Source organism: Cygnus olor, chromosome 10, assembly GCF_009769625.2.
Source record: "Cygnus olor isolate bCygOlo1 chromosome 10, bCygOlo1.pri.v2, whole genome shotgun sequence".
NCBI lineage: Eukaryota > Metazoa > Chordata > Aves > Anseriformes > Anatidae > Cygnus > Cygnus olor.
The window spans coordinates 7,118,434-8,271,866 of record NC_049178.1 but is presented as its reverse complement, the minus strand read 5'-3'; the positions used below and the strand labels follow the sequence as shown (position 1 = coordinate 8,271,866).

The 1,153,433-nt window shown below is 43.4% G+C and overlaps 19 protein-coding genes, 10 long non-coding RNA genes and 4 other non-coding genes across 76 annotated transcripts; 18 read left to right on the top strand and 15 right to left on the bottom strand.

Moving 5' to 3' along the window:
* Positions 1-3,597: 3,597 nt before the first annotated feature.
* Positions 3,598-53,125, top strand: LOC121075246 (6-phosphofructo-2-kinase/fructose-2,6-bisphosphatase 4). 6 transcript variants are annotated; one of them, XM_040568266.1, is made up of 16 exons: positions 23,750-23,797; positions 24,349-24,382; positions 25,197-25,313; positions 28,267-28,363; positions 30,672-30,738; positions 32,001-32,075; positions 32,975-33,031; positions 33,352-33,473; positions 35,144-35,351; positions 35,910-36,056; positions 36,664-36,768; positions 38,449-38,578; positions 38,959-39,021; positions 42,114-42,178; positions 45,463-45,554; positions 50,254-53,125. In XM_040568266.1, exons 1-15 carry the CDS (start codon positions 23,765-23,767, stop codon positions 45,520-45,522), a joined length of 1,380 nt encoding a protein of 459 aa, XP_040424200.1. In that variant the 5' UTR covers positions 23,750-23,764; the 3' UTR covers positions 45,523-45,554; positions 50,254-53,125. The 6 variants fall into 6 exon arrangements, with proteins under 6 accessions (XP_040424202.1, XP_040424201.1, XP_040424203.1 ...); XM_040568267.1 differs by lacking the exons at positions 23,750-23,797; positions 24,349-24,382 and adding an exon at positions 3,618-3,709; XM_040568264.1 differs by lacking the exons at positions 23,750-23,797; positions 24,349-24,382 and adding an exon at positions 17,995-18,128.
* LOC121075247 lies at positions 10,089-15,255 on the bottom strand. Its single transcript, XR_005822839.1, has 3 exons — positions 14,772-15,255; positions 10,779-10,987; positions 10,089-10,341 (listed from the first exon to the last, which is right to left on the bottom strand). It is a non-coding gene; the product is annotated as an uncharacterized LOC121075247 (long non-coding RNA).
* A 1,547-nt stretch (positions 53,126-54,672) lies between the features above and the next one.
* On the bottom strand, positions 54,673-122,807 carry PRKCD (protein kinase C delta). 9 transcript variants are annotated; one of them, XM_040568255.1, is made up of 19 exons: positions 122,668-122,801; positions 86,019-86,231; positions 84,659-84,798; positions 80,861-81,060; positions 78,023-78,083; positions 69,060-69,216; positions 68,368-68,399; positions 67,621-67,706; positions 66,746-66,875; positions 65,997-66,097; positions 64,706-64,796; positions 63,203-63,336; positions 62,311-62,484; positions 61,657-61,748; positions 60,083-60,145; positions 57,760-57,898; positions 56,750-56,938; positions 56,370-56,498; positions 54,673-55,226 (listed from the first exon to the last, which is right to left on the bottom strand). In XM_040568255.1, the coding sequence occupies exons 3-19, from the start codon at positions 84,771-84,773 to the stop codon at positions 55,068-55,070; spliced, it is 2,052 nt and encodes a 683-aa protein (XP_040424189.1). In that variant the 5' UTR covers positions 84,774-84,798; positions 86,019-86,231; positions 122,668-122,801; the 3' UTR covers positions 54,673-55,067. The 9 variants fall into 9 exon arrangements, with proteins under 9 accessions (XP_040424189.1, XP_040424190.1, XP_040424188.1 ...); XM_040568256.1 differs by having other exon boundaries at positions 86,053-86,231; XM_040568254.1 differs by lacking the exon at positions 86,019-86,231 and having other exon boundaries at positions 122,668-122,807.
* A 62,779-nt stretch (positions 122,808-185,586) lies between these two features.
* RFT1 (RFT1 homolog) lies at positions 185,587-204,858 on the top strand. Of its 2 annotated transcripts, none has more exons than XM_040568642.1 (13): positions 185,587-185,656; positions 189,533-189,618; positions 189,902-190,018; positions 191,788-191,977; positions 192,561-192,662; positions 193,634-193,768; positions 194,655-194,733; positions 195,007-195,057; positions 197,281-197,411; positions 198,571-198,715; positions 200,448-200,553; positions 201,838-202,087; positions 203,024-204,858. In XM_040568642.1, the coding sequence occupies exons 1-13, from the start codon at positions 185,633-185,635 to the stop codon at positions 203,186-203,188; spliced, it is 1,581 nt and encodes a 526-aa protein (XP_040424576.1). In that variant the 5' UTR covers positions 185,587-185,632; the 3' UTR covers positions 203,189-204,858. The 2 variants fall into 2 exon arrangements, with proteins under 2 accessions (XP_040424576.1, XP_040424575.1); XM_040568641.1 differs by lacking the exon at positions 185,587-185,656 and adding an exon at positions 189,287-189,414.
* Positions 204,859-286,464: 81,606 nt separating this feature from the next.
* Positions 286,465-288,013, top strand: LOC121075227. The gene is made up of 3 exons (XR_005822830.1): positions 286,465-286,553; positions 286,702-286,976; positions 287,967-288,013. It is a non-coding gene; the product is annotated as an uncharacterized LOC121075227 (long non-coding RNA).
* Positions 288,014-311,589: 23,576 nt separating this feature from the next.
* On the top strand, positions 311,590-316,932 carry LOC121075440. Its single transcript, XR_005822965.1, has 3 exons — positions 311,590-312,143; positions 313,635-314,736; positions 316,380-316,932. It is a non-coding gene; the product is annotated as an uncharacterized LOC121075440 (long non-coding RNA).
* Positions 316,933-345,358: 28,426 nt separating this feature from the next.
* LOC121075548 lies at positions 345,359-364,668 on the top strand. The gene is made up of 6 exons (XR_005823013.1): positions 345,359-345,497; positions 345,570-345,674; positions 347,656-347,862; positions 350,803-350,991; positions 352,738-353,066; positions 364,654-364,668. It is a non-coding gene; the product is annotated as an uncharacterized LOC121075548 (long non-coding RNA).
* A 531-nt stretch (positions 364,669-365,199) lies between these two features.
* LOC121075547 lies at positions 365,200-374,157 on the top strand. 2 transcript variants are annotated; one of them, XR_005823011.1, is made up of 5 exons: positions 365,200-365,394; positions 367,705-368,189; positions 369,184-369,316; positions 370,311-371,046; positions 374,078-374,157. It is a non-coding gene; the product is annotated as an uncharacterized LOC121075547 (long non-coding RNA). The 2 variants fall into 2 exon arrangements; XR_005823012.1 differs by lacking the exon at positions 370,311-371,046 and having other exon boundaries at positions 374,078-374,141.
* A 2,716-nt stretch (positions 374,158-376,873) lies between these two features.
* Positions 376,874-389,872, top strand: LOC121075545. Of its 3 annotated transcripts, XR_005823009.1 has the most exons (6): positions 376,874-376,971; positions 377,212-378,272; positions 379,981-380,102; positions 385,483-385,624; positions 386,867-387,151; positions 387,266-389,872. It is a non-coding gene; the product is annotated as an uncharacterized LOC121075545 (long non-coding RNA). The 3 variants fall into 3 exon arrangements; XR_005823008.1 differs by having other exon boundaries at positions 386,895-389,872; XR_005823007.1 differs by having other exon boundaries at positions 386,867-389,872.
* Positions 389,873-390,368: 496 nt separating this feature from the next.
* Positions 390,369-409,914, top strand: LOC121075546. Its single transcript, XR_005823010.1, has 4 exons — positions 390,369-390,662; positions 400,597-401,768; positions 402,759-402,819; positions 409,261-409,914. It is a non-coding gene; the product is annotated as an uncharacterized LOC121075546 (long non-coding RNA).
* Positions 409,915-422,847: 12,933 nt separating this feature from the next.
* SFMBT1 (Scm like with four mbt domains 1) lies at positions 422,848-515,172 on the top strand. 4 transcript variants are annotated; one of them, XM_040569278.1, is made up of 22 exons: positions 422,848-423,112; positions 427,898-427,992; positions 478,015-478,171; positions 484,019-484,113; positions 488,629-488,869; positions 489,243-489,331; positions 490,259-490,505; positions 492,029-492,126; positions 493,229-493,330; positions 494,510-494,660; positions 496,338-496,420; positions 497,883-498,009; positions 498,718-498,831; positions 499,889-499,931; positions 501,292-501,356; positions 502,806-502,945; positions 505,686-505,795; positions 507,499-507,674; positions 508,419-508,597; positions 508,791-509,036; positions 509,531-509,659; positions 510,536-515,172. In XM_040569278.1, exons 3-22 carry the CDS (start codon positions 478,144-478,146, stop codon positions 510,674-510,676), a joined length of 2,604 nt encoding a protein of 867 aa, XP_040425212.1. In that variant the 5' UTR covers positions 422,848-423,112; positions 427,898-427,992; positions 478,015-478,143; the 3' UTR covers positions 510,677-515,172. The 4 variants fall into 4 exon arrangements, with proteins under 4 accessions (XP_040425212.1, XP_040425211.1, XP_040425213.1 ...); XM_040569277.1 differs by lacking the exons at positions 422,848-423,112; positions 427,898-427,992 and adding an exon at positions 436,606-436,707; XM_040569279.1 differs by lacking the exons at positions 422,848-423,112; positions 427,898-427,992 and adding an exon at positions 437,526-438,209.
* Positions 515,173-517,113: 1,941 nt separating this feature from the next.
* Positions 517,114-549,591, top strand: LOC121075731 (store-operated calcium entry regulator STIMATE-like). Of its 2 annotated transcripts, XM_040569274.1 has the most exons (9): positions 517,138-517,349; positions 531,471-531,519; positions 533,348-533,443; positions 536,978-537,099; positions 542,473-542,585; positions 543,515-543,592; positions 544,492-544,641; positions 545,558-545,668; positions 546,669-549,591. In XM_040569274.1, exons 1-9 carry the CDS (start codon positions 517,175-517,177, stop codon positions 546,693-546,695), a joined length of 921 nt encoding a protein of 306 aa, XP_040425208.1. In that variant the 5' UTR covers positions 517,138-517,174; the 3' UTR covers positions 546,696-549,591. The 2 variants fall into 2 exon arrangements, with proteins under 2 accessions (XP_040425209.1, XP_040425208.1); XM_040569275.1 differs by having other exon boundaries at positions 517,114-517,349; positions 545,558-549,591.
* A 3,183-nt stretch (positions 549,592-552,774) lies between these two features.
* Positions 552,775-557,253, top strand: MUSTN1 (musculoskeletal, embryonic nuclear protein 1). Its single transcript, XM_040569276.1, has 3 exons — positions 552,775-553,081; positions 555,906-556,026; positions 556,794-557,253. Exons 1-3 carry the CDS (start codon positions 553,073-553,075, stop codon positions 556,898-556,900), a joined length of 237 nt encoding a protein of 78 aa, XP_040425210.1. The 5' UTR covers positions 552,775-553,072; the 3' UTR covers positions 556,901-557,253.
* Positions 557,254-562,532: 5,279 nt separating this feature from the next.
* Positions 562,533-581,697, top strand: ITIH4 (inter-alpha-trypsin inhibitor heavy chain 4). Its single transcript, XM_040569120.1, has 22 exons — positions 562,533-562,607; positions 564,525-564,685; positions 565,065-565,169; positions 565,781-565,943; positions 566,047-566,157; positions 566,241-566,369; positions 567,894-568,010; positions 568,591-568,759; positions 569,683-569,799; positions 571,241-571,422; positions 572,355-572,537; positions 573,154-573,293; positions 573,913-574,067; positions 574,584-574,616; positions 575,480-575,509; positions 576,146-576,199; positions 576,478-576,516; positions 576,999-577,094; positions 577,840-578,014; positions 579,337-579,491; positions 580,381-580,483; positions 581,061-581,697. The coding sequence occupies exons 1-22, from the start codon at positions 562,533-562,535 to the stop codon at positions 581,134-581,136; spliced, it is 2,568 nt and encodes an 855-aa protein (XP_040425054.1). The 3' UTR covers positions 581,137-581,697.
* Positions 581,698-584,543: 2,846 nt separating this feature from the next.
* LOC121075729 (inter-alpha-trypsin inhibitor heavy chain H3-like) lies at positions 584,544-608,568 on the bottom strand. The gene is given in 24 exon segments (XM_040569273.1): positions 584,544-585,040; positions 585,130-585,241; positions 586,998-587,170; positions 589,414-589,618; positions 590,194-590,307; positions 591,612-591,653; positions 592,568-592,594; positions 593,339-593,344; positions 595,178-595,273; positions 595,276-595,331; positions 595,684-595,742; positions 595,744-595,824; positions 596,230-596,415; positions 597,320-597,501; positions 597,738-597,863; positions 598,177-598,345; positions 599,106-599,222; positions 599,672-599,797; positions 600,437-600,547; positions 601,479-601,641; positions 602,003-602,107; positions 603,153-603,319; positions 604,487-604,510; positions 608,169-608,568. Coding segments are annotated over 24 exon segments (2,667 nt in total). The 5' UTR covers positions 608,259-608,568; the 3' UTR covers positions 584,544-584,910.
* Positions 587,541-609,463, top strand: LOC121075730. Its single transcript, XR_005823132.1, has 4 exons — positions 587,541-587,785; positions 590,464-590,539; positions 604,265-604,549; positions 608,948-609,463. It is a non-coding gene; the product is annotated as an uncharacterized LOC121075730 (long non-coding RNA).
* Positions 609,464-610,601: 1,138 nt separating this feature from the next.
* NEK4 (NIMA related kinase 4) lies at positions 610,602-627,341 on the top strand. Of its 4 annotated transcripts, none has more exons than XM_040569267.1 (16): positions 610,602-610,730; positions 613,167-613,433; positions 614,344-614,541; positions 615,176-615,283; positions 615,941-616,095; positions 616,783-616,924; positions 617,937-618,356; positions 619,556-619,609; positions 619,821-619,964; positions 620,776-620,916; positions 621,298-621,364; positions 621,753-621,859; positions 623,187-623,275; positions 623,936-624,141; positions 625,374-625,507; positions 626,166-627,341. In XM_040569267.1, the coding sequence occupies exons 1-16, from the start codon at positions 610,674-610,676 to the stop codon at positions 626,256-626,258; spliced, it is 2,382 nt and encodes a 793-aa protein (XP_040425201.1). In that variant the 5' UTR covers positions 610,602-610,673; the 3' UTR covers positions 626,259-627,341. The 4 variants fall into 4 exon arrangements, with proteins under 4 accessions (XP_040425201.1, XP_040425200.1, XP_040425202.1 ...); XM_040569266.1 differs by having other exon boundaries at positions 610,602-610,766; XM_040569269.1 differs by having other exon boundaries at positions 610,642-610,855.
* Positions 627,342-627,725: 384 nt separating this feature from the next.
* Positions 627,726-630,125, bottom strand: SPCS1 (signal peptidase complex subunit 1). Its single transcript, XM_040569272.1, has 4 exons — positions 629,962-630,125; positions 629,384-629,443; positions 629,029-629,115; positions 627,726-627,917 (listed from the first exon to the last, which is right to left on the bottom strand). Exons 1-4 carry the CDS (start codon positions 629,995-629,997, stop codon positions 627,804-627,806), a joined length of 297 nt encoding a protein of 98 aa, XP_040425206.1. The 5' UTR covers positions 629,998-630,125; the 3' UTR covers positions 627,726-627,803.
* Positions 630,126-630,131: 6 nt separating this feature from the next.
* On the top strand, positions 630,132-635,977 carry GLT8D1 (glycosyltransferase 8 domain containing 1). The gene is made up of 9 exons (XM_040569271.1): positions 630,132-630,266; positions 630,361-630,459; positions 631,526-631,742; positions 632,409-632,526; positions 633,069-633,153; positions 633,386-633,498; positions 634,032-634,198; positions 634,384-634,496; positions 635,149-635,977. Exons 1-9 carry the CDS (start codon positions 630,251-630,253, stop codon positions 635,337-635,339), a joined length of 1,119 nt encoding a protein of 372 aa, XP_040425205.1. The 5' UTR covers positions 630,132-630,250; the 3' UTR covers positions 635,340-635,977.
* A 452-nt stretch (positions 635,978-636,429) lies between these two features.
* On the bottom strand, positions 636,430-645,402 carry GNL3 (G protein nucleolar 3). Its single transcript, XM_040569270.1, has 15 exons — positions 645,326-645,402; positions 645,148-645,205; positions 644,786-644,923; positions 644,003-644,116; positions 643,749-643,832; positions 643,105-643,240; positions 642,101-642,204; positions 641,635-641,770; positions 641,002-641,089; positions 640,429-640,612; positions 639,615-639,757; positions 638,854-638,990; positions 638,143-638,342; positions 637,805-637,886; positions 636,430-637,721 (listed from the first exon to the last, which is right to left on the bottom strand). Exons 1-15 carry the CDS (start codon positions 645,337-645,339, stop codon positions 637,633-637,635), a joined length of 1,707 nt encoding a protein of 568 aa, XP_040425204.1. The 5' UTR covers positions 645,340-645,402; the 3' UTR covers positions 636,430-637,632.
* LOC121075770 lies at positions 640,057-640,132 on the bottom strand. Its single transcript, XR_005823147.1, has one exon. It is a non-coding gene; the product is annotated as a small nucleolar RNA SNORD19 (small nucleolar RNA).
* LOC121075772 lies at positions 640,688-640,765 on the bottom strand. Its single transcript, XR_005823149.1, has one exon. It is a non-coding gene; the product is annotated as a small nucleolar RNA SNORD69 (small nucleolar RNA).
* Positions 641,189-641,262, bottom strand: LOC121075771. Its single transcript, XR_005823148.1, has one exon. It is a non-coding gene; the product is annotated as a small nucleolar RNA SNORD19 (small nucleolar RNA).
* On the bottom strand, positions 642,971-643,043 carry LOC121075769. The gene has a single exon (XR_005823146.1). It is a non-coding gene; the product is annotated as a small nucleolar RNA SNORD19 (small nucleolar RNA).
* A 78-nt stretch (positions 645,403-645,480) lies between the features above and the next one.
* PBRM1 (polybromo 1) lies at positions 645,481-709,655 on the top strand. Of its 15 annotated transcripts, XM_040569251.1 has the most exons (32): positions 645,579-645,598; positions 647,437-647,559; positions 648,620-648,775; positions 649,592-649,689; positions 650,099-650,246; positions 652,740-652,877; positions 653,592-653,708; positions 654,255-654,323; positions 655,079-655,177; positions 655,797-655,882; positions 658,526-658,624; positions 660,010-660,101; positions 665,636-665,852; positions 673,530-673,671; positions 674,400-674,497; positions 676,278-676,554; positions 678,602-678,707; positions 679,925-680,567; positions 683,100-683,311; positions 686,462-686,647; positions 687,330-687,487; positions 688,069-688,335; positions 689,673-689,818; positions 690,130-690,287; positions 690,959-691,142; positions 692,364-692,574; positions 695,255-695,456; positions 699,375-699,533; positions 703,334-703,489; positions 705,724-705,794; positions 707,067-707,283; positions 707,633-709,655. In XM_040569251.1, the coding sequence occupies exons 2-32, from the start codon at positions 647,521-647,523 to the stop codon at positions 707,803-707,805; spliced, it is 5,124 nt and encodes a 1,707-aa protein (XP_040425185.1). In that variant the 5' UTR covers positions 645,579-645,598; positions 647,437-647,520; the 3' UTR covers positions 707,806-709,655. The 15 variants fall into 15 exon arrangements, with proteins under 15 accessions (XP_040425192.1, XP_040425187.1, XP_040425188.1 ...); XM_040569253.1 differs by lacking the exon at positions 647,437-647,559 and having other exon boundaries at positions 645,546-645,598; positions 648,623-648,775; XM_040569254.1 differs by lacking the exon at positions 647,437-647,559 and having other exon boundaries at positions 645,549-645,598.
* A 3,787-nt stretch (positions 709,656-713,442) lies between these two features.
* On the bottom strand, positions 713,443-715,326 carry SMIM4 (small integral membrane protein 4). The gene is made up of 3 exons (XM_040569250.1): positions 715,193-715,326; positions 714,932-715,084; positions 713,443-713,798 (listed from the first exon to the last, which is right to left on the bottom strand). Exons 2-3 carry the CDS (start codon positions 715,080-715,082, stop codon positions 713,731-713,733), a joined length of 219 nt encoding a protein of 72 aa, XP_040425184.1. The 5' UTR covers positions 715,083-715,084; positions 715,193-715,326; the 3' UTR covers positions 713,443-713,730.
* Positions 715,327-715,475: 149 nt separating this feature from the next.
* Positions 715,476-743,506, top strand: NT5DC2 (5'-nucleotidase domain containing 2). The gene is made up of 14 exons (XM_040569249.1): positions 715,476-715,814; positions 722,005-722,189; positions 722,979-723,053; positions 724,992-725,047; positions 726,818-726,911; positions 730,140-730,268; positions 734,902-734,962; positions 735,617-735,719; positions 736,213-736,314; positions 738,069-738,150; positions 741,905-741,991; positions 742,414-742,554; positions 742,798-742,862; positions 743,160-743,506. The coding sequence occupies exons 1-14, from the start codon at positions 715,556-715,558 to the stop codon at positions 743,419-743,421; spliced, it is 1,701 nt and encodes a 566-aa protein (XP_040425183.1). The 5' UTR covers positions 715,476-715,555; the 3' UTR covers positions 743,422-743,506.
* A 284-nt stretch (positions 743,507-743,790) lies between these two features.
* On the bottom strand, positions 743,791-802,373 carry STAB1 (stabilin 1). Of its 3 annotated transcripts, none has more exons than XM_040569247.1 (69): positions 802,240-802,373; positions 801,015-801,150; positions 795,850-795,986; positions 794,509-794,624; positions 793,193-793,278; positions 792,043-792,112; positions 791,015-791,110; positions 790,597-790,713; positions 789,594-789,790; positions 789,261-789,391; positions 787,557-787,684; positions 786,817-786,908; positions 785,619-785,741; positions 783,332-783,478; positions 781,005-781,067; positions 780,013-780,126; positions 779,561-779,611; positions 778,121-778,201; positions 777,663-777,821; positions 776,707-776,769; positions 775,202-775,303; positions 774,080-774,166; positions 773,533-773,644; positions 772,806-772,989; positions 772,448-772,541; positions 771,468-771,626; positions 770,484-770,579; positions 769,998-770,093; positions 769,316-769,363; positions 768,317-768,447; positions 767,869-767,980; positions 767,564-767,641; positions 767,104-767,205; positions 766,511-766,618; positions 765,856-765,987; positions 765,575-765,703; positions 764,704-764,760; positions 763,835-763,921; positions 762,556-762,751; positions 762,078-762,173; positions 760,957-761,002; positions 759,645-759,724; positions 758,560-758,685; positions 757,798-757,871; positions 757,377-757,451; positions 756,671-756,790; positions 755,707-755,754; positions 755,505-755,588; positions 754,451-754,597; positions 754,149-754,286; positions 753,058-753,117; positions 752,783-752,959; positions 752,194-752,280; positions 751,579-751,725; positions 751,357-751,422; positions 750,564-750,786; positions 749,794-749,943; positions 748,909-749,013; positions 748,365-748,472; positions 747,971-748,164; positions 747,201-747,345; positions 746,747-746,880; positions 745,948-746,113; positions 745,636-745,742; positions 745,280-745,399; positions 745,028-745,180; positions 744,785-744,904; positions 744,446-744,592; positions 743,791-744,039 (listed from the first exon to the last, which is right to left on the bottom strand). In XM_040569247.1, the coding sequence occupies exons 2-69, from the start codon at positions 801,093-801,095 to the stop codon at positions 743,848-743,850; spliced, it is 7,797 nt and encodes a 2,598-aa protein (XP_040425181.1). In that variant the 5' UTR covers positions 801,096-801,150; positions 802,240-802,373; the 3' UTR covers positions 743,791-743,847. The 3 variants fall into 3 exon arrangements, with proteins under 3 accessions (XP_040425181.1, XP_040425180.1, XP_040425182.1); XM_040569246.1 differs by having other exon boundaries at positions 801,015-801,167; positions 802,240-802,301; XM_040569248.1 differs by lacking the exons at positions 743,791-744,039; positions 744,446-744,592 and having other exon boundaries at positions 744,808-744,925; positions 802,240-802,320.
* Positions 802,374-808,859: 6,486 nt separating this feature from the next.
* Positions 808,860-838,112, bottom strand: NISCH (nischarin). Of its 3 annotated transcripts, none has more exons than XM_040569243.1 (21): positions 837,951-838,111; positions 833,047-833,130; positions 832,572-832,754; positions 829,219-829,267; positions 827,447-827,610; positions 826,358-826,453; positions 824,594-824,689; positions 823,878-824,030; positions 822,987-823,055; positions 822,414-822,599; positions 822,086-822,214; positions 821,531-821,644; positions 820,590-820,698; positions 817,791-817,912; positions 816,834-816,889; positions 815,032-816,345; positions 814,445-814,619; positions 813,075-813,228; positions 812,386-812,514; positions 811,338-811,499; positions 808,860-810,246 (listed from the first exon to the last, which is right to left on the bottom strand). In XM_040569243.1, exons 1-21 carry the CDS (start codon positions 838,032-838,034, stop codon positions 809,618-809,620), a joined length of 4,257 nt encoding a protein of 1,418 aa, XP_040425177.1. In that variant the 5' UTR covers positions 838,035-838,111; the 3' UTR covers positions 808,860-809,617. The 3 variants fall into 3 exon arrangements, 2 of the variants coding, with proteins under 2 accessions (XP_040425177.1, XP_040425178.1); XM_040569244.1 differs by lacking the exon at positions 837,951-838,111 and adding an exon at positions 834,259-834,508; XR_005823125.1 differs by lacking the exons at positions 808,860-810,246; positions 811,338-811,499; positions 812,386-812,514; ... (1 more) ...; positions 814,445-814,619; positions 815,032-816,345 and having other exon boundaries at positions 820,582-820,698; positions 837,951-838,112.
* Positions 838,113-838,393: 281 nt separating this feature from the next.
* On the top strand, positions 838,394-846,425 carry TNNC1 (troponin C1, slow skeletal and cardiac type). The gene is made up of 6 exons (XM_040569245.1): positions 838,394-840,951; positions 844,086-844,116; positions 844,286-844,432; positions 845,324-845,438; positions 845,543-845,679; positions 846,250-846,425. Exons 1-6 carry the CDS (start codon positions 840,928-840,930, stop codon positions 846,279-846,281), a joined length of 486 nt encoding a protein of 161 aa, XP_040425179.1. The 5' UTR covers positions 838,394-840,927; the 3' UTR covers positions 846,282-846,425.
* Positions 846,426-852,934: 6,509 nt separating this feature from the next.
* RPL29 (ribosomal protein L29) lies at positions 852,935-880,628 on the bottom strand. Of its 2 annotated transcripts, XM_040569242.1 has the most exons (7): positions 880,487-880,628; positions 876,927-877,318; positions 876,215-876,394; positions 872,581-872,655; positions 854,732-871,441; positions 854,353-854,417; positions 852,935-853,124 (listed from the first exon to the last, which is right to left on the bottom strand). In XM_040569242.1, exons 5-7 carry the CDS (start codon positions 855,186-855,188, stop codon positions 853,011-853,013), a joined length of 636 nt encoding a protein of 211 aa, XP_040425176.1. In that variant the 5' UTR covers positions 855,189-871,441; positions 872,581-872,655; positions 876,215-876,394; positions 876,927-877,318; positions 880,487-880,628; the 3' UTR covers positions 852,935-853,010. The 2 variants fall into 2 exon arrangements, with proteins under 2 accessions (XP_040425176.1, XP_040425175.1); XM_040569241.1 differs by lacking the exons at positions 872,581-872,655; positions 876,215-876,394; positions 876,927-877,318; positions 880,487-880,628 and having other exon boundaries at positions 854,732-854,776; positions 854,913-855,056.
* Positions 880,629-882,961: 2,333 nt separating this feature from the next.
* On the bottom strand, positions 882,962-892,855 carry LOC121075717. Its single transcript, XR_005823124.1, has 4 exons — positions 892,680-892,855; positions 889,787-890,049; positions 888,713-888,927; positions 882,962-883,050 (listed from the first exon to the last, which is right to left on the bottom strand). It is a non-coding gene; the product is annotated as an uncharacterized LOC121075717 (long non-coding RNA).
* An 88,546-nt stretch (positions 892,856-981,401) lies between these two features.
* Positions 981,402-1,147,004, bottom strand: LOC121075716. The gene is made up of 14 exons (XR_005823123.1): positions 1,142,101-1,147,004; positions 1,131,471-1,131,611; positions 1,130,185-1,130,247; positions 1,111,836-1,122,731; positions 1,106,883-1,107,010; positions 1,102,979-1,103,067; positions 1,096,165-1,096,326; positions 1,059,442-1,059,548; positions 1,034,301-1,034,449; positions 1,012,679-1,012,752; positions 1,010,468-1,010,706; positions 984,535-984,764; positions 982,787-982,991; positions 981,402-981,868 (listed from the first exon to the last, which is right to left on the bottom strand). It is a non-coding gene; the product is annotated as an uncharacterized LOC121075716 (long non-coding RNA).
* Between the last annotated feature and the right edge of the window lie 6,429 nt (positions 1,147,005-1,153,433).

Sequence of the window (1,153,433 nt, the reverse complement as noted above, 5' to 3'; positions counted from 1 at the left end):
GGTTTAATCATATTGAAAAATACTCGTATTGCTTTTTATTTTGTGTACTAAGACTTGCTCGGTTTCCCTTGATCGTTTACAGAAATGGCACCCAGATTGAATGAATTAATTTGAAAAGCTGCACCCTCCCCATCAGTGTATGAAGTCAGGTGAGCCCAGGGAGAACCACCACCAATGTCCGCCAGCAGCTACCCTTCAGGATGTTGGGCAGAGGAGACATTCAACCTTTTCCTCTTTTGCCATGGCCAGAAGGCATAATAGGAGTGCCCCTTTTCTGGGGCTTGCAAAATAACCCCCATCTGTGCTTTCTGAGCAAGAAGAAACTATTTCTTCATATGCAGGCTGATATGGAAATACCTGCCAACATCACAGAACAGGGGGATTTCCTCCTAAGGGTGCCTCAGTCTGGGTTCTTGCTAGATAAATCCATATAAAGGTTTAAAATAACAAGGAGATTAATCAGTGAGTAATCCCAAAGCGAAACAGAGAATACACCAGACTATTAATTTTTCCCATGGTATGTGAATGTGCCATTTATTCCCTCTTCTTCACAGCCACTGTTGGAAAGAAGTGCAATACCGAAGCAAGCGACGTGCCAAAAACATGTTTAATGCAGTAATATTTATGTAATCTCACGTGCTACCTGTTGTGCAGAGGGGCCACGATTAAAGATACGGCTATTTCTTAGTCAAAGGTTATGGAAAATCTCAGCTGTCCCTGATAGAGACGCAGCACTCAGCTGCAGCTGCACGTACAGTAAGCGAGGAGCACAAAAATAGCCAGGCAAACACGCCAGCAATGCACGTAACGAGGCGGCCCCTGCCACAGAGCCCGAGAAAGGCCAGGCGAGCGCCTGGGGTCTGGGCGAGGGGAGAATTCCCACTTGATAAGATTCAGCATCCCAGACTTCTGCAGTCTCCAGCCTCGGGGTACCCTGATGTGTTCCTGCACCTCAGGACAAGGGCCCACGTCAGTTTTGCAGATCTTACTGTCTGGACAAATGAAGTAGTTAAGAGAAAGGAAAAATGAGGTACAGTGTGGTTACATGAATAATTGCAGTGTGCTAACCTTTTGTTGCTGGCTCGATGATGGGTATTTCTGCCTTTTACACTTCTAAGAGTTTGCAGTTTGTCTGGGTAAAGACTGCAAAATGTCTTTGTAAGGAAAAAAAAAAAAGAGTCGCATTGCCTGGCTCAGCCAGCTACATCATAGTCCTGCATTTGCCCGATTCCCAAGAGATTTAACAAAAACAAAGGACCAACAGCTTAAACCTTCCATTGAAACCAAGGAACTCGACTACAAGCCAGCTAAAATAGTTATAAAACCTCACTGGGTTTAACCATCATTAAATTACTGTCATCCAGAGATCCAGAGAGAAAGGCTACTGGCTCGCGCTAAAGCAGAAGAAAGTTAACTTGTGAAAACGTCAGAGAAGGGCACAGGACCAAGTAAGTCCAAAGGATGACCCTGCTTGCTCGGTTTAATCCAAGAACAAGCTCAGACAAAAATCCCAGGTGTGAATCGTGTGAGTGCTTATCTTGATTTTTTTGTTCCTTGAATCTGTTCCTAACCACGCCAGCCTAACCAACTCCAACTCCCTCGGGCCCTCCTAGCTTAGGCAGAAAGCCATCCCCCTGCGCGACGCGCTGACTGCGTGGGTGCTGAGCGAAACCCCAGCTTTCTAACAACTCCCTCAGCTAAACCCCATCCTGCTCGATCCGTATTCTGCTTTTAAGAGCGCATGAGCACAGCTCGCATCCAGCCTCGCTGGCTGCACGCACCGCCCGGACAAGAGAAGACAAGCCCGGAGCGGGCGCTGGGAGGAGAGCAGCGGCGCTGAGCGCTCACGTTGCCCTTCCCAGCCCGCGGAGCTGGAGGAGAGAGGCGGCCAGACAGAGGACAAAAAACACCGAAAGAAAATGCGGGAGCCCTTTGATCAGTGACGGGCTGTGCTGCAGCCCAGGCTGGATTACAGGCTTTCCTTGCCGTTGGTACTTGGGAGTGTTTCTTCTGCCAGAGGAGCAGTTGAAGTTCCTGGCGTGGTTACTGAGCTGCTTCCCACTGGCTGGGGGGAGAAGGGGGAACTTTGAACCCTTTTATCTACGTTAAGCAATGAGGATTCCTTGCAGACGTGTGGTTTTGCTGTTTTTTCCTTCATTTTTTAAGGCCAAGGACAGAAGGATGAATATGCAGGATGGCTGCTGCAGTGGCCTGGCTCTTTGCTCCTCATGTGGCTTCATACCACCTACCAAAATAACATAAATATATATATATATTTACACTTTTTTTTTAAAAACTTTTTTTTTTAAGGCAATGCTGGGAAAAGACTTTGCTAAACCCAGAAACCACAACTATAAGATGTTTCGGGGAGAGACCAGACAAGACGGGGCTTTGCCCCTGTCCCAGGGGGGCTGCAATTTGAGGACATTTCTCACGTAGCAACTCCCAGACAGCTCCAGCCAGCAGCCCCAAGCTGGAAGGAATTGCACACCAAGACCCAAATCGTGTTTTGCACTGTTTTGTCCGTGCCAGTGAAGCAAATGAAGTATCAATAGTCCAGACAGAATCACAGGGAGTTAGGGAGGATGACGTGCTGCCCAGGAGGTGGGCACGGCAGGAAGCTCTGCTTGCCCCCCCCAGAGACCACCACTCGCACGGAGACACCCTTAGAAGCCGTTCGGTGATCCAGGGGATGCACAAGGAGCTGGATCTTACTTTGAGGGATCCCCCAAAAAACAGAAGGTTGCCCCTTTAATTCCAGGGCAACTTTTTTCTCCCCACTCACCCACGGTCCCTAACAATCTGATTTCCAGAGTGGTTTCTGAGTAGGTCGATGCGTTCTTTAGGTACAGCCCAGGACGAGGGGAGCAGCGGGAGCTGGGTGTGAGTCACCTCACACACGCGTCAGGGAAGTGACACCGACACCAGCACCGTGCTGACCTCGGGCACTGAGCTTCCTCATTGCAGGGGGCATCATCATCTGGAGATAAGCACATAAACACTCCATGTTTATGAAAAAGCCAACCTTTCTTTCACATGACTTCATCTCTGTAAGTGATTAACGTTTAAGAAGCTGCACGTTGGTAACTGAAGGTTTAAACCTCTGGTGATTCCCAGGCAGAGCCAGGACGGTTGCGGCGCTTTTGGTACCTGTGTTGGCCTGGAACCAGCTGCCCGGGCAGCAAGCAGGGATGGCTTGAGCCCTCTTGGAGGGAGCCAGGCAGGAGGACGAAGGCATTGACTAAAAACCATCCTGCCACGGTAATAAATAAAACATCACGTGAAGTTTAAGGAAAAAAAAAAAACAAAAAAAAACAAAAAAAAACAACTACAAATTCCATCCCCTGTGTCAACCCTTTCGATCTTAAGGTGAAATCCTCCTGCCCCCCCTCCCCGTCGGGCTGGTGCCCCTCGGGCTCCCTGCCCAGCGCTGCGGGGGGCTCGGAGCCACCCGGCTCCGGCCCCGGCTCCCGTGGGGGGCTCCGAGCGCCCTCCCCGCTCCCGCACCTGCCCTTTCCTCCGCGGCGGGCGCTGCCCGGGGGCGGGCGGCGGCGGGGGGGGGGGGGGGGGGCGCTGCCCGGGGCCGCTCCTGTTCGGCCCCGGCCCGGTCCCGCCCCCGCTCCGCGCCCAGCCGCGGGCAGCTCCGCAGGAGCGGAGGCAGCGGCGCCGATGTGGGGCCGCCGCCGCCCGCAGGGCCGACACCGCAGAGGTAGGACCGGGGGCGTTGGGGGGCGGCGGAGGCCCACGGGGGGTTTTTTTTGGAGGGGAGGGCGATGGCCACGGCCCCGGGTCAGCGGGGGGCGGCGGGATCCAGCCCCCACCCCCCCCCTCCGCGGGGTACCCCCCGCTTATTTGCGGGGGACCTTGGCTGCGGAGGGCGAGCCCCGCTCCTCCCGGGCTCTGCCGCAGCCTGGGGCAGGAGGGGGAGCCAGGGCAGAAACTGGCTCGGGCTTAAAACCCCGCTCCTTTCCAGTTAAACCTCCCCAGATGTCCGACAGCAACTGGGCAGCGCGAGGCGGAACCAGTTTGAGCCAAGCGGGAGCGATCCCGCGTGGGGTCACTCGGGGGGAGCCGGGGGGGGCGAGCGCGGGGCTCTCCGCGAGGCTTCCAGTAAGTTTGCTTCATGTGGCCTTACTCAGCTGCGAGGCACTCCCATAATTATGGCTGCAATTAAAAGCAACAGCATCCATTTACATCAGGTCCCGGTCATTTTGAACCATCATCTAATGAGGGCATTCGTGTAGGGATAGATGAGGGCATTCGTGTAGGGATAGCTATGCAGGATGAGGGCACTGCGCGGGGAGCTTCTCGGGGAGGATTTTTGTCTGAGAACTTTGTCGAGGTCACTCGGAGGGAGGGTCTGCTTGGATTGAGTGAAATAGGACATTTTGTTAGGAAAAAGCGCAAAGTTTTACCAACATAGCCCAGCAGCAGGGTGTTGTTGGATTAAGTGAAGTGCTTTTAGCAGTTTTATGGTTTTTGTGTCATCCATCTAATTAAAAAAAATCAGCTTGGTTACACCAGTCTATTTCTCAACTGGATTGCATCAATGTTCCTTCTGCTCCTCTGAATCAGAGATTTGGTCAGTGCAGCTTGTGTCTGGTGTCTCGCTGCCGGCGGAGCACCGCGGCTGCATCCCAGATTGCTGGCTGAGGCTGTGTGGTTTCCTTGGGGCTCGAGCTGCATGCAGCACGCTGGCCCAGCCGTTTTTCTCTGCATCGGACTTTAAACGCTGGAAGGCGTTGTAGGGAGGTTTTCTGCTTTTTTTTCTGAAGGAAAAGACTTGGTGGGGTACTCTCACCTTCTCGCTCTGTGTGTTATTTTTGATTATTGTTTTGCGTACAGAATATAGGGTAGGCTTGTTGTCCCCACGCCCTGCGTGGGGCAGGTCCATGGAAAAGTTCACAAGGCAAATGTTGCAGAAATGACAAAAACTCTCAACGTGCAGTGGAGGAAGCAGCAGCCACAGATATGGGAAGTGCTGTGTTCCTTGTGCCTGCTCTGGTTTTCCCCAGAAGCCTTTTTTCGTCCCATTTTTGGTCAAATAATTGTCCGCTAACCTTTTGTCACAGACAGTGCTTGACTTGAGCTCTCTGAGAGCATAAGAGGTCCAGTGATTAAATCCTACAAGGGGGTAAAAGGGAATAAAGAAGTCTGAAGTTGCTTATCTGTCTCGTCGGGCTCTCTAGCAGCTGAAATTAAGTAAGCTAAGTGGATTCCTGGTTTTACTCAATTTTTATTAGGTGCTCAAAGTGGGGACATGGAAAGGAGCCACACGCATTGGTATTTGCAGAGGCCGGGGGGTTATTTTGGCGTGATTTGGTTGCGTGGAGGGGAAGTTTCCGGTGGAGTGCTGGCCTGGCTCACTCCAAGAGACCGCGCTGGCTCGGGCTGGCTAATAACCAGGCTTGTTCTTGGGTGCCTGCCAAACCCTGGCCCTAAATATTGTAATCGCACGCTAATTATGAATACTGATCCCCAGACGTATTTAATGTGCTGCCAGGTGAAGTGCTAACCTTGGAGTTGCTGAGTGTAGCAGCGTGGTTTGGGTAAAATCGCTCCGACCTGGTGGGTCCGTGAGTTTGTGTCGCTGCGACGAGAAGCGATGTTTCTGGTTTTGCATGAAGTGTGTCGTATTACCTGCGTGGTTTGAAGTGCCCTTGAGGTTCTGCTATGTCCAAAAACCTCGTCTGTTGTTTGAGAGGCTGGTGAAGGGGGGGCTCTTCGGGGCGCTGGCATCCGTAACGTTTGAGGAGCTCAATCTGCGCGCTGCGATGAGCCTGAAATCTTTCAGTGAGCGACTTTTGTGGTAGGGCCTGAATGCACACGACGAGTCTCCTAATTGCACTGACTTTTCTCCACATGATGGATAAGAGGGTTGTTTTGTAATGTTTTATTAATAAAATGGGACGGATTTGTCATGAGTGCCCTTGTGGATATAATGTGCCTGTTGCAGCTTTAAATCTGTGCATGTGGGTATAATTTCAGCACGACTGGTTACTTAGATATCCAAAATGACTGCGTGGCATTAGTTTTCAGATGATTCAGGACGTTACTATCTTGTTTACAGGCCATGAAGTCCCTAGTTCACCTTGTCACTAGATAGTGGACCACCAAACTTCTTCCCAACCTTATTCTTTTTCCTGATGTGCATTTTCTCCTCTCTCTGTGTAGCGTCAAGCCTCTCTCTTCTCCATGGGCTCGGGGCTGGGTGTGTGCATGTTGTGCCCCAGGACAGGGATCGCTGGGCTGCCAGGGCTCGGGGGCTCTCAGCTTGCTGCGGGGTTGGCGCGAAGCCGCGTGGTGACAGCGACATGTCACTCGGACGTGCTGATCCTGCCCCGCTCAGAAGGGCTGCGGTGTGGCATCTTTTGAAACGGGTTCACACTTGGATGGTTTCTCCATCTGCAGATAGCTGTAAGTTTTGTGAGCTGGATTCGTCTGTACTGAAACTGCCGAGGCTTGGTTTGATCCTGCGTGTATTTAGGTGCATAAACAGGAAAGTTTCCTTAAACAGCAAGCAATCCTCACTGCTGGATGACATACCCAGTTTGCCCATGGGTAGTTTATGTCAAGTGATGCAAGGGACAAAATATTTGTAGTGATTTATTTATAGTTAAAAGCTTCCGTATGGCTACGCACACCTCTTTTGACATAAATTAAAAATTTGAGTTGTTTTAACGCATCCGAGATTGTTTTTGACAATTATTGCTGCCACAACAATATTTGGATTTAAGGCTGCCTTTTTCTTCCTCTTAAGTTTTCTCTTATGATCATATATCCCTGGAGATCTAATCGATGTTGTCAGTTAATAACAAGCAACATTTGTCATTCATGGGAACCTGATGGATATTCTTCAGCTTGGAGCTCTGCAACATCTACCTTCTGTGCTGAGGAGGGAGAAAAACAGAAGAGCTTTGTAGTTTTTCTATTATCAGTGTGAAACCAGTTTCCCCAAAACAATGGGGGGATTTCAGGGGTTCATGACCTCTTGCAATTAAAAAAATTTAGGTGGCTTGCAAGAGGCAGGCTGGTAGGGATGAAGGAGGAGTGGAACAAGCACCAAGGCAGCCCTCGTTGTGGAGGAAAGCAGCTCTCCTGTTAGTCAAAGTCATTCCTCATTTTCTGTAGGAGATTGATCTAGCTGTGTTTTTTTCTTTTTCTTCTCTCCCTCTCTTTCATTTTATTTTATTTTTTCTCTGAGAAATGCTCCACTTGGGGGTTAGGGTATGGAAACTTAAAATTCAAGCAGTTCTGGAAGAGATGTCTCCCATGGATATAGGTCTTGTGGCTGTAACTGTTTGTTCTTCCCCGGGTTTGGGTCATGTCTGAGGACCTGGGCTCATCCAGTGCCAGTCTCGTGTCTGATGGGGAAGGCTGAAGTGCAGGCAGGGTAGCTCTTTTCTCTTGATAGCCAGTTTTCACTAAAATGTAGGAGATTTTAATGTTTTTGAGACCTGTGTCCAAAAAGGTTCAAATTAATGGATGACCTGGCCATGTGATTCCTGAAGGGACAGGGCTTGAGCAAGCGAGCCTGAACAGCTGATGTTTCATGGGAGGTGGAGAGTGCATGCGTTTGCATTTGATCTGTTTTGGTTTTGCTCCACCATCATATCCCGTTTACATAGCCGAATACTAACATGAAGTGAATTATATCAAGCCCATCCCCACTCACATACTGGAGGGAGGCTGTTTATGCTGGGACATGAAAGTCTTCTAACAACATTAATATTCAGGATTGTGTTTGGGCACCCAAGCTTCTTGGTTTCCTTTTCCTCTAGCAAACCCCTCTGCTTTACATCACAGGGAACCTTTTTTTTTTTTTTTCCAGTTTCCTCGAGTGTTGTCTCTTTCTGGAGCTACTTTTCAGGCTGTGGCTAATGCACTTTAACAAAATAATGTGGGTGCTCCTAACCTGAAGCATCCGTCCCCTGCTTGTCAGGTTGCTACCGCTGCTGCGTGTGCTATTTGCTTTCAATTTATATTAAAATTTAATTCTTTGGATGTGTATTTACATATTGTGGTGCCAGTCTCTCCCATATGCTGTACGTGCTGGAGTATGGCCTTCTCCACTCTGCAGTCATTCATTATGATTTATTTTCTCTACAGAGACTGGTGCTGAAACAAAGCTCTTTTTAGAAATATAATTGAGAATTGAGGGATTTTGTTTTTAAATACAAACAAAAAAGGTTTCTTTGCTAATATTATGATGGCAACTGTCGTTTGGTAAATGTTTCGCCTTTGCAGCAGTTTTTATTTGTAATATTTCTGTTGTTTAGCCTGCCTGCACTTCACAAATTAGATTATTTTGGCTGTTGTAATTTTATTATCCTTATTAAGCTTCCTCATCTACGTATTGATCCTGTTAGTCTCAGGAAGCTGATAAGCCATCTAGCTGTACTTGCAAAACACACAGAAAATGAGAAATCTGCCCTGGAGGCTATGAAGACACAGATTTGCTTGTGATTGGGATCGTGGTATGTCTGTCCGGTGTTCTGTCACCTCCAGTGCTAGGTTTTAGACTGTATGACAGCATTGCAGCTTGCTAAATTGAGGTGAATTTTGCTTTTATTATAAACTCTGCTGAGAAGCTTTGCTCTAGCTCTCTTGTATTTTTGTTTGGATGAATACGCTCCTTTTCCACAGAGCTCAAGAACAGTTCCAGAGGCAGCTGGCGACATGTATGCTGCGAGTTTTTTTTTTGCTCCTTGTGTCAGTGTCAGTTTTCCATGCTGCCTTTCCAGGGGGATTTATTCCTCATTTTCAAAAACCTGCCTTCCAATCTCTGCTGCCTACAGCATGCACGTGAAACCGGGAGTAACTGTAGGTGTGGGTGCAGGACTTCAGGCCCAGTTGCTGCCCCAATAACTTGTTTGCTATTGTTTCCATCACCATGGGCTTTTCCATTAGTGACCCGCTTATCCCATACGGTAATATATGCTGAATGCTATACCCTGTTGGAACTGTACTCACCTCTTTTTCTGTTTGTTTGTTCTAGCTCTTGGACAAGTCCTGTCCCTCTAACAACGTGAGATTGTACAACCTCCAACTCCATGTCTGCTCTGAGTCCGCTTTAGATGTTTTCAAACTGGTCTCTGCCAATTTACACCTTACTGATGGAACCAGAATGTTCAAAGAGACATGTTTTTTTTCTTGTTCTCCCCGACCTCTCTGCATAGTCGCTGCTTCTTCTAACATCTTGTTGTTTTTGCCTTTATGATACTCTTTCCACCCCCCAGCCCATGTTTCCTCCTCCTCCTCCCACAACATGACCTTGCTTTTCTCTTGTCTCCCCATGCCCTATTTCAGGCATTCACATGGCTTCAGCTTCTATTATGTGCTGATGACTCACAGATGCACTCTATACCTCTGACGGTTTGCTTCATCCAGACCAGCATCTGTCTTTCTGCTGGTGTTTTTCTCTTTGATTTCTCCATCAGTAGTAACTCGATTTCAAACCCCAACGCCCCTTACCATGCTTCATGAGTTCCCTTTCTCTCTTGTCTTTTAAAACGCTGCCATCTGATGGGTAGCTTCGTCCTGAAGCCTTTTAGGTTGTTTTTATTCCTTTGGTTTACTTCATGTGCTTAAATCCCATAGAAATTCTGCACGTTCTTTATTGTCAATGTATTTCTCCTTTTCCAGCTCACCATATAACTTTTCTTTCCTAATGCATATAGTAAATCTTTTCAGCTGTTTTTATTTTAAATGGATGTCCTGAGAAATTCTACTGCTGAAGTCAGTCGATAGCATCTGGTTTTAGATAGTGTTAAGTTCTTCTCTTAGAAGTCAGCTGCCCTTGCCCTGCTGTTTTTTACATTTAGCAGCACAGCTTTAGCTGTTGTAAACAAGTGGCATTCATCGTGTCCTAGCTGAATGAAGGATATGTATACAAAGGACATGTATACATAATAAATGTTAAAATACCTAATACAAAACTAGCTGTAAGTGAACATAATTCATAAGCCTTTCAGCCTAGAGAAGGGTTCTCTCTTTTATTTAAAATTGCTAATCCTTCCCTCATGCTTCTTTTAACTATACTTTTACTCATAACAGCAAACCCAAATATTAGGAATTGGGAAGATTTTTCTAATATGCTCATGTGTCCGCAAAGGAATAGAGAGGTTCAAGGCGATAGGTACACTTTCAGACCACTTTGCAGACGTTGTTTTCATGTAGCTTCAAGAGGCGCAAAGACAAACACGCTGGTGAATGCAGGTGTGTGTTTGTGTTTTCTTGTTCAAATATTTCAAGCTTCTCTAGCCTTGGTTGTCTTGGGTTGCATCACGGATTCCAGGTAACTGATGCAGCTGGGGGAAGCGGCCTTGCTGCTGCATCACACTACCAAGGAAGAGGAAAATGTTTCAGGGTACACCCACCCGCCCTCCAGAGATTGTGCAATGCTGTACGTGCTGTTGCTGTAGTAACAACATCGGACGCTACCGGAACAATGTGTAGGAACGACTTTCTATGGCAGGCTTACCGTCTTGGAAACTGTATTTCCAGTTACCCTCTAGACCTGTGAATGCAAATGGGCAATTTGTGCAAACGCCACCAGTTTTAATGTTCTCTTTCTGCTCTTCTTAGGAGCAGCCACCCCCTCGTGTAAATAGTTTGAAGTTGCTGGTGTACAGTAAGCTACAAAGGGTTTCTTAAAACTGGGTTGCACTCAGATAGCATGAATAATGGATGCTTTCTTTCCTTTATCTTGCATCATAACAGGAAGATTTAAAACATTGCTTTAATGTTGTGATGATGGAAATAGTTTTAAGCCATACCTGGGAGCATCACTTGAGGATCTGGCCTAATTTTTCAGGGAACTCATTTCAGCATGCTCAGAGTCGAAGGTGGGAGGTGGCTGCTTGGATGGGAGGTGTAATGGATTAGCGATCTAGCCTTCCTTGCAGGAAAATCACAGCGTCCAATCAACATGTTTTTTTCCAGGTGTTAGGTTTTTCCCATGTTTAAGATAAAGCGATTATTTCTTCTGGAATGTAAAAAATATCTAAATTAACGTGTTTATACATTCAGAAATAATAAAACTACTCTGAAAGGCCATGCTTTCAAGAATGGTTCACATAAAGATAACAAGGATCAGAGTGTCAGTGTAGCAAGGTGTATTTTGCTGTTCTTGCTGACGTCAGTAACGTGCATGTGAATATCCCTGGACTCTCATTCGGTCCCTATGTTGGTGACATGACCTTCTGCTGATAACACATCTACCCCCAAGTTATCTTGATTGCCCGATAGGTTTTATATGCATACAACACAATGCATGAGTTCAGTAGAAAGCTGTTCGAGGCTTTATTGATACAATTCTTGCAATAAAAACCCTTATATAGCAAGCGCTTGCTTCTTGATCGCTAGGTTGTTATGCTTTTGAAAGCACATAACCATGCTGGAATCAAGCCACATATAAATAGTGCTGTAAGGGATACATCATTGTTTTGCATGCATGATGAATATCTATTATGATGCTTCAGCAGATGATAAAGAAAATATAATGAATGCAAATTAGTGTGGGAATTAGTCCTCTCTCCAGCCAAGAAGTGTGGCTGAGGCTTCTGAGTGCCTGAGCCCTGTAAGATCTTCCCTTGTGTCAGATCTGTTAGAATAGGTACGAGCTCATTTTCTCACTGATGTACTTTATACCAATGTCTTCTGTTTAGATGATTTTTTGTTTTTCTAATGTATGCTAAGGAATATTATATTGTTTCAGCTTAAGAAATCTCTCGAGTGTTTGCATTTATACAGCTTTGTCAATATGGGATCTAGGGTGTTGTTTAAATCTGATCCCCAATTAGCACTGAAGAGATGTCTTGCTCCTGGTAGTACCTCATTCTCATGTAGGGCGTGATGACGTTGTGTTTTTTTTTTTCCCCAAATCTCATTAGTAGCTTGAACTGCAGCCAGGAAGTCCAATAATAAAATAAACACTCATAAAAATAACATCTATAGGTGTGTGTTGTTGAGGCCAGATTCTTTTTAAAGTTCTGAATCCTTAAGGCTATGCTTGTCTTTGATGTAGCAGGTCCACTCCAAAAGAACTAAAACTTTTTTCCCTTTAGGCAGCGATATGAAATAGGACATGGAGTGAATGGTACCAGTAATGCACTTTTTTCTTCTCAAAAGAAATGGAGTAAGTGCTAGGCCTGTGTATCAAAATATCTGGTCCTCTTGATTACAGTTGATTTGGAATCAGGTGGTAAATGGAAAGACAAGTGGAGATGGTATAGGGAACCTGCTGAACTCGTAATGTGGGATGCTTGACATTTTTTCAGGACTTAGTGGGCTATTTCTCATTTTTGTTGGTTTGACTCCTGTGATATTAGGCTGAATAGGAAAACAAAATGGATGGTACTTTTGGTTGTGGAGATAACCATTGGCAATCTTGAGGAGATGGGAAATCTTCATTTAAGATGGTGACGTAATTGAAAGTTCTGAGAAACTGACCTTAGAAGGCATGAATCAATGTATGTCGTTTTGCTAAGGTGGTATTACAGCTCTCCGCCCCGTTTGCTCACTGTGCTTGCTAAGCTCGCTATGGAGGGAACTCATCCTGTTCTCTGTGGGAAGCTGTGTGAGAAGTCCTTTAACTCATGAGGAATCATGAGTTAAAGGATGCATGGTTCCAAAGACAGGATGATGGTTCTGAAGGCATCATCTTTGTCATCATTCAGGAACTCACAAACAGCCCAGGAGGAAGAGAGCTGCCTTTTTGGCTCTTTTCACACCAAGGTTGGGTTAGTTCTTGCCTTACAAAGGTGACAACATACCTACGCAGCTTGTTAAAGGCATCTCTTCCACTGGGAGAAAAACCTGCTGGGCCTGATCCGTACTTCAGGAATATAGGAATTGCCCAGGGGAGGGAACAGTGTGTTCCCAGCCGAGGAGCTGATGTAATAAGGGTTGTCACAGAGAGGGCCAAGTGTCCCATCTGCTCTATGGTAGTTTTGGTCATTATAGCTGAAACTCAGTGCAGGTGGAAGCTTGGATGCTGTCATTACCCTCAAGCAGCAGCTTTTCGCCGTGTATCAGCACCGCAGCAAGTGCTTGGTCAAAATGAAAGCAGCACTGTTGCTTATAAGGTGCGTGGGGAGAAATCTCTCCCGTTCCACCCAAAATCTGGTTCTGAAATGCTGGAGTGTTGTTGCTTGTGAACAAAAAGGGTGAAGCATAGCTGTGTGTTTGGTCACCATCTCTTTTAATTGGCTCGCAGTGTTGCAACTGCCTTGTATATTAGATAGCTGTTGCTGGCTATCCTCAGGTTGTTTAGCTGAATTAGTTTATGTGATCCTCTAATCCTCCTTCCAGCTGCACAGATCTGGCCAATGAAGGACAACTGCAAGCCTGCTAAAGGTAGATGTGACATCATTTCTTCATTAAAATAGAAAAATCGGTTATAACTTCGGTAGGAATTATCCTGTGGGCTTCATACAAATATTGTGACTCAAGCACAGCAGGCTGCCAGTTAGCTGGGTATGGCCGCCCAGCCTGCGTGGAAGCAGGGAGTGTTGGTTGGACGCTGACGCTGGCTGGATAAGCAAGAGATGCGTGTGCCTGAAGACTGTGCTGGTGCGTGCCTGTGTTTCTGAAATAACTTTCATGCTAAAGATCTTGGCAAATTCTGTATTCTTCTGTGCCTCCTTAGCTCGTTTTAAAATAAGCTTGTGTTGTGTGGCTGAAGTCTTTTAGAGTTGTAAGCTGCAGAAATATACAGCCCTATCTGTACAACTTTTTAAAGGGGGAATAAGGACTGTTAGCTCTTCTCTTTCCTCTCACCATTGTGATATGTAGACAATGAAGATGCCTATTTAAAGGTGGGATCATTTATGCTAATTCCTACCTGCTACTTTCAGCTGGCAGAGCAGCCTGCTACTTGCAATAGGGAACGCTTGGATTTAGGCTTTTGCTAGCTCTGTTGGTTTCCTCAAAGTGCTGAGTAAATAACTGATACTGCAGGGAAAAAAAATGTACCTCATGACATTGTGGGAAGAGAATTGCTTTAGAGAAATGGAAGTGTTAGGTTAATGAAGAAATATCATTTGTTAGTAATACATACAAAAAAAAAGGGGGGGAGTATTTAGTTCTAAGACTGACTGGGGATCTCTCCCCCACCCAATAATATAATGTCTGGTTTTTTAATGTCTTTGGTTAAGGGGAAAAAAGTCAGGATTAGCAGATAAGACTTTTCTTCCCGATAACCCTTCCGCAGCCTTTAACTCTGCGTTGGGAGCTCAGAACCCAGAGCTGGCACCCTTTAATATCAGTCAGGACTCCGGGAAGGGCGCGGCGGGCAGGTTAGGTGCCGGGTTTGGAAGCGCAAAGCCGCTTCGTTTTTGGTGTGGGTGCCGGCGGCTGCCCGAGCTCCGCGTCCGGAGGCCGGCGCGGTGCCTGCGCGCCCGCTGAGCGCCGGGCGGTGTCGGGGTGCCGCCTGCCGGCCGCCCACGGAGCTCGGCCCCGCGGGTCTGAGAGGCCGGTGCCCGGGCTGGGGGGAGCGCAAGGCTTCCCCGAGGAGAGGGGAGGGGAAGTCGGGCCCCCCGGTGACACGGGCCGCGGTGGCTGACCTCTGTGGTGCGAAAGGTCTCGGAGTTTTCGGGTTGCGTCCTCCTTGCAGGCGTGTCGGTGATCCCGGTAACGTAACGCCCGGTGGATCTCTACGTGCTGCTGGCTTGCGGCTCGCGGTGTCTTGGAAAGCACGGCCAGCATCACGGGGCTTATTTAAACAGGGGTGATAAGAGGGGAGTGAAAATGGAAAGCTTGTGTTTTACCGTCTTTTTATCGTGGAGGCGTTCCCGTGTGTATTTCAGGAACTTCCCCGAAGAAGTCATTTCTCATTTTGCTGTGAGTAGGAACAGGATATTGTCACAGCGCTCCCAGCTCTGGTCAGCCTCAGCTGAAACATTGCACATGCTTGATCTCCAGGGCTCGGCTCAGTGTGGTGACTTCTTTGTAAATATCCTGTTTATGTACAGCGTGTGCTGTGACCTCTGGCTGGCAGTGTGTTCTTTAAGCATTTTACAAATATATTTTCAAGTAGCAGAATCTTCTGCTCTGCAGAAAGGTTTGTGAACTGTTTTTTCATGACCTGTATCTGTTGAGCTTGGCGTAGCGAGGGCGTGGACACCCGGAGGACTGGAAAGTCTTCTTTTCTCACTCCAAGCAGTGAGCTGGTGCTGTCAGAGAAAAGGTAGAAAGACAGAAGCCACAGATGTTGGGTGGTTTATGGATGTCTTATAGGCTGTCAGGCTACAAAGTGACATCTTGAGCATGGAAAAGAGACCCATGAAAGTAAGCTGCAGATACAGTGGAACTCTATTATATAGTTAAAATACGATCCCGCTTATTTACAGATAGAAGGTAGGGTTCCTGTACGATCAGGCAGAAGCCTTGTTGCAGTCTCCTCTTTTCTCTTTCCTTGTCTCAGAGAAATAATTACCACTTGCTGTATGCATGAAGCCATAAGACTTTCCTGTCTTGTCAGCCAGTTGTTTGAAAACAATAAGGAAAGCTTGGTTAGTTGGCTTAAGCGTGCTCTGTTTCTGTGCAGCAGTTCCTTTCCAAGGCTACCTTTCTCTGCGGCATTTTCTCTCTTCAGAGAGGTGTCTTTGCAGGTAAGATTTCAGCTCAGCGTGGCCCTGAGAGCAGAAGCTTTGTGTAAAACCCTTCCAAAGAGTAGAGGCTTATTTGTGGTTTCCCTGTAGCAAAGCCAAGTCTGCAACAGCTCACCTGCAGAAACCAACCTTGCTTCTCCAGCCTTTGTATTCGGACAGGGGTTGATGACAAGGTGATTGTGTAGAAGGTGATCTCCATCACTTATCTGGAGTCTACTTGAGCAATGTTTATTTTGTCTTTGTCTAGGAATTCAACGTAGTGCCCTTGAAAACCATGTTCTGAAAGAAGACCTCAGGAGTGGCACAATATTTCTGTATTCACTTTGTCTTCTCAGTAAAGCAGCCCATGGCCACAACCATGAAGTTATAACAGCTCGACAAACCCTTATTTAAGTTTTGCACAGGTGCCACAGCCTTAAATCTGCCAGAGCAAGAGAGTTTGTGTGTGGTGCGCCTAATGTTTGGGGCAAGATTTAGAAATGTAGTAATTTACCCTGCAGGCCTTTGAGGAATGCTGTTCTTGTATTAACAACATCAGGTCAGCGCTTTCAGGTGTGAGGTAGGTAGGTCAGTGAGTGGAGTTCATTTCTTGTGTGCTGAGTGGATTTGCAGAAAGGAGAAACAAACTTCATTTGTAGAGGCTGGAGGGAGATGGCACCTTGCTGTTTTCTACTTAATGAATGCACGACAGGCCTGAGAAGTGCCTTTCCAAAGCTGGCATTAATCTCCTTTTTCTCTTAATACTTTGTTCCATTAAGTGTGGACTTGCCGTCTTTAATGGAGGAACTGTTAGGAAAGCTGGAGCATCCCCATGGCATTGCCCTGATCAGAAGTCTAAGGCAGACACATCAGGGCTGATGCTGGACTGATGCTGGACTGCCCTTCAGTCAGTCATCGGCTGGCTGCGATGCGACGTCTACACACAGGCGACGGGGCGATGGGTTTGACCTGGAACACAGATTAAGCTGCTCCTGCTCACGGGGCTTTTGGTATCTTTTGGAAGTAAATACATGCTTAACAGAAAAAAGACAGAAGCCTTTAAATGTTCATAAAGTCCTTCCTCTCTCTGCTTCTTGTTTTCTGACCCTTATAACGTAAATCCTGTAACCCCTCTGCCCCCCTGCGTCAGCTATAGAGTCAAAACAAAATCAAGAAAGAATTGCTGACATAAAAACATAGTGCAGGCCCCAAGGGTTGAAAACTGTAATCAGTCTTGAAGAGAAGGAAATGAACTTTGTGAAGAGGGAAGGGCAGGTCAAGCACACATGGTTTTGGAAGAACAGCATCAACTTTCCTGTGAGCGTCTTACCTAACGTCTCCGAGGACAGATTTTTTGTTGTTTAAAAAGCTACCTTTTGGCTTGTGGTGGAGTAGAAAAACTGAAAATGATCCTCAGATGCTCGGACTCCGACTAGTATTTAAATATATGTATATACACATATGCAGACGCATTGAGTCATGTTTATATATATGCTAATGTCAAAGTGTCTGAGTACCTGATAGGTAACAAGAACAAAAATGCATGTTGCGTTTGACCACCATAACCTAAGTGCCCTGAGAATCTGCGTGTAAAGTATGAAGATGGAGGTGTATGCAATAGTGAAATATTCACCTCTTTAATGACTTTGCTTAGCCCAGGTGAAGCTAACCCAGCAAGTCCACCAATGAACGTAGGTGTGGGATTTCTCAGAGCCGTAAAGCTGGTAAAGTTGATGTGAAACAGGGCAGCTGGATGCTCTATTTAAGCCACACCATTTCTACTGCAGAACTGTATTCTTCCACTGCATGTTGTGAGTTTGTTTATTTTGCGGCTAAACAAGATGTTAGGAACTTGCTGTTTACTTACGATTTTCTGCACTGGTATTAATTTAGCCTTCCTTGTGACATAGAGTGTAATTGAACAAATGTATTATTCAGTGTCTGATTTTCTAAACCAACGTTTGCTGACTGGCCGTGGGACTCTGTTAAGCCCTAACATTCCTTTTGGAAGTATCGTGATATCATTCTGCGGGCTGATTGTGCTGGCTGCTGAGAGTGCAGTCCCCTCCTGCGCCCATCAGCCACCCAGAGTCGCTGAGGACTGTCCCCTGTGGCGGGAACCCCACATCCACGTCCTTCTGTCCCGGCTGCGCTGCGCTGCGCTGTGAGGGGCGCCTTGTCAAAACCCAGGTGTCCCGTGTGGCCTGCCCACAGGCAGGCGGCGCAGCAGGCCGTCGCCGTGACGGGGCCGCGCGGCCCGCCCACCTACCCCGGGCTGCGGGCGGCAGCGGGGGCTCGAGGCTCTGGGGGGCGGCAGCGCGCCTGAGGGGCCGCCGCCTGAGGGGCGGGCAGCTCCCCGCGGGCCGGGCCGGGCCGGGCCGGGCCGTGCCGAGGGGGCGGCGCCGCCGTGCTCCGGGAGGCGGCCGAGGATGGCGGCGGCGTCGCCGTCGCGGGAGCTCACGCAGAACCCGCTGCAGAAGACGTGGGAGCCGTACGACAACGGGCTGCCGGCGGGGCACAGCGCCCAGCGCGGCGGTGAGCGGGGCGGGGCGGGCAGCGCAGCGCCCGCGGGGGCCGCGGACACCGAGCCCCCGCGCCGGGAGGGCGGCCGGGGGCGGGGGGGGGAGGGCTGGAAGGGGCATCGTGTGGGGCATTGCTTACTTGCAATCTCTCTGGTTCCGCCTTCGGTAGATTCTTCCAGAAGAAAGGCCTGAACATGTTACTGTGCTGTTTCTTACAGCCGATGCTTTATCGGCCATCTGGCGTGTGAGTTAATGGCTCCTCTTATTCCGAGGCGCAGCCGAGCAAGTCACCGGGCTCTGAGGGTTTGGGCTGTGGCGTTTGTAAACCATCGCTTGTTAGCAAGCTGCCTTGCAGCGTGGGTTTTTTTTTTTTTTTTTTATTTCATACTTATTTAACTCTTATTTAGGTCTCGCAGAGGTTCGTTCCCCCCTCCAGGTTGCAGCGGCCCTGGAGACAAAAGGGGCTTTGTGGCGAGCAATTGTTCGCGGTTGGCATGCAGGATGGGCTGCGGGCTCCGCCGCTGTGGCAGGCGGCCACGGGCTTCTTCATCGGTGCTTTGCTTTTCAGCCTGTGCTTTTTAAAAAGGACAAAAAAAAAATAGTCCAAACTGTCTTGATTTCTGCTAGGTAAGCAGGCTTGTATTTCGGTGTGAAACATTGCTCCAGCATCTGCAGAATAGCAGGCATTAATAGGAGAATGCCGCAGTAAGAAAAGGTTCGGGCAGTGTATGGGATTGCCTTTGTAAACCGGCTAAGGAGAACGTCTCATTTTGGCTGTAACACGGCATCTCTTCCAAACAAAATAGCATTTATTACGGCTTTGATGCAAACACTGTGCTTTACCAATAAATGAATAAAAATAAAAGAACCAAGTACGAAATCGCACATTGGTCACGTGTAATCTGGTGACATATGGAGTCTCCATGATGGAATTATTTAGTTTCTCTTGACTAAGAAATTAGATTTTTAGAATTTATTTCCCAAGTCTTTTTATTTTTGTAGATTTTCAGTAATTTTTGGATGCCTGAGACCCATTATAATTGAGAAGCTGTTTAGCTAGAAAGCCAGGTTTGGAGATTGTTTTTCTTAATCCTGCTGGTATTTGCTCTTGCAGTGTACCTCAGGTACATCTCCAGCCATTTGTGCTAGCCACCAAGTTCAGACAGCCTAGAGAGGGGCAGGACTTGCTCTTCTGTGTTAAAAGCCATCTCCCTTGCATCAGCCCACTGAGAACACGCTGTAGTTTTTCCCTTGCTGGGGCCTTGTCCGTGTCCTTTATCCTCCGTGTGTGCGTAGGACATGTCACCTCGTGCTCTGATGAGCAGCGTGACCTGCGGGCCCTGTGGCCGAGCTGTGGGACTCAGCACTGCCCTGACGGGGCGATGCCTTGGCACTACTGGGTTGACCTGTTCCAGTCCTCTGTTGCAGGTACCCAGGTTAAGGATTGTTGCTCAGAAACGGTGAGCTCAAGTCTGGAGTAGATCTCTTGTCCTCAGCTTCCCGGTGGGTGCAGTGAAGCTAGTTTCTCTGACATCTCCGTTTCTTGGCTAAGCAAGATGAACTCTTCAAGTGTCTTTTTGGTCGTCGTACTGCTGATGACATTGATCTGCACCACCTGTTAGTCTTTATTGTTCTAGAAGGTGGCTGAGCAGAATCGTGCATGCTTCCAGTGGAGGACATAGCAGATCTGCGTTCAAAGGGACTTACCTACTCTAAGTGTTTTTTCTGTGTTTTTCTAAAAACTTTTAACAGCTGAAATTATCTGAGGAAGAAGAAACCTGGTTAGGTATGTCTGGGTTGTAGCTGTTGCAGGTCTTTGAAGCACTGGTTCTTTTAGTCTGTGTATCACGAGGTCTTTGAGGAAGATCAAGGAGTTCTGACTGCACGTACCCTACCCAGCAGACTGCGCTTTTACAGCTGCTGAGATGAGGAAAATAGAGATAACTATTCTAAAGGACCTACCAAAGAAAGACGTGGGCAGCAGAGAGATGTTCATTTCTATTGATAGCTTCCACTCATCTTCTGTGGCCTTTGGTGAAAGGTTTTGTCTCTAAATGGGTTGCACTGGAGCTACTCTTGGCATTGGCTGTTGGACTTGTACAAGCTCAATGAATGGGCTTCAAGCACAGGAATTGAAAATAAATAGCAAAGTATGCTACAGCGAAAGCTGTTTTGAGAGACTAGCAGAGGATGTTTACAGAGTGGCAGATAAACGTTGAGCTTCCTATGGTTAAAGATTATTCCCCCCCAACTACAGTTAACAGCTTTGTTTTCCCAGAGCTGGAATTTGGTTGTTCTAATGAGTTTTATTTGCTGTTCCTACAGCAGCACGGATGTACTTCAGGTCCAAAAAGAAAAGATGAGTATCAAATTAAGGTCATCTTTGCTCTAGAGAACTCTGCCCTGTGAGCTGACACTGCTTTTACGTATCAGTAGTCCCAGCCCTTGGAACTGAAGATGGAGAAAGTGAATGAGGTCGGGATGTATAATAGGGCAATCACTGATGGTGTCAAAGCTGTAGGAAGCAAATGTTAGCCCAGAGCAAGTGGGTGGCAGAGCTGCTGTGAGCAGCTCTGTGAGCAGTGGGTGGCAGCTTGTGCTGTGAGCACAAGGCTGGCCGCCAGAGGACAAGTATGAATCCCTGGTACCAAAGTGCTGTTCGAAACCAGTGGCTTGGAAAAAAGAGAGGAGAGAAATAGAAGAAGATGGACTTTTTCAGGTATAGGAGAGGGAGGAAGAGCACCAAATGGGGAACTTTTCCCTGCAACATGCAAAGAAAGATGACAAACTGTTGGTATTGATCAACAGGAAAAGAAAAAGAATTAGTTAAATTGGATAAATGATATGGGAAAACATGTAAGCCTAGTGTGATTTGGAAGAGTGGTTGTGTTGGCATATAGTTAAAGATATTTGTGTATGAGCCTCTAAATAGTACAGGAGCAGGCCTTGCGTTGAAGGCCATTGGAACAGCAGGAATCCTTCAGTAAACTTCACATGGCTAACTAGAGCAGCCTAATACAAAAAAACTACCTCACCATAAATATTAACAAATATGGGGAAAAAAGTCTCATTTTAGATGAAAAGGGATAGTTGATAATATGGTAGGTAGTAGATGAACTTGAAAATAATCAACTCCGTTTTCACGTGATGATGCAAGCTTGGAGGGCTATTGAAATTCTGTGCAGCTGATCTAGGACATACAGTGTCCCAGCTCATATTTGAAACCTTCTTCAGTATCTTGCATTATTTTGCAATAGAGTCTTAAGAGGCAAGAAACGAGTATGTAGTTTATTTTTTCCTTGACCGTTCAGGGTATAACATTAGAAGGATAGGCAGTCGTAATTTTACACTGAGATGTAGCCTGCTGTGTTGTTCAGTATATATTTTTAATTTTTTTAGCTGAGGTAATGACTTTGCTTAAATTTTGATATTTGATTTTAATGTGCTTTGTCACTTGGCCATTTCCCTTCACTGATTGGTGTTGTGTGTTCTTCACAATGTTCTTTACTGAGAGGGTGGTCGCGTGCTGGAACAGGCTCCCCAGGGACGTAGTCACGGCACCGAGCTTGTCACAGTTTAAGAAGCATTTGGACTGTGCTCTTAGTCATATGGTCTAAATTTTTGGGTAGACCTGTGTGGAGCCAGGAGTTGGACTAGATGATGATCCTTATGGGTCCCTTCCAACTCGGGATATTCCATGATTCTATGTGTGTGTGCTTTTTTTTGACTGAGGGGACACAACATACGTTTCCTTTGGATGCTGCTGTTTGTAAGCTTGCAAACTTATGTGCGTGTATTGCATGTATTGCAAACATCTATTTTAAAGAAAAAAAAATGAATAAAGCAGTAGAGCATCTTTCTTAAGTGATAACATACAGCCCTCTAAGTTTTGTTTTGCTGTTCTGAATGTGTATGTTCCTCTAGCAAATTTAATTAATGTTGATGGCACATCCTAGGTCGGCGCTGTCAGAAACCCTCAGGGTTTGTCTACCTGAAGCGGTGTTAAAAAAATGAGTTCGGTTTCTTGAGAGTAGATTGTGCCTTGTTTCTGCAGCTTGCAATTATATGCTCCTTTTGCTTTTGTGCTGCAAGCTTTTTTTAGGTGAAGTGAATGATGGAGGGGTGCTGTGTAAAGGGAAGTTGAGCATTGTGCCATTGGGAAAGATGTTAAACCATAAAGGCTTTTTTATTTTGGGAGTTAGTTCTATGCTACTTGTGTGGTTGTGGTTTTTTTTGTTTGTTTTTTATCAGTTCACATCCTCATGTCAAAATTGCGTACATTTCTTTAAAGGAAGGTGTGAGTTTTGAGACATTGACATTTTAAATGTTGTCATTTGAATGAATGTTCTTTCCCACTTGCAGTAATAAGCGTTTGCAACATTATTGAGAAAGTTGCAATCAGATAACATGGAGGATACTTGAATTAATTTTAACTTTTGAGTGTTTGGTACATCTTTAGAACTTACCGTTTTGCTTTAGACTTGACTTTTTTACCAAGCTAATGAGCAAAATTCAGTCTTTTGAACTATACACGATGATAAGGAAGAAAACAAAAACCAGTGTTTGTTGTGCTGAGTCTTACCTGTGTTTATAATGCTACAGTGAGGTAGAGAAGGAATAAAAACAGTTGCTTTGTGTGCCGGAAGGGGACATTCGGGCAGCCTGGCACGTCGTCAGAACAGGAATGCCACTTGTTAGATCGGGACCAGCCGTTAAGTCCCTTGGGTTCTGCCCTATGGTCGCACGCTGAACAGCCGTGCAGAGAGATTGGAGCAGCAGATGGGACTTGAGTGCTAATCTGTACGCACAGGCCTCGGATACAGGCAATTTTGTTGGGTTTTGTACATTCTGTGAGGAAATCTGTGTGAAAATACACGAGGTGCCAGGCTTGGGCAATAAGTGGGAGAAAGCATACTCCTCGCATGCTGCTGTAGATCTGGTTGCTGCTCGCTGAGGTGGCCAAGTACAGAGTGGTGCCAGCGACGGGACGTGAGCTTCACGCGAGGCTGTAGGCCTTGTCGGTGGGGCAGCCATGTCGGAGGGGCGCGGGGTTCTCACAGACCTCATTGGTGGGGCAGCCATGTCGGAGCAGTGTGGGGCTCCAAACAGTCATGCACTCGCCCATCGTTACATTACTAAAAGACAGATGTTCCATGAGATGGGTAGATTTGTGTGGCCCGCTACAGGAAAAGGAAAAGAGTTAAGGTGGGCTGGGTATATTGTCAGTTGGTAAATTCTGCCCAGCCCGGTTGGGAAGCCGGTGTGGCTTACACAGGTTCATTGGAGAGCAAGTGGACCTGAGGCAGTGTGCGTAGACTTTCTGTGCAGATCCTGATTTTTGTCATCGTTTTCCCAGCTGTTACTTCACTGCAGTATTACTCTGGAAGATAGTTTAAAACTCAAGCAGGATATTTCAGATGAAGGACCTTTTACACTGGCTTCAAAGATCGATGACTTCCCTTAAAACTTTTAGGGGCTCTGTTTTTCTCTCACCACATTTTTTTTAAATTTTATTATTATTATTTTTTTTGTGCCTGTAAAACCAGAAGCAAAGCTGTTAAGCTCAGTAAGCACTGTCCTCTTTGCACCTCCTAGACTTCGTTTCCCCAGAGCCTGCTTTCCTCCTGGAGTCAGAGTTCCCTGGCACGAATGTGGGACAAAGAGGAAGATGGACAAGAAAATGTAATCCTTCTTCATAGACTTGGGCACAGCAAAGTTAACTTTTAGGGCTTTTATCACTGTTCTTCTGGAGACTTGCATGTCTGTGGATGGATCTGCTTTGGTTTGCATTCAGTCCCCTGTCACGTTCATTGCATGGAGAGTAGCCTCTCTTTCACGGGTTTGAGGTTAAGTACAGCTTTTGCCTGCTCTCCTGTGAGAAGTGGTGTTGTGTTCTTTTCTTCCAGTGTGTGTTTAAGAACGTGCATCTGTCTTAGCTAATTTGTTCATTCTCTTTTGATGGACTTGCTGTGCAAGATTTACACGTGTAACTTAGTGGGATGGGACTTCGGGTGAGTCCAAGCTTTGGGAATCTCAGGCAATCGTAGTGCAGCAGAGCTTAGTTACACGATACGGTGAGACACTGAGGTTTAGTCTCTTGGAGGGAATTGACTCCTCAATGGAGAGACTGAGGAAATTGGTGCACATCTGGATTGTGGTATGCAAGTTAAGTCCCTTTGAAATACAGAATGTGGACGATCTTTGAGCCACTTTAATATCTTCTTTCTTTTTAGGCAGTTCCTTGTAGCGGTGATAGATTCATACAAGGTATCCATAGTTTTGTACCATTAAAACATGCAAAACCCTTGTCATTTGAAAGGAATGCCTCAAGGTGTTCAGATTATAGACACAAATTCCTCCAATTTTGTCCAGTGATTTTTTTTAAATTAAAAACTCTCTCTTTGATTTAAGAGTGATTATGTATATCTGTACATCCAATTATTGTGCTTCATAGCCTAGAATACTCGTGCTTTATGTCTTCTACTAACCAACCAAGAGCAGTTAAATTGTGCTGTTTCAAGAAAGATTTTTTGTTAATAATATTTGAAGGAGAAATCATAAATACTGAGCACCTTGTCACACCATAATGTATTAAGCTGCATATGTCATCCTTGCTTTTCTCCAAACTAAGAAAAGGTTGAGCAGTGTTGAGGTGTTGTCCTAGGGATTTAAAAATTATCTTAGAAATTGTGTACACCTTGCAGTTTCCTTTCAATGCAAGCACTGAACTGAGGTGCATAGGGGCATAAGACATCAGTGTCCTTTTTGCTGTTGTTTTTGTATGTCTTAAACCATAGCTGAAAAGACTGTTGATTCTCATCTTCTACCCATATACAACTTGTGTGTCCAGCATTGTACTGCCACTGGTTTTCCTTTCTGAAATTCCACACAGCCTACGAATCCCAGTTAGGTCCACTGTCATGCTTAAGAAACCCCTGAAACAGGGAGACACTGTGCATGAGCTGCTTGAACAGTCACTTCCTCTGAGAGCACACGGATTGTAATTTGCTGCTGCAGTATAAGCTTTTGCTTTGTGGGAATGTTATTGGTAAATAACTGTCGTCTTGTTTTTCTGTTTCAGTATGTATGACCAACTGCCCTACTCTGATTGTCATGGTGGGTCTGCCAGCAAGAGGAAAAACCTACATCTCGAAGAAGCTGACACGATATTTAAATTGGATTGGAGTGCCTACAAAAGGTGATGGACTGACTTTTGTTTGCATCAGAAGTGCAGGGGTGAGGTTAGGTGTTTTATAACCCTAATTCCCAGCAATTTTGTTGCCCAGTTTGACTACTTAGAATCTGTCTGCTTTATTTTATTTTATTTTATTTTATTTTATATTTTAAACTAATACACATTCTGTGCTCTGTTTAGATGTTTATTGATCAAGTTCTAGTGGCTGTTCGTTTACCTCCATATTATGACAGACGCCTAAATCAACAGTGCCCTTTTCCCTTAACACTTTGGTTCTTCAGCTGCTCCCCCCCCCCCCCGCTTCTCTGTATGGGGCTGAAAAGGAAGCTTGTTTACAAGCTGTTGAGCAGTCAGCACTTCTGGGTTAAAGTTCTGGCTTCTTCATCTTCTTTTCTCTGTGGACTTTGTGCAATGTGTAATTCTCTGTGTAACAACACATTGTTTAACTGTATTTGTGGAATAGGTTACAGCTCTGTCTTTGTCTGAACATTAAGAGTGCAAGGAACTGAACCAGTCACTTGTTCTCATTCTCTTAAGGACTTTATATGTGTGTTTTGAGTGGGAAGCAATGGCTTAGGCTGGTTACACCGTGGCTATGTGCTCATGTTGAGCATTCTACTGTGAACTTTGAAAAGCAGAAATGTAGTACCAGGCAACAAATAAAATATTGTCCACATCTGACTCAGTGGCTGGTTGAATGTCTCCTGAGTAAAGTAAAATAAGTAGCAGTGGACTGTTTCAGTTATAGGAAGCAGCACATCAGAAAATATTTGTGCATGTGCTGCTTAACAAATAGTTACAACACTTTACCAAAATACGGAACATAAAGTTAGTATATGGGCTTCCATCCTAGGTTGCTGGTTATGGTTTGCCTTTGTTAGAAAGTGTGACGGGTTTTTCTTAGAAAACCACAGTCCGATAATTGTGGTCATCAGTGATGCAATGTTACTGAAGCAGAGATCAATTTAAAATACCTCACTGATGGACTGGATTGCACACGACTTCGTGCTTCCTGTTGTTTGGGACTGAATCGATGAGTGATATGATAACTATCGGGTATTACTAACATCTGTTATCCTCTGGCTCTTAATGCATTAAAATTAGTGTGTACTTTATACAGTTCTTATCCTCTGAGACAGATGGTTAAAATTATTAGTTTATGTAAACCAGAGAAAAGATAAATGCTGTCTTTTCATGCAACATGCATTAAGCAAGCTGCAGAGTTCAAGAACAGACCCTGGAGGTAAATAGCCCAGGGTTGATGTTATTTAAATTATTTAAGCCATCAGTTCTGTTTTCTCTTTTGTTCCTTCCAAAATCCTTTGTCATTAAGAATTTTAAATGCTTAAAAACACAAAGGACTTTTATCTGGGCTTTTTGAAGGAAATGAGGTCAATTAGATGCCTGAATAGAATTGTATTTCAGTGTGGATTTTAGATAACTGAACTTTCGGAAGCTTTTTGAATGGTTTTAGCTGTGTGGTACTTGTGATAGCAGTTAGCATTGTAAAACTCCACAGAGGTAGGTGCTAATAATAAGGACGAACAATTATGTCACCAGATAGCACTTTTTCCTTTGCTGTGCATGACGCTCTTGCAGTAGCTATTACTTGATATGAAATTCTTCATTTTTGTTTACTTAAAGGGCCATGGCTTGACAACATGGGTCATCTGAACTTCTTGCATTTTCTTTTCTTTTTTTTTTTTTCTTTCTTACAAGGAATCACCTTTTCCAGTAGCCAGTATGGCCAGTGCTCATTAAACCTGTCACAGAATAACCTGGTTTGTACTATAATCCACCTCATACATCAACGTTGTAGAATTCAAACAAAACTCAACTTTGAGGAGGGGACAAATAATGATTATTCTTTATCCTCTCCTTGCCCTCATCCAAACAGCAGTCTATATGCTTCTGTCAGGAAAACTTAAGATTGAACTTTTTAACCCTGTGTCTTTTTTTTAATTCTTAAGCTCATTTCAGTAATGATGTCTGTTATTTCTTTCCCTAGAAATGAAGTTGGGCAAGTAGTGATACCTTGGCAGCTTCTCAGAGTACTTGTCTGGTCTAACATTAAACAAAAATGCTTTGCAGTTCAGCAGAGAAAACCTATAGGTCAGAAAACAAGTTAAACATTAATTGCATTTCAGAGACCTACTTTAAGAGCTGTTGAGTGAAGTTAATTAGGGTACAATGTCATTGCCTGCTGTGTGGCAAAACAGAGCTGCCTTGCCCTAATCCCCTCTCTGATACAGTGTGACACGTAGACACACTAGACCTTTGCCCAGATAAGGAATAGCTTTTCTTTGACCACCGTTAACAGATGATAGTAAGATTGTGTTCGGTACTTGTAGTGACATTTCCCCTTATTTAAGCATTTAAAATATTATTTTTTGTTTTAGTAAAAGGAACAGGGGTTGTGAAATGGTATATACTGATCCTTAAGGAGTAGAACTATTTTTAAGGAGCAAGGTCCTTAAAAAAAAAAAAAAAAATTGTTTCCACAACTTGAGTGTCTTTTATCAAAAGCAAGATTGGCTAGTCCTGTTTAGAGCCCTTCCTTGCTCTATAAGATAGAGCTGAAAGCTTTGGGAAGTGCTGTCAGAATATTGCACGTATGTGCAGAAGGAAAAGCTAGATTATTAGTTGTTCATTGTAAACTACTGAAATGGACTTCCAGCCACCCCCGCAAAACAGGAAAAGAGATTTTTATTGTTCAGGCAAACTGGCAGAGAAAGGCATAGCCATATGGTCAAGTGACTCCACAGAAGCTGCCTACAGCTCAAATATGCTTTTACCATTTCTATGATTTATTGTTGTCTTTGTATTTAAAAGGAGAAAAAAAAGCACGCTGAATTATTTTATCCTCTCAGGTAGTTTGGTTTCAAAGCTGTCATAACGTTTATCCTTTTTATGTGAATACTGTTAGTTCCCACTAATACCGTTTTCTTCTTGGCAGAATTTAATGTCGGTCAGTATCGTCGAGATTTGGTGAAGAAATATAAATCTTTTGAATTCTTCCTGCCTGACAATGAAGAAGGCTTGAAAATCAGGAAGTAAGTTTTGAATGTGTTTGGCTATACAATGCTAATTGTATTATAATGGTACTTTGTAATTTGCTCTTGAATACTGCTTTAAGTTTCATTTTTGTATGCTTCAGAAGACCCTTAAGAGACCGCAATATGAAATGACGAGGGAAAGAAATCTAGAAGGGATTGAAAAGTGATTTATTTAGGCTCCTTAAAATCTAGGGTATTTTTTTCTTAACTGCTTCAGTTGAAGCATCAAAATGTGGAGAAGGTAAATACTCAAACTTGATTCCTTTTGACCTTTTGGTAAGCTGTTGTTGATATGGATATTCCAGGAAATTTTCTCATAAAACAAAGGAGAAAATTATTATTTTTTTTTACCTCTTTGTCAGGTACCAGTTACTAGGCTTGACCTTTCCACTATCTAATTCCTATCATGCCGTTTCAGAACAGTTGTGTGGATCATAAAGAAAAAGAAAAACCACATAGGTCCTTTTCTTTCAGGATTGCGTACTGGGATTTTTCACCTGCAGTACTTTGAATGTATTTGTCATTATCCAGTCAAATGAGCAGGAGTGACTCACTAGCATTCTCTCCCTGAGATTGTCTTTTTGGCCCCCACACAGGTGCTTCATGCACTCAACTAGTGCAGTGCCTGAGCAGCTGCAATACTTTGCTAATATTGTACAAAGGAAGGTGAGCTTGGGGTAAGCATTTGTGCCCAGAAGAAGCACTTGAGGCTCCCCTCTTTCCTGGAAAGAATCTGCTCTTCAGTGTAGAGAAAGTACCTTTGGAAGAAAGGATAGATGAAGAAAAGATCAGAGCAAGGGGGAGCTGCCTTTCTTATGGAAGATTCAATAGGATGATCTTTTGATTTTCTTCCTTGTTCATTTTTGTATGCTCAGGAGAACAGTTAGTACACCATGAAGTGATAAGGAAAAGAATTTCTAGAGGAATGTAAATGTCATTTGTTTAGGCTGCTTAAAATACAGTGTATTTTGTTTTTAGTTGTTTCAGGTCAAGCATCAAAAATATCTGGACTTTCCTGCTGTCTGGACTTTGTTTTGTGGCTCCCCTTCTGCTTGTCCTCTTTCTCTTCTCCCTTCCTCTCCACTTCAGCAGCAATTAAGGACTGCTATAACCTACATAAAAGCTTCTGAACCTTTGTAGATGAGTGGTGCATTAGCCTTGCTAGCATCTGCCTTTTGCTTAGTGGTAGAACGAAACCTTTCATGTGCCTCCATGTCACCTATTAGACTAAATGGTGGGGAATAGCACATGAAATGGGCTGTGTGAGCTAATCTGCCTAGTTAGCAATGAGTTTATATTTATTTAGTGAAGATTTGACTGATGAATCTCAGTTCCTGACATCTGTTAACCACACTAATATGGAAATACTGTCAGGATTGAAATGTTTTCTTTTTAAAATAAAGTTCTGCATGCAGAATGTACATAAAGAGAGAGTGGTGCATTTCAGTCTGGAAGTTAGAGCAGTAATGCATAGAAAGGCTGTTGAAATGGGCAGATTCTTCTGTTGGCCCTTCAAACAGATTGTAGTTCTTTGAAATAAATGGGGCTTTGCTCTATTAATGAGCAAATCATACACAATGTTAATTTTACCCACAGTATTATTTATGTGTTACAAATCATAATGGACTTTGGAGATAACACCAATGCTGGGCAAATAGGAAAGTTGATAATGAATTTATTCCTGTCCAGATTTAACACAAGTATGAAGTGTTTGGGTTGGATTTTTTGGTGTTTGTGTTTTCAGCAGTCTCCAGTACAAATTACATTGGGTTGGTGATTACAATGGGGTATTATTTTCATGTCTCTCTCTAATACTTGACACTAACTTTGTTTTACTCTCTGTTTTAGCAGATTTTTTGCCATAAGCAATTTTTACACAGTAGTTAACAAGAGAAGCAGATTACTGAAAAATGCTTGTAAGGTCTGTTGTGGCCTCAAGTTGAAGTGAATGTTGAAACAAGATGAAAGGCTGAAGCTGATTTTTTTTCTTTTCTCTTTGAGAATCAAACTAGGAAGCAACTATCTGTGAATAGATGATGGCTATTCTGTGTTGATGTCTAGTTGTATTGGTTGCCCAGAGGAGCATGGGACTGGTCTTTTAGGCAGATAGCCATCACCGTATTTCCTTACTATGGCTTAGTTCAACTTTGTCAGTTTTCTCATGTTTCACGGAGGGACTGATTGGCAATATGTGTTTTTGAGGAAGATGATATAATATTTCCGGGGCGCTTTGATCTAAAGGCGTAAGTGCGTTGATAAGATGACTTCTACCAGCATTTGAATTGTCTTCTTTTTCATTTTTAAGACAGTGTGCCTTAGCAGCGCTGAATGACGTCCGACAGTACCTCAGTGAAGAAAACGGGCACGTGGCTGTAAGTTTCTTGATGAAGACAAATTCTTGAGATCTTTCTCTACAAAACAGTGTCTCTCTGATGGGTAATATGCAATCTGAGTTATTCCAGTATTTCTTCAGTATATCAGATTCTCTTCTTGTAATTGTAAATTAGATCTGCCTTGTTGCTGCAGTGAAAAGAGCACTTAAGTTTAGGGTGAGGATTACACTGGGCAATCACCTTTGATTTGAGGGGTTAACTGGGGATAGGATGACACTAAGAAAATTGTCTACCTTCTCCACTCTATATAATGTTCTGTTAAACACATCTGTACATCTGTTTTGTTGTTTTTTTTTGCACTTGTGTTTTTATTTGATAGTTTAGTGTTTTGAGTGGATGGTAATAACTTATTGAACAAAAAGCATCCTCAGTGTTGCTAGGCAGTTGTGTTATTGACACTGAAGAAATCTCTGAAGAGAGCAAAAAAAACTCAGTTTAAATTATGGTGTATCTGAGTATTTAACGGGATGCAAAATATAAGGTGTTCAACAAACTACACAGTTGTGTATGTTGTACGTTCACCTGAAATATATAACATTGCTTTTTTAAAGACTATACTGACACAACTCTGGTGTTTTAATGAACAGGGAAAACCATTAGCTACAATTACAAGTTCTGTTGTGTGTATGAGGTAAACTTTATACTTTGGTAAAATGCTGGTATGTTCAAAGCTAAACATATTTTCTCAGAAAAGCCTCTGCATTTTTCCTTATAATTCACAGACAGGATTTGCTAGTCTTGCAGGTCTTCTGCATAGTTTTACACTTGCATTTTCAGTAGCATTGATTTCAGCATCTTTTTTTGTGTGTTCTTTGGCTTGTTTTCAAGCCATTAGGCTGTTGAACTGAGGTACCTTTTAAGAGCCACAGCATTAATCTCTGACAAGGGACTGTGAAAATTCAAAGATGTCTTTCTGTGTATCACCGAAAGAAGCTGCTATGGAAATGTAATGTAACCTCCATCTGTGATCATCTGTGGTCAGACTGAGATATGTAAGAAGAGCGTGGCCTTGAGTCAGATAAAATAAATTTATTTTCATAATTATGTCTTTTTTTTTTCTGGGAATAGCAGTGTCTTGACTTAATAAAAGGTAGCAGAATGAAGGGAAGGGGAATTATTTTTGTTGCATTCTTTCACGTTGAGGGATTTTGAACCCTTGTTTTTGTTGTCACTGACCATTTTTCACAGGCTATGATGCTTTTCTAATTCTTCCTTTGCTCTTTCTCTATAATTATTTTTAGGTCTTTGATGCTACAAATACAACTCGAGAACGTAGAGAAACTATTTACAAATTTGGAGAAGAAAATGGGTATAAGGTGAGTCAAAAAGCAGAAGCGTTCTTAGTTAATGCCTGGACAAGCATGGCGATGGTAGTTTTGCCCCCTCGCCCTGTCTGTAATCTGAGTTTAAACGTGCACTAGCATTAGGCACATCATTGCTAGATGTACAGTCAGTGTGGTGTTTTGTGTCCTCAAGCATTGTTTGTGATGAAAAGTTGCCCCATGTTAATTTTTCTTGTCTTTTAATGTTTGTACTCTTCGGAGCTAATCTCTTTTATGGTAGGGCTTCACTTGCATTGTCCTGGACGTGTAATTCTTAGCATACTATTAGCAAGAGCTATTTAAACTGTGGTTCTTAGTGTTGGCCAGGTTTTTCCTGCAGAAACATGTAGGGAAATCTGTGTTAATTCTGTGCAAACCAAAGACTTCCTGTGTCTTTCTGCCTTCCGTCCAGGATTGTTTTGCATTTAGCTGTTTGCCAGTAATCTTCCATTTGCTTTAACCTTGCGTCTCCACAAACCTTTGAGACAGCCAAACAGAAACCTCTTGAGTGAGGCTACTCCATTAACTGAAAGGTTCCTACTTTATTATTTCGGAAGTGTTAGTTACCATTTGTATGGCTGAACTTACGTCCTCTCCATTTATTTCTGCCTCTTCCATCCTAAATTGTTCTCACTCCAAAATGTTTCCACTCACAAGCATTGCTGGGGCAAAGGGTGTAAAGCATGATGCTTCAGGGAACTGTAAGCCATCCATTGCTGCTGAGAGGGTCTGGAGAAGCAGATCTTCTGAGTCAATGGAGGAAAGTCCAAGGAAGGCGCTGTTAGAAAAGAGCATAGAAGTGGTCAGCCTGCTGCTTGTCCATGTTGGTCTCCATCCAATTCATCTTCTTTCTTCCTTCTTTCTGTACATGTGACTTCCTGTTCGGGCTGAAGACTTTTTTTGTTGAGTCAGTATGCGTAGATCCAGAGGTCATTGCTGCAAACATTGTGGTGAGTACAGGAAAGTTTGCTTTAACTGCTTTAAGTCAAGAAGTTTAAAGTAGGTCAGTATGTTTACAGGTACATTCATAAGAACTTCCAGTAGCAAAAACTGTTAGCTCCCTTTAGTGTGATACTTTTCTTTTATTTTCCTATCTGCGTTTATCCCAGAAGTTAAATTCTGTGAATAACAAATCTTGCTCTACATATATTCTAATTAACAAAATAAATAAGTTTTTGTGTTGTGTTCTGCCCCTGCCCTCATTTACTTAAACTTCCATTAAAAAGGGAAGTAAACTCATGTACTACTCTCCTGTTTTTGTTTTAAACAGCAAGTGAAGCTGGGTAGTCCAGATTATGTCGATTGTAGTAACGATGAAGCAACTGAAGATTTCATGAAAAGAATAGAATGCTACAAGAACTCGTATGAGACGTTAGATGAAAATCTTGACAAGTAAGAGATTCAGTAATACTGTGATCACAACTGGGTTGTATTAAGATGTTTCATTAGAGGTTGGAGGATCCCATATTAGGGATGGGGGCTTTCTAGTCATGGTTTTCATGTCTGGACATCTTTTTCCACTGGTAAATGAGGGACAGTTGACTCTGGAGGCGTAGTCTGGAAGCTTGCTTGCTTGAGGGAAAATTGGCTTATGAGTTTATTCTGGGACAATATTCTTTCTGATTTTCCCACTTGGAGAATGGTATGATTTTTCTGGGATAGAACCACCATTTCTAAATGATTCCAGATGAGATGTGCTGGTCGGTTATTGCTTTTTTTAAAATTTATTTTTATTTTAAATGTGTAGCAGGGGCCTGAGCGATTTGTAAGCATAACTTAATTTGTTGACATGGCTAGGATGAATTTGGAACACATTGTTCTTAAATGTGATTTCTAAATGTATTCATTTACCCTTGCAAATAATGCTGTACATGCAGGGTTGTGAGAAAGTTTCATATCTAGATTATCTGCCCTCCTGCCAAAGCATTCAATTGTTTTTCATTAACTTTCAACATTTGAAAGTAAGGTAGGGATGGATCATGTGAGGATGAACCCCGTTTCTGTTGGTACTGTCCAGGATTTCATTTCGAGCTCCAGTCATACCAGGGGCTCCTGGTTTGTTTAAGGACCAGTGCTATAGGAAGGCTGAGCTACATTTTAATATAATTGAGTGTAAGCAATGTGAAGCTGGTTCATTTAGATCAGTTCATGCATGAAATATCTGTGATGGACCTAACCGTTGTGCCTGTGTGAAACAGTAATCATTAACTCCAAAGAATACAGTCAAAGATGAGATGATGATGCTTGTTTCTCATCACCTCCATTTGGTTCTATTACAAATATTCTTGTGTTATTATAGTGTAATGTCTCAAATGCATCTCTAGAAAACAGTGGTGGTTATTTTCAGCTTATTTGACTTTTGTCCTCCTTTAAATTAGATGCTACTCTGAAATTGTAGCTTAGATGAGAAAGGATAAGGAAAGAAAATTGAAATCATAACCTTTCTGAGGCTGAGAGAAAGTAGTGGGGTAAATTGCAGTACTGTTAATAAATGGTTGTTAGAGTGGTTGAGAAAATGTCCTGCTTCAGGCTAGTCCTTAGTCCATCTGATGCTGCAGGTTTTCTGGAAGGGTTCCCAGAGACCATGACTTTGAACCTGGGTGCAATCAGGCAAATAGTTGCTGTGGGAAAAAGTGTTTGTAACCTGGAGAAAAATATTCAGTATCATAAAACAGCTGGAAATCTTTTTGAAGCTGCTGCTGTTGAGTGCCTACACTGAATCTTCCTGTCAATAGAGGGCTGTCTTCCCAAGAACAGGATCTAGATTTGAGAGACAGACTGCAAGTGAAGGGAACAAAAAAGGAAGTTTTGTGAGGAGCTCACACGTGGAAGAGGAATAGAATTAATCTTGTGCTTTCAGGGTACTGCGATGTTCCTGTCACCATTTGAGGATTATCCCTTAGGACTACTACATATTCCATGGGTAATTGAGGGTTTATTTATTGCTTTGGCTTGTTTTCTCTGCATTTTATAGTGAGAGAGGGCGTGGGAAGATTGTGATATGTGCTAATAGAAACTGTATGGAATCTTCATTTTTCATTGTTGTTGTTTGCTTATGAAAGGGATCTTTCTTATATTAAAATTATGGATGTTGGAAGGAGTTACCTTGTGAACAGAGTGATGGATCACATCCAGAGCCGGATTGTCTACTACCTCATGAATATCCATGTGACTCCTCGGTCAATCTACCTCTGTCGACATGGAGAAAGTGAACTCAATCTGAAAGGGAGAATAGGAGGAGATCCTGGACTGTCTGTCAGGGGTAAAGAAGTAAGTACCTCCAGAAAAAGCGTGCCTCTGGGTTTAGATTGTATCTCTGCATGTGTGCAGAGTCTGTCCTGTGTAATTACAACTTTCTGCCTCTACACCCTTTCCTCTTAACACGTTAAAGATTTTATTAGATGTGTATGTGGATGGACACGCTTTGTGCTGTGATTTGGTATCAGCTCTTTTGTCTGTCATTGATTTAAATTCCTGTTTATCCTAGATCACAAAGCAGTTGTCAAGGAGGCTATAACTTTAATTATATTTTTGTAAAATCCTAACTTGTTGGATAATAGGGAAAGTTCACAAGTTAAAGATGAAGGTAAAATTCCTGGAGATAAAGATGGGAATAGCAGAACACTTGCATCTTCCTTGTACTCCTTTCCTTCCCTCCCCTGTTCCTCTTGGCTTAACAGAACATGTATTTTTTTTTTTAGCAAAAACTTGACAGATCATGTAGAAAAGTTACAATGAGCTTACAGAGGCTAGAGCCTGCAGATTCCAAAATGAATGTAGTGTCATGTTTTTGAGCCCTCATCCAGTGTCTCATGGTTTTTATTTCAGTTTGCCAAGAGCTTGGCACAGTTTATTAATGAGCAAAATATCAAGGATCTGAAAGTTTGGACCAGTCAGATGAAAAGGACAATTCAGACTGCTGAAGCTTTGGGAGTGCCTTATGAACAGTGGAAGGTTTTGAATGAGATAGATGCAGTAAGTCCATCTTTTGTAAATGTCTAAAATGTTTCTTTGTTTGCTAGGGATGAAGGAAATGTGTCACTTTATAATGACGTGCCTTTTATGGGATAGAAATTCATTTAAGCAGTGGTTCTAAGAGGCTAGAAAAACTAATTCCTGTTTACCAGGTTAAATATTTTATTAACATGTAATAATTAATTTTTGTTTTGCCTTTCCTGGTAAAACATTCCCTAGTAGAAGAAACAGTGCTAAGAAGTTTTTGGTAGGTGGGGATTGGAAAGAAAAACAAAAACAAACAAAAAACCCAAACTGGTGGTTGGCACTTTCCAACTGCACCTCTAAGATATGAAGCAGCTGCAATAGATAACTTGTAACCTTGCTCACCTAGTGACCTTGCTTGCCAATATATGTAGCTTTACTCATAGAGTGATTTAGAAATTCATTGTAACAGTGTCTGGGTCCAGCCAGGTGTTGCATTTGTCATGCATAAAGATGTTCTAAGTGCCAGATGAAGTGAAAACAATTGTCAAATGACATTTACATATGATTTTACTATCAGAGTGATATTTGCTTTTTGCACTGTTGGAAACATGCATATTTTAATTATTTGTATTACCTCTAGGGAGTGTGTGAAGAAATGACATATGAAGAAATACAGGAAAATTACCCACTTGAGTTTGCACTGAGAGACCAAGACAAATACAGATACAGATACCCTAAAGGAGAGGTATGCTATTTTTTCTCCCAAGGTGACTGAATTCCTTGTCTTCTTGAGTGCAGGCATGCTGGCTTTAGGAAAGAAAAATGTTTTAAAGTTAATTAAAAGGTTGTCTCTGTCTTCAGGGGAAGGCACACAGGGACTTGTAAGGACGGAGCTTGAGACCATTTAGTCTGATGCAGGGTTTGAAAAGAAAATTCAGATTTAAAAAAACAGTTGAGGTATTTGGTCTTGTGAGCATCGTTTCTATGCTGGTCCTGCAGTGATACTGCAGGAAAACTGATTGCAAGGTTTCAGCATATTGCACGTGCAAACTATGAAGATTACCTTTTTCTATTCATTGTTGTTGTAGACAATAGTTATTTTGCAAGCAGTTAAGGCCGAAAAGCTATGGAAATCCATAGCCATATTGGTCTTTCACTTTATTAAACTCCTTGCGTCTGGGAAAGTAACTTGCTGGCAGCTTTTCTAAAGCAAAGCCATTCCAGTGGAGCAATTACCAGATGCCACATGGCCTGGATGTGGGTGCTAAAGGCTTAGGATTCAGGGCAGCGGGGCAGGGGAGTAATTGGAGCAGCTGTTCTGTTGTTTGTGTTGCACCCTTGGTAATGAGGAACCAGAGCTGTGAGATCTTCTTTCCCTAGCGGTCAAGAGTAATCAGGGTGATGAGAGCAGCATGTGAGCATGTGCTTGCAGGTGTGACCCCTGTCTTACTAATGAGGCAGTCATTAAGCTGCAAAGTTCTCCTAATCCATTGGAAGAAGAAGTGTTTCTTTTTTTTGAACTGAAGTCTCCTCTGGGATGGTGACAAACATCTTGAAGCACTGCGTTGCCTCAGGTTGTCTGGTTGATCTTGGTGGTTGTCACAAGCAGCTTCCATGCTGCCAGTACCGGTGGTTCCCATGACGAAGGCTGGATCAGCAGGCCCCATGCCTGCCTGGGACGAGGGGAAGGCCTTCTGCTGCCATCGTTTCCTGCTCTGCTGGGCCCTGGCGACATGTTGTGCTCCCTGCATGTAATGCGTGACGCGTCCTGGAAATATTGTTTGCTGTGCATGTGAAGATTAACTTGAGTGCACACGTATAGAAACCTTGGTGTTGACCTACAGCAGCAGATTTGGTGTGCGTGCGCTGTTCGCGACGTGGTGTGAGAGAGATCCTGCCTCCTGCTTTGTGACTTGAAGAGATGGTGGCTGCCATTGCCATACCAGTTCGTCTAGCCCATGGTTTGTTTTCAAAGGGCAGCCTGAACAAGTTAGGCTTTGTGAACTGTTTGTATGATGGCTGTAGGCTGGGCTTCCCAGATTTGTGCTTGGAAGAGAGATGCTTTTGAAGATGAGGTATTTAAAATACTGTGCAAGACTTAACCTGTAAGTTTGCAAATGTTCTGAATTAAATTCTAGGGATTTTTTTGGAAATTTCTGAGCATAGTGACTAATTTAATATAGCTTTTCTATGAAGGAGATGTTTGTTTTTTTTTAGTTATATGTGTACTCTTTGATATATGGAAGACCTAAATGGTGGTTTTTAATTTCAGGAAAATTATTACTGCAATAGTTGCCAGTGTCCTAATACAACGTTTAGAAAATGGCTAATGTGAAATTAAGATCCAATGTATATACATATACCTGTTAAGAGTTCCCTTTTTAATGTGCTATGTTTTTTTCTTCCCCTGCTTCTCCATCCCCAGTCCTATGAAGATCTTGTTCAGAGGCTGGAGCCAGTAATTATGGAACTTGAAAGGCAGGAAAATGTGCTTGTCATATGTCACCAAGCTGTCATGCGCTGTTTGCTTGCATATTTTCTTGACAAGCCTGCAGGTAAGTCTTCCTCGATAAGTTACAAATGGTCTATTTTCCTGTATTAAGTTAGTTTGAAAATTTACTGATTAAGGTTCCAAACAGTGAATTCAACCATGCCATGATGGTGGAGGGAATTGTTTGTGCTAGGCAAGTATACAACTATAATTTTTCATATTTGATCTGCTCATGTAGCTTGGTAGTTGGTTTTATTGAGCTGCTTCTCACCTGAAACGCTGTGATGTTTGTTTTTCTACTCTGTCTTAATAGCATTTCTGCTAAAATAGATACACTGTCAGATAAAAAGAAACTTTTAAGTGATTGGCCTGTAACATAATGATAGAGTTAATGTTTTTGTAATCTTTGTTTTTTTATATATAATTTGATGTTTCATTTCTCAGAGCAACTGCCTTACCTGAAGTGCCCACTACATACTGTCTTAAAGCTAACCCCAGTGGCTTATGGTAAGCAGTATTTCCAAGAAGACTAAATATAGTGTTACTAATGTCCGTGCCATTGGTAAAGTTTGTGAAATATTTCAGTTAAAACATCTATTTTGCTGTAAAAGAGAGTCAAACGGGTCTGACTTTGCATGTCTGCCTGTGCAGCTATGTTAGAATCAACTAATGTTTTGTTTTTTATTTTCTTTGTGTTATGCCAAAAAATATATTTTTATTAGCGAGGGTCTGGAAGTACCAGTGGTTGAAACTGCTATTGGAGAATTGTCTTGGATATTTAGCTTGTAGGCTATTTCACTAACTTGTCTGGCAAACTTGTGCCACTGAGCTCTAGTACAGTAAGATCTCAGTTTCTGTTGATGTGTTTGAGGGTATTGTGTTTTAGAAAACAAGCAAATCTAAATTAATGTAGGTTTAACATATTATGAAGTGTTCCCCTTACCCTTTAAATAGTTTTGTTCTGTTTTCCTGAAGTATTTGTTTGTGGACCTTCACATTGCCACATGAGCTTTTCTCGTTTGTTGTTGCTGGCATGTGCTTGTCGGCAGCTATTATTAGAGCTTAGCTTGGGGGCCTTAGCTGAGATTTGTTGCTAGCTTGTAGAGTGCAGGGTATGGGTTGCAACATGTACTTCTTACTGGTTGTAGGCTGCTTGCTAATTAAGCTTTGTTTTAAGTTTAACATGTGCCTGCTGTTAATTATCTTTAAGTGATGGCTTAATTGTATTTTCTGATACCTAATCACACTTCAGACAAAGTACCCTTGAGATAGATTACCAAAAAAAAAAAACAAACCACAACCAAAAACTAGTTGAGTTATTCATGGAAAATGCGAAGTTATCTTTGATTATCTGCTCTGAAAGAAGCAGTCTATAACCATACTTTGTTTTGTGTTTAGTTTCAAATAAAGTTGAGACACAGTAACTAGTGGTTACACTGGGAAATGTCAGAAGAGATTTTTGTCCTTTAATTGCGGTTAGCTCCTACAGTAAGTAGTAACACTCTATGCTCTGGTGACATCTGGTGTTCCTAGCTTTGCATGACAAGCTGGAGTTTTGAAAATCAAGATGTAGGACTGTTAATACTTTTCTAAAATACAGTCAGTTTTTGGAAGCTGGAATATGTCGACTCAGTAGTCGTGGACTGCTTCCACAGAGAGGTTGTCCTTTGGTCTTTTGTGTGTGTGTGTATAGTTGGTTTTTTGTTTGTGTATGTGTGTTTGTTTTTTGTTTTAGTGGGAACTTGCTTGACTTTGCTCATAAATTTTAAGAGGGCCTGGATGTTTTCAGTGTTTACTCGCACTCAAAATGAGGAAGGAAAAGAAGTAGTATGAAATACTGTCCTTGACCTTTTGACTTCAGTGAAAGAAGTGCTGTGTTTCTTTTTTAAAGTGTTTGAAACATGTCTGAATAGGACGTTTCAGTTGACCCACTTCCTGGAATTTGACCATCTCAAAATACAGGGACTGTGTGAAATATTTCTGCACTAATACTTCTACAAAATCGTTTCAAGTTGATGCCTCACTTGGGCCCAGCAAGGCAGGATGCGTGATCAAACGTGGTGTGTTTCGCACCTTCCAGCTAATCCTGTTCTGGGGAAGCATCTCCCTTAGGGGTTTGCTCTTCCTGGCGTTTGAAGCCGCAGTGTCTGATCTTTAGAAGGGGAACTCTGTTACGGCCTGACAGATGGATGAGCATCAGTTAGACCCTTACCGCTCAGCCCAGGGAATGCAATGTATTTATGGGGGGGCTGAGGAGCAGACAGTCTGTTTGGGAACACGCAGGAGAGAGGAACTGCACCTTGCTGTACTTATGAACTTGCACATCAGTAGCTAAAAATGAGTTAGGAATATGCACATCAGCAGTTAACTGTGGAGTAACTCATGTGCCTCTGCTTTATATTTAAACTTTACCATAGGGATTTTTTTTTTCAAGGCCTCTGTGTAACCAGGCCTTAGCAATGGCCAGCATGGGAGATCAGAGCTTTCTTTTGCTCAATTGCAGGGATCCATGAACAGAAGGGTGACTAGGGTACTCTCCCAGTGCGAGAAGCATGCTTCCCGCCCATGCCCTCCCCTTTTTTTTTGTTGGATATTTCTGAGTGTTTGCCTTCCTGTGGTGGTTGCTCAGTGTTTGTGACAAATGGGGTTTCTCAGAATCTGCTTCCCTAAGGAAAGGCAAATATTTGCCATATTACTTTGTATTAGTCTATTGAAGTGCAGTGGCTTTCTAAGGAAAGGCTGAAGTTACCTTTTTCTGGCATGCAACAATCTTATGGAGTATGTTATGAATTCAGAGTTTTCTCTTCACTTATTTCCTAAAAACTTAATTTGTTGTTTGTGGTAGATGATGGACTTATGTGTGGCATGTCAGGGGAATTTAACTATTAATGTTGTATTGGGTAGCTTTATAAAAATCATGTTCATGTGAGATCTGACTGTGGTTGGCAATTTGATGTTGCTTAAAATGGTGTGGTCACAGTGTATTGAGTAATTATTCTCTAAGTGGGTCAGCTTGTACTAGCCAATAGCTGTGTCTTCTGAGCATTTAATTTTTCTTACTCTGAAGTTTTCCATTTTGGGGTGAAGAGGAGAAGATCCTCTCCAGAAGGCAACTTTAAATTCCAATTTAGCTGCGGATTAAGACTCTTGTTTTGCACACATGAGGAACAGGAGTTGCTAGCAACATGAGGTGTACCTTGTAATCATTTTCATGTTCTAAAAAATGGCAGCAGTTATTTTCTGTACTACAGTGAAATCCTAGTAAGTCTAGGATGTTAAAAAACAATGCAAAATTACAGAGAAGAATTTTCTGATTGGATGCTTTTGTTTTTGTATGTTTAAAAGTGGGAATTTGTGTTTCAAAGAAAACAATGATAAAGCTGAGGTCAGAATAGGGGATGGATTGTCAGACTGAGAACTGTATTCATCCTGGCGAAATAGATTCATTTCAATAGATTTATCTGTTCACAGTTTGGAAAATTCTGCTATGAATCAATGTTTAACCTTTACAAACTGAAAATTAGATTAATTAGATTGCATCTTAACTGTGACTTCATTTTTTAAAATGGTCAAATTCTAAAAATGTTTTCTGTCAACAGGATGTAAAGTAGAATCTATATTCCTGAATGTTGAAGCTGTAAACACACACAGAGATAAACCTGAGGTAAGAATATTTTTAAATCAGACAACTTGACGTAATGTACCGAGCTCTTTTCTGTTGTCCTTGTGGTTAGAAATGATTTGGTAACTCCGCAGAACATATTTAATTTTACATACTTACATTTTACAAGCTTTACTACTGGTGTGCTGTTGTGGGGGTGGGGATCCTTTTTATTGAGCAAATTTACTTAGAGCTCTGACAGAAGTAGTGTTTTATCTTTAAAAAAATAAAATATGTATAGAGATGAATGAGAATTTGAAGACACGATATCAATCTAAAAACTTCAGTTCTTCCAGGCTTTGTCATTCAGCATAAGTAGAGTGCAGTCAAAAATATATATACTGTTATGAATTATTTTTAATATGCTGTTGTTACTTATTTTGGAGAGAGTCAGTAATGAAGTCATTAGGTTTTTTCGTCACTGTGATTATTACTGTACACTTGGTAAAGCACTACTGGTGGTGCTGCCAATACTGCAGCAGCTGGAGGCCAAGGCTGGAGCGGAACACTAGGTCTCAGGATACAGCAGAACTGGGGAAAAGGAAATTGAGTGTGTTTGTAAACTGGAAGTGGAGGTAGAAAGGAAGGCTGTGCTAGCTTCGTATTCTCCCTGTGTCATGTGCTTGGGTTGATTCTGCTGCTCGTGCAAAGCTCTTAAAATAGAAAAGTTCAATTGGAAGGGGCCTTCAAAGATCATCTAGTCCAACTCTTCCATTGCTGCATTATGAAAGTTACGTAAAGTGTGTCATGATTAAAAATTTCCTGTTCCCTTGCATGTCCTCATGCTAATGCCACTAGGTATGGCAGTGAGTCCTTGCTGAGGTTATGAGCCATGCCTACTAGTGAATTAAGTCAGTCTGATAAAGTGAGAAAAAAGGGCTTTTCAGAACATTCAGTCATTCAGAACAATGGCTTATGGTGAAAAAGAATATAAAGATAAATGTGTTCTTTATGTGTGTGTACAGTACGGCACAAGACACAAATTACCTTACTTACATGAGGGTACACATTGGTAGTTGTGCAGAAATGCTGGAAGAGTCTGCGGAGAACTTTTGTTTTAATGACTCAGGCATTATGAGTTCTGAGAATACGGACTTTTGGTCATTCATAGCAAAGACATTTTCCATCCAATAGTCATATTACTTATTTCCTCTCACTCTTTCTCTTTCCCTCTTTATCTTTGTGCTTTACCACTTTCGCGTCTTCGTTCGGTTTGTTAGATTTGTGAAATCCATTCTGATTTCACAGTGCCTAAAAGCGTGGTGAAAATAAAAAAAAAAAAAAAAAAAAAAAAAAGATGCCTTAGAGCAGGTGTTAACATCATCTATGTTAAATAAGGCAGATCAGTTGAACACCTATAGTTTGTCTGATAAAATACTGGTGCTGAATTTACAACCTGCTAAAGTTTCTTGGGAATTGCTGTTGAAAATACCACTCCTCTAACTGAAGGCATTAATTTTGGGGGAAAGCTTTTAATATGTTTAGCAAACAGTGTGGTTATACTGGAGTGGCAGTGTAGTTGTATTTCAGGTGCACGTAGAGGATCATACGGACAGTTGCACTGCAGTGCACACAAAGGCACAAAGCTGTTTGTTTAGAACAGAAATAGATTGACATGATGAATTTAAAAAAAAATAAGTGATATTTTTAATCAAAATCCCCTAGATGCCCTTCTCCCTGTCCCCGCAAAGTTACCCAAAGCAGTGGAGTTTAGGTGATGATACGGTGTTCGTTTTAGGATAGCTGGATGGAGGGCCAGGTTGATTCTGTCTGCATTTAAACACTGCTCAAAGGGCTCTGAGAGTTTCAAAAGCTTTCATTTACATAACCTACTCAAATGGTAATTGTTTCTGTTAAATTAAATTTTCAAATACTCTATTGAAGTCAAAGCATTTAATTAAGTTTAGCATCACAGATAATGACATTGTTAAACAATGAAACTATTTGAATAAGAATTGCTTACTGTACTGTTCTGTGCCCCCACAAGTAATTTGTAGTCAGTGTTTCAGGACAACGTGCTCCTTATCTGCTTCAGCTGAAAAGACGTATTTTCACACTGCAGGCAAGGTACTGGAGTACTTGTTTACAGTATGTGTAAACCTCATTCTGTGGGGATGATTTGTCTCAAGTGGATTGAAGCTGTGCGTTTGTCAGCATTGTAGCAGCTTAAGTTCCTGACCTTTTCAAATGAAGGAGTCCAGTCTTTTTACTGAATATAAATCAGGGGAACTACTTGAGCTATTGCTTGGGTCCTGTCTTCGGGTCAGAAAGCAAGTGCTGGGGTAAAACATCTGCTTTGTGCTTCTATCTTAGGTGGTAAGGGACAGAAAGGGATATTGCTCATAGCAACAAACCCAAATCCTATTTTTCCTTTTTTTTTTTTTTTTGGGGGGGTGGGGGGGCGTGAAGTGAGGGAGGATTATTGAAAGCTGAGTTTGCTTACCACAGTGTCAAGCATGTCAGCATGAAGCCTGAAGAATGTGTTAGCGGAACTGGCAGTGTTTTAGTCTAAAGCAGGACAAATCTTAGATCAAGGTCTGAGAAAGATCTTCAGCCCAGTTTCTCATAATCTGCATTCTTGGTAGAACGGAGAATAGCAATTAAACAGCCTTCTTACGTGAGGTGGTACCATGGCAGGCCTGATTCCTGAGGCTTGTTCTGGGTGGCCAGAGTCAAAGCTGTGCTTCCTAGTGTGTTTTTTTTCTGTGCTGTTTTTTGGCGGGGAGATTTTGTTTTAAATAATTTGATGCACTGAACATCTTACTTATTTTTTTCCTCTCTCTCCCCATGACCTCTGCAAAATGAGGTGAGATCTAGTCAGTGCAATCAGTCTTGAGCCATGAAGGTGTCTGGGAAGAGGCAGGTATAATACATTGCTTATCACACAATCAAAGTTAAAGCTTGGGAAGGAAGCACGTGGCATAGTTTAGCAAAGCACTTCAAGTTTGCTTATTTGGATAGAAGTGTACGTGCTGGAGTATGTGTTTAAGTGGATTCCTGCCTGGGCCCGTGAAAGACTTCCTCCTAAATGTGAATGACTTGAGCTTTTGGTGGCATCAGCATGGGATCAGTGATTACTGTACATACATTTTCCTGCTGTCTGGTTCTGGGACACCAGCCGGCTGTCAGTCTGCTGCGTTCTGGGGCGGGGGCATTAAAAATAAACATAAAAATCTGCTTTTCTATAAATGCGGCTGTGTACTTGTGAAGGTACAAGTGATTGGTGTTTTTGTTGGTCTTACTGCTGCGTGATAAATATTCTCCTCTGTATTTTTATTATTATACAGAATGTAGACATTTCCAGACCTCCTGAGGAAGCTCTTGTAACAGTCCCTGCTCATCAGTGAATCCTGTGTCCTGATCAACTATCGAACTTGGGGTGCCGTTTTCATCCTACTACTTCAAAATAAATTGAAAAGCAAATCATTCCAATCACTTTGAAATAAACAAAAAGCCCACAAAACCCACCAACCCAACAACTCAAAACCCAAAATAAATCTTTGTACAGTGCATGGCTTGAAAAAATTATCAAATCACAATAAAACTGCATCGCCCTGGTTAATTTATTGTGGCTGGGTTGTCAAACATTAATTGGCTGACACTGGAAAGCTGTTTTTGTAAATTGCGGTAATGTAAAGATCCCGCAGCATTAATTTTTAAAGCTATTGTAACAGCCAGCAATCATTTGATGTTAGCTGAAGTGTGTGTGTTTGTGAAAACTATGAAACACGACATCATGCATGAGATATGAAAAAGCTGAAGTTTGTTTTCTAGGCACCATTATTATCTACTTCAGTGCCCTTGGGAGTGATTGGACTGCTACGTAGCATAAAATAACAATCCATAGTTACTGTACAACCTTAATCCTGCTGATCTGTAGCACTAGTGTTCTAGATGTGCTAATCAATGATGCGCTGTTTGGAAGAGGGTAGCAAGTTTTCACTTAAGCCTGCAACAGTTATTGAAGGTACAGGAATATGTAGAAGTGTTGTTAGTATACGAATTACTTCCTTTAACGGCTGTTCTGCATTAACTGGGCTTCAGAGCTTGCCTGCTGGCAGAAGTGATTTTAAATTTCCTTTTAGTGAGGAACTAAGACAGAAAAAATAGGTGGTACTTGTTCTGCTGAAATGCAAGGAGTGGATGAGTGCCTCAGTGCAACCACTGGCTGGCTCTGACAGCGATGAATTTTACCTAGGCTGCAGTAAGAAGTGTTGACTGTTTCACAAAGCAGAAGCAGCATTAGGCAGATTATTTGCTCACTAGGTTGTGACTTGCCTTGAAAGGCATGGAAACAGGAGGTTTTTCCTCCCTCCAGCAGGCACGTGATCTCAAAACAGCAGGGCATGCATCCTAAACAGAATTACAACAAAACTTCTCCCATGCTGGAGAGACCGCAGCTTGTTTGCGATGTGGTGTCATGCCTTGGCTCCCTTCTCTGCAATGTTACGGTGGGCAAAACAAGATGGCCTGAAGCATTGTGTGATTGAAGCAGCTTTGTTTATGTAGCATTGAGTCTGGGAAAGGCGGTAAATCACCGAGTCCTTGAGCTGTTTTCTGAGGGGGGTCTTTGTGTCTTGAGTGTAAGCAAGAGTGGCATGTTGTGGAACGCTTTTATCTGCTGGGGAGGTTTCTCATACGGTAGTTTTTTCCAGAACTGGGGTTTTGGAAAAAAGTGTTACGCATTTGCACTTCTGAAGTTACACCGCAGTTTTCTGAGGTTTATAGCATTCAGGAATGTCTAATATAACTAAAGAGCCCCCTGGACAGAGGGCCTCCTGCTGTACCAGTTGATATTTAGTTAAAGCAGCATGGGCTTGGCCTGGGGGAATGGGAATTCTCTTTGTTGTGATTATGATGTGGGAGTTTTTGTCGCTTTTCTGTGTTTAATTGCTGCATCCTCTTGGATATGCCATGGAGAAGGAGACCTGAGCCTGCTGTACCTGCTAGCACAGTTAATTAGGGAGCCCGGTTGCTTCTTTCTACCTGACTGTTGAGGTGACAACCCTGAGAGCTCACAGGGACATGTTCCATAGGTGCTGGCAAACCACTCAGAGCTGGCTTGGAGTGCTTTCACCTCTGTGGTTTGTGACTAAGGAAATACTGTGCAATTTTAAGCTAAACACGTTCAATTTTTGGTTAAGACAAAATCCATGAAAAAAAAAAAAAAACAAACACAAAACAAAACCTCTTGCAGATGTGTATAATGGAGTAACATGGGATTTAAGAGCAGTTTTGCCCTTTAAGGGGTCTCCTGTTATGGCAGCATTGCTTAGTAGTCCTCCCTAGATTATTTTCTTAGTAAAAGAAAGGCCTAACGCTGAATGGGAAGGGACAGTGAGTTCTCTGTACAGCTCACCAGGAGGAACCTGGCTGATAAGAGCACTTCTTTGCATTGTCCACTTTATGCTTGTTCTTCTGCTGTGGATGGTCCTTATTAACTTCATCTGTTTTGGCTTTCCTTGTGACTCCCGTGCGGCTCAGAACCCTCTCCCCTGGAGGAGCCCTTTATTGCAAAATCTTCTGGCTTTGTTGTGAGGGTTGCATGTAGCAATGAAACTAAAATGGCAGGCTGTCCTGTTTGGAAATCTGTAGCGCATTTGTTTCTGGGGGATGCTTTGTTCTGTAGGGGGGAAAAAAAAAAAAACAAACACAAAACAAGGGAGAGTGTGATGAGGAGAAGCAGTGGTGTCGGCGTGTGTTTGAGTTGGTCTGTTTGTGTTGAGTCTTTCCAGAGAGGACTCGGTGAGGTGCACCTTCTGTTGTTTCACCTAGCCAATTTGAGCATTTTATCTTCTTTATGGATATTTTTGTGGTCTAAGAAACCTTGGCCTTTCTGAATCTTAAAAGAAATGTGCCTGATGGTGCTGGCTGACTTGATGTCGTGTTCCAAGGCTGCGGAGATCCCATACGCCTTGGTAGAAGTAGCATTCAAAACCAGGCACCTGTCGTTTGGATTCCCACTGCTGCGTTTCCTGTGCTCTCCAGTATGTAGCAGCAGTAGTGCTGTTCCAGGACAGTAATTTTGTTCAAGTGTGTTTGGGTAAGGTGCTGCTGGATGGCTGTGGGGATGCCTTTTGGTCCTAAAAGTAAGGCAAAAACCTCTGTCTGCTCTGTAAGCAGCAGCATTGTTCTCACTGCACACTTGTCTTTCTCAGTCCACGTGGGAGCACAGTCCCAGCTGCCGTAATTAAAACTAATGTGATTGCTGAGGGTAGGAATCCACCTTCCATTCGAGGGGATGGTAGTCCCTTTCTAAGTCTCGCTTCATCTGGTCTTGAGCTAGGTGCCCTCTTTGTCTAATAAGCCCCAGGGTTTATTTATTAGGCTTTGTCCTACACAGCTTTTGTTTCTTCCATGTGGCAGTTCGGTGTGCTTTGCTTCCACAGCCTTTTCCCTTTCGCCTGCACTCTGACTGGAGGACGTCTTGTTCCAGCTTTAACTGCGTATCAGTGTTCCCTCTTGTGGCTGTCCCAGCCGCTAGGATGCTGCTTTTGTCTGACGCACCTTATTTAACTCAATGAGAGGTATCTTTTGCCTTGACCATGTTGTTTCCTCTTAGTTTTGCATTGTAGCTGTCTAGTTCTTGTTGCTTGTGGACTTAATTTCCAGTACCTCTGGATTCCTGCATGTTGATGCTCTATTTCATGCTCTGTTTAATTTTCTTTGAATCAACAGCAGATGCTCAGCTTAAAAGATGTTAGCCAGTGTTCTCAGATTGCCTGTGGAGACATCTCCACAGTCTCAAGGAATTTCTGGGTATGTTGCATCAGTTGCTAAGAAAATATGAACAAATAAAACGAATGCCAACACAGTGGTGGTTTTTTTTTTTTTTCCATTGTGGTCATGCAGAGTATGACTTGTTTTGTCAGCTCCTTATGTTCCTAGATGCCAATGCTGTCTCTGTATCCTTCGCTCTAGAAGGAATGCTGCCTCTGGAAGCATCTTTCTGAAACAGGAGCATTGTTTTCTTTACTCAGAGAGAGCAGTTGGAGAGTGGGGCAGGCAGCATTCGCGTGTGTCCTCAAAAAGCTTTGCGTGGTGTGCTTATAGTGGGAAATGGGCTGATTTACCAAGGGCTGGAAGGCTGAGCAGAGAGGAGAGGGCTGGCAGGAGAATCAGTGAGGGCAGAAATGACATTGGCACACTTTAGCCCCGAATCGAATCAGGTACTACTCGTTTATCTCATTTACTTATGGAATGGCTGAAAATCCTAGAACCTGGGGTTGGAGAGGGGAGTGGTTTGCTTTTCGTGGGATAGTTTTGAGGGATGGAGTTGTGTGCCTGCAGGCTGAGAGTACTACCGAGTCCCCCTCTCTGCATGAGGCTCTTCTCCTTGAGCTGGACTAGAGAGACTTGTTTTGAAAGTCAACTCTAATCAACGTGGTTATAAAACCACTGGAACATTACCTGATGTCAGCGTGACATGCCAATCCGCCCACATGTCCCAAACTGCATTTGAACTTTGTTACCAGCTCTTTAGGGAGTTACTCAAAGGCTTCCCAGTGAGATAGCTGCTTACAGACAGGACCAGAACAGCTTTCTGGCTGTCGATGTTGAGTTGTTTCTTGAAGCATGCTTGACACAAAGGAGAGGTGACTTTCCCTCCCTCCAAATTTTGTCAGTTTTTGTCTGGTTTATGACTTTTGCTGTGTGGTTTTGTTTTCCTCGTACACTGTATGTGTGTCTGAAAGGCTAGAAGTGATTAGAAAAAAATGATTAAAAACAGTGGTTATAATTTATTTATTTGTTTTTTAAATATAACAGTGTGATCTCTATATAGTGTGGAGAGACCGATTGTCCTACCAGACCTGGTGTGATACGTGTCTTAGAGATGCTTTTTGAGAGAGACTGTGTTGCATCTCAACAAAGCACGCGGAGGCTGGGACGAGGTCAGAGCCTGGCTTCTGATTTCTGTTCTGGGCTGGGACCTTTCGTCTTGTTTTACAAGACACGTTGAGGAAATAAGCATCAAAACTTGCTTAATTTTTGTTTTGTGTAATAGTCGTGTGTTGAGCCAAGCTGTGGCTGATCACGAGACTCGTGCTTTAAAGTCCTTTTTGTCTTTAAATTTGCAGAATGTAGGCGTGGACCGATCGAGAGAAGAAGCTCTGAGGACAGTACCTAACCATCTATAGCTGCAGTTCCTGGTGGCAGCAGCCCTTCCTCCACCGCGACAGCGTTAAGTAGCAGCTCGGGTCCCTGAGAATGGAGACAGCGTGCTGAACGCTGAGCAAGTTGGAACAAATGCGCCTCCCCTTCACTTTAAGACATTTCGAATGTGATTCAGCTTCTTTGGAGGAAACCTGTAGTTCTGGTTAACTCCCAGTGCCGAAAGGTATTGGTAAAAAAAAAGATTCATAGAAGCAGAGTAATGTTGGTTTTAGGTTTTCATATGTAAATTTGTGCAGTTTCAGTAGCTTTTATTGTTCATCTGTGGAATACTGCAAGATGGCTAATTGCCCGTGTCAGGTTTACTGTCAGATTTTAACTAGATTTTACTTTCTTTTAGTGTTTTTGTAAGAGTTCCTCTTATTTTTACTGTGAATGGTTGCCTAGAATTACACAAAGATTTTTTTTGATGGCGTATTTAACACGTGAAATTCTGCATTTTGAGCATTGGAGGATTCACGTTGCAAAACTACTTTAAATTGGAAAGCTCATCAGTCACGTTAGCTTCTGTCTCTTATAGTGATTTTTGGTTTACCAACCTCAACTTAAATTTGTATGGGATGGGGAGACTTACCCCTTGGAAATAACACCATTAAAAGTAGACTTGCTATCTGAAAGATTCTGCGGTTCTAGCAAGATTTTAATGTTTTCTAGGAGCCAGATGTATTTAGATCACAGTGGAGGACACGGTATTAAGTAATGGCTGTGGGATACAAGTGTGAGTATAAGACAGCAGCCTCGGGTAATGAAACTAGATAGAGAAATGCCCCTTCTGCTGTGGCCACAGGAGGGGATGAGCAGCTTTCTGAGACTGGGAGGTAGGGAAGAAGGATTCAGACTGTCAAAGGCTGGAGAAGCTGCTTTTCTTACTAGTGCTGTGATTTTTTTGGCAGTTTTTGGAGTGAATTTCAACATGTATGATTCTCTTTATAGCCACATCTAACATGTATATCAGGAAACAGTACAGAAAGGTTAGGTGGCATTTAACCTTTCTTACAGCTCATGCAAGAAAAACAGTTGGTAAATTCTGGAATTGTTTTTTAACAAGATGCACCTACATTTTTTTTATTGTTTTTAAGCAACCTTCCACTATTTAAAATCTTTGCTGCTCTTTTATATTTCTTTGTGAAACTCCAGTGCTAAAAATGGAATTTTGTATGTCTGTTGAGGCTACAGCCCTCTGACTGTACTAAATCAGTGTATTTTGTATGTGTTTCCAGACAACTGAAGTGAGCTGCCAACACTGTTGCTGGCTCTTAGTTCTTGAAGTGAGAACTATCTTTTTGTAGATAGACCGTGCTTTTTTTTTGATTTAGGGACTTTTCTTCAATTGATTGAACTTTTACCATGTACATTGTTGATTTTTTTAAAGAAACTTTTTTGTTTGTTTGCTCAATTCCTGTGTGAAATAATGGGCCCTCGTAGTTTTGCAGGGAAGGGCTACATTGTCTTCTGTTTGTGCAGGGTTTATAAGATAACATGCTGCTGTTGTGATTTGTTTTAATAAGCTAATTTCAGCAATATGTTCAGCTCTGGAAGTAAGCCATATCACATCGCTGGGTTTCATTTCAGAAGAGGAATGGGTAGGGCGTGAAATGACCAGAAACGCTTGCTTCAAGTGCTGCTGTCTAGAGCTTTGTGTGTGTGATCCATTAGTTCAGTAACGCGCATTTCAGATCTTTATTAATTCAGCTGTGTTCATAGCTCTTATCTGAGGAGAGAGACCACACAGCGCTACTCAGAGTAGTTAATTTATTGATGCATAGTAAACAAGGCCACCTTTGTGGCAAAAGTGTAGGAATAACATCCCCCCCTCCGATACCGTGCGTGCTTCGTGTGGGAAGCGGGGCAGTGCTCCAGGCAGCCCTCGCTCCTCCAGAGCTCTGCCATCCAGCCATGAGCAGGAGTTGTTTGACAACTTTTAAATTGAAAGAGTCAGGGTTTATTCTGAGTTACAGGCGGCAGATCCTGGGATACTACATCAGAAAAGCAGGGTTTTACTATCAGGGTGTGGTACTTGAACCTGGTTGAAGAAATGTGGAAGGAAAGGTTTCCCCTAGTGAGAGGTGAGCCAAAAGGCCGCTCTTCTGCATTGGCAAGCACAGCTGGAGGTGTCTCCCCTTTCTCCTTTTCTTTGTTTTACCTCTAAACTTTCAGAGGTGCTGTAAAATTCCCTGAGGCTAAATGTTTTATGTATAGTAGGTATTTTTATAGCCTGCTTTTAAATATACTGTGATGAATGTTTTACTAAGTGGGTGTTCAGTAAAAAGAGTTGTATACAAGTGTAAATAAACTGTTATGCTGATACTTGAAGAGAAAAAAATATGAAGTTGTCTGTTCTACTTTAGGAAGGTACTTAAACCATTGACTGCATCCAACCCTTTCTAGCTGGTAAGAGCAAATGTAGACAATGAATGTAAATGTGAAGCAGTTCTCCCCAATGCCTAACTACCTTTCTGGGGAGACACTGTTAAGAATGGCAGATCATCGTCCCTGTCTAAAAGCTGCGTACGTCCTCCCCTCGTGTTCCTGACCATGCAATACTGACCGATCTGTCACTGATAGGGGAGGTAAAAATCCTTGTCCTGGCCTTGCATATTTATACCCATGTGTATTTTACTACCTTTTGACTGTTAGTACACTTGCTAGCTCAGATGCAGTCTTTAGAATGGGGTTAAACTATCTTTTCTTACATCATTGGCCTTCGTTGTAATCTTTCAGACAAATGTAATCATTTGACGTTTGATCCAAGTAATAAAGATCAAATGCTACACCTTGCACTGCTGTGTTTCTTTCTGTGTCTGTTATGGTAGCTGAAGTGCCAGGTGAGGGTTCCTGCAGGTCAGCTGGTTTCCACAGCTTTCTGAAGTGCAGGAGTTGTAGCTTGTTTAAAACAGCTTATACATAAACAGAAGAATTAAGCAGCTGGTAGAATTACTCAGATAAAATAACTAATTAAAGTAAGAAACTCAGTAACTGAGGGAAAAGTTGGAAGAATGCATTAAATAAAAGCACATCAAGATTTGTCCACACAGTGGAGCAGAAAGGTAAGAAGACTATTAACTTCTCCTTGTGACTGGTATTTTAAGATCTGACTCATGCGCTTAAAGCTACAATGTTCTGACATAATCTTCCAGATGCTGCTGGTATTTTTCAGAAGGCTGAAAATCAACAGCAAAACGCTGCCTTCTGGTATGTATTTGCATGTATAGGTTAGATGGCCTGTAACTTGCAGGGGCACTTGTCATTCAGAAAGATAAGGGCAAAATTAATAGTTTGTAGTTTAGAATTACATCCTCAAATTGTCACATGTAGTTGATCACTATACTTTTGCGTGGTATTCACCTTGTAGTTTCTCTGCTATGGTGTAGTTTAATATGTTAGTGTTTTCTTTAACTGTACACTGTATGGTTGTGTGGGAGGCTTTCTTGTTTGTTTTAGCGCTTTCAGGCTGCTTTCTGGACAAAAAAAAAAAACAACCTAATTTTCAATATGTAATTTCTCAGTGTAGTGTGAGGACTCACCTGGTCTGAAATGCATGAACTAATCTCTCTGTCTACCGCCCACCAGGTGGCCCTCGGGCACAGCCATTCAGTGGAGGCAGTCCAGAGGCTGTGCAACTGTACAACCCGTGGTGCTTTCATTTCTGGTCGCTCCAACCTGAGCAGGCTCCTGTAGCAGGTCAGTGCCCCATTCAGATGGTGCAATCAAGGTGACAGCTGGTGAAAGGGCACAGTGCTGCCGCCAGCAAAGAATACAGCAGCTACTTGGAGGAGAAATGCCTCAACTGAGGTCCCTCCGTAGAACTGGAATTTTAATAGTGGAAAGTCATATTCCCCAGTGGTATGCTGCTGCTGGATACTTAGACCAAACTGTCTAATGCTTCTCCTTCCTCAGAGTAAGTATTTAGAATAACCACCTAAGCCTGGCACACAGAGGAGAGGAGAGGAGCTCCAGAATACTTCCCAGCTACACTGCAGCTGGAGACCTGCGGAGGTCAAAGTTGACTGGAATTACTCTATCATGCAGTTTTTTTTAAAAGCCCTTTTGGTGGAAGGGAAAACAAAGTCTTTCTTAATTTTTCCCAGACTTGTAAAGCTAAAGACTTGCGTTTTTTATTAACTGCAGTAGTCAAGGATATTATCCATAGGAGTGGCACTGGCTGCTTTGGATGAGAGACTGCAGTGTAAGAGTGGCACTTCCTTGTTGCCACTAACAATTATCTTTGTAATTGAAGAGGGCTTGCAAATTATTATTTTTTACTGTAGATTAAATCAACTGGAGCTTAACTGAATATTTCTAGGGAAAAAAATCATAGTCAAAAATGAAAGTTTAACATAACTTTCTTTTAATTGAAGACAAATAAAAGAACCAAGGGCTCAAACACTTTTAAAAAGACACATTATGTTCCCCAATGTCTTCCTCCGAGCAAAATATACAGCATATATATATATATATATATATATAACATAACTACATTCAAGTAACCAAACAATTTACATTTTCCCAAATAGAGAAAATAATGCACATGATTCACATACCTTAAACCCAACCATGCATAAAAGAACACTGCCAATAAATCAGCAGCTAGACATAATTAATCACACTATTGTGTTGTTATTCTGAAGTATTGACAACATCGTTGGAAGGGTAACACTTAGCACTTGGAGTTTTCTGTTCTTAATGTTTAACCCTGCTTTAAAGTCCAACTGTTCAGAGATTATTTTTCTAAGATCTGTTCAAATTTAGGGTTGATAAAAGAAAATCCATCAAATGCAGACTGATCCATAGACTCGATCAGGTTTTTGTCACTGTAAGATAATCTTGGCTTTTCATTTAGAAATTCTCTGTCGAAGTTGTTGTAGTCACTTGCTGACTTCTGTGTTAAACAGAGAGGGAAGATAGTTTGAGACAATAGTTGCAAACTTTTTTTTCCAGAAAATATTGCTAAATATGAAAGCTTAGCAAATTATTTTTCAAACCCTGCTGAAAAAAAAAATCCCTTTGCCTATTTTAAACAATACTATAACATTACAACTGGGAAATTACTACCTGTTGGTTGAAAACAAACAGCACTGGGTTGCTTTGGAAAAGAACCACCTGGATATGTGATAACATTTCAATGAATTAGCCAAAGATTCTATCTTGACAAAAATCAGTGCATTTACATTTAAACCCAACACTCCTTGGCATTAACAACATTTTTTTTTTTAATTTCTGAAAGCATTTTAAGGTCTGCATTTGTTCAGCTATTGCAGCTACTTTGTGTCTAGATAAAACTAATATTTGTGCATATTTCCTAAGAATTTATATTATTTAAGACTACAATTCTACATTCTGAACCTTCAAAGCTTATGGGTTGCAGGATTCTTAAACTTCCAGAGCCCATCTGTATGGGAAAATGCAACATGAAGGCTCCTGTTCTCAAATGGAACACCTCTCCTGCATCAAGTATGTAAGCACTCTTTAAAATGTACTTTACTTCCAGATTGTTTTATCTATTCTGGTACTGGGGTGGAGGAAAACTGATTTGAATTTTTAATGTGAACTTTTTGTGACGAAGCAGTGGGAGCCTGTGGTGACACAAATCAAGCACTGCATAGTTTGTTCTTTACACGCTTTTTCAGGTAACACTAGGGATGTGCATTCGAAGTAGCTGTAAGTTCACCAGTATGGAGAATGCATCTTTTTCTGAGCTGCTCTAGTTAAAGTTAACTATCAGTAAGCACTAACAGTGCTAACATCAATGCATACAAAACACTGCATTCCTCCATTGATCTGAAAAGAATGGATAGCAGCACTATTCATTATTTTCCGGAAGACAACGGTAGTGAAGAGGTTTCTTAAAGCTGTATAGGAAGATGGCCTTAATAGGAAGATTTTAGGGTAGAAAAGATTTCAGGTTTCAGAATAAACTACTGTAAGGATGTTTTGAGCAAGTTGCAGGATTCACCCATCACCCCTAGGTTGGTGACCAACAGACGTGCAGCACTGTTACAGGAACACAGAATAATCCACGTACCACTTTTGGCCTGAAAGGAGGGTCTACCTCCCTCTTCTCTAACGCTGCCCAGTTGATAGTTTTGAAAAAAGGATGGTCTCGGATATTCCCAGTGACCCCGAGTCGTCTTGTTGGATCTCTCTCAAATAGCTGCAAGACAAGATAGCCAACAAGGCCTTACATCCGTTCAAAAGGTAGGTAGCAGTGGAAGAAATAACTGGTATACTGCTGAACAAACAAAAGTTGCTAACAGTACACAGACATTAGTATTAAGGTCACCTGGCTTTCCATTTGTAAAAGTCATCTGCTAACATGGATTAACAGCTCCTTTTAAAAGCCTAGATTTGTCCCTCCTTAGTGGAAATACTGGACCGTGACCCACTCATCAATCTTCACCTTACCTTTTCTAGTATATCTTTTGATTCCTTGGTAATCCAGCGTGGGTAGTGAGGTGTGTCCACTCGGATTGACTCGAACAACTCATCTTCATCATCCCCATGGAAAGGGGATTGTCCAATAAGCATCTCGTACAGCAGGACCCCAAATGACCACCAGTCCACAGAGAACGTGTACCTCAAGCCTTGCAGAATCTTGTTCCACAGAAGAGGGGCAGGGGAAGAAATATGGGTAATTAGTAAAAGACAGAAGTACATACAAAAAAACAGATCAGTGAATTTAAGAGGGAATCTTTTAATAACTAGCATATCTAGAGGGAAAAATCCAGCAGTCTGAGAGGATTGTTGACACTGAAGTACAGCTGTAGTTTTCTGCTCAGCTGCTGTTTGTGGAAACGTGGACAGCTCTGTGGACAGATCTTTGCTCTCATTCTGAAATTTCCTCCATTGACTTTAAATACCATGTACTTGGAAAACATCTGCTCTAGTTTCATTACAAGATAATAAAGTAGGGGAAGGAAGGAACGTGTGGCAATGAAAGCAGATTATTAACCAACAGACTTTGACATTTATAGCTTTAAAAGCTAACTACCTTATTTGACTACTATGCAAATCAGATAAAAAGCCAACTATGAACACAAGGAATTTAACTCTCTAAGATTCTCCTTTGAATTCTGGCTGCTTGCATCTGCTTTATCAGCTGCAGTGCACATGCTCATTTTGCAGGAGTCCTGCATGTATGCTAGCTGTAAAAGCAGAAGAGAAAAAACTAGTTTTTCAACAACTGAAAATTTTAACATTTCAAAACCTATTAAAAAACCATTGTAGATACTTGTAAATATTCTATCTTCAGAACCCTCTACAGAAGAAGGCATCTAATTTTTTTTTCTGTGCTTGTTATTATTATCATTACATTTTGGAACGATTATTCTCTAAAGGGAAGAAAAATCACAATGGCCATTCTAACATCAGTCTATTAAATCCGCCCCTGCAGTATGTGGCAGTGATGTACTGACCTCAGGAGCAATATAGTCTGGGGTCCCACAGAATGTGCTTGCCTTGTTCTCACCAACTACATTTTCTTTGCACATTCCAAAATCAGCTATTTTGATATGGCCTTCTTTATCGAGCATCACGTTGTCCAGTTTTAGGTCTCTGCAAAAGGTATATTGAAAAAAAAAGAAACATCTTTTAAGGACAAGTATGTCATTTTTGTATTCAGATGCATGCAGTTTCTTCACAGATTAAAAATGTCCTCCCTACGTTGTACGAAGAGGCTTTTCAAGAAAATAATCATCTATCAACATAATACCTGCAAAATTGTACTTTGATACTTGGAAGAGGGTAGGGAGAAAAGAAGAATTATCTCTTGTAAGCATAAGAAAGTGGCTGAGATGTGTATATAGCATGCCTATATAATCCTCATCATCTGCTTTTACATCCAAAATCACACCCAGTGCTTCTGTTGCCTCTGGACGGAGGTGTGAGTTAACGCCTCACCAGCTAACATAGCAGCACTACACTGGACTGCATAGCTCAAAAGAAAGCTTGTTGGATTCTTGGGGCATTTGGCACAAGCATGAATATTCAAAGCATGCCCAATTTTAATCTTACCTGTGACTTGCTCCTAGTTACAGCACGAGGGGGGGTTCATGTGCTGTGGCCACAGTCTGTGAAGTGCCTATTCATGCCTTTTTTACAGAATAACAATCCTCAATCAAGGAAGAGCTTTTTAACAGCAGTTTCCAAAAGCTACATTCCCTCCCTTTGACTGCAAAGTGTTTTTTGTCCATCTGGCTGCAAAAGCGCATACCGAAGAGGGCAGGCTGAAGAGAAACTGAACAGCCCTTCTGCTTACCAAGAAAGCCTTGAATAGAGCAGATTTTACATAGGAACAGGGCAGTCTTTTCTCTTTGTTAACTTGAGCTTACAGTATCAGCTACTTATGCTGCCAAAAGGGTGAGCTGCAGCTTGAACCAAGAGCCCCTGCTCTAACGCAATGTGCTATAAACCCTGTGTTTGGACATCAGCTGCTGTTCACCTTGAGTAAACTGAATATATTTCTGAGACAGGGAAAGCTCATCGTAATGTAGGGCACTGCACTTACCTAGCTGCAACTTCTAAAATCTTTTGTATGGGTGTGAAGGATTTACTTGCAATGCAACACCTACCTAAAACCACTACAGTCAAGGTCAGTGACTATACTGGTAAACTTCCTGTGCAAGAGGGGAAAAAGTACCTTTGGTTTTGCTGATGTCCTGTTGATAAACGGTACCAGTTTGTCTGAAAATATTTTATACTGTGAAATTTCACTCTAGAAGCACTAATTTAACACAGGGGAATTTAACAGCAAGCCTAAAAATATATAGAAAACTTGGGATGGAAAGACTTCCTGAGGATAACAACACGTCCTGGAGTTTGGTCCCTTCCCATGCAGGAGGCAGTGGGAATAGAGCTGGATGCATTAAGTACCTTCCCAGCTACAGTTGTCTTCTCTGTGAGGCAGAAAGGCTTCGAAGAATCACCTTTCTTCATCAAGAAGTTTTCTGGTAACATTGATCCTCCTTACAAACACTTTTTTTTTTGGTGAAATACAAGTCTAACTTCAGGAAACTGCTTTACAGGACGGTGCTCCACCAGACATTTCCTGTTTCTATAAAGGGAGGTGGGCAATAGCGGACATCGTGGGGCACCTTTACCTAAGGCCATGCAGAAATTGCTCTCAGGCATGCACCTGTTATCCTTCATACTTGTTTGTTAGAGGTAAGAGGTACCTGAGCAAGTAGTTACCAAACGGTTTTAGAGCTGGGGTGGGGTGAAAAGGCTGGAGAAAGGAAATTGAGAGGAAAAAACACATCTTAAAAACAAAACAAAAAATTGTGATCTCCTGTAATGTGGATATTTACATTAAGAAACAGTTGGTCAGGATCTGCTCCTTGCTGTTTAAGAATCTGGTGAGGCAGAAGCATCAATTCTCTGCTTTCACATGGAAAGTAAAAGCAGAAGACTTCCACCTCAGTGGTTTTCCAAGACTGGTAGGAACTGAGACCCTCAAGGACACTCACCATTGCCACCAAACTCGAAAGACTCGTGATGTGAAGGGAGTGTTTAAAAATAACAGACAAAACTGCTTTTGTGTAATGTAAATAGCATTCCATCATTCTGGTTGCCAAGGAAAAGACACAAAGATACAGATTCATCTCAGGCATGTTAATGCCCTTGGAATAACATCAGAACTCTGACAGACAGTTTTTACTTGTTACATCAATCAGTAACTCAAGCATGCATGAAGTGCTAAGACAATTCATAGGTCCCACGCTGGTGCTAGCTGGTACTCACCTATAAATAATGCCTTTGCTGTGAAGAAACTGTAGCCCACATAAAATTTCAGCTCCATAAAACCTGAAAAGACCAAAACATCTTTTAGTCTGTCTTGCTCAGTTAAAACATTAGACAATGCAGCTGGCCAGAAGAGCTGCCATAAACTTCATGCAGTGAAAATTACTGTACACTTCTTTAAACACTAGGAAAGAGAAATCCCATATTTAATATTACACCTGTATTTACACAGATGGATTCTATAATCTGCAAGTTAATTTTCACCACACATCTGTGGTGTCTAATGCCAAACAGTAAAGGGGACACCAGCTTTCTTTAATGCTTCATTCCCCTTCCATGGGGGAACACTGTCCCTTTTCTTTCAGTTTTATGAGAGGTATGCATATGCCTTCTGAAAGATAGCTACTGGGAGGTCAGTACTCATGGGGCAGCTTTAGGAGGGACGGCACATTAATGGCTAAATTTGGAATGGACCTCAATTACCTACACTCCTATACCCACCCAATTGCAGCAGACAGAAAGCATTGCTGTTTCTCCTCAAAAAGGTAGTGTTAATCCACAGGATGTAAAGAAAAACTCTTAAGGAATGCCTTCTCCTCCTCCCAGGATGTAAACTTAATAATTGTTTAAAAAAAAAAAAAAAATAGTGATTTCCACTTCTGTATTGCAGAATGAATGTTGACCCAAAACTTGAGAAATATGTACAGAAAATTCCAGGAGAAGCTGATAGAAGTTTGCTGAAACACAAGTAAGTTGGGGGATTTTGTCCAGATTTCTGCTGGGGAGAGTCAGAACAGAGCCCTGACCCATGAGGCTGGCTATTGCAGGCTGCTTTTTATGCTGGTCTTCTTGATCCAATCCAATCTAATCTGTATTTCTTAGTTAGCACAGTAATGCAAGCTGTTTTCCAGTCGGTTACACTGGTGCTTTTGGGCAGATCCATTACCCCACCCTGTGTTACTTTTAAGGTCTTTCATGAACCCATTCAAATTGTTCTAAAACTAAAAGTTATAGTTAAAAGATGGAAAACCATTATATAATTGTAAGTCTTCAGCTTCAGTTACCTTCAAGCCATAGGTAACGGACAAAATGACACTTGTTAAATAAAGTGTTTTCCCATTTTAATTAGTATCTTGTAGAAAGTGCAGGTTATCTTCCTATAATATTATGTCAACTTATCAGTAACAGTGATATATTGTTTACTAGGTTCCCCCTGCTCCCCAGTGCTGTTTTCTTAGGAAATTAATTTTTCCATGACAGTACAGCTTTAGTGTGCTTTAAGACCATATGTTTTCATTGCTGGCTTATGTTGAGGTTTACCTAGCATCTCCACATACAGGTGTATCCTTTCAAGCAAAACATCACACTGCTATGCAAATGATGGAAACCTAACTCAATACGTCATTAAGTGAGCTTCATTGTATCAAACTGATGCCTATAAAACACATTTTCAATCATCAGACACTGAAACACGAGTGAAAGACTAACAGCTAAGTGGTGCAGAACTAGAAGTAGTAAAGCCACAAAGATTATAACAATTCACGGGGATAGGGACTGAAGTGCTGTAGACTTACGTTGCTCTGTAGAGATCAAAACGCCCTTTGTCTTGTATGTGGAACATCAGGTCTCCCCCATTGAGGAACTCCATAACAAAGAACAGATGATCCTGTTTGCAAATAATCAGAGAATGGAAACATTATTGATGCTATCACAACCGCACCTCAAGTAGCAATCTGGCAGTGGGGACCCAGCAGCCACTTTCGTCCTGTCCTGACATATTTCTGTTTCATGCACCCCTAAGAACGCATGAGGCTGCTGCAGGTTTGAGTAGCATGGTCTTGCAAGGCTAAGGAGCTCACCTCATATTCTGTGGGCTTCTAGATTTAATATAAATACACATTCAAATATATTTCCTGAATTCTACCTGTGACAGTCATCTTTGTTCCCTTCACTGAGGATAAAGCTAGGGTCAAGGTTTTAAATTAAACTGTCTCTTATTCCAGATCGTGTAGATGTTACTCTGATCTCATTCTGATCTCGTCAGCGTATATGGGTATCGCACTTATATTTACTTTCCACAAGGCTTGTGAACTATTACACAGAACACAAGAAGGGGGATTTAACTCTTGCATCACTAAAGTTATTTTCACTTGACTGTTGGTAACAGCATCCATTAAAAGGCAACATCTGTTGCATTGCCCTCGCCTTTTTTTTTTTCCTCCCCTTACCTTTGTCTGGAACGTGCAGTAAAGATGTGTGAGAAACGGATTTTCCCATGCAAGTGCTAAAACCCGCTTTTCCACCATGGTACATTCCACATCATCGTCAATTAGTACCACATCTTTTTTCAGAGCTTTGATAGCAAAGAATTCGTTCTTCCCTTTCAGCTCAGCAAGCAGAACCTACAAAAAAAAAAAAAGATGAGATTACAGCATGTGTAGAAAAGCCTGTTGCTGATGATATCAGTAAGGAGAAGTCAAAGGTGTTTATAGCAGTTTGGTTTTTTAGTAGTTGTGGCAGCTATGCAAATGGTGAGATTTGGCAAGGTGAAGCTGCTGGGCATAGATGTGAGGAGACAGGGTACAAGACAGGGCACAGCAGCTTCCAGTGCAGTTTTTCTGTCAATGACTCGTGAGAGTATGAACAGAGGACGTGTAAAGTCTGTTCCTTCATTACAGCTGGAGTTTCACAGACAACAGAGGACAGAATCTGTGGAGGTCACATCACCCTTGGACAAGCACAGAGTAAGCAAGGAGCACAAGGAGCAGAGGCAGATGGGAGTGGAAGGTCACGCTGCTGTCCCACATTTCTCTGCCATTGCACTGGAGCATTATGAGGCTGTTTCGGTAGACAGAATGTGAACGTAATTGCCCTTTTGGATAAAGGGCAATTCCTCTGACTGGGTTGAAAACCCCTTGTACATTATGAAACACTTCTGAGTTCAGACAAGCTGCAGGTAAAGAACTTCCAGTGTCTTTGACAGAGATGGCTATATTTTGTTCTCTTAAAATATTATCTACTCAAGTGGCTGTAAGACCTTTCTGGTTAACAAAAATAGCCCATAATATTGCAGAGATCAAGCAAGGCAGTCACCTTAAGCTCTATAAATTTGTTACATACCTTTCCAAAACTTCCTTTCCCTAATACTTTATGGAAGACAAAGCTGTCTATGTTGAATTTTCTCCTGCTTGCAATTCGTGATGCTGTCTTGGCTGTGCTTCCCTCCCAGAGTTTATCGTACTGGCTGTTATCTGCTAATTGAAACAGGGAGTTTAAAGTTCAGTATATGCAGAAAAACTGCATGACTCAGATTCTCTATTAGGAATTAAGTACTGACATACTATTTCAGTTCATCTGCTGCTGGGATATTGGCAAATCTAAACATACAGGTCAAATCATGTAGTTCATAATAAAGTTTAAGTTATGAAGCATATTTGATAATGTTGCATTTGGATCTGTGATTGTTTCTGATGCTGGCTTTAAGCAACACATACGCAGGAATTACAAAAATAAAGGGTCCTAAATTTCCCCTATTGCTAATATTCAGAGCATAGTTTAGAGAACAGAGTACTTTACAAGGATGGCTTGTATTTTCTTCTGTTAATAGAGGAAGCTAGTCCCTCGAAGCAAAGAGGACATGAAAAGATCTGATTTATGCTTGATCCTGGCTAAGAAGCACGAACATACAGGTTAGGCTTGATTATATCCTAAAATTAACTTTTTTTTTTTTTTGCACCCCTGCTACACAGATCTCCTGTGCCACCAAGACTCTCTGATGACAATCATGAGATGATACCGGGTCCTGCACTTTGGCCACAACAACCCATGCAGTGCTACAGGCTTGGGGCAGAGTGGCTGGAAAGCTGTGCAGAGGAAAAGGATCTTGGGGTGCTGGTTGATGCTCACCTGGACATGAGTCGGCAGTGTGGCCAGGTGGCCAAGAAGGCCAAAGGCACCCTGGCTTGTGTCAGGAATAGTACAGCCAGCAGGGCCAGGGAGGTGATCATCCCCCTGTGCTCTGCTCTGGTGAGGCCACACCTCACCAGTCTTTGTGAGACTTTTACAGTGCTAGAACTCTTTTAGCAATTTAAAACCAAAACAAAACCAAACAAAAACAACAACGACAAAGTAAACCCTTATTCTGAAGCTGAAGCTTATTCTCTATTCCAGGTCCTTAAACTACCTCAGCTGTTTAACTGCAACTAGTCTTTTGGCTTAAATCCTAAAATTTGTAGTATTGTACAGAGGCCTCTAACATTCTGTGAACAAATTGAGATAGTTAACAATATTCATGACATTTCAGTTACAGAAGGGAGAGAGGTGTGTTGTACACGCATGTCTGATTAGTGAGCCATCCTCTGCTTCCACCATGGGGAACCATGCCACGAAGAATAAAGCGAGCGTTTTGCATAAAAGTGGGTATGCTCATGGACTAAAAATACTAGTGTTTGTCAAAAACTACATAAGCATTTTGTGTGGCCAGGTAAAAAGAATTAAGTGCATATTTTTTTTAACAATGCTTGTTCAAAAAATATTATCTAACATAAGGCAAGAATGAATAAATAAACGTGACAGTTTGTACGGTCTAGTAGGCAAATGGCTAAACAAAAATGTTTTTCTCACCTGTTGTATCTCCTCCTTTAGGTTTCTTATCAAAATCTTGGTAAATACCAACACTTTCTACAGATCCAGAATCAGACCTTCGTGTAGATTTCTGAGGAGGAAGGGAACATTTGAAATTATATTTGCACTGTTACTTTAGAAATATTTACAACAAAAGCTGTTGAATACAACATCATGATGGCAGATGGCAGTATGATCATTTCTTTTAAATAATTAACTCCTAGTACATAATTCTTCTCAAAATGTAGTTCGGACTATTTAGCCACACTTTTTACAGCTTCAGCCAATTGCTTTACTTTCTTCACTGCAAGAAAATATTAAAATTCCTGAACAGTCTATGTAATAGTCTGTTGAAAAACTATGAAAGTTATAACAGTTTGAATCCACAGTGAGAATAATTGCTTGGTTTGAATCCACTGTGGGAAAGCATCCCCTTGGACTAGTGTTAAGGTTTTGAAACACAAGGTGGGAACCACTGTCATTCTGAACACGCTGAAGACAGCGTGTGCCATACTTCTTGAGCACATGCAAACAAATTTTATGTATGGAAGGTCCCCAAGATCAAGTTTTAGTAATGAGCAGATTGTTGGTTTTTTTTTGTGTCATGAAAAAGCTGGTGTAACAGCTCTCACTGTTTTCAAAGTAAATATCCTGTGAAAGCTCAGGAATGCTCAGCTCACAGGAAATACTGTTGGCTTTTACGATATATTCTCCTGTTTTAATTTCAGAGCTTGTGTCTGAATCTTTATTTGCAAGTCAGAAGTTGACGGTAATCCGTACACAAGAGACGGCTATGGTGCAACAGGAGACCAACAATGTAAACTGTGGGGCCTGTGTTAATTCCAGAGGACTTTTCTGTGTGTATATATATCAGATTAATAAAAATGGAAGCTCTCTGCTCTATTTCTCCTTACTTATTTAATTTAGCATTCAAAGGGAATTCTAAAGTTGAAGCACGGGCAGACTTCAGCTTTATGCTACTACTGTTTGAATGCAATCAAACACAAAGGGAGAAAATAACCTTGGCACCGTTAAAGAACCAAGCTGTATTTCAGGAAAACACAAACCTTTTGTTTAAAAATTCTTTGTCAGGTGGGATGTTCTTCCCCCAGCTTCTCCTCTAGGCTATTGCCATCTTTGTTAGTCTCTTTATAGGTCAAATTAAGAAGAGAAAGCTGTTTCCATTGCCTCAGGCCCAAATTTCCATTCCCCATAAAAGTGACATGGGAAAGGGAAGTAAAAATAAAAAGCTCTGAAACAAAATTGCATGACAACCAGCAATAAAGCATACCTGGCTAACTTGATTTAAAGCTTCAGCTAGCAACTTCTGGTTTATTCCACACAAATTTGCCACCTTCTTTTGACACTTATGATGCACATTCATCCCACATTCTAAAAGAAATGTACAGTTACACAAGCATCAGGAAAATACTGGCCAACATTACAACAAAATGGCTGTTTTGCTGTGCAGTTCATAAACATTATAGCAAGCCCAGATTAGACACTGATTTATGGTTCTTAATGAAGTTGTAATTTTAGTCTTTAAGCCAATGAAGGCTACAAAAATCTATTCAAAAGGAAGAAGTTGCAATTATTTTTTTTCTTCTCAAAATCTTTTCAAAAGATCGTCTTAACCAAAATGGTAAGAAAAGATCATCTTGCATTTTTGTGGTAGAATTATAAAAATGGTATTTACAGTGAACACTTTAAAGACACTTTTAGGTGCTACCTTGAGTCAGACTCACCAAATTTCACCTATTGCCAGAAGTAATTTCAATTATATGCAAGATGATACTTCTACCAGGTTTTCTGACTGCATGAGAAGCTCACCTTGGCTGAGTTGCTACATGAGCCAAGTGCCTAGTTTTCTCTCTACTAAAAGAGAGTGTTTAAACAACACATGGATGAGATAAATCTCATTCTGTATAACACATATACAAATGCACTATGTGTAGCTAATCTCTAGTGGGGGGCAGAGAGAAAGAGACCACGCTGGAAAAGCAGGAAGAGGTCCGAGCTGCCTTCCCTCTGCCTCCATACCTTCACATTTGAGTCCTTGTTTGACCAACCCCCAGAGCAGGCTGCCACAGTGGTCACAGAAGGTAGGGCTCATGTAGTTGTAAACTTTGAAGCGGTGAGGCATGTCGATGTTGAAACGTTCCTTCTGAAACTGTTGGCAGGGAGAGGGGTGAGCCACTTCACCCAAAACAGGACCAGCTTCTTACAGAAAATAGCTTGGATATTACAAAGCTACAACAATTTAATCCTCAATACCCCAGCCTTAACATACTGCAAGTAAGAAGGTGGGTACACATCCCACCCTAACTGGACAGTAACTGAACAAAACTGTGCTTTTAGCAGCATCTCTTTACATCTCACCACATTAGCAGTGAACATGAAGCTACATGCATAAACTGCTTGGAGTTTAAAAATATTTGAGACAACTGTGTGAGGTTTTAGGGTCCTGACAAGAGTGAAATTGATGTTGTAGTACACTGATGAAGGATAGGAGAGTCCCTGTGAAATGCACACAGAACATCAGGAAAAGATGTCATTTCACCCTCACGATGTGCCTCTAGGTGTAGCAACACACCACACACAAAACATATCCAAGAGAAAAATTCATCATTTTGGGATTTTGCAGCCTGCCACAATCCTTTTTGCTCTATAAATACATCCTTCATCTAGCAGGGAAAGAAACAATCAAGCAATACTAACCACCTTCTTGCAGGGCTTTTAAGTATTTTTTTTTGCTTAGAAGTTTCCTCCACTACACATTCCATATAAACATAAAGAGAGGACAGTAGCTTAGTTGTGCAGCCAAGTAGCTCCCAAAATGGACTTGGCTGTTTCTACAGGTTTTGTTTGTTCAAGAGTATTTAGTTACACTCTAAATATACTGTTCCAGCTCTTACCATTGTGTCCCTGCTGTTGGCTGCAGTACCAGTACACCTCCCGATAATTTTATCAATACATTTCTTATGAATAGCAGCATTGCATTCTTCAAGACGTGCATAAGAAAAAAAAAGGATTTCTTCAGGTAATACGTACATAGGATGAAGTGTTTGCATTTCTTAGCACAACATGAGAAACATACTCCTTTCCACCATAGCATACACATCAAAATAATTTCTATCAAGATGATGATCTTTTTAAAGCTGTTTCCCCCCATTCTCTTTTATCATAACCTCTATTTCTACACTAAATCTGTCTCCACTTGGCAATGCTGTCAGCATTTGATAATAAGAGGACAATATTATGCTTTTGATCCTCTTTGATACCTCCCCTGCTGTTTGGAATACTGCACTGAGATATATGCTAAGTTAAAAAGTGCTTTTGAATTTTGCTGTAAAACCCATCAATAATTGTAATTCATTTTAGAACAGGTTTCACAAAAGCTGCTGTCATATATGACTGCAACTTTTCAAATGCATTACACACATGAGAAGAATAGCTAAGTCTAAATCTTGACACTAAAATTTCAGGTAGGAATCACAACTAGAAAGCCTTAAGTTATCACGCAAAATTTATGTTTCACATCTACTAACAAACACAGTGATCGTGCACTGTGCCACACACATTCACAGATTTTTCAATAGTGAATACTAGATCTATAAAATAATGTAGAAGGTCATACAAGAAAAAGGCAAAAATCAACTTACGTCTACATTTGTATCCCTGCTTGTTGAGTCCCCTGAAAAACAAATGATATAGGAAATCATATAAGCTTGCTAGAATGAAAGTTTTTATTTTATTTTTACCATGTCAACAAATATATTCTTTGCCTACATAAATATTTGTTCCAATTAAGAAACTGATCTAATTTCTGGTATTCAGAATCCTCTGTCTTAGGAAGGCAAGGCTTATAAGAAAAGGTAGAATGTTCTGAAAAATCATCACATTAGGAGGAAAACCCCGAAAAGACTAAGTTTCAATTACATGGGAAGTCCTGATCTGACTTACTATAAAAACAGCCTTCCTATGAAAGGGACCCAGCTTCTTGCTCTTGATGGGCCTTTACTCTGCTGTCAGCCACCTCACGTCTCAAAGTTTGAGCATTATTTTGTCAGTTCCACCCATCTCACTCTTTTGCGAAAGAGCTGCTGTTGGTTACAGGCCAAATTTCACTTGTGACGCTGATGGAATTTTTGCCAGTTATTTCAGATCTATTTTTTAATGTGAAAGAGATGACTATAGCTCTGAAGCATAACAATACTCATAGTAAATAAATTATTTCCATCTCTCTCATACCACGGATGAATTTACACGTCATGTTTTGTTTCAATACACCTGAAGCGAATTTTACAATTACTAATCCTTTGGAGGTGGGGGAAGCTTAACACTTCCTTCTTACCATACAAAGTCTTTGCAGACAGAGCAAAATGTGGGTTGTCCAAAGAAGGTAGCAATAAATTCATGATTTTTGATGTAGTGGATTTTCGCTTGCTTGATAGCTCCTCTCCTGTTCATAGTTACTGTTCCCTCTTCTTCCCTCATAGACTGTTTGCAATCTAAGGGGGAGGAACGAAGACAAGGCATACTTTTAACTCTTGAAGTCATGACAAAGACTAATACATGCTTCCCCAAAACCTTCAGTTTGTTTTTCTGTTTCCAGCTCATGTTTCTATTCCACACGTCCTTGCAGACTGTCAGTCCAACAAGGGCAGAGCACACAAATGCGCTGGTTCCTAAGGGGTCTCCATGTTCTTGTTTGCAGGCAGTTCCCACTCCTGCTCATCCAGAAGAAGCCTTCAGCCAACAAGCTGAGAGGAGGAATCAGGAAAAGTAGTACAGTCTTGCTAGAGAAATGACAACTACAGATGTTTCTTGAAAAATTGTAAGCTTTGCTACTTTATGATTTATGCACAAGATAAATAATGTTTTATTGGAAGCAGGAGGTCTTCTCCATCAGTAGAAACCTCTTCATGCTCTGTATGCCCTCCTGAACCTGACCTTGAGCCATCACTGGGCCATATGACTGTTCCATTTTGACAGAATGATGAGTTTCTTCTGGCCTCCAAGATCATTACACAGTGAGGATAAATGAAATTTTCTATTAGATATTCCCATTATGCTAACTCATGACAAGTCTTGATGCTATGTCTGTCAACACATCCCAGTCTCATTCCTCTCCCTGCCAGCCACCATAGGATTATAAGTATATAGTACTATAAATACTCTAGTAACAACAGTATATGCTGGAGATATACAATAGCATATAGTACTATACTACATACAGTGTAATATTACCCAAGGGGAAAAAAGAAAAAAAAAAAAAAAAGGACTTTTAAGGATCTGAGTCCAACTGGCTCAATACAGGCCCTTCACTATGGGTTCTAGTTATTTCCACTAATTTCCAAGGAAGCTTCTGAGTTTCTCTTCCAAAAATGAGTCTCTTACATCACAATCTTTCAGCCGCAACGCAAGACTCTGTAGTTTTACTTACACATTTTGAAAACAACAGGAGGAGTTTGTAATGGAAATAACCACTTAAAGGTGCATCAAACAAGACTGGGATTACTGGTAATTTAACTGTAGGGCACGTTTCTTTCAGATAGAGAAGAGCTGATGAGGGACAATCCCCATCTGGCACGGAAAAAAAAAAAAAAAAAGCTTGAGTCTACAATGGAAGCAAATGGACTGCTAACCACATCAGCTCTGGTCAGCAGCTTAGAGTCATAACCTGGAACAACGTGGACATGGTTCACAGGCTGCAGGTGCTGCAAAGCTTGCAGGGTGAGAGCTTCCACGGCTATGGAGTAAGAAGAGAGCCTTAGAAGTACTTTTCCCACTGCCAACACAATTGGTTTAGATTTGCTCTGTGGCATTGCTGCCTGGCATCAATATCAGTCAGCACTTTGCTTTCTATATTGATAGAAAGAGATTCCTTTGCCAAGTCACATTAACCACAATGCCTGCATTTACTGCAAAGTTACTCAGGAGCCCTGTTTTTCTTGTTGCTAGCTGTGCTTGTTCTTCATCATTTTATCAGCTGGCTGCCACTGTTGCTATTCCAACAGACTGCTGAACCTGGAGCACAATCTATCATTTGATACCATTTTGAGTCTCCTGAGCTAATTCATCAGCCTGCAGCAGCATTTGCCGTCTTAGAAAAGAAAGGGCAAAGTCAGTTCAGGGATTAAGGAAAGACTGAGCATTTTACTGCAAAGGAAGATCAATAGAGGGTTTTACCACCAGGTATTAATGTTCTTTTCTGAGAAACTGACCATCTGGTTCAAAGAAAACCCCACCCTGTCTTGCCCTGAAAAGTTCACAAGGTGCATAATGACACTCTGACACTACGTACACCACTTCCCCTTCAGGAACAGGATTCATTTCTGCTGTTCAAACAGGCTACTGAGTTCACCCAGCAAAAACTCCCATCAACTGCTGTACTTCAGTTTGTCGATGTCTGCCAACAGCACTATCTTTCTGCTAAACCCTGCTGAGCAAATACACAGGCCTCACCCACTGTCCCTCAAATGCTTCAGGAAAACCACACGCTAAAACTGGTGCGCAAGGAAAATGATGTCGAGAGCCGGTAGAACTTCATATTGTCTGCTCCATGGAAAGGATGTCTTCAGAAGGGGGATTCCATCAGCAACAGCAACAAAGCAGAGGAAGGTGTGTTGTTTTTTCACGTGTATTCTAAGATACCCTGTGATGGAACAGATTAGGGACAAAAATCTTCCCAACATCTGAAATCGAAGTGCTGAACGAGAAACAAACAGGATTCACCAGGTCAACAGGATAAAGCTTCACCTTGTGTTGATAATACAGCAATTTAGCATTGCTGATATTGCGTGCAAAGTTCCCAGACAACACTTCCGATCAGGGTACGAGAAACCATACGGGAAACATGGCGTTTCTATCCCATCTTGAAAACTGATATTGAACTTAGTAGAAATCTATTAGACTGACATCCATTTTTAAAGGATAATTAATAAACTAGGCTGCATCTCTTACTTTCTTTGTGCAAAGAAAAAAAGTGGGAAAATAAATGTTTTCCTTAAGCATATTTTGACCGTGAAAAATCCTTGAGCACAGCAAAACTTCAAAATCTGCATGTGAGAACACACAGTCTTCACAAGCAGCTGCGTTATTAAATACCTTTGCCAAAATCAACCAATATATCAAAGCATAGCTGAAAACATTTTTGTACGCTTCTGAAGAAACTGAGAGGTTTGGACAGCAGCTGCAGGTCATGTGTATTTGAACCCAAGATGGCTCTGAAACGATAGTATAGTTCATTTCTATTTGCTACGAGTATGTTTAGCAAGTTACCATTTAATGTGCACTGCTCCAGAAATTTTTCAGAAGTTCAGCCAAGAACGGACTCAGCTAGGGAACAGAGGCTTTATTTTAGAGATACAGAGAGAATTGACAATTGCAAGGAAGTGAATTTTCCAACAGCAGGGTGTAGATGGTGAGAGAGAGAGGAAGAAACGCAGAGGGACAGCCTTTGCTCCCCTCCAACCAGGACTCACACAGACAAAACGGTTGTGCTGGGCCGGCACACAGTCAGAAACAGTCTCGGACAAAACAGCTGAATCAGCAACTAAAATCCTGGTGACCTCTGTAGCAGCAGCAGCCTGGACCCAAAATTAATCATTTTGAACCCAGTACACACCATTAAACATCATCTATTTCCTCTGTTGAGAACTATGGTTAATATTTATCACTGACACGCTGTTCATATATTTCAAGGATCCTCCTCAGAACTTGCAGCTGATCTGACAAAAGGACCCGACACTCCTTTGGGACGCATATTCATTAAGAAATCATTAAGCACGCCTGTGAACTAATGCTGCAGTTCTCCAGAAGTGCTATAACCGTACCCCTGTATACACAACTGTAGCGCCAGCCCTTTAGACTATTTTGCAGTCCTTTCAGCCAGTAACGTAACATGCGAAGCGAAGTCTGGGAAGCATTTACTGAGCTACCTAAAACAACATCGCTAGGACTCAGCCAAACTGTAATAAACCTCAAGGCGAGATGTCAAGTTGTCTCAGTTCAACCTCTGAAGTTCAAGGACAAAAGAAAACAACCTCCAGAATAACCCTACTAGAGTTTTAAAAAGAAGGAATAGAAAAATATTTACCATCTTCAGAGTTCATTTTTCATTTTAACTTGCTCGTTTTGTGGTTTTGTTTATCAGCTGAACAGAGAAAAGATAACAGTGCTACTGTCAGAAACTGAGAACTGGGACTTTGCTTCAAACGTGGATGGGCAAAACATTTCCTGAGCTAAATGGCTGATCGAGTTGAAAGAGATTTGCCAGAAACTTTACCATAAATTATAAACCTTACTGACGTTTCTGTTCAATGTCTTTTTCTGCAGGTCTACTGCCTTGCACTTGGCTTAGTTTGAAAGTTAAGCGTGTCCTTCAGGTCAAGGAAAATATTAATCTCACAGAGCAATCATTAAAAAGAAAAGCTTATTTCTCATAAGGGAAACCTTCCTGGTATGAACTATCTCAGAAGAGAACTGCTCTTTAACCTGGTCGAGGAAAGGACTGCTTTACAGATCTGTACAGAAAAACATTTACAGAAGTACAAGTTTCCCAAAACTCTAGGTTTCTGTGACGTGAATTTGCTTTGCTAAATCATTTTGGATTGGGAAATCTTCACGTTTCATTATTATACACAAGCTATTAGTATTGCTGTGTATTTCTCTCTTTTTAAGCCATCTTCCCCATTCTCAATACCTGTGGATTTTATGCTGCTGACACGGAAGGAGCAATACCAACAGCCTGATCCTGCATAAGCCATTTGCTCTCAAAGCTGGCACAAAATTTCACGTTACCTCTCCCAACCCAGGAACTAACACTGGAAGTTTTAACGTGGTCTCAAAACCACTGTTATGAATCCTTTGTTGCACCCGTTACGAAGGCATACACAATACATGTAAGAGTTGGGGCATTTCTGCTGCACTAAGACATGTGCTGGGCTCTCCTCTGCGTGCAGACCAGGACACCCACGGACACGCGCTGGGCCCGCGCCGCTTTGACCAGTGCTTAGGAAAGTGCTGAGGTGCACTGCTCTGCAGCTGCCTTTAGCACGTCACCACACCGAACTACTGTGGCATGGGCATGAATGAAGCCAGCGGTCTTTCAGAAAAGAGCTAAAACAAAACAGACTTTGAATAAGGCTCGCGTTTCAATCCAGGAGAAGAAGATCCTGGGTCCAGGCTGCAGTCTTTGTAGCGCTCACACCATCTGCAGAGTTGTTGCACTAGCACAGTCTGAGCACAGTTGTACAGACTGTGGTGTTTTTTTTTCTTTTCCTTTTTTTTTTTTTTGCTTTAATTTCAAGTGTTTTAGTTAACAGTTCTGATACCTGAGAATATATCTGTGATATATATACACAGATACCTGAGATATATCTCATTTCTTGTGGTAAAACAGGGAATTAACTGGAAGACACCTTTTTTTCTTTTTTCCCTTTTTAAATTACAAAAGGTACAGAAAAAACAGCCTTAAAAAAAAAAAAACAGCATCTAAGTCAAATTTCTTATGAACACAGATATTATATAATTTCCTCAGCTCTACACAACACATTACCTACCTTCCCAACCAAATACACCACCAACTTTGCATTTATTAAATTACTTTATCTTTGAATGTTTTATTTCCTTGAAAAGAAAAAATTAAGCCAGAAGACATTTTTATTAAATTTGTGCAATCACACTTCTAGATGCAGATTAAGCAGATGCAAGGTGCCGCTGAATAGCTATCACATCTACCATGTTTTAGAAATAGTGTTTTCTCAGTCAAATGATTAAATCGTATCAACTTCTCCACTTCCATCTATGAGGGATCACTTCTGGCTTTTTAGCCCTCATAATGTCTTATCGATAACATGACAACTCTTCCCCAACATGCCTCACCCACACAGAAACCTGCTTTATATCTGAATCTAGACCCATACGATATGCAGACCGTGCTATCAGAGAATCTGTGCATTATTTTTCAAATATCTCAGAAAAATTCTCAGATCTCACACTCGCCCATCACTCATCACAACAGACACAAAGAAAAACATATTCAAAATATTTGCAGCTCTCCGGTTCATATTCATCTCCCAGAAGTCGGACACTTCAGGTATCAAAGGTTCCCATGCAAATCTGATCCACCTGATAGCATTTGAAGGAAATAATTCACTAACCCTTTCTCCAGGAAGCTGAAGCCAGGAAAACAGTAATTCAGAATTCAAAAACAAGACAAAAAAGCATATTTCCAAAACCTCTGAGGCTGCTAACACAGAGAGAGACACTTGGTAGTACAGTAAGCCACCTCGGTGATCCTGGGTTTTCTTACTCGGTAAGGTCATTAACTACATTTAAATAAACAACGATCAAGCAAAGCATTAAACACACTGCAACTTCCACCTATTAAAGCTAAAGCTGCCTTACAGAATTATAAGCTATTTTCAATGCTACAGCAAGAGAACAAGGGGCAGAAAGAAAACAGTATTCTGAAATGAAAGTGGGGGTCAACATCCTGTTCTCGTATTTCACACATCAGAAGACAAGCTTTGATTTCCAGCACAAACTTATTTTCAGACCACAGGACAGGAGGCAAAATAAATTCTTCAACAGCTCTTAGTCAGGGGGCTCAGCAGTCCCTGTTTTACAGAGTCCAGAAAGAAAAATGCATCTAAAACTGGGAAAACTTTTCATATGTGCCTCTAAAGTAGCTGACCAGGCTCCAGTAGGCAAAGGGAACATAGAAATGAAATGTCTCAGTGTAGCCCACCATGGAGCAGACCTCAGTACCAGCTAATTCGAAGAAAATTATTCTGTAACGGTAAATCTGGTAATGGAGCAGTAACATGCTTACTTCTCAACACTACTGCCTACTACTGAAGCAAAGAAAAGCAGTTTTCTCTAAAGGTGGCAGAATGTGTTCTACTTAGAAGGAAGGGTTGGAAATCAAAAGCTTTCATCTGCAAAGCAAGCCAAAGAAAGAATTAGTCACTTTTTCAAAGTGCTTGGAGTTTTTCAAAGGAAAGCTACCACCTGTAACTCAAAGACACTGCTGGTAGCAATACCTTCACTAGGGAACAACTGAAATACCACTTTCAGAACAAGCCTTTTTTAGTATTTTAGACACTCTACCATCCAGTTCTGTATGGAAAGGCACGTCAGAGAGAAAACCAAATGGTATGTACATAGGAAGGAATGTGAACAGTCTCTGAGCTTTCAACTATTAACTAAGGGTTTTAGCAATGTGAAGAATGGAAGTTAACACAAACATCCTTGTAATGCACTAACAAACTTCTCCGCTCTAGTACTGGTAACAGCTAATTTAACTACAGAAAACATTTAAAGCAGTGCAACGATGAGCCAAAATCACTGCAATGTTTTCCAATTTAGCAAGTATATAGTGACACAAGGGAAGTCTGTGATTTTGAGGACTGTTAGTGTGTTACAGCGTACTGATGTTTGATGCGAGCATTCCAAGTGTCAGGTTGAACGGCTTTCCTCCACAAAATGTAGTTGTATAGCTATATCTTGAAAAGGAGTCTCCACTGCCTCAATGGTTTGGTTATGAAAAAGTTAGTGGTCAGTAACTGCCTGTAAAATGGAAGGTAAATAGGAAGTTCTTGCAAAGTAGAAGATCGAACAGGAACATTAGCACATGAATTTCAACTTGCCAATTAAAGTATGATTGGATGTTTTACAGATCTGTTCAGCATTTACACTTCATCCACTGCCATCTGCAATGCCTAATAATAAAGGCAATGACAAGCATTTTAAAGAGCATTGTATCTATTTTAAATTTATTCTGACAAATAACTAAGTACAATTATTTTATTATTATAGCACAAATTAGCTATTCTTCCTAGCATCTGATGGCAAATTACAGAAGGTTTTCACTTACTCTGCCTCTACTGTTTTTTATATCTGTATGGAAAAAAGGAAATAAGCTTCAGATTTATTAAATGAGCAACCGAAAAAAAATGAAGTTGTTTTTGTGCACTTTCGGTTGAGAAACATTTAAGCTTCCTGGACAAGTCAATTTCTGTATGTCTTACTAAACCGAGAAATCCTCAGTGCATGCATAGTGCCGTGCATGGGAAATCCATGATGAAGTCCAAGATGAAAGTTTTCTAACATCATGGTTCATAACAGTTTGAATACAAGCCAGAATACTACTGGTGCATAATCAGAGAGCTTCTAAGCTTTAGGAGACTTACTTTTACTTATGGGCTCTTCAGATTCACTCCACTTAGCTTTAAAGAGTTAACTTTTCATAAAGGAGACCAAAGTAATGGCTGTCTTTTTTTTTTTTTTTTTTTTGCCATTGCAAAGCTAAAATGTCAGCTCTGAAATGTCATTTACTGCATATCACATTCTATCTTTAGCAGCTTTTCCAGTAGCTTTTACACAGATTGCACATATGGTACAAAAAACCTCCACAATTTGCTGTTCTATGAGAGTAGAACTATGTTCCCTGTATATATATATATATGGAAAAAAAAATAAAAACAGAAAACAAAAAACCCACCACCAACAAAACCCACAAACAATGCCTTTAGACTTACTGCTTACTCTTTCTACTTATGATTTACAAACACAGTATAAAACCATGTAAGACTGATAAGCTAAAATGTCAGACCAGTTTAATTCCCAAGAAATAATGGTTTTGTCATTTCTAGCATAGGAAAGTTTTAAACACTAGTTAAGCAAGTTGTGAGGTTTACATCATTTCCTTTAGGAAAATTACACAAATCTCTGCTAAAATATTTGTTTTTGTTAGTGTACCTAAAGCTTTCCCTCTCATAATTAACCATCTCCTCTTACCTCATAGTTTCTTTTCCAAACAGCGTGTGTAGCTTTCTATCACGTACAGCTTGTTCACTTTTTAAACTGATATGGCAGAACATTGACTAGATTTGCATTTTAACATTTAACCATTCACTCATTGCTACAATTGGTTTCCACGATTAACAAATAGCACAACTGAATCTCAGGAAACTCAGACCTATTTCCCCAATCCACAAAAGTTTACCACATAAATCAGAACAAGAAAATTAACTTATTTATGCCTATTTAGGGTCTTATTATACTTTTCTATTACATCAAAACACGAGGACAGACATACTAACAACCCTAAAATGGCTGAACGCAACAGGAATACAGAGTATGAAGACATTTAGAAATTAAAAAATGCAGCCCCTATGACTCCACAAAACAAAAACCCTACAAACCAAATTAACAAAATTAGAAAATTCTACCCAGCACAACAGATGGTTTTTTTGTAAGCGACACTCCATGTTTTACAAAAGCAACTGAAAACAAATTTGACATTACCTGCATCTTCTAAAAAATACTGCACAGCCATCAGCACCTTTCCCTGAGGTTGTAGATCAAGCTGTGAAAAGAAAGATACCAACAGTGAAGCATGTGGCTGACTGAAACTCTCAGGAATTTACACAGCTCTTTCTAGGGAATCAAAGTGTAATATTCAGTAACTATTGGATTACAATCCTCTTCTATATCTCACTGCTGCAGCTGAACCAGGTGCTTTTATTCTATTGTTTTTGCTAGTATGCTGCATTGCTTTGATGTCTACCCAAAAGTTCATTGCAGTCCAAGTTCACATTGTTTTTGCATGTTCCTTTCCCTTTTCTGCAAAGACGTTTGTCAGCACCTATTTTTACTTTTCATAAATTCAATTTGCACAGGAACTTAGTTTTTAAAGTCTATACAATGCCGTGTGTGTTTATTGACAGCACAAACCACAGACATACCAAATACCATTGCCTATCATCATAAAAATAGTGGTGGTATCAAAATTTATTTTGTTTTCCCACTAGACTATCACACATGGTTTCTCTGGAATGTCCTACAGACCAGCATCATTACAAAGCTCCCTACAGCAAAAAGAAATGCCTTTTAAGCCAGTTCCTGGGCTCAGAGAGCAACCACTAATGCTTAACCTGCTGCCTTCCTACAAAGTAGGAAGTTATTAAGCTTGAAAGACTCTGATTCAGTCTTCACTTTAGCAAAGAGCAAAGTACCACTGGGTTAATAACAAATTGGTGAATGCAACTTGGAAAAAACAAGAAAAATTAAAATAGATATATCTCCATAAATCTTACTGCCCTAGTGGGATACTGCCTAGGCTATTTATTTATTTCATTTTAAGGCACTGTCTGACACTCAGAAACATTTGCCTAACAAAGTTTACAGAAAGCAAAGACTTCAGTTACAGCTACTACTGACTTTCTCTCTGTACACAAAACCAACCTTACAGGCTATGAAAAGTGAACTGATATCTCTTCTGGGCATGATGGTAGGTCCAAGCCATGACTGAGCTTGTTTAGGAGGAAGTTTAATGCTGACGGTGACTATATGGTACCTGCCCTGTGGGTAATACGCAGAGGATTTCAAAACACTGAACTGACTAGACTAAAACTGATCACTTTTAGTTTTAACCATTCCTCTGAATAATTGCTCATCCCAGAATTCAAGTTAAGGTGGGAAAAAACTTGTAGTTTCAGAATGTAACAGTTGAACACGAAGTAGTGAGATATTACTGACCCAGCAAAATCTGTAAGCACCTTCAATATTAAACGTCCCTTTAAGTTGTCGTCTCCCCACCCCACCCCCCAGGATCTGCTTGCTGAGATAAGACTTGCACGTACTCGGAGCAAAATCTTGCTACTTACAGCAAAAACGGACTTGAAAGAGAATAGGTCTTTTTTGTTTGTTTGTTTTGTTTTTAAAGAAGTATTTCCATACTATGTGAAGCAATAACTGGGTACTCCCTCTCTCCCTCTGAAACTCCTACCTAGCATTCAGGAAGAGATACCATTCGTATATCCATCCCCTTCCAAGTGGGGACCAGCATTGTCAATTGTATGAGCAAGATGACTCATCAAGTTGTCTACCTGTTGCTACCTGCTCATCCTGCTTTAGCTCGACCAACAAAAAGGTCTCCTGAAGTGTTCTGGGCAAATTCAGCAACACTCCAGTCCAGGCTTTGAATATGAGACTACACATGAGATTTTAAGGACACCTGCTTGTATTTAGCAAATATTACCTTTGCATTACCCATACTCCAAATACAGAGTTTGTCAGTTCCTGTAGTACCAAATACATGTACTTTTTGTGCAAAGTGTCTGGAGTACAACTTTACGTACAACTGGATGTTGGGCAATACTATAGCACCTAACCACCCAGCTAGACAGCTCTCACCCAAATCATGGGATATCCAGATATTCCTCTCTGAGTCTTCTTTCTGCATTTTGAGAAATGTTATCTATTCAGGCCACTAATTAGAGTTGCTTCAAAATTTGATACAATTCTGTGGGACATTAATGCCTCATCACACTTCCACAATGCTCTCACAAGGGTCTGAACAACTTCAACACAAAATTGTGTTTATTTAACATGTTTAAGGATTTAAAGTATATTTTAAGGATTTTAAGTATATTTAAGGATTTTATAAAAGACATATCATTAAAACCTTAATTCATTGAGAAATCATTGCAACACATCAACTGAATGAATGAAATTTTATGTTTAATGTTTCAGATTTCTTGGTTCAGGGTTTTGATCCTTCCTGTCACTTACTCCTCTCGATATAAAATAGAAAATATTTTATGTTCTTAACTTCCTTTTTATTTAATGTTTATGGTAGTAATTGAAAGACATTCACACACAATTATTTAGCAGTTGTTCTTTGGGTTTATGTACTTTGACAGATAAGATACGATTAAAACAGAGTGGGCATTAAAAAATGCCCATTTCAGCAGCATTAACCCAAGTAAAATTTTCTGTAAAAATAAATTTGTAAAATAGGAATTCTAAACTGAAATGCCTTGAAATCAGCTTCACTTTTCTTCACATTTGGATGAATCACAATGATCAGATCCAATTTAAACATTTGCTAATTGCTGCAATGACTGTTAAGCTTTTTGAAATAGGCTCTCAGTGTGACTTACATCAGTATTTCAAATACCAAAGCCGTTGATTTTATTGTCAGTTTCTTGAACTTTGATTGTACATTGCTAAATTAATTGTCTTACAAACTCCTGCCACACATGCTAAAGAGATTGAACACTCACAGGCATAAGGTCTCTGTTCAGTTTGAAAGAAGCATAACCAGGTCGGCAGGTTTAAGAAATTAAACTTTTCCCTTACCCAGAACTCTGCTTTGCCGTTGCCTTTCTTGCACCGCTCTGCCAGGACTGACACACCTACAGTCACTTCAGATAATGGCTCTTCTGCTGCTTTCATGAGAACGATCTGAATCACACGTCCTTCATAAATGTGGGCATCAAAAGTTGATTTCCATTCTGGATACATAGTGGGTTTCTTCTGAACCAAAGTTTTTCCTCTCTCTGAAAGCCACACACAAAATAAGAGAAAATTGTAAAATCAAAAGGCAAAGTTCACCCTGACAAACAGGGCATGCAAAGGCAGTGAAGGTGTTAATGTGCAGCCCAAGAGACCAGGAGGGACAAATCCCATTATGGAATTCAGAAGCGGGTTTAGTTATTTGCATCTTGACAGGGAATATTTGCATGTCTGCTTTTTGGCATCAATCTCCATCATGGGCCATCTGATCATACTGAATACCTACCGCTAGAAGATAAATTAAGACAGATCTTAGGTTGACTTCAGTTTAAATTGATACTAGTGGCTGAGAGATGAAAAGCTTCACATTTCATTAATCCACACCCAAGTTATCCCAACATTTCACTTCTATTCATAAGCAAGTCACTTCATTGACATTGCACTCTCTCTGCCATGTTTGCCACTTTTTAAATGGTATTACAAGGCTTTATCAGTCTTCTCTAGCACATGCAGACCAGACCCTGCATACCTAAAGAATAAGGAAAAGACTGAAAGAACCTCAAAATAAATCTTTTTTTTCCATCTAACATTTACCTAGTTTCCCGTAAGAACATCTCTACAGACTCTTTCCTTCAAGTCTTATAATGCCACACTATTCTTATTAGCTAGATTATGATTTTTCTAATATACAATTTCTATCACTCTTGCTACCAGTCAACGTAATTTCTTCCTGTCTTTACCTTAGTGCACCAATCAGCTGTTTTCTGTCCCTATCTATAACAAGATTCAGCCTATTTCTTGACCCGAGTCTCTCAGTAGTCCCATCAACACACCCAAAATGATACAGCCTCCCAAGCAACCACATCCAGTTTTTCACTCTGACTCTGGTACACGATGCCACCTCCTCAGTGTTGCTCTGATTTGCTCCCGAGCCTATTACTCCCCATTTGTACGCAGGTAGCTGAATATCATTTTGTACATTCTGTACAGTTTCTGCTACTTATCAAGATTATTTGCTGCAATGAAAGTGCTTTCTAAATTCCTCTCCAGCTCTGAATGATCCATTTTTTTCTTCGTAAGTGTGTAACCTGTTCTTATGATATCAAGGCAGTAACAAAGCAGATTAAATAGCTTGACCCTTCTTCAACAAGCTGCAGTGTGATATGCCTCCTAAAATGCAATCAAATTTTCATTCACTTCAATGAGGGAAGAATTAGATGCATCTTATGAAAAAAAAAAAAAAAAAAAAAAAACACGAAAAAACCACCACTTCCTGGAAACTCAAGGCAAAGTCTGCATTCATTCAGTAATAACTTGCTCAATACCCTTTGCTCGATTGCGCTGCGCTATCCAAATGAGAGTAACAAGTAGCATCCTTTTACTTCTTTATTAGGGAATGCCTGCCAACAACAGCATTACAAATTACAACTTTCGCAAGCACACCCAACTCTGCTTGCCAAAAGGCATTCTAAAATGCTCACAAACAGCCACCTGAGGACCTCCACCATTTCACAGAAAACTTGACCATTCCTCCTCTACTCAGTCAAAAGCTTTTATCTGGAAATTGGGGAACTTTGCAGACAGAAAACAAAAAAAAACAAACACAAAAAAAAACCAAATTCTTAGTGATCCAAACCTACTTCCAGAGCCTTGTACTTGGTATTCATAGCTATGGAATAATTTGTAAATATTATGGTGAAAATATATAGAGAAAATTCAAAGAGAACATCATTTAGAGATTATTAAAATGGCCAATAAAGGCAAGGGGGAATTAAGGGCGGGCTGACTGCACAACAAGGGTTTTACATGAGCCTATTTTTTGGATTGCTAAAGCTATACCCTCTCATCATAAAGGCACACTTCAGCCATCATCCTTGGGAACATGAAAAATTGCAGCTATTTGCAGAACCTTTGACAGTAATTCACAGTTTGCAGAAGCAGCAGCAGTTTACAGACATGTCGCTAATACTTTTTGTTGGATTTTTAGAGGCGAGAACTATTTCAGTCCATCCACAGAAGTCTCCCTATTCTCATATCCCAATTAAGATCTGTTTTGAGCAGTTACTATACATGTTCTTACCTCACATAGAGCTAAAAGAAGTTGCCTGAATTACTGGCAACAATTTCCAGCCTGACCATGCTGCTTTTGTAATTAAAATCATACCAATCAAGACTTGTCATGGATCACAACATCTGACTGAAAATGAACACTTCAGTCTCAGAAAAGAACAGCCTTTAAAAAGACTTTTCCTACCCCTTCTGAATCCAGGCATCCTTTATTTCTCTGCTAACACTAGTGGCTTCAAAATACTTGACATGTTTGCAAATTGGCTTAATGCCTAATCATTAGGCAAATTATTTTCTTCTTATATGATAAGCTTTTCCTCAATCATGCTTCAGCATGCAAATCCAACTGAAGTTATTATTCCAGATCTTGTCAAACTGATAATGGGTGCATCAATTTCTTTTCCTGAGCGCCTCCCTTCCCCAGTCAGTCACCACTCAGGTTCATAGCACCCTTCTCCCCCACTTTTCAGTGCTTCAATGATACATGCAAGCAGAGAAGAGAAATGGTGGGATGATTACACTTGTCAGGAGACATAAGCTGCAAAATTTTAAAGGGAATTTATTTAGACCACTTCCACCTCTCCATACATTGCAACAGGAACAACACTTTGAGCACCAGTTCTTTAGAGGCTCTCCCAACACACAAAGAAACAGCTGCTTTGGAGCCTTTATCTAAACAAAAAGGAGATAGCTCAATCATGTTGTGAGGAAGAAGAAAATTCACCCCTTTTCTGCATTCTGTGGCATTTTGTGAAGCCCTAAAGACATAAGGCAGGATTTAAAAGGCTCCGTCTGATCCTGTACAGCAATTCCTAGGCTTTTCTCTCATCCTGTTTAGCTACAGTGACATATTTTAGGTAAATCTCTGAAACTATTACAAAGCTTTTGACCAGATTCTGTGAAGAAGTGGTCTTCGAAGACTTAGGGCCTGATGAATACGGAGATGCTAACAAGACCTTGGGCGCAAGTCATTCCAAGCAAAATGCCTCAGTTACTATTGTAACCAATTATGTTTCTCATTAATACACCCATCCTCTAAGTCAATACAAACAGTGTACTGCTCTATGCTTGAGGAGGGTATTCTTCAACCTGTTGCAGCTCAGATCCCTTTTCATGGCACTCCACTACACAACTATCTTCCTTGCAGAGCACTTGTGAGTGCAGTCTGCTTCTTGCAGAACTGGAGAGAACAATGCTTTATTTTGCAAACCTACATCATACAAAACTCGCAATGCACCTTAACTTGTGCAAAAGTGACATTTCAACTGTTTCAGCTGCTTCACCACGTGTTTTGTGAATAGTTATGTGTTGTTGGTGAAGCGGGAGACAAGAAAGGTTGGACTTCATACTACCAAGTGCTGAGCACTCTTGCTGCAGGACAAGAAAGTTCTAATTAAGAAGCTTAATTTTATGTAGGGGGTAGAAACAACAGTCGTTGTTATTTCTTGCATTCTGAAAGAAAAGCCTGTGTTGAAGTGCTTGGTGTGACAGGAACAGCAGCACTCGTTACTACTCACAGCCTAAGAGGGATTGCAGTATTTCTCAACAGTTTATTCATACTCAGAAAAGCATCACCTGTAGTCAATGCCTCCTTCATCTTGATAGCACAGAAAGGCTGTAGTTGTTCCCCTTGATTCTGCACAGGTCCCAGCTCAAATGAGTTGAAAGATATCCTTAAGAAGGGGGCCATTGTTCACAGCAATGCTGATGCACACCTATGTGGAAAGAATAGAATAAAAGACTTGGTCTGAGACACGGGAGAAAGCAATACACAGTTCTCAGCCATCATAACCAACACAACGCATCCACTGAAGTCTGCAAGTCTTAAATTTGCATTTGAGATCATAAACTTAAGTAAAACTGGCATGTATTGAAACAAAAAACATCACGTTTGATCAAAGACTGAACTTAAGACCCACTTTTAACTGTATCCTGTTAAAAATAAGTAGTATTTATACCTTTGACTTAGACCTTCCTCAGTTTTTAATTGGCTGAGACCCTACTCATTAACAGACACAGTTACATGGACACTCTTATTAAAGAAGTAGTTCACAAACTAAGAGACAGATTAGAACTCAAGTGGACAAACTGCATGCATTTCTTAACACATTGATGATCCTTTGATTTTTAATTATGGAGTTTTGTTACTATAAAAAACTAGGTTTTTGAGCCACTTGTATCATAGAATGTTTATATTTAAGTATCATTCAGTATGTTGGAACTTAAAGCTACATTGTATAAGTGTTTAGAAAAAAACCAAACCATCATGACTGGACCAAGGGCTGGGTTGGGAAACAAAAAGTGAGGAAGAATGGTTTTGTCTGTTCCACACATCCCTTTCCCAATCTCTCTCATAATGCAAGGTGCCACAAATACAAGCAAAATTTATCTCTTAAAACTGTTTTTATATATATACACTTTTTTTTTCCTTTGGGTGTATAAGGTTTTATTTTTCAGTTCCTACACAACCTCAAAAAGCTTCAGAATACCTAGATGCTTCAATTGCAAATCAAATCACAAAAAAAATGCCCTTGTTAATTATATTTATAAAGATTATCCAAGAAACTATTGAACTATACACATAACTTCTGGACACTGCAGCAAAAAGCACTACTAGCTGTACAGTAAGGGTAACATGTTCTTAAGCATGATCAAGTAATTGCACTGCATATAACTACTTGGTCAACATTAACAGACCGAGTAATTGGTTCGTACATCATGAGTTCATGCTACTTTTTTTCCACTTAGACACAATGAGGAAAGCGATGTACCTTCCAGAGAATACCACCAAACCAAAACACAAAACAACACACAACTCCATGCGTTGCTTTCAGGTGATGCTATACTACTCCTAGGACACATCACAGAGCTACTGATTCAAACTGTGAGACACCAAACTTTGAAAATAGCCTTTTTTGAAGGTGGGAACACATACCAGACAAAAGGAGTAGGAAAAACTACAGCAGTACCGTGTCACTTGGTTTAACCCAAGACGCAAGAATCCTACAATTTCTAAGTCAGCAACTGGTGTTTCACTGGTCTTCCCTCATTCTCAAGAGCTCCTGAACTCAGAGCAGATTTCAGTTCACAGCTTGCAGCATGTTCAGCAATACAGCTAGGCCCTGTAGCTCGTATGTCAATACTTATTCTGTGAAGCAAAAATGAGGTATTCAAAAGGTAAGAGAAGAGAGTCATTTGCTAGCAAGGAACGTTAAGCGCAATCAGAGAATGAACAGGTGGGATTAGGAGAAAAGAGTTAACAAGGTAATAGGAAGAGATTACAGGAAAAAGAAAAAAAAAAGAGTGCTGAGATGGCCTTTTATCTGTAGATTGTTAACCAGCACTAGGAAGAGCACTTCAAGCAATACTGCATATGCTTGTATTTTTTATTTTTTAAATTTATATATAAAACATTAACCTGAGAAGCAATTAACATCCTTCTCGTATCTTTTACGGCCCAGAACAGTCATTTAGATAAGACTGTGAAATCACTTTTTGGAGCAAAACAGAATATAGCTCCTAACACCATTATCTGCACATCATGCAGAATCTCCCTTTGTGGAAACCATTCTCAAAAAAAATCTTACTATTTTCTAACATTTATTGAGCTGTTTTTAATTAACTGACTGATTCCCTACCTTCTCTTCTAGGTAGGGTAAGACAAAGTTAGAAAGCAGGTTTAGGGTTACTTGGCACTGCTGCTTTTCCCACTGGGCAACTAAGAGCCACCACTGTAATTCACATTCCCACAGCCTGATATCCATACTTTCAGTAAAACAACAACCCTTCCACATTAATCCACTCGTTAAAATAGCTTGGAACACCAGTTGATGAGATTGGGGATTGAGATGACCCCACAAAGAGAGAAAATAGTTTCTGTAAAAATTAACAAATACCATCAGATACCTCCCTTTGACAAATGCAACAATGCTCATCAAGAGCTTTAATGAGGAACATATTTTAACTGCTTGAGAGACCTCATGCTCGCTACACTCAGAACTACCCTCAAGTGACTAGCTATGTGACTTGCCAATACTGCATAACAAAAAGTTACTACTCAATGCAGACACAAAAGAAACCAGATTTCATAATCTTTTACCTCTGGGGAAACAGCTTTAAGACCCAGTTAGGCCATAGGTAGAAACAAGCTGGGTAGGTCAGCATGCAGCTCCCACAGGAAATTTTATTTGATAGAATCACAGGACTGCAGGATAATTCAGGTTGGAAGGAAAAGCCCAGCTAGAAACCACAATTTCCAGTAAGTCTGGAACGACACTAACAAAAAATTGGAAGGCATCGACAAAGCTAAACTAACAATTGCACTGATTTCACTCAAATTGACTCAAACTAACATCAGTCCTGAAACGGAACACAAGGCTTGTCATTTGACATTTACTTCAACAGCAAATATACAGATTCAATAGAAAGGGGTAGAAAAAGCACATGGACTTTATATAATCACACAATCTTCCTCATTTCTGGTGGCCTAATACAAAATCTACTTTGAAGGCCACATTTTCTACTCTGCTTCTCAAAAGCTGTGTTTTAGTTTTGACTATGGTTATTTGTTTTAGCTTCACAGTACTTGGCTTCAGTGCAATCTCAAATTCTCACTCAGAAATGCAGTACTAAACACAAGCAATTAAAGGAGTTAAGACAAAACACCAAACCCCAGGAATTTCTGATGATGTTCAAAACGAGCTCAGTTCAAAGTTGCCATGAAGAAAACTAGAAATTACCTTTCCATTTAACAGAAAAATCTCAACAACTTAGTTTCACGTAACAAACTACCTGTTCCTGCCAAGTTTCTCTATCCTTATACATTCTGCTTTTTTCAGAAAAGTGAAGATGTTCAGTGGTCTCATGTAAAATCTCACCATATATGATAAGCTCCCTGCATCACAGTACAGTCTAAGTGAGAAAGAAGGGCTTGGATTTGCTCCTCAGGTACGTTTTCCAATCCCTGTCTATCCTAAAATACTGCAGTTGACATGTACTGGCTGTACTGCTGTGAAAAAAAACAAAAACATACCTCACTAAAACTGTTTTTGGCAGCAAAGCTCCAGACACAGAGATTCACTTTAATTCAACAAAGTTTCTCAAAATCCCTGCAGAATGTGCTTATCCAAACTTTTGTCACATTTGAAAAGCAAAAACATCCAGAGCAATACATGCATTTTGTTCACTGCATTTTAGACACACGCACCTCTCAGGTCTCCTTGACTATTTCCAAAGGGACTGAAAAAGTGTTGACTAGTTTTAAGAGCTGTATCTGTCAAGAACTGAACTGCTATAAAACACCAGCTAGGACATGGAGATTTTACAATCTACTCATATGACCTGTATTGCTGCTAAAAGTATTAAAGCCAAACTGCTTTCCCTAAAGGGTGTGATATTATTAAAACCAAATAGTGGAAAAACTGAGATGCAAACTCCAAAAGTACTGCAACTCCAAACTACAGGTTCAGTATATCAAACAGTTTCAAAGTTATCTACAAGCTGAGAAAAAAAATAGGGGAAAAATGCTTTAGTAGGATTGTTTTGTATGCAGTACACTGAGACGGCCACCCTGATTCAGTGTGCTCTCTGATGCTGTCCAGCACAATATTCCTTTCCTCAAGGATCCCCGACACACCCTATTGCAAGCTAAAGCTGTGTTCAACACCATCTGGAGTAGATTCTGTAAAATCCACAGTAACTTCCATGAAGCTTTAGAATTGGAAGCTTTTGACTGTTCTTAATATCAAAAGAAAATCAATCATGTTACCATTGACTATAGTAAGCATGGAGAGATACTGAAAAAAATGAAACACCTTCCCCTCAATGCCAACATCTGCTGGGTGAACAAACGTTCGGTTTTCACTTGATTGTAATGCTTAGTTTTAAGGAAATCTTCTGGATAAATTAAATCTCAAAAAACTCCAAGGATAATTTTCACATTTGCTAGCACAAATTTCATATTACAGTAACAATCTTCTCCACAAAGACACAAGGGACAAAGAGTAAATTCTACAGTTTCTCTCCTTGCAACAGTGCACAACGACAACTGGGGACTCACGCTGCAGCTGAAGGCGTTACTTGTCAGAGTTCCTTTGTTGCTACAACTCTTCCTTGTTGTAAATAGTGAGGACAAGTCACCTCTAACACAATCCAGAAACAAATAGGCAGTTGTGACTTCTGCACGGAGCAGGAAGTAACATCAAAGCAGTGGAGAAGGAAACACCAACAGAGGCCAAGAACAGAACATCGAAGGCCCAAAGAGAGAACAGGCTGCTCCATCACCAGTACAGGTCTATACATCCAAGAGAAAAGCAAAGGAGATAACTCCTCTCTGATTTCCTTGTAGTAGTCTGAAAAGCAACCAAGTTCTGACTTTTTGCAAATGGATGTAAAGCAGCACAGAGTCATGTCTTTTCCCTGCTGTCTCACAAAAACACTCTGGATGGCAAAAAATGTCTGCTTTCTGCTCAGTTCCTCACTGTGACCACTTCTGAGGACACAAAAATGTTTTGGAGAACACCAACACCAGCAGCCAGAATCAGTGACTGATGGGTGGTCATCCCCGAAAATATGCACCAATACATTTTTTTTCCCCTTTTAAGATGCAAAAATATGAGTTATTTCCAACTAGCAAGCATCATTTTTTACACAAGAGTTTCCTATCCTCCATTCTGGCAATGGACAAAAGGTTCTAGAAAGACAGCAACGAACTATTGCCCAACTTTCCTTTCCTCCACGGCACTTTCAAAAACATGGTGAAGAACCTGCCTCCTCTTTGTGTACTTCCTACAAAGGTGCTTGTGCTACTGTCAGGACGATAACACAGGAAGGGCTGCAAGTAGAGATGCTGGACACGTGATTAACATCCTTCATCTGTGCATAGCACTAACGTGCACGTTTATGTTTTTATCATTCCCTTTTATGCTGCTTTTTGCTTACATTAAAGAATAACTCATAGGAAGCAGGCTGGCTACGGTGCTTGAATACCTCTCCCTTCACAGGTATTCTTTGAGCCGATCAAAATCCCATCTGCAAGGGAGAAACAGTAATGGTGCTGTAGGACGTATCACTGGACCAAAGTAACAATGATGGTAATCACTGCTTAAGTTGCAGACTTGCAACTATTCTACAGAGAATTTTAGGAGGTTCTGTTGCAAGCCCTGGCTTCTATTTGGTGTTCAGTGGGAAGAAGTCAGTCTAAAAAGGAAGCCAGTTTAAAAAAGGTTTATTATATTTGCTGTTAGCAGCCTTGTCAAGAAGATACACTGCAGCACTCTTTATCAGCTGGACTTCCCTAAGGACTGCAGACTGTTGCGTTGCTGCCATTCAGTTAAAGGCGGAGAAATGTACTCACAGCAGACGCTGCGTCACTACACGTCGTGAAGCTGAATGCTCACAGACGCCAGAGACTGCAAAAAACATTATCTGCAGGTACTCCTTTCAAAACTTAACATCGACAGAGGGTTTTAAGAGCAGTCTCCAACACACAGGGCTGACCTCACACGCTGCATGTGCATCCCTGCAGGAAAAGGATAAGCAACCAAAGCTACGGCCCCTGCACCAGCATCACCCCCGCTCTTATTTGGGTTCAGCCACTTGTTATTCAGGTTTAGCCACTCAGGTTACAACTCTCTCTTATGGAAAGTTTTATTTAGTTCAGTTATTAATTTGACAGATTCGTTTGTCTATGGAAACCAAGAGCAGTAATTAGATGCATGAAGCTTCACAGCAACTATTTTGATGAACTATCATATGGAGAAGATTTTACAAACACAATAAAAATAGACCTTAAAATTAGAACCGGTGGACTGTACTGATAAAAGCAAAATTAATTGATTAGGAAAAGCAATACACCTAATGGATTAGGAAATATTTAACAAAATGCAGCTACCTTTGGGAAGTCAAGCATGAAAAGAGTATCTTTAAAGTGGCCTAACCACCTACAACTTCTGCAGCAATATTTCCAAAACAATGCATCTTCATAAAACATTTTGAAATAATTGCACCAGAGGACTATGAAAAGTGAGAAAAGATTGATGAGAAATTTAACACAATTCAATTTACTTGCTGTTAAATTTACTGACAAATATATATATATATGTATTTTCTGGTTCATAATTTCAAAATGATAATCCTGTACACTGAATTCTAGTGAAAGTTACATAAATCTTGGGGTCTGCTTTGTTTTTCAAATAGTGCATGCAGATTGGTTCACAATATCCTATAAATACAGCTTGAAAAAAAATGTAGCTACCATTTCCTTCTTCCCTCCTCACCCCATTATTTTCTTTCAAATACTTCTGCTTTTGCTGGTTTGGACAGGACTAGAAACATGACATAATAAAATGTTTCATTATTTGTGTAGCAACAGCACGGGGAAAGTCCATCTAGACAAGTCACATAGCAAGAGATGTTTCCTGGGGTCTCTCCTGCTTGGCCAGAAGCACAGATAATTCCGAGTTTCCACACCTCTTTGGCATGTCCAACAGTCCCCAAACTGCCTGAATTTATGGCTACTTTATAAGTGGTTGGTACTTCCCCAAAAAAACTACTTCCACTAATTCCCAAAGGCCAAAAAAAAATTACTGGTGCTTTCCCTATCTTTATTATGACAAGCTTTTCACAATATGAGCATTAGAAACCTTTTACTGAACACGCCAACTCTAAATCTTGGAAGTGCAAACTCCTGAAAAGCTTGAGGGGAATGCAGTTAGTAAGCAAGGAAGATCTAGTGCAGACTTGATTTTATCCTTTTTTTTTTTTTTTTTTTGGAAGACAAGCAGCCCAATTTATTTGAGCATATGAGAACATAAGATTAGCCCAATAACAACAGTTGACTGTTTTAAAGTGGTTTTTTCAAGTGAGTTGAGTAAGACAAATCTGGGTTCTACACTAAAAGATCAGGCAATTGAGGTAATTTTGGAGTCTGAAACAGACAGCAGGACAGGCTGTTACACAGCATATGCTGCAAGATAAAAAAAGCGTTTTACACTGAATGCCCTTTTTTGGAAAGGGAAAGGGAACATTCAGAGCACCAAAGTTGGCTTTTTTGATATTCCACAACTACTACTTGGGGGTGAGGAAGTACTGTCAGCTGCTTTTTCTATAATAGTAGAAATAGTAAGTTTAATACTTTTTTTTTTTTTTTTTTTACCCCCAAGTTCTCCTTCCTCATTGAAGGCACAGGACTACACAGTAAACGCACTGTAGGCATGCTATTTTTCACCATTACCAAAATCAATTCTGAAACAAGATTGCCAAAGAATCCTCTTCACTAACTTGAAGCACAAATACCAGACATTAGAAAGATGCAAGAGCAGAAACACTGCCTGAAGCCCAAAGGCTTTGTTCGTTACTTCTGATAGCGCGAGCTGACACCACTTGATAAGCAGTAACTGCAACAACATGGCTGGCTAGTCAGATGTTCCTGAAGCTCTAGGCAAGGAAACAATTCATTAATATCAAATCACATTCTGAAATAGGAGCATGTCCCAGATATTAGGTAGGAGGCAAACGCTGCCTCTATACGCGCATATCTTGGTAGACTAATCAGGAAGCTTTTTTGGACAAGGGAAGTAACTTGAAGTTTGGGTGTTTTTTGGCAATTAAGTAACACAATTCCCTTCATATGATAGCAAAACCTTATTAAGGTGAAAGGGATGAAGCTACCCCTCTCCTTCCCTTCGTTAGTAGGCTCTGGAGCCCCAGCTCCCTGCCAGGTCTGGCTCTGTCAGCAAGCAGACTCCCGGATGCCTCCTGCATGTCCCCAGCCAACTCTCGGCTCCCACTTCCTCAACTCTGTTCAAGGACTTTGCCTGCATTTAGTCAGCACAAGTAAATTGCAAAACTGTACCTCAAGTTTATCATGTGAATACGAGTTCTCCAAAGGCATCATGCAATTCTGCAAGAAGGCTCAGACTTTTCCTTAGACTTTTCCAAGACAGCCAGTAAGCACTGGGAAAGCAGAGCTACTCCTGCAGCCTGCAGACGTAGCAAACTGGAGGAAAGTAGCCGAAGAGAATCCAGCATTTTGTACAGGATCTAATTAGCTATCACCATAACCATAAAGCAATCACCTCTTCCGCATTCAGCTTTGGTACCAGCGCTTTTTGTCGTCTCAGGCATAACCATCACTCAGACAGCTATCAGCTCACGGTCTGCATGCACAAGGTTAAGTTTCCTCGTGCAGGCTCACTCCGGTGATTTCTGAAGAGCTCATTTTCTTCCTTTCCCACTTCTGAGAAAAGCCTTGGAATTATGTATTCACAGAGAGAAAATACCACTAACAAGTAATGAAGGCATTATGGCTGAAGATATTACATTTCAGGTCCTTTAAGACCGTTCTTGCCAGCAGGTTATGCAAAGCACTAAATATGCAGTGAGCGTCAATTAGTAGGTCCGGTCCATCAGAAACCTTTAAGGGAGGAGCTGCGCACCATCCCCACTCCCACTCAATGTTTTCATCTAGGATTCAGTGTAACATTCTAGGTTTTCTTTCTGGTATATAACTATGCACACAAAACTTATTTTCTTCACGATTATAAATTCCCTGGAATTTAAGCTATATTTCCCAGACCAAATAATACAAAGTGCCAACAACATTTTCAAATCAAACGTAAAACATGACAACACTTCAGCTAAGCTTTTACAACCCAAAATACATCTCCCATCTCTTCCCTTGACACAAACTGCAAAATATCATAAAGAGAGTATGCCGGTTACTGCTTAAGAAAAAAAGGAAATTGGAATTTTGCCTTATTTCAAATGTACCAGGTTAATAGCTCTATATGAAAAATAAAGAAGTGAAAAATGGAAAAAGAGAAATTGTGTATTCAACAGAAACAAAACAAACAAAAAGAAAACCACAAAAAAGTCTTCTGAACATTGTAACTAGAGAACAGTTTTACTTTGGACTTTTGAAAAACACCAGCAGACTGTGCAGCGTAAGTGCCTCTTGCAAAGTACAAGCCTTCAAGCCAGAAATTTGCATTACCGCCAGCACTATGACCTAACCCTCCAAGTATCTGGAAAGCTACAATATTCATTAGCCAAGAGAACTGTATCATCATTCATACACACTGGAAATCTGCTGCTCAGATAACCTCATCAGATGAAACCCATATTCAGTTCACGGATGCATGGTTTTAACCAGGGCTTTTAAAGCAAAAGGACACAAGATTTGGGAGCCAAGATTTTTGCTCATTAACTGCGTATTGAGTTGCAGGAACAGTTCCAATCCTCCCTCCTGAGTGCATTTGGCATTGCTGGGGTTGTTTGTTGTTTGTTTTTGTTTTTTTTTTGAGAAGCCATGTTTTCCCTGAGGCCACAAACATTTAGTCTGCTTCAATCAGACATCAGACAGCAAAATGGGATGAATCTGCCTTGCTGAGTACGATGCTTCTCCTCCTGACTACTTCCTGGTACTTAAAGACTCTTTGCCATAGGCAGGAATCATCCTTTTATCCTCTTTTTTTTTTTGTATTACCTAAAATATGAAGGCCAAAAAATATGTCAGAAATATAAATAACCAATAAACATCCACTTAATCAAGACTTTTTGGTTTAATAACTGAAAATAAACAGTGAAGCCATAGAGGGATATTTGCATTGCTACTTATGAAAGAATCTCTCACCTTTGTAACAAAGAGATGAAATAAGCACAACCAAGTGACACTGGGGTATGTATAGGTTGATGCTAAATAATGAGTGATTGATTAGGAGAAACTGGAAAGGAGTAAGTGTAACCAAAATTTATTTTTAATTAGAAGTCTTTGCTCCTCCTGTAACTTCAAATCTCCAGCTAAGGTTTCCAAAAGCAGGAAAATGGAATCACAAATGCCTTTCAACTTCTGAGTCATTTTCTAGAGGAAATGAACATTTAAAGCTCTACAGTGGAACGGGCATCCCCAGCTAAAATATATACACAAAAATATGGAGAAGGCTTATTAACAGCAAGGTCAATGAAAGCATAAGGGGTTGTTAAGAGATACTTGGGTTATTTAAAAGTAGAACAGAGTTTACAGTACAAGTTATAGCGTAAACTCAGGGTGAGATGATATACTATTTAATACCAATTTTATTCCTTCCTTTTTAATCCACAAGATAAGAAGAGCAAATTTTTATTTTTGACCTCTGCCTGAATTTTGTGGTTTAAACAGATAAACTCCACACACCACAACAGCTCAGATGCTGTTTTTATTAAAACACTTTGTTATGTGTCTATCAGCCATATTAATTGATCTCCAACTAAACAAATAAAACCCACATCATTCTAGTACCCTTATTGAGGAAGAAAACGCTTAAATACTGACATGTCTGTGACACAACACAGCAAACAAGAAAGAAAAACTGAACTAAAATCCCTGGAGCTTTAGATGAACCAGAATCTTGTTTGAAAAGACAACCACTGCATACTCGGCTCTTTTGAGTTTTGAGAGAGCAGAATTTCTCCTATGGGATGAGTGCTGTCAAAAACACCCTCTGGCCACCTTCCAGAAATGCTACTTCTACTCCTTGAAAGATCCAAACTTCTGGAGGACAAGCACAAATCAAATTATTAGATGCATAATGGTCTGTCATGACTTTGTCCAGCTTCCACTCTAGTGCTCATCCTACTAATCTTGGAGAGTCGTCTAAAAATGAGATGTTTAGTTTCCATAAGCAAAACACTTTGTACATACATACATATAGATAGATAAACCCACACACAGAAATATAAAACATATACTCAAGAGCTTCCCTCAACACTGCAAGTCAGCATCTGTTCTATTACGTTATCGGGTCACTGCACTAATGAGCACCCTGAAAAAACAACATACAAACTTTGCAACTTGAATAAAACCTACTTGCAGAAAGAAAAGACATATGCTACTGACACGTAAGGGTATCTGTAGATTACCCCAAGAAGTAACTGACACAAACTGTGCTATGGTTCTGCTCCCAAGTCCCAGTTAGTCCACAGAAGCAATGGAGTATGTAATGATTTTCCTACAGACAAGCTTTCCTGGCTCATTATGGCCTATCATTTCCTCCATCACTAAATGGATAAATGAGTTAAAGTCTTGGTTACTTTCCCTGCACCTTTCAAGCACGTCTGACTTTTTGCTGCACATATTCTTCTGCCACAGAAGTGCTCCTTTGTGCTAATTCTGATAGCAATCTTTAACAGTTCTTGCTAAATCACTGCTATCACCAGATACTGTTGTGGTTGGGGAACATACCATGAAGGATATGCCATTTCTGTTAGATCGTGAAGCAAAAAGGATGGCGTATGGCTGCTACTGACACAGACGTATTCAAGAAGAAAACCAAGCAGCTAAAAACCGCAATGCCGCTAAGGCAATAGCATACACCACTCGTACAATGCTTGGCTCAATCTTCAGGGTGCGATTGTATTTTTAAAAGGGACAGACAGCATAATGGGAAGAAAGCAAGAAGGGGAGCGAAGCACACAGACCAACATGCTCTTAGCGGTTCCAAATGCAATGTTCCCACTTGCAATTAGAGAAGATCCCTTTCTTAACTCTCAGCACGGAAAGACTCTCAGCATGTCCCCAGGCAGCGGAGCGGGAAATTCGCTTTCCACATGGTGTAATTTGTTTGAGTGGATCTACCCTGAACAGTCTGCCTAGTCCTGCCTCCAAATCTTTCCTCTGTGTATTAGCTCTATCCATACCGTCTCGATTCTTTCCTCCTTGAATGCCAAGCAGCTCTTTCATGCTATTTACTCTGCAGCTTACTTAATCACCCTAGCGCTTTGTATATCTGAAATACATTTCACTTCCATGCGGCGGTGGCCACATCTTCAGTCTCAGCCGCCAACACGGCTCACATGAGTGAGCAGCGGGTGCTGGCACGTAGCTCTCCCGCTGCTTACCTCATCGCCAGCACAGCTCAGCCCCAAAGACTCCTTTCTGCCTGACGCCTGACGGTGCTCAGCACTCCGCTGGCCACAGGGAGCTGGCGCTTCCCCGCAGCTCTGCATGTTTGCTCACACTACAGGATGCTAAGTACATAAATGCTGTTCTAATATTGCTTTTCCGTGTTAGCAATTACTGCCGAAGCCACAGACATGTTATGTGACCAGGACCAAGAGGGAAGCCACACAACTGAGAAGAGGCAAGTGGATGTAACCCACTTCTGATGAAAAGTTGGTCCAAGTCACAGATAATTTGAGAGTCCAGTTAGGAGTAAACAAAACCAAAATCAACTTTGGCCCAATGAATGAACTCTGTGGGAAAGAGCTGCAGAGCGCTACATTTCCAGCTCTAATACACAACCCCACTCTGCCTCTGTGGGAATATTAAAAAAATAAATATTTACTCTGAACTGCGACACAGCTATGCTGAAAACTGTATTTGCTTGTATTGTGAAAATTTTTAATTAAAAGCAGTTTTAGTTTCATAAATCTAATTTTTATGTTCATATAACAAATTTCCTCATGCAAGACGCAGTTCTCTAATTAGAACATTAGTGGTTAGGGTCCTCTTAACTGCTCTAAAATTAAACCTAAAAATAAAAATAATAAACCTAAAAATAAAGCCACAAAATTTATCTCTGTCAGAAAATGCCAAAATCGGTTGGGGGGCGGGGCACTTAAAATTAATCTGAGGAAACGTGAAAGGGAAAAGGAACCTCACAATTCTCTTGTAGCTGTCAGTGCTCTGTGCTCATTTGTGGTGTGTAATGATAAACACTGGTTATTGGTTACAATATACAAATATATACCATATGAACAGAACTCAGATATCCCAAAGAACAAGGATCATTTACATAATTATATCCCCATGCAAAAATTTTGTTCTGCTGAAGTTTGAGGACTTTTTTTTTCCAGTTTTAAAAAGTTCAGAGAATATTTGCATAAAGAAATCATGATACTTAATATATATTCAATAAAAGTTTGATATAATTTTGACTACCAAGCATATACAGATATGTATAATAGTGCCCTGGACAAAAGGCATTATTGAACTTCCATACCTATGCATAAGTGAAACTGAGAATAGTGTTTCAGCTGCTACTGGTGGAAATACAGTACAATGCACATTCCTGTACTTGCTGGGCAGTTTTATATAAATATTTCCCTTTTTGGTTAGTAACATGGATGTATAAAAAATTACACGTAGTAACAACTTACACACCTCAAGAAAACGATACAGACCATTCAAGCTGCTTTCATTTCCCTTTCCATTTTACAGGAGAGGAACTGTAAGAACAAATTGCTGACTTCAGACATTACCCATAAGGACTATGCAGATGTCTCTGGAATACCAAAGCCTGCATCTGTGCTGCTCTGCCCTTCTTTATAGGGCAAAAAGTTACTTAGAAAATAAAGCAAGTACTTCTCAAGAAAGAAATAGAAAAAAAGGGTAAAGGTAGATTCTTTTTTTGTCATTGCAAATAAGCTGAACACATTTTTTTGAGCAACTGCATTCATTTACAATGGAAGATAGAATCACAGAATGGTTTGGGTTGGAAGGGACCCTTAAATATCATCCAGTTCCAACCCTCCTGCCATGGGCAGGAACCAGCCCAGGTTGCTCAAGATAGATAGACAGAAGACACCCAGCTAGCATGAGCAAATTAGGTGAAACTGATAGCTCCTTAAAAAAAAAAAAAGGGTGCTAACCATACTCTTATCAGCCTGTGTTAATACACTGTGTTAATCACACTGCAAATTGGATTTGTATGTTGACCTTTCTCTAAATACATAACATTAACTAAAAGGCTCTGTGCAGCATCAATTAACGTTGGCAGACCTGTACAAATGGGGACATTAGGAGTTACAAGAGTTTAAATCCATATTTATTCCAGGCTTGATTTAAATTTCCCAAGGTTGCTACCTCTGAAAGACTCAGACACAAACATGTAACAAATGGCACAAGTATTCACTGCTGATGTGCAATGGTGCATAGCTCTGGCACTGCCCAAGAAACAGAGAGTTCACCCAACTTAAAAGCTGGCCTGAGAGGTTCTGGAGTTTCCGCTCTCTAAACAGAAAACAGTGAGATTCTCCAAGTAATTTGCAGTAGCAAGGTTACAAGACAGTTAAATGTTCTCTAGCATCAACTACTTAAGTCACAACAGCTACACAAAGAAATGGTTATTTCAGATCCTTGTGCAGGCTTAGAGAAGCACAGCGATATATTTATGATCTTGGCATGAGAGAGTCAAAATAACTTGGTTCAGACTTGTAATCCACTTATTGCTGACCTTCATGCCCCCTTTCCAGTTTTCTAACAACATTTACCTACTAGAAAGTTAAGCTACCCAAACGAATTGAAAAAGGCTTGTCTAGAAGCAAGATGACATCATATCCAAGGATTATAATCTGAAGTCTTAAAAGTCTAAAGTTTTACGACTTCTTTCAATAACAATCAGCAAGGAAAGTCAATGTTGTACCGTAAGGAAGGTGCCAAGATGGCCAGTTAGAGGTTCCAAGCAGCAATTCTACTTTGGAGGCAGAGTTACTGAACCTATATTCAGAATTTAAATCAACAATCTTTCAGTAATTTTGGGAAGATGCATTATGTAACTAGGTTAATTAATTTGTTCTTATCATTAGACATGAGAGAAGAGTATTAGGATTCTTCCTTGATATGAGTCATTCTTGCAGAAATTCCCAGCTTCCTCACTTACTCATAAGCCAAGGGCCAACAGTGCTGACTAAGTAAGCATATAGCTCAGAATTGCTGGGACAGGTAATCTCCCATTACAAGTACTCATTAAAAGTTCCAGACCTGAAAGTCCTTTTTTTTTTTTTTTTCAGATCTGAAACAAAATCAGCAAACTTGGAGCTAAGAGTAAGTCGAAAACAACTGCTCTGAATTTCCAAGTAGCATTTCAAGGCACGTGTAGACTGCCTACTCATCTCTGAGACAAGTATCTATACAATTAAGCAAGAATAATCAACAGGCATGTTTTTCAAAAGCTGTTCTTTTCAAGGGCCCTGGAACAAGTTTGTTCCACATGGCCTGAAAAACAAAAGTGATGCTATGATCATGGTAAGCGCAAAAAATATTCCTACCAAGTTAAGAGCTACTTAAACTATTTAGAGCTGAATATGTTGATAACCTATCATAAAGATTATTTAAAACTTTGTAGCAGCCAACAAAATACAGTAAGAGTTACCATAATACTGTTTTTAAGATGGTATCATGCTAAATGCAAATGCTTGGCCCTCTTCAATTTCTTTCACAGATTTTAAATGCAAATCTATGAAGATCACTTTTTAAAAACATTAGGGGAAACCACTGACACTCCAAACATTTCCTAAGAAAGATTCCAACGTCCTCTGAAGCCCAGAGCAATTTAATGGGCTTGGTGGGTGGCTGGGCATTGGAACCAACCAAAAGGATGATCTGGGGAAAAACTGAAGGACGCATGAACATAACTGAGTGCTGGTTTTGGATGCCACGACTATACGTCAAGCTTGATGTAGATGCACCGTAATTGATGTAGTAGCCCCTTAATTGACAAGTCCTCAGTTTATACCATGCAATGTTTAGCATAACTTACTTACATAAAACTGCTACCCCTGAAAAGCCCAAGTTTCCTTTACCAGTACCTGCACGCTAAATAACACTAAGTATACATAGCTAAATATAAGGACTGGTGGAGTATGGAAATACCAAGGGAAGTAGGAAAAAAAAAAGCACATACATTATACTAGAAAGATAAATTTATTTTACCATATTCTGTTCCTGATATAACCACCAGCATTAGCAAAGTACATTTTCGCAAGAGTTTCTTACGCTATCCACTTAGCCACCTGGCTAGAAGGTGTCTGTAGAGAGTCTTTATCCAGAACAGATTGATGGCAAGACCAGGCTTAAAAACATACCATTCTTTTCTCCTTTTCCTTACACACAAGCAAAGAATTATTTTGATCGAAGTTTCACAACACCTCGTCTAAATTCCTTACATTGAGGAACACTACAGCTAAGGGTCTTCATTTTTTATTCTGGTACAAACACCTAGCTTGCCTTCGTTTCAGCAGGCATCTCTCAAACAGGAAAAAAGAGCATCATTCTTTCAGGTTTCACTATTCGTAGGACTCCCTACAAACAACAGTGACTGAAACCTCACATCCAAAAATAAACAAGAACATGGAGAGATTAGATTATATAGCAGTAATCAGTGACTTCTGCTACTACAGAGGGAGGGGTTAGTAACCATAAAAGGAGCCAAGGTCCCAAGAACTGTACTGTTTTCCCTTGAGTTTAACCTTGACTGCACCAGGACCTTGAGCAACCCTTCAACTCCTCTGTTCCTTAGTTAGCCCCAATAAACACATACTTGCCACAGTGCTTAATTACGAAGATTGGAGATGCAAACTAGAATATTTTGCATGGAAGAAATTTGTTAACACTAACTCTCACCTCAACTTGCAACAAAGCAAAATTACTTGGGCTGAACTAACCCCACAAACCCCAGTTACATGGAAGAGCCTGTATTTTAAAATCGAGACTGTCAGTCACAGCCACGTCTGCAGAACTGTCACAGGCCATGTAACTGGTGGAGGAATCACAGCAAGAGTGGTAGCACTGGAAGCTCTGCATCAACCAGCTGTCAAAACACAGTGCAGCTCTATGGGAACACACCAAACATTCCCAGGCACTCTGCCTGTAAGTTTACAAACACTCCACAGTAACATCTAAGCATCTACCAGGAAAGAGATGCTCAGACACTACACTGAGGGCCAACAGTATAAGTAATGCAAAATACGACTAAGATCAGCTAACAGAGATAAAGAACATACTCAAAAACGTAGCTCTGTAAGAACTCAAGATTGTTTCCTCAGTGCTATCTGGTAGCTGAAATAAACGTTGTGGACCACACGGTGTGCAGACAGAAGTCAGCAACAGCCAACCCACGAAGTAAAGTGGAGAGATGTAGATGCTTAGCAAATGACTCAAACATGTTTGGAAGCCAAAAGGGTAAAACAGCTTAGAAAGCTGCATCACAACTATGTCTAGAAGGGGGGCAGGAAAAAAAAAAAAAAAGCAACAGGTGGGAGGGAAAGATGGAGAGGAACTTAACGATTATGACTTTTGTTGCTAGCTTTCTCCCCTACTTCCAAACAACAGGTCTTAATCACCCAGGGGACAGACTTTGATGGCCTGAATTTGGGGACATAGACAACACATCTAAGGTCCATCACCAACAAACTAGCAGACTGCAGGCAGTGAGTTCTGGATTACAGTAAGCAGAGATTTTTGTCTGCTTGCATTTTTCAACTGACAAGCCCTTAAGTATATCTTAGAAGAATTGTTTTGCTCTCATCACACCTCAGCAACTATCACTTCAGGTTTTAAATACTACATTTTGCAAACCTTAGAGACATAAATATTCCTGCTCAAGTAAGCTAGGGGAGTAAACAGGAACATGCAGTTTATTAGGAAAACATAATAAAGAACAAAGCACCATGACTGATGCGATGTTTAAAATTTTTACCTGATAACTCCCAGTTCCAGAACATAGGCCATTAAGCAGTGTGGAAAAAAAAAACAAAAAACATTGTGCTACAACTTGGCAATCACGCACTCCACGATTTAAGGGAATAAATAACTCGTGTGTTAAGTGTTTCGACCTTAAGATATTGCCAACTTCATTTCTCATGCTCCTCGGAGGTGGCGACATCCCTGTCAGGATGCATTCCAGGGACCATGATTAGCTGCTTCACTTGAGCTCCTAAAGAAGTGCATGTCTTCTTAGGAGGAGGCGGATGCCAAGACACACGCCAGGAATGGATGTGCTGGATGAAACAGCCCTGAAAAGGATCCCAGCTCTGCAGCAGTTTAAGCAAAGCCGGATTGTATTGCCTTTAAGCTCATGGACTGGAGAGAAGGGATGTTCCTGCTGCACTAAGGGGAAGGATGGAAAGGAGTGGTCCTGAGCTGCAGACCAGGAAAACCCCCAAGAACTGTTACGCGCCTGGTATGCCCCTTCTGGCACCAGACAGGCTCACTTTACTGTGCTCTGACACATTCATAGAAGGCACCAAACCGTAACACCCTAGCACACTGCTGCCCCAGGCAGCTACCATCGTCACCAAGCCCAATTAGGCAGGCTGCCTGCAGCCTTCAAGCCCTACATAAATCCCAGCATCTACAGGAACAGGAGATACTTTGCCTTTGTTTTCTTCTTCATCTTTGTTCAAAGGAATGAGTGGAGAAGTTTATCTTTTGCCTTCATCACTCATCTTCCTGGCTGCAAAAGTCTATTCATGGGATTCTTCTCTGTCCAGCCTTGCTGTCCGAGTTCTGTTAAGCTCCAAAACCTGCAACTGTGGCTTCTAGAAGCATTTCTAAGCAGGGGAAAATAACATAAGTTTTAGAAAAGATTAAGAGAAATAATGAAATATCTATACCTATATAAATCTCAAATCACTTTTGCTCACTTTTGCTGAGGCCTGAAGGTTTCTATAAGGACTTGACACTTCTGGAACTTGAGGTTAATTAAAGTCACTTCAGTTGATCCTGGTTTTTTGCTGGACACATTTTACATGCAGCCCGTAAGGACTAGATTTTTAAAATAAAAACTTAAGTTCAAAGGTTCACAGCACTCTCATCTAGACATGTGCCATTTGCTAAGGCAAGAACAAGTTTAGATTTTTAGAGCCTGTAGTGTTGATGTCTCATAATGCTGGACGAAAACATTTTTGCGTGAAAAAATATTTAAAATAGAACCAAGTAATATTGAGGCTTTTTTGGAGGATGTGAGGAACATCACAGAGCTACAACCATTCTTTACATTTGTAGTCTGTTGCTGACGCAAAAAAACTGCCAGGACAAGCTAACTTCAGCAGCAGCTCCTTCTGCTGATCTTTTCCCCCCATAAACGCTCCATTTCAATAGTTTTTTGTTTTTTTTTTTTTGTGAGGGTGACAGGGGGCTTTTGTTAGGAACAAAATTATATAACAGCAAACCATACATTACAGGATTTTTTAATCTCCCACTTGGTGCTGATTATTGTTTGAGCTATGGTATTTCATTAGATGGATCACTGGCTCATTTCCAAATGATAGTTCCTCTTTTGCCAGGAAGCTGAAGAAAGATTGTGCCTTCTGAGAAAATACTGGACAACTTTTCTGGAAGCTGACTGACACTTGATTGTGTCTATTCCACATGTATTATTTGAATATAACATAAATACTTCAGTGTGGCACCAGATAAAAATCTGAATACAAGCAGTCTAACCTCTACAAGCACATAGTTCTATCAGAGTACTCCTCTTCCTTTGAAAATACATTTTTGAATGATGAGACAGTAAAAAAGGTACTATAATGCAGAAGTAGTTAATAGGTAGTTCCCATGTTCTATGCTCTTGTATATACAACTATGAATTAAGTTATGACCTCTGTCACCAAAATGATTCATTCAAAACAGCAATAATAGCCTCTGACATGCATTACAGGCATGACTGCTAGCAAACTCCACTGAAGTTGCTTAACTTCTCTGATTACTAGACTTGTTTTCAGTTACTTACAACCATGCCTAAAACTAATCACCACATGAAAGTTCCACAGACTGGTTTTCTGCCTCAAAGGGACAGGGTGTTTTTAAAGTTTCACCCAAAACAACTCAGCTCTTTCTTAGGACAGGGCTAGATGTCAGACGTCACCTGGGATGTACTTTGAAGACACAGGTATAATTAAAAACAAAACAGGAGATTAGCATCTGAAATAAATGAGAATTCTAGTTTTCCTGTAACAGTTTCCCTCCTTTAAAATGAGAATGATTCCATGTCTCAACGACACGACGACTGACTCAAGTTTTTGCAAAGAATGTAAAAAACAAACAAACAAACCAGAAAATTACTATCTTCAGAGCACAGTTTAAGCAAATACAAATAAAAAAAAAAATTAATCCCAGAGAATTAAAGGATGAGAACAAAACCCACCCAGCTACCTGCAGCCTTCATGCACTAAGGAAGGAGGTACCATAAAAACTACAGCCTGCACCATGAACATATCCAGAAGCTGGCCCAGATGTAGTTCACATATTAACCTTCATTTGGGCATTTGCCGACATTTCATAAATTCATTTTTCTAACAAGTGATGGGAGTCATAACCAATATACATACACTGTCTAGAGTTGGCCTCATTTTGGCCTAGTGGGTCCCGCCAACGAACCATGAAATAAAAGGACCTGTTCTACCAAAGGGCAGGAGGACAGAGTTTTTTTCATATTGTATTCCTTGTTCCCAGTGACCTTGTTAGGCAATTATCTTCCTTTATATGCGGAAATCTGGAAGCTTGCCACTTCAAATAGCTGCATAATAAATGAAATAGTTTGTCTGCCAAGAGCACTCACCCATCATACCTGTCTTTCACACTTGGCAAGGATTTCCTTCTTTCTTCTAAAACTCTTGGATATAGGCCGCATTTAACTATGCTCAAGCAAGACAGAAACAGTCACATCATCAGCTTTGGATTTTTCCTTGAATACATGAGGTAACAGATGAGTAATGTGCTAACCCAACAAGCCACCAGATTTGTCTTTTTCAGCACAACAATCTTCGCTTCCTGCCTGTTTCTAGTACAGCCTAACTGCAAAAATTTAACTTAACTAATGTAATTCAAATAATAAAGAACAAAATAAAAATTCTGCAGACTCAGTGTTTACCTCTTTTTCTTTTTTTTTTCTTTGGTAGTATCTTCTCAGACATATGAGTTTTCTTTTAGATAGCCTACAACTTTTGAGATCCAGTTTTTGGTAAATCTAAGTCACACTGACAGAGTCCATTCAGGAAGCAGACGCAGTGTGTGTACCTGCCAGGAAATAGTAGCTGACAACTGAGCAAAACCGAGAAGAATCCATCTAAATGAGCCTTGTAGATTGAAAACTTTTCCTGCTTTTCCAGATAAACTGGGCACAGCCAAAGGAGATGAGCTTTCCACACTGTAAATGGAGCAACAATCAACGTGAACTGCACGTTCCTCATTCTCTCGAGCACTTGCACTTTAGTCAAGAGCAATTATTTGAAATAGTGCACGTGGCTCTTGACAAAGAGGCACAAGCTTCTTGCAAGTGCTATAGCTTTATTGCACCAAGTCTCCTGAACTTGGACAACTACAATATGAACGACAGAAAACAAGTCAGAGGGCAGACAAAAGAGGAACCCTTATGTTTTATAAGGGGTGTCACCAAGAATCCTTCCCTTGGTCACAAAGAGCAAGCCCAGAGGAAGAATGCAAAATGATGAAACCTTCACCTTCATAGAGAAGAGTTATGAGTTCGCCATAGATACAACTTTGCAAAATGAAGTAAAGCAAGCACTACTTTAACAGAGATCTTTCTGTTCCGTAAGAAGTTATATTAGCCCCTGAGAACGGTCAGGAGTTTGAATGCTTCCACAAGCACTGGGAAAGAAAGAAAATACTAAAAAAACTACAGTTCAAAGCCTGTAGTTAAGTTTCAGCTAAACTCTGGAGTATAACAAATGCCTTGTAATCTGAAAAAGATTAGAAGGCTGCCATTTTAGGGTGTTCCTGTGAGTGAGAGATAAACGAGAACATGTTAAAGGTCCAAAGTATACCAGCTAAATAAAACCCAATTTGTTATATACTCCAAGATGACACCCTGCCCGATGAGCTTTATTGGAAAAAGCACATCGAGTCCAGCCAACATTTCCCCGAACAGGAAAACCCCTGCCCTGCATATCAACAGCAAGAGAAGCCAAAGAGCGTAACAAAGATCCTTTCAAGCACAGGAAAATCTAACTAAGAAGGACAAAACAGCCACTGTGAAAGAACCAAAACTTCCATACCCCGAGAGGTTTTGAAAGGTGGCGTTTTATAGAAATACATTAGTTTATTTGTATACCCTTACACCTGACACTAATGTTGTACCAGTTCTTCTAAAGTATTTCACTAAAAACTATCAGGAGCTGCCACAAATTCAAGGCAGGGAACAGTACGCACTTGCAGACTTGTTTGATCGCAACGTAGTTGCTCCATATTTCACACCAAGTATCCAGAGCTCTGTTGATTATACAAAGCATTTTCCTTTTTTCTGTAAAGGAAAAAGCCTCAAACTATAAGCTACTTCTGCATATCAGCTCACTGTGCTATTGCCTGCATTGCTAGCTGATGAAAATACACCCACTGGAAAGGTTAATACATAACTTCAGCAATTAAAAGAAAATAAAAATTTCTTCTTTGAAGAGATTCATACAAGCAAACTAATTATTGTGACAGATCCTGGAAACATCAGATTGCAAACTGCAGGGGACCTTACAGTAACACACAACAGATCAATTCAGAAGAAAGAAGAAAAAAGAAGTGGGAAAACACCCAAACATCCTCATCTCTTCAGGCTGCCTTGAGAGACTTTGTTCTGGGCAAAATGCACCTTTTTAATCACATCACATTTTTCCTCCAGAGTTTTATCATCCACTGCTGAATAAATTAGATACTAAGGTCATACACATTTTCTGAGACCATTAATTTGGGTTTTCTCCAAAATTTGGACACCTGTAAAGCCAGCAGTTTCCCTATAGCAAATTAAGGGTACAGAAAGATAACTTAACGACTGATCTCAAATATTCATTAAATTGCAGTATACTGCATCCTGCATGTCTGCTGGCATTGGTTATTTGTTTTAATAATGAACTCTCTGTGGAAAAGTAAAGTTTCCTAGGAACTCGCATGAATTGCCATGAGTCTGTGGAAGGAAAAAAATATCAGAGAAAATAAAAGTAACCCAGAAAAGCTTTCGACTGTTTGCTACTTACATACTATTTAATCACAGAAATTACGCTACTATGTATCACAGAAACCACAGGGCAAAGAAAAGAGCAAGGTGAATGACAGAAAAACAAAGTTTTGGGGAGTTTCTTGATTTACAGGTTTCACTGCAAACCTTCTCTGTAAAAAATGTCATTTAGAGACAAAAATACTGAACAGCAGCTGGATCTTCGGCAAAGCACAGGACTAAAAGGCATAGGATAAGAAAATGGGTCATAGGAATACAAAATGAAAAATGAAAGGAGAGTTTGAAAGAATTCTGTGAAATATGACCTATTAAAATTAATATCACCAGAAGGTCATGTGAAAATCAGTTTGGAAAAAGTACAAAATTTGAGGTCTCTAATTCCTCTCATGCTTAAAGCAGTATCAAAATTATGTTTTGAACTCATCAACTTTAATAACAAAGTAATTTTGTTTGTTTTTTCTTCTTTCTTGACAAGTGTCCCCCAACAGGTACAATGCTACTAGGTCCAAACACTTGCAACAAGAGAAAATGCTTGCCCTCATTGACACTTAAATCAAATAGGCTGTTTGGCTAAAGCCTGGGAATCTACCTCCATTGCTGAACCACAAGCTTACAGCATGAAGGAAGGCATAAATAAACCTTTATGTTCAATGTCAATGATAGTGCTATTATGCCAGCTAAATTCTGACCATACTGGGATCTTAGTGTTCACATCTGGTGCAACATAAAAACTGGTTTAACTGCTTTCAATCTATTTTTCCTCAAATATTGTTCAAAAACTGGTGAACCCAAGTAATTCAAGTCACTATCTAACTCCTTCCTGATATGCTGGGCTGTACGGTACTTGAGTATGCGTAGGCAAACTGCAGTCCAACAGCATTAGATAAACTTGGTCATTTTTGCGATAGAAAAAGCCTGCAGGCAAAGTGCAGAGGTTTCTGGCTTTTGCATGGGCCATGAAGTAAAACAGTGTTTTGCTTTCCCTGCTGGGCCACTTCTAGCACTGTTGGTGCTGGACATAACTAAAAGGATGAGGTTCATCTGCCACCCCCCTGGACCCCTTGACATCTCTCACTGGTGCAGCTGCAAGCCCCGTACACTGCTACAACATCCCCCGAGCACCATGCCAGCCTCATCACTGCTGCCCGTTTGGTCCCCTCTGCTGACCTATAAAGAACACAGCATTTGGATTTGCATACTTGGAACACACAGCCAAACATCCTAAAAACTCTTTCAAAGTCAAAACTCATGCATTTTTTTATTTTTATTTTTTATGATGTAGGAGCACCTGAAAACACAGAGCCTGCCCACAGTGCCCATGGTGTGCTCCAGAAGGCCAGGTCAGAACTTTGACATCTTCAACGCATCAGTGATTTGGTAGCTAGCTTAGAAATGCATTTTTCAAATGAACGGTCAAAGCCAACTAGCCTCTGGCTTACAGAGCCCACATAAAAGGGACAGAAGCAACCAGCCTACTCCATCTAAATATATTGCTGGCTAGGAACGTAATTGCTCACCTGTAGCTGTTATCATCACTCTGGTATAAGAATGAACATTTTCACCACAGGTTAATTATGAATGTCATATGCACCTGATGTCATAGGGCACCATACATTTGCAAAGAAGAAAAAACAACAAAGAAAAAAAAATCTACTGTTTGACTTTGTGGGGAGAGACAACTAATGGGCACATGGTACAAAGGTTCTTTAGCCAACCCCCTCCATCTCCCCAACTCGAGCTGAACACAAATTACATGAGTGCTAGTTCTACAGAACATGGGAGCGCTCAGAAATGTTGAAGAAAAAGCCCTGCCCCAGCTGAAGTCCTTGCATGCCACACAAAGACTCAGGGACTGAGAGGACAGGCTCACATCTCGCATTCTTTCGTCCATGTCCAACTTGTGACTCCAGCTTGTGGCTGCACCAAACACACAACAGAGACATCCCATAGTTTCCACATCTCATGTTACCATGTCCCCTCTCCAAAAGGAAAGGGTTCTGCTCATTGATAAATACAGCAGACCTTTCTTGCAGTTTATCAGGTCAAGCATTCAGTAGATTCAAAAAATAAAGACTGTTTAGTTGAGTGTGAAGATTTGCAAGCTCAGCCAAACACAATCTCAGGTAAATATGTAGCAGATGGGATGCTGCTATTCTGGTTTTCTGCAGTCATTCCCATCTGAGAGAAGCAGTCAGCACCAGAACAGGGCTCAAAGCAACACCAAGTGAGTCTCACTGGCATCTATAGAAAGATGAAACGAACTAAAAAAGCTTCTCCAGCTTCTTTTCCAAGATGGCAAAACCCTCTTTCTCAGTTGCGCCTCTCGTTCCCTCCCCATCTTATTAACCCACCTGTATTGGCATACAGGATGTGAATTCTTGCTGTAAAGTCTAACTTAAAGGAAAAACAATCTTAGAAACTTTATAATACACCGTAAAGCCCTAAAGAATGTACAAGAAAACCCACAATGTCTTGAGACTATTTGCTTTTCCCACAGGATGCTGGCAGAAACATTGACCTCATCTTTGTTCCAGCCTTGATGCAATATTGTATGTCATCAATTACCCGCAGATTTCTCCTGTTTCCAACAGAGAGGGGCTCAGAACTGGGGATTGCTTCGCAGCGTACACGGCCGAGCTCAGCGCTGCCAGTCCTGTGACACTGGATGAGAGGAAATAAGCCAGGCAGACGGCTCAGCACTTGCCCTGTGAGAGATGGGGCTGGCAGCAGATGACATCCTACAGTGAGGTCCTCCAAACAGGTTCCTGCATTCAGGCTACTGCGATAGGTAAGACAAGCGACCAGTGGAAGAAAACACAATGCATTACCCACAGTTTTCTGAGCAAGCAACCAGCAAGCAATTTACCCCAACAACACAGCACGTTAGGGGGTCATGAAGAAGCAGAACAACTCTGCTATCCAGCACAGTAGTCTTTCTGTAATATCTCTTGAGAATCCCACATCCAGCTCCAGTCACTGCCCCCAGTTGTTTCATGCATTGAGCACACGCATTAGATGAAGCTGTGCTACCATATTTTTTCACAGGCTTTAAACAACTTCAAACATATAGAGACTGATGTACTGCAAAGTATATGTTTTTGCTTTTTGTAGCTTTGCAAAATTTCCTAACAAGTTACTTTGGGAGATTCAATGGTTAAGCAATCCTTAAGTGACATTAAGCAGACTTTCCAAAGTAAGTGTCTGATCAGAAGACCCTAAGTACATGCTTATTCATTTACTTACTGCAGTCTAGAACTCCAAACAAGGGCTGAAGGACCAGAGAAGTAATACCCAAGCACAGAGACGCAAACAGGCATGTTCTGAAGTTTCCTGTAACTTTTACTTATTAGGCAATAGGGATCCCTTGGTAACTAACGTAAAACTAAACGCAGCAGCATGAGCATATGTTCTTCCATTTCGGTCTGTCTGGGACACCTTGCCTATGGCAAACATTCTCAATTACATGAGTCTGACAGCCTTTTTTATGTTTTTAAGATAAAACTCTAGATATGGCTGTCTTTCCTTTGAAGTATTTGAATGCTTGTACTACTGCCTCATGACAGTGTCTGAAAAGCGTTAAGCGTGCAACCTAGCTTGGGGAGCTGTTAATTTAAAACAGAGCTGTACAACCCTCACGGTTTGCGTAAAGCAAACAAACAAAACATCCCTCTGTTGAGGCTCCCTCAAAAATTTTTCTAGTACTAGGATCAACTTTCACACTGGAAAGCAGTACCAGAAGTAGGAAGGAAATCAAACTTATAGGGAAAAAAAGATCTAAACCATAATACTAGTATAGATTTTTTTTTTTAATCTGGACTAGAAATAATGCACATATCTTTCCCTAGCCCCTAAAATAAGATTTGTTTGTCAATTGGACATAGGTGTCAAGACAGTAAAAAAAACAAAACAAAACAAACAAACAAAAAGCAATAAACAAATCACCCTCTAGAATTCAAGTATGCCATCACTGCATGTGCACACGTGCATGCATCAAAACCTTTCAAAAGAATTTAGTGTACACTATATTTTTTCAGCAAATGGCAATCAAATAATTGACAGCTAAATAAATTGAAGGAACTGAAAATAAGTGATTTTTGTTTCTAGTGACTGACGAACATTACAGTCACCACAGATGTTTTCGCAGTCTTGTAACAAAAAAGGGAAAAAAAAAACAATTTTCTGTTTGACTGTGTCCCTTTGACAAAACTGAATACATACTATGTCATGGCTTTCAGAGTATTTTCAGCATAAAAAAAGATTTCCATTTTAAGCCATTACAACCAAAGAGTACTGCTGATAAGTAAAATCAGAGTTTTGCTGTCAACCAGATGAAACTCAACTCATTGCTGCTCTGGCAATTAATTTCTCATCATTTATTTCATGTGACCAGAAGGGATAAGAATCTGAAATCATTTTACAAGTTTCATCTACCAGTCAGGCTGAACTTTGCTCTAACAGCAGCAGCAGAAGAATTTGTATCCACTTAGGTGGATAATCACTGTAAGTGTTTATAATGACTCTGTTTGCAGAAGCTTTTGTATTTGACTGCATCAATGTAAAAACTGACTTTAAGTGGAGTGTCACATAAGCTTAGACAAGGCTTAGCTGTGATAAGCTGACTCCATTTGGATTTGGCAAAGCTGTTGGAATGAATTGATAACAATGTTATCCAATTTAACTAGATCTATTTTGGCCTGGGTACATTAATTAACTATATAAGGCCTCATTTTCTTCAGGGAGAAGATGGGGATTAATTGTTAAGTTAGCTATAATCACATATTATAGAAGATAAACCACTGGTTCATCCCTAGGAAAAAAAAAAAAGAAAAAAAATAAAAGGCATCTTCTGCTTTTGATGCAGCATTAAGTATTTACCCAAAATGTAAAGCACAGGAAAGTAGTGGAAAAGCCCTATCACTGGCTTGGAATGGCTTGGAAAAAAAAAAAGAAATTTAGCTCTTCTTAAAGTAAGTCAAATTATGCCTTATCACCCAACAACAATTCTCAACCTGACTTTTGGTTTCAGCACTGATATACATATTCTTACATTTTTAAAAACAGATTTAACCTAATCTCCACTACTTTTAGAAATCAAGTAGTTTACAGATGAGAGCATATATTAATATCTCCATAAATATACACTTCATTTATATTTCATTGATAATTTTATATTCACTAAATGCACTACTCTGTACTTTAGTTACGCAGCACTTGGAATCTAGTATGCTATTTTAATAACATGCTTGAAACTTGGCTGTAAATAAGGTATATGCTAACTGTACAAGAAACACGTGTGAAAATACTTTTCCGTCACAATTTTGCCCCTCAAGGAAATAGAGTTTAGGGGTTTTATATATAATCAATTTGTAAGAATCGGTATTGTAGACTTCTTGTCAAGATTTGCTTTTGAAGGAGAAAGGACATTCCTGGCTGCTGGCTGGGAGTATGTTGAAAATCCACACAGGAACCTTTGATAAAAACCCACAAAGCTCCTTTCTTCACAAACCATTTCAAATGTACCAAGCACTCTAGTGACAAAGGCAATGTAATGCAGGACACGAAATGCCTCAGAGCATCTGGTCAGAAGAAAAACCATATAAAGTCAGCATTGCTGAGGCTGTTATATTGTCGTCAGCTTTTGAAACACTAAAAACACTTACTGTAATGTGATTTAGATTTTTCTTCTGGCTTGAGTTCAGAGAAAAATGGCAATGAGTGCTACTACATATGGCATTCCACATCAAACTATGGATCTCAGAGGCTGAACACTGCTGCAAAAAGTTAGCAGCTCCCTGTTTCGAAGTTTTGAAATTAGGTTTACATAAGGCAAAGCTCTAATGACGGAAAGATTGGGCTCACTGTTATTAAGCAGTAAGAGAAGAAGGAAACAAGCAACAGAACAACACACACACAGGAGACTGAAACTAAAAGCGGATTTTGGTCACAAGAGCTCCTTTGATTTGTCCTTCTCCCCAGCTAGGAGGTGCGATAATAAAGGAAAGAACTGACATAAGGAGAGACCAGTCAGCCATAAAGGGCTGGCCTGTTTTGGCTTTGCTTCCCATTCCTTAAATACATATCTATATAAACTTCCAAGCAAATAAACATTTCTCTTTGCCTCAACTGCCACCCACTGGAAAAGGAAAGTAACATTAATTCCAAATTGCAATACCCCAAAATAGGTCAGAAAACCAGTATGACAGATACCAGTATGGACTACATTAAACTCCTGGGGTTGCCTTGAAACTCTTAGCAGCACTGCTAGAAAATAGAGAACTTGCAAATTAAACTGAAACAGAAAACAGCAGCGAGACTTCCTCTCCCTGCCCCAGCAGGCAGGCACTTAGGCTGTATTACAGAGGTCTTGGGAAGGAGCTGGAGTTTGCAAGGCTGAAGCAAGTGGGCCAACAGCACCTCTGTGACACACGAGGCCCGAGGAGGGCGGGTGGCACCAGGCAGCCCCGCAGCCCTGTGGGCTCTGCGCAGCACTGCTCCTGCTGCAGCCAGCTCTGTCGGTACCCTCACACTGCTGCTCCTGCCTTGCTGCAGCAACCCGCTAACCTCTGTGCCCAAACGGCAGCTTCGGCATTCCCGCTCCCCATGAGCAGCAGCCCCAATTTCCCCTTCAATGGATGGCTTCAGCAGGTGCACGGGGACCTGTGGTGTGGCAAGTTGGTGGTGCAGATCCAGTAACTTGACCTTTCAACTTGTAGAGTAATCTGGAAAAGCTTGTTGAAAAAAACAGGATGGTCTCTAAGCTGCCACAGAGCGCTACCATCCACTCTAAATAAAACTCGTTCTAACTTTTGGTGTATGTGCTTATTTTAGCTAAAGTACTTAACGAGGCTAGCAATAGTGTAATGAGATATTTGCATGCGAAGGCATGCATGTCAGATGCAATGACAGCAGTATAATTGCATGTGAAACAGACCTTAAAGTGAGACAAACCATCCTGCAGCCATGCCTTCTGGTGAACCTGCGCCGAGGCTGTCATGGCACCACCACAGAAGTCAGCAGTCATAGCCGAGACTGGCCAGCCAACCCGCCTGATGCAGGCATGCCCTGACTTCCTGGAGAAGAAAGCAACCTCTGTTCAAATGAGACCCGATAAACGGGGACAACCAGATTTCCAGAGAACCTTCCATACTTTTCTCAAGTGCAATGAAGCAAGTCTTGCTAACCGAACAGCTACTCTGCAATTATGGATGTGCTGAGAGCTACAAATTGATTGCAGATTCCCTTACTGTAAGGGCCTAAGGGAACTGGAGGAACGAAAAAAAAAATGACTACGGGCCTAATGCAAGCCCCATAGGGATTAACAGGAAGATGTATAAATCCTTTGGTCCAAATCACACCTTTCTTCAAAAAGGCCTGTAGAAAAAAAAATCTACCAGGAAAAAAAAAATCTATCAATATTACCCCATGAAATTTCTCTTCTGCTGCTGGGGAGAAGACAGGGAGTAGCCTGTAGTTAACTTCCTATAAAATGGCAGACCTCCAGGAAGCACTGTGAACACTGGTGTCTGTGCAGGGTTTGGTCTCAGCACGTTCACTGGTCATGCACGGCAGGAGGTGCTTCTTTCACAGGGGAAGGCTGTCATGTTGCTTCGAGCTGCATCTCCCTGCTCCCTAGCTGTCCAACAGGCTTTTTCCAGGCAGGACACAAGTGCTGCCTACTGATCCCTTGGTGTTTATCTGTCCTCCCCTCACCCTTGTGCTAGCTTTGAAGTAACTAGGCAATTGGGGATGCTGGAGTCTCCTTTTTGGCTGAGAGAACAGAAGACACGTCCAAGTGCCAGTGGCTCACTGTATACATATCAAGGCACAACTGAATTAACTGTAACTCTAGTAGTACCTACCTAGAGTTTAGGTCCATGTTAAGAAGCTCCTGTCCCTGGGACACTGCTGCTTACATTAGCCACGATATGCTTGTCAAACAGAAATTGTAGGTTATCGAGGAACATAAGCAAATGTAATATGAGAGGGTTCTCACAGCTTCCTGACAGACAAATCTGCCGTGGATATTTGGCAATCAGCATCCACGGGCACTGCAGCATTCCCGACTCATTAGTAAGAACACTTGAGTTCACTGAAGGCCAAAGTCATTGGCCAACGGATACACGAGAAAACAGCTGTTGAGCAATTCACAGCTCAGCAAAAATGCTGCATTCATGGACCAGTACACTGGACGTGAGAAACAATTATCGGACTGCTCCTTCTGCTCGCTGAGTGGTGCTATTCAAAAAAAAAAAAAAAGGATGGGGGGGGGAAGATGTTTATCAGTATTGAAAGCATCTATAATAGCATCTATAATAAATTTACTCCTTCACATGCAGAGATACTTGTACAATAGAGGGTTCCAGATCCTACTGCAAGATTATTTATTTATTTAATCTATAAATGGAACAGTTAATTATCAACACCAAAAATCCTGGCAGCACCTTCTTGATACAAGACAACCATCTGTGCTCTCTTACAGGCATGTACGTTAAACACAATTTTAAAAATAAGCAAGAATAAACCTTACTTTCACAAGAGTTTTCCAGGAATGTACTCTGACAAACAACTGGTCTTTAGCAAGAGAAATACTGAGTTCTGCAGTTCAACAGGCACTTACAAAATCAGTAAGGTACAAAATACTCCTTACTCTGGTTACTTAGTCGTGCCAGCAAAACGCAAAGTCATCCAGAGGCATTACAAAACAAACAAAAAGAAAAATTGAGATAAAATCTACAGTGCAGTCAGCGTCACGTGACAAACATGACCATCTTTCAAAGTTATTGCACTGTGCCCGTTCATCTTAATTTCTCTTCATAATAGAAGTTTAAAATGCATGAAATGGGTTCTACTAGCAACTGCTTGGACCATATTTTCTAAATTCTTACCAAATTTTTGTGCAGAGGGCTTTTTCAGAAGAATTTTCTTTTAAGAAAGAAATATAGGATTCCTCCCTCATTCAAAAAAAGAATCAAATACAGCTTCCTGTTAGAAAAGCATAGCTCACACAAGCTACTGAACGATGCGTTAGCAATAGCTTAACTACACTGCCTTTGTACTCATTGGGGAATTTCCCAGAAAAAGGCAGCCTGAGGGAGCCAAGCTGAACACTGAGCTTGTCCGTGAGGCATTTCAGATCACTTTTTCAAGTATCTACCTACATCTTAAAGCATCTCAATCTTCAAAAAAAACCAAAAACAAAATGAAACAAAACAAACAAAAACTACCTAAAACCACCACTTTATTATCTGGAAGACAAGCCTGATATCACAACCAAGAACACTTCTTCTCTTGTCTGATATTTAATATTCAAACACCAGATGCACTGAAGTAAATTAGTGTAAAGAAGTACTGACTAAACACAGATTTCATGAACTCCTTAGACAGAAAAACTACGTCAAAGCTTAAACTGCTCTTCCAAGAGAAACCAGAGAATCTGATAAGGAACTACTAAAATCCTTGTTTGTGTTTTCAGATCTAATAAACAGGCATTGATGGGGGAAAAAAAAAAAAAGATTTTCAAATGCTCAGAAGGTAACTTGACACTTAAGTGCTAAAAAACATGCAATTTTCTCTCTTGGTCATCTCATCTTTACAAAACTGACATAGAGCAAAAAGCAAGGCTAATCCAACACAGGTCTAGGCTTTCAGCTCCGAATCAGTAGCACATATGACTTGATGGCGCAGGGGTGGGGAACAAAGCTGGGGCTGAGGTTTAGATTTACTGTGTATGTTTCAAGATACCCCATACTTATAGCAGGTAGGTGGAATTAAACCAAGCCCATTAACACTTATATCATTTATGAAACTGAAGAAGACTGAACACAACAGAAATCAGGGACACTTATGCACAAATATACAACCCAATTTAGAGGTTTGCAGCCATTTGGGAGATGCGAAACAGAATACTATTTCAGACAATTCAGGCAATTCCTCTGAGCCCAGTGAAGCTGGAAGGACTTCAGCCCACATTGTACTTCTCAGAAAAGAGTGGCACGCTTCCTAAGTGGTTTGGGAAGAGTTGTTATAGTAGGGTCTCTTTGCCACAGAAACACACAATGCCTAGTGCAATACTGACCTATCACCTATGCTCCCAGAGGCTATCCCAAGTCCTCTCTCGCTATCAAAGGGTAAAAGTGACACTGCTTGGTTACTTTTCAACCACACAAGACCAGATATCGCTCACAGCTCTAAGAAAACATATTAGGAACAGCATGACAGGAATATATGTTGCATATCTGTTCTGTTCTCACAGGTGGGTAGCACCCAGGAATTCAAAATAATCCCGTTCTGGGGCATACAGAGAGGTGCTGCTTTTTATTTTTTATATAAATCTAATATATGGCTCATCAAAAGGCAGGAGATGGTAAGCACACATCCTCCTCCCTTAGAAGTCTGACAAACATCGTGCAAGGCTTAAAAACCTAATGTGCATCAGTTTTATGAAGTTATCTGAAACAGTCACTCCAAGAATTTATGGATCACGAGTATTATCAGATGAATACCAACTGCACTTGAATATCTTTAAATAAACTTTTCCTGATAGAGCATTACACTCAATGGCAAAGAAATTACCAGCAAAAACATTAACTGCAGTAAGAGGATACCATAAGGTGTATTCTGCAGTTTTATGCACTTTTTTAGCTGGAAAAATATCTTTAAAAATTTTATGGCCTGCCTCTTTGCTTCAGAGCTATGGATATACATCTGCCCCACTTCACTTCTACATTCGAGACAGAAACAGTCAAATCTATTATCAATCAGAAAACAGCAACAGCTATTTTAATAGGTTCAAAACATGACTTACTGCATGGATGGCAGGGCACCTTTCTGTCACTAAAAGGTAGACACAATGCTTCCTTTACATACATTATCATAAAAAAAAAGGAAAACAATCAGAAACATGCAGCTATACACATTGTATTTCCATTCTCCTTGTCAGTGATACTTCTAGTAGCAGAGTCTGGTCTAGATGGACCAGAAATACATTTTGCACCACTCTTGCCAAGGACAGATCTGTGATGTCCCTGTGCCAGATCTCTCATTTCTTAACCCTTACCGGTGACCGGTAACAGCAGCAGAACACCGGCGCAGTTTCTAGTCATAAAGGCAGCGCGTATAATCTAGATGGCCCTGTAGAGCTAGAGACAGCACACTGCTTCCTACAGAGCACTTCTGCAAGATTACTCAAAGAATACCATGAAAAGTTAATAGAGTAACTCAATTCTGTCTGGAGTGGTAATGCCTCTGTAATAAAGCACAAAAACTCTTACAGTTAAAAATAACTGCTTTTTAAATGAGAACATAACACAAGCCATTTCAGCATTACTTTACCAAGGCTGTAAAGAGCTCTCCCAGGCTCATCTCTGTTAATTGTATCTTTGCAAAGCACAGCCAAGCGGATGTGGAGTGATTAATTTTCCTGTGCTGCCCAGAGACCTGTGAATGGGCACAGGACAGACAGTTTTCCCCCTTTCCCTGTTCCTGCTCATCCCTCTGGCTCCACGTAGAGCTCTACAAATAAAATTCTGTACTCAGATCGTTCAGGTAAAGGAAGATTCAGAGAAAGCTGAGAAGTTTTCTCACAGAGTATGGAAAACATTTAAAACAACTGCTAGAACACAAATGAATTTGGTGTTTATTAGATGCCTCTTGGCCAGAACCTGACAACCAGAATGGAGATGCTGCATTTAACGCAAGGACAACTCCAGAATAAAAATCCCATTACTTTTCTCAGCAGTGGATGATTAACGGAGGGATTTGGTTCCTAATGAAGTCAGCCAACCCCCAGACTCCACTGGTAAATCACTTGTCATCTTTCACATTCAGCTCTGACTCATCTGCAATAAACATTTCAAACTCTGCCCTATTCCTTTCTTCCTCCATTCTTTTTATGGTAGGTTAAATATGTACTTCATATATTTAATGAAGGGGATGGCAGACTATAGATACTTTGTGCATTTTGATTGCAGCATGCACAGACACATCTGAGTTAGCTTTAGGGAACTTAAATACCTATGTCAATGAACCCTATACAGGCACATACCTCAGTGCTGGCTAACACCTGGAAAACATTTACATGGCACAGTCCACACTGCGGCTTGTGCCACTGCAGCTTCACTGCAGATGCTACTGATATTCGGTGGACTGAAGTTCAGCGCTGCAGTCCCAGCTCCGCTCGCAGTGCAGCTGCAGATCGAGGGGTGCTGTAGGGGCTCCTCTTTCCAGGAGCAGCAGCCAGAGCTGAGAGCCAGCTACAGACGGGCAACACAGCCATGGGGCAGAGGAACAAGCACAGAGAGGAAGGCATGGAAGGCCTTCAGATGGAAACCAGGATTGATGGTTAACTTTAACGATTAGGTCCTAAAGTACTCAATTTGAGATTAACTTTAATGACTGCAGCTTTTAGACAAAATAGACTCGGAGGCCTGAAAGCTTGTACACTTTCCTGAGAAAAGCTGTTATTTCAATAAAAGATGTCATCTTTCCAGGTTCTATTGATGTTTCCTTAATCTATAAAGCATCAGGCCAAGTTTTCTTTGAAAGACTCTTCTAAAAGTTTCTCTTTAACAAAAGTAGCTACAAAACTTATGTTTTCTACGGTTCAGAAATAGATTTAAAAGAATTCCTTCTTTACACAGTATCTTTTCAACTAGCTGTGTGGTCATTTTTTTTGATTTATTATATAATGCTATTTCACTATTTCATTCAATAAGAAAATTGTAACCCCTCTCTCATTAGACTTATCTACACAGAAGGGTCACAACTTATGAAATACAAAACAGAAAAGAGTTTGAGAACAGTTCAGAACAATACCAGCATCCTCCTGATCAGATATCTCACATGGATTCATGGAACAGAATTACCTTATGTTGTACTCAATAACTGCACATACATCACAGCTACATAAGTGAGAAGAGTTTCCTATACTTCTGTATCAGCCACTGAGTGGCAGCAATTCCTACATACTTAAATCCATATTCCTAGATGTAAGATGAAAATTTCAAAGTATTGATAACTTGTAATTCTTTTATGTTTAGAATTATATAAAAGCATACAAATAACGCCTAGTGAAATACCTGCTTATGTGTTTTACTTTTTAAATTGTTAGTTTCAAATATTATGCATGCTACTCTGATAATCATACGTCTTTAGAGGTTTGCTATAGCCAATTTTACAAAGAGATAACTGAAAAGATCAGAAAAAAATCCTAAAACTATAAAGATCAAAACTGAAAATGACAATATTTAAACATTTCTTAAACTAAAGCACATAGCTGTATTTTAAAAACAGATTTTTATCTTGAAACCCAGGATAAAAGGAAAAAAAACAACAAACCCACAATGTAAATTTACGTGTTGCAGTCTCTTATGTTTGCTTTTTTCCCCAGAATTCCCACAGCAGCATCCTGGGATAACTGAAAATCTGTCAGTCCAAAGATTAAATATCCACTGTAATTTTGAATTTTTTAAAACCACCATTTTCAGGAACTAAAATAAATAGGAAATGCTGTGTATACTTTTTTTTTTTTAAATGATGCTTATGAGTTATTGCTTAATGAGATAAGAAGCACTTTGCAGTCTTTTGTTCAGAAACCCATAATGGTTATATTTGTTACAGCTTCCTATTTGATCAATACAATGCTGCATGGCGTTATCTTACGGATGGAAAACTGGGACAGGTTATTTCCTGGCTTATTATATAGTTACGAGACTAATGACCATACGAGGTCAAGGCGCAAAGAAGAGTTGACAAAAGCTGGGCACATGCAAGCATGCAGAATTTTGACATGGACTATTCGGTGAGATGTTTAAGGGTTGTAACTCAGGCTCTAAAGTAATCTTCAAAATCAAGAAGAGCGCTGGCACTGACTCCCCCACACCTGCCTTCTCTGCAGGTCTGGCTCTGTCCCCCGAGGCCTCCAGCTGCCAAGGGACGGCTGTTGGGCACAGCACCCCCGGCCGCCTCACCACCCTGCGCTACCTGGACAAATAACACGGAGGTGAAGGGGTACAACAGCCCCCGAGCAAACAGGTGTCAGACGAAACCACCCGGTGTCATAACCCCATTGGTTTAGCAGCTCATCCCCTAACGCAAACGGGGAATTCCCTAGTGATGAACTGAAAGTGGGTTTTTAAGAGATGCACGCCCGGCATGCACGCCCAAGGAGCGGCGTTCCTGCTCCCTCATTGTCTGTCACCGGTCAGCTGGAAACTGCCCGCTTCAAAGACCGTGCCTCTTGTATGCTTCAGCTTCGCTGCTGCACAGAAACTGAGCATCCACGGGGCCGGGCGGGGGTGGGGAAGGAGAAAAATAAAATAAAATAAAATAAAAAACAACCCAAAAGTTGCTGCTATCAAAGCCGACGCTCGTCCCAAGAGCAAACTCCGTGCCTGTGCCGGGGACACAGCCGCGGGGAGCTCGGGACCTCGCCCCCGGATCCGCCCTGCCCCGCTCCGGCTGGTGCCCGGCAAGGCGGCAGCGGGGGCGGCCCCGTCCCGGGCTCCCCGTCCCGGAGCACCGCGGGGGTGCGGGCGGCCGAGGGGCGCGGCGCAGGGCTGGGCCCCCGGCCCCGAGCCCAACATGGAGGCGCCGCTCCGGAGGCAGCCCCACGGCAGCACCAGCACCCGCCCGCGGCCGGAGACGGCTCCGTCGCGCCCGCCCCGCTGGCCGCTCCTCACGCCCGCCCCAGCACGGCAGCACCGAGCCGAGCCGGGCCGGGCCGGGCCGGGCCGGGCGTCTTTCTCCCCACCGTGCGCCCCACGGAAGCCGGAGCCCGCGTCGCTTCCTCATTCACCCCGGGCCGGGCGGGGCAGGAGCCGCCGAGCAGCGAGAGCCCCCCCCGCGGGGGCAGGTACCGGTACTCACCCGCCTGCCCGGAGCCGAGTATCGGAAGTCGTCCCGGGAGCGAGCGAGCGAGAGATGAAGACGGGCGGGCAGCGACCGCCGGCTCCCCGCCGCCACGGCCCGTGCCCGGCGCTCCCCGCCCCGCGCTCCGCCCACGGGGCGCAGCCGCGGGCCGCGCACTCACCTGCGGCCGCCGCTGCTGCCCGCCCCGCCCCGGAGGTGCTGAGAGAGGAGACGGTGGCGCTGCCTGGCTCTGTCCCCGTCCCTAGCCCCGTCCCCGGCCCCGGCCCCGGCCCCCTCCGTCCCGTTGCACCGGGGACGCCCCAGCCCTCGTGGTCTCCCCCAGCACAGCGTCCCTTAGCCAAAGGCCCCGGTGTCGTGCCGGTGCTGCGGGCACTGGGACACGGCTGAAGCGAGGAGGTGATTTTATTTTATTTATTTTGGGCCGAGACGTGGAGCTACATCTGGGGCTGAGGAGCTGGAGCTTGGCCGCAGAGTGCTTGGTGTGTGCCTCTACCCTGTGGGGAGCGGCGTTCAAGCTTCCCCACCGCCTCGCCACACCACTTCCTCTTCCAGACTCTTATTTAAAAGAATTTTTGGTGGTTTCATAAGCCGTGAATGTCATTTTAATGATAAGGCTAAAGCTGGGTAGGCACTAGGTCTGTGAGCTCTGGCATTGCCTCAGCGCCTTTACCGCGGGGTGCCTTAGGCTGCAGGCCCTAGCAGGCCACTGGTGTCCTGGCCCAGCCATCCTTGGACTCATGTTCTGAGGGATAGAGCTCATGAGCGTTAAAATGAGGTGGTTTGGGTTTGGGTTACAGCACAGGAGCATGACAAACATAAATAGGAGAGAAAATGCTGCCTTCCTCCTGAAGGAACCAAAGCAGACCTTTGTCATCGTTTTCTAGCTCATATGGATAAACATATTACTAATTTGGGTGTAATTACTCTTGCAATTTCATCTTAAATGAGCTCATTCTGATCTAGCTGAAAACCGTGATGAAACTCCCAACGTTTTCTGAGCTGCTGTTGTTTGTCCAGGCAGGTGCCAGGCTGTGTTTGGCAGCTGAGGGTGCTAGAGCTGGCCGTTAGGAGGCTGTGTGTGGAGCCATCTCCAAAACCCACATCCCACGGGTTCAGTGTCCAGTTTCTTTCCAGAAGGTTGCACTTCATGCTCAAGAGGTACTCTGGAAGTTCATCGGCTGTTCTGTGTCATTTCAAATCTGAAAGGCTATGATGTGTATGTAACTCAGACTTCTGATTTATATATTTTTTTTTTTTGGGGGGGGGGGGGGGGGGGGGGGGGGGGGGCGTTAATATGTGGGGAGCTTAAATTAAAGTTTAGTTTTAACACAAAAATACTGCCAGTTGAGAGTTCTGGTGGGTACAGTGAAAATCACAGGTTGGGTCAAGGCAGCAGAGCAGAGGAGTCTTTGGTTGCTTTTTATTTCTGCTGCAAATTAAACTATGTGGTACTTTGTACTTGTTCTTAGGTCTATTTTAGTGTTGTGTTTTTTGTTTTGTTTTGTTTTTAGCTTACAAATAATAAATAATATTTGCATGTTTTGGCATGAAATATTGTTTGAATTAACCATAACGCTGTAATAAATTCCATGAGGACCCTCATTTAAAATTACTTGTGTTGCTGCTGAAATCTGAGGAACTTTATATGCATGAGCAACTCATGAATGTTACGTTCGTAAAACTAAAACTACTTTGAATGAGAGGGGAAAAGGAGACACTAACTTTTGCCAAGTGGTTTTCCTCATTTCAATACTTCCAGTGAAGTTTGGCAAAATAAAAAATGCGTTCTGTTTAACGTCCTGTTCATTGGGAGTGTAAGTGGTCAGAGAGAGTTCATTTTAGTTTGTGACTTTATGGTATAATGATGCAGCATGCCATTTGTTAACTACTGTTGCATTTCAATTATTTAGAGTATCACTTTGGCTAAAGTGTTTCTGAAACAGATAGTCATTCCTGTTTCAGCCTGTCAGAAAAGTGCAAGGCTTAAAGAGATTTGTATCTTTTGTCTTTGATTAGTCAGTCAGTGGGTTAAATGTTAATTAGGACTGAGTAAAGATGTAAAATTTGGCCTTTAAAAAATAAAATGGAGGATCTGCTCAACTAGTAGAGGAATGTGACTTTAGAACTTTGAGGTATTTCCTGGTACTAAGAAACTCTTGCTGACTGATTATTTTGTGTAATTTTGCTTTTAAAACTCAGCAGTGCAAAATACATGGTAGCACTCTTACAGCTGGAAATTCTTTCATCAGAGTAGATCCTGATGCAACTCAGAAGGCTTTATTAACATATTTCATACTCAGGATAATTGAAAAGGGGACAAAACCCAGTACTGCTGAACAGTATTTACTGGTGTTCTATGTCAGCTTCTAGGTGAATGGTAAGGCATGCCGGATTTAATTGAAATATTGAAATTTCAGGGCAAGAAACAGGTAAATCATTTAAACAAAAAAAAAAGGAAAGGGGATGTAAAGAGGGATAGGGATGTGGGTGTTACTCTGTTCCATTGTCCTGAAATGTGCCTTGAGATACTGTTTTAAATCATCCTGAGTCTTTTTTCTCTTTGCATTTCATCTCTCGTGTAGCTGAATAGATAGCACAATAACTCACAACCCCATGGTAAGGCACTGTTTCTGTACAGAAAAATGTGTGGAGGAGATGTGCTATCAAATTAACTAGCAGGGCCTCCTGCAGCTGAGTTCTTTTGAATTCTCCCATTTGGAAAACCTGCTTTGCCTGAAGCCACTTAATTTTTGGCACGTAACGTGGTGAAGTTAGGTGGTGATATGACTCTGAGCAATTTCATGAACATATATTAAAAAGGAAAGTGGGAAATTAAGCTTTCTGCAGCAAAAAGTAAATAAAATTCATAGTGGAGAGTAAGAACTAGTCCCCTGAAGATTTCAGAGCTATTTGAGTAAAAAAACATTTTTTAAAAGCGTGTAATAACATTTTGCGAGCTGAACCACTAGTATCTACAGTGTCTATTACCTCAAGCAAACAAATCAGATTTTAATTCTATTGGTAGATAAGTGATTTATGCAAAGATGATTATTTATTCAGAAGTATTGCTTCAGATTCTACGATGTGACGAACAGAAAAGAATCATGGCAGTTACTGTAAGCTGCTTTTTCACAGAGCTCCACATTGTGACAGAGGTTCATTGGTTTCTCTTTTCCAAGTTTAACCACCAAATGCCTGCTTTCATTTCCCCTTTTCTGGTAGTGATGGGGGTGAGAAAAGAGGAGTCTGGTGATGATATAAAAGTGATGGGGGTTTCCACTCGTTACCCACTGCACGGGTCTGTGGTCTACTGAGTAGATTCTTCTTGAAATGTTTTGATCATTATGCATAGTCATTTATTCAGCTTTTTTTTTTTTTCCCTTCAAGGTTAAGGTCAAAGACCTGATTTATGTATAATGCTTTTCCTCTAGTTTTTCCTACTTCTCTCCTTCAAGAACACAAACTCTGTGGATTAGCAGTGACAAAAACAGCTACTGAATTTCATCATGTGGAGGGCTGGCTGCCATATATGTTTGGACTGATGTCCAATTGAAACAGGAATTACCCTTCCTTTTCTCTAAAGTCTTGAAACTTTCAAGATTCTTTCCATAATGATATAAATTAACTTTTACAACTTAACTTTGCAGATTATTTAAGTTCTTATGCTGACAAAAGAAGAATTTCTTTATTAGTCAGTGTGCTGCTTCTTGTGATCTGCAGCTGAGTTGGTCTTTCCTGCTTAAGGGTTTGCTCCTGTGCAAGTTGCTGTGCCTGTGCAGAGCTGTAGTTGGTCAGGTGAGACACTGTGGTTGGGTGCTACAAACAGGAGGAGCTAGAATCTCTGTATGTAAATTTACTATGTTTTAGAACTTGCAGTTGCATAATCTTCTGTGCTTAGTAGAGCTTAAATAACATGATTTTTTGTTTTTCCTGAAGGATGAGATATATGTTAGTTGACTTGTGCCCCAGAACCTGGGGCGTTCTGGTGCCAGATACAAGCATGTAAATTTCTAAATATTTGTATAAGCAACTTATTGCAGAGTGGTTTGGTTATCAGATGTGAATCTTAAGAATTTGAGATTAAAACTGAGATAAGCTTTATGTCCCAACCACTCTGCAGTTTTACTTATTTGAAGGCACTTTTAAAATATGGTTCACTTATAAATGAGGCAAGAAAATAGTTTTCTGATGGTTTTGCTGAGATTCATGCCTAGAGAGCATTACTGATTCTTACAATGTTTGTTTTTAAAGGCCCACATGTTTGAGAAAGTAATTACATGAAAGTCTTGGGCACTTTTTTCCTCTTTCATAAATAAAATCTATTCCATATGCTTGTGTAGAAGATTTGCAGATGTGATCTGGATTACCCTAAAAATTGAAAAATTTGGGCTACAAATAAAAAAAACCTCAGAATCTCTTAAGATCGTATCAATATCCAACCCCACTGCCTTTTCCTGATGGTAGGGAGCTGATAACTGCATTTTGAACATGTGAGGCTGTAGTAGTAACTTAATCATTTTTTTCAGAAGAATTTGTTTTAAATGAGTTTAGTATTTATTGCAGACACTCCTTTACACTGAGTTTCAACACACTCGCTGGCAGCGTTGATTTTGAGCAATGTAAGTGGTTCTGCTTCCCCCTTATGATAGCTTTACTTTGTGAAGTGAATAGAATGGTAGAATAAGGAAGTGTATGTACTGATGCAATTTTCTTGCTGACCACAGTCTATTCCTACTTGATTTTATATTTCAGTGAGTATTAAAGCAAGAACTGTTGTGTGTAATAAATAATGCAATCATGGTTTTCTGACCTCTTGTTTTGTTTATAAGCTCTCTTGAACAGTTCCATTTGATTTTTGATGTTTGTGCAAGCTTCAGGAAATTAAAATCCTGTTTGTGCAGAAGAGACACCATAGATAGAAATAATTCTATCAGGACAGGGGAGGAGTACTGGTCAGGTTTTTTCTTCCCCCACATCCCATTGAACCCCATTCATGATGGGGATCGGGGATTGCAATTATTCCCCATGAACGAGGAATTCCCATTAAGTGTGGGTCATAAGCTTGCATTGATTAAGTCCCTGCCCTTTGTACACACTGCCTGTCGCTACTACCAATTGGATGGTTTAGTGCGGTCCTAGGGTTGGCCATGGTGGGGTCAGTCACGGCTCTGCCGGAACGTCGAGAAGATGGTCGAACTTGAAAAAAAAAATAACCACATGAAGTTTAACAAGAGCAAGTGCCGGGTCCTGCACCTGGGACGGGGCAACCCTGGCTATACGTACAGACTGGGCGACGAGACGCTGGAGAGCAGCCCCGCAGAGAGGGATCTGGGGGTTGTGGTTGACAGCAAGCTGAATATGAGCCAGCAGTGTGCCCTGGCAGCCAGGAGGGCCAACCGCATCCTGGGGCGCACCAAGCACAGCACCGCCAGTCGGTCGAGGGAAGTGATTGTCCCGCTCTGCTCTGCGCTGTGCGGCCTCACCTCGAGCACTGTGTGCAGTTCTGGGCACCACAGTTCAAAAAGAACGTGAAACTGTTGGAGAGTGTCCAGAGGAGGGCTATGAAGATGGTGAAGGGCCTAGAGGGGAAGACGTGTGAGGAGAGGCTGAGGTCACTTGGCCTGGAGAAGAGGAGGCTGAGGGGAGACCTCATTGTGGTCTACAGCTTCCTCATGAGGGGAAGAGGAGGGGCAGGTGCTGATCTATTCTCTTTAGTCATCAGTGATAGGACCTGTGGGAATGGTGTCAAGCTGAGGCAGGGGAAGTTTAGGCTGGACATCAGGAAGAGGTTCTTCACTGAGAGGGTGGTCACGCACTGGAACAGGCTCCCCAGGGACGCAGTCGCTGCATCGAGCCTGTCTGAATTTAAGAAACGTTTGGACTGTGCTCTTAGTCACGTGGTCTGAATTTTTGTGTAGACCTGTGTGGTGCCAGGAGTTGGACTTGATGATCCTTATAGGTCCCTTCCAACTTGGGATGTTCTGTGATTCTATGGTTCTTTTTGGTCTGCAGCTGAAGTTAACTCATCAGTCAGTGAGAACCAACTGGAGACCATCAAGTCAATGAATTTAGACTATCACATGGTTTCAGCTGGTACTAACTACCTTATGTCTGTGCTACTCACTTGAGAGGAATTAACATGCAACCAACCAAGGAATACAATTCTGCTGAATATGTTTTTTGCTGTAAGGATGATGTTTCAGGGGTGTCAGGTATCAAGGGCTCCAACATTCAGGAAATTCTGGCCAATAGTGGTAACTGATTAAATGGTGAGAAGTTAGGATAATACTTGTAAGTTTTGTTTTTATGTTAACCCTATTTTACTTAGTTATTTCTATGGATCAGAGTTGCATCGTGTTCGTTGTGAATTTGGAAGGATTAGAAAAGGAGGAAAGTTCTGCTGGTCAGACTGTTGATCTGTCACTCACAGTAGCAGCAAGGTAAGGTTGTAAGGGGAGAGCATGTGAGCCTGTCTGCTCTTTGCTTGCATCACGCATCCCCCCCCATCTCAACAGTTGCTGGTAGTGGGCAGCAGGGACAGAGAGAGCTGCTCTGTGCTGTTCCTTCTTCAGTGAATGAGCAGGGCTGGCAAGGCACAGGAATAAGAGCTGCAGCACCTGAACGACCCCACCCCCAGGGCTTGCTATTTTCAGATTGTCAGACAAAAGTTATAAATTAAAATTTCTTTTATTGGTATGAATGATTATTTTTCCGCAAATGCAAGACGGCGGGGAGTTAGTGTTTTTTCGCTCTTTTTGTCCGCTTAGAATGCATTAGCTATGATATCAGGCTGTGCAAACAATAACGTGGATCAGTCCCACAGTGTAACTGGAGCAAGGCTTTTGTTTGCAAAAAGAAAAATATGACCTATTGCAACCTGGTGTGAAAATATGGGAGTACCTGAATTCTAATTTCATCAGCTGGTTGTGTAATTTTATATCGTAATTTTGTCACTGGTTTTTGGCACCCAGTGCTTCTAACACTTAATTTTCAAATGCTAATTCTTTTCTGCTTGGGTATTTTTCCTTGTTAATGAACAACACGATGCATCATAAATTTGTTTTCATGTTCTTCCAGGCTGTCCTTCTTAATCCTTCTACTTGCCTGTACTCTGGCATAGGCTGTTTAGACAACTATTGTATTGTGATAATTGTTTAATTGGGTTTATTTTTATTGGTACAAGTGCTGCTATCAAAAGCTGAGCATAGTATCAGTGAAACAAGATAGTATGCAGATAAATCCTAGTAAACATTTAAAATGAAAGCAAGTATCAGTAATGAAACTATAGGATGTGCATTTGCACAGGAGGCGGGTGAAATGGAAGACTGGAGTCACCTGCCCTAGACACGTCGCAGTTTTGTTGAACCATGCAGGAAAGACTCAGCAGAGTGGACAGCTTTGTAATGTCATGGCATAGACGTTGAGTCATGCGAATTCAGGGAGAGATGTCAGCAGGCTTCTCTTACCCACACTGCCTGGTGGAGGAGTGTTGGTGGAAGCAGTAGTTCTGCACTGAGTATGCCAAACAATGAGTGAACCAAACTCCTATTACTTGTGCTTGCTTACTGCTACTGGTAGTGGGGTGAAGGATAGTGTTTGACATTATCATTTCAACAGGTTTTAAATGGCAAAGACACAACATATTTAATCTTTAGAAAGTGGCTAAAAAATTGATTCATTCCCTGAGGAGTGTACTGTGCATAAAAATAAATTGAGGCTGATAGCAGCAGAATTAAAGATGAAAAGCCTATCTGCAGCAGAGCTACTTTGCAGATGTGTCTAGAGATAGGTTATATTGTCACAAACACTAGGGCCAGTGCTCCAGACGTTTCCTGAATAAATTCTGTTGCATATCTGATCTACGTGCAACTGGGCCATTGGTGTAATTTGATAGTGTTACGTCTCTTGACGAAATTAATTTGGGAGGTTACAATTCTTCTGTTAAAAAGAGGCTGTAGAGTTACTGCTTTTTGATGCAAGTGTGTCTACTAAATTCTAAGGTGTGGCCTTGCTTTTCTGCATTTAGAAAGTGTTTATGGGATCACACACATACTTCTGGCTGTTGTTGACCTGACCCTTATACAAGTTTAAAGATAACACCACTGAAAGTACGTGTACTTAAATGTTCCACGGTCAGTTGCTCTGGGATCTCTTTTGCTTTTGTAAACTATTTTTTTTGTTTTTATATTTTTTTCTTAATTATGATCTACAACATCCCTGAATGTGTTTAGATTTTTTTCAGTAGGCTTTGTGTCCTAAGCCACCCCAGATTTTTTTCCAGTCTGATATGAAATATGGTTCACCATCAGTCATTCTCATGATAAAGATCTGTGTTTTTTCACGACACGAAGGTAAATGGAAGAACCACTCAGTATTCAAATATTAACTAGTGTTTTTATCATGCTGTCACTACAGCAAAGTTTATTTGATTTGTTTGTAGATAAGTACAGAACTTTTAGAAGGACAGATCTGCCATACTTCCAGCTATTTTTACTCTCCTGTTGGCTGCAGAAGATTCAAGAAGTTTGAAGGCAAGACTTATTTTAACATTTCTTTACTTTTGAATGTAGAAAAGGCTGTATTTTACCTGCAGATTTAGAACTGTCTGGGAGCTTTTATTAGCCAGTTATATGGAACATGCCAGTGATACAAATCATTTGGAGGAGGAGGTGGTAATGATTCTTTTATGTTTGTCCAAACTTTGTTTTCAGGTAAGTCCAAAGTGGGAGGAAGGAAGTCATTCCTGGTCTAGTTAAATGTGTGTCTTCCTGCTTACGCTTTTCAGGAGGTGGGGGGGAAAATTGTTCTGGTGTTCTGAACCTATACAAGGGTTTGAGAACCATTGTTTATTCCCTGTGTTAATGATTTTGCCTTCTTCCTTAGCAGTAGAATAAATTCAGGTTGACTGAATGCCTTATATTGTTTAAATGTAGATTAATGTATTCTACAGTAGAAAAGTATCACTGTGAAAAAGAACAAAGCGGTGTTTCTGGAACAAGCCCATATATTTACATCTGTCCTTTGGGGAAGTGCAGATCAAAATCCAGATGTACTGCTTTAGTCTCCATATATCTACTGGGGCGGGGGAAAGGGGGAAGACCACCAAATTACAAAAAGATGGTGCTGTTTAGTAATTTCCTTTCTGGATTGTGTGGGATCACATTTCATAAATGGACATGTTTTGGATAGCCTATAATATTTCTATGTTAAGGTTTATCAGGTTGTTCATAAAGCAGGATTATTTAAATACTGCTCTTGTTAACTTATCATGCTACAGCTAGTTTATAGCAGGACTAGAAGCAAATGTTCTAAAACATTGCTTGTAGGTAGATGAGGTGAAGTTCCTGCTTCAGATGACATTCTGAGAATAATCAGGTAAATGTTGACATTTGGGAGTCATGAACATGACGTGCCATCAAAACCATTGAATTTGCCTTTTTACTGAGGGGGGGAAATATAACTTCAGTGTAAGTAGAAGGAAATGGAAAATGCTTTCTTGAATTGTCACAGTAGGATTCTTCTTGCTAAAACCTATATTGTCTTTACAAAGTTTCGTTAACTAGAGAAGTAGAAGGTTTAGCATGAACGCAGGTATTTTAATGTCTTTTTTGTGATGTGAACTTGTCTTGCATTTTTTTTAGTTACCTAAATTACAAGCTTTCATTTTGTTTTCTAGAATACTGGGAGGGAAATGCTCATCTTAGTCATCATGTAACCATACAAAAACAAAAGTTTAATCTCTCTATGAGACTTAGAGCATGCAAAGGTGTAGCTAAAAAGCAGTTGCTTTATACTAGAGATAGAAAGCACTCCTAGACCGCTTTTCACTTATACTTGTAAGAACTACAAAGTTGTTAAGGCTATTCTAGATGCCTTGAGGAATTATGACAGTAGCACTGACATTCCATAGGTGCTCTGAAAAAGAATCGTTCAAGTCCTTTGTGTTGTTGTTGTTTTTTTTTTGATAAAATGCCACACACGTATGTGGAGTTCTGTTTTCTGTCATTTTAGGAATAGATAGGACTTACTGAATTTTTGGTGTTTAAATGACTTTCATGTTGGAAAGTCGGCTGTAGGGATATATTTGATATCAGTTTCATTTTTTTTAAGTAGTTAGTCCATGGACTTAATTAGAAAGCAATTTTCCTCTACCAACAATTCGGAGCACCTGGCATAGGTTCCTATACTGAATTGCCCTATAGAAGAATGTGTTTTTTCTGCATTAACTAGAGGGAATTAAAGCAAATAGAATAGCTTTTTATTGTTCCCTTGGGGGCGTGGGAGGGGAAATAGACATCTCCCCCAGCTGTTTGGTAGCAAATATGTATAAAATCAGTTTCATTTGACTTTTCTGGGGAGTAGCCAGAAAGTCTGAGCCAAGCTGTTTCTATGTGTGGAAGTACTTTGAACAGAACTTCCACGAGTGGAGGTGAGATGATTTTTATCTTGTGTAGGTGCTGACTGCTGTTGTGGATACTTGACATCTTCCTTAAGTGTGACTTAACTCATGGGATGCTTTTGTGAAGTAAAAGAAAAAATTGCTAAAGATCTGTCTACTACCTGCGTGCTTCTTAACACAATCTTTACAGCTCACTGCTGCTGTAATGAGGAGTCATACCCTTCATTTTTTTGTTCCTGTCTTCTTGTTCTCACTAGGTACCTTGTTCCAGCTTTGATGCTTGGTAGAGTACTCCATTCTTTGATTTAACTCATTAAAATGTCAGCAAGCTGTCCCAGAAAAAACCCTGCATTTTGGAGTTTGTTAAACACAGCATGGCCAGACAGTCAAAAGAGGTGATTGTCCCACTATGTTTAGTGCTGGTGCGGCCTCACCTTGCATATTGCATGCAATTCTGGGCTCCAGGGATGTGAAGGTGCATGAAAGCATCCAGAAGAGGCAATAAAAGTGGTAGAAGGGCTGGAGGGCATGTCCTGTGAGGAGAGGCTGAGGACGCCTGGCTTGTCTGGTTTGAGGAAAAGGAGGCCGGGGGCGACCTCATGGCTCTCTGCAGCTCCCTGAGGAGGGGAAATGCAGAGGCAGGCGCCGGTCTCTTCCCCCAGTAACAGATGTCAGGACGCATGGGAACTGCACAAAGCTGCAGCAGGGGAGGCTCAGGCTGGTCATTAGGAAAAATTTCCTTAAGGTGAGGGTGGCCAAACACTGGGACAGGCTTCCTGGAGAGGTGCTGGATGCCCCATGGCTGTCAGTGCTCAAGAGGCATTTGGATAATGCCCTCAGTAATGTGCTTTCACTTTGGGTTAGCCCTGAAGTGCTCACACATGTGGACTTGATGATCCATGTAGGTCCCTTCCAACTGAACTGTTCTAAACACGGTCAATTTTCTGTCTGTATTGAATTACATAGACTCAATGAAGGATTTCTGTGCTTGAGAGATGCAGAGTAAATGGAGAACAGAATAAGATGACAGCAGCAAAATTTCTGCCTTTTGGCAGCTGGAGCTGTTGTGATGATTCTGGAATGCATGAAACAGCCTAATGTAAAATGATTGAGTAAATTAGATTGCAGTTACATGTGGAGTTTAAGTGGTTCAGTTTGCATTTGGTCCATGTCTTTTTTGACCATGTGCAAGTAAGCATGAAATATTTAAGTATGATGTAAGTATATTATAAAGGGGAGACATGCATGTCACATACTGCAACTGCTTTTTTTGAAGTTAAGCCTGTCTGTAAGTGTGCCCCTGGTCTTCAAGTTGATTGGAGGGCTGGCTGCTACATTTCACTCACCCACCTTTTAAAACTGAGCTTACTCCAAATAGTAAGTGTTTTCAAGATCAGGCTTGCTTTTCTCATGAACTGAGTTTCAATTCTGGTTACATGATATTCTGGAGATGGGAGGAAGAAAGGTGTTCAAAGTGCCGCTCCCATTCAGGTACATTTAAGTCTTTTTTTTAAAAGTACTATTTTAAAAAATGCTTACAGCCACCTTGTTTGATATGTTTGTGCCATTTCAGTAAATTATGGAAGTATAATAGCATAGCAGAAAGCTTTAGCATCACTGTAATCTGAACTCAAACCTATTTTGTTTCCAGGCAATATGGAGCCTGGAAGTGGGTACTTGAGCACTGTGTCCTGCTCCCACGTGCTACCAGCTGGATGCAAGTCTGAGCTGGAATCCAGGATCTACTTGCTCACAGGTCTAAACGTTCCAGCTTAGATCTGTCTATTCTTTAACTCATTGTTTTCTTCTCGGGGACTTCTCCTGCTGGTTTTATCATCTGTGGCATATCCTTCTGTTGGATATTCCTTCTGTTATTTGTATGTTTCTTTGTTCCTCTCTTTCTTTTCTATTCTTTTTAATTTGTTCCTCTTAATTCCTCCTCCTACAGGTATTTCTTAACATGCAAGGTGCCTATAGTTTTAGTCCTGCTTCTGGTGATCAAATGGTGACAAGATGGAACCTTGTAGATGGCTTAAATAGATGTTCCTGTCAGAGATGAAACACTTAACTCTTCAATTACTGCTGGGTGTAGTGACTCCAGAGCTGCTGGCTGTTGCCAGGATGATGACAGGAAACTTGTGTGGCTCCTTTTCAGATTGCATTACTTTGTATCTCAGTCTGAAACCTCTCAGGTGAAATTAAGCCTGCTGAGAATAGCTAGCTATCTTCTTTGTTAATCTGTGAGCCACCATTAGTTGAGATCTGTGCTTGTGCCAAAACCAGTGCTGTTTTGAACTAGTTGGATTAATCCATCCCGTGTGCTGTCTAACAAGGTCTGGGTGAAATTATTTTTAATCTGTAAATGCAAAAAAAAAAAGTCTGTTTTTCTTTTGATATGGAGGCAAGAAAGATGAAAAGTCAAGATATTCAGAGAAGAAATTATGTGCACTCCAGGGTGTATTTGAATATGAATGTATTGTTTATGCAAGTTGTTCTTCAGATGATTTAACACCAGGATGCTTAGGTTATGTTTTATCATAAAGTTGTGACTTTAATTCTTAATCTTTATTTAATCAGGGCAGGTATACAAGTAATTAGGAACTTGCAAAAGATCCTAATAAAATAGAAGCATGAGTGCAGTCATCGCAAACTGAAAATGCAAGAATGACTCATTCTTCTGAAGTGAATTCCTCATAGATGCTTATCATCTACAGAAAAAGTACACTTCAGATGTATTTAAATGTACAGAAGCACATCTTAGAAAAAGTACAATTTCAGAGTTGAAATGCTTTAGTAAAAAACTAGTTAAATACTTGGGGCGAACTAATGTGTAGGCACAACAGAAACATGATGATATAGTAGGTGGTAGCATTCATTTATGATAAGTTATAATGGAATTTCCCTGGAACTATGTAATCCACCTACTTGAACGCACAATAATTCAAAAGATTAACAGTATGCGGCAAATACCAAGACACAAAAATTAGCAGGCTGTTGAAAAACATAAGGCTAAGTATATGACTAAGCCACTGTCTGTAACGGTCATAGAATTAGAGAAGGGTTTGGGATGGAAGGGGCCTCAGAGCCCACCCAGTCCCAGCCTCTGCCATGGGCAGGGACACCTGCCCCCAGCCCAGGCTGCCCCCAGCCCCATCCAGCCTGGCCTTGGGCGCTGCCAGGGATGGGGCACCCACAGCTCCTCTGGGCAGCCTGGGCCAGGGCCTCACCATCCTCACAGTAAGGAATTTCCTCCAAACATCTAATCCAAATTTCTCCACTCTTTTTCAGTTTAAAGCTGTTCCCCCTTGTCCTATTACTTTCTGCCCGTGTAAAAGGACTGACTAGTAGCTCTTAGTAGTTCTGATGTATGTTGAGATTTATATATATATGAATTCTTTTGTTCACTTCTTGCCTATTAGCTGTTCATTTAAATATTTTTATTTGTCCAGAATACTGAGCTTGTGTATTTTTTCATTTAAAGCAGGGGGTCTGCACATGACAGTATAAATGCTACTTTGGAGATTGTTGTCCAGTACAACAATTGTGATTAATGGTGATATGTTTGAAGGATATTTTCACAATACTGTTTTTTGCCTGTTTTAAAATGATAGCTAGCCAGAAATTTGGTATGCTTTGAGTGATTGGGATGTTGAGAAGGCTGAGAATAGTGGCTGGTTTGGGCAACTTTGAACTAACTTTCTATTATTACTGGGATTTTAGCACAGTATTCAACGTGGATACTATCTGGTATGCTTTTTACCTTTGTTTACCTGATGCAAACTAAATAGCAAAAAATGTAAAATGTGATTTCATGTTTCTAAAGACTTTGCATTTTGAGGGGCTTGTTACTTACCTCTTCAGGACCCTACATCAAACTATGTGAAATAGGTTTTAATGACAGTGTTTTTCTGGTCAGTGGCACACAGTTTTTTAGTTGTCTGAGCCGTTAACAACAAACTTAATATTTCAGCATGTAGTTTGTCAACAGATATAAGTTTATGCACTCTGAAACTTGTATTTCTGAAATATATAAGGCTTTCTTCTTGTGAGGGAGGTAATGCATTGGCTGCAATGTCATAAAGTGGCATAGAAGAATTAGTTTGTTTTATTATCCTGAGCAATAACAAAACTGAAGGGCAAAGCAATAGAAGTACCTGCTAGTATGACTTCATTCACTTAAGTAAAACAAAGGAATAAAGTGTTTAAATTAGGGGATAAAGTAAGAACTTTTTGACAGCTTGATTTTTTTTTTTTTCCAAAACAGACAAATCTTTTTTTTTTTTCTCTATATGCAAGGTTTGTTTACGGATTTCTAAAGGAGCTCGTATAACTGGCCCAGAAATCATCCATTTTTAATACTACTGGGAGGGGGTGAAATCTGATTTATTTTTTTTCCTTTCCTTCCTCCTTAACAAAAGTGACATACTAATGACTATGAGAAGGTCAACTGGAATATTGTCCCATTCAGGACAATTTGACTAATTGTTCTCTTAGCTATTAACTGTCATTGCAGATTGAGGGACACTTTCTTAGGCATTAGGAATAATTATCTTTTGAACTTAATCCATGTTGTAATACCAATAACGTTCTGGTTTTGGTGAAATGCATCGTGTGTTTTAGTTACAGGAACTGAAAAAACCTCAGTAAATTGAGTCTTTCCAGGTAGTGATTTGTTGCTGGGAAATGTACTGTTTTCTTTTTGTTTCATTAAAAGAAAGCTACAAAAATACTTCATTGAAGATATTGCAGAAACATCAAAGCAAACCCTAAGGAACTAAAGAAACTCTTGGCTAAAACTATTCACTTGACAGCATGGAATTATGATTTCATGTCTTAAATTGTACCATGATTGACAAAGAGTCATTGCAGATCACTTTGCTTTTCTCTTTGTGACGTACGTACAAAGCTGTTGTTCAGAGCCTAAAAATATTATATGGCTACAGCTCTTGGCTCAAACTTTCAGTAGCAGGTACATTTTCTAAGAAGCTCAATAAATCAGTGGCACTGGAACGTGTGATGTAGATGCAACAGCTAATTCGATTTGTGTTAATGTCTGCAATATACTTTCTCTGGACAGAAACTCACATAGACCGATATCTACTTTGCAGAGATGCTTCAAATCATTACTGTCAAGAACTTCTTGTGCCAGAGCATAGTGGCACCCCAGTCTTATTATGACGATTCCTATTGAAAATCTTTTTCACTTGCAGGTAAATACGGATGTGCACTCATGATGGGTATTACTTTTATATGTGGTATATTAAGCTGTACATAATTTCCCAAGTTTCAAATTTCACTCTGCAAGTTGCTGGAAGTTTTGCCATGAGACAGAAAAGCACATAAGCTACTTACCTGAGGTTCAGTGCAGCTCTGGACTGAGCACCAACCTGTCTTGTTTTCCAACACTCGTTAATATGTAGCTGGTTTAATAGGTAATTTAATGTCATGTTTCAGGCATAGGCTGGTGGAAACAAGTCTCTGTCATGTGGAATAGATTGAAAAGCCTGGCCTCACCTTTTCTTGACTCTCCATCTGAATATGCTGTTACCATAGTAATGAGGAAGCGGTCCAGTTAAGTATAGGTGGGGGCTGTTTCTATCTGAGCATATAGTATTGAGCATGTACATGGTTGTGGGGTGGTAGGAGCGTGTAGCATCAGTGTGAGACTGGTGGTGCAGCCGTGCTGCTGGGAGGAATAGCTGGCACAGGTATCCTGGGATTGGTTGTGGCCAGCTCATGTGAAGGGCTAGGGCTAGGTGTGGATGTACAAAAGAATACTTGTAGCAGATCATTGGATGGAATATTGTCTCAGCCTAAGAGTGATATATGTAGCTCTGTGAATTTCTAACCAATCTGATTTGAGGGACTAGAAAGGTTGACAAGTTGTGAGTTTGAGTTTATTAAGACTCTGCTAATTAACTTGACCCAGGTAGCTGTTTAATTAGTGTTCTTGTGCTGGTTTCTTATGTTTTCATAATATGTTTCCACCCTGTTTTCTAGAAACTTGTGTTACTTCAGAATATACTTTAGAGAAACATGCTGGGTTTGGTTCTGATTCATATTATATTTGACACTGCAAATGAGGGAGGGCTGGTTGCACCAGAATTGTACCGGATTTGGGAGAGATTGTCTTCTGTGAGCCCATGAAACTGGAGTGTGTTTCAGAGGGTAAAGTATCTGCAGACTGGGAGGGCTGTCATGGGATCACTTGCTTTCTCTAAGATGAAAATAATACCATTTACCTATTGTTTTAAGTTCATTGCTGTCTCCTTACTGTTATATATTAATAGATTAAGTTCAGCTCTAGTGCAAGTAGAATGAAGATAAAGAAACCATGCCTGGCACTGCAAAAGCTGGGTTTGCTTAAGTTACAAGCTGCTGTTCTGAAGGGTTCATCCACAGAGCACGTGCTTGCAGAACATGGTGCCTAGTTTCTTGTCAACTTGCGTTTCAGAATAGCTTGCTACATATCAAGGGCCTTTGTTTGTGGAGCATTAAGTAATTTGACACTTTGAATTTTTTTATTGTAAGGATTGTTATATGTTATTTAGTTATGACTACCATATTTCTTTTTAGTGAAATGTGTTAAGTGTTTATGGACTGAAAGAATGGAATGGGAGCTCAGCTCTCTGCACTCTTGTGGTTTTGTTCTTTCCTTCTTACTCATATATTATCTGTCATTTATAACCCTGGTAACTTAAAACTCTGCTCTGGACCATTGATTGTTCCAAAAGAAGCTTTGATGAAATTCAGCCGGTGTTTAAGCAGGGTCCTGAAATATTGGGGTTTCCAGGCTTTGAATCTAGGAGTTACAAAATAAAGGAGAGGGGTCTGAAGAGCACACCTTTGAGGAAAGGCTCTTACTGTTATGTTGATGCCTCACTACAGTTCTGCACAACCTCCTAGAGCACTCAGATGAAACATCTGCAGTCCTTGATTGGGCTTACCTTTGAGGGTCACTCTTCCTCAAGCAGGGAGCAAAAACGTTCTTCACTGAGGAAAAAACATAAAGAACAATTAAAATAGAGAACCCTGAGCTGCGTCTGCTGAAAACTTCATTTCAAAGCATTTAAGTCTATAGTAACTTCTGTAACTTCTGCTAAGTTACTGTGTTATGTTATCTCAGACGTATGTAAAGTACAGGTAAGGAACTTCAAATACAAAATCATTCATGTAAATAGGCCCCAGGGGACATGAAAGAATGCAGATCCTGGTGAAAGCAAGCAAAGCCGCCCGTTAGTGACCTTTTTGTATTGTTTATTTGCGTTGTGAGTGAAACATCTAAAATGAGACTTCCTGAAGAAAACTATCTAAGGCAGTGGTGTGCAGGCATGCATTAAAATATATTTAGGACTTTTATCCACAAGGAAGTTTGAAATCAAATGGAAATATAGTGCGGAGTTCACTTCCATAGATCCTGAAACTTGTTTTCTCTGTCAAGATCTGATTGCCTAGGGTGTCAAGTTTCATCACTTAGCTTGTAACTCTTACTCATTGCAAACATCAGATGCAAAATGAGGATGATTTTCCTCATGAATTAGAAGCTGCTCGTCTTAGTCTCACAGAATGGAAAAGGCTCGCATTTCTGTTTTCCCTGTAAGGAAAACTGTTTCGTATTGTTTTTCCAAATATACTTGCAGAGGAAAATAAACCAAGCTTGTCTTTGACAGCAGGAATGTAGTAAGTGGGACATAAATACAACTCCTAAGGGACATCAAGGTAATTAGACATCTTGAAATAAATTGGACTTGAGTTTGATTTCTTGATGAATTGGGATAGTGAATATCATTTAGATGTGAATTTTTTCATTTATATTATTGAGCTTCCTTTCCATTTCCCATGTTCTTTCTATGTGACTCATTTTGGTTGTTGAATAAGGTTTTGGGGAGTGGGATGGAATATTTTACTTTAATGAGTCCACAGTAATTGTTTAAACATTACTTTTTTCTTTCAGTAGTGCACAGCAGAGGTGAAAGAAGTTCATCTGTCCTTGCACATGTGGCCCGATTTTCTTGTTCTTGTGTTCCATGCCTTCCACTTGTGACTGGCTGCTGGTCTGTAAGACACTTTCCTAAATAGTTAAGTAAAGTCCAAGCTTCATAAATAGGGAGCAAGGTGATTTTTTAACAAGGAATGCTACTGTTTCCCTAATCCTATTATGTTCTTTGCAAAGTACACTTGTCATGTGGTCCCTTTTATTTTTGGTTTGTGCTTTATGATAAGCAGAAGAAATAGGTTTGAAAGACCAGAAGAAAAACAAAACAAAACAGGATGTTGCATTCTAACCTGATGAACCTGTGTAGAAGTGTGGAAAGAACACTTTTCATCATGTGATTCTTCCCTGTACTGTTTGCTATCACACTTACTGCCAAATGACTGCCAAATTTCAGCTTGAAACTGACACAGCATCAAGGCTGATAATACTGCTGTCAAAGTTATTAGAAATCAAGAAAAAAATAATGTAAAAACATGAAAAGCAGGAATTTATTTGTTTTCTAAATATTTAGAGTGTGTTTGGGTCATAGTTTTATTCTTTTGTCTTGCAGCTGTGGTGGCTAGAAACTTCAGTGATAGCTGACATTCTTATGCAACCATTTGAATTTATTATTAATTACTGTTGCTTACTGTGGTTGTACCTGAAGGAGTCCTCTTCAGCAACCATGTCTAAATTCAGAAAATTAATGATTTTGAATGACGTGACTTCCGTAAGGGGGAAGGAAAGAGTAGAAAGTATGGCTGAGTGATTTAAATAATGACACAGTAGTCAGTTTAGTACTATAGCTTCTTAAATTCGAGATGTGAATATATTTTAGGAGATGCTCATGTAAATAAAAAGGGAAGGATGCCCCTTGGTGAAGGGACAGGTGAGTGACCATGGGTGAGGTAGGCAAGTGAGGAGTAAAGTTTATTCAAGAGTTTGTTAAGGGTGTAAGAAGAGATTTGGGATAGAGAAATTTGTAGAGTAAGGCAGAGAAAGTTCAGCCCAACCCAGAATGATCTGAGTCTGTCTTTAGGATCCTTCCTTAACTGATATTGCTGGCTAGAGATTTGAAATGTTTTCCTCCAGGTGAAAAAATAGTTTCCTTCAGGAAAAAAAAAAATGCAAACCCACAATACTTCACAGTAATGTCACAGATGTAGACACCACTGATGCAGACTGTTTGGTCTCTTTCACAGAAAGACTTTTTGAAAGTTATAGGCAATGCCTTTTGCTTCTTTACCTGTGATCTGTCTGTTTAATTCAGACTCTTTAGCAGTGAACATGCCTGCTCCAGGGTTCTTCAGGAATGAACTGAGTGGAATGATGATTATTTCTCATACTGCCATTTTAAGAACAAAGTTTCAGAATAACGAAAGCTTCCTCTCTCCTGAGTATTTCCTAGACAAAAATTATTTAATGCTACTTGACCAATGGCAGCAAGTCACTAAAAACTCACTTTTTCTCACTATATTTGCTTTATCCTTTCTGTCCAAATCACCATGAAAGCTTTATATTGTCTTTTGTTGCTGTGTGCTGAAACACTTATTTTTTCAAAAGGGTTTCACAGAATCGCAGAATTGTAGGGGTTGGAAGGGACCTCCAGAGATCATCAGGTCCAACCCCCCTGCCAAAGCAGGTTCCCTAGAGCAGGTTGCCCAGGTAGGCATCCAGACGGGTCTTGAATGTCTCCAGAGGAGACTCCACAACCTCCCTGGGCAGCCTGTCCCAGTGCTCTGTCACCCTCAATGTGAAGAAGCTCTTTTGCATATTGGTGCAGAACTTCCTGTGCTCCATTTTGTGGCCATTGTCCCTTGTCCTGCCCCCACAAACCACTGAAAAGTATGTATTTATAAAATAAGTTTATAAGTTTAATATGTTTGATTAGGAATACTTGATTTTAATAACACTAACTCAGTAAAAATGAAAATTATTTTTTAAATTAGCGCCAGTAAAATCTGGTAGCAAAATCTCATGACTAAATGAAGGTTTCCTCATGTGTAGAATTAGTGCCCTGTACAATGGATTGCTAGAGACCAAGCTATAGATCAAAAGCTGAAGCTGTTGGAGAAGTTTAGTGCAGTTGGTGACAGTTCCATCCTGTGACTTCAGTGGTGCAGAGTAACTTCCGTTATAAGCACATTGGGCATAAGAGAGGTTGGGTGCTGAGGCCAATGGATGACCTACTGGGTGAGAAGAGTGAAGAAAACCCCTGAGTTTAACATGGGTTCCGTCTATCTGGTCTAACCTGTAGAGGATATGTCTGAGGATTGTGTGAAGCCTTTGGCTCAAGCAAAGACTGGTAAATTCAGCTGTGAGTAGAGCAATCAGAATTCCAATCCTCTGGCACTTCAATAGTAAAGAGCAGGATAACCTGTAATGCAAGGTACCTGGCCAAAGCACATCACCTGTAACTGCAGTGCTACTCTCCTGACTTTCGGTTCTTGTGGTTTCACCAGTGTGGATTATTCTCCACTTGCAGTACTCACACAATGCTGTTTTGCCTGCTAAAGAGGCAATGTGCACTCTTCCATGTCACCCATGAAATACAGATACTCACGTTTTACTCAATGTGTATTTGACACCTTTTAGGGTAAAAGTCAACATATCCTATGCAGTTAAATGTGTATTCTCTGAACTTGGTTTTCTATACCAGGAAAGAAAGTTTTTTCTTTGGAGAAATTTTGGAGTGCTGTAGTCTGAACAAGCAAATAATGTGATTAGATGTGATGATGGGAAAACTGTTCTAGCCACGTTAAGTTCATGTCTGCACTGTTATTTATCGAATAAGTATAAAAGTTTCTATCACTATATATCAATAGCCAAGTGTTTGGTTTTAGAGGACGTCAGCTTATTACTGTAAATTTGATACCTAGCTTTGAAGAACATTTAATTTTCCATGAGTCTATTCCACAGTATCCCTCTAATCAATTTCTGCAACAAAAAAAGGTTTAAAATATTTCAAGTTATATGAAAGAGGAAACTTCCAATCAAAATACCTGTTGTACAGTTTTTAACTTCCTTGTTTGTCTGACAGTGATTCAGTCTGGCTGATGATGCTGACTCAGGTGTAATTCTTGTTTTTTTTATGTTCCTGTTTTCATGTGGATACTCTTGCCGGAAGAATCTGTGCCTCAGTAAGATTTCCATACTGTGACTCAGGTGCAATGTAAGCAACGTGACAGTTACAGGAAAAAGCCTGTTAGTTTCAGGTACATTGGTATTTACATTTTGTTTGCATCTTCAGAAGGTTTCACAAATGTTAAGCCATGCAAGTCTTAAAGCCCCTTGACACCTGAGAAATTAGATTAAATGGAGCATGTATTTAGCTGAGGAGTATTCAGAGCTTGTCTGGGCTGAGGAACGAAACACATCACCTAACGTTTGTACCATCTGGTCAGCAGTTGCAGCATTTCTCTTCCCTGAGCCTGCTTGTTTTGTCTTGAATGGTCTGGCCATGAGGACTGAGCACATGTCCTGGAACCTGACAAAAGCTGCCAGTCCCCCAAGGTTTTTGGGATCCAGATTTCTTGTGTCACTGTGAGACTTCCCCTTTATGCCCTCACCTCTCTTCCACTGCACAATAAAATGTTGCTTTTTCTTAACTGGTGGTGGCTGATTTAAGTATCTTTTGGCACCTCAAGGTGTGCTGTGGTGACTCTGACTGGAGGCCAGCAAAATGGCACCAGTGCCATCACCCAGGTAGGTTTTCCCTGATCAGAAGTTTCATCTTAGTACTTTGTGGGGGGTGTTTCTGACCAGCTCTGCTGCATACCTTGTTTTCTGTTCAAGTTTGCATGGTTTTCTTAAGATCTTATGAAATTAATTGCACTGCTTAAAATAATTTCAAGAAAAACCTAAGGTGGAACTATAAGAACATAGAGCACAGGACCATGTTTCTATCACTTGCTTCAACCTCAGTTTGTAAAACTGTCAATGTTTGAGAGTTTCAAGGACGTGTTTTAGTGGAAGGCGGCAGATTTCTTTCCTCCAGTTCTGTTGATTCCTGTAGCATAGTTCACAGACAGTCTGAAGGTCCAGGATAGAAGTAATAAAGGAGGACAAGACTGGTTTCTATTCAGATGGGTTAAAAATCCCTTGTTTTATCTGCCCTTCTATTACTTAGCCCTTTGAGTTATCAGTTTCTGAATTCATCTTGATACAGGCCAAATGTTAACACCTGTGACTGATGAATAAGTACCCAAGCAAGGCAGGGTCCCTTTTGGCCTTATCAGAATCTAACTCATCAACTGTTTCCTTTACTAATGGTGAACCAGATACTAAAGGGAGTCCCCATTTCTTCACTAAATTATTTCCTTCTGATTTCCTTTGTTTAATGAGTTAACTTATTTTCCCTTGTATGCCAAACAAAGACAAAGCTTCACTCTTCTATTTACATCCTTCTGCTTTTCTTTCTGCACTGAGTAACTCTTGGAGAGAAGTGGCAGACTGTCCTGGCAGATGCTGGTGACTGTGCCATTCTGCAGCACAGAGAAGCCTGCTTGACACTGTTGTCCTGGAGCTGTGTCAAGCACGCCTTGGATACTTTGTAATTTGGATGCTAAAACTGAATGTGGCCCAAGTATTTGTAAGGGAGAGCCAGGAGGTAGAAAAACAAAACAAACCCAGCCTTTTAAGCAGTGTCAAGAGGCTTTGTAAATTTTGCCACAGGCAAAAGCTGACTTCTTCATTTACAAGATGTTTGGCTTTTCTGTGAAATCAGATATTGCAGTGCTCTGCCTTTCAGTTTTCTTGGTAATTGTGGGGGAAGACAACGTATGATGCTTCAGAAGGCTAAGAAGCAAATATTTCACTGTCCTAGATAAATCTGGCATTGAAAATATGTTTGTACAGCTGTCACCTTTGTCCCTTAGGCTATTCTCTTCTGTGGTTAGTGGGTGTTTCTCATGCGTCTGTCGGATGACAACCCGGGAAGGGACACACCTTGTGGGAAAAGATTCTTTAAGTCTGTGCCCTTTTGACACTGTCCTGAGTGGAGCCATGTCCAGAAATCCTTTATTTTTGCTCAGCCAGCATCTAAAATTCAAAAGAGTACATTAAAATTAAGTACAGAAAGGACCTAATCAACTAAATCACTTATATAAAATGCATCTAGGTAGGTGTATGCTAGAAAAGGATTCAAAATTAAGTCTATCTTCTCTAGACCTCTGTGCACAGTCACAAATTTAGTGCTACCGTCTTCCCTTTAGTTTCTTTATGAAGACAAATGCCTGCAGGTGGATTCTCAAGCCTTTCTTATAAGTAATGTCAACCTCATCTGTCAGCAACAAGAGTGTAAACTGGTGGAGTTAAGCAGTTTGTCAATTAAGTATTAAGTGGAGTCAAGCAGTTTGTCAATTAAGTATTAAAATCAAGACTAACACCCAGAATGGAAGGAGTTTTGCCCATTTATATTCTTAGCCTCTGTTTCCACTGGAGATGACTTGTCAGAAAACTTACTTAGGATGCTAATTAGGTACCTGTCTATCATTCTGTTGCTTATCCTACTTTCTTTTTGTACAGCAGAGGTTAAACACAGACCTGCTTTTCTTGGGGATTTCAGCAAAGATGCTTGTCATAGAAATAGTGTCTAGCAGACCAATTGGGACGGTTTTGGACAATTGTTAGCTGAATTAACTACTTTCATTCCACAGTCGTGGTCTGAAACTGTTCTATCGTAACACTGTGTGGAAGTACTAGTTTGGTAAAGAGAGATGCTTAAGTAATTTTTTTCTCTAATATTACAGCTGCACAGAACACTTCCACATTTTTCTAGACCACAACAAGCAAAAGGAAAAAAAAAAAAAAAAGCATGTTCCAGGGAAATAGATGGTGAGTCTGTATGATACGTGGCTGTTTTGGTTGTTTGTTTTCGTTTTTCTTGCTTCTCCCCCCCACTGCTCTTGAATGCTCTTTATCCATTGGCACATAAATGGAAGAGAGAGGCAATCATAACAGGATGCAGAGCACTTAATCCCGAAGATGATTTTTGGCAGTTGAAATCGCAGCTAATTGCAGCTAAGCAGTAGAACTTCCGATATCACCAGGAGTTTCAGGCATGGTGTATAAAGTTTTATGAGAGCTGAGATCAGTGTTTTGGGTTTGGAGAACAAAGGAAATAGATACTATGGAGGGGATTAAGTGGAATAATTCTCTTTGTGTGTTTTGGCTGTTCAGTTGTGAATGTATCAGCTGTGACATATTGGAAATCTCATCCTGGTGCACTCTTTGAAAGAGCAGTGGAAGGAAGACCTGGACTAATGAAGCCTGTGCTGTCAACAAGCTGAGAAGCACCAGATGAGTTTTATGAAAAAAGGCACAAAAACTGGGTTTGAGGGGTTTCACCAGGTGAGCTCTCATTATTTTTTTTTCTTTCTTTAAGCCCCTTAATTCTGCTAAAACCTGTCTTGGCAAATGATTGCATGTAAAGCTCAGGATTCATTACCATTTTAAGTTTAATTTTGGAACTTTGTTTTACCAGGTGTGTAACGTGCTTCCATTCACTTGAAGCAAAGTTCAAGTTTCACTTTCGCTTTGAAGACAGCAAAGCCATTTTCTGCTGTTCATGCTTGTGAATATATGTACTTAAAATTAAGTGATACAAATGGGCTCAATTGTCCTTGCCTCTGCCTTTTAAGAATGTGTTTTGTGTGAAGTACTGTGTGTTGGAGGGACTAGGAAAGCACTTTTTGTCAACTGCTCTTGTCAACAAGAGTTATCAGCCCTTGTTTAGAGTCAAGGGTTGTACAGATTAATCATGTAATCATTAGCTATGCTCAAGGCAAGTAGTTAAGGAGGAGTCAGGTATCACTGGGTAAGTAACTGCAGGGAAACCTTAAGCTAATAACATTTCTCTGCTGATGGTGAGTAGTACTACATCGCTTACCAAGTCTGGCTCAGAAGTCCTTAACAGTCTCCTATTTTTAGACCTTGAAGGAGGGGTGTGTCCATCGTCACACTGATGACTAAGCCTCCTGGAGTACTTTGTGGACCTATAAATACAGCGTGCGCTATTTTGGTTGCAGTACCTGTAAAGTGGATCAGAGAGAGTGGAGGGAAGTTCTCCTCTATTAAGAGTGATATTTCTGTCTGACACCTGTTTTCAGGTTACTAGCACATCTTGTGCACTGTGCTACTGAACTGCATTTACATGCAGTGTGATGCTGTGGAGGCAACCAAGGCTATTTTGATTTTGTAGTCCTTATTTCTAAGGCAAGTGCTAGTGAGAGTTTCTAAAGGATTTTGGCACAATCTGGAGGCAGAGTGCTTCCAACCATCCATTTCAAAGAGAAAAGACCTGCAATGAACCTGATGGCTACTGTTCTTTGCACCAGATATTGTGTATGGTCTTAATTGCTGTAAAATACCAATCCTTCTTTTAAGATGTTGGAATGTCCCTACTGATGCGTTAGGCAAACATTACAGGTCAGAGTATAGCTATTTAATGTGCAGGGGTACTTCATAGCTACTGTGAACCTGTAATATATCTTTTTTCTTTTTGTTTTTAAACTCAGTCAGAGCACTTACAAGGGAAAGAACTGAAGTAGACATGTATCTTACTTGCTGTTGCCTTGTGCCATCAGCCTTCCTACTTAAATTTAGCCCATCCATATTCATATTCTCAACCTGTAGCTGACCTCTTCCTTCTACTAGATTGACTGCTTATGCAGGTAGAGTCAAGCAAAAGAGCGCGTTCAAGATGACTAGAGGGCTGTTTTGTCTTTCTACTCTCATTAAAGTACAATCTGGGTGAAGACTGCAGGGCTGTTCTGTGAGCTCTGACAGGATAAACATGCTTATGGACCCTGAAAAAGGAGAAGAAATAGAAAAAAGTTGGTGCAGTCACTGGACTGTGTTGGGTTCCTTTTGGTAGTGTTATGTAGCAGGAGCTGTACCAACTGTAAGATGGGAGAATCATTCTTTTAAAATGGGGCTATGTCTGTGTGAGTTGGGTTTTGATGGCAGGGGAGCTGCAGGAATGGCCTTTGGTTGTCACCAGGAGCTGCCCATGTCAGACAAGAGCCAGTCGCAGCTGGCTCCACAAAGGACACGCTGCTGGCCAGAGCTGAGCCTTGAGATGTGCTGGCTGTGTTTCTTGGAGAGTGGATTTAAGAGGGTTAAAAAAAAAAAAGACAGTGCAACTGCAGCTGGGAGAGGAGTGAGAGAAACCACCTGTGGCCCCCGAAGCCGGTGAGGAAGGCGGGCAGGGGGTGCTCCGGGTACCAGGGCAGCAGGCCCATGGTGGAGCAGGCTGACCCCTGCAGCCCCCGGGCACCACGCGGAGCAGATCCCCATGCCGCGGCCCGTGGAGGAGCCCACACAGGAGCAGGAGGCCCGGGGGGACCCATGCTGAGGCCGTTTGCTCCCGACGGACAGACCCCGCGATGCGGGCCCACATTGAGCGGTGCTCGAAGAGCTGCGGGCTGTGGGCAGCCCACGCAGGACCGGCTCGGGAAGGGACCCCACGTGGAGCAGGGCAGGCGGTGACCGTGAAGGAGCGGCGGGGACGCAGCGCTGGGGACTGAACGCAGCCCCGCTCCCTGCTGCTGGGGGGAGGCAGCAGAGGGAGGACAAGGGAGGTGGTTTTGGTTGGCCTTCAGCCCTCACTGCTCTTGTCTGTTCGCAACTGGCAATAAATTCCATCGGTCTCCCTACACTGAATCTGTTTTGCCCGTTGACAGTAACTGGTAAGCGACTTCCATGTCCTCACCTCAACCCATGAGCTTTTTCATCCCATTTTTTTCCCCCTGTCCTACTGAGGAAGGAGAGAGCACGCTGTGATGGAGCTGAGCTACCTATTGATGTTAAACCACCACAGCATGTTCTTTTGGGCACTAATAAGTGGATTCAACAATTATTCTTAAAGGAATCTGAACTGTGGCACATTTGAGGAAAGCTTGAAGGACTAGTGGGAACAGCATTCTGGCAAGTGCAGCTGCAAAAACATGAAGCTGTTTCTCCCTAAAGATTTGGAGGAAAATATTGGTGTTTCCTTTTGCAGCAAGTCTTGGAAATGTGTAAATGGAAAAGAGACAAGGGAGCCTTTACCCTGCCCAACAGTATTTCTGAAGGCAGTTTGTTAAAGCATGTGAGTCATACAGTATTATCACAGCTCAGCTCCTTTTTTTTTTTTTTTCTTTCTGTGACTTCTTGTCTTCATTTCCATTCTGACAGTTTAAGTCTGTGTGGAAGAATTTTTCCCTCTGGCTCCCACCCTTTCTTGTGTTCTGCAGTAGTTGAAATGAAAACATACAGAAATTTTAATGATCTTCTAATATGTGAAAGAAAGGCTTTCCTTGTCATCTCTGCAGAAGGCCTGTGCTTCAGGATCCTAAGAAGAGTTATTTCTGTGTTATCTTCGAGATCCTTGGTGCCCTCTTCTCCAGGCCCTGCATCTCTTTGTAGAGTTACCTTTTGTGATGTGGAAGCTGAGTGTAGCTGCTTTCAGGGTTGCCCTGTTTGTATTTTGAAAGTGAAGTACTATAACCAGTATGCACAGGAACAAGAGGATGGGACTTAGGCCTAACTGGAGGGGGGGAGGAAGAAAGTTTCAGAGAAATGAATGGCTTTAATGAAGTGCCCTAAGTTCTCCTTCTGTTTTGGTCCATAACCTTTTTGTGTAGCAAAATGAAAGCAGTTTTTAGTTCTGCTCTCCACTGAATTGATTCTTGTACAAGGGAGGATGATGAAAAACACATCTCCATTTTTAAATTACAGTTTTCTGAGGTAAAGTGCCAGTGCCACTAACCACATTCAACAAAATTATTAGCCGGAGCAACAGACAAAAAAGCAAAATAGAAGGGAAACATGCATTTTGCCCCTCGTATCAGAGAATTTTTGAAATGGTTTATTTGGGGGATTTTGAAGCTAGAAGTTGAGACATTAGTGGAGTGCTGTTAACTTTCCATAATACTAAAGTCACAGGAGTTGTTTTGTCAGTAAGATGCAGCTGAGAATACTGTGTGCTTCACAAAAGCAAGCATTTAATGCTTAAATTAACTCGGCTGCTAATGCATCACGGAACTGTGAGGTCTTCACTGAGGATTTCTTGATTTCTTGTCTTTGTTGTTTAAACTTTTTTTTTTACACAAGTTCCTCACTTTTTTCATTCAGTCACTGCAAAGCTATCTCAAGTTGCTGGAAGAACATCTGGAGCCATGGTAATTGTGCCCACCACATCATCCTATTGTACCTGACTGAATTTAAGGGGTCCTTTGTTTAGAAAGCACTATTTGAGATATACTGTTTGAAGATACAGCATGAAGTATGCTAGACAGAAAACTTGTGACACCTTAGGGTATAAATTAAGAAGCTTAGGGTATAAAACTATTGGGAATCTGATAGTACAGAAAGTGTGAGTATGTATGAACACATTCATATTGAGATGATGGGTGGGGGTCAATGCATTAGCTAAAAGGGTATGTTAATGTACAAGGTGCGTTCAGCACAAGCGGTGCTTTTGGTGTGTTTGGTTTTGCTTGGTTTTCAAATTATTATTCCTTAAATGATGGATGAATAATTAGGTCACCCAGCAGAGTGAATTTTGGCAAGAGCTTTCCTGCTTGTAATGAATACTATTCCAGTTCTTGTACGATTTGATGTATTGCAGCCATTATATGATCGGGTAGGGACGGTTCCTGTTGTGGATGGTAAGGTGTTTTGTTGTAACAGTGAGAGCAAATTCACAGAGGCCAGCTCTCTAAAAGAGCACCTTGGAAATGCCTGACAAAGGCTAAGTCCTCATCCTCTACAGACTCATCTTTTAAGATGCTTCTCTAGAAAAGGAAATTGTCTGGGGATTTCATATTGTATGCCACGGTTTATTTCTTCATGTTGTTTCGTACACATATATTTTTTTATTCATTGTGCTTCCCTACTGGCCTGACAGTGAAAATACATAAAACACAAATTATATTAGTTATAGAAGTTAAAGCTTGAAAATGGGCATTAAATTTTGCATTTCCAAAGCTATGAATTAGGAGCAAATAGACTGAAGCTGTTACTGTTGCACTGTTAAGCCAGATACAGAGTGCAGAACTTGGGCTACAGTTTCTGCTTAGTATTTCACTTTGGAATATACTATTGTTTGTATTTATCATTCCGATTTAAAAGAACTTATTCCACTTATGATCCTGTTATTGTTATTTGAGCATTTTGTGTAGGCAGTCTTCCCTGAGTGGGAGATGGGGTAGAATACAAAATAGCCCTAGCAAAATACCTTTTGTTTTCAGAATAACCAAAAACCCTGGCATCTTTTCTTTTCTTGAGTAAGCTTTCTATTTCAGGAGCACTGTGAGGAGGCTTAATGGCTTTCTGCTTGTTCTGTTGTACAGTCATGTACAAGAGCTGTACAAGTCAGCTCTTGCCTTCCTATCTTTTCCCCTGGCATTAGAGAATAGCTTCTCGATGTTTGCGGAGGTACTAATCAGTGGGTTACATTAGCAAAGCACTTCTTTATATATAGTGAGAACATTTCACGATGTGTATTCTGTTTCACCACGCAGAGTGCATCACAGAGCGTCTGTCTGTTTAAAATGCAATTAAGAACTACAAAGCCTTGATAGATCAACTGCCTGGGGAAATAATCTTTACTTTGTCGGGAAGCAAAGAAAACTTGAGTGGTGTGTTCAGAGTGAGTTTTTTGCTTTGTTTTAAGAAATAAAAACTTCAAGTACAGTTGAAAACCTGCCTGGCAGAATAGCTGTTTTCAGTCATCCGGAATAGTATCAGCCTCTGCTGGGATGTGTTGTAGATCTCCAGCACTTCAGTAGTGCTTAGGGTCTGTTTTGGGCCTTAAACAAATGCAAATTGATACTGCTATTTTACAAATTGTAGCCTAACCTCAAAAGATGACAGTTCCTAGCTAGATTGACCAGAACTACCCACTGCTCACTTTGTGGTACATTTACATTTTCACTGGAATGAGATATAGCATTGCGCATGTCATCTCTCAAAAGCATCCTACTGTTTTTCAAAGGTAAGTGGTTATTCCTCAGCCATTCTACCGTATCAAATGCTGTTGAAAGAAATTGCTTGAATGCACTTTATGGTACTGACACTCTGTCTTCCTCAAATCATTTCTTTCCTTTACGAACTTCATACTTAATCATCATACTAAGAAATAATGTTGCAAAAATGCTTGGTTTATGACTAGCACTGAGACTCTCAGCTATTTTCCATGTAAACCTTATTGCATATCTCAGCATATTTTAGCCTTCAATTGAGATTGTAATTGCAATACTATAATAGCTGCTTGTAAATACAGTTTTAAGGCAGAGCTCAAATTTTAAGGAAGGCTTTGTTTTGAAATTTTCATACTTGAATATGGCCTAGGCCCTGAAGTCTTAAATGGTCTTAAATTTATGGTCTTAAATTTAACAATGTGCACATACAGAATTTCAGGTCTGAGTCTTATTAGGCCTTTGATTTTCTTTCTTCATCTCTTACATATGAGAAGACTGGAATTCATGTGAACAATCTTCATGAAACAAACTTCCATTTGTCATTTGGTTTTAAGTGAAGCAGCACTTGATTTTTTTTTTTTGATTTATTTTTTTGCAGTACAGTTGTGTTTTTTAACAGGCCTGTAGTGTTGTCAGTCACCAGGAGTTGCACAGGAGAGGTTTTAGAATTGGCACTTTCCTTTTGCCTGCAATTACTGATTGTTACTGGGGTGTTGTGGATGCCAAGTAACCTGAGTTAAGCTAAGCTATTGTCAACTTTGAATTTTGGTTGTTTTAGATGTTTTTCATAGAAGTGACAGCTGGGCCAAAAGAACTTGTAACTCAGTTTTCTGACTAAAGTCTGTTTTATTGACCTCTGTACATACACAGAATGACATTTTAGAAATGTTTTTCTACCTTCTTTTATACTTCCAGCAGACACATTTAGTGGTGTTTTTAACTTCCTTCATAAACTACCCTTCTCCCTGATTGATTTCCTCAGATAAGATAGCAACATTTTTGTGAGCATTGTTATATTTTCCTTGTAGACTCAACTAACTATGCAATTTTTTTTGTTTGGCCACACAGCAGAGAAAGATAAACAATATAAAAATTCTGAATAGATTTTTAGCTTGGGTATAATTGCATTAATTTTTATTTGCCCTGTATATTTGATAGCATATTGTGGACCTTATATAGATTTTTATATAGATTTTATACAATCTCTACATACTTGTAGCTGCTGACATCTTCCAGTGGCTTTTCTAAAGTTTGAGTCTATGACATCAAGGGAAGAAGAAAATAAACTATATGATGGATGAATAAAAAGATGTATGATTAGAAGCTCACTGATTTGTGAGTTGAATCAGGAATCATCCCTAGGTACATTCAAATTGCTCTTCATTACTTATTTCTATTGCTTAATTACTTGTGCTATTTATTTCATTACTTATTTCTATTACTTTAAAAAGCATCTTTAATTAGTTATGAAACCTGTTCTTTAAGAAGAGCCTTTGTATTCAGCTTTCAGCTGCCTGCTTGTATTTCTAGCAATCATGCTAATGGTTTTGCAGAATAAAATGTCACAGAGTACGCTTGCCTTATGGTATCTAAGCCTCTGTAATAATGCACAGTCTCAGGTAATGTTACATAGCAGAACATGGACAAGGCCATGTTTAAATGCAGAATAACTGGGGAGAAAACTTGTGCTCTTGACTCTGCAGAAGAGACTTGATTGATGAGCTGGAAGACTAGCTGGAGCAGAGCCCTGCCAGCAACCCTTCTCATTCCTGCTGTAGATTAACATTTTCATCTGGTCCATTTTATTGGCACACACGAAACACCTAAGCATGGTGCCATCACACCCCTCCTGCTATACTAAGATTGTTGCTACCACAAATTACAGGGTCATGACTGACCAAGAAGGGCAGGGCTTGGTCTCTTGTACCTTTTTATGGCATTGCAAATAGCTATGCAGTCATCCTGGAGTAACAGTGCAAGAATACAAATTACAGGCTAACCCAGCCTGCTGGTGTCCCAGTGCAAGAGTTTGTTTATGTTAACTTCACTCTGCTAGTCGTTTCACGAAAGGCACATGGACATAAAGGGAGTGTTGATGTATCAAGTAGGTCTTAAGTAGGTGTGAGGTGCACTTAGATGTTGTTGAGGTTACTTGTAAAGTAAACCACCTGAGAATAAACCACTGGTATTATGTTGGTGCAGAGCAGTCTGCAATAAGTAGAAAATTCCTGCTCCAATCAGAACTGCAGATGAGTATGGGGAAGCAGACAGCAATTAATGGAAGTGAAGTTTAGTCAGGAGAAACATCCTTTTTTTTTCCCCAGGAAATGCTAACAAAGCTGCGTCTGTGCTTTCTGATCCAGTGCAGGTGCAATAACATCAGGCTTTGTTAAGGTCCTTGAGTTGTCCGTATGGAGATGGGAAGGGGAGGGTCACAGGCATGGGAAAGTTCACATTAGTGTTCAGGTATGATTGGCAAAGGTAAGGTTCTTTTAATAAAAACAAGCACTATATACAGTACCAATCTTAAAGGAAACTGCTTTCTCAGGTGATGATAATAGTTGTGGTCCTTTCATATTTGTGTAATAAAGATTGTACATCTCTAATCATTAACAATAGACATTGTAATAGAAGGTCAGAATTAATTCTTTTGCCTTAAAATTGAGACAGGAAGATGCTTTTTTTTTTTTTTTCTGTCCCTCAAAACAAAAAAAATTGTTTTTCTTCAAAATCAGAATTCTGTGAACGAAGGTCAGGTACAAACTAGCACAAGTTTGATTCCCCCCCCCCCCATAAACAGTGGAAGGCTCAAACTCAAAGATACACTGGCAGGGGTGACATCATTAATTTTGAAGTTTCAAGCATCACAACTCAAACAATCACTTGAAGAAAAAATGTTGATTTAGAACAAATCTTGGAATCCATGTAATAAAGCTTTAATGCTTTAAAACTTTGTGTTAATCCTAAAAATAAATAACACGTGTTGTAACAGCTTGCAGCTTTACAAGAGGAGACTGAACTCACCAAAAGATTCAAAGCAGTCTTTATTTACATCTGTTTTGTTCCAGACCAATACATTTTCAGGTGTAATTTTTTTTTAAGGGGGTGGGGAGGGATTCTCTCCAGTTTGCAATGAAAGCTTTGATTTCAAGAACAGACAAGTAAATAGCCATATTTTTACAGTGGCATTGAATTGCTGAGTTGCTTCTAGTTTCATTTAGCTATATGTTAGAGAGATTAATTATTCTTTCAGTTTCCTGTTTAGATCTTCTTGTACTGTAATGGACTTGAACATGCAGAATGATGGGATTTTGCCCCTTTCCAAAGTAAGCCGAAACCCTGGAAGTTTGAAAGCACAGCTCTTATTCTGTAAAGCAGCAGCATGTGAAACCTTATCCAGAAAAAAATTTAAAAGGAATTGGCGTTAACTGGAAGTTGCAGTTAGAAGCTAATAACTGTACTGTCTATTTGAAGAATGTCAAATCACTGGGGAAAAAAAGATAATTTAAACACAATTGGGAAAAACAAAGCCATTTACAACTAGTGTTTTGCAAAAATGTGTAAATCTTCTATCTGTCTTTCCTCTTTTCAAAGATATAAAAATAGATGTATTAACTTTTAAAGCTGTTCGTACAATAATCGTATTGTTTGGAAGCTTTCCTGAACCTTATGTTGTCTTTTGGCTAGGTAGAACTTCTAAGGGTGAGGAGGGGGAAGAGGGAGGAAGGTTGGTGCTTCTTAGAAGCACACTTAATTCCGATGTGCTCTATGCTGTTCTTTCCTGCTTATGTATAAACTTTTTAAAACAAACAAAAACCCCTTCAATACTCTTTACCTTTTTTGTATGGAAACGAGCTGAAACCATTACTATCTCCAAACATGAGTGGGTCAGCATTCTACTTTGAGCCCCTAGCTTACAGTTGCTCCTAATTCTGAGATAATTTCTCGTGTAGAACTTCAGGAATGTTCCAGTTTCATGAAATTACACAAAGATATTAATTCATAATTCTGAATCCAACCACAAATGTTCCATTTGTTGTTGTGGGGCTTTGGGGGAGGAACAAAAATTCCCTATAGAAATGTGGCCAAGCAGGGAGAGGGTTGAGAGAGATAGAGATTTATAGCCTTGGTAAAACAGAACTATGTGAGGAGGTATGGTCCTCAGTAATATCAAATGTATTGCCTTGACTTGTGGCATTGTTATCCTTTAGATCTGTCCTTAATTTCCCTGTAAAATGTGTATGTTGCCCGCAGTTTTCTTTATTCAGTACTGGTCATGGTTAATAAGAGGGAGGGTGGAAGGCCAGATTTCACCAATCGTTACCATAGGAAATGGTCTATTTTAGCTCTGAGTTACTTCAGAGAGCGCTCATCCTTCTTTAAAACACAGGTTTTGTCTTGTTCCTATTCTCAGATACTGGCTTTTGTAGAAATCTTTGCAGGGCTATACAAATGCTAGTTTAAACTCTAAATAACTTCTCTATTCCGAACTAAAGATTTGTGGAAGGACTAAGTGGTGTGTTTTTTTTTTTTTTATGACTTTTCAGGACTGTAAGTGGTCTGCTTTGACCTTAACTGCATTGTTTAGAAATTGGAAATTGTTGGAAATCTGGGTAAGTGAGCTGATCCTGTGATGTGTCTTGTCATCTTCTGATACAGTTCTGATCTTACATCTCTTGCCTCATCTGTTCACTTCCAATTTTGCCTAAATGATGGAGGCTTGCTTGTGATACCTTGACAGTCTTGAAAAGAAAAATGGAACAAAGCCTATTAAGACTTGTCTTAAATGCTTCATGTATGTCCTGTAAATAAATGTAAAGGAAGAAAACCCGATGACTTTTTGCTTTTGTTATCTTTAAATTATCACCATATGTTAAATCACTAATGCAGCAGCTCGTGTTGTATCGCTAGCAGCCTCTCAGACTTGAATAGCATTGATGATGCGATAAGGGTCCTGGGGGCCTAATTAAGTAAGTGTTTGAATTTTTTTGTGAGAGATTAGGCTAGCAGATGAATTGCAGCTGAGGAAAACTAGGAGGGTCCTAATAACTGGACTCATTAGCAGTGCTGAGGAACTTCTTAGAAGTGACAAGTGTTTCAATCAAGATGTCTTGAATAGCTCTTAATATGGACTATTATCTCCTAGCTGCTTTTGCTCACTAAATTATAGCAGGCAAAAAGAAGCTGTTAGAGCTAAAATGACTGCACAGTCGCAGAACAGAGCAATGTTCAGCAACTGCTGTGTTTCTTTCGTCATTTGGCATTCCTGACTACCTGTGTTAGCGTGGTACTTCAGGTTGCTGCTGGGTGAGATTGTAGTACCAGCACAGAGCTGCCAATGCATAATGGCTAATTTGGTGTCTGCTACAGCCTTGTGCTGGTCACTGATTTGGCTGCTGAGCATAATGTGTGTCAATTACGTGCCACGCGGGGATGGAATTCTTAATCAGTGAAATATAGTAGGATAAATGAGCCACTCTCAAAGACAGTTGGGTTTTTTTGTGTGTTTTTTTGATTGTTGGTTCAGAACCCTTTGATAAAACAAGAACCTATTTCTACTTAAATGTAGCATTGATTTTTAGTGAATAGTATTCCATCAGAACTTCATACCTTTGTTATGCTTACAAATAGTGTGTCCCTGTCTCACTATAGGAAAATATCTGGACAAGTGATCAAGTGCATTCTCAGTAAGTACACAGACAGCACCAAGTTGGGCATGAGTGTTGATTTGCCTGAGGGTACGAGGGCTCTGTGTAGGGACCTGGACAGGCTGGACTGGTGGGCTGAGGCCAGCTGTATGAGGTTCAACAAGGCCAAGCGTCGGGTCCTGCACCTGGGGCACAACAGCCCCGTGCAGCACTACAGGCTGTAATGAGGGGAAGCAGCAGTTTCAGTAGTAAGCTATACCCAGTTAAGAGTGCTTTCTTGCTAAACACAATAACCTTTCTTTAAAAACAAGTTTCTGCATCTTTGAGTTGGTAGAATATAGAACAGTACCATATTTATTTGGCATACTTGTGTTTTTCACGTTAGATTTTTCTCCTCTCTGACTTGAAGGCTATGGACTGGTTCTGGACAGTCTGATATTTAAGGATCAGGAGCCTTGTAAGAACAAATGAGAGACTAGATTTTGCTTTTGCTTATGCTGGGTTCTTGACAGAATAACTCATCTGAAGCTACTGGAGTGAGTTACCCTTGTGCAAATCCAGAGCAATGGAATAAATGGAACTCTTGTCTTGTTGCAAGGAGGACAAAAAAAATAAGAAATGTACTTCTCACGTACGTTAACTTCTGTTATTAAGCTAAGTAACAATGAAACTGCTCTTGGGTGCTGATTTTACTTGTGCTTTAACAGTAATTGTCCTTCTAAACTTGTGTTGATATTCCTTGTAAATGCCAAGACCTCAGAGTGTAAGGAAACACCCTAGAAAAGGGTCTGCGATGGCTAAGATTCTTCTATATAGTAGAAAAATGTTCGTAAGGAACAAAATGGATAAATCCATTTAATCACATAGTCTTTGACCATCAGTTGCTCACTGCTACATCCATTTTCTTTGAAGTGTGATCCCAAACAGAGGAGGCTACTTCTCAGCAAGTGTATCATCGTTCTGGTGCTTTACCTGGGATTATAATCAGCTGTTTGTCTCATGTTGCAGGGAAATCCAGCTGGTGACTGGTTTGCAGGCTAATGTTCCCAATGACCCTTGAAGCAGGGTCACGGTTGACTGCTCAGGGTAGTTGCTGTGCCTGAGTGTGACTTCTGCTCTCACCCCATTTCTGCAGTAGAATCTGGGTGCGAACAAACTGACATTAAATTGTACAGTCATGAAGCACATAACTTCCTTACTGTAGAAGTACTTTAGTCACAGGAATCCTTTCTTATACTGCAGTTTCTAGCCATTTTGAAGTGCATTGCTGAGGGGATTAGAGTCAGAACAATTAGGCTGGAAGAGAGATCAAGCCCAGCCTCCCTCTTGAAGCCAGGCCAACCTCAGGTATCTGAGAGGAGGGGAAAAAATCCATTGTTTTTTCCATTCTTGAGTTGTATGGGGTGGGAAACATGTAAACTTAGATGTTTTTATTAGAATGGTGACACTTTTACCCTGTTTTCTCCCTGTTGCATTTCATCTTACTTTTTCTTACAAAAGAAAGAATAGGGAGAGTTGTAATAAAATATTTTCTTTGATATATATTTTTTTCTCATTTCAGTGGTAATAAAAGCTGTCAGTGAGAGGGACTATTGGACTGAATACTTTCGTTTCCTGTGGTCTTAGTGAGTGTTATGTGTTCAGGAAAGTATCAGTTTCAAGTATGATGTAAATAATAAAAATACCAGAAAAAAGTTCAAATTTAATTATTCAAGTAGTGGAAGTTGTAGAAAACTTCAAAAATGACATTGTGATGTCCTGTGTGCTTTGACAAGCCTTGTTACTTTTTCAGTTCACAGCTGACTATAAAATTCAGTCACCTTAATTTAGAAAATATATGCCACATATTCAACAGCAGTAAGGAATCTGATCTGACAAGTGCACCTTTATGTAAGTTAATAGCTTTTTAAAAACAATTTCACTACAGTGGTTCTGGAATTGACTTTCTAATAATTGTACAACTGTCTGTTGAACTGGATAATTTAAGACTGGTATCACAGAATGGTTGAGTTTGGAAAGGACCTCCAGAGACCATCTAGTCCAATGCCCCTGCTCAAGCAGGGTCGCCTAGAGAATGTTACATGGGAAATGGTTAGGCTGACAGGACATCTAAGAAGCGGAGCCATAGAAACAAATTTCTCATTTCAAAATTTTAGTTTGATCATGGACAGATTTAAAAGTTCAAATCTGTTTAATGTCAGAGCTATCCTAGCACATAAAATGGGCAGCCTTCCCAAAGACATGCTTGATCAAAGAGCATCATTAAGAAACAGCAAAAAACCACTTTTTTCTGAAGGTGCTGCATAGGCATAGTCTTGGAAGCATTGCTAAAGCTCACATAGCAGTTCTCTTCTGCAATAATGAACTTGTCTGCTACCACAGGCCATGCCTATTTATTAAAACTGTCTGTGAACATGTATAAGAGCAGGATCTCTCAATCTAAAGAGAGGTCCTTAATTTTGGCCGTATTAAATCTGAATAATAAAAGCTAATTGACATTAACCTTCCTGGCCCCCCTCCCTAAAATGGTTCTGTCTAAAGCTGAAATACTCATACCAGTAGGCAAGAGTACCAAGGCAGGAGCAAGATAGTGGGTGTTGAGAACAGATGCAGTATGCAAAAATATTTTAATAATATTATTTTGCTTGGGTGCTTGCTGCGTATTTAGACTATGTCTTGGGATCTAAGAGAAGAGCCCCAGGCTCCCACCCACATTTGTTGTTTATCACAAAACCCTTTGACATTCTCCCCATAACATGGGGGAAAAAACATATTCTCTGCGAGGGGCCAAGGCAGAACACCCAGCAGCATCTTGAAAGAGTGATGCAGGTGGGGGTTCATAATAAACTCTCAAATGCTTTTTTGCTTTTTTTTGGGGGGGGGCAGATCTACAATGTAGCTATTTCTGTACAGATTATCTAACAGTAGTAAAGAGGGAAAGAACGGGAAGGCTGTTTTCAGAGTCTCCGAGAACTTTGCTAGAAGAGCAAACATCAGAGTTTAATGCATTTTTATGGATATGAAAACAACTCCAAAAGGAGCTGAAGGGAGGAAGATGGATAAGATTCTGAAGGGATTTTTAACTACTCAGGCTTCTGATGCAACCTGGATGCTAACAGTGTCAGTGGAGCCAGGCAGGCAGGGATGTTTTCTTATCTTGAAAGCTCATGATGCTTTATGGTTATATAAAAGGGCCAGGGATATCTAAACCCTGATAATTTCACTGGGAATAGATTGTCATCCACAGCCCTTACTGTCTTTGGCTTCTGAAATGATCAAATTTGTGTCCTGGATGTTTCACCGTTGTTTCTGATGGCATGCCATCAAGTAAGGAACGGCAAAAAGACATTTAAAAATACTCAGGCAAGTAGTACTCAGGCAAGCTGTTTCACAATACTTAAGAGATTTTTTCTCTCCCTGAATTAAAAAGCATAAATTTCATATGTATCTAGAACAGTCAAACATTTATCTCTAGGAGTCTTTTATTTTTTATTTTTTATTTTTTATTTATTTTTAAATTGCATTTAATATGAAAGCCTAAACAGAAAGAATGGAGCTCTCTTGGAAAAATAAGTAGTGCATGTGCTTTTAGTTGGAAACAAAAACTTTATGGAGCAGGATGAGTAACTTTAGAACAGTGTAATGTAATTGGCTGTGCTGAGCGTTGAGAGTTTCTCCATGTAGATCAGGTGCAGTCTCGTGCCTTTTAGTTCGATGCCTGCACATAGGCTGCTAATCGGGATGGGAAGGATATGAAATGTTTGCTTTTCCTATGACTGGGCAATTTTTCAAATCGTTCCTAAGCAGGATGAATGTTCAGCTCATAGCCCAGCCTTGTATGTATGTACAACGTATGTACAATGTATGGACTGTGCAATACTACAAAAAGAACTTAATAAAGGGTGCTCCAGAAATGGTACTGTTACTGGTACCCTTATAAATGAGAACATGTCTCTAGTTATGAAAAGGTACCGTTTTTTTCTAAGTGAAATTGTCACCTGTTCATTTAAACTGTATGTTCCGGGGCAGTAGCAAGTTCAATCTGCCATTTAAGGAACTTAAAAATAATGTAGCAAGCTGAATGCCTAGAGTTAAGTCGATGCATTCTGTTCTTTGATCACTAGCTAAGCTCTCAAGTAAGTGCTATTTTGATAGTCCGTGTTGGCAAGCCTAATAAGCTACCAGTTCTAGGTGCTTGTTACAATTAGGGCATCTACTTATGGTTTATATTATATTATTATGATAAAAGAGGTCACAATGCCTGACTTAGAGATATAGTCTTTAAAAGTAGACCAGTCTGTGGAGTGTTAAGGTGCCGTAAAGAAGAACAGATGAAAAAAGAAGAGGAACATTCCTATGATATTCTACCAGCAAACAGCTTAATTGGGTAGGTAAAATTACAATAGGAGAAAAAAAAGTTAGAAAATTTATTCTTCTGAATTGCTGCTATCAAAACTCTTCCCACCTTGACTGGGGAAGCAGACAGTTGCAAGCAGCTCAGATATTTGAGATTCATTGGTGGCTGGAGCACGTTGGGATGCCAACTGAATGCAACAGAAGCTTTGGATGAAAAGGGAGCTTTATGGATCACAATACTAGGTTGAAAGATTAAAGATGTTTAAAGGCTTCCTTTCATGAATACTATGCACTGAAATGTTTTAAGGTGTTAATAAAGTATAAGAAATGTGCCTCATCTGTTAAATATAAGCTCATGATCGCTCCTGGATGCAGGTACTCAAGCTAATGCCTTAAAATGAGTGTTTTATATGTGTAGTAAAACTATGGCTATCACTCATATATCACTTTTGGTGGTGGTGGGGAAAGGTGTATCCAGAGTGGGCAAGATGGAAGGGCTGAAATTTCATAATGGAGATGTGAATTAAAAAGTTGGGAAACGATAAACAAGTTCACAGAAATGAATAGCTGCTCTGATGTTGAGCTCAGTTCTCAGATCCCCACTCAGCACTGTTGTGAGTTTAATCACTGGCAACTGATCAAATATTTCTTCCTTCTCTAGTACCAGTAGTTCTAACAGGCCTTTGTGGAGAAACAGCTTCTTTTTCCTTTGAACATACGGAATTATCTTGAATTGACTGGTTTATGAACGTTTCCAAAACACTTACATTGAAGAAGTCCAAGAATGCAACTTCATTTCCTCTTCCAAAGCTTAATCTAATTTTTTTTATAGAGATCGAATTTGGAGCACATATGTTTGACATATGTGACATCATCAAATAGCTACTTGATGCTCATCAAAACAGTGGGAAAAAATAAAGTAAAACAATAGCTTGAAGGTACATATGGGTAACTATTGACTGGTGTGAATTTGCATCCAAAGTTGGTTTAAATTCTGTATCAGCAGTCTGTTAAAGCCACTACTCTGGGTACTTCTCTTAAAGTGGAGGCCTAGATTAAACAATCATATCACCTTTGTCTATATTTTATAATATGAAATAATTGAAATATTATTATTTCATATTATATTTCATATATGAATAATTCGAAAACTTAAAATACAGTCAGACCCTTGTGTATTTTAAATACTTCTATAAACTCGCATGTTTTCCTGTGTCACTGGGTAGGCCTTACAGTGGAATACACGATACCCCTGAGGAGCACAGTGCATCACTCGGACTGCAGAACCTTTTTTCTTTGGTCAAACGGTAACCACTGAGTTCTTATGAAGTGATCTTTGTGCTGTCGTGGGGATGCCATAAAAATGTCACTTGAGGAAAAAACAATGGAACTTTAAGCGGTTTGGCATTCGTATGCAACAAATTTACATATGGTAAGTAGGTGGACTTGTGAGTTCAGCAGTTAATGTAGAAAATTACATGTAAACAGCAAGCAGTCTGTGTTCTGTAATGTTAGTAAAGGAAGAGAAATCAGGACAGCTCTGCAACTAAGATTTCTATTCCTGAATACCATTTTCAGGTCATCTGTTAATTTGTCTCTCACAGCTTATCTGTCCAAGTACTCAATTGTACACATCATGTGAATTTTGAATAGTTTGGGAATGATTTTGCTTGAACGAGTAACTATTGATTTCTGTGGAGTTAGGGAAAACAAAGCTGTTGTAGTTACTGTGATTTATTTCTTGAAGGTGGTAAAATGCAATTTAAAAACAACAGATTACATAACTATGATGCTAAGAACAAAATCAGGCTAATGTGGGCCCAAGTGCTGAGCTTAGATGAAGGTCTCAGAGAGAAGAGCTCTAGTAGATGTAGCTTAAAATTTTGTAACTAAGTTCTGCTTCTCACCACGTGTTTGCCAACACATTCAAAGCTTTAGGTTCAAACTCATCTCTTTTTGTAGTAGGCTGTGCACAACAGCTGAGGCACAGGCATGTGTCCCATTCTGCTACCTTGTTTATAACCTCTGGCAAAAGACTAGTGCAAATATCCTGGGGACAGTTCTTTCTTAAATCTCTTCAGTGAAGTAAACCTAAGAAAAGTGATGTAGGAAAAGAATTTCCCATACTCTGTTGGTGATTTCTTCTGTTGAAGACAATCTACTGACTTTCTAGCTTAACATTCATAGTAGATGATTCCATGCATCCAGGATTTCTGTGAATTTTCCTGTGTTTATTTGGTATCTACAATTTTATTTAAAATTACATAGAGAAAGTAAAAACAATCCTATCCTTTTGTAGTGGATCACTTTAGGAACAACCATTTTAATGAGTTTTTCTGGCAGAGGTCTGAAAGTTTTATTTTTAATGTAAAGCTAAATCAAAGAAACCTACAGTATAGCAGGCCCAGATATCTGAAATACAATCATCCATCAAAAGCCCTCAGTGGGACAATTACAGCCCCCACATCCTCCTACAGCAAACCTTGATTATAGGGAAGAACGCTTGAGGGCTGCAGCTGACATCAGGCAATGTAAAGTATTGTTGCTGCTATCTTCACAAAATCACCTGCTACAAGTCTTTGTAATGAGGTGGGGGAGATTCACTGAACCATGGGTGTTCTAAATTAGTATTGACTTTACATGTTTTGTGATTTATTTCAGTATCTGCATTAATGATGTCTATTTAAATTACATAACAGATCCACATCTGTTTTGTGGTTTTCACATTCTTTACAGAGCAGTCAAATGCAGCTTTAAATACTCCTTTGGAAACAAATACTGTGTGTATCCAATACAGACTCGTCACTGAGTGCTCTCAACATTGCTTTCTACCTGAATATTGTTTTCTTTCCTTCTTGAAAGACAAGAAGACCCCATGACTCCTTTCTTCTGTTTTTCAGCAGTTCATTCCAACCTCTGTTTCCACATCTCACTCTTGGATCAGGTTTTCAAGTGATATGCACCCTATTGTCACTTATGTAGGTAAAGCAAGTGTAAATTAGGTCTAAGTTATTACTCCAGTTTAGAGAAAAAGCACTGTGATTTGTTAATGCTCTGCACCAGACTGCAGAGCCCTAAGGTGCCGGAAAAGATCCTCAGCAGTAAGTGATGAGGTCCAGAATCTTGCTGTGCTGTGTACAGACCAGACCAGTGATGCTTCTGTGAGTTTCTCTGACAGGAAATGCTTCATGGGGAGCTTGAGCTTGATCAGGCTTTTCTTTGTTAGTTTAGAAATTCATTCACAAAGCTGTATGTAAGAAGGTATTTGTTAGGGACAGAAGTATCACTAATAATGTTAGAATCCTTCAGGCACAGCAATAAGAAAATGCATTTATTCCCTTGCTTCTTAAAATACATCAGATAAAGAGTTATGCTTTAGATGCATCACATGGAAAACCATATGGCCACATCCATGCTTGAAAAGATATTTCATTTGGCTAAATTTGTTTCTCAGCAAGTTTGTCCTTGCTGACTGCAGAATTTGGGGATTACATCAGGAATGTAGACAAGGCTCTCATGTCCTCCAGCATTTTTAGCTTGATGTAGATATGAGCACAGGAGGGCAATTACCCAGTATGAAATGAAGCACAATGTTTAAGAGTTACCACTTCACTCCCACAGTTGGATGCTCCATCAACACTGGTATTATTTCCTTTTGTACATTCCACAGTGAAATGGATGCATAGCAGCTTTTGAAAACATGGCTCATTTTCTTTGTGTCAGGGATATCAGTTCTTAAATACTTTGGCCCTTTTTTTCTAGCCCAAAGGTAAAGTATGTCTACTCCTTGCTTATTGACATGGACTTTTCTTCAGAGCTGCACTGTCATATCTCTGGTGACGTGGATAATGTTGTTGTTTTGGAGAAGGTAATTGATAGAGAATAACATTGTAGAAGTGGATGCCTGAATGAACAGAATGGCATCTGCAGAGAGTAGTGAAAGGTAGCAAACGGTGCTGAGTAATATTGTCTTTGGTCACAGAAGAAGTACAGTGAAGAATCTAGAACCAAACTAATACTAGTACAACGGAAAAATCTTGGTAAGAAAAAAGCAACAGGAGCAAATCCCCAATGCAGGAAAGATGTGAGATTCTGGGTTGTCCAACAGACTTTGTTTTTGGGGAGTATGGATGCTGTTTTAAGGGAATTTGTGTTAAAGAACTAATAGAATTGCACAGGCTCAAAGGAGACTTCATAGTGACTTTTAGATATCTAAAGGGGGCTGCAGGAAAGCTGGGGAGGGACTCTTTGTCAGGGAGTGTGGTGATGGGACAAGGGGGAAGGCTTTAAACTAAAAAAGGGTGGATTTAGATTAGACATTAGAAAGAAATTCTTTCCTATGTGGGTGATGAGGCCCTGGCCCAGGCTGCCCAGAGAAGCTGTGGCTGTCCCATCCCTGGCAGTGCCCAAGGCCACACTGGATGGGGCTGGGGGCAGCCTGGGCTGGTGGGAGGGCTTGGAACTGGGTGGGCTCTGAGGTCCCTTCCAACCCAAACTATTCTGTGATCTGTTCACACATTTGTGTTCTGAGTTTAAATTTTCATTTTAAAAAGCACAACTGTATATGACATGTTTAACATGTACAGCACAGATGATTTCCATTCTGTAGTATGAAACACAAAGGGTAGTGAAGTCACAGTTTGCTTATGACTGAGGCAGAGTCTTCAGAATGACCTTTGAGTATCCTTTGATTACGATGAAAGAAGCAGACTTTTCTTTTTTAAAAGGTCACCTCCTTTTCATAAAGGTAGCATGAAACATTACTACTCAGAATCGCAGAATCGTCTAGGTTGGAAGAGACCTCCAAGATCATCTAGTCCAACCTCTGTCCTAACACTAACAAGACCTCCACTAAACCGTATCGCTAAGGACTACATCTAAACGTCTTTTAAAGACCTCCAGGGATGGCGACTCAACCACTTCCCTGGGCAGTCCATTCCAATGCCTAACAACCCTTTCAGTAAAGAAGTTCTTCCTAATATCCAACCTAAACCTCCCCTGGCGCAACTTTAGCCCATTCCCCCTCATCCTGCCACCAGGCACGTGGGAGAATAGACCAACCCCCACCTCTCTACAGCCTCCTTTAAGGTACCTATAGAGAGCGATGAGAAAAGTAAGAGCAAAGATGTTCTCCCCTGAAAAGCTCATTCTCCTGTCTTGGTATTACCCAATAGTGCTTCACTCTTGTCTGGCAAGGTTTGGGTGGATGGAGGGAGGAAGGGAGTAGGTCTTATTTTTGAGATTTTAAGAGGCTGAATTTTATATTAGCTTCACAGCTTATTTGTTTTCATTCCTGTCCAGTAAAAAGCTGCTTTTTCGTGGGAGCCTGAGGAGAACATGCTCAAGATGAAAGGAAGTGGAATACAGTGGAAGGGCAGCCAAATTCTGATGGCTTCCTTGCAGATGGTAAGAGCAGTTAAATCATTTAAAAAGGCAGTGTTGTGTTCCTCTTAGCGCTGTCAGCTGTACAACTCTTTTCTATCTTTTGTGAATCTATCATATTTGATCATCGGCCAAAACCTGTAGTTCAATTAAATTCTTTTATGAACAAATCACTCTTCATAGAAGTCTGAAGGATGACACGTAGCTTGGGTTTCCCCTGGTACTTTCAGGTTGGTTTTGACCATCACCTTAGCGTGCTGGATTACAGTCCCATGTGCTGCTTAGTGACTCAAGGGGGATGTGACAGCCTTGTCTGGCTACTGTAATGTTCATGCTTCATTATAGATAGAAACATTTATCGCTGCATAACCTATTGAAGATGGACCCTTTTTTCCCGTAAAATATATGCTTGGCTCCATGTGCTTCAGGTGCATAGTATCTCTCAATCTAAAACAGGAAATGTGGGGAAGACCATGCACAAGTCAGTTTGTTAGGCACTAGCAAAATTCAGCTCATGCTGATGGGAATTAGCAAACTGATAGTGTTGGGCTTCCTGAGTACATGTCCAATGAATGCTAAGTGTGGCAAGCTATCTGCTAATATTAATAATATTTCTCACCCACTATATCATTTTGGGCCATGCAGAGTTCTGGACTGCAGCAGCTGAACGATTCTGGTACCTGACCTTGAACACTTGCATGAAGGAGCTTCTCTCAGTAAAACACTGAAGTCTGTGGCCTTTGAATCCCTCTATTAGTATCCAGCTCAGGGTTTGGCAGAGGAGCACACAGCTGAATGTTGACTTAAAATCATTACCCTTTAGAGAGTATCAGTCTGCTGCCCGAAGATGATGCCACATCATAAATAGAGCGTATTTGTTGCTATTCAGACCTCATAAGATATGAGCAGAATGATTATTTACATATTCGTGGCAGTTTCATTTGAAGTACTTTGTGTGAGGACTATGGGGAAAAAGTACGCAGTTCCTGCGGAGCAAGGATATAATTTGTTCAGTAACTACATCTTCTGATCATTTTAGTTGCATGTAGTGTTCTAGTACTTCAGAACGAAAACCTTACAGCAGCAGAGGAGGTTTTGCATCTTTTACCTGATTTCAGATATACTCATTTTTCTTAACTGACTTTTTGTTCCTGATTTACAGTTGTCCACTGTGACTTGTCTTAGATAAGAAACCAATGTAGTTTCAAAGACTCACTATTTATCTATCACTAAATGGACTGATAACCATACAGAGAGTGGATATTGTTTGTTAGCCAAGGAGGCATTGCTGGAATGAAGCATTGCTCCTGATACCTGTAGCTCTTGTCACTGGAATGTTACTTCTTAAAGCTTTTTGACAAATTGTCTTGCGTTGGGAACCAATAGATTGCACCTGAAATTCTGCGTTATGTTTATTGGCTGGAGTCACTCATGATCAAAAAGCAGAAGCTTCTTGGAGTTATTGGCAGGTGTCCACACAGATCAGTACTGATTTGATAGGTTATCTGGGTATTCACAGTAGGTAGTTGTTGTGTCTGCAGCAATCTATCCAGCTTCCCAGCCAGCTAAGAGCTACTGTGGCTGAATGACCCCCTACCTTGTCTCTCAATTGCTGACACAACCATTTCATCTGAACATACCTGTATTGCTAGTTAAATGACTTTACAAAGGATTCCCTGCTTTGTTGTGTAGATGATCAACAGAATTAATGGCACTGTGTGTTCGGCATCAGTTAGCACAGAGCTCAATGAGAAGGGTGGAAAAGCAACAAGAAGCTTTTTTCCACTTCTTGCCTTTCCTCCTCATCTTTGTTTTAACTTTTTCTTGTTTTGTTTTCCAAAATTGTATTTTCTTTTGTACTTTGCAGATACTGTTTCCTGGTAATAGTTTTCCTGCTTTAACTTCATTGACAATACTTTGAGCAGAGTAAAAAAATTGAATGTCTTTGTTAAAACTTTAAACTTTGTTTACAGAGGTGATGAATACTGGTAGACAACACACAACTCTGGGTAGGAGTTTGCCTCTGTACCATGGCCAATTATCACTTCTTATCAGAAACTTACTCTTCTGCTTCATGTCTTTACCACTTAATTTTTTTTAAAAAAAAAGATCTCATGACATACATTGTACAGAGCATTCTTCTCAGAGGAGAGTTAAACAGTTTCAAGCGTTGCAAAACAGTTTTCACTTTTTAAATAGAAAATTTATTAAGTCTCCTTTAATTCTTTCTCCTATTTTTTCGCACAGCATCAAAAAATTACTGCATCATTTACAGTTTTTTTTATTATTATTTTTTTTTTTTGACAAAGCTCCTTGTTATTTGTTGTTAACATTTCTAATTTTTCAAAGGTTGGAGACTATAAGGGATAAGACCATTCTCTCCTTTTTTTGTGGTCATTTGTTTCAAGTTTTTTCTGGTCTTTTTTTTTTTTTTTCCAGAAATAATTTTTAGCTCTCATACAAGTGAGGTTCTACTAATATCACATCTGTGTACTACCATTGAGACTGACTGATCTGAGAACTACCTGGAGATTCCACTAGTTTTTTATCAGCAGTTATTTTTGGAATGTGATCACAGTTGGCTCTACGTTAGTAGGAAAGTGTAAAAAGCTACTTACACTTAATCTAGTTAGCTGATTTTCATTCTTTTCACACACATAAATGGACCTACTTTCCTGTTGTAGTACTGTCTGTCTTTTAGCTATGTATCTAAATTCTTTCAGACCATACTGTCATTTCCCATGCTTACAACATCATCTGTTGGCTACAAGCCCTAATTAGTCTCTTTGCTTTCTTTCACTTTTGTATTTCAAAAGTTTTGTCTGATTATATTTTGCTTCATGTAATTTGGGAGGAATAATCTCATACCATAATTATATTTGTCGTTCTCCAGCTTGTTTTTCACACAAATGGATTTTAATAGTTCTTTCTATTTCATATTGTCCACTATAATTCTTAGTTACTTAAATGTCTTCTCGAAATCTAACCTTCCACGTAGTTGTACTTGGTTTGTCTCTCTATCTTTGCAGTGGATTCAGTGAGTGTACGAGTATTGATTCAGGTTTTCATTACTCTGCTCTTATGGTAGTAACAAATTGTCTCTACCAGAAGTCATTGTGAAGGTGAGGTTACAAAGGTAGAAATGAATTTCTGCATGTGTAATTACATGTGCAACACTATTCACACACAATCTGAAGAGTTGATAGCAAGCAAAGTCTGTAATTTACTATTTTTTCAGCTTTTTCTTGGATTTATTTTTTGTGATTTCACCATCTTTGCCAAAGACGAGGTATACTTCATTTTTATTGGAGAGAGGGTTCATTATCTCGGATGTTGTAACTGTAATCAATAGGGGTCATTTAAACTCTAGATGGCAAGGGAATTTTAATTGGACCCCTTATAATAAGGTCAAGTTGACTCAGTGCTGTTAAGTGACGGAATTATTCTCTCCAATGTGCCTCTTTCATTACAGTTGTGTAATTCCAAGTAGCAAAGATGAGAAGTCATGCAGAAAATCTGTCAATTTTCAGACTGCTTTGAAGCCTTGCACACTAAAGATCAATAAATGTTGCTAAATTAATGAGTAAAGGGAATTTTCATGGAGTATTAATGACAACAAAATCGCGTTATCGCTCTTTTATGTTTTTATGCAAGGCAGTTACGTGGTGAATGAGAATATGTAAAGTAATCGGAAGAATTAATTTAAAACCTCTGTCTAGTAAGCAGGAGCATCAGTTTGAGCTGCATGCCACTAAATACTGAACTCTTGATTACTGTTCAACAAAATCAATGCAAAACAGAAGTCTGTAGTGAATCTGGTGCCTGCAGCAGATACAGTTTGACAATAAAAACCAATAATCAGTCCCAAAGTCAGGCATTTAATAGCATCTGTGTTTTATGTCTTTTTATTGATTCTTGTGGTCCTTAAGGCCAACTGTCGATTTACTACCTCTGTCTGGATCTGGGGATATCAATGACTTAGAGGAATGTGTTATTTTGTGTTTATTCTGTATTGTGTATGGGTTACTTCAATTAAAATTCTTAACTGTAGCCTGTGAAAATGTTGCTCGAGGCATATACCCAAACATCTCAGGAGAAAACACCATTTCCTGGGTAGTGAATAGGCAGGAGTGAAAATTAAACGCTTTCATTTTTAAAGTTTGCAACAGACCCTTTATTAAATATACAATTTTCATATAACTAACTTTATTTAGCTGGTTTTTATATATCTCAAAGAAATATGTCAGGACTGGAGGTGGTGGGTTACAAAGAGATCCTGTATCATCTTAGAATAACCTATTTAACAGCAGTGGATGAAATATCTGAGAATTTCACTAATTCATAATTTAGTAATTAGGCATTTTATAAATTCCGTCAAGAAAAATTATGGCTTATCTTCATCTATCAGTGAGGATTTAGGAGCTGTGTGCCTTGTGCATTCATTTCAGCAACACCTCTTTCCTTTCCCAAAGCGAATACATTAATATTTACTAATGTTTTATGGTATAGAAGCATAACTTAGTTTTTAATACCTCACTTTTTAATGCCTCAAAAGTTTATGCTATTAACTAGTTTATTTTTGTGTGTGTATCTATAGTACATTGTCCTATGCTATAGTAACTCTGTGACATACTTTACTTCTAATATGAAAAAAGGCATCTGAAATGTAGACAATTGCTTGAATTCACAGGTCTTGAGCACTACTGGGAATGGAGCCTGGAGTCTTGACTCACGCCTCTCTTTAACCGGTAGGTAATATTCCCTCTTTGGTGGTGAACTGCTGAACCCAAAACTGAAATAACTGATCATTTGCAAGCCTGGAACACAGTCCACTTTCAAGTTGCTTCAGAAATCTTACTTTGCTACACTCGCTTGTTAAGTTGCAGTGCACTCCAAAAAAAAAAAAAAAAAGAAAGGGGGGGGGAAGTTTGTATGTCCATACATGGTAAAGAATTTCTGAGAAATGCTTTGGAATTACTGCTGAATCACTCTTAAAATGCTTGGGAGAGATCTCTGAATAATGTGCAGTGATGTGTGGCAAGTTAACGGCAAATATATGTCCTTGCCACCAAAAAGTATTTCTTCTTTAAACACAAGAATACACGCATCTAATCTTTCCCATTGCAAATCTACAAAGCAGTTTCAGATTTTACTGTGAGATAGAAATGTAGGGTTAGAGAATTAGTCTAGATTTTACCTATGGCTTATTTAATAATAAAACCTTCAAATGCAACGTCTGGTGGTGTGGTTGTGTGTATGGGTAATCCCATGAAAAATCACATCCTTTGCTTTTTGTTTTGATGTACTCTTTAGGATTGGCAGTCTAGTTATGGCTGGTAAAAGTATACCCTACACAAATAAACACAGCTTACTTGTGTGTTGTAGTAAGAAAAGAAATACTCCTGACATGGCTTGCTTTGGTTCTTCCTGTGATGACAGAAGCAGGACAAAGTTTTGAAAATAACATTTGCTTATGTTTTTATTAGGACAGCTTGTTTCCTTGTTAATCAAAGAGAAGATAATAGCCCTCCCTTACATTCCTGCCTTGCTTATTCACAGGTTAACCTAAATAGCAAAGGGCTGCTCTTGCCTATATCACCTCTTTACTTCAGAAGATTTTGCTTCATTTGCAGCAGCAAGCCCTATGACATGCACGCAAGCCTATGTTGATGTAGCTATGGCAAATGGTACTTAATCCTGTTTTCATCTCTTGATCTAATCAACTGGTGCACAGTAATTCCCTGAACATAACTGGATTATCAGCACAGTCAAACTTCTATCCAGTCACAGTTTAAAATGAACTGTTACAAGGCAGTAGTCAAGGGACTTAATAGTTATAGAAGAGACACTTAAATCAGGCAATCTGATTAATCAGAACCTCTTTGAAAACATACCACATTCTGAAGGCTGCAGACTGATACTCTGTTCTAATCATGTGCAAATATCTTCTGCTTCTTCCAGCCTCAAGGCAGGCCTGTTTGCCTCATGCAAGGAGATTTTTGTTCCTCATAATGTTTGGTTGTAAGCAATAGCTGCCTTTCAATGAGGAGTGGGTATGAGTCTCCGTCTCCTCCTGCCCCTCCCCTTTTCTTTAACTGATAAATTTTATAATTTTCAGCAGCTCCATGGTAGCAGCATGTTGTGGTTTAACACTGATAGGCAGCTCAGCACTACACAGCCACTTGCTTCCTCCCCCCCCGACAGTGGGATGGGGGAAAGAATTTAAAGCTGTAAGTAAGAAAACTCATGGGTTTGAGATAGAGACAGTTTAACAGGTAGAGCAAAAACTTTGCTTGCAAGCAAAGCAAAACAGGGAATTCATTGCTGCTTCCCATCAGCAGATGGGTGTTCAGCTGTTTCCAGGAAAGCAGTGCTCGTCATGCAAAACAGTTTCTTGGGAAGACAAACGCCAGCACTCTGAGTGTCCTCCCTCCTCCTTTCCCCAGCTTTTCTTGCTGAGCCTGACATCGTATGGTATGGAATAGCTCCTTGGTCAGCCTGGGCCAGTTGTCCTGGCTGCGCCCGCTCCCAGCTCCTGGAGCCTCCTCGCTGGCAGGGGGGTGTGAGGAGCAGAAACGTCCTTGGCTGCGCAGGCACTGCTCTGCAACAGCTAAACCCCTGGTGTTAGTACCACCAATGTTCGTCGAAAACCCCAAACATTGCACCGTACCAGCTACAGTGAAGAAAATTAACTCCATCCCAGCCAAAACCATGACACAGAATTACAGTAAAACTGTAGTTTTTGAAGAAAAAAGTCTTTCAGGTCCTAGCACTAAGCATTTCATCTGTGATTCTTCCAGCTAGGAGTTGAGAGGTCATCCAACAGGAAAGTGAGTTTAACTGACACTTCGGAAAATTTTGAGGGTTTTGACTTGACTACCATCTCATAGGTCAAATTCAGATGTGATTTCTCATCTTTAAGCAACTGCCCAGAACAGTACTTCTATATACTACTGTGCAGCCTTAAACTTCATTAGAAGTCAGTGCGGTCTCCTGATTGGGTTTGCAGTGATACTCTGATACTCAGGACACAATCCATGTGTTCACATACAAACAAAATTTAATCTAGTAACCTTTAATACCCAGAGTATGTAGTTCCAGTTTTACCAAAAAATTTTTTTCAGACCCTGGGAGCCTCTGCAAATAATGAAAAAATCAGTTTAGTAACTGAGAAGTATGAAGCCTACTGATTTAGCACCGTTAATGAAACAGCTTCCCGAAGCTTTTCCAGGAATTGCATCCAAGTACTGAGTGCCTTCAGCTGATATATCCATAACACTCAGCTCTTAGAGTAACTAATATTTTTGGCTTTGTCAATGTAAATAGTGCTCTCAACAAATTCAACATATTTCACTAAATTAGAATGTTTAATGCTGTTGAAACTGAAGTCCACAAATATACTAGGGTGAATGTGATTGGGTACAGGAGAAAGCAGGAGACAGTATATGGACTGCAGTTTTAAGTATTTAAAGAATTCTGCGTCTTGGTTAATTACATAAAATTAGTTGAACATGCCCTAATCCAAAGCACTATGGCTTTTGGGTACTCCAGTTTAAAAGTCATACAGACATGCTAATTTTAAACTTCCCTTTTAGAAGTGTAGTTTTAATTGTGAACTTATCTGTTTCCTAAATAGTGAGTCTTCATTGCCTGGATTCACTGATTTCAGGTCCTGGGCAAGCTGGAAGTGATGATGAGATGCAGATCCTCACAGAGAGCCTCATGGTTGATTGAACATTTGTGGAAGGCTTGTTTTTACCAGACACTGGTAAATATGTGTGTGTATTAGTAACTGGGATCTGCTCAAAAGCCTATGTGAAGTCATTGTCTCTTGCAAGGGCTGAAATAACTTCTGTCCCATCATAAGCAGTGGCAGTGAGCTTTTCTGCAGCTCTTAGGGCAGAGAAAACTTCATGGGAAGTGTCCGCTAATTCTGACAACTAAATGTAACAACCAAACCCTGGCAGATTCTGCCTGCAATATACGTGGTGGCTCATAGAAATGCTGCATGGAGCTGAGTATATTGATGACTGTTACTGTCTGTCTTCTGTCTGCCAAGCCGGATGTGGATATTTGGTGCAGCACAGCCAGCCTGTGTGGTTAGCTATAAGAGGGAAACATCTGTTTCTGAACAGCAGGGCACACCTGAAACTGTGGGCACCCACCTGAATGTGACTCAGCTTGTGGCGGTAGGTAGTGCTGGCCCATCACTAATGAAAGATATTATTATCAGAGATGTGATATGGGTGCAGGGAGAGGAGTTAGAAAACTGTCTGCATGCAGGAAAAAGGTTTCTTAATTCACTCTTGTCACTGCTGAAGGAAAAAAAAAGAGAAACAAAGAGAAACAGAGGCAGAAAGTCAGTAAGATGAAAATCAGCACTTCCTGTGTACTGTTAGTTCAGTGTTACAGTTGTCAGTCTACTACTGCCCATCGTTATCAAGTACTTAATAATCAGTATTAATCTAGTTCTGGGATAACTTCTAAGAAATTATTTCATAGCATAGCAGCTGAAAGAATGTGCTGCATGTTAATTATTTGCATTATCCGTCTCCCAGAGTAACAGCTGGCAAGCAAAGAGTCTAGATTAAAACCCACTACGCAGATAAGTGCCCTGTTTATGTAGGTGTAGAGCGTATTATATAATCTCTTAGAGCCAGTGCCTCCAGAAGTGATGAAATACTACGTGATGTAGGGACTGATTTGGAGTACATCCTGTGGGCCTTAAGTGGGAGGCACTGTTCTCTGTGCAGGTGTATGCAAGATCTCTAATGCTTGCGGTTTTACAATGTGACAGAAAAGAGCTAAAGACTCACAGGGTGAGAAATTGGTCTAGAAATCAGTCAGTGAAGACAGCTGTCGTCTTTGAAATGTGACTGTCCTGGCTGGTTTCAAGAAGACGAATGTAAAGATACTGGTTGTGAAGTCATGGTTGGTATTCTGACCTACGCAGGTGTGTTCCCCGTTTCTTTACGCAGATTGCTAAACAGTGGAACTCTCATTCCAGGTAGTGGAAGTGTGAATTATTAGCAAAGCTGCTTAGTCGTGAGTGACTCCTCTTCTGTTTGAGAAGGCAGAACAGTAAACTGGAAGCATGTACTTTGTCCTTTCAGTCTCAGCCTCATTAGTCTGTTTCCCAGGGAGGTGACAGTTGCTGTTGGTTCCTTCAGTACATGTCTTCCCATGCATCTCCTGGGAGCATTGTGCAGAGTTCTACATGTCCTTACTCCGCCTGGGGGGACGCAGCATTAGTGAGTCCTGTGAGACCTTGAGCCATAATGAGTCATTCGACCCCTCTCAGATTGTTGCCTTAGAAAATGAGAGGATCACAGAGACATCCTTTTAAAGAGCCAGCATGCTCCTTCAGTGACAGAGGGGAAGACGGGTGATGATCTGTGGCTCTTGAAACCTCCATGCTGTTTTTATAAGAGGAGGGCTTTCACTCTTAGGGTCTCTACATTATTTCAGTCTCTAAATGCAACTTACAGTTTCGCTCAGTTAAATATACTTTATTTCCTGTCCTGTGCTTTCAAGTTGTAATGCTTGAACAGTGGAAATACTGTGTTTTCCCCAGAGGCAAAAACAGTCTTGTGAAGGATAAAGTATCTGGGAAACATTGGGATGAAAAGGAAGTTCAGGAATTGCACGGCATGACTTTCAAATAAGAATCCCAAGGTTTTTTTTAATCTTATAAAGGAATGATCTGCTCCCTCTTTTCCCCCTTTCCCCTTATTTTGATTTATTTTGTGACTTGTATTTAGTTATATTGATGTATACTGTATGGTGTGCTTATTGAGAATGTGCAACTTAAGTTACATTATCCAGGCTGAAAATAGTAGGGGAAAGCAACAATGATAAGATCTGATTTAATACAGTGCAGTTCGTAGCATCTGGTTGTCATATTTCTATGTGCTTGTCTCATGCAAGCGTTCTGACAATTAATCAATATTGATATGATGCTCTGAATGTGCAAAGGATTGAACAGAGTAAGTGCCAACATGACTGTGTGCCCTTTGGCAGAAACTAGATGAGATCTAAAAAAGAATATTTGACTTTTTAAGTTGTACAAACTTTCATTAGGTTTAATCTATTCTTATAGAGGAAGGAACTAATAATGAGGTAATCTTTAGAGAGCTATGAGCAAGACTGTTCTTATCTTTTGCTTTCCTTTGGTACATATCCAGAAGAAAGTAGTAACAATGCATATTCAGTCTATTTATTTTTATCTGTGTTGACAATACAGTCACTAGTTTTCTGCTGTTCACAGTAAACTTTTGGCAAACTTGTGCTGCTTATTGACCATAAAAATCCTCTCATGCACTTCCAAAGGAAAACTGGGAAGTCTTTCTATTCTGTGTGCTGTCTATTCATCTCACAAATTGCACAGGATAATTAGACTGAAATTTCCTATTTATTCATAAACCAGCACATGATGGGCAGTAACACTGGAAATTGTCCCAAAATTGCCCGACCAGCTCTGATGTTGTCAGCATAATTCAGTCTCTGTGGCAGTACAGTGCTGTCAGCTTTTGCATATTGCTAGCCAACTTCACTTTAGAAATAGTTGCAGAGGGGAGGTTTTTGTGATTTTTTTTCCCCCCTCCTATCGTGTTCCGGGGTGGATTAAAAAAAAAAAAAAAGGCAGTTTTTGGTCCCACACTGCCTTAGCAATCCCATCCAGTTTTCTCTTTAATGTTTTCCACATATGGTTGTGAAATTCAGTGTCTGACTTCTTTCCTAAATATAGAATCATCATTCTTTTAAAATGATTGATGCAGTAAGCTTCACTTGTTTTCAAAACCTGTCTTTCTTCTTCTATAAGTATTGAGCATTTTTTTAAGTGTCTATTTCACAATCACTTTTCATGTAATTTTACTGTTCTTTTTGTTTCACTGTATTTTGGTCAGTATCTCTTTTGCTCAGTTTTGAAGCAAAAAGCATAAAGAGAACACTATCAGTGGAAGAGTAGCCATGCGTGAGTTGCCTGTGTCCCACAGTTAGCATAAAGCTTGTTTTTCACACAGCTGTGCTTCTTAGTTTGTGTTTGTAGAACAAAAGTAGTGATGATGGTATGAGCAAAGATGAAGCTTACTGTTTTTTCAGTTCAGTATTGAGCAGATAGCTTTTGTCTCTTCACAGCACTACCCAGCTGTAACCTCCTTATGTACTTCTGCATTATTATCATGATGAAATTGAATTACCTTTAAATGAATGTCTTTGCATTGCCTCTCATTAATGATGCTAGATTTTGATTCAGGTGAAAATTGACCAAATGTCAGTCTGGTTTGCAAAAAAAAAAAAAAAAGCGCAAACTGAATGAGTTTTTTTTTTAAACTGGTGAAACTTTGTGTGTTTATATTCACTACACAAAAAGCAGGAAGCAGCCTATGATTTTAATAATATGCTTAGAGCAAAATCTGAGATTTGAACAGCTTTTACTGCTTTGGCAACGTTTTCTATTGTCAAATTTACAATGACTTATTGCGTAACTATTTTGAACCAATTCTGCCAGTACAGGTCTCAGTTTTAGGGGCCTGCAGCACCTTCAAACCTCTCCACTTTCAGCACGGGAAAGAATGTTTAATGTCACATTGGGGACACAAATCAGTAAATGGCACTTTAAAGCAAACGATTTTATTCATGGAGAAGCAATTGTAACTGCTAATTACAGATGTATACAAGTGATCACGGTCTTTAAAATAGATTGTTCTTAGGGGGTAAAAATATGTAAAAAAAAAAAAAAAGTTATTTTAATATTGTCCATTGTCAGTCAGACTTGTCAGGCTTCATTCTGCAAGTGTAAATATTCTGTTAAATAATTAAGAGCAAGTTTAAAAAACAAACAAACAAAAGATGAGGGCAGTTTTGAGTGGACTTTATTGAAAAACCCACTATATATTCAGTCCTGTGCATATTCAGTGTTGTATAGTGAAAAGGATTGTTTACTTTTTGTACTTACGCATTAACAAGGCACCTCAGATATTGGGCCTACATTGTTGTAAATTATATATTCCATATCTGTGTAACGGATTAGATCTCACTGTTTAGTATCATGGCTCACTTTTCTTTTTCAATAATCACATGGAATTAGTGATGTAAAGGTTTGGAAAACTGCCATAATTGCAATAAAAAGGTTAATTTCATAATTTCCTGACTAGTGCTTTTCTAGGCTGCAGTGAACTCGCATACTACATTTGTAGTCATTATGAACAATGTTACTGGGATTCATTCTGCACAATTTAATACCTAAGAGAGGGGGAGGTGATTGAAGTCACAGGCTCAGGGTACAGTGTCAGTGAAATAGTTAGAAGCACCATATGTGCTTAAGTGCTTACATAGTGCTTATGTTGTGAGATTCTCTGTGTATTTGATGGAAGGAATTTGAACAGTTTGCTACAGACAGAACAATTTCTCACTCTTTGCATTGGACTTTCAGCATGACTGATAACATCAAGTAGGTTTTGCATGCAAGTGGACAGGAACTTGCTTCATAGTAAACATTAAGTTTTAGGAGTATGATGTGGGTAGAAGATATGCACTGCTGGTTTAGTCTCTGACATATGGTCAGATCCTTTTGTTTGAACCTCCCAACATTCTTCAGGATGTGAGTGGGAGTATTCTACCATTTACAAAAACTTTAAATGACTCCTGTAACATTTTGTGATGAGTCTCCTTTATTACTGGTTTCTCAGAAAAGAATTTTGTTTTAGGTATGATGAACATGGAGAACTAAAAACGTATGTTGAAATACATAGTCCTTTTGAAATGTACAGATGAAAGAACCATGGTGTGAACTGTGACCCACGAGCTGCAGAACAGTACATAAAGGCACTAGTGACAGTTTATGGCTCCAGATTAGTAGCGTGTCACGTGCTATGCCTTCAGGTTTCTAACATGGTGCTTGTGAGGTCAAGAAGATGAAAGTTCTTCCACTGAGAGAGATTCCTCTTCTGTAAGTTTACTTCTTGAGTAAACTTGAACCTGGGAAGACCTACTTTTGTTGTTCGGTTGGCTTACCTGGGCCCTCTTATGGGCTGCAGGGTTGACTGCATTCCTTTTCAACCTCTCTTTCACTGGGCAAGAAGTCAAGCTGTGACTCGTGGTAGGAATGCAGACTTCCTAGTAAAAATAGAGTACCTAGTAGGATATATGTAACTTTTCATAGCACAAGATCTTAGGAAGGTAAGAATTACAGAGTATGTACACGTACCAGCATCAAGGTGCCCATGTGGCCCTGATGATTACCAGGGAAAGGAAACAGTCTATTAAATGTCTGTAATACCTTCCTAGCCACATTAAAGCTGTAACTCCTTTATAAGTAAGGTGCCTAATTATTTATGCCCAAGTGTCTTGATGATACTACGGCCAATACACCCACCAGGAATGCATTAGAGGATGATCACATCTTCTATTGTAATACTCAGATTTTTACCCTCAGCAACTAAACCATGAATCTGAAGAGGGAGAGGAAAGGCAACAAATGGATAGCTAAGTTGAGGCAACAACTAACCTAAACTAATTGCTCATTATCTTTTTCTTTTAGTTGCTTCTTCCAGCTGTGAATTTAGCCCCATGTACTGTTATGCTGACACTTCAAAAAAACACCACCCTCACCGACAAACCTTTAGAATTGAGTGGACATTCTAGTTTGTCTTTTTCACGTTGCAAACGTTGTGGTTTAATTGTAAAATAAAAAGTCCCCTCTTGCTTCCTTACTAAATAAGCTGTTGCATTGCATTTCCTCTTGAAGACATACTTTGCTTTTTAGCTTTGCCTGTCACTCTGAGCTTGTGCTATACAGTCAAGTAGAAAAAAACATACTTCCCTTTATTCAAACAAATTGTAACTGTTACAATCCTTAATGGAAGAGGTTTGGTAAAGCTTGTGATTTTGTTAGCGTGACGCATGATCTTGTATTTGAGGACTTTCAGAAAGGCACCTCATATAATGACTGATCTCACTTGTCTTTTCTATTTGTCCATCATCAGCACAGTGGTTGGGGCAGGTGGTGTCACTAGGCTCTAAGCCATGCTATGTTTATTCTGTGTAAGCCTACAGACTGAGCCAGCTGGGATAGCAGTGCAGCTAAACTTGGAGAGTAGTCTTGTCCTAATGAACTGAGAACAAACTAAGGACTTGTCAAAGTGCGTTGTCTTATGACCTTGGGCTTTCTTAATCTAGGACAGAATATTAGTACTTTTTTCTGAAGAGAAAGGTGTGCAATAAAGTCATATTTTCAATACAGTTTGAGGCAACACAGGTCAGTAACGTGACTTTATGCAGATCTGGATTAGGGGCAGAGATGATTTTGATTCTCAAGATTGTTCCCCTATATTCAAATTTAGGGGATTCTAACATTCTTCAACCCCCTATGTTGTTTTTAGGTATTTATTTACCTTTTAGTAGATGGTCCTCTTGGGAGCCCTTCTCAAAAATGGAGATTTTGGGAAAAGAAGTTATCTCCTGATGGAGGAGAAGCTTTACTTCCCATATTGCTAATGAGCTTTTGTAATTGGATTTTCAGGGTTTTGCACTGGAAGTGAAGTTTAGCTTTTGAAGGATAACGTGAGAGTTCCTGATTGTTTTAAGAGATTGCTTACTTGTCACTAAGGAATAAGAGGAACCCAAAAAATGTATTTCACTTAGCCATAACTGTAATGAATGCTAGAGGAGGCCCCGTAAGGGGGATAGAGGTATTTTAATCTTTTCAGTTTGCCAAACTAATCACTGTATGCTCAGAGGGGTTATTTCAGCTAACAGTGGAAGTCAGCTCTTGAGGGAGATGGAAATGTATGACATGAAGAAATACTTGACTCATAATTAATTTTGTTCTACAGGTGATCATTCACAGTATTATGTAATATCATACAATGGTAATCTGAAGGTGTTGTATGGTGACTCACAAATCCTGTATTCTCAGGTTTTATAAGGTATTCCATTTAAGTGATTCTTTTCCTTTCAAATACTGAAGTACTTGAAGTAGTAAAAAAAAAAAAAAAAAAAAAAAAGGTATCCTGTTTTGTGTCAGCTATGAAGCTTTACTAGCTGTAAAGTATAACTCCTGGATGTTTCTAGCTTCTTTATAAGTAAATCTCCAGTGACTCAAAGAAGAAAAGAGAAACTGGAATATTTTACAAGAATATTTTTTATTTAATGCATTTTCAGAATCCAAGCTCTACTATGTATTGAAGAAGCACTTGCTAGATGAGTCCTTCCAGGGTGAATATTTTAACATGTTCATTGAGTTATCGTCACTGTTGATTTTAAGTCTTAAGGCCATTTCACGCAAAAACAAATGATGCTGAGGTCAAAGCAAGTGTAATAGCATTTGTTGCTGAATTTGAAAATATAGGAGGATCATCCTGCATGAATACTCAGAAGCTGTGAAGTGTTTTAATGAACAGAGCCTTATTTCTATATGACTGTTAGAGGAAATAGTGTATATGAGCACGTGTTTGCATAGCAACTAGGAGTCTCTTGTAGACTTTTTGCACCTCTGTATCTTTCAAATATACTTTTCCTCAAGGGAAGTAGCTTGGAGCTTATGGAAGGATAAGATACCAAGCACCAGTTAGCAGAGATTTTTAAGTGCTTACTGCTGCAGAATCTATTTCTATAACTTTAGTATGGCTATTATACCCCAGAGAATACTTGTGTATTCTCACTGATAACGCGTTCACCAGCACCAAGCGTAATTACGAAGTTTAACCTTATACAATGTGTATGAAGGAAGAAGAATTTTACAACACCTACTTATCACATTTGTAATTCAGGTTTGTAAGTTACAATTTGAGATGTATTGTTCCCTGGAAATAATGCTTATCACAATGATAGTTAAAGTTGCATATATCTAGCATGAATGATAAGTGAAGACAGTTAATATTTTACAAGGTGAAGGAAACAACCTTCAGGAGAACTTTTCATTTATGACTGCTGCTGACATTATGAACTTTCTGAAAAGACAAAGATGTTTCCATTATATATTGATAGACTTCCAGAGCCACAATAGTTAGATGAATTGTCTAATCTGTGTTTGAAGCGAGTGGCTGATGCAAAGTTTCCTAAGCCAATTATGAGAGAGGTAAGAAGAGAATGTTAGATTGTAGTGAATATGACTGGAATTTCTAGCCTTGAGGAAGGCAAGACAAAAATCGAATTCAGTTGAACACGTAAAAGTAGATACAAAGGAAATGCTTAGCATTTAGAACATACTGAACAGTAAAGATCGTGCAGATTTGAATATGTACGTGTTTAAGGAATGTACAAATTCTGCAAGAATTTAAGCAAGGAGCTTGCAAGCTCCAGTGACAAAACTACTGTAATTTATTACTTCCCCCAGATTCAATAACTTTGCTTTTTTTTTTTTTAGATTTTAGTGTCTGTGAACACTATGGATTTTTAAAGTGCAAAGAGAGCAAGAAAAGTGTAAAGCTTACTGGAAGCACACAGTATTGCACAGAACGTTCCTATTTTGCTCTTCTAACTAATATATGCTATTTCTTAAGATCTGCCTAATATATTGTAAAGTATGCAGTGTAATCATTTGACGCAGTTGTTGGAAACTTGGCACTGTCCCATCCTTAATATTTGGCTATTTGAATTGTATATTTGCTGCATTTTTTGCTTTTCCCGAGTTGAACATTAGTTTACATTACATATTAAAGTCCACTATATACTTAAAATATTTCAATAAATAAAAATAATTTAAAAGTGAAATTGATAAAGCAGCAAAACAGTTGATCAAATTACATGTAATCAGTGTATTTAAGACCAATGTACTCTGAAAATGTGTGAGGCAAAGTTAATGTTAACTTGTGTTAACATTAATTAGTAGTCCAAGGCTACTGCAGAAAGCAGAGACAGTGCATTTTTTTTTTTAAAATGTAGCATATCACAGAAAAAATCCTCTGCATTCTTCAAGGAGACCCTTAATCCCAAAGAAAAGACATAAATGAAATCCTTGCTGAACTAGTATGTAGCCAGAAAAAGATGCAATTCTTTGTTTAACCACGTAACGTGCATTGAGAGATTAACTCAGTCCACAAAGCCTGGGGACATTAATCTGAAAAGCCCTTTAGGGACACTTTGGAGAGAAGAGAAACTGTCACAGCAGTAATTGCTAGTGTCCTTTGCTGGTGAATGGCCTGTGAATCTCTTTTATCTCTTCTTGCAGTTCTGCACTGAAATGGAAATAGTACATCCTCACATCCAGATACATCCCTGATCTGAGAGAGGAATGATCACCAGAGAGCTTAATGAGGTTTGGTTCCTAGTCTGGTAAATCTAGATGTGACTCCTTGCTTTGCCCCCCAGACTCCTAGTTTTTTTTTGTGGAGGGACAAGCTTTATATGATCAGGAACAAAGATATCTCTCACATGCATTCTTCTAAAAATCTAAAACAAACAAAAAAACCCACATAATTTGTGTCTTGTACTGACACAAGGCTTCCAAGCAGTATAAAGAAATTCTTTTGGAAAAGATCCCAGGGAAAAAAAGTATTTTTTCCTCATTAATGAAATGGCAAAGTGTGGACTTAGAGCAGAGGTAGAGCAGTTCTGTTGAGCCTCATGCTTCCTACAAAGCCAGCAAAGCAAAGCCAGCACTGTACGGTTCCAGCTCTGTCCCCCCTTGTCTCCTGTAGTGGTATCTGCGGGCTGCAGGTCAGAGGGGGAGGGATAGGAAGAGGGGTGCATATCAACCTTAAATGCAGTATGCCCTGTTGGGAGGGCCTGCTGCCCTCGGAGCCTCTCCTTCCAGCTGCAGCAGAGTCCAGGCAAACGGAGGGACAGAGCAGGGCTGGGCACATGAATGGCAGCCTTTAGCTGCTCGCTTTGGCTGTTAGGGATCTTGCTTTGTCTCTGTGTTCAAAATAACTGGAGAGGATGCCATCTGGGGACAAGGGTGCTCAGCCAGCAGCAAGGTTTTTGAGTGTTTTTTGTTCATTTCTAAAAACGGTCCTGACTCCAAAGCTAAAGGCTTTTGCAGTAGCTGTAGAAATCTACAGTCTTTAGCTCACAGCATAGGTAGTCATCTGCATCATGCACTATTCCAGGAGGTGTTGGGCAGTAGCAGAGAACTTTGCCTATGATTTCACAGCATAGTTGGTTATCTAACTTGATTCCTAAAAGCAACCTTTAAGGGAAAAAAAAATGCACAAATAAGACAAAGTTGTGAAGTTACATTACTAAACATAAAGTGTAGTGTTTATTTGGTTTAATAACTTGCATGTTTACTATTGATCCTTTATAGGGGCTTTAATTTTGGTTTTGCAATGAGCTGTTTTAAAATGTGGTCTTGTTTCAAGATCTCACTGCTGATTTAAGATTCCTGCTGCCCATTGTCACTTTGTCATTAATTTGGAAGCTTTTGTCCTAAAGGAAATTTGCTGTAATAGTTTAGCTGAAGATGATTTCCCTTGTGATGAAGTGATATAATGGAAGGTCTTATAACATGTTAAGAGCAGTTAGTGCTCAAGAAAATTTTATCAATTAGTATAAAAATTGTGGACTTTGACTTCATATCACTTTTTGTCATGAAATACTCTATTAATGGGATAGTAAAATGAAGTTATAAACACTAAGATTTTTCTTTTTGAAAGTTTATAGAAACAGTTGCAACTGATTCTGAGGCATGTATATGCAACTGTGTGGTGTTTTTTGGACTAGTTTAACTTTAGAGTAGATCTAATGGTTCTCTTTGCTCTAGAGGTTCTATGTACCTTTCATACAACAGGGGTTTATCCAACTGCCCTGAGCCGAGCAGTATGTTTGTTCAGTGCTGAAGGAACATCCAGCCTAGTTTAGCTCCAGATGCAGCCTAACTTTGGGAGTAAGGACCTTTGTAATGGTTAGTTTATCTTCCTCCCTTTGCTGTTAAGGAAACTGAACTATCTTAGAATATGCCGTTGTAAATAGTTGTCTCATGACAACCAAAAAAGGGATACGTTTTGATGGGAGTCTGGAGGAATGCATTAAGTGGGCATTGCCTGCTGTGGGAATTGGAGAATAATGGTTTTGAATACATTTTCTCGTTAAGTTTTCTTCAAACTGCATACAAATTCAGTAACACAGTCTTACCATTCATTACCATAAGTTTTACCATTCTCAAATTGTTAGTTAAAAAAAAAAAGTTCTGACAAACCACGTACTTTGGGGACTGACCGGGCTGTCTAGCTGCTGGCTGCCTCATCTGTGGCTGCTTGCCATCTAGTGGTTTAAATGCATTAATGCCAAAACGGTGTAAGTGGCAAAGCCACTTCCTATTAAAACCAATTAAAGCTGCAGTTTTTTTTCCCTAGCTCCCTGTGCTTTGCAGCTGTTTCTGTTTCAACTTTGAGGTGATAAACCAAACTGTCCAACAAGACATCATTAGTTGTCACTCACTGTTGCCCATGACAGATGCCCAAAAAGGTTGGACTCTTGCCTCCAGTTAGCACACTGATTTCTTCTGTTTTATTACTTGAAGATCCCTACTTTTGTCAGTACAGGCATATGCAGAGAACAATGTGAATCCTTACCACAGTGTTGGTAGATGCTGCATACTTTATGCTCAACTGCACTTTTGTTTCCCTCTGCAGCGTATATAGTAACTTGTGAAGGATTTTAATACGACAATTCAAAGCCTACAGTTCACCACCACTATTGGCATCAGCACAAGCTGTAAAATACTGTCTCTTGATTTCCACTGTCACCATTGCCTCTACTAAGAAAGGCCCAGAGCCTGAGTTATCATGACATCAAGTTCTTCTCCCTGTGAGAGGTGTAAAGCTGACTGAAGGAAAGGGCAGTGGAGGAGCCTGAACACTCCTCATAACGCAAAACCTGAGATCATCTTCCTGTCTCTGCCATTGGTCTGATTACTTGAACCAACACAGACCAGTGTCTTCTCTTTGTCTCCATTGCCTTGTCTTTACAATAATCTCTTTTGTTAGGCGCTTTGATGTACAAAACACAAGTTAGCTGTTACCAATATTAGTACCACACTTAAGCATTCACAGGATATATTCCTCTGCTGCGTACATCCACCTCTGTACATCACGTCCAGATTGTTTAAAGAATGCTATCAGCAAAGATGATAGGGTCTGAAAAATGTTGCTCTGAACACCTAAAGTGGTGGATAGCATCTCAGAGGAGGAGGAGGTGGCTGATGGGGAGACTGCTGCTCTGTATGATCTTGAATTTCATTTGGTTTTCCAGTTTCTCTTACGATCCCAATTTAAACTGTTGCTGTTTGTATTCTGTCATAAAGTTGAAATCAAGTAGGCCTCGGACACTTTTTTTCCCCTCTGGGAGCGCTTTCTAACAGCTGCTGTTAGAATTAAAAAGTTTGGGTTCAACTGTAGAATTGCTAAGAAAAACATTACTGCTCTGAGAGCCACGCTCTGGTGGGACATGTTCTGTAACACTGACAGCTGTACTCTTTTTACATATTGGTGCTAAAATAGTAATCTGAAATAGTCTGGGACATGTGTTCTGATTTATGCTGAGAAAGGTCTTAACTGTCTTTAAGATTTTAAGTCAGTGTATTATTAAATTCAAGTAGGTTCCACTTTGATTGTATTTTTGCTATTCGAAGTTTTTTTTTTTAAACGGCATTAAGTGAGGTGTTTTTTTTTCCTCCACTTTTACCTCAGCTTTCATCTTCTCCTTACATCTGCACAACTAGTGGGCTTACTCTGTTCAGAAAGGGCTTGATCAAACCCGCATGGAGATTTTTCAGAAACCACTGGAAAACCCCATCTGTCAGAAAACGCTATTAACCAGGCATCTCTTCTCAGCTCTCGGTGTCTGTCACCTTAGTTATTTTTCGGCGGAATGCCAGCCTGCGAGGCTGGCGGGCACCTGAGCAGGTCGGGGCGGAGGGGAGGGAAGCGAAAGGAGGCCTCGGCCGCGGCCCGCCCCGCTCCTCCTGACGGGATCGCGGCGCGACGGCGCCATTTCCTGGCGGCGGCGCCCATGGCCTCGCAGGACGTGCTCAGCCAGACCACCCGGCTGGCCTCCTCCAGCGCCCTGCTGCAGGTGCGCGGCGGCACCGGGCTCCTCCTCTTCCTCTTCCTCCTCCTCCTCCTCCTCAGAGGTGCCTGGCGGGAGCCGCCCGAGCCCCAGCCAGCCCGTAGGTGTTTCCTTTCCTTGCCAGGTGCTGTTCCGGGCGGTCACGTTTGGGCTGAACGCCTTCACCCTGCGCCACCTCTCTCGGGAGCTCCTCGGCGTCGTCAACGTGAGGTGAGCCGGGCCGCGCTCTTGCCTCCCTCCCAGGAGGAGCGTCGGGGTTCCCAGCACGATTGGGTTCTTTTTTCATTTATTATCGGGTTTTTAAAGTGCTTGGGTGTGTTGCGGGGCCTCGAGGTTTGTAGGCTGTAGGGTATGCCGCTGAAACGCTTTGTGTAACTGGGGTTTTTGTTTTCCAGAAAGTATTGTGTTTAAAAAAAAAAGTCAGTAATTGTACTGCGTGCTTTCAGAAACAGCGTGTAATGAAATAACTTTCTTTTTTCTTCTTTATCTTTAGGCTAACTCTACTTTATTCAACGGTTCTCTTCCTAGCCAGGGAGGCGTTCCGCAGAGCTTGCTTGAGTGGGAGTACGAAGCGAAACTGGACCAAAACAATTAATCTATTGTGGCTGACGTAAGATCTCTTTAAAATCTTTTTTCTTTAGAACTTATTTCTGATTCTTGCCTAAGAACATACAAAATGAAAGGCTATTTGTATTTACTGAGGTACCTATTTCACCCTTGAGTGTTTAGTAATCCCAGTCACGTTTCGTGACAGCTACAGGAAGCGGGTCAATTTACTGCTTTAGTATTTATGAACTTGGTCTCAAAGCACATAGGAAAGTGTGTCACCAAAGGTATTATCAGGAGCTGTTTATTCCATTATCCATCCTGAAGTTTCACCTGTGTTGTAGCTGGTAAAGGACAGCTCTGTTACCCAGATATTTAGTCTTTTTTCTTTCTCTGCCTACTTAGTCTTACTCTTTTGTTACTTGATATGTGTTTATGAAGCTGCTTAAGATTTTTTTTCCCCTCAAACTAAATTTTTTTTAAAGTCTTGAACCCTAATACAACTTAATGAGGATGGAAACATAAATGTTTGTGTTGGAGAGATGTGAAAGGTTGGAAACAAGCAACAGGAAATAAGTAGGTCCACTTCTTTTAACTGCAGTGCCGTTTTATATCAGAAAGTAGAATGCTTAAAGTCCACGTGAAGCTGCAGCCAGAGTGCATAATCACCCATTGGAGATAAAGGGATTTTATGGCTAGCTTTTCCCTTCTGGCTCCTGGACGCACCGTTCTGCTGCGTCCCTTGTCAGATCCAGCGGCTGTGCAGTGACAGGTGGATCGGGAAGTCAATTTTGTCTGTGATATGTTGGAAAACTACCTCAGCAAGACAAAATAGTGATCTTCCATTGGGTTAGATCTGACCCAGGAGCTGGGGGGTTGTGTGTTGTCATCTGGATCCAGGTGTAAGAGAGGGATAGTCTGTTCCAGAGAGAGCTTTAAACATGATACTTTAAATTTATTAAATCTCTTCTTTGTAACTTCTTTTAATCAATTTTCTTCTGTTTGACTGCCTTTCAAATGGATATTGAATGATACAGTTATAAATGACCACGTGTGTTTTTTTTCTCCTGGAGAAGCATAGCTTAAAATGAAGATCGTTTCTTGAATGATCTGAAATGCATCCTAGGAGTTTGTTGTCAAATACCTTAGGAATCTGATAATGGGAGGGTCAGATAAGTCCTGCTGCAATGGTATAAAATTTTCTGTGCTCTGCAATAGGCTGTGAGTTCTTGAAGCATTGTCAGCAGAGGGTAATACTCCTGTGCCTAGCTTTGCTTTTTAGCTGCAGTTGCTAATCAGTGTGGCTTTGAGCTACAGTAGATTACTGAGGTGCAGGCGTGCATTTCCTTCATCTGCCTCTGCTGTTGCTTCTCTGGAGAAGCAGTGGTCTCTGGAAGACTCGGACTAGCAGTTGGAGCAGTAGCATCTGTGTCTGTTACAGCAAGATACACCAAAGCTTGTCTGCAAATCTCTGGTAATCACATAAGACAATAAAATTACACTGTTAAGAGATTTACAGTATTCTGCAGGGCGATGCGGGATCAGACTTACTGAGTCCTACAGAATAAGAAATGCAAATAGGTGGCCTTATGTTAGGTTCTTGAGTAGGCAAAGAGTAGGTCAGGAAAATGTTTTGTGTTTGGCGGAAGAATGCATTAAATTTTCACTCCAAAAAAGAAAAAGATATTCGTGGTGCAGTTAGAATAGAAATGAATTCACCAAGGCATTCTTTTTTAAATTATGGTAATGCTTAAAATTTTAATTGATTTTTCATGTGTTCTTTCTTCTGCTTAATTAACATTTGTATTGACTGTTTTTATGTTAACTTTTTAGAGTCCCTCTCGGTGTTTTTTGGTCTGTTTTCTTGGGCTTAGTCTGGCTACACTTACTTGAAGTACCTGATCCTTCTGTGGTTCCTCATTATCAGGCTGGTGTAGTGGCATTTGGCCTTTCTGCAATTATTGAGCTTCTGGGAGAACCATTCTGGGTTTTAGCCCAAGCTCATTTGTTTGTAAGACTTAAGGTTAGTAAAGAAGCTGAGTACAAAGCTGTGTGTGTGTGTGTGTGAGAGAGAGAGAGAAAATGATTTTTGTCGAAAAGATGATGCCAAGAATGTAAAGAAAAGATTCCTGAACTAGATCTTCCTATGTTCAATAACATTAAAAAGCTATGTACTGTTTAATACTGTATGACTTAATTGTAACGTAGTTTGTTCCTGTTAAATAAATCAGTTTATTTACAAATTATCACTTAACTGATCTTGAAATGTATAGTCATGATTTTGACTGGAGGGGTGCACAAATGGCTTCCGCAGCTTTGCATTTCACATGATTGTCGGCATGAACTTGTGATTCTCTCACACAAAATTTTCCCCCTTATGTTCTATGCAAAGGACTGGGGAAGTGCAATGGAGGAATCAAACTGTAAGATTAGAGAAATCAGAGAAGTTACAATCTAAGGTGGCCAACTCAGCAGAAAAAATGTGATAGCCATACTGACTTTCAAAGTCTTATATTTGTACATAAATTGTATGTGAAACTTAATCATTTTATGCTTCTGTAGGTGGTTAACTTGGCTAAACGTTCTCTGTTTTCTCTTTCTTAAAGGTAATAGCTGAAAGCCTTTCGGTGGTGTCAAAATGTGTTTTGACGGTTATTTTAGTAATCCTTTATCCTCAGTGGGGCCTTTACATTTTTTCCTTGGCTCAGGTAAGTTTCCTGTGGTCTTTCTCTATGAATTCTTAATTCCTCAAAAATAATTATTTGCTGTTAGTTTTGATGTTTAGCCTGGTACATAACTGGGGAGGTGAGGCCAACTGCTCCTGTGAGGTTTAAGATTTAAATACGTAGTATTTTGCTGATACTTACTGACTTGACATTTTGACCGCAATCAGTTTAATGGAGGTACAAGAAAGCACCCTGTTCTGTCTATAAAGGCATGTTTTACAAATAAGGTTATTGCTTTATATAAGCTTTATGTTGACTTTTTTCTAAATCAGTTATGCATTGTAATGCTAGAAGGCTGCTCACCACTGGGCAGTATTAAGGTTCAACTTCAGATTCTGTTGTGTAGGAGGATACAATCCTATGTAACCTTATCACCACCAACCTTACAATATCACCTTATCAGAAAGTGCTAATCGTGTGTAACACGTACTTGGGTTACAAGTTTATCTTTGCTACAATGAAGAATGGATATATTTGCACCTGAAAAATGTTGTGGCCTGTGCAGTCAGTTCACCTAGATAGGAAAATGTGAGCTGCTGCAGACATGGCTCTTATCTTTCAGTTTTTGCAGTGACCTGGGTAGATAGCTTATAACTGATCAAAGCGAGAGATGTACCTGGTAGTCAGTTGTCAACTTTTTTTGACTTTAAAATTGGACTTAACATGATCTTTCTAAAAATGCTGAATAGAACGTTACAAAAGCTGGCAAAGGACTATTGATGTTGCCCTATTTTTTTTCTTTAATCAAAATCAACAGCATTCTTGGTGAGGCTTAAGTCAGTGTCTTGAGCTAGCTTAAAATTTGATAGGAGTAAAAGCTACTTACTATGTTCTGTTCTTGCTGAATTTGTAATTCCAGCATGTTTTTCCACATGCAATTCTAGCATGTAATTCTGCATTTGTAAGTTAATTTTGTTCTACTGGTTTCCTTCTTTCCTTATCTATCTTTTCAGCTTTTATATACCAGTGTTCTGGTAATGTGCTATGTAATTTATTTTGGAATGTTTTTGGGATCTCCTGAAGCAACAAAGAAGTCATTTCCAGTTGCTAGAGTGAAAGCTCTATTACCTAAATTGGTGGAAGATGAGGTAGGTTGCACAGTTTATTTTTTTTATTTTAAGCCTTTGTTGAGAGAGCCTTGAAAATTATTTTGAGATGGTAGAGTTAAATGAACGATTCTGAGGGTAGCTCTACGCTTTAGAATATATGGCTAGGAGAAGACATTTACATTAAATTCTGTTTACGGTTTGCATGAGTAAAATAGAAAAACGTTATGAAACTTGACCCCTTTGTATTTTTAGGGGCTTGTTTATCTTTCAGCAGCTTTGCATGAACCATTAATTGGAGATGGAATGTTTACAGTGTTAAGGGGAATGACCTAGTATCAGGTAGGAGGCAGAAGAGAAACCAGAACTTCGGCTTTTCCAGAAAATAAGCATGGTAGTGTACAGCAACCTACAGATACTCATATCTCTGATGTCTTCTCAAAAGGAAGTGGGACAAAGAAATAAAAAAAAAAAAACACAGCAAGGAAGACATTCTGAAAAAGATTTACGTGTTGAGAAGATAAAGGTTGTTCTTCCTTGTGGGACTTGTAAATTGTTTACTGCTTTTCAAACTGTCCCTACACCTACTATGAGAGTGAGAGTTATGTTGGCATGCTATCAACTTTTTTCCCCCTCTCCTCTGTTTTTTTTTCTGCTAGAGTTTTCTGTAGAAAGATTATTCAGGTCCTTTTGTCTATCTGCAACATTAGTCATTTTCAGCAAAGGAAAAATTCTTACTCAGCCAGACCAGAGTGACGTTTGTGCTTGAGTTTAGTGATATTTTAGATATTAGTAGCTATGATGCTGTGGGTTTTCCTCATCAATACAGAGTGGTTAGAGCTAGCCTAATGGACGAACTTTCTATTTTGTATTTCTGCTCTGTAGTTTCAATCATGGTTATTACATTTCAGTGTTCGTTTTCTTACAGACTTTCCTTAACTGGAAGGAAGCAAGGTTGACTTGGAGCTTCTTCAAACAATCCTTCTTGAAGCAGATTTTGACAGAGGGTGAGGTGTGATGTATAGGCATGTTGGGGAAGGGTGAGCGAATACTATTTACAAAATTGAGGTGGAGCTTGAGAAGGCTGGGTGGTGATGTTCAGAGGGTGGCAGCAGCAGATGTTACTTACTCAGATTAAGTTTCGAGGGTTTTCACAGCACCTGAACTAGGTCCTGTCCCATTTGACCTTGTCTCTTGAATACTTCATGTTGGATGTACCTGAATATGTATTAGGAAAGATTTAGGGTCTTGTTCTTATATTCTTTATTTTAAACTTCCAGGTGAACGATACGTGATGACATTTTTGAATGTGTTAAATTTTGGAGATCAGGGTAAGTGTGATGATACTGTGGAATGGTGACAGTGTTGTAGTTGATACTATTCACCTGATTCTGAAAATAATTTACAGTATTTGAAAGTAACTTCAAAGTCTCAGATTTCAAAGCCTTTCTGACTTTGAGACATCTTTCAGAGAATGATTGAAAAAAGGAGATAGAATCAAAGAATGGTTTGGATTGAAGGGGACCTTAAAGATCATCTAATTCCAACCCTCTGCCATGGGCAGGGACACCTCCCACTAGACCATGTTGCTCAGAAAACTTAATTTATCCTGGATTTTAATTGTTTTCCTTTGGATCATAAACTTACAACTGCATATATGGTGCCATTTATTTTCTTTTTTTAAAATTTGTGTGAGTAGATATGGAATCACAGTATCATTAGAGTTGTAAAAGACCTCCAAGATCATCCAAATATACCGGTACTACCACTATCACCCACTAAACCATGTCCCTAAGCACCATGTCCAACCTTTCTGTGAACACCCCCAGGGATGGTGACTGCCTCCCCAGGCAACCCGTTCCAATGCGTAACTGCTCTTTCTGAGAAGAAATGTCTCTTAATTTCCATTCTAAACCTCCCGTGGCACAACTTGAGGCCATTCCCTTTAGTCCTGTCACTGGTTATCTGTGAGAAGAGGCCGACCCCCAGCTCCCCACACCTTCCTTTCAGGGAGTTGTAGAGAGCAATAAGGTCTCCCCTGAGCCTCCTCTTCTCCAGGCTAAACACTCCCAGTGCCCTCAGCCACTCCCCATAGGACTTGTGTCCCAGGCCCTTCACCAGCTTCGCAGCCCTTCTCTGGACACGCTCCAGGGCCTCGATGTCCTCCTTGTAGTGAGGGGCCCAAAGCTGAACACAGCACTCGAGGTGTGGCCTCACCAGAGCAGAGCACAGGGGGACGAGCACACCTCCCTGGTGTGCTGGCTGCACTATTCCTGACACTAACCAGGATGCCGTTGGCCTTCTTGGCCCCCTGGGCACACTGCTGGCTCATGTTCAGGTGAGCATCAACCAGCACCCCCAGATCCTTTTCCTCTGCACAGCCTTCCAGCCACTCTGCCCCCAGCCTGTAGCGCTGCATGGGGTTGTTGTGGCCAAAGTGCAGGACCTGATACTTGGTTTTAACTTCATCATATAGTTTAGTATCTGATACATTACAGTTGTCTTTCTCTTCATTTTTTGTAATTGTTTTTTTCTGTTTTGTCTTCCTCTTGAATCTGTCAGACATTACAGCTGAAGCATCGTTGTTTGTAGCATTACTTCTCAAAACTGAGTTGTGTTCCATAAAAGAACTCAGTGTCATTACAGAGTAATGTATGGCAGTAGCAGTTCAGGTGACCGCATTAGCAGCACCTTGGGTCTTACAGCTTGGGAAGGAAAATAGGCTATAATTGTTGGCCTGATGTTAGAAGTTTCTTGGCAAGTTTGAATTGCTTTTAATTGCTGCCACAAGTATGTTCCCCCCTAAGTACTGGCTGTATATGCTTGCCACCAGTAAGTGCAGCCACTCTTAATCCTTCTCGGAGGAACAAATGAGCTGCCTCTTACTCAAAGGGTCTTTAAAAGAGCAATGAGAGCAAAAGCACTTGCGTGTTCAAAATGTTAGGAAACATTGATTCTGAGTCCTATGAAATCAGTCAGAATTTTATTTCAATGTGAGCCTGTAAAGCATTTATCTATATGCCTAACTTGGTGTGCTCTCAGTCACTGTATTACAGTAACACACACAGATGTCTGAGCAGGTTTGGAGCAGTGCTTAGTGTCTTGATGAGGATGGAAGTGCTACTAAAATGTTACGTAGGGTTCCTTGTCTACCTCAATGAAAACAGAAAGAAAGAAAAAACATGAAAAATGGATATCTCTCTCTTCCTTTGTATCAGTAAAATCCTTATCTTTCTGTCCCCAGTCAGTGAATAGGTTTTCTTTCATCAGAATCTTTGAACTTCCTCTACAGTACGAATTCGGAATGTGTCTGGTACTGTTACCAAATTCTTGTTCTAGCTTTGCCATCTGTCTGTGGGCAAGACGTCTAATTTGGAGCTGTGCTTGCTGTGACTGTCAGAAGATTTTGGGGAATGCAGCTGTAATGTTGCATTAAGTTCCACTTGTGTTCTCTTTGTTCAGTGGAAACATTAAATTGGAATGTGTGTCACTGTTAAAGACTTGGAATTGAAATGTCTTAAATTACAGGATGCTGTTAATTTTTGTTTTTAAAGGTGTATATGATATTGTGAATAATCTTGGTTCACTGGTGGCCAGGTTCATCTTTTCGCCTATTGAAGAGAGTTTTTATGTCTTTTTTGCTAAAGTATTGGAAAGAGGGAAGAACGTAAAGGATCAGAAGCAGGTATGTTTTTTTTGGTTTAATCGAATGTAAGATGCTTGCTTTTTGGTACAGGAGTGTGAATGGCAGAAGTGTGCGTTTAAACTGAGTATGAAGACTGTTAAAGTAAAAAACGTGAAGTGAAAAACTATAAAGTCTTTGAGTATAAAGACTGTTAAAATTGAAAGTAAGTTGAAGTGGAGAATATGTCAAGGGAGGCTGTACCAAAAAGAAAAGAGAGTAGGTAAAAAGCCAGTGAAATACAAGTTAAGATATGCAGTGGCATAGTACTGCATTGTATTATAGCTGGAGTTAACATCATCTGCTCTGAACAATGAGGTGTAAACACTTGTGTACTGTGTATTTCTAGAGGTACTTAGGCAATTATTGTAGATTAAATCATGAAAGCATGCTTTGACTGACTTGTAAATGTATTTTGCTCATAAATATTAAGGAGTAGTGCTTCCAAAGAGTGCAATTCTAGGAAGAGAATTGTATTTTACTTGTGCTTCGGGTTCGTTTGTAGAGTAACGATGAGTGTTGAACAAGAGGTTTCTGTATGCTCTAGATAAGAAATTCTCAATCAGGTGTGAGGGTCACACAGTTAAACAATTCCTGTGCCTCAGATCATGGGGAGGCTAAACAAAGGTGTACCTGTACGTGTGCTTGATATTTTATAGGTAGTGTGCTGCGTGTATGTATATAGCGTAACTGGTAAAAACGTTTGACTTCTGTCTGTCATCAGCTGCATCTTAGGTGGTGGCAGAACTGACAAGTTGCTTGTTCTGGTGTGACAGATCTCTAGTCCCATGCAGCAATAAAAATCTGACCCTTCTGGTTCAGACTGCAGCCTTGGGCAAACACCCTTCTTTTTTTTTTTTGCCTGAGCTTAGTTCTTCCTGTTTAAGGAAACAGCAGTTGCACGTGTTTAGCAGGCATGTTGATGGCTTATGTTTGTTTAGAGTTTTGAATGCATAAAACACAGCACAGAATAATAAATATATGAGCACTGTTGGAAGTTAGGACCATGTGTACGGATAAATCAATACCAAATGATAGTTTTGACACCTTTTTACAGTGTGCAGGTGCGCTGTTTTTTTTTCCATGGAATAGTTTTGCTTTGTCAAAATAACTGTTATACTGATTCTGATCCATGTAAATGTCTGCCTTTTTTTTTTTTCAGGATGACATTGCTATGGCTGCGAATGTATTAGAACTGCTGTTGAAACTTGTGCTTCTGATTGGCCTTACCATCACTGTTTTTGGATATGCCTTTTCTCAGCTGGCTCTGGATATTTACGGAGGCTCAATGCTCAGTTCTGGAACAGGTAAAGAGGGTAGAGCTGGCAACCAAGCCATTCTTTATAAACAGAAACTGCAGCTCAGCTATTATGAATTCTTGGGTGAATCAGCTGATCTTTTTGAGAAAGGTCATCTCAGATTAAAAGAAGCTTAAAATACTGAGTCGTATTGCTCATTTTGAACTGAATACCACTGGTATATTGTCACCTGGCCTTATTTTGGCTAAACTGTTTGATTTCTTTGTCCTGTTGTAGATGCTTAAATTCAGAATATTCTGACTGTAGAATTCTAGCTTGTCAAGTTGTTTTTGAAGCAACTGTTATGGAAGCTGGAATGTTGCTGAACAGTAGTATTAACCAGATGTGGAGACTTACTGGGAAGGAAGAATAAAGAAATTGTCTTTTCATGTCCTATGCACTAGTGCATTTACATGTAGTCATGTGGTATCGCGAAATGATGATTGTGTTGCTGTGAAGTACCTTCCATTTCGCTCCAAACTGTCTGTTGTATCTGACTTTCTTAGTAGTCCTGATGTTGTTGGTAAAGTTGAAGCTGATCACTGCTGTGTTGCTCTCATGAATAATTAGTGGAGCATCCCTTGTAAGATTGCTTTTTGTGAATTGCACAGGATAAAATTAAATCAGGATACACAATTACTTAGATAATGAGTAAAGCTTGCAGAAAAAAACTGTTAGGTGTGGGCTTTGTCTATGTATGTAATCAGTGCTTCAGAATTATAGCTTTTTAATAATTTGCTTTCATGATCTGTTAGTTGCTCTTTACAGATTTTTTTCTGTGAAACTCCCATTGAAATCAATTTCTTAGCTTGTCCAAATCCAGAACTAGATCCCTTAGTAGTAGCATCTTTACATATGTACTCACCTTAAGTTGAAATGTGCTGAGGAGCTCTAAGAAATGTACGATCAGGTTTGGATGCAAATCTGGTCTATCAGAAGCTGTGGGACTGTCTTACTTGTGGATGTATTCTTTTGGATTTTTTTCTGAGTGCTCCCTAGTCTAATGCTTTTATGTATGCCTGAAAAGAATGTCCTCAGCTCTACCCCGCGTGTCTGCAGTGTGTTTACTGCTCACTGGGTAGTGACTGAAGTGGGAGGAAGTGATAGGAACTACACTGCTGCTGTTGAGCTAGCTCTCAAGAAGCAATATTAAGGGATGCACAAGAACCTGTTAAAAACCATGGGAATATTTTTCCCAGTGTTAAAACTAGTCTCAAAAGGACAAGAAAAGTATTTCCAAGACCGAATGGAGAATTTTCAAGTCATATATAAATTACCTCCGACTTGTAAAATCGGAATATCTTTTATCTAGCACAGTTTTGAATATGTTAAACAGTCTTCTAGTTTTTTATGCTGTGGTATTCAAAATGTATATATTTTGTTGCCTTGAGAACCTCACATTATTGAATTCATTTTCACCAATTCCTGTACAAAGGAAGACTTGAGTTATAATGTTAATTTGGTGGGGAATCCCATTTAATAAAATATCACTTTGGTAATGGAGATCTTTTCTGTTACCATAACTGCTACTCCCTTGTGTTCTGGATTTGTTTTTATTTTGCCTTTTTTGTTCTGTTCATGTTCTTGTAAAGATATCTAAACCAGAAGCTTGTTCAAATGAATTTAAAAGTTTCCATTATCATCAGTAATAACATCACAACTTTTTCTCTTATCAGCAAGTGTAAAAACAACATATCTTTGTAAAAAGAAATAATGTATCATTTAAATGGTTTTTTTTTAGGTCCAAATCTTCTCCGGTGTTACTCTTTATATGTCCTGTTTCTTGCTATCAATGGAGTAACAGAATGTTTTACATTTGCTTTGATGTGCAAAGAAGAGGTAGACAGGTAAGTAGTAGAGTCCCCAGAACGTTCCTGTAATTAATCCGTGTATGGTATGTTTAGAGGACAGTTGTTCTGCTTGGGTATGTGCTTGGAAACACATATCCCCCCCCCCAAGAGCCAATTTCTTTTTGCAGCCATTAAGAACTCTGTTCTTGTCTTGTGCCAGGTGCAACAGATGGGCAAGGACACGCATGCTAGTTTTGTTTTTTACGTGTTTGTTAATGAATGTTGTCTTAATATCAGCTTATCATGACTGGATAAAGAGCTTGGTGCTTTTGAAACCGGCATAAAAATGCATTGCCCCACAGAAACCCAAACTCCTTATTTAGGTGCCGGTATGCAGAATTAGACATAGAAGCTTTAGCAAATGTTTAAATGTTGGGGTAAAAAGGTCGGAAATCAAGAAATGAAAAGGTTCAATTAGCTTTTCGTAGATGACTAACTGGGGAAGTAATTTAAATATGAAGTCTTATTTATTATACATATGCATTTAGAGTTTCAGCTTTCAAGGCAGACTATCATTTAAAACTCATTAGGAACTTGCAACTGTTAAAATTTTTCATGTACAGTTACTATATATCAAGTACACTTCTGAATGGATCTAATTTGTGCATCTGAATTCAGGTTAATCTACTTTAAACGGAAAGTTGGACTAGACGACTTCCTGAGGTCCCTTCCAGCCTGCATTATTTCTTGATTCTGTGTTCATCCTGGCATATTGGTGTTGCAGCCTGGTGGCCTCCCCTCTGCTACCATCAGGCTTTTTTCACTTCTGTAGCAGCTGTCCATTAAAAGACCATACCAAATCAATTAAGTATTTTTTAAAAAGTCATTTAATTAATGAGGTCTGCTTTCCACAAAGAAATATCCTTTTAGACTAGCAAGGGCTGCTGTCGTAACCTAGAACTTCGCTTCAAAGGCACTGTTTGGAGCAGAAACTGTGTCATGTTGCTGAATATTCTTTTTCTTTAATACCTAATATAAAATAGCAAAAAATCCTCAGGTTTTCATGTTACTAATTATTGTTACTGAATTTGACTTTCTGAAATGAGTATGCAGCTGAATAGTACAATAGAATTTATGTAACATCATGTAGTTCTTGGTTTAGTTTCCTTGATGTATTTTCTATTCTTTCAGTCATTTTTTCTTTTTTTCTCAAGTTTTTCTTCTGTTTCAAGATGAGATAATTTGTTCCTTATTTTACTAAACTGTGGGACTTTTATTTTTCAAAGATACGTTTAGTAAATACTGTAACTGTATACATTGTTCAAATTTTCTTTTTCCTAGGTACAATTTTGTTATGCTGGCCTTGTCCTTCACCTTCCTGTGCATCTCCTACTTCTTGACTCACTGGCATGGCAGCGTAGGCTTTATCCTTGCAAACTGCTTTAATATGGGTATTCGAATTGCTCACAGTACCCACTATATCTATGATTACTTCAAGGAAAGCACTTACAGACCTTTGACAGGCTTGCTTCCCTCACCAGTGTTGATACTCGTTTATGTTGTAAGTGGAGTAATTACTGTTTTTTCAGAGGTAAGTGTCTTTCTCAGATCTTTCTTTCACTGTGAAAGCGAGTATCGGATGACTTTTGTTTCCACAAGCAGAGAAATATCATTAGCAAAAAAGGCTTATAACCATAGGCTAGGAGACTTCCATTACAGGCTTGCAAGGCTGCTTATATCTATTAAAAGATAAAACAAATACACGTGGTTATATTGAACTTCATGTGTGTATCTGATGCACCTCCAGGTGGCAGAGGACTATCTGTCTGACAAGTAAAATAAAATTTAATGTATTTCTGTTATCTGTATGTAAATCCATATCCTCGGTTCTTAGTAATTGAAATAGTGATAGCACAAAAACTGTCGTCAAAAATTCTGTACTAAAAAAATAAGCAAAAATTGCTAAAAGCAATATTCAGTATTGCATGTATTCAGATTACAGCATGGTAACTGCACAGACTAGTTATTACAGAGATGGTAGCATTTCAATATTCAAAAATTTGACAAATGGAAAATCCTTTATGCCTTAGAAGGGAGAGCTTTGTTGGCTTGGGAGGTTTCCAATGTTTTTGGTTTTTTTGAAAAATAGCCTAATACGTTACTGTAAAACGTAAGACTTGTGTGGATAGCATCCACCCAAATATCCATGCAGAGTTTTCCTGGTAAATTAACTTGCTTCTGTGTGGTAAATAACTTCAGCATTTATCAGGTACGTACTGAATGCTCATTTTCTGCAATTTGACAGTTGTTTGTTGTTGTGTTTTTAAGAAAGCAAATGTTGTGACTACTAAAGCAATTTGTAGGATGAGTGCATGTAGCAAATCTTTCTTGCATCTAGTTGCCATGCTCACCCTGATGGTGGTGCTAGCATGGTCAAGAAAGGTGTTGGACCTTATTGTTTATTGCAACAGTTTATCTATCTTGTACTGACTAGTTTTCCTGCAATTGCTTGTTTCCTTTATTTTAGGTATTCTTCTGCTGTGATAAGGGTTGGATGGCAAGGCTGATTCACATCAGCACTGGGGCTGTGTGCTTTGCAGCAACCGTCATTACTATGTTCTGCACAGAGACCAAGCTGGTTCACTTTGTCAGAAGCCAGTTCCTCTCCCGGTATATGAAGAAAGGAACATGAAACACTCATGCAAAACAAGTCTCTTACATGCTGGCAGTGAAGGGCTGTGTCTTTTGCATTGATCTGTGTGGAAAAAGGTTTCCACATGAGTTTGTTGGAAGCGTTGATACTGGAATAGCAATGTAGATGGTTGCCATTTGAATATTATTTCTTCTTCTAAACTGGTCAGTGCAGTGAAAGAGCTGAGTAATTTCTTCTTCATGCGTCGTTTGTTTCAAGCTTTTCTTCAAAGAGCCTCTTTGGTGATGAAGGTCTATGATATACCCTTCTGACATAACGTAGTTGCTACACGTTATGTAGGGAGCTTCCATTCTTACCAATAGGGAGTACATATATGAAGGTATTTTATGACTTATATTTAATTAAGATGTAATTAAGAATGACCTTAGTGAGCATGGTGGGCTGTTTAACTGTTAGAAAAGAAATGGTCTGACATAAATACAAAACAAAACACTGGAGCAAGAACCAATAGCCACTATTACCAAATACCAATAACCAGCTGTTACCAAAATAGAATGTGATGTGGTGCAGAGAAATCTGAGTTATCAGTGTCCTGAAGTGTAAAGCATTAAACAGAAAGTTCCAATGCTTGCAGATAAGTTAATAGAATACACAGCATGTGTCCATGCTAGCTATGTAAAATTACTTCCTTCAGCGTCATTCATTTAATGATGGTATTATTTAACTTGTCAAAAATACTCCGAAGCTTTAACTCATATATGTGTATATATATATATATATATATATATATGTGTGTGTGTGTTTTAGAGCACTGGTTAAACAGGTCTGAAGTGCAACCATGCTGAAGTTCCAGAAGGTTGAGTTAAACACAATTTCTTTCACTCCATTGTTTTTTGTTTTTATTTGAGATTTTCAATGCAAGTGCGAACAAATATGTCTTAATAAAAAAGACTTTTGCTTTTCTCCAAAACTAAATGTTAAATGTTTAATAAGATGCCTTTCAAGGATTTGTGCGTATGTTTTTGTTTTTGGATGGAAAGTGCTGTTTTTCTTGCAAAGAGATTTTTTATCTTGTTTCTTTACATGTTCAGTCTTACCTTTTATATTCTTTTTTTTACTTAAATTATGGAAAACTTGGATGCTTAGAAACTTTAAAATGATGTATTAGGTTGCTGATATGTGTTTGCCAAAGGTTTATTTGGTTGCTGGTCTAAGACTTGAATTGGCGGTTTCGGAATGTACAAGAATCGTGTCTATAATGATCAGTGTTCCTTTGCGGTGTCTGAATGGACCAGAAATGTCAAGTGCGCTCCGACGTGCAGTCTGAAGATTTTAGTTTAATTACATAGCAACTCTGCAGATCCTGAGACAGCTTTAAAAATACTTCACTGTAATGGCATTGTGGAGTTCGTACTGGTAGTCATAGCTCTAGTGTCAGTGTCTTCAGTTTGGTGCTGTTAGAGACATTTTGTAAACTCCTGTAATTTTCACACAGAGGGTATCACCAGAGATACTTTATATGAGATTTAGTGATAGGAAAATTATCTCGGAGAAACCAAAATACAACAGTAGAAGGAAAAGAAAAGTGCGCTACTCAGCGCATGGTGGTGTTTCCGTTGCCTCAACGGAAGGTAGTAGATAGAGATTTGCTGGTTCTTCTGAAGTTGTTATGAAACTTGTTTGTATAAACTTGACAGCAGTTTGTCCTGTTACGTGAATTTGGTATTTGTTTGCCTTTAAATTTGTTCTCTTTTGAGTTGTCTTGCAGCTTTTTTTATTTTTCTATCGCATATGGAGTTTGAAGTGCAGCTCCATACATTGCAGGGGCTTGGGTCTTTTTTCTTTTACCTCTTAATTCATAATTAAAAAAAAAAAGTTGCACTTGCAGACTCTTTTTAGGGTCTGTCTTTTTCTGCACGACTCTGGGACCTTATTGTGGGAATACCTCAAATCTGTATGGTGAATTATAACTGCTTCCTAGAATGAGAAATTTTGTGTAGCCCTGCACATGACGTGCTTTGGAGATGGAAGGAGTTTTAAAGCAAAATGAGCTTGAAGTCTTGCTGTGTTGCCTAGTCTTATGATCCCAACTGTACAGTGATAGTACTTCTGCTACTAGTATTGTCATGAATGGGGCGATGTGGGGTCTCACTGCTCAAACAGTATGCTGCCTAGTCTCATAGATCTTGTTTCCCATAGATGCTGCATATGAACTAAAGGGAATTTATATATTTTTAAATTATTTTGATTTTATATTGATATGGCTTATCGGTATCTCTTCTCAACAAGTGAAAATGGAATTTCATATATCAAGAAGACATCTAAGGTGGCTTAGTCATTGTTCGTTTGCAAATTAAGGACACATTCCTATTTAAGCTTGATCTTTAGCAATTAAGTGGGTGTTTTTTATTGTATTTTATGTGGCAGGAAACCTAAGGAGTGACAGGACTTACAGACCTACAAAGCTGTCTCCTGGTTTCTTATTTATCTTTGTGATCCTTAATGTGAAAGCTGTTAATTGCTATATAAAAAAGCAAACATTGTTAAACCTGGTGACAACCGTGGGATTGAACTTGACTAGATTTTGCATTTGTTTATGCTTCCTTCTGTCAGAGGCACAGCAGGATGTTTGTAAATTTCATGAAGCTGTTTTGCAGAGTTTCTCTGAAATTCTTTAGTTTAAGCAAGAGGAGGATTAAACTGTTTTTCTTCAGAGAAAAAATTGATTTCATGCTTCATGTGATGTGGTTCTTTAGTACTTGGATGAATGACACTCAGACAACTGTAATATACAATGGCTATATAATAGGATAAATAAAGTTTATTTCCCTTATGTTTTGTCTTTCTCTTGCTGTTGCAGGCTTACTGGAGTACTATTTGTATCTTTGGTACAGTTGAAGCTTAAATTTGGCTGTTTTCCTAGGATCTCTTATGTATAAACACGTTTATCAACCTAGAAACTTGTACACTGTCCCCTGACAAACTCATTGAGGAAACTTACTGAAGTATTTTTGTGATAATCACCATGGTCCCCTCCCTCCTTCTGCCTCCTTGCTTGTGCCAGAACGTATGTTTGTATGGATTGGAATGACTGGGCTTTGCTTGCTGGCTTGTTTGCTTTTAAACAGGGTGGTGTTGTGGCAGATGCTGTTTAAATGGCCAGGAGTAAACCTGGTATTTAATGAAGTTTGTTAGCCAAATTATGCATTTGACAATATTAGCAAGTGTTTATTTTTTTCTTTTCTAGCATCAGAAGTATTTTACCTCTAGAGGCGTAGGGGTGTGTGTGTGCATTTTCTGGGAGGAAAAGAAATTGGGAGTTAGAACTTCACCTTGATGGGTGGGTAACCTGCTCCAGTAGGCGTGGAAGGTAGGAGGCGTAAGCTTGGATGTTGATGATGGTTCAGCACCCATGAGAGGTGTTGGATTGTTAGCTCATATGAAGGACTGCCTGAGTGTGGGTACCTTGACCCCAGCCTAATTTGCTGGCTTCCGGATAGTGCTTAAATCTGAACTTTCAAGTGTTTTTTGTGAATTTCGTCTCTCTTGCTGTCGGTCATAGTTTTGTGGCTTAATTGCCTTTGTATAAAGAGAATACTGCAGAGAAAGGATCAGAGTGATTTTGAACCACAACATTGCATCAGTACATCTGCTGAGAGGTAGGGATTTTGGTCAGCATAAAATGCCCAACTCATTTGCATTCTGATAGTGTGTCAGTGCAGTTTATTTTCATTATAAGCTTAAAATAAAGTTTGAAGCTCTCCATGTCTGATGTACAGCTGGGCCATGGAAGCTAAGTGTAAGACACAGTCAAAAGCATAACAGCTGGGGGATCTGAACAAAACAGCGGTCAGAAGTGCTTATCTCGTGCATTTTGGACACAAAGATGCTTGTGCTCTTTTATTTGTGGATCTGAACTGTGGTTAATGCACTACCTTGCTGTGATCTAAGAGAAGGAACCACCAGTTTTCTGTTGGGATGTTTGTAACTTTGTGCTGCTGTAGTGAGCTTCATTCATGGAGTCGGATGTGTGCTCTCATCTGCAGCTAAGGCAGAATGTCATAATTGTGGGGAATAGGTAGAACAACTTTTTGTGACTTCCTGTTTAGTCACCATAAGCAAGCATTTAATACAGCTCTGTTCTGTGTGTTCATTTGCTGGGTAGATTTCTTGGTTCACAGATGTCTGTCTTCAGCATGACTTAATTCCAGAGAGCTTTATGCCATCTCCCTAAACTGAGAAAGTGGAAAGGAAAGTGACCAGGAAGACAGACGTGCTACATCTGTGACCCATTTAAGAAGACAGGAATAATTAAAGCTGTGTCATGGAAAAAAAACACATAAATAGCAGTCCTTAAATAGAGGTAAGGAGCTTGAATTCTTTGAATCTGCTAGTGAACAAGAATTGAATTTTGTTCTTCATGATACGGTTTGGAGAGAGACCTTGAAAAATAGAAGAACATATTAGAGCCTGGGGGAAGACTTCACGGTTTTGTCTGTAACTTCCTGTGAATGCAGGAGTATTGCAGACTCTTGCTCCCTCATGGCTCCTCCTTGGGAAAGGGAGGAGTGTGAAAGAGCGAGCGCATCAGTGCTGTTAGCTCTGCTTGTGTCTTGAGGACTGACTGAGGCCTACAAGTGAGCAAGAGCCTTGGGACCACTTGTTAATATCTTCAATTTGTTATTGTTTGGAATTCGTGGATTCCTTAGATTGTTCCATTTGGATGTTGGGAAGTTGCTCGTAACCAACTCGTGTATGTAGATCTCTTCTTTTTCTGAAAAAATCAACCTAGCCAGTCTCAATGTAAAATTCTGATGGGTCATCAAGTTCTGCACTGGGATAGAATGAGGAATGTTTTGGGCAGAAGCTGATGGTCATGTTACAGCCTGCTAGGAAGCCCTGACAACGGAGTGAGGAGGGAGCAAGTTATGGTTGCATAGGAAAATTTAATTGTGGCCTCGCTTCAGTTGGGATGCTTGGCAGTGTCAATCGTGCCTTCCTAAGGAAGGGCTTTTTTGGTGTTACTTTATCAAGTACCAAAAAAGTGTACTTAGATGCCTTCTCTTGCTAGTGTAAGGATTTTCAGCAGTCTGGAGGGCAGGGGGAAATGCTGTGGTATGAGGAGAGGAAGAAGGAATGTGTCCAGGTATGGTACGTGTGCAAGGAGCATAGTGCCTCTGTCAAAGGAGAGCTCTTCAGTCTCTGGGTTACTTCCATCTCTCTGCATGTACTTGTCACCGCAGGTGAAAGCTCTGAGAGTGTGCTGCACAAGTGCTTCTCTAGGCACCTAGTAGAACATGCTTGGAAGAAGCAAACTATGCCCATGAAATAGTTTGTACTTTGCTACAGACTACTCATCTTTCTGCTTTGCTAGTCAAGTATTGTTTTATTAATTTATGCATTGAAAATAGAGGCAGTGGTGTGTGATAATGCTGTTTGGCGCACACGTGCGCACACTGTAACAGTCTTCCCATCTGAGGCTGACTGTATATTAACAGTGAAGTGTGGACTTCCCTAATTACTTCAGAATGGTATTTATATATATTTTTCTCCTTCAGATGTCTTTGTCACAGAGTAGTTCAACACGTTTTGGTCTGGGAGCTTTGCTGAAGCACAGGGCTAGGACTGGGGAGGTGCTGGTGTTCACCTGAGGGCTGTGTGGGACCTCCCCTGCTCCACAGCAGGTAGGTGGTGTGACCCGTGGCCTGGGGCTTGCTCTGCACAGCTGTATGACCCTGGCCCCGTTTTATAAGGAGAGGTTGAGAGTTGTGGGAAAAAGTCTGTAGCGAAGCTGTGCAGGATAAGAAAGGCAGGAGTGCAGATAGAGGGAAGATGCCTGAAGGTCCGTTCCAGGGAGCTGCAAAGATCCTGCGGAGATTCTGTGCCTAACTGGCTGTTAGCAGAAGCACCCTGAAATTTTCCTGGGATGTGTGAATGCACTGGCTGGACAGTGGGGCTCAAAGGGCCATGGTGAGCAGGGCTGCGTCTGGCTATTGGCTGCCCGCCACTGGTGTTCCCCAGGGCTCGATGTCAGGGCTGGGTCTGTTCCGTGTTATCAAGGGGGAGGACTGGAATGCATTCTCAGCACACTTGCTGGTGATACTAAACTGCTGTCGAATCCTGGAGAGACAAGAGGTGTTGAAGAGGGATCTAGATGCATTGGACAATGATCAACAGCATGAAATTCAGCAAGGGTAAATGCATGTGGGTTCTGCACCTGGGATGGAGTAATGCTTGGCACAGGTACAGGCTGGGAGACAAGCGGCTGGAGAGCAGCTCAGTAGGAAGGGACCTGGGGCTGCTGGTGACAACAGGCTCACTGAGCCAGCAGTGTGCCCTGACAGCCAAGAGGGCAAACAATATTTTGGGGTGCATTAAACTTAGCAAGGTCAGCTGGTCAAAAGAGGTGATTGTCCCACTATGTTTAGTGCTGGTGCAGCCTCACCTTGCGTATTGCATGCAGTTCTGGGCTCCAGGGACGTAAAGGTGCATGAAAGCATCCAGAAGAGGCAATAAAAGTGGTAGAAGGGCTGGAGGGCATGTCCTGTGAGGAGAGGCTGAGGACGCTCCGTTTGTCTGGTTTGAGGAAAAGGAGGCCGGGGGCAACCTCATGGCTCTCTGCAGCTCCCTGAGGAGGGGAAATGCAGAGGCAGGCGCCGGTCTCTTCCCCCAGTAACGGATGTCAGGACGCATGGGAATGGCACAAAGCTGCAGCAGGGGAGGCTCAGGCTGGTAGTTAGGAAAAATTCTTTACCATGAGGGTGGCCAAACACTGGTACAGGCTTCCTGGAGAGGTGCTGGATGCCCCATGGCTGTCAGTGCTCAAGAGGCATTTGGATAATGCCCTCAGTAATGTGCTTTCACTTTGGGCTAGCCCTGAAGTGCTCAGGCACTTGGACTTGATGATCCATGTAGGTCCCTTCCAACTGAACTGTTCTGTTCTACTAGGCTTGGTAGCTGAGGTTCCACTGGTTTTGTGCATCTAAGCCAATAAATGTTTTATCCCTTTATGTTGACTGTATTCTGCTTGTGGAGTCTATTTGCAACTGTCAAAAGTTGTCTGAATGGAATAACTCGGAGGATTGCAAATCGATGGAGACTGTAGGTAAACTAGGTCTTCTGGAGTGAAGGTCAGAGTCTGAGTGCAGAAAAGCAGAACAACAAAAGTTGAAAACAAATGCCCAGCAGACTGTTGTGGTAACCGGGTGTTTGGCATACGTAGAATACTACTGGGGCTGACTGCTTACCAGGTGGGGAGAAAAGGGAGTAACTTCCTCCCATCCAGAGGAAAGTTTAGGGGTGTAGGTCACCTGAAAGATATTCCTGTGGGGGAGCAGGAAGCTTTCATGGCTGAAGATGCATTGAGCAAGGTTGGAAGAGCAGCTGTACTCTGTCAGGGGAGCGTTATATCTAAGGCTATGTTAAGGCTGCTTCAGGATGGGCCTTGTGGAGAGCTGCAACTATTTTGACTAGTCTATTACAGCTAAGAAAAGGAAAAATAGTCTGTACGTGGAAGGCAAAGGTGGACTTGAAACCAGGGCTTGAATTACTGGAGATGGAATCAGTGCTGAGCTGGAGAAGAAAAGTAGCGCAGAGTGGTGTGCCTCCACTGCAAAGAGCCTGTGCTTAGCATCTGCAGCGCATCCAGGTGGTGTGTGATGAATGGAGAAAAGGCTGGACAATGAGAACTCACGCTGAGAGTCAGACTGACGGTTGAAAGAAGCTTAAGTAGCTTCAGGGTGGGTGGGTGGTTATAAGCAGTGCTGTGGATTGGATCATTCGGCTTGCTAGAGGAGTTACTTAGTGTTTGAGAAGAGTGTTGCAGGTAGAACAAGGTGTGGTTGAAATCGGTGCAGGATTTAGATGGGGAAACCTCGACTGTTGGGACTGAGGTGGAGATAGCTGTACGATCCGGACTGCTTTGTGGAAATCCTCTGCATTACCTGGAGAACGCCCCTTTCCTCTCCCCAGGCTTCTTTGTGTCATGCCTTAAGAACAATTCTCTTGTACTAACCCTGCTGTGGGGCAGTCCTGATGCAAAGCAATGGGAGAAATCATGGGTTGTGGCCAGCAGATCAAAAGCTCTGACACTCCCATAAGCTGTCACACCATGTGGATGGGAATGTACATCTTTAATGGGGATCATAGGACACGGAGCATATGGCAATAAAGGGTTAAGTTTGGTGCAGACCACACTGTCCCCAACAAGATATGCTGGACATACAGCAAGGGCATGCTTGGCACAGGGGATCCTAGGTTTAATGAATCAGGAAACAGTGGTAGAGAAGTAGGTTTTTGCAAAGCTAATGCATGAATTGCAAATAGAAGCGTGTGTTCACTGTCTAAACAGAAGAAGAAATTTAAGTCTGGACTCAATCTTGAATGAATGAAGGAAGGAGATTAGCAAATACTGGTTACTCACAGTTCCATGTACTTTAGACAAAGGGTGAATGGGCAGGATTTACACAATTTGGGTCAATCAAGAAACAGAGATGAAAGAAAAGGAGCCTCCCTTCTGTTTGAGGAGGTAGAACTTCAGCCATTAAAGTAATAAAACTCAAATCACTGTTTTCATAGATTTAGAGTTGGTTTGACAAGCTGTTGCGAAGTCATGACTGATGTAGGTAAAGAGAGATGTGCTCAGGGAGTGGTGGAACAATAACATATCACCCTCGGGAATATGCAGCTCAGCCTCCAAGTTTTCTAGATGACTAAATGTTTGTGAAGTCACAGCCTAGCTTTAATTGTGGAAAGACCTGGTTGTACAGTGGATCTGGAAGCAGAAACAAAACAGACGAAAAAAAAAAAAGACGACCAATCTTGGATGAAGTGATTTAATTGGTTTCAGTTAAAGCTTGGAAGAGTAAATCAAAAACTAACTTAATATTTGTTGTAGGTTCTTACCATTTATTTTACAGAACGACACTACCAGCATTAATGGTTTAAAGAGAAACAGCTCAACCTAGTGATGATGTGGACTTCAGTTATTGTCCCTTCAAGAAAGTGTGTAAGTATAGAGGTACTCCAGGAGGGTGAATAGAACAGAAGGGAAAAGGTTTGAAATGGAGGAACACTAGGTACTGTTCTTGAGTAAGGAGTTGAATACTCAGTAAGGAGTTTAACATGGATACGAAGGAAAAATGACTAATGAAATAATGCCATCAAACTAGGATAGAGGTAATGCTCAAGGAAGATGGGATAGGTAAGTACAAGAGGAGGTTAATGTGTGTCTGGTAACCAAAGCTTGCTTAATCTGCCTCCCTTCATTTGTGTATCTGTATCATATTTTCAAATGTTAACCACAATTTCAGTTGATGAACATGGTTAATGTTGATAAAGCTAATGGAAAATGAATACTTTTTCTCAGAGTTAAGGCAAAAATTGTAGAGATGCCCATAGGCTAGTAACAATAGCCAACATCTTGGAAAGAATTTTTTTTTTGTGCAGAAGCAGAGCTCAGAGCACAGACATCTGCACTGAGACTACTCAAGAATCATCATGTCATCTTGGCATAATTATTGCTCTTTGCTTGCTGTATTAGCATACTGCTATAGATTTAATGATTATTTAATTGGACTAGATACAAAGCTTACCTGCTTTTTTTTTTGGGGGGGGGGGCATAAAGTGGAACCAGTGAGTATCAAGCAAATAGACGAGGTATAAGCAGATCACAACAATGTTATGCAAGAGAAATATTCTAGTTTACTCACAAGAATATTAGCAAAAAAAAAACCCACCCCAAATTATGGTTAGAAGTTTGCTGTCTGAGTACAATTAATGCTTTACAAAGGTAGGAAGTCTGCTCAATGATTAACTTCATCAGATTAAAAAATAATACAGATAATAATACTCTGTTTTTCTTCAATGGTTAACAATATTTCTGTCATTAGAACTGACAAGCAACAGTGACAGCATATGAATTTACAATTAAAGAATATCAGTCATGGAATATTAGCTGAAGACCTCTCTCAACTACAAACAAACTTTATGAAGAAAAAGTTAATAAGCTTTATGCTCCTAAAAAGAAAATAAGTATAATTGTAAGTTATAGCTGTTTGTACCAAATTTGAGCAAGTCAGTACATCCAATTATTTTTAACATGTGGTACTGCAACTAATAAGGAATGTTTTGGTGCTGAGTCTATCATCAATAAATAACTTGGCCATTGACACTTGGAAACAATTATTCTTGTTAAAACTTTAATCAATTTCTGTGCCATTTGCTGCCATCACAAACTTCTGGTGTTTGTATAGGTTATGACAATATGCAATGACTGCCAGATAGATTTCACCCAGATGAACATGAACATAGATGCCAAACAAATATGCATGTGTCAGAACATCACAAACCAAAAGAAACATTTCTGTTGCTAGAGAAAGATTGTTGGTAAAACCCCATTTTTATTGATGTACACATAAATATTAATAGACTTCAGTAAGTTACATTTCTGCCAAGTAGCTTCTGAAAACCATTTATTATGGAAGATCAGGGATAGCTTGCAAATTTGTTTCTGAAATAATTTGTAAAACTGTATGGTATATTTTTGTTGTTCTCTGTGGTGGGGCGTTCAGGATCTTTTTGGCTAAGACTTTTACAATGTGAGGATTAGACAAAGGGACTATGATAACCATTAACCAATGTGCTCTGCTTCTCATGCTGGGCCACGGCAGATTGGTTGTATGTAAAAATGGGCTGTTCTTTTGATATGTGCAAGGAGTGACTTGACTTTTCTTTCTATTCAGACAATCACTTGAGAAATTACATAAGGTTTTATATAGAGTGCCTTTGCTAAACAGTAGTGGTTTTAGCAAATTGAAACTGATTTTTAAGTAATGCTACAGGTTTCTTAATTTCTGTGTGAGATCATTCATCGCATCTTCATTTTTTTACCTCCCCAGAACATCCCGAAAGTGGTATAAACTGTTTGTGTGATACATAGACTGCTAACCTTTGCCAACAATATTGTTGTAGTGGGGAGAAAAAAAATTTAAAACCGCTCCGTACTACGTCTCCTCATCCTCACTCTGCTGTCTCTTGGTGGCATCTGTGTTTTCCTTCAAGGAATATGGGCTATGGGACCCCCCAACAAGTCATCCTTCTTGTACTCTGAACTATGTCAAGTTTACATGCCTGCTCCAGTTTATTCTTGAGCAGAGTCATGGTTCCTTTCAACCCAAGTCATTCTAATTATTATTTGATCGAAGTCCATGTATAGCAATTCAGAACAGGATTTAGATCCATTGCACTCCACTACCTAATTCCAGACTGAAACGTATGTGTTCATCTGGTCACAGCAAAGAAACAACAAACACTAGTTGTTTTAAAAATACCTCCCTATTATAGACATAAACTTCAGTTCATGAGTATTACAAAATTGGTGCCAAAGTGGATTCTGAGAAAGACAGGATCAAAGCCAGTAGGTTTTAAGCAAATGCACTCTTCCAATAGCTAATGGATTCTGTCATCTGAGTTGAAATATGCCGTCTAAAACTAATTTCCTGATAACTTGAACAATTTATGAAGGGTTCTGACTGGTTGTTTGGACTTTTCTTTCTCCCCTGCAGCTGTGAATTAGATGGAAAAATACTGCAGCTGAACATAATGTTGTTTTGTCACTAGCAAATTCACTACTGGCACTGAATTCAGCCTGCAAAAGTAAAGAGGTCATGACACAACATCTGTTTTGTGGAGAGCATAGTTATTACCACCAGTAATACTGTGAACGCTGGAATGGAAAAAATAACTCTAGACCAGAGCTGCTGTAGTAATGTCTTTGACCATTGTGTGGATTACAGGAGCTGGATTTCCCCTAGATGTGTGCTTGGAAGGTGAGTTTGAACAAAATACTCACACTGCTCAAACATCAGGTGGAGCTGTTTGTTTTTTTTTTTTTTTTTGCGATAGTTTCCACCTCAAGATCTCCACAACTCTATTTCCTTAGTATGTTTTCAGTGTTGCTAGTGATTTTGCAGGCAGCAGTCTGGAGGCCTGTGACTAAGGTTTCCTAAACTCCTGTAATGATTTACATTAATCTTAGATTTTGAGTTAAATACAGGCCACATGAAACATTAAGGGATTTCATCTTGTACTTAACTGTGGTTAGTTCACTCCACTGTATTGGTAATCTGAACTGACTTTGATTCCTCTACCACGTTTCCTTGTGCTAGTTAGTAATTGTGCTTTGCTATCCAGTAGTAACTATGATAACAAAAACTTACCTCTTCCTTGGGGTGATTGCCTTTGTGTGCCTGAGACAAGGGAGTCTGGGATTTTTCAGGTTTTTGACTATTCCACAATATAAATATTGCTCTGTGCTGATATTTTCAGCACCTGCTTTTTACAAAGTATTCAAATAATTAGGAAAAGCACTTTTCTTGTAACTTCTATGTTTAAAGCATTGACACCATCAGACATCTACTTTATTTGCTTGGATCCTGACCAACTTTTCCAGTCCTCTTCTAAAGCCTGACAAGGAATAATTCCAGCCTCAAATAAGGCCATGACCCTGCAAAACAAGAAGTGCTAGCGGCTGCTTTTTGCACCAACATGAAGTTGACATGGAGCTTTGCTTGCAGCATTAAGCAGGTGAACAGTAAAGAAAGCAGTTGCCAGTTACACCCAGGGTGTTTTAATCAGAGAGAGACTTCCAGTCAGTGTCCACAGCTAGTTGAGCAGCTAGGGATTTTATTATTTCTATTGGTCTTAATGTGAAGTGTGCCAAAGTGACAGTATGGAGCATTTTCTGCACTGATGCCTGTGAGTGGGGTTAATGTTAGCCCACTTTCTATAAGAAACTTGGCCAGAGGTGTTTTGCTGCAGACTACCTGGGTAGATCACTGACAGGCCAGCATGGGTTATCGATGGCTGACTGTTTTTGTGTTCTTCTTGATGACGCTACTTTTTGTAGGTGTACCAGCTACTCAAAACACATGCTAGATTCTTCTAACAAAACATTATTGAGCAAATACTTTTTGTAGAATGATAATTATGCCTGCCCATTCTAGTTTTCAGTGTCATTTCCAGATAGTCCAGACTCCCTAAAAATGCATGCTATATGCACTCATTTTTACTCTGGTTTCTTTGGAGTAAACAGGGCAGAAGAGTTTTTGCCATTGGAATTTGGAGTATGTCATGCTTGCTGTAGCGTCAGTCAGAGTCAAATTTACTTCTTATAAGGTATTTAAATTGCATTTTTTATTAAAATGTGTGTTTATGCATGTAAAATCTTTAGAAGAGTTAATTAACGTTAGGATAATATTTATAATAATACATAATAATAAAGTAGGTCTTTTAAAAACCTGTAGTGTACAGTTCTGGATTCCTTTTTGAAGGAGTAATGTGTTTAATGCAAGAATGCACTGTCAAGGATTGTTTTATCTATAGCCCTGGTACATTGGAGAAGTTCTGAAAATATGCTAAGGCTGTTCTTCTGTGGATAGTTTGCTACATTTTTTCATTTAAAACATTATCAATAGAAATATCAATCTATTCTATTTATCAATTTCTATCAATAGAAATAAGCCACACAGGAAATTTAACAAGTTTGTTAATTAGCGATATCAATTTCAGGTGGTCTGCAGAAGTGCTGTTTCCCCATAGATGGCAGAGTCTGGATTGTGATTAAGAACTTCAGACTGTACCCAAAATTAAATCTGATTAAAAATCTTTTCACAGAATCACAGAATTGTAGGGGTTGGAAGGGACCTCGAGAGATCATCGGGTCCAACCCCCCTGCCAAAGCAGGTTCCCTAGAGCAGGTTGCCCAGGTAGGCGTCCAGATGGGCCTTGAATATCTCCAGAGAAGGAGACTCCACAACCTCCCTGGGCAGCCTGTCCCAGTGCTCCGTCACCCTCACTGTGAAGAAGCTCTTTCGCATGTTGGTGCAGAACTTCCTGTGCTCCATTTTGTGGCCATTGTCCCTTGTCCTGTCCCCACAAACCACTGAAAAGAGGTTGGCCAAATCCCTCTGTCTCCCACACTTAAGGTATTTGTAAACATTAATAAGATCCCCTCTGTCTTCTTTTCTCTTCTTTTCAGGCCAGGTGAGGCTTCACCAGGGCAGAGTAGAGGGTCTTTTGCAGAAGAAACCTGTGAAGAATGCCTTCCTTTTAAAAATCTGGACACGATAGCTGTATCATGTCACAAACAGGTCCTACCTAGTCCTGCAAATACAGTGAGTTAATGGGGAAACTGGCTATTCATTTTGTTGTGCCTTTGTAATGTCTGCTGGGATTCACACTGCTGCTGGGTTTGATTTTAACTGAGGTGACCCTAGGCTAGAGAAAGAAACCAACAAACCGAACACCAAAACAAACCCCAGCAACCTTTTGTGATAATGATGGTTTCTTTGTCCTTAGGTTTTGCAAGCAAGGTACTGAGTTATATTCTATCAATTTTTTTAAAAGTTGCCCCCTGCTGAGGTCACCTGCAGCCAGTGAAACAAAATCCTTTTTATGAGGTCATTCATTCTTGTTCAATTTTGCAATTGAAAGGTAAGTCCCCAAACCCAACCCTGTAGTGGTACAGAATAAATCTACAGTGCGATTTCACTTTTTGAGCCCTGTTGTGCCACATAGTAGTAGGAGTTAATTTCATTAGTTTACTTCGTGAAGCAATTACATAACTGTTACCACAATAGGACTGGAATGGTGTATTACATTTACTAAAATAACTTGGCAATTAATTTCAAATGATCTCTGTGCAGTAATCTGCATGTAATAGAATTATTCAAATGTCTGTGAACATTTTACATGCAGAGTGAGTTAGATCAATCAAAAATTAATTGCATATAAGGCATCAGGATAGCCTGCTGGGATCAGCTGAATACCGGTGTGTCACAAAGTCATAATAATTGATGTAGCATTGAGTCGTGCCTTTGCTTCTCACAACGGCAGTTTTATTAGCCAAGCAGGCTGGATGGAAAAATAGAAAAGAGAAATGAAAGAAAGTTAAATATCAGCTAGTGGCCATTAACTTTGATATGATTCTGTGCTTATGTGGTTTATCATCCTGACACTTTCTGTATGCTTAGAATAGCCTGTCCTTGTTTTGCATGATGACACTTTCACTGTATTATATATCTCAGTACTCCATTTGTTGACTTGAAATATTTCATTTGAACTGTAGTTTGATGGTTTGGCCATTCAACATGAAAAGTATCTCTCCCAGGTAGGTGTTTGGTTTCTGTCAGACTTTTTTTCTTTCCAAAGGTGTCACTTAGGTTTTTTGTGTCATAGAAGTAGGGCGTGGGTACCCAATATTTTCTCTTTTCCCTGGCAGCTTTCTCCTAACTTTCTAATTTTTTTTAAAGCTGTAAAGCAGGACTGTTGCTGTATTTCAGCTACTGGAGAGTGGTTGGACTGACTTTGTACTTTTGCGTTTTGTGTATATATATAGTAGTGAACAAAGAGGAATTACTTAGAAGAGGAATTGCTTAGCATTGAATAAAACTTAAGGCTGAATTTCTTTTTATAGAGTCTATGAACTAGATAAGTTTGTAGTTTACTTACGATATTTGTTACTGAAAGAGGCAGATTGGTAGTCACCAGAGGTAGAAAGATAGTTTTAAATGAGGGATTTTGAATTTAGTACTTTTAGTGTGTGTTTAATAACCTATCTTTGCTTCTGTCTTGGCAAAGTTTGCCTTGTATTGCCAAATAACTTGGTCCTTGGATGAAGGAATGGGTTTCAGTTAGACTGGACCACATCCAGGATCCATAATAATAATAATCACTGCTTGAAGGGATGAAAGACACGGACTCCTGATGGCTCTTGAACAGGAGTCGTTTATTGCCCTTTTTCACTACTACATATACTTTCCCCGTAGCCCCACGCGCTGTCCATGCGCCCGAATCTGTCATACAATTGGTTAGAGACCCTCAGACGCGCCTCGAGCCAGCCAGCAATTGGCCACTGGCCAAAGCTCATCTTTAACACTGCAGCCAATTTCCTTTATCTCAACCTATCTCAAAATTTACTTTATCTCAACCTTGCTCAAGTTTTTGTTTCTACCGCTTGTTTCCTCATTATCTCTAATTCAGGGGCGTGTGAAACAGCGCGAAGCCACCTGTGAATTCCTTTCCCACAATTCCCTCTTTTTTATTTTCAACCAACCAAACGCTTTCTATAGATTTTTTTCTATCAATCATCGCATAAGCAAAAAACATTGCAATAAGCACAGTACAATAAGCAACAGGGTAAGAATCACAAGCAGAATTACGATTGTAAAGTAGCGTGCCTGCTACAATCTACATCAGTTAACAAGCCACTAAGTGCTAGGGATGTTGCTTCGCAGCGATGCTGCTTCTCACTTGCACAGTACAATCACGCGCAGAGGCCTCTTGCACTTCTCATTCATACCACAAGAAAGTATCACTTAAAATAATTTGTCCGCGGCTTCAGGAGGTCTTGTCTACTCCCGTGGTGAGCGGCTGAGAGTGGGGACCCCTCCGAGGAAAATGCTCAGGGTGCACCTAGGGGCGTCCATTCCACAGTCGGATCCCACAGCCGAGCAGAGCGGCTCCTGGTGCAAGGAATGATGCTATTATAGTTTTGTATAATTATACCAAAGAGACGTATTGCAATAAGGAGCAGTTTGTTGACCATTTGTTTTGTGATTTGGTTTTTGCCCAAGCAACTGAAACTCACACATGCTGTTGCTGTTACACATCCCAGGATATCTAATTCCTGTGGCTCTAGGGGCGCTTGCGGTAAGTAGACAGTCCAGTCTTTATCTGCCGGGTTCCCCACCAGACATGTTGTAGACGGGTCGTTTCATTGGCTCCACCAGATCCAGGAACCTCCTCCCATCAGCTCCAACTTCCTCCTTTCTAGCTTGTTTGCTACACTATGCCCCCGAGCCACCTCCCTCCTACAAAGTAGCGTGTCGAATAGAATCAGTATCTGCCAAGAGAGCACTTAGCGCAGCAGTCGTGACGTTGTTTTGTTTGGCAAGCCAGCACCCTAATTTATTGAGTGTCGTCAGAGCCTGTGCGGCAGCAACACCGGGTGTAAGGAAGGAGGCTACGATAACTTTATCAGCCTCCCAGAAATCAAGATTGTCCTTGCAGTCTTTCTGGTAGTGATTGACCGCTCGTCTTGTCTGCCTATGGAGCTTTGTGATATTCAAGATCATAGACGTATTAGGTGTCAATAAAGTTAAATGTCCCAAAGTGCAAGGTCCTCCCACAATATGCGAGGGGACACCCTGCCAGGCCCGGTCACCGCAAATAAGGAACACCCCGGCTGGCAAGGCCAGTGGTGCGTTCGAGGACCTAGATATGTTAGGGGTGGTATACTGCACCATTTAGATTCATTCCGGTACACAGATAGGCTGGCCGTGATGTTAACCGCAGTAATATTTTTCCCAGTATAACTGAACTTTAAGCAGGCAAGCGCATTAACACTTCCCAAGATATCTAGCTCCTGAGGCTCCAACAGGGCTATTGGTAATTGGGCCACCCAACCATCCCAGTTGTTCATTGCCTCTCTGGAGGCATTTCCTGTATCTGAGAGGTTCCAACCCCCCCCCCCCCCCCAAGGTGTGGCCCTGTCGATGTGCTGCTAACCAAATTTGTCCGATCCTTATCTTCTAGCGGAATCCCAACTAGGCAGGTCGTGAACGGATTTTCCGTGCTGACCATAGACAGACACACATGGTTTTGTCCGATCATGTTGGCGAGGGTGATCCAGATGTTTTGTCTGGTCTGGATTGAGACCCAGGAGGCGTGGAAGCTGCAGAGGCGGATGAGGAGGATGGTCCCAACCATGGTCGCACGCCACGAGCCAGCACCCATCGTGGTCCTTGTCCTGTGGAAACATAAGCGTACCCTCACCCCCAGGTTATTAAGGGATATGGTCCTTCCCACCCCCTAGTATCCAGATTTCTCATCATAACCATCACTTTTCCTGTTGGAACGGACATTAGTCCTGATTCCATTGATTTAAAATGATTAATTATAGGTGGTATTTCTTCGTATTGAAAAGGTAGCGTCAAATTATTCATGACATATACTACTTTGTTTAATCTATTCTGCGGGGTCTCCTGTGTCTCCCCCTTTTTCTGTTCTGCCAATAAGTCCTTTAATGTGCGGTGAACACGGTCTACTATTGCTTGTCCTGTGGGTGAGTGTGGGATGCCTGTCTTGTTAGTGATACCCCAGGTATGGAAAAAAAACCTGCATAGAGCGGCCTCGCATAAGCCGGGCTATTATCAGTTTTTATTTCTTTAGGGATTCCGAGGGCGGCAAAGGCTGCACGGAAATGTGCCTGGATGTGATGGCTTGTTTTGCCTGTCATCGCAGAGGCCCAGAGCGCGTGCGAAAAAGAATCTATGGACACGTGAACGTATTTTAGCCTCCTGAACTCGGGAATGTGAGTAACGTCAGTTTGCCAAATCTGAAGAGAAGAGAGGCCCCTGGGATTAACTGTAGTCGGTGGGCCTGATCGTTGTTGACAATCCGGGCAGGTCTGTACTATGAGCTTAGCATCTCCTATGGGGATGGCAAACTGTTTGGACAATGCTTTTGCTGCCTGGTGGAAGAATTGATGTGATAAACGAGCCTGGGACAATGTATTTGGCACTGGGACTTGCAACGCAATGTTGGTCAATTGATCGGCCCGGGCACTTCCTTCTGTAAAGAATCTCGGGAGTGTCGTATGACTTCTAATGTGGATCATGCAGTAAGGGTGGGTACGGTGCTCTACAAGAAATAACTCTTTAAATTTTAAGAATAGTGCCTTGTTCTGGATGTGTTTATCTGAGATCTTTCAATTCATTGTGCTACTCCTACTGCATATTGTGAATCAGACACAGTATTTAGTGGAGCCTGGTCCCATTGCTTGAATGCCATTACTACTGCATGTAATTCTACTATCTGAGGGGAGCCTTTTATTGTTTCTATCACATGTTGCCAGTGGCCTCCTTGTTCCCACGTGACTACAGCTTTTCCCATTCTCCCTGACCTGTTTGTAAATACTGTTTGTCCTTGGACTGGGTGCCATCGATATAGCGGCTTGTCCTCAACCTGTACATTATTATAAAAGGTAAGCATTTTATGAGATGGGAGATGTATATATCAAATTGACCATTGAAACCCGAAAGGGCTGATTGTAGCTCTAAGCTATTCTGGAGGCACCAATCAAGGTAGCCTTTAACTATCGGAATGATAATGGATTTTGGCTCTTCTCTGGCCATTTCTATAATTCATTCTCTACCCTTCCTAATCAAATCCGAAAACATTTCAATGCGGGTGGCAAGTGTCTTTGTCTGTTGGTGGGGTAGAAACACCCATTCTAATAGCAGCAATGGGTCTGTTGCATTGGAGTCCCATTGCGCAATAATAGCTAAAGGTTGTGGATTCTGGTTGCATATGTAGAGCTGAATGGGTAAATTTTCTGCTTGCTGCTGGCATTGTTGGGCAGAGATCTTCTCTTTGTGGTTTAGTGCTGCCCTGGCTTCATTAGTCAGCCGGCGGGACGCATTAATGTCAGTGTCCCCTTTTAACAACTCGAACAGGGGTGCTAGTGTATGGTTATCAATTCCGCATTGCGTTCTTATCCAATTTATATTGCCTATAAGCTTCTGGACATCATTGGGCGTGTGAATTTTCGTTGTAATGGCTACATTTTGCGGTTGAATACTTTGCTGCAATATCTTCCAGCCTAAATATTTCCAAGGCGCTTCCATTTGAATTTTTTCTGGCATGATTTGTAATCCCCATTTTTGTAACTTCTGCCATAGAACAGGCAGTACTTCTTGCGTTAAGTTTTCTGTCGGACTGGAGAGCAATATTGTCATCCATATAATGATAAATGTATACGTGTGGGAATCGTTTGCGTACGGGGCGTAGTGCTCCTGCTACGTATGTTTGGCAAATTGTTGGGGAGTTTTTCATCCCTTGGGGCAGCACAGTCCAATGATACTTATCCATTGGTTCGGTCTTATTGATTTTTGGGACCGAGAACACGAATTGAGGAGCATCAGCAGGGTGAAGCAGAATAGTAAAGAAGCAGTTCTTTAAATCAATAATTACTATATTCCAATTTTGAGGGATCGTAACAGGAGAAGGTAATCCGGGCTGGGGAGATCCCATGTCTCCCATTGCATTGTTTATTTGACGTAAATCGTGAAGTAATCACCATTTTCTGCTTTTCTTTTTAATAACAAACACAGGTTAATTCCAGTGGCTGGTTGTGGGGGTAATGTGTCCCAATTGTAACTGTTCTTGGACAAGTTCTTGGAGAGCAGCGACCTTTTCCGCAGGGAGCGGCCATTGATTCACGCATACAGGATTATTAGTCCTCCAGGTGAGTCTCATGCGCAGTTGTTCGTCAATGGCCGCTATCGAAAATTTTCCGGAAAGCTCAGGGTGAACTCGCACTGTCCTATCACATCCCTCCCCAGGAGACTGACAGGTATGAGGGCAGCATACGGCCGGACATCATACAGCGAGCCTTCATGAGTCTTAATGGTAAGCATATACCAGCTCTGAAAAGTATCAGAGACACCACCGACTCCCACAAGGCCTTTTGTAGTGGAATCTAACGGCCAACCTTTGGGCCAATCCTGAAGAGCAGTGACCGTGACATCTGCCCCGGTATCCATTAATACAGTTATTTGTGCGCTTGAGGGGTTGGCTTTTGGTTGATGAAGTGTTAGGGTCAGCGTAGGTCTCTTGATGGGGATTGCCAAGGCCCAAAAAACTGATGGGGGTCCTGTCGATCCAAACCCCGTGTCGTGTCGGTCGCGCATCTCTGCTTGTGGAACTATGGCTTCAAATAGTATTAACTGTGCAATTCTAGTCCCCTTGGGTATGAGCATTGGAGCAGAAGGAGTCCATGCCATTGCTTGTATTATTCCTTCATAATCAGCATCGATTACTCCAGGCAGTACAAAAAGACCCGTTAGTGTGGTGCTAGACCGTCCCAGCAAGAGGGCGCTGCATCCCTTCCCTGTCGGTCCCTTTATGTTCAGAGGTATTTTGCGGACCCGAGTGTCCCAAAGGGTGCATCTCGTTACTGTGGAGACATCCAATCCGGCGCTTCTTCGGGTTTTGGCTGTGAGGGAATCCACCGTGACGTAGTGGGCGGGATCGCTGGAGCAGTGGGCGGCTGCGGTCGCGGTCCGGCGGTCATCAGCGCCCGGGGCGGTGACTTCCGCGAGGACGGCCCGCCCGCGACGGAGGGCAGGGGCACTTGTGTCATCGCGCGGCCCCGCCCCGCGCTCCGCTTCCCGTTTCTCTGCCGCGGTTGTGAAGGTTGTCCCTCCGCTTTATGCTTCGAATGGCACTGGCTAGCCCAGTGCCATTCCTTGCCGCGCCGTGGGCAAATAGTGGGAGGAGCAGGGTTACCGCGTTCCCCCCCCGCTCCTCGCTGTGGGCATTCAGTGGCAAAATGCCCCGTGGCTCGACAGCGAGAACGCCGTTTACCCCCGGTTTTAAGTGCAGCAGCAAAAGCTCCGGCCAAAGAGGCAGTGTGATGTTCTATGGATCCAACTCGATTGCAAGCCTCTGTCATTTGTACTAATGTAGTATTAGCAGGCAGGGCTTGGAGTATTTTCTTACAGTCTGTGTTTGCATTTTCCACTGCCAGTATTAGTATAAGGGCCTCTTTAGCCTCGCGGTTGTCAATTTGTTTGTCCAACGCGTCTCGCAATCTATCAAAGAATTGCATATAAGGCTCGGTAACTTGTTGCCAAATGCTGGTAAATGATGGCTGGACTTTTCCAACTTCAGGCAACTTCAGCATAGCCTGGAGGGCCAGAGACGCGGACTGCCGCAGGATGGCATCGTTGAGCCTAGCCTGCAATCTCGGATCAAATAACGGCTCGGTCCCCATCAGCTGTGGGATCCCGGCTCCCCGGAGGGGGTCGTCAGGCTGCCGTTCTATGTTACCCAGGGCAGCTAATTCGCACCCTTCTTTCCATTTTTGCTCTCAGAGTAATTTTTGTGTTGGCGTTAAAATCATCGCGGCTATCTGACGGCAATCGTATGGCACCAGCAATTGACCAGTCATAACATTTTCTAACAATGACCGAGTAAATGGTGCGTGTAATCCATATGTAGTCACAGTCTTTCTTAATTCTTTAATTAGGTCCCATTGGAAGGCATTGTATTCATTTGGACCGTTGGGTCACACCTGCACCGGGAAAGGCATTCCTACCGGGTCCCTGTCCTTTAGTGCTTCCCGGCACACCAGCTCCCATCGTTCCCGCGGGTCGAAAGCTCGGGCCCCCAGTGGGGCATTATCGGGGGCAGGCAAGGCGGGAGCCGAGGGGGTCGGCAGGGAGGGGCTCTGCGGCGGCGGCAGCGGGGAGGGGCCCTATTCGTTGTCATCCCCCAGGTCTATCAAATTGCACTGCTCTGGTGACATTGCAGGCTCTGATCTCGGTTCGGCTGCTGTTATTGCCTGGGCAGCGGCGTTCTGTACTTTCTTTTCTGCCTGCCACGATCTTAAAGTCTCAGTCACCAGCTGCCACGTAGTCATCACCTCAGCAGCGTTAGTATCCCCACTGGACGCTGCTTCCCATATTTTTTCCCCCGCTTGGTCCCAAGTTTTTACATCAAATACTGCGGGAGCCATTGAGGGGAACCCTTGTTTTCACAAAAATTTCAATAATAGCTTTATCTTAAACGGATCATATTTTACTCCCCTTTCTATTAGGAGTTGTGTTACTAGTTTCACTATAGCCTCTTCCTCTGCCGAAAGGCTAGCTCCCATGATTAATGCCCAGCTGCTCACCTGTCTTTCAGGTGATGTCCCGGGGTTGAAGCTGCTGTCCAGTTGCAAGCTTGACTCATTCGGCTGGGTTCACTTCAGATGCTCGTGCAGCGCTGCTCCTCCCATGTTAGGGTCACCATTTGAAGGGATGAAAGACATCGGCTCTTGAACAGGAGACGTTTATTGCCCTTTTTCACTACTACATATACTTTCCCCGTAGCCCCACGCGCTGTCCACATGCCCGAATCTGTCATACAATTGGTTAGAGACCCTCAGACACATACAATTGGTTAGAGACCCTCATCTTTAACACTGTAGCCAATTTACTTTATCTCAACCTTGCACAAGTTTTTGTTTCTGCTGCTTATTTCCTCATTATCTCTAATTCAGGGGCGTGTGAAACAGCACGAAGCCACCTGTGAATTCCTTTCCCACAACTGCTTTACCAAAATGAAGGATGGAGGCGGTGCTGAAGCTCGTATCAAGGAGCTATCATGATGTTGTGCTGTATTAAGTGTCAGAAAAGCAAGTCGCCTTTCCCCAAAATGGACAAGAAGGGGATAAGACAAGGAAGAGAGAGGTTACTTCTTTCATGGCTCCCAGGCAGTCAACGAGCTTTTCCTCCTTAAGCTCTGTGCTCCTGACTGTGCTCTTTTCTTCCCTCTGTACCTTCTAGGCCTGCGTGCTCTTGCTCGTCCTATTTAAAACACATGCCTTTGTTTGAAACCCTGCTGCCTGCGTGTGCTGTGGACAGCTGTGTGCCTGTCTGAATGGGTGATACTGTGCTATATAGAGTATGTTGTCTCTTAAATACAGAAATGCAGTTTCTCTTTAGCCATCTCCTGAAAGGGTAGTGAGAAGGAGTTTTATTCTGTCCCTTTTTGTGTTTCTTCTATGTAATCTTCTTTCATTGCTTCATCTTGTTGCTGAATTTTTAAAAGCAGGGACAGACTCTAATCTGCAAAGCTATTGTGCTTATGGATAGGTATGAAAACAGCTCTCTGAGGGAGCCTCAAATGAGTTGGATCACCTTCTTAACGGTGAAAGGTTCAAGACAAATGTGAATGTCTTTGGCCTCTCTTCACAGGAACTGCTCAAATTCTGATGATGGATCTACTTAAAACCAGAAGCACCTGAATTTTACCAGTGAAACTATTATCAGCTCCCAAAGATATCAGCATTCCTGGAGGGCAAAGAGAAGGCTGTAAGTGGATGGGTGATTTAACTGTAAGAACCATCTCCTGCTGCATCATGTGGGTGACTGCTGCTAGAACTTGGCCTCTGATCAGGGCATTTCATCACTACAGAGCTGACAAAATTACAGTTATCAGAAAAGTAGGTAAAATGTAGAAAGAGGCTGGGGGGGAGAAAAAAAGGCATTGAAAGGTTAAATGAAACTGCACTCTTCTCAGGGCTGGAATTTTATAGGCTGTATTAAGCAGGAAGATGTGAGTGTGATTTGTGAAAGCAGAGCTAAGCTAAATCCAGTGTAGCAAGCCCAGGTCCTGGTGGCAGTTCAGTTGTCAGTGCTGGATGCACTGATGTTTGCAAGCACCCCACCTGCTTGTGGCTCTTAGAAAGTTATGCTGGGCTGCGACTTCTGCAGCTGCAACATTCTTGCTACTTAGCTTACTTTCACCTATTAGCTCTGGCACATCCATCTCAGTTCTAAGCATGGGTTTAAATTGCACTGTGGGTTTGCCCTACAGTTGGTCACACAGCAACAGATGCTTATAGGGACATTTGCTAAATAAGTGCAAGAAAGGCAAAGGAAAGGATTGTGATAGTCTACAAGAATCTGAAAGGTGTGAAATGTAAGGAAGGGGTGAGGTAGGTTAGCACTGTACAGCTGGCATGTGGTAGAATTGTAACAGTTGGTAGGAATGTTTCCTAAATATAACTTTTTAGTTTGTTCCTCGTTTAAACCTGTTTGGGAAACAATCTCTGTAGAACTGGCAACAAAGACTTCTTGTTGAGAGGCACTAAAATTAAGCTCCTGTAGATTATATAGCCCAACAGGTGTTTACTGTCTTGTATTTCTTCTAGCATAAGAGCCTTGAAGTATAGAGTCAAGCTCAGCATAGAACCAGAGAAAGAAACTTGTGCAAGATACATGTGAGAACTGGGGTAAAGTTAAATCAGCGGAGCCTTTCCTCCCGTGTTAGATATAAGCTGCATTTGACCCAGTTCTTCAGCAGAATCTGCTCAGGGTTGTTTTAGGAAATGTGTCCTCAGCCTCTCTCAAATAGCACCTAGAGGATGAACTCTGTGCTGGAAAGAGCTACTCCCATTTCTGTTTACTGATATGGATTTTCATGTGCTACAAGTTTTATCCAAGGTTCTTCTGATGCTTAAAAGCCATTTAAAAGGGACAAGGACAGTTCATTGGCTCCATAAGGATTATTGTGTTGGCAGATGCTGCCGGTCAGCCTTTTTGGTTAAGCTTGCGTTATGGAACTCCTGGCTTGAAATGGAATGCAAAATTGAGGCTTTCACAGTCAACATATGTACTTTCTAGGCATAATGAAACGGGGAAACTTTCACTGAGTTTCTTAACCTAAGTAACATGCGAAAAGGCTTTGCAAATTATATAGCAGCAGAACTGGTACCAGATACTGGAGAGTTAGCTCAGCCTTTTTAATAAAAGTCAACAGCCTTTTTAATAAATTTCAGTGATCCCCACCCCCCCCCCCCCCCAAAAAAAAAAAGAAAACAAAAGCAAAAACCAAAATAAACACACACACACAACTACACACAACTAAAATCTGTGTGGTCTGCCTTTTCCTTAGACATGTGTTTTGAAATTGTGTTCATCTTTCACTAACTAGCCTTCATGAATTTTAACCTTCTAATTTGTAATGATACAACCTCTGTGATGTTTATTATAACTGCTGTTTCAGCACATGGTTGTGATTTTTAATGGCTTTAACCTGATCCACTTTTGCTTTTCTCAACACCGTATTGTTTTCTGTCAACTTTTCTCTCCCTTGCCTCGCCCCATCACTTTTGTACTACTCCCCTCATCTCCATTTGCCTTTCAGTAGTTGCATTCCCCTAGCACTGATGTTAGCATTACCCTAGCATTAGATTCACATATTCTCCAGAAGTTTCTTTCCCAGGCTTGGGGTTTTTCTCTCTCCTGTTGTGTGGGATTTACTGTCTGTGTGCATCAGCATAAAAATGTGAGATTAATTTTGTTAAATGTTAGACTCCTTATAATAAGGAAGTGTCCATTAACATACTTATCTTATTTGCTTCTCAGTATGAAGATATGATTTTTATTTAACTCAAATGTTGATCATAGTCAAATGATTTAACTAAGCTATTATTTGTGACCTCTGTGAAAGTGTACTTTGCTACTTATTGGCAGTACTTGAGAGCTTGTGTGGGTTTTATTTGTTATTTGTGATCTGATCTATAGCTGTGAAGTACAAAGCATTCTCCTCCCCCAAGCTGTTTTTATATAAACAGTTTTCAGTTAGTTAAGGATTTTTTTGGGGGCTTTTGCTTCTAAAATTACAGGTAAAACTTGGTCAAATTTGGGGCTCCCCAGGTTCTTCCTCCCTGCTAGGTATGCGAGGGACAGAGAGGGATCAAGCTGACATTGTTATTTGGATGAGGCTTCCACTCCTGTTGGCGGCATTTCTGCCACATGTTTGTGTTGTGGAATTAGGGATATTTTGGGGGATATTTTAATTGAGAGAATCAGGACTTCTGAGAACATATTTAACAAAAATTTGTCTTCTTACCGAAGCATTCCTTTTTTATATTTCTTTAAATGGATTTACAAATAAGACTTAATACTTTTCTCTTATGTTAACAAAAGAAAATGAGTGTTATTCGGATGAGAACTACCAGGAAGTAGCTCCTGTAAGGCCATTTATCTGCTTGATGTAATCATGGGTTATATCACGGCACATTGTGCTAATGTAGCCTAAAGCAATACACTATAATGGCAGAGTGAAGTTATATAAAAGTATTTCCCAAGACAAAGAGAAGTGATGCTTTCCTTAGATGATTTTATTTTCTTTTGTGGTGGTCCATGCTGTAGCTTTTTTTGATGTTTACTGTGCTGGATATTGTCTTTGCGTTATCTAAAGCTGTTCATAAATGTGCATTCAGAATTCTGTGGTAGCTATTTACTTGGTTCTGTCAGCCTTCTTAAAAACAAAACAAAACCCCAGCTATTACATGTTTGTTTTTAAAATAATTTAAATAATTCTCTATCCTTGTTTTGGTTTTACACAGCTGCTAATAAAAGAGCTTGGTGGTAAAAGGTAAACACAGGGTAAATACATTACTTTCAATGAATTGATCAGTAAATAATGAATGAGGTGGTTTCCTTTATCTGTAGTAAATTTTAATATTTGTCAAAGTATTGTTTTTTTTGTGGCTTTTTAAGACCCCTCTGGAGATGTTCTGACTTCCCCTTTTTGGGTATGGATCTTGTTTTTTCTGTGAACTAACTCAGCAATAACTTCTTCTGGCTTGAGTGAGGACAGAGACCTATAGGGCTGGAGTCCAGAAACTTGCGGTAGCTTCAAGTTCATTATTGCTTGATAGCAAGGTATCGCTATTGGGCATCTAATTTTATTTTTCGTATGTGAGATGTTCAATGATAAGCTTTCAGCTTGTGGCATAAGCAATGTTGTAATGATTTGTATCTCTAGCAGTCTGGGTTTCCAACAGTTGGTGGAGTAGGGGAGGAAGAGGGGAACCCAATAGCATTGCAGTCCTTTCATCTGCCAAAAGATGGAGTGAATGACTTACCAAACAGCCTGCACAGCTAATTGTTTTTTCTAGGCAACTAGGAACTTCTCTGCGAGGAAGGAAGGTTTTCTGCTGCCTTACAATGGTAAAGGCTTATATTTCTCATAATTTGTGCTAAATATAATGAGGCAGTTTGTTGTAACAAATTGATGAAACTGGGTGGTAACAGATGGGTTGGTGACAAATGGGTTAATTGGGGGTCTTATATAATCAGTTTTTATTTCAATTATTTTGTCTACTTATGTGTGAAAGGGTATTTTAAAATAATCCTTTCACTTTTTTCAGGAAAAAGAATTGTCTGTGCTACTGATGGTCTGAACTGTCCCTTCTACAAATACAGGGGTCCTTATCAAATCAAACTAAAATCGGTATTGACATGCCATAATTACAAATGGAAAAGCTAACATTTTCAGTAGTGCAAGGAAATTATTTTAGTTGCTATGGAACACTAAATTTCTTTGGCAAATAAGATCATGTGCATGCTGTAATGTAGCTGGGTACATGTTGTCTTTTTCTGTAGGCTTTTCATTTCCATTGTCTGTGCTAGAATTACCTGTTAGATTCCGGCAAGTGAGCTTCTCCCATCAATTACACTAGCATGAAAGCTGTAGATTTTTTCTATGTTTGTCACTGTTTGCTTCACTTAGTGTCTGCCTTTGTGCTGAGGGACTCTAATTATTTCTCTCAGGTATTGTCTCAGGTGACTTGATGTTATCACTAAACTACTCAGGTAGGTGCTGCCAATGTGAACCACTAAGAAGTGCTGGAAAGACTAATCAAGATAAGATGGAGGAGGCTGGAATCACAGGGGAGAGGCTGTGTAATTTGGATTCATCAGGTAAATGAACTACAGACAAGTATTATGGGTAAAACTGGTCCCAGAGTGGCCTTTTTTGCTTGGTAACACTGTGGTGACTTTCCAAAGGGTATGGTTTGGTAAGCTGCTATTTTGACATAGCTGCTAGGTTACATTCAGCATCTAATGTCTGGCATCTTATATTGCCTAGGTTTTTCTCCCTAGCGTTCCCATTTATCTATAGCAATCTCACCTATAAAGGCAGTCTTGTTTGCTTCTAGAATATCTCTTTTTCAGGCCAGACTTTGTAACTCTTCACAAAATTGAAAGGCAGAGGAGTACTTTTAGCTTTGAACATTTCCAGTAATGTAGATTTTCCCTTTAAATGTCAGTAACTTGGAGCATTAGAGCATAAGTGAAGTGTCTGGTAGGTGGCATAAATGGGGCAGAAAGAGGTAAAAGGACTCCCCCAGATGCACGTAGGAAGTCAGTGTCAGATTGCAGTCCAGAGATGAACAGAGTTTGGATTTTGGTACCTTTTTCAGGGTACAGATTATTATAACATCAACCTGTCTGCATTAAATTTTAAACATTGCACCCTGTTTCCCTCACGTCCTATCAAAAAAAATAAATAAATCCCAAACGAATATAAACACTTAAGGATGATAAATGTGAATTGCAGTGTGGGAAGGTGAAGTAATAGTGACAGCAAATGGGCAGGTTCATTTGATTCAATGCATTTTGTATGTTTTTGGGCACTTTTTGAAGTTCTCATTGACAGCTCTAATTGTGTTACGAGACTATTCAGCTTTCATGTGCATTTGTGTAATTTTTGTCCATTATTGTAAAAAAAAAAAAAAAAAAAAAACAACAACAAAAAAAACCAAGAGACTTAAGCTAGATCACAAGTTGGCATGAAGAACACTCATGTTGAGAGGAAAAGTAGGAAAAGTTGTGATGTAACAAAAGGTGAGTTCTTATTTAAATGAGTCTGCCATATTTGCATATTACTTGCATTGCTCTTAAAATAAAAAAGGACTCTTTCAGACTTTTAGCAGTTTGTATTCGGAATACTCACTTCACTGCTTATTTTGTGTAAGGCATAACTATCTGCAAGAACAAACTTAAATGTTAATGAATTCAATTGCTTTATCCATTTGATGTGTATTCATTTTAGGAGAATTGAGAAGGCTGAGGGAAAGGGAAAGGAAGGTAAAGGAGAAAAAGGGATTCTGTGTGTAAGACTGAGTTCCTTCTAGAAGATGATCTTTAACTTCATCCCTTGTGTGACTACCTTTGAATTAGTACTTACAATTCACAGGTTTACTCACTTTTTCATTGCTTAAAAAAAGTCATGTTTTGAAAATAATGTACACCCTGATATTGTTGGGGGGGGTGTATGTTTAAATTTACAGGAAACGAACACTCATTCATGAGCTGTGGTGAGCAGTTGCAAGCCTTAGGATGCTGTGAGGTTGGCCTGGTGTTAGCTCTAATTGCAGTTACCTTGAGTGTTTTGGGTGTTGGGCTGTGTGGGAAGGGTCTTCCAGTGTGGAGATAACTAATGTAGTACTTGCAGTTTAAAGGTCCCAATTACTGTAAATGCTGAAAATGTGCCTTTTGCCCAGATACTCCGAATGACCTTAGGTTCATGTGGGCTAAAGGGGATGGTGTGTTGCTGTCCATTTTAACAGTAAGAAGCAGACATAATATATGGAGGTAGACCAGAGTTTGAGAAACACTCTGTAAAATGGCATTATTTTATTTCTGCTCTATGCTTTGCTTGTTTTAGCAGTGCCAGGAGCTCTGTATAAACTCTACAGAATTTAATCTACAAAAGACTTGAGGTTGCAGGCATGCTACTGTTGTGTTTAGTGTGGACATGGGCTGCACTAAAAGCATTGCGTGTGGTGGCTACTTGCCTGGACACCAGGACTGACTATAAGAGATAGCTGTGTCCATCTTTGCTGGTTTAGACAAGATAGGGGTGGTCTTAGTTCAATTAGAAGTGGCTTACGCAGGGTAAAATGTGCATTTCTTCACACAAGCTTACACAAGGCACTGTGCGATAATATGACTGGGGATTCTGCGCAGCATTTAATGCCTTTAAATAAATTGACTGGAGATTACAGGATCAGTTTGCAATTGAAGCGCTCGGAAGTTAATGGAAGCTGAAATCAGAGGTCTTGCCCAATCTCTTTACAAAGATGCAAACTGAAAATTGCAGCATGTGGGTTTAGTTTGATTTCTGGATGTTATGTTCATAGAGCTGCTGAGAACAGAGTCATGCTGCCATTTTGGTTCTAGAGCTTATCTAGAGCTTATACACTCAACTTGATCATATGATGGTTTTATCTGATCTTACTCTTACTGAAGTAATGAAACTTTGCTTTTCGATTAAAATCAAGTTAAAATTAAGATATATTTTATCCTAAATACAGTTTGTATATATGAATGTATTTTAGAGATCAAAAAGTTATGCTGTCTTGTTGTTTAAAAGGGATGTTGCTGTATATTGGCAGTGTGGTTTAAATTGTGGTATTCATTTGTAGTAAGGTTGAGTGGGCTCCCATGTCTGTCTTTTAAACCTAAAATATTGACAGTAATGTAATCAAAGTCCTTACTTTTTATAGCAGGTTTCCTGAGGCTGTCCCTCGGAAACCTATTAAATCTGAAGAAGAAACTGAAGTGTACTCTCATAGGGCTGACTTCAAGGACACAGCAAAAATCCAGATCTCTGCTGCATCCCTCTCCTTCCTGACACAAATCTAGCATGGACTTTGTGAGCATTTCCTTGTTTCTTTCCACGTCCTTATTCTCCTGCATTTATACAAAGGAATGTTCTGGGAGATACTAGAGCTGTTAATGGCCTTACCTTTTTTCTTTTTCCTTTTTTCTTTTTTCTTTTTTTTCTCTACTTCCCAGTATTGCTGGTTAAAGCATCCATAAGTGCTCTTCCTGCCAAGGTCTCTTGTATTTAACTCTCTAGCTCTCCTAACGTAAAGACCCATTTCTCTAATGAACTGACTTGACAAATGCAATGGATTTATTTGAAAAAAAAAAGAAAAAGTCAAAAGGAGCGATTTGAATTATTTTAAGATATTACCATATTTCATAGCAGCAATGTGTACCTACTGCTGGGACTAGTGGCTTAAGGCCTTGAATACAAAATTTCTTCTAGTTAGATGACTGGATGGCCCCTTGTGTGCTACTTTTATTCTTTCTGGAATATGCTTTAATCTCCAAAGTGCCTAATGTGCATATCACAAAAAAACCTGCTTCATTGTTTAAGTTTATGTGAATTTTTTTTTAGGGAGAATACTCAGCTTGCATTGAATGTCAATAAATAAATCATAAATATTTGCAAATGCTTTTGTTTGCACAGTTGTAACATCTGCTTTCTTGCAGAAAGCCTTTCTAGGATTTCTTGCTCAAATTAACTGTGGAAAGTGTTTCTTAAATGAAAGGAATGGCACAAATCCTACTTTTACTTTTTTGCTACTTGTGGACTCTTTGGACATCCCAGAGGACCATCTCTTATTCCACAGAAATCATAGGCAAAAGTTCTTAAAGGTGCCTTGTAATAATTCTTGCTCAGCTTGGCGAAGATAGGGTTAGATACCAACCTTTCCTGAATACTTCAAGCTCTCCGTTGTGCTCTTTTTACATTCGAGTCAAAAGCTGACCAATGAATAAACCAATTCTGCCCCTCAATCTTCCTACCTGTCCTGCAAATGCCCTGCCTGAGCCTAGAAAACAGATGTGCTTGCTTAGCTTGTTTTATGTTGTGCTCTGGTGATCTCTCCTGCAGGCATCACACATCCCCCACAGAAGAGAGAAGTTGGATGGTTAGTGATTTACCATTTTTCTTTCAGGTGCAGTTATTCTGCTCAGGTGTTTCAGAAGGGGGGAGAGAATTCCAGGAGTGTTCGGCGACCTTCACACTCACCCTTCAATGTGGCTTAGCCTTGGCCGAAAAGTCTGCGCTGCCAGTGTGACCTGCCTGCAAAAACCACAGCGGTCACACAACCTTCCAGGTTTCCTTTATGGAATGCTTTTTGGGCAGTCTTTCTCTTGCAGGTGGAGCCTTTTTGCTGTGTCAGGAATATTCCACATGTGCAACTAAAGTGGATTTCTGTTTACCTTTAGTCCCTTTCCCATTACCTTAGTTTCCTCTCTCTGCATATGCGATGGGATCCTTGTCACCTCCTGCTAGGACTTCCACCATAACAGAGACACAGCTGTGCTAGGCAGTGGTACTGCAGAGCATAAAAACGCAATCCCTGGCCGGGAAGAAGTTCCAGTCTGCTTAGAACACTACTCAAGAGGCAGAAGATGGGATGTGAAGCCATGTTTAGCTAGGGAGGTAAAATGCAGCAGGGCAGTGGTAGAACCAGAAATAAATCACAAGTTGTCTGAACTACAGGTTATGTTGTCTGTGCTTTGACTTCTGCATAGGTAGTCAGAACTATGTAACTCAAAGGGATCAAATCCGTAAGAAAGAAGCCTGCTCTACATTTTACTCTAGGATACGGGAGTGACGTCTTTTCGCTTGGTTGGGAAATTGTGTGGCTGCTGTGCAGAAAGTGAGATTTGTTGTTAAATACAGGAATGAAGCTATGTTCCTTCTTCTGCCACTCTTGTTTTGGGTCAGTCAGCAAATATTTGTTCTGTTGCCTTAGTTTCTCTGTCTATTTAGTAGTCATACTAAGTGCCCAGCTCTGGATTGTTTTGCAAGCATATCGTTACCTTGATTTGAATTCACTGAAATACAAATAATCTGAACGAGCTGTTACAAGTTTATAACAACATCTCCTATGTAGCTGTGCTGTCAAAGCAGATGGTGCTATCTCTTGCTCCAGAATTAGTGTAAGGCTGAGAGAACATATTTGTTGCTTCAGTGTTAATCTTGGAAACAAGTAATCTAAGAATTCAGCAGTGGCATTTTCCTATACATTTTTTTTTTCAAAAGCAGTAAACAGCAGTAAAACAGGGAATGTCCCTTTCTGCTTGGTGAGAGGAAGAACCTGATATGGAAAGTTGCAAGATCTGGAGCTATTACTAAAATGCCTCCTGTTTTAATTTAATGTTTCTAGATCAGATTTTTTTTTTATCTTTTACTGTTTTCTTCATGGTTAATTTCTTAATATGCTTTCCAAAACAGTAGAAAAAACCGTTGCAGCCCCTGCTTCTGCACTGACTTTTCTGACAGTTTGTGGTTATGTAACTTACAGCTGGGTAGGGTCTATTAAGTGATTTTTCTTTTATTTTTTTTGTGAAGATGAGAAAGTTCTGTATTGAGAGTTACCTAGGCTTCTTTTGTATTGTTTCTAAACCACTCAGAATATGCAGTAATACTTCATCTAAGTTAAATCTGTTACAGAATGCAATTCGTGGGTGTTGTGAAGTGGGTTGTAGTATACTCGTTTGGCCCAGTATATATTCATACTCGTTCCCAAACCTAAAGCCTGTTTGTGGCAGTACACAAGTGGATGCCTAGGAAAATACTGAAGAGCAAGATAAGCACGTACTAACATTTCTCTCATGCTTCCAGTATTCCACTTAATTTTTGAACCTGTGTAAGCTTTTATATCCTAAGGCAATGCGTTCTACAGTGTAATTACATGTTGCAATTTCATTTGACATCCCATAGCTCTTGTATTATGAAAGCTATTGAGCACTTGTTTCCTATCTACCTTTTCCATGGCTTCTAGTATCTTAAAAATCTTTCTCGTACTCTTAGCAGTCTCTTTTCAGACATAGTGCTGATGTATTTATTGTTCATCTGAATGGAAGCTATTTCATTTCTTTGATTGTCTGTGCTGTCTTCTGTACTTTTTCTAGTCTGACAGCTTTGTTATGATGGGGAGAAAAGGGAGTGCACTTATTCCTTTGTTAATAACTCCTAGCATTTGATTTTTTTTTTAAACTGCTAATGAAGACTGAGTTGGTGTGTTTACAGAACTGTGTATAACTTCAAAATCTCATTCCTGAGTGGTAATAGCAATTTCAAAGTCAATCACTGTGTGTAAAAAGTTAGGATCATCTTTCTATGTATACATTACTTTACATTTATCAGTCTGGGATTTTGTCTGCTGTTTAATCAAAATCACTCAGTACAGTGAGAACCCTCTGCAATTCTCTGCTGTCAAATTATGTTTTTATTATAACAGATGTTTTAGTAACGTAAGCAGACTTTGTTATCTTGGTATTCGCCCCTTCTCCAGATGAATTATGAATATTTTGAACAGTTCAGTCTTTAGCAGAAATCTGTGCTATGATCTCCGCATGATTGCAGCTAGAGCAGTGGGACCACACTGGAGGCCTCCTGGAGTAGATGATGTGTTCATTTCTGTATCATTCTTAGCTGAACATTTAACCCATTCAACTTGTATCTTTCTGTTCCCCGGCAGATTGCTTTTATAAGAACTTTCAGTGATAAATGTTATCAGAAGCCCTACAGAAATCCATCGAGACTACATAAAGCGTATATTCTGTTTCCATATGCTCCATGTCTCCTTCCAAGAATTCCAGTAGCTTGTGAGTTCTGGTTTTCTTCTAGAAACAGTGTTAACTCTTCTTCCATATGTTCTGTTTATGCATGTATCCTTAAATTTTCCTTATCATGTCTGGCATTTTGCCTGCTGTGGAAGCCAGAGATCTGGTCTGTATTTCTCTGGAATGTCCCCAGAGTGCTTTTTGAAAATTGGCGCTACAGTTTGCCACCTTCAGATTCTGTGGCATTCAAGGGATGTTACACACAGACTGTTTTATTCATTTCCTATAATGCTCAGGTGTTTCATTTCTGACACTAAACTTTCTGCTCCTCCTTTGTACCTACTTGTGCAACTCACTGCTATGAAAGGAAGAAAATCTCACTCTGAATTTATAGTTTTTATATGAATTATATTAAGGCCACAGGCAAAGCTGTCCTAGGCTGTTGTGGGAGCAGTAGAACAGCTATCTGACCAGCACCAGCTCCACAAGAAATCCTTGAACTTGATATCACATTTAAGCATAGACAGTGAGGTGTTCATGCTTTTAGGGAATTATATACTTTTTAGGAGAGTATTCATAACCAATATATAAGATTCAGTCTTATCTAACTGGATTTGCAAATGTGCTTTTATTGTTGCACTGATTTCTGGAAATCTGGTGGTTATGTTTTCTGTTACGTAACTCCCTTTATGTAGTTCCTGCATTTAATGAACTTGAGAGGTACATGTGTTGAGAAGTGTGATATTTAGCTTGCAGTTGGTTGCCTGACAGCACTGCATCAATCTCGTACTTCTGCACTGGAGATATGGTAATGTTCTTGCTAGTCTTAAGATTATGTACATAGGCTGAGAAAAACAATGTCAGCAGCATATTACAGGTTTCCATCTGTGTTATTCTCAGGCGTCTCAGTAAGGTGTGCTTATTAAATTACTGATAGAAATGGGGTTTTGAAACAGAGTATTAAAATACTAGGAAGCAGCAGCCTTACAGTTTTATAGAGCTCGTATACAAAATAAGGAGGGAGCCCTGTAGAAAGTAAGTATGTGGTTGTGCAAGTGAAGACCATGAATCACAGAATTGTAGGGGTTGGAAGGGACCTCAAGAGATCATTGGGTCCAACCCCCCTGCCAAAGCAGGTTCCCTAGAGCAGGTTGCCCAGGTAGGCGTCCAGACAGGTCTTGAATATCTCCAGAGAAGGAGACTCCACTGGGCAGCCTGTCGCAGTGCTCCGTCACCCTCACTGTGAAGAAGTTCTTTCGCATGTTGGTGCAGAACTTCCTGTGCTCCATTTTGTGGTCATTGCCCCTTGTCATGTCCCCACAAACCACTGAAAAGAGGTTGGCCAAATCCCTCTGTCTCCCACACTTAAGGTATTTGTAAACATTAATAAGATCCCCTCTCAGTCTTCTCCAGGCTGAACAGACCCAGGTCTCTCACCCTTTCCTCATAGGGGAGATGCTCCAGGCCCTGTATCATCTTTGTGGCCCTCTGTTGGACTCTTTCCAGGAGATCCCTGTCTCTTTTGTACCAGGGAGCCCAGAACTGGACACAGTACTCCAGGTGAGGCCTGACCAGGGCAGAGTAGAGGGGGAGGATCACCTCCCTTGACCTGCTGGCCATGCTCCTTTTAATGCACGCCAGGATCCCATTGGGCTTCTTGGCCACCAGGGCACACTGCTGGCTCATGGCCAACCTGTCGTCCACCAGGACCCCCAGGTCCTTCTCCTCAGAGCTCCTCTCCAGCAGGTCGTCCCCCAGCCTGTACTGGTACGTCCAGTTGTTCCTTCACAGGACTCTATACTTGCTTCCTCACCCCCCACCCCCACCCCCCCCCCAAAAAAAAAAATCACCAACCAAATGGAAAAAATCCCAACACTTTTATAAAACTTCTGTTAGAAGCTTTAACAAAGCTATGGGTTTGGGGACCCTTCTGATGGGTGGGTGAAGTGAAAGTGATAAAGATGTGGGGTTGCATATTAAAGATGCATGACTGAAGTAAAAGTAAATTAACGAGTAAAAGTAATTAACGAGTAGCACTTGTGTTTTAAAAACACTTCTCAAGTTGAAATTCTTTTTCTTCATTTCTTTCGGTCTTTCCTCACCTTTTTAGAGTGCACAAGGGAAGAAACTGTTTTAATACCCTTCTGGAGAAAACAGAACTGGAACTGAACTTTCTATTACCTTCATTTAATGTTTTTTTTTTTTTCTAATGAAAAATATGACAAACATTTTTTACTGGAGAAATAAAAAGGTTTTTTGATTAAATCTAATGTGGGAACATCTGCATTGAAAAATTTACCAGCTTTATTAAGAATCCTGATTATAGTGGGTTGTTAACTTCATGCTTTAATATATTTAATGTGAGGGTACCTTACTTAAGTGCAACAAAGCAGCTGCACACACAAATCCTCTGCTTATTCTTTTCCAGAGGCACTGACGCTTCTAGGATGTACCTCACTAAGGGTGTCTTGTTCCTCAGTAATTCCAAGTTCGAAAATTGCAAATGGGATACTGTTTTACTTCAGCCATACAGAGCTTTAGAATAACCCTTCCTGAAGTCTGTCTCATTTTGATCAGTGCTTTAAATCATAACACTGACAGCACGGTAAATAATAGCTCTATCTTTTAATAAAGATTCTTTGTCTTATGACTTAAATTTATTTGAGCAGTTGAAGGATAAGTACCTTAGGAGAATCTTCAATGAGTAGCTCCTTCTGGAAATTGAGACTTTCCTTGGGATTTGAACTCTTTGTTGGTCAAAATTTGTATCCAGACCTTTACAATGCGTTCCAAAGCGATTATCTTTTGAATGTGCTTTGAAATCAGTTCATAGTCAAAAATGTGGAGTAGTAGTAACTGTCTCTCTTCAGAACTTCAGCAGAGATTAGAGATTGCATTTACTTGGGAGGAGTTCCTCAAACACCAAGATTTTCTGGCCTTTGGCTGGTAGAGACATTAATGAAATCATCCTGCTGTGTACGTACAACTTTTCTTTAATAGCTAATTAAATGCTTTTTGCCAGCACTAAATGTGATTGGAAGTAATGAAAAAATACTCAGCTATGAGTAGTAGCAATGAAATTAATGTAGATTCAATTTTAATAGCAATTCTTCCTGAGTATAACAGAGGTAACTTTTTATATTCTTGCGTGGGAATTTCTGGGTGATTAATATTTACAGATATGTAAGCTAAGATTCTGCAATGGGAAGAGTGTTTCCTCTTGAAAGTATTATTGTTCACATGCTGCTGAAGAACTTAGCTTGTGGCAGATTTTAATGGCAGTGAGTTCTGAATTGTTGAAACCAAGAATATAATCAAGGTCAGTCTGTTCTCTTAGTTCAGGATTTAGCTTCATGATGGATTGATGTTAAATATTGAACCAATTTTATTAAATGAAAGGCAAGCTCATCTTGTTGTTTTGTAGTTTTACTACAAAAAAATCCTAACCTAATTCATGAAAAGAACCAGTCTCTAGTTAAACAACCGTGACATAGTGTAATTTATTCTGGTTTAGCATCACTGGATAGACTGCTATAGGGCACTGGGTAAGGATCTGAAAGACAAACCAAGCTCTCATTTTTGGAAAGAATCACTTGGAGAAGGGTATGTCTTTTGGCAAAATAAGTGAAATAGATCCAGCCATCCTGTTACATCGGCAGAACTGGCAGTCAGATCATAAGTACTTAAAATTCTTGAGGTCTCTATTTGAAAAAGCAAGCAGGCAAGCATACAGTCAAATATAATGAGTTTTCTTCCAAACAATACGTAAATAAGCGTGAAACTCCTCTTGATGTATAAAAAAAAAAAAAAAGTAAAGAGACTGCAAATGCTTGGTGATTAATAATAAAGGCAGCATTAATAAATTTTGAGCTTCATGCTATATATATTTAGTTAGCAAATGATGTAGTTAATAGCAAGGCCATTCAAACATCACACAGTTTGTGTAGCATGCTTCTGCTATAGTCAGGCTGCTACCCAGTAGTAGTAAGACAATCATATTTTGTTTTTTAAGCTGCTTTAGGCTTTCAGCACTTTCAATATACTCTAATAATCCTTCATATAGGAGAGGAACAGGCCACAGTCGAGTAATGCCTGTTCTTATTACCTTCTAAGTTTCAGATGAACAAAAGCACTTCTGCGTACAAAAATTGTGACTGTGAAATACTTTTAAAAATAAATCCTTTATCAGAAGGACTTACACATTACAAAAGGTGTGCTATAAAGTCTAGGAATCTTTGTATACCAAAAGAAATAAAAAATGAGGGGATGGCTTTTTTTTAAATAATTTGTGTGATGACTGTCATTGTCACAGGAAATAGAGTTGGAAAAGACCATTGAGGGAACTCTGGTGATATTTATATAATGATTTCTGAAACACTAGTGATGGAGACTTGTAGTTTATTTCGGTGTTTTTCTAGAGCTTGCTGGCTGGACTAGCAGGGAGCTGTCTGAGGAGTGACAGCTAAAGTGGGTGTAGTAGGTCAGTGGCTTACACCAGTGAGCACTCTCTGGATAAAATATGAGTGGGACCAGATACGTTGGGCTTCTCTTTCCCTGTGGGGTGGCCTCTCAGTGAAGCGAGAGCCCAGTGTGCTTGGCCTGTGACTGTCTCTGCATCGGAGCAGTTCTGCACGGCACAACCTGATGGAGAAGTCTCCTGGAGACGGGAAGCCTTTTCCAGGAGGAGGAGACTGTAGTCATTGCCCTCTTTCTCTCATTCCGCTTGTGTGGACTGCAAAATAGCTTAAATTCTTCAAGGTGAGGGAGGCAAACAAAGCCTGAGGTTTTGGTGTCGTGTTTGGGGTTTTGTGCAAGTGAGCTGAACGATTGCTTAAGTGTTGGCAGTACTGAGGTGGTTTAGGACACCTGCAAAGGCACCTGGGGTGTTAAATGGTGAAGCAAGTGCTGTCATGGGAGTCCCCACTGAGCAGTAACATTCACTGCTGTTTTGGAAGTAGAAGTCTAATTTGTTTGGATTAGAACTGATGTTGTTTAGGAAAGTGTCAGAAAAAGAAACCACCTCTTTTGCTGGCGTTTACAGAACTGTGTAATGGAGACCCTGGCAGTGCGTTATATTGGTGTTTATCAGTGCTACAAACTTTCCTCTTCTGGGCACGGATGTTTTTACATCTTTGAGACAGTTCTCAGTACCAGGCACTGTTTTTGGCACCATTTCTCTGCCCATGTCCTTTGGTGAGAAATCAAGTTCAAGTGAAAAGTGGGAAAGCAAAATCACAAATCCCACACAGCCATTACAGAAGAGTAACACTCCTTCCCTGGAACCGCTGGGCCTCAACAAATTGTAAATTTCCTGCTTGAGGGGGGAAGCCAGCCCTCTTTGGCTCTGTGGAGAAGTGAGTCTCTTGATCATCCTTGGCAGCTCTATCTAATGCAGGCTGGGTTCAGACGGTATGGAAACACAGCAGTGGAAAGCCCCCCACTCCTAGAGTGTATGAAATGGAAGTCTGCTGCCTGCAGTAAGCTTTAGCAGTGCTTTTTGCTCCCTCCCAAAGACACAGGAGCACAGAGCAATTCCAGCAAAGCTCTGTGTACCTCTGTATTCCTGCTGCATGCTTCCCTTTCTCAGGGCTGTCAGAATGACGTCTGTGGGCTTGCTGCAACTTGCGAGTGGCAATCAAGGTGAATTGAGTTTACTGAGCAAGTCCCCTTGGCTGGAGTTTTCTCTTGGCTGGTGACTCTCCTGGGTACTGATGCCATCCATTACTTCACGTGGTATTTGAAAAAAGATAATACGGGAGACAAAGCCTCCCAGAAAGGCTTTAAAGTTTTCTATACTCAGGCAGAACTCAGGACAGCAGTCCTGTCCACGCACTTTGTGTTCTTTGAGTTGTGGATATATTCTGTTTTTCAGTTGAGAAATAATCTGAATATGGATGTGAAACCAGGACCTGAGGCTCTAGGGATAAACAATAGTGCATATGCCTTTATGCTAACCAAGAATAATTAAAATTATTCATTCCAAGGGAAACTAGTTTCTCTCATAAAAATTGGATGGACTTTTTTCCTCTGCTATATAAAGGCCCTCTGGAAAAGATTAAATTTGAAATCTAAAAAGCAAGTCATCTTTCAGTAATAAAGCAGAGTCAGTAAAATGTGTTCATTTATTACTGGCTGTAGTACTAAAACCTAATATTATCCATTGGTCTATTTCTAGGAAAAAAAAGGATTGATAAAATCTGCGTGTCAGTAGTTCTTATGAAGCCCAAGAGAAGACTGTTTATTCTGTCTCTTTCACAAGCAATTTCTACAGAGACTGCGGCTAATTGTCTTGTACTGTAATGTGCTTTGAGCCCATGGGTAGCCTCTATCTCCTCTTATGAGCAAAGTCCTTAGGATTTAACTGAAATTGTAATTTCAATGGAATGTGGAACACTTAAATGTTCTGCATTCTTTTTTGGACCTTCAGTGACTTGAGAGCTGTTAAATAATTATGGATTAAAGAAATAGTGGGAAGAAAACTATTCTACACACAATAATGGATGTTTTCAAACTGGATGTTTTTTTCTGTTCAGTGATTCTTTCCTGTTGGAGTCAAGATGGCCTGTGGCAAGGCCATATGAAAACTGCTACTGCTGTCAAAGGCTGGCTGGAGCAGTGCTGGCTGCTGGCAGCATAACCCTTCCAGAGCCAGCTACCTGGTGAGTCAAGCGTTTGAGTGAGAGTTTTAAACTTTGATGTCTGAATTTTCACGTGAGGGGAGACTGAGAAGGGGGGCTGGGAAAATGTGGCCAGTGTGCGTGGTACAGCAGTCCTGCAGTGTGTAAGTATAGGTGCTTATGAAAAAGTTCCCTTTCCAAGTTACTTTTTAGTCTGCTCATTTAGAGACTGTCAGTGCTGTGGGTCTATTCCTTACACAATAGGAAGGTCGTTCTAGTACTAAGAGTGTGTCTGTTGCTCGGATTAACTGACATTAAACTCTCAGATACTAAGAGTGGTGCACATTTTGTTTACTAACTCCTACAGAGCTCTGTGTTCTGCACATTGCTGGTTTGGTAGCCAGAAGCCAACAAACAGTGCTAGCACAGAGCTCTGGCTCATCTTGTCTGCTGAGCTTCTACTTCCTCTAGTGTGAGCTGGTACTTCTCAGCTGGGAGGTAGTGTGGAATTAAATGAGGTGGTCTTTTATGGGTTTAACACTGAGGAGCCTTGGGGTGAATACTGAACCAATTTACTAGTGGTTTTCCTGGGCTTTGTTATACTGCTAGAGTGGTAGTAAGCGTAAATGGGAATCTGATCTGTTTTAGTTAGCCTTTAGCTGCAATACCACGTTCTTTGTTACTGGTATCTGGAAGTTCAGACTGCTAGAAAACTAGCAGTGAGAACTTGCATGCTTGAATACAAGAAACAGATTATGATTTTTATTTTTTTTCCACTTGCTGTCCCGCCTTAGCCTTAACCTGACAATACGGAGCCTCAAGATGAACTTGGGTTTCTGTGCTGAATGACTCTGCTCATCCTGCCTGAATAATAAGTTGGGAAGACCTTCCTATTGCAGTCAGTGGCACTGAGAACACATTCAGGCTCAAGGGTTTCTGTGAAAGATTTAAGGGAAATAATAAAATCTTAGGTACATAGAAAGAATTTACTGATACATTTCAGCATATAGAAAGAATGTATTGATACATTTCACTTTACTAACTTCAGCCTTCAGCAGACTTGACTCTTTATTCAGGGCGAGAAACAGTGCACACATAGCAGATCAAAATGAAGACGAGAGTGACTAGAAGAAGCAAGGCCTGGAGATAGGAAGAGTGGTGGCACAATGACATTTCTAAAACGGGTTTTAATCTATTTGTGCAAGTTGAGAGACGGTCACTAAATGTTTCTTTTGTGTGGTGTATCTGCACTGGCTAATTGAAGATAAAAGCCCTTAGAAGAGAAGGCTTTTAGTTGCATGTTGAAAACCAGCAGCAGTAAAGAACTTTTTCAGATAAGGGAGACAATTAATTTGACATCTCCAGTTGTGACCTTATTTTCTTCTTTAGCATGCAGTGCTCAAAGAAAAGGCAGGGTTTGCTAGAATTGCTTGAGAAGGTCTGTATGTATGCTTCTGAAGTTTGCAGCTGGACTTCACTTTTAATTTTTTTTAAAAATTCATCAGTGTGATGACTAATTCTGTGCCTGCAGCTGCCCCTGAACAGCAAAGTTTTTTTAACCTGCTTAAGAGGCTGGAAGAAATGCTGTGTATGCAATACTATGCTGTGGAGTCTTCAGAACTCTTCAGACAATAGCTTTTCTGTGTAAAGTAAATTATTACCAAAAATACTGTAACGTTCCCAGTATAAGGTTCTCAAAAATTTATTTAGGCAAAAGAACACTTCACCCGCCAAACTATCAAATAATGACTTTCACAGAAGCTAATAGATACAATTAAATCTTTGTTGTGATTCAAGGAGTTAACTGATTCTGTGATGATCAGATATAAAATAGGTCAGCAGTATCTTTGAAAAACGTAAGCTTTAAGACTTAATCTTCAAGAGGAAATCTGTTTAGAACCAACTGAGCTGGTTTATACTCTCAGAATATTGGTGTAGAAGTGTTTTTAACAACAGTTTAAAATACGTTGGAATCTACTTTTTGAAGACAGCTTTGCGTAGCATAATGGCAAAGTGCTTGGCTACAATGCACTCAGTGAAAATATTTTCTTATTTAAAAAAATTGCTTTTGCTGTTCATGTTTTTTTCTCGGTAACACAACTTAAAGGCTATTTCTATAAGAATCTGTTTACCCTTTATTTTAAAATGAAAGTTTATAAGATCATTAATGATATTAATGATGGCTACAAGCTTGTACACAGCTGGGGTGCACTCCAGTCCTACAAATTGCAACGGGGAAAAAGGAAAAACCTTTTTCCTTGTGAGCTGTTCTTTGGGCTTTTGTCCTTTTATGTCTGATGGACAGATGGGCTTCAGCTGCAACTAAATGGCTGAATTTGCTTGCAACCAATTTGGGTTAGATTTGAACTGACAAACCTCATTCTGCAATCTGCCTAACTCAAGTAAGCTGGGCAGCCCTCGGGGTGCTATTTAGAAGTGCTGACTTTCCCTGATTTACTGCTATTTGCTATTTCACTGCACAATCATTTATACATTTAAGTTGTTTAATATTGGATTAACATTCTAAGATAAACTGTAAGCCTGAGGATACCTGTCTTTGGGAGGTTGTTAAATTATTTATGATAATTGTGGGTTTAGTCTTAGATGGTTGCTCGTGTCAAGACAGTATAGGAGCATTTGGGGAACATTATGCATTAAAATTAACATGATAAACACATTAAAGATTTTTTTATCAGTGGTAAAAATGTTAAATGTTATGTCAATACTAGTTACTACTAATAGGATTGTGTATGTTTAAAAGAAACATAGGTCTTTCATCAGTAAAGGTAATGAAGAAGCCTGAAGACAGTCTATACAGATAAAAATTATAATGCTAAATAGTTGCCTACTGTCTGCATAAGTCTTCCTGCTAAAGTTAGTGGGCAGATTCTACTCCCTGTTGTGTGGAGTGGATAGCAAGTTATAATGAAAAAGAGGAAACAGGAAGTTCTGTGTTCCTCTTTCTCCCTGTCTCTCATTTCTCCAGATACTGGGACTTTTCCTTACTAAAGGGAAGTGCAGCTGATGAACATGCTCGCTGCAGCTCATGCATCTGAAAATACAGCAGGTCTATAATAGATGTGCTGAGAATAGTTGCTGCCCAAGCTAGTGATGACCTTAAACTACAGGGTGTAAGCCACTGTGAAATGGTAGTGCCAGCTATCTGTGGGAAGGGAGAGATGAAACTGTCGGATGGTCTTGGTGCTTTGAACTTTGCCAGGAATAGGTCGGCTGAGGGGGCCTTAAGGTCACAGGTAGGCTTGAAAGACCTGGAGGAGACAGCATCCTGTGTCACAAGTGTCACTGCTGCCAGGCTTCATCAGCTTATTTAAGCGGAGCCATCAACATTGGTAGGTTGGTAGAATGAGAGTCAATGTAATTGACAAGTAATTGACAAGCACGATTGCTTGCCTTAGGTGTGCTGACCCAAAGGGAGGAGGAAGGGCCTCATGGTGTTAATTGGCTAAGAGTGCATATAAAATCCTGTGTATAACAGTGATACTGGGCTGGCTTGAGGTAGGTTTTCTAGAAACAATAAGACAACAAATAGAAAGTTTAGCCGTTTCAACAGTTAACTCTCTTTGGTAAAATGAACAGCTGCACCACCAGTTGCTCTGTCTATTCGAAATAACTTGTTCTCCCATCATTATAAGGAAGGTGGGCTCTGACTTTTACTTAAACAGGTTCTGTGCAAATTAATTTTGAAGTTAATGAGACGGGCTTTTATATACCCAATCTTGGCCCGTTGCCTGAGGAAAGCCAAGTGAAACCACTGAACCCATGGGAACCAGTGACAAATGGCATGGAAGTTCATCTCCTACTTTGCTGAGGGAAAATTATCCTTATAAAAGTATCCTCTGAAGTTCATTAAAGTTTGAATGAACTCAGTGAGTATCATCTGAAGTTCTTTAAAGTTTGAATGAACTATGGGTGGAAATAGACTTGAGCTGATAGTTGTGATAAATGTTATTGCCTGTAGAAAAGGTATCTTGCCTCAGATGCTGTATTTGGTTGTAACTCATCTGATCTCTGAGCCCTTGTCTTCATAATTTGTGGCTGTTTTCCAGCACTTCATTCACTCATTCTTTATTGGCTATTTTGATTGTCAATTTATACACCAGTTTAATTTAAAAACTCAATAAAAATGCTTTTTACACAAATAATATTGTATAAAACAGTCACATTTCTTTAGGGTAATTCCTCAGATTATTAATGAGCCACACAGATCCTGTATTAGATCATGGCTTCTTATAAAGATTTTATAGCTCCACTCAGATATTTTGTTTGGTGTGTAATCGGCTTTAATAAGCAGTATGTAACCATTCATGAATGAGAAGAAATCCTATGGTAGAAACTAGAAGGCACTATAGAAATTTAATTAGGATATATAAACATTATTCTAAATACCTATAAACATACAAAAACTGAATTGCTTTATAGCTCTTCTGAGTCATAGTTGAGAAAGTAGATAGATTCATTTAACCTAGAGGCTTTTCCCATGAGAGACTCAGCAGTACTTGCTGCTACTGAGCCATGCACAGCTAAGGATTCATGCCTGTATGGCCCATGATGTGCTCTGTCCCTCTGCGGAGCATGGGGCGCTGTGGCTGGTGTGACCGCGTAAACACCCCTATGGCAGCTCTGTTGTCTGTGTGGCCTTTACAGGATGCGAGTGTCCATAAAGGGGATTTGAACAGAGTCTTCTCAGACCAGTCACAGAAAAATTACTTGAAATAGTTATTTGTAAATTTGGTTTTTGAAAATAGTTTTCTTTTCCTGTTCTCACTCTTCAATGACTTTTTGTTTTGGTGGGGTGTCTTAGCACTCTGTGTAATATTTTATTAATTCCTAAGGGTCTTGCCTTTAGTGTATTACAAGGTGTAATAAGCAGAGTGTCCAGTTGAGATTTTCTGAAAATTTCCATGTTAAAAAAAAATAAATCGAAATACGCTCATAACTTTGCCCCATTTAAACAACTCAGGTTAGTGAAGAGTGCTTGTTTTTTGTGTATGCCTCATGTACATTTTCTTAGATGGATTTGGGTAGTAGAGTGAAAGGAAGAATTTCAGCTGAAGTAGTTGGAATTTCTGGGAATAATAAAAGGGAGGAATATGTCGTTCTCTTCTGCCTTTAAAACATCTTTCTAAGGTTTTATTCTAAGGTGCTAATCTCAAGTTGGGATATGAAATCCAAAGAAGAGGAACCTTGCTAACCGCAGAGGTTTTCTTTTGGAATTTTTGAAAATTCAACCAGATGTGACTAAAATCTCCCCTTAGTAGTGATACAAGGGGCAGCAGCCACAAATGGAGTCTTGGGAGGTTCAGATTGCACATTAGGAAAAATTCTTCACTATGTGCCATGTGGGGCAGGTCACTCGGAAAGAACTCTTCAAACTCAAAAATCTTTTATTGAGGTTATTCTTTTCTGACCTGTAATGGAAATGGGATACTGACAAATCATCTCCTTCAAAAGCAGCTCTTTAGTTGTCCAGTTCTTGGGGCTTTTTTCCTTCCTGTACAAGGGCTAGGAAGGAAAATGGGGCAAGAGTTTATGGAAATTGATATGATAATCGTAGGGGGGGAAGTATTACACTTTATCATTATTAATGCAATAGGCTTAACTTCTGTTAGCATTAGGGTTTAATAACGGGCCCATTAGCTCTCTTTTGCATTCTTCCTATTTTTCATGTTGAGGACATGATATGCCTCCCCTTTGGCTGTTCCTTAAATAAAGGGCATTCCTGTTTCCAAGGCAGAAATGTCACAAAGAGGTAGGTACAAGTGAAGAGAGTATTCCTCACCATTTCATTTGCTGACAAATGTAGAACAGAGCACAGTTCTGTTCACAGCTACCAAGGACAGGAAGCTGAATTGCCTGTAGGCATTCACTTCATTGTGAATTTATAGTGTGACTATAATATTTGCGTTAATCCCATCAGCACAAAGCATACATAAATGTATTCAGGATTATTTTGTCTTGCTCATACAATTTACATTAAGTTCCATATGCAGAATTGTATTTTCACAGCAAGTTTTATATGTAATATTCAATTTTTTTCTTCCTTTCCCCTGTCAATATGTTGCATATTTTTAAGCCCTGCTGGGCTCAACGCCAGCAAGAAACTACAAGGATCTATGGCAACTGCCACATTTGCACTTGCCATTTACAAATCTGTAACTAAATTCTCATTAAATATTCTTAACCAGCCTGCTCAACATATGTTTGCTTGGGTATTAGTACTTATAAGCTGAAACAAATTAGATCAGTAGCTAAATTTACTTCCTAATAGCCAAAGATATTTGAGAAAGAATAGATTTTGGAATGTAGAAGTGGCAATGCCCTCTTTCTCTTTCAGTATTTTAAAATGGGGAAATGGAGCTCTGCTCAGGCAAATTAAAAAAGTGGGAGGTGGGAACTTGAAATCCTTCCCCTCCATTTTTACTCTGTGGGGAGACTGGTGTATGAAGAGCTTTGAAGTGAAGCCAGTAAACATCCTCTAACTGGTGTGGATTCCAAATTAAGTTCTGTTTGAGATTCTTTCTTCTATTTCATCCTCCTCCTTCCTCCCTTTCAAACAGTGTAAAAAAAAAAAAGTATTTAATGGGTCTACACTAAGACACTTCCTTGTGGAGGAGCGTTTTCATCTATGACTTCTAACGGCACTGACACTAATTGCAGAAAGAACCACTTAACAAAAGAACGTGTGAAATCATGGTTGTTAGATTGTGTAGACCCTTAAAAAGGTTATTGTCTCAGCTTAAACAGTTGTTTCACGCACTTGCAAAGATTGTTAATGATGAGCTTTTAATTAGTTTCATTGTGTTATCAAAACTGTAGTGCAAATCCTATCATTATGTCTTCAGGTTTGTGCTACTTTCTATTAAATTCAATAGCAGCTCATCCATAATGGATCAGAGATCCCTCCGTACCCGCGCGAGCAGGCTGCCCTTCTGCAGGCTGCACCCAGCGGTGCTCCCACAGCTCCGCCTGCCTCCTGCCAGAGGCTTCTGTCCAGGTGCAATCCCCGACACACCTCGCTTTGTTTCCGCATCTCCAAAATGGGTTTCAGGTTTGTGTATTCAACAGTGCACTGTGGAGATTTGATTTCTGCTCGCAAAAAACCTTTGATACGTATTTCTGTAAGTGAGATTGCTAGTAAGTAACAACTTGGGCTTTTTGAGCAGTTTACAGTTTTTAGGTATGTCTTTGTCCAACTGTGGAAGGTTAGACTGTGACATAGTATCCTTGTGCTGGTAGAGAAAAATTCTTCACAGGGGGAAAAAATGTCATATAACACGAGGCTCTGACAAGCCTGTCATTTTTCAGTAGATTTGCCCCATGCTCGATCTTGCTTTTTTTTCTTCTTTTTTTTTTTAAGGCAAGACAAACTTTTTTTCTCTAAGGAGACCTGAACACACAACTTCCTTCATTCAAAGCTAGAATAATCAGTTGGGAAACATATGTTGGTAACTCATCCAACTGCAGCAAAATAGTTTTTTGTGTTAACTTGATGTCAGTGTCAGTCAGGAGGCATAAATGAAATAAAATATTACAGCATCCTCTGACACCTAAAATTAATGTAACTGCTAAGATCTTTGTTTGCAAGAAAAAAAAAACATACTTTGATCCTTAAGACACTGGTCCACAACAGTGAGCAGAGGATTTGGCCCCTAGCGAGAGACTTCTCAAAGCCACTGGAATTTAGAAAATCATTTTGATCCATTTTTTTCAGGGCATAAACTGAACTACAGGGTAGAGCAAATGCTTTCTTTTTGGCTTACCTTTGAAAGCAGGTTTTTCTGTCTGCTGCCCTAACACAGACTTGCCTGGCACATTCACTGTGTGACCCGCATACTGGGTGTGTGTAAAATTGTATCACCAGCTGATCAGGTGGTGGGGAGCAAAGCACCACAAAGGAAAATATTGAAAGCGCTGTAACTGCACGAGTGGATTATTTGTTTTATGGCATATTAGTGCTGAGAGGAGAAAAGACAAGGGAGAGCAAAGATCTGGAGCAGCAGTGCAGACGCTAACTGCCCTTCTCTGTGCTGAAATGGATTCCTTGCCATTTCTTTAGTTGAAAGGTTGATTTCAAGATTTATTTTCCTTTTGTAGTAATAGGATTATAGCAAAACACTGCTAAGCAAGTAGGCAAATGGAGATAATGATGAATTAAGATTTTTCAAAATGGAGAGGTTCGGTTGTTTAATGATTTCTTTAAAAAAATTTTTTTTAAAAAGCTTATCCTTTACAATTCCATGGGACTGAAGGAAATGTTGTGAAATACTTATTATTTGATGAATACATTGAAAACCTTGGAAAAGCTTCTGTTCAAATTGTGTCTGCAGTACTCTAGTGGCACTGAGCTATTTTTGACACCGAGTCTAACAGGACAGAAGTGGCTTTTATTCTGATGACAGTTTGCATATTTTGTTTGCTGCATTTTTTCAAGACCAGTTAAAGCTTGTTAGTAAATCTGTGATGCGGTACAAATACAGTTCAAGGCTAACATGTTTTGGAAGATGTAACTACATTTTTTTTTAAAGACTTGTTTTAAAATGTTCAGATGCATGTTGTTGACTAGCCTGATGGTATTTATGTGACAACTAGTATAACAAAATACAGCAGTTGACCTAGACCATTTCCATTATTGAAGGCTAGCATAAACATTCTGTGATCTTCAACTAAACTTTCCTTGCCTTGTTTAGTTGATAGCTATTTATTTTACAGCTGTAGACAGCTCACAGAACTGGCAATATTGTGCTTTAACTAATGGTTCGGGATTGTCAAACTTCAAACTTTCTTGCTTTAGAAACAAATCATCCAGAGGACTATTCCATATCTAAGCTGCTTTCATGTATGAAGTTGGGCTGAAAATCTTGAGGACTGGATTTTCACGTGTGTTCAGATTTTTCCCATCTCTGCCCAGTTCAAAAATATTTTGAAAACCATGTTTTGTGATTAGTGAAGGTTCAAGACAGTATTTTCTGTGCATGGTTGTGCACCTTACTATCCTCCTGTCTCTGGGAGGTGAGTAGACTTGCTTTGCCTTGGCCTTTCAACTAATTTTATCGTAGTGAAAACTGTGCCACTGTGGGCTGGCATAATTACTGAAAATGAGCATGGGGAAGCACAGCTTCTCTTTACTGAAGTCTTGCACCAACACCACTGCCATCAAGGACTACAGTTTCAACTGCAGTCTATTTCTCAGCATGCTCAATAATGCTTCACTGCTCATTCACAACACCAAACTGTGAATGTGCTTTGAGGGGGGAAAAAATCACAGACACGCAATGTATGCACTTGTACATACGTGCACTTACCACACTAAGTAGTAGGGAGCTACTATACAGTGGGGTTGCATGCACAAGAGTTGCTAAATGCTAGTTGCTTCTGCTAGAAATGATGCCCTTTTCCTTACTAACTCTTTAAAACCATTCATTCATATAGTTGTTACAGATGCTTTGTCAGTGGTTAGCTATTAGCTGGTCTTTCTCTTCCCAGTAAGTGTACTTTGAGTAGCTTTAGCAATCAAGTGCTCTGTGCAGCCATGCACTATGTACTAAGTTCATGCATGTCCACAGTTCATGGCTACACCGTATTCTGACAGGCAGAGACCTAGGTCTTTAGCTATATTTGGAAAGTACTTTTGCAGTGTAAATTTATTAATTTATCACTTGTGCTTCTACAAATTGAAGGCTGTGATGTATGGTTTGGAGTGTGATGATTTAACATTGTTTCTTAAGACATCCCTCTCCCTTCACGTGAATGTACTGCAAAATAATGGTATGCTGATGCCTGACTCTAAGTTTAATTATATCTTTCTTCATGGAAGCTATCTAACCTGCCTGCCTGGATGAAGTGCAACTTGAGCCTTTTGTTTTTTTCTCTGTATGGTCTTGGACGTGGTCCTAGTCCTAGACAGGAATACTTTACAAAAATTCCTTGTGGGTATGCCATAAGTCACTTCACAGCAAACCATGCACTCCTGGACGCTATTATTCCTGAGTGTCATGGGTCAGAGGAGCAAGTTACATCAAATACTTACCAAAACCCAAACAAAATGCACTCAAGCCGAAGATAATTGTTTGAGGTGCTGGCTATTAAATTTAAAATTGCCCACTTTCAGTAAGATAGAAATGCTTAAAACAGATTCCAACTAGGAAAAAAAGCCACAAATATTTGATATGTATGTAAATATATATATACACACACAATCATAAAAAAATTAACCATTGGAACACAGCCTTACTGAATAGAGGAGCTGCTGGAAATTCTGGGAAGGATCAGAGATAGTAGAAGGCTGATAAAGCTGGAAGATCAAAGATTTACTAGAATATCTAGGAAATAAATCATTCTTGCCTGGTTTGCGATTTGAATGATACTGGCAGTGTCCTGATTAGTGTTACTCTGTTTAGGAAAAGGATTACAGTGGGCTGTGCTGTGTTTGCTCTTTTTTTTTTTTTTAAACTGGGCAGGAGACGAAAACTGGCATGCATTCTTTCAGTTCGCAATCCCAAGTTTAGTAGCAACTCAGAAAAGTGGGGGAATGCAACTTTAAAAAATTTCTCTTCTGATAGAACTGGTCAATTCATTCACTAGAGTTAATTCTGTTTGGGTTGGTAGCTCAGAGTACTGCAAAGAATTAAGGGATAAGCAAGCTCCATGTTTATCCTTATATGAAAATAAGGATAAGATGGTCTTTTTGACTAATCTAGGCTGTATCTTGAAGTCGAGTAAATAGTGTATGTGACCCTAAAACTTCTAGAAAAGATCACAGGAGTATGTCTGGCTACATGGACCATTTCTGACTTCTTTCTGACTTACAAACTGGGCGACGAGACGCTGGAGAGCAGCCCCGCAGAGAGGGATCTGGGGGTTGTGGTTGACAGCAAGCTGAATATGAGCCAGCAGTGTGCCCTGGCAGCCAGGAGGGCCAACCGCATCCTGGGGCGCACCAAGCACGGCACTGCCAGTCGGTCGAGGGAAGTGATTGTCCCGCTCTGCTCTGCGCTGTGCGGCCTCACCTCGAGCACTGTGTGCAGTTCTGGGCACCACAGTACGAAAAGGACGTGAAACTGTTGGAGAGTGTCCAGAGGAGGGCTACGAAGATGGTGAAGGGCCTAGAGGGGAAGGCATATGAGGAGAGGCTGAGGTCACTGGGCCTGTTCAGCCTGGAGAAGAGGGGGCTGAGGGGAGACCTCTAGTTCTACAGCTTCCTCACGAGGTGGGGTGGAGGGGCAGGCACTGATCTCTTCTGAAGGGGACTTCAGAATCCCAGCTGCCAGTGGGTGATGGAGTTGTGTTTTTTTTTTTAAGCATTCCCATATCACTAAATGTAAGAGGGATTTCAGACACTTTCAGTAGTACTGAGTGTGCCTACTTGCTGCCTTTGGAATAATAGGTGACTTTTATCCTTTTCTTTGAGTGTTCCCATTGTATTAAAAAGCTTTCATGTGGGTGCTGTAAAAGTCTGTATTTTGATGCATCTGCTCTGGCTGGTTTGGACAAATAAAATCTTTCTGTCAAAGCCTGAGAGAACGTAGCACAGGGCACAGTCCTTTCGGCAGCCTGTAGAGCTGGCAACATAGACAAATAGATGCTTTCATATTTTATCTTAGTAATTACATGCTTCAGAGGCCCCAGGACCATATTTAATGGCTTTTAAGTACACTGCAGATATAAGGATGAGGAACGTGGTAATGGGAAGAATTCCTAAACTGAAAAAGTGTTAGTCCACCTTTTAGCCTATATATCTTTTATCTTATGTTACTATGTGTTACGAGAAAAAATAGCTTGTCCAAACTGATGTTTTCCAGCTTCTCATAAGATTGTTCCTGCAGTTCTGAGATAGCCCTTCCGTTTACATAGTAAGATTGAGATTGTCTATTGTGGCAAAAGTGGTAAAATATGAAGCTAAGCTAATAATGTGTGTAATAGTAACCCCCATATGTTCAGCTGCCACTGCGAGTGAATGTTTCCGCAGTCTCCAGTTGATCGAATATTTGAGGCAACAGATGTATTCTGCTCTTGTTGTTAAAAGTAATGCTTTGTTCGCTTTATTTAAGGAAGATGCAAGATGATGTATGCAGTCTGAGAGAATTGTGCTAAAGTGATTTCAAAAGTGATTTAGTTAAATTAAGGCAACAACATCTTACTATAGACAAAGATGCTTCAGTTTACAAGATCTTTTGCAGTTTTGCTCAGGTGATTTCAGATCTATTGTTTAAAGAGCAGTCAGGCAGAAGGAATTTTAACTCATGTTTGTAAACAGATCGAAATCAGTTTTTTTCTTGTGCATAGCAGGTTTGACACTTTTAGTTACTAAAGAGAATTTACTGCCTTATGAAGAAACAGTTAACCCATTTTAGCTGGAAATCAGTATAAGTAGCTGGTAATTTCTATTTTATAAGCTGCAGCCTGTACCTGAGAAGCATACACAACAACGCGATAACATATCTTGTGTTGGTATTAAACTCTTTTAACTCAGTCTCTCGGACTCAAAACCTGGAAGGCACAATGTACTGTTAGACAGAGACGTGATTACAAAGCTCTGATTCTAAGCTGTGGGATGTAACTGCTTGAGGTACTCTTCTTGCCTTACAACCTGGATGAGGCTTTTTTGTAACAAAACCTGAAACTAGAGGGTGCTTGTGTAGTTTGTGTTTCATTAACCAGTGTAGCCTGTGGTAATTCTGGAAAATCTCTAACATTTTTCCGGTTTGGGTGAATTTCATCAAAGCTTCTTCCTGATGGCTCACTAATGTGGTATGTGTAGTTTTCAATAAAGATCAGCATCAAAGTTGTATAAATTCACAACCTGGGATTTTGCCTTGAGCTGCTAATGATAAGTTATTTACATAGTAAAGACAGTTGCAGTTATACTGCTGTCACTGTTTGCTGGTATGGATAATTTACAGAAAGGCACAGTTTTCACCGTGGGCCTTGTTACTTTCTTGACAACTGTATTATCCTGTAAGGGAGCTCTGGAACCTTTTAAATCCATGCAAGTGAATTTGCTTAGGAGCTGCAGCCCATGCTGCTTTGCTGTTCCGTGGAAGATAAAGCAGCACAAGGCACTCGTGTAGATAAGCACTTAAATTTGACAGACCTAATTCAGTGAGGAATTAGTCGGCATCTTCCTCCAAGTTTGTTTGTATTTATTTGAATACTCGAAGTGACCACTGAAGATTAGTAATGCTAAAAATACAAGATTAGCCAAGTTAGTTCAACCAGAGTTTGGCAGCTTCCTGTACTTCCCTGCCCTCCTTCGCTACTGTCATTACAACTCCCCTCTCTTTTGTTAGCATTCTTCTAGCTCCTGTTCACCCCCTCTCACTTCATTAATGGGCTGCTGTTTTTCCTTATGTTACTGAGCTACTGGCCTATGACTACATTCCTTTTTCTTTAGTCAACTCCTAGCCATTGCCATGGATACAACTTAGTTGAATTAAATAGTGACAACATGTTCACAAAGAATAATGACCAAGTGATGTACAAGACAAAGCATATTAGAAGTCAGTGATTGTACTAACAGATTTTATTGAAAACTAAGCAGGGTATTATAGGTTTCTTGGAGAGAGGCCTCTGCTGGTACACCAGCATGGGTCCAGGTTTCTCTTGGGAAGTGCTGTACTCAGCGTTCTCTTCTGGCCTTGCCAAACAATGTTTTGTTCTTAGTTCAGTGTCAGGTACAAACCTAAATTCCATATATGCAGGCGGCTACTTAGCATTTTCATAAAGCCTTCCATTTGCCAAAGTGCCTTGGAGGTATTAATATATCCAATGAAGTGGGGTGACCTAAAGATGCTGAGCACGCAGGCCTCATTATTAACAAGCATTATTTTCTTGGTAAGTAATTTTAGATCCATCTCAGCAACAACAGAGCCCTGCTTCTAACCTGTCCGATACATTTACCACAGCGCTTTGCCTTGGTTTGCTCAGGGTGGCACGGGCTCGGTAGCTCTGGTGACCTTTGTGGTGCTGCTGTTTCTGGCAGGATGTGCTGGGTGTAGCTGCTGCAGTGAGTGCAAGGGATGCTGACAGGGTGCATCTCCTCCACCCTGCCAGAGCTGAGGCCAGACTGGCCCAGCTGAAATAGCTCACAGGACACCTCACAAGGGAGTGTAGGGAACCCCGTGCTACTTCTCATCTTGCAACTTCCCCAAACCCTTAATAATCAGGTGAGATTTTTTGAGGTTTATTGCAAATCAGCGTGAGGCGCAGTGTGAACTACAACTGTGCAAACTGCTGCCTCAGCCAAACCCACCTGTCGTGGTCCTTCATTTCACAACCTTGTAGTTGCAGCAAACTTGGCACAGTCATCTCAGTCCCCAGAAAACACATTTTGCCATCCACGGGGCCTGGCTGAGTCGCCAGTATGTGCTACCAAAGGAATTCAGGCTGCCAGCCCTGTGCCCAGGCACGGTTCTCTTGCTATGCTCAGGGTTATCCACAGCAGGCTTGTGCTCCTGGGAGATGGCACATCCTCTGTCCTCCCAGGGGTTTGCAAGATTCAGTCAGTCTCTTAGAGGAACGTAACCTATGGCTAAATGACTGATACCTGAGATAGTGTATGCCACCCTCAAATCAGAGGGCAAATGAACGTCTGCAGTGATGCAATGAAACTGGTCATGGTTTCTAAATAATCAGTGCTGTCAATATTGCGTTGTTCATTTTTCACAATGCAGTTTGCAATTATGTCAAAGATCAGCATCCAGGAGCGCTCATGGGAAGATTAGAAAGAGCTGGTTATGCTGATGTTCAGAATTACACCTGCTGCAATTGCTCTGAGTGCTGTGCCCTGGTATGTCACCCAGGCTGGAGTACATGATTACGTGTTTGGAAGCCGATACGGCTCACTGATGGTATTTATTGCATTATATTTCTCTGGTGTAGAGCTTTGAGGAACTGGGGTAAAGCACAAAATGAAATGCAGAGGTAACTTAAACAAAAGAATATTACCTGCTCATTATCAGCTTTAGCTATCTAACAAAAATCTTTTAAGACAAATGTATCTACTTCCATCTTTAACTGTGGTAAGTCAGGGTGTAATATCTAATTTCAGACAACTTTTCCTTTTCTCCTCTTCCTCTATTCAGTAATACTCCTTACCTGTAAACACAGAATCCTCCTGTACAGGGGAATGAGGGACTTTTTGTGGGGACCTATTAGGCAGCCTGTCACATTCTCCAAGGTAGTTGCTGTAAAATGTCATCAAATATCAACCCTATTTAGGAATGCTTTCGTGACGTGTTATGAAGTACATGTGTTAGAGTCACCAGTTCTCTCTTGACAATGAACCCAGGGTTCGCTGTTTACAAGTTGAACCTCTAGGATGTGTTCTGTTGCTTTCCCATCCAGAAATTTCCTTATCTTTGCAAGGCAATAGAAAAGCATCCACTCCAGTGCAAAAGGAACCACCTGAAAATGAAGTAGATCAACAGAAAGGAGGAGGATGGAAGTCAGGGAGTGGGATGCATCACAAACTACCAGTGCGCTGTGAGTATTTACCCAGAACCACTCTTTAAGCACTGCATTACTTTGGTACTTCGGATTGTTAACACGGCACTGCAGCACTGCTCACGCTTAGACTAAGGATGAGGTTAAGGAAATTCATTTTATAAATTCTTTACGAGCCTTATTTATTCATGTGCAAATGTTTGCTCAGTGTTATAAAGTCATTTGGAATATTATGGTGTTTTTAAGGGAGAAGACAACTTTCAAGTTTTGAGTTTTGTTTTTTTTTTTTTGGGGGGGAGGGGGCAGGGGAATTTAAAAAAAAAAAAAAAAAAAAGTATTTTGCTTGCTTATCTTAAGAGATGCCTGCGAATTGGGCATTGCAATGAGCCTTTATTTCCCCTGAGGCATTCAGAAGCCTGGTTTAGAGTATGCAGCCATTAATCTTTCAGCCTCTATGGACAGATCAATTGATTGTCCAGCTACGTAAATATCTGCATTTTGAGAATATTGAGTGCTCTTTAGCAGTAACAAATCATGTATTATCATTAGAGATGTATCAGCGTTGTCACCCAAGCAGACCAAGCAGACCCAAGCCACTACTTTGGCTGTTATAATTTCTCTGTCAGATATTTGCATAGTAGAAGACATTATAATGAGAATCTATTTTAAAGGGAAGGAATTTCCCTATTGGTGCAGATCTTTGGAGCCTTGGTATACTTTTTATTAGATGTGGAGTTCAAAACATCTGTGTTTAAACTGATCAAATGACATTACTCCTGGAGGAATAAAGCTGTTTTCTTATTCTTGATTTTAACCTTTCATAAGCCGGTTGAACATGCTGCTTGGAAGTGGAACTTGTGGCTTTCTCAATCCTTCTGTTTCAGTTAGCCCCATTAAAGTTGAACGTGAGGAGTGATTGCGTCAGATGATATGCTGATCCAAAATCAGACAAATATCGAATAGCTTTGCTATAGCAGGGTTCCATATGCTTTTTTTTGCAGCTAATAAGGGCTGGTTTAAAGAACAAAACTGAGGAAATAATGAACTTGGTAAATGTTTTGAGGTGCCCGGTACAAAGTAAGTGTGACACTTCTCATCCCCCAGTAAGGCTGTTGTAGGGGACGTGCTGTGGCTGATCCCCCCCAGGTCCCATGTACAGCCCAGCTGAAAGAAATGGACCAACCTCCAGAACCACAGCAGCTGCCTTCTCCAGGCAAGGGAACCAAGTGCAAACTCTTTGTTCCCCGCCCGTGGGAGGAGTTGTAGGAATCACTTTGTTATTCATGGTTTGAGTCTTGTGTGACCCCCCCGAAGTTTTTGTCTCTAGGTTTATACACCTATCTTCTTACTGACAGCCTTAAAGGTGCTGAGCTCACACTATTGTCCTGCCTTGTTTGGACCTGACCTATGTGAAATAACTGCAGGTAGTCAGGTACGGGACTGCATTTCATATCACAGTGCATCCCTCCAGATGTTTGCCAGCATGTAGTGAGACTGCAGCCTAGGGCAGGAGAGGCTGCAGCTGCACCTCGAGCTGGAGAGACTCCTGTCAGCAGCCCCTGCTTAAGTTTTTTCTGTTTTAGCAAACATGCACTAAAATGCACTTGAAGCAGGGCCTAATAGTAATTAAGTTTTAAGGCAAAGTTTTAAAAGATGCTTAGCTGTGAAACAGCTGCAGTTCCGAAGGTGTTTGCTGATTACTTATTGATGCTCCGTCGTAATGTTTATAAACAGCTCCGTTGTTCTTCGAAGCCTGCTCAGGGAAAGAGGAACACAAGGTTTTCCACATTGGCTCTATTAGGCAGCAATTTTTAAAGATGGATAGGTGCCAAGAAGAGACATTTGTAAGAGCTTCAGGAGTGTCAAGTAGACATACACACTTTATTAATTATAAAGATGAAGGGGCATTTATAAATTGGCCATCTGATTTCGTCAGTGGAGGTAGGCAGGTGGGTAATAGGCAGCGAGAAGGAAGATGCCATTTTCTTGCCTTTAAAAGCTCCCAGAGATGTTACAGCATCGTGAATGCTGCTGTAGGCTCAAGAACTGTTTATGCAAAGTTAAAGCTTGGAGCTTTCAAATTTCTTTCAATTTAATATGGTCTGTTAGCAAGAAATTATTGCTATTACATGTTCTTTAAGTAAATATTCAGTGAAATTTCACACTATCTCAGGGAAGTCCACTGCTTTGCCCATTGCTTTAAAACCTTTGTATCGGAAGGAAAAGTGCAAGGCCCAACGATCAACATAAATGGAATAGAAAGGAAAGATCTCAGGAATATTTTGTCCCTTGCCCAGGTTCATTTGTAGCTGGCAGCCGTTGAGGAGTTATGTTTGTCAGTCTTGGGCATAAAATACCACGGCACCTAAGTTATGCTGTAGGGAGTTACGCAGAGGGATTCCGTCAGGGAACAGAAAAAGGCTGCAGAGCAGAAAAGAGAATAGAAGTTGCTGTGAAAATTGTGTTTCTTATCAGGGCAGTAGTCCTAACAAGTATTTAGGAGCAGAACTATTGATTAGCTCAGATTTTCTGCAGCATTCTCTACTTCTTAAAATGTTTCTTTGGACCTAACGCTGTCTTCAAAACTGTGTGGAGCAGTCGCAAATGATCATTGCAGTCCCCTGTGCAGTTTACTGAACTGTACTGCCTCTCCCCTGTGAAGACAGTTTCAGTCTTAGAATCTGATTGTCTGCAATGCCAGAGCTTTATGAAAATGCCTTTGCTTACAGTTATAGTTGTTTATTAGAAATAATGTAGAGAAGAAAATCAGAGAATGCTGTGACGCAGTAAGCTAGCCAGTAGGTGATGAATTCATGCCTGTGTCATTTTGAATTCTTTCAGATTGAATTTTCTCCCCAGGGAAAACTTGAAAACGTCTTGTGCCTAAACATCAGGCTCTTTAACATGAGTTTGCATTTTTTGATTCGCCTTGCTACTGATTAAAATACATGTTCTGAAAAGGTTTCTAGACAAAATAGAGCATTTCACTGTTGCTCTTACAATGAATCATAATTTTTCATTTATATATTAGCATATAATTTTTCTCTCTAAAAGCAATGTGACAAAAGACAATTTATAGACTTTGTTCATCATCCTACCAAGAGCCTAGTCCAGTGGATGGGAAAAAAAAATCCCTACATCAGTTATAAATGCCATCTTTAATAACAAATGTAGAAGGTTACAAGTTAATGGAATCTAATTTTGGTAAAATAATCCTGCTTTCTGCCTCTCAGCTGTTAAATAGTGCGGGCTTCTATTTGTTTATGGTTCTCATTTGTTTTGGCACAGTTTTCCTGGGAAGGCCCTGTTAACCTGTTGCTAGCCATAGCTTTGCAGTATGAATTGCAAAGCGTGATGTGCATGCCTTAGATGTTAAATCAGTTTTCTGAGGGATGCTTTGCTTCAGCTTTCTCTCTTGTGGTTTTGTGCTTAGGCACCAAGCATACTGCATTAGCAAAATAATGAGAGCTCTGCGTGCCGGTCACCTTGTACTCTGAAATCGACTTGAAGTGTTTGGCAAAACAGTTGAACTTAACACTTGCATTGTGCAGATCACAAATACTGACAGGCTGTATTCGGGGGAGAAGCTGGGCTTGTGATTTGCTGTGTCTGTATATATACTTCCCATGCTAATACCAAGCACTAATTAGGACAAAGCTGAAAATCAAGTACCAATTTTTTCCTGTGTTTTGAGGTCAGAGGAGTTGCACAAGGGTTGAATTTGGCTAAGGCTTCTTACTGTCAGAAGTAGCTGCTGGGCATCAGAAATTAATCAGAAATGTTGTCTTTTGTTGCCAGGAATCTGCTTTTGTCTTCAGAAGTCTGTGCAAAATTTGGGCTTGTCTTCTGACTGTATTACACCCGCAGCGATACTGTCTGAGAAGGAAGGGCAGTTTCTTCACTTGCTTCATTGTTCCTATTTTCATGTATAGTTTTATTCTGTGATCCATAGCTACCCATCAAAAAAGTGCAGGTAAATACAATATAGAAGACAATTTAATTCCCATGTTCTAAAAATCCCTGCAAGTGTAGGAGATGTAGAATTTTATTAGAGAGCTTTTTTAATTTGCTTTTCTATTATCTGAAAAAATTGTGGGTGGATGCAAACTTACTGAGCAATGTCTGCCAATGTAACCATGCATCAGGAAGTAAGAGGAGCTCTTAGTTACTCAGCGTACTCTTTTATGTTTCTTGTAATGAAGTCTCAATGATTCTTACAGCTCATATGTGAATATTAGATTTGGCCTGCTGTGCAGTGGAAGTCAAAAGCTATAACCTTGATGTGGGAGAGCTATTACTCTGCATCTTGCACTCTGGCCTCTTAGCAGTTGATTCGATCTGCAACCTGTTAGCTTTGATGGATGGAACTGTTGAGGGTGAGGACTGACCTTGAAATAAGTGCACCGAGACCAAAGATGTCATGATGTAAGGTTTGTGTTTTAGCTACAGTTATCAGATTTGTGCAATTTTATATGGCTGTTTGCGCTAATGCTACATACAATAGTGAAATTCTCTGGAAGTTTGCTATTACAAATAACCTCTGGCCTAAAAGGCTCTAGGGCTTTTTGATTAGCTAAGACCAGGAGAGAAGCGATTTTATTTGAAGGTGATCCTCTTGCTTTCACCTTCCAAAGACAGGAAAGAGAGGAGAGAAACCTGAAGAACAGCCACGAAACTAAAAGAGAAATGCAGCAAGTTGGTTGTAATACAGCATCTCAAGCGCACAATGATGAATGCATAATGGAACGGGCATGTTCCTTGCAGCACAATTAATTATGTTGCCTTCTTGACAGTGAATTCCCTCGCCCACCATGTCAAGAAATGCCCCATTCAAGAAAATAATTAAATAAGCTCTCTCAGCAGTGGAGATTTAGTGTCTGGATTGTATCTCATAATATTTTTGACAGTACTCAGCAATCAATTCAGTGAGTTCATGTCTCAAGGGACTATTCTTTTGTTAATAAACTTAGGTTGCATTCCAGCTGCTACAGAATGGAGGGATATTTTATACAGATAAGAAATAGCTCGTTCATTTTTAATGCGTATGACTTGGTTGTATTTTTTGCTTCAAAATCAATTATTTGTCACGTGGGAAGTATTTCACTATCAGCAGGAGTTGCAACTGGCTTGGCTTTTTATTCTGTAGTTGGCAGCTGTATTACCTTCCATCTGACAAGAATGAGTTTTCCTTTGGGGAAAAAAGTCTTAAGATTTTTTTTTTTACTTGAAAGATCTCTAAGCATATGTAAGAATATTTATCTCCATTTGTTCATCTGAGCACCAGTAGATCTTTGGATGGATACCTGAGAGAATACTGTCAAAAGGGCCCTTCTCCTGTTGAGCTCAATGGACATATACTCTACTACTGTTTCTTTAATTTTTTCTTTTTTTAAGATATTTGCAGCAGCTCTTATTTTGTTAACTTAGAAAAGGTAAAAAGGAAGCACTAGGAGGTGCTTAGAAATTGTTACTGATACTTTTTTCCAGTTGGAATTAGTGAGACCATACAAGAGCAGAAAAAGGACTACTGCTGTCTTGTATGCATGTATCTTGTTTTTTTCCTCCTGTATTAGGGGGTTATATAAATATCTTGGAATCCAGGGGTCATGAACTCAGTTATGCTGGTTGGGTGGAAGTGAATTTCTGTTCATAAAGAAAAAAGGTAGCTTACAGGAAAATAGGAAAAGTTATTAAATGTTTGGTAAGTCTCTAAGAGGAGGTAATGGAGTACTTTGTTTAAAATGGGGTTCCTGTCCAACACTCATTCTATACCTAAGGGTAAAAGGTTTCATGTTCCTTTCACTGGTGTTTGATGTATAATATGGGTATGTTGAAAACTAAGTGAAAGACATGCTAAAATCTCCTGTACTTCTCGCAAAAGGCAGAATGTGAAAGTGTGGAAGTTGTTTGCTTTCCTGAGATGGTGAAGAAATAGTAGACATTCTCTCTGTACCTCCAATCAATTAAATGTTTAAATTACTGTATGTTCCTCACATAAATCCATTTAACAGTTTACTGCTTATGTTCTTACCTTGTAAGACTGTAGATGGTCTTTGAGCGTATAGAAAACACTATGGAACATGGAGGAAAGAGTGAGTGAGTGAAGTACGAGGTTCTCTGGGGCTTGTGTGTATGATGCGGAGGTGGGTTCTTCCACTGCTCTAATTTGTTTATGCTCCTGTGTTGCAATGCAAGTGAAACTGGTGTGGATCAAGTCCTTTCTTGCATCTCATATTACTTCCTGGTGTAATGTCCTATTTTGCAGAATATGCAATGCTTTGCTGAACTTTTCAAACACCAGAAATATGTCTGCCAGTTATGTTTTGAGCAGGAATGTCATCTAAAAAAACCCAGAGCTAATTCTATAATCTATAGGCTTGAAGTTGTTCAATCCCTACTTAAGACATGTTTACAGAAACTTGATAAACTCCTGAGGATGATTTTAGAATCAGAGGAAGTATTAATTAGATTAATTCTCAGTTTACTGAACGCTAGTCAGGCGGAACTAACAGAATTCTGTAGTTTATTACTTGAATAGGAAGAAGTTAAATTCATCTGAAGTCATCACAGTTTTGAGCTTTCTGAGTAAACTTTTGTAATTGAAAAATACTAGCTTACAAAGAACAAAACTTTGGCAGAACTGAGATGATTAAGGGATTGGAGCATCTGTCCTATAAGAAAAGGCTAAGCAAGCTGGGCTTGTTTAGTGTAGAGAAGAGGAGATTGAGAGGGGATCTTACCAACCTCCACAAATACCTGAGGGGACAATGTAAAGAGGATGGTGCCAAACCCTTCTCAGTGGTGGCCAGTGATAGGACAAGGGGTATAAATTGAACCACAGGAGGTTTCATTGCCACGTGAGGAAGAAAATTTACAGTTCGGGTGACAGAGCATTGGAATAGGCTGCCCAGTGATGCTGTGGAGTCTCCTTTGGAGATACTCAAAACCCGCCTGGATGCCATCCTGTGTAACATTCTCTAGGTGACCCTGCTTGAGCAGGGGGTTGGACTAGATGACCTTTGGAAGTCCCTTCTAACCTCAACCATTCTGTGATATACTCCTCTTTCAGTACGGCTACGTTTATGGTCAACACCTCATAAAGATACAGGGCATGAACCCTTACGTAGATGCTACTCCTGATGTAATAGGAACAGTGCCTTCTTCTGTTTTCGTGATATGTGTTTTGACTAAAGGAGATATACTTGAATGAGAAAGCAAACCCAGGGAATTATGATGGTATAGCTAGGTTGTTCAACTGTACCACGTCTATTAGTAAAATCCACCTATGTATTTAAATCACTCACATTTCATATTTGTTATATTTGTGCATAAAAACACAAGGTATCTTGCAAGAGCTGTTTGTTTTGCAATAGTTTTGCAATTTTCAGTGTTTAACTGCTGATATCTTTTGTGCAAATAGTTTGTAAAATATAAGAGGTCGCTTTTCATTTTTGATATTGCAACTGCAAACTCAAAATCCCATTCACTGCTTTAATGACTGTAAAGAGTGAGCTGCAAAGCTATAGGGTCTCTAGAGTTTCAGAAAATGTACAAAGTCAGTAAGGGAAGGATGCAGTAAAACCAGCAATAAACATGCAGGATTGTTCATGGATATGGGCATAACTATAAAACAATGCAGGTACGTTTCCACTCTTGTAATACCTTACATTATTTCAATATTTGATATTCAAAGAAAATTCTAATGAATGCGAGGACTACAAAATACTTATTTTGGTGCCTCTAACCTCTTTAATCAAGATTGCAAAATGCTTTACAAAACCTGGGCCTGCCTTAGATCTTGAATCACCCACCGATGGTTACTTCTGTGTAGTGAAATGCAGTCTGATGTGCAGATGAGCACAGGACAAACCAAGGCTGGCCAAACTATAAGTGTCAGAGCAAGGTCAAAATGAGACATCAGTTTGCACTGGTCTCAGAGGAGTGCCAGCTCCTCCTTTCCTGAGCGTTCCCATAATGGAAGTTTCGTGTCCAGATACTGTTAAAGCCTGATGCATCTTAGTTGGAGATTTGGCAAGATAAAAACTTTAGGTCACTTCTGTCTTGCCTGTCAGGCAGATTACTTTGGCATATGATAAAATAGCAGATGTTTCTGCATCTAGAAGTAGTCCATCAAAAGTTTTGGAAATTATTCCATTGCATAAAAATATTTTATATTTTCTAATGTTAAAAGTACCATCTTCTCTATGCCCCAGCCTGAATCTGTTCTGCCTCCTTAGCGTTTCTCTATTTTTTTTCCCTTGGAGTTGAAAGCACATTCTTTCAGTGATGCTGCAGTTGAGTATTGTAACAGGGAAGGCCGGTGTGTTTCAGTTTCAACATGATCTATGCTAAACTCATGCAATTTTTCTTAGCCTTTTAACCTCGAGTTTGTGTTAAGTTATATATGGTTTTAACAAGTGACTGCCTTTCAGAGCATGTCAGCTGAAGAATTTAAAGGTGAAAGGTGAGATCTATTTTATGCATTAGTGTACATTATTCTTCATAAGCATTAAGGTACTGTTCAGTACTTCAGCAACTTCTGTACTCTATTTACTCCACAAATACCAAAGAGCTTCATCAAGAAGAGAAGAGCGTAAAGAGTTTTAAGTTTGATATGAAGGAGAATATTGAAAGCTGTTTCATTTATTAAGAGACCACAGTTCAAGGATCTGTATAAAGCTGTGATGCTTAAAAGGTCAGATTTTATTTTCTTGCAATCAGAACCGTCATTTTCTTTCTATTTGATATTACTAAGTTCTGAAAATGATTACCCTCCCCCCCTCCGCCCTGTCCTTCCAAGCTTGCAAATGGGAAAAGTATGTTGAACCTGAGAGGTAGTTTTGGAGTTGGTCAGTGTCTTTTAGCAGAGAATTGCTAAAGGATAGCACTATTAAAAATGTACATAGAATAAGATACAGGGAAGATATTTTGGGAGCCCTTACAAGTGTTGGTTTTCCTCTCCTACCTCTTGACTCGTTCTCTTAATACCTGCATTGTGCAGGTTACTTCTGTTAGCTTTTCTAATTTGACAAACTTGATAGGGGGTTGCTAGCCTTCATTTCAGTGTGTGTCTTAGTCATGGATATGAAAATTATTTAAACCTTTTAAAATTTGGTGTGTCTCTACCACAGTGGAGTTGTGCCTTCAATCCTACTGGAAACTGGGAATAAATCACAATTCAGTGCTGCAGTCTGGGAATAATAGAGTAGGATGAAACCTTGCTTGGTTGTCGCAGCAATTTCAACTCCTATCAGAAGGGCTGGAAGAGGGGAAATTGCTGACTGTTACTTGGTGAAAGGAGAGAGCATGGTGTAGGAGAAACCCCTGATGATGAGATTTATTTATTTATTTTGATTATTAGGTAAAAGGTTTTCAGGGGAAGTAATCACTGTTTTAAAAACAAGTAAAAACCTGAATCTGAATGCAAGTTTCAGTAGAAGGTTGATCTGTTAATGTTGTCTTGTTCCAAATTTTAAGTAGTCTTAAAATTAATATTTGAAACCAAAAGTTGAATCAGGATCCCAATCAGACTTTTTCTTTTTTAACCTTTGCCAGCTCTACCAGCTGGAACTTAATAGCAGGTTTTTTTTTGATGAAGAATATGAAAGAAATAAAAAAGCCAAGGAAAGGAGCTAGCAAAGAACTCTGGGTCCAGTTTTATTTTACAACTTTGGCTCTTTGTGATGCACTTGATATCTTCTCTTTAACTTTAGTCACACTTAAAATAGCCTTTACTTTTATTTTGTGCTGTCTGGGCTATTTCCATAGATTTTCATAAAATCTTTCTAAAGAAAAATGAAGGGTTGAAATGACCAACTATTTTCAGTTTGAAAATCTTGACATGTAGCAGTATTTTCCCTCTTGCTCACAGTTGCCTGTGAGCCTGCCTTATAATTTTGTCTTGTTTTGTTTTCAATGTCAGATTTTTTTTCCCATTGAAAACCAGTGACTGGCAACATGTAGCCTAATATAATTTATTTTTTCTTCCAACTTTAATGGTAGACTGGAGCTTAGGCCAGATTGTAATTTGTATTCATTATAAAATCCTAAAAAATTCTAAGCTTATTTTTCTGACAGTAGTTCGAAGAAGTTCTTTGCTGCCCTATGGTGTATAATGCAATCAGCATGGAAGCACAGCTTGTAATTGGGGACTTTAAGTAAGGTTTTTCTCCCTCAGTTCGTGTGGATAAGAGTTCAGCTGTCCAGGAAAAATACTTATGCTCTCCTTTTCCAGTGTATATTTTTGTTTGAGTAAAACTTAACCCGGTAGTAACTTGGCTAATTTCTAATGGCTGTACTAAACTCTTTTGAAACTTGTAGCATTTCATTGCTACGAACCAAAGTTCCTGAAGGCCCTGCTTGGTGATGTCAGTTGGATAACAATCTTCCCTTGTTTTAGTACATAGCTGATGTGGTTAATGACTAGTGTTTTAGAGCGTGAATGATTTTGACTGATCACGGCAAGAATGAGAAGCTTGCCTAAATTAATGTTTCAATCAGCTTTAGCAACAGATATGTGCATGCCACATTGCCCTTCATGCTTGCTTCTCTTTTTTAATTGTTCTTACGATGCCTTATAGGATGAGACAGATTTTTTTTAAAATAGTGTGTCAGGTTTAAATTGTCATATGCAGTTCACTGTGGGTGGGGATGCTAAGCACAAGGATAAAACTGAACAGAGTGAAGCAGTGAATGTGAATAGATGGATGGCATTAGCCGAACTGGTAACTACCTTTGTTTCTCTGACAGAATGGAGTACCAGTCTTTCTTAGCTCTGTGAAGTTTGATTGTGATCCCATGCACAGTACTATAAATGAGTAATAACATCCAAATTCAGGCTGGATACAGTTCACAGCAAATATGTGCCTGACAGCACCATGGTCCTGCTTCAGTGGGGGAATGGAGAACGTGTGATCTGGAACAGCTCAAATATGAGGCACAGCACTTTACTGGGAGTGTAATCCAGAAATTATCCGAAGGTACAGCCAAGGTTACTGTCCCTTTGTTTCTCAGCAGAAATCCTCTGCTGAGAGTGAAAAGGAAAACAAGCCTTTGTCCTTTCCTGTGCATTGTCAATCAAAATAGATGTGCATGTGAACATCTCTACCTTTTTGTCAGAGATGGTCTGATGGTAGAGACAGCATAAAGACACAGTAATTATTATTATGAACACTTACAGAACTGCAGACAAACACTTTTTATTTTTCAAGTCACAGTTCCTTTCCCTAAAGTATTTCAGCTTAAACTGTGTTTCTAAGAAAAAGCAAGAAATTGGAAGGATTGAAGGATTGTATCTGAATGAGGGTTTAAAACAAAGACGCAAAACAGAGTATTTTGATTGGGTTGGTTTTTTTGCGTCCCTCTTTTTTCCCCCATTCTGAGCATGCCTTTTTTTTTTTTTCCCCAAAGATAAGTTTGGAGATTCTGACCAGGATGAGAGTTGCAAGGGTTCAAAATTTTGAGGAACAATTGTGAGATGTTAGTAAGATGATGCAACACATATAATTAACAGTCTTCTGAGTCTCTTGATATGTCTTTCTCTGGTTTCTCAGTGGCACTGGTATTACTTTAAAATTCTGTACGTTTCAGGGTAGGAACATGGTTGTTTCCTTTGCTCACTTATTTACAGAGAAGCAACATTTTGGGGTATTGCCCAGTAAACCTGGAAAAATATTGCTGTGCTTATTCCCTGTGTGGGATTACAGGAAGTCAGTATTTTTTTTTCACACTGATACCCGTGCAGCCCATGAAAGCAGTAAGCAGAATTTGTCTGCTTCCATACCAGCTAACTGAATTTGTTTGGTCAAATCGAATGTTTAGCTCTATTGAAGCCAACTGTGTTAGATGGGACACGTATTCTGTTGTGTTTTGCAAAATTTGTTGGTTTGTCAGTTTCTTGTGCAATAGGGAGCACTGAATAGGTTCAAGACTCTGTTTTCACATTGTCTGCTTTATTTTGTTGTTCAGCATGTTACTTGAACTGTTAACTGTACGTAGCGCTGCAATTGTTGTTAAGATTTAAGCAGATGTCCTGATCTTGAGATCTTCTCTGTTTGTCACCTTCTCATGTTTTTAACAAGTCTGATTTCAAACAAACAAACAAACAAACAAAAAACCTAAATGCATTAACCTCTTCTGTTTTCCACTATATATATCCCTCATCTTCATGGTTTTCTTATCAGCCAGGTTAAATAGCATTCCACCATGCTTACTCACTTGGCAAACGTTCCAGATTTGCATCCTTAATGTGGAAATGATTTATGAAGTCCTGAAATACTTTATCTTACATTAGATTAATTGCAGATTAGGTCTTTCTGTGATGGTAATGTTCTTTGTGTCTTCTGGCTTGGTTTTCAAAGATCTGAATGGATATATGATATAATGACAAAAGGCAATAAAAATGTAAGGCAAAACTGCATGATTAATAGGAGAAAGACATTATTGACTGGAATGCAATCTTTTGAAACTTGTGTGTAATCTGCTCTTACTGATTGCTTTTCACGCAGAAGCACACAGTAAGTTTTGGATGCCTTATCCAGGTTATCACAGTTACCATCACTTGGTTGCACTCCATTGATACTGTTTGTACAATTTTAAATCTTCCTAGGATCTCCTCAGAAATTCTCTTATGTGCAGGGGTTCAGAGGTCTCAGTAAAACTGCAGCACTCACTGGAGTGCTGGTGGGGGCTTAGCTGGGCTGTTTGATAACCCACATCCATTCTTCAGAACAAGTTCATAGGAAAAAGCTAGTAAACAGTGCAGTGGGCCACATGCAGATGCAAAGGGTTGTTCCTTCTATGCCCAGAAGTTATATCACTCCTAAGTTACATTGATAATAGAAGATTTCATTTTTAATTACTTTCTCAGCAATTTGAAATAACGCGGTGCTCTTACGGTCGGCGTGGCTCTGACAAAGAGGAACCTGCCCACTTGCAGGGAAGTGCTTCTGCTAAGAACTGCAAACTTCAGACTTCTGTGAGGCATGACCAGGACTCAGGTCAAAAACTTATCCTGTAAGTTTGGAACAAGTCTCTCTCTGGATAATCCACTGTGTGAAACAAGTCCCCACTGGGTTTTAGTTTGCAACCTTAGAGAAGCATTTGACGCTTACTCAGTTAAAAAGCTGGGTATAGATTAAAAAAATAAATAAATCCCATCAGCTATGGAAAGAAGACAAGTCCTGCTAGACTCCTTTCACTCTCCTCTTAAAGTGAGTTTTCCTATCAGCTGAGCAGTTTCTTCTCAAGGTGCTGATTAGATCTAGCCTTTAATGTATGCTTAATTCTTTGTTAACTTGATGTTGGTTGTGATAAGTGCTACTGCCGGTGTTCTGGGTAGCTTCTCTTTTGTAGGCACTCTGAACTGTCAAGGCTGTGACTGTCTTACACTTGACTTCTGTATTGTTATAAATTAACTTTTCTAAAACCTGGAGGACTCTCCTTTCTTCTTTTGCTGACTTCACTTGATATTTCAGGGTGGCTGTGCAAGACCACAGAGAGGTGTTATAAAGATATGTTTGCAATAGCGCTGGACATGAACTGCGAAATTACAGTCTCTGTTTAAAGTCTCTCTCCCCTGTCAGTTCCCAAATTTAATAATGATGGAATTTGGGAAAGTAGTATGAGCTGCTATCTGGTATGTATGTGCAAGAGATAAAGTGCATGTGCAGTTATAATACACTCTTCAAAATCTGATCTTCAGTCTGTTAACATGCTGAACATGCCTTTTTTACAGTGGTGATTTATAGTCCAGCATAACCATGCAGAATCACTTCATTATATTTGAATAATGAAAAGTGCCATCAAAATGGCGTGTCTCAAGGGAGCTTTCTGAGGCAATACTTTAAACAAATGACTTTTTAGATAAATTTATTATGAAGTGTGATGAAAGCCATTTTTCTTGGCAGTCACATCTTGTGAAATCAATGAGTTTTGTTGTGCGTTTTTTTAATCGCTTATATAAGTAAAGGCTAAGTCCATAGAAGCAATGGTTGATGTCTTGCTAGCACCATGGAAATGAAATGTAATGTTGCAATGGTCAGCTATTCTGTCCTGTTATGACCGCTAAATATTAGCAGACTAAACTTACAGCATAGTCTTGCAGTTGGTTGGAAATACAGTAGTTGTTTTAAAAACAGTTTTTACAGGTATCTATGATTGTTCACTCAGATTTGTTGTGCTAAGATGTGCTTTCATGAAAATAAAACAGCCTTTACCTAAGACCTTTTCTGTCAAAGGAGTACCCAGCTTTCCTTTTGGCAGTTTGTTAAATTTTGTTATGGTTTACAAAACCATACAGAAATCACCAATCTTGGTATTTTGTACTGTTATAAAAACATTTCTATTACTCTGGTGTGCTAGCATCATTGAAGCTTTCATTCCAATATCTAACATTTGACTATTAATGAGACAGACTTTTTTCTAAAATCTGTACTGATATTTTGCAATCAAAGACATTGAAGACAATGTAAAAACACGCTATCTTCAGGAGAAATATTTTGAATGAAGCTATCTTAAACTCTTAAAGAGCTGTATGTTTGGGGCTATGTATTTTACCTTTTCTCTTTTATAGAGTTATTTGAAAATGTTTTTGTCTTGAAGTAACCTCTCCCTGATCCTTTTTTGATCGAATACCAGTGCAAGGGTAGGACTTACTTTAATAGTGTCTGAATTTTTTAAGAGGTGGAAATTTGTCTATACAATTTATATTTATGTACTACTACTGCATTTTACAACAATAATTATATATTGTTAATGAGCACATAGGAGAAAATTCACTCTCTTTCTTGAGGTAAACAGTATAGGCATGTGCCCGTGTGTTAAGTAAGTTTTTGTGCTCATATCCATATACAATTGTTTGAAATGCTTTAACAAATATTATGACAGTAAAAGCATCTTGACTACAACTCAAGAAACCTGGATTGTTTTCCTGAAATAACCACTGATTCTCCTTAAGTCACTTCATTTCCATATCTTGAAAACAGGATAATATATTTGCTGCCTCTTGTGAAGAGCATTGAGATGTACAAGTAAGTGTCATGTAAACATTGTGTTACTACTACAATGGACAATGTTCTCCAAGGATATGAAGAGAGAAGTACAGAAGGTGCTGGGAGAATGAACTGATTTCTACAGCTGCAGCTGACCTCTTATCTTACCAGTAGTAGTTTGCAACTCAAGAATATGGTGCTGCTGCTGGTGCTGCCAGTGAGCTCCTGCCAGTTGGAAGAAAGTAGCGCGCCTGTGTCTGCTCTCTTTAGTGCTGCTTGGATCTGCTACTTCAGACAGGTTTCACCCGGTCCTGTGGGTGAGTGAAACCTGCAAACAAATTCTCAGAGAGAAAAATCTTTTCTTCTTTTCCGGAAAGGTGGTTTGCAAACTGAGCAATTGTAGTTTAAAGAAGATCGGAACTGAGTTAGCCAATGAAGATCACTAAGGATTTTCTTCCTCATTAGGGACTAACATAATGTATAAAATATAAATGCAGTAACAACAACTGTTGGGAAGTTCAGTAGAAAGATGCAGTGAGGTCTGATTTACTGAACCTTAAGAAAACAGATATTCTGTTCATCCCTCTGTTTGAATGAACTGTATTTTGTTGCATTAACTTAAAAGATTTTCAGTCATGAGGAATGAGTAAATGTAGTGTTTTTTTATTTATTTTTAAACTCCAAATTTTCCTTTCCCATACTCTTCCAACCATCACCTAGACAAAATCTGCAGTGGGGTTACTTCTAAAATTCTAATCATATCTACAGCAGAAGAAAAATTATTTTTCTTTAAAATATGCACACTGCAGGAAAAACAACAACAAAAACAACAGCAAAAAACATATAGCACATCAGCATTGGATATTTGCTAAGACATGCAGTGAATGCAAAGCTGGCACCGTTTAATTCCTCCTAATGGGCTAGTTGATTCAGCAGTCACCCAGTGTGTGACCTGGCTTGTGGTTCACTGAATCACTAACTGCAGGATTGAGACGATGCTTTTATTCCTGTTTCGCTCAGGGAATGCATCTTGATCAGAGCCGTGGAAGAAGTGAGTGAAGTGGTGGCTTCTGCGAGGAAATGTGCCCTTCACCTCGAGCAGGTACAATGCCAAACTTCATGCAAGGGGAAATGTGCTGAGGCTGTGCAAACACACAGCGTCCTGGGCAAGGATGTGCGCTGCATAAGATGAATCTGCCTTTCACTTCTCTGTGTTGGACTTTCTATTGAACTAATTCATCATTTGATTTTTGGCATCTCAGTAGTTACTGCTGGCAAAAACTACTCGTTTTAGTGGTTACAATATACTGCGAGCACATTTAACTTTGATGGAAAGTTTGAATGACTTTGTTTCAACCACTTGACGGTTCTTTGTGGGCATTTTTACCGTCAACAGAGGATTTGTAACCAAGCCTTTGGTGACAGCTGTTAGCTCCAGCAGCTCAATTGCCTTTAGCAGGCAAGGGTATGATTTTGCTGCTGTTTCCTCTAGTAGCTGAACTTATTTGGGCCAAGCATGAGCAAAAGGACATGCACAGTCTTGATTTCTCTTGGATCTGATTTCCACCGAATTCTGGTGACCCTTAAGCAACTGTTGTGATGGACTGAAATGCCCTGAAACAGAAACCTTATCTCCTCAGCCAGACCAAAATGTTTATCGGTAACTTTTCTCCCATTCCTAAAACTGTTCTTGTTGCCCAAGTCACTCCTCCTGTTGTTCTATGCCTACAGAAAGCTCCTGAAAGCTGGTGAGGCAGCATGGGTGGAAATACTCTGCTCTGACATCCAGTTTCATTACCTGTCCAAAACTGTCAGGAGAAGCAGCTGTCAGTTCTGTAGGCACAAGGCAGAATTTGAGGGAATCTCCTTTCTCTAGAGCCTCTTGTAGCGCTTATAAGTTTTACTTATTTTTGCCATTTTTTCCCTTCCAATGTTGGTGACAATTTGGAGCTTTTCAGTGCCTTAATAGCTGACAGTGAAAAATCCTTCATTAGGACATTTTTTTTCTAGACTAGCAAAGCGTTCCTGAATAGATCAGAGTTGCTATCCATCCCGGTAAAGCATATTCAACAGAAGATATATTAGAGAGAAAAAAAAAAAAACACAAAAAAACTTATGAGTTAATACAGTTAATATGAGGGTTGCTTTTGTTTACGTGGACTTCAGCTGAGCTTCATAGCTCAGTTTGGATAAAAAAATTGGAAGAGTTTCTGTTGTGGGTACAGTCTTTTAGAGATATGTGAGATTATTGAAATTTAGAAATTAGAATAGTTCTATTAACAGCCCTACTAGAAAAGTTGTGGTTGAGCACAATCAATTTAATTTTGTTACATTTGTCTGAGCCAATTTTAAGTGTTTTTTTTAAGGCTTTTGCTTAGTTCTGTCCTTTTTCCTAAGCATCCGCAGCCCTGTACATGTCTGGCCATGGGCATAAACACATGTGGTAATGCACTTTAACGGGAACTTCCAGTGCTGGATCAGGTATTGAGTGTTCCCATATCACAAGGAGGAAAAGAGAAAAATTCTCAATGACTACTGAAATCAGTTCAGAGAGGCTGGAGTTTGTGTGAGTTAATTTATAAGGCATCCAACAGCAATCAGCATCAAATCATTAATAATGTCTTTTGGAGTGTTCAAGGCCATATTAATCTGACTGATTTTCTGGCTTTGTGAATAGCTGTGGGCATAATTTAAAAGTCTCTGATTTGAGAGGAATGCTGTGTGTAGGTTAGTTGGAAATGCAGGATGGAGTCTGTAGCGGGGGAATCTGGGCCTTTTTGTTCTTTTTAAACATGAAAGCATTTCATCTGTACTTCTGCTATGGTCTGTAGTACAAGTCAAAGGAATAATTTTGTCCTTTTTCTTTGGCATTAAGTATTCACTTTTAACACTTCTCTTCTGAGTTTTTCTGTGGTGTTTGGACCAGTGAGGTATGTTTTTTTCCCCAGAGCTTACCCATTTATAAATTTAAAGGGATTGGGCTTTTGCATACCCAAAAGTGTATTTCCTGTTTGTTCTAGACATTGTAGGTGACCTATATTTTATTTTAATATTTGTTGTAGAGGTTCAACTATATTAAAAAAGTCCATTCTGTTAGGCAGATGACTTGCTCTGAGTTCTTCGTGTTGGTTAGTACTGCTGTTACACCACAGCGTTGCTACGGCTTTCTATAGTGACTTTCATTCTGTAAAAGGTTGAAAAGACAACTGCAAAATCAGACTCAGCAATGTAGGCAGTTCAGATTTCTGTAGAACGTTGCTTATGCATTCGGTGTTTATTTCAACTGGAGTCTGTCCAGTGTGAGAAGCTGACAATAGGAGGGTGACTGAAGATATTGGGCTCTTCAAAACCGATTAACCTTGGCATTTTAGATTTGTGGTGCAAGGCATGGATTTGAGCTATGTTTTCTTTGCTGCAAGGAAAGATGATGCAGAGAGGTTGATATTCTGAAGCCATACAGTTACACTGGGCCATTTTTTTTATCCTGTCGTAAAATGCCTACCTGAAGCCAATTCTTCTTGACTTAAAAATGTAAAACATTCTTTTGTTACTGTTAAAGAACATAAAGAAAAGGTTGTGGGAAGAAAAAATCTTACTGGGATTCTCAGTCAAAAACTTGTTCCCATACAAGCTTCTTTTGCAATGTCAGAAGAGGCTCGTAGTTTAGCCATAGTTTCTAAAATACGTGGATCATGTGAGTCCTAAAAGCCATGACCGCTCTTCTGTCAGTGTGAGAGCTGGAATGCAGAAAGCCCCCAACAAACTGAATGAAGTGTCTCTTTGGTCAACAGCGCAGTTGGAACGATCAGTTCGGTTGCAGCCCAGGACTGAGCTGAATTTGCATCATCACTGTATTGACTTGTTTGAAACTTGTCTGGGCGTATGTGCAGGTAGGTTCCCCTGAGACATTCCCATTTGCCGTTGCTCCAACCCAGGGCTCTCCAAGGCTTGTAGCAGAAGGTGGAGTGAGTGTCAGGAGGTTCTTCCTGCTTCTGCTTTGCTTTGTGGCTTCAGCTTTCTTTTCTGGGGAAAAGATGGGGGAAGAAAAGGGAGGTGAAGAAACAGTACACTATGGATATAGTAGAAAACATAAGTGCTATGTAGTTAATTGTGCAAGGCATTGAGAGCAAGGGAAGCTGCAGATGGAAGACTTGCGCAAGGTCCCTTAATTTCAGCAGCAAGGCTCTGACCTGTAGGCTGTCAGGAAGGAGCACGGGACTGTCTCTAGGCATCCTGCCTTGCTCGCAATTTCCCTCTGGGGACCACTGAGCTCTGTGAATAACTTACTGGTATCCAGCTGCAGGCATCTGAGAGACTTGCAGCAGCACTCGGTTCCCATGGCTGGGAACTTCAAGAGCTACTTCCATGTGGCTGGAGGTGGTAGTGTGCCAGGGGAGGGCCAGCATCGCTCAGCTGGAGCAGAATGACAGAGGAACCAGGCCACGTGCGGATGTCCGGATGGCCACCACCAGGCCACATGGAGTTTGAAACATGGTAGCCTCCCAGCCAGGAGGCTGGATTGATCTTAACCTTCTTGACAACTAATGACCAACTGTGGTATAGCCATCCATTTTCTGTTTTGTGAATATACAGTTATGTACTTGGTCACGTGCAGGTAGTTTTCTTGTTCCTAAAGACTTGCAGATAAGCAAAAAAAAAAAAAAAAAAAAAAAAAAGCAAAACAAAGGAACCTGAAACCCCAGACTTACAAATTTGATTGCAGGCTGTGGTAGCTGCTAAGCAATGCAGAAGTCCAGATTTCAGGTGGAAGGTTTTGTCAAAAACTTTTTTTTTTTTTTTTTAAAACCCAAACCAGCCTTGAACCTGATTGCTGCTGTGACATGTGGCAAGAAGGTTGCATGAGATAGTTGGAAAATATAATCTGTCATTTAATATGAAGTTAAATAGATTGTGCTCTGAATTATAGGAAGCCTAAATTCAATTTGAACCACCGGCCAATCAGCCACCCATGACAATTGCTCTGTAAATGAGTCTTAGACAGGCCTATTGATTGCCTAAGTCATAGGGGTGTACAGAACATTGCTTGTTGTATGCTTAAGAACTTGTCAGTGGTATTTATGTTGTAATCAGGCCTGTAGCTGATGCAGATCACCTGCATGCAGATCTAACTTTTTTTCAGGAAAATAACAGGAGGCCTACAAATGCTAAATTTCACCAGCAAATAACTTCAATAAAGCACAAAGCAAAGGCATTAAGAGAGAAGGTGTATCATAGGCTTTGTGCAAGGTCTTTTCAAATTGGCTGGGGGCCAGGATGTAGATGTTGAGCATGGATGGTGTCAAGGACAAGGAAAATCACGTGGGCTGCTGTGGAGTGCCTTCGTGGATCTTCTTGTACACGTAAAGGCTGTAAATATACATGTAGGTTCTTTGTAGGCTGCTCACTTCCTGCCTGGTGGCAATCTGAAGAGAAAAAAACTGTCCTGAGGGCAGTCAAGCCTCATGCCCGAGGCTCAAGTCTGCAGGCATGGCTTGTGGAGCCTCGGCTGCAGTCCGTGGTCCTTCATCAACTGCCCTAGGTAGCTCTCACCCACGGGTTCTGGTTTTGGCACCGAAGCCTTGGTGGGAGCCCAGGGCCTCTACCTTCTGTGCTGAAGCCAGCACTCTTCAGGGATGTTGTATGCTGAGTTTTTGCAGAATGCTGAGCACTTTATGTAAGGACAAAGTTGAAAGAATCCAGTGCACAGGCAGTATTAAATAAGCTTTAATCAAGTACAACTGCAGTGTTAGATAGTAACAATTCATCCATTTACTGTTTGTTACCACCAATTCAGAATCTACTCTTAAATATACAGCTAAATGGCATAGAACGTAATCTCTGGTAAGTGCCACAGAAAACATACCGAAATCGTACAGCCGTGCCTGTAGTACCATCTGCATTTGGCTTTTGAAGTTCCCCTTCTACCTCTATGAATGTTGATTTCTCTTTGTTTGCAACCAAAAGCTCCAGAGGAGAAATTTGTAACTTTGTGAACTGGGAGCTAAGACAAATTAAGGTGAGGTTCAGAAATATGTTAATCAAATAGCAGCTATGATTCCAATGTCAAACTGTGCCAGGCACAGGCTGAGGTATTCTGCTGCATGACATTTTCCTGTTGCATGGATGTTATTTTAAATTCCTGTCCTGGTAGTAATTCTGTAAGATTGTTGCTATAAATTACTAAAGTATAAGGGCTATTAAACAAGCCCATATGTGGGAGTGAAAATGAGCTATTAAAAAGACTGAAAATATGGATGTCTGAAATTGGAATTAGTCACACTTTTTGGTTAGATTTGCAAGTCTCTGACTTACAGAATTGTAGATGCTCATAACATTTCTTTTCACTCTGTCTTTTAAATTGTCTGTTTTGATGTAATTTTTCCAAGTCTTCATTATTCATAAGTCATTATGTTAGGAATTAATATATTTTAGGTATTGGAGTGTTTGAATTGGTTTGCTTGTTTCCTTCTTAGCTGTCAGTTCAAGTGACTGGCAAACCTGCAAGTTTGTGGTTTTGACTTTTTAACCCAGCAGTTTGGGTAAGTGTTCTGAGGTTGTGTACTCAGTAATTTGGAAATATGTTTCACTTCTAGTGTCTTCATTTGGACAGCCAAAAAAATCACTAACTACAAATTTAGGCACAAATGTCTTAGGGTGATATTTGCCTTTTCTTATTAAAATTTAAAGGGTTTATCACTATGCAAACATTTCAGATGCTTATTCTAGGAAACTCACAGAAATGTGCTTTGTTAAATAATGGATGTTCTGGAATTTTTTTTTTCTTTATATGTTACAAGAATGAGCATAAAAGCTATAAAACCCTGTATTCACTATTCTGCAGTAGATCTAAGAGAGTGGCATTATGTAAGGAGATGCCATGGTAACTGAAGTTGCTAAGACAGTCGGTGTCAAGCTTCCTAATGGTGACTGCTATATTATATTTAGGCTTTGGTTTACCACAGTATGAATAGAAAATGAGAAGTGTTTAGTGGTCTTGTTTCATACCATCTACAGTTCAGAGGCAATGAGGTGGCACAGGATACAGTATTGCACGATCTTTGCCAACAACTGGCAAACAGGATTGTTCTTCAGAGCACACTCCTCTCTTGCTGGATCTTGTAGCATCCCTGCAGCAGCTTTACCATTTGTGCTATTCAGCTAATCATATACCACCTGTCTTAATGAGATTTAACACCTGGAGCCAATAGAGGAGTCAGCACTTTGTGACCAGCCAGCTGGTCAAAAATCAGGAAAGTCATTTCTGCAGGAAACTATTACCTGAATCTGTAAGTAGTGTGAAAGCAGAATGAAGCAGGAGCATGCATACTATTTTTTTCCTCAAAAATGGGCTAAAGGTACCCATCTCCTGTGCTATGTAAAGCTTTATTGGTACAATAGATCCTGTTACCAATAATTTTCACAAAAATGGTGAAAATTCATTTCTCTACAAGGTTTTTAAAAAATGCTAGAATAGAAGGTGAAATCTCATTACTAAGACATCATTTTGCTCCCTTTAATACAATTAGTTTACTTTTGTGCTGAAGTATTACTGTAAGTTAAAATGAAGCACCTTGCTAAAATATGCAGGGGGCTGTTCCAAGTCATTAGTCATTACCTTTAAATCTGGAGTTAAAAACCCATCCACTAGTAGTAGGGCTCATGCTGTTTATATGAGATAGTGCTGCTTTACTCAGAAACAAATAGTCACAGAGCAGGGTTTGAAATGCTTTATGAATGAAATGAACAAACCTGGCCACATCGCAACTGTTTTAGACTATTGGGAAACTACTGGGAAAAATAGCTAACAGGTGTGACTTGGGTAGAAATAGCTTAAGCATGAGTACAGCTCAGTTCAGAACAGCCTTCTGCCATTCACTCCCGTAGTTAGGAAGACATAAGCAAAGAAGCATGAGAAGAAGAAACGGATAAATTGGAAGGAAAAGAAAGATTAAAGCAATAATAGGGGAAAAAGACTTTAACACCGCGATTATTTAGATAGAATACTGGTCTCAAAGACCTAGTGCTTGACACAAGAAAAATTGATAGTAGCAAATAGATTTCTAGAAACAATGTTGTATGGGCAGGAGGATGGGTAAGATATTCACAAAGCATTTACATAGACTATGTCCACCGGCATTATGAAGCAGGTGAATATGTGCATTGTTTCTCCTGGTTTTGGATCACGTGGGGTTTGAAAAAAGCAGGAGGTAGCAACATTGCCACCTCCTCTGGGGATTAGTAAATGAATCAAAAGAGATTCAGCTGAAACAGAACAGATGAGATGAGAAGTATTCATACTCCTTAAAAATAGTCTGTATTAGGATATTGATATTAAATCTCATTATTAATGCACACTTTCTGCATTGAATATATTTTGAATGCTAAAATGCAACACACCAAATTCATTCCTAGGATAACTTTGTTCAAGTCAACAAAGCAAGAAGACATTTTTCGTCACACAACTGTAAACCTGAAATATGTCAAACGTAGAGAATAACTTGGCTCTGAAAGCAACACAACAGATTAATATGATCTGTGCTATGGATAAAATATGGAAAGCTAAGCTAGATAGGTTTGATGCGAATTCAAAGAGTGTCATCTAATATCTATTTTTATTTGAATTTGTTGTGTCCTACATTCTAGTAAATTTGTTGACTAAATAATGTATTTAAAGTGATACTGCAAATTCAGGCCAGCCTTTGGGTTTCCTACAATTATTCATTTGTAAGGCTGTGAATGCTTATTAATGGTCTTGGCTTTAGAATGAGCATTTCTGCTTCCAAAGCACTGCACATGACTAATCTATTTTTCTGCTTATTCAAAAGCAACAGATTGTCATGAAGTCAAGTCTACATTGAATTAAAACCATGTTGCTTTGCTTCTGTAGAAGAGGTGATACTTGGCTGTTTTAAAAAACAGTCACATTTGAAGTGAGCATTAGTTCATCACTGAAACTGCAAAGTGGAGGAATCATAGAAATAAGATGATGGTAAATGCAGTATAAAATTTCTCCCATGGCACATTGTAGAGAAACCTTACATTTGCATAGTGTGGCTGATATTACACACTTTCCAGGCAAAATAAAAAAAAGACTGAAGTTTGCAGAAGAGCACCTTATCAAGATAACCCAAAGTCTAATTAATCTTAGAAATATGAAGCTATAATGATTACCTGCTTTTTGTTTTTTTTGATTTGGTTTCTGTCCAGGTTAACATACAATGGAGTTGTTTGTCTGGTTGTATGTACGGTCCTGAACTTGTTCCTGTGTTCTACTGTATATTCCTCCTTTAAAGGTTCAATTTACCTTTTGGTGTTTTGCAGCCCCCACAACCTTTTGTCATTTTTTTTTTTTTTTAAAGTCTTCAGAGGAAGATTAACTTCTCAATAATGGTTTCACATTGCATTTGTGGATCCTAACAATAGATGGTTTTGGTTAGTGTTACCTGAAGCTGCCAGTTAGATCATACTAGCACTCAGCTGGTTTTTCTACGGTACAACTGTGCAGTATGATTAAATTTCACTGTATTTGTTGCAGAGAATTATGCTGTAACTACATGTTTGTGCCACTGCAACCTGTACGTTTCAATGTAATTCTTGATAGCATGGCTAGTGCATTAATCATTTGACATAGTATGAGGAATAAAAGGTTTCTCAGATACAGTGCAGTTGTTGACGAAAAAGGATATAAAAAGGATCATTTAATGTGCACAATTGTAGTGAAACAAAGCAATGATCCCGCTGCTGGTTTTAGGGGAGAGTGCGATAGGCTGCTTGATGTGGTGTCACCAGCTTCACCAGCAATCGCGGCTGCGGAAGCGATGAATTAAACAATAAAGTGCGAGTCTCTGTATACGACGTTTCATTTTTGGATAGGTGTGGAAAATAATGTAGAAGCTGTAGACAAGTGCATCAACTCTGCTTGACTGTGCAGCAACTTACTTCATACTGCCAGTGTAAAATCTCCAGAACATCCCGTGTAGTGCACAAACCAAAAAGAGATGCCTTTTTCTCCTAACTAGTCTAGAAGAATTTATATCCCTTTAGCTGATACGCAGTAACGGCTGGGTTGAATGCTTTATTGCATTGTATAATATGTATAGGTCATTGAATTTCTGTGTAATACTTGAACATATGGAACAAACACACTTGAAATGAAGAAATTTACCGCATTGGGGCTGTGGCTGCAATCCTTCAAGGTGCCTGACATGTCAAACCAAGCAGCCAGCGTGCAGAACCTTGCAGGGTGTTTGGCATCCTGGGGGAAGCATCGGTAAAGCTGCAGGAATCTTTGCAATGTGGAACAGTTCAATTTCTGCTTCACAGGAAATCAGAAATAGGCCCAGGGCCAGAGGAGCTCCAAGAGGCTCTGTTAAGACAACACCTGTGTAACTGGAGTTATTTGTTAGTCATTTGAGAGATTTTTGTGACCAGGAACTCAGTGCAAGGAAAAGCTGCATGCAGGGTGGCTCTTGAGTCATGCAGCTTTGGATATGGAAAGTAACATCAGGTTATGGAGGCTGCCTGTTTACTTTGGAAGGAAGTTTCTGAAGTGTTATGTAGTTTGCCACTGTAATAATTGCCACAGCACATGTTCTGTGGAGATCCTGGAGTAATCTTGCCAGCAATTCGATATGTAGGCAAAGCAAATAAAACCAACAAATAAAATCCTCACTCTCCTCATTCCCTCCCCCTAAATAAAATACCAGCTCTGTTAAAAAGCAGAAGCAGCTGGGAAAGAAATGTATTTTGGGAGAGGTGATATGGATTTGCTAAGCACTAATGCTACTGTGGTGCAGTCCTTGTGGAAATGATTCGGAACTGTCAGGACATGCTCTGGTTCAGATCAGGAAGCTAATGGGACCTTGAGCCTTACTCTATAAAAACAGCTTTAGGCAAGATTTTTCTACTCTTGTCACCTTGTACATGGTTCCATGGCCATTAGCGATGGCAGCCTGGGAAGAATGGCTTAGACCTCCTTGGGCAAGTTGTTGCAGGACGTGGCTGTTGGGAGATCCTATCTACGTATTCCAACTCTAACCAGCACTACAGCTTGCTGGAAATTCATAGCTAAGCACCGAGGCTGTAGGGTTGATTCTGAGCTTATTTCTGTGTGAGTATCAGGCTTATACACACAAAGATACTGTTCACACAATGTTTGCATATAGATCTGAGAGAGGCTTTGTAGTGCAGAACAATGGTGCCATGACCCTGTCTCTTAAAAGGAAATTAACAGTAGGAAAATGTAGCTTTCTTCAGGTGCAGTTTTTCCTCCTTTACACTGTGAACCTTCTGTAAACACTACTCCGTAGCAAGAAGATCATTATTCAACTCTGTAGGACTAATAAATAATACATACATCAAATTTGCAGACAGCTTTGAATGTGAATTTGACTTCTTACAAAGAAGCTCGTGGCAGATTAAATTATGCTAGTTATTGATTTTTTTTTCCGTTTTAGATGCATGTAAAGGCTAACCTCTGTCCTAGAGATGAAATTCCAACCAGAGCTGGACAAAGCACAAATCATGTGGAGAAGAATCTCAAGTTACAAGAGTAAGTTCACTTCAGAAAAATTTCAAGCAGGAGATCTAAACCAGTTTCTTACACAGACGCACATGCCTGTATTTTTAGCTTTGATACTAGATTTCAGTCTCCCAGTTGCGTTGCTGGGATACAGAGTTCTGATTTTTTTTTTTCCCAGATGTGCCCAGTGGCACTGAGAACACTGCCAATAACTGCTTGAGAGCCTACAGGATCGCCAGACTTATGAAAGCTGCAGTGCTCAGTGCTCCTGCTTGCTGCTTCCATCAGCATCTCTGGATACGCACTGTTGCTCTGCTAGGTCATTGCTCTGTTTCTGAGTTTGAGAGATCCCTGCCTCCTACAGCACAAGGCTACAGAGCCAAGGGTACAGAGTTGTTGCCATGAAAGCTGCATTGCTGTGCATTGAAATCCTGCTGGAATTTTGGAACGCAGGTAAGAGCTTTTAATGCTGTACAAGATGAAAAGCTCCTGTTCATGCTACAGAAAAAACTTCTATTGACAGCAGTTGTTAGTAATGGGTATCACTTCTTTGCAATTCCTCAAAGCACATGGTAATTAGATTTACAGTATTCAAGGAAAAAAAAACAAAACAGCTACCAGCATAGCTAGGGAGATTGGGAGATGTGTTACAGTATGAAGTCCCTTCCTCCACCTGCTCAGTTGTGAAAAGCAAATAATACAATCTGTGGCAGCACTGGATGTCAAGGAGTGTTTAAAAACACGCTATCACTGTTTCAGATGTGGTCTATTTAACAATAATAATATATAAAAAAAAATGGAGTTACCGGTTTTTAGACCAGCTCGAAGAAACACAAAAACCTCCTTGGAAGCAGCAAAGTAGGTTTTCTCTCACTTTTCAACAAGTTTTTTCCTTTAATCTCCAGTTTTACCTTCTATTATCCATCAACTCTGCCTTCATGAATATGTGAGGGGCAATGAAATCTATCAGTAGTATCAGAACGAAGGAAGTACTCAACAATGTGCGCACAATGCAAGTAGCACCAGTCACCACATCATCACCTTTATTCTTCAGCATTGTAACTGGACAAAATTCCTTCTGTCACTCCCTAGTATTGCTAAAAATGTTAGTAGTATTTTAGTTTATAGCTAACTGATTGGTGTCCCATATCTAGTTTTATAACTTAAGCATGCTGTAGAATTAAATTGCAGTACTGCTTTCCAGAATGTGGAAAATCCTTATGGATATCCTTTGGTATTTATAACATTAGTCACAAATTGCTTTGATACTTTGAGAAATGCAGTGTGTGATGCTAAACCGTGACAAACTACAGCAGACATATCCGCATGTTGAAATGTATTCTGTAGATCTACAAAAGTGTTTTGTTTTGTGAGGCTGACATTCAGAAATGCATTTGCTTTAACAATAATAGACAATATATGTTAACTTCTTTTAACCCACAGCCCTTTCAGAAGGAAAGTTTTGACAGTGAAATATTTAATGGATTTCAGCAGCAGTGGGTCGACTCAGGTAAGTAATCTAATTTGTTCTTATAGCTTTAAGTTGTTTACGGGTGCTGGTAAGCCACTAATATTTGTTCTTGGCTGCTGTTGCAGCAAGAGCACCGCCCACTTGGAAGAAAATAATCTGCAATTCTTTCTTCATTCACCTTACCATTTCTATAACATTAACATCTGTCTTCACTCAATGGATCAATCAAGTGTAGCCTTGGCTGCTATTTGTCCTACGTTTCCCTCACAGAGCGCTCGTGTAGACGCTCACTGTTGTTAGCGCAGCGGACTGATGTTTTAAACCTGTTGCATATTTTTTTGGCTCACTGTAACATAGCCTTTCTCTTGGCATTTGAAAGTAGAAACTTTCTCTACCAGCCTGGTGAGATGTCAAAGGCATGGATGCCACTAGGTTATCCACCTTTAATCTCATCTTGCAGTATCTGTGCTGAGTTGCCCTTACAGATTGGGTATGCGATAGGCAGACTGTGACATCTTTTTGGCATATATGGGCCAATGTAATTGAAATTTGAATTAAGTATGTGGCTGTCTTAATAGCCTGACAGTAACTTCAGCGAGGAGGTGTCCCTGCATATGCAGAATGTGCCTAAAAGCAGGATTTCTAATCTGGTAAGTAGAATCACTTCTCTCTTTGTATCTTATTTGGTTTTGGTCTGCTGATTTAAATGGTATGCTGTTGTGTTCAGTCAGCACTGGCAGAACCATGTTGGTAGACATTTTGATGTGGGTGAGATTTTGGCATTAGTGAACTGAGATTTTGTTGGTGTATCCATCCTGTAGCTCTTATCCACTCCTATGTAAGTATAGTAAATCCAAACCAATCCGTGTATTTGCATATGCATGTGTGTGAAATCTGCAGAATCTTTTCAACAGTGTTCATAGCTAGTACTTCAACATAGCGTAGGTAAGAACGTGCATTTTGCCATCCCCGCTGAAATGCAAGCTAACTTGCCCAGCTAGGATGTAAGTGTGTACCTCCACCGGTCTCTCCACAGTTGGGATTTTTCCTCTTCTCCAAGGCAGAACAATGCCACTGTGCCACCAGCAATGGCAGCAGCTGACAGACGAGGGAATTCAGGGTGTCCAGTCTTGGTTAATGTAAACCAGTCTGCCCACCCTACCCTTTGGACAACCTGCCCATCTTGCATAGGTTGATCCATTAGGTCTATCTTGTACTCTGCAGAGCCTGTGTTAGAGGAGAAAATGCACTGCTGGAGGTGGGCCAATTTCTGGTTCCAAATGTTTATGTATCTTCTCAGCTTTCACGCCTTCTCTGGTGATTGCTTCCATATATACAAAATTTGACAAATAATTGCAGTTTGAAGGGCATGCTTAATGGAAGTCCGTGAAAATGATTCACAGGAAACTGTAAACTGAACTATTACACTAAAGGATAAAAAGCTTTCTTAATGAGCTGTACAAGACAGTTATTGATGTATTTATGAAAACATTCCCAAGTACATGCAACCAGGGGAATTCAAAGATAAATATTTAAAGATTGGCTGACAGTTTTTGAATGTAGCAAAACTCTAGTTTCTCAAAAAGGCATTAAATTTATTCTTAAAAAAAAAAAAGTATATGTGACTTGTACAGAAGAGAATCAAAACTTACATTAAAATGTGAAGGTTTTCTGTGTTACAGTGTTTATTTCTATTCAAAAGAGGAGATAAAACAAGGAGAAAATAGGCATAGGAAGCTTGGAATGTTAATAAGGTAAACCAACATTTGTTTCTATCCAAATAATTTATTAGAGTCATGACACAAAACTGTATTTAATAGGATGAAATCTAACAACAGTTCAGCATTTGATTGTTTCCTTTCATCCTATCATTGTTGTACACAATTAGGTTATTCAAGTGTGATCTTTAAGTATTCATGTTGTGATTCATAACCTTGTTTTTCGCACCCCAGGGATAGAAAAATTGGTCTGTTATAAATCTGATTAATATATGGATCAGTGCATGCCCTTTTAATGTTTATTACACACATGCGTTTTTAGTTTGGATAAATGATTATCTCATTTTGTTACTTGCTCTTTGTAGGCATACTGTGTTATTCTCTGAAGAAAACTAAAAGCATTTTAAGTATTCAGGGCTGACACTTGATTTGGCATTAGCTTGTCAGTTGAGATGCCTTTTACTTTTAAATGGCTTAATAATCAATAAATTTTAAACAATATGATTTTCCTTAGGATTTTATCTGCTGTGTCATGTAACTTCTGCCATAAAGAATGAAGATCTGTCTCATTGTATTACAACAGCTTTAGAGCTTTTTTAGACCCATTCCAACCCAGTTTTGCTAGGGCTATTGACGGAGACTGGACTACTGGATCTGTCCCCTTAAAAAAATATAGAAGGGATGAATGAGGAAAACAGGGGACAAGTTAGGCCAGTCTATGCAAAATGTTGACAGTAACCTCGAGTATTGCTCGTGGGTAGAGCCATATTACCAGCAAATCCTAAAGATTATCAGTAGAAGGATTTTAGTCATGGAAGTTCTATTTTCTAGTGTGAAGAAGGTTTGAGGCGAAGCTGAATTTCCACCCAGGTGACAGTGCTGGCTACGTTTTCACTTGTAAGAACACAGAGTGAATTGTTTGGCTAAAAAAATTTAGCCAAAAAAAAATAAAAAAACCTTAATGGATCTCATGGAAGCACTCGGTAGCCTCAACTGTGACTTCTGAACCTTTAGAAGTGTAGTATATGGATTGAATTTTAAGCTTTTTTCTAGCTTCCTGATGGGATACGTGGGTTTGGTTCTTTCATTTTTTTTCTTTTTTTTCTTCCTTGCTATGTGACTGGTTTATTTTTTTTCGTTTTTTGGCTTATTTTTCTATTTCATTTCCTCTGTTAGGATGCAGTAGTTCAAGTCCCCAAGAGGGGATAATGTCCTTAAAATAAAAGGCAATCTGCGTATTAAGGGTTGTTGCAATGGAAAACTAGTGTTGGTTGGTTTGTTGCTACATGGGACTGCAAAGAAAGGAGAGTAGGAGTAAGAATACCCAATAATTTGACAGTTAAGGAAGCACAGAAGTATGCACATACTTTTGTACAAGTTCTCGAGCCTTGGGTAATTCTTTGTCCAGCTCTGTATATCACATATCTGACTATTAGTATGGTACAGCCTATGTTCATTTATCTTAAGTCTCTTGCACCAGATTGTCAGTGGTTATGACAGAAATCTGTTGATCAACGCTGGATTTTTCAAACAGGTTTCCTGCAGCTAGTCTAATAATTTATAAAAGCAGTTAGCATTTGAACACCAATAGTTGTCTCGCTTGCAAGCACATTACATTATGCAATTTAGAGCTCGAGTAAGGCTTAACTTCAGTCAATAAACCTCGTGGCTATTGGGAAAACGTTTCTGTACTCAATGTCTGTATGTGATTTCTTGGTACATAGATTAAAAACTGAAGATTTTTATTCAAATACAAATTATGGATTATGCACTTCAGCTTCAGTAGCCCTTACACCTCTGCACTAACAAACTCCTGCTCAACTTCTTTGCTTGGCTGAGATGCCTTTTGACATAAGTTAATGGAGGTGCCTTTGTTTCGATCGACAAAATAAGCACCTTGCTTGCAGTGTAGTTGACAGCAACATAAGACAGGAGGACATCCTGAATGATTCTCAGGGGCTGCAAAACTGTGTTACATCCCTTGTATTTGCTGCTGCACCTGTTGCCTTTGGAAGATTGTTACCGGCAGTGTGCAAAGGACCTTGCTCCGCAGACACGTAGATAATCTTAGACCCTCTTCTGCACTCTTTTCAAAAAATTCAGTGGTTAACATTGTTTTGTACAGTTCCAGGTGCATTATAACTCAAAAATTCTGTCAAGAAAAACTTACATTGCACTTCAGATGCTCAAAATTTCATCAGACAATTTTATTGCCCTCCCCAAGGTAATCCTGGTTTCCATTCTGCAGGCTGAAGCAAAGTAATGTTCACATGGTCAGGGGGAGCTCTGTTAGAGCCGAAGTTACGTGATGCAGATGATCCAGAATTCCTAAATCTGTGCAGAGTGGCCCTTTCCCTGAGCAACCACCAGACTGGTAGGTTTCAGTTGAGGATATAAAAGCATGGAGATCCCCTCAGATTTACAGGGTGCCTAAATTACCTAGGGCAGATGTTCTCGTAGATGAGAGAGCGCACAGACTGTAGTAAGATTTCATCTTCCCTCTGGATGAGTAGTTACCTTGGCAACTAGTGTACTGCATGAGATTTTGGTTGCTAGTAACTAGCACAGTAGCAAAATCCAACGTGATACATAATACTCAATACACTTCTGAAGACAGCAAGCATGTGTCAGCATAAGCAGTTACGCTGTTTGCAATGCAATGGCTATGAGCTCATGCCGATAGCAGCCCTACACTCAAATTGTAAGTTTTAGTGTTACCTAAAATGGAGAGCTGTACAGTATTACACATTATCAGTGCTTTTTCTGGAGGAGCTCTATCAGAATGAATGCAAGCAAATTTTTTCTGCTTACATTTCACATCTTTAAAGTGCCTTATTAAACTTTCTTAGTAGAATCAGACTGTATAGCTCCTGAAGAATCCTCTTAAAACAAGGATTGTGGGAGTTGAATTAGCTCAAGCTGTTGATTTTTTTTTTTTTGAAAGACCTCACATAAATAGAAGAGCGTGTGTACTGTGTGATATTTCAGAATGCTCTCAGTAGTGTGCAGCAGTACCTTGCTCTTTCCTTTCCTCTTCCTCCTTTCTAGTCCAGAGCAGCTGTAACTGCCAGCTGCATGAATGGTGTTTTAAGGTAAGGGTGTAGTTGATGAGTGCTGACAGATAATGTTTCCAGAGCTATCCAGACCTGATCTGGCCTGCAAGTCCTGCATTTAAAAGCGCTTGCTTCTTACCACTGCATTTCATTCTTTATGGCCACACAGTTTACAACAATGAAGTCCCCTTACTTGAGGGTTCATAATTCCTCTTCTGTTGTATTTCTGGTGATTCTATAAAATGTCAACAGGGCTTGTTGTTAGCAGAGCTGATCAATGAGACCTGCATAGGAGAATCATTAGATCAATTCTGCAATTAATCTAAGAGGGTTTTTCTGCTGTAAACTTTTCTTAACAGCAAAAAAATGGGGGAAAAAAGGGAATCATTTACCAGTATCAGTGTGTATTGCTAAATCATTCCTGAAGCATGAGAGTTTGTATGCAGGTGTTCCCATGAGTTCCAGATGTTCCGTGGTACCTGTTACCAATGGTGGCCAGTTGGTGGTATTCATCATTCTTAGCACCTGATAGAGACTTCAGAGATCTGTGTCAGAGCTTTTTCTTTCTCTATACCTTTCATACTTTTTATGTTATAATTACTTTATTAGTCTTCCTAGCACATTAACTCATTTAATTCTGCTTATTCTGCATGCATTTCTACCATGTTTGGAATATGTTTTCATTATAGTAATTGGTCGTTGCAGTGTTTTCAGCTGCTCCTGGGATGGGTGCAGTGCACAGCTAGGAAAGACTGCAGAGAGAAGTCAGTGTCTTAGCCACATTCTGACTTAGTGCAAGCCACGTGAGCTCAGGAGAGCTAGGCAGTGATGAGTTTTGCCAAGAAATTTGGAAGGTTGAGCAAAAAATGAGAGACTGGGAGTAGAGAAAGTTGTACTCCTTGCATGGAAAGTTAGAGGTAGGAAGGACTGTTCTTGACTGGCTTTCTTTGCTGAAGGTGTCAGGGGCAGGTATTCGTATGTAAGGAATGCTGATGGGGATAGGACAAGCCATGCTGATGTTAGGTGGTTTTTTACATAGAAGTTTGAAAAAAGTTCCCCAAAGAAAAAGATGACTCAAAAGGTAATTGCAGTTATTTTTTAATTTAGTATATTTATCTTAGAGAAGAGCCTAATACAGCAAAAGGAGCAGCAAGTAGTTCTGCAGTTTTAATATAATGATCACATCCTCTCGTGCTTTTAAAGTGTTGGTGACTTTGTGCAACTTGTGGCTACCTGCTGATGTGGTAGTCGTCATTTTGTCCATCATCTCCTGGCAAAAGCTGCTTTCCCACAGCCTGTCTTGATCTGGTTATGTCCTCCCAGAGATCTCATGCTGCAGCTAAAATGGGAGGTGGAGGCTGTTGAGCTGGAAGTGTGTTTGTGAAGCTGTGGCATTCTTGTCTGGCCAATGTGCTCATCTCCACAATACAAAACTGATGTTGAAGTCACAAAGTACCTTTTGCATTGCTTTTGTGGCCAGGAATCTCGAGGAACCACTGTGACAAGTTTAGAAGGACAGTGAAAGGTGCTGAAATTCTAGCTCACATAAAAGCAGGAGCCCATTTTCCAGGCACTCAGCATAAATGTAGCTGGTGGTCAGTGGGCAACCAGTCCCTCCAGGGTCTGGTGTAAGTTACTGCAGAATTTGCAACTATGTCTTTTAAGTGCTGTGGTGCTTTGGGTGCTGAAGTGGACCGCAACTGCTGAGGAGTCAGATGCAAGGGTGGATATTGTCTTGTGAGTGGTGGAAGCTGGCTGGATTCATCATGTGGCTCCAAGTACTGAGCGAGGATGGGAATTCAGAGCTGGAGTGTCAGATTCTGGCCTACCCTCAGTGTGTTGTCATTGTTTGAATTTTAACAAGATCGCTCCCTTCTGGTTCTGTTTTTGTTTCTTAGTCATAGTTTTTGGTCTTTCTATAGCAAATGCAGTTCCTCAAGCATTGATGAGTACAGGAACTTTTACTTGTTTTTGAAACAGTTTGAGTCTTATTCTCCTTTCACCAGTCTTGCGCTCTGTAGCAATAGCTTTAATAAAATCAGTGCCATTTGAGTGTAACTTGAATGCTTTGCCTTCACTTCTGGAAATGGAAAATATCTCATCAGAATAGAAAGCTAGTCATTTTTTGCATAAATCAGTGGGAACTCTATGGAAAGTCTAGCGTAGAGAAAAGAAGAGCGACTTCGACATGAACATTTAAAACCAATTTATTAACATAAAACTGAAATCTGGTGATTTTAGGGGAATTAATGTTCCACTGCAGTTTGTGAGTAGAGCACAATAGAGGGTAGGTTTCTTGTTCAAGAACAAATAAATTCACTTACACAATGAAAACGTGTCAGTAAACTTTTCAGAGTATCCGTGGTTGTGGATGGGAATGCTCAAGTGTGGCATGTGATCAGGACTGTGCTTGCTGCTGTAATGAGCCCACTGAAAACTTCAAAAGGAGATTTCTATGCTGCAGCTTGCTGTGTATGTTCACAAGGACTGTCAGTCTTACCTTCCTGTTTGATTTAGGATGATGAAGGCAGAGGCAAAATCAAACTGAAAGTGAAGTGAGTTTGGTTTGATGGAATTATAACTCCTAGTGTTCTGGGAAAGGAACAATGATGTCTCTTCTATGGCATGTGTGATGATGCACCACTGTCAGCTCTCACATGACAGGCACCTCAGCACTGGCTGCAAATATGGGTGAGTGTTGCAACTGAAGTCTTAATTTTAAGCTTTGTTTTCACAGCTGTTCAGTTCTGGGACACCGAGAGTTAACACCAAACTTGTAAGTCACTGCTCTCCCAAAGGGTAGGACACGTGCACCTCCAGGTTTTTAGCATTTAATGTTTTTTCACAGGTTCAGCTCAGTCCTCAGATAAGCATTTTGGTGGTGTTTCCTATTCATATTTCTCAGTTCTGTGGAGTTTGCGAGACCTGTGGCCAGCTTCACAACACAAAACCATTCTTGGAAGGGTAGACAGTCCTCTTTTCCCACCCTGTAACACTGGATTACTGGGAGTCATCAGTAAGATCTCTTTTGCCCTGCTCTGTAAATAACTATGAAGTTGCTAGCCTGAACAAGATAAAATGAAATATTTTACATTTCTAAAACCTAATACTTTCTTCCTACTGAAGAAAGGGCTGGTGTCCCAGAAAACCTGTTCAGTTTTCCAGCTGTCTGAAGTAGGGTGTTTGTGCCCCCAAAAGTTTTTCCAGCTATATCAATTTTATTAGAGAGACTCCCTCTCCCTCTAAAATTCTTATTCCTAAAATAGCAGTCTACAAGTGCTCCTGCTGCATCACGTTGCATACAGGCATTTGAATCTGTGTTTGTGCTAGCATATTGGAGACGACAATATCCCACGCTGTGAATTTGTGAAAATGCTGCAAATGCATTGTGGGGGATAACATACACTCAATTATACAGAGCATCTTTCAGAATTCCTACAAGGAGCAACAAAACTGACAGCAAGAAATGCACTAACAAAGTCATGTGAAGCATTTGCCAAGTAGAGTGTGATTTTAGTCCTAGGCAATAAAGAACAAAGACAAACAACATGCTTGTTGCTATATTAATAGGTTTTATTTTGCTACAGATCATAAACCACGTTCTGCAGCTTGTCATGCCTTTGCCGTACTAAACCTTCCTGTAAGACTTTGCTCACATCTTACTCATGTGCTTTCTTTTCTGTTAAATTTGCCAGGAAATGAAACAGGATAGGAATGTTAGGGTAGTACTAACAAGAAGATAACGGGCCTCTTCTGGTGAAGAATGGCTTTATGAATCCCATGTCTACTAGCCATTGAAACCTGCCAACCAGCTTCTGAAAACTGTATAAAATTTGAATTTCTTGTGTGGAATCTGCTAGGGCATTGTCTAGTCTCTGCAGTTCAAATTTGTCTGATATTATGTATGCTGCTGTGACCTTTGTTTTTAGCAAGTAGTTCACACCTAACTGGTGTTCAAAAGCTAACTGACTTAACTCTGCAGATGAGTGTGAACCCTGCTCTGTAGACCCAGCTTTTTTTTCTTATGACTGTACTTCACCTCCTATTCATTGCTTCGGTACTTAAAAAGGATGAACTTCACTCTTACTGCCTTTTCATGAACAGTGTTAAAATATTTGATGGAATCTGGTTTTCTCTACAAGACGAAGTGAGGTTAAGCCTTTCTTTCTGTCTCACCTTTTGTTATTTAAGATTGTTATTAATGATGAGAGGCTAAGCAAAGTTTCTTAACTAGGTTGTCCTCTCCTGTATGTCTTGTTTTCTAGACTAAACTCTATGCATAATAAACTTTTCCTAAAGGAAATTTTCCAACAGCCGCATACGCTGTTGATGCTGTAATGCCTGGCTGTTTTACTTTTTACACACAAACAGATATCTGGCAACTGAAACTGAATTTGTTAGATCATCTAATATTCACATGGTGGATGACAAGCAAAACAGTTGGTGAAATGTAGCTTGGTAAAACTTGCTTCTCCCAGAGCAATGTTATTTGTCTTTGCATTAGATTAAAAACCAGCTTTTTTTTTTTTAGATTAGCCTGCTTTCTAAGTAAGACAGCTACTAGTAACACCTTCTAGTTTTAAAAAGCTGTTATTTATTCATTTAAATTATTTATTAGTTCTTTTTGTAGCTTTCATAGCCTAATTTGTATTATGTATGTTTGTCATAGTTCAGTTTTTTGTTCAGGTTACTATTTTTTTTTGCACTTGTAGCTGTGATCTTCAGTGTTCAGACTTCTCAACCATGTTATACTCAGGTCATGTCATGTAATGAGGTTGCCTGAGAGTTCCCACTATAAATCCTATTTTCTAGTGTGTGCATCTACAGTAGTCCACTGTACAGACTTCTTGTTGGCTCTCACCTGCTAATACTTTAGAGGTGCCAGCTAAGTGTCTCGATTTAGCAGATGAGATGGAAGTTGAAGCTTTTCTTGTCATTGCTTGCAGTCAGTCTCATTCTTGTTTAATTGTCTCTAATTGTTTTAGTTGGGCTGTGGTGTGCAGAAGTGACCATGGGAATAATTCTTCAGCTCTGTTGAAAGCTTTCAGATGCTATTGATGGTCTTTTCACTGCTAGACAGAAGGCATGAATGATTTGAATGATTGCTTGTTGTAGAGTACCTTCTGCAGAGTCTGCCAGCAATTTTGGAAAGCGACTAGATAGCATTGTGCATTAGTAACTAACGACCCTTTCCCCTCAGGGCTGTTTATTCACATTTTAAACAACATGGTAATACTAAGAAACTATCTGACAGTTCAATACAGTTGTGTAATAGACATTTTTCTAGTTACATTTCACTCACTGACTATTTTCAGTACAAGAGTAATCAGCTAGAAATTGCAGGAAGTCTCAGAAGAGATTTGAATTAATAAATGAAGGCAATTGACTCGGGAAGTGAGCTTTGCTTTGAGGCAGGAGCCATTTCGTGGCACCATAAGGGCCCTCTGGCATAGCCTCGTGGGAGGAAGGGTGCTGCTGTGGCTGGTGTCCTTGGTCTGCACAAAAATCTCTCTGTAGGTCTGGGCTCTCATTTTGGGAATACGCAAGGAATGCAGAGCTTGGTTCACTCGCAAGTCACTCTGTGATCTTTTTTCTTAATCCTTAAAGACTATGGGGTATCCTTTATCAAGTATATTGTGTTGGTGTACAATAAGGAGAGCAATAAAAAAAATACTTCCTTGTCAGAAAAATACATTAGTATTTCAGGCAGACAACTGGGTTAATTTTCACCTTTGCACGAACATAACTCCTAAACAGGCACTTAATAAATTCAGAAATACCTGAACACGCAGGCTTAATACTTGCTTTTTAGAAGTATCCTTCTGACAGACACTTGAATGCTCAAATGTTCATGAAAAATGTAGGCAGAGCTTTAGTAAGAGTAGCTATGTAATTCACGTCCTTAAAATTTCTCTTCTCAATGACAGCATTTACAGCTGGTAGTGATTTCCTCTTTTGCACTTTTGCTTTAAGAATGACTTTTAAAATAACAAGTGTCTGTTCCGTGGGGACCTTTTTCCTCTGTTTATGCTTGCCTTTTGAAAGCATAAAGTAGTCTAATGTAAATGACAGCTTTTGGACTTCACCCTAAATACCCAGGAGTATAAGCTATTTTACTTTTGTTCCTTCAGTCACCACATCTATAATAGCTCTTTTTCTCATTTTCTCACATTGGATTTCTTGGTATTTCATTTTTGGTAGCAGTATTTCTGTGTCTGTGGACACTTGACTTTGTCCAAATCATCACTGCCTTTTAGTGCGAGAAGGAAGGGAAAAAAAAATCTAATTTTAACAAATTGTAGACAAATGACTGTTGGAAAAATGGCTCATTGAGGAGCTACTGTAATTAACTGAAACTCTAATCCTGTAAAGTTGCTCTGTGGGAGTACTGCTTCACAGAGATACAACTTATGAGAACCCTTCTGATCATGTGAATTTAAGCACGCAGACATTTTTTGCAGAATCAAGATACAGGTGCTGTACTTTAATAGTTCTGTGAATTCACTAGGGCTGTTACCATCAGCTGAGGGGATTTCATATCCCCCATGATCCTAGTCCTGCACTGGGCAGACTGCATGGGAGTACACACGTTCTCTCCCCTGTGGACCTGCAGGAGTTTTGGGTGCTCAGAAGTGATGCCAGCGGCAGGGCGTGCACACAGCGAGCGCATCCCTCTCTGGGGCAGCGTGGTTCACCGCACATCTCGCAGGGTATGGAGATGGGAGAAAATCGGGGTGCTTGGACGCTCATCTGCCGTATGACTCTAGATAAGACTAGTGACTTTAAAACCAGTTGACTGCCAAAAAAACCAACAACAAACCATGCCCTCATGGGGAAGCAGGTCCTTGTGCCACAGCCAGCTCGCAGCAGCCGTGGAGCTGGAGCTGCTGACTAACGCATGACACGCTGCTGCGAGATTGCTGCGCTCAGTTCCCCAGGTTGGGGATGACTCAAAACAGCACATGTTCCACATTAGTGCCCAGAGGCAATTGCTGTTTGCATCATGACAGTGTCAATTATCACCTACAACACTCCTGCAAGGAGTAAAATGGCCCTGACAAAGACGCAATTATTTGGCAATTTGCTTCCTTAGCCCTCTGATAATGTCAGTGTTTCTCTAGCGATACTTTTAAGCCATGGTGTCTCTCAACGCTGCAATGAAAGCCCCAGCTTCTCCTGTCCGGTTGGGCCTGTGTGTGCATGGGGAGGTGTGCTGCCTAAAGAAGAACTCTGACCTTTCAGACCGAGCATCATTGCAATTCTGCTGGCAAAGCTAAATAGGTCACTGCAACGGAGGAGCTAAATCGGGGGCTGACAGACAGAAAGGGTGAGCACACAAGGAAGGAAGTTTCGGCATCTGCAGTGATTTCACTTCTGCAGTGTTAAATTTACACCTTCAGTAAATTGTTCTTGGGCCTTGGCTGCCCATGTCAGCAGTGCTACTGAGCTGGCAGACCACCACTGCTCCATGGCTGTGGGCCCGCTGTTGCCCATGCTGCTCTGATGGAGGAGGAGGGAAGACATCTGCGTTGCTCAGTGTTTTGTCAACTGGGAGACAGCCGGGGATCGCTCCCTGTGCAGGGAATGCTGGAGACCAGAGGTGACAATATTGAGTTCAGTCCCTAGGTCTTTAGGATAGCTCCTGAGTAGAAAAGCTGTAAATGGGCTTACACACTGCTGCTGCTGGCTCTTCTTGCTGTGTTCCTGGCTGTGGCTCTCTTTTACGTACAAATGCTTGATCCTTTGAAGCTGGCCTTTACATCAGCCCTAGGAAAAGAGGTGTCCCTCTGAATTTCCCCAGCTCTTGCTAATTGGTGCCACTTTGCTTGCAGGAGCAGTGGGGAGGCAGCCAGGCCGTTCCTCCAGGTTGTGCTCAGGGAGCACTGGCAGCGGCTGTGCCAGCTGATGTTCTGCCCATAAAGACTTTTCTTCCACCACAACAGTAATCTGGCATGTCTTTAGGACTAAACTTGCTTATGGGAGACAAAAAGAAAAAAAAATGCTGTAAGCTTTATTTCTTGATTAGTTTCTTATTTAGAGCATGTGCTAATGATGTATTTAACAAGAAATCTGGAGCAGGAATAGTTAAGTGTTTCCCTAGCATTAGTGAAAACTTTTTTCTGGAGTGCATCCCATCTGGCCTCTAGGGAGAGCTAGTATAACTCCCGTGCTTTTCCACTGGAAAAAAATTGTTGCTGAAACACAACTTTTCTTCATGAATCTCTCTGTTTCAGTAGATTGTCAGTTGAAGGAAAAGTGAAAAAATCTGGTGATGAAGCTTGAAACATTGTGTTTGATCATTTTCATAATGGCCATTGTGGGAAATTTATTCCAAGACAAGTTTATTGCCTATGTTTATGTTCTTACATTGTCGAAACGAGTGGCAATCAAAACAAATACCCCCAGAAGAATTGTTAAACATCATGGGAAATGTTGTTATTCTTTTGAATTGTAATAAAATCTGCAACACTTAAAAATTGCAGACTATCTTGTAAAATTGCAGGTTTTCTTATCATTCTTATTAGCAAGAGAGATGATTTTTTCAAATGTTTGTCTATTCACACAATTGAAATACAGATTTTGGTTTCTTTGACCTCTTGGCTTCCCCTAAAAGAATGAAGGCATGTATGAAGCAAATATGAGGTATTGGTAGATTAATCTTAGAGAAATTTTTGTCCTGAACATAGTGGGATAAGCCATCTGTTGACTGGCCATCATCAGCCAAATTGTACTACTTGTTGGCCTAACAATGCAGTGCTCTCCAGCACCAAATTCAGTAAATTCACATCACCTTATATGGACTTACGTATGCAATTCTGCTCCACAAAAAAGTGTCAATCACTTGAATTGCTTATGCAACAAAATGCTGCTCGTTGATAGCGGCACATAGCGGCACTTATGAGTTGCAAGGAAAGTTTATATCCTTCTTGGTGATTAGGGCTGAAAACCTAATTATGATGTGTTATAACATCAAGTGATGCATTTCTGCAGCTATTGCTCCCTCTTAACGCAGGTAATTGCCTGCAGAAGCAATCACTGTTCTTGTAATAGAAAATAGGAAAATTCTCTGTGAACCTTGGTGAAAGAAATTGGAGGTAGCGCTCTGTAGCACCCCCCCGTTTGGACCTCAGCAAGGTTTTGGATGCTGTGCTAATGCAGAACCCACCTTCATCCACTGCGGTAGAAGACTCAGACATTAATATTTTTAAAGCCAAAATAGACAAGCGAGGCCTGGAGCTTGCTCACAGCCATCAGCACTGCAATGATATTACCTTTGCTTTCCTCTTGGAATAACCTACAACTCGGCTCATTTTGTTGTCTGATGAATTTTCCCAGACAGTGAATTTACATTAAACAATGGCAAAACGTGTACTGTAAGGAACATAACGTTCACGGATGATTATTGCTAGCATGAGGAGTTGGAACGCTTATTATAATAACTATCTGGTACTTGTGTTAGTGTTACAGGAAGAGTGCAAGTACAGAATACAAGATTATCCTTTCAAAAGGAAGAAGCTCAGTTATTTAATTCAGGTTTTTAAGTGGGTTGGCCAGGGCACAGATGTTTGAACAGAGATGGCTGATTAATGAAATTGCACAGGAGCACATTCTCTAGCCTTATTCTTCCGAATGGTGCCAAACGTGCATCAGAGGGCTTGACTCTTTAGGTACTGTTATTGGAGTGCTGGGTTGCTGTTCTGCCAAGAAAAAGGAAGAGATTACAGTGACTGTATTTGTAGTTCTGGAACTATTGGGAAGCTCCTTGTTTATGGCAACCTCTACAGAAGTTAGGGTGATCCCTTCTCTGTATGTACATGCAAGGTTCAGGCCATGTCATGGGAAAATCTTTGGCTTCATTAGCCAGCAAAACTTTGTGGTTAGTTCCCAGGTCAGAGGACTAGAGGAAATGGATTCATTCATTTAGTAATCTACTAAACCCTCTCTGCAACAGCCTAGCTTCTTACTGCTGTGAGAGCTGCTGCAGCAGCTAGGTTGCGGGTCTGCACACTAGCTTTTGTTCTTCTCTTATCTCCTGTGCATCTGAATGAGGGCGACAGGGTGAATCTTCAGAAAGCTGTACAGCTTTGTATTTAGGATTTAGATGAAGAGGTGACAAACCTGACAAACCTCTCCGTAGTGGTTGGGAGCTACTTGTGTTCTTGTTGAAACCCAAAGCTGGCTTTCTTGGCGCTGTCCTGGCATTTGGTGTTCTTAACTGCCACTGATCCAGGAGAACTTGTCACAGATTTTTAATCGTTGTTGCCTTGGGCCAGACTGGAAATAGGTGTTAGTGATGTGAGATTCTTTCTGCTGCATGTGAAAGGCTTTTACTGCCTTCTGATCCCTGGGAAACCTTTAAGGGTGCAGATGATCTCATCACTTAATATGGGACCATGCTCTTTATTTGAGTTCCTTACCTAAATTAGGCATTTTTGACTGTGGATTCTGCATAGTTGATTTATGAAATTATCAAACAGTTACTTTTAGGCTTGTTTTCCTTTTTGTACAACTGCCTGTTTCCAGAAGCAATGTTATTAAGAGAGTGCTGAAAACTGTTTGAGCTGCACAGTTGGAGCATCATTTTACAAAATATTGTTTCTCCATCTATGATTTCTGGATAGACTTATAAATGTTCACAAATATACTCGAGGCAGGCTCGGCACAACAGTGAAGTAATTTTTTTTTTTGGAAATATCTATGAGGCTATACTTGCTTCCATCATTCAAAATTTTATTTCAGGAGGAAAACACACTAGAAGTTAAACTAGTGCAGCACAAGGCAAAACATTTTGAATGTGTTTAATGCGAAAAAAAGTCTACAATTTTATTGGTACTAGGCAAGATCTTAGAGATACCTTTCAAAGGATATTCAGTTTTCAAGAAGGAATTGGGGCAGAGACGTTCTGACATTAATAAGGAGGAGTAAATAATTGGCATTACTTGCACAGGGGAAATGATTCAAGTATGACATAATTAGATAATATTAAGTGAGAAATTAAGTGGTAAAAAGATTTTGGTTTAACAGGAAAAACTGCGTGCTGAAAATTTGCCTATTAAATTAATTTCACTGCAAGTTCCCTGTGAAGCTTTTAAGTCTCAGGGGGTCATTTGTCAAATCTTCAGTTAATGTTTCATTGAAAGTAATTTAAACTTGTTGGAGAATTAGAAAAAAAAAAAAAAGTAAAATTTGCAAGTGTACATTATCTCCCCCCAGTTCCATGCTGTCTTGACCCTTCTGGCTGACTTTTTGGCTGCTGCTCATCAAATATTGAGCAGCTGTTGGTGTAATTGCATTCACTGCACATCCCCATAAAATAGAATCAAGCTTGGACTTGCCAAGCACACAAGAGGAGCTAAAGGGGAAAAAAAGAAAAAGGAGGGAAAAAAGGGGGAAGAAAAAAATAGGCTGTTGCCAACGTATTGCATCCTGAGCTGGGATTAGTGAAGTTACCTGTCACTTTTCCACTTGTCCTTGGCAATTGTGTCCTCCGTGCTGGAGGGAGAGACCAGCATGTTCAGTACCAGTTCAGTTTTTGCTGCTGCTGCCTCTTGAGCTTATCAAAAAGCAAATATAAATGAGAGCATTAAAAAATAAAGAAATGCCTAGTCATAGAAGAATATTCAACAGCCTTTGTTTGGGAGCGGTTCAGAACCAGAGACAATGGAGTTGGGATGATCCAAGGTGTCCTAACAGCAGCCCTGTGAGAAGTGGACGTGTAAAGCTGCTCTCTTCGTGCTCTTTTTAATGGATGCAAAGTTAATGCACATTTAAGAGGAAGAAACTGGTTTTAAATTCTATTTCTAAATACTTTAGTTGATATTTTCTAAGGCTTAGGTGAAGGCATTTTAATTGTAAAAAAGACTGTGCATATTCATGAAAATGTTTCGTTTCACTGGGCAGGTGAATTGTAAGCTTCTTCAAGAAGACAAAGTCCTGTGAAAGATCACAAGTGTTTTTGACACCCTTGCACATAAATCATAATTTGTGTAGATCTCTCCCATTAGAGATAAGCTTTGCTGGCATGATTAGAAACTTTGTCATGAGTTTGGTGGTAATGTATTAGCTTAAATGTATTTGGCGTGATTAACATCAGTTTAACTTAATTCATTACATGTGCGATTAGAAATGCAGTGTGGGGTTTTTGTCTGGTTTCACCAGTGTAACTGGGAAGAGTCGTGCACAGCATGGATTAGTCTGGTGTGTGGCAGAGTCTTGAAAAAACTGTCGTGCCCACTTAGCGTCCATGAAACAGAAATCCATTTCAGCAGATTTGGAGAAGTAGCTAGTAGCAGTGCTATGGCAATTTCAATTAAAGGTCTGAGAAAGGTAATTATGTTTACATACCAGCAGTCTGATTAAATGTAAACTAATTATGCAAAAAGCTTAAACTGTGACCTGAATTACTCTTGCTGAATCACAGTTGAATTTCAGGAGAGTTTTTGGATAGCATATTATCATTGTAGAAGCTTTCCTTTTTTGTAGATGTGTGATATTACTGATACTGTTGGAATAATCTGACCTTCCCTTCCTGTTTCTCTACTTCTGCCATCCAGCCTCAAGCATAACCTTCAGCTAATTCTGGGTTCAACTCTTCAAAACCCTGTTCACAAAGCAAGAGGTATTCAGTTCCGCTGGTACAAAAAAAAAGGGGAATATGAAGTCTTTGTGTAGATGGTTAATCTTTTGAAGCAAGTATGAATTCAGAAGGATTTGCTATGCTGACGTTAGAAGAACTATGGTCTATGCAGTGCTGGAGTTCAACTAGTAACATAGAACAACAGCCCTGAAGACTTATGCATCATGATCTGACGCAAGTATAAGCTGCAGTTTTAAACCTCTAATACACAACAAAATCATAGAATGGAAGAGTAGTTGAGGTTGGAAGGGACCCCAGGAGATAGTTGGTCACCTCCTCTGCGCAAAGCAGAGCTAATTTCAATGTTGCATTGGGTTTGCTCAAGTCCTGAAAGTCCAGAAAGTCCTGCATCCTTTCTGTATGTTCCTGCAGCACCAATGTTTCCACTAGGGGACAAAGCCCATTAGGTTTGAGTGAAAAAATACCCACATCAAAGTTTTGTCTGGCTCGTATTTCCTTTTGATGCAATATAAATCAGTCTCAGAGCCTGAATCACAAGCCTCAATATAGCATTCCATCATGCTTTCATGAAATTTCAATATTGAGATCAAAATACATAGAAAAACTGGGATGTGTATTCAACAGTGAACATCATCCCACAACTTCAGATCTGCAACTTTTACATCTATTTTAATACTCATATAAAAACGTGAACAACTGTAGCAACAAAGGAACAATTAAATTCAATTAGAACTGACTAGTGTTATGGTATTGTGAAGAGATTATATCTTCTAATTTTGAAAAAGTGATTGCTTTTACAGTTCAAGGATTACAGCGCCTCCAGTTCTAAAAATGTAACCTTCTAAATTGAATAGGTCTCAGAATAAGTCACCTTTTTCCCATTCTTAGTCCAAAAGGAGCAGAGCCCTAATGCCCTGCAGTGTTTTTGCTTCTGCTTGCCAAATGACCTCTGTAAGAGCTGCTTCAACTGGTTGCTTGCTTTTGTATGCCGTAGACTATAGACAATTCCCATAGCAGAAGCATCACTGCAAATTATTGTCTTTTTTTTTCCTACAGAATTTGTTTTGTTTCTGTTCATTGCCTACATGGAAGACAGAAACTTACTGAAGATCTGAAGTTCATCCCAATAAACTGACCTTAATACTCTCAAAACAGGCATATATCATTATGAGAATGTGGATTATTGCTGTGATATTTATAGTGTATAATCTGTTAATTGTAGAAATTCATGCTTTTTAAAGCTATTTTGGAACAAAGTCTTCAGTTTCTAGTATTGTTGGCAAGCAGCTTATATTGTTGCATGAAAGTATGTCTGTTTTTATGTACTCAGTGTTTTTTTGAGAGGGATAATTTAATGCTTTTGAAAGTAGTGGAGGTTCAGCAATAGCAGATGCGGAATTTTGGTCATGCGATTCCTGCTGTGTTAAAGAACTGGCGCGCACGTGTACACAGCCGGAGTGGATTTGACGCTTGTACCAAGGCCTTACAAACCTTAGGCTGAACATTGCAAAGATAAAAACTTACTATTTTTTCCCCTTTGTAGTTGTGCAGTGTATCAATCAGCCCAGGGATTCCTTTAAAGCACCTCTACTTGTGGTGGGTAGAAAAACTGGGATGCACAAGTAGCCCCCTCTATTCAGTAAGTACTGATGCCTTTGTCAACAAGCTTTTCATGGGTTTAGAAATAACAAATAGCATCTTTTGAAGATCAAAGAGATCAGTGACAATTGTTTTGGGTTTTTCTTGGTTATCTTTTAAGTATTCAGGCAAACCAAGTGCAAGGTACTAAGTGTTTTGGCTAAAGATGAAAAATGGCTCTTGACTTTAAAATCCAGAACCAGTCTAGGCCTTCAGTGCCTCTTAATTAAAGTTTTCTTATTTCTTTTCTGATATGGTTACTAATTTTGTCATTTTAAGTGTTCTGACTTCAGCCCGGGAAACATAACTTTCATACTGATATTTAACATATCCAAGATTAGAAACAATGTGTATCCTACAGTTTTAATTTTCTGACTATTGGTGTGATTTGATTAAAGAGGTATTCAACTAGGTACAATTCCCAAGGAGTTGGACAAAAATCAACTTTTCCTATTAATAAGGATTTTGCAACCTTTTCAATAATTTTCAGTTTGTTTTAAACAGCCAAGGAGGAGTAATCTCTTAGCCACATAACTTTTTTTGAGCTGATGGACTAGATTTTGATTATCAGGTCTCAGGAAACTTCTCTATTCCACTTAGTATTAATGTGATAAATAATATGCATATCACATAACATATTTAGGCCTTGTTGTCAGTCTCTAATGAATCAGAACTTTGTTTCATGTTGCCAGATATTCTGATCTCCTCTTCACTCCTGCTTATCAGGAGATTGCTTGGGCGTATAATTGGTACTGACAGTCTCAGAAACAGCCTTTTCAATTATTTATTGCTTTGGTATCTTCCTGTTTTAAACCCTGACCTGCCTGAAAGTGTTGTAGACTTATCTGAGGAAAAAATATTATTTAGACAAATAAATTTAAAAAATAATAATTCTTGTTGACATTGGCTGGATCAGCAAATCACATCACTTTCCTAACTCCTTTTGCCTTGTTAGTTCAAACCTGAGTTTTTTTCCATGCTCTTGTTGCTTTTGTCAAATTCTTTTACTTCATCTCAGTGAAGAGTCAAACCTTTTCTTCTACAAGTCAATTTGTATGGCTTAGGGAACAGTCTTGTTCCTGTATTCATTTTGGCCATAATGTTGTTGAAATTATGAACAAGGAGGTTTATGCTAGTAGTGGCGTTTTAGGAATAGGGCTGAAAAGGTCTTAATGTTGGCATTGTCTGTTACTGTTTGCTACTTTGGATCAATTTCTCAAGTTAATGTTATGTCTGATAACTCATGGCGGGACAAGAGCTCAAACTGAGGGGGCTAGGAGCAGACAGAGCGATCCTTCCTTAGTTATATGGCTGGGCATATCCAGAAGTTGTATTTTGCCAAGGACATGTGGAGCTCAGAAGCTTCCTCAAGGTCCAATACTTGCTTGTGCAGCATGGCCCATGGGAAGCTGTGCTGGACCAGGCAGGGAGCAGCCATGTGCCTCTCCGCAAATTGCCAGCTGAGTGCTCGCCCAGTGCCCACTGTGCTGATGCAGGGGCTGCTGCAGCCGTGGCTTCCCTGGGAAAGCACACCAAAACATCGTGACAAACCACAGGAACCCTGCCCGCTGCCTGGCGCTGGAGGTGCTGTGTGCTACCACGCACCTATGCTTCAGCCTGGTTTGTCTTCTGAGGATCAAGGTATAAGGTTCCCTGGAGAAACATATAGAATATTAATGTGCAAGATGAGTGTTGCTCCTGTTTCTGGCTATGGTCTGGATAAGGCAGGTAGTTGAACTGTCTCCTCTTCTGCCATCTCCCTGCTTTTTCTAGTGGGGCTGATTGTAACCTATTGGAGTAAGAATAAGAATATTTCTAAAAGTGTTGTGCTGTCTTGAGATTTTCTGAACCAAGCTGATGCAGATTTAACACTCTAACTCCAGACACGGGGATTTAAATTGCTGTTTGCGTTTCCAGAGCTCAGTTTGGGAGAGAGCTGTTTGTTAAGAAGTTCCTAGACCCATTAACAGACATTCTCTTTTATCTGACTTCAAGTGAAAGCAGTTTTGCTTTAATTCACTGTTTGAAGTGGTGTGACAGCATATGCAGTGCTAGGCTTTGAAAAGTCACAGAGCTGTGTGTCATCAACCTAGAAATGACAAATCACATCATGCTGATTAACGGCGTTACCTGGAGGAAGGATAGTGATGTGACATTGCACTAGATGTGATCAAGAACTTTAAGGGATCCTATAAATAATGTCTGTTGAGGGCAGAGGACAGATCTCCTTTTGATGCAGACAGACATCTGCTTGTTAAAACAAGACTTGGGTCTAGTCAAAGCAGTCCCAGTCTAGCCTGTATTACATTGCAAAGGATACATTAGGATATTATCCTCTACAATCAACACTGTTAACTTCAGCTCTCTGATAACCAGTGCTAAAACACTACCAGATTGACTACATTAATAAATCATTAAAAAGCTCTGAGCTGTGTGTATGCTACAGCATGACTGACACCTCAGATGATTTCCCAGTAGAGATGACTTGTCACTGAAGAACAATTTGAGTAAGCTGCATTGACTCTATTACACATTTAGTAACCAATATGCTGAGCAAAGGTATTTAGATACTTGGTCTAGTAATGTGGATGGCAGAAGTATGTATTTGAGCATGGTCGTTTGATTATTTCAGGCTCATTTGGCATCTTTTTAATGTTTAATTCCAGGGGAGTGAGTTTGCCGAAAACTATGTAATCACAACAGCAAGTTCTAAGGAGTTATTCAGAATACTGACAGACTTAATGTAATACACACACCACCTGGAGATCTGCACTGAGAACCTGAGAGCCTGTATACAAAGCAGCGTGAAATTATTCAAAATGACTATAACTAAAAGAAGAAGAAAAATATGATAACACAAGTGAACAGAATATTTCTTGCCCACAGGTGGTTTGATTCTGACAGATGAAGTTACCTTTATTATCTGCAATACTTGGATGACTTAATGGAGTGTGCTGTCAGCAGGTTTGTTGATGACACTGAACTCGGAGGAGTGGCTGTGTGTATTTAATGAACTTGTGGCAATGGTGTTTTTTAAAGCCAGCCAAGTGCTACCAAGGTTTACTTTTATTTGATACTGCACAATTACTTGGATGCAGAAAGGGTATCTAATAGAGAGAGTGAACTCTCTCTGGAGTTGACCAATACAAGAGAGTAGACAAGGAATAATTGTTGTAAACATACCCCAAGCATTGTATCGAAAATATTATTGCTACGAGATGCCTAAAAATAGCATCCCAGGATTTGCCTGGAAAGCTCTTGTCTGTACTAAAGACGAATGGATATGCCACTTAGAGCGTAATATTTAATGACAAAAGCAATGTTGACACAAACTAAATTGCTTTAAAGCAAGGTCAGTCATTTTTCATAAAGGGAAAGCTTTGTGTTTCTACCAGTCAACATTTCCTACCAGTGACCTGATTGGGCTGACACATATACAAGGATGGAAGAAATTATTCTACTATATATAAATACAGATATGCTTCTGGTTTTCAGTTTAGCTGAGCTGAACAAATATTAGCTTGGAATGATCTGAAACTGAAACATTGCAATAAATCGAACATTTTTTGTGGGTTGAACGGAGGACTATATTCAGTCACAAGTAAATTGAAATTTCAACTGCCTTAATAAAAGCAAAAGGCTTGACTCATAAAATGGAAAAAGCTGAAGAGAAGCTCTAATTTGCAAGGCAGTTCAGCTCAAAACTATTTTTCTTTTATTTATTATGAATAAACTTTTCTTAGGGTAAAATCCTTCAGCTCTATATTTTAAAAATAAGTGCATGTATTTCCAAGGGAAAGGCAGAATCTACAATGTTTATTAATTCTCCCCAGTAGCAATATACTTTTCTTGGTAAAGATGAAAGCTAACCCTTTCTGTACTTAGAAAAGTTTTGTTTCAGGACAATGTCTGCTTTCATAACAAATTAACCTCTTCTTTCTCTCTATTTCAGATGCCAGAATTTTAAGATTGGAGTCTACCTGGAACTTGGAGAACTACATGTGAAGTTGAGGTGAGGTGATAATAAGCACTAAAACAGTATACTACTAAAAGTGGATTTTTCCCTTTTGAGCATCATTTTTCCCCTGATGTAAGGGGGATGATCTGTATTTATTATTTCTGTAGAATTCAAATGTTTATAGTAACTTACAGAATTTAATAAGTTCATATATTAATTTTAATCAAAAAATACCTTGGAAAGAATTTAAAATATGAAGGGCTTTGTGTAGGTGGGAATGAGCTGACTCTGGCCAGCTGCCCACCCAGCCTACCTTTCACTCCTCCTCAACAGGATCGGAAGAAAATAAGATGGAAAAACTGGTGGGTTGAGATGAAGATGGGGAGATCACTTACCATCTACTGTAGTAGGCAAAACAGACTTGACCTGGGGATAATAAATTTGTTGCCAGTTAGAAATAGAGTTCTTTACATCCCTGCCCTGAGTAGCACAGGTCATTGGTGAATGGGGCCTGTGGTCAGTCACAATAGTAATTTCTCTTTTCTTACCATCCTCTTCTTACTTACACCCTGCTCCACTCTGGGCCCTTCCCACAGGCTGCAGCCCTTCAGGATAAACCTCCTCCAGCATGGGCTGCCATGGGGGTAGCTGCTCCACTGTGGTCTCCTCATGGGCTGGAGAAGAATCTGCTCCAACATTTGGAGCTTGTCCTCCCAGAAAGACATGACCTAAAGAAGCTACTATAAGAATCATAGAATCAATGAAGTTGGAAAAGACCCTCAAGACCATCAGGTCCAACCATCAGCCTGACTTGCTGAGTCCCATCACTAAACCACGTCCCAACTTGAGACCATTTCCTCGCATCACTTGTCACTTGTGAAAAGAAACTGACACCCTCCTCACTGCAGCCTCCTTTCAGGTAGTTGTAGACAGCAGTGGGGTCCAGGAAGTGGTGCTGCCATCCAGAGGGACCTGGGCAGGCTGGAGTCATGGGCTGCCAGGAACATCCTGCAGATCCACGAGGGGAAGTGCCAAGTGGTGTCCCTGCAGAGGAACAACCTCAGGGACAGCAAGCTGACCAGCTGAGAATCGATGTGACAGAACAGACCCTGGGCCAGAAATTGCCCTTGCAGCAAAACCAGGCTGATGGTACGCAGGCTGCATCAGGAGGGATCCTTCCTGCGGTGAGTGCCGGTGAGACGCACCTGGAGAGCTGAGCGCAGTGCTGGGCTCCATGCTGCGAGAGGGAGTGGCCGCACTCGAGAGAGTCCAGCATAGGAACGCTTGAGACTGGAGCATATCTCCAGGAGAAAGCCGAGAGCTGGCACTGTTCAGCCTGGAGAAGAGGAGGCTCAGGGGGATTTTACTGGGGTGTATCACTGTCAGATGGGAGGGAGTCAAAAGATGGAGACGCAGGCTCTTTTTACTGATGGATGTTCAGATGTGTTCTTTATTTTTGTTTTGATAGTAAGTGGCAGGAAATATAATAAGATTTTGAATGCTGCAAGGTCATGTTTCAGGTAGGTCTAGCTGGAAGAAAGATTGCGCATTTGTTATTTTGTCCATTTTGACTTTCCATAAGAATTTTTTCCAGTGTCCTCTTTCCTTTCTTTAGCATGCAGTCTCAGCCTTCAGCAAAATCTTAATTTCAACTTTCAACCTTAGGGACTGAAGTTGCTCCTAATTTCATCCCCAAACGTGTATTTTTCTTACTAATGTTTTGATTTTGGAGGAGGGGAGGCTGGGAAGAGAAGGAAAGGCAGAGTAAGGAGTGTGTTATCTTTGCAGTATCTTCAGGATGCTGGGTACTCCCTTGTCATTTGGTCTGCACATTTCTGTGGTAACATCCTGCAGGAGGTTATAATCATTACTGAAGAACAGTTTCAGTGTAATTTTGTCTCTTACTGACTCAGCACTGTAAATTTTTAAAGCTTTGAGCCCAATTGCCCTGTACAATAAAATAGTCTTATTCCTTTTTTACTTGTATTTAAATGAGATTATACTATTACAACACTGGGTAACCGAATGGAAAATCAGGATCTCTATTTTTTTATGCTTATATCTTCTGTGCTGAGCTGGTTGAAGATGCCATTCTTTAAAAGCTTCACCAAAGGTCTATAAGTCACTTTTTTGAGGGATGGGAAATACATGCTTTATAGAGTGGGGCACAGCAAGATGCAGCTAAACAGTGTATCTGAGTAGGACTACATCTAAATTGAAGTTTGCGCACACAGTTCACCAAACACTGTGCTGCAGATTTATTATATTGTTGTAAGCACAATTTTACTGTGGGCAGCAGAGGAGCATGTAGGTTTTCCCTCTAGCAGTACGTGCCTGTGCTGCAGTGCAATTGTTTGCAGCAGTGAGATGTGGCCTCTGTCTGATACCATTTTCCCTGTATCCAAATTCAGATCAAGGTTGTGCTGCTGTTTGGTGCAGGTGAATTACTTTGTCTGGTGTCCTGACATGAATGCTGATCTTAAACTGAAATTGTCTGGGAGCTGGGGGAGAATTGAATGGTGGTGAAGAAAACTCTTGTTTAAATAAGACATAAAACTGATTCTGGCCTGAATGCATCTATTAAATACTTTCCTGCAGTCTTCTGGAAGGTCTTGTATCTGATGATTCACCTGTCTGTAATGTGCCTTTGACTCAGTTCTCCTTGGCTTTTTCAGGGAAATTGGTAATCAGCGGCATGTTGTCACACCTCGTCACAACAGTGGCTATTTCCAAGCAACGAGTGAGGCGCTTCATCTCCCTGGGATCCCATGTACCCTTCTGCTTTAAAAAGAGAGGCAGCCCAAGGAACTTAAGGCCCTGATGCCATTCCTCTTGCATTGTGCACATGGTTTGTCAGCCTGGACTAAAAGGTGCACTGCTGTTTGAATGCTATGGAAAGCTGCGTGGAAAAGCAGTGCCTCCAAGGATGCCTTCTGTGATCACCCCTGTTAAGCACCTGCTCTCCCTCTTTGTTGCCTTTTGCTGGCCCAGCTGCCAGGTCTGTTTTTATATTTGAGACTGTAGCAGTACCTTGACTGTTCACATCCCTGTCTATGGAGGTACTGGTGGTGAGGGCACCTGTTAGCGAAATGGTGGCAACAGCCCTGCTATCTAACATTTGTCTGAAGAAATTGGACGTTATTCTCAGTGAACATAATAAGATAACTTTCCTGCACTGCCTAGAGATGACATTTTAAAGTAACAAGAGTTATGTTAAACTAGAAAAAGAAAATTAAGTGAATGCTTGCTGGGTATTGTGTTGATCAGTTGAGATCCTTTCAGTCTACGCAAATGGTTCTTCTCTGTGGCATGGTAGGTTTGTCCTGAACCTTGTCCTTTCATTTGTTTCATTTTGTTTTTATCAAACTATCATTTATGAAAGCAATCTGGCAAATATGGTACAATACAGACTGACTTGTGGTATTTCATCTGATCAGATAGATGATGCCCATTTCAATTTCTGTGTGTGCCAAAGTTGAAGCCCAGTACCATCATTTTATCTGCAAGCATTGTATGTTTACATTTCCAGACTGTTTTAGCAGAAGTGCCTGGCTATTTGGGGATAATGCAACCTGTTCGTGCTGTGTACTGTGCATGAAAAAAGTCCACAAGCACAGGGCTTCCTGTCGAAAGGATTTGGACACCACCAGTCTGACACCAGAGCTTTGGAGCCACATCCCTGAAAGATTTTCTTTGAAGTATCAAAAGATTTACAGGGGGCCTGTGGTCTGAACACTTCCAGTGTGGTGAAATAGAAGAAACCAGAAACCAGTCATGGTAAGAAAAATTACTTCCTAAACCTCTATTGTTGTTTTTTAAAATTTTATACATGAGTTATGTTATTTTGTTTTCTATTGCTGGGTGCATTGAATATCAACCCTTCCACGTTTTTTGGCAAGACACTTCATCAGTGGCAAACAGTAACCCTGCTATTCTCCCCATATCTTTAATAATTATCATTTGAAAGGTTTTTGCAATGAGAAAATGAGAGCATTTCAGTTTTTCCACAGTTTTTTAATAGCTTGAAGAATTATCCAGGAGAAGAAATGGTTGCTGTAATTGGCCTAGAACTAATGAAAGAAGAGCTTTGATGAAATGTATTGATATTTACCATGGTCTGCCCACAGAAGCAAATTTCTTCATTAATTCTTTTTTTTTTAAATTCAAATTAATCTTGGGATAGTAAATATTAAATGCTCTCCATTTAGAAGGAATAGAATTTGTCACAGAGCAGTGGCACTGTGGCATTTGTAGAGACTTTTCCATCACTAAGGGATAATCGGCTTAATGATGGTGTGAACAGATTGCTAACTGCTGTGGTGGGCTTTCTGGGCTGGAGGGAGGACGATAAAGTCTGGCAATGTCAGCGGGTAGCTGGCAAGAAAGTACGTTTGGTTTCTGTACCAAATGTCATGACATTTTTGTTTTGTCTTTATTTTTCTTGTGGGCTCTCATTCTGAGCAGCAGCTTTATTGCAGAATGCCATTGTATCACATCTAAGCTGTTTATGGTATGTGATAGCGTGGTCTGGGTGCACTGAAAGGCTCCCTGCTCACTCAGAGCTTAAACACAGGGTGGCAGGACTGCCTTTGTACGGTTACAGGCACGTGCTGGAGCCTGCCAGCTGCTTGCTTTATTCTGTGTCCCGGACTGTACAGGGTGTGTCTGTGTATGGCCAAGTGGGCATGTTTTCTTTTCAAGGAATGCTTGTATGCAACTAGTGCAATTAAAATTGTTAAACATCATTAGCAATTCTGCAGCATCCTTGTCTGATGCTACAGAACTAACATCTGCTCCAATTTTAGGCAACTAGTTTCGGTAAGCCACAGATAACTAACTCTGCGGTAGACCTGGGAAATGGGAACATGTATAGACCACCTTGCTCTGCCACTTTCTGAGGTGAAGACAGACTCAAAATCAAACCCAAGTCCCCAGGCCGCTTGCCAGATGCACTCTGTGGCTTGCCAGCATGACAAAAATTAGGGTGCTTGTGAAGTACAAGAGGGTTTTATCGTACTGGGATTACTGATACCAAATTTCCACTGGTTTAAAATGTGATTGGTGACATTGTACTTATTTTAGAGAAGTGTTTTTAAGTATGAAAGTTACGTAGTTCTGCTCTTAAAAAAAAAAAAAAGAAAAAGAAAAAAGTGGGAATTTTCTAGAAATTGTATTCAAATAACTGAATAACTGTGCTAAATGTGGTGAATGTTATGGTCTTAAATCATTGACAACTGTTATTTAAAGTGGTGTTTTCCTTTGTACTTTCCTATGATATGTATTGCCAGCCTTTTTATAAGTTCTGTTAGATCCTCAAAATGAAAGCTACCTCAGTCAAAGATTATTAGGTTGATGCATCCTTCTGTATGGTGGCAAGTGTCTGTGCAGTCGTAGTGAAGTAACCCTGAGTAATTTTCCAGCCTTCTAAGGAAATCTTCTGTAACAACTGTGGAGAAGGCAAAGAACCTAAAAGAAGAAAGTGCAGGTGAATTCCAGGTCACGGCAGAGCAGAAGTCATAGCTCAAGCTCTGAGCAGGTAGGAATTTGTTTTCAATCCAGGTCTTATCTTGTCATGCTCATGAAATGGTCTGCTTTCTTCTGATACTTCAACCCCACCTCCTTTCTGCTGGCTGTAGAGCAAATGCGCTGGCTTTGTACATACCCTAAAACTGAGTAATGATGTGGGAGCACTGATGGATGAATACGCAGACTGGTCCTGAGCTGCAGGTGCTGAGCTTGGTGTTATCAGCACCTGTAACATAGTTTTAAATATTTGTTGTATTAAATGTGGATAGATATTGCATTTGTGGGATTAGGTGAAGCTCAGTGGGACTTCTGATCTGACACTGCCTTCCTCTCCCTACAACAGTGGAGCTACTAGACAGTCCCCATGGCAGAGGTTTTAAATACGTCCAAGCACTGCACAAGGGAAACAGTGAGGCATCATCCAGAGAACTGGAAGAGTGATGGGAATTTAACTGGGCACATTTTCTTTTCTTTTAGATTTATGGTATATAAGACAGTTATTAGAATACGCAATCAACCCTGAGTTTCTAAAATTGATATATTTCTTTCCTTGGAATATGTTTCCGAATGAACTGTTAGCATAACTTCAGAGGTCCTTGATATTAGCATAACTTCAGAGGTCCTTGAGGTATTTAATATATATATATATATATATATATATATATATATATATATATTAATTTAACAAGTGATTTTATGTACAGGTGTACCTATAAATACCTGGACTTAGTTATAAATATTAGATTTAATCTCAGTAAGGACACATTAAAAAAAAAAAAAAAAAAGAAATATAGATAGGTATCAATTCCCAGGTCACCTAATTAAGTGGCATCCTTGCTTTGTAACTTTTATTGTGCTAAACAAGGAATGTGTATACTAATTAAGATGACTAATAGTTATGTTCAATCTAATTATAGCACTGCCAGGAGGCACTATAATACTTCAGGGTCTGTCAGTACTTTTACTACAAAATCTTGGTCTTACAAGCTAATCTGCACACCACTATACTGTACTTGCTGCCTTACAATGTCACAGGTTTCACACTGCATGTACTATCGTGATTTGAATGATATTTACTTGAAAGGTGGGTTTTCTTTCTGGTGCTGGAGATGGACGTTTCAAAGCAAAAATGCTTTTTATTGATTCTGAAACACGCATGAGCAAACTTCAAAAGTTTATATTGCAACTTGTTCTATTTGCATAAATATCAATATTTGGGTATTTGAGAGGAATCTCTAATGTTGGCAAAACAGGCCAGGAAGTCTGGCAGGAACAAAATCTTTGCGGTTCCTGTGGCACCATGCCCACCTCAGGGTGGCCGTGAAACATTGCTTCTCTTCTAATATCTGCTACTGCCCTTCTGGTGCAGGGCTACTGAAAAGTAACGTTTGTATCAGTCTGGAATAATAACCAAATGCAACAAATACTATCCTGAAACTAAATCCTCAACTTGAGTAGAGTTTTGCATTCAGTGTTTTTATCTGAGCTGTTTCAGACTGGTGTAATTGGAGGATTTGCTTTTCATTTTATTGGCACAGAAAGTGATGCCCTAGCGTTTACTAAGGCAGAAATGGCAGCAAGGACTGCAGATCATATCCAGAGCACTCTCAGGTCCTGCAGCTCCTGCGAGTATAGGGTGTACATGTAGGATGGGAGCTTTTGAAACTGAATTCATCAACAAATCAGTAGCTATTATGTCATGTCATGAATCAAGAAGCTAGTTGTTAGGATTAACATTTTACTGTGATCTTTTTTGCTGTGATATATTGAGAACTCTCTTTTTTTTTTAAGTCAAAGATGAAATAGATTTGAAGAACCATAAATATGGATCCACGATAATGTATTTAAAAGGCAATAGCCTTTCTTTTTTAAAGAGCTCAATATGTCTCATGAAGAAATCCATTAAAAACCGTTACTGAAACCATTTTTCAGCATTTTTGTAGTTATAGATGCTGTACTGCTGGAGAATAGCAGAAATATATCGTGTCCTCTCAAGAAAGAGTGAGAGAGATGAGTTTCTTTGATTGGATTGTGTGAATTTTGATATGGTGAAAAGGCAGGGCAAGATGGACAAATCTCACTTTAAAATAATCTAAACCAGGATGTCATGTGGAACACCTGTGGCACAGGGGTGTTTTGTCTGTGACAAGAAAGATATTTTTGACCTGAATATTCAGGGTAGGTGTTGTACAGCAGCAGTAGGTGACAGGAATGATAATTGTCACACATACCCTGGTGTACTTCAGTACTGCTTATACTGGGGAACTATCTGCAAGATAACACCATTCCAAATCAACAGTGTCTCTGCAAATACCATAGGACTCATTAAGAGCCATGTCAGTTAGCAGTTTCCAAATGGCAAAGGTGAATTGAGGGTGTTTCATCCCATGAAACATTCATAGAGTATTTCATGAGTTGTCAAAATAGGAGAGACAACAGAGCTGAGGCTGCAGTTTTTTCCTCTAGGCTGAGATTCACAGCTCAGCATGGCCAGAAGATTAGGAGGAGGATTCGCTTCTTATTGGAGTACAGTCGCGTTGCAGTGACAGTCACCAAACTGCACACTTGGAGCATCTCCATGCCAGAATCTGACCTGCAGTGAAAGGGCCCAGCTTGGTTTATTTTGTGCTTCTGTGTTCCTCCAAGCTCCAGCTCTGGGGGCACTCTAGGTGCCAATCTCCCTTCTGCCCCTTCTTTAAGAGCTGCAGCACACAATCCGGTGCCAGGTCTGCCTGCTGGGTTTCTGCAGACGCAGAACATATACCACGCAGTGAGCATCTCTGGTTGCTGCTCAACTCAGGGTGCTTTTAAAGGCTCTTTTCTAGTTGCCACCACCGCTGCTTCATAGCTTCCACCTTCCCTGAAAGGAAGCTCCCCCAAACCCAACCAGTGAAAGCAGCTCACCAGCCTCAGCTGCTTCCTTCTCCCCGATGCAGTAGTACCTCGTTAAACACACAACAGCAAACATTCCTGATGTGCAGTGTTTACAGCAAGGCCTTTGTGTCATCATACAGTGAGACTTTTTCTTTCACCCTCCGGACATACAGATCAGGGTTAATATTTGCATCATGTTGACAATTTATGCTTAATGTTATCTTTCATACGCTGCTTGCTTGCTAGAAAATTTGATGCCCTTGTAAGTGTTAGGTTTTCATTCAAGAGGCCATTGAGAGACAATGAAGAACAAAATAAGGCAAGATAAACAAAAGCCTCTTAAGATGAGCTTGGAAATTTTCTGCTGGCCTTTATTCCCTTATGGAGTTTCTGGTACTGCACGAAGAAAAAACATATATAGTCTTAGGAGGTGATAGGCTGCTCAGAATATGAAATCTGTAGCACATTCTGAATATGTTTTGTGTAACAGCAAGAGATTAGGGATTTCTTTCACTGCTACCTAAACAAGCAAATGGAGTAAGGACTTCCAGATGTTCATTATCTATAGTTTACTTCTCTTTTAAGCTTTTATAAGGCAGGATGAATCACCTTGATCTTTGCTAACATTCATTTTCTCAAATCAGCTGTTTTTTGAGCAATGGTGTGGCAAAACAGACATTTGCAGTTTGGTTTTGGCTGATTTTATCTAGATTGGTATTTAGTAGTGGTTTTCAGCAGTCTTTGCTCCTGCTCTTTTTTGCATTTCTATGCATTTGTTCTGAAAGTAGTCAAGAATCTATCAAATGTAAGCTGTGCACAGCCAAGGAGACACAGTCGAGGGCCTGTGCAAACCCTTCACCAGGCTTGAGAGGTGTTACCCGTGCTGAAGGCTGCTCCCCAAAGGTAAGGTGACTTCAGGGGTGCTTTGGGGTACCTGTGAAGCCAGCAGAGGTGGCTGCGGGCAGCTCCTGCTCTGCCAGCCAGCTGCTGGGCAGGACCAGCAAAGGGTCCTGGTGGGGGTGCTGGCCCCTGCATCCCACCGCCTGCCCAGTGCCCAGGACAAGCCTCTGCTCCACTTTCTGCTGAAACACCGCTTCACTCGTTAGCAGACAGCTGCCAATAAACGGCATCTCTTTAGCAGTTCCAGCATCCTGAATCGGGATAACGTGCATAAACCAAAACAACTGACACTACACCTAATACTGCGCTATTTTATCTCCTCCCTAACAGTCTCTAGCCAGTATATGCAGAGATGTGCATCTGCTTTGGCTCATGCTCCTTGCTTTTATTTCAACAGACCACAGTAAACTATGGAGGAGTTTTTAGGCAAGATGTTTTGATTTTAATGGGTCTGCGGTTATCTCAGGTTGGTCAGTGCTTTAGAGTAAATGGCTTCTGTGGTGTGAAAAGCCTTACTCTGGTATGCAGCAGAAGATAAATTCAGTCATTGGAAATCCTTCTTGGGTATTTCAAAGAGATTATCATAATGGTTCCACGTGAGGAGCTCAGGCCTTTGAGACGTAGGTGTGTTTGCAGCCTGTCTTGGTGCCGATCGCTTCAGTGCTGAATTCCATTTGACGTGCCTCACAATTAAGTGTAATACAGCTGTGGGAATGTAGGTCAGCAGTTTCTTTATTCTACATAATTCTACATTCTTGTTTTCAAGAGAAAAAAACTTTAAAGGAAGCGAGAGAAAATAAAGAGCAGAAAAATTACTTCAAAACAAAGTTTTAATGAAGCTTTCTACTACACATTTAATGAACAGGTACTACATTTTCCAAGACATTATTAACATAGCTGAATTAGCCTGATGTGCTGCTGCTTTATCCTGAGGCTTTTGATTACCATGACTTGGCTTTATCTCACTGTTCTGCATATTAAAAGTCACCTGGGAAAAGAAGCTCCTGAGGCTGAGCCAGGGATGCAGGGGCTGCAGGCCTGTGTGTTATTAAAGAAGGTGTCTGCAGACTCCTCAGCCTGGGCACATATTTCCTAGCGATTCCACTTCAGCTGCATGCCCACCTGTATGACCTGTCCTCAGTGTCCACTGCAGAAGCCTCCTGGTCTGTGTAGATGTACCGGGACTTGCCTGCGGTGCGATGCCATCAGAAGGGTTTCCCTTTGTCTCGTGGAGCCCGTGGGTGGGAGATCTGCGCTGGATTCCCCAGGGCAGCGGCTTGTCTCACACACACACACACCTGAATCAACAGAAATTGCCTGGCTTATCAGATGTTGAATTTAAAATTCAGTTTCACACTTCCCCTAAGACCAGGATTACCACGAGGTGCTTGATTGATTATTTTTCTCTCACAGGAGCACCAGCCAATGCAGAACAGCCATAATGGAAGACATGAAAGTGCTCAACGTTAATATTTAGCATGTAGAATCCTGTATTGAGGCCCCATTACGGCAAGGCAGGACGCAGAATAAAAGCAGATTCCTGTGAAAAACACTATTTTAGTTGAGAGAAACAAAAGATGACTGTACCAAACAGATGGGGGCGCTGGATTTAACAACGAGATAATTACTACAGTAAACAGCAGCCCCAGCACACCAGCTGCATAATGTCTTAGCAGAGGCAATCCTATGTAATTTGACAACTTCCAAGCATTTGTTGCACCGAAAAGTCACATTTTTGCATCTTAATCATTACTTGGTCAATATTTTCACTCAGAGTACATCAAGGTACTGACTGTAGGAATTAACCTGAATGTGTATTTACTTTGTGTCTGGCTTGATGTTAGAGCAGAGGCTAGAGATGACTAAACACGTGGTGAAAACTAGCTTGAAATTTAATTTCCCTCGTGTGGCTTACCGAAGAACAACAAAAACAAAAACCCTCAGCAGCAGCAACAACAAAAAACGTTTCCATTAAAATAAACTATGCTTGTATTAAAACAAGATGAAAAATATAAGTATGTGCGACTGATAGAAAATAGTCTTCATACAGCTGATTACTAGGTTGATTGGCACTGAGATGGATTAATTGATTTTCCTGAGTTTGGCAGGGGTAGGATCTGTCATAACAATTCTTAGAGTTTCACAAATGTTAACTAATCATTTGCCCTCTTGCTGTCAGGTAGTAATTTTGCTTTGTATACAGGTGGAAAAAAACAGCAGCATGAGTTACTTCCCTCAGGTGCCGCGTCCTGCCAGAAGTGGAAGCAGTTTACCACAGTGCCTCAGTGCACAGATGCTGTGAGAATCCCCCTGCCTCTAGGTCTGGGAGTTTTGTTTTCATTGTGTCTTTCCAGGGCACAGGGTCCAGATTAGACTGAGGTATCTACAGGCTGAACAGGTAAAGTTTTTATGAATGTTGTCATCTTTGCTGTAGGAATGAAGCCTACAACTACTGTCCAAATTAATTGCAATCATTGTTCAAGTATTAGGAATCCCCAAATACAGCAAGATTTACCTAGCTTTTCAACTTTGGACAAACATAAATAGTATGGCAACCAGGTATTTCTCCCATTTGTACTACTATTTTTCATGTCCTTTTTGAACTGTGAAAACTGGATTAAAATAGATAAGGCCCTTGTAGCACTGTGTAGATCAGTTGTCCTGGATAGTAGAGTTCGCCTTCCTTGGCGGATAGGGCCAATGCCAATTATCAGCAAGATCAAATACAGTACGTCCTCTGAGACTCTCATCTCTCTCTGCCTTGCTTTACAGTTTCTTCCTTTTTGGTCTGAAGAATTAATAATAAAAAATAATAAAATGACAAGCTAGAAATCAATGTCAAATATAAAAAGTGTTTATTATCCGTGTGAAACCTAATACTGCGTTCCCTGCAATGGCAACAGTTGACTGATGAGGCTGACACATAAGAACATTCTCTCCATTCTCTCGTTTTGACAAGTTTGATAGAGCCTTTGACTTGATTTTTTTTTTCCTGACGGATAAAAGGAAATCTGGTGTGCTGGTGTTAATATATATGGATTTTTTTGGGGGGTACAGTTACTGTCCACTGAGAAATCCTGATCTTTGGAAACAAAAATCTGAGATCAGCTAGCAATTCTCTCTCCAACTACCCTTGTGATACTACAGCAGCTCTGCATACCTGTCGCTTCTGCGGCTTCATTTCCCTTCCACGCTGATGGCATGTCTTCCTTTTGCCAGCCAGTGTGTAGAGGCAAAATCAGTTGTTGTTTTCTTACCTTTATAATCCCTAAATTTTCTTACGCATATTAATTGAGAATACCCCCTCATCCCTTTGTGCTCCATCACATTATATAGCCTTCTCCAAGGAGAAGTTGTTTGGCCAGCATGGTCATGTTCAGGATTATTCGCATCAGTAAGATTTGAACAGTGAGCATTTGATTTCACGTGGCACTGCTGCTTCTGGAGATTTCTGCATTCAAAACACACTTACATTTTTGTGTTACAAGGATAAGAAAAATATCCTAGTTAAATGGGGCATAGTTTTGTTTATGCTTTGTTTAAACCAAGGGATAGAATGAGAGAGAATTACAGAACTTGTTCTTAAACTGAAGATTTGTATCTTAAAACTTGGACATCAAATATTAGAAGTGAAAGGCACAGTCCTGCTAAGCTCTGCAACAGACAGTGCTTCAGGTGGAAGTGTTTCCTATTTTCCTTAGGTGTTAGATTTGCTGCCAGGCTGGTAGGATTAATTCCCTCTACAATAAAATGACCGCTTAAAACCCAGCAAGATAATGTGATTGATAAGTTCTTTCAGCATTTCCACACACTTTATTTGACTATTTTGTAGTTCCTCCCTGATCTGTAACTGGGCAGGGGCAGGGGCTGTGCAGTTCTGGGTCTTCCTCCACCACTTGTCTGCCCGTCTGCTGGTGAGGGGCAGGGGCTTTGGACGGCCCTGCTGATGGGCTCATCGAATAGCTGGGACTTTTGGCTGCTGGGCTGATATATTAGGGATTTTGCTGTGTGCATGCTAGAGGGGCATCAAGCTGCATAGTTGGAAGCTGCTTTGAAATGACTGCTCCCCCAAGGCTTGGGGACACAAAGCACAGTGGGGTTAAACCAGTTGGAAAACAGTGTCTTTAGCAAACATCTGTATTTTGAAAATGTCTCCTTGGCAGGGCTGCAGTAATGGCTTGAGAGAGAAGGTTTTCTATCTTGCTTTGGTGGTCAGAATGACCAGAGCTACATTGGACATAAGCAGCACAATGAATCCACGTATTCAGGCTTGCTCTGCTGGTCTTTGGGGCTGGGTGGTTTCAGGGTCTATGACAGGTGCTATAAAAGAGGTTGGAGGAACCCTAAAATTGAACTAACTTTGTCCGTAAGCTGTGCAAATCACTATCTTGTTAAAATAATAGGGCAGTGAATAAGAGACTTCTACAGAGATATGTAACTCCATGATTTGAATTCTTGTTTGGTTTGGTTTCATCATCTATAAGTAAAACTAATTCAGAGGAAGTGTTCTTACTGATTAAAAAAATCAAAATAACTTGGAAGTATCAGATGTATAATTAATTTTTGTCATTTACTTCTAAAGGAAGCAACACATTTTACCCTGAGGTAAATCAGTTATTTTATCATGTGTGAACTCTGCCAGTGGTAAGAGTATGTCACATCTGTAAATTCATGAGGTACCTGTAGATTTTGTTTGTCAATACATAATTTCTCAAGGCTCTAAAATACATATATTGTTCAAGATTTTGCAACCCAGTATGTCTGGCTGTGTGCTTCTTGCCACAGCAGCAGAATCCAGACATTTCAATGCTGATATAGTGATCGCCAGTACTCACTCTTGCTTTTTAAAAAGGAAAAAATAGTACAAATGAAACAGAAATGATTAGTGAGGTACCAGTGAGTCATGTTTCTATGTGACTTCACGAACATGGCCGACGTCTGGTCTGAGAGCTCGAGTCAGCAGCTTCTGTGGTTCAATGTGGCTGTCTTGTAGTTAAAACTTACTCATAGAACTCAAATTTATGTGATTTTCTGTCTAAAAATTAAATAATACAGCCCGGCTTTCAGACTGGGGAGGCAACTCCGCGTGATGAGTCACAACTTGACTTCTTTGTTGTTGTTTATGAAATGAGTATACTTCATGTCAGCAACTTGTGGTTTTCTCAAGAGTTAATATTTCTTTGTTCATTTTCCCTTGAGTTTACTCCAAGTTATCTTAATTGCATGCTACAAAGTAATTAAAAATATAGGTTTTCAGCTCCTCCGGTCTGAATGGCTCAGAAGGGAGTATGTGGGTCAGGGGAGTGTTGGCACCGGAGTCTCATCAGACTGTGACAAAATAAATTGTTCCTCCATTCGTTTAAGCAGAGTATAATGAGGTTTGACATAGTGGAAACTGAAGCTCAATCTGTAACTGAAATTTTATGTATCAGGTTGGTTGGAAACATCCCAAGAGGTCTTTGTGCAGCTGTTTAATACTATGAGTTTTCTTTATAGATGCTTAAACAAGCAGGCTTGCAGGAGTATCTAATATGGCTGTGACACAACAAGGGTGTCAGGGAAGCAGGAGACTGATCCAGAGCTATCTTTTTGTCCTGCAAATAAATGCTTGTGGACTAAAAGGAAAAAAAAAAAAAAAACAGCAGCTATTTAGGTGGAATAACCCAGAGCCCCTTGGCGGAGTCGAGGGGATCTGGGTTTGAGGCCTGGCTGAGTTCAAGGGTGGAGGCTCTGCACAAACCCAGCACTTTGTTGTGGAGGTGTCTTTCTCAAGGTAATCTGTCAAAGCTGGTAAATTGGGGTGAAACAGGAAGGGTGAGCCATAATTTCTGCATTTAACAAGAGTACGAAAGCTGATTGAAAATATTTTGGTTCACTGCTAAGAAACATTTCTTAGAAAGAGGAGCACTAATGATTTTAGCACATGCGTAAGCGGGCAGAGGGCTTCATGGTCTGTTCTTTCCATTTGTGGTTGGTAGATTTGGCTTCTGCCTATGGGAAGTATCTTTTTTTTTTTCTGAAAATGGAGAGAGGATACTAATGTGTGGTTAGTGAAACACATCAAAACCATGTCCAAATTTACAGACATTAACTGCTAGCTGGATCAGCAGATCTACAGCTCCAAAAGGAGTTCAGTCAGCAGCTAAAGCCATGCTGGAAAAGTGGATCCTGAACTGCCTGCGAGCAAGTCACTAGAGGGCAGCCGGAGCCACGCACCAGTGTGCAGAAGTGCGGCTGTTGCACACCCGGGCTGGACGTGCAGTGTGCATCTCGGCAGAACCCCCTTCCAGCAGCTTGTGCCCGGGCTGCCCCAGCCTGGCTGTTTGTCACAAGCAGTCATTTCTTCTGTGCATTTCCCCTGTAACGCCAGCCTGCCTCCTGAAGGCAAGCACACCTAGCCTAGTCCACAGGCAATCTGTGTGTAATGGAGTTACTCCAGAAATGCCCCAGCCGCCACCTCAGCAAGGGAGCCTATTTTACTGGAACCGCAGCTAAGTCTTTCTGCCTGTATGTCCATGCCAGGGGAAGATCTGTCTGGCAAATACGTGACTGTGATATGTGATCTCCCTCCCCAAGGCATCACACTTGTGAGAACTGCAAGCATCTTGAAGCTTCAGTAGCTGTGGATTTTGTCAAGCTATTTTGAAAGGCAAGGGTGACCTACACTCTGTGAATCGTGGCATGTGCCACATGGGCAAAGCTGCATGACTTGAACTGTACTTACAGTAGGAAAGATCATGTACCAGATGCTCACAAAATACCTGGGGATTTTCAAGAGTACAAAAGAAGTGCACTGTAACACTAATAATGTGGATAATATTTTACTGTCCTGCAGTTTTCCATCGTGGTGGCAATACAGTCCTGGAGCTGGGGAAGAGATCCTTGGGATCCTGCACAGGGTGTCCTTTAGCAGATGACAGCGGGGAGTGTTCAGGCCCTGCAGCACTGGTAACTGTCCTGTGTAGCAAGGAGCACTTTGCCAGTGTCTCTGCGAGACCCTTGCACCATGGGCAAGAGACCAGTGCCAGTCTTGTCTCCTCCCTGTGCCGCAGAAAAGAAGCAGAAGAACACTCAGCCATCGCTGCACTGGCTCCGTCTCCTAGGATGCTCCCTGTGCTCCGCTGCCAACCCCCACATAGCAACTGAAGGGCGTTTTTAGGATGCCTGTATAAATAACGTACAGGCTTGTTTGCAGCTTGTCCTAGAAACTACCCCCTAAACATCCTTCCTGTGTAATGTGAAGATGTTCTCAGGACTGTCCTCCATTCTCTACATCACTTCAGTAATCTCTGAACAACTGCTCGAAGTTTGCACAGAGGTTCTCTTAAGTGCTGTCTTAATGGAAACAAAAAATTTCTATTTCCTTCACAGTTTGGGTACCTGCCTGCCAAGGTATGGTTTGAGCTGGGAAGCTTCTGTTGTCTGTCATACTCCCTCTACTCTTCCCACTGATGTTTACATAAATAGTCTAAAGAATAACATCTACACAATGCTTTGAATTTTCCTGCCTGGAAAACTCCTTCCAACCATCTGTCAAATGAGTAAGAATATTTCTACATCTTCAGCAGTTCCAGAAATGTTACTTCAGACTGCGATACAGCTGCGAGGCTCTGGATTAGCAGCTTCCCTAGGCAGTGGATTTGCAGTTGGACTGTAAAGCTATATCCAGTATGGCTCTCACCCAGAGAGAAGAGTGGTCAAACAGCTGACTTACAGTGCTTCCAAAAAAAGAAAAAAAGAAAAAGTTAATCCAGGCAGTCTGGCTGCTTCTGTGGTGCAGATTTGTAGTTCCCTGGGAAGCAACAGTATAGCTGGTCAAGCTGTAATTAAAGCTAAAATGCAGTGTTTTGTTCAGATAAATGCTTTGGAAAAGAAACGTTTGCCAAACTCTCCTATGCAGATACTATTTTTCAAAACTGAGTTTTAGCTAATTAGCACTTATTTCAGATAGCCAAGCTTTCTTCCTAGGTGAGATGCTGAACGCGCGTTACTGGCCTCTGAGGAGCATAGACTGATGATTATGTTATCTGATCCAGAATATTTCACATGTTAAAGCTGTTGCAAGTTACTGTTTTCCACATAAACAAAGTGTAGGCTGTTGCTTCTCCTGAGTGACTGGTCTGCATTATCACAGCTTTGTCCCATGGCATAGAAGTAATTCTGTTGGTTGGGCAAATGCACAGTACAACAGAGTGACTTGAGCAACACTGGTGGCAAAGGAGAACCTAAGTGGCACAATAAATAAGAAAGCCAGACCATCTCCATGCTTGCCGGTCTCAATGAAGCAGCCCCCAGCTTTTATCTGTGATGTTAGACATTTTTCGAAATCTAACAGCTCAGTAAGTGCTAAAACAAATGAAAGAAAAAAGTCAATTTACAGGCTATAAATAAAATACTTGTGAACTTTTACTAATCCTGAAATGCTTGCCATGCTCTTCTGATCCGACTTTGTGCTAGTTGCCCCTAAATTAGCATGTAGAAGAACTGCCTGGGACCAGAGCTGGTAGGATGCAGCAGCTCCAGACACCAAGAGGGTGTGGATGGTTCCAGAGCAAGTTGTGCTTGGGAGAGGAGGCGGCTCTGACCAGGGACTCCAGGAAGCCTGGGCCTCAGAAGAAACTGAGATTTTAGGGTTTTTGTTATTAAATATAACTGTGAGTAACACAACAGTTGCCTTCATCGTTTTTCTTGATGAAATGAGGCATGTTGAACTGCTTCCAGGTAGCAGATGGTAAGGATCCCACTTTCATGTTGGCTAGGTCTGCGACTGGCTGGGAAGCAGCTTTTCCTTTGTATTGTAGGATCTGTCGCAGGAATTCTCAGACACACACACACACACACATACTCAAGTTGAAAGATGAGTAAACAGTTTCCGTTATTCCTGGATGGGGAGGTGGATCCTGCCTCAGCAAAGGGCTCCAGCTCTGCTCAGAAGCACTCTCAAGTGTCTACTTACACACTTGCTGATCTGGAGCTGTAAATTCAAATTCCCTTTTTGCAACTGCTTGATAACTTTCTGCTTTCCTTTTTGGCTGTTAACAAAGAGTATTGCTTCATAGACTTGCTTCAAAATAAGAAAGGAATATGTTGGTATTTCCTTTCTGTTTTCAAGACAGTCTCTTCCAGCTGATGTCCTTCCACTGTTTATCTAAGTAACCCATCTTCTTGAGTCAGCCAAGTTAGAGCCAACCAGAGACATAAAAACAGCTCTCAAACTTTTTGCTTGTCTCTACAAAGTGTTTCAAGTCATCTGAACCGAGAAAAAGTGAACATTGCTGATTTCATGTAGTGCTTTGTATACCTGACTTAATGAGATTTCTAAGATTGCCACCAAGCAGGCTTTGCTTGACAGTCAGTTTGTCTAAGACATGTTTGCAGTTTGGGATTTGCAGTTCTCTTAACTGTACTTCAGCTGTGGTGCTGGCAAGCCTGTGAAAGCTGACTGGTAGCTGATGATATAGCAAAAGTAATAGCCAAGGCAATTGGCAGAATTTTAGGGGTGATGGCAAAGTGTTTATGATTTAAAATGACAAAATGTGTAAAGTGCCTATGGCTCTGAATAGATGCTGAAAGAAGAAATAAATTGGACCATCTGGCACTCACGACTTTCTGTGCAGTCTTAGCCAGCAGTTTGTAGGAAATTAAAACAAGATAATATTGTCTCTCTCAATGGTTGTTAGGAGTGATCATTGTGAAACACGTGTAAACACTGAACTGGAATTTCTGGAAACAGCAGCATATGCAAAATTGGCAGAAAATCACAGTGCTCTGGGGATCGGAATGACTGGAAGGAGAGCACCAGTGAGCCTGGAAAGACTTGTGGGTCTGCGGGACAAGTAATGGCTAATGCAGAATTGCTGGCTCCCCTGGCCAAGATACTGGCAGGCAGAAGTGCTGCTGGAGATGTGGCGCTGCACTAAGCCATCTAATTTCTTGCGGTCTGTGGGGTTTGGTAGGGCTGAGTGACATGGTGTCATGTCCAAATTGCTTCTTGCCATCTTTCTCTCATCCTTCAGAAAGGCTGCTTGTCAGAAGGTTGTAAAGGGTGCTTTGAGTAACAGGCTCTGGTGATCGCGTTAGTAGGCTCCTGTTTTTTCATAAGTACTAATGAGTAAATCATGGAGAGGGCTTTTATGAACAGGCATCTTATTTAGCAATTTATAACCCACTGACCGCTGGCTATAGTTGGTTTGGAAATACAATGCATTTCTCCTCCCAGTCTGATTTTTTAAATTCTTGGCCTATGCACAGTATATCTCAAATGTTTTCTTCTCTATTTGAACATTTTCATATCATCGTTATCATTTTCTTTCTAGTCATAAATGTCAGTTTTAGGATTGAAGAAGAAAACATAGTAATTGGGAGCCTTTATTAAGCTCTACTGTTTGATGTATTTCTTTCCTTTTTTCTGGTGTATGCAACTTCTGTAAAGTTGGAAAGCAAGCTCAAAAGGGTGCTGCCCAATTCACGCTGACTAGAAACATTTGTCAGCTACACCTTGTATTAGTGAGATTAAACAGAGGTTGTGGAAGAAAGGGACACCTTCTGGTTTGGCTGTGTCTAGTAGATTATGGTGAAAAGTAAAGCTTGTTTCTACCTGAGCACAAATTTGTGATATGTCTATCACAAAGCATCTCAGCATATTGATGCTGGATTCACACTTGCGTAGGACCCTTTGACCCAGAATATAAAACCGAAAGTTCAGCTATGCCTTTAAAATGGACAGCTGTGAGGAGCTCAGGTAACAAAGATAGAGGCTGGGAGACAAGAACTTGAGCTGCCTTGGTAGCAGTTAGGGAGAAAGTTTGTGGCATAACAACACAAGCCAATGGGAGGGATTGTGTTTGCTCTCTTGCAGTGGAGTAGCAGTACATGTTTGCACATCAGTGGTGTATCTAAAGAAAGAGGTTTTATTTGCTTCCTTTATCTTTTTAAAGATGACATTCATGGCTGAGACTGGTAAAAGGGCTGTATCCCTTCCCTGCATCCTTCTGGCGCATCATGACACAATGAGAACCTTTCTTCCCAGGCCCTGACTGTGCAGGATCCAGAAATGCTTCTCCAAACTAAGAAATTATGACTGTATTTCCACGCATTTCATGTTGCAGTTCTAAAGAGAACCCTTTAAAGTACGATGAAAGCGACGCAAGTCAAGCTGATGCTTGCAGCTGGAATCCCTGACATAAAGCCGTGAGCACGTCTAGAAGTGAGGAGAGTCAAGCTTTCATCCTGCAGTTTTTTCTTTTGGGAGCAGAAGCAGTTGATATTCAGAGTTTTTAATGAAATTTATCTTCGGATAAGATCCATTTCATCTAGCTGTTGCTCTCTAGAAATTAACTGCCTGGTCTTATACTCAGTAGCCAGTTGAGTGGGGGGGGATCTCTAGAGGCCACTTCATACCACCTTGTTAGACACTTATCATTAAGTGAGCCAAGAGCTGTCCCATTCAGCATGTTTGCTGAAGAATTCAGCTGTTGATATCACAAGATATGACTTAGCAATCGGTCCTGTTTGTAGCTAACCTTTGAGTGAGAACATTTCATTTCATTTAACTCAAAGTAGACTAAAATTATTTTTTGGAAGGACTTAAAGCCTTAGCTTTTGTAAACAAGCTTAATTTTGGACCATCATTTTGTTCAGCTCCAAATGAAAATGAGGCCTCAATTGTCTCTTATATGAAACAGGTTAAAAAAAAAATCCCATCTTTAGACATTGATGAAGAACCTTTCACATTTCTAAATTAATTGGGCTTGATTGTCTCTGTGCTTTTTTCTTTTTGTTTGTTTCTCCAGTCAGTCTACTGAGAATGTTTATTGACAGGGCAATGTGGTGTTGGAAAAGTAGTCAGAGCCAGGGGATCTGAAAGGGGGATGTTTTATTCAGTATCAGGCTTCTGCCTGCTTGGTTGCATGGAGCCTGGGACTCCAGACGGTGCTGCTGACAGCAGTCAACAAAACGTTACATTTCAAGGCCAAAGTGTGGAGTGCCGTACTTCAGAAAAAGAATCTTGAATGTTTATTTCATGGGCAAATACCAGCTAATTTTTTTTTTTTTATTCCCCTCCCCTCCCCAAAGCTAGCAAAGTGGCTAAATTTGGCTGGATTTTCCTGGCGATGCCAGAAAATGTTCTTGCTCTAACTACACGAGTTGCCAAAGCTTTGAGTTGCATGCTCAGTTGAAGGGTGGTACAGCCAGGCAAGGCAAAGGTTGAAAGCTTTTTATTGTGGGCAAAGCAACTTTTGTTTTGTTTTGTTTTTCATTTCAGTTCAGAAACCTCTGTATTGCTTTAGCTGAAATTAAAAAAAAAAAAAAAAAAAAAAGATGATGAAAGAAACTGCCTGAGGCATACACCCAGCATGTAAACTTTCAGCCTAAAGCCTGGCAATGGTATAAATAACTGACAGAGGGTCTTGTACTGGAAAGCATTGGGCAATTTGGATAATGATGGCTCTAATCCTTCAGATACATTTACATGGAAACATCTAAAGTCCATTGTTTTTTGAATATGTTGCTTGCAGCTGGCATTCTCTTTTATGTAGAAAGAAGTATTGAAGCATTTTGTTTGCTGGAAAAAATAAAGTTTTCTATGTTGAAAATTGTGCAACTTGGCAAATGATGGCCAGAAACGCTAGAGTAACAGACTGTCAAGTATCCTTTTAATTTAACTCCGATTGCTATATTTCTAAAAGAATTCTGTTTTTATTTTGAGTTACTGTAGACTCTTTTTCCCCCTTCCATACTACTCCCATGCCTTCTACATGGCAGTAGATCATCTGCAGCTACCAGAAGGTGCTAGTGGCTTTAGTGGCTGTGTCAGATCTTGCTTTCAGTGACTGTAGCAAGCATTAAAATTAGCCCTTCAGTTTCAGTGGCAAAACAATCTGCAATGTGTGACAGCAGCAGAGAAACGTCCCCAGAGCAGTGATGGATCCCACCACTTGTCCCGTTGTCATCTAACCCTGCTGTGCTGAACTACCAACAGCCTGTCGGTACTGCTCTGGCACAAAGTTGTTCCAGTTTCACCTCCATGAAAATCTTTGGGGGTGAGATGTAGTAGAGGGAACTTTACACTCAGCTGCTTCCGCCTGAACTCGTTATCGTTCTTATCGAACAGGGGAAAGGAGCATTGTTTCCAGCAGATGATACGCCGGTTGCATTGTGAAAATTCGTGAAATTTCTGCCAGATGCAGGGAGTTGGCTGTGAAATGTCACTTGACTTTTGGCAATAGCAACAGATGCAATTGCTCTTTAGTAAACCTATTGATTGCTTTTTTTTTCCAGATTACAGATGAGGTGATTAATTGCCTTCTTTGCAAAGTCTCCTGTGGTGCTGTGATGTCCCCTCTCCTCATGCTGCAGTGTGGGAGGTCGTTGGGAGCACTAGGAGGGAAGCTAGGTTGCCCACAGTCATGTTTGTAGTATCTGGATTTAATCTCCGTTCAGGCAGCTGCTCAGCAAATTATCTTGTTTGTGCCAGAGACTGGGACTCCAGTGAATGCAACCTGACGCTCAGCCGAGGTGAATTTAAGGAGCAGCAGAAAGTGACAAGTTCACACCACTTGTGGTTTTTGTCCTTGCTACCTTCATGCAGCCTTTCTGCATCGTGCGGTGCTTTGGCAACGCATCAGGTGAGGTGCTCAAGCTAATGACCTCTGTATCAAGTCCCATGCCTGGTATCAGGCTGAATGGCAGCAATCTGACTGCTTCAAGTGGAGCCATTGCCAGTTTTATGGGATATAGGTGAGATCAGAATTATAAACAGGCAGATGACTGATCAAAACATGGCTGTTGAGGACCTTCAGCCCTGAATTGCTGCTTCCTACATGTGAGCGTGCTCCAGGTAGTCATCCCTTCAAAGGTGGCTGCTGAGAACCCTTTTTTCCCATTCTTTAGAAAACCATGAGATTGACAGAGTGAGCGGAGGGTGAGCTTTTATATCTGAGAGGTGAGGAAAATAAAGAAAAATGTGTACATCAGTGACATATTCCTAACTCATAATTGTCTTTAGCATACAGGTTGTTGTTGATTTTTTTTAAAAATAGTGCTTTCTGAAAATTCTAGTACAGTATTAAAAACTAATGCTGTTTCTAATAATTAAGATTGCATGATCAGGCTTCTCTTATTATTTTTCCCTTCTGCCTTCTTCTCCTCCTTTTACAAAGAGAAGCTGTACACAGCAAGATGGGAGAGCAAAATACAAGTGGGATGTTTGTTTGGATGAGGCAGGGTTAAAAACTCAGCTCACAGAGTGAACAAAAGCAACTGGGTTTTTGATCTCGCCATGTCTGATGCTGGGGATGTTCTTACTCCAAATTCAGTCACCATGGAAACAAAACTTCTCTTTAAGCATGTCGTATCTTTGATGGAGCAAGAAGCTTCTTTTTGGCAGAGATTTTTCCATCTTCTTTGTGGATGGCTTGCGGATGATGAATACTTCTGGAACGAGTCGCTTTCTTCTCTCTCCTCTGAAATGCAATAAGTTTCTACTGTGCAATATACAGTGTTCCCCCCTGAAACAAAGGCTCCACTTTTCAATAGGGTTCTAAAATCTCAGGAAACTTAAGCTGTCTCTTTTCTTCCAAAAATATCTAAAAATCAAAAGTTCACATGGTGTGTTGGTAACAGTTTCTATAAAAAGGTGCTGTGACTCTCAGAGGTAGCACAAGTATCAAGCGATGTGGAAATTGCTATGGTAACTACTTTTATTGCATTCCAAAGTAAAAAGTCGCATGAAGCCTGCGCAGCCATTAGCAAGTAGGTGAAAACTTGCCTAGGGCAGAGCTCACCTAATCACCCTCTCTGTTGCCCACCTTATTCCTGCAGTCGCTTTTTCAGCCAGGAGCAGGTGCTGTGGGCTCCTGGTGCATGGTGCTCTGCGTCGGAGGTGACCCAGCTGCCCTTGATGCTCCTGGTGAAAGGGCTGCTTGTGAACCACAGACTGAATCATGGGCATGAAGAAAGCAAATGAGTGATGCTAAGCACTACACGCCTGATAATGTGCAATATTAAATATATCAGAGCCTGCTTTTTTCCTCTCCAGATGATTTACGAACTGCTCATCTACCTCTCATGTGATGAGAATGTCTTAATTTTTAATCTGAGGAACCACTGATAAATACAGCCCTGTCCTTCCTGCGGTACGGTGATGCCTATGAGGGTGACAAAGCTGACTGATAAGCTTCTGGGAATCGGCGGATTGTGTTAGCGTTGCTTATTGTTTATTGTTGTTATTGTTATTATTTGGATTACACCGCATTGAAATAGGGACAGACAGGACTATCCGTGTCTGGAGGAGTTTCCACCACTTGGGGTCAACTATGAATGCAGAGAAGAGCATCCAAAAAAACCCTTGAGAAGGAGAAGTGCCTGTCCTAAAGTATTCTTTCATTACATGAGGCGCACACTAGAGTGGCTCTTGTACAACTTGGTATCATTGCTGTGTGAAGAGGAAAGGCTGCGACCTTCAGGATATCGATAAATGGGTGTCTTCACTAGGATTTGTGTTGCTGTTCCCAAAGCTTGCTAATGGTCACGCACTCATGAAGACTTTAGAGCTGACTGTAGTAAATCAGTAGTAAAAAGGTTGAAGGAGGGCATGGTAGGATTTTAATCGCTTTACAGTGATGGGTAGGATCAGCATTTGTGTTTGAAGAAACCATTCAGGAATTGTTCCTATATGTTTAGTGCACTTTAAAATACTGAAAGGCTTGCTCCGAACTTAGTTGTAAGCCACCACATATATGGATCTCTTACCTCGTCCAGGAAATTATTCATGCCTATTACCAGCTCAAAGCTCTGTGAACAACCTCTGTCAGCAAGCTGTAGCTACACACTTGGAAAGGGCGACATTTGGGCTTTTCATACCAGATTTTTCAGACAATTCTGCAAGCTGAGGACTTGATGTTTCGTAAAGGATTAGAGGTTTTGTTTCACTAACCTAGTTGCCCACTGTGAACATTTGATAACAGTTTTGTAGCAAGATGCTTGAGGACTTCAGGTTTAGGCTGCAAGGTCAGTGTCTGCTAAGGCTCAGGACAGTACCAGTTGTGACAAGCTCCTGCTCTGAACAAAAATCTCTGCAGCTGCCCTAGCACAGACCATGTAGAAAGAAGCAGATGTGTATCAGAGCTGTTTGGATCACTGCATGGATGAATTAAAGGCTATCTCCATACCTATTTCCAGCACAGTCATATAACGAAGCAAAAGGTAGTTTGAGATCCCATTTATACAGAGCTCTTCCTTTGTATCTCAGAAGTTGCCACCCAAAGCTTTGACATCAGCGCTACCTTATTGGTACAAACCACAAACTTATCATTGTATGATATTGTCCCATGTGTTCCCCAAGTGGGGAATTACTCATTGTCAGCTAAGCTCTTGCTGCACTTCTACTGGGGGTGCTTGCCACTCAGGTTTTGCTCCGTGGATGAGGAGTGCCTGCTAACAACTTCACAATACAAATAAAGTTCATGGTGAGGTTGGAGGATGTCAGCAAGAGGTTGTGTCATGGTGCTGTTCAGCTATGCCAAGTAATACATTTACCCCAGAAGTAATTCTGTGTTATGGAGAATTTGGGGATAATCTGTGACCTTTAGATGAGGAAGCACGTGCCACGATGAGTGGATGGACTAGCTCAGAGCAGCCTGTTATTCCTGGAATGTAAAGATGTGATAGCCCTGAAAAAGGTATTTCAGTGACTGTGAGAATGGGCAGTGGATGAATGGATATAATTGTCAACCTGACAAGGATTAAGAAAATGAGCTCAAAAGCACCTGGCTTACATAAAGAGCCCACCTAGAAATGTGGGTGCAGTACATGGGAATGGGCAGCAGTGCTTGGAGATAACAGCAGAGAAATAGGAGAGCCTTTCAGAGGGTGAAATGCCTCAGTTACAGAAGAAAAGGGCGCTGGGTAAAAATGAAGTAGAACCTTTGTGCTTGTTTGATTTTTTTTTTTTCTTTTTTTCCCTTTCTTTAACTATTTAACTAAAACTTGTGCTCGGTCAGCCGGCTGGTCTTGCAGAGGGTGGTCAGCATGGCTGGAAGAAACCACAGCCCTGCAGAGCTGCTGGAGGTGTCGGTGCTGGGCCAGGCCAGCTGCGGAGGTACCTGAAATCCAGAGATGTGAGCCTGTGAAAAGGGCTAAAGCACAGCGATCCCAAGGACCGAAACCTGTTACCTGAAGGGCTCATCTGGGAGAGACTGGCCGACAGGTGAAGGGCAGCTGAGCCATAAGCACACTGCCTGTAGGTCTGAACTGGGCTTTCCCCGTGACTCCAACTTCCAGCCTGGGCTCCCATCACACAATGCTTTCAACTCCCTTCATGGCAGCGGGGCTGATGGTGCTAAACACAGGGAGGCACCCGGCACTCTGCAGGATCCTCACCCTGCAAATGGTTTTGAATTACATGGGGATTTGTGTGTGATCCTTGTATTTGCATGTTACGTCAGCTCAGGATGGCTGTGTAGCCCCTTCTGTGTATGCTCCCTGCAAAATTTTGGTACTTCCTTGTCCTATGTGTCCTTAGGAAAATGAGTTGGTTGAAAGGAGAAGACAAAGACCAGTAATCCTGCATTTTTCTTTCAGCTCCTTCTGTGAGTGGTGTTTATATTAGTATCAGTAGCAGGTTTGCAGATTTGCTGTCTAGATTTGAGCAACAGTCTTAAATCTGAAGTATAAACTGTTGTATTTGCCAGCTTGCAGTAATGAGCAAGACCTGACAAATGTAGAGTGACGATGAGAGGTGTCAGAGCACATAACGCTGTGACCTTGGAAGACAGTGGAAAGGCTCACGGCACTGAAAATTCCTAGAAAGCATCACCCAGGAACTGAGTCAGGGAGCACTGCAGTGGGAAAAACATGACATTTCTGTATTCGGCCAAGTCGTCTATGAAATGCTGTAATGGTGAGGCTTGGTATCATTGATCCCTGCTTTTACAGAGGGTTTTGATTTGATTATTCCAGGTAGCTAGAGATGTCTTCAAGATGGCTGGGCATGATTTGTTTGAAAAACTAGGTCTGTCTGAATTTCTGTCCCTTGTTACAGTAAGTAATCAAATGTGTAAAGATGCTAAGATCAAATTAGAGGCAGACAGACTTCAGCTCAGCCTTTTTGGCTGCAGGCAGGATGAACAGTGCTGTAAGCTTTAAGTATGAAAGCCAAAGGGGCTCTCAGGAAAGCTGTTGGTAGAATAATGTAAGAAAATGGCCATGCTCAGCAGCCTAGCTATCTGCGTACTCAAAATCCCATTCAATATTTAACCTTTTTCGTTACTGTCTTGGTAAGAAATGCTCATTGGGAAATGTTACAGTGGAAGATGTACTGCAGGACCAAAACAGCCTGTGGAGGAAAGTTGCCAAGGCACTTTTCTAACTTACTGCACAAAGATAGCAAATAAAGCTACTTTTGCTTTGTATGATACCTTGCAATCAGCACTTGGTGCACCCACCCCGAGGAAACCAAGCCGATGTGCATCCCTGGCCACGTGCTGCCTTCAGCGAGAGGGGGTGTCACGATGGTCAGGCACTTTCTTGCTGATCTGCCAGCGGGTTATAAAGTTTCCACTCAGCTTGTTATTCTTCAGTAGTCTGTGGTCGTCGCTCCTTCATACCAGCCAGTCATGAACTGTATGTTTCATGGGCAAAAGGTTATGCATGAGATAGTGTAGGCATTTTTTTTCTGGTGCACATCACGCAGAGTTAGCATTTACAATACTCTTGCACAACTAAGGGTAACAGTGTGCCACGTGGAATTAATTTCCTGAGACAATGGAAGTGTCTACTTTCTCCAGAATATTTTTACCACTGTTGCAACATTAAAAACCACTTTGTAGAACAGATGCCATTTGCTGTAGCTGGTAACTCCCTATTCAATACATGCATAGTCAGCATGGGCTCGGTACCAGCTGGGCGCGCTCAGATCTGAGGCCACAGGCACTGACATCAGAAAAAATAAGGAGACACTCAGGAGTTGTCTGAATTGGTTAGATGGCACTGCCAGGGCTACTGCACTGGGCACAGAAAAACAGGGGTAAACAATCAGAGGGAGCCCACAGTCTTGTGTGCCTCGGAACTGGTGATTTGGGCCTGTTCGTGGGTGTGGGAGTGAGGGAAGGGGTGGAAGGAAACAGCACGGCGGGATTTAGGATGCTGGGAATGCTTTGTGTGAATGCCAGAACTTGAGTCCACGCAGCAGAATATGGTTCCTTGCTACTAGAAAGACTAACTGGCTTCAGGTTGGAGAATTCAGGTGCAAATCTTCTTCTAACTTGAATCATAATATAATATTTTGAGATTAAATATTATTAATTCAGTATCTTAGCTCCTGAGTTAGGCTCCAGGCACTGTGGGTCTCTGCACATTTAAACGCTGAAGTGCAGATGACTGAGCAGCCAGCAAAGAAAATGCTTCTGCAGGTTCAGGAGCTGCTTGCTGTCCTCCTGAGCCAGCACAGAACCAGCTCCTCCGGGCAGCAGGATGGAAAGCTATGGGCTGAAGTTGCTATCTCTCCTGTAATGTTTTAAATCAAAGCCCCTCTTGTGGGCTTTATGCCCATGGGGAATGGGCATAATGGTTCTGCAGGACCTGAAGGGGGCTTCCAGGTTGCACAAACATCAGTTTTTGCCTGATTCCCAGAGGGAATTCAGAGTTTTTGCCAGCCCAAAGTGTCACTGGAGACTGTAGAACATGTGCTGTTTGTTACCTGAATACGGACACTTGTGACTTCAGTGAAAAGGATGCAACTCGTCACTGGGGCAGTATGACAAGGTCTGTCTTTAAGCAATAGATGGTGTGCTTAGTCCTGTGACAGCCAGCATTGTTGCAGTGTTGGCGGTTGCTGAGGTCCTCACCAACTTCTGTGTGCAAAGAGCAACTCCCATTCTCTGTCTACTAAATGGGTGTGGGGGGGTTCACTTGATTCAGACACCGTCCGGACACCTTGCTGCGGTTGGTTGAGGCTCCTTACGAGAAGTAAGGCCGAAGCCACGGTCTGTCAAATCCTCCGCGTGCAGGTCCAAGTGCCTTAAGCTCTCGTTGCTTCCCCTGCTGAAGGCCGCTCCACCCGAGCAGGGAAGGTCACTCTTCCGGGTAACTTTTGCGGTTTTTATTTCTTTTAATGTCTCCAGCTTTTCTCTAATCCCCAAGCCAAGAAACTAACTGAACTTCCAGCCTCTTAATATGAGTGGAGAACATCCTGAAAATAATTGCTGCAAACAAAACTAATCTTGCACTGCCTGCAGAACACCCCTGAAGGATTGCCTTCTAAGTGCTGGGAGTTAGATAAGAAATAAGCTCTCTTTAGTGATGCGTGTGCTTTCTAAATAAACTCCTTTTAAACAGACTTGCTGCTTAAATCTGTTTATTTACTGTGGCACATTGTGCAGATTATGTTTTAAGGAGCTCAGCAACCAACATCAGAGCTTTTTACATAAGTGAGATCCGAGGAAAAACGGGAGTGAGATTTCAAATATCCCATTAATCTTTTCACTTTAGGTCTGAGCCAGCTTCAAATTGCACCGAACTGCTGCCAAGCGTGAGCGAGCTTTGGTCCAAATAAAGGAGCTCTGGCAGGTCTGAGCCGCGAGGCTTTGTTTCAGGAGTGTTTCAAGGAGAGGGGAGATTGCCTTTTGGTTGCCACTCCACCGAAGCAGTGCGGTGCTTTGTGACAGCCCCATGCCAGCTGGCCCCAGCTGCGCATGCTGAAGGCCCACTTAAGCTTTTCGCATTTCTTCACTTGTGTTTTTAATCTGGGTGTACTGAGGTAGCTGTTAAAATGTTTGTACATGGGAGGCTTGGAGTTAGACGTGACTTAATCCTGTGCGCACGTGCGGTTCAGCCTCTGCCAGGCACTGGAGGGCCCATGATTTAACACTGTGCTGGGACTTCACCTCGATAACAGCCGCAGGATTCTGCTCTTCTTGGATCCAGTTCTGCTGCCACCAATCTACAGCGAACCTGAGTTCCTTGTGTGGGTCTTCTGTAACATGAAGCCCGGGGGGCTAAAAGGGAATAACGAGAAACACGTGCTGCCAGCGCGCCGCTGGCTGGGCTGGGGCTGCGAGACGTTGCAAGAAGCTGAGGGCTGTCCCTGGTGTAAGGAGGGGGATGTGGCTGGTCTGCGATCTCGTAGCCTACCTGTGAGGATTTGGGGGTTTGCCTTTCCCTTCCAGGGGTATGGGCGGAGGAGGCTGCTCCTCGAGGCTGGCTGAGCGTGCTTTGCAGAGGGGCGAGCATCTCTGAGGGGATGATTTCCTGAGTTTCTGCTGAGGGAAGGGAGCTCCCTTCCCAATGTGTTAGCAGCTCAGGACGTGTGTGCAATAACCCTGGAAGTCCCTCCTGCTATCTGCCTGCTGTGTGTTCTGTGTGATCTCCTGTTTGGCAAGTCTTCCCAAACACCAGTTTCTTGAATTTTCCTTGAACTGAGGAGCATGATGACCACAGCAGTGAGGAGGTTGTGGCTTCTCTCATCTCCTGCACACGTAAATCTGGATATCTGCTGCATAGTGTGAGCGTTGGCTAATCTCAGCAGGCGCTTGCTGCAAAGCGCTTGCTGATTCCAGGGCCTTTGGCATGGTGTGTGTCCAGGTCTCTTGCAGAGCCCAGGGTTGGAACACAGAAACTTGGGGAGTTTCACCAGACCTTGTTCTTCCTCCCCTACATCCTGCCTTCTCCCTCCGGTGAATGTTTTCACTGGGGCTGTAGGCACTGCTCGGGGGGAGGGAGGAGTTGGATGAGGCAGAGTGATTGAAGAGTTGCTTAAAGATACTTGCATCTTCATCGGATGCATTTTTTGTTACAATTTTGAAGCCTTCTACTGACTGGAAAGCAGGTTTTGGTGTCTTCACTTTGGTTTGACTCTACTGTCCCACTGTCGCAGCCTGGCTGTTAACTTTGCTAAGATAAAGCATAAAACCAGCCGCCTGGGTTGGTGCCTGCAGGCCTTTTTTTTCTGTGGCTTTGGCTCGATGTTACAGTGGCTTAAATTTCTTCAGAGCAAAATCATGCAGCGGGATAAAGCCTGTTCAGGAAAGTTTTGTGTCACTAACCCAGTGACTTGCACCCCTTCACAAGGACGTAGCATGGGGCTGCTGCTGTTTGTATCCCTGTGCCTGGGGTACACCGCTGCTGGATGTCTCTGGACACCTTTTCTCCCCTTCCTCCCATAAATCTTGGTGTAGAGAGTTGCTCTTTGGGGATTTTCCTGCCTCCTGAGTGTGCACAGGAAGAGTGAATGTGACAACCGATTTTGGAGACAGGGCAGTACGTTCTCCCATGCACTTCTTATAGCTTTCTGGAGAGCCTAAGGCTGATTCTTTCTTTTGACATCCCCCTTTTTTTCCCCCTTTCTGCTCACCTTAGCGTTCCTCTCACAAACTCAGGTGAATTTATTCCCTGAAGTCAAGCAAGACAGCACCTCTGGTGCCTGTGGTATAAATAGAAATCTGATGTGTGCAGCTTCTCCACACCCACAAAATGTGGTGTTCACCCCTTTGCATCCCTGTGAAACGCCAGCAGTGGAAGGAGGATGGAGCCTTGGCCGTGTTGTCACCTACCTGGACACTTAGCTAAAATCTGGTCCAAGGTTTGCCGAGGCAGAAGCTTGGCCATTGCAGCAGCAGATGCCATTCCATTGAATTTCTGAATAAAATGTCACTGTGTGTTGGCACAGTAAAAGGCATGTTGCTTCTTGTAGGCCGGCCAGCAAGGACAATATTTCTGGCCGGGTACTGTGCAATTAAAAAGCAACCCCGTGCTTTATGTTCACGGTACCTGGCTCCCCGGTCTGCCTCCTCTCAAGCCAATCTGTTGGTCTGGCAGGGCTGGCACCGAGGTTGATTTGCTCCAAGAGACAAACAGAGCCAAGCGGAGGCTTAAATGGACAGCCCACGGAGGGCTTTTCCCTTGAGTGTCTTCTGCTGATGCTACGTGCTAACATCTGCTGAGGCTTGTATTCCTGAGCTGCTGCTGCTCCTTTTCAATGTTTCTTTGTATGTAACAGGGGGAAAGGGGACGCACTTTGTCAGCTGGGGGTTTTGCAGGGAGCTGCACTTTCCTTGGTTCCCCCCATGGCAGGGAGGAGGCTCCCAGAGCATCCCTGTTTGGAAGGGGACACTCCTGTGGGGGAATTTCACCTTGGGGGAAATGCAGAGCAAGCCTGAAGAGAAACCCAGAAGTAGAGCCTGAGGTTCCTGGAGACAGGAGTGAAACCCACGTCTGTTTTCAGAGCAAAAGAATGGCAACACCACCTTGTTGAGCAACAAGTGTCTAATGTGGACTGAGCTGGTCCTTCCCTCCCGCTCTCTTTTTATCTTTCTGGTGCTCAAATGTATACTGATATACTTTTTTCCCTCTCTACCCTTTGGGAAATAAAACAAAAGACCAATGAGTGCCTGTTGGGAAGCTGTCCCTTAGCAGCGTCTCAGGTTCAGATCTGCTTTTTTGGAGTCTTCAGACGGCCACGTGCAATTGCACGCTCTCTGGCTTTGCTTTTGGGCTTGCAAAAGGTGAGGTTCAGCCAAATGAAAATGTGCTGCAGTCAGAGATGCACTGCAAGTCGTCTTCTGTATGTTGATTTATTTTCCTTCTCTTTCGTAGGGCAACTTGTACACTTCCTCTCTGCTGTTTCCTAAAGAAGGCAAATACATCTTTTTTTTTCTTTCTGTAAGTTGTAAACTTCTGGAAATGTTTTTGTTTTGCTTGGAGGTAAGTAAAAATTGCTACATTAATTTTAAGTCTGTTGTTGAATAATAAGTGCCTGGAGGTTTGTTTTTTGCCTAGTAGGTTAGTGCCTGATGAGATTTAAAAAATGACCAAGACACAAAACCCTGCGAGCAAGAATTCATAGAGAAGAGATTAAAAAAAATAATAACGAGAATGGAATTACCTTTCAATTTATTATTTTTTTCTCCTTAATATTATCTCGGTCCAAAAGTGTCCCAGAATTTGGATTGTCATGAATACTGGTGTTCTCTCAGCAGCACTTCCAAGGGCAAATATCCCCAGACATGCTGAATAACAAATGTTGCTCCCTTCTTTCAGAGGAAATCTTGTGCAGCGCCATGAAACAGTCGCTTGCGCCACGTTCTCTGCTCCACCATCTAGTAATCCGGAGTGTGATTTGCCAAGTAAAGCATCACAAAGTCTACACCCGGGACACAAAACACTACAAAATGTGCATCCCCCCTGGTGGAGTATAGATCCTTTTCTTAGGGAAAGCCAGGGGGCCTTGCAGGGACATTTGGTTGAACCTCAGATACCGAGAGCGTCCAAACTCCCCTGACCTAGCCTCTATAAAATGATCTTGTGTTACGCTTCCAAGCACTGAGCTTTGTGGGGTGCCCAAAGAGCCGTTTGCATAACCACCTTTATGTTTCTGTAATGGTACTGATTATAAAATGGTTCCTTTATGTGATGCGTGAGGCTGATGTTTGGAAAGAAATATATAGAAGAAGCTGCTGGGAAGTTTCAAGTTTAGAAAAGAGTTCCTTTGTATAAAAACGCATTTTTATGGTGTTTGTTCTTAAGTGGATCTGATCTTGTGAGATAAAGAAGAGACTTGCTTTTGAAGCAGAAAGTGAAACAAATATGCAAATAAGTAATTAATGAAGAAGCAAGCACACAATTTAAAAACCCCCACAACTCCAGCAAGTGTGTTCACGAGAGCATTATATTAACACTGGTAAAATGAAGTGCTGAGAGAGGCCCCAGATAGTAGGTGTATTTTGAAATCTAAGCCTGTGGCTCTTTTGGTTGCCAGTAAATGCTGATTCCATGCATGCAGGGCTCTAATGGCAAGGCTCTGCACTGAGCAAAACGTCATCTCCAGCTTCATCTCCTCAGCCCTTGTTTGCTGGGGCTGGGGACCCAGAGGGTCTCTGGGGACACTGATGTTAGCACAAATGCTCACAATTGTTCCCAATTAAGTGGATTTCTCTTTACTCAGGTCTCTTTGATCCTTCAGAAAAATAACAACAGCAATTTAGACGTTTGTGGCACATGTAATACATTTAAACTGTTATGCTGCTATTATGTCGTGCCTGGAAATAACATGTAGTGTATTTGTAAACAGCAGATTGTGGTATTGGCATTTTGTTTCAGCTCTTGTGAGCCGCGTCCTTTCCAAATCAAACTTGGGGGAATAATGTGTAATAAGAGCACAAAAAACAGAAACAACTGTCATATCTTGGGAGCAGCACCATCTATGTTCTCTGCAATCAAAAGGATCCCTGCCACTGTCAAAGGTACGATGAAATGGGCTTTGGGGCTTTTAAGGTTGGAGAAGGGGATTTCTGATCGCTTGTTTGCTGCCACAGGGCTGCTGCTTGTCCCCAGAGGAGGCGATGGCTGCGCACCGTTGAGAGAAGGCTGCACGAAGACATCTTCAGATGTGGGAATTCAGCTGGATAGCAGCGGCAGAGGTGACTGCACCCACCCTGTACAGTGCTGCTTGCAGGGCCTTGGCCACGCAGGCAGCGCTCCTGAACCCTTTTGCAGTTGCTCACATGAGGCCAGGTCAAGTGGGCTGCTGCCAGCAGCTGCACAGCTCCCGGGGAGCAGTATCGCACCAGGGGCTTGCTCTCCAGGGTGTTGCTAGTGTTTGGACGAGAAACCGCTGAAAGAAGTTGGCAGGAAGGATAGGGATGTGAAGATACAGGTGACTCCTGTCCTTCAGCTCAAATAAAAGCAGTGCTGTGGACTGCTAATAAATGCCCTGCTGCCAAGTGTAACATGGATGTGAATTAAAACTAGGTTCTTGATGGTTTGTAATCACATAAGATCTCTCGACAGCTTCTGAAAGTGTGTAGCTCTAACCCCAGTGTCCTGGCTACTTTCCAGCTCCTATAATTACCGTCTGTCTTTCCTGCCCCTTCCCTCTTCCACCCCTGTAGTTTCAATTAGATAAGTCGTTCTTCACTTCTCTCCAGAATAATGCATGTGCCTGTGTTCTCCCGACAGAGAAAGTCTCCAACACCCACTATGGTTTTTTATCTAGACATCATTTGTTTTACATTGTGGTTTTATTATCTAATTAGTGTTATCACGTGAGCATACCTGATGCAACCTGCCTAGTGCTGGGGCCTGAAGCTTTGCAGGGAGTGCAGCATACAGTTTATTATATTCTAAACTCTGAACTCAGTGAATTATTTAGACTTGTACCAGGCTTCCCAGTAGCCATATCTGTCGGGAGGAAGTTGGTTAACTCATTTGTATGTGATAATACAAATATCAGAACCTAGAGTCCTTAATGACTCATTTCTGGCCACTGTGGTTTTTTGCACAGCATTTTAAAACGTGCCCTGGGATGCTGAAACAGCATTTCTGTAACTGGAGCTGATGGCAAGCAACAGCACGTGGCATTGGCCGAGCCCTGGTCTGAAGGTGAAGGCTGCAGAGGAGCCTGGGTGGTGACACGGGGCGGAAAGAAGCTGGGCTCTGCAGCGGGAGGCTGTGAAGTCTTTAAATGGCTTTGCAGGCTTTTTCCTGCTGTGCTGTGGCAGTGCCCCTCAAAAGCAACCCGAGCAGCTGGCTGGATGCGGTTGCAGAGGCATTTCTATTGCTTTTTAAACTTGGATGAGTTTTTTTCAGTTGAGCAAGGAAAGCAGGTCCTTTACCCGGATGGGAGCTGCGAGCAGATGGACAATGACTTTGCATGAGCCACTCTGTTGTCGGAGCAGCGATCCTCATTGACAGAGAAGTTAATAAACAGCAGCAGAGTATTCCACAATAGGCATCTCCAGTCCACTGCCTGCAACTGGTTGTAATTCAGCTGAGGACCTCACAAAATCTTGTGTTTCCCAACCTGTCATTTGAATGTGTCAGCTGGAATTAAATCAGGTCTAGTTCAGATGTGGTAGAATTGATCTTTGCTTTCTGTACTTAACTGGGATTAGCCCAGGACTGTAAGTTTTTGGAAACAGCCTATGCAGCTACAGAACGCTAGTAGTGTGGTACGTGGATTTGCTGTATGGAATGTGCACAAGGTGTGGTATAAGTAAGAGATGACCGCATACAGTGCTGGAAGAAAATAAACAGAGAAGAATAAATTGTCTTCAGAATCTTGTAAGAATATACTGTTTGCTTAAGGAGGAGAGTTTAATTAAACTCTAGGGGTGAAATACATCCCAGGGGAGAAGGCCAGCCTTCGTATGGATCAGAGTTGCACATTAACCTGGTTCTTCTGGTTGGTACTTGGAGGTCCTTGGAGGGTGTTTGCTTCTCTTGTCACTGGGGAACAAATCAGCACCCTTTGATGTGGGCAGAGGGGAGATGATTTTTTGGACTTTGGGTGCTTTTCTGCCCTTTACCCCCTCTCCTGCTCCTTTCCAGAGCCCAAACCCCACAAGATCAGTTCATTACCCAGTTGCTGCTGATCCTCTCTTTCCCCTTTCTGTTGCTCAGGAGAGCTGGGAGCCCCACTCCTGCCTGCTGGGAGCTTGTGGGTTGCTGGCAGCCCCAGGGGGACACAGCACCGTGCTTGGAGGGAGGAGATGCAGAGGCAGCACACACAAGTGGCTGAGCCCCACAGTGGATTGGAGCAAGAGACTTACCTGTCCCCCCAGCTATGCAGCGCACGTGTCGGTTTGGGGATCGATCCCTTGAAAGAAGGTAGGAAGAACCGTAGTTCGTACACTGTAGAGAGCAGCATCTGCTGTGTTGCAAAGTACTCTCTGTTTTGACGAGAGCCCATAGAAACACTGGAATAAAACCATTAGGAGGTTGTGTCTGCTTCCTGCCTCGCTGTCTGCACTGTCTGTTGCAGGTGTAATGAAAGCACATGTGGTCCATTGGGCATCTTTCTGCTCCTGGGGGAACTGTGCAGGCTGTGATGTGCATTAATCTGATAAAAATTAGAGTGGGGCAAATCTTGAGCTATTCCAGAGCCAATTATGGAAAATGGTACGCACTTACTCAGATCTGCTTCCTGTGGTTTTTCAGAGAAGTGTCTTAGCAACACTTGAACACAGCTGCATGAGCAATGCAACTACTGTACGTTTAGTGTAGGTGGAAGGAGACTATTCTGCTTCAGAAGTGGTTAAACAAGTAAAGTACTTAAGAAAAAGTTCTTAGCTCTGAGCAGTCTGGCTGGTAAAGCACACAGTACCGGGGAAAGCAGTAGAACTGTGTTGGCAAAAAAATCATACTTGGAGATTGAAGCATTATCAATGAGAACCCTCTGAGGGTGAGAGAACAAAAGCATTCTGACTAGCAACTGCTTCATTATAAAGAACCAAACCAGACCTTGAAATCCTGCTGGTTAGTTATAGCATTAGTTACAATAAAGTTTGTGTGGTTCTAAAGTAGCTTGAAAGCAGCCTTAAAAAAAAAAAAATCAGTGATAAGTTTTTTTGTGGCAGCCAGGTGTTTTTCTGATTCCTATTTTCCTGTGCTTTTGCAGCAAAATTAGCTTTTTATGCAAGTTCAAATAAAGTCTGCGTGTGTGTACAGTGGCCGGACGCTGCAGATCTGGGACAAGCAGACTTGCTTGTTCCTGTACATCCTGCATGGGCAGGCTGTGCAGGAGAACTCTGGAGTCCTGGACAAGACTGACCCAGCATTCATAAGACACGTCTGGGCAAGTTTATTAAACCTATGCTGGTCTGAGCTGAAAAATCTCTGCAAAACCCTGTGTTGAGCAAATCCACCTTTAGTTCTCTCTGAGTAAAACCACTCCACAAACATGAGCAAAAATCCATATGTGTTACAGCTGACTTATCTTTTCATACAAAACATTTCAGTAAAAAGCAAAAAAAAAAAAAAAAAAAAAGCAAAAAAAAAAAGACCGGGCATTCTCTGTGCATGGGGGCTTTGCAGTGCAGCATGTGTGAAAACAACTGCACTGTTTGGCATTTCAGAGAATCAATAAGGCACATTATAGAAACTCTGAGCCAGGAGTGTTTCCCATCCTTTGTGTGTACTGGTAAGTCTGGGAACAGATCAATGAGTTTATACCAGTGCTCAACAATACCATGTATCTTTCTGAAGTAATTGGGCAATTCACAGAATGAAAAATGTCATCTGAGGGTGCTAATGTTCATTTCTGTAAGAGGAACATTTATCTGCTATTGCGGTGTTCTATGAAGACCAGGCAGTCACAGAGTCACAGATGTCTTTTTTTTTTTTTTTTTTGAGGTAATTCACTTCCTTTTAAGGTTGCAAGTGAAAAACAGACTACTTTGTGACTGTTGAATACTCTGGTGCTTACAGTACAGGTGGAACAGGGAATGTCTTTATGCTTATTATTTCTGTCTGTCAGTGCTTAGCAGTAAGGCAAGTAAGGTTACAAGCAACTTGTGATGCATCTTAAGCTCTACACCAGCCCCCTTTTCCCCTGCCCTTTCCTCTGAGCTGTGAATTACTGGACTTGTAAGGGGAGGAGGAGGAATGGGAAGGGCCTGTGCGCAAGATTTCCCCAAAGGTAACGCGTTTGGCCCAGTTCTGGGCTTTGTGAGCCAAAATGCTCTGTGTTGCACTGGAGAGGCTCTGCAATGGCACTACAGTTCAGCGGTTGGATGGGCAAGTCAGGGAAGTTCCATAAGAGAACGCTGATGTCTTCAATCCTTCCATGCTCTTCTCTTACAGCATCCTATGCAAAATGTCTGCAACATGAGGATGTCACAGTGAAAACACAAGCATTGCCAGCGGAAACAGAGATCCACAAAGAATATTATTCATTGTACCATTGGGGAAATTAAATCAAATTAGGCCCTGTTTCATTTGTTGGGGTAGGAGATTATTCCTCATTGTGCCAGCAATTCTTTATTTCCCTCCGTGAGGAATTCATCCAAAGTCTAAATTTTGAATGGCTCCAAAATAAAATTAATTTAAGCTGTGCCAAACACTTACTGTCATTTCTTCCTTATCACTCAGAAGTGAATCCCTTTGTTTTTCTCATAACTTAGGAACTGCAGGAATTGTAACTAAAGTGAGGGGGTTTCCTGCTTTGTTATAACACCAATTTTACCTTGTATTTAAGATATTTGTTTTGACATCTGCTCCAAAAAAGTTAGTCATGAGCTCAGGAGAGCAAAGTGTTATTTCTTTCAACCTGGTTTAGTCCAAGGGGAAGAAATAGCCTCTCGTACACTATATGCAGTGTAGAAGCAAAGAGCACAGTGGCTCCTGGCTGGTTTTGCTGAGGTTGCAGCAGGGTCTTGCTTATAGAGCAGAGCTGACGTTTATTGTTCAGCATTTTCCAGAGTGCTTAATCCATGGGTACCTCTTAAAACAGAGCTAAGAAAGGAGAGCGTCTGCGAGATGTAAGATAAGCTTGATGAAGAAGATCCTTTATTTTGGCCATAGACAAAGCAGTGCTGGCACAAATGGTGCAAACCTGTCTGAAGTGCATCAGCCTCAGCTGGCACAAGGGAAGGGCAGATGTGCCAGGCGGTGTCTGACCTCGTTTCACAGGGGAGGCACCGTGCTGCCAAACTCAGGTTAGCACTAATGGTGATGCACAGGACGGAGGCAGCGATGCATCTTCTCCTGAGATGTCCTGGGCCTTTGCATTTCAGCTCAGGGGTTGCTGATGCTTGTGTTAATTTCCAGGGACAAGAGGGAGTCACGAAAGCCAATCTCCCCACGTGTTGCGGTGCCTGGTGTGCCGGGAAGTGTTCTGCTCAGCTGTTCGCTGACCTGCCCAGCGTGTGCCGCGCCATGAGGGCTGCTGTGTGCAGGTGGAAAGGTTTGCTCTTCTGATGTTTGCAGGGAAGGAAGGAAGGAAGGATGTCAGTGGAGGTGAGTTTTCACAACAGCTGAACTTGCCTGGCAGAACACACCAACCTGCACATGACACCTCATCCTGTGGTGCCAGTGCACCCTTACCAGCCCCTTAGCAGTACCAGCAGCACGTGAGGGAGCGTGCCTGGGAGCTCAGGCTGCACTCATCTCCTGGGTGCCTCCACTCACACTGCTCACTATATTCAAGAGAATGTACTTGGAGTGCCTACGGACTGTTTTTGTCTAGTGGAGACCCATCTGCACAGGCAAGTGTAGGGCGCAGGGATGTTCAGGTAACAGTTGGGAAATTACCTCCCTTTCAGTGCAGAGCAGAAAGGCTGGAAGGGAAGGAAGCCCTGCGGGGCAGTGGTCCTGCTCCAGCCTCCAGTACCTGCTCAGACCAAAGGAATAGGCGGTTTAATTTTCTGTCTAGTTGGTCAGCTTCAGGCACAGGGGACAGAGGGTATAGACTGTGGAGAGAAGGCATCACTCAGCAGTTATTTTATTTAGCTAAAATTAGTCTTCTGCTTCCTCCTGCCTTCAGTTCCCCCCTCTCCCCGACGATAAGTTGGGGCTCTCTTTTCTTACCTTCCTCACAAACTGGGACATAAATTGTTTGAGCAAGAAGGAATTAGAGTGGGACAGATGGCACCACCTGCTGCCAGCGCTTTGCTCCTTGCAAGGCTTCCTAGCCACTGAGTCTGTTTCTGGCAAGAGACTGGGAGACATCATTTACACAGCCAGGTTTGTCTGCTTTCCTGAAGTCCACAGAAAGCAGCTGATCTGTTCTGGTTCTCCTTCCTACTCTCTCCTCTAAACGGTCCCTTGTCCTATCCACCACTCACGGGCAGGATAACATCCTTTATTTCTTTAAGATTTTGTGGTCTTCAGGTTTTTTCTGTCATTTCTGCTTCTACTTTCCAGCTTATGCTGCCTTTTTGGCTACCCCTTCCTCTACGTGTGAGAGAAAGTCTTGGGATGGGACTATATTGGCTAGGTAGGGGGAGGATGCCAGCCTTGGGGGGGGAAGAGAGAATATACAAGGAAGGAGGAAAATTAAAGGGTTGGAAATCACTCTGGCCCCTTGGTCCTGTGAGTGTGACCTACATCTAGCAGTCCTGCAAAGGAGGCCAGGCCCTTGATGCGAAGATCACAGGGCTTCCTGCTGCAACTTACATATTCTGTAAAAATGAACAAAATCCTATACCCACAAACCGAATATGAGCAGTAGAGCATACTTGAGTTTTCTGAACCAGTCCATGCACTTAAAGATTTAGTCAACCTGATTATGATCAAGACACAATAAAAAAGCCAATTGCTCTTCAGAGAAATTAATTCAAGTGGAACTAAATGCGCATGGGAAGGTCTTGCATGGGAAGCTCAGCAGATCCTCAGCAGGTGGAGACTTGCTTAGCTGAGCTGTACTCAGCTGAGTGACTCCAGCTGAAATCAAAGTGGGGATCTAGCTGTTGTGGCCCATTGAGCTCAAAGTACTTGACAGCTTGTGTGTGTATCAAGAGTCCCATCAAAGATGCCTGTCAGACTGAAAGTCCAGAAGCACCTGGGGTTGATCAGGAAACGAATGGCAATATCACCCAAATGTACGTGGGAGCAATAAGCTGTCAGCAACAAATGATATTTTTAATAATTACAAGTGGTGGCAGACTTTTTTTAACTTAAAAATGGCATCTGAAGCTTCTAAAATATAGAGAGGCATCTGTTGTTGGTGGAAATGTGTTTAAAAATATGGTGTTTTCTTTGCAGTGAGCAGAGTAATGGGTCTTGATGTAGCAGTGCTGAGTCTTTATGTTCCTTGCTTATGGAGCATTGAAGAGAAGAGTAATTTATCAAGATTATTATGTTAAGAGAACAGCAGCAGCACTTTGAAGGGAGGGCTTACTCACATAAATAGCCATGTAAAGAAATATTAATTCTAATGGATTTCCTGTGTGTGCCATATGGATGCAAGAATATTCATGAAGTGACTCACCTGATCGTCTTTATCCTGACTGCCTGCGGAGGAAGAAAAAGTTATAGGAGAAATGTAACTTTGTTTAAAGAAAAAAAAAGAAACAAAAACATCTGAGGCTAAGGTAGGTAGCTTAAATGCTTTTTATCTTAAAAGCATAGATGCATCTTATTCCTGGTGGGCTCTGTTTTCTATATTTTCCCTAGAACTTTTCCTAATTAACATAATAACTGCCACTTCCCCCACTCTGTAAATTGCAGAAATCACCTACCTGGTGATTTCTGTCTATAATATAGTGATGTTCCTGGCAATTCCAGCTTCTTGTTACTAAAACTACTTAAAAAACCTTATGTATAAAATATATATATAAACTTACATATATAACCTGCAGCCTTTGTAAGCTAACTCCTCATTTTCTTCTGTGCTAGTGTCTTCCTGTCTGTGGGGACCTGAAAGAGCAGGCTGATGTCTGCAGTTGTATTACATTGTCACTAATCTGTCCCCCAGCTACAGGTCCTTTGCTTGGAGTCTGGAATCACAAAAGCATGTAACAAAGAAAGCTCTTTTTGCTTTCAGTGAGTTCATTTTCACTGTGTTCTGGGTTATAGCTGCAGGCTGATTTAGTTCTCCTCATCGCTCATAGACCTGGGACCCTTTTTCTTGGAAACTAACAGCCAATTTGGAAAAAATCCTGAGTGCAGATAAGCTTCTGTACAGTACCAGTTGTCTGGTCAGGCTGTGTTATATCAGTCTTGTTAAACTCCTCTGTATGCTCTTGTTCTGACACAGCATTTGCTTAGTCTTTGACCTATTAATTTAATCTAAAAATACCTATAGGTTCCTACCTGTGTAAACCTATGAAGAAATTGACGCAAAAAGACTTGTTTCTGAAGGCAGGAGAAGAAATGCTGTTTAGGTTGAATCCAAAACACAAAGTCCAACTTGAGTGAAACTGCAAATTGAAAAGCTAGGCAGTCCATCTGGAGGAGGCTGCCTGATGCATTCATTTCCCATTTCAACAGCTTTTTCCACCTGCTAATGATGCATTTGACTGTTAGAGGCTGCCCTGCTGATTGCACTGCTCCCAGGAGAGGGCAGTTCAGCTCTTTTTGATGGCAAGCGGCACTGAGCTGCTGGCATAGTAATTGTCAGCAAGTTTTGGGGTAATTATGACCAAGCCAGTAAGGGAGGCACGGGTCTGCATCCAGATGGCTGTTCAGAAGTGAGGGGCAGACAGAACGGGGCTGTTAGTTTGGAGGGAAGGACATACATGCCCAACTGGAGCACAGCATTCATAGTTTTTGGCAGGTTGTTAATCTTGTGATCTTCCATGCTGTAGCTGAACTGCATGACTTCCGTCTTCACCCTCTTAAAGAAAAAACTTGATCACAGGCTCTGTATTTCATAGTCCTTTGCGCTGTCCTGCCTGGCAGGACCAAGGAAGCCATTGACCACTCTAAAGCAGTTTCTCGAGGAAGAATATCTGGGTGAGCAATGGGCTCACGCTCTCTGGGAGAAGGTGGAGGCTGTTGGTGGAGGCAGCTGTTGCAGTGGCTGTGGTTATTGTTGCTGCAGCAGAGATCACAGGGAAGAGATGCTACCTGTGATTTTTTTCCCTGTTCAAAATACACACAAAAAAGTGAAATCTGCAGCCTTGGTAACCTCAGGGCCCAATCTTTCAATAGACCATCCGGCTTCTTTTTTTCGTTGAGCTGTAAGTGCAATTAGAAAATGATGAGTGTTAAAACAGGCCAGAACAGACAAATGTTTGCCAAGATCCTGCTGTAGAGCTTGAAAACTGTTTGTGCTCATTTTCCACTTGGTATTTCACTGAATGCACGTGGGCGTCTTCTTTAGACTAAACCTGTGATTTAACATGTGGTTCTCAGGAAAAGTTATTTTGTCATAGAGAAAACAGGCTGCCTCACTCCGTGACCTGTCAGCAGAGTGACGATTGGATTTTATGAAATGTAGCATGTGCTTCAACTCATGTTTGACTACAGAAATTTCTCTGACCGCTGTGGTAAGGGCAGCACAATCCACTGCATGTGGCCCGTGGTCATCTTCTGCTGTGGCCTTCAGCTAGAGTTGGTGAATGATGTGCCACTTTAGAAGAAAACATAAATAAGCATGAAACAAAGCATTAAGGTGGAAAAGTTGTATTAAACTCTAGATATTATTACTGTTATTAAAGCATTTCTCTCTTTCTCCTTGTTCTCTGTGCTCTCAGGAAGTCTGACTTATTACTGCATAAACCTTTTTTATTGCTGGAAGAAAAATTCAGATTTGTCTGAAATTTAACAAATACTACTTTTCATTAAGATGAAAGACAAAGCAGAAATGAATTTGGATCAAATCCACAACAGTCTGGAAAAAAAGTCTTTAGCACAGTATCTTTAACATCAGAGGAGCAAAGGAAATGAAGAGCTGGATGTATACAGGGCTGTGAGGGAGTGCAGGTACCCTTCTTCCTCAAACGCCATGCATCAGGGTGACGGTCTTTGCCAAAGATGTGACAAAATTCCTACCTAAAAGGACCTCAGCATACGATGTTCGAGCCACCATGGTGGAGGCTGCAGGGTTGTTCAGTCTTTTATTAGTACAGTTCCAGTTTGCCTAAAGAACTTAAATATTTATGAGAGCAGACCTGATACAATGGTGTCCCAGCTTTAAGCAGATGCTCTAATCAGACCAGGGGGACTTTCTTTTCTTTGCCAGCTCAGCAGCTATTAGTCTCTCTGACATACTAGATGAACTCCAGCCAGAGAGGCTGAGCCTTTTGTGCTACCTTGGAAGATAGACCCTGATGCTTTATTTCTTACTTCCCTGGCTGTTTTCCTCCTTCCCTGGAATGGCCTTTCTTGACATTAGGAGGAGTCATCTCCCTTTGGCTGGGCTAGGGAGATATTTCGGGGGAGAGTTGAGCCATTGCATTCCCAAGCTTTTTCTTCTGCCTCTCCTACTCCTAGGTAATCCGATAACACCATGTCAGCAGGACTGAACATTTAGTTTTTATGTGTATAGCCTTCAAATGTTGGCAGTAGGTGATAATGAGCTAATTTCCTATCTAGTTTTCGGTGATGATATTTGCATCTCTCAAACCTGATTTTTTTTTTCCAAAGATTCATTTAATGGCAGATAATAGAACAAGTTGTCGATAACCTTAGATAGCTGAGGTCTTTTAGAAACTGATAGAAAGTAAGCTGGCTTTCATTATGTTGCTGAGTGAGAATAGAGGACCACACATGTTCATCTGATGTGCCTGATGTAAGGAGCAATAATCTGGGTGGCACATGGAGAATTAGCAAAGTTCAAGGCATCTGAGCACAACAGGGATTCCTGCTTTCCATTTGACATTTGAAAAAGCAGTGATATACTGTTTAAGGTAATGAGCTCAGATATTGTTTCAGCAAGCTCTTATCTAGGGTAATGCAGTAAAGTATATTTCAGTCAGTTTTGAAACTTGCTTGTGCACAGGCTGTATGAGCAAGTGGGACATGTGGGTTGCAGGAGGCTGTTGTAGGAGCTTCTGCTTGTTCAAACAAGCCCTGGATTACAAGGGGAAAGTGAAGAATCTATCCAAACGTTTCCATCTAACATATTTCACCCAGCCACCTGAGGACCTGAGTTTTTCTCAAATCCTAAGGATTGTGGTTTGCAGCCCCAGTGTAAACCCCATTACAGTAACGCTCATGGAGATTATGATGGAGCACGTGTGCTGTCTCTCATTACAACGATTGTGTTAGAGCTGACAGTATAACCTGGCAGTCTGGTGCAGTGTTGGTAGGTAGGTATCAAGTGACACGTGAAGTTGGCAGTAAACTTTATTAAGAGATTTAAATTGTTCTAGTCTCATCCAGGTAAAACCTCAGAAATTTATGGTGATAATTTTGCTCTTAATAAAGAACACTAAAACATTCTTTGCTTTCAAATGCTGAAACATCTTCAGTAACTAAAACTTCAGACTCTTCCCCAAGGCCACGTAACTCTTTGTTACTTTACACTTGGCTTAAATTACTCCAGTTAATATATCTTTGTCCTCTAACCTTTGCCAGAAAGGTCAAAATCATTTGTTAGCAAATGATAAACTCGTTTCCTACCCAAGGACTCTCAGGAGTACAATGATTTCTTCTACTTACAAATATATTTCTGACCAGCATGGGCAAACCTTGTAAAAGATTTTACTTTCTACCACCTGTTGTGGCCCGTGTACTAATCTACTTCTACAGGGACTGCTCATGAGCTGAAGAGAGTAACTTCTGCTACTATTTAAAAATAAATAGATAAATAAATTCAATTGTTAGATGCATTTCCATCTCCTGCTTAGATGTTCTGTGGGCCCTGTCAAATTACAGCATGTGAAAGGCCAAGATAAGCAGTTTCCAGTCCTGCACCAGTGACAGGTTTTCCGTGCATAAAACCCACAGTTTTCATGTCTTTTATCCTGCAGCTCTGCGTCAGAAACCTCCTTTCTGTTGGGGAGAGGACTCCCTGCCTACCACATCAGCTGGGCTTTCACTCTCTGCTGTGGGAAGTCTAATCAACACCAAAACCAACATCATTTGAGATCATTTGTGAGTGTACAAAACACGTGTTTTGTGAGTTGGACTTACAATCACAAAATTATCTGGCTTCGTTTATGAAAAAATAGGAAGGAGCAATCAGAGAGCAGAGCAGCACTGCTGGAGCGCTTTGATGCAGCACCGGTGTGAGCAACAGGTAGAGGACGTGAGAGGAGGGAGGGGATGTTTCCCTGGCGCAGCGCTGTGAGCGCTGCAGAACACGCTGGGAGCTGTGCTCCTTCCAGCCCCTTCTCATCTGACAACAGAGCCCCTCTGTGAGTTCACAAGTCGCGGTTAAGATCATGTGTGCATGGCTTATTTTTGGGTGTTAGGATTGCTGTTTCCCAGCGCAGGTTTTCAGCGTAAGGAGGAGGTTCAGACCTTGCTGACAACCTGAACCTTGAAATGCTGCGATGGGTGGTTTCTCTTGGAAATCCCTCTGGATTTGTGAAAATCTTGCTGTGCCCTCAGTGATGGGAAGTGTATGATTCTGGCTGTGAACTTATTGCTAAATGCACAACTGAAAGTTGCTTTTCCCTATGCAGGACACATTTATTTCATTTTGTTTGTTTTTCAGCTTTTGTTGCAGCAACTTTCTGAAGTCAGGCACAATCTCTACACAAAGCAAGGAAGAGAACATATTTAATTTGTTTTCCTTTTGATGTTATGCCCCTTTGGCATGGCTTTCTTCTACAACTGCAGTGATAACTAAGTAATTAATCTCCAGTGCAAATCAATAAGTGAGTCGTTTCATATCCGTTTCCTTTCATTTTGTTTTTCTTTGCTGGGCCACTTTTCTCCTGGCAGTCTAATCCCTCTGTCGGGTTGGAGGCTCAGCCTTGCCGAGCACTGCCTTTGGCTAATTCAGTCACTCACTCTTCCAGCAGCTTTTTCCTGCAACCTCTGTGCTATTTGAGAAGGGTTGGAGCAGTTGGCTGTTGTTCACATGTACTTAGGTTTAGCTGTGTGTATAAAGAGTTACATGATTGACCATTGCCTTTTATTTCCTAAATTGCACATTCCTCACTGGCTTGGCGAATGGTGATTGTCCTCTGATAGCCATGTTGTGTAATCAGCATTGTTTCTCCTGGGATCTCTGCTCCTTTGCTGCATGTGTTGGATGAATCAGGGAACAAATCCTGGCTGGGCGGTGAGTGGATGTTGTCTCTGCCAGATCGCTGCCTCCACTTTCAGAGCCCGGGGCTCTTGCAGCAAACATTTAGGAAGAGGTTCTGGATTCATGGCTAGTGATCACCCCATTGCGGTAGAGTCTTGCTTTGTTACCTAGTTTTAATGGCATTTCACTGTTGTTTTTTTATTTTTTTTTCCTTCTCTCTCCTTTTACTAAATATGTTGTTTTCATCAAAAACGTGGAAACTTTCTATTTGGATATACTGCCAAAGTCTGAAGCAGAGCACCTCTGAGATGTCAGTGAGAGTGTCTCTGCCTTCACGCCTGCAATGGCACAACAGAAGGGAAGTATTGTCTGCTCTATTACCTAAAATACACAGCTTGCTCATAAAGGAGAATAATGACATGAAGTACAGAACTACGTTTCCTATAAAGCACTAGGTTGACATAGTGAGCTAGGAAAGTTTAGAAACAGTATTTCAAGTGGATTTTCCAAGATGTTCTGCTTTTGCTTAATGTTTTCTTGGAAGTTTAAAATATTCTTGTCGGTTTTGTCTTAATGGAATCCAGTCGTGGCACCAGCACTAAACAGGATCTCCTTTGCATTTTCTCCTGTTAATTTTCTCCTGTGCATCATTCAAACAATCCTTTGAGCTGCTCAGCAGAGCTGTTGCTTCTCCCTTTTTGTGGAGAGCACTACTACTGATGAGCAGTTCGTTCTGATTCCCCCAAAAGGATGGGGAATCCTTCTTCCAATTTAAATTAACAGCTGTTTTAATGAAGTAACTGAGCTGTAATTAAAGCTGCCACTATTAGTCCCATGTCATTTCAGTTGCCCCTGACATGAAGCAGAGGTATACATTTTATCACTGTGACCTTCCAGCTGGTGAAACTGTCCAGTTCAGAGAACATCTCTACATGACTATCACATCAGCGCTGAGCATTAATTGTTTATTATCTCTACAAAAAGACTTCATTAAAGTTTCCAGAGACAAAAATTTTCAAACCTAAAATACACCTTACAATGCTTCAAGGCTTCCAGTGGACTCAGTGCAGCCGTGCTGTTCTTCTATCTGTGGTTTGGCATGTGCTGTGCTAAATATAGAGGAGTAAAACCTCTGTGGTAAAACATGGGCATTCTTTAGCAGTTTGTTTGCAATGAGAGAAAAAATAAAGCAAGGAAAACAAGTGATACTCCAGCAGAGCAGAGGGTATAGAGTGGGTGTGTTACTGCATGCGATTCAAACGTTCAGTATATGTGGTTTTCTGTAGGAAAGACTGCTGATGGATGCACTCTTAGTTTGCTATTTTTAACTCATGGATGTATGTCAAATTGTTGAGAAAACAATAAGAAAGCTGTGCTGAACTAAAGAGCATAACCAAGAGGGAATAAACAACTTCAACCGTTTGAAGTTACCTGATGCTGTGACTAGCAAAAATCTGAAGGTATTAATCACTTACTCACTTAATCACATTAACCGCTTAAATCTTACTCCTCAGTAAGAGCTGCTTCAGTGGACCCAGACTGTGGGTAATTTGTGGGGACCTTTTAGGGGGATGGGTTATTAGAAACCCCCCTAGCTTACTTTATGGACACCTGGACAAAAACACTGCTTTAATCACTTCTGGAGCAATCTCTGTGGGAAAAGGAAGGTGACACTGAATGAGATAAACAGGTATATCTGAAAGGGAGTTCTACGTGCACAGAAAATCTGCCTGGCACTGCCTGCCAGCAGGAGCTAAGGGTGTGCCTAGCATTGCTCCGTGTCCTGCTGTACTACTCCTACTGCCCCATGTGGCGTGGGAGTGCCACCATTTGTCTGTCCCAGTTTGAAACTTGCAAAGAAAGGCTTTATTTAGCTTCGGCATAGCAATTTCCTCTTAGCTTGGGATTGATTTGCAGCCAGGCTCTTGGAATAGCAGCACGGCCGGTTGGCATCGACACTGCAGGTGATGGATGTGGCACGTAAAGTTCAGCGCTGCTCTTCCAGGCCCTCTCCCCTTTTGGTGCTAACAGGAGGCTGAATGCCAAAATGTGGAGCAGGACGACTGCACTTGTGAGCAGGGCCACTGAAATCAGCATTCCTCCACAGCAGGAACCTGCTGAAGCCTGTGCCACTGGGCTTTGAGCATTGGCAATGAACACTTTATTCCATGTTACACTTTCAAGCTCTCTGATTCAATTGTGAGTTCTAGTCATAGATTTAAAACACCCTCAGGACTTCTAGAAAAAAATCAGGTGTGAAATTTTAGCTAAAATGTTGACAATGGATGCTGCTGTTCTCCATGAGAATACTTAGCATCCCATGTGGAGGTTTTGCGTTGTCACTGTTCCCTGTTTGGGACCAATTATTGCTGGGCAGGGGAGAAAGATTGTGCAAGATTTCAATGTAATAGCCATTTTTAGGATGCTTTTGTAGTGATCTTTTGTAGCTAGTAGTCTGCTAAACTGTTTACCTCCTGGAGACCATTTAGATGAAAGGCCAAAGGCAGTTTTAAGTCTAGCAAAAGCAAATTCTTCTCAAGAAGATCCTCCTCCTCTTCTTATTGTCACCCCATTTATCACCTATTTCTCACCTATTTTTATGGATGTAATCCTCATAATTATCGGAGCAGGTGAGATCAAATTCAACCTTAGCATTTCTTCTGTGATATGAAAACTTCTTTCTTCTTCAGGCAGTTTTCCTTCTCCAACCTCAGCTTGAAGAGCGCTCATAAGGATAATGCTATCTCGTAAAACTGAAATCCATGCAAATAATGTTTTTTTTGGTTAGTAATTCACTATTTTGATTGACATTCTGTCTGGGTTTTGGTGGAGGGAGGGATCTGCTCCAAGGAAATCAGTCTATACTTTTTTAATAGCTTAGCACTAAGAAATAAACTTGAAATATTAAAAACCACTAAAAAACCTTGAAATATTAAAAATGTAATTTAATATAGTCTGTAGCATGACTTGAGGCATCAGGGCTTTTGAAAAAGTTTATTGTTTGGTTTTGTGGTCAGAAACTCAGAAGTACTCAGCGTGTATACATGGAGCTCTTTCAAAATCTGTTCACAATTATGAGTACAAGCTCTTTTGCAATTTGAGCTGAGGTCCTTTGTTTTAGGTTTAAAATGTAATTGTACTCAGGCTGAGAGGACCAGGATAGAAATCTAGATTTTGCTGTTGAGCACATCCTGTGCTGGACTTCGTTGCCAGCAGCAGTGACAGGAACTCTTGTTCACCCTGTGTCTCTGTACAGGATGCACATCCTTGTGAATAAAATTCAAGATTAGAAAAATGCCAAGTGCCATGTAATTTGGGCTATTTTGGATCAAAGTACAGATCAGGTCCAGACTGCGAGGCCACTCAGGACTCTGCTTGTCCTGCCCACTGTCTGGAAAGGAGTGCATTGCCTGGCTGCAGTGCTCATCTCACTTGTTTTTGTGTAAGTAAAAGACAGTAATAGCAGGTTACTGCTATAAGATTTGACTTTTTGCTGTTCCCCTGCCTGGTGCCATTTCCTCTCTTTTGACAGCCGGTAGCTACAGGCATCAAGAGTACCGTGAGCATCCTCCGTCATTTGGAAATTGCAAACTGGGGGTTATGCAATGCTTGCACACTTGCTCATGTATGCAAAATTCATGCAACCCAGTGTAGCTCTGTTTTTCTTGCCAAATCCAAAAGACATGCACCAGAGAAATAGGCCTGGTTTGTTTTTCTTCATACCAAGTACTTTCAAAGTGCTAAGTGATTCCAGAACCTTTAAAAAACAAAACAAAACAAAAAAAAACAAACACAGAAGTCTCAGATACTTTTCCAAAGTTTCCAAGAAGCAGCATAAAATTGTGCCAGCAGAGACATGTAGAGATGTTGGAAAGCACTGGTTTGGGGGCAAGTCATTGTTTAATGAAGATGTTCTGTAACTTGACTCTCAGGAAGGTGCTCCAGATTTCACGGTACCCTTGGCCATTTTTTTAAGAATACATACCATTAGTTCATCTTAACACTGTCCAGCATAACCATGTTGTCTTACCATTTTTCATTATTTTGAAAAGGATGGATAGGAGTTATCACTTGGATATGGTAAATACATGTTAAGGAGTAGAGAACAATCAGAATTTACTTATATTGCATAGTATGAGATGCTAAGTTCATTTTGCATATTCTCTTGAGAAAGATTTCTGAACATTATAGAAAGTTTAGAAAATGGAGTATAAAGGAATTAACAACCCTAAACTGACTTGGTGTGTATCCCCAGAAAATGAGGCTCTTTGTGTCAAGATGGGTACCAGAACGGAAGCACCTGCTCCTTCTTTAAAATCTTTTTTTAAAGAGAGAATGTGATCTTGGTGCTTTCCCAGTGCTGTGTGACTGAACTCAGAAGCCAGGCAGAATCTGGTCTTCAGATGCACATACCCTTTATCTTGTATAAAGAGTCAGGATAGCTTTAACCACCCAGAGAATGACTGGGCTGGGATAACCAGAGTGTATCAAGAAAGACCATCTCAAAAGCTTTTGGACATATAAAGCTCAAGGAAGTGATATCAGACGCTAACAGAAAATCCATCATCCAAAAGCCTGGGTGTATGCTTTAGCATATCAGACCGACTTTACAGTAGAAAGAACACAGCCAACGCTGGCAATCAAAATATTGGTACATTATACGTGCCCTGTTTTCTGCAAGGAACTAAACCATCAAATCAAACAAATACACTATGTTTAGTTTATGAATGCTGATTTTGCTTTAAGATGCAATTACATGCAGGTGACTTGCAGTGCCTCCTGGTTCACCTCCTTGAGACCCAGCAAAAATATATGCCTAAAGCTTGAAGGCTTGTTTAGCTCAGGAAGGAAAGTGTATCCTTCCAGCTAGGTTTGCTAGTGAATTTTAAGGATGCTGGGGGTGCAGGTGGGCACCTTACAGGGACATTGACAGCAAGAGGTCACTGAAGACTTTGGTTTTAAATATGTATATATAAAAGACACACAATACAAATACACATAATATGCATATAGATGTATCTAATGTATTTGTTTGCAATATACATATAAAAGACAGCATGATGCCAATCTCCAAGAGGGAGTGATTACCTTAAATTATGAAGAAATATCATACATGATGTTTCAGCTAAAGAAAAAAAGTTTTCCTGAGGAATTTCAGTCAGCCAAACCCATAGCAAGTGTACATTTAATGCTAGGGAAGGTGCATATTGAAGAGACTGAGTGACTGAATGTCAGCATGAAATGGAAAACAGTGGCTGACAGTGAGTGAGGGAGATTGGGCTGTCACATCAAGGGGGAAATCAATGCATGGAAGCAAAAATGAAGTAGCACTTTATCAGCTAGTTGGATACCTTATAATGATGTTCAGCCTTTGGACACAATGCCTTAGGCAGACTGCTGATGTGTGAGGAGCCCCGCGTACATCTGCCAAGTCATACATATTTTTAGGTGTTCATACAGATTTCAGTGGGTGCAGAGAGAAAGAAGAGGTGAAAAAAAAAAAAGGTTACTGTAAAAAGTGCTAGTGCTGTGACACCATCATCTCTGGGAAGTGATGCCCATTAGAGGGGAACAGGACCTGAAAGATATGGAGGGCTGCTTGACAGGACAACTGCGGTGGCATCTGTACTCAGTCACTACTCTTTTGTAAATATAAAAAAAAATGTTGGCAAACAATGAGTGACTTAAAACAAAATTTGAATTTTAGAGATTTTGTTCCTCCTTTTAGTTTGCTTCCCAAGGACCCAATTATCTGGAGCATGAAAACAGATGCTTGTATATTCACCATGATCAGACAGTGTTTTGCAGGTGCTAAGCCCACTTCTCTTGGCATGATTTCTGCCTGCTGGAAAGGGGAACGGTTTATGACCTCTCCAAAGGAGAGCTGTGCCAGCATTTTGCATTTTTTTCTTTTAACTGTCACACACGCACCTGCATGAATATTGGCTCGTGTCTTGTTAGCAGAACACAGAAGTGGTTCCTCTCTGTGCCCCAACACTGCTTCAGTCCAGTTATTCCTGTTAATTATACAGGAGGATGGAGGAGAGGAGAAGAGACTGCTGGAACGGCAGGATGGCCGGAGCAGCAGGCGCACTTATGAGCAGTCGAGCTTTATAAGAGAAGTCCATGTTGGGCTCTAATGTAGATACGGGTCAGACAGCAGACAGAGGTCTGTATTTAGGTTTGTATCAATTTCTACACATTACATCTAGTCCTTTCTCTTAATCTTGCAGATTTTGGAGGGAGATGTAAGCTCTGCAACTTGGTGGTGTTGCTGTTTGCTGCTGTGGTAACACCCTGCACTCCCAGGTTGGGCACTAGCCTGTGTCCCAGATTTCTTCCATCTGTTAAGTAATACAGTTTCACTATTGGAGAGATTTACAGCAAAATCTGTAATTCTTTTCAAATTCAAACTGGGCCCATGAAAAGCTCTAATCTAAAATACCTTTCTCTGCACCCCATGCGTGGGTTCTAAACTGGAGGTTAGCCCACCATGTGGGCTTGCTTGCTCTCATCCTCACAAATGTCTAATTTTTTCCTAAACTTTGAAATTTGATGTTGTGTCTAAAGGCCACATATCTAATGTGTGTTCAGGTTTTCTATAGGCTAACAGGTTACTTTGGTCAGTGATGCCTGTAGGACAGTGATTGAGATGCTACTCAAATATATTTGGAAGTTCTGATGAAATGATTTAAGCAATAACATCACCCACCTGAGATCACTGGTTTTGCTGATTCTTTCTCCTTGAAAGTGCTATGACTACAGTTAGGAAGGTAAGTGCAAACCCACTTCCTAGGCTGATGTTTTCATACTGTTTTCTTTGGATGTCAGAAATAAATGCATTTGATCATTAAGCTCTATAAAATTGAGCTATAGTTTATTGTTTGAGTCCATATTTCACTTCCAATTAGTTTCCTGGGGGTGGTTGTTTTTATTGACCTCTTATTTGCATTAAAAGCTCATGGAGTAATTTGTGTTTCTAAGAACGTTTGCTCATATGGCTTTGGCTGTGATCTTGCCAGCGCTAATGCACTAACCAGGAGCAGTGTCTCGATCAGGAGCTTCCAAGTGAAACAGAGAAACTGCCGATGGAATAATGATGTTACTTAGCAGATAATACTCATTTGCTTCAGTGCTGACTGAAGTGGAAGTTGTGTTTGATATTAAAGATTACCATCCTGATGACAGATAAAATAAGGGAGGAATAAGAAGCATTGTTTCTTCTAATCTTTCCTTTTGAAGTATCTTCATGCATAAAAATTATCATTTTGGAAAAATGCATGTTTGAAAGCCAGAATGTACTAACGTAGTGCTTTTCAAACCAAAGGACTTTGTATGTTTTTACAAATATTGATGAGATGTCTCTGACACAAAAGAATGCAGTGGTTTAAAAAAAAAAGTCTGGGGTTGCACTGCAAAATCAGACACAGGACAACTGGAAAAGGTCTATTATTCAGTTTGTCTCCAGAACTACTTGGATTATTGACTATTAGAGTATAAACTCTCAACCAGGTGCCTACTCTATCTAGTATATCCTATGCTGGGATAGATCGTTTATTTCCAGAACTATCAGTCTATTAATTACAAACTCTTGGACTGTTGACTATCAGACTGCTAACCCCCCTTGCGGTGCTGCTCTCCCCCTGTCCCCAGCAGACCTGCACGGGGCTGCCAGTGGCTTTTGCACAGCCAGTGGATTGGTTTTAACCTCAGGCTCAGGCTGGTCGCAGCATCACAAAACCCTTCAGCTAAGCAATGACCTGCCTGGTGGTTTTGCCCGTGGAAGGACTTGAAGAAGAACCTCAGATCAGAGCGTTTCCTGCCGTCCCCACCTCCTGTAGTGCCGAGGCATTTCCTGTGAGCGGCCGTTGCTCCCAGCAGGACGTGCTGGTGCTGCTTCATGTGCAGAGCACCCAAGTCCCTTGCGAGGAGCAGGAACTGTGTCATCCTCTGCCAGAAGCGGAGGGGGAAGAGGGAAGGCTGCAGGGCTAGGCATAGAAGTGCCCCATTTCTGGAGTTTTTCCACTGGGCGTCTCTCCCACATGCAAAATGTTCTGACAGTGTTTGCTCTTCTGGTGGCTTTTGAGCTCCTTCTTCAGAGCCCAGCAGAGTTGTGATGAGTGGAGTTGGGGCCGCAGCCTTGGAAGAGCTGTGCTAACAGGATCTGCTGCAATCAAAGCAGCCAAGCACTGTTTCTTCCCACTTTTACTGGCCTTTCCGAGGGGGAAGGGAGCAGAAGCCTCTCCTTGGCAGGTTCCCATCACCCATCTTCAGCATTTAAATGTACTGGGGAGATGTTTTCCCTTTGTCCTCATTGGCTGGCTTCTGCGGTCAACTTTGGCTCTTAGGGACTGAATCCACCTCTTGAAGCTCTTCTGCCTTTTCATTGACCGGCAGGGGTGTAGGGAGACAGAGGTCCTGCACGAGCAGAAAGATGAGGCCATTGATTAGCTGATACTCACAGAACTTGTCCTTCATTTGTGGGGGGCAGCTGGAGCTTGTGTTTGATCCTACAAGAAGTCAGCTCCGCTCTCAGACCAAGCTGCTGAGCAAGACGACATTTGCCCAGAGGAGCTGTGGCTGCCCCATCCCTGTCAGAGCCCAAGGCCAGACGGGACGGGGCTGTGGGCAGCCCAGGCTTGAGGGGTGGCATCCCTGCCCAGGGCAGGGGGTTGGATGGTCTTTAATGTCCCTTCCAACCCAAACCATCCCACAGTTCTGTGATTTCTCTTGCTTTTCCCTGGCAGCTCCCAGGCACTGTGCTGTCCCTTGCATGTGGACAGGGAGGGAGAGAGGACAAAGAGCCTGAAACAAAGGGTGATATCACCTTGTACTCTGGTAGAAGAGTGCTTTGCTCAGGAGCTGTGCAAGTGGCTGTCCTCAGAATGCCATCCTCAGGATGGAAATGATTGTTCAAATGAGCTAGGTATCCTCCTGGATGTATTGACAGACATAGCTAGTTCAGGTTTGCATGTGAAACCCGCCTGCTTTCTCTAATTTCAGGTCTCTGTAGATCCTAATATATTTTATGTGCAGCTCCAAGAATCTGTGAATCAAAAATTCTGTGTATGTGTTCTCTGCAGGCTAAGATATCATCTTAATACTGCGAAGAGAAATACCTCAAAAGAAGTTCATTTTATGATACATATTCATCCCAGAACCTGGTGTTATGGGGTGGGACCATAACTCCCCTAAGACCTCCACGTGAATTTTGCAACCCAGATCTTGTCTGAAGATCTCAGCTGAGAGGAGAAGCTGGAGAACCAGTGAAATTTAAGTTCCCTCTAATGAATGGAGTACTAGGTGGAAGGAAAGAGTATTTTCAGCTGTAGTGATTTCAATGTATCGTCAATCATTAACTGCATTGTTTTTGTTTGGGGCTGTTTCCACCATTAATTCTCCTCTTTGTTCCTTGACTCTCATGTTGAAGGACCAACAGTACCTTATCTGCAAGTGAAGGGTGAAACAGTGAAATGATTTAATTCTTGAGCAGCACAGACTGCAAAAGGAGGCAAAGACTTGCAATGACTGTCCATCTCCACCTGCTGAACAGATGCAGCAGGCAAAGGTGGGCAACCCTGTAACCTTTTCTGCTGTACATTGTAGGCTGTGGGCTGTCTGGAGAGACTGAAATGACCCATTCAGTCCAAGGGGCTGGATCCTCCCTGTCCGTGCTGTGCACCAGGGCTGGGGCTGTCCCTCATCTATGGAACATCATGTCCATCAGTGGCCCCACTTTGCTTAACCCAGCATCAGAGCTGTCCCCAGAAGGATTTCTGACTGGCGGTAGGGTTGTAGGATGATTTCTCCAGTTTGGTGATGGCATGGGCATGTGCTGGTGGAGCTAAGCCTTGGTGGGAGTCGCTGCAAAACTTCCCTGTTTGAGCTGTCTGATAGTGTCAGAGCAGCAGCCGACACAGGTGGGACCTGAAGAAGCCACTGGAGTTAGGGATCAGCTAACTGTCAGTTAGTTTGGTTTGGTTAGGCTTGTTCTGCAAAAGGATTTGGTTGTTTTACTGACTATTAGCGTGGTTGGGGAAAAGTGTCATGCCTAGCAGCTCTAAAAGAGGTGTAGGAAAAAATGCGGAACAAAGACTTTCTTTCTGAGAAAAGGTCAAAAATGCATTTTTCTTACAAACCTCCTCTTTTTTTAATCTTGTTTTATTATTTTATGTGACTTCATGGCCTGTTAATACCAGCCAAATGGGCTGTTACATGTCAAATCACGCCAGCATTTCCAATTGTTTCATATGGTATAATCCCAGTAGTATATTTCTTTTTTATTTACTCTAAGTACTGTAGGCAGATGAATGTTACGTTTTATTTCCAGGTCAGAACAACTCCTGTTAAGCATTACCAAGAAATATTCTTATACTTGAATGTGGTGAGTAGAAATATTGTTACTGGTTTGTCATGTGATCGAATCAAATAGGAAATATAAATAAGTAAATAGAAAACAGCGTTTCAAGTTACCTCAGTATTACTTGGGAGGAAATAATTTTTTACTTTCATTATTATTATAGTTATTAGTGTTTTTAATTTCAGTATCTTCTCCATTACAGGGAATTTTGGAAAGGAACTTGTGATGTGCACTTTGGACTGAAATCAAATCTTGAAATAGTGATGTGTCAGGAGAAGCAGAAGCCTTACACTCTGAGTGCAATTGTAAAACTTTCTGCTGCAGCTTCTAATCAGGTGAGAACTCAAACTAAAATTGATGGAAATCCTGCCTGTGGAGTTTTAGCCTTGAGAAGTGAGATGTGAACCGAAAAAAAAAAAAAAAGATGAATCAATGCCAAAAAAAAACCACAACACGATCCAAAGAACTGTTTCTAAAGAAAAACTGCACTAAAATATTAATGATGGAGTACAACAGATGGCTCAAAAGGTGTAATACAATACTGCATGCAAGAAGAACTTAGCATAATTTTACAGAAAAACAAACAAAAAAAGAATCTGAATGTTGAAGTTCTGGTAAGTTTAAGAGCATGAAGAAGCAGAAACACCAGGGCAATTAAGAATCCAGCCTGGTGGGACAGATCTTGTTCTGAGGGTAAGTTGCTGAGTTTCAGAGAAATGGAAGTACTGTTGCCCCTCTGGTGGTGACCCTGATACAAGAAGGGTCACTACCAGTTAATGCTGCTTTTCACTGACTCTATTCTATTATCCAGTCCATGCAGTATTGAAAATACGGTGAGTGAAAGCGCTTAACTGAGCAACACCTTCCTAGGAAGACTAGATGTGACCCTTGGCCTTGGTTGTGTAGTCAGTGGTTGCCTAAACCCCACTGGTCTTGTTCCGTGGCCACTTGTAGCTGTGCAGGAGAAAAGTTTGTGCTGCTTACTGTCCGCTGCATATAACTATATCTTTTGCGTCCCCTTCCCCGTCATCCAGCTGGGGTTGTAGACCTATGTAGCAATCCACACAAAGGTGTACGTTACTCTGTTGGTGTTAGGACATGCCCTGGGGCATTTCTGTGCTCAGTCCCCACTTGCCCACAATATTAGGAATTGTCCCAGGTTATGCAGCTCCAGTCCAACAGTGTTTTTATCTGTGGCTTGGAGTCTGTGCACCACGAAGTGTACAGCATTAGCGTCTGCTCCGTGTTACTTTGTATGTGCTGTCCTTAGGTGGCAGTCTTAGTTGCAGTCTGTCTCAGCAGAAGCTTGATTTTCTGGTGTCTTTTCAGGAAAAAGGGCATGGGTCAGGTGGAAGTGTTTTGGAAAGTGACGCTCACAGAGCTGTATTCCAGTATAAATTACAATCAGCAATAATTCTATGCTTGAGAAATTTCTAAACATCATATCCTGCAACCTGCTATTCTCCTCTGCTCCAAAAAAAGAAACAACACAAAATCTATTCCCCTGATCAAGAAGGTCTTTGTCTCTTTTGAATCTTCTGAAGAAAGTTGTAAGAGTCCCAGGAGTGTTTGAAATTAACCACCATATAATAGAGATGAGCTGCATTTCCAACCACTCGTTTCAACTACTGTAGCAAAAAAAATGTTAAAAAACCTTCCCTGTTCTGGGACAGAAATGCTCTTCTGCAGTAATTAATTCAATCAATTGTTAACAGACAAATATCCTCATAAATCAAAGCAACCTGTGGAAGTTCCAGTGTGGAAATTGCAAGAAGATATATCAGTGGCAAAAGTTGTTTTACTGTGAGATTCGACGTTGCCTCTGACTGCTTGGGAGGAGTTGATGTGTGGACTTAAACCTTCTGCTCGTTCTCCCCATGACTTGCATGTTTCTCTCTTAAATGTGGGGCTGGCCCAAAAACTCCTACCCCATGGGATGATTTGGGATGAAAGAAGTGCACTGAACTCTGTTTCAAAGCAACTACAGGAAATTGGTCAATGCAGTCTGTATGCTAAGTGATTATTTGTGTAATTTAAGTGCAAATTAAGAAAATCATAAGTAAAGGTAAGTTCTTAAAGCGTGAGGAGGATAAAGCAAGAGGCAAAATGTGCATCTGCAAAAGCTATTCCAGTCGTGTGTATAAATCAGGAGACTATGTGCTCAAGTAGAGAATTAGGCTGAGTTGCCTGCTGTTACACATTTAAATTAAGCAGGAGCCTAATAGCTTTTTAAAAATCTGGCCGTAAGTGTTTTTTCTCAGGGAAGAGATCATCTAATCAAAATAGTGCTTTAGAAGAAAACACTAATACTGAACATGAGCAAGGAGCTCTAACTGCTGATAAAAACTCCACTGCTAGGGTAAGATTTGTTAGTTGGTAAAAGGCTAAAGTGGCTCTTTGCAGCCAAGCTGCTGGTGGAGATGGGAGCAGGGGAAATGAAATGATGCCACAACACTAACAAAATGAATGGCATCTCTGTGCTTGTGGTGGGCACTGATGGAAGGGCCGGTTTATGTTTACTCGCTTTGTTTGATTTATATTCTGCTGCTGCTGAGCTGTGCTGGGGTTTTTAAAGCAGTAAGCCCCTGGATGTCTGCTCAGCAGTATTCAGTCACAAGATTTCTTCCTGTTAATATTTCATTTCCACGTGAGATACAGGATTCTACAGAATTCCTCTACTTTGATCTTTTGAACTGAGCTCTAAAACAGGCCGGAGAAATTTCCTAGAAAGTTTTGACCTAATTCCTTGTCGACGTGGAAAGACGCAGTGATGTTCAAATCAGCTGCTTCGAGGTGGTGTCAGGAAAGCAGCCTTTCCCCGACCTGAGGAGCTGAGGCCATGCTGAAAGCGCCACGCTACGGCTCAGGAGGCTCAGCTCGATCAGCTCCCCGCGGCTCCAGCAGTTTGTTTCTCTACCTGCAACAGATTATTTTGCCTCTTTATCAAAACGTCTCTATCTAAATAGAGAATGTCTGTGTGAGCTCAACACAATAGCATGTGTGCAAAGTATTTTTGGTACAAAGCATCCATGTCTTTCACCTACAATTGTTGTACTTAGCAAATACCTGGAAACTGGAGTGAAATACAAGTACTTTTCCTGCAGAGATCAGTTGTTGAGAGGGATTTGAAAAGCACATTCAGTCTAATTGCATTGCTGCCTTTCAGAGCTTTACAGAATAGCTAAATTCACTTTGGGTATCAGGAGGCGAGGTGAGGGGTTTTAGATCTGCTGTTAGAAGATGACCTGAAGGTGCCTGCACTGTCTCTGGGAAGGACTTCACCTGACTCTTTTGGGGCTTGGTGTTTACCGTCTGCTGCGGCTGGAAATCCCTGGACAGATGGAGAGACAAAGGATAAAGGGGAGGCCTGCAGCAAAGGCCCCTTCTTCTTCCCCTTTGGTATGTGCTCAGGAGAAGCAGGAAGCTAACGGGGCCAGCTTTCGTTCCTTTCCTGCTGCTCTGACTCTTTTGATGCCGACTGGGAGTGCTGGGCCGTGCTGGAAGGCAGGGGGCTGCAATGGGCAGTGGGTGGGAGACAGGCCCAGGAGGCAGAACGTGTTCGGGAGGAAGGACGGAGCCTCCCAGCAGGGAGACAGTTGTGTCCAAACCTGGCAGGAGGTTCTGACTTGGTTCTACCAGCACACTGCATACGTTTTAATTTTTTTCACTTCTTGGTTTGTTTTTGTAAAATGCACTAATCCATTTAAGTTAAAAACTTCCCATGTAAATGTCTGCATCTGCTCTATTGGAGATGGGATTTTAACTGTCCGGGAGCTCACTGGGGATAAGCAAGAGAGATTTAATGTGTTTGAATTATTACTGGGCTGCTCTTTCAGGAAGAACCTGAATGTGCTATTTGTTCTTATTCTTCAAGGACTTAAACAAACCTCATTTCTTTGGAATCTAAGTACCCAGTGTAGGGGGCAGGCAGGGACCAGTGGGTTTAGGTCCTTCAGAAAGAAGACACGGAGCTATTTAGGACCCTCAAGTTTCCTCTTCATTAAGAAACTATATCATGTTTACAGCAACAGCTTTACCACTGCTCTCTACTCATCCTTCCCTGAGCCTACAGAATGCTACAAAGAGATGCGTTTGTTTGGGATGGACAATGATGAAACAGAGTAAGGAATCAAAGACCTTTTCTAACAGTTTAAATTGTAATGAGAACTTTATTAGGGGTAAGATGTGCAAAGCCCCACTTACGGGAAGAAGATGACCAGCAGATCTTTATGGGGCTGAGAAACGTTTGTGCTTTATATTTGAGTCCAAAGAAGTTTTTGATCATTTCTGTTTGCAACATCTGCTCCAGCTTGTTGCTGTAGGAACTGCTGAAAGGTCAGCACAGCACTGGGCTGTGGGAATGGTGGAGCTCGTGACTCCTCAGACAAGGAGGTGCCTAAATTTGCATCATTAGGTTGCAACAAGAGGATGCTTTCCTGACATTACTAATTCCTGAGCATCTTTTGGGAGTGTTCAGTATGTGAATTGTAGTGGCTTTTAATATCCGAAGTAGTATTTAGCATTTAAAGATGGAAGAATTCTATGGCTAGGCTCTGTGTGCTTCCCCCCACTGCTCTGTGCTGGCAGAGGCGGCAGCACCACGAGCTCCAGTCCTGTCTGCAGCCTTTGCCTCACTGAATGTCACAGGGAAAACTTTTATTCCAGCTCCTGGCACAGTGCTGTGCATGTCGGGAGCCTTGGGACAGGTAAGGGGAGCCCTCTGCACCCCGCTGCTGCAGCACGCACCTGCATGGTGCTGCTGCTCCCTGTTCAGTCCTTCGGTGTTAACAGCTCATCCTTTGTATGATGAGTTCGAAGCCTGCTAATCTTGCGTCACTTGTGGTCTTGTCTAAATTCTGATTTTTACAACCGTTACACTAGAAATAAAAGGATTAATCAAACGCCAGAAGATTACTAGAGTTTACCACCAGTCAAAGTTCGACTGGCAAAACGTGTTAATCACTGCTCGCTTAACCAGAGCACAGAACTGCACTCTGCGCTTCTCCCCCTGCTCTTGTCACTGGCATCTTGTGTAATGTGGAGCTCTGGTTTTGGCAGATGCAGAAGAAATTACATTGCTTTTTGTCTTTTAACAGGTATGTCTCTGTTGGGGTTCTAGACATTCCTTAGAGATCCTCCCCAAGCTTATGTACCAAAAAGGCAAGATCTGAACAGCAAAGTTTATCTGTAGAAATTTGATTGCAGAGAGTTACAGAATTATTTGTAAGGTTTACTAAGTACTGCAGAGCAGTAGTAAATAAGTCAAAGCAGAAGGATAAGCTGCACTATTTAACAACCCATTTATTGTATTTGACTAATTAGAACATAAAGCCATTTCAGCAGTAAGCTGAAGTTGCTTCGTGTAGCATAAATGCATTTACTTCAGCAGAACGTAATAAAAATCCTAGACCTTTAATGCCATTTTGGGGGTGTGAATTAAACAAAAACAGACACAAAACCTCTTTTAGAAGAACCAGTTTCCAAACTCTTGAGCTTTTCATCTGCACTCTGTGAATTAGTCTTGCTGAAATAGCTGCTGTGGACAGGATTGCTGCAACACTTCCCTAGTATTAAGCTGAACTTGGAGGAAATCCTGTTACATCCTTTTGACAGCATCACCAGAGAAAAAAATAAACAGAAGTTTTTTTGTTTGTTTATTTCCTTTTCTTTTGTTTTCACAACCTAAATGTGTCCCTTCAGCACCAAGAGCAGTCCCTGCACTTTTTCTCCTGTCTCTTGAATGCCCCCTACTCAAAGACACAATTTGCAGGATATAAATGGGTATCTTTTTTTTTTTTTTTAAGATATTGTTTCCATCAAGGTGGCTATTGACACCCTTTATACCAGTTTCTGTCATCTTTGTCTGATTTGAAATTTACAGAATGGCTGTCCTTCCTGCAGCACTCTTATTGATTTGTTTTAGAAAGAGAAATGTTTCCTTCACACAGCTGGTGTGCAGCTCAGGTAGGTTCACAGGCTTAATTTTCTTTTTAACTTTTTGAGTGAATTTATAGTGGGAGATGTTCCCTTCCTTGTGTGGTCCCCTAAAACTATTGATATTTAACTTCTGGGGACCAGAGCAGAGCATATGACCACCTGGCTGCACCTCACGTGCATGGGTTCGTACTGCATTATACGGATCTGCGAACATCCTCCTTTTGTGATGGCACTGTCTTAACACCTCTGGTCCTGGGCCAGGACTATATTCTAGACACAATGGTACTGCCAAAAACTCTCAGAAAATGCTTTGAATAGTATTTTCAATGCACGTATGCATTTCTGTGATAAAGTAATTTAAGTAACTCTAGGAAGATGCATTGGTAGGTACAAGACAGAAAAGTGACAAACAAAAAAGCCATATAAGAAATACGTTTTTTCACGCTGCTTGTGTCTGCTGCAAGGTAGGCATGGCTGTAAATATATAAATCATGGCCTCATATGTGCTAAAGGAAGACTGCGAAGAAAGCCGAAGTCATCTAGAATTTCTCCACATGGTGAAGAGTCTGTAGGATGAGAAAAGTACTCATCAGCTTTCAGGAAACAATAAAATAATGCAAAGAAAATATAGGAGCCAACTGATTTAATGTGTCACCATTTGCAATCTATACATATCAGTGTTGCAAACCCCAAAGATCTTGGTTTATTTGTGACTAGGAAATGGAGACCAAAAGCAGCCTCATATATAAATACAGTGGATTTCACAGCATCACAGTTTATTGTCTCTCCTTCAGCCATGCAGGTTATACCTCTGAAACAATACTGCAGTCATAATAGGAAAACTGTCCTACCCAGGATTTATGAATTTATAAAGGATATAGTCAGTTTTGTTGTGTGATTCAGCACTAAATCACTACGTAGAGATGTCAGAGCATGCACCAGGTGGGAAAGCTCTCAAGGAAGGATGCGGTGCGTTTTCTAACGCAGCCATTTGGCACCAAATGGTAATAAAGGAGGCAAGGGCTGAGCACCCGACTTACCCCAGACCCAGCCAAAGTGCTTAGTGAAGTATGCTGGTAGCCAGCACTAGGAAGACAGAGCTTCAGAGCAAGTATTTGGATTTTTTTTTTTTAATTAGGAAATATATTTTGTAAGGCTTGGATGTAACTCTGATTGCTTCATCCTGTCCTCACCTCTTGGCTTACTTTCTGCCCATGAGTAGGTTAGGGCAGGTCCCAGTTAGGTGCACATCATGGCTTCTATTTTCCTGCAAATTTAAGTTCCCATTCCTTTGTATCTGCGTTATATAACATGCGGCATCTGATAATGTGCTGCAGCATCTATAAAAGGGTTTTTGCCATTTCATAATTGAAGATGGTACATTCAATTTGAAAGGCGGGGAGAAGAAGCAGAGGTTTCTGTCCCCAGTCTGATTGTCGCAGGGAGGGTTCCTCTTTCATCCTTGCGGAGGATGTGCGTGTTGTGAGACACGTTTCTGAACAGCAGGCGCGGTGCTGTGTATCGAGGCTCAGACTTCAAATGGGGCATAATCAGGCATTTCAGGCCCCTGCGAACACTCCTGAAGAGTTGGCCTGATTTTCAAAAGCACCAAGCAATTGACATCTCCTATTGATTTCACTGGGAACCAGTCAGCCCTCAATGCATCAGAAAAATCAGGCTGGTTACTTAGAAACCTGCAGATGGTTTTTAAATCTACGCTCTGGGGCTGTTTTTGTTTCAGTGCTGGAACTAGACTATGTTTTCCTCTGCTGCATATGCTCCTCATATGCTAAGCAGCGCTTCTGCTTACTCTGCAAACAGTGGCCTTTCTGCTGCACTTGGCCTTGGAAATCCTGTATATAACACATCTGTGTTCTCTAGATCTGCATTGGGGAAGAGGAGTTTGGTGGTGGTAGTCAAAAAGCCATTCTCTGTCTCCTGTGTTTCTCAGAAATTCTCCAATTATTTTTGCTGAGCTGGAAGTACTTTTTTTGGTCTGTGCTGATGGATTCCCTCTGCCACTGGCATGATTTATAGTCACTCATGTCTACAGGTAACAATTCCCTTTCCCCTCTGGGTTGCGTATTGTCCATCATCCACCTGTCAGCCAAATGTCTGCTTTCCCCTTTCATCCCAGCCAAATAACCTGGGTGTTTGTTAGCCACAGCAGCCATCTGCTCTGCTGCTGTGGGGATGCTGATGGGATGTAGTTAGTGGGTGAGGTACAGGAACCTCGACCTGGGCCTTATCTCAGAGCTTGGTCACCTTGTTGGCATCCCTTGTCTCATCGCAGGATGCGTCAGTGCTGCCCATGGGATGCTGAGGTTGACTGGAAAGATAAAAGGGATGCATGAGCCCCCGAGCACAAGATGGGAAACGCTGTATCTCATGTTGACAAACTAAATACAGACCAGCAATGTGGTGCAATGTGGTACATGTTATCCTGGGATGCGCTGTTGGATGTGTCCTGTGCATGTGGCAAACTGCTGTTACTTTGCTTTAGTTGGAAGTGGTGAGGTCTACGTCTGCCGTTGCCTCCAGTTCTGGGCAGTGTGGTATGAGAAGGATACAGACGAGTCTGCAATATGCTGAAAGGCAGCAGTAAGAAAGAGAAGAGGTCAGAAAAAATGACCTGTGAGCAGCGTTTTGTCATGGAAAAGAAAAGCCTGAGCTGCGACAGTAGCCGTGTCATAGGTGAAGGGACCATTTCCCTGGTGTCCCCTGGCTGTCTCCACAAGAACAAGACAAAAGGATGTACATTTTGCAACAAGGAAAACGTAAGGTGAGTATTGGCTGTTGGGGGTTGAGAGGCTGCAGCGTGCCACATAGGCGGTTGCGAAGGTTTGGAGAATCAGACAAACGGCTTTTGGCACCATACAGCGTTGGAAGAAGGTCACTAGAGAAGGACGGGCGAAAAGGGACACCCTTCCCCTTACTGACGGGACTGAAGTTGTTGATGGCTGTCACAGCTGGCTGCTGATTTCCTTCTGCCCAGAGGCTGGGAACATCCAGCTCTTCTGACTTATATGTGTAAAATAATTTGTGGGCTGGAAGAAGGCGTCCAGGGTGCTCGCTGTGGCCCTGCACAGAGGGGGCTTGTGGCTGCTCTCACGAGGTCCTGATTGCTCCAGGACAGCTGCTTACAGGACTCTGCAGAGCACTGGGCAAAGGTTTGGTGTAGCCATCAGAAGACTCACTTTGTGAAAGATGCGACTGATACTGTTCAGACACAGGAGGCACGGAAAGAATTAGAAACAGATTCCTCTGAAAGAAGCAAGACAATGGGATATATTACAGCATCAAAATGTTCTTGGCAGGTGGAGTGTATATATCAAGTACTGAAAAAACTGTTTGGTAAGTGATACATTTCATATTAAAATATATAAATCATCCACTTGGAGAAGAATTGGACTCTCTGGGCAAGTACCTTAGCTGCTACATCTGACATACTGCCTGTTAAAACAGATATATTAATTTCAAAACCTGATAATCATTGCCTAGTTTTTTATTTGTTCCAGGATAAAACTCAGAATGAGATGCATCATTCACAGCATCTGACAGTCATCTGTCTGTTACTGGCTTGACTGTCATTTCAGTGCTGCAGTGCAGTGAATAGTCCCTAGTTTATCAGTGTATCTATTGATTAATATATACTCCCGTTACAGTAAATATATATAATAATAAATTAGATAATGTAACCATAATAAACTTGCTATATCTAGTGTGTAACCTACTAAATCAAAATTAACAATTACTAATTGAAATTATATCCCCTAGTACAGCGTTATATAAATCAAAGGCATTTTCTCTCACGTCCATGCATCATTCAGAAGATTAATCCTCCAGCAACTGTAAATGTTTTTCTACTGCGTTCATTTGGCTAAGCTGGATAATGGTAATAGCCTTGGGGTTAAATACACAATACAGTGTGTTAGAGCTGACGTACTGATTATTGCCCCGTACGTCCTAAGCGCTCATCAAACTGCAGTGGTGAGGCACTGGGCCATGGGGATGGCCAGTGCTCCACACCCAAGGCCCATGGGATTCCTCGGTTCTCAGGTTTTCATGGAGATTGTATTTACCCAGTTGTCTTTTACCCTGTGTGCTAGGACACAAAGGACTAAGACACAAAAAAAAAATAAAAAAAATGCTAATTTGAAAGAAGCGTTGGTGACCTGTTTGCTTCCCAACCCACCAGTGCTCTCCTTTACTTCCCACTTGAAAGACTCAAGAGGAACATTATTAAACCCCTTTTATTTTCACTCTCCAACGTCCCAGACAGATGGGAACATCAATGGGAGCTGCCCCCAGGAGAGGGCTGAACAGCACAGCCCCAAACAGTGCTGCATCAGCCCAGCCGCCTTGGGTCGTGGACAACATCTGGCTCGTGTGAGCGGACCCTGCCAGGAGGACTGATGGAGAGCATCTTGAGAGAAATGCTTTTTATGAATGACTTTACAGTGAGTTTCTGTAGGGATCATCACTGGCCCATCAGTAAGGGTCTCTGAGGAGCTCTATTTTGCAGTGTGCGCAATGGGGAGAAATGCTGATTCCTCGGGAGCCAGGAAAGGGTGAGAAGAAACCAGTGAGACAGCTCGAGCTACCTTCACTTGCAGCAGCTTCACAAAATGTCCTAACCATACACAGAAAACCAATCAGAGGTTATGCAAAGCTCTCGTGATCACTTTGCATTTTCAAAGAAGACTGGGCATTGGTCCAAACCCATAATCTGTGCAAGGGCATGTCACAACAAATCGGAGAGGGATAATTAGAGTTTTATGAAGAGTGGCTCTCTATAATGCTACCTACTGTTTACTTACCAACAATTTTAAATTTAGCACCTGATTCATTTTATATAACATGAACTAAAAAAACATTTTCTAACAAGCTTATATTTGCTGTTAGTTACGTGTGTGTTTGTTTGTTTTAAATAACCTTGTTTCCCCAGTGGGACCAATGTGCATGCACGTGTGTCTGTCTGCTCATAAAATGGTATTGTAATATATGAAAGCACAGGAATATGGCTTTAGCAGATAATAACTCTTGATTTTGTTGTTCCAAGTGTTTTTTTCTAGAAGTCAATGAAAGTCCAGTTCACTCGAAACAATAGCACTTTGAGAACCATTCCTATGCTTTCCAGAAGTGTGTGAAGAGATGCATGTAAGATGGAGGTCTAAAAGCAAGGTAAGGTGTGACATTTTCTTCATTGCCTTTTATTGAAGTTCTGTAACTTTGTTAGCTAGAGTTGCTGTTGTGTTTTATCCCAGATAGGACTCGATTTCATTGATATCTAGCACCTGTACGTTGTGTCCAGCTGTGTATAGTCATTCAACATCTCATTTAGAAAAATTGTGCTTTAGCAAGATACTACTTTTTTACATTATTGATGTGTTACAACTACTGTGGCTGTATGGATATTCTTATCCATGGGCTAATCTGGGAGTATTAATCTACCCGCTGCCCACACAAAGATTTATTTTGAAAGTCAACACACAGAATGTAGCTCAGCATTAAGTATTTTTATCTTCTTAATAAACCCCCTGAAATCAGCAAAAGCAATACATACAAGAAAATAGTCATCTGTTATTCTTCTTCGTGACATTGAAAAGATAGAAATGTGAGATTTTTCAAAATCTTTATTGTTGAATTACTTTTAACCCAATTCGCATAATTCAAGCATCTTCTTTTTCCGCACAAATAGTCATAAACAACCATATGGCTAATTGCTTACCTAAAGTGTATTCCTTTTTGAACAAGTGCAGCACTGGCTGTATCCCCATTGGCAAGCGGTGTGATGCCGTGGGTGTGGAGGTAAGTCCTCCCGTCCACATCCATACCATGCGTGTTCCCGTGGGATGGTTCCCCACGAGCCACATAAGGTCCCAGGAGCTGGCACATGAGGTGCATGGCTGAGGGTTAGCTTAACCCCAAGGGGTGCAGCCATCATCTCGTGCTCCGCAGTGCGAACTGAAGCATGGTGAGTGGAGGGCAATGGGGAGGTTTGCTCCCTCCTGACAGCAACCAAAATGCTGACATAGGTGCACACACTGCATACCACTTTCTTATGGCCCTGTTCTTCACATCTTGAAAGGATATCGAAGAAACATCCCGTCATATCACTTCTTGCTCCTTGTGATCATTGTTGAGGTTTGAAGTGCTTGGGGAGCCACGAGGCAGGGGCAGGTCAGCCTATGCTGTGCCCTGCAAAGAAGTTGCCTCCCTCCACCTGCCTTAGCACAGTGGGACCTGGGCGCTGCTCTCTGCTTCTTTGCAGGGCTGTGGTTTGAGGGGGGAGAAGGACTGAAAATTCTTGGGTATGTTATCCCTAAGTGCAACCTGACATTGGACTGACAGGTATATGAAACAACTCAGATTTGCTTCTTGCTTGATTTGGCTTCAGGCATTTGAATCCAAGTCTCCCACCTATGAGGACAACGCTCTGGAAAATCTTGGCCCTGCTTTCAGAAGGACTTTTTCTGTGCTTTCACCAGCTATGGTAGCATCATGCTGTGCTGTGGCATACCCACAGTGATCAGCTGCATGTGCATGCATCCCTTAGCACCAGCACAGCAAGGTAACTAAGCTTGGGCAGTGTAAGGCGTTGGCTTATGGGTCGGGATTGGAAATCCCATTAGACATCAGCAAGGTCCAGTCTGTATGGGTAAAATGGTAAGCTACAAGGTGCTGCAAAATTGGGAAGTATTGTTTTGTGGTAGTAATGATTAATATTAATAAGCATAATAGGTTTTCATGATGTGGACAGGGTGAATAGCGGAATGGATTCAGGTCTTTTTATTTTCTTCTCAGCTTGTTATTATCTAGAGGAAAAAAAAAAAAACACAACAAAACACAACACTAATTACCAGAAGCTAATAGCTAGTGTGTTACTTACCCTCTTAATTAGTACCCTAATTATTAAGTGCAGTGATAACCACTAGTTAGAATGTATTTGCTTTTTAAGACTTTCTTGTTTATCTGTCTTCCTGCTCTGTCTTTTTAATAACACTGACACCAGCAGAGTAGCTGCAGAGAGAATACCAATAATTTCCCCTTGGGAAATGAGTCATTTTGAGCCTCCTGAATGCTGTTATGATTTTCATTCTGTTGTAAAATGCTTTTCACCTTTGTACTGTTGCCTTGTGTTAGGTTCTGACATGAAAGCACTAACACTTGAAATTGTGAGGATGAACCCAGGGGAGCAGAAAAGGCCACCTCAGTGGCACAAAATCTTGCTCAAAGTCTTCCATGTGGGATGCAGGAAGGCTTCTAAACAACGTGGAAGCCCATCTCTAAATCCTGCCTGTCTCTTTGGCTGCCCATCTCAAAATCCTGAAGCGGTCAGTGAAATATTCCCCATCATGTCTGTTTAAAGTCACAAGGTCATCGTGGGATGTGTTTCTCCTGGTCCCACTGGTAACCTCTTGCTCTCCATCCTGTGGCATCCAGGTGCTAGGGGCTGCAGTCCCGTGTCTCTGCTGCATCCCAATGTGTGGCGCCCGCTTCGAGAGGAAGGGGTGGCTGTGCAGAGTTCATCCATGCTTGAGTGAAATGGCCAGCAACTACTTGTGGATTCTTAATAAAATAGCCATTTGAATGGAAAATTACACCTAAAGCCCTGCCAAAAATCCTGTATTGAGGTGATTGGTATTTATGGGCCACTGCCAGAAGCTGTTATAATACAACTTTTTTATGGATTCTTATTAAGTCTTTCCAGGGAGCAATACATTCTAAGCAACTGAAGCCAGTGAGTTACAATTTGTCACGGGGGGAGGAAAGATCTCTTGGCTCCAGAGCACAACATACGGACATGCTCAGTTTGGATGTGCTGTAGCAAACCAGAAAAAGTACTTTGCTAGTTGTAAAATCTAATGGCAGGAGGAAGACATCCCTGCTCTCTGCCCTTGATTCTTGGCAGTGTGGATTACAACATGCTGCTGCTTAAAGGGTGTGGATTAGAAAGGATGTTAACTACATGTACGGTTACTGTTTCTATAGCCTCATTAGTATGCACGATGTTTCACACTGATTTGACATTGTCTCTGCCCTAAGGAGCTTGAAATTTAAAGGCAAAACCCTGTGACCATGTGAAATCTGAACATTGCAAGCAAGGCTCTCAGGAAAGGATTTGTGAGACTGTGAACAAATACATTTTATTCAACATGTCAAAGCAGGGAGAAGGCAGGGAGGCAGAGGTAAACAACTGGAGCGGAGGAGAAAAATAATGAGAGAGCCCTAATTGTTGTCAGCTTGATTCCAACCTTGCTCACCCAGACAGACGTTGCTGCATCTTTGTCAGTAGAGGTATTTCTGATTTGCAGCAATCCAAGTGAGAACATCTTCCATGCTTTTATCCAAGTCATCTGCTGCTGCAGTGTTTTCAGACCCATGTGTTTTGTTTTGTTTTTTGCCTCGCTCAGTATTTCTGGGCGCACAGGGTCCCTGAAAGAGCAGGAGGCAGGATGGGCAGGCACCCGGTGGTGCTTCTCTGTGCAGGGGCCCATGCTAAGGAGTGGCAGGGGGTTGTCTGTGCTCCCACATGTGGCAATTTCTTCCCGCACCTGAAGCTAGTCCCATTTTTACAGGGGTGATCTTCCACATGTGAACGTCATGAGGTTCAGCAAGGCCAAGGGCAAGGTCCTGTACCACGGCCAGGGCAACCTCAAACACAACTACAGGCTGGGCAGAGAATGGATGAGAGCAGCCCTGAGGAGAAGGACCTGGGGGTGCTGGTTGATGAGAAGCTCAACGTGAGCCAGCAATGTGCGCTTGCAGCCCAGAAAGCCAGCCCTATCCTGGGCTGCACCAAAAGCAGTGTGGGCAGCAGGGAGAGGGCGGGGATTGTGCCCCTCTGCGCTGCTCTCATGAGACCCCACCTGGAGCCTGTGCTCAGCTCTGGGGACCCCAGCACCAGAAGGACAGGGACGTATCAGAGCGAGTCCAGAGGCCACGAAGATGAAGTATCTGGAGCACCTCTGCTATGGAGACAGGCTGAGGGAGTTGGGGTTGTTCAGCCCAGAGAAGGCTCCGCGGAGACCTCACAGCAGCCTTCCAGTGCCTAAAGGGGGCTACAGGAAAGCTGGGGTGTGTAGTAATAGGACGAGGGGTAATGGCTTAAACTAAAAGAGGGGAGATTTAGATTAGTTGTAAGGAAGAAATTCTTCACTCAGAGGGTGGTGAGGCCCTGGCATGGGCTGCCAAGAGGAGCTGTGGGTGCCCCATCCCTGGCAGTGCCCAAGGCCAGGCTGGATGGGGCTGGGGGCAGCCCGGGTTGGGGACAGGGGGCCCTGCCCATGGCAGGGGTTGGGGCTGGGTGGATTCTGTGATCCCTTCCAGCACAAACCATTCTGTGATATTCTCAGTCATGCCTTTCTGGTCATAGTCCTTTCTTGGACTATGTCATCAGAAATAATGCAGTTGCGGCCCCAGTGTGGCCAAATTACAAGAAGCTGCTACCTGCAGTGTCCGCCTCTCCTCTGGTCCCTGTAGTGCTCCAAGCCGCTTTCCTTTCCTCCTCCTTACATCTGTGCCTTTCCCCAGGGGGAAGTGCAAGCCCCCAGTACTCCCACCCCACCGCTGCCTTGGTGACCCACTGGTGCCCGTTTGGGGATGCACGCTGCATCCCTCCTCTGGCATGAGCTGCAGAGGCCCTGTGAGCAGTTTGCAGGGCATTAAGAGCCAGCGCAGTTTTCTTTGCATGCACGGGCTGGAATTGCAAAACAGCATTTTGCAGATCAAGATGCACGCCAGTCTCAGGGAATGTGCATACAGAAAAAAAAACTGTTTGCACAATTGCTTTGAGCCTGCCAGCCTGGGCAGCAGCTGTAATGGAGATGTGCAGTGCGGGCCTCAGCACCCTGCAAGCCCGCACACAGACAGCAACGCGCGGTGTACGTTCACATACCCTGTGCTCAGCCAGAGAAAACAGCAAGCTCAGGGCAAAGCCAGTATGCGCTGCAGGATAAATGAAGCTTGGAGGAAGATTACAACATGCCCGATGCCTTCCTGAGAATAGCAGCGATCACAGAAAATGAGTCGGGGGAGAAGCAAAGGAAGGAAGCTTTTTTGGTCTGTGATGCAGGGGTCTGGAAAACAAAGAACCCCCCCCCACCTAGCCTGTTAATTAGGCAAAAAATTCTCCAAGGCAGCAAAGCGCCCGGGCTGGGGCTGGCGTCCCGCCGAGCTGGCACATGCTGCCCCAGCACAGCTCTGCGCTGCCCGCTCGCCACGGGTTGGGCTGCGGCAGCAGCACAGGTTATCGCATGACTGAAAAGCTTTTCCGTTGTCCCCTTCTGATTACATGTAAGCTTCACTACTGGCAGCAGCAGATGTTTGTTTCCTTGAACGACACTCAGACTGGAGAGGTGTGTGCTTTGCTTTGTGGGAGACCTAATGTGAACAGTACTTTCTGATCCCCCCGCTCTTGGCAGTACTGCAAGAGACAACAGGCTTGAAAAAAAGCTTCCCTTTCTGTGCTGGGTTTATAAACATCTCTGTAGCTACACTAATATCATGGGTTTCCTTTTTTTTTTTTTTTTTTTTTTTTTTTTAATAATTTTTCCTCCAGAACTGTTCTACCCAAAAACGTGTTGCAGAGAGAGCTGGAAAGGAAACAAAAGACTTTTTGTTGAGGCTTCAGCTCCTCGGCACACGCTATCAGCACTCCATCTGCTCGCTGGGCCCCAGCTCCCGTGTTCTGGTCACCAAGAGTGAGTGTAAGGCCACTAAGGTCATTTATTTACATGCCAAGTAAATGCCACTCAGCTGTCTTCCCAGAGAGGCTGAGGTTGTCATGGTGTCTCCCACATCTTTTCAGTACATCTTTATATTGTGTACTCTAACAGCCTTTCTCAATCCTGCCTACCGCAGTTAAGCTTTGGCTTTTGAGTCTCTCTTTTTGTATCCATGTAAGTATTTCCATGTAGTTATCTTTTGGAACCATTTATTTATTAGCATCCTCTAATACAACATTCTCTTCAAACATGATGTACATTGATATGAAAGCAGGTAATTGCTTAAAACTGAAAATGCCTGTTGGTGTTGCAGCATTTAAAAAGAAAAAGCTAATGGTTGCTAGGATGGGGGCTACTATCAATTCAAATTTTGCATGAATTTTGTGCTTTCTAGCACAAAAAAATTGTATGCACTTGTAAGATGTTTGCACACAGAGATACCTCTGCTGGATCTAGCACCTCAAGTTTCTCTGGGGCCTCTGTGATCTCTGGTTCTGTGAAGATTTTTAGCCACTGTACTAATAAATGGTATGCATGAATGTTGGGGAAGAGAGTTCCTTCAGGGCTGGTCTGCTCTGAGTGGCCTGAAATTTCTTAACTGTTCACAATAACGGCCCATGGGCAGGAGAGTCTTCCTCTGCAGGGCGTGCTGGGAAACTCATTTCTGAGGGTGGCACTGCTCCCTGGGAAGGAGTCCGTATCGGTGCGATTTCCATGCACAGAATGGAAATATTTTCTCCTTCCTGGCTGCCACAGAACTGAGTTCAGAGATGTTCCATACATTGTGCTGCATTTCTCTCCCTCTTAAGCCTCAGAAGTGCAAGGAAATGTAATAATAAAATTTTTACAGCAGCAGGAGCCCAGCTGAACGGGTAATTGTCACACCATATAAAGGTATTTGAAAAGGTGGAAGGAAAAATAAACTAAATGTCCTCCTTTTACTGGGGAAACATATTATTATTTATGAATAATTTTCATTGTTGAAGGAAAGTGTAAGATACAATCAGAGAGACCATAAAACAGGAAATGTATAAAGTGTTATTTACATTACATTGGAGAAGAGGAAATCACTGGCAGGGAGAATGCTTATTTTTTTAAAAATACAAAATCAACTTATTTAGAATTGCATGCTTAGATTAAATTCTGTACAAAGAATAATCCATAAGTCTTCCTGCAATAGAAATGTGACTTCTGGTGATGCTAATGCCTCTGTCTCAGGTTGTGTTTGTGTCCATGTACCACACAGCAGACTGAGGCTTCAGCAAGATTCTGCTGTGGTAGGAGTGGAGCAAACCTGGAGCTGAGGGAAAGGCAGTTTCCAAAAGGTTTCCTGTGTATAATGAGTGACAGACACGATGCGACAGTATCAGCCAGTATCAATAGCAGCATGGCTGGTGTCGGAGCATTAGCAGACCAACAATTTCCGATGTTATGACTGATGCAGTAAATACACTACCAACATGTGTGCTCGGGCTGAGAAGCTGAAAGCCTTGGGTTTAAGAGGTGTCTGTCTGTGTGTTCATATAAATACACCCTGTTAATAGCTGGTGAATAATTTTTACTACCTCTTGCCACCAAGGATTGCAAATTCTAATTAGTGAATGTGTTTATCCCCAGAAAGCCCCTGGCTCTTGCAGGCTGCCAGCCTCGCACAGCGCTGCTCTGTTGCAACAGCCCTGCCTTTCCTCTCCCAGCCCCTCGCAGTGCCCCACAGATCGAAGTCACCAACGTTGTAGCCAAGGACAGCTTTATCAACACGGAGGTGTGCACCCCTGTACAAACAAAGCAGTGTTAGCCCTACAGATGCTGCTGTCGAGGCAGCGCAGAGCCACGTGCCTGCCTCCTGAAGCCTTCCCACGGCTGAACCGAGCCACTCGCGCTCAGCTGGGTGGAGGAGGGAGCCCCGGGGCCTCCCGGTCCAAGGACGGCTGTGTCCCTTGGGCTGCTCCAGAGGCAGAAGCTGTCACTGTCCTTTCTGTTCTTAAAGGATGCCAATTTTTTTTTTTTAAATGAGGCTTGCTAATCACTGATGACTTTCAAAGTTCCATTACTAGATCAGGAGACAAATTATTCCTGAGGATCCTCCTCAGGATGCCAAGCCCATGTAACCAGAGCAATCTGGGGGACTTTCTGTTCTCTTTATCTATTGCTCATCCCACAGAGCTAGAACAAAAACCTGGAAATTTTTTTCACGTGTTCTCAGAAGACAAAGGTAGCACAGAAAGGAGAAAAATACAATGGTTAGTTGGTTCTTAAGATGCATTTGGGGAGTGGTGCTGCTGGACTTGTGTAGATGCTGCACCTGATTTGTAGGGCTGGGGATCAGCTAGGAAAGTTTTTTGCTTTTACTCTTCTGGTCTGCCAGTAATGGAGTGTGAACTGGCATGAAATGTCATAATCTCAGACTTTTGCACTCCAGTATTTTACCAGAAAATCGATTGCTTTCTCAGATGTAAGCAACTGGAGAGTGCTGAACAGATTAGGGCCTGTTAGTATTGGGCAGCCCTTTAAACAGATAAGCATTCAAAAGGGGTTTGTACAATTGGAAACGATGCAGCTGATGACTGTCTGTGAAGAATATTTTTTCATCTTCTCCTGTTCACAGAAAAAGCAGCGCAAGTAATGGGGGCTTACAGCATGTCAGATCACAGCCAAGGGAAGAGTGTTGCTTAAATTCAGATCGAACTTTGCTCTTTCCACAAGGAAATGGAGTTCTTACTGAAATGCAAACTTTTGTGGGTGCTTTCTGCTTTCCACAAGAAATGACAGTTCCAGAGGAAAGAAAAGTGCTTTTGACTTTTGGGGTTGGGTTTTAAAGAAGTCTCAAATGTTTTTGTAAAAGCTGAAGGATGCTTTGTTGTCTTACGCAGCAGAGTGGAATTGCAAAGAGTAAATGAAGATTATGCCTCATAAAGTCCTGCTTCAGAAACTTCCAAACAATTTGTTTCTCCTGAAATTTTTTATTTTTATTTTTCCCCACTATCACAATTAGCTACTTGCTCAAGCACTGCTTTTATGCAGTCAAGGAGGGACTTCCAGCTGCTGCTCTTGGTGTGTACATGGGTTGTGTGACTGTGCCTGGGAAAAGATACTTGGAAAAGAACAGTGAAGGAAAAAGCACTTTTATTGTCCATCTTAAGACGAGTTCCACCAACAAAACAGTGAAATAGCCTAACATATGGATTTAAGACAGGTTCATGTCACAACTCTCTTGAGCCATACGGCTGCTGGTTGCTGATGCTCAGAGCCCCCAGATGCCTGATTGCTACATCTGCACACAGAGCCTTAAAGGCAGGTCTGGAAAGATGAGCAACCGCTCAGAATCACCTGTGAGAAGCTCCACGGCTTCCCCAAAGTTGACAAAAACTATTTGGAAGGAATTTGCTGCACAGGGTTGCAGCTGGACTGACAGTGGAGTCGAGGTTCGGGGCCAAGCTGCAAGCATTGAGCTGGTGCAGCAGGATGGTGCTGTTGTGAGCTGAGCTGGCTCAGCAGTGGGAAGGAAAGAACCTGAAACAGATTGTACCTACAGCAAGGCGGTGATGTTGCGATACGCCTCCCTGCTGAAGGCTGTGGAAATCCTATATTTTATTCACATGAGAAATTAGACTTTAAGTGGCCGATGTATAAGGCTGCGTGCAGATTAAATGTCTGCACACGGTAAATATGCGAGTACAAGCTACTGCCTTGTACCACTACAATACCCTATGCATAATGCATAGCTTATGAATAATTTGCACAAGGATCTATTCCCAAACTTATGATATTACATGATTTTTTTCACTCTGAAAGGAAACAGAGGGAAAGTGTCATCCTTCAGGAATAAAGGGGACAGGCAGGATCGGGAGCTGGAGAGCTGAGGCAGCCCTGTGAGGAAGCAGCTCTCGCGGCTGCATGAGCAGTGTCTGCTGTTAATGCTCTAGCAATCCAGGAAGAAAATGAAAGGCTGTCAGATGGTTAAAAATCATTCCTTTTATTACAGCATTACTCACTGCCTTCGACTTTGTGATAAATTGTTTGGAAAGCTGATTGTTTCAATGGGTGTGGATATAAAACCAAAGAAAACACTGCCCTTGGAGGCAAGGATATAGTCCTTAATTTCAGTTGGAAGCAAATAAATAGTAACTATTTCTCTTCAGCCTTCTGAGTATTTTTTGTGCTTCAAAATCTCTGAATGATTACATGGGTGAGGAAGCAAGGAAAAAGAAACCTGCTTAAGATAAAAATAAGTTTGATGCCTTTTCTCTGTTAATTTTGGCCCAACATTCCTGCTGAGCCTGAAGTAAACGCCCTGTGGTATTGGAAGAAACTGAGTAGTTTCTTTTTGTACTGCTTGTTTTTATTTTTCCTTTTGGCCCTTCTGGATTTTCCTGGGAGCATGTGCTTGTCCCTGCCCATAGGACCTGGGAGTCAGGGGATTTCTGTTCCTTTTTTAAAGCTCATTCTTTCCAGATTTAACTGATTCTGGCGACTTCAGAGAAACAAGACACTTTGCCATGCGTTGTTCACAGGATGTAGCCAGAGCTCCTTAGGCTCAAAAGGTAAAATTTACAAAGTCTAATATTAATGAAATCAGGAGTTGTGGGATTTCACACATGGGGGGGTAGGCGGGCTGTCTTGATGCAGAAGCAGCAGAAAGCCAGAAGGAACAAACATTTTGTTACCTAAGACGACAAATTCTAGCCGAGCCATCCCAATCCAAAGACATATGAAACTCAGTTCTTATTTTCGTATTTAAGTATTATTTCCATCAGCTCTTTTTCGGTAGAGTATCATCTGCCCTATTTTGAGGTTAGCCTTTCGCAGAGGTGTAACTGCCGTCTACTGACTGCCGCATGGATGGTCTGATCAGCTTCCTGAAATTACATGCTTCGATGGCTCTTAAAGGAAGGAGAAGGCTGTATGGACGCCTGCATGCACACACTGAGGAGGAGGAGGAGGATGTTATTCAGTCAGGCTCTCCCTCACTGTGCCGGTGGCTTACACGGATTTAACTCGGCAGATCTGCGGCTGGGTAAAACAAGCCTGAAAGGCTGCATTTTCTTCCCAATGGTTTGTATTTCTTTCTCAGAATACAAGGCTCTCTGCAGCCCGTGCAGCTGTCTGTCAGGGCCAGCGGGCTCTCATTGGCATGGCCCTGACCAGCCCAACCTGCAGCTTGACTTCTCGGCTTCCCTTTGGACCTTCTTTGTCACCACACGTTTTCCTGATGCTCGGAATTCTTGGTTGGAGCTGTTTGCCAGCCTCAGGCCTTGCATGGCTGTGCCGAGCCTGACCCTGTAAGCTGCAATAATCGGTTGGGATTTTTTGTCTGGTGAACCTACACAGAGCACTTGTTTCTTCCCGATGTTACTGCTCAAGCAAGCAAGCACTGCTTGCACCACTCCTCCCTGGGTGAGAAGCAGCCTGTGCAAACACAGATGAAAATTCCAAAACTGATTCAAATAATTTTGGCACCAACTTCCACTTTCTTCTAGCACGTCAATTTCTTTTGGTAATTTCTTTTATCGCATCAACCATCCTAATTTGACCCAGCCCACTTTTCTTCCTCCATTTGCCGCCGTTATTTTCATGTTTGCTGTAACTTAAGCAACACCAGAATGGGACGCTGTAAACCTCTTTAGACGAGGTCTCTGTGATGGTCGGATATGTAGGAGAAGCAGGTCTGACTGTTTTGCATAGTATAAAAAATGGTCTTGATTTACAGCTTTTAGACTTAATCCTGAAAAAAAAATCTTCTGAAAATCAAAACATAAGTTAAGGATTTCAATTTCAGTCAACCTGAAAAATCATGAATTCAGTCATCACTACTGAAATGTGAGTGACTTATTTGCCAATGCATGCAAAAATGTCTGTTGTATGTGAAACCATAAATTAACCAATATTAGTTTTGAAAGACTTGCAGGTCTCATCAGGCCTTCCAGACAGCACAAGGGGAGATTAATAGTTATCATGAAACCTGAAAGGTTTTTCCCAACAGACCCTTGTCTTACCTGCTCTTAAGCATGTTACTTTTCAGCATTGTATGAATTGTTACTCAAGATTTCATTTTTAACGTTGGATCCACTTTGAATTTTTCAAGTTGTGTTTCAAATTAAACTCATTTTTGGTATTCAGAGCACATCATGAAGATCGTTAATAATACTATTTAATATGATCTCCAACGTTTTTGCTTTGGAGGCTTTTATGCAAATTTCAAGTCACTACTTAAAAGTACAAGTATTTACATATATATGAAAATCTGGCTGTAATTTTAATTTTGCAGTCTGCATTTCAGAACCACAGTGTGTTGGTAACTTCTATAAGATACTTATTCCTGGTTTTTGGAGGTATGTGGAAGTATTTCTTCCTGATAAATTTCTAGCTATGTATTTACTGAAATTTAAAATATACATATTTTTGAAGGTTTTGAACATCAGTTGTATTTTAGAAATAGGGCAGTTCTAAACTACATTTACCCTCAGCCAAAATGGCTGCTGTATTTTGAGCTCACAATACAGCAAATCTTAACCTTTCAGAGGCTTTTGGAGCATATAGTTAACTTATGGTTATCCCCACCCAGTTAAGGGCAAACTTGCATATGAAGATTGAAATTGTAGACAGGTTCTTTCTCTTTATTTTCCAGTACTAATGATGCTTGTGTGGGGTATACAAATATATAAAATCAAAGGATTGCCTTTTTTTTATAAGCTGAGACAGCAGCTCTGTCTGTCCTCTTCCATCCTACAAACCTTCTACCTATCTGGATGTTTTTATCAAGGAGAAAATTGGAAGAAATACAAACTTTCCCCACTGAGCTTTAAAGACTTCCAGTGAAATAAACAGTCCTGCTCACTAGAAAGTTAGCCTGAGCAGGCACATTTGAAAGGTTATGAACTAAAAAAAAAAAAAAAAAAAAAAAAAAACCAAAAAAAAAAAAAAAAACCACAAGTCCTAAATTGGATTGCTGGCAGCAACTCCTCATGTTTCACTTAAGCCAGTTTAGTTAAAATGATTTTCTTTTTTGTTTGCCAGGAAAAATGAGATGCTTTGTTTAGGTTCATTACCTCTAATATTTTATAAGTGGGTGGGTAACAAGCTCTGCTCTGTTTTCTATGTACTACACTCTTAAATGAAAGCGTCCTTGCCTGGGACGTTGCCATTTTGCTCCTATTTGGATGCAGAGCATCCACTGTTGTGTGCAGACTCTTGCAGAGATTGCATTTGTATGTTCTCATTGAGATCTTTGCTCGGTTTTGCAGCTTCAGCAGCCGCACTGCTTCTTGAATATGGGGGAAATGTTTTTTTTTTCCCGCTTGCCTTTATTCTTTGCTTCTCATTGTTAGGCATAACTATGATTTTTCTCTGAATAAGGGCAGACTAAAGCACAGACATTGTGTCTGTGATTTCTGGTCCAGATTCCCTAATGCCTATGGAGACTTAAAAGGTGGCATTAGATCTGACCAACCTGTCCTAATGGGTACAATGGCCAAAATAGCCAGCGTTGCTCACTTGCATGGACTGAATTGTCCACACAAGTATGTCTTTAAGTATGTCCACAGCACACAAATATTCTGCATCAGGCTCTGCCATGTTTGTCTCCTGCCTGAAACTTGCCGGCTGCTCAGTGCCAGGGCATGGGCGTATGCTTTGGGATGCTCTTCAGTAAGGACTTCTTTCACACAGCAACACAGTGCTTTGTTGTACGCAGGTCGAGCTCAGGCATTACTAAAGATCTGTAACTTGTGTCAAATCCTCACTAACTCATGATTTTTCTGAGGAAAATGAGCATGTTTAACTTTGCTCCTGCTTTCCTCATCTGTCTCTGATTTTGTGCGTGCACTGCCACACTGAAGGCTGTGGGTCCCTGCAGTGCTGCTCGAGGGTAAAAAGTGTTGGATGCACTTTGCCACGTGTGTGCCAAGGAACATTTGGCACACAAAGGAGTACTGGGATTTTGGGCTTATCTCATTTTAAAGCCAAATAATCGAGAAGACAAAGTTTCGTGAGAAATGATGGAGGACTAAAGAACAACACCAGCTGAAAGACTATGAGGAACCTGAGAGTGCTTTAAAGCACTCTCTTGGGCTAAGAAGTCCAGCCTCATCCAGGGTCTGTAAATAAGACTGTTATGTTGCTCATGGAACAGTACAACTAAACTTTCTGCAAAGCGCAGGCTCAGTTTGGGTGCTGGTATTATAACACTTTCCAGAAGGTCTTTAAAAGTTCTGTGAAGACGATGGAAACCCAGCGGCTTGGTTTCTTCCTGGTGCCTGCCCCACGCTAGCGCAGTAATTGCTGTGGCACAATAGAACAACTGAAGGCTGAAGCAGCCACAAGTCCTCCCCAGTTTTCATATGGTCCTGTTTCTTTATTAATATATATAAATATATAAAATAAAAGTAAAGCTGCTGCTTTAAGGGCTCTTTCTTTGGTTTTAGCACCCGCTAAAATACTCCAACAGACTTCTAAAGCAGATGCATGTAGCGCTCTGTGGGTGAGGATTAAGCAAACCCAGATTAGTTGTACAAGGAGTAATCAGATGTAGAAACACCCTGCCTTTTCCCACTGGGGGGGCTTCAAATGAGCGGCAGTGCTCACAGCAAGCTGCATTACTGGTCACAGCCACCTCCTCCTTGGTTTCCTAATAGCAGTACAATAGTTAGCACAATACTGCCCATTAACATTTTATTTTATGTTCTGTATATTTTTATTACAGAAGAAAATGGGGAGACCAGTGTGCCTGGCTAATCAGTTTAATTTATATCCAACACCACAGTGTTGCCATTATGTCTGGAAAACATACACAACATGGAACTGGGATCTTTCAGTTTTTTAGAGAGAAAATACCAGGTACGTTAGGGGACATCAGTGGGAAACTTTGATTTTTAGAAACGGTCGCTCTGTGCTGTCTGGAAAGTGAGAACATCCCTTCCAGGTATTTGTTTCAGCATTTAGAAACTGGTGGTCACCTGAAAGCTTTGACCCAGAAGGCAGAATGGATGCCAGTAGCTCAGTGGAGGCATGAAAAATGAATCGTCTTTTTCTCCCCAGAGGAGAGATCCATCCTGCTGGAGCTTGAGAATACTTGCAAACTCACAAAGCTCCTTTTCATTAGAGAAATAAAAGCCTCATCATCCCCAGAGCTCTTAATTAGGCACCTTTTGCCATTCACACAAATCTATGTCTCTGCTGTCAAGTCCTATTTGTTTTAAAAATTGATTCATTCATTTCAGCTCTTTTGTTGGGTGGCAAAAATGGATAGGCCAAATGAATCCAAACACTTTGTAAATTGTAAAGGTTTTAATATAATCAGTGCAGCAAAGCCAAGCTCAGAGAACAAGTGTACACCAATGCTTTAGTACAAAACACTTACAGAGCAATAATGAAAACCACATTCAAAGCAGAGAGGGCACCAGAGGAGAGGAAAAAAAGCACATATGAAGTAACTAGCAGACGTATATGGTATTCTCGCATATATGGTGGATATTAATCTGTGCTGCAGGCATTATTTATCAGTTAGGAAAGGTCAAAAATGGAAGTGCTAGTTTTCGCTAATACTTAACGTTGAATGCTTTTAGTTCAGGTTTCCTGATGAGGAATGGTTTCAATACTTAAAGGAGTTAGTTAGCATTTCTTTTTGTGACCTCCTAAAGAATAGAGACTTTTGGCTATTGAATATAAACTTATACTGAATTCAACTCTATTTGTAATCCTTGTTTTGAAGGATTTCTCCATTATGATAATATTCACTGATATGTCTGTTTGCAAGGCTTTTATTTACACAGGAAACAACTCCTCATGTACAAACAGCTAAATGTATGTATGAATGCAAATATTTGCATATAAATATTTTCTCTTCGTTATTTTCTTGTTTTAAAAACCTCAGTGAACCTGGAAGCAGGAATAAAACAAAAACCATTGGTAGTGGGAATTGCATGAAGTGTCAGAGATGTGTGGCTGGAGCTAATCAGCGAAGCCAAGCAAAGATGTTGCAAGTGTCACCATCTGGGAAGCTGAGCCTTCTGTGCGCGTGGTTGCTAGCTGCTTTCCAAGCTTCAAAGGGTCTCCAGTTATCTCTATTTTCAGGTTTGGCTCATTATTTCAGGTAGTGACACTATATATATGGAAGTTTTTTCACAGAATTTCGTGTGAAGATGCTAGGTTTTTCCAAAAGCTTTATTTTAGATCTAAAGCTATTGTATATATAGGGGGCTCGATGGCAATTATTGATCAGTGTGCTGTAGTTTGGAAGGGAAAGGGGGATACAGGCAAAAATAAGTATTTAGCTTACATGGACACTGTGTGTTCTGGGGAGAGAGAGTCTTTATTAAAGTCCAATGTGATTAGAGGAAAGAGTAATGTAAAGATCATTGATTGGAAGGCTTACAGAGGTTGTTTTCACATTGATTATCTGATTGTCTTTTCAGTATATGCGTTTTTCTGTAAACGTGTTACCAGTTTGGGTGGTTGCTCACTGTACTTGTGTGTGTACAAATGAACTGTGAGAAAAGCCCAAAAGCCTTACCTTGTATGTACACAGAGGAACATAGACCATAGGATAAATGCACGCTGTATCCTTGCAAACTTCCATCAGCCAAATTGCACTAATTATGGTGTCTCAGCTGTCACTGTTGACTTTTCTTCTTTTTTTTTCTCCACCTGTTAAAGAAATTGCGAAGAAAAATATCAATGCATTGGAAATAGCTTAAGAAATTATGAAAATCCTCACCTATCATGTCTCTTTACCCATTTGTTGTTGCTGGTGGGATTACATGAGATCCAACACAAATACCTTTATTTAGTTAAATACAGTATAATTTACTTTTGGGTTCCTTTTTCAAATATAATTCTTTTATTTATTGAAAGTTGGAATTTCCATAACCACCGTGAGAGCCTTGCTGACAAAGCAGTGTAAGCAGATTGTCTTAGAGGCACTCACTTCCTAGAAGACTGAATCAAAACAGGATTCATCAAAGGAGTTCACACAAGAAAGAGCTTTGCTCTTTCTCACATGTAGACAGTGCTTGCAATGCCCCGCTTAGATTGCTGGTTTGTATTTTAGGCAGATCAGAGCATAGGCATTGCCAGTGAGGCCACTGCAGTGACAGGTGCTCTTAGCTTCAGCTTTCATACACAATTTTTGCCCAGGATTATGAAAGTTCTTGCAGTCTATGTTTTGATTGTAAAGAAGAGAGGTGCTCCATGGGCAAACTCTGCATTTGCTATGGATTTGCCAGAATTTGCTTCGAGCTAACTTGAATAACTGAAGCTGTGCTAACCCAGCAGACTCACCCTTGAGACTGACTTATTTAGTTTCCACTGTGTTAAAAATATACTTGGGTCTCCACCTGCAAAAATTCAGAGTGAAACTATACTCAGAAAAGCAGTTTCCATCTCATAGTGTATCAGGGCCAGGCATCTGGTGGTGTCAAAATGAAAATGTGACACATTGTGTTTAGCTAGACCTGAGACGAATTGTGAAAACTGCTCAAGCTTGGGAAGTTTTATATGGTTTGGGAGGAGGATGAGCTGCTGAAATGCTCAGCTTAGCTCTAGCAGCCGCTGCGGATCTCAGGAATGTGTAGCGCAATGCAAGTTTAACAAATCCCAGGCCTGAGAGATAAAAGGTATTGGGGGAGAATATGACGAACCCTGCAAAGCCTGAACTGCTTCTGTCTTGTTTGTGTCTGAGCATTGGACTGCTCCAATGAACCCCTGAGTAACTGGCAAAACTGTATGAAAATCTGCAGCTGATTTGCTTTGCCAGCCGTTCTCCGGTTGGGTTTGGGACGGTGGCTCTGGGCCCAGCTGGCATCAGAGGCGCAGAGCAGTGCAGTGTGTTATGCTCACCCACCCTGTGCCCCCCAGCTGCACAGGGGGTGTTCCCCAGGCTCCCACCTGTGTGCGGGTGGTTGCATGGCTCTGGTGTGTGCAGACAGCTGCGCTACAGCTGGTGCTGCTGCTCCCCTGCGGGCCCATCACACCAGGGAGTCCTCCGGAGCAGTGAAGCTACAGCTGCATCTCCTCAGTATGCCAGAGCAGCCTTCCAGGCTTTTATAAACCATTGTAGTATCAGTAGGATTCTGGTTAGAGGACTGGGGGTCCTGGGCACCACAGAGTGTGTGGGCAGAGCCTGTGGGTCAGCCAGGCCCAAACCCCACCACACCGCTGGCTCATGACAGGAGAGCTCTGCCTGAGCCATAGAGAGGTGACATTGACAAGCCTCTGTTTACATCATTTCAGTTCAGTGAGCTCCAGTACTTATTGACAGGTCTAATTACCACCAGGTCTAATTACCACCACTATTTTAGCATGGGACAATATCAAAGACCCCCAGAGCCACGTAGATTTTACCTGGAACTTTAGCAAGGCAGAGAAGTGGAAGATGTCACTGATAGTATCTCACAGAAATAGTGAGTTGTGAGATTTGCTGACACATATCAGATATTTTGTTGACATTCCTAAAAACAACCAAACAAAAATTTGTTAATGTTCAATTAACCAAGTTGGAGCAGGAAGGAAGATGTGTTAGGGAAGAGAAAACAAATGCTTCCTTTGCATAAAAATTCAATTGCATATTAAAAACCATCACAAACAACAATATTCTTTCAAATAACTTTCCATTCTGCCTACTCAGGACAGCAAAATAACACAAGGCCCTGTAATAGCAGGAGAAAGCTGTTGCACAAACATGCAAACCTCCTACACCGTTTCAGTTAAACAGAAAGTCCAACCTAGTTTTGAGTCCAGAGCTATAACCTGGGGCCTGATAGTAATTCTGCAGGTGTGTCTGTTCAGTGCCTTCTTTGTTAATCATTGATGAGACTTATTTTGTTTTCCAGTAGCACCAACAGTCCTTGAATGGCTCTGGCAGCCCCTTCATGTCAGTAACTGCACAGACTCAAGAGACTCCCAGGCTGAAGATGACAAAAGAAAGGATGGCAGAAAGTGCCATATAGCCAAGGAAGGATGAGCAGACAAACCATTGCATCCTGTCTGTGTTGCTGTTCTGTATCGCTTGGGCTGAGTTGCAAAGGATGCCGTAGGCATGACTCCTCTTCTTCAGGCAAGTAAAGGCAAAGTGCTAATCGAAGGATTTTTTTTCTGCTTCTTTCAATTTGCTAACAGTAAAAGCAAATGAAAAAACGAATGCTTTTCTGGGGTAGCACTTCCAAGTATAGTCCATACTGTCATGTTTGTATAGGCTGCAACTGGCTTGGTATGTCAAATCAGGCTGTTGAATAAAGACATCAGTAGTGCCCTCAGCTTGAGTAAGAAGGGAGCTGGCACCGTGTCCCTGGCAAGATCCTCATCTTAGACCAGAACAAGAGCTTTAACTGCAGTTAGCAATAGACAGGAGTCCTTAAGTACTTGGTCTCTTGGCCATTAAAGAATTGGTTTTCTCATAATATTTTCCACTGGTTGCTGCCTTAAGCTTTGGAAGTCCAAAGTCAGGACTCAGGGATGGGATGTGGTGGAAGTTTCAAAGGATGCAGTAGTCATCCTATTTTTTGCTAAGTGTGTAAAACAAGAGATCATAACTCTGGTCAGAGGAAGGAAGTTATTGTCAGACCTAGGTACTGAAGCAAAGTAATTTACACATTTTGAAGTTTCAGACATTACAACCTCCTGAACAATTCATTGATTCAGGGTTCCTAAAATAACAGAGGAATAAAGCGCAGCCTTAGTGAGGAACAGGTACAGTCTGAGACCCTGCAGATGTGGGAACACAACCACAAGATGGTGGGGGTCCTAGGTGATTTGGACCCACTGCCATCCCCATTACTGCTTTAAAACAGACTTTCTGAAAATACCCATGTTTGGAAGAAGCAGCTCTGTGTTGTAAGAGAGCTGCATTTTTCTGGTAAACACTATAACCGTCTCTAAGACAGCAGAAGTTGCTAAACTCACATGTATTGAGAAAGACGGTGAATTACAGATGTTTGCAGCCTCACATGGAAAGAAAATTGCAGGATTCATTAAGCAGTAGCTGGAGGAAGTGTATATGGATGCTTCAGAGACCTCTTGTGCAAACAGACAACACCTTAACTCATAGACTTAGCAAATTAACTTTGTCCTTCAGCAATGGCTTACTTAACTTTTTCACTGTCATCACAAATGCCACTGAAACACCCTCTGAAATTACTTTTTTTTTTTTTTTTTTTTTTCTTTTGTAGAATTGAGCCTAGTACCTTCTAGGACCTTCCCCCAAACTAATAATCTCTTTCAGCATCTCATTGGATTTAGTGGCTAGCCCTGTGGCTGGGTTCTATCTTGTAACTTCCAAAATCTGACGGTTTATTTTTTTCTCAGTATTGCACCCTATTATGTACCAGGTAGTACTTAATGGACCTGTCTGCATGCACTTGATTTTACCCCTTCCTTTTTAATTTTACGAACAGCTGAGTCTAGATGGCATTTATTATAACATGAAATACCTAGTTCAGCAGGTGCAGCATCACATGGTACCTTCCTTAATAGCTGATGCGTTTCCTAAATTCATTTTAAAGTTTATAAAATGTGTGAAGCAAATTAAGAGATCCAGTTGACTACAAGCTTTGCTGTCCTGAAGCATCACAGCACTGCTCACTGTCAAAAAGTGCGTCAGAACTTGTGACCACCATCGCATCAAATACCAATACAGTCAGTTTTACAAACCGTGAAATGTCCAGGCTCACTCAGGGAGCCTGTAAGATGTTTGCTTTTCATTTACTTTGTGCAGAATTCATTATATTTCATATAGAAATAGATTTTATACTAGTTAAATATATTTGACTCTACTGATGACAACTGCTATCTCTAAGTCTTTTTTTAAAAGTACCTTTATGCATTAGCAATGTTCACATCTAGCCCTGCCTTATTAAACTGTTTCCATTTCCTTGTTACCTAGTAGTTGTTGGCTATTAATGCATAAATGAATACTTTACTTCATTCTTTTATTTTTAACCATTTGATCATTTGTCCAGGAGGTGAAAGCATGCCCCCTCTTGCTGTGCAGAAAATGGGCTTCATCAAGCATTGGCAGTCTGTATCTGTGGAAGCCCCTGGAATGGATCGCAAATCTCTTACAGGGAAGTGCTGTCAGCAGGATTTCCAAATCAAATTAGAAAACCTCCATGGAGGAGGGCATTTAAATAACCATCTCTGTTGGTCCCTTAGGATGTGCTTGTCTGTGAAAGCTTTCAAATGGCACAGTCCTTCGAAAGCATTCTCCATTCTGCATGGAAAGCTGCACGATCTGGGACCATGTTATACACTGTCCTGCATGAGCCTGGTGGAGGGTTGTTTTGAGGAGAGTGGCTTCTAAACTGCTGCTTTTGAAGATTACACAGAGACCTACTCTAGCTGTATTGCACCAGTACCTTTCTGGAGCTACTAAATTGCAAATGCAAGGAATGACTAGATAAAGCCCCTGAGGCTGCTGGACACCTGTGGTCCATACCCTGCATGGAAGCTGAGCTCATTCACAGGGGCTTCTCTTGCCACACCTCAACCATGCAGCATCCAGGGCTTCCCTCTGCTCTGGTTCTTTCCCCAACTTACCCACTGCCTCTTCCAAGTCCTGCATCAGTCTGTCCTCACAAGAAGAGCTGTCCTGAAGTAGGTCTTTCTCCTTATGTGTGGGACCTTCTGATGCTCAGCAATGACAATGGAGTACCAGACTTCTTCCCAGGATAGCAATGGATGTTGAGAGCACATACAATAGAGGCTCCTACAAGCAAGTATCTTAAGAACAGGATGAGGAGGTAGGACAGATGAGTCAGACTGAGCACACACTTTGTTCTTGGGAACTTGTACCATTCTTAATGTGTCTTCTAACTTTCTGGAGCCAGTGTCTATACTTTTGATTTGTCTGAACTGAATCAAGGAGCTGGATGAGCTGGTATAGAATCACAGAATTGTAGGGGTTGGAAAGGACCTCAAGAGATCATTGGGTCCAACCCCCCTGCCAAAGCAGGTTCCCTAGAGCAGGTTGCCCAGGTAGGTGTCCAGATGGGCCTTGAATATGTCCAGAGAAGGAGACTCCACAACCTCCCTGGGCACAGGTGGTCATTCTCAGAAGGAAGAGGCAGTCGTGTTCAAGCTTTCCCTGACCTGAATTCCTGGTTACAAGGCAAAGCAGTTTCTTAACTGAAAGGTAAATGTCAAAAGATACTAGGATTCAATTATTTCTTATTTCCACATATCAAAGGGAATTAAGTGAGAGGGGTTAAGTGGATAAATGTATCAAGTATACCAGCAGTGAAAACGATATACTCTCTTTCTACAACTGTAAACAATTACCACGGTGTGATTTGGAAACTGTCAATTAGCCCTAACCACAGTGAATCAGAGCTGCTTTCTGGTGTAATGAAAATAGAGCATCTTACTGTCACATCAGTATAGATTGCATTAACCTTAATGACTCCTGTAAGGCTGAACCTTGCCTTGGCAGACAGATTGAGCACTCTGCATTGTAAGCTTTGTCTTTAACTTACCTTTGTAAAACTTTCATTGATTCTCCTCCTATCTAAACTAGAAATACAGAAATTGTCAGGTTTGAACAGACCACTGGTGCAACTAATTTGATTTTTTGTTTATAATTGTAACCAGTGATGGATGAACTCAGGGAAAAAAAAGAAAAGAAAAGAAAAAAAAGAATAATCCATCCCTTGCCCCTTCCCCACTACTCTTTTCCCTTTTAGACCTCCCGTAATTTTTTTAATTAAGTGTGTTGCAATGCCATGGAGTTTTCTTTACCCCCAGTTGATGACAAGTTTAGGTACTGAAATGGAAATATTAACAGCTCTTGTATGTTTGAACTCCCAAGTCTTACCAGAGATATTATTCCTGCTAGTGTAAATGTCAAATCCCCATTTGGAAATAATTCTTCTGTGTTCCTTGTGTTAAGTAGATTATTCTGAGAAGTTTCCAAATTCATTTCCAGGAGCCTCCTTTTTTATTGTTGAATGCTTCCTTTCAGTGGGAGAAAATGTAGATAGGACCATGTTGCTCCGTGAGCACAACCATCTGCCACATCTCCTCTTTCATTAATTCCTGGCCAGATTTTTTCTGGTGAATTAGATAGTAGATCCTCTTAGATTTATCCCAATGTAACAAAATCTAACCACTTTTCCTTTATTTGCAGGAAATCTGTCTCTTCGTATTGCATGTAGATAAAATTGCTGACTCTTCATAGGAAAAAAGATGTAAGTCAATCTCTCAGCTGGAATAATTTCTTCTTGATCTAACTGTTGGTATAGCTTTATTGATTAGCTTCTCCAAAACATCTGTTGGCTTTAGGTTCCCAACCTGTGACATATTGAAGTGATTTTGCTGGGGGGGTAGTTGCTCTGCACTTCAAAATTGAACCCATTGGGATTTCAAACTCAGCATTCCGAAATGAAAGTGCCAGAAGTTAATTACTTTTTGTATAAAAATCTGATATGGTTTCAATTTTGGAGATATATTAGTCCTACTTAGCTCATACCACATCATGCTTTGTTTTAACTGAGTTTCTACCAAGCTTCAGAATAGTTCAGCTATTAATACAGCAAAGACACTATTCTTGTGAACCTCATTACTGGATGATTTTTTTTTCCAAAGCTCTGTTGTTGGTGTTCAGAAAATATATATTATCAGCTTGTTTGTTTTGCACATTTGCAAAAATGTCTTTGCTTGTGAATTAGGAAAAAAAAGCTCAGAAATGTTTTATTCCTGATGGCTGCAAGTACCACAACCTGCTACAGTATAGATTAGAAGGTTGCAGCTGTACTTGAATTCAAGAGGGAAAAGAGTCCTTCAAGCTGTGAAGTTAACTGGGAATCTCTGAGTAAAGCATTCTCCTTTTCTCCTGTGAAGCTGGAGCACGCTGCTGGCATCTTGCCACACAGCTTTCCAAACCTAGCTATCTTTGAATAGTAGCTCCAGTGCTGGCAATGTACTGTAATATTTTTTACAATTCAAGTTTAACTACTTTTCCTATTTTTATACCTTGCATTGGTATGTGCAAAAGCTTCTCATTCAAGTGGGAAACTAAAAGATGAATGAGTAAGAATGAAGCAGTCAGGAGGTTAACCTGGCAGTTCCCAACCAAAGGGAAAATGTTTAAAAGTTGAGCCTCCTAACCTAATACAAGGATAGACAAGAGAAATTGCCACAAAGACCCCACTCATGGGAAGCTGTAGGATGGGTTGAAGATTTTTTGACAGTGGCAGAAGGCCTGAGTGAATCTGAAAAACAAGTGGATTTGGGGAGAATGGATAAAAAACCAAAAGCCAAAATTGTTGCTAAAGCTTCCCTCACTGACAACTATTAAAAATATAATTACAATAAATCAGGAGGCAAGGGCAGAGGTTAGGACAGAAGATTTCACTAAGGCTAGAACCTTTTATTTGAAATTCAACCTGTATTTAGAGCATGGATGTGTGTGCGCGCACATGTGGGACTGTACCCTCTAATGTTTCCTGGCACTGTTGGAGAAGTAGATTAGAACATGTTTTTCTACAGAAATGTCCTCTGTTTGCTGTCAGCAGTTGCACATCCTTACTCTCCAGGTCAAGTGTAGGGAGCTCTTCTGAGTCGGTGTTCATTTGTAAGACAGCAGCCAGTCCCACAAACTTGTTTTATTTAACCACTCCAGAGGCCAGGATTCAGCAATTCAGATGTAGCATTAAATGCATGTGGATGATTTTGCACGGTATAGAAACTGCTTCATGTTTGCTTGTAGTGCAGTGATGTCCTATGTATTTTGGAAAAAAAAAGAGAAGGTAGATGGTAACAGAATACAAAATTTGGATTAATCTCATTTATCACAGAGCCTGACCCCAGGATTATACTGCTCCTTCACGGCATTAATAGCAGGGTTTTGAAGTTCTCAGCTTTGAACCATATATTTGTTTTCAATCTCCTGTACGCTTTCAGTCTTGTTCCTCTTCCCTTTATAGAGTAAATCAAATAGGACATATCTAAACCTTTAAAGGTTTCCAGATGTTTCTTTTATTAGGTTATTGGGAGGCAATAACTTTCAAAGGGCAGAAGAGTTTTGGTTATCTGGGGAATTTAATCAAAACAAATGTGAATTGAAGGGGGGGGGGGGGGGGAGGGTGCTGCAAGAGGCCAACATCGGCTCCACGCTGGGAAGCAGGAGGAGAGCAACATGTCAGAGTTAAATCCAGATTCCCCTTGTGTAGGGACCAGCTTGGGCTCAGACACATGCGCTACCTACATGAAGCCAGAAAAACATGATAGGGATGCTGTGATATACATCTGACTGAAAGATGCGGCCAAAAGATTTTTTTTGGCAGGCTAAAGAACATGGACATTGAGAGGAAATAAAATATAAGTTGAAAATGAGAAATAAAGTAAAAGAGGATTTTATTTTTTCCTCATTACCTCTCTGTAGAGACCGGTTTTCTTCCGAGAGACTGGAAGAAGACTGTAACACTTCTGCTGTACATTAACTCCTTAAAAGTGTTTTAAAGGCAGAGCTCAGAGTCTGGCAGAACCTGAGGTTTTCCTAAGCTTAAGAAAAGCAGCAAGGACTCAACTTGCAGTGGGGTGGCTCCAGGTTTGCTCCCAGGAGGTACTTCCCAGCTCTTCTGTTGTATTCTCCTGGCAGGGGTGTTGCTGAGATTACTGAGGTGGTCCCACCTAAGAGGTTACGTTGCAGCATGTCTGGGTTAGCTCCTGCATGGTGCATAACAAGGGGCTGCATCTTTTAGTTGTGCTTTCAAGTCTGTTGCCTTTATAAAACTTAAAGAATTTCTGGAGAAGAGAAGGAAAGTAAAATCAAATGCATTTCTAAGTAAAGCAGAAAGAATTTGTGCTAGGGCTATGTGTGGTCTCATTGCAGTGCAAATCAAGTTGCTGTGATGTTTGCAGCTCATATCTGAGGTTATTGGTTCTGAGCTCATGTGGATTAGAGAAATAGTGTCATGGGTTTCTGTTTGTTTATTTCTTTCACAACTCTACACTGGCCTCCGTGTTTCGCACTGTGGGATAGGAAGAGTTTACTGGTGCGTTAGCTATTTTGGTTGTCATGGTTTAAGCCAGCTAACTGTAGAGTTCAGTTAGTGCAGCCATATCATATACCTCATGTGCATCACTGGGATTCCTTCTTGCTTTGTCTTCTTGGTAAATCGTGTCTCACTGCTCTTAAATTCCACTGTTCCATAGAATATCCTCTTGGACCATTGCTTTCATCAGTCAAAACCAAGTGCATGATGGCTGAACTGCCATTTGAACAGGCAAAAAACCCTGTTGCTTAAAGAGGTCTTTTTTTTTTCCCTAATATATCTTTGTACCTGTTTGCATCTTCTGCATCTTCAGTGAAGGAATCTAAGGAAAGAATGACAACATGAGCACTTTGCTCCCTGCCATCTCCTTTTCTTTGTCTATAGCTCAGTGTTTGTCCTGCTCATAATCCAATTTCTAGGCTTATAAACAATCAGAATTAAGCAGCATTTCTGTGTGGCAAACCTCTGAGGTCACTAGAAAGACAAGGAAGATTGAAACAGCTGCTTTCAGTAACTCAAAAACTCAATTCTGAATAAATGAGGTGAGGTTTACAAAGACTGAAGTTTTCTGTTTAGAGAAAAGGTTTCAAAATTAAGAGGTTAAGGTTGAAGAAAAGGTTAGCCAAGGCTTACTAGAGCTGAAGTTAAGCACTGCCTTTACCATGTCAGCCAGCTGAGATGGATCGGTTGGGAGTTGGAGTCAAGTGGTACAGGGATCTCCCATAATTTAAACACAGTTTCTCTCTTGTGTCTGTACCCTGAAGTAGTGTCCCTGGAGGGGACACTGCAGGCCTTCTGTCTTCAGCCACTTTAGCATGTCTGAGAGGGGTAACAAGAGCTGTGTCTTAGTCCCTGCCAGCAATTAATCGCTGCTGAGCTGCTCACCTGAACTCCTACCAGCTCCCTGCTGCTTGGAGATGCTGCTGGTCCAACCCGCTGGCTGCCTGCCTGGGAGATCTCCTAATGTTGCAGCTGAGTACTGCTAACAGCAAGTGTGAGGTTTTCCCATTTTCATTAGTCTGATTCTCACCTTCATAGCTGTACTACAGAAGTACTCACTGGAAAAATAACAAACTTTTGTGAAGAGTTTGCATTGCATCTTGTAATTTGTTAGCCTCCTGAGATATAACAAAGTGTTCTGTGACTATTCAATAGCCATCAAAATCTATGAAGAAATGTGACTACCCCAAAGTCCAGCAACTTCTTTTGGGTATAAACATATTTCCATTTGCAAAATGTTTATGCAGCTCTAGAACATTTATTTGCAAGATACAGGCTGCTTCCATAGCACCTGGAGTACCTTAACATTGGCAGCACTTGACTATAGCTGCTTGTATAATACAAAGATAATATCAAATTAAGACTTAAGTAATTGAATTATACCACCCAAAATTTATGAAGGAAACAAATTTCAGTTACACCTGTGTGTTTGTAGATGATGAATTTTCACTTGTTAACCATAAATGTTCACAGACAAGCTTGTGCACTCAACCAGTGAGAGAAGAGAATCAATGTCAGCCCTGAGCAGCAGCTCAGATTTCAGATATTCACAGCTTGTAAAGTCAAACTTGTGAAGTTTAATTGACCAGTAATAATTTGAGGACATAGTGATCTCTCTGTGATTCATATGCAGACTGCAACGGGGTAATTCACTGGAAATTATTTATTCCACTTTAGAAATTACAGAACACTTGCAATGGGGCTGTGCATTTGCTAAAATCTTAACTTTTAATTTACTCACTAACAGTACATGATGTTCAACTGGAAATCTGCTTTCATGTAATTCCCTCCCACCATTACTCTTCCAAGTAGTTTCTAAAATGTCTGACCTGGATATCAATAAGCCCATACCTCTTGCTACAGCCACGTGTTGGTTTTTCTGTAAAGGAGAAGATTAACAAGGGATCCGTGATCTCTTTTGCCTCTGTGACTTTCAAGTACAGAGCAGAATTAATCTGTGATTCTTGCCTCTCTTTTTCTGCTTAGACCAGTGAACTAAATGCCAATTTTTCTTGCTCAACTGCCAGTGAATATTTGCTGTAGTTTTTCCTTTAGAGCCCTGTCCCTTTGGCAGAGCTGGGAGTTTGGCTCATCCAATTCAGTGTGATTTTCTGTAGCCTGTTGCAAAGCCTTGCTCTTCTCTGTGGTTGTTTAATGTTATGAGTCTCTGGAAATGACAGGCAGGAATCAGGATCGGGGAGGGGGGTGGGGGTGGGGAAGTACTTCTAGGCAAATAAAACAATCTACAACCCCCCAAATATTGTGAGTATTGCATTCAAGAATGTAGAAAAATAGCTAAATGAGTGTCAAAAGGAAGAAAGGCAAAAGTGAAGTGAACAGAATTTAGAAGGTAAGTGACATTTCAGTTCTGTTTATAAACTTAAACCTTGATTTCATTCTAAAATCTGCATATTGTTTATGAAAATTACCACTGGAGTAAATAAAGTCTTTTGGAGGAGTCGGTCATGATGTACAGATCCCACGTGAAATACTTCATTGTCATGCATGTAATCTAGCCTTCTCTCGGTGCCCAGATTTACCACCTTCCTAAGCCCGTTGAATTAATGACACATCAGTCAGTGGCCCTTCACCAGCCGACAGGCCAGGTACCTCTGGCTATGTTTACTAAGCCAGCTGGGTTGGAGAAGTGGTCCAGTGATAGAGCTGTCACGTTTGCAAATTTGGCACTCTAAATTAGATAATGTCGTTAATCTTAAACTGCAGATACCAAGCACCTGGTGAGAATGATATCCCAAAAGGCAACTGTGAACTAGCTAGTGAGACCAAAGTACAAAAAAAGCATGAAACAGAACCAGTTCTGACAGGTCTTCACTTCATGCCTGGGTATAGGTATAGATACTACACAGGTATATATTGACTAGAGAACAGCTGCTGAGTCCAGTGACACTGCTTGAAAAACTGTCACATCCAGACTGCAAGGGTTAGATTTTACAGGAGAACATTGGTGGCAGTGATCTTTCCTTTCAAAAGAATGGAAAGTAAGCACATAGGCCTGCAGAAACAAACTGCTTACTGCTGAGTTTTGATCTTTAGCATTGAAGTAGTTTGGTAGGCTAAGTGGGCTTTTGGCCATTAAAAAAGTGAACTCAGAGGTCCCTAATTAGGAGAGAGAGTTATGATGCACAGGTTCCCCAGCCAAGGACCCGGCACTCCTGCCGCAGCATTCAACTCTAACGTCTGCCTGATAAAGGTTAAGAACCTTTTGACACTTGAAATCTGTATCGTTTCATTTCATAGAAGGTGCCACTAGTCCATGGGCTGGAAGCTGAGCACAGCTGTCTGCTCTTGGCTGGTCTGCCCCTCGAGCTGGCCCACTGCTGGTGCCCCCTCACCTCCCTGCCCAAACAGCCCACTCTCAGCATCATCTTTGGCATCACCTCACTGTTAGACAACTTTTTATGTCAGCCTTTCTACAGGTGACAAGTGACAGCTGCAGATTATAAGGAAACTTCAGTGCTTTGCCCTGTTTCAAAGCCCGTTTGTCACTTAACTGCATGCGGTCTCTTTCAGTATTTAAACAATGCAGTTTGCGGGCTTTTCTACTTTAATACAACCTGTTTGAAACGTTAGCAGTTTTCGTTCTACATTGAAATTATTTTCCTGTTTTTACAGGTGTAAACCGTCCTGAGAGGCTTACATCTCCATTTTCAGGTCTGCCTCACATCCTAAGGGAGGACATCCTTGTGCCAGAGCCTGACCTGATTTATGCTAGCTTAAAATCTTACACAGCACAGTCCTCTCAATGTATCTGGGCAGATAGCTTGACACCAGCCTGCGTAGCAGTGGCTAAACAAAAGCTAGTGATCTGTGGAGAACTCGTCTGAGGGAAATAACATGTCTTTTTTGAATATTTTAAAGGCAGAGTCTCCTGGTTTGCAGTTCTGCACAGGTTTATGCTGTACACTGAACTAAAGTCCTTCATCAGCCTCCAGCTATTTCCTTCACAAGAAAATTGACTGCTGGGAGCATTTTTTTTGCCTGTTGCTCCAGGTGAGATGATTGTTGACTTCTGTGGCTCGCTGGCTGAAAAACCTTCAGAAAGCAAATCTTTATGGACATCAAGATTACTAGCAATGTGAAGAGAGACAAAATGAGATAGATTTTATCCTTTTTGTACATCTCACCTGGGAATATTTCTTCCCATCTGTAGTGGATTTACATGGCAAGGTTTTGGTAGCAGGGACCATAGGGGTGGCTTCTGCGAGAAGAATCCAGAAGCTGCCCCATGTTAGGTAAGGGCCCCGCCGCTGGCCAGAGCTGGGCCAAAAAGCGATGTTGTTTGCACCTCTGTGAGAGCATATTTAAGACAGGAGAAAAAAAATGTTGGAGACAGCAACTGGGAGAGAGAGAGGAGTGAGAAACAGCCTTGCAGACGCCAAGGTTTGTGAAGAAGGAGGGTGCTCCAGGCGCCGGAGCAGAAGTCCCCTGCGGCCTGTGGTGAGGACCATGGTGAAGCAGGTTGTCCCCCTGCAGCCCATGGAGTACCACGGTGGAGCAGGGTTCCACGCTGCAGCCCATGGAGGAGACCACAGTGGAGCAGGTGGACCTGCACTGACAGAGGCAGCGGCCTGTGGAGGACCCCTGCAGGAGCTGGCTCCGGGCCGGAGCTGCAGCCCTTGGAGAGGAGCCCACGCAGTAGCAGGTGACCTGGCAGGAGCTGCTGCCTGTGGGGGACCCAGGTTGGAGCAGTTTGTTCCTGAGGGATGGACCCTGTGGTACGGACCCATATCTGGAGCAGTTCTTGAAGAGCTGCTGCCTGTGGGAAGCCCACACAGGATTAGGTCGGGAAGGACGGCATCCTGTGGGAGGGACCCCATGGGGAGCAGGGGAAGAGAGTGACAGAAGCAGCAGAGACGAAGTGCTATAGACTGACCACAACCCCCATTCCTCTGTTCCTCTGCGCCTCTCAGGGGGAGGAGATGGAAGAGGGTGGATGGGGGGAAGGCGCTTTTGGTTTGTTTCCTTTGTTTCTCATTTCTCTAGCTTGTTAGTAACAGACAATAAATCTTACTGTCTCCCTACTCTGAGTCTGTTTTGCCCGTCCCAATAATTATTGAGCCATCTCCCCATCCTTATCTCAACCCTTGAGCCCTTTGTGTCATTTTCTCCCCCTTTCCCTTTGAGGAGGGGGAGTGAGAGAGCGGCCATGGTGGAACTAGGCTGCCCACCAGAGTAAAACCACCACACCATCCATTCTTTTTTTTCCTTCTGGAGTGGATATGGTTGTCTTCCTCGACATCAGCCTTGCACCCCATCCTGCACCTGATCAGGGAAGAAGAGCTGCTGCAGACAGCTATCTATTCAGCCCAGTCTAGACTTCAGAGGCCATAACCAAACTAATTACACAGATACCTTTGTTTTTGCCCTCACTGTCGAGAAATGCTGAGTGATGTACGCTCAGTGGTGGCAACAGCATTCATACATGTGTTTCATTGTACTCCGGTACCTTAGTTTCCATGGCTACCACAGAAATTGCAGGTTTGCTATACAAATTGGTAGGAGAGATTCAGAACACCAGCCCATATGCTGCAGCCTCCTGAACCTCATTCTCCTCTCCTGGGCTCAGACGTGCTTCCCTCTGTCAGGGGCTGCAGCGTTGGTCTCCACCAGGTGCAGCAAGTCTTTGCCACTGCTGGGCTGCTTCTGGGGGAGATCAGTGCTCAGACCACATTGCCCCCTTGTGCTACTCAGTTGTCAGGGAAGATGGTCTGTATCTTGAGGTACAGCTGATGTGCCTGGGGGGATGTTTTGTCCCTTGTGGTTTGTTATTCTGCCACTCCCTGGGTGTCAAGCAAGTGAGTGAAGGCATATTTTAGCATGTGATCGTGGAGCTTTATGCAGAAAGACTGCAGGTAGAACATAAAGCCAGTCTGAATGGGTAAAACAAAGCCCATCCAGGCTAGTACCTGTTAGGATTGGAGACTGACATAAGGGTCCACCGGGAAGATTACAGCGATGCAGAAGCATCAGAAATATTCCTGTTGTGTCCAAGTACCTACAGCTCTGCTTTCCTGAGCTAAAGATGGTATCTGTGTGTTTATTTGCTTAGTGATTTTTTTTCTATTAATTTTCCTAGTTGTTTTTGAATTCATATCAAATTTAACCTCTGCAACAGCCCAGAAATAGTTCTCCACAGCTTAACTATGCACTGGTTGAAGAAAACCTTCCTCTTGTTTGAGTTGAAGCTGCTGATTTTATCTGATGCCCCTGATGACTGGTATTAGCAGCAATTATTGTCCATTTACCTTTTCCCTGACACATACAGTTGTGCAGCCCTCTACTAAATCATCCCCCTCAGTCATCTCTTTCTCAGCATTAGCAATCCTAGTCCATGTAGTCATTCATCAACCAGAAGCCATTTTATAACTTTGATTATTGCCCATCTTCATGTCCTTTGCAGCTCGAGTAAATGCTTTCTGAAAGGGATGGGGACCAGAATGGCTCATGGTTGATACAGGCACTTTGTGGATGTTCCATTGCTTTCCTATTAAATCCCAATGTCTAGATTGTTCCTGAGCACTGAGCTGGTACTAACTGTGAGAATACCAAAATTTCTTCAGTGGTAGTTAGAAAGGCAAAGCCCATCACTCTTTGTGCTGACACAGCTGTCTGCTTTGAGGAGTCTGCCAAACTCCTTCCTTGGGTGCAGCCTGTCTACTGACACGTCTTGTTCAATGTGGTTAAGAAGACAGCTGCTTTTGGAGCTGAGGTGACCTCCTCAGCCATGAGATTAGGCCATCCTTCGGACCTCCATCCTTTGTCCTCAGCAGACGTTTTAATTCGTTGTTTGAGGCGCCTTCCCTGAAGTGACTTGTATTGATGTGATCTTGCTTGTCCTTCCCCAACCATCTGGGGAGGCAGGGGGAGATTCTGGGTTCCTCGTGTAACAGTGATGATTTAACTGCCGGTCCAGATACATTTAAGTAGCAGTTCTGCACTGTGGACTACTTTGGTGGTCCTCCTGCTCTGCCATCACACAATACTTTGCCTGGCCCATTCATCTGCATATCATCTGCTTTTCTGGAGGTGCAATGGCTTACTCCTACCTTCCCACTCAAAAGCTGCAGCCAGGGATCAGGATGTTTGCAGAAAGTGGTGTTCTGCACCTGAGTAGTGGTAATACAAGATGTTCATTTGACAGACCAAGGAGAGAGCTCACAGGGGGCTCTGAGAGTGAAATATCGCAAAACCTTTATAGATGCTGTGCCTACAGAAGTGGTGGGGTAGGATGCAGCTAGGACAGCACAGAACACGAATCTGAAAGTGATGGGAGATCCTCAGACCAGAAACACTGTCCCTGATTTAGCCTGGCTTAAATTTTAGGCAATCTGTTGACCATCATTCATCTGAAGCAGGCAGTTCTGCTGTTCTTTTAAAATTGTCCTGGTGTAGCTAGTTATAAAAAATTGCATGAGATGGTAATTCCAAAAGTTATCTGCTCCTGTTACGGCCTATGGTACTGATGGAACGTGGTCAGAAAACACAGACACCATTCCCTGAAATCACCACGCTGCTTACAGTGCGTGCATTATGCCTGGTACATTCAGCCAACCAAAAAGTGTGTTTATTTGGTGATAATCAAATCAACAGAGTGTGTTATTACGTGTGTGTGTGTTATTGCAGTTATTAAATAGTCTTTCTAAGGTTCATAAAAAAGCCATTTTTAAGTAGCATTTTGCACCATACCACCATGAAGAAGAGTTTGTGAGGATTTTTAAAAGGTCTGTTAGCAGTGCACCACTTTAGTTAAGCATTGTAATTTTGTAAATGAACTCAAAAAATCATGAATAAAACATGAAATAGATGAAGCAAGATGAATAGAGTGTTAGAAGAAGATCCAAAATCTGTTCTGGCTAATGCTCGTAACATTAATTCTCCAGAACTGCCTTCTTCGCACACTGCTAACTGAAACTGCTGCATCCATTCAAATACCTACACTGCTGTAGAAAAGTTTCTTCTACGTTTTCATCTTTTACCAACTTGAAATTGGAGGGGAGTGACCATGAAGGATGCCTTATAGGATTCTAGCATCTAAACAAATTTAACTCTGCCCTGTGAAGTCACACAGCATGTGTTTAAGATAGTTGAAGATTTTGTTGCCAGATCAAAATAAATCCATGCTAGAGATGTGGGAGTTTTAACGTTTTCTTATTCTTATGGTGGATCTAAGTGCAAGTATCTTTGCAATAATTAATACTTTTATTTTATATTTTTATTTTATTTTAAGTGATATGTTAATTCTAACTTGCATCACTTACATTTACCCTGTAAGTAACATAATTTCAGTTTCAGTTTTCTAGAACATTTTCTCATAGCCTTTATGATATTGTTCTTTGTGTTTCTGCTTAATTTTGTGTATTCTGACTAAATGTGTTGAAATAGAACAATAATGTGGAATATTTCTAATGGTTTTATAATAACAATATTGACATAAATTTTGAGAAGCAAGCATATCAGCTTTCTTTTTCCCAAGATTAAGAGCATCACCAGATTTATGTGCTAGCAATACTGCTCCCTGCCCTAATAATGTGTTTTGTGAGTTTGTCCTCCAAGTTTAATGGAGGACAGTGCTAGCAATCTGGAAAAACTGGCAACGTTACTCATTATAAAATGCCTATTTACATATATTAAATATGCCTTGCTAAAGTCTAACGACTAGACGTCCCTGAACATCCCAGCAGCACTGAACCTCTCAGATGCCCACACAGCACTCTGGCCATCTCTGCTGGTTGGCTAGGTTAATTTATGCAGCTGAGTCAGCTGATAATCACTGCAAACAAAATAGATCCAGATGCTTACTGTAGTGCACTGAGTTCTTTGGACAGGAACATCTACCATCACTAGAAAATAATGAAGCATCGAGTCAGGCAAAAGGCCCATCTACTACAATATCTGTCTCCACCAGTGGCCTGTAGCAAATGTCAGGGAAATAGCATAAAGACAGGGCATGCGTACAGTGGTGCTACTTAAAATACTCTTGCAGTCTTCAGTGATCTGCAGCATAAATGTTTCCTAAGCCAGTGATGGTGCCTGTTTTGCACAGCCTTGACTGAGTTTTCTTCCTTTTATCACTCCAATAAGTTTTGAATCCCTATGAATGCTTGCATTTACAGCCTTCTGTGGCAAGGAGGTCCCTTGATGAGGGAAGGATCGTCATCCATCTCACACTGCTTGTCTGCCTGAAGTAGTAGTTCTAGGGGAGGGATTACGAGGTGGAATGTGTAGAGCAACTCTTGTCAAACCTCTGCCTCAGAGCTTCTCTTTGGGCTGCTCTCAGAGGTACGCAAAGGAGATTTCCACAAGGCAAGCTTTGAATGCAGTCATAACTCATGTTCAGTGGGCAAAATGCAGCTGGAAAGCAAAAAATGAAGGTTTTGGATGAGCTTAAGTCTCCTCAACTGTATTTTATCTCCTCTGTGTATTTCAGCTTAGCTTGCTTAAAAAATAAGTGCTCTTGTGGTGGTGGTGTTTGAAACAACTCATCCTCCATCATTTGAAAAATGATGTGAATGTTGGAGTAGGGCTGGACAGAGAACAACACATAAGAAAATTTAGAGCATCTTTAAAATCCAGGTTTGCTTCAACTTGTTATGCTGTGGGGACTGAACTGCTGCTGTATGTTAAATCATTTTTGGATGCTGGTAGTTTCCCCAGCAGTTGCCACTCTCCTCTGGCAACTCCTGCCTGCCTCACTCTTGCATGTTGATCCCTGTTATAATTTATCATTGTTACATCTGCCCCATTCTGTACTCTGATTAATTTAGAATCCCATTAGCCACAGTTGGCTGTCAGACAAAGGAAATGCCTGATCTTATTTTCAATATAAGACATGCCCTCTGCTCTGTTGCACACCAGAAAATTTCCAAGGAGTGATAAGGCTGCAGCTTTGATAGGATTCTTACGTTTCTCCAAGGATTTCTTGAAAATGTGGCAGCTTGGTAGCTGAATATTAGATTTTTAAATTGCACAGTGCAGTGTTGATGTATGGTCTGCAACACACAAAGAAATTCCTGAAGAGCTGTCCGCTCCTTGTGCTCCATGAGAGCAACCCTTCCTCCCCAGCAGGCACCGTTCACCATCCAGTAATGCTGCAGCAGCAGGAGGACCTGGCAAAAGCCACTGCTTTGATCCGTAAACACAGTCATGCCAATGGCAACTGTGTCCTGTTTCAGGATAAACACAAAGTTTGGCAGTCCTTTGAGAAATACTGACACAACCTGAATTGAACGTGCTCCGTGGTTTTTTCTCTTCTTGTTGAAAGAGCAGTATGCGTGTAGAGCATTTTCTCTAGGACTACATGCTGTATGCTCCCTTCAGCATTTCTCATAAAGCCTAGAGGCCTTGCACAGCATTCCAGAGATTGCTTATACATGTCGCCTTTACCTAGAGATCCAGTCATGTTCCTGTAGGGATTACAAGTCCTTACTCATCAAATGTTATTTTAAATGCAACATGATTTGCTTTTTCATGTTGAAGATGCTTGGCAAATCTTCAAAATCTCTGCTTACTTGTTATTGTGTTAATATTTGCTATTTTCCTTCAAAAGACAGTGTGTCTTCTGCAATCTTCCCGTGAAATCAGGCTGCTTAACAGCTTAAAGTCTTTAAAACTGTGGGTCTAATTTGTTCTCTTGGACCATCTGATGCTTTCTACTAAGCAGTAATAAAACAAAACCAAAAGAAAAGTTTTTTCATTTTTTTTTTTTAATGTTTGCTCCTTAACTGTGCATCCCTTAGGCTGGGTTCAGCTAATCTCTGGGTTTCAGCATCAAACGTTATGGTATTTATCTGTAAAACTCATTTTGTACTACACAACACTCTCACTTGAAAAAAATCCCCAAACCGAAAACTTTTCACATGCGATACAGTCATTTTCTTCTACCAAAGAAAAAAGTGGTTTCAGACCACTAAGCAGCTGCAAAGTTTTCTATAGACCTTATTTCTCTGGTGTTAGCTGAATTGTGCATTGTACTTTACAGAAACAGAAAGAAAGCCTGGTTCTAAAGCAGATGTCTGCAAAGCCTGTAAATGTCAGTCAGTCCTCTCCAGATCAAAAATTAATTGTGCACCCACCATGAGGAAGCTAGCAGGTTGAAGCACTTGTAATATTGTGCTCTGTCAGGTTACTGCGTTTTCACCTCAGGAAATTCAGCTTCAAATGCCATGTAAACCACCTTAGCTGGTCACTCTGGAGCATGTAGGCAATATACACAAAATGTTAGTAAAAATACATCAAGCACCCCCCACTGGCAACTGTTTAATTACCAATCGTTTGCTGCTAGCATAGAGGAATAGCATGTGGTCGTCTTGGTGCTTCATTAGTGCCATCCAATTTTGGCTATGTCAAGGTTTATTTTGTGGTCAGCCCTTTGAAAACAGATACATCAAATGTAATAAAAATATGACCTGTAGTGGTAGAGCTGTCAGGGTAGCAAATAATGCTTTACTGAAGCGAGACCTTTCAGCCTAGTTTTCACATGCTTATAGTTTCTTTTTGTTGTTGTTTTGAACTGTTTTGAGGAAAAGAAGGATTTTTTTTGAGAATTTTTATCTTGTATTGTTCTTCAGCAGAGCATTATGCGCAGGGCTTTGAGTCGCTCTGTTACGACGGGCCTGCAGGGGATTCAAGGTGTGTACAAAGGTTTAATCCCTCTTCTTTCATCCACAGCACAGCTCCCCAGCTTATTTGGCCCCTCAGTCAACCCAAAGGTTAGTGAGCACCAAAGCACACTGCAGAAATGCAATGTCTGCAGCTGCTTTAAGAGGGGAAAGCATCAGCTCTGCTGCTGCCTTCTCCTCCTTTAATTTAGGGCCCCACTTGGGGCAGTTGTGTTTAAATGACCAGATCCCGTTCTATGTTCAGAGAGAATGAAATTAAACTGAGGGACTCCTTAAATAAAAATCTCACTGAAGTGTCTAATACATTCTTGGGCCTCTTCCGCCATCACATTTTTTGGTTTTCCTTGCTCAGCATGATAATCGCAACAGCTCCTGTATTTATAGACTGGAAGGGGATTAACACATGCACAACACTATCTTTCAGAAGGTGCAGTTTATGTTTATCTTTCTCCTGCTGCTAGTCCTATCTATTGATTTCCAGCTGCTGATTTCTTACCTAAGTCTCGCTGCAGAGGGAAACTTCAGTCAAATAAAAGGTCCATACCTGCTCCTCCCAAAGGGCTCAAGGTTATTTAAATCTGTTTCAGAGGGAGGACTGGGGCTCTGTGATGGAGCCAAGATCATCTTGCTGACTCCCACATGGTCAGCCTTGTTTTTCCTGTCATGGGCACTTAACGAGGCCAGCAGTCAAGCAAGCTAGGTGCTTTGTTTTTGGGGTTGGATCTCTTCTGAGCTGCCTCTTCTACGTTTTGCTGGGGAGGCACTGGGAGCATGGTAAGGTATTCAATTTCCAGGACACGGCCATGTGTCACTGCCACACTTGGTAAGCACTGTGATCCCCAGCTCCAAATTTTTTTCTGCTTTTTCTATTTTTTTCTTGAATAGATGACCCTCCATTTTTGTTGCATCATGCTGTTTGCTAGGTAGATGCTATGTGCTGTCAGCCAGACCAGGTCACCAACAGCTTCAGTCAGCTTTATTCATTTATCTTGTCATCTTTCCAGCCAAGCCCCGTGAATAATTGTCATGATGCCATAACAATATTGGTTCTATGGCTTGGTTTTAGTCAAAATTGCTTTAAAGAAATGTGATTCTCTGGCTTTCTTATTCCCTCAGCTAGTTTAGATTCTGGATGTGACAAATGCTACATACTCACTTTTTAAAATTCTGCTTGGTGAGTTTTCTGGACCCAGTGCTGGCATACATGTTTAGCACTAATTAAGTAGGGATCATGAAATAAAGCTATTTGGATAATACAGAGAAAAAGATTCAGATGGGATTTTATACCCTGCTTTTTCATGAAGAATGTGGCCTCTGTGAAATAAAGTGTTTGTGGGAAGATACAGGTTTTGAAAAATAATTTCTTGGATCCCATTCTTATTAAACCTGGAAAGTAGGATCAATCTCCTGAGTATCTGGCTTCTGGTATTTAAGGTGAAAGTCTCAGGTTCAATTTCCTCTTTCTGCAAAGCAGACCAGGAACTTGAATCCAGATTCTTTGCACACGCAACTTGTGTTCTAATAATGGTGTAGCTGTTGGAGAGACACCAGCCTTTTATAACCTTATTTTGCATAGTCTATTTTGGAAGAACTTGTAATTTTTTTTTCTAAAGGAGTCTGGGGGCAAAGTATTCCCAAAACTCAAAAATTTGTGCAAAGGAAAGCATTTTACTGCCGTGCTATAGTACAGACTTTACAGTGGATAGCATAGATATAGCAATGGTATTTGCAACTCTAAAATACAAATCTGTAGCTTTCCTTATCATTTCATACTTTCACTGCACAAAACTCATATTTTCTACAGCTTTTAAAGAAAAGCTTTGCTTGTCACTGCAGCGGGAACAGCCAAATCTTGTGCTATGGTCTAAAAATATCCATACCAAGCTCTAAGAACCAAGTTGGAAGGTTAATTGTACCTTCTATGCTCAAATGTAGGATTATTGATTAGGAATACTTCTTTAAAAACAAGATTTTTCCATACTTCTAAGCTTTACTGCCCATATATTGCCAAAGGCAATGCTGCAGCCCAGCTAGTTGGGTCTGCTTTCAAGAATCAGTAGCTCTGAACTCCACTCATCAGTACAAATTCATTAACTGAGGTGATCTTGGTTTGTAGTGAATAACACATGTATATCCAGCATTATGTTCCAATCTTACTTTGGCAATACGCTGATTTTAATGGCTTGAAATCTTGTTTTAATCTTGTTACAACTGAGATATAAGAAACACAATCTATAATACTTTTCTTTTGCTGTGTCTACTAATTTGCTAACTCTGTACTTTAAAAATATTCCTATACATGAGGTTATTACTGTCATCTATATACAATATGAACAGAATACATATACCTTAAAGATGTAATTAGTCACCTACTCTTTTTTTCCCCATCTTTTATAATGAAAGCAAATTCTCATTTTCTTTTCTGCCTCTTCTCCCAAATTCAACTTGGCAGACAAAGAATCACCACAGGAAATAATGCCAAGCACTTTCTCTGGGGATTCCTTTGCCTTGGCTGCTGACTTGTAAATTTTTTCCTAGTTTAAGGTTCAATTGAAAAATGCCACTCATTTGTAGTCTGCTAAGTTTAAGAAGCAGAAAAATGCAAGGTGAGGAGGAAAAGCACTATCCAAATCAAGTCATTAAATTCCACCTATTCAAGAAGTCATGGTATCTTTTCTGAGATATTTGCTCTGTTATATTCCTCATGGAGGAGACAAACGCCTCAGTTAAGCCAGCTGTCAGGTTTAGTGGGGCTGAGCAGTATATTACCCTCCCTGCCCAGCGGCACACTAGTAACTTCAGAGCTCTGCCACAGATAACGTATAAATGGTGCCTTGTTAAAGTGTTAGCCTCACATCTAGAGATATCAGCATCTCTCAGTGCCTGGCGTATTTCCTAAAAGTTTACAACTGCCAATTCAACTGCTTGCATAAAAATTAGCGCAAGGACGTTAGCATGGTTGCTAATATAGTGAGTTTGAAACTCTCTGAGAAGCAGTCAGACATAGTTGCATTCTATGTCCTAGTTACGTTCTTCTTCCTTCCCTCCAAATACTCTAGCTATAGAGATGAAAATCTTCATTTGTGCTTTTTAATCAGGAGTTCATGGAGGTAGACACAATGACATATTTCTGACTCTGATAAGGAACAAACAGATGTGCTTTCCAGATCTAAGTCCGTCTGTTTGGGAACTGTGACAGAGCCACCAAGGATGGGCAGCATCATGTTCACCATGGCCTTGTTTTCCAGGAAATCCAGCATCCCTTGAAGGACTTCTCCTAACCAAGCACAGGCTGGTGAACTCTGTAGCGTGATTCAAAATTGCCACCATCTAGGACAGTCATGAATATTAAAGCACACTCTAAAATGATTATATGGAGGTTGCCCCGCCTGGCTGAGTAAATGAGCTTTTCCTCTGTATTCAGTCTTTTGGGTGACATAGATTTGTAGTGGTGTTTTGGTTTTGTTAGTACCGAAGAGTCAACACAGGTCAGTGAGCAAACTGAATTGTCATCTGTCTGAGTGAAACAGAATTGCTGGTTACGTCTTAATCAGCAGTGAGCCTGGGGAGCCAGGAAAACCCTTCTCAGCCCAGTCTGTCTTTGCGGCATGTGCCAAGGAACTTTCTGGGTGCTGGCACACAGGATGCTCACAGCAAACAGCCCTTGGGGAAGAGCCAATGCTCCTTGGTTTGCCCAACATGTGCAGAACTACTTTGTGCAGTGAAAGTGAACAATTTTATTTTTTCACTTTTATGTTCTCTAGCAGACATCAAAATTGGTTTCCCGAGATCAGTGCAGTATATAATTTTAACTCGTTTTGTATAGCTCTACTCTTTCTTTCACAGGAAGTTTTTTTTCTCATCTCTAGCGTGATATGCTTTGGCAAAAGCAATTTTATTCTTTTATCAGCAGCAGCATGGGATGGGCATAATATTTACAAATGATGCCATGAACAAGTTATGCAAATCATCCAAATGAGAACCAGTAAGCTTTTATATCCTGCCAAACAATCGTGTATTGTAGAAATGCCATGTTTTACAGTCAATTTGAGAAATGTTTTAGAGACTTTAAAACATTAGTGCCCTATTTTTCATATTGCTCAACATATCCAACAGGATTCATTAGTACCACCAGTCCAACAATACAACCTTTGGAATAGGAAGAAAAAAAATAACTGTAATAGATTTTAGAAACCTAAGTGACTTTGAAAAGCTTCTTGGAACTTCATAATACTGTCAATTTTTTAAAGATCTTGTCTAAAATTGAAAACCTGTATGAATGTAAAGAGGCAATCTGTGCCTTTCTACTAGTATAAAAATACACTTTCCTAGTGCATGTAAATGAGCCATTATAAAATAAATCAGCAAAAAGTAATGGATTCTCTTAACATATTAAGCTCGCCAAAGGGCTCATCTGTGCTGCAGAATTTACTGGTGACTGAGATGAGAGCTGAGCTAAGGATCAGTGACATTAACAGTGATTTTTAACATCATTCCAAATTCCTTTTGATGATGTCCTGAAAGGTATCAGTTTTAGGAGGTTCTGGTTACCCAAAATAGTGTTCACAGGAGGCAAATAGCCAAGCAAGATTTGCAATTCCCCCCTTTCCCAATTCACTGTTGGGCTATGAGTGAAACACAGATTGTCAGCTTCTGTTCTACCACTAGCTCGTTTTTGAGCAATTTACCTAAATTTGAAGACACCATTTTCTTATTTGTAAGTTTTTATTTTTCCAGTTCTCAATTAAATTATTGAACTTAAAAATAGGACAAGTTTCCCCTTGAAAAGAAATTTGCTGATCACGACAGTAATCCACAAAACTACCCTCCCTGAGTTGAAGGTAGTAACAGAGACATCTTGGGGGATTGGGGGGAATGGGAGCAAATATTTAATTTGTAGATAATGAAAGATTTGTGGGAACTCAAAAATAATAACTTTTTGTGCATTTCAGCATGTTTTTTTTCAATCAAACTCTTTACATGCCATAGTATATCCCAAATCCTTACATCAGCTTTCCATTTTCTCTGTAAACAGCTAATAGAAAGGGCTGTATTTTTAAAGCCATTCAGTCTTCATCTTCCCATCAGTTTTGGTTAAAAAGTTATAGGGTATCCATACTTCTTTCTTGGTGTTTTTAGTCAAGTTTTTGTACTGAGCCCAATCGCCTTCGTTTGAGTAAGGCAGGGTGTGTGTGTCCTTTTTTTAACAGTGAACTATTTATTGCTGGACAAGGGTAGAGTTGGTGATTTGTCTAACCTTGCCTTTCCAACATGTCTGTTTTGTGAGGGCATGCATTAATTTTGTTTTGTTTGAAACCGTGACTGAAGTGCCCGTGCTCACTTTCTGAGCTGGATGAAGCCCAGCTGGGCTGGGACACGGGAGAACATTTGTGAGGGAAAAATAAATATATAGGGTTAAGTACGAGGCACAGAGGAGGGGGTAAGGGATGCCTGTACATGCAGTAAAACAAGTATCAGGAAAAACGGGTGTGCAGGGTGCCATCTGAGGTGGTAGAATCTGTGAGGCTGCCGTGTTGGGGCAGCCATGTTGAGTGGCTGGGGTGGTGCCCCACACGTTCTGGAACCTTCTCTTCAGCCCAGCCCAGAGCAAGGCAGCTCAGGCTGGGTCCTCCCTCAAGGCTGCTTACCTGGCTCTGGCTGCTGTCCCCAACTCAGCAGAGACACAGGGTGGTGGAGAGTGCCCTGAGAGTCAGCTGGGCAGCCGGGGCAGAGATCTGCTGGGAGAAACCCCAGCTGAGGCCCTGTGGCTGGGATAAACTTCACATTTCAGTCAAAACATTTCCCTTCAGCTTGGAGCACCGACGGGTTTCGTGAGGCATGGAAAGGTGAGACCATATTGGTTTTTGGGTTTTATTACTATAATAGAGAGATGAAATTACCAGGTTTTTCCTCCCTTCAGGGGTGTACAACCCTGAATACTGCTGGCTGCAGACCGAGGGTCGCACGCTACCTGTGCAGTGAACAATTACAGATAATTTCTGTGACGACGTGCCTTAGGAATGATTTATTTCTGCACAAATTGAGTTTGGTATCGTGATACTACATGAAGATATTAAAATGGTACCTCTCTGTAGTCTGAGGGACCGCAGGGCCTCTTCTGCAGCAGCTTCTGCCCTGAACGTTCCTCAGTTCAGGAAATGTTTTCCCCAGATTACTGCACAGGGGTCTCGGGCATTCCCAGTCCAACCTGACATCTATCACAACACCTCCTGTGTGAGCTAACACCGTCATATTTGCAATAATTCTTTAGACCTTATGGTTGAGACTGCGTTAAAATGTTGCCACTGTTATGAAGCATCCTATATGTTTTTGGCATTGAGAAAGTAGCTATTATACATAGTTCTGCTGGCAACTTCGTTATATTATGAACTATTTTGCCAGTTCTGTGGCATATACCAATATATGTTGTGCATGTTCCAGAGACAGAAAAGGATGATGAATGGGTAATATGTGGCCAGCTTTCTGCTTCTGTTGATAAGTGACTGATAAAGCTGACAAGTATCTAGATTAAGTAAACAGAGCCTATATAACTCATTCAAAGTGAGTAACTGTTTACAAATTATCAATTGCTATCTGCAAAATTTTCAATTAGGAATGATGGATCCCATTCCTGTGTAGAAATAATAGGCCAGTCATTATGTATATCAGGTATGTGAACAGTAAAATTGGCCATCTGACTGTGCTCATCTTCAGGACAGGAATTGTCAAGAAACAGAAAAGAAACAAATGCTCTTTGGACCAAGTGCAGTAATTTTGACTCAAAGAACAAGATTCTGAATACAGCAAAGGCTTCAGGATTTGGCTCCTAAATACAATCAGAATAATTTGTGGGCTTTTTTAGAAGGTGTTGTAACTAGTTACTACTCGAGGAACCATTTCCATTTCATTCCCATAAGTAGTGTTTGCAGAAAATGTAGAATGTGTATCTTTTTATTAGAACAAGAAGAAATGTCTGACAATAAAATACTGCTTCATTTCATAATTTGCTGTAGGATGAGAATGGGATTTCAGAGCTGTTGATGTTTTAATCTCATGTTTCTTTGTCCCAAGTACAAACAACATACATAACAATGTTGTACATACAAACAATGTAAGTTAAACAGATTTAGTTCATCAATGGCTCTGTCATATTTGTACCACATGCTAAAGGTGGGGGAGGGTTTATGCCCAGCTCTTTATGATCAAGAGCTTGCTTTTAATTTAGTGAGTCGTCTCTGGAACATCCTGATAACAAAACATGGCTTCAGATTCCTGAGATAACAGTGAGTGCCAATTGCACATCAGAGAGAAAATAACTTGGCTTGCAATAGCCTAGATTGATCCACAAAGTAAGAGGTTATAAACTGTAATGGAAGTGCTGACACAACCAAATGAGATAATACACTCCAGTACAGCTATCAGCGCAGATGGAACATGCAGCGCTGAAGTGTCTCGATGTGGCCTGACCACTCGTGCTGGAGTACAGCTATCAACACGGGGGAATTGAGGTGATGCATGAGAGCTCGGTGGGTCTGGGTGCTCTCCCTCTTGGGGGTTTGGCACCCTCTGCTGTCTGGTTTTTGAACCAAAATAAAATCAAATCAGACTATACAAGCGACATAAAACAGCAATTTGTAAAGTCAGCTATTTTGTAATAAACCCTGCACGCTCTTTCTTACTGCAGCAAACTGTGAATGTTTTAAATGCGTGTGTGTGTTTATCTTTTCCTTGTTTTACAATACTGATTGCATTGACTCTTTCTCATAAATAAGGTGACCAAGTCTTGCCTCCTACTCCCACCGTAAGGCTTCCCAACCGTTTGCGTTGCATGCAGACAAAGCATGAAGGCTCTGGTCCAGGAGTGGTCTCTGATAAGGCTAGGGCATAGAGGGGTTTTTAGTGCCTCAGCAGGGTCTCCCTGCAATCATCACAGAGCTAAAACAACACAACCACAGTGGATGTACAGTGGAAACAAGTGAGTTCATGCCTAACATCTGGCATGACTGTTCTTGCTATACGAGCATCTTGTGCTACAGCTGATAGCACTGAAAGTTGTGTAGGGCACCTTATGCATGTTTTAGCTATTTAGCTAAATGTTTATTCACTCTGTTTTGTTTTGTTTGTTTTTTTTGAAACAATTAACAAATGCTTTCCCTGACAGTGAGACACACAGCTTCACTTTTGTAGCAGGAACACGATGGGGAACCTGGCTCTGCATTGAGGGGAATTTAAACCTGAGAACCCTGGAAAAGCAGGAAGCCCTGTGCTATTATGCAACTACCTCTATTGAATAGCTCCTATATTTGAATGACAAGATGAAAAATATTCCATAGAGTAGGTATTGCAGCCCACAGGAAACAGCCTTTGTTTATTGTTTATGTATTTCACTTTTTGCGTATGCACTTCTATGCTACATTAAAGATAAACATGAATTTTGTCAAGTAAATCTCCAGCACGCGGAGTGTCAGTCTTCCTTCCCTGAACAGGAAAGCAAAGCTGTGCTTTCCAGTAGATGTCCTTCAGTGGCTTCAGTTATGAAATGGCTTTAATTATTTTTTAAAAGTTTTCATTTATCAATGGCTTCAATTATGAAATCAACGTTGACTTGATGAGAGTAGGACAAAGTACCCTTCTTCCGAGGGTACTGAAATAGTTAGGTCCTGACAGACACTGCTTCGTGCCTTCTTGGGTCAGCTCAAGCTCTGAGTATCCTCTGGCACTAAGTCTAGAGTACAAAGATAGAGATGTAGACCCGTGTCTATGCGGTGTAGATGTATGTCTACGCAGGGCACGTTGCACAGCACTTTCATGCATGCTGGGGTAGCAACAACTTCCCCTGAGTGTCCTGGAGCTGTGTGTTTCTCGGGGTACTGGGTTCAACTGTGGCTTGAGAGAAGCTGCTCTCTGCAGGAGCTGGCTGCCTCTGCCTCAGTCTGGTAATTCCACCATATTCTTAGGGAAAAATAACTTGAGAAATGCAGCTATAGGGTAAATTGTCACTTGTTTCCATTACATTTCACTTCGCTCCAGCAGTCTTTACTCTAAATGGATTTACTAGTCAACAGTTTGTCTTCTCCATACCCACTCTGCTTCTCATGTCTTCCCAGACCTGGGAGAATAACTAAGGATGCAACATGCTCAGACTTTTTTGTATTGTAAGCAGAAGAAAATACACTGATTCTAATAAATTCCATTTTTGGAAATAGCGTTGGTTTTCTGTTACAACAACCACGATCATCTAAATAGACTGCAGCTCTTCACGTTCAGTCTCAATAGAAAATAAAATGGAGGTAGTGCAGAAGGCAGCACTGACTCTATTTGCATGTAGTCTTTGAAAACAGTGCATCAGATAGTGCTAGCTGAAAACCAGCTTTATATTAGGCTCTTGCTGCAAATGTTGTGTGCAAGTCAGAGAACAAAAACATGACCTTGTGGAAAAACAACCCTCAGTCGAGTGCATATCTGAAAAAGGATAAGAAACTGTGTTTCTTTTTTGTTGTTGTTGCTCTTTTGTTTGTTTGTTTTTTGTTTTTGTTGATATTTTTTAAATGATGCAAAATAAGATAGAAACCTGAGTGGTGGGAAAAAGCTGAATAAAAACCAGAATCCTTATTTGAGATCTCCAGTGAGTAGAAGCCATATCACCCAGTGCTGTCTGCTCATGGGGCGGTCTTTTGCTGAGCTATATATTCAACCACAGATTGTTTTCCCCAAGCATCAACCAAGACATTGTTTTTATTGATTTATTTTGCTAACTTCCCACTGCAGTGATAGGATAACAAAGGAACCACCTGTGGGTATCCTGATATATCTAATGCCAGCAGATTTTCAGGTTGAATACAAACAATATATCTTTCTAGGAACAAAGAGGAAACCATGAGGTAAGTTAATCTGGGAAACTAAAGAGCATGATTTAGGAATACTGGGTTTGTTAGAATGAATCAGGCTGGCCCTGGTTCACTATCCTCTCCAGTGATGGTTCCTAATGGATGGCATGCAAGATGACAAAATAAGCCCCCAAATCGTTCAATGACACTTGAAGGGAAGGGCCTGCTTACTGACTCTGTAGCACTAGTTGAATTACACCAGAAGCGTGAGATCTGATTCTCACCGTACTACACACCTGACAAACACTCCAGAAATTAGGTGGCATTTCTTAAAGAACACAGATACAAGGCTGTGCTGATCACTGTATCTACTGTGGGATGCTCCCTGTAGGTCTTAGATTTTTTCCAAATGGCAGCACAATTATATTTGTTGTACAATTTCCTGTTAAATTAAGAGAGAAAATAAACATGTAAACCTGTTCAATTGCTTTATATATTTGCAAGCCATGGCTAAAACAGTAGCTAGTCAAAGAAGGTGTAGAGTCTAGCCCACTAGGAAACCAAGTTATCTTTCTCCACAGTACTTCCAATGGGTTTTGCCATCTCCTCACTTACATAAACGGGCCAAACTTGTCTTGTGAGGTGCTCCTCAAAGTGTGTATGAAGCCGTTGTGCTAACATAAGGTTCCTCAGTTCTCATCTACTTCAAGACAGTAATTTTAGACTCTTTTGGGCTTTCTACTAATAAAATAATCCAGAGTAACACGCACCTGCAACTGTATTTTTCTGTTTTCCCCTAACCAGGTACAGCATGTGCTGCAGCCGGTGAAGTTCCCTACAAGTGCTGCTCTGCTGTTGTATCTCAGCCCTGACCCATTCTCAGAGGTGCATCTGAAAAGGTTAGTTTATGCTTGGTAGGAATTTCAACCCCTGGTTTCTGCTTTTTTATTTCTGTGCCTAAATTTTGACTCTGACCTCAGAGTCATATTGCTTAGATCTTAGATTTTTTGCTGATGAGGCTGCAAGATGTAAGATGTAAATACGTAAGCACTGCTGTTTATGTAGCTCAAGAATGCAGTTTGGTGTGGTCTGACAAATTATCTAATATACTTGTTTAGGTTGCGTAAAGGAACATAAATAAAGGCTCCATATATCTGCTTTAATCTATGCCCCTGAAACCCCATATAATACTGGTACTGGTTGCCTGTGGAGAGTCAAGGTGGTAAATACATAAATACCAACTTTGGACCTGCACCTTTCTCAGACTGAGGACAAAAAATCAAATTGAAGTGAAGACAAAAGAGCTCAGGAGATATTTCAAAGGAAGACAATAAAAGAGAAAAGCTAGAAACTGACACTCACCAATAACAGGATTCTTAAAACCTCAAATTCGATAAACCCACAAACCAAAAGAAATTAAGCAGCCTTTGCTGCTTCATGTCGGCATGCTATGGGATTTTAACAAGATTCATAGGTATTAAAATGTAATGGCATAAATTGGTTATTTAAAGTCAATATTGATTTGTTGCCAGATTCTGCATATCAACAATTGCACTTGAGTGTCCATTTACTTTGCTCAGAAATAAATATTCCCGCTCAGCTGCGTGTGCTAGTTGGAAGAGAATCAGTTTTCACCACTGGCAAAGGGACAGGTTGTTATCTCAAGCCACATGGTTCATTGATTTATCAGTGGCGATGTAAATACAGAAATTTATAGGGATGCTGTCATGATCATTTATTTAAAAGCTTTTTTTTTGGAATAAGGATGATAGTGGATTCCCAGGTAAGAATGTGAGAGGCTTTCTGAGTATTTGGACTTATTAGTTGGTTGAGGTAAATTATCTCCATTTGATGTTTCTGGCTGGCAGAGTTAATTTATTTGTACGAAAGTATTTAATGATGCAGAGAGATTGTTATTGGTGGTTTAATTATTGTTTTGATCAGAGCTTCTGTATGGGTGGTAGTACGCTTAATAAGATAATCATACTTTTTCATCTGGTAATGAGTCTTTGGAGTATTCCCAGCACAGTTTTAAGTCTTAGTTGTTTTCCCGCTCTTGGTTTAATTTCTCTGTTTCATTTGGCTTGTATAATGAAACTAGATGTGCTGCTTTACTGCTCTTTATAATCTGTCTTCTTAATCTGGTCTTCGTGCTCGGGCAGGGCTGATCAGGATTTTCTAAAACTACATAAACGTGTCTAATTTGAGGGAAAAATCGCTTTGCCCTTGTATTGAAACAAATAAACTGGGTATTTGTTCTTAGGTAAATGACAATATTGCTTTTGCATAATCTTGTTGTGGTATCTAAACTGTACTTATAAAAAGCATGTTGCCTGCCCCTCTTCTCCATTCACATCTCTTAAAAAAAACACGTTTCTACTGTCTCCTTGCAAATGCTAGTTAGCATTGGCAAGATTATAGTCAAATTCAGCAAAATACTGACAATGCAGTCAGTATCCTGTAGTTAATCTTAGCAAGTGTATGCACCAACTGAAGGAAAGGGTTCTTCAGTATTCAGCATCAATGGTAACTATCTTGCAGATGAGTTGACTTGTAATTGAAGCTGGAAGGTGCTCAAAAATGTTAGGAGAACCATAAACCAGCAAAGTTAGTGTCACATGGAAGTACTCTGCTTTTCTACAGAGATGCATATTCCAATTGTTACAGTGTCTTGTATATTGAGTACTTATATACTCAACTTTTCTGTATGTTGTGACTATACTTGCTTTGCTTCTATTTAATTTTTTAGTCTGAGTTTATATGGCCTGGATTTTACTTGCTTTGAAGTCAATGTTGTTTCCGCTGTGGTGGTGTATATACAGAGATGGCCCACACTGCAGAAACATGAGGGACACAAAGAAGCACATGGCATCTGAATATTGATGCATGCTGCCTGCCAGGTAACTACTACAAAAATTGTACTGGGAGTTAGGAAATTCCTCTTTCTCCTCTGGAATGTTCTCATCCTCTTGATGCTCGTAAAAAAGAAATGTAAACACTGACAGAGAATACAGTCCTTCCATTTGTTTTCCTGTTGTGCTAATATCACATGATAACTGAACACCTCACAGAAACTGGAGGAGTTATAATCCTTGTAGAAGTCCAAAGTGAACACCACACGGTGAAATCTTACCCTGTGTAATCAGTCTGTAATTAAAAATAAATCAAGAAAGCAAACTCAAGGACTTAAAGAGAAATGCAATCCGATTGTAATATTAGAATCTAAATCTATCCAGCCACTCCAGAAAGCCTGACCTGGTTATTTAAACCGTTTTACCCTTTCAGAGATAAAATGAAACAAATCTTTTCCACAACTTAATATTCTTCCAGCAAAAAGCCAATATTTTCTTAAGCACTTGTGAACTTTAGTTTCATGTGAGTACATTTCTTCTAGTGCGAGAGCAGCGCAGCCTTAACCATACCTTATGCATGACTGATGGAGTGGTCAAACGAAGCTGCCTGGTGCTAGTGGCTATTCTTCATCAGTTTTTAATGCTTCACACTAGCTTACTTTATGGCACCGCCACCAACCCTAATCTGCACATACACAGTTTGTGCTGTGGTGTCCAAGAACATCTTTACATCTCTTACTGCAGCCACTAAGTGTTTTGTAGGAATTCACACTTCTATCAGATAATTGGCAGCACTGTCATAGAGCTTAATACAGCAACAGCACTGGCACAGCAGTACATGTGCAGCACTTGGGTGATACATCCAGCTCCTTACTTTTACAACTTCAAAAGCATCAGCTGAAATTGCAGAAGAATATTTTGCCTTTGACCAGAAACAAATCTGACTGCTTGTCGGCATGCAGTCAGTGTATGAAGCAAGCGACTGGAAGAGGTTCCTCCTGTACAGGAGCTGCGCAGCAGTACTGCACCAGTAATGTGCAGTCAGCATTGCAAAGACTTGGGGATTGGAACAACCTACAGTAGCAGGATTCTCCTGAGTGCCAGGGGAAGTGCTCCCGGTCTGGGGTTACCTTCAGAGCTGGAGATGACTTTTCTTTAGGTCCTTGTTAGGATCTCTTCGGGACTGCTTTGTTTTTTTACCTGATGATGTGTTTCACTTGTGCCATCTTGGAGAGCTTCCAGAGGCAGCAGGTGATGAGAGGAGGCCTGCTAGCGTTCTGGAGATTGACTAGAAGGGACTGCAAGGAACTAGAGTGGAGGAACAGGGCTTGCTGTAGCTTCTTGTATTTTATCAGGTATCACAGACCTGTGGAATTAGAAATAATTTCCTGGGGAAAGGTTATCAGCCACATCTGCCTGCAAGTAGCTTAGGGAAATCTGCAAGGTTACTTAAAATTTCTTCTCCCTAAAGCTCCGAGGCTTTAGCCCGAGATCTTTTTCCTTCTCCTTTGTGACCTGTACAGCGTGTCCTACACCTGAAAAGTCTTCAGTTATGAAAAAAATGTGAAGAGGTTGCAACTATCCTCATACCCAACAGAGGAAGTATGCGAGACCTTACCATGGGGAAGGTGCAAGATGGCATGGCACTGCTTTCCTATGGGTAGTGTCTCATAATAGGGACAACATTTTGGCATTATAATAAAACTTGCAAAGATAGCTTATGCTGGTAGACTGGAGGGAGAGAATATTTTTGCATTCCCCTTTGCAGAACAGCTGTTAAGCTACGTGAAAGCTTACGTGCTTTTATCTCCAGCTGTGTGCAGGGGGGCTTCAAAAAGGAGCAGGATTCCAGTTCGGACACACTGGACTCTCTTAAGGCTGAGCTTGAGGCTTGCATCACTTTGTAAGTGACTTGTTTCCTTTATGGGTAAAGGGTTAAACTTTCTACCATTATTCAAGCTAGTCTAAATAGACTAAACAAAGGGCAAGGGAAAATTATTTATGTGAAAAGTGAACAGCATCGTGGCAGGTAAAAGCCAGGTTTCTTTCATGAACTTGTTTTCCTTAACATAGTGAAAATGGATCTGTAGTGTTAAAACAAAACAAACAAACAAACAAAAAAACAACCCAAGTGAGGTGGAATGGATATTAATATGAAGTAATAAAAAATGGGAGTGTAGAGGTCAGATGAAATGAGAAGGAAGCAAAAACGTAGATGGAAAAAGCAGCCAAGCATAAAAGAGCATGCCTAGAAGCTGAACTGGGGAGAAGGTAGAAGGTAGGGTCCCGTGCTGCAGGGACCAGGTTACAGATGCTTTCTTCTGCTGCCAGCTGGGCATCTAACCAAAGACCAAGTAGCCTTTTTTACCACTGATGTAAAATGACTGATAAGGGAGCTGCATGCACCCTGAAACTTTGTTGTCCTGAGTCTGGAGTTTGTGACACCAGAAAGCAGTCAGGTGGGGAAGCAAAGGAACAGACCAAAGCCCTTGGATCTCAGTTTCTTCTTCCTTCCTACAATTGAACCTGATCAGGCATATCTACATGCCAATGAAATGCCTTTAAAAGAGAGCTGTCTTGAATATCTGAAGCAAAGGAAAATGCTGCCTCAATAACCATTAACATCCCCAGTGCCCGCAGCAGAAGCTATGAGCATCTGGCGCCTGCTGCTAACTGGGGGAGCATCTTTTGCAAGGCCACTGAAGGAGGAGGACGGTCTGAGTTGCACTTAGCCCTGTGCTCCATCGGCATGCTTCTGCAACAGCAAACGGAGGAGTCCCAGTGGCTTTTCCCTTGCGTCTGTGCTACGGTTCCTCTGGGGATGAACAGATTGTCTGTCACAGAGCTGTCAGCTGAGCCTCTCACCAATTTTAATACTGACATAATTTTCAGACTCTATAAAGTCTGAAAACAGGAAGAGCAAAGCAGAAGTCCAGGGATGTCGCTCAGTGACCCACAGAAGGTTATCTTCTGGGTTAGAATTCGTCTGGTTCATTGACCACAGAAACAGCAACTGCAAATACTTCATTTCCAGAAACGTATGTCTCTGGTTATTACCCCAGAAGTACTCTCTGTATGTTGATGCCCACGGGAGCAGTGGAGAGCAATGAATATTAATAAGTCTTTGGCAATTTTTGTTCTGTAGCACGGTAGTAAAGTTCTGTATATTTTGGAATAAGACATGCAGCTCTAAGTTAACAGCTAAATACCTTCAGCAGCATTTGCAGAAAAAGTCCCTACACTTAGGGAAAACTTAATGAGTGCAAACCACTGTGTCGAGCTCTGTGTGGAGTAGAAAGCTCAGTTAACAGGGCTTTGTCTCAGCTCCCCTTTGGGCATCCTGGGCCATGCTGCTCTTGTTATGCCCCTGCATTTGGTTTCCTTCCCAAACACCTACTTTTACCCCATTAAGGGCTTGCGATGCTGGCAAGGATCATGAGGGGACGCAGGATTTCAGAAGCACTTTTGCCTTCCCCTTTAAGATACAAATAGTAATTCCACTAAGACCAGCGTATGGCACTCACGTGCGTACTCTCGTGCGTACTCATGTAGGCTCCATCTCACAATCTTTACCCGAGCAAATCTTCTATTAAACTACAGGTAGAGACAAAAAGTTGTAACCAACTTGTAGTTAATTTGAATTTACGTATCTATAACTTACACTATCATCTCTGGGTTTTGCTCTCGCAGACACTCGCGATATTCCTGTAATTGAATTATTCCCATTCAGTGGATGGGAATGCTCAGCTACATTTGGGATACATTTGAGTACAAACACAGGACTGCAAAAACCCAGCGGTCCTGTTCTTAGCGCAGAGAGGTACGGCTTGAGCCTGCTGTCTGCGCACTCAGAAAGTTCATTGTAGTCGGAGGATCTTCTTGGCCCTTGCAGTCTCTAGGAGTGTGGTCCTAATTCATGTATCAAAACGAAGCCCAACTGAATGTTTCTCTGAATGGAGCGAAACAGAAACCCCTGCTTAGGCAGCAGCTGGCCGACACTTACTCCTGATACTGATAGTCTAATGCTGTTCACACAGATTGAAAACTTAGTGTCAAAAGGGGTTTCCCTTAATGTTAGGGAACAACAGTAGGAAAAGGCAGTGTGCTGCTAACAAGGTGTGTGACTTTACTGGCTCAGGTACTGAGGGTTTAGAGAAAATTTAGAATCCCTCTTTAACCACTTAATACAAACAAGAAAAATAAGTTTTTAGTGATTAGGAAGCTGATGATCTTTGAAGATGTGTGAAGCGCACAAAGTGTTCAGGTTTACCTTTGTTGTAGAAATGGTGTATCACAGTCTGCAGCAAAACCAAAACAAGTGCCAAGCAAAGGAAAAGGCTGTGGGAAAACAGCCGAACCACGGTGGTTCTTGGAGATCCGCCTGTTGCCAAAGAGGTAGTGTTGGTTCAAGAATGGGGCGTACTGAGGAACGTGGGTAACGTGTGCTGGGAAGTCTGGTGCAGGCTTGGACCAGACTCCTGGGGGCACTTTTTCTGCATTTCTGACATGGCAAAAGGTGTGGATGGGTTGCACAGAGAGTGAGCGAGCTTCAGTGTTAGAGGGGAGACCTCCGAGGAGGCTGATACTAAACGAGCTTAAAACAATTTTTAAGGATGCCAATTTTTAAGGCATGGCATCACCTTAAATAGTGCTAGCACAATTGCTGAAGATGATCTATTGCCTGGAGTACCAGAAGTGGGATGGAATATAATAGCAAGAAGTCATGCACTTAAAGATTAATTAGAATAACTGCGAGTAAGCTTGGAGGTTCATCAACTGTGAGATTACGAGGAGAGGAGTGCGGGTATGTTATTGGTTGTAGGATAACTAAGATGCCACTGTAATGCGGTCTTAAAAATGCTAATGTATTCCGGGATGCATCGAGTGAGGTGTTTTCAGTAGACGGCGAGGTATTAATATCAGTGTGCGAAGCAGTTGTTAAGACCTTGTTTAGAGCAGTGCGCACAGGGTAGAAGGTATAGAGGACACTGGAAGAATGGAAAATGTATTTAGAGAGAAGATTAAAAACACAGCCGAAAGGTTGAGGGATGATGATCTAATTGCTATTTATAGGGACATTTTAGGTAAATATCAGAGGCACAGAATTATCATTTAATGTGAAGGGTAATACCGGTAAAGATCAAATGGCTATAAATCGGTAACGAATACATTTAGGGTGGAAATTAGAAAGTTGCTAGTTTGTCACAAGAGCGGATGCCAGAAGAGCCTTGAAGATGAAGGCAGGGCAGCTGGGCTGCGTGCGGGCTGCCTGGCCACGTCCTCCGGCGGGGCAGGGACACGGCGCTGGGCGCCGAGCGCTGGCCCTGCCCCGAAGGGCTCCCGCTGAGCGCACCGCGGGCTGCGAGCTGCCGTGCGCTGCCCCGCGCGTCAGGGCTCCGCTCACCCCCCAGAGGGGCCGGCAGGGCTGCTTTAACCTCCTGCCGTGCCTTTCGACCTCCTCCCGGTCGCCACGGAGGACGCGGAGCTGAACCAACCCGAAGCTGGCCAGCCGGAGGAGGCTGTGAGCGCTCCTGGGGCTGGCACCAGCTGACGGCACGGAGCGGCGGCGGGCGGCGGCTGAGCCCCGCGGCTGTCCCCCGCCCGCGCTGCCGGCAGCGCGCTCCTCTCGGCGGCCCTTCGCCTCCCCCGGGGCGCGCACCGAAGCCTCCTTTCCGGGATCGCCGGAGCGCTTCGGGGTCCGCCGCCGGTGCGGGAACTTCGCGGCGCTTCCCCGCCGCCCGTCCCGCTGCCCCGGTCGCCGGTCCCGGCGCGGGCCACACCTGCCCGGCGCGGCTCGGCGGGGCCGGGAGCGGGGCTCCCTCCGGCGGCACGGCGAGGCCCCCCTCTAGCGGACGGCCCGGGCCCGGGGCTCCGCCGCTCCGCTGCCGGGCGGGGAGCGGCGCGTTGGGGCCGGGTGGCGGCGGGGCCGCGCCGTGCTCCTGCCGCCGGCTCCTGCGCGCTCCGCTCCGCTCCGGCCGGGGTGCCAGCAACTGGTGGCCGGCACCGCGCGGGGCAGAACCCCGCGGGGGCGCGGCGGGCGGGCACGGCACCCGCAGCGGGCGGCACCCAGCCCGACTCGGCGGCGCGTCCCTGCCGCCGCTCCGCTCCGCTCCCGCCGCCGGGCTCGGCCCCGCCGCTCCTTCCCCCGCCGTTGCCAGCCCGGTGCGCGGCGCCCGGCCGGCGGAGCGGCGCTGCACACGCAGGGCGCTTCCTTTTTCTTTCGCTTCGCTTCGCCCGGCCGGGCGGCGGGGGCGCGGGGCTCCGCCGGCGGGGAGAGCCGAGGCCCGCTCGGCCCCGCGGGGGGCCCCGGCGGGGGCGGGCTGGGGCTGGGGCTGGGGCCGGCGCCGCGCGTCTCCGGAGCGCCCCGGGCCGCCGCCGGGCTGCGCCCCTGCCCCAGGCGGGGCCCGGTACCGGCGGCCGAGCCCTCGCCCGGCCCCGGCGCGGCGGGAGCAGGTGGCCGGGGGCAGGAGCCCGGGGCGGCGCGGCGGGGGCGGGGCCGGCGGCGAGCCCCGCGGGGCCGGGCGGGGAGCGGGGCTCGGCGGGCCGGGGGGGGGCGGGCGGGGCCGGCAGGGACCGGAGCGCCCGAAAAGCCGGGAGGGGAGGGGAGGGCGGAGGGGCGGCGGGGGGGGGGGGGGGGGGAACGGGGGGAGCAGCGGCGGGCGCATGCGCCGTGCCGGCCGTGCCATATTGGAATGAGGCGGTGAGCGGAGCGCCGGGAGCCCGAGCCCGGGGAGCGGCGGGGGCTGGAAAAACTCCCCGCAGGTGAGGCGGGGGGCGGCGGCGGCAAGGCGCGGGCGGAGCGGCCCCAGGCGCAGCTGCTGGCGGCGTTTTGCCGGCGGGGCGCGGGGCCCCCGGGGTTTTTCCGGGCTCCCGAAGTTTGGATGCGGGGGAAAAAAAAAAAAAAAAAAAAAGGCGGCGGAGGAGGATGGAGGAGGAGGAGGAGGAGGGGAGGAGGGGGGAAGAGGCAGGCGGGGGCGCGCCGGGGCGCGATGCGCGGGGCCGCCGCCGCCTCCCCGCCGCGCAAGTGCCCGCGCGCAACTCTGCGCGCTCCCGCGGGGGCCCGCGGCGCGCCCGGCCCGAAGTTGCCCTCCCGGGCGGCCCCGCGGGAACTTGGCGGCTCCGGCTTGGGGGGGGGGGCGAGCTCTCCCCCCCCCCCCAAAATGGCGGTGGGAGGGGACCTTCAAACCCCGCACCGCCCGCACCGCCCCGCACCCTGCCCTGCCCTGCCCCGCTCGGCGCGTCCCGCCCGCGGCTCCGCTCCCCGTCCGGCGGCCGCGCTCGGGCCGGGCCGGGCGGGCGGAGGGGGGCGGGCGCCGCCCCCGCACCGCACCCGCGGCTCTCCCGCAGCGCCTGCGCTGCCGCGGGGCCGGCATTGTGTGCGCGCCGCGCCCGGCGGCTCCTCGGCCGGCCCCGCAGCCTTTGTCTCCCGCGGAGCCGCTGCCCGCCGCCGCCGCACCTGAGGGCGGCCGCCGGCGACGCCGCCGGGGCGGCCGCCGAGGTCCCGGGGCCGGCCGGGGGCTCCCGGGCGGGAGCGGTGCTGGGCGCCCGGCGGGCGGCGGCGGGATGCCCGCCCGGCAGCACCCGGCAAGTTTCCGTCCGCGGCTCCTGCAAACTTGTCACTGAGGCTTCTGCCCCCCGGCCGCAGTGGAAATAATGAAAGGAGAAGGAAAACAACGCGGGCAGCGGATGGTGAATTCCCAACTCCGCTCACCGTTATGGTTCCGCAAGGCCCTCGCTTGTTCGGAAATAGGCCAGCGCCGCCCGGTTAACAGGCACGCACGTGTGCGTTAGCAGAGCAATTAGAGCTCCTCGCAGAAACTTGTTGCCGTTATAAAATGGCTTTGCACGGTAACCTTTACGCCTGACAGTTTTACCCGCTCCCACGGTAGAATCGGGGCGGGAGAGGTTTCGAAGCAAGAAGGCCTACCCACCTACCTACCTACCTACCTACCTGGCTGGCTCCTCGCCGCTCCCTCCTGCTCATGAGCTGGCCGCTGTCAGCAGCCTGGGAGGTTACCAGAGAAAACCTTCCCGGTGGGTAGAAGGGAAGGTGCGCTGGGCAAAAGTCATGCTGAAGAAGCTGAGAACCTCTCTTGTAACTTCGGAAATACCTGGGTTTTGCAACTCAGGGGTCACAGCAGATGTGGACTGGTCAGAAAGATCTGATTTGTAAGAGGAAAAAGTTGTCAGTGGGTAATGATCATGGTGTTGCTGGAGCGGGGGCTGTAACTTGCAGCACCCAGCAGGACAGAGTCCTGCTCTGGGTAAGGTCTGTGATTACTGCTTCAAAACAGCCAGCTTTCAGGGCCGAGTAAATCAATGATATAATGAAAATATATCAGCTAACTGTGGAAAAATGTGGGTTTCCTGTGTGGTGGTTATTACAAGCATGGATTTTACAATTAAAAAAAGAGTAAGAAGGCATCTATCTATCTAAAGGATCATCTGTAGGAAGAAGACTTAGTGGGCTTCCTGCCTTCAGTTCAGCCATTTCCTCTTTTACTTTTGCTTTGCAAATTGTTGCTGTGATTGAAGGCTGAAGAGAATGAAATCTGGTTCTTCCCAGAACCATTATTAGTGGGAAAACGATACCTGGGCAAGCCAGACAGCTGAATAAAACCAAGAGACCTCACTTTACCCTTTTTGTCAGTCGTACTTAAGGCTGAAGGTGGAAGAGTTGGGAGAATGGCTTGGCTTGTGTTTGGCTCTCTTTTCGGCTGGGCGCTTGCTTTGGGAGACTTGGGCAACCCCTTGAGTTAAAGCTGGCATGCACATTCTCCATGGGAGGCGGCAGCGTAAGATAGCTGAGACACAGTGTCAGACTGTAGCGATTATTGATCTGCATGGCTTTTCCTTTGCAGTTTTTTTTCCCCTCTACTATTAATTTGCTAGTATTGAATTAACTTACCCGATTCTTTTACCTGGCAAATCTCCTGAGCAATTGCTGTGTGGGAGAGAAAGGTAGGTCAAGTGTAAGACTCACACAGTTTGCGTGCTGGGATCTTTAAATTCTGAACCTCTCCCACTGTCTTGTGGCAAAGATGTTAAGGAATACTGCAAAAACATCTTTGCCATAGCATGTTTCTGTACCAGGTTCTACCTTATGTAAGGGTTTTTCTGTGTGTGTTGTTCCACGGCAGACCTGTGACAGCTCCAGAGCTAAACCTTTGTCGTGTGTACTTTTTGAATCCACTCTATTTATTTTAGCAAGTCACTTGAAGATCATTACCATGCTTCCGTTTGCGAAGTTTGGCCATGGCATGGTGCTGCAGAACTCAGCGCAGTCACTTTACGCTGGCCGGACTTCAGTAATTGTGTTCGAGTGGTGCACTTCAGACACCTGGCAGCTTAATTACACGAACACATTGACAGTGAACTGACTCCTGTTAAATTCACTACTGCGTCTTGTAAGTGCAGGAGAAATTGAAATCTGGGAGGCATTTAGTAAGGGATGAGTTCTGGGGAGAGAGCTTTCAACACCTAAAAACACAGGTTTTGCACTACATACCTTGTCCCTGCGTTAACGTGGTAGTCTTAGCATTACAGAATAGTCTTGGGGTTTGGTTTCTTGACCTTTTAAATATGCAGTTCTGTTTCTTGTGGATTGATCAGCGACTGAAAACCACGTAGCCTACGTAAGTTACAAATGCTCTGTGGAACTACAGCACCTCTCTTTGGCGGTGTCCATCAGACGCGTCCTGCTCGATGTTTAGCAGACAGTGTGCGTCGCCTCTGTTTTGGCAGCTTCGCGCAGCGATGCGTTGCCGCTGGTAGTGGAGTTGGCTTTGTGCCCATTTCCTGCTGCCTTTGGGACATGGTGTTCAGTTTTGGGGTCATAGCTTTAGGTTTGAGGTGGGTGTTGTTTCCCTCTAAAGTTTTTTTTGTTTGTTTTTTTCCTCTCCCGAGATTATTGTCGTGTTTGAAAAGTCAGAAGATGGAGTAAGGGGGGGGTAGTTCATTTTTTTTGTTGTTGTTTTTATACAAATGCTTGCTGAAATTGTGCTGAAGGGGAATGTTGTGTTAATATGCAAGATCCTGAAAGGGAAATGTAGCAGTTTGCATTCTCTAAATGTAGCAAAAATTGAAAATGAAAGTAAAATTTTATTCTAATTATATATTAATACCTTTTTACATTAAAAAAACTCATTAGTGTAATGGTGTTTTTCATGTAATTATATATTTTGATGAACTTTAATCAATAATTCTTTCCACTGCTCAATTTTCTTTATATGGATAAAGCCTATGAAAGAAGCATTAAGATGTTACTTATTGCTCATTTGATTTTAAAATGGTCTTGCTTCCTAGAGAACAGAATGCTTTTTGGGGAAAAAAAAAAAAAAAGACTCAATGCACGTTAAGACATAACGTTTCATGTTAACTCTGTATCCACTCTGATTTTTCCTCCTTTTTCTTGGGCTTGCTGACTACCATTATGGTTTAGTGGTGACGATGGGAGAGGTCTTTATTATTATTATTATTATATATATTTTTAATAACCTCATACCTTAGGATGAGATTGTGTTTCTGAAGTGTACTTAGTGAGAGCTCGGCTGTAGAATTGAAGTACTGCAACATGAATTTTACGCCGCATTACTACTAGGGCATATCTTAGGGCAGTCAGTTGCCTGAGTATTTTCAGTGTTCCTCTATGAGAAGTGAGGGCATCAGTTTAGGCTGGAACAAGATACGCTGTGTATGAGTTGGGACTCTCCGGATAACTTTCCACTTCTCTGGGCAGTTAGTGTATTTTAACTAGCACAAAGCTGCTTAGTAGTTACAGAGCCCTAGGTGAATGCTTTAAAACCATGCTGAAGATGGAAAGCGCTGAGAGTTGGGGGAGCTCTCTGCTCGGTGTGCTGGGACAGTACTGCGTTATCACCCCGCACACTGGTGAGGAGCATTTTACTGGGAACTGTGCAAACAAATGTGGCCCGTGAGCCAGAGGACTGACGAAGCTCTGCTCCCAAGGACTCTTTCTTCTTCTGTCTCCCCCTCTTTATCCTTTCTTAATTCCTCGGGATTCTCAGCAGTGTCTGTATTCATCTTTCTTTCACTGGAGACTGTGATGTATAGTGTTTTGTTTTTTTCTTCTGAAAATAAGCATTCTGGTACAACACTTGCAGGACTTTAATCTCACTGAGACCCCTGCCCCTCTGTCATATTTAGTTTACTGATTCTGATGAAGAGCCATGAGAGAGTAGGTAGAAAACCGTACATGCAGGCACTTCAAATGACAAGCCTTGTTTCCTGGGGAAACCAGGTAAACAATAGTGTTAAAACCCGGAGTAAGAGGACTTCGTGTTTGCAGTAAAACTGTTGTCTCTTCTGGAGATGCCTGGCTCCAATACTAGGATTTCTGCTCTTCCAGGTTCTCTTTTATATAATACAGGACGGTCTTAAATGACACTAACATCTTGCTGCACAGATGACTTCTGGTAAACAGCTCTTGACTACTGGTTTTCCCTCACTTAACGGGGGCGGGAGCCCTGCATGGTTCGCTTGGGCATTTTTCACCCGTTCACAGTTGGCAACTGGACCCAGTTGACCTTACAGGTCAGGTGAGTTGCTAGTTATGGAGTTAATCTGAACAATTTCTTGAGATTATGTGGACACTTAAAATGGGATTATTGTCCCTAGAGTCACCGTGAGGAGCAGCTTGCTGGTTTTCAAGGTCAATATTTACACTGCTGTGGCACTTCATTTACAGTGGTTTATTTGCTGTTACACTCGAGGACACTCCTCGCTACAGAAATGATCTCTTTCTTCAAATAGATGAGTTGGGAAGGAGACTAGTGGAATTTGATGCTATTTAAAAATGATGTGGCTATTCAACCAGCTTTGAGATTCTCTGCGAGTACTGAGGAGAGGTAGAGGAGATGTGTCTTGGAGTTTTTTTTTTTTTTTTAAAGAATAAATTCTGTGCAGGGCTGAGTGACCTCCACTCCCATTTTGGCTGATTGAACTCGAGGGCCCTCAGCATACCTCGAGAGGTTCTCTGTCTTGCGGAATTGGGTCATTGGATGAAAGTAATGGTGGTGGGGGGGAACCCTGCAGGGTTTCACTATTTGTCACTTAATCTTTTTCAAGGATGTAAAGGACTGGAGCTGTGATATTGAAGTAGATATCAAGTGAATTGGAGAAGATGAACTCCTCTTGATGTATTTAGAGGCTGTAGTCTCTATTTCTTCTGGGGATGGGTGAGAGAAAGCCATAAATAGCACCTTCAGATTTGTCATTGTTTCCAGAAGAAGCCGATCAAGTCAGGAAGTGAATGCACTTCCCCTCTAATGCTGTTGTGCACATTTATTACAAATGGCTCTGAGTCCTGTGGGTGTCTCGCCTCTCCGTACTGCAGTAGGTGATGCCCTGGCATTTGTTGCCTGTTTTTTGGTCTCTTGAATGGTGAGAATATGTCTAAATGTAAGATTTTACCTTTTATTTGGGATTTTTTTTTCTATCTGTAGCTGGACTGAATGAAATACTTCTAGGAATCCCTGGCTCCTTGGGAATTGTGATAACGTGCACACACGTGCTGCTTGTATGTGCTGTCTGCTCAATGCATGGGGAGCCGTGGCCGCTGGTGTAAAAAGAAAAAAAAATCATCTTGAAATCATAAAATATATCTTAAGTCTAAGGAAATTCAAGTTACAGAATACTGTAAAGTCTTGTCTGAAACTAGGGTGGTTTATTTCTAAGTATCTTTCTCTCTTGTCAAGGCATATTTTCATGAAGGGAGGCCGCCGCTGGCCCCTGTGCCCATTGACATCGCCCTGAGAGTGAGGAGGTGGTGCTGCAAAAGCTGTGGAGGTTCCAGGCAGGACTGAAAAATGCTATTGGAGCTCGATGATACACACAGACAGGCTTTCTCTCTCATGTGGATTAGTATTTATTTTTTTTCCCAGCGTCTAGTTCCAAATACTCCCCAGATCGCGTGTTAAGTAGTAAACATATCTAGCGGTGTTGTAATAGAAATGATGAGATCTGTCCAACACAATTCGTAAAGAAATGGCCGGGTAGAAAACGCCTGGCAGGCGGGCAGGGTGAAGGCATGGGGTGCTCTCCGGCAGTTGGGCGAGCGGAGCTCACTCACGTCACTCGCATAACGCACATCCTAAAAGAGAAATTATTGAAGAAAGCAGTGGTTTATTCTAGGATTAATTCTGCTCGTTGCTGTTTTAAGTGTTACCGTGAGAGTTAAACTAATGGCCCTAAGAAATAATGAAAGTGCAGGATCAGTCAGAAGTGTTACATATATGGCACTAATTGGCCAATTGAACAGAACTAATCAGCTCTTGTAAATGAATGTGACCATGGGCACAGGCATATGAAAATCTTCCCTGCTTTCAGGGAAGTTTTCTCCACTGTATTTGCAAAACAAGACTTGATCAAGTTAGCAGCTAGGCTTCTCAGTCCAGCGGCTGAGGGGTTCTGGGGTGATGATGTTATGTCTTCAGTTATTTGTCAAACTTCTTGCAGAGGTTTGAGGGAGGGGGGAGGAACTTAACTTTGAATTCCCACTGCTGTTGTGGCCAACTGTTACTCTTTGAACTTACTCTTGTGCAAACTGAAGCATGTATTTCTCACTCCTCTTAATGAAAACCAGTGTTTTTGGGGAAGTAGCTTGGCTAAGTACTTGAATCCAACATTTACTGTGAAAATAAGCCAATTCTAGATAATTCCAGCCTAGTTGCAAGTGTAGAGGGATTATGGCCAACAGTTGGTTCATTTGGCTTTGTTTTCTCAACCAGTTCTTTAAGTAAGAGACAATGATTGTAAACAGAAAAAACAGGGAAGATGGCCTTTAATTCTTCCAGCCTGGGTACAGAATGGAGACGGGACAATAATATCTGAAAGGACAAGGTGACAAGAAAAAAAATCAACTTTTTAAATTGCAATTGCTATTTCTTGTTTTAAATCTTTATCTGTCTTAAATGGAAAACCAAAATACTGTTTTCTTTGTATCTGTTTTCTTTGTGTATGTTTCTAAGGTGCGAATGTTACTTAGCTAAGTAAAATGAATGTGCAGTTTTTGTTACTAATTGTAGTCCAATTTCCATCTAAATGCATCTTGACGTAAATTATAACTCTTAGAATTATCCAGTAAGAAATACAGAAATTACCTTTTTTATAGGAAAGGGAGAATTTTATTCAAGTATTCAGGCTTAATCTTTTGCATTTCGACTTTGTTTCCGAACAGTGGTTGAATCTTACTGGGAACAATTTTTAGGTTCTTGAGAAATTGCAGCATTGCATAGTTTAATAGGCTTTTATTTAAAGCAATTCATGCTTCAGAAATGCCTTTCTTTTGTGCTGTTACGTAGATGGTGGCATCAAAACATGCTTTGTCAGTCTTGATCATTCTTAGATGGGAATGTGAATGATATATAATATAACAAAGCAATTAATGTAACAACCGCCTCTCAACTGCTGGAGGCATCTTCATGGAAAAAGAGCAGCACTGATGTTTCTAACTAGGTGTCTTTTCATACAGCTGTGTTACACTGGTTGCAGTGGCCAGCCTGGGAGATTCTCGGAAACTAGCAGTGTATTTTGGGTTTCAGAGACAAGTGGTGTATGAATTCTTTATTTTCTGCTCAAAAGGGAGAGATCTGTCTTACCACAATGCAAAAACTTGACTTCTGACAAACTGCTCAGCAAAATCCACTTTAATGTATTAAAATTACTAACCCTTCCAAGGTCCTGCCTGAGTAGTGGGGCTTGAAAGAAAAACAGCAGCTTGATAGCTGTCGGAGGGGGCTGAAAAGGCTCTGTGTGCTGTGGGAGGACCAGCGCCTTCAAGTCTAGCTGAAGTTGCGATGAACTTTTACGTTCAATTGCCGCAGCATGTCAGATCAGTAGGACACCAAGCCCCGTGTCTCACCTCAGAAACCTTTTGAAATGAGGATAAGAAGCAGTGAAGGGTCCTTCTTGCAGTTGGTGACACGGGCCTGTAGCTGTGTAGGAACCAGCGGTTTGACCTGCTCGCTGTCAGTTGGTCTAATCCTTTCCGAATCCACAGCTTCCTGTGATTATGAGTCTGCAGTTTAATTATGTACAGCGTGACAAGGTGCTGCAGTTTGTTTTCTGGTTCTTGTGGTAGGAGAAATAGTGAATAACCTTTCCTTATTCTTTTTTGTACTAGTTATGATTTTACACGGCCCTATTGTACCCTTCCTTAGTCGCTTTGTTGAGCCCAAAGAAGGAAACGGTTTTATTGTGCAGAAGGCACCGAAGCCTATTCATGTCTTGTGCGTGTGTAGTGCTGGACTGGGCAGGACCTCTCTTTCAGGCTGTGGGTATTGTTTGGTGTAGCTGTAAAACTAAACTGCACATGGATCTCGGTTAATACCGAAGTGCTGCAAGCCTCTGATCCTTTCCTTTGTGCATCTTCTAGTCGTGCTGTGGCTGTTTGGCACCGGGACTACGTGCTCTGTCAGGGTACAGGTGTGCTGGGGGTTTCCAGAGTTGTAACACAAGGTTTTCTGTTTTCTTGTCCATTCCTTGGGGTTCTTAATGACCATGGAATTGATGTTCTGAGGGAATTACTCATAACAATTCAAAATCCCGAGTCGCAGTTGCTAATGTAGATCTCAGTCTATAGGCAAGGTTATTTCTTTCTCCATGCGTTATTATTCTAGCTTTAATTTCGTCTTCAACTATACTTCTGCAGTTCTTAGCAATCAACATTTATTTTTTATCGCTTAAACAGTTCTCTGTTGTCTTAAAGCACCACACTTACTTTGTATTTCTGCACTTCTCCGCGTCACAGGAAGAGAACTCAGGATAAACTCGTTAGTCCTCCCTGTATTGTGAAAAATGACTTGGATTTCTGTCATTACTTCCCATCTTCATTACTGAAGTTAAAATATAGGGTGATCTTCCAGAAAATGCTTCAAAATGATTGAAGTCTCTGTAGACAGCAGCGGGTTCTGGAAATACCGTGCTGTATCTGTGGGCCCCAGGCTTGGGGTGAGACATTTGCTTTCCTTAACTTGTGTTGAAGACAAGGAATGGGAGCTCAAGGTGCCACAGTTCTGATGGATTTTATATTCTCTGCTTGGGTAGGTATTTCTGTACACTGGCATAGGAAGCAGATGTCAGGAGCTGTGGGAAGATGGGTGTGAGGAGCTGGCCTTTGAGTTTATTTAGCCACGGATTCTTTCCCTGTTAATCTCTGGTCATTCACACATGTATTTTGCAGGGGAGGAGGAGAAATAAAATCTTATAAAACTAAATTCTGTGCTTATAGCAGCATTAATACCGAAAAAAATGTTTCTGTATGCAGAAAGCTCTTAAGGTTCCAAGTTCTAGCAATTGCAGTGTACAACTCCTTTTTTTTAATTTCAGAAAGTTTTCATTTTGATAACGGAGGATGTACAAAGCAGAAATGCTGATACCACTTCTTAAGTGTTCCTGTTCTGGTTCAGATCACTTTCTCACCTGAGGTGACCATTAAACTTGGTTTTGGCCTTAATGCCTGGGTTGTGGCAGGTCCGTATTGAAACTGTTACTTGTTGCAGTCATGAAACCAGGTATCTTTGCCTAAATCTGCTGTACAGCATGTAGTATTGAGTTTAACACTGAGCCTCTCGTCATTAAGAAAATCTCATTCTGAATTTCTCAGGGTTGTAAAGTGTTTTTAAACACTGTTAATTCAGCTATGTACACCAGGCTGCCGCCCAGCCACCGAGCTGCGCATGGTGGTGTGAGTAGGTCTGCAGTAACTGCTGAGGTTTGGCAGAGAGCAGACCGAGGTCCCTGGTGTGGGAGACGAGATCGGCCGCTTTGGCCGTGCCTTGGGGAGCTCACTGTGTCTGGCACCTCCGTGGCTTGCACAGGAGAACATGGATTTTGCAATTAATCCATATCACATGGGAATATATTGCGATCCGAAGTGTTTGTATCCCACATGAATTTCTGCTGTAAAAGGCAGGAAGCACGCTGGAAAGTTGAATCCAGCAGCATGACCAGTGGCTGAGTTGTGCGGGTTTTCTGTGGCCCTTTGACAGGTCCGTTTGTTCCCTCTCTGTACCTCGGCAGTTTTCTGTTCATTTTGTGCCTCTCTGCTTTGCTGCTTCTGGCCTTGCCCATCGCTGGTGAAGGAGAGCATGCTTTTCATCTTGCACGTGTAGAAGAATGTTTGCACAACCACCAGAGCTAACGAAGTACCTCCCAAGCGTTCAGCTTGTGGTACTGCAGAGGTGCTGAGCCTGGGAAAGCTTTAAGGTGGCATTTCTTTCTAGGCCGGTTCTTCACTCAGTCTATGCGCCTGCTTTGCGTAGAGATTCGACAGAGCTGGACCTAAGTCATTTTTTAAATTCTCGTTACTCTTAAAAGTGTTCGTGGCAGTGCTTGTCTGCAATTTCCAGCTGGAGTTGAGGGAAGCACTTAGGTGTGAGGTGCTGTAATTTACATCCAGCGCTGCACTTCTGCTTTGTGCTTTACTAGCAGCTAAATACATGTACGGGGCAAATCAAAACAGACTTTGGCTGTCAACCAAAGATAGTTTTTAAAAACAGGCAGCAAGCAATTTTTTTCCACATATGATCACGAGCATATTTAAAAAGGAATCTCCCAGTGGAAGTGCGTGATGACAACACATACCAGTATTTCTAGTGGTCCTAGCTCTTCAGAACTTGTGGGAGCCTACAGTTAGATACAGAGTATTGACCTGGGGAAAAGAAAATCCAGGAGACTTCAGGAAAGGACATTTTAAGGTGGCATTTTCAGGAAGAGGGTGTCGTTTGATTTTTCTGAGACACTTTTTATTACATCCTACTGTGAAATGAAGATTTTCTGATTTAATAATCACATCTAATGATTCCAAAGTAGAAATTGAATTTGAATGAAAGTCTTATATCTCTTTGGTATTTAAATTTAATACCAGAAATAACATTGCATGTGCCAGCAGAATGGTGCATGAAAAGAATCCATTGAAGTTTAGGAGGAGGAGGAGGCTGCAAAAATAATAAAATGAAAAAAATTGTTTGGATTTTAAAACACATTTTACGACTGTAAACGTTCCAGTGTCATCAGGATCAAGCTTCAAAATCATACTCCTAAAAATAGAGGAATCTTTTTTAGTTGCTCTCTGTCTTTTGAGCCCTTAGGCTTCGGTCTTGTTTATCTCTGTGTATGAACAGAAGTGCAAAAGAAGTCTTAAAATGAGAACAGATTTTCATGTAATTGCATCACTCCTGATGCTGGAGTAATAACAACATCATCAGTTCCTATGAGATATCCGCTAAGACCCTGTGCTGTCACTGTTCTTAGGCCTTTAGGCCTGTTGTGATTTGAAATGTATATTGTTGAAAGCTGTTGTCTTGTATTTTTTTAAGCTTTCAGTTCTTTTTAAAGGGAGGAGCGGGAAGGAAGCATATAGGTTAATGTGCAGTAACAAAAGGCAAGGCCATGTTTTTGTGACGTTGCCTGGAGAGGGAGAATTCCATCACTGAGCACAGCTCGTAATGCCCTAATTCCTATGTAGCAGCAAAGGAGAAGGGGGAGAGCTGTGTTCTGCCATCACAGTTTGGAAGTCCAAAGGGTGGTACGGTCTTCGTAGTGACCCAAAGGGAGCTTTAGCCAGTTAAAAGAGCATTTCACTGCATAAAGCAGAAACAGTTCACGAGCTGTAGTGGAAACAGGTGGCCTTCTGGGGACCAGTCAGAAGGTTTGAAGATGATGGTTGGTTAAAGATGTTCCAGGTTCAAATGTGGGGACTTTGTGAGGATTGTTTGTGTTGAAGTTTCGCAGAGTTAATAAGTCCAGCAACACCTATGCTGGCTTTACAGTCAAGTGTGTGTGTTTTTCTCAGTTTTCTAGATGTAAAATGCCACATTTAAAGCTTTGTTGCTCTGAAATGTTTTCTCAGCCTGTTATGAAACTTAACTTACGCACTTTACAGAAAAGGCTCAGCTGCGGCTTTAACACCAGAAGTGTATTAAGTAATCCAGTCTGTACAGGATGAGAAATAACCGTATTTCTGTGCTTTTAGCCTCTTGTTATTGCTGTTTGGACATGATGATAAGAGATGTTCTGGCAGTGGAACTGAAGTAGTGTCTGAGATCTGCGGTGTAGGTAATGATGGCAGGAAAAGGACTTTCTGTTCGCATTTGGAAAGGTAAGTGTCAGGGCATCAGTCAGGGAGGCGAGCGTGTTGGTGATGCAACGGTTGTGCCTTGCCTTGAAGCCAGCTTGTCTTAGTGAGGTTTGTTGGATCTTACACATAGAGCAAAGAGCAAGGTACGGTAATCTGGAATTTCAAATAAATAAGTGTGTCCTGTCAATATACACCACTTGAACAGAGGTTTTCTAAGCCTTGAGCTCATTGATGGTTTTGGGATCCCTTCAGTTGCAGAGAGGAATTTTTGGGGTTATCATTATAATATTCCTCGTTTAGATTCACATTTATTTCCACTAAAAATGTATTTGCCAATCTGAACTGGAACTCCTTTAAAACAAAAAGCAAATTGGAAAGCAGTGGGAGGTGGCGAGAGGATTGAACTCTGCCATCCACAGCCTCTTATGAATACAGTTAGCCTTCTAAAGATAAAGGAAAATTCAATTAAAAAGCATGAAGGAGGGTGAAGGGGTGTAATTAAAACACATAATGCTAAAAACAAAACGAACAGTGCTTTTTTGTGTTATGCTTAAAGCAGGCTGCTTTCTGTGTGCAGTTGCTGTTAGCTTAAGATTATTGATTTCGTTTCCTAGGGGAAACACTTTTTAAGAAGATGCTAAAAGAGTGATGTCTGTTGGCGTAAGTGGCAGTGGGATGCGACACAAACATTGCTCTGATGGGCAGCTCTGTGGAGAGTTTGCCTCTTCAGCTTGCTAGTTTTTCTTTGAAAGAAATGAAAGCAGAAAATGAAGTGCTCCTTCTGCTTTTGTCTCACGCTAGCAGCAGTTGTCCTACCAGGCAGAGGGTGAGTGCTTCAGGCAGCGGGAGAAACCAAAGGCAGCACAGGGGCAGCTTGTTCTCTCTTGGTTCATCTATGGCAGCGCTTGCTTCCCGGAGTTTAGTAGCTTGGACCCTGATTCTCAAAGCATTTGGAGTCCAACTCCCATCAACGCTGGTGCCTAAGACCTTAGATAAGATGTGTGGCCTGAGGTCCACACTAGACTGGGAACCTCTCTTCAGTTCCGTGATAAAGGCTAACGCCGCGTAGTAGCAAATACACACCTGCTCCGTGGCGCTGTTTTGCTACTAATTCGCTGCTTGCTCTCACACGAATGGCAGGTGCTGGGTTAGAGCACCTGGTTCCCTGCTGGTGAAGCATCACCTGGCTTGAGGTAAAGCGCTTTGTTATCACTGCTGTCTTTTAGGGTCAAAATACTCCAGTGCTGTGTAGCGGGGTGAACTCGTACACACACACAGTGACCTGCCCACTGCAGCTCTGTCGGAAATGAGCGCGTACAATGTGCGTGAGTGATTGAAGCTGGCATGCGTTCCTTCTTCTGGATTTCAGACCTTCAAGAACCACAGCTGGTTTGATTTCACAAACATGGACGGTGTCTGATTTGATGGAGGGGATGAAGCTGTATGGAAGAAAAGGTGGGTGGGAGGTGGCAAAAGAAAAATGAGGATGAGTAAAAAGATTGGCATTGGGCATGAACTTCACTGTCAAAATGTTTCAGAATGGTTTCTGAATGCTGTTCTCTTACATTAGTAGCATTCAAAAACACATCTCCTTCCCAGCACTCAGGAGTTAAGCATTAAAATTTAATATTATTATTATTTTTAGTACTTAAACTGGTTGATAAAATATTGGTTCCATTAGTTCGTGAGTTTTGTGCAAAAAAATTGAAAAGGAAATACTTTGAATCACTGTAAGAAAGAGCGCCAGCTTCTTGTGGTAGCAAAGGCATGTATCTTGTTCTCTGCACAAATACTATAAGCATGTTTATAGAAAAATTATTGCTTAGCATCAGAAAACTTAGTATTAACCAAAAAAAGTACTGCAAGTTTTGTAATGAGTTTGATGAGTCAAAAAAGCATTCTTCCCTTGTTTAATCTTTTGCTTGGTCTTCCTGATGTCTGCTTTTGTAACAATAGCTTGAGCTGTCAGTTCAGTTCCTTTGATAAAACTAATAATTAAACAAGTACGCAATTAGAAACTAATGGCACCTATGCTTTTCAGCTGGAGAAAGCAAGCATATAATCACTCTGCCCCTGCGAACATCCTGGAAGCATCAGGATGGTCGGAGCAGTGCATTTGCATTTTGAATGCAAAAAAAAAGGAATCCACAATCCTTTCAGCAAAAGTCACTGGGAAACCCTTTCCTGCAGGAAATAAGTCTGCTCATTTCTTCCTGGTCTGGTCTGAAATGGGAAATAAAAGTGGTCTATGGTTTGGAAAAGTTTAGAAGTAACAGCAATCTGGAAAGCCGATGCCTTAACTCTCCTGCAAACACACAATACGGACTTTATCCTTAGCATTTGTTTTCCTGTTACTTTGAATAACCAATCAACTGTAAACCAATCGCTATTAGTTATTAGTTATTTAGTAACCGGTGAATTATTTTGCCTACTTTATTTAAACTTCTCTATATTTTTACTTCCTTACACCACTCAATATGGTTTCATGTGTAGCTGTTCCTTAACCTGATTTTGTCAAAATAACCCAGTTTTATCAAATGTTTTAAATTTAAAAATACCATTTTCACAGTTGTCTGCAGGAAATTGCAGGGATAACTAAAATTTTCTGATAATTTTTCTACAGATGTTAAACTTTTATTTAAGAAGTAGAGGGAGCTTAGTCAGGCTGAAACTATTCATGTGGATGTAGACTCTGTATTCTAGCTAGGTAGCAAGTAACATTGGAAAACCTAACCACTGCTGGTTTACCTCTCTTCTTATCCTGCTGTCTCCACCACCCCCACCCCCCCAAAAAAAAACAACAAAAAACAACAAAAGACAAAGTCTTGGCAGATTTTATGTAAATAAATAAAAACCAAAAGACAAACAGAATGTTCATTGGCCAGAACGAGACCAGCTGGAAGGGAGCGGCAGTGCTTTCATCCCCAGGTAAGGCACTAGTGTAACGATCCACTCGACATACCTGCAAGCTCTTGCTTGGAGACCTTTCTGAACAGTTTTTACCTTCTGAGGGGGAAAAAAGAAGACGAATTGTTGCCTTCTGCCGTTGAAGCTTTTCAAACATTGTTCAATGTATGTAATTGCAATGATTTTCCTCTTTTAGTTAACATAGAAAGGGACCGTATCTCATTTTTATTCATGCCAGTTAAGCCTGGTTTCTGGCCAATATGAAGACTGTAAGGGCCACAAGGGAAGGGCCGTGGTTATTGCCTCATGATACCTGAGTTCACACTCGGCTGTTTGACAGGCATCATGTCGATGGCTTTTGACCTTCCAGCTTGAGCTGTCTTCACGCTGGCAGCCTGCAGCTTCTTCCCATGTGAGGATTTCTCTGTTAAACCTGGGTTAATAGCAGATTTCCTCCTTACATACCTCTTCTCAGCCTTCCTTATGGTGCAAGCTGAAACCACATGGGGTATCCTTAATCTGCAGTAAGTGTGCATTCCAGATATTTACACGGGTCAAGCTGTGGACCAGTTGATAGGTGAGCTTTCATGTCTTGCAAATCCCTTGAGTCCTCCCTCCATCTTTCTCAACAGTCCCGTGTCTCATCGTCAGCTACTTGACTATGACCAATTGTTAGTTTGCAGAAATTTATGTGCTGTGCAAAACTTCCATCTTCTCCTTACTTGATGGCAATTTCTCCCTAACTGTGAGGTTTCCTGTCCTTGTGCAGAAGAGGATCTCTTGTATTTAATGTAATGTATTTCTCCAATGTCTTCAAAATATCTGTATTTTCTGTATGTGTGTGCAAAGCTGCAACATATGTTACCAAACAGGTGAGAAGCTAGATTTTGGCTCTTGCTTAATCTGATATCTAAGACAAAGACATTGATAAATATGTTTCAATACTTCAGTAAACATTTTAAGGTTTATCACTTAATACGTTTTAATAACTGGGATGGCAATCAGAACTTGCTGTTGGAAAAAGGGCTTTCTGGAGGCCACGTAGAAAAACAAGGTAGAAATTTTGAATAAGGAAGGTGTGGTGTGAGTTACTGTACTGAGCTTTCTTAGAAGTGCTGACATTCCACATGCTTTAGGCTGTACTGAAATGTGATTGTTTTGACCAAGCTGAGATCTGCGATTCCTCCAAGTTTTGCTTGAATTTCGGTTTCCTGGATGACATTACAGCGTGATGGTGTCGTGCTGCTGGGCTTCTCTTGCAGGGTCTCGTTCACGCCGTGCAGGAGTGGCATGGCTGGGTTAGCCATTGTCATGAAGGTCTGCGTTGTAGATGTAGATGCTTTTAAAATGAATTTAATCTTATTGAACTTTACCTTTTGAAAAATTACCTTTTAAAAATAGATGGTCTTAGCTGGCTCTGTCCAAGAACACCCTTTTTTGTGGCTGCAAGTTACACTAGTGTTCCAGTAGCAGTGCTTTAGGCTGGGGTATTGCCACAGAAGTCCCCCGGGGCTGTGAACACCTCGGCTGAATTCCCCGCTCTGTGTTAGGAAGGGAAGGCGGTTGTGAAGTACAAGTACAAGTACATACCAGCGGTAGGCAGCTGGCCTCTCTTGGGACATACGATACAGTTGTTCAGCAATTTAAAATAATACTCTGAATCTTGTAAATGTGATGCAAAGACTCCGATAGTACCTGGGGCATTACCCAGCTCTTCCACCAGACCATTTGACTTCTCCCGCCATGTGCAGCATAAAGAGCCTCTTAAACGGGATGCTTGGGAAGCTGCCAGCTGTTGCTTGCTGCCTGCAGACACCATGCCCGTGTTAAGTCTTCCATGGTGCATCAGCGAAGAAGAAGTGTGTGCTGTTAAAGAAAGAGGTTATTTTACGGTTTAAAACAGAAGATATGGCGTGGGAACCTGGAATCCTGCATTGCTGAAACAGTGAAGTGGCGGTGAAGAATAAACTTGATTCTCATTTCCTCTTAACAACTCCCCAGCAGCGTTTGATTTTGATAGTTTCCTTTAGGTACTGGTATTGGATTAATTTGGTGATATTATAAATGAGTAAGTCCTGATTGCATTCAATTTAACTCCTTCTTTACTTAATCCTGTTGCATTTATTGTCTTTAATATCAGTGCCAGTATAAGTTATGGGAACAATTTTGAGCATCCTGTGCCCATGATCTCCGGACAGCAGAGTATTACAGGCTGTGCTATAATGGTGACTAAAAATCATTATAACAGAATTGTGATATTTATATATATATATATGTATATATATATGTTGGTGGGTTTTTTTTTTTTTTACTAGGCATCTATTTAAGAAGAAAAGGATAATGTCATTTCAGCATCATTTGTGTAGTTCTGAATTCTTCGTGATAGATATTTCCGATGTGACCTCTCTGTCATTACTGACTGCAAATGCTCTAGCCATGGGTAAACTAACTTGGGGCTTTACATTATCAGAAAACATTCCGAGAGCAGAGGCAGCCAGCCAGTGTGTGGTTTACTCAAATGGAGAACATGTGCAATATTGTGCAATATTGCTAAGCTACTCTTAGGTGGCTGTGTTCAGTGACAACTAAAATCAGAACTCATTACATTTTGAGTAATTTGGATTAAAAAAAAAAAGTGGTGATTTCATTTCTACTGAGCAGTTCTGTGGCAGCTCTGGATGTAATATCTAGAGCATCTAACTTTGCTCCTGTGCTCTGGTTTGTGCCTCGGATAAATGAAAACTGATCATATCCACACTGCTCAGGTGTCGGCGTGGCATTGCCACTACTTGCTCAGCTGTATTTGCACATGTGGTAACGGCAGTGAACATGAGTGAAGCAGGGAGGTCCGGCAGCTTATGAGCAGCTCTGGGTTGGGCCTCCAGCTCTGGGGAAGTGCTTGGCTCTATGTCCTTCAATCCACGGCTGTCTCCCTGGAACTCTTTTTGGTAAAGCTTTTCCAATCAGCCTTACCTCCTGTCTGCCTGCAGGGATCGTGGAAACAGCTGGCCTGAGAGGAAAAACAGTGCTAAATTCCAAATTTCCAGGTCTTTCCCACTGTGTTGTTTCCCACTCTGTAGTGAGGATTACATCCCTCACTTTGTGTTTAGATGCAGCTCTCTCTTTTGAACATTTCTAACTTGAATTATTTTCATCTTTCCTCCTGGGCAAGTGGGAAGCCAGGCAGAAGTAGACCAGTGGGGTGGTAGTTGAGTGGTTTGGTTTCCTTTCTTCTGGGGGAGAGCAGCACGCTGAAAGGGAAATGGCCTTTCATGCTCCCGTCTCTAGAGCTTGGCTGCGGCTCGCAGGCAGCCATCACCCTGCTGCTCTCCAAGCCGTCTTGGTATGCTGGGCAATGAGAGGCCTTTGACCTCTTAATTTGCTGCTCTTTAGTCCTGTTTTACATGTGCCACTGGAAGCCCAGGAGAAATCGTCTGTGTTCACCTGTCCAAACCAGACCTTGCATGGTAAGACGAAGGCAAATGGAGTAAGCATCAATTAAACTAAAAGAGAGGTGGCCAAGAAGAAATCTTAAGTGAAACCCACAAAAAGTGACTTTATCTTGTATCCTGAGCACCAAGTGAAATGGCCAGGCTGAAGAACCATTGACTTGATCAGGTGAACAGCTGGCACCGTCTGTGCCAGGAGCCGTGAGGCCGCCTGGCTGTGGCTGTTGCCTCAACTCACAACTCCTGAGCATTGATCATGGCATCCTTGCCACTGCTGGGATTTAGCAAATGGTTTTCCTGCTTAGCCAGAGCAGAAGGCTTAGAAGTGAGTGTTGCTCTGCACATTGGTGCTTCAAGACTGACGGCATTCTGCAGCTGGGGGCTCACTGCTGTGTAGAGCTGGCATCTTCAGCATAGCATATACTGTATTTTCCAGGTAAAATCAAGTAGTTGTTTTCTGAATAATCAGCTTCACAGATCTGGTCCAGCTGACTGCATTGTGCAGAATAGTTGTCCAAAGCTGCAGATAGTTCTAGATAACATGTTATTTCCAATTCTGTTTGGTGAGTGCTAAGGGGAGAAAGCAAGACACAACTGAGCCTCAACCAATAAAAGATAACACTGAGTTATCTTGACAATGGACTTTTTTCTTCATCTGAGGAAAACTTTGGAAGACCGGCACTCTGTTCCTGACAGTGACTGATGGTTGTGGCTCAAAGTCTGCATGGCAAAGTGGTTATTGCATTGATTAAAATGTATTTGTGTACCTTGCTGGGGGAGAAAAGTTTGATTTGGTGAGTACAGATATATTTCCGTATCATGCTACTGTATGAATGAAACAGCTGTTTTCAGTACTTTTTGATTGCCATTTTTATACCTGGTGCATGGTAAATGAAATTGTGGTACCTTTAAAAGCAGCTGACGTAAAGATTTTCATTTAACACAAGAAGCTAAACTATGTTTCTCCTCTTAGCAATTTTTCCCTTGGAACCAGCGTAGTTACAGTCAGATTTAAGTTCACTTGAGTTTCAGAGGTACCAGACTGTGCTATAGTGTAAACACAGCTGGTATCGAGTGAAATAGGCTTCAGTCTTCTCTAAAGTACACAAGTTCACTGTTAGTGCAATAATAGATGCTTATTTTATTAACTTTTAGTCTGCCTGTCGGCTTCCTTCGCAAGCTAAAAGGATGAAGTGCACCATATGCCCGGCTGTCCATTCAGCGATACAGTCTGGGAGTGGAAAGCACTGCCAGAGCCTCGCTGAGAAAACAAACCTGTATGCTGGTCATCCAGAGGAAGGAACAGGGGGTTCCTCTCATGTTGTAAGAGGGACAGAGTATCCGTAATGGTGTGCAAACTACTTATAGTGGTTAAAATAGTGGTAAATATGTAATAGGTAAGTTTAACTGCATAGTGGTGCAGGTGAGGTGATGAATGCCAAATCCGACGTGGCCACGTGTATTTCACAGAACTCGAGAATCAGCTTCTCATAGGCTCCTTCCATAAGCTGCTGTCTCTCAGTTCCACGTGGTTTTGGATTAAAAAAAGAAAATGACACAGTGGAAGTACATCCTCATGATAATTTAAATATAATTCACCTAAAACATCTCAGCTTTGCCTGACAATGCACTGAGTGAACACGTAGAGCTTGTCAGATACCAACATGTAACACAGGCTGAGTTCTGTTGGGCTTGTTGTGCGTTGGTCTTTGAGCTGGGAGGCTGTGGCATGGAAAACGACCGATGTTACCTGTAGCAGCGGCGGTGGTGTCGCTCCCCAGCGTGCTTTATGCGCACTCACAGCGGGTCCTGTGTGAGTCTGGAGCCTGTGCACTGAAAGGAAGGGGGCGGACGGCTGCTAGAGGGCAGTGGGACGCTGCTCGGCGCTCCGGGCAGGTGGGAGGCATGGCTGCTGAGAGAAAACATCTAGCAGGGGGATTGCAAGGCTTCCTGAGCGTTATTTGGGAAATCTGTTGTCACTGAAAGGTCAGTTAACCTGAAAATATGATTCAAGTCGTTGTTTGCACTTTGACACTTCGTAAAACCAGCTTGCGTAGCTCTCAAGTCAGATCGCAGGGGTCAGATCGCAGGGGTCAGTTCAGTGACAGTCCGACAAAGCCCAGGCGTCCCACAGGGTGCCATCAGGGTGGAGCTGGTGCCCCCTGTGCTGTGCCGGGAGAACAGGCGTTACTGCCCCAACAGACCCGGGAGGCAGGGTGCCTTATGTGACAGCCGGGATGGTGCGGCTCTAAGAGGTTTATAAATAACCGAAGTTACAAAATCTCGTTCATCTATGCTGCTAGAATAGAAGGCCATACCCGTGGGGAGCATGAGGTGTGTAGTAGTTTCCTATTAGCACTGAAGAAGTTATGAAATCAGCTGGCATTAGATCTCAATTGATACTGCTGTTCTGGCACAAGCCTGGGCTTTAATGGGGCTAGGGCTGGTGGGAGCAAATCGAGATGAAACGCAGAAACAAATACAATAGAACTTTAAAGTATATTTACACAAATCAGACCACATGTCACTACCATTGCAAAACTGCTGTGAATCTTATGGAAGTCACGCTGGAATAAGGATGTTCTCTGTGTGCTCCCAGTGCTTGGTAATCCTGCAGCGGAAAACGCTCCTCACTTGGATACTCGGCACAGCTGCGTGGTTGGGGCTGTATGGCAGCACGGGGCCTCAGTCCTTAGAAACAGCTGGACTTCAGTGCATGTAAAGCAGTAAAAGGTGGAGCTGAAGCTTGTCATGTTTTTAGCAGGCTTTTATATCTTTAAGAAAATGAAGCAGCTGTTTCCCTTCTGTCGCATAATGTATATGGTGTGTAACCACTGGAATAATCAGGTGCGTTGTGTTTAGAAGAGTGAGGTAAATTCCTCTCAGTAAGAAAACATTGTTTTTTGTAAATAAGCTGTGGTGAGCACCATCCCATAAATGTAATGTTTTCTGCCTAAATCAACAGTCTTTATAGGTCTCTTTCTGCATGAGCACGTTGTGACTTGACTTTATTGCAAAAATAAAGGTTTTGAATTGGCCATTTTTGTGTTATGATGGAATTTCTTCCCCAGATTTTCATCTGGGGCTGCAGGAACACAATGTCCAATGTGATACGAATGTTGCTGTTCATACAGTTATTTCTAAATGCTTTTTCCTGCTTTTTGTTCTTTGATGGTTCAGACTCTATTGCAAAGTGAGTGGTTTGTCTCTTGCCTGGAATGTGCCACACTCAGCATTTCACTGCTTCTACAGTTGCAGCCTCTTGGAGCAGGTGGCTTCAAAGGGGAGAATGCAAGGGGGAATTAAGGAATACTTGACTAATTTATGCAGGGTACAGTGTGTGGATTGCACAGGAGTGAAATACAGTTATTTCTACTCCTGAGAGTTTTAAAGTCGAGTTCTGTCAAATATGAGCTATCAAGCAATGCTTACTTATTCTTACCTGTTTGAAGCAGGCTGGAAATAGCATAGTTATACAAATGGTGAGTCTTAGGCAAAGTCATTTGTCTCTGACATTGGGCATATGAAGGAAATTGCAGAAAATTTGGGGATGTCGCGTGCTGAAACCTATGTGAGAATACAGATTAAGATAGTAAGTCTCTTCTCCATCTGAGAAAGAAGATTGTAGAGCTAGCTTTGTTGCTGGTGTTCAGCCACAACTTTCCTTTTTTTCTGGTTCTGCCCATCAGACTTAGTCTTCTGACTAATAAATATGTGTCTTGGTTGTGTTTAAAGTGTATTTTTAGATTAACCTGCTTAGAAAGCATGCCATTTGATCTGACATAATGCCTGAGTGTAGAATGTTTAAGTTCACCAAACATTTGCATCTTTTGCCACGCAGGTAAGTGTCTGTAAAGCTTTGCATCTGAAGCGTACCTTTTCCTGTGCAGTGGATGACTGCAATGAATCCTGAAGCACACGTGTGTTTTGTTGGCACAGAAGAAAGTGAGAACCACTTCACTTAGTCTTATTTGTTAGCATTAGTTCATTTTCTGTATTTTTTTAAGTGAGGCTTTGGAGTTACCCAGAGTCTTTATCATTACTTCAGAAATCCTTTGGATATCATAATGTGCGCTGGCACAGGCATTTTTAAAACAAGATTCAGATGAGTATGCGGGGTGGATAAGTTCTCTGTCATGTTGGTGCTTTGCAGCAGGACCTGCTGGACTTGGGTGACCCTGGTGGCTTTCTCATTGAGGTCACCAATGGATCGTGAACCCTCTGGTTCAGCTGCACCTGGCAAGTCAGGGGAATTTTAGCCTGGCCCAAGTCTCCTCTTTGGTTTTGCTGTATGTGTTTGCTCCAGTGGAAAGTTTAGTGTGGAGCAGGAATGAGCGAGTGGGTGTGGAAATGCCTTTTTGGGGGTAGTGCAAACCTTACTCTGGTTTAATCACATGTGGAAGCTATAGCCAAGGTATAACTAATGCTCCCAAGGCTTTCAAAAACAGGTAGTGGTATAGTCTAGAAGCAAGCATCCTTTTAAGATGCGTTTCCTTGTTTCATGTTGAGGCTGAGCCCTGAGGAGCTGTAATCCTCAAGGAAAGCCTGACCTTTTCTTTCAGGTTCCTCCTCCTTCTGCAACATCAAAGGTTCCCATAGCACATGTTGGGGCAGGATTGTACTTGGACATTAACTGTTAGCGCTTTGCTTTCTGCTCTCCTCCTAGTTGCTTGTTTGAGGAGGCAGGGTGCAGGCGGGAGGTTTCTGGCGGTGCAGCCCTGGCTCAGCATGCGGCTGCATCCCAGTTATGCGAGCAGCCCTGTCCAGGTCAGGGCGCTTTGCCTTGGGAGTACGAGACTGCTCCATCTTCTCATGTCTGTTCACAAACCAAAAATGTAAACTCTACATTTCATCATCATCCAAAAGTGATTGCGGTGCTGAAGTAAAAATCAGGAGGGGAAAAAGCTCTGAAAAATGTCTTTTGTTCCAGTTTTCTCCCTCATGCTGATTACTAACAGGCAAACAACTTCTGCTCTGCTCCCCTTTTCTCCTCTGAGGCAGCTGCGCTGCTCGAGTGCTGGGGCTGGAGCACCAAGAGCCAAATGGCACCAAACACGTCCCCAGGCCGCGCAGGTTGCCCTGAGAAAGCACAAGTCACGATGTGCACAGCCAGGTTGGGCCAGGAGCAGCCAGTAGACTTTTTTTTTCTGCTCAGTCACTGAATTTGTCACAGTAACTGACAAATTAATGAACAAACTCATAATTAACGTCAATGAAAATTTAATTCACTTGTTATTTAAATGATGCAATAATTTCGATAGCAGTGTGTGCAGGGTTTTGTGTCATTGTGCAGTGAAGGCTGAGTGTGGGAAGTTGGAGATAGAATGGGAAAAAAACAAAACTAACAACTTGGGAGGCAGCATACAAATATTTACAGTGTTTATTGTAGTCATGAAAGCTGCAGAGTTCATAGTTGCAGGAGATGAGTAAGTTCTTCAGGACGTTGGTCTCTGAGCCTTTCCTCACATCACAGAGGTACAGAGTGATAAATTTGCTTGTTTGAAGCGAAGAGAAGCTTTAAGCCCTGAAAAAAGCTGGGTGTGTGGTGCTGGGATTGCTGTTGTGTGATGAAGCACGAGAGGTTTTGTTTGCTCTTTGCTTCTGCGAAGAGTTTGTCAAAATGACACTTGTGTAGGCAGCCTGATTTGAATTTTTTCCCCCTATATTCTTTACGTCCACAAGTGCTCACTTTCTACTTGGGGTGCCAGTAAGTGGGCTTTACAGGGCACAAATTTTAAGTGTAAAAAGTATTTGCAACTACAGTGTGTTGTAGGTCAGTGAAATAAATTACCACATCTTTTGCCTAAAGCATTTCATTTCCTTCGTCACCAACTCCTTCAGGGAAATCTCTAGATCAACTATTTAATGCTTGTAATGGAAAATTTTGTTTCTGAAGCAACTGAATATTTCCTGGTGCTTATTCTTTCTTTCACTTTTTGTTTCTCCGATCCTCAGGTTTGGACAACATTGCAACAACTGCTTTACCCCTGTTTCCTCCCTCTCCTCCCGCTTCGCCCCATACACCCAATTTTGTGTGTTCCATGGGAAAGAGTCTAACACCCTTCCCTTCTTGGAGCTTTTCTTATCAAATTTAAGGTTTTTAGGCAGGATATAATGCTTCTATGGTCAGGGAATTGAGTGGTGCTCAAAAATTATCTTTTCCTTGTTGTCTGAGGAATATTCTGGTGTTCGGCTCTCAAATCCAAGCAACACAAAGGATGAAATGGTGCTATTTACAAAGCAATACTCTATCTCCACAACCAAAAATGCTGAAAAAGTTGCTAGTACCACTGAGTGAGCCCATGCAGCAGATAATGTGTTCTGAAACATGTTCAAAATCCCATGGTCTGGAAAGAAAGACTGCTGAGGATCTGCCTAGCTCAAGATTACAGAGTAAGATTCAAAGAAGAAAAGCTCCTAATCTCCCTTACCGGTTGCGTTTGCAGCATGTGAAGTACAAGCTGATGTCTTTGTATGTTGGAGCTGTCACTGCTGCATTGCTGTGCGAGGCTGCAGGGCTGTTGGCCTTTGCAGCTAAAGCGCTTTCTTAGTAATAATAAATCCAAAGCTGCAGTGCCGGCAGGCTTAGAGGTGTTAATTTAATTTGCAAATATATCTTTTTGACCTGCTTGGCATAAGCCCATTCTTCAGGGAGTCCTCCCCACTTTGGTCCTTGTTCTGCTTAGCAAATGCTTGCGCTGTCCTGAAGGCTGGTTCTCAGTGATGTCTGCTTGGCTCTGCCTCCATAGCACTGCCTTCCTCTCCTTCCCATGTGGACGGTTTGCATTGCAGAGAGCTGCAAGTCACAGCGTTGTTCTGCTTGGCAGCTGGACAGCCTTGACACAGCCCACTGCCACCGTAACCTTACTGCGGTTCATTGGTGTCTTCATCTGTGCCTTGATCCCATGAGAGTTTGAAAAAACAACCCGTCCTCCTCTGGCGTGGCGCCTCCTCTAGCTTAAGTCCAAGGATTAAAATTAGCGTGACTCTGGGAATTGGTGGACGCTCCTTAAAGTGCAGGATGCCATTCTTCGGTGGAAAAGAAATAGCTTGCACAGATAATCTACAGCACAAAGCTCTGAAATAAGTTCTGCAAAATTAAAATTCAGGTGGGGGTTATGCAGATTGCCTTATTTGAATATTTAAATCTTCTTTAGCTTTTTGATGACTGCTTTATCATTGTTTTCCGTATATATGCAATGATGCTCATTTACAGCCTTCCCCAATCAGTTATACAGCAAATACCACTGCTATAAATAAAATGTCATTTGCAGGAGACAGTTTTGTAAGTTAAATGAGCAAGAAAGATTCCCTTTGAAGAAACATTAGCCATCATCAGTTGGTCAGGATTTTCTCTACAGGATTATTAAAAGGGGTGGCTGAAATGTGTGTTTTCCATTCCCTTTCTTCCCTGATAGTGGCCTGGGAGTACTTTGGGTTTTTTTTGGTAGCGTTTCACAGCAGTTGTCCTAAAAGAAGGAAAGGTCTGTGGCTGCAATGGCGTGTTTCAGCTCAGTCACTGCAGTGCTTAGCTCCAGAAAGGAGCAGAGCCGCTTGTCGCCATCCCTGATCTCTGCCATGGTTGCCGTCTTAATCCTGCCATCTCAATCCTGCCATCAGCTGCTGCTTCTCTTCAGCAGAAAAACTAATTGCTCTCTTTTTTTTCCAATTCTTTTTGTTTTCTTGGCCAGGTCATACTTGGGCTTTTTTAGTTCTTTTTCCTGTCTGTATCGTCTACTAAATAATTCAGAATTGTCATCCGGGAGATATTTCTGTCTTTGCTGTTACTGTTTGAACGGTGTCAGTAAAGTCAAAGTTGTCACCACATTGGAAAAATGCACTTACTTTTGCTGTTAGGATCTGAAGCAGCAGTAGTGTCAGACAAACACCACTTTTGCAGGTCATACAGCCACACATGAACCGCATGCCTGTGGTTCCTCCATGGGCGCTCCTGCAACTGCGGGGAAATTGGTTGGCCTCCTCTGCAGTTTGTCCTCTTTTGTGTGGAGCGATAGATCCTGCGCTAGGTTGGTGAATCGTTGTGAATCATTTTTAAAGTAACCTAGATTAGGTTAGTTTGAGGTGGTTACACACAAGACTTCCAGCTTTACAGGCACAGTGAATTTTCGTCAGCAACGTTGTCCTTGGCAGCTGTGGAGCAGCTCAGGTCAGAATGCATCTCTTGGTAACAAACCTGTAGCTGGAGTGCAGTAAGCTAAGTAACCTGAGTGTGCAGTAAGCCTGTGAAACAGGATGGGGATCAAAGTAAAGGTAGGACTACCACACTCGAACTGCAGAGGGCTTTGTCTGAACTGTTAGAGGTTAGGATGTAGAATAAGCTGCCTCCAACACTCTTTTGTTAAGGTATGTTTAAATACGCATCGTAGGAAGCTGAATTTTGTCTCATCTAGGATTTCTGACTTGATGTAACAATCTTTACTCAAATAGTTGAGTTAGAAGGATTATATGTTTAATAAAGAAAGGAATTAGAAGTTCTGGTATTCACGTTTGGAGACCCGAGTAAAGGTCTCCAAAGCCTTTAAGATGTCTTGCTCATTTAGATGTACTCCCTGTCGGCCCCCATACATAACAGAACTGTGGTTTAGTTTTTCAGTTTCCCCCATTTTAAGTTGGTAATTCAGTCATGCTTTTGCTTTTGAATCAGGGAATTCCTCTGAGTAGGAAATCATTATAGTCCTGTCAAGGCCTGATGCTTGGATGGCAGCGTGCTTCCGATGTTTCCCTTTGGTGCTCCTACCAGGGGAAAGAACAGAGAACCTGTATTTATGGAAGTGAAGCATGCTGCTATTCTGATTTTCTGCCACCGAGAGCTCTCCTTCTTATGAACATCATCTGGCAGGGGAACATCTTCTCCTTGCAGGAGAATACAAGCCCTCCGTTTTCAACTACTATGGACATCTGCTCCATCCTGCTGTGGCGGTCCTCTTTCTCCTCCTGTCGTGCCATCTCGAAGCCAGCTGAGGAGCACGTGCCGTGCTGGGCCCTGCGCGGGAGCAACACCGGCCAGGAGGAGGAGGAGGGCAGATGCAGCCCCTGCGCGGCTCCTGTCCTGTGCGCTGCTGGCCCCAGGGAGCCTGTGGGGAGAGTTCAGTGCAGAGCGGGGGGATGCGGACGCTGTGATGGTGCCGGCACCTGCTGTTTGCATGGTTGTTTGCTCATGTCCCAGTGCTGCTGTGGTAATAAGGCATTGCCTGTCACAGTAATGAAGCACAGCAAGATTAAACTGTAAAAATAAGAACCTGTGGCATGGAAGTCCTAAAATGCTGCTGAACTCTGAAGCCTGTTTTTGTGAAGAAAAAGACACAACAGGCCTGGAGTCCTGACCCTTAAAGGTTTGTAGTCTCATTTACTCCTGGGTCTCATCTGTACTGAGAAAGTGCTTATTAGCATTTCTGAAAGCAGGGCCTGAGCTCTGGAGGTCTCGGTGCTGAGGCGCCTTTGTAGCATGTATTCAGCGTGTGCCGAGCGCGGCTGACACTTTTGCAGTCCCTCCACCTCTCACGTCCCACATGCAGCAGCAGCAGGGCTCCAGCACTTGGGTTTAGTTGGTAGGCTGAGGCTTATTTCTTGACAGTAGGTAATACTCAGTCCTTTCTGGGGAAAATGAGCCTTGGTTTCACACCTTCTGCAGCCACAGGTTGCGTTTGCTTTGTTTCCCCGCACTCGCTGCCCAGGTGTATGTTAACTTCTGCATAAGGAAAATGGTGACTTACGACTTTGTTTTGATCCAACTGCATATGATGTGATGAGTGTTTTTGATAAAACAGTGCAGTGTCTTACTTGCTTCTGCAGCTTTTATTTGTAATTATGTTTTTTTTATAGAGCCACTGCTTGTTAAAATAGGCTTTCTGTCTGTTGGATAGCAGTTTGATTTGCAGTTGCATCTGTCTATGTAGAGTGTATGTGTGCTTAAAAGCAAATTAGTGTGCATTAGTGTGCTTAAAAACAAATAACAGATTCTTAGTTTTTTTTGTTGTTGTTGTTTAATTGAAATGATTTAAACTGAATATAGTACAAAACCTGCAAACTTTGAAACCAGCTCTTTTCTATTTTAATTTTCACTCTAGCCCACCCTTGCGGATTTGGCTGCCTGGGACTAGTTGCTTGCTCAGAGACGACCAAGACTCTGTGTCTGCAAGAAGTACAAATGAGATGCTACTCTCCTTGTTGCCCCCAAGTATCAGTGACAATATTTTATAAATACAAACCTAAGGTTAGACTATGGAGTCTGTTTTTAAATGCAAATCCAGGAGAACGGCTGTAATTTCACAAATGGTGAGCGCTGGTTAGGATGGTGATGGAGTTAATGGGATCTGTAACTGGGTGTACATGTGTTGACAAACAGGTTTAGCTCCTAACCTTTAAACTTGTGTATTGGTGGGGTGAAAGGAAATGTCCTTGGTGTTAAGCTGGGCTTGGCTGTGGATCTCAAATGGCTGGAGCTGGTGTGAGCCCTCACTGGCTGATGGGACCTGAGTTTATCCTGCGGTTCTGTTGGCATTCAAGGGAGAGTTCCCCTTTCCATGTGTAGCCTGTGGTGTAGAAGCTCTTCTGAGAAATGGGTGTAATATATTATTTTCTTTCTATATTGTATACTATTTCAATGACACAACAAAGGAAGTAAGCAAGTAGGAGTATTCTTTAATATATCAAAAGCATTTTACATGATTAACTTTTTTTTTTTTAATGTCATGTTTGCAGAGTACCTTCCTTCCCTCTCCACTTCCTCCTCCTTTTATTGATGTGTTGTCTGTAGTGGTGGTATCCATTAGATGGTTCAAGTTCAGTTTCCCTGGAATGAGGAGTTCAGTTTCAAAAAAGGACTTGGAAAATGCTGCAGGGTTTTTTTTCCCCTTTGCATGACTTGAGCTTTGAGGCAAGTTGAGTGTCCTGCTAAGATTTAATTCAAAGACTTTCTTATAACATATGCACAGATTATAGGAGTCGGCAAAGAGGACTTGTTTGAATAAATCAAGCCTCCTAGCAGTATTATGGAGGTATTTATTACAACTTAGTTAAGACTGCATTGACCTTCATACTTTATCTGCAGGACTGATATCCTTCATGCATTGAAATTAGTTTCCAAATCTGTTGTTCTAAGAGATAAATTTTTGCAGAGTCACTGGCAATTTTAATGTTTCAGGCATTTAAAGATGATTTTTTTATCTTTATTAATTGCCTAAAAAGTATGTGCAATCAATGTATTTTTTTGGTTTAAAACAACTTCCAGATACTGGATAGCTGAGTGTTATATTCGTAATTGTATTTGTCTGTTGGTGCTGGAAGTGCTCGTGCTTGAGACCACTGAAACAACCTGGTTTTCTTTCTACTTTTGGAGCTAACAGTTGTTGCGGTAAGCTGTTTTCATGGCATTCTTTTCCACCGATAGCTCTTCCCAGGTTGCTGTGTAGGTTTCTGTATTGAGTATCTCAAGTCTTGCCACTAGCTCAGAGTTGTCTCTTGAACAAAATTGAGTGAGTTTTATGCATTTATACTTCAAGTCAGAAGAGCAAGACTGGGTGGTGACTGACAAAACATTCAGTTATTTCATTTTTAAAATCTAAACCAGGATATTGTACCCATTTGTAATGTACCTACGGTGGGGCAGGTGAGAAGCCCGGTGTTTCACAGTGCTGTGCCTTGTGGTATGCGTTTCACTTAAAGGCTTCTCAAACCCACCTTAGAGGGTCCCATACCCCAACGGCTCTTACATTGCTGCTGGCAGTTTAACTCTTGCGTTTCACTTTCTGTTGGGCAGCCATCTGCGTCGCGTCAGTATGTCATGGGGGATTCGATACTTAAAGTGGTGGGGATTCAGGTGTGGAGGCAGGAGCCATTTCCTTGCTGTTTGTCAGCTCTACTTTGTCTCGTGATGACTTTTACTGCATGTTCCTGGCAGAACATGCACTTGTGCATACACTACCTGTCTTTAGACAGAGGGTTAGAAATTCTAGAGCCGTTATCTGGTTCTTCAGAGCACCAAGAATTTCGCATCCCTCCTTCATCTTTTTGTCCAGATTCAGGCAAATGTTTTCGTGCTGTAAGGTAAGCAATTAATAGAGTTTTGCATTAAAATGGAGAAGTCTATTCTGGCTGTTTTCTTTATTTGCTGATAACCCCCAGTCTTCTTGTAGCCTGTCTGCTGGAAAAAGTAGCTGGAGAAGGCAGAATAATGCTAGAGACTTACTGATTTGTAAAAAACAGAACCTTGACAAAAACAGTTGCTATCTTAAATGTTGCTGAATCGAACCAAGCAATTCCTAATAGCTTCTGTTTGCAAGCAGTTATAAATACAAGAGAACTTTTTGGGACACCCTGTCATGTGTTGTTCCCTGGTCAAGTTGAATGCTCGGCACCGAGTTCGCTGGGACCGGAGCAGTGACTTCCACATTCTCACCTGGACTTGACGTGCAGCCCTGTGGAGGTGGCCTTACCAGCTGGGTAGCGCAGCATGGGTTGGAAAGACAGATCCCATTCTTTGTTTAGCTGGAGCTGAGCATTTCCACATTTATTAACCAGCCTTCCCATTTTTAAGTGTGTTGCACAGCTGGTGGTGCTCTGTTGAGGGTCAGAAGCAACTGGACCTCGGGCAGGTGCTGGGATTGGAAAAATCGCTTAAATTCATATAGCCTCAATGAAAGAAGATAAATGCCAAATGTTGCATCAGTGGACCTGGTTTAAATAGATTGTTGTTTTTTTCTGTGGTGGACTAGTAGCCCTGTTAAAAGGTTAAGTGTACAAGCCTTGATCCTATTTTGTGACAAAAGGACTCTCCTTTTCTCCCCGTTAAACATTTTTATCCTAATAAAAATGCACACGCACATACAACATTTCCACGTCTTTGAGGCAGAAAGGATTACCAGGGTTGCAACCTTTCCATCTGCTGCCAGGTTTTTGTTTCTTGGTCTGTGCAAACCCAGCAATTTGCTCTATTATCCTGACGTGAGGGGCTCCTGCAGAAGTTGGCCAGTGCAGCAAGCTGCCTGCCTCGACTGCACGCGCAGAGGCACCATGCCTTGTGCTGCTGGCGCCAGCCTCCTGGGGAGGCTACACAGGCAGGGAGGCTGCACAGGCCGTGCTGCTGCCTGCTGAGCTGAGGCCAGATCCCTTTCCTTTGCTACAGCCAGTGCGAAGCCTCTGCTCAAGGGTCGCGACGTGCCGCTGGGGCATTGCTCTGTCAGCACCTCATAGGGGTGCCTCTCCAGGACCTGAGGGCATCTGCGCCTGAAGAAGCGATGCTTTAAATGTGTGTTGGTAACTTACTGCTCTGCTTCCAGCAAATCCCAGGGTTCGGTGTTCTGCCCACGGGCCTGGGGCGAACCCCGGGAAGTTGGCAGAAAGAGTGGGGCTTTCCCTAAGCCCTTGGGACAGGAAAACACGTGCATTATTGCAAAGGAGCGTAGCGGCGCTGTGCAGTGCGCTCTGCACGGGCTGACCCGACTGTCCTTCGTGGGTGCTTGCAGCGCTGTTGTTGCCTTTGTGTGGACAACATGCAGCATGCTCCAGAGCCAGGCGAATTACTGTGAGCCCAAATTGCTGCTGATGGCTGCATTTGGTATTCTTCCCAGCACATCCTTTGTGCCATTTATATTTTCCTGAGAATTTCTTTGGAAATACAAGAAAGTAAGGTTTGCGTTCTTCAAATGCAGTTCTCTGGAGGAGTCTTGTTCTTGCTGTTGCAGTGGGGGGAACAAACAGCTTGGGGCTGGCTTCTAGGGAAATGGGTTTACTGGAGAAAAGCACAGAAATGTAAGGGTGCAGCTGCGAGGGCTGCGGGTCAGCCACAGGAGGTCGCAGTGTAGGTGTGGTGGAGGGATATGCTAAGTTTTAATAGTTAATCAATCTAACTCTGGTGATAGTAGGTTCTATTTGCATATATATATATATGTATACATATATATTTATAATCCTCACATTCAATGGGTTTTGTTCACAAAGGTCATGCAGAAGCTGTTCAGATAAGAACACTTGCGTGCACTCTTGGCAGCCATGAAGATAATAGGGATCCTGTGCCATGTCTTCAGGAAAGCTTTCCTTGAGAAGAGCAGGAGCTGAGTGTTGAGACAAACACAGATCTTGTCCTCACAAGTACAAAAACCAGATAGGTTGTCAAGAGTAGAGGCTTCCTAAAGAGATCAGAGCAGTCTTTATGTGAGAAATTCTGAACGCTTTTAAAGAAATAACAAATTCTCCGGAAGGATGGCTGTAGGTTGCTGCTGCTGGCGTTGTTGGCCAGAACATAAGTGCTTATGGCTGAGTCACCAGGCGGAGCTGCTGGGCAGGGGCTGGCGAGCAGGATGCTGTCCCCAGGCCTCGGAGGGAGGAGCACAGCTGCATGACTCGATGGTAAGAGACCGCTGAGGGATGCGATAACTGAGGGTGGTGGACTCGGACTAGATTTGGTCACAGTTGGTCTGGCAACTACAAAAACCATGGAAGCAGAGCTACCACTGTTACATATTTTTTAAATAGCAGAATAATACTGGAATGTTTTGCTTTTGTAGTGGGGCCACCAACATGCTATCAAGATGGCCTAAAGAAAATGTTGGTGGTCACACCTCCAGTAAAGGATGAATTAGCGATCTGTTTGTCACTGATAAATCCTCACAGAAGCAAACAAATACGCTCGTGTTTACAGAGCCACTGTGCCATATGTATATGTAAAAAAAAAATACTTCAAAGAACTGGAAGTCCACCCAAAGTTTCTGTCTGTATTGGACAGGAAAATTTCTTCAACAGCTGTGACTTTAGTGACATTGGTAGCATTTTTATTTCTTTGTCATAGAAGCATCAAACTTTATTTTGCCTATCTGTAGTTGACATTCTGGGCATTGCAGGGCTGTCTTGGAAAGATTTAGAGTGTGCTAAGAGTGCTGAGCTAAGGGATCTGTGGCAGATAGTGGCTTTTACAGGAAAGAAAACTAGAACTGTGTTTTCCTAGTCACGGGACAGCACTTAAAATGGCTTGAGAAAATCAACATTCCACCATAAATTGGAGCTAGTGAGATGTCTCACACTTTGTCTTTTGTTTGCGGACGGTCAGACACTAGGGGAGCATATGCTTGTCAAGTACTTTGCTTATAGAGCTGACGGTTGGAAAATCTGTAAATGCTGGGCTTTCAACTGATGGTGCCTAAAGACTAAAGGACAAGAAAGGTCTTAAACCCTGTCCGGACTCTACAATGCTTAGAGAACCCGGAGCTTGCCCCAAACCTAGTGTCCTGGAGACCCCTTCTTGGAACAGCAGGATCCCTGCTACGGCTCCCAGCAGGGAGAATGACAGGAGGATGGGGCACAAGAAGAAAAAGAAGGCATAAAAGCAGGTATGTAGAATGCTGTGCTTCCCAAGCAAAGAACTTGAGAGCATGGTCATCCTCGTTGAAAGCTGCATATGGGCCCTCTGGTGCTGTATGCACAGAAAAACAGTAAAACAGAAGAAGAAGTATGCACAGTAGAACAGGAGCTTAGAGAAGTGCGATTGTGGTTGCTGAATCACAAAACACATGAGGAGCAAGAATCCTACTCCATGTGGCCGGTTAGCAGGGGGGGTGGTTTTGTGCCTGCTGTGCACAGTGTGGATGGAGTGAAACAATCCTGGACAGGGGAAAGGAGAGCGAGCAACGCCTCGGCAGCAGCTCTGTGGGGTTCAGGCGAGTTATTTGTCCGGATGTCACCGAGGTGGTCGTGCAGACTTTTGCTGATCTGTGAACTTTAAATGGTTCCTTACCGTCACAGATCTTCTTCTACTGTCAAAAGATTTCTTCTACTGAAGGCTGTTCTAAATATTTGCTTGCTTTTGCCTCTTTCAGTCCTGGTTTTGAGGATGAGATTTTTCAAAGAGGGCAAATGCCTCCCGCTCATGTGCTGTGCCTGTAACTGGCAGTGTCCTGCTGAAAGGGCAGTGGGCTACCTGGCCTTGACATTTTCCCCCAAAAGAATGTGGCTGTTTTCAGGAAACACTGACCTCTAATTCAGGGGATTTGGGTGTTTCTGTACTGTTAGTGTGTTGTTACAAGAGAGGGAATGAAGCCTGCACTGAGCAGCCTTGTAGCTGATAGCTTGAAAGTTTTCTTCAGTGCTGGAGATCTTGGTTCTGATTGACAGATTTGCTTTCTGGGTATCTTTCTTTTGTCTTGTGCTGAAAATATTAACAAAAGGAGTTTGCAGCTACTGTGATGCGAACCTCACCAGTATACCTGTAATGGATTGCATAACAATGGTCATGGGAAATCAAGTACTGCACATTGCAAGTGGACCGAAAATAAAGTTGGCTCCTACCCGAAGTGGTTTGTTATGTTGGGTTCTGGTTGTGCTGTACAGTTCTGTTGAACAAATTCTCCTGCTTAAAAACAAGGCTGACAGGAGAAAGCTTGTTTCAGAAGAAACATTTCAAAAGAAGCTGTCATCCTAGAGGATCCTATCCAATTTTTGGTGCGCTCTTTATCAGTGACAGTTGGCAGGGGCTCTGTCGGGTTGGAGTCCCTTTGTCCTTGCAGAGAGTGTGAACGTGTCTTCGTAAGGGCTGATGTTCTCCACAGAGCTTATCTCCTCGGTGAGAGACCCCATGCAGCTGCATTTCAGCCAGCTTAGATCTGCGGCCATGTCGATAAGGCGTGTGGTGTGTGAGCACCCGTTGTGTGCAGGTCCCTGATCCCAGTGTGTCCCCCTTCTCCCGTGGCACCCCAGCCTCATCGTGCAGCCAGTGAGGCAGCTAGTGCCTTGTCATGACTGACTGCAATAATGTTAGATTAGGGAAAAGGTGGTTTTTTTTAAAAAAAAAAAAAAAAAAAAAAAAAGGCATGAAGCTGCCTTTCCCAGCCTCGGACCACGTGCCAGACCCCCCCAGCATTGAGACTGGGCTCACTGGTGTGCGTGTTGGTGCACACCTTCCCGCCCGTGAAGGAAGAGTCTCTCCACCCAGCTAATTGTGTCATAGGAGATACAGATGTTAACTACAGAAGAGCTTTTACGATGAACTCGTGCATTAGTAAGATGAATAGGGAATAATCACTGAAGGGGTCACTGTGCACAAGGAAGCGTAAACACTCATGGTTGTTTCCTATTTATAACCACACGCCGAGAAAGGCTGCTGCTGCTGGGCACTCGCTTGCCCCTGCTTTGTGCTAAATTTTGTTCCTTCTGAATGTTTGTTGGACAGGAGAGCGTAGCAGAGGGCTGCTTTTGTCCCGAGTGGTTTCTCTGCTGAAATGCCAGCAAGAATCTCTACTGTGAACACTGGGCCTAATCAGAAGTTGTGCTGAGCAGGGCACGGTTAAACCACAAGCATGAGTCTCACAACAAAGAATTTGTAATAGAAAGCCTTAGATGAAGTGCATGTGCTTTCTCTCCTCATAAGGAATATGTAATTAGTATATCTTTGAAGTAAGAAAGCATAGGTATATATGTGTGAATCCTCTCCTCCCCACTCCAGGGTATGCTCCAAGGATAATTAAAAGGACCTTTTCTTTTGGTCCTGCTTCGGCAGTAGATTTTTCTCAGTGGCCGAGCTGAAGGTTTCAGATGGTGAAGAACTTCTTCCCCTGCTCTGACAGACCTCTGCAACAGGTTTCCTGCCTGCCTCTGTGGAGTGAGGCTCCCCCTCTGCAGACACCGGGTTTTGAAGGAGATTTTGCTGGATGCCTTTGCATGAAGGAATGTGCTGAAACCCGATCCCTTCTGTAGCTTCTTCCCTGGTCCCTAGGAGTATCGCATGTCCCCGTTGTCTCATGCACCTTTGTTTTAAAATAATATTAAGCCTCAGACACCAGCTGATTTACTTTAATTCAACATCCAACTTATGTTTGATTTCTTTTCATATTCAAGTGAGCCATCTGGCTTTAATGAACTGTAACTGTTTTTAATGCTGCCTCCAGTTGCTAACATCTGAATATTTCATGTGCTGAAAGGAGGTTTGAAATGCAGAAGTGAGACTGAAGAGTCCAAAGTATTTCCAAATCAGCTCTGTTCCAGCAGCACTTGAGCTCCCCTCCCCTCGAGGTTTATCAAAAGGTAATCTTTGGGGTGCCAAACTGCAAGCATCAGCCATGGTGGGTGCTAATTGCAAGTACTCTCAATGTTGTGTACATAAAATACCAGTGCTGCTTATGAAATCCTGAATAACCACCCAACTTGGGCAGAATATCAATCAACTTCAACAGGAGCTGCCAGGATTTGGCATCTTCTAAATAAACAGCCTCTTAATTTTGGGGGGGTGTTTAAATATTTCCTCATTGTAAACAACAACAACAAAAAACTAGTTTTACGTCATGTAGTTTAGTTCTAGAAGTTAACTGGGAGCTGGATACCATAAATGAACAATATCTTAATTTCAGTTAAATTTCAACGGTACTTTGCCAAGGTTATACTGATGGAAACTAGTGATATATCCCTAAATTTGCTGAGCTGTGTGCTTCATTAGTTTTTTTCACAGCATTGCCTTTGTTTTGGCTTAGCAGAGTGACATCTGATAGACTTCCTATAGGTCATTATCAAGAAATACTTTGATTAATGATAAAAAGTACATCGCAGGTTAGGTCTTCACTGTGTGCCAAGCATCATGCAGGTTACCAGCAACCTAATCTTGTAGTGCTAGAAGTTTAGATCGAATCTGTCTGCAGAGGGAAACCACCTTCAGCAGGGGTGGTCAGGGAACACCGTGGCTTTGGCTTTCCTGCACAGTGTTGTCCTGAGAGCATGGAAGGCAGGTACGTAAGAAACAGGTGGTGGTTGTTGGAAATTGCTTTGTTTCTCTTAAGCTCTGCTAAATTTCTCAGTAAATTGCTCATAGGGACAAAGCTGAATTGGGAGTTAACTGATGGCTTTGTGGGTATCCACCAAACCCAGACTTTCTGAGCTGGAGAAGAGCAGGTTGGGAGCAGTACTGCAGACTGGCAGCTGAGTTCCATCCAGTAGCATTCCCGAAACTGTAAAGAATAAAGCCGTATAAATATCTTCTACATGGTAGGATTTTGTTGCATTATACCCCCATTTGAAAGGAGCTCTTAATGAGATACTTAGTCTTGCACGTGCACCGATTTTTGTTCCTCACTTGGTAATGGACGTTTTCAAGTTGTTAGTTCCAGAGAACTTCCTACACCACTGAGCAGTGTTGGTGGATATTTCTTTATTCTGTTCCAGTTTTTGTTTTATTTTTCTGTGTGTGAAGCTCACAGTATTGCATGCAGGAAAGCCCAGCTGGGCCTCTCAGTGTTTTGCATTGCAGTTCCCTAAAATTTATGCCAAAAACAAGCTCAGTCTACAGAGCAACTTTGGCATCTCCCTTTGAGTTAACACATGACTTGAGTTTGGTTGGACCTGCGGCCATCTAGCAACCTGGATGCTCCATCATCATGCTCAGCACACCAGCATTTGCAGCCTGCTACACTCAGTATTTTACAATTACACCGTGGAAATCCTCCACTTACAGGCAAGTGATTGTCCCGCTCTACTCTGCGCTGTGCGGCCTCACCTCGAGCACTGTGTGCAGTTCTGGGCACCACAGTACAAAAAGGACGTGAAACTGTTGGAGAGTGTCCAGAGGAGGGCTACGAAGATGGTGAAGGGCCTAGAGGGGAAGGCATATGAGGAGCGGCTGAGGTCACTGGGCCTGTTCAGCCTGGAGAAGAGGAGGCTGAGGGGAGACCTCATCGCGGCCTACAGCTTCCTCATGAGGGGAGTGGAGGGGCATGCGCTGATATATTCTCTCTGATGACCAGCGATAGGACCCGAGGGAATGGTGTCAAGCTGTGACAGGGGAGGTTCAGGCTTGGTATCAGGAAGAGGTTCTTCACCGAGAGGGTTGTCACGCACTGGAACAGGCTCCCCAGGAACGTAGTCACTGCACCAAGCCTGGTGGAGTTTAAGAAGCGTTTGGACTGTGCTCTTAGTCATATGGTCTGAATTTTTGGATAGACCTGTGTGGAGCCAGGAGCTATACTCGATGATCCTTATGGGTCCCTTCCAACTTGGGATATTCTGTGATTCTACTTTGGGAGAGGTTTTTTCTTCCCCTTTGGTTTTCTTTCCAAGTTCTCTGCCTCAAAACGGGGGAGACACATCCTTAAGAACTTGCTTTCCACTCAAACCCTGAGAGCCTGAAGATACTGCTATCACAAGTGACAATGACGCTGCCCCTTCCGTCCCCGAGCCTGGCGTTACGGGAGCTGCCTTCTCTGGTCACCCTGATAGACTGCTGAGCAATGGGGCGGGCAAGCTGGCCACCTCAACTTCCCTTTAACAGAGCTGCTTCTTCAAAACTCTTCAGTTTTTAACAAGTAGACAGATTTTCAAAGGAAAAAACATGCTGTTAGATTTTTTTCAGACCAGCTGTAATTCACAGTCTGCTTATTTGAATGACAATACAAATGAAACTGCAGCCTGCGTAAAACTGCTTAAAGGCTGCAAGCAGTTGTAGTTGGATGGAAAATGATCTTTAGTCATTGGTAGCTATCTTGTGTCCAGTCCAGTTACAGTTTCAGAAGGGAAATCACAGTGGCACCTCTAAAAGGTGAATCTTTCACCTCGCAGAATCTTTCACCTATTTATGGTGCTCATTTTGAAGTAAGATTTTGTTTCCATCTGCTAGGCAACTTGTGTTTTTTGGGCATTTGTCCATGCTATAGTAGGGGGGAAAATTGTTGCTGTTTTCTTTCTTTTTAAACCTTGGAAAAAACAAACAACCTCTCTAAGGATTATCAAGTAGTCTTCATAGACACTCCAAGAGTACAAAACTCAGGACAATTTAAGACTTGCAAATGTTTAAGGCTTCCCTCTTGTAAACCGTAGTTACTCAAAATGTGTTTGGGTGAGAAATGCAGCCTTTGTTTTTAAAAAATTTCCATCATTTCTAGTACATTGTTTAAAAAGGAAAACAAGGTGCTTCCCAGGCGTTCAACAGAAATGCAAAGGAAATCTGAAGATTTTTTTTTTTTTTTATGATTTTTAAGCTAATAATTTGTTTCCAGGGCTGGAGGGCCAGGTGTAAAAACCACTTGTATTGGGCTTGCTTTAGACCTGTCCTTTTTCAGTTTCTACGAGTAATAATGAAATAATGATTTAATTGCTCATAGGAATTGCAGTAATGGTTTGAAAGCCATGGCTTCTAATCATAAAATGTTTAGGAGCGTATTTCTGCCATCTGTACTTTGTTTGCTTTAACCTGATAGCTTAAAAACAGGTTATTTTTGCCTGGTGTGCATCGAGGGCAGGAATAGCTTCAGCCTGTGAGACCCAGTTTGTGTGTGCACATGCGTGTGTGTAGTGAATCCACGGTGCAAAAAACAACCACCTTCGGGGTGTTTTTAGTTTTTTACATGTGCCATTCTGGCATGTTCTGCAGAACGATAGCTTCTGGATTAGGGCTAACATGGTAAAATGTTAAATGCTTCAGCCATCTATGATTGTACGGCTTCTCTCTTTGTAGGGTGGGTTTGTCAAAACAGACTGCGCATTTCTTTTTGTCCTGCTGTCACCAAAACAGTTTGGGGCTCAATTGGCAGAGAGGCGTATTAGAGATTGGAGAGGGGCTGTGTTCCTTGGAGACACTGAGATTTTTCTCACAAATTTTCTCAGACAAGATCTTCTGCAAGGCTATTTTATTTGCGATTGCAATGGTGGCTGTCCTGCAAGCAGGAGCACACAGTAAGAGTTTGTCATAACCGTGTATTCCCTATTACCCAACACCTGATTTCTCCCTGTTTCCTCAGTGGCTGAGTACAACAGGTTCCCAACCTACTCGACGCACTTCTATACCATATATGTACAATTTTATTTGACCAACTGTTAATTACTCCTCTTCCTTTTTTTTTTTTTTTTTTTCCTTCTTCCCTCGTGACTAGAGGGCCTGTGATTTTTGTTTTTACTGATTTCGTACTGCTCATCCTGTTTTTCTTAGCTATCCTCCTTGTTTTGGGACAGTGGGACCTTCCTCTTATCTGCTTAACATACTCCCTACTGCTGTGCCACACAATCACTTTTGAATATGCAAGGTTAGTGGAATTTTCCACTGCAAAAACACCTTCTATTGCAAAAACACAACTTTGCTTCTCACAACTCCCCCCTCTTCTTTTCTTACTCCTATTGTTGCTTTTGCACCTCTTCACATACCCCGCTCTTGAGTTTCCCAACATTAGGGCGCAATATTCTTCTTCGGATGTCACAGGGAATGACAGATACACGATGCCATTATTATTACAATACCAACAAATAGTTGTTTGAGCCAATTCCATTCAGGTAACCACAAAGTTCTTTTCTCCCAAATGTTTCTAAATCCCCAGGAAGTGTCATCTTGAGCCACTCTATATAGGATCTTTTTTTTTTCCCAAATATTTTTGAGATCAGTTAAATTCATCCCATTTGATCTATATACATACAGCAACTAGCACTAATTACAGCGCATGCTCCTCCTTGTGAGGTTAACAATAAATCTAATACCATTCAATTCTGGAGTACTATTTTTGCAAACTTGTTACCTCCTTTTGTAGTGCCTGGACTGCATCCAGAGTGTTATTTTCTAGTTCTTCAATTATAGCCAAGATATTTACAATAGCTTTTTCTAATTCACTCACCCCTAACTTTTTTTTTTTTTTTCTTCAGGATCTCTTCTTGAATGTCCTGGCTGCCAGCAGGATTGAAAGTGGGAGACAACTCATGACCACCAAGCTGTGACAGCCTCGGATCCCCCTGCTTCTAGCTGCTTGGAATAACCACTGGGTTACTGTGGAGATGAATGGAGAACAGCAGTATGATGCAGGTAATAGAGTGGTGGAGCTCTGGGGCTAAAGGTTCTCAAAATATTTGGCAAACAAGGTGGGGCAAGCTCAAATTTTAGTTACTGTGGGATACATTATGACTACTGAGCTTAAGTTTGGTATCGCTCTGTTTCAAAAGCGAGGCGTATCATTGGCTTAAAGGAGAGCAAAATCCGACCCACCCTAGTAATTATGTTTCTAAGACGCTGTGTCTTTCCTCTTCATGATGCCAGCATGAGATGAGCTTATCGCTACTATTTTAAGGCATTTGCCTGTCAAAGTGGTTAATATTATCTTGTTCTGTCCTCGTGTGCCTTCATGTTGCTCTTAATATTCTCACAGGGTTGTGCTGCTGGTTTAAGAAGTCAGATAATCGAAGCTGTGTGGTGCTGGTGTAATCTGTCCCGGTTTTCTGATGTTCCTTGCTGCTCCCTTTGATGGGCTTGGGACATCAGCTCCTAACCTGCTGCAGAGTGTTGTATTATGATACATTAGCTCAGGTTTTGGTTCATCTTGAAGCACCAGGCTGAGGAGAATGTCTGTCTGGGATGGCTGGGGATACTAACCACTTTCTGAAACAGAGTTCTTAGGTTGTATGCTCGCATGGGGACCATCTGTTTTTCTGACTTTGCTGCTACAGTTTGTTCCTTCTCCTTGAGAAGGTCCCTGCCCACAGTGCAGTGTTGGGACAGTTAATGAGAAGTAAATTTTTATTTGTAGTTACCAGTATAAACCATTTGGTTAGGATTTTGCAGAGTATTATTTTCCTTCGATACTTGTCCAACAAGCAGCCCTTCTCATAGGACAATTCACCATTGGTAATTTTTGTACCTCTACTTTATGGAAGTCTGATTGCTGTGTTACTGAAGAAATGTTAAACATGATTTTAATCTACAGTGCTTTTGGCAGAATAACACCTGCTATCTGACGCTGAAACGGGCTTTTTGATTATTAATTACAGCCAATCACTCAGGTTGTTGTCAACGTTATATCCTCAAATAAGCAAGAAAAAGCAGCATGCACAAGTATGCAGAATGTCTCCAGGCACATGCAAATGCAGTTTCCTCTGCTACTGGGAAGTGCTAACTTCTGTCAGGTTGTGTAAGAAAGAGTTTTTGCGGCTGAGAAGAACATTAAGGAGATGTATATGCGGTCAGCAGCAGGGTGTTCACAGGCTGATGGCCTGTACACGGATCTGTACTAAAACCTGTATTGAAATGTTTCCATTTTCCTCTAAAAGTTGCAGAGGTCACCCAGTCCTCTCTGCCTGCTTATGGAATAGCCGTGAAGGGCTCCCTGTTTCTTGTAATTGCTGAACAGGTATTTTCCTGAGCATCCTTTCAGTGTCTGGTTTGCGTACAGGTGGCTGTGAAAAGCAGATGATAACGGAAGAGAGCTTTACTTGTTCAGTGCGAAGGCAGTTTCCAGCAAATGCTCACCATGTAAACATAAGCACAGTGGTTTTGGTGTTGCACCCTTGGCTAGTGTTTTCTGCAGTGCTTTGACTTAGACCAGTCCCAACCACCACTGGGATGTTCACTCCCTCCTTTGACTGGTGTCATGCTTCCAGCTGATGAATTTTAGCAGGTTTTGGAGATTCCACTCTCTTTCTGTGGGAAAGACAACTTTCATTCTTGTCACAGTCTTCCTCAGCTGCCAAAATTCTAACCTGTCTTTATTTATTCATGGCCTTGCAGCTGGTATAGAAGGAAAAGATTAACTGTTACTAAAATCAGATTTAAATATATCTAAGTTTCAGTGTGAGAAACCTTTAGATTAGCTTTAACTGAAGGTCTTGCAGACTTCGATGTGATGTACTTAAATGTCCAATGTGACTGTTATCAACTCAATCACGTTAAAGGTACATGAAAGTTATTTGCACTGAGAATTTAACTCCAGTCCAAGGATCAAAACAGTCTGGTGTAGACCGCTTCCATTGTAGGTATATTTAAATGCTCATGTCCTTAATATTCCACTACCATCTTGTGTCCAAATGATACAATTCGGTATTCTTCCTCTACCTGTATGTGTCAGAGAGCAACAGGACGTAATTCATAGTTAAATCCAGAAAGGAAGAGTAGATGTTGAAAATAATGCTAGTAGAAATAGTGATAAATAGGAAGGGGTATACATATCCAGGAAACTTTGAATATTCTTACCATTTTCTGACCTTCAGAGTGAATGTGCATTCTCCACAGAAGCTCTGTAGGACACTTCTCAGATTTTACTTACAAAATATGTTAGCTTGATTTGAAAGTCTTCCTGGCAAAAACTAGTTGTATGGTGAGGCCACAGGGATGAGAATCACACCTGGTTTCTCTCCCTGCCTGTGTCGAGGTTGTGCTTTGCCACTGAACTAATGTGTGCTTCAATCTCCTGTCTAATAAAGAAGAATATGTCCTGTTACATAGTGGAAAGCAGAACTTGTTTAGAACTCACAAGCAATTAAGGATATGGAGAGGAAGAGGGAAAGTACATACATGTACTCAAATACAGCACTACTTAACAAATTGTGCTTTAAGATTAAATGGATAAAACACATTTTTACTTGTTGTCATCCGTCATCCTAATCTACAAGTTTTCTCACAGTAGAATTGAATTGCTGGTGTAAATAGAAGAGGTTTGCCTGGGCAGTTTGAACTCGAATTGATTTGGATGTTTAATACAAATGTATGGCCCCTCAGGAATGCAGCTTCATTAAACCGGTCCTCTGCGTATCCCAGCATCTGCTAACCCACCAGAACTGAGCTGTGCAGTAGGGCCTGCCAAAATCTATCAGTGGACCGGATCAAAGACGTCGTTTAAAGAGGGCCCGGCTCCGCTGCAAGTATCCTACCAGTAAAAGCAGAAAAGCAACTGGATTCCGACTCAGCTTTCCAGCACATGTGAGTCTTGCTGGAGAGCAGGTGCTTCACCCCACTCTTGAAGTGTTTCTGCAGTTGGATGTAGAAAAATAGGTAGTGGATTTCTGAGATTTTTCTTATTTTCTATAGTCCTACCATGTGGCCATTCCATAATTAAAACATAATTTACTTCTCGCTATGTGAAACACGGTGGAGTGTTTTTGCTGGGAGCTGTATCCAACGAGCTTGTCGTGTTCCATGTTGATTCAGCAAGCGCAGCACTGAACGACCTGGGATGCTGCAGCTGGGCAGTCAGTATCGCATAGCTTGACAAGGCCATCAGCTGGGCCTGCCTCCTAAAGCTAGTTTCAAGAGAAGCTCTAGGCGTGCTGGTTGGATTTGGCCATCAAGGGGTTCAAAGCGATCTGAGCCCTTCTCCCCACGTCGCAGACCTGGAAGGAAATGGCTCTTTGAGGTAGGAAAACACACAGGCTACAGGGCCCGGGGATTAGCGGCGTTAAAAGGACCTGGGATAGCTCTGATCAGTTTGGGAACTGGTTTTGACCCTACTTAGAGGCAAAAGGGTAGCAGGAAGGGCATTCAAGCAGGCTTTCTGGGAGCTCCTTGTGGCAATTAAGTGGCAACATAAGTTACTAATTGACCCTTTCAGTGTGTTAAGTGACCTGTGCCTCATTTAAGGAGCTTAACTGCCCCTCAGACAGCTATCTGATGATCCCGTGTTACTGAAGGCTCAGAGCCGTCTCTCTCGAAGCAGACCAGTATGCTTAGACATTGCAGCGCAGGGCTTTGGGGGCTGGATGAAAGCCGGGTTGTTGCTGTTGTTTAGCAGTCTTGTGCTAAGGAGGAAGAGGGTGAGCAGCGCGAAGTCCAAGCAAGTTCATTCTGAGGTTTGCCTGACCATAAATGTTCTGTTCGAGCTAATGTTTCTTTCCGCTTTGGTTCACCAGCTGTAAACTTAACCATTTTGATGGCTATATTAAAGTAAAATGTTGTTTTAATGAGTTAAGAAGTCTTTGTTTTTTCAATGAGGTTATATTTTTCTTAGAATGACCTGCAGCCAAAACTTGGCTCAGCTGCACTCTAGTTTGCAAGCAGCTGTGTTCTGTGACTTATCCTTTCTACTCCCTCAAAATTTGTTAAATCAAGGTACTTACTTTTGAGTTACTTGCTTTTGTCCTTTTCCAGGTCTGTTTCTGCAGTAAGTTAAAAATTATCCTCTAAAATTGGTGATGATGCTCAAGCTCCAAATTTTTTGAGCTCTCAGGCTTGTGAAAGGCCACTATAAGCAACTCTGTTTGAAAATAGCAAAATGAAATTGGATTGGGGAGCAATATGAGCTGCTTTTAAAACAGATACTGTCATCATCAAACAAAAGCTATCTGAAGATGTATTTTTAAATTTGGGGAAACATTCCTAGAATTCCAATGAAAAGTCAAAGATGAGCTTAACATTCATTTGAAGAGAAAATGAACGCACCATACCCTGAGAATTTAGAGGTTTTTTAGATGATTTAAAGTACCTCAGACTTCTGGGCAAATATTTGCCTCTCTCTATTGAAGGAATAAGAAGTGCCGTGAAGCATTCTTAGCAGATTTTCAGCACGTCCATGGCTCTGATAAGGGAATGTGATAGCATTTCATCCTTTTTTTTTTTTTTTTTTGGCCACTTAATGTTTCCTACTCACATTACTGCTTCTCGAAAGAAGAGTTGCCACCTGTCCTAAGAAAGACTGAGAACACAGGGAATGTTAGCATCATGTAACCTTCGCTGAGCTCTCCCCACACTTCGGACACGCTCTGATTTCTCTGTTCCCATGTAAACATGGCCCCGGGTTTCCTGGTACAGAGAGGTGAGCATCTCTCGTCTTCATTCACAAAGACAGCTGTGGTGTAGACTGTAGAACCGGTCTAAAAGTGAAAATTGAAAGCTTTACTTTTGTTTCACGTCCCTGCCATGCCTTTTCGCTACTGAAGCTGTAGTTCGTGTGTCTAGGTTAAAACTGCCACTTCCGTAGGGTGGGAGCAAGCCTCCCTTGTCATCCTGCCCTCTGCCTGCAGGAAAAAAATAATAAAAACACAGGGGCTGTGTGGTGAACGAAACTGGGGAGTAAAATCCAAACTGTTCTGGTTGCAGTGTCTTCCCAGGAACGTGGGTTACACGTTAGAGAAAAAGGGGACTGGCTCACTTCCCTGCTCTCTTTCCCAAGCACTGAAGGGGAGACCATGGGTGGAGGGACAGACGTGATAATAATGATAGAAAAGATGACTAAATTGTAGAGTGTGGCTCTCACTTACAGCTGCTGTCTACCCTGACAGCATGAGTGAGTGTACAACTGTGGCTTGAGTGGTTTTAGCCCATTCTGGCTTTAAATGCATCCAGAAATGAGGTTTTCTTGCTCTGAAGAAGCTGTTGCACCTTAAGAGCTGGTATTTTAAGTGACTAATTTGAAGGCTCTTGATTTCAGTTGTGTCTGGAGCTACTTTTCTTAGAACTACCCTGAATCCTTCTCGGTGCTTTTGTCACACTGAAATAAATACTTGCTTAAAAAAGCTTTTTTTTTTTTTTATTTCAAACTTTTTAAAGTCTTTCTTTTCAAATTACTTACGGTATTGCTGTTTCCTGGATGTTTTTTAATTGCATACACTGAAGGTCTGGTGTGCCCAGAACTTTTTAGTCTCTTCCTAAATATTTATTGATACAAACACAGGGCTTATGCCTGTACTCCCCTCTCTTAGATTTATAAACAATTTATGCTTAACCACAATACTCAGGATCTCACTATTTGCCAGACGAGATCCAACTTACAGTGCCCTTCACATACAAAAAGAGGTGAAATAGTATTGTTTGTGTGTCGAAATGCATAACTGAAGTTCATTGCACACTTGCGTAGTCAATCATTTAGAGGTGATCTTTGTTGTAGTTCTTAATAGGCCAAAACTTAAGCCAACAGGTTGCTGGATAGAAGATGTTTGGCTTCTCTTCCAGATGCTGGTTCTGGCGTGGAAGAAATGGAATTCAATTGGGATGAGTATCTAGAAGACACAGGAGCAGTCGCAGCCCCTCATGGATCTTTTAAACATGTGAGTAAGGGATCGTGTCATTACTTACCAATTCCTACGTCATTTTTTTAATATGCTGAATGTTTAGGGTTTCTTTGAGTGAGTTGATGCACTAAAATCTGGAAGACTAACTAAAATCACATTTCCTAGAGTAATGAGAAATGCGGAATTTCTTTTTTTTATTATTGTTTGTCGTCATCTCGTTTGTACATAGCACAGGGTAATCCCATCCCCATGTGCTGAAAGTTAAGGGGTCCCTTGTCTTTTCTGCACCAGAGGATAAGCTTGATTTTTCTCATGAAGACTGAACTGGCCAGTCTCTTTTCTTTGGGGATTTCTACTAGTCAACTGCTATGGAGTAGCTGCGCTTCAGAGAATGGTGCCGTATGGTTCTTGAATAGCAGAATTCAGATGTGCTCTCCAAGAAAGTTTTAATGATGGTTCTCAAAGAGGCCAAGGGGAAAACAATAGCTCTGTTGAACACTTGACTTTAATAGTTAGAAAACTGATTAGGATCACAAGGCTTAGTGGATGGGATGAAGTCTAGATAAGCCCGTGGCTTTGCCTTTGGATGTTTTAAGTCTTTTGTTGGTGAACTTCAGAACTGCACCGTCCCATTGGATGACAACTGAAGTGTGGCTTGCTGTACTAGGACATCAGTGAAAGTGAGCTGCAAAATATTAAAGAATCTATTAAAATACAGCACTTGTGTTATTAGTAAAGATCCACAGTAAATGTAGGCTTTGCAGAGACTCTTCCTTACGCTACAGTTGTTAAGTTCTTTGCTCCGTATAAGCTTTCAGGTATCGCGTTTCTGGAGAGGAGAGACCTTACATTTGTTTTTATTTCTTAGTTTACGAAGGTTCTAGCAGGAGCAAGCTTATTCAGCAGTGGTGCTTGCACAGCCCACATTGAGGAGTGGCATCGAGTTGGAGCAGTGGCCTTTTGTAGGAGCAGTGAGAGGTGCTGTCTGCCTGCTCCTTTGGTGTGCTTTGCCTTGTTTGATCTCCATTAAAAGAAGCCTGCTCACAGCTCAGGCATACAAACAAATTGTAATGCCAGCCTTATCGTAGTGGCCAGCTGAATTAACATGACAGCTCTGTTTTGTTAATCAGCAGGAGACCACCTTGGGTGACTTTGTTACCCCTGCACACCACCCTTTGCCCTCTCAGCCAGGCCAAACAAGAGGTCTGACCACTGTGGCCGTGGTCAATACAATTAGGTTAAAAAAAAAAATCCACGTTTTTAATTGTCATTATCCCTTACATGTGTAGAACACTGCAGGGCTTTGCTTGTTTAAGCAATAACCGCTTGGGAGAGTGCTTTAGGGAGCGTGCTTTAGGGAGCGAGTGTGGACAAAGCAGTGTCACCGAGTCCTTTCTGCTGCCTTGGGTGCCCTCTTGTGGACAAAACCAAGGAGGAGCAGAGCCCGCAGAGCTGGCCCGGCTCCGTGCCCGCACAGGGATGCAGGCAGGAGAGCTGCAGGGGGCACGTGGAGGAGCGGGGAAATAGATGGCTGCGGGTTAAATCAGAAGGGGAACTGTCAGGCGTTGACGAGCAGAGCTCCCCTAGAATTTGTCCAGAGGCCAATTTTGATGTTCTCCATAATATGATTGGCATAAAGAAAATTGTTTTAAGTTAATGCTGACACAGAACTGACAAGCAGAGAAGGGAGGATATTTACAGCAGAGTCACATCCCTTAGATCTTGCTGTTAATAGAAATTCAACGGTGCGAGGTCATGTGTTCAGCATTTCTGCTGTCCATTAGAAGGTAACAGTTGGGAAAGGTAGAGGAGGATAACCTCGGTGTCTCCCAGTGGGTAGCGGGAGCCCTAAAAGTGTTAGTGTGGTTCAGGATACATCAGGTGAGAGATTTTCAGCAGAGGGCATACAGGCACTGATGTATCTGTGCTAGAGACTGGTGGTCCTTGCAGCTAGATCTGTGCAGTGCTTGTTGCTTCACATGAAGAAGGTCAGATTTCTATAATCTAGATTCAGGAGAGCTGAGAGGGAGCTTTTGTACTCTCAGAAAAGCAGAGTGGGAAAAAACTAAGCTGAAGAATAATGCTGGCACAAGAGAAAAAGGTGTTGCATCAACTATAAATAAATTTTAAATGGAAGCTTAAGGTTTTTGTTTGGTTCTTCTGAAATGCTGGAATAGTGAGACTGTGACCAGCCTTCCATTATGAGCAGTGGATGAGAAATACCTCACCCACATCATAGGGAGAGTACACACGCAAGTCAGGAAAACAATCCATAATAACACAGCCTGTGTTAGCAAAGAACTAGTCTTGCAAATGAGAGCTTATATTAATTTTGAAGGTTTTGCTGTTACTATGAGCAAGACACATTGGAAAATGTATGCTGCTTTCTCAAGTTAAACATGTTCTAATGTTTAATTTGTTTGTGTTTTACAAATTAAACAATACTGAGATCCAAGGGATTGTTTTGCTTACAGTCTAGTAGGAAGCAGAGTTTAGGAACCCAGAGTTGCAGCGGATGCCAGTGCTGTTATCCCACCCTAAGTCTAAGTAAACTTTCTTTGGAACGGTTTAATGCTCTTCTTGAATTCCCTTCTGCAACTTGTATGTGTGTGCAAATATGTATTACAAAATAAGTTAGTGCTCAGCATTGTCCGAGGATATGTGCTTGCTGTGTGTTCTTGCATGCTTTTAATAACATTTTCTTTGTTCTTTAGCATTCTCTTCCTGAGACGAATCAGATTTCCCTGGTCCAAGCACAAAGGGCCACAAAGTAGGGGGTGGTACTTGATGGGAAGGAGGGGTTGGGGATCAGGGTGCCTAAGCTGAATGTCACCAGGTGCTCGGTGGCGCTCTCAGCTTGCCAGATGTGCAGCAGGAAGCTGCTGCTCTCGAACCCACTGCTCTGAAGAAAATATTCGCAGAGCTCCTGCACAGCATCTCCTGCTAGCCAGCCTTCCCAGTGATCCAGCCTAAATTAGGAAGGAAGTTTTGTGCTTTAAACCTCTCAGCGGTGTCATCTTGCCCAGCTGCCAGAAGAGGGTGCTAACTTCTTGGTCTCTGCTGTATCCAGCGGGAGTATACATGACAGCATTTGAAAAATGTACCTGACTTCAGGGAAAGCTCCATCTGTTGCTGTTGGTTTCCTTGAATACAGTTCTCTATGCCACGAGGCTTTGCTGAAAGTTCAGGTAGAGAGAGCTGTGCAGGTTTCCCAGTTCCTCGGGCCTTGTGTTGCTAGTGACCTCTCATGGGAATTGAAATCCGAAGTCTTTAATAACATCTCTTCAGCAAGGCAATTGCCTTTTCAAAGAGATTACCCCTGTAATACTACTTCAGAAAGACTGCAGGTATTGGGTCCTGCTGATTTGTTTTTATGAAGGGGATTCTCTAAGTGAGGGATATCAACCTAAAGGATGTGAACAGTTAACAACAGAGGCATATGCTTTTCGTTCTGATGTTGTTCTCTTAGTTTTATTTTTAGCAAACCAGTATGTGCTGGCTGATGAGACTGTAATAGCTGTGGCAGTTACTGAACCGTCAGCACAGAACTGGTAATAAATAACCCAGAAAACATCTACCACATCTGCATTGTACTGAAAGCCTTTCTTGCAGTTAATTCAAAGAGGAAATGGAACTTGGGACCATTGAAGAAAGAAAATACCAGTTACATTTGGCCGAGAGCAGGGAATTGACATGTTAGATGTTTAATAAAGACTGAGGCTACGGCATTAAGTGTAGCTTGGAAGTACTTCATAGTGGGAGCAGGGCAGGATCCTTTTGTCCTTACAGGAGTCTTTGAGCTGGCAAAACTAGGAATGCAAGGAACTTAATGTTTTGCCTTCCCTTCTGAAGTTCACATCTCAATATCTGAGTACCATGCAGTTGGATTCCTCTCCTTCACACAGCACACACACAGAGCGTATACACTATTTGGCACTCAGCTATTGGCAAGACATAAGTTCACTGAAAAACTGCATGCTGTTTTTGTTAATCTGTACAATTTATGTAACAGTGTCGCACACAGAATTATTTAGATTCTTGAACAGAGACATTAAAAGTCCTTGTTCTGCAATTTGTGCAGGTTTGTGCCTTCTTAAATGAGCACGGTAACAGAGACAACAGCATCATTAAAAAGCAGGTGTATATACTTTAAGTAGGCTCTTTGTCCGAAGAGGTCGAAAGAAATAGTTTAACACAAAAAGTCAAGGTTGTGCTGCTGAGTTTGACTTTTAGCTCTGTCTAGCTGGACAGCCCAGCTGTGAGTTGGAAAGCCTTTCTGTGATGGGGGAGGTATTGTCTGGGACAGGAAGATGCATTGCAAGGTATTAATTGAAGATTGAAAAGTACCCTGAAGCGTGGAGGAGATTTCATTAATTCTGATTCAATGTGCAGTCTAATTTGGGTTCCATAACATGATGAAGTTGTGTATCTGAAGAGGCTGGATGGCATTTGGCTTGAGGGTTTTTGCTAATGATTATGTCTAAGTTGTTCCCCATGTTGTTCCATGAAGTTTTCTTGGAGGTGCTCAGATGTGATGATCTTTCTCTTCAGGTGGATACAAGTTTGCAGAATGGTTTTGCCCCTGGTATGAAGCTAGAAGTAGCTGTCAAGTCTGACCAGAACACCTACTGGGTAGCCACCATCATTACTACCTGTGGGCAGCTGCTCCTGTTGCGCTACGATGGTTATGGAGAAGATCGCAAGGCTGACTTCTGGTGCGATATCATGACAGCTGATTTACACCCTATCGGCTGGTGTGAGCAAAACAAGAAGATTCTCAAAGTGCCTGAAGGTAATGCCTCCAGGTGCAGAAGAGGGGAGTGTGACAAGGTGGGGTTATCTGCTGTTTTTTCCTGAAATCCCATGGCTTACTCCCTCTGGATTTTGTTCATTCACCAGAGAGAGTTGTTAGCTTAATTTCAGAATTGGACTTAGATTTACACAGAGACTTGTGGTTATCTTAATCATCACCCTCCAAATCCTACTGCTTTGTCATTTCCTTTAGAGAATGTTTTTTGTTTTATTTCTTCTTTTGAGGTGTTACTGATGAGCATGTGGCAGCTTCTTCTGAATTACACAGCACAGTAGTGTGGTAATGTCTTGTTGCACGAATGATATTTAACTGGCAGGAAGTATTAGAGTTTTTATTCCTCATTTTTCACTAGGTATCAAGGACAAGATACCTGACCAGCAGGAATTCCTTCAGCGAGTGCTGAAAGGAGCATGCAGTGCTCCTGCTAATCTGCTGGAGGGGGTAAGTGTTTGAAGGTGCTGCATGTTGGTTTTTGTCTTGCTTTTCCCTTTTGTTATTAAAGGAACTCCTATTAAGATTGTCAGTTCAATGCCTCTTTTTTTTTTTTTTTTTAATTTAGGAGGCATTGTAGTATGCTGCTGAACTTAGGATTCCACTCCTTAGTGTTTCCTGTTTACAGTATTTTATTTTGATAGTGTTGTGTTTAAACATATCTTTCACTGCAGGCTTGGACTGTGCTATTTATTAATTCTATCAGAAGAAAGACCTTTTTCAAACATCCTTAGGTTCAGTCTTCCTCCTATTCTGGTCCTCCTTCATACAGCTCTAGGGAAATCATCCTTTATTTATCTGGCATTCGGGTTGTTCCATTTCTGAGCTGACTCCTTTCACTAATTTTTTACTTTTACTAGTGGGCAGATTATAGTTTCACTTAATCTTGTAACATTGCTAGTTAAATCGTTCTCTGCAATTAGAACAATACTTGATCACTTAATTACCAATGTCTGGTTGTAAAGTGCAGAACATAATTTTTTTTTGTAGAATACCATTGACATCGTCCTCACAACTAAAATTTCTATCTTTGTATGCTAGATGAGTCAGTTTTTAAAAGGAATTATTCATGTTTGCTCATGTTTGCTATATAAGGAATAATACTTCTGAAAGCGATAAACAGCATTTAAGTGAAATGTGTGACTGTATCTACAGGCAGTACAGAAGTTCTGATAGAAGCACTGGTGATTCTAAATGCGGGTTTCTGTTGTCCTGTGTTAGTAAGGGACATGTTTTTCTTTATTTTGTGTTGATACTTTGATTTATTCAAAATAAATGTGTATAAAGGACAAAACAAAAGTGGAAGTACAGGATTTGGGGGTTGTTGTTGTTGTACAGAATAATTTCTTTTATGTTCTTGTTGTTCCCTTTCTGCAGCTTCACAGAGGGAAAAATCCATTGGATCTAATTGCACCAGGCTCCCGACTAGAACTGCAAAACTTCCGGGATTCCCTGGAAGCCTGGATTGTCAATGTGGTAGAAAATGTTGGTGGGAGACTTAAATTGCGATATGAGGGGCTGGAGGATTCTGACAAATTTGACCAGTGGATATTCTACTTGGACCCTTTCCTTCATCAATTAGGGTGGGCAACTCAGAATGGATATAACCTGCAACCACCTTTAGGTACTTCAAAACTTATATCTTTTATACGATGAGCAATGCTTGAGAATACTCCTGCTACTTTGGTGCTCTGAATCTGCATTCTGGATGTATACATGGTCACATAATCAGTGATCTGCCGTTGTATCTAGTGAAATGTAAGTGAAAACACCAGTAAATAGTCCTCCAAGACTTCTCACCCACTCATGCAAATGTTGCTAAATGGTTTTGCCTGTCAGAACGTTCCACCTATTTGTGGAAGGAGGGGTGCTGAGGAAGGGGCCTTTACAATTATTTTCGGTAGGTTTGTGTTCCTGTATGTGGGGAGGTACTGCTCAATGGCAGCTTTTGCTGTTGAGACTCAAAATCCAGTAGGCTCCTTAAGGCTCTATCTAAAGAGGTGTTAAGTGGATATGGAAATGTTCTTGTAAACAGGTTCCCAGAGAATGAGTTCACGGAAGAGGGGGCAGAGAGCAGGGCAGATTTCCGTGTTTCCCAGGCATGTGCATGTCAGGGTGGGTGGTAGCTTTTCTTGGTCATCAGAGAAGTGGGGCCTAAAATGGCTGAAACACAAATGGATTGCTTATAAGCTGAGCAGTGATGTAATGTCTCCTGATCAGGAGAAACCTTGGGATAAAACTGGAAAATGGTGAGTGTTTACCCTAAAGTCTTTCTGTAAAGGCAGACGTACATGCAAGGTGCTGGTATGATCTGCGGCATTAGTTGTGGAAGTCCAGGTCTTTCAGAACGATCGTTTTTGTTGTATTTTTTGTGTGGTTTTCCCTTTACTGATAAGAAGAAATCATGCTGAGGAAACCCAAACTATTTCCATTGAAATGACTGAGCATGGTGCCTTTGCTCATGCTTGACCAGCCTCTGCTGAAATTAGGACAGCGAGCAGGTACACACAAAGACACTGGCAGAAACCAGATGAGTGGATTCCACAGCACCATTTGAGTGAATAACGTCTATTAAAAATATTAGGCTCTGACTTTAATTATTAGACTAATTTACTTTTTATGTCTATGTAAGAGCATTTGATATATTCAGAAACTTGACATCAGGAATCCTTTGTGCATGGTCCTAGTAAAAGTAATTCCCCTGCTATCAGAGAGGTGTGTGATCTGCAATTGCAGATGCTGAAAGAGTAACGTATACAACTGAGACAGACATGTGGAACATTTCTTCAGCCTTCTGCTTGCTTAAGCCTAAAACAAACTAACATTGTCCACCTAGGACTGTTTTCTGGTCATACATTCCTCCAGACATTTTCCTCAGGGTTGATGTGACCGCCATTTTCTCAGAAAGACTGGACTGGACAGTACATAGGTGATAAAATAGTGCTTGACTTCAGTCCCATTTTGTAACATATGCAAAATCTTAACAAGCAGTAAGTTTTTAAGAATGAAGATACCTGCACAGATTCTGAACAGATGTGAATGTAGCACTTAAAGGAGCACAAATCAAATTTGCATTACTGCATATGTTTTATGAGGGAAAAGAAGAAAGATGACTTCATTCACTATTTCCTGTTCTGTTTGCTCAAGCCATTAGGTCCTTGAAAAGTGAAGCAGATTGGCAAGAGATCTTGAAGAAAGCGAAGGAGGAGGAAGAGGAGTCATCAGTTCCTACAGATCTTTTTAAGGCAAAGACAGAATTTGTGTATTTTAATTCTGTGTGTGATACCAGAAAAATGCTGCATTTATAAGAAATTATTCAGGGAAGTCAAACATTGTTGCTCAAATTTCTTTCCATGTTTTGTTTTGTTTTTCTGTTTTTTTTTGTTGTTTTGTTTTTTAACTTCTTTTTTGCTGCTCATTCTAGTTAAAAAAAATTAAATTAAAGATCATACTACAATACAGTTCTTGTGAAATTAGACAAAATACCTATCACAACTATGTGAGCCATTACTTGTCATGCTGGGAAAAAGCCCTGATTCTGATCTCTATAATGGCATCTCCAGTTGTTTACCAGCTGGCCTTGCTGATTACTGTTCTTCTAGAGGACTGAGGTATTAACTGCACTCCTAATTTTTTGAGCATATTGAAAAATTTAATGTGTAACATCTAATATGTAACCTGATATAGTTACATATGTTATTTAATGGGCCCTGTTAGATCCTGAGTGTTAACAAATATTGCTAATGAGTCTGAATTTAAATTTTTATGAATTGAAAAAGAAAAAAGAAATCTTTTGAATCTTTTGAAAAGAAATCACGTTTTGAGAAGTGGAAATGTAAATTTAATCCTTTAAGTTCTTAGTTCAGTTTTCTCAGCTACATTTGGGCCCATAAACAGAACAGAAGAGGAAGTGGTGTTGCTCTTGAATCCGTTGGATCTTAACCAATAGCATATATCTAAGTCTGGAGCAGGAACACTGTTTTGTAGCCTTTTGGTAAGCTGAAACTGAAGACATCTATTGTCCTCTTTTAGGTTAGATCATGATGAGCCCTAAATGTTAGGGGAAAAAAGAACTTTTCTATTGGCTTAGCAGACCACTCTGCATCTTGCTTCTGTGTGGAGAATGTCAGAGAAGTATATCTTTGGGACTCAGTCTTATTAAAAACTCAAAGAAATGGCAGTCTTACAGGGCTGAGACTCTATGATATCGAGGTTGCTAGTACTCTAACATATTATTTTCTTAGAATGAACTACTAAAACTCAAGTTATCCTCTTCAGTTGAACCTACATAAGGTTGGTCTTTTCTGATAGAGAAAGGCAGGTGATCACTGATACTTGATTTTTCAGGATAAACCTGTGATTGGAGTACATTCGTTCTCTGAAGGCATGAAGTTAGAAGCTGTGGACCCGATGGCTCCTTTTGTGATATCTCCTGCTACGGTTCTCAAGGTACTGGGATTCTTTAACTTGTCTTGCTAAGATTCAATTAAATTGCTACTTTTGTTTTCAAATGCTCAGGAAAATCTTGTTAACCAATTATCTTAAAATATTGTACTAGTTTTCAAATTAGGTATTTTGTATGTCTCCCTTCAGGGACAGGTCACTGTGGGGGGAGGAAAAAAAAAAGAAAGAAGCGGGGGGGGCGGGGGAAGAACAATCCTAACTGCTGATGGTGAAAACACTGGATTTGAAAGTAGAAGAAAAGTTCCGTAAAGATAGAACATCAAAAGATCAAATGGCTGAAGCTGTCAAACCTGGGTTTTTAAGATGAGATACAATCCTTCATAATCTGAGTATCCAGCTGAAGATAGTTGTTTGGTTTTTGGATTTGCAAAAGTTAATATCATTTTTATGTACAAGCTATGAACTTTCAAAAAAGGGCCCACACGTGGATTTAGAAGTTGAAATGAAAACTCCCCAGCATACTCAGGTTGTGAGCAGCTTCTATCTTCCTGTGTTGATAAACAGGTGAAAGGTTCTGAAAGAGACTTGTTTTCATGTAGTAAACCAAAATGTTCCTGTACAACGTAAAACAAGAGCATATTTTAAAATGTTTTTGGTGCAAAAATAAAGAACTACAGCTTTTTCTTTAGGACAGATACCCTCTCAGTATGATAGCTTATGTTTCGGTGATAGCTCTCTTTTAAACTGTAACATGGAGTTTCTTCTAATAAGACATTTTATTACTAAAAAGGTGCAGCATGTTCCAAGTGAAGTAAAATCATTTGGTTTTTGTGATGGTGATGAAGTTCTGCTCCTCAGTTCAGGAGCTTAGTGTTCTACTTTTGACAGTCCATTCTACGACACAGTTCAATTTTGGTGAAATAATATAAGACTGCAAGTTCTATTTTCTCTGCTGGTTTTTTGTTTGTTTGTTTTGTAAGAGAAGGTCATATAGCACTTGATCACCTTACTTTTTAAAAAAGGCTTATACATTGCCTTATATTACAATTTATTTTTCTTAAGTTTCCAGATAATGTAGAGGAGTCTACTTTCTTACAATTCCCACAGATTCTTTTTTAAATGTTTCTATTTTTATGCTGTTTTATAAAGCTATCAAAATGAAGGAGAAGTAGATCATTATCTGCTATTTACAAGACCACATGGTACTCTTTTGGCTAACTACAGGTATACAATGAAAAATATTTCATGATAGAAATTGATGACTTGAGACCAGAGCGTACAACCAGCCAGTCTTATATTTGCCATGTCAACAGTGCTGGAATTTTCCCTGTGCAATGGAGTCTGAAGAATGGCTTGCATCTTAGTCCTCCACCAGGTACGTTTGTGCAGGTTTGTCATGCTCCCTCCTCTTTGAAGTAGATTGCCAGTCCCCAGAGTGCTATGTTTAGGACAACGCTTTTGCAAAAGAATTACTTGTAGTAGGAAAAGTGAAGAAAATGAAAGATTCTGAGACATAGGAGTTTTGAGTTAGTGAGTCTGAGGTTTCCTGTGTATGTGCTTGGATTGGAGAAGGTAGCAGTGGCTAGGGGGACTGGCCTTGCATAAAAACCTGAAAGCTTGGAGGACATGTTTCAGGGCTAAAGGTGATGCTGATTTCAGCATTAATTAACATAATATCAGAAGTCTGTGGTCCATGCATTGGATGTTTGCTTCTAGTCAGATCAGAACATTGTTATTCAAAGTCTTAAAATATTTTCAGAGTATCTTATCACTTTAAATGTTAATGAAGTATTTTTTCCAAGGACCTATCAGGCAAGGTAGCAGATTACTAAAATGTTCCTTCAAGATAGAACAGAACTGAGGAGTGATCCTCAGCTACTGAATTATTAAGACCTTTTTGCAAAAGGGAAGTGACAATGGTATTGTAAAACTAGGGACTTGGTACCCTTATTCACCACCACAGAAGTGGGAATGTTTTGGTTTATGTGCTCACGACATCAGAGGAGCAAAGAGTGTAGTGTAGTCTTGCCTTTCCTTGGATAAGGTACAAAAAGTGGCTTTGCTTGACCACCCAGCATTACCTAGAATTTTGCATGTAAAAGAAGACACCTTGCTTTATAGGCATTTGTCTGGAGATGATGGAGATTTTAAGCTTCTCTTCTTTTAACCCTGCAGGAAATGGTGGGCATTCTGAATTAACGTCAGGTCTCAAGTCCCACTGGCACTGATAAAACTGAGAAGAATAAATAGGTCTGTCTGTGGTTAGGCCCTCACTTGATGTTTGTAGATAGTTATGGTAATGCTATATTCTCAGACTAGTTTTAAAATTTTGTTTGATTAAACCCTGTCACAGATGCCCCTTGGAGTGGTGCACTTCAAAGACACTTCTGGAATCAACTGCTGCTGTTGTCCATTTGCTATTATACTGCCAGTCTCAAACTATTATGGCAGCACATTTATTTTGCACCCAGTTCCTTTCAGTTACTTGTTGTTTATGAGATCGGGGAAAGCAAAATATTTCCTCCAAGAAAAATTTAATTTGTCCTTTTTTTCGAGAGTTGCTCTGTCCCTGAAGGACTCCATGTTAAGACTCTTCCCTTCAAGCATATGCAGATTTACAGCTATTGGCAAACTTGACACTTTTAGGAAAGACTAACTGCTCTCTTTAAAGGCTTGATATTTAATAAGTGTTTAAGAGAGTAATATGTTGCTATTGAGCAGCTTTTAGATGCTCTATTTAACAAAACATGAAAACAACTTCCCTTGTCTGCTTAGATATATTCTGTTCAAACCTCAGCATGCTCTCTGTGAAGTTGCTTTCAGTTTGATGCCATTTCAAGCCAAAACAGGAGTCAAAGTGAGGCAGTGCCCAAAGCTCATCTACACTGGTAATAAAGAGAGTATCTCAAATATATGAGAACCGTGCTATGGGCTCAGTGAAGCCATAGTCAGCTGACAAACTGAAGTGGTCCAAACGAATGTCATGTCAGCTTGAAAGGAGTCCTTTGCTCTCATGCTGTTAAACTGACTCCTGTGCTTGTTCTTTGCCCAGGTTATCCAGGGCAGGACTTCGATTGGGCAGACTACCTCAAACAATGCGGTGCTGAGGCAGCTCCCCAGAGCTGCTTCCCTTCGGTAAGGTTCTCTTGCAGAAAAATGTTTTTTCTGATATGTGAATGATACGCTTGATTCCAGCAAGAAACATTTTACATGGTTTTGATTTAAATTGCCTGTGATAACTGTTGAAATGGAAGAGTTAAAAGAGTGCAAATGAGGGTAGAATGAAGTAGGTGCATATGAACTTCTTATCTAAGTAAGTATTGGACCAAACTCTTCAGTTATAAAGCGGATCAGTTCAGTGATAAAGCAGATCAAAAGAAATGACTGTTTTGTGAAATGGAAGTGTGTAAGAGTCCACAGAATTGCCATAAAATAACATCAATCTTAGGCGCTCCTGTGGTTGTGGAAACAGGGCCTTTTAATAGACCTTGTTTTCATTTACTTAGTACATTATTTCAGTCTTCCTTCCTTTCAGCATGAAAAATTCATCCCATTGTGTTAATCAATAACCAGCCATCTTAAATTAGTACCAAGTAATCATTTTACATTAATCAATGCCTGAAGTACTTGCTAGATTTTGGGCTTTTGTTGGTATAATGATAGTACTGCTGTCTCCCAGAGCAGAATTGCTGTCTCCCAGAGCAGAATACCTTGTCAAGCAGAAAAGGATGCCATTAACACCTACCTTCCAATTCCATTTACAATACTCGGGCTATTGCAATGCTTAAGGAAAGAAATTAAAATGAATAATTACCATTTTTTGAAGAGGGTGTTGCTATCTATGAATTTTTGTTGCCCTTGTTCTGTCTTGTAAGCTGTGGCATTTCAGAACAGGTCATTGAATTTATTATCCTTTTTCTGAGAAGAGTTGATTGCTGTGGGCTAGTTTCAGAATTTGTTATATATTGATCCTGTAATTATGTTGCAGAGTAGCTCTTGGAGGAAGAGCCCTCTGTCTGGCTTCTACTTGTTATTTTTAATTCAGGTGCTTCGGATCTAGATAAATACACATTCTTACTTTTTAGGAATTTTTGAATAAATCCAAAAACCTACTTATCCAAAAATATAAAACAGAAAGAAAGCTTCCATTGCTGTCTGCCAGGACTCATTTGGAAGAGGCAGAAATGTTATTTGCAAACCTAAAATAAATTTCCAAGCTAACGTAATAGAATAGAAAGCCTTGTCAGACTATATGTTGGACTCATCACTTCTGTAGCAGGCAGCAGAGAATCCCTGATTGCATGGAGTGGAATGAATCCTTTCAGAGAGTCTCAGCCTCCTTATTTTTGAGTACAAATATGTTCTCTTCTAGGTCTGTCTATAGAATCTTTTTTTTTCCTAACTTAAACTCTTTATAGTTTGTAATATATATTATTTGTGTTTAACATGCTAATTATCTGAAGTCTTCTATTTGTGACTGTCCTTCTGTGATACTCAGACATTGTGGTTTTTGTGTGTTATTCCTGTTCATGGCTTTTCATATCATACATTGGATATACAGATGGTATTCTATTGAAGTATTCTGTCTTTTTCCTAGTTAACTTCTGACCACGGATTTAAAGAGAATATGAAACTTGAGGCTGTGAACCCTGTTGATCCTGAAGAAGTTTGCATTGCTACAGTCACCAAGTTGAAAGATTCTTACCTCTGGCTTCAGCTGGAGGGTAAGCATAACCAGGAAGAGAAGTGTAGCAGTTACACTGATTATTCTGTGGTACCATCATCTAACCTGAAAAGTATCTGGAAAAAGCTCACTACCTGCTGAATATTGGCAGCAAATCACTGTTTCATCAATAAAAACACAGCAAACCATTTGCATTGCCTGTTTCCCAGCTAGCTTTGTATGGCAGTGTTTATTTAAGCCAGGCAAGAATTGCATTTGTGCACTGCAGTGTGTCGGTGCGAGGTTAGTGTACTGTGTGAAAGGCTGATCAGTATCTTTTAGAAAGCAAGGGCCTTGTAACATTTTTTTAAATAAATGAGTGACTTCCATCCTGAGCCAAGCTTTGACCAGACATAGGAAGAAAACTTTTGGAGAGGTTCTTCATTAGGACTGAATAGGCTATATGAGACACCCTCCACATTAATCCTACTTCTTGATTGAAAGTACATCAGCATGCATTTACTCTGCATTGTGCATCTCTGCTAACCTGTGGATGGCAAATTCCCATCTCCAGCTTTAAGAGGAAAGAAATGAGGTCAGGAAGGAATCTGGGTAATAAAGGAGGATGAATATACAATTGATATTGTGTACCATATACAACGGTAAATAAAAAAAAGGGAGCTTCTCTGGCAACATAGCAAGCATTAACCAAATGAGTTTTTTGGATTGTTATGAGTTGTTTCAATTTTTACTTCTTTTAACTGAACAGGTTCCAAAAAGCCCGTCCCTGACTGTATAGTGAGCGTGGAATCAATGGATATATTTCCAGTGGGTTGGTGTGAGACGAATGGATATCAGCTCAGACCTCCTCGCAAAGCAATAGGTATCAGTTGTGTTTTGTTTGCAGTGGTTAGCTGGTTTGATAGAGATGGTGAGACCTCTGAGAGTAGGTTACTGCACAGTTAGTTCCGGCATCACTGAATTTGGAAATTTCCACTGTGTATGGACAATCTATCCCTTTGGCAACTGTTTCCCTGCCTTCTTGGTCCAGCTGTGAGAAATACTTCAGTGGAGTTGGAATCCATACAACAACTCCAAAATAGGCACTGTTGGTTTGAGACCCTCACAGCCTGTAAGAGAGCGTGGAAACAATGCATTAGCCACAGTAAAGAAATGATATGTATGCATGCATGCACACACGCGCGTGCTGTGCATATACTTTTGTCTGAGCTGTTCTTGCAATGTGTCTGACTGCTTGATTTTATACTTGGGTTGTGCAAGCAAAATTAATGCCTTAGTAAAACACTGTTGAGTATGTATGCATTTGGGAGTTAAAAGTGAGGAGGAATGGCTTTGTAAATGTGCCAGGTTGTCATGATCCCTCAATGGCAAAATGTTGAAAAGTAAATCCTATCTGTTCTAACTACACTTTAAGTAACGTAAGAGAGTGCCTTCTCCCAACTGGTTAGTGAGTTCTGTTTATTAAAGCTTAATGTGAGATGGAAAAACTGAAGAATGTCTATTAGGTAAGATAGTAAAATGGTAAGATTGGAATGAGCTGTCATTCACTGCAAGTCAAAGCAAGAGAAACTCGTCTGGGAAATGTCTGCAATGCCAAGAGCAGAGGAGGGAGGAGCCTAATCAGAAAAAAGAAGCTTAAAAAAAAGCCAGATGTTTGATGAGGACAAAGCCTGAAATTGCTGTGGAGGCACATGTTGCCTTATCTTATTATTTACTACCATTATTATAATATTAGTATCTGATTGTAAGGTAAGAATTGACTCTAGTGGGTCAGCTATTTAACAGTTGCAGTGACTTTGAGTATAGATTCTCTTTGGCATATAACTTAAAGGAAAGGTGTCTAGTAAATACAGTAGTAGAAGCTTCATTTGCTTGCTTCCTGTGCTTTGTGGTTTTTATTTTCTTCTCCTTCCTTTCAGTAAACAAGCAGAAAAAGATTGCAGTAGTTCAACCCGAGAAACAGTAAGTAACAGTGTTTTGCTGGGTCTTTTTTGTGTGTTTGTTTGTTTCCCTAATTGGTAAATCTGTTGTCTTAGGGGACACAACTTTAGAGAAGCCCTCTACTGAGGGTTGAGAGATTCCTTAGTCTGTTTATTGTGATGTTGATAGTTCCTGTTGATATTGAAAAAGACCTCTTGCGCCACTGTGGTATAGAAAGCTTGTGATAGATAGTGATATAGAAAGCTTGAAATTTGTTTTTTAGCAATGCTAGTGTGGCTGAACTGAGTTGACCTGTTGAATAGGTCAAGTCATTGAAGGTCTAGACTTGCAATCTTAGAAATGACAGATTAAAAATTTCATTATCTGTGAGTATTGAAATACATTTAAGAAGAACTAGCCTGATCTTAAGAATGTGAATTTATAATCACATGTGCTTTAGCCTTTTTAATGGTGATTAATAGGGAAGAGTACAAAAATGCTTTTCAATTCCCCTTTTGTTGTATTCCCTTTTGAAATAATACAGTTGCTGTAAGGTAAACATGCTTAGAAAACGTGTCTGCCTTAACACATAGCTGTGATTTTGCACAGTTGATTAGAAAGTTCATTTCTAGCGTGAATACTGTTACTCAGTAGATGTACATCTAATACTTCTTTCCTGAATTTAATTAATTACAAGGCCAAACTAGCCACAAAGGAAAGAAAAATCCTACTAATATCTACAGTTCATCTACAAACTGTCGTGCATATGAAACTCCTTCATTTGAGCCTGCTCAAAAATGCTCAGTAGAATGCCTCACAGTTGGTTTTATTGACTTATATCTTTACAAACACCAGATCTGTCGGTGGTTCTGCCAATGTTTTCATTGTTCTTAAAATAACGAGCAGACTGTTCTTCCATGTTTTGTAATTGGGATTCTTACCAGAGTGCTTGATTCATTTTGATTGAGTTCTGTTTAAAATCCATCTTTTTCAAAGTGCATAAGGTAAGACGGTACATTGCCTTGTGCTGTGAAATGAAGATAAAGGAGGTAGAAAAAGTAAACTATTTTCAGTTGCTTTGTGTAAAGTGATTATCAGATTATATGTTAGTGTAACTATGATTCTATGATCAGCATGCCAGCCCATATGCTTCAAGCAAAGTATGATTGCTGCTAGCTGTTAGCAGTACAGTAGTTCTTTCCAAATTGAAATCAATAGTCTTTGTATATTTAAGAAAAAAAAGTTGACGTGAGCAATGTTATGAAATATAGAATGTATAAAAAGCAAATTAATAAAGCTGGAGCAAGAACGGTTTTGGCTTTTAATGGTTGGGTTTTAGCAGCTGAGGGGTCGCTGTCCTTACTATCTGTCCCTTTCCCCAACCTCCTTCTTTGCCTTTCAGAGTTTTGTCTTCAAGGACAGTTCATGATGGACTAAAGAACCAGGAACTAAACTCTTCTGACTCAGGTATTGATCAGGAAGGGCAGGGGAACAAAACCAAAATCCTTCAACAGTCCCGTCTCATTGTGCTGCTCAATAGTCTTCTGTCAGGATACAGGAAAGAAGATGAGGAAAGAGCTTGAAGATTTTCATCCTTGATTGATTTGAACATCAGAAAATGAAATGAACAAAACCATACAATTACTTCTGTGTCCTGTAATTGAAATGTGCATTAAACCTGGAAAGTAAATTTTTACACCAAACTTTCTTCCACCTACAGAGAATATGTGGAGCCAAATGTATGCTGTGACCCATGCAGATGATTTGTTAATGTCACCTGCTGTGTTTAATAACATTGGGAGAAGCATCATAACAAGCACGCAGCATCTGTACTCTTGAGTTGTTAGATTCTAGCTTTGAGAAGCAGGTTTATCTGCTTTTTATAACTTTGTAATCATGATAAACAAAGGCAATTCAAACAGTAAGCTGTGTTGTGTGCCAGATGGTGAAATCTAATAATCTTCTAAACTGTTGCAAGAATGAATATGATGAATAAGTACATCTGCTGGTTAAAGAGTCATACAGATCTGTCTGTTTGGCAACAAAATGCCTCTTCTGCTGTTTACTGTATAGTGAAATGCATATCTGAAGCTGCACCAAATGCAAGCTTTATACAAACGATTTGTGCTTGCTTAGCATTTTAATTGTTTTTTAATAGAGTCATAATGTAAATTTTACTTCATTTATTTAGCAGTTATCAGGTACTGAATTTAAGATCTTAAGTGATAGTGTTGCTCAATCAAAAATACTGCAACACTGTTAGGGTTAAACTTCTTTTTTTAATACATAATAAAATACATCTTACAATACATATTATACAGAACTTTAATTTTGAGCAGCGTTGGACCACTTCAAAGGCTTAACAAACTTCATGTCATTTCATCAAAGGTCACTTCATCAGTTGAATCAGTTCTGATCAAGTGAAAAGAGTGAAAATGCAAAGCAACCAATATTGCAGTTTAGGATGAATACTGGAGAACTTTGCCACCTTCTCTGGTGGCAAAAGTTTAGGGGAGAGAGAGTTATTCGACTGGAAAATTTGTCTGTAATTACTGTGTTAGAGTGAGCTCTGCTACCAAATAGTTGGGATTGTCATCTTCTTGCCTGTTCTCACTGAGGTACCATAAAGCATCAGACTAGCCAGAAGAAATGCTTCTTTTCTGATATATAACTGGCTTTATTTTCTATAGTTTGTCAATTTGCAAGCATGCTTGTTAAGTATGGGAAATATTTTTAGCAACATCTATAACTAGTCCTGAGATGGCAAATTTGACACCTGTACTCGCCCAAACTAAACTCATTCAGGTGATCTTTTCCTTCCTTTTTTACAGCAGGCAAAATATTAAGCATTGCAAGAAGTAATTTGCTGGGGAGGTTGTACCACGTGATTTAAATCTTTGTTTTCTCTTTTCTCAGTGATAATTAATGGAAAGTACTGCTGCCCAAAGATCTACTTCAACCACCGGTGCTTCTCAGGGCCTTACCTTAACAAAGGCAGGATTGCTGAGCTTCCTCAGTCTGTGGGACCTGGGAACTGTGTTCTTGTTCTGAAAGAGGTGAGGTGGTTCTACTCAGTGGACCTCTATTAGCAGTGCATCGTAAACTCTAGAGTGCCTCTCTAATTATAGATGGGTAATTAATACTTTTAAGGCGTTCATAAACTGATGATGAGTGAACGGGGTTTTTGTATAAAATGAAGGATAAATCATGGACTGTTTTATTAATAGCTGGAAAGAGTAAAAGCATCCCATTTGTTGGAGTTAAGTCAACCTTCAACTGCTAACTTTTTTTTTTTAGGTTAAAACAGAGTAACCTGTAATTGCCATGACCAAAAGAGTTAGTATCTTTTTATAGCTGTAATAAATGTTTCAATTTTAATTAACAGAATTTAGTTTCAGATAATCCCAAAAGCTTTCCTTCACAGTTTGCACCATTGATGTTAGAGCAGAGGAAATACAGATTTTCTTAGCAGAAATGGAAAACTGTTTTCAGTAATTGGGAAATGAAAAGAATTCTTAATATTTAAGTTCGATATCATTTGCAATGATCTGATGAAATAATGGATAAGCTCATTACTGAAGAAGTTCTATTTCTGCATGCATACATGTAGCCGTCCCCAGCAAACATCGGGGGGAATGAAACAGTAAAAAGACCTTAGTCATAATGTTTTAACAGCAGTGGGGGTGCATATTAATTTTTTTGGTCTTCAGACATAAATATATAAAAGTGAAAAGGGTATAAAAGGGTATGTGTGCATCATACCAGTATACAACACGGTGGACATTTGAGTGAGATGCATACTCTTGTTTTGATCTCAAATATTTGACTTAAAAATTAAAACTTGTGTTTTGGCATGCCCATAAAATTGTTTAAATCATTTATCTACACCTCTGCTTAAAAACATATATCTGATCCTTCAGCATTTGGAGATGGGGGAATGCAGTTGTGAATTTTTAAGCAGACCTGTACCCTCATCTCAACTCATTAATCAAGTTCAAGTACTTTATCACTGGATAAAGCTTACTCATACCTAGTAAAATAGATAGTGGGCAGCTGGGGTCCCAGGACTGTAAAAAAAAATGGTATTGTGTCCCCAGGTTGTGGGGGGAAATCTGGTTTTAAGAGGTAGCCTGTATTTGAGCAAATCTGCTAATGTACCTTGCTTAATGGAAAGAGCATTTTCTTGTTAAATAACTTAACTGGGATTTCAGATAGGTAAATTAAGACTAGTCTTAAACTCGCAGCTGTATGGGATGAAGATTGTATATTTGAGACTGATGGCATTAGGGTATAAAAGCAATTACTGCTATAGAAATGGCCAGATGGCATGGAAGATGGAGGAGTTACCTACCTTTTTCAGAAGTGAATGGCCCTAGTGGGGGCTCAGATAAAGACCTGGATTTCATGAAACACAGGCTTGATCTACCATGGTGAATCTATATTATGGGAGGAAACTGCAGCTCACAGAAGCTCTCTCTGAGAACCCTTATCACAGAATTCACAGAATTGTAGGGGTTGGAAGGGACCTCAAGAGATCATCAGGTCCAACCCCCAAATGACAGCTTAAATGTCACTTATTATTTTTAAAGCAGCAGTTTTTGCACTTCTTGACAAAACTAAAACAGATTTTTTAGCAAAAAAGCATCTTCAGTCTTTAGATGTGATCTGGTATCAGAAGATGCCCTTGCAGTCTCTCATTGGAGTGGCTGCTCTTCGTTGGTCCTACAGCATGTTCATTTGCAAGGGCTGAATGTCCCTTCCCATGCAGGATGCTGCACATTGTCAAAGTGAGTGAACACCACACTATTTCTCCCCATCCTTTCTGCAAGTTTCAGTTCTCTGATGTAAATTCTTCAGCACTCCAGAAGAGCAAGTGTGAAATTTTGTGGCAACTTCATTTCACCTTGAAGAAAGTTTAACCTTCTTCACCACCTGAAAGCATGAAGCATGCACAAATCCTGCTAATGTACACATGCTGAGTGTTGCTAAAAGTTCAACCAATCTGCTTAGTTATATGCATTTTAATTATGATTCTGACTCTTTGTATAAATCCTGCAGTGAGTTCAGTACTTGCATAGTGTGATAATTGAATACTGTTCACTGGAGCTGTAGACCTCTGGATTGCTGTGGTGGTAGGACTGAAGCTGCAACCCTGATACGTTGGTGCAACCAATTTGGGATAAGCAAACGCGGAAAATAAGAAATACGATTTGAATGTAAATTTTGTACTATCCCACACTAATTTGAAGCTGTTCACAACTTTGAGTTACTTGCTGCACAGCACCAGAGAAATTCTCATTTTATTATAGTACAGGCCTTATTGTGGTTCACAAAAGCAAAAAGGACCTTAAGATTCTGGAGTGTGATTTTGTAGCAAGCAGTGGGTTGGCAGGCAGTAAAACCCTGCAGCATTTGTAGGCATATCTTCGTGCGTCAAACAGGCTCTAAGGTGATAACTCAGATTTACCCAAGGTTATGCAAATGTGGTACCCAGCCCCGTGCTTCAGCGCTTCAATTTAGTGACATGTAATTCGAAGGCAGTGACTGGGAAATTGCTTGATAGACTTGTGATACACTTGTGACTCTGCAGACAAATTGTGAAGGTGTGGCATGGCCCAAAGTGTTGACTGCTCTCTGTTTTCATTTTGGCAGTATCTGTAATCATGCTGTGAATGAGTGCTTTGATGCTGGATAATTCAGATGAATAGAATTAATTTCCTATTCTACCCTAGCACTTTAAAAAAAGATTCATTGTACAAATAACCTAAACATTTTCTCCTCTTCACCCAACGATAGGTTCTCACTTTATTGATCAATGCAGCTTACAAACCCAGCCGTGTCCTGCGAGAGCTGCAGTTGGATGAAGAGGCTGCATGGCATGGGCATGGAGAGATCCTAAAAGCCAAGTAAATTCTCGTCCTGTTCCCCACTCAGCTGATCCCAGTGACAGTGTTCTCTGGGGTCTGGGCTTTAACTTCTCACATTTCAGAGATGGAAAAATTGCTTATAGCATGTAAAGATGCTGACTGACTAAATTTCCAAATCTTTATATAAAGTCTTTTCTGAATGTCTGGTGAAGTGCATCTGAATTTAATGTTCCTTAATATGCCACGTGCACTCTGCTGCTGGCTCGTTAGCAGCTATTGGTGAAGTACCAGTGGTGTGGTACCAGTACGACAGTGTATCCATGGGCAGACCAGCACGTGAGGCTTAAGATATTTAATTTGCCTGAAAATAATTGTCAGTATTTGAAAGCAGAAGCACATACTGCTTAGGAAGCTTCTCAGGCTTCTATGGCATTCACATGCCAGTTTCTCAGGGGAGGAAGATTCCTCTGAAATTCAGTTGTAGCAGTGCTTTGAAATGGACTGGCATGGAAGTCTTTCTACAACAACCTACCCTGAAGTGCTCCCTAGTTTTCCTGTGAGCCTTTTGGGTTGGAGCTTCTTTGCAAGATTATTCTGTGGCTAGGAAGAAAAAACAGGATCATATTTGCATATATTTGATAAATCCAGATATTACCTTATAGTCTAGTGATGGCCTTGTAATTAGGTCACCATGTTTGTGTACTAGAGATTAGATTTTCCCAGGGTGCCATAGCACAGGCTTTACTACATGGTTTTGAATATAACAGTAATTCTTTTGTTGGATCAGTTTTGTGTGTAAAAGGACACTTTTCCATGTATTGAAGGATTGTTCTGTGTTTGGATTTGTACAACAGGAAGATCATAAGAAAAATTAATGCAAATAAAAGATGTGGTTGAAATAGAAAAAAATCTTTTGATCTGTTTCATGGAAGTTGCTTGCTTTTGTCACAGCAGTGAGAGCAGGGATGTCTGCAGTATGAGGATATTTCCTTTTTTGTGTGTTTTTTTTTTTGTTGTTGTTGCTTTTCAGTGCATTAATTAGATATTTGCAGGCCTGAGACATCCCTAATAGATATCAGCACATGTCAGTAGTTGTGCTGGGAGAACAAAGCAGAAATGATGCACGAGATGGGCGGGTATTTCACCATGCTACTCTGTCCGTGCCATCACAAGGCTGATGAACAAAAAGAAATGGCTATTTCTTACTTTGAGTCAAACAAGAGCAGTATGTGGAGTCATGACAAACGACTGTCCTGACAAATTGTTCAGCAGTTAGATGAAAACTGAATGGAAATGCAACAGTAGATCATTTGTTTGCCATCACATGTGCATACAATGGCTCACGAGAAGCTGTTTGATGCTATCTTTTATTAGTAGTTGTTTGGCCTCTAGTGTGAATTGGTGCACTCAGTCTTGGGATTTAGGGACCAGCTGTCTGCATCACAGTGGACACTTCTGCAGTCCCTTGAAAAGAACCCTGTGAACAAAGAAATCACGCCATCTAAACACCAGGGTAGTCCTGTCAGAGGGTATTTGATAGTTACTGGCAGGGCAGTGTTTGTTATGTTTGGTACTGTCAGCTTTTTTACTTTGCTCGAGGATCTGTCATAAGAGCCAGGACTACCTGTTTCCTGGACTCTCTCTGAGTCTGTTGTTAAAGCAGTATCCTTATACATTTTTAATTAAGTACTTTTGTCCTTTATTAGAGGATTCCTGAATTACGACCACATTTTCAATTGCAGGTACAAAGGGAAGAGCTACCGTGCAACTGTGGAAGTGGTAAGGACAGCAGATCGGGTGGCGGACTTCTGCAGAAAAACATGCATCAAGCTGGAGTGTTGTCCAAACCTCTTCGGCCCTCAGATGGTGCTGGACAAGTGTTCAGAGAACTGCTCTGTCCTGACAAAGACTAAATACAGTGAGTAGGCAGTGGCTGTCAAACTGAGGTGGGACTTGGGAGTGTTATATTTTGCTTTTGCTCCAGAAGCAATCCAAAGTACATTGGTTTGCTTACAGAAGGAGAAGCTCAAGCACTACGTGCGCTGGCCTACAAAATATCTGTGTACCAATGTGTAGGGCAGATGAAAATAGTTTCTAATTAAACGGTAAAACCATAGATTTTGCTGTATTTATCTCTGTAAGACACATTTTGGGACAAGAATTGACTAATACTGTAATTTAAGTGACATTGTAATTGCTTTTATCATTTTGTTGTGGAACAAAATAAAATACTTTAAAGCTCTTCTCTTAGCTTTTAGGTTTTTTAGACTTTTAGTTTTTTTGAAACTATCTTAACCATTTGACACTGAGAACAAACAGTGCATGGAGGCCATGCTTAAAAGCTGCAGGACATCACAAAAGACACCATTAAATTGGACGAAGTCTGTAGTTGATGATTTTTACATAAAATCTGATCATATGGGGCTTCTCAAAGATAAGTAAATCTCCTGTTACAGGGAAAATAAAATTTATTAGTAACTCTTGTTCCTTAAACCAAATTGAAGAGGAAAACATAGACATACTCATTCTGAAGTTTTGCAGAATTGGGATTTCTACTGGGAAATGTCCTGCTACTGGTTTTCCAGTCCTGATGATGGACAAACATAACTAGTGGCATTGAAGGTGCATTTCAACATGATGCTCCTTTCTTCTGTCCTGGTAGCACACTATTATGGAAAGCGGAAAAACAAGCGGATAGGTAGGCCTCCGGGTGGCCACAGTAACCTGGAAGTAGCCATGAAGAAACCAAATAAAAGAAGGAAGAGACGAAAACATTTTTTTGTTCATAAGAAAAAACGTTCTTCTACTTCAGTGGATAACACTCCAGCTGGATCTCCCCAGGTATGAGACTGACACCAACTTTAACAGATAACTGTATGTGATCATGGACCAGCTTCATTTGAAACAACAAACTGTTAGTTCCTTGTAACCTCAGGTTACTGCAGATACATGGATGGCAATTGTAGTTTTTGTCCTAAACTTCCTATTTCTGATTTTGTTCCTTTTTTATTTTATTTTTTTCCCTACCTTCCAGGGCAGCGGGGGAGAAGAGGAAGATGACCAGGATGAGGTAGATGAAGAATCTTTGACCGAGGATAGCACTTCAGAGCAGCAAGACGAATTACTTGAGGAATCAGAGGTATCAGAGAAGAAATCACTGTCATCCTCTCCTACACAGAGTGAGCTGTCTCATTCTCTGGCTCAGGACCGAGACAAGCGGAAGAGGAAGCTTAGGACCTTTTCTTTTTCTGATGATGAAAATAAGCCTCCTTCACCGAAGGTAATTCTGAAAATACATTAGTGCCCTTTCTGAGTGTTGGGTAAGCACAAATATCTTGGGACTATTAACCATTACGTGTATTTTTATAAATACTCCATTATCCCATAAGGGCATTGTGAAGACCCTGCAGAATAATTAAAAATCATAATTGCTATTACAGTCATGTTACAAGACTGTAATAAAGACTAAACAGAAAGCTGTCGGCAAAATGGGGAGCTTTCTACTTCCCAGCTGTTAACCATCCTCGGTTCAACTTCAGCAGTGCCAAATCCTGGTTTTAGATCACTGCTTACTGGCTGTGAGGATGTGACCTCCACCTGCAGCATAGTGCTGTTCTGCACATCTCTTAACCACAGAGCAAGTACAGTTTGGAGCTCTCCTTACAGCTTTATTTGGCAGCTGAACATTGGGAGTGTGGGGGAGCAGAGGGGACTGTTGGTCCATGCCTTCTGTAATATTTTAGGAGTTCTTTTTGTGCTGGGTGGCTTGTCTAGGACATAAAGATTGAAGTTGCTGAAAAGCTGCAGCTGGACAGTAACCCTCTGGAATGGAGCGTGGCTGACGTCGTGCGATTCCTCAAATCCACCGACTGTGCACCGCTGGCAAGAATATTCCTCGACCAGGTATGATTTTCTGTTAAAGTGTTGAAGCTCTGTCACTTTGCTTCTCAGCCTCTACTGAATCACAAAAAGAAGCTAGTTTAAATTGTATAGTAGGGTTCTGAGAAAAAAACAACACATGCACAACTTGCTGTAGTTTGGGAGAGGAGAGTTATGTGAATGGACACAATTGTGTTTGGGTTTCTTAGTACTCAGTGGAGGAGGTTTTAGTCTGTGAGGCATCAGAATCCCAAAACCACAGAGAATGCCCACAGTTAAGCACCACAAAAGCAGCAGCTGATTTTTTAGGTGATACTGTTTTGCAACTTGAGTTGAGGACTCCAAATGATAAATGTTTTCCATTCTGCAGACTAACTGCAGGTGTCATAATGTTGTATGCAACAAGTGAACAATTTTGTGTTAAAGTATGATGACTAAAGTAGAAATATAAGTCAAATGATGCATCTTAGTTAAAATTTGCCACAAAAAAAAAATCATCTATCAAGACTAGTACTGGAACTGGTGCTGAATATGGTTTATGATAGATGTTACAGAAGATATACTTTACCTTGTAGAACATCTGTTTCTATAGAATGATTAGAAGTTAGGTAAAGGACTTTCTGCGTGAAATTTCCTTTGTTTCTATTGTTAGGTTGATTTAAAAATAGCCTCTCATGAGGTTCTGTCCCTTAAGTAGTGAACTTGAGCTAGCATTTTAAGAAAGGAATTGATTTGTTAGTGAGAAAGAAAGGTTCTTAAGTTACCTGGAGTAGCATGGAAGAAACTACTAATTCACAAATGCCCATGAATCTGAAATTACAGCAAATCAAAGCTGCAGGGGGATGGAGAACAAAAATACAAAGTCACTATAGTCACTATGGAGATTTTGTCTTCTGACAGGAAATTGACGGCCAGGCACTGCTGCTGCTGACCCTGCCCACCGTTCAGGAGTGCATGGACTTGAAACTTGGGCCAGCTATTAAACTTTGCCATCACATTGAGAGGGTCAAACTTGCTTTTTACCAGCAGTTTGCTAACTAAGGAGCTGCCAAGATGAAGTGGACCTTTGAAGCACAACCACAACTCTATGCTCCTTTCCCTCCAGCGAGGAAAGCCAAATGAAGCTGAACTGGGGCTCTGGCAACCTAAGAGAATCTGTCAGCCTCAGTTTTTCACTTTGAGGAAAAGAAGACAACATCTGGAGCAAAATGCCAATGCAAACTTGGGCTACTCTGCCAGCTGCCAGCTTGGGAACACGATAGTCTCTTGCTCTATGGTTCCCTTTTTTTAATGTATTTTTTAATGATTACAGAAAAGTCTCCTCTGGTGGGAAGTGACATTTCAATAGTTCTGGTGGCACAGAACTTTAAAAGGAGAAACGGATCCTGTTTACGTTCGCATGCAGGCTGCCAGAAATAACTTTCTCTGTTCCTGGTGATTCACAGAATCCCCATCCCCTCCTGTGGACGAACATTTGCTTTACCACAGCACTGGCTTTGGAATGTGCTCTTTGCACATTCGTGTGTTAATGTTGAGTCTTTTAATGAATTTGTTCATTGTTAGGACAACAACGTGGCCACAGGGTTCTGAATGTACAGTATAGCAAGAGTGTGGTTCTTTTTTGTTCTGTTTTGTTGTTTCATTATTGTTGGGTTTTTGTTTTGTTTTGTTTTTACTACCTCTGTAGCCTGAACAGTAGAAGTGATGAATTTAAAAGGGAGGGAACTATTTCTTCTGGACAAATCGTAGGTCGCTGCACAGCAGTCTCTCTTCTGTTGGCATGTCATAAGTACAAACCCATATCATCATACAGAGCTTCTGTTCCCAAGCTTTAGCTGAAACTTCTGGAGGCTTAGCTTGGGTGTTACCTATTTCTCAGATGTCAGAAAACTTAATTACTTTGCACTTCTCTTACAGGCTGTAGGAAAAAAAGAAAGAAAGAGAAAGTGCCTCTGGATTTCCTATATTTTGGTTTTCAGATAAAATTTCTTTTACTTTTTTCCCCCTTTAGAATTCTGTGAAGTTGATTCCTTTTTCTTATACCAAACAATCGGGCCATGTACACAGAGCCTGTAGCAGCTTTTTGCTTTGCTACCTGTACATCTTTTCGTAGAATACACTAAGAAAGCTGCAATCAATGGAGGACTGCTCTACTAGGCTTTGCTTACTGAAAATTGTCTTACAAGTATGACTTTGTATTTTTAACTACTTACAGCTGCTCAGGATCAGACTGGATGAAAACGGGGGGGGGGGGGGGGGGGGAAGAGTTTTTTTTTGTGCTTTTTCTGGGGAAAAGGAGCACAGGGACATCTAGTTCCATTGGTAGACCAACTGTACGATGAACTGCTGATTTTAATTTTTCAGGGTAATTAAACCCATTCAGCCACTTGCCATGGACTTGTGTGTCACACTTTAAGTAACAGGGCTTACCTTACTTCCCATTAAAGATGTGGGAAATTTGCATCAGGCTTGAGATCTGCTTCAAATATGCATTAGGTTTCAGGTGGTTTGCATTCATTTGCTTTTGCCTGTTCTCATGAGTATTTGGAGGAGCATGGGCTTGGACCTTTATAAAGCAAGTGTGCAGCCCTTTTCCTTTCCCCTATTCAATTGCATTTTTACAGAAAGCCCCTGGCAAACAAGGTATCTCAGGTAGGAAGGTGCTCGCTACATGAATTTGTTTTAGGAAGGACGCGCTGATTTCTGATCAGCAGTGGGTACTTGGTCACATGGAGTGATCCAAGCTTCTCTTCACCCTAAAATGATAGGATATTTTGATGCTGTGCGCTGTAGGATTCAGTGAGGAGGTCATGTGTAAAGCAAGAGCTGAGCTTGCACAGCCTGTGTCTGTATCCAGCACATGGGTGTTGAGAGGAGCTACCTCCAATAGAAACTGTTTATAGAGTAAGCAAAGCGAAATAGTTGGTGTTGATTTCTTTTGCTATTATCCCCTTAGAATAACTGCCTTGTAGAGACAGAACTATTTAAGGAAGTCCTAAATTAAACGTTGGTTTGTGTTGGTTTTTTTTAGAATCAAAACGTCAATATTGATTCTAATAGGACAATTGTCATATGTCTAATATGACAGTTTATGTCTAATATGTCAGTTGTCTAGTTGTCAGTTGTCTAATATGACAGTTTACTAGCTCAGTAGTTTTGATTGAGGGTGGGCAGGCAGTGTGTGACTAGAACAATTTTTCTTCCCAGATTATAAAAGTCTGAAAACATAGTTAAATTGAAATCAGAGTGCCCCTTTTTCTTCCCCACCCCATATATGTGGCCAATAAATGGATGTTTTGTCTCTTTGTGTTATGCCAAGGTCATCCTTCTGTACTCCATTCCTTTAGTTACAAGCTCAGTGGTAATCCATTAGGCCTGAAATTTTTTTTGAAAGAAACATTGCTGCTTTGTTGTCAGTGTCTTTTCTTGAGAAATTTGACCTGCAGAGACCTTCTGGGGTGGAAGATGCTTTTGGATCACATTTGTCATTCTTCAGGGATTCCAGAATTCTTTTGCACTGTTACAGAAGCTGATGCCCAGCAGAATTGATCTGCATAACCAAGAGATATTAATTCTACTTCTCCCAACGGACAGATTGGTGTCTTCCTGAGTAGCTGTTAGGAGAGAATAGACCTTAAAGGGTAATGTAGTGAACCTGTTAACATGGCGCCTGAGATTTAAATACAAAAGTCATACTTCTTTTTCTCAGCAAACAAAGCAGTGAGCAGTATCAGAGGTTAGTGGGATACTTACTGGTCACCTTTGGCATGTTTTATAGGCTAGATATTTCTGCCTTGTTTTGGGAGGCACTGACAGTCTGGTCCCAATGGGATCCGTTTTTGTTGAGATTTTCAAAAGGGATGTTTTCATTATTTGTGAAATGTTTTTATGCTGCACATGGGTACTGTACACTCTGTTTCCTGGGGGGAGGGGGGGAAGCATTCATTGCTGGATTTTAAAAGGGATAATTGGGGCTTTATCTTGATGGATGATGTTTCTACTTGGCTGTTTCAAGTTCCTCTTCTTCTATGTGTGGCAGATGACAACTGCACTTAACTTTGTTCATCTTACACCAACATAACTTGAAATCAGCTCACATGCTGCTTTAGTTGCTCTCTTTCTTCAGAACTGGATTTTTAGTAGCTCAATGCCTGAATCTTGGCTTTAGATGATACCTGTGTTTCCCAAGCAGGAGTTGCTGGGACTTTTGTAATTAACTTAGGCTACCATTTCCATTCATCCTAAGACATGACAAAGCTGATGTCCAGCCTCCTGGACTTGGAAATGTTTTCATTACAAGAAAATGAGCTCTCCTTTGGGCGTCATGTATTTTTATGTGGGTGATAAAAGGAGATACTGCTTAGTTTATATTTTTGAGAGCTTATATTCTTGTCTTATTTTTATATGCATTGTGTAGTCTTGGTTTGCACATCATAGCTTTAGAAACCTGGTGGTGCCTCCACATGGCGCTTGTACTGTGCTAAGCTTAGCCTTGCTGGGCAGAAAGATTTTGTTGAGTTACTACAGTTTGCTCTCTGCATCAACACAAGGAGCCCATAGTAGAGAAGTATTTGACAAAAATGTTGCTGAAGGGTAATGTGGTAAATTGATCCCCCAAGGCATGAGCAGCAACTGAAAGTGACCTTTCCAGGAGAGGAGAGGTACAGCACTGACTTGGTGAATGAAGACTACTTTTTTTCTAATGCTAAACCCTTGTGAAAGTTGCTCTTTGAGGAAAAAAAGAAAAGGCAAATTCGTTTACATGTTGTGTAGAACACCAGGGGTGTTTGCAGTCTCTCCTGGGATTGAAGGAAACAGTACAGAGTTTGCAGTGGTGGTTAGGATTATTTTCCCTTGTCACACACAACTTTTAGCACTATTTCGTTGTCGCTTTAGACTTTGCTAGGGCTTATTCTTGATTCCAATGATGCTTTAAGTGAGGAAAGAAGTATGTAGCTGCTAGGTCCACAGAAGCGTAAATGTATTTACAGCTGATTGGACCGAGCACTCCAATCTTCTGCATAAAGTACAAAGACATGGCAAAAGGAAAAGAGATTTTTGAATGTAACTGAATAGGCTTCATAACTGTCGAACTCAAATTGGAGACTGGATACCTTTGGACCAAATCTATTGCTGTGAGAGAAGCTCTTTGATTGAAGTAGCCCTACCCGAAAGCCAAAAATATGATAGATAGTAAGCTACTCCTTAACCGGTCCTGTTGCATAGTGGCAGACTGGTTACTGCCTACTGTGAGCTGAAATTGCTACAACTAAGCACAAAGACATAGGCTCTGTCAGGAGACTTCAGGTGTCGGCTGAAGGCTCCATTTTAAAGGGATTGTGTGCTGAATCCAAATTTTAGAGTGCTGCCAAACTTCCCCAGATGTGCACATAGCCTTGTTTTCAAAGGCAGCCTTATGGGTGAAGGATTAGAAGGGGACTTGGGAACACCAGGTACAGCAAACCTATTGTTACATGTTATTCTAAAATGATAATAATAATCTGTATGAAATCTAGCAAAAACAACTTACAGCTGGTGCCACTTTGTCTCCATGGTCTGGTCATTTCTAGCTTTCTCATAGTTGCATCTGTTGTCCTGAAGTGCACCAGGCAATAAGGATGGATGTTTTGATGAGAAGACAAAGTTCCTATGTTAAGTGCAAAGCCAGCAATGGTTGGCTCAGCTTTAAGCCATGGAAGCGAGCAGGTCTTGCGCTGACAAAATTCAGAGGTGGTTAGGTCTGGCTGACTCAGCACAACCATGGGCATGGAGCCTGTGGAAGTCCTCCAACATCGTGCCATTCAAGAGGAACAGGCCTTCTGCTCGAGTCACAGGCATGGCTCACTCAAGTCAATGAACAATGAAGTCTGGGCAAAAATGAGTTCTTGCCCACCCCAAAAGTTGTTGAGCACCAGTTTCCAAGAAACCTCATGGAAAAAAATATTTTTTCTGGAGGTGTCATGTTTCTCCTATCCTCTTCTTTTTTTTATTTTTTTTATTGTTGTTGTTTTTTGTTTAAAATAAATTAAAAAATAATCTTTGTAGACAATCAGAGGCCTTCTAGGAGGCTCTGCCCTAAGGGGGTACCTGCTCTCCACACGTGGGCCTCTTTCTTATACTAACTCATTGGAACTGATGCACTTTTCCTGTATTTTGCCTTTTTTAATTAGCTGCTTGTTCTTAAACAAAGATTTAAATGCATATTGTGTTGCGTCCCTTCTGCTTGTTGTTTTATCTTTCTTTAACTTTTAAATATATATATATATATATGCAGTGAGACTGAAGTACTAAATGGAAGAGAAACATGCACAAGAAAATATGCCTATTAAGTCCCACCATTGTTTGAGCAGGTGTAACAATTTAATCAGAGGATTTTTTAAAAAATATTTTGGATGGATATTTTGGTTGTTTTGTCTGTAAATAGTGTACATAAGTTTGTGGTATATGACAGTTTTAAGTGGTTGTAAGAAAATTAAAAAAGATACTTAAACTGTTCCTGATGGTTTTGGTTGTTAATATAACGATGAATGCTGCTGCTTACACGTGGGTGGTTTTCTATCTTACAAAAGCATGGGGAACACTAGATTGTGTGTTCCATTTTATGTCTAAAAGGAAATGCTGACTACATAAATACCACTTGCCCAGCATCCTTGTTAACAGCTCATTTGGGTGGTACATATGGTTCCCTCAAAGGCAGGTACGTTATTGCTCTAAGCCTTCTAAGGTACCAGATTTCGTTTCACAGGATGCTGAAGGTCCTACAAAGGAGCTAAGGACAGAGCCTACAAACAAGTTTCCATTAATTGTTGCCTTTAAACGTATGTATCCAAACCTTGCAGGCGCTGCTGCTCCTTCTGCAGGGTTCTCTGAAGGTATACGCTATCCAGTCAAGTCGGAATTTTAAAATAAGCTGGTTTTGTTTTCCATGAATAACACAAAGTTCCCCCGGGTGTTCGGAAGCAGGTCAGCCTTGCAGCAGTGTCCCTGCGCCTTCACAGAACCAGCGAGGGGCTTGGGTTGGAAGGGACCTGAGAACCCACCTCGTTCAGCCCCTACCCTGCCCGCGGCCTGCACCCTGCTCCTCGGCGCTGCTTTCTCGGCTACACTTGGCTCGTCTGGAACTTCTTTTGTACTGGGCTCAGAACAACGCGCAGGAACGGGCTCAGACTGATGCGCTCAGTGCCGTCTTTCAGCGTGTAAATACGCGCGGTGCCAGGTAACCGTCCCTCCGTCCGCTGTGAGGAAGCTGGCGGCAGGAGGCGGCCTCCCGGCATCCCCGCCGCCTTCGGCGGGGCTTGCGGGGCCTGCCGGCGGGGCTCGGGGAGCGCCCGGCCCCGCAGCGCGGCCCAGGGGCAGCGCCCCCCCGCTCTCGCGTCCCGCTGCTCCCCGGGCGGCCGGGCCCCGCCTGCCGCTGACGCGCCGGGGCGGGCCGCGGGCCGCAGGAAGCGGGGCGGGGGCCCGGCCTCGGTCGCCGGGCGCGACACCGACACTGCCGCCGCCGCCATGCGCCGCTGAGGCGGGCGCTGGCCGGGCCTCGCCATGGGGGCGCCGCCGCCCAACGGCAGCCTCGGCCCCACCGAGAGCCCCCCGCGGCCCGGCGGCGGGGCAGCGGCGGGGCCGGGCGAGCGCGGCTGCGAGAACGGGGCCCTCATGGACAGCTTCGGCATCTTCCTACAGGGGCTCCTGGGCGTCGTGGCCTTCAGCACCCTCATGCGTGAGTGGCGGCCGGGACGGGCCGGGACGGCATGGGGCGGGGCGGGACGGGCCGCGGGGCCCTCCTCGCTGCTCGGCCCCGGCCGGGCCTTCACAGGGGGAGCGGCGGGGAGAGGCCCGGGGGGCCGTGCCAAGCCTCCTGTCAGCCCGGGGGTCGGGGGCCGTGCCCGGCCTCCTGTCAGCCCGGGGCGGGGGGAAAAGGCCGGTGCCGCTGCACGGCCGCCGCCACGCTGCTGACAGAGCCGGGAGGCGAAGGGGAACGGCGGGTGCGGGCGTTTGGCAGCTCGGTGGAAAGGCCGGGGTGCTGTTTGCGTTGGGGTTGTGCCGCTGCCTTCCACGCCAGCATCGTGCTCTTGGGGTTAAGTCAGAAGTTTGCGGCATGCTTCGCGTTTCGTTGACGGGTAACGATCACGTTGCGCCTGAAGAGCTGTGCACACAGCGGGCATCGTCACGGTGCTGAGCGGCAGCGTAGTCACCGGTAAAGCATTCAGTCAGCCAGGGCGTCCTCATACCTGGCAGTCTGAGCGGCTTCCCACCAAAAAGGCACCTTAGGAAGATGACACATTCAACACGTGCATGTGCTGTTGGTATTAGAGTTAGGAGGATGTGAATCCGTGAGAACTGGCTGTTTGTATCAAAAGGTGATGCACTACTGATGCTCTGCATCAAGACTATTTTTTTTTTTCTGGAGATGTTTCCACTTAAATCTTTATACGTTTCGAGTATGCCTGCGGACTCTGTGAATATAAGGAAAAGCGAATACACACTACAGGCAGGGAGTATAAAAGCCTAGTTGTAGGCAGCACTTTCTAACTTAATTCTGCTTAAATATTTTTGAACCATGAGCTGTTAGAAGGAGATTATCAGTGAAGTGCTTGTAATTGTGGGAGAGGGGAGTGGAAGGAAGGTAGCCAGTCCCCAGCCTGGTACTGGTAAGAAAAGCAATCTGTTTCCGAAGGAGATTAGAGCAAAAAAGTAGCAAATTGTTCTGCTTACACTGGAAAGCAGAAGGAGAGGTTTGTTTGTCCCAGTGTTGACAGCCACATTGTTTTCCACTTGACATTGGGCCTGTGCTGTACCAGAAGGAGAAGCTGACCCTGCCACGCAGACCAGTTGCACTGGTAAGAGAGCGGTGGTCTCCCAGTTAGGTGCTGTGTTGCGCTGGAAGGGCTGGTTCTGTTCAGTCTTCTAGTTTTGCCTTACTGTTTCCATCCTTTTTGTCATACTCCAAGCAGCATCTGGCATGCTCTTCCAAAATCTTTCAAAGTTGCCTCAACAAACCCAGTAGGGCTTCTTTGTGCTCCACGTGACAGATCTCATGTGAGAGAGAAGCAGGAACTCACGGCTGAGAAGGAGAGGGAGACCACGACGTCTCCTCTGCGGTCACCTCGGCACCTCCGTAGCTGTTCCTGTCCCAAGCTGGTGTGGCAGAAGGGATGACACAGCCCCTAGAGCTGGATCACGCAACCGGTACAGTGAGGAAAACAAACAGAGTGATGCGGTTGTTCTTAGGCTCAAGTATTTCCTCTGGCTGTTCGGTACAACAGAGTGAACGGCACTGAGGAAGAAGCGAGCGGCTGTTGGCAAGGTCTGCCTGAGACGCGGCACAGCTGTCAGGTTGGAGATCAGCTCCCATTCAGTGTTAAGCCTCTGTATGGAGCTCCCCTCTGTAAAATGCCAGGGAACTGAAGACATGGGACTGCCTGGTACTTAAATTTAACTGGAAGGGGCAAGTCACTTTATTTATTTATTTTGAAAGGAAGCATCAGAAGGAGCTGTTCTGACACTTTGGATGCCATTACTAGTGCAGAATCCTCTGTTGGGGAAAGCAATGAGAGTAACATCAACACAGATGTATTGTAAAACTGTTCTTTATGCACACTGGCTGTTTTCCTTTGAAAAATATTTGAACAGTAAGAATTTTTCTTAAGTGGGTAAATCAGAGGGTGACCCAGGCTTGCCCTTTTCTTGATGGCTCCTACTGTGCTTGCATTCAGTTGAATAAGGAATTATTGTTTTTTTCTGGTCATAGTAACTAACTGCAAGAGGAGGGCCTTTTTGTGCCTCATTGCTAGATGTTCGTCTAGAAATAAGTGAAGAACTATCCTTAAAGCAAAGCTGTTTAAGATCTGATGCTCCAGCTTGGTACCTTCCCGTGTGTCTGCCTTGTCCGGTTGCCATGAAGTTGCGCTGTCACCTCCCCCTCCAGTGGCATCAGTTGAACTTTGTCTTCCAAGGGCTGAGCGCGTCGTTCGTTCTGTGTCAAGTTCTTCAGCGTGCTGGAGATGTGGTGCCTCTGACAGCTGGGGCGTGCAGTCCCATCAGCAGCCTCCCCAGTACATCCCTTCGCTGCTGGAGGGGCACAGGCAGGAAAGTTGTGGCAGGGACAGAGAATCTCATGCTTTGAGCTGGTGAAATGAGCATTTGAAACTAAATCCGAGGTTTTCTTTCCTTTGTAGCTCACACCTCCTTGTTCTGTCGCACAGGGCGTGAAAAACAGTTTACCTTTTTACTTTACAGTAGCCTCTTAAGTATTTGAGAGCTGTTACTCCATTTCCTCCACGTTCAAATATACAACTTGTTGTAATCCCCAGAGTTTTGCCTTGTAGTAAACAATTTGGCTAGTTATCAGCTGTCCTGGGCTTATTCCCTAACTCCTTCAGCCTAAGAATAACTTGCATTTGTTCTTACCACATTAAGTTGTTTGAGGCCTAAGAAATACACAACTTAATCAAAATCGCGCTAATTTCACACCTCTCCATCCCCTCCTTCCCTTCCTTCCTTTCTCATCATCCATAAACCAGAGGAGTAAGCTCCTCCTCTGTTGTCCAAGTCATGAGGGGATATACCTGGTGCTGTCAGAGCCCACTGGTGTGTGGATTAATTTTACCTGCTCTGGGTTCAGCTCTCTGCTGGGAAGCTGGAGGCACCCTGGGACGATTTCACCCAGGCGCTGCAGATGTTCTGGTTCGCCCAAAGTCGCACTGAAGTCAGGTTAGGTGACTTCTGTGGCTTCTCTCCTACCTGCAGGCTCTAACTTGCTAAAAAAGGGAACACGCTGATTTAAAAACTTTTTTTTTTTTTTCCTCCAAATCTGCATGGAATGGTAGCCCTTTTGGATTCTGTCTGCTAATTCTCACATCTGTTGGCCTGGTTTTTGAAGCCTGTTTCTTAATTTTGCTCTCATGCCTAAGTATGCATTGGTTTTCCAGCCTGGTTTGTTTCAGCCAAGCCACTTGGTAGCAGGAAGTCGTAATGGGTTTCCGCTGCCGTAGGAGATGGATGTTTGTGCTTCACGTCAGCCAGCCAAAGATGAGACATTTTTCAAAGTTTGCCATTACAGTGCTCATCTCTTATTTCATGGGGATATTGATTTAAAATGTCACGTTTGCTTCTTAGCTTTTATATTTTTTTTGGTGCTATAGTTACGGTTTTTATTACTGATGGCACAAAGCTAGTTTTAAATACTTTTTTATACCACAGTGTATTCAGTCAGTAATCCCAAGTACCTTCTGAGCATTCTCTGGTCAAGCTTTTAGTGATGAACATGGTGGGAGCACAGTCATCCCACACATCTATGACATAATTGTAAAGAATACAGTTATTATTAGCCAAAGCTGCAAAAAGGTGTGGCGAAAACCGTGTTGCCAATCCCTTTATCCTGTCTGTCACAAGCTTTGTCTAGTATTCTGTCCTGAATGTGTGCGTTTATCAGCAGACCCTTACCGTGCCAGAGCGTGGATGAGTTTGTGTCAGGCTGTGTAGGAATGGCTGAGAAATTAGATATAAGTTGTATTGACAAATTACTGAAATAGAGGAGACCTGTGGTGCTCTGCAGGTAAAAAGTTTGTGTCTGCCTGTAGGAAAGCATTAATATGCTGCAAAGGAGACCAAAGCGTGTGGGGCTATTGATCTTTTATGGCTTTTTTACAGTTTGTGTCTGTACTCACACCAAGAAGGTAAAAGCTGCTGAAAGCACTTCCAAAGTGAAGTGCTTGAGTATAGGTGCTGGGAATAAGCGAGAGGTTGGGTTTGCTGTTGGGGGTCACGGCTTACATACGGTATCTTTTATAAATATTTTTCTCTATTTTGTTCCTTGCCCTCTTTGTTTACAGTGCCCTAAAGGAAGCACCTTTAAAAGCTGCATCCTTACATCCATTTACTTTACAGCAAGGTTTTCCCACCTGATAAGCCTGCCAGGAGAATGATTGCTGCTTCGTATTGTAAGTTACCTTGTTAGATAGTTTGGTAGATTTTGAAATGCTCTAGCAAAATTAAAATTTTCAAAGGAGTTATTTCATATTTTCATCAGGGTAAGGGAGTATTGTTACAGGTGTAAATGTTCCAGGGAGCAGGGACTTGAGAAGGACGACAAAGTAACTCCAGTGACCTTTCAAAAAAAAATTTGGCCTGAAGAAAACTATTAATTATGAAATAACAAAAGCATATCATTTTCAGGGCAAACGCTCCTGGCACGACTCGTTGTAGAGCTCATCCCACACACGAGTTTCAAATCACAAACAGCACACCTCGTATGTATGAAGACGTGAGCAGCATTGCACGAGCCGTGCTGGATCATGCTTTGCAGGATGCACATCGTCCTCGTCCGCAGAGCTCTGCACAGGTGCAGGTGCTGGGCGAGTCGCCAGACGCATGCAGGTCATGGGCTCGGGGATCGCCTGCGTTGGGGCCCAAAAGGGGTGTGAAGGACCGTGGCGGAGGGAAGAACGCCTCGGAGCAGCACCTCGGTGCTGTTATGTTATCGGCAAAGGAGATGCAAAAGTGACTTAGAGATGAGAGTTGTGCTGGGCACCCAGTAGCGAAGGAAAGCGATTTGGTTATTTTGGACTGGCTTGGCAGGTAAGGAGGCAGAGCCTGGCGAGCCAGAGCGGTGCTCTTGCCTGGAAAGCCGCGGGCAGGACCCAGGGTGGAACCAGGGCAGCCCTGCAGCTCCCCCAGGGAGCTGGCTGCTTGTGGCTGCAGGACCCAGGAGAGCCCCGTGAGGTCCTGCTGCTCCTGTACATCCTGTGAAGTGTGGGGTTCCCTAAACTGCTCAAAGGTCCTGCTGTGTTAGGTGCTTGTTTGTAGTTTGCTTTAAATCACCAGTCCTTTCTGTGGCATCCTCATCCACGTCTGAGACAAAAATGGGGGGTGCATTAGGATCCAAAGCAGGAAAAAAAAGGCAGCCACATGGGTAAAAATTAATTAAGTGAATTGCTTTCTTTTACTGTGCTAATATTGTAGTATTTAGCATACAAAAGATGTAGTTCTGACCACTGCAAGCTCTGCAGGAAAAAAAAATCTTGCTGAGAAGCATCATATTGTACAAAAGCAAGTAATAATACGGTTGGGAGCTGTTCAGTTGATCCTTTTTTAGGGAAGCAAAAAAAAACTGAAATGAATCTGGGAGTAACACTTTCAGGATTGTTTCTGATTTTTGGAAACTGAAGACCAACAATCTTGCTTTGTAGCATGGTTAGGTATGCATCTCTGCATTTACTGACCATAGCAGAAACCTTTTCATACCGTTTAGTTCTGCTTAAACTACATTACCTTGAGTTTTACTTATTTTTTTTTGCAGGACGTCTCATTCTTTGCGGGGTATAGTTTATAATAGCAATTTATTGGGTGGCTTAATGTCCTGGTGGTGTGATAGTGTCAGGTCAGAAATATTTAGTGTCACTAAATACAGCAAGTCTTCTGGAAATGCCATGTCAATATATATATGTAAAGAAAAAGGACAATTATTTTTGTCAACAAATAATCTGTAATGGTGAAGTAAGTTGTACTTTTCATTAAGAGTTGTTTGCTGCCCGTTTATCTTGTGGGCTCAGAATGTATTACGCTGTTCTTATTACTCAGCTGATTGCTGGATATAATTATACTCCAGATAATAAGATTGTTCTGAGTATAATTATGCATGTCATTCACATCATGAAATGTTTAGAAAAAAGGGTACATTATGTTGACATTTGGAAATTATTAAAATGACAAATTATCCAGAAACTGAGAAGCTGTGTTTAATCAGAAGTAACTTCTGAACTTAGCTAGCCTGTTGTTTAACTGTAAACTGCCTAATGAATTTTTGTTCTTGACTAATGTTTTATAATTGAATTTGTAAGGAGCTGATTTGCACAAATAGTGTGCATTTTTGCACTCTGCTGTGATGTTAATTTCATGGTTAATGAGGTTTGCAGACATAACAGGTGTCTGACACTTATCTTGTGGGTGGTGCTGATGAAATGAAAAACCAGGTCTGCCTTCTCACAGCAGCACATGTAGCTTGTTACCACTCCAAGATTTCTTGACCCCAGCACGCCGTGTACCCCACAGACCTCAGCGTGTCAGTGCTTACCTGCAGCCAGCAGCTTGCGTGAGGCTGCTTTGCAGGTGGTAGAGGGATGATGCATTAGCCTTTGAACGGGAATAATTCAAGTCGCTCAGGATACCCATGGCCTGTTCTTCCACCACCAGTCCCGAGTTGCACATTACACAGCCTCGTGCTTTGTGTTTCTGTTCTTGTTTTGTCATACGTGATGAATGTTGAGGATGGCGATGAGCTAAGCAGATCTCTAAAGAGAGGTGAACGTCGGAGAGGAGTTCCTGAGTTGTGAAGGGTTTCAAAGGTAGCGGTGGGTTCTGTAGAACGAACTGTCCTCTGGTTTCTGGTAAAACTTAAGAAACCGCTGTCCTGGGCTTGAATGCTCAAAATGTGACCAAAAGCTGTTCTGTAGGGTTGATTCCAACAACCTTTGGCAAACACAAGGCAGACGGGCCAGCGACTCACCTTGCATCTGTGCAGAAACAGCCTTTGCTCGCTTTTTGTTGTTCTAGTCTGGTTGTTTTCTCCCTTTGTCAGAAATAGATATTTTTCCATGGAACAAAAACAACTCTAAAATTACAAACAACTATTCACAGTTTACAACGCGTGTCTTCTGTGTCTAATCATTTTTGAAGATGGTATGCTCTGAAATTTTAATTTGTTTTAGAGTAATCACCCTTAGTTATTCATACTGGAAAATACCAGCTATCAACTGTCATAAATTACCATTTCAGGAAATGTTTCTTATCTTGAGGCTGACGGTGAGACTACCAGCATATTTTAGTTTATGTGCATGGAATTTCAGTGTTCTCTTTGAAAGGTGATTGTAATGCTAGAAGATGAAATAGTCTAGAGAGCCTTAAAATCAGAAAACAAACAAAACCTCAATTTGATGTTAAAAACTTGAGTTTTCTTATAGCAATAGGTTTCGTAGTGCTGGCATTAGCTTTTAGTGCTGTGAAGCTTTTATTAAATTTTCACAAATGTTAAGAGGTATGAAACTGTGTCATTAAGAATAATGCTCATGCAAGTGGAAACTATTGCATGTTTTCATCTTGATTCAATAAAGACCTAATTGGTAGATACATTATATCAAAGAAATCTACATGATTGGCCACTGACGCTCCCTTCATGATACTTGTTTGCGTGAAAAGAACACCTGAAAGTGGGCTGTGTATCTTTTTGGAGTTTTTTATTATTATTTTTAAGTGGTTGGTCCTATGTGAAATGCGCCTTGCTTTTGCAATTCAATGCTTCGATTATTTCATCAGCCTAGTAGAATAAATTTGGTTAGCAAAGCTACTTAGAATTTAAATGGACTTTAAATAGAAAGTATAAATCCGCCTTTGGCCTCCTTGATTAAGTATTTTTGCAGTGTTTTTCATTTTCTACAAAGAGAAACCGTTCTACGTGCTTTTTGGAAATGTCTGAATTTATGTTTTGTGCTTGGTTTCTGCTTTCAAGACTGTTCCAGCTGCCGGCGTAAGAGTTTAATATTTTAATGAATGACGGGGTGAGTTTGTTGCTGTGCTTTGGTGGCTCTGTCGGTTCCCAGGAGCTGATTTAAAATAAGCGCTGTGAATAACTGAAAGTTCATTGATATCTGTTGTCATACGAATAATGTCGGGAAAGCTTCATCTATTATTGAGTGATCCGTGAGTGTTGTAGGTGAAAATGGTGCTGTGAATCGTAAATCGCTGCTTAGTGCACATTAATATGGATTGGTTCTATTTGTTTTGCATTAAATAATTTACGTTTCCCAAATGGTTCTTATTTGTAATGGGGGAAAAAGTCCCCTTGGCGATGGCAGGCTGTACTTTCCAGTTCTCCTGAGGTGTGCATATCGCACGGTGGGACAGGGCTTTCTGTAGCACCCTACCTCTTGTTCCTTGTAGTGTTTTCCTAGCACCTCGTGCAGAGCACAGAAGTGTTTTCAAGCGAGCTGTGTATGAAAATTAAACTTCTGAAGGCAATCTTACAGCCACTCCAAGTGCCAGAGGCTTAGATTAGCTTCCCTTCAGCTATCTCCTATCTGCTGAGGAAGCAGAACAGCACGTGCCTCTGTCTGGAAGTGCTGGGGAGCTGATTTACGGGAGCCTTTCAGACAGGGACACCTGGACCGAAGTCATGTGTTACACACGGAGATAACGACTGCCGATTTTCTAAGACCAAACGCTGGCTCACAATTTAATGTTTGGGTAAATATTACCCAAGCCGTTGGTGCTGCTTACCTCAGCGTTCTTAAAGCTTGCAAGATTTAATGTTTAGTGTTGCTGCACCGTTGGCACTTATTTATTTGTGTACTATTTATTTTCCTGATAGTGGTTTGTCCTTTCCTTTTCCACTCCATTGCGAAGAGCAGCTTCGCGTCGTGCTGGCACAAAGCCCATGCAGGGACAAGAGTCGCAGAGAGGCTGCTCGCTGGGTGCGGAAGCAGGTGGGAAGTAAACATTTTTGCAGGGGTCAAAGGACAGCACTGTACATGTAACAGACAGTATCTGTGCTTCTCCTGTGTTTGTCCAGGAAGCACTGCTGCCTGCTTGGTACATTACTTGAAGTCCAGTGTTGACATATCATTTTCCTTCTTCTTCTTTCATCCATGACAAGACAAAGAGCCCTGGTCATGAGATAGCTGGGCTTGGCTGATGCTCAGCTCTAGCGCATGTAACTCCGCCATAAAACGAAGTCCCTTGTTCTCTGCTCTAACAGTCAGACCCATTTATCCAGGGCAAAGTCTTTGCTGCCGAAAAGCTGTAGCCACGACCTTGCTCTAACTGCTGCCGTTGGACTGGGAGAAGGTGTGTGGGCACCTGTCTGGACACTGAGTCTTTAGTCCCCCAATGCCCCCCAGTGACTGTCTGGGGCGCTAAACTTTACTGTGTCCTCTGTTTCTGTAACATTTTTCCCTGGGTCACCATCTTTAACAGACAAGTGTTAATTGCCCACGGATCTCTACAGAGCCACTGAGGCCAAGGACTCGGTGCAATTCAGAAAAGGGGTGTGGGTGCTGGCGTGGCTAACACTGCTTTCTGCCTTCCAGACATCTGAGAAGTCCTTTTTGCAGGTGAGCTCATGCATTTCATGGTATGTAAGCCCTTAACATGGGCTAAATTGAACAGCAGCTCCTGGTGTTGTCTTTCTCTGATGAAGCTCTAGTGCTGGATGTGGTTCCGAATCAGTTGCTGCAGCTGGTGCTGCTGTGTCCAGGAGTGACTGGTCCAGGCAAAGAGCAAAAACATGAGCAGCAGGCTTGCAGGGTGGCCAGTGTTTGAACACCACACTTGTAGCTAATGAGGCACAGGGAGAAAAGGAAGAATTACAGTGGGGCAAAGAGTGAATTACCAAGTACACAGAGCCGTTTCTTTTTTGTCCAGAAAAATGTTCAGCAGCGTGACAAAAGCACTTGTTCTTTCAGTCTTTTGTGTTAACAAAGTCACACATTTATTACGTCTGTTTAAAACAAGTAAGTAAATACCTATGTTCCTTTTTCTAAACTGAATGGAGGGAGATGCTGAGCTCAAAAGCGTTGCAAAAGCTGGTTTGTGGCTTACAGATTCATTATCCTTTTGTAAGGCATGCTTAGCTCATTCTTGTTAGACATGTAGTTTCTTGCAAGGTTAGTTTAAAAAAAATTAGTCTGGCAAAATCTGTAATTTCTTATTCCTTCTTTGCTGCTACCAAAGAAATAATGAGGGGATCAAGTGAAACTCCAACTACAAGCCTCTTAAAAGCTGTGTGAAAGGGAGGTAAGTTCAAACATATGATAAAGAGCACAGGTAATGTAAAATTCAGCAACAGTTGTCATTCCATGATGGTGCAAATCATTTATCCTTACAGGATTTTCAGGAATTATTAGTGTGCATCTTCTTGTTTGTAACAGACGTGGTTCCCACTGCTTTGGCAAAGTGTTGATGGTAACAAGTGGAACAGGGTTTCTGACAGCCTTCCTAAACAGAATTTGAAATCATTGAAATCTGGCCTGCATACGTGGTTGACTTCTTACATGATCCAGCTGCAGGAGGTTCCTCATTCATAAATTCTGTGCATTCCAGTAAATGTGTGTGTATGGCTTTTAGCTTGCTGAACTTTGGTCCTTGGGTACGTGGCTCAGATCCTGGAGCTCTTAAGCATCATATCGCAGGATGGTGATTTTTAGACCTCCCCCAGGCTGACTTCTGCTGGAAGGGAACCCTGGGTTTCACCCCTCTGGGCACCTTGTTGCAGAGTTCAGTTGTTCTCGCTGGAAATTTTCTACTTCTGTCATGTTGGAATTTCCCTGGTCGCAGCTCGTGTCGGTGTCCTGCTGCATCTGTCATAAGGGCTGGTTCTGTGTGTGCTGTAGCTGCCCACACGTACTAGCAGATTTGCATGTGTGACGTGCAAATGTGATCTTATCCTCGCTAAATTTCCCCCTTTCCATTTTCTTCCCTTTGGGTGGCTCAGCTGTTGCTTTGCTGAGGTCTGGTGACAGTGACGAGGAGGAGGTTTATGAAACGTTTTGTGATGTGCTTTGGTTTTGACCTCATCTCGAAGAAGTTTTGAGAAGCACTGGAATACAGGTGGAATTCCCAGCTCTGTCGTGGGAGGAGCAGGGTTATTGCAGCGCAGCTGCAGAAAACGTCAAACACATCGAATATTCTTTAGCTTGCTTTCATTCATTTGAATTTTAAATTGGTGAGCTACAGAAATCGTCTTAGATCTTTATTTGGATCAGAAAGAGTCTTATTGTGAGCTGCCAGAATGCGTGTCTAAGAAATTCAGTAAAATGTGGTATGAAGACCTGTTTTGAACACTTGAGTCGGGTCAGTTTTGGTGCTGATACGAGAAAAACTGTCTGGAAACCTGGAGTGCTTACCTCCAATAGTGAGGTTGTTTCGCATCAGGAAGGTCTTTCCTGGGGGATTTTCTTTTTTTAGGGTGAAGAAGGGAGAGAAGGGAAGACTGACTTCCATGTGCAGGCTCAAGTGTTGCTTTCCCTGTGGACAGCACGGAGAGGTTTACTTCACCTCTAGTCTGTGTTCATACATATGGCCTTTACTCTTCCCTGTGCGTCTCCAGATTTCTGGAATACTAAATGTAAAATATACTGTGTTGAAGTAACTGTTAGAAACCCTTCCATTATCCCTAGAAACTTCATGAAACATGAAGACAATTCAGCTCATGCTCTGCCTTGTGTGCCTCCCCTGTCGGTTGCCTATCTGGCTGCCCCCGTGCTTGTTGGCAGAAATGCTTTTGTCGCCTTCCCTGAAAAATTATGGCATTGAAAGTATAAGTTCGCAGCACTTCTCTCTTCCTTCATAATTTAGCATGGAATTCTGAACATTATTAGGTAATTAATGTTAAATACAGTGAATTCTTGGTAGCGCGAGCCTCACGCTGCAAACTGAAGCATATGTCCTGTGCCGCAGCCACAGGTTCGGGGTGGGCACGAGCTGCTTTCCCAGCTCCCTGCAGAAGACGTGCCATGCCTCTCGCTGCAGGGAAGGCGAGTTGCTCTCCCCTGAGCCTTGAGCCTCTCCGGAGCGATAGCGTGCTCTGGGTGGCAGCGAACCCCCAGCCGTGCAAAAATACCACTGGGGCCCTCGTATGTCCCAGGTGCCTGATGTTCACCAGCATGGAGCTGCGAGAAACCGCGCTGAAAACACAGCCTGTTTCGTGTAGATCAGCTGGGCTTGCAAATATATAGGCCCACGTTCATTAGGTAGCAGCTTGTAAAGCACTTAAACACAGCATCTCATTTAATTTTTGTAATGGAGTGGGGTGGAAGTTTGTGGTATGATCGGCTGTATAAAGCATCCCTGAAGTTGTCGGTGGAGCCTTTCAGAGTTAACTCTCCTGTTCAGTGTTAACTCAAATGAAATATTTTCAGAATTGGACGGAGAAATCCAGAGGTTCCAAAGACATTTCGTATTCTATCAATACTGAGAGAAAGGTGTTGGTGGAATTGGTTTTAAGTAATCTCTTCTTGTGAATATGTATCTAAAGAAAGGAATTCATGAGCTCATACAACTTCTTCATAGTGCTAATAGACAAAAACCTGAACTTGGAGTTCTTCCCCCAAAGTTTGTACATCTTATCAGTTTAATTCCTACTGTGACTGCAGGAAAGTGCCTTGCACAAAACCTGCAGTAAGTTGCAACTTGTAGTTCTTCCATTTATTTTGACTTGCTTTGGAGCTTCTTTGTCACTTGCAAAAGTGACACTAATTAAAATAATCCATGTTGTGGCCCAGGAGGTTTTGTCATAAACAGTAAGCTGGTGAACTCAGCTGGGAAGTGCTCGTTTCTTAACGGAGGTTTTATATTTATGGCATGCTGTTCACAGGGAAAACTGCTGGCGAACATTGCTGTTACAACTTTATCGTTGGGGTAGTGTGCAGTCTTTTCCTCTTGTCACTTTTAATTTCTAATGGACGTATTATATGGGAGTAAAACACAGTTTATCTCTGCTGTCAGAGGCAGTAACAGTGCAGAAACAAGAATATATACAGCATCCCCTTTGAAACTTATATGCATCTCTAACACCTGGAGAAACCTGTTAAAAAACCTACTGATATTTTGCCTGACCTGCTGTGGTTTGTGCCTTCAAGGCAGAATCTCTGCAAGTTGAAGGGGAGTAAGGGAACCAAGGCTTAAAACTCTTTTTTTTTTTTTTTAAGAGACAGCTTCTAAAATAATAGCATAAATGGTTATTGTTCAAGATTGATGTTAAAGGCGCTGATCGGTGACATTGAACTTGAGGTGGTATGGAAAGACTCTAGGCAGTAAAAGCCATCCTTCCTGGAAGGGTTTTCCATTACCCCGTTACTGTTGGTCTGCCAGTGTCTGAAGATGGGACAAGCTGTGTAGATGAGGTGGTACGATGCTACGGACCAGCCACCCTGTATGTACGGCTGGTTGCTTTTATCCCTTACCCCTCTATTTTTCCTCTACAAATCACCTTGACCCCTCCCTTTCCCCACCTTTGGCTCCTCCCCTGAAGAACCCTTAATAAGTCCCATAAATGGCCCAGGGCTCTTTCCCACATCCCATAAGGCATCCTGCGATGCCCTGTTCCAGTGGTGCCCCTGGTCCCTCCGAGCCCCCCAGACTTCTGCTCTTTCATGGGTGCACGGAGAGCTTCCTGGCACGTAACCGCTCATGTTGTCAGTGGTAAGAAGATGGAGATGGTCAAATGTATCCGTGTGGGCTGGGTTCTCCTTGTGTGTAGTTGGCTTCTATTTTAATACTGCTTTTTCCTTGAGGTTGTCTTTTTTGTAGGCTAATAACTATCAACCTTCCTGTGAAGGGAGTATCTGATTAAGTAATCTGTCCAATTTCCCTTTTGGAATTCAATTTGCACACAAAAGTCCAATTTGTCATCCATAAAATAAATAGACTTTGTCAGAGAATGTTTGTCCTGTTACTAATTCTTTTGATTTATTTCTGATATTATAGATTGCCCCTACATTGCAAGTAATACTTTCCTATTTGACTGTTGATCTCCAGTGAGTGAAAGAAACTGCTTTTTCTAATAATACCCTGAACCTGCTTTATTATCGGAAATTAAATTTTCTGGTTGGGTGATCATAAAAGCTAAGGCCATTGAAATGGTGGTCAGGTAACAGATTATTTGTAGGTGATAGAAGGGAGACAGTTGATTTTAAAATCTATCTTTAGAGCTTCATAAAGTGAAATACAGGTGTATAAGGCCTAATTTATTGAGGAGTAACACTTCTGCAAGATGATTTGCTTTTATTTCTCTATATTTCTGTTGCTCTGCGAGTTGCTGATTATCTCCAATTGTTTCTTTCTTTTGTAGTAAAACGCTTCAGAGAACCAAAGCATGAAAGACGTCCTTGGAGAATATGGTATGTTTTTGCATGGTTCACTCCTTCATTTTAGCTTCTTGCATGTTTTAGAAGCTGATAGAATGATTGTCTGCATGTGATGATGATGATTTAAAAAAAATTGATGACAAGAAAGTGATGAATAAATGATGAACAGAACAGTTACAAAAATACATGATTTAACAAAATGTTGTGTTCTTACGAATATTTCCCCGCTAGTTCATTCCTACTAGACATTGCCGGGAGTCTTCATGAAGATGTGCGTTTAGACGTAAAGCTTAAAGTTGCACTTCCTCCTGAGGGTGGAAACTAAAACTGCCCCAAGATGCTAAGCTTAAACAGATGTTCTTGTTCTGTAGCTGTCCTATTTTTTGTAATAGAGAAAATGGTACGGTAAAAGATATAATTTCATAAGCCGTTAAAGACTATGTGGTATAAAAAGTATATTTGTTTTTATTATCTTTTAAATGTTGTTGTATTGTAGTGATGCCAACATAACCTGTCTTAGGTTAAGTAGAGACTGGTGTAAAATTTAAGCTGTTGTTTGTTCCAGGTGTTGTAGACTGTACTGCTTTGTTTTTTCTTCAATGGCTTATATTCATCTTTGATTCATGATGATTAAATTCATCATACAGTGCTGCTTTTCATAGTTAATCTTGACCTTTATTTTATGGGGAAAAATAAACACAAAATCTTTGTGTACTACAGTCTACCTCAGCCTGAAATTCTGGCTAGCGCTGCGGTAGCTTTTAATTTTTAAGCCAAGAATCTAGTTCTGAGATTTGAGTATTGTTATTTATAGTATGTTGTAGTGATTAGATAAGTAACGTTCTGGCTTCCTGCCTCATCTCCAACATTGTGCTCTCAGTGTTGGGCAATGAATGAGAGAGAATAAAGTTTAATACCAAATTTTCAGGGAGCGCAGATAATTCGTGCATATAATATTGTTTGGATCTATTTTGGTGCTCTTTTTAGACATGGAAACAACAGGCAAAATGAGTGCTGGTCTGTATAAAGAACACACTCTTGCCTACATAATACTTCTGACACAATTCCTGTATTTAACATATTTAATAAAGCATCATGGGAAGTTAATAAGTATATAATAATAAAAGAATTGGAAGGGGCTGGAATCAATGTTGAATCTGTACCTAAGTGGTATTTTTTAAAATATTTTCACAGTAAGTAGGAAACTATTTTTTTCCCATCTGTCTTTTGCTTTGGAGATGGTGGTTTCAGGGTGATAACTCCTTTGCAGTGAGGTCTTGAAGCTGTTGTGCTTTAGCTAAAATTCAGGGAGGCTACTTCATGCTGTTAGGTGAAAAATACCAATGATGGAGTTTTAGCAAAATGCTATAGATAAAGGAAACATTAACCAGCTATTAAATTGTTCATGAACAAGCATGTGATGACAATTTTACCTCTGTCCCTGCCATAAACTTACTAAAAATACATAAACATAAAAGGACTGAAATATCTTGTGAGTCTGAGATACTCGTTGCTTACAGAAGGTTATTAAAGACTTAGATAGGTTTAGTGAAGATTATGTCATGGATAATGCATGTGATACCAGGAGGATCTCTCTCGTCTTTAAATTTTCAGTGCCAAGGCCTTGAGTTGGTATGATTTGATTTATTGTTAGCATGATTCCAGAAAAAAAATAGCAAAGGGTTGAATTTAAAGTGGAACATGGTTAAGTAAGTTAAATACCATGGCATGTTATCCTTCTGGTGTTCTTGTTTGAAGAAAAATGAATAATTGGGATGGAATTTTAATATAAATTCACAGTGTTCCTACTGTGTTGTAAACAGTTTTGAGTGTCCTAAAAGCTGTTTTTTACTCTCTACAGGTTTTTAGATACTTCCAAGCAAGCCATAGGGATGTTGTTCATCCACTTTGCAAACGTCTATTTATCAGACCTTACAGAAGAAGACCCTTGTTCACTGTGAGTGTTTAATTTTTGAATAGTTGGTCTTTATGGAGGTTCTGCTGTTGAGTTTGCTGTACTTGGACACTAATGCAAGATATATCAGAGAAACAAATTTGCATGCAAAAAGTCAGTCACTTTCAAAATACTATGTTTTAAGCTTAGTTAATCAAGGATCAGAAATCTGCTCTTTTAGTTTATGTCTGGCAGGACCTAGGAAAGTTTTGTTTTGTTTGTGTTTTTTTTTTTTTTTTCTGATCTGTGTATGGGTGTTTTAGACTGAGAGTAAACTGTTGCTTCTCCCTCTCCAGTTACTGATTGAGGATTTAGGACGCACATTGTAATATGAGGCTGTTTACTGAAGGAGGTAAGAGATACTAGGAACCAGTGGAAGTGAATATAAAGTTGTGTACACTGACCTCCAGCTTCACTGTTCACTGCAGCAAGGCTTTAATATAAAGTCAGGTTGCTTTCAGGGATATTAAGCAAAAATTGTCCCTGCTTGTATTTTCTTCAGAAAACTGCATCAGCTACTGCAGTATCATTTTCACTCTGTTAAAAGCATGAAATCTTGCCTGGTATCGAGGCAGTTAGTGCAAAAATTAATTTTGCGATCTCACACTTGGAGCAGTGTAACTAAGTAGGTAAGCATTTCACTGTAGTGTATTAAACCTGAAGAATCTATGACTAAGACCCTGTCAGGCTTTTTAGAGGAGCTGCTGAAGCAAATGACAATTGTTTGGGTTTCTTATTGATGGGGCTCGTGCTCAAAGAAACCTACGCATTTCTTGTAATAGAAACTGTGAAGTTACTTTTAAAAGTCTAGTAATTTGCCCCTGAAAACCAAATGCAATTCCTTCCATGGCAGCTGCTCACAGATGTCCTTTGGTAAACAAAGGAGTTAAATAGCTCAAGGAATATGTTTGTTGCTTCATAAGACTAAATGTTTTATTTGCCTTATTTCTCTTTAGTTTCCTCTGTGTTCCCACATGCTATAAATGTGCTAGTAAAAACACTTTCTCCTCCCACCACAAAGCATTTTGGTAGGGAAAATGCATTTATTTTAACACACTAACTGTAGAAGTTAAGATATAAATATGAGAGTTTCAGTAATACCAGGCATCATTGTAAGATCATTTTGGTTACTCTTTTAAGAATTTCCTGATAATTTACAAAAACTGACAGGTGTAAATTGCTTTTATTTCATTTTCATATATATATTTAAGAAAGCTAACCAAAGCATGTTTAGTATTGTTAGCATTCAAAGTCAAAGCTTAATGCTTCATTAAAATATTTTAAAAATAACTTTTTATATTGTCTGAGTTTTTAAAATAAAAGGTTTGCTAATGTGTTCTCTTCTACATGTTTCCATATAGTCTACATAACTTTTTTTTTTTCATATACCCCTTTTAACACAAATCTAATGTGACACATAACAAAGGCACGACTGTCATTTGCTGTTCTTAGGATAACTGTGGAGTTGGGCAGTTTCTCAGATAAGGGTGCAGGTCCTCCTTATTGGCAGAAAAAAATAGCATGCTATATCAACCAAAGCCACTTGTCCTTTCTTGGGGAAAAAATACATCTTAAAGTTACAAGTGGGTCAAAATTACTGAGTAAAAGTAGTGTTTCTGTATGTGACTTTAAATAATAGTAGTTTGAGTCAGCAAACCCAAACACGGATAGCTTTCTGTGCTTTCCTGTTTTGTAGTGTGGGGGTTATTTTCAGAACAAAGCCAGAAAATGTAGTTTTAGAGAACATTGTGGTTGGAAAGAACCATGACTGGAAGTTGCCATTCGTTACTTTGGAAATGTAATGCTCTGCGTCAGGCAGGTACGGGATAAGGTGAAAGCTGATGAAGCGTCTGTTAAAACACCTCAGACAGGGCTGGTGTTTGAGGACTTTGTACTAGCCAAAGCAGCCAGCGGGGTTTGGTGGTGCAGCGTGCCAGCTGGCTGCCAGGCGCACCGGGGAGTGTTGGCTCAGGCCAGCCTTTCTCGCGGAGCTCTCAGCCACCGATGGCGCCCGCCCGGAGCCCGCCTGCTGCCAGCAGCGCTGCCAGGCGCAGCGCGATGTGCCCAGGTGTCGGCACAGCCCTTCTGCCAGGCCGGGTGGAAGCCTTCCTGCCGCGGGCTTAGAGCAGCCCCTGGTGGCCTCTAGCGGAGCCTGTAGGCTCCTAAGTGCTGGGCTTCCTCTGCCAAGCACTAAACCTTAATTTCTGTGTTCCTCAAATAGAAAGTTCACTAAAACTATGATTTGACACAACTGTTAGAAAATAACTATTTTTAGAAAGTTTGTGGATACGTCTTTGCTGAAGCAAGTTACGTTCAATTCATTTTTATTCTTGAGCTGCTGCTTGAACGAGATTTTGAGGATCAAAGCAGCTCCTCCTTTACTTCTTTGATTGCACATACTGTGTATTTGCTTTCCACTTTCTGATGTTATTTTGTCCACGTGGACTTGCCTCTGCAGCTAGCAGGAGCCCCCAGCTCTCTGATTTGTTATTTTAACAGATTCTAAAAATAGGATTCTAGATCCTATGAACTCTAGAGTTTACCGTAAGTATTTGGAATTGCCAAATAAGACTCAGTCACAGGGATTTACAGTGTGGCGTACAGCTGGGATAACCATCGCTGGCTCTTTCTCAGCTGCTGTTTTGTTCAGCCAAAATGGAGCGGTAGTAAACAAACCAAACTGACTTGCAAGATGCTTTGAACTTCAGCTGCACCATTTAATGGACCTAAGAATTAATTTGAAACCCATGGTGATCTCTGCTTTCTTGAGGTATAGGTGAGATCCCAGAAGTTCCTTCTGAAACAATTAATAGTGCAGCAGTTGTGTGTCCATTACGCTTTATTTTTTTCTTTGGAAGGCTTGTTCTAGATTCAGTTTCAGATGTTTATTAGATATGATTTGAAGTGCTAAAGCAAATCACTTTCTGCTAAACTCTTAAGTAATTTGAAATGTGGTTTTGATAGTGGCTTTGATAGTGACTGTTGTTCCTTGTCAGCTCTAGTAGAGTGCTCCTTCAAGCAAGAGAAAACTGCTTGTGGGGCCTTCCCCATTAGAATGAAAGTGTTTTGGGTTGTTAAGTTGTTATTGTGTTTTGTGTTTTTTTGTGTTGTTTTTTTTTTTTTCCTTCAAATTCTGTGAGGTGTTAAGATAACTTATTTTTTTGTTCTTATTCCTTTTATTCCCCTGGTTTTATTCAAATAGAGTGTTTCTATGCAGAATGAACTGAACGATGGGAAAAAGGAAATCTGTTTTTAATTTAAAGACATAAAATGAATATTGGAGTTTTACAGAGGATGCACACACACAGTTCATGGAAGTATAAGTTGAAGGTTAAGTTTAAGGTCAGAAACAGAATGTTAAGACTCTCAAAACTATTTAAATTTTACACTATGTAGGTACAGAAGTGGGTAAATGATTAATCTCAATGTTGTCACTTTTCAACATATATGAAGATCTATCAATTGTGGTGTAAAAATACATGGAACTTCTGGAAATTGGACCCTTGCTCCTTGTTTTCTTTACATTTTTCCTTTCAGGTACCTTATCAACTTCTTGTTAGATGCCACATTAGGGATGCTGTTAATCTACATTGGTATACGTGCAGTCAGCAGCATTGTGGAATGGCAGCAGTGGGAGTCCCTTCGCTTTGGTGAATATGGTAAATGTTTCTATTGTTGCACTAAAATACTTTCCAAGACAGAATTTTGGAATATTTCAGCTAACAGTTCACTGATCTTTAAGTCATTACACAGTTGTTATAATGGCTATTGTAGAATTCCACTCGTCAGTAGCACTCTGAATCTTGGCATGCAAATTCTGTGTTGCAAAGTTTAACAAGTCTTTAAGCATTTAGTGAGGTTTGGAACAACTGCTTGATTTTGTTGTTGTTGGGAGTGATTGAACAAATTACAGTAGTGGCTAATCTCGGGTTAAAAAACAACAGGATAACTGTACTCTGAAACACTTTAAATAAATGGTAGCTGGAACATCATTTCCTATTAAAGCTTTCACTGCACCACATGCCGTTGTCTGAAGATACGGGTTGAGCATTCTGCCAGCCCTCTTTAAAGTAAACAAGCACATATCTTTGCGAAGAGAATGTGCTTGTCCTCAAGTAGGGATCACTTGAACTCCTGCACACAGGGCTTGTATCTGATGAAAAATGCACAAGTCTTTCTTACAGGCTAAGAAATACAGATGTGAAATTACTTTCATGTGAAGTTGTGGGTTTTGTCTTCTGTTAGCCACTGCAGTCTGCTGACCTGCAGAAACTGTGGATTTGAAGATGCAAAAAAACTTGATGTATTATGTACACAGCATTCAATTCTGTTCATCCTGATATTTTCAGATCATTTAGTCTGGCGGGCTGGGAATCGAAGTTCTGTATAAATACTAAAAATTGCACTTGAAGCTCCTTGAAATAAGAACGCGGGGAGGGGTTCTCTTACAAGAGAGCTATGGCTCTTTACCAGAGAAAAAAACACACTGTAGTTTAAAAATGATGACAACAATGTTTGCCTAACAAAGTAAAAGCTTTTGTAGCAGTTTCATAATTAACATTGTTTGGTTTTGTCTAAGAAAGACAAAAAAATAAAAAATAAAAACAGCCAACCAAACAAAACACCTAAGTGGCTAACAGAATTAAAAATTAATAAAGGCCTTGTTAAATTCAAGTACTTTAAATGGTTGGGAATTTTGCAATTAAATCAAATAGCGTTAATTGCTGTTTGTTTTTAATGTCACAGGTTTAAAATAGATAAATGCCTGGCATATGTATTGGGAGAAATAGCTTCCTCTACCATTAGTGCATTTTTTAATGTTAAATTAATGTCGAATGAATGTATATCTTAGGCTACAGTTTATGACCATTAAAGCTGTTTAAATCAATGCTGTCACAACACTGTTTATCTTCTTTTTTCCCACGTACCACTGTCCAAATGCTTTCACTCTTTTCCTTGGACTGGTGCTCATCTCACTCTTCAGGGAACTGATGCAGAGAGCTAAACTGTCAGAAAATTTGCCATATGTAGAAAAGTAAATAGTTTCTCCAGATCAGTCCCCAGACTTGGGTTTCTAAGGGGTTAGGTAAGCACCAATGCTCAGGGAAGGTTAAAGGGCTGAGACATTGCTGAACTTACCTTCTGACTTAGCTTTGAGACCTGCTGCTCAAAATCCCCTTTTATGATTGTTGACTTGGCTTGAAACTATTTGAAATGTTTTAATAGCTTTTACCCCATGTAAAATTGGCTTTCTACTCAGAGCAAAATTTATTATGTATCTATTACCATTATAGGTAGGTAGTCGTAATCATGTTAAATATTAGAGGTTTTTTTTCCTCTCGTAGCATTGTTTTTTCTTGTGAGATGTCTCTTGTCCCATTTTAATTTCCTTTCACAAATAAGTAGTCTCAGTGGATGGGAGGATGTGGGGACTCTCCTGCAATTGTTTCCATCTCTTACTGACTTCTAAATGAGCTCATTTTATTTTAGTTAGGCATTTGTTACTGCATTAGCTAAGCTTTTAAGATCCACAGCTGAATTTGTTACTTATGTTGAGGTGGGCTGGGACTGATCCTTCACTTTCATTTTGAGTTAGGAGATCCAAAATGTGTAAAAGTCATGTATAAAATTCTCTAACTCCTCTTTAATTAGTTGTTCTTTCCAATATCAGATCATTCTGTTAGTGACTTTCTTTGTATCTTCATTAATGTGCTGCTTCTGACCTTAGTGTGTTGGTTTTTTTAAACAAACTATCAAAAGGACTAATAAAAAGTGTATTGTAAATCTGTTTTCATTAGTGATGTGGGAAAAACTTCTAGCATGAAGAGAACTAGGTACCAGATGGACAGTTATTGCTGACGGCTGTGCATTAAGGTTAGATCCCATGCAAGAAATCGGGAACTGTCTAAAAAGGGCAAGTCACACTGGGTTGTTTGCTGCTCTCTTCCCTTAAGCTCCACTGTTGTGTCTGAAATGAAAGCCCACTTACTACCATTTTATCTGAAACTTTTCACCTTGGCTACAAGAAAGCTCATCTTATGTTTTGTAAGATCCTTAAAAATAAATAAATGAAGTGGGGTAAAAGGAGAGGACTAAACTGCAGTTCTGTGGGGTCTCAAGGGCATTTAGATTCGTATTTGGAGGTAAACATGGATGTATAGCATACATGAGTGGCGAGGTGGCTGCTCATTGAAATGTGTTGGAGACCTGTGCCATTTTATCTGAAGTACTAAAGGAAGGCCTTTGCTTGAAGATCAGTATTTTTTTTGTTTGTTTGCAAGTGTGGAAAAACAAAGCCCACAAAACAGCAAGTCTCTTCTTTTGATTGAGTGATGTTTGTGTTTCTAGAGCCTAAATAATCATTTGTCTGAAGTTAATTCTCACTGTGAGCTCATTTCCCGTCTTAGCTCTATTACTTGATCCCTGGTGATTCATTACTTGAGATGCTGTCATAAAAATAGCAGTTGTCCTGCTGGTTTTAAAAGCCTCTCTTTATATGGAGGATAGTTTTTAAGTGTAAATGCCTCAAGGAAAGAATGGATACCAGAATATCAACATAGTTGCTGCTAGTACAGCAAAACAGCGCTGCATGCTGATTTACAAACCAACTAGCATGATGCTCCCTTGAGGGCATTCGTGTGTCAGAATTTTTAAACTTACTAGATTTGCCTTCACATTTCCAGTTTTGTATTATCAGATTGATTATGTCAGCAGCTGGAAGTACAGAATCAGTTTATATAGTAGAGTATGTAAATAGGAGAAAAGCAGTTGTGATCTGTACCAAAAAGAATGTTCCCTGCATTCCTCTTCCCTTCTTGTGGTAGCTACTTTAGCTGCTGTGAGAAGAAAACAGGTGACTAAGCCCTGCTGGTTGACAATGAACTGTATTGACAGGTAAATTGGGCTGTGCTTTTCAGATGGCAAAGCTTAGGAATTGCATTTGATGAATCTTTTCCCTCTAGCTCTTTGCTTGTGATTTGCAGAACAACTTACTCATTTACCTATAGCCTACCTGTAGGGTAGATAGGCACTTGCTATAAAAGCTTTGAAAATTGGTCTTGGAGAAGTTCTGTGAGTTGACATTTTTGTAAGAAAGTTCCTCGGGATTTGAACAGAAACAAACTACAGGATAGAGGAATCACAGATATTTTGTTTAAGTGCTGTCTATAACCACGATTCTATGAAGTAGCTGATGTGAACTAGGATGCCCCCATATAAGACTAGTTACCATTGTCCAACATTTAAAAAAAATAAACGTTGCTACAGTTGTCACTGCTGAGGCTTCAAAATTTTTCAGTTTCAGTCTTAATGTGGATTGTTTTTGTGGTTTTTTTTCAGTAACAAATTTTCTTTTGACTTGCAAGGATGTTCTAAGTGCACAGATTATACAAGGAAGGTATAAAATCAGAATTCAAAAGACTGTCCCAAACTTTGGAAATGAAATTAGGGCTTAATGGCTTCAACATTAGCTTTAAAGTTCTGATTTGAGTTTATGCACTGAATCTTTGATTGTACGAATGTCCCAGATATTCTTGGGAACACAGCCTGGATGTGACAGTGCTATTAACATTTTTCACTCCAATTACATAATTTATGAAATTGTTTAAAAAACTTAGTTTGAAAGCGTCTCCAGAGATCTCATTTTTTGCATATTTGCTACTTACTGAAGAAAACTAGAGAATGCAAATAAAAATGTGGAGTATACAATTTCATTATCAAATTTAACTCAGGCCTTGCATCCCCAGAAGAATCACAGTTGCTTACTTGTGAATTACTGTTTCTGCCTTCAAATCTTATATATATTTATTTTTTTCACAAAAGAAGCCTTAAACTGCAGTGCATAACTATAAAACTTGAGTATTTAACTGTTTTTCTTTTGGACTACTGAGTGTCGATCCATTAGCTCTTACTGTAAAACTTATTTGGAAAATGTCCTTTGTCTTGGACTCCGATCTCATTTATCAGTTTTTCTTTGTAGCATTTAAGCAGCAAACGGTAAGTCTCAAGACTATTACCAAGTATTAGTACTGAAAGCCTTTCAGAAATCTTCCAGAAAAGGAAGTAGCAACTATCCATTATGCATTACAAATACATAAAGGCATCTGAATTTCCATTGCACATTGTTCATCCCCAGGCTGAAGAGTTCTAAGCTGCATTTGAAGATGATGCAGAAGGCTGCTGGGAAGTCTAAAGAGCTAACAGCCCCTGCCAAAGCTTCCTTTTCGTTTCCAGCGAAGTGCTGCTCTAAGCTCCCCTGCAAAGCTGCTAGGCATACCGTTCCTCTCTTTTCCTTTCTTTTTTCTCTCTCCTTGCTTTCATGGAATCTAATAGTTTACAGAGTTTTCCTGTTCAAATATTTGTCTAAGATGGTCTTCGTTCTGTTGGCAGATAACAGCGCACTCAGGTTTTCACTCTGCCATGTTCTAATGGGGTGCAGCACAGTTTCAAACCCTTTCAGACTGAAATGAAAATGTGATCTTAATTAACTTCTTATTCAATTAATTTTTTTCGTATCGGTGCTTGCACCTGTTGCTGCAGTTAAGATTGGTTAGTTACAGCAGCCAAATTTGTAGAGACAAAAGATATGTTTAAGGTAGCCTAGGGAGAATGGCAGAAATCCTCATGTTTCTATTTAAAGTAGTAGTGAAGGGAAAGATGCTTCTCCTCAGCCATGCTTGTTTTAAGTTTTTCCGTTCTAGGAAATTCAATGCTTTGTAATAGAGGAGAAAAAAGAACAGTTTTGTGAGAAATAAAGGTAACGCAACTATATCTAACTCGTCATCAGATTAGGTAAAACAGCACATAAGCAGGCACCACTGAATCAGACGAAGTCCGGGTATTTTCAGTTTCTAACTGATACTTTTTGAAAATTGGGGTGAGGCTGAGGGAGGGAAAGGAACAGCACTAAGGAAATAGTGGAAGGCACTGTGAGGGGATATAGTTGCCCTTCCTCTAATACTGCTTTTCTGAAATGTTTGCTGTAAAGTAAAATGAAGCATACGCATCTCCTGAACCTTTCTTCCTTATTGCAGGTGACCCACTGCAGTGCAGTGCCTGGGTGGGGCAGTGTGCTCTGTACATCATGATTATGACGTTTGAGAAAACCATCATCATTATAGTGCTTCTGATACCTCAATGGAAGGAGGTTTGTGTTTTTTACAGCATCTTACAAACGAATTTCAGGTGGAAGCCATAAAGCATAGATTTCTAATGTTCCAGTGTTTATTTGGTTAACTTGTCCATCATAACAGACTACAGTCAATGCCATTTAATTCTGGGAGCAGTATGTTCCTGTACCTTAATTAGGCTACTGTTAAATAGGCTTTCTGTCATTCATTGCCAGGAATATATATATATATATATATATATATATATATATATATAACAACATATAAAATTTTATTCTATCTACTTGTCTGAGTGCTCTTGAAGGTAGTGTTTTCTGCTTTTCTCATTTTCTTAACCCTTATTCAAAGCTATTTTGTTTTGCTTTCTGTAGTATTTTAAATTTCCTTTGCACGGTTTTGTTGATAAACCTAAATTGTATGCTTTTAGTAAGTTGCAGTGGATTAGTGAAGCCAATTGCTGATGACTGGATATTTATTTTAGCATCTGTGTAATTTAATACTCAAAAGTGATGGGGTGCGGTACTATAGCGCATTAAAACCAGTTAGTTCCTATTATATGGTCTGGACTAATTTGGGAACTCTGAATCCTCTCCTTACTGTGTATTTTGTAAAGCTCTGGTCTTTTTGAATTTTCTTAAGATAAAACTTAAAAACATGTTCCTTGAGAGCATACAGCTCTAAAATGGCCAAGATGGTTTGAATGCATCTCTTCAGACTTCTATAAACAAAAACAACAGAGATAAGTTTCTTGCCACCCCCGCTTACTTACTTATCTGTGGTGATTTATAAACTGTCCTAAATATTTTCCTTTTTATACAAAGCTGTCCTTGTTTGGTTCACATGAATTATTTCTGTAGTGTTAGCTAGTACAAAAATAATTGCACTTACTAATCCAGTTGTGAGCACGTGCTGCCATGATCTGAATTTAATCCTTTTCTTTTCACAGGTAGCTTTATTGAATCCTATAGAGAACCCCCAGTTGGAGTTGGCTATCGTCATGTTGATAGTTCCCTTCTTTGTTAATGTTAGTACAACTTGCATGCTTCTGTGAGACGTTTACTTGTATTTTTCTCCCATATGATAGTTAAATAACATTAATCCTTAAATGTTAATCCTTAAACATATAGCACAATGTACCTCGATGTTTAAGTTATTTTAATTTTTTAAAAGGAAGGGTGTTAAAGAATGGAGAAAATGCCTGGATATGTAGATTATCCTTAGCTGAAACCTATACTGAGCTAAGTAACCAGGCTGAGAAGAGGTGTAGAAATGCTTCATTGACCCTTTTGGGCTGATGACTTTGGTAGATTGAATGTAATACTGAAATACTGACATAGAGATTATGAAATGACAATGAAATTTGCTTTGGGAAACAGTTGGGCTAAGGATGGCTGTGCTGTGAAGTATCCTGTGTCTGATGACAGCTGATAGTGGCTGGCCTATGCAGGAGTGGAAGGAAAGGGAAGTGTGTAATCAGCCTTCCCAAAGAATACCCTTCCAGCAATCTGGGATTTAGGAACAAGAGTCAGAGATGGTATCTTTGCATGTAATACCTGCTGGCAGCTTTTGCTTTCATTAATTTGTTCAAGCATGGATTTTATCTTTGCAAACTGAAAGTTTGTTGCAATAAGATGTCTGCCTAAGCCATTCACATTTCTATACAAAGAGTTAATGTATGATCACTCTGAACAGCATCTGTTTTGCTTATTCTCTCCTCTTCTGAAAGGAATAAAGTGGATGTGTTCTAGAGCATTTATGCAGTGTATAATAAGCCGTGGGAGTATATGCCTGTACAAAACTTTACCTTTTTGGCCAATTCAGAATTATTTTTAAGCTTTCCTAACTCTGTCCAAATGCTGACCGAACAAACATATGCTAATCTGAGGAAAACTGAACTGTCACCTTTCTCTTTCTCTTTACCAGGCATTAATGTTCTGGGTAGTAGATAATTTTCTTATGAAGAAAGGGAAGACAAAAGCTAAACTTGAAGAAAAGGAAGCAGGACAAGATTCAAGAAATGGAAGTAAAGTCCGATATAGGAGAGCAGCATCACATGAAGAGTCAGAGTCAGAAGTATGTAGAGTTCATTACTGCAATTAATGCAACGTCAATCCAGTTCATCCCTCATGCTATTGATTTGACTGTAACATTTTTAACTCGGTTTTGATATTCTTTGCATGTACCTCTAACAGTGGTCCCTAGTATTTGCAATTGAAAACCAGTTAAGAAAAGTTATTGTTGCACCACTCACCGGTTAGTTATTTTCCTTTCAAATGAGCAGGAAGACATAATATATGTAAATGTCACAGATGAACTGTGTTACAAATACTTCTACAGATCTCACATAGAGTACGAAGCTAACAGACCATTCTAATTTGAAGACAGGTTAATGGCTTAAAGTGAGAGGAAGCTGGAGGAGGCAATTGGCCTGATTTTTGTAGAAGTACTTGTCTTTGCTCTTGCAAATAACTTTATAAAAGTGCCCACTTAATATTATTTAGTATAGCTTGCCTGGAGGATGGGCAGTATCTCTGAAGGTAAGTTTTTTGCTTTAGTCAGTTGATGCGTTTAGTCAATTTTCTGCATTCTAGGCAGTGCTGCCTGTATATTTTGTTTTTTAATAAAATGACTATCATATTGCAAACGTTGGTGGGGAGCTTATGCATTCCCTTTCACTTTAACAGCAAGCTGCCTCCACTGTTCTGGAGGTGCTGGAATCAAATCTTTAGGTTAAGAGTCTGTGATTGTAGTAGAGATTAATTTGCATGCATCCTTCTTTGAGGTGCTTGCTTACTTGAGGTTCCAGTAGGGTGCATGACAGAATGCAGTTCTTTGATAGAACTGGCAGTAAATCCAAATTATGTTCGGTAAGCTCTTTCTAGAGCAAATACTAAGGTCCTTTGCAAGGATAAAAAATAGTAAGTTAAAAGTAGAATGAGGAAAGACTGACTTTGATCCATGTTACTCAGAATCTGTAATTTGTTTTTAGATCCTCATTTCAGCAGACGATGAGATGGAGGAATCAGACGCTGAAGAGGACTTGCGTAGACTGACCAACTTGAAGTCCATTAAGAAAAAGAAGCATCGTTTTGGTCTGCCTGTATGACACATTCCCTGACCTGTGTATTTGCAGGTTTCATGGCAAAAACTCCTCAGTCAGTGGGTTTTAATGTTGCAATTGCATCTCCCTTTTCATACAAACTGACTTAAAAGCAAGGTCTACCAACATAATGCAAGCATTTGGAAGACTTGCAGTTCAGTTGCACTACAGACACACTGACCAATTATGCAAGAATGTCTTTTCATCATATGTGAAAACAGCGTTGTTAAGGACTAGTCACTAAGGTGATTTGTATCTGACATTTCAGAGAAGATCATAGAAAACAGATACAGCGATCTTTCATTTATGGTTAGTGAATGATACAGTGTAAGATGTTCTCAAAAAGGCATCTGAATCAACTAAGTTAGTGTGTTTTATTACTAAAACTGGCTTTTGCAGCATAATTCCTAGAGCAGAATAGTTTATGGTTACAAGCTGTAACTTAATGTTATTTTTTTAAAGTACAAATGTTTACTTGCTACCAGGTACCTATGGAACTAATAGGTGGAACAAAGATTTTTTCCAAGTCTCCTCAAATCTATTTGACTATTTTATATTTAAGTTATATTTTCATACAGTTGTATTTAAAGATTCTCTTTGTCAGAGAAAAGGGTGCAGTTCCCTTTTTTGTGCAGAAAAGGTCATAAGATATGTAGTGATAATCATTTTATCCTTGTGTCCCGGTTTAAGACAAAGAGGTTGCAAAGGGAAAGGCTCTCTGTCACTGCTGAAGTCACCAAATATCACTAAAAATGCAGTCCTAAGTGTGCTTTTGACCACATAATTTGAAAGTACCTTTTTTTAATAGGAGGTGTTGTTTGCATATTTGACAAATGTGCACTTTAGTGTATAACGAAAATCTGTTGTGATAGGTTACTTATTTGTGAAATGAATATATCTATGGATGACTGTAAGTATTTTTGTTTCTCTAAGTCTGTTATGTGTACCTCTCGTATAATGCAAGAGAGATGGAACATTTCTTTCACTTTTCCTTGTATAGGGCCTGCCATCCAGGACCTTGATCTGATTGGAGGAGCTGTGCTACAGTATTGTGAATAATTCTGTCCCATACTTGATTTTGTTGAAAAAGCAATCTTCTGTTTAATGCGCTTAAAAATGGGTTTCTTCTGTTTAATTTCCTTTAAGTCTGATTATTCTTTAGTATTTTTAAAAAAGAGAGGTATAATACAGTCACTACAGAATTTCTGCAGTTTTCAGTGTCTGTCTTCTAATAATTGTCAACATGTGCTGCTTTAAAACCCTGCAGACATGTTTTCAGTTACATCCTTTTGCTTTGCAAATTTTCTAAATGATTGTTTCTGACAGCTTTCCTTACGTAGCTAAACCTTGTACAGGACAAGGCGGTGTGTCGAAGAGGTGACAACAGAAATAAATTGCAGATCTGTTTTACAATCTAGACATCAGAAATGTTCCAAGCCTTAAACCAAACAGTTTCATCAGAAAACTGCTCAGAACTTTTTAAGATTTTTTACATTTTTATAGATTTACTAGGTCTTAATGTGATTTATTATCCAGGCCACTTAAATGGGGTTCTTGGGCCTTAGTAAATACTGAACTGTGCGCTCCCTTACTTCTTTTCACTATTCCAGCATTCCTTTTCACCGCTTGGCTGCTGAGGTGAACACAGTGTTCTGAGACTTCAGGTACACTTCGGCGGATCCGGCTGACTAAAAGGGACATTTTACCAAACCTAACGTTTGCAAGTTTAGTTGAGCCACTGACCTCTGTTACTGTGCACTGAAATGTAATAACTGCAATAAGTTTAAATACTAGTGTTTCTTTTAGACTAAATCTAGAAACTAATGACAATGGAAGCTTAATTGAGTTATTCTGAAGTGGGGGTAGGGGGCTGGGGAAATGTCTCTAATCGGTGTTGCCTCTGTTTTAGTTTTGTTTTTTTTTTTTCATTGATTGTGTGACTAGCATCTTCTCTTGATTGTTGACTGTTGGGCAGGCTCATATCTCCAAAAGCACAGTATTTAAAGGAATTCATTTTCATCAACAGGATAGTCTCATACAGCTCACTGTTCCAAAGGGATTCAAGAGCTAGAGCTGGCTCTTGTTGCAAATGTCAGTGTTTATTTTTTAGCATAGGATTTGTTCTATTTCAGATAGTGAAATAAAAGTATTTAACATGTGCTACATACCACTGCACAGTCATTGCTATCCTCGTCAACTGAGCAGCGCACACAAATTTAACTGTACAAGCTTTCATTTTATCTTCCTTTTCCCTCCTCTTCTATAATTACTTAAATTATTGAAATGATTTCTATTTCTAGTCTCATGTTTAGTCTGTGAAATGTCAGTATAAAATTATGGCCTTAATCATGTAAAATATTTGTTTTGAGCAGACCTCAAACTTACTGACCAAGTACAAAACAGTATAAAGCACTATGGAGCAGTTTCTTGAAGGTGGTTATAGCAAAGGTATACAAATACCTATTTTTTTTTCTGTCTTAAGTGCTTAAATGTCACTTGGTTCGAGATTTTGGTATGCCTAGCAAGATGACATAGTAAAGCACTACGAGCCAAAGAGACAGAAGTCAAATATTTTGAATACCACAGTAGTAAAAGGAGTATATCTTCAGAGGGAAAAAACAATTCTAACTTTCTCTACTAAAGTATACAAAATTTATTCCCAACCTTAGCCAAATAACAAAACTGTTTTTTTTCATTTTCTGTTATCATATGGAAGAGAAATGGAAAATGTAAAATTGGCAATTTCCCTCTTTGTAAGGTAAGAATTGGAATTCTCGCAGTAGGTACAAGATTACATGCTCTTGTCAGAAGAGCTTGTGTGTGTGTGTGAGAAGGATGTACCTAGTGCTTCACTATGTCTTACTGCTCATTGAAATGTAGTGGCACTGCAGGCTGAAATAAATTTTTCATCAAGAGTTGATCCAGTAATAATAATATTGCGGCACAACAACATTTGCATTTATGCTCAGATTGGTGCTCTGAGTTAATGCCTGGTAAAGGGACTTCAGGACAACTCATAGCAAAGGTTTACTTCAGGCTGTGCTTAAAAAATGTGATTGTTTAATGAAAATAAGCTATGTAGTATATGCCAAAGTAAGAGAAAGGGATTGTAACTTACCGAAGAAATACAGAAGCACTGGTGCAAACGGAGTTTACCACGAATGGTCAACCTAAATGTATTAACTGTGTCTGGTATCTGACCTGTGACACATTTGCATAAATTTAAAACATTGGTGTCGTCTAATACGTGGTTTTCAAGTTCTGGCTTTGATATGTTCAGGTCCCCTTGTCTTACTTTAAGTAGGTAAATGCTGTATATTAATGTTGCTATCTAAAATGTACTATAGCTTTTCTTCAGGGAAACTCAGAAATTGAGTTGCAAATTAGAGCAATGCAAAGTGATCCCCTCCAACGGATTCCAGCTGCACCTGGGGAGGGAGGAGCGGGCTCGCAGCTCTGCTGAGAGCTGAGCATCACAAGGAATTTCTGCCACTGTGCTTGACTAACCCATGTTTGCAACTTTGCTGTGCTTTTTGCAGGAGAAACCAGTAATGAAAGAGCCACATCAAGTCAGAGTAGATCTACAGCATAGGCGTGCAAACTTTTTTTATGTATTTAAAGTTTCCAGTTCAATTACTGAAAATGACTACTATGGTTTTACAAAGTAAAACTGCAGTATCTTTAAAAAAGGGACTCTTTTGTAGGTGTTTCTGTCTTTGCGTGGGTATCTGTCTCAAACTGAATGTTGGGTTTGTTTGTAAGTAAATTCAGAGTAGAGCCTGTGTGAGCAAAACCAACGAGCTGTATTCTGCTGCCCTCTGTTTGGACCATATTGTTTAATCAGTAGTGTTACCGTAAACTTCTAAGGGTATCTGATGTAATTACATTGTATAATGGTTTACAATAAAGTTTGACTTATTACAGATTTGTACACTTGTTTTATGCTCCTTCTGTTTAAAAGTGAGCATGTTTGAGTGTTTATAATGTGCTGTTGCAGGCATCTGGTTTTGCTAGCGGAGTTTAACCTTGGAACTGCAGATTCAATTTTTTGCACTCCAGTGTCAGTATTAATTTCTGTATATTCTTGTCCTTTAATAGTTAAGTCTCATTTCTTAGGAAGGACTGTTATTCTTAGAAAGCAAATATTTTTTACAACTATAAGAGCCATTGCAAGTTCAAATCTGTGCCCTGAGGAGAGTTTTTGCCCTCAATGTGTGCACACATGGAGAATAACCATCTGTATTTGCAATAGAAAACTCCGGATGTGCACCCTGAGAACTGCTGAAGTTGCAGAACATAGACCCAAAGCCCTCTGGAATGTAGGACTTTGTTAAGGTGCTGTACCATACAGCTGATAATCACAGCCTGCTTTCTGCTTTTGGAGCAAAGCCAGACCTTTTGGTCATTGGCCACAAAAATGTGTGAACTTGAGAATGTCTGAATTTACCTCCAGTATCCTGCCCCTTGGCAGGGTTTTAGCCTAATGCAATAACTTGTTACCCTATCTTATCATTTCTCCCCCTTCTGATGTGTTTGCAGCAGGTAGTAGAAATGAAGGTAGGTGTCTGAGGGTCCTGTTGAGAAGCTGGTGAAGCGCTGTGTATCACAAAACTCACATAGTCTCTCCTTGTGAGACAGACGGGCTGTGTGGGGCTGTCTGGTTGTAGGACCAAGTAGCCTCTCTGTACCCCATCTCCAGAGGGCAACATGCTGGAGATGAGCAACGTCGCCCTGCTGACTTCCATCACCATTACTTCACAAAGCAAAATGAGAAGAGGAGAAGTAGTGCTGTCTGAAGAAGACATCACTCCTACACGCTGTGTAGTACAGAGTTGTCTCTGCTTACCAAAGGGTGCTGCAGTAAACACTTGCACTTCTCTGGTTATATCCAACAAAATGAGCATAGCCCAAGCTTGCTTCCCATCCCGCCTGGTTTTGGAGGCTATAAAGATGCTGTCTTACTCTTCAGGTGTCTTGTTCCCTAGCTGAAGTGTCTAGCATCTATTTCCCGAAGTGCTGAAGGAATTAGGAGGGCTATCAAGAAGGAGAACTGCCTTGCCGTGAAGCTGTAACCTGAACCATAAAGGTAGGTCACACCTTCATGCCAAAACAGAGTAGAAATCCTGTTATCAGTGGGCTTCTGCTGGTTTCACCACTTCTATCTGGGCAGAAGCAGATTGGTTTGTCGGCTGGGCTGGGCCTGCAGTATCAATTCACAATTACCTCAGTTATTCCTCTCTTCTGTTTGTGCATTACTTTCATTACTTATCACTTACTATACACAGGCAGCCCTATCCCCATACCCACCACCTCCTTAAAGGGAAGTCAAAGAATAATCTTCACCGTATTGAGCTTGGCAGTCCACTGAGTAAGCAGGTTCCTGCAGAAGTCACATCTGCTGTAAGATCCCTCCTGTCTTGTGGAAATCGCAGTGGTCAGATGTGTACATTTACTAAATTCCCCATGGTCATCACCAAATTTTCATCCTAACCATTCTTCGCCAAAGGAGTTTTACACACTTCAAACTGCAGAGGAAAATGAAAGAGAGTTAGCTTAATAGCCACTATGAAATGGATGAGCTGTTTTTTGTCACTCTTGTCCTACTCAAAAGATCACAGGGCTTCAGTCAGGTGAGCAGGATTCCTACTTAGAAAAGGTAGTAATGGGAGATTTAGGTTGGGTTTTCTTGTTAAGAAAAATTAGCCCACGCTCCATAAGAAGAAACAATCATGATAGTTCCTCATCTTTGGTTTAAGTAATGTACAATTAAAGCAAAGAAAAAGGATTTGCACAAGCCGTGCTAAACACCTTAGCAAAAATTCAGGATATGCTGCCTCCCTCTCCGGATGCCTCAGCACCAATCCCCATGGAAGAAATGTTTTCCGTAAACCTGATGGTTTTTCTTTCCACTCTGGTAATCTTACAAAAGGTACTGTCATTTCACGGAAACTTTTCCTCCATTTTACTAAGCTGTGGATTTGAAATAGAAATTTAACATTAGGAATGGTTAAGTACATAGCATCCAAAATGCTGCTTAACTTACAAATAATTGCTCCACAGTCACATAAAAGAAGGCATCATCTCGGGCCTGGAGAGAGTTCATTTACAGGTAAGATGGACCCACAGATATGGGGGATAGTTCACAACTGACAAATCCCGGTCTTGATTGCAGTTTGCCAATGCTGTGGCACTGATGCAATGTTTTCATAATGAAAAAAAATGCCAATTTTATTTTACTTCCTGTGTCTCTCTGTAGCCTAAACAAATCACAGGCAGAGCCTGAGAAAAGGCTGGAGAAGATTTGTCGCTACAGCAGTCACCATTCCTGATAAACGATGTCAGGAGTTATGCCAAGTCCACCTTTCCCATGGTAAAGTACCTGGCTGGAGTCTTGGTGCTTTCTAAGTGTCAAGCATAGTCACAGAAGTGTAGTAGTAGTAGTAGTGGTAGTAGTAGTATGCATGATGCAAAGAATTAATGTTATATATATATAAGGGGGGAAACAGCTCCCCACCCAACCCTCTCCTGGTAATAAAAATTATAACTCATGCGTAAGACTTTCTTTTTTCTATTTAATTAAAAATTAGCTTGGGAACAAATCTTAAAAGTTTTGGAGAAGGTTTTACTACTGCCAGCACATACAGTAGGGAAAACTGAATTTATTCATGTGTGAATAATCCACTCTTATATGTACAACAGATGAACTGGTTAAACTTACTAATCCTGCTGTAAACAGAAAGTGATTTTACTCTCTGAAGTATGTAACAGCCAGCTGGCATCAGAGTGAGCTCAGGAATAAGGTTGTAAGGGTAAAACTATATCCTATCCATCTCATTAACTCCAAAACACACAACGCTGGTTCCTGTGCAAAAGAGAATTAAGGCGCAGTGTAATGCTTTTGATGTTAGGTTTATATAACCTTTACAGAAAGCATATTTTCTTATGCTGGGAATGAACAAAGACGACTTTTTTTTTTTTTCCTATCAAGAGAATTCAGAGTCAATTTTGTGTCTGTAGCAAACTTTCGCCTTTTAAAGTTATAAGTAGAGCCCCAGTGGACTCCCCTGGAAGTTGTTTTTGCTGTGGATTGGGCTTCTCCACGGTCTCACTGCCACAGCTGTCTGCTCTCGTCACTCCTGAACTTCATCTGTCCCCAGGCACACAGCGCGGCAAATCCTGCCAGCCCTAGTCATAGCTAAGAATAAACCTTTCAACAACAGCCTGTGTCAACCCGAATCATCCTGGGATCTGGTTTGGGAAAGTGACCCAGCTAATGACTTCACGTTAGATGCTCTATATAAGCTGAGAGGAAAAAAACAGGCACACACACAGTGCACAGGCTGGATTTAATCAAAGCCGGGAAACTACCTTGGAAAGGATTTCAGGCGAGTGAGCGCTGCAGTTATGTCACAGGTATGGGGGCATTGTGCTGGGCTGGCTCTCGTTCGAGCAGCTTACCTGACAAATCTGTACTTATTTTAGATGGTTTGCTCGAAATATCTTATTAGCAAGTTATTCTTGTTAAGCAGTGAATTGTCTCATCTACTTGGATTGTTTGATTACGTTGAAATATTTTAAACCACTTTATTTATATAGTTTAACAAATAAGGTTTTAAGGGCAATTATTATATGGAGAAGGAAAGCAGCTGCTCTCTACATGGTTAACTGAGTTTTTAAACATTCTTTTTTTTTTTTTTTTTAACCCTACGTACTTTGTTTCTGTAGGAAGGAAAAAAGCATTTCCGCTGCTCCATTTTGGGCTGTTTTACTGAAGGTTTTCTGCTTTTCCTACACACTGTCTCAGCCAATTATTTGAAATTTTGACAGTAGTTTGAAAAGATGTGTCTAGACTGAATGTGCTGCTATGTAAAGCTTAACATGCAAGAAAAGAAAGCGTGACTGAAAACTGTAGCTGTTATACACCACTTGAGATGGAAATTTTGCACTACACGTTTTTGTGTTCATCTTGTAGTTCAATCAGTAGTTTTTCTTGACTGTGTTCCCCAATATTCCATGTTTCAAAGTGATCTTAAAACTAGCTCAGAAATGTTGAGTTTTTCACATAAGTCCTATGTTTTCAGCCCAAGCTACATGTACCTGTCAGAGTTCCCCCCATAGCAAGGGTTTTATGTGGTGGGTGAGATAAAGAACGTGGGATGGGCAGTGGAGCATAGTCCTTCAGCCACACGGAGTAGTATGGTTCTGCTTATTTTCTTTACTCCAAAGAAAAAGAGACTTAAAAACAACATTGCATGTCTCATAAACCAACACTGAGTTGGGACAGGAGGAGATAAAGGCCAGGCAGGACCGCTGTGCTGGCTGGGGATGGCTGCTGGCAAACCCTGCTTACAAATGTGCTTGTGTCAGTAGTAATTAACAGTCATGTGGCTCCAACACCAGCAGCTACTGGTGCTGCTGGCAAGATTGGCACTCGCCTCTGTGGCTCGTGGTCACCTTTCTGTGTGGCACTGTTGCTTTTTAGCTGGGAGACAGCTAATCCACAGACAATCCTGTTGGAAAATCCAGCTGTAATCAAAGCATAAGAGGTTTTACTTTAAAGCTGAGTGGAATTCAACAGTTCTGCTCACCCTGCCTGTGTCTCAGTGCATATCGAGTGCCTTCTTTTCCTACCTTCTGTCCCCAAGAAGTCCCTTGTCCTGATGGAAAGAAGCCTCACAGTTACTGCCTCTTGCCAACAACAGGCGAAGGGCGTCAGCAGATTTCATATTCCTGCTAACAAAATGAGGTATTTTTTCCCTTTTCTGCATTGGAACCAACACATTTGTTTCCTGTGGACTATGCCAAAGACCCATCACCAGCCAGTTCTTGTTACAGATGGACAAATGAAATGCTGGCTATGGAGCTATTTGGTTCACCAGCTAACCCATCAAAAGTTGCTGTGAATTTTGAAGAGTTTGCTCTCAGCTCTTTCTTTCTTTGGATACTCGTAGAGTGTTTTTCCCAGAGATCTCATGAGTGTTTTGTTTCCTACAACACATGTAGATGGGATTGACAGCGAGCTATTCCGAGCGTTCCTGGGAGTTTATAGCCAGACGGAACTATGCCGAAGTCTCCAGTGCAGCCTGGCATGCATGTGCTGTCTCTGCAAACCCCCCGAGACTCACTGCTCAAGCCCTTTGCAGGCCTTGGGGATTTGTTCCCCTCCACAACCATTTTTAGCTTTACGGGCAGTGGCCCAGGAATGTACAACCGGGCTCCACCACTGCCAAAACCCAAATCAGGAGCCCTGCATATGTAGCGATGGGCAGAGAAGTTTCTTGCTGATAAATAAATACATTAAAGTTGGAATGCCCACATCTCATCTTCTTTTTAATCCCATCTCCTGTTGAGGGTGGTGAATCTGATCCCCCTGCACCCCACCATAAGGTCTTCCTGGTGGGACCTTGGCACCCAGTCCTTGAAAATAGTAAAATGAAGAGGGGAATGTTAATAGTTCTGATTGATGTAGTGTTCAACTTTGAGGTGCTGATTTAAAGGTAGGGATGTTCTTCCATCTTTTTCTGATTTTCTTCTAGCAAACCGTAAACGGGTTAGTACTTGGACATTCTAGTGTACCACCTGATGATGCCTCTATTTCTGTATTGGATTTCCTGTTCCTTCTCCAGATTCTGAGTCCAGAATGTGTTCAGTAGGTGCTTGTCAAAAACCCCTTTGAGTGCTGAGATACTTTTGTTCCCTAAATTTAAATCAATAACTATGGGCCAAGTCTTAAGTTTATTCCAACTAGATCAAACTGGACTTCTTTAGGAAATCAGTCAGAGAGATTCTGATGTAGTGGTAGACAGTGGCTGAGCATAATTTAGCAATGAAGTAGGTTTGGTTTTGGTGTTTGTTTTTTTTTTAATGTTTTTTGTTTGCTTGTTTGTTTTCCCTGAACATTGGACAAATTCTTTAATTACCAATCTATCTTGGTCTTTATTTGCAAAAGGACCAGGCAGGCATCTGCCCTGTCTCTTTCAAAGGCTGGGCAATCAGAAGACAAATTTAGAACCAGAATGGTGGCAACAGATTTTGGAAAGGTAATGAAATCCTGCCCTGATGTGGAGTTGTGGTTGTGTAGAGATCTGGAGTAGTTGAGCGTTTATTCTCAGAGTTGCAATAGGTGGAATACAGAATTAGCAACTCTGTATGTTGTAGCCGTTAGGTTCAGACCTCTTTGTTCCCTACGTTTCTAAACATGAAATACTGATGAGTGGGCAATACTTTTGTTTCATAGCCAGCCCCTGTGAAAAAGAAGCGTCCTCCAGTGAAGGAAGAAGATCTCAAAGGAGCTAGAGGAAATCTTTCCAAAAACCAGGAAATTAAATCTAAAACCTACCAAGTCATGAAGCAGTGTGGTAAGTCTCTTCTCCTTGATGGAAATAATAAGAAACCTTACAAACTAAAACATGGACTTAATTGTTGTCTTCAGTGAAGGAGTGCACCTCAGAAACAGCAGCAGGCAATGCTCTCACATCCCCTGGCCTGGCTGCACAGAATCCTTGAATCCATCATCTTGTTGGCATCCATAGGTGCCAACAGGGCTGTGCTTCAAGTGATTTTTTCTCCCTGTCTGGACAAAGTGGGAGGGAGAGCTCTGACTTTGCCTTCTGAGCCAGAGTTCAAAACAAATCCTGGTCCCACAGTCAGAGCGGTTGCCAAAGTTGAAGACCTGGATGTTTGGTCATCAACTAGGGCCTCTCAGGTGTACAAATTTGATGTGTTTGAGATGAAACACGTGCTGGGGGGGATAAAGGACAGAAGGTGAGAGAGAAGAGAGTGGGTGCTCGCACTGAATGCTCCTGGCGCTCTGTTTTTTTTGGCTTTTCCATCAATAGTGGGAGGGTACAAGGAAAAATGATGAATTTCAACTCCTTTTCAGGGTGATATCCTGAACCTCACAGTAGGTTTTTAAGCACCTACAGGGACTTGGGGTGGTCAGTCTTGACGACCACCTACAGATGCTGGAAGCTGCCCTGTGCTTGGAATGAGAGTGCTGTGTTTTACTGTTTGGGAAGTTGATGGACTGATGAAATAATTATCAAATGTTTGTATGTTTTAGCTGCAGTAACACCAATGCTAACTGATTCACTGATTGCCTCCTCTCCTGGTTTTCTTTTCCAAGAACAAATGGGCTCTGCAGCACCTTCCATATTCAGCCGAGATCGGACTGGAGGTGAAACAGTCTTTGAGAAACCTAAAGATGAACCGGCCAAAAGTGTCTTTGGTTGACAGCTGAGCTGAAAGTGATTGTTGAGATGATTGTTGTAACATTTTCCCAATTTTCTACCCCTTACACTAACCTCACTGTAGACCTAAATAGCTGATTTCTACCTTAAGTCATTAAAAAGTGAATGGACTCATGTCAAAGGGTATAACTTCCATTTTATTTTTTATTAAGTGCATTCTTTGTGTTGAATGGTGTTTGCTATAATGGTTTAACTGAAAAAATGGTTGTTGGACACTGCTTGGCATACTGTAGTGACCAATTTTAACTCAGACTTAGATTAATTCTGTGGGCTTTTTGCCATCACTAGCTATGATCTAAACGTCAAAAGCAAAGAATAAATATTCAGATGACACCATTTTAGTGTCCGTGCAATTTCTTCACACTGCTTTCACAGAGAGGGAAGTAAGAAGCTGACTGAATGAGCACTGCAGAATCACTGACATCTGTTCTGGCCACGGCAGCACCCCAGGGAGGCCTCCTGGTGCTGGGAGAGGTGGCAGCTCCCTCATGGCCTCCTCAGGGCAGCACCTCAATCATTACCGCCATGGTGAGAGAAGATGACAGGCAGCACCACAACTGGTTTCCTTAAGAAAAATAAAGATGCTGTTGCTGCTTTTAAGAAACACGCATTTTATAAATGTGTTTATAATGTGTTTTGTTTACAAATGTTATGGACAAGGTTAGTGCAAGTGTCACAGAATTAACCACTTACCTGTGTGCAGCAGCTGTGCTGTGGATTTAGTAAAAGAAGGATCACTCTTTTCTCCTCTTCCCAGCTCCTTCACCTCCTATTCATGTTTTCCAGGGGCAAACCCAGCCAACAGTTTAAAACTCCAAAGAGTTTTAAAAGAGCCTTATTTTGCCTATTTTTCAATTTCAGGGATTATTCTCTGCAGCTGAGGCACTGCTTCCTCTCTGCTGTTCACCGCTCTTCCTCAAGAGTGGCAGCACAGCCTCTTTCTCTCTGAAGGACCAAGCTTCAAGAACTAAAATACTGAAGAAAAAAACTCTCACTCCAATACTGCCAGAACTGTCCCCGCATCAGGTTTAACTACACCTCCTTAATTAATCTGTGAGGAAGAATTGGCAGGAGGTTGCTTATCAATTAGAAAAGAAAATGGAGAAGGACAACTGGGGCTAAATGGTGTTCACACTTTCTTTGTATGCTGCAAGTGATTGAATATTGCAGATTTGCTTGGAAGTGGTGAAACCAGAAAGGAGGAGGAGGGGTGCTGTATTTCAGACCCATCTTTGGGTATGTTGGTGCTGATTTAGCACAGCACGGAGACCTTTGCCTCCTGCAGACACACAGCACAAATGTGGCAGGGAAGCAAGACAAGTTATCTATCTGGAAAGTGGGGTTTTGCTAAGAGCTTTATTTCCATGATGTCTTCAGGTTCAATTATTTGTGATGGTTCACTGTGTGACACTAAGAGCTCAGGTTCAGGAATCTCTATTTCATGTTCTCCCTTTTAAGAGGGATCTCATCTAAAAATATATGCATTGGAGGTAAATGTGTATCCCTGGGACAAAACTTCTCCCCACTTGTGACTGCAGGGTTTGTGCTCTCCCTTATGAACTGAAGCAATCCTGTGCTGGAAGTTACTGGTGGCTGCTGCAGGACTGGAGCTGTTTGTAGGTGAGAGAACAATTGTAACAGCTGTCTGGAGAAATGCTGTCGTCTTTTTCTTCATCCCTTTGTATGTAATACATCCAGCCATGGGAAATGTGGTTTCTTCCTTTTTTCCTTCATTTTCATAGAGGAATAGTGACAGGGGAGTGTCTGACTGCCTCCAGAAAGTGAGTTTTCATGTCCTTTTGCACTCAAAAGTATCTCCTGTTGTCATGATGGCTTTAAATCTTTCCTCCAAGGGTCTGAAGTCATTTCACAGCATGTTCATTCCTCAGAGTAAGGAACACCGAGTGCTGAAGGATCAGACCTGTGCCCAGCACACCACCAACATCAGCAAGGATGGCTGCTATTAGGATTCATATAGAAACAGCCGGATGCCTCTATTGAAAACATCTCAGGATGCCTAAATCTGTGCAGCTCAAGCAGCTGTTCAACATCCGAGTGATAGTACATAGGGGTATTAGAAAACCAATGACAGATCCACTTAATTACAGCTAAACCTTTAGCTCTTGGGGATCTTAGGCCACTAAGTATATAATTCTATGCATTTTAAGGGCTTAAAGCACTACATGTGTTAAAGAAGTTAAATGAAATTTTTCTCTCTTAAAATATACACATTTACGTGCCTTGCTATAGATGATACTGTATTTACAAGTAGCATACTTTGCCTGGAAGTAGCAAAGTTTGTTGTTGTTGTTGTTTTTTGTTTGTTTGTTTGTTTTAATTTATTTAAAGCAGGAGACTTTTAAGACCAGGCTGTGCTTAACAGACTCTTTTATGATGAACTTGTAAACTACTGCTGAAGTAGTAAATTAATGAGCCCTGCATTAGCAGTTTCTTCCCAAAAGGTCACTGGAAGCCTACTCTCCATGTAGGAGAATAATGGCATCACCTACTATGAAGTTGTAAATGGAAAAAGGCTGTCAAAAAGCAATATGAAAAAGTTTTGTGTTTCTTTTTTGTTTGTGTGGAGGGGCTGCAGGTCCAGTGTAGAAAGAGTTATCGGCCATCCTGGAGTTGTCAGCATGGGGCAGATAGGCAGAGAAATCATGTTGGTGTGGGCAGGATCCAGCCTTCACCAGCTGGTGGCTGCAGGCAGAGAGGTCTTTTCCATGTGTTTCCAGAGCACATGTCCCCACAGTGCCAGCCGATAGCATATTAACATATTTGTATTTGGATGTTCATAAAATCCATACTGGAACCAAGGGCTGTGGATGCCTAAGAGTTCATCTGAGCTCCAAGGGGGTGTTATTTTTCCTCTCCTGGTGTTATTTCAAGATTTCAGAATATTTTTTTGTCTTGCACCAGGCTATGAATGAATAAATAAAGCCCTCTAAAAGCTTTCCAATTAGACAAGTGAACATTAGTGATTTCTAGGGGAGAATCCCTAGAAATATGGCACAGAAATGGCTCGGGACCATTTGCTTGCTGCTCCCCATAGAATGGCTCAGTTGGAAGGGACCTCAAAGATCATCTAGTTCCAACCCCCTGTCATAGGCAGGGATGCCACCCACTACATCAGGTCGGCCAAGGCCCCATCCAGCCTGGCATTGAACACCTCCAAGGATGGGGCATCCACACCTTCTCTGGGCAACCTGTTCCAGTGTTACTCACTACCCTTACAGTGAAGAATTTCCTCCTAGTGTCTTGTCTGAATTTATCCACTTTTAGTTTAACACCCTTCCCCCTTGTCCTGTCATTACCTACCCGAATAAAGAGTCCATCTCCATCTTTTTTATTAGACACCTTTAGGTATTGAAAGGCCACAATGAGGTCTCCACGGAGCCTTCTCTTCTCCAGAATGAACATCCCCAGCTCTCTCAGCCTTTCTTCATAGGAGAGGTGCTCCAGCCCTCTGATCAACTTTGTGGCCCTCCTCTGGACCCGCTCTAACAGCCCCACATCCTTCTTGTGCTGGGGGCCCCAGACGTGGATGCAGCACTCCAAGTGGGACCTCACGAGGGCAGAGCAGAGGGGGACAATCACCTCCCTCCCCTGCTGGCCACTCCTTTGGTGATGCAGCCCAGGATACTGTTGGCCTTCTGGGCTGCAAGCACACACAGCTGGCTCATGTCGAGCTTCTCATCCACCACAACCCCCAAGCCCTTCTCTGCAGGGCTGCTCTCAAATGAGTTCTTCTCACAGTCTGTACTCATGCCTGGGATTGCCCCGACCCAGGTGTAGCACCTTGCACTTGGACTTGGACCTCATTAGGTTCACGCGGGTCCACTTCTCAAGCTTGTCCAGGTCCCTCTGGATGTCATCCCTTCCTTCTCGTGTATCAACTGCACCACTCAGCTTGGTATCACCTGCAAAGTTGCTGAGGGTGCACTATAGCTATATCACTGATGAAGATACTGAAAAGCACCAGTCCCAAGACAGGCCCCTGAGGGACACTGCTCATCACTGGTCTCCACCTGGACATAGAACCATTGACCACTACTCTCTGGGTGCAGCCATCAAGCCAAGTCCTTATCCACCAGATGGTCCACCTTTCAATCCATATCTTTCAAATTTAGAGATTAGGATATCATGTGGGACTTTGTCAAAGGCCTTACAGAAGTCCAAGTAGATGACATCATTTGGTCTTACCTTGTCGACTGATGCAATCACTCCGTCATAGAAAGACACCAGATTGCTCAGACATGATTTACCCCTGGTGAAGCCATGCTGGCTGTCCCAGATCACCTCCTTGTCCTGCATGTGCCCATGTTTCATCTCGATTCCCCTTTACGTAGAGCTGAGGAGATGACCTTTTCAAATGGGTTTTCTCCATTGTCTGTTTACCATATTGCCTAAAAAACCAATTACTTTCCCAAAATGTGTTTGAAATGCTTTGTGAAAGAGGCAGACATCACAACTACTCGGATGGAGAAATATCCTTGAAATAGTCATGCAAGATGTCTTTAGATAGGAAACTACCTAAATGCCAATTGAGTGAGCAGATATTTTAGGAATTTTGTTAGTACAATGTTATCCATGAGTATTTACATATAAAAATGTGGACAGAACTTACTTTTCCAGGGCAACAAACCAACCATGAACCAACAAAAACTTCACAAGAACTGTTTGATGGCCCTCTTAGATAGCAACTTTATTATAAAATAAGAGGTGAAAACAGTCATTCCACTCAATTTACAGGTAAATTCAGGTGCAGAGCTATCCCAGCACTAAACTTTTGTTTAAATAGCCCTGCTGGATGCACAGGTGCAAGACAACGTTGCAGAATCCGTGGTGGATGCACTGCAGCTGTGTTAGGGCTGAGGCCAGATGCACTCCTGTGCACAGCTGTTGTTGCACAGATTTTTGAAAAGTTCATGGCTTCTTTGTACACTTATATATGTTGCACGGTCTTAGCACCTCTCTGGGGAGTCCAGGCAAGGTCTGATTACCTTTTGTCACTGCTTAGCTGAAAAACCAACAATTGGCATTGCTATTTGTCAAGCTGGTTAAGAGACAGCAAAAAGGATGTTTCAAGAGCACTACTCAGTGTCTCTCATGGGCCAGTTGGGCAAGATGGTACAAGGTTTGAAGAAGTCACCAGCTACAAAATCTCACATGGATGTCACATGTCTTGGCAACCTCCAAATCTCTGAAGTGCTTGAGATAATGTCAATTGTTCCTTTTTTTTTTTTTTTTTTTTTCTTTTTCTTTTTCCAAGTTGTTACTGCTGGGCATGATAGAGATCCATGTATCCAAGAAGGCACAGACCTGTTCAGCTGCCTATGGGATTTTACATGCCCCAGTAGAATCTCAGTTTAAACAGAAAGCACAAGGATTTCTTTGCTTTATGCTTTATGAAACATTAAAATTCTAACATTTAACAGCAAAGAGCTGTTGGAAAAAATAAACTTTAACTGAGCCCAAGTTTTACGTATGTTTGACATGTAAATATTATGTTTCTGTGTCTCTTCAAAGTCTACACAATATCCTCACATACAAGTTACTCATTAACTGATAAGATAAACTGAGTTTTCATTTGAAAATCTGGTCTTTCCAAAATGGAAGAGAGAATGTTGCTCGCATTGATGGTCTTCTCCTCACTTGTAGTATTAGCAGAAACTACTGCTCAAAAGGTATTTGCTCTTTTTCTCTCTCTTTCTCTCTTTAACAATTTGTTGTTTGCTCATTTTGTGATCTGGTGGTATCGCTGTGACTAGGTGATGCAGAGATGCACCTGTATAGCATTGGGTGTGTTATGCTGTAATTTGAGAACTTTGGGTCCTTTTAAGGCCTCTCTGTGTTTCTCTGGGCTGCTACTGTATAAGTATGGAGGCAGAAATTTGCAGATGTGTCTGATCACACTCTTCCCCTGTGCTGGAAAATACCCATTTGAGGGATTTATGGGTCTCCCTTGAACACCGGGTGAGGTTTGGATCTTGACACAGAGGAGTTACAGCAGGACTGACCACTGGCCATGGACTGTTGCAGTGCCAGGTGGTTTCTGACAGGTGTTTAATATGGGATGGAAGAGAGCAGAGGCAGTTATTTGTACCTTATGGAACAGCAAACTGTGTTTTGGAACACCTCAGGGTACATGTGGCTGCAGTCTCAGTTTAGAAAGTAAAAAAATGGAGGAAGCCTTATATCTGAAGGTTTTTATTTCCATAGTGCCTATTCAGAGAAGTGTGAAATACAAACAAAATGCAGACAGGGTCAGACCTCGTGGCTGCTGCAAGGACCCTGCAAGAAGCCATGGATGTGGTGCATGGGCCCACAGGGAGAGGCAACAAGCCGCTTTGTGCTGTGCTCAGGTGGACACGTAGGGCTGGTCCTTGCCTGCTGCCTTCGCTGAGCGGTGCCTCTTGCCATGCTGCACCCCTCTGCTCCTTCGTGCTGCTCCCAGAGCAACAAGCAGAAGCAGGGGTGCTGGGGCACACCTGAAAAGCCTTTGGGAAGAGGTGTCCCTGGGAAGGACAGACCCCAGCGCAGGCAGGGAGAGGCACCTGAACTGCCAGGATTGGGAAATTGGTCTCTTGGTGAAGATTTTTGTTTTTTATTCTGTAGCGTCAGTAGGCATCAAGAGATGGAGCCTGCTCTGCCAGTGTACAATGAAAAAAGAAACAGCTCTCTGTTACTTGTACGGCCGGCTGCGGCACCGTCTGTGGTCACCCTTGTATTGAGTTTAACGTGACTAAACTTTTCAGTTTAGGCCAGTGGCATAATTAGGAAGAGGTCAGCACTCCTTAAGTGGATGCTGTTAGTTGGGGAGCACAGGAGATGAATGGTTAAAATAATTAAAGATCAATTAGCTATTCAAAAGGTTTGTGACACTGGGACAGTAAAAATAGAAGTGTGGTAATCTACTTTGATACTGAGTTTTTTGTTTTAATAAGCTATTGTGCTGTTGTCAGGCTGTTGATATCCAGACCAATACTCTTTACTGTTGCTGCCAAAACACAGGACCTGGTTGGGATAGGGCCTCACTGCCTTTAAAACAGAAATCCCACATGCAGGAGGTTGCTTGCAGTGGCACAAGGAGGTGCTCCAGACGCGTCCCCATCCAGCTGCTCCATGAGGTGTTCCCAGGTGACTCCAGCGTGGTGCCCATCTCCCTCCAGCCCCTGGAAGCACGAAACCAGCAGAAAGATGAGCGCTCAAAGGGCATCCCTGCTTGTGCAAACAACATGGGACAGGGGCCCCTGTGGGTTTCAGACCCGCTCAATAGCTTGTGCCACCACAAGGCACCAGCCTGGAAAACATGCAGCAAAGTCAACAGCTCAGAGAGCAAACAAATCATCACGTAAAAAGTTAGAGGGTGTCTTTCCATGGGTCAAGCACTTAAAGAGGCATGTGGGTTTTTTTTTTAGGTTAATCTTAGGAGATATATCAGAGTAACACAGCAACAGTTAATTATTTCATTGAACTTTTCCGATAACATCACCCAAGTAAGGGCTGTCTGGGAGGAAAAAAAAAAAAAAAAGAAAAAAAAAAAAGACTTTTGGAGCTGTTTCTGTTTCAGCATGTTTCTTTCTTTCTTTTTTTTTTCCTAGCATGCTATTGAAATCTACAGCCTCCATGTGAACTGCAGAGTCACATCACGATTCGCTCACACCGTCATCACCAGCAAAATCATCAACCGAGCTAACGAGTCTCGTGAGGCAACCTTTGAAGTGGAGCTACCCAAGACAGCCTTTATCACCAACTTCTCCATGTAGGACCACTTCTTAGCTGTGGTGTTAAGGAGGCAGCTCTGGGGGCTTAGTGGGGTTCATCCATCTTGTTAGGAGGTGCTAAACACAAAGCACAAAGAGCCAAGCTCCGTAATGTCCTGAATAAATGTTGTGGGGTAAAAAAAGTAGGTGGCCAAGTAGAAAGAAGGTGACAAATGTGCTCAGTGGCAGTGGTTATGTTGCCCCAGCCCTCTGAGGCTCTGAGGAGGAGGGCTGTGTTTTGGTGGTGACTCCTGGTGTCCTCACAGACGGGGAGGGATGTGGGAGCTAACAAATGAGGGACACAACACATGGTGGTCCTCTTGTTTCTTCCCCAGCATATTCCCTCTAATGTTAATGATTTTTATTGAAAACTTACAGGTCCATCGATGGCAAAGTATACCCAGGAATAATAAAGGAGAAAGCGTCTGCGCAAAAGGAATACGATGCAGCAGTCTCACAGGGGCAGAGCGCTGGCCTCGTGAAGTACGTTGCCGTTCTGAGGAAGGATGCTTCAACGCTCATCCCTGGCTTCTCATTTAGCTGAGGGGCAGGTGAAGTCCTGCAGTCAGCCATCACTCAGGGAGGACAAAGAAAAGCAGCTTTGGGTTCTCATTGAGAGGGACTGTTTATATAAACACACATATTATATGATTTATATTTGAACCTGCAATGTGCGGGAATGAGAGGTGTCACTGTTTTGTGTTGCCCTGGGGCTTGCTGTCACACGGGAGCACCTTGCTGGGTTGAGCTGATGCTCGCCCACTGGGTCTGCTTCCCCACAAGCGCAATGGCCATGGCACTTGAACAGATGTCATGTGTTAGGGGTATAGTTAACCTGTGCTTCCCATGCATGCAGTCCCAGTTCTGCTCAAACCCAATCTGAGGCACAGAGAGGTTTCTGCTCCATTTTTTAGCTTGCATGTGCAGCCCCTGTGGCACATTAAAGTATTGTATATGCCTGAAATATAAGACATCTTCTCTATGACCAATTAAGACAAACTGATACTTTTTAATTTACTTATTCCATATGGCCATTCTTTAGCACACTTCATGAACTTTGCCCACTGCATGCAAAGCTTTGCTCTCCTCCCCAGAATCACAGGCAGGAAACTGGAGCAGTTCCACGTTTCCGTCAGCATTGCGGCTGGCAGCAAAGTCACTTTTGAGCTGGTGTACGAGGAGCTGCTGAAGCGGCAGCTGGGGCTGTTCGAGCTGCTGATCAAGGTCAGACCCCAGCAGCTGGTTAAACACTTCCAGGTGAGCTGCCTCAGAGAGGGCTGGGCTAGGAGCATCCCTGTGATTTTGGGGCTCGGCAGGGTTTCCTCCATGGCAATGATGAAGGTTTGTTCTCCACTCTCAGATTGATGTGCACATCTTTGAGCCCCAGGGCATACGCTTCTTGGAGACGGACAGCACCTTCATGACAAACGAGTTAACTGAGGCACTCACAAAAGTGCAGAATGAAACCAAGGTAGGGCAGCAGCTGCCAAACATTAATGCCGGGGCAACTTTAAGTTATGTTGCTTTAAATCTTTTCTTTTGATTGCTTTTCAGGCTCATATTTTATTTAAGCCAACTGTGGATCAACAGAAGGTAAATCCTGAACTTGATGAAACCCTCCTCAATGGTGATTTCCTTGTGCGTTATGATGTTAAGCGAGTTGCCACCGCAGGTGATATACAGGTAAAAAAGAAACAGAAATAAAAATAAAAATCCTTTCCAATGACAGATAGGTCTGAATGTAAGGTGCAATCAGCAAAACAGCAACATATACTTTGAAACACCAACAGTAATAGGAAAAGCTATTTCCATTAATACAGGGGCAGCGGGAACTGATGGTGATGTTAAGCATACCCCTAGGGACACTGAACATGTTGCAAGAATGGATCAGCCATGAAAGAGCAGTCATCTCTCAAATTTTGTTTCAATACCAAATACATATTCACATTGTATATATGTCTCATTGCCTTCTCTCTTTCTCCTTCTCTTTTATGTATTTATGTATTTATTTACAATTGATACAAGGTCATGTGATTTGCGGCTTCTTGTAAATGAAGTTTAGAGGAATGTGATTTATACAACTATTAAAATTACTGCTTAGTTTTATTTTTTGTGACAACTGAGGCACAGCTAAAGAGAGCAGGAACTTAAAAATACTTATGGACCAATGTCTACTAAGAAATACAGTACATTGCTTTCCATATTATTTCATTGATGAAGTGCACATGAATGTGCAAAAAGCTGGCAGTCACAGTCAATGAGCAGAGCTGTGCGTGGAGGTGAGAATATGGAGGTAACGTAATATACAATGATACACACGGGTGCATCATACATATGGCATCAAGACATACAGTTTATATAACATGAAAAAAACTTGAAATGTAGAAAATAATTAAATATTATTTTGATTATATATCAGCTGCGTTAGGCAAGTGGTTTCTGTGGTCAGGTGGATAATCTGTCTCGCTCCATTTGCAGTCTCCGCCACAAACCCTTCTGGTCAAAATCGCTTTGCACATTTGCCAGAATCGCTGCATCCATTAGAGGGTCTGTCTGTCATCTCATTCAAAAGATTAAATTGATGTTAAGCTGAAAAAAAATATATATTATTCAGTGACTCTCTTCCATTTTAACCTGTTCATATGCTTTTGAGGTAGGTTCAAAACATGGTAAAAAGGGATTAGTAGTAGATATTCCCCCAACTTTCTTACCAGCAGCATCCATCACCAGTGCTGAAACCGTACAGTAACCTGAAACATGCATCACTGCTTTCCTCTGGGCCACCTTTCACTTCCACTCATTTCTATTACCAAATTGCTTTTCCTTAATACCAAATTACTTTCCCTCAACTACATGATAGCTATGGGTATGCCCTGAAGTGATGGTCTTGGGATAAGTGAGTTGGGTTAAAATTTGGAGTGACACAGACCACTTATGTTTAACGTGATAATTTTTAAAAACACTTTGTCCATTGGCACAAAATAAGATCATTAAAATACAAAATATATTTGTATATATATATTTTAGTAGTTCCTTGATATGTTTATGTTTTTTTCTTTCTTTTTTTTTTTTTTTTAGAAGAATAAAATGCTGACCATGGACCCCTCTTCTTGCCATGCCAGAATATTAAGAGGCAATGTTTTCTTATTAAGTTGCAATATTTGTTTATGTATAATTTTATGCATATTTTTACATTTGGTATTTCAGATTGTCAATGGGTATTTTGTGCATTACTTTGCACCCCAGGAAATGCCAGTGTTTCCCAAAAATGTCATCTTTGTTATAGACCGAAGTGGCTCTATGGCAGGCAGAAAAATTGAGCAGGTAACTTATTTCAGGTACTGACCTCTGCTTGTATCAGGGACAGACACCAGCCTTTCAAGGAAGTAACTTTGAATTTCCCTTTTGAAACACATGGTGATTTCATGCACAGCAAAACTTTCATAAATACATAAATACTTGGAAATATGTATGCACAGATGAAGGCTGTTAAAGTGCAACTCATGCCCGTTAAGGCTATTTTCATGGCTATCACATCTTGAGGCAGAGAGCACTTTGCCTGCTTCCATCTTTGCCGAATATTTCACTGATAATTTTGTTCTTTAATGAAGTTTAAGGAATTAATTTATTCATTTTTCCTTTACGGAAAACTGTGTACATAGATTTGCTAGAGAGCAGAAAAGTCCTCTATAGCCATCTTGGGAATGTTTTTTGTGTTTGTAAGTCAGGGGAATTAGCCATTTCTGATGGTCTCAACTGCAAAATGCTGTTAGGTCAAAACAAAGGCACTAGGCTGCACCTTGTATACTGCCAATAATAAATCTCCTTATTGTGATGCAAATCCACTCCCAGTTCTGATATGAAAGTAGAAATATTCAAAGTGGTTGTTTTCTCCTTGGAACAGACGAGGGAAGCTCTCTTGAAGATTTTGCAAGACCTCCGCCCTGAAGATCATTTCAGTTGCATCACATTTAACAACAAAGTGTCAGAGTGGAAGAGTGCATTGCTGCAAGCCACTGCAGAGAACGTGGAGAGCGCCGCAGGATTTGTGCAAACTATTACTGCCAGAGGAGGTACCAGGCACCACCTAGACACCTGTGACCATAAACACACACCCAACAGTGTACAAAATAACACTTAGAAAAAAAAGCATTACTTATGAACGATGAGTGGGATAGGAAAGCTGATTGTGGCAGAAGACTGATTGCTGGCTGCCTTATGATATGTATATACGGAGGGTTGGTTATGTCACATCTATGAACTATATAAGCCAGGAAGTTTTGTTTAAAATTTTTAAGACAGAGATTTCCAACAGAACTTTTTTTTTTCTCTCTGCAGGAAAATGAAAATTTACTCAAACATTTCACAGCAATTTACTGTATTTTTTATTTTATTTTTTAATATCCCCTTGTAAAATAACAAAGTCATACTACTATGGCTCTTTCTGTACATATTAAGTTATACTAAACAAACAAACTAGACAAAAAAGGCAAGATGCGTTTCAATTACTACACCATACAGTGTACTTCATTTTCACTATTCATTTTCAGGAAGATCTAAAAGGCTTTCTCTCTCATTAATGTTACACTGTAAGTATTAATATAGGTTTTCTCATCCCAGGAGCTAGCACTGGTAAAGGTCACCTGTGCCTAGAGCTCTTTTCTTCAGCTTCTTGCATGAACCTAGGAGACATTTCTTCATGGGTTAACAGATGATGGTTTGCTTATTTAAGCACTTTTAATGGTTCTAGACACATTTGTATTTCCTATGACATATGTGTGGAGAAGGCTCCCAAAAGATTGCTCCAGCATCACCATTGCAATATAATATACTGTAATTAAACCAGAAGGCTAAACCCCTAAATCCTTACCTCTCTGAATGATTGCTTCCTGCAGAAAACTTTAATCAACTTTGCAGGGCCTCTGCAGATGAAGTGCACTGATTTCTTCGACTGATTATCCTTTCCAGGTGAGTGATGCCTGCTTTCTCATTGCAGGCACAGATATCAATCATGCCCTGCTGACTGCTGTGAGAGTGCTGGATAAAGCCGAGAGGCTGCCGGAGCAGAGTGTCTCCATGATTATTTTGCTGACAGATGGTCAGCCCACATCCGGTAAGGAAATCCTAGCCTCAGTCCTCTCCATGGCTTTTTAACTTTCACGCTTGCATCCCAGTTGTTGTTAGACATAGTTTGTGTTTTTGAAGGGCTTGCTATAAGCAGGCTGTGCTGGATCCAGGTCTGAGCTGGGGAGAGGATTGGCTTCCCAGGTTATAAACTTGGGGGAAATTCTGGAGGTACCCAGGCATGGCTGAAACATGGAAGTACAATACTTAGAGCTGAAAGGTGGAGATCTTGTTTATAATATGTGCAGTCCCTTTTGAGAGTTATCAGTTATAGTTCTTCACCCTCCTTGCCTCAATCTTGAGATATTTTCAAGGTGCCTGTTTTTTGGTGTTCTCTTCTGTGGCTAGCTCTTAACTATTGGTCAATTGGGACATCACAAGCCAGGGGGGACGAGAGAAATATTTGGTTAATTAAACACTAACTCCCATTTCAATGGCACAAACATCACTCGTGCTGAATCAGAGGAGCTTGTCTAGCTTCTGTGTGGCACCAACTTCCCTCACAGGACAGTAATATCATCTCAACTGTAAGCTCTCTAATGAGATCAGTCTGTCTTCCAGACTGAGTGATCCATGCTGCTTTGGATTTTTTTGTTTGTATTTCATTTGTTGGTCTTTTGTTTGTTTTGTGTGTTGCTGGTTTTTTGTTGTTGTAGTTTTTGTTTTTAAAATAAACTTTGTGCAAGGTGCTGCCTGCTGAGCAGGGCCATGGTGAGTCCCAAATATCTTTGTAATTCCACAAGTTTGCCAGAAATCAGACAGCAGTTGAGTACCATGCAGATACAGGCAACGTTATTGCATACACCTCAATTTTCCTTGGGAAAGCAGGCTGAAAGGGAATATCTGAGCTGCTCCCACAGCATTCCTACATGCAGTTATGGTTCCTGCCTGAAAAGGTGGGCAAAGATGCTCACCATACAGGGCCACCAGTGGCTCTTTGAATGGGATAAGATGATGGTATCACATGTAGTGCCTAGGAGAGAAGCATGGCTGTGTTACTTTGCAATTTTTCTGAATTACACCATTAACCAATCTGTTATCCTCCAAATTCAGGCAGAATATTTTTGTGGATGGTACTTGTCTTCCCACTTAAGATCAAATGTTTCCATCCTTTGTGATGTTAATTCATAACGTCTGTCCCTTACAGTCTGAACACCTCCTTTGGTCCCCGTAATCTTGTTAAACATTTTGCACTTAGCTGTAACAATGTGAGTTGAAGTAATAAGAATCATTAAGTGGGAGAATCAGGTTCTGGCGCTCAAAATCCAGAGTGGTGCTTCCATCTCTAATTCAATTGACTAAATATTGTCCATATACCTAATATTTTATTCTGAATTCTTGTTAAGAGACAAGATTTCCTTTAAATCCCCTGCTATCTTTTTGTACTCTTAAAAAATAAAAATCATGGGTATGCTTTTGTTCAATCACAGGTGAGAGTAAAGTGGAAGTCATTCAAGAAAACATACAGAAAGCTGTCAATGGGAAATATGCCCTATTCTGCCTCGGTTTTGGGTTTGATGTCAGCTATAATTTCCTGGAGAAAATGGCCCTAAGCAATGGGGGAATTGCACGTCGACTATATGAAAATGCTGATGCAGCCTTGCAGCTCCAGGTCAGGACTAAGGAATATGCCAGAAAAGCCATCTGTAAGCTATGGCTCCTGTCTAGCCCTGACAGCAAAACCCCAGATCTTCTGAGACGAGAATTTGGTTTTGAGTTTATCTGCTAATCTTGGGGAAGGAGGAGGACAATATCAATTTGGGGGTATCTGAGGGTTTGCACTCTAATCGTGACTCAACGTTGACGTCTTTCCCAAATTAGCTAGCATTTGGACAAACCTGGAAATTCACAATTTTTTTTCATCTCTACAAATAGACAAAATGTCCAGTGGAAGTGGTTGTGACAAAACTTTGGTTCTTGGGTCCGATTTCAAACCACTCAAAGAAGTGCTAGTGGGTTCTGTTTGTTACAGTTTCCCTAGAAGGCAGCACGTAGCTTGAGGCACCTCTTGGCAAACTGATCCCTGCAGCACCACCTGCTTGGGATGTTCCTGCCCATTTGGAGATGGGATGTTAACTCTAGGGCTGTTCTCTTTTTGGGAGCTCATTTCTGCCCATTTTTGCTGGATGCACAGAGCACAAGGATTTGCCAAATGCCTGCCCCATCCAGTGAAGAAGAAAGGGAGAGGTTAAAGCTCGGGATTAGTCAACTTAAAAAAAAAAAAAAAAAAAAAAAAAAAGGAGAGAGAAGACATTTAACTGGGTGGGACAGTGATAACAGGGATGATGCTTGGGTACTTGATTAACCATGGGAAATACAACTTATATGGTATCACCAGCCTGACTGGAGAAAGTGTGCAGAACATGGAGAAAAAAATACTCATTTTTCAAGGTTTACAGCTGTCTCACACAAGCAGCTGCTGCCCACCTCTAGTGAAAGGAAAAGCTTTCCTCCCTTCTTTTTAAGGAGTTTTTAGATATTCAACAAATTGCTTTGCTTAATTTTGCCTTCATTTGTTCTTTCTCTCTTTGTGTTTTTCTTTAGGGCTTTTACCAAGAGGTGGCTACTCCAATACTAATGAAAATTGAAATGCAGTATCCAGAAAATGCTGTTGAGGGGTTAACCAAGAACAATTTCAAGCTCTTTTTTGAGGGATCTGAAATCATAGTGTCTGGAAAAATTAGCAATGAGCTTGATCTTTTGCCAGTGGAAATTAAAGCTCAGTCAGTAAGTGTTGAGCTTAGTAACCATGAAAAATGTATTGTCTCCATGCTGTCTTTTATAGTGCAGCAGGAGACTTCAAGAAGTCTTTTGTGTCCAATATACGTTCTTTACATTTGGACATACAGTTGTTTTTCCATTCTAGGAAAACATCTGAGAATTAAAAGACTTTTCCTCTCCTGAATCTGCTACAAAAGAAGGAAAAAAAAGGGGGGGGGAAGAAGATCCGCAAATAAGCAAACAATAATTTAATCCTTTCAAAACCATAATATTTTGGCCTTTCAAGCATGTTTTTTTTGTTTGTTTGTTTGTTTTTTCTTTAGGAAACTTGCTTGTGTTTTTTGAATGGAGAAGGAAACATACATTTTTCATTTCAAAAATATGTTCAAATGGAGCCATTTCATAACTCCTTCTTTCAAACTTTGAGTCCAAAAATGTATATCCAAAATACGTGCTGCTTTGGTGGCTTGGGGTTGCATCTTCCAGAGGGAAAACAGCTTGCTGAAAACTTTCTGAGGGGTAAAAGGGCACTTGGGTCCTGAATAATGCTCTTTTAAGTCTAATAAGGTGACTGTAAAAGAAATCTGGAGCTGTTCTGATGGTCAGTTTTCTCCCACTGCAGCATGGTAGTGACTTGACTCTTAAAGAAGAAGCAAATGTCAAAGAGAAGGAGCAAGTATTTCAAAATCAAAGTTACATCTTTGGAAATTTCATCGAGAGACTGTGGGCTTACTTAACCATTCAACAGCTTCTAGAAAAATCGTAAGCTATTTTCAATGTTTTGTATTGTATTACAGACTTTCAACTTCTTAAAGCACTCTGCAAATTCCTTATTCATAAATTATATGATGGGAAAGCACAACAAAACAAATATTTCTGAATATAATAATAAAAAATATAGTATACCAGAAGAATACCACATTAGTGCTTGAGGAATGTGAGGTGCTTTTCAGTTTATTATAGGATTGTATCATCAAATATGTGTATATATGAAAACATAATGTTATGAAGAATAGTTTATATTACTATGAAATGTATTTTAATTATATGGATTGCATTGAGTATTGCATCCAGCAATCATGTCTATTGATAAAGGAATGAAAATAGCTGGTAAAGAGAACAGTAAGTGTGTCTTTAAGACATTTCATAGATCATGTATTTACTATTTTTGATCCATCTGAAACATATATAGACTCCAGTGTTATAAACAACTAAGCATCTCCATAATCTCAAGCACATAATAGCTGAGTTATCTCAATAAGATTACTCACCATTTGATAATAAAAAAATATTTAAGGCACAGTTAATATGAATACAAATCTGTGGACCTCCTGCTCATAGACTTTGTATGTTATTTCTTCATCATTAACACAGACTTTAGTATTTCAGCCCAAGAAGAGCAGCAGAAAGCCTTGGAGGCACGAGCCTTGGAGCTGTCTCTGCAGTATGGCTTTGTTACACCCCTCACTTCCATGGTGGTCACCAAACCCACTGGCCAGCAGCAAACCGAGCTAGCAAATAAACCCACTGAAGCTGGTAAATGAGTGTTAAACAGTCCCCTGGGAATGTGTGGCTGTTGATGATGACGTACTGTGGACCCCCCAGCACAGTTTCATTCTGTAGGGGTGTGACAGGGTAATATGCCGCAATGAAGATGGGAGTTTAAGGATTGGCCTCCTTTAGAAATCAGACATGGAGGACTTTTCCTAAAAAGGTGTCATGGTGAAACAGACACTACTATTGAAATAGGAAATAATTTGTTGAAATATAAATTAAAGTAATTTAACAGTTGTTATACAGCATTCCCTGCCATTGCAAAGGATATTCTAAGCTTTTTCCTGGGGCAATAAAGTGGGAAAATGAATGCAGAGGAGGAAAGCAAGCTAACTCTAGGAGTATTGCGTGTGCTGTATCTACCCTTCTTTCAACAAAAATAAAATCTCTTCACCTGCAGCTCCAACACCCACTTCTCCTAGTTTTCTGTTTTGCACATGGACAGAATAATTTACTGTTGACTGTATGACACTAATCTGTCTCTCTTCCTTGTGTTAGACAATGAGAAGCCCAGCAGCTTTCCAGTAGGAGGTAAATGCTTTCTGCTTTTCCAATAGCATATTTCAGTAATAGTCTCTAAAGACAAAAATAGCTCACAGTACTTGTTCCATAAAGGGGAGTATCTGAGATTTGGAAAAATATGGTGGAGACTGTGTAAGCAATGACCAGCAAGCTCTGTCCAGGGCTTGGGTGGGTAACCTGATCCCAGGGAGAAAATCTTCCAGTCAGAATGTCTCAAAGGCCAAAATTTTCTTGACTCATAAGGAAAAGCATTTCTTCAAGTGAACAATGCTAATGATGTTTTCTGCTTCTTTCTACCATATGTGAAGCATCTGTCAAAAAATTAAGCTCCAGATATTTTGGAAAGACTCACAAGAATAATTTAGGTATCTTTTCTCTCTTTTTGGAAATAATAAAGTTACTTGAATAATAATGTAAAACTTCTAGCATTATCAATCCCATAATCTCAACTATGATAACACATCATAATAGCAATGCTTTTATAGGTAGAGTCTTGCTTTTCCTCTAGTTCTTTCAGGGAAATACATTAAAGGAATTAAAACATTCTCTGAAGGATGCATGTTTCAAAGTGGTGCCAGGGAGTTTAAGAACAGCAAACTCACTGACCTGCATCGCAAAGGGGACTGACACACTGAGCTCTGTGCTGCCCCTTCCTCAAAGGAGTTTTTGGTCTGTTTCCATTGCTTGGCTGGGATAATTCTGTAGGGATCAGTGCCCATGTTCTGTGGACTTCATTACTACAGATAATTTGCTTTGGGAAAGGGAGGCAGATGCAGCTGGAGAATTACATGTTTGATTTCTGAAATGCTTTGTAAGATATGTAATACAATCATGAATGAAATATGGGTTCTCTTTTTTTTTTCTTTCTTCAGATGCTTATAGAATGAGCGTACCACTTCCTAGTAAGTTCTCCTCTTTGTTTTTGTTTTTTGTTTTTAAATTAAGAAAAAAATATACATTTCTTTTCATATGTAACATTATATTAGCAAATGTGTTTTGATTGTGGATGTCTGCTTGGAATACTATATATATAGTGTGTATATGTGTGTATATATATATATATATGTATATATTTACATGTATTTCGGTCCACAGATATTTTACAATGAACTATGAAATCTTGAAAACAGTCTTGGTACCTTTTCAGAAAACAATATTTAAACCTCTTGAAGATACAGGCGAAAGTTCTGGAACAGCATATGTTAGTAAGCTGAAGGAAGTGCGGCTTGGTTTAAAAAAAATAAAAAATAAAAAAAATACATAGACATGGGGTTTGCTGGGCAAAGCTAACATGGGCACCGCCATCTGCATGCTAACAATACACATCCTGCAAAGAGTAGATGCCGGGCACTGCAGAGACCGAGCTGAGGGTCCCTGTAATGCAGAGAGGACAGGACAATGCCCACCGTGTCGTCTGCATGTGTATGCAAAAAAGTCAGTGGCTAGCGAGCAGGAAGAATTCACTGTTTTAGAAGTAGGGAGGGAGATGAAGGGCACAACCCCAAACCAAGGAGACATTGAAAAACCTTTTCTTTCAGGTCGACGGCGCCCTGAGCCCCGGTCTGGCAGTAATAAGAAGCTGTTTCCATCAGGTTGTTTTCAGTTGTACGCGCGAGGAATGGGATGGGTGCGCTGAGAGCGCAGCGGGGGTTCACCAGGCATGGCCCAGCAGCAAGGCAGAGCATAAAAGCAATTAGCAATGAATGCTGTGCTTTTTATCCCCATTGGGGCATCTTGGTTTAAGCAAGGTGCTCTGTAGGAGTCAGTCTCTGCCAAAAAGGCTTCTGCCTTGCTACTCTGCCTGGTTAATTAGCTGAGCTAGAGAAAAACTGTTTCTTTAAACTCTTCTTGCTAATTTTAAGTATTTCAGTTGGCAGGCTAAGCAAACACGTGAGACTGGAAACTCATAGTAAGTAATACACAGAGTAGTCCCATTTTAATAATTAATACAACTGTAACATACAGTTTTTCATAAGTTAATGTTTTTTTCTGACTGTATCATTTGCTATAAGAAAATTCTTTAACTCTTCCTTGGCTGATTCTTTCCACAGAAGCGTAAAGTATCCCTGTATCCCACAAGAAAGTCTTTCTGGTTTGAGGATACAACCAAGAACAGAAATGTGGTGTAAAAGATCTTTAGTCGCAGCTTTTTTGAGGGATCATTGTTCTTAATAGACTCTAAGTCTGAAAATCTACTGTTTTCATCTATATCAAGTTGTTGTGTCTGGGTGTGACTTTCAGTAATAATTATTGTGTTGATTTCAGTTCTCCTATTCTGTAAAAGCTGTGACTAGTATTTTAGGTACAGCAAAATTGAATTATTTTGCTGTACATGCCCAAAAGGCATAGGCTAGATTTTTCTTCTTGTGCTAACGTTGTTCTCCTTTCCAGCCAAAGAACATCCACCGCTTCTCTCACAATTACCCAAACAAAATACTGATGGGCAAGCAGAGCCTTCTGTCCTCCTGATCTCAGATCCAGAGCAAGGTGAGTGAGCCAGATCCCTCATGGGGTGGGAACTGACCTCGATCCAGGAGAAACACATGACTAGTGGGATTTGCATCTGTGGCCATGTCTTCTCCGTGCCCATGACAACTTTCTCTTGCATCAAGGGAATCAACCCCTAATATCGAGAAAAAAGGAGAAACACTTCAGAGCAGCCGGTGTCTTTAGGAACATCTGTGTTTCATGAAGGGCCATACTGCATCCTGCCACCTTGCAGTGACTGGAGAGGCTGTGCTTAATTTTTCTTTTCACTCAGACAACATTAATCTTCACTGTGAGGTGGCTGAAGACACTTCTTTTAAGTGTGGTTGCAGGCCTCCTCCTGGTGTCACATGCCGTGAGACTTGTCCCCAGCCCCTGGGAGCTTCTGAGGATGCAGAGACCTTAAACTCCATGCTCACACCCCTCACCCCTACATGCTCACAGAAAGATGCGCTCTCTTAAAGTGCTGCATTATTTTCATGGTCCTGTACTCAGAGAAGTGTCCCTGTGTGCTGGTCGCCAGCTGCTGTGGTTAAGGAGCACCTCTAAGAGAGGAGGAGCAATGTGGGGCTAGATGCAGACTCTACTGCAGCTTTGGGGCATGTGGTCTGAAATCTGGAGGTGCTGTGCCTCCCAAAAACAGATCTGAGAACCATAAGTGCAACAAAGCTGAAGCAGTTATGTTAAGATCACCTGTACCTTATAAGCGAGGTCACTTGACAACTTTGCGCCAATGTTTTTAAAGGACTTTCTGTGACTGGGAAACATGGGGACAAAATAAATCAGTCTGTGCAGTTTCAAATTACCTATGTGAATCCTGCTGTGCAAATCAGTGTCTCTGTGGATGAGATCGTCTTAAGCCATGACAACAAGAACATTCGGCTGCCGTGGACAGAATCGGCAACCTCTGTTGTCCAGGGGTAAGAAATGTCATTCCGTCCTTTCCCAGTCCTGGCAATTCGAATCACATCTCTCATAAGCCAGTTGTCCACTTTCGCATATGCCATTTGCTTCAAATAAATGCTCCCAAATGCCATTATTTGGTGAATAACTCCACACTTACCTTCCAAAGAGAAGCACCCACTGTGGTGCATGACAATCCTGGTATCGCTGCCGTGCTGGCTGCCACTAGGCACATTGTGCTCATCCTGGCATGGGGTGAGCACTGCAAAGTGAGGTTTTTGGTGTTTACTGTATCTTTTCTACATCATTTGGCTCCATGCAGGCTGGAGTTTTCTTTTTTCCCACTTTTAGAAATAACACACATCTGGGCATCTGACATTTTTTATGGGAAGGCATAAAGTGTTTGAATAATTGTCTGTAATGCCAACAAATGCCTGCTACTGGAGAAAGAGTACTTCAAATGTGTACTGCGTTTGTCTGCCTAATTTGTGTAGGAGCCTTCAAAACCACAGGAAAGAGCTGAATTCAACCAGTTCCATTAGCTCTTTTGTATTTCTAGAATAAACCTCCAGGACAAGCTGCTGTTGCTCTGGGGCAGGCAGGACACAGTACTGCCCCCCATATAGGCACCTCTGGACAGTAACAGAAGGCCTAAAACAACTGCTTTCAATTATTTTTGCGATCCAAATAGAGCCAAGAATGTGCTGGATTTATGCGCCTATATAATTTGTCTTCTGCAAAGCAAAATGATCCTCCTGCTTCAAACCAGCATCTGAGCCCTTGCAACTGCAGGAATCAAAATAAAAAGTATAGGGGCTTAGAGGAAAGGCAGGGTCTGAAATATCTTGTGAAATATCCAGGGAAAACATATTTGTCTTGTTCTCAAAATCAATTCAATTATTTTAACTGGTCCATCCTTTTTCTCATTAAAATGATGGAAAAAATATCCTTTTTTTCTAAGTATTTTTTGTTTCGTTATGGAAAAAAAGGTGTTTAATCAATAAGAAGTTATTCTCTGTTGATGTATTTGCATGTATCCCGACATGGGAAGGGTGTTCAGTGGCATATAGAGGAAAGAAATACCAGTTATCTTAAAATATTAACACCTGAATGTTTTAAGATATGATAATATAACTTAATATTGTAATACTTTACTATAACTTGTTATATTAATATTTTAATATATGCTGCTTAATATTTTAATATAACCACTGGCAGACCATAAAAAATGCTATTGCAAGGAGACAAAGCAAAAAAAAATATTATTATTAATGTCAATTGTTTACATATATGTTCTGTTTTCATATTCTTGGAAATAACATTATCATTTATTTCCTAGGCTGAGAGTCTCAGCTGAAAAGGAAAGTAGCGTAACAGTATCACTGTCTGATACAGTCACAGTAAAAATATCCCTTGTAAAGGTTCCAAACGATTTCCTTCAGCTGTGTTTCTTGAATATCGACCGTTTTTCTGACAAAGTCACTGGAATTCTGGGTATGTATCATTATGGATCTATACAGCAAAGAAGGATGGTCTTGTAAATAAGCTCCTAAAATGAGAATATGGTGCTTTTTTGGAGCCACATTCATTTTACTTTTTTGGGTTCCTACAAACTCTCATGAAAATCAATGGACAGGTGAGGCAACAGGAATTCAGGGGGGTTCTAGAGAAACTTTGCATTTAATTTATTCTTTTCAGACATCTAATGTCCCCATTTACTCCAGAGCAATCCAGACTTTATTCTGCAAAGAGGGGAGGCCTCCAAAGAGGGTCTTACCCTTGAAGCATAACATAACGCTTTTCTACTCACAGCTGGTACAAGCCTAAATAGGCTCCTATGTGTTTAGAAAACATTAAAAATAAGACTAAAATAGCAGCCAGTGTGTTAGCTACGAGGACTTAACTTTAACAGTGCTGTGTTATGTAAAAAAATCATTCGATGTTAAATAATGGATTATAAATAATGGACATAAAGTGGTAAATAATTGGGGTTACAATAGTGGAAATATGCCTGTTCCTGGCAATGGCTACAAAATGAAAACAAGCTGATTCTGAACACTCATCCCCCAAAATACTGGTGGGACTAAAGCTGAAGTTGTGTCAAAAACTACGAGTGGAGAGGCTGCATATTCTAAAACCACATGCACACACAAAATGTGAAAACACATCAGAGTAAGGCTGAATCTGTGGAGGAGTGTTAGGGATAACAGATCACAGCTGAAACACGTGAGTTTTATTCATTTATTATGGGAGCCTCCAAATGTATCTCTTTTGGGGGGGTTTGGAGGCAGATGGCTGCTTTCCTGGTGTTATAGCTACAGTTAACAACCATAATCGGATGTTTTGGTATTATTTTAAAATAATTTGTGTGTCTGTTGCTCAGGTCAATTTTATTTAAAAGCACAGCTTGAGAATAATGCCAAAGTAAATCAGAGAGCTGATGAAAGACTTCTAAACATTCCAGGATCTGAGCACAGACTTACCAGGTAAGAGAGGTGGGATAAGATTGAGTCATGCACATACTTTGAGATTTATTTTATGAGCAAAAAGCAGAGATCAAAAGAAATGAAACTAAGGGATTGTTTGTCTGTAAGAATACAGCTCTTTGGTATAAATAATAGGAACTTACTCTTGAATGTTTTCCTAACAGCCAGAATTTGTTGCTTGTCAAATGATACTGCAGGGCTCAAAGCTCCTATTTCACAGGGCAGAGAAAAATCACACCCTGGGTTTGCATGAAAATGCCAAATAAAATTAGGTTCTGCTGCCTCATTTTCATGGCTAGGGGAGGCTGTTTGCTCAGCTGGATTTACCACGAGGAAAAAAATAAATAAATAAAATGACTTGCTTGTAGCAAGTATCTGCAATGGGGAAGAAATGCTGTGAGAGTATAATCTCTGTTCATTGTCTCTGTGTGTCCCTATCAGTGCTGCCTCTGTGGCTAAAGCACAGATGTGCCAGACCTGCCTCTCTCACTTTTGGTACCAGCTGCAAACATGGGTATGATCAGGGTTGATTCTGGGCCTGCAATTTATCACAATTTTTTTCTTGATTTTGTTTCAGGCTATACAAGAAAGATTACAGCCTTGAGTCAACTGGTGAGCCTGTTTCCTGCTGGTCACTAGTTGGAACTTCCTAGAGAAGACTATTTTGGAAAAGAAAACAATACAAATGATGCTCTTTCACGTATTTTTGATACTTTCTCTCACCAAGAAAACAATACAGTTAAAGCATTACCTGTTCATATAAATGTCATATATATCTTACCTCAAAATAATTATACTTTCAAGATGAGAATGTGCTTGCTGGTTGTCTGTGATTGTAAGATACTCTATAATAATGTTAGAGATTTATGTGAATGAACTAAATAAAAGTGGCACTATCAGCTCACAGTTTGATATGGACAGACAGACTTAAGTTTCTGAATAAAATTAAGCAGTGGCACCACCCAGTCCAACATACTTGTCGTGCAAACAGTAATAAATTTCTAAGAGTTGCACTTGGTATCCAGTTGCAAATGATGGTGTTCTTGAACTGAGTGTTTTGCAAAAAGGGTGAAGTCTAAAGCAATATTAGCTTGCCATTTCTCTCATTGGTTATTTGATGGGAGGAGAAAAAAGAAGTCTTGGTGTATTAAGGTTCTTTGGGCATAGTTCTGTACCAATGTTCAAAACTAATGAAACTAGCAACAGTAATGTGATTGATGGCAACCCATGCTGGTTCTAGTTCCAGCAATTCTTGCAGTTTCTGAGGGTCTGCTTTAAAATGTCTGCAAAACAGACATTGACTTGTTGCGAAAGATGGCATTTCAACCCTGAAATGTAGCATCTTGGGTTTTGGCAAGGTTTCATGTAACACTCTACAACCATTGGATGATGTTTTACAAATAATGAAGAGCTCAGAACAACACGTGGCACATGGAGGTAACATTTCAGAGGAAGTGTGTATGCAGAAACCTTTGCCCATGGAAGGAAATGTAGAGGTTTAGCTTCCAATTATTTTTTTCATAACTTTTAATTACAAAATTAATTTATATTTTAGAATTTCAGTTAGTGCGTATCTTTGAACACAGGAACACGTGCCAGCACTGCAGATTTTACAAAAGTTGCTTTCTATCCTGCCAATAATGGATAACTGGAAAAAGTTTATTATTTTATAGCACTGTACTAAAAGAGAAGCAATTTCTTGCCAAAGTTAGGAAGATAAACTATGTAACTCGAAGCCTTTTTTTTTCTTTTTTTCTTTTTAAAAAAAAAAAAAAACAGTTTAGATATCATGCTATGATTTGTTTATGTGAATTGCTTGTACTTTCAAGACACAGATTTGGAGTTGCAGATTTGGCTGGACAAATTATAGACCAAAAAATGTGGAATTTGGGAGCTGCAGACATCAGATTGCTGGCTTTGCCACTTCATAAGCTGGCGTGCCAATTTGAAAACTAAGACATTATATGCATTATAAATGAACTTGGTATTTGAATTACATGCTGGGTTTTATCAGGTAACTTGCTGCAAATTAAAAATTCACTGCTCTCAGTTACAGGGCAATTATATGTTCCATCCTCCACCTGTCTGCTAATAGCAAGAATAGCAAAGAGCATGAAATCCTGGAGCAATGGGGCATGGCTAAAGGGCAGCTTTCACATGCTCCCCTTGGTGAGGTTCAAGTGTGCACAGGCCATTCATGAGAGCTCTTCTAACCTGTCTGCTAAACCTGTAATTATGGTGGTTCTTCAGATGCCCCTGGCAACCTGCTGCCCTTTTAATTCTCCCTTGCTTCAAAGAAGCAGATCCTGCTGACCTTGATAAATGGGAGAAGAGAAGAGGTGAGGTGAGGTTAGTCTTTCTTACAAAACAGGAACTTTTGCATAGTTTTGTTTTTTTTGTTTGTTTGTTTTTCAATGTGTTTGCAAAGCTGTTCCTGTTCTTTGGACTGCAGCCAATTTGTCTACGCTGTGTTGAAGTGCTGTGCCCAGAGCTGCATGGGGACTGTACCCCACAGCTGGTGGAACCTCCTAGGTCTTACAAGAGATGCTTGCCTGCAGTACCCATGGGGAGGTTTGCCTTTTCTGCAGCCTCCTTATGTCACTGGTGTGCCTGGTTACTGAGACTCACAGATCCTTTCTGCTGTGTTTTGTCCCCATAGTATGTGTGCTTTCCATTCTCTAAGCATGTTCCATTTCACTCTTCTCACTTGAATTGATTCTTAATTTGTTGTTTAGTAACTCTCCTCCTACCCTTTCTGAGTCCTGAAGGTAGTTCTGATGGGCTTCTGATCTCCTACACTCCCTCCCCTTGCCCAAGAGGCCTTGTTACTTAGAAGCTGAAAGCAGACAGTCTATAATGAGTATTTGGAATTTTGTAATTTCTAATTCCGATGCAAAATATACGCTATGTCTCATATGCTTTTCTTTGAGCAGCATTGTACCAGCTGATAGTAGGAGTAAAATTATCTAACACTAAGCAACTGTCTGCCATTTCTCTCTCTCCTTATTGTTACCTTTAACTATGTCTGTAGCTATCACCTATGTTGCAGGAATTTTAGAAGAATTACAAACTAAAAAGCATATTTTTCTTTCTCCATTAGTGCCAGTGGGAGCTTCTCAAGCTGTCACAGAAGCCATTCAAAAACAGACCAGAGCCTCTGAGGTCAACTTCTGGCTGACAATTCAGTCACAGCTGACGAGACTCCTCCTACCTCTAGTGATTTGCCTCATCCCCATAAATTAAACAGGAAAGCTCTGGCCGAGGTTGCATCCAGTGTTGCCTTGCAGCTAAATTTTGCCAAGGTAGGTCAAGATTTACTGTCCACCACTATGTTTTTTTGTTTGTTTGTTTTAATAGAGTAAGCAAGTATGGAATGAGCCTAGATGGACAGTCCCACAACTATCACAGGATCCAAAATGGATCATTGCTTGCTCGCTCTCTCTCTCTCTAACACATTATTTTAGAATAAATATTTAAAACCAAGCAAATTTAAGCTTACCCGTTTCAATTTTCCAGTCTTCCTCAACCCTTTCGTTTCTCTTCCTGCCTTCCTTATTTTTCAATAACTTAATACCTTCTGTAGAAACTATTGTTTTCTTTCATATTTTTTGTCTGAGTTTAGATGGACAGCACTATCTAGCCACTGTGACAACTTCTAGAATTGATTTTTTCATTCATTTGAATAAAGGATTTTACAAACACACACACACACAAATAAATAAGTAAAATACAGCTACTATTACTGAAATGTAAGTGCTGCTTGGAACTGTGGCATTTCATTAATTTATAGAGATATTAGCATTCAAAAGTTAGGTTCAAATTAAAATACCAAAGTACAGAAGTCCTGGATCTAAACCACACTGCTAACAGTCACCTTGAGTAATGGCACTGTACCAACCCTCACCACTATACAGTCAAGTGGTTAGATGACTTTAAGTATTACTGGATTATCCTGAAATATGTTCTTGTCTGTCAGCTGTCCTCTTGTGTTGAATGTCAAATTGCATATTGCATCCCAGGCTTTGTGAAACAGGCATTAAAACATTGGAATAAAAGAATAAGGCATTAAATGTTGATGCTTTTATTTAAATCACTCCTGACCCTTATTAATTAATTTAAAATTGTATAGAATATTTCTGTTATGACTTACAAAGTAAAATTATAAGTTATAATTTTAAAACTAGTAAATTAATACAGTAAAACAAGGGTATTTGAGGATATGAGGAATAGCTGTGCACGCAGAATAGCTGTTTAGCGCTGAAAATTTGATCACTTGATCACACATACAGTAAACCTGTGAGAATCTATCATCTTGGTATTTTCAAACATGGCAAGCATATGTATTATTAACACTTCTTCAACAGTGGAAAGTACTATTCTTTCAGAAAAGTACTCTGTGTACGCATGACTTTGGAGGTAGTTGTTTTTTAAAACAGACTGGAAACAATATAGTCTGTATGAACACCATCTATTAGCCCAGCTCCATTGTTATGAACAAACCAGCAAGGAATATCAACGCCATGCTTAGGATCTTTTCTGTAATCCTTCTGCCAGCCCCTGAAAGGTAAAATACAGTCATAGAAGTAGTGAAACAGAAAAGACGAATTGACACGGTAGTCTTTTCTAAGGACTTGATTATATTTTACCTTGTTACTGTCAGTTCCTTGTTTTTAATAATCATCGTGGCATCTGGTTTCTTGGGATCGGACCCAGGATGGATTTCAAGTATGGTGAAGTCAATGGGGTGGAAAAATTGTCCTAGAAATAGAAGCCAAAATTACCATTTCAGGCATGTTGCACATATTAAAACAGAAACAAAACAAACCAAAACCCCAGAATTTTTACATTCCAAGTTCTCTCAGGGTTTTGAATGCATAAGCAAACATCAAGTTTGGTGCAAGGTTGAACATACACCTATGGTATTATTTAATTTTTATGAACTAGAATTCTGGGCATATCATCTGGATGTAGGTTCTAACTTCAGAGTGTGAAGTAAAATTGGTCTTTTCTAGATAGTCTTTAAGATAGCCTCACTTTGTGTTTTGTCTATTCAGTTGTGTTTATTACATACTCTCCAAGTCTTTAACTTTTTTTTTTTTTTTTTTTAAATCAAATAATACATGTTGATCTCTGAAATTACTTGACAGGATTATCCTCAGAACAAGTCTGATAGCTAAGGAGTTTTCACGTTCCTGACAGGCTTAGCTTTTGGACACTTTTGCCCTGCCTGGGCTGATGTAGGATGCTGTTGGTGATTTAATGAGTGCTGTAATGAGTACAGAGGCAAAGTCAAAGATGACGAACATAACGATGAAATGTGTAAGTCAGTGAACTGTAACACCGTGTACCCACACATCATGTGGGCTTTTCTTGACTCGCCTTTCTATTTGCAATTCATATCACAGCAGAATAATTTTGTATCTGGACAAGTCCTTTACTCTGAGGAGCAGAAAAGCATAAAAAACATTCTTTTTCTGCTCTTCTTCTGTTTCATTACAGCATTTCCTAAGATTCATGAACCTAACATATTGTCACTGATATCTTGTCTCAATCTCTTCAGACCTCAAAGCGCATTACCAAAATTCAGAAAAGTTCACAGAAGTTCATTATTTACCACAATAACTAAACTTACTGACACACAAAAAAAAACATTTTCTGCGCTTACCTGATTTTGTAAGAGAAAATCAAAAAGCAAGTAAAGCGTCTGCTATCAGTGGAAGCATAACATTTTCCAACAGAGGATGCATACCACAAAACCCACTACTCTGGCAGAAAACGGGATTCAATGAGGCCTTAATTTTCATCCCTAAAGTACCAACTTTGCCTTCTATTAGAATAATGTTTTCTAACATGAATATAATCCTAAACAATACAAGGCTTTCTGTGATTTTAATGTATGATTAAGTGGTTAAGTCACCATCCCTGGAGGTCTTTAAAAGACGTTCAGATGTAGAGCTTAGTGATATGGTTTAGTGGAGGACTTGTTAGTGTTAGGTCACAGGTTGGACTAGGTGATCTTGGAGGTCTCTTCCAACCTAGATGATTCTGTGATGATTCTGTGATGATAGTCAATCAAGATATACCTTAACATCTTCTTTGCATACAAGGGTGCACTAATTGAGGTTTGGCAAATTTTGACCAATGAGTAAGCATGTGCATTTTCTGAGTGTTTGTACTTAGGAGGAAGGTAAAAGGGGAGATCAAACCATCCAAGAGTCTGGAGGAATGGTGTAATAAGAAAAAGAATCTGTAGGTGGGATTTAGAAAGATAAGAAGTTTAAAGATGCCAGTGAGAATCACGGGTGCTAGTGATTTCAGCAGAAGAAGAATTTAAGAAAAGATAATGCATAAAGCCAGAGCCCAGAATATTTTGTCAGAAATCTTCATATGGTTGATCAACATTATCTCAATTTCCTCCTCTGTCTCAGTTCATAAAGGCCAAATACGAGATTGTGTCTGAAAATTAGGTAGCCTTAAGGAAAGAAAATATTTAAAATGCCAAATGAAGTCATACCTAATAATCCGTGGGTCTGTTCAGACAGTTTATGACTTTTCAATGTATACAGTCCTAAGAAATCCTGTTGGAGAGGATGTTTCTTCCATACTTGGTGCAAAACAATAACAAATGATGCACCACCTCCCATTGAGAGCACCAGATTTTTTTCCCTGTTAATTATCAAAGTTAAACTGAGGGGAAAAAAAAAAAAAAGACTTAGGGCACTGGGTTAAGAGTTAACAGCAGTGATAAGATAATCAAGAAATGAAACAGGTCAAACAAGTGTGGCTTTATAACTTACTTAGTGTTTTGTTGTTTTTTTAATGAAGTTGTTTAGTTTGGTTGATGTGAATCTGTGTGTGTTCACAGGCAGTCCAAGACTCACACTAAATTACACTATAAAAGGCTACCTAGCCTTTAAACTTTTCAGCAAGGTGTTTCTGCCAAAACTCTTCCCATAACAGCACAATTAATCACAGATATGTTAGTGAGATTTAGATATTGCACCTCATGCTCAGTATTAAAAATGTTATTGATAAAACCATCACTTTCTTGCCTGGACGTTACCTGCCCCCTTTTCTCTTTGTTTTTCAGAAAAGACAACTCCTGAACTGCCTAGATTGGTGTTAGGATAAAGAATATTTGCTTCTGATCGTGTCACTGATATCAGCAACATAGTTGTCATTTAAAAAAAAAAAAAAAGTATCCTGAATCAGAGTTTTGCTCTGGAACTCTTTCTGTTGCAGTGTTGTCCTTTGAGAGAACGGTTGGTCCGAAAACACAGTGAAAACATAAAGGAGGAGAAGGTACTGCTGTTTCTTTTCTAAGCTTTCTTTTGCACAGGTATAAATGATTCTCTAATAGATACATAGAATCACAGAATATCCCAGGTTGGAAGGGACCCACAAGGATCATCGAGTCCAACTCCTGGCACCACACAGGTCTACACAAAAATTCAGACCATGTGACTAAGTGCAGAGTCCCAACACTTCTTAAACTCCAACAGGCTTGGTGCCGTGACTACTTCCCTGGGGAGCCTGTTCCAGTGCGTGACCACCCTCTCAGTGAAGAACCTTTTCCTGATATCCAGCCACTCAGTGGATAAGGACCTAGCTTGTTGGCTGCACCCAGAGAGTAGTGGTCAATGGTTCTATGTCCAGGTGGAGACCAGTGATGAGCAGTGTCCTTCAGAGGCCTGTCTTGGGACTGGTGCTTTTCATTATCTTCATCAGTGATATAGCTATAGTGCACCCTCAGCAACTTTGCAGATTACATCAAGCTGAGTGGTGCAGTTGATACACCAGAAGGAAGGGATGCCATCCAAAGGGACCGGGATAAGCTTGAGAAGTGGGCCCATGTAAACCTAATGAAGTTCAACAAGTCCAAGTGCAAGGTACTACACATAGGGAGTGGTGCCGACTGGGAGAAGAACTCATTGAGAGCAGCCCTGCAGAGCAAGATTTGGGGGTTGTGGTGGATGAGAAGCTCGACATGAGACAGCAGTGTGTGCTTGCAGCCCAGAAGGCCAACAGTATCCTGGGCTGCATCAAGAAAGGCGTGGACAGCAGGTCAAGGGAGTTGATTGTGCCCCTCTGCTCTGCCCTCGTGAGGCCCCACTTGGAGTGCTGCTTCCAGGTCTGGAGCCCCCAGCACAAGAAGGATGTGGGGCTTTTTAGAGCAGGTCCAGAGGAGGGCCACAAAGTTGGTCAGAGGGCTGGAGCACCTCTCCTATGAAGAAAGGCTGAGAGAGCTGGGGATGTTCATTCTGGAGAAGAGAATGCTCTGTAGAGACCTCATTGCGGCCTTTCAATACTTAAAGGGTTCTTATAAAAAGGATGGAGAGGGACTCTTTACTCATGTAGGTAATGATAGGACAAAGGGGAATGATTTTAAACTAAAAGAGAGAAGATTTAGATTGGATGTTAGGAAGAAATTCTTCACTCAGAGGGTGGTGAGGCACTTGAACAGGTTGCCCAGAAAATTTGTGGATGCCCCATCCCTGAGGTGTTCAAGGCCAGGTTAGATGAGGCCCTGGGCAACCTGATCTAGTGGGTGGCATCCCTGCCTACGGCAGGGGGTTGGAACTAGATGATCTTTGAGGTCCCTTCCAACTGAGCCATTCTATGATTCTATGATTTACTCCCTCAGTGTTTGCAAGTCACTGTTGCATTAACCACAATACCAAATCCACTTTTACTTTAGTCATATTAATGGAACACCAGGGGAAATTCTGCACTTACTTATTACAAGCAGAGAAATTTATGAATAATCTTCAGCAATTACACAACAAAGTAGAGCACTGAATCCAGCATGATTTGAATGAGTTTTGGGTTTTTTTTGCATTTTGTATCTTAAAAATATATTTTTGATCATCCTCCAAAAAAGAGTGTAAAAATGTAACACTGGAATATGATATTCTTTCCGTAAGCCTTACCCTTCTTGTTGCAATGTGACTGAGTCAAGCCAGGTGAAAGCTGTCTTTTCATTGCCATTCTGAATTGTGATCTTCTCAGAAGTTACTGTCACTTTTAAATTCAGATGCTTGTTTGCAATGCCAAGTTTTCCAAAATATGTATTCTGTGTCTTTGCATCACTATTTGCTCTCTTATCACCAATGAGTTCTCCGTTGACTGTGATGCCTAACGTAATAAGGAAACAACAAATACTATTTTATAGATAGGATGTCAAAGAGTGTTGCAGTAGTTACAGCTCCACAAAACAAATTCAAATTGAAAAGTAGACCAGAATTACTTGTGCATGTTTGTGCAAAAGTATAGTAAAGGAATAGAGCTCTGGAGGCTGTTCTGTAGACATCCACAAAGACGACAACCACCTTACTGATAAAAGTTGAATATTTCCTAGATTACAAAATTTTGTGATGGGCACAAATAGCCTGTGTGCTGTCAGTCTCCGTTTGCCAGATAATCCATGAAATGGAAACCTGAACATTATTTTATTGCTTCTACTTCTACTCACTGAAACAAATTACATCTCTCAACTCCCATGGTGGCTTTCAAATGACAATTAAAAGTTCATGTTACTCCAAGAAGTGAAGACACAATCATGGTAATGGTACCCTATCACAGCTATAGTAACTCCTGTTAACTTTGCTGGAAAAATAGCATATATAGTATAAAAAGAGAGAAATAGACTTTAAAAATAAGACATTTTGATATAAGTATTCTGATTTACTGTTTAAAAATGATAAACTCACCTGTAACTGGGTCATTTATTAAATTTAACACATCACCTGGTTTTTCATTGATATTGAAACAAATGGCATCCTCTTTTTGTGGCACTGATATAATGAAGTGTGGATCACCATCAACTGTAAAGGCAAGTCACAGGTATTTGTTTAGTGATACACAGGTTCAAAGCTCTACATGAACTTTTAATGTTGTGGCAGTGTAGCTGATGCTGGGGACCAGCAGGAACTGGTCCCTGCACAAGCTGTACCCAGCCTAATCCAGTCCATCTGCCACAGGAGTGGTGGGGTCCCAAGGAAGCTGCTACCAACTCCAAAAAGTGAACTATGTCCTTCTTCCCCTCATCTTCTCCAGGTATGTGGCATATATCCTATGACTCTTAACCACTGTGAAATTTGGTACGTGGTTCAGGCTGGGCACATCTAAGTGGTTATCTCTGAGGATGAAAGTATTAGGACAGAAAGTCCACATGGCTAGAGGAGATAGTCACCATCACCACAAATCATAGAATCATAGAATGGTTTGGGTTGGAAGGGACCTTAAAGATCATCTAGTTCCAACCCCCCTGCCCTGGGCAGGGACACCTCCCACTAGATCAGGTTGTGCAAAGCCCCATCCAGCCTGACCTTGAGCACTTCCAGGGATGGGGCATCCACAACTTCTCTGGGCAGACTGTTCCAGTGCCTCACCACCCTCTGAGTAAAGAATTTCTTCTTTATATCTCATCTAAATCTACCATTTTTTAGTTTAAAGCCATTCCCCCTTGTCCTATCACCACACTCCCTGACAAAGAGTCCCTCCCCAGCTTTCCTGTAGCCCCATTTAGGCACTGGAAGGCTGCTATAAGGTCTCCCCGGAAGGCTGCTATAAGGTCTCCCCAACGCTTTCTCCAGGCTGAATCATAGGCAGGTGCTCCCTGATCATCCTTGTGGCCCTCCTCTGGACTTGCTCTAATAAATCCATGTCCTCCTTGTGCTGGGGCCCCAGAGCTGAATGCAGGGCTCCAGGTGGGGTCTCACGAGAGCACAGCAGAGGGGGAGAATCCTCTCCCTTGCCCTGCTGGCCACGCTCCCTTTGGTGCAGCCCAGGATACAGTTTTCTGGGCTGCAAGCACACGTTGCTGGCTCATGTCTAGTTTCTTGTCAACCAGCACCCCCAGGTCCTTCTCACTGGGGCTAAATCAGGAAGCCTAGACAAAGAGAAGGGGGCTAACAAAATGACCATATATGATCTCAGTGACTCAATTGCTATAAAACATTTTAGATATTTAAAGTGAATTGAAGTACTAGTCTGTTGTGAAAAACTGTCTGCTTTTGTGTAAAAGCATTGTCTAAAAGACTCCAAGAATTGTGTGATTTAGTCTTAAATACCCACATGTGTTTTCCTTCTGAACAGACACAATTCAAATGAGTCAAAACTAACTCACCACTAGTATACCATGCGGGCCTTGCTAAATATAATGGTGGAGCTGCAGGGTGCAAAGAAAAAGAAGTTAGAAAAGGTCATATCAAAATGGAATATTTACATACTGTCTGCACAGTACATGTAAGATGTCAGAAAGTTAATATGCTAGGTAAATTGTAAATTCCATCCTGTTTTTTTCAATAAAATGGAATGACAGTTTGTGTCCCTTTTGAATCAAGCAAAGCTTTAGGATAGAGACAGATTCTTTTGTAATCTAAATTGGTTTGAATGTCCCCACAAAGCCCAAGCAATGTGTCTGTAGGAAGGCAAATGTCTCAGATTTAAGAATTAAGCTGTCTATCAACAAGTCTGGGTAGAAATGCAACAGCACTATCCATTTAAAATTTCTGATGTTTTGACGTTTGCTTTTGACAGGATGAATGTGAGACTTTAAAAAAAAAACAAAACTTGAGAAAACTAGAAAGAGATGGGGAGAGAGATTGAGACAAATCTCCTGCACTAAATCTTAAATATGACTCTTCCATTTCCAGCACTGTTCAACCAGCAATCTGAATGGTCAGTTGCTGTCTCACTCTCCTCAATAAAACAATTTCTCTTTATATTAATAACTGAGTATATTAATTTAGCCAGAGGTGCTGACATCATAGTCCCATGCTTAATATAATTCCCAAGCAGATGCAAATTCAAGTCCATCCTCTGAAACAGCTTTCCAGGAAAATGTTGGTTTGATGAAATGACATTTACTCCTTAACAACTATTTCACTGAGTATTTTTCAGATGTGGTTTTGTTCCGTCTTTAAGTGTGATTTTAGCAGTGAGGAACAATTGGTAATATTTGTTAAAATACAGTTATAAACTCAGACAAGGCAGTTTCCATCTCTCCAGCAGTTTCAGTTGTCTGAATCAATTTCCTTTGACAGATGCTTCTTCATTCAGAAACTCTTATTAATGACTTACCCTGCATAACAACTGGGGCAGCCTGTGCTGTGAATGAAAGAAAACATTATTTTAGAGGTGAGAAGAATAAAAGACAATCTCCCTCCTTCCATGAAAACCAACTCCTAAATCTTGTAGTTATGTATAAATTTCCAAATAATTAAAAAAAAAAAAGTTAGCCAAAACAATTCATTTAGATTTTTGTACTGCAACAAAGCAAACCATGAATGAATTCAACACAGTGTCATGAACAGGTAGAAAGCACAGACCAGTTTACAGCAAAAATGCTATTGCTCAAAAGGTACGCAGTTTGTCCTGTAGGGGATCTGTAAAGGGCTCCTTTTCTAATTCCCTTGTGCCTTGTTCCAAACTGTACTACTGGAAAGTCAGTAAGATTTATCCACCTGTTCCCATGTATTTCTAGTCTTCTCTTTTTACATCTGAATCTATGGAACAGTGTCTGTAGATGGGGTGTTGTGCTGAAGAAGCAACAACACAGCAACAATGAAGACACCTTTGTGTGGACACTTGCCTACATGCAGGTATCTGGGAGCCAACAGTGCTAGCTCTGGAAAGCAACTTAATTGTACTGGGCCTGAATTTTGTGATGGTGGGATGCTGCAGTTAGGAAACTGAAAACAGTAATCGCAACATTTTCTATCCGTAAAGTTTTTAATCTAATTATAACAGTGTCTTAATCTATAACAATATTTTTGTAAAATCATTGGGGAATAAATCCACCTCCAAGAATTAAAGCAAATGCTGGGTAAATTTAACAAGAAATGTACATACCTTCAGCTGTTATCATGGGTGAACAGGACGTAAAAGGAAGAAAAAGAGAAATTTACAGTTTCAGTTGTGTGACTAAACAAGAAGGATTCTGACCCTGTTAAAACATATTCTGAACAAACAAAAAATTACACTCTGTTGTTGAATTGTCATATTCTACCATGTATCCGCAGTTTTTTTTAAATTCCATTTCTTCCCAATGATACAATTCAATACATACAGAGCAAACAGAAACACATTGAAAGGAAAAAGCTGTTATATGGGCAGCAAATCTACAACTATGTATATAACAAGAGTACTATTAGTAATTGCTTTATCATCATGTCATTTACATATCGCAAAGTGGTCCATATTGGTTTTTACCCTTTTGCAATTTTCAAGGCATTTGCTTCATTCTACAAACATTGACTGGATGATTCAGTAATCCTATTTGTGATTCTAGACTCCAGTATGTGTGAAAGTTATTCCTTACACAGTGGGAGTGCTTTGAGTACATTCTTCTGTTATCACCGTGTATACTTTCAACATACATGGAGGATTTTCTTGAAAAGAGATTCAGAAAAAGGCCTGAACTGAAGGTCACTCTAAGTACATGCCATTTCTGTCAGATGTTTGTGTGAGTTTTCCATCTCATAGTGTTCACTTGTAAACTACAAAGTCATTATGCTGTATAATGACTTGAATGTTAAGTTAAATTTGTGTTTAATGTCAAGTTAAACAAGTGTTTTTGTATCAGTATCCTATTAGGATAATTACAAAAAATAATGCAAAAAAATTATCAGCATCATGCTTGTAGAATTATTGCATTTTGTAGGGTAACTAGCAATTAACTGTCTTATATTCCACTTCAAAGAAACTCCCACTAACCTCCATTAACCATTTCTGTTAAGTTAAAAAACCTTAAAATAAGTCTTGGTTATCATACCAAATTCAGGAGATAAGCAAGTTTTTCATTTTTCTTTTAGAATCCAGCACAGAGCTTAGACAGAGCCTGGGAGGAACTAGGGCAAAACTAGGGGCAGGAGGCAAGGGTTTCAGGAAAAAATAATACATGTTAATAGATGAGATTGGAAAGCCTCACAGGAGGTTTGACAGACCTGCTGAATTAGGGAGATAAGGATGCCTCAAGCAAGAAATATACATTATAATAGAATGGCTTTGGGGTGCACTGAGAAGATAGCTAGTATTTGTCTTACTTTGCTCTAACTAAAGAGGAATAGAGTTATTCTCTTTCACACAGGTGAAACAGAGAGGTTGAATTGGATGAAAGTAGAATGATTTACTGAGCAAGGAGTTAATCATTGGCCAGAGTATCAAAGGAGATGAGAATAAATTGTGTGCTTTCAGTAACTGTTTTTCTTTCTGCAATATATATGTTTTACAGGTATTATTGTCATGATTTTACAACCTAAAATACTCTGCACAAGGAAGATCTCATGGCAATAGACCCTTTTCATGTAGAAAGATGCTACTACAATTACTTCTAAGCTGAAGTATGTAAAAACATAAAGGCAAAAGTGATGTGACCAAAATTGAATATAGCTGGATTATTAGATTAGAAATGCTTCTTTTTTAATGTAATGTTTTATACATTTATTTTTAAATACACCGAATTTGAATTCATAATATTTTACCTGTATGAATTAGTAGTGGAGGATGGTTTGATGGAAATGAGCTTTAAAATGAAAAGTAATTTTGCATAAGCCATACAGATACAGGCTTCGAAAATAGATTTTTCAGATGCATGTTTAAAACTGTGCCCCACACAAAGCCTTTCTTTTGGGATACATCAAAGGAACATTTGGCTTCTTTGATAAAGCAAAACTGTGAAAATGTCTATACCTTCAGTCATTTTATCAGCAATCCCAGCTTGATTGTCATAGTCTTCTGGCTTTGTTACCACCATGGATGTCAGTGGTGTTACAAACTTGTACTTAGTGAGAGATTCAGGATTTCAGCTGTAAGATTCTCCTTTTCTTCTCCTGTAGCTGCAGTGCTGAACACAGGGAGAGACTCCTGGCATCAATGATTGCTAAATTACTGACTGAACTCTAACTTAAGTACTTTTCTTTAAAGCGAAATCATCTCTCTGCAGCTAATTTATAAGGAAGGTATATTCGTTCCAATCTAAGAGCACTTCTGATTCCATTGGCTATCCCGTGGAGAAGGGCAAAATTGCTTTGTATTTGCAGTAATTTAAAATTATTTAACTTGCTACTTGAAATAGGAATACTGAGGTTGGGGAGGAGAAGAGGAAATAGTTGTGAATTGCAGCTTTACGTCCTAGAAGTTGCACCAGTCACATGGCTTAATAGTTTCATTGAAAATGTAATTCTAGGTTTAATTACCGTTTTTCCAGGAGTTGTTCAATCGTGAGATAAGCCCAGAGCCTTTCAATGTAATCCCCCAAATATGTATTCCTGTTCTTGGAAAGCTTTAGCTGTTTGCTCTGCATCTTGTTGTGTAGTAAATGACAGGGCATCATTAGCCTATTGGAAATAAGGAAACTTATCTGCAGCATAGGTAGCCAGAGACTTCCAGAACCTTCCAAAATACAGACCTTCACACCTGGTTCATATTAGAAGTAGACCTCTATATTTAGAGGAAGGCATACCAAATATTCAGCTGTCTTGGCCATCAGTTTTCCTCACCCTGTGAAGACTATTGCCTGTGAACACTAAATATCCTACCACCAGGTAGGATTCTTAGGCAAGTAACCTGCAGTTGCAAAACTAATGCCTTTGGTGCATTTACTTGTTACATATGTAGTAATACATCCTTCCACTGAGATAAAGACATACCTGTAAATATTTTAAGTTTTGCCAGCTCTAAACACTTGGATATTTTGCACAGCATTTCTTTAACATTACTCAGTTAAATAAATACATACTTACACCTTCACCTTTCACATCTACAGTCAAACTGTTTTGGTTGATGTCTACAAAGCGACCAGCCACCACAATCTCAGACCCATCATAGAAATGCTTAAAACTGTTTTTAGTTAAGCCTGATATTTCATTTTCTGGGTAGTGTAACTCCACATCCATGAGCATGGGATTGGACACCTCATCATAAAAACCCTGCAGGATAAAAAGAGAAAAACATTTAACTATATTTTTTTCTTTAATTCACTGGTAGATAGATGTCCTACTATTTCAGCAGTAAAAACTTAGAATGTATTTTAGAAGAAATATGTAAATGTTCAGTTAAATCTCAGAGTACAATGCCTAAACATCTGCAAAAAAGGCAAATGAGAAAGAATACATTGACTCTTCAAGCCTCACTAGGATGGAGGAAAAATATTCAAGAACAACATGCTTTGGATGATGAGTTCAATCAGTGTTAATCAAGAGGAATCCCAAGCTCCTCCTGTTATATAAAAGTGTTTCTAGACCTATTCCCTGCAGAGACTGAAATCATAACATAAGCCAAAGGAGACTAGGTATTAGATTTTGACTGAGCTTGTAATGAAATCCAGTATACAAATTTTTTGGTCAGTCCTTCCAATGGATGGTATTGCAATCTTTCCAATGGGTGGTATTGCTATAAAATGCTTCAGAAGTATGGTAAGGTACAACTGCTTGCACTTGCTAGACTCTTAAGCTCTGTCATTCTCCTTTTCTCTTGCCATGACATTAATCACATGATCTGTGAGGTATGGGAGATAGATATAGTGATTGCAGCAATTTTGCTTATATGATTTGGCACACACCAATGTGTCCTTCAGAACCATGTCTTTTTCCACCCTGTGCCAAGGTTTGAACACTATTCTGTAGCCTAGGGTATCTCCCTTTTACAGTCGTTTCACTTTCTGCTTTTATAAAGGAAAATTAAATGCAACCAGTATTCTGATTACAGCATATTCTTGAGTGTGTCAGTACCAGAGTACACTTTGGGCTTTTTGATTACTTCAAAATAAGAAATGTCTGTATACTTACCTGAATTAATATATCTCTCATCTAATTTAAGTTGGAATTACTGTACCTGAAGTTGTAAAGCTGAATCAGAGTCAGGATAAATCCGACGGGCCAATCCTTTATTTTCTAGTGCCATCTTCTCTAAGAAACCGTAGTCAACACCATAGCCAAAACCAAGATTGTATAAAGGGTATTTTCCTTCAGTGGCTTTTTTCACATGTGCCCGAATGTCCTGGGTATTTGATATGCCTGCATTAAACCGTAAGAAAGGTTGAGTTTCTTCATAGATAGATAAAATGAAATGTGATTAGTGGTGTTTGGATTTCTTAAGAGGCACTATCAAAGAGTTGTTTAGTGGCATGAAGCTGGTGTAGCAGCAATTAAATAATGAAAAAAAACCCACCACATCAAAAGTCAAAGATGATAGAAAATTTAATTGAGTGGGTTTTGTTAGTTAATTCAGTCTGTTAACAACACAAACTTACCTACATTTGGTTGGCCATCTGTTAACATGATAATTATAGAAGCACTTCTCTTGGGCACAAAGTTTTCTTCATGAGCAGCATTCAGTATCTCAATTCCTTTCATTATACCACCATATAAATTTGTCACTGCAAGGTAGACAGAGAAATTTGGCTTCAACAGAGGCAGTCAAAATAAAGGACCATTTTTCACAGGAATCTGACAAGATGTCACTACATTATAAAGATGAAAGGTGTAGGTTTGCTAGCAGGAGGATGTTTAGATACAAAAATAAAGGAGCTTTGGAAACATAAGGAAAATAGATATGCACCAAGCCAATTTTAAGCTCAGGAGTGTCCCATTAGTAATAATTTTTAAAAAAGCTGTAGCATTGTGTTCACAGACTGAATTGATAAATTAACTTACTCAATGACCTATTAGCAAGTCCAGTAAAGTACTTACTGCCTTCAGTGTCAATGCCCCGAACGAACTTTCTTGCTTCATCCAAATTTTCAGGAGTGGCCTTGATTAATTTTTCTTTCCAAGTGTGTACATCACTACCAAACAGTATGAAATTGAGGAAATCATCATCTCTAATGTCATCTAAGATTTTTAGAAGTGCTTCTCTTGTCTATAAGAAGAAGAGGTTTTAACATATTGTTCAACTGTAAAGAAATTGGTGGTTGTAGGTGTTACATGCCTAATCTCTCAGGTACTTTTTTCTTTTGTTCCTTTTACACAGAATGTTTTGCACATATTCTGAGCTTGTTCTATCCTGTCTAGTCCTGTGTCTGTTTCAGAGTAACTCTAGAGAAATCAGACAGTTGCAATTACATCTGGTAAATCTGTGTAGCTGAGAAGAAAATCAGGTCCTGTGTCACAGATTGTTGAATGAGACAAGTTTGCATGGCAAATTTAAGGTGTTGGGAAATGGGCAGTTACAGGTTCATGGAGAAGTCCATATGTGAGAAGCGTAGATATTTTGATTCAGCACCAAAAACTTAAAGTTCTGGGCATTAGACTAGAATGAGGAGTCCTAGCTATGAAAAGAGCTGCTACTTCCCAGAGGAGACAGAATGAGCAACACAGATAATGCACATAATACTATAGAAGCATTTTACTTTCGGAACTGTACAGCACATATGAGATACCTCCCTGAAAATGTTGATATCTGAAAATTTTGAAATAATGAAATTTATAAGTAAAATATAGACTTAATGTATAGAATTTTGTTCTACAGTAAGACATTGATCTAGTTTTTACAGTACAGAGCCTTAGCAAGGCCGCAGCATAAAATCACTTCATGTAGCTTCTTCACCCTAAGTTATCATGTCCCTTTCATCACAACAGAGGCTCTTCCATCGGGACTTGATAGTAATGTAATAACTTACCTGTTCTATTTCTCTTCCAGACATTGAGCCACTAATATCTATTACAAAAATAATATTCTTGGGCAACTGTGGAAGATTTGTTGGTGCAAAGAAGTGTACAAAGTAACCATTAACAATCTAAAAAAAAAAAAAAAAGATAAAACGTTAACAAACCAATAGCATTTTTTATATTACAAAGATAAAATGAATAAAGAATAAATTACTTTGATTTAATCTGTAGCTCTTGAGTGGACTAACAGGCTTTAATAGCCCTGACCAGTCTCACCTCTGTCTGTCCATGGACCCCATTGATCCATATCCCATCCTGACTGACTTCCCACCTTCACCTCAGACTGCCTCATTAGCACAAATATGCCTGATGACCTGGACTCTTGTCTGAATTTGAATTCCTTTTCTGGGTCTGCCTTGCTCAGGTTCTGTGGGGACTGGGCTCTTGGGTGCTGAAGCTGTGTTGTCACAATCAGCTCCCTGCCCTTTAGGGAACAACTGGCTTTCACTGCTCCTTGACATTTACCATGCAAGCTAAGACCATTCAACAGTGCAAAACTGTCAGCTGTCAAATTTACCTGCAAATTATCTGGAGTTGTTCTCTTCACATCATATTTTACAGTAAAATCTCCATCCAAGAGAGACTGCGAGCAATTTGCACAGGTTCGTTGCTGATCAAGAGTTGGCTTGAAAGAAATATGCCCCTGAAAAGAAAAACCTTCAGGAGATCTGAATCTTAGCTGAAAACTTTTACAAAACACAAAGAAGTTTGTAATTTTCTAAGACTAGTATATTTATATTCACAGACATGAGAATAACCTGTTTTATCTGTTGAGGTATTAGTTTGTATTCATATTTATTGATGGGTAACTGATATCTCAGGGCTGCTACCTAGAGCTCTCTTCATATGTTTTCTTCCTCACCTTCCTTGGTTTAGCCCTCTATGCTGAATGATAGCTTTGATAAGGCTGTTGGGCAGACTATGACTTAGGACTTCTCCTACCACCTCCATACATGAGAAATCTACTTGCTTCTTAGTTCTTAGTTCTTCCATAGGAAATAGTGAAGTTGGTATCCAGGTTTACGACTACTGCTGTGGGACAAGGCCTACTGCTCTGGGTATAGTTTCATGTTAATAGCTGGAACTAACTGGCTTCTGAACTGCATGGAGATGGTCTTCAGCTTGCTAGCTTGGAATTCACAGTTAATTTGCACAGACAAGCCTTTACTTTATTTTTTATCCTCTCACTTCCATTGCTAGCCATTACAGCACTTTTGCACTTATACTATTATTTCAGTTATAACCATAATAAATAAATTATGGAAAGCATTAGGCATTGTACCTTTTTATCTGAAAAAGTTTTTTTAATGACATTTTGCAGATCATTGGTGATGAATGTTCCTTCCGCTTCCAGCTCAGTGATGCCTTGTGGCTCAAAGATACTTACATCAATCTGAAATATTAATTGAAGATTATTTTTATTGACTCTCCCACAATATATCAGTTTAGTCATTTACGGGAAGGTCAGAAGGCAACTATGGATATGAAAGAGAGATTTTCTTAAAAGAAAAAGAAATTTACTTTTGTAAGTTATAACAGAAGTACCAAAACCACACTTGTGTGGATACACTATCAGCCAAACATACCTTTTTCTACATAGAGGTTAAAAACAAAATTAGAAACAAATAAATGTTTATGCTTTCATGAAAATGTAACTCATTTGAAAAGTAGATAATGGAATTTTGTAAAATGTCAAATAAATACTTAAGTCCTTCTAAAATGTAAATCTGTCATTAGCTGTGAGCCATGCCTACCTTTGACATACATTTCAGTGTACCTTTTATCATATTGTGTTTAAAATAATGCTTTATGAATTTCCAGGTGCTGAGTTTTGTAATGACTTTTTACACAGATTTTTCTGGGCAAATAAAGGAGAAAGAATTTGCCTTAGAAATGGGGTTTAGCAAGGTAGATAGAAGTGATCAGACAGGTTTGGGCATACAAAAGCAACAGTCTTCAAGAATACAATACCTGTATCACTGCAATTTAGCATGATGTAGTTTCATGGTGGTGTGAGAAAGGCATAGTTTATGCAATGAAGGTATTTTTAAGAGCTATTTTACCCCAAGGCGTTTTAATGGCTTTTCAGTTTTCTGTATAGCATTTATTTTGAAGGCTTAGTAGCTGAGCTAACTTTCCAGTCTTACAAATAAAAACCTGCAGTAAAACATGTTGGCAGGGACTCCCCAAATGGTTCACTGGAAATACTATCATGGGCCTTTAGTTCATCTGTGGGCCAATGGGAATGAGCATGGTACTCCACTTTCAACAGAATCTCAACACCTTTTAAGTTACAATATCCAGTTTGATACAGTGACATCTACCTCAAAATCTTTGACAAGCTGCTTCGGTTTTACTTTGATGAACATCTCATATTTTCCAAACTGTCGCTTCAGCAGTTCCTCATATGTGAGTTCAAAAGTGACTTTACTGGCTGCTGCAATGTTGACTGAAACAGTGAACTTTTCTGTTTTTCTTCCTGAAGCCCTGTATTTAAGTGGGTAAGAAGAATATTATCCTTTTTCACAGTATTTACTGCTTGGGTTTGGTTGGTGCAGGAGTAAAACAAAGATGGGAATTTTGATGTATTGCTAAAATCATAGTCAAACAGTGTCGAATTTATTCAAGTTTGCCAATGAGTTTAATCCTTAACTGCAGATACAGCCTGTGTAGACAGAAGTTGTATTTTTTTCTTTATAATTTATATTACAATAACTCTAGATTACTTGTTCTTTTCCTTTGGTCCTGTAAAAAGCAAACTTCAGAAATATTCTAGAACAAGGTATTACCAATCTCACAATTTGCTACAGGATGATGGTGTGGAAGCCACACCAGACATCATTCTTACTTGACAAGACCAGCAGTCTGTCCCTTTGAAACAGCTTTCTCATACTCCTGTTTGGCAGCTTCTTTTTCTTTTATATTTCCAGGGTAAGTGACACCATCAATTGTCCTGCAGAAAAATTGCCTAGTTTAGCTGAACGGTTTGCACTGATACATGAAAAGTTATTATAGGCAATTCTCTGTTTATTGATTGGTTTGCTAAAAAGTATTTTCAGGAACGTGGTATTGCCAAGATTTGAGCATTTTCACTGAAGCACAAACTAGCCTTCTCAGTGACTTCAGCTTGAATGAAGAGCTCTGTGCTCAGTACCTCAGAGAAACTATACCTCAGAGAAACTAAAGCAATATTTTCCTTGAAAATAATTAGATCAAAAGTGGGCTAATAGCAACACTGCTTACACTTTCAGTATTCCTACACTTTAGTAAGCTTCTCATCTCATCTAACTCTCTGGATGAGGCTCATCTATCCAAATGCAGCTGTCTACAGCTGAACATTTCATCCTTAGACTCCTTACACCATTAAGAAAGCATTTTTCACAGTGGATTAATCTCATCCTAAAATAAAAGGTCTAGCGTAACTTGGAGTGATTGCCCCCTAGAAGCATCTGTTTCTTTTCACTGAAAATAAAACAGGCATAGTGTGATTAGCAGAGATGGACGTGTTTAAACTGAATTAAACTTCAAAATGGTGTTAAAATTGCAACTAAGATAAAAACGTAAGCGAATGATTTCATCTATTTCCTGTTTTTAATTCAAGTTTGATTTCAAAATGAAAAGAGAAATTAAAATATAATGCCATCAGGGAAATTAAGTAATAGAACTTTCCTTGTTTGATAAGATCAGAGTAAAGTAAACAGTATTTCTGAAAAAGTGAATGGATCTCCAGATAGGATCTTCCATTCCCTAAGGTCCATGATGATGAATAAATATAATCGAAAATGAGTCATCTTTTTAATAGATGTACCAACGTTTGCCTTTCCCCAGGCATCTTACATGTTAAGTTAATAGTATCAGAAAATTGCCCTGGAGACATTTAGAAATCAAGCAAATAGCAAATTAAAAATGAATGCTTTGGGTTCTTTTTTTTTTTTTTTTCCCAGTTGCATTTGTACAGATTTTGAGTTTACTCTAGCGATATTTTAAAAACTACACACATGCTGAAGTTGGTAATGAAGGCTGTTTTAGGGAGTTCAACATCAAAGAAGACTTCTTTGTGCACGTTTCCACGATTGACAGCTCGACTGGTGATGACATTGTGGGCAAATCGGGAAGTTACTTTACTGTCAATTTTCATGCTATAGATTTCTATCCCATTGACAACCTGTAGATTGAAAAATGAAAAAAAAGAGCTAGCTGTTATACTGATGTCTGTGTTAATCAGCCATAATAATATTTTTTAGAAAGACATCATTGCAGGAGATTCTATCATTCCAAAGTGAAATAGGAAAGACCTAATGATAAAAAACAGGACACAGCTGTTTCCTTGGGTTTGTAACACCACCATGGTGGTGTTGTTCCCGGAGTCATAACAATAGCCCCTTTAACAAAATATTGCCACCACAGCAAAGGTGCTACCAGTGTAAGAATTGTGTTGTTGTTGTTGTTGTGGTGTTTTTTTTTTCCCCTCTACTGAGACTGTGATTTTTGTTTGTGGTTAGTCAGAGACAGCACAACAACGCTGCCTCACTGCCTTCGTGACTGTTACAATCAATTGAGTGGCTGACTCCTAGAGCACGGACATAGAGTCTTCTCATGTAAAAATAGACCTAACCAGTTCCAGATGAGCTTCAGATTCCATTTTGTTATCCTCAATTTTCTCACAACTGGGACTTATTTGCCTTTAAGCAAGAAAATGAGTAGGGCTAGACTGAATTTCTTTAAATGCTCCGGTGTAAGGTTGCTGGAGACTATATGAAAACACAGGCAGCAGCAGATGTGCCTCCTTAGGCAAGGAGGCAATAACAAGGTCTGCTTCCTGCAACAAAAGCAGCAGTGGCAAGAAGCTTGTGATTGTTATGCTAGGCCTGATCTCTGGCTAGTTGATTAAAAGGTCTTCCCAAAATCAAAGCATTTAGCATTGCTGAAGTGGTATTCAGATGCCAAGTGGAATCAGCCTCAGAAATCTGGTCTCTTGCCCTCCTTACAAATAACAATATAAAATAAAAATGTTTGTTAGAGACACAGAGATGACTTGAAACAACTTTGCTATTTATTAAAATATAACAAGAGGTTACAAATAATTTGTTCATTCTCTTTCCATCTACAGGAGTTTCCATCAGAGCTTGGAAAAGAACAGCCTTGTTAGTCCTGCTGCCTAAAACAAGCAATTCAGGGCTCTCCCCCCATGTCGCACACACTCAGAAATATGTTTGCTCAGACTGGGCTCACAGAAACATGCTGTGAACACCGTAAGAATATTCTTGTCCCTATGAATCTTTCACCATAGACTGAACAGAACCAAGCCTTCATAAAAGACAAGACTACTCACCAAGTCATTTTCAGCATTTCGCTTCTGTAAAGAGAAAAAATGGGAAAAAAAATCATGACTAAGGTATGAAAGCTGCATTTAGACATCTTGTTCATGGGAATTCCTGTTGTCAGGACCTGTGGTCTACATTTTGTCTTTTCAAACTAATTCTCCTTTGGGAGAAAAAAGAGGCTTTTATCATAGCATAAAAAATGGTTTGCACATTTTTTCCAGTCACACATACAACCTACTTATCAGGCAGACCCATCCTTACGCTCTTTCAGACTGCTTCACCCCACCAGCCTCTGATGGTAACACAAATACATAAGATGGCAATTCAGCAGGCTCACGGAGAGAAGGTCACTATGAAAGGCTGCAGGGAGGAAAAAAAAAAAAAAGCTAGTAGAATTTTTTGTTTCCATGTGTTTGCTCTCAGAATGAGTGCAAATATCAAAAGCCCTACAAAAATACCATGTACTCTCATGATCTGAAAGAAAGACCAGGCTTCAAAAATTCTTGCGGGATCATGTGAAAATAGCAGCTTGCATAACACAATTCCTGTAAGCTTGGTTGTAATGCCTTATCTCTTTTGGCTCCAAAAGGGTCACATTCTGTGCAAGTTTGTTTTTTTTTTTTTTTTTTTTCATGTTTACATGCTCTACCAAATAGAGAGTTAAAGACACAGAGATAACAAATCAGATATATATCTTGGGTACATATCTTGTTACCTTGCTTTTGTTACCTTTCATATTTAGGAGTTCTGCAGGTTGGAAATGGAGACACGAAGGATTTTGTTGTTGTTTGGTTGTTTTTTTTGGCTTATTTTGCATTTGTTTTCTTTCTTCTTCTTCTTCTTTTTTTTTCTTCCCCAAGACATTATATTAAATCAATGGTAACACAGAGATTTGGGGAAGGCTTCTCAAATACTGGAAGAGTCTGGCCAGTTCATAATTCAAACTGTTATTGCCACACAGGTGATTTCTGTGTGTATGTCTCTCCTGCTTCACAAACTTATGTGGGCTTTTTTAATGTCTGTGTTGTACACTCACCATTTCAAATGCTCCCTTTCCAAAACTGAAATTGTCTTTTCAGTATCTGTACTGTCATTATAGCTAATAATCCCCCCCTGCAATCTGAAGTATGGATGCTTGGAAATGAAAAGCTCAAGTATCTGAAATGTCAATTTGTTTTGCACAATTTTTTTGTTAAAAGTGGAATTATCAAGCAGTTTCAGACTACAAAAAAATGGGAAAAAAAAGTGTTTTGTTGCAAATACTGTAATTCTGACTATTACTTCCTAAACTTAAAAATACTTTAACTGCATTTAATTTTTCCAGAATTGCTGCTGTTCATGTTCTTTAACAAAGTTATGGATTCTATACTAGTTTTGAAAAAGTTCTGGTCTGATTCTCTAAATACTTTTGGAGCTACTCTGCCATTCTCATTGAAAAAGAAAATACAGAAAAATCTTTTTGTGAAAGGTATTAGTGGCTTTGTACTTGGGCTGATCTTGGGCAGAGATACTCAAACCCAAGTGGGCATCATCCTGGGCTACCTACTGCAGCTGACCCTGATTTGATTACAAGGTTGCATTAGGTGATTCTGCACTTCTGTGATTTTTTTAATTCTTAATGATTCACTCGGTTGTAGATAGAGACCTCACTAATATCAAGGTCATTTTAATATCCTCTGATGTGTAATTACAGTTACTTGATAAAATGTTTCTATTTTCCTATATTTGCCAGTTGCAACAACTATTGGAATGTTTTTATTTCATTTATATAACAGTGATAAATTCAGTTTTTGTTTAATAGTGTTTTGCTGTGGCAACAGCAAAGAATATAGGTGTAAAGTATCTATGGAAATTGGAGAGGAAAAGTAGAGGAAAACAGGAATTTGAACACCCAAGAATACAAGGAGGGAAAAGAGTGCTTCCATTACAGTACTTGCGGAAACAAGCCCTGATTTAACAGCCTGGGAAACTAAAACACAGCATTCCTAAGAGATTGAGCAAAGAATCTACAGTTAATTTGAAATGACCTCCAGCAATGCACACGACTGAATGAAGTATTTATGTAAACCCCTATGCATTGCATAGGAAAAAATAAGGCATGAAAATAATTTTGAAATCACCAGCAACATTAAAGATTCCATCATTCCAAGTGACACTGATTGGAAATCACATAGAAGAGAGAATAATGCAACTAAGCTATGAAAACAGAACTTGCTTGTGACCTTTCTAGGAGTCTCACTGCTGCCAGGATGAGAGGGTTATGGAAGGAAAGCTGTCACCTAGAACTACATATTCAAAGCATGTACTCACGCTTTGAATATGTAGTTCTAGGGGTAGTTTTATTTCTAGAAAGAAAAAAATCCTACCCTTAATAGATTTGTGTATAGGAACAAGATGTACAAGTGTACTTAGGGGTCTTTGATTTGGATTTTTTTCAGTTTTCAGCTGATTGGCTCTCCCAATTGTGTTTATCTGACTATGGCTTTAAAAGCAGCTTTGAAAGCTTGAAGATCATCAGCCATGTACCAGAGAGACTCCTAGCCATGCTTCGTCACTCATCACTAGCATACTACCTGCTCAAAGGAGATAAGACAGGGTTTGGCAGATTGGCCTTCTCAATATACAGCAATCTCCTCAATTTCAACAAAATTACATTTGCATAAAGTATAGAATTGAACTGGGAGAATCAACCATTTTTTCTGTAGTGTTCTGCATGTACAGATGGAACATAGCACAGGGCTTCGGCCATCTTCTGTTTAGGAAAGCTTTAGCATTGCAAGACATACAGAGAACGACAGATAGTATAGTAATCAGGAGGAACAAGCTACCCTATATCTGGGCTACATATGAGATAAATAATAAGAATTCTTGGCATTTCTAATTTCCAGCTATAGATCTCAAGCTGACTTCAAAAAGGTAGACATATTATTATCCTGATTTTCAAAGAAGAAATTTTGGCAAAGACCATAACCTCGTCAACAGAAACTGACCATAAATCGCTTTGTCCTGTTCTGCCCACTAACCAACAATGTTTCCTGAGGAGATCTACCCTCTGTAACTTACAAAGGCTTTAATTACTGAGAAAGAGGAAATAATTTACTGAGACGAGGAGTAATGGCCTGCAACTTAACTGAAAAAAATTAGGCAGAACATCAGGAAGCACTGTCTTACTCAGCGATCTGTCAAAAAAAAAAAGAATGTCGGACACAGATATATTCCATGTTATGCTAACACATAAATCTTACACAAAATCATACTATGTCACTTGGACCATGGAGATGTTTATCTGGATGTCCTGTTACACCTCTGTTACATTTCTTTTTGAAGGCATCTTTTCACTGATATTTTGCATTTCTATACAGGTACTATAGTAGGTTCAATTGCAGCACTAATTGCACACATCTAAATATAAAAGCTCTAAAACATTTTACCATTACATGGTGATGATAAGGAAAACAGAGGAAAGTGATATTTTAAAAAAAGACAGGAGAGCTTCTTTAGAGCTGATTCAAAACTGAGGCTGATTAGAGGCAAACCCTTCTGAGTCCCAAGTCTGATCTTGTGTTCACTGATAACAGAGAACACAAAGCTCCTGGTGGCAGCACTGTATGAGCTCTCTGGAAAATGTTCATAAATGGCAGGAAGTTAATCTCCGAAGAATGGGAGTCGCACACATGGTTGATTACTTACCTTAATGTTTCTGACATGTGTTACCAAAAGGTCTGACAATGCAAAGGCAGGAATCGATAATAAAATACAAAGCAATAGACGGCTTTCCATTTTGGAAAAAAGTAAGATTCTAGTCTGAATGATACACTTAAATAAATAATGCTTTGTTTACAGAGTGTTAATGGATAACCCTGTGTGAAAATTGGGATTAAACATTAGGCATATGGGAAAAATCAAACACTGAATTCTGATTTGCATGATCTACAGAATACTGCTACAAAACACTTGTGGGATGGTCAATGTGAGAATATGACTCTCCTATGTAATATCATCTGCAAACAGAAATTCAATAGCCATTTCTGTACAGGTGACTGATGTGAGAAGCAAAGTTGTGTTTTTGCAATAGAAGGTGTTTTTGCAGTGGAAAATTCCACTGACCTTGCATATTCAAAAGTGATTATGCGGCATAGCAGTGGGGAGTATGTTAAGCAGATAAGGGGAAGGTCCCACTGTCCCAAAATAAGGAGGATAGCTAAGAAAAACAAGATGAGCAGTACAAAATCAGTAAAAACAAAAATCATGGGCCTTCTAGTCACAAGAATGAAAAAAAAAAGGAAAAAAAGGAAGAGGAGGAATTAACAGTTGGTCAAATAAAATTGTACATATATGGTATAGAAGTGCTTCGAGTAGGTTGTGAACCCGTCGTACTCAGCCAGTGAGGAAACGGGGGAGAAATCAGGTGTCAGGTAATAGGGAATATAAGGTTATGATAAACTTTTACTGTGCGCTTCTGCTTGCAGGACGCCTGCCATTGCAATCATGAATAAAATAGTTTCAAAGAAGATCCTGTCTGAAGAAAATTATTGAGATTTTTCTCACAATTTGGGGGCTCGTCTGGGATCTTGTCGCCTACCAGAGAGTTCTTGCCACCACAGACAGGAAGGTACACTCCACTGATTTTAGCGGTCCCGTCGGGGGTGATGGGTTGTCTCGGTACGGCCGACAAAGGACCGAGACTGTTAATCTGGAGATAGGCTCTGCGAAGCACTGGGGAGAAGGGAGACCACCACAGACACACGACAGATACAGCACAGACACAGTACAGGCACAGGGATAACTGCTGATAACCCGGACCAGGAATTCCACAGTACTTGTACTGTAGTACCTGTAGTACTCAGCCAGTGAGGAAACGGGAGAAATCAGGTGTTGGGTAATAGGGAATATAAGGTTATGATAAACTTTTACTGTGTGCTCCTGCTTGCAGGATGCCCGCCATTGCAATTGTGAATAAAATAGCTTCACTGAAGATCCTGTCTGAAAAAAAATATTGAGATTTTTCTCACAACTGATTTTTATCTTTCTGCTCTAGACTCACCCCTTTTCTGGACTAAAACTGTATACCTTCCTAAAGGCTGTCACTGCCTCAAATTTATCACAGCTGTAACAGAGCTGGCTGTCTCTTGAACCCATTTATGCTTCTCTTCAAAAACTACCTTTTCTAATCCTGCATATCACTCAGGCACCCACTTCCGGTATCATTATTTGACACACATCCTAACTATCCCAGAAACTTAAAAGTTAATGTTTTCTCATTCATCCTGAAAAAGAAAATTCATCCTGGCTGAAACTCAGGTCTAAGCTCACAGTTCTTGCATCTCGCACAACTGATACCCATTCAGCCTTTGGATGCAAGGTCTGTTTTCTTTGTTATCTTGACAGAGTTAATTCTTCATCTTCTGTTTTTGTCTCTTGTGTTACATGAAACACAAACTTCAGGGTGTGTGAGGTAAATTCTCAGTAATAATAATAGAGGTAAAATAGCACGCTCTGTCAAATTTTAAGAACTAAAGTTAAATAGACATGTGAATGAACCAACAACTGAAATCTACAGAACTGACTGCCAGCAAACCCCGTAAATTTGCATTTTGCTAGGTCAGGTGGTTACTATGGCAGGGGAGGTGTTTGGTTGTGTGCTGTCCTGTATGCTAATGGCAAAATTAATTTTCCTTCCTGTGCTGAAAAATGGCATTCAGCCTTTCCCCTTGCCCTGGGGTATTTCCTATTTTCCCTGCAGTTAGCTTTTTGAGGTGTTAGAGGAACGCCAGACAAGAGGGCACCGATATCCTTTCAAACCAGTCTGGAGCTTTTTCAAGCAAGCCTCCGTCCCATCCGAAGGTGGCATGGTGGCTCTGTGGGGCAGCTGTGACCAGCCAAGCCCCCCCAGCCCACCCCGCACCCGGGGTGCAGGCAGCCCAGCACTCAGGCAGCACGCTGCTGACCACGGAGCACTGCTAGTGAGGGACCCGCTTTGTTCCTCTCGTCTAAGAAGCAGCGAGGCAAGCCTCACACGTCCCTCAGGCCCCCTGCCCGCTCTTAAGATGGCCGCCCCACCCGCTTCCAAAATGGCTGCGGAGCGCTCGCACGGCAGGGCGTCGCTATGGCAGCGGCGGGCGCGCTGCCGGCCGGGCGGGCCCGGGCAGCGTCGGGCTCTGAGGGGGGCCCGGGTGCTGGGCTGGCGGCGGGACGATGCCCCTGGCTGCCTACTGCTTCCTCCGGGCCGTGGGGAAGGGCAGCTACGGGGAGGTGAGCCTGGTGCGGCACCGGCAGGACAGCAAGCAGGTAGCGAGGGGCCCGGGCCCGCCCTGAGGGGAGCGGGGGGCTGGGCCTGGCTGGGTTTGCTCCCTTGTGCACGGAGGATTTTAGTAAAGGTACAGAGAAGATGGTTGGCTGGTTTGTTTAATGTACACATAATAATCTAAAACTTTTTTTTTTTTTTTAAATTCATAATGCCTCATTTGGGGGAGGAAGACCTTCATTTGGTAGTCAATTAAATACATGCGGGTCTGTTTAGCATAGAGTACAGAATGTTGCTGTTGGCTTGTTACTGTTAACTTTTTCTTTTTGAGACTTGTAGGTGTGACAGAAATAAAAATGATAGCAAGGATGGAAAAAGCTGACGTTGGCTTTCCCTAACAATCAGCTCTGCTGGAGGAAGGCAGGGCTTGTGCTTGCTGTATTGACTGCAGCAGAACCTGGCAAAGTTTTGGTCATGGCCCAGCTGAAGCATAACATTTTGTTGCACACGTTTTTGTTCGGTATTTGAAATAAATTTGGCTTGCCTGGCCAAAAAGGTTCGCTAGAAACTGCAAGAGGCTAAAGAAATGGGGATGGCGAGCATCCACAGACCAGTATGACAGAAGCCTCAGGCGTGAGCCTTGTGCCCAGGATCTGGCAAGAGGTGATGGGAGAAGCATTTGTGCAGATCAGAAGGGGCCTCCTTTTTGGAGGAAGGGAGGGAAGAGCCGGGCACCCAAAGGCAAATCCCTACCACCAGGGGGCTGGTGGCAGTGAGGGCAAGGCTTGCTCCCACCAGTGTAGTCACCACCGCGCCCAGTCCGCTGTCCTGAAAGGGCTGCTAACCTCACTGTCCTAAAAGTAAACAGTACCTGGAGGTGACTTTCAGCTGTACGCAGGTCCTTGGATTTCACCTCTTTGTCATGCTGATCATTAACATTGGCAACAGCCTCGCTTCCTTATCGTTGTTATTTTAACTTAAATATTTGATGCGTTGTCGTGCGTCTTATCCTGTGCCAACAGTGCTTTTATAAACGTTTTTTCTCCAGCAGGATGAGCAGGATTTTTAGTTGTCACTTTTTGCAGAATGCTGTGTATTCTCTGAAAGAAATTACACTTTGTTTAATCGTATTTGCTGTTAGATGAATGTTGTTTTTTGTTGAGGGGATAAATTGGCTCTGAGTGTTTAAAACTTAAAAAAAAATAATAATCCAATTTACAAATAATTTGGTGTCAAGTAAGGCAGAAGAGCATTTCAATAGATTTTGTGGGAAACTTGCTAGGGTAATATCTTAATTAAACCAAATATAAGCAATGCCAAATTTCAATTTAGGCTTTGTGCGTACTTTTTGCATTTTCGTCATATGTAGTCTGGAGACAGAATGCTGAAATAAAGCTAAAAGCTCGTGCTTTCCATCCCCAAAGATAAGTTTTAGTTGGCTTGTCACATAGAACACAGTGGTTGCAATATTTCTATTTTATTTGAAACTTAGATGATGCTGTACACGATTAGTTTTGTTATATTTCCCTTTGGAGCTGTGTGTCACAAGTTACAAGAATTGAGGAGCTTGTCCAGCAGACTTGTGAAATGCAAAACCATGCTCAAAATTCTGAGGTACTGTTGCTTTCTGCATAATTGGTTCCCTTGCAGTATAGGGGGCAGTCCTCGTCAACACTGATTAAATGTGCTGGACTGAACTAATAGGGCCCACCTAGGAAGTAGATAGCCTAAGCAGTTGAATTAAGCAGAACAGAAATTGAGTAAGAAAGTATTATTTTAAATGTTTTGAAATGAAAAACTCTCAGGTAAGAATGGGGTCAGGTGTATATACCATGTCATGGCTCTTCCATGAGAAGCTGATTCTCTAGAAGTGATTACCACAAAATTTACATCAGGAAGGGGACTAGGTCAGCCCTAAATATTGGTGCTGTGTATGATTCGTATGCACTATGGATTTTATTGCCTCATCTTTGGCTTCAGCGATGCTTTTGCTGAAATCTGAAATTCTTTACGAATATGTTTGTTGTAGTATATACTAGGGAGAATAAATAGCAGCTTTCATGAGACCTTTTGGCTCTTTCAGTGTGACCAAGGGGCTTCCTTCTGATTCATTTATTTTTGAATAAGTTTAAACCTGCATATACAGAAACTCATAAATGCAACAGATAGTTAGTATGGTTATCTGATGCCTAGGGCAAGTTTAACCTAAATTACGTATGCTTTCAAGTCTGGGGGAAAGTATATGTTTTTTTTTTTTCCAGAGTAATCCTAATGGTACCAGTCCTCCTGACTGCCTCTCTGCTTGCTCCATTTCCGTTTGTAATGGAAGCTTTTCTCCTGTAGTTCACTGTTTTGTAGACTTTGCTTTAGATTTGGGAATTTCCTAGAGCTTCTACATAGTAACTTTCATCTCTGATGATATTATCTTACAATTTCTATTACAGTATGTCATCAAAAAGTTAAACCTTAAAAATGCTTCCAGCCGAGAGAGGAAAGCAGCAGAGCAAGAGGCACAGTTGTTATCCCAGTTGAAGCACCCAAACATAGTTGCCTACAGAGAGTCCTGGCAGGGGGAAGATGGTCTGTTATATATTGTTATGGGCTTCTGTGAAGGAGGAGATCTGTACCACAAACTCAAGGAGCAGAAGGGCAAACTTTTGCCAGAGAGTCAGGTGGTGGAATGGTTTGTCCAGATTGCAATGGCATTGCAGGTAAGATACAAATAACTTCGTTATTTTAAGATATAAAAAAATGTCTCTTTCTGCATTTAAAAATTCCACAGTTAGGCTACACAGTTTGAATTCAAGTCTGGCTGCGTTAGCATCTAAGTATAATGGTTATTAGTACATTGAACACTTTCATAGGACATTTCCATCAAATTAACTTACCAATTTAGATAAGAATTTGCTATCACATGTTATGTGTACATCTCTTTATCACAGTAGACAGTGGTAACCTCCTTAGTGTTTGAAATTTTGGATGAAAATTACAAAATTTAGTGGGTTTTGTTCATTCTTGTGGTGGTTGTGTTTTTAAAAAAAGCTTTCAGGGAGCATGTTGTGCTCTGTGATTTCGCTGGCGTTTTTAAATGGTAAATTTAGACTGCAAATTCATTTTATTAAATCTTATCTCAGTCTGTTGAAATTTAATAAGTGGAGGTTATCAAACTGTAATAGTTATAGTAAAAAAGACAAGATAGAAGTATTAACACTGAGGGTGTTAATCTGTTAATACTACAAAGTTGCCTCCTGTGGCCAGATACATGCACGTCAACAGCAGTGCCTGTTCTTGCTTAATGTAAGTCTAATCTTTTCCTTTATTTAGACAACGTCACAATGTATTTTCTGCCAAAATTTTGTACTAAAGACTAAGCCATGTTTGTCAAGAAATGGAGGCAGCAGAAGTGTGTTAGAGTTTGAGCCTTAGCCTTACATTTTTATTTCCTTTTTTCTGGTGCATCACTAACACTGTCTTCAGCAGTCATTTTGCTTTTATAGGGATATTTGTGTCTTTCCTGTGTTTGTGTTTTCCCTCTTTGACTCTCATAACTTGATTTTAATTTTCAGTGGAGAAACAGTTGTGTTATTTAACTCCATCTATACTTTTTTCTTCCCTTCCCAGTATTTACATGAAAAGCACATTCTGCACAGAGATCTTAAAACTCAAAATGTTTTTCTGACACGAACAAATATAATCAAAGTGGGTGACCTGGGAATAGCCAGAGTGTTGGAAAACCAATACGACATGGCCAGCACTCTCATAGGCACACCGTACTACATGAGCCCCGAACTCTTTTCTAACAAGCCCTACAATTGCAAGGTACAGTAAGTTGATGCAAATACTGTTTCTAATTCATTAAGCAACTTATTTTGTAATGCCTGAGGATATAACAATCTTAAGTATTATTTTTAATTTATTACTGCTTTTGACTCTTTTTAATGTCCTCAAAGAAAAAATAGGAGAGAAATTGGCATGAACCTTTATTTATGAAACTGTGTTTGCTGCAGTGGGTGACAATTACTAGCATGTGATACGTTATCACAGCCAAGGTGTTCAGCAGTCTGCCTGGACCTATAGCAGCATGCCAATGTAAACAACACAGCTGTCTAACAGAGACTAATATCTTTTTCTAAATTTATTATATAACAGCCAAGAAGCTCTATGTTCAACAGCAGCATTAAAAAAATAAAATAAAATAGAGAAATGAGCAGCGTCACTGTGAATTTAAAATACAACAAAATAAGGTAAATGTGCTCTAAAGAGCACAAGATTAATCAAGGTTAAAAAAGTGGGACTGAAGCCAAAATTTTACAATGGAATTTGTTCTTAATTAGTTTATTGTCATATAATAAGCCTCTTTGAAGACTTTTGAAGGTGATTAAGTATGAAGATAAAACTTCTACCTGTATTACAAAGCTCCTAAACTCATTTTTTTCCCCCCTTTTTTTTTCAGTCTGATGTTTGGGCATTAGGCTGCTGCGTTTATGAAATGGCTACACTGAAACATGCCTTTAATGCTAAAGACATGAACTCTTTGGTTTATCGAATTATTGAAGGAAAGGTAAAAATGTATGAAATATTTTTATCAGTGCTTGGATTATCTAATAACTTGAGACAACTGTTTCCAATTGGAAATAAATATTTTGTGTGCTGCATAAAATATCATGTATTGTGTAAGACTGGTATTTCCTGGTGGTATATGATGTAGTACCAGACTCAGGAAGTTATTAATTTTTAGATATTGCTAGGGTTTGTTACCCTTTTGTGCAGTTACTGTACTGATGAATTTTCAAAGTTCTGAGATGACTGACTTCTTCACTTGCTTCTGGCTTAAACACTGTGCAAAGATTTACATCACTGTTCACATGATGCCATTTCCCTGTTAGGTAAGACTTACACACCAAAGCAAGAAAGACATTTAAATAATGAAGTTAAAACAGATTTAATATATATAAATCTCTAGAGTCTATTCACAGAACTCTAACTGCTGATATAAATTTAAAAAAAATTACAAAAATTTGTAGAGAACACACTTAAAATCTCTATATTCTGTTTGATGGGTAGTTAAACACTTTGGAATCTGTCATTGAATGAGTAATGGGACTACTAATGCTGAGTACCTAGCTGGATATAACTGTTGTGCATAAACAAATAATCTAGCATTAGCCCCTGATGACAAATAAGTTAAATAATAGCAGACTTCCCATTCCTTTTACAGCTACCACCCATGCCAAAGGATTACAGCCCACATTTGGTAGAAATAATACGAACCATGCTCAGTAAAAACCCTGAGGAAAGGCCTAGTGTGAAAAGCATACTAAGACACCCATATATCAAGCACCAGATTTCTTTGTTTTTGGAAGCCACGAAGGCGTAAGATATTTTCATTTGAGTGCTTTTATACAAAATATTTGTGTTACTGTCATCTTTGTTTTACAACTTTTCCTATTTTTTATAGCAGGATAACATTGGTTCTGTTGTGTGCAGATCCAAAGCCAATGAACATATGAGTTTCTTTAGAGTCTTGGAGAAATAGGAGAGAGATGGAATGGAAACTAGTTATTCTGGCAAATACAGACTAAGTGTGTGCAATGGTTTGGATTGCATAGCTTATTCAGAGAAAAAAAAAAAAGTACCAGTACTTTCAAGGAAGTTATGGGAAATACCCATTCTTCTGTATGGTTCTTTGAGGCCTTTTATCATCTGGAAGTTGTTATACCAAGTTCCTCTTGGTATTCACTGATTTAATTATTTTTCATTTTCAAGCTTGGTCAGTTATTTTACTGCATCCATATAGGAGTAGTCTTGGTGCTGTACAGGACAAATGTACACTGCTGTTAGGTTCTGAATAGTGTTTGTAAACTTCTTTTATAGAGGTGAAAGGGAGCACGTTGTACAAGGTCTGTTGAAAAAGTCTAGTATGTTGTATTCTGTGTATGTAAGCTGTTTGGTAGATTAGATTTTTTAAAAATTACTATAATCTAAAGAAATACCTTAAGGTCTTGGTGGTGGTGGTTGACTGAGCAACTTTTAATCTTGTTTGTTTGCTTGTTTTTACAGGAAAGCAACCAAAAGTCATAAGAAAACAGCAGATTCTAAACTTAAAGATCCTTGTTCTGTGGTCTCTGTAAAGAATGAAACTTGTAAGAGGAATGTGACACCTGAAAACCATTCCTTTGATCAAGCCAGGAAATACAAAGTTGTAAGATATATTCCACCCCCACCCCCCCCCCCAAAAAAAAAAAAAAAGAATCCACTTTCTTTTTTTTTGTTTGTTTTTAGAAAAAATACTGTGGAGAGGTGTGTTTTTGTTTTTTTTTTAACAATATGGAATGTCTTGGGCATTCACGAGAACATGGAACTGATTCCTAGTGGTGTGTAAAATTCACATTAATGAAGGAATAGTGTTCAGGCAAGAATGGAAGTAAATAAAAAGCTGTGGGTCAGTAAAACTAATTGCAGTATCTTATCTATAAGATATCAACTAAACAATATGCAGGTTTTCATTTGTGGGCCATTATGTGAATTATTTCTATGTAAATTTGCAGTTGAATTGATATACTTAATTTTTGTATGCAGCATGTTTATCAACAAATATTTCTACATTTCTCATGAAGGATTTGAGGTTAAATATTTTTTCAAATATTTGATGGCAAGTGGTAATCATTTTCAAATCTATATGGTTTTGACTGGCAAAAACTAATTATAGTTAAACCACAAAATTGTTTATTGTTGGAATTCTTTCCAGAGGTCAGAATGAATCTTACATTGTGATTAATCTTGTGCATGTTTTTGTTTATTTTGTTTTGTTATTTTGGAATGGGTCTGTTATTGTGGGTTTAAGCTTACAGTGCAGAAAAACTGAATGTTTGGTGGAGTAGCTCTTGGAGAATTATTGGTACTTGTTGGCTCCTTCGTTACGGAGGAGCCAAATGAATATAACTTTTCTTTCATGGTGCTGGTGAAAAGTGGGTGAGCTGCGTATGTATAAACCCATGCCTGAAACATATAATCTAAAATACAATCTATATCTCTTTAAAAATGTGGGTTGCAGCATTTTTGAAGCTCTTAATCTGTAATTGATGATAATTTCATTACAGTTCACATAAATTAGTATGTTAATAACGTTCATCAGTTGCTTGGAATATACTTTCGTATGTGCATAATGCCCAAAAGGTAATTGTTATTTTTGTTTGCTTTTCTTGTAATTCTAGAATGAAGAAGACTGCATCATCAAACATAAAGCCACCAAATTTTGTGCCTCAGAGAAACCACCTGTTGAGTTGAAAACAAAACCAAGCAGTAATGATTCGAACAGCCTGGGAGAGTCTTTAGCTACGATTAGTGAAGTGAATATTGATATCTTAACATCTGAAAAGGGGAACTATGGGAAGTGCAGCAGTGAGCATATTCCTGAGAATTATAAAGCAAAATATGTAAATGTTCCAGGGAATTCTAAAATAACATCTAGTAGTCCACCAATTAAGGCTGATGGACTACAGAAAAAAACAAAGCAAGCTTTTAAAGCAGAAAGTGTTGAGCCTAAGCCATCGTCTCTTGCTGCTATAGAAGAAGATGATGATACTTTGAGACTCCTGCAGCCTGTATCAGAAGACCAAAAGCAAACTGACCTGGTAATGCCTTCATTCATACATAGACTTTGAACTGGATTTAACTGATCGTCAGCTGTTAAAACATAGAGAGTGGCTGCTCAGAATAGTTTTCTATCCAAGTAGGATGATGATGATGCAATTGTTGGGATGGTTTAAATAGTTAAATAGCCTTGACTTCAGCTTTGCAAAGGCAACATGGTGGAGGAGTTTTAGGCTTGCATCTAGATGATGGAGATGCTGTTTTTACAAGGAACTAGAATTTTCTTTTCCAGCTGAGAAGAGAGGTGTCAAGAATAGTTTTAGGACATCTTTGTTCTGTGTTCTAAGTAGGCCTGGCTAATCTCTTGAGCTGGTCCTGATTTGGATGGGCAACTGGTGTAAACAGCCAAACAAGTGGGACTCCCAAAGGCTTTTCTTTTGCATTCATGACTGTTTTAGTACGTTCACTAAATGGTTTGGATAGTTAAATGGATAGACTTAGGCCTAAGGTGCTAAGAGAACAGAGGACGGATTAAACAGCTCTTAGAGTTGCTTCCTGATTTATTCCACGTACTCTTTCTCCCCTTTTCACTTTTTTATAGTCAGACACTTAACGAAATGTTGAAGAAGTCTGGAAAAAAAAAGTGAAGGATGAGGAGTGGGAGAGAGATTGAAGGCAGACAGGTGATGAAGAGATGGGAAGAGGCATAAAAGAAAGGAGACAGGAATGGTGATATGGAAATCTGGAAGATTTTGCCTGCTTTCTTACCTTTCTCTTGAAGGCAGGCTGTTTCCTGCTGTTGTTAATTTTATTTATTCTTTCACTGTTTATGAAAATGTTGGTGATTTGGAAAATCAGTATGTCTAAAGAAATGTCAACTTCTTTCTAGGCTTCTGTAGTGCTGTTCTTTAGATAGTAACTGACACAGAAATACTGGTTAATTGTTTTTAACCTGTGCTCTTTTCCAGTGTTAAAAGGGTCTTCTGAGACAACTGGGAAAAGACTTGATCTCATCCTACTGAATCTCTGAAGTGTCAGTTATAAAAGCAGCTCTTTCTCTCACATCTTGTACTTTGGATTTAAAAGTCTTATGTCTGTTCCTCTGGCTGTACAGCTGTCACTTCTGCATAGTCACTCGAAGCTTTTCTACTTTAGATGATGATTGTCTTTTCTTTACCTTTTGATCTATAAAATGATTTTCATACATACTTTTCTAATGAGAAATCATTATCTATTGCAGAATTTGGATTCTACTGAAAAACTACTAGCACCGTTTGTTCCTGTTGTAATTCAAGTAAGTGTCCTTCTTCGCAGGTTTTGTACCTTAAAAATACTGGTACAGCAGATATTTTTTTTCTAACTGTCTGTCAAGGGTTTATTGTGATTGCACCTGTGATATGTTAAGTTGGATGTAGTCCAAATAGTAAAATGGCCTATGCTGATTTTTTTTTTTTTTTATTTTTAAAGAAGTGCCTACATTTTGAAAAAATACTTTTCCTTATTAGGATGATGTCTGTCATGGCGCTTCAGGAGATGCTCAGGAAAAAATTACCTCTCAGTTACAGCCTCATAGTTCTGCCCATGAACCCTCTCTCTCACGGCAGCGACGGCAGAAGAAAAGAGAGCTAGCTGAAGTCTATTCAGAAAAGGTGCAGATAATAAAGATAATAAATCTGAATTCTCGCTCCTTGAAGACTATTTTTACTCTTTAAAAATGGTACTCTTAAAAAAAAAAAAGTGTCTTATGCTGTTCTTGCTTTATGTGCATCTGTGTAATTTCATTGATAATGAAATGCAGAACACTCAATATGTCCTTTATGAGCAGCCTTTGAAAACCTCAGCAAACCTCACAAGTGTGAGTTGGGCACATCAGATGGGTGCAAGGGAACAGTGAGGTGTTGCCTTTGCCTTTGCTGTGCTACAGTCTTTCCGAGCAATTTCTGCTGGGACTTCCCAGGATGTTTGTGACTACAAAATACCCAGCAGTACATTTCCTGGCTGTTCATATAAGGCCACTTGTAGCAAGCAGAAGACTACTAGTACTTTAGACCAGACACGTGTAATGGCTGCCCCAAGCTTATGAGTGCAAACTGTAAAATGGAAATCTTGGCACTTACATGTGTGCCTAAGACAGGTCTCCTGTCAGTGCTTCCACACGGAGCAGAGAAACTTCTTTGTGGAAAGGCATCATGTGAATGGCATCGTCATTGGCTGAAAAATAGTCTGGGAGGAGGGGAATGAAATTTAGGGATGGAGAGAAGGGAAGTGGATGCAAGCAGAAGCGTAGAGAGGGAGAGATGAAGTTAGGAGATGTGAAGAGAGGTATCAGTAGGATCCCAAACCTCTGTCATCCAGCCTTATCATGCAACAATGTCTTCTAGTTTGCAGAACACTAACTTTTAATTAAAAACAAACAAACAAAAAAAACAACTATAAATTCTTGCTTGCTTCTCTTTCAAGTTCAGAGCAGCTGCTCATCGGCCTTCACCTTTTCCTCCCAATGTGAATGCAAAGACAATACAGAGATGTGCAGAGGAGTATTGTGCTGAAGTCTCTGAATCTGTAAACAGCACCAAAAACAGTCAAGTTGCCGTTTCAAAGGTTAGTTCTAAATACTGTGTCACCATATTTTTGTCTCTCATTGCTTTTGAGCAGATTGTTCCTGGAGCGCATGCACAGTGAGTAAAGAAATAGATAGTAACTTCCTACCTGATGGAAGTTCTGATGACCATCTAGTCCATGTTGGATGAGAAGCTTCTGCGTTGAACAAGGGAGGTCAGAGGCTTCTTTTCTACGGTGTACATTAGTCTTATATACTAAGACTGTTTTATAACAAATAATACAGCATTAGATAATCAGAAGGTCTACTCTAATAGGTCTTCCACGTCGGTTGAAAGAAGGTTTTTTTTTGTTTTATAGCTGATAGATAACCAAAGTCATTGTGACAACTGCTAATTACTGTCAAATTAACTTATTTTAAAGGAGCGGCCCTTGTCAGCAAGAGAACGAAGGCGGCTAAAACAGTCTCGGGAAGAGATGTTTCCCTCTGGTAATTTTTTTGTTTGCATGTTAGCATAGATGGAGGCTGATAATTTCTCTGAGAAGAAATTCTAACTTGCTGTCAGTTCTTCACTAACATCACGAGAAAGATGCACTACAGGTGTTAGTTCTGTGTCAAATAAAACATTCTGTTAACATCTCTGTATTCTTCTTATTTAGTTGTGTTCGGTTGTGCCTAGTGGTGACAACTTGTACTTGAAATATATGTGAAGCGCAGAATATACACCTTTCAGATAGAAGCTTCAGTGTTTTCTGTTAGCAGACTGCCTACCTGCCTGTCTTTTCCCACGTGATAGACTTTTTCTTGCATGAGCATGAAACTAATTCAAAATACAAGCAGCTAAGTTATAAATACTGTAAAAATGTCATCCTTTCAGTGATTCCAGCAAGACGAACAGCAAATAGTGCAGTAGTTGAAGGAAAATCACAAATGGAAAATCATGTTAAAGTTGCTCAGTCCTCATCAGATCCCAGTATTTCTCAGGTAAACTGGGGTCATCTGCTTTTGAAATATGTTAATGCAGGCACAACTTGGGAAGAAAAATAGAAGAAAAATGTCAGTCGATAAGAGTGCACAGTTCTCTGCATATATTGCTTTATATGTCCTTGGGTAGAGTATTGATCTGTAATCTGCCTTTTTGTTTGGCTAGATCAGCTTAAAATTCCAGGCTTGCTGTGCATTTTCACTCCACTTGTGAGGGACAAAGACTGAGGGATCTCACAGACAGGGCTGACTGTTCTGGACTCTCTGAATTGCATTGTGTTTTATTTTTATTTTTTTGGGTAGGGAAAAAATATATTGAATACTAGTTTTTGGTTGTAGATGAATCACCTATTTTTGTTTAATCTTAAGAACGCACTACCTTTAGCCTCGTGCATCTGATTTTGTTTACGTAGTAGTGTTTGAACATTGCATTTTAATATGCAGTCACGTTAAGTGGATATGTTTATGTGCTGAGAATAAGAAATTGTTGCTAGAAAACTGAATAGTTTGTTATTATCATCGTTGTCTAATTAAAATGTCTTGTTTAACATCATGAACATGTATCGGGCAAAATCTTAAACATCTGGGGAACGTTATTAATACTCATAGGTGTAAAAGAAATTTTATTCTTAAGTTCAAAGTCTAGGCTTTATTGTTCTCAACCCAGCACTTGCATGGAAGGTGTTTTGCGTGTTTTATCTGCATATATATGCTTCTAACTGATACTGAAATGCAAAACTTGATCTGCATTCACAAATTGATATTACGTAAGTTTAGTATGCACTAGTTGTATGTGCATATGCTAGTGATGCTTTTGTGTGTGGTGCTGTGCGCTCAACACAAGACTGTAGAGACAGAAGTGGTTAAAGTCACCTTATATATATTATATATGCAAGGGATATATATGTGTATGTGTTTTGGGAATGCTGGGAACCTAACTAATAAATAATAATAGTAAAAAAGTATTTAAAATGTGTGTTAAAGACTAATAGATGGGCTAAGGATAATGAGTATATGATGTAGTTGGCTAAGAACTGACAAGCATATGTGATTGAATAGTTTTAATAGAGGCAATTGGTAAAGCATTTAAAACTGTATGACCAAGTAAGCACTCTATGACCAAATAAGCATTTCATGATGTTTGTTTGTGATGTCCTGTGTATTAGCTTGTTTTTAAAAACAAAGGTTACACCTTTTGAATATTATCATTGTCTGTAAAAGTATTCTATCGAAAGGCTTCTTTTCCATGTAAAAAAGTAGTTCATGCCATATTGATAAAGTACTTCTGAAAATTAGAATTCTTGCCTATTATTCTCTCTTCACGTAGAAAAACAGAGTAGCCCATTGCCTTTCTGATGAGGAGTTAAGCTCTTCCACAAGCTCTACAGATAAGTCTGATGGGGATTCCAAGGAAAAGTAAGTATTTTGTGTAATACTATGCAAGAGTTTTATCTGCTGTACTGGACCTTGACTTGGAGTGGGAAAAAAAAATTGCAGGCATTACTTTCACAATTTATCTTTACGTAGTGCTTGAAGAAGCACGTGATACATAAAGAAAACAAACTTCATTTGATTGTTGTCCCTCTGTGACAATAAACTTTTTGTGCTGCACATCCTGGGGTGTGTGATTGTGAAGCTGTTTTTTGGCAATTGAGGCTTCCCAGGAAACCAATCTTCCAGCATCAAAGGGCACGTTACTGTCAGGATCCTTTAAAAGCATGGTGCAAAGGTGCCAATATGTTTCCTTTCCACTGTGAATGAGGCTGAAATAGTTTATTTCAGGTTTTGTCAACGTGAGCAACTTTTTCAAGAAATCTTATTTGTTGCATTACCACAAGCGCAGCTATGTTGGCAGCAGTAGCTGAAAGGATTGTACATTTTTGCTAGGTGGTTGGATTCTGATCCATTATTAGCTGAAATGCTACTGATGCTGCTGCTGATAAAACCGCATCACAAGAAGTAATTTAACATGGAATATGTAGCAGGACCTCACTAAACTTACTGAAAATCCACTGAATGCAAGCTGGAAGCTGCATCATACAAGTACTGAATTATACCTAATTTCTCCTTTACTAGAAAAAGCAGTATGAATGAAGTGAATGACTTGGTGCAGCTAATGACTTGGACACTGAAAATGGACTCTAAGGAGAATTCTGAACACTGTGTAGCCTCGACTCCGGCCCCAGAATTTAAACTTCATAGAAAATACCGAGACACTTTGAATTTGCATGGAAAATCGCCTGATGAATCAGAGGAATTCAAATTTCAAGAGATTCCTTCAGGTCTGTTGGTCTGTTACTACTTCAAATGAATGGTTGTCAACTGCTAATTGAAAACCTGCTAGTGGGCAACAGAAGGCAATCAATACACTCTCACTACTTCCAGATATTAACAGCTTTCTAAGTAATTTTGTGTACAGAACCGCTCTAGTTGCGATTTACTTGCCAATGAAAGGAGTGTGATCGATCTGTGTAATTATTAATGAAGAGAGAAAATTGATCTGCAATACAGTTTTTCGATGTGACTTGTACTGATGTTCAGTATTTTAAAATAAGATTTTTAAGACATTCTGCAGTAAAACAGCTTTGTGAATTGTGGATAAAGCTGAATTGCACATAAAGCACAAGTCAGCATTAAACACAGCGAAGGTTTGTACAACTATAGAATTTCATTCTCATTGAATTATTATTAAAATATTTGTATGGTATTCTACTATTAGAGAATTTTTTGAATGAAAAATATTTTGCACAGGAGCCATCTGAAATGAAGTTACAGAGACCTAATAGCGTGAGTCATGTCTGCAGTGACTGTGTACTGTCCAGTGTCTTAAAAGTTAGCGTCTGAGTGGCTCTGATTCACCATGGTTGTTGATCATTATTTATCTACACAAACAGAGTATGATCAGAGGGCTGGAGCACCTCTCCTGTGCAGAAAGCTTGAGGGAACTGGGCTTCTTTAGCTTGGAGAAGAGAAGGCTCCAGGGAGACCTCATTGTGGTCTTCCAGTACTTGAAGGGAGCGTATAAACAGGAGGGGGAACGCCTGTTTATGTGTGTTGATAGTGATAGGACAAGGGGGAATGGTTTTAAACTAAGACAGATTTAGGTTAGATATTAGGAGGAAGTTTTCCACTCAGAGGGTGGTGAGGCACTGGAACAGGTTGCCCAGGAAGGTTGTGGATGCCCCATCCCTGGAGGCATTCAAGGCCAGGCTGGACGCGGCACTGGGCAGCCTGCTCTAGTGGTTGGCAACCCTGCCCAGAGCAGGGGGGTTGAAACCAGCTGATCTTTAAGGTCCTTTTCAACCCAGGCCATTCTATGATTCATTCTATGATCTGACTAGCTAGCTATACGGTTATTTCATGCAAATTGTCAACTGGAATTCTGTGGTAATACTTAGTGTTGTCCCATATTCTTCTTCTAGGCAGAGTATGAAAACTGAGTATAGTGAAAGTAATTATTACTGCAGCGATTATTTTATTTTATTTTATTTTTGGTAATTATTATTTTTTGTATATGTTTTATCAGGTCCTGAAAAGATTAGGAGATTGGTTGAAATCCTGAGATCCGATGTGGTGCAAGGATTGGGAGTGAAACTTCTTGAGAAGGTGTACAGCATTATGGAAGAGGAAGATGAAGTCAGAAGAGAGGTGAATGCCTTGCATATTATTTATCTGGGTTTATAAGAAATTAATTTTAATCACTCTTTTTCCAAAAAGTGTTTATATACTCGCTGGCAGACAAAGACCTAAGAATACTGTAATTTTCGATCTTAAACAAATTTGATTCTGAATATAGACCACCTTCAATTACACATTCTTCAGGAACCATAGGAGCTTTAGAATTGTACCATGGTCCCCGAGTTTGTGGAAGATGAAAGGGATGTGAGTCATTCTACTCTGATTCTCCATTAATTATTTCCTTTTGGATTGTAATTTTGTCTTCATATTACTTGCACAATTTCCATTATGTCCAAAGTGAGAAAGTACTTAATATGTTTCGAATAGAGGTGAGTGAACAATACCTCTACCTCATTTGATTCAAAACTTACTGCATGGGTAAATACAACCATACAGCCACGTGATTTATATGTAAAATTGTTAGGTGGGATTTAGAACATCTTTTGCCTTCAGACAACAGACTCTTTTTCCCGTTTTCTTGCCTTGCTTCTATGTAGTAAAACTTCACCTGCTGCTTTCAGCTGAATGCTTTGATTAATATTTAGTTAGTTCTGCTAATATTTTGGTTGTTCCTGCTTTTTTTGATGTCAGTGACTTTAGTGTTGTTTTTTTCTTGTGTTCTAAATAGCTGCAGTTGCGGGAGCATATGGGAGCCAAGTACGCAAGTTACAGTGCGAAGGCACGCCATCTGAAATTTCTTGAAGAAAATGTGAAGTTCTGACTGGAACCTTTTCCTTAGTAGTAAAGAGGACAGAGTTCTCTATCTTGTTGGATAGATTGGACCAGCTTAAAAAGCATGTTTATCCATTGACCTCCTCTGCTGGATGGATTTTCAAAAAACGTTATAGTTTGTAGTAGTATTTTTCATGTTAAAGTGAAAACCAGGCTCTCACTTTTGTAGAAGAGAGACTGTTTAATTTTTATTCCCTTAATGAAACTTTAATTTTTTAATAGATGCAAAGAGAGATGGATACCAAGCTTTGTATAAAAAGGAGTGTCAAAAAACATGATGGTTTAGTTTGAATTTATCATAACAAAAGGTTTTTGTATGGTGATATGCTAAATATGGTAACAGAATCTATGCCAGGGCTATGGCGTAGACTGATAGACTGCAAGCTATTACATCAAACAGTTGTGGAGAGTTAGCAGGGAGAAACAACTATTAATTTCCATGGCACCAAAAAGCCCTGGGGATTCTTTAAGTAACTTGCTAAGTGCTGAAGGGATGGTTGTATTGCTTTTAAGCACAGTGAGCACTGCCTTTGGTTTTGAGTTGTATTGCTAAGGCAGTCCCAAAGTTGGTGGAGAGCATTTGGTAACTGGATAAAGTATGTCTGAAAGGAACACAGCCATGGTTACCATGGTCCCTGCTGGAGGAATCCCTTTGCCTTACAAGTGCTAATTCCTTTCAGGAATGAAAGTGCCCAAGACCAGGGCCACTCAGAGAGAGAGGTATCTTAGCTTTTCTCTTTCCATGCACCTGGAACGTGTTGCTACACAATACCTAAGCATTTTCAAGTGAGATCACTGTTGAAAAAACTCATGTCCTTTTTAAAGGATAAAAATGATAAAGGGAACTGAATTTGTAAAACAAAGCTTTAGTCTCCCTTGTGAGTGGTGCAAGTTACAATATTTAAGCTAGAGAAAGGGAGAGAGGCAGGTCATGGAATTAAAGTGATAGTGGTCAAAAGGTGCAATAGCTATGGATCCTGCTGCCTAATACTTAACTAGATGATGAAGTTAGAGGTTTCAAGAGTGGTTGTATTATGTAAAGCTGTTACTTTCTCTTCCCATATAAATTTACTTTACACAAAAAATGTCACTCTGCCCTATCCTATCCTGCAACAGTTTCCAGTTCTTAAGATTTTTCAAAACTGTGTGGTGGGTACTGGTTTACAGGACTTGTTTCAACCTGGCACTACTGACAGCTTCTTTTACGCATGGTTAGAAATACTTTTATAGAAGTGTAGCTGTATATTGTCTTCCAGCTTATGGCAATAGCTTAATTATACTTTGATTCTAGGGCAGTCTTCCTTTTCGGTAAAATACTTGAGTGAGCTGAGAACTCACAGAGCCTCAAGTTTATCACCCCACACCCGCCTTCATACTCTAAACTGATCTTATGCACTCATGACAATGTACAAAATAGTACAGAGAAAAAAAAAAAAACACTGAGCCAAGCAGCATCTCCTAGGGAAAATGTATTAAAATTTAAGAAAGCTAACTGCTGCAATGTAACATCATGAAGAACCGTATTCTTTAGCTTTTAGCGTCTCTTTGGCTTTCTGTCTGCTGGCTTCTTATCGTCTGTTCCCGACTCTTGGACAGGTAACCACTTCAGAGGATTGCGGCGGTACATAGGCCACGGCGGGAGCGTTAGCTTAGAGAAAAGGAATGAAATGAAAATGTGTAAATCAAGATGCTAGAGAAGTGTTTTGTACAGCTGCTACCCAGAAAACTGTGTTGTCCTTTCTGTTAAAAATGCTATCAGCTTGTCCTAGTTTTGGCTAGGATAGAGTTAGTTTTCCTCCTAGTAACTGGTATGGGGCTGTGTTTGGGATTTAGGATGAGAATAATGTTGATATCACACTGATGTTTTAATTGTTGCAGAACAGTGCTTGCACTAAGCCAGGGACTTTTCAGCTTCTCGCTCTGTCCTGCTAGCAGGCAGGCTGGGGGTGCAGTGGGAGCTGGGAGGGGACAGACCCAGGACAGCTGACCCCAACTGGCCAAAGGGGTATTCCATACCATCTGGTGTCACGCTGAGCAATTATATGGGGGTGGCTGGCCGGGGTGGGGGGGGCGGCTGCTTGGGGATAGGCTGGGCATCGGTCAGCGGGTGGTGAGCAATTGCATCGTGCATCACTTGTTTTGTACACGTTATTAGTAGTAGTACTATTATTATTTTCTTTTCTTTTCTGTCCTAATAAACTGTCTCTATCTGAACCCACAGGCTTTCATCTCTTTCTGATTCTCTCCCCCATCCCAGAGAGGGAGAGGGGAGGGTGAGTGAACAGCCGTGTGGTGCTTAGCAGCCAGCCAGGTTAAACCACAACACAGCTTGACTTAGAAGTAACGTTTCACTGAACTGGTGTACTGGTATAGAGTTAACATTTTTTTCCCATTTTCCTCTTTCCCTTTTTTCCTTTTAGTTAAATATTTAATTAATAATAATTTTTCCTTAATTATTTTTTCCTTTAATTAAGTTATCCTTATCTCAACCCATGAGTTGTTTCTTTCCTTTTCTTCTTCCCCTCCTCTTCTGAGGAAGTGGAATGAGAGAGCGGTTGTGGTAGAGTTCAGCTGCCTAGCAAGGTAAAACCACCCCAACTGGGAAAGCAATTCAGTGTTAGGTAGCAGTGTAAAATGTCAGCACTCCCTAAAATCTTACTAGCATCTGACATAAGACAAGTATTGGGTTGTAAAGCAAGCTTAAGCACAGGACTTCACCTTCTACAGCATATATTTTCAAGTTTAGAAACCAAACTTACCAGACACGATAAAGCAACTCCAGCCATAAATATGTAGACGGTCCATCCAAACTGTTCAGTGATGTAGCCATAGATGAAACCAATTACCTTAAAAAAAAATCAAACTTCAAATAAACAAAAACATCTTGGATGCCATGATTAAGGGGGGGTAAGGTAGGAAGGAGAGGTAAGTAGAGAGGATGGGTTTTTCAAAAGCACACTTCATGTATCTTTCTAACCTTGGTTGCAAAATTGTAGGCCAACAATGAAAGTAAAAAAAGAAGAAAAGTCTTAATCCAAACAATCAGTAAAAAATTGCTTCTAAGATCAGAAAACAGAAGTTCTTTGTTATCACCCACAGTTCTAGTATACTTACTGCAGAGACAAGAATGATTCCTTGAAAAATCTGTTCCGCTAATTTTTGGCCCTTGTAGTCCTGTGAAAAGAGACGTTTTTTGGTCAGTTACCCTAAAAACAAGCCTGCCTGCAACTGCTAGGACTCCTTCAGTTTACATCCTGGACTTGGCCTGAGCACAGGTTCTTGGCTCTTTTGTTCAGCTTTCAAACCAGAGTGGAATTATTTTCTTACTCTACCTCGATTTCAAGTGTAAAGGGATTAAGCTCTTTATTCGCAGCTTAGCATCTCCCCTGCAGCGTTGACCGCATCATCTAGAAATAAAAGCAAGCCCTACGCGTTCAGGGCAGGAAAGGCAAGTTCAAGATACATCTATGTATCGTAGTATCATTGTAAGACCCCCCAGGGAAGCTGCCTGGGCCCTGTTTCATCAGTTGGAGAGTTTCAGCACGCGGCGAACCCGCACAGCGCTGATTCCCTCCCCGCTCTCCCCACCTCCAGCCCCTCGCAGCACAGCCGCTCCCGCACTAGCCATCCTGCCCTCCGCAGCACCCGAGCGCCCGCTCAGCGCTTCGGGAACCCGCCGCGCCCGGCCCTACCATCTCCGTGGGGATGGCCCGGCAGAAGCCCAGCATGGTGGCGGGGGGCGGCTGCGGCTCGCCGCGCTCCTCGGCCCGCCGCCGCTCCTCCTGCGGGTCCTCGCTGCGGCGCGGGGCCCGGCTGCCGGCGGAAGGCGGCTGCTGAGCTGGCCGGAAACCGGCGCCTCCCGCCCCGCCCCGCCGGCCGCCAGCCCGGGGGGGGAGCCCGCACGGCTCGGCCGGGGGGGCCGCGGCGTCACTGCCGCTGCCCTGGGGCCGGGGCCGCGTCAGCGCGGGCGGCGAGGGGAAAATGTCGCTGAGGAAAGGTAGGAGGGTGGGGGGGGGGGTCGGCGCTGCCCGCCGCGTGTCCGAGCCCCCCGCTGCTCCCCGTGGTGAACTTCTTTCTTTTTAAACTTCCAGCGAACGTCGCCATCCTCGTGGCGGCCGCCGTGGTGTTCCTGCTCGTCCTGCACCGCAACTTCCTGGGCCTCAGCGACTTCCTCAGGCGGGAGCTGACGGGTCTGTAGGGTTTCGTTGTGCTTCGTTATTTAGGCGGTAACGGCGTGCTCTGCCTCACAGACCGCGGCCGGGCTGAAGTAGCGCCCGCGATGGCTGCCAGTCGCTCACCTCAGAAGGTGTCGCTGGGACAGTGGTGCTCAGTCGCTGGGAAATGGTGCTCGTCTTCATTTATGCTGCTTAGGTTTACTTAGCAAAGCCTTTCGGTTTTCAGGAGTCCACGTTTAAGAACCGGACGTGGTCCCACAGAGCTTCTCCATGTCCCCATTAACTGCCAAGTCCCTGTTTGCCACCCATTTGTCACGTTCCCCAAATTATCTGAAAATATCTAATATGTAATAATCTAATCATCTGAAAGGTACCAGTGTTGTTAGATGAGTGCAGTAACCGGGAATTAGCTACCTTTTAAATGGGATATGTATGTTGTATGGTCATACATTCAGCTGCTGATCTCCCATTCTCATGTCTGCACAGTATGGATATAAATTCTTGCTCTTTCAGCTTAAATAACACAGTGATCTTTGATGCCTGGAATATGTGGTCTGTGTGTAATGCCTTGATAATCCCCCAGGGAAAAAAAAAAAACTCGCAACAGTGTTGTTAATGAAGAAACAAATTCTAAATTGGTTTCTACCAAAGAGGAAAATAAAGTAGAGGGAAAACAGGGAAGGGAGATGTGACTGGAAGGTGGTTAGGGTAACGGGAGGGAGAAATTAGTGTGATTATAGATGTGGCAAACAGGACCAAAGGTAAGCACGGGCTACTGTAGCTTAAGGCCCGCTCTAGTACCTTGTTGTGCAGCGCGTGAGTATTTAGAGCAGTTTATACGCATGTAGTTTATCTGCAAGTGTGATGTTTTCAAATACATTAACAACGTCTTGAATTCTCCTGAGCGGGGGCTGTCATTTAAGCATTTAATACTGGGGTGTTGTAGTCCACGTTCCTCGACCCAGACATCCAAGCGCTTGTATAACAGAAATAATTGCAGGCATTGGGAATTTTAGCATGGTAATAATTTCTGTGTTTGTTTTATATAAAACATGTAGGTGATGCCATTTTTATTCCACAGATTCAAATCCATTAGGACTTCAGCCTATAGACTTCATACCTGCAGTCCCCCAGAGACTAACAGATGAAAGGAACGATAAGGAGATTTCTGTGGTCATTGCAGCATCAGATGAGAGGCTTGGGGGTGCGATTGCAGCCATGAACAGTATTTACCATAACACCAAATCCAATGTGGTTTTCTATATTGTTACATTGAACGATACTGTGGACCACTTGAGGTAATGATTTTTTGGTTAGCTTCCCATGACACTGTAAAAGTTAAGTATTTTTGAGAATAGGAAGAGCTGAATTTGCTTGATGCTGCACTCCTCTAAATTGTTTGCAGTCTTATCTGCTGCTGCTTATTGCATCCTTTTGACAAGGCTGCTGACAAGGCTGCAGTCATTCCTCCTGGTAATGTTTCGAGGATGGAAAAAGAGACTACTTTTCCCATGGGATGATATCCATCCAGCGGGGTTGGAGTTTGTTGGTGGAGGGGTTGTAAAAGTTACTTCCTTCATTTTGCCTGAGCAATGTAAATACTGGCAGTGAAGTTTCCCCCTTTTTTTTTTTAGATTGGGCTTTGATCCTTTCATTTTTCTCAGCTCTGTTCACACTGATAGTTTTTGTGAAGGATTTGTGACAACAGGACTGTATATTTCTAGTAAAATAAACAGCAATCTCTTACCTTTCATGTGTCACAGCTGTTTAGTATGCTGATAGTGGACATGCCCCTACAGGCACACAGGACACCACCACTGAAATCAGATGCAAATAATATTCTATGCCTATGTTTGCTGGGTAGGGAAATTACTGTCCAGATCAAGATCTTTTGATTGGATCTCTTGTTTTTCATTTGATTTTTGTCTCATTTAACAAAATCAATGCTTCTTTTGTGTGTGCAGGCTGTGGCTAAGTAACACTGCTCTGAAAAATTTGAGATACCGAATTTTGGATTTTGACCCTCGTGTCTTAGAAGGGAAAGTACAAGTGGATCCTCAAAAGGCAGACCCCCTAAAACCAGTAAGGATGGTGTTGATTACTCTTTACAATTATTAGATACTAACAGTACATTTTGATATTAGCCTCCCATGGCTTTTGTACTCAACTAGTGTTCAAACCCAAAATTGTTGGCATACAATGAGTCTTTTATAATTAAGTTCCTAAATTTCAATAAGGCTAGGTTTTTCAGGTAGTACAAGATGGTTCTGAATATCTACATATACGTGCCTAGTATCTTTCTGTGCTGATAACTCCAGTGAAACACAGCAGGTTGTGTGTCAAGCATGCCAAAACCTCTCAGGTACGACAGATACGTGTGGAGAGAGAAGAAATTCTATCAGAGACCAGTCTTAAAGTTAGTTTATTGATGCACAAATTCATGGGAAACTAGGAATTGATAGAACTTGCTTATTTTAAATAACTGAAAAGATACTGCTGGCTGTCTTGCTTCCTGGGTGGAAGTTGGACATTACTGCTATAGATAAGTGCCAGGAGTACCAATTTCAAAATTTCTCACTTTTTTGAACAATTTTCCAATCTATTTATTTATTTTGCTTTCACAGTTAACCTTTGCAAGATTCTACTTGCCCAGTTTGGTACCTCATGCAGAGAAGGCCATCTATGTGGATGACGATGTAGTAGTGCAAGGTACAGGACCTTTTCTTCATGTTTTGCCATTGGTAAATGTTGGGTTCAGTGTGCCATCTCTGCAGTAGCCAAACACTTCTACTTCAAGAAAAGATATAAAAACTTCTTAAATATGAATTAATTGGATTAAACTGTGTGTGTTCATCTGCTGCAGTGATGGGCTGAACAAAAAGTCACTCAGAGCTTGAACAGGACTGCTTTTAATTTTTCTGTGCTTATTTTCATTTTTCAGATGATATCCTTGAACTTTACAACACTCCATTGAAACCTGGACATGCAGCTGCGTTTTCAGATGATTGTGACTCAACCACTAACAAAGTTGCTGTCCGTGGAGCAGGGAATCAGGTTGGTTTCATTCTGACTCAGTTGTAACAATGTTGTAGATCCCAGGCTTTGGAACCAAGTGCTTGGTTTTAATATTCTTGAAGGTTGATTTCAAAATGCAGTGAACCTAGAGGTGTGACTATACCTGCCGAAATCAGTTGATTCTGATGTTTGTGTTACAAGTGATGCCTGGTACAGTAATTTAGGCACAGTAAAAAACACTTTGAGTTTTGGCTGTGCTTTACAATGGTAAACAGTAGAAGGTCTTAGAACACCAGAGGAAGATTTTTTTATTTGTGAATGTATGAAAAGTACTTGTTCTGGACCTGCTATTGTTTCAGGTTGTAGACATTAATACCATGCAACTTTCCTTAAAGTGTGTAGTTTAATCATATTTTTAAAATGTTTGACTTACTTTCTCTTGTGTTGAAGGAAGGGGAATTTGTTTTAAAAACTTAAGGTTATGCTTGTCTGCTGGGAGTTGTGCAAAGTTTTTCTTTACAAAGGAATTTGACTATATTTTTAAGCTAATTTCTACACTCTTTCTTTTTCAGTATAATTACATTGGGTTTCTAGATTACAAAAAAGAAACCATCCGAAAGCTTGCCATGAAAGCCAACACTTGCTCTTTCAATCCAGGAGTTTTTGTTGCCAATCTGACAGAATGGAAGTTACAGAACATCACTAAACAATTGGAGAAGTGGATGACGCTTAACGTAGCGTGAGTACCCCCCCGAGATGGGGGTGGCCATAGGTTGGGGATTGGGCTAAGTGATGGCATTTAACTGTTAAATGGAGGGCTGCATATCTAGCTGTGGATTCCTGTCATGCAGCTGCAAGTGAAAGTCAACTGATTTAGGGCCACACAAGCAACCTTCCCCAACTCCTTTCTATTTTCTCTTCCAGAGAGGAACTTTACAGCAGAACTCTGGCTGGCAGCATCACGACACCTCCACTGCTAATTGTATTTTATAAGCAACATTCCAGTATTGATCCCATGTGGAATGTCCGACATCTTGGTATGTATGAAGTATTTGCATCGCTTTGCTCCCCCTGTGTGTTTTTCCAGGTCTGTAGCTGACTCTGATACAGCAAACGGATCTTTTCTTACCCTGCTTTATAACTTATGCTTTATGAAATGCTGCTTTCCAATACCATCTTGCATTTTGTGGGCCCGATCCTCCACATTCCTCTTTGAACTGCTAGCAGGATTGTTCTTGATTTTGAGCTCTCAAATTCTTGTTTCCTTTTTATTGTTTCTGCATACGTATTGTATCTGAAGTGATCCTAGGTGTCTCCTCCAAGATGAAGAGGAGCAGACGTTCATATCAGTTCTGCTATTGGTAAAATCCCAAAGCTGGGAGAGCTCTCTTCGGTTTCATTTCAAATGAGTGATATATAGGCTGCTGAATATAATGGATATTAAAAGGGTTTTAAAGAACTTGGAATTTAAAGCAGTACATTAAAATATATACAGAGACAGATCAAAGTAGCCTTCCATTGCATCCGATCGTATTTTAGTTTGCCATGACTTCTGCCTCCCATATCACCTCCTTTTTCCATAAATGCCAAGATTTCCTATTAAAATCCTTTGTTTTGAAGTTAAAATATCACATGCTGTTTTTTTCTGCTGCCTTTATTATGGCACTAATGCTTCTTTTTCAATAAAAGGGTCTAGCGCTGGAAAAAGGTATTCTCCTCAGTTTGTGAAAGCTGCCAAGCTGCTCCATTGGAATGGACATTTCAAACCATGGGGAAGAACAGCTTCATATGCTGAAGTGTGGGAGAAGTGGTATGTCCCTGATCCTACAGGCAAGTTCAGCCTGATCCGGAGACATTCGGAAGCCTATGAAGCAAAGTAAAGAAAACTTTAATAACTGATGGCATTTTCTCAGGAAACTTCTGGAGCCAAGCAGATTTTATTTTTTTTTTTTAAAGTCAACTTTGTATTATAGAGCAGTCCTTGCCTTCTGGAGCACAGGGAGATGCACTTACTCATGTGCTGTTCCAAAGGAGACTCACTTGTGTGACTGAAGACGCTACTCCAGCAGAAGGCAAAATTAGCACTTCTGTTAGGTCATTTGTGTGTTGTACATTCTTCTGCTCTTTACTACAAGTCTTCTGGGGGGATCATTGTGTCAGCTATGTAAACAAACAGTTCCAGAAACAAGACAGAACTTCATCTGGAGCTTGCACCATTCAAGTATTGCACAGGAACATACTGTAATTAAGAGCAGCTTGGTACTTGTCCTGTCTTGTTGTTGTTATCCTGTGAAATAGTTTCATCAGCAGTCCTTTCTTGCATGAAAACTGCTCCCAGCCATTTCTGCGTAAGCCTGTCTTGCACAATTCTGGAAAATTGAATCTTGATTTTTGAAAGATGAATAATTTCAAGTATTATTTCACTATGCAAAGTGGTTTTAACTGCCAGTAAACACTAAGATATTCTCTGTAAAGTGGTGGAGAAAATGTTCAAAAATAAAAGCTACTGTTAACGTGAGTCAAACCTCAGGTAAATGACAATATGATTCTTGTCGTGGTCTGATATATGAAATGTTTCTGTTTTGCTTAAGTACAGTATTAACTGAATGAAGTCAAAACCAATTGATCTCACCTTTGAGAAAGCACTCATTGTAAAAGTGTGCAAAGTCTTTATTTCTGGGGTCAGGCTGTATGAAGTAGATTAGAATTGTTACTGTTAAGAATTTCTGTATGTTTTTTTCTTGTGAACATGACTGTGCCATAGAAGTTTCTCCCCCTGTGTCCTTCTTGGTCTGACCCTCTGAATTCATTGAGCGAGATTGCTGTGACCTTTGGCAGCCCATCTGACTTTTCTGTAGGTAAGTAGTTTTTTTTTTTTATTGCTATAGTGTTATGTTTGAATACTGGTTATTACTAGCTAGTATATCCCAGCAGCTGCTGTGGCTATTACTCGATGTAATAAAGTCTGAATTCAAGTTCTCATGTTTATTCAGTACTACTACTTGTGAACAGGTATAAGATGTACGGATAAAAGACAAGCAGTGAAAGGCTCAGTGGTTCATTGATCTGAGGTACAGGGGAGCAGAGAGCTAAAGGGCTTGCTTCTGTGTATGAATATGGTTTCAGTACTGCTTTATAATTTAAAAGGATTTCCAACTTCTCATCTCATTACCAGAGCTATAGACAGTGTATGTATAGTTCTGTGCTGCTCTCTGGTTTGTTACTGATCCTTTCTTTTCCTGGCTTCTTAAGAACCATTCCTGTCAGTGGCTATTTCAGCAGGCTTAGATAAAAAAATATCAAGCACAGATACAGACACATGCAGTTTAAGATACCTAGGAGGCATGGATTACTCTAGGTACATTTAAAGAAAATGTATCAGCTGCCGCTTTCAGTGCAGCTGGTTAATGTTGTCCCAGTTTTGCTGCAGGCTGACTACAGTAACATCCTTATTACACAGAAGAACATGCTTTGCTTTACAGTTACCAGTTGCTACCATATTTCCATCAGGAAATATGTCTTTTATTCAAGAGCACCATAGGAAGGAGCTTTTTTCCCCCCAATTTAGACAAATTACTGTTACCATAATCCCAGTTACCTCTCCCTGTGAAGCTAGTGAGCTTACAGAGAAGTGCTTAGATAAAATACCTTATGTCTAGCTGAAGTAAGTAGTATTTGCCAAGCAACTTTTACCTGTGAAAGTCGTATAGTTTTTAAAAATACTGAAAACTCACTTAAGTCACGCTCTAGAGGTACGGTCTATAATCCTCTAGGCAAAATGATTAACATTTTTATGAAGGGAACATGAAACCTTGCCCTGAAAATTTAATTGCTTAAAACGTGACCATAGTTTTTCAAAGAAAGCAATGGGGGATTTATCCGTTTGAAAAATCTCTTTACAAGGCATAAAGAATGGACTAACACAGTCCGATTTTTTTTTTCAAATAGTCTTTTTAACAGGAATTAAAAGTATAGGGCTTAAAGGTCAGCTTCCTAAAACTATACAAAATCTGGAATTATCTAGAGATACACAGTATTATATACATTATTTGACACAGTAATTGTGAATGTTTGCAGCTCTGCTATGAAGCATTCCTACAACTTCTGTAACAGAAGTGTTTGACTGGTCTGAAGGCCAGTAATAGTTTCCAAGCCCTATCTTCGCACATCTCATTACACATAGTCTGTATTAAAATCATAGGCATCGTCTTCATCTGCTGTCTTGTCTAAGCTGAACGATAGTGAACTGTCACATCCACTTTCTGAAAAAAGAAAATGATTTGTTAATGAACTGAAATGTAAGTGGTAGAGTACTAGAGATTATGCTACAGGTTTTTATACAGACCTGCTAGCTTGTTTTCTGCAGTTACACGTCTTGTTTGTTGTTTTCCAAGCTCTGCTTTCCTGGTCATCCGAATTTTGCTTTCCTAAGATTGGAGAGGTCACACATAAGAGTCTACTCAGACATCACTAATGAAATCTCCTATGCAAATGAAATAGGATTGATGATAGTGTAGATGTCCCCTTGTCAGGAACATGCTGACTTACAACAAGTCTGTTTTCTTAATGATTACTGCTGCTGGCTCTGCAGCACCTGTATGTTCTCAGTTTACAGCAGGATACTAACAGGGTACTTGATGTCAGGGTCTAAGCAGGTAGCAATTGAATGAAACCCTGATTTACCTCTTTCACATCCTTTTCTTCTTCTTCCATGCTATCTTGGTCATCAGTTTCCATGAAATCCTCTTCCTCTTCTTCCCTGCTTGTTTCCAAAGTCTCCCACTGTGATGCTTCCCCTACCACTTTATTTTCCTCTATTTTCCCGTTTGTCATGCCAGCTGACTGGAAGACAATGCTGCTTGCTGGACTAGGGTATTTTAAAGCTGGGAAAGACATACAAACTGTCTGTTAAGTCACTGTTAGCACCAGGTATGTCTACCAATTAAAAGGACAGCCATCCCACATAAGCAGGGAGAACAAATGCAAATCATCCAAGAGAGTAACTTTCCCTGAGGCATCTACAAAAAATTGCTAGGAGGTAGAGTACTTGGATTTGAGTGTAGATTGCGCTGAATAAAAATGCACTTTGTTGGCCTAACTAGGAAATAGGCCAAAAGATCATTGAATTAAGTACCACCTATTTAGAAGTTAAGTCAGATGAGCAGAAACTAAGCACTAGCAGGGGTGCACAAGATGGCACACAAATCCACTGTGTTAAGATAGCACACAAATCCACTGTTTTGTTGCATCAGAATCCATTTTGTTCTCTAAAGGTTCATGTCTGCTGCATACTTACAAAGCTATCATACAAACCCTAGGATGACTTTCATTCATGATCTCTCATTGAAACTGCTACCACTGCTCTTACTGGTACACTACAGTAACAAGTCCTACCTTGAACAGTAGCATTGTTTTCTTCTTCTAGCTTCTTTAAATTAAAACCCTTCTGCATTTCAGCTATTTTGTCTTCTGTAAGGTAGGGGGGCAGCATTTGAGATCCTGGAGGTTGTGAATGGTAGCTTATTTTAGCTCTGTGAAAATAAAATATCAGCTTTAAAAAACAAAACAAAGCTAACATGATTAAATCATTATGCTTAAAAATAAAACCCAAAGCACAAACCTCTCAGACTCCTCAACCTAACTAGTAATTCAATATAATTTGTTTAGCAGGTAAATCGGTGTTTGTATTTGACTCTGAAGTTGTCAGTAACAACTAAATGGACATCCTGCTCTTAAACAGATGAACCACTTGAGCAAGGGAACTATTCACATGCAATTAGTCACTGATTCCAAATTCATTCATCTCACGCTCAGGGGAATATAGGAACCACTGCAGACTGGAACAGTTTAGAGGAAGGCAAATTCCCCTACCAAACTTAGAGGTCAGCAAACTGGCTATAGAACTACATGTAATTTGCTTTGACTCCCTCCATGTATACTTCATTACTTCAGAAAATTATCCCCTGCTAGTGTTCTCTAAATCTGTTAGCCAATCCAGCTTTCTTTCTTAAAGTAAAATGCAGAAAAACCAAAAGCAGCCCCTCCTTTCCGTAATTGCTTCTCAGGACTCAGTACTTCTGCTGTGTAATCACAGCTGAATTAAAGTGATAATCAAAGAGGTCAGCAGCGTAAAGCATAACAGACAGTATACATACCCTGTCCAGTCACAAAGTAGTAATTTGGCTATATTCTCTATGTCAGGAACACCTCCCTTTTTCAGCATACCCCTTTTCTGAGCAAGTAAAGTTAAGAACTCTTCAGTGTTCCTGAAATCCGGGATACTATAGAACATCATTACCTAGTGCAAAAAAATATATATATAAAAAATAGTGCAATCAGAAGGAGACCACCCAGTTTTCTCCTAGCTTTAGGATTAAGAAAGCAAATCAAACTGGGTTACAATGAGGAAGAACAAGTATGTAAAGAACAGCTTTTTTATTGCGTATGGGAATAAATATTACCAAGCAAAATGTCTACTTTGTCAACAGCTTTATCTGCTATTCACCCATACCAATAGGTGAGAGACAGGATGCTGGTTTGTGGAGAACCAGTTAGCATAGAATTGGATGGGGATTAGGCTTTGGTTAATCTACTTGAAACTAGAGTGAAATCAGAGTTGGATCTGAGGTCTTCAGTGTAATAATAAGAAGCAATCAGAATATCCTCATTTTTCACTCTGTGATATTATTATGAGATGATATTTAAAAGCAGTTTTTTTTTTTTAAATCACTAAAGTCATTGGGAAAACAGACTGGCTGCCAGGATCCTGACATGCTGCATCTGTCTTCCACGTGTATTGCGGAAAGATCACACTTAACATTGGATATACCAGCCAAAATTTTTCACGTTGTATGGTAAGGAGAAAGTAGTGCAAAAGCTACCAGAACTAGCTGAAGTGAAGTGAACTTTAAGAAAGCTACGGAGGAGTTGCATGCAGTCAGAAATGCGGAGCAAGATGATCGAACTCACCTGCTGTTTACTGCAGTGATTTAGAACTGCATCCATTGCTTCAACCATGTCTACGGAGCCCGATACTCCAGCATCTATGATACTTCTCAGGGCCAGAGTTAGGGTGCTGTTGGCAGGATCTGCGACTATACTTGGACTGTCCAACATCTTCATCTGTTTATCAATACGCACAACTTGCATGCACCTATCCCAAGAGAGAAACATGCTGTATCTGAAGATGAATCTACTAGCAAAAGACTGGTAAAGGTGAGGGAATCAAGCCACAAAGCTCAGCGTTGGACTGAATGCACTTCATACAGAGTCAGTTTCAGTGTTTTCTCATCATATGCTTTGTGTCGGAAGAAATCAAAATGCACAAAATGAGCAAGTTTATGCACTGTATTCTCTTGTAACAACTTGCATCATACAGAATGTTATCTTTCATCCTGAGAAACTGAAATGCGCATTTAAAACTGTACACAGGCATGCTCTGACTGCCCCAAATGCATGTAAATTGTGCCCAAACAAAACTTAAGGTAATCAGAACACAAGCAGGAACAGGAAAACGAACAGCTTTTATCAGACTCAGCTTACTTGGTAAGACCTCTTGCTGTCCCAACGTTGCAAACACGATCTCTCTTAATACTGTTGATTATGCTGCTCTTCCCCACATTAGGGAAACCTGAAGAAAACCATGTAAGTCCTTATAAGTTAACTAAAAAACTCAGCCTATGTAACACTGATCAAAGCTGCTGCTTCCATGCGCTTTGGCAGCGTACGACTTCAGTGTGAGATCAGAGTTGGATCTGAAGTCTTCATTACAGAAGTAAGACAAGGTCAGTATCCTCATTTCTCACACTTGGCAGTAAAAAGGACATGAAAGACATCATTGAACATCATATGCAAATCTTATCAGATGGGAGGAAGGCAGCATAGACTGTGTGGTATGTAACCTGCTTCTCCTTTCCCTAAGCTGGTTTATCAGTTAAGGCCTCGCGCAATGTGCCTTCCATAGATCACACATACCACGCACGTGAAAGCGCAACACAGATCACTCACTGTCAGCTGAAATACTACAACAGTGAGTCTCGACTGGAAGTAAGAAATGAGTCTTGAGTAAGAAGGCCCAAGAGGAAGTCACGTGTTGGTTGTTTCACCCAGTTCATAATACAAGATACCAAAGCTTTATGGGAGAATAAAATTTCTGCCATCTCTCCAAATCCTTACCTACTAACCCAACCTGAATAGCTTTGTTTTGAGTCTTGCAGTGCTCCTGAAGAAGTTTCAAGAGGCATTCACTTCCAAAACATTCAGTGTTTCTTGATAAATCAACACGTGCCCTTTTTCTTGAGAAATGCTGCTGCTACAGGATTCAAAGACAAAGAAAACAAACGAACAACATGGTCAGGCTATTTAGAAAGATAAGTATGTATTCTTAGATATATTCATCTACTGTATCATTTTCAACTCCTATACTCCATTAGCTGATGTTACCATGCTCTTCTAAACAGATGGAATTAGTTTAATACGAAATGGGCTAAGATGAATCTACCAGTTAGGTGATGGTAAAAAGGTAGCCATCAAATACTTGAAGAAAAAAGAATGCGAACTGACTTATACGGTTTGTTCTTTCTTTCTTCTTACTGGAAACACGTATGACTTTGTCACTTTCGAGAGTCTGCAGCACTCTTACCGTAGTCCTGTCTGTCATCAAGGTTGATGATTTAAAAGCAACTGTTGGAAATTCCTTCTTCAAACAATTCAACCATTTCTCCAAGTTCTCCTTAGGCACTAAATCTGGAAAAAAAGAGCACAGTCCTTTCACTGCTAAATATCACTGCATGGGGAAAATGTAACATGGAACCAGGCTGTATCTTGTATACTTCTTTATGACAAATAATGTTTAGCTGAAAGTTTATTTATTTATATGCATAGTTCTAGTAAACTATTAGGTAAGTTCCCCAAAGGCATCCAGTGGCCACAAGTCTTGGTCTTTATTTTCTGCCTGCAGCAGAACATACCACAGCTATATTTTCAGCCCCTCTATCAGGTTTTCAATGTTGGAGTTGTGCTAGGAGACTCTCTATGGTACAGAGTGATGTTACGCAAAGGATTATCTACTCATCCTTGCAAAGGCTACTCTAATACACAGTTCCCTTTGCTCTTACTGTCACGCTTGGTATTTCCTTTTTCCCCCCCGGATGATAACCCAGTAATTTGCAGCCTTTTCAGCTGCATCTGTTTTTAGGTGGGATCTTTCATACAGCAACGAAAGAGAGACAATACTTCTAGAAGGCAAATCTTAAACACAACTATTGAGCTGATTTGCTGATGCTTAACCTACCACTGCCCTCAGTGGGTACTAACACTGCGACCTCTACCTTCCTTACCTACATTCACAAAAATGTTAAAAATAGTTAGATCTCTAACTTCTCTTGGGTTTAGCTGAGACTGGCCAATGGCTTCAGAAGTTATTGCAAAAGGAAGGGACTAATGAGCAATTACCTGTCTACAGCGTTTTCTTAGCAAACCTAAGGTAGAAGAAACATGACCCCTTCCATAAGGCAGTGAGCTCAGAGTTGGATCTTACCACTTCAGCAGAATCTCAGATTCCTTTAAAATCTTCCTCATAGCTCACCTAACACACAGAACTACCCAGTGACTGACTGAAACTTCAAGAAAACCTGCATTTCTTACCAATTTTGTTCAGAACCAACAATAGCTTTTTGTCTCCTCCAGAGCAAGTAATAGCTTGCTCCAGCTGGGGACAGCGACAGCCCATTGGATCTCTTGCATCCAAAACCTCCAGAACCACATCTGAGGCTTCTATCACCTAGGTCAGAAACAACAATAAAAAAGACTCAAATACAAGATGACAGACAATTTGACAGATAACAGCTCTATAATAGCTTAGCTGTAGCCTACGATGGTGACCACAAAATGGCTGCTAAGTGAGGTTTCATAAGACTGTTTGAGCTCCTTTCTTCTGAACTACAAATGAGGAAGCTGAAGCAGTTTTCACCTTTTTCATCTGAAGGCAAGAAATCCTTTGACAGGAAAATTTCATTACTAGAAGAGCTCTGTGATCAGTCACTACGTACTGACGTTGACTCAAGAAGTCTAATGCTTCAAAATGCTGGATGTCTCAGTAGCTAACACCAGACAAGACTGAAGCCCTCACAGCTTCCGTTAAAAAAAAATAAAAAAAATCGCTCTTCAGTGTTGGAGTTTATCACAAGCAACTTTTACACTCTCTAGCTGCTGCACAGTAACGCGAAAAGGAAAATACATTGTTTCATTTCTGATTCCCATCAAATTACATAAGAATAATTGAAGCTTACCTTCTCAAGCTCACTGTTAAATGATTTCTTTGATTTTTTATGTGGCACTTTCTTAGTATTTGCTTCAGATTTGCTAGAAGGTTCCTGAACACAAGTAAAAAAGAATGGGAATGATTTAAGTGAGAACTAGCATATTACACTTGCGCACATATACAGCCTGAGAATATAATGTAACATATGACTTATGAAGATGTAGTTTCAGTATGACTTTATTGCTTCTACGCGTGTTAATCAGAATCATACCAGACACCTACCGTTCCCTCTGTCTGTTCCTGGATTTTGGCTGCATTCTTTTTAGCATCAAGCTTCCTCTTCTTTTCATGTTCTTTCTGTCTGTCAAGCTTCTGCTTTTGTTTTAGTTCTTCAAGCTGATGGCAAATAAGCAAAACCCAAGCCAGGTAAAACATATTTGAAGGTGGTAAGAAGACTTTTTTCTTCCCACTTACTTATCTCTGACAAAAATACCTCAGATGGCCTGGTTAGAAGCCATGTCTGTTTTAGCAACATTAGGAATTTTTTGGCATTCTATCCTGAAAAGGATAATACTGCTTCCAAGTGCTTCAGTAGCAGAGGCAATACATCCACCTGCTAGCCCCTGAAGTAACAGCCATGCAGAAACAACATTTCAACTGACAAAGGATGCTGCTTTCCTGTGCCATTTTGTTGCAGATCTTTATTTTGTGAAGTCTTGTATAATCATGCAACACTGAGACTTCACTCACTGCATTCGGATGGGACTTCTACATATCTTAGCATCGCTGGCAATTCCGATTACACTAGCAATGACACTTCCTGCATGCTTATACACAGTGATGAAAATTGCTGTTAAAATTAAAAGAGCAATTTACCATGTGGTGTATACAACAGTGAATACAGAAACGTGCTTTTCCAAAGCGCATCTGCTAGGCCTATTTAGAGCCTAGCCTAAGTGCACCTCTGGGTGCGCACATGCACACACAGATAAGGCACGAAGCTTCCTCCAAGAAGGAAGGGAATGGCACCAGCTCTCGCCCCCATTCCCACGAGCTCCATTTTACCCTCTGCTTCCTCTGCTCTGCTTCCCGCAGGAGTGCCTCCTTGAACGGCGCCGCGTTGGGCACGCTGGGGTCCTTCTTGGGCTTTCTGCGCCCGCGTTTCTTGGCCTCCCTCCTGACTTTGCGGTGGTGCTCCCGGATCTGAGGGCGGAAACACAAACGTTAGTGGAAATAAAGGAAAAAAAAAAAAAAAAGAATATCCCTCGCGTTCGTGGAGTTTAAGACAACCGCGCGCCTCTGGTTGCAGACTGGTGTCCCGGCCACCTCCAGGGGCACCACGAGGCGACGCCGGCCCCTGAGGTGAAGCGAGGCGAGGCGAGGTGGGGTGGGGTGAGGTGAGGTGCGGCCCCCGTCCCCCCGCTCACCTTCTTCTGGATCTTGTACCGCTTGTGGCAGCTCAGCCGCTTGCTCGCCTTCCGCAGCCCTGCAACGCACCGCGCCCGTCAGCCCCGGCCGCCGCTCCCCGTATCCCCGTATCCCCCCTCCCCGGCCGCCCCGGCCGCCCCCTCAGCCCCCTCCCGGCCCCCCGCGCCCCCTCCCTCACGCGGCCGCTTCATGGCGCCGCCGCCGCCGGGCTGCGCACGCGGGCACCGCGCTCCGGCCCCTTCCTGCCACCGCCGCCGGGCGCTGCCGCAAAGCAGCGCGGCCCCGCCCCGCTCCGCCTCGCCGCGGCTGTCGCACGGGCTCGGCGCGATTGGCGGCCGGCCGGGCTTTGCGGCAGCGGCGGGGCGCGGCGGAGCGGGGACGGGGCGGCGGCGGCGGCGGCGGCGGGGGAGCGGGAGCGGGAGCGCGGCCGCGGCGGGCGGAGACCGGCGGGTGAGGAGCGAGCGGACGGCGAGGCCTCGCCGGGCGGGACGGGGCGGGGCGGCGGAGGGAAGCCGGGAGGCCGCTGCCTCCCTTTGTGTGGCCGCCGCACGGCCGGGCCCTGGGCACCGAGAGCCTGTCACGGGGGGTCGTGCCCCGGGCCGACGGGCCTCGCTGTCCCGGTGTGTGCCGTTGTCGGTGACGCCTCGGGAGGGCGGCGGGGCCCCTTTCGAGCCCCGGTCCCCCCCCCCCCCCCGTGCCCCGTCCCAGCAGCTCGGGGCCCGCAACGGGCCGGTCCCTCCCGAGGGACCGCGCTCGCTGCCGCCCTCCGTGTCACTGGGAAGTAGGGAGCGAAATGTGGGCTTAGCGCCCCGCGGGCTCGTTTTGAGGGCGTTATCGCAAATGTGCGTGAAAACTGCCAGTTTAACGAGGTCAGCCCGGGTAATCCCCGCGGCAGCCGGGCTGGTACGGCTTTGGCTTCCCAGAGAGGCAGCCTCCCACCTGTTGTGTGTGTGTCGGTATAAATATGTATTAGTGCTGCCCTCAGAATTTCTTATAGAGATCCCAGGGCTATCTAGGTTGGAGAAGACCTTCGAGATCGCCAGGTCCAACCACCAGCCTGCCATACCGGGTCCTGTCACTGAGCCACGTCCCTTAGCGCCACCTGAATGCCCCCGGGGCAGGACTCCCAGCCGCCCAGGGCAGCCCCTTCCAGCCCTTGACTGCCCTCTCTGTGAATAAATTCTTCCTCCCACCCAATCTAAATGTCCTCTGGTGCAATTGGAGACCCTTTCTTCGTGCCCTGCCACTTCTTACCTGAGAAAAGAGACCGAGTCTATGTGGTGGGCCATTTTTTGGGTGGTGTGAGCAGGAGGACCCTGAGCTGCTGTGGCACAGGAGGTAGCGTGGTGGTGGCGGTGGGCATTCTTGGTGCGACCACTGAGGGACTTGGGAGCCAGCAGTTACGTTGCAGAAAATTGAATTATTGATTCCCGCAGTGTCTCCTGGCTTTCTTTCACCAGTGGGGACTTGTGTTTTCTGGCGTGAGCCGTTTGACGCTGCACCTCTCAGATAAAAGTTAGAGGCGGTGCCAGACGTGGCGGGCCGGCGTCCGGTTCTTGAATCTCCCGCTCGTGGAGCACGGAGCTCCTCTGGGTGTGCATGGTCTGAAAACGTCCGGATTTCTGAACAAGGAACCGATTCCCCCTGGGGGCTGATTTTTGTTTGGTTGTATGAACTAGGTAAAAGCAATAATTTTGCCATAAAGTGGTTCTGTATGTTGTATGTGGAATTTATGGGGAAAAAATCAGACTTGACTGCTTGCAAGTTGAAATAGATATATCTTTAATGGAACTGTATGGCTAGTCACTTAATGTTTCTTGCCTATGAGGATCAAAGTCTTTGCTTTGAAGACTTGCACAGGTACATCACCACTAGAGAGGCTAATGTGTGTGTTTTGACCCTAAAAATTCTTGTATTGTTTTTATCACTGTACTACTCCATGTTGTGCAAGTTTTACTGCTTTTTAGTTTTTGCTCTCAGGTCAGATATCACTTCTGTTTACTCCCTGCTCTGCCGATGAATCATTCCCTTACAAGTGGCTGTGAATTCTGCATTGTGGATTCAGAAATGTTAGAGAAATGTGTTTTTTTCTGCAAAAGTTACAAAAATGCCTAGCGTTCTGTCTACAAAATTACTTTGTAGAGTCTCTGCTAAGCTAAAAAAGAAGTTACCTTCTGCTTCTTGCTTTTTCTCTGTATTTTGAATTACTCAATTTGTTCTTTGACTTTAATTATCTGTCTACTCTCAACTTTCTTCTCTCTCTCTCTTTCCTTGTTCTTGTCTTTCAGTTTTGACTGTACTAACACCATTGCTGATTTGATACTCTTAGCGTGTTACCTTCTCCCAGTATCTGTACTTGGCCATCAGACACTATGAGGAGGCTGGCTTTTCGAGGTGCTGGTTGTACTCTGGTAAATCTGGTAAATTATTGATTGTATGTGCACCATTCTCTCCATTCCTCTGCATTCGGCTTTTGCTTTTCCTTATCCTAACCATTAATTATTCCTATCTCATTTGTATTCATCTCATTTGTGTGCTCAAAATTAATTCTGTCTCTAACATAAATGCTCTGACGCAGTTATGTTGTGCTGCCATACCTTGTAAAATCAGCTGAGTACTTGCTAGAATAAAATCCCTTGATTTGGTTGGAAAACGGGAATAAGCTGGGACAGGTGAATCTATTCTGTCCTCAGCATCTTAGACAGCTACCAAAAAAAAAGATATTTTTATGATGCTGTCACTAGAAATTGGGAAGGAGACAACAACTTGTTCTGTAAATAACCATCGTTGTTGGACAGTGGCTATTCGTTTGCCACTGTTCGTGTTGATAATTTAGAAAATATGACCCAAAAAGAAGGGGGATTTTTCTACTTCTTGACGATCAAGCCATTTGTCCTGCACGTGAAGTGGGAGCGGTAGGTCATACGATAGTCCAGACCTTTTTTTTGGCTTGAATCTAAGACAAGGTGTTCAGTAGCAGTTTGAATCTTAGTTTGTCATCTGTCATCTTCATGGTGGTCTTTTTATTTTGTTTTGTTTTTATAATTTGAGGTGGGATGAAGTGCTTTTCCACCCAAGCTGCGCACTTCTCTCTGCAGCTTTTTCCTTTAAAACAGCTGGTCTCGTTCAGTATTCGTGCATGGGATGAGGAATTGAAATGTAAATGGTTCCAGAATGTGTCCTCGTGTCCTCATATCCTCGTAAGAGCTGCTAAATACAGCTTCATCACTGCGAGCCCTGGGCTATCTGGCTGCTGCTGTCAGTGACTTAAAACTGCAGGGCTGTTTTGACCTCCCTTTACTCCTGCCAATTTTCAAGGAGGAGTCTGGTGTTTAGATAAGGCTTAATTGAGCTGTGGTATATGAGAAACGCATAGGACCCATCATAAGGCATAGTTAGCTTAATAGCTAGCTCTCATGGGAGGGTTTGGGTGCAATGTCATGAGTTTAAGAACATTTCTCTTCATTATAGAAGAAGTTGGATTCCATGGGTTCCAAGAGGCGAAGAGCAACCTCGCCATCCAGCAGCGTCAGCGGGGGAGACTTTGATGATGGCCACCACTCCACAAACATACCAGGCCCCAGCAGAAAGAGGAGGAGGCTCTCCAATCTCCCAACTGTAGATCCTGTTAGTACCTTGTTTTGCACAAGTTCTTTCTCCTGGGGATGCTGTATTCCCGTCAGGGAAGTGCTGGATTGTAAAGTAGGCTGTGCTCTTCACAGTGTACGCTTAGAGGGGCGAGTGCAGCCAGAGCATTTCAAGCTTGCACATCTGATGGTCATATTTAGCTGAATTCATTGTGCCCTGAAGCTTGCTGCCCTGGCTGAGCTTTGTTTAGGATCCATTCAGCTTTGGCTTGTTCTTAGCTGCCCGTTTTCATTTCTTCCTTTCCCATTTTCCTTTTGCTGCTTTTTTTTTAGCTGTTGATTTTAGTAGATGGAAAGAGACTGGAGAGAGAGCTGAAGTAATAAGGTGCAGAAATTGAGAGCTGTGTCTGAATAGCAAGTGTAGAGAGAGAGAGGTAGGGAATGGCACAGGTAGAGATTGCTGACACATGCAATGTCTTTGTTCTGCATTTGAGTTAGCAATCTAATTTTAATTAATTGCAGGGCAGAAGAACCCCTGTCGTAGTTCTATGTCTGTAACTTGCAGAGAGTTGTGCTGAATTAATCTACGTTTTGGGTGTTTCACCTAGAACTGGCACTGAAAGAAAGATCCCCATATTAAAAAAACAAAACCAAACAAGAAAACTCCCTAAAAAGCTCCTGCAGTACCTGGCATGCTTGCCAGGTATTATACTAATGCATGAGATATGCCAAGTTCTTCTGCTTTAGAGCACGATGTACGTGGGCAGCTTCCCTTCACATTGTAAGCAGGCCTCAATTAGTTACCTCTTTAAAGTCTTCCTCTTTCTAAAATTATCTTATTGTTCTTGCATTTTAGATTGCTGTATGCCATGAACTCTACAACACCATCAGAGATTACAAAGATGAACAGGGCAGGCTCCTTTGTGAGCTTTTCATTAGGGCACCAAAGCGAAGGTAAGACCCTTGTTCTTGTTAAGCGTTGAACCTGAGATTTAACCAGGGAGCAAACGGTTATTGAGGAATACGTTACCATTAATGGCTGTGAAGAAATTTAAGCTATGTTTGTCACAGTGTCACAACAATGTTTGATCTGAGTATTTGAGTCCAGTTACTCAATGGGACATCCTGATGTTGGTGCGTGGTTTTGGTCAAAAAAGGGTTCAATCTTTTTAATTGAATTCATTTTAGGTATTTCTTGTGACAAATAAGTTTGCTAATAGAACACTGTCTGGATCTTTTAGCTGTAACAAAAACGTATTGGAACTGTCTTTGTTTCATTTAGTCACAGATATGTATAAACCTCAGTGGTGTGGTTTTGATTTTACTGCTTAGAACATAATGCCTATTTTTGTCATTGCAACAGAAATCAACCAGATTATTATGAAGTGGTTTCTCAGCCAATCGATTTAATGAAAATCCAACAAAAGCTGAAGATGGAGGAGTATGATGATGTGAATGTTTTGACTGCTGATTTTCAGCTCCTCTTTAACAATGCAAAGGCTTACTATAAGGTGAGGAAAACATATAAAGCTCGAATTCATGGGTTATAAAAGTGGTAGAGATACATTCAGCTTCTCATTTGGTTTTACAAAAATCTTTGTTTTGCCTTTATTTTTGGTAAGAAAGCAACATGCGCTTACTGTCCTTGTTTGCATATTTTTCCATTACGTTGACTCTATCTTTGTGAGATATCTTGCTATAGTAATTTTTCTGTGGGGATACTGTACAATAGCATGGTTAGAGTCTTTGTGTTCTTTTCCAAAACCAAAAAGCAAAAACAGAAAAATACTGTTCTATCAAAGCCTTCATATTTTACAAGATATTCTGTGTGACCTTTTGAAATAGATTTTTTTTTTTTCCCAAAAGGAAGAGTTTATAAATAACAGTGAGTGTACAGAGAGGTTATTGAATCTGTCTCTTCCATCGGGCACTTACTAAAATGAAAAAAGGCACATTGATTACTGTGGTCAGTGGTGACAGATGGTGAGTATATGTAATGTGTTTCACCAAGGCTGCAGCCTCCTTGTCAGTTCCTCCAAACTTGGTACGCATTTTATTTCAGATGTTGTTTATGGGTTGTATTGCAGTTGCCGTAAGGAAGGGGAGAAAAACTGGAATAATCTCATTTAGTGGAAGCTGTGTTAATTACATAAAATAGTGAAATTGTGTGTAGTGACTGAGATGATATACCAAATCTAAAACTTTGCTGCTAATATTGCTTTTAACATATCTGTGGCTTTGGTGGTGGTCCAAATGGTTGCTTTCTGAATAACCCAGCCAGTGTAATCAGGTGGCATTCAGAAAAGCAGTGCTAATTTTGTGTTTGTGCATATTTGTAGCTTTTTTGAAAAAGAATCAGATTTATGTATTAATGCATTTATACATTCTGGTTACAGTAGGAAGAAGCACAAAGACTTCCAAATTCATTGGGTACTCCTGAAGTTTTGCAAGGCAGTTGCTTCCCCTTAATGTCGTCTTTTCTGGTTTTTTACATGAGGATAAGGAATTGATGGCAGGAAACAATGACTAGAATTGTACAAAATGCGGGATGCCTTTGCCTACCGAATATTGGGCTTAGAATTCTGCCTGTATTGTAAAAATCTTGCATGTAGAATAGGAAGCAGGTAGCCATCTTTCGAGGATGTAGGAATGTTGACGCTGCTAGAGAAACACGGAGTTGAGAGGTGAAGGAATGGCGCACAAACATAACCTCATCTTTTTTTTGTCTTATACATTACCTGAGCAGTTCCAATGACACATTTAATATAAGGAAATCTGATTCATTAGCAAGGTCTTTATTGCAGTAGGTACTTTATTGGTAATGTTAGACTACAGTGGAAACCTTAGTTTTTTTTAGTATTTTTGTTCAAGTTATACTTTTGAGCATCTTACAGTAATGAAGAAGGGAGCCGACTAGCTTTTAAGTCTGGTCTTCATAACTTAGTCTGATGTCTAGAGAATATTGAAATCTAGCAAGGTAAGCTTAGGAATAATTTTCCTGTTGATTTCTCATCTATATTCTAAGCTGTCAGAGACTGAGTGAAGTAGAGTGTAATCAATAGTAATAAGGGGACATATCTGCAGCAACAACTGAAACAGGCTGTGGCAGAGGAAAGGGAAGGAAAAATATAAAAGTGGGAAAGCAGCCTTTTTTCTGGGTAATTTTCTTAGTCGTGTTAATAGGCACATGCTTGTCTGTCACTGCCAACTCGGTATTTGCAAAACTTAATTTGCTGACTAATCTAGCTCTTCCCCAAAATATACTTAGATAATGTAACCAGGTGTTAGCCTGTTGTCAAGTTCTTTGGCATTTCACAGTTAATACCAAATTATGGAACAGTGCAAGTCATTGCAGTGCTTGCAGAGGTATTTGCACATCCGTTGGCGTTCTTCTTTGGTAGAAATGAATTTTCAATTGCCGTATAATAGCAGCAGTATTGTCTTAAATCATGTTTCATAGAATCATGTCCTAGAATGGCTTGGGTTGAAGGGGAACTTAAAGATCATCTAGTTTCAACCCCCTGCCATAGACAGGGACACCACCCACTAGATCAGGTTGCCCAGGGCCTCGTCAGACCTGGTCTTGAACACCTCCAAGGATGGGGCATCCACAGCTTCTCTGGGCAGCTTGTGCCAGTGCCTCACCACCCCCTAAACATTTCTGGCCATAGTGTTAGTTAGTATGTTTTAAATATCAATACTGATGTGCTGCAACAAAACCCAGTGATCTCTCAAGATTCATATAATGTGCTTGTCTAAGCCTCTACTCGAGTAGTTTTATTGCTTAGTTTTCCCAAAGGCTTAAATGCTTTGGGGTGATAAATTTTACATTTTCTAGTGCTTATTACCATTCTTAATACCTCTGTTAAAGAACCACTCATGCAAGTATTTCTGAGGTTTTTCTATTATTTAATACATTTCAACTAAGAACTTATAAATTTCCTTCAGATAGGAAAATTTTGAATGTAAAGAATGTTTATATTGTTAATTTGTTTGTTTTGCAGCCTGATTCTCCTGAATATAAAGCTGCCTGCAAATTATGGGAGTTGTATTTGCGCACAAAAAATGAATTTGTTCAAAAAGGGGATGCTGATGAGGAAGATGAAGATGAGGAAGGACACGACCATCAAGGCACAGAACTAGTAAGTGTGGTCATGAGAGCTGCACCTGGAGGAAGTCATGGCTCTGTATGTCAGCTGACCCTGAGAAGGAGCTTGGCCTCCATATTTGGAAAGGCATTCAATCTCTTCATAGTTAAATTACGCTCCAAAAGATATTTTTTACACAAGTTTAGTAGTTACTGGTTAATTATTTCACAGCATAGTGTGTATGTTACATTTTTGTCTAGCAAAAAAAACCACACCTGATGTTTTCTGATATGGATAAAATGCGGTTCTGGTTCACGTGAAGTTAATATGATGTGTGCTTGATATCACACCAACATTGAAGTTTGACGCAAGCAAGCTTTATGTCTAATGATACAGTTTTCCAGTGTGGGTACCATTCAGTTAGTGCAGCTGTTCCTGGAGTGTTTTATAAGCCAGATATGACCATAGGAAGTTTGGGTTTGTCTGTTTTTTCTGTTGTTGGGATGTATGTTTTCACTACTGTTGGCTATCAAGTCTGTTCTAACAGTATGTAATGTGTATCTGGCAGTCTATAGTGTGAACATGAAATTAAAGTTTTCTCGTGTGTTTCACCTACATGCATAAATATTGTTTTTCAAAGTTGCATACATGTTTTATAGCTGTTTTTTTTCCTGTCTTTGAAAAATAAATTTGTATAGTTCAGTGCAAATTGAAACACTGTACTTTGGCTGTTACTGAAACTGCTTGTGATTTAATTTCTCCTATTAGTCATCTCCAGGGTACCTGAAGGAGATTCTCGAACAGCTTCTTGAAGCTGTAGCTGTTGCCACAAACCCATCAGGACGCCTCATAAGTGAACTGTTTCAGAAACTTCCTTCTAAAGTGGTGGGTATTTTAATAATAATGATTTCATTCTAAGTTTGAAACATGGAAATTTATATAAATGATCCCATGCACCATTATGCAAAGTCTGGGGATGCGGTTCTTCATTACTGTCTCATTAGTGGCAAACTCCAGCTGTTTTTAGAGCTTCTTTGCTCCTGCCCACTCATTTCCAGCCCTGTCATTGCAGGTGGGGGTTTGTCCTGTTCTGCCAGTTTAGTTAACTGTTCTTTTTGGTTGAGTTTTTAATCTTTGTAAATCTAAATTCACTGTTCTCATCCAGGGTGTGGCATAACAGGTTTAACCAGCAAAACAAATAATTTGAAGACCATTACCATGTATTTTGCTTGCAGTCAGAACTGTTTCATCTCATCAATAAACTGATGTAAAGTAATTGCAGATATCTGCCTTAGATCTGACTATCCAAATTGATGCCTGCTGCTATGTTTATGAAGCGTACACTGTTCTCACCTGTATTTAATTTTTGCTAATAGCTCATAGAATGTCTCACAACTGTTTGTAATAATATATATATTTTTTGTTTTCCAGCAATATCCAGATTATTATGCAATTATAAAAGAGCCCATAGATCTTAAAACTATCGCACAAAGGATACAGGTACAGTAAGCTTATTAGTATATCATAGAATGCTTCTTTTTAAACAAGTCTGAACTAAAAGTGATAAAAGCTAGAGTTAAAGTGGATAGGAAAAGCAGTGCATTTTTCCCTGCTACTGAAAAATAGGAACGCTCTACTGATTCAGTGTTCTCTCCTGGCTTAATGCTGCAGAAAAAGCTGTGCTGAAGGTCTAGCATTGTAAACCATAGTGTGCTGGCACTGGGCTTGAATATCCTGGGTTCCTTGATGTTTAACGGTCTAAAGTAATTCCTTGGCAAGTACTGTTAACATAAAACATCGATGTATTGAAGCGTGGTCATGCATTATCATCACCTTGTTATGTTCTAGTGCTGTAAATAGATGTTTTGTACTGATGCATTTTTTGTCTCACTTTTCCAGCAATTTGAAATACTGTTCTGTAATTCTAGCATTTTGTGTAATAGCAAAGAATAACGCAAAGGCTAATTGAACTAGAGGATAAAGGTGAAATAACATGTTGTCAGAACCCTTCAAAATTAAGATAATCTACTGTATTAAGTGTTTTTTTTCCTATCTTTTACTTAGTGTTCGTATGATCAAGAAGAACTTAGCACTTCAGTTGTGTTTTTTATCAAAGTACCTACCTGTTTTTTATAAACATGTTCTCTTTATTCCGTAAATGTTCTCTTTATTCCTTATGAATTCCCTTTGCTTTTGACTTCATTCTCATGCTGTCTGAAGATTGTCAATAAGCAATGCTGGTTTTTCTTGTGTAGAATGGGACTTACAAAAGCATTCATGCAATGGCCAAGGATATAGATCTTCTCGCAAAGAATGCCAAAACCTACAATGAACCTGGATCACAAGTGTTCAAGGTTAGTTTCAGCTGTTAATAGTTAAATCAAAGTTCAGATTTTCCTTACTGTTTTCTGTGCTCATTTTTCATTGAACATATTTTTAGTATAAGGCCCTGAAAACTGTTTCCATTTAAAAAACAAGCAAGCAAACAATCTATTGCTGTTTTTTCCTTATTTATATTCCCCTTAGTATAATTGGAATATAAGCTATATTTTTTTTCTAGACATATATGAGTTTTTTCCAATTAAATTTTATCTCAGGACATGAGTTAATGACTTCTTTGGAGGAATGGAGTATCCCGTTACTTTTGTGATTGATGTTGAAATGGCTGAAACTACAGGTTAAAATGATAGCAGTAGTCAGCTATTATCTCTTCATGGATCTCAGGAACTGTTTGTGTTTTTCATCATAAGCTTAAAAAGCAGAGTAATGCCTTCTTTGCATAGTTCTTGAAGATCCTCTTTCCTTTATCTGTACTTTTATGACCAAATTACACCTACAATCTCAGTTAGTCAAATTGTTTTGTATCTAAATGTATAAAAAAAAAGCAAGCTCATTTTGTTTTGATTTGAATTACTCTAGCTGAAAATAACGTTCTTTGTTTTCAACTTTAAACAAAAAAATTCTTTTTGACAGGATGCAAATGCAATTAAAAAAATATTTAATATGAAAAAAGCTGAAATTGAACACAGTGAGTTGGCCAAGTCAAGTCTCCGAATCAGGTACTGGAAATAGAGTTCTCTTTATAAATTCATGAAAATCTCTGTAGATATTCCCTTAATTTCGCTGTGGCAAATATACGGGGAAATAATTGCTTGAAAACTCATTTTATTGTTATTTTAAAAGTTATAAACCACAGAATGGCTTTCAAATAGAAACTTTTTATGGAAATACTTCCGTGGTGAAATATTTCTGTGGTAAACTTGATTGTCAAAAAAAAAAAAAGTGTAATCATCTCTTTTAAGCTATGACCAACTTCTACCGTATGTGTTTTTAAGTTAGTAACGGAAAAGGAACAGTGAGGAAACAGTTTCTTTGTTTTGTTTTGATGTACAAAAAATGATGAGTGTTGTTGAACCTTGTTAGGGCTTGAAACACAAGAGCTCACAATTAGGTAGGGGCAGAAACACAGCAACAAGTCCACAGGCAACAGATATGTAGAACAAAGTCCATATTATATAAACTCTTAATTGAAAATCTGTTTCTGTCCATGAAAGAGGCACAAGACACTGAAGATCTGGACTTACAAATCAGAGGAGTAGAGTTTGGGTCTTGAACAGGCAGGTATAAAACACTGTTGATAGTTGTATTTATTTCACAGAAAGATTTTATTTGGGAAATGGTGCTTCCTGTGAAAATCCATGGTGTACAGAGAAGTGATGCAGTCATTATAGATGTTTCTAATCTGAAATGCAGTTGGATTTATTCTTGTATAGATTTTTACTTCTGAGTACCAGTCAAAAGTAAGTTTAAATATTATTTTCCAGTATGAGCTGCATCATTTATCTAGGAAATAAATCAATGTCTTGCAAGTCCTCCAAGGAGTTAGGAAACTCTTTCTAGGGTAGGCTCTGTATGTATTTGCGCTCTTTAGTAGCATGTGATACTAAAAAATAAATCCTGTTCATGTCCTGTGAAGGTTTATGTGGTATAATTGAGAACCCTAGCACTCCCTTCTTTTACTGAAGGGCAGGTTTTATTCTGTTGCTTTTTTGTGGTTGTTTTTCTTTTGTTTTATGTTTCTCCAGGAAAACGTTTAGATAGCGTTAGTCCTGAGCAATGCATTTAATACTATTATGTGTGAAAGAAATGAAAGTTATCTGCTTGATTATTACTGTTTGGTGCTTTGAGATACTCAACATATATAATGGTTTTCCTGGCTCATTCTCAGTGTTAGCGTGCTTCCCATGTTTAGGCGAATCATTGTCAGAGCCATCGTTGCCAAAAAGGGCAATATAAAAACAGAAACTTTGTTAAGGAGTAATTCTTGATGTATATTCTAACAATTTCTCTTAAAAGTATGTGTGGTGCCAGAAGATCTTGATTCTACAAACACGTAATGTACATAATGTATTTGATTGAATACATATAGGCCCAGAGGTTTTCTATATAGATTGTGGCTTTTATTTTTTCCTTACTGCATTGATGAAGCTCAGGATGTCCCAAGTGGTATTTAATTTGGAGACTTAACTGTTTTTCTTCAAAATAAAGCTATTTGCACAAAAAGGGATGACAGATAAATCACACTGATATTTGTTAGTTGAATTCCTCTCTTACACTGCCAACCCATTTCTACTTCTCAGCTCCTTTATTCTAAGTGTTCTTACATTCTCAATGGATCTACGAGGCCTGAAGTAATCTGAATGTCAGAATAATTGACAGCTCCCTTCTTTGTTTCTGTAACTTGGCAAAAAATATTTATTTGTAGTGCCTGAAACAGGCTATAATAGTACTGAACTGCTTTTGTGTGTGTGTGTGCAGTTTCTTTTGTTGCGTTTTGTTGTTGTTGTTTTTTGTTTTACACCAAAAAAATGGGTGAGAGGAAAGCGTAGTGAAAACCAAACCTTTCACCTGCTGTTCTGAAGCATTTCACTGGTTGCTCTTTTTATTGCACCATTTTTCTTTCTGCATGTGTGTTTTTTCTTTTTGCTGAATCCGCATCACAGAATCATTTATAACTTGTTAATCGTCTCAACAGGGGGTTTCTTTTACTTGTTGCTGATTTTGGTAAAACACCCCCACAAGTTCATTTAATTTATTATATTTTTCTTCTGGGTTTGTCAGTTTGTCTTTGGTGGATCAGGCTCCAGCTCCTCATAATGCTACTAACCAAAGTCCTGCAGCTATGTTGCCTCAGTGTCACAAGTAACCGCGCTCTTCCAGCGCAGAGTTCTTTGTATCCTTTGTCATATTAAATTGCTCTCTGTCGGTGCATTTAACTGTCCTCCCTTAAATAAAGTCACACAGTAAAGTTGCTTGAAAATATGCAGTGTCGACTATTGGCAAAACACCATGGATCTTTATGATTAGCTTTATGTGGATGCTAAGGAATGTTTTGCTGGCTGCTTTCACTGCTATTGTAGGCTGAGCTGTGTGTATAGCTATTAATCCTCAATCTAAATGTTACCTCCTCCTGACTTTTTATAAAAACAAAATCAGTATTAAAATGCCGGGGCCCTAAATGTATCGTAGTGTTACTTTACTTTTAGCTTTAAAACATATATTATTTTTTTAATCCATCTCTGGACCTTTTGCCTGCACTGTCAAAGTAAGTCTGTAAACAGCTGTATTCTTGCTGCATCTTTCCTTGGCTAAGGTGGGCCTCTTTTGTTCCCCTTTCCTTGGCTTGTCTCTTCTACTTTAAGGACTCCATCAAATTTGACTGCTTCCAAGCTGACAGGTCCTTCCTCACAGGGTAAAGGCAGTGTTGGTGATGAGAGAAATTCTTCTAACAAATATTATCGGTAAGTAAATTGTGGACTTGGAGGAAAAGCTGGGTTGTCATCACATGAAAATACTGATTTATTTTATTTATTTTTTTAATTTCAGTTGGGAGTGCTCTTCAATGATCAATAGTGACTTCAATACTTTTTATTTCAAATATACTTTAGTCATATTTATTAAGTGTAGTTTAAGAAGTTACTTTGCTGTAATTGCTCTTCCATGTTTGATTTTAAATTTAATGTTTCAGAACACCTGTCATTAAATACTCCTGTGTACAATTATTTCATTAGAAATGTTGTGAAGATCAATATGCTAAGCTTCATTACAAAATAAAGCAGGTGAAAAATCACATGTAAATAAACTGTAAATCTAGGAAAATAGTATTTGGAGGCTGAAAAGGAGTAAGTAGGACTAAATAATTAAGAGAAGGAAGATGGAAACCAATGAAGTCTGTAAACCAAAAGTATTGGATTTAGGATGGACTTCTGGCAGACTTACTGGGTAGGCTTGCTTACTAGAGGCATTCTGGTTTGTCCTTTCATTCATCAGTTGAGAATTTTGGTACATATCAGAAGTATTGTGTCTGCAGTCTGAGTTACTGTCTGGAAGCAGTACTACTCCTGGCAAATTCTTTATGCGTACTCTTGAAACCATGGCTGAACACTCAGCAGCAGTAAGGCTCTTTCAGGTGTTGAGCATTTGTACAGAGTTGGTGTCATTTTAAGCAGCACATCCAATTTTTTCCCAGACTTGACTGCTCCTGCAGGGCAAGACTGAGCCCACTTCTGGTGTGAAATGCTGTGTCCCAGGTTTGGGAGAAAGAGAATGATGCTGAAGAAGTCATTGTGTGACCATAGTCACTTAAAAAGGAGAGAAGATCCTTCGTGTGCAGGCACTTTGTGTGCTGAAAAACCTCAGATAGTGCTGGGGGAGAGAGAGAATTAGGTGTATACAGCTTAAAGCGTGCTATATTTCTTCATGTAGACAAATCCTTATAAAATGGGGTTAAATAACAGTGTTATTAATTGGGAGTATTAATTACACTTGTTACCCTTCCCAATTAATAATTCAAATACTCAAGCATTCAAAGTAGGACAGGATATATACAGCTTGAGCTCTAGCTTTCTGATTGCATGTCCAATTTTTCAGTTTGAAGGACCACCCCAAAGAAGGAGGCAGACTCATGGGTCATTAACAGTTTCCCTTGCTAAGCTCTCCATATTTATTTTTTTTTTGGCATAGTCACATCTGTTTTCCTGATAACGTAGGTAACCATCACAAGTTCCATTGGTTTATTTACACACTCAGGATGGCTGTTAATGGTGGTTTGATAATGAGAACCTTTTGCTATTTTTTATTTCTGAAATCTCTTTTTTTTTTTTTTTTTTCTTTTCTTTTTTTGTAGTAACAAAAGATCAGCCCAGGGGGATCGTTTATCAGCAATTACTATGGCATTGCAGTATGGATCAGAAAGTGACGAGGATGCAGCTTTGGCTGGTAGGAGCTGAAATGCTGTTTATCTGTTTATTTTCTTTAATTAATATGTTTGGAATAAGCAAAACTGTACAGCTCCTGATCTCTTCAGATATCTTTATTACAAAAATATTTTGCAGTGTTTCAAAACTCAGTTTATAATTCTGTGAAATCCAGTCCCTGTTTCCTCTGAAGTATGAATTCATAAATGTGCAGCTGCTAAGATGGGGTAGGCCAAACTGGCTTGTGTGTCTTGAATTTAGCGTGTATATTTCCGAGTATACTTGGGTGTTCCTTGCCATAAGAGATTCACAGTGCTGTGGTTGTTTGAGAGAAATCTCACGCTTGCTCATTCTGGCTTATATTCTCTTGCTGTCTTGTGCCATTGGGTCCGTCTGTACCTGTCCCTCAGGCAGATCAACACTACCTCCCAGCTTGGTGTCGTCTCCAAACTTACTGAAGGTACACTCTATCCCCTCATCTAGGTCATCAATAGCGATATTAAACAAGATAGGCCCCAGTACCGACCCCTGGGGGACAACACTTGTGACGGGATGCCAGCTGGGCTTAACTCCATTAACCACAACCTGCTGGGCACGGCCCTCCAGCCAGTTCTTTACCCAGAGAAGAGTGTACTTGTCCAGGCCGCGGGCAGACAGTTTCCCCAGGAGAATACTGTGGGAGACCATGTCAAAGGCTTTGCTGAAGTCTAGGTAGACTACATCAACAGCCCTTCCCTCATCTACCAGTCTGATCATACGGTCAAAGAAGGAGATGAGGTTGGACAAGCACAACCTGCCTTTCATGAACCCATGCTGGCTGGGCCTGATCCCCTGAATGCCATGGATGCACCGTGTGATCTCACCCAAGATGAGATAACTTCCGTGACTCCATAACTTTCCCTGGAACCGAGGTAAGGCTGACAGGCCTGTAGTTCCCTGAATCCTCCTTATGGCCCTTCTTGTAGATGGGAGTCACATCAGCAAGCCTCCAATGCTCTGGGATCTCTCCAGATAACCAGGAACACTGATAGATGGTGAAAAGCTTGCCAATCACCTCTGCCAGCTCCCTCAGCACCCTAGGGTGGAGCCCGTCTGGTCCCATGGACTTGTGACATTCCAGATGGAGGAGCAGGTCTCTAACTGTCTCTTCCTGGATCATGGGGTGATTCTCTACCTGAATCACAGGGGACGTCCATGTCAGGGCATGAAGTACCCTGAGGATAACTGATCCGACTATTAAAGACAGATGTAAAGGTGTTGAGAACTTCAGCCTTTTCCTTATCCTCAGTGATCACATTCTCTGCTGCATCAAGTAAAGGATGAAAATTGTCCTTGGTTCTTCTCTTGCTGTTAATATATTTGTAAAAGGATTTCTTGTTCTCTTTTACTGCAGTGGCCAATCTGAGTTCAAGCCAGGCTTCTGCCTTTCTAACTTCCTCCCTGCATATCTTTGCAACTTCTTTGTAGTCGCCCCAAGTAGCCTGTCCCTTCTTCCAGAGGACGTAGACTCTTTTTCTTCTCCCGGAATCTCAACAAAAGTTCCTGGTTCACCCATGCCGGTTTTCTTCCCCTCCGGCTTGCCTTACGGGACTCAGGAACAGCCTGCTTCTGTGCCTTTGAGACTTCCTTCTTGAGGAGCGCCCAGGCTTCCTGGATGCCTTTGCCCTTCAGGAGTGACTCCCAAGGGATCCCTGCAACAAGTGTCCTGAACGGGTCAAAGTCCGCCCTCCAGAAGTTCAAGATAGCAGTTTTGCTCATTACCCTTCTGACATCACCAAGGATAGAGAACTCTACAATTTCATGGTCACTCTGCCCAAGACAGTCCCCAACCTTCACATCTCCCACCCAGTCCTTCTCTGTTAGTGAAGAGCAGGTCTAGTGGGGCAGCTCCCCTGGTAGGCTCTTGTACCAGCTGTGTCAGGAAGCTGTCTTCCACACACTCTGGAAACCTCCTGGACTGATTCCACTGTGCAGAACTTCCTTTCAGAAGAACTTTCGTCTCAGAGCAGCTTTCTGAAATGTTTTTGTACATATGGTATATATTTTGTTTTGTTTGTTATTTCTGTTATGATGGGAAATGAAGCATCTTTTCAATATACATTTTGGGCCATTTATTTCATACCCAGTAATAAAATTGTATTCGCTACCATTTTCCATTGGATAGAACGTATGTTGAGTGGTGGGTTGTTTTGGGTTGTTTTTTTGGTTTGGTGTGGTGTTATTATTTTTTTTTTTTTTTTCAAACACTTTAGATCTTGCTGCAAGCAAAAGCATTTTTATTCCTGGTTAGCCTAGACTTCAGTTTTGGCTCCCTTTCTTGGCAGATGTGGGGAGCAGTTGCTTGTCTGAGTGTGATTGTTAGCTGCTGTTCTTGCAGACTTTAATTCTGTAAAAACACGTAGGTTTTTGTGTCTTTGTGATTTAAATTCTTGAAGTGACTTAACCACTTTCAGGTGTCACCTTTACCATGGACATTAATGTCATTTTCATGGGGTCTTTTTCTATGTGTCTGAGGTTTTTGCTTTGACACTGTTGAAGCGCTATCTTTATTGCGTTCATTGAAGAAGGAATTTTTTTGGCAGACCTCTGTCACACTTAAGATTTTCCATCCCTCCAACATGCTACTTGGACATCCCTATGTTTTCAGTCTCTGGATTAAAAAGTTTTTCATTTAAACTAAGCAGTTTTTTTATTAGTTGTTCCAGTATCATGTCTCTTTTCTTTCCTCCAACACTCATTAAAGCAAATGAGATCGAGGCTGCATGCATGAACATAGAGAGAACTTTCTCCGTCTTGATATAGAGAGTTAAATCCGTGAGCCTCTTCGATTGTAGCAGTTGCCTAAGCAGTGAACAATCAGTTTCCAACATGGAGTTTATCCACACAGTTTCAGAGGCTGTCATGATGTAAAGGAGATTGTAGAACATTTCCAGCTCAAATGTACTCGATATGAGCAGCTTCTGCAGCTACCTGAAGTATAAATATGTAAAGACAGGCATAAAAGGTCATTATAAATTACTTGTTTATAAGTATTTCATTTTACAAGTCTGGATGCTGCTCTTGGTTGTACTAGAATCTAGCTTCGGTTACATTTTGAGCATTCATTGTTGTCTAGGTGCTTTGGGACCTCGGGAGACATTGATTAAAGCAAATTACTTGCTGAGTAAAGACTAAGTTTCTTCCATATACATTTGTATGCTTTCCTAACTCTGTTCCTTCCCTGCCATAGCATTGAGTAAGGGTACACGTATGGTTTACTGCATATTTCTGCTGTACCTGCTAACTGTAGTTGAGGTAACAGCTGCGTGAAAAGGGAATAACTGACTGTTGCTCTGTGCTGCCAGCATGTTCCTATGGGACCTGGTGCTACTGAATGCTGAAGAATCTACGGTCTTGCATTATGTGGCTGGTTGTACAGACAAATGTGGATTTTTGTCTTCTGATCCAAATATTAACTTCTTCAGTTCTCAAGATAATGTGTTTCCTGTTAGTAGAACGTTAGCATTTTCTGAGTATGTAAGAATATATAGTGGTTGACACACATCTTTTAAAGAACATACATGTTATAATGAAAATGTTTGTAGTTGTATTCTGGTGTTATGTAAACACTTTCCTTTTAGTGCTTCTTAAATTTCCTTAGATTTCATTTTGGGGAATGTCTTGTGTCCCACTTCTTACACAAAGGAAGTACGTTTCTTGTTTAGGGTATTGAACTGCCTTTTTGCTGTCTGCCATGTCACAGAATGTTAGCATGCTTGTTTCTTGTTTTTCTCTTACATAAAAACAAGTTCTCCTTTTTCTATTCTGTTCCTTTTTGATGGAGCAGTCAGAACTGAACTGTTTGAGTAAACAATAGCAAAGACAGTATTTTGTTGCATAATCTACTTTGGAAATTTATTTTACTCGGTAGCTGCCTCTTAGCCATCAGGATTTATCTCCATGTTCAGACTGGTATGTTAGGTGTGGGGAAGAAGACAGTGTGTTGCCTTCAGTCTTTTGTTTTTCTACCTGAGTGATTCTGTCCAGCTCCTGCTTTGCAGGCTGCCATAGTAGCTGCTATGCCATTATGCGATGCTGGTTGGCGTACACGCGCCTGATAATTTTAAGCATCTCCTCTGAATTAGTAATGAACGTCTCTGTAGTGTTTGCGCATCTGCTGTGGTCTGCTTGTGTTTTAGCTTGCATCTAACTTGTCTGGTACACTTGTGTAGATCTGCAGTGTCAGACTGCAGAGGAAAAATGATAGTACTATGTTGATATGCAGTCAGAATGTCCTCTGGCTTTGTCATCATTTCAATACATCTTTACTGAAATTGGGTAGAAAATTTGAAACATTGCCAGCCTCTATTGAGCAATAATGAAAATGCCAGCTGGAAACTTGGCTTGAGTGTTAGAGAACTGTCTTTTGTGTAACTGAATTATCCAGCATGTCACCTGCCAAGCTTTCCCCTAAATTGGGATTCGTAAGAGAGCAAACAAGGATGAATAAATAGCTGTGTATGCAAAAACACATAGATTTTATTATTATGCCTGTCTGCAAGGTACAAATTATGCCAACTGTATTACGGTGGAGTAGAAGGGTTGGCCATTTATTGCTTCCCATCCTATATTTCTGTTGCCAGTGTTTTTTCATTCTGTCTGTGTTTCTGTTGCTCAGTAATGTTTCTCCTAATTTCATCTGCAGTAAATGTTACTTCATTATAGTAGCTCTTTTGTTCGTCCTGATCCTGAAGCATAATACATGCTTCATACAGACAATAGGAAAAGTCTGCTGTGAACATCTTATAAAGTATTTATTGATTTTATGCTAGTTACATAATAATTCTAAAATGTTTATTTCTCCTTCGCTTTCTGCTTATTAAAGGTGAGTTCTAGTGTCAGACTTGCCTGTTAAGGTTCAGATTTTTTTTACTTGAGCCGGGATTATTATGCAATTACTATATTATGGGATTATTATGTAAAGGATTACAGAAGTTCTGAAGTAATCTTTTTTGATATATATTCAAAAATTCATTGTTATTTCAGCCATTTTCCCTAACAGACTAAAGACCTTTGAAAATTCTAGACATGGTTTTTCAGTTCATATTCTTGTAGTATGCTCCAGTCAGATAGCAGAATCACAGTAGTTCAGTGTATAAATGTGTTTGGTACAAATATTAGTAGTAATGGTTTGACTGGTAAATAAGGGCATAGCTGTTTTTGTAGGTAGTGTGGTTGAATAGTTCTGTTAACTATGAACACTTCCGCATGCTTCTATATGTAGGGTGTATTACCAGTGACTGAACTGAAGGCTCATCTGATAAGAGAACTTGCTATCTAGGTAAAGTGTGTTGTTTGTTTGTTTTTGTTTTTCCCATCAGCTTGGGGCTGTGAGGTGTAGCCATTTGTGAAGTCCTTTTCTGGGTTGTGAATCTGACTACTGGAGAGCGGCTGAACACCCTCAACTGAGGGTCTGCATTTTGTTCTGGTTTACTTCTCTATTTGAAAAGTCATTAAAAAAATCCACTCTGACTTGTCCTGCTGAGAGTTTCTCATTTTTCCTTTCTCTCTGTGCAGCTGCTGCTCGTTATGAAGAAGGAGAATCTGAAGCTGAGAGCATTACTTCCTTCATGGACACTTCTAATCCTCTTTATCAGCTTTATGATACAGTTAGAAGTTGCCGAAATAATCAGGGCCAGCTCATATCTGAACCCTTTTTCCAGTTGCCCTCTAAGAAAAAGTATCCTGATTATTACCAGCAAATTAAAACACCTATTTCATTGCAGCAGATCAGGTAAGAAAACAGAATGCAAACTACCTCTGGTGCGATACTATTCAAAGGCTCCTTTCATTTCCAGCATCCTTAATTGTGGTCAAGTTGCTGACCTCTCATGTAGTGATACCATTTTTCCTCTGTGCTTTGTTGCTGCTTGTTTTGTGTCAGTCTGCATCAGTCTTCTAATCATCTTTTATCAATGGCTGCCATCCATGGGTTTATTTTCCACAGTGTTTCATTAGGAATGTGCCCGGGTAGTTGCCATATCAATAATTCTGAAGGCCAGGTGCACAGCAGATGTGAAAGCTTCTGCAGAACACTCCGTTATGCCCTTCCCTTTACCCTGATGGCATGGTTACCTCTTACTGCCATGTTTCTTAAATGAATAGTCTTCAGCAGCGCGAACTGTGGAAAGGTGTTTGCAATTATGTTCCTTTTGTTTAGGTCACAGTCTAATTGTAGAGAATAATTATTTTCATTCATGATGTAGCTAGTCTGGAGTAAAGTGCTAATGCAGCACACTGTTCATAAATCTGTGAGCCATGAAAGATTCCTCAGTTGCCAGAGCGCAGCTGTGGGATAAAAACCTGTGTAAAAAGAATAGTGAGCTTATCTCAGGCCGCTAAAGCCCAGGGTAAACTAATATATTCACCATGTTAGCTCCATCGTATGTCAAGGTGCCAAGTGCATTAACAGGTCTTCATGGCCCTGAATAGCTTCAGGTGGCCCTGGCTTCCTTCCCAGGGACCTGGGAGCCCCATTTCAGGCCCTGCCTGAGCTACATGGTAGGAGTGCTGGTCTCCAGCCCACCACAGCCATGCCCCTGCCTGGCCGTGGACCCCCACTGATACCCCCTGCACTGACCCAGACCTGACCTGTGGGCTGACTTCCTAGCGTTGCCTTGGGCCTCTGTGGATGCGTTCAAGCACTGCCTGCCCAATGTCTGCTGACTGTGTCTGATCCTGCCCTGCAAGCTTGGCTTCCTGGCCTCACCTCGCACCTGCCTCATCGCCAAAAGTTGGCCGGATGGTCTGGATCTGGGTCAAACCTGAGTGCTCGTAGCTGGCAAGGCCCCTGCCCTGCTGGCCATGTTAATGTGCTTGGATCCCCTTCCCACAGGGAAGAGCCAGCCATTGGTGCTTTAAAGCACGTCTTGTATCCTCATGTATAAAGTTACGCTAAAACATCTTCCTTTAGAATAGACTGCATTACAGCCATAGGAAATGGTGTTGAAAACCAGGTCTGCAGGAGAGGTGTGACAGTGTTTGGTAAAGCAATAGTCCTTCTTCAGTGGGTCCTCACACTGCTAGTGTGTTTAGAGTAGATAGTTCTGTAAATTATAGTTATACCGTAATACAATGTGCTGGATTTGGAATACTTTTTTAATAAGCAGTGTCTTTGTTAAACTGGAAAGTAATAAAACCTTTCTTACCTGTCTGATGTGTTGGGGAGCAAGTACAGAGATACAATATTGGTTAGCTGTCCATCAGTGGCTTTAAAGCATTTTTTTCTTATGTCTTAGTACAACAGTTGGCTTCGCAAAGGAATCATCTTTTCTTGAATGAAGCACAAAACACATCTGTTGGAAAAAAGATGAAATTGAGAACATCACTGGCAGTTTTCAGGGAGCTTTTTGTCTGAATGTACTGAAGGGTATTTGTTGGGAGAAACCTTGTTTTGAAAATGTACTTGGTATCAGGAGAAATAATTTGCCATAGGGAGGCAGCTGTTACTCTACTTTCCTTACAGAGTAGGCAGGGTGCACCTGGCTGTTTGAGCAAAAATGACGCTCAGATGTATATACAGAACTTTTTTTAAAAAATGGCATTTCTCATTGCCTGAGAGCTTAGAAAACAAAAAAGTACAGACAGTCTTCTTAGAAATAGCGTTTTTAATTCCTAAGATAAAGTATGGTATTTATAATAGTCTACATTGTTTTAGCAAATTCTGAAATTCAATTATTGTTTAAATTGCCACATAATCTTCTCGTACTATGCTTAAGAAGCCTTGAAGTCATGCATATGTGTATTTAATTAATATGCTTTAGGGAAAACTGAAGCAATCGTGGTTTTACTGATATTTCAACTATGTCTTTAGGTATTCAAAATAACCACTCCATAGGGGTGGAGAGGTAGGATTTTTTGGCTTGGGGTGGAGGGAGGCACTTGTTTGTGTGTTTGGAGATGCACATTCAAGGAGCACATCTGTTCATAGACAGGGGACAGAGAAGTTAATTGTCTTAGCAAAAAACTGAAGGTGTTAGATCATACAGCCTGGCATTCCAGTCTCATACCATTTTCTGCATTAGCATCTGGATACTTAGGCTATATACTGTCAGAGTGGACTGTGAAAAGGGGGCCAAGTATTCCCTTTTCCCTCTTTCCCCTATCCCGGTCTGCTGTCACTATAAATTTTGCAGCTAATCCTGTATTTCAGGAGTCTGTGTTTGTTAAATGCAGGAAAATCCTTACTCGATGATTTATGATAATTGCAGGGAGAGTATCACAGGTGTGGGTGTGTTTTGTTTGCTTGTTTTAATGAGATGCAGATTATAACAGTCCCAACCTCTTGAGCGCTTTGAGCACTAAGAGCCTCATTGACTTGAGCTGAGTGCTGATCCCAGGCCACTTCTGGATGCAGGAGGTAATCCTGTTGATGGCTTGAGTTTCCTGCTAGTTTCTTCCTGCCATGCTCTTCACAGAAGTACAGAATAGTTGGGGTTGGAAGGGAGACCATCCCCTCCAGCCACCTCATCAAGCAGGATCACTCAGAGCAGCTTGCCCTGGACTGTTCCCAGTTGGCTTTGGAGCATTTTCCCTGATGGAGACTTCTCAACCAACCTGGGTGACCAGTGCTAGTGTTTGACCACCCTCACAGTTGTTTTGTTGCTGTTTTTTTTTTGTTGTTGTTGTTATTTGTTTTTAAAAAGTTTTGGTTTTTTTCTTGTGTTCAGATAGAATTTCCTGTGTTTCAGTCTGTGCTTCTTGTCCTGTCAGTGGGCACTGCTGAGATGAGTTTGGCTCCTTCTTCTTTGTTCCCTCCCATTGGGTGTTTATCCACACTGATAAGACACCCCCCAAACCGACTCAAGGACAACAAACCAGAGAGCTGCAGAGCAAGGATATCCCCTTTAAAAATGATGCTATGAAGGCTGTGATTTTTAGGGGGTGGTAGAAGTGCATGGTATGGAGGATATTTTGCAAACTTAGCGTGGCTAAAAGTCTCTAATTCAACAGCTGGAGGAATAGTCAGGAAGCAACGCAGGAACACAGAACATGCTGTTAGATGGTACACAAGTGCTGGATCCTGGCATGCTTACAAGAACTGTGATACTCATTAAATTTTATAGTGTTAGCAAATATGATCCTGAAGGCAAGTGAATCAGCCTTTTCTCCACCAGGGAATTCCCTGGCAGCTGTCCTCTCCTGATCTGCATGTGAGAGGTGTGTGTGTGTGTGTGTGCGTGCAGGGGCACTGCAAGCATCGCCTTTATTGGCATGCCCCAGTGTCTTCTGCTCTAGGAAGCTGGGGACCTTAGCTGGTTTTTTTTTAAAAAAAAAAAAAAAAAAAAAAGTGTGGATCTAGCATAAAGCACACTTGGTTTTGTGTGACATCCACTTCTTGAGCATTTTTGTAATGTGCTTTTCTTATGAACGTTCATTCAGTTGTACGTGATGTGGGAATTTAAACTTTACATTTCACTGAACTGGAGTGGGTTGAGATTCTCTCTAAACTGGAATTAGTGTTGGCTTTTGTTACCTCAAGATTAATTATTTGAGTTGAATTTATAATAAAAATGATCATCTAGTGAATAGAACTTAACTTGAAAGAGTAGAGACTGCTATCTGGGTTAGTCTGAATGTTTATATAAATAACAGCTTAAGCCTATTACAAGTTAAGATCTTAACCTAAGCGTTACTTTTTCTTTTTTTTTTCCCCAAAGATTTTATTATTACATTGGCTTTTGGAAAAATAAAATGTCACTGTTACGGTTTGCTTAATTTATAAATGTGCCAACTGGGAAAATGTTAGTTTTGGCCTTGCTTTGCAAAATAAACTGATGTTTATAAAATTCTTCTGTTACAAGACTGACAACTATTAGAGAGCCTCCAAAGGAGGACCACAAAGATGGTGAAGGATCTGGAGGGCAACACGCATAGGTAGCAGCTGAGGGCCCGTGGTTTGTTCAGCCCAGAGCAGGGCAGGCTGAGGGGAGGCCTCATGGCGGCCTGCAGCTCCCTCATGAGGGGAGTGGAGGGGCAGGCGCTGAGCTCTGCTCTCTGGGGACAGCAACAGGACCCGAGGGAACGGCATGGAGCTGGGACAGGCGAGGGTCAGGATGGGTGTTAGGGAAAGGTTCTACACCCAGAGGTGGTCGGGCCCTGGGACAGGCTCCCCAGGGCAGTGGGCACGGCACCGAGCTGCCAGAGTTCAAGGAGTGTTCAGACAGCGCTCTCAGCCATCGGGTCTGATTTTTGGTGGTCCTGTGTGGAGCCAGGAGCTGGACTCAATGACCTAGTGGCTCCCTTCCAATGCAGGATATTCTATGATTCTTTGATAATACTCTAAATTGAGAAGAGGCGTGATACTTGAGTTCTGCTGTGTTTGAGTATAATTAACTTCTCTGAATAGCCTTAATTAATCACCGCGTTGTTCACTGACAGCAAGTGTGTTGAGGAGGATCACAAGGTAGGAGGTTATTTGCAGGCTGTAGCAGGATTACTTTTGCACCTCTGGATTTTTCACTCTTCATATTTGTGGTTAGAAGTTGTCTGTCTTTCAAAACCATGTGGGCTAAGTCTTGATTATACTTTTGTGCTCAGGCCTTTGATGAATTCAACTGTGAATGTAGGTTGTTCGCTTAAAATCAGATGGACTGCACCTCGTGTATCTAGTTGTGGGTAAGCACGCAGTAATAGAAGCAAGATTTTATTTGATGGTAAGGTAATCTGGATGACAGCTCAGCCTTTTGTAAGAGTCTTTCTTCTTCCTCTTGTCTTCTGACTCTGGGTTAAGATTTAATGGAGTGAGAATTAAGCTGCTTTTCTTCACTCGTGACCTACTGTCAGGGTCTTCACTTCTCCATCAGCTTAAAAATTCTGCTTCTATAGAGTCATGAGGAGGAAGAGAATTAATTTTCATAGTATGGTATAAGACTAATGGCAACTTCATATGTTTCTCTGCATTGTGGTGCTTGAGGATTAGGCTGCAGTACCGCAACATGCATATGTCACTGCCTAAATGCACACATGAAGCTAGTGTAAGATACTGAGGCATGCGGAGTAAGTGGTACATTTTAGATGCTCCATGTGATAGTGGTGTTCTGGAGTCTGCATAAGCAATCCAAGATTTAGTAGTGTCAAGTGGCTTGGGATCTGCTGATAGGAAGAATCACGAATGTCTTTTACCATATCATGAAAACACACGGGACCAATTTAGAATACCCTTTGCATAAAAAGAAAGTTGTTGTAGGCAGGATATATTCCGTAGGAGACATTACTACTTTGTTCTGCCTGCAGCTTGCTTTGAATGTGTTTCACTTCAAAGGATGTGGCAAACTTCTCCTTTCCTCAGTTTGATAAAACTGGCACCTAAACATACTGAATTTGGTTGAGCAGGACCAGGTTATGTTACTAATAAGTAAATCAGGTTTACCATGTCATGCCAATAGTGTTCCTTCATAGATTTGGAACTTGGATGCAATAAAGATATAGAGCTGTATATTGGCTTTAATATCTCATGAGGATTGTAGTTCATGTTCTTAATCAGTGTAATCCTAGACCTTTGGTGATTCTTGTTTCTTCTTTTTTTTTTTTTTTAACGCTGACATTAATGCAGTTTTAAGTTGCATACAGAACAACTCCAAATAAAGAGGAGTAGTACAAAGTGATTGTGAGGAGGTGCAATTTGATTTGGAAAAACAGTACTTCAATTGAGATACAGCCTTCTAGGTGTCTCTCTCAGAAAGCTGAACTTACACCCCATGCGACAGCGATCAAAATGCAAACTTGCAATTCTGTAATTTTAATTTCTTAAATTAATGGTGAGATTAGTTGTTTTTTGTTTTTTTTTACAGTTCTCGTTCTTTCTGCCATCTAATCTCTTAAAACTTATTTTAGTTCTCTGGTAGAAGGCAAACATGCTAGAATCGCACATGAATATATTTACAAACTGCATGCTGCTAATATTTAAGCAAAATTTGAGCAAAGAGTTGAAAGGTAGGAGCATTGCTTGCAGACTTGTATGCTTTCAGGGGGATGAACTGCAGAGCAGATTTTGAGAGGACTTTATCATAGCTCTGATTATGATTGCTGAAGCATGATTCTTTCTCCTCTAATAGTTGTCGTTAACAGTAAAAAGCGTTGAGGCATTTTAGAGATTTGTCTTCAGTATTTAATAGTCAAATCTAAGGCAGTTGTGGTAGGTTTCATGTCATTAGATCCCTAGTTAGAGCCTAAGTCTGCAAATTTATCAGTATGAGAGGTCACTTTGTCTGAGAAAGATCACCTGGAAATAAATGATGTGGGTGCCATCTATATCCAAAGGCAGAGAGAATCTGTTGGTCAGTATTTCTCTCCAGTGCTTCTTATGAATTGATTTCTGCACAGGACTTGCTTTTTTTTGATTTTTTTTCTTTTTTTTTTTTTTTTTTAATATTCTTCATTTCGTAAGTAGTATAGATGACTTGGAAACTTTTTTCTAAGGTGTAGAATTGCACGCATTTAGTCGTTATTTTTGTTTTCCATTAATCCTTTGAAAGTTTGAATCTGTTTTATGAATATCTATAATAGCATCTATAAACAGGGAAATTGCTGGTTGTTTACGCACTTATTTACCCTGTGTGCCTTGACAGATTAGAATGTTCTTAAATCATTCAGTTTCGAAAAACTAAAAACAGCCAAAGTTTTTAACAAATTTGGTTTTATTGATCAGGATTTCTGGTGCAAACTTTCTTTTAAGCCTTTCTATTCCATGTTTTCTCAAGTTCTTAATGATGCTTTATCTTTTGCAATATCAACAAGAGCTTGTGTGCTGAAGTCCTGTAATGGCTTGTCAACATTTTGTTGGACTCCAAGAACTCATTCGTACATTTCACTTCATAGATTTTGCTTTCTGTACCAGCCACCATTCAGATTAGCTGGAAAAAATGCAGTGTGGCCTCTAATATTTGTTACCAGATGATGGCAAGAGCATGGATTGGACTCTGTATTTACATCTTGAGTATTTAGGAGCATATACGTCACAAGCTAGTGGTCTTGTGGGAAAAACAGTCCTGACTGTAATGTGTAGCAACTAATAATTTTCTCCACATCTTACATCTAGGATATTTCTCCAAAGTTTTTTCTCATAGACATTGAGGGAACTCAGGTTCTTTAGATATGAGAGAAATGGCAATTACTACAGACATGTGCTGCTGGCATCGAGGAAACATGCAGTTAGTTGGATGTTTCCTGCAAGAAAATTCTGTAGATCTGGAAATACACCTGCACTTCTCAGTAGTTTTTATAACAGTAAAACAGTGTAATATTGCTGCAGTAACACCTTGCAATTGTAACATCAGAAGAATATAATGTGTTCTCCTACCTAACTAGAGCTCTCTGGATATTGGATTTCTCATAAAAATGAAGGTGTTAAAGAACTGTTTTGTGGTGTGTAGCTCATGTGGAGTAACTGATTTGTTTGTTTATTTTGCAGAATGAAACTGAAGAACCATGAGTATGAAACCTTAGATCAGCTGGAGGCTGATCTGAACTTAATGTTTGAAAATGCCAAGCGCTACAATGTCCCCAATTCTGCCATCTATAAGAGAGTACTGAAAATGCAGCAAGTTATGCAGGTATCTGGAATAGAACAATCAAAAGGATGTAACTTCTTATGTGAATTTATTTCCCTAATGAATAATTTTCCAAAACAATTTTGAACTAGACTCATATTTGCAGTAGTATTTTTTTGGTTGTGATTAGCTTGCTGATAGTATCTTGTGGGTTCTATCATGTCGTGCAATGGTTAAAAAGTAGTCTGAAAATTGCTTCCAGAAGTAGTTGATATCAGATGCTTAAGAGGTGAAGTATGGGAATGAAGACCATCATTGGGTGATTTTTCTCTGGTACACCTGCTGCCTTGTGTGCTTTCTCTTGGTCACTCTAATTCCTTACCACGACTATTTTAAGTTGGGAGAAAATTGAAAAAGTGCTGATTTTTTTTTTTGTTTGTTTTTGTTAAGGGTTTACAGTTAAATACAATTAAGGGTTTACAGTTAAATACAGGTAGTTGGTAGTTAAATACTGTGGCTAAGACAGTTTAAATTTCATGAAGTGTTGAATTCAGATTGTTCACTCAACAGTTTTTCTAGCAGATGAAAAGGATTATACCACTATTTTATATTGGCAAACTTGCATTAAATAAATCACTGGAAATATTTTGATGGTGCATCTGCATGTGTCCTTACACATGTAAAACCCATAGCTGCATCTTATTTTGTGTATCTGATCTGTTCTGGAGTTTAATGTTGTTCTGAAAATGTCCAGCAGTGAGTTCGGCTTCAGGGATTTGTCCTTTCTTCAGGCAAAGAAGAAGGAGCTTGCTAGGAGAGATGACATTGAGGATGGGGACAGTATGATTTCTTCTGCTACATCTGATGCTGGAAGTTCAAAAAGGAAAAGGTATGTACTTCTGTAGTTTTCTGCAGACCTTCACATTACTACTTTCTTCTGGTGGACGAAAACCTGGACATGAGCCAGCAGTGTGTGCTTGCAGCCCAGGCAGTCAACTGTGCCCTGGGCTGCATGAAAAGAGGAGTAGCCGGCAGGGCGAGGGAGGTGATTGTGCCCCTCTGCTCTGCCCATGTGAGGTCCTACTTGGAGTCCCGCGTCCTGGTCTGGAGCCCCCAGCACGAGAGGGATGTGGGGCTGTTAGAGCGGATCTAGAGGAGGGCCACAAAGTTGATCAGAGGGCTGGAGCACCTCTCCTATGAAGAAAGGCTGAGAGAGCTGGGGCTGTTCAGCCTGGAGAAGAGAAGGCTCTGGGGTGACCTCACTGCAGACTTTCAGTGCTTAAAGGGTGCTTATAAAAAAGGTGGGGAGCAACTTTTTGATTGGGCAGATAATGACAAGACAAGGGAGAATGGTGTTAAACTAAAAGAGGGGAGATTTAGATTAGATGTTAAGAGGAAATTCTTCACTCAAAGAAAGGGTGGTGAGGCACTGGCACAGGTTGCCCAGAGAAGCTGCGAATGCCCCATCCCTGGGGGTGTTCAAGACCAGGTTGGATGAGACCCTGGGCAGCCTGATCTAGTGGCCTGTGTCGGGGGGGGGCATTGGAACTGAGTGATCCTTAAGGTCCCTTCCAACCCAACCCACTGTATGATTCTATGATAAGTTATAACTGCCTTCAAGACCAGGTTAGGTGAGGCCCTGAGCAACCTGATCTAGTGGGTGATGTCCCAGCCTATGGCAAGGGGGTTGAAACTAGATGGTGCTTGAGGTCTCTCCCAACCCAGGTCATTCTATGATTCTATCAGTAAGTGGTTTGTAGAGATTGCAATGTGAGAGATGGCTCAAAAGTGCTTTGTTGAGACTGCATTTCTAGTGCGCCACAATATCTGAGCTTAATATTAACTTAAGCTTTCTTCTCCCTCATCAGGTTTGCTTGTAGATCATGTAGTGTATGTACAGGGATCTGTGTGCATTTTTTTCCTCCTGACAAGCTGCTTCCCGGTTATGCTGTCAGATTTCTTGATACAGTCTTTATAGCTACACTGTAAAGTTTGTGGTGATAGCATATATGTGACCATTTTCTATTTAGGTTTTGCAGTATTGGTAAGCTTTATCAGCTTGTAACTTTGAGTGTGGTTGACAGATATTTAAGCAATTCAGACCACCTTCCTACTACATTCCTGATACCCTTGTTTTTCTTGTGTCTGGTACAACAAATGTTTCTCAAGTCTCTGATACTCTTATGTTCAGCAGATGTGGTCATGAAGGCAGTGGTTGAGGGTACTTCCGTGTTTGACTTACTTCTTGACTTCCTGGATTCAGATGCTCAATCATGACCAATCTCTTCTCCTTGCAGCTGGAAAGTGCTTAGAGCTCCTTTTGACTTTGTACCTTTAAAAATAGTCATTTGTTTTGTCTGGTAGAAAACTTAAATGCCAAAAAAATGGTATCTTAAAGTTGGTTTTCTGTTTACTTAGCAGAGTAATGCTTGTGATGCTGTCATTATTTGCAAGTTTGTTTTGAAAGCCAGTATGGACTATGTATGTTTCTAGTTAGAGTATCTTAACTTCTTATGTGTGTTTAGAAAGTTGTTGTTGTGTTTTTTTTTGTTTTTTTTTTTTTTAATGGCAGAGAATAATGTCGTTTTGATATTAGTATTGCAAGTGGGGCGAAGAGCCACTAACCTTTATTCTCTTCCTTTTTCTTCTTCCTCTACTTAACCTAACAGCAAAAAGAATATGCGAAAACAACGAATGAAGATCTTATACAATGCAGTTCTGGAAGCTCGAGAATCAGGCACAGGCAGACGGCTCTGTGATCTGTTTATGGTTAAGCCATCCAAAAAGGACTATCCAGATTATTATAAAATTATCTTAGAGCCAATGGATTTGAAAATGATTGAACACAACATCCGCAACGATAAATATGTAGGGGAAGAAGCAATGATTGAAGATATGAAGCTCATGTTCCGAAATGCAAGGCATTATAATGAGGAAGGCTCCCAGGTACTGTTTTGTTCTGCAGTCACACTTACCTCTCTCCGTTTTTTGCAGATGTATGATTTATATTTGGATTTTTAACTGTTACTCCCAGTATTTATGGTAGTTGTTTATTGAATTTAAATAGAAATGTAACTTCTTCTTTCTGCTGGTACTTTAGAATATGGTCGTATAAACATGAAAAGCAATATATTCCCATGTAATAGTATATTATTTAACTGTGAAGGTTTGACTTATTTCCTGTTAGCTAGCTTTCTTTCTTCACTTCAAAAAATGTCAGCTGAGTATTTCTTTCCTAGTATGTTCAAAAAAAAAATCTGGTTATTAAATTTTCATTATTTATCACATGAAGGTATTTGCACTGTGAAGGGTCACCAGAACATGTTCTGGAGCTCAGAACCACTGAGAAGGGATGTCTTCCTTAATTGGAAGGAAATCAACTTTGTTATCATGGAAGTGGAGAATGTGGAAGATCAGACTAGAAGAATGGACTTGTTTAGTGTAGCATAAGTAGTCTGAAATGAATATGCTTTTTGCTTACGAATATTTTGTGAACCTCATGAAGTTCAACAAGGCCAAGGGCAAGGTCCTGCACCTGGGGCAGGGCAATCCCAAGCACAACTACAGGCTGAGCAGAGAATGGATCGAGAGCAGCTCTGAGGAGAAGGACCTGGGGGTGCTGGTTGATGAGAAGCTCAACGTGAGCCAGCAATGTGCGCTTGCAGCCCAGAAAGCCAGCCCTATCCTGGGCTGCACCAAAAGCAGTGTGGGCAGCAGGGAGAGGGAGGGGATTGTGCTCCTCTGTGCTGCTCTCGTGAGACCCCACCTGGAGCCTGTGCTCAGCTCTGGCCCCCAGCATAAGGACATGTGCATACTAGACCAAGTCCAGAGGCAACCACGAAGATGAACAAGGGGCTGGAGCACCTCTCCTGTGGATACAGGCTGAGGGAGCTGGGGCTGTTCAGCCTGGAGAAGAGATGGCTCCAGGGAGACCTTCCAGTGCCTAAAGGGGGCTACAGGAAAGCTGGGGAGGGACTCTTTGTCAGGGGTGTAGCGACAGGAGAAGGGTAATGGCTTTAAACTGAAAGAGGGGAGATTTAAATTAGATATAAGGAAGGAGCTCTTCACTCAGAGGGCGGTGAGGCTCTGGCCCAGGCTGCCCAGAGAAGCTGTGGCTACCCCATCCCAGGCCGTGCCCAAGGCAAGGTTGGATGGGGTTTTTGACAGCCTGGGCTGGTGGGAGGTGTCCCTGCCCATGGCAGGGGGTTGGAGTCAGATGGGCTTTAAGGTCCCTTCCAACCCAAACCATTCTCTGATTCTGTGATTCTGTTGTAGGGAACACTAAAAAGAGGGTTAAAAGGTGCTGTATTCATAAGCAGAAAGGGCACAGATGGCCATGACATGCTTGGAAACTAAAATTGTGTCTCTCGGTCAGCAAGCTTGATGTTGTGGAACAGAGGAGTGGTAAGAAACCTCCAGTTACTTTTAATGAGGAACTTGATCAGCTAATGTACAGGACTTCGTGGTCTGGTTTCCTGCAGTTGGATTTGAAGACCTAGTAGGATCATTCTAGTCCTTTCTACCTTGATGGACTTACTCTGGTTTGAGAGATCGTTGCTGAGCAGAATGATTTGATGTGGAAGTTGATAAGACAACTGAGTCTTCCTGTTTTCTGGTCTTTGTAGAAAAGTAGTTAGATGAATTATCCAAGATTTATGTTTCACTGATTTGTATTTACCAGTTCTGCTTGGCTCCATGTGTGTTGAAGGTGTATATTTGAGAATTAGTACGTTCTTTTTAATTGAGTAGTTGGTTTTGCCTTCAAGATCTTCAAAATAACATCTAGATGTTTTGAGGAGACTAGTTCTAAACTTGTCATTAAGGTCTGTATTTGACCAAATCTCAACCCCCTGAGACAATAGGAATTGTTGCCATAAAGTTAACCACCTTATACGAGAGTGTGTCAGGAAGGGACTTCATACTGTCTGAGGAAAACACAGTAGTAAACCTTGTGTGTTTTTATTTATTTATTTATCACTTGACTAATTGATAGGTATACAACGATGCCCATATGCTGGAAAAGATCCTTAAAGAAAAAAGGAAAGAACTGGGACCCCTGCCTGAAGATGATGATGTTGCATCCCCTAAACTAAAGCTAAGTAAGGCAGCCTTGTAAATTGCCATGTTTCAGCTGAACACTTACCAAATCCAACAACACAAACTTAAGAGACTCATCCTTTCAAAATGGAAGTTATGTCCTGCGTATTTACACTGTCATGCGAAGTAGAATTTTGTGTTCAAAATTACAATGACACCAGTGGTGTTTATATGTGCATGTTATAAACTGAGGTGATGCATATGGCATTGTCTAAGAAAAGCAACTTAGAATGAAGAAGGAAAACTTCAGAACTGTTGGAATGATCTGACATTTAGGCGTGTGGTGTTACCCAAACGTTAGATGCTGCACTGTGTGCTCAGTAACACTTCAGTAAAGTGTGGGATTGCTTACAAGGAAGATGCTTCTCACACTGAGTAAAGCTCTTAGTTTCCCTGCTCAGATACCTGGAATTTCCACAGAATGATGAAGGAAATAGGAGGTTTTACTGGAATATTATTGAAAGCCATGAAAAACACAGAAGCAGAGTTTGCAACAATCTCCATTCTTAGAGCTGTTGCCCTTAAACTACATTTGCTACAACTCAAACCTTATGCTTTATTAATACCTGTTCAGAACGTAGTAAACTGAAAAGATTAAAACTGCACAGAAAGTGTTACAGCAAATAACTGCACACAGTCCTTTTGAGGCATTGTTGAAAATAGAAATGCGCAGCTCTTTGGTGCAGTGCAGGTGGTAGAGAATTCAGAGGCAGATACTATGCTGTAGCAGAGACCCTGAATAAATCAAAAAAAAAAAAAAGAAAAAAACTCATCTGACTGATAACCTTATGAGAGGGATTATTTTACATTTTACCTCTAGTAATCCTCTCTGATTTGGCATAAACTGGATTTTTAATGGATGCACAAAAAAATGCACGTAGAGGTATTAAGACCAGATTGAATTTAGAGGGAGTTACTAATACTGTTAGGAAAAGATAATGTTTTCCATGCTGAAGTCTGAAGAGACCTTTGCCTGCTGGACCACAAAGGAGTGTGTGATTCAGTGCTTGCCAAAAATAACATTAAAAAAAAAAAAAAGTCATGCAAATATGAGAAATAAAAAGGGAAGCTGCAACTTGGATTGGGCTCAGTGTTTTTGAGTTCTCTGCTCATACCATAAAATGCTTCTTCAGTACGTGACTCTCCAATGGAATGGGATGGACAAAGAAAGTGTTCAAGGTCTGTTTTTGTAATGTTTTTTCTTCTTTTGTCTGCTTAGGTAGAAAAAGTGGCATTTCTCCTAAGAAGTCGAAATATATGACTCCAATGCAGCAGAAATTGAATGAAGTTTATGAAGCAGTTAAGAATTACACGGATAAACGAGGCAGGCGACTGAGCGCCATCTTCTTGAGGCTGCCATCTAGGTCTGAGCTTCCTGACTATTACGTAACCATTAAAAAGCCAGTTGACATGGAAAAGATCAGAAGTCATATGATGGCCAATAAGTACCAGGATATTGATTCCATGGTAGAAGACTTTGTAATGATGTTCAATAACGCTTGCACCTACAATGAACCAGAATCTTTGATTTATAAAGATGCCCTGGTCTTACATAAAGTTTTGCTTGAAACTCGGAGAGAGATAGAAGGAGATGAGGATTCTCATGTGCCCAATGTCACTTTGTTAATTCAGGAACTTATCCATAACCTTTTTGTATCTGTTATGAGCCACCAGGATGATGAGGGCAGATGCTACAGTGATTCCTTAGCTGAAATTCCTGCTGTTGATCCCAACTTCCCAAATAAACCTCCTCTGACTTTTGATATTATCCGAAAAAATGTTGAAAGTAATCGCTATAGAAGACTGGACTTGTTCCAGGAGAATATGTTTGAGGTACTGGAGAGGGCAAGAAGGATGAACAGGTGAGCAAAGCCGTGTTTTTCAGATATCTGTTGTCTCACAGCATGTTCTGCATGTTAAATTTAGACAAGCACAGAAGTATTTTAAAGTGTTTGCTTTCCTTGGTGTGGTTGTTCAGAAAATTTTGCTCAATCTGCTCAATCATGTCTTCAGTAGAATGTAAGCTTTCATTTATAGACAAAGAAAGGCTTAGGCTTCTTAAATGGGATAGTTTTGATGTTTATCTTCCAAAGGCATACCTCATGAAAACCAGGTTTGTGCTAACTTATAAATTGAAAAAACAAAGAGGAAGAGCTCTTCTTCAATTGCTTGACTAGCAGGTCACTCTTCTAGAGCAATCATAGTTGCGTGAGTTGTAACATTGTGCGAAAGCTATGAGCACTTAAAACTTCTTGCAGTGTCTATCTTGAATTAGGAAAGTCAGTATTGTTAATATTACTATTATTACTTAAGTTCTCAGAAGTAATCATTGGAAGTGAACAGACTGTAGAGGAGGGCCAGTGGCAAGTAGTTTTGGTCTCGAGCAGTTAGCTTTCATTTTTCTGCTATTTCAGGACTGGTATATACAGAAATACTGCTTTCAGGTAGACTATCAAACAAACTGACAGCAGACTAGCAGCTGGAGCGTGGCTGTCTGTGGTGCCGCTTGTTATGAGTAAGCACAGAAACCTATTGGTAAAGTGAAGTTTTGGTGGGCATCACGTATCCCATTGGTAGTAGGCAGTGTGCCTCATTCAGTTTTGATTAAAATACATCATGATTTTCTTGGAAGCATTCTCTTCTGGGTTTTGTTCTGGTTTGCTTCGCTTGCTTATATGGGTGTCTTTTTTTTGTTTGTTTTTTGCTTTTGAAATTATGTTTTAGAAGGTTAGGTATTTGCTAAGGGTTCCTGGATGTGCTGCAGCCAGATCAAAACTGCTTGTGAATGTTGGCATAGTCAGTGTTTTTGCATCTGTGCGACATTAACACTACTTAGTAGGTCCACATGAGATGGTTTTACATGTTGCACATGCAGGATAAAATCCTACACTAGCATGATAAATCTGCTTCCAGGAAAGATTTCATTGTTGTTTTTTTTATCAGGGAAGTCTTGGGTAGAAATGTGGGAGGCCTTTTCTAGAGCGAATGAGAGCAAGAATTATGGGAGCAAGTTACCTCTGTTTTACTGTACTGGAAAAGGATGGAGGCAGACTCTGAAGGAGAGTGACTGACCTTGCAATTTCCCTGATGTTTTCTGGCAATTTCCTTGTGAGCTGACAGAACCTGTTTACCTGGGTTATGTCAAGTAATTTTGTGTTCTTTTTGCTTTCACATTTTGTTAAAGAGACCGGCAGTACTTTCTGTTGCAAACTCCCTCTGTTAGTTTTCCACCTAGTGGTGGATTGTTAGATGATCCTCTAAATCAGGAGGTATATCTGAGTAGCCATCAAGCAGGCTGGTAGTGGTGATTGCTCTAATGTGCCTTTTGCCTCACCTTCACAGAGATTTTAAGTTTTGTAACTGGAAAGCTTTCAGAGAAGGCCATGGCCATTTTTAGCGAAGCACCTCTTCAGGTAAAAACAGCCCATGACTGCGCAGTGGTATTTGATTGGAAACTGTTCTCTTGGGTTGCAGAATATCATTGATATTGACACTGTTTCATTTTCCAGGACATGTAAACAGCCTCACAATCTCCTTCGCCCTAAAAATAGTTTTTCTTGCCATATGGAGAACTCTAACTCAAACACCAGTTAGACTGCTACTTGAATTCGGCCACTAATGTGATCAGAGGGCTGGAGCACCTCTCCTGTGCAGAAAGGTTGAGGGAACTGGGCTCGTTTAGCATGGAGAAGAGAAGGCTCCGAGGAGACCTCATTGTGGCCTTCCAGTACTTGAAGGGAGCGTATAAACAGGAGGGGGAACGCCTGTTTACGTGTGTTGATAGTGTTAGGACAAGGGGGAATGGTTTTAAACTAAGACGGGAGATTTAGGTTAGATATTAGGAGGAAGTTTTCCACTCAGAGGGTGGTGAGGCACTGGAACAGGTTGCCCAGGGAGGTTGTGGATGCCCCATCCCTGGAGGCATTCAAGGCCAGGCTGGATGTGGCTCTGGGCAGCCTGCTCTAGTGGTTGGCAACCCTGCCCAGAGCAGGGGGGTTGAAACCAGCTGATCTTTAAGGTCCTTTTCAACCCAGGCCATTCTATGATTCTATGAATTTGAAAAGTAGCACTAGTTGCACTTAATTTTTTAATTTTCATTTTGTAAATACCTTTTTTTAAGTGAAGGACAGACAGTGACAAGCAAGGTTTAGCCTTCTAGGCTTACCCTTTCAGTTTTAAGCTAGCAGCCAGGTTAGATGCTGAAAGGATCTGTGGTAGAGATCGTTTTACAAAAAGTCCATAGAGTAGCATGGTAAAGCATGATATAAAAAAAGCATTATTTGTTTAAATAGGAGTTTTGTCACAAAGTATGGTGGACAATGGTGTGTGTTTAAGATTTTGTTTGTGCACAAATTATGTTTCTGCCATGTTGTATTGTACCTACATTTGTACAGGACTGATTCAGAGATTTACGAGGATGCGGTTGAACTTCAGCAGTTCTTCATTAAAATTCGAGATGAACTTTGTAAAAATGGAGAGATTCTTCTGTCACCTGCTCTCAGCTATACCACCAAGCACCTTCACAATGATGTAGAAAAAGAAAAGAAGGAAAAGCTGCCCAAAGAAATAGAGGAGGATAAGCTCAAGAGAGAGGAGGAGAAGAGAGGTAATTATTTTCTGTTCATTAATATTAAAGGTATTGAGAAATATACTGATGTGTATTGTGTATGCTCTGCTGTTGCTGCAGCTTTATTTACTGAAGGGACCTTAATAGTCTCTCTGGTTCTCCACAAAGAGCCGTGTATTTTAAGGTTATGAGAGATGTATTTTATATTGATCCTTATCAGCCAGTCCAGATGGCTTTAAAACAGATGCATGTAGATACTAACCTTGTGTAAACTTGTCACTTGAACATACTGAGGTACCAGTAGTCTTATTCCAAAGATATTACAAAGGAAAAGAACATTTTTTGTTAGGGCTTTCTTTTGATAATAAGCTTAGCAATAGTTGTTGCAATGGACCTTTGAGTCGTTTCTTTTTTGGCAAATACCACTTTCCTTGATGTGCTGAAGGTATTATCTCTGATCACATTTTTAACGCTGCTAAAGAAATGGTATCAAAGTAAGCCTTTTGCATTTCTTACTTGGCTGCTGTGAGTGTGAAGAGGAGCAGGCTTTCAACATTTTGTAGGGTAAAAAACCTAATATGAAGGCCCTTTTTGTTTCACATATCCTGTTACTGTGCATATAATGGTTGTGGAGTATGTCAAGGGGAATGAATAAAGCTCTCTAATTGTTCCTTTCCATAGACAGGAACAAAGCTGTTAGCTCTTTGTCCTCTTTCTGACATGGTTTGTCTTTACATGTGGCACCAAGGTCAGCAGCAGTCAGCTGGTTGCTCCAACCAGTCTCAGTACTGTAAGGGGACAACAGCTGCGATGTGCTTTTTCTGTCTTCCTGTGATAGCTGAAAACCACAAAGAAAGCAGAAAGTGCCTTTCTGTAGGCTTCTGAGCTCAGTGCTGTCAGCATGTTCCTCTTCCCTTGCCTGAAGGGTTCAGTAAAACTCCTCTGAAGAAGTGGTTCCCAACCTTCAGCAGCAGAAAGGCGTCTGGCACAGCACAAAACACACTTAAACCTTTCAGTCACACTGGAAGTGTCAGAGGAGGCATCGGCTATCATGTGGCACTTCTGCATTGGCCGTTTAGAAACAGAAAGGAAGGAGGATCTCTTCTTTTTGTTCTGTGACTGGCACCTAGTACACTGGGTTCCCAATTCACAGCTGCAGGATTGTGGTGTTACTGCCATAAAGAACAGTGCATGCAGTGCATTAAACATTGACACTACATTGATAGCCAAAAAGCATTGCTAACATAGGCTATAGGCTCTTCAGAAGGGACAGGCAGCACAGAAGGGGCGGCGGTGTGTCTCTCTATATTAGAGTATTTTGATGATGTAGAACTCGAGGCTGGGAATGCTAAGGTTAAGTCCCTATGGGTTAGGATCAGTGGGAAGGCCAACAAGGCAGGCATCCTGGTGGGAGTGTCATCATGCAGCACTTGCAGGTCAGGCAACCAGGCGATCAGGCCCAGTCAGCATGGGTTTATGAAAGGCAAGTCCTGCTTGACGAACCTGATCTCCTTCTATGACAAAGTGACATGCTTAGTGGATGAGGGAAGGGCTGTGGATATGGTCTACCTTGACTTCAGTAAGGCTTTTGGCACAGTTCCCCACAGCATTCTCCTCAAGAAACTGGCTGCTCTTGGCTTGGACTGGCATACGCTTCGTTGGGTTAGAAACTGGCTGGGCAGCCGGGCCCAAAGAGTCATCGTGAGTGGAGTTAAATCCAGTTGGAGGCCGGTCACTAGTGGAGTCCCCCGGGGCTCAGTACTAGGGGCAGTTCTCTTTAATATCGTTATCGATGATCTGGATGAGGGCATTCAGTGCACCCTCAGTAACTTTGCAGACAACACCAAGTTAGGTGCGTGTGTCGATCTGCTCAAGGGTAGGAAGGCTCTGCAGGAGGATCTGGATAGGCTGGACCGATGGGCTGAGGCCAACTGTATGAAGTTCAACAAGGCCAAGTGCCGGGTCCTGCACCTGGGGTGCAACAACCCCAAGCAGCGCTACAGGCTGGGAGATGAGTGGTTGGAAAGCTGCCTGGCAGAGAAGGACCTGGGAGTATTGGTTGATAGGCAGCTGAATATGAGCCAGCAGTGTGCTCAGGTGGCCAAGAAGGCCAACAGCATCCTGGCTTGTATCAGAAACAGTGTGGCCAGCAGGTCTAGGGAAGTGATTGTCCCCCTGTACTCTGCTCTGGTGAGGCCGCACCTTGATTACTGTGTTCAGTTTTGGGCCCCTCGCTACAAGAAGGACATGGAGGTGCTCGAGCGAGCCCAGAGAAGGGCAACGAAGCTGGTGAGGGGTCTGGAGAACAAGTCTTAAGGGGAGTGGCTGAGGGAGCTGGGGTTGTTCATTCTGGAGAAGATGAGGCTCAGGGGCGACCTTATCGCACTCTACAGTTACCTTAAAGGAGGCTGTAGTGAGGTGGGGGTTGGTCTGTTCTCCCATGTGCCCGGTGATAGGAAGATGGGGAATGGGCTAAAGTTGTGCCAGGGGAGGTTTAGGTTGGATATTAGGAAGAACTTCTTTACTGAAAGGGTTGTTAGGCATTGGAATAGGCTGCCCAGGGAAGTGGTTGAGTCACCATCCCTGGAGGTCTTTAAAAGACGTTTAGAGCTTAGTGATATGGTTTAGTGGAGGACTTGTTAGTGTTAGGTCAGAGGTTGGACTAGATGATCTTGGAGGTCTCTTCCAACCTAAATGATTCTGTGATTCTGTGAACATGTGGTAATGCACTGGCTTGCAGCTGTCTTCCTTTTCTTTGTTTTTAACTGCACTTGCATATGCATTATGCTCAACACTACTAACAAAAATACTGTTTTATGTGCAAATAGTAGTAATTACTGTTTTAAAGTAATTGACTAAACAAAACTTCTGTGACTTAATTAATGGAGAGTGCTACATGAATGATTAAAAAGTTGATAGTTTGTTTCTAGTGTCCTTTTGCTCCTCTAGGAGAGACTCAATGGCTATGGCCACAAGTTACTGAAAGTTAAAGTGTATACTTAAAGCAGGTTGACACTTTCACTACCTATCTGAGTACATGCTTTAAGCCTGCATTCAATGCAAAGTCTTTTATTGTTTGTCACAGATGAGTGAGTTATCCAGCACTAAGCAAAGGGTAAAGGCATACACATCAGAAATCATGGTTAATAGGGCATTACTCAGGTCTATTTCCCTTGTTCTCGAAAACAGAAGCTGAAAAGAGTGAAGATTCCTCTGGCTCAGCTGGATTGTCAAATTTGCATCGGACCTACAGCCAGGATTGCAGCTTCAAGAACAGCATGTACCATGTAGGAGATTATGTCTATGTGGAGCCTGCTGAAGCCAACTTGCAACCTCACATAGTCTGTATTGAGAGGCTGTGGGAAGATTCTGCTGGTAAGGATGCCTTTGGTATAGAAAGACAAACAGTGAAACTTCTTACATCTTCCAATCTGAGCCCTGTCTGTGTAGATGTTAATCATTGCATTTGCAAAATTCTGCATGGACTGATGAGTATTGTTGATTGTTTCTGAGTTGCTTTGTCCTGAAAGAACTTTACTAACCTAAAGTTCTTGGATCAACACATGCTTTCTTGTTCTTCTTCACTACCCACCCCTAAATTGTAAGCATCCCAAAGAATAGGCTCTTTGAATGAGTGGAATGTGGAATGAGCATCTTTTTCTATGCTAACAGAAATTTCTGAACCAAAGTTGGGTGCATTTAACTGCAAATGTTGGAAGCCATTTGAAGATTTATAAGTAAGTTGCAGACTGTGTTTCCCATAAGCATTTGGTTCTGCAGAACCTGAATCATCAAAATAGAGAAGGAACTGGTTTCCTTGGAAAAAAGGCAGTTTGCAGGATTTCTAAGTAATCTAGTTTTCCTCACCTGAAACAGTCAAGGAATCTTTTCCTGTTTTAAACAAGTAAAGTTTGCTCTCTGTATAAATTACTATGTGGCTATTTGATAAATAAAACAATCTGTAGTTGGTTTTGCTTATTTGTGCACTAGAGAATACACCTTTTTAGATCTTTTCCTTTCTCCCCTCCCCTTTTTTGTCTTTTTTTTTTTTTTTAAGGAGAGAAATGGCTGTATGGCTGTTGGTTTTATCGACCAAATGAAACATTTCATCTTGCAACACGGAAGTTCTTGGAGAAAGAGGTTTTTAAAAGTGACTATTACAATAAAGTTCCAGTTAGCAAAATTTTGGGCAAATGCGTGGTCATGTTCGTTAAGGTGAGAAACTCTTTGGACTAATGGGTTAAACAACTAATATTCTCTATGCTATTTTTTTGAAGAGGTGTAGATATTATAAGTTGTATGCATTCTACTAACACATATAAAAAAGGACTTGTTCTTATGTTCTATTTGTAGTCTTCATTTGCTTCGTGAGCTTCGTAGTTCATCCAAGTGATGATGATTTCCAATGCTGGCTGCTTTATAGAATCATTTATTTATTAAATACTTAGCTAATGCGTTTTTCAGAGCATATAGTAGAAAAATTGCAGGTAATTTCTTAAAGGTTGCCATAAAACCATGTAGGTTTAGGGCTGAGGGAAGCTTAAGCAGTGTGGAGTACTGGAAAGAGGATAAAGTCTTTCCTCTCTGTCCCAAGTTTGATTCCACATTTTTCTTGTCAAACTCTAAAAGAAAAAGTCAGCAGAGAGACTTTATCAGTCTAAAAATGTTTCTGATAAATGCACAGAAAAAAATGGGGCGTGTCAGAGGGAGCCCACCATGTCTTTGGTGGGGGTTTGGGGAGGTGGATATATTGCTGAAATATTTCATCTAAAAATGTAATTCTCTTCATTCTGCAGGAGTATTTTAAACTGTGTCCTGAAAACTTTAGAGATGAGGATGTCTATGTATGTGAGTCACGTTATTCTGCAAAGACAAAATCTTTCAAAAAAATTAAACTGTGGACTATGCCTGTAAGCTCTGTAAGATTTGTCCCACGAGATGTGCCCCTCCCTGTGGTCCGTGTTGCTTCTGTGTTTGCTAATACAGACAAAGCAGAGGAGGAGAAACAATCTGAAACATTAGAGGACAGTAAGGTGGGAGAAAGTATTCTTCATCTTGAAAAGGTATGCAAGATAATAAGATGAGCATTTGGTGTGTTTGACAGATAAAGAATGACGAAATGTGAGCCCTCAGGACCAAGGTTTCACGGACACATCCAGACACAAAAATAGATAAATACAATATTTGTTATAAATTATTATACATAAAGTACATAGATAGAAACAAAACATTCATAGAGTAAACAAAAAATGAAATGTGTACCTGTGTGCTAAGTTTTACAAATGTTTTCTTGTGATCATGTTAAGGATTGTTTGGTTTTTTTCTTTACTGCTCTAGAAAAAAATTACATTTCAACTGAAAAGTTTGTATTCCTACAGTATCAGTGGGGCTAAAAGTCTGATTTTAGCTCACAGAGATGCTTTATTATGTAGTGTTTCAGTAAAATTGTCAGTAGCTAGGCAGCAGCAAGCAATACATAATATAATATTCTTTGTGACCTACTTATGGTTAATAACTGAACAGTTTATTTTCAAAATGCGTAAAAATATTTGTGGCCAACCTACTAGGCAAAATGTTTTTTATTGTGTTCAGAGTTATAAGATAAATTGATTTATTTAAATACATTTAATTGCAATAAATGTAATTAAATTTATATAAAATAATTTTAGTCATAACTCTACTTACATTCTGAGTACTTTTAACAGAACCTCAGAATAGAAAACCGAGCACACTCATTGTCAGTTTTAATCAGACGCTTAGTATATAGTACTGCGTCATGACAAAGGAAGGAATTCTCTCTACCAAGAGAAGGAAAACTTGTGAGATCTTTTCCTGCCACACGTTGAGGGGGATATCCTACGTTTTCAATGGCTTTCTGTAATCTGAACTAAAAGGTCAATTGAGGCAATGAGTTTTAACTAAAAAGTAAGAAATATAACAAATTATGTGATTTTTGTACTCAATATATATATGGAGTAGTCATATTATTGTGTATGAGAAATGAATTATTAAATTTTTATGTATCTTAACTTGGCCAAATACTTATTCTTGCCTTCTAAAGTTTCTGCTGTGCTTTAAAACAAGCCATCAAAATAGGCAGATGAGGCTTCAAAGTCAATAAATTTGAAGAAATAGAACAAAAAAGGATCTGGGAATTGCTGGCAAAATTACAGCTTTGATTGCGAAATAGGAAGGCTTGCACCATACTTGGAGGATATCTGTGGCTTGTATATTTCATTTTTAAATTCTAAGGCCCCTCATTTTTTGCGTTTACAGGTCTTTTTGCTATTTGCCTATTATTGGTGATATAAAGAAAAGTCTGTTTTACTTGCACGTGGCATCACTTCATGTGTTTGGTTTTCCTTCTTCCACAAGTTTCTAAGTGTGTATTCTTCTGCAGGACAAAGAAGATGTTCCAGTAGAAATGTCCAATGGAGAACCTGGTTGTCATTACTTTGAACAGCTCTGTTATAATGATATGTGGCTTAAGGTCGGAGACTGTGTCTTCATAAAATCGCATGGGTTAGTGCGACCTCGGGTAGGAAGGTAGGTGCAACTTCATTTTTGCAGATTGTGTCTATAAAAATACCTTGGACAAAAGACTGTCTTATTGCAACAGGTATGAAGGAGGATGGGAGAAAATCTCCTGAATGGAACTAGAAGTTAAAAGTTCTTAATAGGCTGAGGTGGAAGTTTATCAGCCTGGTTTTAAAAAAGTGACGGTAGTACAATTGGAATAGGCTGTACTTTTTTACTCATTCCATACCCACAGTCTTCCTGAACAAGTCAGTACGTCCAACTGACTCATTAGGAGGGATGGCCTTTCATTTATGTCAGTGGTTTGTTTTTCTTTCTAGAATTGAAAAGATGTGGGTGCGAGATGGAGCTGCATATTTCTTTGGTCCAATCTTTATCCATCCTGAAGAAACTGAACATGAACCAACTAAAATGTTCTACAAGAAGGAAGTGTTTTTAAGTAACTTGGAGGAGACCTGTCCTATGACTTGCATTTTGGGTAATTATTAACAGCTTTAAATCCAATGGGAGATTCTCATTCTGTACATTTAAAAAAAACAAAAAACAAAAAACTGAAGTGATTTCTAGTGACGGGTTGGCTAGACTCCAAATTCATACTGAGCGAATGAGGAGAGATTATTCAATCTATTTCTACTATGCATTCTTGTTTCTAGGACCTGCAGTGAGGTTTTTTACGATGAGGAAGCTTTCGTAAAATAAGGGAATTACACATGAATGAAAGCAAACATTTTCTGCAGTCAGAGAACAGAAAAATCCATTATTCTAGTATGTTAACTGGAAAGTCAATCGAGAAGGAAGCTGAATTTTTTTTTAAAATAAGATGCTATTATGTACTTTCTGTACATCTTAACTACATATATTCTGTAGTTAAGATGCTGTGCTAAATATCATTAACAGACTTGTGATAATTGTTTTTGTTAAAGAACAAAAAAACAGAAGTTAAGAAATGAAATCCAAACTGCATTCAGTTGCTGTGGGTTTCTCATGAGTGACGTTATTTAATACGGGTGTCAATTGATGTATTTTCTGTAGTTGATCTAAATACTGGGTTGATACTTATGTGACCAGCGAAAATGTGAGTTTCCAGACTTTTTGTAAAATGTCCGCAAATGTGGTTGCCTTCTTAACCAGCTCGTTTCATTTCTGCAGGAAAGTGTGCTGTTCTATCGTTCAAGGACTTCCTCTCCTGCAGGCCAACAGAAATTTCTGAAAATGATGTTTTTCTTTGTGAGAGCCGCTACAATGAAAGTGATAAACAAATGAAGAAATTTAAGGGGCTCAAGAGGTTTTCACTTTCTGCAAAAGTTGTCGATGATGAAATATACTATTTTAGGTAAAAATGGTATGGGAATAGGGGAGTCACCTGAGCACTCTTCTGAATTGTGGTGAATTAACCCAGTTAGCAGCTAAGCCCCCATCCAGCCACTTCCTCACTCCCCTCAGAGGCATGGGGGAGAGAATCAGAAGGGTAAAAGCAAGAGAAACTTGCAGGTTAAGATAAAGATGGTACAATTTTTGAAGCAAAGCAAAATAAAGAATTCACTACTTCATCTTGGCTGGCAGATGTTTAGCTACTTTCTGAAAGCAGGGCATCAGCACAAGCTATGTTTATTTTGGAAGACAAATACCATAGCCTCAGATGCCCCCCCCGCCCCCCCCCCCTTCTCCAACTTTCCCCCAGCTTTTATGATGTTACATGATATAGCAATGCTGCTTTGGTCAGTTGGGGTTAGCTATCCTGGCTGTGTCCCCTCCCAGCTTTTTGCCCGCTCCCAGCCAACTCAATGTGGGGGAGTGGAGTGGGGAAAAAAAAGGTCTTGACAGTGTGATAATGTGACACAGTTTAGCAAGAGCTAAAACGTGTGTGTTATCAACACTGTTTTGGTCACCAATCCAAAAAGCAGCACCACACAGGCTGTCATGATAAAAATTGACTCCATCCCAGGCAGACCCAGTACATACATAAAAGTCACTGTTGTAGAAGGTGAAATTTGGTTGTATGTTTTTTAAAAGGTTTGAGGAAGAAGTCCAAATATTTTTTTTCACAGTCTTAATACCAGCAGATGTTTACTTTTTTCTTCTCCTGACTTCAGTGAAACTTGTCACTTTTTCAGATTAGGAGGTTAGTAGCTCTTGGACATTGTTAAAATACCCGAGTCCTCAGTATGGGTAACAACTAGCTTTCCAGTTGGTGAATATAATATTAATCAAAATATTAATTTCTAACTAAAGAAAAATGTAAAACCTAAGGAAGTTGTGCTGTTAACTGCCTTCTATTGCAGAGATGAATTATTTGCTGCATTGAAATTGCCTTCTAACTCATAAAATAAAATTTCTTCCAACAAATGACTGAAATAAAACACTGACTGTGGATACTGAATGATTTCTGCTCAGTGTTCTGAAAGAAAGCACAGGCATATCCTAAGTCACCATTGTTTCCATGTTGTTCAGTCACATAAGAAGAAAAGTTGGTTTCCTCTTCAGAATATTTGCTGTGTCCTGTGAAGTATGAATACGTTCTCATCTGCTTTTTTCTTCTTCCTCTAACCTTCAGAAAACCCATAGTTCCTCAGAAGGAACCATCTCCACTTCTGGAGAAGAAGATCCAGCAGCTAGAAGCAAAATTTGCTGAGTTGGAAGGAGGTGATGAGGACATAGAAGAGATGGGAGAAGAGGAAGGTGACATCACTGAAACACCTTCTATGCCTCAGCTTCAGACCCCATTAGCTAGTGAATTGGATATAATGCCTTATACTCCACCACAGGTAAAAATCTTTGAGAGACCTTTAAACCTTTGTATTCCTCATTCTTTCCTCAACGCACATAAAAAGAACAGTAATGTTTTATCACAGAACAGATTTATATTTCAGTTTACTGGTCTGTAGAGTAATTACACAGAACAGTTTTAGCATATCCAATATGATATCCATGTTGTAATGTTTAAGTCCATTAAAATATTTTAAAGGAACCATCATTCAGCTTAGGTAAATCTTGTAGGGTATTGTTTGTATTGGGACAGTCTTTCAGGGCTTTCAGGGTAACTGCTGAGAAATAAGACTCAATGGAAATATCCAGCGTGTATGTGTATACCTTCAGACAGATGTGAACTCTGAAGTCTAGAAATTGAAGTGGGAAAAAAAAAAATAAGAAAGAAATGAAAAGAATCAATAGCAGTGTATTCTAAGAGGTGAAGGATGATTCACAAGTATCCCCTTGCAGATTCCTCATGCTGCTGATTTGGAAATAAGAGGCATGTTGTGTCTGAGCTGGCATTCAAAGCACAATTTAACTTTGACAGAGAGATAACTAACACACAGCACAGAAAGAAACTGTCTTCTTCAGCCCAGCATAATTGTTCTATTTATGTCCCCTTTGAAAAGTGTCATTTTAAACAGAGCTCCCAGGTAAAAGGCATGTGTTTGCTTCGTGTTCTCTTAAATGTATGCAATTTTATCTAAAAAATGATTAAAACTCCTAAGTTCTTTTTACCCTTTTTTCCTGATAACAGAAGAAGCATTTACTGCACCTGAGAATAAAAGGAATAAAAGGAGACAAGACGATTGAATACGTGGTGTTGTGGGGCTTGACAAATAGGTGAATGCTATTCTCCTGCTGCAGTTTGCTGTAAAGCAGGAAGTAGAACCTAAGAAAGAAAAACATGTGGAACTTTGTTTTTTTTACTTTAGCGATATGGCTGAGAAAAGGCATTGAAGAGGATCCTGGTTTATTTCTTCTCATAACACATCTAATCTGTTATGCAGTTATCTGCCTCAAAGGGACAAGATTATGTTAAAAATTGTCTTGTCTTACAAGAGATGTAAAATAATGGAAAAATAAGAATTCTGAGCTCAGTTTTCATAAAAATTCTCAAAGTCCTGCTTTCCCTTTCAAACCAATGAGTAGGCCTTTATGTTACGTGACCACATGTATAGTTGGATTTACCTGTTTCTGAATTGAGAACTCTTCACCTGCCAGTGTGAGCTTCCCTGAGAACCTAGGATGTGTTGTACATACAGTTTGTCATACCAGAACCTGTGTGGGTTTTTTCCCCCATCACAGAGACAAACCTAGAAGACTTCCTTCCAAAAAGCCAAATATTGTCTGTAGGCTCACGATGAAAACATTGAGGGTAGATTGCCATTTGAAAATGAGTACAATGAAGCCTGGAATAACACACCAGCATGCCTCAGTTTATCCACTGCCTGGCTTATGTTAATGAGTAAGACATTTAGAAAGCTTTGGTGTAGCTGAAGCTTTGTATGTAGCTGGGAGATGAGTGTTGGACAGTTGGGCTTAGAGCGGCAAATAAACAAAGTAATATGGCCAGGACTTTCAGGATAGGAAGAGAACAACTGCATATATTTTTCTTTCCTCTTCGCCCCTTCCCCCCAAGTATTTGGAAACAGTTATACTCTTCAAGATGTGAGAAATTTGTAGCGCTCAAGATACGAGGAAGTCCTTTTGAGGGTTTCAGTATGCTGATGTGTTTGTGGGCCTTATTGGCCAGCGAATGGGTGAATTATGGTCTCCCATACATCACATGCAGGTGGCATCTCAGTGGTTGTCAGAAGAGTTTAAGTATTGGTGGCTGGAAATGTCAAGGAGCTCTCAACAGGAGCAGCCAGGGTGGGAAGAGCAAAGGAGCAGATCTTGGATATAACAGAGTATTTGTTGCTCATCAGCACACAGGTGGGGATGTGAACCTGTTGTGCAGGTGATAGTGATCAGCAAAATCGGGCTTTGCTTTTTTTTCAGGGAGAAATGGGTACTTATGGAATGGGAGAGGAACTCTAGAGGGAAAGGAAAGTCTGGCAGGCAAAATAGAGAGCACTTAGGAATGAGAAGACTGTAGGATAGAGGACAAGGAGGTGGGAGTTGCAAAGGCCCGGGAATAAATGTGAAAGCAATTCCCTAAAATCTGCGATGCAAATAAAATCTTCTACTTCTACTTGTGTTGGCAATATTTCTGAGCAGCATAACGGATGACGTCTGTGATAGCAGCACAATTACTATTATTCTTTTGGCATTCTAAATAGTCACTTACTTGCTGCTCAGCCCTTCTGAGTCCTCTCGGTTAGTTTGGAATGATTTCAGCTAATAGTAATCGTTCTGTGCTGTGTTTCTGCACACTTTTTGAAGCCTCTGTTATAAGGTTGGCTTTATGTCTGGAAGGGTTAAAAAGCATCAGATCATTGTGTTTTGCTTTCTGTTTTTGTTGTGGTTGTGTTTTTTTTCCACCTGTGTACATTCTGTAAATGTGTGCTTGTCCTGCATTGGTAGGAGATGCAATCTCTCTTTGGGGGCTGTAAAGTTGAATGGGCCTTGTACAGATATATACAAGAGGAATTTGGGAATATTTTTACATTTCTTACAGCTTTGATTTTTTTTTAATGTCAAGAAACTTCTCTGTCATATGCTTCTGGTCTTAACTGCTTTTTCTCACAGTCCACTCCCAAGTCTGTTAAGGGCAGCACCAAGAAGGAGGGATCAAAAAGGAAGATCAACATGAGTGGTTACATCTTATTTAGCAGTGAGATGAGAGCTGTGATTAAAGCTCAGCACCCAGACTATTCCTTTGGAGAGCTCAGCAGGCTTGTAGGAACTGAATGGAGAAACTTGGAAGCAACAAAGAAAGCAGAATATGAAGGTAAATAAAAACTAAAATGCTAAACTCTTTTTTACACTTTTTCTCTTTGAACATGTTCGTTGTTATTACTCAGATGACCAGTTTTATAAAAGGAAGTAGTTATGTTTGTGTTCTGGACGTGCCTTAAAGAGGAGTTCATATTGAGAGATGACTGAAGAGGAGCAAAGAGCATGTTTAAGTTATGTAGTCTACAACTGATAATTTAAATATCTTTGCCACAAATAATCAAATGAACAAAAAAGAAATGGGGAAGAATTAGAAGTAAAAGGGCTTGAAGCCCTAGTGCTGGAAGTCAGCTGGAAAAATGGCTTGTAAAAGTTTCTGTATGGGAGGACATGGAGGGGGCAGCAAGAAAGGGAACTTTTGGACAAGAAGCTCTTCAGAGCTGTGTTACCAGGTAAGAAAGCATATAATAGAGCAGAAAAAAAGTTTCTCAGTTAACTGTACTGAGAGTCTGAAAGAGCTTTGGTAGAATAAAATCAGGGATACAGACTCTGTTATACTGTAAATGTGACCTGTTGCTCAGTCTCAGTATTAACTGTTGTAACTGATTTTGTTGAGAGATTTCATATCCTGAATTAAGCCAAGAAACATTTCATAGGGATGAGGTACTTTCAAAAGACCTCTCTCTCTCTCTCTCTCTCTCTCTCTCTCTCTCTCTCTCTCTCTCTCTCTCTTTCTCTCGTTTTCCTACTGATACTGTTTGTTGTGTTTCGGCTTTATTTGACCAAAAATCAAAATGCAGAAGATCCGTAACAGCAGGCCCTATCCGAGCCAAACAGAGTAGCTTGACATCCAGAGTTACTGTTTCAGTTAATGTCTCAACATTTCCAATATAAAGCCCAGTTTTTAAGCAACTGTTACAATTTTATTGGATAGGAAAGTTTCAACCCCTTAGAAAGGTATTCTCCGGTTAAGTTATAACGTTACTTTTTAACAGTGAGGATGATAGCTTTTTTGCATGCTTATAGCCTAGAGGCCACTCTGATACTCAAACGGGAGGTTTGTCTTGTGCTTTACACCCTCAGCCTCCTCAGTCCTTTCTGAACTTGCAGTAGTACCTCTTTGCAGTTCTGGAGGGTTCAGCACCATCACGAGTGAGTTGTCTTTGCAAATGTTGTGAAGGGAAATGGTAACACTCTTATGTTGTGAAAGTACTAGGGCCTTACTTTTTTCCTGTTGTAGTTTCCGATTACACCAGCGTAGGTGCATGTGGTATCTTTTATTGACAGGCCCCTCCTTGCAGCCTAACTCGAGCAGTAGGACGGCTAGCATGTCATCCCTTCTGGCCTTGAGCAGTGTGATGCTCACACTTCCACTGTAACCTAACAGTAGCAACAGTGTCTGTCCCCTGTGTTAACGATATTCAGAATGCTTCCATTTTAACCCTCCTTATCCTTAAAATTTTCCAAAGCTTTTGAGTCTCGGACTGCAGCTTTTCCAGCTTGGTGTCTGCCTAGGACTAGGCTTGCTTTTATTTGTTTTGGAGGGGTCGGGATGGGGTTACAAAGCATCCAAACTGTTTACTCATTACCATGCTTGAAAGGAGAGAAACTCCACTCCTTCCCGTGTGACAAGTCAAAATTCATGTGCTCTGTAGCGTGGACACTGCACCAGGGAGCAGGGAACTGGCATGGTTTGACACTTGGATGGAAAAGTGCCTTTCCGTGCTTTGGCAATAGAGCAGTCTGCATTTTTTATTCATTTTGACCCACTGAAAATTTCATTTGTTATATGTGCAGGGTAGTAGCTGGGTTTTAGCAGCATTAATCAAAGAACAGGCTGTGTTGAAAATGCCCGTACGGCTAACTGTACTGTGGAAACTCCTTAAAATAAAATAAAGTAATACGTGGGGTTTGAGGCAAAGGCCTGTCCTAAGGTGAAGCTTTGTTCAAAGCAGGATGTCTCTTTCCTGTCTCTTGAGATGTGTTGGAAATGACTTTTGAATGATCTCAAGTCCTAGCCTAAATGATTTGGGGTTAGGCTCAATGAGTATTAAGGTGAATGTTCGAGGCTGAACTTTCGGACACCCCCTTCGGTTCCCTCTGGCAGTGTTGTTCCATCTGTTAGTTCAGTGGCAGTCACAACATGGACAGACAAGGTAACGCTCAAGTGTTGTCCTACATCAGGTCCTTCTTCAAGTCTGAAGTCTGATAAAACTGAATGCTTAACAGTAACCTCTCATTCACCGGGGTATCTCCAGAACTTTTGCTTTTGGCTTTTGTCTGACCTTTTTTTTTTTTTTTTTTTTTTTTTTAACTGGCCAACAGTAGGTGAGAGTCAGAACAACTACTTCATCTTTTCCCTAAACGCTTGCTCTGGTCTTAAGATGATTATCTCCTCTTTCTACTTCAGGATCTATCTTTAAACGTCTCCTGTATTTTGTGCATATGAGTTGCCTATAGTAAATTTAGGAGTTTCTGTGTGTTGTCATCTCTTCCTGAAATGACAGGAGTGAAAAGGAGGGAAATGCCTTTGAAATAAAACTGGTCTTTCAGTGTATGGATGCTGTGCTAGATGCTGCACAAACGAGTCCTACAGAAGACTAATGCGTGATATATGTTTGCAGTCATATACTGGAAAAAGTGTCTAACGTTGGCAGGATGCATTCATAACTTTATCTCCTTGATGAACTTCTTAGCCTTGTTTGACAGAGGACCTTGATTGCTGTTTTAGTGGCAGTTTTCATCTTCCACCAGCTGCAAGAAAACTTCTAGTCCTGCATTCACTGTTGTTAAAATTTGCTGGAGATGTATGCTGCATTCGTTTATCCTTTGTTGTTCCTCATTGCGTCAGTAAGAGACGATGTTCAGAGTGAACAAATCAGCAACTTGCATGCCCTAAAAGCATCTTCAGTGGGCATTCGGTATATCTTCTTTTTTGTTCGCTTGTTTGTTTTTTTTTGTTGTTGTTTTTTTTTGGGGGGTGGGGGTGTTTTTTTTGTTTGTTTGTTTGTTTTCTTTCTTCTTCCCATGACCCTTTGTCCTTCTCTTAATATAAAATTGTCCTCTGGTCAGATTCCCCTGCAGTAGATCTTTTGTTCTTGCAGTCACAGTGAGAAACTTGATTGAGATAATGACCAGATTCATCGTACAAAGGACACACATGACCTCCAGTGAGCAGCACAATGTGAGTTAGACATCTTCAGCAAAAAAAAAAAAAAAGCTCAGAGGGGACCAAAATGGGGAAAACAACAGAAAGAGGCAAAAGAAAAATATTTTTGCTTCACCAAACTGCTGCTTGTTATGTTCCAAACACTAAGGACCTATCTACACTAGGGAAAAACTTTGCAAGTGCTTCCCAACTTTGCCACTGCTTTTCAGCTGCATCAGTAATAAAAAAATGAACAAATAAACCCCAAAAATGCAACAACAAGAAAAGAAGTGGGGAGCCCAGGAAGAAACGGGCCACCACTGGCAGTGCTGCCTGCTATTTGCGTCTTGTTTTAGGGCACGTCTGAGACAGGGTGCTCAAAATTCCTGTCTGTGTGAGAGCTGCTGGCCTTGGCTGGGACTGGTTTAGCTGAGCCAGTGGTGTCAAAGAGGGAACGTTTTGCCATGTTCTCCTAGTGCGGACTGAGCCTAGTGCTGGACTGCTGCTTCATGTTGGTAACACTGGTGTTATTATCCAATTTGTTCTTTGACTTTCTAAATTTTTATTTTATTATTATTTTTTATTATTATTTTATTTTTTTAGAAAAAGATAAAACTTTGTGGACTATTTTTCATGCAAGGTTCTCTAAAAGTCTTAGCTGCAGCCACATGAAATCAAATCATATGCTGTATACAAAGATTCATCTGTTCTACTTTATATTTGACTAAACTATGCCAGTGTTTGACTAGTCCTTTTTAATGAACAGATAATATTTTGAAATTCTGGGTTACAAAACAGAACTGAAAATCTAAAATACTTTTACAGAGCGGGCAGCTAAAGTTGCTGAGCAGCAGGAGAGAGAGCGAGCAGCACAGCAGCAGAATCCCTCCCCCCGGGCAGGCACTCCTGTCGGGGCTCTTATGGGGGTGGTGCCGCCACCAACACCAATGGGGATGCTCAATCAGCAGTTGACACCCGTTGCAGGTAAAACGTAGGAGCTATGACCATTTTTTCCTCATCCACTATATCAACCCCCTTCATAACTCTGAACACTCTCTTGGGTCACTTTGTTCTTGCGGAAGAAAAGGCTCAACCTCTTCAGTCTTTCTTCATGATGACTATACATAGCCTCAGCAGTGGGCTGGCAGTCCCACGTTACGTGCTCCACTAGTGAGTAGTCTGTTGAAAGCGCAGAGAAAGGCTCCTCCTCAGGCGGTAGGCCTGTTCTGTTTGTGTGCAGTCGTGTTTATTCGCTCTGCTTTGCCGAGGTCACGTTTAGCCCTGCTGTGGCAGGAGGGGAGGGAGCTGAGTACTCTTCTAGTGCATGTGGCACCAGTGGAAGTGGTAAAGCAGGAGGCAAATGACTTTTTTTTTAATTGTCAGGGAGGTGAGAGGCAAACAGAAATCCAAACCAGGCTTTAAATCCAAGCACAAGAATTGCTAGTTGGATATAAGTGTTGTAGTCTAGGTTCTAGTGTCATTGCAAATACAAGTACAAAATCCCAACATTACTGTTTTTATCAGGTGATTTTCAGACCAGTTTAGAGAACTCTTCCACGTGGTCCCTGTTGCTGGGTGCTGTGTTCATTGCCAGTCATAGTCTGACCTGAGTTCACAGGCAGCGTGCTCAGAAGTATCTCCAGATCAGATCTGAAGAGTCTTTTATGGGAATCAGCCTTACATCTGTGAGAGAACAAATTAGGTCTGACCTGATAGTTTGTTCTCCTTCCCCCGTTTCTGGTTAGCAATAGCTGGGTAGCTTCAGTCAAAGTCAAAATAGTGCTGAGTAGGTAAAAATGAATATTTGGAGGTTTGGTGTGTTTATTTTTTTTGTTTAGTTTTGGCTTTGTTTTGTTTGTTTTAAATTTCCCTTATGGCATTCCAGTTATTCTGTTTACTCTTTTGTCATTTTTCTTTTTCTATGTCTTTCAGGCTGTGGCCATGCTTAGAGCTGACAGCCTGAAGTGTTTTTCGTCACAGTCTCTAAAACATTTTTCAGAAAATAGGTTGCATGGATGTTTAGACAGAAGGCGCATTCCTTGTTTAGTTCATGGTCTCCAGATTACAAAGCATTTGTTTACACTGAATTGCATATTTCTTTTGGTTGTTCTTTTGTTTATTTTTTTTTAAACTTTGTTCTTTGAACACCTTGTAGATTTCTGTCTTGCAGTGATGATTTTTCTGAACAGTTTGCAGTTGGTGAATGTGTGTGCACATCTTTGTGCATATATTTTAAAAAAAAAAAAAACAACTCCAGCACTAGTCTTCTTTGTGAGTAATCTACTTCAATCCAGAATGCATAGAAATGTCATCATCTCGTGGTTGTTTTTTCTTGATTTGGTTCTTGTTTTTTGGTATTGTGTTGCTTTTCCATTTTTTTTGGAGGTAGGTATTGATAGGCAGTAATACTTTTATTAACACTTTCTTAAAAGTTTTCCAACAGCTGGGCTTTCAGCAAACCACACGTGTTACCTTCCTTCCTGTGGCAGCCTCCTCAAAAGCATACCTCTGTTCAAGACCATCATCTTACAGTTCACCCTCTTAGGTCTCTTTACTCTGTCATTGTGAAATACTTCATTAAGTGGATGATCAAGTGGTTCTTTATCAACTCTTGCTGTTTTTTTTCCTGTTTTGAAAAATGCATCTTCCTTCTTTTGGTTTCCACAAGTCTTACTTGGAAGTGCCTTACTCCTCCATCTTTAAGCCATGGAAAGCATTCAGTTGCTTTTCTCTGTTTTAGAGAACTTCATCACTTGTTTATGGCCCACAGGTACAAGAAAACTGGATACCTTTTTGAGATATATTTTCTCTTAGTGCACAGTGCTCTAGTTGCTTTTAAATTCAGGTGTTACAAAAGCTTATTTAAACTTCTATTGTTGTAGTAAAAAAAAAAAGTGGAGGGGGGAGAGAGTAAATTGAAAGAGTAAATAACAGCTGTGGGAGCTGAAAATAGTTTGCCCAAGTTTACTAGTTTAAAATCAAAATGGTAAGTCACGTATGGGGTATGAAAGCGGCTGTACTTAGAAACTTGGGATGAGCTACAAGAACTGGCTTCTCATGGACACCTGTCTACAGTGTTACTATTCCAGTCAGCTGTTATGTATTTTGTTTGGAAATGTAGAAATGAGCTTTTGCGATTGACAAGGGTGGGCTTGTTTTGTTGGAGGTTTGTTTTTGCTTTGTGGTGTTGTTTTTTTGTTTTTTTTTTCTTTAAAAGCTTCAGAATTGTTTATAAGTGAACTGAAGATGTGATTGCTGCTTGGGGTGCAGTGGAAGTACCAGGCAGTAGCTACAGTGAAAGCCTGTTATTCTAGGGATAGGTCTGTTATTTTCCTCTTTTACTTCTCCCATTAGGAATACGGATTTCACTGTGTTGATAAAGAGGTACAGATAATTTCTAGATATTTGAAATAGGTACCAAAGAGCTGTTTAGTAAGTGCTGATCTAGGTGTCCTGTGTATTCAGAAGAAGATGAAGGTTTTACGAAGTTCAGTTCTTTGCTCAATGTAAAGCTGTGAAATTTCAGGTTCCTCACCTTTGTAACTCTCCTGAGCAGGTGACAAATTCAGCTTGTGTGTTGGAGCTGCTTAAGGTGTTTCGATCCTGAGGTCACAACAGCTTTGATGAGAAAATGTTCAGGCAGAGCTGACGTTGAGTTTCTGGCCAGCTTTATTCCAGAAATCTCTGTTCTGAAAGTTTCTTTTATGAGTTACTTGGAGCGTGGCAAAGATTCAGTAAGTGGTTTCTTGGAACAGGTTACAGAAACTCCAGCAATTTTACGTTTCTAAACTTACCTTTTATCTCACGACCTGCTTCTGTCCCCTATCATCTTTCCATTGTCTTTCCAACACCCTTCCTTGGTTCTCTGACAACACATTCATTAAAAGCATAGCAAATAAGCAAGAAAACAGGCAAGTTAAGTTCTAGGGCCTACCACGGTGCAGATGCTTTGTGTAGGTTCACTTAACAGACAGTGACAAACATGAGCCCAAGCCAGAACAAACTGTCCTCTTCCGCCACGTGCAGAAAACTAACATTTTGAGCAGCACGATATCATCTTGGTTGCATCTTTGTTTTCCTTATTAAGACACTTTGAAAACGTTGAGAATGAAATTCAGTGAGGGACCGTATGTGCTCCTTGTAGACCCTTTTACTGCAGTCAGATGTGGAGAGCGTAAGCCACTGCAGCCCAGCAAGCATATCCAGTGCTGTCAGGTTTAAAGTTTTAGTTATTTCTTAAATTCATACTGAAGATGGTTTTATAAAAACCGCTCATGTCAGTACCTTTAGTTTTAAGTATATGAATGTTCTAGGACTTCTAAAAGTTAATTTTGCATATGCACTGCATAAACATGTATAGATGTTTACTTTTTCCAGTCAAGTTTGGTCTCCAGGGTAGCCCACGAAGTAGGGCTGCTGGTGAAGCTTGTGTAGTTAGCGTTGTGTTCGTAATCTGTATGCAGATGGCAGAGCTTTAAGCTGTGTTAAAATTGCTTGCGTTAGTAACATTTAATTGCGGCTGAATTTACTCCTTGTGTTAACATGTCTCAATATTCAGCATTTATTGCCCCATGAGAAACATACAGATACGCTAAATACTAATTCATCAAAAGTGTAGCATTTCATATTTATAACTTTATTTTTGTTCATTTTTGCAAGATACTAATTGTAGTATCGTCTTGCTGTACTAAAGGTGCTTTTTTTTTGTGGATAGTGCATGTCTTACTGTGTAGATCATACTGCATGTTATTGATGCATGTTTGAAATTTGTTGTGTCCTTCAAGGCATGATAAGTGGCTATCCACCGGTGCTGCCACCTTTGCAGGGCCCAGTTGATGGCATTGTTAGCATGGGCAGCATGCAGCCACTTCACCCAGGGGTGCCCCCACCCCACCAACTTCCGCCAGGTATGCCAGGCATCCCAGGCATCCCACCACCCGGTAAGAATGTCATCCTCATTCACTCCTTGTTTCATTTTCATGTACTTGCCGTTTAACCAGTTGTTACAGAAATTATCTGCAGCTTGTTTTGGTCATAGCGTAATTGTTTGATTGTGTCTGAACATGGCAGGTTTTTAGCCGCAGCGTGCACAGCGTACTGCTGAATGTATGGGGTGCATGCAGAGCGTTTCCATTGGCGCAACACACGTCCAGTACACCAGCAGCAAAAAGGTTACTGGCGAAATGTGATGCTGCTCCAGCAGTGGTTCTGCTCCAGTTAAAAAAAACAAACAACAACAACAAAAACAACAACAAAAAATGACAACTGTGCACGAGCTTATCAGAAGTCTGAAAAATTGAAATCAGCCAGTTCACATCCTTATTTCATTTGAACAGCATCTTTCCACTCCCTCCCTTATTCAAGTGAAATCAATGACTTTCAAATGAAATTTGAAATGAAATTTATTGGTCTCGTTCCTTACTGAACTCTTTTTCAGTGTAGGAGGAAAAATGTTCACCTGCCCTCTCGTCCTGTTTTCTGTGGATTTTTTTCAGTTTTTACCCCTGCTAACTTGTGGCTGTTTAAAAGACACGCATCTGATATGTTCAGCTGTTTGAACAAGCTGTGGACAAAAGCGGTCTCATTTGTCTCTCCTACCCCATTTGCAACTGTGTTTATCAGAAGCTCTGTTGGGACTTTACGTAAATTGTTGTGGTGATTTGTTGTTGTTTGCTTGCTTGCCTTTTTTTTTTAAATCCATCAGTGTTAGGTGTGCAGTTTGCATCATTGCTGATGTGTAAGATTCACCATAATGTCATGTAGAGGGAGTAGGAAAACAGCAGCGTGAGCTTGCCTCCGACTCACCAGGACAGTGACATTGAAGCACACAACAGCAGCATACAAATGTTTGGGAGGTGAACCCAGGACAACGCATTTCTTTGAAGAATGTTTCCAACTGGAGAAACGGGCTGTGTGTACGATGTATAAAACTGAGAGAACTTGGCTAAGGAAAAAAAAAAAAAATAATAATGCCCAGGAGTGGAGGACCACACGTGAAGTGGTGCTAAATCAGGCTGGGTGGGCTAAGGGTCAATGAAGCCCTAATACTGGAAAGGGGAGGGTGCCCTCCTCCAAACCTATCTGCTTTGTACCAAAAAAAAATCTGTACTGTATTCCACAACTTGCCTCATCAGTGTTTTTCCCAACTTCTGACCTGCTGTTAGTACAGATGCATTTAAAATGGAGGCTGTAATCAAACAGAAAACTGATTAGATATATGCTTTAGTGTGCAAAATGCAGTGACACGTCTTCTGATCACTGGTATGGAAATCCGCACGCAAATTAAACCCTTGCGAAGACCATAATTATTGTGCAGCTTTTCAAATGAATGACTGTGTAAAATGGCATGAAAAGAAAAGCAGCAACATATGTAACTGTTTTTTTGGTTTGTTTTTTCTTTTTTTTTTCTTTTTTATTGTTGTTATTTGATTTATTTTTTGTTTGGTTATGGTTTTTGTTTTGGGGTTTTTCTTTTTTTTTCTTTGACCAAAGCATCTGTATAGAAAATAGCAGGAACTGCATGACTCATTCAGATTTGTATGTGGGTGGTATCTGCTATATTCTGTGCCACTTCATGTAGTTAGGAAAAAAAAAAACAAAACTAACTATTTTTTTCCTCCAAATGTTATCTGTTTCATATATATAGGACTATTTAAGCTTAACCTGCAAGTGGTGTTTTATATTAGTGAGATATTACAGAATTTTTGTAATGTCTTGGCTTTCTTCCTGCTATGAATGTGTTTTATAAAATTGAACACAAGGAAATGTTACTAAAGCAAAACAGCTTTTCCTTTTTTATTTTTCTTTTTTGTTTGTTTATTTTTAAGGATTCCAGGAAGTTTCTGTTCAGCCAAAGGTGCATATTATAAACTAAAGGATGTAGTTAGGCAATCCCTAAGTAACATGGAAAAAAATAATTTTGCATTTCTTTAGTTAAATGAATTCAAGGGGCCACATATTAATGTTGGGTAGTTGTCTTGTCTTTTTTTTTTTTTCCTTCATTCAGAAATTTCTGAAGTGTTTTGTTTTTTTATTGGGGGAGAGTGGGGTATTTAAATGTTTTTAAAATAGCTTTAAGCAATGATATCCGAGTATAAATTTGATTATAGAAGACCAAATAGGTATTTCTCACTGCTCTGAAATAAGACTAATTGTTTTATATTTTGGAATATAGGTGTTATAGGCCAAAATGTGTCCCCCATGGTAGGCACTCCAGCACCCGGAGCAAGTCCGTTTGGACAGCAGGTGAGTCATTTTTGCATTATTTATGAGGCTCTAAGGCTTTGAATTAGCATTTAAATGGGATCTCAGTTAAGACATGTAACGAATGCACATAGCCTTTCCCAGGGAGAACATAAATTCCAAATGTACACTGATGTATTTAGAACCAGTTAATATCTTACACTCAGAATATATGTTTGTATTTCTTGGTTGAATTTTTATTACGCTAATTAGGTTCTGCCTAGTGGGATAAGCCCTGCAGTATAAGCAAGACTGTGTTTTTCTTTTTTTTTTCTTTCTTCTGAACTAGTACAAGTAATTTTAACACACTGTTAAACCAGTGATAATTTAGGTTTTGCATGCTTTGTTGATGCAGTGCAGCTGCTTTTGCACTTCCTCAGCCATTTCTCAGCTAAGTGGGTAAAAGCAGTTTTGCTTGCTCCCAGATTTCACAAACCAGCAAAGCAGATGCTTGTTGGCAGTTCAGAACCTGGGGGTTTGGATGCCAGTGATGATCAGATGTTCCTTCTCAATGTGGTACAGATGAATACAGATGAAAGGTTCAGCACACTTGAAATTGTATTGACTAAACATTTGCATTATAAAGAGAAACATGATTTTGGCCAGGGGGTATAAAGAAACTCAGAAGTGGAGTAGAGTATGTGTGCTGTGACACTGAGTTATTCCAGACCATAGGTCATCTTTGTTAAGAGTTCTGAGAACTGCTGGTTAATCACAACAGCTGGGGTTCTTCTGTGTGTCAGGGATTTCTGCGTGACTGTGATGTTAGCCTGACTGCAATTAGGTTTGGTTTTTTTTTTGGTAGAAGCATCGTAATGAAGAAGGGAAGATTCATTTTAATAGAACATTTAAATATTTTAATGTACATTTTAATAGAAGCAGGGATCAGGGTGGATTTGTGTTAGATGTTGTAGAGGTACCTAAAGCGAGATTAAACCCTACACTTTGCACGTCACAGGTTTTGTGGTCAAGTGTGGGAGAACATGAAATAAAAAGGAGGAAAAACAGCAGTTAAGGGTAATATGAGAGAGGAGAAATGGTGGTAGTAATGAGAACATGTTTGTTGTTAAATATGGTCCGTTCATACATCTTCTCTCTGTGCATCTCAGTGACCTCCCCAGGTAACCGTGGCCAAAGTGGGTTGTCTTCCAGTGAAATTTTCTTTGTGCCTTCAGTTATAACCAAAACTCCATTGTATGAGGATGATCTGATGCACAGATGTGAACTGGCTTCCCTGCAGTTCCCCTAGATCTCTCCGTTGCTTTGTTGTTGCAGATAGGAATCCTTGGCCCTCCAGGACAGCAGGCGCCCCCTCCGTATCCAGGCCAGAGCCCAGCAAGTCAGCCGGTCATGCAGCAGCCCTCAACTCCCATGTTTGTCTCCCCTCCACCAAAGACACAAAGGCTTCTTCATTCTGAAGCCTATCTGAAATACATCGAGGGACTTAGTGCTGAATCAAATAGCATCAGCAAGTGGGACCAGACCCTTGCAGGTAAGGCTTTTGACACGCAGCGGAATGTTTCCATACAGAAACACTTTTTTGTAACCGTTAATATTTTTGGCTTTTATGGAAAATGCTAAATTAGTCTGCTGCTTACTTAATAAAATGTACACATGCAAGTAATTGTTAAACTGACAGACTAACTATATGTTATTAGTGGGCTAATTCCATTGATGCTGTATAAATCTAATTATGAGTTCTATGGGTTCAAATACTGGGGGGTAAAAGAAATACTGTGGAGTTACATTCTCCTTCTTTCCTGAAAAATTGTGGTGAATATCAAAGGCGAGGCAAATTTATCAAAGTCAGTAGATAATTGGGCTGTTTCTTAACCTTTCAGCGCGAAGGCGAGATATCCACTTATCAAAAGAACAAGAGAGCCGTCTCCCGTCACACTGGTTGAAAAGTAAAGGGGCTCACACCACCATGGCTGATGCGTTATGGCGTCTTCGAGACCTGATGCTACGAGACACCCTCAATATCCGTCAGGCATACAATATAGAAAATGTTTAGTTGCATTATTGCTTCTTTCTTTGATACCGGCATATAAGGAGTTTTGTGGAACAATAGCTGTTTTAGTTACTGGGTGGGGAGAGATAACCAACAATAATTTGTATTGCATTTTACTGTACATTGCAAGACCATTTTTATATAAGGACACTTTTAATAAGCATATTTCACTTTTTGTTATATTAAGTTGATTAATTTTGTTATATTGATAATTATATCAATATTGATATATCAACATATCAATATTGATATATTGATTAATTTTGTTATATTAAGTTGTGTTTGTTATATTAAGTTGATCAAATACACGGATTTTTGCATATGTTTCCTTTGTTTGAAAGGCGATTTCATAATTGGTTAACTGTAGTCAAGGATTCATCTTTCTTATACTTTATTGCTGAGAATCTGATGCCATTGTTTTTATATAAAAGAAGAAAAATAGAAAACAAAGTATTTACAGATTGGTACAATGGAATGTGAAGTTAGTCATAGTTTACATCCTAGAGGAAAGTGTGTGCATGTGCTTGTGTGTGCTAGCCACTTCCGGCAGAAATCTCAGTTGGATGTGAACAGGGAAGATCTCTTTGAAAGAAGCTAAAGGTAAGGTGTGCGTTGACACTAGAGCAAAATTACATTTCAAGTCAATATCAAGGCAGCTGAATGGGCCGCAGCGATCGTGGAAGTGCTAGCGCGGACAGGACAAAGCTGTCTTGACTGCTAGTGTTGTCCAATCCTGTCCAGTTATTTAATTGTGTAGCCAAGGCCATTATGATTCTAAATCGGTAACGGCATACCTGTGCTGGGCATGCCCGTGGGAGGTGAAACGCTTCATCTGCCATGACCTGTTCTGGGGGTTCTGTGATGCCCTAACGCTGAGCAGAGAAGGCAAAGCTGCTTCCCGCTGCAATTCAGTCTGCAGGTGTGAGGGGCCAGAACTTTGAACCAGTTCAGGTCTTGGAAGGTAAGTTAGAGGAGAAGCTGAGTTCTTTTGTTAGTGGAGTAACTTGATGCTTTTAAATTCACACACATTCTGTTAATGATTGGGCATTATGTTTTTCTATGCTCTAAGTGTATTGATTCACGTTAATGAAAGTTTTGCAATGCAAAACTTGAAATTGGACACACAAACCTAACTTTATAATAGTACTGTATGCGTAACTTCAACATACCTAGTACATCGGAGAAATAGAGTACCCGCATTGCAGCCTTCAGAGGGTTTTTGGTTTAGTTTTTTAGCAAAGTAAGGTGTGTATAGACTCCTCTTGCCAAATTTCAGGGTTGTGACTGCCTTCTGCTGAAGACTTAACTGTCCTTGTAACTAACCAACCTTTTGGACTGCAAAGCTATTTGCTTGAAAGTAAATGCTTTCACATACTTGACTGTAGAAAAAGAATAATTTTGGGTTGCATTAAATAAGTGGGAAGGTGATACTAATTTGAAAGAAATTGTTGGTAGGAACACGGTTACTGCAACTCAGTCCAAAAGAATAACTTTTTTTTTTTTCTTCTGAGAGAGTGGAAAATAGATTAATCTAGGACCGGTATTTTCATAAACCAGTTGAAGATGACTAATAATTATTTGTTCTCTTCCTCAGTCCCCTTCCATGAGAAAATTCACTGTTTGTGTAAAAAAAAAAAAAAAAAAATTGATGTTGGTGACTTTTTTTTTCAGCGTATGTTTTCAGACCTGGTTAGTCCATGCTTGGCTATTCATTAGACCTTGTACTCCCGAAAGTTAAGCTGATAACCAGGTGTATAACATGTATGTACCATCACTTTGTTTACCTGAGTCTTTTTAATTTGAATAAAAATAGTTTGCAAAGTGTTTTGGATTAAACAGGTTTGAGTGTCCCATCAAGACTTTTGTTAGGATTTTATTTCAAGTAATTCTGGCAGTTGCTGATCCAGATTTGTTGGAGTCCTTGGTATGTGCATGGATGTATGTGGGTAAAGAATCCTTTTTATATTGTCCTGTGTGCTGCAAGGCATGTCTGGTAGGTGACAAGAACAGTGAAGTTGGAGGGGAAAAAAAAGCCAGAAGAAGGATGAACGAACTGTAGTAAGCTTTGAAAAAATACATGGTGGACTGGGAACAAGCTGAGTAGAGGTGATAAGATTCAGTCAGTTCCAATTGCCTCCGCAGTAGTTGCTTTGAAAATAAACAGCAAGCCTTATTTTCATGCTGGAAGCTAACCTCGTTCAGGACTGTCTTTTATGTAGCTGGATAATGAAGGAAATTTAAAAAATAATGTGGAAAAAGCGTCTCTTACCCAGTAAAATTACAAAACAAGATGGAAATCTTCTTTAATAACACCAATGGCAAGAAAAATTAAGTGATAGTGACCTCGTATATCTTGAGGTGCCTCTGACATATGATTCACAAAGAGCTATTTAAGCAACCAGAACAGATACCGTTATATTTAACTAACATGCATTAATGTCTTGGACCCAGGGGATAAACACAGCCTCTCATGCAGGCTGCCAGCTTTACAGAACTTCCACCCTTCTGAAACCTGATGGTGCAGTTCCACTGAGAATTCTAATCATTGTTCACATTTTATTTGCTCAATTTGAGATGCTGAAGATCATCTGTAGATATACGTAGCCCTCTATCAGCAGCAGGAGCACTAAATGGGAGCAGTATTTCAAAATGCTCGAGTACTTCTAACATCAAGAAATGGGATCTGCTTCAATGGCACGTGAAATATTCTGATCAGTAATCTTTGTATTCTTTTTGTTTGCTGCATCTACCAGCAAGTCTAATTTGACTTGTCACACAAACAAACCAAACCAAAAACCCAGCTACTGCAGTGCACGAGGATCTGGTGGTCCTGGGTGAAGAGATTCCCAGTCTCCGGCGTTCCTTGGAGAAACTTCTCCAGCAATCCAGTGCAGAAGTCTAGCCCCCCAGCTTAACTTCCAGTAAAGGAGACAGCAGGAGAAATGTGAAAACAAAGGGAGGCAAAACCCCTGGGTTATGCAGCAGCACCAGTGAGTGGTTGGGTTTGGCTCTGGGTAAGCTCAGGGTGCTCTGCAGCCTGGGGACAAAAAATGGTGATGGGTGGTCATGAGGTCTGCAGTGGTCTCCACAGGGAGTGCCCAAATTCATTTTTCATCAGATGATTTAGGGAGGACTATAAATAATCCTCGTGCTTTGTGCCAAGCACAAGCAACCAATAAGGATTTAAGGAAACTCCTCAGGAAGTCACTGAATCACAGAATGGTAGGGATTGGAAGGGACCTTGAAAGATCACCTGGTCCAGTCTCACTGCCGGAGCAGGAACACCCAGATCAGGTCCCACAGGAGCACGTCCAGGTGGGTTTTGAACGTCTCCAGACAAAGAGACTCCCCAGCCCCCAGGCAGCCTGTTCCAGGAGGGAGAGGGCTGATGAACAGCTCCATGGTTTCCCCCAGGTCACTCGGTCAGCATGAGCCTGTCCCTTCTCTAGTGCTGGAGCGGTGGGCAGCATTGCTTAGTCCTAAGTATCGGGGTTTGTTTGCACATGACTGCTTTCAGCTGCTTTACCGCGTTGAATTTTTCCCTGCTTGACATCTAAATTGGCCTGACTTGCATAATCTGGAGAGCCTGCAGCACAAACGCTTTGCTTGTTCTCAAAATCTGTCTCTGTGGCTGCTGTGAAGGGAACACCCGAGGCTGCCGTTTGTAGATGTTGACCTGACACCAAGTGAACTCCCTGCGGACTGAAGAGACGTGCTCAACTCCAGAACTGGCAGGGGCTCAGCAGTACTTAAATTGAAAGCTGTGTTCCTGGCTACTCCTGCAGCATCTAACAGAAACATCGCTGTTTCCAGTGCTGGTCTGAGCTATGGAGGGTTGAAGAGTGAGTGTAGATTAAAACTGATCCTAAATCCCCATGTGTGCCCGCTACAGGAATGGGCTGGGACCAAGGTGCTCCAGCTACTCCGTTTCCAGTGTTAGAGATGGGCAAAATTGGAGAGCGCAGAAGGATCAGTGCTAGCAAGCATTGTGGAATTGGGAATGCAGTTCCAGAGCTCTAAATGTCAAGCTTCATCTCTCTGTCATCGCAGATCTGTTGCCTCGTGGCTGAAATGGTGTGATGCCAACTCAGAGAAGGATTTTACTCTTGCAGCGGTCGCAAAGATCAGCAACACCGAACTCCCTGACACCAACCTCCTCGTAAGTGACTGGCAGTCCTGCCTTGCTTTTTAAACTTAACTGGAGACACCTTAAGCTAAGTTCCAGACGTGCCTGGTGCTCTCAGCTGCAAATGGGAAACAGTGCCACAAAATAAGAAAGAGCTCTGACATGAAAAAACAGGCCTTGATTCACTGAGGTCGGTGAAACACACTCCTGCTATTATAGGAGTGCTATGGGAAGCCACAGGGAGAAGCGTTCACAGCAGGCTGAGCACTGAGAGGAAACTAGGGCACAAGGCTTCTTAAAACAACAACGATAGGGAAACCAAGAACCAGCAGGAAAGAGTTCCAAAAGGCTCGAAGAGCAAAGGCAGATGGAGCTAAAGCGCAACAATTTTCAAAATGTGGTTTTCTGTTAATGTTTCACTGTACGTGGTGCTACGGTCAGGATTTGTGGTAGTGGAATGATCGGTGAGTGCAAAAACAATCTTGTGCATGCCTGCGTGGACTTGGGCTCCACCTCAGAATCAAAGCCAAAAGTGAGGTTATTACTTATCAAATAAACGTTCCCCTCCCCCCCCAGTACTTCCTTTGCTGTCCACTCAGAGCATGGAGGGCATAGCCACATCTTCAGTTCTCTGCCAGTTCTTTTTTTGCCCGAGAACTCAGACAGCAATAGTTCTCCAGATCAAGTCCCTGGAAGGCACAGCACAAAGTTATGTGGGTACCTTCTACTTGCAAGTTGAGTAACCCCACTGTAAGATCATGTAAACAGACATTGTCTCTTATGTCAATTGAAAACTTGCTCCTGTAGAAAAAAGCTACCAGGAGTTAGCGTAAAAATGTGTTTAAGTATATGAGCTCCCTTGGGTTTTGTTTTTAGGCTGGTGCTTTGATGTTAAGAATTGGCCTCCCGGGGAACTGTCAGCATATACACAAATCAACAGAAATAAAAGCAATTGCATTAATAAATGCGATATCGTACCAGAGTCACACTAATGCCTAGTCACTGACATGCTCCACGCTCATGAGGTCTAGCGTTGCTGTGATAAGGAATAAAACTGAAAAAGCAGTCCAGGACTGCTGTTAGCTCTTCTCTCCTTCTTTGGGAGGCATGCCTCCTGCAACAAGAATTCAGGTGCTATGGTTGCTGTGGCACATTCCTCCAAACCTGTGCCTGTTAACAGGTAAAGCATCAGATTTTTCTTCCCCTCAACCCTTGCCTCTCTCCATTGTTAGTCATCACCCCAGGTACTGTGCACGTACCCAGCGGAGCCTAAATGCACACGACTTTCCAAAGAGTGGGGGCAGAGTAAATAAGCACTGAGCTCTAAGTCTGTCCTATTTTATCTACTTAAAATTTCACTACACTGGAAAGAAAAATCAGACATGAGAGCAGCTTCCAACAGTACAAAGCAAACTAATTAAAAATGAATGTATACAATATGTAACTCAGTTCTCTCCCAGTGGTGCTGTCACAACAACGGCATTTCATCAAGCAAAGAAAAGCCGTAGCCAGACTGTTTATCCAGTTTAGTTTATTTAAAAGTACTGAAAAAAAAATTAAATAGGTGGCAAAGGTCTAAACACAATGAACTTCTCTCTGCTGTATTCGGTTTAGACACAAAACATTCACGATAAGAAGTGGATGTAGAATAATCTGCCAAAACCATCTGAGAGCATACCTCACAAACTTGCAGACTACAGTTCATGTTGCAGAGACAAAATTTTGCCCCTACCAACACCACGGCAGCAATGCTTCTTTGGAACGACTGAAGCTGTCAGGATGTTCCCCTTGAAACCTTCCAGCTAAAATTCACTTTTGTCCATCCTTGCCTTGTACTGTCTTTCAGATCGTTTCCTCCGGTAAACATCATCTGCAGCAAAGAGATTTTATTAGCATTATCCAACAGCAAGATGGTATTAAATGTATGAATCTTGTCATCTCAAACTTTTCAAACCAATTTCCTCTTACAGACATCAACAGGCAACTGGAGACAACATGAATCCTTATTACCACTTAAAAATAGCTCATTTCCCTCCCATCCAGGCTAAAGTTCTTCCCCTCAGTCTTGATTAAATGTTTTTATAGGAAAACTAAGTTTCCAGAGCAATACAGTCATTTTCCTACTTTCTCATGAGGATAATTAAAACCATAAATGCCTAAACTAGCTGAAGCTAAAAGGAAATGAAATTACAGGGACAAATTCCAATGCCTGAGGACTCAGCATGGCCTCAGTATTGTAGCTATTTCTAAAAACAGAGGTATCCACTCGTGTTGATGATCTTACTAGCTGTTCTGCCTGCCTTCCCCACACTGATCACCCCTAAATATCCATCACCAAATAAAAACTCTCACCGACATAAAAAGGTTACCAGTCTTGTACGTTGTTACCTTGCATGGATGACGGAACAGCATTATTACTGTATTACGAAATCATTTAGGCACAGCATTTTTTTCAGAGAAAAAAGAATGGGGCTTGGGCTGACGTGTAACAGCTGCCACGCAGATGATGTGCTTTGGTTTCTTACCTGCCTTTACTGCTACACAGGTGCGCCTCAGAAGGGTTAGATGGAAAAACCTGAGCACACCCAAGCCTTCAGGAGCAGTTTTGGTTGCAGTGAGCTTGGCAGCTGTGGGAATTGTGTCAAGCTGTTCTGTTCTACAGGAAACTCAGACAGACCTCCCACGAAAATGGGAGTATTCTCACATAACACGGAGCTAAATGCTCCATTCCGTGTTCTGAAGGACACGGAGGTTTCTGTTAGGGCTTCCTAGCGGGGAGCGAGCCACGCAGCCGACGTGCCTGAACTGCTGGGGACTCATTGCTGTCAGCTGAGAGAGGTGCTCCATGCCTCAATTACCTCATTAGGAAACACATTTCGGAGGAACCCGCTCCCCGTTTAAACTCCTACAGCCCCGGTGAGCCTGTCCCAACCTCAGAGCCCGCCTTAGCGCCGCCGTGGGGCTGGGGCGCCCCCGGAGCCCCGCGGGCGGAGCAGCACTCACAGAACGTCTCCTTGCCGACGCGGACGTGGATCATGACCCACTCCATGGCTCCCCCGAGGAGGAAGAAGAAGGGCAGGAAGCGGTAGGCGCCGAAGCGCTGCCTGCCGGGCACCCGCCGCAGGAGGCGCCTCACGCGGCCGCTCACCAACATGGCTGCGGGGACATGACAGGACGGGGCGGGAGGAGGGGGCGGCCATGGAGCCCCCGGCCCCGGCCCGCAGCCAATCAGCGCGGGCGGCGCCTCGCGCCCCCCCCCCTCACCTCCAAGCGCGGGCCCTCCGAGCCGCCGGGCGGCAGGACGCCACCGGCACCCACGTGACGCGCCGCCACGCCTCGATTGGCTGGGGCCGCGCGCAGCAGCGGGCGGGGCGCTCCTGGGCTCCCCGCCCCGGTCCCCTCGCGTGGGGCGGGGCGGGGCGGGGAGGGGCGAGCGAGGCCCCGCCCCCTCTCGCGGCGCGGCGGGGATTGGCTGCCCGGGCCGGGCCGGCACGCGCGGCGGGGCCGGGAGGGGCGGGGCGGGCAGCGGGGCGTGAGGGGCGCCGAGGGGAGCGGGGCGTGAGGGGAGCGGAGCCGTCCCCGGTCCCGTCCCCGGTCGCCCCGAGGTCCCTCTGCCCGGCCGGGGCCATGGCGGCGCTGGGCACCGCAGCGCTGCGGGTCGGCGGCGCGGCCCCCCGGCTCCTCGCCGCCTCTTGCCGCCGCGGGAGCAGCCACGGCTCCGGGGACGGCGGCCGCGGGCAGCCCCGGGAGCCGGCGGCCGGCGGCAGAGCGCGGCGAGGAGCCGAGCCCGGCCCCGCGGCGGGCAGCCAGCCCGCGGCGGCCGAGGGGGCCGACACCAGGAGCTACCTGTGGGCTCGGTACCACGAGATGAAGAAGCTGGTGTACGGTAAGCGCCGCCTGGGGCTCTGAAGCCACCAGACAAAGACTCTGTCTGTGCCGTTCAGTAGCTCGCTGTTAGCTCCTGTTGGTCTGAGGGCTCGGAGGAGGAAGGCGGCCAGCCATGGGCATCTGGGGGAACCGTCCTGCTGCTCTGAGGCTGGCAGCCTCTGTCACCGCTTCTTCCCCCACCTTGCAGCGCCCGAGGTCTGACATAAAGCGTAAAGCTCTGTTTATGGCATGGAAATGTAAAGAAGTTGGCCGCTGACCCGCTGGGCACACGGCCCTTTGCGCTCCAGCGCTTGCGGGATGAGCGCTCCTCTGCCCGAGCCGCTGCAGGCAGCGAGGGGTGCTCGCAGAAGTTATGCTGTTAGGCTGTACTTTTAGCCCCACTGCTGGAAAGAAATTCCAATGTCCAAGACTTGTATTGCTGTCTGTACCCTAAAATCCTCAAAGACATTTTTTTTCTGTTCGATGGCCGTGCTGATACCATAAATGCGGATGTATTAATAGGCTGTATCGCTGGCTCTTGGGAAAGTGCTCGCTTTACCGAGGCAGATTGTGAAGCCCGTTGTATTCACACCATTACGCTCCTTGGGATGCAAGTGGTTATGATGCAGTTATCGCTCCAGATGCAGAATTAATCTCCAGGGTTAAATGCAAAATGGAGTTGGATGGAGGTGCCCATGTGTTACAGAGCAGTCTCTTTACAAACCTTCATGTTGAATAAGAAGGCCGTCCTTTGTTTAAATAACAGCTCCCCAAACCAAAATTTCAGGACTGTGCTGTTATTCAAGTCCTGCGAAGAACAGGCATAAATAAAGTTGGCCCGAGTTGGTTTTAATTGTGGCTTTTACGACTCAGCCGAGTTGTGCCAAATGTGGCATCATCAGTCTTCTCCTTTGCTCTTGATTTCTAGCTTTGATGTAAAAGTGAGTGTGGTTGGGCTATGGGCTTGAAAACGTTGTCATGCTTTTGATTCATCAGTACGGCGTTCAGGAAGATCCCAGCGATGCCACCTTCTGTGTTCTGCCAGGCTCGGGTGCGGTGACGCAGAAACCAAAGCTAGGCAAAAGGTGCTGCTGAGGTAAAACCTCCCCTTTGGTCAGCCCAGGAGACGCCATTCTCATCCCGCCCCTTGCCTTTTGCAAGACTGACCCTCGAGGCCAAACTTCATTGCATCTGAGAATCTGAGAATACTACTTCCAGTTCGTGTGCCCAAAGGACAAGGGTGACTGTATGTCAGAGTGGTGGGGTTGACCAGGACTTGCAGTATTTTTGATGATACCTGAAGTGTCGAGGAAGGCTGATAAGTCTCTGTTAGTAAGCAGTGTCCAAAGTCCTGCCGTCTAGGAAACATCCCATCCCATCCTGAAACCCAGTGGATCTGGGAAGCAAGTGAAGGTTTGGCTGTGAGGAAATGTGTGTTTTTTCCTAGATCTTTTAAATGTAGCTAAAAATAAATCAGCTTTCCTGAGGAGCTTTTGAAAGAACTGTTAACTTGTTGCCTCCGCATGGCGTTGAGTGGTTAAATGAGAGAACCGCTGAACAAAGCGAGAAGTTTGCAGTGCAGATGGTGAGAATTTGGTTAGGTTTTGCTAATGCTGAGGGCGTAGGTCAGAGGTAGTCCTTGCTGTTTTCACGTTGTACAGACCAAGAAATACCTTTGCAAGCCACGCTCAGCAGCGTGTGCCCATCGCCTTCAGTAGTGTGCAGAGAGAGGATGGCACCTCTGCGTGGTCACTGCGCTGCTGACTGACGTAGAGGAGAGGTGGCTTTTGCAGTCCAGCACGTTTTGATTCTGCTTGTGTTGCTAATCTCAAGCAGGCACAAAGATTTAAGGGGCTCAATCTCTACCAAGCCAGGAGACAGCCTGGTTCTGCGATAATGGGAGCCATGCAGATCGCTTGGGGAGTGTGCCTGTTCTGCAGGTTGTGGCACCTACTAGATTGAGCTGGGAACAGAAATGAGAAATAGCAGCTGGTACTGGAAGTCAACTTCTAAGTTCAGCTTTTCCTAACGTAAAGTATTTTTTCTAGTAAAGAACTGCATAAAGAACATTTGTCTAGTGCCTTTGTGAAGATTTTTTAATGTCATTTTGGAATAAAACAGTATTTTTTTAATATTGCATTTGATTTGTATAGGTTTTACTGGAGAGAAATCCCAAAATATTTGGGCATAATGGCGTGAATTCGAGTTAGTGCTCCAGAGTAACTTTCAGCACTCTTTTAGTGCAGTTCTTCTGTAACTTAGCGCTCTGTAAATAATACTTGTGTCTGCCTAGGCAAAGCCTGTCCTCTTGGTTGAGGCATCTGCTTGGGGTTTTTGGAATGCTTTGCAGGAATTGCTGTGACTTGGTACAAAACAACACTTCAAAAGGATAAAGAAGTGCATGGAAAGGAGAAAAACTGGCGGTTTGTCTCTAGAAAGCAAGTCCACGTGAGCAAAGGGAACTTTTATTTGTGGTGTGGAGCATAGTGACCGTCTACTTTTCGGTGTCGCTCTTTTCCTCATCAATCTTACAGGGAAGGTCCTGCAGACCTGCGGGGTTAGAGCTCTGTGAGCGCGCAGGGTGGGAGGGATAGGCACAAGGTGCCTTTTTTGTGTGTTATTCTTCACTAATGCTGTGGATCTGAGGCTGAGGGAAAGCGAGTGCTTCCTGCTGCGCTGGCGGTGCCCCCGGGAGCTGAGGAGAATGCAGGACGTGTTTGGCACCTCCGACAGGGTTGTTTTTCAGATCAGAAGGGGCCATGTGGAGTCCCGAAGTCTCTGACCATCGCTCACGGTTAATTACCCACGTTTGTTTCCTTCTCTGCTGTCATGCTGGGATTGAGGGTTAGTGCTTTATAACAATCGCGGGCTACTGCCTGCGAAGAGGCACTTACACTGCCACAAAGGTACTCCAACTGAAGCAGCTGCTCAGTGCCCCACAGCAGTTGTGCGCTTGCCTTGCGCTTACACCCCGCTGTAAAAAAGGCTCGTGTCCGAGCACGTTTCCTCGCGGTCTGCCTTTGCTGCTGGTTCCCTCGTGCCCGGTAGCTGGGAGTGAGCTGGACAGTGCCGAGCCGTGCGTACGCAGGGACGTGCAGACACTTCCCTAAAGCCGTCGGAGTTGCAAATCGGAGCGAATTGTGCAAGTGCGCAGATTCCAGGGGGCTGTGCCTGCTGCAAGGGCTGGTTTTCCCCTCCGTGCTCAGCTGTGCACACGCCGGCTCCCCGTGAGCTGGTACGTCCCAGGCGAAGTGCTGAGCGGGCAGTGACGGGCTGCCACGCCGCCTGCCGCTCCTGTCCCACCCAGGCGGAGGAAGTGGCTGAGATTGTCGTCCTTCTTTGATAACCCCAACCGGTCTACGCTTTGTTTCTTCTTGCTGTCATTTATTGTAACTGCCCAGCGATCCCTCTTTACAGAGGAAAAGCAAAAGCTGTTGTGGGAAGAAAAAAGAAAAAAAAGGCAATTCCCCCTCGCTGGGCTCTGGTGGGTGTCTGTTTGCTTTGAGTCGCCGATTGCCACACAAATCGAGGCAAAGATCCCGGGCTGACTACGTGCCGCGTGGGAACCGAGCTGCCGCGTCCAAGTCAGCAGCTCAGGGCTTGATTAAACACCCAGAATTTTTAACTTCCCAGCTGATTATCTTAAAAAATAAATAATAATAAAAATAAATACACAAACAGAAACCCAAACACCTTGAAACGTGGTTTGTTAAGCCAGGCACGTAAGGGCTGTCATATTGAAAGCAATCCTGTACAGGCTCTTCCCTGCAGTCATTTGAACCTGGGGATTTCCAGAAACGAGGACAGGCCGTGGAGGAGAAGACTGAGCACAGGGTGACTCTTGCCGGGTCTCTGGCAGGGTGAGGAGGAAGAGCTGGCAGCTCGCTGCCCCTCGCCTCGCCCCCAGGGCAGCAAGGAGACAGATACCTGTGTGGTGCTCCAGGAGGCGTATGGAGGGAACGTGGTACACGGGAAGCTGTGGTACTAAAGCGTTTTGGCTAGCATGTGCACCTTTCTTTGGTGTTCATGAGGTCAGCGAGAACATGCCGTTAAGTTAGTGACCAAATGTCTGAGTGGAGGAGAATTAGCCTGCCTGGAGGCTGTTGGAAAGCAACAGGGGCCCTGTACGTTTGAGGCGGGCAGGGAGGAGCATGACTTCATCCAGTGGGTCTACCAAAATGTGCTGTAAATCTTTGAGCAAGCAGCGAATGTTGGAGGAGCTTGATCTCTCTGTAGGGGTATGGTAGCAGCAAGTGGGGTGCGTTTGTCATTAAAAAGTGTGCTTTTGTTAGGAGAGGAAAGTGCTGCATGTTGCACGGCAGTGTGATTAGGATTTTACTGTTTTCCTTGCAAAGAAGAAAAATAATAACAGCCTACAAATGGCAGCGTGGATTTAGAAAAAAATTTTCCCACAAGTTATCTGGAGGTGAGGGCAGGAAATGGAGGTCTGTTTGTTTATAGCGCAGAAAGCATTTATGATGAGAGGATGAAAGTTGTGATCATCTGAATCTTATTTACATTCCCTATCTTTTAAAGTCCCAGTGGAAAGTACTCTGATTGCATCCACTGTCCTCGGCCTCTTCCAGGAACTTTGCCGCCAGCAGAGTGACTGAAACGGGGCTCTCCTTCTCGCTGTGTAGCCACTAGGTCGGCCCTCCGGCCCCAGAATGCTGCCTTCTCTCCCGGTAATTCTCCTCTGGTGGAACGCATTTGAAGGCCCTAGGCAAGGGAGCTTGGACAGAGGGTTGGGTGTGTTTTTGTAATGCATCTCTCCCTTGGAAAACAGCTGATGTTATCATGTCTGAATCCTGTTCCGTTGATCACCTCTTTGGATTAGTGCTTGCAAATGTACGTTGGGCTTTTACCTAAAGCACCCTTTGTAAATTCTGTAATCGTTTTAGGCAAAGTCTTAATTGGGAATGGTTGGTATCACTTTCTAATATTTTTTTTGTTCTAGATTCAGATGAGACTTGGTTTTATAGCAAGGAAGCACTAAAGAACTAACCCAGGGATTCTTGCTAAAAGCCAAAAGTTAAGGTAGGAAGGGAAAAAAAAAAATCCTACCCGCTGATGCTGTGTAGGATCTGGAAAATGTCTGTGCTTTTCCTGTCATTCAAAGAAAAAAATTACCTGTCTCTGAGGGGGGAGGAAATGTCTCCTCCTCCTCTCTGTCCCTCCATGTGGATGTGAGTAGGGAATCTACTGCAGGGAACTGTTTTTATTGCTTTTTGTCATCCTGCAATGGACAACTGTTGTGGAGTGGGAAGCCTGGAGAGGGTCTGTTCCTGCCCCTCCTATTGTGGTGTAGCTGAAGTGCTTGGCTCTCCGGAGTGGCTCTGAAAAGGACATCCAGGCTGTTCAGCTGCTGGCTCACTAAACCCCCATTTTGCCAGTGGTGTGCGGAGCAAAGTGTTATTCACAAGCAGTAACCCCTGTTTTGGAGTGACGAACAGCGTGCAGCTGAGCTGTTTCCACAGCTGCTTATCAGAGGAGGGCAGATAACTTACTGCTATCAGCGTTACACGCTCCAAGAGCATAGCTTAATGTTTTTTTTTCCCTGTTTGTGTGTTTTTCTTGTTTGTTAGTTTTACATTTTGTTGGTGTTTGTACAAAACTTCGTTTTATCCTGTCCATTATAATGAAAATAAAAATGCCCCGGCGGTACCTGAAGGATTGTTTCATGAAGTCTGGCTGCTTCTGTGGGAAACAAATGCCAAAAGGCAGACCTCAGAATTCCCAATTTGAAGGAATCCAGGTTCCTCAGGGAGGAGAGTTCTCCTGTTTGTGTTGCTCACATTTGAAGTGAGGGGCACATGGTTTCCTGCTGATGCATTACAGCTGCCTTTCACATCGGTGAGCCTGCTGAAAACGCAGTTGCTGTGAGCTAGAAATTTGACACTTGAAAATTGCTGGTCAAAATTGGGTAGGCTAGAGCCCAAGGACGTTGTTTTGTGTCTTCCTGACACAGACAGTCAGTCTGACTGTTAAAATGGTTAGCACAATCGCCAGACACAGCCAGAGGTTTCACAGTGTGCTTTCTCATGGGGAGAGTTATGTGTGTGGGCTAACTGGGGCAGGCTTTGCCTGCAGCACTGTGCTCCTTTGCTGCTGCAGTGTCATGCTTCCTGCTGCTGCCAGGCTCAGAATCGAAAGTTTAAATTTTGGTTTTCCTCTCAGTTTCTCTAATCTTTCCCTTTCCCTCCTCTTAGATCTGCTTCCACCAGGAGTCTGCAGTCTCCTCAACCCAGCCGCCATCTACGCTAACAATGAGATCAGCCTGGGTGATGTTGAGATATATGGCTTTGACTACGATTACACATTAGCGCAGTATTCTAACTTACTGCACTCTATGATTTTCAACACTGCCAGAGACATCCTAATAGAACAGTTCAAGGTAATGATGTGCTAAGAATTTCCGTTCAATTCATCTCACTTCTCTTTTCGACCCCCCAGCCATGCTTGTAAAATGCAGCATTGTGCACATGTGGCAATGACTCGTTTTACTGAGGTAAATTTCACATTTCGCGGTCTTCGATTGCGGAAGGTTTTGTCTGTATCTGGAACGATTTTGCAGTCAGACAATTTACCATGCTCTACATTCCTGAGGTTTTATAAGTATGGAGCAGGAGCCTTAGTCTAAAGTATCTGTTCTGTTTTCCCTAACTATGGCAATTGTGCCCACAGAATTTCTGGTTTGGTGGTACACAGGGTGGATAAACGAGGTGTGCGCCAGCACTGAAGCTGTACAGGACTTGACCTGTGCGAGTTAATGTGTGTAACACTGTATAGTGTGTCTAGTAATAGCCACCTTTGCAAAGCATGTCTGCTCTGTGTTTCTTCTAGTCGTGTCTATCTCCTTTTAGAGCGGCTCTGCGGTGCCACTGATTTGCCAAATACATGCATTGAATAAGCTTACTAGAAGTCTCCTCACTGCCAGAGCAAATCTGTTAAGTTTTTGTTAGTGACCGTTAAATGAGAGGAACTATTCTGGAGGCTCCTGATCCTTTATGTCTTTCTCCACTCACTTGCTTTGTTGAAGGGGCAAAACGAAGTCCATATGTTCCTTAGTGAGTTTATGCCTGAGGTGAGAGGACTGGTAGGCCTAAGCCAGCTCAGTAGGTGAAATAATTTTGCTGATAAGTAATCCTTATGTCTCTTACGATGTTGCTCTCTGTTTTCCCAGTATCCGGAAGGGCTTGGGAAGTATGACTACATTCCAGGGTTTGCCATACGTGGACTTCACTATGATGTACAAAAGGTAAGCTGTACAAAGTTCAGCCTCCTGGGCTTTGTCTTCCGTTGTGTTCTGGTTTTAGTGGAAATGCTTTCTGTCACTGTTTACAATAACGTTGATCACCAGCCTATCAGTGAAAAATGTAGTCCGGGTGCTTATGCCTTCTGCTGTGTAGGTGGTTCTTGCTTACAAACATCCCAAGGCTAAAGTGTCTTATGTGTGCGTAGCCCCTAGCAGACTGGGACATGCTAGCAAAGACCTCTGGTAAACAGCCTTGCCAATTTAAGTCAGTTATTTCCACAAGCTAATTAATTGAAAATTTAGCATGTTTGCGTGATCATTTCAGTCTTTTAGGAAATTTAAACAACAAACCTCAGTCCTGCATCTCCAGCAAGTACTTGCCAGGAGCAGAGGCAGTATGCCTTGCTCTAATAATAGAAATGACTTGTCAGGAGAGCGCTTTAGGAAGCCTTCCCCACCCCCCACCCCGAATAATAGGACTGCCTGGAAAAAGATCCAAGCTACTTGAGATGCATGCTTCTTAGGAGCACAGGCGAGCAAAGCGCAATCTTTAACCCTTTTTCAGCGCGTTGGACCCATTCCATGAAAGCCTGATGCCCAGTGATGTCACGCCGGCTGCTGCAGCCGGGCAGTCAGGTGGGAGAGCAGCAGAGAAAGTTGCTTCATTTTGCAGTAGCTTTTCTTATGTCGAGCTTTGAGCAAGTTCAGGGGAGCAGGCAGTACACTCTGCAGTGTGCGTGCTGCTCTCCAGTGGGGAGGGTAAAGGAGGGAATGAAGAAAATACTTTGTAGAGTTTTCCCACGTCTTTCCTCCTAACTGAGGGGACAGAATGGCAGCAGATAGCTCATGCCTCTGACTTTACAATGTAAGAAGTTAATCTGTGAGAAAATGAAGTTTCTTTCTGTTAAAATATGTTGCCAGTATATCAGAGGAACACAGAGGTGACGAGCCTAGCCAGGCAAAGTACTCTTTGAGTGAGTAGGGGGTGAGAATTCTCTCTTCTTGGGATCAGAGCTTCTAAAACACATGAAAACCTGGGTAGTGCCTGTCCAAGTCAATCTTTCAGCATATTTGCTTGCACTCCTCGCAAACTAGTGGGAGGTCTGCCTACAGTGTAACAAGCTGCACTGATGTGGTGTAGAGATAAAAGAATGTGCCTGCAGGTTGTGAATGCTCTGTGGAATCAATTACCTCACCCTGTGGTAGGAACAGGACAAACAGTTTGATGCTGTGTCCTGCTTTTATTTGCAGAGTGATACCGGATTGGTGTGAGGCTGTTTTCTGTGCATTGAGAACTTGTATTACGGTTTCAGAAAGATGGACGGGCAAGAGATTTTTCACAAATAGGGGAGCCTGGTATGAAAACCTCAAAGAAAGTTCTACTGTTACTAGCCTGGCGTGCTTGTGAGCATCTTAGCTTAAATGTCTGTTAGGGAGGGCAAGAATTAACATAGGGAAGGGTTCCTGTGTGAAGAAAATGACTGGGTACAGCTGCACTCTAAGTCAAGACTTGTCCCCTTAGTTCTGTTTAACATAAATGGGATGAGAAATTGATCTCTTGTGCATGTCTGCTCCTTTGGAACGTGTGTGCTTTTGGAAAGGAGATGAGAGGAGACTGTCTGAGTCACAGAAACATTGTCCTCTCCCTTTCTTTTTTCAACTGCATCCTTGTCCACAAGCTGCATACCCGTCAGAGCGTAACAGGCAGCAGTGTTTCAGTTTATGGAAAGATGGTCTTTTGCTAGAGAGGCTTCTAAAAAGTCACAATTTGGATCAGTTTCTGTAAAAGTGGCTGGGAAGTAAGTATAGTGTAAAATACATAGATGTGGGATATTTGTGTTGAAATTTATTTTCTATATGACGTGTACAGCTTGAAAGTTCAATAAAAGTTCAGTGTAAACCCACCTGATTCTAACTGTAAATATCTATCCATTATCACAGAGTCTTCTGATGAAGATCGATGCTTTCCATTATGTCCAGCTTGGGACAGCATATAGGTCTGTCAGTTCTCAAAATCATTTTCTACATGCCTGTATATGCAGGTGTAGATTACTAAATCTGAGTAATCATGGTTCATGGTATATGGGCTTTTTTTTTTTTTTTTCTTTTTGTGCAAAGTATGGTCTTGTCTGGCTTATCCTGTTTCTACTTGCTTCAAGTGCTTACCTGGCATATAATTTCAGGGAGTTATTTTTCTCAAGGATTTCAAGCCAAGTGTAGGTGGGAAGACCTGGAGCTTTTTGTAATGGTTAATGACACATCTGGTCGTGTACTGCGTGTAATGTCTGAGTTGCAGCTGCAGCGTGGCTGGGTTACTGTCTATGAGTAAACAGTGCAACTAGGGAAGGACTCACCCGTACACGGTCCGTGTACGTGCCTGTCTTCTCCGAGCAGGAGCATATCCCAGCAGTGGTATGCCTTGCCTCGTCACAGAGCTAAGAGGACAGTGGTGTGGATGTGCAAATAAGCAGTGCAGGCACGTCACTAAAGCAATGATGCCTGAGAATCTGGGCTTAGTTTATGGCCTAGCTTGTCCTATTTTCCCATCTCCTCTGTTGTTCTCCGAGGAGAGCTGGATGTGGTTTAGAATAAGTGACTAAAAGAGCACAGAGCAAAGGGACTGCTTCCACACGGTGCCTCCAAAAACTTTTGAGGCTGGAGGCGACTGGGAGAAGATCCTGCCCCAGTGCGAAGTGGGGTTGGTGTGTTAGAAGTAGTAAATCGTAGATATCTGTAGCAAAGCTCCTGTAAATCTGTGCTGTATTTCCTGAGCATGGAAGCCAATGACTTTTTTTTTTTTTTTTTGAACTTAGCCCTTTTGCTGTTAAGTTTCAGTCGCAGTAAACACTCTAAGAATATTAAGAAAGGAATTTCATAATCAGAGAGAATTGGCTTCTTTGAGTGCTAGGTTTTTATTTGAGGGGAGAGAGGGTTGGTACTACCACACATTTTACTGCAGCATTAGAAAGAGATTTTTAGTGAAAAATGCATTTAAACTTTTTTTTTTCCTAGTGTCCTTTTGTAACCATTCTTCCTGAAGTGTCTTTTTCCTAAACTGTCCTTTGCTTTTGAGCAAAACTTAGGCAACTTTTAACTTCTTAGAGGCTCTACATTGACAGAATAGGTAAGGAGAGAGAGAAAGTTGCTGACTGCTTGACTAAACAGCTATCACAAATTGTGCAAGAGGCAAAACCTGCAGAAGTCAGAAGGCTGAATGATAAGGACTATACAACCAGCCCTAGCTGTGGTTCTGGGGGAAAACAGCATCCGTGTTGAATGGTCTGTTAGTGAAGGACTTGTTTTGCTCAGGAAAACTGAATAGGTAGGAAATCTCTTTTTCAGGAAGCTTTTTTTTCCTACACCTTTGCATTTAATGGTGATAAACCTCATGGAAGCAACCTTTCCAAAACTACAGTTACCCAGTGCTGCCAAAGTCAGGCCAGGGGGCCTATTTGGTGGGGCAGTCCTGCCAGCAGACTGACAGCAGACAGAGGGAAAACCTGCCTGAACTCTGCTGGAATGTGGATAAAGCCCCTCAATTAAGTTGAAGGAATGAACAAGGTATTTGGAAAATGTCTTAGGGAAAGTTTTATGTGAATCTTTAGAACTGCGGAGCTGTCTCGCTCTCTGGCTGTCTCTTCCGTGCAAAAGAAATGTGTGAGTTTTAGAAATGAGCTTGTCTGTCCCCATCTTCCCTTTCTCTGCAGTTTGTAGCTCTTTGCAGGCTGGTGATTGTTGACGTACTGTTCCTGTTGTTTTGTGTCTAGGGGGCTCAAACCAGTGCCGGATGAGGAGGTAATCGAGCTCTACGGAGGTACCCAGCACATCCCTCTGTACCAGATGAGCGATTTCTACGGCAAGGTATTGTAAGCCCTTTACTGCCGTGAAGCAGCAACTCTTATCAGATAGGAAAAGAGTGAATTATATGAACATGTAAAGGACTCCAGCCTCCCTTGCACTCTGAGAAGCGTGGTATCTGGTGAGCTGCAGTGTGTACTTTTTGAGCTGCAGTGTGTGTTTTTGTACTAGTGGGAATTTGCCCCAGAGGTTATTTAGCAGTTTAGCATGTGAAAGACATCTGCAGAGCATTTCTGAACACCAGTGCTATTGGCCTAGAGCTGAATGGCTCTGGAGACTGATAGGGAGATGTTCCCTGCTTGTTCCTTTGCCAAATCTGGCTCCCAAGCTACCAGGGCAGCCTGCAGGGATGTGTTTGCACTGAGTTGTGGGGGAGGGGGGTTGTGTGTGTACCAGCAGGGTGCTTGCAATGCCTTTAAGTCTTTGGGTTTGGGTAGGGTTTTTTCCTTTGTGAAAGCGATCCCTGCCGTACGTCTTCAGATCTCTCCAGTGCACTTCATCCATGGTTGTTTTCTTTTTGAGGCAGAAAAGTTGTCACCGTAAAAGACTGAAATCCTGTCAGTAGGAGCTGTGGAAATCTTCTGGTTGCCTGAGCAAGAGGAAGTTCGGAGAGATTTGTTTTCCTCAAGTGCCTAGTGTGGTGCTATGGGCAAGTGGGGCCATTCACATCCTTTTCCCCCAAGACTTGCTTTGTTTCTTGACCTTTGTTAGTTCAGTTGCCTATGGGGAAGCTGGAAGAAGGCAGGCTTCCTCTGGTAAATACCCCTTTGAGTCTGCTGTGTGAAGTCTTCAGCAATGTCACTTCTTGATTTTTCTCTCTCGGGAACAATTAATCTGAGCAGTAGCCTTCTGGATAAGTATATACATTGTTTATAGCTCAGTGCTGATTCCAGTTTTCAAATAGAACGTTTCTGTTTAGAATTTGATATCTGTCTGTAATCTGCACTCGATTATCCTTCTGCTCTGCAGCTTTCCTCACTCCTGGCAAACTTGGTAATATTTAACCTTTCTTTTTTAATAAATACAAACATGAAATCTCCTTCAAGCTGTGACCAGGTGCTCGTGCTGAGGTGCCTTGATGTGTTTCCTTGTAAGTACCAAAGCAGTTAGGTGTTTTCTTCTGTTCTGTAGTTAGTACTTGGCAGAGTCACGCTGTGCTTCCTCAAGTGATAATTCCAAAGGGACTCTGGGTTATAGTGAGGCAGACGGTGCGAGAGCTGATGGACATGTGCAGCTGTGGGAGATTAGCATCAGGAAGATACCCTGTCCTAGCTCTCTTCATAGCTTGCCAGACTGATCATTCCCGTGCATCCTTGCTGCAGGATCTTATTTGTTGCTTTTCCCTGTAAAAGGATGGAAGGGACTTTTGTCTCACTGCAGGGAGCCCATTCGATGCTGCAGGATAAAAAATGCATTGTAAAAGCAAAATGGGAAAGTATTTGAAAAGCATTTTGTATGCAGATTCTGTTTTCCGGAGAATGACGTTACAGACAGATCATGTACCTGCTGAGTTCTATTCACTTCTTTCCTCAGCGAGGTGCATTTGCTCAGTCACTTCAAAATGACTTTGCGTATTGAAAAATTCAGTGTAACATTTGGCCGCAGAAATGGCCAAGGGATAGCAGTTTATTCTTTTCGAATCTCCTCTCCTAAAATGTAATGAGCCCTATAAGCAAATAGGTGGATCCTAGAGAGAGCAGAGGTACGTACACTAATGATGTTTTGATCCAGCAATGTCTGCTCAGTCTGTGCCGCTAACACATTAGTGGGAAAGCATCCAATTTAAGATGAGTGCTGGTGTCAGCAGGTGTGGTGCAACTGGTGTGAAGTGATGCTTTTGTAGGGATCTTTGACGTTGTTCCCCTCGGTGTGCCATGCTGATGGAGCCACCTGGGTATGGGTAACAGGAACATCTGCTGTGAGGAACACTCTGTGGCCAATAACAGGCTCAGGCGAGGATCTCAGTGAAGTAGCATTTTTATTCGCAATTGCAGTGGCGGGCGTCCCACAAACAGGGGTGCACCTACCAGTTACATAACACAGTTTATATACTTTATTTCTTGACCAGGACCCTCCCCTGTTTCCCCACTGATTGGGTGGTCCAGGTTCACAATCTATCCAACGCTTTACAGATAATACATGGCTTTCAGTTGCCAGCCTGTTATTTTTCAAATTTCTAATGACTTTTTACTCTGTGAAGTGATAATGTTTTTTTTCTTATCTGACTTGGCTTGACACACAGTGATTTTTGCTTAATTGCGCTAAGGAGTCTGATTGTTATCTGCATTTTACAAGGTTGTCTGGTAAGTGGCCCAAACCAAAGGGTGTCCTCTTTGCTGTAGGTCAAGTTGTCTTGTGCTGCCTGGATGGAAACTGTATAACCCTCAGCATAGTGACATAGCTTTTGATCACAGCTTTTTTTGGTAACAGACCCCAGGCAAAATGCTGTTTGTTATTCCTTTGCCCTTTTGCATCTTCTTTCTTGATCCCGGTTTGTGTTGCCCCAATATTGCCTTTAGTTAGCGCTAGTCTTTCGTTCTACCCTTGTATTAGGCAGCGTGTGTCCTCTGTGTGCTCCACTGTGTGTACCCTCTGTGATCTCTTGGATGCTGCTTTGATGTCTGTCTTTCACACAGCTATAATAAATACCTTCTGATGTGGACCAGTATTATCCTAGAGACTTGCAACTGTTGGTCATGGATTGCTCAAAGCTCACATGTGTGGGCATGATGTGGCAGGATTGCCAGGCACCTCTGGTGACTGAGTTCATTGAGAGGTCTACTTTCCAAACTGCTTTTTACATACAAGATCTTAATAACTGTTCCCTTGGCTGATCTGGCATTTCAGTGATGAAAAATGAAAAACTTGATTTCAGTTTACTGGTGAGACTCGCCAGATTCCTCTGCACAGGTGGTACATACTGAATAAACAAGCTTTATTGTAGTGGGTGGCCTCTCTGGAGCGAAACTTTGCTGTTGATCTGCTGATAAGTTTATTGTTAGGCTAAGAAAATAGCAAATATATAGGAGAGATGCAGCCTTGCCTAACGCAAGGTGAGTTATTACTTGGTCTGGATGTAATTGTCTATTTCCACCTTAGTGTTTTTCTTAGCCCAGAACATCTTCCAAATGGTACCGCATGAGGAGGGTTTGCTTTCTGGGTTTGCTTTTTCATTTTTTTTTCCTTAATTATTTTTTGTTCAATGCATCTCCTTCATTTTTTGCTTTCCAGGGTCCTTCACTTAAGCAATTTATGGACATTTTTTCTCTTCCTGAAATGACGCTGCTCTCTTCAGTCATTGATTACTTCATAACTCACGGCATTGAGTTTGACCAGGTCCATCTTTACAAGGATATATCTGTAAGTAAAATGTCAACTGCCTCATACCACATCAGATTTGCAAGCTCTTTTGCTTGTGAGCTTTGCAGTATCCAAACCTAAGGGTTGCTGGTGAGTAGTTTAATATGACTGTGTTATTGCCCCTTTAAATTAGAGCATTGCCAGGGAAAACTAAGCTGTGTTTTCAGAACATGTTAGGTATGTGATTGTGCTACAGATTTAGTGTTGCTGTACATATCTCTTGCAGAAGTGCCTAGGCCGGTTAGGTTGAAGGTTCTTCCATGGGAAATACGCCACAAAGCTTGCGTAAATCTTTTCTGGTCCTGCAGAGTGGTAAGCTCTGTTCTCCTGTTAATACGTCATTTTTCAAAGAGGCTCGTTCTGACCATGTACCAAACAGTTTGCCTTTTTTAAGGGTTTGTCATGAAAAACCTGCCCTTGCCTGTTCTGAAAATCCACCCCAACTTCCTTTGCATCCACAGAGTAGTGTGATCCTTTTGGGGTGTTCCTCTGTGCATGACTGTGGCTTTCAAGAACCCATTACTCCAAGGTGCGAGTGGTGCCCAACAGCTTCACTCCCTGCACTTGAAAGGCCTATACTGGACTGTCACCACTGAGGGAGTGGAGTACTGTTTGGCTTCTTAGTTAATGCGAGAGGCAAGATGTAAGAGCTTGAGACTGCTGTCCTAGGTGACGTTTGTTGACAGATGAGGTGTAGGCCCTGGTAGCCAAGGCCTTATTGCATGCTTTTTTCCATGGAGTGGGATTTTGGGATTGTATCTCATGGGAATGTTATGCTCATCTTCCAGCAGCAGCCCATACATACACTGTTCAGGCTTCTTATGAGAGAAGTGCTGCATCTATGCTGCTGCTCTTGTGATAAGGATCCGCCCTGTTAGCTTCACTACAGTCAAGGATTACAGCTTGCGTTCTGACCTGCTGTTTGTGCTTGATAAGGGCATGCCAGCCTGTTTCCCACAAGACCTGAACATGTTTGTAGGGTTGTAGTTGTTTTTTGTTTTTCCTTTTGGGGTGGGGAAAATGAGAAGAGGGGACACAGCTGATTCCAGCGGTCTTCTGTCAAGAGTGTCTTCTGAGCCTTCTTTTGGGGTCAAAATGGACTTGTTCCTAGCTGAAGTCTTGAGAGCAGGCAGGTGGTTGCCATAGCCTAATATAAAGTCAATACAGGGCAAGGAGTGTGCTCAAGCCCTTAAGCTCCTGAGTGCTAATCCTGGCAATTGTCTTTGCATCCTTGCTGAGGGTTGTGGTTGTTCCTGAAGGAGTGACTGAGGTAGGCAGAGAAATGAGGTGCAACAGAAAATCTGTGCCAATGCCTGAAATCTTTACTGAAAAGGTGGGAACTGGCATGTGCTCTTATCAGAGCAGTTTGGTTTTTTCTGGACAATGAGGATAAAAAAACATTTTTGCAAAACTTTTCTCTTTGCATTGCAAGTGCAAAGAAAAGCTTTGTGGACATGAGCACAAAGATCCTTTGCCTACACAGGCAGGTGTCAGTCTTTGCGTAACCCCAGTTGTTATTGCAATGCAGGCTCACAGTAGGTTAAGTAAGACATGTCTGAACCTGATGCTCTTCCGTATTTCTTGGTGGTAATCCTAATTGCAGTGCTGTGTGTTTGGGAGCAAATTGAGTGCTAGAGACACTGTACTGAGTCAAAAGGGCAGTCCCCGAGGCAGTGGTTAAGGCTGAAGCTGGCATGTAAACCTGTAGTCCTGCTGCACCAGTTTGGCCACCTCATCTTTAAAGTGAGAAAGCTTAAGCTGCTTTCCTCTGAAGGAATCTTTGTGCCCTGTTTGACACCTCCTCAGGCTATCAAGATTTTACCTGCAGAAAACTCAGTTTTCCCCTCTCATTTTTCTTGTTATTATTTTTGGGGGGGAAGAGCACACTGGAATCTTTCTGCTCTGTAAATGTAGTTTTGACTCAAATCCCAGGCGTTGCTTGCTTTTAGTGCCAGTGCTGGTCAAGAGAAAGTTGTTTTCTTTTTAGCGCTCTTGCTCTTTTTTTCTTTCTCATAGCTCAATAGGGCAGTCTCTTGGTGAATGAGATGTGACCTCTGCCTTTTTTACCATTCAAATCCGAACAGTGGAAAGAGACTTCTAAAACTCCACCATACAGAGGTGCCTCTTCCTCCTTCATTGTCTCTCACCTAAAATGTAAACTCAAGTTCTCCCCCTGCCTTGAAGGAAATGATTTTTGGGTGACACGCATGTTTCACCAGCATGGCATTGAGACCAGGTGGCTGTGTGGTGGGTGGTGTGTGCAGGTGTTACTGTAGCAATGGCAGTGGTGAATGCAGTCTGAAGGCGCATCTCCTAAAGGAGTGCACTTAAGTGTAGCAGTGATTTAAGCATCCTGGGGAAAGGCAGCCTTTGTGCTTACCTGTCTAAATTGTCATGGATTGAAATGGTACCTTGAAAACATGTGCAAACACTGCAAAATGTGTTGCTGCTCTGGAAATGGTCTTGTGTATCTGGCATATCTCATTGGATGGAGACTTGTGAAAAATCTCACTTGGGTGTGTCCAAAAATATGTTGCATCTTGGCCTCTGGCCTGGAAAATAGAGGATATTTGGATACCCTTAACAACATCTGTTTTCACTTGAAAACCATCTTGAAAAGTGGGCAGCTCTGTTTTGGCAAAAAAAATACCCTCCCGCACTCATATACGCTTCTGTGCCCGCTGGCTACCTGGGGCTCGGACTAGTAGCCTTCCCTGGTTCATGGAAGCCCATAGGAATCACAGGTGCTTGCTTTTGCTGTTGTTCACTTCGGCCATGCTCCCATCCTTTGGATCACATTTGGCAGAGCTTCCACAGGCATAAGGAAGGAAGTAAAGCTAGCTAAGGTCTGAGCCACAGAGGTTTGGGGGCAGTAAACAGTTTTGGAGTTATGCAGTCTTTGATTGCCATGGTAACAGTGCATAAATGTGTGCTGGTTTTCAGGAGCAGAAAGGAAGTAGTGTTTTCATAGAATCGTAGAATATCCTGAGTTGAAAGGGACCTACAAGGATTGTGCATTCCAGCTCCTGGCTCCACACAGGACCACCAAAAATCAGACCCGATGGCTGAGAGCGCTGTCTGAACACTCCTTGAACTCTGGCAGCTCGGTGCCCTGCCCACTGCCCTGGGGAGCCTGTCCCAGGGCCTGACCACCTCTGGGTGTAGAACCTTTCCCTAACACCCAGCCTGACCCTCCCCTGTCCCAGCTCCATGCCGTTTCCTCGGGTCCTGTCACTGTCCCCAGAGAGTGCAGCTCAGCGCCTACCCCTCCACTCCCCTCATGAGGGAGCTGCAGGCCGCCATGAGGCCTCCCCTCAGCCTGCCCTGCTCTGGGCTGAACATACCACGGGCCCTCAGCTGCTCCCCATGCGTGTTGCCCTCCAGACCCTTCACCATTTTTGTAGCCCTCCGTTGGACACTTTCTAACAGTTTGATGTCCTTCCCATACTGTGGTGCCCAAACCCGCCCACAGGTGAAGCCACACCAGCAGAGCAGAGCAGGCCATTCCTTCCCTCTGCCGGCCATGTGTGCCTCAGACAACCAGGGCAGGGCTGGCCGCCTGGCTGCCCAGCCATGCTGATGGCTCCTGTCCAACCTGCCGACGAGCAGAACCCCAGGTCCCCTTTCCCCACTCTCCAGCCTCTTGTCCCCCTCTCTGTATAGCCAGGGGTGCCACGTCCCAAGTGCAGAATCCAGCACTCGGTCTTGTTAAATTTCATGCAGTTGGTGATTGCCCAGCCCTCTGATCTGTCAAGATGTCTCTGCAAGGCCTCTCCACCCTCAAGGAGTCAGCAGCTCCTCCTAATTTAGTATCACATGCAAATTTAATTAGTGTGCATTCAAGTCCTGTATCCAGATCACTTATGAAAGCACTGAAGAAAACTGACCCCAAAATAGAGCCCTGGGGAACCCCACCAGTGACTGGCTGCCAGCCTGATGTAACCCCGTTTACTGCAACCCTGTGAGCCTGACCCACCAGCCAATTGTTCATCCACCCTATTACATACTTGACTAGCTGAAAAGTGAATGTTTTTTCCAGAAAGATACTGTGAGAGACAGTACTGAAAGCTTTGTTGAAATACAAAAAGATTACATTGAGTGTCTTCCCTTGGTCAATTAGGTGGGTAACTTTTTGTCATAAAAGAAAATTAATTTCGTTAAATAGGACTTTCCCCTTGTGAACCTGTTGGCTGTGACCAATGACTGCATTGACTTTCAAGTGGTTTCCAATAACTCCCAGAAAAATCTTCTCCATAACTTTACCAGGCACCGAAGTGAGGCTGACGGGCCTGTAATTACCAAGGTTGTCTTTGTTTCCTTTCTTGACAACTGGGACAACACTTGCCAGCTTCCAGTTGACTGGGACCTCTCCAGATTCCCAAGACCAGCCAGATAGATAGGTTTTGAGGTTTTTCTCTTTATACTGTGTCAGCTTGACTAATCACTGTGCTCTTTTCAGCATGTCTGTGAGCCTTGCTGTACAAGTCCTCTGCTTTGTGTCGATGTAGCATTCAACAAGAAGAGGGGATGTGTCATTACTGTGTGGCTCCTCAATGGTGGCAATAGACTTGCATGTTGGGAAGCAGGAATGCTATTTGTAAAACTGAAACTTTTTCCCTATCCTTTTCTTTAGGATGCTATTAGAGATGTGCATGTGAAAGGAGTGATGTACAAATGGATTGAAAAAGATATGGGTGAGTTTAAGCAGAGCTCTGGTGCCAGATCTATTTTTGTGTCTTATACTATGTGGTATTCTGCATAGGATTGCTGCATAGATCCTACAGTAAGTCGCAGGAATGAGGTGGACATAGAAGTGAATAAAATACTTGATTATGGGTAGAGTGGCATTGAGGACCAGGTTATATTTAGGGTATGATGGAGGATCTGTTTTAATGGAAAAAAGTTACCTCACTGCTTGTGTTTCTGTTTTCCTTCTGCCTTTAAGTGAGGGGTGACAGTCCTTGTCATGGTGTGAATGTGCAAAGGCACCGTCTGGGAAGACTAGCAAGGCTTCCATTCAGAGGAAAGAAAGATCCTGGTAGGAACATGGCCTAGAATGGCTGTGCCTGTTCATTGTAACAGTTTGGGATCAACCCTCTTCATTGCCAGCCTTTTCAGTTCCTCAGTCTTTTTCATCTCTGTGGGTGGGATTGATGAGGATGAGGAAGGCCATTTTATAACCATAGTGGTTCACTACTTGTCCTACCTGAGATGGATCTAGCTCAGTTCTTTTGCAGCCCTATTGGTATAGGGCCAAGTTTTGGTTTTATTTATTTATTTTAAGAAATGTGGTCATGATCTATGCCAAAATTTCTTGATTGATGGATGTCTGTTTTATTCCAATATAGAACAGTATATTCTGCACGGTGATGAAATCTATGCTGTCCTAAACCGACTCGTGAACCACAAGAAGAAACTCTTCCTCATTACAAACAGTCCTTTTAGCTTTGTGTGAGTACCATTATTGCCCACTGATGCATCACCGCAGCACAGCAAGAGCTTTGCAGTGTGGTCTCTCCTGTGAGCATCTGAAAGTTGTACACTAGTGAGTTTTGTGGCAATAGTGGTGAGAGCACTCTGGAGGAACCGGTTGTGGTGAACATTGCACCCCACTTTCTACACCACCAACTTTCACTTCTTGGAGAAGCTATGAGTCTGTGACTGGCCTCAGTGTTACAGAACTGCCACTTTCAAACTCTGGCAGCTGTGCCGCATCACAGACTCCTCTGGACTTCCTCTGGTAGCAAGAGAAAGGGTGGGACACCTGGAAATGGTCAAGTGCTACATCAATCCTCCATGCAATCAGACACCCTAGTGGGACTCAGAAATCTCTGTGCTTTTTCTTTGTTGCTGAAATGAGAATAGTTTTAGGACAGACTATTGTGAAGATGCAATGTTGGCTGAAAAGGGTTCCGTTAACATTTCTGTTCCTTTTTTCCCCTAGGGACAAAGGAATGAAACATATGGTTGGCAAGAACTGGCGGGACTTATTTGACATGGTCATTGTGCAAGCTGACAAACCCAATTTCTTCACTGATCGGCGGAAGTATGTGTCCTAAGGCAATACTGCAGTGCTGCACGTTGGCCTGAGGTTTTGGGCCCCAGTACCTGGAGTGAATGGCTCCTCTTACCTTCCCGAAGAGTGGTTTATAGTTTCCTAAGTATAATTTGGATCCAGTACATATCCAGCCTTCCATTGTCATTTCAGATACTCTCTGTGAGGCTTTCATCTTAGTCAACAAAAAATGACCAGTCTGGGAATAAGTAGATCACATGGGTAATGCCGAGCAGAAAGCATGTTTTTAAAACTAGCTATCCTAAGCTTCAACGGGTTTTTTGTGGCCTGGGCTTAACTTAGATTTTTAGGGGTATTAGTGCACTTAAATCTTTAGAAAGAAAAGAAGTGGAATGGTATGTATGACAGCTGCCTGTTTCTTGGCACTAGGTCTTGAGAGTGTGCCAAAATCTTTCCTTCTCCAGTTCCTGAAAGCAAATATCTGTGGTTTTAGTTAGTGGATATATGCTGCTTTGTAATTGGCAGCTCTGAAAGTCTTTGTACGTGGCAGCTGGGTTTTGTGGTCAGTTAGGAGCTGCCAAGGAGCCGGCTGATAGGCAGGTTGCTATCCTCACTTTGCTCTTTTGTTTATTGGTTTGGGGAATTTGTATCTGCTTTGTTGCCTCAATTTACGACTGGCCAGGAACTACTGTATTTGGCCCTTGAGGGAGAGGACTGCTGTTTTCTCTTTCTGTATTTTCTTTGCCCACCTCCCAGGCTACTACCATAAGCAGGAGTAAATCTATGAACTGTTTTTAAAACTTGTGCTGACCGGTAAGGGTTTTGTCCATGGGATGTGGGTGAAATGTTGTAGATATGTGGCCTGGAGTGATGATGACCTGGTCCTCCAAGACTTAAAGCATATGGCTGCATGGTGCCTAAGGTCCACTCACATAATAAGCCAGGGGAATGACAGGGACATTCATCCAAGGTGAGGGGAAGCCTCCTGGTGGTGAGCTGTAGTCAACTGTGGAGTGCTTTCTCTGAGGGGAAATGCAGGTATGCCCTGGAGATCACTTGTGCTCTGGGAGGCCTCTAGCCCAGGCTGTAGAGTTTGTGGTGGGAGGCTGGATTCCTTCTGCCCTGCGGCAGTTCAGGATTGTACGGTACTTCTGGATGAGGCTGCACTATGCTCGCAGCAGGAGCAGCTTCATGTGAAGTCTTTTGGTCCCGAAGCTCGCAGTTTGGGCCTCATGTTCCAAGAGGAAGTAACACTCTGTTCAAGCATAGAAGTTCATGGTGATCAAATAACTTAAGCCTTGATTTGTTTCTTCTGTCCAAGTGGAAGGTAACCAGGTAAGCCCTCAGGAGCAACAGTGGGCACCTCAGGTCAGCTGCCAAGATCAGCATGGAGACTGTTTCCCATCCACTCTGCAGACTACTTTATCCCATTAAGACATTCCAATCTCTGCTGTGCTGGGGGTGGCCTGGCTGGAACAGGACACAAAGCGTTTCAGGACAAAGCCTTGGCCTTACAGCTTCAGAGGAAGTCTTGTATTAGTATTAGGCATTTAACCATTGGCATAAAATGGTTGCAGTCAATGTAAGCAGTCTGAAAAGATATTTTCTTCTCACACTTTCTTCCTGAGAAGAGTGCAGAAGGCCCCGAAGGTCACTTCTCATATAGTGTTTTTATTATGAGTTGTTATATAGATAAACAAGTTTTCTGATCTGAATGTTGTAGTCACTGGGTAACAACCATTAAAAATCAAAAGAAGTTGATATCTCCCCTCTGTTTTTTCCAGACCTTTTCGAAAACTGGATGATAACGGCTCACTGCAGTGGGACAAAATAAACCAGCTGGAGAAAGGAAAGATCTACAAAGAGGTAAGGTGACCTGGATGTGTAAGGGGTATGAAGCAAGAGTCTGGGGACTCATAATACACCTGGAGTTTGGGAAATCGCTGGAAAAGCCTGAAAATAGTGAGAAAACTAGAAAATCTGCTTAGTCATGGTGCGGGGGAAATGATGGCCACTTCTGTAGATCACTTGTAGATGTTTGAAAAGTGAAAAATAGATCCTTGAAAAGTTAAAGAGCACTTGCAAGGAGACATGCTCTAGGCTTTGTGCTGTGCTGGCTGGTGGCAGTGAGAGAAGCCTTCTGGCCGTGTACAGCGGGGTTTTGCTTGGCCTGTATGGTATAGTTCCCCAAATGCTTTCAGCATGTCTCTTGGCATGTTGTGGAGCAATAGCCTTGGGATTTGCAAGCTTCTGAAAAGTCTTCTCAGCTCCTGCTGGGATGTGCACATTAAGATAAGGTGTCTTTGGGTATATCAGAAAGCCCTGCCAAGGTGTGTTATGCCTGTCAGTGTATGATAAACCGACCTCTGAACGTGGTGGGAGATGGATTGTGCCAGGTGTGGGAAAGCTTTTCAGTTGCAGGAGGCAGAGCTGAAATAAGTTGTGACAGAGCTGTCTGATAAGAAAACTTTTTGTCTGCAGCTCTGAAACGGTTTCCTGTGTAGCTCTGTGTGTGGGTGGTGCTTCAGAAAGGTGTATAACTGGAGTGATGTATTTCCGCCCAGCCTAGCTGGTCTTTGTGTTGGAGATGGAGGGTTTCCCAGGGCAGGGGAAAAGGGCAGAGCTGGGCAGTTATCCTAGGGTGTTGGGTGCTTGCTTTCTGCACAGGACGACCTGTGCTGAGTTCTCTCTGCCAGGCTGAGTTTCTCCTCACTGTTGCCCAGTCTGTGTGAAAAGGGGAAGCAGGAGAACATCCTCTGCACGTGTAGCAGGGGTCAGACCCAGTGGACACCCCCTGCCCTGTGAACATCACCTTAGGAGCTCTGTTCTGACATCGCCCAGGGTGGCTGATAGCTGCGTTTTTTCCTTTGGCTTTTCTTATGTCCCAGTCCTGAAACCTTTGTCCTGGAGGGGGTCCCGAGAGTGTGCTAGTCCCGAGCTGTCTGCAATCTGATGTGTATGCAGAGGTCTTCCACATCTCACTTCAAATCGTTTTGCATAAGATTGGAAAAGGTGGCAGGAGCTAACAAAGCTGTAAAAGACTGCCTAGCACTTTTAGGAAGGTGTTTGTAAGTGAGGAGAGGTTTCACATTGAGGTGACTTCTGGGGTAGAGAATGAAGAAAAAAGGGTGATCAAAAAGGGTACAAAGTCATGCTCCCCTCTTTCTCCACTTCCTGAAAGACAGGCGTGTCCAAAGGAATGGGCTCTGGTGAACTTGCTGCCTTGGGGTGTTCTCCTAGCAGCTGGTCTGTCCCCTGAGGAAAAAGTGGCCTCTGGCTTTAGGACGGTTTGTTCCTGGCTATGTGAGCTGTGGGATCCCACGGGAAGAATCTATTAGTGAGGTTGCGGTCAAGTAGCTGGGACCTGACCTGCGGTAGAAAAGTAGGTCATGTCCTTGGGCAGTGCTGTTCAGAAGCCTCTGGCCTGTCCAGCGGGTCTGTCAAAGCGCTCCGCTATGGTCCCGTCCTCTGCCGAGAGCCAGGAGCTGGGAACATGCAAGGAGAGCTCATAGAAAGTCTCTCTCCCATGTGCAAACTTTCTCACTGGGTTAGCAACTCCCTCAGAAGAAAAGGTGCACTTCATCCATGCTGAATTAAATTCTGCTCTTGACCACCTACATCCTGTGGCTGGGGTTGCTCAACCAGCTGAGTGCTGCATTGGGGAATGGAAAAAGGGAGGGAGGGAGGTGGGATTTTGGGGTCCTCTGTGGTCCTCCCCCACCACCCCACTCATCCAACAGCATCAAAGTTGTTGCCCAAGTGTGTTTCTCAGGATGTGACAGAGTGTATCCTGGTCATAGTCCATCCTGTCTCCAGCATTTATGGTTTCTTTCACGCTATGCTTTCTGGCAAGCATTAGAGACTGTGGACCTTGCTGTGCTAGGACGTTGCTGCAGGCTCCTAAGCTGACCTCTTCCTGTCCCCTGATGTGCAGCTGTGTGGTAGTTGTGCTGTGGGTGTCTTGCATGAGCGGTATCTCAGGGGCTTGTATTTTACGCTGGAGAGAGGGAAGTTCAAGTGATACGGCCCTCTAAGCCAGCCTGTTGTTGCCCTCCTTTCTGGAAATTGTAAACTGGCTGAAGGGAAGAAGCCAGAGGGTGGTGGTTAAATGGGACAGAGTCAAGTTAGAGTCCTGTATCTAGTGGAGTCCCTCACGGGTCGGTACTGGGACCAGTGTTGTTCAATATATTCATCAATGACTTGGATGAGGGAATGGAGTGCACCGTCAGCAAGTTTGCTGATGACACACAACTGGGAGGAGTGGCTGACAGGCCGGAAGGCTGTGCTGCCATGGAAGGCTGTGCTGCCATCCAACGGGGCCTCCACAGGCTGGAGAATTGGGTGGGGAGAAACTTAATGAAATATAACAAGGGCAAGTGTAGAGTCCTGCATCTGGGCAAGAACAACCCCAGACACCAGTGTAAGTTGGGGTCTGCCCTGCTGGAAAGTAGTGAAGGGGAGAGGGGCCTGGGGGTCCCGGTGGACAGCCGGATGACCATGAGGCAGCACTGTGCCCTTGTGGCCAAGAAGGCCGATGGCATCCAGGGGTGTATCGGAAGGGCTGTGGGTAGTAGGTCGAGAGAGGTTCTCCTCCCCCTGCTGAGACCACATCTAGAATACTGCGTCCAGTTCTGGGCCCTTCAGCTGAAGAAGGACAGGGAACTGCTTGAGAGAGTCCAGCGCAGAGCCACGAGGATGATTAGGGGAGTGGAGCATCTCCCTTACGAGGAAAGGCTGAGGGAGCTGGGTCTCTTTAGCTTGGAGAAGAGGAGACTGAGGGGTGACCTTATTAATGTTTATAAATGTGTAAAGGTGAGTGTCAGGAGGATGGAGCCAGGCTCTTCTCGGTGACACCCAATGATAGGACAAGGGGCAGTGGGTGCAAGCTGGAACATAGGACGTTCCACCTAAATATGAGAAAAAACTTTTTTGCAGTGAGGGTGACAGCACTGGAACAGGCTGCCTGGGGGCTGTGGAGTCTCCTCTGGAGATGTTCAAAACCTGCCTGGATGCGTCCCTGTGTGACCTGATCTGGGTGTTCCTGCTCCGGCAGTGGGATTGGACTAGGTGATCTTTCAAGGTCTCTTCCAATCCCTCACATTCTGTGATTCTGTGTATCCTGAGAGGTGAAATCCTCATTATCTGAGCCCAGCAACTCCTACCCCCAGAACACCCAGGCTTCCTTCTGTCCAGCAGTCAGGCCTTTCTCATTTAGGTGTCTTTCACTTTTGGTCTCTATGCTGCTTCCTCCTGTTGCCTCCTGGTCCGTGCAGTCCCCTTGACTTGCTGTGCCCTAATGCACACAACTTCCCCTTGCCTGTTGGGGTATAAGGAATTTCTGGCTTTTTTCTGTAGCCTGAGGAAGGCTGAGGGATACACAGGGAGGTTGTTACATGGGGAAAAAAGTGAGATAAGATGGAGAAGGATAGAAACCTGTGGGTTTGGAAGGTGGGGGAGTGAGCAGGTTGACATCTCAAGAGAGTGCTCACAGCAGCGTGCCATGGTACAGTGGCACATCCAGTTGCACGGACAGTGCTGCCGAGGTGGCTGCCCGGTACCAGGCAGTGAGGATGAAGGTGTTTGGCCCGTACCCACATTTCTGTTCTCCTCTTACTTGCAGGGTAATCTCTTTGACTTTCTGAGGCTCACAGGTTGGCGTGGATCTAAGGTGCTCTACTTTGGTGACCATTTGTACAGTGACCTTGCGGTGAGTAAAAAGCAGTAAGGCAGTGCCCTGCTCTGAGTGCTCGTGTCTCTGGCATACAGTGCTTGGTGTTCCGCAGGCTGTGGCTTTTGGGACCCTTACAGGACATAAGCACCCTCACTCTGCTGTCATGCAGAAGCAAACAGTGGAGAAAGGGCTCCTGAAGTACTTATGGTTAGAGAACAACTGCCGGTCTGTGAACTTGAGAGCAGTTTATGTGTATCCCTCATGTCTGGATGCTTCATGCAGCTGATCTTGGTGCCTGGGAGATGGGTGTTACTGGCAGGACCCAAACCAGACTGTTAGAATGCCTGTCCCCTGAGGATCTGCGATGGGAACAGACCACTCTTCTAGGAAATAGGGTTGTATTTAGCTTTCAGTCTTCATGTTGAACTCATGGTTGTTTTTTTCACCCTGACCTCTAGGACCTCATGCTGCGTCACGGCTGGAGGACTGGAGCCATAGTCCCTGAACTGGAGACAGAGATTCGGATCATAAACACGGAGCAGTACATGCACTCCCTGACCTGGCAGCAGGCTCTGACGGGGCTGCTGGAGAGAATGCAGGTAAAGAGCTCCTGTCTGAGCAGGGTGGGTAGCATGCTTTCTGTGTCTGAGACTTGGGCTTAGTGTGGGAATCAGAGGATATACTATTTTGCCTGTGTTCTCAAAAAGCATCTCGTCCTGCTCAAAGGAAGGTAGTGCAGAGGCCTTGTGGGATTAGGAGTTATGATAGAAACTGGGGAGACCTGAGGTGTGGCTCGCAGGACTGAGGTAACCTGGTGCTTGCTGCTGCTGGTGTCTTTGCAGATGTATCAGGATGCGGAGTCGAAGCAGGTACTGCTGGAGTGGATGAAGGAGCGACAGGAGATCAGGTGAGTGACTGCCCTGCTTGCTCATGAGCTCTCGGAGGCTCCCAGGTCTGCACTGGGTCTGTTTGGTAACCCATTTTGGGGAAAGCGGTGCTGCAGCTGGTGGTCTGCACCACCTCCCTGGTGCCTGTGTTGGGCGGGGTGCAGCCTGAGAGGTTGCACGGGTCGGATGCAGGGTGGGATGGGAAAGGGGAGGTGGTGTCAGCCTGTGCTGGGAGGGGTTGGTCCAGCGGGCCCTACTGGGCAGGGAGCGAGCCTGATGAGTGCCTTCTGCCTACAGCTCTCTCTCTTTTCTCGCAGGTCACTGACAAAGAACCTGTTTAACCCCCAGTTTGGAAGCATCTTCCGCACCTTCCACAACCCCACGTACTTCTCCCGCCGACTGGTGCGGTTCTCCGATATCTACATGGCGTCCATCAGCTGCCTGCTGAACTACGACGTGAATTTCACCTTCTACCCACGGCGCACCCCTCTGCAGCACGAGGCGCCGCTCTGGATGGATCAGCTGTGCACGGGCTGCATGAAAACCCCCTTTCTGGAGGAGATGGTGCACATTCGGTGAAGGGCCGGGTGTTTTGGGCCACGGCCTTCTGTACGTGGGGCCAGCGGCACCTCTCCGTCCGCCACTAAAGGGTGTTTGACACTTGTGTACGTGTGTGGATGTGTTTATTTCCCCCCTCCCCGGTTCCGTCCCTCTCCCTGTGGCGCTTTGTGGGCTGGGTGAGGGGGGCGGGGGGGGGTTTGCTTTGGGTCCTGAGTGAGCTGTGGGGAATCCGGTAGGGGTAGGGGGGAAGGAGAGGAGGCAGCGCTGGGGGCTGGCAGCTGCTGCCCCCTGCTCAGCGGCGGGAGAAGGGCTCAGACACGGAGTCCGCGGTGTCCGCAGGGTGCAGCGCTTTATTGTGGCGGCGCCTGGGCGGGGGGCACCGGGGGGGGGGGGGGGGGGTGCGGGAGTCAGGGGAGGGGGCGTGGTCACGGGGAGGGGGCGTGGTCACGGGGAGGGGGGCGGAGTCGTGCTCACGTGCAGCGGTTCGTAGTCGGGGGCGTGGCCGCCGTAGAGCGGGTTGGGGATGGCGACCAGCGGCCGCTGGGGGCGGGGCCTGGCGGCGCGCGGCCCCCCTTCCCCGCGCGGGCGGTCCGGCCGCGGCTCCTCCTCCTCCTCCTCCTCCTCGCGCAGGTCGGCCTGGGGGGGGGGGCGGGGCAGGTCTAGGGTGGGCCACGCCCCCTGGGGCCACGCCCCGCCCCCTTGGGCCTCGCCCTCCCTCCCCGTGGGCCCCCGCCCGCACCGGCCCCGCCCCCTGCAGCGCCCCGCCCGGGGACCGCCCTTAGGTTAAAAACAATATAATATAAAAATAAAAAGGGATTACAAACTTTAAAATAAACAATAAAAATAAAATGTAATAAAAATAGGTTAAAAATAATTAAAACAAGAAATAAAAAAAATATATATATAATAAAAATAAATGTAGGTTAAAAATAATTAGAACGAAAAAACAGGAAATAACAAATAAAATATAATAAAAATAAGAAATGAAAACCCCACGACGTCCCAGGGGCCTGGCCCTGCCCTCCCGCACTCCTGCCCGCACCTGGAGGTACCCGAACTGCCCGTCCCGCCGGCGCCGCTTCACCCAGCAGTAGGCGACGCCAGCGCCAGCCGCCAGCACCAGCGCGAGGCCCAGGGCCGATGCCAGCCCCGCGGCCACGGAGCCCCCAGGCTGGGCCCCGCCGTTCACCTGCGGTGAAGAACAGTGAGAGAACTGGCCCTGTCACGGTGCTCCTCTGCCCGAGCGCTGGGCTGCCCCTCGAGGCTCACCCCCCCCCCCCCCCCCTCCCCCCCCCCCCCATGGAGCCAACGCGGGTTCCTTAGCCCCGTTCTCCAGCTCCTTTGGCACCGCCCGTCCCCACACGTGCCCTCAGACACTCGCCTGACCGATGTGCACGGTGGGCGGTGGGATCCTCAGTGGCTCTGCAATTGCGTGAATGATGCCATTGAAAGCCATGATGTCCCACTCCACGATCATCCTGTCGTTGATCCCCCTGGCACCCTACAGCACGGGACAGAGGTGCTGGCATTCGATCAGCAAGCCTCGCCCCTGTTCCCTGTCTCAAAATAGAAGGGGGGGTGGAAGCTTGTGGGGTTTTCGGTCCTCCTTGGACGTCCAGCCTACCACGTGCTCTGTGCCATTCCCCACGGGAAGGTCTGACACGTGGAGATCATGTCCTGACTGGGATGTGATGATGGTGCCTGCTGTGAGGTTGAAGCTGAAGAGTACGACATTGCTGGATGACACGTGGAGCTTCAGTTCTTCTCCTGTCAGTGTCTGAAAAAGCAATGCGGAGCAGGGATGAGAAGTGGCTGAGACAGCTCCCCTCTTCATTCTGTGCACCCTCAAGTGGCCACTCATTCCCTGTTCGCTTACTTCATTTTTTGCAAAGCCAGAGTTCAGAGGGACAAAGAGAGTTTTGGGAGCGGAGTCATCAGACAAATAGATGAAAAAATCCAATCCTTCTTCTGTGTCATTGGCAAAATCAAGCAACATCTGGAAAAGATGGGAGATCTTCCGCATTAGGACGCTGCAGTCAGCTCAAAGCAGTTGTCATGCCCAGCCCAAGAAACATCCCCCCAACCTTGGAGAAAAAATGCCTTTCTGTTTGCACTCTGCCTCAGCACACAGGCTGAGCCCCCCCCCTTGTTCCTCCTGCTCGCCCTCGATCCCTCCCGTTCGCCTTGTGCCTGGCCGCTGGCACACCGAAGACCCAGGAGCGCATCGCTTACGGAATAGAAGGTGGAGAAGCGAGCGTGGTCTGCGAGCACCTCGGGGAGTTTGCCGTTGCATGAATACCCATCTCCCACAAACCCTTCACGGCAGGTGCAAACCAGATCTGCAAAGGAACATCGAGCTGTGCCTTGACTTGCCCATGGTGGCTGCACAGATCCCCGCTCCCTTGGCTTCTGGATGGCCCTCAGCATGGTCCCTCCCGACATGGGTGTGAGGAGAGGGGATGTGCCCTCGGGGCAGCTCTGTCCCCGCAGCCTTTGCTTGTGCCGGGGAGGATGTTTTCCAGGAAAGGTGCTCGTGCCACTCACCCTTTTCCCGGTAGCAGAAGGCATCCCAGGTCTCACTCAGGTTGCTTCTGGTGCCGTAGTCCACGATGCCCACCCGATTAGCCCCGCAGCTGGGGTTGGGGTAGGCCGTGGGGTATCCAGCTGTGCCGTTGTCCAGCCACCCCACCAGGCACAGATGGAATCCCATCTGGCAGAGGAAAATGGATCGTTAGATTAAAAATAATAGCTCCAAGCCAGGTTTTGTGCCCTCACATACACTTCCGTTGTGCAGCCTTAGACTGCATTCTCCTGGCACGTAAAGGGCTGGGCTTTGCCTGAAGCCATGGCCCAGTGTGGCTGGTGGGAACCAGCAGCCCTCCTGGTTTCATGGACCATGGAGCAAAAGCTAAGGACCAGCTGAGGTCCATCCATCCTGCCCCAGCTGTCCCATGTCAGTCGTTTTGGGGATGACATCACTGAATAAAGGCTACCACGACCTGATTACCCTCCGGGTTGCTGAAACAGGCTACATACACCAGGGAGAGCAGCAGATACAAATGCCTTTGGTAAGGCTGCCCACTGCTGTCCCCAGGACTTCTTCCTTTGGAGGCTGAGGAAGCACCAACATGCAAACAGACGGCATGGGGGAACCTCGCACTGACTGTGCCACTGTGACACAAACCCAGTGACTGCTGCCTCGATGTCTGGGAGGTTCCTGGGGCTGCCACACGAAGTGGGAGCAGGCCACTGCCACTCACCAGGGCCTGGCCGAGGGAATGTGAGGTGGTTTGCCCACTCATCACCTTGCAGCGAGAAGCCCTGCGTCCCCCACCCCGCTGACCTGCTGTGCTGCCGAGAGCTGTCGGAAAGTGGCCAAGGAGGCGCCTTCTGCTGCGCAGGCCCTCTGTGCCTGCTCGTAAGTGAAGTCATACTTTTTTCGGGGTGACTGCAGATGAAATACACCCATAGTCTTATCTGCAAAATAACAAGTCGCAGGAGCATCAGTACAGCACTGAAAGTGAGCAGTCTCCCAGTCTGCTCCCTGCAGCGTGGGTCCCCTGTCTGAGTGCAAGTGGCACAGCCAGCTAAGGGTGGGTGCAGAGGATGGGTGCCACACAGGCTCATCCTCCCCTGTATAACATATAGGGGAAAAGGGGATTGTGAAAACCGGACCAAGCTGCGGTGACGAGTCCCTGGCCCCTCGATTCTCCCACCCTCGCCCTCTCCTGAGGGATGCCCCAGCCACAAGGTGAAGGATGACGGAGGGTGGGGTGGTCTCTCCATGGCTCGCTCACCGTGGAAGTGCAGGTCAGTGCAAATTGCCTCCCGATGGCACTGCCCATTGTTGTCCAGGCACCGGTCTGTGGGGGGCACAGCCTCCTCCAGGCACTGGATCCCGTCACCGACATAGCCCCGCTTGCACTCGCAGCGTCGCTCATTCTGCAGCACAAAGGAAGGCAGGCATTTGAAAACATGCAAATAGCAGCTGGCAAATTGTGTATCCCTGTGAACCTGGGGACGAGCCTTCAGAATGCCTCCGCAGCCCACCGGGACCGTGGCACAACATGTGGCCTTTCTTAGGCCACATGGCTTCTGTCCTACCCCCACATCCAATTGCACATAACCCTGCCAAAAAATGTCGCACTGATTCCTTGCCACGTGCTGTTTGTAAGACAGCTGAGCTCATGGGTACATGGCTCATGAGTCTTGCACTGCATCACATTCCGTGTCCCTCCTTCTGCAGTGAGCAGCTCTGGTTCCTCTGCAAAAACGGCTGGCATCGTCCCCAAAGGACCACCCCAGAGCCCCCACAACAGTTCAGAAAAGCCATGACTCGCACCACTTATGCCTGTTGGACAGAGGGATGGGGGGAAATGGCCTCAGAATTACATCAGCAGGACCGTTGCCCAGCCTAGCAGCAAGGGCCTGCAGGATGAGCGCAATACCTGAGACCTGAGAGGCCAGGCAGGCACGGGGCCTACAGCAGCAGGGGACACTGTCACATCACTGTCCTCCAGCTGCTCTCAGGCATGCAGATGTCCCTGGACATACAGGATGTACTCACCGGCCCGGTGCTGATGCACTTGGCATGCTGGCTGCAGTCCCCGTTCCTTCCGTCCGCACACCGGTCTATGGGGTCGCAGACGTAGCCGTCTCCTCGGTACCCAGCAGCACAGGCACAGGAGATGTTGACACCAGCCTGCGTGCATTGTGCCTGTGTAGCACACCCCCCGTTGTCCTGGCTGCACATGTCAATCACTGTACGGATAACAGCATTGCGTTAACTAACGTACTTTGCTCAGTCCCCTGGTGGTCTGTCTGTCTTGCCTGTCATCCCACGGATATAGCCTTCCTCCATGGAGCTGCTCAGGAGGAGGTCACCTCTTGTCATGCCATGTTGTCCACTCTTCCCCTCTCTCACCACCCCGCCACCCCATCCCCTGGTGGCTCCCCCTTACCTGAGCACGTTCTACCATCTCCCTCGTAGTGTAGGTTGCATTCACAGAGGTTGCCGGAGCGGCAGACAGCTTGGGGATGGCACGGTGGCGAGCATTTGGGCGTCATGACTGAAACCAAAGTGCACATGGGTCAGAAAACCACACGCATGATCCAAAGGCTGCAACATGGGCATGGCTGCCATCACCTGCCTCTGCCCCAGAGGCTCCCCAACCCTTGTGGAGTTCAGTAACTGACACCAGATCTCAGGATAAGCCGTGTCCCTCCCCTTCCCCCCAGTTGACAGCTCCTTTTTGGAGATAGTTCTGACTGGCTGCTTGTTCCCTGAGTCCCAGGGAACAGCAGGTGATGGAACCAAGATTTTTGGGTGGGGTGTGGGAGGTGCCATTCATCAGCCCCAAAGAAACACCCCCAGGGCTGCTGCATGAGCACTGTGCTGTCCCAAGGCAAGACCATGAGCAGCGCTGTGGGAACAGGGCTTGTCCCTCACACTGGGGGAAGCGCAAGGTCAGGGTTTAGGCAGCGGTGGGGCCTGGCATCCCTCACCTAGCCTGGTTTCACAGCGTTCTCCGGTCCAGCCCTCAGCACAGAAGCAGAAGCCATCGCCGTGCAGTCCCCCATTGCACACACCATTCTCAGTACAGTTACATTCTGCGAGGAATGGGTAAAGAACACTGTAATGACACCTGCCTTCACTGCAGCGAAAGTCCACGGGACAGAAATGTGACAGAAGCACTGCCTGTGTGGGCAGTGCGTGCAGGCAGCCATGGCAGTACGTGCACACATGCACAGACATGCATGAATCCACACACACACATGCATGCATACACACACACACACACACACACACACCCTTTCTGTTGCTGCCAGCCCAGACCCACCCCCCCACCCCCATCTCTGCAAGACGCACCCTCCACACAGGAGGGGAAGCTCCCACAGACCCCCAGCATTTCCCTCCCTTGGATACTTCTAGAGATGCCTTCTACCTCTGAGTCCCTGCCAATATTCAGCCCTTAAAAACGTTCCTGGAGACCCAAGACCTGCCCAGCTTGGGATAGGGGAAATTGCCTTTTCCTTCCCCTTGCCTCACATGGGCACAGCTCCCTGCTGAGCACACCCCAGTATTTCAGCCAAACAGGGGCTCTCAGCTGTGTGTGACAGACCAGAAGGGGGTCTTTGAACCCAGAGCCTTCTTGAAACTACATCTGGAGCAACAGCTGTCCTGCAGAGAGCCCAGGGAGGGGTGTCTCCAGCCCCAGAGATCTCACCCGAGTGTTGTGGGGAACAGATGCACATGTGGCAGAGCTGATTCCCATGCTGTAAGCTGCAAAAAGAAGGTCACTCAGCATCTATCCCCCCCTCCAAATGGCACCATGTGCTGCAGTCATCTGCATACGAACCATAAGTACAGCCCATGGGCTTCCCCCTTACCTTGGCAGTGCGGCCCGTATCTGCCGGGAGCACACAGCTCACAGCTGGTCCCGATGAAAGCCTGGCTGCAGTTGCATCTCCCGGAGCCGCGGATTTTGTCGTCACAGGTACCACGGTTACCGCATGGTGCCTCAAGGCCTCCTGGGCATGCTGTAAATGGGGCACCTTAGTGAGGCAGTGGTGACAAAGTGGCCCTGCACCGGAGAGGAGTGCCCACTGCCCTGCACAGAGCCTGTGCACCAGGTGCCACGTGAGTGTGCCTTACAGTGTGTTTGGCAGTCCTGGGAACATCCCATGACTAAAAGCCTTGAGAATGGGGGCAAGAAGAGCAAATTTGGCATGGTTTCCAGCCTGGTTGCTCCCAGGGATGCTGAGTCTGTGCTGGCCTGCCCCATGCTAACCTGGCAGCAGACTTATCAAGGAACATGAAAGCTGCCTGTGCATGAAGCACAGAGGGCAGGTGCCTGGCAATGGTTGTGCACTGGATGCATCTAGGGATGAGTGATATGTGTGACAACTACCACCAGCTGCCTGGTGCCCAGGGCTCCCCATGGGATTCTTCAAGGAAAGGGAATTCCCTGGTACAATACCATCCACAGGGGACCGATTGTTCCCTACACCCTTTATGGACTGGGGCTCCTTGCCTGGGGTGTTGCCCGCCCTTCCCCTTCCCCAGGGAAGTGCGTTCGTAGACATCAGAAATCCATGCTGAATGAGACTGCCTTCTTGCCATGAGAGAAAGGGCCAGGAAGGGTCACACGACTCCTTACCCCGACAGTCACGGCCATAGTGGTTCTTGCAGCACTGGGGGACCCACTGGGTGGAAATGCAGATCCTCTCACAGCCTTGCTTCCTAGACCCCCTGGAAGAGAAGTGTCTTCTGAAGGGGTCCCACGGGGAGGGCGGCCAGGATGGCCGCAACAAGGAGTGGTGAAACAGAAAAGTGTTTCTGAACAGCTGGTTTCCGTAATAGTAGCAGCCCCTGGTTCCCCCCTGCGAGGAAACAGGCAAAACACAGAGTTTGCCACATTGTCGCTGGATACTGTGTCCCTGACACCTCACTTTGACATTTCTGTGCCACCCATTCAGTTTTATGCCAAGAAACAGAGGCTTCCTAACATGTGGTGGGGCTGGTGAGCCATGGGAGTACTGCGGGGACATGCCAGAAACCGAGCATGTGAGGGACAACGGGCAGTGCAGTGAGCAGGGCACAAAGCTGCTCCCCACCTGATCCCTGGGGAAGCTCCAGCGGCCAGCCTGAGCTCTTTTGCTGTGACACTCCCTCCCAAAAGCCCCCCGTGCTACTTCAGGGATGAAGCTGGCCTGCCACGCAGCCCTGTCACCCCTTTGGGATTGACCAGGTAAGGACCACTGTGGTCCCTGATCCCACATTGCTCAGCCCAGCTCCTGTTCTACGAAACTGCGTGACCAAAAACGTGACTGAGCCAAGGGACTTGCCACACGCAGGTGTGCCCTCATTTTGTGGCTGAAACACGAGGGGCATGTGGGTATTGTCATCAGCCCTGCAACAGGCCACCTTGGTGGCAAAGATGGGAGCTTTACCCGTTGAACTGAGCCAGCAGGGCAGGGCGGCTCGAAGCCACAGAGTCCGCAGCTCTCCGTAGATCTCTGTGGAGGGGAGAAAGAAACCCCAAAACAACTCAATATGCATTTCTGCATAGAGCTTTGCCAAGGAAGAGCAGTAAGCCCTCCTAACATCCCTCTTCCCTGGCAAGGGCTCAACAGACAGTGTGGATTCTCTCCAGCTTTATCTGAAGTGCTCACCTGCAGCTCAACAAAGATGAACTCATCACACCGAGATCCCAGATCTGGCGGCTCCAACAGTCTATCGATGCCATAAGCAATGCCCCCACTGAACTCCATGTGCCTCTGAACAATCATGGCATCACCGTTCCCCACCAGAAGCTCCCCCTACCATAGGAAGAAAACAACTTGTGATCCTGACACATCCTACACCCTGGCTGCACCACCTGAAGATGGCCCTTTTTGGCTGTCATGACTTCTCAGTCACCCCAAGAACTCTTCAGACACTCTACGCTCATGTCCTTAACCACCCAAATGTCATTTTTCACAGCCACCGCTCCTAAGAAATGGCCTCTATCCACGTGACACATGCCATGTAAAGGTCATGGCACCACATGGCTGGCTTAGCAATCTGGTCAGCACTACATGTGTCTGTAGGTACATGTGCCTCTGCCCTTTCCTGCCAGCTGGCCTCTGGGTCTTGAGCCTCTCTAAAGGGCCAGCTGCAGCCAGGGGAATGGGGTGTCTCAGCCTGCAAGCATCCCAACTCTGTGTTCCCTTCCTGCTGGTGATCAACACAGAGCATCAGTTGACAGCTGACTGTGGGAAGCAGAGCCTAGCATCACCATCACATACCGTGTGGGTTTTGCTGCAGCTGAACGAGATGGTGGAGCCGTGCATGGTCCGTATGAATTTGACTTGAGGCATGTTACCAGCAACAATCTGAGAGGGGAAAAAGAACATGGGAGAGACAAGCAAAACTGGCGGTTTGTATTCAAAAAGGGGATGCTGCTTGGTGAGGAACAGGGTCAGCAGCCACAGTGAGAGGGGGTGTGACGGCAGCATGTAAAGCTGGTGTGGGTGGAATGGTGTCACTGTGCTGGGTTAGTCCTGGTTTCCTGAGCACTGAGAGACCAGCAGACCCTGGTTTTACTGAGCCGGACTTTCCCTCTGTTCAGCACCCCTGTAGCACTGAGCCTGTTGATGCTCTGGGGGCGGTGTGGCCTCCCGGAGCAGCTGAGGCAAGATGGTTTCAGCTCAGCCACACTGCCTCAGAGGTTTGTGATGAAGTGGTAGCTGCCTCATTTGCTCAAGCAGTGCTGGGTCTTCTCAAGACAGTTAACACACTGCATGTACTGCAGTGGCAAACTACTGCTGCTCTGGTGCAGGCAGCAGCACCACGTGTGACCTTGGGAGGCATCAGCCTGTTTGTTGTCACATTTACCTTTGTGTCTCTGATCATGTGTGCTTTGAGGTAGGAGGCCAGCATGTCCCGATGCTCTCTGCGGTACAGCCACTCCTGTCTTTTCTCCGAAAGGGCATTGAATGCAGCATCTGTAGGCCACAGCATGGTGAAGGGTCTATGCAGAGGGTTACTAATCAGTGGCAGCAGCTCCGCATCCTGTCCAAGATAAGAGGGGATGCAAAGAAAAAGCCAAAAGTGAACAAGCACATGTACACATCAGCTTCCCATGGAACAGCAGGAGTCAGGTCGCTCACCTTCAGTAGCTTGCTATAAATGGTGTACCCAAAGGCCTCTGCCACTTCTGTGATATTTTGCTGCAGGAGGAGAAAAACAAACTGTCACTAAGAGGCGCCAAGAACAAAGCCACCATGCCAGCTCGACTCAGGTCACAGTCCCTTCCATAGGTAACTTGCAGTGGTTCTCCCAGACATTGAGATGACCTGTCACAAAGCCCAGTGCATCCATTCTGGTGTCTGCCTTGGTAGTTGGTGCCAGCCTCTTCTGACTGCTGTGTTAGTGACAAAACTAACTCCTTACGGGGTGAAAAGCTCCCTTTCCATGCACAAGCAAGAACTGGTCAGAACAGCTTCAATCTCCGTGTGGGAATGAGTGTGATAACCTTCCAACCCATGGAGGTTGCCTTCTGACAGCACCTTTTCTGACCCTGCCACAGGGCCGGTTTCTACCTGGTGGCAGAGAGCCCCCCCTCCAGGACCTGGAGTGGTGGTGCAGGGGAGAAACCAGGTGGTTTACAACCACAGTAGCTAAACAAGACAAATTCATCTCTGTTGTTGTCACACCCAATGGACTAGGTCTGGCGAGGGCTGGCATTCAGCAGCTGCCACTTCTCTAACTCATGCTGGGTAGGCGCTGCTATGGCAGGAGATGGGATGACTTTCAGTACTCTATTGTGCTGTATAGAGAATGTGTTATTTACCGAAAAATCCAGGAGCTATAAGCTGCTAGCACTTGTTTCAGGAGTATCTGAAAGACACTCTCACTGCCACACTGCAATGTGCTCTGCACTGGAAAAGGAATGTGATGGTTTGCACAGGACACAACCCCCCTGCCTACATCCAGCACTGTTCTCTGATGATGGATCATGGCTCCTTCTGTCCCAAATATTGCTATGCCACAAATGCTGCCACCTTCACGAGCCAGATCCATGCCCTCAGACATCACCTGCGTGGCTAGGAGCAGGAAGGAGGAGAACCACGCATGGTCTTGGGCTGAGGATGCAGGGAAATGGCTTATCAGGGACAGCAATATCAAAGCCGTTGGGAGAAAGACGGAGAAGCCCTGTCTTCACTGTGGCAGATATTAGGGCACGTTCTTTCAGACTTGCCTGTGAGATCTTCAAGGAAATGTTACGGTCCACCAGGTCACTTGGAATGAGGATCTTGTTGATAAAATGAATGACCCCATTCACGCCGACGATGTCACTCATCACCACTTCAGCTTCCCCATTGAGATAGATGCTATTCTGAGAGAGAAGGGATGCAGTGAGGTACTCCCACCAGAGCATGGCTCTATGAGCCACCTGCAGGCTGTGGGAATCACCCACCACAACCACCGTGGCCTTCAAATGACAGCAAAAGTGACATCCTGTCAAGTGAGGCAGGGAAGGGAATCATGTTAGAGAACTACCTCTTTCTCTGTGATCTTTATTTTGTGGCCAGATAAAGATGTAAGGGACTCTTGGGCTTCTAGGTCACTCAACAGCAGTTTCTGGCAACCCACCATGTGGTAGCGAAGCAGCTCCCGGAGGAGTCCTCTGCTCTTCCACTCCTCAAACTACAGAGAGAAAACAGGAAGGAGATCATACTGGGGGCTCTTTGTCTTGTGGGAGAGGCCCAGACCTGATGAGGGAGACCTGGGTTGCCCCAGGCTCTTCTGCTTGGCCTGCCCTGCTGATCCATCCTGGTAGAAAGCTGGTTCCCTCAAAACACAGCGAATGCACAAATCCATTCAAGAATTTTGGGAAATTTCAATCAACACAACAAAGAACAGCATTCAGGTCCCTTGACAGAGGACAAACAGCTACATTGGCCTTGAACAAGTGATGCCTGGGATACATGGTCCTTGGGAATTGTTCCCTTACTGGGAGCATAGGGAAGGCCCATGGAAAAAAGGCTGGGACTGGTGGCGTGAAACTGCCCAGCAGGACTTGCCAGTGATGGTGTTAGGATCTTCCACTTCAATGACACCAAAAAGCTGCTGGTCAAGGACCTGTCTGGTTCATGAGGTCCTGGCTGAAGATCTCTCCTCCCTCAGGTCTCCACTAGTTTGAAGTGGGATGGCAGTGCCCAGGAAACAGGGCAGGAATAAGAGGTCTTCATCACGGATACTCTGAAGCCTTGCTATTAGCAGCCTCAAATAGCCATGGGCAATGAAAGCCACCACGCATCATTTTTTGGTACAGTGCCTCTGAGGACCATAAGACTCCAGAGTCTTATGGTCTTTGAGGACCATAAGAATCTCCAGTAGGGGTTTCCTTACAACAGGAACCATGTCCACCCCTGCCCAGACTGTCTCTGCAGCAAGCCTGCATCCAAACTTTACACTGACGGGGAATGGGGGATGCATTTAATGCTCTTCAGTGCAGTCTCTTTACTTCAGTTCAGGGCATACCCACAGGAGACCCTAGCACAACTGGAACTTGCCAGACACCTGATAGTGTTTGGGGTGGGAGGACACTTACCGTTGTGGTGTTTGCTATGAAATCTGCCCGTGGGACGAAGACAGTGAAAGGCCCTGCTCCACTGAGCTCCTTGGTGTTTTCTGCCTGTGGCAGGGAAGCATTTGTGGGATGGCAAACAGAAAACACAGTTCCAGTTAGCAAGACCCTTTTGCAAAAAATACAAGTGGGAATTGTAGAACGGGAAAAGCTGTTTGTCACTAACCAGTATCATCTTAAAGAACACGGATGCACCTTTGATCCTTGCGAGCTCCTTAAACAAAGAGAAAGAGCTGGTGTTAGCAGAGTCTCTTCCACCAGCAGCCAGCACAGTGACCTGCTCCTTCCTCTTTCACTCCAACAAGTTCTGACACACCATAGCCACTTTGCCCTCCCTCCCTTGCCAGCACTGTGGGCATGGATGACGTGGAGGTTATAAAGCAGGCAGTGATCTCTGCCCGGACCATTCACATCAGAGGTGGAGACGGTAGGATTTGCTGGGACACAAAAGCGGGCTGCTTCTGCAGTGGCTGTCTCATAGGTTGAACTGCCTTGGTGTTCATGGGACACCTCGAGTGCTTCACAAAACACTTGCTTTAACCCCTCTGTGCTGCTACCAGAGTGGCAGACATAGCCTTGGCAGGGCAAGCTCCTCTCCTGAACACACAGGAGCAGAAGCACAAAACTGAGTGTCTCTCTTTTCTCCAAGCTCTGTTGTGGGCATGACTGCTTTTCATTTGCCATTATCAGAAAAGGTCACCAGTGTGCCCAAGGACAGCCACCAAACTGGCAACAGAGCAGGAGAGAGACTGCCTCCTTCCAGACTAGATCCTATGTGCTGGCATGGCCACAGGTGACACGTGCCCTGAACCCACAGACTAGAAGAAGTGAGTTTCCAGGGGAGAAATTTGCTCTTAATAAAATGTGACATGCCTGGAGGCATAGCCAATGCTGCCAACAGAGCAGCACAATGTTCATACTGCAGCTCCCTTTGCAGCAAGGTTGCTTTACTGTGATTCTCTTCTCTAAGCTGGCACTCCAAATATACCTCGGAGCAGCTGTCTCTGCTCCTATATCACACACACACACACATGTTGATATAACACTACAGATCCAAGGCTCATGCTTGAAGGGAGGTTTGCTGTGGGGCAGGAGGCCTGAACTCAAAAGATGCTTTGCATGTTTCTCACCTGATACACTTTGCCATGGCAGGTGAAGCCATCTCCGACACTGTACCAAGAGCAGGAGCAGTTTCGAGTGCCAGGACCCGTGTACTTGCAGAGCCCGAAGGGACTACAGCCTCCATTGTTCTGGCAAGAAGAGCAAAAGGCTTGCATGGAATTGCATCATCAACAATTTGGATGGCCACACTTGCCTGCAGGAGCTGCTAACTATACCCAGCCCAGCGGAAAGGAAACCATTCGTCCATCTGTCGAGTGCCTTAGAATAAACCTCACTTAGATTCTCAAGGGCTTTTCAGCATCAAAAAGTGAAACAAGACTTTTGTACCCTATTTTTGAAAGCCACAACAATGACAAAATCTGCAATGCAAAGAGATTGCAAATAGACTTAGCAGAGATGCTGTGAGCACAGCTTACTCTTTTGAGCATGTTCCACACAAAACAGAGAAACAAGCCCACGTGCCTTCAACCCTGTGTTGCTGTTGCTTTGCTGCTTCTCCCAAAAGAGGGGCATCCTGTCTTAATGCCATGTGGCTGACATACTTGTGGGTCACTGTGAGAAGCAGTGGAAACCAAACACACCAGGAAATCCCTTAGGTATGTAAAAAGGCAAGACAGACAGCTCTAAGCATGCAGCCTAACACTGTTCTTGCTGTTAACTGTTGGGATCAAGGCTGCGGTCTTTACCCCTAGCAATAGCAAAATGCAGACAAACCTGTTCACACAAGTTGATGGGGTTGCACCGGCTCACACCATCTCCGCTGTAACCAGGAAGACAGTTGCAGGCAACCTGGAGGGAAAACAGATGCTCAGTCTGAAACTTGAGCCCAGCAAAGAAAACAGACAATGGCTGAGCTGGGTGGAAAGCATCTGTCACACACTCCATTCCTTCATGGAAAAAAACATGTTTGTGTCAACAACTACAGGCTGAGGGTGCCTCTAACCTCTGGCCAACAGAAAGCATCTGCTTTCAAGGAAGCAGCAAGCTTTTTAAGCCCTTCCCAGGCTACTTTCTCTGTGGAAGGTAATATGCCTGATGCAGGGCACTGCCATGGAAAGGATTGCCTTTGAGAGAATTAGACACCTGTGACAAATTTCATAATAATGTTGCCCTGACATTCAACTTAGTTACTCACCTTCCGTGGGCCCGTTTTAACACACTCTGCGTTGGTGTGGCACCCCCCGTTGCTTTCAAGACAGAGATCAATTTCTGCAGTAAAACAGTAAGGCCACATTACTGCTGAGGACTGTCCAAGGCAGCTGGAAACTGGTGACTCAAAGAGGTATCGGTAAAGCGACAGGGAGGACTTGCCCAGCTTGGGAAACATCTTCGTGGCAAAGTAACTTGTGATAGCAAAGGAACGGGGAACAACTGCGAGTTTTACTTGTTGTGCCACATGTGGGTATCTGAATTGTGATAAATCTGCCCACTGAGATGCCACATCTGTCTGAGCATTCTTTAAAGGGTATGCGAGGACTGGACTCCTCCACAACTCCAGCCCCATCTCAGAACACCACAAAACGCTGGTCTGAGGCCATCCAGAGAGACAGGTGCCAAGGGCAGTGTGAGCTCCCTGCCCGGTTTCAGGTGGCACTATGCTGAGACAGCAGTGACCTCTTGGCTGATTGGAATCTGGGAGCTCACTGAGCACATACCTACAGGTATATATGTACATGGGTACGTGAATGCGTGTACACCTCAACAAAAAGCAGAAACGCTGCTGAATCAAGGTAAGCCAGCAATTACTGACTCCGAAACAATGACTGCATAAACAGACTGAAAGAAGAATCAAATTATTCAGTGCTTTAACCTGAAGTTGTAATGCTTTTAGCCTGAAACTCCCTTTTGCGTGGATGGTATCTTGCCACCATCATCTAAACATGCATTGAGCACTCACCCAGGCACAGCGTCCCATCTCCAGCATAGCCTTCCTTGCAAACACAGGTTCTCTCTCCTGGGGACACTTTAGTACACACGGCATTTATGGAGCAGCCACCGTGATCAATAATGCATGGATCTATTTCTGTGATCACAAACAAGAGAAGTAGAATCAGCTCAGAGCATCTAGGGAAGATGAACAGTGCCAGAGTGATCATCCATCTTAACAAAAATCACATTATTTTATTAAAATCCCTTTTTTTTTTCTCAATGAAACTGTAGGTCCTTTAAAGGCAGGGGCCTCATCCAGACCTGTGAGAGGCCAGTCCAAAAGTCATGCTCAGTTTAAACAATCCCCAAATTGGACTAATAAGTCCTTCCATCACAGCATTTGCTAACTGATGACCAATGCTTAGCTCAGAAAAAACAATTTTCCTGCACAATGTAACTGTGTTTTTTTCCCTTTCCTCTATTCATTTTCAGACAAGGGCAATACTAGAAAGGAACTGTGATGTCTACCAATATCTTGATTTGAGTGCTATAATGCTATTTCTCTGAGTGTTTTTTCTTGTCTGCTTGTTTCTGACACAGACCCGATTTGTATGTTGCTTTAGAGCAGCATTCTGAAATCATACCTCATTTTGGCACAGCTGCTATAATGCTTCTACCTGATTTCAGCATGGCCAACCAGTAGGAGAATCATGAAATTCTAGGGAATTGAAGCATCTATATTCCTGGGATTCATGGACAGAATAGCTTTATCTTTGCCACCATTGCTGTTTCACCAGAACTAATACAGTCCATTCACGTGCACTTGTCTCCACAAGCAATAAGAACCTCCCTGCCACATCTGCCTGCCTTTTTGTCCCTCTCTTGCAGGCTCTAGGAACATCAAGAGCATACTGTGTAAACCTCCGAACTGGAAAACCTCTCTACCAAAGCATGGCAGCGTTCATGGTGGATGACTGGGGGAAAAGGATTTGAATGACCTTGCCCTTGGTTGGAAACATCATGCCATTTGTTTCACAAACAAACCTCTCATATTTGTGTAGCCTCAACAGATGTTTGCAAGCCTTGAATCTTGGCCACACTTGCCAAACATACCTGTGCAATGGGTTCCATTCCCTGTATATCCAGCAGAGCAGGAGCACATGGGTGGGGAATCTGCAGAGCCATTCAGGCAGCTGAAACAAAACAGAAAAACAATCATTGAGAACATCTCCAGATTTGCTTGGCCAGTGGGAAACACACACTACACAAGCCTGGCACGTGCAAATTAGCATCCACTAGCATCCATAATGACCAAAGGAAAAACATGCCCAAAGTTACCATTTCTTTACTGCACCAAATAATCAACCCAAAAATATCACAGGTAAGCAGCAAAACCCACCTAGAAAAGGGGTGTGGTGCTCAGCAGAAGAGCCCTGCCACATGAAAAGGCTCTACAGACTCCAGAAAGAGCATTTGAGGAGGACGCCCATCGTCTTGGGCCAAAAACAAGGAGAGACTGAGTAGCTGCTGTACTACTCATAGAACATAGAGCCTGTTGTCTGTAGCTTGGCACTTTTCTCCTCTCTGCTACCCAGTGCTCCTCATGGTCATGAAGGGGCACTGGAGGGCTCTGGCAGGTGGTGGCTGACAGCATTTGGTACCTAGCGACCATCTGTCAGCAGCCCAGAAATGAGCCTGTGATTTTGGACAGTCACGCGCAGCTGGAACACACCTCCCGGACAGCATCACTTAGTTCCACTTACACTAACTCCAAATGATGCTTTGCTCCTTTGTGCACTCCAGGCCTGAATGACAACCACCTGTTGTCACGCAGACATGCGTGGCCTAAATTGTGGGCCAGGTGGGTTTGGCAAAGGCTCCCATAAGTCACCTGAAACCACCACAGAAGCTGGCCATGGAGCTGGCACCCAGGCACAGGCTTCACACCCTGCTCCTTGACTGTGCCCTCATGCTTCTGCATGGTACAATATAGGGGACTGTGCCAGTACCACAAAATGGGAGAGTAGATAATGGGTGGAGAGGGCAGCAAAAGGGAGTCCTTACAGTCCACCAGCCCACATAATTCCTTGGTGGGAGGAAGCAAAGCAGAGAGGGCTTGTCGATGTCTATTTGCTTTGCTCCATGACTAAGGCCAGACTTGGAGCAGCTTGGAGTCTCTACTTTCTTCCATCCACATATATGGAAGTTGTTTGGAAATATTTTATGTTTGAACAAACAAAACCTTAAGGGAAAGTAGATGGGGTTTATGACTAAAAAAGTTTCCAAGATGAAACTGATTTTTATGCACCATTAATGAGCAGGTACAGCCAACAGCCCTCTGTGAAGCCCTAAACACAGAATCACTCTATGTAAAGCATAAACAAATGGCTTTCTCGGAATGATCCAGCTCCTCAGCTGTACTTACTTGGCCATTTGGTGGCAAGTGTTATTGCATAAGTCAGCATTGGTTCCTGCAAGAGAGAACACAAACATGACCTGGCATTTTCAGTACAGCGCTTACTGCGGACACTTTTACCATCTAGAGTAAAGGTCCCTCCAAACAGCCTCACTGCCATGCGTGTGCCCAGACTGATGACAGGCACACCAGCACTTATGCTGACCCTCGTGTCCTCCATGGCAGCAGGAAAACCCTCATGGTATTATGTTCTGGTGTTGTACAAAGGAGTGAATTCGATGTTCTGATGTTCTCTTTCTGAGCTAATGGTTCAATTTGAACCTACCCATGTGGCCTCCACACTGCTAGGAATGAAGCAAGGACTGAAACCTTCTTATTTCAGATATTCAGGGCCTTTGGCTTTGTCCCATTCAGCTTGTGTCATGTTTTACATTTAGACCAATAGGACAGCTCCATTCAATTTCCATTTCTAAATGTCCCTAAAACATTTAATGTCACTACAAACTCAGTTTTTGGATGCAACCTTTTACAATCTCAAAGGATTTAGAACTCATGTTCCCTCCCACCCCAATGGTAATCATGATCCCAAATCCCAGAAACAAACATCTCTGACATACTACTACACAGATTGACAGATTTATTGAGAACTGCAAGCTGTAGCCTGAGTTCACATAAATCAATGCATCTGGGAGCAGAAAAAACAATCCAGCAGACACACTGGAGCACTTTGGAGGCTTCAAATCAAGTCCTGCCACCTTCTTAGGCAAGTAACGGGAGTCGTGGTCAACCCAGTCTGGGAGCTTCCATCTCTCTCCCAAGGTTAAGGGCGGTTCTTGAGGTGCCTCAAATCTCAGTGGAGATGGAACAAGATGATATGCTTTTTCCTACATGAGTTTCACCCAAATAACTCCACGGCTCATGTGCTGTTGGGAAAGTCACACCACAAATGTGGCTCACGTGCAAGAATGAGTTAGGACAGTCTGATAAGCTTTCTGAGGGATGCAAATACATGCAACTGTGGTCACCTTGCTCAGCTAATGCATATTTGCTCCAGCAGCTAAAGAGGATCATTCAGATTTCTCCACCAAAACCACTGCTATTACACCACAAGCCCCTTCACATTTGCGTACTTTCCTGGCAGGTCGGGCCTTTCCACCCAGGGAAACAGTCGCAGCTCCCGTCCCCTTGCAGTCCATCATTACATATGCCGTTGTCACAGGCACATTCTGCAGGGGAAGAATAAATGCTCATCATTGGCAAACCAAACAGGTCTCACAAGCAGAGTCTCACTGCCATTTCACTCTGTTGTATTCCTAATCCTAGCTGCCATGAAGAAGATGTTATGGGAGTATCAGCTCTTGTTACCTATCAGGCCCAAAAGCCCAAGAACAGACCATCCCAACTTTCTATAGTTTAGGTGACATCAGGATGAGCAGCACAGCAGTCAGTCATGATAAGGATGAAAATGGGGCCGACCACAAGCACTCCCTCCCACCACCCTTCCCTTGGTGGCCCACCAGCTGTTAGCCTGTCTCAGAGGTCCTGGGGCTGCTTTTCTCCCTCGTGAGCAGCACGGTAGGCACAAGCTGCAATAGCCATCGCTGTCACCTGATTTGCAGTCAGCTCCGTATCGGCCCACTTCACACATTTCACAGGCAGTTCCGTGGAAACCTTCCAGACATCGGCACTCTCCACTGCCCTCGATGCCATCCTGGCACTCCCCGTTCCCAGAGCACCACTGGCCTGGCTTCCCCGGGCACATCTCGCACATGTGTCCGTAGTAGCCAGGGCAGCAGACGGACCTCTGTGAAACCAACAAGAACAGGCTGGGGTGAGCTATCTTGTGCAGCACAAAGGGGATAGCAAAAGCATGTCCTCCAGGCTCACGGCTTTGTTGTGGAAGCTACTCTACTCCTTTAACTATGCGACAGACTTCATTTTAGACAACTCATGAAGGGACTAGATATCTGCAGGTGGGATGGAGTGAGCCAGAGCCTTGCATAAAGGTCTGCGTAGCCACTTGAGCAATGCTCTTCATTTGGTAACAAATGTTCAGTCCTGTGCCCATCCAGCTTATCTCCTAGTGTGTCCCATCAGTGAGATCCTCTGTTGGGCAGAGAGAGGCTCTGCCAGAAAGCAGGTCAGTTCAGAAGCCTGATTTCACTGCTCTCCTTTCTCTCTGCATTCACCCACAGAGGGAGGCAACCATGATGGGACCAAGTTGGACAAAACAGATGAAGAGGAACACCGTCCAGTGAAGAGACAGGAGTGCCCAGGGAGGGCTGGGCTGACGGAAGCTCTGCCTGTGGGTACAGTTTGTCCAACTGCCTCTCTCCCTTCTCAATCTTTCATTCCCACCAAACTTTCCGGGGAGATGTTTCAATATGTAGAAGGGGTCAGATTCACACAAGCCTTTCTTTTACTATTTCCTCTTCAAGAGTTTTCTCCCAGCCACGTGCTTTCACAAAACTGGTGGGGGCATAATGACTGTGAGACCTGTTCCTCCCTTTGGTTTGGCTCCAGTTATTCATCAGTTACTCAGAAAGGCACATGCACAAGCAAAATACCATCATTCATGCCTCATTTCCTTAGGAAACCTGACCACAAACATTCAACTCCTTCTCTTCCTCTGTACAACAAAACCCAAAGCAACAATCCCAGTGCTGCAGACCACAATCCATCACCATGCAGACATTTCCGCAGGTTTGATTTTTCTCCTGTGCCCTCTGTCTCCAGGATGGAGAGCAATTCCCAGACAAGCCCATTCTCAGCTATGCAAAGGCACAAATTCAGCCAGGATGTCAGCACAGGCTGTATTTCCATGGCTGTATTTCTAACACCCATCTTGCTTTTGTCAAAATGAATCCAAGCCAAATGTTTTTCTTACCAGAGAAACTTTTGCACAGGTGAAATGGCAGCCTGTATCCCCAGAGCGCAATTCACAGTGAGCGAGGTTCTTGCTTCCTGGAAATTCCTGCAAATATAAGTAACACAGATACAGATAGAAGATACTACAATATGGCAGTGTTCTTGCCTAACAGAGGAATAATTCTTTTTGTCCTACAGGAACTGCCCTAAAAATCCAGATGTCCCAGAGCTGAGAGCAATGAGGCATCGCTAGGCCTGGTGTGAGGTGACCCCACACAGCCTATTTTGTTACCTGTCAAATCTGTGGTATACATGTCAGCTAAGAAAAAGTAATTGGCATTTTTTGGACATAGAGTAAAGTAATGAAGCCTACAAAACCAGATGTGGCTGCTAGGCAATTCATATCCAGCACAGAGATGAAAAGTTTCATTGTTTTCCTCTCTGGAAACATTTGTCACTCACTCACAAACAAGCTGCAGGCTCCGCCAGCCCACCTTTGTGAACGTATCCATGGTCTGGGCTAGAAAATTGCTATTGGCACCCCTATTCTTGATGATAATGTCTAAGGAGTGAGAGATCAAAAAAGAAATCTAGTTTCCACCCCTAATGGGGGAAAGTCCTCACATTAGATGCTCTAAAGTGCTCCTGAAATGCAGGCAAAGGCCTCATGCCAACTCTGTTAAGATCTTCACAGTTCACATTTGTGTTTTGCCTGCATAAACCTCTCTTGGTTTCTGCTTTCTCTTACAAACCTCGTTAATGAATGAGTCACAGAGGACTCAACAGCATATTTTTTCAGGTAACGAGATGACATCTCTAGAGCTATGATGGGACCATCAAAGCAAAGTCTGTGAGGTCTGTGAGATGCCACATGAATCAAAGACTCACCACAAGAACTGATCCAGGAGGACACTTGATCCCCTTCTCACACTTGCCGCATCTTGACTAGGGCACAGAGAACAGGACAAGTCACATGTGTGCCCTCTACCCACGTCACACCAAGACACTAGTCTTGAATTACAAATGGTGCTGTACAGGGTGCTGGCTGGGACAAAGACAAAGATGCATTTATCTCCATGGCTCAAAAGACCAAAGAATAAAAATCAAAGTGCATGTCCCTCAGCTCCTGGATGCTACCAAAAGCTCCATACAAGGTCTTATTTCTCCACGCTGGTGATGAGACTGTGACAAGACACAAAACCAATCAGAGGAGATCATTACACCTCTCCTGAGCTGGGGAAGGGCTTTCTGCAGGCCTGGAGTTCCTCCATGCAAGGCTGCACAAACGTTTTTTCTGATCCGTAACAGGGCAGGCCTGCCTCAGTCTGACCCTACAATCTTCAGATAGCCAAGAGCCACAAGATGCGTGGGGGCTGGACTTTGGCCATGACTCCCACACAGCTTGTAGGGGAGCTTGTGGTGTTATGCAAGATTTGGGTTGGATTCTCCTTCCACAGCTGAGAATGTTGGCAGTCCCTGCACCAGCCTGCCCTGTGACTGGCGCTATGGCAGAGCCCCAGCAAGTGAACTGAACGTGATCTGCACGGGAGCTGCAGATCTCCTGCATTCAGAAGGAAAGAGTCTGAGGCCAAGAGGTGCCAAATTCCATTTCACATGAGGATTAGCTGGAGTCAGACCCCAGGCCACAGTCTCATCCATGTGGAAGAGACGATGTAGGTCTTCTGCTATTCATCAGTTCAGTTCAGGAGGCGGAGAAACCCTGTGGAATGGTGTTCAGCAAACTGGTAATCATCACTACCTTTTGTATGGTCGTGGTATTGGCCGTGCAACGATTCTTCCTTATCTGGAGGACCTGCGAAACCCCAATCAACATGCCATTCTTCGTCTCGAAGAATTTTCCATCCAAAGGAATATCATTGACAAACTTCTGCAAAGGAGAAGGAAAGGGCTGAGATGATAACCTTCAACTCCTTTTGCATGGATTGCTTGATGGCTGTTAGATAGCCACAGTCAGTAAACTGAAAAGGTGTACAAAGCAAATATTGGTTTATCAATGGTAGAACAATCTACCATTCTTACCTGGGTGCTGTTTTGATAAAACATTAACCAGTAGGAGAGCCCTAGCATGCTGTTCTTATGGATTCCACTTCTCAAATCTGTAGGCAAGAGCTTCTCTCCCAATATAACATGGTACTGCACTGTCTCATTGTCCTAAATCCACAATAAATAAACAAAGAAATAAAATGTTAGGATTTGTCTGACTTCCTAGACTACAATTCAGTCTAGAATTGTATGTCACAAGAATAGTTCCTAGACAATCTCTAATAGCTAATTTAGCCCACAGAGACTAGTAACTCCCTATCACAAAAGCACTTATCACACCTAGTTACCATTACGGGATGAAGCCATAAAGGTTTTTGGAGCTTTTCAAAAGGCTCAAAAATACCACATATATGCCATGGCTAGACAGGAAGAAGAAGATCTTGTGCTATCCATCACACACAAATCTACACAGAAATTTGCATTTGGAGTCCAAATAGTCTTTTCAGTTCCTATTGTAACATCCCAGGAAACTCTCTCATTTCTCTCTGCCACTTCTCCTAGCTTTTAGCATTAGATATGCTCTTCCTCTCCATACTCAGATCTTCTCAGCTCAAGTTTCTGATCTGACAGTATACATGTCCCTGCAATTACTGCAATACATATTCAGATTGTAAGCAAGCAGTGAGCTTACCAATTGTGTCACATTGGCAGCCTGGCAGTACTCCTCAATGGAATTATTTCCAGGAACAAAAACTGTATATTTTTCGCTGGATTCGATTTTTCCAATGAGCTGGTATTGCTAAAAAAAAAAAAAAAACCTCCAAACATTAACATTAGCAATTACACTTGTACTCACTAAAACCAAACTGCATATGAAATCAATTAAAACGACAATAGCACTAGGGGAAACGCTATACAATTTCCACTCAGTCACACGTGTCTAATCACTTGCTCCCTGGGTTGACCTAAGTGCAGTTCCTTGATTATGAACAAGCCTTCCTTTTCCTCTAGGTTTCTCTGCCCTGTACAAGCATGTGAGTGCCTGCAACAAACAGAACATCTTCCATTGTAATAACATGATATAGGGATCTAACTGCAAGTATACAATCCTTTGGTTGTTCAAAGGACCTTTCCTAGAAGATCACACTGGAATGGTAGGAAATAGATGGTTTCCTCTTTTCTCACCAGGTGGTCCAGGTTTAGGCCCACCTACAACAGGTAAGCTGGGCATTTGCGCAAAAGAAAGTTCTGACAGCCACAACAGAACCCACATCATATGCTTACGTGTAACAAATCCTTGAATGTACTGAATGAGGAAACTATATCGAGCTGTTTCTGCAGACCTGGAGGACTCGGTGGGATATCTCCTAAAGGTGGCAACAAAACCTGCAGATAAAGCAAGTTCATGAGCAAGCTCAGGCAAGAGACACGGGGGGAAATTACTCCTGCCCTGCTTGCAAGAAAAGCAAGTAGAAATGGTACCATTTAGCACAATTCTGCAATAGTCTTAACTCTTCTATCAGCCAAGAGAAGAGGAACTCTCCTCTTCCTTGTCCCAGAGACGAATACTTTAAGCATTAAACACTAGTGCACAGGAACATCTGTCAGGACTTTGTGATAATCAAGTATATTTTTGTCATTATAGTTCTTTCTCACTGCCCAGGTATACATTACTTGTCGTCTCCATCACAGATGCTGCAACACAACCTTGTTGCTATGACTGTATTTCCCAGAATCAACATACCTTACTGAGGACATGAATAATGCCATTGCTGGCAGGGATATCGCTGACGACTATACTTGCATTTTGAATGGTTAATACCTGCAAAAGCATAAGAGGGAGAAGCAGAAGCATCAGAAATCAGCAGGCATATGCAAACCAGATATATGGTTTGTTCAAGGTTGCACACAATTAATCTGGGTACAATTTTTAAAAGATTCCTGAACTTGAAGGCACCAGCATCACATCCAGATTCCCCACTAGATATAGCAGTTCTTGAGCAGTTTAATTTGATACTGACACATGTGCATTATATAAAAAATTCTTACACCACTCTTGGTGTTTATCTGCCATCTGGTCTGTGGGTTGAGGGTGGGTAATTCTGGCTTGTCATACTTTTTGAGCTTTTCACCACTGAGGACAGCTTCGAGAAAGTGGGCCCTGAAGAGAACAAAGGCAGGTAAAGAAAAGATTCTGGTACTATTTGTAATAACGGGGAGATGAGATAAGATCATATCACCTAACATTCACACATTCACTGAATTCGTTAAGCATGTGGAGAGAATGCACATATATGAAAAATGAATACACTTCCAATTACCTGAGCATTGTTATGTTTCAAATGCCTACTATATTCTTTGCCTGCTACATATTTAACCTTGCTTCTATATTTATTTCAAGATATCTCTTTATTGGGCATGTACGTCCAGAAATCCAACTCATAGCCTTGTTACTGTTGTCTGGCATAGTAAAGCAAAGAGTGGAATCTCCTCATACCTGACTAAAAATGGCAGCATGCTGGGGGTCAGCCAGAAATCTTTCTCACTCTTGTTCAAGCTGTTGATAGCTTCCTCTGATGGCACCAGGACAGTGACATTGGTTCCTGCTGGGATGCTGAAGAGAGATTTCTGTTGTCCAAAGCACAAAGATGAACAAATAAGACATGCCAGTCCCATATCTATTCCGTAAAATATAACCAAGAGTCATCCTGCTTTTGCAGTCCCATGTCAGGGACATGCAGAATGATAGTGTGCACACAGCAGGCTTTCCTGCACATGTGAAATAAGTGCTGTTGGCAATCAAAAAATGCCACAAGTGATTTGGCCAAAACAGCTGACACCTGCTTGCCAAGGAAAAATCTGCTGCTTTAAGCTCTGCTTTCATGTTTCAATTAATCTTCAAATCCTCTCAGTCAAATCCATAAACAAACAACACACAACATCAGTTTTGGGGAAGGGACCAAAATTACTCCTAGCAAAAGCAATATACACAGCAGGACAGGTAAACTAAGGCTCAGTGAGATGCCATACTTCATAGTGTGTTTCCGCAGACTTGCTGCGGCCTGCAGTGTCTCTTGCAGCCAAGCTAGGAACAGGGAGCCCATAACAAGAAAAGGAACAAACATATAGACTAACTTTTCAAAGCTTGCTCTTTTGCAAAATAGCTATTATTATGCTACCCCTTTTTCTTTTCCTTCTGTGTTACTTTCCTATAGCCAGGAGTTACAGAAGATACAACTATGAAAATCATGTGTATTACAGTCACAGCTTCCTCCTGTGCTATAAATTAGTCCCTCAAAGCACGTTGATGACCCTTACTCCATCACAAACTCTAGCACTTTTCTACACGCTACTTCTTCTGATTTCACCTTAGCTGTTGCTTTGTTTTTCTCTAATGAAAAAGATAAATGCTGTTGCTCTTCCTTTAACAGCAGTGTTCACAGTGACTTCGGTTCTACAGTACTTACTCATGTGGACATCCCACAGCCATTCTTACCTTAACCCAGTCATAGAAGCTTGCAAAGTGGGAACTCCCGGCCAGCTCCTTCAAAATAGAAACAACAGAAGGGTAACTTCCAATGAGCACCGGAGCTGTGGGACTGGGAGACCCAGGGTTGGGGACAGGAGCCCTTTGCGATATCAGATCCAGCAATAATGACTTAGGCATTCCTTTCTCCCTTCACAAACTTCAAAGGCACCTTGTGTCATGTGGAGGGATGGCCACTCCTAAAACCAAACTCTATCCATTAAAAAGTACATATTCCAGCCATTAAATATATATATGTATATTCCTAAATAAATACATTATTTTCAACTCATCTGAAATTGCTTGTGTTTACCAGAGACAGTGATTGAATCCACAATGGTCTTTAATATTTCTAGTGGCAGAAAATGGGCCTAGTTAGCTCTGACCTGAAAAACTTTCCAAACAACAAAGACAAGATGCCTTATTGCACAGGGGAGACAGGGGTGGAGCAGCTTAGAAATGACTGTCAATGATTTATTGAAGACTTTGGTTCTTGGCACCGGTGCTGTCTCTGTGGTCTTAGGCAAACACATGCTGTGCTGTCAAGCTGGTGCAGAGAGGAGTCAGCTCGAGTAACAGAGAAATGGGAAGTGAGAACAGAGCCATTTCTCCCTGATCTCCAAAAGACCTCAGACACTTTCTTTTCACTCACTTTTAGAACGTCCCCATAGCATGTCATGCCATCCCCGACATAGCCTTGAGGGCAGGCGCAGGACCTCTCCCCTCCTCCAAGAGGTACACACATAGCCTGCAAGTACAGGGAAAGGAGAAATTAGAGAGTGAACACGGGTAATGCAGTGTTACACCTACCTAGGAATCAAATTCTGCCCTCTTATGGCCCAGGCTACAAATACACACACAAACCCCTTCCTCCTGTTGCCTTTACAGTGCCATTGAATTTACACCTTGTGCACCAAGGCCTAGATGATGGCTTTGGGTTGTGTGAATTCACGAAAATGAGAGGATCTGCCTCCATAGATCAGAGACTAAAACTTTATAACACCTCAGTGGTGTACCAGTAGGCCAATGCAAACCAAATCCTTGCAATTCTCTTGATGCCATGGCTGAAAAACTTGTGACAGGGAGCAGAGGAACCCTCACTGCCACAGTAGCCTTGGACAGCTCTTTAGCTACTCACCACGTCGTGGCAGCCACCGTTGTCCATGAGGCATGGGTTGATTGCATCACAATTGTGGCCATCGCCAGCATAACCCCTCTTGCAGACACATTTGCTCTACAGGAAAGAATCATTTCAATTTTAAAGAGCTATCAGAGTATCCTCATTTACTACCCAAAAAAAGGCCTAAAAATCTAAAATGTATTCTTAATTGATTTTCCTAAGTTTTCTACTGGTTCCTCAAGACATGAAAATGCAGAGGTACTTCCTTAGTAGGGCATCATTCTCTATCACAACACACATGCTGCTGGGTTACTCAAGAGCGCTGATCCCTTGCTCTGCTTGCCTGTGTGAGGGTAACTTGAGAATAATAGTTTCCATCTCTATTTCCATCTTTTCTGAGAATGATACAGACTTTGTGAACAACAGAAAGAGAAGAGAGGGTGATTTCAAAGCTTCCTGCTTATGAGATAGCTAAAAGAGCACTTGCACATGCCACCTCACTAAATTCTGCTGACAATCTGGCACCTTTCCTCAGCCCATTGCCCAGAGTTCCCCTTGCTCAGTGGGGAGAAGCAGCACCTCGAGAAGCCACCCCTCCCGCATGCCTTCCTCCAATCTCAGGATGTCCCAGTCTTGCCCTGTCTTCCTTAATTGACTATCTGAATAGCTTCATGTGATTTTCTGTACATTTTAGCACTGCCCAGAGACAATGCTGCGATCTGGGAACAAGGTGGGCACAGCAACCAGTGCCTTGTTATGGAGCGTGGGCTCTTCCCTTTGCTACACAAAGGTTTCAGAGTAGTGTAGCAGCCTCAAACACACCCATGCCTCTCACCACACACAAGTACCCTGTGTGGCTATAGCAGGAGCCAGTGTACCTGGCAGCCAACAAACAGGTTTTGCTGCTGACCAGCCCAGGTTCTACCTCCAGCAATCCCAGTCCATTTCAGAGCAGCTTAGGAAAAGTAAGTCTACCATCAGACTACTTAGCATAGCCCATACCTGACCGGGGCCAATATAAATGCAGTCAGCATTGATGTGACAGTTCCCTCTGCTCTCCAGCATGCAGTTGTCTATAGACACACAGGCCTTCCCATCCCCAGTCCAGCCCACGTTACACTGGCAGGTGGCATTGCCAGGGCCCGTACTGGTGCACAGGGCCTGCAGAAGGGAGACAAAAGCATTACACTCAGCAGAAAGCAGACAGTGCAGTGCAAATACAGAGACAAGTCTCTTTCATCAGTCCGAGGAGAGTTTCTGAATGACCAATTTTGATTCCAGCACTGGGTGCAGGGACTGGAAGCATCTTCTCCAGAAAAATTCTAGACAATATCATAATAAAGTGATTCTAGAAATATTCAGTGTTTTCAGAGAGGTGGATACTTGTGTCTAACGTGGCTCAGAACTCCCAGGGCATTCCCTGCCATTCAGTAAAGCTCTTCCATTACAGAAGAAGTATTCCCTGGACAGGATAAGCACAATCTTCTTCTGCCTGGACATGTAGGCTGGGAATCAATCATGAAGGCAGATCTCTCTCAGCAAAGACCTTTGTGCTTAGTGCCGTCCTATTCCCTTCTATGTAGCCCACAGTGCATTCCTCTCATTGAGGGATCTAAATCATGATGAGGTCTGACCATTTGTTGTTGGCTACTAGAAATATGAGTTGGAGCTCACAGCCAAGCAACAACACGTAAGGAGATCTTGAGGGGAAAATGAATACAAAACAAAAGTCTGTGCAGCTAATCTCTGTGGCTGCTAAAATATCTGGGCAAACCAGCCAAACCTTCGCCAGGTTGTCACATTTTGGTGCCAACCAAATGACTGACCTCCTTATGATGACTGTGTTTAGGTACCTGTTATTCCACCCCACCTTACAGACTGGGAAAGATAGGCACGAGACCAGCGCCCAACAAATCTGCAACAGTCCTGCTTTGATTGATAGATGTTGCTTCTCCATGCTTCGATAGTCCATTCCCACTTACATTCTGAGAACAGCCTCCTCGTTCTGGCTGACTGCACAGGTCAATGGGCTGGCAGGAAAACCCATCCCCTTCATATCCATCCATGCAGATGCACCTTAAAAACATAAGCACAAAAGGCATACAGGTAGTACAGCCTATTCTGAAATACAGCAGAGAGCAAAAAGGTATTTTGAGCTCTCAAGCAAGCAAGAACCTGACTTAATCTCTAGTGCAGTGGGCTGGCTGCGTTGCTTGAACAACCCTGTGCAACAGGCACACAGGGAGACATGCACAACTACAGGGTTGGCAGCCTCACAGCCGTTGTGTGACTATACGATGACAATGTGCCCACCTGAACGTGTATGCCAGAAAGACTGACCTTGCTGTGTCATTGAGGCTGCAAACAGCATTCTGGTGGCAGTACTGGGACAGCCCGCTCGGGCCACAGTTCTTGGATGTCTTGTCACAGAATTTCCCAGTAAAACCTTCCTTACAGGACCAGGACTGACACACACCCCCGCTGCCAGGCCTGTTGTCACAGACACCATGGACGCAGCCACAATCTGTCAAAGAATTTTCACATGGAGAAAGAACAGTAACTGCCAAAAGTCCAGAACTCACCACAGTAATCACATTTTGCAGATTCCCAACTTCCTTTCACAATCTCTCGTGACATCAAATCATCATCCCATTTGTTCTTGACAGAGGGATGTCTGCTGAGAGACATCTACCACACCTCAAAACTTGGCCAGGGAACCGATCCTCTGACTGCCTAGGTCCAAGAGTTTTAAGAGCTCTACAGATGGGCTCAAATTTAGGCCATCAAGCACAAGGTCCTTGTCAACTGGGAAAGGAAAATGTCTTTTCTTTCTAAGGAGGAGAGATTTGCTTGGAAGTCCCACACTTAAATTTGGCCAATGTTTCCAAGACCTGCATTACCACTGTCATATCAGCCATGTTTTCTCTACTGCTTTTTGTGACCTGTGATAACGTTTCCATCACTTCTTTCATGATGAGGTCTTGCCAGCAGGGAATCCAGGGTACCTGAACATGCACTATAGCTTTGCTCTACATTTTTCTCTAGTCTCTCCTTCCAAATTACCAACCTTCGTCACAGTTCTCGCCATGTTTGTTTGGGTTTGAACAGATGTGGCAGGCTACTCCTTTGAAGCCTTCAAAGCAGCGGCAGTTGCCATTCCCTTCTATGCCGTCGCTACACTGGAAGGAAACAAAAAGAAAGCCAAAGTCATTGAAACTAAGTGAACCAAGGCAAAACCAAGGCTTTGATATCTATCAAAAACACTTTTGACAGCTGCAGTAAAAAATAGGACTTTGAAGAGCAGTGCTGGTAATACAAAATCCACCCCCCAACCCCCAGTCAATGCTGTCCGCAAAAGCTATGACATGATTCACATTAGAGCTCAAGATGGAAAACACACTGATGAGTACACTCCAATTTCCTTGGATATTCTGTGGCCACCACTTTCGACTTCACCCTGGAGCACAAAGGCTGAATTATGCTTATCTAGAGCAACTGTTACCATAAAGAAAAAATGTCCTACCTTGCCATTAAAAAATAAATAAGCTAACTACACTCTCTAACCACCCTGACTCAAGTGCTCATTGTAACACAGTATGATCCTTCATACTTACATTTCCCCGGCCATAGCATGGACTGGAATATCCTCCTGGGCACGGTATGCAGTCTGGACCAAAGAATCCTTTGCAGCACCCAGGTTTCTGAAACAAAACCAAAATCATTAAAGTACCAAGTGACTTAACATAAATTGCCTGGAGTTGTCCTGCTCTCACAATTCTGAGATCTATATCCTCCTTCCTGTGGCCATGGACTACACTGAAATAGTCACTTAGACACCCATGCTTAGAATCATAGAATCATTTAGGTTGGAAAGGACCTTTAAGATGATGAAGTCCAAACATAAAATTGGACTTAAATTATTAAATTATTTTCCAACAATACCTGTCCTTCTGCTTGTAACTAATTCTTGTCAACATAAACCACTATCTTCTGTTCTTTCTGTGACTTAGGCAAATAGGGTCTATGCTTTCTCTGAGTTTTGAATTCATTAATAATATTGGCTCACTTGATCCTCCTTTATCCCTGCTGAGGACTTCTGTTTTTCTGGAGGGATGTATCAGTCGTGGATCACAGGCCTTGTCACAATTGACCAATAGAAGAACAATGACAGGACAGACATCCAGCTGGTATTTAACAAGACACTCACAAATAATTCTATATAGTTGGCACTGGGACAGCTCAGGAGCTGCAGACTCCTGATGTGAGGTCTGTAAACTGGGTAAGAACTACTTTTCCAAACCATCTGACAATGTTTCATAAAAAAGATGCAATCACTTCACAGCTTACGGCAGTTTCATTGTACTCTGCTTCCGTTGGGAGACGTGATAAAAACAGGGCACTCTCAGAAAACATGCCACACTGAACGCTACACCATTCATCTCTCGGCTTCCTCCAACTTGGCTAGTCACAACTGTTATGCTTTATTGTATTTATGTATCATGTTTGGGTTTAATTGAGCTGCTTTCTAACATTTGCAGCGGGTTGGTACTGTGTATTCTTCTCTATGTTAACCAAAGAGAGGTCAGGTAGCCAGCTCATCTGATGGGCCCCCCTTTGCAAGGGGCAGCTTTTCTTTTGTTGCCATCTCAGTTCAAGGAGTCAGAGGTCTTCTCGATGAATTGGGAAGAGCAAACCTGAGCTCCTTCCAAAGGAACGTGGTTTCCCATCACACTCACCATGACAGTTTGATTGCAGTACCTGGCACATCCCTTCTTCAGGACATTCAGGCCTTGTGGATCATGGATATAGACACATTCTTTTGGGAACAGTGTTGATTCCTGTAGAAACACAAGTCAGCTCTGTTTTGTTACTTCAGCACAGTAACCCTCCCCTCCTCTCTATCTGCTGCGGAGAGCAACTTATGCCTATCTCTGAGCTGAGGAAGTTCAAAAAGGAGCCAAGGTGAACAAGATACTGCTACAGCATGCCTATCATGAAAGAAGGCACGTGGTGGCTTCCTCTCACTCCCAGCAATCTGCAAGCCTGAGCCAAGGTGCTGCCCTTTTGTTCTTATAATAGTATTTACGATAAGGGAGACAGTAGAAGAAGGGGGAGAGGTTGGGGAGAGAGGATAAAAGGAGGGAGATAGGGGGGAAGAGACAGGGGGGAAGTGGGAGAGAAATAGAGGGTAAGAAAGAGGGTAGGGGAAAAGAGAAAGGAAGGAGGGAGAGGAAAGGCAGGGGGAAGGAGAGTGGGGAAAAGGGGGAGTACAAGAGAGAATGAGAGAGGGAGGGAGGAAAGGAGAAAGACGGGGAGGGAGGGAGACAGCTAGGGGTGGAGGTGAGACAGAGAGTGGGAAGGGAAAGGTCTGCAGATAATTTCTGGAACAATACCCAGTGACCTGTCATGTTGTTATACACAGGCAGAATTGGGCCCAAGATGATTCTGTCCGCACCTGCCTCAATCAGAGAGGAAAACAATTGACTAGTGATTTTGCAGATCTCCACTTCAGACATTCATGCTGAGACAGCATCAGCAAGTTCTTCTGAAATTCAGATCCCTCAGAAGACACCCAACAGTTAACAGTCATGAACACCTCTCCGGTTTTCCCAAACAATGTCTTGGGCCTGGCCTTCACACAGGGATTTCCTGGAAATTGCTGTACTGCTAAACCCAGCATGGGTTAACTCAAACACCAGTGTGCTGCCTCCTCCTTCTTAATCCGCCTTCAGCTAATTCTGCTCATTCTGAATCAACAGCAAGGCCAAGAACAAATTGTTTCTCAGCCCTCTGCAGCGCATAGAGCTAGTTGCAATTCCCTGGCCATGACATAAGCAGTGGTGTTGCTGGATGGTACGAGTGGGATTGGCTTTGATTCTAGCAATTTGGAGGAACTGGGAGACTCAGCGTGTAAGGAGGAAAGCCCTGCCTGAAGCAGAGTAGAGGTACTAAAAACTGCAAGCCTACAATTTCATTTAGCACAGACTGTCTCACAGCTATCTGCATTGACTCAGCAAACAGACTTCAAAATAAGAAATAGCACAGAGCAGTTACTGGGTGACAGTCTGGGATCACAGTGCATGGTGGACACGCATCCTCTAACAAGCCATGCTATTCCTCTCTACTGCTTGCCTTTCCTGTCCTGTATTTGTTTGAAAGTGTCTTGGGTTAGAAACTGTCACAGTGTGCTTGTATGTCATCATGCAAAGAAGAAAATATGGAAATGATCACAAATAATTACCATTTCTCTGCTACCAGGTGGGCAAACACTGTTGTTGAGAGCCTCACAATCCACACAAGAGCCCTGTTAAGAAAAGAAGAGCAGAAAACTTCATCTTCTCAAAAGAACCCCTACCCCATGCCAAGAATGCTCCAGAGCTACTGTTTCCACTACATATCCAAAACATCACAGCATGTATCAGAAACATTTTTAGGACGGAGTTCCACAATCTGAAATGGGGTAAGCTTCTCACTTCAATAAAGAGGATCCTTTGTCACGAGATGTTTGCACCTGACTTTAAGATGGGGTCTGTCTCCACCCTGTGAGTCTATCAGCCACTAGAGACACAGCTATGCTGGAAAACATTTTGGGCATCCATGTGGCAGCCTCATTAAATCGACAAGTTATAACAGACCCTCTGGCCAGTTGATATTATTTGTGTTGCTCCAAATCAGGTGCCTTTTGCCTATTCAGAGCCTCATCCTCTTTTCCAGTAACCTACCAGTGATCAAAGTGGGGAACACACACCTAAAATAAGGTATACAAAATTCTTTACGTGAGAATACCATACAGCATTTACAGCTCCTGCTGCTGAATAACTGTTTCCCATCCATACTAACATGAAAACAATGCTGACAGTGATGGGAACAAAGCATTCTCAGCTGAGTTAGTAACTCTGGTGTGAAGAAGGGCATACACAGCCTTATGAAAAGGCAAACATCTTTCTGAAGCAAAGGTAGGATGGATGCAAGGAAAGAATAAAGACCCACAAGAAAAGAGCTGATTGCCAGCAAAGCAGTGCAAAGTGATAGCAGAAGCAACAATCACAGTGCTGATGCTGCCTAAGTTCATATTACGGGATATCTCAGAGAGAACACATTTCCCAAATGTAATTTACACAGCTTGCTTTTTTTCCCTCCAGGTGAGTGTAGGGTCTACAGCAATGGCTAGCAAGAGAATGGGAGAAGGTGACTTACTGTCACAATTTTATGCTGTTCTTCATTGCATCTGTGAGGCAAAATGGGAATTATTGAAGGAGGGAGGAAGATGCCGTCCAAGGTATGAATAATACCATTTGATGCCACAATGTTTCTCATGTTTAAGGGGATCCCTGATTCATCCATCAGAATTCTTCCCTAAAGCAGAAACACAAATAATTTATCTGTATTTTATCCCATTAGACCGTATCAACTACATAAAGGCAACACAGGAAACAGATGGTATGCAACATCAAGTGCAACCACACAAATAGTCAAGCCTCTTAGTAGAGTCACAAGTTGGATAAGAAGCAAAAATAATTCAGTGATCCCATTTAAGTCTATTTTTTAAGCACAGGAGGAAGCAGAGATGGGCCGAAACCACGTTGTTCAGAACTATATCCAGACTTCCACTTAGCACAGGACGTTTGCCCAGCTGAGTTTTGATCCATACATACGTCTGCACCGATGTTGATGGTCAGTATCTGGTTGGCCATAGTAACAATGTGTGGCATCACTATCAGTTTCTCTACAGTCACCTGAAATAAACACACGAGGGGACAATGTCGTGAAAAAGCAGGGACATTTCAGTACAGCTGACAGAGTCCTTTCATGACTCCCCCCACCTAAAAAACCTTCTAAAGGGGACTTTAACCTTAACATTTACATCTCATGAAATACCTTAAACGCACACAATAGCCCAGAGGGAAATCCAGGACTTTGTGTGAACCATTTGCAATGCTACAAACACAGCAGTGCCTGTGGCAGTGGCCTTCGTTTTCATTCCTTGTGCAAGAAACAGTCTAGAACAGCTGAAATTAAGTCTCATTAATAGTGTCTCTTATTGATACAGCCAATACAGGGAATTTTCCAGGACATATTAATTAAACAAGTAATGCTGAGCAAGAAGCATAAGAGATAATACATTTTGACCTACTAAATAAGCTTATTTCTAAAGGCAGAAGAAATGTAAACCACAGCTGCTGTATGAGAAATTTAAACATAAGGATTTGACAGGAGAGAAGTTCTGAGAACTAAGAAAATTTTTTCTTTTGTGTTCAACAAGTTATTAAAGTAAGTAGTTTAGCTTGTTGCCATATTGTTATTCATCAATTGCAAGAAAAACTATGTTTTGCTGTTTTGTCAATGTGCTGCTTATTTTCTCTGTTGGAGTTATGAAAATCATAAGGACTGACATTTTCTCCTTAATGAAGGACTGGAATAATATTGATATTTCTTAGCAAAAGACATGACATTGTACCATAATGCTTGAGTATTCACTTCCCCACAGGTTCTGTGCATAATTTTAAACATCTTACTTGTTGATTTTATAAGGGAAAAAGTCTTGTTAATGTACTGTATTAATTTTATTTACCCTGCCACATAGGGTAAATAAATGTTGGTGCAAGAGTTGGCAGTACCCCACTGATGGAGCCCAAGAAGACAGGAGAAGGAGCAGGAGAGTTTTGACCAATTCTCCACCTGGCTATAACTTTTGTGTTGCTGCTTTCAGTGTTAGGGAAGCTATGGGTTGGAGGATTCATAATTAGGGTACACTCCTAATTAATAGTTCAGCAAATTAAAGTGATGCCAAGAGAGAATTTGCCTGCAGCAAACTCTGCAGGACAATGTTTTCTTTGTAAAGGCCATCTGACTAATGAGCACCATCACACCCAGAAAACTAAGAGCTTTGTGATGGAAGACCCTTTTGGCAACAGCTTTCACGGTAAATGTTTTGCCTCATCAGGTCCTGAATCACATCTCTTCTCTCTTGGGCAGTCCAAGAAACAGCAGCTGAAGTCACTGATACTTCGACCTCTGTGCCAAACAACATAGTTGATTACATGCTGGCCTAAAGGACTCCAATTATCCAGAATTAGAGCTGCCTGCCTTACCGCTGCTGAAGTGTAGATATGATGTTTCACAAGTTCCTGAAGCTTATTTATGCCCTAAGGGGAAAAAAAAAAAAAAAAAGAACATAATAATTGGATACCCCTTCACTGCTCAGGAGTAAGAAGAGGCAATTACTTTTTCTTTTAACAAATGACTGACTATGCCAATGTATTACAGCAGAGACTTCACTTGGAAAATAAATTACTTCATTTTCCCCACAAAAAGCATGAGGAAAAAGACAAAAAACAGACTTAATATGGCTAAATGTATTTCTCATTGCAGGTTCCACCAGCATTCACTTCTTTCCCAAAGCCTTATAGAAAGAGAGATGTTTTAGCCAGCTCCAGAAAGAACATTTTTCAGCAATGATCAGATACATTGCACAAGCTATTCCAGCAAAGCCTAGTGCAACAGGCTGCACTATCTCAGGACCTCTTGAAGTATTATGAGCTCTCACATCTGTGAAAAGGTAGATGAGCCTTCCATCTCTCAATTTATCCACACCATCATTGCTGGGTACAAATACAGTAAAGGGGCCGGGTCCATCAAGAATTGCAGGCAGGCCACAGTTCTGCAAAAACAATAAAAGATTTCACCATGCATCTAGCATGAGTTAATGAGGGGGGTCTATTAGAAAGGGAGAGGAAACTCTAAGCAACCCACCAAAGGTGCAGCTACTGAAAAGCTTTTGTATTCAAGAGGCGAGGCTTGTAATATTACAGGGATATAATGCCATAAAAACAGGCTGGACAATGAAGCCACTGGTGTAAGTGCAGCTAATGTGAACAAAAGAGCACTGGAATACACAAGTACATATAGAGACTAAACTAATATCTTTTTGCCCCAAGAGAAGAAAAAGAGAATCAAGCCTATAACCACAATTAAACAATGAATTTTGTAAACAACTAACAGCCACAAAGCTGAAAACAAGCAGGTCAAGACTGTTGTGTGCAATGCTAGAGCAGATCCAGATGACTCTGGTGGAGGTAAAAGGAAAATCAGTCTGTCCCTAGTAAAAAAATTAGCTAAATGAAGCCTGGGCAGAAGCCTTTAAGGGTTTATAATCTGAGGACTATTTTATTTAGATACCTATAGCAAAAAACCCAACAGGTAGCTTAAGCCTAGCTTGGCATGGAAAGGCATGAAACGTTCACTCTTGAAAAAGTGTTCAAGAACTGAAAATGCTTTGGAGAACAAACTGTGCCAAGGGAGATGGGTAGAGCAGGTGGGGAAGAAGGTGGGAAAGACATTTGTATGCTTGCTGCTTGTGCTGATCTTTCCATTACATTTGCTTATAAAATAAACAAAATAAGAAGTGCCTCAGATAAAAGCATCCAGAAAGACAAACAGCTGCATTTAAATATTATTCAAAATTCTCACAAAAAAGAGCAACAGGCTGTGCAAAAGCAGCAATGCTAAACCTTCTGGGGCAGACACAAGCATGCTTACCTCCAGTATAGTTTCAAATCGACTGAAGATCTCATTTGAAGCAAGGATCTCCCCAATGGTTTTCTGCAAGAAGATACAAAGAGGAAAAATACAATGGCTGGGATTGAAGCAAAGTCTGAGCACAAACTGGCATGCCTTTGATCAGCCACTGTTTGGGGATTGCATGCTCCAGGTCTTTGAAAGCCATCAGCCCCAAAGGACTCAAACCCTTTATTTTGGCCAGTTGACCTAGCAAGGAGGGAGCCTACAGTAGCTTAGGCGCAAGCCTGTTCTCATGTACGACAAACAAGAATTTTTTAGGTTACCATGCACTTAAGCACCCTTCTGTTTTCCTACTCCCATCTTCAGGTTAAACTTGCAGCCATGCAGAACTTGGCTGGTAAAGAGTGGAGCTGCTCTATCATCTCAAGTCTCCCTCTGCCTTTGAGGACAAGAGTTCACTCTGCCACCTGCAAATGAGCTCCAATGCTGAAAAATACAACCCATATGCAGACATCTGAAAACATGTTGGAAGTAGAAGCTTTCCTTTTTAACATGCTTCCCACGAGGACAAAGGTAACAAGAGAAATGTCCCCGCAGCCACCACAGTTTCTGAAGGCACTCATCTGACCTTTATTTGCAGGAATGTGCTTGCTTTTTTTTTTTTTCTCTCTAAATTGCTTCCTGCAGAACATGCAGAGACACAGAACATTACTTCCAAGGGTATAAAGGGATTTGCTGCCAAAAATAGCTCATGTGATCACTAGCTTTCAGTATAAAGCCAACACCACAAGGGAAGGAAATGGCTGAAGAAGTCCAGAGAAAGGCAAACTCTGCAGGGAGCACTCTTGCTGTCCTGCCATTGCAGAGCAAGCTGCCTCTCTGCCTCACCAGCGTAAGGCTGGCTAAGGTCTTGGCAGAGTCTTCACTGCAGTTGGGCCACGTTGGTTCCTACCCAGATCACATCCTGATCCAAAACAGCTCCAATATGGATCAAAACAGCTGTACTTTCGTGCCATGCACCCCAACAGCATCATCCCTCCTGCGCCCTCTTCCAGATATACCCACTCACCTCCTACTCTTCTTGGACTGTGGATAAAGATCCTTGAGTGTGGTACAAAATTAAAATTTGCAGTTTTCTTAAAGATTTTTTTTTCTACTGGCACATTTTGAACATGCACACCAGCAGTGCTGTGACAGCCACTGTTGTGCTGAGTATCAAAAGTTTACAGGAAATGGTATAGGAAAGACTGCTGAATCAGCCTCATGGCCAGAGGAGCTGCAAGCCCTTCCCTGCAGGTACTGACGCACACAAACACAGAGCTCAGTCCAGCTTCTGCTCTGGGTCTCAGACACTCCTTGTTGGAAAACATCCTCATGCAAGTCGTAAGACTGAGAGCATCTTAAGTGACATTAGTGATGGGCACATTCAAATCCACATAGACAGACAGAACTTGTACAATTGACACACCATTCTCTACCACAATATTCCAGCTACTTTTTAAACATAAAGTACAATCCAACTTTAAGATTACACAATACGACTGTTTTTATAGATTAATTACAATGGTGCAAAGTAAGTGCAGGCTACTATCAAAATCCAACCAAAGCAAAGAGCTGGTGTCATTCTATGTGTAATTTTTTTGCAAGGAAGTAGTAGGTAACAGGGTCTGCTTTCTGCATATGGAAACATTATAAAAGTTTTCATGCATACAATGCAGTAGCTATAGCAAAAACTTTTCCCAGTTAACAGGAAAAAGGGTTTAGCAGAGGCAGAGACTGAAGCAAGAACTCTTAAATCTCTGCCCAGTGTCTTAAATACATGACAAGTTCAAATTGCAAAGGTCCATAGTGATTATTTGTCCCCATTTTATATACTTTTAATGCAAAGATAATCTTTTTAATATAATTTTAAAATGCAGTAGAGACAGATGAAAGCAAATCTTAGTTTCGATTTTATATGAAAAAAGCTTTTTCAATAAAGCAAATCTTAATTTCAATTTTATACGAAAAATGCTTTTTCAATGTTTATCTTATTATTCTTCTGTAAGATACAACTGAAAAAGAGCTCATTTTCTGTGAAGGGAGTGATCTTAGTCATGAAATTAGAATTCTCTACTTATCCAAACACTGTAAAAGCATCACTGCAAGGTCTGTATCTGACTTGTGCAGAGCTATTAGCTACTTTTAAAGGCATGCTTATCAGGAGCTGAAAACAGAACAAATAGCCTTTTTCCTTTTTAAAAAAGCCTCGCTGTTTTAGGAAGCATAACCATGGAAAAAGATTTTTTTTTAAAGTATTTATTCTACTGTCTCATAAAACAGAAGAAATAAGAATGCCTGCATACCTGTGGGTTTCCAAGGTTGTCAGTGCTGGTTTTTTCCCTTAGAGTGTTAACAATATGCATAATGCCATTGGCTGCTGGTAGGTTTGACTGCAAAACACTGTACAGTTCTCCCACCACATCTTGATATTGAAATGATTTGATGTATGCCTGGATAATAACACAAGGTTATTTTAATGTATATCCATGGTATCACAATAGATCTATAAACCTTTGTTTCCTTCAGTGCTCTCCATCTATGGGTCAGCAAGGTGAATGCACAACCGGGTCTACTCTGGAAAAAGTAAATTTAAGGGGTGGTCTCACTGTGGAATAAACATCTCGCTTCTAAATGAATTTGGATAATATTTCCATCCTGGGGTACTCTTAAGTCTTACTACAGCTTAAAGACCTAGTCTGGGACAGTCAGCTCTAGGTTTAAGTTTGCCTGAATGTGAACAATGCTTGATCCCAGCGTGGATCACAGAAGGCTGCACTGGCTGTTAAGCTGCTGCATCAATCTGTCAAGCACTAGGAGAAAGACACGCTGCTTCCTGGGCACCAGAATACAGAATTTGGAGACAATCTTGAAATTTAGCTCTGACTGCAGATTTCATTAGCTCCTAATGCAACTAGGACTCATCACAGCAAAGCCTAAATAGTCAGGCCCACTGAATTATAAGGCATGCATCTGATCCTTCCATACTGAACACAGCCATGCACTGAAGCGGGGTGTATGGAGGTGTACCAAGTGTAACTTATAAACTAAGCATCAAGGTATTGGTGTTGCAACCATAATCCAAGTGCAGGCAAGCACAGCTTCTCTGTGCTTTTCGTTTACCATGCGCATTTTTTTAACTGCTCCTCCCTGCCCTGAACTTCAGCTCACATCACTGAGGAGTCTGGCTGAAACAAAGGAAGGGGAGGGCAGGCATCCCAGATCAAAAGACTCCTGAGTAAACAAACAGAAAATAAATTTTAAAAGAGCATCGATAAACCCAGTTCGGAATCCCCGGCTCCAAATAGTGCTTTTTCCTTTTGATGCATGTAGGGTGCATGTAGTATGACCTAGACCTCCAGGCCAAGGCTGGATCCGCAGAGAGGAAACATACAGCTCTCCCAGGGCCAGCTGTGAGAATGCAAGCAGGAAAAGTGCAGGATGGAGAGAGAACAGTGGATGCTGGAAAACATGTGTCAACTGAAAGAGTGAAAAGGGAAAAACAGCCTTCCATATCATAAAATAGTGATGAAAAACTCTTCGCTAGGATAAGAAAAATAAAATAGATAGAGGGGAAAAGGGCAATTGGAAGAGAAAATATTCAGTGTGTAGCTGTGTCTGAGAACGTGACCTCCAAGGAGAAGCATTCAGTCTAAAGAGAGACTTTGCTGCCTCTTCCACATCAGCCGCAAGGATACTGCAGTTGCTAACTGTGCAGGGAAAAGGTATCTTCTCTGGCATACACATGTAGACCAAGGAAAGACTGTTACCAAGCTTAGGAATAAGATTCTGCCTAATTGGTTGTCTACAGGGCAGGAGAAACAGTTGCTTGGCTGTCTGTCCTTAAATCACCTTGCTTTGGATCCCACAAAGGATCTTGCCGGGAGACAGCAGCTTTTCTAGTCTGTGCAATGAGCTGATAAAAGAGCAACTTCTAGAACCGGAACAACTGGAAACTACATCAATGCTCAATATATTCTGTTGCTCAGAGAGCACAGTTATGACTTTACAGCCTTTTCTTCCCATCTGCCTTTTTCTTTTACCCCAGGACCATTAGGACACATCACAGAATCTGTCTGAGAGCACGGTCCACAACCAACCAAGGAATCTACTGCAATATGGTTGAAGCCAATCTTTCTCTCAGACGTGCCCCACAATGCCACATCCACCTTTATATAAAAGTTATACTTCGCAACTCAAGGCTAAGGCAATGCAAGGAAGAGCAATAAAAAGCAGTTTAATATCATATCTGTATACACCTATCTGTGTACACATCCCAAATGGATGGTAAGAACCAAGGAGCAGACAAGTGACTATTTAAAACTAGACAAATCATTGCAGAATATGTAGCAAAAGAACAGTTTTGCACTGGAAAGGAGATTATAACCTAAGAAATCTGCTACATCTCTGTCTCTTAAAACTTCATGATTCTTTTTGAGAAGTGGAAATGAAATTCTGTTCTGGTCACAGGTAGTCTGATAAGAGAAAAACGGTTTTCTCATTAAGAAAGCACATGAAGGAAACTACGCTCAAGCTCTGGTCAGTCCTACATGAAAGCAGCAGTCCACGACTTCAATTCAGGATATCATTTACCTGGTTGCTGAATGTCAGCTTATGTCCTGACAAGGTCCACATCGTCTTGGCTTTTACCATGTCTTCTATCAAATGAAGACCAGGAACAATGTGCATTCTGCACAAATGCTCAGCAGTGGTATCCTTTGGGAAGTAAAGGCCAAATAAAGAAGATAAATGACATGCTCTTTCAAAAACCTCATTTTATGAAAGATCCACAACATTACCATAACAGAAATTCTAGGTATATAATATTGAGCTTCCCTCTCCATTTTGGTTCACTGCAGAAACACTGTGGCAAATCTTTTGCTTCTGTGTACACACAGAAACACAGGGAGACTGATTCATTTGAAAGTTACTTTAGAAGAATCCCCTAAAGATAAACCTATTGGACCTGGACAATTTTAAAACTATCCCTGCATACTTGAGGTAACAAAACTTGCCTAAGCCCTCCATAGACAATCTTCGTTTATGTTTGGCCATGTAGGTGGCGTAAGCTGCTGAATTTACATTTAGTTTCTTGTTTTCTGGGTTTTCCGTCACTGGTGATTCTTTAAGACAATCATCTATCAATACTGATCTAGGTGGAACTGATACAACTGATAGAAAAACTACAGCAAATGAACAGAGCTTAATTAAAAAATACATAAAATAAAAATATGACCTGTAGGACATACTTGTTGAAGCCCAGAACTCTCAAACTCTTGACCTAACTCCCATATCAGTTTTCTACAGCCCTGTCATCCTTGCTGCCCCATTAGTAAAATGAGCCCTTCCTAAGAAGTTGACACCATTCCCACATCTAGGGCCATACCAAGGAATAGGCCCAAATCCAGTACTTTAATGCAAATCTCATCCCCTTTTGAAAACCCCACGCTCAAGCAGTGAAAAGCCACCTAAGGTTTTGAGAATAGTCACACACCAGAGGTTGGATCTTTAAATAAGAATGGCCAGAAGAACTTAAACTTTTTGAAGTTATATAATCTGACATTAAAAACAACAAACACACTCAGTCAATAGCAGAGAGAGAGGTTTTAAAAATAACACAAGGGATGTAACAACCTCTGTGAGACTGCAACAACCAGACAATGAGCAGTCTTTGCAAGAGATTGCTTCTATAAATATTCTCTTATGTGTCAATCGGTTTTTATAGGCCACAGAACTCAGGCAGGAATGAATCATAAGATAGCAAAGATTTGCTAAAAGCAAGCAAACTTACATTAAATTCCTTTCTATCATTAACTGGAAGAAGGGACGGCACAAAGACCGTGAAAGGCCCGTATTTCGTCAGCAACACTGAACAACCAGAAGCTGTAAAAAGAGTGACAACATGAAGCAGCTATTTGCCATATGGCTTAACTCCGGCAATAATTATTCTTTGTGTTAACAGCACAATTACATCTAAACATCTTCAACCTGATGCATGTAACTAATACTTGTTTATGTTGGATCACAGTGCATGGGATAAAGCCCCTCCATCTCTATAATGGCCACCCACATGCGTGAGCTGGCAGGGAGGCTGTATTTTGGCTTAGCAGACCAATCTGACTGTAGGAGGATCCGTGGCACACCAGCCTCAAGCACCACTCATAGAAAACTCAATGACAGCTGAAAGATTGCTGAGCCTTCAAACACAGTGCAGGTGGAGGAACACTGGTATTTTGAGACAGGTTTAAATCACACCCTCAATGCATGCTTTCCTTTTTTTGTGGATGTGGCACATCTTTCGCTTGGACTGTCAAATACATAATGCTCATCCACACTGTTCTCTGCAACAATGTCCTCAATTCACGAGCCAGAACTGGCAATATGAGTTCAGAGATGTGATGTGTTTGATTTTGAAGGCCACAGTCATACATTGTGAAATGTCTATTATGATGAGAGGCTTTTAGTCTTTTGATGACACACTTTTCTCCCCACCTCTGCTTCATTCCCCAAACAAATTCAAAAGAGAGTTACCAAACATTTTCCTGGCGACGTTCAATTTCCTAATAAACATTCCTCGTGAATTATGCTGATTAATCTCACTCATGAGATCTTTATAGCAATTTCTCCCATCTGCAATCTCCCCTTCTTTACACACACAGCTAGATACAACAATAACAACATAATAAACATAACATTATAAACATTAACACTAAACATAAGAAATCATTATAAAGCAGTCCTACACACTTTTGACATGTTTGAGTAGGACAACATCAGTATCTACAGATGAAAGATTAATTGCGACTTTAAGGTGTATTTAAGAGCCTAGTAGCTGCTGCCTAATCTAAATGACAGGAAAAAGATACACACTTCTGGAGTGCAAGCAACTTTGATCCTAAGCAAAAAGAAGGAAGACACTTTCTCAGATACAGTCAACAAAAGGATTGTCTGCTTTAGAGTTCAGGGTACAGAAAGCCACAATACATGTACTGATGCCTAAATAAGTATTCAGCCAGTATCACTCATTAAAGCATCTGAAAATTTCAGGTAATGCATAAAAAACACAGGTCTCAGTGAAAATATAGCAATCAGCTCCTATGTGAGCCCTCAGCTTCAGTGGGAAGTACCAGCTCCCGCACATCAGTTAGCTACAGTTTGTCTTAGAACTAATGAGGGCCCCAGACATGCTAATGACTTTTGCAGAAAAGCTTATCTACATGTGAAAATCTCCATCCTGATTCACACGGACTTATAGTCATTACTCAGACACTACTTAAGGTCACTGGCTGATAAACACGTTTTTTCCTGTTTGGGTTTTGTCCAAGTATCAGCTCTGGTCTTTCTGGTTCAGGGATGCAAAGACATACGGCACAGGGGAGGTATCTGACATTACTCCAGCCACAGAGGGCTGCGTGCCAGCTGCTGGGGAACAGATATGCTAAAGGCAGGGATTGTGTGGAACACTGAGTCCTGCACTTTGTTGGCATGTCTTCAAAGGGGGAAGCCACTGTGTTTCAGTTCTGGCCTGGAGCACACAATGAGCAGGTGGATGCTAACAATTTTAGCAGCACTGGAGAAGGAACGGCCAAGGAGATGGGACTGCTCTTTTCCTCTTCAGTCTCTCAGAAAAACTCCAGCTTTTTTTGCTATTAAAAAATCCTCAGTGAAGCTCTCTCTGGTGTTTAGGAGACCAAAAATTATCCTAGATCTGGCAATACTTCTCATCTGCAGGGCATCAACTTCTAAATGTTTTGCTCAAGAAAACTAAATAAGGTCTGGTGTTTTTTCCTTCAGCTCCCCCCTTCCCTGTCATTCTGCAACACTAGTTCACCTCTGGCTTACAGGCCTTGAGAGGCAGGAGAGCCAAAGACTTAGCCCTCCCAACCAAAGGAATTCCTTAGATAACCAAACAAGAGTCAGACATCTCCGTTTTGGTGATTGATTATAAACTAATAATATCCACTAACTTGGGGAGCTACATCTCCAGTTCACAACACAAAAGACCCTGCTGCTCCAGATTTAAAGCATCTTGTAGCCCACATGATGAGATTTACACTAGCTGATGTAGAACTCCTTACTTTCAATGGACTTATTAAAAACAGGCTCTTACCAAAAGGGGACTCTAGCCCATTCTTCTCATTTAGTTCCCTGTTTCTTCAAAGTTTACCTCATTCAAAATCAGTTTCCATTCTAGCTGCAGAATAAGCTTTAAAAGCAATCCTTAAAGTGGCTCACCTAGGATTCCCATGGGAGTTAATTTCACACGTGGAAGACACGTCGCAAAAATACTTCCGGCAGTCACTGGGAAACATGTAACACTCTGATGCAGATCTCCTATTCATCCCAGGCTTGCAAACACAGGATGCCTAGCAGAAGACAAAGCGGTGATTATAGCTGCATTCGTCATATTTTACTCAACAGGTTATCCCACAAAAGAGGTGGCAGGTTGCAAAATCTAAGGTGAGGAGAGCAGACGTGAGCAATCCAATGAATGGCTCATTTGAAGAAGTTCCCACCTGGCCACTCTCAGACCCTTACAGGTTGCTGACATGCTGCTGTCACCCTTACCTCTCCTGGACGTTTGTAAATGCAAATTGTAGAGTTTTCTGAACAGCCTCCATTGTTGTCAACACAGGGGTTTATGGGCTGACAAATCTTCCCATCTCCTTGAAATCCTTCTTTGCAGGTACATTGATACTTTTCTGGTCTAAGAACATTACATACAGCAAAGGGGGAGCAAGGAGAAGACGCACAAGGATTCTGAGCTGCAAATAAAGAGATGAGAGGTCGAAGAGTATCCAAATTTCTGTTTTCAGTAGAGCACTTACTGTAGCATAGCAGAATGCCAAAGGCCTGAAGAGAATGGAGAATAAGGAATTTATTCTATTAAATTGCTACAGTTTCCCAGAAAATAAAATAATTTCAGATAGCAGACAGTTTGTTTTTCTTTGATCCAAGGAATTTGGATGACACATTCTTCATATTACTTCAGCAACACAAATATAAGGGACAGAAAGAAGATGCTTGTCTTTACTTCTGAATTTCCATCATGTCTGAGGATATCTGAAAGTGGTGCTTGGTCAGCAAGAACTGCAAAAAGCCAGTGAAAATAGAGCTATCCATTGCTAGCTAATCACATGCATCTTATTGACTTTCTTTTAGCAAAAGCAATTCAAAACCTTACACCTGAAATCAGTGAAGAAACTCTCTAATTACATACCTTTGCTCAAACCCTCTAATTACATACCTTTACTCATCACTTATACTGGCACAGACTCACTGATATCCCACTGTCACAGTTACTCTGTACATTCATACAGGCAAATACTGGATGGCATCTGCAATTGTAACTCATTTCTTGCTTACAGGACCAAGTGAGAGGAGAACAAACACCTTAGGTATTAATCTTAGAAGGATTCTAAGATTAGCCAAAAAACAGGCTTTTATGCTTCCGCAGTGAGGAAGACACCGTATTCATGGTGATCAAGTTCGTCCAGAGATACCAGAGAAAGATTTCTCTTTGGAAGGTCCTAAACGGAGGACTATTTAGGGCCACAGAGAAATTTCTCACCTAAGCAAGTGCTGCCGCTTTTTCTGTATCCCTGCTTGCAGTCACACACCGCTGTCCCATCCTTTACTGTGCATTCACTGTTGGCCTCACACATCATGCCTTTGCAAAGGGGAAGCTCTGGAATCACACAGCAAAGAGAGTTTCCTTTTGAGCAAGAAGGGCAGTGCAAGAAGATACAACTTCCCTTACAAAAGGCATGGAAATGAAGGCAAGTGTTGTTTCCAGAGACCCCAGCCAGCACAAAAGCCAGGGAAAGTAAGCATGACAGACTTGCAGGCTAGGTAGTCAGGTCACACAAGACTTAGAGGGAAGGGAGGATCTACCCTGTTTCCAGAGAAATCCCAGCTGGTTTTGGGACACATGCATCCATATCATAGTTTAGCTCTAACAGCTCCTCTCCAGCTACCAATTTATTTACCTTGGTCACACCTGAGGCCAGTGTAACCTCCATAGCAAGTGCAGCTTCCATTCCCAGTGACGCCGCTGTTGCATTCCCCGTGCACACAGTCACACACTGAAAGGAAAGGCCAGACAAACAAGACCTTCAGTGACAAGGCAGCATGAAGAGCTCCAGACATACACTGGCCAACTGCCCTGGGATTTGGCACCCCGATTGCCCACTAATAATCCACAGCAAGCATGACTCATTTTAAAAATAAGGTCATCCTGGTCAGAGCTCACAGAGAGCTCTGCAAGTCCTGTGCTGAAGAAAGACAAAGTGCTGCTCTGTAAGATCAGCCCCAAATGCAACATCTGGACCAGCTTTTCAGACTTAACTTCCCACTCCTCCAAGTCTATTGCAGCCAATGTGGAAGGATGCGGTATTATAAGGCTCTACCACATCTGTGATGCCAGCATCGGTGTCATTCTGTAAGCACAAGCACTGAGATCACACCCATCTCACCTTTGTGGATACAAGAGAACCAGGAGCTGGAAAGAAATGGCTTCTTTATGACCAGGCCGCACTGGCTTTATGACCAGGCCGCTTTGAAGCAATAAATTGCTTCAAAATATGACATGTGAGAAGCAGTATTGTGGGTATTAGTGTGTAGGAAGGGCAATAAAGAGGAAGCTGAGAGAGTACTGGAGCGGTGACAGGAGTCTTGCAAACAGTTGGGAAATTAGGCTGGGTTGCTTCAGGGCAGGTGGGTTGTAGGTAACAGCCTGGCTGAAAAGAGAGAGGAAACCGGGAAAGCCATGGTAATGGGAGAGGGAGACTTTACAAAAGGAAAAATGGATTGATTTGAGTGAAAGACTGAGAATCATTTGTCTAATGGGACAGTGGAGAAGGGCAGAAAGACAAAATACCCAGATACTTGCTATTAAATGCTGTCAGATGCCATCCCCTCCTCCTCTCCAGCACCCTTCCTCACTCAGCCTCCCCCTCTGCTTTCCTTGCTCTCAGGTATTTTTGTGCAGGTTTCACCTGAAATTGCTCTTCCTTACCTGACTGACAGTCTGGGCCAAAACGATTTTCATCTCGACAATTCTGGCAGGCAAAACCACTGTATTGCTCCTAGAAGGGCCCCAAAATGTCCCAGATGTTATTTTTCTATACCATTTCATTGTTCTAAACATTGTCATAGTTCAAAGTATCTCCCCATCTCTGATTTTCTCTGACAACTGAAGCAATACATTGAAGAAAATTGATCTGCTCAGTGCTCTAGTACTATCACCCAGCCGTCCCAGCAGAGGGGTACACCAACACACAGAGAGCATGCAAAATGCCAGCAAAACCCAGGTGGGCACTGAGGAAACCATGTCCTGTTTGCAGACAAGAATGTAACAGCTGGCTTACGATCTCTCTGAAAAAGGAAGTTGTAATTCACTAGCACCAATGGGATGTTTGACATTGATTTTATAAGGCTTGGGGACCTTAAACATGTATTTTAATTGATATGGAGTGTCTTTGAGTTAAGTCCAAAATCAGCTTTTATCAAAGATGTGCCCAAGAGGTAGGACTTATCCATTAATTAAGGATAACAATGCCATTAATTAAGGATACTGTAAAAACGTATTGTTCATAAGAAGAAGTTTCAAATCTGACACTGGTCTGTTAAGCTAAGATAATAATTTTAGAAACACTGCTTTATATGAGTCACGTGCAGCAGTTGTTGGTACTTTTGTTGTATTAAGTCTAGAGCTGTAATGAAAATAATAATTCTTGTTTTAGTCTTTCTTGCTTTTCCTGGGAGAGGAAGGGTCTGACTGCTAAGGTGCAGCAGCAGCTGGGAAGTATATCTTTCAGGTCTGGTAAAGGTACAGCTCATTAAACGTATCTCAGGGCTTCTTGCAGCCACAGACAGACACTGATTATTTCAACTGATCAGAGGGTTAAATCCATGCAATTCTTTCTTCATTTCTTCCTAGAGATCCTTCCCAACTCCATAGCCCCACCAACAGTGTCTTAGTGCTGCTGCAGACCACACCAATACTCTAATTAAACCACAGGCACTGATGCTGGAATGAAAGACCCTGCTAATGACCTTCCAGGCAGAAGGCTGGTCTTCATCCAAAGCTTCTGCACAGACACTGTACAAAAGCATATCACCCTCTGACAAAAGCATATCACCCTCAGACCAAATCATACACTGACCTTGCAGATGCAGGTTCCGTTCTGCTGTATACCATCCAAGCATGTCCCATGGCCACTGCAGGGATTTTCGGAGCCTCCTGGACATTCTAGCAGGTAAGAGGCCAGGCAAGATTAGGCAGAAAAAACAGCACTGCATCCCTCTTTTTACCACCTTTTCCTACAGGCATTCCAGCTGTGTGAAAGCAATGGCTTCTTAACCAGCAAAGTCCCTGCCTGCTTTTCCGTTAGAGCTAAAACTGGCCCAGAGCTGGTGAAGATGGCAATGAGTAAGACCAAGGAGAAACATGGCTGCCTTCTAAGGAAAGCCTTTTAATAAAGGTCTAAGGAAAATTCCACTGGCCCATAACTAACCACATTTCAGCAAAGCCACTGAAACATGTTTTGAGATGGAGCCACTCTTGCAATCATGAGCAAGAGGCAGCACCAAACATCTGAGGACGGTTCTGAAGCTCGGGACAGATAGGAGCCTGCTTTTCAAAGACACTGAGCATTTTGGCTTTTTGTAACTTCTTGAAGGGCTCTGAATGTGCTCAAACAAGCATGGTCCACACATCTTTGGAGAGAGGTACCTCCAGATTCTAGGGATTATATCTGAAAATTTTAGGCATAGAATTGCCAATTGATTATTCAAAGCACTTTATGTGAAAACAGGCCCAATTGCTCAAACAACCTCTCATTTTCTGCTGGACTGGATAATGTTTGGCCATATTCCAGTCACTGGTCAATTGTATGAAAAGTGTTCATCTTAGAAGATAAACTTTCTGGATTTTAGATTTTTGGCTTTTGGATTTTTGAGAGAAGACCAAGAAAAACTGAATGTTTTCAAATTTTCATTACTTGGCTTAAAACTAAATGGGAGCTTTGGGAGGGTTATTTGCATGTTGGGTTGGAAGTGCTAAGTATTTTCTGAGACTGAACCTCTGACTAACTCCAGACTATATAAAAGCACACATGGCACATGCACTCCAGACCAGAGGGACACCAGAAAGAAGTATCTTCCTCTTCCTTTGGAAACTTTCTTAAAGAGGAACAAAAACATCCCTTTCCAAAAGGTTCTTTTTAAAGAAGAGACTAAAGGAAGTTCCAACAAAGGGGGTTATGTTATGTGTTAAATATAAGAGGATTAAACCCATATGAAGCAAAGAGATTCCTTCCTCATTATCTTCTAAACATCCTGCACAGATAATGGAGACCTTATAAATGCTTAAAAAGCAGAAATAACAAAAATCAATCAGCTTAATGCATATTTAATGCTTCATGTTAAAACTGGTTTGATTTACTGAACAGAAGGCATTGTAAACAGACGAAAAACTTACCATAGCACTCTGTACCCCAGAATCCTGGGCAGCACTTTTTCTCCTCAATTTCCTTCTTACATATGTGATAGCACCCTGGCTGGACAAGGGTATTTTCTCCTAACTTGACAGTGTATCTTAAAAAGAACAATCCAAGATCCATGATTACACCACAAAGATACCACATGCTTGTTGGAGGGGCTCTAAGCAAGCACACTGCAGCACGCTGAACTCTGAACAGAAGGGCATTCATTCCCTCCCCTATAAATACACACAAGAGTTTGCACTCTAATTATGTCTCCCACAAGGATGCCCACTGATCTGTGCTCCTACGGCTGGTTCCAAGAATGTTGCCAGGGACTGGATATGAGACAGAGGAGGAGCATCTTTCTCCTTTTCAACCCTTCATCCATCGCCTTACGCAGAGGCTAGGCCCCTGGTGGCAGTGTCACTTGCTCTGTGTGTATGCTGTACAGAACTATTCTTTGGACTGTTCAACTACCACTACCACAGAGAGATAACAGGCAGAAAAGCTGCACGCGCTCACATTACTCTTGTACTTCATTTTATTTTTGGCACAACATCCTTCCCAAAAGGAACTTGGAAATCGCCTCAATAGCACTGCCCCTTTGAATTCAGTCCGACTCCTCTGTGTGTCTGTAATTACTGTAAAACTGCTACAGCTATTTTTAAAGTATTTATACAGAATAGTGAATTACAGAAAACAGTAGACAATGGAGCTATATATTAACTGTTAACATTCACTACTGAATAGATAGGCAAACAATAATCTAGTGTTTCATTTTCTAAAAAAACTTACTGGTAAATTCAGTTTTCCTTCACCATTTTCCTATTAGAGCCAAGCTATAGAAATGCTCAACAGAATAAGAACAAGGAACACAAGAAAAAGTAACCTTCATAAAGAGAACTAGGAAGGTAAAAAGTTCAGAGGATTATTGCTGGAAGCTGAGAGGATATACAAGGGGAATTATTATATTCTTTCTCTAATAATTCACTAGCAAATTCCGGGTCTGAAATAGGTTCCTACAGAAGACAGAGCTCTGCTTAGTTGCTACAGCAGGATAAGCAAACTCAGTTTGTTCAGGGCAAGGCAGAGGTAATTATCAGGTAACTGGTTGTTTGTATACAGAACCCTATATGCAGCAAAAAGTCCAGGGGATTTGCAAGGAGACAAAATCAACAATAATAAGGGCCATACATTCATTTTTATGCATCTGAAAACAAAAGTCCTTGGATCTTTAGGGCTCAAAACCCACACGTGTTCTCCTTAAGGCACATACATCACTCCTTGCATAGCAGAGGTAAACCAGATCTGCAACATGGTTAGGAAAGAGGTCTTACCTGCAGTCCCTCACTCCTAAGCCTTGCGTGGTCTTTAACCAACCTCTTGGACACAAGGTTTTAGGCGCCACAGCACAAGCAGTACATGCTGTACTCATTGTAAACATCATCTTGACATTGCATCTCATTGACTTCAGCTTAAAAAGAAAAAGTAGAATGAAAATAAGTCCATAACTAAACTGTTACCTTAGGCAGTCATCTTGCCAGCCTTTGATATCTTTATCCACACTGCACTGTTCTTTAGATTCCACGGGGGAGGACAGTGACCAGTGTGGCTGCTCGGATGTACACCACACACTCATACATGCTAAAGCACTATGTTACATTAATGCATGCTGCTCTGCCTGGATCTCAGCTACAAGGCAATAGGGCAAATCACAGCTAACTCATCTTTCCTGTTATTCACAGCAAAAATTCTAACCATTTCTAAAATAATTATAACCATGCACTGCTAATTTAAACTGATATTTTTGAAATGTGTGGTAGTGGTATGCAAGGACAAACTCTAAACCAATAACCCTTGACAGAAGACACTGAATTAAAAGGCAGCACAGCATTTCTGTTTTCCATGCTGATGATACGGTCCAGTTGTACTGGTTGTTTCTTCGCTGTTTCATGGGTTTGACAAATTTTATGTGTTGGTTCAGTCTATTTTCCAGAGACCAAGAGCTGCTCACACAAGTGCTTCTCATGGCAATTGCCTTTGAGAAGGTGCAGGGAGGGAGATTAAAAGAAGGGTGCTCTGCACTTCTCCAGCTACCTAGAGGTGGCCCTTGATGCTTTGGCCCAGGGTGGGAAGGACCCCATAAGTGCCAGCAAGAAGATCAGGTAGGAGACTTGGATAATTCATATGGCCGGTGATAAGTTCAGCACAAGTACTTCCACCTAACCAGAATAATTTCTCTTTAGGGGTTCAGACTTCCTCAAAGTGCTTTTCAATGCCTCTGTACCACCAACCCTGCTTCTCCAAATGAAATGCAACCAGAGCAGATGAGAAGTACAGCCTCAGAGAGAATAACCATCACTGTAAGCCAGCTTGTCATTGAAGCTCATGATTTTACCACAGATGGGTTTCCTTGAATCCCTAAACTCCTCAGGTCAAGCAACTGTGCAAAAAGACCATTGTTCATTTTAAAAAGAGAAAATGTTTGCTACTGATGATGACAGAGAAAAGCTGGAAGGTAGGAGCTCCGTTTGTCCCAAAAGGTCACCAACTGGAAAAGAAAACTCAACTCACTTCAACTATACCTCTTCAGGCACAGTATTTTCTAAAAATAAAAACACCAGATCGAATTTTGGGAGGAGGTCCTGATCTGGGATTTTTTTAAAGCCAATCCTGAAAAATGCTGTTAGTGCAGCAGCTGTCGTGTGCCCAGAACTCCCTGTTCTGTATTCCCATCAGTAATCTCAGCCCAGCTCTGCTTCCTCTGGACCTAAGTAAGCTCAAACACATACGTTTGCTTCAGGGCAAGGGAGGAAGTCCACAGCTTCCCATCTTATCAACAGCTCAGGAAGGCCCTGCCAGAAGATAGCCAGCAGACCCCGTCAGGAAAACCTCATGAGAGATAACCCTCCGGTCCCAGCTCTGCACGGACATCTCCCCGGAACGGTTTCCTGACTCACGCCCAAGTTTCCTCTGCCTGGAGCTGTCAAGCTTTTCCTCTCTTCCTGAATCTGCTTTCTGCAGCCATCCATGCAAAGGCACTGCCCCACGAGCAAAGTGACTCGTGTCTGTGGTGGTGCCTCACGTGGATATTCATTCCTAGTTCTGCACCAGGGGCTTTCCTTACTGCACTTTAGCATCCACTCCCTTTGGAAGGACTCCCTTGCATTATGAAAAGCTCAAAAACAGTCTGAGATTCACCAGACCCAGCTGTCCATGTCCTGCAAGCCCCAGCTTTACTGAGTTTATCCAGCAGGACAGAGATCAGCATTGCTGTTCCTTATGTTTTTACCCTACTTACACACAGTGAAGTCAAAGGAGATTTCACCTCTTTCACAGAGCAAAACTGAGAAGACAGACAATACGGATGGGTAACTGGGGAGCTACAACTGGACTGCCCTGCCTCAAAAGCCCAGCGGTGCCATTCACGGGACAGGGGAGAAGCAGATCCAACCAGTGGAATTAAGCACAAATGAGGACTCCAGATTAAAACTGGGCTTTTGAAAGGAGCCAGATGAATCCAGGCACATGTTTCTGACAGAATGGCGCATCTTGTTGGTCCCTTGCTGGTCCCATCAAATCCCAATCTTAACCTTCACTGAGACAATGCCTCAGAAAGAGAATGGGAAGATGCTCAAGGAAGAAACACAGGTGGATGTCTTCCCACAGGTTGTGGTATTAAAACTGTCAGAATTTCCCCACAAACCCTTATCAGGTGTCTGAGCCTCCCTATCTGTATAAGAAAAGACCACACAAACAGTAGAGCACAAAACATTAAATTAAAACCCTCCAATATTCTATTTCACCCTCACTTCCAGGCATCAGGAGTTGGCTGTCAGACACAGCTGGGCTGCTAAATGTGTTCTCTGCCACTGTGCTGAAGGAAAACACTGTTATTCACACATTAATCATTTTTTCTTCTCTTTCCTCCATTAATGTGGCCCCATTTCTAAACAGAGATGTACACTGGGAGAGAAGAAAGGCTGTCATTTCTTGCTGTTGGAATCTTTAATTATTTGCAGTTCGTTTTCAGGATAAAACAGAGGCCTCTAAGGCAAGATAGCTATTGTGGAATACCCCCTACCCTACCTTCCTAGGACAACGTAAAATTTAGGCAACTTCCCAGTAAGATCTTCCCCTTTTTATATGGAAATATGCTTGTGTCAGCAGCAACAGGCGGGAGGAAAGAGGAAGAAAACAGCTGTGTGGAAAATTAAAAAAAAAAAGTCCATTCTTATTTGAGTGACAGAACTGATGAAGCAGTCATTTTCTGGAGTGTTTTGCTTCTTATGAAAGCAGAAGAGAAAATCAAGGGACATAAAAAATGCAATGGTTTGGATTCTCCAACTTTGGAGTGGATGAAAGGGAGACAGAAGTTTGAGCCAGAGGTGACTCCCGGGGCACAGCCTCACAGAAAACAATGATGCACTGCTGCCTCGGGCTTATCTGTGACTGCTGTTTCTAAGTCTGGAGAAGCTGGAGAGGAAGCAGCAAGAGAGAATATCTGAGCCTGTGTTGCAGCAATATGCAATACCACCCGGTGTGCTGAGAGCTGGCAAGGTCCATTGTGGCTATGCCAGGGAAAGTGGGCGAACAGCCACTGTTCTGCTCAGATGATGTGAGCCTGGACTGTGCCATACTTTGGGTACAAAGCCACAGAAAAGGAAGCCTGGTGTTCTCAAACAGCTCCAAAAATAAAGGAGGATTTTAAAGCAGGAGACATGTAGCTGTAGCCAAAAGCAGTTAGGAACCAGGGTGCCTCTGCCCACATTGAACTCTGTCTTGCCAGGGCTGGACTGTGCTTTCTCCCTGCACTCTTTCACATGCATGTGCAGCAGACGCTGCCTTCTGCACTCAGCTGAAGCTTCTGGATTCTGCATTCCTGAGCTTCTGGATGCTGCAGTGTTTCCTTCCCTCCACTCTCTCTGATGTAAACGTCCCTTACTTTTCAGGTGCTCATATTTGTCTTATTCCATTTCAACTTATTCCATTTCAAGAGAATAAGCTGGGGGGCCTTTTTTAAGGACTAGCTTCATTCTACTCATTTTCTCCCTTTATCATTTCCTCCCAAACCATAACACAAATTCTTTTGTAAGGCAAGACTTCAGGGATGAAAGAAAAACACATGTGGACGTCAGTGTTTGGCTCCAACAATCCTGGGAGCCAGTTCTGGAAACAGTCTTTATCTAGTGATTCACCACATTTCCAGAGCTTTTGCCCTTTACATAACAAGAGCTGTATACACATGCTTGGGTCATTATAGTTATGTACCTCCTCAAGAAGTTCTCAGTGACACTTTAGTTGAACGTTCCTGGACATACTAGCACTTTGCATTTGGCCAAGGAAGACACTGTTCAGCATGAGGATGAACAGTTTGGCTCAGAGATCACATAAGACAAAAGCACTCTTCTCCTTCCCCAGCCACTTCCATTCCTGCTCCATACCACCTGGGACTGGCCTCCTCCTGGCAGAAAATCTCTCATGGTTCTCACATCTGCTGCATCTTCCCCAGTCTATACAAAATGCAGATCAAAACACAGCCTGGAGATAACATCACAAAAACCAGCTACTACAAAATCTCTTTCTCCCTTAATGCCCCCTGCAAGGCTCCTGCAAGGTAATGGAGTCTTCTTGTGGAATCACTGCACTTCCATCACAACCAAATAAAGTGGCCATCCTAAAAATCGTCAAAGACTTCATTAGACCATTGTTTTTCCTTAACTCCCACTATACATTTTCAAATGTTTCTTCTCTTTCTCCAAAAAGAGGGAACCTTTTGGGGACAGAAATCTACAAGAGGGTTATTTTTCCTAGATTAAATAAGCTGCTCCAGAGGTGATGCAAAACATTTCATGTCTCTGTGAATGGGTAATCGTTACCTAATATACTATGAATTATAGCCTACAGAAAGTAGGACGACACAACCATGGAGCCAAGACCACAGATCTACAAATGCATCCTACATTCTTCTAGATGCTAATCACAAGAACGGAGATGCTGGAATCAAAACAAAACCTTCCCACGGAAAGCAATCTGTACTCCTCGCTGGGGAGCTGCTAGGAAATGTACTTGAAAGAAATGTATTCTCCCTGTTGCAAAGCAACAATTTGATAAGATTTAAAAACTCTTTTTAGAAAACTCTCCTGGGGCACATATGGACCTGTCCTCACAGATGCCAGAGATACTGAAAATAGTGGAAGACAAAGATCCCCAATCCTATCATATCACTACCTTTGCAATCAGTGCTGATCAGAAATGCAAACTGAACCTGATCTAAAATTCAAGCAGCTGGCTCCAACCTTAATTTTAGCTTTCCAGTTCAGATGCCACACGTGTCCTTCCACGAGCAGGGAAGATATTTGGCAGTCTTAAAATTTAGTTACGGATGTTATTCTGCACTTAACTAAATGTAAACGAAAAAGTGAGGTTTTGGGATAAAATACAACCATCCAAATATGAAGAATTGTTCGATGAACATTTAAACAAAGACTCATAGACTTACCTTCTGACTCTGGCAGTCAGCTGCGGGAGTGAAGCATGCTGCTAAGAAGAAAAGCAGCAACCCAGGAGGATGCATTTTCATTCTTTTACAAGCAGAACCCTTTCCACAGACAGGGAGGTGATAGAAGCTACAATTTCTGTAAGATAAGACCGCCTACTAAGAATCAGATCCAAGACAAACCAAAGGTTAAAAGTAAACAGCGAGAAAACATTTTTGCTCTATGCTCTTTGGATGCGAAACCTTCATAAGGGGATCTACTAATTCTACTGTTACATCTGAATCAATACTACCTTTTTCTTTCTTTCTATTTTTTTTAAATACACAAGCATAACTTCTCAGTAAAAGGTTTACTCAAAACAGGAACATCTACGGATTTCCTCTTACATATCAGTTCAAAACAGAAGGAAGGAAATCCTTAGTTTTCAACTAATTGGAACAAAAAGAGGTTAACTGTATGCTTAACTGAAGGCAAATCCAAAGGGCAAACTTAAATACCATGAATTCATGAGAGGTACGTAATTTCATTTTACTGCTGATTTTAGTATGTCCAGAACATCTCTAACCAAAGGTTCGTTCAATGATTCTTATCCCTATGTATGCATGAACAAAGCAACATGAGTCATGTGCCGCACATTGGAGCAGGAATACAAGAACATCCTATTGATCAGTCAAACCCTTCAGGTAGCGTTTTGACATTTATTTGAAATATTTAGGTTACTCATCAAAACCCACATTGCATTTTGTAGGTGCTATATCAGCAGTAGCAAAATATATGATTTTCCAAATGCTCTGCTGACAGTTTGATGAATCCATGGAGCTCTCCCGTAGCACTCAGAATAGGAAAGTCCCAAAATGTGATTAAAAAAAAAAAAGTTACCTGAGTTACAGTCTGTGATTGCATTTCTCCTTTTGAACATTACAAACAACCAAGAATTGATTATTGACAGATTTTTTACATGGACTTTGTTTCCCTGTGCTGCTAACAGAACCCACTGAACAGAGCAGTCTAAGAATTGCTTCTATTTGTAGCAATTCCTACTGAGCAATAAGGTATCTTTTCATTTTGGAGCCATTAATAGTACAGGAAGGTGCATAATGAAACTAGGATAGGAAGCTACTCTTGCATTTAGATAAATAATTGAGAGCATAAGTATTTTTTGTCCCTTGCATAAACACACACATGCGCATGTTAATATATAAAATATGTAAGAACCGCTGTACTTACTAGCGCTGTAAATTGTGCTTTACCTCTTCCTCCATCCTACAGAGCAGCCAGCATGATGAACAGCAAGCACAATTATATATCCTGCACGAACAGGAAGCAGATAAGGCACACAACCATCCAGTGCAACCCATGTGAGAAGTACCAGCCCACAGCTCAACCTGCCAGCTCAGCCCGTTTGTCCCATTAGGGGACCAACAGACAGCCACTCTGGTCAAGGCCAGCAGGTTTGTGCAGCCACAGAAACCATTTGGTACCCCACAGATCTGTGAAAGGAAGCAGAGGCCTCATAACTCACACCAGTTCTGCTGGGGTAGGAAAGTCACAAATGGGCAGTCAGAACATTCTCACAGAGGGGGACATTAGTGTGGAAGCTGCACAGTACTTTATGTATTTACAGTCCTGGTACTAGAGTGGCCTTGTAAACTAAGAATGAGACGGGTCCCCTGCTCCATGCTACCTGTTAGGTATATACAGCTGAAACAGGCAGCCTAGAAGGAAGTTGAGTGCTCATTGATGGTCTTCCAAGAGCTGACAACGACATATGGGTTAAGTTGCAAGTACCGGGCATCCATAGATAGATGAGATTTTAAGGTGAAAATAGCTTACCCTGAAGAACCTGCAGAGGCATGGGCTTCTTTTTCTGAAACTTCAGCCTGTTTTCTAAACGTGTGTTTTCCAAAGGGCTCCACAAATAAAATGTTACAGGGCTGAAAGGACACAGCCGCCTTCTGAGGCTTTCCACTGCTGTTTGTCACCACTGCATCTGGCCTAATGCAAGGAAAACAAAAGGAAAGGAAGGGAAAAAAAAGGCTTGGTGAAATTCCTGTCTGAATTAAATAAGTCAGATTCGCAATAACATCTAAAGGCTCACAATCAGCTTCCTTTATCTGACCATATTTTTATATAGCCATTTATTTAAAGACAACAGAAATATACAGGCTACAGTTGTGAACACTGAGTAGTGCCATTATACAGTAGGTGGGCATAACATGAAAAATCAAAAGCTCATGTGTCACCAGATCAAGTGATCATGCTTTCCTGATCAAGTGGCATAGCCAGTGTGTTCCAGGCATTGTGTATGAATTGCTCTGATCATTGCTGCTGGATCTGCAACACCAAAGCCTGCATCAACTGCATGATTCTGGGAATTAGTGTAGGAAGGTGAGGCACCAACCATCTCCAAATGAACGGGTGGCCCAGAGTTGTTACCAATCACAGTGGAATGATGCCAATATGCTTGTGGTGGCAGTCCAGTTGGCGGAATCACCAGCGATGGCAACAATGGCATAGAAACAGGAAGGGGAACATTGTTAGGCAGAAGAAATGAGTAATGGTGATACAATTAATCTGTTCCTTTTCTCTTCTGGGAAATAGATTTGTCCTGGGCAGATGGATGGATGGATTTTCTCACAGATGATGTATCAATAAAAAGCTTATGCCTTAGAAGCAAAATGCATGCATCAATTCTTTGATTTCACTGTTTTATCCAACACCGTTTACAATTGTCAGTAAATAAAAGGCTGTTCACTCATTAATTTCTATGTAAGAACAGCTAGAGGAATGAAATGCATAAGCGTCTGCACAAAGCATTTTAATCAGCTCACAAAAAGTCCCACAAAGCAAAGCTGGCAAGCAGAGATCCTTTTTTTTTTTTTTTTTTTTTTTCAACATCAGAAGCAAATATATCAGAAAAATACTAGATGTTAAGAAGAACTAACATGAAAGATATCCTGAGATCTGTCAGAGAGCTCAAGAGCTGATGCTTCTAATCTGTCCAGAATTTACAGGGGAAATACCCAGTACTGCATTAAGAATGAAGCCACAGGATTTGCTATGTCACTGACAATTAAAGGAATTTGTGAGACAGCCAACTGTAAAAAAAAAGGGAAAATTTGTGTACAAGACTTGTAAGGATCTCATGACACAGCACACAAAGAACAGCCCTGTTGCAGGCAGGGTAGCAGAGCCTCATTCATGGCCTGCTCAATGTTTGATTGAGAAAAGGATTGTGCATTTAAAAGGTACAGTATGAGCTGTCAATTGCCTGCATTTGCATTCATCTGTGAGGTTTAGCATGCGAGCATTTGTTTGTTTTGGAAAGCATGGAGGATGACTTACCAGCCAACTGTCTCCTGCTCAGGCTGCACAGAAAGGCTGGCTAGCAGTTGAAGTCATAAATCTGGGGCTCAGAAGCATCGCATTCAACTTCTGGCCCTGACACAGATGACTCCTATAAACTACTAACAATCTACATTGGCCTGACTCACACGGATCAGCAGCAGCTTGTTGGCAAGTAATAGTGCTCAGGATTTTTTCCTCACTCATCCTTTTTGTTTTATGAGTTTATGAAACTTTGAGTTTTATGAGTTTATGAAAGGTTGAATCTTCTGAACCAGCTTGTCTAGACCATGACACATGCTTCTTCCATGACCACATTAACATTCAAAATTGAAAAACTCTGCTACTCAATCTATTCCAGGGGAAAAAAATCCTGTGCCTGGCTAAAGGCAAAGGATACATACACGAACTTCCAGCCTCCCATGACAGTCACGCTGTATTTTAAAATGCTCAGTCACCAGCCCTCTGCTGTGAAGCGTGTGCAGCCCCGGCTAGCTTGGGCAATTTCCTGCTATTGAAATCTTCTGTATAAGCAATCTTTACTGAAACTACAGAACCAAGACAAATGATTTACCATCCAGTCTACCATACCACATAGCTTCTGTGTGGACTGACTATTTGGTTACTTCAGCAGAGAGAAATGAACTCGTTCCAGTCTTCTGGGAAAGCTAGGAAGGAGCATAAAGTCTCTTCACTCTGAATCACAAGCGTCTGAGAAGCTGCGAGCCTTCAAAGGTACTGGTAAGGGATTAAACAGCCCAAGCCACGAGTGCCTGTGTGTAAGAACAGGGCCAGCTGTGCCGTACTTACTGGGCACACCCCTAAGACTGCTGGTGCAGAGACTAGAACACAGTCCCGCGATTTTGTTTTTTTCTCTTGGCAAGTTGGAAGGAACAGGAATTTTAAAGTTTGCTGATAAAAGCGAAAAAACAGAAAGGTCATACAGCAAGTAGGAGACTGTTTACCTCTCCCTCTCACACACACACTCACGCGATGGCCCATTCCAAGCAGACAGGTAGAGCTGCGTGAGCACAGCGTTGCCTTGTGATTCAGGAAGAAATTATCACAGCTGCTCACATCCTGTTAGTGCAAAGCCTGGAAGGGTAGTGGCACAAATGTCAGAACATAAATGCTGTAAGTCCTGCCCTACTCACTGCTGTTGACTCCGAGTGCTTTTACACATGCTCCTGCAGGGAAAGCCTGCTAAATATTCCCATCACTCTGTTTTACTTTTATACCTTTCCCATCTATTAAGCAGTGTCCTAGGATTTTGCTGGGAGATTCAGGTTCTAAACTCCCCACAGATATTTCAATATGAATTAGATGCCACAGTTCAGTAACAAAATGTGCTTAAAATTGCTGTGGAAAATTGGGGGTATGAAACTCATTACACCAAGAAGGTGCTGAGGAAGTACAGAGGCCAACACTGAAAAACAACCTCAATAGATCTCTAAGGAGCAATAATATCCAGAGATGGTAAGCTAGCCATAAGGTTGTATTATTTCAGACATTAAAAAAACTCTGAGAGGGGATAAGGAAAATTTGTCCTTGGGACAAGTGACTAGTGAATTGCGACCTGTCATCTCAGGAGACAAGGGGCAGTGAGGAGAAAGAAAAATTAAGAAATATCAGGTTAGGATTAACAAGATTTTGAAGAAGTCCTGAAGGATTTATTCTGTCGAAAACAATCTCTTGAACTTCCATTGATTTGCATGGCATTAAAGTGACTAATGGTTTTTAAAAACTTTGTAAATAGTTTCTTGAGCACTCTCTGGGATCTTTAAGGCAAGCAGCAGAGAGAAGTAAGCTTGGCTTTTGGAATCTTGAGGGATAAAAGTCACACTGTAGTATCAGCACCCTCCTGTTAACCAGAACGAACTGCTGTTTTATCACACTGATATCACCCACCCTAAAAGCTACTTTTTTTCAGTTGGAAGTACTGCTTTGGTTTTGTCACGAACCAGAGGTAAATCATTATGCAGTGGTTTAGCTTTGGTTTTCAGTACAAACCTTAGCAAACAGTTGGCTAAAACTTTCACCAAACATGTTATAGGCCCTTTTTATCCCTCATACGTAATAGTACATGAAGGTTAAGCAGCAGCACCACAGAAAATATGCTGCCTTTTGGGTCATGCTGATGTGAGCAGGCGCTGTTTGAACAGCTCAGCCTCTGAGCTAGTTCTCCTTGTCCCCTATGAGAGACTTCTAAAGTCTGGACTCATGAGGTCCTGGTGCCCAGCTTACCTGGCACTAGGCATTTCTTTAGGCATCTGTTGAGGTCTTTTTCAGAGCTGGCCACAGACATTCCTCAGCACCTTCCTGGTGTTTCACATCCTCCCTTTTTCCACAGCCAGTTTTAGCTCACCAAGTTACTAAACGCCCCTCCATTATCAGGTAGACAGCAGGAAACAGAAGTTTGTAGTCTGTCTGCTCTAAACCACAACTTCATGCTTTTCCTCCTGTTGCCACTTCTCCTAAGATTGCGTATGTTTGAAGATTAATACCATAGAAGTAAACTTTTGAATCAGATGTATGCAAGCTAGAAGTGGCATTGTGTTACTCCTTTTTTAATTAAAAATTATCAAAGTTGTCAAGACCAGGAAAACAAATTAAATGGGCTGATGTAAATACATCACCATTTAGTACATCTGCAGCCAACAGATTGCAGGGCTGTAAAAACAGCATGGGAATGGACATGGAGCAGACAGGATGCAGGTCAGGCTGTCATTTCACCTTACAAAGCAAGCATGGCTGAGCTCAGGTCACCACCTCATTCACCCTCCTTCCTAGTGAGATTCATGTACATTTTTTCAATTGTAATACATGGAAAATTTTAAAACCTTTGACCGGATCCTCAGCAGATGACACCGAGCACAAATGTATGGGTCTTCCCTAGGGTTATGTACACCTACATCAGTTGGAAAGCCAGACTATGAAAGACTAAGATCATTTAGGACATATTTTCTTGAAAAAAGATCTTCCCACCTGCTTATGCATGCATCCAGTCCCAACTTCAGCAACTTCGATACTGCCTTAACACTGAACAGTTTGAAGCTGTAACAGATTTGAGGGCAACCTAAAGAGAAATGAGCATGCAGGGCTTCATAGCACTCTTGGAAATGGAGAGGAAGAAATCAAAGCTGTTCTATGTGACCAAAACCGCTTACAAAGCTTCTTCAGTCTGCAGAACATTCTGTACGAGCTAATTGTGGAAAACAAAAAATGACACAATCAGCTAATTTATAGAATCCAAGATGAAGGACTGCATTTTCAAGAAAAACTCAAATAGTGCCATTTGTTTCTAAAAGTGGGGATTTAATTAAAATATAACAGACAAAGATGAGAGACTGGTGCCAAGGGACAACAGTGAACAGTTTTTCAGCTGAACATTGAACTTTAACGATCAGAAGTGTGCATGCACAAAGCACCATAACTCCATCAGGTTTTAACATGGGCCAAAGAACAGGGGAGCAAATATCTGAATTACTACAACAGAAGAGTGGTTTTTTTTTTTAAATATATATATAAACACAGAAATGAACCGGAGCTAGTGTCAGTGAAGCCAGTTTGCACCTACTTTGTCTAGACCATGCTTCACTTGGCAGAATATAAAAGATAATGGAAAAAAATGCCCTGAAAATAAACAATTCTCATCACACCATAGGTGAGATACTAAATATAAGAATCAGGAAATACTGTATTATATAACTAAAAAACTACTGAACATTTCATTCATCTTAATATGATTAGTGCTTACCATACTTAAAGGGGAATTGTACCCATTTTCTGGATTATATCTGACACAAATGGAAATATTTTAACAGCTTAAAGGAGGTCTTGTTACCTGAAATCTCAAGAATATTTTTGTTTTAAGCTTAAATGCCATGAGGCAGAAAAAACTTGCCATTCCTGGAGATGCTCAAGACTTGTTTGGAACAAGACCTCAATGTGTTTGAACTCAGCCCTGTTCTGGGCATGACAGTTAGGTATCTCCCAACCTAAGTTTCTTTACATTTTTTACAGGAACATCAGTTTTAAGCAGCATCAGCTGGCCATGTATATCAAAACCATCCTTCCCTTCTCAACCCCCGCAGAAGTAGAACAGTTACTCAAAGTCTCAGAGTTAGTCTTCACAATAGTGAGCAGTTTAGTGTTTTTTTTTTTTTTCCTTCATAGGAGGCTAGAACTTGCTGGGCACAATAGTATCTGAAGTTACAGAAGACAATTTGGAAAGCAAATTCCTACTGTCTGATGGAGCAGCAAAAAGACTTGAAGTAAACCCTCTCTAAACTGTGTTTAAAAGCTGCAGACCCTCAGTTTCTACAACTCAGCTTTATTTCTGGACCAGCATGTATTTGCTATACTAAATTATTTTCTTCTTTATTCTTCCTGCGTATTTCATGCTTTACAATATACTCTAGGAACAAAGTGTGCCACTGAACTACCATATAGTATTCTGCAAACACAAAAGGAATACTTGAATAAAGACAAGCCCAAGAGAAAACTGTCAAATTACACTTTATTTGTATTGACAAAATAGGCAAAAGACTTGGTGTTCAGAGATAAATTAATTATTTGCTGACAAAACAGTTTTATAGCCATGTTGTGTATTTCCGTTTTCAAGACTACACTGAACAGACTTTTCTGAATAGACTTTTACAGGCAATTCTTTTCCCTAGGCTAAGAAAAAAGAATGCTCAAACTAATCTCATGTGAAAGTGTCACCTGCTTGTCACTCAAATTTTACTGTTAAGTTCACAATTGGCAGCAAATAATTATATTTGGCCTCAGAAAGGAAAAAAATATGTAAAACTAAGGTCATTAAATAATAAGCATTAGCAGCATACCCAAAATACATCTTGTACAAAGAACATTGCACTTGAACTTACACAAGCATTTACCATTATTTACACATTAGAATTTGTATAGAACATCAAGATTGATATATACAGAAAAACAGCAGAAACCTTAACAGCCCTAGAAGACAGCATATCTAGTGTTGACTCCTTATTTTTTCCATACAGTTTCCCAGGATGTCTCATGAGTTTTTTTCACTATATACTGTTGCATAAAAAATACTTTACAAAAAGTTCAATCCCTAGCTAACACTTCAGAATATTTGTATGGACTATTAAACGTTCACTGCACTAGGGAGCAAGGGAGTCCAGTTCAGCTCCTTAATAAAAATACAGAATTTGACAGGCTCTATTTAAATGCTGTGCTTTATAATAGACACTGAAATCACTTAGCTGTGCAGTAATTACCCAGTGAGTTCCAAAGGCAGTTCCCTACCACACAGTATCTCCCACTGTCTTGCAAGCAATGAAATTAACTTCTCTCGGCTTTCTGCACTTGGGATAAAGATGTACCACTGGATCTCTCTGCTCCTGCTGCCTTCTTGTTTAACATTTCCCTTTGGGGCATTATCAGTGTCTCCAAAGTGATCCAGTGTTAAGTTCTGCATCAGATCCTGATTCTGAACATCGTCAAACACAAAAGTAAGGGCCTGCGGATATGTCTGATAACCCATAAGGACTCTATCTAAATCCCGGATTCGTCTTCCATCTGCAAGCTGATACTTATCTCTCTTTGGTGGTTCCTTAGCAAATTCAGGTAGTGGGTAACTGATGTAATCTTCATCAAAGAGAAACAAATCAGAGCTGGTTAGTATAAGTGTTTTAGGTTGAAGCGAACTAGTGTTTTGGGCAGATCCTTCAACATGATTTACTTGAAATGCCAACACATACAGAAGGATGTTGAGGGACTGAAGATTAGTCAAATCATCCATCTTCTCTGCCACTAGAAAAGCAAGGTCCCCAATCTCCTCTTCATTGGGATAAATAAATTTTACTCTGCTTGAGTGAATCAGTTCATAATTCTCCATTTTTCCTACAAGAACAAGTATACACTGTTATACTTCCACTTAAGTACTATAAAATACTTTCTTAAATGCATGAGGATAAGCAACAATATTGGATAGTTGGCTGTATCTGGAAAAATTAAAGTTAACATTTATGCATGTATGGTTTTACTTCACAATACTGGAATAATTTTTATTTGGATTGCAGATATCTACTGAAGTCTCTTGCATTAACCTACCTATATTTCTGCAACTTTCTCACAACTAGTTCAGGCTGATAGCAAAAGAGGCAGAAGGAAACAGCTGAATTCTCGTATCAGACTACCCACCTTCTTACCAGCTGATTTCCTCTGCTTCCTCCTTCCCACTCCCTAGTTCTGAACTGACTGAAAGCATCATCAGATCACTGAACACAAGCTTCCTACATCTTTCAAGCAGACAAAGGACAGAAAATAAAAACAACAAAAAATAAAACTTCTACATGAATTGCTTTTATACCCCTTCCATTGCTTATATACACCTGATGGATGAGCACATTCCTCTCCTTCAGTGTTAGGTTCTGGAATGACAGGAGGCAATACTGCAGACTCTTACTCCCTGTAAGTACTTAAATAGAAAACAGCAAAACCTGAAGGAAGCCTATCTGCTTTTTTCCACGTAAATCAACTGGTCTAAGAAAAGGTCTGACTACTCTCACCAGACCTTGCACTTTCTGGGCTTACACACCTTCTCCTTAGAGCAGTTACACTAATAATCATTCTTCAAGAAAACGTCCTTTTATTTTGTAAATAAAACATTCAGAATTCTAAGCACAAATGTTTAACCTGACATTGGAACTGAACTTAATGTGCCTCAAAAAGGTCTAGTTTTCACTTCACTGTGTTCTCTCAGAATGACAGGATTCCTTCTTCTGACCAAGCAAGGAAATCCATAACTTTTAGACTTTATTATATTCACTGTCCTTTGGTGACAGACTCACAAGTCTTTCTAGGTTGAAACTTGCAGTGGGAGCTAAACAAAAAATAGGAAATGCAGTTTCTGCTGTATCAAAGAAGTAGTTTAGCTGATGCTCTTAGTACCAAGCCTAAATAGCTCCAGCCATGTAGAAAAGACCACTTACCAGTGTTTTTACTCCCAAATTCAGAGTAGAAGTCTTTATCTATTGGCTCTGGTGAAGGTGTGCGTGCAAGCAATGACAGAACTGCCATAAGCTGCTGCATGAAAGCATGAGTGTTGTAACTGTCTCTTGTCAGGCAAGTGACAATATGATCTGCAGAGTGTCCTGAATAGAATACAGAAAATAAACCATTCACACATCTGTACATGGCATTACCATAACTTAACAAACACGCAACTGTCACCAAAATAATTTCTTGCAAGCATTATTTCTCCCAAAAACATGCATCATTATTCAGAAAACCTTAAAATCCATGGGAAAGTATAATACAATTCTTACAAACCCCTCAAAAATACAGAATATAATTTCTCCTGATTTAAAATGATGCACACAATTAAACTCTTTGACTATTTTACAATTTATCTTACAGAAAAATTGCCCTCAGCTTTCTTCGTATACTACCTACATGTAAGCTTACTTTACATCATTTTCAATAATTTTTCCCCATCAAGGTCACAAGACAATTAGAAAGACACTTCAGAACACAGAAACATATGGCTCACAGGTAGTGGTACACTACGACAATGTAATACAACCTCGAAACTTTACCTATGTTACTTCAACTAAATTTTAAGTTGACATTCTCATCTTACGGAAACTAAAGTCTCCTTTTCCATCCACAAAGTCAACCATCAACTAACTACATATTTTGCAACGTGGACAGAACCTTGATCTTACACTTCATTGCAAGCCAAAGCCTCAGAACAACAAGAAAGTCTTTAGAATTCCTTTCCGATCTGTCATCAAGACAGAAGAATTTTTAAAAGCACTTGTGGGACCAATTCATTGACATTACAAGCTTCCTAGATACCTCAATTACAAGATGTTGCAAGCCAACTCATACAGCACCATCAGCATTACATTAACTCCTCTTAAGAAAAAGCAGCAAAAAAAACATTTTCAGCTCCCTAATCAAGAGAAGAATCCATCTGAAGTAAGACTAAAGAGATGACATTGACCTGGAAAAACTTCAAGCATAAGATGTACTCACCAGTAATTCTGAAGTATTGGTCAAACAGGCCAACATTTACTGACTGCAGATCATTAAGTTTTAACACAAAGCAACAAGAGAGGTGGAAAGAGTTATTTTCGCAATCTGAGTGTTCTTCATTCCAAAAATCTGTTGAAGATATGATAACGTCAAAAGAAAAAGAATGATGATACTCCTTTCCATAAGTGCAATTTCTATATCCAGAAAATGTATCACACAAAGAATGAAATCAGGAAGAAGGCAGGAATACCGGTTGATTTCTCAAGCACCATATCTCCTTGTTAACATTATTTCTTGAAGAATTGCATCGCAGATTTAGACCAGCAGATAAGTTTACGAATCACTCATATGAACTGAATGCACACTGAGTTTCATTCTCTTCACTTACCATTCTGCTCTCTTAAAAGGCCTTTACCTACCCAGGTGATGCTGAGGATTATCAAACAACATCAGAGGGAAGCATGGACACGATGGCACATAAAAGGGTTTATCTGACAAGCAGCCATGACTCAAGAACCCAAACCTGCAGCTTTGAAGATAAAATCCCCATGCAAGCACTTTGCACAGGGCAGATTGTGCCACCCTTCCTCAACCAGGATGATCAGCCAAAACTGGCAGTTAAACTCAAGACAAACAGATGGGGATTAAGCTCAACCTTACCAGAGGATCAAAATTAATAGGTCTCTTACCTAACTGATGCTCATCCGCATGAACGAAAGAATCGTCCAACAGAAAGTAAATAGCTTTTGTTGAGAGAAGCACACAAGCCATCACTTCCACATTGGGAGTTTTGTAAAACAGAACTGAAGACCACATGAGATGCCTCAGCTCTTCATTTTCCACCTAAGATGTAAATTGTATTTCACAAATCACTTGCACATTTTGACCTTTCAGACAGCTTTATCATCTCAGAGGCAGCTTTAGATTACTAGTAAAAGTTTCAAAACTTTTGAAGCATCTGAATGTGCTATAGTGAGAGCAGAAGTTTACCTCTAGCTGCTACAACACATCTACACATCTACAATAGCTGTCTACTGAAAATGCCTTGGTTTTGTGTAAGAGAAAATTATTTTTCTGTCATGGTCTAATTATTCCCCATTTCCTGACAAAGAAAAGAAACAACTAGTGCACAAGATGCTTTCTAAAACAAACAGAAGACAATTTTATCAACAGATAAGCAGTGCCTCCCACACCTCAGGCCTATCAAGCCTTCACAATGCAACTCTGAGTTTGGATTTAAAGATCCTTAAGAAAGGATAGAAGCGATGGAAACACAGCTCATCACTACAGCTGCTGTTCCAGCCAGGCATCTTTCCAGCTTCTAGCCTGATGAGTGCTGTGAGCTCTCAAATGAATCACCTGCTTTTTTTTTTTATCAACTTCTCCCAGTGCAAAGAAAAGTACAACTTACAAATTGTGCTTACTTTAGAATACTTAAAAAAGAAAAACGGTAATAAGAAAAGCTTAGTAAGAAATAGATGCTTTTAAAATGACATTTTTACTAGAAACGCAGTGATTTATCACTTCAAATGCCACCTCATTAATTTAAGTTAGAACTGTACTTTTAAACTTAATGTTCCCCACAGCCAATAAACCTAATTTCTGAATTACAGGTTTATCTGCTCATGTTTTTGGAGTCCCTAGAGCCATGCACATGCTGTGTTGTATTCATGAACCTAAATTACCCAAAAAGTCAGGACACAGTGTAGCTAGGTACCAACACAAGAGGTAATTCCACTCTGTTGATTCTCTCATTTTATTATTTTAAAAGAAAAATAGGAACATTCTTGGAATAGTCATTTTCAAGACACACTAGTGTACTTTCTGGCTCTGCATCAAGGATCCTGAAGGCAAAATATGCCTGCCAGGACCACAATCAGTGCAGCAGGGGCCTCAAAAGCCAGTTGCACAAACAGGTTTTTGACCAAAATGTTTCCAGGTTTGCTTCAGCTTAGCTTTTCAAGTTTGATGAGGAAAGGTTTTTCACTTTTTTTTTTTAAATATCATCTAATACTGAAAGGTCAGTCATATTTTTATATACCCAGGCTAGGTGTAATACCTCTGCAATGTTGCCATGGAAAAATTCGACTAGGGCATTTCCTTTCAGCCCAGCCACATACTGCAGAGATGCAGAAACACGTAGGTGAACTGGAACCTGGTTATCTTCTGTAATCTTCTGCATAAGAAATTCAGATGGATATAAAGATGACAGAGTCAGATGAGGCTTGCAAAAGCTAGGAGACAGAAGAGATCCAGAAAACATCATCAAAATTTCAGGAAATACACAGCTCTCCCCCAACAAAAATTCATACTTAGTCATTCAACAACTGGGAACAGGCAACTTCTATTCTTAGTTTACTCTAAATGACTTCTCTTAAGCATCATTATCTGTTATGGCATTAGCCTGCATGCACCTGAAACACAAAGACTCCTTCCATAAGAAAATACATTTTAAATTGTAACCACAGAACATTTAAAGAAAAAAAGGTTGACAGGTACATTCCAGGATAACCAGTCACACATACCAAAGAACAGCAGAATCAAAGTAGTCTACAAGTCAAAACCAACTACAATAACAACTGCAAACAGTGGCAAAGCCACCTTACCTTCAATACCATGCAATAAATCTTTTATGGGAATTGTTACCTTGCTGACTGACCGTGTCTGTTTGACTCCAAAGCGTGATTTCTTGCAGCATCTGGTTTGTTTGAAGCTTTGAAAATAACAATAGTCTTAACATCCTGCAGGAGTGTCCTTAAGAGACTGTAAATTCTTAGAAAGTGGAATTTCTCGTGAGGTAGAACAAACACCGCTGTAACAAATCTGTATCCAATGAGCAACTCCAGCACATGCCCATCCAAAAACGAACCCTTCTGTTGAATAGACATGTGAGTTGGATGTAGCACAACTGATGCTAACGGAATCCTATTCAGCATAAGAACACTTCTCAAGTCTTCTGTGCCTACCCATTTACTTGGCAGTAAACTGAAATCCACTTTGACTATGTACAAATGCTGGGGTGTTAGAAACACCCAACAGGGATGGAACACACAGGGGCCCTGGTCAGAAGACTTGTACATTGAAGAATAAAGTGCTGAACACAAAACATTTTTTGACCATGCTTTGTTATTGCCAGCTGGCTCTGGATGATGCAAGGTTTTCTGAACATTGGTTTTGCTCCCGTAAACGAGGTATGTTAGGAAACAACCTTTTATCTCCACATCCTCTGATGAAATGCAATTCAATTCCATAAGCTGACAAAGAAACTCTTGGAGGTTTGCATTTCCACAGTATATTGTGGAGCTTAGTAACGCTGATGTGCAGTGTTGAGAACATGTGTGCAAACAGGAATAAAAATCTTGAAGATTCTGGGAGTCTGAAACAACAAGCAAGCAGTTATCACTGTTTTTCAGCTTCACTGCTAAACAGATTTCTGGCATGAAAAATCCAAATTCTGCTATATCAGTATATGGAAAACATAGCATTAATTTCAAGGCAGAGGGGATATGCTGGCAATTTCCTCTCAGTTCCTGAGGAAGAATCTCAAACACAGCTAGCAGATCATCAGTCAAAACCAAACAGGAAGCAAACTGTCTGAGTCCCTTATGAATGTGAATAGAGAAACTCCAGAGAATTTTGACTATGTCAACGCTCTTCACTGCTGTGCTGTCAGATGATTGAGTATCTGAAGTTGTGTTGAACTCAAAAGTCTGATCTCCTTCATGAAGTCCCATTTCAAAATATCCATCTTCTTTGCCTGTGGTTCTGGAATCACACAGAGGACTTCCTTTATTCTCTGTAAAGGAGTGGGGTGATCTCTGCACAGTCTGAACTATCAAGGCAGAAAGGTGCTGGATAAAATCCTCGTTTGTGGCAGTGTATGACATGCAACTGAAAGGCAAGATGATGGTGTTACAGGGGTCAGGCACGGCACAGTGTTCTTCCTCTGAATGATCCAAACTTCAAAAGAGACAATAAGCCACAGTAAGTACAAGCAAGTTTAAAACCAGCTACAATGATCTACATTTCATGGCACTGCTCATCAGAATTTGAGGCTTACTCTTTGCTACTTCAGTTAAGTCAGTGTAATTTGTAGAACATCCTTGCACTGCACACAGCCATTAGTTTCTAAGGCTGGTAACGTACAATTTTATAGAAAGGACTAAAATGCTTACTCATCCTTTATTTCCCACCTTGTATAAGCATATCCCTACAAGTTAAAGCACTTTACAATACAGCTATTGCTATTTTTGAAACTACCAAATACATTCCAGAGTTCAAAGGTTAAAAACACTTTACATAATGTAATCACTTTTGGTTCAAAAACAGGTACAGCACACAATGAAAAATAGTTTTGCCCCACAGGCCAAGTTTTAAAAAAGCAGTATCTACTGCTGTTATCCAAAAGCTAACAAGGATATAAACCAGAACTTTTATATCTAGCTTACCACTTATAACCACCTCTTCCATACTCTTCGCATGAGTCCAATAGAGAGGCAGGTGCCTAAGGAAGAGAAGAAAACATCAGGAAGCTACCAACTACTTATGGCTGCTGCCAGGCTTCAGCACACATGAAGAGCAAAACTAATGCCAGTGCCAGCTTTTTAAAGCAACTTGCTGTGAAGTCCTGATTGTTGTACTCAAGGGCAGCTGAACAGATCTCCTCTGAGGATCCTAAAACACTCCCTTGTTTACTTTAGGTTAGATACTCAATTAAGGTAAGAAAAGAATGGACCATTACTGACTTGAGAACAGATCCAACCTTAGACCCATAGTACTTGAATATATATTTGTAGTGTGCTAAAATAGTCTATGAAGTGAGGAAAAAAGGTGAAGGAACTTAAAGACCAACTACATTGGTGACAAAGGAAAACACTCCCCCCAGTCTTGCTGTCTCATTCCCTGAAGCCATGCATATGAACAAATACTTCTAATACTTATAACAAATGAAATCATAATTCAAAAACTAACAACAACAGCAGGAGTTTGAAGGAGACAAATTAAGGCCATTACCTATGGAGAAGGTTCTCCAGCAATACTAACAAGACTAGCAAGAAAATCTCCTCCTGCAAGTTGATATTGTCTTGCACAATATAAGTCTTGCACAGAGCAAGTGGATATTAAATGTTAACATGATACTAATACTGGGTCAACATGCCAAAGTCATGACAGTGACACCAATTCTCTGCAAATCTTGTGAAGTGTGATTATATATTTAATTTATAAGGTGGACCAGCAACTTCACACTGTTTAGGCCCACCTCCTTTTTCAATTATAGCAACTCTGAAAAAAAAAATCAATATAGCTGTGCTACAGATTACTTTGATAACAAAAGTTTAAGATCAGGAAAGTTTGCAAAAAAGCTTTTCAAAATACCATAAAATAAACATAAGAACTGCAATTACCTGATTTTTACATCTGGAATCTGGTATTTCAAAGCATCTCTGGGGAACTGTATGGTCTGTAGGAGTCGATCCACTGGATTGCAAAGAACTGCTAGCTAGGACTGTTTCTTCACAAATTATTTCTAGAACAAATAGAAACTGCTCTTAAAACTACTGCAATAAAACCAAAATTGATGTCTATCTGCCAAACAAGTGGAATTAAAACTGTACAATCAAGGTCTGATAATAAATCATTAAAGCTAAATGAGCCAAGACAAAAGAAAATCAGGTAGAATCTTAGTTGAATTGCGCAGACATGTCCTTAACTGTATTGAAAGTTGCATTAAAACGGATGAAATTCCTTTTTCAAGCTAACAATTTAAACCTCAACTTCTGGTGTAAGAATCACCCTTCGTTTTAACAGAACTCGTCAATTTTGCTAAAAGTAACCCTTATTTTTAACAGACTATCACCTGGCTGGCAAAAACAGCAGCAAAGCACTCTTTGGCAATTTTTCAGCATTTTTTCAAGTTTCCACAGGCTTCACGTAAACAAGCGTAGTTATCTGTGTCAATTGCTCAGAAAGTCAGACAAACCTGGTCCCTTAAACGCCACTCAAGAAAATTAGCCCACCTTATTCAGAATCTTTCTGAAGGGTTCAAAGCTGAGTATCAATAAAACTTATCATGAGAGGATATAAGGGAACACTCTCATGGACATTTGACATTTTTTGCCTGTGATAGTTGCACTGAAGCAACGCAGAGAATCCATTTTCAGTATTACTACTGAGCTAGCCAGTTCGAGTATATAAATGAGCAAATAAAACCAACAGAATTAGATTGGATATGTTTCTAGCCTGAGCATGAAAACTCCTGCATGTACCTTTCCGGACTGACAGTCAAATTTAGCAGATTACATCAAACCTTCTCATAGTCAGAGGAAACACAGAAGGTATTTATTACTTGAACAAAACACTACATTAGCAATAAGGAAATTCAGATTGACAGGAAAAACAGAACATGACAACATTATTTTTGGTTTTCTGTTTCCTATATAAATATTTCATCTTTTTCCATAAGCCATTTGCCAGTGACATTTAATTTGAATAATATGTTACGGAAACAGATGGCATGTGGAAAAACTGCAGAGAAAACAATTCATAGAAATAGCATATCAGGAAATTAATTCCATTATTCATGATTTAAGGTCTAACAGTAAAACTAATTGCCCAGCATATTTCAAAATTCTTAAACAGATTTCTCAAAGTCAGTTTTGAAAACAACCCTTGACAGCTAAACGATAAAAATTCCTGTTACTAAAGATGAAAAACAGCTTGCCCTAGTCCTCTTTTATTTTCCTACCCCTTAAGCAGCCTTCTCTATGATTTTACTAAAGGAACCTCATGAAAAAATACTGCAGTAACTAAACATTAAATCTTACACCAGTCTTTCTAAAAAAATTCAAGTACTTTGGGAAGGAAGACCCGTTTTTCTCCCCCTAGACTCATTTGCTCTTAAACATTTACCATAATAGAAAAGGACTATGGACCAATAATTTTGAAAGTTACAGTTGTTGCTAGCATACATTTTTACAGCTAGCTCTGTGTAAAACTGCAGGTCGAACTGCCTCAGTCCTCTAACTTAAATACTTAATACTTTAAAGCAAGCATTGAATAGAATAGTTCAGTTGGAAGGGACCTTCAATAATCATCTAGTCCAACAGCAATTGACTTTAATATATATGCAAAGGAAACTAAATACTTCTTGCACATGTTTTGGAAAAGCTGGCAGCATTTTATCTGCAGATGAAAGAAGTTGCCTAGAATGGTCACAAAGGCAAATGAAGTACATAAGTAGCAACTAAACCAGCATCTGTTACAAGTTATTTGTCCTTAAATCAGATGTTGCCAAAATAATTTCATTTTTGTAGAATGAACTAAAAAACTGACTGCAGAAATCACAGCAATTATTTTTTTTCCTCCAAAGACCAAGCTTTTCAGGCATGGTTCTCTCCCACTCACCAATCCAACAGAATTACAGGAAAAAGCAAGCGTCCGCTGAGACACTTACTGAGAATATATTCCCTTCTCTTTTAATTAACTCTTCTCCCACTATTCATGTCCTGCTGCACTTTAAAGTTGTCAGCCAGGCAAAAGACCCCCAAAGTCTTCTCAGTAAGAAGTCACAGGCTTCTGCAAAAGACACGTGGCCATTCTTCTAAGGTCCTAATGCAACAGGCACTCTTTTTTGAAAGAGACAACAAAAATAATTTTCAGGTAAGGTTAGCAGGTGCTGCTATGGATGTGCTGAAACCACAGGCTCACCATGAACACTGATCCCACAACTGTCTTCCTTTTTCTATCTCCTGCCATCTCCTTTTACTATCTTCCCCCAAGTTTGACTGAAATGAAGCTCTTGCAAATAAACAATGCCACTTCAGCTCACATTTTGCAGAGCAAGAACAGACTGATAAGCAATTTTACAACATGTCTATACACGTCAGTTTTCCATTAGGAAGCTAGGATATGCATCTAAACTGAGACAAGATCTGTAATCCTCCCTGCTGGCGGTTTATGCAGGATGATGCAGTTACAAGTCCTGTGCCCACAATTCCTGTACAGTTAACTAGCACTCCTGTGAACAACAGGCCAGTTTTGCTGATTCGCACACAACTTCCAACTTAAGACAACGCATCTGAGTCTTTCTGCTTTATTTTGTTTTAAGACCTATATCCATGCACATAATATTCATGTATATCAATGCAGCTTAAAAAAGCAGAACCAAGAGGCTCAGCCCAGCAGCACGATACATACATGATTACCTTGGCTGGAGCTGACAGGACGAGGCAGAGAGGGAGAGGAAGGACGAACAGTAAGAGAAGAACAGTTTGATTTGGAGCTGGCAGCAGTGAGCCTGGAGTCCTCACTGATCTAATAAAGAAAGTATGCAGTGATTAAAGAAAAAACTAAGTATACAGGACATTAGATCCTGAACTAAAAATAAGTCTACATAAGCTTTTTCAATTTTAGTAAAAGGAAAGTTAGTGCCAGCTTTTTTTCCACCTCCTGTCACATCCACTGAAGTTTGTTTTCACATTCTTAGTGGAGTTTCACTAAGAATTCATAAAGTCATTTTGATCACTGTACTTTCTGACAAAGTCAACATCAATTTTCATAAACCATAGCAGAATAAAAACAGAATTTCTACACTGCAAGGACAGAACAGGTTCTGTTAATGATTTGTAATACCAAAACAAGATTGACTAGCTACACAGCATGCAGACATGTGAGAATTCAAGGAGGATTCAGATTCTTCATTCTTCACCACTGTTAAATATCCACAAGAACAACATTTGGGAAAGTCATTTTAGTACTCATCAGCACAAGCAGTAAGATTATACCCCTGCAATATCTCTACTTGTATAAGATGTAATACAACTTATGGTCAACTGCATATTCACCGTGCACACCATTAAGTAATCCTGTCTTTTCCTCCCACTTTCTCTCTCAAGCCAGCACAAAAAGTGATAATTTTGTGATAAGTGATAAATCTGATAGTTACTGAAATCACACTGAAAACTAAATAGGAAAGAGACAACATTAAAAGTCCATAACCACATAAAAGCACGAGCAAAGAAAGTATAAAAGCTCAAAAGCTGGAGGAAAGTTTAATGAATTCCACTTAGACCTAATTTGTAGAAGGCTTCTTATAAGCTTAGTGTCATAAAGCAGCACATCCTACTCCTCTCAGCACCAAACTCACCTTTTTATCAGAGTTGCTCAGTTTGTACTTTACTTCCTTTGCTTTTTGAATAGCTTTCAGTACTTCTACAGTGTCTAGTTCCTTTTCTGTGGTAACAATGTTATCCAAACACACCTGAAAATAATGAAAAAATACCTAAACATTGAAAAGTGAGGCAGCTCTACAATTTGTTTTCTTATAATAATTAACAATAATCTTAGCTTAATGCAAGCTATGTGCATCTTACTAACCTTACAGGCAAAACATTTATCACATTCGACCTTGCTCTAAGGTGACAAGGATTTAACAAACTCAGAAACAGCTGGTAAGCTGCTTCAACACTCTTCTAGCACAACTGCTCAATATTAACATACTATTTTTGAATCCAACGAAGACAGGGTAAAGATTCACTTAGATCCAGAAGTGTAGTAGAATATTAATATTGTTTGATCCTCCAAAGACCTTTTCCAACACACTAAAAAAATCAGCTTTTGGAACATTCACACCACTTTCCACGCCAGGCTTTAAGATTTGTTCAGATGTCAGCTTCAAACGAACAGGTACATTGTCACCTACCTCTGAGGCCCTGTCCCCAAACTGAGCAAGTACTTTGGTCCGGTAATCGGGGATGATGCTCAGTGGATTGCTGGATAAGACCACTTTTTCTAAGCATGGGAGGCTTCCTATATTTTTTACTTCATCAATCTGAAAGATTATGAATAGATGCATGAATACAAAGCAGATAAATGAAAATCAGCATACAGACTATTTCTTGCATAAATTACATACACGCAGTAATAGGAAAAGTCATTGCAGCTGCATTTATTTTCAGTTTCTCCCACTAAAAGACATTTCTATTGTTCCAAAGCACAGTTCAGTATAATGCTGAAAAATCAACAGTTACCTGTTCTATTGTGTTGTTGCTGAGATCCAAGTTGACTAACGAGTAGAGTTTGTTAAGACCACACAGCCTTTCCAACTGATTTCCTGCTAAATTCAGAGTTTTGATGTTTCCCAGTTTTGTGTGAACACCTTCTAGTGATGTAAGCTTGTTGTAGGATAAGTCCAGGTGAACCAGGTTATAAAGATGCTATAAAAGCACAGAAAATCCATGTCACACCAATACGTTAAAAATAAACGATATCAGAGACACTGCATTATGGCTTGCTCATGCTGGACAGTCTTAGACTTGTAAAAAGGGAACCCCCTCCATTGCATTTTGGACCCAGAGATAAAGCTGGCAGTGAATGTAAAGAACTAATATTGTGTGTCAATATTGGTAAAGAAATGAAAGTATCCAGAGCAAGGAAAAAATGCACCATTAAAAGCACACTTGGATGTTATGAAGGATAAGCAATTTGGACTTGAATTATTTCCCATAACAAAATGAGCAACAGAATTCTGAATTAAACAATTCTGTGCTCTAAAGTCCCAAGCAGCCTGAAAAGAAAAACTGACCATCAAAAGTATCATTTACCTGTAAGTTTTCTACTAGTGACACTCCATTGTGACTCAAGTCCAGGAATTCAATCTTCGGAATTAATTTCTACAAGATAAAAAATGCCTTGCTAAAAATGCATTTTAGCTTATAAATCAGGCAAGACTTGCTTTACTATCAGCTGACAAGGAAAAAGAATGCTATCATCACATGGACAGCCTGTGTCTCAGCTTTTGCTTTCCAAAAGCACTGGTTATGGCACAGTGCAAGAAAAGAGTTGAAACTGGCTCTTACGAAAAATCAAAAAAATAAAAGTCACAAAAGTCTTGAATAAGTAAACTGCACTCCTGGTTCATGACCTCTAGTTAAGTTACAGATATAACTACTCCTACTTCACAGGAGTAGTACAAGTAAAAAAAGCTATGCTCATATTTGACACTCTTCTGATGAAAGCTTTTTTTTTTTTTAACTTAATAGCTGATTTATGAAACTTAAAATTAAGGGACTTTCAAAACATACTTCACACCATTTCCATGCTCTTCATACTGTTTTGGTGTTAAGAAGGCTACCAGCAAACCACAAGTTTAAATATGTGGGAAGCTTCAGCTCTGATAACACAAGTTGAGCCCAAGAGGTGTTTTGTTTTAAAAGTGTCCAAGGCCAATGCAAACAGTAAAAATGGTTCAGAAACTCAGTACTCATTCAAGTGTTGCTTACTGAGCTCAGAATGATAAGATTTTCTTTAGCAAAGAAAATAAAGTATTAAATGAAATTTTCCTAAGCATTAACTAGGGTAGCTAAATCAGCATTAAATAACAGTAGGTGCAACTGAAAGAAGTTACAAAAGCAAATGCAAAATCCTTGCTCTGTAATGTGCTACAGAAGACCAGTCATACTTTTTTTCTTTTTCAAAAATGAGAAGTTTCTTACCACTGAATCATCAATTTGAGAGATGTTATTGTGACTCATATCCAAAGTTGTTAAAGTTCTCCAAGTTGGAATAACTGCAGTCACTGGACAACTTGAAGACGCACCCTCTGGCTCCCACTGATCAAACTCTGAGGCCTCTGGGACCAGGATTTCCTATTTAAGATGAGCACAGTAAAATGTTTACATCTGCAATGAAAACTAACCATTTTGAAAATGGTCCAGCGAAGCCTTAAGTAAGGAAGGCTTCTAAGCTTTATAATCATCTAGATTAAAATTATAGGTCTTAAAATATGAGTTGATTAGGTCAGGAATTATTTTGGATCTACAGGGAGGGAATGGCAGCATTAGTAGATGATCCAAATTGGAGACTGTGAGAAACAATAACGACTGAAAATTATGCTACTAGGTATCCCTTGCCAAATCAAAGCACAGAAAAGAACAAGAGGCGAGCGTTCAGTTCTGCATGAATAATAAACACGCACTCTCATAAAACCACCACAAAAGTCCTTCTGAAGAAACACCTGTAAACACTCCCTCCATGTGTTAAAAGTTGAGATTTTGAAAGGTTAGACAATTCTTTCAAGTTCCGTGGTTTTAAAAGCTGAACCTGCAGCAAACATAGAAAGCACATGGACTCCAAATGGTTATTTCCACAACCCACACACTACTTCTGCATGGGCTTTAAACATACACCAGAATTAGGAACTCATGCTTACCTTCATTGATGTTGCCGAGAATCGAACACTCATTGTGGCTAGAGTGTGTTTCGATGAAGTCAGCCCTTTTATAAGCTTTCCCCCACAGTGATGTATCTATTTTAGAAGAAAATTTTAGTTTGTTATGAAATTAGAGATGTTAGAACAAACAAATGTGAGTAATGGAAGAGGTACCTAAAAGCTTCAATATTAGATTCTCTACTATTACCGATTTTGAAAGTAGATATGGCACTCCATTAAAACCTCCTCCTGATAACACAGATTATCAGGCCAGGAACACCAACGTTTACTAAAGCAAGAAATTAGAGACAACTTCAGAAACGTGAAATTCAAATATTTATTTGAGCTAAGCTTCTTGTCCATCAACCTTCTATATACCCTCTGTATCCTTCAAGGTGAAGCTACCCAGGCACTTTTAACGGGCACAGTATTTTACTGTTACAAAAGAGGTGTCTCAAACTATGGCTCTTCCTGTAGACACTAATTAAGGTATCGTATGTTCTCTGCTGTATATATGAGAAGTGGGGCTTACTAGGGAGTGAAGATACTACACCAAGTATTTAATACGCTAGTGAGCTAATTATACAGACTAAGTCTAAGATTACAAAGTCTTTTTATCTGTAGCTGAAGCTAGCACAGCGTCAAAGGTCTGGTGGCTTCTGCCCAACAACCAGGTACTACTTTGTAGATGGTTGCACAATGTAGTTGCCACCAGAAGTGGCAAATTTGGTGGCGTATCAAGGAAAACACAGTGAACAGAAACAGAGCTTTGCCAGCCTTTTATTATTGAAATAAATAATTTCCAGAGTACTACTGTTGATTTTTGGACGGTGTTTACTACTAGATGAAAACGTCAGTGTGATGCCAATCAATCCAAACTTTTCACGAGCTTAGAGCTGTAAGTCTCCAAGAATAAGGAAAATTCCGTATTAAGGAAAGTTACACAAGAAATTATCCAAGTCCACAGGAAAGAGAAAGATAGGTGCTATTGTGCAGTAGCCTCTCTGCAGTATTTTAGACCCTATCCCACTCTTCAGCCTACTCTAGTTTTTCCCACTTTAAAATATCAATAAATCACTGACTTCAAGAATTCACTTCAGTACTTAATCAACTGAAAGTCTCTTCTATCAATGCGGCACAAGAGTGTTCATGTACTAGAAGAGGTACTATACCCACCAAGAGTGGGGACACAGTACAGGTCACGTGCCATAGCAGGACAAAATTGGATATTCTTTCTCTAGAAAATTTTGAAGTAGTCTGGAAAGTGTTTTATAAAATACTCATTAAACAACTTCTACTGAAAACTCCATCATTTGCATTAGAAGCAGACCACTAAAAAAAAGCTGCAAATTATCAAGCAAGAAGCAATACATCGTAAAATGTACTTCCACAGGCAAATTGCTTGTCAGGATATTTTCACACATACTTGGTGTTTTCCAAATAAAAAGTAGTGTGCAACAAGAGATTCCATTATAACCCAGTTATTAGAGAGTCAATACAATGGAAAGCCACTATTTTATATTTGTGTATATGCTGGAAACCATTCTTTTTGAAGACAGCGCAAGCTAGTCTAAACGTCTATATTTGGCACCCTTATTTCCATTACTTGTGAAAAAAATCATCTTAAATTAAAGATTCCATCTAAAGATTGCACTCAACAGTTCTAGCACCAAGTCTCAGTATACAGTTACTGACATTAGGAGATATGCAGGAGACATTGCATTCACAGAGTATAAAATCATGCAAGCAGTATCTCAGTCATACCTCTATTTGATGAAGTGATTTAAAAATTGACAGATCAAAAGGCAAGAGATGCTCCTGAATGTTACTGGTTCCAAAAGATCCCCCTGCTCCAGTGACCTGGTCATCAACAATTAAGAACAGAGTTAGTGCACATAATCCAATTTGTCTCGTTTCAGAAGGTCTTACACAGGCAATATCAACAAAAGGTATCTTGGAATGCAAACAATTTTTCAAGTATGGATTGATTCCTGAACTTGCAGACTCCACTCTTCAGAAAAAAAAATTTACTTGCAACTGCTAACTGCAGAAATAGAGTATTGAACTTGAACTGCCACCTTGTGTTTGTATTTTGTAACACATGGAAGATACCACAGGCAAAACTGACCAAGGTTTCATTCTGAGCTTGACATGGCAGAGCCACCTTCCCTAAAAACAACTTCTCTGAAGCACCATTTTTTTTTCTAAGATAGACCTGTCCTCAGTTCCACTATATGGGATGAAGTAGACAAGATGGGTTTGGAGAAAATATAGCACTCCATTGGTACACATCTAATGAAATGGCTTCCAGAGCTTCCATGTGGTCATTGGATTCTGACCTCAGAAAACATCAGCATCAAAAAAGACAGGCATTTCACCATTTCACTAAGGTATCCTGTGAATATAATTTTGGGAGAAATCTAAGGTTTTTACCTGGTCTTATCTGCATCTTACAAACACTGAAAGGAGTCAGAAGCATACAAAAGGGCCAAAAATTCTGAAAATATACACTGGCCTAACAAGCGTCTACAAAAAAATGTACTGTTGAGAGTGTAACTCTTATCTAGCTGGTCCTACCTACCACTAAGTCCAGCACCCACTAAGATTCTGTGACTACATATCTACAGAGACCACTTCTGGGAAGACCACACCACACAGCATCTTTGTTAGAGAACGAGATACATATTCAAAGTCGGTAGAACAAGCATATTTAACATGGACTTCTAAACGTCTGCATGGGGTTATTATCAGTAAAGTTAATGTATATTCACACTAGACTCCAAACGTTTGCCAATAATCATGTCAAAGTCTGGTAGGAGTAATGTCTCCAGTATTTGTGCATGTATAGCTCACCTTTAAATACTTGAGCCTACAGGTGAAATCTAGAATATGACCCAGATCTGTTTTGGCATCTCCATTAGCACATGTAGGCTTCCCCTGTAGCAACTGTTGAGTGACAGCATATAACTGCAAGGGTCTGATGGTAAAGACTTCTCCAGCCATTAATAACTGCTCTCCTGAAAAACAAGAGCATGATATAAAACACATTGCTGCAGTGAGTTGTACGTCAGTGGTTATAATAAATGGTACATGGAAAATCTAAGGTTAGAGAGGAAACATCCATCTCTTACTTCAAGCTCATGACTGAGGTACCAAAATAACGCCTTTCTTTTTGCCACTTTGAAGAGGTACTAGAACAGTTGAATTAAACATTTTTACACCAGAATAATCTAGCTGTTCAAATAGGCTCTCATCATACAAGCATGAAGCTCCTAATACAACTAATGGCAAACTTCCCTCATTTTCCACAGGACAGGAATCAAAGCTCACAATCATACTAAACTTATTCAAAGATATCCCTAAGTTCTATAACAGTCAGGAGTTCTCCTATTCAGGAAAAGCAGTGCCTGCCATTTAAATAGCCCTTACAGCTTTTGCTATGCTACCTAAACACACAATTATAGCAAACATGATTTCTTGGAGAGTATAAGGTCTTTACCATACTAAAAACAATAGAAAATCCCTGGACACAAAATGCATCATCTGATATTTTTACAACCTCATTTTACTATAGAACTATATTTGAGCAGTAGAAAACAGCACCATGAGGTTTAACATGGGGGGTTTAACATGGGGTACAGCAGTCAGAACATACACACGGAATCAATCTTTCTGCTCTTCCTTTTAGGTACACCACATTGACTCATGGGCAAGAGCATCAGCTTTCATGGCAAGCAGAGTTCTTGGAAATGCTCTAAGAAGTACAGTTCCCTTTGGCTTCAATGGGAGCAAGTCCAGTATTCCTTGTAAGGGAAGAACAGTCCAGTAAATAGTCCACAGTAAGGGAAGAACACACCAATATACAGCAGTGAGACTGCATGGGCTACAAAGTCAGGACAGATTTCTTCAGGAGCTACCTTAATACCTTCCAAAATTTGCTGGGTAGCCCCTCTGAACTGGCTGTACCTAAAGTTAATTTACTGTCAGAACAATCTGAAACATGTTTCACCCGGCACCTCAGGCATCTGCAACACAGTAACATCTAGAATGTCTTTCAAAACAAAATAAGCAATGTTTAATCATTTTGCACAACTCCTGCCATTAAATGGCCTAACAGAGCTACTGCAGTTATAGGAAGTGCATCACATTTTCATCTGCTGGCATCAGAAAAGTCCTTTATTTATTTTCCTTTATCTGGAACAATAATATTAATTTAGACATGTAAATTGATTTCTTGCTTTTAACACACATTGTATCAGCACTCATTGAGATAATACAAACTTCCCTACAGGTTATACAACACACCAAGATGAAAAGCTTAATGAAAACTTCTGCTCACCAGTACCACAACCTACCCTTTAACAACAAACTAGTAGGCCCTTTTCAAAACATGAATTTACCAATTTGTTTCATTTCCGAGAGTAATTGCATTACTGTTACAGTTCCTCCCAAATTGCAGCTTGAATCAAAGTGCAATAAGAAAGAAAAAGCTGAAGTCTCAGATTTTGATATCAAAGACTCAGATTTCTAATTGACTGGAAATTAAATATCACGGGTATACGAATGCATGGAGGTAGAGGAAACTTATCTCTTCATTCCCAGTTAAATTCTTGCAAGTGCTTTACCTTTGTGAAAGAGCTCTTCAGCCAACGCAGCAGTGATCCCATTGATCTCCTGCAAAGAATAAACCATTATAATCAGGTCTGTCATTCACACACTTCTAGTTGCAATTTTTCCAATGTGCAGCTTTGCTGGTTTCTCTATTTTTGCTACGGTGCACTTCTTTGAAACAGAAATAAACTGACCTTGTCATACTGATTTCTTTATCATTTGAAAATATTTCAGAAAAATTACCTGAAATTATTTAATTTGATATTTCCAAGATTGAATATACTTAACTCCTTTCAAACAATCAGATTCTGCATATATTAAAAGGGCAACAACAGCAAGAGCAACTATTACTAGTGGTCATTGGCCCAGCTTGAAAGCTCAGTTCTGAAGAAGCTATTACCAGGATAGTGTTCTCCAAAGAACAGGCATTTTAACATTCAGAAGCATAACCTAAGTGCATCAAGCACTCAGCATTTCCTCAGAATGCCAATATTGCATGAGCTCTACTTTAACAAGCCTACAGGGGAAAGATAAAAAGTAATTAGTCTTCTGGACTTCAGCTCTCTATTAAGCTCACACTGCAGAGAGCAGCTCAAAAGCCTTCTTCCCTATTCTCTATCTTCTCTGCCATCCTGAACCTCCCCTGGAGGTCAACTTCCATTCCAGCCACTGACAACTCCAGGATGAAAGGAAAATGGTGAAAACTCAATGCAGGAATTTGTTCTTCCTAAATCTGAAGGTGCACAAAGATCAGAACAGTTATTTCCCACCTGAGCATACTTCTCCCCGTAAAAGCCAAATGCTTTGTGGAAGTTCAGAAATAGTTCTGAGTACTTCCAACAGTTCTCTCTCAAAGGCACACAAAAGGTACAAAATAAAACCATTTGTGATAGTGAAGCTTCCCCACATATTTCATTTTAATGTAGCTGCTAAATGTAAACAGATATTACGGATCATTGCAAAATGAATATTTCATGAGTTTACTTCACTGACAAATCCCTTATGATTTGTAAGAGTATAAATCCACAGAATGTCTGAAACGTTTCAGCTCATTCGATTAGGCAAACATTTTAGAAATGCACATTCTTAATATAACTGAAACCCCACTCACTGAAAACGAACAAAGCCTCCACATCACGGTTTTGGTAACAACAAGCCAGAAGAAGCTGCATTCCAAACAGAAGTGAACAATTCCGACTCTTATTCTGAAACAACCAATTTCACTCACCTAGCACGCACACTTAATTGAAAACTATACTCTCTGTATCCCTCTCACCATCTGGGGGACAGAGATGACTTTTTTATGTTTATAATTGAAATAAGATTATGACTTGGACTGTTCAGTGACTAGCACGCAAAAGAAAGCTACTCTATTCCTTTGTCAGACCCACAAGAGACCTCTGTCTTAGCTCCAACTACTGACATGCTTCAGCCCCACAGAAGTCCACTGTTTGCAGTTGCCTCTGAACAGCAGTTTCTGAGCACTCCATCCTTTTCTTGCAAAAGCTATCTGAAAGTTAAACCAAATCTTTTAAGGTAAGACAAAATGTAAGATTGCAACAAAACGAGGATCCCTGCACCACTGCAGACGTCCTATTCAATGCCAAAGTGATGTTCTGCATTGCTATCCATCACATGATACTGCTGCTCTTTGCCAAGCTGTACATCAAGTGCTTTAAATATCTTTATGATAGCTACCTGTTTCTATTCCATTTAATTCTATTAACCTTAGAAATAAAAATGAACAATCTTCACTGGAAATACTACAAATAAGAATAAACAAGAAACATTGCAGCCTTACTTTATAAACTAATAAGACTATAATAACAAGGATCATACTGCCTCAAGAGAGCATGTGGTCTGTCCGATATTTTCAAAGATCAAAGTTCTGCAGGAAGATAGCTTTCCAGTAGAATTGCTATGGTAAATATTTAGCTTTACTGCTGAATAGCTAACTTTTTGTGAATATTTAAAAGTACTCTGAAGTTACAAGCAAAAACAACTGAGTCGGAGTTCATACTTTAACCCAGATTCCCCTATAATAGCGACGAAATTTATATTAAGGAACACTTTTTTCTAAAACACAAGTGCAGCATAGAAACAGTGAAGCATTCATACCCAAATAATGCTAGATCTCTGGGAAAGAAAGATAAAAGGATGAACATCACAGCTAAACAAAAAAAAAAGTCTGGCTGAAAAACAGGAGAGGGAATAAGAAGTTCAGTCTGCAAAAAAACCTTTGTTGAAGCTGCTGCACCGAAACATTAATGGAACATCAGAACATTCAAGAGAGAACAGCCACAGAGCAAAGAAATTATGCAACTTCCCAGGAATCAGGAAGCTTCTTCCATCTGTGCGGAACTGTCCCTATGTCACCAGGCACATTTTTCGTAAGTTTAAAACCTCTAAACCACTTTAGAGGACTCAATCACAATACAAACTATTGCTTCTCAATCAACTCTGCACGGCAACAGCAACACTGTGGAGCAAACCTTCTACTGTTTTATCAGACTCAAACTATAAACTCTCACCAGGACACTTATGTGCATGAAACACAATTTAAATAATTTTTTTCTTTTGTTGCTAAGGTTTAATCAACAGACCTAATGGATCACTTGTGACTCATTTCTGAAGCCTTTATATAAAGCCATAAAGGGCCATCTCAGCACATCCCACCCCAAAGCAATTACTGTTCTCTCTTTCCATGGAGCTCTCCAGTGCATTTTCCTCTTTATAAGAAGTCCACACTCCCCCTTACAACATGATGCCATGCTACAAAAAAGCCTAATTATACACAAGAGATGAATAAACAATTTGCAGTATGAACATGAAAGCAAGCCTTGACTTCTTACTTCAAGCATTCCTCGCTGTAACACTGTCTGCTGGCTGGAGCCATTTCTCCAGAGGCCACTCCATCAGCATGCTCAACTGGAGAAGAGCTATTTTTCTTCGTTTGGTCTACTGGAAACTGTTTCAGTGTGAACCACAGCTCCAACCATTAACCACCAAGTGGGGGAGGCGGCGGATCAATTATGTAATGTTCCTTCTGAGAGCCAGCACTGTTGACTTCAACCTAACAACCAATTCAGCTGCAGATTTATTCACAGCTTCCAACTATTCTGCCAGCATTTATTTTCTGATCTTACTGTGCTGGCAAGTACTGTGGGTAGGAACTGTATCTGCTGCAATAAAGTTAGTGTCAGAAAACACCTTAAAAATGCTTCTTTATCACATTATGCAAAATGCTGAAAAAGAGCAGTTTCAGTTATTTTGTGAAGATTGCACAGAGTTCTGTTCAAGTCAGAACTGAGGAAGAACACTTAGGACTGCTAAATGCTAAAGGACTTATATGCTAAAAACAACTTACATATAAATGAAAGTGTAGGAAGTGTGACAGAACTTTTGGGGCAGTAACAGGGAACTTGGATAGAAGAGTTTGCAGGTAGACCTCTAATTCCTTTTGTCTTTTCTCCACCAGGCTTTTGGAATTTTTTCCAATAATCTTCTTTGGAGGTAACAGATTTTTATCTATTTTCTTTTCTGAGACCAGCTGAAAGACAAAGACCAGAGTTACTACCTGATATTCCATCTGAACTTGCACAAAAGATGCAGCTGAACAAAGACAGGCTTCTGACTGAGGCTAAGACTGTCCACGCCAATATACCACTGTTCAAGAGGGGAACGTAACATAGGCATGTGATATTGCTCATCCAAAAAAAACATTAGTGCGGTCCAGATGGCATCTAGCAGATATTCTTGCTCTGAGGAAAAAATTTATATTCCATACAAAGCTCCACAAACAGTTTTGTAAGAGACCAAGGCCACGGTTTTAATATCCTTACCTTTTCATGCAGGTCATGGAAATCACTGTAACGATGTTTGACTGTCCACTGATGACTTCCAACACTGACCTGAATGATGTATACCTGAAACAAAGCATGTAAAGTAAAGGAACTGCAAAAGCATTTGTCTCAAAGAAAAGCTGATATGTAGAGGCTAATGTAGCACTACAAGGCAATCCTACATTCACACAGTATGTAGAATCTAATCTACATCTAATCTTTTAGTTAACTAAAAGCTAATCCAAACTCTAAGATGACTTTGCTGATGTCGGATGCCTAATCTCATTCACAAGGCTGCTCTGCAAACAAAAACACGCGGATGCTTTTTATTTTAAAGCAACAGTTATTTTTGCAACCCAAAGGTTAAAACAAATAAGACCTCTAAACTATTTTTCTCAACTTTTCTGCTAGCCAAGTCAGTATCCATAGCTACCCATGAGAAGCCTGAGATAGCAGCATCCCTTCTTCAATCTACCAAGTTGTGCAGCAGGCAGAAGAACCTGGCAAGCATCCTGCCATCACTTCACAGTTAAGCCAGAATCTGGTGCTCAGCTCTTCAGAAATCTAGGCAAATCCTCTAGCTGGCTCGATGCTAACTAATTAATTCATTTTGGGATAAAACACATATAATGCAGCTTCCTGTTACAATCGTGCCCAAATATTCATTACAACTCTCTAAAGCAACCTAATATTTCTTTAGACAAAACTATTTTAACTATAGTTAAATATTTTAACTATGCATGTACCAAAGAGACTCAGCTCAAAATTTTTCATGCAGGTGACTTCCCCAGTTGAACACTAGTGATTTGGTAGGAAGCCCACAATCCACCTTTGGACAAACCAGAAACAAACCATCTCAAAGAAACATGAAATATAGGACATAAAACACAAAGTAGAAAAAGACAAGGCTCAGCAGAACCAATTCTACAACAGCTTGAAAATAAATTCAACGTATCCAATCCAACTTTGTTACATGGGAAAAAAAATCATAATCAAATCTCAGCAGCATTTAATACAGCTCAGAACTAGATTCCTATCGCAGACCACACAGAGCTGACTGATTGCTACCCTAAGAATGATGCACGCCTAGCTGGTCATTCCACTCAAGGAAACAAAAAGCAGAGTTGATTTTCAGTCTGTTACGTAAAATGCAGCCAGTTTTCACTTACTCATAGTCCAGACCAGCAGAGTACCAGACGTTAAACAGCATACCTCTTGCATTTTAAAAGTGGAACTGTATCTCATATTTTGTAAGCATCTGATGCACAGGCTTGCTGAACAAAACCCAAGTCCTGCAGAGCGCCGAAACAAGATGTCTGACTAGTGCACACAGCAAGGGACACGTCAGTGCTCGGATGAGTACTGAAAACACAGACAAATGCCTACACAGAATTACAATCTCAATTAAGGCCTGCAACTGATTTCCCATCACATTGTGTTACGAAACTGCCGACCAGGATTATTCACTATGCTGATGACAAACTAGAACAGGAATAACCCGAGTATTCTAAAGTACCTCATAACCCTGATGAAAGAGGGGAGGGCCTCAAAGAAACCTTTTGTTAAAATTGAGAACTAAAAGAGTGCTATGCACAGAAGCCATAATAAAAACACTAGTTCATCTTAAACACTGACTGTGCTAAATTATGGCAGATCAAGCAGCACAGCTAAATGCAATTCAGATTGAATATACAATGAATAAAAACTCAGATCAGACACTGAAAACCCAGTACACTGCACAGCTCCCAGCTGATAGCTCATCAGACAAGGAAGCAATACACCTCTGCTCTGTGTACAACACAGAGCAAACATAACAAAGGCTTCGTTCCCTTTTGCTGAAATGACAAGCCCTGACCACTTCCAGAAACAGAGCACTGAGCCAAACGGGCAGTCTGGTCAGGAAAACATCCAAGGCAGATGTTTTAGATGCACCAATGCAATTCCTCAAATGAAGTCTCTAAAAAGTCACAGCGTTCCCCACGCAGAACACAGCCCGATGCACGTCTTCACCCCTCAGACCACATCAGTACGCGGAGTGACAGGAACAGATCTCACATTAATCCACCAGCTGCCATTACCTTGACGAATACAAATGCACGAAGCTTGTGTGTTTGAGACATGCTTCAATTCAGAAATCAATCATTTTAAAGCAAAAACAAACAAACAAACATCCTTAGGTTTAAAAAAATCCAGATAGCTAGCTAAGTACACGCCCAACTGGGCACGCTAACAATGACAAGGCCAAGAGCTGAAGTTAAGGTTCCTGCATGCCTGCCTACTCATCGAGCCGACTGCTAGGAGGCATGCACAGGGAGATGAAGAAATGCTGCGCCACCTCCCAGACAGCGCAATTTGCCATGTGAAGTCTCCACCTGCATTTACAACAGACCATGTTTCCATCCAGATCGATGGGAAAGCATTTGCATCCCCAGGCTGGCAGCCTGGAAGCCCACCTCCCAGTGTTTCTACTAAATGATTCTGTGTAATAAATTTTCTATACCTTTCTATAAATTAATCTCTTTGGAAAGTGTTTACCATACCTAGAGCTGTGTTTTTTCATTATTTTCTTACTAGTTACTTCAAAGCGTTCACAGTTAAGTATGCTCTCTCCACGCAGCATGCCTTTCATCTCCCTACATTTTTAAAAACTGAAATGCTTACTAAAAAAATAGGACGTATAGCTTTTAAACCAGATGTTGCTGAACATCTCTGATTCCAGACTGCCTTCTGTCTATTTTATGTACGGGTGACAAAGAACTGCTCTTCTTGTTTTACACGGAGAACTTGCATTTCTGCAACTTGACAACTTCCAGCTCCAAACTTCGGTACTGTCAAGAGAACAAGTATGTGACAGAACTGCCCACAGCCACACAAAGCCTGGGGCACAGGTGCAACTGCAGCTACTAGGTCCCAAATTACAGAACAGTGACACAACCACAGCTCCTCCTCCCTGCCTCCTCAAGCAGGGAGACAGTTCGCACCCATTCAAGGAAACCACAGTCTTTTCCTTAAATATCAAAGCTAGTATTTATATTAAAAACAGCTGCAAAAGACAGGAAAGGCAGGAAAGTGACTTTAGGCCAAACAAATGCATAGCAGGAAACGAAGCACTGGCAACCTCAAGGCCATCCAGCAGACAGCCAGTCTTCAGTCAGCATCTAGCTGGACCAGCATACACAGGGGACTTCTTTTAAAGACAAGGGTGTAAATAAGACCACCACTATCCCAACTGCTACATGTTGATGGGTAAAGGTACACCTTGCTACCACTGTTGTCTAATCTTTACCAGATTTAACCAACTTTTACACCATCTATTACATGCACTTCTGCTCCAGTACAGGCCTGTCAGGTCCTTAATGTCACAAAACTGAATTTTAAACACCAAATGCCAGTGTTTGCAAACCACTCCACCTTGTGTAAATCATTTCTGTTTTAATTTAAAAATACACTCCTGCATTTCTAATGGCTTGGGCCTTCTCATAGAGGCTGGCTGCAGGTCTGGAGTCCTGCTAACAGTTTCCACAGCTGTACACACAGGCAAGCTTAATGCTTTGGCTCCCTTGAACCCGCAGCAAGAGAATCAAATCAGGACCAGTTACTGGCAAATCTTGCCCTCCAAACACACTATTTTTTACAGGCCCCAAGAAAAGTGGAACTAAAACAGTGTATTTCCAGAACTCTAGTCACTAAAAAAAAATCAGGCCTTGAAAAAATACACTGCCATCAGCCTAGCTGCTGTTATCCCCAACCATGAGCTGGTTTGCTGAACAGTACCTGTAGCTAATATTTCACCCTGCGTCCATAACCTCCAAGAGAGAGGGGGAACAGATAACATTTGGACATTTCCTCAAATTCACCTGAATTTCCCATTCACAGGTATTGTAAAATACTCATGAAAATCCTTAACGCTAACATTAACCCCTCTCAGCCGACACGGGGCTTTGAAAACAAACTTGCTGAAGGGTAAACCACATCCTAGCAGAGTCCTACGGTGGCGGCAGCAGCATCACAGTTCCTGTGAAAGCACATCACGCAGCTAAGTTGCCAGACAGAGGTGAAACAATTTTCAAGAGCCTTTTTCAAGCTTCTAACAACCTAGTCCCCTGAATGTTGAGTGAATTTCTGTACAGGTCTGTAAACATGGCCACTCGCCACCGGCAGCCATGCCCAAACAAAGACAGTTTGGGGTTGTCAGTTTGGAGTTAAACTCTTTGTGTACTACAGCTGTGTAAATTCTGCCCTATTGAACTCAGGAATTGCTCTCCTGCCGGTCAAGTTTTCTCTGGGACCCTTCTGGGTGGCAGTAACCCGAAGCATGACTTGTAGCAGTAACATGCAACTGTTTACAAGCACTGCTCCCCTACACCACTGCTCTCCTTTCTTTTTTCTCCCTTTCAGCTCCTTCGGCAGGAAGAAACCAGAGGTCACTGCATGCGTTTGACAAAAAAGATCATCCAGGCCACACTACGTAAGGCAGGAGCAGTAAACACCGTTAATTACATAACTATCAGGGCGGCGTGCCTGAGACATTCTGCGTGCGATTATGCTGAGGTTTGTTTGGTGATGAGCTTCTTCCTGAAAAACAGGCCGATTAACTCCTGGCACAACGCAGCCGGTTGAGAAAAGAAATAAATAAATCAAAGTTACACACGGCAAACCGAACTGCTTCCCCGACAAAACCGCTGCTGACCGTCTCTTTCGTTCAGGACGGGAGGAAGCAGCACAGCCCCGACCTACCCGAGTGCCCTGCTTGCCGAGGGGCTCCGCAGCGCCTTGGCTTCGAGGCACGGCAGCGCGCAGCGCCCAGCCCGGCCCCGGGCTCCTCCCGCCCCCCGACGGACCCGCGCACAGCCCCGGGGCCGCTTTCCCACCACCCCCACCCCGGCCGCCTCCCCGCCGCGCACCGTGTAGCTCTCCACCAGCTCCGAGCCCAGGACGCGGGCCTCCCGCGGCAGCTCCTCGCCGTCCTCGCCCGCCACCGCCTGCATGGCGCCGGGAGAAGGCCGCAGTGACGGGCCGGGCCGGGTCGGGTCCCGCCGCCCTCACGCCGCCGCCGCCCCCCACTGCCCGCCGCTGCCGCTGCCGCCGCCGCCCGCCCCGGCCCCCGGCCCGCCCCGCGCCGCCGCCGCCATCTTGGCTCGGCCCCCACAGGGCGACGGGCCCCGCCCCCGGGCTCTTATTGGCAGGCGCGGGGCTGCCGCGGGGGGGTGGGGGGTGGGGGGTGGGGGCGGGACCCGAGGCCAGAGCCCGAGAGGGGCGGGGCTACGGGCAGCGGGGCGGGGCTCGGGGCAGCGGCTGCGCATGCGTGCTGGCCGCCCCGCGGGGCGGGGTCGTGCTGCGTTTGTGCAAGGCAGCGGGGCGTGAGCGGGGCGGTGCGCGCGGGGTGCGCGGTGTGAGCTGTGCAATGCCATGTGCGCTGTGCTGTGCAGTGCAGCACCGTGTGCGCCGTGCTGTGCAATGCAACACGGTGTGAGCTGTGCAATGCTGTGCGATGCAACACGGTGTGTGCTGTGCGGTGTGCACCGTGTGCACGGTGCTGTGCAGTGCAGCACGGTATGCGCTCTGCTGTGCTGTGCAATGCAGCATGGTGTGAGCTGTGCAATGCTGTGTGCACTGTGCTGTGCAATGCAGCACAGTGCATGCTGTGCTGTACTGTGCAATGCAGCACGGTGTGAGCTGTGCAATGCAGTGTGCACGGTGCTGTGCAATGCAGCACCGCGTGTGCTGTGCTGCGCGATGCAACATGGTGCTGTGCAATACAGCGTGGTGCTGTGTAGCGTAGCTCTGTGCAATGCAACGCAGCACTGTGCAATGTGGTGCAACGTGGTACTGTGCTGTGCTATGTGGTGCTGTTTAGTGCAGCTTTTGGTGGTGATTTGGTGATTTGTGGCCACCACGTGCTGCTGAAGGTTGGGACACTTCTGCGTGGGATGGAGGCACTGCAGCAGAGCTGTGACAAAGTTGCCTGGTGCTACCTTGCAAACAGGTCTGTTTTTATTTTCACCCCAGTGTGCTTTTCCTTGGTCTCATCTGGCAGACAATAAGTGTAAGGAGAAGGCACAAATAGAAAAGGCAGTCCAGGAGGGATTTCCTAGTGCTGCCCCACGGTGCTGCTGAGAGGTGAACTAATAAGTAATTTTGGAGAGCGACTTTAATTAAGCATCCCCTGATTGTTCCTGAAAGCAAGACACCTTCAGGTAGCAACAAAATCCCGGATTATTTTCCCCATGGGATGTCAGCTTCCCGGGTGCAGGATGGGGGATGCTGGTGGCCCTGCAAACACCTCTGGCCTCCACTAAAGCCACAATTTATCTGGGCTTTAGATTTCCTTGTATGTGCCCTAATGAATGTGTGGTTTGCAGTGGGGTTGCAGCTGTCTGGAAAAGAAAACCTAAAGTGACATTGTGGGGATAAACATCAGCCTTGGATGCATCCTGCCTCATCCTGGGGCTGTTCTCAGCCGGGAAAGTGGGACTCTGCCAACAGCGTCTGCCCTGCCATGAAAACCAGCTTTTTCTGCATTTTTTTCATATTCGAGACAAGCAAGATACTAACCTATTCCAATTCCAAAGAGTAGCAAGCTTTAAAAAATTAATTCCTTAAATGCAACTGTTTTTCTTTTTAATGCTGAGCCTCACTGTAGAGTGGGTGCCTGCAGGGGCACGCTCCGTAGCAGGCTCCGCAGCGAATTGCTATTTTGTGACTGCAAAACCTCGCCATGCCCCTGACACAGAGGCTCCTGTGCCCTCCGCACCCAGCTGTGCCCTGGCTTCTTGCTGCCACCACCACCGGGCACTGGTTAGAGCCACTTCAGCTTGGCATTCAACAGGGACAACAATTTTTTTTTTTTTTTTTTTGCATGCAGCATTATTTCTGTTAAAAGCAGGTGGGTTTTATTTTCGGAAGAGATGTGACCCAACAGCTGCATTCCTATTTGCAGTTTTGTTAATGCCGACGCGAGCTAGCGTGAGGTCAGGCCTCGTCACCCGGAGATGCAGGAGCCATCTGTGATGCCTTTGGACACAAGAGGGAGTCCTGAATCACCAAAAAGCGAGATTTTGTTTGGGTGATTGTGGACTAAAGGCTTTTACCTGCACAGAGAAAACAGGTCAGCACCCAGGGGCCTTTGTAAACCCTCCGTGAGCCCAGGGACATGGGCTTTGGCCATCCACCACGGGGATGGGGCAGTGCCTTGTTTGGGTGCCAAGAGTCAGAGTTTCCCAAAGAACGGTGAATTAACCCAGAAAGCAAGCACCACTGGACAGCCTGCACCTTTCCCATTTTGTGCAGTCTCAGCTAAATGAAGAAAAGCCAGGAAGCCCTCCCAGTTTGCCTCCATGCTGCTCTTTGGTGCAGCATCAGGACCACACATTTCTCCTGGCCATAGTGCCGAGGCTCGTCCGAGGACATTGTCCCCAGGGCTTGGGGACAGCCAGCATAGGGGACAGGCCCCCAGTGCCCCCGGAGATATTTCAGGAGGGAAATATTGCCTTTCCCACACTGCCCGTTTCGGTTAGGCACCGGGTTGTCTTCCTAACGCAGCTCGCTGGGGGGTAATAGGCAGCGATAGGTGGCAGTGACATGGTGGCACACGTCCCAGGACAGCCAAGCCCCGCAGTAGCTCAGCAAGAGCCAGCTGAAAGGGCCAGATCCTTCCCCCACCAAAGTCACGAGGAGAGTCTGGAGCTGGGGCAGCTCGGCAGCGTCCCCATCCCAAGGCACGCAGGAGAGGCATTCCTGCGGGGCCGGGACGCGGTGGGCTGTCACACCCCCGGGGCTGGCCACGGCCCCCTATATCAGCCGTGCCGGCGGGGCAGCAGCAGCAGAGCGTGACGGTGACAGTGACGTCCCCCAGCCCCTCGCCCACCCTCCCCGTCAGCCATGGATGACATCTACAAGGCAGCGGTGAGTGTCTGCCCTCGGGGCTGTGCGTTTGGGGGGACGGAAAAAGAAGGGAGAATTATCGGGTGGCGTCTTTTAGCGACCGAGGACATGGGGATGGCTCGGGAGGTTTCACGCTGCTCTCATCAGCACGAACCTCCCAACTCTGAGCAGTTAAATGTCTTGGCAAAACCTTGGAGGTGTCCGGGGTGGCTGCTGGTTTCAGCCAAATCAAAGCAGAGCAGTGTTTCCCACAACATGAAGATGATTTGCATGGGTGGAAATGTGATTTGCATGGGTTCAACCTCACCCTCTTGTTTCTGGTGCTTTACAGTCCAAGAGTGCTTTTACCCAATTTCCCCCTTCCTTAGCTGAATGCTTTTCTATGAAATTTGAAAAAAACCCTCCGCTTTGCTCAGGTATTTCCCGATGCCCCCCTCTGCCTCGCCACTCCTATCCCCCCGCTGTCTGCTCCGCAGAAATCCAGGCTGGGGGAGACACTCCCCGGGAATGCCGAGCATCCCAACAGCTGCCGCGGCGCTCACCAGGCAAACCCCAACTTTGGTCCATAATAAGGGCTCATCCTGTAACTTAGACAGAGAGCGACGTGCGGGTGGGATAAGGACGAAAATAGATCCTGGATTGCGTGAATCACTACTGGGTGCCTGGAATTAAAATACGGTGTAAGAGCTTTGGGGTGCTTTTTGTTTTTTTTTTTTTAATATACAGATGGTCAGGTTTGCTTTTAACTCAGAGCTTGAAGAATACATCCTACAAGCACTATTTTAATTCCAAGCATTTTAGAGGGAAAAAAGGTATTGCTCGGTGAAACAAAACTGAAGAAAACAACCAGACGCTGCCACCTGTCCCGTCCTCTTGCCAGCCTTGAGCCTGTAAAGCTGCCCCTCCGTGACCTGGGCAGTGCAAAAGGAACAAGGAAAGGCTGCATGGGAACGTGCAGAGTGCCCCAGAAAGCACACAAGAGGGAGAAGAATGTGCCCTGTAAAATCAACAACAAGCCAGCCCTCTCCAATTAAACTTTTTAACGAATCGTGTTCCCTGTGGCTCAAGGAACAGATCCTTGCCTTATTGTTTAGCGACTCCTTGCATGTGATTAGGAAGAAAGGCTGGGGTGCCTTTCTATCCCCAAACGGGTGAAAAAGCAGGACAGCCCTACCTGAAATATGTGGACTTCAACCCCAAACCTCCTTCCTACCTTGGGTACCCCAGACGTACCCCAGGCAGAATCCTTGGTCAGGGAGACGAGCTCTGAGGATTGGTGGGCTCCAGTAGGGATTTTGCTGCTGGTTTAAAGGCAATGAATAAATAAAAATAGGCAAAATGGGGCAGGCAGAGCTGAGACTGCTGGTTTTTCGTGGATCAATTCCCAAGATTTTTAACTGTAGGAAAGCATTTCCCTGGGGGTGGGGAGGGTGGGGGAATGTCAAGAACTTAATTTTTTCCTGCCCAAGTTCAAATGGAAATGCAGGATGGAGATCAGACCTGAAAACACAAAATTCTGTGAGCTTGGTGCCTGCCTTCCTGCCCCACGACAGGAGAAAGCCATCCCCAGACAGGATGCGGTGGGAAAAAAAGGGATAAAGCCGTGAACAGCATCCATGTCCAGAGGGCACAATAAACAGCTTGGGAGAAAGCTCTGCAATAAACACATTGCCCTATGGTTACAGCACATCTAATTTCCACAGCTCTACATCCTCAGTTTTATAGAAATCCAGCATGTGGTAGTCAAAAAATGCTTTGGAAGTGAGGATTTGTTATTTGCTGCATGTATTAGTGGTAGCAAACCTGGGATGGCATACATTAACATTATATTCGTGCCAGATTTCTTGGTGCAACCATAGAGCCCAATGGGTTTTTGTCTCACCCACTCATGTCTAGATAAGGGTGTGCAAGCACAAAGCTATTTTGGGAACATTTTTCAGCTCTGTTAAGCGGAGCTAAGAGCAGTGCCAGGGACAAGTGTCCGGATAACAGGCTGCGAGGATGCATACCAAAGCCTGGGAACAATCACAGGGCTCATCTTTATCTTCAGCACCTCTCTCATCAGGGCTTATAAATAGTGAGCACAGCCAGAGGGTCAGGTTACCCGAGTGGCCGCAGCCGCGGCCATCAGCCGAGCTGTGGCTGCCCTCGCTCTACCCAAACGTTACCTGCAGTGGGCTTGGGGTTCATCCTGCTGCTGTTGTTAGGGCTCTCTCACCCCAAAAAGGCTCCAAGGGGAGCTAGGTAAGGCTCTCTGACTGCTTTCTGCTAAGATAAAGTACTTTCCCTGCCTCTCGCTGCAAGTAGGAAGGGTTTCCTGATTTTTGCCAAACTGCTTCTCTTTGGGGCAAAAAGCATCATGCTTGCTTTGCAGAGCCATGTGAGCTGGGGATGGGTGCAGGGACACTAAAGGCTGATAACCAGCGTGGGAGGGAAACGTCTTTGTTTGAATGGATGCTCCCGAAGGGGCGGTTGGGTATGGTGGTGGGGTCAGCAGATAGAGCTGAGCACCCTCTGCAGACAGGAGCAAAGCCAAAGAGAGAAATTGACTTCAAGAGGAGCTGTTGGATTCCTCTTTGCTCTCTTCATTGATTGTTTTCATTAATTCAGGCTAAGTAATAAGCTCCCACTGATGGCTGGCAGGGGACGAGTCGGGGCAGGATTTGGAAACAATCTGCCAGCCCATCTCAGCTATGCGGGGTGGCCCCATGGGCCAGTTCTTCCAGCTGCTTCCACCTGTCTCAGTTTACCTTCGCATCCCAGCATGCCAGCTCAGGGACCAGCGATAACTGTATGCCCTGTGCAGTGACCTATCTGTGGCACGTCCCCATTCCACCCCCGGGAGCCCATGTTGCTTGGTGCATACACAGACCAAAGAGTTCCCACAAATGCTGGGCTTCAGGGAGATACTTAAAACAGGCTGAAAGGGCTGGAGGCAGAGACCTTTATAAACAGAGACTCTGATGGAAGTAGACAAGATCTTAATGCTTTGGATAGCTTCTTGAATCTAGGCTGAAAAACAGTTAGCAGGGGTGGTCTTGTCCATGGGGAAAAGGATGTTGAACCTCCAGTCCACGTGCGAGCAGCCCTTTTAGGATCAGCAATTAGTGGTGGTAAAGAATACAAATAAATTGCTCTCCGTGTTTTACTTACAGGTTGAGCAGCTGACAGAAGAACAAAAAAATGGTAGGTGCATCTTTAACCTGACACGGCAGCCTAAAGACAAGCTCCCAGGGCTTTTGATCCACCAGGATCACATTCCAGGCAGTTTCTGTGTCCCCCAAGGGAGAGCCCCCCACCCTGGGGCTGTCTCGTGGCGTGAGACCCACACATCTCCTTCCTCCTCTCTCCCCAGAGTTCAAGGCTGCCTTTGACATCTTCGTGCTGGGGGCAGAGGATGGCTGCATCAGCACCAAGGAGCTGGGGAAGGTGATGAGGATGCTGGGGCAGAACCCCACCCCTGAGGAGCTGCAGGAGATGATTGATGAGGTGGATGAGGATGGTAAGAGATTGTCATATCCTCAACTCTCCCAAGCCCCGTCCCCTTGCCCAGCGCTGCCGGCTGCCTGTGGGCAGGATCCGTGCTGGGCATCACACAGCCTGTGGGGAGCAACCTGCAGAGCTGGGCTTTTGATGGACACTGAGCACCCCCAACATCTCAGTGTGGTTCCTTTATGAAACTTCCAGGCTAATAAACATGATAAAAATGATTATCCCTATCATGACTGGACTGCTTGAATCAGTTTGGGGAGATTACTGCTTACATCAGAATTGCTCGGATCTATTTAATAAAGGGGCTGAATGTAGCAACTGGCGTTTCACAAATGCCACAATTCGACTTCTATCAGCAGGGCAATCTTTCACTGCTGGAATGTGTACATACATACACATGCACACATTAATAACAGTTAATATTGATTAAATCAGCATAAACACATGCAAAAACCACTGTGTGCAGGTTGGGCAGAAACATACTAAGTAATTGGAAAATAAAAAAGCAGTTAAAAATCAGGCAAAGAAAGAAATGTCTCAGTGTCGTTGAAAACAACAGCACTATACTACCGGTGCAAAAATACACTGCATGAATACCTGCCTCCTGGAGCTTTTGTTATTAATATCTAGATGAGACTGACAGGTACCTCCATAGCAGGAATTCCCATTTCTCAGTACTTCCAGCAGCACATTCAGTTCATTTTACCCTGGCGAAAAAATGACTGGAAAAGGTAAAAAATGTGATAAATTCAGTCCATGGCCTCAGTCACTCACTCCAGCAGCCTGCAAGCTGCAGGGCTGCTCTCCTGAGTTTTGCTCCTCAGTTACTAATGGGAAGACTGACCTCTTGCTTGGCTTTGCCCATCCACTCACTGTCCATTGGTGTTTATTCTACCTGCAGGCAGTGGCACTGTGGACTTTGATGAGTTCCTTGTTATGATGGTCCGGTGTATGAAAGATGACAGCAAAGGAAAAACTGAAGAGGAACTCTCAGATCTCTTCAGGATGTTTGATAAGTAAGAGCCATGACCACAACATAGGTGATGGGAGCGGTGAAATGGCCCCAACTTGCCCTCCCGAGCATGTTGGTCCCCTCCTGAGCTCTTCTGTCCTCACACAGGAATGCTGATGGCTACATCGACCTCGAGGAGCTGAAGATCATGCTACAGGCAACCGGAGAGACCATCACTGAGGACGATATAGAAGAACTGATGAAAGATGGGGACAAAAACAACGATGGCAGGATTGACTACGACGGTAAGGAGTCTTTCTTGCCTGAAGTTCGCTTGTGAGCCCTTGGCAGCTCCCATGGTTGCAGCTTTGCCTCCAGGGTCGGGTGTGAGGTTGTGCAGGCAGAGCTAGGCAATACAACCGATCCCAGTCCGGCTTTCTATGGGCTGGGGGGTTTCTCAGACTTGCAAAACATTTGCAAGGACCAGGGGCTCCCTTAACTCTCTCCACTGACCCTGTGAAGCAAACCTGGTTTTCACCAGAGACCTGCCTGTCCTCTACTGCCACCTAAACGCAAGCACCAGCCCAGAAGGGCTCTTCTTTTGAATACAGTGCTGCCCAAAAGGCTCCTGGACCCCTTCTGAGCTGAGTCTGTGGCCAAGGGCAACCCTGGGCACTGCTAACATTTCCATCAGCAGTCACGAGGAGCTCTCGCCACGTCCAGGGGAGGAGTAGCCATCCCTTGGCCTCTCGCACATCGGTGGGATGGAAAAAGAGAAATGGCTATGGAAGGCTGCCAAGAGTGTACTCCAGCAGCTGTGAAAGCACTCTAGTCCCACCTAACAGCCCTCGTCTCCAATGTCTCCCCCTTGGCAGAGTTCCTGGAGTTCATGAAGGGAGTTGAATAAATCAAAGGCCAGATCAACAGCCTGGATCTCCCAAACCCCTCCAGCTCCATGGCTCAGCTCCTGGGTTCGATCCCCTGGCTACCGGCATGAAGACTGAGTGCTGAGAAGGGTGGCCATCAGGAAAATAAAGCGCGTTGATACCGAGTGCCTCTGATGGTCATTCCTTGGCAGTTAAGCGAGGGCTGCACCTCACAACTGAGGGCAACGCTCCTCAGTATTGCAAGTGCCTGGCGGGAAGACGCCATTTTGTGTCACCGTCATGCCACATCTACTCACCAAACCCACATGGTGAGTGCAGCAGGGGCTGGCACTGGTATCTGCTGGTTTAACTGGAGCCTGCTGCTTTAACTGGAGTGTCGGCAGAATTTTAGTAATGAAACATGAATTAACAACCACTTATGCCATCAACAAAACCCTTTGTGAGAGACACCTCCTCTCCTACCCAATGTCACCACGGCTGTCCCAAAGGGATGTCTCTCCCTCTTCCCTGCCATCCTGATGTCTACCCTGTGGTGTACAGAGAAGTAAAACCTCTATTTTATTTGGAAACACTAATAAAAGCCAATCCTAAGGCAGACTGGGTGCCTTCTTCCAGTCTCACGCTGCCCTGTGAAAAGCAGGTGGCACTGTGAGAGACCAGCACCATGGCCCAACGGCACCTCACACCGAAACTGAACCCCACCATTTTGCCCTTAGAAATCACATCCATTTGGGCCCCAGGGGTTCTGAGCAGGGCACGACCCTGATACAGCCTCAAGAGCCACACACAGGGTGGCAGCAGATTCAGGAAGACGAGCGGTACTGTCCCTGACGCCCCAGGCACTGTCTTCTCTCTTCCCAAGGAAGCGTGGCATTCCTGCAGCATTAGCAGCTCTGCCTGCACATAGCTGCCTCCTGCCATTGAATTACACCCCAGCACGGCTCACACATTGCATTCATGTTGCTAAAATCAAACGTTTACCCAAGCAAAATAAACATTGGCAGGGCACAGCACCAGGCTGTTCTGGTGCAAGCACTGGAGGTGCTGCCCTTGACCCCAGGGGAGATGCCACCACCATCCTTGCTTCTTCCTTTCCTCTTAAAAGGCATCTTCTCCATGGAAACAACACATTGAGCAGCTGTGTTTTTGACCTGACACACATACTCATTCAAGGCAGTACTGAAATACTTAATTCAAACTAAGCAGGCTTGAGGTTAAAACTGGTGATGTGAGGGTGCAAGAGTGGTTGGTTGGAAGGACATAGCTCTGTTTTTCCTCTGGACAAGTGCCAAACGTTTTACCCAAGCAGGGTTTGTAACGTCAAAGAAACTAAGGAAATGAACTTGGGCAGGAGATTTTCCTTAAAATCCAGGATATTTTAGGAATACTCCTAATGCAAACATCTGGAAGACCCAGAAGGCCTCCCTGAGCATCCTGAGTCCTTGGTGCCTTGGCTCCTAGGCCAGAGCAGAGCTGGGGCCAGCAAGGGGCCTGTGCTGCATCTCTCTATGTGCGTTCAGTGCTACTACCCAAAGGCAAGAGTCATGCCAACCTTCCCACCCCAGCTGGAACCCACCTCAGACCCACCTGCATTTGAGTCGTCTTTAGAAAGGCTCTGAGAAGGGACAATGGCTCCCTGCCTTCCCCCTGAGCTCACCCCAAAGATTTTGATGATTCTGCAGAACTGCAGCTGCAGCAGAAGCCAATGAAGATAAAGAAAGGTGTTGGGTTGAAGTGTTGTGGTGGGAAAGACTGTTGTTACTGTCTTCTGTCTCCAGTGAACCTGTTGCTCTGATGATCTTGAAGATTTTCCTCCAACCTAGATGGTTCTATGATTATCATTTTCCACCTCCCAAGCAGCACAAGTCATTTCACAAGTCCCACTGAGAGCTACTTCTAAGGAAACACCTGAAACATTTTACATAGGCCTGGAAACCTGCACAGAAGTGCAGACACCCGGGCCTCAGCCATGCTCATAACTATTGCAATACCGCAGCTGTAAAATGATTTCTTTTTCTTTCTGACTAGCCCAGAAAGGTGTCAGGGACAACAAATCTCCCCACAGCCACCCAGCCTACAGGCAACCCATACCCACATTTCATCTCAGCAGGTACCACCAACAGCCCCATTATCTTCCTCTGTCCCGACCAAATCCCAATACCCAACAGGGACATCTCCAAGACATTTACCACCGCTTAAGAATAGGCTTTGCCTCACTGAATGGTGAACAAGAGAAGAAATAAGGAATTTTCCCAGATTAACCCCCCTCCTTTTGTCCTTCTTGGTGGCCTGGGGGAAGGTTTGGACTGTTGTGACCCCAGGGAAAAGGAGGCTGCAGAGGCTGGGGGGAGGCACCCAGCCATGTCTCAGCTCTCTACCCTTTGTCCAAGAGCCCCAGGAGTAAGGGCACGGGCAGCAGTGACCCACAACAACCTCACTGACTGCCCCACTCTTTTCCCTGAGAGCAAAACTGGGATGGTGGTGGCTGGACAGGAAGAGGACCAAGGTCTTGTAGCAGCTGAAACTTCTCCGTAGAAGAGCAGCTGTGCTGGGGAATATTTGGGCTTTTTCAGTCCTTAGACCAGACGCGCCAGCAGGTCAGCACATGAAGTCAGAAAAACTGCTGCAAGATCCATTTGTCTCAGCACACTGACTGTCCTCCAAGAGTAAGCCAGCAAATGCCATGGGGTGGAGTGCTGTGGGTGGATCTCACTGCTGGCTAAAACACAGGAGCAACTGCATTAGGAATGTAACACAACTTGACACACGGCCGAGCGACTTAGATGGCTGACAAACCTGTAACTAGCACAGGACCAGCTCGGGTAAACCTAGGGGATATGTATGGAGCCGTGCTAACGATGACAGAAGAACACCCAGAAATCCACCCATCTATGTAACTCCAAACAAATTTGCAGTTTTCCCTGCATGTTTTTGTTAAATTCTGGTGCCAGAGACATCCAAGGAATGTGACACATACACAAGCACTACTTGGAAAAAAAAATAAAAATAGTCATCAAAATATCCACACTTTTTTTTTTTTTTTTAATTAGGCAAAAAGCCATTCAATGCTCCATAACAGCCCACAAATCTGTGTTATCTTAACCACCTGACCCCCCCTTAAGAAAGGGTGCTGTGCTGCCAGGTGACAGCAGTACATGCCACCGGACACAGCCGCAGTTCTCAGGCCATTTGCTCTGCTCAATTTAGCTGACAGTAGATTTAATTCCTACCCTGGTTTACAGCTTTTTCAGCATACTCAAGGTGTCTCTCAGTAAAACTTTGCTGTACGGACTGACTAAATGATAACAGAGAACATTTTGTAGGCATACCACTAATAAAACATAGGCATCTCTCCTACAGTTATGCATTTGCCACCATGGCATCAGCAGTGAACTGAGCCATGGCAGAGAAACATCTCACTGTGCCAAATCAAATACCCTGTCATAAAGGAATGACTGCAACAGCTCTGAAACTTGGGCAAAGCAGAACTCATGTTCTGTTCACTTATTTTTTGCTTGAGCACAATACTGAAAGGTGGTGAAGGGGAGCAGAGCAATATGCGTCCAGTCCTGCTTTTCATTTTCACAACGAACATCCACATCCCTGGTGATTACCCTGCCCCTTCAGAGCCTTTCCCACTGCTTTGTTTTTTCCCCTGCATTTCTGTACTCTTCCCCTTCAGTGCAATTGCTCACCTTTGCACAATGAGCTATTCACTATTTGGTTACGTGCCCTTCGCACCCTATTTTTTATTTTCACTGAACGGAAAAAAGGAGCCGAATTAGAACTTACTGAGTCCTCTTCATTGCAAAGGGAAGAAGTCATCAGCAGCAAGTACAAAACATGTAACCTGATGTACGGCAGTAGCTAAGCAGAGAGACTCTCTCAAACACATTGGCTTCCTGTGGGATACCAAGCACTTAGTCATATGAGTTTTGAAGTTTTTAAATGTCAAAGATGACAGAGCTGTGCATAATGGGAATAGCTTCAAGTGGGCCACAGCTGCCAGTTCCCTCTCCTGTGCTCTGCAGATATAATCCTCCCAAAAAGAATCATTGGACTGCCTCAACCAACACAAAGCAAGACAGAATTTAGATGATTTCACAGGCGAGTGAAAGCGCCTAAGACCCACCATGGAGCCACGTCAGCACAGACGCCCATTTGCAGCTTTCCCTTCTGGGCTGGCACAATGCCTGCCACAAGGAAGGGAAGGAGGGAAGTCATGAACTGAGCTGTCACGGGGTCAGAAATTGTGATGGGTGATATAAGCGATGTCCAGGCAGCGTCCTGCAGGACCACCACGTGTACAGGGAGATCGCGGTGGGGTGCAGACGACAACAAACCTGACACCGAGCTGCCGTGGAAGCTCACAAATTCTTGTCTCTCGCTTCACAATGATGCCTGGATTAAGGTTACGTTCCTCTGTGCTGCATTTTGTCACGCAGCCGCTATTTTGGTCAGAAAGTCAGCAAGCCCATATTTGGGAAGCTGTCCCTCTGAAGGGCAGCATGAAGGGCAGCAAGATGAAAAGACTGCATCGAGGCAGGCCTGGGCCAGTTTTGTGGAGCCACTGGAAGCCTGGTTTTCCCCCTCTGCTTCTCATTAACGTGCCAAGATCCGTTTCACAGTCCAACCCTTGCCTCTCTCTCTTCCCTCAAACCACATCCTGTGGGTGTATTATTCTCACAGCATGAGCCCTCTGGGGAAGATGCAGAGATGAAATCCGCCTTCTTAGACAGGATAGCCTTAGTGGGAGATTTAAAAGGTAGAACTGAAAGCAGGTTGGATATCTGTGGACACATGGGCGAAGGTGCAGCAAAACACCAAACCATCTCTTCAGAAATTGTGTTTTCTTTTACTTACTGTCACAGGGCAGACCAGCAGCACACTCCTTCGTTCAGGTCGGTGGACCAGACACTTCACCTCCTCCGACACCAGCAGCATCCTGAGGCGAGGTGCCTGTTAATGGGAACTGCAGCTACGGGATCTTGCTTTGTCGACAATCTCACTCGAAGGAAGGCACCTGCCATACAACTCAAAGACCACTGATGCTGAAAGGTACTCGGGTATCACTGGTGCTATCAAGATTTAAGCACTCTGGAGCTGTCCCTAGGTGACTTATGGGTTGCCAAAAAACTTTACAGGGATGATTGCCATCACCAGGAACCTCTCCAAGGCAAGAACAGGCTTTTGGCTCACCTGAAGGCAGCAGGGACCAGGCAGCCTTTCTGTCCCAGCTATTTAGCAGATTCTACGCAGTGATACAAACAGGGTGACCACTCACTCTCCAAGCCCCCCAGCCAATCACCCCTCCCTACCCACATGTTGCTCTCGCACAGCCACCAAGTTCTTCCAGAAGAGAAACTTCAACCTCCAGACGAGTCCAAGAGATGCCTGCAGCAGGAATCATACAGGTGGGGGCTGCACTTTCCTCAGACTGCAAGAACCCTCAACTCCTGAGATTTAAGTTAGTAAATCACTTTATATTGCTTGGTTTACAGCTGAGTGGTATTTTTATCAGTCAAAAGAATTTGAGAAGCGTTCGGAAATCGGGAAAAGTCTTGTGGAATCACTTCAGGCCACACAGAATTCAAAATACTTACCTTGTTTCAAAACGGTATTTCATTCCAGTAATTAGCTAAACTATTTTAAAAAAGTCACTTACACTAATTGGATGCTTTGCTTCATTTTTTTTCCATCCAGCAGGTGTTTTGCTGCTATACCGGAAAGTCACAAGTTACTTGCTTACTTCCAGCTCTTGAGCGGATTAGTGAATTTACACCACCAGGTGGACAAGTCTTGCAATTACAATTTCAGGAAAGGTCCATTGCCTTTTAACAGGCGGTTCGCGTCAGTACCAAAACCACTCATCTTGAACCAGCTCTGCTAACTGGTGTGACCTGGAAAGCCAAGTCCACCTCTATCTACGTGGCAGTAACAACCCTGTCCTGGCACCACATCTCCTGTGCTACTCCCATGATCTCACCAGCCAGCAAGCTTCATCAGGTAGGGACTTTTTTTTGTTACAGCAGCTATGAAAATCTGGCTATTTTATATTGTCCTATATCCCTTACCACACTTTACTTGAAGCATTTTAGAAAACACTACAAACCACTTCTATTAATTGCTACAACCTCTAACACTGTAGCTGGCGCTCAAAACCCTCCCGTTTCTCAGGATTGCTGTTGCTACCCCACCTAACAGTAAAGCAGCAGATGCTTGGATAGCCCTTGGAAGCCTGATCTTGCTCTGACAGCACTGAGAACTACTGCAAAAATTGCAGTATGAGAGCTCTGAATGTGCACGCCAGTATCAAAATCAGTTCTACCTTCACTGAATACCATCATCTAAGAGCCCGAGCAACACAAAACACGTTGCTTCTTGTTTATATTTTAAAGCTTCACTCTATACCATTCCACAAACTGAAAACAGGCTGCCAACTTGTACGTGTTCATAACCTGTACCACAAACTGCAGCACTGAGGAGGCAGCAACTGTTTTAGCTCATACATCTGGAGGCTGAGAATACTGATACACAACCCCTCCTGCTGACCTGCCAGAGAACAAAGCCACACACTAGCTGCTACACGCTGACGTGATGACACGACTGGCATTTAAAATACAGCTCAGGACATTTTTGAAGGTTCTCCTCAAATTCAGGAGGTGAAGACTTAGTTATGTCCAATTTTATTTGTACAAAATGTTTTAACACATGACAACAGGAAAACTGGTTCTTTGTCTTAAACCACGTCAGTCCTTTTTCTGGAGAGCTGCCTGCTTGGCATTGTTGGCCTGCATCTTCTTCAGCCCCTTCTTGTTGTGCTTCTTTGCGAATCTCATGTTCCTCAGAAACTTGGGATCAACCTGTAAAAACGAACGAAAAAGATAAGACACGCTGTAGAAAAGACGCAAGTAAAAACATGTTTCCATTATGCTTCAGTGATTTCCGAATGCTAGCTGCAATTAATTCAAGTAAGTTTTCTCATTTGGTTTTCTTATTTCAACAGAATTCTTTTAACCAAGTATAGTCGTCCTTTAAAGGAAATATTTTCCTTCATTTCTAAACAAAGAAGAATCCCAAGCCCCAGCAATATAGAAAGAACAGGATAAATTGAGTAAAAATGTAAACGAGACAAACTTCATTTCTGTGTCATGATACATTCTTAATCAAAAGCATCACAAACAAATCTTGCCAGGTGAGCATACATACATGCAATCCTTTGGCAAAGATCAACACCATTTCCTTGGGCCCTTCTTTTTTATATTAAAGGAAAAATATACCACCATGGAGGAGAGCTGCTCCTTATTTTTTTGTCCACTAGTGGCTCACAACATATCCTTTCATGGCTAGGAGCAATTCTCAGAAATGTCAGCGTCCCACTGAGAAACATCCGTTACTTTGCTGAAAGCAGCATTTCACCTGGTCCACACAGGATTTTTGCCATCTCAAGTCACACGCTCTTGGTGAGAGGACACACTCAGAAATAGCCCAGCTGTTTTCAGGGTGCTGAGACCTCACTGAGCCAGGCAAAAGACAAGCTTTTACATCACTTCTGAAAAGCCAATCATCACATCTACAAGGCAAACGGAACCACAGCCCCCTCCAAAGCCAGAACATCCTGCTTTTTCTGTCCCTTTCAAAGGTGGAGAAAGACAGTGGTGTACCATGTGTATAACCTCAAAAAAAGCAGGGTTTTGCCATTTCCATGTGCACCATCCAGAAAAGCCAACTCCTCTCACTTTCTGAATGAGCTTCTGTGTGTTAGTACAGCCACTGAAACAACGCTGGAGGGTACAGAGGAGACACAGCAGGAATCAAAGCAGAAAAGAGCAGTGAAACAACTGATGTGCGACAGAGACAAAATTTACCAGCAACTCAAAATTAGTTTTTGTAGACGTGCAATGTGGATTTCACACGGGTTAGAACTATCACCGCTGCCAGCAAGGTGAGCACGCGATGAGAGACCCTCAGTGGTTCTGACCCTCCAAAACACAAGCCCCCATCTGCTAAAAAGCTGACAATCAAAGAAACACCAAGGCTGGATTTTATCACGCGAACGATCAGCCCAAAAACATTAACAGACATACTCACCCCTTTGAGAGACTCGTATCTATGGGACCTGGGTTTCTTGATGCCATTCCTGTGCCACTTGCGGGCTACGCGGAAGACAAGGAAACGACTCAAATTAAAACTCCAACCACAGTTAAACAGCTGCACCAGCCTCCTTTTAAATCTCCACCAAAACTACAAGTCACCCAACCCTTCGCACCCTGGCTAGGTTCAGACGAGGGCAGCACCTCTCCCCCCTTGGCACTGCAGCCCCACACCCACGGATTTGGGGCCGCTCCTTACCAGAACGCGAGGGGAGCTGCCCCCGCACACACCTCAGCCCCCGAGCGGCCCCAGCAGGAGCCTCGCTGACAGGGCCGTGCCCGGCCCCGCGCCCCCCCGCCCCCCGGCCCCGACTCACACTGGTTGTGCGTGGTGTGGTTCTTGGACTTGGCCATGGCTGCACCTGCGGGACACGGACACGGACACGGGGCTCGGATCGGCTCGCGCGGCTCCCCGCCTCCCCTCCCAGCCCGCCGCGCCGATCGCGGGCCGCGGATGGAGGCGGATGGAGGCGGATCGCGACCGATCGCGACACTCACCCAAACGCAGCCGCTACCGCCGCACCGGAAGAGAAAGGCCCGGCGCCGGGGCTGCTGGGAAATGGCGGCCGCCCGCACCGGAACCACGACACGCTCCGGTGCGCAACACGCACCGCCCGCAGCTTGGTTCCGCCCTAAAGCCGCCCCCGGCCCCGGCCCCTGCGGAGCAGCACGGTGCCCCCCCCGCAACATGGCCCCCGACAAGACGTTCCCCGCTGAAATTGCTTCAGATAGCCGGGGTGGAAGGAAGAAAACAGCCCCTGGCCGCCCTGCCATCCCTCCAGCTCGTCGCCTCGTCCTGTCATAAAAACAGGGGAAAAATAAGTTACCCGTGACAGATGCGGAAAGTGGCCAGGCTGAAATGAAACCAGTCAGGAAAAAGGAAGCTAACACAATTTAATTTCAGTACTTATTTCCAGCGAAATCTAAGTTGCATGTTTTTAGCTGTGTTAGTTCCCTCCGGGCAGCTGCTGCGGGCACACGGTGTACAAATAGATGGAAACAGCACTGCTGCAGGCACGGTGCAGCTGGACAGCTCGGGCAAGCTGCTCCCCAAATCCTTCTCCATGTGCAAACTTCCCCTCACAACCCAACAAGAGGAGCTTGGCGGCTGACAAAAGCGAATCCTAGAAAAACATTTGCCCCCACTGCGTTGCAGAAGGCAGAAGCAGGCACCCTGCCCTTACCGTGGCCACTGGATTAAGAAAACTCTTGACCTTTTTCACTCATTTCTGAGCTTTCCTTACCAGGAAGAAACAGAAGTTTTTATTTTACAGTCTCAGCAATCCTCTTTCAAGTAAAATAAAACTGTGGCGCTGCAGTCCCTTTATGGGTTTGAGCATGGTACCTTCAGGGTTGTTTATAACACACTGTAAGCAAATGCAGAATACCAAAAAAGAAAAGATGACCCAGGGCAGAATACCAAAAAGGAAAGGATGATCCAGGGCAGGATCAAGCCCATCATGCACTGTTGGGCGGTTGTGACCCCTTGAGTCTCTCCCAAGCTCTAATGAGCTGCTGTGTCTCCAATTACAGCCTCACCAAGACCGATCAGCTGGTTTGAAATCTTCAACCATGCTTTTAGAGATTAGAGACATAATTAGTGCATGTTATCCTGCGTGTCATCCATTACAAGAGCTGCACTCATTAAAAAAGGTGGTAATTATTACTGCTGCAAAATAATTCTGAAAAAAAAAAATAAAAATCGTAAGTTAAAACAAAAATCTCAAAGTGTCTCTGACAACAGTGTCCTCTCCGTTGATGCCCTCACATTACACAATTCATCCCTGTTGGGTTTGATGTGGCTTTTGCGCTGATGCCCATGGGTATAGATCAGAAAAGCATTGCTGCTTTCTGAGAAACCACCTGAAAAGAGAGGTGGGCAGGACTTTGTTGACGTCTGACATGGCATTTTGGTGGTGTCCTGATATTTATGGAAGATGGGCATGGGAGAAACTTCTCCCAGCATTTCCTGGTTCTGCCCCAGCCCATGGTGAAAGGCAGGCAGAACATGGGGTGCCCTTAGTGCCAACACATCCACGTTCTGGTCAGGTGCTGGCTGGAAGGAGCCCAGAGGACTTTGCTTGACATGGGCTTTGGAGCCTTCCTAAAAACTGCTGAGCTACTGGGAAGGGGGAGAAGGCAAACGGTGCTTGGCTGTGGTGTAAGCCCACACCAGCAATGCTGGAGGGGAGTAGGGACGAAGGACGGTCCCCAGGGGCAAAAGGCCCTGGAGAAGCCACCTGGAGAAGCGGGGACACCAGGACATAGAGGCACTAGAGGGAGCCTGAGCCTAACAGATGCCACTTTGGGCTCAAAGAGGGAGCACCGATCCCACTCAGGGAGAAGGAACATCTCCAGCAAATAACAGCAGGACATGCAGAAACTTCCCAATCCTACCCGACTGTGGCTTTTTTGCTCTGACATCCATTATAATTTTCTTAAAGACATGAAGGAGGTCGTAAAAAATTATTTTGCTTGTTGAAAATGCCAGCCAGCCTGCAGTCTGGCTCTCCTCAAACCTGACCCTCATTGGGCCAGCAAACACGACGTCCCCAGCATCCCCAGTGCCTGGGGGAGCTGCTCCTAAAAAGATGAGACAAAATGGTGACAACTGGTGGCAATCATCAGGCTGGGGTTTCACGAGAAGGGGGGATTTCTGGAGTAGAAGTGTCCCTAAGGGGGTTGGGAGCTAGTGGTGCTGCCCTGCAAGTGCTGATGGCAGGGACATGGGAACAGCCCAGGCTTGTGTGCTCCACGGGGTTGGCTCAGTTAGGAGAAGAGGGGCACTGGGAGAGGCTGGGAACTGCATTTATTTTATTCTGCTAAACCCCCCCCCCCCCCCAGCAATATTTTCATTGCATTTGCTTTGGATGAGGAAGACGGTCACGGGTAAGCATGATCCAAAACGAGCTTCCCACCGGGCCTGCCACCTCCTCTGCTCCCCCCAGAGCTGCCACTGCTCACAACCCTTTTCCATCCTTCCACCTCCGCACCTTCCTTGGGAGGACAGTCCATGCTGGCGGCCCACGTCATGGTCACTCAGCCTGAGACACACCAGGAGCCAGCCAAGCTGCCAGAAGGAGTAGCATTGCGTTTCCTCTTGCCTACACCCTGGATACTTCTTCTGGCTGGGCTCATTGCTGGAGACCTCATGCAGGGCTGGGGAGAACCATGTTTCCTTGGAGAAGAACTTGGTTCCTTGTGTTCGTCACAGAAGGAGCATCCCCTGGTGCAGATAAATTCCTTCTTGGTGGAAGAAGGAAGGCTTCCCCTCTTCTCTTGGATATGGTGGGGATGGGGAGGGATTTTTGGCACGGTGCTGTGAAGCCCAGGGAGCCTGATGGAGCCAGTGCAGGAGCTGCTTCAGCGCCTGGCAGCAAGGCCAGCCCATGCACAGGATGCCGCATCCTCGTGTGCTGGTGTTGGAGGCACTGGGACGTTCATGTTGGCCAGCTGGGGAGGGAAGTTACTTTACATGGACCTTCACCAACCTGCCTGGAGAACGCCCTGAACTTCAGTTAACCCAAAGGTGCACATAAATTAGGTCTTCTCCATTTGCAGGACTTGCATCTGAACTATATCGACATGGCAATAAAGGACTGATGACTGTATGGTAGTCTCTTATTTTTTTATTTTATATTGTATATTTTTTGGCATTTGAATGATGATGCTGGATTTGGGGGGAGCTTAGCGATTTAAAAGCAGATCTTCCTCTGTGCCAGCCCCATCCCACTGCAGATGTGGCTGGATGACCCCACAAAGACCGGACGAGCACTGCGATTGCAAAAACGGAGCCTGCAGTTCCTGCGAAGTGGAGAGGGCAGTCTGCGAGGGTGGAGGTGCTGCCGGGGCTGGAAGCTGGGGCTGGAAAGCTGTCAGGAGATGAACAGCGCCACCAAGATGCTGTGCCACGCTGGAAGCAGGTTGGTGGCTGCTCCGGGGAGGCAGGTGGAGGTGGCTGGGAGGAACCGGCTGACATAAAGAGATGCTGAGCTCATGTCTGTATTCATTTCTCCCCTTATTATTAACCCTAGGGGTCTAGGGTGTTGATGCCTGCACCTTAATGCAAACAAAGCCCAACACTGGAAGGAGTTACAGCAAGATTGCGTTTCATCTCAGGATTTCAGCTCCACCACCTGGGCACAACTTCTGTCCTTCCGCCTGGAGGCAGGGGCTGGGACAGAGGGGACAGCCCTCCCGTGAGCTGCACCCCAGTTCTGGATGGGATTGGGGCACTCTGCAGGAACAGTGAAAGAGATCTGCTTTGGCTCTGCTTTATCTGCACCACAAGGATTATTGGAAAGCCACGTTGAGAAATGCCCTGGCTAAAAAGGAAAATGAACTTCCACACAAAGACGGCTTGTTTCTGCAAAGGAGGAATAAAAAAAAAAAAAAAAGGAATAAAGAAGCTGCCAACAAGTTGACATTAAACCCTGTGCTTACCTGCGACTCGCCTGATGCAATGACTGAATCCTTTCATTTGCAGCACCATAATCCAAGATGTTCTTTCCACAAAGCAAGAAAGTAGGTTAGCGTGAAGGCAGGACTGGGGAGGGGGAAGGAGATAAGCAAGGCCTGATCCTGCACATCCTCTGAGCAGGGCTGAGACACTGATTTAACTGCTGGATTGGAGGTTGTTTTTTTTGTTGTTGTTGTTTTTTGTTTTTTTTTTTTTTTTTTTTTTGAAAACCCTTCAAAGCCAGGCAGGGTGCTGCTTGAAGGCAGGGGCAGGATGGGACCCCCAGCCCCACTTCTAGCCCCTGCTGCCCCTCTTTGAGACAGGAGGCATCAAACAATAAAGCAAATAAAGAGGGCTGCACGTCCTGAGCCCTGCATGGATAGAAATGTATTTTCACATAGAAATATAACCAGTCACATCTCCTCCAGGCTGCAACCCCTTCGCTGGTGCATGTGCCAGGGGGTTTCACTGCAGGCAGCACAGCCCGTCACCTGTGGGATGGCTGTCTGGCCGCAGCACAGGAGGTTCAAAGGATGTGTCTGGGCTGGGATATCGCTGTTCCTGCTTACATGTTAAATATCTAAGTTGTCCCAGCTCACTTTGGCACTTCTGCTCACTGCTGCTGCTGAGCATGTGGAAACAAAAGCCGATGCAGCAAGAGGTGCTTGTGTGTGCCGCTGAGCTACTTCTGTAGCAGCGTGAGGTCAGGCATCAGCTCCGATAAAGCACGCTGTACTCTCAGCCCATTTTTTTATTAGCCCATTTTACCAAGTTGTTAGTAGCTCGAAAACACCCCTTCTTTTCCAGCTGCAAACTAAGCAGGAGGATTTAAAAAAAAAAAAAGAAAAAAAAAAAGAGGAAGATCTCTCTTAACCCTACAGCTTTTTATCACCAGTGACAGGGAGGACTTAAATCACTTGAGGAGCCTTCACTTGAGGCAAAAACACAATGCCGGGGCTGCTAAAATCAAGCTGAAGGGCTTGGTATTCTGTACAACGGGGCTGTACAGTGTGCAGACCAAGGGAAGCAAAGCTGCCGAGAGGGTTAATTCACACCTGTAACTCTTCCAGTACTGCGCTGTGTCCAGCATCATCCTGCAAACCCGGCTCTGAGCACGGCCCATGCCCTTCTCTGCTGTTCCCTACCCACAGCGGGCATGCTAAAGGCAGAGGGACCGCAATCACATCTGGGGCTGCTGCTCTGAAACACCAGTGCTTTACCAAAGCCACTACTCTGCTTCCCTGGGAGAAGCCACTGCAGAGCACTTTCCCAGGGTCATGCCAGGCAAGGACAGTGACTCCGTGCCATAAAAATACATAAAATTAAGATGTTCAGGTAAGCACAGCCCTACAGGTGTCTGCCTTCTGTCCTGGACTTCACTGGGGCTGTGCACAGCTCTGAAATAGATGAAATGTCCATTAAAATAAAGATCAAGTGACGCTGACATGCAGTGAGTGCAGCACATCCCTTCTTTTCTGCAGAACGAATGTAGTGGGATGGCGAAAGGGGCTCTAGGATGTGGGCTTGGCACTTTCCTGGACTTTCTCCAGGCCGTTTTTTCAACCCTTTCACCAGCACTGCTGGAGATGGGCAGATGACACGGGGCGTTCTTTTCATTCCAAGTTTTGGTTGTTCTCTTGTGCCCCGAGAAGGCGACCGCCACAGGAAGGGGTTGGGATGACCGTCATCCCTGGCTGGTGGCTTTGAGCATTTTCTCCATAAACACAGATGATATGAAGGCAGGCAGGTGACCTGCAGCCAGCTTCAGATCACCCCTTGGGCCATCCCTTGCAGGATTTACAGCTGCACAGCTCTTTAAAAGCTCTTTGAAAACAGCTGCCTGGGCAAGGTGATGACCTGGCTGCCCTTGGATGCCACCTTTGATCCTGCCGGGAGCAAGTATTTAGGAAAAGAGTCAAAAGAAGCCTCTCCTTTGGTACTTTCCCAGTTTCTAGCAGCAAAAGCATTTCCTTGCTCAAGTTTAATATTTTTTTTTTTTGTAGGGAACAGCCAATACTGTCCATATCTTGGCTATCTGATGCACAGAAACCAATAGGATGGGAACTCAGGTCCTGATTTCTGCAAATCAGCACTCCCTACACCTCCCTGCTGTCCTTTGGCTGGATTGCTCCAGTTCCATCTTGGCTTTTCTGGGATGCTGAGCAGAGATACGTGCACGTTTTGTTCAGCAGCAAGGCAATCCTCACCTCTGCAGCACCAAGCATCCCTTGTGTCGTTTCTTTTCCTGCCTTTAGATGCATCAGCTGCTTGATTTTCAGGTGCAGCATCTGCTGCTTGAGTGTAAACGGAGGTTTTGTACTGGGATCTCTTCAGCAGGGTGTGGTAATTAAGAGATCACATCCCCATCAAAACCAATGCATCTCAGTGTGCTTCGTGAATGCCGTAAGGGCTCACTGCAATCAGACCGTCTCTGTTGGAAGGATGCTTAATCTCCTGGCCTGCAGCAACAGGACCTTCCCCCCAGTGCTGCCCTCTGATATTAAGCACATAAATTATTGAACAGACCAATAGCACTGCCCTTGTACCAAGTCAGCGCTGAGGAGTGACTGACACCCTCCTTTGCACATAATTAATCTGAAAACTTAATTGCACTACGGCTGTATGGGAAGGGGCTGGGGTTTGCAAACACTTGTTGCAGAATTCAGCATTCCCACTGCTAAAACCTACATTTTCATGACACTTTGAATGGTTTTGAATCTGTTTCTTTGTACCCCCAGCCCCATGCGGACCACAGTGGTGCTGTGCTTGGTGTCAGCATCAGTAATGACTAAATAGCACTTGTGCCCAACGCCTTCTGGAAAGGGTGCGTAAAGCCCCCAGTTTCAACAGGACAGCTGCTGCCCCACAGTGACAGTGGGACACCTGCGAGGATGTGGGCTCGCTCCACCCACCAGAGCACCTGAGCTGGGAGCCCTGGGAGGGGGACCAACCCTCCCCTTCTGGGTCAGCCCCATCTCAAGCTGCCAACAGTGTTAAGGATGGCCTGATGCATGCTTTGGCTGCGACTAACACATTTGCTCCCACTGCAATTTTATCCAGGCTTTTCAAACCGCTTTGTGAGGAACCGCAATAGATCTCCGGGAAGCCTCTGGCAGGTGGATGCCTTTGAATTTCCATTTGCAGAACACACCTGATGCATCCAGGGCTGGGGGTAGGACAGAGTGCCCAGCTGAGGTCTGGGGACAGGCAGTCTTCAGGTATTTTCCACTAAAGCTCCAAACCTGGCACCTCTTTAAAGCATTTTACTGTAAGAGAGCAGGTGACAGTTGCATGGAGGTGGGGAAGAGTATGTGGGACAGAACCCAGCCGCCCCTCCTCCCTCCAGGCACCCAAAACCTCCTTACTTCCCTCCTAACCCATCATGCTTCATCATGATGCCTCTACCTTTTCAACAGAGGAACAATTCTGAAAAAAATACAGCTAAAGTTTTTTTTTTGTGTGCGCGCTCACGCCTGCCTGCCTGGTCTGGCCACCTGAAACAACCTTCTGTTTGGATGCAAGCACCGAAGCATTTCTCAAAGCAGTTCTTCCTCCTGACATTAAATACTTATGCAAGCAGCACCAGGGGAAGCCAGGCACTTTTGCCGCAGCAGGATGGCGCAGTGCTGGGAGCCACGGAGAGCCCGATTTAACCGGCGATGAGATGGCAGGCGCTTGCAAAACACAGCTCAGTGTGAGCCTCCCATTCCCCCACCAGCTGCGCTGCTCCCTGCAGCATCCCCAGCATCACATTCTCATCCTGACAGCCCCGGGGGCTGAGCATCCGACCCAGCGGACCCCTGTGGGGAGAGGAAAAGGCAGGCTGGGCTGCTCTGGTGCCTGGGTAGGTTGCAGATGTAGGGAAAGAAATGGAAACCTGGGAATGGACCTGGAAACCGAAGGCTCAGCAGGACCGAGGGGCATGGAGTGTGCACGGGTAGCATCTGCGGTGGGATGGGAGCAGAGCACTGGTGCAGCGCAGCCGTGGGCCCTTGCCTCTCACACCCCAGCACCTTCCTTGCTCTGCCTTATTTTGGGGGATGGATGCTGGCAGAGGGAGGATGCTCATCTCTGTGCTTTGCAGTTGCTGTAGCAACTGTGGTGTCTCTGGCAGCAGGAACACGTGCTTCCTACAGCCAGCATCAGTGCGATCCTGCTACTTGCAGATATTTTTTCCCCTGCTCAAAAAGAGCCCCCCCCCCCCCCCCCACTCCTGAGCAGTAGCGACCAGAGACCAGGAGGTGCTTCTGAAGCAGCAGAGGAGGTGCAGGGCAGCTCACACACCGAGTGACATGGATGCTGCTGTGCCTTTCCTCTCCTGGGCCATCTTTAGAACACGAGTCAAAGCCTCCTCCAGAGCCTTTGCTGCTCCCCCTCGGCTCTGCGGCAAGCACAACCCTGCCTTACAGCATCTGCTTTGGGGGAAAGGAAACAACAATGAGTCTTGATCAAAGCATTCTCAGCAGTGGAGGATCTGCACAAGCCTTGCTGAGTTACTTCCCTGATTAATGACTTCCAAATAATAGAGCTTTTTGTTCACAGGCTGGATTCATTTGGTATCCACTTCCAGGCATCTTGCAGGACTTTGCCTACTAAGTTGAAAATCCCATTACTCCCCCATTTCCATCACTTTTGTACATCACAAGCCATGACCAAATCTTACTTCCCTTTCTCTTTGGGAAAGCAGAGACTGAGCTCCTTGGGCCAGCCCATGAAATACTCTGGTGCCTCTTCTTGGCTCCTCAACACCTTGCCAATCACTCTGGTGTTCGACCTCAAGGCACCAAAACCAGGCACACTTGGCCAGGGCCATGCTCACACAACCTCTGACACCTACCAAAGCCACCCCACTTGCGTCCCCCAGGTCACGGTGGTTCTCTGGCCACGTGTCACCACAGGCACCCGCGTCCATTCAGAGCCCACCAAGCCGTGCTCTACAATATCTATGTGAATTTCCCCAGGAAGGGGAACTTTACACCCAGCTCAAATAAAGCACACGCTGCTGGCCTCTGCCCAACACATCTAACGAACCACGTCAGTGGGCAGAGATGGAGGAGGAGGAAGCAAGCAGAGCTGCAATGCTAATGCTCCGTGATCCCTCTATCCATTGCTGTGGGTTATGACTATTTTGGTTTTATTTGCAGGATTAGGCCCCAGGCTTGCATAAATGGGAACACTGTTTCTAGAAGGCACTGATCCGGCCTTTCCACCACCTGCTTTGGGGATGGCCAGAGCAGCCAGGGGCTGCAAGTAGGGTTGGTCTTCACAATATGGGGAGGCAAAAAGGCAGCAAGATGCTTCCACCCTTCCCACCTCGAGAAGCCACCTTCTAAGCATTGCTGGTGGGAACGGCACCTTCCTTCCCTCTTCAGGTGCCCTGTGTCAGCTTCACCACCATCCAGAAATGAGCAATGCTCAGGGAGGTCTGCTGTCACCCAAGACTGGGTTTTCCACCTCACTCATCGCTTGATGAGCCAGTTTTCTGGGCTGCAGCTGGAGCTTTATGTCCCCTGGGAAGCCTTCTTTAAGAGCAGGTTTGCCAGTTGGGGAATGTTTCACTGCTATTTTCAGCCTGGGACGTTTCTCTCCTCCCCTCCCCCCCCCCCCCCACTTTTTTTTTTTCCTCCTTCAAAACACAACAGAAAAGCTGTCAACAAATCAAAGAAGAGTGATCTCAGTCTAAAATACGAGCCCTGGCATGGGAGGGCATTTGACTCAGAAGCCACTTCCCATCTTTGGAGACTTGAAGTATGTTCCACTTCGTCATCCTGGAGGTCTTTAAACACTTATAAAAACAGAGCTTATTTATCCACAGTCAGAACAGCCTATCTATTATCTTGAAGGCTGAATTCAGAAAGTTTCTACAGAAATTTATTGGTTTCATTCCTACCAGTCTGAACAGAAGTTTTCCACTGAGTCTGTCAAAATAGAAACGTCTCAATTCCAATTTCCTTCAGTCTTTAGAAAGACGTGACATTAATTGTGTTAAAAAGCACTTTTATTAGTTACTGAGAAAGCAAGAGTCTGGCAACTCTTCTTGACCACTAGCTATTAACTTTTGTGAAGTCTCCTTCAGTATCGATTTGATCCAACACAGTGGTTTTATCCACCAGCAAACTCAGCAGTGACTGGAGCCAAAGGGACCAACTGCAGACGAGGATTATTGGCATCGAGTCTCAAAGACTCCTGCTGCTGCTGGGCAAAGCTTTTCTGACCCTCTCAAGGCTTGCTTGCATCCCTGTTGTTGGAAAGAATGGAGATGTGGAGGCACACTGTCAACCTGAGGCCAGGGAGAGCGGGCGTAAATACATGCAGAGCAATTTCATCTACACTTGTGATGCTTCCAGCAGGACTCAGGCAACCACCTAATGGCTTGCAGGAGCTTTGCTTTAGTCTGACTTCATGTCAGGCTATGTTTCAGGAACAGCTCAATCTTGTGATAATGCAGCACAAGGGAAAGGTGGTTTGGAAAAACGTGCATTAAGGGAACCGCCTCCTCCATCTGATCACCGCAGGATGCTCTGGGGTCACTCCTGCCAATGTTTTGTCAGGCTGGAGCTGCGTGGGCAGCCAGAAACCCAGCTCCTCACCTGCTTCCTCACACCAGCCCTCCTGCCTGCTTCTGTTCAACCCCAGTGCTAGGGAAGGAGACCCCTCGCTCATGTCTCAGCCCATCAGGCAGCCGGGATGCAGGCACCACACAGAGATACGACCAGGGCATTGGCACGTCACAGGAAAACTCAAATCTACCACGTATTTGCTGCCAACTGTCCCCGTACACACTTGGCCATGGCTCTTTGTGAAGCACCAGGACTTGACGCTGTGCCTTCAGAACTGAAAGCAGGCTTTGCTTTGCAATGTACACCTTTGAAATGGTGTGGTTTGGTGGATGCTCAGAGATCTGTGGAGGGATCCATGTAAGGAATCACGCAACAGAAACCCAGACAGAGGAGATTTCAGATAAGACGAAAAGCTGAAAACCTGTTTGATCCATCATCACTTTAACATGAACTCACTTGGAGAAAATTAACTTTCAGGCTTGAGGATTGGTATCTAATACTCCAAATCTTTCGACAACTTGAAGCCAAAAAAACAGTTGAAGATGTTTTGGTCGGAAAATGTCTTCTGCACCTCCCTTGCTGTCAGAGCACACACCGGAGCATTTGGAGGCTTCATATCTACAGGAGTGCGAAGGACCAGGTCCCTGGGCAGAACACCAGGAGAAGCCTTCAATCAGCACAGGCCTTCAGCTCTGCCCTTAATTTTAGGACTCCATTCAAAGTTTTAGACCAGAGATGTGGTTATTAAGGGTTGAGGAAGATCTGCTCATGGCTTCTGCTCAAGTTGAGACTCTTGCAGAGAAGAGCAAGTACCAGTGCAAGCGTGTGCCACAGAGACCTTATTTCACTCCAATTGTGCTTTCAAGCACTGGCCTATCCATGGTTTCTGGAGACCGGAAAGCATAAGGTATTGGGTCAGGGTGATGGAACCTGGCGTTCTATGTCCTGGTTTTACACCTGAATTATTCACTGGCCTCATCGCAGCTTGTCCTGACTTCTCCTGCCTGGATGAAGAGGAGAACCAGGCTCCTCATTTCCATTATTCAGCCTTCTGAAATGGCCACATCCAGCCTAAAGAACAGCCCTGCCACATGCCCTTTGCGCAGCCAGCAAAAGCCTCAATTATGGGCCACCAGACCCGCTGTTTACAGGAAGCACCAGCACAGGGCACAGAATTAGAAAGACCGCAAGGAAGTGAGGGATTAGTTACTGGAGATTAAAGGGCATAGAAAAGCCACAGGACAAATCAGTGGGGCCTAAGCAATGGTAGCTGCTATTTCAGTCTTCCAGCTGCTGGCATTTGCACCAGTCACGCTGCAGCACAAGAATGTGGGAGGAATTCAGCAGGACGGATGGTTGCTCTGCTTTTTGGACCAGTAAAATACATCAAAGAATAGGTCCTAAACCTGCTGGAGAGAGAGGAAGGATGTTCACTCCACATACCCCCTTCCTCAACCATTCCCGCGAATCTTTGTTCTCCTCCAGTGCAATTCCTGCTTTTGGGCTCCCTGTCCAGGCCAAGCTGCTGTGGCCAGCCCTGACTGTCGGCACAGCCACTGCGACATGCCCATGGATTAGCCAAAATAAAGCATCTCCTCAAACCTGAAAAGAAGTGGGGTAGGGACAAGGTCTGAAATCTCAAGCCCTTCAAGACAGTCTCAAGGGGAGCTGGTGTTTTCTCGGTAAATCTTGGAATATCCACAGAAGGAAGAGGGGGACATACACTGTATGGAAAAGGTTAATCCTGATCCAGTCCAGTCAAATCCCTCTCAAGACCGTTTATTCTCTAGGCTTTTGCCTTTATTTTATGCACCACAACCTCCCTTTCCTCTACAAACTTCAAACCCACCAGCACTATCTCCTGCAGAATGCAATGCAGGCAGAGCTCACGGCCGAGGTGTCCAGAGAACACCTGGATATCACAGGGGACTTCTGCAAAGCTGAAAAACAACATGAATTTCACTTTCTTGAGCAGCCCACCTGCACTGAGATGCTTTTGCAACCCCTCCTTGGTCGACTTCAAAGGGCAGCAGAGATGCATCACGCCTATATTACACAGCAGCATCTCAGCATCAGCCCTGCAATACCTCCTAGGCCTTATTGCTGAGGGTCTAAGGCTTGGATTGCAAACACAGAGCCAGGTTCCAAGAGCACAGGGAATTTCTGCAGCTTCTCAAGCAGAGATACCGTTAACATGCTAGCCCTCATTCTAGTTCTTCTGAGGTTATTTATTTTTTGGTGAGGTCTGCTTTTTGCTAAATCTGGCCACCAAGATTACAGCGGCTGCCCACGAGCTCTGAAATTTTGGGCTGTCATTGGATCAGGTGATGCAACTGATGCAGCCCTGGCTCAATAGGAACGCGGCCATGGACTCAACCCCCAGCCCTGCTCCTGCAATTTGCATGATGCTGCTGGAGACGACAGCAATGCGGTAGTGGGAGGGAGGGAGGGAGGGAGGGAGTATGCTCAGTCTGGAGAGGCAGCAGGAGTTCAGCAGGGCTTTCTTCTTTGTTGTGTTTTTTTTCCATTCTCCCCGCAACAAATATAAAGAAAGGATGAACGAGCTTATTTTTACAGCCTCAGAGAAATACCCAGCCACTATTAGCTTAACATATGCTGTCATGGTGAAGAAAGTAAAGGCTTATACTTGCCTGAATGGATTAGCTGAAAAAACCCACCCCAAAAACCCTTCCATGAACCAGCAGCATTTCCCTCAGCTATGTACCTGATCCACAGCCCAGCGACTTCCAGACCAGAACCTGACCTGCTGTACATAACAAAAGAAAAGCACCATCTCAGGTTTCCATCATTTTTGTGGAATCTGAAGCGCATGGAGCCCACCCTCCCCTCCCAACTGTCAGCCCCACTGAAGTGGAGGCAATGCCAGCTCTCCAATGACAATAACATACAAACTGCCCAGAGTATTTCCTTCTCTCCAGTCTCAACATGTAGAAAACGCTGCCACAATGTCCAAAAGCCCCCCGTAAATCCCAGCAGAAGCTCAGGTACCTGCAATAACCACCACAGAGCCACCAGAGTAGCTGTGCTGAGCCAAGAGGGCACTACAGGTGACAACCATTGCTTTAGAGAAATAACATTACCAATAAACAAGCTCAACAGCACCTTCTCTTCTTGGAGGGAGGCACTTAAGATGAAGGGCATCCATGCCACAGCTGCTCAATTAATTAACTCAATTTATTTTAACCAGGATCTCCTGGGTTTCTGCTGGGTCATCAGGTGCCTGGACTCAGGACAGGGGGGTAACCCTGCTCTGGGGGCTCTCTTGGTACAGAGAGACTATATTTTTCTCTGCTCCTCATACCACTTTCTTCTGCCACCACATCATGTAATTCACCTTATTACTGAAGTGGCAAAATCAACTTCAGGAGTTCAGGATCCACAAAGCAGAGATTGGAGCTTGCGTGTGGTTCGCTGACACATGAAAGGAAAAAAAAAAAATCCTGCTAATGGAAAAAGTCCTCAATAGCTTCATCCAAGCAAACAACACTCCCCCTGAAAACAAAACAAAGCCCCACAAAAAGATCAATTTAAAAATGCAGGAAATGCTAGCAAATGTATTTATTCCCTTTTGCAGCTGTAATTCTGCTTTCAAGTACATCTGCCTCACCAGCCTGCCCTGCGTTCACCTGACTGTGTGCAATTTTCCTGCTTTATTCTGTGTTCAAAATGACTGCAGTAAAGAGCAGAGCCAGAAGCAGCATTTCTGCTCAAGGTACTCTCCTGCCCTACACGCGATGGGGCAGCCGGAGGGTGGCAATGGATGGGATGGTGGTGGCCGAGACCGCATCCCAGACACTGTTTTCTTCCTAATTGTATTCCTATCCAATATATTATAGTGAGGAATAAAAAGGGGATTCTGCCTTATCTTGCAATTTTATTTTTTTTAAACTTTTTCAACCATGTAAGTGGCCAAAGCATTTTTAAGCTGCCTCTCCTGCTACTGTGTCTCAGTGCCACTGTGGGTCACACTTCAGCATCCAGCAGCTTGCAGCAGGGGTCGGGACTGGGGGGCAGCCGGTCTGCTCGGGCGCTTTAATAGAAACTGGCTCCGATTGTGCCAGCCTGGCGGGTTTTGAATTAAACTGCAGTTATAAGGTGCAATTAGAAGCAGGGGATGCTGTGCCAAGAGCTCAGATGTGAAGCATGAAAAAAAAAATACAAAACCATCCCCCAAACCTGTATTTCTCCTGTGACATACCGGGTAAGGAGGAAGATCTTTTCCCAAAATTGGTTCAGCAAGGTCTCTTCCTCATGGCTCTCACTCAACTCAACAGTTAATTTGGCAAAGGGAGACCTTTGGAGATGGCAATGCTGTTCAATCTTCCAGCCCATCTGGATAAAATCACAATTCAATGAAATTGCTGGTTCTTTATCTTCATGCAGCATCATCGTACAGTTAATTTCAAGCCTTCCAGTAAGCTGTAATACATCTTTTAGCCTAAGAGCTCTTTTGCATGACACTGAAATAGACCCCAGTCTGCATACATCTGCTGCCAAGACAAATGCATGGTTCAGCAGCAGTAAAGAGGATATAAAAGACTCCCACGTTACAAATGTAGGAGGCAGAGGATATTTTAGCATGGCAGTGGTTACACTTTTGGCAGCTCTGCTATAATAAACTTTGTTTTCAGAGCCTTAAAATATTCCCTGTGCAGCGAAGACTGACATATCTGCTTTCAGAGGAGCTGTTTCAGGGGTTGGGGATGGTGAACAGAGCTTGGGAACATGGGGGAACACAAGGAAGATGGAGTTAATATCATCCTACATTTCAATAGGTATTTCCTCACAAAATGCAAATCCCTACATATACCATTGGGTCCTGGTAGGCAAGGGAAGTATGCTGAGGCAGGCCAAGGCTGAAAATATGGGAGAGAAAAGGGATGTAAGACACAAATTTTGTGTAGGAAAAGTCCTTGGAGACCTCCTCCACCTTCCCATCCAATGGAGTGCTCTCAAGTCACTTGCCATCACCAGGATGTCACCGTGAGGGTGCTTGTCCAAACCTATGTTACTGCCTCGAAGCACAGGTCCCACAGTTACAGCTGGCAGGTGGACACTTTTGCTGACTTTGATCAAATCTTTAACGTTTTCACCCAGATACAGTATGCAAGAGCTTTTCTGGCTCCACCTGCTTGAGATGTGTGAGCACAACTGCAGCAGTCACCCTTGCCGTGTTATTCACAGTAGGCAAAGAGGATGAAGGAGTGAAGGGCAGTAACCAGGCTGGGTGGAAGCATTTGTGCTGCAGAGCAAATCAAGAGTGCACCAAAAGGGGAGAGGAAAATTTGCTTAAGACTCTAGGGGAGCCGGAGGACTTTGGCTTCCATGTTTCCCAAGTCATCCTGAACTCAAATGACCAACCAGGCACCAGGATTAGGGCTCCATACTCTGTTCCTTTTGGTTGGGCTTGGTCAGAAGAGGGTGATGAGCACCCAGCTCTTCCCATCATCTCCTTCGAGGCCACCACTGCTGGCAGTCAGTGCCAGCAGGCAATGCGGGGTTCCTGCCTTCTGCTCCACAAAGTCACGCTGAGAAACACCAGGCAGAAGCGACTTCCCACTGCAGCTGGCTGGGAGGTATAATTTGTGCCACAGAGGTGCTTATGGAGATAATTAGCAGTGATGACTCATACCTTAATGCACTCTGGAATGGCAGGAATAGCAGTGAAAACCTTGATCCAGTCCATTTTTTGAGCATAAAAGGAGAGCTCGTCTCATGTAGTTGATGGGAAGGGGCGGCAGGAGGGACAGCATCACGACTCAAGATACGACCTGGTGCTGCTGCTCTCTGCACTCCCCTGGAGGCAAGGGAGGGTTGTCCTCCGGGAGCCAAACGCGGTCACCGTGACGCTGAGGGAAATGTGTTCTACTCACGACCACCATTTCTCTTTGCTCTGGGAACTCAGCCCAACAAGGAAAGATTGCTTTGAAATGTCAGGATGGATTTCCAGTCCCAGTTTCTGAGCTTTTCATCCACTTTTGCTGTGGCTGTAAAGGGACAAGACAATTTAAGACCAGTTCTAGCCACAAACACAGCATGCTGCTTGTACAAAGTGCACAAAGAAGGGTTTGCTCTGAAAAGGTCTCATGGCTCAGTGGGGTCCCCACCAGGCTGGCAGCAAAACTTTGTTGAGTCCTGTCAAAGGCTCTTGGCCAAGCCCCAAGTATCATATTTACCATCAGCCTACTAAAAGAGAGAGAGGTACCATCAGGGAATCGCTTCAGTGCCTGGTATGTTAAAGAACTGACTTGTCACCAACGTTTCTGCAAGCTGCTGTGGCTCAGATCCTTGGCTGAACCAGAGGCCAACACGGTGGAGCAGAGGAGAGCAGGGAATAGGTAGTTTTCTACTGTCTCCCACTCCCTTCCCCCCAAAAAAAACATTTCTCAGGGTCCAACCTGTGGTAAGAAAGGGGTGAAGTCTCTGTGTCCATTCAGATCAGTCTCAGCCATCAATTTCTTGCAGAAAGGATAGCTAAGAGCTCAGATGAATAGCAAAGCAGGCACAAAGCCATGCTCTTTGAAACAAAACTTGGACAAATATTGACCTAACCCAAAGTACAGGCTTAGTGTCAAACCCAAAGGGAGATCTGGTCAATGGGACCAGCAGGACTTCATGTGTCAGGTGCAGTCCAGACACCTACACATTTCTGTGGGTACGCAGAGTCAAGTTTAGTAACAAGTAAACTGAACAATGTTGTTTTTTGTGATGTTTTATGCATCCATACAACCCTAGAAATTCTACCCTGCCAGTTACGGTTTCTGGGCCAGCGAGAAAAATACTTATTATCATCATGACTCTTTTGAAAAGCTCATTGCTACGTGTGCTGAACTTGGATGGGGTCTCAGTATGAAGGATTTTGAGAGCATGTGACAGCATTACAGTTTCATGCTAATCCATCCTCATTGTGTGCTATGAAAAACAAATAAAAACCACCACCTTCTAATCCCTAGGTTACTGACTGTGGGAAAAATGTGTTTGCCATGGCCTTCACGAGCACTTTTAAGTGTCACACTTTTGTATTTATTTATTAATAAGGGAATGCATAACACGCTGTTCCTAAGCTGTGTAGCTAGGTTGCAAAACCCACGCAGCATCCCCCCCAGGACCCCCTCACCATCCCCACCTGGAGCTCCACGCCTTGCCTGGCGTCGCCCAGCTTCTTCTGCGCAGGGACTCCTCAGTAACCACTGCTGGGTTCCTAGGAGGTTAAAGGGAAAAAAAAAAAGGAAAAAAATTACTTTGCTACCAGATCGAGTATCAAAGCAATACAAAGAACCGGGTATGTTCATGGCCCACAGGCTGAGCCCTCTAACGCAACGCCAGGTGCGGAGTCCTGCCGGGGGTGAGCCTCCCTCTGGCGGCCCCGCAGCTCGGATCTCTGCAGATGCACGTGGCCCAGGAGGGGGAACGGTCTGGGATTCAAACTTCAGACAAATACTTTAATCTCATTTTCCCTTTCCAACCAGCAAGGTCAGGCAGTTCCCAAGGGGAAAGCCATCATGGACTGGGAACCATTTTTGTACCCCTGCCTCTTTACAACCCAGGACAAGGAGCCAAAGGACCTCCTAAAAGTTGGCAATGGGCAGCAATGGAGCAAGTGCTCCAAGCAGGGCGGGTCCTGCCCTGCACACACATACACAAGGGGTCCTGCACACTTGGAGGGGGTCACGTTGGCCAACATTTCAGGCAACAGAATAATAAAGATGATGTAGTCATAGAAACACATGCAAGCCCAGCTCTGCTCTGCTAAAACCAAATTTTCCTTTTAATACTTGCACCTCTCACACTGAAAGATGTCTAGGTTTAGCCTCTGCTGATCTTCTGTCCCAGAATCCAGCAGGGCACCAGCCACCCACTGCTAATTAACGCAATGGATAACTCAGCAGCACAAGTCACCTCAAGTTACCTCGGCCATGGAGCACAGCAAATCCTTCCGCAACAAAACAGTGCAGCAGGAATTATCTCGATCTGTAATTGCTCTGAGCAGACAATAAAGCAGCTCATGCTGGTGGAAGTAGCCACTTAGAGGTAATAACCCTGTGAGTAACAATAATGTTAGATAGCAGATACTTGATAAAAGGCAGGGAACAAAAGAAAAAGCTTTCTTCATTATACAAAGAACGGATGTTTTCTCTTTGCTTCCTTTGGTTCAGAAATGCATTTAGCTCTTTGGAGAGAGGCAGAGGACAGATCAGCAGCACACACAGAAAAAGCATCATTTTCCACGAGTGAGATCATAGGCAGGAAAATTAGTTTTCTCCTTTTAATCTTTCCTGATTTCTACCCAGACGGCATCCGTTTTATTTTCTTCAAGAGAAATGTCTGCATATGGTTGGAAAAAAACCTGCCCTGGAGAGCCCTGCAATAGCTGCCTCCAGTCCCTGTTGACTCTGGGTGGAGAATAAATCCGGAAAAAAGACAGGTCCTGGTTAGGACCGTGGTCTTCAATCTGGTTTGATGGCCATCTGAGACCTCTGCAGTGGTCACTATATCCCAACTCAGCTGCCCAGGGAGCTCAGACATGGCTGAGGAGGGAAGATGCTCCTGAAGCATCCTTCTCCACTTCCTAAAAGACCACAGTGAAAAGAAAGAAATCACCCCATGCTCGCTATTTGGAAGTAATCCCCCTCCTCGGGCTGCCACAAGGAAGATGCGAGCTGAATGACACGTAAATCAGAGTGAAGAGAAATCACAGGAATAGCAAAACCTAGCAGGATTTTAGAGGGATTTAAAGACCCCAGTGCACAGCTGGACACACTGCAGACCACGCTCCAGCCACACCAGGATTTGCCCTGTAAATGAACGAACACTGGGCTTTGAGATGGCCGTCTGCAGCACAGAGGCAGTGCACCAGGGGACAGCTCTGCAGGACTGCAGAGGTTCAGCACTGCTCATTAAAGTGCTGGGGAAATGTGAATGAACCAGATGAATGGATGAATAAATGAATGAAGGGAGGAAGAACGAGTGAATGAATATTGCATTGAGTTGGTGCCTTTCATCCTGGGATCGTGGAGCCGTGCAGCTCAGCTGCTGCACAGAAACCGTGTCCGTGCTCCCTGGGGAAACCCCCGGCCAAAACACATCAGATTATTTCCCAGGGCTGTCAACAGAGCCCTTTTGGGGACGACGTGGCATATGGACACGTATTATTTGAAGCATAAGGCTTCCCCCTAACCAAATCCCTCCAATTCCCTCTTCGTCAAAGTGACAGATCATTACTTTTGGAGTTGCTCTCATTCTTGCTGTTCGAGACACTGAGCGATTTCCATGGCAACGACATCCCAGCCCTTCCAGGCCTTTTCCCAACCTCTATCATCTTCTGTTGAGTCACACTGGCGCATACCCAGGAGAGACAAGCGGCAGGGACATGATGGTGCCTGTTGGCACTGGGAGGGTTAAAGGACCCCCCCAGCTCACAACCAAGGGACGGCACAGGGCTTGCAGGCAGCCATGAGGATTTTTAAGGATATTCAGGGCATGCTGAACTGAGATATCATTTGCTGGAGGTTTTACTGTGCTAAATGCAATGTGCAATGGGCTAATGCCAATGACCGGCATAAATGTGGATGGGCTCAGGGCAGTTTAAATGGGGATGCCTGAAGGAAGCAGGGAGGATTTCTCATTGGGGAGGAATGGGTCAGCCCACGATGCGCTCCTGCAGGAGCCCATGATGCTCCTGAGCAGGGCCAGGACTGAACCCGGGTGCTATGGGAGTCACTTAGCTTATAGGTGCTTTTGGCCCGTGCCTCTGACTGCTCTTGGCTGCAAAGCTGCCGAGCATGGCTGCATGAGCCAGCTTGCTTTGGGAGGACATCTGAGGCCTGAAGCAAAACTCAGTGAAAGTCAGGAGACAACCCACGGGCTTCATGCAGTTTTTTGGGCTGACCTCGACAGCTCCCAGTACACTGCCCTGGGTACGTGGCAAATGCCGCACTGAGCGAGCGGCGCTGCGAGCCCTGCTCACACAGTAACCGCCTCCACTGCTGGCGGGAGCTGTCAGCAAATTATCCCAATCCCTGCAGAAAGCAGCTTCCCCTGGGCAAGATCCGGGAGGATTTAGGGATGTGGCAACTGCTGGAGCATCTCCCCCCTTCTGTCAGGTACCGTGCCTCGGTCCATCTGCTCTTCCGTTTCGATTCAAACACAGATTTTACCACGACTCAACAGGGCTTTGCTGCCAGAGGTGTGCAGCCCTGCCTCATCCCAATTGCATTTTCAAAAGCTGCCTCAAATTTCAGGGTAACCCTGCAGGGTTACGGCCTTACAACAAACACCAGTGCTGCACTGGATGCAGCATGCTGCTTATCTCATCCAAACATTAATGAGCACCAAATGTAGGGCAGAGGGCCTGCTTCCCTGTCCGTCCGTGGGGAGTTTGGCCACTGATCTCAGTGGTTGCAGGACTGGACCCAAAGGTATCCAGTTGCAGACTGGGCCAGCAGCTTCCCTGAGCGTGGGCTGACTGGCATTGCTTTTGGGATGGATGAATAAGGAGAGGCCGTGCTGTAGTTTTTACAGCTGTTTGAATTATGTTTAAATTCCTCACTGGTGGTGACCCCACAGCGCAGACCAGGCTGGCAGGACATGGCAGGGACAGCTCGGGGGACAGCTCGGAAGGGTTATCCCCTTCCTTCCCAGCTCGCATTCTCCCTCTGCATGTTCAAAGCCTGAATTAACCCCATGACATGAAATAAAGACTCCCCAAAGGGACAAAAGAGATGCAGCATCCTGTTGTGACTCAGGCTACACCACCCTACCTGAGCATTAATGCTCCAGACTCAGCAGCCAGGGGCTCTCTCTCAGTTTGGTTTTGGCTCAGCTCCTTGGCTTGGAGGTCCCAGCCATCTGGGGTCCATTTGCAGGGACCGCAACAAGGACCCAGCTGGGGCAGCCCGAGGGGACGTTTTTCCTGCTCACCAGTCGTAGAAAAGACAAACCTGTAGGAAAATGGAGCATATTTCTGTAACTCCTTCTGCCACCCTGGAAGAAATGCTTGTATTGTTGGAGGGCTCGACATTGAGCTCCACTTCAATACATCTAGGCAACTTCATCAAAAACAGGGTTTTAAAATAACTAACAAGGTAAAACCTGAATTGAACAAGCTACCAAGGTCACCTTTAGAATTAAAATAGGGGAGAGAGGTGTAACTCCCGGGCTTATATAGGGGAAAAAGCCTTGTATGGGGATAACTCAGGTTAGGGGTTAACCTCATTGACGGCTCTGCAGTAGCCACGCTGGATGGGGGACTGTGGTGCCACCCAGCCTGCACAGCTTTTCAGAACAGGGACGTTTGCCCCATATGCTGGGTGATGCCCTAGGGCAGGATCAGAGCGGAGTGGCCCCTCTTTAGCTTCCAACTCCCCCAGCATGTCAGGCAGAGCCAGCCCCGGAGCTCTGCTCCCTCCACCCACTGGCTGGGAGAGAGGAGGTGGGGAAAAAAAAAAAAAAGGATGGCAGATTGAGACTTACCTCTGTGTTTTCTCCTGACGCCCCCATCACTCTCCTCCAATCTAATCATTCTCTTCCTCTCCAATCAATGCCAATTTGCAAGAGGAGCAGCTCCCAGTGCCTGAGCGCAAAAACCTTTAATTACTGTCATCTAGGAGGCTGTACCCGGCTCCCCTCTGGTGCCTTTTTCATAGTTTTTGGAAGACAGTGCTCTAGGACCTGACGCCCCCAACATGCCATTTGTCAAGCTTTATTTTAAACAAGCACTCACTGCCTACTGGGAGGCATCATCAGTTAAAAATCTGGCTTGTGAGGAGCAGCTTGCTTCACAGAAACACCGAGAACTGCATCTTTTCCATCCCTTTGCTGTCTCTCCTCCTGCTTGTAGACTGGACTCACATCATGTATTAAAGCTGCGATAGAGAAAATAGTATAAATGGGGTCAGAAAGGGACAAGGCACATTAAGGGAGACCAGCCTGACTACTCTTACCCATGCTGGCTCAAGAGCATCCTGTCCCACAGAAGTCCCCAACCCTTGATTGCTGGGAGCACACTCCCCAAGGGGATGCATGATCTTTACGTACAGTGGGGCATTTGGTATAAGCCATGGCTTTGGATTTTCTCCTGCATGGTAGAACATGAATGCAGTCTCCTACACAAACTGAGTCCTGTGCTTGGCATGCCCAGTGGAGCAGAGATGAGAAACCACCTTGCTGCCTGCCCTGCCATGCTGCAGACAGGACACAGGGCTGGTCGGACTGTTGGGGCGAAACAGTACGATTGTCCTTAAGCACAGCCTGAGCTAATATCTGGCACTCTGCAAACCCAGCGACCTTGCTGCTTGGGCTCAGGAGACACTGAGATACACCAGAAAGGATGCCAAAGCATTTCCAGATGGCCTGGGCCAACCCACATGGGACCTGCTCTATGGAGTACGCCCATCAGAGCCATCCTTCTAATATTTCACGTTTGGAGCATCAGCTGCGGAAGAGGATTTCTGGGGAGCCACTGCCAGTGGGTGGCACTGCAAAACCAGCGGTATGGAATGGAGGAGCAGGGTGGAAGAGCAGCACAGAGGCTGCACACACGTGTGCTGAGCATCTCTGGCTCGGCAGCTCAAGGCATGGGCTGTGAGCATTGCGGGGCTGCCGCAGCCAGACAGCACAGCAGGAGGAGAGGAGGCATCGGCAAGGGGTTTGAGCTGCTGCTGTGGTGCAGGCAAAGAGCAGCATGGCCTCCACGGGGGACACAAGTGGGAACGCAAACTGGCTGCTGAGGTCAGGATCAATCAATGTCATGTACTACATCACCGCAAAACATAAGGTCTCACCTCAGGGATCCAGGCAGGCTTCTGCCCCTGCCCATGTCATCCTGGGGAAAATTATGGCTGCTGGTGCACTACGAGAATTTGGCTCTGGAGGGTTGTAACGCCTGCCTGCTGGCTGGCAGTGCCATCGACAGCCTCTGCCTCCACAGGCAGAGCCACCATTTCTCCACACAGTTATCACTGCTAGCATGCAGTTTCTCTGGCAGAGAAAGCAAACAGCATGCAGAAGTCTGCATCCAGCAGGTCCCACCAGCAGGATGCTCAGGAGTACAATCTCAAAAGGAGTTTTCTCTTACATCACAGGGTTTGAAGCTGTGGCACCAGGGCTTCATCCACTATCTTCCTTCTGCAGGGAACATGCTGAATGGCAAGGAGGGGGTGGCTGCAAAATCCCATCCGCAGACTGCCCACCTTCACACTTAACACCTTGCTACAACCCCTTCCAGACTGGGGAAGAGCTTCGATCCAGCCCTTCTGCCACAAACAGATCCAGTTTGCTCCTAGTGCTAAGCACTTGGTAATTACAGTACATCCGACTTAATCGGGATGTGCTTAATTGGGAAATCCACTTACCAGGATGTCACCTAGGGAACCCAATTTAAGCTTGATAACACTTAAGAGCAAAGCCTGCTGCTTTATAGGGAAGGTAATTCTCCTGCAGGGAGATGCCTTCAGGTGGCTGAATCACACTCCCTCTCTCCCATCAGCATCCAACAACTCCTGGCTGCTTGCTCCTGTAACAGATTTCAGCTTTCTCCTTAAGTAGGTTACAGTCAGGAAAGGCACCAACTGCTGCTGCCAAATCACTGCTGTCACCCCACAAACCCAGCATGTCCAACCCCTTCCTTGGTTAAATACGGTTTTCCTTCCACGGCCAGGATATTTTGATGAGGATGATACGCATTAGGCATGCCCAAGCTGCTCCTCCCAGCCATCACATGAACTGGGATAAGGCAAGAGCCTTACAGACAACCAGTATCCCTTACCCAATGCTAGTCTTCCTCCCACGTCTCTCTGACAGTCCAACACATCAAATACCCAAGTGAAGAGGGAAGAGGAAATGCGAAGAGCTCTTAAAAACCGAATGTTTAGTTAAGCACTTGGAGATGCCAATTTTTAAGCCTGGTTTCCTACAGGAAAAGAGTTTACTTGACCATACTGAGTATTTGTGTGTGCACTTATGCATGTCTAATAGATCCCACTGATAACTGCTGAACCTACTCCATCAAACCAGTCAGAGAAGCAGCTTTTTCTAAGACGACAAATTCCCACAAGTTTTGTAATAATAAGAGGAAGACAGAGGAGAGAAACCCTATGACTACCCAACCCCCACTATCTCTCAGGGACTTGGGACAGCATTTTCACAAGCCAAACCCCACAAACCACATTTCCTTGTTTCCAGAGGGATGCAGATTGCTCCAGGATCATCATTCTTTCAGGATTTTGGCACTGCCTTGGTTATCCTTTTCCTTTATACTCTCACTGCCTTTTTTTTTTTTTTTTTTTGAACTGTTACTGAAAGTGGAAGTACTCTGCTACTCGCATTCAAAAGGCCAGCCTTTGGCCTTTTCTGCTACCGAAACATCTGTATCACATGGCAACAATACAACAAAACTTTTCAAGATGCTGTGTTGGTGTTTTTGTTCTCCCCAGCCACTAGGAGCTGGAAGGAGTTGAGCTGAATGCTTTGGATATGTAATAGTGATTGCAAGCAGGCTGGGAGAAAGCATGGGCGACTCCTTTAGCATTGCTTGCCTTTCAGACATTAGAAAATGCAATAGCTTGGCATCAAGTGAGGGATTTTTATGGCTGCAGGTTTTGTGCTTCCCTGAACAAGCCAACTTCCACATTAGCAACACTTGCTTTTTTAAGTGCTATAAAAAATGCAAAGGCACTTGTAATATATAGCAATTTCTGTTAAAACAGGAGGTAAGTGCTGAAATGCTTCCCGATTTGTCCTTTTGCTTCTCCTAAACCACACTGGGAAAAGGGATAGATGCAATCCTCTACTTAAGCTTATCAGTCTTAATAACCCTGAGATCGACGGAAGAGAAATGCTGGATGCCTCTCTGTCGTGGTAACAACTGCAAAAGAGAAAACCCTCTCAATTTCTGAGAGCCCCAACCAATGTCAAGCATAGCACAAGCACACTGAGGTGTAACACAACAGTCAGAGCAGAACCTGCAGGCTCCAGCGCTGAGTGGAGGATCTGGTAGAGCAGATCACCATGATGAACCATGCTAGCAGGCTCACCTCCTCGTCTCCTCCTCTTGTTCCTGGCCCTCTTTGTCTTCACTCTGCTATCAAGTAGGCAGAAGTCGGCACAGGCGCGCAGCAAGGCCAGCACCATGGCCCATAGCTGGCAGCTGGCTGTCTGCAGTCAGGTTCAGACCAGTGCCTCTGGAATGGAGAATGAGTATTTATGAGTTTCAGGCTTTTAGTACCATGCATGTTCAGACCCATCCATGCCTGCAGAGCAACCGCAGCTCTCCGCTGCCAGTATGAACAGGTAACCCCAACCAGACTGCGCCTTGCATCCATTTCACACATGTAAGAAGTATTGAGCAATGAGCAGGAGGGTCATCAGACCTCAGATCTTTAAAGCAACCCTGAACATCTTTATACAAAAGCAACGATTATCTTTAGCGTGGTTTATGTGATATAGATTTTGTGCACTTTTTGGGTGCAAATTAAGCATAATTGTTTAACAACTGTCAGTGGTGCTTTTTCCAACCAGCAAAATACATCACGACATCCTGAAAGCTTCTTCGCACAATTGACATTAAAAAGCAGATTGTTTTTAAGATTTTCAGTGCATTTGCCATCAGAGAAAAAGTGCTAAGTCTGGTGCTGGTAAGTGTGGTCTTACCCTGTTTGTCCAGTGGGTCAAGGGAGAGTGTTGGAGCTAACTGGCCCCTGCCTGCACTGGCTTTGGGTACCCCTGGCCTGGCTCTGACATCCCAGCTTGTGCAGGGACACCAGGGATGACAGTGCAGTCCAACCAGCACCAGCCTCCCACCCAGCCAGCTCCACCATCCAGATGGACTTGAGAAAACAAGTGCTGTATCTGGGCACATGCACTCCGCACCTGATTTTACAACTGGGCAAAAACCAAAGGCAGGACACTGCCTTAAGTGTCAAGGGCTCCTTCATTCAGCATCTAGTACACTAGCAGCTCCTGCTAAGTGGTCCCTGCTCCATCCTTGGGGCCAAGGAAAAGCTCTGACTCTACTGGTGAAGTCCTGGGACCTGAGCATCCATTGCTTTGCTTTCAAGAAGGCTAGGATAAAAAAATAAATAAAAAATAAAAAATCTGTGTTTTCCAGTTAATTGCAGAGTACCAAGCAGTAAAATCCTTTATTTTATTATCATCCCTCTAGCTAGCCACCAGGCACTGAAACAATGGTGAATGAAAACAGAGCTTGCTTGTGGTGCAAGTGAGGACAAAGATTTGGAGACTTGAATGGCACAACTGATTGATGCATGGGCAGGGGCAGCCAGAGACCAGTAGAGCTTTAGGTACTCTGGGAGCTCACATTTAATTAAAACAGGGAGAAATTTGTCTCAGCAAGTTGTGAGACATTTACTTCTCCAGTGCGACTAAGCCGCTGTGTGTTATCTAACCCCTCTATGGGGACTTGGCTGCCAGCTAACCATGTTCCTGCAGCTGAAGTGGGCTAATTGAATCTAGTTTGATGCTTTGGGGAAAGCCTGCTTGCCAGCCTACCTGCCCCTTCACAATCCCAACCAGCTTTGCTAGCAGCAAGACAACCCAGTGGGAGTTTTAACTGCGAAGGAGTATTCAAAAAATCCTGACAAAATCCAAGGGCCTGACCAGAATGACGGGTTCTTGTGGTTCTCTACATCATTCCGTTTCCAGCAATGCAAATTGGTCTCTTCTCCTGCAAACAAACAATGCTGAAACATGTTCTTACTGCTCACAGGACCTGGAGGCTCCCGACCGCTGAGAGCTGTCCTTAACCACAGTAGGAAAGTTGTGGCGCCGACTTTTCTTGTAGTGGTGATGCAAATATCAAGACGAATTTCTCCATAAATAGCTCATTACAAACAATTCTTTCCTTTGTCTCAGGTTCCAGATGGAGACAAGGAAGTTGTTCCAGCAAGAGCTGCATATATTATAGCAAAAAGATAATTTCTCAGAGGGCACAACTGAGCTACAACAGCCCTTGGGCTTTCTGACCTGCTCTCTGCACCCTGCAGCTCTCCCTGCCCCAAGGAGATAGGAGGAACAGTTGAACTCAAGAGGTCCTAGTTTCCATTCCTTTTCCCTCTCATTCTCCTGGGCTGAAAAGTTTTTTTCCCCTTACTTTTCCAGTCCAACTTGACTCACAAGTCAGGCTCATCCCAGTTGACTAGCCCAGTTTTGCATCTATGCTGTTTTTGGCTCATTTGCCAAAGCATTGGCATGGCACAAGGGGGTAAGAAAACAGCCGCCTCATGCTGCATCTCTTTTACACTTTTGTAGGTCGCTGCTCTCTGGCAGCCTCCAGAGCCCCCAGGAATGCCCACCTGCCCCTATTCCCCCAGCACTGCCCCAAACACCCCCAGCCAGAGCAGGGGGGGATGCTCTTGCTGCTGTATTTTGCATCCATTCGGTGGTACCTGAACAGACAGTGTTAAAGCCGTGCAGGCACCATCTCGGGAGGCTTCACAGAGGCTCCTGAAGGACAGGCTGAAGCCGCTTACCTGGAGACAGAGTTAATTTTCAAACGGAAATCCTGCTCACTTTTCAAAATGAGGTAGATTTTACCAAAATGCTTCTCCGGCTTAATGCACCAGCAGTACCAAACGTATTGCTGAAAGAAAAGGATTCACTGTGTCAAAACAGAGCTGTGGTTTTCAAAGCTAACAGGGAGAGAGCACACTGTAAATATATGGAGGAAGCACATACACGGCTTATTAATAGACACTTGCTGGGAGACTTCAGGCTGTGTGACAAGGGTTTTACTGTACTCCAATGTCCTCGCATGCCCCTGTTCCCGCACTCAGCACCGATCTCCTTCACCCTGCAGCTCACTTGTCAGACCTGACAGCTTACAGACGGCAGCTGGGGCACAGAAAATGGTGTTTTTGCAGCTGATATTAGTGCCTTAGCCACCAAAGCATCTAGCACCTATTCTCAGCTGGTAGGAAAAGCATCATACAGAAGGAGCTTGTGCCCCTTTTGCTGGTTTCACATTGCCTGAACTGTGAGTCGAGCAGGAGTCGATTTTGTTAGCTTTACACACCCCAGCTCAACCACTTACTCCCCAAAAGGTTGAACACAGAACATGCTCTCTAATTCCTCTCCTATGCAGATGCTGTCGAGATGTCTGCAGAGTTTTCCATCAAAAGCAGCTCCCTGTTATTTAAGGCTATTATGAACTGGACCAGATTTATACATTCCTGCATAGCAAAACCTTGCCCAGCACAGATTCTATAGCCTCTGACTTCTTTCGCCATGAAAGCTGTAACAAGAAAACTAATACCCTAATTAAGGAATAGAAACCGGTCACTGTCGCACCATAGGCTTCTCAATACATTCACACAAGTTGAGTTCCTTTTTTTCAGATACAGGCCTTTCTGTCAAATGGCGTATCAGACAGCTGGGCTGCTTGTGGAGAGGGGTTGGCTTTTCACCCAGTGATGGAGGGAAAATAGCCCTCAAGCAGCCTTCCTCCCCCAGGGGATGCTGGTGGGAGCTGGTCTGTGCACAGCAAGGCAGAAACCCTGGTAGCTTCTCAGAGCATCTTCAGCCTCAGGATCTATCTATTTCAGCATTCCTCCTGCCAGCCTGTAGATTGCTCAAGGCCCAGAGATGCACAGACTCTGTTATTAAACAGCTATTTCTGTTGACATCCGTATTTTTAGGAAACATTACTGAAAACATTCACTGCGACTGCTTGGAGGTAATGGAAAAAGAGGCAAGCTGAATACTCTGGGATATGGGGACCTTGAGGCAGGCAGCCAAACCGGGCTGGGATGTGGCCCAGCTTCCCCGTTGTGTTTACGCTCTGTGCCCTGCAGGGCCCTGGATGAATCCTGGCAGTATCCTTGCGGCTGGCCAGCCCCTACCCAGGGGTTTGGAAGGGGTTGTGTGCCAGTGGTGGGCTGGGATCACTGCCAGCCCACCTCAACAGGACCCTGTTCAAAAAGAGTGCTCAGCTCCCTGAGATGCTTGGGAAGCCGTGCCGAAGCAATGGAAATTAAATTAATGGTGAAATCTGCGGTCCCAGCACTCTCCTTACAGCTCGCGAGCATCCAGCAGAAGGCAATATACAGGTCTGTATAGTGGATGCCAGATCTAGAGCTGCCTTGCCTGCAGACTCACAGCTGCTCATGCTCACCAGCCTCTTACACTGCCCTTCTCCTTGTGTTCAGGATGAACATGGCAGAACAAGAAGAGGGACTTTGGGGAGACCAGTCTGCTCTCTGAACAGCCGATCCTCAGCACAGCAAGAAGAATGGACTCCGGCTTGATGCCCAGAGTCCCACACGGGTCTCCTTGTACCAAACCCTTCAGCATCTGGGATTTCCTGCTGTCACCCTGCCTGTGTCACCAGGTAAGATGCGAGCAGTGGGCCACAAGCGCACTCAGGACATTAGGTTCACCCTCAGACTTCAAGGAAGAAAGCTGCTGAAGATGTGCTGGCCCTGAGCACGTCTGTCCTTGTGCTGTCCAGGCTGTCCATCCACGCTGGCCACATATGTGCTAGGCTGCTTTAAGAAGTTCCCCTGGCCTGAAACCACAACTCCTAGGCGGCAAAGCACCACAAGCTGCAGCGATCAGCTGCATATTTCCACTGTATCAGAAAACCAAGTGTGCCACCAAAACACAACTGTGATTTAAAAAAAATAGAAATCGTCTTCTGGGTCAAAGTCAGCCTGCTCCCTCACCTACCTTTACCACAAGTCTGTATACCATAGTAGTTTGCACACCCACAGGTGTGCACACATGTGCACAGATGCCAACTGGCAGCTGATGTGTCCCTTCTCCAGGACGGTGCTTATCTCAAAGCCCACCTATCCCTCAGCACCATGAGCGGCCGGCCCTGACTTTGAGCTGATGCTGCACAGCCCGCGCTGGGCAGGGTGCTGAGGCCACAATCGTCCTCTTGTGCAAACCTCAGCGTGCTTGCTGTAACGCACAGCACTTGACCACAAAGCCCTGAGACATGCTTAACGGTGCTCTTGCGCTGTTTGCCTGCTAATAGCCTTAACTTCCTACTGCACTGTGCCAGGGTTTAGGCAAAGCAGGGTTCCCAGCAGGGCGCTCTATAGATTTCCTTTCCCATGAAAATAGACTTATGCCTTCACATTTGTTCCTTGTGCCCAAATCCCATTCTTTCCAGGTAGAGGAGAGAGGAATTTGGTGGATTATGATTAAGGAGGTGTTGTTCTGAGCAGGACTGGGGCAGGAAGGTTAATGCAGCATGTGGCTGTGGTGCCTAAGGAAGAGATGCATTAACAGGAAAAGTCCTGTGAGAGGAGTTTTTTGGGGCTCTTCTCCCCTGCAGAGCAGGTGGGAATTTCCAGGCATGCGATATGTGTTTATTTGGTCTGGAGGTGGACACTGGACTTAAGCAGGTCCCCTGTTACTGTGCAGTGATGCTCAGCAGTGGCAAGTGGCTCTAGGGGTGGGGTGGGCACAATGCTTGCATTAGGAAGCCCCACCACCCCCAAGGGTCAGGAAGGAGCTGTTGACAGGACCACAGAGCTCACGTACAGAATGCTATCTGCCAATACGTAATACAAACCCTTCCCAGGGCGCCAGCACCATTCTCTCCAGAGCCCCAAAGCACTGCAAAAACAGTAATTAAAACTTCCCAGCCCCCAACCTTACCAGCGGTGCTGAACTCATTTTGCAGTGTGGGAAAATAAGCCTTGCATGATTAAGACAGACAACACAATTTCAACAGCAGGAGAAATCACCGTTGAAATGTAAGCTGCTGTGTGAGCCCTGGCCCTTCATTTCCAACAGAAGGCCCTTCAGGCCAAGAAGAAGCAGGTGGTATCTTCTTCATCAGGAAGACAACACCTATCTCTCCCCATACATATGGGCAACAAAAGACCAACCCACCAGATTCATCTGTGCAGTCCCAATGGCTACAATCCAACATGTTGTGCAGGATTGGAGGTTGCAGGGAAGTGGGGAGCAGTGGAAGGATAAGGAAGGAGATGCCTTCAAGAAGCCCTTTGTCCAGTTCCTCCTTCTGGAGCATCTCTACCTTTATCTAGAGCTAGCAAGAGTTCAGAGCTCCTTGTGCCACCCTGTTGACCACAGGGCTGATTTCCTTCCCTTAATATGTATTAACAGAAGCTTCTTTCATAAGGAACTTGGTGCTGGAGCACACTAGAGCTTGGCTTATCTGAAAGCTGTACACCGGAAGCTCACACCAGCAGCTCTGACTCTTTGCATTCTGGTTTCTTTAATGCAGCAAAGAGTCCAGGAACAGAACAGACCATCCCTCTCCTCATTCCTGCTGGCTCCATACTCTCCAGGAACCCTTGGAAAAAAATCCATGCAGGAATCTAGACTTCCATCAAGAAGATCTTGGCAAATGCTGCAGCCACAACTACGTAGCCATTACAGAGGACAAGTCACCTGCTCTGTACATGGAACTTCAGTGTTGTAAAACCTTATATTGTCCCTCTGCAGAGCATGAATAACACCTTGAGGAAAGCATGAAGCTACTTCTCTTCAAAGATTATCTAACAAAGCAATATTTAACCTAACACACTCAGGTATGCACTCACATTCTTTACAACTCTTTTTAATCACAATGCTTCAACTGATGAGCTAAATTTCATCCCAGGATGAAACATGCTGTAAATGAAAAAGGCCCATGCACTTGCTTTTTTACCTGCCAAACCATGCCTGCTAGGAGAATTACAATGACATCTCATATTAGGGTCAACGTAAGAATTTAGCACATGTCAGCTCTGAGCATCTGTATGGGGCTGAGCTTGGGCTGATGCAAAAGCTACAGGCAAAGCTCACAGAAAATGTCAGCAAGTTTTGCTATCAAACAGATTGAGGCAATTTAACAAATTACCAACACTTTGCTGATGCAACCTGCTGCTTCTCAAATGCTGGAGCAGACCAGGCACTCTTTGCAAGTTACCTTTTGGGATTGCTGGAGCCTGTGCCATGGTGGAGTCAAGCCCACCATGGTACCATGGGTGTCCTCAGATCGAATGAGGATGCTGGGCTTGGAAGATCATATCTGCCATGCTGAGCCCTGACAACCCTTGCCTGATGTCACCCAGCAGGACAGTGGCAACACGTGGGATACAGGCAACGGCCAGCCCCTGTTGTGATCACAAATAAAAGAACAGGAAACAAAAGCAATTGAAAATAAATTAAAAAGAGCTGCTCTTCTCTGCAGAACTGGCAACTAATGTGCACATCTGCAGGGACTAATGATAAATGCTCCTTTCCCAACCTGGCTACTGAATGAATGAAGCAGTTAAGTCTGCAAAAAAATTAATCACACATATTTGAGCACACTCAGTGTTTTTCACCCAGTTGTTGGTGGGTCTCTAGCCATTAAAAGCCAAGTCTTACTGAACTAAGAAATGCATAGAGTAAATTGCACTCAGGCAGTGGGGACTCTGGCAAAGCATTTTCCCATTTGCTTGCCTTGTCCTCGACACAAAGTTAAGCATGTGTTAACATGCTGTGAGGTCCTGAGCTGCGGTTTGGTGCCAGCTGGGGATGAAGGGCAGGCAGTCAGATGGCCACAATGGTCACAGCAGCACTTCATGACACAGGTGTGGGTTCATCATGACCACATAGGAGCTGCCGGCAATACGTGCTGCTTTAGGTCCAGAGGACAGCCAGTAAAGAGACCGCTGCAAGCTGTACTCGATGGCAGGGTTTTCCTGGAGCCATTGGACATCCCTCCCTACCCTGTCCTCTTAGAATCACAGGACCATCGAGGTTGGAGAACACCTTCAAGATCATCCAGTCTGACCTACTGAGTCCCATCGCTAAGCCCCGTTCCTTAGTTCTCAACACCTCTCCCAGGGGTAAACCACCCCTGCCTCTTAACAGCTTGGCGAATGCTTAGGGACCCTTTAGGAGGAAATAGCAATTTTAATGCAAAATAACCTTTTTTTCGTTAGAAAACTGGGTTTATCCCTGCTCTGCTACTACTGCCTTCAAAACACTGAGCCCAGCCCCCTGGCATGGGGCGCATTCACCCCCAGGGGCAGCCACCAGGCTGTAGCCTGGCTGTCTGGAAAACCCAGCAAAGCTGCAGGATGTGGGGAGAGGTCCCACTACAGAGGGGAAGACAAACCAAATTTCAGCCTCCCCCGCTCACCACCAGGCTGCTCCCAGATGCACGCCAGCAGCACCTGCGGCCGCCCACTCCACAAGCATCCCCACAGGCTCTGAGCAGCTGGGGAAGCACTTATGGAGCTGGCAACAATGCAGGGAGTGTTATTTACTTATCTGGAATGGATTTTCCATACCTGCTGATATTTCCAGACCCCAGTCAAAAGCAAGGGGCAGCGACACTGCTGGGGGACGGACTGGCTTGAAGGGCTTTGCTGAAACCTGTGGTTTTGTAGTTTAGCACCGGGGACTGGCTCCATGTCTCTTCACTACTGCAGTCTGATCCCCACGGAGAGGGGGGAAACATGCTGGTTTGGACTTGCTGTGCTTCGCGTTTGCAAGGGATGGTCTTCTGCAAAGGGAAAAGAGAGACCTGGAAACCTGCTGATTCTATTATGCTTTCCTGGGGCTAATTTAAGTTGTTGGAAATCAATGCAGCCGTGAAACAAGCAGCCCGTGGGACTCTATTCAGAACGCCTGATTCCTATTAAAGATCTAGGAATTGCTGGGAGAGGAGCAGTGGCATAGCAACAGAAAACGTTCCCTGAAGATGATGTGACTTCAAACGAATTTCTCTGTGGCTGGGGTTTCCTGCTCACCTAGGAGGCTTTGGGTGTGTGTGTGTGTGTGTGTGTGTGGAATGGCAGGAGAGCCAAGGCTGCTCTGCTCCCCACTCCATCACCTTTCCAGGACTCAAATGTTTGGCTTTCACTCCAAGCCAAAACAAGGTCAAGATAAAAATATCAAAATTCTCCAGGCCAAAGTCATGCTCCTTCTGTGTTCCTGCTCTAGCCTGGAAAGTGACTTCCCATCAAGATGCGCCATCAGAGCAATTACTCTAAGAGGCATCTGCAATATTCCCAGCGAGACCCCGCTGTCTGTCACAGCCATGCCACAGCCTCGCCACCAACTTCAGCTCATTTTTAGCAGCACGCAGGAGCTGGCAGGACACAGGGCTTCTAGTCTGAAGGCACCCCTGATTGCTGACAGTCGGACACATACCAAAATCACGACAAAGCTGTGGGGACATAACACCAGCAGCTGGATTTCTGGGAAGTGGTTTCTCAGGAGAAGGCAGCTGATGGCCACTTCTGCCAGGGAAGCAGGTGACATTGGGCTGAAGAAGAGCATTTGCCTGCACCAATGGGCCACTGAGACATAGAAGAAAAGTTTCCTTCGGGGCAAAGGGGCACATCTCTGCTTTCACTTACCACCCACAGCAGCTCTCCTCCTCTTGGTGCGCTGTTCTCATCCCTCAGCTGACATTGTGCAGCAGAAAACACCAATCTCATCCTCCTCCTACGACATGCCAACAGGGAAAGAAGCTTAGCTGGGGACAAGGCACTTCCCAGCAGCCTCTGTGAAGCCGACCTGGTGGCCTAGGGTCCCCTGTAAGGATAATACACACAAATCCCTGCAGCTCCTGTGTGCTGAGCAGGGACGAAGTGGGCACCAGGATTTTAGCCGATGCTGGCTGAAAAATAACCGTGAGAAAGGAATAAACCAATTAATGCTGACCCACTGACAGCCAGCACCTCTCCCCCATCATTCCCCACACAATAAAACCTGTCTCCAAGGCTCAAGCAGATTTAAGGTGACTGTAAAGAGCCTGGAAGAAGAAGAAAAAAAACCAAAAAGCCTTTCCCACTCTAGCTAATAATATTTCCAGATAATCTGTTCGAGGCAGCACCCTCTGCAAACCGGGAAAGCTTTTAAGAGCTGTTAACACCTTCGTTTAAACTTCCTCATCCTCCCCCAGACAAGCTGTGATTAATTACCCAATCCACCTTGATCCCCCTGGGAAACAGTACAGGCTCTGGGCATTCATAGGCAGATTTGCTGGGCACGCCGGGTCCCTCTCAGCCTCCAGATAAGCAGGAAAAGGCTGGTGAGGGATGAACAGCATCCAGCCACGTGTTCACATTAGCAGGGGTGGCAGGATGAAAAGCTGACCAGGGTCTAGGCAACATTTGTGGTTGATTCTTTGACTGGGTTTTGGAGGGGGCAGTCACCGGGAAGCCCGTCGTTCAGGCCCCACTAAGAGTACAGCCCTGCTGGGTTTCACCCGGGTTTTCTCAGCCCTCCTTCCAGCTTCGCTGCTCTTCAACTCAGCTTGCTCGCAGGGTATGTCCTTTCCTAGCAGTTCCCAATCCTACCAACAGCTTTGGAGATGGGAAGGTGGTGAGGAGAGGGCAGCTGATGCTTTTTTTGGCAGCTGGTCACTACAACAGCTGTAATGATGGCATGAGCATTTACACCTGCCAAGGTCAAAAACTCAGAGACAGCCTCATTGCTATCATGAGGCCCTGTCTGCCACCGCTGTTTTCTGCCAGCCACCTCAAGAAACCTTCAGCCAGGGACAGCAGCAGCTCTTGGGTCCCAGCATGTCAACTGCTGGGCTCCATATGAATTTACAAAGGAAAACCACTGTCCTCTCCTTGGTCCCTTCTCCTACAATGTATAGGACTTTTTCAAACAAGACAAAACAACTTTGGAGCCCTCATCTTGTGTACTTTCTGAAAAGGTGCCAAAGAGAGAATGAAGAGAAAGAGAACGTCTGCCAGATGGTGTAAGAGGGTTCAGGTGTCAGCTCCCCCAGGGTGCTTCACAGGCCCAGGTGTTGGTTAGCATCACACCTACACACTCTGCATTGTGGGCTGGGCTCAGTTTCAATTTTCTTCTTATTTTTAGCTGTGCTTTCAAGAAGGGAAAAAAAAAAAAACATCTCTGAATCTCTACAGCTTCCTCAAGTTTTTGAGAAACAGAGAGCTGAGGAGCCAGCAGGGAACTTGGGATCACTGAAGGCTCCAGCCAGCTGGAGATATCTCTATCTTCCAGTCTGTGTCCAGGAACAGCAGTTGTCAAATCAGCTTGACCAGACACTGGGAAGTGTGTGGGACTGCAAAATGGACGTGGCTTATAGATCCGCTCTGCCAGGTCTTCTCCAGGACGTTGAGTGAGTGGGACACCCAGGTACCTTCTCTGGGGTGGAAAGCCAGAGGAACCTCTGCCACAGAGGGCTCCTGGCTCTGCCAACAGTGCCTGCTCTTACTGACCACCCGGCGGGATCAATATATTGAGAAAGCAATGCCCAGAGGGAATTGCTGTGGGATTTCTGCCTTTGGCGTGTGAGCTGCAATCATGCAGAAACAGAAAGAACTTTACAGACTTTGAGGATTTCTCCAAGGCTAGCGAGGGACCACCAACGTGCCAGGCTGGGACCTAGCTAAGGAAAGCAGGTTCTGCGGCACTCTTGCAAGGACAACAGCTCACAGGGGCTACCCATCTCCACCAGGACTGAAGCTGTCACTGCTCTGCCCTGAGGACACTTGGGCAGCTCTCCTAGCTGCCTTCTGGTGATAAATGGTGTGGATCCAGTGAAACCCAGCCCAGCTAGTTTGGTCAGGCCAGCCTGTTTGGCAGACACAGTACTTTTTACAAGGGTCTAGTGACTGTTTGGATAGGAGACATGAGGAAAAACCAGGTGCTGCAGGAAGTGGTTTGGGTGATTTAGTAGGTGGCATCTTCCCTGCGAGTCAGCAGTGTGCTGAACGTCCTTGCAGGGAGTTCAGGGCCCCATGCTGCCACAGGTGTTGCCATTTTAATAACACCCCAAGCCAACCACTTGTGGTCACCCAAGATCCCACTCCTTGCAAGCGCAGAGGTGTTAGCTCCAGTGACCCGACCAAGCTCCAGTTGTCAGCAATTATGCTCTGCTGAGCCAAGAGCTGCAGGAATTTCCTCTGGACACATTTATTCTTCACTCTCTCTTCCTGCTATGACTACTGAACAGTTTTTGGAGGTGCCAGAAAAGAGCATTTACATATGTGCATCAGATACAAATACACTGAAAGCCCTTTTCTTGTTTTTCCCCATGCTCATTCTCTATGGGCGACCAACCCTAGTGTCCTGTTTGCCTTGTATCCCTGCTCTTTCCATATGTCCCTACCCATGCAATTGCCAGCTCTTTCATCCCCAGACATAGGATAAAAGCAGACCAAGGTGCCCAGTGCTACTATCATGTGCATCTTTCAGTCCAAGGCCCATGAACCATGCACATCTGGAACTGGTCTGATCAAACCACGGTGCAACTTCCCTGCTCACCTGTTGGTTTTGCTCTTCTTCCTTTGCCTGTGGTTGTTCAGGTCATGGCTATCACTAGCTTTGGCTGAACAAGTGCATCATGCCGCGCCCCGACGGCTGGTAGCATCTGCCCCACTCTCCATCTCCGCCCAGGAAACAAGCACACCTCAACCCTTGGTGAGAGATCCCAGCTGATACCAGAAAAGAAATCACAGAATCACAGAATGGTTTAGGTTGGAAGGGACCTTAAAGATCATTTGTTCCAACCCCTGCCAAGGGCAGGGACACTTCCCACCAGACCAGATTGCTCAAAGCCAAGTCCAGCCTGGCCTTGGACACCTCCAGGGATGGGGCACCCACAGCTTCTCTGGGCAAATAACTTATTATGAGACCGACACTAATGAAAGATGAGATTGTGACTTCAGATGGACTATAGCCATGGAAAACATTTCAATAATTCACCATCCTGAAAGTAAAGTATGTTACTGGGAAAGAGGTCTTTTCACAGTGGCATTAACTTCTGTGTAACCAGAGCTGATAGCAAAATGGGACTTCTGAGCGGTAGAGAATCCTGGCGTTTCCAAATGCATTTGAAAACCAACCCCCCTTAAAAATTATTTGTAAACATAAAATATTTTGTTTCAGCATTATCTCTTTCAAGAAAATGAATTCTAAAATTAAACAAAAACACAAAATGCTGAAACAAACTGCAAAACCTAGAGCAGAATGCTGGCAAATGATTCAGTCACATTATTACCTTCTGTGAAAACGTTTCTATTTTGGCAAAACCATGTTTTCTGGGGGGCAGGCAGGCTGTTCTGCCAGAGGCTTCTGAACCTGCAGCAAGTTGTAATGGAGGCTGAAGCCAGACATTGCGTGGGAGGCAACATTTAAACTGTTGCAGTTTGGTTTTTCATTTGAAACCACTCCAAGGGCGGCGGGGAGGATGTACAGGAGCATGAATCGCTGTCGGGCACTTTGGCTGTCTTGCAAAGTCACCCCCAGTGCCTGGGCAAAGCATGGCTGATGCCAGCAAGGCAGCCAGGCAGCAACACTTGCACCAAGTGGGGTTATCTGGGAAACCCCTACTAGATTTCCTCTTGAAGTGAGAATGCCATCTGGGCAATTACATTAAATTTATCTCAGTAATTAAATGCAACTTCACTCACACAGCAGATGCATTTGTGTTGGTTCATCTACACGTAGCCCAAGAGGTCACTGAGGATGCTGTGCTGGTTGCACACCCTTCAGCCGCTCACAGGGCATGGGGTGGCAGCTGGAAGGGACTGTCACTGCCAGTGGGGGGACAGCACGTATCTTTGTTATGGAGCCAGGCTCTTCATGAGGGAAGAGCGTTTCTTTGGGGTTGATGGAGGAAAGATGTGCAAATGGCATGAGCTTGCTAGCTCTGACCCTATCCAGCCCATGCAACGCAGCACTAGATTACAGTCACTTGCGCACCGAGTCTCCTCTGGGACAGCAGGAGAATGAAACCTCCTCAGCCTCCTTTGGAGGCCACACGGGCTTCTGTGCATCTATGGACGTCCGTGCAACAACAGCCTCTTGCACAACTCATCCTCAGTTCCCTCCCTTGCTGTTGAAACCACTGCAGAAATCCCAATGGGAAACTCTTCTGGGATGTGACCGCTCATGAGACAACAATCCTGCCTGCTTTGGCCAGGCCGGGAGGTCCTGCTGCTGGCAAGGGTGCTCTGGCCAAGCAGAGTGAGGAAACACCTCTGAAATAAACCTCTTTTGTGGTTTCACGTTACAAAGTCAGTTATGTTATCTGTTGTGTGACATGCTCAAAACCTACCACAGATGACTAAGCAGCTGGAAGTTACTGGATCACAGATCGTATAATCCTTCTTGTACTTGGCAGCATGACTTGTTATGATTCATAATTTCCAGGCGTATTAGGATTCACAAAGGAACGTAACAGAAATCCTCAGTTTTGCAACAGGAATCCTCATGTGTTTAGATCCTTGCACACAATTTTGGTTTAAAGACCTCAGGTTTGGGTTTGCTTGCATTCCCCTCTCACGCAGAGTCCCCATGGAGAGGCAATAAGCTGAAGAGAAGTTTTGAGTACAGCACCCTTCTCCCGAGCAGGAGAGGTGCCCCCCATGCTGCAGGTTCTCACGCTGGGTGGTGAGGGCAGGAAGCCTGGAAGGGGGTGCATAAGAAGGAGATGTTATTAGTGTTGAGGGATGGAGAAATGGCAGAGGAGAAGCAACAAACTGCTCTACCTCCACAGTAGCTGGCTTTGGGCTGGAGGTGAGTCACAATGATGACATTTGATTTTAAGTGGTAGCCAACACAGAAATGCCATATTTTGCTGCTTCCCAGGCCAGGCTTGGCAAGACACTGGAAGCATTGCAACCCGTGGGGAGCCCAGAGCCTGTACTCCTCTGCTTTCTTCACAATTCTCTTCTAGCAGCTCTTCAGGCCAGGGCAAAGTCCAGCTGAGCTGCTGAGGATGAGCAGGAGTAGTATCCGTCTCCCTGAGCATCTAACTGGGAGCAGAGAACCAATCTGGGAAAAGAACAGGTGGGCCAATCCAGGGAAGGAAAATCCTTCAAAGACTGTGCCCTGCAAAGACAAAAATGCTGGCTCATGAAGATCCCGAGTGCAAGCTCATGCAGGTAGGCAGCACATAGACAGAAGGAGCTCAACCTGTTGCTCCTGTGTCAACATCTTCCAGAGGTATCTGCTCCGGCCACTTGGCAAGAGAGGGAACAGGGGAGCTGGACCCCAGAGCAGATCCCATGCCAGTCTTACCTTAGACAAGAGAAATAGCTGCCTGTGGATGTGGCTGGATCTCTGGAGAGTGTTGCAGCCACCCGAAGAGAGACTGACAAGTCTCTAATATGAAGACGAGGCAACTCAGAGGTCAGGAATCATAGAATCATAGAAGCATACAGGTTGGAAAAGACCTCTAAGATCATCTAGTCCAACCTTTAACCAACTAGTACTGAAGTCCACCACTAAACCACGTTACTAAGTTCTACATCTACATGTTTCTTGAAAACTACCAGGGATGGTGACTCAATCATTTCCCTGGGCAGCCTATTCCAATGCTGCACCACCCTTTCAGTGAAGAAATTTCTCCTAATATCCAACCTAAACTGCCCCTGGTGCAATTTGAGGCCACTTCCCCTCATCACTTGGTGCTTGGGAGAAGAGCCCGATCCCCACCTCACTATAACCTCCTCTAAGACAATTGTAGTGTGTGATAGTGTCTCTGCTGAGCGTCCTCTAAGCTAAACAACCCCAGCTCCCTCAGCTGCTCCTCGGAAGTCTTGTTCTCTAGACCCTTCACCAGCTTCACTGCTCTTCTCTGGACATGCTCCAGCACCTCATCGTCCTTCTGGTAGTGAGGGGCCCAAAAACAAACACAGCATTCGAAGTATGGCCTCACCAGAGCTCGGTACAGAGGGACAATCACTTCCCTAGTCCTGCTGTTCCTGATACAAGGCAGGATGCTGTTGGCCTTATTGGCCACCTGAGCACACTCCTGGCTCATACTCAGCCAGCTGTTGATCAATACCCCCAGGTCCCGTTACGCTGGGCAGCTTTCCAGCCACTCTGCCCCCAGCCTGTAGCATTGCATGGGGTTGTTGTGCCCCAAGCACAGGACCCAGCATGTCCACCCAGGGTAGTTTGGGGAAGAAGAGCTCCAACCTCACTGCCTTGTCTGACAATGGTGTAACCTTCTAAACTAAGCTCTGAGGTAGTCATCTACAACAGTTCCTGAGTCTCCGAAATCCAAACAAGGTGGTATAGCCACTGTTTTCCAAAGCTCACTGAGCCATGCACACACCTCAGCCTGGATCCAATACTGACCCCAAAAGGGAAGCAGCAGCAAAGCTGGGGAGATGATGGCCCCATGCCCATCCATCCTGATGTCATTACGCATTTTTCTTTTGAGAGGCACCAGTGTTGCCAAGCCCATGGGTATAAAATCCCATTTAATATTTCATTTTAATCAATTGCTTTTGGTAAGTGCCTGTTGAGGAATTCATGGCAGCATTTTCTCTTTGACACATAGATAGCTTCAATTATGAAAGATGGCTAAAAATAAAAGGAAATTATACTGTTCAGACATCTCTGGAGGTGGAGACAGGAGGGGGAGCTGTCAAGGAGAGCCAGGGAAGAGATTTTGTAAGATGTAAAGAAAAGCTACTTATTTTTACTGAAAGAAAATGTCAAGAGGAAGCCTGACTTGAGTATTTGGAATCTGCTACTCACCTTCTCTACTAATAATTTAGCCTCAACTATGTGGGGTCTGAGCCAGAGTACCATAGTTTAAAGTCATGGCAATCTCTTTCTCTTACTGCAGCTGGTTGGACCACCCTCCTGAATTTCTCAGTTTTACACAGGGAAACAAAACAAACAAACAAACAAACTATATATATATATATTCATGAGGAAGCCCAGAATTTGACACTATGAACAATCTTTTGGGGCTTTATTTAGTGGGAGAGGCTCAGGCTAATAACCCAGGGCTCATTACACCCTCAGTGAGTCTACAGGATGTCCTGATTTTGGTATTACATTTACGTTTTGTATCTAAAATGACCTGGATGAGAGCAGGGCTTGGAGCTTCAATCTTTTATGGATGGAGAGAGTTATTTCTCTGGAATTTCTCTGTTATTTTTAAGCAGCCATAGCAGGCTGCTTAGCTTCTCCTATGCACCACAGTTGGACCCAACTCAGCAGCTGCACATCTGCTAGGATGCAGTAACCATCTTGGTGCATACTTGTAGACATTAGCAATATTTCCAAGCTTCCACCTCTTTTAATGATGGCAATATAATCTGCATCACCAGGGTTTCCCCTTGAGCTAAGGGCTCACACCCCAGCTCCCCGTTCTAATGCAGTGGACCCAAGCTCTGTCTGAGAATACAGCTAGACCCATGTGAACGAACATGGCCTTGGGCAGTGGTCACCTTTCTGGGCACATCCTCAGTGGACAGACTGCTCTGCCCAAGCCATGAAGAACATTAGCATGCTGAGAGGCCCATGATGTAAAGAGACGGGGATGTGCCCATTGCTTAATGAAAGCTGAAATCAGTTCAAGCAGCCTGATGCAGCCTGGCTTCAGAGCATGTTCTAAGCAGCCTTAAATAAGCAATTGCTTTCAACACAAACCAGCTTTCTCCAAGGAAGTACTACACAGGTGTCAATTTGCCAAACAAAATATGGACAACCTCCCAGAAATCAATGTTTAAAAGAAATTTCAGACACACATTTGCATCATCCCTTTAATTAAATAATGCATGCTCACTCAATTCAACAAGCTTCTATCTTTAATATAGATCAGTTTTAGTAACAAAAATAGAGAGAAGACATCAAGTTGATAGGGAACGTTGGAGTTTGGGAAGTGAAATGAGGAATATCCTCCAGACAGACTGCGGGCTGTCACTGCTGAGTGTCACAGAGCCATCAATGTGGTACATATGACAATAAGAGGTGACACACAGAGCCCTCACCAATTGCACTGTCACTTTGACTGCACTGGGAGCAAACCATGCTCTGCCCCACCCCATACTGAGCTCCAACCTGATTTAAGTTCCTAACTGAAAACACATATAACATACTGAGTGCTTCTGACCTTCTCTGAGGCCTCAGGTAGAATGTAAGGGCGAGAAGGGGGGAGCTGGGAGAAGTTACGCTGCAGCTGTAGAAGATCCACGGGTTACGTCTGTTGTCCACTGCAAATCAAAGACACTGGAAGAAGATTAAAGTCACTATAAAAGGGCACTGTCTTGCTTTGTAAACCAGAGCTGAAAAGCCTCTAGACCTTTTTCCCCTCCAGAGCACCTGTTTTTACAAGTCGTTAGCGAAGCACCCTGCTCTGATTGGACTGGGCTGTATTTTCTGAGCCACATGTACTAATTTTAAATGATCGAACCCTTAATTAGCTGCATTCTTTGTTGCATTTTAAGCAGCCATTTTAAGTTAAAAATATTGCATGTTTGGTGCATTTGGAAACATTCCTATGTTAACCCAAGTGGAGCAGCATCTTCAGCACAGTGTGCTTTCTGCAAAACCACCACTAACTATTAAAAGGGTGCAGGCAGTCTCTGGTACAGCCTTGCATTAGCAGGTGTGCTGACCCCTGGGAGCGTGGTGTGCTATTGCACACGCTTCAGCCCTGTGCAGTTGGCATGTGCAGCCTTGTGCTTTTGTTGTTGTGTTTGTAACACACCACAGAGGAACACTGCGGAGTGGTTTCAAGACAGGCATCTTCTCATTGCACACGAGCAGCTTTTTATCAGGACTATTCCTTGCACTGGAAGTTTGCTTATGAGGGCTCCCTTCCCTCGTGAGCTGCAATGAAAGTGCAGAAAAATGTTGCCCCGAGAGGCTATGGAAAATAGGAACCGTAATGAAGCTGGATAGCAAGGGAGAGATGTTCTGCAGGAGCTGCGATGTAACTGGGCTCATGATCAACAGTGACTTCCAGAGAAGAATTCAAACCTCCTGTGACAAGTGCATTATTTTCCACTATTCTTCAGCAAACTTGTCATCTCTCTGCCAGATCTAAAGGATAATGCTTCAGACACACATGCTTCATCTGCAGTCTTGCCTGGCAAGTCACAAAAAGCCTGGCACAAAGTACAATCGGAAAGAAATTTTGTAAAAAGCCACAGGAAATGACACAGCATGGCACAAGAGTGCCTGGGGAGTTCTGCATGCCCTGCATGGCTGTCCTGGGTGCAATAATCTGGCAAAGCTGCAGTTATTTGATACACACATGCCCATCTAGCTCCTGCACAACCAAAAGCAATATGTGGGTTTGCCCTGGCTTTAAAGGGATGGCGCTGGCTTCCCAGAGCATGCTAGACTGGGATTTTCCTCCCAAAGGAGCCCAAATCCCTCTAGAGCCCATTCACCCTACATCAGTCTTGAATAAACACTTTAGACCTTGGGGAAGCATTGAAGTACAGTAATATTGAAGACAGAAGATAAATCATCCTAGAGATGAGAACTGTGTGTGTCACATCTAAATGAGCTGCTGAAGACTGTTTCCCATGTTTCATGTGCCTTTTCCATGCAGTGAACAGGGAGCTCATCTCTTTGCTCAGTGGATGCCAGCCTGTAGCTGGGAGAAACCATTTCACTTTAAGAGCACAGCGTTACATTAACAGATGAGCTATCAGAAGACACTGGTTTGTGTGCTTAGTTTGCTTTATTGAGGCAGCAGTTGGGATGTGCTCATCTCAGGAGTGTTGCTGGATCTCACTTGGTTCTCAAAGGACCAATAATGCTGCTGCTTCAGGCTGGAGCTGACCAGCAATCAGGACTGGGGTACAGCAGAGAGTAACTGGCTGCTGGAGGGGCTCTTTGCTCACAAAACCCTAAGGAGAAGATGTCATATTCGTATGCTACCAGTTCCATTAAAGCTAGCTGTGACAGCAGGATTCCCATTTCTGCCCTTTGCTTTCCACTTTTTCTCTTACCATTCCTTTTTTTTTTCTTCCCAATGAGACAAGGCAACTGTAACATCACCAGAAGTATTTTCACCAGCTATGTGCAACCTCAGCAACTACTTGGAGTCAGAGATGTCTTCAGGTACATTTCATAATGAAGAGCATGGGGGAGGCCAGCCAGCATTACAAGACACATAACAAGGAACGGTGCAAAAATGGCCAGGTTTAAGCTAGCCCTTTGTGGGATACGTGCTCACACAGTCAGGGGGAAGGTCTGCTGAACTTGCAGGGGAGGCAGCCCAGTGGTGGCTTAGCTCTGGCAGAGATGTACCTGCATCCTGGGACAGACATAGGAGCTTATCTCCAGCAAAGAACATACTGAGAACAAAGAACAAAATGTCTGGTGGAAATAAGAGGATAGAGAAGACACAACAGAACATGACAGCTTGCTCCAGATCCATCAGCTAAGGATCCTGGAAAAAGAGGGTCTAGAAAGGATGCAGTAAGGTTGCACAGTGTATAGTAATTGGTGTGTTTTGTTCAGCACTGAACTGAGCAGAGCACAGGGGGTTCCTGGCTGGTGGTGCTGTGGGGCTTGAGCCAGCCTTCAAAGAACATCCCTTAGAAGAACACAGAGAGCAAGATGAAATTGCCATTCATGCTTATTAGAGCTGCTCAATGAATGAGGAATTCAATTAAGAAAATGTTCCACTGCAGGAAGCTCAAAACCTAAGATTATCATTACTGTAGAGGAAGGAAACATTTTTAATGTATTAATTTTTTTAATGACATCACTGCAGACAATGCACTTACTCTTGAAGCATACGCACCAGTAAGGACACCAGTCCTCGGCCATGGGGAGTGGTGGCAGGAGGTTCTCTGTGGGACACAGAGCTCTGGAGTACACCAGGCCTGGATGACAGCTCCTGAACTGTTGTCTGGAAGAGATGACAGCACCAGATGCACGTTTCTGACCTTTAGTCTTTGCTTCTGACAAGCTCCATGTCTTTTCACATCAAGAGCCTGACCTAGATGGAGGTCAGGGAACCTCCCTCAGAGCCCCATGCCAGGGCATGGATTTAGTGCCAACATCTTCCCGTGCTTCCTGTGGTCTGTTTGCACAGTGACCAGCAGAGATGATTCAGGAGGCATGCAGGGGCGTCCCCTCTGCTGCCTCCGTGCCTATGAAATGAAGCAACAACTCAATGCAAAGCTAAAGGTGCTCCCAAGCATCTCCCCAGAATAAGTCTGGATGGGGGAGGTGGGCATTTTTTTTTTTGCAAGGAAGAGATATCACATGGAAAACTAGGAATAGAATAAATCGCAGGGGAAGGAGAGGAGGAGGAAATAGCTCACAGGCCTTTCACATTTTCCAAACCCTGTGTCACTGTTTTAATTAATATGCCACTGTTTTAATTAATAATTCTATATCCCCTTCCGCAGCTCACGCAAAGGAACAGAAGGAGGATGTATTCCAGGCACGCAGGTACCCAGGGAAATGAAGTGATCGCTTTAATGTTTCAAGCTTCATTATGAGGCTTTCGCTCTTACTCAAAAGTTGTTCTCTGCTAGGAATTATCCAAACTGCTACCTCAGGAGGTCACTTTGAAGCTGGGCAGAAATAGTACTTAAAATTAAAAAAAAAAAAAAAAAAAAAAAACACAAAAAAAACCAAATCTGTTGTTTGGAGGTTAATTAAAATAAATGCACAAACACAATCCCTGGCAATAACATTTCCATGCAAGGCTGCTTTGTCACTAACTTCTTTCACTGAGCCTGCTTCCCTTTCTTTCTGGAGTTCCTGCAAGTTCATGTCCTTCTATCCTGATTAGAATCATAGAATCACAGAATATCCCGAGTTGGAAGGGACCCACAAGGATCATCGAGTCCAACTCCTGGCACCACACAGGTCTACCCAAAAGTTCAGACCATATGACTAAGGGCACAGTCCAAACGCTTTTTAAACTCCAACAGGCTTGGTGTCATGACTATGCCCCCAGGGAGCCTGTTCCAGTGCGTGACCACCCTCTTAGTGAAGAACCTCTTCCTGATGTCCAGCCTGAACCTCCCCTGTCGCAGCTTAACACCATTCCCTCGGGTCCTATCACTGGTGACTAAAGAGAATAGATCGGCACCTTCCCCTCCACTCCCCCTTGTGAGGAAGCTGTAGGCCACGATGAGGTCTCTCCTCAGCCCCCTCTTTTCCAGGCTGAACAGGCCAAGTGACCTCAGCCGCTCCTCATACGTCTTCCCCTCTAGGCCCTTCACCATCTTCGTAGCCCTCCTCTGGACACTCTCCAACAGTTTCACGTCCTTTTTGTACTGTGGTGCCCAGAACTGCACACAGTGCTCGAGGTGAGGCCGCACAGCGCAGAGCAGAGCGGGACAATCACTTCCTTCGACCGACTGGCGGTGCTGTGCTTGGTGCGCCCCAGGATGTGGTGCAAGAGGATAATTCATTTTTTTACTCATTTTCTTTTTTATTGTCCTTAGTGGGCATCAGGTGGTAACTGCCCCAACAGGACTGTGCATATCAAAGGAGAACAGGTCAGAAAAGAGTCAGTAAGGAGACAGGGGTACTCAATATGAATAATCCAGATGATCGAGGGAATACAGGGCAGCAGATGCTCCTCTCTCTCATGCAAATATCCAGTCCTATCTCCACGCTCAGCAATGTCTGGAGAAGGCAGCGACTCTTTCTCCTTTGGGCAAGACAAAGAGCGATTAAAACTACCTGCAAAAATTTTTGTGGAGGCAGCAAGTGCCTTGTAGGAAGTTGCTGATGTAGAGGCATGCAGGCTGTCACTGATCATTGCCTTCCTGTGCAGACAGATCTGATCATAATGCTATCCTTAATTGTATGAAAAAATTAAGGCAGGAGATCAACAGTGCCATAAAGAATTCATGGGGAAAAGAGACAAAAGGACACTGTTCGTCTAGGAAGGTTGCTCCAAAGAGGGACAGACCTTGCAACCAGAGCTCAGATGGTGGCACATGACATGACAGAGAGAGAAAATTCTCCCAAGCTGTTGTTTACATTTTAATGTGGTTTCACAGCAGGTGAGATTGGATAACTCTGTGCATCCAACGATGGAGGCTGTGCCACCAGAGGAATGGGCTATTTGCTGAGCTTACTGATTTCTCTCTTTCTAGGCCATTCTTACTTGCAGCTCCACCAACTCCTTCTCCCCCACTCCGTGAAAAATGCCCATGAAAAAATTGGTTTTGTTTACTTGCTTTTCATTACATTTCTTGTTGACCTCACTGAAAGACCAAGTCTTTCTTTTTTTTTAGATTAAAGAAACAAAAAACTCACAAGAAAGAGCTTTTTGAAAATACTGAGCTACCACTGCATCCCAAAGAGAAGGAACAGAGTACCTGACAAAAACAGCAGACCCAGCCTTTTCCCAGGTGCTCTCCCACCCCAACCTCCCTTCCAGCGACCCCAGGACTTGCCCCAGGAGCCGGCGAGCCGGGACCTGCCCCACATGGGGCCATGCTGGAAGAACCTTTGTGGGTGCTCAGATGAGAGGCGCCAGCAGCATGCGAGCTGCTCATACCAGCCTGTAATGTGCTCTTGAGTGGGCAATTTAAAATGATCAAAAGGATGAGTCAGAGGAAGGATTTCACAACAGATCTGCCCAGGCACATGGCGTCCAGAGAGAAGCATGTTGGTGTATGACATGGGGCCAGCCACAGGCCTGGTGAGCTGCTAACTGTTCAGATGCCTCCAAATGGATCCAAACATTGTCACACAAAAAGCCAAGGGCACCATCCTCCAAAATCAGTGTGAGGAAGCATCAGGAGCTTCTCAGGAAGGGCTTTTTGGGTGCTCCTGTGTGGAGCCAAGAGTTGGAGCCAACAATCCTTGTGGGCCCCTTCCAACACAGAATATTCTACGATTCTATGACTTGGAGAAACCCATGCTAATTGCTTGAGACATGGGGGGAAAAAAGCACCAGAGGCTGCCCAGAAATAACATCCAGGACAAGCATGGGTGAGGCCAGGAGGGGTCTTGGTAACACAGAGTAAAGAAACTAAGGGGGCAGTGGGCTGGACAGATTGCCCCACGGAAGCGTGGATTACCACAATCTCAACGAGAAAGGATGAAATGGACTTCAAATCAGGCTCAGATGCTGCCATAACTGAGCTGCAGAAACACTCTGTGGGTGTTTAAAAGTGTGAGTGCTCACGAACCAGATACAAAAATGAGAAGGCCCAGGAAAATGTAAAAGGAAACACCTGGCTAAGAGAGAACAGGGTATTCAGAAGGTCTGTTGTGTGGATCACAGTACAACAATCCAACTGCCCTCACACACCCTCTGAAATTGCGGTCTTTGCTGATTTTATTTGGACTGAGCTAGTCCGCAAGGACCCAGAGTTTGAAATCAGGATAAAATCCCCCACTGCTTCCAAAGACCAGAAAAACTCAAAAAAGAAAGCACAAGCAAACACAAAACCATTTGCTCTTTCAACACCTACGAGCATATTTTCCTTTTTACGATCCATTTGGAAAACAGTCTTTTCTGAAAAGAACAAATATAATCCTCCAGTCAAGCCCCCCAAGGCATGGCCGTGCTCCCAGAAGCAAATCACCAGCTTCGGATCTGCGTAACAGTATGAAGCTTACTGAGGGTGACGTGTACTGCCATGCACTGAACACACCTTTGGGTAACGCGGTGAGGCAACAGCCTTCCTGAAACTGTGTGCTGCAGCTTAAGTCTGGCCGATCCCACTTGCTTTAACCAACACAATGATGACAGCCCACCACCCCACGCCTACTGTGCTGGAGAAACCCTCCTAAAATGTGGTGCTTGCCTTTTTTTTTGACACTGCCAGATAGCTCTCCAGAACATCCTGGTCTCTCCCTTGTGGATGTTTTTCTGAACAGCCTGTAGTAATTGCTCCAGTACAAGGTAACTGGTGGAAACTGCGGGCACATCCTTGAAGGATTTCAAGGACAATCAAGGTGTAAACACAAAATAAATGTGGTTCCATATTAAAAATACAGTTGAAGGGTGCTTCACTTCGTGGGGGGGCTTTTCTGAGCAAAGCTACACTGCTCCATTACTACTGATGCATTCAGGCAGAACAGTGGCTTCTCATATGGATGGGATCCCATTTGCATTCTGATTAAAGCAAGAGAAAATTGACAGCAAAGTGGAATTAAGAATATTTATGAATCCTATTGGCATGATGTATGTGTCTCCCAAGTAATGGAAACAGAGAAGGAAATTGTGAAACTTCAGAAATCAGTGGGGGAAAGGAGACAGACTGCAATGATTTTTCAATGCTTTATACATTTTTTGTGTGAATTTGATGCTCACAGAAGGCAGTAATCATAACAGGCATGAAAGAGATGGTGAATATCGCAGTGCTTTTTCTAGAAAGATCTGACCATCTCAAGATGTCAAAGTACTTTTCAAACTCAGGGCGGTCTTAACTGCATTAGGGCACGAGCAGGAAGAAAACTCAAATACGAAACCCACAACAGATTCAAGAATGCCTGCATCTTACATCTCTCTTAATGCAGAACATGTATGCGCAGTGCTTTAATTTCTATCCGCCAGTATTTCCCAAGGATTTGTAAGCAGAGAGAGCACCATGGCACAGCTCCATGAAGAAATCAAAGAAGAATGTACTTGTTTCTCCCTCTACATGGAGAAGATTTTGAACATAAGAGGTTAGATGGCATTTCCAGTAAGTGACCACAGGGGAAAATACAAAACAAAACAAAACAACAACACGAGAGAACAGGTATCCAAAAGCACTAAAAAGCACACAGAAACTAACAGAGAGCCTGAAATGCAAAAAGAAACTTAATAGAGTATTAACGCAGCACTTAATGAAGACTGGTTGGGCAGAGATGCAACCCAGGTGCTCTAGACCAGCTTATTACTCACCTTATTAATTTGCATTGCTTCCTTTATTTGAGAATGATTTATTGTGGTTCAACACCAACCTTTTCTTAATCAACTTTAAATAAGTTGAAATGAGCCTGATTTAAAATTTAATAGACATCTATCCACCATTCTGCACCAATGTGACTGGTGTAACCTCACCTCCATTTACACTGGTGGAGCTACTTGTGTTGGCAACCCTTTCAAAACTGAGTTAATATTCCAGCACAAAGCACTTTCAAAGGAGAACTGCATTCCTTCCGACTTCCAGGAGTGCTCAAAACTGTATCAGATTTGGCTTTTAAAGCCTCAACGCTCTGGCTGGATTCGTGCATACCAAGGTACGTTCATATTGCTAATTGACTTAGGTAAGCTTCCTCTACAAGCCTCAATGTGTTTTATGAAATCACACACCCCTTTCATTTATGGCCTGTTTCCCAACATGCTGGGCGTACAGTGTTGCTTCCATTGTTCTTAATTGGGCTTCCAGAGCTCAGCATTCCCCCATTACACACCTTAAGGAGCACAAATAACCATTTTTCCCGCAGTTCTGCAGCTCTGATGTAGCTCCACCAAATTTCTGTTCCTCCTGTGTTTTGTCTCTCAACAGAAGAGGGACACAGGTTAGAGAACCAGCATTCAGGAGGTGCTGGTGATGCCACGTGGCACCCATCCATGTGCATAAGAGTTGCTGTCACTCTGTGTCAGTGTTTGGCCATGCTGGATCTGCCAGTGAGTATCACAGTTCAGCTTCTGCCACTTTTCCCACCCATCACAGCACCACACCTTGGTGAGGGGCACCACTAGACTGGCATCTAGATCCACTGTGCTTCCCCATGACCATTAACCAACAAAAGAACAAAGAGTTACATCCCAGGCAAAGTCCCCCCTCATCTCCTGCTGAACCTTTGGCCATTGTGCCCATCTGTGGGCTCTGCATCACGAAATAGGACTGAGAGGACTGCATTCAGCTAGAGCACTGGAAATGCAAAGAGGCTGCTTCACTCATTATGCATCGCATGGGGTGGCCCAGATGTTTCATCTAAACCAGTTTCTTTTCCCCACATGCTCCTCTGTGAGCTAAAGCTAGCTCCCAAGGAAAGGCTCCTGCCTTTTTAACTCCTACCTACAACCTCTTTTATGCATATTTAGGTGTGACATCTGCCCTTGTCTAGCCTGCTTTTGTTTTCAGGTTGCACAGACACTTCCCTCGCCTTGTGTACCGTGGCAGCTCCCTGCAAACATCTCCAGCACAAGCATGGGGCTGCAACTGGAGTCATATCTGTTTGGGCTAGGATCCGATTACAGGAAACGGCAGCCTGCCCCGCAGCGATCATTTCCACCTTTGTTAGTTTTTGGCTTCAGCATCTATTTTGATAGATGCCAAGATCTGAAAGCTGTTAGTAAGGAAACGGAGGAGGTGAATGGCTATGCTTTAACCCTTGATTGGCAGCAATGTTAGGACATGGTGCAGGGTCCCTGCGTTGGTGTTCATACATTTCTATAACAGAAAGAGGTGCGGAGCAGAGAGGAGCAGAGAGGAGGAGCGGAGAGGACAGGACAGGACAGGACAGGACAGGAGAGGAGGAGGCACTATTTGCACAGAAAAAGCAATCACTGAACTATTTCCCATTGCTAATCTGTGAACATGCGAAGCAGCCAGTGCCCAAGACTCTTCTGCTGACAGACCCACAAATGAGGTACAGTGGCTTTTGTGATGAAGGAGCCTCACCAAGCCTGGATGCTCCCTGTGTGACTCATTTTTGTGCACCCCCATTTCTGTACAGGGAGAGTCTGAAAACAGAACTTTGTGTCCACGCCGAGCAAATATATGCATGCTTTTGAGTTCCCTTCACACTTGTCAGAGAAGCATCAAGAAGTTTTGCTATTAACCAAATATGGTCCTAAGGGACAAAACAATGATGAGAGGAGCCCAAGAGTTGAAGTTGGGCTTTACTTTTTTGCTGGCATTGCACCAAAAAACATTTCACCCCTAGCATTTCAAAATGCTACCTGATTGCTACAGATAAAGCAGGAACAAAGATGCAAAACTGGTTTAGAATGTACCTGATAATTCCCTTTTAAACTTCCACTTCAGAGCAAAAACTCTCTTGCTTTGAAATAAATGTCTCTGGTCAGGGAGGGGAGGGGAGACGTGTCATTCTCTTAATTAAAGTTTGAGCTGAAAAAAGGAAACAAATTTCTGTGGATTTACAACCCAAACAGTATTTAATGCTCCTCCCCTTCTCAGGAGCTGGACAAATTCTTCCCTGCACTCAGGGACTATTTTAATTGCTCCTCCTCCAACACATCTCTACTCCATAAAAACCTGAAGAGAAAATATGGAAACAAACTTTCTGATGTATATAATTGTGTAGTGGGGTTTTTCCTTTGTTCCTAGTTGATATAGTTACAATTTAGTTTGGTACAAAGTTAACCGAGGTAACACTGAAACAGGAAATGAAACCCCACAACACAAGGTTAAAGATGAAAACCAGGAAAGCAAAGGAAAAATAAAGCCAAAAGGAACTCTGCCTAGCAAGGGACACACAGCAAATTCCCTCCAAATTAATGGTGTAAAATGAAGGCAGATTAGGTCAATCACACTATACAGTTTTGTTGGGGCCCTTCTCTAGATGAAACACATTGGCTGGGGGGCTTGGTGTATGGGATGGATATTGGGGCTTTCGAAACAGGATTAAGTCACCAATTTGCCCTTAGTTCACTTGCCAGCAACTGGGAATCCTATGCAGTCTGGCTTCCACGATGTAATGAAAAAGAAGACAAAGTGCACAGAAAAGCCCAAAGAGGCTGTTAATCTTTGTACCTCACTGGACACTGAGCACAACACTGAAAACATAACAGGAAACTATCCCTCAGCAATAACAAAGCCAGGAAACAAGCAATAAAGCATCCAGCTACTGCCTAATCTAACATGCATGAGACAGCCACCACCTCCCGCAGCAAGTGCGGCAGAAAATGGAGAAGAGCATCTGCCTCTCCTGGGAACCTCTGCTACACCATCGCTTTGCAAGCTTCGCCATTCCAAAGCCAGAGCAATGTGTGCATGGCCTGCTGAACTGAAGATGGTTGCTGCTGCTTGGGGTACCTGAGACCATCAGTGGCACAGGAAAAAGCCTCTCACGGCCTTTCTGGAGAGGAAAACTTCAGAGAAGCCATCTGTTTGACACAGCACGTGTGCACGTCACCTGTCACTGAGGAACACCAGCTCTGCTTGAATAATTGTCATGAAACATTGCAAACAAGAACAGGGCTTAGTCACTTGTTCAAGTCTTATCCACATTTGTTTTTACAGATGTGCAGTTCATGGAAATGAGATGATTAGCTCATCAAAGCATCTGTCAAGGGGAGAGACAAACCAGCTTTTTGCAAATGCATCCAAGTGACAAGACCTGTCGGATATGGGCTGCGGTGAATCTCTCTGAGTCTTATTTTTGGATCTATTATAATCAGCCTTACCAGCTTATTAGTTATCTCCAACACATCAATGAGGAAGGGAAAGATAAATATATAAAACCTTGTCAAACATGGCAATCTGATCTTTTTTTTCCCACGAAGGATGTATATCCTTGCAATTTTACATCACTTCTTGAGTAAGAGCTGTACAGCTTGGCCTTTGCTCCTGGAAGATTTTAATGGCTTGCCAAACCACTTGAATGGACTAAGTTTCTTTATTTTTGGATTCTCAAATTGAGACACCTAAAAGGAGTGATATTCAGACATCCAGTAGTCAGCAGGGTTTGCAAATCAAGAAAAATAGCTTACATGTCTCATGGCTTTTCTAGATCAGGTGAGAAAGGAGAGTCAGAAATTCAAAAGCTCTTGACTAGGGTTTGAGGGATTCAAATTAAACACCAACTTCTACCTCAGACTTCCTGTCCATCTCCGGACAAGCCTCATCTACCCTCTGGAAGATGGAGGGCAGCGCTTCACCTGCTGCACCCCTGCCCGGTTCCCTCTGAGGACGGTCCTGCTGCCTCAGGCAGGATGCAGTGCAGGGTTTGGCTGGAGCCACGCTGATGACAAGGATATACGGTGGCAATCAAGTACAAAGGGCTGTTTGGTGGCCTTCAGGAGATGAGCCACAGAGCACACAAAGGGATTTTTTTAATAACGACAGGTGAAAGAGCTGGCACTGAAAGGGAGATTACTCATTTGTTCTCAGACCTTTGTTGTTAATCGCACCACACCTATGATGAGAGCAGTGGAAAGCCGTTGGCTTTACCCCATGGCTGGGTTGGTGCCACTCAATGCTCCCTCTTCATCTACGAGCAGGCTGGTGACAGAGAGGAGCGAGGGCCGAGCAACGCCGCAGCAGGCCTGCACAGCGCGGGCCCAGCCGGCACTTGGCAGGAGGCGGGGAAGCGAGCCCGGCCAAGGAGAGATGTAATGATTAGAAATGAATGGAAATGACACTGCCTGGGCATGAAGAGGCCTGTTCATGAGGGGAGAACGGGGCTATCAAGTAAATCAAGCATTAGCTGCCGGTTCCGACTGGCACAAGAAGAGGCAGCGTTTGGCCTCCGGCAGCCACAGGCATCAGGCACCAGTGCGGAGAGTGGCTGTGCAGCCCCTCACCGACCTGTGCAGCTGCTGCTCGCCTCCCATCCCTTCACCATGTGAGCTTCTCTCCTTATTTTTGCTAAATAGCTCATTTTCTTCTCTTTTCTCAGGGAGGAAAAAGAGTCTGATCCCCAGAACATCTTCATAGAGGAGGGCTGTTTTTCACCATTTCCCCAGAGCAGGTCAGGGCTAGGAGTTTCAAAGGACTAATTGTTACTCTTGTTGCCTAATTTTCTGCTAAAGAAACACAAAATAATTGTATTTAGGAGGTGCAGATTGGCTAAGAGCCTCTTTTTCCCCTTCACCCACTCATGTCACAGGGGAAAGAAAGCAGCTGCCACACATTTCAGGCCACCACTGATTCATCTTGGCTCATCCATTGACCAGATAAAACAGAGTACATCTCTCATTGCAACAGAGGCAGATGCCTCCTGGTGATGACCACGACCCTTTAAAATGCCCACGGTGCCTATCATGCTCAGATGCTTCCTTGCTGCAGCTAACCCAGCCACTGTCCTCCCCAGGATGCTCCATCAAGGCACAGGCTGGGGTAGCACTGCTTTCCCAATGCTCCGTGTTATCTTCTAAAGCAGAACAGACTACGTTTAGTTTGGACACCACCCATATGCGTGATTAACAAAGCTTTCTACCCTCTTCTTAATGCTCTGTGCACCTTTCACCACTTTCCTGGCGAGCACTGGATCTCTTCTGTGTGACACGGATGATAGGAGGAGGCCTTTGTGTAGGCAGTCGGGTAGCCTGTCTGGCCAAAATGGCTCTTCTCCCTCCATCCCTCTTGTTACGCCTATCCCAGTTTCCATTAATTCATTTCCCCTTCCTATGCCTGAGAGCATGTCTGAGGTGTCCACCTTGCTCTAGGCCATATTCTTTCTTCCTGCTGGCAAGCAGACTAGGAGCAGCAGCTTGCTCCCTCGCCCAGCAGCTCTCCCCAGCCACCTTCCTCCTTCCTCTCTTGCATCATGAATTTTTGTCAGGACATGCAATGGTAGGTGATTCAGTGCAAGCTTAGGGGTGTGCGGCAGACCTAAGAGCTATGTGGAGGCTTTGGAAGGTCCCTCCTAATGACTTCACTAGGTGGGACGTAGAGCACTTACAATGCGGGCACATGGAGAGGGCATGCTGACAGTCACCTTGAGTAACAAAACCTAGCAGCTCAGATCTTCTCATCCTGTTCCAGCTACTTTGTGCCACTCAAACAGCACCAACCCTGGGACTAAATAGACAACTATACTTTCCTTAAACACAGAGGTGTTGATAGCATGTCAAAAGCATGATGGCCTGCTCCTTAAAAAAAAAAAAAAAAAAGGAGAAAGAAGAGGAAGATATCCATCAGCTCCTAAACAGTACAACCTCCCTACGGGTCAAGCTATCTGTAAGAATGAATTACCTGCCTCTTCCTCTTGAAGCACAGCTCAAATACCAACTCAGTTGCTCCCTCATGCTTCACCATCTCCTCCCAAATGTACCTGTGGCTTATACCAGACTTGAGAGAAGATGTCAGCGCTTGTCCTCTCCCGTGGGAGCCTTTGCCCTTTGTTTACAGCTCAATCAGGAGCCTGATACCAGGCAGGGAGGGGGGTATGCAGGGATGGAGGAGAGGCCCAGGGGTGTTGGTGATGCCAGTTAGCTGCCATGAAGATCATGTGCTGACCATGATTGACTTAATTGGCAGACAGGACAAATCCCATTTTTTTCTCTTTAAACATCCATGAGTGACCTAATAATACTAAGTGAAAGGACAGAAAAATCTAAAGTGTCCAGCAGCTTACTGGACTTCAAGGAGAAGCAAGTCAATAGCATACTTCGCATTTTCACCATTTTTTTGCTCATTTCCCTTTTTATCCAATCCACAAAAAAGAATGGAAATACTACAGCAACTCCAAGCATCACAATCCTTTTGTAGAAAACACCACATTGGGCCTGCTGTGACACAAAACTGGAGAATCAGTTAATATCGTTTTTCATGAAGTTGGGAGAGCTGGTCCCCAAGGGCACATACCAAGTCACTTAGCAGCCGTCCTGCCATAATAGCTTTCAGCTTTCCAATATAACTTTCCCTGGGTTTCCTCCAAAAGTTAATAAGACTAAAGGTACCTGAAACAAGTTCATTCTATAGAATTTCCCTAACTTGCCATTGCACAGCAGATGTGGGACTGCAGGGCTAATACATTTGAGGGTTTATTCGTTAACTAGGTGGTCTGGCCAGTGATTGCTCACACTGCTTCCCTTGCTGGAAGTGTGCACAGCTGGGCAATCTCCAAAGGCAGCAGCAGTACCCCCAAGTATGACCAGCCACACTAGATTAGCAGTGAACCCAGGCCACCCATACACATCACGCAATTTCCAGTCAACCTTCCATAACACTGAGAGTAGAAATGCAATGAGTAGTATGAGTGGTAACAGGCTTGGATTCATCAAAGGAGCCTAAGTGAATACGGCACCTGGTCGCTACCAAAAGTCATCAGGAATTGGGCAACTCATTGCTTTAAGTCAAGTCAGAACCTGCAACCCAGCCATTCCCACCATAACCAAGCCAACCCCAAAGGTAACTGGTCAACTTATCACTGTGATTTGGGGATTAAAAATCGATCTTTTACACACAGAATTTGTACCAGTTGTCCAGAAGCAATGCGGTACTCAAAAAGGTCAAACCCATATACCTTTGCTTTCCTTATGTCACTTAGTGACTTCTCAAGTAGTTATTATCTGCATGAAGATTATTCTGAGTGGTTTATCGGACAATTATAACTTGTCAGTAATTAGTATAAAATGACGAGGATTTAAAGGCAGGACAACCCATCATAAAGGACTTTTGAGACACAGCTGTTATGCTGGTACTTAACACAGTATTTAAAGAATGATTCATAAACAGCTAGAGGTCAAGCAGCTATTTTGTATAATGAATACAAGAAGGGCTGATACTATGATTTACAACTCCAAAGAGTTTCTTGCTCTTGAGAAGACAGTCTTTCTCTTTGTCTTAATGATATCCAACTACTTCACCTTTGGAAAAACAAATCTTGCAATACACACCTGGCTTTTCATCTGAGCTCTTTAGAAGGTGCTAGGAAGAGAGCAACAAAGACAGTGATTGACTATATACTCCAGGCCCCTTCTGTGCATTTCCTTCATTAGAAGACATTTGAAAAGAAGAGGAATAATTTTACTTTACTCGAGGGGGTCTGCATAAGACTGCAGAAAAGGTGTTACTTCTTGAAGGCGTGCCTGTGGATATAATCCTTCAGTCACATTCTCTCCATTCTGAGTTTGACAGCAAGTGGGTTTGTTCGTCATCTGTCACATTGGGCCATCAGGTGATTTTCCTCCATGGTTGATCCTGAAATTTGGACCCCATCCCCTCCCATGTGAGGGTTTTCCATGCTATTTTATGCAGAGAAAGTGGAGCTCAGCAGCATGGGGACTTGCTCTGTTCTCCGTAAAGACTCAAGATAATTAATCTTGCTACTGTCATGTAGGTAAGTATACAAAACCTGATACAACAGCCTAGAAGCAGCCAAGTGATCCCAAGTGTCCTCAACCCCATTTGCCATTGCCGAAATCTACTGGCTAAAGCTCCCCAGTTCCATTTCAACACCAAATTTCTGCCAAATCTCCAATGTCTACTTCTTCTCGGACTATGATACAATCCTTCCTTAGACTTACAAACCCATTTCCTTCTCAGTTGCAGGGGATTAAATTTCTTTCAGAATCAGCAGAAGCAGTCTGTGCTCTTACAAATAATGGATTGGTATTAGGGCAAATACACCTCTGATCTCATTCAACATTTGCTTCAGTCCTCCTGGTAAAATAGCCAATATATCAGTCTTTTGACAGTCAGCACAGACTTCTTAATGTCTTGGAGGAAAAAGCTTTGGCATCTGGTGTAGCCACTGCAGCTCCAACAGCGTGGGAACACGGGGTGTTGAGGACAAAATTCCTGGATGCCAGCAATCCAGTTATAATGACCTGTGATGGCTTTCACTGAACGTACAACAGTGGAGGCCCTGCAAAATTATTCATTTTCAGGTGGCTTCTTACCAGTAACCTTCCTGAGAAACCTGAGGCTTCTTTGCTGCAGGTTCATTTGTATCAGCCCGCTCCTCTGAATAACTTTCCTTCTCACATGTCTCATCTGTGAAGTGGTGCAAAAGGGTATTAAATAAGCTATCATCTCAGTTAGTGATAATGAGAAAATTGAAACAAGCTGTTCCATAAATGTGATCATTATCTAGTAAATTAAATGAGACATTCAAAGTGTCCACCCAGCAATGGTCAAGGAACTTCTCTTACTCAGCATTTCTTTTATCTTGGAGAGAGAAGAAATGATCAAATCTCCCACAAACCAGAGACTTCAATGGACACACTGTCATTAAAATCATCTGGCTTTCCACACTTGCTGCAGTGGACCCAGCACAGTAACTACTGGCCATTCAAAGCTGGAGGAATTCATCTCTGGGTGTTGCTAACGGATAGTTAACAGGGACCAGATTTTTGAGGTTTGTCTTCCTGAGAGAAATGCTGGAGACACCGTATGTCACCAGGGAGCACAGTGAGAATTGCTGTGGTGCACATCATACCTGAAAACTCAAGGCAGATATTCAGAGAGGAAAAACAAACAAACAAAAAAACACACAAGATTCAAAGGCCAAAAGTAGCAGAACAGTTTTCCAATAGGTGGAAGAAGGAGAGGAGCAGTCTGAGCTTCACACCTGGTTGTTGCCAGGATGGCACTGAATATAGGGAAAAAAAAAATCAAGCTACGTCTTTCTGTCTTCTACCTAAATGCCTTAAACTATAAGCCTCAGGAAATAAATGTACTTCAAAAAAAGGACTGAGGAAACCAGGAGTTCGTACTTTGTCTTTTGTTTCACCACGAAAAACTTGGGCAAAAGCAAAATAATTTTCTTCTGTGTTCCTCTTTGTGGTTCTGTTAATCCTGTTTCACCTTCCAGAGAGGAAAATAAAGACATTCCTCACCCCAAACCAATTTCTCCTTGCCCTGACAAAAGCTGACCAGTATAAGTGCCCTCTCCTAGGCTAGTTGCTTGGCCCCATCTCTCTGCTTCCCTCTGCGACATGGGGTTGTTTGCAGGAGACAACAGGAGTGGCCTATTGGCTTCTCTAGGGCAGGGGTAGCTCAGCAGGGTGGTGGAAATGCCCCTGGTCCATGCCAGGTCAACCCATTCTCTTCACCCCAGTTACCAACACAGCCTGACATGGGGCTGGCCAAACCAGCAGCATGGGGTCTGAGAAGGATCTGGCCCCAGAGTGGAGGAGCCATCTCCTAACAGGAGACCTGCAGAAGACATTTCTGCAGATACATTTCTAGTATCTAACTGTGCTTCAGCCTGCAGATGCTTGTCAGATACTCTCAGTGAAGCATAGCAGCTCCAGGTCTTTTGTAGCTTAGACAACAATCTCAACAAACCACAAACAAGTGACCAAACCATGAAATGCAGAGCAGGCCCACGCTATCCCCAAGAAGCCAAAAGTGCCTTCAAGGAGGCATGTTGCAGCAGAAGTAGAAGGCACTGGGCACCTTCCATGAGAGCGCTTTGCTCTGGCAAGGCCCCCGCTCTTCCTTTCTCACAGATCATCCTTGGGATGGAGTAATAACACAGGTGAGGGGCACAATGCACTAATTAGGGGGTCTGGAGCCATCTGAGTTAAAGGAAACCTCGGCATGAGGGCAGGAGCTGCAAGCTCCAACTGGCCATTGGAGGGCAAACTGCTCCAAGCATTGCTGCGCTGTTCAGGATCAGCATTACCAACTCTGTCTGCAGCCAGCCTTCTTTCTTCCAAGACTAACCAGGCCAAGCTTCCAAGGGGTTTTAATTGTTTGGAAATTTTGGAAGGGCTCTAACAGGCTCTATTTCAACCAGACAGAAATGTTGGAAAAGGCAGTGAGTGAGGCTGGACATGCTGGGAATGTCCTGCAGCTCCCAGGTCAACGCAGGAATTCCTCTTTTCGTTGATGGCAGAAAAATTACTGCAAAAAATGACAGTCAAAGCAGGCTGCTGGTGAACATCAGACTGTTAAAAGTAGGGTTTGTGCTTATCCAGGTTTAACTCTTAATGTAGAAGGCAGTGATTTCTTTTTGGAGAATGGCCATTTTCGTGGCTGGTCAGTTTTCAGTACACCTTCTGGCTGGCCAGTAGTTCTGATGGCAATAAACAGTATTGATTAACAAGGAGCAGATACTGGAGCCCATCAGCACAGAGAGGGGCAAGCTGTCAGAGGACGACCTGAAGATCTCTTTATCCCTCTGGTTTTGCCCAGCAGCATCTCTCTCCTTCATCTGTCTGCACACGTCTCCACTCTTTAATTTCACAGGCTTTTACCATGTATAAGCAGCAAAGTGGCTTCTTGGCAAGTATCTTTGCCTTCCTTTATTTATTGGTCTATCCATCTGCAGATGTGGCCTCCAACAAGCACTTCTTACTTAGCATAATGCTAGGACAGAGAAAAGACTGTCATCCTGAAAAATGAGAAATACCCTCATGTATCTCCTTCCTCTGCTCAATAAGCAGAGAAATAACTGGAGCTTAGGTCAGTTACAAAATGAGGAAGCAGGTGGGCCTGTACCTGCTCTCTCCGGCCAGCTGTTACTGCCATCTGAGAGTCCTCAGAGAGAACAAATGGAGCTGCTGTATTTCTCCATTCCTTGAAGCATCATGGAGCAACCGACTGGCAAAGTTCATCCAAACACCAGTGCTCAAATGGATTGTCATGGAAATATCATGGTTCACAGTCAAAAGGCACAGATTGCAACGGGGTTTGACAGGAAGGCTTCTAAGGCACAGTCAATCTGTGACTGGCTGGCCTGCTATTGTGCCCCTAGTGCAGAACAAAAACCAAGCCACAAAACTTTTGAAAGCTGCCACAAAATGACCTTCACACCTACCACCACCTCTGCTTGGCAGAGCTGGGTAACAAACCCACCCTGTCCCTGCTAGGAGGGACCAACTCGTCCTGGCTGCGATTCTCTCGGTGACCATGTGGAGCTGGAGGTGCACACGTGGCAATGCTTCTTGCAGGCCTGGCCACCTTCCCATTGCTATTAAAAGTTCTGCTTGAGTAATCAGCCCATGAGGGTCCGGCAAACTCCAGTGAGCACCAGCTTGGCTTGGCAGGTGGACACCTTGCCTGGGCTGAAATGAGAGGCACTCGTGCGGAGAGGCTGGTGGAAAGAGAAACCAGTTGGCATTCAGGGCAGGGAGAGCAAGCAGAAACCGGGCACCAGGCACAAGGGCAGCAACCAGCTCGTGGCTGAGCCTCTCCTGACCGATTGCAGCTCAAATCTGTCTTTAAACCCCTGCAGCGAGGAGTTCAGGGCCCTGCTAATCCTGTGCTCTCACATCTGCACAGCTCCGTTACGCTGCGCGGAGCAGCTGCTGTCACTGCCATGTATTTAGCATCTACACCTTCATGGTGCTTTTGTTCTTTTTGGTCTGGCTGGCCCTTGGCTGTGTCTGAAGGCTGCACAACAGCAACACCCGTGTTACGTGAGGGAGACTTGCAGTCCACATAAAGCACAGCCTGGGGTGGACATGCAAGCTTTCCAGGACGGAGCCCCCAGCCTAGAGGCCAAAGCACCAGATCACTATCTGGGTGTGAATATGGCACAATTTGGGTATCAAACACAACCAGATTGCTTGAGCATTGCAATTTTCAAGCACATCACCTTGTTGCTGCCAGAATTGTTCAAGCCAGGGCAGCAAAAATGTCATCCTTGTACTGACAACCACCACAGGGGTCGGTAGCAAGCTCTGAAGACAGGAACCTTCAGAAGCAACAGTCAGTCCTGGTTTCTGCCCTCTGCTCCTGCAGAGCAACAAGCTGGACCAAGCCAGCCAGGACGTCTTTCCATTTAACTCGTGCTCTAGCAGGCATGGGAGGTTGGAAGCATCTGATATCCCAGATCACTGCTTCAAGATCATTACACAAATAATATCAATACTCACAAAATACTAGTAAAAACAACAGGAAAACCTTGGTTTTCTGACTCCAGTTCCAGGTCAAAAGGTGGTATTATCAGCGCTCACACATGAGCTCAGCTCCTTTGATGAAGGAGCAACTGCCTAATCCCTGCCTGGACTCTGTCCTGGGTTTTTAATGCCTGATTAACTACCCCCTGCCAGGATGATTGTGCATCTTTGCATATTTTGGAGCTGTCCGTTTCTATTTATCACTACAGACAAGGAACTGTTTCAACCAACTCTCATTTGCACTGGCAATTTAAAGTACCATGCGCGAGTTTGTAGCTGAGTGGTAATTGAAGTACACGTCAAGGGGCTTTTAGCGAGATCTGCCACTTCTCAGGGAGCAAACATGAGATGGGACACTCACATAAAGGTAAGGTGTCACTGTGGGGTTTAGCCCTTGTGGGAAACACTAAGTGTCACCTCTGGAATTCAGTAAGTTGCCAGAAGTCTCAGTGGAAGTGGTTCAAAAACTGACTCCCCATCAAGGAACATTTCATAGAAAATAATAAAATAGGTTTTAGGTTTTTGGTTTTTCATTTTCCAGCAAAACTCAAAATTGCTATGGAAAATAGAAAATTTACCATGGAAATCGTTTACATATCAAATTCTACTACTCCTTCTAAGAAGAAATCAAAACTGGCTGGAAAAAAAAACCTTCCTTACCAGCCATAATTACCTGCCTCCTAAATACTCCACTCTAAGCAGCTGGGTCTCATCATTTACAGACACTTGCCCAATCTGTATCCCACTCCCAGAGCTAGCATCTTTGTCCTCAACCAGTGTGAGCCTTCACATACCCTTTGAGGTCTTCCAGGTCATCTGAGCTCTCTCTTCTCCTAGAAGAAGTCACCAGCTCATTGTAACAGAGCACAAACTGCACCAGCTTTTGCTATTCCCCTCCTGACTAAGCCCTGATCATGCTGGTGCTGATTCAAAGCTGCTCCTCTTCAAGAGCAGCCCATGCTGGGCTTCTCCCTAGGGCCAGTATAACTGGGATGCACTAACTCTGGAGAACAGCAGCAGCTCTATTAGAAAGAGATAAGGACATTAACTAGAGGACAATCAACAGATCCACAGCCCCTCTGACACAAGACACCCGGACAGTCCACGGTTTGGAGCTGTGAGCAATACCTACTGCCTTAGGTTGCATTCCCCACAGCCCTCTCCAGTTTTCCCATCTTATCAGTACCATATTTAAGCATGTAATTTTTGTTGTGTCCAAGGCATTCAGCGCAGAACAACAGGGCTTGCAGATCAGGTGGTGTGGGATGGGGCAGGAGAACACAAACCCTGAAAGACACCCATGCTTTGGGGCAGCAGCGTGGAAATCTTCACACGACAGCTCACCTGGTGATGATGCACCTCCAGCTCCAGCAGGTCCAACACGTTGGAGCTACCTGAAAAGGCTCACTGTGTGTTAAGGCAATTCTGCCCACACACTGCCCGGAGCCTCTGGCATGCTTTTCTTCCTTCCTGTGTTTTTGTGTGTGTCTGTAATTATTGAGGATGTTCAGAGAGAGATGGGATTTCTGTTCCCTGGAAGCCCATCTGCTCCCACTGTTTATTTCCTGCAGTCGTCACAGTTGTAATGAATTCCAGCGTCACAACCGCACTGATGTCTCTTCCCATGGGGAATGTGCAGGGAAACCACCCTGCTCTAGAAAGGAGGCCTGCAGTACCCAAAGGACACTAAAGACATGGGAAAGAGCAGAAGGTGGTCCCATCTTTCACAAGGCTCCCACCAATGAAACAAAATCTGGGAACCAGGGAGGAGATCTGTCCTGCTCTGGGACACTGCTGGGACACTGCATGCTGCCAGTCCTCCAGAGCCGCCTTCCTACTGGGCTCACTGGTAGGGCTGGACCACGAATTTGTGCTGGGCTTGGTGCTGATGCAACCAGTCCTGGTAGCCACAGAGAGCCATAGGAATCAGCTGGAGGGGAAATCTAGCAAAGGGCTTTCAAAGGCTCAAGAGCTTTGAGGTGGATCTACCCACGCCGTCCCGCTAAGTGTGCCACCAGCAGCCTCCATAGCCAGCTCCTACCCGAGCAACGAACACCTAGAATAAAGGGCTAAAAGTACGATGTATATATATATAAAGAGAGTCTCCTCCATGTGCCTCTTCCCACCAGCTCCGTGACCTGGCTCTGCAACTACTCTCAGCTCCTCTGGGGAGTCCCCAGATGGTTTCTGCAGCAGTTGGGTCCCTCTTCAGTGGGGAGCTGGCCCTGTCCCTGCTCCCCGCTTGCCCCCCTGCCCTCTAGGCTCAGAGTCCCTCCCCAGCAGCTCTCTGCCGGGCTCCCTGGGAAGGCAAACCTCTCCACCCTTCTGAGCCAGGCTGCTACGGTGCCAATAAACAACATCCTGCCAGGACAGAATCCCAACTGGATGCACTGCAAACTACAGACACTTTCAGATGGTCAGAAAAGCCAAATTTCCCAAGGGAATTAATCCTAACACTAGTGCACATGCTGTGGGGTAGACTGCAGGGCGGACTCAAAAGAGCAGAGAAAGCAATTCTCCCCAGGTCTGTCCACAGACTTTCAAATTAACCACACACATCTGGTTTCCACCTGTTCTGCATTCCCCTTTCCTGCCAATGGCACGCCTTGAACGTCTGTGCAAGCTTTGCAGGGCTCCCAGCAAATAAAACAGAGCCGCACTCCCCCTTCTCCCCAGCTCAGTGCCTGGCTCCCTGTTGGCTGGCTCCAAGGGGACTGAGGTTTGTCCCCAGCTCCCTCGTGCCTTGCAGAAGCGACGCCTTTGTAGCAGATGCCCTCTCCTTCCTCAAATGGCCCAGAGACACGGTGGCAGCCCAGACGTACAGGCAGATCTGGGGCATCCAAAACCCCGTGAAAAGTACACAGGCTGTGCCACGCTACCCAGAGGACTCACACAGGAGGGAGAACATTTTCTATTTCCGTTCTGCTTTCTCCTGGAGTGCTGAGTTGATAGTGTTTACTGAAAAACACCCTGGAAGAGATACAGTGACGGTCTCCTTCCTGCTGAACTGGTCTGTCTCTGGACAGGTCCACGTGATGGAAGAAGCACAGGAGGTTACCCTAAACGAAACACGGCTTTGGGGATGATTTGCTGTCTGGAACAGCGATGGAAGACCGGATGTTCCCCGGGAGGAAGAACTTAGTCATGATGCAGACTGGCAGGAAGAGCAGGCACAGAGCACAGGAGTGGATAGACAGAAAGAGAGCAAAATGCAGAAAATAAGGCAAAGGCACAAAAGGCAGAGGAGCATCATCAGTTTCACCTGAAGTCCACAGAAACACCATCAGCTCTAATGGGCTTTGGGTCATTTAGGAGGAGGTAAAACAAAATAATGAATTAGTTTGTTTTCTTTGCTCTCTCTCTAAGCAGCACTGCTAAATTCAACCCAGCTGGTGCCAGAGCACAATCGTGCGTGTGCCCGGCTTTCTTCTCACTTGCGAGCTTCCTCATTTCAAGATTATACATCTTCATTTCTCCACTTTTCCAGAACAAAGACAGTACTGTTTTGTTACCATACAGCTACTTACTCAGTGCTGAACCATGCAAGGAAGCCTAGGATGTTAGAAAAAGTCTGAATGAAGGATTTGATCAGAGTGAGGGGAAGAGGGAAAGGGGAATACAGATGAGATTTGTGTTGCCACCGCACATAGTTATCAGAAACAGTGGGGACACTTGAGCTGCATTGGAAAAGGTCACAATAAGGCCCTTAACCAACAAATTCTTGGCTAATAGAGATTAACACAAATCTAAATGCAGACTTTGGAGTTAGCAAGGAGGTTCATGCTTGCTAAAGGTGCAGATCCTATACCGGACTCGTTTCCTAATTTCCTTATCTGTACATTCCTTACAAAGAACCATTCACAAGGGTAATACCCACAGCACAGCTAGTTTTGTTCAGCAGCTTCTGACTTGCTGCCTGTGGACCTATGTAAATAGGCAGCAAGCTCAGTGGGGCTCCAAGGAACAACATATAGGATTTTTGGCCTTTTATTTCTACAGGCTGCATCACTACTCGCTTCAAGTAGCGTGAGTTTGCCAAATCGGGGCTGACCCATTTCTGCCTGTGGCATTGAGGGCACCTCTTCCACTAATCCCGTGTGCCAGAGAGGTACAGTTGGTATTACTTGTCCCTGGGACAGCAGTCTAGGGATTTACTGAGTGCCACACATCACATCCTTTAATTCGGTGTCAGCCAAGGATAAGCCAAGGACCTAGGGCAATGCGTGATGCCTTACAATTTAATGCTGGGTGGGTGCTGTGTTGTCAGAAACACAGCTCCATCCTTCAGATGAGAAGCCAAGCCTGAACTGTCCATGGCTGTATTTCTTCCAGATTTGGGACATTTGCATTTCTCCTTTCTGAAGCCCAACAGGACTTTCAAAAGCTGAAACTAATAGGGGTCTGAAAAAAATGCAATGAAGTATATACGTGGCTATAAAATCAGAAACAACCCAGTCAGAAAACAGAAAGAAGCCCATTTCTCTGCAAAATGCCTAGTTTTCAGCAGGGTGCCAGGGAGGGCTCGGCATGCCTGGGTGGGGGAGGGAGGTGATGGGCAGTGACATTCACACTTGGGAGATCGCCGCTGCCACCTCCGTCCCCAGCGCTGCCTGCCTCGCTGCGAGCGCTATGCCTCGGCCAAGGAAACATTTACACATTGCTCTGGCTCGCTCACGCATCAACTGGCAGCAGGCTGGCTGACCTTTCCTCACGTGGCCGTTGCCGAATGCACGGCCAGCACGCCCCGTACCTCCCCGTCCAAGCACCGGCCGTGGCCATTCCCCAAGATGTGCACCGGGAGCTGCTGGTGCTGCAAGTGGGGGAGGCAGCCCCTTCCTGCAGCTCGGCCCGACCGCCTCGCGCCCTGCCAGCCTCGCTCTGCCTGCTGGCTGCAGAAGGGAAATCAGGAGCAGATTTGCAAATGCTTTAAAACTTCCTCTTAATCATCCAGTGCCATTTCTAGCCCAGCAACGTGCTCCAGCTTCTGTGAAAACAGTCAAGGGGAATTTGGTTGTTAACGTAAGCCGTACCTTTTCGCAGTAAAGCACGGCAAGCCTCCGGGGCTCGCATCAGGACTACAAAGCTTGTTTGTATGCTGCACGGCCAGGAAGAATTATCCCGTCTGACTTCCCGTACATCCCAGCCTACTCATTTTCACGCAGTTACCCTGTATTAAGCTTAATTACCCCAGTATTAAGATTAATGGCTTGTGCTGATTAAAGCCTATCCTGAAAGAGAGACAATTACAGCATCTAAGACAAATAAGCCTCTGCTGGGGGCGATTTGTCCCCAGGGCTCACCATCCCCGCTGTCAAAATCACGGGCCCTGTTGAACTTCCTCAGCTTCACTCTGCAGCCAGGGTTGCTCGCTCTGCATCACCTCACAGATTAAGGAACCTTGGTGTATCTGGGGTTTTCTCTCTGGGAAAGTACTTGGGCACAAACATCAAGTAGGTTCTCACCTCTCTTCATCTCATTAAACAGGCCTCTCACCCCTTGACACGTATTTTCTCTCTCTCTCTCTTTGCGGCTCTATGCAGTACCTTCTCCTTGTTTCCAAACAATCTTTTTAAACCCCGGAAAAAGCCCTGCGCCTGTGGCTGCCAGTGGTGTGAGGTCTTGGGATGCTGCAGACCCTGGCCTCACCAGGTACACCAAGGGGGAACGTCCTGCTCTAACCAGCAGCAGCACCTTTCCCAAGTGAGGTAGGTTAAACCAAAACTGAGGCTGATAACAAGTAAAAACACACCAACCTCTTTTCCTTCTGTTACACAGGGACCCGGGAAGCTTTTCCGCAACGGAAACATAATCCTTTAGCATTTGCTGTCACCCTGTGGGGCTGGTATTAGATGGGAAACATGGTTTGGAAGCTGCCTCCAACTTTATTTCTGCACCAGATTCGCTTCTTTGTGGCTTGATAGACAAGTGCGGATTTCACATTCCTGTATTTCTTAGGGAAACAGCCTCACTTTCTGCCATGGTGCTAAGCACCACATGGCCTGTTTTACATGACCTTTAATCCCCTTACCGTTCCGCGATCATTAATGGGCGTGCGTTGGTGCTAGGTGATCCCCTGGCGCAGCAGCAGTGAGGACCGCCGTCCTGCAGTTCCACATGTTCTCTTGCTGTGGTGCAAACCACTTCTCCCCTCCATCTGGGTTTCCATGGGTGTATTTTGCCCTTTGCTCCAAGAACAACGATAGCTTCGGTGAGTGAAAAAGGCCTCTCCTAGGTGACACCATTGTCCTCGCTGGAGACTGCCAGTTCGGACAATTTGTCCTGGCAAGCTATCAGAGCAGGATAACTGAGCGTAGCTCGACCAGAAAGATGCACTTTTGTCTTGTCACTGTTCTGCCCTGCTGCCTTGTGCCAAGACTACAGGGTCACTTTAGAGAGAATAAATAAAAATAAAAATCACCGATTGCTTTTTTCTGCCACCATTCTTCTTTTCCCTGGCCTGCCCAGGTGCAAGACAATTTTCTTCTTCTTGCTCTAGATTTCTAGTTTTTCTAGTTTTCTGCCATTTGCTTTTCCATTTGCTCTAAAGGGAGCAGAGCTCCAAGGCAGCTGAGGCCATTCAATGGCACAAGAAACATATTTAAGTCTGGCAAACCAGCAAATGTCTTGAAAGCATGCAGAAAGGAAGATGGGGTGTCTTCCTCTGGGCTGTTGTACAGCTCTGTTGTGGAGCTTCAGCCTGCCCAGCAAAGCCTCCTCGGGTTCTCTCCAGCCATGAGCTAACTGAGACCAGGTTTAACAGAGTCCCTAACAAAAGAAAGAAACCAGCTCTCTGAAAGCAAACCAGCCTCAAACCTCATTACAAGTCCTCACTTAACCATTAGGCTTGCTTAACTCTACCTGAAGGATGAGATTGTCTGGACCAGATAATGTCCTTACCTTATCACATTTTAATGTCAAAATAATACTCCTTTATGACAATGACATAAAGGGATCCTTGTTCCCTTAGAGACATGGCTCACAGCCTGCCTGTGAGCTGCCCGGTGCTCAGGGGTGGGTGCCACCACCTCTCCCCTGGGCTATTTAGACTGAGGGTGGCTGGAAGCACTTTCAGCTTGTGGCAGCAGTCTTGCTGCTTTCTTAATAAAAGGGAAGTTTTCTTTTTCTACTTAACCACCAAGGTGCTATTGATATCAAAACCGTGGAGCAGAAGCAGCATCCCTGGCTCTTTGCAGAAATCCCAGCTTCTTAGAGCTGGCACCCAAAAGGTGCATTACCTGGGGACTGGGGGGCTTCCTGCTCTCCTGCATCCCTCTGCTCCTTGTCTAGACTGTTTTCCACTCTCAGTCTGGCAAGAGCATCCATAAGGGTAAATAAATCAACCTTTGTGAAACACTTTTGAGATCTTGAGATAGGAGGGGCTATAAAATCACCCAGAACTATTGATGCCTTACATTATTCATTGAGGCTGCTGTCATGCACTTAGCCTGCAGCTCCCAGAGCACTTTGGACAGCAAAGAAAAGCACCACGCCTGGGCAGGCACTCAAGCTCTGCAGCGAGGTGACCCCAGCAGGCTACACAAGGCCACCTTCACAAGGAGTTCTGCTTCAAGCACTGGGCAAATGCCTCCTGAGATGCTTTAGGATGTGGCAGGTGAGGCAGGGAAGGGTGGCACCCGCAGGTGGGGGACATCGCTCCTGCCGCATCCTGCCACAAAGGCTGAGCCCTGCCCATGCAGGCCGGTTTCCAGCCTGGTTTCCACAGGGACAAGCTCGTCCTGGGCTCGAGGTCGGGAGGGCAGTGCAGCACCCATGACCCCTTCAGCTGCCGGCTGAACCCTCCCCAGCAGGAGGCTCCGCAGGCAGCCAGGATCTTTTTTCTCTGCATTATGTCTTTAATCAAAGCACAAAAGCCGTATGTTTAAGTGGGTTTAAATGGTTAAAGGCACTTGTTCCTCTAAAAAGGGAATGAAATTGCTATTGACACCTCCATAAAAGAGAGGCTTTTCAGGCACAGTAAGAGAGCAGCAGACGAGGAGTCCTTCTCGCTCTGCATGCCTGCAGTTAGATATGCAGCCTCCTCATTTTCCCTCATTACTGGAGTAGGTACTGCTCGCTTCAAAGGAAGAGAAACTTAATGGCCTCATTGGTGGTTTGATGAACAATTAATGCTGCTGCATTAATCGGGAGGTTAACTAAGGCCTGGAGAGAGCCCATCTTTAATGCAGAAAAGCCTCCATCATTGGGCACTAACGCAGGGCACGGGGTCAGGGAGATGCACGCTGACCTCAGCATGCACTGCACCATCCAGAGGGTATGAATAAGGACATGCTAAAGTGGTACCCTTGCTCAGCACCATGCTTTGGGAGATTTTTTTAAAAGCTTCCTTCGCTCACCTAACCAGGGGGTGTGGGATGGGAGATGGGGCTCCTGAAAACCAAAGCCCCACGTGTGTAACCCCCCGGGGCACGACGGCAGAGCTCGGGGCTGCGAGGTTTCACTGCGTGCTGCTGCTGGCCATGACCACCTCTGTCCCTGCTATATGAAGAGGGGGCTGCTGGAGATGTTCTTTAAAAGTGAAGCCTTTCTCTGGCTTTATCCAGTACCTCCTAGAACGGGCCTTTGCTGCTGTGCTGTAAGACAAATAAAAGTATCACACATGACTCACTGATTGCACTTGTGAAACATGAGGAAAGAAGGTAACAGCCAAACCCACTTACACACATTGGCCTGATTGATGTTTTTAAGAAGGCAACAGCAAGGTTGTGCCTATAGGAGCCTTCTCAGATAAATGCTAAGCATGCCATTGAAAATATCATCTGTTCAGATTTAATCATCCTCCATTCACCCTTTTGAAGGGGCAGGGTTGGAAAGGAAAGGAAAGGAAAGGAAAGGAAAGGAAAGGAAAGGAAAAGGAAAGGAAAGGAAAGGAAAAGGAAAAGGAAAGGAAAGGAAAGGAAAGGAAAGGAAAGGAAAGGAAAGGAAAGGAAAGGAAAGGAAAGGAAAGGAAAGGAGCGGAAAGGAAAGGAAAGGAGCAGAAAGGAAAGGAAAGGAAATGAGAGGAAAGGAAAAGGAAAGGAAGGAAAGGAAAGGAAAGGAAAGGAAAAGGAAAGGAAGGAAAGGAAAGGAAAAGGAAAGGAAAGGAAAGGAAAAGGAAAGGAAAGAAAGGAAAGGAAAGGAAAGGAAAAGGAAAGGAAAGGAAAAGGAAAGGAAAGGAAAAGGAAAGGAAAAGGAAAGGAAAGGAAAGGAAAGGAAAGGAAAGGAAAGGAAAGGAAACTTTCTAGCTGAAACATTTGGTTCTTGCTCAAGAATCTGGTCTGAATTTTATGAAGGTTTCCTGGAAGCGGAGATCAAGGGGCTGGTTTGGGGCTCCGAAAAGGCCCTCTGGCAGGATGAAGAAGAGAAAACTGCCAGAGACCGAGACTGATACTTTGTCATTCGTTTATTGGGAACACTGCACAGGACTGTTCCTGCTAATTAAAACCAGCGGTGAACAAAGCCAGTTTGCAGAGACTGGGCTTTGGCCAAATGTTTGTATGTGGATGAGGAAATGAGATCATAAAAGTCACAACCAGCCTCCAAGCTCAGGGTTTATAATTGCCTCTCACACCTTGCTTCCCAGCTCTCCAACTACCACGTTTCGTAATAAAATTGGGACTGGGGCTCCTCACCTCTATTTTGAGCTGGCATCCTGGAGCACATGCGGAGAGTGGAAAGGGACCAAGAAAATCCCTGCACTGGGACTTCCCTTGGTACAAACCAATTAAGAACACCCTGAGGTTGGCCCCCATCCATCTGGACATGGCTTCTGTAGTTGTGACTTTTACGCTCTGCGATTTTCCTCAGGTAAAAACTTGTGCTGCTGTGAGCTTAACTAAAACACGTACTGAAAGCCATGTTATTAGAAAGGACTTGGCTTGTAATTTGGAGAAGAGCCACCCTGTTGAGCACAGAGCCAAAGGGATGGCTGAAGCACCCCATGCCACCCATCTCTGTGATGGGCTCTCCGTGATCACCTCCAACACCGCTGGTGGACAACAGGCAGAGAGACTGACTAGTTTCTCCCCCAAAACTGAACTTGTCACGGTATTGACGAGGTAGAGCTGGTGGGCTGATGTGAGGAACATCACAGAATTGCTGCCTACTTAAATATAGATATACATAGGGAAAAAAAATACACCCTGCCTTCAGCAGGTCCTGTGATTTAAGTCACAATACACCTACTGGCATGTCCACCCCAGTAAATTTACAGTCACAAGTGTCCCGATATAACGATACCGCCGGGTTACAGCAGTGTGACTGCGTAGCATCACTCATACCCCAGGGTAAGCGATGCACCCCCATGCCAGGACTACACCAGATATGGAGGTTTCACTACACCATTGTGATTTTGCTGGGAAATTTCTGAGACATGGCCTATGATGCCATTTTTTTTCTCTGGGTCTAATGTAGTGCCTGTCTGGTAACGTGCGGCTCTACCCAAGCTACTTCTGATAAAAGGCATCCAACAGAAAGAACAGGAATGGCAAGCCAATGATTAAGACAACTCATCTCTTCTAATGAGACATTTTCTCGTGTTTTCTTCTCAAAGGACAGAATCAAAACCTAAATTAACTAATTCCCTCCAACCATATACCAACTAATCGCACCGGCTTTGCTTCCCTAGCTCACTCCATCCATCTAAGTGCTATTTACTCTTATTGTGCCCTAAAAGTTGGCTTGCATGTAGGGAGAGCTTTTTTCTCATTTCCAGAGGAAAGCTGCATCCTTCAGCAAGGCATTGCTTTACCTTAGCTGCCTCACAGTCTGATCTCCCAGCTCTTTCCTCCAGAAAACAGCAATGTTTGAGCAGAAAATCCAGCAGACAACATCCCAGCTGGACACCCGGCATTGCACAAGGTTATGTTGCTTTCTGTTCATGATAGAAGAAATCAAAGATGCAAAACATCCCCAAAACAACAGCCAGCAACAAACATCACACCATGGAGCAGTGGGGAAATTTTTTACATTTCTTGTTATGTTATGCTGTCAAGTTTGGAGTCTTAGAGGTGACTTTCTGATGGGCCAAGGGAGTCTAACCCACATACTGACACATCTCTATTGCTGAGGCCAGGAAAGACCCTCCTTGATGACTGCAGAAGCCCACCTGAGCCCTGCATCTTCAGAAGAGCTTCGTCCTGCTCCCGCAGGGCCTGGCCTGACCCGTGAAGGAATGCCCACATCATTCTCCACCAGCTCTCCCGTCAACCCTGTCCGGTGTTTTGTATGGACCTGTGTTTCTGCTGAGATCATGCAACCAGCTAAATGTCCCTCTCTTTAATACCTTGCCTCTTTTCAGGGCACTCAGAGAGGACCAGAGAGGACGGTGCTGTGTCCTTTTCCAACACCACCCTGGGACACCAGGGCTGCACATCCTGCGCCTGACGTGCAGACACCCACCTACACCCACGGCAGGTGGGGGCTGCACTTCAGAAGACAGGGGATCACAGAATCATAGAATCATTCAGGTTGGAAAAGACCTCTAAGATCACCTGGTCCAACCTTTAACCTAGCACTGCCAAGCTCACCATTAGGCCATGGCACTAAGCACCACGTCTACATGCCTTCTGAAGACCTCAAAAGTGACAGAATTGGGCTGGATCAGGGAAGAAAAGAAAAGAACTGAGGATGAGCAAGGGGAAGGGTGAGATGGAGGGGAAGGACTGGAGAGCCTGGGGAAAGATTCAGACAGATCCTGGACCAGCTCTGTTCTGAGGCCTCACCACTGGCATCGGGATCATCTGCCCAAAGGAAAAGAGCAAAGTTCTGCAGGGGGTACTTCTGGCACAGCGCCTGCCCTGCCCTGTTGGCACAGTGCTGCACCCCTCCTCCAGAAACGCGGCGAGCTGGGAGAGGTGAGGAGAAGGGACTCAGTTTCCCAAGGGGAGAGGCACTGGGAGACACAACAAGGAAAAAGCATGAAGGCACAGACAAAACAGTCCTTGTGCTTTATCTCACAACTCCAGACCATCCAGCCAGAAGAAACAAAGTTATCTGCTCCCCAGCTTCCGCTGTGCCTCCTGCATTGCCTTTCCCCTCGCTGGATTCAACGTAGCTGCCAAGCAATGTGGGAGAAAAGTCACCTGCACTGCCGAAGCTCCCCAGCGTGGTCATTTCTCCCCCATACAACCCTCCCTGCTCCTTCACAGAGCTCTGCCACCAACCTGGGTCTCCATTAACACCATCCCAAGCCACAGGCAGAGGAGCGATGTTCCTCTCTTGCAATCCGTCCCTTGCCAACAGCACTGGCCAAACCCACTTGCTGCGCACGTCGGCTGCTGCCAAAAAAGGTCACCTCCAACATTACCTGCTCAACATCTGGGCACGTTTAGGAGGTTTCTTCAGTGCTGGAAACCTGAAGGAGGCAGGTTTCCTTCCCTGGGGCCAGGGCAGTACTGCCCAGAGCTATTGCTGCTTAAACATCACTTTCCTCAATGAAATTCCACCAGCTGCAAGGACACTTTCTGGAAAAAAAATCTTCCGGGAGAGAAATTATTCTTGCATGGGGAGCTCCTAGGAGCAAAGATTGTCTTTGTGTGACTATGAATGACTTCTCTTGCTCTGCGAAGTAATCATTACTAGGAACAGCGACATTTCTGTGGGGCTAGGAGGGTGGAGGGGGACACAAAGGAGGAATAAAAGGTATCTCCAGTTCCTCTGCTGTTTGTGAGGCTCCTATTTAGCTCGCATCTAAGTCTGTGCAAAAACGAGGTCAACCTCTGCATAGTTCCAACCACCTTCAGCAGGAATAGATGAAAGTCAGCACTGAGTCCTTCAAAAGCCTCCCCAGACATGCTGGTGGGACCTGCTGGCAGGCGGTGGAGGTGGACAGCTCTGGTGTCACATCCTGCCCAGCGAGCAGCTGCTGACCCCAGGACAGTGGCACCAGCGTAGGTCCAAGGTACGAGACTCACGAGGTTTCAGTGAGAGCAGCAGCGCTGGAAACCCAGCTTTCTGCAAAGTCAATCCGAGTTCTAAAAAAATTCTCATTACTGTTGTTGGCAGTCACATTTCTCAAAGCGTGACTCACACAGGGTCAGGCGGTAACTACAGGTAAGACCTAGAAACAGGTTGAGGTGCCCTGACCTTCAGGGCCGAGTGCTAGCTACTCACTCATGCCTGTCAGATTGGGCAAGGAAGGTGCAGAGCTCTGGAGTCATGGCAAGGTTTCACAACCCTCAGCTTGGAGCTTGGAAAAAGAAAGTGTCATTAAGGACAATTAAAAAGAAAGAGAAACCTCCACAGCACTGGTGACAAGAGTATCTCATGACAAAGTAGAAAGGCGCTAAAAATCTACAGAGGTGGCTCTACAAAAATGATGAGAGAGAAAAAAGAAGAAAAAGGAGGAAATGCAATTGAAAGAGCCCCTCTCACACTAATGTCATTCTTGACATTTGAGCAAGTAATTTTAAAGAAGACTAAAATAATATTTACATAAGGGGTTTAATCACTGGATTTTGAAGACAGCTCTGTTAGATCCTCTCCAGGGAACTGACGAATGACAGGCTAATTAGCTGTGTTTGCCAAAATCACTTTGCTTTATTTTGTTATTATTTGCTGCACACTTCTTGAACGGGCTGGGGCCTCTCTGTGCACGATGCTCTGCAGACAGAGCGAGCCACAGCTCTGGCCTCCAGCTGTCTGCTGGAGTGTTTGCACCAGGGTGCAGCGGCCAAGCACAGTACAAATCCCATTCTGGAGGTGAGCTCACCCTCAGCGCATGCCAGCTCTGCTCTGTGCGACAGCTCCGCTCACCAGTCTTACACCCCAAACACAGGTCGTGCTTTGCACAACGCCGGTTTGCCCAGTTAATTGGGAAAAAAAACAGTGGGCTGACCTGAAACGTGAGTTCAAATCAAATCTCGATTCCAGACTTAAAACGGTCGTCTTGTTCACTCTTGGTTTTGTACACCGTCTCCTGCTTCTACTCAAATGTGAAAATCGACACAAGAAGCACGGCAAGTTTGGTGGGACGGGATGCACGGCTCAGCAGCCGGCCTGGACCATTCACCGGGGCTGGCAAGGGCCATGTTTACTCATCCCAAAGTCCTGCCTCAGTGGTGTCCCAGGGACCACAGAAAAGAGCCGCTCTGCCTCAAATCCGTCCCTGTGGTGATGTCCCTGATTTCACAGATTTCATCAATGGGAAAGAGGTGAAAGGGAGGGAGGGAAGTGAGAAAGTAGGTGCTGGGAATAAAGAGCTCCTCTGTGCTGGGCAAGCCTCAGTTCTTGAGATAATTGGAGAGCATTCCCAGCCATTTAGCAAGTGATCATTCACTTTCATCATCAAACCTCATCTCAGGTTCAAATCTCCCCAAAGCCAGTTGCCTGCCAACCTGCAATGCTTACTATATGATTACTCTGGATAATCTGCCTTTACAATATGCTCTGCACCTTCTTCGGCTCTATGGAAATCTATAAATGAGGTGAATAAAGGAGTGGGGAGCAGCGTGCTGGCAATGAAGACAGCACAGGGAGAAATGACCAAGTGTAACCTTATTTTCAATACAGTCTAGTTCTAAAACCCACTGGGACGGAGCTGACAGGTATTTTCCAGGTACAGAAATATCACTAGCCTGAAGCTAAGTATTGATTCAAGGCCATATCCTTGCAGAGAGGTTTTAAAGCTAAAGATGTGATACTGGGGGAACAAATGCATGGGTGATTTAGGAAAAAAGTCTGTGTGTTAAGTACTAATTGTAAATGAACCAACACTTGCATTAATTCTAGCAGAAATGTACTGAATTTCTAGAATTCAATTCTAGCACAAGATCCACTAAGAGTATCAGGAATAAAAGTAGCTTTCTACCTCTTCACAATCTAGATGATCATTAAAAAGTGTTCAGGCATTTGTGAAAATGTCCAGAATTTTCACAAGACCTGAATTTTGATCAAACACTTCTTTCTCCAATGATCTTTCCTAGAAGCCTGTAACTTATTAACGTTTTTTGTTGGTCCTTCAACTCTAGCTTTAAGGCTTTGATTCATGGAGCAGAAACAATGCCATGTGATCTCCCTAGACACCCACTCTTCCAACTGCAGAAAATAACCATAATTAAACAAAACTTTGGGTGCAAATCGCCCCAACTGCTGACAAAATGTTTACTAGGAGCACAGCTGCAAAAACCAGGACCAGGTTTTGAACAAACAAATGTGTCTCACTAAAAAAAAAAAAAAAAAAAAAAGAGAGATCTTATAGCATGGAACAAAAGGCTACCACTTTTTTTATAGCTTTGAGACCTTTTATGAATATCTATAGAGATGCTAGATTATCATGGGACACCCAGCTTACGGAAATCAGTGTAGCTGCTTGCAATTCCATGGAGCTAAATGGATTTCTAACTGGATAGTAAGCACAGGCTTTTAGAATAATTCTTTGCTGCTCACACGCATGCTGAATTTCAGTAAAACTTTTCACAATAGGAAGAGCATCGTAGTGAGTATTAAACTGAACTAACATAAGTATTAAACTGAACTAACATAACTGAACTCACATAAAATGTGTACATCAAAGGGGCCAGAGAAATACATCACTTGCACTTAAGTGCAATCACTAATAAAGGCCGCAGAATTGGACTCCAAACACAAATGAGGAATTTGAAGAGCTGATCTAATGTACTCTTGAAGTATGTTTGTACTACCCAGGAACTCGTGGTTCTCCATCACTTACTGGATGCACCTTCTGGTACAGGAGGACAGGCTAGGGAGGCGAGAAGTGCCAAGAGCCCATTTTAGCACTTGGGATCAAGGGACAAAACCAACAGCTCCTAAAGCCAGAAGACGAGAGTTGGATTTTTCCCAACAACCTTGAGAATATAAAATGCCCAGTGCTCACTGGAACAGACTGGTGCACGTATGCCCAGATCCAGTTGGCTCCCTCAGAAACCCGAGTCTTTGTCAGATGCTGTATTTCTGGACCCTAACCTGCAAAGCTTCGCTGAGTCCACACACAAGCTCTGTTCATGCAGGGCAAGCGGAAGGATCCTTCCCTCATGCATATCCCAGGCTCCAGGCACTTCCCACCTTTCTGTCGCCCACACGACACTGCGGAGAGCTTTCTCAGGGAATGTGCACTCAAGGACTGGGAAACCAAGCAAGCAAAAACACTTTGATCATTTTATTAGGGTACAACCTACAGTGCTTCCTTAGGCCGAAACGGGGACAGGAAATACAGACGTGACTTCCGCGAGCCCTCTTATCGTCTGAAAGGACGGAACTCTGCCTCTTAGCTAGCTGGAGATGCCTGAGGCTCGCCAAGCTCTTTCCTGCAAGATATAAACAAACTGGCAGCCAAGAAGATTCTCCCTCCAGGCTGTCCGTATGCTTTTCCTTTGACCTGGTCACTTCTTTCCTGCTCAGCTGCTCCCCGTGGGAATGTGCTCCCAAGCGCTCCTCTCTCATTTTCTTTTAGCTTGACTCTGCTGAAAAAATCAAGACTGCTTGCTCTGATGTTGCTCTCAACAAAAAAAGGGTTAGAAACACCCATGGGTGATACTCTCATTCCTTTTTTCTTCATAGCTGAAGGATGTGCCCCACAAATGCGATGCTTCAAGTGCAAACCAAGGCATCCTCCAACTGCTTCCCTTTGGGCGTTAGGAGAGGAGTGGGGGCTTGGGTTCGTGTTTATGCTCTTCCTGCTCCCCCCACAAGACAATAACACATTTTTTAGCATGAGATCTGCAGGCAAAAATGAGGGAAGGGACCACGGCCATGCCTCCCCTGTCTCCAGTTTCCGCAAGCCCTGCCAAGCCAGGTGCAGCGGTGCTGGCTGACACCTTAGGTGCCAAGATGTGACCAAACAGTGGGTGTTTGGGAGGAGCTCAGCACCGCTAAGTGGGAGCCAAAGCTTGGGCAGATTTGGTTACAAAAGGCAAGGCTGGAAGGAAAGGCTTTGAAAGTTCCCCCAAATCTCCAAAAGAGCCCACAGACAAGTTTGTTCATTGGCATGACAAACAGACATGGTGGAGAAGGAGGGGTTATTTAGCTGTCTGTTCCAAGGAAGGGTCCCAAGTAGGTCTCTCTGAGTCTGGTGGATGCGCATCAAGACCAGCTCAGTTAGAAGGACACTTAGGAGGATCCCAAGGCATTTTTCAGAGCTCCCTTTTTGTGTTAATTCCTCACCCTCCCAGCTTCAAGAAAGCATAGCTACAAACCCCGCAGCTGTCAGTGGGCCCAGTGCCTATTTATGTAGGCAAAATCAAAGCAGACGGACAAGGTAATGAAACTCCAAGAAGGCAGAGATCTTGGACAGCTTGCCACATAATTGAGCTGCATCTCCAGGTCTCCTGCCTCACTCCTGGCAGAAATATAGTGGACAGCATGAGGTCTCCAACTGTCCCTGCAGAGAGGGGAACAGCCCCGTGGGACCATGGGGACAGCCCCAGTGACAGACAGAAGGTGGCAATTGTGTGCATGGTGCCAGCTTGTGGCTGCCACGACGTGCATCAAGAGCTGCCACCCTCGTGTCACTGCTCCCAGCCCAAATCCCTCGTCTTTTCCACTAGATCTGCTCTCATTCTGCTGCACAGGGTGCTCCTCCTCCTGCTTGTCCTGCTCCCATCCTCCTGGCCCTGAGGGCCACCAGAAAGTTCCCAGAAGGGACATCCCTTGAGCACTCAGAAAGAGGAGCCTACGCCAAGGTTGGCTCTGTGCCCCAGCTCACAGCCTGGCTGAGCGAGTGGCTCGTGGCAGATCCAGACCCTGGGCTGCAAGTCCCCTGCAATGTGGGCAGGTCTGTACCATGGGGTTGGCAACACCCCTCTCTGAGAGGCTGTTTCACCCCACTGTCGCTCTGACAGGAGGAGAAGGGTCCTACCTGACCATCCGTCGGCCCAGTTGGCCCTAACACAATACACGCACTGTCCCCACTGCCAGTTTGTCGACAACAGAGCAAAGCTGATGGACTTGATTATTTCACAAGTAATTAACTGGGCAGCCTCCCCTGAGCCTCTTCTGTTGCTTCCTGGGCACATCCCTGAAATTAACCTCAGAGCTAATGAAGCCAATTATCAACAGCAGACATGGTCTCCCTCTAATTATTTTCACTGGAAAGGTCACCCAAAGCAGCACATTGTGAAACCCAGCTAATTGCATTGTCTGCTCACAATGCGAGCCGGCTCCTGCGGGGCTCTGGCACAAGCAGAGGGGAGGCTCATGTGCCATCACCCAACAATTGGAGCCTCCAGCTGGGGAAAAAGAGGCTCTGGGAGAGGACCCCGCTGCCAGAGTCTCCTTGCCACCAACATCGCTTGCAGATACAGGTCCGGCTGCTGGCCTCTCCCTGTCCTTTCAGACACGGCCATCCCAGCCAGCCCAGCAGTAAAGGCAGAAGGTTAGATGAACGTGCCAAGCTATCTGGGTATCAGAAGAAAAAGATGTTGCTCTTTGGAAGCTGCTTTGTTTTCATACTTTTTGTTTTGAAAAAAAATGAAAGGGACAGAGAATTTTGGTTGGAAAAATCCAAACACACGGCCAATCGTTGCAACATTTAGTGGCATGTGGTCAGTAGTGTCATCTATAGAAACACCCAGTGAGGATGCTGCCCCATTTCTAAATAAACAGTGGGGAAAAAAACAAATCCTAGTATTTTTTGAAAATGTTCTGTAAACAACATGTCAGAACAAAGCAAAGGGACGGCACAGAGCCTTTTAAATTTCACATTTCTGGTAAGAGCCACCAATGATGTTCCTGGAGTTCATGCAGATGCCGTCTCTACTCTGTAGATGTTACGCTGGGTCTACCCCGTTTTATTTCTGTGATTACCCAAGGATCCTTGACAAGCTTTAGTCAGGGATCCACATCAAGCGTTTGTTCTCACCAGCCAACAGAGCAGCTCAGAGAAGGGCACAGGGAGTCACACACTGCCCGAAGGCCAGGCACCTTCTCAAACTCTCATACAATAAAAGGGTAGTGCAACATATTGGGACCCCTCCTCAGCACCTGCACCAACAGAAAGCACACCTTCTGTGCAAGACCCCTCTGTCTTTGATCATATGCATCAGAGCTCACCCACGCCCCACCTGTCCCTACAGGCAAGCTTTGGGAAGAATGCAAAAATTCCTTAAGCAGCACCTTTTGAATCTTGCCTTTTCCGTTTGGGATAAAAGAGGGAAAAGTATCTATGCCTACATGCGGATGCTGCTTGAGATTCTGAGTGGTAAACATTGGGCCTGCTTGCCACGTAACATCTCCAGGTCTCCTGCCTCACTCCTGCCAGAAGTAAAGTGGGATCTTCAGCATGGTGAGCTTTCCTGAACAGACAGCAGCACCATAATCAATCTGCTGTGGGATTCCAGTCTGTTCTTAAAAACCAAACAAAGCTCATCTGGTGACTAAAGAAGTTGCTATGTCCACTGCTCCAGTAGGAAAATCCAGAATGGAAATCGAGCTGCTACCCTGGGTGCCGAAGCTTGCTTTAGAGGTTGCTTCAGAGAGAGAATGTGTTAAATCAAAGGCAGTCAACAAAAACCACACAATCCACCCAAGCAATCTCCAGGTGCTGCATTTTTTGCATCAGCAGCAGGAGGATTCAAGTGGCTGGGTGTCAGACCAACCCTCTCCTCTGCCCACTGTAGCTCGCCTGTGCCCCAGCGCGACACAGCCAGTGATCACATTCACATGTCAGGTCACACCAGGAGGGAGACGATGCCTCTGACCACATTAAAGAAGGGAATTTTCTCCTTTGAGATTTCTTTGTTGACTTTAATAAAGGCTCCCTCTGGGCTTTCATGCTTCAAAGCGAAAGGGGAGAGAGACCATCTTCACACAACCTAATTAACTAGGTTTAGTAATTGTTCTTGCATGCCGCTTTGGTTCTGCCTCTTGCACACAGCTCAAAAGAAGTAAGACCTTTCTGAAAGGGCTTAGAGAATGTCAGTGTCCTCCAGCCTCAAGGAACCTCAGAAAGCCCTGGTGCAGAGATGGATATGCCACAAGACCCAAACGAAGTCCATCACCGACACTGCCCTGACAGAAGCACGCAATGGGGTAGGCAACTACCTCCACCCTATGTAGCATCTTCTGCAGCTTCCTTCTTAGGTGGCAGCACAGTGGGACTCTGGTGCTGGCACCCCACTTAGCAGGCCCAGCTGTGCACAGCAGCTCGCAACCCACACTGAGTGGCTACAAAACCCTGTAAGCCCCCAGCCTTTGGCCGGGAGCACTACAACTAGTGTTTGAGCTCCGATTAAGAGCACGCGAAGTCCCAAATGCCATTCGCACACAAAGGGGAAGCTCACAAAGGGCTTCAGGCCCCAGTAACAACACGTGAATACTGGCAGTGTGGTGCAGGGAAGACAAGAGAACCTGCCACTGAGACACCGGGTTTAAGCTCATGCCCGCTACGGCCTTGGTTAAACTAACGCTGCATTTGCTAACCAACATGAAATGCAGGAGGCTATAGGAACCACATGTTTTCCATCCATTCCATGTGCACCATCAGCTTGATGGAGTTAGATGATGCAGACAGACAGTCTGAGATCTGGGTTAAATAAGTTGAACTGCTTTATTTTTCTCTTGGCATTGCAGCATGCGCAAGAAATTCTCACAGGGTGGAACATCTGGAGAGCGTTATTCGCTAAGAGTGAAAGATGCCGTTGTGTTTGTGGAGGAACCAAGCGTGCTTCTTGCAAGCATCTGACAAAAACCAGAGTGACAATTAACAGCATGGCAGCTTTCTTTAAAGGATATTAGTTCTGCCTCATGTTAAATAAAACCTTTGTCAGCTTAGCTGACAGTACAGGTTTCCAACAAGGCATTTCTCTAGCCCAGTAACAGACATGAAAGAGAGCTTTCAAGTAGCACACAAACATTTGTATGTGCAGCAACAGGAATTTGTACGTACAGTAGCAAGACACAACTCTGTCAGACTGAGAGCATGGAAGGAACTGATGCTATGACTTCTAGCTACATGAAAGATAATAGCCGTTTCACCCAACAGCTTGCTCACAATTTATTTTCACATTAGTTTTATAAGTCTGCCAGAAATCTGTGGATCTGAGTCAAAATTTGGTGACATGAAGCAGCAAACAAAAGGGGTTCCTGTTCGTCAGTGGCCGGTGGCTCAGGCTCTGGCACAGAATGTGGGAGCCTGGGGTCACATCCTGTCCTTCCTCGAGGGAGTTTTGCAGGGAGCGTGCCTTGCCCACACTCCCTAAAACATCGGGGGTGGGGGAAGCTGCTCTCCGTCTCCTTTTGGGGTGGAAAACGTACATATTCATTACAGAGGAAGCTGGGACTCCTTGCTTTGATGGGGGTGAAGAAATGGCCAGCCCCGAAAGTGCCTCTTTAGCTGCTCAGTGCCACCTGTAGACACCTCAGAATTACATATGGACATCTCAGTATTACATACGGACATCTCAGTCCACCCTCGCCCTGTCCTTTTTTTTTTTTTTTCCCCACAGCTTGGCTATGAAACAAAAACAAACAAAAGAAAGAATAAAAGTTATTTATGGGCATGTCCCTGCTTTAAACAGGCATTTAAGCAGTCTGTGCCCCAAATCCTGTTATCACAGAACCAATGGCTCAAGCGATAACTGTATGTCTGGATGCAGCCAGGGCTTGTCCCAGGAAACTGCATCCCAAATCACTGGCCCCTTGGGATTGCTATTGACAAGAAGCAACGATTTGTTAGCTGCATCCTAGCCCAGCTTTCCAGATACTTTTTCTTTAAGCCAAGACACTGTATCCTCCAACAACCAACAGGACACCGGTCTGCATCCTGTGTGCGAGGTGCATCTTTCCTGCAGAAGTTCACCACGAAACCTGTGTGAAGAGGTGGACGTGGAACTGGAAAGATAGCCACAGCTTCCCTGGAGGACAGACGTCGACACGAGTCATCAGAGGCTGCAGCTAGCAAGTGTCACAAGGGAATGGGGGAACTTGAGGGAGGAAGCACACTACAAGAGATGAGACACAAGGCGCCCAAGGAGTGATGGCTCCGCCTGAGACGTCCTCACACAGCTGCTCACTTGGAAGTAGAAAAGGAAAGATGGGGAACCTGGACTGGAAGGCCAGTTGGAGGAGAAGGTACCTGATGAAGACAAAGCAAAGATCCTCCTTGTGTTGTGGCTGAACTTATCAGCATCTTGTGCCTCTCACGCTGAAATCCTGCACTGGATCTTTCCATTGATGAGTTTCTGATAAATACATACATGTGCGTATGTATCTCAGTATAAATTTGCCACATTATACCAATGTCAAAACCACGTCAGTGATACATTCTAAGTCTTTGGGAAACTACTTTTTTTTTTTTTTCTCCTCCTTTCTTTCATTGTTTTTACTCACTCTTCCAAAAATGAGAACATAGTCTCTACTAAGACATAGAACAGTCTTATGTAAAAAAGCCTACTCCTTTTTCTGTGCTAACAGAACAGCTACTTCAAGTTCAGACAGAATGAACAAATGAATATGTTTTGAGATCATAATGGCAGAGAAGTGCTTCCACTCTACGTGTATATCAATTATTTCCTTCTGTGTAAACCCATGACTAATTACCCTTGGAAGCAAAATAGCTAACATCCAGTTGAGCACAGGTCTCCCTTTTAAAGTAATCAAGAACTCATCTAGCTTGAAAACTATGGCAATTATCAATCAAGTGGCGGGTTGTATGGACCAAAGCCCTGTGGCAGAAAGTGCAGGGCATCACAGGAAGGAGGGTTCCAGACAGGAGGAGGAGCACCCAGACCATGGACAAAAATGTGCAACTTGTGATACAGCTCCAAAAGAGCACTCTAGGAGAGGAAAGGATTAGTGTTTGCCCCAGCCCCAGAAGTCCCCTCCACAGTTTTCATTAAAATTAAATACTTGGAGAGAAAATGATTCTTTGTGGAAACTAGATTTTTCCTTCAAAAGATGAACTAGGTAGAGAGCCCTAGCCATCATCATTAAAAACAGTGTGGGACTAACTCTTCCTGCAGTTACATCTTCTGAATCTCTCCTACAGGAGCACTCCAGTAGCTCCCTTCCAGCCACCTGAACAAGACAGAGAGCAGCACGGCTGTGCCCACGCTCTGTGGCACCGCGTCCAGATCCAGGGTAGCACCCATGGGTATTGTCAATGATTCTTTATGCTACTCATCTCAGTGCAAGACTTTTGAGAAAAAGGCACAGCACAAAGCGTGTGTGTTTGCGGATATATATATATCTGTAATCTCCAAAGACCAAGTCAGATCACTCGTGGCTTCTTATATTCAACAAACAACTGCATGAAGCCAAAAAAGAAGAGCACTTGATTAAGACAACCAACTAGGGTTTGGCATGGGCTCTGTGAGAAGCTCGAAAGCTATCAGCTATCGAGATTTCTTCCTGAAGGATAAACCTCTGTTACCTGAGAGCAGCAGTGCCACAGGATCGCATGCTGCTCTGCCACGATGGGAAGAATCCCCAGGGAAATCCCAGCAGGGCTGGGAAGGCCACGGCTTTGCCTTCAGGAGCTAGTTTTCTCCGTGCTGTCTCATTCTTGACTAGCCATTGGCCAAAATCAATGTGAGACCGAGACCAATGGTACGATACATGTTTTTCTGCTTCTGGCAAAATGACAAAGCACTTTGATTTCTGATATCTAGGAAAATTCAAATCTTAATCGCAAGTGGACTGCTGTAACTACGACACAATTACGCACCTCACATCGTAGTTTTCCAGTTAAAAAGTTATTTATCAGGACACATAAGACCTTTCACTGTTTATAAATAAAGGAACTAAGAGACACGGGTTACTAAAGTTAGGTGTCTGTGTTTGCACTCAAACCCTTAAATAAGTGATGCTTAATTTGAAGATGCCTCTGGCCCTCTCTGTAAGATCCAGCATATTTTGCTTGCCAACCTGTACATGTTTCAACAGCCTTCTTCCATGGGTTTGCACTGTTGGAACTTCAAGTTTAAACAAATTCAGTGTGCCACACGGAAAACTAACACTGAGGGAGAAGCAGCAAAGCCTTCTCATCTCCAAAAATGACTCCCGAGATCATTTGTGAGCAGACGCATAGATAACTTTGGACACATTAAACGAGAAGTAGAGAGGGGAGGATGCAAGAAAGCAGGTGAGAAGGTGGTTTTGTGTTCATTCCTTCATGCACACACATGGTATTCCTCTTGTGTGAGTCCTGACTGGGCAGATACACACCCCGTCAGAGCCAGATACGCCGAACCCCGCTTGGGTTCACTTGTCTGTCGGGCAGGGCACTTGGCGGGCTGACCCCAGCCCGGAAGATAGCTTGGGATCCTCTGAAATGAAGGGACAGGAGATCAGCTACTCCAACCCCACGTTCCAAGGAGGCTGGTCCAGGTGCCAAAACTCCCCCTGAAGCTACAACAGCCACCTGGCTCAGCAGCTTGGCTATGCTGGTGCCACCAGCACTCGTCTTCTGGACTGTGACCTACCAGGAGCGGCTTCTTGGGGATCCCCGTGGACTTCTCCCAAGCTCTGCCAGAACCCCACCTTGCTGAACTGAAATTCAGTGGAAAGAGGAGACGGAGGGTTGTTTTCTGAGCAGTAAATTTGCCATACTCGAAACACAAGGGTGAAGATCAGTTTTGCCCCCCAGGGTGGCTTGTTCCATCCCGCTCTCACTGACTGCCCCGGGACACGCCAGGGAGCTGCTCCTGCCACCAGCCTGGTGGCAACCAAATGTGCAGCAGAGCAAAAACAAGTACAGAGATAAGGAGAGAGCAAGGGGGAGAGAAAAAAGGAGTAGAATGCAGCAGCAAGGCAGAGAACAGGAAAAAAATGGACTAAGGAAGAAAGAAGAGGAACGAGATAAACAGAGATTACGGCAGCTGTGTGATGACAGGCACTGGGGTGAGCAGACAGATACAAGCCCCAGCAGCAGCTGTGAACTAAAGGTTTACAAAGGCTTGTTTCTTCCCCGTGATCCCACTTTACAGGACTTGAACTCAGGAAGAGAGAAAAACCACAGACTCTGGGTCTGCACGGCCTGACTGGGACCTACTTTAAGCAGCAGCCAAACCCAGATGTACTAGGATGTGTGGCCCAGGGCCACGACAAGCTCCTGCAACAGAGCAGACCCCAGGGGAGCCACCCACTTCACGGCATTTGCTGGCTTGCAGAAAAAGGGACTGCCCGGGCTGTGGGACAGTGGCCGTGGGCACCAAAGAGCTTGTACAGAATCTGTCAGCCCATGAGGAGTTTGGGCATCAGCTCCATCGATGGAACAGGCTCTCTCATGGTTGCGGAGCATTTATTTTCCACATCTGCCCTTATATTCTTTATTCTTCTTTTCTTCTTTTGGGATCTTCTGGAAAGAGTCCAGTGGAGGGCAACAAAGATGATACGGGGCCTGGAGCATCTTCCCTATGAGGAAAGGCTGAGAGACCTGGGTCTGTTCAGCCTGGAGAAGAGAAGACTGAGAAGGGATCTTATCAATGTTTACAAATATCTTAAGTGTGGGAGACAGAGGGATTTGGCCAACCTCATTCAGTGGTTTGTGGGGATAGGACAAGGGGCAATGGCCACAAAATGGAGCACAGGAAGTTCCGCACCAACACGTGAAAGAGCTTCTTCGCAGTGAGGGTGACGGAGCACTGGGACAGGCTGCCAGGGAGGTTGTGGATTCTCCTTCTCCGGAGATATTCAAGACCTGTCTGGATGCCTACCTGGGCAACCTGCTCTAGGGAACCTGCTTTGCCAGGGGGGTTGGACCCAATGATCTCTTGAGGTTCCTTCCAACCCCTACAATTCTGTGATTCTTCTTTTCTGTTTTTTTTTTTTTGTTTGTTTGTTTTGTTTTGTTTTTTAAGACAACGCATGCTCTGTTGTTGCACAAAGAAGCCAAAGCAAGAGCATGAGCATTGCCTTGGGACTGAGCAGTGAATTTTGAGCTGTTTCACTGCAGCAGAGAAACTGATAAGGGAGAAGCGGCTCACAGCCAGCAGGATTTCTACCTGCACAAGCAAAACCCAGCATTTCCAGTTTACACCTGTACAAGCAAAAACCAGCAGATTTTCAGTCCATCACCATAACTGCTCCAAGCAGTATGTGCCTATGCATTGCACAGTCAGGGAGCATGGACCTGAAATGCTGGCTTTGCTTCTTTTTTTCATTAGTGCTTATTTTGACTTTCTCTCCCAAGCAAATGGGCAAGTTCCACTACTGGCAACTTAAGACACTGTTTATTGCCAAGAAGAAAAATGAATGTTCCCTTGCTGTAGGCTTTATATTCAAAGCAGAAGGAAGAACATGGTTCAAGACTGCTAATGCAGCTGACTGCTTTAAAAAAAAAAAAAAAAAAGGCTCCTCTAAGTCCTCTAAGCTGGCTTTGATGCCAAACAAAAGAAACAGCTCAAGGTTTTTCCCCAGATAAAGTACACTTCACAAAACAAATTCCTGAATGGGAAAAGGTTCAGGATAAAATGCCTTGTTTGGGCAACTTCCTGAAAAATCATATTTAGCTTTTCATTCAGTCTAAGCTACAAATATATTTGCACGATTCTGGGAGCACATGAGCCAGGGCAGAGCCCCTCGGAAGAGTGGTTCCCCGGTGGTACTGCCTCCCCAAGCAGTTCTCCCTTGCACCGAGAGGGGAAATGCAAAGCCAGCAGGTGTTTGCAGGGAGCATCTCTTTGTGCCCGGCTTTGCCCCAAGCGTGGATGGAGGGAGGTGGGTGCCTTTTCCCCAGCAGCTCCTCTCCCTTCCCATGCTACTGTGCAGCCATCACGCCCGGCTCCTTGCAGCAGGACACAATCCTAGCTTCAAAACTGGTTTCCCAGCTCTTTAGCCAAAGCACGGTCTTGTTCTTTTACATTAAATGGATTTAAAACAGTCAGGCTTCTTTCTGGTCCCAAATGGATATGCATTTCTTAATGCATTCAGGCTAAACTAACCCAGCTCTGATTCCTGAAAATTTTTAAGGACACTCTTAATTTTAAACATGTGAGCAGTCTCAGCGAGGTGAACGGGATTATGCTTGAATTACAGTCGCTGTCTAATACTCCCAGCCATTCCTCCCCTCCCATACACCCCGAGACAGGGGCCCCACATCAGCACCAGAAAGCTCAATAACAGCCAATTTTGACCCAGAAGAGCTTAGTAAGGACAACAAAAAAAACAAACAAACAAACCAAAAAAAAGCACAGGGGTGTTGACCCCAAGCCCTAAAGCAAGTGATTAAGACAAGTACCAAAGAGCCAGGATGCAGGGGCTCAGAAGTTAAATGTGAACCATACACATCACAGCGCGCTGCCAACGTCCAAGCCACAGCAGCATTTTAACTGCCCTGCTCACCAAAAAAAACCTTAGGAAGAATTAAAGGCAAGAGAAGCACTGGTTGGGTTGGTGTAAGAGCCTCCTCCAAATAAATACAAGCTAAAAATACTTCCAGAGGACAGAGGTCACATCTTGTCAGGAAGCAGAAACGCTGCCCTCGCTGCAGGCACATGAAAGCAGGCCAGGCAGATGTTTATGCCTGGTGATTTAGCGCATCTGAATTTGTCAACTTATTTGATAACTTGGTGCTCAAGAATGTTTCTTTCCTCATTACAGAAACATCCCAACTTCCAGTAAGAAGTATTGCTGGCAGAGGAATTCCCCACATGCTGTTTTCCACAAAGCAGAAGAGTTTACCACATAGGAAAAAAGCCACAGATGCACGGCCAGTTTCAGTGCATTACTGTTGGGTCCCCCCCTCTGTTTCTTCCAACCCCTGAAAACATGGTGGCTGCAAAATAAGCCTGCGGGGGCTTCAGCTCCACAGGGACGCTCCTTCGTCCACATGAGGAACCCAAAGAGCTTGAAGCAATAAGGGAATAGGAAATTGTCATTTTAAGACACATACTGAAATATCATTGTGTGGATGGACTTCACAGATGGGAGGCTTGCTCCGACCTGGGTGGTGTAGCGAGGGGCTTCTCAGGGCTTGGAGAGGACAGACACCGCGTGCACGGCCCTATTTCTATGCTATCCAAAGTGTTCAGAAACCTCCAAGGAAAATGTTTGCCTTAAGAAAGGTAGCAACAGCCTCAAAACGCAAATGCTCTGCCCATATCCATTTATACATTAGCCAACACTGGCTCTTGGCTTGCTGGGGCTTGGAGAATTTCCCCAGGGCTGGGACGCCCAAAGCATGCATGGGGAACAAAGCCCCCAGTGAACACCCAAATTCAGCGGAGGCTGGATGCCTGGAGCACTTTGGCTGCTGTTGGCAGGCCTACCCCAGGTGCCTGCCCTTTCTGCGAGGGAGAGAAGGAGGCCTGTGCATCCCCTGAGGCCTTCAGACCGGCCACCCACTGCACACCGGAAGGAGCAAGGTGCCAGAGCACCACTGTGCCCTCAGCGATGCTGCTGGTGGAGTCCAAGAAGTGTTCATGTGTGTGTCTGAGTCTGGAGCAGAAGTGTGGTTTTGAACCACAAGTCCTGCTCTCCTCCACTTCCCGCACTTTGGCTCCTGTCACCAAGAGGACTTTGGCCATGAGACGGGGATTCCTCTCCGATACAAGCACAAAACATGTCCCATCAGTCAACGGCTCCAAGATCTGTTCAGAACTAGTCAAACCAACCCCCAAAAAACACAGTACAGACACCAAGTCCTCAGCACAAACGCTTCACTCTCCACATCCCTTTCTATTCTATCATCCTTTTCATGTGCACTGCTGTATCTGCTCATGCAGACGCCACCTCATCTGCAAGGTGTCTGCTCTGTGTGCCCACAGCTCCGCAAAGGGCACGGTGACAGCCCCTTGGGGACACCCACGTCACTGAGTCGTTGGCACTGCAGTAGCACCCACAGCTGCTCGCTGCATGGTTTTCACCAGCTCATGCTGCAGGGCTGTCCTGGCCTCACGGACTGTGCCACCAGGAGAGGTGACGGGACAACCAGCCCCAGCCGCATCTCCTCGCTTTAGTTAACTGCTGCCACCATTCCTGCGGAGTCCTACGTGCGCCTAGGAATTGAGTCCCAGACACGTCGAGCCCTGCTGCCCTGGCATTGCAATTGCAGGTGTCCCACAGCACCAGAGCCCATCTCAGCACCTCCCCACAGCTTCAGGGCCAGCAAAATCCCGCAACAAGCAGGGCACCAAGTGGGATGTAGCAGGACCTGCTACCCCATCTCCTGGGGACCAGGAGATGCCACACTTTGTCCCCCTGCACAGCCAGTACTGGCAAAGGGACTTCGAGAAAGAGCTCCCATCGGTCCCACTGGGCCTCGGGCACCTGATCCTCCGCCACTGGGAGGTCTGGAAACATCAGCCCGGGTTCATTTCATAAGCAGGGCTTGGGATTCCCTCCTCCTCCCTCTCTCCTTTGCTTCAGCAACACAAAGCCACTCTTTCTCCGCTTCCAAATGGGGTCTGTGGGTCTCTTTGCATCAGGGATCAGGAGCAGCTTTGAAAGGAGGAACCCGTGGTTTGACCCCTGCTCTATGGAGAGACCTTTTGTGCCTCCGCAAAGTTCTGCGCGCTGCACCAGCCCTGCGCCCGACAGAGGGAAACGCCGCAGGAAGCGGGGATTTATTCTGCTGCCAACAATTGTGAACAGCAGTGTCCTCTGGTGCCGTCATTGTCCAAAGGTGTTTGAGTGTAAAGCTCATACACAATAGCGACTTTCCAGAGATGCCTGTGAAAAGCCCTTTGGTGCTTGCCAGCCCTGCCGGGAATGCGAGACCTCAGGTGTCCGGGCTTATCTTCCAACCAAACTCATTCATTTAATAGCCAAGCCCCGATTGCTCCTCGTCATTAAAAGAAAACCCCAAAACAAAGGCTCAGCGGCTGTGTGCTCCTCTGCCATTCAGCTCTGCTGGTGTGGGAAGCAGGTGTTTCAAGGTCTGTGTTCCCTCTCCAGGCTGGAGAGGCTAGAATAAGATCCAACCTTTCGAAACAGCAGCTAAAAAGAAAGAAAGAGGCAGTGCAGCATCGCTCTCCAGGCTGGGGGAAGGCAGAGGGCTCAGCTAATTCAGAGCATGAGCTGGCTGAGTGCTGCAAAAGGCATTCCCACAGAAACTTCTGCAAATATGGCAGTGAATCCTGGCAAGCAGTTTTCACAGCCTTTTTCCCCAATGTGCTTTCTGCCAGTGCGTGGGGAGCATGCCCCCGTCCCACCAGCACTCCTCTGTGTCACCAATGGCATTGGAGGCCTTGGAGCTGGCCCAGGTGAACTGCAGCCACTTGGCTCTGAACATCCTCACCTGAACTTAGAACAACGGTCTCCTGAGTGCAAATCCTTGGCTGAAGAACATAAAACTAGCAGAGAAAAAAAATCTGTAGGTGCAAAACCAATGTTAGTCACATAAGCATCTAACTGCAGCAGAAATCACACAAGCACGAGTCAAGGTGCCAGTTAATTCACCCTCATAAACAACATTAATTGCCCTGGTGCCTGTTACACAGAGGTACAAAAAGGAAGGCTGGTAATGGGGTGCTGGTGCTGGAACAGGCCCACAGGCTCTGCTGTTCCTGGGCCTCGGCAAGCTCTCGGGTGCTGCATGCACTGGGTGGCACTGGGAGCAGCTGCTCTGAAATCGCACCTGAACGCGATGCTGAGCTGCTTTCTCCTCAATGGCTATGTGTGATAACACGTTCCCAACCACACAGCAAACATGACTTTTTTTTTTTTTTTTTAAACTATTAGACAAGAAAATCCTAATTTCCTCTCCCTTTTCTCACCCATCAGCCAAGCAGCAAGCATGGGGCTAAAGCATTCTTCCAGCTCGCTCAGCATCTGCGCTCCAGAATCCTCCAGGCATTCAGCTTAGCATCCTTGTCGTGCTCTTGCTGCACACTGGATGTCTGGCAAGTGCTCAGCCCTGGGACAAGCAGAGTGTTCAGCTCCAAATGGCCAATACACATTTTGGACTGTCTCTGGCTATTAGTTGTACCTCGAATTATAAAGCTTGCAAGCCTCACAATGCAACAGGGCCTTCTTAAATGCATATTCTGTCTTAACCCAGCTATGATAGGGTAATAGCATCCCCCACCTCCCTTTTTAATAAAGCTCACAGTTTTAAAGATGCATCACAGTGATTTCTTAAAAGCTACAGGCCATCAGTGCTGCCTAAGTGCTCTTTACTCTGGGTACAGTGCCGGGGGGACTGCAGAGAACTCACTCCAGGGCTAAAAATACTCCCACCTCATTATATACCCTTATGGATTACTTGATAATTACACTTCTTAGAGCCAAGAGTAATTACTGTTTTACCAGTCAGGTGTCCTTTTTGTTAATACACAAAGTCAGCTCCCCATCACCCATCGGTGATGGCTGGGTGCCCTGGCAGCAGTTGGGATGCTGGGGGTCCTCTGCCCTGGCTCCACCACATGCTCCTTCCCCAGCAGACACACACTTCTGGAAGCGTCCTCCTCCTCCTCCTGTGGGTGCATTGTACATGTCCATGCTGTGGTCAGGATCACGTGAAACCAACGCGACCGCCAGATGCTCTTTTGGCTCTGAAGCACAGATGTTCCCCAGAGGCGTCTATGTGATGCTTTGGCAGGGATACTGTAACAGCACGGTGGCAGCTGTGTCTGTGTGACAACCACTGCCCCGGGGGGAGTGACAAGGAGCCACCAGGCATGGATCCGCATTGCGAGGTGCCACCAGGACTCGGGAGTCACCTCACCAAACCTTCCCCACAAGCCTATAGACAGCCCAGCACCTCCAGGAACTACTCGCAGCAGCAATTTGTTGACTTGCTGGTGGATCTGGGCTGTGAATAGGGGTTTCATTTACAAGCCGGGGCCAGAGGAAGCCATCGTCACCCCCAAAGCTTTCACTGCCACAGCTACGCCAAAGCTGTTGCATCTATCAGCCAAACCAGCCTACGGGGAGGGACGCAGCCACACTGAGGACTGCACGACCCCCTGCCAGGAGAGCTGTAGAAATCACTCCTGGTGAGCAGCAGTGATATTTTGGGCCATTTTTAGCCCAGGGACCAGCATCCTGCTGCAGCATTGCCCTTGTTTGGGCCAGGGCTGCACCTGGAGCCCCCAACAGCTTCACAACTCAGTGATGTCCCTCTGAGATGGAGAAGAAGGTCTGCCTAAAGCCATCTCAGAGCCTATGGGTCTCCCCAAGCAGGGCTATCATGTCAGTGCCTGGTACTTCGCTGGGAAACACTGTCCTCCCGGTGACGTTTCCTGGCACTATTATGACAGGCTTTGTAAGAGCAGAAACAGGGAAAAGGCTGCCACGCTGCTGGTGAAAAATATGCAGGAATGAGAGGTCATTGTACAGTCCCCTCAAAATCCCAAAGACACGTTAAAGGCTTTATTGTTTGGCATCTAATAGCAGTGGCTGCTTTGTCTCTTCTTTCTGGGTTTAAAGCTACACTCACTTTTGGGGTTTTGTCCAAGACTGATTGGTTACCAAAAGGCATTTTTATTCTCTCTGCAGTCATTTCCAGGAAGAGTAATTAATGTATGTTAATTGAGAGAAAAAGGGCACAGCGATGAACTTTTCAACTAATCCAGAGATAAAGTGCAATATATTAAAAACTTACTGGTGATAAAAAGATAATACACATAAGTTATGATCTTTCTACCATAATACACTGCTTATCAAAAGAAGCAAATTATTTTGAGCAACTTCAACTCTTTCATATATCCAACTTAAAACAATAGTCCATTTTATTTCCCCAGCCAAAATGTCTCAGTCTCATTTCATCCCAGCCAGACCATCTTCTGTTCAGTGTTACTGGCAATTCAGAAGCAAGAAATTCCCTTGAATAACTCCAGATCTGCCATAGCTACAACATGGAAGGTACCAAGGGAGTGAATCTGATACACATGCTAAGGAAGGAGAGAAAATCAAAAGGATTTTTACTGTCCACTGATATTTTAAATTCTTGTTATCTGAGATTTTTTTTCTTTACAAATAGAGATCTGTTTCCAGCAAAAATATCTACTTTTTGGCAAAAGCTATGTTTTGCTCCAAAATGTTTTGGAAAGAAAATTTGGATGTGCTGTAGCTACATAGCAATATTCAGAGACCTGAGAGACAAACATCAGTTGCTCCTCCTTGCAGAGAGCTTACCCACTGCTGAGGGAACATCTTTAACTGTGTTTCTCTATCAGCAGAACAATAAATGAAAGATGGAAATTATTTCTTTAATGGCTTCCTCTAAAAAAATCAATGGCATTCAATTCAGTTCCAGCTGGACATCCTTTGCTCTCTTCTTCAGTCATCATGTGCCTGTTTTCCACTGATGGAGATACAGAAGAAGAGTTAGGACAACTCACTTTTAAAAAGCTTTTGTCCTGTTATAGATGGGGAAGAGGGTAAGGAGTACATCAGGGTTCAGACCTTTGAACCAGATTTCAAAGCTATTAAAATACAGTGAAAAAGTAGTAGGGGGCTGTAAGTACTTGCACTGGCAGCCTACCTGCTGGTCCAGGACCTGGCTGCAGCCCGGCCAATATTTCGAGGCCACCCTCGGAGTTGCCCAGTAGCCACTTCACGTTCACAATCATGTCATGGCTGTGCCCCCAGATTTCAAAAACACACAGCTGAGGATGAAGTGCTCAATCATACCAAAGCAAAACGGCTTTGCACAACAATGGAGTGGGTATGGGGAACAATGGAGAGCACAGACGGAGCTACAGCTGGGTGAGCAAGAGAAGGAAAGCTCTGGGAAGGAAAGTGCAGGAAAAATTTGACAATCTTTCCTCCTCTCCTTCCCTAGTGGTGCTAAGGTATCCTCCAGCTACTTCAAATCTCTTTCTTGAGTAAAAGCTGAATTACTGATGGCATGCACAGGAAACGGAAACAGAACAAGTGGAAGAGCTACCCAGTTAGCTGCATTAGGAAGGAACAGCACCATTTGGCCCCCCAAAACCATCCCAGCATGGGTTTAAGGAACGGGGTGCAGGCTGGGGGCTAAAGCAGTTGCAGTTTGGAGCCACCAGCTCCAAGCCCTCCTTAATCACCAGACCCCAGTGCAATCCCTGCAGCAATTAGCCTTAATCTGCATCCTTTATGGATGATCATGGGTTGGTGCTGCACGAGTGAATTGATCCAACAGAAAATACACCCCAGACACGGGCTTTATTCCACCTAACCCAGGTGCTGTTGGGATGATGCAGACACACGTGCTATTTCAGCGCAGGAACAGAATGATAAAGCTGAAGTCAAGAGGCTGTTCAGGAGGAGACAAAGCTCTGAAGTAATTGCTGGCAAATTATCATGAGGAGCATTATCAGACAGCAAGGCAAAGGCCCTCCCGGACAGGAAGATGTGATGCTCGTGCTGTTGTCTCCCTGGGGATACAGCTTAAATGCCACTCGCATTTGGAGCCAGGGCTGCAGGCTGGGATTTCAAGGCTCCGATCGTACGGCATGATTTGTCAGGGCACACTATGCTACTGGCAGTGCTTTCCATGTCCGCTCTCAAAAATGAAATTATTTTGTGCAAATGGAAGATTACCTCAGCAAATGGGCTGGCATTTACTGACGGCCTGGGCTCCTCGGAGCAGGAGTTAGGTACCCGGAGCTTGCATCTTCCCAGGAGAAGCTCTAGCAAGGTATAGCCACCTTTAGATCAGGTTGGTAAATGCTGCTGGGCGGCTGGGTGATCCTTCTGGACTTGCACCCCCAGCAGTCACTGCAGCAGCCTACAACAGGCAGCTCTGCTGGCAGCAGGAGCTACAGAGCCCATGGGGCGCCCCCAGGGAAAGGAGCTGCTGCTGTCAGCTGCATCCCTGCTGCTTCTCCGGCCACCGCTTTCTGCCCTCTTTGGAGATGCTGAACATGTCACAGAGCTCCTCGCCAGCGGTGACTGAAATTCCCCAGCAAACTCAGCTCTAGGGGCAAGCAGAAGGCCTGCAGCTTCATAAACATCTCACCAGGAAACTGGCACCAGAGCAAGGAGGTGAAGCACAGGGGCCAGCCTTGGCTCCCACACCAACAGAAGGGTCTCAAGGGGCTTGTAGATTCCCCGAGAAGCAAAAACCACAGAGAAGGGTGTGCAGCTCCAGCTGAGAAGCAGCTCAACTGCCTCCTGCGTTGGCCTCTGCCTGTCTCAGATGCTGCCATATGAACTCAGTCCCACGCCATGCCAGTGCTGGCTTAAGCAAGATACCCAGTCCAATATTTCTGCAGAAGCAAGGCCACAAACCATTGGCACCGTAGGGCTTGGAAAACAAACTCCTGGGGTCTCATGTTTGATCCACCAAACCCCCAGGGTTTCTGCATGCTCTGCCGCTGGCAGCAGAGGACAAGGGAATGGGAATTGCTCTTCCCAAAAGACTCGGAGTTGTTACAGTCTGGCTGCCTTGGTGGGAGCTGCAGAGTCATTTAGGTAAAGGACTCATCTATGATTTATAGTTTCTTCCACAGGGAAAAAAGAAGAAGCTATAAAAGAGCAGCAGCTTCTCCCTGTGGCGAGGCAAACAGCAGCACCAACACTCTGCTCACTCTGTAGCCCGATGAATACGGAGTCACTTGGCGGCACGGCCAACTGAAAAACCCCTTTAAAGGCAAAAAGTCCTTTCCTCACCCTTTGTCACCCTCCTGACCTCCCAAGCAGCACTGAAGCATCTGCAGGAAGGAGCCCATGGGCTCCCTAGAGATGTTCCCAGCTGAGCGGCTGTTGAAGTAATGCTGAGCCAGGACCCATACACTTGCCCAGCCTGTATTACACTGCATCAGCTGGAGACAGAAGTCCTCAGAAGAAACCCTTCCTAGCTGTGCCACTCGTTGGGGTGGGGATACCAGAGAGGTGCCATGCTCTGAAGCCTAGCGGAGGAACATTAACGCATACAAGGTGCCGTCCTGACCACAGCCAACCTTCAGGGTCGCAGCGCAACACACGTGTTTCCTCACACTAGAACAGTGGTGGCAGAACCCAAGCAGACAGGTGGAGGGTTGCTGATGAGGGCAGAGAAAGCTCCAGTTTGCTTCCATCAGCATTTTGGGGTTCGACGTTCCTAACTGCACAGCACAGCCATTGAAAACCTATCACGGGCTGCGCTGGCAGCCTGCCTGCAGAAAGCAGAAGCTTGTAAAGAAGGTATTGAGCTCCAGCTGGCAGAAACGAACCACACAAACACGTCTGCAGGGAAAGTTGAGGGCAGCACGTCTGGCATCTGCAGTTGCGAAACGGAGCGGCTTTCCCTACCGTTGGACACGCCACCAGTGAAATGTGGGGGCTTGGACCTGCAGTTGGAAGACGAAGGGGTTCCTCCTGCCCCCGGAGGCCCAGGACCAAGCGAAAGCAGGGTACGTATTTGGGTTCCTTCGGGAGCAGCGCCATGGCAATAAGGATGACCTGGCAATTTAAATTAGGACATGCAAGGGCTTTTCTCAGAAGAAATGGGATGCTGTTTTTAGAGCGTGTAGTACAGCCACTGTAAACAGCAAAATTTCTTCACTACCACAAAACCTCACAAAACCCCCAAACCCCCAGTCAGGAAATTAAAGAGAATTCAGAGGAAAAACACCACCAAACGCTTACATTTCTGTAGGGATTATACTGGGAAAAGCTGAAAAAAGAAAAAACCTTGATCTTTCGAACAGTTGGCCATGCTCAGCTTTGTCCACGACGGTGCAGAGCCGACTGGCGCAGCCGCTGCACGCTGGCATGATGGGCACTGGGGATCACGGCAGATCAACTATTTCTGGGTTATTCTTTATTAATTCCAAAACTGGAACTGAGTCCGAACTAGCTGATGCCGCAGGCTTATTACACTTGCCTGCCTTTTTTTTTTATATATGTATAAAATTTTATATTTTTTTCTAATGCAGCTCTGTAGTACAGTTTTTATTTTAGCTAATGAATCCCTGCCCACACACACGAGAGCCTCCAAAACACCCACAGACCAGAGGCAGGGGAAGGAAATGCCGGAATTGTTTGCTGAAATCTGGCAACAGGCTATTTTTTGCGAGGGGCCAGAGGAACACAGTGTTCTCCAGAGAGCCTGAAAAGGGTGAGGTCAGAGACTGGCTTCTGCCACGGAGCCTCAGCATTGGGAGGGTTTTTGTCTTTTGCAGTTACATAATGTCTTTTCCATGCTGGAGCTGGTTGCTTCCAGATTTCTGGAGGGAGCTCTGAAACGACACACTCTACAGCTTCAAAAAACCAAACCAAACAAAAAAAAACAACAACAACAAAAAAACACATCACTTCTGCTCATAAAAAACTGAAAAACTTCGTTTCCTGCCGCAGTTCTGTGTTGTAACAGATGGAGGAAGGGGGGAGGGAAGGGCCCTTTATTTTTTTTCTTCTTTCATTTTTCCATATTATCCGTGTGTTGGCAACGCACCGCTGTCACAGAGTGGTGGAAAGTTCATTTACGGGAAACCTTCCGAAACTGGAGCAGCTCATAAAACTTTTAATACAGACCTGGTTAAAAAATAATGACGAGACCTGAATGGTTTTTGGTTCAGCTGGGGAATGTGTTTTTGGCCTGTTTCCATACTTTGAGCAAATGACGATATTAGGGGCTATTTTAATAAGAAAGAAGGGAGGGGAAAGGAGGGAAGGAAGGAAAGAAAGGAAGGAAAGGAAGAAGGGCCCTCCTAGAAAGACAAAGCAGAGCTGTAGTGAGAGGGAACTCCCTCATCCGGGTGATCCAGGCCAGGCAGTAACAGCAGCTGACACCTCAGTGCCCAAACTCTTTATCCACCCTAATGCATGGACACATGGCTTAGCAAGGCCTTGGGCTGATGCAGACCAAAAGTAAAGCAGCTTTGAGACAGCCTGGAAGGTTTTGGGGAATGAAGAAGGGCATCTTCTAGGTTCTGAAGACAGGCAAAAGATGGAGAGGGTTTGGACACTGGGGCAGAGCCCCAGGCCCCCCAGGACTGATGAGCACCGCATCAAATTGCAGGCTGTGCACCCAGGTGGCCACAGTGTGGGGAAAACCACACACAGCTGGGTCTCCAGAACAACTCTGGCATCTGACCACCACCAGTTCAAAGGCTTCAAGCAACGTTTTCAAGCACTTGGAAAAATGACTGTGCGCCCCAGAATAAAATGGAAGAATTGCATCCCCATCCCATCAAAGGTGTGAGCACTGCTGAATCCGAAGGGTTTAACTCACAGCTTCTCTCCAAAACTTGCTCCCCACGGGCCAGTCTCACCACGCGTTCCTGGTGTGTGCAAGGAACGTGAGGAAGCATTTGCCCTCCAGATTCTCACTCTGAATATCCTCCACCTTATCCTCCTTATACCTCCTCCAGGGCTTATCTCCCACCCCATGGCCTTCCCTTCCTTCCCATGCTGTTTGTGCAGGTCCCTGGGCGCACAGGGCATGGGGTTAGGAAATGGGATTAGCAACGAGAGTGAATTTGCCCAGTCTAAGTATGAGCATCTGGACAGATGGAGAAACTTGGACAAAGGCTCAGAGGTCCCGTAACAGCCCCAGTGAGCTGTCCCCAGAGGTGAAATGATTCAGCTGCTCTAAATCCACGTGGCCCACGACTGGGGTAAACCTCCCAGCTCAACCCCTCGGGTGAGGAGCAATGTCAAACAACACCCTGGAAGGGGCAGAGCAAAAAGAATAGGAAACAAAGAGAAAGCTAGTGACAAACGGCCCATTCTGTCCTGTCAAAGGAATTTCTGCATAATTTAGACTGTACGAACAGGAAATCTGTGTACTAATGTATTCCCACCACCAAGCACATGAGGGGTCTGTGTCTCTGGAGTGCCTACAATGAATCATTTATTATCCTTCCTCATGCTTTCCAGCAGGAATAAACTACACATTTGACCTTATAAAAAGCAGTAACTTTGCCTGTAAGATGTGGCCCGCAGTAGCCCAGCCCCTGCTGGCAGCCCCAAATACACAGGAGAAACTATGGGTTGCTGCTGTACTGAGTGCTGCATCAGCATTTCCATACAAAACCACTGTTTTCAAGGCTGCTACGAACAAGCCAAGAAAGAAAAGACACAAACTGCCCCAGACAAAAGGAAGCTGGCCTCCAAAATATTTCTCCCTTAAAAAATCTATTAACTATGCTGCAGATTTTGGTCTCCAATATAAAAATTTAGAACTTGACGTTCTTGTTTGACAAGCCCTCTTTTTTCTCATGTGAATAGGACTCATGTCCTCCTTGATCTTTACGGTAAGTTTGCTCACCCACTTTCTCAAAAAGAATCAAACAGCTAATTTGTTGTTGGAAAATTGCTAACATGACTGATCCAAGGCTCGCCAAAATCAGTAGGACCAAATGGGGAAGATAACTGGTAACTTCTACAATATTTGCTCAGTCAATGGCTGCTATGATATCTATGAGTCCTTTTCAGTAATGAAAGCACTAATTAGGATATCTGGAAGGAATTAGTCATCCCAAGTAAGCTGGTTTTCAGTGTCTGTCAGGGAAAGGAGGGTCAGTGGTTGACAGCACCTGCCTAGGATATCTCTACTGTTTCCCAGGTTTCCTGTGTGACTATGAGGATGCTTGGAGGATACTTTTTGGCAAGCTAGAACCTGAAAACCCAGCCAAGTCCCCTGTATATCACTGGATGCTGGGATGCTGCCAGAAATTGGTCCCATGTGCTGGGACTGGCTGCAGTTTCCGCCCTGGGCATAGCAAAGCTTCCCGTTCAACAGGTACGTCGGGAGCAGGGAGACATCACTTGTGAATCCTACTCTGATAGTAGCCATGGAAGTGTATCCGACAGACAGAAGGGGAATAAAAACACCAAAAACCTTTCCCTTCCACACCGCCCTGACGGTGGAGTCAAGACAGAAGGAGGGACATGCCTACAGACCTCACCCATCCTTGCTGAGAGCTGCCAAGAAGGACAAGGGTAATTCGGGCTCTGAACCTGAACATCTTGTGTTTCATGTAATCTCATTGAAAATATTTTGATTTATGATCTCAATTATCCATTAACTGAAATCCCACATCTTGGATATCATGAAATTAAGCAATAATGAATAAGAAGCTGTGCTGCTGAGGCGCTTTATGGAGTGATTCATATTAAATAAGAGACTGTGTAGCCAATATAATAGTTTGCCAGATTAACACATGCCTTGCTGAATAGTAAATACTTCTATTTGTGGCTGCTTTGGAAACATCACCGCATTCAGTAATTAGCAAAGTGTGAGCCTAATAAAAATAATAAAAAAAAAGTAGAAAAGAAAAACTTTGGGTGTGAGTGGGACTTGTGCCTTATCCGAGCCTGAAGGAGAATTTAAAGATTTAATTACAGCTAATGAGAACATATTTCAAAGCTACAAAGCTCTTTTTGCAGCTTAATAATGCATAGAAGGAAACACTGAAGTGTGATGGGGGCGAAGCGTGTTGCTCTGGGAACACATTCAAAATCCAAAAGGAAGCAGAGAGCCATCCAAAGGCTGAAGGGCAAAGGTGAATCCTGCCATGAGATGGTCACTTCTTTTCTAGCTTTTGCACATTAAAATTCCTCTCTAGCTCTTCTGAGAATTACTGCATTAGGCCAAGCTTATGGCGAGCAGAGAACCTGAATAATTATCCTCCAAGGAGCCAATGTGGTTTGCAGAGCCATCTCTGCCACTTCTGATTACTTGCGAAACAGCAACGTGGTACTGATATTTGTAGTACCCTCGAGACCTCTGCAGCTTGGAGGGGTGGCAGTGGGGCCAGCCCCGGTCCCCCCGATGCCACCATGGCTCGATGGGGCTCAGCAGCCGGGTACTGCTCTGAGAAGCCATGGGCACACGAACCAGCGTGCACAGAGCAGCGGCTAGCCTCAGCGTTCCTCAGAGCCTTGAATCAGACTTCAGGGCTTAAGGACTTCAACCTTATCTCCAACGATCTGCGCTTTCTTCCTCTTGCTCTTGTATTTTGAGTTCTCGTGGTATTTGCGATGTCTCAGGGTCCGATTCGGGGACAAAGAAGAAAATCAGATGTCTGCAGACTTTTCCACTCTGAGCTCTCAACTGTTCCAACAGTTGACACAACGGTAAGATCAAAGACACAGCTCACATTGAAACCTCTCTCAAAATAACTCCTATCAGTCATTTCCACAGGCGGTGGACGCCCCTCTTACTAGGCAACTATGGGATACATCAACACATTTCCTTCTCCCAGTGCACATGAAACAAGCCTGAAGCAGGGGATGACATTAGGGGAAAGCGTACCAGGTGAGGATACCTGGAGTCTGGGCTGACCTTCAGATACTGCACACGACATCGAGTCAGTCAGATGCCCTCTGTGATTGCACCCCTTCTGGTATAAATGTGAACCCAACTGCTTATGCGCACCTCTCTGGTGGAAAGGAAAATGTAAGATATTATCGGGATTTGTACAGCGCTTTCCAATCCCTGTAAGAAGGCACGCAAACCTGCTTATCTCAAAGCACTCTAAAATTGCGCTCTGTATACTGCCAGAGGACTAAGGTTGGTATGCAGTGTTCATATACAGAGGAGTCAGCCACCAAAATAACTACAACGTGAATTACTTACTACCTAAAAACTACCAGAGGTGTTGTATTTCCACCTGTCAAGAAATGATCAAAAGCATCTCAACAAATCTTTGAATAAACTTGTTGCTTGAAATTCCTCTGCATAGTAAGAGCCTATTTCAGTGAATGCCTTGCAAATAGCGAATTTCAGGTAGTTCACAGTCAACTTCAGAAATTCATTCCATATTGAGTAATTACAGAAGTCCTGTTACTGCACGTTCCATATTTTGGTAGCCATGGACTGACAGCTCTCAATGTACGCTAGACACGGTTTTTCAATGCATCACATAAAACACACAGTGCGGAGTTCACGTTCAGAGACAATTTGAACACACACATTGCACTTCCTCAGAGAAAATCACACAGCAGTACCACCACTCCTGGACCGATCATGGAAAGATATAAAAGGCTACAAAGAAGGTAAAAAATTAAATTCAAGCAGAAGATTCCTACAAGAAGTGAAAACAGTCATAAGCCGCTTGGCTGTTTGGTTTCCAGCCCCAGTTTACTGAGTGAGGGGTGTTGAGTGAATAGAGGAAATTAGCTACATTCTTGAGGGTTTGACACAGCTTAGAGAATAATTTTCATGACATCAACAAACAGCTTGATTTGGAAGCCAAATGTAAACCTCGGCTCACTAGGACAGCCGTACTGGGGTAACAGCAATCATCCTGAAGGTGCTTAGAACATTACCACCAAATTGAACCCTTCCCTCTCATAATGTTTCCGAACATCAAGAGTATTTAAAACCTTCTCAGTTTTATTCAGTGCACTGTCGCTTACTCTCAGGACGCTGTGACCTGCTCTGCACGCAGACAGTGAGTCCATCCCGTGCAGCACCCGGTGCGGTGGGCTCACGTGCCGTGGGGCATGGAAACAGCAGGTATTTGGCTGGGATGGCTGTTACTGAGCCACTGCGTGGCTAAAACAAGTGGACAAACATAAAATAACGCTTTAAACTCCAGCCAGCATCAGCTACCTCAGGAGCCTTTATTTCCTTCTGTAGTAAGTAAAGAATGGCAGCTTAGAGGTTTTCATTGACAGATTACTGCTGCTAACACAGATTTCTCTCTTTACCTGCCCACGTCAAGAGGGCAGCTTTTGCCCTAGAACAGGACTCTGCTACGCTAACGCAGCTGGTCTGGTCCCCTGGCTGGTGCTGGGGTGTCTGGAGGAGCTCAGAGCAGAACAAACCTGACCGCAACAAAGCACCTTCCTGAAGTTGTGGGGAATTGCAGCCAAGTAACGCACGGGCATCACCTGTGGCAGGAGGCCACTAGCAATCTGTTCCTGGCTGTATACAGCTCCATTAATTGATTATTTTGGAAAATCCCACTGCTACGGAGCATCAAGAGGTGTGTCTGGTGGTGTATGAATGGCAGGAGGGTCAAACACCAGCAACAACTCCAATATACTGCCCTGTACAGAGGGCAATTCAGAGAAGCTTGTCTCACAAGTCCTGCCCCTGGCTACCCACTGGGCCATGGCTTCAGAAACTGGAGTCAAGGCAGTGGAAAAACCCCAAGTTCATCAAAACCCCAAAGCTTTGATTAATAAATCACTGAAATCCTAGAACAAGACTCACATTTTGAGTCCTCTTTAAGACCACAGAAGATGGCCAGCTGGATCACTTGTTTGTTCTTCCTTCAGGCAAATAATAGACGTTAAAATAGTTTTCTCTCGCCAACAAGTTGCTATTAACATCCATGGGCAAAACCAGCAATTTACTGGTAGCCTAATGCCATCTGGTAAAACAACAACAACAAACAACGAAACAAATATATAGATTCCAAACGTAATAAATTGCCCTTCCAAGAGCACCCTGTGCATCCTGCAGCCAGCACCGCCTGGGTGCCACCACGGTCCCTCTGCATGGCTCCGTGGCCAAATGCAGCCGTGCCCCGGGCAGCTCGCCGAGCAGCACCCGCCGCCACCTGCAGAGTAGCCCTGAGGGAGGGCCCAAGGGCTCAGCCTTGCTGCTGGGATGCTTCACGCACCCGGTCCTGCCTTTCACCAAAAGGTCGGTGGGAAACGCTGCAAGGGAAGCTCCAACCCCCTCTCCAAGCTTTGCGCAGGAGGGGGGCGTGTTTAAATATTGAAGAGCTTAGCAACAAATGCTGGGTACACAGAGCAGGTAAATCATTTAACAACCTCTCCGTGTTTATTAGCCAAAGCAAATATTCACAGTGCGATGTGCCAGCAGCAGAAGGTGTGTTTTTCTGTTTGGACCAGGCAAGGGTTCTCTACTCAACTGTGGTATGATTTTATTTTCTTTTCCAATTGTGGAGAGAAAAAAAATTTATTACACCAAACTGGTGTCCACTACCCCGAAGACAGAAGCAACCCCAAGCAAAGAACACATTTGGATTTGCTGACACTTTCCTGCTCCCCTCCAGTTTGCACTTTGAGCAGGCGCCAGCCTCTGGGACGCTCCCAAACCCACACCTAACCTCTCGGAGCTCATCTTCTCATGGACAGAAATACCTCCTGCTCCAGGGGCTTACTAGGTTGAACAGAACTTGTCCTTGTCAGTCTGCTGCTCAAGTGTGAAAATAATTATTCCTTTGGCACTTTATTCAGTTCCATTCTGCTCCTTATCTTAAGTACTGGAGCTCATTAGCACAAAACACAGCATCGGAGAGGTATTAACACAACGCAAAATAACCACGTGCAGACAGAGGGTTTGAAATGTGTGTGTAAAGCTCCATTTCCCAAAGTTTCAATGGACTATAAGGCCACGTAGGTCTGGAAACTCTGGGAAAAATCCTTCTGGCTTTGGTGTCCAAAATAGGTCCACCCAAGCAATCCCAATGCAAGAGCTGTAACCACTATAGGTAGTTTTAAAAAGAGGAGGCCCTCACCTCTCCGTATTTTGTGTTAGACATCTACATACTGACACCAACACTTCTCTGCTATGAAGCATTAGATGCTTCAGCCCCGATGAAGGGGGAAACTTTGGACATTCCTTTCTCTGAAGCCTTCATCATTGGTCAGCCTGGATGTCCCCACACGTGGACCATTGTGTATCCTATCCACACGCTTCACATATTGGAGGGCAAAGACAATTTTAGGGCTACAGCTTCCATCTTACAGGTCAGATCCTTCCAGTTAAAAGTGCTGCAAAGCTGAGGTCTCTTGTGCCTTAAAAGAAATGTGTGTGCAGAAACAGACCAAAGATAGCAGGGACACCACAACCACCCTGTCCAGCGTGGCAGCTCGCCTTGTCTTCCAGCCGAAACACCTCAAGTAGCAGAAAGCCGTGGTGCCTCCTTCACACACTCAGACATCACACCTCTGAGGGTCCCAGCTCACTGCTGCAGCATTTCCTAGGAACCCCTGTGCTGCAGGAAACTCCAGCAACAGCTTCCCAACCTATTTCTACAAGAGTAGCAATGTTGGGACGGATCACAAGATAAATCATGGGACCATACCTCTTAACAATACATCAAAAACGTTTTCCATCAGCTACACCATACGGTTTCTGTGCATCGGCCTACAGAAATCCTCTCACTTGCCCACCAATTGTCTAGCGTGTTTTGAGTGTGCAAGCAAAAATCCTGCTGACTCCTTGGCATCAACGGCTGCCCGTGTCTTTATGGGCTGGCTCACTGCTGCTAATCAGTTACCTAGTAAAAAGAAAGGGAGCTGCCTACGTGCTCGAAGACTGGTGCACACGTAATTAGCTGTCCGACTTCAGTCGCTGTATACGAAGGTTAAACACAAGAGCGGATATGAACTTTGGACACTCATCAAAGATACACTTGTTAACACCAGAAATGTTTAGAAAGAAGATAAACATAACTCTGGGGAAGGCCAGAGAGAGGAGTCCTAAAATGCCTGTTCCCATAGAGCCCGCACCCGGAGGAGCAGTACCCAAAGGGGCCACGGCCTGGGCTCTTTATTGCTCCCAGGTGCTTGCTTTACATCTGAAGCTTTACTTCTGGAGCCACTTTTCACACTGAAGCTAACCTGAGAGCAGGCAGCATTTACATTGCAAGAGATTTGCATGACTGGCATCTTCCTGCATGCTCTTTACTGCTACCAAATACATTGTTTGCCCCCTTTGTTCTCTCTCTTAGCACTTTGCTGCTTCTGCTGGAAAACATAGCGAGTTTGGTCTCAAAGTGATGAGAGACGAATGGTTTGCAATGTCACAACTGCACTGTTAGTGATGAACAAGGGCCTCTGTAGGCAGGGCAACACAAACCCGAGAGCTGGTCCATATTTAGGGGCACAGGTAAAGAGTCTCACTGCCAAAACACAGAATGGAGAAAAAAAGGGGGTATATGTTTCCCTGCTGGCTTACAATTTGCTGTATTTTTAAAAATAAAGCTAACAAAATAAAAAAGAGGCTAAATTTAGACTAAAATAGAGGAATGAGGAAAAACTTTTTATTACTTATCATCTCACTGAAACAAATGTTTCCTTATCCTAAGAAGCCTTCTGCATTCCTGTTCCTGCTGCTAAACACTTTTGACTTTCAGTGCTCCTCCTGTATGAGCAAAAAGGAAATTGGTGCAAGCAATGCATGCATAAACTGTCCCCAGTAACTCCGGTAGTGGGAATCATACAAAGTAAGGTCGTTCTGAATGGCTATGGGATAAGGAAGTGGACAAACATTTCAGTCTGATGTATTTAAATGACTTTACCAGCAAAGATCTTTTTTTTACCTAAAAGGTCTTCTTCCAACAGATGCCGTGTCTAGCACAATGTCTTTATCTCATCCTTTATCCGCACAGAGGAAAGAGTGCCAGGCCCATTGCTTCCTATGAGCACAGGTCATTATTGTTAGTACCCACCATCCCTCATTCTGCCTTCCCATACAACGACAAGTTGACGTGATGTTCCAGGCGTCCGTTCTCCTTGAACATCAACTCCTGCCACTTCCACCAGCACTGGCCCCACCTTGACACGGCGCCATCTCCAGTGCCCTGGGAGAAACGTGAGCGCTGGCACACAGCAGCTTCCCATTTCAGTCATAATCTAAATACCGGCTAAAATAAACAGGTTATGGCTTATATCGTCTCTACTTCACATCCTGAATCGGTTCTTACTCTGGGGAAACTCCCACTGAGTCAGACTTTGCCTCGAGTGAGGTGTTTGGGACAGGAGGAAAGGAAAGGTTTCAAACACCCAGCATCACTTGGGTGTACGCAAAGGAGGGAAAGTCCAGGGAAGTGATAATTTAGTTTTATTTTTTTAGCTGAATAGTCTTGGCCCCACAGGGAAAGGACAAAATCTGGGGACCTTAAAGAGGACCTGCTACAGCAGTTGCAACACAGCAAAGTGGCCACCCTCATCCAGAACTGGAACGGATCAGATGCAGAGATATTGTCGGCTTGTGTGGTCCTTGAGCTCCTGGCTGCCTTGCCTGGGTGAGGGTGTGTTGCAAGATGAGAGCCCTCATACAGGAAATCTGCTGGCAGCTCCCTGCCTAAGCACACAGCGTTTTATCTTCCTCTGCAGAGGCTCCATTTCAGCACTGCAGAGCAAAATCAGCTCTGGCCTGTCAGGACAAAAGCTGTCTCAACCAGCTACCCAACCAGGTAACTGAATATGCCATCTCCTAAAACAAGGGCCTTCACCAGCCCCAGATGAACAGAATACACACTGGGTTTTCCTTCTGTGCTTGTGGATCAAACAACCCACCTCAAGTTCCAAACATGAGAGTTACCTGCATGGTGTCTAGACTTACAAGTATGGAAAAATAAGGATACCCCCATCTCCCTACCAGCCAGGCTGCCTGGACAGAGAAGCAGATTCTGGCTCATGCTGGAAAAACAGAGCTCTAATGAGAAAAACTACCCCAAGCACCACTTTCAAGCCCAAATGCAGGTACTGAAGACATTTATTCGGTTATCTCTAACCACTCCTGTTCACTTAGTGTGAAATTTCTGTTCCAAGACATTCCTCTGAAGGGCCAAAGGCTTTGTGAGCTGCCATGAAAGGGCTGTCATGCTTGCACTGCAGGAGACTAACAGTGTACAGAAACACGCACCGATGTATCTCTTGGGAGTTCAGCATGATTTCATCAGAAAGATGTTACAAGCTCACCTCTCAATTGCACCAAGCGGCAAAGGAGGTCTGAATCCCAGTTCTGATGAAGGCCTGAATAGAAACCTCTGTCTGCTACTCCACAAGTGCTACAGCTGGTCACCACCCTGACATCCTTTAGGAGAAGGATCTGGAACTGGAAAAAATAAGCTACAATAATATTTGCCTTTCTAGGCCATGGTTGAAAAGCTTTATGGCAGGCAGACTAGGAGTTTTATGAGCTGTTATCTATTTTACTTGTGTGGAGATTTTACACAAAGGCAATATAACAAAACTGAACTGAAGGGATAAATGGAGTCATCACGACAAACACAACAGTTCAACTTCGTCACCTTACAGCTTGCTCCACAAGGTATTCTCCTGCTTTAACTATTTGTAAATCGCTTCTCATCCTCAGTTACAATTTCCCCATCAGCATTTTCAGAACCACCCCGCCATCCCACTGAGCCCAGACTTTAAATGCTTTTGCTGATAGAGGTGGTTTCAAAGCGCATCTCTCTGATTTGGTTGGTAGGTCTCATTAGGAACGTAAGCATCCCAGAAAACCATGCATCCAAATTCCTTCCTTGCCCTCAATCTCCTCTCTTCTCTCCTCTCCACATAGCTTTATAGTTTGGGATCCTGTGTACCAATGAGACTGTCAATCCCAGCTCTCAAACTATGGAGAATAAACACTGTCTAGTATTTGCTGCACCAAAGAAGAACAGGGCGGCTTTTCAAGGCCGTGCCCAGCCATGATGCCGTGTTTTGCACAGCGCAGCTGCTCCATTGTGTAATTTAGAAATAAGTTCCCATAGCCCTAAAAACTATGAAAACATTTTGTTGGGTCACCTACGGAAGCTTCAACTACATGCCATAAATGGGAGTGACTGCAATAGGTTAATCAAGTAATTCTATGGACCTTAATATGCAGGACGTATTCTGCCTTGCAACTCTTTTATTCCTGTAACTGGCAGATGGCCCAGTTGCGGGTTTATGATTTTGATTTTTTTTTTCATTGCAATAAGCCATTATGTGAAATCGTAAAGCCTGCTGCATTGTTTTCAAGTCACTGAAATGATCCGCATGTCTCTACATGATCCTTTAAATACCAGGCCAAGGGAGTTAAAAACAAACAGTATTCCCCTGGAATATGTTGGTGCCTTCAAAACAATTTCTTACCTGGAAAAAACTGGCTGCAATTTCCAGGAGATCTACAAGATGATCAAGTAATCAGGTGAGTGGTACCCAGAACTGTCCTCTTCAAAACACATTCCCTTTCAGATGAACTACTTTTTTTGAGCTATTTTAGATAGCTTGAAATAAAGATCGAGTACATTTTGAACTGTAATGTTACTTCAGGTAAGAAACACTGGATGCTTTGTTTTACAAGTACCAAAACAAGATGCTTTGCTGATTTCTGATTCTTAGAGGGAAGAAAAAGGGAGTGAAAGCAAGTATTTTGGGGAGAAGATGCAGGAGAACCACTGTGCCCAGCTCCTGCTGCAGCCATGACCAACTTCTGCAGGATTACTGTCAGGTGCTGACCTCCATAATTACAGTGAGGAGTGCTCCCCTCTGCAGCTGCTTTGTCTGATTCTAGCAGGACTGACTGGTGAAAGACAGGATTCTGGAAGAGCTGGCATTTTCCAGAACCTGAACCTTAAGAATACTACTTGCCTAGAAAACCTAGGACTCAGGACAAGGACACATACATTCTACTCTCAGACCTGCTTGCTGGCTTAGGCAGAACCTGGAGAAGGTGGCTTTACCTCTTGTAGGCTTCTTGTCCCCCTTTTCCCCTTTCTCCATCACCACTGTCCTACACCTGGCTCCTCGGATTAGGCTCTAGGCTTTGCAGAGCAAGACGAGTCTCCCACCATAGTGTTGGCAGTGTCAAGCTCTGCATGTGGCCTATGAACACGTGTTTCTTATTTTCTCTATATTGTTAAACCTTGGTGGCCACCCAAGACTTTCAAGCGACCACCTGACACAGCCCATCGACCAACCATGAGAGCACGACGAATTTTGGAGAAGCATGGCAGGGGGGACCAGGGCTGCAACCGAGCTCCTTCTCTTCCTTTGACGCTGCCCCATAACAGACAACACAGCATTTTATTCATTCCCTAGGACTTACACTCAGCAGCCTCTTCATTGTAGCACGATGCGCTATTAAGTACAGATAATGGTGAATGCCACTGCAGGCAGCAAACAAACGGCTATTTGGAGCTACGCTCAGCTGCTAAATAGGCCCTTATGAGGCCAGTGCCACCGGGCCCAGGACGCGGATGCCCAATTAGCTCCATCACGGGCTGGAGAGCTGGCCCACAGCCCGTGGTGGAGGGAGACGGATCTTTCGTCAGCGCACAGAGGAGGTTTTGATCTCCTCTGCGATGCAGATGACATACCCCCATGAATCCATCCCGGCTAACAAAGCGTGCGTTTCAGCTGCAGCACTAATGAAGCCCCATTTCCCGCTTGTTTGCAGCCTGTGCTCCTGTGCCCTTAATAGAACCGCCTGAGTCCCTCCCTCCTGGCCACGAGCCGTCCTTCACTTCACTTCTGTCCTCCACCAGGAACACCCCGCTTCTCCCCCTTGGTAGCCCTCCAGCAGGACCGATGCAGGGCGGCCTTCCACCCTCCTGCTGCTGCCAGCCAGCACCAAGCAGGGGGTTCTGCCACGAGGAGCACTCGGGCTGGTCTCATGCAGCAGTGGCGGCGCGCTCAGCGTCCCCATCCCTGGGGTCCCACCCAGCTGTCTAAGGCGGTGACGTCTCCTAGAGCACAAACAGCCCTTTCCAGAGGTCAGAGCTCGATTCATAGGCTCTTGTGAAGGCCGATTCAGCTGGGGCTCATTCATGCATTTGCTTAGCCACGGGCACCGAGGCTGCGCTCCACACACACCCCGCGGCTGCTAAGGGGACACTACCGCTCCATGGGACAATGGGACGGACTCCCCGTCTCGCTCTGATGTGTAGGGCCAAGCAAGTACCCCACCAGAGAGCAGAGGCTTCAGTCACCTCATTCCAAACACCCAGGACCTGGGGAGAGCCTCCCCATCATGCACGCACCTGAGGTGGAGACCGGACCCTTCCAGGCAGCCTGTAAACCAAATAACACCATGGACCCTACACTTCTTACACTGCTTGCTTTTTCTCTCCTCTGATGTCAACTCCTGGTGCAATCCCAGAAATAACATGGACAAATTCTTGGCTTGCTATTTTTGGCAGCTCCTCCCACCAAGGAAAGAGGGAGATTACACTGCAGGCTATTCAGGCAAGCTGGCACGCCAGCCACAAACACGCTTTCTAGCCCATACGGCTCTAATGATAAATCCTGGCCAAGCTGAACAGACAGTTTCAACTTCAGAGCGTGCTTGGAACGGCCGGCACTGTGCTAGACAACCCGCCTACGCATTTAGAACATGCTATTTATTTATTAAGCATATTTAATGAGTAGGAATAGAGCTGCATGGTGGCACCGTGACCGAGGGTGGCCGATGCAGGACGAGAGGCTCCCGGTGTGTTATGCATGCTCCACCTGGCCCTGCCACCTGCGCAGCACTGATACACAGCTGGGTGACCACTCATCAGCACCCAATTAGCAAGAGGCAGCTGTCAATCGGCAGAGGAGTCAAATGAGGCTGTTTATGGACACCAAGCCACAAAGGACCCTCCTGTGTCCAACCTGGCGTGTCCCAAAGCAGCAAAACTCAAAAATAAAAATGTGCAGTGTTTCCTCGGGTTCCAACAGGAGCTGCACACTGTGCATGGTGTCTAACAGTGCCTAGGCCCTGAAATGCATCTCTGTGTTGTGGTAGGTGGTAAATGAAAGAGTATTTTCTTACTCTGGGTTTACATGGCTTTTGCAATACCGTGGCACCACTTCTAAGAGTTTGTCTCCAGTGATAACAATATCATCCCTGGATTTGTCTGTATGCAGTGCCCACACATGACAGCAAATGGAATGCAATTGAGAAACACACCAAACAAGGCTGGCTTGAAGAAAAACAGCAGATTGTTTTTGAAATTACAAATACTTAAATAGCTAAAAGCCTGAAACAACCTCAGGTTTGAGACAGCCCTTGCTTGAGAGCCAGCCTGGGCTTTGACCTACCGGGGGGGAACCTGTCATTTAAAGACTGTCCCCATTTTAAGACAGGGTGAGAAGTGGTACATTTGAGCTCACTGGCTCAAAAAACCTGTAAATTTCAGCTTTTACGTTCCCTGGGACTCTGTGTCACAAGCGGACGGGTTGGAAGATTTTTATGGAAAGAGTATGGAATCTTTCATGCTCATGTGTAATAGGTGGGTTGCACCCAAACAAAACTTGCCAGGCCTAAAGATGAAATGTTGCATTATCCCTTTCAGGGCACCGAACCTATAATTTGGTCCCAAAGGTCCACCTCTCTCCCAGAAGAAACTTGTTTAGACAACAAGATTAAGCTTAAACTAGGCCAGTTTAGATCCTACTCCAGTTTCACAGTTTTACAAATACCTGCCCGGTTCAAGCCCAAGAGTTTAATTCACCTGATTACAAAGATTCACGCCAGACATAACTCATTTGGATCTGGAAACAAGCAAGAACTTTGCCAAAGAGGGGGCTGGCCAACTTGCAGCTTTGACTCAGAGCCACATCTCATCGTAGCTGGCATTATAGCCAGGATTAAGTGCATAACACCTCAAATCCTTGTACACACCAATGAATCCATAACTCTGGATGCACAAGTCCTAATAGCACCACGGAAAATAATTTGGGAAGGCTGACATCTTGAGCCAAACACAAACTAGACACATGCAGGAGCAATATCTCTGTGAGCTTCCGGGTCCTGCTGTGGTTATCAACTGCCGAGTTGTCATTTGGGTCCCAGCATCATGGACTACAGCGAAAAAAACTTACTGCTACATAAAAAGCAAGCAGAAGATGTATCCATGTCTTATTCCATGACCTATTTCCCAGTCCTGTCCTACAGAGCTCATGCGTTCCGCCACACAGCTGACTGTGCCGCAGATGAAAGAGCAACTCCGTGCTGGAGCCCAGTGAATCCACAGAAGGAAGATGTACGCATTGTGAAACCTTGTAAAACAAGTGCTGGGGTGTTTTGGAGAACTGGGTGGGAAAGGGAATCTGCAGGAGATGGCAGCAGCTGGCTCATGGGCTATTAAACTGGAAAAACTTCTGTTTCTGATGAAAATCAAACTCCAGCTCTTTGCCTTCACCAGCAGCCACCGCACCACCAAAACCCAACACCACGCTTCAACTAAAGCCAAGACAAGGGAACGCCTACACTCCATCGAGAAGTAGGTTACAGAGACTCAAAGTGTGCCTACCAGGCTTGAGAGGACCCTGACTGTATTGCACCGGTGTTCCTTGGGGCACAGCCAATGGAGAAGCCCCACGACGTCAGGGAATGGTGGAAAATTCTGCCAGGCAGGATGGAGCGCTCCACAAGGCTGCCGGCTTGACGATACTGCCGTGAAGAAAGCCCAGATGTCTGCATGTGTTCTTGGGCCAGAAAATCCCAGCACAGCCCTCCCAGCTAGATCTTCAAATACATGAATTCTCAGCCTTGTGAGCGGTTTTGAAGATTCTGGATCCCAACAACTAACTGGACTGCCAGCAAGTAATTCTCATTGCTTTACAGAACACATTAAGTTGCCCAAACAGGACTACAACTCTGTACAGCAGCTATAATCCTACTGAATGTTGCAAATGGATTCCTGTGAAGGAAGGCTGCAAGGACTTCCATTTTAGTCCCCTGCTGCAAATGCCCATAGTATTCCTGAATTTTCTGAGCTGCAAGTTTTCACACTACTTTCTCTGCCAGTGTTGGCTTTCGCTATTTCTTTTAAATATAAACTTGGAGCAAAACCTCTTCAGATGTTTTAAGTTACAAATGTGTGGAAAAAATACAATTTTCTACATTAAAAAGAAAGTTCTGTGTGTGAGTGAGAGAGAGATGCACAGAAGGAAAGGAGCAGGGAATAGCTCAAAAATGGCAAACCTTTGAAACCTGAAACTTGGCATAGGAACAGTTCCTGACAAAGCGTATGCTCTGCTAAGTTTAGAAGAAATTGTGGTTGTAAAATAAAGCTACGAACAGTTGAGAGTGCCCCATAGCGCACAGACAGGAGAGGATACTGTTTGGATTTAGCTGCTTCATTAACCCCCACAGGCTGCATGCGTGTGCTGGAGGACTGGTCTTTTCATCTCAAGCAGTAATTGCAAATACAAGGACTATAACCAAAGCTCCTGTAGCCTGAGATTATTAAAAATAAAAAAAAAAAACGGGGGGGGGGGCACCCATGTATATCCTTCCACTGCATACCAAGACATCTGAGCCATTTAGGGTGTACTAAACCAGGAAGGCAAACCCTTGAGTTTAGGTCAATGAGGTGCTAATCACTAATTAACGGCTTCTGCACCAAAAAATAAATCTAACTGGACCTCCCCACTGCAGCCATGTTCCTCCTGCTTTTAATCCTCCCTGCTTCCTTTTGTCATGAGGGGAGGCAGGGGAGAGGCAATGTCAAAGCAGGCAGAGCACAGATGGCTGCCCGGTGAGCCCCTCGCGGGGCAGGGATAACGCCCCTGTGTTACGCAGGGTGAGTGCCATTGGACACAAGCCCTGGCACACCCCGGGTAAGAAGCCCTGCAGCAGGGAGCAGCAGCTAGGTTAGACACCTTGATTTGTGTCAGGCCACGGCTGGGATCATTTCAAGCTTCAGCAGCAGGTACTGCGAGCACCACACACCACAGAGTTATTTTTATGTTCATATTCATGCCGAAAAAGGCTGGAGGAGTTTGGTGCTGTTCAGTGCCCCACACAGCCCCCTGCCACCTACGTGCACAGAAAAACAGGCTGGGCAGGCACGGCTGGGTGAAACCCAGAGCCACGCACAGGGCACGGTGGGAGAGGGTCAGCAATGCTGTAAACGATTGTAGCGAGGAGGAGAAATGGCTGGGCGAGGGACGGCTGGTGAGAAGAAGACTGGGACTTGGACAACCTGGACAGACATGGATGCTCCTCCCTGTGCTCAGGTGTCCACCCGCAAACATACCGTGCTTCAGCAGATGCTTGCTGTGTTAATGCAGAACCAAGGTGAGCAAGACCAACCTCATTTCCAGGAACTGCCACTTAGAAGTCCTCCAGGAGCTGACAGAGAGAACGTCCAACCTAGGAGTATGCCCACTTTGCTATGCAGTCCTGGTGCATGCAACATGCTCTGTTGTTTTTTTTTTTTGTTTCAATGCACATCACCTTTGGAGCTGATTCACAGATGGCCAACAAATTCCCACATATAACCGTACTGCTCTGACCCTGCACATTTTGCTCCTGGAGACATCCTCTCCCGTAATGTCACAGCTCTGCGTCCCTCAGTTCTCTTGCCTTCAGCACTCAGGCACTGTCACCATGTCCCTTTGTTCTGCCAGCCCAACGCGGAGCGACACACGGCCACGCTGAGTGCCACTAGGAAAACTAGCGGCAGTGAGGCAGGTACTGAGGCCACTGCATGCCTTTGTGCCCCATTAACCACTACATTGGTCTCCAGGCAGCTGACACTGAGACTGTGTTTAATAGGCAGTGCTACTCTCAGCATTTCACCCTCCAACTTCTCTCATCACCCTCAAACCAACAGCTACTGCGTGCTAAGACAGACAGACACCATCAGCCTGTGTACAAGGCTGTGAAAACTGGGCAGCTGCCTGCTAAGGTGCCTGTTGACCAGCTAATAGCTCCCCAGTGCCTCTCACAGCACCATCCCGAGGAAAGCATGAAGGAAAAAAAAACACAACAGAGTTATTCCTATTACAGTTATTCCTAGTAGTTTGAAGTGCAAGTACGCAGAGCAAAAAGACCTTCTCTTACTGCAGAGAGACGCAGCGCTGCAGCTGCAATGCAGCACCAGCAAGCTGGCAGCAGCACAGGGAAGCCAGCACAACTCCCTCCAGGTAAGAGGTGTAGGGGTCTTAGCCAGCAGTTGCTGGGGTTTTTGCAAGTCTTTACCTCCAGGCACAATGGACCAGGGAAAGAAGAAACAGTAGCAAGAAAAGAAACTAGATCGAACAGCTGGAATGACTGGAACAGAAGTGTTTCGACCCAGCCCTTCTGAGAAATGGGTTTCTATTTCAGCTTTGCTTGGACATGACAGCTAGGCAGTGCTTCAGGCTCGGCCCCAGGGATGCCGGCAGTGTGCAGCCCTTTGCAGGACCAGGTCTGGTGTCAGAGGGTTTGAAACAGCACAGCAGAGATGCACCCATCCTAGTCGGGCAGCGCTCCAGCTGCCTTAGCCCCACACAGCACATCTCCGTAAGTACAAGTACAAAGCTGAGGCTGGAAACAACTAGAGAAGCGATGCTGAAGTTTTGATCCAACTGAGCGCTTCTCAGTGACTGTACACACAATCCAGACTCTAACCATCCTGGCTTCCTCAGCCCCCAAACAGCAGCAGCCCTTGGGAGCCCTGCGGACAGGGGTCCTACCTGAAGGCCAGGAACAGCAGCAGCTCCACGGCATTTTTGTGTTCATCTGATGCACGCTGTGGCTGAGCAGCAGCACCTCCCAGGGCTCCAAGAACTTTCCCCAGATGTAACCCAGAAGACTTCACTTGACAATCAGGACTGGCTGGAAGGAGCCTCCCCCCCTGACATTTCCACCAGAAGGCCCAATTTGTGTACTTCGTGAGATGAGCTCTCTGTTTGCCCACCTTTAAAAGCTGGGCTAAAACAACCAAAATCAATTTCATTTGGGAAACTCTGTCTGGACACACAAACACAGAGACGAATACACAAGCCAAAGCTCAGAGTGCCCCTGTAAACACCACATTTCCTTTTTCACATGTACATGCAAAAAATACTTGGATGGTTTTGAACAGCCTGTGTTCAGAGAGACCTTTCATTTTAGTTATCCTGGGTCAAAGCAAACAACATCACATGGTACCCCAAGGTGGTTTCTTTTGGCTCTTTACACTCAGAAAACACTGAGCACATTTTCACAGATCCAAGTAATGTCCATACAGAAGCTGGCAATGCTTCGTATTAGTTCCATCATCCTCTGGACTGCAAGGATGAAAAATAACAAACCTCAGGCACTGGGCAATGACCTGAACTTTGATCTGAAGCAATCCTGTTCAGAGGGTTGGAAAAAAAGTACATATATACAAGTTATTTTTGCATTTGTCATTTTCCAGCATCTCTCTCTCCTTCTTCCTGTTCTGGGGAGAGGCCAGAGTAGAAAAGCAAAAATCCCAAGAGAACTACCATAAAGTATTTGAAGACAGCTTATTTGGAAGGGAAGTTGGGGACATAGCATCTGAAAGCCTGCTCTGATTTTTTTTTAAGCTCTGATCTAGCTTAATTTTGCCAAATTTAGTACATTTGCATATTGGAAATATTTACAGGCATCCAAATCAGAGCTCAATGAATACAAAGCCCACATCATGAAACCTGAAGCACAAGTTGAACACACTGACCTTACACAGCAGCTGACCAGGCCTCAAGTGCTAGCATAGGAGGATTTGGGGAACACTTTGGTTTATCAAAGAAACCAGGGACAAGGACCTTTTCACAGGTTGCATTATCTACCTACAAAAACCACTGCACCAAGGCATTAGAGACTCAAACACCCAACTTAGATACAGGTATGGATAATGGGAATATACACTTGGGAACAACGGGTGCAGATTACTGGTGCTCCATGGCTAAACCCAGGAGATGCCAGCACAGAAATGTCTCCTTTGAAGATGGCACAGACAACTACCTCCCAGCACACAGACTCCACAGCAATAAGCTCACATCAGAGGTAAAATGCCAAAGAGGATTAGAGAGACTTTAGTAACACTTAAGATTTGCCTGTGTGGTGAAGGGATATGAAAAACAGATGCTTCTGCTGGTACTTTCAATTCCACATCAATGATCTGCCAAGTGTGGTTCCTGATCATAAGCTGAGCAGGGCAGAAGCAGGCAGGTGTAGGACTGCATGACCATAAATATGTTAAAATAGAATATACAAAATTAACTTGTATCCAAAGCAAGTTTAAGCCCAGATGCCTTTCCAGTGGGAATCTGTGTCACTGTGTGATTTTGGAAATAATTCTTTTGATTCTGCTAAATGGAAGAAAGTCAACTGACCACTGGCAGGCTTGAAATAACCAATGCAGTCTTGAAGCATGGATGAATTTCAGGATTGCTGCAGAAAGCTGGGACCACACAATGCTTATCCTCTCCCACCAAGGACCAAACTCGCCTGGCTCTTCTCCAGCTGTAACAAGAGTAATGTTCCTGGAATAATACCAAAGAGACAACGGCAGCCTGGATTCACACCATTTCAGCCAACACACATTTCTGTCAGGGGATCAGTATCTCAAACTCACACCCCATTTATCAGCCCCTCCTCTCCCATGGGAGCCATTTTGTGGGTGAAGCAGAGGAATTCACTCCAGGTCTCTTGCTGTTCCCTGCTTCCCATCAGCAGAGTCCTTTTAAAGAGAAAAATAAAGCAATGACTGGTAATGGGTGCACAAACATTTCTCCCAGCACAGCTCTGCTGGTCAGGGACACAAAGAGGTGTGATCCTTACCAATGGAGCTGCCTTGGCAGCAATCCCATGTGCAGATATGGTTCTACCAGCAAACCCTTTTTTTTTTTTTAAACACAAAGATAACATGTTGTGCCGAACGTCTGTGCCTGTATTCAGGTGTATTCTTTCCTGTACATTTTGAGAGTACAAAGCAGGGCTGTGTCCAGATGAGGAAGCATTTGGTGGGTGTAACAGCCTCTGTTGTCTTATTCTGGGCAGGCATCCCCTGCATAGCCAAGGCCTTGGAGTTTTGGAATACATGAACATGACATTTATCCCTTGAAATATCTCAAAACAGCTTACTGAGCAGATATGAGGTGAAAAAAAGAGAGGTGAAAGCATGATTTTTGGAGGTCTAGTCCAAAAAACAACACAAAATTAAAAGCAACTGTATTTTCTGGTTGTGTTAGAGTCAAGAAAAAGCATGCAGCAGGTCTTACTGGTGGGGGTATGGTGGATGGGTGGAGATGGAAAGAAAGCAAAGAGAGAAATAAACACAGCTGAAAGAAACTCAAGTTTTTTGATCAAGGGAGGACATTCATGGAACATGGCAGGCGATATTTGCCCAGCTGAACACACAGCAGTAGCAGTCAGTGCGACTCACAACCGCAACATGAGAGAAAGCTGCTGGAAGCAGCAGTCCATAAAAGGGACATAAATAATTAGAGCTCTTCTAAACAAGATCAAGTTTTAGCTGCTGCCTCTCTTCCTCTCTTTAACAGAGAAGGAAGATGGCTCAAAACGATCCAGTAGGAACTTTTGTCCTGGTAAATCTCCAAGTGAGGTAGAAGATTTGGAAAGAATCAGAGCCCAACTCATCACCACAAGCTTTGCTGTTCATTGAACATGAGCTGAGCCATGACCTCAGCGAGTGCTGGAAGATTAGCTTGGTGCATCCTCAAAGCAGCTTTCCTGACAGGAACTTGGTTGTTGACACCTTGAATTGCTTTAAGATGCTGCTGCGATTTTCACGTCCTGCCTCACACTGTGATAGGGCCCCTGGAGCACTGAACCATGGTATTTCACCAGCAATGCTGTACCTTCCACTTCTCACAGAAGGGGAAAAAGAAACCGCACATAGGGACTAAAAGTTTTATTATTATTATTAATTTATTTATTTGTAAATGTTTCAAGGCAATTTAAACATCCCTCCAGTTGGTGCTGCCATATGAGCAGTTGATTTGGGATCAGGTCGTAGGCGGCTGGAATGTAATCATCAGTTTTGAGTACCATGGACATGCTTGGACGTTTGCCTTTGCATCGTTTTCCTAGCACAAACAGCCTTGCCTTCCACAATGTAAACGAAAATACTACATGGCAAAGTCAGAAACCCAATGTAAAGTCGAGATCATGATATTAGGATTTTTATTTTGTGTTTTAATGGGAAAACTCCTCAAAGCACCTGACTGATCATAGTCTCTCCTTCCCCCAGAAACAACTTTGTTCTTATAAATCCTTATTTCTGGTAAGGAAACATCCAGGAAAAATAAAGAATATAGGTACTCAGCACCTGGACCTTCATCATCCATTTTCAAGCCTCTGCGCTCCTTCAGAAGACAGCACTGATATGACCAACAGCAAGAACAGGTATTATAACATAAGAAAATCCCCACGGTTCCCCTCCAGCATGAAGACATCCGTCAGAAGGAAAGCTATTTTTGATCTGACAAGCAGTCAGGAGTAGAGCAGGACTGTTACATAAAGCGTCAGTGGGAGTAAACAGGAACATTACTTATGGCCAGAAACGCTCCATCTCAGAGGACCTTCACTGTACCACACAGACTCTGGGATTCCTCAGAGAGATGAAATACATAGACCATCTCCTTGGCAAGTATTCAAGACTCCATACCACAAACCTGCCCTTCCTCCTGCACATATTTTCTGCTGAGGAGTGCTTCTGCCAGTGCTGTCTCCTTCCATGGAATTTGTGCTTAGCATATGAGAGTCTTCTCTGTCTGTAGCCAAAGGATGGACTGGCAGACATGTCTTTACTTACCAAGGAGCTCTTAAAATAATAAAGATTTCTCCACTTGACTAAATTGGCCTACTGCAATGTCACACAACCATCACGGCTGTATTCTTCTTTGGGAGCACCTTGTAACCATTTGGCATTTTTCTAACAGAACAGTGTAAGGATAAATGAGCACTAGTGCTAGAGCTAAGACAGGTGAAGTCTGCTTGGGCTCCCTCAGAAGCTGTAGCCTCGTCCAGCCTGACTGCAAAAGGCTCACCAAACAGCTCCAACTGCCGTCATTTTAACTCTCACCCCACAGTCGTGTACTAAATTGCACCAAGCTCTTGAGCAGGGTCCCCATCACTCCTTCATCCCCTTCCTTCTGCCTCGGCCTTGCACGAGCTCCTCTCTCCCCATGGGACAGGTGCACACCTCCAAGCCCTCACAGCAGAGCCCTGTGGGTGAGCGGAGCAGGGAGGAGGTCAGTCACCAGCACAAGAGCTAGCCATGCGTCTAGAAGCATTTGTGAGCAGCTATCGAGCCCTCAAAGGCCAGACCTCAAAAGCCAGCTTCACTTCAGCCAGGCAGATGCAGGTCTTGAGGACCTTCATTAAGGTTACTCAAGGTACATCCTTTTGCCTCCAGCACGATCAAACACATATCTGGCCTATCGTCTGCAGTGCAAACACCACCCACGCGCTTCCAGCACTGACAAATATATTCTTCCATCATTGCTCAATCACTATTTGCTCAGTTTAACTCTGTATGTATTATAATAGCATTTAAAGACAGAGCCAGCCTTCAAAAGCAGATGAATCTGAAATTAACAACAGAGGCATTTTCAGCTCTGAGGTCTGGATGAGAGCACAAAATAACTGAACTTTGTTCCTGTGGCTTATTACATCATCCAGCCCCTCTTTGACTGAAAATATTTCTATTCCTCATTCCAGTCCATCTGTTCTTCAGAAAACTCCCTCTCACTATTTACTTGAAAAACAACTAACTAGAGGCAAAGGCGTTTTTCTTCTGAAGAAAGTATGTTCATAATTAAGCAAAAAGCATTGCATGTTTATTCTTGCTAGTGTGCACATACACGTGTGCGTGTCTGCCTATTTTTAGTTACACTGTCAAAAGCGGTCTAATATTTCACAGCAAGGAGGTCTTCTTGACCCAGGAAACACATCATTATTTCTAATTAGGAAATTAAAAACAACACCAAAAAAAGAATTGTCAAAAAAAGACTTATCTGCAGGTGAGCCGTGCTGTGAGATGATGGGACTTTTCCCTGTTGTGTTTTCTTTAGCTTTAATTTACTTTTGTGTGAAAGCTGAGCCCAATGAAATTTGTCAGCCAGCAGCGAAGGACTTCAGCCCTCACCTTCTTAAGTGGGTTGGAAAAGGCATTCCGGGTCTTCTCTCCAGATGAAAGAGTTTGCTCCTCTAACAGAGGTTTATCTCATCCTCACCAGCCCGCATTGCATACAGGCTGTGTCTGCAATACACCTTTACTCACACTGGAAAGAAGCCAGGTGAAAGCAGGACAAACCCTTTTCTACTGGCGTAACCCATGCTGTTAGTAAATGGATTATTTCCACTAAAATGCGTATTCTCCTCCCAACACCATCTATAATGTTGAAATGACACTTTCCTCTTTGTCTTCTGTTTCCTTACTATAATCACTTCTGGAAAATCACCACTGTACAATTTGCCTGTTCAGTGCCTGTAACATGGTGGCTCTTGACCGAGTTTTTGGCCTGAGGGCACAGCTTTGGCACACCCAGCATTTGGAGAGCTTCATTTCACCATCTTCAGGAAAAACATCCACCTGCCCCACCAAGGCCATTTAGGCACAAACACTCTGACAAGATCCTAAATGACTGGGAGCTGAGCTCATTCACAACAATTACTGAAGAACCACACATGAAGGGGTAAAAATCCCATGCTGATGAATTCTCAGAAGCTGTCAGCTGTGGGGAAATGCACTCATCCCACTGTTTGACACGGGGAAGCCACTGGGACAAGGCTGCCTTGCTGCGGCCCTCTCCCTGGCAGGACCTGCCTCTGGGCTGGTAGGACCCACTGAGATGCACAGGCGCAGACTCAAACATTCATGACTTCCTTTGGAACAAAATCTCTTTTTCTCAAGGCAGGATTGAGGCTGTGTAAGTTCAAATAGTGACACTTGATCAGGTTCTTCTTTTGAGATGCATCTCCAGACAAGAAATTCCACCACACGGGGCATGGTACAACAGCCCAAGCTGGCAGGGTTTCCAGGTAGGGTTGGAGGAGATCATTTATATTTTGTGCTTACTGTACCCTTGATATCTCTGTTAAGATCTTTGTCACTACCTAATTCAGTCTGATCCATTTAGATCTGTACAGGGACCACTAGTACTTGTATTACAAGAAACTCCACTGATGCAAGTCTATTTTGCTGTTTGTGGTGTATAGAAAATTGCCTCTTTCTAGATACAGGCTCTATTCAAGAGCTTCTGGCTTGTAATTCACATCTGGTTAAGCTTGGAACAGAGGTTTCAAAGCAACTACTAAAATGATTATGGAAAATAAGGCTATAAAGACTTGATCAGCAAACCACTGAAGGTCTGAAACACCTGAAGCCTGTGTAGACATGGCATGCAAAGAATGGGAAAGAGAGCAGGGATACAGAGAGATGAGATCACTAGATCTCATGGAACAAAGTGTTCTTGGGGTCTGCTACCCCAAAGCCCCACAAATATGAAGCAAAAATAAGTTCAAACTTAAATCCTTTCTGGGAATAAAAGGAAAAAGACTTACAATTTCATATTCTGAATGAGGCCATGCTGAAATACCAAATAAACGAGTAAGTCCACCTTCAACCCATCATGTGCCCATTGTTTCCAGCTAGAACTAAGAGAGCAAATCCCATCCCATCTCCTGGAGTGATGGAAGGGTACAGAAGCCAGGCTTCTGCTGAGATGTAGCTTTTCCCACATTTTGTCAGGCTGGCTGTGAAAGGGACACTTATCAGTTCACTCAGCATTTCATTAGTCAAAGCCGCAAGGATGACTTACAAGAGTCCCGTTTGACATTAAGTGCTAGTGACAACATTATCTGGTGGGATCGCTTGTCTGTGACATGCATTTGCCAAGCACAGAAAGAATACCCATGCCACTGGCTTCTAGAAAAAAACACAACACATGCCAACCAATATGCTTCAAGTCTGCTTTCATGTAGCAAATTAAATGGGTTCATCTTGTTCCACTTCACCCACAGAGGCACAAAATGCAAGTGGCTTGCCTTTCTTCCCCTTTTGACGTGGTCAGAAGACTCCATTACGCCCAGGGAGTACATCAGGCAGATAACTACATTCAATCCATTTAGCTCCATACAGCAAAGTGGCTGTGCCTGCAACAAATTTCATTTCCCCTTCTGAATGAAACAGATCTTGCAAAGTATTATTTCAGAAAACAGAGTTTAAAGAAAGTACTTGCCTGCAATCTGTAGGCAGCACAAGTATAGGCAGCAGCCTTGTTTTCTCTTTCACATAAATTTACTGGTGCAAGAGATCTAAGAATTGGGTCTTTACATTTTCACATCTCCTGGTAGATCTGGTTTCCAGATAAAAATATTTGCTTGTGGAAATCCTTCTCCCTTACTAAGGCAGCCCACGTGAATGCTGCCCTTAGTTTTAACAGGAGTGAAGCAATCTGGTAGTCAACAAAAATGTTTTTCTACAGATACATCACGCTTGCAAAATATACTTCGTATCCTTGAGACTGAAGTCTTTCCCCCCTTCCTGATGTGTGGTATCAAAACATTAAACGGGTTTGCTTGACTTGCTTTCCTATTTCACCACACCCCACTGGGAGGTGTCCTGCCCTGTGTAATTACCCCTCCAACTTCCAGCACAGCGCCGCTCCAGACTGATCATGTAGCCCAGATCAGAGACAAGTAACGTACAGCAGGAGAGAGTGTTTTCTTCTTGCTTCATTTTTCTGCTCGCCTCTGGATAGTGTTACTGAGCCCTGACACTTTCAAGATCAGCCAGACGGGGCACAACTGATTTCCTGACATCCTGGAACCCACCCAAACTGTCCATTAGCCTTGAGTTTTGTGAGCTTGTAATCAATACATCTTCCAAAAGGCTCACAGGCAATACTATTCCCTCTAAAAATAAGTTAACTTTGGGTAAATGAAAGTAAGATTTACTACTTGAGACAGGTGGTGCACAGTAAATAACTCAGGATTTATGAACTGTCACCCATAAAACTCCACTGATCTGCAGCGATAAGGGGGCCCTGGAGCACCGGCACAGGAACTCACCATTAGATCGCTGTTATTTATGTGCATTGCTGTACGAGGACTGGATGCAGCTCATGTCTCCGCGATGCCAGGCGCTATCCAAACCAGGATAGCAGGTCATCAGTCACGTCACTGACAGCGGTAGTCAGTATGGACCTGGGACACGGCCCTGAGTTGGAATTCCTACCAGCATCTCCTTCTGCAACTCCCCTGCCACCTGCTTCACCTGCAGGTGATGGAGAGCATTGGTGAGCTTGTGCTGGGGCTGGTGAGGGAGCCTCGGTTCCTAGTCACAAGGCTGAGTACTTGACATAAAGATGATCATCATTTTACGCTGTTACTGAACCCCCACCATCTACAGAAAGCCTTTAACGTTGCACTGCCAAACACGGGGGTTCTCACCCCTTGATACCTTGCCAGACCCTCACGATTCACCGCGCACACCTGTTGTCTACAGTACATGGCCCAGATACATCCCCTCATCTTGCAGTGAGGGCTAGCAGAAGCACATCATCATCTCGGGCTTGGCCATGGCAAAACAGAGCCCTGGGGTTTTGTGGCTTCAGAGCCCTCAGTTTGTTCAACACCTGAGAGCTCGTTCAGCATTTTCACAACAACTTCCAGAAATATATTCTTAGCAACGCTACTGAAAATCTGCCTCAAGGGACTAAGCATCGTAAGTGACCAAGCCTCACAGAGAGACTGTGCCACTACCACTCCCGGTGCATGCAGCCCACGAAGCTGAGCCATCTGCTCCTCAGCATGCAGAACAGAGCCGACCTTCAGGAGCTCCCTGTTGTAGGAGCTGCTGGTAGCATGTGCTGGAGGGGAAAACTTTACTTCATGCTTGTGGGTTTTTACGTCACACTCAAAAATAAGTCTGCACCCCCATCTGTTTTTCACTATAAGACGTTGATTTTTTGTGGCAAGTGGGGCATTAATGTGGGGCAGAGACACCCCTATAGAACAAAAGCTGCTTAGAATTACCCGATGCCATGTCGTATAAAGACCATTACCACCAGTAACACAAAGATCAGTGTTGATTGCCGTCTGGTTTCTCTCTTTTTTCCTTACTAGAGGCTCCAATCTTGACTCAAATATAGATATTTACGTGGTGGGTGAATAACTATTCCAACAATATGAAAATTGCCATGAGCAAAAGTACTCTGAGCCAGCAGTGGAAAAAAAATTTGTTTCATTTTTTTAAACCAATATCACACGAAATGGAGAAAGCAAGAGAAGCAGTGCCAGGGTGGTTAGCAGCATCCCTGGGAAAAGAGCACCCTTGGCTGCACGAGCTGGTTGAAACCTTCCCTGCCGTCACACCCAACAAGGAGACCTGTCTGCATCCAGAGGTCACTTGCTACCAGTTCTGCTGCACCAGGGACAGCAACAGTGCGAATTCCAGCAAAGCTCAATTCAGACAAAAAAGAAACCCCATCAGAAATAAAATTATCAAGTTGAACTAAGTTTCTTTTCCTAGGTTGCCATGTCTCAACTGACAGCCTAATTCTGCCACTGACTTTGCACAAAGAGTTATAGAAAATGCCGGAATTTCACTCATTTTCTGGACGTTATTTGTAGTAGCAGGTGATTCTTAACAAGAGATATCTGCTGCTTAATTGCAAAAGCAGTTTCACAGTTAATTAGTATGAACAAACAGGTAATTTCAAACGATCTTTTAAAGCTGAAATTCAATCTCGCAGACCAAAAGTCCCATATTTCCAGAGTTACCCAGAAGGAAACATTGAAAAGAAAAGCCTGCTCACCTCCAGAACACTGGGGCTTTCTCCATCAGCTGCAGCCAGCATTGGCCCCAGCACAGGCTCTACTTCAGGGACAGAAGAGCTGAGCATCACACAGCAACCAGAGCAAATACTGTGCAGAAGGGTGCACCTTGAAGGAGCCGCTGGTCTGGTACTTGGGAGATCTGGGTTTCCCTTCCACCACCAGTGCTGCCATTCTTGCATGCTCTCAGCCAGCTGCACAATTAGTGCTTCTGTTGAAGGAAAAAAGAAAAATCACATTTTGCTGGTCATCTTGGTTAGAGTGTTAAGCCCCTTGCAGCGTGACTATCTTCCCCTGTGTGCTCTGCGCAGCCTGGATGGTCACCGTCAGCCAGGGGCTCCAAACACAAATGCTGATGAGCAGTGGCTGCTGAGTAGCATGTATGTGTAGGCAGAGACACAGAAAGGGACACATTTCATTCTCTTTTTTTCCCCCCCTCTTCAGGAAGGAAGCAGCATGATGAAGATGTGTTAATAAAATGTCAAAAGGAGGCCCAGTTACCATCGCATCTTCTTGGAGACATTGCCATTCTCTTGTCTCCTGGTTTACAAGGATGGATGCTCCCACTCCCTGGGACACAGACTGCTTTCAGGCCCGCAGCTCGTTCCATGCTGCACCAGAATGATGCTGACAGCACCAGAGCTTCTCTCACATTTGTCTCAACATCCTCTGCTGCCTCTTACGCTAGAGTCCCTTTGGGCTGGGCTCCTCTTCCTTCAAGGTGGCTTGCCCCTTCCAATGTTGGAAAGGACATTTCACTTTTTATTATTGAAGGAAGAAATACCTAGCTGTTGTAGCCCCTCCTTCAACCTGTCCTGCTCCCGCACGCTCAGCCTGGTGCACAGGTTCCCCTTCCTACACATTTTTGAATGCGTATGCGAAGCAAACAGAAACCCCAAGACTTCTGAGGTTGAACTGGGTCTGGCTCAGGACAAAGTCAAACCAGTGGATTAACAGCCATTAGGGAACGTCAGCCAGCCTTCAAATATAAAACCAAATACTTCCTGCGTGGCTGCGGAGCACATGCCTGAGGGACAGTGTCCCTTTATACCCAGCCTGCTCCCAGCCACGCTGCATGCGCTTGGGTCTCAAGAGCCCAATAAGCTTCATTCAGCAGGAGCAAAAATAGACAAAGATGAAATCAAATACCATGACATTTTCTCAATGTTTCTAGTCAAACAGAAAATTAAACAGGCTCAGTATTATTGCCAGAATGTTAATTTATGCACCACTTCAGGGAAAGCATACACAGAAGGTCAGGTTTAACACTGTTATTAGCTGTTCCACTCCTTCCTCCTAGAAATCCTTACAGAGATACTTTCCAACCAAAGGAGGAATATTTAACATCAGGAAGAGGTGGGTGAAGGGCTGGAGTTTTGTAAGGAAGAGGAAAGCGGGGACATTTCACATCACTTGGTGACAGGCAGACTGGGAAGGCACTATCTACCTCAAAATTGTCTCAAACCTCTGCCCACTCATGCCACGGCCTCTGCATATAACAATGTTGTAGATATACTACAGTGATGGTTTTTGTTTTGTTTTTGTTATGACCCAGTCACAATAAAATCCATTATCCTGTGCCCACGAAGCAGGTAGTGGGAGAGTTTACCCTCTTCAAAGGTTGAATTAACAAAAGAAACACTGAATTTTGATCCAAATTCTAATTATGCAAGGTAAAGGAGTAGACATTTCTGTATCATGCTCATTAAGGCACTGCAGGAAGGCAGGAGAAATGGCCAAAAGACAGTCACTTACGAATGACAGAACCTTTCCAAGTACAATCCTTGCCCCAGGCTTCTTGAAAACAATTTTTGTGACACATTTGTACATTTATGTGAACATGGAAATTGCATACATCCTTTGAGCTGGAAGTATCCTCCTGTGGATCAACCCCCTGCTTTCACAAAATGCAGAACACTGTCTGCAACACAGAACCAGGGCTGGCTGCTCTGGCAATATGCATAGAGAAGAATTGTGCACAGAAAAGAGAAGAATTTGGAAAAAGGGGTCAAATGCACTGCATCCACAAGGAACCAAACACCAGCTGCAGCTGGGATAATGAATCTCCAAAACCAACAGCACCGTTAGTGGAAGAGGGAACCCTCCTTTCCTGAAACCACACAGCACAGAGATCACGGTCATGGTTTTACCAACTTACTGTGGACGACATCTGATGTGCAGCTTCTCCACTGAACTGTGATAGACTTGACCCGATTTCAGGTTGCCTGAGTTTTCTGGCAACAAAAGAAGCTGCATAGGAAAAAACAGACTGATTGCAGATGAAACATGAACCTGAAGCACTTGCTGGAATGAGCATTCATCATGTTCAAGGAGAAGCAAGAGAGTTGAAGGCTGTGATGATTTTTACCAGTTTGAATGAGGAGGCGGTGTTGCAAATATCTCGCAAAATTTCTCTCCTGAATTCATATTCACCAGCCCTCGGAAGTCTCTCTTTTGGAAGACCAAACATCCCAACTCCTTTCAACTAATTAAATGGATTTCCCTGGGAATAACTTGTAGCTGTCACCTCATCAGATGGCGTATTTTAATAAATGTTGGCTTTCTGGTGTTGAAGTGTCTGATTCCCACAGCATTTTGGTCAGACTATTTACCCTGTTTAGTACCCATCAGTCTAGTCTGCTAACAAAAGTTAGCAGTTCAGTGGAAAAACTTACGCCACCAGTTCAAGGCCCTGTTTCAGGATTTTTCACTGCTCCCTTCATATCCTCCCATGCTGCACAAAGCAAGGCTTTTCTCAGAAACCTAAGCCAATGTGGCCCGAGAAACCTGTATGAGAGACAACAGTACCTGGTGATGTAATTCACACCTCATATTGTGCACCTGGAAACATTGGAAGGACTTTAAATTACACTTCACAGGTTTGGTAAACAGCTTCAGAGGCAGCCTTACGGTGCTGCGTTGCCTGGGGCTGGGCCATGCTGCAAGCCAGGATTTGCTGCTCCTTTGCTCCAGTCTGACGCTAGCACTAAGTCTCTCTTCCTGAAGCACGCATCGACAGCAGCTGATGTTCCCGGGAACGCCTTTAGCTGAACAGCTCAGAGAGGCAGCAGAGGTGCTCATCCAACACTCAAGCACCCATACTGCCACCCTGGACTTTGAGCAGGCTCCGCTGCAGCTGGTACCAAGGCAGTGGCACCATGGCTGTCTCCATCGGCAGCAGCTGGGTGCACGGTGAGAGCAAGGATGCAGCCCAGGCTTGCTGAGCTAGCTGGGTCAGCACAGCACAGCGCGGGCTGTTACTGACTTGCAGGCTCCGGCCGTGACAGCCCACTCCTGATTACACACCATTTACCTACAGCCACGTACAAGCCACATCCCACGTCCAATAAACCTTCACAGATGCTTGTATTAACTAAAGTCCCCAGCAGCTACTGCTGTTTCATCTTTGCTAGCAGATAAAGCCATGGGTCCCTGAAAGCCAGGTATTTAATATTCCTTTCCAGAAATCCTCAGAAACCCCAATTCTGAGAGCCAGGATTTCCATTATCACCAAGTGGAGTTATGGAATTGGCTGGAATCTTTCTACTGCTTGAAAACTTACTAGGTTCCTGCTCTGCCTGCAGGGGAATTTGTGGTGTGCTGAGGATGTAATTACAGACCAAATAACAGCCTCACAGTGCAAATGCTTGTCAGGCAGAACCATCATTAGTTAATATTTCATTAGGATCTTCCTGATTTTCTTACTTTTTAGAAAACTGAAAATTTAGCATGTCACCAACATTCCTTATGTCTTTTTGGAGACTATCAACTGCTTTTGGATATATCAAGAAGCTTGGTGTTCCTTGGCTTTGTCTCAAGCCCTTTCCCAAATCAAACAAACACTGAATGAAAGCTGCAGCAACTTTACTAAGAGCTAATAAGAGTTTCCAGAAAAATGGTTTCAGGAAAAGAAAACAACAAATACAATGAGCAAAAGAATCACAGAATCATTAAGGTTGGAAAAAACCTCAAAGATCATCGGGTCCAACCATCACCCTACCAACACTATCACTCACCAAACCATGTCCCCAAGCACCACATCCAACCTTTCCTTGAACACCTCCAGGGACGGTGACTCTACTACCTCCCTGGGCAACCCGTCCCAATGCCTAACCATTCTGAGAAGAAATTTCTCCTAATTTCCAACACGAACTTCCCCTGGTGCAACTTGAGGCCATTCCCTCTTGTCCTGTCACTAATTACCTGGGAGAAGAGGCTGACCCCCGCCTCACCAAAACCTCCTTTCAGGAACAATAATTTCTGAAGTCATTCACTAGAAAGGACTTAAAGTTGTCCTTACGTCCCAGAGCTGTCAGCAGCGCCACTGCTTTGTCACTACCGCGGGTGACAGAAAAGACGGCTCAAGACAAACCAGCTGCAGGAAAAGAGCCACTTGCTGAAAGACTCTTCATTTACTGTTTAAAATCAGTAGTGTGCTGAACCAGTGATGTAGTTTTCAGTCCTTTTAGAAAGAAGGAGACCAAAGTGTAGAATGGAACCACAAGAGAGGTGATAACCTGGACTGAAACAACCAGTGGGCCTCTTGGGAGCACCCACGTTCTGCCCTGGCAATACAACTGTGGAGCAAGCACACCCAGTAACTCGTACCACTTCACTGCTGGCAGAATACTTATGCCCAAATACCCTGCATTATCACATGCAGCTGTGCCCAAGCCTTGGGACACATCTGGTGACATTGCATTTGTTTCCCAGAGGGACTTGGAGGATACAGTTCCCTGCCAGGAGCTTTTTAGGGCTATCGTGAACCAAACACCAACTTCTCACATATAGCCAGCGCCACAATAAGAAATATTTCACAATAAGAAATATTACCACAGTCTTGCAGTACGAGTCGTTAACACACTGAGGTCACTTTGGGTGACACTTGCAATGCCGCCGGCGATAACAACTCTGTAGACACTTGCTCGGGGTTTGAGTAGGAGCCAGACTTTTTAAGGTTTCTTGTGAGAAAGTGTTTCTATGCATGCAACACCGGAGGCCACCTAAATGAGGCACAATAGTTGAGTTAAATAGAACGTTTAAATGAAGGAGGCTTAAGGCACAGCAAGAGAAAAGAGGCCCAAATGGAAGAGCTCTGATAAACTTGTAAGGCACAGAAAAGGCCATGAAAGACACTAGACTACTTGCATGACCAAGAGGTCAATCTTAAAAAGTGTTCTATCTTCAACTAGCTTTTCAGAAGTGAACTTTCTGTTAAGTAACTTGGCTCTCTCTTCCACTTTGCTGTCTTCTCCCCCAAACCAATATGAACGTAATATGGTTAAGTCTTCTAGCTCTCCTTCTAACAGCTGAGGTGCATCACCAGGGACATAAACAGAACACATAGGTCCCTCTGTTAGCGAAAACCAGGCTAATAAATTGTTCTCACACAAGACAAACTTAGAGAGCAACTTTTTTTCAGGTTAAGTGGGGTTAACGGTTGGATGAGATGCACATTTCAGTGTGATTTCACTGCTGAAATGGAGCCATCCCTGGGGTGGAGTCCTGCAGCTGCTGGTAGCACACGTTTTGCTCAATATATCCAAAGAAAGAATTATGCAAGTAATCAAACAAAACAGCTGAGGATACATCAGCAGGAGGGTAGTACACTGAGATGAAGCATTCTTGTTCTTGCTACATACACCAAGTGACTTCTGCTTTCCCCGAGGAGCGGTATTTTTCCAGCCATACTGGCTGTCAGTGGGAAGGAGGAGGACAGGCAGCAGGCTGGTGGCACCAGTACAGAGGGAAGCTCTCCATCAGCAACCTGTGGTGCCCGTCCTGCGCTTCACTTGTGCTCCTCTCCCTCATGGACTGCGTGGCAAGGGACCGTGACTGCGGAGCAGGGAGCTCTGAGGAACGTCAACGCCTGCTAATATTCAGCTGGCAGCCACCGAGGCAAGAGAGATGCCCTTTCCTCTTCGCATCTCCCAGGAGGTGGCCGGGCAGCTGATAGCTGTACAGTGCTATCAGACACGCAGCAAGACACCAGCTACTAATTTTTCATGTTTTTTCCCCAATCTCCTCTACTCACGCCTTGCCAGCTTGCTTCACCCTTAGCAGGCTGAAACCATTTCATATCCTGCTGGCTTTATTCCAACTGTCTTGACACAACACAGCTTCTCCTATTTCTAATCACACATTTCCTGGCATTATCCCCACTGGAAACCTCCAGTTCTGATAACGTTCGATGACCTTTCCCTTATTATTTCCCCACGGTGCTCTTCGGTCTCTGGTAGGTTCTAAAATTGGGATTTGCCTTCCTGGAAAGCCAGACACTCAGGGTGAGTGACTCACGAGCCTTGGCATGCAGCTCCCACAGCCCGGGACACAAAGGCAGCACCTTCCCCCACATATAGTGGAGCTAACAGTAGGAAGTATTATTTTGCAGGGCTGTGCTCAGTGATTTCCTAGAAAAGCAACAAAAATGCCACATGTGTTTGTGTTTCCATGTGAATTCAGCACAAGGAAATCCACACAGGCCACATGCAGTTTAGAAATTGTAGGTGTTAGGAGCCTCGTGTCTGCATAATGTCTTGCCTTTGGTATGCAGTAAACATTCCACATCTTTAGGGGCAACTCCCACATAGCCAGGAGAAGGAGGACTTTTAAAACTCAAAATCCTAACTTCAGCACAAAGGCACGAGCAGACAATAAATTTTACATCTGCTGAGGGAGCGTCCAATTTCACTCCATTATTTTGATACGCTACTTTAGTGGAACGATTATGCAAGAGCAATCACAGACGGACAAAAAAATAATGAAGAACTCTGAAGACAGAAGGATGTCTTAGAGGTAAGGCATCGACAGAGACCCGTGAGATCCAGCCCTGCCAGCCATCAGGTCACACTGCAGAAGTCAAGGGGGCCAGATTCTCACTGAGCCTTGCAGCTCACAACCAGAGCCTTGCTCAGAAAGAAAAGGCAGCTCTTATCTCAGTACCAAAAAATCAACAGCCACTCAGAGCATGATGCTAAGCAGTTGCTAAATCACATCCTCCACATCTGAGGGATGCTGATGGGTACTGCCTCTCTGGGGTACATTTCTACCTGCCATCTGGGGTCACAAGCACGTGTTTCCTTGTCCCTCTGCTGTCCTTCTCTGCGATGGGGACTGATGTCCTAATTTTCCTTTGTTTCCCACTTTATTTGATTTTAAGGGATCATTTTCTAAATAAAAAATTCTAGTTCAAAATGCAGAATGCTTCAACCTGGAAGACAGAGAAAACGGAAAGCATTTGAACCTAAGCACAAATGTCACAACCAAGTCAGCTCAGGCAAACACCAGAGTACATGTGCACAGCTGCACACACCTTATCCCCATCTGTCCCCAACAGGCAGAACAACTGTAGGAGCTACAGGAGCTCTGAGGCCACCGGGAAAATATCAGAGCATCTCCAGCTTTCCCAGGTGCACAGACAACCCAGACACTTCACACCAGGGAGAGAGAAAAACCACCACAATTTCCACTACAGAATTACTGGGGGGGGGGGGGGGTGCAGGGGAAGAGCTTACACAATTCAACACCCCTCTGAAGGAAGAGTCATATGGAGAAACATTATTTGAAAGGAAAAAAAATAAAAGAGCCATGAGGTCATTTATATTGATTCCAGGCTGAACCTTGTAGATTAATTATGGGGGAAAAATAGGTATTGACAGCTGGATGTTGACTCTAAGCCGGTTATTAGAACAAGGCAGGTCAAGTGTGATCTTTAGAGGAAACAGCTTCTGATAGGGTCCTGGCGCTACGTTTCTTAGGTAACTGGACTCCATCCAAACCATCTGGCTCTTCTGCATTTCATGCTAACAAAGAGTACTTCACAAAGCCTGGAAGAAAATCCTGTACAAGAAAGGTAAGAATCACGCTCAGAAATGTGCCATCCAGGAGATATTTGATAGATTTTAGGAAGACTGGAGTTGGAAGGAAGGAAGGTAGGGAAAGAAAAAAAATGCAGAAAGAAATGTTCATACCCGAGAAAAAACAAGACAGTCCCTGCATTGTCACATGTGGTTTTGCATTATTTGATCTTACTGAAGCTGAAAGCCTCTTTCTCAGGGGGGCAGAGAACAGCAGACTCAGAACCACAGCTCCTGAGGCTGTGTCTTGGCTCATCTGAGGAGAGCAGCCCGAGCAGGTTAGCTTGCCTGCCTGCTTTCCACCAGCACAAGTTAAGAGCTTTTTAAACCCAAACACAGTGGTGGTTTCCTCTTATACAGAGATGCCCAAGCAAAATCACCCCAGCCCAGATCACAGCTTGCTCAGCCATCAGGCAAAAATATGGGACTTCAAAGTTCCAGTGCCTCCTTCCACCTAATCCACTGGATTTAATCTCAGTTGCTAAAGCTAAACTGGACTCATAGAGATGCCCATTGTGAGGCACAGGAATGTGACTGTGTCCTTCACATCTATTCATTTGTAGCAGGATCAGCACACGGACTCTGAGTCTGCGATGACAAACCTGTGCAAAACTGACAGCTACAGAATATTTGGCAGTGAAAAGGCATAACCAGGGTTCTCAGCAGATGCTCCTAATCTGCCCTCCAAGGCAGGTGGGAGCTTATTGACAAATTCCTTGAGTTCAGCTGGGTGCCAGAGGGTTTTCTCCCATCTCAGTTCAGCCAAGTGCTTTGTCACTGCCTACATGGCTATTCTGGGAGGGTACTGGGAACCCGTGGTCAGTACTGGGGTGGTCTCAGCAGTACTGGGCACTCTGGGAGGGTGCTAGGGGTGCTCTAAGCAGTACTGGGAGGCACTGGGAGAGTACTGTGTGAACAGGATGGGTCTCCTCTTTGCCAGCAAGGCATAGGGACAAAACAGTTGAACACAGCAAAGTGATTGACCTTTGGCAGCTTTTAGTCCTCCTATGATACCTCCTGTGTCAAAGCTCATCTGTGTTCACCCAGGTTCCTACAAGTGCTGCCTCTGCAGCAGCTGCTCCCGTGCAGAGAACCCACCAGCTCACTGAGCACCCCCCACCCCCCCCCCGGCCTGGTCCCAAAGGGGAAGCAGGAGCCTGCAGCAGAGGGGTGTGCAGGACAAGGTGTGGGTGCTCCAAGTTAGCCGCAGGGTTTGTTCAGCGGCACGGGAACCTCTCCAGTCCTCCATCCAGGAGACACAGCACCCCGCTGTGTCTTCGCATGCATTTTAAACTGCAATGCAAACAAACAAAAGCATGCAATAGCACCTTCCATGCCTAATCGTTACTCTTGGAGTTTTCACTTCTCATCACCTTGGGGACCTTTTACCAAACCGTGGACCCCCACATCACACCACAGGGCAGGTTGAGCAAACAGCTCCGACCCTGCTGCCAAGCTTCTCTTTCCTTTTTCTACTCTTCCAACAACATCAGGGTTACATTCTGCCCTGCCAGCATCCAGCACCCTGTACACAAGCTGCAAATTGCTGTCATCTAAAGAAACGAAAGGCCTATAGACCATTTTAGCAAAGATACAGCCAAACACCTAGCTATGGGGCTGTGGTCCTCCAGGACCTTGGCACAGCTCCATACTGACGCTGCCCAGGTAGAGCTCTCAAACACACATCACTACTGTTTCTCTCCCTCCCATGTCCCAGCTTCTCCCTTGGTTTTAGTCTCAGCAAAACAACTTCTCTGCTACTCGCTTTCAGCATGAGCTCCGTACATAACTCAATTTCTTCCACCTCACCTGGAGCAAGGTCAAAATGCAAAGGAAAAGGTTTTTGCCTCATCCAGGAGCTTTTTCTTGCGAACAGGTGAGTGGTCCTAAAGATGCTGGAAGAAAGCGAACAGAGACGAAAGCTCAGCACCTCCTGTCCAGATGGCATGGCGCTTTGTTTCCTCTCATCCAGCTTCTCTGAGAAGCAGGTGGGGCTGATACCATGAAAGGCAACTTCTCCCCATCTCCCCTCGTACTGCTAATGATCTGAATGCAGAAGCTTTCAGAAGCACCTAGGGAACGCACGCGCCCAATTTCTAATGGAAATAAAGCATCAAAAGCCCCTTTGGCTATGTCACCACAATGGCCCATATGCAGCCTGACATAAAGAAATAACAGCTATTTACAGAGTGGTATAAGGATCAGGTTACTGCTATAAATATTTCCAAACACTGTTGAAACTTTAATTAATCCACTCTGACAGCAGCTCACTGTGGCAAATAAAGCTTGTCCTTTCTGTGGTGGTGGTGGTAGGGTTAGAGCAGAGATTTAATACACGCTACAGCTTCTCCTGATACTGGCTCTGAAGAGTGTCAGTGCCGTTGCTGACCACCCCTGGGGATGGACCAGATTCCAGTATGAGGGCTGATATAAAAATCAAAAGCCCTCAGTTTGATACTTTTTAAAGAGGGGATGGGGACCTGGCCCTCATCACAAGGCAGAAGCAGCCCCAGAGAGTGTAATGACCACAGTTACCTTCTACCGATAGGAAGCAGCTATTTAATCACAGCCAATTATTCTGAAACAAGTCTAATTTTGCACTTTCACATTTTACAGCCATGATTAAAAGGTGAGAGAGACCAACACCACATAACAGGCTCCTGAACTCAGCCAAAAATATGGGATACAGTAGCTGATTGCAGGAAATAGTTTTCTATGGACACCTCACATTGGCTCTCAAAATTATTTTGGTCCACGATAAAAACCAAGCAGGATGGCTCAGCCATCCTGTAATTACTCTCATGACCTGCTATGAAAGAGGTGGTTAAAAAAAAAGCATGTTGCATCTTCATTCATGTATTTTTAGGTTTTCATATACAACTATGTATGTAACTATGTATGGGATCAGCCTATTCTTTAGGTGTAAAGATAGAAAAAGAGTGATAACCTTTCCACCCAACCAAATATTTTATATATCTGAATATTTGTATGTAAGCACACAAGGATTGAAGGACAAGGCATCATACATGCTGTACACCAGCTGGCATCAGCTTCTCCCTCTTCAGCTGACTACTGCACACCTCTGGAGCATTCTGCTACCCAAGGGTGACTGCCTCCACTCTTGAAGAATCATAGAATGATTAATGTTGGAAAAGACCTCAAAGATCATCTGGACCAACCATCACCCTACTACCAATATCACCCACTAAACCATGTCCCCAAGCATGTCCAACCTTTCCTTAAACAGCCCCAGGGACGGTGACTCCACCACCTCCCTGGGCAAGCCGTCCCAATGCCTGACTGCTCTTTCTGAGAAGAAACGTCTCCTCGTTTCCAACCTGAACCTAACCATCCTGAGAAGAAATTTCTCGTAATTTCCAACACGAACTTCCCCTGGCAAAACTTGAGGCCATTCCCTCTAATCCTATCACTAGTTACCTGTGAGAAGAGGCCAACCCCCAGCTCCCCACACCTTCCTTTCAGGTAGTTGCAGAGCGCAATGAGGTCTCCCCTGAGCCTCCTCTTCTCCGGACTAAACACCCCCAGTGCCCTCAGCCCCTCCTCACAGGACTTGTGTTCCAGGCCCTGCACCAGCTTCGTTGCCCTTCTCTGGACACGCTCCAGGGCCTCGATGTCCTCCTTGTATTGAGGGGCCCAAAGCTGAACACAGCACTCGAGGTGCGGCCTCACCAGAGCAGAGCATGGGGATGATCACCTCCCTGGTGTGCTGGCTGCACTATTCCTGACACAAGCCAGGATGCTGTCGGCCTTCTTGGCCACCTGGGCACACTGCTGGCTCATGTTCAGGTGAGCATCAATCAGCACCCCCAAATTCTTTTCCTCTGCACAGCTTTTGAGCCACTCTGCCCCCAGCCTGTAGCGCTGTGTGGGGTTGTTGTGGCCAAAGTGCAGGACCCGGCACTTGGCCTTGTTGAACCTCATCCCATTGCCCTCTGCCCATCGACCCATCCTGTCCAGGTCCCTCTGCAGGGCCTTCCCACCCTCTGGCAGATCAGCACTTCCCCCCAACCTGGTGTCGTCTGTAAATTTACTGAGGGTGCACTCAATTCCCTCATCCAAATCTTCAATAAAGATATTAAAGAGGACGGGCCCCAACACCGACCCCTGGGGAACACCACTCATGACTGGTCACCAGCTGGATTTCACCACCTCTCTCTGGGCCTGGCCATCCAGCCAGTTTTTAACCCAGCAAAGTGTACCTGTCCAAGCCATGGGCTGCCAGCTTCTCCAGGAGAATACTGTGACAGGCACCACACACACCAACCAACAGTCCCCCCCCACTTCCTGGGGGACCAACCCCGCAGTCCTACTCCAGAGCACTTGTTCAAGGCAAGAAAGGAAAAAGTGGCAGAAAAAGGGATGAGAAAGCAATGAAGGGTGGTGTTAGGCAATAAGCCCTCAGTAGCTATAGGCTGGCTAAGGACTGCACCTTCTGTTTTATTTGAGCTCAGGCATGCAAGCCCATGGGATTGGGTCCCCTTAAAATAAAGGTCCCACTTCATCTTTTTGGAAAACAACCTCCAGACCATCCTGAGTGCCATTATTTCACAGTGGCTCACCGCACACATTCCCAACGAATCTCAACATTTATGGTGAGGGATCCCCCTCTGAACCACGAGAAGGCAGCTCTCACCGTGGCAGGGACTGCCAGGGGTCTGCAGTCCTTCTGTATGCCCCCTGAGCTGCAGGGCTGCAAGGTGAGTATGACTGCAGTTGATGAACACAGGCTGGAGGATCCACTGAGCTTGGGCTGGGTGCCTAAAATTAGAGGTAGTGAATGTGGCTACACTGCAGGCCTACTGCACAGCCCAAGGTTAACACCTGCCCAGACAAGTCACCTCTAATAGTCTTCCCTTTAGACCCAAACTGAGTCGTGTTTCTCACAAGCCTGCCGTTATCTCCATTTCCTTGGGTAAATTACAGGCAGGAGCCCCAACCAGCACAGGGCCGGGTGGCACCCAGCGCTGCCCCACGGGAGGCTGGTGAGACACCTACTGCTGGGGATGGTTGCTGCTAGGTTTGGGTAGGTGCAGAAAGGATGGGAGGTGTTTCTGCAGCAGTAACTTCAGAGCAAGTTCATTCCTCTGAGCCCAGACCAAGGTCTAGGCTACAGACAAAGCTTTCAGTCCCCTTCTCCAACACCTCCTGGGAGCCCTGTGGCCACCACAAGCCTCACGGCCACCATGTGGGCTGCTGTGGCCCCTGCACTCAGCTGTCCCCAGAACCTGCTGCAGATCTACCAGACAGACAGGCAAGGAAACCTCCTATTTTAAACAAAACCATCATCCAACAAATGTACCAAAACACTTTTCTTAAACATTCACAAAAAAAAAGTTCCAAAATGCTTGTTTTGACATTTCTGAAATGAGTCACCAGGAATACTTTGGGGTATTTATAAAATCTGTGTTTAAATGAAGGGGTATAAATAGAGTTTAGGTTTTTATTTAAAGTGAAGACTGGGGAAAGGAGCTGAGATTTCTTGTTTGGTTGTTGTTGGGTGGTTTTTGGGGGAAGTTTTTCCTGAAGCTGGATACAATCTCAAAACAAGACAGAGACATCAACTCTTGAAGTTTTCCACAGACAGAAAACACTTTTCCTGAGCATCCCTAGTCACCACATCCATTGCTTACACTTCCCCATCAAAACTGTCATGTATCAAGCAAGCTTACGTTCCCAGTCAGCAAATTAAGGCTGCAGAGGCCTGGATTTAAGGAAAAACACACACACACAAAAAAAAAACATGCTAACAGTTACAAGCAACAAAACCCCAATGGAACAGAGTCTGGAAAGTTCAACATCAGCCTGGCCAAGAGCTTTCCCCCTGTGTAACATTTTTGGAGCAGACGAGCCAGTAAACAGCATACCAGGCTGATGTGCACCATATGACAGAAACCTGCGAGGAGAGCGTTCCCCCAGCCTCAGCCTGCAGGGCCACGGACATAGCAGAGTGGGCAGGATGGGCCCTCAGCTTGGTCCTGCAAAGTTCAGTTCTCCTTTGTGAGAGGAGTTGCAGGGCTGGGAGAGGGGAATGCACCCATCCTGCTGTGAGGGCATCGGCTACACTTGTCCTTCATCTTCTTCCCTTCACAGGCCACTTCAGCCTGAAACCAGTGACAAGAAGCTGTCCAAGTGGACAGGACTAGGAGACCCCACGCAGGCTCCACACCACCACCTGGGCACTAGGGTCACCACAGCATGCCCAGGGAGGTCATGCCACGGGCTTTGTTTTGATGCAAAATCAAGGCCCAACTTGCCTGATGGATTTTGGACCCTGTAGGTCTAGCAGGTGCACGTTGGCTGCTCAAATGGCTGCTTACTAGCAGATAGCTGCTCACCCCATCCATCAAATGGGCACCACAGGTGTCCGAGCAAGTACATCTGCTCTGAACACGGCCAACTGCCTTTCTCAGGCTAGTGGTCTCTGAATGGTGTACAGAAACCAACACCAATTTATGGTAGTCAAAGCCAATCTGTCTGCAGAAGTAACCTCATTATCTGTGACAAGCTGAACTCCAGCGCCCAGTAATGCTTTCGGGGGAATAACTGGAGGATACGGCTTATCTTGCTGCTTCCATGTGGCGATTATAAATCCAGTTGGCTGGATTATTATGTCAGCTGGCTCTCTGGAGGTGAACGGGTGGAATATTGTGAGGAGTATCAGCTGGGAATACAGATTTAGCTCCAGAGCAGCAAGCAAGCATTTGGGCTGTGCTGTCTCCAGGCTTGGAGTGGTTTCAGCCAATCCCCCAAACCAGTAGGAAGTGTCAGAGTCCAGCCCAGTGGAGAAGGCAAACATCTGAGTAAAGCAGTCCCAGGAATTGAGGCAAAAGGACTGCATGGCTGGTATTAGAGTAGGGCAGGAAACAACGTTATCATCTGAGGAGAACGTGGTATTTTGCAATGTTCTCCTGTCCAAGATCAGTGAAAAAAGTCTTAAGAGTTTTTGGCAAACCAAGTTAAAAAAAAAAAAAAAAACAACTCTAGTTTAAGCATTCAATCTGCACTGATGTCTCTGCCAGTCCTCCTTCCCCTCCCTAGTTTGCTTTTAAATTTAAAGGACAGAAGAGCCATTTTTTTTAATTGCAGTTTTCCATTTTTCTAGGCATTAAGCACCACAAAGACAGAAGGCCAACCAGTCCTGACTCCCGCAGGCATCTCCCTACCCAGCTCCCCACCCACTTCCATTGAGGGTCACAGCCATCACTTCTGTACCAGCTTTTGGCAGTCAGTCTTTCCCTCCCTGCTGCTCAGCAAGGGAATAACCAGCTTGAAAAACTACTCACATGATAAACACGCAGGAACCATGGGCTTTCTGCTAAAACAAAGCCAGACACGTAGGATCTGTGATGCAGCCAAAAATTACCCCATAGCTGCATATTTGCAGCTTTGCTGCTGCACCCTAATCCAGAGGGCCCCCAGCTATGGTGACTGAGTGCCTACAGGACCAGGTGAGGAGCTTAACGAATCCATGGCCAAATAAGTGAAATGCTGCGTGTGGAGCAGACAGGCCCAGGGGAGGTCCTGAGCTGCTGACATTAAACAAATCCCTCACCCTTACCTCTTTCTTGTGCCACATTTCTGCAAGCTTCTGACAATCTTTATATGAATGCAACAGTGCTCACATCATTTCCATACAACTCCCATTTCCACTACCAGACTCAGGCTATTTCTTCTATAGCTCCAGATCAATAAACCTCAGCGAGGAGACAAGAGCCACCTATATTTCCATTAAATAAATACATACGGAAGCATTATGTGTTTCTTCAAAGAAGGGAAATAGCCCTCTTGCACTGCACTACAGAAGACACACCAAAAGCTGAACACAAGATGGGTCAAGGATGATGACCAGCAGCTGGGGAGGAGGGAGACCTGCAGAGCCAAGCCCCATGCCCCCACACACATGGGGCAGCACAACTCCATCACTGCAGGGGAAGAACACTCACTTCTGCAGGCGGTAACTACCAAAAGGAGGCAACGAGCAGCAAACAGCAGGATGCATGCAGAGGCTGGCAGGAGTGGCCAAGGCAGAAGCTGGTGCTGCAAAGCCTGGGAGATGAGTAGGTGAGCAGGGTAAGGTGGGGAAGGGGACAGCTGCTTAGATATGGCTCATGGGGATGGCAGGAGGCTGAGGAAAGATGCCAGACCCTAAGATTTAGCAAAGAAATGCTCTTGCAAGAGAGGGGCACTCACAAACATGTCTTGTTAAGGAAATGTATATACATATGTATAAATCACAGTTCAATCCTTTGCAGAAATAATGTGAATTGCTAACTTTCCTCTGTTTGTTCAGTGACAGCCAGACTGACAGACAACAGCAGACAGACAACCTGAAATCAGGGAGGCCACGCAGCATGCTACCAACGCTTGTGCTCTTTCCATTAAAGCCCCAGGGCTGGGGCTTTTACAGTAGCAACTTCTCTATAAAGAAAACAAATTGCTCTTCATCACAGCCACAGAGACAAAACTTCAATGTATTCATCCTAAAGATTAGTCACAGTAAGACAAAAATAAATTCAAAGCTGGTGACTGCTGAGAGCCCCAGCTCAAGGCTGCTAGGTCCCTGAGAGCTGCTGCAGTTGGAACAGAAATTAGGAAGACACGCATTTGACCTAGAAGTACGTTTTACTCTTTCTTGCACATAGTCCCAAGCCTCCAGAAAGAAATGCAATGCTGTGAAATGGCCGTTCTCACCCCAGCCCTGCTCCAGATGACCTACAAGCAGGTTGCCATCGGTGCAATGGGAAGGGGAGCAGGTGCTACAAAGGCTACAGAAATGCACCAGGGCTAAAATCCAGCAAGCACCAAAGAACACTGCTGGACCGGGACTCCTGACCTCCTCTCCACAAGCCCTGCCGCCAAAGTAGCCTTTTCCAAATGAGATTTCCGCCCTATTCATTTTGACAGCACAGCCTGCGCCCTTGGGAAAAAGAAAGAAAGAAAGAAAGAGCAAGAAGATCAAAGCTCTGCAAGTCTGTAATATTTTATTAGTCCCTTCCATCTGTCACGCACCGATGAATCATTTGGAATTAAGCCCCCTCCTGAGAACCGCTACCTTTTCGTGGCTGACTTCAGCTTGCAAGAAGCCTTTATCGGTTTTTCGTTCTGTCTGAATGAGTTTCAGCTCCTCATTCACAAACCAGCCCCTGCTCCTTGAATTGGAGGGTGAGGGAAGGGGAGGGAAGGAGGAGGATCGCACTGCACTTGTCATCTCTTTCACATTCCGCTCGGTGCCTTCTGCATCAATGGAGACCTTGGGAATCCACGGGCTTTGTTCTCCTCTGTGTGTGCGGGGGTTCCTGCTGAAAGAGCAGGTAGCAGCAATAACCCTGGGCAAACAATAACCCAAATCCATCTGCTGGGGCAAGAGAAAGATGCAACATGCTGCTTTAGGAGAAAGGGGGAGCAGGGGAGAGCCAGATTTCCTGAACACCCCTGAATAAGGCAGAGCAGAGGGAGATTTTTATAATGGGGATAATTGCCTTCTTCTGCTACCACTGCGATGCAAATGGAGGAATTTGAAAAGGGTTATTGCATAGTCTGCCTATGGATAAGCTCCAGAAGATGCTGTGCGATGGAAGTGGAAGGACCCCCACGCGTCTGCAGCCCTTCCCCCTCCAAGGCACTGCCGCAAACGCAGTTCTGCCTTCTGCAGCTCTGAGGGCTCTCCTCCTTCACAAGGGTATGGCAGGTACAGACCACAACAGCCCAGAATTTTATCATCAGTTAGCTTGCCATTTTTTAAAGGGTGCCCAACAGGAAGCATCTTAAAAATGGTCACATTTGTACTGAACACCCACCTACCTCCATTTAAAAAAATAAGTCAGCTCCCACTTGGTGGAACCCACTAAACCATGCAAAAATCACTCTCACAATTCACCTGGTTTTAGCAGGTTTTAACCTTGTCTCATCGGAATCGAGCCCCTTGCCTGAACGCAGGCTTGAGCAAACCAGGAGAACGCTTTGTACCAAAGCCTCTCCCCAGAGGCTCGAAGACAGCAGACCCAGGGCAGCACGCCACGGGGCCGCGTACCGTCTGCTCCACCAAGTCCTGCTCCCAGCGCCCTGGGCCTGGACTGCCCATGGCACAGCAGGACCTTATTCTAGGTAAGGACTCAAGCACAGAACCAAACTATTTGGGCAACCTCTTCGTCTACGTGTAAAATGCAACGTGAGGCACAACGAGCTGGAATTGCTACCTGTGACCTCCAAATCCAGAAGAGAAAGGAAGAGCTAGTAACCAGTTAGGGGAAAAACACAAGTTTTCCTCATACCATCCCAGGAGGGGAACGTTTCTCTGTATTCAATGGGGCACTAAAACCAAAGCACACCCTTGGGACATCCCTCCTTTCCTGGGAGGTGTTTCACTCATCAGCAAGATGGTCCCTGCTGCTCATCCCCTGGGCAACCTGGCCTGCATACCCAGCCACCACGCAGCTGTGTCCCAGGAAAGGCAGGGAACCAGGCAGGGAGCAAAGAAGGATTTTGAAGCCAGCACGCTCCCGAGGTCTGTCTTTCCTAAAGCAGGATTTTTTTCCTTTCTCTATTATCCACATTACATTCAGAGGATGCACGAAAGCTCCAGAGCTGCCCCAGGTGGCCTGTTTTGCCACAGGTATTTACTGAAACTGGTGCTTCTGGATTGCTTAGCAAACACAGCAAGCCATTCACCACTTACTGCTTCACAAAACTGCCTAACAAGCTTTCGAAAACAAATGCTGCTGCCATCACCATCATCGTGAACCTATATTCAGCTTTACAGAACAGCAGCACTGTGAGTGTTCATGCCGTCTTACCACAAGGGATCTGAACAGTTCCTGCTATGCCAACAGGGAGGAAAGAACAGGAAAGCAAAGGTGCTTGGCTGAGGCTGCTGCCTGTGAAACAAGCAGCAGAGCTTGGTAAAGGTCCTCTGCTCCCAACCTTCAAGCTGGTACCCTCCCCACCAGATCATACCAAGGTATCCAGATTTTGAGGCCTGCCTATTACTTCAGTGAAAAACAAGCAAGGACACTCATGCAAGCTTTCTGTCTCCTGTAGATCTCAGGATAGCACTTTGAGCCATAATGCAAGACAGAAGAATAATTTTAAAACTACCTCCAACCTACAGTGCACCAGCCGCAGTCTCATCTCAGAAGAATAGCTGGCTGGCCTGAACATTGGAGTACTGTCCTGAGGGTGCAAAGTCAGAGATGAGGCTGCTGCGCGTCATTAAACAAATAGAGAGACAGCCCCAGAGGCTCAGACACAGCCTGACACTTGCTGGCTCTGTGAAAGCTTGTTCCAGGAGCAGGAGGGGCTCCAGAGCACTCTGTGGAAGGAAAAGATGCAGTCATGGGCTGCAGCCTCAGCCTTGAGCTGATGATGGAGAACAGAAGCAGGAAGGGAACAAGCACGCTTGAATGCTTTGCAGGTTCAGAGCAAAGCCAAACTGCTCCAAATGGGCTTGCAGGGCCTTAGGTAAAAGCTCTTTGCTGCAAGCTCTCCTCCCCCCCAAGACCTGACATGAAATCTGATGGGAAATGGCTGCAGCCATTCCTGACGGAGCGCATCCCGAGCTGCCACAACACACTGCTGCCCCCCTTCCTTCCACCATATGCTCGTTTGACAGCAAGAACTCAGAGCACAAACACATGCAGGATGGCAACCCCCTGCAACCCCTCATCCCCCGTTCTCAGCATCACAGGAACTGCAGCCCAGGGGCACTGAGCTCTGTCCTTCCCTCAGCCTCTTGTCTGCTTCTGACTCCTGCTGCCCACCTCGGGTGGAAGATGAGGTGCCTTCATGGCCCGACCAGCTAAACTTTTCAATGCTGCTTGGGATGCAGCTGATGAATCTATTCCTACTGCAACAACACCTTCCTTGCTCTCATTTCACTGGGTTGCTGCTGCTTTGTGTTTGCCTAATGAAGTTAATGAAATTAACTTACACAGACAGATGTAGTCTCACACAAGAGGGCACAAGTCATTCAATCAAGCCTGCTAAGAGGACCAAGCTTGTTCTTCCAAGTGTCTTCCATCTCTCTGGAGCTCCTAGGTCCTGCACCTGCTTTGTAGGTCTCTGCCTCTGTGCTACCCAAAGGTGCAACCCAAACAAGAAGAGAGGAGGCAGCTTCTTCCTCCTGTCTAGTCATGTCTATCAACATTCCCAAGAAGGCAGTCGACTTTGTTGTGAGGATTAGGCTAGAAGACCTCCAGAAGCCACTTCCAATTTGGAAGTTTCTGTTTCTATGACAGTCTAGAATTAAAACCAAATTGGCAGGAAAACAAATACCAGTTCCCACACAGTTTTTATTTCACTTCTGATTACGAGTCATTAGTTAGAATCTTTCTGAAGTTTTCTCGGACTTTGTTTTGGCCTTTAGTTCAATCCAAGAAGAGTCAAAGGCAGCTTCTCGTGTTCTTGCAGCTAAACCAGGATGAATGACTTGATCTATCCTAAATCCTGTTCAGTTTCCAAAGCAATGGAAGCCACATCCTCCACTGAAACATCTCATGGCCAGACCTTGGTTCTGAGGTATTTGGGAGCCTGTTACCACCAGGACTTCAGGAGAATGTATCAGGACCTGCAAATATACACGCAGAAACCTGAAGGTCCAACTAGACTGAACTGAGGAAAGTTTTCTTCCAATCTTTTTTATTCACTATGAGCGAGTGCATGACCTCCAGCCCCAGAGAAGTCTCATGACTACATGCTGAGAAATCACTGCTTGAATAGATGCTGCAATTTTTAGAAACAAAGGAACAGTACTGTGCTCTAGAAGTCTCCAGATGGGGATGATGCAGCCCATAACTTGCCAGAGACTTTTTTTTTTAAAAAAAAGTTTTAAGTGGGAAGCATCCTATTCACCTCAGGGAGAATGATCTCATCCACCTACCTGCTCCTTGGCAGCTTTCAAGATGGTAAGGGACCAAGTGATGTCACTGGGATAGCAGTGAACTTCTCACAGAGCTGTTCTGGCTGAATTCATGCTGAACTGGTATTAATATCAGTTCCTTTATCTCCATTTCTGAAAAAGACTCCAAGCATTAACAGCTTCAGTAATGACTCATGGGTTTAAATTCCTAAACCTTTTGAGAACAGGAAATTAAAGCCAAGATGAACAATACCCACAGATTAAATATATTTAGCTGCTGTGTTTCTTGTTGAGAAACTCAGAACTGTTTAGTGGTGCTTTTCATGTGGCTGCTCCATGTGGCAATAATGGCAGCTTGCACTTGAAGTCAAACCAGCAAACTAAGAGGGGGATGCAGGAAGACATTTTATTGTTTTCCTTGTGCTTTCTGCTCTCCAGCAGAGCTCCTCCAGGCAGGAGTTTCTCACTAGCTCCCTCAGCAACAGATAAAAACAACTAAAGGAACAGCCTTGAATTACGTGGTAGGGCACAAGCCATGAGGGAGGGAAACCACACTTCTCTGGGCAAGGTCTTCCAGAAGGAAGTCTCTGGAAATGTTTGCAGAAATAGGTCACGCTCGCTCTGGGCAGGCAGCAGCAGACAAAAGCTGGGCTCCAACATGCACCATCACGGCGCTTCCTCCCTGTGAGATAACCAGGGAAAGCATGCAGCTCCCAGCATCTCCCTCCTCTTTTTGTGCTGAGGCATCCTTTTCAGCATTTCATCCACAACTTTGTTGAGTCAGGAATCAAAACCATCCCTTGGAGCCCCAGTTCAGTGCCCTGGCTGCTAGGTCCTCGCTCCTCTGCTCCCAGGGCTGCCTGTTGACAGCTGGTGCATAGAGCCAAGGATCTCAGCTCTCTGTTTTTTCCTACTTCATTAGCTAAACAAACAATCACACCATATAAAATACCACCCGGCTAGTCCGCCTGGGAGACGCAAACCCATGCAAAAGGATCTCTGAGACAATTTTAGAAACAGGCTGCGCCTCTGCCAAACGCAAGCGCTTGGATCAGGGTGGCTGCTGATCGTGCAGCTCCAGCTCTTGGAGAGCCACCAGCTCACGAGGATGGAGCACAGTCATCAAGATATGAAGACCTGGGTGATAATACTAATAAGGCTTTCAATTAAAAGGCTGAGTATGAACAAAATACGTTGAGTAATTCGAGGTATTATTTTGGGCTTAAACAGAACACATTATATGGACGTTTATGCAAACACAGTAAAGCTGGCTGTCTGGATGGAAGACTCACATTTCCCCATAACTCTCTGCACCAGATGTTTAAACCTAAGCTGCCACGGGAGACCAAGACTGACTGCAGTAAAAAGCAGGAAGAAAGGCATCTGCATAAATAAATCCTTCCCCCATGCCCCCGTTAGTTATTCAGCACTCAGCCAGGAACGGGTTATGGCTCCAGGACCCACCAGAAGTCCAGGCAGATGAACGCAGGGGAAGGAGCCCACAGGTACCTGGAAGAGGAGATGGGACTGCACAATTCATAGCCCCTTGGACTTTCATCTTTTTGTCCAATTTGCATCAAAACCTCCTCAGAGGCACCAAGAACAAGAACCATCTGACAAAAACTGCTGGCACAGGGTGACAAAATTGTTCAGATGGGAAAAGTTTGTCATCCAACACAGCCTGCAAGGTGCCCCCAGCTGCAGAAGAGACTGCTCTGCACAGCAAGAGACCCTTGCAAAGCCCAGATACACAGGGCCATCCAGCTTTCACCACCAGGGTGGCTTCAGCCAACATTTGTCCCAGCCTGCAGTTAATGAGAGCCAGCTCTATCACCCACAGAAAACACTGGGAAACTTAGCAGCTTCTGGTGAGTTTGGGTCAGATCTCTGAGGTTAAAGGCCAACATTTATGCAGGCTGAGCATGTACTTGTCGTAATGAATGCAGGTGCCAGAGCAGACAGCACAGAAACACTCCATGACAGATGCCACCACTGGCACCTCCCCGGCACGGCACAATCTGAGGCACTGTGGTCACACCAGGCCTATGCGCCATGCAGCATTTGCTCCTCAGGGAGCTCTGATGCCAGACTCGGAGCAGCACATGGTTCAGACTGCCCCTGTGACTTAAAAATAGGACAAGCAACTTGCTGGAGAGAATCAGCTTTTCTGTAAGCAGAATAAGTAATTTACACGCTGAAGTAGCTAGCTTTAGTGCTTTCCTGTGGCCTAGTCCTAATTTCAGAAGTCTTAGTGAGAAACATACCAGAAGCTGGAAAATTAGATTTTCTATTCACATTTCCTTTGAGCTCAAAGCTCCTCCTAATCAGAATCAGTGAACAGTTTGATTCGTCCCTGCTTGGATTAGAGTCTGAGAAAGCTATTTAAGTTTTGCTCACATAACTCTAGGTCTTTTCTCTCTACAGCCCCCTTAGCACCCCAGGGGCATTTGCTGCTTCTGCAGTCCAGCTACCGAGGACTCCTGCTGCAGTCCAAAGTGGAAGCAGGGAGAGTGGCTTCAGTTAAGCCACAAATTTAGAAGCAAAATGGGCACTTTGAAAAAAAAGACTCAGGAAGTCAGATTATTCTGGCTGATATTTCAGTACTTTTTGACTAAACCTGTTCCCAAATGCAGACTTGAACAGTTTTGTCCCAAACAAAGACAGTATTGAGGTAAAAACACAAGACAACAAAAATTTGCCCCACTTAACACTTAGTTTCAGCTCCTTGGCCAGCCACCAAGACTGGTATTTTAAATTTTAGAATGAATTCATTCTCCATGAGAAACCAGCATGACGCAGATAGCCCAATACAAAGCTAGTGTACTTTTCTTCTAGTGACATGCAAGGCCAACCGCGAGGGTTGAAGAACTGCAGACCTATGAGTCTCTGTTTTTTCAGAAAGATTCACTTGGGAGAAGAGAGGCAGGTCAAACTGACCTTCATCCTCAGCTGCCATCTCCGTACTATACTTCTGTCTCAATACTTCCAGGTTAGCCAGTTACTTAAAAATTCAACTCTTTAAGCATCAAATTTGCACCAGAGATTAAAATATCATCCCCTTTTGCCTCAAAATACAGAGGGTAAGAACAGAGCACTAGAGCTACTTAAGGCAACCTTATACGCTCCATTTCCTTTCCAGATCAACCACACTGGACTCTAACGCATTCACACAGGAGATCTTTTCCAACACCAAACCCAGAAATGTCTATTTTTGTAAAACAATTCAAATTATGCAATGAATTCTCCAGTTCAGGTCCCCTAGACACACAGAGAGGTTTGACTTGGCACGTGCGTACATATTCTCAAGTTCAGTCCACAAGCACCGCAGGTTTTTTAAAGTTTCAACATCCCTCTGACCATGCAACATGTGGCAGCCCAGCAAATGAACACCTACATGTGAGCCAAGAAACAGTTGCTGGAAATTTTTTTAGTGTTTCCTTGACTTGCAAGCTAGTCCCCACCTTTTCTACACCTTCAGGAGATTCCTGTAGGAAGCTGGCTACCAACATACATACACCTGCAGCAAGGCTAGAGATGTTTAACCATCCCTTTTACCTGATTATTTAGATGCAGCAGCCAAGCAAGCACCATTAAAATCAGTGGGATGCACAGCTAGGAGCAGGCTGGAGCCTGGAAGCAGACCTGCCTGTACCTAGGCCATTAAAGGAACAAAACACGCCACACCAGACACGCAGAGCAGACACAGTCACAGCAGAAACATGCATCACCTAGGCTTGTTCCTCACACCAATCATCACCCTAAGCTCTTCTGAGAGGAAACTCAGCTGCAGTTCAGAGCACCTGCATTCAAGAGCCCTAGTTAACCTTAGATCTCCTTCCCTCTTTATGGGATCTTGGAGACCACCTCACACCTTCAGCATGAACATTGACAGAGCACTTGAAGTAGATACGAGACAAAACCGCTCGGTGCCGGGTTCCTTTGCTTCCCTGTAGCTGTGTTCTCACCCTGAACACGTGCTAGAGGAAACACAGAAGCTCAGAGTTTTGCCAGACCAAAGTAGCTTGCACACCACCATCAGAAATTGAATACGATCAAGTCAACAGCTCTCCCCCACCCATGGCTTTGTAGCAGAGACCAAAGTTAGGGCAAAGGCAGCATTCCCCCTGCCAATGAACAAGCCAGACCTCTTGCAGCACTGAGACCAACCTTATCGCCTCCTTCATCCCCTTCCAGAATGCCCGTACCACCAGCTGGCTGCAAATATCATTTCTTCCTCCTATCCCCAGCCCACTCCAAGAACTCTGGGCACAGCCCAGCTCTGCTCAGGAACAGAGCCACGAGCAGAGGGGAAGAGAAGCTCTTAGTGGAGCACAGCTGTTGCTCCCAAGCCAGCTGGTGCACATGCTCTGGGTTTTGGGATACCTTCTCATCTCCAGCTGGGTAGGACAACAGTGAGTCATCCAAAACACCTGTTTTGTGGAAGGATGATCTTTACATTTTCAGCTGGAAAATGAAGCTGAAACCACCTGTTAGGGACTCCTGCTTGCATTTTTGTTCAGTTTCATTTGTTTACTTTTTTTTTTTTAATCCAAACTCTCATAATTCCCCATGAAATGTGGCTCAACCCCCCTTAAAAGATAACTTCAGCATCTGAAGGGCAGAGCAATGCCAGGACAGGGCTCTTGCACTTCACTTCCTATCAATGAGCACCACCAGAAAACTGAATATTTTACAGAGAAATTCCCCACCAACCCTGGACAGAACAAAGGCTTGTCTGCAGGTGGTATGTGCAGGTTGTGGCTGCAGAAACTTGCAGCCTCCTTTGTAACATGACCTTTATGGAAACTCAGGGGTTAGGCTGGCTAAATCAACTGGAAAAAAAACACCCATTTTGTTCCTGATAAAATACTTGACAGGGAGGTTTGACATTCCCAAATACAGTGCTTTAGGCCAAGGGAAGATTGGGTCCAGGCCTGATTTCCACTCAACTTTTACCCGTCGCAAACACGTAGCAATCCTTCCATGGTGACAATGCACATGCTGAGCAAGGACAAGGGCACCTGCAATGGCCTCAGGTTACTGCAGGAGGAGACCAAAGCGGTCTGTGTGCATTTCCATCCACCCCACCGGATACGTGCGCGTACAGGGCACATGCCTCTGGGGGCACTGCCCCTTCTTGTGCAATGTTCAAAGTATCAGGGCTCATTCTCTTGCTCAAATTACCTGAGGGTGGACTGCAGGAGCCGGAGTCTGTACACGAGCAGCAGCCAGCTTGTCGCATGTGCCATGACTCGATTCAGGTGGCGGCTGGACTCATCCCTCCAGCTTCACGCCAACTTTAAGTCTTGGCATGACTTCACGGGTTCCATCGAGTTCCCAGAGGATTAACTTGACATGAGACTGATGAAATCACCAGATCAAACTTCAGCCTGGTCTATCAACTGTCTTCCTCTGCCCTGCGCCTGCAGAAGCACGATAACATTTTGAGGGAAGAACCATTGGTGCAATTCTACCTTATACAGAAATTATGCAGGAATTGTATATAAAACACTGAGGCCAATAGAAATGCATAAATGTGATATATTAAGCATTACTCGGTAGAGAGGGATTTTTGTATATTGATTTATTCCCATCCAAGGGAACAGCATTTTCTGGCATCAGTGGTGTCCTGAGCACATATTTCAAAGCGAAACACAGACAGGGCAGCCCTTTCCCAGCCGTGCCTGCTGGCAGAAACTTCCAGCCACCAGCTCCCCACACTTCCCTGGCCAGAGAGAGACAATGCAATCTGCAAGGCAATTCAGCACAGGATCTTCAACATCCTCACATGTGAGATGGGAAACCAGCACATGGAAGGGCCAGCCAGGTACAACCAACGGTTTGGGTGTGCAAAAATTCTACCTGAATTCTCTGAACTTCAAAAACGTGCCTACTTTTGAAAAGTGATGATAAGTCAAGCAGGATTTGCGTAGACACCGTGAGAGGTGAGAACAGGCTCTAAATACAATCTTACGTGACTGAATTTTAAGCACTCCAGTCAGATTCTTTTGGCATTACAGTGATAATCTTGGCATCATCACTCCCACAGTTGCCTGCGATTAGCAGTTGCCACATTTGAGTCTCCCTGTGTTCATCAACATCCAGGTCCTGCCTGACACCCCATCGGGGCTGCAGATGAGACCACAGAGCTGACTCAGAGATGTTTGACAGGACAGATTTCAGTCATTCAATTTCCTTCATCTCTGACCATCACAATTTTCTTCCTAGACCAAATACTCTTTTCCTTCTGCTCTGGTTTTCTCTGACAGCACAGTTAGCGCTATCAGAAATAACAGCAGTAGGTGGGTGAGACAGCAGTGTCCTGCCGGCGTCTTTTCACTCGCTGGTTGCCACAAGAGTGAGTGTACCAGCTTTTCCTAGCGCTGCAGCTCCAGGAATATTTAGCCTCTTCAGCTGGAAACTAAAAGTCTGAACCTAAAAAGAAAAGCCAGATGGGGTGAGAGGCTCCTAGCCTCATTTGATATGTATGGTCAACAAGAGACAAAGCAGAACCTGAATCAATAACATATTCAAAGGACAGGATTAGCTTTAATGGAAGAAGAGTATAATACAGGGAAATTCATAGAAAAGTACTTTCCCATACCAGGGAAGCGTACTTGCCAATGTCACAGACTGCTGCTGGCAGAGCTGGGACTCAAAAACAGACCCTTGGCCAAATCTGTCTTAACCACAAGGCAGTTTTTGGCTTTCAAGCATTAGTGTGAGTAGTTTGTATTTTATCTCAGAAGTCTTTAGTAAGCTGGGGCAATGGGCACATTGCATTCCACCTTTAAGTTGTCTCTGGAGAGCCATATCCTCTTATCCATGGGGAGAGCAGAGGAGGCCAGGGAGGGTATGTCTGCTTGCCACATTAAGATAAAACAAATTGCTGCAGAGCTCTTTTCTGTTACCTTATGGTTGATGACTTCCTTGACTTTAAAAAAAAAAACAAACAATCAAAAAACAACAACAACAACAACACAGTATTTTACGGAGAAACCCCATGTTTTCACAAATCTTTGCTGGAGGTTTTTAGAAGCTAAAGTGCCAAACCCAACCCCCGTCACTGGTATCCCTGTGTCACCAGCTTGGGTACCTCAGCACAGAGCAAAGCAAGCAGAGACAGCCTTAAAGGAAACACAACAGTGTAAAAGCCTAGAACAACAGATGCTCAAGGAACTTTTTCTCAGCCACTTTCAGTTCATTCGAGGCTGGCTTAGCCCAAGAAGTGCGAGACCTTCCAAGGCAGAAGCTGGGTGGTTTCCATTCCTGTCCATTTTCTAAGGTATCAGTTTATCCCCAAGCAGCCCGAATTTGGGTTAGTTTTGCAGAGGCCTTGACATGCTGTACCCTGGGGAAATCTCCCAGACTTCTGTTTTCATGATTACAGCTGACCTTCAAGACTTCCGTGCCTTCTTCCTCAGACCCCTGGGCTGCGGTCCCATCTTGAAACTACTTCTGATAGTGTCCTGAAAAAGTGACAAGATTTCAGTTCCATTCTCCCACTATTGCTAATAGAGTAACAGCTTGAAATCCCGGCATCCAAGCTGGAAAAACAAGCAGGATTCCTCTTAGATCAATAGCACAAGCTATAATCAAATTGAATATTCACAATACTGGCTTTGCCTTTCTTCCGACACTTCTTTCTTCTAAAATGAAATATCTTAATAGCTATTAATAACTTACAGATTAATACCTTTGCCAAATGTCCCGTGTTGTGTCTGCAACCAACTCCCTATGCCTCGTGGCATGAACCCTGAAAAACCACCTTCTGTGCTCACTCCAGCCAAAGGCAGAGAATAGGAGCCTACTTGATAACTGAAGAGGTTCTGACCTGACATATGGAAAAGATCTCGCTACAGCCTTGCTCTTCTATTTGTTATTCATATAACAAAAACAGTTCCTAGACCTAGAGATTATAAGTTCTCTCTGGGTTTGCTCTGCACTACGGCATGTGACTTTCTATTGTTCAGTGTGCCAAAGGAGGACCTCGGAGGAAGTGGCAGAGGGCTGTTTATCCAGTTGACAGACTGGCTGTCTGACTCAGCTAATCCACTCCAGACCAGTGGACCTTCATGCTAAACACAGAATCTCTTTAGTTCTTCACCAGATCATTTGAACTCATTGACAGCTCAATGATTTACATAGTGGTAACAACTGGGAAGAAAATCACAGAACCACTGAGGTCAGAAGGGTGCTCTGTAGATCACCCAGTCCAAACGTTCTGCTCAGAGTAGGGTCACATTGAGAATGTTGCTCAGGATCACATCCAGTAGGGTTCTGTATATCTCCAAGGACAGAGACTCCACAACCTCCCAGAGCAACCAATTCCAGTGTCTCACCACCCTCCCAGTGAGCTTTTTCTTACGTTTAAATGGAATTTCCAGTGTTTCAGTTTGTTCCCATTGATAAGTCCCCCACTACCCTGAGCCTTCCTGTCTCTAGACAAAACAACTCCAGCTCTCTCAGCCCCTCTGCATACGCTAGACGATCCAAGCTCTTAATCATCGTCTTGACCATTCTTTTGACTCATTCCACTACGTGCATGTCTGTCTTTCACTGGGAGCCCAGCTGTATCTCACCAGTGCTGAGAGGAGGGGAAGGATCATCTCCCCTCCACCTGCTGGCCTCAACCCTGCTGGCCAAAGGTCTCATATCCAACGTCCAAGCTCATGCACCCATGCTTGAAAAGGGAGAATCCTACATAGTGACAGTGATATGCATCCTATCCAGTCATTCCTTCCTTATTTTATTTGTCTGGCAAATTAAAGCTATAGAATTAAAAACTAGCAGCTGCAACTCACAGAGGCCAATATCCTCTGTGGATGACTCATCCTCTTGTGTGGGTTTTTTTTGGGGGATGTGTTCCTGAGGAAATGAAAACATGCTAGTGTCTTCTTTTCTCTTGCTTTCTTACACAACTCTTCCTGTTCTCCTGCTTAGACACTGGTGTCCGTCCCTGTGGCTCCTCTCTGCATCAGGCTACATATGCTGCCTGATCTTCAGTATTATGCAGGCAAGGCAAAGGAACTCCAAAAGTTAACAGTGCTGTCTTATCACACCCGCTTCCACCTTTGGTGTGTCACAGCCGAGAAGGATGGAAATACCCATGAGATGGGCAGAGACTGAAATGAGGGAGAGGGAGAGAAATGAAAGAGAACATGGTCCTGATGAAAGACCGCCCCTGTGCTGTTACAGTGAAGCGATGACAGCCAAGTGCTGTTTGATTTGCAGTGGAAGAGCACTGGGCACACCCCACGCTGTGTACTATGTGGCCTTGCAAGACCATGAGAAACCAAACTGAGCAAGTTGAGCTGTGCTTGCAAAGCCTTGGTTCCAGTCGCTTCTCAACACGCTTCCTCGTGGTGCCCCGCTTTCCAGGTGGCTCAACGTGCACCAAGAGCTGATAAGAGCTGCAAGAAGCCTGACCTCCTCCAAGTTGCCTTGAGGTGAGGGTAAAGAGCACAGCTGGGGCCAGAGCCACTGCAGCAGTATGCCAAAGGGGACAGGCAGTGGGGAGGCAAACCCCACGCAATGACGTGAACTCCTCTGTCCAGCTAAGCTGAAGGATTAAGGAAGCCACAACGTGAGGGGTTGTACCTGCAGTAAGCTGATAAATCAGGATCCAGGAGCCCCAGTCTTGTCCCTTTATCCCCAGACTACTCTGGGATTTCAGAGCTTCGGCCTGTTGGAAGGAGCTGTTTTGCACAGGTGTTCTCCCGTGCTCTGGTAAGGCTTCTGATGAACTTTACATCAAGTAAAAGGTGTCTCCGTACTGATGTAGGCTTGGCTCTCTGAGCCTAACATGCTGGATATGAAAGGAGCTGACATGCTGAGGTTTTCTCATATTCTATATTTTTAAGTGCTTTTGAGACTTAAAAATGTGCTCTAAAATGCTTCCCTTTAATTTCCTTAAAATTGTTACTGGAGCTGTTGGTATCTCTGACACGTGTCAAATGCATCCTTTTCTCTGTTCTTTCTCCCCCACTACACGGTACATACAGAGATATAAAAAAAGGTTTTCAGCTTGGCACTTCACTACCCTCCTCCACACTTTTTGAGCACTCATCCCTTTTTTTTTTAAATAATAATAAAAAAAAAAAAACTAACAGAGTGCACCTAACTGAACATATAATTGTTTCATGTAAAGTTTCCCCAGAGAATTATATGATCTCAACCTGTCTTCCTTAGGCAGCATATAATCATGCAATCTACTGGTTCCTTGTTTCTCTTCGTTTTTTTCCCCCAATACTTGTAATAAGTTTTCCACCTTGTCTAGACATTTCTGACATGCATTTCTTCATCTTCAGCAGCTGCAGCAGCTCTGCTCTTTCCACACCTAGGTCCAGCATCTCAGCAGCACCCAAGTCCTCGTTCCAGTGTCTCCTCTGCCAGCACTGGCCACATTGAGACCACAGATACTCCTACCCCCTCCCAGCCACATCTTTCGTCTCAACAAAGAGACTTTTATTTCTCATGTTTAACATTGGGACTGTTACCCCATTAGGGTGAAGGCTCTCTCTTAATGGGAGAATACCCACAATGACCAAAATGGGCCGTGTTTGACAATCGGTGGCTCTGGATGCTACAGTAATTGCTGTTAATAGGTAGGTATGATCAGAATTTTTCCATTGCAGTAGGATTTAACAGCAAAAGTAGGACTGCCACCTTTATTTCTATTTTAAGAACAAATGACAGTGTTTCCATCCAAAAACTCTTTGTATATGGAAAGATGGCTGTGATATTTCTCGGAAATTGTGGTTTGCCTGCCTTGCCTTTCCGTTGCCTCTCTCACCAGCCTACATCCCCTGTTGATACAGCACAGCTGAAGCTCTGTAAACCAGAGCCTCCCCACCATGGGAAGGGTGGAGACAATACAGCACCATGCTGTCTGACCGAAGGTTCCCCCAAAATTCCCACTGAGCACTGCAGCAGTGTTTCAAGGTCCCATCAGAGGCCTGGACAGCATGCTACTGCTGGAAAAGCTCCGTTGTCTGTCAGCAAAAAGCCCTGTCTTCCCAACCCAGGTCTGAATGAGTCCAATCGTTCAGTTAATGCTGAGGCAGAGGATAAGTATTGCTTGAGCCAGCAGGAATCTCCTCTCCCCTAGTTCACGCACAAGGGCAGAGAGAGCAGAACGCAAAATTATTTGCCATCGTGTATTGGAAAAGTGCAAACAAAGTTACCTTGGAATGGGATCGCATCCCTTCAGCTTTAGGTTTTTGCCAGCCACCTAGCAAATATGTTCCCTGGCATGAATGTTTGCTGAGAAAATAAATCACATTTTTAGGCCTTTGTACAAAGTAGCATGGAAGTATGTAATGGTGAGTATTTACCTCTCCAGCCTGATCATCAGAACTGCCCTCATCCACTTGGAGATTAGAAACATACCAAGCAGCTGATGTGTTCAAACAGTGAAACTCTGAATCCAAGCAACAGAGCTGAAGACTGTGTTTACACACCCTGAATGTCCCAAGTACCTGCATCTCACAAAGCAACCACAAAACCCTGGGGCACTCCAGAAAGGAGGAAATAGCTTGAAACTGGGTTCAGTTGCGTCCACTTTTCCTCACAGGCAACACATCCCACTCCCACCTCCACTGTACCTCAGCTACCCTTGCACAGCTGTGCCTGGCCCTGCAAAAAGCAGGGGGTTGCTCTCGTCTGGTCCACTCTAGGGGATGGGGTTCTCATAGCCCAAGGCCATGCGGTGAGTCAGACCTACCCTGTGTTTCCTCATCTAGCCAGCCACTGATACGTGCAACCCATTTACAAATTCACTGCAGCCTCCACCAGCAATATTACTAATAGTCCCAAACATTCAAAATACATACTCAAGAGACCTGAAAAAAATATATTTTTTTGTAAATATGCTTTTGTTTCTCTTTATTTCCCTTTGAAATTTGAAGCCTTCAAAGACTACATTTAGCAGGTTCTTTCAGCAACTGCATTGTACTTTGAACAAAAAGACAATCCCTTGATCCAGAACCTTTCAATGAAACTCAGTGTTACATTGCAACAGACTGCTGTAACCCTGATGCACAGTGCATTTGCAGCACTTTTGAAGAAATGAATCACTTCTCCATAACGAACTTCCACGCCTGTCACAGCACTTCAGGTGGCTCCAGCAGCATGCTCTGCTCTCTGAAGTCCGGAGAGGAGCACATCTGCCAGTCCTGAGTGCCAGGAGACCTGACCGCTTGACTCCTCCACTGACTCACTCACTGGGTCCTGATTAGTCACCAGAAATGATTTATTTTGCCCCCTGCAGAATGGCTCTGAGGGTTGCCCTCTCGGGGCAGAAGCGCTCTGACCCGTGGCTGAGACTGGCACCAAACACCACGCCAGCACTCCTGATGAGCAGCTCTGTTCTCACATTGGGGCCATGGCACAGACACCAGCAAAGAAAACTCCCACAGTGCTGGGGGAAACCAGCTGAAGCCCCCCTCCTCGTTTAGATGTCCCAGGGAGCTCACAAAGCAGCAAAACACTGCAGTTTCTTGGTGCTCATCTTCCTTTTGACAAAGACCAGTTGGAATTGATTTTAAGGCCTGTTGGAGGATCTCCACCTTCTCCATTCTTTGGAAAAATTTCTGTGCAGCAGCCTCTGTTGAATTCCTCCCCTCTCATCCTGGGTTAAAAACCACTGGGCTGTATTCTGATTAACAGGACTTAGGAAAACTGGGCTCGTGTCTTAATTAGTCCCCAGCAACAGAACTGCATCCTTCCATGGAGCGAGGCAGGGGCTGTTCTGCGACGGAGGATGGAGGGAACTCACCAAAGCAGGACCCAGGAACTCCAGTGGTTTGAAACAACACGTGGGTGAGATGAACGCAGGGAGAAGCCGGACTGGATGAATGAAGGAACGGAATAAACTGCAGCATGGTTTACCACGACCTGCTGCATACCCAGTGCTATCCATGACCAACAATCACCACTGCCAGCCCATCTGCAGTGTACCACTGCTGTACCATATGAAAGTGCTCTATTTTCCTAATAATGTTCTCTGTGAACGTTACTTCCTCAGCTGGCAGCTCCAATCTGCCAGAGCATTAATGAGAAACTAACAGAGAGTGCCAGGCTAATACAGAAGCAGTAATGAAGATTAATCTCTCCCCAGAGAGGATGACATGCCTTCTCAGAGACCTAGTGCACTGCAACAACATTTGGAGGGTCAAAATTAGGTCAATGAAAGCTAATTAATAGCAAACCTCTCTTTTGTTCTTAATTATGGAGCAGTGCATAGGGATTTCAAATAAGTCACTTATTCCATTCTAGCCACCGCATTCCCAAGCCAGGACCTGTAAGCCATGTACCAATTTGATGGCACATCTGGGCAGTCTCTCAACGGGAAACTAACGGTGCCAGAGAGACTGGGGCTGCAACTATGGCAGCAACTCTTTTGAGTCTGTGCTTCAGAAGAGGGGTTGGATGAGCTTCTGCATGTACCCTGCATGAGGCAGGACCCTAATGAGTGACTCCTGTGCCTCAGGCCAGGCTGGGGTTCTTCTCTTCTCTCCACAACAAGATCCTGGCCCCCTCCAGCAGCCTCTGGAGTTGGTTTTCCCACAACACAACTTCCCACTGTATCATTTCTTGCCAAAGGATGCTGTGGTTGCTAGAATCATATGTATGGCCTTAACAAGTCTGCCAGAGAGAGTCTTCATAAAGGGCTGCTACATGCACTGATGTTACTACTGGCCTGGAAAGTTCCCCAAGGCAGAAGCAACACAACAAGACCACGCAACACCAGAGAGCCTTGCTGTTTGGGAACAGTTCAGAGTTCCCAAGCATGCTGCTGACTTCCACCGTGGCCTTATGTCATTTCAGTCCCCTCACCTTGAGTCCTTGCCCAACACATGAAGGCACTCTGGTAGCTGAGGCTATGGCATCCCAGGTAGCACTACCATCTTTGGTGCTCGTGTGTCCACAGTGCCTCAAGACACAGCTGCAGCAACAACTGTCACAGGTTTGGTGAGGATGCGTCCATTCTTCCTTCATCTCCCCTGGGTAAACCCATAGGAAACAAACAAACAACAAAAAAAAAAACACCAGCAAATAACTCCCCTGGGCTGTCTCTGTGCTGGAGAAAGCACCAAGTTTCATTGCTGTAGATGAGCCATAAAGCAGTGAGCACTTAGAATTCCTGTCTTGCCTGGCCAGAGCCCAAATGGAAGCAAATCCTCTGCAGGCAGGACAGTCCTGCCAGCTCCACGATCCCACAGAAGGAAAACATGCTGGGTCTAAAGAAAATCAATGACTTTGCACATGTCTTTGCAAGGCTGTATTCAGAGAGGTGACTGGCACTGAAATTGCCCTACTTACCACAAAAGCAGTGACAGTGCCACTGCTGCAGCAGGGGACAGACTGACTCCAGGCCTTGTTTCAAATCTTGTTTTCTAATTGGAGCAGGCTGTGCTGCCAGCAAGAAAACAGGATCCTTTACGAGATCAGATGTACACGTCTCCCACCATGCTTTCAAAGGTGAGCCAACAGCTCCACAGCAGCATTTAACTCTTGCCCAGCTGACATCCACAGCACCAGTCCATGCATTCTCCCCAGGAAGAAAGGAGCGGGGGGAAAATTCAGTGGGCTGCAAAGATGTGCAGTGGCTGTTGCAGTCAGGGACACAGCAGCATGTTCTGCAGAGAGGTGCTGGAAACATCAGTGTCTGGGTGAGCACTTCCAATATGCAGCCCGCCTTTGAGAAATGTCGGGCAACTTTACTGCGAGCTAAACAAGAGAAACTTGGCATGCCAGCGGAGCAAAGGGAAGCCGTCCTAATTCTGTCTGAACCCTCGCATGGGACTAATTGCCTGCCCAGCATTTTAAGCTGGGCAGTGCCATTTCTCACACATGTAGATGTCCTCTCCAAGCGGTGTTGGCAAAGGCTCTGGAACAGAGCTGCCACCTCTTCCGACTCACACCCCCTGATGAAGAGGGCAATAGCAGGACCTGCTTCAGGCTGCAGGTCTCGGTCTGGAGGTGCCCTGTTCCTCCTGAAGGAGCATGCTGCCCAGGCACCCGCTGGAAACGCTGCTCCCTCAGCATCCAAATAAAATCCCTTGTGTATTCTGCTAAGGCGAGCATTGAAAGGAAGGGAGGATGTACCCACCGCCCGCTGACGGCAGAAGGACTTAAGCACCTCATTCTGCTAAGCTCCTTTGAAAGCCCTGAATTTCAACACTCAAAGGTCTGCTCTAATTAGCCAAATAATTGCCCATGTCATGTCTGTGCTCTTAAACGATTGGCAGTAGAGCTAACTTGCACTGATTCACCTTATTCTGACTCACAGTCATTTATTTGCACTATTTCCAGCACTGGGAGTTGAAATAATGATACATGTTTTCCATACATTCACAAGAGAATTCATAAACTGCCAAGAATACATGACTTCATGTCCAGCTGTGCCAGGCTCTCCTAGCTTCTTGACAAAATAAAACCAACCAGACCTAAGGTGTGCTTAAGTTTGGGGAAATATTAATGCAGTGAAACCATCTTTTTCCCCATTTTTAAGTCAAATTCCATCACTGTGAGAGCTTTGAAGGCTGTCAGACTCAAAGACAAAGCCTCTCCTCTACTACAGCATCAGCCCTTCTTGCCTGATCTTGGCTGGTGCCTCCACACTTTGCAGGAGTGGCCCCTCTGAGGGCTGAAAACGCCCTCCTGGCTCCACGGTGCTTTTCTAGTTCTGACTTTTGCGTTATAATTGCCCAGCAGCTGGTGCCAGCTATGATAAAGACACTGTCCCCCATCTATTCCCTCCAGTATTGTCCAAACTTCACCCCAGGGGCCTAACCTCCCATAGCCCATGGAGGTTTACTTTTCCTCAACATTTTCATCCTTCCAGTGGGACACTCGACTAAATAAAAAGCATCAGGGGACTGATTTCAGCCTTCTAAATTCAATCATCAACTAAGGCTTATTTCTGGAATCATGTTAAGCAGAGGAAGGACCTCTCATCTGTCAACATCAGGTGCATGACCCCAAGGCTGCTGAAATTACAGGAGGACAGTGCACTGAATACAAGGTACGGGTACACTAGCAAATTAGGCTACCTTTAAAGTAAACCATCTCTCCCAAGACACATCACATCACTTCTGACCACTTCAAGAGATGAACTAACGGAGATAAAACCACTAACTTAATTCTCAAGACAGAGCAGTGCCAAAAAGCCCCTTGATTTAGCTGAACACAGAGTGAGGGAAGCTGCTCACAGAGCCTGACTCTGAATCACGCTCCAGAATCTGAATCACTTGGTTTCAGCTCAGCCAGCAGCTCCAGCTGAAAGCAACATGACCGTAACTCCCTGTGTGTAGTTCCCCCAGGGAAATGCAAAACCACCTTGCAGCCGTCCCGCAAAAGAGGAACCGAGAGCACCCCGGGCACTGTGTGACATGGCGGGGAGCAGCGGGGTGCTGCACGAGCAAGCTATCCCACGACAGCTCCACCTCCATCTCGAACTGATCTCCCGTTTTCTCTAGTCATTACAAGCACAGCAAGCAGTGATGGTCAGGCCTGTGAGCAGAAGGGAAATTATTTCAAGTGGCCAAGGACACGGGAAGGGCACTGAAGACGAGCCATGCCGGGGTGGAATGATCCGTCGGAGACACGTACGGTTTTCAGCAGCACGTGCAGGCAGTGGTGGTGCAGGAGTATGGGAGCACCTCCTGACTGACTTTGAGCCAGTGCCCTCAGATCCATTCCTTAATATCAGTTCGCTCTGCCGTTTCAAAGAGGAATGCAACCTGGCCACATCCATGTAGGCCAACCCCGTTCAGTGAGGGTCTGTGGGGCCACCCCACCAAGGATCTCGTGAATCTCACCCTGCAACGAGTCCTCTGCTTTAAAAAAGGGGAGGCGCTAACTAGACCGCTTCTGTGACCCACTTACACACAGAGACTCAGCTCCTCTAAAACCAGGACAATTAGCGAACTTAATTGCAGTGACTTTGCAAACAGCCTTTTGTCATGATAAGCACTGAGCGCTAAGACAGGATCAATGAACCCAAGGCAAAGTTGCCGCTGCCGCCTGTCCTCGCTGGCTGTCACGTAACCAGGGAGACCGGCGCCGTGGTGGGACGAAGGCGCATCTGGCAGCCGTCCGCAATGCTCACCAAGCCCCACGGCGCAGGGCCGTTTCTGTCTCCCTCTGCCACCTCGCGCAGGGACGTGGCTCACAGCCAGACGTGACAACCTGATTGTGGGGAGATGCCCTGAGTCCCCACAGTTCTCCACTCGGTGCTGCAATAACAAAACCCAGCCACTGCTGCGTTCCTCTGGTGGGTGTACAAATCGTATCACTTCTCTCCAAGTCGAGAGAGCAATCCCAGGTGACACCAGCTGCAGACTGAAGCTCGGACTCTCCCTCCGTGCTGCCAGCAGCCCAGGGCAAAGCTTCCTGGCAGGCAAACTGGTGCCACAAACTGAACTCCCAGTGTCAGGTTTGCCAAGCAGGGGGAGACTGGTTGTATGCTTCGAGATAAAGCTGCTGCTTAAGCACTTGCTCCACTGCAGTGAATACAGTTTAGAGGTAATTTCTCAAAAAATTCTCAGTGGCTGGAGTATACCGGTCTTCCTGCCGCTCGCCAGAGCTCAGGCTAAGGCAGTCACTAGAAAATTCTCTCAAGGTGGCTTTAACTCTGCCTCCCTTTCGTCAGCTTTCTAGTGGTCATTACAGCAGATCTGGGAGGGGAAATGAATGTTTGTAAGATGCACAATTGAATTCAGTATGTAACAACAAGCAAATTGGGAGGATAAGTATTAAACTGATTAAAAGCTATGCAAGCAGAACAGAATTAAAAATAAATGAAACTCAGCTACAAGCCTAATGAACAATTGCTTTTAACCAAATTTACACATTCCTCTCCATAATCTGTGATCTATGCACCAACCTTTTGTGTGGGCAAAGAGGCCACAAGAGGCCAAATGCACTGGTTGGTAGTGCTCTCTCCCCTTTGTTGGCTTGCATTAGCTTTTTGTTCTCCACGTGCTACCATCTCCCAGCTTTGAAGTCCTATTCATTCTGGGAGAACACAGCACCTCCTGGCCAGGCCACAGCTGATGCCCTTTTAGGCACAAAAGCCACTGTTTAGCACAAATGATTTTGAATGCAAAAGCAGGCCCTTAAAAAACAAACATACAAGCAAACAAAGCAAAACAAAAAAAACAAACCAAGGTACCAGACTGTGTAATGGATATTAGCCATGTTCCTAAGTGTCTTGCTGAATCAAGGCCATGGCCTATTGATTACAGACAATGTATTAACAATGCAATTTTCTCAGAAATGATGATTGAGCCTACATGTAGGCCGAGCTTATCCAGCAAGTACAGCAATGCAGACTGCCGCGGGAGTTACCAGCAGCCTGGGGACGGTCACACCAGCAGCACATGACTTCCCCCCGCTCCCCAGGACTGCTTGCACACCTTTATGTGCTGCATGAGTCCATGGACTCGCCAGCACCCTGTCCTGCCAGAGGCAATTCTGAGCAGTGAAAATTGCTGCTAATTGCACATGGGCTGTCATTCAGGAGGTGTGCTGTGCAGAGGTTTATAGCTGTGCCTAATATAGCTTATAGCTATATAGTTTAGCTTATAGCTAATATAGTTTATAGCTGTGCACTTGCCTAAGCAAGTGTTAATCAAGTAAAACCAATTAGCAAATGCTATAATAACAGCTGTATGGTAGGATTGCAAAGGATAGACTATTCAAGACCCAGACTAATGCTCCAGTGTCATTCCCAGTATCTGTATTTAGCACCACCCCGTCTCGATGTTCAGGGCCAGTTCCCTACACGGGGAAAAGCTGGAGTGCCGGTTCAGCGCCTGCCAAGCACTGGGGCACAGCTCAGCCCTTGCTGTTACGCTCAGCTGCCGACAGAAGACACAGCTACAAGCGTAAGATGTGGTACCTTTCCCTACGGTACTTTGCTGTGTGGTCCACATCCCTGCCCAACCCCAGCAAGTGCTGATAGCCCGAATATTCAGATCCCATCTCATTTATCCTGAGCACCACCAGGTGCTCCTAACAGGGTCTGTGGTTACTTCATCTCCCAAGGTGCAAGCTTGTGCTCACAGCACCTTGAAAATGTAGCCAAAGTGGCTTAGAAGATCAGTTCCCAGTTCTGGGGAATGGAAGTTCTGATGGTGGTGGCTCACTCCTCTTGCGCAAGCCGAGGAAGCTGGAGCCTGCAGTGCAAGTAAGGAAAAGTATTAGTGCCATATTGTGCTGTAAATGCTGCGGCAGGGGAATACCCACAGACTGTCGATTCAGTGTTGCATTGGCAAGAGCTGTTTTTATTGACATCTGCTGTTTTCTTCGCTTCATAAGGAAACAGAAAAGAGGAGATGTTCGAAAACAGGATCCAGGTCAGGTCCCGGAAAGCTACACTTGGTGTCAGTGGGTGTGCAGGCCCTGAAGTACCTGGGCCATATTCTGCTGCCATTTGCAGACCCTACCCATGGGACAGCAACCTCGGCCAGTTTCCACAAGGTCTGGATTGCACCAGAAATTAACCCACAAGAGCTGGGCAGGCACGGCATGCCAAAACCAGTGCCCTTCTCAGAAGCAATCAGCTTCTCCATTCATAGCCCAGAGGCTGCCCTGAATTAAAGCTGGTTCATGCTCAGCAGCGATGTCCAGGCCACTCGGAAGTTAATGATGCAGAAGAGCAGCTGGGCGTAACTGCTATGAAAGGGGAGAATGTGCTTCTAGCTTTTCCATCATAGTTAATCATTAAAGCCTTTCATGGTCACAGAAGGTGCTGGCTTCCTTACAAGCTCCCCTTATCAGCCATAATTATTTCCTGATCTGCTTTCGCCTAACTACCTGGCAGACTTATGCACAACACCCTTGAATCACCTGACTGCATTTATTGCCCTATATTCCAGGCCAAATGGGCCTCTGCTGTGTCAGCTGCAATATTTACAGCATGTTATTTCTCCCAGCCCATGCCCAAACATAAAAGCTGTTCTGCCCCCTGCCTTCCCTTTATACCATCCCTCTTCCCATGACAAAGCAAAACAGAGCAGTAAGCTAAATATCTCAGAACTCTTTCTTATCTTCTCCACGGAAGCAAAACAGCCCCTCTTGCATAAATCCCAAGAGTTCTGCTGCCCTCCCCCTAATTCCATTTCACTCTAAGTTTGTAATCATTTTAATTCTACAGATATTGTCTAGACAGCTAAATTAATGCATTTCTATTTACACTCCTTTCCTTTTTTCTTTTTTGTTTTCTGACAAAGACTAGCTCACCTCCATAGAGGAGAGAGACATAAATCCAAGTGATAGACCTTAAAACCTCACCCTTGCAGCGTGTTATTTTCATGTCAGAGCCAGCGGAGCTGGGACTCAGCTTCCTACTGAGTGCAGTCCAGAGTTACCAACTTAACTCTTATTGAATAAAAATTGATAGAGTAAGCCTGACAAGCACAGCAGGTTGAACAGATGAAGTCAAATCCTGAGGTCCTATATGAGTGGAGCCAGTGGAAATTTCCAAGAGCAGAAGAGGGCTAGTACTTGGATTAGTAAGAACAACATAGTAAAAAAAATCAAGAACTGGAGATTCAGTCCCCATGGCAGCTGTGATCGACAGGCAGAAATTCTGCTCTCTGTGAGGCAGAAGAAGCCGTCCCATCTACAGGTACTATGAACCTATACATGTACATACACACATACTGTACAACACCTGCTTGAGCTACCAACAAGGGTTTTCTATTCAAATGTACACAAAGGGGACAGAGGTCTCCAGACAGGGAGCAGAGGAGTCAAGAACTAGGAACATGGCATTTCATGATCAAATTCATCTTCTCAGAGAGACAGCAACATCTACAAAAAGGAATAAAAATGCAGCGAAGGGAGATTTTGTTTTCACTGCTTAGGCTTGTGAAAATACTGTTTTAGGGAAATTCAAAACCACGAAGTGAGCAGGGGATGTACATGGAATAACCCCAAGGCCAGATTGCATTGCTGTTGCTTAACCTTGGTGTCTGATACATGGTTGACTCTGCTTGCAGGCAACACCAAGGTCATTGTGAAATACCTGTAATCAACAATTCAAACCAATGCTTCCTCTTTCTTTCTAGCAAAGTATTCATGTAAAACAGCCAGTAATTCAGAGAGGTCTCAGATACAACCAAGAATTTGGAAATGCTCTGCTCTGCTCATCTTTTCTTGCTCACTGCAGTCAGGTCACTTCCAAGGCAGACCAAATGAATGTGCACCACAGGGACACTGGGCATGCTCTGCAAGTACAGATAATACACGGGCAAGCATAAAATAAGAACTCACAGAAGTGTCTACCCACACGTGCATTTCTCTGCTTTGTGAGCATACCATGCTTCTTTCTGCTCTCACAGTCATCTATCATTTCGCCTGTAGCCACTGCAGGACGTGCTTTTAAAATGCCAGCTCAAGGCTCAGGATGAAGGCACACAGGATCCCTGAAAATATTACAGAAAGGCTGGCTAGAGGAAAAGATGGTGAAGCTTTGCCACCACTAAAAGAAGATGCGCCTACGTCATGAGTCCTGTGCGGGGTCTCATCACCCTCTCTTGGAAAGCACAGGCAATATGCAGAGAAGAACAGCTTAACCAGTGATTCCGCATACTGCACAGCTTCTGTCTCCATGTGGGAGGATGCCTCAGCTCAGAAAAGAGATGGCAGGGGGAGGTGACAGAGGTCTGTAGAGACACAAATAGTGGTAAGGTGATTAAAGTGTTCATGGCACAAGAGCCAGAACCACTGCACTTACCAGGTCCACTAAAATTCACCAAGATGCTGATGCCAGTTGTTGGGTGGACGCACTTGAGGTTATGCCAAGGGAAGGACCATGCTACCTATGGTTTCTCTCTTATACTTCCCCCAGGGATGTGTTAGTGGTCGCAGTCAAGAGAAGGTGAAGGAGGGCTTTGGCTAGAGTCAGTACAGGTCTCACTAGTGGGGCGTAAGGTGAGAGCTTATATGGGAAAACAAGCTGTCTCCCACCCAGAGCAATACCCAGTCACGTAGCTCTTGGAAACTGCCCTTTTGATTTCTTGCAACATTCCATTTCAGACCCTCATCCTGTTGCCTTCTTTCAGCTTTTTTTAGCATTAAATATACACCCTGATTTTAAATGACAGTGAAATATGCTGAAATAACAGCCTTGTAGCATGCTGTCAGCTGTCTGTCCACAAATAATCACACTCCCTTCGCTGCTGCCTGTGTGCCCTGGCCCTTAACTAAAGAGGCCTCTTCCAGAGCTCAGTGCTCAGCCCCCCTGCCAAGACAGCCAGCAGTGGCAATTACAGAAGTCTCTCACTGTGTCGTGATGTCCCATCCACAAGGCACTCAAGTCCCACTGCTCCTGCAGACCCACCAGGGTGGTGGAATCGCTGTGGAGCAGAACCAGGCTCGCTTGTCCATGCGCAACACATCTCACACTTCTGTTAGGATGACCCCACAGCTTGACCTAACAATTGAACTACAAGATGCCTACTGTAGTCAGCAGCCATGAAAATTATTAGCAACATTCTTTCCATTTTTAATGCTGTTTGAGAGATTTTAATCAAATCTGATGGTGGGCAAAGTAGCCAGTGAAGAAATTACACAGGAGGGAGGGAGTGTATCACCTGCCCTACAGCTGTGCCTTGTGTCACTGCTCCCAAACATCTGCTACAAGAGTAGCTTGAACAACCTTTTAGAGGGAAACTTGGCACAACCAGACCACGCAGGGCAAGCTGCAGCCACAGTATTTTGAGCTGTACCATTCCTTTTTTCAAGTTCACCTACCGGCTGATTGACATGTTGGTGGATGGTGTTGAACTTTCTCCCCACAGGTCCAAAAAGGATGCTATTTCCTTGTCTTTCACTGAATTCCTGTGTGAAATCCCTCCTGAAGATGGATTTAGGACCCTGGCACATACCTGTATCTTCTTGTTCAGGCCTTAGTGATCTGTTGCTGGGGCATGTTCCTAATGCTGCAGGTCCTGGTTCACTGCAGGCGTAGGTGGGAGCTTTCTGGCTTTCGCCAGCTTAGCAGCAGTGCCTGTGAGCCCTGGGGCACAGGGGGCCCTTCACCGTCAATCTTCATCTTGCCCATCCGCTCAGCCTTGTTTAACCACAGGGAAGGAGGTAAGGGACTGTTTCCTGTCTTACGAGAAATGTTTCACAAAACTGGAAAAAAGCTTATTGTTATTTTTCTGAAGGGGAATTTGTTTTCCCAGGTAAGCTTTCATTCCTAAAATCCCTGTGAAACACACATACATCTCCCCAAGAAATCTCACCTCGGGCGATGGGGTAGAGGTGTCGGAAGAGCGGTGCTTTGGTTAGCAAAACATGATCATTTTGCTTGGTTCCCCCTTCAGAAAAAAAGAAGAAAAAAAAAAAGAAAAGAGCCCTGAAATGTTCAGATAGAAATACCTGCTTGTGGGACACACGTACCTGCCAAAAATCCCCAGCTTCCATTAGAAAAAAAAAATAACACAAAACTTCTGAGTTTCTTTCTGATCTGAACTTAGCCCAGAGACTGGGCTGGTGACTGAACCAGACCCCAGCGCATCCCACGGGGCAGTGCAAACCACTGCCTTTTGCTCACACACGTGCCCCAAGATGCCTTCCAGGTGCTCCCACACCCGCTGCGCCCCAAGCTAAGCCGGCAGGTCCGCTCCCTCCCCATCGCCAGCACAGACAGATGCCACCAGTCGCATCCATTCCCTGTGGCACAGTCAATCTGACAGCTCTGCCTCCTGACGGCTCTTGAAGCGAGCAGCTCAGTTGGCAACTGGGGAGCAGAGTCAAACTCTATTATGAGATAGAGGTGTATGTATCTGCCTTTAACTGCACATTTTTGGGTCTGGTCTTCAGGTCTGATTTCCCCATGCCTATCTCTGTCTCACTGCAAAATAAACAGCAGCACCCTTACTATCAGCCAAGTATAAGAGCTTATGTGCAAAGCCCCTTGCCTCCTGCTCCCAGACCAGAGCACTGGAAGGCAAAAACAGAAAAACAAACAGCATTAACATGATTTATCTTTTGTACAGGGGCTCCTCCCTCTCTTTCAAGACCACACGTTTCAATAATGAGAAACAGGGCATTCCCAACCCTCATGCACAATCCCTCTTTTATTTCCTGCGCAGTAAGGAGCAAAGACATGAGACTTTCCCAACCGCTTCCCACAAGAACTGTCTCTGGCTTTGACTTTGATAATCCAGCCTGACTGATCTTCCTCTGGCGGTGGCACTGGCGTCAGCAGCCACAGTGATGGATGGGCTTTATAGCTTGAATGGCCTTTGGGACAGCTGGTGGAAGATAAGTGCCTAAAGCCCTCGATTTATGCCTCCTCAAGTTCCTAAGCCATAGGATGTTCATAGATGCCTTTTCCCTTTACTGTTAGCTTTGAAACAGGAGCAAAACAATGAGGGTGAAACTCTCAAGTCACTGTGTTACATCCATTGCTAGAGGAAAGTGAATTATGTGACCAGGAGGAAAGTGGTGGTAGCTGCACAATTTTTCTACCGTCCCAATATCCTGATGCCATCAGCTCGTATGCTGTGGGATTTCTGTTTGTGTGTTTTTTCTGTTTTTTGTTTTTTTTTTTTTGTTTTTTTTTTTTAAGTTTCTCCTCTTGGTCTGAATTTTTATTCCATGCCTCCTAGATCAGGTGCAACAGGAGTGAATGCTGTTGCCTACTGGTAGAAAATGAAGGTAGGAGACATGGGAAGATCAATAGGTGAGCAGCCAAACAAGACAAAACATTGACCTAGACTTTGTGCGTCCTGGCAAGATGTACAGTACTGACTTTACTTGTCAGATGCCAGAGACACCTCTCTTGCCAGGTTCCAATTCCAGCTAAACTCATATTATGCTAAGCCTTTCCAAAGTTACCTCCATCACAAGAGCATCTGTGATCACTGAGGCAATAAAACAATGGCTGAAACTTTAAATGAAGTCAGACTGACAGGTCCCGTTAAGATGCTCATCAAAGGCTACTAAAAACACACTGATTTACACTTACCAGCAGGAAGGTTTTGTTACAGGCAGTTACATTTTTCTTACTCAGTTTTCAGAGTTGCTTTTGTAGAGGTTTCACTGTTTAAGTATTTAAAGCTTATTGAATGTTCAAACAAAATTCATGACCAAATTACTGCAAATAAATGTAAATGCATTTCAGCAGACGCAGATAGCTAGCTGGGCACATGCTCCTAACCAATGGCAAAGATCGAGCGATCCAAGTTTCAGAGCCATGCACGTGCACAGACAGCAGGAAGCAGCAAACTTTTGCCAGGGTTGAGCTGAACACCCAAACACCTTTCAAAGCTGAAAATCAGAATAAAATTGTTCATTTCGTTCTTTCATGCTGACACAGACCTACAGCCGTTTCCAGGGCAGGGACTGAAAGGCTGCTTCTAGACATCTCATTTTGATAAAAATCTAATTTGTCCTAAACACCCTGGAGTTCAACACCCCAGGAGACCTCCGAGCACAAGCATACAGCAAAACTACACTGTGTTTCAAGACCTGAGAAACGCTGAGACTGACATGCAGTTGTGTTTTATCAAGGAATGTGACATTCAAACTGCTTTCTCATTGTAAAAACAGCAGGGCTAAGTTTTGAGGAAGAAGCCAGTTTTGTCTTTCTTTGTACTTGAGGACTTTCCCAACCACCACACAACCACAGAGAAAACAGATGTATCCAGGGTGAATGTGGGTAAAGAGTGACTCAGGATGTCTGAGGGAGCATCAAGTGCAAACAAGAGCTTTGAGATGAGGTAGTGCCTGCCTCGAAGTGAAACAGCACTGGCAGCTGCGTGGTGTGTCACAGGGCAGTCACCCTGTTCCCTTCAAAGGTGATCCTTCCTGGAGATCAGACCGATGAAAGTGGCACCTGCCTCAGAAGGGATCTGCAGCCATTCCCTCCCAGCTCATAAGGGCTGTGCTCCATGTGTGGTCTTGTTACGTGCCCAGGTGCCTGTGGGAGTTGTTTGATTTCAACATTCTGGGAATTGGAAGGAAAGGCCTCTAAGATACTGAGTTCAAATGAACTGTGAGAAAACTAGTGGCCAAACAGAGCAGAAAGTCTCTGCTGGTGCTCCTGCTAGGGGAAGGGCTGACAAAGCGAGCTCTCCCTAGACACTGCAGAACTCCGAGAAGGATGTTAGAAAGCAGATCTGACTCCTGCTGCTGCTTGTCAAACTGCTCATTTCTTCCTCTGTTACCGATTCTGCTGGGCTTTGGAACCCAAAATCTATCAGCATTCAAAGGGGACTTTTCCTCCTCGTCTCCTAAAGTGCCTGAAACCTTCTCAAGTCAGTTTGTTTCTGTAAGTTCTTTCAGACTCCTAGACAGCTCTCATTTTGGGGGCCCTTTGGAGGCAGGCCTGGAGCACGCCCAGCTAACGACACATTTCCCTGCCATACAGGGGGATCTGATCCAAGGCCTGACTGTGCAGGAAGCTGATCCCCAGTTTCAATCGGCCTTCAGAACAACTCATGTCTCCGCTATCTGTGAGAGAAATTCTTAAACGTTTGCTCAGAGTGAGTAGCAGCCGATGCTCTTAATCATCACGGAGAGGAAAGGGAGGGATGGAAAAATGCCCGCCTGCCAGCCCTCTTACCAAGGCTTCAGGATGAGACCTTTTCTCGGGGGAGAGCTGGTTCTCTGCTTGGTTCTTTTGAAGCATCCCGGCCTCAGATGCCATTGAAAGCAAGGTACTGGGAGTCTTAGTGGGCAAGTTATTATGGTATTCCCCCCCTAGACAGCTACAAAAACTGCAGAAAAGCCAACTGAGAATCCCTCCCATATCTTTTTGAAATGACCCTGAGACTGGAAGTACTGAAGCAGCCTAACAGTAGGACAGACTATCAGCACAGCATCAAAGGCTGTGAAACAGAAGTTCCCCAGATTTTCCAGTCCTCCCTTGTTCAAAGACCCCTCCTCCATCAAAGCTCAAACCCTCCTAGGACCAGCAGATCATGTGAGAGGCATCAGAGGATTATTAATTTGAAAGAAATGGGTGGAAAGTGTGTCAAGCACGCCCAATCTTTGAACTGGGTACTTTAGAAGATCATTGCAAAATAAAAGACAACTATACATTCATTTTCCTTTAGAAAGAACATATTGCACAAAGCCACAAAAGTTACATGACCTTCATGTGAAGGAGAACAGAAGGACCAATCTTCACTCATTGTAAAATGACTTGGAAAGGCAACAAAGCGATGCCAGTTTTCACCAGCTGAAGATACGACCAAATGTCTGCGGTACGCTGAAAACTATAAGGCCTATTCATTGTGAATGCTTCTGAGCATATGTTAATCAGTGAGAAATTTCTTTCCAGAGATAATTATGGAACAAATATAAGTCCATGAATTTGGCCTATTATGAAGACTGTGCCTTCCTCCAAGGCATGGAGTGGAGAGTGGGATCTATTAATATCATCAGGCTGCAGACGAACTTGCAGTTTCAGAGTTGCTTCTGTCTGGCAGCTTGCAGTTACCTTCAGCATCATCTTTACTGTGTCCTCTCCAAATCCCTGCCTGGAGACAGGCCAACTTTTTCCCATTGACACGGACTGGTCCAGCAGCAGTGAACAACACGAGAGGGATCCATGCCTTGGCCCCATTCTGGCAACATGTGGGAGAGAGACACAATCAATACCTCTGACCTGAAGCTTGCCATGAACGTGTCCTTAAAGGATAAAAACAATGGCCATCAGCTTAGCAGCCATGGCACAGTCAGGACTGTGTTTAGGTTCATTTCCCTCTAAAACTGAAACTAGATGCTCTGTATTTTCTACAGCAACACAGAGACCTGAAAGGAGAACCTACTTTCTGAAGAAAATCCATGCTGCTCCTGCTGTGTAGCAGATGGCAAATAAATGGAGCACATCAGTGCCATCCCAGTCTGTATCACTAGCATCTCAAAACCACTCCAGAAAAGGTGTCAACACCAGTGAGGTCTAATCCAGCATCTACCATCTAAGACTCTTACAGGACTTTTGAACTGTGGAGATGTAATCCTAAAGCTACAACAACAGAGACATCTGTTTTTCAGCCATCTACCTGAGACAATTTAGAGCTAAGACTTCCAAACAGTCCTTATGACAACCATAAGCAAGATGCACATATGAAATCATCTAATGCTTTGCCAAAACCAAACAAAACAAAACGAAAATCTACATGAATGCTAGCTAGATCCTTTATTTGCCCAGGAAAAACTCCTGGCAAGACAGTAATGCTGACCTAGTCCAATACATTGCACCTGAGACAATTCTGATTCCTTCTAGTTTTGATAAGGAAATTGTAAGCAAGGAGATACTTTGTAGAATCATGCACACACACTTAGCAAGGGATAGTCACAACATTAAAAGGAAAAAGATTTAAAGATTTTTCGTTTCATATAATACAAGTGACTAGTACAATTCCTCACACAAAATGAGCTGTGGTGAAGGCTTTCCAGCCCTAATTCTCAGCAGTGAACGGTGACCAGTGCTCTGGGGCCCCCAGCACAAGACAGACACAGACCTGTTGGAGCAGGTCCAGAGTCCAACCCAAGCCATTCTACAGTTGTATGGCCAAGGCAGGATGCTGTACTACACAGACCCAATCAAAAGAGCACTTCAAAATAGCATTTTATTTTCCTGAAACGGAATGAACAGCTTATGCAGAAGTCTGGCTTACTTCATGGCAAAGATCTTTGTCTGTTTGAGAAAGTCAGCTCTTAACAGGCTGACCTTCAAGAGAAAGGCTGCTCTGCTGTTAGGGAGCTGACATAACACTTGCTATGCTCTGAGGTACAAGAGCACGCGTCTCTCCATATGCCTGACCTCTGCTCACCTCCTTCACTCTGGCCTTCCTGACTGGATTCTGTAACCCTCTATTTTCACTGCAAATCCCTCAAATATTTTCTGCGTATGCAGCTCTTGATGAGAATTTCCTGCTGAAGCACCGCCACCTATGAGTTGTTAGTGCAGGCGTCTTGCCTTATTACTCTGGAGTGTAATGGCTTTGTGGATTAAAGGAAGCTGCTTACCCGGGCTTACCTACTAGCATAGGTGTGATGTCCCGAGGCGTACAAGCACCACATCTTCATATCTGCACCAACAGTGAGCAGCTACCAGATTTGGATGGCATGGAATCAGATGTCCTTCAGATCCTTTCTTTGTTCCCAAAGGTTCACAAGATGAGAGACCTAAAACACAAGATAGAGAAAAAAACTTAAAAGGTGTGCTAACTGATGTTTGCACACATACGCACACACAAATTACCCATTTATTTTGTTATGGCCTAATTTTCAGTCTTTGGCAACAGTTTCCATAACGAAAGGGAGCAGCCTGTAGAGTGAGTCACACTGTTATATCACCCTGGCACTTTCCACAGGGGTTGGCAGCGAGCAGCCATCATGGTGGCACCATGTTCCCTGGGATCTGCTGGCCAGTCCGTCTGGTTGCCACTTTCAGGCAGGCAGGCTGGCGCTGGCACAGGCTGTGGAGGGGCTCGTACAGTAACTGACAGTGCTCCTCGAAAAGAAAAACTCTGAAAGGGTTTCTAGCTGCAGGGAGGACTTCCATAAAAAAACATTCTAACAAGTTCTCCATGAAAAGACAACTTCTAGGTGTGCACTGCTCCAGTTTAGATCAGTGTTATGATGCTATTAAAATGGAAGAAAACAGGTATCTTTTCTGTATGAGTTCAGCAGGAATGGAGGCAAAGCCCGTGTACCCCCTTGCCCCATCCACCCAGGAGAAGATGAGCCCCCAAGTCCAACACTCGTGTTGACTCCAGCTTTGCGTCTGCCCATTTCCGCAGGCTCCACAGGAGTCATTCTTCATTTATTCTTTCTTTTGTCTTTAGTTCACAAGTTTATTAGCAGCAGACTGAAAGAAGAAAAGGGCCTATTAAAAAAAAGCAGGGGTTAAGCCCCTTCTTCTCTTAGCCTCAGCTTCATCTAGAAGAATTCATAGGACACCAACCTATAGTTAACACACTCCCCACGCCCAAGTCCCAACCCTAACACCTGCACAAGAGCACTGGCTGCTGCATACAACTTGACTCAACCTGTGCCGACCACGGGATGCCAACAGCCAGGTACCGTCACCCAGGAGCCCACCTCAGTGGCCAGAGAGTACCCAAGGGAGTGACTTATTGGCACTGCAGTGTATCCGCAGTCCCAAACGTTTGCTCTTTTAGGGCAGGAAGACCAATTCCCAGCTAGTGACGTGAGAAAGATGTGAAGGCAGGAGGGCTCTGTAAAACAAAGGTAGACGACAGACACCCGAGGAGCCGTAGAGTACAGATCTGGCTACTGGCTACATCTGGCTACCGGTGACACTAGCCAGAACATCCTTAGGTTAAATATGTAAAAAGCCCTCCTTAAGGAAGAGTGCCCAAATCAGAAGAACGGGACAGAGTTTAGAGGAGTTGAACCTTTGTACCTTTGAAGCCATGGGCTCAAAGCAGCGAGGAGTTGAACTTAGATGCCTCTAAAGTAGAAGCAAGGAGAAAGCTTGGCTGGGTGGGCGCCTACCATGCTTGCACCCCAAGCCTCACTCAAAAGGGACTGAGCAGATCCAGGAACACCCTTGTAAAGCTGGTGTATGTTTCTTCCTCACTGCTCATCCAGAATTGCATCAGCTGGAGAGCAGATTTCTGCCTGCATATGAAAAATGTGCATCCGGGTCCATCAGGTCAGCTCTCCCCAAAACACACTTTCTTTCACCTACCCTACATAAGGCCCAGTTGCACGGCACGTCTGCTTTAGAGCTCTCTCTACAGAAATCAAGTCAACAGCAACAAGCACCACCACAGCCCTGTGACAGCCTCAGTGCCCCCAGTGCACCCATCCTTTAGAAGCTCCCAGCCCATCTCACACCCATGGCTGGCCTCTCTGCTCACCTCTTCCTAAATTGCCTCACCCTGAAAGCAAGCTGGCGTGTTTGGAAATCACAACAGAAAAAGAAGCTAGGTCACAGGCATGAAAGGACAGGGGAAAAAAAAAAAAAAAAAAGAAAGGAAAAAGGGAAATTTGGAACAGAGCAATCTTCTGCTCTCCATTTGTGTCATGTTCTCACACACAGCCCCCGCATCAACGCAGGCAGAGCGCCGCGACCGTGCGCTGCTGAACGAGAACGGGGCTAAGTCTGTAACGCAGCGCTCTGCTGCCAGCCCCTTCCCCATCTCGCCTGCCTTGCTTCTCCGCACAGCCTGATTAGGGCAGGGGCTCTGACGCCCACCATAATTCAGCCCAAGTTTTATTAGCCCCCCCAGGAACTGTCATAAACTCAATGAATAATGGATGCATTGCTTAACTGAGACTATGAACCAGCTTGTAAAGAATTCACTAAAAGTCACTTCAATTGCAATTCACTGAAATTCTCACACTGCAAAAAGGAATGTGACATCCACGAGTATCATTAGCAGCGTGGCCCGGTCATGCCTGAGCCCCTGGTTTCTCCAAGTCAACAGAACTCTGAGCACGAGCGAAAATGACAGGATCCAACCTAGGGCATTAGCATCTTCCTTCCTCATTAGGTCACTGAAAACTCTCTGCGCTCCCTGAAGTCTCACTATTTGCAAAATCGCTCCAAGCAAATGCTTTGGATGGGCGGGAGTGCTGTGCACACATTAAACAACCGCATTCCCGGGTGGCCATGGAGAAGGCCCGTGCTTGAAGCTGACACGGCTATGTATGGCACTGGGAGAGGGCTGTGCCCTGCTTCTGTTTTCTCACAGTCCCTGAACAGAAGGCCAGTATGGAGGCAGAAGTACCAAATCACTTCTGCTAGGCAAATACTTTAAAAATGTTATTTCTGACACAGTCATCACTGAAAAGTGCCAAGGAAATGGGGTCTTCAAATGCAGCAGTCCCCACAGAGAATCTGTCCAAGACAATACAGGCAATACTTTGAGCCTTTTTTTTTTTTTTTAATGAATAACATTCAGAAATCCAACAGTCAGAAATTAATCATCACACAGATATTAGGCCACTCTGTTGAAATAAGATGATTATTAAAGACTAAACAATAAAGCTGCCTTCATATGGACAGGGCTTGCCTTCCTATCTACTTTCAGGTTAATATTGAAGTAAAACTTGTTCCAGATTAGACAGTAGTGTACCTACCTCTTTAAGCACCAGACTGATCTAGAAAAGAGAATGGAGCAGAACTGTGCCCTGACTTAGGTGTTGCAAGCCCCAGGCAATATACTCGATTCCTTCCCTGTTTCTGAACACAGCTCTGCCATCACGCCTCCTGTCTGACAACACACATGTCTTTTGGAGTCCCACAGCAGGACGATGGGCTGCTCAGCATGAGCAAAGGCCATGTGAGCTATCTCTTACTCCTCTTCCCAGCCGATCTCCAAACAGCGTTTTGTTGCTAACAAACAGATTGTGACTCACTGAGACATTCAAAATTACATTCCTGTAATTTTCATTTTTACTTCGCTCACTCAAATCCAGCCTGTTGTGGCTTGCCCAACTTCTGTTTGGCAAATACTCCCTAGCTGGCCTCGTGTGTGTCTGAACATCAGTTCAAAAGGAGATCTAGCCAGGACAGGGTTAGAATAGACCAGTTTCCACACACAGACAAAAAGCAAACTGAAGAAGTCTAAATTAAGCAAATTCTCGGGTCTTCCCAATACCAGTGCATCTGTCCCCCAAAAAATAAAAAGCAAGAGCTCAAGCCAGCAAGGACAACCGCAGAGCCCAAGCCAAAGAGCAGGCAGTGTGAGACTTCCCAGAAAACACGCCACTGATCTTCACATTGTGGTGTTGGCAGGCCAGGGTGACATCACCGCATCGATGCGGTACCAAAAGCAGCCCATGTAGTTACTCTCTGAACTGTGCAGTCACTGTGTTCATTATTTTGGCCCCTTGTATGAGCATCCTATTGCTATGGCTTTAACTGCTGTCATACCAGAGAGCTGCCTTTCACACTAGCCAACTAACCCGCATCAGAGAAGCAGCAACGTTACCGCCTGGAGGCTCCTTTGAATTCCATCTGTGTCTAGATTACCGTCTGTGCAGCCCAAGAGTGTCTGGCCATGCCTGCACCAGCATCCTGCCAAAAGCTGGGTGAAATCCTGTCTCTGCCCAGCCAGGGACCAGGCAGAAGCCACCCAGCAGGATGCCTGAGCAGGGTTGGCACCGACCGCGTAACAAGCTCTAACTTAACTTTCCAGATTGTATTCCAAATCTTGTGATATTTACACTCTCAGAACACCAGTTGATCACTCAGGAGGATGCCACGGGGCCAGGAGTGTCTTCCCCAACATGCAGACTTGCTTCAGGACAGCAGAATGGGAAGACAGGCAGTTCTGGGGCTGGTTAGAGCTAATACACTGCTAAGGTAAGTCAATATTTTGCCTGGTGTCAACTTCACAATCCATTCAATCATTGATCACAATATTTGAATTTGGCTTTTAAAGATGTTTGTGAAGAAACCCACTTCTGTTGTTTTACATTTACAGGGAGGTTTAAAGACCACATTGTTCTTAGAACATACCTAAGATGTTTTATTAATTCTTCCCTCCCAGGTGATTACAGGGCTCTACCCAAAGCAATGTTTGTGCTCCATTATCACGATGGACGTACACAAGCTTTCCCAGCTTCACTCAGTAGCTTTCACTGAGCAGTGCAATGAAAGAAAAGACAACATATTTCACCTTTCCTGTGGTAACAGTCATCCTAACTATCATTTTTGAGCTGACAGGACTGTCTGGAGCCAGGCATTCATTGCTGTTTCCTCATCAGCCTGACTCTGGGTCCAAGCAGCCCTTCAGAAACTCAATTACCCAGCTACATGCTCAGATTTCCTCTCCCACTCCAAGCTCTCCCAACCATGTAGATGCCCCAGGAGAGGTAATAGAGCCTTACTGAAGGATCACAGACCCTAAAATTCCTTGCAGATGTGCAACTAACTTGCTCAGGAATACCATTGAGCCTACAGGTGGAAAAGACAGAGGAGAAGCTAAAGTAGCACTAAAATGCCCGCTGTTGAAGAAATAAGTAGCTCAGAAGACAGAAGTGATTTGGTGAAGGAGAAAGGCCATAGATTTCTATGAAGATGTTGAAAATACTCATATTATTTCAACCAAGTGACTGCATTTTAAAGGAATCTTTGTGGAACAGAACAGCCCAGGTAACAACATAGCTGGATTTCATTTTCCTAAGACCCTTAAAAGCTGTATTCTTAGGTAAAGAAGGTGTCTGGGTATCTGTTTGGTTTTCCTTGTCCTGTAGGTTCCTGGAACAACACTGCCTCAACGTTTGAGGCATTTCAGCATTTTCTACAGCAATATTTGTCTGCCTGGCTTCCTAATCTAAACACCAGTCATGAAGCGGGTTCTCCAACATCCATTTTCAATTTCTCCAAAGTAAACATACTAGAGGCTGCTAAATGTTCTCCCTCTATACGTATCGCAAACTCTCAGCTATACTTTACATTACAGTAAATGTTATGTTTACATAATATGTACTTTACATTACGGATTATGTTACCACACTCCTGGTACAGTCTGCCCAGGACCTTTCAGCATCCAGCTCTGTTTTCCACTGCACACAACTTGGTTAAGTTTTAGCTCCTTGTGTTGCGATTTTCCAAAACAAATAACTATCTCAAGCTGGGCTTTTCAGCTATTATAAGATTATATCTTAAAAAATAGATTTTTTTTTTCCACAGCCTAACCCTCTGCTATGCCACCCAAATGAGACAAGCGTTTCACCAAGAAATGCTTGTGTCTGTATGACTTGGAACAAGTCCACAACGTACATTTGCATTATCCTTCCTCTTGCGGAGCAGCATATAATAGAGGAAGGACTCAACAAGACCAGTAAATAAATCCAGTCAATCAAATGACAAATAAGTGACGTACAGTTGCACGCTGCAGATGCATCTCAAGTCTGACCCGATGTAGTCTCACTCAGCCAGTCCCCAAGCTGTCCTCAACAGAGTGCCAACAGTGCAGTGGTTTAATTGACTGAATTAGGAAAACAAAACAAAACAAACAAAAAAAAAAAGGGAGTGAAGGGAACCACACACCCCTGTAGACTTCTAGGAGTTGTTAATACTAATTTTAAGCTGTGACCTCATACCTGTGCCTACATATCCAGAGGATATTCACCTTTTAAGCCACAGTTTCCACTTCCCTGCTTACAGCTCATTCCTTAACACAAATACAACTTGATGGTATCTGAAGCATAAATCAGCAATGTGGCTAAAATCTCCATCAGCTCTTCTAGGAATAAATGTTGTCATTTAAAAAGTGGTGATCAAGCTTGTAAAATTAAGGAAAGAAACATCACTTGCAACCCAAGTGATTCTGTTAACAAGCTGAATTCCTGCTTCAGGTTTTTGTCTGATAAAGCCACATATACGACTGTATGAAAGGTCGTAAGTAGTTGTTGGAAGAGTGGAAAGTCCACATACAAGGCTTTCTACCATCTTGCAACTGTTGTTTAAGCTTTTAGTTGAGTCATTACTTCAGCTCCTGGAGCTGAGTCATTTCATCTGCCTTGTGCATGACCACGCACAAAGCAGCTCCACGCTCAGCGCAAGCACGGGATAAGAGAGCAATCAGCTGTGCGGGAGAGTCTATTTCCTCCTGCACAAAAATGCAATTTCATTTTCAGCTGATACCTTTATTTCTACAGTCTCTCAACTCTAGAAACCCAAAGATTTTTAATGAAGATATGCAATCTTCAGGACTAGAGGTGAGGACTAGAGGACTAGAGGCATGTCATTATTAAAATCCACATCTCGCACCACTACATCCACACGCTGTTAAAAGACCACTTTGGCCTCTGAGCAAAGCTTGGCTCTTGTACTTGGGGACTGGGGAGGAAGAGGGAATAGGGGCGTGTAAGAGCAGCAACACCAGGGCGTTTGTGGGCCAGCAGCCATCAGCTCATCCACACCAATGCCGTGTGCTCATTCAGCCCCAGCCCTCCACAACCACAGTGTAGTCGTGGGCTGATGCCAGTTTTCAGAAGGTCTAAAAGAGAGGTTTGGCTGCAGGGCATCAGCTGCGCTGATGGAGCCCTGGGGGAGCGACCCAGCGTAAGTGAGGTGCCACAAGGAGAAAGGTTTAGACATGTCTAAGAACTTTCAACAGTGCAGAGAGCTAGTGACAGTATTCTGTGCTAAAATGATGCGCTTCTGGCTTTTTGTGTGAATGTCCTTTTACACTGCCCAAATAATTAATTAAAAGAAGTACCAACTCTCTGAAGGTTGTTTCCACAGCTGCCTTTGTATGGTATGTGCATGCCATTTGTTGAAATATTATAAGATTTTATAAACATCAAGCATTACTAAAATAGATTTTTTTCCCCCCACTCACCCTCCCTCCCCCTTCTTCATTTCAAGTCTGTGTAAAACCTTTTGCAAAAGATCCAGATTCTCCCACTGAAACCAAGTGCCACTTGTCTGGAAATAGATCTCTCTGCCTCAAAAAGCATCCAGAGCAGATGGGCAGGGACAAGATGCTCTGGTATCACAAGCTCATGCTGTCTCTCTAATTACACATCAGGGGAATGGTCAGAGGGGAGCACATGCCTGGCATTACCTCTTTCAGGCTTCTTTACCAAGGGGAACAACATTTAGCTGAAATGGAGAAGAGAGAAATTCATTTCAGTATTGGGGATACCAAAGCGGATCCAAGTTGCCTTTAAATTCTCCAAATGCTCAGCTTTGGTGCCAGGCCTGAGCAAAAGAGGGGCGCACCCACCAAATGCTTTTCAGGAGAGCTGACCAAGAACAGGCAATCCAAACTAAGAGCCAAAACCCGCAAGTTTTCCCTTCTCTAAAGAACTGGAAAACAGGGACACTTAGAAGTTCACGAGCTGCAGTTATTTCAGAACAGACAGAGCTGCTTGCATCAAGCTTTATTTTTACAGAGTGTGAATAATTTCTCAGTTGAAGGTAGCTGGGATCATTCTGCTGTTGGTATCTCTGTCATCAGCGACGCTAAAAATACAGAAACCTCCAAATTCAGCCACGGCGTGCTGTCAGCTCTGGGCTCATGCACATGGCTGCCAGGTCTCCTTCACCTGCTGACAGTGAGCAGCAGCAGCAGGCGCTGCCACCTTTCAGCTCAGGCCTCTGATGTGCAGCACCAGGCCCACCCTCTGCGCACACACGCACAGCTCTTGCTTCCCCATTTATCCCCAACAGTAAATATTTGATTTTTCCTCCTGCTCTGACAAAGAATGGCAGCCTGTAAATACAGCTAATCCTGCAAAGGTTGCGGTGCTGTCATGCACTTTTGCTCTCGCCCTTGCTCGAGGGACCGCACAGCTGCCTTCACTGCACTGCACCAGCAGCTTACGCCCAGCAAGAATGTACATTACCCAAGTTTGCCCATAAAACAGCAGCTAGAGAGCAAGCCAGTAACGAAACCTTCATTTTAATTGATTATTTACATATACCTTAATGTCCACCCCCTCCAGAAGAGAAATTATCTCGCAACATATGAAGATAGCTGTGCTAATTATGATTTCAGTTGCCATAAAACAGTCTTCAAATGAAGTCCATCCCATTGGGTTATAAACAAGGTGTGTGGTTTGCTCTACAAGGAGCAATAGCTGCAGCTTCACCAGCAGTGTCTGTTTTCACCTACAGGGGGTTGTGCAACTGCGTGCCACTAGCTGTAGCACAGGGCAGAGCTGGTTTTTACACCAACTTAAGATAAATGCATGGACAAAAAGTCCATTGGATATAGGATCTGGTTCTGGAAAGCTTTAAACAACTGTCTGAGGGAAAACAGAAGAGTGTTGAGGGAGGAATCGCTCTGCACCAGCCACCTCCTGGATCTAGTACTGCTTCGCCACTGCACATCTGGAATTTACGAGATGAGCCTTGGTCTCACCTCCTTTGGCCGTTGCAACAAGCCGGCTGGAACACAGGCTTCCCACCAGCTTAGACCTAGCAGCAGCCTGACCAGAGGGGCTCTGTGTCCTCATCCTCAATGCCAGGATAAGTGCTTTGGCAGGGGGAGGTGAAAAAACAAAAAGCCCTTCATAGTGCTGCTGGGTCTGCTTTGAGATGGCTGTAGTCTGGTCGAACACTGAAATTTAGGATTTGCATTAGTAACACCACTGTCTTTGGTCTGGGTTGCACAATGTGGTATTTCATACACTGGCACAGGAATCTCATTCTGTTTCCCTTAGGAGAGTTGCTCCTCTGCCTCTTACAGTACCAGATGTTAAGTTGATATTTGAAGGTATCTGTAAGGGAGCTCAGTATTTTAACAACTTTGTTATCCAGCAAATTTCAGCATGGTACCAGCTATAAACAAGAACTTCTCTGACATTATGGAAACAAAGCCAGGGCACCACGTCTCTCAGAAGACAAGAAACGTGACGCATCCAGTATTTTCATTTGCCCAATGCAGCGATGGGAAGACAGGGAGATGGCCTCAAATTCGTTGTCAGTACACTACCCTCCTTCCCAATGGAAAAGGGGGTGTCCCTCCAGCACGCACCAAGACTGACCCTCAGCAGAATAGCCTGACCCTGCTGCGGGGGAGGCAGGGACACCAAACTTGGCTTCCAGAGGAGCCCGGGGCAAGCAGCTGCAGTTCCAGCAATGGCCATTTGAAAGAGCAGAACTGTTGTGCTCAACTCCACATCATTTCTGCAGAACCAACAGCAGGACCCGTCACGAGAGAGTTAAAAGAAAACACTGCCGAGACTACAGAGATTGCTGGCCAAGTCATCGAGGGCTCTTGTACCTCCGATGCCTTTTGTGCTGATGCATGCAGGTTTTGACGCAGAACTTTGTTCGGTGGAGATAAACCACGTGCCCTCAATGCTCAGCAGTCAGTCTCCCGAGTGCATTGCCCTTCTTTTTGTCCCTTGCATTCTGGAAGATTTATAAAATAATTTTATCGGCTCACTTCAGCGCCCTGAGTTATGTTCTGCAATAATTGTGAAATCCCCACGTGGCAGCTGAACATAACAGAGACATCGCTGCGAAGGGCCTGCTGCGAATTCTGCCCAGTGCCTGTACACCACAGATGCTCCTTCCCAGTGTAACTGAACCAAGCCCATGGCGGTTTCATATTGGAGGAATTTCTCCAACAAGTCTCACCTCAGTGAGGGAAAAAAAAAATTATGCTTCCCTGCCACCCCCAATGGAAAACCAACCCAAAACACGTGGCTTAAGGCCAAGAGAGGGCTCTCCCAACCTTTGAGCTAACAATTAAAATATTTTATAAACAAATAACTGCATGGTTTCTGTTTTAATCTGTCTCCTTCCAGACAGATACTGATGCAAAAAAAAAAAAAAAAAAAAAAAAAAGGAAGGGCTGCAAATACAAATGCTAGAGGCTTCTCCTCCTTATATCTGTTCGTCATAGTCACATGCTTTCTCCTCCCCACGCATACTTTTTAAAGATAAAATCCTATCTTCAAAGCTGCCTCTTTACACCATTTCCAACTGCCTCACTGTTTTGGCTTCCGTTTTCTAGACAAATTCTCAGGTCTGAAGCCACTGCCTTTGGGTGCCCACAAGTTGACTTTCACGTACGGAACACCTTCAAAGGCAGGAGGCATATTGTGTTTTTCAAAATAGGGTTCAAACGGTGATGACAAGGAGAGGGACTCCGGAGCACAACAAAGCTCATGGCTTTGTGGAGCAGGAGCAATGCCCTGGCCCTGTAGAGGTCTCAGGTTTGAGCTGGGTTGTATGATTTAGTCACTCATAAACTTAAATAGCAGTCAACTCTGCATTTATATTCAAGATGGTGACAGTCCCTTGGGCATCTCCTGAAATGGGTTTGCAAGAAAACTTTCACATCATGTCTCTGAGTTCCCTCGGACCAGCACAGCCCACTGATGCCAGCTGAGGTTCAGTTCACACCAGCAGGGACAGGACCGATTGCTATTAAACTTGCAACATTCTGTTTTTGAAATTGGCTGATTGTGCCTGAGCCATTAAGTGCTTCTGGAAGGCTGATGGACTGATGTTATTGATTGGGATGATGTGGCTGCCAACAGAGAGGCTGCACAGAGCATTTCAGAGCCCAATTTTGTTGCAACACTAAACTGCATTGTCCATAAAAGCCTTGGAAAAAGGCCGTCATCAGAGCTTTGTGATCAGTCACCTCCTAGAAATGCTGCCAAAACTGCCTCCACAAGGCTTCTTCGGCAGGTCTCGCTGCTCTTGCCTTCACCTCCTACTCCCTGTTCCCTGGAATTGGCTTTTCTCCCCTAAACATTACCTGCTTGCCTGTAATGCTCTTGGCCCCCTTGCAGCCTCCAGCATCCCAGCCTCCTGAGCTCCCTCTGTCCCCACCAGCCCTCGTGGCAGGGCAGACCACAAACACACAGGTCCTGCAGGCACCAGCGTGGCCCCCAGCATTGTCGCTAGCTGGGGACTGCTGGCACAGGCTACAGAGCGTGTCCCTCACGCTTACGAATTATCTCTTTGCAGTTTCATTATCAAAACTGGAGAAGGTTTGCTTAATGCCTCCCTGAGTTTTCTTAAAGGCTGATTCTTCACTGTTGCCCTTAAATAACAGTAACACAATTGGGATTTCCTTGAGGCTGAAGCTAGAAGGTATATAAACATTCACGTTATGTTCCTTCTTAGGGGATCCCCTGCCCTTTACAAACTGCACAGGCATAATAAAACAATGGAATGAAGCAGGCAAACATACACTGAAATATCCACCATAAAATTTCAGTGCCCAGGTACTCCCGCCAATAGCCTTCAGCTTAAGCACGTGAAATTGGGCTAGTACTACAAAAACAAACATTGCTTCAGCTTTGCAATCAAACTAGCAGGAAAAGGAGGAGATCTGGGCAAGCCCCTCCTGGTGCAACCAGGTGCAGAGCCACGCAGCTGGTTACAAAGACAGCTCGGAGCCAGCTCCCCAGCTGGCACCAAACGCGCCTCCGTTTTGTAGAAAACAGGAGCAATTGAGGCTCAGCAAATTTTGGGAATTCTGTATGGGAAACAGCTTCCTGGGTGTCTGTTGGTTGGAACTGCAGGCTGCCAGCTTTCTCTATAACCTTGGTAAAATACTGGAATTAAGCTGGCTGGATAAGTCTCAAAGGTACTGCGTATGAATACACCACATCCAGTCCTCCCCTAGGGAGACATTTGCTAGAATGCAAACAGGATTCCTAAAACAGGAAAATCCTAACAGGAGCAGTTCCTTCATCCAAGCAGGACCAACAGATCAAGGGACTTCAGTAATCATAACTGAAAAGCACAGTCCAAATTGCCCAAGTGCCTGACTGTCAGATTAGAGCTGGCGTCCCCGTGTCCCCAATAAATCCCGTCTCTCTTCCAGACATAGGGGAGGCTGCTGTGAAAACGACACTCCAGGTCGCGCAAGATCACTTTGCGCTGAAAAATGCTTACATTCAATTTCTCTCCAGTTCAGTTAGCCTTTGGGCCATCTTCCTAACTTTGACAGTAACATCTGTCACATAAAATCAGTTCTGGAAGCTTTTTTTTTTTTTTTTTTTAATTTCTTTATATGAATGTTCTGTATTTGAAAAGGCAGAAGGCTGACAGGAGCAGGGAAAGGAGGAATGAGCACGTCCCAGTGGACTAACAGAGGACAAGGTTAGAAAACGTGAAAAATGTGAAAATGCCCACATGCTGATGCTGCTACAGCACCACTGCTGCAGCCACAGCGGTCCAAAGACGGTTCAACCAATTCACACCTCCCCGAACTTTTGTAGCCTCCAGTTCAGACTTGAAAAAGATCTTCAGGGCCATTTCTTCCCAATTTCATTCCCAGTTGTAGCAGCTGGTTTATTCTGAGATATTCTTCTCAGAATCCCCGTCTTGCTGGCCCTAGCAGAGACAGGCATCTGGCTCACTACGTCCAACATCCTGCATTTTGCCACCGAGTTTTCCCAGGCACAAAAGCCAGTGTATCATCCTGTACAGCTTCTCAGAAGCAGTTACGGAACTGGAACAGCAGCCAATGAGGGCAATGACACTCCAGCAGGAGAGGAACAATTCTGGTCCCATGCCCCAGCCCGTCCCCAACAGGACAAGGACATCACCTCCAGCAGGAGCAAAATGTCAGCCAGCGCTGGCTCCTCCCCTGGTCCTGGGTCAGAGCGGCTGAGATTTCATCACAAGGCCTGGGAATGGGGATCAAGTCATTGAAAAAGAACCCCCGTTTCCATTCAAGTGATTAGAAAGAAAAAGGAAAAACTCCACGTCACCAGATTCATGATTGCCAGAGGCTTTCAGTGCTGCAGGTCTCAATTAGCAGCCACCCAGCCATTAGCAGAGATACCAGCTTGCTGTGCCTTCTGTATGAGGTGTGCATACTGCACTGTCAAAGCTTTGACTCACAGCTATTTATGGGATGGCAGATACACCCTGTGGGACAAATGTAAATGCCTCCCCTGGTCAAGCCTGTCTCAGACGCCACTCAGTGGGACTTCACAAGATTATCCCTTCAGGCAGAGCTGAATTTTAGATATCCTTCGTTAATACTGCACTGAAACGGTCACCACCAATTCCTATCAGTGTCAGTAGAAGCTAATGCCAGGCCCCTGTGTGCAGCCCTGACTTTCTCTTTAAAGATTTATCAGGTTCACACCATAGCACTGCTATCAGCTAGCTCTTAAAAACAGCCTTGGAGTGCACGGGCGTGAGCCTGCTCACAGATACCCACATTAAGCCAAGAACAGAACTTATTCCTTACTGCTAATAGGGGAAAGAGAACAAAAGTGAAAGTGCCATAAATAAATCAAAGGCCAATTGCTGCCCTTAGCTGTACATGAGATGGAAGGGATCATCTAGGACAGACACAATAATCGAGTCTGAGGAAGCATGCCGAGGACAGGGCTGCGTGCTGCCTCTGCCTCTCACCCCATGGACACTGGCAGCAAGGCAAAGTCTGCTGCTCCTTGTGCAACCACACGGACTCTGGACCACACCGCAGGCAAGTGCGGACGACAGCTGCCAGCCCAGACACATCCGAGACCCACAGCTAGGGGAGCCCAGCGAGGCACCCGCCAGCAGGATAGGTGCAGCTGCACAGAGCTGCCACTGAGACAGCCATCCACGAACCCTCTCCTTCGGCGGGTTTTTGAACAAGAGGGGACAACTCTGTGCCAGAAGCTCTGCTGACACAGGTAGGCAGAGCTCCACAGATACCAGTGCCTCTGCCTATGGCTGACAGCTGAGGACTGGCTCTGAATCGCCTTAACCACATCGGCGCCTGCTACATTTCAAGTGGGAGCAAGATGGTTTGGGTTTTCTCAATGCACCTTTCAAGCCACAGTGAAGAGAAGCCAGGAGGGAAAGATGAATGCAATATTTACATAAAGCAATGAATGGGCTTACTAGAAAGGCTCTCCTAGTGCCAGTGTTTTTCCCTCAGTGAGGTTTCACTGCATTGCTGTATTCCCCTTTGGTTTGTCAGCCATCTTTCCCCTTTATTAGGAAGGAAACATTCACGCCCTGCAGCTCATTCAGATGGCAAGACTTGAAATATTGCATGCATGCTCCACACCGAAAAAACATACAGCCTCAGAACATTTTCTTTTAGGAAAACATCTCCAAAATGTAGTACTAGGAGGATCAATTCAGGCCATGCTGCCACAACCCAGCCTTAACTTCATTCCCCCTGGCACAGCAGTACTTCTCCTTGCTTTCCTCCTGGAAGAATTACATCTCATAGAAACCCGGCCTTGCTCTTAGCTACTCCAAAACCTGAGCCAACACGGTAGCAGTGCTGGCTTTAATACACCTTGACGCTTTCACTAGTTAAGGGTTATAACAGGCTATAACAATCTCAGGGCAATTCTTCTCCTAGTCCTGGCAACACAAAATGAAGCAAGCTCTCCCAGCTGCAACAAGGGAGTGGAAGCTGGGACAGCATTGAGACTTCAAAGGAAAGCTCCCACGAGTTTCTTATCATAGGACTATTTCCTTCCTCTTTGCATCAATTTTTCCTGCCAGGACTGAATGTTGAAGCTATGTCATAATGAAGAATTGGATCTATTACAGTACATGGGAAATCCATTTTCATAGAAATTCAGGTTTGCTACAGGTGAAAGGAGTTGTGCAAAAGGAGCCTGTTAAAATGTAACCAGTCATCGGATGTACCAGTTAATCATCGACACTGAAGCTTGTCCCCTCTAATAATAATTTTCCATGGATGCAGGATTAAAACTTAACTGGTCATTGGCTTCAGAAATGACCTTGTCTGACAGGGAAGAGAGAAGGGGAAACAACAGTAACATGACCTTCCAGTGTAAATTCTGGATGAGGACAGGAGGGGAGAAAACCACTGCTGGTACATTCCAGCTGACTCGCGATTGACTTCAACCTGCCGGCAACCTCCTGCCTTCAGGGGCAGTAGGGTCGTGCCAACTTAAAAGGGTGAACTGAGCACTGTATTTTCACTAAGACGCCTACCAACATGGTTTATCAGGCACATAGGAACACTCTGGGGAAGGCCCAGAAACATCACTGCATTTGGACCTGACCGTGCCAGCAGGGATGGATGCCTTTCTGCACGGCCACCCCAAGCACAGGGCTGGGATGTTGCAGGGACAAGAGATGGAAACATCACAAAAGTATTTAAAAATGCAAAGCACAGATGAAAGAGAGAGACCAAACAGATACAAAGTGTGACAACCCCCCTCACAGCATCCAGGATCAGCAGGAAAAAATTAAGAGGTTAAAACACTCTTGTACTCACGGTGTTAACACAATTTTACCATGGAACCTGCTGCAACTCCAGCATCACATGTAGAACTATTTTAGCCTGCTACTGATGGGGCAGAAAAGAACTTCTTCCAAACAGACAACAAAGCAAGCAAAAGACAAAGAAAAGACAAAAATCACTAGACATGAAAATCTCTGCTTCTTATGACATCCAAGTCAGACTTCACCTGGTAGCCAGGTCTACTCAGGCAAGATGCTAGGGAGCCAGGGCTGGTCACACATGGGTCACCATCCACTTCTAGGGACGGAGTTGGCGGGAGATAATGTACAACCAGATTTTTTTAAGGAAACTCAGTCACGCAGCAATGTAGAAAAGTGACTAGATGGACTAGTCGGAAAATGGAAAAATCTGTTATCATCTGTTTTCTCTTTCAAAAAGCACCTTACTTAAGGCACTTCATTGACTGTGAGTAAAATTTAAGCTTAACTTATCTGAAAATACAACTCACTCCAGTAGGTGATAAACCTACAAAGAAAAATCCATCATTTATGTAATTATGTATCCCAAGACCTAAGATAAAATGTAACTTAAGTTGGTCAAAACCATGGTGGTTGTTCAGCATCTCAGGGAATGCTTAAGTAACCATTAAAAAAAAAAAAAAAAAGGAGAGAAAAAAAAGGGGTTGTTCAAATCATGTCAAAATTTTCGAAATCCTCGCAAACCAAGAGCTCCCCAGCCAACAGACTCTTATCCTGCTTGTGGTCTTGGTTTCACTGAACATTTGCAACATGCAGGCTTGGAAGACAAAGTCCCTGGCAGGGCTGCTGATGAGCTGAAGTCTCCGAGCTTCCCTGGCACTCCGCTTCAAGCCAGCTTCCCCAGGTAGATCGCCCAGCAGCTGCAGGCCTGGCAGTTCCAGATCCACCCAGCTGTTTTGCCCACCAGAAAGGGGAATCTCAGGTCAGCTACTCAATGAGATCTTGCTGTTTTGGGAACTGTCCATGAGGAAACCTGGAGCTGCACTTCAGACTCTGCAGAAGCTCACAGAGACCAAAACACCATCATCTCAGTGACCTTGGCTTCGTGGGAAATCTTCCAACCAACTTCAGTGACACTACCTGCAAATACAGCTTGAGATCACGTGAAGAAAAAAAAAACACTGTAAAAAGGAAGAAAGGACGTTTGGAAGAATGCTGCAGCTGTGATGCATGGAGTATTTATTGTTGGGTACCAGGAAAATTCTCCAGCACCATGAAGAGTAAGACGATGCCATTTACATTTGTTGCCTGGTTTCAGCAAGCTATTTTGTACTAAATTTCCCTGCTGATCCAGCTGCATCGTGATAGCAGGTGTCTACTAACATCAATAACACGTTATTGCATTTTTCCCTTCCACCTTCAGGTGGAAGAGACACAATGCATCACTATACAATAGAGGAGGAAGAAGACGCTGCCTAATTTCCCATAGGATGCAATATTATCCTGTAAGTGCGGATTAACTGAATAACTTGCTAGCTTTGTGTCAAGGCTTGTAAGAAGTGGTGACTAATCCTAGCTAGTGGGGATTAACAACGTTTGCCATGGGAAATGCACCAGACCTTTCAATTATATCATGTCTTACAAACAGACTGCAATAGCTCTACATGAATACAACTGCGTTCTTGCCACAGCACCATGATAGCAGGGTACGTCCTTTCTGGTTTTCAATGCCACAGACTGGAGTGCAATGAGGTCCCCAGCAAGACCATCACGTGGATGTACGGTAGTACCAGAGCCTATTCTTCTCCAGAGCAGGGCAAGGGGAGGGGAAGGATCAGGCCTGCACCCTGATCCCTTCAGTTACATCTTACCAAGTATACATTGCTTGTGCTGCCTTTGGTAGACTTAGTTACAAGAACACAATAGGAAGCCAACACAGTATCACAGTAAATCACTAATTAGGCTTCCTATAGGCCCCCCTACATGCTCAGTGCAAAGCCAAGCCCTTGCATTTAAACCGTTTTCAAGCTTGTGCCCTTTGGAGGAGTCTGGTCTTGGATGGAGCTGCTGACCCTTGAGAGAGCCGCAGAGGGCTCTCGCCATAGCAGGACGTCACCCTCAGCCAGCCAGTTCAAGACAGGGACAGCCCGGGCAGTACAGAAGGGGTGTGGGTCACCTCACAAAGGAAGCACTGAAAGCACAGAGGGGAAGACCAGGGCAGTAACTGGTGGTACCAGTACTGCTAGGACAAAAACAGAACTGCAGAAGCTTTCTGAGGTTGTTCCACTCATTTCTTCAGTCAGCCACAACGCTGGAGCAAATGTAACTGGTATGCACTAAGCAACCCCAGAGGTCCTTGGAAGAAAACTTCCCTTTATGCCCTTTTCCAAACAGCTGCACAGCATAGCCAGAGGTGCAGAACAGCAATTGCAGGTGATTTTGGATGCCCGGCTTTCACGTTGCAGTACCAGCACCACAACTTGAACAGCTTCTGCATCTTTATCCTGCTCTTGGAATCACAGAACCATGTAGGTTGGAGAAGACCTCCAAGACCATCCAAATCCAACCATCAACACGACCTACCAGGTCCCATCACCAAACCCTGTCCCTGATTGCCACTGCAGTCCTACAGTCACAGCCACTGACCTACATACGGTTAAATTACTGACCTTACTAATTACAGCTAAATCACTGGCCTTAGCGACCTGCATACACTAGTAGCTAGAGGGCAACAAAACCCTGAGAGGGCACAAACTACAAGAAGAATCCAAGTGCCCAGAGCACCCTCTCACCCTGTGATGCAGACCATGCTGCAGACTCCGTCCCAGCTCACTGGAGGTGCCGTGGGGACACCCCGAGCACCACAGCCGTGCAGAGGTGCCTCGCGCAGCTGGTCACTTCACTGCCCTCTGCACAGTGCCGGGGAGGTGCAAGGCTCACTGCAGTGCCTGGGAGAGGTGTGTGCCATGGCAGGGCTCTTCCTGGCCACTCCAGATCATTTCTGCACACCCACGGCAGATCAAGGGGTTCAGTCGGAGCCAGTTTGGATCTTCCACTTGGTCTTAAAGACCTCTGGAGAAAAAGCAATCAAAAACAAAACTAGTCACAGTGGCTAGACTTGTAAATATTGTTCTTCCACTCGCTGACTTGACAGTGTCTGATACCCAGGAACCAAGCTGTTCACCTTGAAACTCTGCTGCTGGTAAGCTGCATTCAGGCACACCTATGGGAAGCTTTATGCATTGCATAATACAAAAATCCCTTTCTGTGCCCTTCTCAGAGCTCTCTTAACAAGCTACCTATTAACCTTAATTTTTCCCACATGTATCAGTAGTTATTACAACTTACCTGTGCTCCAAGGCCCTTGGGAATAACAGTAGCACAGAGGTAACTGGAGGGGAAGGAACATCTATTTATGCGTAAGACACATGCAGCTGAACAGGACGTTTTGCAATGGCGTGTCTGCCCTGTGACAGCTGTTCCAGCATATCTGAGATGTGCCGGTCCTTTTTCAGATCAGGGACTGATGTATTGTTTTTCTTTTAATTGGCCTGAAAGCAAACTGTCTCGGAAGTTTGCAAGAAGTTGAAACAACAGCATCTCACTAAATAAACTGCTCCATTCGAGGACACTTCGAACAGGTACATCCATAGGATGCTCTTTTTGCTGTCTCCTTCTCCTTATAAAACAAAAGACCATTACACAGGCTACCTGGAAAGAGTCAATCCTCCCCTTTGCCCCACTGAAATAAGAGGCTGGAAGCAAATCACCTCAATTTCAAGTTGTTCACATTAATTAAAATGTCCTGTGTTTTGGGCCAGCAAGAGAAAACGTCCCAGGTGAAGGACTCCGCAAGGCCTCCTGGCCCCTCGTGACTGCAGTGGTCTCTACAAGAAGCTTAGTGGAAAGGCAGCAAAACCCTTCACAAAATGGACTGCAGTCAATTGACAAGGCTATTCCATGGGACAGGATACTTAAACCCATCTTCTGCATCTTAATATAGAGAGGGGATTGGAAACTGGGTCTTGTGCCTCTCCCATGAGTGCCTTCGCTAGCTAACGACAGGGAAGAGCACCACCACGCACTGGCTTTCTGAATATTTCCATGTGAAATACCTCATTTGCAGTGTATTTGTTTAGCTGTAGTTATTTGCCAAACACAAACAACTGCCAGGAGCTTAAGACTGGCTGAAAACACACTTTGGGGAAAAACAAGCTCGAAGCAGTAGGAATCACAAAGGTGAGTTCACACATGTATCTTCTGGCTACTATTCATCACCAGGTCTTTGGTGACTGGTGCAAACAGGGCTAGACACCATCACCACCATGTTACAGGACAGTGAACAGGGGACAGGAGGGAAGGGCAGGACCTCCACAGGCAGCGCTGTGCTCCACAGAGCTGCACTCAATCGACAGGTTGGCCCGGGGAGGTTTTCATTGTTCGTGTATGGACAGCTTGGTATCAGCAGAGACAAGTTTCCTGTCTGTAGGCAGTTATTTAAGTGATGAAGTTAAGCATTTTGATCTATTTCCCATTCAAATATTCGTACAATCTTACAAGTCCTCCTTGTGATTTTCAGGTAGCTCTGAAGTGAGCTGGGAGCCAGGAGAAGCCCCTCTCTTTTCAGTAGGCAGGTCTGCAATGTCATAGGAGCCAAAACCAGAAGTGAGGATGACATGGAGCAGGGTTCAAGCTGTTGCATACCCCAGGCCTACCAGCGAAGGGTCCTCGCTTGCTTGGCTGCACCTAGCAGCAGGGCTGGGCAAGAAAGCAGAAGCCAGAGGTGGAGATAAGACAGCAGCAGCTGCAGAGACCTGGGGAGCTGTGGGGATGGGCAGGAAGGCCAGGGAGACCAGAGTTGGGCAGGCTTTGGGTAGGGAGGAAGGTGGTGGAATTGAGACCTACTCCAGAGACACTGGGCTTTGCTACTCCAGATCCTGCTTGTTGAAAGTTTGGGACAGAAAACCCATGGGCAGACTCAAAGAAAGCTTCAGTCATTTACAGGCAGCTGTAGAGAGCTGCTCCCTCAACAACTGTAAGTCCTGCCTCCATCTGTCCACGCCTGCCTTCCTTCTGCTGAACATTATGTTTAATGAATCATGCAAGAACCTCTTTTCCTTTATTTGCCGAAGAAACATATGGGGGTGGGGGGGCAATTAAAGATTCAGAACGTGACACTTACCAACCAGTCCATGTGGCTCTGAGCCTGACCACACCCTGGTATAGCAACTTGTCACAGGTGTTCAGACATAGCAGTAATTGGTGTTTGTACAAAAAACACAATGCAACAGTACCACCACCACCACCCAGCAGAGGAGAAGATGCCTTTCTGTGCCACGGAGATAGGCTGCACAGCACTGCCCTGGAGCCTGATGGAAAAAGGAGTTGCACTAATTTCTCCAAAGCATGCTCTAACAAATAAGCTCATTAACTTCATCACCGGGCAACGTTTCCAACCTGCTGTGGAACACAGGCCACCAATGGTATGGCCGTCAAGCTGTACATCTGGGGGGCCCAAGCCCAGACACCTTCAAAATGAGCAAGTATCAGGAGCTGGGCAGAAGCCCCACACTGTTCCAACCAGCCACGTGTGGCTAGTGAGGGCCACACACGCAGCTGAGTCAGGTGCCCGTTCCCTCTTTCTCTGCAACTTGGCCTTCCTCCCAAGGAGCCACAACACAGCGTAAGCTGGCACGCACAAGATGAGAAGTGGCCAGGGAAGCCACCACCATCAGTGCCCCTAAAGCTGCCAGGAGCCTTACAGCAAATGCCCCCAGAGCCCCTGGCCCAGGACTCTTCCCAGACAGTTCCCCAGCCCTGCAGTGAGCCTGTAACAGAGCAGGTGATACCTACAGCGTGTCACGAGTAGGAAGCAGGACAGACAGCGCTGCCTACATGTAGCCCGGGACCCTGCAGTAACAAGGGATTTGCCAAATGGAAACAGAGCTGAAGCAGCTTCTGCTTGAGCCTTGCACCAGACTGGCAGCAGCAGGCAGGGACAAGTGCCGACAAGTGCCAGCCTCTGCTCCCCTCCACGCTGCCACTGCGCAGCACCCAGAGCCCAGCCGCTGCTCCGACAACTTCACCGTGCCACCACCGACCTCCCGTGGCACCCAGCTTTACACCTTGTACAGTGCAATCCCAGACCCGCTTTAGATTTCACCCGCCACAGTAGAAGCAAATGATCCACAAGCAATTTAAGCACTTCTCCTAACAACCTCTAATTTCTAAGTACCCGTCCTCTTTCCTATCATATGGCATCTTCTTGCGTTTGCACCAAGTCAAGGAGAAGCACGTCAGAGAAGCTGTCTGTCCCAAGCTAGTGAGACTCCTGTTAAGTTTGCAGCGGGGTTCAGCAGCAGAATCATCCAGGGGGACTCTGATGGGAGAAGGCAGGGCATTTCTGGCTCACGGGCACGCTCCCAAGGCTGAGGGGAGCACCGGCAGAATGGCTTCTTCTCCTACATGTGTCACAGAGCACGTGTTGAGATAAGGGATCGTTAGCAATTCAGCTATACAAAAGTAATTGTATGAAACTGAGACAAACTAGAGAGCCTAATTCTGTCACCAATTCTGAAATCAGTATTTTTTATACCTTTATTTTACATATTTTATATTTTAATCTTACTCAGACTAAATATCAGGAAAAACTTCTTTACCATGAGGGTAGCCAAACATTGGAACAAGCTTTCTAGCAAGGTGTCTGATGCCCCGTGACTGCCAATGTTCAATGCCCTCTGTAATATATTTTAACTTTTGGTTAGCTCTCAAGTGTCCAGGCAGTTGGACTTGATCTTTGCCCATCCCTGAAAACTGAACTATTCTAATTCTAATCTCTGTGTGCAGAAACAGAAGAAGAAAGAGCGGCAAAGTGTAGCTAGAGAGAAGTGAAGGCTCAGAACAAATCCCATTTCCCTCCATAGACCAGCTGTAGTCAAGATACCAACAGCATGGAGGGTATTCAAGGAAAAACAAGGGAGAAAAACTATAAAACAACAAGAAATTTTAAAAATAAGTGTTGCAACTTGTTCTTGGCTCTAAAAGAGATGGTACAAACTCGATTTTTCATGTCCTGCTGCGTTACGTTGTGGACACAGTCCCTCTTAGCTGCCTGCTGGTTCTCTAACAGCGAGGCAGACGCGCTGGCCATCACCAGTTCCTCCCAGCCCCTCTGTCTGGGAGGGCACCCAGGGTGGGCCATCTGGGAGGACCATTGTTAGGAACAGCAGGGCATGGGCAAGGTCCACTCAGCCCTTTCCCATCGTGAACCCTCGTGCCCCAGGCAACAGCTGAGGCTTGTGGGTCGAGGTACCAATTAAGCACAAGCAAGGATAAAATCTCCAATTATTAATTTATTACCACCTTGTGCAATGAGCTCAAGGAAAGCTCCCACATGGTGGCATGCCATTTAAGCCATGCATTATTGGCAGGCAGGCAGCAAGACAGAGGTGCCAGTGGGGAGCTAAGCCCATGCAGATGGGGAACGTTCAGACTCGTGGCAGTCTCTGGCCAGAAACTGCATCTCTCTGGATGCACCTGAAATCACTGAGCCTGTGGCTAAAGGAAGCAGGCAAGGGGCATAAGGAAGAAAGAGATGAGAGACTGTATGAATTCTACCGTAACTCCCCAGCCATCCATATATTCTGGCCTGTCAGCATGTTTGCAATTAGTAAACAAGCAATCATTTAACTTCACCTGTCCCAACCACCTGCTCAGAGCAGGTCCCAGGCTGCAGAGGCCTGGCCAGGTTTCCAGACCCCACATGAACAGGTCAGTCATTGTGGAGAAACAGGAGACAAGTCTACAGCAGACAGGCACAGCAGCCTCCGTAAGCAACTTACTCATCTGCTTCTGTTCCATAACCCAGCTCAAAGATTGGGTGGAAAGTCCTGGGATGACTGGGCAAACATTTTGCACACAGAGTGACTCACAGATATGCAGCCTGTGCTATCCTGAGTTTCCTCAAGCCCTTATACCCTGAGAAACTGTAAAAAAAAAATAAAAATAAAAATAAAAAAGAAGGGGAACAAAGCTGAAACATGTTAGTGCAAACCCAGCCTAGCTGATATATTACACTCAACAGGAACCTCCCCTCTTACTTCAGCAGGCTGCTTACCAGGCCAAAGGGAAACAAAATTAGCTCCTATCGACAGCTCTTCACTGAAATGACAGATACCCTCAGTGAAGGTTTCCATGTAAGAGACAGCCACTTTAACTCCACAGCCCAGGCCAGCATCTTCTCAGGCAGTCTGAGCAGAGAAGAGACGTGAAAACTCTTGCCTTCAGATGGGGAAGGGTTCACATTGAAGTTAACTGTGCGCACACAGGCAAACAGAAGTTCATCATCAATTTTCTTCTGCAGCTCTAATCTCTGGAGTCGAGGAATGCTTCAGATTCCCATCTTTACAGCATAACCCTTTATGCTCCTGCTTTGGAGGACACGAGTTTTCCGTTCAGGTCCAAGCAGAACACCTAGACTAAGGCTTAATCTCAAAGAATTTTTAATCACGTACCCCAAACATTTAACTGTGTGCCTAAACTCGTGTGCACGAGCAGCCTCGCTAAAAGCAGGCTGTAAGCTGAGCACCAGCTTCGTCAGACAGAAAATTATGCTTTGCCTAGAAAAAACAATTGTGATTGCACAAATGTGCAACATGGTTATAGAACTGCCTCTCCCAGCTGAAGCTGCACACATCTCCTAGCTCCTATTCCAATACAGACTACAAGCAGCAAACTGACCCATGTGCTTGTGTGGGGATGAGGCAGATAAGGAGGATAAAGAGAGGAAGAAACACAGGGCATGTCTACACTGTACAACAGAGCACAATGCCGGGTTGGGATGGCAGTGCTGGGTTGCTGGATTGTTGTGTCCATACATGCTGAGTACAAAAGTATAAATAAATATATGTACACACATACATATACGCACATTATATACATATGTACATGTATATACATACAATGTATATATATATTGTATAGATATTGTATATATACAATGTATATACATACATTAAAAAAAATGTAGGAGGTAAGAATGGCTCTGACAAAGCAAAATCAAAGGACAGCACCATTTTGCTGGCCCGTGGCCACACCAAGCTATTCCCTGGCACACCTATAATGCATAGGCCAGCTGGAGCACAGCGCTAGAAGAAAACTTAGGGCAAGCAGAAGGCAGGGTGGGAGAGGCGAGCACTTCTGTAACCCACACAGATGAAAAACAAAAAGGTGAGGAGTTGTTATAGTCTGTGGGTTGCTACATATTGGTGCAGCTGTGGCAATCCTTAGGGCAAGAGGAAGAATTTAAACAGAAACTCCTGAGAGTTGAAAAGGCCAGTCGTGATGAACAATAGAGAATTAAATCACGTAACGAAATCAACTCCTCCATAGCTTGCAGGTGCCCTGCACAGCCTTGGAAGCTGTCTGCAGCACCCAGGACATGAGGAAACGCACTACCATACAACTCATTCCCAATACTTATTCCAAGGGACACGTGTCCTTCCATCTCCTGCTCATTAACCTATGTAACTTAAGGCAGACACATCCCCTTGCTTACCTCTCCAGGGGCAGGACGGAAGAGGTGACGCGGGGCTGTGCATTCACAGGGCCCACCAGCTGCATGGGACAGACCTCGGCGATGGCTCGGTATCCCAAAGCAGAGCACTGGAAGGAGACAGAACCACAGAAACCTGACCTTTTACTCGCAATTGATCGCTGTTTTTTCAGGAACTTTCAAAAACTACAAGTAAAATTAAATTTTGCATTGATTCTTTGTGCCAAAATGGGAGAAGGGGAGAGGAAAAACAAAGCCCCTCTTCACAAAAAGGGGAGCAAGAAATTCTTTAAATCTTATCCTTACCCACAAGAGTCCCAATTTCAACCTTTTCTAATAATAATAATAAAAAAAAATCATCAGAACGTTGTGGCCAGTTTGCATTTTACTCTATTCCCTAGGACATGCATCTTATGGGCCTGGAAACAAGATGGCAGTTGTCAGAGAAACAGGCACATTTTTCACTTGAAGTGTCAGTTTTGCTTAAGGACCTTTCTCTCACCCAACAAGTGGGCTGTTTCTGGAAATGCTCTATTTCACACTGGCGTTCAGCCAGCAAGAATTTCACAGCTTCATTGCAAAAGGCCGAGGGTGGTACTGGACCATACCTCCACAGGTTCAGAACTGAGCCTTGACACTTATACATGATTTCACCACTCAAACCAAAAGCCAAGCCTCGTCTTGCCAATGCCCAATCTCTGCAGCTATTAACCATTCCCTATTGCTCCGGGCCTTCTTTTCAAGTGAGACTAGTTAATCAACAGCTGCAGGTGTCTCAGTATTCTTCTGCTCTTCACTACCCTCCCAGCGTCTTGTCCCCACCAGCAACTGAAAGGAGCCAGAATGCCTTATGCTTAAACTCATGCCGGGACAGGAAGGACAAAGTCACAAACAGGCGAAGATGGGATTATCTGCTTGGCTGCCGCTTGCTCTGAAAGAGTTGCAAAGTCCAGGATGGTAAAATTTCCATCTGAGCTTGCATTTTCTGTGATGTAACCTCTCCTAAATAAATTTAAAACAAAAACAAACAAACAAAACAAAACAAAATAAAAAAACCAGCTGCTAAAAACTCCCATACACACTGTCACTTGTGACTAGGCCTGTTATAGTCCACTAACATGATGAAGAGCTGGAAGCTTTTGTTCAGCAAATAAATAAAACACAAGCCTGTTTCAAGCACCACCAGTTTGGGTGGCACCGGCCCCAGGACTGCTGCTTGTCTAGCTTTTAGTTCCTTCTCCCAAAGGCAAATACCACCGTGACATTTAATTAACGGAAGCTTCCTGGGACACCCCTCTCGCAGAGAGAATCTTGGTTCCCCAGAAGTCAAGGAGATGAACTTTCTGCCCTGCCGCCCACTGGGCACACTCTGGCAGCCCAGGATTTCTCTTGGGGTCTCCTCCCTTGTCTTCCTGCTTCAGGACAGCAGGACCCCGAAGCCTTGGCCTAAAGGTGAGCGGTGCTTTGTGCCATCCCTGTTCCTCCTTCCAAAACCAGGGGAAGCCCCTCCTGCCCTGTCAGATCTAATTGGAAACAAGGGTTTGGGACCCACTTTTCAAAGGACGAGGGAAGCGCTGTATTTCAATTACAAGATCCAGCTTAACAAAGCCTCCTGAGGAGATGGAAGTTTCAGGAAACACTTATTCCCATTCAGCTAATCAGGACTGACACTAGTGCATTTCTCAGCTGCTTAGTTTAAAGTGTACAGCCACACTATCTAGGAAACTCATCTGAACTTCGAGAAGGAAGTCCTCAACATAATCCAACCCAAACTGCATGCAAGATCCATTTGTACTTATCTAGCCTAGATAATTTTTCTAGGGCTGTATTACTGTGGAGTTTTATATACATGCATTTGTTTTAAATATACTATCAGGCAAAAGGTGTGGCACGGGAACAGGCTCTGCAATGAGGAGGAAGAGGAGCACTTGTCCACAGAGTTTTTGCTTTGTTCACTGATGAATACTCAAGGCAAAACCATTTTTTCCTCCCAGAGAGACAAATTGGACCGGTGCAGCGACCAAGCTGACCAACTGTCTAGACCTGCCGAAGTGAGCCCCTCGTGTGGAGGGGGTTCTCAGAAAAACAGGAAGCCCCCCTCATTTGGACCTTTGGAAACCCTCCTGTGCCCAGTAGTGGGGATGGACGACGAAGAACACAGGCAACCCTGTCATCCCAGCAGAACCAATCCCCTGGGTCCCTGACAGGTTGTCCCCATCAGACAGACAACCTCCCTCCCACTTCAAGTTCTTTCGTAGCTCACAGAAAACAGATCCTTCAAGCATCTCAGCACAACAAATCCTGGGACGTGCCCCGGACGTAGGCTGAGCACAGCAGCACGGTGACAATGCTTTGGGCATGTCTTGGGAGGAGCTCTCGGCTGGCGCTGACCCAGCTGCCGAGTCACCTAGGGCAACTGCCTGCCGCAGCCAGCCCCGAGGACTCATTTCCCCACCAATAATTTCTACAGTGTTTGGGCTCCTCTCTGTTTACCTTAAACCCCAGCCATTTCTGTTAGTGCTGTGAAGGCGTGGAGGACTCATACAACTATTGTGCTGATCAGCACAAACTAGGCAACTGCTTCTCTGCAACTCCCTGCCTGGCACAAGCCTCTTATCTGTGGGCCCTTGGCAAGCGGGGTGCCGCTGGCTCTCTCCAGCTAGCCTTTGCCTCCACCACCTACATCTCTGTTTATGTTACTTTCCCAATGCAATTGCAAATATGATAAAGGTTAATCTGGTACAGAAGGTAAATAGGGTTACACAAAGCTGGATTTAGCAATTTAGTTTTATTGGCCACTAAGGAAGGCAATTCTTCGATGCAGGTAATGAGGAGATAGCCAACCCAGATAAAGGATCTGTGCAATATAAACATCCTCCCAAAAGCCTGCTCCCTGCTTGCATAAGCACTGTAATCGTGAAAGCAATTCTTAATGGAGCCACTTGGCAGAGGCCCTGGTACAGCAAGCTGTGAGCCTCTCCCTAGCTGATGGACCAGCTCCAAGAGCGTGTTACTACAGTGTAGTAGCGTAGCTGGAGGGGAAGAGGTGGAAAGCTGCATCAAGTCCGCAAGTAGAGGCACTGGAGCAGGGCCAGGCCTCCTCTGACATGTCACCTGTGTGGTTTGGAGCAGGTCACTTATCCCCTCTGTGCTCAACTCTGCATCTATAAATTGAAACTGATGGTTCTCCCTTTGTGCCCCATCTCTCTCAAGGGTTGTTTCTTCCAGACAGGTAAGTACTTCTGACTGAAAGTGTTACCGTCATTCAGAAGCTGGCAATAATGTTGCTCCTAATAAGTGAATTGTTATTTCTCCCAAGCTTCCAGTATTTGTTCACGGCCTTAAAGAAGGAAAGATCAAACAAATCAAGGTCTCAGTTTCCTGTGCCAGCCCTCTGTCTTCTTTCACCTGTCTACACCAAAACTTCGGACAATCCACAATGCTGAAAGGAAAATTTTTGCACCCCATGTTTTGTATTGTTTGGTTTTGTTTTCTCCTTTGCTATCAAATTTACCACAGAAGTGCCAGCTCTGCCTTACCTCTCAGCAGAGACACTGGCAGCATTTCACACTTTCCCACTGCATGGCCTCCAGTCAAGTCAATGGCTTGGCCACTACGCAGCAGGGCACATTCCTCAGCAGGTTCAGTCTGCTGCACAGCTCCAGTTTTCTGGCAGGCCAGGACCAAAGTACTCAAGCCAAGAGGCAGGGGGAAGTCTCAGGAAACTCTCTGGCCCTGTGTTTTCCACAAAGGATTAAAAAAATAAATAAATAAGTGAAGTTTAATTCACCTCAAAAGTCACTAACTGGACGATAGGTCTAGCAGTCACTAGCAGTGACAGGGTTTTCTTACCAGAGGTGAGAGAGGCGTAATAAACAGTATGCATTTACCAGCTGCAGGACAGAATCAGTCTAGGCATTCACTCAAATATCAGTTATGCTGATTTCCAATGCCATACACTAGGAGTTCCTCCTTGTCTGCATTCATTTATCTTTCATCAAGGATTTTGATCAGATTGGTCTAGGAATTTTCCCTATCCTACACACTCTAAGTAATTGCTGACGAACTACCATACTGTGAGAAGCAGAGCCGCGCACCGGGAAGTATCAGACTGGAAATGGGAGAGCTGTTTTCTAGTCTGCAGCCTGCCACTGGCCAACTTCTGATGTGTAACTTCTGTCCGCATGCTTCTTCTGCCCTCTATAAAACAGAGAGAAGTGTACTTCTGCAAAGTGCTTGGATATCTATGAGTAGGAAGTGCTGTATGACAATCGGGGGTTATTATGCAGAACATGACCCAGGCTGGTCTGCATAACTGGCCGTTCACCAGCTGTATCAGAGGCAAGTGATGTTAACGTCACATGGGCCACCATGGAATTACCTCCAGCTGGTACACAGAATATAATCAGACTGACTACACTTCTGGATTTTGAGATTTGTCAACAGGTGAGTTAAAACAAACCTTTGGCAAAAGTATGAAGCATACTTGTAAAGATAATGGGCTTTTTCTTGCAAGCACTGAACAATCTGGAGTTTAATCTTAATGCCAAATCTTCTGAAGCTAACATAAGAGTTTGCATCAGCATCAACAATCCATCAAGGATTTTCTCAGCTAGGCAGACCCCCTGGCACAAGGAAGATGGTTTGCTCTTGTAGGACCGCGACCTATAGCAAGAGTGCAATTTTACACTCTATTTCTTCAAAAAAAAAAAAAAAAAAAAAAAAAAAACCAGTATCATTAGCATTCACATTTGAGCCAGGACACCGTGCAAAGGCAGTAGCTTCAATACACACACTGCCAGGATCTGCTCGCAGAGGTGACACCACAGGGAGCCTCATGGTGCAAAACCTACTCAAGTGTCCTTGTTTTCCTCACTCACCCTTTTGTGCAAATCACTTTCAAATGCCCACATCACAGCTCGTGGACAAGCAGTTTGTTCTTCACTGAAGGTAAGAGGAAGGCTGCAAGCACCTTGGTATTGGTGTGTGGGGGTTGTGGGGTGGTTTGGTTTTTTGGAGCCATCCATTCAGCCTCAGCATCTTGATACACTCCGAAGTGGCATTACTGTGCCCAACTTTTTTTTTTTTTGGGGGGGGGGGCGGGATGTAGTGGGAAAGCTCTTTTGTAGTTGATCAGCATCTTGAAGTATAGCTGAATTGCCTTATTCCCTTTTCCTTATGCCTGGTAGCCTCTGACCTATGAGTTTGCCTTATTCAGCTTTAAAATCTCATCACCTATCATCTTTGGCCACAAAAAAAAGGTAATCCTGTCTGCAGTCACAGTCATTTTCCAGCTCCAGGACCGCAGCTAGTATCCACTAGAATTTAGGAAGCTATTTTGATTATTTTCTTTTTTTTTTTTTTCCAACCAGAAGATCTATTCCTCTGGGCGGCTTGAAGTGACACCTGATGCAGGATAAACCTTACCACGTGTTATTTAACTGGGTGAGCAACGGAGCAGCCCAGGCATTCTTCTGAGAGATCAAGTAACAACTGCTCTTCTATTGATCGTGAAGGCTAGCCTAAGCCACCAGAACTAATTCACAGTACAGGCTTGACACTTGTTTATCTGGAAAAACAATTGTAAAATGTTCTTTTGTGCCTGCAAGGACTGTGTAGGCAAAGTCATGGCTTTCTAGGTTACCTTAAAGGGCCACTCTTTGGCTACCTATTCCTTGCTCGGGAAGCAAGAGACACCTCGGGCGGAGTCTGACCAAGCTCAGGGAGCCCTGGGTCGTCCTGGCTCACAACTGGCTCTGAGCAGCCCCAGCCAGAGCTCTGGGTGCGCTTTCCCAGAAGCAGCAGAGTGAAGCAAGAAATTTATGTTTTCCCAAGGAAATTAGTTTCTTAAGGGCAAACTAATTAGGCATACAAGAGCCCCAAGTCCTTTTTGAAAAGGGAACTTGGGAATATAAATAACTTAAATCTTCCTATACTTTTTATGCATACTTCCAAACTGGGGCTTTTAAATAATCTGCTATTTTTTCATTTAGAAATAAATAATAATAATAGACCATTCAGTGCTATATTTGACCAGCTCCATTTACTTAAATACATCATTCCTCATGAGCACAATTAATAATAATAACAATGATAATAATAATGGACCATGCAACAGACCATCAGCATCTTCCCTGGTAGAGATGATGGCATCCCCTCCTAGCAAAAGGGGGAACAACCTGCTTGCAGATGCCTACCATGGGCCCCAAGCTGAAGATCCCTCATCACAGGGCCTAGGGCAGAGGCTCCCAGACCAAAGTGTGGTTTGGACTTCGCTATTTAACTCTGTGGCCCTAGCTAGAAACGGACGGACGCATTTCCCTGCTGTTTTGGGATGAAGGCGCTCACTGTTCAACAGCAGGGCCGGCGGGGCTCAGTTCTGGCCGCAGCCTCTGCTGAGCTGTGGAGAAGGTGGTGAAGATTTGGGGTAATAACAGGGAGGAGGAAAGAACGACCCAAAGCCAGCACAAAGCAGCATCTTTATAGAATTTTGTTTGGATGTCAGGCAGAGCAGGGACAACCATGCTGATATATCCATCGTGATACAGTTAGGGGAATGCTATTACTTTTACCCCACATCCGTTTCTGTGCTAATGCCCTCCTAGACACCTCTTTCAGTCACTGGTGAGATAAGGCAGCCTTTGAAATTAATTGTGCTTATGAGGAATTGTGTATTTAAGTAAACAGAATTGCTCAAATATAGCTCTGCCTTATAAACCACCTGCAATATAATTGTGCACGGAAAAACCTTATCTGAAAGTTCCTGAACTGCTAACTCATACCCTGTGTTCAAACACAGCGAGCTCTGAGCTGACATTGCAGAGTTCACCCTTTTCTAACACAGAAAGAAAAGGAGGAGACCTGGCTGTGATGAGATTCAAAAGCACGGGCTTTGCCAGAAAACAAGTCCAACTGAAGCTTTCAGACCAGGACCCAACACCAGGAATTCTCAGCCCGGGAAAAGGAAGCATTACAGATGGCTTCAAGCACAACCTATAAATCCACTAACTGCCACCAGATGCCAATGACATCAAGAGCTTACAGGGGTTCAGAAAACAAGTCGACAATTTCACATAAAAAAAACACCAGAAGCTGCTAAGCAGAGGACACCATGAGCCACACCGCCACCGGGGCCAGGAGAGCACAACCCAGAAGGAGCATTGTCGTGTGCTTGTTTCACGCACTGTGGCCACTGCTACTGCCAGTGCAGGACTGGACGAGCCCCTAACCTGGCTGGCAAGAGCCAGGCTTCCCTTTTTAAGGGGGGAGAAGAGGGAACTGGAGCCAAGAAGAGCCAGCACAGCCCGCAGGAGTATGCCGCCCTGCTCGCAGCACCCAGCGGCGGGTGGAAGCCACTTTCAGAAGCCTTGCAGGCTGATGAGGGGAAGGAATTGAGCTCCCCAGCACAGCCCCAGCCATCATCCCCATCTTCTTTCCATATCCCCACACACAAAGCCAGCTGAGGATACTTTCTGAACAGCCATATCACTGCTTACCCTTCCCCGAATGCTTCTTGAAAACCTCCAGACACGTGACATTATATCCCCCCCCAGGTCACCTGCTCCACTGCTGAATACCCTAAATCCACAGCAAAGAGGAGAGCAGATGCCAAACACGTGTGTGCAGGGTTAATACATCCCTAAATGAGTTGCTCGCCACTATGAACCAACCAGACATTAGAGGCGCTGTCCTGTTAGAGGTGACGTTGGTTAGCAGCATCTCAGAAGCTACTTTATGCTTTCTCCCCTCTCCTTGTCTCAGCCTTATCCAAGACATTTTGCAGGTGGCAAAAATCAACAGCACAAGGACAATTCTGTCCAGTTTAAGGGCATTCTCTGTAACAAATCAAAAACCTATGGAGATAAAACACCTCTCCCAAGGAAGACAATTTATTGTAGCTGTGCTTTTCATTAGTGAAGTGGAAGATGATGAAGAAACACCTCTCATTTTAAATACAAATCTCACCAGAAATAGACTGCTTAATTAAACCGTTTGTTTTTAAAGTGGAACTAGAGAGATCTGGCTCGCTCATGAAAATAAACCAGTTAAAATTAAAGTTCTGAGGCCTGCTATTTTCGGGACAACCTGCCAGCTTTTCCCACCAGGCTCCATCCCTTATATAGCAGATAACAACAGCAGGACTGCATTTCCAGCTCAGAAATCACTGCTGAGACTTCACCCAGGGCCAATGGACTTAGCCAGGCAATGTCACTCTCTTTATTGCTAAACAGCACAGCTGCATAATCTTGGTGATTCATTAAAATAATAAACACCACACAATAAAAACGTAAAATACTCAGTATTTGCTGGGAGAAGTATAATAGCTTATTTACCTGTTAAACGACACCCTGATAGAGATTTATGTCACGTACACCATTTACAAGAGTACAACACTATCCAAGGTGACTGTCCTGCAGGTTTTTGATCACCGTAATCTTATTTTTGAGCAAGTCGTACTGGTGCAGCTTGAGAAACAAGCAGCAAGGCCTTATCGCATGAATTAGCTCTCTTCGAGGCAGTGCTAATGTTGATAAGATGCCTGGTGATAGTGCGTTGTGCAGAGGGATAAGAAAGGCAAGTGACTACGTGGAACCCTGACTGGACACGTGAACTTCTGGCAAAGGATTTTCCTGGCAGAAAGCAGCTCAGGTGAGCCACTGTGACATAAAGGCACCACAGACAAGAACAGGGGGCAACCAAAACGTCACGGGAGACAGCTGCTAACCATAACATGAACATCAACCCACAAGCCCAAACCTAGGCAGCAGTCCTTCCTCACCAAGTTTGCTTTGCTGCTCTTCCACACCTGAAGCCCAGTTCCGTGTGCTGAATCCATGCAAAGCCCAGTTTCAGATTCACTTTCACTGGCTGCTTTCAGAAGACTTGGGCTCATGAGGCAAACGGGCACGCGACAGCTAAGCTGCTACTGACAGCTACCCTGACCCTAGAACTGCAAGGTATGGGCACTGAGAAACTGGCAGGCACCTGTCTGCTGCCCCAAATTCCTTGTGCCTGAGCACAGACCTAAGTCTTCTCCTCTCCTAAGTCAGGGCTGAAGGCTCTCAGAAATATGCTGAAGATATGGTTCCTGGTGGTGTGATACTGCATAACAGGATGAGCCATCTATTTAGCAACAGGATCGGCTCATCCTCCTTTCAGTTGAGGGTCATTGCTCTTATCGCACTATCACCATGACACGCATTTTTCCCTCCTACTGCTGGAAATTGGTTTGATCAGAACCAATGAATCATGAAGCCAGTAATAAGAGGAGTCACAAAGCTGACATTGAGAGGCTCAAATCTCATGGTGCTTGTAGCTTTCCTGCACGAGGAGAGATGCAAGTCTTTCCCTCCTCTTGAAATGAAATGGCAAAACTGCATCCAGCAGCCCATGCTGGAGGAGAGGGGGATCCACATATTCAAGCTGACAAGGAAAATACACCCAGAACGCCCAAGCGTGAAGGCCGATAGCACTGCAACACATTCTAGCTAATTATGCTGTAAATGAGCTGCTAGAGATGGAAAAGGGACGAATGGCCATTTTTAACCTATGTTCTGAAACAGAAACAAAATTAAATCCTTTACCTCTGTGCAAACCTAAACATAGTGTTTTGGAAAGCATACATATCATACTCAACACACTTGGACGAAAGGAAAAATAGAACAAGAGCAGCAAGCAAACCATCAGCAAAGCTGGTAACAAATCCACCTCCCTCCTTCGACCCAGCCCAATGAAGTGTTTTGGTGCTATTTGCCCTCACCGAGTTGTTTTTCATTTCCGAGTGTTTGTGCAGCTCTCAGTGCCTGCCCGGGACTGGCGAAGGCACTCCTATCACGCTGAAAGCCTTTCTTGCAACAAGCCTGAACAGCTTTGCCTTTGGCATGTTACATCTGACATTAGATTTACTGCAGCTGCAACAGCACAGCAAATAAATCTGCTATTTGGTGGCTGTAGATTTTGCCCAGATCCCTTCAGACAACAGGAAGGCACACACTTGACTGACGGTTTATTTCAGCAGTCATTTCTCCAGGGCATGGTATTAATATATCTTCATTGTTAGTCAAATACCACCCCAGCCTAAGCACTCTGGCAGGCAAAATCCTATCCCATAAAACCACGAGCCTCAGTCCAAGACCCAAGAGGCTGCTGTGCCTGTGGAAACTGCACTTTTGGGATGCCCAGCCCATCTCAAGAGACTTTAAGACAGTGAAGGACAAAGAGTAGAAAGCTCAGAAGAAAACAGCAGCCAGGAGGTGGCTGCTGCTCTTGGCCACCTCCATAACACACGATGCTTTTAAGAAAGCAAAGGAAACAGCTTAGCAATGGAATCTGTTGCTGTTATTAATGCTGAATGGAAGTTTTCTTCCCTAACAGTTCCACAGCGAACCCATGGGGAAGCCTGGCTGCCCACTAACCCCTGTGGCGAGCACTGGGGAGCGCTCTCTCCTGATCCCTGCAGATACCATTTTACAACTTGAGGCACACAGTTTGATAACCCTTATCTGAACTTGCTCATTATTTGTAACAGAGTTGCCTGGATGCAGAAATCACCTCGATGACTTCCCGTAACACTGGATTCCACTAAGCTCAAGATTCTGGAGAGGAATTGCAGACACCTGCTCCAGGTTCAGCAGCCATCTGAAGAAACATTTGTCAGCCCAAGTCCCAGCATACGGTGCTGATCCTGTGACCCGTTCACTTCTCCATGCAAACTCTGTTTGAATGACATAACTTCTGATGCTCAGTCTGTCACCAGAGCCCTTCAGTATTAACTTTTTCTCAGAGCCATTGCTAATGGAGCCACATCAGTAGATAAAAATCTCAACTTTCAAAAACAGCAACTCATTGCTACATAGAGGATCTCTTAAACAAAGCAAAACAAAAAAGGAAGTTGATTCTCAAGTTGCAAACACCAGAATGCAAATCAAAGACAATTTCTATTCATTTATTTAAACTATTATTTTCATGACATATTCTGAGGGTGGAAAAGTACCGACATGATTTGCCAGATCTCTTAAACGCACAACATGAGAAAAATCTGGAGAACAAGGAAAATGCTCAAAAAACAAAAAGCTCCAGCGGCCAACAGAATGAGGCCTGACACCACAAAGATGGCCAGGAAGCTGAACTGAAGTCCAAATTCAAGCTGAAATTCTGATTTCCTTAATGCAGAGGCAGATAAGAGATTTATCAGGAAGAGTTAACATCTCAGCCACTGTATCAAACAACTTATCTAAATCTCATGGTACAGAGGAAAAAAATGAAGAAGAGCTAATGGAGGTCAGCGAGGCTCTTCAAGCACTGCTTTTCCCAACAGCCATCGCACAGAACGTGGAGATTGCAACCCCATCGCCTGCTGGCTATCCCAGGTCAGACTGCTAACACAGCCCCACTCCGGGCTGGAACAAAGGCAAAGCCCCAGGCTGCCATCCCGCACCTCTCCATCTCCAGCCGGCCTCCCGCAGGCCAGAAAGCACAGACCTCTCGCTGGACCCACAACTTGTAGCACAGCGTTTTTGTAACCCTCCTCTCGAAAACAGTTTGGTTATATATTGCTGTCATAAATCCAGCCTAGCAACAGCTGGGACAGATTTACAGAGGATGTGTTTTTTTATGACAATATTATTCATGGTGTGTTAGCCCTTACAATGTGTTTAGCCAAGGGGGAAAAAAAAAAAAAAGAAAAAAAGATAAGATATCCTCTAGTTGATTATTGACAGATACTTGGCAGCCTGCGTCTCCAGCACTGTATGGTCACAAATAAAATTAATGCAGCCTCTGAAAGCACCAAGTCAGTAACTTGGCCATGTCAGACTGGGGAGTGATGTGGACTGAAGAGGACAAGGGCAATCATTTGTAACAGGCACTGCATTTTTGTCTCTTGGGCGAAAGCTTGTCAGAGGAACCACTGGCCCAAGAAGTGTGCAGCAAACACTCACCCCGAATGGCTGCAGTCAGGTCTCCGGAGTGTAACAGCAGGGAGAAGTGATGCCTGCTCTGGAGGCACCGCAGGCACTAGCAGGGAGGTTTTGGTGACACATCCCAGGAGGCTATGCTGGACATCAGTCACAGATGCCCGTGCAGGACACGGACAAAAAGCCAGCCCTGCTTCTGCCCAAAGAACACTTTGCTAACACATGATGCTGTGGCTGCCTAGGCAACGGCATGGGCGCCTTTAGCTAAGCCACAGGCGACACAGATCGGTGCCTGGCTGTTAGGATTTACACCACGCAAGACTTCAGGAGACGCGGATACAACTGCAAAGCCACTGGAGAGAACAAAAGGCAAGAACCAGCCCCAGGCTGTTCGACATGCCGGAGACCCTAGAGACACCACTTGGCTTTCCAGGCAAAGCAGAAGATCCAAATCACGGCACTGAACTGCTCCTCCTCAGCAGCTGAAGCCTTGCTACTCCCCAGGCTGCGCCTCTTCAGCCCTCCTGGTTACGAGCAGGGGGAAGCTTCCAGCGGGCAGAGGGAACTGCCAGCAGCACTCCTGGCCCTGCCCTACCCTGCCCATACCACCCCTTAAAAAGGGATAACGGGGACGGGTCAGGTCCCCACTTCGCTCACACAGCTGCAGTTAGGACATTTATGGTCCATTTTGCCTTGCCTCTATCCAACAGAGTTCAGACGCTGCTCACGGATGGCATCCCTGTTGTGCCTTATGCAGCTGTGAAGTCTAAACCTAGGACCATGGCATGCAGGGACTGTGTCTTTCGGAGGGTGAGCTCCCCCAAAAATGGGAAGACAGTGGAGAAATCTGGAGTCTTCAGCAGAAATACCAACAAATCTAGAAGACTGTTCTCAACACCTTTGCCCAGCATAATGCTCTGGCCGGAATGTGCCTGTCTTGCCTCCTTGCCTGCGCATCACCACTTGTATCTCCTCTCAGTTGGTTTGCCTCACCCCCCTTCAAGCCAACACTGCTCATGTAGGTACAGAAGCACCACAATAAGATTTACAAAACTATTTTTTTGTCATCTCATTTCTATTGTGCTCCGAGCTGAGGATCTCTGCCAATAACACAAGCGAGAGACTTTTTTGGTTAACTGGGCAAGCTCCTCTGCTGGGACTTACAAGGGCTAATTTCAAGCCTGAGTTTATTTTAATCTTGGTCAAGTCACTTCATCCCTCCAGAGCTTTTCCTTCCAGACTCGCTTTTTTATTGTTGACTATTAGATAAAGATGAACCTAGGCCAATTAAATAACAGTTCTTCAATTAGCTTTTACTTCCCAGCAGTCATGTGAAATCCTGCTTGCTTGCACAGCAGAAATTGCAAGATCCAAGGTGAATTACTGATCTTGCACAGTTCGCCATGTTCACGATTCCCTCATCTAGAAATAGTAAGACAATCAGAGATCAGAGAGAGCTTCTCTGTTTCCTTCTAGTTATATCCTGAAGTATTGTTTTAACTCTCATTCATCATTTGTTTGCTTTGCCTGTTGGGTAGGTACCTCACTGCACCCCTTCGTGAGACTTCTTTTGGGTAACACCACACGTGACTTAACTCCTGCACTGCCAGACACTAACTCTGCAAGCACCCTGGCTTCGCCAGGCTTTCCAAAGGATGCCTGCTGCTCAGACATCCTTACTCACAAGTCACTGAGCTGGGTCATCTCACGTAGCACATGCACGTACTGCGCAGCAACTCCATTAGCAGGAACCACGTGCCTTTTGGAGAAAAAGATAAATTATTAGCTGTTATAGAAACCAGACCCCCCCAAAAAAAAAACTTCTAACAAGGCACCTGAAAGCCCAAATGTGTTTCTGTTTGTGAATCTCTATTAGGCATTAGCAGCAAAAGCCTGAATGTAAACAGCCAGTACCTTAGTGCAGTCGGCACTGTTGTCATCGTGGGGGCTGTGGGGGCCTCCAGAGACGCAGTGTCCTGCCCTGGAGAGCCCCTCACTGCAGGCAAGAAGCAGAGGCCATGGCGCAAGCAGAAAGCACAGCTCGGCTCCGGAGGGGCGCAGCCAGACCCCAGCAGAAACCAGCAGTGAGGGGATTAAATGAAATAAAGGCCAGTTCTCCCACAGGAGGGAAAGATTCATCTTTGCTCCTGCTAAGACCTTCTGAAGGGGCTAACTGCTCTCTCTAGGGCACTGCATTCCCCGAACTCCAGTTATTCAGAGATGTGCTTCTCCTGTTTCATCTGGTTGTGATACCAGGTGGGTGAAACCGCAGCGCAGAAAGGAAAAAAGCCAGCAGGCCCTGTGCTGCGTGACACAGGCAGTGACGCATATCAAACAGGAGACTTCAAAAGCCCTTATCGAGTGCAGGTCTGGGTGATGATGTGTCTCCTCAGAGAAAGCTGATAGCCTTGAGAGACAAAGGGCCCCGAGAGCCAGGAATGCCTGCCGTCATTAAAGGTTTGGGCCTGTTCCCAAGACACAAGAGGCAGTGTCTCAGAACGGAGGCTGCTGCCAGGGTGGGAGATAAGAGCACAGAAGAAAGAGATGCACTTGAAAAACCTTTTCCACCACTCTTCCCACCACCTGCCTGTTGCACCAATACGTAACTTTGCTCACTCCACGTCCTTCATTTCTTCTTCTCCTCATCCACCGCCACTACGGTGCCCAGGCACAGAGGCTGCACCAACGCCCGGCAGCTTCCAGGCCTCAGATGCCTTTCGGAAAACTCCACTGCTCCAGCCTGGGCCTTGGTTTAACCCAGGGCGTGCAAACCCAAGGACCAGAGCTCACAGGGATGCAGAGGCATCCCAAGGACAGATGGCCAGCTTCAGGCAGAAGCCAGCAAAAAATATACAGAACCTATCTTGCAAATTCAGCCAGGAAGGAGAGAGCTGCACCAGATCCCACCAGAGACCTGCTGAGGACTCGGGCAGGCAGGCTGCCCTTACTGCTGCTGTAAGTCACCTGGCAGAGAACCTCCTGAATGTCCCATTGCACAATTATACTTGCCACGTTTTCTAGCACCTTAACCCACGCCTCAGATAACCTTCCCCTTTAAAAGCACCGGGAATCCAGGTGAAGAAATGATGAGTGGAGGGAAGAGACTGGAGGGAAGACAGAGAGCCTGGCCCCCAAGGAGGATTTCCCTCCTGTGTCCTACGCACATAAGCCCAGGCTACGGAGGACACACATCAGCAAAACCATGGGTGACCGGTTCTGACCTTCAGCTTGCACCAGCACAAGGCAGATAATGGAGAAGGCATGGTGTGATGGCTGTGCCAGGTCATCCCTTCCTAACTGCCCTCTCCCCAGGGTGCACTTCACACTCGGGCACACTGAGGTGTCGCAGAGCCCTCTGGCAGGGCTGGCAGACAGCACAGGCAGCAGTTCTGGGTGTTGCGTTCACGGGCAGATGCACGGCAGCCCAGCCCAGCCCCACCAGGACACCCAGCTGACACTGCGCTTTAGCAACCTCAGGCTCTGTTCTTGTCTGTGGTTTGTGACTTCCTTTCCTTGCAGGTGTTAAAAATACTGATTTACTTCAGTAAACCCTGTTACAGGGACTGCCAGTGCTCTGATGCCTCATGGGGTCATGTCATTTGTGACCTTCCATTTCCTACCCAAGTCACAGCTGCCGACAGGCTTGGGGTAGGTACGGTACAGACAGGGGCTGTTCTGGCAGCTTTAAGGAGCCACAATACAGTATTCACTTCATACTTGGGAAGAACAAGAGGCTTTTTGGACTCTCAGGCATTCGTTCATGAGCTGCCTTCAGTGCTCGGGTAGCCACATAGCAAGCCTGTGGCTCACGCTGCCCTGAAACGGTCAAGGAGACAAACCACCACCACGCTTCCTTTCATGCAAACACACGGGAGCACCCGAGAACAACCACCAGACGTGGGGAGGACTTGGTACACTCCTGGATACTGCTTACTTCTCACTGCTTGCCAGCACAAATTTTCCAAAAGGCTCCTGGAAGCCTGCGTGTCCCGACACGAGGTGGTCAGGAGAATCAGCGCAGGGCTGCAGGAGGCAGCCTTCTCCTCTTACTTCCTGAAGTTTGGAAACACTATTTCAAAGAAAGTTGCTCAAAGCAACCCAGCTAGGCAGCTGCCCTTAATACAAGAGAACTGCTGCTCTAGCAGAAACTGCTACCATATTGCTGGCAAGCACTGCTTGTAGCATTGCCAGTACTAAGCTAGTGATGATTAGCAATGCTGTTAGACAGGTCACGCTTCTGATGCGTCTCACAACAGGCAGAGGATAACTGCCCAAAGCCTGTGTAGCTCAGGACTTGTAGGCAGCCACCTTAGAAGGCCAGCTGCGTAGGGTAACTGTAGCTGCAGAGTTTTACATGCAAAGGAGATCAGCAGTTCTCTATGGGGACACCTACACGCCCTTTCCATTAATTGCATCAGTAGTACCTTGCAAGGAGAGCTCTGGGCACTCGAGCAGCAAAACCTAAGAAATGCACACTGCTGGCAGATGAAATCGCTGGCCAGGATCCGCTCTCTGCATTTGCTTCCAAACTTGAAGGTGTACAGTGAAGAAACCACAAGTAATCATTCTTCAATGAGAGAACCTCGACAGAGGGACAAGGTTTGGCTTTCCTTGGTGCCTTCCAAAGTCCCAGAAAAGAGAGGATATTACTTCGCTGTGGAAATCTCATATGCAGTGTTACAGCCACAGAAAATAATAAAGAGGGCGTTGATGACAGAGAAGACAAGGAATAGTTCCAAAAGTTATGTGTTCCTGAAAAAACTACTATTTTTCCTGATTATGACTATATTTAGGGACCATGTAAATGCCAACTATCAGGTTAAGTTACAGATCTGTGATTGCCTGGCCTTACACTTCCCCCCTTTAAAGTTACAGCACAAATTCTGCTATACCCTCACAAAAACCTGTGGAGCTTCAAAGTCTGGAAAGCTCCTACTTTTCAGTCTTGCACCTCCAAGTACTACTGACCAGATAGCACAACAGCTAAAAACTAACGTGAATGTCACTGGATAAGTGCTTTTGATGGAACTTCAAGAATAGATGGGAGAGCAGTTTAGCGGATTTTTTTTATTTTTTTTTTTATCTTTCAGTCTGAGAGTTTCTTTGAATCCAAAAATGAAAGCACAAAAGCTATCATTGTAAAATCCTGTAAGATGTTTTAAAATGATTTGAAGGGTCCTTTACAAGCCGAAAGATTTGAATTTCTCAGAAGCTGGGCTGCTGTCCCTTTCTGATGATAACAGTCAGGTCCTGTGCACAATAATTGAGGAAAAGTGAATTCCAGTTCTTCAGGCCAGTACTCAGAGCAGAAAAAAAAAACATGCCCCAAATCAACAGGGATGCTGGAGCACTGGAGAAGCCCACAGCAGAATGACTGAGAGCCACACCACCATCTCCAGCCAGCCCAGCTCAGGCCATTTTCTGAACATCCCCCAAGAGCACCAGCGCCGCTCACCTTCCAGGGGCACGCCAGGGCCCTGCCCGAGCTGCCTGTTCACAGCCACCACTTGCTTACTGGGACCAGTACGAGTAGGTCATGCAACACTTGCAGCAGAGAGCAGTTGGAGTTGTGCCGCCTGCTGGCTCCAGAGATGCAAGCTGGAGGCCAGGCATCCAATTTCTGGTGAAGAGAGGCACCACTACATTTATTTATTTTTTTAAATAGAGCCTGGACATGGGCCTTGCAAGGCTAAAAGGGACGATGCCACACTAAAGAAAGAAGGAACTCCATCTTTCTCTTCAGACACAGCCCAACTCCATGTTCTGGTAGTAGGTGTCCACAAAAATTATTTCTAGAAGTCCATTTTACATATTTAGAACGAAACAATGTCAGCTATTAGAGAAATCCAGCAAAGAGGGGAAAGGGTTCTAGGTTCTTGGTACAAGCATTACGCCCTATTCATCCACCAGGATTGCTCAGAGGAACACAGGCTACTCGTGTAAGGCTCCTCTCAGCTCCAGGTGATTTTGAAGCATACAAAAACGTACCAGTGAAACACAGCATCGCCTACAACCTGCCTCAGGAGCAACCATTCTGCAGGAGGAGCACTCAGACTGTGAGTGGCTGCCAAGGCACAAGTGACCTGTGAATCTGAAAGAAGAATACTTGCAAAACAGGCTTTAGAAAGCAGACCAGATACTGTGAGATATATTAAGATGCAAGAAGTACTTCAAGAACAGCATCTTACCAATGTGTTCTGTTAGGAGTAATGGGTAAATTAAAAGAAAATGGCTTTACTAGTTAGTAATCATTCAAATAATTGCCTTGAATAAAGCCACATTCAAGATGAATTTAGCTCTGTATCTCTCCTCGAAATTCTGTATTTCCATTTTTCCCATCTTTGTTTGTATCCATTTATTCTCCCAGCACCTGAGTGAGGCAAAACAATTTAAAAATCCTACAGCTTTGCCTGCGTTGTTGTTGGGGGGGAAGGGGAGGAGGGAGTTTTGTTTTAGTTGTTTACTTACAGGGCAGACTCTTCACATCTGTAATTTCTGCCAACCCCAACATGGAAACAAAGAAAAAGGGCTATGTTATTAGAGAACAGGAGAAGGATACAGGTCCAGTCACTGGCTATCCTACAAGAGCCCTTTATTGGGCAAATCAGATTGACAGAGGTTTTCAAAACGTTCCGTATCTCAGAAACAGGTCAATAACCAGGACAAAACCCAACACTACAAGCAACCCCAAATCACTATTTGCTGTTTATGGGAACATTACACCTCACTTCATTACACCTCGTCAGTCCCCAGACTCCACCTGCAGACCGCGTCTCTCCTGCCTTCTCTTCCACACTGAGCTATCCTGCCCTGGCCATCCAGATCCTCACGGGGATCTCCAGGAGCACCCCTGGCACTAAGAAGATTGCTTTACAATTACTATACAAGCTGATGACTTTGAACCTAGAATCAAGAAGCGCAGTGAGTTTACAACAGCCTTTCTGCAAGCTTAAATGAACCCAGAAGGGATGCACTTTTTCACTTCCTGAACAGCCCCTGAAGGCAAAGCTGAACTCTACAAATTTTGTGTTGGCAACTTCATGATAACAGGATGGTTGAAGTGTAAATTCTTGTTCCCACTAAGCCAAGGCTAAGAAAACTTCAACAGGTACAAGAAAACTGTCCCATAACACTCAAAAGGAAAAGCAACATAGCCCATCCAGGGATGCAGGACAGTAACACGCTGGCAGAAACAGGTGGAAGAAATCACCACTGTGGCAGCATGACCCCATCACCTGATGGACAAGGCATGGGCAGCAAATCTAAGGAGGAGCAACAAATGCATTTCATGTCAGCCAGAAACACAGCAACAGACTTGGGATACCAGTGAGAGAGAGCACAACAACCCATTTACCATCATGCCTACATGACAGATCTTAAATTAATCCTTCCATTTAAGAAAGTAGATGGGAAGAGGTATTTCTGCTCCAAAGCAGGGCTAAAGAGGATGAAGATTGCAGCTTCGGGTCCTCATGCTCTCTGCACCCTAGATACTTTGCTCAACTGTGAAGGGCAAATGTCGCATATGCACAGGCTTTTGCTCCAGCCACTTCAGCCAGATAATGTTCCTGCTGTCTGTGCATCTCAGCCAGTCAGCAGTATTTGCTTGGGGAGACTTAAGACATCTCCTGCTGTGTAGTCCTATTTACCTTATTTTCTGTATATTTAGATGTGAGTCCCGGCCCCTGGCTTGTGCACACAATTGGCTCCTTTTTGCCATGACACACTGAAAGTGATTATTTCATGCTTTCCCAGTGTCTCATTTTAGCAAACGCAATGTTTGTCACTTAGCTGCACCACGAATCACAGAACACTGCTCGCGCTCCTTCCCTTCCGATGGGGAGACACAAGGCTTGCTAGGAACTGAACAGATGGTCCTGGGCAGAGCGCTGCGAGGACAGGCTGCACCGTGGTCCCTCTGGAGAGTTCCAGACCCCTTTGGGATGTGTGAAAGATGGTTGTAGCTCCATCACAAAATAAAATGAAAATTTAAAAGTCACTTTTACACTTGCATCTGCATTGGAGAAGGTGGGTAGTGAGCCGGATGAGATGCCCTCCCACAACAATTTGTGAGGTTTTAAATATCCCAGTTTAGAGAAACAAAAAAGTAAAAAAAAAAAAAAACTAAAAAAAAAAAAACTCCCAATTTCCCCAGAAATAAGAACACTGGGGGAGGAAAAGAGGAAGAGAACATTCTGTTTCTATTCATTTTCAGGAATTTCATTTCAGTTCCAACATTTTTTTAACCTTCAATTAATGCTAACTATCAGAATGAAGCAGCATTTGGACCTAAAAACACTGAAACTTTGCCATTTAGAAAAGGTCAAACGGTTTTCAAAACATTTCCATCCAATATTTTTCAGCAACTGAAATTCATCAAAACCAACATTTTCCCATGAATTTGTTCTGTCTCAGCTGGCATTTTCTGAGGCACGATGCTTCTTGAGGGATCTCCCTGCCAGCCCTACGGGCCAGTCCTTCCTTTTTGTCACCAGCTTGCCTCTTGTGTAAGCAGCTCGTGACACGGCTTTGGACGTTGGTAAGGCACCTGGGCCCCAGCTCACACCGAGTCAATCAAAGCCAGGGCACGCACTTTTACAGGGCTCACCACACACCTTCCATTTCAATGGGATATCTGTGCATTGTGCGCCTCTGTTTCCTTGCCCAAAAACCAGCTACCAATCAGAGGGGTACAGAGAGTTCTCTCCTTAGCTTTGAGATACTGTTACAACACTACAAAACTGCTTTTTCTTTTGTGAAGATCCAAACCTATGTTCACCTTCCAACCTCTCTTCAAGATTTTCAACCCAAAGACTATCATCTTCTATGTACCTATGCAAGGTTAGCCCTCTCGAGATACCATGTTTTACTGCTCATTCTGCACCTGAAAAGCTGTCTGGAAGAGCAGTCCATGTTGCCCATGAACCGGATGCACTCCATTAGGCCAGATACCTGCAAATCCCAAACATCTCCTTGCTCGTGGGTGGGATCTAAAGAGAAGTGGCTGCATGCGGGGAAGCCGCCCTGCAAGAGGTCCCCAGGCAGCTGGCACGACGTTCAGCCATCTCCTCAGCTGCAGAAGGCATTTCCAAAGGTAGCGAGCAGAGCTGCATAGAGCCTGGCATGCAGTTGCTCATGCTCCCGCTCCATGCTCGGAGGTGTCTGGCTCACATTCAGCTGTATCTCTGCACAGGCAACGAGCTCAGGTTCGTCTACACTCGACTGTATAGACAGGAGCAACGTGATGGGGTCAAAGTCACAGTCTGGTCCGTAAGCAGTGTCCAGCAGAGCTGAGCCAACCACACCAGTTAAAGGAAAAGAGACCAGAGCCTTCTTCAGGGACTTACAGGGGGCTGAGTCAATGGGAGGGCAGGTGTACACCTGTGCTAAGGGTGCTAGCTGGCACGAGAACCGGGAATATCGCCAAACAACAGCCCCATGCTTCCCCAAAACTAGACGGGACTTAATAAAACGCAAAACCCCATATTCTCTTTTCTATACACACTGTCTCTCTAAATCCTAACAATTTTGAAACCAGAGCAATAATGAAGGCGCACCTCAATATTTGAATAGAAACTACACACCACCACTCCAACCTCAGAAACTCAGGATCTGGGTCTGCAAACCTGGCTCTTGGTACTTACCACTTTAACACAACTCTAACACAAATTTCTTTAAAAAAATATATAAATTAACAAAACAAAAAAAAATCAGCCACCACATTCTTGGCAAACACGACCCCAAGGACCCATTATGAGTGAACAGGACTGGGAACTTGCAGGGTCACCACCTATTCCCTGCTACCCAGACCCACAGAGTTGTCCCCAGTTAAAGAAGCATTGAGTTAAGTCCTGTTCTCCAGCTCTGGAGCTTTCTTGCCAGACATCCACAATAGAGCTGGCTGTTGAAAGCTCTTGGACTGTGCCAGTCACCATTGCCTGTAGGTAGGAAAGGTTGTGCAGGGAAGGTTTTCATCAAGGACCTGTTTCCAGTAAATCCAGCTCTAACACAGAATGCCAGAGGGATTTCTCTCACAAACAAAATGCTGCTGGACTCCTCATAGCACTCCAGCCCACGAGCTGAGAAGGACTGTGGTACAATGCCCTCCCTCAGAGCACCTCCACGGTGGCCTCGGCGCTGACGGAGAGGCAGTCGAGCATACTATTTTTCTTTCAACCTGGAAAGCTGATAAAAGCCATCGTGGTAGGAAGCCTGGTGAGAGCCAGGGCAGCAGACGGGGGTTACAAAAACTGTACAACTCTAAGGTCGCCTCTGTTTCCTTTAACCCAAGCAAGTCCCTCAATGCTCCCTGAACCAGACGCAGAGCTGAATTGACAGGTTGTATTGCCACCAGTCCACACGTCGGCTGGATGGGTCACATTACTGCGCCAACAACTGCTCAGCCTGGTAGTGGACAGGGCAGGTTACCTGCAGGCAGGTCCCAAATCTTCTATGACTTGGGAAACCAATCCTAGGGTTTCCCAAGAGAGATGCATTTCTCAAATCTGGGTCCAAACCGCACAACAGCCCCCAACAAGGACATCAGTCCATAATCCCACTTCAGATACTCTTTCTTTTCTGCTCACATTCTCACTGCAGAAATATTTCCTGTCTTTCTACCTGAGCCCTAAGTCAAGGCTTTCTCTTAAGAGATGTAGAGCAGATGCAAACAAACTTAGTGGGGTTTCCATTGACTTCTGACTGAAGCAGGAACAGCTTAAGTTTATTTCAACTATAGCCTTAGTTTCAAGGGAAGAAAACATTTCACAAATTGTTTCTAGAAACATTTCTAACAGCCTAAGTTTCTTATGACATACAGAATAATGCCCCAAATGTAAATGGCAAGTGACTTTTAGGGGGAAAACACCTTTTCACCACAAAGGATGTCCAGAGCTCTGCTCCCAAAACTGGTGTTTTGACCCATGGTGTTTTGACCCAGCAGCAGCCCTCCTGCACACCTATCTGCCACATCCTGGTGTTTCCTCAACCCCTCCTGAGCCTGTACTCACCAGCTGGGAATGGGCACCCCTCATGCCCCTCCGATTCTGCCTCGCGTATTCATTTTCACAAGATATGTGGAGCATGGGTACGAGCAAGATTGGTCACTCCACATCCCTACGGCCAGACTGGTTGTTTTGGATCACGCTCTGCCTCAGCAAAGGTAACAACAGCCCTCAGCAGCTGAGAGTTCCCCATCCCCCTTTGGTCTCTCTCAGACACTTGACATTTCTTCCAGGGCACAAGAAGGTACAAAGGCAGGGCATTCCCGGTGCTCAGCATGACCACTTCTCCCTCAGGCCCTGAGGTGAAGCACTGCCTCCCAGCTGCTCTCCTCCCCACCTCAAGCACAGCAGGCAGCACAGAGCCAGCTGGACCCTGCCGGGCTCTCACCACTCTCTCAAGCCACAGGTGGGAAGAAGAGGCAGCAAGAGTGGAAAAAATTAACATGGAAGAGCTCCTGGATCCTGCATCTGTACCTCACGCTTGACAGAACAGGGCTGGACAGAGAGAACGAGTATGTTTATTCAGCATGTTTGCACATAGACACGCTCTTTCTGGGAAACGCTCAATATGCGATACCACCCAGAAGTCCCTGGCACCTGGAGACCTGCAAGGCCGGGCGAGCACACTTGGCTGCTCCCGTGCCAGACGGATGCCGGCGCTGTGTAGGTGGCACCAGCCAGCAGCCTGTCCAGCAGCAACTCCAGAATGAGCGACCCATTTCTCTATAGACTTGTGCCCTTTTGCCGCTCCTGTGCCACATTTCCCTCCCAGCTGCTCAGGTAAGGAAGGTAAAAAGAAGTATCTGCAGTGACAGCTTGATTTTAACTCAAGGCTTGAAGGCCGTGATGCTTGAATGCAAGAAAAGAGAGAAGTCTGTGGTAAAATGAATTTTTATTAGTTCTACAAAAGGATTATCTCTCAAAAAGCATTCCTCTCTCTGCCTCACTAAACCCTCCTCCTCCTGTCTGGGAAGAGTTTTGGTCAAGGTGTTTGGTTTTGTTTTTTTGGGGGCGGGGTATTCTTCGGTTGGTTTTGGTGCCCCCCCTCCACCAAGCCCTACACCTCGAGTCTCCTACAAGACAGAGAGATTTCAGTTTTGAGAAGTGAAATCTTTTTTAATCGCTTTGACTTGCACACACAGGGATATCAGAACACTGCACAGCCAATATTCAAACTGCTCTGTACAACAAGCAGAGACTCTGAAGGGGGCAGGCGTTTTGTGACACTGATGACACTTTCCTCAAGTCTGTTTACCCCTGGGACCTGCAATCCAGGCCCATCCAGACTCGGGGGCAGGGGGGCTGTCTCATTCCATGCACACATCTAGCTATGCCAGGGTAAACACCTTGCAGAGGAGGTAAGAGTCAACAAGGTGCTGCTGCTGGGAAGCTGAATAAAAGCAAAGCCTGTTAAATTTTTGCTTCTCCTCCAGTACTGGTCAGCGGAGATAAGTTTAGCTTCGCTGCACTTAAAAGACACCCAACAATTGAGGCGAGGAGTGCTCAGGCTGAAAGGCAGTCACCTTTGGGTGGAGGGCGACTGGGAGGCAATTAGGTGAATGTTAACAGCAGGATTCATCATCTTGGCCATCCCCTCCTTACGCATTGCACAGCCGGCCTTGAGAACCAGGAAGCAGTGAAAGGGCGAAGGCAGCAGCGCAGGGCGAGCCGCAGCCTCGGGACACGCAAAGATGGCCCACGACAAAAGCAGCATCTACCGGTTCCAGGCATCAAGGGTGCACCTAACAGACTGCCTGTGTCACTTGGTGCTCTGGTACGAAACCACACCGGCAGTTTCTGTTCCTTAGGTCCCAGAGCCAACGAGGGGCAGACACAGGCAGCTCCGCTCCATTGCCAGGTTCACCTCAGAGCCCGTGTCAAACTCGTCACACCCACCTGCAGCAAGCGAGACCCCTGAAAACTCCAAGCTGTCGGTTCACAAAGAACTTTTAGATATATTTTACAGTGTACAGAAGAGACTGCTCCTTCCCATGGGGTAGGAGGAAGTTTTCTAATATACAGCTACCTCCTGGAGGTTATAAAGCCGAACACAGATTTCCTGGAAGAAACCCTGCAGCTCCCAATCCCAATGTAAGCCGCTACCACGCCATGCTTACATCACCTCTCCCAGAGCAGGAACATGTCCCAGCACCATAGGAGCGAGCTCACCCGTTCTGGGGAATTCAGCGGCTAAGAGAGGTTTTGGATGGGACACAGTTCTCCCTCGTCCTTGGAGCCATGAGCCGCAGCTGGGCTGCAGGATTGCAGCACCAAGGGTTTGACCTATTGTCCTGCTCAGCCACGCAAACCAAGGAAGCTCCCAACTTAGTCAGAGAGTGATGCCAGGGTACAGTCAGGCAGGAATTTCCTGAAGAGATTTCTCACAGGGCTGATTCACTGAAGTCTCAACCAGCTATGGGAATGGATCGGTTTCAGCAGACCCCCAGGTTAGCACTCTGGGAGGGGGAAGGCATTTTGGAAACAGCCAGAAATGACCTTGTTTTAGGAGGTTCAGGTACTTACTGGAAGTTTAAGTTTTCTTCTCGTGCCAGCCAGTCCTGTATCCCTTCCCACCCCCACCCCCCAATTACCAGGAAATAAAATTTCTAGAGTAAAACTCGTTCCAGCCTGGTAGGAAAACACTGAAAAAAAAAAACTTGAAAAATTCTTACAGCATGAGAAAATTCCTTCTTCCTTTCATATCCATCCCTCTGATCTGAAAATGAAGATGACACAGCATGGACATTCCTAATTCCCAGAGAGACCGACTCTCTCCAGCAAAACCAGACGTTCCAGAAGTACCTATAGTTATGGCCCAAAACATAGAATGGTTTGGGTTGGAAAGGACTTTAAAGATCATTTACTTCTGACCCCCCCACACGGAAAAGAGGAAGAAGGGCAGCAAAGTAAGGAAATCGGTCTGTTAATCTTCTCAGCAGTTGTTTCTGCAGTTTAAGTCTAACTTGGCTGCTCCCAGACCAAGTGGTTCCACTTTGGGTTGAAGCTGAGACACTGGGTCAGAGTCAAGTCAAAGATCTGAACTCTCAGAGAATTCACACAAGGCACACATTACAGTGAGGGAACAGCAGCGAGACCAGTTTCGGGCTGCTCTAGCTTAGTGTGGTTGCTGTGGTCTTGACTGTGGGATTACGACAGCACAAAGCTGAGCCTTAACCCAGCACAGGTAGCATTTGAGGAAAAGCAATTCCAGTCTGCATCATCAGCAGGAGGAACAGTGGTGCAACAGCCTCTCCTTGCATTTCTCTCTTTGGGGAAGACAGAGGCGGCTTTAAAGACTACCACAAGACGTCTCACGACCTCGTTACACTGGAAGAGAGACTGGCTTCTGTGGCTGCAATTCCAAACGAGTCCAGCCTTCACCAGCAGCAGCTCATTTCCAAGGGAGTTCAGTGCACTCCATCCAGAGCAGGAAATAAGAACAAGGAGGAATAAAGGCAGCGGTAGGAGGAGAAGGACTTAGGAAGGGAAAGAGAGAAAACTGAAGCACCTCCAGTTGTAACAAGAGAAAAAACCTGGAAATGGAGCATGAATAAACTAGGGGGGGGGGGGCAAGGAGGGAATAAAATCAAGTGGAAGAAGGGATGCTTCTGCCATTAAAATCTAGGACAGTTCTGTTTGTCTGCCTCAGATTCCCTATGCACCCTGAGCAAGCTATTACCACTTTCGCTCTGCTTCCTCCACAAGTAGTCCAGCCATGCTCCTTTCTTGCTGGGCTGAGACTCCGTGATGACAAACCAGAGGGGCTGTGGCAGTGCACGGATCGGGTACCAGGGCACCCACCACATCCAGCACACACCGCAACTGGAGTCGCCCTACAGAACCGACCTGACAACTTCTGCTCTGTTGCACGTTTTCCCCACCCAATAAAATTTCTGTTTGAGAAAATAGGTCTGGGAAGCATCAACAGCTGGGCTGGAAGGTACAGCAGGAACGTGCTACTTCAGACTGCTGGAAATTAGTGCTAATTCCAGCGGGTAGGACTTTCAAGGGATGTTGTGCCCTTTCTTTCCCGTAGTTGCAGTATATTGAGCCTTCCTAACCCCTGTGAGCCTCAGCAGGAACTTCAGATAGCAACAGCTTTGAAGACTTGCGCCTACCCATGAGGCACTTTTTTCTACCCCCACTGGCGTTAATACTTTGAACTCCCAAGGAAGTATAGAAAAAATAGCTGGGGTACTTTTCTGGCCCCTTTTTCAGGCCTGCAGATGGAAGTTCTTAAATTTATACCAGCTAAGGAATTACCCCCAAATATTTATGTTAGACTCAGAAGGAAAGAAATACTACGGGGACCTGCTTTTAAGAAAATACATATTTGACGTTCTACGCTCAAAGCAGCGCTGGTGCCTGAGTCCTGCCAATCCCTTAAAAGGGAAGCTTTGCTTAGTGCTAGCAGATTTTTTTCCTTCGTTGGGGAAACACTAACATTAGCAAGCTATGGAAAAGTCCCCAGGTGCTGCGGGTCAAGGGGAGGTGTTTCTCAGCAGGGAAACCAAAACGACTCAAGTTTCTGTTTGTTTGCTCCTTTTAAACAGGTTAGTGCTGCATGAGATCAATAAGGGAAAAACAAAAACCTTACCTCCGCTGTCCCATAAATCGCAATAAACTAATTAAGTCATAACATTTGTAATTCAACAATGTATGCAAAGGGAAACATTAATGAATTTTACGTAACAAGCAGGCAAAGAACATTACTCATCACATGGCCTCAGAAATTCATTAAATAGCCCTTTAAGAGACACGATTGAAGTACAGAGCACTAAAACGATAACAAAACCTATTAAGGAGGCTGTTTAATTAAGCATATACTCACTGGCACATCTGACACTCATACCAAGGTGTCTGTGCTAAGACAAATAAAGTCTTTCTTCTGCAGTACAGCCAAGGAGACTGTAGTCAAATCTATTCTTAAAACACAAAGATAACTCTGACTAAGCAGCCAAATACCACACTGTGGAAAATCTATATAAGCACTAAGGGAATTGCACATCTTTTCTGGAAAAGCCTAAATGAGATCTGCATGTGCTCCTGAGATGACTGACACAGCCTGACTCAGAGTCACACCAGAGATGTCTGCTGCATCACAGAGGAGGATGGAAACATCTCGTGCTGGGCTGCTCGAGTCTACGCGGCTGTTCTTCAGGAGCTTTTAAGACACCAGCAAAGGCCCTGAGGAGCATAGAGGGAATGAGGAGAAGTGGGATGCGCCAGGTGGGGTGGCCTTTGCACTGTGCAGAAGGATTGGACAAGCAGGGAGACCTTGTCTGCCTAGAGCATATGTCCCTGTGTCTGTTTTCTCTCCTGCTTTTTGTGCGCAAACTGCATCACACCGGAACACCGTGCAATATGCAAAATGCATCACTTTAACAGCAACAGACATGTTAAGGATGGCTTGTACATGTGTCTCTTACAAAGCAGTGCCTGTGAGGAACAAGCTGCCTGGCAGTATGGTGCAGCAATCACTCACTCCCTCAGCCACGATAGGGACAAAACTTTAAATACGTTTCAGTTGAACCACCCACGTTCTCCACATGCTCTGCAAAACATAAAATACCATTTTATATTCTTCACCAGAAACATTTCTGTTCCTGTCCTGCCCTTTTCCTGCTGTTTCTTTCTGATGCAGATCCATTACTTACAGAAAACACATCTTAGTTTAATTACAAGCTACAGTTTAATCATCTCACCAGCACTTCAGGGATGTTTTATCACAACTGACCCACCAACACTCAAGTCTACAAAATATTATCAGAACACACTGTAATTTAGCACTGAAATAAGCCAGCTGAGCAAGTCTATCAGAGCCAGGAGCTTCAATTAAAAGCAGTTCGATCCCACCTCCTGCCCATGGGCAGAAAGAGCCCGTCCTGTCAGCTGAACCGACCTTTGTTGGAGATGCTACAAAAACCAGCAAACACAGGGACAGGGAACTGTTCTCATGCTGCTGAGCCTTCCTGGCAGACACCTTCAAGGTCTGCAGGGTTTTCACACAGGTGTGACAGATCTCACTGCTGCAAACAGCCCCCATTAACACCCTGTGTTTCTCTGCCTCATGACCCTGCTCCAGCACTCCAGAATTTTAGCATTGCAAGGCTGGGACTCCTGAGCTTGCGATTCCCCTGCTGACCTGGGCAGCCACCTTTTATCACCTCCTGTCATCCTGGTTTCTTTGTAGCCAGCAACCTACTATAAGGGATGAAGACCAGAAACCACCTGCAGAAAGAAGTAACTCATTTCCCTTCCTCAAAACTTCCCCACATGGCACCAGTCTTCTCAGCTGTCAATTCCTACACTTCAAAAACCCCATCTCCCTCGCAGCTCATCCAGCTGACCCCAGTGTCTCCAAGGTGCCAGGCAGCCCCCAGGCCCACGCGCCCCATGAGCAAAGAGCTACCTGAGTTACTCACGGGCTGCTGCCCCACCTCTCTGCCAGCAGCACCCACCACCGCTCTTCTCAAGCCCATGCACATGTACTGAAAACAAGTTTCCTCCTCCCCTGGGTTCTCACTAAAAGTGCTCTCCTTGAAAGCTGCCTTCCCAGCCCAGCCACAGCCTTTGAACATAGGTTCACATGCTTATAGGTCCATCAGTCTCTAAGACAGAAAGAAAAAATAAAAATAGTGGAAACCTGCCAAGTACCTGAGAAGTCAGGTGTGTTCTCTCTCCTCTGCCCTACTCACAGTGACCGAGCTTCCCAAAGCAGAGAAACTCCAAATCTGTTCAACCAGCACAACTCTAACTTCATCTCAGAGCTGCTCTCTCCCATCTGACTTGAATCCAAACTCTTCCCTAACCGAATCACAGAGGGAAGGGTGGTCACCTGCCACTGCAATTATGGGTCCATCAGCTGGCATACAGCTGATGAGTAGTCAACCCACTTCGACCCTGCCTAACACCAGGTGACTGAGGCCAGACAATTACCTGGCCAGCGTGCCAGGCTTTCTTTCAAGCACAGCTTTAGGGCTACTTCCACATTCCTCTGCAACACAGCAGAAACAAAGAGGGTAGAGAGTCTAAACACACAATGGTGACAGAAACACTGCATTTCAAAAGGCTTTAAAGGTAGTTATTTACAAAGTTAAGGGCTCCATTGTCCTACTCACATGCATTTTAGGCATCCCTGAACATCCCCCTATTTATATGTATCTGGACCTGGGCAGCAGTGGAAGCCTGACTCTCCCATTACCAAAAGTACACAGACATCTGGCATCTACAGCTGAGTCCACAAGCTGGACGCTGTCGCTGGCAGTACAAAAAGTGAAGATGTCTGCCTAGGCTTTGGAAAAGCAGCGCACAGCCCACGCACCTGTGCTTCTTCCTGGCTCCTGGGCTGGTAAAGCTACGCACAGCCATTGCTCGGGCTCACAGCATCTCCTCAGCCATCCGCTGTCACTCTCCCCAAACCACTGTCCTGATGGGACAGCAGCACTCTGTGCCAAGGCTCTGAAAACCAGAATTCAAGTGCAGCCGGCAAGGGACCCCCTGTTTGCTCCCACTCAACTGTGAAGTAAAATGTTTTAGAAGAAGAGAGAAATGCACCTTGGAAGCAGAAGAAACCAGGTGAGGTTAACCCAGAAAAACTTTTCTTTCCCAAGCGTTAGCTGCCATCTTTCTTGAACCCAGCTCTCAAAAGGCTCCTAGAATGATTCTGGTCTTCATTTCAATACAGTCTTTTTATCAGGCAAGTCATCAAAAAGTCATGGAAGTCCTGAGGACTCTCTAGCAATAGTTCACTGCATTACCAGAACTCTCCATCTTCCTACCACCTATTTGGCCGAGGGGGCAACCCGAACTGAGGGGACATGGCCTCTCTGGGCTCATGTGGGCACCCAGGTGGATGCCCTGCGGGGTGAAGTGGCAGTCCAGGCTGGTGACTGTGGCGAGCTCCGGAATCTGGAGGCCCCCCTGGGTCCTGAGGGAAGAGAGGGCTGTCATGGGTGCAGGTGTGCCCTGCTCAAGGAACTGCTTGAGCAGCTGGCCGGGCTGCAGCGAGAAATCAGCAGCCTGAGGGGCTCCTGGGAGTCTCTGAGGGAGACGGATAGGAGGCATCAGCCTGCCCCTACTGAAGCCCAGCAGCCCCCTCGTAAGTCCCTGCAAGGGGCAGCAGCCGATCCAGCTGCTCACCTGCAGGACGGAGGGCTTGGCCACCCACGAGAGGAAAGGAGCTGGACCCTCATCTGCTCGAAGCAGAAGGAGGCATCTGCCCCCAACACCCACAGTGCTACCCACCCCTGCGGTGTCCCTGGGTAATAGATTCGAGGCTCTCGGGCAGGAAAATGATGAGGGTCCGGAGAGTAGTTGGAATCCAGGCCCCGAGAAGCATGTCAAGGTTGAGGGAAGTACCAAGCATAGGGAGGAGGGCTGGTCGAGGCACTGCATCCAAACCAGTGCCACAAAACAAAAAGGCCAAAGAAGATCAAAAGGAAGAAGAAGGTCTATAAAATGCAAAATAGTGCAAAGCTAATTGAACTTAAACTTAAGCAACTTAAACTGCCCACAGCTTGTTCCTATCTCTGCTTTCAATTTCCTCCTTGAAGAGCTGACTGAGGAATGTCTCACCTGTCTCCTGGTGCCAAATTTCAGACCAAGAAGGACTTTTTCCTAGAAGACCTCATCTAGGGCAGCTACCCTTTATCCATTCCTCTGCTCTGCTCCCAGGACAGTGGAAGAATTTTCCCTGAAGTACTCCTAGCCATCAGCACTCTGCACTTCTGCCCTCTTCTGTCTTGCAGGTTTTAAGGTAACTGAACTGTGTTGTGGCAGGTATGGAAGTTCAGCTCCAAATTAAGTGTTTTCTTTCCCTTCCAAGTTCACCTTCCCCTTGCAATATACAGCCACTAGCTGCATTAGGAGTACAAGTCCATCATTGCGTGACTATGGTATGAGCGTCCTGCTCAGCAGAACTGGTTTTGGAAACTGATAAATTCTGATGGTTTTCCCTACTTAAATTTTAGGCAGAAAAATCATTCACTCACTGACGACCCAGGGACAGGAAAAGAAGCTCTGAAGATACACGGGATCCAACTGGTGGATGTTTTCCACAGCCAACACCCCCAGCTCAGAGAAGTCAGAGTTTTACCAAAATTTCCCCCGAAACTCTGAGTTTTGGGTGCTACAAACCTGTTAACAGAATTCAATAGTACAGTTAGCTATGGGTGGATCATCATCTGTGATACACTCAGCAATGCTTTTGGGTTGCTTGGGGTGTATCTGTAAACTTCAAGCTCTTGTACAGTTTTAGGGCTAGGCACTTTTTTTGTGATCAAGAAATGCCTTGCAACAGTTTCTCTGTTTCTGGAGCTAGAGGTAGGGTGACACCTTGCAGCAACACCTTGTGTATTTAATACCTCCCATCACTTAGAAGCCCAGCTCTGGCAAAAGGTGGCAATTGTAGTTTTCAGTTTGAACAGTCAGCATCACAATAAAAATGGGTTGCTAGCATAGGCGTACAGTAAGAAACAGCAAAAAGCAACTTCATAATATGTGCACTTGTGTGTATCAAATTAATTGAATGTGACAGAGCTGCTTGGGCCTCAGAAGTGAAAATATATTTGGTTCTCAGAGCAAGTATCTCTTTGGCAAAGACATCTACATTGCTGCCATGATCTGGTAATGATGATTTCACTGGACACACAGTCCTAGGCTGGTTTATCTCAGGACTGGATATAGAAATAGGACCACTGGGTGTTTCTGAGTGCACAATGGCAATCAAGCATCTCAGAACAGAGGGAAAAGTAAATATGAAGGGTAATATTCAGAAGTCATGCCATTCTGATAAAAGCTACAGGGGAAAAAGTCCTGACCTAAGCAATTTGTACTCCAAGCTGTCCTTCCAAAAGGAGAAGCTGAAAGCTCAGAGATCTCGAGGACATGATCTGGGGCAAGCGGCTCTGGGTGTCCCTGCTGGAGCAGGGGCTTGGACCAGATGACCTCCAGAGGCCCCTGCCAGCCTCGTTCTGTGGTTCTGTGAGTTTGGAAAGGGACAAACACCTCTCTGCCTGTCTTCAGAGGCAAGCTCTGCACAACAAGCTACCCCCATAATGATGGAGGAAAAACTAAATTAGTCTCCCTGCTCACGTATGTCTCATGTTGGGCAGACATCCAGCAGTACAGCTTTAGGAGACGAAAACCACAACATCATGCTTCCCAAAACTCGTGACAAAAAGAAAACAAAAGCACCTAAAAAGAATGCAGGGGGATTTTGACATGGTGTCATTTTTTTTAAAGCCTGGTGCCCAGACAGGACTGCTTTGCTCTGTCACGATAACCAAATGACGCTCTTTCCTCATAAGCCCTAAGAAAAATGGTTTCTTGCCAGTAAGCCTCATCCCTACTTGTGTTTTTTGACCCTGTTTTCCACACCCCCGCAGTTGTGCTTCATTGGGAAAATATTCCACAAGCTGCTAAAGAACAGAGGCACCATCTCTCGTGCCTCTCTGTAACCAAAAGCATCAAGTGTAACCATCAAGAAATTTTGCCCATTTTCTCTCTCCACAAAATTTCAGCCCATTTTCTCCTCTTTACGGTAGAACAAACAAACAAACAAGATCTTTCTCTTCATCTTGTGGGTGAAGGTTTGGGAACCTGATTTCCATTTCAATGGCTACTGTGGACTTGCACAGTGCCAAAAGGGAGCGTTTCAATAGTCTACATTGCCCTTCAACAGGTACACATTTTTTGTGGTTGAGGGAAATCAAGGATCAACAGCTCTATCAGCAAATCTTGGTCTGAATCACAGGATACTGTTGTTCCAGAGAGATCAACTTCTACAGAACAGTTTCTGTTTTATAAATAATCAACTTTCTCAGGAAAAAATAAATAAATGGGATTTTGCACGTTCAATTTCTTTTCTGCAAAATTCAAAGATTTTGGAAAAGGAATTTTTTAGGCCAACAAAATTGCCAAATTCATATTGTGAAAAAATGGGTGACATAATCTCTTATCAATCAGTGACACCAACTGAAAATTCTACTCAGCTTCCGGATGTCCAAAACCAAAGAAGCTTCCCAGCATTAATGAGACTGTCCCAAACAGGAGGACACGCTGGTTGGGATCTCAGTGACTCTTTCTGCCAACACTCGGGTCTGAAGGACTGACTGCCTGCTCAGATGTGACTTTTTTTACACGAGAAAAGCAGCAGAAGCATGCCTGATGGGTTTTGGCTTTGGGATAAGTTTTGGGATAACATTCTAGAGGATCAATCCATTCTAATTGTTTTTCATGAAGTGATTGATGAGGAAGACAGATACAAATGTAATTTCCTGGCCACATCTTGCTCTGGTTGAAGATGAGCATCTCAAAGCAGCAGCTCTTAGCCAATATTTGCCCTTTTTTAGGGCAAATGATGGCAGACAGTCATTTACACACTTCACTTGTTTCTCAAGTTCACAGATGAGTTGTGCTTGCCTCTCACATGCTCAGGTTACTTCAAAGGCCAAATGCCACACACGATTCACCTGGTAGGGATAATGAAAGAAATGCCTACATTTCTGGGTATTCACCTTTGGCCTCTGGCATAAGCTCTTAGTAAATCCTTAGATAATGAGCTGATAAGTAATAGGTCACTCCAGCAGAGGACAAGCTGAGACAGCTGTCTGAGGAAGCCATGAGGTCAATGGAAAAGTTTACAACATATCCTGGAGATAAGAAAGGAGATCATCCAGTCACTCATTTTCTGAGGAGAAGCAGATTTTCAACTCAGAGAACGCACTGCCTTGTATTAAAGACCGAAGTTTCAATCCTGTTAATAATCTTAATGGTATCCCCAATGAATTTCTTCCATACTCCAAGGTGCTTGCCCCACAGCCTATTCGCACCAATGTCCTGAATGAGCCACCACCCTTATAAATTCTGGGCTGAAGCCAAATATACTCCCCCCCCCCCCACGTGAGTGGCGATCCCTCCTATGCACTGCCGGGATCTACAGAACAACTGGGCACACACTGAGCTAACTTCCGTATTCCACTGTGCAGTGCTGGCAGACCTACCTCCTGTCAGGCCACCAGCTCCATCCTTCTGCTACTGCTGCACAGCAGAAGGAGAGCAGCAAAGCACCAGTGTCAGCAATGCTGGAAAGAAAAAGACTCTATCCATCCAGGTATGAAACTGGAACCTCAGCTGCACTTTGCAGCTACAGCAAACGTAACCTGAAGCACACCTTTGAAAAGCCTAATGGTCACTTCTTAGCTGCATCGTTTTGCAATATCTGGTATACTTTTTGCGTGCCCAGGTTTCCTAGGGGTGCAAATTGCTTTTTCTTATCCACCTTTCTCTCACACCTCCAACATTTCACCATATTCAGGAACTTGGCTGCCAACTTAAAGCAGAGACCTCAATTCAGAGCAATACTTTAAAAAGTTGTAGCAACTTCCCCCCTGCCACCCCCCACCCCCACCCCCAAAAAAAAAGAAACTTGCAGAGGACAGCTACAATTCTTTCTGCAGATCATGTTGAGGCTAGCTACCTTTTACTATTTTCAGTAGCAGATCCAGGCTTTCAGCTAAGGGCTGCTTTCTAAAGTTCAAGACACAGAAGTCTCAAGGTCAAGCCATGCACACTGACTCAAGGAGCAAGTTATTTCTACCCATTGCCTACTTCACAACTACAGGAGAGGAGACGGAACAGTTTGCTGAGGGTCACACAAGAGAAAGAGAAAAGAGGATTCCTACTCCCTATATTTAATTACAGTTTATCGCAGGAACAGGTACAGTTTATCGCAGGAACAGAACAGGTGTCAGGCTAACAGGGTCATGCCAATTCAAGTCAGGAAGAAAACAACTGCTGGTGGTCACAGCAGAGCTCCTAATTCCCAGCTTCCCTCCCAACAGACATGTTATTGTCATGCAACCATTATGCATAGAAGGAAGCATTCATCACGAAGTATATCAAAGAAACAATCAGTTGCACCTCCTGCATGCATCTAAACTGGTATAGATATTAAAATACTATTCCACATGCAGCTACTTTTAACTTGGGAAATGGGTGGATATATTGAATAGTAAACGCCACTGATCAAAGGATGTGCAGTGTAAGAGTAGCAATCTTTCAACACCAGACCCACTGGGAATGTAAGATTTGCTTTTGTAAAATAAAACCTTTACAGATCTGAATCCTGCCTCTTGCACAAGCCACAATCAGCCTTGTAGGGAAAACATTCTCATCCCACCGACCTTCCAGTGTTGAGAGAGGCAGGACAACGTGGGAGTTCCTCCTAGCTGCTGCAGGTGACAGACAGCTTGAGGTTAGTATTACTGTAGATGAACACGTGCAAAATCTCTTTGATGGAGATAGCGGCATTTTTAAGACATTTTTTTTGACTCTTGATAATCCTGGATGGCAATAGTGAATTGCTTCAAAACAGATTAAAAAAACGTGAGTAAAAGCAAGAGATGGTTACTACAGTCAGCTCCCACCGAAGAAGTGTAGTGTATCTTTAGTTGTTCCATGATTTTCAAAGGGAACTACATCCCCATCCATATGGTCAAGAGGAACAGGGCTAATGGATTCACCTAGAGTAACGTCTACTTCACGGCAGAGCTTCCTCAAGAGGCCAGCACCTGCTGTACTGGTTCAGGACAGCCTAGAAAAATGAAGATCAAATCTGAGTGGCTGTTAACTATTTTAAAAGAAATGCATATTCTTGAGTTCAGTTAGCAACTAACAGGAGACTTCTTGCACATGAGAGCTCTGTATACACATTAACACGTTGATTTAGAGGTGACAGGGAGCTTAGGGCCCACCTTAACTTGGTAGTACGCATGCGTGTTAATAAACGCATACTAAGAACTCACCTTTTCCCCCCTTTGACGATAGTGTGGACAGTGCAGGCTGTAGGAACAAGCCTTGACAGAGGATCTCGGCAGAGTTTGAACTGTTGGGAACAATTTCTTCTGTCAGCACATTTGGCTGGGAACTTAGAGGAACATAACGAGCATGGGTGACCTCTCTGACTCCTGAAAAATTAGAAATTGATAGTTGAAATTCCACGCACCCTTCAGAAACAAAACCACTCCTGACAACATACATAGATTACTGTGACATAATTGATCTAGTTAAGGTTTTTCTCCATGGGAAAACTTAAGACATTCCATCTGAAGGCTTTTGAAGTCTTTTTAAAAGAACGTTTGCCCAAAATAAACTTTAAGTGTTGCCCTGTCCGAAGTCTGCTACATAACTTTAAAACCAAGTCAATAAATCCTGAGGGAAGAAATTGTCTTCGCTGCTGAGATAGAAATAACCAAGTGGTAAGTCACCACGCAGTGATGGCTTTGTATTTGTCAGGTGTTATCATAAACATAACTTATATACTCTACACAAGACTTCAGTATATTTCAAATCCATGTCTTTAATATTATCTGTTACCTGCTGCTATAATGTATATAACCTGCTGTTAATGTTATCTGTTACCTGCTCGGTGAACTTCCTCCCCAGGTTCCTCATCCCTTTGTGATGGAGACCCTTGCCCTGGAGAGGATGTCCCAGATCTTACATGGGCTCAGGTCTGCTGAATGAAGTCTCCAAATTGCATCCCGACAGTCAGAAAATTCTCAGGCAGCAGTAAGGGGAGATCTGCTTTGTATTTCCTGCTGTGCCGGGCAATTTGAATGGCCTAATCTATGGCACAACTAGATCCTCAAAAGGTATTTTGGCTCCAGGGTCCCTTACATAAGAGACAGGCAAGTCTGAATTTCTAAGAACCTGCATCATCATCTTGTGTCAATACAAAATATATAACAGGAGGTGCACAACCTTTCCCTAAGTTATAAGGACATCTAACACCCACACTTGTTAAAAGCTACAGTACTAATCCTAAAACAACAGTGACCTCTGACTCACAGCTCGTTGCCAGTGGCCTGATTTTGAAACTTTGACAGGAGAAAAAAAAGGTAGAGCTGAAATTTCATCTTAGTAAACATGTAATTTTGTACCTGAGGAGCCCTTCCCACAAACCTTTTCACACTAAAACTTCAGCAACTGCTTACACTTCTCAGACACATTTGCAGCTATCACTGGAATCAGTAGGTTCCAGAATAGATGAGAACTAGCTCAACTAGCTCAGTAGATGAGAACTAGCTCAACTAGTTTGGGAGAAAAAAATCAAATGTACTTAAAAAAAAAAAACCTTCAAACTTCACGGCAATTAAGAACGACATTGGGAAATGATATCTCAAAAGTTCATTGAAAGAGTCTCCAAAAGAGTTCAGGCATCTTGTCTACAGGAGGGGACATTCTTTCCCCACAGAATTTCCCATACATCAAATGGCTCATATATATATATATATATAAAAAAAAAAAAGAAGAAGAAGCACATGCACTTCCCAGCAGTGAATACTGAGTCTTGTAAGCTCTGTATACGCATTAGCACATCCACTTAGAGCAGGGAGCTTAACGGTCCACCTTAACCTGGTAATGCACTTGCGTGTTAGTAAATGCATATTAAGAACCCACCTTTTCCCCCTGCGATGACAGCGTGGACGGTACAGGCTGTAGGAATGAGCCTTGACAGAGGATCTCAGCAGTACTGGAGCAGCTGGAAATACTTTCCTAACACCAGGTCAGCTCCAATGCTGTCACCACATTAGAAGCCCAAACTTAGATAAGCTCGGGATATTTTTAACATCTTATTGATAATCACAGCAGAGCTGTGTTACTTCACATTTTACTTGGCAGAATGGTGACAGGAATAATATAGAGAAGATTTAAGATCTCCAAAGGAAGAAATTTCCTAACAAAGTCCAAGAGAAAAGCAAGCTAAGTTTAGGAGTAGGAACACATTCTGTTTTTGCGATAATGAAGAGTCACACAACACCTGTTAGCTGTATAAGTGAGTTATGTTTCACAAGGGATGACAAGAAAACTTTCTTCAGCTTTGATTCAAGTTGTTCGCATCTCCCCAGCTTCCTACTTCCAGCTTAATCCAGTCCCAAATCGCCAGCAACACAAAGCATTCTTACGTGTGGGGAAAACAAAATTCTCTCGATTTTCTGCAGCAATAAGATTTTTCAGCCTTGATTTGTCTCCACGATACTCAGACAAGATTCAGAGGAACATGGGGTGAATACCACTTTGATGAGAATCCATTCCTTGTGAGCTGCACGTAGCACATCCAATAAAGGTCCTCTGGGGAAGCAGCAGGCAAACACAACAGGGGCTGCTGGGTCAACCAAATCCCTCAACTCAGGAAGAAACAAGATAGCAGAGGGTCCCAGTGACAACATAGCCAGCCCACCTTACCCTTCAGTAACAAATGGGGATCTCCAAGAGGTTGCAGACGTCTCCCAGCCATTCCCACAATGTCCCTTATACCTTGCCCTCTGAGGTGCACAGTGCATGCAGGAAGATCTTGTCTATAGCTCTGAAGGGTAGTAAGAGCTTGCAACCTCCACCATCTGCACTCACAGAAGCCTCATGGAAAGGAGGAAAAATAGGTTTTGCTTGCCATCAGCTTGACACAAGCTCAAGGAAAGAGGGGAGCAGGAGGGATTTAGTGCAAAACAGCGCGGAATTACACACGCACATCACAGGTTTCTTGCCGTGCAGACCTTTTTGCAGACCATTTTGCATGGCTGCTCTTTGTGCGGTGGTGTTTCAGCAGTGCTCACAGGTTACCGAGGGCCACATGGCCACATAGTCAGTGCTGCCGCCACCCAAGGAGATGACAGTTCAAACAGTCCAGGCAGGAAAACACCCAAGGTCTGAGTTCACACAGCAAGAGCTGAGGAAAGCTCAAGAGGCCGTGACAGTTCCTTCTCCATTGGCAACGATTATTATTGTTTTTAAGCGCGTATCCATTAAACAGGTGGGATATATTGCTCTAGGTGTGTTCCTGGGTATGTGTGCGTTGTAGCTGCTCCCCTGTCAGCAGCATCCCCTACAGCCTGACCCGCCACATCCCAGCAGAACTCCAGGATCAGAGGATACAGGTACATCCTGGCCAACAGGCACCACCTGGTAAGGTACCAACAGGGTTTATCTAAACAGAGGTAACAGGAGGACAGGGGGGAAGTGGACAGCGGCAGGCAGGGAACATCAGCCTGCAAGAGGAACAAGAAGAGCTGCAGAAGGGAGGCAGAGGAGAGGGCTGCTTCCCACTATAAAGCTGCCTCCTTATCTCGGAAACTGCCTGCAGAAGGTGCCACGTGTTTCCTTCTGTGTATTTACCTGCTCCTCTGGAGATGTGCAGCTGCTAGCAGAACAGTGAGTGAGAAGGGTGACCAGGCAGTGCCTCTCGCAAGGAAACCTCTACTCTCTCCCCTATTCCCATAAAACTCACATATCTAATCCAAGCATTTTTCTTCCCTTAGTCTGGCTCCTTTTCTCTGAGGAGCCATTTCCTCCTGTCTGTTGTTGATTGTTATTGTTTCTTCTCTGTAACTGCATTTGTCATGATCTTTGCTTCCAACTAGCAGGCAATCACGCACATCTCACGTTTTTCAAGGAACCCGTTTAGCAAGGATTCTGCAAAAGAGCAGTTTTTTCTTTTGGTCCTGGGAGGTCGCAAACCCCACGGTATGGGACAGATTGCTGATCCCAGCAGAAAACACTGGAAGTGTTAGCAGCTTAAAACACAATCAAGAAACGAAACCCCAAATCCCCAAGCATCCTTCCCTTAGACTGGAACGAAGTGTTTGTCTCACCAACCTGATGGGTTAAGAACTACATCACATGCCATGCCTGGAATGCTAATGAACTTTGTAACTAATGAGTTGGTGGGAACCCACTTGCCACACTGCTGAAGGCAGGCACAGCCTCGATGCACTGTGCTACCTTCCCCAGGGGGTAGACAGGACATCCCCAAAGCCACATACTCTTGCTTCGCTGTGCATGTTGATGAAGCGTTTCAGACTGAGATGAGCCTTTCAGAAGAACCGTTCCTCCCTAGAGGCTTTTGAAGGGTCAGAGAGCAACAGGACCCTGCTTCACACCAGGGAGTATCAAGGGCAACCTGCTTCCTAGGGGATGAGGAGTCGGGGGGGATAATAGCCAGCAGGGCAGGGCCCCGTCCTGCAGGACCAGAGGGGCAACCTAGAGTCCAGACCATCAGGTGAATTCTTGGTGACGAGGCAGGTCCAAGGTCTAGCCAGGAAGTCAAGCTGCAGGTCTGAGCCCGGTGGCAGTAACCGGGGTCAGACGTGGTCCAGAAATCACCGGGCAGGTCCGCGGTCAGACTGGGAAGTCATTCCATGGTGCCAGGCACAGGCAGGGCTGTGCAGAGCAGGAGACAGGTACACCTGCAGCACAGCTCAGCGAGCAGCTGAAGGTCAGGGACAGAGATGAAATGGAGCCCCCAAACCCGTGGGCAGGGGTGTGGGTAGAGGCCCCAGGTCATGTCTGTCAGGGCAATGAAGGCCTACCAGGTGCACTCAGGGCCCTGACACTTCACCTCTGCAGTCACAGCAGCCTCTTCCCTGCAGCCTGGGCCAGCAGCACAGCCAGACACCGAAAGAAGCGTCCCCAGAGCCCACAGAGCACCTCAGTGCAAATGCTCACGCCTGGTGACCGGGGACCAGCCCTCTGTCTTACACCTCCGCTGCCCCTCTGCGCCTGCAGGGGTTACAGGGGGACTTTGCCACCACCCCCCTCAGGCACAAAACTTCATGGTATTCACCAGAGATGAAAACACGCCGAAATAAGAGGGTGCCGTTCCATCTTACAGAGCAGCCTGTGTCTAAGTCAGTGCAAAGAAGATGCAGCCAAAGCCAGGAGCCGTTTCCTCGCCACGTGCTGCTGTGCCTCGGGCAGAGAAGAGCAGCTGCAGGAGCGGCACAGGGCACCTCCTGGGCCAGCAGCACTGCAGCACGGAGACAAAGGCACAGAGATGCAGGAAGCGGTTACACCTTCAGGTAACAGGGCTGCAAAGCTGAGTAAGCAACCGGTTATTTGCACTCATCACTAAGCACGGGGCTTTCATTAGAGACCAAACAAACTAAACTCAACAACGCAACAGTGTCAGTTGTTCATATAGGCAAGGGAAGTTAAATAGCCTCCTCCAATGGATCCTGTAAAAGCAGAACGTGTGGGATAAGAGTGACAGTAGTGTTAGAGGGGCTGGAAACTGGCCAAAACACAACACCGCCCCCCGCACATACACTCCCTGCGCATTTTGGGAGAAGTTCAGCATTTCTGGAGCATCGTGGAATGCTCCTTTCTGGGTGATTTTTAACTCGGTCTTCAGACCCCAGCCAAGAACGCACTCTGCAATAACTGGAAATGTCCAGTAATGAAAACCAGAAAAAGATTTCCATTCCGTTGTTTCGTTTTATCCCTGCAATGGTACTCTTTGACCCTGTGTCAGAACATACAAGCTTACATTCAGAAAGATTTAATGAAAAGCATGCAATGGTCAGAGATCCTGCTGCCAGAGGAGGAGGGGAATAGAGAGAAAGAGGAAAAATATATCAAATGGCTTATAAAGAAAGAAGCATGTGCACTTCCCAGCAGAGGATACAGTTTTCTAAGCCATACCATTTGGGGAAGCTTCCTCTAACTGACACTTCCTTGAAGGCGAAAGATAAACAGATCCTGGGGCCAGTGTAAGGGCAGTGCTGTGCAGCTGCAGCAGTCTCTTAGAAGGTCCCACTTGTATTGCCTTGGCTTGCTCTTCAAGCTCAGAGGGAAGGTTAAGCTGAAGTCACCTGCTCCGTGATTCCCCGTATATGCAGAACTGGCTGCAAAAGCACACTCCAGCCATTGCAGAGGGAGAGGCAGGCTCTGCCAGGCACAAATTTTTCTGTAGCTAGCCTTTTAGAAGTTGAAAATAAAGGAAGAATTCCCAGAGTTGTGGGTATAAGCATGCCTGTTAACTTCTAAAAGAGGTGTTTAGAGGTGTCAGGGCAATGCGTATTCCTAGAACTGTTTTTCTGAAATCACAGCTTTGGGAATACAACTCTGAGCTGGCTGAGTCACCATCCCTGGAGGTCTTTAAAAGACGTTCAGATTTAGAGCTTTGTGATATGGTTTAGTGGAGGACTCGTTAGTGTTAGGTCACAGGTTGGACTCGGTGATCTTGGAGGTCTCTCCCAACCTAGACGATTCTATGAACACCAGGAAAGGAGAGAGCCTGGCTTTCCATTCAGAGAAAACAGCACCACTATTTTGGGTTGGTTTTGTTCAAGAGCAAACTGAGCAATGAGACATACCAACACTTTCCAGTTCAGAGATTCCTTTTCACCGCTGATTCCTACCCAGGCCCAGCACGGTGCGCATGTACTCCTACCCAGCCCTTCCAACCACGCGTCAGTTTGTAGCTAGGTGAAACTGTCCAAGAAAATACAGCTTGCCAAATGCCATGCTTCCAAAGTCCCGCTGTAGGTGCCTTCACCCAGACCTCCCCTTTCTCTTCTGTTCCCTCTTGGGCACGGCAGCCTTGCTCCTCCCCAGCAGCCCTCGTGCCCCAGGGTACACTTTCCTGTGCAAGCACACGCCTTATGTGCTCAGGGAGGGTGCTAAGGAAATAATCGTTGAGACTGCAGACAATTTAGAAATAGCCTAGAAAACATTTCTAAGCAGACCAGCCGCCTTCTGGATGCTCTAGAAAGCCTTAGTTGGTTGCTGATGCTTCTTTTTGTGCACTAAGAAACTTAACGAAATTCTCTCCAGGCTTACCTCTCCCCAAACTCCTAGACCAGCCAGGCAGCTCCACAGCAGTCATCTGCGTGGCCCACAACTGTCTCCGACAGAGCCTGAGCTGGTACCTAGGTAAGAGATAGAGAAGGCTGCGAATATATTGTATTTCCCTCCCCAGACCCAAATTATTTAGTCAGTGAGCAATCATTTTCAGCTGAAGAGATTTATTTATTTAGCTTTAGATGGCTTGTCTGTTCAGTAATTCCCAAGAGGCCCTTCTTTCAGACACTCAGTACCATCTTCCTTTGAAGACAAGTAAACACCTTGCACCCACAGCATCCTTTAAGGGGAAACTCTCCCCGCTCTACTGCTTGGTACATCAAGAACCCCCCTTTTTCATTTATTTGAATCCTGACTCCCACTGCCCTCATTCATTGCCCTCCAGTTCTTGCATGGTAAAAGAGGAACAGTCAGCCCCAATGCGCTCTCTAGGTGTCTCCAGACTTGGCACATCTGTCACATTCCTCCAGAAGTCATCTCTTTTCCACACTGTTCCACTGCCCCTTGTATGGAAGCTCCCAGGCCTGGGCTTGGAAGGCCACACCAGCAGCATGGAGCTAAAGGGCTGTCGTGGTTTCGCCTGGCAGGCAGCTCAGATCCACACAGCTGCTCGCTCACATGCCCCGCTGGGACGGGGGACAGAATCAAAAAAGGTAAAAAGGCCAGAATTCGTGGGCTGAGATAAAGGCTGTTTAATAAGATAGGCGGGAAAAAAAAAAAAAAAAAGAAATGAGCAAAGCAACTGCTCATCCCCCACCAAGTGATGCCCAGCTGATCACCAGAAGCCCCCCAGCCAACTCCCCCCGGTTTTATTCTTCAGCATGATGCCATATGCTATGGGACATCCTTTTGGCTACCCGGGGCCAACTGTCCCCTCCCAGCTGGTTCACGCACCCCCAGCCTGCTCGCTGGCAGGGCAGGGCAAGCAGAAAACCCTCGACTGTGCAAGTGCTGCTCTGCGGCAACTAAAACATCAGTGTGTTATCAGCACTATTCTCATCCTAAATCCAAAACACAGAACCTTATTAGCTACTAGGAAGAAAATTCACTCTATCCCACCCAAAACCAGGACAAGGTCATTGGCCAATCTCAGGCCAAAATTCCCTGTTAGGGTGGGAAAGCGCTCTATCCCCCTCTGAATTAGGGCTGCTTCTCCACAAGTGAATTTGACTCACGCTTTCACAAGCAGAGAAAGAAAACACAGACAAACGTTCTTCTTTTACACTTTCCCTCCCTTTGAAATCAAAAGGAACGCTCAGAAAGCAAAACTAATGCTCTTCTAAAAGCACAACGATCCCTTTCTCAGAAGAGCAAACCCAAAGACCGTGACTCAGATGTGGGCCTAACTTCCTCAGCCTATTACTCAAACCTTTGACCTCCAACATTTCTCCATTCTTCTGTAAGGGTGTCATAGCCCTAGCTGATCTCACCACCTGTTACATTGATCTCAGAGATCCTCAGCACTTTTCAAATACAGTTTGGTCAAGTCAACAGCATGCACAGCAGCACCTAGGAAGCCGTAAGTTTGACCCTGAAATCCATGCTTTCTTTTAAAGCAGAAGAGACTCTGGGGAGTGGAGAGGAGATGGCAGGGCAGTGGCTGGGTGGAGGAGAAGGTTTTGTATTTACAGAACACAGCTTAACAGAAGCATATCATAATCTTCCCAGCAAGCCACATGCTTCAGGGACCCCACCACCTCAGGGCATGCCAGAGAGTCTTCTTGGTTAATGTCACTGATAGGAAGATAATCCTCCTACAGAGATGCATGCAGTTAAGTGGCGATGTACTTTATCACCCTGTTGGTATCCTGGAGCAGTTTCCTGGGTCTTAAGAAGATCAACGAGCCCAAAGCATTGTGATGCTGCGATATTAGATTACAACACTGACATCGCCCTTAACTCCAGCAAGCCAAAGTATTTTTTATTTACTAAATCAAAGATAGGTCATAGGATTAGCGACACCCCCACACACCAAAAACAAAACAAAACAAATCAATTACTATTTAGATTAACTGTGGTTTCTTACACTAAGTATCCAAACCAATACTTGAGTAGAAAGCCAGTTTTGATATAGTCTTCTACAGTAAGGCTGTGTTTGTAGCACAGGATGCCTCGGGAGGCCCAGACTTCCTTTCATAGCCTGAAGCCATTCAAAGATCACAAGGATTCAAAACAGTGTTCTCCCCACCACCAATTTCCTAAATCTCAGGTCAAATCTAGAAAGAGTTGTTTGGACCTTCCAATCACTAGATCACTGTCTGCCCTATCTCCTCCAGAAACGTCAGCACCCTTTGCACGGTGGTTATCCCTGGCCTCGGCAGTGAATGCAGCAAGGTTACCAGTGCCCAGGGCCTGGGCTGAGCTCCTAGTTGATCTCTGGCCATGATCATTCTCTCCCACCTGGTAAAGCACCCTCAAATGGGTGTCTCTTTCAGCAGCAGCCAGCTTATCCCCCAGCTCCCACACTCTCAGACTGGTCTTAAGACACAAATTCTGACAGCCCTACAGTGAGAACCAGGCATGAAAGTCAGTGAGAAAGTTCTCAAGGTGAAAGCCATTGCAGATGGAAGGAAATCACATTCTGACATATGATGGTGGTGGGAGCCTTATTTAAAAAAAAAAGAAAAAAAGAGAGAGAGAGAGGAGAGAGAGAGAAAGCAAACAAGAGAAAGAGAGAAAAGAAAGAGAAAAAGCAGCAATGGAGCAGGAGTGAATGGCAGGAGATGCTTCTGACAGTACTGCCACCAAAAGAAACTCTTAGCAAGCCATGACCTCAGCACAAAGCCTCTTCATACACCTACCTGTGTGTTTCAGGTCTGGGTGTAAACTACCTCTCCACATTACACAGACATACAGAAGCCTTTAATAAACACAGCTCTTGACTGGTTTTTGGTTGCAGTAAAACACACCTACCAGCCCACGGTAACATGTTAGGAAAACAGGGTTGATGAGAGGGGAAGACGGATTGTCACAAGATAGCAATATCTCTTCAAAAGAATGTCAACTGCCTTTAAAATGACTGGTTTTAGATTTCCAAATTTTAAGAGGGCAACAAAACTGTTCATGATCACTTAGATTGGTCTCCTGCATAGAACTATTCTTGAATTTCATCTGATGTCCCAAACCCAAGTCTTTTTGCTGAGATAGACAAAGTTTCTTCAGAGATTTCAAGTGACAGAAAAAAACCACCACTGTATCCCTTGGTAATTGGCATCAGCAGTTAAACAGCGACCATTAAAACCAGGTACCTTATTTCTAGCTTAAATTTATCTGAATGTATATCTAGCTGCTGACTCACACTACGCTTTCATCTGTTTTTCATCCGTGCTCAGGCATCACTATCCAATGAAATTCGTCCCTGCATTTGCAGGCAGATGAAGCAAATGCTAGCCAACAGTTTGGGCCAGGAAGAAAAGGATGCTGCATCCTGCTGCATGCGTAACAGGGCCCCAGAGTTCATACAACCAAGTCGAGAATGAGCTTTGCTTTGTAATTAAGGCTTCCCCGTGGCAATAAAGCCTCAGCTCAGGACAAGCAACATCCCCCACCCCACCCCCCCCACATCCTGCTTCTGAAGCATTCTGAAATAGTGGCCTGAAGCGGCCAGCCAGCAAGGCTTGTAGCAGCTAATTGCTTGTAACATTGCTCTGGAATTACTGCCCTCATCAAAGTTACGAATATAAAAAGGAGTGCAATAAAAGATAGTGCATGCCACCAAAGACGCAGAGAAACGTTTTGTAGCCGTGCCCTAAGGGGAGCCATAGGCAGGCATGGATGAGGGCACATGACCCCCAGCAGCTCTGCACTATGTGGTTGTGCTGACATCTGTGACCCTAAACTTGCTGCTTACTGCTCTGTGTTTGAGAAACAAAGGTAGATTTACCTTTATCTAAGGATCTGGGCCATGCTTGAACAGCGACAGACTCCTGCAGCCAAAAGGTCTCGTCCCATGGCAGATATTCTGGAGGCTGTTGCGCGGCACAATAGTGTCAGCTGGGACCAAACTGCAACCTGAGAATTTTGAGAACATAAATTAGAACCCCATGGGACTTACAAGGGCATAAAAAGGCAGAGAAGAAGATCCCTGGTCTACCTGTGAACTGCACAGTCTGTCTCCGTGTCAGGACAGCTATGCCATTCACAACCACAGTGGGAAACATTTGTAGCAGCAGCAATAGGCTGACACCCCACATATAACAACACCATGGAGGAAGCCTCAACACAAGCCACCATCGACAAGATAAGCCTTGACAAAGAGGGCATGTCTAGGTGCTGAGATCAGGAATTTCCCTTCTCCAGGCTGGTGTGCTGGGATGGGGCAGAACAAACAGCAAAGTGGAAGCAGCCCCACTACATTTAATTGTGTTGTTAGAACAAACCTAGGACCGTCAGGTGTACAGCACCAATCCATATTGCTCTCTTCCCTCACAGAGGGAAATTCACATCTGGCTCTTTGACGTCTTGTATTGAAACATGTCATGGCCCAGCAGCAAGCCTGCCTATGCAGGATGTGGCCCACACCACCAGTACAATGTCACTGGGCAGCAGTTCCTGCAGCCTAAGCACCACCAAAACCAGAAGCAGTGTCTCATTACAGTCAGACCCAAAGAAAGAAAAGCCATCTCTATGCCCTCCTTAACAAAGTGCCTCAGCACGACACCTTCTTGCGAAGCATGTTGCGAAGCTGACTCTTATGTTGTCTATAAAACAGGGCTATTTTCAAGTGATGGATATTTCTTCTGTGTGGTTTCACAGCCCATCTAGGATAATTTCAACAAATCTGTTTTCCTTTGGTCCACTGGCAACATGTGGAGGTGTTTTTTTCCATAAGAGAACTGATGGTGAGACCTGTACGTCAGACACAGGGAGCAGGTCTCTCTCCTTTCCTGTGCTAATTACCTCCCAAACAAATCTCTCTCTTTAATTCCAGGTACTTCTTAGTGTAGAAGAGGTACCAGGCAGGACCACAGCTTGGAGAGCTGGGACCCACTGGAGCCAAGACAAAGCCAGTCCTCCAGGTAGACTGTGCGTCACAGCCTAGAAAAATTCCTTCCTTCTGCGGTGCCTGAGGCATGCACACACAAATCTTCCAGATCCAGCTGTAAAAGTTAGCAAACCTGCTCTAGTTGGGGCTTAGAATTAGCAGGCACAGGAAAAAGGCAGAAACCTGACTCCAAACCCCTAGTATTGATTTGGCTCAAGTGTTCCCCTTTTCACGCCTCCAGACTTCTCCCCTCTCACCCACACGCAGCCAGCCCTTTCTGCAATGCAATCACCAAATAATATTCACCATCTTGTCTAAATAATCCCCCCGTGTTTCCTAGCCTACCAGGATGGAAAACCTGTCTGACTGCCCAAGCTTCTGCAGGAAGCATGATGAGGTGCTAAGAAAATAATTCTGCTTACAAACTTTTTTGGTCTGAAACAGCTGCTTTTGTAGTTGGATGGGGTTTTTGGCTGGCAGTCAGCTCTCCCTACAAGTCGTCTCACCAAGACACTCCATTTGCTTCCTGTTCCCTAGCAAGTCCCTGAAGGAGAGCAAAGAAACTGGGATTAAACATATATGACAGAGCCAGGCCAAGACACACAATCTGAATTCCCAGACAAAGTACAAGACAAATCTAAGAATCACAAAGGAACAAACGTAATATGGGCTTAAGTCTAGCATGAGCCCTCTGTAAATGTGATCTGAACAGCAGGCTGCACCTTCCAGCCCAGCAGATTCTGTTAGAGCAAAGTCTGCAAAGCAGCAGATCTCAGCGAGAGAGACAGGAGGCACCAGGAATTTAGAAAGAGGCTTTAGGGATTCAGCATCACCTTGACTGACACCAGGACCACTACCTTCAAATGATCTTTGAGGCATCAATGTAAAATGAATGGGTGCACTGAATCCCAGCCCAGCTCTGCTCAGCTGGAACTACAGAGCTTGAGCACCTTGGTTGGGCAGGGAGGAAATAAGAAGTCTGTCAGAACTGTCCTCCTCCCGTGTGCCTGTGGCGGGCACCCAGTGGCCCCTAACACCATCGGAGCACCCGACAGCTGAGAGAGGCTACCAATGTAGCTCTGATTGCGCTGCCTGCCAGAGGTGAGCCAACAGGGGATTAAAGAAGCAGTAAGAGAGTGAAGCAATACTGCCCAGCCACGGCTGGTGTTACATGCTTAATTTTCCCAAAATAGTTCTCTGGGGTCCCAGTGCAACACTCCAAACATTAAGTTTCTTTCATAAGATTGGCAAATCTAAAGGCTGCTTTCACCCATGAATGATTTAAAGAATTACCCACTAGTAAAAACTTCAAGTGTGAACACCTTGAGTATTTAAGTAGACCTGGGTCTTCACAGATTCCTCCTCTGCTCAGGAGGAGCCTTAGACTTGACTTACCATGCAGCCGCACCACGTCCCCCTTGGAGCAGGGGAAATCCCACCGAGTCTGGCTGCATTGTCAGCCCAGCAGGAAGCAGAAATCTCACAGGAAAGCCTATTCTAGTGATGTTTCCAGGGTAGTTTTGCAGATCAGACACACTTTTGGACCAAGGCCAAGGCAGAGCTGTCCAGTGCCCCCAAAAAGGTGGCTAAGTGGAAAATTTCCTCCAAAATGGTTAAGAGAGAGGAAGAAGGAGAGACTTTTTCTTAAGTTTCATTTACTGATGAAAGCAATGAGAACTTCTCCTCTTTCCCCAGAATGTTGCATTTCTTTTGGCAGTAGGGGAAAAAAAAAAGCCTCTTCTTTATCATGCATGCATATTTCCCTGCTACTGAACTGACAGAGCTTGCAAAAGCTGAAAAGGAAAAAAAAAAATCTGCCACCAGAGTCATGTTTTTAACAAAGTATTTTTAGTATTCTTCATGAATAGGGAACACCAAAGTACCCAGCCCTGCTTCATATAATTGACACTTCTTCAGGAAACAACCATCAGTGCCACAAGAAAAATCTCTATCATACTGGGAGGGGGGACTGTGAGGTGTAGACAGCAGTTCAATGAACTCTATTCAAATGCTTTGCTGAACTGGTGTCTAAGCGAGGAAACGCTAAAGGAAGCCTGGAGCCAGAGTGTTTCCCATGAGACGGTGAATCAAGACCTTCCTCTCCCCTGTGACTCAGTGTCACAGGAGGCAAACTGCAGATGACTTCTGGCTGGCTGAAGCCACAGCCATGGCACCGTGAGCAGGCTGGCTCCGGATGCATGCAGAGAGTTGGAACGGAAGCAGGACAGGAGACCTGCTGGGGTGGCCCTATGTCGCAGCTGCTTCTGTTTCAAAGCCTGGCTAGCATCAGTCATGCTGTGAAGATGTCAAAGGGGGTAGCAGGCACCTCTGGCCTGTGCTTCGTGTGCGAAGAGTAGAGGAGGATGAGAAAAAACAAATCAAAAGACACAGGAAAGAAGGAGCTAAGAGCTAGGAAGAGAAACACATTCTGGGCCGCGAAGAAGAAGCAAAGCACACACAAAACATTCAATTACCTGCTGCAGAAAAGGCAGCAGGATCAGCTGTTCTCATGCAATGCAGAGATCCCTTGAAGAAAAGCAGCCTTTCTGCCACTCCACCCTTTCTCAGAGGCTTGCTTTCATGCCAGTAGCTCTCCTTAGCCTCTTAGCCCAGGTCTCCCATTTGTCTGTATGCAGAGGAAGGACACTGCTGCAGAGTAAAAGAGCTCCTGAGCTTCTGAGAACCCTACACGCCTCTCAAGTGACTAAAACACTCCAAACAAATGAGAAATGTTAGCTTCTTGAAAGAAAACAGAAGCGGGAAAAAGGAGATGGTATCTACAGCCAGCCAAATATTAGAAAGTAAATTGACTGCATTCACTTATAAAACAAAGCCTCTCGTTTGGTGTGACCACATCAGAGCCTGCAAGGATTACTAACGGTTTCTGCATGGCTTTGCTGCCCACACCCTTTCAGCAAAGGGTACCCACAGCTAAGAGCACGTCACCTTCTTGCTCACTTATTTGGAGCTCTTGTTTGGAAGCTCAAACCCAGAACACCAAGAGTAACTACTTCCAAATACTTCTTAGATGGTTATTCACACACCTGCAATATTCCATGAGCATTTGTCACTACCAATTAACCAATTAAATTAGCAAATACTCTTTGCAAAGCAGAGGTGAAGGAATGGTGCAAAGACAAGCAGTTCACATTCTGCCTTAAAACAGGTCCCACTGTTGTGTAACATGGCTGAGGCATATAGCCAGTCTCTCCCAAAAAGCTTCTAGGGACAGAGACACCACAACCTCCCCAGGCAACCTACCCATCACTTCCTCCTCCTTAACCACTCTGCAAAGCCTCCCCACTCCAAATATTCACGCAGCAAATGTTGCATCAGCCATAATAACCTGCCTGAGTAGAGAAATGTGATGAAACATCAGAAAGAAGAAAAAAAAAAAAGGTATGCAAGTAAACCTTGCAATTTCAATCCACTTCATGCAGTTAGCCCAAAGAAAAGGAGGTGAAAACCCAGCCCTGGTGAGAACAGCAAGTGTCTGGCATCCAATTTAAGACCAGCCACAGGTACTGCGCTGAGGTGCTACAACCTCACCCCACGATGGAGAGCAGAAAAGCTGGATTAAAAATCCAGACTGAAGCCCACCCCTAATCCCTGAAGAAAAAGAAACCCATGAAGCTAAATCTTCATCAACTCTCACTGCAGGGCCAGATTCTATGAGCGGCCCCCATAAACACAAGCATGCACTGGACACTCCCCCCTTCCCTGACTTTCCCTTCAGGAGCTTCCCGGCTGTTATCCACCCGCCTGCTTGGGTACTTTCTTGCAGAAGGTCACAGCAGCAGCAATCAGTGCTGCACGGATTGCACTGGGAAGTATGGTCTCCACTCTGCTTACCAGAGAGGCCTGTTGCAAACTGCAGAAACTCGGGGATGCCAGGGACCCACCTGTGAAGAGAAAAAAACGGCACCAGGAGCGAGTAAACTACAATGGCTGACATAATCTAATAGTTGTCAGAAAAGCCAGCCTTGATTCCACTGTTGCTGATGTTTCTGGCACTAGGGATGCTTCAATGAGACAACTGAAGCCACTGAACCAGCAGAAAGTAGAAACAAAAACCCCACTGTGGCAAGGATGAGCACAGCTGCCTCCTCTAACTGCATCCCCGAAGTGCACGCTAGACTACTGCAATGATGTGCCGAAACCAGATCTGTAGAGCTGAATGAGCACAGGACATTTATGCTCTTGAGAAACTCATTTTGTGCACGTGGAACTGACTTTGCTGGGCCCATTTGCTGCTTCCTGATGGCCCACCAAAAGGACGCCAGCGTTTCTCTGCACACAACCCCTTGTCTACTTTAACAAGTTCTGCGATACAGGACAACCTCTTTCTATCCGTGAATGTCCAGCACAAGAGGATCCCATCTCTGATAGGAGGGCTTTGCACATCAGGACATGCCCTGCTGTCCCCTGAAGAGCCCCATTACTACGCAGAAGCTGTCGCTCCTAGCTCACTGCTGAAGACATTCTCTGCCTCCCACCTGAGATAAGCAGCAGGATCTGCGTAAGTCAGGCTTCCTGCAAGGCAAAGCAGCAGCAGGCGAGGCCCCTTACAAGGAACTGTCAACCTCTCCCTGCTCACGCGCTGGGAAAAAACACAGCCACCCTGAAAGGTGGGGGAGAGGTAGCACTGGGAGGCAACATAATGGAGAAGACCAAGAAAAACGTGTATTCGTCTCGTTATTCGGGTTTGAGCTCCTAGAAAAGGCCTTTTGGTCTGGTCTGAAGCAGCATCAAAAATCCTCCAGCCAACAGCGGCGCCGTTCGTGGTGCTTGGAGAGAAGTGGCCGAGGGATTCCCGTCTGCTCGCAGCCTCCTGCTTCTGCCAGGCACCTCTTGTCCTTAGCTGCCGCGCCACCAGTCCCATCTGCCTCCAAGAGAGCTAGGTAACTTGTTTGGTTTTACAGAAAACAGTAAATTCACAGAAAAATATACGGAGCTATTCAAACGACCAAATAATTCTAGTAATTAAACGTCTGTGGATTAGAATCCCCCAACATTTTTTGAACCTAACTTGATTTTTTTAGTTGATTTTATTTGAAGATAATATACTTCCAGTTCAACAAAAGCAAAATTTGAGGCTAAATCTCTCCCTTCCTCATTTGCAAGCCTGTAAAGTGGGGATTCCTGCCCTTGCGGCCTTGTTTTCCAGTTTTCCCCACAATTTTCTGTCCCTCCTGTCTCAGCGAGGAGGCTGAGCAGCGCAGCTTTCAACGTGCTGTGCCAGCCTGAGTTTTTATCAGCTCTCTGCCAATTAGGAAAGGAGTCATTAGCTGCCTTCCAGCCTTACAGAGGAAGCGGCCAAGCCAACTTTCCCTGCTGAACCAGGCAGATCTCCCAGCACAAAGAGCCGAAGGTTTGTTCATCCTGTGGTTACAGCAGCTCACGGCAGCCAGCGCTGATCACACTGCAAGAGATCACATCTACAGGGCGCAGAGCGAGGGAGAGCAGTACAGTCCCATCCCAAGCAGATGGGAGATAAGGGAGTCAGAAAACCTATCCAGCCCTCCTGCACAGTAACCGGGCATCCCAGGGACGTCTGTACAAGGCTACCACAGGACCAAAGCAGCTCTGTACCCTGACAGCAGTGTCCCCACGCTGGCCACTCAGGACTTAGTCTCTTCTGAGGGGGGATTTTCTAACAAGACCTGCACTTTTGCTGCACCTTGGTGTGAAGAAGAATCAAATCTCATTTCCCATCTAATGCTTATTTCCATAAAGGAAAAAAAAAAAAAAAAAAGAAAAAGCTGGAAGCTAGTATCTTTGAGTTCTCTTCCACTTTGCCAAGTCTGACTGAAATCTGCAGGTAGGCAGCAATGACACAGGATGTATTTTTTCCACAAACCAGACTAAAAAGGACAGTGGGTAGGTGTTTCTATTGACGCAAAGGCAATTGAAGGAAGTGACGGAAAGCCATAGTGAACAACAGCCCCTTGTCATCCCAACAGTCATCCCAAAAACGTATGTTGGGAGACTGAGGTCACGACCCTTGGCTCCCAAATCAGTATTGATCCACCTGGCCTTACTGTCCGGGGCCTCTGGTTAAAATGCGCTTCTGGGTAAAAGCAAGGGTGTTGATAAGTCTTCCTCACAGTGTCACGTCAAAAAGGGGAAGGCTGACACAGCTGCGAGTCATCACAGTATTACTTCAGCCCATGAAGGTACAACTCCACTTACAGACTGGCATACAAGCTACGGAGGGAGGCTGAATCAAACCTGTGATGTTCCCAAAAGAGATCCTGAAGTTTGCTTAAAAAAAGAACTCTCCTCCACTCTGCAGCTATTTTTAATCTAGGGTGGACTGTGTCATTCTGGAATGGAGTCAAATGAAAACGAGAGATTTAAAGCACTTCACTCTCCCCCTGCTGCCCCTCTGCTCTGCGTCAGTCATCACTTCTTACTTTGTAAACTCTTAGTGGGATTTGCACAGGGCCAGGCAAAGCAGGCTCCTCCATTTACTGCTATCCAACAAATATATTCCAGTAACAGGCTGTTCTCCTGCCAATGCCTTCTGTTTTCCAACTCGTTTCATTTTCTTTAGTGACTTTCCTGCAGACAAGTGGATAACCAGAGCCTTGTGTTGACTCCACGTGGATTCTGTCTCACAGTGGTGCCAGCTATTTCTTTGCAGAAACACTGCTCATGTAGGAAGCGGGTACAAAATCTCTCCCAGCGCTGGACACAGTTTATTTGCTCCTGTTTCCGCTCGCTTTTCTCCATCAGTCAGCTCACAAAGCCCTGACTGCTGCTCTGCCCGAGGCTCTCCCCTGTTGCCTCCCTGCCTTTCCTGCCAGGCTCTCCCAAGCCGATAGCCAAGGAAACCTGCCCACACCTATGCACGCTGGGGCTGCGCCTTTGTTTTGGGCAGTGACGTGTGCTTGGGGTGGAGGCCACCATTGTTCCAGCTCCCTGATTCCACAAAGGAGCGTTAATAATTTCTTGCAACTGCAGTAAATGAAGGGTGGCTGCTACACCCAACCTCTAATACTGTTTTTCCTCTGTTACCTGTTAAAAAGGGGGTTTCTTCCTCTTGCCATGGGAAGGTGGCTGAGGTCCAAATATTGCAGCGCCACCTCAGCAGAAGCCAGTAACCTTAACAGGATTTCTGCCAAACACATGGACCCTTGGGAGGCACAGCTGGGGCCCCCAGCCCCGAGCCAGGCCAAAGAGCTCTCAGGACCGTTTGGATCAGAAACGAGAGCTGGGCTCCCTCTTCCACATGCCATCGTGTTTCCCATCCTAAGGAAGGGATGCAGTGGATAATGAAGCTGTCATCTGTGGTGTTCAAACAGAGCAGTCTGACAGCGCCAACAGAAAAATACAACCGTGCTGTGGAAAGCAGATGCTTTTTCACAAAAATAAAATGACTCTCATTTAGTCTGTGGAAGGTATTTTTTCAGAGAAATTGCACAGGAGCTAGCCTGATATCCTCTTATTTGTCTCAAGAGGTACCCAGCTCTTCAGGTGCTCTCTGACTTGAAGAGTGCAATCACACACCAACTCTTGGCTTCTGGAAGCATCATATATAGAACAAAAAACAGTAGGAGACGTTCCTCTCCCTGCCTTGTATAGCGTGAACGTTACATGCAAGAACTAAAACATAGCAGCCGGAAGTCTTATTTTGCAGCAGATAATCTCATTTTTCATATTCAGTGCAACATTCAGCCCATCCTCCCAAAACTCAGCTGTGCCAAGGCTCGTGAGCTTGGAGTGAAATGATCTCCCACAGAAAAGTTCCATTGCCCCACAAAGAATGAGAGCAGTGTAAAGCACAAACAAAAGGAAACAAGTGGTGAAAAGTAAAAGTAGGTGGTTTAGACACATCCCACCTTGACATACAATGTTTCAGCAACCAGGGTGAGGAAATGGGTTTTCCTTTTAAACAAGGGTGGACCAGATCCTTCGCTGGAAGAAATCAGCGCTGCCGTGCTCAGATCAGCGGACTGTTGCTGATTCACAGCAGCTGAGGATCTGGTACGTGGTTTTCTCCTGACAGTATCAAAGTAATTTAATTCTAAATTAAAATCATGTGGAGATGTTGTTTTTAAATAATATTATTAAATACCAAATACAAGAAAACTGAACTGAACTAAAATTAATCTAAAATGAGAGAGCGTAAAGGAAATGCCTTTCCATTGTAATGTGGACTCAGAGGCTAGAAAGAACCACAAGATAATTTGTGGAAATCCCTTGAAGCATTCTCACTCACTAATTAGTCTCTTCATTCTGGACCAAGGCCATCGGTGGTGTGAAGGTTTCAGGGTTTAACACATTTCCTCATGCTCACTAAGAGCTCAGTGTAATTCCTGGAGCCAAAGCACCGAGGATGAATGAACTGGTGTGCAAGGTGACCGTGCTCACCCCTTGCTTGTCCCCAACAGCACGCGTGGCCCGATGGGCCTGTGGCCATGCCAGGCTTGAAGCCAGCAGGCCCTGCACAACACCCCTCTGCCACCTAAACCGCTGCAAACAGCTGAGACGAAAAGATATTCTGCAGTGACAGACGTGGAAGCAGAAAGCACCCTGGGAAGCTGCGGCGCATCGCAGCGTGCCGGCAGGGGAGAGGCACACCCCATTACAAGTGCTTGTGCAACTCCATCTCCGTTTAGTCACAGGGCGGACGTGAGCAGGGCTATCGCAAGCTTGCACGCAGCAGGGAGCAACGGCCTTCACAAGAGCAGCCCCGGGCGCTCTGCTCCCTTTCACCACTCTCCCTCCTGCAGGATCTGTCCTCCCGGCTACGGCAGCGACTTGGCCACCAGCCTTGCCTGGTCTGGCCGTGCCACAGTCCTTCCTGATCCCAGACAGCCAGGCCTCCAGCAAGTGCTCGGCCTGCTTCAGGATCAGCAAGGATGATGCTAATTCACTGTTCAAGTGGGTGGAAGCCTTTATTAATGTTTCAGGCCTGAGAAATCTCACCAGTGCAGCGAGAACCGCAGAGCTCCTTCCTAATTACACAGCAGAGCACCGCATGATTCATGTCAGCAGCTCCCCGGCCCCCTCACCTCAATCCTTGCTGGTGTGACACAACAAATCCGAGTGGAAGTGATTAGCAGGTTGCAACCGCAGCCGCCTGCTCCCCAGTGCTATTAACAAACAAGGCGCCATGAATGAGCCGTGGCAGGGCAGTCGGAGGCCTGTTGAATCACGCTCTTCGGCGTTGCAACATCGGAAGTTGCACTTTAAAACCCATCGCCTGGGTTGCTCTCAGATTTCCCAATGAAGGCGGGAGGAGGACGGAGAACCCAGGCTGAGAACATTATACATGCATTTTTAAATTCCCAGGGGAGGCTCAAAAATTAGAACTAGCTCTGGGGCTCTTTGTTTTTGTTTCTCCCTTCCCTCTACTCTTTCCTTTTGGTCTGATTAACTTTGGTGCCTGGCTTGCACAATTTTATCAGGTTGGACCCGATGAATCACTCATCTTCAGCAAGCAACAGAGAGATTGCAGGCCACAGAGGGTTTGTGTTTCAGTAACAAAAAGGCAGCAAAGGAAAAAAAAAAAAAGAGAAAGGGAACGGGGGCAGGGAAAAAAGACAGTGGGCCAACAGCACTCATGGACAGCTTTCCGATGTCTGGTCTCAGACAACTAGCAGCACATTCATTTGTAAGAGTGCCAGACCTCCTAGGAAACCTAAAGGGCTGCTGTTATTTATAAAGCTAGATTGTAGCTGTTCTGTGCACAAGACTAGCTCATTATATTTATAGGCACCTGTCCCATTTACCCACTTCAGGTCCCTCGCTCTCATAAATCTATGAGGCTCACGGGATCAGTCTTCCAACACTAAGATACACCTCTCCTTTCTGAGCAGGGCCATTTGGAAGCGTCTATCACCACTGCAGGGCTCAGCAGCATGTGTCTGTAAATATACACCTGAAAGCCCCACATTTCTGTCAATGCACAGGCAGCCAGATTCAAGAGTTTGCCTTCCACACAGAGAGGACGAGATTTTGCATTTAATTTGTAAAAAGCTCTCAGTACATCTTAGCCACAAAGGTTTGATTTAAAGATGGTTTAAAACTGTCAGCCAGCTTCAGGAGAAAAGATATACAAGCCAGTCCAATCAATTCTGGCAGCCTGGAGTCCTAGTGTCCCTTAAGAGGGAAAAACAAAACAAAACCAACCCTCCTAGGTTTTATGCCTGAACTTCAACCCATCTGCACATAAATTGAAATTGCAGAGCTCTGCTAGTCAGACATGAAGAGCTCTGCAAACACAGCCGTAGGTGAACACAGCTCTAAGTGAAGCTGGAGACATGGGCAAGCAAAGTCAGCCCCTACAAATTGCACTGGGGACAGGAAAAGCAGGAGACTTGGCCTTTCTGGTTTGTGGGTGTTAATATAAGAACAGGAAAAAAAAACGAAATCTTGTCTGTTTTGGAGGTGAAAGACTTATTTCTCAATAAAAATAAATAAACAAAATGGTACAGCTCTTACCTCCTACAAATAGAAGAGACAATTTCACTGTTGAGATCAGCCAGGCTCACTCCTGTCAAGCAGAAGCCTTGACCAAATGTAGATACAGAAACTGAGGCAACCTACTGTTTCTAGTTGTGCACGGGTTAGCAAACTTCCCAGCAGAACCATGCTCTCTCTACCTGTCCGAAACACGGTTTTCTCTGGTGTTTCAAACTGTGCTGGGATTTGGGGCACCAACTACCAGTCGCTGGATCAGATCTGCCGTCTCATGCAGTTGTCCAGGCCTGGCTCCCTCAAGCAGCTACACAATGATGGCAAGAAGTATTTTGGCTCGCTCCAAGTAGCGACAGTGGGCAGGTCTTGAGAGGAGTCTCAAAGAGCCCCTCCAAGGCAGAAACTTTCACAATCCTAGGGCAGATGCCATTTTTCCTGCTTAACCTCTTGGAAGGATTCCCTCTTTCTGGGTTGTGAATTGAAAGTCATCCAGAGAAAAATATTTGCCCTTTTGCAATATATTTCCAGGACTGATTGTTTAACTGTTTGACATAGCATAAACTCAAAGCTTTTTAAAAACTGAAGGAAAAAAGATAAGGACTCCCATTACTCAAGAGTATACCCAGCCCCAGATGTCTGTCGAAGAAGAGCCAACAGTCCAATGCTGAGAGAGAAAGAGGTTTGAAGACCTGTGGGGCTGGATCTGAAGACAGGAGCTTTCATATCTTAGCTTGAGTGCCCGATTCCAGGCTGTACTAGAGCAGGTGTCCGTGGACAGAAGAGGTAGCACTAGAATTCTGTATCGGCCACAAAAATTTTAACTGAAATTTACATTTCTCCCTTAAAAGTCATCATCTACGTAACACAGCATTTACTAACAAATACTCATCTCATCAAAAGATTCCCAACCAGTTCCACTAGGAACCTAAACAATGCAGCTTTCAGTTAAGGGTGTGAGAGATGAAGCAAAGCTGACTCAAGCTGCTTCCAGTTGCTAAGCTTACTGAAATGCAATAAATACAGAGCAAACCCAACTTTTCCCTTCTTGTTGTACACAATATTTGCAAGCAATTATAGTAGCTGCATGCATTATTTACACATTTAGTTTTACACATTTACATATTTAGTTATGAAAGTTCAGGCCATAAACTGAAAAGGAAGCTGGATTTAAAAAAAAAAAATCATGTCATGCCTTAAAACATTTTTTACAGAGCCAAACGGGAAACAGATAAATACACTTAGGCTCTTCCCTCTATGTTCTTCCATCCCACACGGTCATTTGCACCTCTGCTAGGATTAAGAGCAGCTCACAGTTCCCTTCTGTATGACACATCATAGATTTCACTTGCTCACTTCTGCCTTGTAATCTATAACTGTGGCTGAATTATGGCATGATCTTCAAAAACCCTCTAGTCTCACTGTAAAGAAGCGATGAATCCATGTTTTTTGCTAAGGCAAGGCTGCAATCAGTTGACCTCTGTAGAGGAATGAAATGCCAACATGTGTACTAGGAGAATGGAAAGGCAACAGCCCTCTGGAAAAGGATGAAGAAAAGAAAACCGCACACGGGTTATTTTGTTAACCTAACCTAACCTCTCTAGTCTTAGAGTAAACCTGAGGGCTTCTCTGGCAAAAGACAAGGCCATGCCGCAGAGCTCAGCTCACCAGTAACAAGGTAGGAACCGTGTACTCACCATCCTCAGCTTCGATTTAGTGCAGGTAAATAGTGGCCTAGCGTCAGCATTGCCTGAAGGAAGGCTGACCAGGGACCTGACAGCCATGGTTCAGCTCCCAGAAGACAGCCATACCTTCCTCATGTCAGCAGCAAGCTGTGCCTAAAAGCCAAGCAGCCCCCTCCACGGGAGAGGTACTTCCCCTCAACATGCACATACATCTATCTTGATGCAATAGCGTGGGTGGCTTCGATGGGCCTGCGCTCGGGGCACATCCCTTCGGATGCCTGACCTCTAGGTACTTCCTTGACCCTCTGTTCACATGCTTTTAGGGAGCTAGAGACCAGCCACAGCAAACATCAGATCTTCTCTGGTGCCTCCAAAGATCACCTCCCCGTCTCCAAAGACAGTACAGATCTTCCAAGAATCATTTTTCAAGGGGAAATCCTCTTTTCTCCCTCTGTTCTTGAAAAAATGCTAAACAGCCTTTGGAACTTGCTAGCAGGGATATGTGATGGCTTACTTTGCAGGAGGACTTAACATCCTCATCAAGACACCTTATCTTCTGGTTCTGAAATGTCACAAGAAGAGAGATCACAAAAAAAGGAAGGGTTGTAGGAAAGTTTACTCCCTAACTCCTGGCCAACACCAAGCTCTGGCCAAGGTAAAATTAAAGCACCATAAACAAACACATCCCTTTCTGGATCCTGGGGAAGACAGAGACAAGCGACAGACCCTGAAGGAGAAGGGGGTTCCAATATCACCTCCTGTCTCTCCCCATGGCATCTGTCCATAAGTTTCTCCAGCAGAATCCTAGCAGAAGAGCTGAGCAATGGATGCTAGCGACGGTAGCTCTCCCAGGCATTTTGGGAACAGCCCCCAGAGTCTGAAAGCAGCATTTACAACGCTGGTTTGCAACTGGGAGAAAAATCACAGTATGGTCCAGTAATCAGGCCAAGCAGCCAGAATCAATCTTTTAACCCATAATAAATAATAGTTTCCTAAACTTTATTGTGGTCACAAAGTCAGAACTAAATTTGATAAAAAATGCAATTATTGTACATAGAAAATTTTGAAAAATGTCACTAAATCCTCAGGGGAAAAACAATGAATGCCTTTTTAATGAAAACCAAGCTTACAGATTGCTGGTTTCTGAAAGCAGCCTGGTAAATATTTTTGTTTTCCAATAAGCAAAATAAATACTGGAACAGACCCACAGTCCTTTCCCTTCCATTGCTCCAAACCCCCAGTTTTTCGAAGTGGAATCAAGGATGCCTGTCCTCCAGTTTTAAAACCAGTTTATGGCTCCTCAAAATATCGTGACCCAGGGCTGGATAGTGCAGTGGAAAAAAGCCAGGAGACCCCAATGTACTCTGGGGATTGCAATAAACGGACAACAAGGAGCAGAACCTGCTCCTGACAACACAGATTGGGAAAGTGCCCAGAGATGAGGCTTATCATGCCACAACTTGAACCTCCTCGAGCAATTCACACACCCATGTCTCTACATGAAAGCAATGAGATGGGAAGGAAACACAGTTAGGGTTTGGCACTGCTCAAGCCCTATGCAATTACAGGCAAGAGTAAACATCTTATTCAAGAATGAGCAATTGTCCCTCAAGGGAAAACCCCGGGGCTTCCAACCCTCCCAAGAAGGTCACAAATGGGTACAGGAAACAAGAGAAGACTTGCACAAAGGGAAGGAGCTAAACCCTCTGCCCATGAGTGAGGAACTGAACAGACAGGTCCATGCGCTCCAGCACTGGGCACAGATTTCAGAACAAGCACACGGGGAGCCGTGGCATCACTTAGCCTTTTGCTTCTGAAGTTTTAGGAGCATTATTTAGTCTTTCTTCCCAATACAGCAATTCCCATCGAATCTCCAGTTTTGCAGGAGCACCTAATTTATGATGACAACTTCAAATCAAGCTGTGGCTTGAAAGAATGGTCTTAAATCCATTTGTCATCTTAAGTGCCATTAGTTCAGTACAGCCAAGTTTACTGCCCTTCCAGATGCGATTTCTCATTCGCTAAGGCCTAACAAGGCACGTGGCAGGGAGCTGTACCATGTCTGACCCCAAAATTTCATACTGTGACGACTGACTTACTACTGGTGGCTGTTCAGGGAGCTTCTGCAGAGCTGTGGAGGCTTGCAGGAGACAAGCTCATGCACTCCTCTGTTGTAGCCACATCCCTGCCGCAGTCCCATCCTACTGGGTGACCCTTGTCAGGCTCAGATGTCTCTCCTCCATGGCAGGAAGAGAGGCATCTTGAAGTTGTCAGCAAAGCTGTTCCTTACTGAAGAAGGGGATCCTGCAAGTATATTCAAACTTTGGTCAATCTGCCCCTAATACACCTACATGCCTGTTATACGAGCTTCAACTGAAAGCTCAAGAACTAAGACAATTAACATATGCCACCACGTCAAATCTAGGCGCCAAGGGCCTGAGGAAAAGACCATCAAATTCCTTCGGCAGGCTCAGGAGGGGACAACTGATAGCTCATCTGTTGCCGTAAGTACTTGTTTCTCGGATGCCAGGGCCAGGCCGGTTGATGCTAGGTAATTAATCTTCCTGAAGAAACGAAACCATCTGGCTGCACAGTAACTCCTCTTCCTGCCTGGACTCAGAAGCCCACACGGCAGATCCTGGAGAGGGGATATCAAAAATCTGTCTGATTTACTTGTCATTGCCTGGGTCCTTTCAAGGCCTAACAATGCAAATTCCCCACAGCCATCAGCAAAGCCAATGTATATGGATTTTGAGTGAGTCAGTACTGCAGCTGGGTTAGGTCACTTCAGTTCCTTTCCGTTCTGAAAAAGCAGCACTGAGCTTGCAAGGTGACAGGAGCATGAGATGGCTGACCTCAGTCCCTCGGGGAACCTTCAGGGCAAGCTGGGCTCTCTGCTGCTTTCTGGACCTTCCAGAATAGCACATCACCCCCTTGCTCCCCCAAACACTCGTACCATCTGCATTTAATAGCCATGTGGCATGCCTGGGAGGAAGCGGGGGCTCATTAGTTTCAGGCTAGATGCATATGTTGGCGTGCCATACTCAGAAAAATATCTGAGGCAAGGAAAGATGAGGGGGAATTTACTGACATTACATGAGCAAGCATGGCAACTACACAGTCACTGCTGCTGTCACACAGCCCAGCGGACTGCATGGGAAGCCCAGGAGCCACCCGGCGCACACGTTTCCTTCCTCTGCACTGAGAGATCCTCCCTCACCCAGACATGCAGCAAGGGGCCTTGCAGCCACGGTGCTCTGAGCCAGACTGGGGGCTCCCTGGCATGGAGGCCAAGGCAGACCCTCTCTAGCACAGCCCTTTGGCCTCCCAACCCCTGGCTTGTGCTGCTCCTTGTCTGTGATCACCAACGTCTCTTCCTTGGCTGGCTTCCTGGCCTCCCAGCGAGGAGGAAGAGGAAGCTTCCTGCTCTTCACAGCTGCAGTTTGACAGAAGCATCTGCAGCCTTCACAGCCCTGGGATGGCCGTCACGAGCCCTTGGCTCTGCCCTGCACGGCCAGTCACGTAATGCTACCAAGACAAGCTGCAACCCCACAACCAGACTTATTTCCTTGGAAAGCCCTAGCTCAGTTTGAGCACAACAACTTCTGGAGGATGTTGAGACCCACAGCCACCAAGAGGCCTTCGGAAATGCCTTTACACCCTTTATGCTGTTGGATATATCCACACACAACAGCTTTTTGTACCGGTGCTATACATTAGGTTTCAGGGCAGTACTGAGACAATCACACCATCGGTCCACTACTAACACAGCATTCAACATTTTCCTCTGTAACTGAAGCACATCCCAGCTACCTAAGTAGCTCAAAGTAGTTTTTCAGTAATAATAATAAAAAAAAAGGATTCATTCATGAAGACAAAAACAAAGTGAGGAGACCCAACACATGAAAATTAAGAAAGTTCCCTGAAGGAACCACAAATGGTGCTCTGCAAAAGTCCCGTGGAATAAGCAGTGCTGTGACTCAGGGCAGCATCACGCAGGCAGCTCGCCAAGGGCTCCCCCAGCACAGGGGCCCTGAGGACGAGCGGAGAGAGGCACAGAGCCTGCCCCCAGCTCCCTCCCGTGCCTTCCCCTGCTTGGGGGAGCCAGACCTTGCCCTTGTGAAACTCAGTTCAAGGTGGACAGAAACAGGCAGAGCTTCATTTCAAGCATGCCTGGGTTGCTCAGCGCAGTACAACTGCGAGAACCATGAGGATGAAGGGGAAAAAAAGGCTTTGTGGTTAATTATGAGTGTGTTAACTTTAAGAAATAGGGGCAGATTGGCAGAGGTATTTATTCTATGAGCTGCATTTCCCTTTTGGACAGGAGATAATGAAATATCCTTTGCCACACAGAAGAGCCTCCCAGCAGAGGAGAGGCATGCTCTGGCTCCTGCATGATGGAGCTGCAGAAACCAACTGCCCCCTTCCCAGCACCAGCCAAAAAAGCCAAACTTTTGCAGCAGTGAGAGAACAGAACACAAAATCAGCTGACTCCTGAGAAAGCAGTTGGTTTCCCCTTCTCAATGCTAGAACATTCAACTTAATCCCCCAAACTACAAGAGCAGAACCATCACCAGGTACACGGTTGCCATCGCCTTCAAGGGTGGAGAAGCTGCCTTTGCAGAGAGCCGCAGACAAAGCGCTGCCGGTGCGTTGGCTTGCAGGTTCTGGGTAGACCTGGAGCTGACGGGGAAGTAGGACGGAGTTTTCTCTAATTTATTTCCAACTTGAGCTCATCCCAGTACCTCTCCCCCAAGAGCTCTGTTGCTGATCAAGCAAAGTTCCAGCTAATGAGACTTTATTTTTAGCACCAAGCAGTAGGAGAAGCTGAACCTTCCAACAAAGCCTCCTCAACACTCTAACAAGCACTTTATTGCTTAAGGTAAGGAAAGAAAGACAAAAGCTGGGGGTGAGCCTGGATCTGGGTCAGCATCAGTGTCTGTGTCACCTGTAGCCTCATTTTATGGGACATGTGTGGATAATAAATGCTGATTATGGAAAGTGGAAGGGAAGAGGCAATCCTGAGACATGTGCAGATAGGAGAGAAATCACATGAAGAAGAGATAATACAGAACTGCAAAACCGTTGTAAAAAGGCATTAGAAGAGCTCTGTAATCGAGGTTATTGGACACAACTACGCCAGGCTCCCCCCCCCACACCTCTTGGGTACCTATCATTGTGATGGATGTCACTTTCGATAGTGATAGCAACAGCAAAACATCCGTGTTAAATACGAGTACGTTAACTTTTACATTGGTATAATTTGCTGCATTGTGAGTTTCCATCATTGAGGAGCTGAAGACAAAACGCTCTTCCTTGGGATGTCGATAACCATGCGCACACTCTACAGGAAGAAATATTTCTTTAAATATCTATTACATCTTAAATAATTCTTTTCACTTTTCATTTCTCTTGTCAGGGAAACACAGCCCAGGAGAAAGGAGTAAGCAATTCATATTGCTTACATACATCGTGAGCTGGATTTGCCATTGCTCTGTATCTGGTGAAGCCGTTCACTGCTGCTTTTTTGGCCACACATACAAAAGATGAGTTTGCTGGACGGAAGGGGACAGAATGGACTGGCCACTCTAGGCACTGTTTTTTCTTTTTAAAATTACACATGCATAAATATGTTATTGAAGGTAACATTGTCACCCAGTTGCCAAAGGAAAAAAATGGATTCTCCAGCAGAGAATCTGCCAGCAGTCCTACGCTGATGCGCGGTGTGATTTGGTAACAGGGAGGTGGCGTTCCTGCCTCCCAAAGCTGAATCGACGGTGTACCTGCTGCAGCATTACAGCCAGCTGCACTTTAGATACTGTGAATTAGAAACAGACCGAGTCACGCCCCGGCGTGTTTTTAGCTGTCCTCCATTTCAGAAGCTAGAAGAGTGCTGAAGGAACAACCTGCTTGGTTGTTCCCGTGCTGTAAGCAGAAACTACGGCAGCATCACCACCGCGAGTGCTGGGCTCTGCGAGGAAGCAGGGAGGGTGTTGGCTGCTGGCTGAGCCTCCAGCTCCAGCCACAGCAGAGCTGGGTCAGCTCCCACCTGCCTCCACGCACCTCTGTGTCCTGGGAAAGGCACTGCTTCCGCTACGCCGCCCAAAAAGCGACGGCCTCCAGCTCAGCACCATGATTGTACAGGGACAAGCATGATGAGGACTTAAGGGGCTGCACCAAGAAAAATACCTGCTTCAGGATAAACTGGTTTTGAGATGGTGCAGAGCTATAAAACAGACCAAACTACTACCAAGAGCAAAAGCATTCCTGGAGAATCTACTTCAAAACTGCATGAAAGAGGACTTGATATCACGGTGATTTCCAAAACAGGGTGGGCATCTTGGGGCTGAGCTACATCAAGTTTTAATGCTATCTAAAGATCACAAAAAGAGATTTTACTTCTATCTGCAAGTCAGACCATCCATGCAGCACAAGGCAAGCATCACTGCTTCAGTGGGTTCCTGCTTTCACACCATCGCTCCCAGTGTCTCTTAGCCCAGAGCCCACCCCTGTAACAGAGGTGGCACCCAACAGCTCCCTTCACCTGCTTCATCCCTCGGGGCCGAGGGCACTGATCGAGGTGCCTCTGCTCACATTCAGCTTGGTGAAATCAGTCAGCTCACTTGCCTCCAAAAGGCAGTCCTCCCAGCCAGCCCTTCCTCTACGAACACAAAAAGCTTGAACGGGCTTGTGTGTAGCACAAGGAATAAGCACTGGGAAACGCAATCAGTTCCCCCAAGCTGCACTTTCAAATTGCAAATTACAGATTAGCTTCGATGTTAAGAAAGGAGTAAACCACCTCGGTTTGTTTCCAAAACAAAATAATGCAGCGTGTCATTACTGAACGCCATCCCACCCAAATGGAATTCAATGCTTCATTCAAGCCCAAACATTTTTCTTCAATGTATTCAGCTGATTAACTGAGGATTCAACTGTTTACGCCTTACCACGTGCTTGGTTTGGGGTTGTTTTTTTTCTCTCATCCCCCCCCCCCCCCCCCCCAACAGTAATTGCATTTGACCAAGGTGATTCACCTACACACATAAAAGACTTTAGCTGGCACCTCAGAAGTGAGACAGGGCAAACAGAAGGATCGTCTCCTTCCCCCACCTCCAAGCCAGATTAGCTCACTCCTGCTGAAGAGTGGCCTGGATTCATGTCCAACGTCCCAGCCACTCCACAGTCCTGGAAAACAACTTTGTGCGTGTGCCTCCCTAAAAGCCAGAGGCCTGATCCTCCTGCTTTCACTGCTGTTACTCACCCTGGCTCTGTGGTACTGGACCTACGATATCTGAAGGTCTGCCATCTGTCTGCCTTCCACTGCTCCTTTCACAGTGGTTAGGGCTGCTGAGAAAATATTTACTTTGCATTTGAGAAAAGGTCATTGACAGGTGGTGTAAACCACTCTTCCTCCAAGACAACAGAAATGGGAGTCAGATCCTAGAAGAGAAAGTCAGCCTGGAGTCTTTCCTCCTCCCCTGCTTCCTCCCACATCCCATTCAGACAGCATGAAAAGGTTGAGTGGCTCCAAGCCCAAGGAAAGAAGGACGTATTTCACCTCCCTCATGGAGTCTACCTCTGTTGGTCCCTTGTTTGGCTCTCAGCAGGAAGCAGGGCTCGCCCTAAACAGAACCGAAGAACAAAACAGGAAGATTCATATCCTGTAGCATCACAAGGCTGGCAGGAGCAGTTCCCCATCTTTTCCTAGGGCAGCCAAGGTGGCACAATGCAAGCACATGAGCTGGAGCAGGGGTCAGTTGCCCTTTCCAGACTTCGCCTTTGAAATACCCTTTGTTAGGTATGCTTGTACGCAGCCGAAGCAGTGGTGACACAAGAGGACATCAGCTGCATCACAGCATTGTAACACAGCAGAGGATTCAGGATATGAAACTAGTTTGGCAGCATAACACTTGGTCAAAGGAAGCAATGCACTTTCCTGTGCACAATGCAGTGTTCTGTGTTGATTTTAAGTTCACTTTTTACCAGTAACTCTGTGGTTCCTATGTGGTTTCATGTACACAAAGTACACAAGGGCATAAGCACTCTTATTTCGATGAAAACAATCTCCCACTCAGAGCTGTGCAAGGAACAATAAAGTTAATAAGCCACACAGTTACAGTCCCACAGCACCCATCTGTCTGCACACAGTATCCCCTAGTACTGTGACCAGCCACAGGGAAAATCTGTATCCTGCAAATGTCACTTCACCTAAGCAACATCGAGCCTAATCAAAGCCCATTACACAAAATGTGAGCCTGGCTGTTGGGCTCAGCAGCTTTGGGCCATGCCACAGCAGCACATGAATTGTTTCGCCATTTCTTTGCTTGCAGAGGGATATATCTGTCCATTCAGAGCAGCAACAGCTGTTTTGCATGGAACAGTGGCTGGAAAGAGCAAACACATCGAGGAAGATCGTGACTGAAAAAATATATGCTCACAGAATGGAATGGGAGGAAAAGTGGAATTTTAACGAGGGTGAGGAATGCTGGTATACAGATCCCTATCTGGCTCTAAGCGTCTTAGCCCCAGTGCTGTAACAACACAGCTGCAGCAGCACGGCTTCTGCGCGTGCAGTTCTTCCTGCCCTACATCCTAAGGATGAGGTTTCACAAGACGATTGATTCAAAGAAAGAACTCGTTTCATTTCACCTCCCTGCAGCGTAGCCTCACTCCTCCCTTGGGCTGGCTGCAATGCCGTCCCGCTACCCTGAGGAACTGATTCATCTAAAAAAGACAGCAGTAAATAACCCACTACGGAAAGAAATAGCTGCAGTTTCTGGCAAAGCCAATTCACAGCCAGGTAGGCGAGTACCCAAGCACCTGGCTTTTTGCAAGTTAAAGGCAAGTTCTTGCAGAAAGGACCAAACTTCTCTCACTCACCTCCAGCGTCACCTATCTCTGTGCTGCTCAGAGGGTTTAGTGTGCACACACTTGAGGAAGGGACACAAAAGATAACGACAGTCTGCTGAGGAAAGCATCACAAACTGGCTTCAAACGTGAACAAAAAGCAAATTTTGGCTGGGTCAGGACTTCTTACTACTTAAGTGCCTTCACGTTCACCAAACACGACATTTCAAGCACATCCTACTCCCTGCTCAGTGCTCCAGGCAGCCTCTCCTCCCAGGCTCACAGTTACCAGTGGTTATTCCTTTCTACAGAGCGTTTACCAGCAACTCGGAAAGGCTGCAGCACCACGTTGTGAGGGTCTCCCCAGGTTTTGCTGGCAGCCAGCTCCCTCGTACCCGAGAAGGATGAAGAGCAGGCTGGCGCACTGTGCGCTCCCACTGCCATTGCAATGATTTGTTGCAAGGCAGAGCCCCCAAAGAAAGCTTTCCCTGCACAACAAGAGCACAGGCAGGACAGGAAGGCAAGTACTTGGCCCTTGCTTTGCTCCAGTTCCCTAATCCAGCACAAATGCATTTGGGGATTTATGGGTTTTTTGGAAGCTGCCAGTGAAGCTCAGGGCCTATTCCTTGGGTTATTGTTTCCCCATCTGTTTCTCTTCATTTTATTCCATCACGGAGGCCCCATTGTGGGACACAAGAATGTGACCGGAACAATAGGCAGAACTTGCTGCCTCCAGGACTGCAGCGAGGGCAGAGCCACTACTGCAGGACAGGAGCCAGCAGCTTCTATATTTAGCCCTTTCTTGCTTATTCCAGATCAAATTCGCACCCTACACTCGGGAAGTCAGGAGGCTTTCACCACACCACTGTCCCCGAGCGCTGTGCATCCAGCAGGGCCCCTGAACATAAAACATTCATTTCCCTTCTAATAATGCCAACAGGAAGACTTCCTGCTCCCCCCTCCTTTCCAAATCCCTATTTTGACAGACTTTTTTTCTGTATATAAGCAAACTAAACAAAACCATCCTCTCCTCAAGGCTGAGGCCTTGGAGCAGCACCAGAACTCAAGAGCCTGGACAGCGTAGCACCACCAGCAGGAGCAAGACTCTGCAAAGAGGTGGAAATGGTGCAGCCAACGCATCTGAACCCAAGCTAAACACCCTGACCCATGGAGATGTTCCCCAAGCCCACACCACAATACACGAGGGCAGGGAAGGTGAAGGAGAACCGGGTCTGAGCACCCACCTGGACTGCTTTCACCGCAGTGGCACGTCACACTTCACTCATTTCTATCAAAGCAAGGGGATCCTGCAGAGCAAGAATAAAACCACATCATCTTTCCAGAAACATTTGCCTAGGAGTTTTGCCCCCTGAAAAGGATTCAAAGAACGTAACAAGACCTCTTTCTGCTCCTTCCACAAGGTTTGTGGAGTAGGACCACCCTGCACTAAGTCCCCTTCTGAACGGAAGAGACCCTTTCAGAGCACGGCTGGTGGGGAGAACACGATGCTTCTTGGCACAACAGCCACAGAGGGGAAGCTTTCCCTTCCCACTGCCTGCAAGAAGACAGAACACTGGTGTGCACATGCTTGACCTCTGGCTGGTTCACAGGCCTTACACAGTCACCCGACCTTCCTTTTAGACCATCTCTTCCTTCAGTGGAGAAGAAAGTATCCAAAACTCAGATTTAGAGTAGGGAACAAGAGGACACCCTGGGTTTCAAGTGTCTATGCCTGGGACAACTTCTCTGCTCTCACTCAGAGCCCCTTGCTTGCAGCAGATTCTGAAGAGCTCCAAGGAGGGAGATTCCATATCCTCTGTGGGCAGCCCGTGCCAGTGCTTGCCTATTCCAGTCCGTACCTTCTCTTCACAGTTTGCATTTTAGCCAGGATTGGCATAAACAAAGAGCTGAATTGTGTGTTTCTAGGGAAAACAGGAATTTTAGCACTTCGGAAGCTAGCCCGTAACATCTGCAAAGCTGGGCATGACCATCTGCAAGATGAGTTGAATACTGAGGAGTCCCAAATCTTCACTGAATTTACCCTGTGTGCCCACCCTGGGACAGGCCAGCCTTGGCAAAACCTTACAGGCAGCAGCACCTTACAGGCAGCAGCCTGTGATGGCCAGAAGCTGCCTCCTCCCACCAAGGGGGGGAGAGTCAATTCTCCTCCAAAGCATTTCTTAAATATCAGTTCTGCCAAAGGCTGCTGAAATATGTCTTTCCCCCGTAAGTCAGCGGTACTTAGCACTGCCCAGGCACAGATGGAGAAATGACACCTTCCAATGGTATCACGAACCACGGCACTGATTTGCTTTGTGACCTCCAGCTGGGTTAACTTTTCCTCACAGAGGTCCTGCTGCGAGGCAACGGTGTCTGCCAAGTGCTTGGAGAAGCCCGGCCAACAGCAGCACAGCAGCAGGGCTGAGCAGACCCGTCTGCCTGAAGCTTGCCATCAGCCCCATCCCTCGTGTTCACACCCCTTGACGCTGCCAGCACGGGCACGTCGGCTGCATTCACCTGCCACACAAACCTCTTCTCCTTTACTTCTTCTGTGTCCTGGAGGCCAGCTCTCCTCCGCTCGTGTCAAGGAGGCAGCGCCGGGTCAGCTCTCTGAACACTGTAACTGGCACGCGCCAGCAAGCTGCGAACAAGTCCTGTGCACCCAGTGGGTCTGAAAGGAAGGGAAAAAGAAAGGCCTTGAGACAGCAGCTACGTCCTGAAGGCAGAGGAGAGAAGTGGGCTGGAGCTTCCAGTGGAAGAAGCTGACAGAGAAGCAACAGCAGCACTCAGGGCCTTACTTGGCCAGCAAAGCTCTGAATAAAATAAACATGCTGCTCCACCTTGCAGCTAAACCCATCCCTCACATTTTCCCCTTACCTCCCAGATGTGCCTCCCAGGAGAAATAAGATCCAGCTCAGACCGTTTGGAAGCCTTGGCTTCCACTGTCTTTGAGCTGTGATCACCTCAGAAATGTCAGTCTTCAGGCTCAGGGCCACAGCAACAACACGGAGCAATGGAGGATGCTGCCCTGGTTCACGGTGCCCATACAGGTGCACACACCACTGAAGGACTTCCCAGGACATCAGGTCAAAGCGCTGACAGCACAGACAGCACCATTTCATAACCAATCCTCATCATAAATGATAAAACTCTCTCCACCAAGTAGCTCAGCTTCTCAAATCTCTCATTCTGCTCCTACTGAAGGCTGTTCCATGTCTTAGCACCACAGTAAATGGGCAACACCTGATTTCAAACCTCGATCCTCACTGGTCTTATGCCACCCTCACCTTTTAGTTTTCAGAGCTCTTCCTCTCTCCTACCCATTCAGGAGAAAAGGGATTAAAAAAATGTGCTCTCCTGCAAGTCATATACCTCAGTATACCTACAGAGGTCTCCTTTCAGGGAGCGATACTAAAGCCACGACCTATTCTGTACCCCCACGGGCAATGTCTGTGCCCTCCTCGCTCCAGGCACCAGCCCCCGAGGAAATCACCTCCCTCCTTCAGGGGCAGCTGGGCAGCCAGGCCCAGAGCCGCAGCCGCTTTCCAACGGGGCGCAAGGCACAGGATGATAAAGGGCAGCGTGCCGGGGGGAAGGAGGCGCAAAGGGGCTTAACGGAGCCCTGCAGAGCACAGACACGGAATAACAAGCAGACTTCTAACACCAGAATCTTTGGCTGAGTAAGGATTATAACTTTGCAGGTAAGTGCAATCAATGCGTATGCACAAACATCTGCGGTCAGCAGTGCAACTTCATCCCCAGCTGAACGATCCGCCGGGTGCACACGTTCAGATGTGCGCAGCACCATTCCTGCACAACTCGAAATCATTTCCCACAAAGCCACACAGACTCTGTTGGGCAGGGGCCAAGCAGCTACATAAAAAACGTCTATCCAGAGCGAGAGCTCTTCAGAGACAGTTCAGCATCTGGAGAGAGGAGGGGGTCTTGCTCCGAGAACGCCTGGGGAGCCCGACCTACCACGGCTAGCACCGCCCCGTGCAGCACAGCGTGCCGGGGGCCAGCGCTGCAGCCCAGGCAGGAGCATCGGCCAGAGCCCACGGGGCAGCAGCTGGCCGGGCAGCGTTTGCTTTTTAGCAAGGCCAGACTCACAGTATTGTTGGTTACAAACAAAAGCCATCGCTGTTAGCATAGGCTTCTTCGTTTCCTTTTATTCTATCTCCACCCATGTCACGTAAATAAAGCCGCAGGCAGCTTCCTTCAAAGCACCAGGCCCGTGAAGACCGCGTTCAGCTTCAGGAGGGAGCACGGGCACGGCCGAGGTGAAGGCGCTACCTCCTTCCACCATGCCCCCAGGAGACCAAAGCTCCCAGCAAAAGGGAGCGAGCGCTTTGAGCAAAAAAAGATCACAGTGCCCTGCTCCTATTCCAGGCTCTGTAGCTTGGAAAAAAGAGCAGCCAGTTTTGTCACCAAGTGTCCTGGATGTCATCCGACCATGACAGGGAAGGAGAGAGAAATGCTTTCCTCCGGAACACAAAGATGGAATTGGTTGAAGTGGCTCCAATCAATTGTGCTGCAGCATCCGAGATGGTATTTTGATCCCAGTCCTACGAGACAGCACAAGGCCAGGCAAAGGCAGATTACGTGATCTCTCAAAGCTGCCTTTCACTGCAGCACAAAACGTCCTCTGTGTTATTAGAGGACTTTTTGGGGCTGAATGAAATAACACTCTAAAGCTCTTGATTCCTACCTCAGGGCGGCCCAGCATCATTCCAGCCCATCCTTCTCCAGGGATGAGATTAAATATCAGAGATGAATCGAAATGCAGTCAATCAGGTAAGGCAATCTGCCAAAGCAGCAAAAAGGAGACGTGGAGGGAAGAGAAGGGTACCTGGGTACTGGAGTGAGTTTAAGCACCGCCGATAGATGCTGAGCTGCTGGCTCTCTCCCAGGCTCTGAGGGACGGAGGAAGGGAATACAGAAATGGGAAGCTTCCTCTTACCTTGGAAGATGGGGACAAACACCCGTCAGTTCTCAAGCACCAGCCGTGCTCTAAGAAAGGGGCAGTCGGCTGGAAGAGCTGAAGACAGCACAAGGCTAGTCCAGCCTGGATCTGAGAGCTGGGCACTGGCAATGATCTGGAGAGGAGAACGAGGCTCAAGCAGCCGTACTATCTCAGGAGCTGAGGAAAATGCACCCCTCTCAGCCCAAAAGGGACTTTAGGAAGTCCCAGCCCATGAGACCGGATTTCTCTCTCAGAGCAGTGGTGCTAAGATCAGGCCTCCAGCCCCTGGGCCTCGATGGGTGCCTGCACACCACACGTTTCCACTTTGAAACAGCAGTAACACAGCCGGAGCCAGATCCCTCGGCCACAAAAGCACAGGCTGTTGAGGCTGGAAGCACGAGAGGCCGTTTTAGTGCCTCTGTATTTTACCTGCATTATGCCAAAGACAGCTGGAGCCTGGGAACAATTCTCCTTGTGCTACCACGTCAGAGTCCAGCTTCAGACAGAGCTCCGCTGTGCCCCGGTGCCCTGCTCAGGCAGGGAACAGGCCTCGCTCTCCTAACAGCAGCTGCCTGCACCAGGCACTCGCGTGACCACGAGCCACGGCATCCGTGCTCTGGCAAGGAACTGCCAACGCTCAGAGAGCCGGCTGACAGCAGAAAGCACTGCAGGGCCTCCGTCGGGGGTGCCTGAAACCCGAACCACCTCAGAAATGCCATGCCGTCAGGGTGCGAGGTCAGGGAGCGCAGGTTGAGGTTCTCAGAAACGGGCTGCTTGGCACCAACTGCAGCTTCACAGCACGTGGCAGCAGGTAAACCGCAGCGGGAGGGGAGGTGGGAAGGCGAAGCAGCGTGGCACCAGAAACTGTACCGGAAGGATAGAAAAACCACACCAAGAAGTGGAGAAGCGAGCTGTGGGTCTCTGAGGTGTCTACGCACTCACATACGCGCAGTTTCTTGGACTGTTTATCAGGTTCAGGAAGGAAGAGGGATCGGTCTGCCAGAAAGATCACAGATGCTGGGGCTGTCATATGATGCTGCCTGTAAGAAACAAAACCCACAGAGCGTACACACACAGATAAGAGAGGAAGATACAAGGAAAGCCTTGAAAACAGCAGAGGACACCCTAACCCCACCCCAGGTAATCCTCTCCCAAGGGTGCTCAGCTCCCTTTGGGTAAAATACTTCCTTGTGCAGGTGCCCAGACATGCCAAATACCCCTTCCTCACTCCTAGGAGCTTTGACTCCAGGCGGTACAAAAATGAGCAGAGCCAATACGGCCACCATCAGCTACGGATCCAGCTAGAAACAGAGGAAGGCCTGGCCAGCGTAATGATCTTACCCTGGCTCAGACAACAGAGCTCATCTCTTATCCTGGCAGCAAAACCCTACGCAAACTCTTTGCGCAGCCCGACCCTGCTTACAGCCACCACTGGAGGAGGGATGAAAGCCCTCCGCCAGTCGCTAAGAGGACGTCAGGGCATGGCTGAGGCTTCCAGGCCTCCAAAAGCAGGGACACCCACGGCGGGGACCGGAGCGGGGACTCTCATCACAGGAGCCATACAGCATCAGACGCTCTCTTGCTCTTGGTTTTTAACTGCATGCACATGAAGCCCAGATGGTTTTCAGAGTGAGGGAGAAGGGCGTGTTGCTTACACAAGCAATGCCATATTTCAGTAAATATCATATGCCATCCAGACATTTTGGAGCAGATCCAATTTCCGTTAGGCTCTGCTCAACTGGGGACCTGGCTCCTCCAGCAGACAGCAAACTCCATTTGTGCTCAGAGCATGTCCAAAACAGGGCCGTGTCTCAGGCAGACACATTTTGACCAGATGATCCTTGTTACACCTGGCATGAGGACAGGATTTCCAACGTGCAGCCATCCAGCCTCTGCTTCCAGGCTCCGCTCAGGCAGGAACAGTTCACTCTTCCTTGCGTATTGTTCCACGGACAGACCTATCCTTGGCACAAAAGTCCAAACGCTTTTAAAAGGTGGTCTCCCCAGTGCTGGCGACTGCTTGCTGCACAGGATGGAGCTCGCTAGGACGTCTCTGGGACCAAACCGCTGTGAATAGCAGAGCGCACCTGACAAACCACCCCTGCAGAGCACAGCTCCACCTTCCGAGTCCTCCAGCACGGCAGAACAGGAGGCTCAGCAGTCACGAGCTTCGAGGAGCTCAGCTGATGCCAGCAGGAGATGCAGATCACAGCACGGTTTGGGTTGGCAGGGACCCCAAAACCCACCCCTTCCACCCCGGGCAGGGACACCTCCGCCAGCCCAGGCTGGGTCTCCAACAGCCCGAGCAAAGACATCGAACGGCTGAAGCACGGGGGCTGTTGTGTCTGCACAGCCCTAGCTGGGGGTGCGGCACCGCCTCCGGCCCACAGCCAGCACCCACAGGCTCCTGGGCAGCTCTCGTATCCCGGGATGCGCATTTTTAGCGAGAGAACTAGCAGAAACACACGGAAAGGACTCCAGGAAACAGCGATAATAGGCAGGGATGGCAAAGATTTGTTTCTCCTTGGTGACATTTTGACAGCAAGAGACAGTCCCCGTCTCCGCAGCCCCGTCAACTCCTCAGACAAGGAGCCAAGGCATGCATCCAGACTGTCTGTGCAGCAAGAAGGACCAGCAAGAACTCACAGGTGTAGGGTAACAAGGAAAACTCAAGCCGTGAATGTTCTCAGTCACGCAGGGAGCTGTCGCAGCCGGCCATCGCCGCCCTGCCCAGCAGCTCCCTCCCTCAGAAAGGCAGGAGGAAGGCAGGAAGGCCAAGAAGTCACCTGGCTGTAGCCACCTACCTGGAATGCATGGCAGGGATGCATTTAAACATGTCTGACTTGGACTGCCCGTGATCCAGGGTGCCCTGAAGAGTCCACACAAGCACAGCAAGGACCTTTTTTTAAAAGGCACGTGCCTGAAGGACTATGGAGTTTGTTTGTCACTGAATTTTTACCCTTAAGCTGTACGTAGCCATTTCTTCAGTTCCAGGATGTTTCGACTCCTTGGGAATGATGAAATCGAACTTGTGCTGAGCAGAGAGGGAGGACCAGGCTCAGAGGTCTGAGCTAGGAGGCCTTGGCTCCGTATCGAGTGCCCCTGGGCTCCCTGGAAGTCACTGGAAGTCACCTCTCTCTGCATCGTTTCGCTCCCCTCGTCCACTGCCTGGCTCCTTGCTCGTGTTCCCACTGTCGAACACGAGGCCGCTGCTCAGGTGCACAACCTCTGCCTAGTAGGCTTCAGGATCTTACACTGGCCAAGACAAACAAGAGCTCTGAGCATTTCTTGCACGCTTGCTCTTTAGCCAAACTCAGTTTTTCAGGGTACAGCACCCAAATACATGAGGGAGGCCCTTAACCTACCGCAGGGCAAATGTGACAAGGAAACAGCAGCAGAAGGGGAAAAATCAACAAAAACAGTGGGAATAATTCTCCCCCAAAAAAACAAGCTATGCTTTCTCTGACCAGAACTTCAGTGCTTACAGAAAGCACGGCCTATCTTCCAGGCAGTTTTACTCACACCCTTCCCTTCAAAATCCAGCAAAAGCCTTGCAGGCTCAGCAAAGGGAGCGTAGATGTCTGTTTCCCTGGCAAAGATCAGGAGCTGAAAGCCAGGCTCCCCTCCTACAGCCCACCTGCATGGGACACACCACAGTGGATGACTTCTTTGGTTCAAACCAAACCAGAGACCCAATCCCTTTTCTGGCATTTCTTTTGGCCACAGAAGCCAAAAATGAGTATTTCCACAAAACGGGATGGTGTGGGTTTAACACGAAAACCAGCGAGCACGTTTTACTCCACTCGAGCAGTGTCTTTAGCGGGGGGTTGCCAGTGCTAACATCCCGGTCATGGCACAAGCTGGAGCGGCTGCGCCGCCGCTTCCTCCTCGCGCGCATCTGCTGGGCCAAAGCAGGAGGTTGGTGCTGATAAAGCCCCAGCAAGTGCCTGCTGAGCCTGTTCCTGCCTTTGTAAGGAGCACTAACCTCAAGTCTGCCAGGGCCTCTCTAGCTCACGTTTCCTCTTTTGCGACTCCCTGCCCCACTGCTGCGTGGCCTTCCCCTACCCAGCCCTCCCGGACCCCCCCCCGCCTTCGCCCTGACGCTGCAGCCAAGCTCCCAAACCAGAGCCGACAGCTCGGTCAGACTACAGCCCCAGAGGACGGCTGCTCTCTGGTAGCAAAGGAGGTTATTTTAAAAAACAGAAGCGGCCATCAAATACACAAGCTCCAGGCAGGTAGGCTCAGCCCATGAGCACAGGAAGCCACAGGCCCCGTTTTTAGTTACCGCACCGCAGAGAGTACATAACCACCCCTACCTCAAGGAGGAACAAACCAAAAAAAAAAAACCTCTCTTAAATCAGCCCAGTTGGTCACATATTCCTAAAAGACTCGGATAAGTTGTAACCTTGAGCTTTGTGGCACGCACATCAGTGAGCTGCGGGGCAGCTCTCCGGTTACTTCCACGGCTTTCTCAGCATCCTAGGAGCTGGTGCTGGCGCTGCTTGGACACTTTGCTCGGTCCTTTTGTGAGCTCCGCATGTCTGCGTACGTGTCTCCCACGTTTACTTGTTCATGCTGTCTATCTTGGTATGCTACAGCAATTTCCCAGTCTAATCACATGCCTTGTTGCATTACCACACTAGTGATAGCTGGTTGAACCACACACCACATCCTTGCAATTACTTCTATTACTCACAATTGACTTATTTATTAAATTTCAGCTTGCTGGGCTTTGCCAGAAGATGAGCAAGATCCCCGTCACCCCTCCTTGCTGTTGATCAGAGTGGCCGAGGGCAGGTGAGTAGGCTGCGAGGTTGAGCTGTGAAACAGCCCCAGCAGTTTTGCAAGCGCCTGCTTTCTCCGGCAGCCGAGTTCCCTCGCATCAAAACACCAGGACTTGAGCCCCGGGAAGTAAACTCCTGAATTGCAAGAGAAATCAAAAGGGAAAGTAGATGCAAATGAAGCCGAAATTAATTTGTGATTTTAAAGCACCCAAACAAATATTTCCCAAGGCTTGCTTGCAGCGTGATGCCAGCTGCAGTTCCTGCATGCGGGCGTACCTCTGCACCCACCCTCACTTGCAGATCTGCTAAACAGCAATCCCTAACAAAAGCAGCCAAGTGCCTCTAGAGCAAGTAACTGCTGCTTGTGGGGGATTTCCTAGGCTTGGAACAAACAGCCTGATGGTTCCTGGCTGCTTCAGAGGCCCAACCCACCATCTTGTGCCTCACAAACACTCCTCTGACAAAAGACTTTGACTCCTTGCTTTCAAAGGGGAACAAACAGAAGACAAGTTCAGACAAGGCTCGTGGCTGCTTGCCCAGCCAGGCCTCAGCTAGTCCTTCATAGTAAATATTTGTTCTTAATTACAGTGCCGTTTGCCCCAGGAGCTTGCCCACAATCTGGAGGAGGGAGGGGGATTATGTTGTTGATAGGTAAATAATAGCTCTTTCATCCAGAGCACCCAGAGCATTTTCCAAAGATGAAAGCCTCCTAAATACTTGCCCCATGGCTGAGGGTGAAGGTTTAAAATCTTTGTCCCACTCTACTCTGGGGCACGCTAGGAACTCCCACCAGCTTCAGGGAGCTCCACCAAGCCAGCCAGGCAGAGCGCTACGTGCCAGGGCCCCGCGCAGCGAGGACACACGGGAGCAGCAGCACGGAGCTGCTCCGCCAGCACCCCCTCCTTGCCCCACCAAGGCATCGATGCCGAGCGGCTGAAGTTCCGGGGAGTAAATCTGCGGTGGAGCCAGGAAGAAACTCCTTCCTCCTGGCCCGAGGGCCCGCTTGTGCCCAGCAGACAGCCCTGCTGTGCTTCTTCGGGGCCAGATCCTGCAGGACAGCCCCCAGGGGCCTGCAGCATCTCCAGGAGAAGAGCAAGGCGCTGCCCAAACACGGGGCGGCCGCATGAAGCAACCCCACAGTGACGTGTGGGAAGCAGCCAGTTCCCACTGTCCCAAAAAGTTGACAAGGTCGAGTTTTGATCTCCCTGCACTCGGCTTCCAAAACATCAAAAATACAAGTATTTATCAGCAAGACAAAGGGTAACGTCAGCAGGACGGCTGACTTCTGCTCTGTGCGAGCAAGGGGTGAGAAGTGGCGTCCTCCCACCCACCCACCCCGAGGAAAGCCCCGAGTTGCCTCCCAGCAACGCATGCACTCCCCTTCTCCCCCAGCTCGCAGCATCACCGCAAAGGCACCCGGCATCTCAGCCCCAGAACACGTCACCCAGTTCTTCCATAAGGAAATTAAAAAAATAAAGCAGCCCAAGCAGTCAAACCCAGTGTCTATCCATGCCACGGGTCCTACATTCCTCACCCGCTGTGCGCAGCCAAGCCCGGAGCAGACGGCCTGTTAGCACCAGACAGGAGCCTCCAAAGAGCAGGCCCTGAGCTTTCAGGGGAAAGCCAGAGGCGCAGAAGCCCAACACTGCAATATTTAAAAACCCAAGAGAAACTGCACTCCTTTCCTCCCGCATTCAGCCTATGGCTCACGAGAGGCTTGTTCAGGCCCCAGCTAGGCTGGAGCAGCTACAGAGATGCTGCTGCACCTGTAACGCAAACCCTCCAGCACCATCTCTGCTGCTCTCCCCCTCCATGTCTTACCATTTCCAAGCACGTTTGCTGAGCTTGGTTTTCTTCCTCTTTTCCAAATGCCACCAAGCCTCTTATTTTTTTCTTTAACCTCTGCTAAAAAAAAAAAAAAAAAACAACTCAACCTCTCTCCCCCCCCAGCTGTAATGGACTGGCCTGAAATCTGTTGCCGGCATACAAAAAAATATATTTTTACAGTTCTTTTCTAGCGACATTAATTCATCTTTCTCTACCGTAATACTTGAACCATTTGGCATTTTCCTCCTCTTAACCAAGGCCTTTGAGTTCCTGGACAGAGATTTAATTAAGCCTCTGAAAACCCCCAGCCCAATATCCCCTACGAACACCCTCACAGGGAGCCGGAGTTTTGCAGGATCTGCTATCAGCGGTAGCACAAGCAGCGTGAGAGAGAAAGCTTTGCCACGTACATCCTCCCCTCTGCTGAATTACCCCTTCGGTTCGGGGACTGCCAGGCCCCAGCCCCAGCCCCGCTTCTTCACACAATGTGAAAAACTCAGGAGCAGTTAAGGTAAATGTTTTTTGTTGGATAATGTTTAGCGACGGGCTGCGTTGGGGCTACTGGACCAGAAATGTAACCGGTGTCAAGTCTCGCCCCTGGTCCGTGGCTAAGTCCTACCTTCCTGAACCTCTCCATTACATCCCTTGGATGTTTACTTTGCTTCCTGCCACTGAATTTGTCAGCCAGGCTTCCTTGCCATTACGGTAGTCATAAGGTACGTGGTTAGGGGTGCATTTTACAGTATGCCTAAACAGGCAGTTAATCATATAAACCTATGTCTATCTCCAGCCTATATAGGTTAACACTCGTAAAGAAACAGAACATTTAGGAGCAGAAGTCAACAAGGAGGGAAGTTTTGAACAGCCACTTTCATAACAACCTTTTGCTTATTCCTGACTGAGGCCAAGCCCTTAACACAGCAGTCGGCCTCAAGCCCCCGACCTCGCCTACATCCTCCACCTGTCAGAGGAAAATGTACCTTAAAACCAAAAGCATCATCGGGTTTCTGCTGCTCACCCAGAGTCTCACTCTCCTGAGCAGCCCTGAGCCTCCCAAACCCATATCAGCAGCTTACAGCCTTGTCAAAGGTGGAAGAACGTGGTCTTGGGGTCAATGTGCCTTTCTCCTTTTGAAAGCACTGGGTGCTGAGGGGGAAAGCAGCAGGCACCATACGCAAGTTTACACACAAAGGGTTGAAACCGAAAGAAAAAGCATCCCAACAAAAACAAATGACTTCCAGATTAATGCTTTTTCCTGTCCTGATATAGGACAAACAATCTTAAAGTGCTAGCAAGGAGCTGTTTCTCCTAACTCCGTTCTCTCACACCTGCTAAGCGCTTCTGGGGAAGCAGGGAGCGGGGCTGTACAGGTCTCTCACAAAGCCTGGCAGCCTGAGAAGAGCAGAAATAGCTGAAAAGCCCTGGAAGGGCACTAACAGCAACCAGCGACTTCTTGAATGAACTCGCCTTGAGACCAAAGCAAAAAGCCCTGGCTCTTGATCCTTACAATCCCCCGAAATAATAAGAGGAAGGATGCACATACATCTAAGGCAATTTATTCGAAGTTTAGGTGCGCACCCCCTTACCTTTGGCAGCGCACATCATAAATATTCACTAGGGAATGGAGCAGGGCAGGGGAGACCAGGAGACACTACACACGGTGTGAGTCACAGCAAGCCGTAGCAGAGGATTCATTAACTGGATTCAGGTGATCCTATTAGCTTCGCAATTGCTTCACATCAGGCTGTAGAGTAATTAGGGCTGCAATTCAGAAGGATTTACCAGAACATTTTTTTTTTTTTTATTAAAGCACAGTTGTTAATCAGCCTGACTAAAGTCTTCAGAACTATTAGCCTGCTGCACAGGAGTCATAATTACTTCATCCACTTGGGAAGAAGGGCATCAAAGAAACCACCTGGGATTGTCTACAAGCTTAGAGGAGCAAAGAAAACCCGTGGAATTCAGTGGGGCATCTCCCTTTACCGTCACCACAGGCTTTTGATCAGGTTTCCGAGCAGAACATTTGGGAGGCCAGCAGAGAACACAGAAACATCAGGCCTACATAGGAAGGATCTGCCATCGGAAAATACAGCCAGGCACCACCCAGATGTATTTATTAGTTGACTCAGAGTTACTGCCTAAGTCCTAATTGCTGCCTAAAAGTTTAGTGGTCCACCTGAATTACATGATCTCTATCTGCTGAGGATGTTTGGCCGCCCTGCAGCACCTCACTGAGGCAGAGCCCACGCTTCCCCTCGGCAAGGCGGCTGCAGGCAGCAAAAGGGCAACGTCTGCTAAGGGAGCAGGGGAGCACCACCGTCCCCAAACTCCCAGAGCTCGTCCGGACCCGGGAATGGAGTGTGGCACCTCCAGTCCCCGACCTCGCTGCCACCAGGCGACCAACGTTAACCGAGACAGACAGTTTGTCAACTCTAAAGGGAAGTTCAGAAAGGAGAACATGAGAAAAGAACAACTAGAAATACACACGTCCACCCAGGTTGCAGGGACACAGAAATAATATCGGGGCAGTAACAAGCAACCAGCCATCACCGCTGGCACTGGAAGGGAGGAGACCTGCTTGTAACTATCAGGCACCTTCAGAAGAAATACCTGGAGTTTCCGCTCTCCGGAGAGCGGAGGCTGATGCATTTTGTTTTGCCCAGGCTCTCCAAATAACTGATTTGATGCTCCCTGTACTGCCTTGCCCAAGCCTGGTCCTGGTCCTCTGGAAAGCGTGTGGTGGACCTCCGACAGGGTCTTCCTCAGAAACCCTGTTCAAACGCACGGCAGAGAAGACAGAAGGGAGATCCAGGCCAGTGCAGGAACGCGATTCTGAAGCCATACACTTGGTTTTAATATACAGGTGAAATGGAAGCGTTAAATACCTTACTGTTCCAAGTGCAGAGGATGGGGAGATTTTGCCAGCTCCCCGTCTTTGAGCACACGTGCCCTACAGGGAAGGGATTCACTCCAACCAGAACATGGGTTCATTTTCCCAATCTTGTGGGCTTTCCTGAGACAGTGAGCTGGGAAAAAGAGAAGCCATCCACTCCTCTCACAGCCAACACACCAAGACGGTTTGGGTTATGTCCTGAAGCGAGTCCCATCATTCCACTGATGTCACGGGAGCCTGTACGGTGTCTAAACCTGGCATGGGTTTTACATCGTTAGCCTCCTACAGCAACCAGCACAGGGCTAATGATCTAATGTAAATAATTAAACATAAAATCAGGGTTGGCAGTTGACAGAAGAAGAGAGTTGGCTAGAACAGCTCACAGTGACAGTTTGTTCTTCCCTTGCCCTAATCCAAGCTGCAGAGGTGAGAAGTGCTGCCTCGCCAGGCAGGAACCCCTCTGCATCTCAGCACAGAAGTCAAGGACCCTCCCAAAATCCCTGCCCAACCAACCCACCTGCAAACTGCCTGACCTGAGGGGATAACTGCCTGGCTGTGACCTGCTGGCATCCCTACAGAAGCGGGTAAGAGAAAGCAAAAAGGCACTCTGAAAGCTTCCGAACTCTTTTCCAAATTGAGCAGTAATAATAAATACAGATATGATCTTCCTAAGCCATCGATACTGACATTAACTAAACATTTTGCTCTTTTACAACCGGACAGTAGAGCTAGGAGAAGTTGGGCCAGGTGCTCAAGGGATTTAGCTCCTTTCTCAGTTCACATATTAGACATGAGCAGACTCCATCTGTAGTGACTGTACTCATTATGCTCAGTTGTGCGGCATGTGCTCTAGGTGAGCATATTTAATCTAATAGATAATTCACAAGTGATTTCTTCTTGTCACCAAATGACACGGTGACTTCCAAGTCCAAGATCACCTAAATTGCCTACTGAATTTGTATTCCATGTGGAGACATCCTTACGGGATTTGGTTTTCTAGGCACTGCTTATGGGATACCTCAGTATTCGCTGGGGAGAACTTCCTCAGTCGCTTAAGATCTAGGCCACATTTCTCTTTAATTCTAAATCTGAAAGTCATGCAAAGAGTTTCCAAATTACAGACTCACATTCCACAAACACTGCTGAGAATAAACTACTAACGTTCCCATGGAACTCCTGAGGAGTCCTGGACGCACAGCCAGAAGCTCTGTGCGCCGTGTCCCTTTGAAACCTTTTCAACCCTCCTCGCCCCCCAAGGCTTCATTGAGCTTCACTGGACATAAACACAGAAGTTAAACATTTCCTTTTCCAGTACATCACACCAATTGATACTTGATTCACAGATCCTCCGGGCCTAGAAGGCTTCGTGTTCTTAAGGAACAATGTCTCCAAAATGAAGCACTGTTTGTGTTTTCTTGTTTACACTTCCATTTTCTGCAGTCATAGTTTGCATCTTTTTTCCCTGCAAAGCAAGAAACAGTTTCAATTAACGAAATACAGATTCCTGCACATATTCCCTACAGGGGCAGAGGAAGAACAAAAAATTGCACATGGCTTATAGCCCGTTTCCTTTTCAGACTTAAGTGACTCCTTAAAACCCCTTGCACAGAAGATACCTGTCTCCTAGTAGGTGCAGCAGAAGCAGCGAAAGAGGAGACGCTGAGTCCCAGCAGTGACTCGAGCGCCACGACGCTTGCTAAAAGCAGCAGGCCTTTATCAGAAAGACCTGCCAGAAGCAGAACCACCCATTCCTCTCAGTCCACGTCTGCAGGAAACGTGATAATTTTGGTATTTTTTAAAACAAAATATAAATAAGGATACTGGACTTGCCGGCTTGTTATTTCACAACAGCCCTGCCACAGGGGCGCTGGCTGCAATCGTGTCCCCGCTAACTGTGACAGTGAAAGAGAACGATTGCACTCACCCTAAATTGATTCTTGCTGCTTATTTTGGAGCAACACACCTGAAATCCCATTTAGAGCCAAGCAAGACGAAGACATGTAAACTAGAAGCAGGCCGTGTTCTCCGTTTAAAGCTTTGCTCTGCTCCCCAGGAGCATCCGACTGCAGGTGATTGAAACCACCTCTTTGGTTTTGTTTGGTGCTTTGGATTCTTGTCCATGGCCACTGGTAACCAAGCACACGACAAGAATCCCCTGCCTTCCCCACCCTGCTCTGCCCAACACAGGAGTTCACCTAAAGCCCAGCACTTGGCACTCGATCAGGAAAGGCTTCTCCTTTCAGGGAACTGGTTACTTCCCCAAAGCTGCCCCGGTAACAAGTTTAATGAATGAAGAATGCCCTAAGGAGAACAGAGACAAGCGAGAGTTTGGTGCGGTGCGTCCTCCCCACAGCACACCAGTCCCTCGCAGTGCTGCCAAGAACATTCACCAGGGCTGCCCCAGAGCTGGAGCTGGGAGTTGGGCTGCCCTGTGTCCTCAAACTCCACCCTGAGATCCTCCTGCGTGCTCTGCATCCCCTCCGGGACGACTGCCAGCAGCTTCTTTCTTTGGGTCTTCCCACAGAGCAGGACGCTGCTGCCAGCCCTTCTCCAGGGGCCACCTTCCCAGGTGGGGATGGATGGCTGCAGGCCAGGACTTCACCAGCTGGGCAGCCTGGCACGACACCTCACGCCTCTGCTTCAAGCAGGCCTTGGAGAAGACGCTGGGCCCACCAGGTTCTGGGGAAAGCCGGCTGGTTAGAAGCTCTGCTCGGTTCTTTTCCAGCTTCCTGGTGGTGGCTCAGCCCTGGGGCTGCTCACAGCCCACACAGGATGGATGCCCCCTTCCCTCCATCTCCTGCCCGGCTGGGCTCCGGACTTCGCACAGCCAGCTGGCAGCACGGGGACTCCGCATCCCGCAGGGGACCAGCTCTCAGCAGCTCACACGAAGCAGGTGTTCTCTAAGCCATCTTCTCTCCGCAGGAGGCCTAGCTCTCGCTCCAGTGGCACAAAGCCCGGTGCCACCGGGGCTTTACAGGAATGCTGTCCCCTTTAGCCTGACAGCTCCTCAACTGCAGGGTGTCTGCTGCCTGTAAAGGGGGAAACAGCACGCATTGGGACCTGGCTGGCAAAGGATCAACGTTCAAACATCCACGTTACAGCAGGACGCAGGGAGAAGTCTAACAGACAAGGGCAGGATTTGACCTGAGCGAGGGAGTGGAACATCTGCCAAGGAGGAGGAAACAACAAAGAGCAGCAAAATCCAGCAAGCCCGGAGACCAGGCAGAGCATTTCAGCAGAGACCCTGGAGCACCAGTGTCAGTGTTTCCAGACCTGACTGGCAACCAGGCAGGATTAAAGCTCCACTTATAAAATTACAAGGCTAATAGATGTTACGAGCACGTTACCAGGTGTCCTGACTTGCTGGAAGCACATCCCAGAAGACAGCAGAAGCAATTACAAGCACTCTGTGCACCATCCAGCTGCATCAACCACCCGTAGGCGCTACTCAGCGAGCCTTTATCAGTGTACGCTTAGCACAAAGGAGGATCTGATGCATCCACACCATGGCACATGCCCTTTGAGACAGCCTTGCTTGCTGCCAGAGTTCATCTCAAACACAGCCATTGAAAAGAGAGAAAAAAAGGAGAGAGAGAGAGAGAAGGAGAGAGAGAGAGAAAGAAGGAGAGAGAGAAAGAAGGAGAGAGAGAAAGAAGGAGAGAGAGAAAGAAGGAGAGAGAGAAGGAGAGAGAGAAAGAAGGAGAGAGAGAAAGAAGGAGAGAGAGAAAGAAGGAGAGAGAGAAAGAAGGAGAGAGAGAAAGAAGGAGAGAGAGAAAGAAGGAGAGAGAGAAAGAAGGAGAGAGAGAAAGAAGGAGAGAGAGAAAGAAGGAGAGAGAGAGAGAGAAGGAGAGAGAGAGAAAGAAGGAGAGAGAGAAAGAAGGAGAGAGAGAAAGAAGGAGAGAGAGAAAGAAGGAGAGAGAGAAAGAAGGAGAGAGAGAAAGAAGGAGAGAGAGAAAGAAGGAGAGAGAGAGAGAAGGAGAGAGGAGAGAGAGAAAGAAGGAGAGAGAGAAAGAAGGAGAGAGAGAAAGAAGGAGAGAGAGAAAGAAGGAGAGAGAGAAAGAAGGAGAGAGAGAAAGAAGGAGAGAGAGAAAGAAGGAGAGAGAGAAAGAAGGAGAGAGAGAAAGAAGGAGAGAGAGAAAGAAGGAGAGAGAGAAAGAAGGAGAGAGAGAAAGAAGGAGAGAGAGAAAGAAGGAGAGAGAGAAAGAAGGAGAGGAGAAAGAAGGAGAGAGAGAAAGAAGGAGAGAGAGAAAGAAGGAGAGAGAGAAAGAAGGAGAGAGAAAGAAGGAGAGAGAAAGAAGGAGAGAGAGAAAGAAGGAGAGAGAGAAAGAAGGAGAGAGAGAGAGACGGAGAGAGAGAGAGAGAGGGAGAGAGAGAGAGAGAAAGCGAGAGAGAGAGAGAAGGAGAGAGAGAAAGAAGGAGAGAGAGAAAGAATGAGAGAGAGAAAGAAGGAGAGAGAGAAAGAAGGAGAGAGAGAAAGAAGGAGAGAGAGAAAGAAGGAGAGAGAGAAAGAAGGAGAGAGAGAAAGAAGGAGAGAGAAAGAAGGAGAGAGAAAGAAGGAGAGAGAAAGAAGGAGAGAGAGAAAGAAGGAGAGAGAGAAAGAAGGAGAGAGAGAAAGAAGGAGAGAGAGAAAGAAGGAGAGAGAGAAAGAAGGAGAGAGAGAAAGAAGGAGAGAGAGAAAGAAGGAGAGAGAGAAAGAAGGAGAGAGAGAAAGAAGGAGAGAGAGAAAGAAGGAGAGAGAGAAAGAAGGAGAGAGAGAAAGAAGGAGAGAGAGAAAGAAGGAGAGAGAGAAAGAAGGAGAGAGAGAAAGAAGGAGAGAGAGAAGAAGGAGAGAGAGAAAGAAGGAGAGAGAGAAAGAAGGAGAGAGAGAAAGAAGGAGAGAGAGAAAGAAGGAGAGAGAGAAAGAAGGAGAGAGAGAAAGAAGGAGAGAGAGAAAGAAGGAGAGAGAGAAAGAAGGAGAGAGAGAAAGAAGGAGAGAGAGAAAGAAGGAGAGAGAGAAAGAAGGAGAGAGAGAAAGAAGGAGAGAGAGAAAGAAGGAGAGAGAGAAAGAAGAGAGAGAGAAAGAAGGAGAGAGAGAAAGAAGGAGAGAGAGAAAGAAGGAGAGAGAGAAAGAAGGAGAGAGAAAGAAGGAGAGAGCAGCTAGAGCCAAACTGTGCACTGTTTATAACAACATAGGTGTAGTGTTTATGATAAAGTAGACATAACCTGCTACAGTGTCAAGAAGACAGCAAAGAAAACCATTTAGGTAAGCAGTGGAAGTCCACACGGCATGACTCTTCTGCTGTCCTTCAGCAAAAAATCAACCATCTTGGGAGGGCCAGAAACATAAGCGGGAAACTAAAACATGGACGGGCTGAAAGGTCTCGTTGTAATACATGCCTAGAATGGGGAACTGCTCTATCGTTCTTCTTAGGACAAGGCTGGTGAGATCTCCTGCCCACGCTGGACCATCTAGAAGGGACAGAAGCCTAAGCAGCAGCAGGGGGTTCGTGCATCACCTTCACTTCCCAACCTCGGTCTAAGACAAAGCCTGTAAAGCTTCTGAAGGAAGAAGTGATCGGCCCAGAGCTGGGCAACACATAAAACAGCACCACAACCAAGCACCTGTGAGCAGGATAGGTAGTACAAAGCCAGATGAGTCCAAACCCACAAGGACATGACGGCATTTTCCAGGAACTTGCAACACCGCCTTCAGGGTGGGGATGAGCAACCCGTGTCCATGCCTTGTTGCACTGCAGTCACTTGCATGGTTGCCGGCCCATGCTGGAGCATCAGCTCCACGTGTACGTGTGGGTAAGGACCCTCACGCACCCTGTAAAGGCCATTCACTTCCCACAAGCATGCACGAGCTCACCCTGCTAGCAAAGGAAGCACACCGAGGCACCGTAGGCTCTGTGCAGGGCGCCACGATTCGGACAAGACAGCAGGCACCTCCTCATTTTAACAGGCTGTCTGAAGAAGGTTAGAAAAGCAACTCTCCTGAGAGAATTCCCTGCCACAGACAGCTTCAGCACACTCCACCCAACCCACATGAGAGGTGAGAGGGAGGGACAGGCCAAGAATCTGACTGCTACAGGCTCCAGCTCTGGGTTTGTGTAGGAGAAAGAAACACCACCAATGCTCTTCCCCCCACTAAAAGACTTGTGGTCTTCTGTGTTTTCAGCAATGTCTTTGCAACATTAAATACCCGGTGGGTACACTAGCATGTGTGCTTCAGGAAAAGTCACAACAGCCCTTTTCTCCTCCTCATGTAGTGCTTTATCAAAATCCAGACTGAGAAATAAAGCGCTCCATCCATGCGCTGCCGCTTCAGTCAGTCCAAGAGCGCACGAAACATGGCTTTTGAAGCCACATTTCCCCGTCCTTTCTCAGGCTACTCCTCCTCTGGAGACACAAAGCAGAATCTGTCTCATCCCCTCTGCAGAAGCTGAGATCAAACGGCAGCTTTACCACATCACAAGTTACAATTAAGGCTACTCCTGGCAAAAGATGATTCCCTCGCCAAATGCTAAAGCTCTCCTGGCATTTCTCTTCCTATTGTCTGTATCCAGCCCTGTATTTATGAGATTAGCCTCAAATTAGGAGTTTCCTCATTCTTCCTTCACTCTTACTGCAGCCTGGTTCCTGGGAACTTGATCCTATCTTCCACAGAGGCTACTCCCTGATGATAGGAAACATCTAGCGTATGTAGGCAGGAAGCACCAACAGAGGATTACAACGAGGGCTCTCCCCTAATCCTCATTACGACATCTCCACGGATCAGGAGCCTCAGTGGGCCCATTTGAGCAACAGGAACATTAGGGACCCGTCTCACTCCTGCGCTCCCACACGGCGTCTCGCCCCACTGTGGCATGGCTTAAAGCAGCACACGGGGGCCGCGAGGGCACGACAGCTTCCAGCTACTTCCACGGCACCCACCGCTCAGCCAGAAGCACGGTACTTACGTGACGGGAGAGGGCAGATCAAACAAAGCAAGTGCTTTTGGAACTGGTGCCTTGCCCCAGCATCACTCAGAGGAGACGAGAGGCAGGTTTAGTGACCACGGTGATGGCTTTCCATCACCTAAACTGTCCGTTCCAGCAGCTGATGCTGATAAAGAACAAGACGCTCAGTGTGTCTGCTGAAGAACAGCCCCTCTCTCTGCTTTGGGTGTGCTACAGGACATCGCCCACCTACTGCGGTATCCCTCTGAGAACAGAGGTACAATAACCTCAGGAGTTTTTCTCTTCCAGCCACGCACTTCAGCATCTTTCTTCTCCAAACAGAGAGACAGAAGAGGAGGAGGAACAGCATCGCCAGCCTCCATAAAACCCCCTCACACACACGCAGTCACAGTGGGCTAGGCATTGGTTATTACAGGACAGTATCTTCTTGGAAGAGCAGAGGAACCAGAGCCACTAAGCCTAGTTGGATCAAGCTACATCGTGCCTCATCTCCAACAGCAGCTGACAGCAGCATCTAAGGAAGAATGTAAGAACAGGGTGAGAGCGTAGCCACGTTTCATTACAAACGCTTTCCCAGGATCCAGCTATTTGCAGCCCCAGGACCTTCTCAACCAGAGACTGTGTAGTGGTATTTAACAGCCCTCAGTGGATTTTCCTTGCATTAGTTGCTCCGGTCTTCCCCAAACCTGCATAAACTTTGTTCCCCACAGATCTACACAGTGCATTTAAACTGTTTGTGATTTTTTTTTCCTAGGAGCCGATTGTGGTTTTTTTGTTTTGTTTTGTTTCAAACAAAAACACAAACACTACTCAGCACCAAGCCTTGTTCCTCCAGCCCAGTTCATTGAACTTCTGAGATCTGTCACCCACATGACACTATCCTGTTTTGAGCCCCCTGCACTGAATTACGATGAATTACTGATTACAATGGCTCCCTCTCCCTCCTGGATTGCTTTGCTTTTCTCAGCGTCTTATTGCACAACCCCACTACTCTCAATTACAAGGACTTTCTACAGCTATTCACCAGAGCTTTTGTTTTTTGCTGCTCTGAATAGCGAGCAGCAGACTTCATCTGCCATTTATTCCTATTTATCATTAACAGACCCATTCAGCAGCTCCGACCTTTGGCAGCCCCTTGTCACAGTTGACTAATGTCAATTCCCTATCGGGAAAGCTGGCCCTTCACCTTTCGATCTTCATTTCCCATCTTTCAGCTTATTATTTACCCATTAGAGACCGCCATGAGATATCTCAAAACCCTGAGAGCACAACAGGCCCTCCAGCTCCCCAGCGTCCTGCCACCCACGGAGAATTTTCCTACCTGCTCTCTCACTCAACTCCTCGGCTTGCTGGCCTCAACAACATCCCTCAAGAAGGGTCCCAGCCGTGGGCGCCTGTGCCACAGAGGGAAGCGTAGCTGCACCCCAGGCACAGCGCCGTCGTAGCATTTAGCACAGCCTGACACAATGTGAAGGCAGCAGCCAGGCACCACCAAGACTGCTTTCCTCAGGCTCAGCACCCTCGATTCTGTTGAAGTCAAGCTACGCCAGACCACTCCAAGGAAATACTGGAGCTCACTTGGTTTTTCCGGAGCCTGAACAGGTTCCCACAGAAGCCCTACCAGGACTTCCTCCAGCAACACTTGGGCTTGGAGCAGCCCAAGAGTCAACGGTCATTACCCAGCAACCCAGCTCCCTCCCAAACCCTAGAATACATCGGGAGAGAAAAACCGTTCCTCTCCCTAACATCCTTTTGCTGGACTCTAGTCCTCAATACAACAAAGATGAGCAGAGCCTTTTCCCCCAGAGACAATTTGCCATCCTGCCACCCACAACCCACCCCGTTGTCCCTGTGGAGTTCAGTCGTCGCTTCCCAGTCACACCACACTTTTGTGAAGCGTCCTTCACACTCCTCCACCTCAGAGCTACCCAGATTTCAGCACCCAGAGAACAAGCCCCAGGAAAAGCACCTTCCTCTTCTTTCACAAGGAGCGGCCGATTGCCTCAGATAATGATATTAGGTGAACAAGTGGGACACTGAGAAGCACGATCAGTTCCCACAAAGACTGGCTAGTAATGAGAGTGGTTAAAGACAGGTAATGAGTGGGTGGTATTTGTCAGCTTCATAATGTAGATTATAATTTGTTTATTACTCTTGCTACTGCTTTCGCTGCTGTTGGAATGCAATTAAATAATAGCACTTATGAGTCCTGCAAGTATCTGTCATCCCTGACCTACAAACATCCCCAGGCCTCCGCTGCACATGCAGTTGCATTGGACGTTTAATGGCATTGCATGGCCAACAGAAAGTATCTCAGCTTTCAGGAAGAAAAGTGAAGACCTCCCAAGACAAAACCAAAGGCACCTCCACAAGGAAGAGGCTCAAAGAAGCTTTGGTTGTTCAGGACAACTAACCATCATCTAGTTTCGTCCATAGTTATTTCAGGAGGGCAACATCTGGGAATTATTCCAGACTGCCAGAGTTCAGAGCTTGATTCTTGGCACTGAGGCAGGGAGAATGTTCCTGTCTGCATCTTCATCTCCTGGTGGCCCACCACCACTAGCTGTAAGAGCCACCATTTTTGAGGTAAGGCAGCCACACCCCAGCCCATCACCAAGCCTCAGTGTTCCCGGTTTAAATCGCTGAGACTTTTAATCAGGCTCAGGGTGGCGACTGACCTTGTTAACCGAAGGCTGGCAGCAGCACCAAGAGCTTTCCTCATGCACCAAGTATGATCAAGGAGTGCTCTCCACAAGACAGACACATCTCTGCCGAGAGGGTCTGTCCTCTCTCTTTGTCTGAGACGGGCCCAGCGAGTCTGGTCTAGGGGATGAGGCTGCAGGCACTGGACTGATACTGCTGCTGTAGGAGAAGCGTGCCCCTCCCAAAAAGATGGGGCTTTCCTGGCTGCCGTTGCTTCCCATCGTATTGCCTGAAAGCTGTAGCACTGATTCTGTATCGGGCACTGCACACTGGCAGACAGCAGCTTCAAACAAGACCAGATTTGTTTTATAAAAAAAAAAAATGAGATTTGTAAATCTACATGGGCACACATGCACTTCTCTCCGCTTTCACGGGATTTAAA

Coding starts and splice junctions, on each gene's coding strand:
- LOC121075246 (XM_040568265.1), top strand. CDS start 18,023: ATGGCGGCGGCGTCGCCGTCGCGGGAGCTCACGCAGAACCCGCTGCAG. Junction 30,739..32,000: donor AAGAAAACGGGCACGTGGCT/GTAAGTTTCTTG, acceptor AATTATTTTTAG/GTCTTTGATGCTACAAATAC. Junction 36,769..38,448: donor ACAGATACCCTAAAGGAGAG/GTATGCTATTTT, acceptor CTCCATCCCCAG/TCCTATGAAGATCTTGTTCA.
- PRKCD (XM_040568254.1), bottom strand. CDS start 84,773: ATGGCCCCCTTCTTAAGGATATCTTTCAACTCATTTGAGCTGGGACCT. Junction 81,061..84,658: donor GAAGGAGGCATTGACTACAG/GTGATGCTTTTC, acceptor TGTGGCTTTCAG/AGAGAGGAAAAACTTTGGTT. Junction 61,749..62,310: donor ACTGCACGTTCCAGACAAAG/GTAAGGGGAGGA, acceptor ATTTGCAAACAG/GATCATCTGTTCTTTGTTAT.
- RFT1 (XM_040568641.1), top strand. CDS start 189,352: ATGGCCTCGCAGGACGTGCTCAGCCAGACCACCCGGCTGGCCTCCTCC. Junction 189,415..189,532: donor CCTCCAGCGCCCTGCTGCAG/GTGCGCGGCGGC, acceptor TTTCCTTGCCAG/GTGCTGTTCCGGGCGGTCAC. Junction 190,019..191,787: donor ATTAATCTATTGTGGCTGAC/GTAAGATCTCTT, acceptor TTAACTTTTTAG/AGTCCCTCTCGGTGTTTTTT.
- SFMBT1 (XM_040569278.1), top strand. CDS start 478,144: ATGAATGGAGAACAGCAGTATGATGCAG. Junction 484,114..488,628: donor CTCATGGATCTTTTAAACAT/GTGAGTAAGGGA, acceptor CTTTCTCTTCAG/GTGGATACAAGTTTGCAGAA. Junction 509,037..509,530: donor ATAAGCCTCCTTCACCGAAG/GTAATTCTGAAA, acceptor TGGCTTGTCTAG/GACATAAAGATTGAAGTTGC.
- LOC121075731 (XM_040569274.1), top strand. CDS start 517,175: ATGGGGGCGCCGCCGCCCAACGGCAGCCTCGGCCCCACCGAGAGCCCC. Junction 531,520..533,347: donor AGACGTCCTTGGAGAATATG/GTATGTTTTTGC, acceptor TACTCTCTACAG/GTTTTTAGATACTTCCAAGC. Junction 537,100..542,472: donor CCTTCGCTTTGGTGAATATG/GTAAATGTTTCT, acceptor TCCTTATTGCAG/GTGACCCACTGCAGTGCAGT.
- MUSTN1 (XM_040569276.1), top strand. Junction 556,027..556,793: donor CCAAGTCATGAAGCAGTGTG/GTAAGTCTCTTC, acceptor TTCTTTTCCAAG/AACAAATGGGCTCTGCAGCA.
- ITIH4 (XM_040569120.1), top strand. CDS start 562,533: ATGGAAGAGAGAATGTTGCTCGCATTGATGGTCTTCTCCTCACTTGTA. Junction 569,800..571,240: donor AGATGGTCAGCCCACATCCG/GTAAGGAAATCC, acceptor GTTCAATCACAG/GTGAGAGTAAAGTGGAAGTC. Junction 573,294..573,912: donor CAACAGCTTCTAGAAAAATC/GTAAGCTATTTT, acceptor CACAGACTTTAG/TATTTCAGCCCAAGAAGAGC.
- NEK4 (XM_040569266.1), top strand. CDS start 610,674: ATGCCCCTGGCTGCCTACTGCTTCCTCCGGGCCGTGGGGAAGGGCAGC. Junction 610,767..613,166: donor ACCGGCAGGACAGCAAGCAG/GTAGCGAGGGGC, acceptor TTTCTATTACAG/TATGTCATCAAAAAGTTAAA. Junction 614,542..615,175: donor ACAAGCCCTACAATTGCAAG/GTACAGTAAGTT, acceptor TTTTTTTTTCAG/TCTGATGTTTGGGCATTAGG.
- SPCS1 (XM_040569272.1), bottom strand. CDS start 629,997: ATGCTGGGCTTCTGCCGGGCCATCCCCACGGAGATG. Junction 629,116..629,383: donor GAATCATTCTTGTCTCTGCA/GTAAGTATACTA, acceptor TTTTTTTTTAAG/GTAATTGGTTTCATCTATGG. Junction 627,918..629,028: donor GAGTTGCTTTATCGTGTCTG/GTAAGTTTGGTT, acceptor CTTTTCTCTAAG/CTAACGCTCCCGCCGTGGCC.
- GLT8D1 (XM_040569271.1), top strand. Junction 633,499..634,031: donor TCCGTGGAGCAGGGAATCAG/GTTGGTTTCATT, acceptor TTTCTTTTTCAG/TATAATTACATTGGGTTTCT. Junction 634,497..635,148: donor GTGGAATGTCCGACATCTTG/GTATGTATGAAG, acceptor TTTCAATAAAAG/GGTCTAGCGCTGGAAAAAGG.
- GNL3 (XM_040569270.1), bottom strand. Junction 644,924..645,147: donor GGTACAAGATCCAGAAGAAG/GTGAGCGGGGGG, acceptor TTCCGCCCTCAG/ATCCGGGAGCACCACCGCAA. Junction 643,833..644,002: donor AGGAACAGACAGAGGGAACG/GTAGGTGTCTGG, acceptor ACTTGTGTTCAG/GAACCTTCTAGCAAATCTGA.
- PBRM1 (XM_040569251.1), top strand. CDS start 647,521: ATGAGGAGGCTGGCTTTTCGAGGTGCTGGTTGTACTCTG. Junction 650,247..652,739: donor ATGCAAAGGCTTACTATAAG/GTGAGGAAAACA, acceptor TTTGTTTTGCAG/CCTGATTCTCCTGAATATAA. Junction 660,102..665,635: donor CGAGGATGCAGCTTTGGCTG/GTAGGAGCTGAA, acceptor CTCTCTGTGCAG/CTGCTGCTCGTTATGAAGAA.
- SMIM4 (XM_040569250.1), bottom strand. CDS start 715,082: ATGTTGGTGAGCGGCCGCGTGAGGCGCCTCCTGCGGCGGGTGCCCGGC. Junction 713,799..714,931: donor CGTCGGCAAGGAGACGTTCT/GTGAGTGCTGCT, acceptor TCTTTGCTGCAG/ATGATGTTTACCGGAGGAAA.
- NT5DC2 (XM_040569249.1), top strand. CDS start 715,556: ATGGCGGCGCTGGGCACCGCAGCGCTGCGGGTCGGCGGCGCGGCCCCC. Junction 736,315..738,068: donor TTCTTCACTGATCGGCGGAA/GTATGTGTCCTA, acceptor TGTTTTTTCCAG/ACCTTTTCGAAAACTGGATG. Junction 741,992..742,413: donor ATTTGTACAGTGACCTTGCG/GTGAGTAAAAAG, acceptor CCTGACCTCTAG/GACCTCATGCTGCGTCACGG.
- STAB1 (XM_040569247.1), bottom strand. CDS start 801,095: ATGAAAATGCATCCTCCTGGGTTGCTGCTTTTCTTCTTAGCAGCATGC. Junction 793,279..794,508: donor CTGGGGTACAGAGTGCTATG/GTAAGTTTTTCG, acceptor CTTACCTGCTAG/AATGTCCAGGAGGCTCCGAA. Junction 772,542..772,805: donor AGCCTCAATGACACAGCAAG/GTCAGTCTTTCT, acceptor TATGTTTTTAAG/GTGCATCTGCATGGATGGAT.
- NISCH (XM_040569243.1), bottom strand. CDS start 838,034: ATGCAGGCGGTGGCGGGCGAGGACGGCGAGGAGCTGCCGCGGGAGGCC. Junction 822,215..822,413: donor GCAACAACACAATAGAACAG/GTAACTGTTGAT, acceptor ATAATCTTTCAG/ATTGATGAAGTAAAAAATAT. Junction 817,913..820,589: donor TCCTGTCAGCTCCAGCCAAG/GTAATCATGTAT, acceptor TATTTGTTCTAG/AAATAATTTGTGAAGAAACA.
- TNNC1 (XM_040569245.1), top strand. CDS start 840,928: ATGGATGACATCTACAAGGCAGCG. Junction 840,952..844,085: donor ATGACATCTACAAGGCAGCG/GTGAGTGTCTGC, acceptor TTTTACTTACAG/GTTGAGCAGCTGACAGAAGA. Junction 845,439..845,542: donor CTCTTCAGGATGTTTGATAA/GTAAGAGCCATG, acceptor GTCCTCACACAG/GAATGCTGATGGCTACATCG.
- RPL29 (XM_040569242.1), bottom strand. CDS start 855,188: ATGGCAGGGCGGCCAGGGGCTGTTTTCTTCCTTCCACCCCGGCTATCT. Junction 854,418..854,731: donor CCACACCACGCACAACCAGT/GTGAGTCGGGGC, acceptor TCTTCCGCGTAG/CCCGCAAGTGGCACAGGAAT. Junction 853,125..854,352: donor GATACGAGTCTCTCAAAGGG/GTGAGTATGTCT, acceptor TCGTTTTTACAG/GTTGATCCCAAGTTTCTGAG.